The sequence below is a fragment of the Schistocerca piceifrons genome, chromosome 5, assembly GCF_021461385.2.
Source record: "Schistocerca piceifrons isolate TAMUIC-IGC-003096 chromosome 5, iqSchPice1.1, whole genome shotgun sequence".
In the NCBI taxonomy this organism is placed as follows: Eukaryota; Metazoa; Arthropoda; class Insecta; order Orthoptera; family Acrididae; genus Schistocerca; species Schistocerca piceifrons.
Genome location: NC_060142.1, coordinates 566,332,222 through 567,485,654, shown reverse-complemented (window position 1 = coordinate 567,485,654; position 1,153,433 = coordinate 566,332,222). Strand labels below are relative to the sequence as shown.

General features: G+C 41.8%; 3 protein-coding genes, 1 non-coding gene and 1 pseudogene across 5 annotated transcripts; 1 reads left to right on the top strand and 4 right to left on the bottom strand.

The window, feature by feature from the left end:
- Positions 1 to 56,638: 56,638 nt before the first annotated feature.
- LOC124798215 (cysteine desulfurase, mitochondrial-like) lies at positions 56,639 to 178,110 on the bottom strand. The gene is made up of 10 exons (XM_047261520.1): positions 177,828 to 178,110; positions 177,423 to 177,478; positions 177,226 to 177,342; positions 152,140 to 152,277; positions 151,856 to 152,048; positions 87,186 to 87,320; positions 69,873 to 70,030; positions 67,797 to 67,935; positions 67,233 to 67,455; positions 56,639 to 58,034 (listed from the first exon to the last, which is right to left on the bottom strand). Exons 1-10 carry the CDS (start codon positions 177,967 to 177,969, stop codon positions 57,971 to 57,973), a joined length of 1,365 nt encoding a protein of 454 aa, XP_047117476.1. The 5' UTR covers positions 177,970 to 178,110; the 3' UTR covers positions 56,639 to 57,970.
- A 149,475-nt stretch (positions 178,111 to 327,585) lies between these two features.
- On the bottom strand, positions 327,586 to 510,233 carry LOC124798708 (CDK5 and ABL1 enzyme substrate 2). Of its 2 annotated transcripts, XM_047262221.1 has the most exons (9): positions 509,535 to 510,233; positions 479,076 to 479,221; positions 456,155 to 456,356; positions 420,891 to 421,011; positions 401,653 to 401,783; positions 396,760 to 396,795; positions 353,283 to 353,493; positions 347,345 to 347,656; positions 327,586 to 328,567 (listed from the first exon to the last, which is right to left on the bottom strand). In XM_047262221.1, exons 1-9 carry the CDS (start codon positions 509,927 to 509,929, stop codon positions 328,427 to 328,429), a joined length of 1,695 nt encoding a protein of 564 aa, XP_047118177.1. In that variant the 5' UTR covers positions 509,930 to 510,233; the 3' UTR covers positions 327,586 to 328,426. The 2 variants fall into 2 exon arrangements, with proteins under 2 accessions (XP_047118177.1, XP_047118179.1); XM_047262223.1 differs by lacking the exon at positions 396,760 to 396,795 and having other exon boundaries at positions 327,587 to 328,567.
- Positions 510,234 to 510,306: 73 nt separating this feature from the next.
- Positions 510,307 to 947,781, top strand: LOC124799143 (E3 ubiquitin-protein ligase mib1-like). The gene is made up of 13 exons (XM_047262679.1): positions 510,307 to 510,504; positions 510,581 to 510,722; positions 513,779 to 513,950; positions 530,242 to 530,476; positions 533,776 to 533,895; positions 539,788 to 539,942; positions 564,852 to 565,026; positions 574,294 to 574,441; positions 575,544 to 575,785; positions 575,898 to 576,095; positions 920,977 to 921,128; positions 936,180 to 936,372; positions 947,497 to 947,781. The coding sequence occupies exons 1-13, from the start codon at positions 510,403 to 510,405 to the stop codon at positions 947,779 to 947,781; spliced, it is 2,319 nt and encodes a 772-aa protein (XP_047118635.1). The 5' UTR covers positions 510,307 to 510,402.
- LOC124799618 lies at positions 700,942 to 701,059 on the bottom strand (annotated as a pseudogene).
- On the bottom strand, positions 822,931 to 823,007 carry Trnas-aga. Its single transcript has one exon. It is a non-coding gene; the product is annotated as a tRNA-Ser (tRNA).
- Positions 947,782 to 1,153,433: the final 205,652 nt, after the last annotated feature.

Here is a 1,153,433-nt window from a genome sequence, read left to right as displayed (position 1 = left end):
ATTGTCTTAGTGCATGATAATGTATCAAAGCTGAATGCTATTAAGTCAATTTTGTCACATCATGTAACAATTCTCTGTAAAGCTGTAACTTTAAGTAACATAATTTGTAGGTAATGTAAAATAATCATTCTTCTGTGTTCATGTTTACTGTTTTAGACTCCTGTAAACTGTATATTTGTATTGACTTATCCCATATCAGTTGTACAAGCCATTGTACTGATTTGAACTACGGGACAAATAAATAATAAAAATAAATAAAATATATAAAATAAACATCAAAGCCCTCTGTGCAGTAGGTTGTGGAGAAATAGGCCTTTTTCTTGGGTTTCACATGTCTTTGTGGAGTTGCCACTGCCACAATGTGTGAGTTGCCTTGCTGAACAGAACATTATGTGAGCTGTAGTAAGTCACACCCTGATAATGGCTTAGAAATAAAAATCCTGCCATTGCTTCCTTAATGTTTTGAGTTTCCCACCAATTTGTAATTTGGCATATCATTTTCCCATGCACTTTATTGCTAGAGTGCCAATCCACAGTGAGATGGCTTTAACACCCACTTATCACCAGTGTTTAAGAACACAGAATTCACTTAAGCACATGAGTTGATCAAAATTCCCCTTTGCATTTTTCCTAGTACAATCAGACTTGCCATCTCTTATAAAACATGGAATGTAACAGGGTTAACAGTTCTTACTGGGAATGGAGTAGGATGGCTGCAGCTCCCCCCATCAATTTCCCTTATTAGATCTTATTTCCTCTCTTGAGTCAGAAAACCACTTTGGCGATAATTTACTCTACTCCATGACCAAGACCATTTACTACTAGATGTCCAATTTCTTTGCAGTTTGGACAACAAGGGGCTCGAGGTCTATTGGCAGTGTGACCTGTCAGCGACTTGCTTCATTGGTGAACACACAATGCAAATTATTACCTTGTGAAGGAATGAAGAGAAATTGCACTGCTTCCTCTCACAGTAGTGCTAAATGGACTGCTCCATGTAAGGAAGATGGAGATGCCCTCTTGACATCAATGCCAATTTGCCCATTGATGACACAAATAAATATATCCGCTGTGCACACTTCAGCTTCCTCTACTAGTTCTTTATTAGTGTTAGATCCCTCCACAAGGTGTATGTCTGACAGGAAATCATTCTAAATCATTCTGATTCTATTGGCAAATGCCTCAAAAACCTACCCTCCCCCCTTCTTTGTATGAGCATGGATAATTTAGCATGGTAATAATTGACCCTTCTCTCATCTTAGTCCCATTCCACTAATGCTTTCACTAAGGTTTCAAACCTACCTGCACTATTCAGGGTATCGTCTGATTCCATATAAGTGTTTCTGCTTCCTGACAATTTCAGTCATGCCACATTTAACAGAAAACCATCTGGCCAAGAACTGATGCAGGCAGTGCCATGGGTACTTTGCAAGAATGTAGTCATATTTTCATTAGAGCTCCCTGAGAATGAAGGAATAAAGATAACAGCCAGAAAGCTACTCACGTAGCAGATGGTAAGAAAGCTGTACTGCCTTTACCTACCTTAGGGTTGTCTAGAGTGACCTGAACATTAGAATCTGATCTCTGCACAGCCACCTGTACTCTTAGCTGATCAAACTGCTCTACTAACTCCCTATTTTTATTTGTGAGCTTATGTACTTCTTTTCTGCAAAGCCCCAATAGAGTTTCTGCTACCACTCTTTCTGGGAGCACATAGAGGCATGGTTACAAACAAAGGGACCCAGAATTTAATAGTTAACAACAGTGCAATCAAAGCAAAAGTGAGAAACGGTACCTACAAGCAAAATATTTCTTGCTACCACTCTTTCTGGGAGCACATAGAGGCATGGTTACAAACAAAGGACCCAGAATTTAATAGTTAACAACAGTGCAATCAAAGCAAAAGTGAGAAACGGTACCTACAAGCAAAATATTTCTCTGATCTCAGTGCTGCTACAATTGCATATTCATTCACTGGAAGATCAGTGACAGGAGGCTAGCAACACTCACATTAGTTGTGGTGTGTGGAGACAATGGCACATTGCAGTGAAAGGGGATACAGGACCCTTGATCCTCAGAGAGAAGACATCACAGCAAGTGTGAAAATGAGGCAAAGGTGTGGCTGCTGTAATGACAAGCCAATGATGACCCTCACACTGACATACAAAATCTCATGGAGACGACAGCAGGAAAAGGCAGTTGCAACAAAGGCTGCCTGGCAGCAGGTGGCAAGGCAGCAGTGACTAGAGTCAAGTTGGGGAGAGGAAAGGCTGGCATATGGCAGTGAGGGGGCCTGCTTCAAACAGGGACTCAACACAGCTGGAGGCAATAGTGGCCAGCATGAGTTCACTCACGCACAGTGCACATGGTTGTGTCAGGTGACCAACATCAGCGGAGTGTGCTGGGTGGCACAAACAAATACCAAACCCCACAGCACCATCTGACAAGAGCAAGATGTGAATACAGGGCCATGCAGAAATTTAATGGCTTCCATCCACTGACAACACTCTCATAGCAGTACCTAGCTGTGAAAAAGCAACATAATTACTGGTTCAAATGGTGGGCCTTATCCCACTGCACTGACATCAGATGTCCACGATAGGAGAAGTTAGGCTAATGAGTGAGTATCCATGGAGAATAAGTTTTGTAAAGAGCAGAGAAACCTGTTCAAAATATGATGTCAGATTTATTTTTCCTTTCAGGGATACAGAAGGTACACCTGGGGAAGATGTCAGATGTGTGGTGGGCCCACATGGGAGCAGGCTCTGATGGGTTTCCTGTCCTCATACCATTCTCAGCCAGCGAGTGGCACTTCGCCTGTGGAACTGCTGTATTTGCTGTGGTTGGCCTGTCCCCCACACCTGAAGTGCAGAAGAAAAATAATGTCATATTTTTAAAAAACTGTAATCAATTACATTTTCTGTACGGTAACCCAAAATTCCATTTGTTCTTGTAGGTCATCAAAAACAGTAAACTCTAACCTAGCCATATTTTCAAAGCATTAAGAACTTTTCAGAATAACAATTTGTCCTTACACTCATCTATAAGTAGTCAGACATGACCGGGAATAGTCAGCTCATAGTTTGAAAACAAACAGTTAATATCTATATCAGACATCAAGAATCAAGAATTTTTATTCATCATTGATCATTTTACAATGAAATAGGCTTCTTCAAAGATATAATTGCCATTTGAATGTACAATAGGTTTTATTTCACAACCTAGATGTCAGCCTTAGGCCAGTATCAAGTGTTATAACTGCAACAGATTAAAGCACAATAGAAGTACAAGTATCAGAAAAATAGCAGGGCAAACAGTTAAATTAATGGATAGACTGCATGATTTGCTCTCTTTGTTACATATCAAAAATCATTGGGTTGAATAGAAAACAAGTCGTCATCAAATTATTTTTTTTTTTTTTTTTCTTTTCTTTATTGTGATTTCATGCCCCTGCCCCATATGGGCAGGGGAGGGCTGCCAGCAGCACAATCCGCCGCTCTTCAGCCAAGTGAAATGACAACTAAAACAAGAATAAAATAATACATACATAAGGAGGTAAAAAAGGGGAACATAAAACAGAGTAAGGGGAGAAAATGGAGGTAAAAATACATTGACATGTAGAAGTTCATTGGGGACAGTTAAAAAAGTCACCAGAAAGTTAAAAAACACAGTTGGCGATTCTTAAAACACAGAGAAGACACTGGATGCGCATGCACAGGTTAAAAGTTGGCCACAGTATTAAAAACACTCCGAAACAACACACTTAAAACCCACTTGGAGCACACACGACGAAGAATAAAACTACCAGGCGGGACCTGCCGAGGGAAAGGTCAGAGAGGATGGAAAAGGAGGGGAGAGCATGGGGCAGCTGGGGAAGCGGCGGGATGAAGAGAGGAGGGGCAACCGTGGGTTCACGAAGAGGCAGGAGACAAAAAGGGAAGACAGGGCATGAGGGAACGCAGAGACACTGAAAGAAGGCACAAGAGATGGACGGGGAGTAGGAGGGGAAATCCGCTCAGAAGGAGGGAGGGGGAGGAGAGGGAGCCCTGAGGAGGAGGCAGGAAGATGGGGTTAGAGTTGGTAGGAAGGGTAGATGTCAGGGCAAAGCTCATCATCCGGGAGTGGTAGACGGTGGAAGTTGTGTTGGGAAAGGAGATGGAGGGTGTGGAGATGGAGAGAGGGAGGGACACAACGGTAAAGGCGCGGCAACTGGTTGGGAGTGGAGAGGAAGGGAGACACCAGGGGGTGAGGGGGATCAAGGCGGCGGACAATATATAGTGTGCGGATGTGTTCAAGGAAAAGGAGAAGGTGGGGGAAGGGGATGAGGTCATAGAGGATGCGCGTGGGGGACGGAAGGCGGATGCGGAAGGCGAGGCAGAGTGCATGGCGTTCGAGGATTTGGAGGGCTTTATAGAACCGGTGAGGGGCGGAAATCCAAGCGATGCTGGCATAACAAAGGATGGGGCGGATCATGGATTTGTAGGTGTGAAGGATGGTGGAAGGATGCAGACCCCATGTCCGGCCGGACAGGAGTTTCAGGAGGCGGAGGCGGTTGTGAGCTTTGTTTTGGATGGTAAGGAGATGGGGAGTCCAGGTGAGGTGGCGGTCGAGTGTGAGGCCAAGGTATTTGAGGGTAGGAGTGAGGTGGATAGGACGGCCGTAAATGGTGAGGTAGAAATCATGGAGGCGGAAGGAGCGGGTGGTGCAGCCTATGATGATCGCCTGGGTCTTGGAGGGATTAACACGGAGGAACCACTGGTTGCACCAAGCAGTGAATTGGTCAAGGTGGGTTTGGAGGGTACGTTGGGACCATTGAAGGGTAGGATAGAGGGCTAGGAAGGCGGTGTCATCAGCGAACTGGAGAAGATGAACAGGAGGGGGAGGTTTGGGCATATCAGCAGTGTACAGGAGATAGAGGAGAGGGGAAAGGACAGAACCTTGGGGCACGCCGGCAAAGGGGTAGAATGTATGGGAGTTGGAATTGTGGATAGTCACATAGGAGGGACGATGGGAGAGGAAGGAAGCAACGAGACAGACGAAGTTGATGGGGAGAGCATAGGTCTGGAGTTTGAAAAGGAGCCCGGGATGCCAGACACGGTCATAGGCGTTCTGGAGATCAAGGGAAACAAAGATAGCAGAGCGACGGGAGTTAAGTTGGAGGGAAAGAAGATGGGTAAGGTTAAGGAGCTGGTCGTCAGCAGAGAAGGAAGGCCGGAAGCCACATTGGGTAAGAGGAAGGAGGCGGTGCTGGTTAAGGTGGCGGTGGATACGGTGAGAGAGGATGGCCTCAAAGACCTTACTGAACACGGAGGTGAGGCAGATGGGACTATAGGAAGAGGTAGCAGAGGGGGGTTCATTAGGCTTAGGGTACAGCAGGACACGGGAAGTCTTCCACAGGTCAGTGAAAATCCAGTGGAGAGGAGGACATTGTACAGGGTAGCAAGGACAGACAGGAAGGATGGAGGGGATTCCTTGAGGTGACGGTAGGTGACGCCATCATGACCAGGGGCGGTGTTTCGTTTGGAGTGGAGGACGAGTGTGATGTCTTGCATGGTGATGGGAGTGTTGCTGTCGGAGGGGGGTAGCCGATCCAAGTACTGGAAGCTAGGGGCGAGCAGTGGGACAGAGGTGTCAGTGCGGTCAAGGACAGTGGGGAAGAGGGAGTAATCAAAATGGGGATCGTCAGGAATGGAGAAGACCTCGGACAGGCGGGAAGCAAAATGGTTAGCCTTACTGAGGTTGTCAGGAAAGGGTCGATCGTCATGGAGGATGGGGTAATGCGGGGTGAGATGGCTACCAGTAAGGCGGTGGAAGGCTGACCAGTACTTGGAGGAGTTGACAGGGAGGGTGGAGTTGAGGCGTGTGCATGTCTGACGCCAGTCCCGGCGTTTCTTTGCTGTAAGGAGGTTCCGGATATGTCGCTGTAATTGCCGGTGGCGGGTGAGAGTATCCCGGTCACGAGTGCGGAGGAAGGAGCGATAGAGCCTGCGGGATTCACGCAGAAGAAGGACGGCCTGTGGAGGAAGCGTAGGGCGGTGAGGGTGGATGAGTTTGGTAGGGACATGAGCCTCCACAGCGTCAGTGATGGTCTTCTGAAGGAAGGAAGAGGCATGGGTGATGTCATCAGGGTGGTGGAAAGTGAGGGGGTGGCTTTCGACCTGTAAGGCAATGGATTCCCGGTAGGCATCCCAATTGGCACGGTGGTAGTCATGGACAGATTTTGGAGGGGCAGGTGGGCGGGTGGCTGCAGTGGCAGGACGGGTAGAGGAGATGGTGAGAAGGACAGGGAGATGGTCACTACCGATGGGATCGAGGACATCAACGGCAATGCGACCAAGGAGGTTGGGGGAAGCGAGGATAACATCAGGGGTGGAGTTACTTTCAGGACGGGTGTGCTGTGGGAGAGGAACAAGGTCACCATGGAGGGTGGCAAGGAACTGATGCCACCGCCGAAGGGTGGCAGGGTCACGGCTGTGGATGTTCAGATCAGCGGCGATCAAATAGGTGGAGAAGGTACGGTCAACATGGGAAATGAAGTCAAAGGGGAGAGGAGCTGCGGGGCGAATATAGATAGTGGCACAGGTGACGGTGAGGGAGGGAAAAAAGAGGCTGAGGAGAAGGTGTTCAGTTGGGTCTTTGAGGAGGGGTTGTGGCCGGACAGGGAGATGCCTGAGGTGGCCGATAGCGACCCCGCCTCGAGCTAGGGGAAGAGGATTGTCAGTGCGGTGAAGGAGATAAGGGGAGATGCGGACCACATGGTGGGGTTGAAGGAAGGTTTCATTAAGGATGAAGGAGTCAACCTGGTGCTGGGAGAGGGTATGCATGAAGAGGTATTTGTTTGCAGGGAGGGAGCGAATGTTGAGGTAGAGGAGACGATACTGTTGACGAGCCATGGGGTTGGGTGTGGGAAGGGTGTGGGAAGGGGAGAGAGGGGCTTAAACGAGGGTGTCTAGGCGGGTGAAGGTAAAGTGGGCCTGGTTGTGGGAGTATGTGGCGTAGGTGTTTAAGTGGAAAACAGAGCGGGCAGCGAGGGAAATCTGCTGGAGCGTGTGGGGGCGCTGGAAGGGGTGGATGTTCTGCAGGACGACGGTGAGGAACCGGATGATGTCTTCTGCTGTAGGGGGAGGGCGGAGGGAATTGTTAGGGTGGATAGGCGGGTCAATGGGGCGAACGGGGACAGTGAGTTCAGGGTTGGTGGGAGGGGGCTTGGCTTTGCATTTGGAGGAATAGGTGGGGTGAGGTTCATTGCAGGTGTTGCAGGATGGGGGGGGAGGCGAGGTTGGGACACTGTTTGAGGAAGTGGGAGGCTTTACAATGGGGGCAGGTGGGTGGGTTCTTGCAGTTTTGGGTGAGGTGGTCATTGTACAGGAGACAACGCTGGCAGCGGTAGGATTGAGGAGGGGAACGGGACGGGTCAACAGGGTGGCGGCGGTTGAAAATCAGGGCTCCCTGCGTGAGGAGGTGGTCGATGGAGGAGGCGGACTCTGTAAAGATACGCATGAGGAAAGCAGGGCCAGAGGAGTTGTAAATACGGTGGGCAGAGCGGAATTCCAGGGAGGGGTGGGCATTCAGTTCCGCCAACACCTCAGCCTCCGTGGCCACAGGGCTGAGTTTTGTGATGATGGCAGTGAGGGTCGGCGGACGACGAGGCGGTTGGGCTTGACGAGGAGAGGAGGATGTAAGGAATGGGGTGAGGGATGCGTGGGGCCCAAAGGTGATGCGGGGAAGGTGCCGGAGGAGATCAGTATGGAAGGATGGAGAGGGAGACTTGATGAGGACAGAGTCTCTGCGAGGGATAAGTTGGGTGATGGGTGCACTGGGGATGTGCTTCCGGATTTCAAGGGTGAGGGTGCGGGCATCCAGGAATTTCGGATCAGGGTTGGCTAGGACAAAGGTATACAGGGAGGGGGCTGGAGAGGAGGGAGGTGGGGTGGTATCCTTAGTGGGGTCAGTGGGAGGTGGGGCGGGCAGTGGCTTTTTGGAGGAAGGAGTAGAGGAGAGGTCGCCACTGGGCCGTTTGGAAGATTTTTTGGCAGGTGTTGCCTGGGAGGAGGGATGAGGGACTGGATGGATGGGGAGGTGGTGGGAGGCAGGGCCCTCCTGTGAGGCAGTAGCACTGAATGAGAGGGTAGGGCGCTCTGTGGCGGCGACTGTGGTGCGGCGGGCAGAGACTCTGGCAGGGGAAGCAGCGGTAGTTGCAGGGGGGAGAGGGGGAAAGTCATCTCGGCGGGCGACAGGAGGGGGAGGGGGGTTGGGAGCAGGGACAGAGGCAGGAGTGGGAGAAGCAGCAGGGGCAGTAGCAGGGGTAGGAGCAGGAGTGACGTACAGGTGGGGATACATCGATGGAGAGGAGATAGATGGGGAGCAGACTGTGAGTAGGGGAGGTGCATGAGACGGATGAATCCCAGAGGAAGCACTCCATGACGTTACAGTGGGGGCAGGTGAAGGAGAGGTGTAGATGATGGTGGTAGTTGGGGCGTCCATGATCGCAGGCGGCAGCGAACACCGAGAGACGGCGGCAGCGGCGAGCACCAAGAGACGGCGGCAGAAGAAGCGGCGAGCACCAAGAGACGGCGACAGCAGCGGCGGCGGCGGGTGAAGAAGCGGCGACCAGGTGGCGGCGGCAGAAGAGAAAGCGGCGAGCACCGACAGACGGCGACCAATCGCCGCCACCGGCGGCGGCAAGCACCGGGCGGCGGCGAACAGACGATGATGGCGGCGGCGGCGGCAGGCAGCAGTGACAGCGCGCAGACGGGCAACAACACGACAAGCACGGTTGGGGCTCTTCCACGTCGAAGATACACCCTGAGAGTAGCCCAGGCAGTGCGAGTCCTCGATGAGGAAATGAGGGAATCCAACCCTCGAATGGTCATCAAAACATGTATCTTTGGTTATATAAACCAATTTTGTCAAAAGTAAATGTGAGAACACTTGTGTAATAGGCTAATTTACTGTCAATTAGCATGACTTCTGCATTTGACATGGTTGTAGGATAAAATAGATGACAAAATTACAGGTTTTAAATTTTGTTACACTGTGTCTAAGCAGCCACTGACGTAAACATAAGGGAAACGATCACCAAAGACCGTCATTAAGGCATCACAGTTTGCACCACGTGATCCGTGGTATGCATGAAAACAGGTATTGGGACTCTTTATCATACAAGATGGCTAAATTATCTCTGAAGTGGGCAGAAAATGCCAGAGTTTACATAATATGGCATGAAGAGCCAACTTCCCAATATACATGTAAATATGCGACTCACATTATTGAAATTAAAGACACATGGAAGAGTGTCTTCAATTTCAATTTACTGCTCATAATATGTAATTTTATATGCATGTGCATTTACAGCTAAGTATAAAGTTATTACAATTACAATTTTTTTAATTTACATTATTTCTTGTTACATTATAATCCATGTTAAATTCAAGTTATAAGGGCATTTTTAGATAAGCCGCTGCTTGACTTATGATGTTTGCCTGCTTCATTTCTTTGTTGATGGTCTTCGGTGTCAACGTACTGCATTGTGATACTGGATGAAAAAATAGGGGGTGGAAGTGCAATACTGATCACTGTAAATGATGTAGCCAACAGGTGCACAGTTGCATTTGAGAGTTCTTTACTTTCACTGTTCACAACCCCCCCCCCCCCCCCCCAATATTACACAGTTATATGGCCAGTGCACTACTGTTTAATTTTTGATAAGCCCCATTAATAGGTTGCATGCGAAAATCTACATACTGCTACAATAGCTTCCTGTTGAACATCTACGAGCAGTAAAAGCCTGACCACACAGTTCACTGTTGTTGTAGAATAATAAGGTAATTATGGAACAGACACTGTCATTGTTTTAACACATGGCCTATTGGTGCAACACTTATTTCTCAGTTAAGTGGATGTGCATTTATGTTGATCTAACCAATACGGGTTCCATGTCTGAAACTCGGCCATGGACTGACTGTCTTGGGACCAAAAATTGGGCCCTTATATATCCTGACGATAATAAGCACTGAAACTACACTTTTTTCAATTTTCAATTTACGGAAATTACAATTAAAATGTAATTCCTTCAATTGACTGCGTGCACTGAAAAATTCCGTCTTTTAAACAGTTTCTTCTACTACAATAGTTAGGTCAAATTATTTATTTAAATGATGAAATTAGCAGATGTTGTTACACAAATAATACTTTTGACAAAACTGTTAATTACTTTGGAATTATTAAGGGTTGACTTTGCTAACATGTTTTCGAATAGAGCTAAATAGATACTTTAAGATTATTAGCATTTCGTCTTCCAAATATTTACAATTAGTACAGAATTTAAGTTATGAAACAGTTACTGATTTCACCCTATAACAAAAGATACTAACTAGGAATAGTAAAAATAATTTAGAAAAGCAAATACATACATAAAACTAAGCACAAAATTAGATTTGGTGTTATATTCTTTAAAACTGAGGGCCAACCTTTCTCTTTTATGATTATACTCATGTATGTTAATGGTAATTAGTTAAAAGTGAGAAAATGCATTTTAAGAAGACAGATGGCAAAACAAGATGGAAAGTAAAAAATATTCCAGCTTGTTTTGTTACAGACTCACTTTTTAAAAGTATCCCCTGTCAATATCTTAACTTCATTTGGTGACATGTTATTAAAAGCAGCTCCTTTGACATAGGGGCTTTTTGCTGTTAAAGTTAATCTTCTGTTAACCATAAGATAGTCTTTTCTATGCCTTGTTTCATAGTTGTCTTCTTTCACTATCATCATAGTTTCTAGTATACACATAGCATAATCTGTGAGAATATTGTGTCTAATGAATAGGAGTTTGCAAAAATTTCCTGTTTTTACTTTAGCTGTGATCCTCAAGGTTTGCTTATGCAGTATGGAAACCCTTTTCAAATTAGTTTGGCATGTCCCGCCCCACAGTATTATTCCATAAGACAAGAAAGGGTACACTAATCCACAACATACAGTCCTTAGGGTTTCCGAATTAAGAATAGTGGTAATCTTCCAAATACATATAGACTGGGAGTTATTTTTTTACAGGCATAATCAGCTTGCTGTTTCCATGACAGTCGATCATCTATGCATAAACCCAAGAATTTACTACTTGTACAGGTTTTTGGAGTTTTTGGTGTATCTGTACTGGTTTTTGGTAGAATTTCATCAATCACAGTACTTTGCCTGTTTGGACCACTTGGTTTAAAATGTATAATATTAGTTTTTGTATGTTTACTTTTAGGTTATCAAAATATCCACAGGTATACTGCTGGTCTACAGTGTCCAACGGGCACAATATTTCGGCGATCATACATGTCGCCATCATCAGGTGAACAGACGGATTGAGCTCCTGTGAATGTGCCGGCACAGAGATCCGTACGCTAAGGCTGCTCAGAGGGAACTGGGTTCAGTCGCAGCAGCAGCCAATTTAAATACCCTCCGCCCGCGGTGCGCTCCTTCCACTGACCACGCCCCGCGTCACGGTCGCGCAGTGGAACAGATTGCGACGGCGTCTGAGATGACGTCAGAGTGATGGCTCTGTCCGCCATGGTCGTCACAACTATACATTTGCTCGACTTACTCTTGATTAATCCAATCGCTGGTTCCCAAGCCTTGCTAAGATTATAGCCACAGTCACGGTTTATGAGGTCGTCATTGGTGCAAATTTCGATGGCCTCTCTAACAACGCTGTCCCAGTATCTCGACATCTGTACCACAATCCTCAAGCGTTCATACTCCATAGTATGATTTTCCGACAAACAATGTTCAGCGACCGCCAACTTGCTCAGATACATCAGTCAAGTGTGCCTCTGGTGTTCACGGCATTGATCCTCGACGGTACGCATCGTCTGGCCAATATACGACTTGCTACATTGACACGGAATCTGGTACACGCTGGCCTTTCTCAAACCGAGGTCATCTTTGGTGCTCCCCACCAGTTCACGAGTTCTATTCAGAGGACTAAACACAGTTCTGACCCAGTGTTTCTTCAAAATTCGGCCGATTTTTCCTGAAAGTGCGCCTGTATATGGAATAAACGCAGTGCCTACCTCCTCCCTCGTGATTTCATCCATCTCCACAGGTTGTGCTGTAGTGGTTGGGCAGAGAGCACGTTGAATCTGCCACTCTGAGTACCCATTTTTTCGAAATACAGTTCTCAGATGTTCCAATTCCTGAGGTAGACTCTCTGCATCAGAGATATTGCGCACCCTATGTACTAGAGTTTTAAGTACCCCATTCCTCTGTGAAGGGTTGTGGCAGCTGTCTGCGTGCAAATACAGATCAGTGGGCATTGTCTTCCGATACACCCCATGACCTAGGGTGCCATCAGCCCTTCTCTTGACGAAGACGTCAAGGAAAGCTAATTTACCCTCAGTTTCAGTCTCCATAGTGAATTTGATGTTGGGGTGTATGGCGTTTAGATGTGTAAGGAAGTCAAGGAGTTTTTCCATACCTTGTGGACCGATGACGAACGTGTCGTCCACGTAACGGAAAAAGCAAGTAGGTTTCCATTCAGATGACAACAGGGCTTCCCCCTAGAAGTTCTTCATGTACAAATTCGCTAGCACCGGTCGCAGAAATTGTTAGTGCTGTTGAACAGGTTGCAGCTCGACTTCAGCCTGAATCAGCTGAGGAAATACGTCGTGAAACTTGTCATGTGTTGACAAAATCCAAGCCGATGAAGTCAAATATCACCAGTAAAGAGAGGGCGACCATTCGTGATCTGAGGGAGTGCTCTGAAATTGTTGTCTTACCAGCTGACAAAGGCAATGCTACAGTTGTTGTCTCCCATAAGGACTACACTGATAAGATGCAGAGCCTGCTAAATGATGATTCCTACCGGACGATCAGTATTGGCCCTACAAAGAAGGTGGAGAACAGGACGAGGTCGCTTCTCAAGGATGCAAATTTACCGGAGGGTGACGCTAAGAAATTGTTACCCCAAGGTCCGGTACCACCCAGACTATATGGACTCCCGAAGGTTCACAAAGAGGGGGTACCATTATGCTCCATTGTCAGCAACATCAGGGTCACCTACATATTTGTTGGCCAAATACCTGACGGGAATATTAAGTCCTTATGTGGGTAAATGCCCTCACCACATCCATAATTCCATGGATTTTGTTAAACGCCTTGATAGCTTCAGGTTGGATAAGTCAGATATCATGGTGAGTTTTGACGTCATTTCCTTGTTTACGATGGTACCCCTGCGAGAGTCACTACAATTGATTAGTCAGAAGTTTGACGAGAAGGCCACTGAACTTTTTAGGTATATCTTGACTTCCACGTATTTTCTTTTTAATGGAGAATACTATGAACAAACGGAGGGAGTCGCCATGGGTAGCCCACTCTCATCGGTGGTAGCAAATTTGTACATGAAGAACTTCGAGGAGGAAGCCCTGTTGTCATCTGAATGGAAACCTACTTGCTTTTTCCGTTACGTGGATGACACGTTCGTCATCTGACCACATGGTATGGATAAACTCCTTGACTTCCTTACGCATCTAAACTCCATACACCCCAACATCAAATTTACTATGGAGACTGAAACGGAGGGTAGATTAGCTTTCCTTGACATCTTAGTCAATAGAAGGACTGACGGCACCCTAGGTCAGCCCCCTAGGTCATGGGGTGTATTGGAAGACAATGCACACTGATCTGTATTTGCACGCAGACAGCTGCCACAACCCTTCACAGAGGAATGGGGTACTTAAAACTCTAGTACATAGGGCACGCACTATCTCTGACACGGAGAGTCTACCTCAGGAATTGGAACATCTGAGAACTGTATTTCGAAAAAAATGGGTACTCAGAGTGGCAGATTCAACGTGCTCTCCGCCCAACCACTACAGCACAACCTGCGGAGATGGATGAAATCACGAGGGAAGAGGTAGGCACTGTGTTTATTCCATATACGGGCACACTCTCGGGGAAAATCGCCCGCATTTTGAAGAAACACCGGGTTGGAACAGTGTTTTGTCCTCTGAATAAAACTCGTGCACTGGTGGGGAGCGCCAAAGATGACCTCAGTTTGAGCAAGGCCAGCATGTACCAGATTCCGTGTCAATGTAGCAAGTCGTATATTGGTCATACGATGCATACCATCGAGGATCAATGCCATGAACACCAGAGGCACACTCGACTGATGTATCCGAGCAAGTCAGCGGTCGCTGTACATTTTTTGTCAGAAAATCACGCTACGGAGTATGAACGCTCAAGGATTCTGGTACAGACGTCGAGATACTGGGACAGCGGTGTTAGAGAGGCCATCGAAATTCGCACCAATGATGACCTCATAAACCGTGACTGTGGCTATAATCTTAGCAAGGCTTGGGAACCAGCGATTGGATTAATCAAGAGTAAGTTGAGCAAACGTATAGTTGTGACTACCATGGCGGACAGAGCCATCACTCCAACATCATCTCAGACGCCATCGCAACCTGTTCCACCGCGCGACCTTGGTGCGGGGCGTGGTCAGCGGAAGGAGCGCGCCGCGGGCGGAGGGTATTTAAATTGGCCACCGCTGCAACTGAACCCAGTTCCCTCTGAGCAGCCATAGCGTACAGATCTCTATGCCGGGACGTTCACAGGAGCTCAGTCCGTCAGTTTACCTGATGATGGCGACATGTATGATCGCCGAAATATTGTGCCCGTTGGACACTGTAGACCAGCAGTACACCCACGGATATTTTGTTTATCAAATACGCTGGGAAAAACTCAAGAATTACTTTTAGGTTGTCTCTTTCAAAGTGGGCTCTTGACATTTCAATAAAGTTATGTACCTCTTCAGCTAGACTGGGCTTACTGTCTGCACAGCAGACACCATATGTATTGTCTGCATATGTAGTGACCAATTGCTTATTGCCAAGAGAACCTGGGAAATCATTTACATAGCATATGAATAGGACTGAATCTAAAATGGAGCCCTGAGGAATACCAAAATGCATATTTCTTATATTTGACTTTCTCCTCTCCAGTATTTCTCCATTACTGTATATAATAACTGTGCACTGCTGTCTACCCTTTAAATATGTTTCTAGCAATTGTGTGAGTTTTTCAGTGACACCACTCTTTGCAATTTTTGATAAGAGTATGTCATGATGTACACCCTATCAAAATCCCATGAGAGGTCCAGGAGTACTCCTGCTGCTTGGGGTTTTTCAAGTACATGATGGACATATTGTACTGCTGCTGATGTGGTACTTTGGCCTCTTCTGAAATCATGCTGGAAATCACTTATTATGTCAGCATTGTTGTAATGTTAAAGGATTTTTTAATTATTTTCTCTATCAGTTTGCTGAAAGCTGAGATTAGGGCAATGGGTCTGTAGTTCTGTACAGGCTTTATTTCCCCCTCTCTGTGTATTGGTTTAACTACAGCCAGTTTCAGCTTCCCAGGGAACACACCATCTTTGAGTACACAGTTTATTAGATAAACTAGTGGTTTCATTAGCCCGTGTTTGCATTTCTTCAATAGACATGGAGAAATTTTATCTAATCATGCTGATTTTTTGCTTCTGAGGCTATTAATAAGCTGCAGAATGTCATATGTACTTCCTGGGCTTAGTGTACTGCAATTCTGCTTGTTACTGGACTCAAATATTTGCTGTATATCCTGTTTCATAGAGACATCATTTTCAACAGTATCTATGAAGTAATTATTAAAAATAGTGCTGACTAGAAGGGGATCAGAGATATCACCATTATTCACATTTAATTGTATATTATTAATTTTAGCTTCTGTTTCATTGTTTCAGATTTTATTTACAACTGACCAGCAAGTCTTTGAAACATTATCTGAACCTCATATCTGTTGGCTTATCTTTTCTGATTTTAATCTCTTGACTTCTTTGTGGTACTTATATATGTACTGCTTGAAGAGTTCCTTATGTAACTCTGAATTAGTCAATCTGTGTAAGCTATAAATGTTTTCCATTTTTTCTTTATCATTTATTTTAAAGTCTAATGGCACAGGTTTTGATTTTGAAGGTTGATTCTTCTGGAAACTCATTTTTTAAATGCCATGGCTCTATTTAAATGCTCAATCAGAATTTCTGTGAACATGTTCCATTTACTGTTGACCCCAATGGTAGCCATAACTGATTCCCATGATTCCTGGCTTAAACCATGTCTTAGTATAGTATTTGCCTGGGGACATAAATTTTTCTTGGTAGTGAAATTTTTAATACATGGTAAATTATAAAATAGGCAGTTATACATTGTTATGAATTACAACCGTGTTTAATAATTGGTCATTTACATAAAATAAATGGTCACAAACATAGTTGAAATTTAAAACCCTTTACATAAAAGCGTCAGTGACTGTTATAAAAGACCAAGTGTACAATGCTACAAAATGGGGAAAAAATTGGAGGTGGGTGTATAGTGAATGAGGGGATGGTGTATGTTAGGATTAACAGAAATAGATCAGAGGTATTATAGACATAAGGGGGACAAGTTATTCATGTGGGAGGGTAGGAAAGATGGGGTAGTCAGATTAAGTCAATGAAGTGATGAGGGGGGAGGGGGCAAGGGGAGAAAAGGAGGAGGAACTGCCAATGTGCACAATGTTTACAGTGTTATCTATACATACACTTGTAGTGCAATTTTATTTACACAGGTGTTTAAAAGGAATGTTAAGCCTCTTACCATATGAAAGTTAATAGCTGTAGTCAGTGTATTAAATATTAAAAACCTAAAATATTCAGGACAGTTCTTCATTATAAATATAGAAATATAGTACATAACACCAGTTGTTCCATTATTTTAAATTGTATGAAACTATAAAGAACAATCTTCACTTTTTAGATAAAGGTTCGTAGAGAATTAATGTTCTATTATTAAAAAGACTGAACAACAGGCCAGATTGAATTGTGGTAGGGGAACAACATCTGAAAGAAACTTGGTGTCTGGTGTGGGAGGGGTAGTCTGAGAGGGAAGGGGGTAGTGTGAAACAGGAGGAGGAAAAGTAATGTTTACAATGTACACATTGTTCACCATATTTACACTTATACTACAAAATAATTTGCACAACTGTTTAGAAGGAACAATAACTCACATTGTATGAAGGCTAACATCTGTAGTATCTATATTGAACATTGAAAAGATAAGATGTACAGGACAGTTTTCCATTATAAATATAGTACTGTACAACAAAACACCAGTTGCTCCATTATTTCAAAAAACAATACAGTCTAATGAAGAATCTTCATTTATAAATAAAGCAGGCAAGGTGTGGTGGGATATTGATGATGTGGAAGGGAATATAAGGTAGGGTAATCTTATTAAGTAGGTAAAGTTAAGAGGGAGGGGGCATCAATGTTATAATCTTTACAGTGTTACCCATATATGCACTTATACTGCAGTATTATTTATACAAACATTTAGAAATAATGTTAAACCTCACATTGTATGAATGTTAACAACTGTAGTAAGTACAATAAACGTTAAAACATAAAATGTACAAGTTAAAATCAAACAATGGAAAATCCAGGATGGAATGTAACAATACCAGAGAAAGAGAGTTGCTCCTCACCATATAGCGGAGATGCAGATTCGCAATAGACACAGCAAAAAGATTCACACAATTATAGCTTTCGGCCATTAAGGCCTCTGTCAGCAGTAGACACATGTACACACACATGCACACACACACACACACACACACACACACACACACACACACACACACACGTAAATGCAAGTTGCACACACGTCTGTAGTCTCAGAGAGCTGAAACCACACTGCGAGCAGCAGCACCAGTGCACATGATGGGAGTGGCGACCACCAAGAAGATGCTTAAAAGTGAGGAGGTTTGTTTGGGAGGGGCGCTGCTTAAATCGCTGCTGCACCCATCGGCAGTCCTGAACAGTGACTGCAGTGTCCTTGGTCCACCATGGTACCAGTCAATGATGAGGGGGCCCTGTGGATAGGGGGACAGCAGTGTCAGCAGCATGAAGAAGAGCGGCAGAGATGCCTTGTATGACTACATCGATGGAATTCAAGAGGGAGGTATCAAAGCGGACACAGACATATATAAAGGTCAATTGGCCCTGCGGAATGCCCAACGTGAGGGCCTGTCTGCCTGGCGACAGCATGGGAACAATAGTGCCACTGGGAATTGGTCACTGTCACAAAGGTCATCATGGGATGACCAATGTAGAGAAGCCACGAGGGCAGGGGAGAAGATCACGAGATCGATAGCAGAGAAGGTGTCATGAGTGGCACTGAAGTGGGTAGGGGAACCATCGTTGAGGAGACACAAATCGAAGTCCGTGAGAAGTTGGTCGATTAGGATACCCCGAGCCATTGATGTAACACTCCCCCACAGTGGATGGTGGGCACTGAAATCCTCAAGGAGGAGAAATGGGGGCAGGAGTTGCTGAAGTAAGGTAGATTAGTGCAACATAAGCAAGTGGCCTACCTGCAGGGAGGTAGACATTGCACATGTTGATTGCCAGAGTCGTTTGCACTCTAACCACTATCACTTCCAAGGTAGAGGAATCCAGTCACTAAGGACATCGGAGCGAACCAGAGTGCAGACCCCAGCAGATGCTATCCCAGGGCCAACATGGTTCCGACAGAATGCCTGATAACCACATAGAGTGGGAGAGTGGTCATCACAGATTGGAGAACAAGACAGAACGCAGAATAAGAGGAGACAAGACGTTGTATTTCTGGTAGGTGACAACAGTGGCCATTGCAGTTCTGCTGGACGATCATGTGGTGTGAGTCCAAGGTAGGCATGAAGGAGCCAAGGAGGAGATCAGGTCACTTGGTCAGTAGTTGTCACCGACAAGGATGGGGTGACATCCATAAATAATATGTCAGACTCAGATTGCGAGAGGGGAGTTGGCACCTCTTGGGGCACCAGAGACACTTTCACTTGGGATTTATGTTTCTTCTTCTTCTCTTTCTCAGGTGGAGGAGGACAGGACACAAGAGGAGTACAGGCATCTGCAAGATTGGGAACCAAAAGAGAGCGGGCGACCTTGGGTCCCACAGATGGTGCATCTCATGGCCGAGTGGTGGTAACAGTCTTCTGGCCTGAGAGACGCTGCGGAGAGAGTTTCCAGGAGGGAGCCCAATCACCAGCAAATGCCGAAGAAGGGGGGACCTTCTTCGGCCGGGGTGGGGGAGGGGGATTGACTCCCTGACGGGAGAGTGTGGAAATGGCAGGGGAGGTGGAGGGGAGAGTGGGGTGGGGCTGGAATAAGGACAAGGGAGTAAGAGGAGGAGGAGGAAGAGGAGGAGGAGAAAAGGAAGTAACAGAGGCAAAAGTTGAAGACAGTGACACTGGATAGAGTCTCTCATACTTTTGGCGAGCCTCAGTGTAAGACAGGTGATCCAGGGACTTATATTCTTATATCTTCTTTTCTCTCTTGTAAGCAGGGCAATCCGGTGAGCGAAGGGAGTGGTGGTCAGCACAATTAACACACATAGGTGGCGGAACACAAGGGGTTCCTCCATGGATGGGTTGGCCACAGTCACCACACGAAGGATCCACCGTACAGCAGGAAGACATATGCCCAAAATGCAAGCACTGAAAGCACCGCACAGGTGGAGGGATGTACGGCTTCACATCACATCTGTAGCATATAACCTTGACCTTCTCTGGGAGGGTATCCCCCTCGAAAGCCACAATGAAGGCACCATTATCGGTGCCGTTGTCTGTGCGACCCTTCTGCACACGTCGAACAAAATGAACGTCATGCTGCTCCAGATTAGCCCAGAGTTCCTCATCAGTTTTGCAGGGTGAGGTCCCTATGAAAAATGATTCCCTGAACCATATTCAGAGATTGGTCAGAAGTGATAGACACTGGAACATCACCAAGATGATCACAGGCACAAAGAATTGTGGATTGGGTGGCAGAAGAAGCTTTGATCAACAGGGAGCCCGACCGCATTTTACTAATAGACTCCACTTCACCAAACTTGTCCTCGGTATTTTACATGAAAAACAATGGCTTTGTGGCAGTGAATGTGTCCCCATGCGCCCTAGTACAGACAAGGTAACAGGGAAAAGGTTTCAGCCCAAGATGGCGAGCCTGGTCCTCCTCCCATGGGGTAGCCAGGGAAGGGAAGAATGCCGGGTCATACGAGACAGCATTTAAGGATCCTTAACCATTCGAAGAGATGGCTTTGTGAGAACGGCCAGATTTTTGCAGCTTGATATGCTTCATGCACCAAGCATCCACCTTGATACCATCCACTCCAACCAGGGGCTCTCCCCATGGGTGCCACCCAGCCACAGCAAGGGCCGACTGGCACGGCAGCCATTGCCAGGAGTTCCGATGCTCCAAGAAGACAAGCAACCACTCCTTGGCAAACATGGGGAGGTAACAGCTCAGGTATCAGTAGTGTGATCCCTGTGTTGTCCGGGGACTCAGCCATATGGGTACATAACAGCCCCACCTAGCAGGGTGGAAGGGGACTACAGTGGGGAAGAGAGAGGGGAGAGGAATACTCACCATAGATGTTAGGGAGGGAGTTCTTCCCTGTATGGCTCACACTAAAAACAGGAAATTTTAAAGTGGAGGTCAAACCTCAAGTGGGGATATTCAAATGCTTGTCCAGAATATCCAGGACATCGGAAAGCTTTGCGGTTGGCCAGATGAACTTCTCTTAAACATGATGAAAATGAAACTCACCGGCGAAGCGCGGAACTACGTGCAGTCAGTCAAGAGCTTGAAAAATGCCCCTACCTTCCAGTCCCTTGCAACAGGGTTGATTGAAAGGTATACAGACAAATGTGGTACTAGTTACTATTGCGACTTGCTTTCCACCCTTAAGCAAAAAATAGGTGAAGATTTAGAAGCATTCGTGGACAGGATTAGAAGCGTCGCATGCCACACATACGCACTAAGTGCCAGTTCTGCTCGTAACGAGGTTCTGTGGAAGGATCAGAATGTCATGTAATAGACGTGTTTATTCGTGGCATAAACCCTCAAATAGGGGGCGAAATCAAGGTAGCTTCCCCCGCACCTTACACGAAGCCGTGCGATTAGCACTCTTGAGAGAGAAGGCGAGCCAATTTGTGGCCGTCTCCACACGGCAAAGCGAGCCCCGACATGTCTTTTCGAATGATACTAAGTGTGGGCGCTGTAATAGACAAGGACATGTGGCAGAGCAATGTCGTGTGCCGTATTGTCATCAGTGCAGGAACATGGGTCACCAAAGCGTGCATTGCCCAAATAATAGGCCACAACCGCCTGCAAATTCCAGGCGAAATGCAAACCAACCACAGAATTTTGGAAATGGCCGTGGGGCAGGAAGTGCCACCCCTAGCAGCAAACTTATGTGCTGGGCCATGAAACTGTCAGAATATGATTTTGAAGTTCGGCACAAGCCTGGTCGGTTGCATCAAAATGCTGATGCGTTAAGTAGAAAAGTGCGTGTCATTCAATCAGATGAGGTATCAATTGAAGAGTTAAAAGAAGCACAGCAGGTGGACGTTCAGTGTCAAAGATACGCCACCTTGCCAGAATTTGAAGTAATAGATGACCTTGTGTATCGAAGAACTCCCCATGGAAATCGTTTGGTAATACCGGAATGCTTGCAGCAACATAGAATACGGCAATGCCATGATACAATCCAAGCATATCACAGCGGAAAATGCACTACAAATGCTCAAATTGCGACACGTTATTGGTGGCAATACCGACAACGTGACGTGGACAGGTATGTAAGATCTTGCCTGCCATGTGCACAACGAGCACAAAATAGGCATCCGCGAGTGCTGCTGCAAACACTTCATCAGGCATCTTCACCCTTCGAAATTCTTGCTTTAGATTTCCAAGGTCCTTTTCCACAGTCGCAACAAGGTAACAAATACATTTTGTCTGTTATTGATCACTTTTCACGTTATCTAATTTTGGTTCCCCTCCCCGACATGACAGCTGAAACTGTGGCGAGAGAGTTTGTAAATCGTGTGATACTACCTTTTGGAAGTCCTGATGCCATTTTAATGGATCAAGGAACCAATTTCATGTCTGCTTTATTTGTACAAGTTTGTAAATTGCTAAGAATCAAAAAATGGCGTACAACTCCCTTCCATCCTAAAGCCAACGGTCGCGTTGAATGCGTACACCATACAATTTGTAAAATGTTATCCTATTATGTTGCAAAAACGCACGCTGATTGGGACAGATATGTACCGTATATTTCTTCTGCATACAACACCCGAATACATGAATCCACGGGGTATACCCCTTACGAAGCTGTGTTTGGACGGCCGATGAATTCGCCGTTCGAAATAGACAAACTACCTCAAGGTGTAGAAATAAAGGAAGTAAAAGGTTTAGCCCGCCGGCTAAAAGTGATCTGGTATAAGGTAAAGAGGAATAATATCAAAGCTACTAATAAACAGTTGCACAGGCAGAACAAAAATGCTGTTTTACCGACTTATCAAATAGGTGTTTTAGTGTTACTACGAAACCCGGCAATCAAAAAGGGACGAACTAAAAAGTTCTCTCCCCGCTTTGAAGGCCCGTATCGGACTGTACGGTTGGCCTCACCAGTCAATGCAGAACTGCAATTAACCGATCGTACGGTGATAGTGCACTTTGACCGCCTGCAACCTTACCACGGTAGGGCTGTGTCACCATAACAGGTCGCAGCCCCCGATCTGCCTGTGTCACCTCCACCTCAAGTGGAACAAAGACGAAAGAAAAAACGGAGGAGATTACCTCCACAGGGTTGTAGATACCCTTTGCGGAATCGACACCCTTATGGGTTGAGGTCACATGATTAATCACACCTAGTTAGAGTTTTATGTTATGTTTTATTGCAGCTTAGTTTAAGTCATTTTCTCCAGGGACTTGGAAGCAAGATGTGCCTGGCCACCACGGAGTTCCCAGCCATTCTCAATTGTCAATTTCCAGTCCTGTCATGTATTTTTTGCTCATTTTTATATGTATGATTATGTTTTATGTTTTGCAACCAATGCCACGCAGTAAACATCATGCAACTGACTAGCTTCAAATGCAACCATTACACTTGGTGTTGGCAGTACCGCGGCTGTTAACTCTGAATAATATTCTTCAATGTCCTCTATTGCGATCTATTTGGCAAACCAGTACATGTGGAGTATTTTTACTCCAAGCTTTTCTTAATGCTTGTTACGTAGACGTCTAGTGTATTGTACTATATGTCGTAGTTCTGTATTTGCTGCAGCTAATCGTAAGTAATCAGAACAGATAAAGCCAGGACTTGAAATGCATACGCCTCATACACTTTGTTTATGGGACCAGCTGTTGACGGGCCAACACATCAGCTGTCGCCTCCCCTCCTCTCTTCAGCGCTGTTCCATCTCCTCACCAAGAACTGGCCAGCGGCCATCATTTTTTCTCAGCCAGTAACAGCGCTCCGCGCGATGATGTATCTTATCACCATGTGCGCTGCCGCCTCCAGCGTCTCAACATGCGGTGCGTCCGAATAGTTACAAAAACAGACTGCAAATTACTGCCCTATCCTCCGTGTATGACGGACTACAATGCATTTACCATCATTTTATATAACTAACAGCCTTTTTAAAAAAACTCTTATTCTAGATAATTAGCAATTTCCAATTCATCGTTATTTCTTGTACACGCTCAGCGTGTGATATTTGTCGCTGCAGTAGCGGCCGGTCTCTTGCGGCTACACGCCGTCTCACATAACCGCTGACGTGCCGGTGCCTACTCTGCACCTACGTGTGTGCTGCGCGCTCACTAACAGCTCCAAGCTGGTTTCTTTCATGCAGCTGGAAGACAGGGCAAACAAAATTCATTCAAACATCCCAATAAATCTTAACATAAATATTAAGTAGATGTGATTCATTGTTTAAATTCTTTTCCTTGATTTGTTTCACATTAGCTGGATAAATCACACGAAGTTCTTAACGATTTACATTATTCTGCATACCTTAGTCTGCCAATCCAATAAGTGAAGTTTCACCACTGCTTTGATTCATTGTATAAGCTACAAACTACAGCCTTAACCCTCTTACACATCGAACTATGAGGACATTTAACATTATCTTCCTTGGACAAGGCCAGATATGGGCAAACCAATGCAATGCCACAAGTTTTTCATGCTACTGACAAGGCACAAACGACCAAGCGTCCAGGCTGCCGTATATCGGTGGGCGTTTGTTCCTTGGTTGCTACGCAGTTATTTTTGCCCTCCCCATTTATTTTACTCTACCGCCATGGTCATTGTTCTATCCTGTTTTCCTTCTTCTGTCGATGAGGAGGCCCCTACAACACGTTAGGTACCCTCTTCTGACAGTACCGGTCTTTTAATCTTACCACCCATTTACACCAAGATATTGCTCTCCCTTGTTGCAGTCTTGCCCCAAAATATCGGCCGATGATCCATTGTGAGATATGTACTTTGCCTCTAATTAGCCGGTGATGTAAGCGCTATGGGAACTGTGCCTAGTTGTCCTTTCAGTTCAATTTGTTATCGTCAGTTTTAAAACTAACACACACGCAGCCTAGCAGCCAGCCCCAGGTGGCCAGTGTTACATGTTAACGTTGAGCGTTCCGACTACTTACAGCGTTATTATTATACATCATTGTTTTTTTATTATCCTGTCAGTATATGTCATTGTGTTTAATTATGTCATTATGCTAGCGCTAGTGATTTACAGTTCATGATTTTCATTTTATGTAGTCTTATATACTGCGCGCACAAAAAGTGATGCTATTTATGCTTGTATGCTATTCTAGCTTCAGAGCTATTTTTATTGCTTGAACAGTCGACATTTTCCTAGTACAGCAGGTCACTAATAATGCCGCTGATACTTTTATTCCATGTATCGCAGGAAACCCATGTGCCTACACTAATTCTTATTAAGTCAGACGGACGCCCTTAGGCCTGCTGAACCACGGTATCGCAGATAGCTTCAATGCACTGCCTACCCCTCAATTATTAGACAGGTTGCCTTAGCACTGTCCGCAGGTTGCTCCATTGCCCTGCAAATTATATAATCATCAATCCAAATCTGCATATTGCACTAATGCACTGCTGAACTTATTAGTTGAGTCACTCGCAGGTAGCTCATTCGCACCGCGAACTTGTACTTACACGTCACCGAATCCTGGGCTCCTTGGTTGACCACAAAACAATTCATACATCAATTACTGTGAGACAATTTGCGCTCACACTACGCCTTTGGCACTCAACCACAAATGAACTGAGCCCCAGACGCTCTTTTATTACATTTTATACAACGCCGCTTTCTTCTACATGGCAATTCCATTGCAAAATCATCGGATTCTGCCAAAGATTCAGATACCGTTCCCCAGATGGCAGCCTTTTCCGTTGCTGAACGGATTCGTTGCTTTTCACCATCTGACAGTGCAAACTGCACTTTTAAGAACAATGTTGTTATATACACACACTGTCGGATTCTACTGATGTAGTCCCTTATGCACTTCGTCAACCGACTAAAAAACAACATCCCCTGACGGATTTCATATCTGATTCGGAAGTTTATGTTCGGGAAATATTCCCTTTATTTTATTTCTTGTCAATCATTATTACTTCAATGTCATGTCTTATTGTTATCAATTTATAGTTATGATTAATGTTAGTACACTTTATGGTTATACATTATTTTTGTGTCATATTCGGTATTCCCTTTTAATTTTCATTGTTTCTCGACTGGAAGTATCTCTGATAGCACCTATTGGCCTTCAATTCGTATCCGCCATCAGCTACCATTAGTCACACATTTACACAACACTTCACACGCCCAATAACAACTTACAACACACTCACACTGTTCATATCCACACTACTTTGGTGTAACTTGTTGATGTTACCAGACCTCTATTGTCATATACTAAGTACATGAACAAGGCTTTTATCGTTTATGCCCTCCGCTCTTCGGAAGGGGAAAGGGAAGTACGTACGGATGTACGTTATGTTCAGTAGCAGTTTCTTTTAATGAACAACATAATCAATTTACCCATTGAACACTTCAGTTGTTCTGTTAAAATGGAATCAAACGTCTTTGTGACATCAGCTATTCGTTTATTATTGCTTTGCAATAAACTGTTACTTTTAAGTTGCACTTACAATGTCTTGGTCTCAGACACAGAGCCACTAGCACTCTCCGACGCTGTTATCTGAGCTCAGCACTCTGCCGGCTCAGCGCTGATAAAGCTGCGCTGCGCCGCCTCCACTGCTTCATGCCCAGCCTCTGTATTCACGAGCAACAGACTTGCTCTCGCTAACATTCATTTTCAACTTCAGTACAGTTAATCTCTCTATTGACCACTTCTGTAAGTAAAGATCCTATGATTATTGAGTTAACTTGAGTTGTCCTACCCTCATTCGGGTTTTCTACAGCTGAAAAACCACTCAATATTATTTCTGAAATTTATGAAGTACTTCACCTGTCTCGCCGTGTCGAGCCTTAGCGGGGTGGGTGCCCCTGCGTAGTGGCGAATGCGTGGGAGGTGCCTAGGCTGTGCAGGTTTACACTGCGATCACAGGATTCCTTCTCATTTTATCATTTTAGTCATTTTTACTTCGTACAAAATCTCCAATTAATTAACGACACTTGGCCTTCGTCCCATAGCAGGTTGAAAAATTTTTTCCAGCAAGTTACGCTTAGTCTGCACTGCGTAGTACTGCCTCCGCGTTCAGCATCTTTTTTGCTGACGCATGATTGATCAGCGGATACTCAGTGTTGAATTACACCATTGTCTTGCCGCCTTGCTACCCCCATGGCTGCCAAACTGTTGGTTGCCTGCCGTGATTCTACTTCATGGCCTTCTTCATCAGTAAGCATGACTGAACTGGTCCATCGTCGCTACTTGCTAGGTAATTATTGCTACAACGTTGTACCCCCTCTGTCATCTCTGAATTACTCATCAAGTAAGCCAGGAAATTTTTACTTGTAGGGTCACTAATACTTTCTCTCGCAGTCGACTGTTATCAACATTGAAGCTGAAAGCAACCTCCCCTTTTACTATGCTGCGTTGGAGGTCCGACTTACCCGTAATTCGGACGGTATTCGGATGCGAATGAGGTTGCCAATCACGTGCACAAATTGTAAATATGAGTGCTATCAAATATACATTTTTCCAGTCTCTTGGGCTACCCTTCACCACCATGTTGTTTGGCAGACTCAAGAATTTTTAATAGTTAGTCGGGATCGACAAACTCATGCCACTCTCTCTCGCGCTGAACTATCCAGTTGCTTCCATAGAACACATTACTTATGCTCCACGCTAATTTTACACACTAGCACTACTGAGTGCGAGATGTCACTGTTTTTAGCTGAAACTACTACACCTCCATGTCCTCGTGTTCTAGTCTCACTTTGTCAACCAATAATTCAGCATGTTGGCAACAGTTTTCTGTTCGCTGTTCCACAGACTGTCACCGTCACCCTGGTGTGCCACCGTTCATTGTCAGAGACTGAATCGTACCGGATAACACTGAATAATAGTGGCCTACTGTATAATAGTTCAAGATGTGACATATACACTGCTTCTATGAGGATGTCAGCTCAATTGCACTCCACCTTTCATGTCACCATTCCCACATTTACCTTATACCTTCCTGAACTCTCTTTTAAACTCCATCACCATGAGAAGCTAAAGAATTCACTGCATACCAGTGATTCAGATCTACTCCAATCGATCAATAATCTCCTTACCCAGGAACACAACCAAGTTGCTCTTGACCGAATGGCCTCACATATTGCTGATTGGCACCAAACCAAGCGATTAACCACCGTTGTATTACCCAGCGCTGGTTCGGTAATCATCATTGTAATGATTCTGATTATAGTATCCTGGATACTCTGTAAAAGAGGGTTTTGCAAATGTTTCACTTCCTTCTGAGAAGTAGTACCACCCCCACAACCTGAAGGTGAATATCACACCTGAAACTACATGCCAACCTTGGTGCATGCGATCAGGCATGACCCCCCCCTTAGAATTAAGTTGTAGTCTAGGTGTCAGGTCAATGAACTAATTTTGTAATGGATTTGTATTTCTATGTAAAGTCTATGGAATCACAATTTAACTGTCGAGTCTTAACCCTCATGTAAGTCATTTTGTTTTCACTTTCAATTTTTGTCATTTTGTAATGTTCTCATTCACCCACTGGGGCAATTACCATTGTAATCCTAGATTTAAGAACTCAAAGTAATATTACGGGGAAAAACCCCCTTGTGACTGTTAGGCCTGGGAGCATTCTCTCATCCCCATGAGGGTGGAGTGTTTCAGTGTGCTGTACTCCGGTGCCCCTCACCATCACCTGGGTACCCACCACCACTGATACCGCCGACACACACTCACAGCATGGCGCCGCCCCACTGCCGTCGCACCAACTTCACAAGTTTGTTATTCAAGAGCCTTCCTTCAGGCCACTTTGTAACTTTTGCACATATTGATATTTATACTATGTTATGGATGTTAATTTCTGGGACCCTTCATAATGATCATATATTTTTTAAATGGAATAATCAATTAGAATAAGCTCATTCTTTTTCATCCAGAGAGCCTTCTGCGGAAGGGGAAAGGATGTGCAAGGAGGAGACCCCCCAAGAGGGATCATTTCCGACAAAATTTTATTAAATAAATTTTTTATGCATAATGTTCAGCCGTAGCCGGCTTGGGCATACTGTGGTGGAAGGTGCTGGCCGGAAGATCATGGTCGGCACATTCCTGCCACGTGCTCCTCGGTCAGACTCAAGTCCCACGGGTTGGTTGCACTGACGGGGGTACGTTACTAGCAAGGCGCGTTGGCGGAATCAATCCTCCAATCAGAGACTAATCGTGTGATCATGTGGGGATGCGGCCGGGAGCGGCGAGGGCGGCTTGGAAACAGCTCCGCGCTCTCTTAGCTTCTGACCTCGGCCCCGAGTAGTCGCTCCTCTAGCCTCTGCCTCTCTGATGAGCAGACGGCAACCCCTCTTGGGGCTGCTCAGCCCTACGTAGGCATGACTGTATCATCATTACAGGAATAAACTGGGTCCATTCCACTTCATTACTTTTCATTTTACAACGCCCTCCGCTCCTGACCTCTATCCTGACGAACGATCTCAACACATTCTCCCCTATTCACTTCACATGGTCCTACCCAACCCAACAAGTCACCTTCCTCGATATTGACTTCCACATAAAAGATGACTACATCAGTACCTCTGTCCACATCAAACCTACCAACAACCAGCAAAACCTCTACTTCGACAGCTGCCACCTATTCCATACCACAAAGGCCCCTTGCATACATTATAGCTACCCATGGCTGTTGAAATTGTTGTTATAAGTGGTCCCTTTCAAAATACACCAAGGGTCTCACTGAGGCCTTTACAGCCTGTAATTACAACCTTGTACAAAAACAGATCTGCTGTGCTTTATCTTTGCTGTCACCCACCACCTCCCAAGTCCCACCATCAGCCCACAGAGGAGCATTCCCCTTGTGGCTCAGTACCAGCCAGGACTAGAGCAACTGAATTACAATCTCTCATCATGCTCTGAAATGAGACTGTCCTACCCACTATCCTTCCCACCCCTACCATGGAGGTATTTCAGCATCCATCGAACCTGCACAATATCCTTGTCCATTTCCAAACGACCCCTGCTCCCACCTCTTTGCCTCAAGGCTCATATCACTTTAATAGAGCTAGATGCAAGATCTGTCCCATACATCGTCCCACCATCTCCTACTCCAGTCTTGTCACAAACATCACATCAAAGACAGGGGGCTACCTGTGACACTAATCATGTGATCTACAAGCTAAGCTGCAACCACTATGCTGCATTCCACATGGGAATAACTACCAACAAGCTGTCTGTCTGCATGAATGGCTACTGACAAACTGTAGCCAAGAAACAACAGAACCACCCTGTTGCTGAGCATGCCACCCAACACGATGTTCTTCATTTCATGACTGCTTCACAGCCTGTGCTGCTAGGATCCTTCCCACCAACACCAACTACAGGTGGGAGTTGTCACTGCACTATATCCTACATTCCCGTAACCCTCCTGGCCTCAACCTCTGGTGATAACTGTTCTTACCCATCTTACCCCTTCCCTGTTCCCATATCAATACTACACAGACCTGTATTCCACAAATGCAGCCAGTCTTTTTACTTCTCTCCTTTTCCGCTAATCCCCCCTCCCCACCCTCCATCTAACCTCCCAACTGTATCTAGCTGCCCTACCCTCTCTCTACCTCATCACTGCATGCTCCTACTAGCAACACTTTACCGTCTGCCACCCCTACCCTGCTATCCCTCCCCCTCCCCCTCCCCACTCCAGTCTTCACCTTGCCCCCCACCCGGTTGTGTCTCCCATCATGTGCTGCTGCTCACAGTCTGGCTTCAGCTGCCTGAGATTGTGATTTTGTGTGTGTGTTTGTGTGTTTGTGTGTGTGTGTGTGTGTGTGTGTGTGTGTGTGTGTGTGTTGTCTATTTTCGAAAAAGGCCTTGCTGGCCGAAAGCTCACTTTCCGACAGTCTTTTTATTGTGCCTATCTGCGACTTAGCATCTCCATTTCATAATATTGTAAACTTCAAGACAATGTTATGGAAAGGAAAGAGGAAGGGGATGAGGCCACAATAAGAAATATGATACTGTGAGGAGAATTTGACAGAGCACAGAAAGATCTGAGTTGATAGAAGGCACCTGGAATAAATGATGTTCCTTCAGAATTATTAAGATAGTTGGAGGAAGTAACCACAACAAATTTGTCCCGTCTTGTATTCACGATATGTGAGACAAGTTAAGTACTCTCAAAGTTCAACAAGAGCGTAATAAGTAATTCCAATATCAAAACAAGTATGTGTGAGTATAATGAAACTGTAGTTTAGTAAATCATGACTGTAAAATACTACCAAAAATTATGGACAGGTAGATGGAATGACTAATAGAAACCAATCTGTGGGAGATCAGTTTGGATTCCTAATGATTGTAGGGCCACACAATGTAATACTGACACTATGACTTATCTTCGAAGATGTGTTGAAGAAAAGCAAACATATATTTATAGATTTAGGATAAGTTTCTGGCAATGTTGACAGGAATACAGTCTTTCAAATTTTAAAGTTTTCTGGCACAAAATACAAGGAACCAAAGGTTATCTACAACTTTTATAGAAACAAAATTGCAATTACAGAGTCAAAGGAGATGAAAGACAAGCAATAGTTACAAAGATTGTAGCCTACAGAGATCCAAAACAGAGTAGGTACGAGTCCAACATTGCAGACTGCATAAACTAGAAATTGAGGCACTGCTGTTACTTCAGTGGTATATCAGTTATATTCATTCCCATTGTAGTTCTGTAAGTATCATGAGTCTGAGAAGGTGACACTGTGACCACTTCATACTCGTCAACTCATTCGTTCTTGCACGAGTCCAAGTCTAGCCGTAACATAATATGGAAGTTGAATGCACAATCTTGCTGTGTTGTGTAGCACTGACAGGGTGAAAATGACAGAACCTAATGAAGCTGTGGTTTCTGAAACTGTAGAGGATGTGGACCTAAAACTATGTGATGGACTGTGCTCCGGAAGAAAGAGCATCACTTCTGGAAAAAGTTTGACACTGTTTTGTATGCTGCAGATGGAAAACATACAAGATTTGCACAGTGCAAACAAAATGATAGAATTCTTGTTGATTCTACTTCCATTATCAGGTGTTCCATCAAAAGAAAACTGGACACAGGTCATTATCACTCTTGTGTCACTGTAACCAAAAAGCATGCTACCTGTGATTCAGTGGAACTCATGTTGCAAAGATATTAGACCTTTCAGTATGGTTCAGGCCTCCAGTTTCAAAAAAAGTGGTCCAAGTACTCATATCTGTAGGAGCTGAATTCGGCTGTGGCTTTGATGTGGAGGTTATTATATCCAATTACAGTTATGAGTACATCAATTGCAATTGCAGACAATTTTAAAAAGACACTGTTTCCATAGGCTACTGCTGCTATTACCAGTAAAAGAACCTCTTTCCAAACTGATATGTGAAGGGAGGATACACATAAAATAACATACACCACAGTGACTGTATTCACTACTTGTGAAATGTGGCATATGGAGAACAGAGCACTGTTTACTGCCCCACTTCCTGATGAGGAAAAAACAGCAGTTAATATTTCATCGGAGCGTGTTGACTGTTTTGAGTACTTGACAATTTCTGAGAGTTTAACGAAGTCAGTACCTTTCACAACAGATCAAGGTTCTAATGTAATGGTAGCCTGAAAGATGTCACAAGACTTCCTTGTTCTTGTCATGGTCTTAGCACTTTGTTCAAACACTTATAAGTCAGAGTTTTCAACATTGCAGCTGGAACAAATCATGTAGGAGAGACAGTAAACTTGTGTAAAGCACTAGTGGCATACTGTAAGAAAGTTGGTTTTTCAAAGATATTCACAGAATCACTGAAATAAGAGATAGCAGTCCAATGGAATAATTTGTCAAAAAGCCACTTTCAGTATGTGATACTTTGATCATGGTTACAGAATTTCTTCCACAAAAAGAGTTAAGTAGTCTTCAGGGTGTAGATGAACACTCCTTAAATGAGCTTGTCACATTCCGCAAGCCATTCAAAGAAGACAGCAATGATTTAAAATGAGACAACTATCCAACTCCCCATTTAGTAGTTCTCTGGGAATGGAAACTTCTGGGTGAGCACTTGACCACTAATGTGTTAGATAGTGATGCTGTGGTAATACTTAAATTAAGATGTGAAAGTTACATGGATGAGAGAAATGTTAAGATTAAACTCCACTTGTACCACAAGATCACAACATTTTTGTGTCCCCCATATTGTGATATTTTGATGCGGAGCACTGAAGACAGAGATAATGTTTTCAGAGAGTTGGTGCTCTGTAAGCAAACATTTCAGGTGGGTGAACAACTATATACACGTAATATTCTTTGCTCATCGAATATGATTATGAGTGAGTGTTGCGACATCCATTCTTTCTAGTTACTCATGGTTTATATCCAAGTACTTCAGGCACCTCTCTATTCAAGGGTGGCACTGCTCGGCTATCACCTGTGACTCCACGTACCTCATCTCGTACACTACAGTTGGGAGCTACACTCTTGATGAGAATCATATCAGTGGATCGCTACCAGTGCTGATCACCACCAGTCATGAGAATCATCCCTCGGTGGATCTTGGCCAGTGTAGACCACTAGCAACCAAGTGGTCCTATCTCTCAGTAGACCCCAAGTGCTGCCAATCTCCCCTGATCATGAGTGCCAATCTCCCCTGATCGTGAGGAATTGCCACTCGGCAGACCCTGAGCAACACTGACCTGCACTGCTGGTGGGGATTTACCTTTCAGCTGATCCTGTGACAAGATGGTCTGGTCACACTGCTAGACACCTGTTTGCAGTGAGGCTGTCACTACAACCTTGCCTTGTCCATCACTGCTGCCCTGGCCAGAGGCTGCACTCCAATGGCCACACCCACTGCAGTTCTTGCTTTTGGATGGGAGCCTGCAGCTACGAGCAGCCTGCTTCTTGAGGGTAGCTCAATATCCAGGCCTCCACCACACGTTGGCCTTCCGAGGGCAGCCGCCTGCTGTGCCCTTGATACAGCTCCAAAAGTGTCTGCCATGGCCTTGCTGTTGCATCATGCTGGGCACCTGCCTCACCCTCCATGCTGCCTCCTGTCAAGTGCAAGTCATGCCTGTGCTGCAGCCTTCTACATATTATGGCTGCTGCATTTGAACCACGATAATGGGCTCACATCTCTCTACATTGAAACAGCTCTGCCCTTTACCCATTCTCCCACTCTGATGTCTGCCAGACTGTTTCCCAGTTTTTTGTGCCTCATGACTGTGCATCTTTCCTTTCTGTGCCTTACCCATGCACAGGTTTTCCATTTTCCTTTCAGTGCCATTTCTTTGATATTTTAAATCCAGTTCTTCCTTGTTCACCAACAGCACCAACACCTCAAACGGCTTGTTTTCTCCAGCATGTCTGTGCCATAGATCCACTGTCTGCCCTTCCTGCCCCTTGTATCCTCATGCCCAGGTGTCAATTGCCTTCAGGTTTCTCCTCTCCAGTTTCTCCTTTTTGGCACCTGTATCGCACCCACCACCCACGTCTCCCTCACTGCCCTCCTGTGCATTCCCCTTCATGCCATTTTTTGGGTGGTTCCTCCATTTTTAGCTGGCTCCAGCAACAGCTTTCCCAGATGGCTTCAATGAATTTTTAATAGGGGAATGGTATTGCAGCCATACCAGTCTCATGGCCACTGCCACTATACGTGCCATATATACATAAAGCCATGGGCAGTGTGTTGCCAACTTAAAGGCACCATCCACCATAGCAAACCACATGTGGCTGAACATCTATCTGTAATAATGTTGGCAGACCACAACAGCAACACATTGCTGTGTACACATGCCAGACTCCAGTGGGCTCCACGAGAGGCACCAACATCATTCACCATTCATCCAAGAAGCATGTTGCTGCAAGTATGCCACTACATTGCCTCCACATGACACATGACTCCTCATAGAAATCATTCCACCAAACTATTTAAGATGCTGCATGACCATTAGCTGACAGTATTCGTTCGTGCCCCGGGATCATTTCCAGCTGTAGCCTACAGCCCCTCTGTTGTTAGCACTCATAAGCAGCAGTTTCAGCAGAGCCCAGTATTCCAAAGGGATGTTTACCATGTGCGGCCTAGGACTCCAATTGGACATCAGTGCTGAACTCCACCGATTGTGTAATACCACCTCAGCGGATCCTGACATCTGCTGGTGATGAGGTCTCACATCTTGGTGGACCTACAAGTGGCACCAACCTGGACACTGTCTAGGACACCGACTGGACACCAACCAAGGACACTGAGCTAGACATCAATTTGGAGACTTTAGCATTCTATCTGAATGGGCTTTTATTTCTATTCTCACATCAGAATTGTGAACTGTTCATTTGTTTGTTTACGAATAAATATCTTTCTATCATTAAACCTTGGAAGCCGACTTCATTATGCACTGTACTTGCCACCATGTTAGGACCAATTAAACTCAACTAAAGACCAATATTGAACCTTGCCTAACTCAATTCTCACCTCCATCCAACCGTGATCCACCTCCACTGTCCCAAAACCACCCCCTGTAAACTTTCCAGAATTTCTTAACCTCGAACTCTGCCTCAACATGCAAACTAATCTTATATCGGAAGAAAGAACCACAGTCCACCATCTAAAAACTGATCCTGACATTATAACCCTACCTGCAGACAAAGGCTCCACCACTGTCATTGTGAACCACAAGGATTATCTGGTGGAAGGACTCCACCAGCTGTCAGATACTTCCACCTACAAACCTTGTCACAGTGACCCCATTCCAGTAATCCAGCAGGTTCTCCAGTCACTACTGAAATCCTTAGGCCCATCCCCGAGTCCATCTGTCTGCTCACCTCTACCACTCCCTGCACTCCTACCTTCTACATGCTTCCTAAAGTCCATAAACCTAATCACCCAGGGCCCCCCATTGTGGCCAGTTACTGTGCCCCCATTGAGAGAAACTCGCTGATGTAGAGCAACACCATCAACGTATTACCCGGAACCTACCCTCCTATATAAAAGATACCAACCATTTCGTCCACCGACTCTCCACAGTTCCTGTCTCTTTACCACATGGTGCCCTGCTTGTCACTATTGATGCCACCTCCCTGTACACTAACATCCCTAATGTTCATGGCCTTATCACTATTGAACACTACCTTTCCCAACACCGGACGGATTCCAGACCAACAACTTCCTTCCTAGTCGCCTCACCCACAATTAATTCTCCTTTGCAGCCATTACCTGCAAACAAATCTGGTCTATGGCTATGGGCACCCACATGGCACCATCCTATGCCAACCCATTCATGGGCCATCTAGAGGAATTCTTCCTAAAAACCCAGAATCCTAAACCCCTGACCTGGTTCAGGTTCACTGATGACATCTTTGCTAATTGGATCAAAGCTGAGGACACCCCATCCACATTCCTCCAGATCCTCAACAACTTCTGCCCCATTTGCTTCACCTGGTCCTACTCAACCAAACAAGCCACTTTCCTAGATGTTGACCTCCACCTCAAAGAAGGCTACATCAAACCTACTGACCACCAGCAATACCTCCCCTTCGACAACTGCTGCCTGTTCCATACCAAGTCCCTTTCGTACAAACTAGCCACCCATGATTGTCACATCTGCAGTGATGAGCAGCCCCTCTCAAAATATACTGAGGCTCTCACTGAAGCCTTCAGTGACCATAATTATCCTCCCTACTTTGTATAAAAACAAATCTCCCATACTTTATCTTTCCAGCCTCCCAAAGTCCCACAGTCTGGCCACAGAGGAGCATTTCCCTCGTAACATAGTACCACCCAGGACTGGAGCAACTGAATTACATTCTCTGCCAGGGTTTCGATTACCTCTAATCTTGCCCTGAAATGAGAAATGTTCTGTCCACTATCCTTCCCACCCCTCCCACAGTGGTATTCAACCGTCCACCAAACCTACACAATACACTCATCTACACTCCTGGAAATTGAAATAAGAACACAGTGAATTCATTGTCTCAGGAAGGGGAAACTTTATTGACACATTCCTGGGGTCAGATACATCACATGATCACACTGACAGAACCACAGGCACATAGGCACAGGCAACAGAGCATGCACAATGTCGGCACTAGTACAGTGTATATCCACCTTTTGCAGCAATGCAGGCTGCTATTCTCCCATGGAGACGATCGTAGAGATGCTGGATGTAGTCCTGTGGAACGGCTTGCCATGCCATTTCCACCTGGCGCCTCAGTTGGACCAGCGTTCGTGCTGGACGTGCAGACCGCGTGAGACGACGCTTCATCCAGTCCCAAACATGCTCAATGGGGGACAGATCCGGAGATCCTGCTGGCCAGGGTAGTTGACTTACACCTTCTAGAGCACGTTGGGTGGCACGGGATACATGCGGACGTGCATTGTCCTGTTGGAACAGCAAATTCCCTTGCCGGTCTAGGAATGGTAGAACGATGGGTTCAATGACGGTTTGGATGTACCGTGCACTATTCAGTGTCCCCTCGACGATCACCAGTGGTGTACGGCCAGTGTAGGAGATCGCTCCCCACACCATGATGCCGGGTGTTGGCCCTGTGTGCCTCGGTCGTATGCAGTCCTGATTGTGGCGCTCACCTGCACGGTGCCAAACACGCATACGACCATCATTGGCACCAAGGCAGAAGCGACTCTCATCGCTGCAGACGACATGTCTCCATTCGTCCCTCCATTCACGCCTGTCGCGACACCACTGGAGGCGGGCTGCACGATGTTGGGGCGTGAGCGGAAGACGGCCTAACGGTGTGCGTGACCGTAGCCCAGCTTCATGGAGACGGTTGCGAATGGTCCTCGCCGATACCCTAGGAGCAACAGTGTCCCTAATTTGCTGGGAAGTGGCGGTGCGATCCCCTACGGCACTGCGTAGGATCCTACGGTCTTGGCGTGCATCCGTGCGTCGCTGCGGTCCGGTCCCAGGTCGACGGGCACGTGCACCTTCCGCCAACCACTGGCGACAACATCGATGTACTGTGGAGACCTCACGCCCCACGTGTTGAGCAATTCGGCGGTACGTCCACCCGGCCTCCCGCATGCCCACTATACGCCCTCGCTCAAAGTCCGTCAACTGCACATACGGTTCACGTCCACGCTGTCGCGGCATGCTACCGGTGTTAAAGACTGCGATGGAGCTCCGTATGCCACGGCAAACTGGCTGACACTGACGGCGGCGGTGCACAAATGCTGCGCAGCTAGTGCCATTCGACGGCCAACACCGCAGTTCCTGGTGTGTCCGCTGTGCCGTGCGTGTGATGATTGCTTGTACAGCCGTCTCGCAGTGTCCGGAGCAAGTATGGTGGGTCTGACACACCGGTGTCAATGTGTTCTTTTTTCCATTTCCAGGAGTGTATTCTTACACAGCCCCTGCTCCCAATCCCTTACCTCATGGCTTGATTGATTGATTAACTGAGAGAGTATAACCTCATGACTCATACCCCTGTAATAGACCTAGTTGCAAGACCTGTCCCATACATCCTCCCACCACCACCTATTCCAGTCCGGTCATTAACATCACCTATACCATCAAAGGCAGGGCTACCTGTGAAACCAGTCAGTGATCTACAAGCTAAGCTGCATCCACTGTGCTGCATTCTATGTAGGCATGACAACCAACAAGCTGTCTGTCCCCATGAATGGCCACCGAGAAATTGGGGCCACGAAACAAGTGGATCACTCTGTTGCTGAACATGCTGCCAAACATCATATCCTTCATTTCAATGACCGGTTCACAGCATGTGCCATATGGATCCTTCCCACCAACACCAGCTTTTCTGAATTGCACAGGTGGGAACTCTCCCTGCAATACATCCTACATTCCCGTAACCCTCCTGGCCTCAATCTTCGTTAATCACTGTGCTCACCTATCCAGCCCCTTCCCTGTTCCCATTCCAGCACTACACAGCCACCATTCCGCCACCACACCCAGTCTTTTTATTTCCCTCCTTTTCTGCTACTCCCCCTCCCCCCTTCTCCCCACCTCTCCTCTGCCCTCACTCTAACCTGCAGCACTTTACTGTCCACCACCCCCACCATAAAATCCCTCTCCCTCCCACTCCAGCCTCCTCCTTAGCCCCACCGAGTCTCCATTCCCATCATGCAATGGTGCTGCTGCTCACAGTGTGGTTTCAGTTGCCTGAGATATAATATTGTTAAAAGACTAAGAAAGTTCTCAAATTTCCACATGTTGTTTTCTACACGAACCAGTCACATTAATGTGAGCACCACCCAAGTTTGATGTCAACATGCAATGACCACTCACAGATGAATGTGGCAGCATTAACAATGGAAGGTACATAAAGCATATGGGGAGCATGTGGGAAACAGTGCAGTTACTGTTGTGATGCGGAAATGGAACAATTTATCTGATGCACAAAAGGGTATGATCATTGGCTTTCGGGCCAACAGTGGAAGCATTTCTGAAACAGCTAAGTTTGTGAACTGTTCACATGCAACAGTGGTTAAAGTACACCGTACGTGAAAGTGGTGCTATCCAAAACAGGCACCGAGGCAACTGTAATGCATCATGGGCTGTAGATTACGAGGGAGAATGATGGCTGTGGATATGTGTATCCGCAAATACACATGTGGTTGGTGCAACTGACAACCCAGATGAAACAAGAGGCTATTAACAGTTTCTCATCAAGGACCATCCAGTGAACATTGCTGCTTATGGGCCTCTGCAGCAAGTGGGCTCACCGAGTGATGACATTCATACTTTTCAGACAAAGCACAATTTATGCTCCATTGGACAAGTTAAACGTCTGAAAGCAAATAGCTTGCAACAATTGTCAGAAGGGACCAGGCTGGAGGTGGGAAAGTTATGGTCTGGTAATTGTTTATGTGGCATTCCCTGGGTGATCTCGTCATTCTGGAAGGGATAACAGATCACCATAAGTAACCTGAGAAACAAGAATTAACTGATGAAATTGTCAATACTGTCTTTCAGAAAATTACTAAGTGGTTCCTTGTAAACGGACTCTCACTGAATTTTGATAAGACACAGTACATACAGTTCCGTACAGTGAATGGTATGACGCCATTAATAAATATAGACCTTAATCAGAAGCATATAGCTAAGGTAGAATATTCCAAATTTTTAGGTATGTCCATTGATGAGAGATTAAATTGGAAGAAACACATTGATGATCTGCTGAAACGTTTGAGTTCAGCTACTTATGCAATAAGGGTCATTGCAAATTTTGGTGATAAATCTTAGTAAATTAGCTTACTACGCCTATTTTCACTCATTGCTTTCATATGACATCATATTTTGGGGTAATTCATCACTGAGGAATAAAGTATTTATTGCACAAAAGCGTGTAATCAGAATAATAGCTGGAGTCCACCCAAGATCATCCTGCAGACATTTATTTAAGGATCTAGGGATATTCACAGTAGCTTCTCAGTATATATATTCTCTTATGAAATTTGTTATTAACAACCAAACCCAATTCAAAAGTAATAGCAGTGTGCATAACTACAATACTAGGAGAAAGGACGATCTTCACTATTCAAGATTAAATCTAACTTTGGCACAGAAAGGGGTGAATTATACTGGCACTAAAGTCTTTGGTCACTTGCCAAATAGTATCAAAAGTCTGACAGATAACCAACAAGTATTTAAGAAGAAATTAAAAGAATTTCTGAATGACAACTCCTTCTACTCCATAGAGGAATTTTTAGATATAAATTAAGAAAAAAAATAAAAAAAAAAAAAAAACAAAAATATTTAAAAAATTAAAAAAAATAAAAATAAAAAATAAAGAAAAACAAAAAACACAAAAAAATAAAGTTGTTATATTAACTTAAGTATGTTGTTAAATTAACGTAATTATGTCATGTATTGGAAAATTCGACTCGTTCCACATCATTACGAAATATCGTATTCATGATCCATGGAACTAGTATTAATCTAATCTAATCTAATCTAATCTCTACACATCTACCCTTGGGGACCATGTCCACACCTACATGCAGTTTGTTATCCCTGGCACAATGGCATCTATCAGCAGGACAGTGCAACATGCCGCACAGCTCACAGTGTATGTGTGTGGTTTGAAGAACACCAGGGTGAGTTTACTGTACTCTCCTGGTGCCAGAATCCACAGATTTAAACCCAGTTGAGAACCTCTGGGAAATAATGTGACCTAAAAATTTGATTTCTGATTGGGCAATTTGGGACTTTTGAAGATTTGCAGTCACTCCAAATTCTCTAAAGTTCTGAAATATACGCTGTATAAGGTGAAGATGCTCTTCCCAAGTTTTTGTGGCAATGAGGAGATCATCAACGTAAATTGTAACTTGATCAACTAAGTCATCTCCTAACACATGATCCAAAGCAGATATGAACACACCTGAACTAACGTTCAATCCAAAGGGCATAACTCGGAATTGGTAAGAATGTCCTGCAAAGATGAATGCAGTATATTTTCTAGATTCTTTATGTAGTTTCACCTGCCCATATGACATTTTTAGGTCAATGCTGGTCAGATATCTCACATCATAAAATTTCTGTAGGTGTTCATCTATGGCTTCAGGACAAGTTCTGACTGGTACAATAATTTTGTTTATATTCCTAGCGTCAAGAACTAATCGTACAGTATTATCAGTCTTGGGTATAGTTAGCAAGGGACTACTATAAGGTGGATCGGATGGTTCAATCACCTTCCACGCTAACATTTTTCTAATTTCAGTTTTTACAGCCTCCCTTCTCGAAAATGGTATCGAATAGGTGGTGCCACAGAAAGTGAGATGGGGTATAACCTCCATCCTGTATTGAAAGTCTCGAATTATTCCAGGTCTCATTGAAAAAACAGATCTGAAGTCAAAAAGGATTTCAAATAATTCTTGTCTCTCTTCATGTGTCAAATTGGTGGATTCTGCCACTTTAGCTGTAATTTCGTCTCTGTCTGGTAAGTAATCTGCTCCATCTGGCCCTTGTATGTCACAGTCCGAACTGTTCCAGCCGTTGTGTATTGGTGTACATTTTGTGACAAGTTTATGTATTCTAAAAATGTTTCCCGAGGAATAATTACGTACTTTCTCATGTGTGAGTCTGATAGTGATTACTTGTTCATTTACATTAAGAGTGCATCTGTGTGTGTGAACTAATAGCTCCTGTAATGCAACATCCTTGTACAGGTAATGTGGGTATTTTTTGTGGGGCTGTTATCTGTTTGAAAAAACATAGTGAGATTGCATTTACATTTGCACCAGCATCCAGTATTGCTATAGTTACATATCCTGCTAGTGTGATTTCGGTTGTCACCTGAATTTGGTCATCTTCTTGTCGGTCTAAGTTTGTTATGTTATGCTCGTGTAGTAATTCGTCACGAATGTCAGTACTGTCATTGTAACGTAGTATTAGCACTGTATTCAGGTCTTCGTCAAACCCAGATAACCCTGACGTCCTTCTGGAAGGACGACGTCACTCATTGTTGAAATTATTTATTTTTCGAATAATGCATTGTTGCAACGGACTGTGACACATTGTTATATGAAGTAGGCAGAGTCAGTTGCGAGCTGCGACAGTCAGTTTGACGCTGTCTTTCATAGTGAGTGAGAAACTGTGTCTTGAAAATATGGCTGATTTTACCATGGACGAACTGACTGACCTTGTCATCGATGGGTATGTCTATTTTCTTTCATATTGCGTCAATAATTCTGAAACTTGTCATATAATATCTTAAAGAATTAACCTATATTATTTATGGGTTCATATAACGTTTGAAAGTTTTCGTCAGTTGTAATTCAATAATGTTTCCAACCGTCCTTCCAGAAGGACGTCAGGGTAATATGTTGTCATTTTGTATTCACAAAAAACGATGTACACTTATGGAACTTTTGGACATGCTAGAATCAAAATATGAGGAAATACCTAATACTGGTGGGAATGTAACATTACACCCTCCTCAAAATTCAACTGATGACGTAACAGATGAAGATTCGGATGCTGAAGAAAATGCGGGTGTAGATAAATTACCAGCAAGTCAGCTCAATGCTACTGCGCTTTGTGATTTGGCCATTTATACCAATGGTAATGCTGGAATGCAACAAGGAAACAATCCTTTACCTCTGATGTTGTTCCAGGACCCTCCAGCAACAATAACAACAACAACGACAACAACCACAAACAAACCAGCAAGGCTATCGAAGAATAAAGTTCTAAACCTCAAGGAAATATAACTGAAAAGTGATGAAATAGTTAATCCAACACCTGTATGCCCTCTAATGTTCACAGTTGCAATGAAGAAAGAGCGAACACCGCTTGAATATTTCCAGCTGTTTTTTGATAACTACACTCCTGGAAATGGAAAAAAGAACACATTGACACCGGTGTGTCAGACCCACCATACTTGCTCCGGACACTGCGAGACGGCTGTACAAGCAATCATCACACGCACGGCACAGCGGACACACCAGGAACCGCGGTGTTGGCCGTCGAATGGCGCTAGCTGCGCAGCATTTGTGCACCGCCGCCTCAGTGTCAGCCAGTTTGCCGTGGCATACGGAGCTCCATCACAGTCTTTAACACTGGTAGCATGCCGTGACAGCGTGGACATGAACCGTATGTGCAGTTGACGGACTTTGAGAGAGGGCGTATAGTGGGCATGCGGGAGGCCGGGTGGACGTACCGCCAAATTGCTCAACACATGGGGCATGAGGTCTCCACAGTACATCGATGTTGTCACCAGTGGTCGGCGGAAGGTGCACGTGCCCGTCGACCTGGGACCGGACCGCAGCGACGCACGGATGCACGCCAAGACTGTAGGATCCTACGCAGTGTCGTAGGGGACCGCATCGCCACTTCCCAGCAAATTAGGGACACTGTTGCTCCTGGGGTATCGGCGAGGACGATTCGCAACCGTCTCCATGAAGCTGGGCTACGGTCACGCACACCGTTAGGCCGTCTTCCGCTCACGCCCCAACATCGTGCAGCCCGCCTCCAGTGGTGTCGCGACAGGCGTGAATGGAGGGACGAATGGAGACGTGTCGTCTTCAGCGATGAGAGTCGCTTCTGCCTTGGTGCCAATGATGGTCGTATGCGTGTTTGGCGCCGTGCAGGTGAGCGTCACAATCAGGACTGCATACGACCGAGGCACACAGGGCCAACACCCGGCATCATGGTGTGGGGAGCGATCTCCTACACTGGCCGTACACCACTGGTGATCGTCGAGGGGACACTGAATAGTGCACGGTACATCCAAACCGTCATTGAACCCATCGTTCTACCATTCCTAGACCGGCAAGGGAACTTGCTGTTCCAACAGGACAATGCACGTCCGCATGTATCCCGTGCCACCCAACGTGCTCTAGAAGGTGTAAGTCAACTACCCTGGCCAGCAAGATCTCCGGATCTGTCCCCCATTGAGCATGTTTGGGACTGGATGAAGCGTCGTCTCACGCGGTCTGCACGTCCAGCACGAACGCTGGTCCAACTGAGGCGCCAGGTGGAAATGGCATGGGAGGCCGTTCCACAGGACTACATCCAGCATCTCTACGATCGTCTCCATGGGAGAATAGCAGCCTGCATTGCTGCGAAAGGTGGATATACACTGTACTAGTGCCGACATTGTGCATGCTCTGTTGCCTGTGTCTATGTACCTGTGGTTCTGTCAGTGTGATCATGTGATGTATCTGACCCCAGGAATGTGTCAATAAAGTTTCCCCTTCCTGGGACAATGAATTCACGGTGTTCTTATTGCAATTTCCAGGAGTGTAAGTGCTTCAAATGATGGTCGCTTACACAAATTAGCACGCAGCCAAGAGAAATAGACTAGGTGATTGTTCAGAAGATGAGATATTGGTGTTTATTGCAATACTTCTGCTAAATGGATACGTAACAGTGTCACGCAGAAAAATGTACTGGCAATCAGATAAAGACAGTCACAACGACCTCGTAACAAGTGCCATGTACAGAGATCGATTTGACTTCATCTTTTCCAATTTACATGTATGCAACAATGACAATTTAGGTAAATCAGGCTGTTTTGGGAAAATCCGCCCATTACTGTGTATGCTGAATGATAGATTCAAACAATTTGCACTCACGTGCGGCATCATTCTGTCGATGAATCGATGGTCCCATAGTTCGGAAGTCACTGGTGCAAATTATTCATAAAAGGGAAACCAGTCCGACACGGATTCAAATTGTGGTGTGGAGGCACAAGTGTTGGATATATTATTTGGCTCGAACCCTACCAAGGAGCTGGCACGTGTAGTAAGGATTATAAAACGAAAGGTATGGGGTACAGTGTGGTAATGACTTATATTGACCAGTTACTTCCACATGTTCCATATCGAATATACTTTGATAACCTCTTTACAAGCGTTGAACTACTACATGACCTAAAAGAGAGGAGCGTGGAAGCAACAGGAACAATAAGACGAAACAGAGTTAAGAATTGTACTCTGTCACCTGTAGATAAAATGATAAAAGAAAATAGAGGGTCATATGAAGTTTGTTCTGACTCAGCATCCGGGATTTACATTGTACGTTGGAATGACAACAATGTTTTTACTGTAGCTACCAACTTTGACAGAGTGCAACCACTACGCTTTGTAGCAAGATTTTCCAGGGAACAAAAGAAAAGGATCAGCGTGCCTCAACCGAACTTATTACACTCCTACAATACTCATATGGGGGCATAGATCGAGCTGACCAAAATGTATCCCTATATAGGTGCCCTATAAGAGGGGAAAAGTGGTATTTCCCGATCATTGCACATTTCATAGACATTGGAGAGCAAAATGCCTCGGATCTTTACAAGCACAACGAAGAACCCATAGATCATTTGACATTTCGTCGTCGAATTGTCACTGCACTTCTTGAAAGTAACAAAAGAGTCACTACCAGTAGAGGTTGCCCTAGAAAGAGGGCACAACTAGATTCTAGATGTGATGGAAGGGAATATTATGTTGCTGAATTACCAACGGACGAGATAACAAAAAAGAAGAAGCAGCTGAAATGTCGAAGTTGCTACAAAAAAAAAACTATTACTCTTTGCGTAAAATGTGATGAACCGCTTCATGTTTGTTGCTTTTTGTCTTATCATACTAGGTTATTTTCTTTGTTTTTTGTATTTATTAGCTGTTTTAGCCCATAATTCAAATTTATTTATGTTTATTTGAAAGTATAAAACCAAAACAAGATAATTGTGCAATGTCATATACTTTAAAAACATGTTCCCTTATTGTCCTGACGTCCTTCTGGAAGGACACCCATTTTTGGAAATACTAAATAAAAATAAATACTCAAAATTGTTTTTACTTTATCCCTTACAACCTTGTGAATGAATGTAGATAAGATATAAATCAATTTTGAAAAACAAATAATTCAGGACTGTCTGGGTTAATGTAGTTACTCCCTTCCTGCCGTACAGCACCTTGTAGGGAGTGATAAGATGCTGTGATTAGTTTTCCGTTGTTGAATAGTTGGTAGTACAACCATTGTTATTCCTGTCAGGTTGTACACTCATTTCAGTTAATTGCGGCGAATAAAACTGAGTGTTGTGAATTACTCGGGCATCAAACTATGGTGGTTCATTTACTGGATTAAAAGTCGGAAGATTGTGAGCTTGAGTGAAAAATACCGGTGGGTTGTACCGTTTCCTCTGCACTTGGTTATTTCCTCTATTCTGAGGTTCAAATTGCGTCTGAAATTCTCTTTCATGTATTTGTTGTTTATTTGGAGCCGATGTTTGAAATTGCAGATTATTCGGCTTGAATTTTCGCTGAATATTATTTGGGTTTGTATGTTGATAGTATACGTTCGCGTTCCGCACGTCAGGATTCCATTCTTGCGCTTTCTGTGGGAATCCGCGCTGCCAGCTTTTGTTGCCGTATTCATTGCCACACGCAGTGTGCTGTGGGTTGATGTCGTAGTTAAAATTGTTTGCCTGATTTGTCGGGTGATATCTCACTCGGTAGTAGTTCTTATTACCTTTAAATTGGCCATTTTCATTCTGCTTGCCATAATACTGGTCATGTCCGTTAAAATGCCAATTTTAATCTGAAATATGTGTACCATTGTGGTTAATCGTACTAGAGGAATTCCACCTGTTGTTACGCGATTTCTGCTTATTGCTTGATCTCTGTTCCTCATGTATAAGGTCAAATGAGTCTAATGTAGAAAGAAATGTCTCTTCGTCATCACCGTTGACGTTCACTTATTTTTCTTGAATTGAATGAAAACTATGGAGAATGCATTTCTTTTCTTGTAGTTTAGTGAACTTTGTACACTTACAAATCTGTCGATGGATAGATGGCAACGACAATGAAGTTCACCTCCATTTCCAAAAACAAGATATTTCTATTCTTCACTTTCAAAAAATTTGTACATATAAATGTTTGGCAACTCTTACACATACTTCACTCGGTTTTATCAGTAAAATATCAATTTTCATTAAATGTAACAATACGTTCTGAGCGACGGTCTAGCAACACGTCCTCTTACCACAAGATACAGATTAAGTCCACCCCCCCTTTTTTTGTGTCCATACTCAAAGATTCTCTAATACTATCGTTGCAGGGATTGCGCTCTAAAGAGTTTCTTGCTGTCCAGCTGTGCTTCACTTCACTTCAAGTACTTTTTTAATCACATTTACATTTTCGGTATTTACATACATTACTGAGCTTCTCAGAATAAAATCAGGCACAAGTTAGTTAAAGAAAAAAAAGCAGTGAGGCACACATAACATTACAAACTGGCATGGCTCCACATCCCTGTAGGTACCTTCCACAACCTCACTGACTTCCTTCCTGCATGACTCGCAGCAGTCCATGCTGGAAATGGTGGTCATTCGGGCTTTTGTCAGGTGGTAACATTAATGTGACTGGTCGTGTATATGGGCATATCTAATTACTTGACTCATTTCATGAGTTCTACTTTCATCGGGAGTGCTGTTAAAAATTATTCCACAATATTTAGCCTGTTTAAACCTGCAATAATTTTTTTCCAACATGTGCCCCCAAAATAAAAATAAATTCATTTTTTGTCCCTTTTAACCAATAAAAAGGTACCCACTTTGATCTGTAAGTGGACTTTTTAAGTTATAAACAATGCTTTTTCAATACTGGCTCAAATTTCGCTATCAACTGCACCGATTCTAAAAGAATGTCTTCCATTTTCCAATGAAATGACCTCAGAAGGCATGTTTTTGCTGAACTAAAAATAGTGTACTATCTAAAAGGCAATGTAAAATGTTTCTCCAGTTCTTGGTCTCATAATTAAGTGTGTAGTTTTAAACTGTACTTGTAGTACACCTATGTAGATGGCATAGACATAAAAACATTTCATGTAGAATAATGGCATCTAACAAACTGCTTTACATTCTATAGTTTTTAAGTTCCATGCAACATTTTCTAAAAAATTTTAAATATTCTGAATACACTGAATAACAATTCCCAACACGCAAGAAATATGTAAATACGTACCTAAGTTTATATTCTGCATATGCATGGCACTTCTAACTACAAACTGCCTGTATTTACTAAACATATTTGTTTTGGATTTGTTAAAAATGGTCTAGTCGTGGGGAGCCTCCAAATCTCAAGGCCCACGAGATTTGGAGGCCCCCAGGACCAGATGCCTGGGAAGGGCTACATACTCTGCCTCCTTCCCCCTCCAGTCTGCCACTTGTTTCGATTGCCCTGTAACAGGTTGAAGCAATTGAAAAGTGTATCTTTCTGAGTCTATGGTTGAGCAATGATATCGATCTATATCTACATGATTACTCTGCAGTTCACAATTAAGTGTCTGGCAGAGGTCCATCAAATCATCTTCAAGCTACTTAATATGTGAACTTGATCAGTTGGAAGTAAGTGCATTGTCATTTCTATTCTCTCCAGTAGTTTGTATTGGTTACAAGCCATATATTTTAATATTCAGCCTACTAGTTTTTGACATTACTTCTAATGTAGAGCCTGCACAGAATACAATGACCAGTAGATAAGCAGAAGGCAGGGTACATGTGGGAAGAGCAGTAGTGGTGGGGGTTAAGGGTTGGCATTGTAGGGGAAATGCAGGGTGCTGGAGGGAAGGTGCCATTCTAAACTGAAGCCTATGCTCACTTTTTTGTAGACATTAAGTTAGGCCCCTCAATGCCCACACTTGCATGGTGACCATTCAAAAAGATCTACTGTCACCTCTGCTTTCATTAATATCTAAAAAGGATTCGGCGAAAAATGTAGTGATTTATTTTCGCCTGTCTTGTTAATCATTTCTAACTCTCAGAGGAGCGTCATGAGTGGTGAATTTTGAGTGAAACTACATATTTCTCTGGTTGTCATGTTAAGATTTCTTACTTTTGCCAAAGCACAGCAGAAATTACACTGTCTTGCCTCAGTAATATATTGAGCAGACGCAATTGTGTGAGAATTCTCAAACAGTGGTTTATTAAGTGAGGAACTAAGGAAAAGTAACATCAGTAGTCTATGAGAAAGCACATCCTTGGTACAAAAAAACGTGTGAGGTCTACACTTATGTTGTTCCAAAATCCATAGCATTTCACATTTCATCAGCTGTCAATGTCCCTTAAAAGTTACATTAGTTCATCAAAAAATTCTGTAATTAGTGGAATAACACGGCAAAATAACATGGCAAAATACTCACATCTTTGCGTACTGTCATTTGCCAAAATCTCATTTCGATATCTGAAAACATTTATGAAATATGAAGAATGTTGTGGATATTTTACATTGGATTTATTGTTGGCACGGTGCAATCGCAAGGAGTGTGCTACGTCAGATCAATTTTCTCGAGACTGGTGACAAATATAGACCTCTACTCAAGTCTAAAGAAAAATTCAATATGTGCAGCAACATTTTATGTAATATGCACCAAACACAAAGTCATAGCGACCTCTATTTCTCATTGCAAACTTTTATGAATTTCGCACAGTGTTGTATACTTCCACGTAAATATCACAATAACAATGACCATTAATGAAGTGATGAGCACATCATCACGAACATGACATACAAAGTTATAAGTAAAGCAAAAAAAATTTTCTTTTTACCAGTTAGTTTCTGTAAAATCGTTTGAGAAAGATTGCAGAGCATCTGCTTCTATTCTGTCATCACCAACTGGCTGAAAGGTGGCAAATATTGTCGGCATCCTCATGTGAACAAACGCATGAACTTGTCTAGCGCTTTGGACAAAAATTGGTCACTGCATGCTTCGGCCACTGTATCCTGCGTGAAATCTACTTTTTTAAGCAAATTTCATGACAACCACTCCTATGGGCCATAGAATGTCGCAAATCTCTGCCAGATCTGCAATATGTTAGCAGAAGTGGGTTACTAGCATGTAAACTGTGATAGCATTGATCACTGAAAGGAGCAAAATTCTTTCAGTTATATAGATCATTGAATTCCAGTTAGTCAATATTTCTTGAATTAGTGTCCACCTGTTTAGCTGGGTGGTTACATGCTTGCCTCCCACACATGCAGGTTGGGTTTGGGAAATTTCTCTGCTCGTGGACTGGGTGTTGTGTCGTCATCATCATTTCATAGCTACTACACTTTGTTTAAAACACATTGTAATCCTTTTCACAGCAGTAATCAACCAAGACCATTTGTTACTATTTTCAATTTTTACCACATTGAGCATGTGGAGAAAATATAATAAGACTTTTTCTTGCAAATGCTTTTCCTACTCCTTTAACCATGGCACTGATGTTATTGATTAAGAGATTTGTGTAAATGCTGAAATCATTATTGGCAGTTCTAACACGTGTTCTGTTTCTCGGTCAACATCAAAGGTTGATAATCTGTCTTGAACATCAATGTTATGATGTTTCAGAGACTTCAATATCGATATCAATATTTAGACATTGATATTTAAACTCTCAACATTAATATTTTGTAAATATCAATCATCAAACATCCATACCACAATGTGAGAAGCCATGGCGACAGTTGAGAAAGGTGACAAAATATTCGAAAATCTGATAAAATATTTTAAAAAGGTGATAAATTATTTCAATAACAAGATACGGCAGAAATGAATTGTTTTCATTTTTGATAGTTCCTTATCAAAAAGCCTGATGAAGTCCATAATACATTTCTCTTTTGTGATCCGTGGTGAGTATGGCCAGTTTCTGACCATAATATAAATTTATTAATGTACACAGGTACATGGGTAATTTTATATTGGTAATTCTATATTGACAACTGTAATTCACAAACAACATTTACATCACATTTTACACCTAGTTACATCCTGCACTCGAAAAAGATCAACAAAATAACTTTTGAGTTACTGTTTCTTACAAATCTTAGCAAAAAATGAAGTACAGTAGAGTATATTTTATCTAAACGTTTGTCAACCAAACGACCGCTTAACCTCACTGTTGCAAGCCACGATCTTTGCCTAGTGTGTGCTTCAAACTGGACTATCTTCTCTCTAAGTCAGCATTTCCATGGGACAATGAGTACTTCCACTCTATGGACGATGAGTCTCGTTTTGAGATCTGCTGCTGGCAGTAATAATTATCAGTACCTTTGTTATCTAAAGCTGAGTCATCATTTTCAAACCATAGAACCTTCTACTCACCTAACAGGCCTAAGTAATGAGATAAATGGCATAATTTTTGTACTTTTTAACATGTCACTGCAGCTTCTCCTCTTTATTCTTTCTTTTATGTCAGAAAACCTAAAACTGCAATTGATAAGCACATCCTCTCTATTACATGTTTACATGCCACACTGTAATGTTTTTGGGCATTCTTTAGAAACAACTTGTCACATTCTTCCAGTTTTCTAAGATGATCATTTACTTTCCCACTAGCAACTAGTTGTTCACAAGGAAGTAGATTATCCTAAGTAAAGAGCTCATTATGAAGAACTTGAGAAATTTCTCAATTTTTCCCCAAGCAGAAACCTTCAAAACATGAGCCAAAAAGGTTTGAAGGATGTGTTCTATTTCAGTATACAACATGTGTGTCAAAGGTGTTCAGCTTTGAAAACATTGTGTAGAGTTAGTGAATAGTTCTGTAGATGAAATTCTGAAGTGAAATACTGTTTTCATTGAAGTTTTGTTTAGCATTCACAACGTAATTGTAGGATTTGAACTGAAAAGTAGCAGAATTTTTTTTTAGAAGTATTTGCTTAATAAATTAATATGAATACCGTACCACTGTTACAAAATCTTGTTGGCTGAAGGTCCTACAGTAAGCCACCTTGTGGCTGTTTGCCTCAAAAACTAATGATGTGGCATGTTACACTTTGATAAAGTTCCTTCAAATTCTTCCCAGCAAATAGGTGAACTGAAAAAATAATGGTATATACTGACCATAAATTCAGATGCTACTTCACTTATACACTTCAAAGGCAGTCGTAGAGGAATATTTGATACTAATAACAGATTTTTAAAAAACACCACAAAGGAACAATCTACCTCAACTTTCAGAATCCCCCAGGTTACATACTTATTTACTTTAGTCACTGGAGCATTCAAACAGTTAACTGAATGAACAAGTATATATAAGCTTCCTAAAAGAGCAATAAAAGGTTGGAAAAGGTGACAAATTTAAAAAGTTGACACTGTTAAAAAAAGGTGACTGACTCAATCGGCTAACACACACTGGCAATAGCAAAGAAATCTTTTCTGGGTAAAAGAAACTTATTAACATCAAACATAAATTTAAGTGCTATGAAGTGTTTTCTTGAAGTAATTGTCTGGCCTACTGTCCTTAGTCTGTCCAGTCTTTCTATCCAATAGTGAAGTTGTTCTGAATCCACAAGAAATAAAATGTCATCTACTGTTTAAAGATGGTTCATATTCTGCTTACGCACATTCCCTCTTCAATCCAGTTTAATGATATGAAGACCTATCAGAGACTGCAGAAAATAGTTTTGGTTAAATGGGGTAAACTTGCCTAACTGATGTCTCTATTCTGAATTTTTCACTCTTTTGACATTATTTGATGATAGCTAAAGCCTTTTTTTACATATTCAACAAACTGATTTAGGTGGATTCTGTTCCTTGGTTTTCATGTGTTAACTGTATCGATTTTAACATAAGAGTGTCAAACACTTTCTCATAGTTTATAAACCATGATGAAGGTGGACGGCAACTGATATTCATTATATAGCTTCTTTCTATAACTTTGTTTACAACCTGTAGATGGTTCATAGTACTATGATCACTTATAAAGCCAGCTTGTTTTGTTTCCTTGTTAAAATCTAAGGATTTGTCTACATAATTACCAAGACTTTTTTGTAAAAGAAGTATACTAGCAAACCCAACAATGCGTTACAATTGCTAAATATGTAAGAGAATTGTATGTATGTCCTTGCTTACTTCTCCCCCCTCTCTGTCCATCTCCTCCCCCCCCCCCCTTTTCTCTCTCTCTCCGACCTTGAGTCTTATTTATTGTTATTGCAAACAAAACCTACCAGCGCACACTCCGCTGCAGAGTGAAAATCTCATTCTGGAAACATCCCCCACACTGTGGCTAAGCCATGTCTCCGCTATATATCCTTTCTTTCAGGAGTGCTAGTTCTGCAAGGTTCGCAGGAGAGCTTCTGTAAAGTATGGAAGGTAGGAGACGAGATACTGGCAGAAGTAAAGCTGTGAGTACCGTGCGTGAGTCGTGCTTCGGTAGCTCAGATGGTAGAGCACTTGCCCGCGAAAGGCAAAGGTCCCGAGTTCGAGTCTCGGTCGGGCACACAGTTTTAATCTGCCAGGAAGTTTCATACCAGCGCACACTCCGCTGCAGAGTGAAAATCTCATTCTGGAAACATCCCTCACGCTGTGGCTAAGCCATGTCTCCGCTATATATCCTTTCTTTCAGGAGTGCTAGTTCTGCAAGGTTCGCAGGAGAGCTTCTGTAAAGTTTGGAAGGTAGGAGACGAGATACTGGCAGAAGTAAAGCTGTGAGTACCGTGCGTGAGTCGTGCTTCGGTAGCTCAGATGGTAGAGCACTTGCCCGCGAAAGGCAAAGGTCCCGAGTTCGAGTCTCGGTCGGGCACACAGTTTTAATCTGCCAGGAAGTTTCAAACAAAACCTCAATTGGGAAACAAGCTCACTTAAAATGAATGGGTAAATGAGTTGGGATCATTAATATAAGGGTTACAGGAGAATACTCTTAAATCAATAAGCATCAACATTACTCCTTCCTCTTAAAATTGACTGCAGTGAAGAAAACAAAACAGCACACTGTTGTGTATATGGTTTTGTTTAAAGCTATATATAAGGAGAAAGAATGTATGTGGAAGAAACAATCTGTCTAATGGCTTAAGTGCCCCGATATCAAAGTTAAAACATACTGCGAGAAAGAAAATTAAACAACACTTTTTCACAGCGCAGAAATTTCTTTCTCAGAGTATGTTTGCAAAATTCTTTGCCTTTACGTGTGTCTGCTTGTGTCTGTATATGTGCCGATGAATGTGTGTGTGTGTGTGTGTGTGTGTGTGTGTGTGTGTGTGTGTGGGCGCGCGCGCAAGTGTATACCTGCCCCTTTTCCCCCTAAGGTAAGTCTTTCCGCTCCCGGGATTGGAATGACTCCTTACCCTCTCCCTTAAAACCCACATCCTTTCGTCTTTCCCTCTTTCCTGATGAAGCAACCATTGGTTGCGAAAGCTTGAATTTTGTGTGTATGTTTGTGTGTCTATCAACCTGCCAGCGCTGTGTGTATGTGTGTGTGTGTGTGTGTGACACACACACACACACACACACACACACACACACACACACACACACAAAGCAAGCACACCTCATGCACATATTACTGTTATCTCCGGAAGCTCGGATTAGAAAGAGCAGCATGAAAGCAGAAATCTGGAGAGGGCAGGGAAGGGGACAGGGCAACAGTGAGGGGGGAAAGAGGAGCATTGTCTGGTGGAGCTTACTGGGACTAGACTGCCAACAGACACAATGTCGCAAAAAAGGAGAGGAGCGGGGAAGGGGAAGGGGAAGGGGAAAGAGGGGCTGGAGCATTAGCAGAGAGTAGCACACAATGAGGGTGGAGACGAGAATAAGGAGGAGGTGATAGGACACATGGGATGGAAACTGTTGGATGGAGGGTGTGGGGACACTAGTTACCATAGGCTGAGGCTGGGATAAATCTGGGAGCACAGAATGTGTTGTAAGGACAACTCCTATCTGCGCAGTTCAGGAAAGCTGATGTTGAAAGGGACAATCCATATGGCTCGGTCAGTGAAGCAGCCATTAAAATCCAGCATGTTATGTTCAGCTGCACAGGGTGGTCTACTTTGCTCTTGGTCAAAGTTTGACAATAGACTGTTGGTAGTCATACCAAAATAAAAAAGCTGTGCAAATGATTGCAGCAGAGCTAGTATAAGGCATAGCTGCTTTCACCGGTGGCTCGGCTCTGATGGGGTAGGATAAGACTTAAAGGACTAAAACAGGAACTGCTAGTGCTGGGTGGGTGACCTAGCAGGTCACCTGGGTCTTCCACATGGATATGATCCCTGCGCCAAGAGTTGGGATTGGGAGTGGCCCAGGAATGGACTAGGATGTTATGGAGGTTGGATGGGTATCAGAACACTGCTTTAGGAGAGATGGGAAGGATCCTTGGTAGGATGTCCTTTATTTCAGGGCATAATGATAGGTAATCAAAGACCTGGCGGAGGATGTGGTTCAGGTGTTCCATTCCAGGGTGGTACTGAGTGACAAAGCGAGCATTCCTCTGTAGCTGGTTCTTGATATGGTGGGAGGATTTGGGTGTGGGGGAAATGGGACAGAAGATCTGCTTGCAGACTAGGTCTGGGGCATACTGCCTGTCTGAGAAGGCCTCAATGATACCCTCAGCATACTAGGCGTGAGAGTTCTTGTCACTGTAGGTAAGTTGCCCCCAGGTGGCCAGGCTATGTGGGGGGGGGGACTTCTTGGTGTGGGAGGGATCACAACTGTTGAAATACATTTACTGTTGATGGTGGTTGGTGGCTTTAATGTGGAAAATTAGTATATTCTTACATTTCATCTTAACAGACCCATCTGATGTGTGATAATATGTCAACCCAGCACAACTCTGTTTTGTTTTCTTCATACTCTGAAAGTTCTCATAAAATTTCTGGACAGTTCTGCTTAATTCAATGTATTCTCTCTCTTATCTGTCAGTTTCCTTGTTTCCTATGAAATTTTGTTTTGTTAATTTTTATTAGTTGCGGCATTATTTGTGGTTATTTCCATTATTTAACAAAGTATAATTTCTCAAATTTACATTTTCTTCATTTTATAGAGGCTTAAACCTGTTTGTTAATTTCATCTGGTATTTTGTTAAACAACTATAGCAATTTTGTTTCCATCCAGATCAATTCTAATGAGTAGTAACTAAATGAACTAAGAGTTTCATTTCACAGGACTTAATTGTAGAGATTTTGGGGCTAACTTCAGTTTTTAATAGCAAACACAGTAAATTCATTAAATCCATTGTGTAATACAGTAATTTCCACAGACCTGAATCAGACAATTTACACTGTATCACTTTCGAAACGACAATATGTAACTTCTGAGAAGCTACTTAGGACATTTCTGTTTTGAATATCAAACAGATTTCAGTCTTTATGCAGAAGTTTGTTAGCTTGTATTCAAATATGGCAATCTATCCTGTTGGTTGTCGATAAAACAAAATGTTGCACCACTGCACATACAAGTATATAAGGAAACTAAAGAGCTCAACAAGGGAAAGAAGTAACAATGGCAAAAATATTCTCTATCTTTATTGTCTTTTCTTAAATTAAATTATATACTGAAACAAATATTTTGATGATAATCATTTACAAAATCAACAAAACTTTTGTTAACATGCACAAGATTACAGTTGTGGTCTGTTTTTTTATTATTATTATTTTTATTATTGTTATTTGAAATAACTATATAGGCACTAATTCTTAATATGCTTTGTTTGAAAAAGAAAATTACCCAGTTACTGGAACCTGATTTGTGCTCCATTTTATACTATACACCAACAGTATTCTGTATGAATTTCTGGCTTGTTTACTTAAAGCGGTACTGTCACTTCTGCCAATATTACTCCAGTAATAGCCAAGCAACATACCAGAGAAAAATAACGCTGTATGCCAAGATAAATTTCCAAATAAAACTTTATTCCACAAATATCAAACAGTTAAAAAATTATGGACATCTCTGTATACCAAAAGCATGAACTACTGAAGTCCTGTTCATATTCAGTAAATCTTAAGCACATGCCACCAAGAACTTTTGTGCAAGTGAACCATCCCTTGTGCCCTAAATGACTATAATATTAATGTTTGGCATGTCACACTATGAGTAAAAAGTAGTAAATCTTACATTATCCAAACAACATTCTATCATAGGGACTAAAGAACACCAAGGATGGAAATGTAAGGCAGAGGTAAATTAATTTATGGCTTTCAAAGAGACAACATATCATTTCTGACCCTGGATGTCTCAAATGTAGCCTGCAAACTAACTGCTTAACTTGTCTTTCACATACATGTGGTACTCCATGATCCAAAAGCTTGTAAGAGCATATGGCGCCACACTGTTTTTATTTACTATTGTTCTGGCATTATAAAGTTTATCATCTCTCTCTCTCTCTCTCTCTCTCTCTCTCTCTCTCTCTCTCTCTCTCTCTCTGGGGCAGTTAAATGAAAGTGAGGCAAATGCCAAAAAAGTAAGAAAATTGTTTATTATTTGAAAAACAATTGCCACAACTGTTAACACCTTTATCTCACTGTGAGGCAAGATGGTCAATTATGCCTTCATGGAAAAATGTTTGCGACTGCCTATGGAACCACAATTGTCTTAAAAATAAAAAAATAAATAAATAAAAAAAAAAGAAGAAGAAGAACACAAATGTCTTTCTTCAGGGTTCCAAAACATGGAAATTGCACGAGTAGAGATTGGGACTGTATGGAGGATGCGAACTTCCCCGACACATCCTCCATGTAGTCCTGATCTCTCCCAATGTGATTTCCATATTAGTGGAGCCCCGAAAACAGACATTCGTGTCCACTGATTTGCTTCAGACAAAGAGGTTCATTGCTTAGGTACAATCATGGTCCTGTAGGCAACTGCAAACATTTTTCCATGAATAAACTGGCTGTCTTGTCTCACAGTGGGACAAATGTATTTAAAATTATGACAGTTACTTTTGAAACAATAACATTTTACTTACTTTTTTCCATCTGCCTCATTTTCATTTGCCTGCCCTACATCCATCAACATTAAGTGTACACGGAATGGCAAAATATGGGCAAATACGTGTTGCCTCTACAACAGAACAGTAGGAACAATTGAACGACTTGCAGTTTTAATACATTAAATAATGAATTACACAGATACATAATTTACAAAATTTCATAAATTTTCATTTTTCACACAGCACCTCCGTACAGCTGCACAGAAATGCTTGCGAAGTTCCTTCGCGCCTTTTAATGTTGAGACCACTTTATCTGCTTTAGATCCACACCTTCCTGAACCATTTCCCACAGAGGGCTGAAAAGAAGACAGTTTGATACATTATATGCATTTGTGAAAGTGGCATCAATTAATTAGTCAGAATGTTCGCATGATTGAGCCATACATCTGGATCTAGTCATATACAGGGTGCACATAAAGTCCGGGAACACTTTCAATTATTCATTGCACAAGAACTAAACACTGTACAGATGTCATACATATTGCATTTTGAAGGGAAATTCTGAAAGTTTTTTTTACAAACATTCGATATGCGAATCACGGGTGACCCGGCAGACATCAATATGGTAATCAAATGTATGTCATACATGATCCACATTCATTTCACTCACACTGGAACGTCTGCTTCTCTTTGCCGGGCACAAGCAACCCATCGTAATGAATTTGTTGTGAGAGTGGTAAATGGCCTTCCTTGTTAGTGGCTTCTTGCCGTACTTGGTTCTAAACATCCACTGAACAGCTGTAACACACTATTTTCGTCCAACTCCAACACACAGAAAGCTCGATCCGCACCTGAACTCGCCATGTTTGCGACTAGTGCTGACTATCTACAAATTACAAAACTACGCTGTGGCAATATACACAAAAAAGAAACTTTCAGGGTTTCTCTTCAAAATGACATATGTATGATATCTGTACAATGTTTGGTTCTTGGGCAATAAATAATTGAAACAGTTCTTGCACTATGTACACCCTGTACTTGTCTGCACTCATGCACAAGGATTCCTCATTGCCCACACGTGTGTGTGTGTGTGTGTGTGTGTGTGTGTGTGTGTGTGTGTGTGTGTGTGTGTGTGTGTTTACTTTGCACTCTCATATGCACACCCGAGTGCCTTCCTCATTTACACTATCAAAAAACTTACAATATGCATACTAATATGACATACATGTGCCTGTGAAAAGACACTTTATTTTTGCATGGCATTACTACATAATATTTATATTAAAAATTATGGTAAAGTAAGGATCCTTTTAGTGAGGAAACAATTTATTTACTGTCATCAAGCAATCTGGGTATCAGAAATGAGTGATTACATTGCTCCCAACTATGAAAAACTTTCAATACAACAACATGCTGTACAAACAGACCAACACCCAGGTTTTTAGTTGCATAACTATCAGAAATATACCACAGATACTCCCACTTTTGAAACAAATCCAAATACCATGGTATTGTATTAGTAAAGAAAACAAACATGAAGAAAGTATAAAAGCGAGCAAAACAAATGACAGTAATACATTATACTTTGTAACACTTTTGCATCTTTTCAATGCGAAATGGCTGTTGATTCTTGAATGTTCACAGTAATACAGTGACAGGCTAAGATGTGATTTAATGGAACATTCCAATTAATTATTACAAGAGATAAATCAGCAATCTGATTTGGTAATGTGCGTATATATATCTCATCCCAGTTCACTTGATGCATATTAAATCATTTAAGAAACTTTCTTTACTGCAGTGTAATAAACAAAAGCTTAAGTTTACTGCTGAGGCGAGCTTTAATTTTGGACAAGTGTACAACAGACATTCTCTGCAAATTAGTTTCCCAAAACTGGAAGTTTAATGGTTTCTCAGCTTTCTTGCACTTCACGATCAGCTTAACCTTATTTTCACTACTTCAACCCCTTTTTCTTGTGCAATGAAAACTTAAGTATAATGGAAGGTGTAATGAAGAGAGATGAAAATGAACACACACGTGCACACAACAAGTCCGAAGTATGTACAGGACCTTGGCATACATAATCCCATAATACAGCAGGAATAATGCATAGTGAACTTATAGTATATCAAGTGACAGCTGTATCAGGGGATTTTGAAAGTGGAAGTGTAGACAATTCCCCCTCCCCCTCCATCTTCCAACCATTCTACCATTTTGCATATTTGTTTTAAGTAAGATAAAGATGGGGGGGGGGGGAGAGAGGGGGGGGGGGGGGGGGAGAGAGAGAGAGAGAGAGAGAGAGAGAGAGAGAGAGAGAGAGAGAGAGAGAAATTCCATACAAAGTGTGTGTAATTAACAACTGCTCAAAGACAAACAACTGAAGCATGGCAGGCATTTAAAAAAACAGAAAAAATGGTAATGTTTCCAGCTCTTGGAATTCCAAATTTCACGAGGACGAAGAGAAAGAAGTGAAGCACTGGGGAAAACGTGGAAGGTGCACATGTGCTGTAGAGACAAGAAAGAGAACACATAATCCCAGATATTCATGGTCCTGGTAAAGAATCAGAAATAGCAATCAACTAACATGACATTCATCATAATCAAGAATGTCTAACAACTCTACTCTGTTTATTTCAATTTCAGCAACACACAAACTATGAAATAAGATGAATGTAAATCACTGAGTTGTTACACTTACTGCCAGTAGAAAAGATGTTGGCATTCTCCTATCACACAACACATAAAAATTCTTTTACAATTTTATCTGAAATTGGAGCCCACATTAAAATGATCATATCATACTGTAACAGTTATCGTATGGTTTGCTCACAAAGCAATGTTAATTCCATAAGATTAATCTGTGGCAGCATAATCTAAAGAGCAGACTGCCCAAGTATTATAGCACTAATGTAATGAACAGACAAGCACATTATGACAGACAAGCACATCAAATTCACTAGCAATAAATTTATATACAGGTTGAGTCACTAACTATTGCCAGCAAGAATAATTCCAAAAGTATGATAGGAGCTGAAAAGTTTGTAGGACAAATGTAGCATGGGATAACGGGGGCCATAATATGACTATGACTGTTTTTTGTTGCTAGGTGGGGTCACATTGGAGATATGAAGGTCAACCTTTTTTTTTTTAATGGGGTGCTATAGTTTGGTACTTATTTTCTGATAGCGGCTATCAAGATGAATCCAATGATGCGTAACAGTAAGGTCTTTGAAGGCCAACAAAGGTCACAAATGTGACATGAATGTCCATTTACAGAAGGTGTTCGAAGTGATGACCACTGGTATCAATGCAGTGCTGCAATCTTATCACCATGGATTGAGTGGTATTCCTTATCACATCGGCACTTATCGAAGCAAATGCTCTGACAATTCTCTCTCAGCTATCTTCAGGTGTAGTTGGAACATCTTTATAAATAATGTCTTTTACGAATCCCCACAAGAAAACTATCTAGAAGCGTCAAGTCTGGCAGAAATATAATGGTTCATCAACAGAATTAAAAGAGTAAAGGCAGTTCTACAGATTGAACATTAATAAGAGGAAGACCAAGCTTATGATAAATGATTGAAATGCCTCAGTAATTGTTTTAAGTGAGATAAATAACAGAAAGTACTTCCATTCTTGGTTCAACCTTCAGTGGTACAAGAAACTGAAAAGACATAGAAATACATTGCTATAGAATGTGTTGGCTCGGACAGCCTCCTTCAATTTGACAGAAATGGTCAATATGAAATATTACGAACATTGTTGTTATTAATTATTATTATTATCAACAATTATTTTCATAATTGTTGTCAACAATAATAATTTCACTGTTCAGTCAAGAGCTTCTCCAGATTTCTCCTTGCAATACAGTCTTTAACCATAAGTCTCTATGTTACTCTTGCAGGTTTCCTATCACCAACACACATTCCATTAGGTTGTGGAATCCAGCAGGTAACGTCATTGGTCCAGATAATTTCATTGGTAACAGGCCTTTTGCTTGGGTGAATGTCTTGTTGACATCCATCTCAGTTGGATGCTCAATGGACTGCAGTTGTTGAGTGGTTTTTCTGTCCCTTTCTCACCATCAAAACACGCAGTACGAACTCATTGTAGACTTTCTATTTCAGATGCATCACATGATGAGATTTGAAGACTCTAGCTAGTTCATCAAAAGCATTGCAGGGCATTTTTACCTCTGATTTGCTTTCTTTAACTGTCCATCCAGTTTGCTTTCTTTGAGTACCTTAAGTACAAAAACTCACAAATTGGCTATGTGACTTTTTGCCATTTTTACAATTTTTATTTTAGGATGTTTATAATAAAGGACACCCATAATAAAGTTCCAGTTTCAAAACACTCTAGAAAGAGAATCACTGCTCAGAACGATGTCAGATTTGAACTGCATGTTACTGATGCAGGGGGGAACGTCGTGGGAGGAAAAATAAAGAAAATCTGGTACTTAGATGGGGCTGTAAGCATCAAAATATACACACCAATAGATGTGTCAGACGTGGCTGTTTCTCAGTTTGTGTCAGAAATGCCTAACATGACTGTCTGCAAGGAGGGTCGTGCACTGCTGGTGAAGCTCGTTTACAGGAATGGTGACTGTGCGGCAGGAGCCATGCAGAAGTTTCGGGCACCCAAGTGTATGAGAAAAGGCATTGGTCTGATGCCTGTTAAGGGTCTGGAGAAAATGATTACAAAATTCAGAAAGACAGATTCTTTTGAAGCACAATGTGGCAGTAAGAGGAAAGCAATTGATCCAACATCTGTCAAAGGTGTGGCCACATCAGTACAGCAGGGGTCAAGCAGTAGTGTGCAAACATACAGCTCGTGGTGAAGTGCCTGAATGTAAGGCTTGCCTGCAAGTGCAGGGCATAAAATCAGATGAAACATCCACCATTCCTATCCATAAAAAATCACCCATGTTCAGGAGTTGCTTCCTGTTGACCTGTCTGCAAGACAAATGTTCGCTCTGGAATTTCTTGCTCACATGGATATGGACGGTGAATGGTCATGGAACATTTTCTGGACATAAAAAGCCCAGTTCCATCTCCAAGGGCAAAGAATACACAGAATTGCAGAATAAGGGCAATGGGGAATCTGCACTCACGGTGTGTGTGTTCCCCCCCCCCCTCCCCCCCACCCTCACCCCCACCCCCACCACTCCATGCTAACCGCTAACATCATTCCAACCCATCAGCTGTGTGTGTGTGTGTGTGTGTGTGTGTGTGTGTGTGTGTGTGTGTGTGGAGAGGATCATTTTTAGGAAAGATGCCGATCCTACACACACTGCACAGCTAGTCAAGCAGCTGCTGCAGAGGCACTTCAGAAACGCGAAGATTATCATCTGTTATTTCCCTACAGCCTGGCCATCCAGCTCACCTGATATTAATCTTGTGACTCCTGGCTGTGGGTTATGTGAAATATGATGTGTTCAGTGCTCCAATTACAAATGTAGATGAATTGAAGACACACTTTGTGCAACACATTATGTATGTGACATCCCCTGAGATCTTCCAATCTGTTGAGGAATGTGCTGTATGTTGATTTCATCTTGTGGCAGAAAATGGTGGACAGCATTTGTGAACATGTCGTGTGCCAGTCTCATGACAATTAGAAAACTGATTGTATTTTGATTTTTATGCAATTTTGGCCCCAGGACAATTAAAAACAATGCCATTTTGCTTTTTTATGCAGTTTTGACCATAGGACACCTAAAAACCAATGATATAATGCGCAACTCACACCGTAACTATTGTGTTGCAATTTCTTTTGTCTGTACCAGACCCCATTTATGTTAAGGTGTTTACAGTGGCACCTATTGGTAGAATTTTCAGCTCACCCCCCCCCCCCCCCCCCCCCCCCATGACGATTGTCCCACATCAAAAACAAATTTGGTGTCACTGTCAGCAGCAGTTCTCTTTCCACACTGATTTGAAACGGACCTAAGGTGAGTGACAGTTCCTTTGACTAGGAGACTTCGTATTTCCTTTTTATACTTTCTGGGCTTGTGCTCCATCTCTAATCACTTATTTGCATTTGGGTCATCAACTCCTGATATATTCCTTTGTTAGTCAGCTTCTATTTCCATATCTGCACATGAGGAGAAATTTGAGTTTACTTACAGTAAAGAGAAGGTTATAGGATAAATTAGCAGGTAATACTGCTTCACAACAAGCATTTAAGATTTAGCTTCCAGGAATTAGATAAGTACCCCATAGTAACTGAAATTTAGCAATAAGGTAGTTATCAGTTGCAATGTAACACAAAGTGACTCCCCTGAGTTGAGCTAATGTGATAAATCATTCTTCAAGTAGAATATGTGTTTTTTTAAATACTTTCTTCCAGTAACCTTCCTCATAAATTTGCTTGTATCACTATTTGTATTTATTAATCTCTTGTAAAGTTTGTGTCTTCTTCGCTTCCAACAATAAACTTGACCCATGTCCTGTTACAAGTACACAAATGAAGTTTGTTGACATTCCAATTTAATTAGCACAATTTTATCTTTTATTCCTGACCGTGACATCTTCTAAGGTTAATCAGACTACTTGTTTGCCAAAGCTTGTGTGCAAATAGGGAAAACTACACCACACGTTAAACTTCAACAAGGTAACGTATGAAGTCCAAGTTGAATTAATAACACATATATTGAGCTCCCCCCCCCCCCTCTCTCTCTCTCTCTCTCTCTCTCTCTCTCTCTCTCTCTCTCTCTCTCTCTGGCACGCATGCATGCACACTAATATAAACCTTTATAAGTTTGTGCATCCTCAAGGCAGCCGACGATCCCTGGAAAAAAAATGTTCACATCCGAGCAGGAATTTCCTCTCGTGAAGTTGCTGCAATTGCTGTCCCATATATATGTTGTCCCTTGATATGGCTCACCACATGCAATTAAAAATCTCAACTCTACACAATGTGCTAGTTCTGCATGGTTCGCAGGAGAGCTTCTGTAAAGTTTGGAATGTAGGAGACGAGATACTGGCAGAAGTAAAGCTGTGAGTACCGGGCGTGAGTCGTGCTTCGGTAGCTCAGATGGTAGAGCACTTGCCCGCGAAAGGCAAAGGTCCCGAGTTCGAGTCTCGGTCAGGCACACAGTTTTAATCTGCCAGGAAGTTTCATACCAGCGCACACTCCGCTGCAGAGTGAGAAGCTCATTCTGGAAACATCCCCCAGGCTGTGGCTAAGCCATGTCTCCGCAATATCCTTTCTTTCAGGAGTGCTAGTTCTGCATGGTTCGCAGGAGAGCTTCTGTAAAGTTTGGAATGTAGGAGACGAGATACTGGCAGAAGTAAAGCTGTGAGTACCGGGCGTGAGTCGTGCTTCGGTAGCTCAGATGGTAGAGCACTTGCCCGCGAAAGGAAAGGTCCCGAGTTTGAGTCTTGGTCGGGCACACAGTTTTAATCTGCCAGGAAGTTTCATAGTAAATATTCATCGAATGTGGTGAATCCATCTAATGTGTCATTGACATGTAAACACAATTTGACAGTTTTGCAATACAACACTAATAGGAATGATAAGACTAGTATCGTCGAATCAACTGAATGTGAATGATGTATTCCGTCAAAGAACAAGTCAGTGTGCTTCTCATTTACGGAGAATGGCAACGAAATTCGGTGAGAGCTAGAGACCTAGATACTGAACGATATCCTCAAAGTACTCACCCTACACATCATACATTTAAATATGTGTATGATAAACTGAGAACAGCTGGATCTTTAATGCATCGGAAACATATCTGACAAAAGAAATTTAGTAACGAGGAAACGGAAATTGGTACTCTTGGCACTGTGGGTCGAGATCCTTGTGTTAGTTCCCATCAAATTGTAAGGGAATCTGGCATGAGCCAGAGTAGTGGTGTTTGTGTTCTGCATTGGTATAAATATCATCCTTACCATATCAGTCTCCACCTAGAGTTAACTGGTACAGATTGTATGCATCACATTCAATTCTGCCAATGGGCTCAACTTCAGATTCAGAGGGGTGGCACATTTATTAATTTTATTTTATTTACTGATGAGGCTACATTCACAAACCATGGAAATGTTAATTTGCGTAACATGCATTATTGAGCAACTGAAAATCGACGTTGGCTGTGGCAAGTTGCACACCAAAAACCGTGATCGGTGAATGTATGGTATGGGATTCTGGAGGACAGAATTATAGGCCCCTATTTCATCGAAGGAAATCTTAATGGTAGGTAGTACACCACATTCTTGCAAGAAACATTAGGTCTGTTATTGGAAGAAATACCTTTAGGAACAAGGAACAGAATGTGTTATCAACACGATGGGTGTCTGTCTCTGCAACTCATTTCTAGCCATCAGCGAAAAATGTGCCAATTGCCAAATCGTTGGATTGGATGCAGAGAAGGAAGTGTTTGCACTGATTTGTCTGCCAGTTAGTCCCTATTAAAACTCATTTCTAAAATATCTTTTCATTAAGACTGCTGTACAAAAATAAAAAGTTCAAAAAGGAATATTATTTCTACTGTCTCTTATATTTATTGTGTGTCAGTATCATGGAAAATTAAATCTGCTAATCTGGCAAGATGTAGTTGTCCAAGTTTGACATCGTATCCACTAGTCCGTAGTAGTACACAGTGGCAAATGGCATGACAATGTTTCTGATGTGACATCACTGTCATCTACAGTTGTTGCTGATAAATACAACTTGCCACCTCTGGGCTAATTTGGTAAAGGATGGAGAAAGGAACTGACATGGGGAGAAAGTGGGTTAAGGGCAATGCCATTGGGATTAAAGGATCAGCTGTATGTTGGAGGAAGAGTTCTCACCTAGAATGCAATTAAGAAAAAATGGTGATAGGAATACTGTAAGGCTGGACCAGGATGTTTCATAGGAATGCTTGTTGTTAGAGTAACCCTGTGGATAATGTGAGATGATTTTAGGAGAGGTATCCTTCATTTCTGGGTGTGACAAGAGGTAATTTAAGCCCTTGTAGATGGTGAAGTTCAGGTCACTGAAGATGTGCCATCCAAGGTAAGAAAGAATTTAAAAGATGGATATTTTAATGTGATAGGATGGTAGTTACTGAAGCGGAGGTATCATAGGTGACCGATGAGTAGGATGAGGACAGAGATTTTTATCGAACTGTCAGAGCTGATGTTGCTCTAAAGAGGAACAGTTAAACAGATTTTTAAAAGTGTTAACAGTATGGAGGACTAAGTACAGAATCTTTCTGCAATGTCTTCAGATCATGGAATGAGTCTGAACTAAGAGGTTTGGGATCTTGGGTGGCTAGTAATGATTTGTATCACAATATAAATAATTTTTGTATTTAAAGGCTCTATTAGAAAATGATAATACTGTGTGCACCTACAATGTGATACCAATTTGTTGTTTCCATACTGCTGTCCTACGATATTTGGCACTTTATGGTATGCATACGATATAGTGCATACCAACACACTTAACATTACAGTTATGTTTGATTTTTCATATCACAAGGTTTCCTTTATAAATGTATTGTGATGTAATAAATAATGAAGTTAGAACAAGACAAATTTTCTCAATGAAAATTGGATACCTCATCTCCCGTAATCTGGTAACATGTTTAATTGTTAGGTCTGCTGTATAATCAGTCTCTTCCATTGATGTAAAACGGCCAAAGCCAAATCGAATGGATGAGTGAGCCAGATCTTCATCTGTACCAATGGCACGCAAGACGTAGGATGGTTCAAGGGAGGCTGACGTACACGCACTACCACTAGACAGTGCAACATCTTTCAGAGCCATTAACAGCGACTCTCCTTAAATATAAATAAATAAACACACATTAAAAATCATGGAAATCATCATCATCATTATAATTATTTTACTGATTCAAGCACACAATGTAGGCTGCCCAAACTCCCCAAAGACACAATTAAGTGCTCATCAATCAATGTCAACCCAATAGTGAACAGTCAGCATATGCCTTCAAGGAAAACATAATTTAAAGAATGAATTCAAAGTTAATAAACTGTAAAATCAAACTTCACTCATAGAACATAGTAAAAGTAATTTCCCAAGGGTATGACAGATAATTTGGAAACCTTCTTTATTAACCAATAAATTTTATAAATAACATTAAATGGTTTATTTTGCATACCTTCGACATAAGCAAATGACAAGTTAACACATCCAGGATAAGAACTGACAGGATCCCCATTCCGAACAACATGGGTCAGATTATTAAAAATTTTGTCCAACAGACGTTGTGATAACATCGTGATCCATTTGTGGTCATACTGGAAACATAGCCAACCAACAACATAAATCATTCTAAGATCAACAAGTACACAAGGCAAACACAGAACTAATAGTGACTAAGCACACACCACACCAGAAATGATGGCCAAACCAAAACACACTAAAAGAGAAAAATTAGACCAAAATAATGTGCACCAGGGGTGTGAAAGACAGGAGGCCCGGATTGGGGAGAGAGGTGGTTGGGGGTAGGGTGAGGAGCAGTGTTGGAGAGGGGCAGGGGGAAAGTGTGTTGGAGAGGGGCAGGGGGATAGTGTGTTGGAGAGGGGCAGCGGGCAAGAGTGGGGAGGGGGGAGGTGAGACAGAGCATTGTGGAGACACAAGTTGTGGGGAGTGAGAGAGGATGAGGCAGGGGGGACTGCCAATAGGTACCCATCACTGTCTGGTCTTAATTTGTACTAGATTATTTGTCTTACATTCCTCTCCACAAACTTCCTGTGCCATTTTCTATTTAAATTCTGCATTAAGTTTTCTCTGTGCGTACATCAGTGTGATCTTTTACCTTTAAAAACATGTATACATATATTTTTAAATTGTTTTCCTTTTTATTATTGCCGCCACCACCAATCAATCACTTCAGCCTCTTCATTTCAGAAGTATTAATTTCTGAATATTTCCTAAAAATTCCTTCTCTTCATGTATATTTACATTTTGTTAAGTTATTACAAGAAATGTCACTGAACTTCAGCTTTCAACTTGGACTGTTAATTATAAATTGCTCAATACAATATTCCCCTTGAATTTCATTTCTGGTTGTTAATCTGTTCCCGTTTTCCACTCATTTTCTGTAACTGTATCTTTTGAGCAGAGTGTAAAATTCCTTCAGCACATATGTATGTATCTTCTCTTTTGGTGTCTCAGTGCTCTTACACACCACATTCCACAAGCTGGAGGTGCAACAAATGTCTCTTGGCATTATTTCATTTAGTGTATACAGGACAAATGAGAATAATCTCAATGCTACTGTTAAAGATTGATTCCTCGGGTTGAATGGTTCCATCTCAGCCTACAAATATCAGCAGTTTCAATCAGCCTTCTTATAAATACCACCAAGTTATAAGTTAGGATGAATAGGCATAAACAGATGATATATACTGGCAGCCCACAATAACCCATTGCAGTGCATGCACTACAGCATGACAGTTGTTACTTCGGTGCCTGTTTTGCCATATGTGACATTTGGATTCTCCCTCCTGACACCGGTTTCTCAGAATTCCACATCTGGGAACTGGCTTTACATGTGCTTGGTTCTTACCTCCCACCTGGACTAAATTTATGTTAATTTCTGTGGTCTCAGAATTTGCTTTCAGTAACAAGTATTTTTATTCCCTCATTTTTATTTTCATCTACTTTTCCCCATTCCCTCATCTACTTCCATGTACAATGCACTCAGCTTTACACACTTAATTATTACTTAATAAAGTTTCTTCAATAATCTCCAACTTGCTAACTACCCTATCTTACACCCATTAGTTCTCAGGTTTTCAAATCTCATCCAGTGCACGCACCATAATGTATCTTTTCCTCTTTTCCTGTCCAGTAAGTCTCCCCAGACCTGGGGTTCTGGGTAACTTTTAATGATTTCCATCTACCAAATGTCATCAGTCCTCGTCCTCCATCCCTCTTCCTTCCCCTCCAACACTACTTCTGTCAGGAGGAGGATCCAGTGGTCTGAAAGATCAGATGTTTCCACTTCTTTTATGTGTTTTATCCTGCCACTACTTGATGAGTATCTCTTCATATTGTAGATTAATTGCTGTGTAGTAGAGTGACTTAAGTGATAAACTTACATGTTTATTTGCCTGTTACACTCTTATTGAGACAACAGAATTACATTGTACACTTTTACTTTAAATAAACTGCTGCAAAATTTATTGTGCATGTATTAGTCTGTAATAGCAGCATGTAATATAATTACATCCATTTCCCTCATGGCAACTTCACAAGCTGCACCAAGACCCACAGCTAATGGAGCAGGAACAGTGCCACTGCGTATGCCCCGCTCTTGACCACCTCCACTCTGTAAAGGTTCTATTCGCACTCTTGGTCGACGACGAATGTACAGAGCACCTACACCTGGAACCCAAAAGTAAAACAAAAACTGAATGATTATTTTGTAAAGAGTAGAACTAAGTCTAATTCATTTACAAAAATAATATTTTAATAATTGCTATGATCCAGCATGTAGTTACAGAATCCAAAATGAAATATACACTATTGTGTACCTGTCTTGCATGTCCCTGAACTCTCATTGAAACTCTAAACCAGTTTGGCAGTAATGCAATACGAGTTAGTTTTTTAAATTGCAGCAGTACTGTTAGGAATAGATCGGAAGACTGGTTTATATTCAACCCTTCCAAATCAGAGAAAACAACCAGGAAACATTGCACGCCTGACTGTTTCATTCTAGCTGTCTCCAATAGTTACAATGCTTTGGAGACCATGAATAAAAGCATTCAGATAATCCAAGCGCTCTTGAAGCAGTGTGGTAGAATAGCACATAAGATGCAATTTAAGAACAGAAAGAAAACTTTTGGGAAGACCAAGGTCTTAATGCTGGGTAGTAGTCAAGGGAGGAAAATGTCAGAAATGGTAATTACTCTCCGGGAAGTGATTACTAAGTACACAGGATTTTAAGCTAAGTGCAAATTTCAAAATTTCAACAATGTCATCCTGTGTGTGTGTGTGTGTGTGTGTGTGTGTGTGTGTTTGTGTGTGTGTGTGTGTGTGTGTGTGGGGGGGGGGGGGGGGGGGATGCTCATGTGTGCTGGCATGTTCATGAATAATTTCTATGTATTTCTGAGGTTGAACATGACGAAGCTACTTTGTAGGCATCTTTCCCATAATTTCCCTTTTCCCTAAGTTTCAACAAGGAAGAAAGAAGATCAGGGTTTAATAAGCTGCCAGTGTCATGTTTCCTTACTTTTTCCTCCTCAACAACACTCATCCCAACCGCAATTCATTCCAAGGTTGAGTTTTTATTTTTAAGAAGTTTGTATAATGCTAAAGATTCAAGTGATGCAGTTTTGATCTCCATTCCCAAGAGAGAGAAAATTTTCCTGCCATGTCAGATGAATAATAAGTAATAGTATGTGTCAGGATGTGTTGTCGATTCAGCATTACTACTGAGAACTGTAAAATTGTAAGCAGCGCTCCGAAAAGGTTTGTCAAAAACTGTCACTGAACAAAGTGTCCATTGGGAACAAGTGGAGCTCCTCTTAATACTTTCTTGAATGTCTTCATTGTTGAGGTGTTAATTATGATCATGTGGACACTGGTTCTGGTCATTAGCCCTGTATGAGACATTTTTTCCAAAATTTTAACTGTCAGAGAAGTCTCGCTGTTTCTATATGCCATCCAAGACTCAGATTTTTTTTTTAACTTTGCTTTTAATTTCATTCTGTTAGCTTCAGAACAGTTTAAGAACTGAGTTGTACATCATATTAACCTAGCACTGAACCCACCTCTTCTCATTTAAGTCTGAGGGCATTAATAGGAAAGAGCAGCTTTATATAAGTCCAAATACTTTCAACTGACACTGCTTCATTTACAGCTGTTCTTCAGTCTATTGTGTGACACATGTGCTGGTACTTTACAATGGCCTGTAGAATTGTATTTGGCCACAAAATGTTTCTTTTTATGTGTAATTAAATTTAAGCCCAAAAACTAAAATAATTTATGTAAACCTAGATAAGAAACACTGTATTGTAGTATTAATTCCATGTATTGCCTTTAAATTGCCTTATAATGTAAAACTGTAATTCTTAAATGTGAAAGAGCAACTGTATTTTTTAATTGGCAAATAATGCATCAGATACAGAGCAAAGGGCGTCAACCATCAAATTTTATGTGATCAGCCATGCCTCTTTAACATTTTTCCACTGAAGAGGCTTCCAGAACAAAAAGAGACTGAGGAAAAATTACAGTAAAGTTGCCTTCAGTTGTCTGCTTGTATATAAACATGAGTTCTCTCTCTCTCTCTCTCTCTCTCTCTCTCTCTCTCTCTCTCTCTCGAATGATTTTGTACCAAACAGTTATACTTGAAAGGTATTTTCAAGGAGTGCTGTTGTTGTGGTCTTCAGTCCAGAGACTGGTTTGATGCAGCTCTCCATGCTACTCTATCCTGCGCAAGCTTCTTCATCTCCAAGTACCTACTGCAACCTACATCCTTCTGAATCTGCTTAGTGTATTCATCTCTTGGTCTCCCTCTACAATTTTTACCCTTCACACTGCCCTCCAATAATGTAGTGGTGATCCCTTGATGCCTCAGGGCAGGTCCTACCAACCAATTCCTTCTTATAGTCAAGTTGTGCCACTAATTCCTCTTCTCCCCAATTCTATTCAGTACCTCCTCATTACTTACGTGATCTACCCACCTAATCTTCAGCATTCTCCTGTAGCACTACATTTCGAAAGCTTCTATTCTCTTCTTGTCTGAACTATTTATCGTCCACATCCATACATGGCTACACTCCATACAACTACTTTCAGAAAAGACTTTGACACTTAAATCTATACTTTTTTGATGTTAACAAATTTCTCTTCGTCAGAAACGCTTTTCTTGCCATTGCCAGTCTAAATTTTATACCCTCCCTACTTCAACCATCATTAGTTATTTTGCTCCCCACATAGAAAAACTCATCTACTACTTTAAGTGTCTCATTTCCTAATCTAATTCCCTCAGCATCACCAGATTTAATTTGACTACATCCCATTATCCTCATTTTGCTTTTGTTGATATTCATCTTTCAAGACACTGTCCATTCCGTTCAACTGCTCTTCCAGGTCCTTTGCTGGCTCTGACAGAATTACAATGTCATTGGAAAACCTCAAAGTTTTTATTTCTTCTCCGTAGATTTTAATTCCTAGTCCAAATTATTCTTTTGTTTCCTTTACTGCTTGCTCAGTATACAGATTGAATAATATTGGGGATAGGCTACAACCCTGTCTCACTCCCTTCCCAACCACTGCTTCCCTTTCTTGCCCCTCGACTCTTATAACTGCCATCTGGTTTCTGTACAAATTGTAAATGCCCTTTCGCTCCCTGTATTTGACCCCTACCACCTTCAGAATTTGAAAGAAAGTAGTCCAGTCAACATTATCAAAAGCTTTCTCTAAGTCTACAAATGCTAGAAACATGGGTTTGAGTTTTCTTAATCTATCTTCTAAGGTAAGTCATAGGGCCAGTATTGCCTCGAGTGTTCCAACATTTCTACGGAATCCAAACTGATCTTCCCCTACGTTAGCTTCCACCAATTTTTCCATTCGCCTGTAAAGAATTAATGTCAGTATTTTGCAGCCATGACTTATTAAACTGTTAGTTTGGTAATTTTCACACCTGTCAACACCTGCTTCTTTGGGATTGGAATTATTATATTGTTCTTGAAGTCTGAGAGTATTTCCCCCGTGTCATACATCTTGCTCACCAGACAGTAGAGTTTTGTCAGGGCTGGCTCTCCCAAGGCTATCAGTAGTTCTAATAGAGTGTTAACTATTCATTCATATAAATGTACTGTCAATATATGAATAACTATTATTGTTTACGAATGTTTCATTTCAACAACATTAACCTTCCCTGCCAATTTTTCCATATTTCAGCTATGAGAACTGCAAGACTGCCAAAATATCATTTGCTGGCCCCTGCCAAACAACACTGACGTTCGGATTTGTAACAGCCGCTCGTGCATTCCTGAGATTTGTTAAGCCGATCTGTAAACACAGTTTCCGGGCAGCACTTCTGGGCATAACGCAAAATATTAATGATCAGCATATGGCCAACAAACAATGTGTGCAGTCAGTCCACTCCACGGTATCAAAGCAAGTTAAACAAAATATTGAATTATTAACTTTCCCTCTCTTAGTGGTAAATTTATCTGTGCCATGTGATAACTTAAACTTTTTTTTTCATTTTTCTTTCTTTCCTTGGCTGCTTCTTTTAATTAGTGGTACTCCAGTTAATTTCCTGTTATCAAAATTTTTTTCAATTACCACTAAAGAGTGCCACACAAAATAGAGAAAACTTTTCATTTTTGAAAATAATCAATCTACCATTAACATATGCCTCATTACGTTTCCAGTTTTCTCCAAAGAGCAACTTACTCATTGTCCCTGTGGCCTGTTTTGAGGGAGAGGGGGAAGGGTCCCGCTGAGTCAGTTTGTTTATAGGACTATAAGACGATGGTTGGTCAGTAAGATAGGTCATACATATTCAGATTAGTTTTATTGTGTCTGTCAACTAGAGGCCACTTTAAGATGTCAATAAATCATTTTTTATGTTTTGTTTTCTGCATCTCATCATCCCAAATAGCTCCACCACAAAAAGAGAAAGCAATTCATAGCACAGGCCCAAAGGTACACATTTACCATTTAATACATCACGCTGTTTACATATTTTGTCTCCTGAGGAAATAATGTGTGTTCAAGTAAGTACACTAAAGAAGTGTACATCACAAGGAAGAAAGGAAAAAAAAACTGATAGTAAGGTAGGAAATGACAATCTCTAATACCAGTGTCAAATGCTAAAACTACTGCTTAAAATTCCAAGATGAGAATCAAGTTCTATGTTAGTGGCAAAGTGAAATAAGGCCACTTTGTAGAATATTTACTGCTATAGTACCATTAGGTATCATATACCAGAAGTGGCTAGAGTTGGAAGTAAGTAAAACTGCTTACTTCAAAGTCATTCAAGTACAAAGAAAGTTAGCCACTTCAAAAATGAACATTCTTTCTCCCAGGCTACAGATCAGAATACACTAGAGCATGAGAAAGTGAGGAAAATAGCTGATTAAAATTGTCAGTCTTTTGAATGTTCATGCCTACATTTGGAAAGAATGGCAGAAAGAGAGAAAACGCAGTTTAGGCATACTGACATTGAACGGGGACAGGACTAAGAACAAAAAAACTCACTGGCTGATCCTATCAAAACAAGAGTTAATAACATTTGACACACAGCACTGGTAACCACCGTAGCTTGAAGTTTCAAACTCCACACTCAAAATTACTATTAAAATTATTATAAAGATAAATAGCATAACAAATTTTCATTTTACATATGGAGAAAATACTGTATTTACTCGAATCTAAGCCGCACCTGAAAAATTAGACTCGAAATGAAGGAAAAAAAATTTTCCCGAATCTAAGCTGCACCTCAAATTTGAGACTCGAAATTCAAGGGAGAGAAAAGTTTTAGGCCGCACCTCCAAATCGAAACAAAGTTGGTCCATTGTAATATGAGACACAATTTAGGTCGAATGAATGATGATACAGCTACAATAGTTTGGTTTGAGTCGTAAGCTTAGCAGTTAACCTTTACCAGGTAGCCATTGCTATGCGTCGGGCGCTCCGTCCGTATTTGTACGGGTACCCTTCCTTTTTCAAGTGCTTCGTCTGGTTTGAATCGATTGTTTATTTTTCTTTGATCTGATAAGTGCTGTTCTCTTTGTTATAGGTGTTTACGTCACTCTAAGCTGAAAATGCGTTATTGTACTGTGTCATGCATTGTTTGTCGCATTCTGATAATGTGTGTTTACGACCTGTCGCCGCCCACGGCATGGCTTGCTTTTGTGCGCGCTACCGCTGCTTACGATAAAAAAAAAAAAGAGAGGAATTGTCTCATTAGTGAAACAATGGCAAGAGACTGCTATTTGTTGTTACTTACACTGCTGCTTTCTTTGATAATGATCAACAAAAACCAAATAATAGACTGTGTATGATAGAAGATGTTCTGAACGAGAATTTAGCTAAAATTTTTCGCCGTTTGAAAATCTTTGCAGACGCACTTCGTGACCTCAGTACATGTCAAGAATCAAGAGGAAGTGGCAGCGAAGAGCCGCTGGGTTAACTGAGTCCTTAGGGCAATGCAAAAGGTCCAGGCGAAGCCGGGGCCTACACGTACACTATGGAGGTGTACGTGAATGGATCTCAAGTATAGGTGGTAAAGGCAAGGACTCCAGTTTGGAAAGAAGGGACCAGACACAAACTGCAACTGGAACCCCTGACCTGGGCCGCAGATGCGGGAGATGAAACGCCGAGGGTGGGAAAAGGAGAAAGTGATTCGGATGCACAGGAGAACTACAAACGAGTGCAATGTAACTGGCGAGCAGCTGTGCATGCCTAACCTGTAATGGAGGGACTCCAGCCTCCACAAGGACACTGGTCACTGGACTCGTCCTAAAAGCTCCTGTCGCTAGGCAAACACCACAATAGTGCACTGGGTCGACTAAATGCAATGCTGAGGGCACCACCGAACCATAAACAAGACTCCCATAGTCAAGGCGGGATTGAACAAGGGCTCGGTAGAGCTGTAACAGCATAGAGCTATCTGCCCCCAGTTGGTGCTACTCAGGCAGCGGAGGGCATTAAGGTGTTGGCAGCACGTCTGCTTAAGCTGATGAAGGTGAGGAAGCCAAGTCAATGAGGCGGCGAAAACCGGTTCTAAGAATCGATATGTCTGCACTACAGTGAGCTGATCATCGTTGAGGTAAAGTTCTGGTTCTGGATGAATGGTACGATGCCGACAGAAGTGCATAACACATGACGTTGTGGCTGAAAACTGGAAACCATGGGCTAGAGCCAATGACTGTGCCTTGTGGATGGCTCCCTGTAGGTGCCGCTCAGCAACACCAGTTTTGGTGAAGCAGTATGAAATGCAGAAGTCATATGCATACAGAGGAGGTGAGACGGACGGCCCTACAGCTGCTGCTTGACCATTAATCGCCACTAAAAATGGAGAGACACTCAATACGGAGCCCTGTGGGACCCCGTTCTCCTGGATATGGCGAGGGGGAACTATGGGAGGCACCAACTTGGACACGGAAAGTACAAAACAACAGGAAATTATGGATAAAAATCGGGAGCAGGCCTCAAAGACACCACTCGTATAATGTGGAAGGATATGACGTCACCAGGTCGTGTCATACACTTTTCGTAAATCAAAAAAGATGGCAACCAGGTGTGGCGTCTGGAAAAGGCTGTTTGGATGGCAGACTTGAGGGATACAAGATTATCAGCGGTACAGCGACCCTGGTGGAAGCCGCCCTGACATGGGAGCCAGTAGACCACATGACTCCAGGACCCAACCCAACTGCTGACATACCATGCATTCCAGCAGCTTACAAAGAATGTTGGTGAGGCTGATGCACCGTTAGCTATCCATGTCAAACGGGATTTTAGCGGGTTTGATCACCGGAATGATGGTGCTCTCCCGCCATTGCGATGGAAAGACCCCATCGCACCAGATCCGATTGAAGATGATGAGGAGATGTAGCTTGTAGTCAGATGAGAGATGTTTAATCATCTGACTGTGGATCCGATCTGGCCCAGGAGCTGTGTTTGAGCAATGTGCAAGGGCACTCTGTAAATGGGGCACTACAGGATTCACTGTGGCTTGCAGTAAACGAGAGGGGTTTCCCTTCCAGTCGTCATTTGGGAGTGTGAAAGGCTGACGGGGTAAAACTCCGACACAGAGGCTCAAGCATAGCGCTCAGCAAAGTGCTCGGCAATTGCATTTGCATCGGTAGATAACACGCCATTTATGTTAACACCGGGAACACCCGTTGGGGTCCGGTATGTGAAAACATGTTTGATCTTTATCCAGACTTGGGAAGGTGATGTATGGCACCCAATGGTCGAGACATATCTTTCCCAACACTCCTACTTCCGTTGTTTGATAAGTTGGCGAACGGAGCCTTTTAAAGGCTATGAGGTGCTCCAGGGGAGGGTGCTCCTTATGACACTGTAGAGCTTACCAATGCTCCTTAGTTGTTTCAGCGACTTCCAGCAACCACCAAGGGACTGCCTGTTGCCGGGGGGACCCTAAAGAGCGAGGGATCATGTTTTCTGCCACAGAAACGATTGTTATAGTCACCTGTTCAACCATCACATCTATGTTACCATGTGGGGGAGATACAACGGTGACAGCAGAGGTGGAAGTTTCCCAGTCCGCTTTGTTTAAAGCCAATCTGGGCAGGTGCCTGTGGGCCTGATGCTGGGGCAGTGACAGGAAGATGGGAAAGTGGTCACTACCACATAGATCGTCATGTGCTCTCCAGTAGATAGACGGGAGAAGGCCTGGGCTGCAAATTGATAAATCAATGGTCAAGTAACTACCATAAGCCACAATGAAATGTGTGGCAGCCGCAGTATTTAAGAGGCATCTCTGCCTCACCCAGTAAGCATGGTGCCACGCCACAAATGGTTATGGCCCTTAATATCTCCCAAAAGTAGGAAAGGTTTAGGGAGTTGATCAATCAGTGCAGCTAACACATTCAGGGTACTGCACCATCTGGAGGGAGATATACATTGCAGACAGTTATTTCCTGTCATCCTTATTCTGACAGCCACAGCCTCAAGAGGAGTTTGAAGGGGCACATGTTCACTACAGACTGAGTTTTTGACATAAACGCCAACTCCACCTCACACTCGATTAGAATCGCTACAGTTCCTGAGGTACCCCTTTATAGCCACGGAGGGCAGGGGTCCACATTGCCGGGAACCAGGTATCCTGGAGGGCAATGCAGAAAGCAGGTGTTGCCGTAGCTCAGCCAGGTGGTGGAAAAAATCGCCACAATTCCACTGGAGGATGATGTGATTGTGAGACTGGAAAGGCATGGAACGTTCAATGAGGCAGTTTATGCTTCAGGGTCACCTGCTGCCACCAATGTTTTGCCTGAGTGGTCTACAACCACTGCATCTGGGGTCCAGCAAGATCTAGGTCCTCAGCAGACGCCAGAATCTCCACTTCATCTGCAAACTTAGAGCTTGTAGGTAGCGGTGGTGTGGGTGCCACCGCAATTCCCTTGGTCTTGGAAACCTACTTTTTGGATTTCTCTTGCTGCTCCTTGTGTTCCCCTGGCTGGGAGGACTTCATTTATTCTGTCTCCGGGACTGAAGGTGAGCGTGAAGCCCTACGACCAGCTGCTTCTGGGCTCTTCAGCCACTGGTGGGTGTCATCTTTCCCACTAACAGAAACCTGGGAAAGGAGTAATCCAAGGGACCCCTTCCTAGCGAGAAGAGCCAAAGAAGACTTACACTTCTCTGACTCAGAAGTGGAGACTGATATCCCCGATGGTTGGGGCGGGTGTTGCTCCTGAAGTAGATGGTGTGGGAGCAACAGGGAGGGAAATCCCCCCACAGTCAAGGGGGCAGGTGTAGTCTTCTGGTTCTGAGAGGTGACAGAAATGCAAGGAACTGATGAGGTGACAACTGTTCTTGTAGTGGCGGCACAAGAGGACATCATAGCCACAGGATGTAGGCCATCTTATTTCCTCTTAGCCTCAGTGTAGGTAAGTCTGTCCAGGGTCTTATTTTCCATGATCTTCCTCTCTTTCTGTAAAATCCTGCAGTCTGGCGAGCAAGGTGAATGATGCTCTCCACAGTTGACACAGATGGGAGGCGGCGCACATGGAGTATTGGGATGTGATGAATGTCCAAAATCCCGACAGGTGATGCTGGAAGTACAGAGGAAAGACATATGGCCAAACTTCCAGCACTTAAAGCACTGCATCGGGGGAGGGACATATGGCTTGACATCACAGCGGTAGACCATCACCTTGACCTTCTCGAGCAATGTGTCACCCTTGATGGCCAAGATGAAGTCATCAGTGGCAACCTAATTATCCCTCGGACCCCTATGGATGCGCCAGACGAAATGAACACCTCGCCATTCTAAATAGGTGCACAGCTCGTCGTCAGACTGCAAAAGAAGGTCCCTGTGGAATATAGTACCCTGGACCATATTTAAGCTCTTATGGGGCATGATGGTAACAGATACATACCCCAACTTGTCACAAGTGAATAATGCCCGTGACTGAGCAGAGGATGCTGTTTTTATCAAGACTGATACAGAGCGCATTTTGGACAAGCCCTCCACCTCCCCAAACTTGTTCTCCAAATGCTCCACAAAAAACTGAGGCTTCATGGATTTGAAAGATTCCCCATAAACTCTCGTACATATGAGGTACCGGGGCGAATAAGTTTCACTGCCATCCTTAGCGTGGCGTTCCTCCCATGGTGTGGCCAGAGAGGGGAACGATTTGGGTTTATATTTCTTAGCACTGAAGTTGGACTTTGCCCACTTATAGACTGCTGGTGGCATACCACCAGCAAGAGATGACGTACCGCACTTCATGACGTGTCATTCGCCCTGATACCGCCCACTCTGACCAGCGGCCCTCCCCATGGGCGCCACCCAGCCTCAGCAAGGGCCACTCGGCAGGATGGCCATTGCCAGGAGTCCCGATGCCCCAGGGAGATGGGCATCTACTCCATGGCATAGGTGGGGAGTTAGCAGTGCAGGCATCATCAGAGGGATCCCTGTGTTGTCAGGGGTGTACAATCAACAGGGTCCATGGCGGCCCCACCACAACGGACTGGCTACAGTACTGGATATGAGGTGCTAAGAAATGCATGGTCATCGTCGGCACAGAAAGCGACACTGCATGGTAGAAAATGCACCCAGGAAGGTATCCCCGCCCAAGAGATGGAGAGTGAGCAGGACTGAGATGCGACAATGAGAAAGTGGGCTAAAAATCGCAATGCACGATGGACACGATGCACCATGTAAGGCGCCCTTCCCCAACTGGCTCGCTCTTCAGGAAAATTTAGAAAGATGGAGGTCAATCAGGATGGCCATTGCCAGGAGTCCCGATGCCCCAGGGAGATGGGCATCTGCTCCATGGCATACGTGGGGAGTTAGCAGCGCAGGCATCATCAGAGGGATCCCTGTGTTGTCAGGGGTGTACAATCAACAGGGTCCATGGCGGCCCCACCACAACGGACTGGCTACAGTGCTGGATATGAGGTGCTAAGAAATGCATGGTCATCGTCGGCACAGAAAGCGACACTGCATAGTGCATGGTAGAAAACGCACCCAGGAAGGTATCCCCGCCCAAGAGATGGAGAGTGAGCAGGACTGAGATGCAACAATGAGAAAGTGGGCTAAAAATCGCAATGCACGATGGACACGATACACCATGTAAGGCGCCCTTCCCCAACTGGCTCGCTCTTCAGGAAAATTTAGAAAGATGGAGGTCAATCCCGACAGAGAACCATCATGCAAAGGCCAAAATGTGAGAGACTCCTTTTAGTCGCCTCTTACGACAGGATGGAATACTTCGGGCCTATTCTAACCCCCAGGCCCACAGGGGGTTTGAAACGGTGTCATTAACCACGGTGCAATACCATATCCTTCATCTCCTAAAATTAAGGAATTGCACTAGTTCTCTCACAATATATGGTACACATCTGAGTTTGTCCATATCCTAGCATCATGTACAGACCCAGGCCATGAAGCATCAACACTCAAACATTTCACTGTTATCACTCTTCACCTGCACATTTATAGGTGAAAAGCCCTTTCAATTAACATATTTGTCTCCATGTGCAGAAGATTTCATTATAGTTATGTGAGTACAGTCAAGGGCCCCTACCGCATATGGAAACTTATATCTCAACTGCCATTTAACTTTGACTGCTTCTAGTTCATTAACATTTCTCAGAAATTGGATCCATTAACATTTCTCAGAAATCAGATCCACAAGGGTGCTTTTCTGTTAACCTGTCGCAGAACATAACAAAATGTTAGAGATACTGTTGTATGGTGTATTCCCAATTCTTCTCCTATGCCAATCTGAAAGCCTGGATCCGCTAAATAACGCAAAAACATATTCATTCGAAAGGGAGCCTTCTCTTCTTTCGTTATTTTCGGGAAGAAAGTGATTTGCCAGCCAAATAATGTTTTCACTGTTAAATCTATATAAACTTCTACAGTTCCTTTCTTCTGGGTTCCTTCATACTACATATATCTTTTTTTTGCCTTTAAACAAACATAAATTCTGCCATTTTCACTAAAAACACTCGGTAATGCTTAACCACAGCACAACTTACTCAGCTCGAAGTATGCTACGGAGCTCACTCACAAAAACAGAGAATGTTCTCCACTTGTGAGAAACTTTTCTGGTTTTATTCATACGAAGTTGGAGAATATTCTTTGGTTTGAGCAACTTCCCCCACCCTTCAACCCACACTGAGAACATACTCAGGTGAAGTACATTCTCAGACTCGCTTTATTCATGTCAACCAGAGAACTTTCTCCGAACTTCTGAGTATAAAGTATCTTCTCCATTTTATTCATATGGCCCATTGGGTAATGAGGGGATCGCTCCTTTGCAGCTGATTCTTGGGGTTGATGTGAGGATTAGAGGTGTGTGAGGACATGGCACAGGAAATCTCTCTGCAGACTAGCCTAATGCACGTCTGCAGTGACATTTGTGAGGCCTTTAGCAAACTGGGCAAGAGAATACTTTACACTGCATACACATTATCTACTGGTGAACAGGCTGTATGTGAGCAATTTTTTGCTGTAGAAAGGGTGACTGCTGTCAAAAAGCAGGTAATGGTGGTCGTTAGTGAGCTTGGTACAGACAAGAGGAGTGGAGGTCAATGTCCAGAAAGGTAGCATGTTAGGTTGCAGAGAACCAAGTGAAGGAAATGGGAGAGAAGGTGTTGAGCTTGTGGAGGAATTAGGAAAGGATGTCTTGGCCATGAGCCCATACCATGAATATATCACGTATGGACCTGAATCGGACAACAGGTTTGGGATGCTAGAAAGGTTTCTTCTGGATGGCCCAAAACAAGTTGGCGTCACAGTCTATGATGAGAAAGCAGTAGGTGAGTGGGAAAAGGAAAAGAAAATTCACCATGGACACTTTATCAGCAGAACGACAGGCTTCATGAAAAGAGTACAATGAAACAATGTTTCCTGGATCAGTTGACAGTCTGCTACCATGCTGCTGGCTTGCAATTTGGATGAATGGGAACAACATGCAGGGCGAGGGACCTAAGCTAGGTCACCCATAATGTATGCAGAAGCAGCAAATGTACCGAGGCAAGATTTCTGCTGCATTGCAAGAGAGAATTTCGTTAATTTTCTGATGTATGCAAGTAATTTTTAAGATTTTTAGATGCTGGATTAAGATACCAATTTTGGGTTATGATACCAGTTTTGTTTTTAATAAAACTACATACTTTTTTTGCGGTGTTCTAAACAGAATTTGAAGAGGACGTCTCTCACGCAACGTGTGTAGAACTTTATCAGATAGGAACAAGATAGTGCTACTAACCATTCTCCTACAAATAACTGACCTGTATTAATAAGTGATTCTTGAAAAGTATGTACCACACATTGACAGACCAAGGTCACTGTTTATAAACTTACCATAGGTGGCATGGATTTTCAACTGACCAGTAGTGCATACTGTGAAGACTGATTTCCTCAGGATTTGTAAACAATGATTCACCCATAAACAAAATCTAATATAGAAACATCTCATCACTTTGCAGCTTTCATGTGCACCATTCGGAGAAATGTGATCAGTTTTACAAGTTACTGAAATGAAGCTGTTGATGGAGTGAAATGTGGAAAGGTTATACTGCATTGGAACAGTGTGATTGTAATTAAAGTTCCAGTTTCAAAATGCTGAACAAAGAGAATCCTGCTCAGAATGATGTCAAATTGGAATAGAATAATATCGAAGGGGAAAACATCATTTGGGGGGGGGGGGATGAAAATTTTGCCACTAGACAGCCCTGTAAGTGACAGAAAATGCACGATAAAATATTCGGAGGACACAACTGTTCCTCAGTATGTGTCTTGAGATGCCTGGCATGACTGTCTCAGTGCAGGATCACACATTGCTGGTAAAGCCCTTTTACAAGAATGGTGACTACGCATGTAGCTTGGTATATGTTCTGGACACTCAAGGGTATGAAAAAAGGTGTTTGTCTGATGTCTGCTAACAATCTGGAGATAATTCGAAAAGATAGGTTCGTTTGAAGTTCAGTGTGGCAGAGGGATGAAAACAACTGATCCATTGTCAGTGGAAGATGTGGCCAAAGCATTGCAGGAGGGGTTGAGCGGTGTGTGAAAAAACCCGAACTTTGGACATGGCTCTGAGCACAGTGCAGTAAATTCTACAAACATTTCACACTGGTATCCATATAAAATTACGTACTCATTTTCAGGAGTTGCTTCATACTGACCAGCCAATAAGAAAACATTTGCTCTAAAATTTATTGCTCACATGGAAGTGGACAATGAATGGCTATCAAACATTCTGTGGACACGTGAAACCCATTTTCATCTCCAAGGACATGTCCTGTCAGAATTGCAGAATATGGTCAATGAAAATCTGATTGAACTTCAATTGATACTGCTTCATTCTGCAAAGTTTGCTGCGTGGTGATGATTGATGGCATCTTTTATCATAAGGCCATATTTTTTTAGGGGAGATGGGTACTGCTGGTCCTGTTACCTGTAGTGTCACTGGTAAACAACATGATAGGGTGATGCAGATGCATGTTGGAAATGCTAGAATAATCAGCCATCAATTCCCTGCAGCCTGGCCGCACACTCCACCTCACATTAATCCGTGTGACTTCTGGTTTCATGACTATCTGAAGGATGCTGTGTTCACTGCTCCCATTCCAAACATAGCTGAGTTGAATGCACACATTGGGCAACACATTCTGAACATGACCCCTGAGACATTCCGTTTGTTGTAGAACGTGCTATTTCTCGATTTCAATTTGTGGCAGAAAATGGTGAACAGCATGTTGAATATGTCTTACAGTCGTATCATGATAATTAAAAGCAAATTTTATTGGCACTTTCTATGCAGTTTTTGGCCTCAAGACAATTAAAAACCAATTTTTCCCATTCATTATTTTAGAACTTTTCCGTGGTTTTTAGGCTTACCTAACAGTGCCACAAATGTTGACTGCCAAATTGCTACAGTCAAGCACAACGTGCAGTACAGTTGGCTTAATGTGCAGCTCACACCGTAGCTATCATATTGCGATTCATCTGTCATTTGTAGTTAAAGCAATTTATGTTACACTGTTCACAGTGCCATCCATTAGGAAAATTAACTTTTTTTTTTAATGTTTTCCCCTTCTTAGGTAATATTCCACTCAAATTTGGCATCATTCTGAACAGTAGTTCTTTTTTTAAAGCATTCTGAAACTGGAACTTTATAATCACCCTGTAGTTGCAGAACACTACCTTGGCTGAACCCATTCACATTGATGCTACTTATAGTGACAAGTGGAGCGTGTATTTGCAAGGCTAAAATGTTAGTTGAATTTCTCTCATCAGTTGCTGTTCTTTTTTGTTGGTGTATTTTATTCTTCGTAATTCCAGTCTCTTCGAATTTTTATGTTTGTAAGGACAGACCATGAGGGCTTGGCACGACTGTGGTTCTTTTAAGCACAAAATCACACAACAGCTCAAACATTTAAACAAAATACATATTAACTTTTATAATTGTAAAATACATTGTCGAGACTGAATAATTCTATGAGATGCTGTCTTATTGTTACAATGCAGAGCACAGAGTGAAAGGCTTCAAGTGCATAGCTAAACACACAAACTCTACCTGAATTATGTACACTGACAGAAAAATATTGCAACACTAACAAAAAATTAATATAGAATAATGAGATTTTGGGAATAAATCTGGCTGGGTAAAATATTTAAGTAATTAAAATTGCAAGATCATAGGTTAATGTGAGTGTAAGATAAGCCATTGCAAGTGTGAAATGCTGGTACATTAATAACTGGTGAAATCACCATAATGTTGTGTGCAAGCATGCAAATGTGCATGTATTGTGTTGTACAGGTGCCAGATGTTAGTTTACAGGATGGAGTTCCATTCCAGCTACACTTTGTCGGTTAATACAGGGATGGTTAATAATGGTTGTGAATGACACTGGAGTTGTCATCTGATGGTGTCCCATATGAGTTCGACTGGAGACAGATCTAGTGATTCAGCAGGCCAAGGCAACACGTCAACATTCTGTAGGGCACGTTAGGTTAAAACAGTTGTATTTGGGTGAGTGTTATCCTGTGGGGATACACTCACTGGAATGCTGTTCAAGAATGGACAGCACAATGGGTTGAATCACCATACTCAAACACAGATTTGCAGTCAGTGTGCATGGGATAGCCATGTCATAGCTGTCATACAAAATCACACCCCTGACCCAAACTCCAGGTGTAGGTCCAGTGAGTCTAGCCCTTAAGACAGGTTGGTTGCAGACCCTCAACTGGCCTCCTCCTAACCAACTCATTGCCATCACTATCAATGCGCAGAACCACCTTTCATCAGAAAAACACAACAGACCTCCATCTTGCCCTCTAATCAGCTGAGGTTACAAATGCCATTGGTTTGGGGTCAGTGAAAAGCATGCTACAGGACATCTGGATTGAAGTAACCAATTTGTAACAGTTCTCTGTGTCACTGTGTTGTCAACTGCTGCTCAAATTTCTGCTGCAGATGCAGTACAATGCACCAGAACCGTACGTCGAACACGATGGCCTCCCCTCTCACTTACGCCTGGTCTTCTTGCAACCATACATTCTCGTGACCAGTGCTGCCAGAAATAATGTTCAGTGGCTACGTTTCTGCCAGGTCTTTCTGCAATATCGCAGAAGGAACATCCAGGTTCTATTACATGACTTCGTTCAAACTCAGTGAGGTGTTGTTAGTGGCATCTTTGTCACCTTCGAGGCATCTTGACTAACATCAATTCACCACATCCACTCTCAAAAGGTAACTACCACTCACAACTATTTCAGCACTTATTTAAAGAAAAACCTGATTTGTAACCTCGGTAGGACAGTAGTTCGCAATTCTATTATCTTCTTAAAATTTCATCGAGTTCTACATTCGTTATGTCACTTGAATCTTCTTCGACAGCTCCCTCCAATCTCAAAGAAAAAGTTCACAATTCCATTTTTAAAAAATCAGTACCATAATTCAGCTGCTAATTTTAAAAATAACTTTTGTGTGTCAGAAAATTTCTCACTTTGTCCACTATAGCTTAGCAACAATCACACTTTGATATATTTAGTCATTTTGAATGTATTTGGGATGGCCTGTCTTAGCTGCCTCACCTTGTAACCCTGTATATGCTATCACTTTGGAAAGCACAAGTCTGATTCAACTGTGATTTATTCTGTGTGAATCTAATGTGTATGAGTGCAGCCTATTACCTTAAATATGTCTTAATGTAACGTGACATAGCGTGAACTTTTCTTTAAGTATAAGCATTCGCTGTTTCAGCAATTGACAAAATTTGGAAAACATTATGCAGTAATTATCTACACATTTGGATATGGTTTTGGACTAATTTACATTTCTCACATAAACTAACACAGTTATTCATACAATACCTTTTGGTCCATATATTTTGTGACCACTAATAGACATGAGATCTATATTCATTGCATTGACATCAATGGGAATTTTTCCTGTTGCCTGAGCAGCGTCAGTATGGAAAAATACATTCTTTGCTTTACATAGTGCTCCTGAAACAAGAAAACACAAGTACAATAAAATAAACAGAAATGTCATTGTTGGCAAAGAAGTTAACAGCTGAGCCAACAGGTATCACAAACTTTTTATTCATCAGATGCATACTACCCACACATCATGCCTGATGTGCAGGATGGCTAAAAAAACCTTTTTGCCCAGCCTATGCTCTTAAAGGGGAACATTGCATTCTGGCACCCTGGCAACTGGACCCATAAAATTTTGTGCTAGAACTAGATATGAATCTTTAAAAAAAGATTTATATTAAGTACAAATTAAGAAGAAATTGAATTTTAAAGGGAATATTTTTCAACGATTATCAAATGATTAAAGAATTACACGCAAGAAAGATATGTAAGAAGATATAATTTGTTATTGAATGATAATTAAATTAATAAATAACAATTATGTTGCAAAAGAATTAATGCCTGCGATTCAGAAGTCTGGCAGCAGAGACTACAGACTGTTCCATAAGACCCAAAACTATACCACAACAGAGGGCAGTAGTTGCATCAGCTGCATACCTATTAACAACAGTACAGTTCACAAAATATAGTGATCCACTCTTTTGGCAGCATCCTGAGATACCATGCTACAAAATCAGTTCTGGTGAAATGTGTTAAGTCTAATATGATTTTTTTTTTTCCAGTGGTGGTGTGTTTTGCGTTAAAAGAATTTTTTTAACAGAGCTATGCACTCAAAGACTAGTTGCAAACTTCTGTTTTCACTGTATGCTGGTACTTACATGCAGAATGGAGGAGGTACTGAAAGCTCTTGGGGAATTAAAAACTGAATTTAATACTGAATTAGGTATCAGCAATGCTAACCTGCTACACCAATTCAGGTCTCAAAGAGCAGAGCTCACGACTAATACAGACGATCATGGTGCTACATTCACTGAACTGAACTAGAAACTACAGTATTACTGGTGTTTATTTAAATGAAAAAATTAGATAAGCAGGTTCAGAAGCTGGAAGAACATATCACAGAATTTTATACAAAAATTAGAAATAAATAATAAAAAATCTAAATTACAATCAGCCGCTTCGACTTTAAAGGAGAGTTAGGTCTGTGATTATTAAACAATGTAAATAGTTAGGAATGAGGTTAACAAACAATTCAGAGGTGTGACTTAGATTTTAACAGAGATTACAGATTTTACTGAATAATAATGTATTCAGGTACACCAAATCTCAGATACTACGGACAAGTTACACTTTTAGAACAACACAAAGATTCCAACAGAGCTGCAATCTCAGGCTCTACCTTTTCAATTTTGGAGGAGTGTGTTGATGAATTAACTGAACAAAAAGTTCAAGAAAAAGCCAAGTATTCTATCAGAACACCACAATTCTCAGCTGACATAAAACTAACAGAGGCACAGTTCTGAAGGTCGTGGGATAAATGGACCAAAAATGAAATACAAGATTTGTCGAAAGAGATTTAGTGATAATTGAGGGTTTCTTGTGGAATTAATATGGGAATTACATCTACCAAATGTGGGATGAACTTCAAGTAATTTCCAAAATTTAAACCATAAAGGGATATTCATCCTACTTACTTTATAATGGCGTTTTTTAAATCCTGATCCAAATGCTGTGATGGTTCTAAAAAGATCAATGTTGTCCTCAGATATTTAGAATGGAATGCTGAGAAATGGAAAACTGTTTATTCGAAAGAATTGTTTTCTTGGAGAGGTTTTCAGGATAAGTTCAAGATATATTGTTTGTCAAGTACCCATGAAATGTTAACACTTGAGTTACTAGACAGGTAACACATTAATAGTTAGGGAAGCTGTAAGAAGTATAATGTATGGCACCTGACAACTTACAAATACTTAAGACAATCCTCTAGGGAAAAATCATTTGATGGAAGTGTTGGGCCACAGGTTACCCTACCACATAAGAAGTGAGCTATAGTACAGGAGGTGGTTAACTGTAAATGAACTGCTGGACTTTCATGAAAGGATCAGATATGCTGAATAAAGAATGAGGGGATTGTAGTCATGAACAAAAGGTCCCACTGCACAATAACAACAGAAATAAGCACCTGTTTCGTTTCCACCATAAAAATGAAACAACACACTGTAAGGTTCAAAAACATAACAAAAATAAGACGAGTAATCCAGGAAGGTATATTGTAGGCTTATTATAAGGTTCCAAAAGGAACAGTTCATGCCAGCAGGCAGGGTGTAATCAGATCACGCATACTTGGAGGGAGGGGGGGGAAGCAGATGAAGCAGTTCAGTGTTTGCATTACTAAGATTTCGAGGGGTACAGTGAATAGACAAAGTGTTTCTATAAATACGCAAGAAGTTTTGTAAGCATATTTGCTAAGTTTTGGAAGTTTTAAGTGGAAGAGACAGCAATATTACATGTGTTGCCACCATTAATACCACACGGAAGTTTGAATTTTATGGTGATCTTCAACATTACTGGATATTGGAAGAAGTTATTAATTTTTGAGTTGTTAATTTCTATCATGGCTAGACAGAATAAGTACTGTGAGACTGTGTGACATGGACTAGGAACTGTTTACTTGTATAAAAAGTTAATAAACTGCGTTTGCATATAGTGAATTTTTATCATTTCAGAGATATCATTCAATAAAGATCTCTGTCAGAACAAGAAGCAGTGTGTAGGTCAGGTCAGGAACTTGGTAGAATTTGATAGTCATCTATATATCTGGATGTAATCACCTGCCCTTCTTTCCCATTAGTCCGCTAACCACGAGAACTATTAAATTAACCCTTTTGCAATCAGACGATTTGGAGTGGTGTGTGCTAAAAATGTCATGCATATTTATACCGTTATGATATGTTTTATTTAAATTGCCATATATCACACAGTATTCACTTTAAAAAAATAAAAAAATTACCACTTATCCATAAAAGTATGTTGAATATTATCGCTTACACAGATTATCATAATGTTTTGAATGAATTTGATTGTGACAGTCCAAATAAAATATATATATTTTTTAAATATTATAAATTTGACTGATTCCATATATCCAACACTGTGCTTCAATTTAAGAAGGCTAACTACAGTCCATAGAATCTACACACATTTCTGAGTAAAATGACATGAGGGATATGAAATTTGTGTTATTAATTAGAAAGATGATAATTATTTATTTGAAGAGAACATTACATAATTTCCATGTCTACAGTATGACTTAGCATTTGTGTTTAGGAAAACATTCACCAGGCAACCCCTTTATTACATCTATTACAAACAGTTCTTGACCTCCTTTTCCTTCCCCCACTAGTACACACACAGCATCTTGACTCTTTCTTCCCTGGTAGTTTTCACAAACCCAGAGAATCACGAGGATCATCAGTTGCATTTTTTTCTGCAGCCATTCATCTGCAAAGGCTTCAATTATCATTACAGTATATACGTATCTGGAAACAACTTTCCTTCCTTTATTATGCTCATTGAATAATATGTAAAGAGTTCAGCACCATTGTTGACATTATGTTAAAAGATACCTTCTTCCAGTAATGAAGAGTTCGCCTCTCATCCAAATACGCATACAGCATCATGTCGGATGTGTCTATTACACCCATATACTGGTTGTACTGGTGTATTATTTCTTTTTTTCTCTCGGTACGCACGCACATGCTAGTACCGGACCTGACTTACGATACATCTTTTCCCCAATTCCAAATTTCTTTCTAAACTGCTCTGGCAAATATTTCCTGTTTTTTCTTACAGTGCCAGAAATGTATGTACCTAATTTATAAAGACTTTTTACAAGAAGTACTGACATGAAAAAGTTGTCCACAAAGATATGACATCCCTTGTTCAAATAACTGCCCACACACAGTAACTTCTGGGCAACACAGTAACCTAAGCCATGTCTTGCAATTTCAGCCTTATCTTCTTGGCTTTTGGCACCTCTGTAAGTATAAAACCCAAGACAATAGTATGTTACAGAGTCACACAGCATCCAGAATTTGATTCCCCAACGGTGGTGGTGGTTGTTTGGCAAATACTGTAATAGAGAAGTGTGACATTTAGTGCCAACTAGACTCTCATCAATACTAAGTTCTTCATGAGGTGGGTAATGATGTCTAACTATATTATTAGCATGATCTACCAATGGCTGGTACCTGATACATGGGTCATAATCAGGATGGCCTGGTGCTGGACATTTCTCGCTATCCACAAGATGAAAGAATTTCATAAGATGCCTAAATCGGTGGGCAGAAAACATTTTATCAAACCACGGAAATGCCTGTGACGGTTTTGTGCTCCAGTATGAGAGCATTGTGGGCCTTTTATTGAGTCCCTTGCTTAGTAAGCAATCAATAAAACCTCTTACCTCGGTACTTGTCGCATTCTTCAATTTCTTATATGGTTTGGACAATGTAGAATGTTTAGTTATAAACTGTTCAGCTGAGTGATTTGTTTCAGTTACAATAAGATGCAGCAACGTTGTAGTAAAGAATACATTGAAATATTCTATCACAGGAGATCCTGCTGGCGGCATATGTTTTGGTTCTGGCAGCTCTTGAAATGGATGTGGTAATGGCTGTAGTGTTTAAGGTGCAAATACTTCAGTGTATTGTACATCTTCCATTTTGTCTTCACGTTCGTTCACAATATTGTCAAGTACATCGCTGTCACTTTCTGAACTGTTGCTATTTTCGCTAAAACACTCTGTATCACTAGTACATTCTAAAAGTTCACAAATTTCTTCACAGTAAGTCCTCTGCTGTGGCCTGGTGTAGGTCGCATTTTTCACAAAAAGCGGAGAAAATAAACAAACTGTAAATTCTTATCATGAAGAAAAACACACAGAAACAATGATAAATAAGAGTACTATGCAAAAACGCGAATGTAGAATGCAATAACAGAATTTAAACATGTACTGCAAAAAAGTCAATAAACAAACGATGCAAAAGCGGAATAATCGAACGCTAGTATTTCACCGAAACGATGCTCAATTGTCGATAGCTATTGATCTATACATAGCTCAAGGCAAAGAGCATCTGTAATCAGCACGCCAACACCATCTAGTGCCCGATTCTGTAAGCTAAACAAGAAGACGAAGCAGGGTACCGACAAATCAGCACCCTGACAGTATTAGCGTCAGTAGGGGGTAATGATAGATCGTTACCTTGACATTTAAAAATACTGTATTGAATTCAAATAACAGAAACAGTGTTATGTAGGCAGATTCGCTGATGGACACCTTGTGTGTCCAAGCTCATAAAATAATGTGTGTTCTGCAGCAGGAGGCAGGTTCCAGGATGTAACAATAGAAAAATATGCCCACAGTTAGAAAAACGGGTAGCCCCCCACATGATTAATTTCTACATGTGAGTGGTTACTGGAAGGAGAGAACAGTAAAAACAAAGAACAAAAAATAAAACCTACTGTGTCTAGTAACAGTTTTGGGATGGAAGTGGATTTCATTTTAGATTCAGGCAGCAAGATATTTTTAATATTGCAGCAATTTATGTTAGTGATAAGGAATAAACATGCTTGTCCAATACTATCTGTATATTTATGCTGTGAATACAACAGGCAGTAAAGGCCAACCAATGAAGGAAGAAATGAGATTACTGATAGCATCCGACACTTTTTAACAAACGTTACTAGTAGTACCACCTCTTAACTTAAGTGCACATCTCGATACAGATTGGCTACTTGAAAATAAAGAGACATTACATTTTAATAAGAATTGGGAATTGGGCCACAACTAGTCCGGAACACTGAAATGGCTGGCACCAATGCAGCAAAACTATCTGATAGTGAGTGAGGTGCCTTTGTTATGATAATCATGCACTATGAAGGAAGAAAACATTCAGAGTGCAAGAGCACTTACTCAGTACACCAACACTGCTAAATACGTCTGCCACCATTTCTGAATTAAGCAAAGTTGAGACACTTAGCTACGCAATCACTAGCTGGTCTGGTTTCTTCATAAATAGTACTTGCACCAGACCTCCTTTCTCAGACGTTCTCAGACAGTATCTAGGTGTGTAAGTGTTGCTGAGCTACACCGCCAGCAACAGCCCCTAACTCTGAGACAAATGCCATTGGCAGTACACGGCGACACATCTACTCTGACATATGCTTCAGAAGCTAAAGGCATATGCCTGAGCAGAAGATTGTATACAAACTACTGTCATCTTCACACCACTGAGTCACCTACTGTGCGACTACATACAGAGGACGTCCACCGCCCATGTGGGACATGTGTTCAAGTCCAGACTGTTAGCTTCCTGACTACCGTTTCACTGAACTCTGGTCCCGCCCAAGGCAGGCACACACCTTCAACATTGATCATACTGGAGGGTTCAGTTCAAGTACTGTCCTTCCCTGTGATGTATTCTGCAGTCCGAGGTGGAAAAGTGACCTGGACATAGGTGCCACTTATCAGCCGCAGCATGCAGTCCCTGTTAGCTACTGCTGTTCTGCTGAAATCAGTGTGTGATGCTACCTATGCATGTCACTGCCCAAGTGGTCCTGCTGAGGGCAGCTTCAGCTTCTGTGGCTCACTACATAATCTCGAGTCAATGCCCTCCATTACAGCAGCAAATATACCTCTGTGCCTAGCTAACAAGAATAAAAGTCTAATTCATTCAGGGCTGTCTAACTAACAGTTCACAGCTCAATTCCAATCATTACTACCAATCTCAATCCATGTCCACATGAATGAAGTGGTGCTTCATCCTAACCTTCATACAGCCATTTCCACCATCACTGTTTGAATCACCTCCCAACACCAACGAGCTGGTGTCAGAGTTGAGGACACTTGAGCTGTGAAATCATTGCAGCTCTCACTTGTGGTTATAACGATACAAGATTGGTGAGTGGACTTTTTGGGTGACCTTATGTCATTCTAGTGTATAGCCATGGTAGATAGGATTGAGGAGCATAAGAACTTGCGGGTACAGTTTCAGAAACCAAAGGGACCTGCGCACCTATCACATTTTAAAAGAAACTGTACAGAGAACTAATTACAGCCAGTAAAATGTCAGGTCACAAACTGCCATGTATGAAGACGTACAAGCTACGTGTGCTACCAGCCAATATTACGGACATAAGATACATCATTGCTCAGTCTTGATAGGCAACAATTCATCATAAGAATTAATGTTATTTTTCTTGTACCTCTGTTCAAGTGTTTGTCATTGTTTTGTTGATGTGTGGTGTACTTTAAGTAAGCTTTATTTTAAGACAGAGGCTGCACAAATGCCAGAGACATGAACAATGACAACAAAGGTAGCAGTTGAAACTTTGCTGAAACAGATGATCGAACTACTGGAGAAGAACGTCGAGTTACAGAGGCAGGTAGACACTTTAATGTGAATAATGAGTGCAGATAAGGTGAAGTAGCTGGGATGGTAGAGGCAAAAGCTTCATTCAGTGTACCTGTTCCTTCTGTGAATCTCACTGCAACTACAGTATAACCCCACTTTTACGTCCTCGGAATTAATATTTTCCTGCTGTTTATGACATTTTTTTTATTGGTCCCATCAAATTTCCTATGCCCACAATGTTAATTTGCACCTAATTTTGTGTCAACATATTTATAACTTTCCCACAATTTACGCATTATGAAAAAAATGTTTGTGGAGAAAAAAATTATGCTGGCATGATGGCTGTTTAGTAGTGTTTACAAATATTATGTGATTAAGTTTCCAGACACCAGGGCACTCTACTCAGTGGATTTGAACCATTAAACGTGTAAAAGTTGGAACAATTTGTGCCAATCTCCCGCCGCTGCCAAGCTCTACTTGGCGTGGTGGCTGATGAGAGTAACTACGTTCGTTTGAGTTTAGATATCACGAATAATCACAGCCATACCCAAACTGTCTCCACTGTGCAAACACAGTTTCGTGATTGTTGTGATCACCGTGACACCTCTGTCCAACCATATTTAGCGTGTTTCGGCGTATGACCACTTGGAGTGCTAATTGACACTGTCATTCACATTTTGTTGCTCAAATGTTTTTAGTTTAAACACAGCACTGGTTATAAATGTTATTCATGCTGAGCAAAACGTGTTTCAAGAATTTATTCTTGTTAAGTGCAATACTTAAGTACATATTTTTTGCGATGTTACACAAACAAACAATGTGAGTGATAGATAGCGAGTGTGTATGGTTTTCTATGTAACTGATGAGGCACAGTACCTGATAACCTCAAAAAGACAACTACAGTGCAAGAGACACAGAATAACACATATTAAACACCATATAAAATACTTATTTACATATTTTCACTTGACAACGAGCAAAAATTCTCGAAATGCATCGTGCTAAGCATGAAAAAATACGTTAACTAGTGCAGATTTCATTATTTAAATAATGAATGACAGCTGCAGGCTTTCAAAAACATCAACTGTGAATACGAAACTGAGTCAAATGTTTCTACTTCCCAGATAGTTATCAGTTCCAGTTACATCAGCGGTTTTTATTAGATAATAGACCTTCATTAGATAATAAAGAAGTCCCTGACAAGTCTTTTGATGCCTGTTAAGTACATATATCATACATAAAGTGCTAGGGGGCATCCTATACGTAACTTTTACAGCTTAAAATGTTATTTCCCACATTTTACATTTTCCTGCATTTTACACCACGCTTTTGAAGTCCCTTGAAAAGTGTAACAGCGGGGTTTCACTGCAGCCTTGTGGTTCCTTTTTTGTGTAAACCAATTGAGAATGTATCAATTGACAATCTGGTAGCTGCACTGCTGTCATGGATAACTGATCAGACTAAGTATATTTGCACACGAGTAAGGTAGAGTCAGCAAGCAAGGCAAAGACGGAATATGGTGTGCACATTTGAACAACTTAAGTATGGACTAACAGTATTACTGCAAGCAGAATAGTGCCAGATTCTTCAGAGAACAACTTAGTAGGATGTCCCAGAAACAATACGAGTTGGAGGAGGCATGCTTAGGTAGGATAAGGAAAATCAATGCGCAAGTGTATGAGTTAACACAGAATAAATTTTTGGGAGGACTTCCACTCAATATGTTGAGAGAGTACGGGTGGAGATCTGAAAGGATTTGTCTGCTACCATTAAGGTCTCTACACAACTAAAGGAAGTAGACATAGTGACTTGTAAACATGACTAACATTGTTTTTTCCTCAGAAGTGATTTACTATGCATGTGGACATGTGGGCCACATTCAGAAACACCACCACCAAATGCAATGCTGTGAATAACAGATGGTGAGGCATTGGGCCAAGACTGTCAGAGAGAAAACGGGGATGGGTTGATGGAAAGGGCTTGTTTAGCATCAATGGGAATTCAACTGCTGGTCGGCATTCCCAGTCAAGCATAATGCTATGATGGTTTATGCAGAGGAGGAGTAGTTCTTGTAAATGGAACAGAACAGAACAGAACCAAGGTTTTTAGTGGACAAAGGGGTGCATGCATTGGTTACTAGTCTGCACTTTCTGGATATGAAAAGATTGAATTCTCTGTAATATAGATTATGTGGAGTGAGTTTAATGATGTGGCATCGTTAAGATCAATGTTGTTTTATTTCTGTATTGGAACAAGGAATTTTCGGGAATGTATGGAGATATTGTGTCATGTTGATGGACGTACTGTGCTATTTTAGAGCTGGATTTTGTGAATAAGCATCACGCAAAAATCAATCTTTTTGCAGCACTCTACCGAACTCAGTGGGACAGCATTCTAGGTGGAAACAAGTGCCGCAAATGCTATATTATTGCAAGGTTCATCAGTCATGAAGGTGGAGCTGAGTGAACTGCAGAAATGTTCATTAAAGCTCAGTTCGCATGATAAAAATACTGAGAAGTAAGGGAAACCCACCTGGATGTGAATGGGAATCGACTTGGTGAACAATATTGTTTTGCGTTATAGAGTGGTTGGAACACAATGACAAATTTGATACTTCACACTTACCATTTTCCATAGCTGTGTACAGTTCTTTAGAACATGGCAACACTGGGCCGTCACTGTATAGGGTGGTATTTGTTAGAAAATGCCATCACTTTTTGAAGTGATTAAGCCTAAAGTTGGGAAAAATGGAAAGTTGGTGAAGAAGATTACGAAGATGTTATAAAATGTGTAGAAACTGGTGGGAAAAAATGAATATGAAAGCACTCTAGTGGCAAGAGCAAGTGTGATGACATATTGGTAAACTTCCCAAATACAGACTCGGCCAACGGGTTATGCTAGTGAACCCCTACACACCAATGGGTTACACTGAAATTACAGTTACTGACAAGAACTTCCATTCTCAATGTAGAACGCATTAAGCCATTTAGGGGTATTTTGCACATTTTGCTGCAAGTGCCTGTACTGCTACCAGTAAGGTATGTTAAAGCTAAGAAGGAAAGGATAGATATGGAAACTGATGAGCAAAAGATTCTTGGAGTGCCTTATGCACTCATATAATGCCAACACACACCACTGGGGTCAGACATGTGAAGTAGTTTCACGGATAAAATATACAATAATTATGTCACTGTCTTACGGTAGAGGGGTTATATTGCATTTTGTTAAGTTCTTGTAATTAATGTTTAGTTTCTCAGTGAACAAGAGTGCTACTTAATTCCGTGTTGATTTAGTAGTGAGTTTTATATGCCCAGCATTGCGAGAGGCTGAGGCAGAGTAACACGAACTCCTTTCCCCCTCAGGTGATATTACCATTGAGAACATCCAGAATGAATATTGTAATTTGATGACACTGCACCTCTATGGCGGAGCAGCAGACACATTACAGAACCAACAACTCAAATCAGAAGTGTCATTTCTCAGACAGGAGGATGCCATGTTAACTAGCCTCCAGCGGACATTGAAGCCAGCTTACAGTACACGAGAACTAAGAAATGAGATATGAAAATTGAAAGAAACTTACACTGTGCTGCAACTTGAAACTGATAGGTAAGAAATATTAGGGAAGATACAGGGAGAGTATCACGAGTTGCGACTCTCAGCATGAGCAGTTAAGGAATCAGTTGCGTCAAGTGACGGATCTCGCCAAACGTAGACTTTTGCAGTGCAAGAGGGGATGGTATGCAGGCGGAAAGTTATTGAAGATGGTGTGTGGTACAGCAGATACTGACAATATGCAGGAATTAAAAGCATGCTGGTACAGATGCAGGGAGTAGCAGAACCTTACAGGGCAACTGTGGAATGACATACTACGCCCTTGGAAAATTTTGAGTCAGGTGTATTGAATAACACTGAAGTGATGCGAAAATTAACTTCAGAGCGGACAAGATACATGTATGTGACTATGGGAACAACTAATAATGATTTGGATGAAGTACAGACTCAACTCAATTTACTGGTTAGGAAAGTGATTGTTGCAAGACTGCAACAATATCTGGCAGACAGCTTAGGTAAGGCAAGGGTAGAGGTGACAGCATTGCAGGTGGCAGCAGATAATAATATGGTACATGGGCAATTAAGTCCTACATTGCTACCTCCATGACAGTTCCTACATGGCCTGTGGCAAGTGCAGCACAATTAATGGCAGAACTGCAGCACAATTAATGGCAGAACTGCAGCACAATTAATGACAGAACTGCAGCACATAGTAGAATCCACAGAATTGAGTTTATCATTGTTTTATCATATGTCAACAGTTGAGATCAATACCAATAGAGCTAGGCTTCCTGTATTGGTTTGTTTCCCAACAGCAAGTGCCGATGCGCATGACCAGTGCTTCATGACCTACTCCCACCCAGTGACATGGGAAACCACAGGCAAACTACTAGCATTATTCGATTCTTTCTACAAAAACATAAAATTCACAATAGAACATGAGGACAACAAAAGCATAAATTTCCTGGACCTTAAAATCACCAACCATCAATAAAAACATAAGTTCAGCATACACAGAAAACACACATACACAGACATAACACTGAACAACTCATCATGCCATCCCACCACACAGAAACGTGCTGCATTTAGGTCCATGCTACACAGACTACACTCTCTTGATCTAGAAGGAAACACCCTCAAGAATGAGATAGATACAATAAAGAGCATTGCCATAAACAATGGCTACACAGCCAAAAAAAATTTGACAATTTAGACAGACAAATACACAAAAGCAAGACAAAGAATGACAACACTATGACAGAAGAGAAAATATTCACCAGTATCCCATACCTGGGCCCCATATCACAAAAAATAGCTAACCATTTCAAAAAAACAAATGTAACAGTTTCATTCCCAACTAACAATAAATTGGGAAACTTACTCATCCAGAGCATAAAATCAAATACACAAACATACAACAACAGTAGAGTATAAAAAAGTATCATGCCCCTGTTGGCCTGCCTACTATGTAAGGGAAACAGGCAGGAACTTCAAAACCCGTTTTGAAGAACATGTAAATGCTTTCAGGCTCAACCATTCTGAAAAATCAGCCATGCACAACATATGTTGGAAACAAAACATGTCATCAACAATCTAGAAAACAATTTGGCAGTATTACATAATGAAGCCAATGGTAAGACCCTACATGTGTTAGAGCAACTGGAGATACACCTCCACAAAATCAAAAAACCAGAATCGATGTTAAATGAACAAACAGATTTCGCAAGCCAAGGCTATTTCAGTAACTTTAAAGATCTGTTCTAAAGTTATTTCCTGCATTTGTCAACTGTTTCCTGCATATGTCAATTGTTTAATAGTTATATCTTTAGCACTATGAAAAATTCATCTTTGACCACACAATGTACAAAAACATCTGTGAAGTGTTTACAAACATGTGCTTGCGAATGTGCCTCTTGAATGAAGTGATATGTTTGAAAACCATAGAGAAAAAAATTATGCTGTTACTAAAATGTTAAAAACACTTTCTTGGATTATTGGTAAGTATACACTATTCTTCTTTTCCACTATTTCACACATATTTTCCACGTCTGATTTACGAAGTTCGTAACCTAACATCAAACCTTTTTGTGACAGGAATATGCATTTCATCTCATTCAAGAGAACAAATAAATCATGTATTAACACGAATTACATCTGAAGATGGATCCACAGGGTCCGAAACGCATTGTGTACTTAATAAAACATGAAAAATTGTAAAAAACTTCCTGGCAGATTAAAACTGTGTGCCCGACCGAGACTCGAACTCGGGACCTTTGCCTTTCGCGGGCAAGTGCTCTACCATCTGAGCTACCGAAGCACGACTCACGCCCGGTACTCACAGCTTTACTTCTGCCAGTACCTCGTCTCCTACCTTCCAAACTTTACAGAAGCTCTCCTGCGAACCTTGCAGAACTAGCACTCCTGAAAGAAAGGATATTGCGGAGACATGGCTTAGCTGAAGGCTTTTTTAATTCATACCTAGAGTGTATTGAGTGCAGTCATATTTGAAGCTGCAAAATTATGGATGAAATGGAATCTGCAATTTATTGGCCATCCTACTTTTAACACATGTTCGGTGGAAACACTACAGAACAGATGTATTTTTAAAATTGTTATTAAAATGTCTGGAAAATGTATCAACTGTAGCCACGACAAGATGAATATAAACAATGGCTAGAGCCATCAACAAACACTCACAAAGAAAAGTGTAAGGGATGTGTAAAGGATATTGGTATAGCAATGTTGGGAGAAGCGATATTAAAAGCCCATATGAAAGGTAAGTGTTATTTCATGTTATACATAACTCGGTTAGAATGACTTGGCTTGGTGTGCTTAAATTACGCATGTTATACATTAAATTGTGAATGAGTTGTTAATACACATCCTCTGCACCTCCTCAGATAATAATTGTTCTTTCGTATTTGAGAAAGCAAGCGTTTAAATTTATTGGAAACATGAGGTATAAATGAAACAAATTATTAATGATAAAACAAATGGTAAAAGATTAGTGTGCAATCACAACTGCTCAAAATTGTGAAAATTTAATGGAAAGATGAGGTACCCTTACAGTAAAAAAAAATAACAATAAAAGTAACAATGGTAAAGGTACATTACTTGGGCACTGCACTCAATGGCACGAAAATACACCCACAAATTTTATCGAAAAACTCATAAATTCACAATTGCTTTCATCATTTAGGAGACAAAAGGTATAGAATTCTCATATCAAGATGATTTCAGCTTACTAGTGTGAATTGTGGACCAAATCGTTCAATATGGTATATGCTGGATTGTTTCTCAGCAGCTATCAAGACTCAATGAGGATGGAGCTGGATCACATGATGGGAGAGTTGCACTGCTAGCAGATCGAATGCTACACAATGCAAACAAAACATTACAGGGCCCATCTAGCAGACTATACAGAAAACATGATGATAATTACCTTTATATGATGCACATTTATTTTATTCTTGACTTCAATACAGTATTGGTATTGAGTGCAACTACTGTCAGTAAAGTAGAGGTGCTTAAAAGTCCTTCATTTTTATTTTGTAAATTCAGTACGAACCCTGATTAGGGCAGGTCAATTGGTACGAGGTTTATGGCCCTTGTGGCTTGGTATATAAAACACATCCACTTAAAATATGGCGTACAGAAACCTGTGCACCAAAAGCACTGCATAGCGTTGGGTATTCCTGCTGAAGGAGGAATCCATGCAGCAGAGGGCACTGTGCTATCCAGAGGCACATTAAAAGTACTTGCTCCCACTGTCGTGGCCGGAAGGAGCAACACCACAGATGTGTCATCGGTTTCACAGGCCTCAGCTTGTTCTCCAAACCTAACCACTCCTCCTCCCGCATGCAAGATGATGTGTCTCAATAGTGTCCCAATAGCGAGGTAACTGCACAGACAGGGGCAGGACATTCAGAAATTGCAACTTCCAAACAGGCATCTTTCTGCTTCATCTGCTGCTATGTTATCCTGAATGCCCATGTGCCCTGGTACCCAGCAGAAGCACACATCCTTTGCCGGCCCAGGTCTGTTCCCCATGACCTGTGGCTGAGGCATTCTAAAATATTCAATGGCTTCAAAATTTTGGCCTTAATAGCCTTCAGAGGATGTCAAGGGTTGAACGAATCCCACAATGGGAGCAAATGAGTAGGTTCCATGATACTAGGACCCAAATCAGATGACAGTTGACCGCGTAGTCTATTGTCTTTCCCATGCAGTTAGTGAGAGCCACTTTATAGTAACTTACTGGGCAACATGTGGTCCTTACCTAAAATCACCTCCCTCCACGAGTTGGAGAAGTCCCCAGTAAACCACACCATATTAAAAAAGGACAAGAGAATTTCCTCTGTACCTTGGTGAAGGCACTATAACATGCAGAACAGGATTCAATCCTTACCCGGGGCAATCTCCTTAATCTGAGGCAGGGCACACTCAAGCTTCCACGTGGGAAAAGGTGCAATTGCCATCTTTGGTGTTGGTAGAATTAAAATTCCAACCACCCCTCTCCAACAAAGCCTGATGGTGGCAGAAAGCTGGATCTTGGTTTGCAGAGGCAGTGACTGAACCACAGAAATCTGCTGCGGCTATGTCCTCAGGTGTAGATTTCAGACACCCTTACCGCAGAACAGCAGTTACAAATTGTCTAGCACATTTGCCAGATATCCTATGTACGGCTTCCCATACCTTCGATGAGTTAGTGGAATGATTGATAGAAACACTTGCCACGAATTCCCCTGATTGTTTGTCATGCCCTTGCCCTTGCCCTTGCCCTTGCAATTCAGAAGGCTACAATTTTGCTAGCAGAAGGTTCACATTTAAATCATCGCAACGTCATGCATCTCTCCCAGATGGTGGAGTGACATTCATTGTTCCACCATGGGACATGGTATTTCCGAGGTCAGTCTGAAGATTTGGGGATAGATGCATCAGTGGCATAGTGGATCACATTAGTAATATGTTCCACCCAGTCCTGACTTTCAAAAACAGTTGTCTGACTGTACAGCACCCAGTTTACTCTGTTAAGCATCCATCATGGTGGTTTCAGCTCTGTCTGAGAGGTGGATCCAGATAGGGAAGTGGTCAATGGAATGCAAGTCAGCAACCACCGCCCAGTGAGCAGCATCAACAAGGGCAGGAGAACAGAAAGCAAGGTCTATGGCCAAGAATGACACCATGACAGTGCTAAAGTGTGTGTTATCACCAGCTTTAATAAGGCTTGCTACAACCCAACCCCTGGGGCATGTCTTTGGAGATCCTCATAGCACATTGTGTGCATTAAAACCTCTTACAAATAGGCAAACGGTGGATGGAGTTGTAAAATCAGGTCAGAAAGAGCCACTCTATCCAAACTTCCATTGGGCGCCAAATACACACTACAGATTGAAACAGCAAGTGAATATGTACTGACAGCAACTGCCTGGACAGCTGTTCTGAGGGAGACAGAAGTGGAGTGGTATGTGTCATTCACAAAGATAGTCATCCCACATTTAGCCCTTTCTCCACTGGGGTCACTATCTAGTATTGCCCCAGTTTGGAAATATCGTAGATCTGTAGTTGATGCACAGAGGAGTCTGAGTTGTATTGGGGAGGTGGGGAGTCCACATGTCACTTACGTTCACGATTAGTGGATCTGCTGTTTCCCCTTCATTTATTGCTGTCACGTCGAAGGATACAAAACAGATTTCTGTGACCGGGAGCTATCAAATGAAATAAAAAACATTCACATAATTATGGAAGGCTAAAATATATTATTAGTTTCAGATTTTATTTTATTTTTTCATAAATTGTAGATCTCTATTTTAGAAGAAAATTTAATCAACTGGAACCAGACATTGCTTATTTAACAGATTTGTTTACTGAATTTAATGAGGTTAACATGAAGTTAAAAGGCAACAGTCCAGATTTGATAGCCCTCAGGGGCTCAGCATTTGTTAGCTGAGTACAGGCTTGGTGACCCTGATTTCCTGAGCTGGGGATTGGTAAGTGCACAGGATGCTGGGTACTTTGTGAAACAGGGTTTCTTTCCTCAATAATATTAATTTTCCCACCCCCCTCCCCCTCCCCAATCCAGGACTGTTGCGCTTGTGTGAATCTGGCAGCTTGCGCGCGTCAGCAAAATTTTCCCGGGTGGCATCTGGCTGCTTGCTGCTACTGCTTATACAGCCACACTTCTGTAGCCATAGCGGGAGAAGATATTACTCAGACACGACTCAACTGTGCATGCGCATGAGCCCGTGCGCAATCGCTCAGACGAATGTAATGTAAACAGTCATGACATCACACTCATGGAAGCAATTTGTTGTTATGAAGCATTGCATAGTCTTCCTAAAGCCTCTGACACCGTTTGCTGTTGGCAGACGCTTGTATGAGCAAGTTTTGTTTTCGTTTTCTTTTCTCTCATTATCATGTTTTATTGCTGCAGTATTATTCTGCAGTAGCGGGATACAGTAATATCCTTCATTAAAGTATTGGTTCATACCAGTCAAATTAAAACAATGAAAAATTCTAAAAAATTCCAATGTTTTTTCTGTATGAAAAAATTCCTGAGTTTTTCCCAGACCTCCCAGTTGTCCAGGCTTGTATACAACCTGTCTTGTCAAATATAGGCCTTTTGACTGCCAGGGCACTTCCACATGAAGCGATATCGACAAAGTTCTTGTCATTTTATTCACATTACTATGCATATAACCTAGAACTTAACGTGATACTATGAATTTTGTTTTCCGTGTTAAGAACAACCTGAAGGAGTTTACACAATCTACTATTCAGAATTTTAGCAACTAAACACTGTCGATGGATGATGCAATTTATTGCATACTATCTCTGGTACATTCTGTTTTAAGTGGCTTATAAGTCCATGATAGTGCACAAACATAGCAGGTGTTCCACCTGCTGCCGCTGGCAGTATATTTGATAAACTGATCACTTTTTGCATCAAATAATCTTCCAAAATACTAAAGACTGATTCATGTTTATTGTCTGTTGTCACAGTTCTCATGAAGAGCAATTCTTCACGGATTTCTCGGTTCACAACTAAACTGCCTTATGGCGATCATAATGTTCCACTGCCAGATAAAGTTAAATCATCCAAATGTATGGAGAAATAGGTTGTATGCAGCTAATTACAAAAGATTTTTTCAATGCCATAACTTATTTCATCAATACATCTCTGAAATGTATATCATAAGCAGATTTGTCTACAAAAGTTTTGGAAGCTAACTGTTCCTAACAGTATAAGGTTTTCCAGATTTGACGATAAGCAATGAGATATTGTGAGAAGCCTGCAAACCACCATACTTTTGTGACATTGAAGCTAACATAACAGTCACCTGTGAGTCTCTTTTGAATTTTTTCTTTAAGTACTTGAAAGTATCTCAAATCTTTACCTGTTTCATCAGGGTGACACCTTCTCAGATGATCCTCTAGCTTGGATGGTTCTTAGAGTCATTGCTTAACACTTTGCTGCTTGAAAGGCGCATAGGTAATTGTCCGACAATGATGGTATACACCAAACTTCAAATAATAAACACTGTACTGTCTACATTTCTTTTTAGGTTCGGCCATGTTTAGTATCAGTTATCTGTGGACAAAAAGTAAGCTATTCATGTAAATATGATAAGAAACCAATCAAAATCAACCCTCTCAACCTTAAGTTACGATCATGCAACTCTCTGCAATTGAAGGAATTACATAAAGGAGATTTTATTTAAAAAATAATTTAGATATTTTTCTCTAGCACTCCCAAACAACATGACACTGACTGACTACCTTGTAGGGTACTTAAGTTATAGTCTGTTCACAAAAACATGACCAAGCGCTCCATCCACAGAAGGCAGTCAACTTCGGCCCCCTCATGTTTTGTGTCCATTCGCTGCCAATCTCAATGGTGTCACACAAAACCTTGCATATGCAGGTGCTGCAAAGTGGTTGTTGTGCCACTCTTTATGAGTGACAAAATTATTCCTGACTCACCATCAGCAGTGCCATATACTTATTCCATTCCTCAGGAAGAGCAAGCGGTAGTACTTTACAGAGTGGGGCTAGAAAAATAATGATGTCACTGAATTTTGCAATCAGTGGAGTAAAAAGAAAGACTGCTCCCTTAGCCAATGAGATAAACAGTGACGTAAACAGGAGCACGCTTCAGCTCTGTGAGAAGAATCCAGAATTTTGTTGCATCCTGTCTAAATATGATCCACTCTCACAGACCCCACCTTACATCTTACACACCACCTACTTTTTTTTTTCAGACATGTACCCCTTGCAGGTTGAAGTGGTTGCTTTTAGATATATGAACTTTAAATAAACATATTGGAACTGAGCACAACAGACCCATCAGTATAGAAAAGCTATTATAAAGGTTTGAAGAAACGGAATTCTTTACTTCAAAGCATCTAACAACCGGATACTGACAAGTACCACTACATGAAAAGTCTAGGTCTTATATGGCACTCCTATTTGGAGGAAAATTCTATCAGTTTAAAATGCTACCTTCTGGGTTAAACACATCTGTATCTATTTTTTTATTCATGCTTTCTGTACGCCTTTAGGTAGTGAATGTGTGTGTGTGTGTGTGTGTGTGTGTGTGTGTGTGTGTGTGTGTAGATGATTTATTACTAGTTTCCAAGATGTTGGAAGACCATTGTACATTACTGACAACTTTAAAAATGTAAAAGACAAAGGAATGACAATTAAGCTACCTAAGTCTCATTTTGCAAGAGAAGAATTAAAGTTTCTGGGTCATATTGTATGTATAAACAGGATCCAGCCTGATACGGAAAGAATTCAAGCCATAAAAGAATGCCCTGAAGCACAAAATCTGAAATAACTGCTTTTGTTATAGCCACATTTTATAAGGACATCAATGAAAGATCAACAGTTACCAAGTTTGCTGAAACAATGATCTACATGGATTTGGAATGAAAGAACGCCTGAAGCTTTTAATATTATCAAATAAGTACCATTAGATGTCAAAATTTTAAATCATCCTTGGATGAATCAAGCATTTAAGTCAATCATGAATGCATTGGAATATGGTTTGGGTTGTGAACTGCTTCAGGGAGAATGGGGTCCTGAAAAAATAGGACAGAGTACTACAGCCTTTGACAGTCGAAGGCTTAATGAACATGACATACATTATCCTGATCATGAAAAAGAGTTATTATCTATTATTCAGAGTTTACAAAAAATTCAAACTCTAATCTGAACTTCAAAAATAATGATATGCAGTGATCAGCAAACTTTGGTACTCTTAATGGAGAGCAGTTTCCCAAAGTCGATTAATCTGATGGGTTCTATTCTACAAGAATTTAAATTACAAATAAATTATATAAAAGGTTCCCTTAACTTAGTCCCTTACGGACTTTCTACATTGCTTACAGGCATGAGTAAGTCATGTAGAACTGAAGGTTGTGGAATAATGTTTAGAGTTAGCTTTATGACTACTGATTATACTAATAGCAAGGTAATGTTACTACCTAGAAAGATTAAAAAAGAATTGAAGTTTGACTAGTATTCCAGTGATATTATCAGCTCCTGCCCCAAGGTACACTGATGGCAAAGGATAAGAAGTGGTTGTTATGTAAAGATTTCTTAATAGAGGGAAACATTCCATGTAGGAAATATATATCTAAAAGCAAAGATGATGTGACTTACCAAATGAAAGTGCTGGCAGGTCGAAAGACACACAAACAAACACAAACATACACACAAAATTCAAGCTTTCGCAACAAACTGTTGCCTCATCAGGAAAGAGGGAAGGAGAGGGAAAAGACGAAAGGATGTCGGTTTTAAGGGAGAGGGTAAGGAGTCATTCCAATCCCGGGAGCGGAAAGACTTACCTTAGGCGGAAAAAAGGACGGGTATACACTCGCACACACACACATATCCATCCACACATATACAGACACAAGCAGACATATTTAAAGACCAATATGTCTGCTTGTGGCTGTATATGTGTGGATGGATATGTGTTTGTGTGCGCGAGTGTATACCCGTCCTTTTTTCCCCCTAAGGTAAGTCTTTCCGCTCCCGGGATTGGAATGACTCCTTACCCTCTTCCTTAAAACCCACATCCTTTCGTCTTTTCCCTCTTTCCTGATGAGGCAACAGTTTGTTGCGAAAGCTTGAATTTTGTGTGTATGTTTGTGTGTCTGTCGACCTGCCAGCACTTTCATTTGGTAAGTCACATCGTATATATATATATATATATATATATATATATATATATATATATATATATATATATAATTATAATTATATATAATTCTTCCCACGTGGAATGTTTCCTTCCATTATATATATATATATATATATATATATATATATATATATATATATATATATATATATATATATATATATAGAGAGAGAGAGAGAGAGAGGGGGGGGGGTAAATGACAATGCAGTCCATTGGAAGTTGTGTATTCCTAAATTACCAGTACAAGATCTGATTTGGTTTTCATATGAAGGCTATGGACATTTTTGTATTTGGAAGTGTATTCAACATATGATCAAATTTTTCTATTTCAGCAACTTAAGTAGAGGGCAAAGACAATTTGAAGAGCATGGGAATTTTGTCAAATGGTGAAGGAAGATAACAAAATGCTAACTTATAAAATGTATTCAGTACACCAATAGCTTTATACGATCCAACAGCAGTAAATTTATGTGGACCCTTACCAAAAGGTAGAGATGGAGTATTGTATATATTTGTTGCAGTTGAATACTGGTTGACGCACACTGTTCAGCCAGAACATTATGATCACCAACCTACTATTGATATAAACTCGTTTAGGTGATAACATTGTCACCTGGTGAGAAACGACTGCTAGTAAGACATACATACACACCAGATATGCAATAACAGTGAGCGTGCTGTCTGTGTATAGAACGGGGAAGGCGCACAATCCGAGTTTGATTGAGGGGAGATTGTGATGCTCCTGAGACTCAACACGAGTATTTTGGAAACTGCACAGCTTGTCGGGTGTTCAAGAATGCTGTTAGGTTTTGTTTTGCTTTAGGGCACAAAAAACAACTGGGGTCATATGCGCCCAAGTCAAAACTAGAGAACACAAAGATACAAAGGAGTTAAAAAACCACTATACATCTGTCCCAATGGAAGTAATACAAGGCAGCCAAGAAACAGGCATATGGAAAAAGGGCTAAAAAATGACCCCATACAGAAACAGAGGTCCAAAACCAAAAATTAAATGGCCTTCGTCATATTGCTTTGGTGGATAAAAAATAAAACGCAGTCGACAGCCCACACGTCATTTGCTAAAACAGCCGATAATGCAGACGACAAACCGAAGCGGGAATATAAACGGTTAAAAAATAGGCAGTTCATCAGCAAGTGGCGAATAGTTAAATCTTGGGCACAATGTGTACAAAGTGGTGGGGTAGCAACACTTATCAAATGACGATGGCTAAACAGGCAAGGCCCAATACGCAGCCTACTTAAAATGACCTCTTCCGGACAGGAAAGCCGAGAGGAGGTCGTCCAAGCCACAGGGAGAGGCTTAATAAGCCTGATCTTATTCCCGTGAAGCGAGGACCACTGGCGATGCCAAAGGGACACTACTACCTGACAGATGGCAACACAGATCATTGGATGGAATATAGGAACTTGCGGGCTGAAGTTCAAGGACTGACAGCTTGGCAGCAGAGTCAGCAGCCTCATTTCCTGGTAGACCGACATGACCAGGAACCCACAGACACATCACACCGGCTGTACCATGAGTGAGCAAGTGACAGTGTTCTTGGATCCAGTGCACTAAGCGATGGGCGGTATACAGCACACACAGACTTTGAAGGACACTGAGTGAGTCTGAGTGGAGGGCACAATTGAAAGGGCCGTGTCACTGGAACTCCGTGGCATGATACAGGGCAAAGAGCTTGGCTGTAAATACTGAGCAGTGCAGGAGAAGCCGATATCAAAAGACATGAGTGCCAATGACAAAGGCACACCCCGAACCCACGGTTAGTCCAAGCGCCATCAGTGTATACAAAGGTACTATCGCGATAGACCAAGGCTAGAGTAGTGTCCTTAGGAAGCGAATGAAGGCGAAGGTTGACATTGGCCACTTCACGAAGCCACAGTGGTGAAGGGTTCACACACACCGGGAAAGGTGCAGGTAGTGTGAAGTTAAGCCGCTGTAGAAAATGCCAAAGTGGACTCCAGGAGGTAACAGAGGAGAGGGATGCACTCATACTGGCGCTCAAGGGAATCGTCAAAGAAGGAGGCATAGAATGGGTGGCCACACGTGGCAGACAAACGGCTTGCATACCTGCTGAGAAGAAAGCCACGGCGGTAGGACAGAGGTAGTTCAGCAGCTTCAGCATAGACACACTAACCGGGCTAATGTAAAAGGCGCCTGTGGCCAAACGGATGCCACATTGATAGACAGTATTGAGACAGCATAAGATGGATGGACGTGCACACGCATAAACAAAGCACCCATACTCTAGTTTCGAATGAATAAGGGACCGGCACAAATGGAGGAGGGTGGTTTAATCAGCATCCCAGGAAGTAACATTGAGGACACGTAGGAGACTGAGGAACCGTGTACAACGGGCTGCCAGGTAAGACACATGGGAGGACCAAGAGTGTTTCCTGTTGAGCAAGAGCCCCAGAAATTTCTTAGTTTCAGTGAATGGAAGGGCAACAAGCCGAAGATATAAAGATGGTGGGAGAAACCAATTGTGTCACCAGAAATTCATACAGACAGTTTTATCAATAGAAAAGCAAAAGCCATTGTCGATATTCCAGGAGTAAAGACATAGCTGAAGACACTATTCAGTGAGACAGGTCCATGGAGAACTGCAATAGATGGCAAAATTGTCAACAAAAAGAGAGATGGAGATGCCCAGCAGGAGACAGGCCTTTATAGGGTTAATGGCGACAGTAAAGAGGATGATGCTCAGGACAGAACCCTGAGGCACACCATTTTCCTGGATAAAGATGTCCGACAAGGCAGAAACCACACACACCTGGAAAACTCGATCTTTTAAGAATGCCTGAAGGAAACAGGGCAGGCGCCCACGGAAGCCCCATGTATAAAGAGTACGGAGGATACCAGTTTCCAGCAGGTGTTGTAGGCCTTCTCCAAATCGAAAAACACAGAGACGGTCTGGGATTTCTGCAGAAAACCATTTATGACATGGCATGACAAAGTAACGAAACAGTGAACTGCAGAATGCAGTGCTCGAAATCCAGACTGTGCATTTGTCAGTAAATGGCGAGACTCGAGCCACCATACCAGCCGGGCATGAATCATACATTCCATCACCTTGAAAACACAGCTGGTAGCTAGAAGGAAAGTTTTTGTCCTTACCAGGCTTAGGTGTGAGTATGACAGTGGCTTCACGCCAGGGTCCGGGAAATGTGCCATCTGCCCAGATCCAGTTGTACATGTTAATCAGGAAGTGCTTGCCCACAAGAGAAAGGTGCTGCAACATCTGAATTCCCGAATTTACGGGAATTAGCCCTTTTGTGACCAAATTATTTACAGAAGTTATGGGCTTTATATCAGCACTTTATTGGACTAAGAAACCACACACAAAATCATAGCTTAAATCTTGAAATTCAGAGATTAGCCTACAAGTACTAAAAAAAAAAAAAAAATCTGTGGTAACTATTGTTCCAATTGAACTCTGGAGGGATTCCATCCAAGAATTTGAAAAAATTATTGTTCACCTATAAGTACATAAAACATCTTAAATATTACATGTTTTCATGTATTTCATTCTGTTGTCATTTGTGTTCACTAAGGTGATGAGCCATGGAACTTAAAAAACATGCTGCTATACAAAAGGCACACAAGCTGCTACATGTTAGTTTTGTTCTCTCCTCTTTGTTCTTCGTGCTACATTCAGACCATCTTCTGTTTGTTGCACTTTTGGCGGGCAAATGAAACACAAACTTCTGCAGATGAAATTCATCTGGAATTCTAGGCACACCTCTTTTCAGTGTTTGGAAATCATGCCATCCTCTTCGCTTTAGACTTGAGAAGCCACAGGTGAGCTGCTTTGTCAGATGTAACCGAAAAGTTTGTTGGTCTGCTTCTGTCTTTTGAACCTTCTATATAATGTAGAAATTGACAACTGCCAAATCTACTAGAAAGAAAAACAATGAACTACAGCATACCATTCTCACAGCTGATCAAATCTATCAAACCCTCCCTGCAACCATCTTTATTTGTCCTCAAAACAGCTGTGTTTTTGGGACTGATAATTTGAAAGTACACACATGTTTACCCTCCTGCCACTTGACTGCTGCAACACATGACACGACAGCAAACTCAAGTTCTCCTCTGCTAAGTTTTGAATTATTTTTTTTTTTTTTGCCCCTCATGTCTGGTAGATCCATCCTGTTTGAGCAAACAGTACCAATATCGTAAAATAATTACCAAATACCACCGGCCTTTTACTTCCAACCACCGAAGTAGCTAGGGTAAGCACATCTTCACCCAGTGAAAATTCAGTCCTATCGTCTTTGTCTTTTTTTCCAGTGTAGATGTCAAAGTGTATAATGTAGTCAGTCTTTGCATCATCTAAGAACAACACCCATGCTTGACTGGTTTCAATGGCATATATTGTTTTAGTGCTGAACGTCCTTCGAATGACACCATACATTTGTCGACTGCCAAAACAGAAGGAGGTTCATATACTCCACACAGCCTCTTTGTTACAGCAGTGATGACAGGTCAGATTTTGTCATATCCCGGCTCACCCTTTTTTTACACACATGCTGTTGTCACTGGAATGCAGATTTTCAACAAGTTTTTTGTGTTGGATGCTTTGTCACCACTGATGTGATAGCAGGCTCCACAATAATAGAATCACTACTCCAAAAATTTCTGAGTTGTGGAAGTTAATGTATACCCAATCGAAATAAGCAATCCCATAAAAGATTTTAGCTCAGGAATGGTTGTCCTTCCAGTTGGAAGTTATTTTACTTGTTTTCTTCCCTGACTTCACGACACATCCTTCCTATTTTGCATATAAGTTTGTTTGATTGCAAATGTGTAACAACAGATCTTTTGTAAATAAAGACTGGAAATGAATTATTTCATTATCAGACTTTAAGAAATTAGCCTGAATTTCTGGGCTTTCTTGTAATTTCACTGGAAGATTTCCAAAACAGGAAACATTCTCACTCCATGCATTAGCACTGGGAAACAGCTTTCACTGGAGGTGAGTTAGATACACTGGTATGACAAGGAGACATTTTTCCAATTTTACCCGCTTCTACTGTCAAATCGAAAATCATCATCATCACTCGGTACAATAATGTTATCATTAACTTTGTTCAAAATCTGAAGTATTCGGTGAGTGGATGTCTTCATCAAAATCAGCATAAAAATTGGAATCCTCTAAATCCTCTGGCAAGGAGTACAGGATTCTTAGAATCTCTTCTTGTGTCAGTTCAGGCATTCTAACCACTGGAAAACATACAATAAACACGATGCCAATTTCACAGCCACACAACTTGCACACCACGCATCATTCAATGGCATAAATCATGCCCACTAACTTATCTCGCAATATTTCTGTGATTTTCAGTTAAAGCTGCCGAATACAGACATATACTGTCTCCTTGGTAAATACAAAAGTAGAAAAATATAACACAACTCATTTCACCCACAAATGGAAAGCACAGAATACAAAAAAAGCTGTCATGGTCAAAACAATGGCTCCATTTCCATTTCACACAGAAACGACATCTCTGCATTGGTTGACTCAAGATTTAGACATACAACAGCTTCTGCACACAAGTTAACAAACTACACACAGCTGGCACTCTATAGCAGAGATAGCAACACAAGCTCAAAGTGGGAATACTGATTACCACTGAAATTACAGCAAAAACAAAAAAAGTGGGAACTATAAAAAGGTAGTAGGAGTAATCAACTAAATTACACGACCAAATCATTAAGCTCAATATGCAGCAGGATTTTGGAACATATATTGTGTTCGAACATTATGAATTACGTTGAAGAAAACGGCTATTGACATACAGTCAACACGGATTTAGAAAACATCGTTCTTGTGAAATTCAACTAGCTCTTTACTTGTACAAAGTGTTGAGTGCCATCGACACTGTATTTCAAATTGATTCCGCATTTCTGGATTTCCGGAAGGCTTTTGACACTGTACCACCCAAGAGGCTTGTAGTGAAATTGCGTACCTATGGAGTGTTGTCTCAGTTATGTGACTGGAGTTGTGATTTCCTGTCAGAGAAGTCACAGTTTGTAGTTACTGATGGAAAGTCACTGAGTAAAACGTAAGTGATTTCTGGCATTTCCCAAGGTAGTGTAAGGACCTTTGCTGTTCCTTACCTATATAAGCGATTTGGAAGGCAATCTGAGGAGCCATGTTAGGCTGTTTGCAAATGACGCTGTCGTTTATCGACCAGTAAATTCATCAGAAGATTAAAACAAATTGCAAATCGATTTTGAAAAAATATATGTATGGTGCAAAAATTGGCAACTGACCCTAAATAACGAAGAGTGTGAGGTCATCCAAATGAGTGCTAAAAGGAATCTGTTAAACTTTGGTTACACGGTAAATCGATCAAATCTAAAGGTCACAAATTCAATTAAATACCTAGGAATTATAATTACAAACAACTTATATTGGAAGGAACACGTAGAAAATGATGTGGGGAAGGCCAACCAAAGACTGTGTTTTATTGGCAGGACACTTAGAAAATGTAACAGATCTGCTAAGGAGACTGCCTACACTACGGTTGTCCGTCCTCTTTTAGAATACTGCTGTGCAGTGTGGGATCCTTGCCAGATAGGACTGATGGAGTACATCGAAAAAGTTCAAAGAAGGGCAGCACGTTTTGTATTATTGCAAAATATGGGAGAGAGTGCCACCGAAATGATACAAGATTTGGGATGGACATCACAAACAAAGGCGATTTTCACTGTGGAGGAATCTTCTCATGAAATTTCAATAACCAACTTTCTCCTCTAAATGTGAAAATATTTTTGTTGATTTAGACCTACATAGGGAGAAACGATCACCACGACAAAATAACGGAAATCAGAACTTGTACGGAAAGATATAGGTGTTCTTTCTTTCTGCGTACTATATGAGATTGGACTAAGAGAATTGTGAAGGTGGTACGATGAACCCTCAGCCAGGCACTTAAATGTGATTTGCAGAGTATCCCTGTAGGTGCAGGTGTAGATAGTTCTCACTGGTCACAAAAAGGTTAGGTGACTTGGGTGTGCAGATGTGGTGCCAACTCCATCTAGTAGCCTTGCTTTTATGCCATGACGCATCACCGCTGTTATCCGTGCCAAAGGTTGATATACTGGCTATTAGGTAGGCGGTCACAATGTTCTGACTGATCACTGTATATGATTATGTTGTTGTTGTTGTTGTTGTTGTCATCTTCGGCCCAGAGACTGGTTTGATGCAGCTCTCCATTCTACTCTATCCTGTGCGAGCTGCTTCATCTCCAAGTACCTACTCCAACCTACATCCTTCTGAATCTGTTTAGTGTATTCATCTCTTGGTCTCCCTCTACAATCAATTTTTACCCTCCATGCTGCCCTCAAATACTAAATTGGTGATCCCTTGATGCCTCAGAACATGTCCTACCAACCGATCCCTTCTTCTAGTCAAGTTGAGCCACAAATTCCTCTTGTCCCCAATTCTATTCAGTACCTCCTCATTAGTTACATGATCCAACCATCTTCAGCATTCTTCTGTAGCACCACATTTTGAAAGCTTTTATTCTCTTTTTGTCTAAACTATTCATCGTCCACGTTTCACTTCAGTACAGGGCTACACTCCATACAACTACTTTCAGAAAAGAAGTGGAACTTCGACGATCGGATCCGGTTGGACACCCGAGAACCTTGGATACAGCATATTCGCCGGGAAAGCCTCAGATCATATTTTATATCTTCTCTACTTCGATCTTCATCAGTTATTTTGCTCTCCAAATAGCAAAACTCATCTAATACTTTAAGTATCTCATTTGTTAAAATCAGCATCACCTGATTTAATTTGACTACATTCCATTACCCTTGTTTTGCTTTTGTTGATGTTCATCTTATATCCTCCTTTCAAGACACTGTCCATTCTGTTCAACTGCTCTTCCAGGTCCTTTGCTGTCTGGCAGAATTACAATGTCATCAAGAAACCTCAAAGTTTTCATTTCTTCTCCCTGGTTTAATTCCTACTCCAAAATTTTCTTTTGTTTCCTTTACTGCTTCCTCAATATACAGATTGAATAACATCGGGGATAGGCTCCCTTCTCAATCCCTGCTTCCTTTTCTTGCCCCTCGACTCTTACAACTGCCATCTGGTTTCTGTACAAATTGTAAATAGCCTTCTGCTCCCAGAATTTTACCCCTGCCACCTTCAAAATTTGAAAGAGAGAATTCCAGTCAACATTGTCAAAAGTTTTCTCTAGGTCTACAAAAGCTGGAAATTTAGGTTTGCCTTTCCTTCACCTAGGGGTCAGTATTGCCTCGTGTGTTCCGCAATTTCTCCTGAATCCAAACTATTCTTCCCCAAGGTCAGCTTCTACATGTTTTTCCATTCTTCTGTACAGGATTTGTGTTATATTTTGCAACTGTGACTTAGTAAACCGATAGTTCGGTAATTTCCACACCTGTCAACACCTGCTTTCTTTGGGATTGGAATTCTTATAGCCTTGAAGTCTGAGGGTGTTTTGCCTGTCTCGTACATCTTGCTCACCAGGAAGGTACAGTTTTGTCATTGCTGGCTCTCCCAAGGCTATCAGTAGTTCTAATGGAATATTGTCTACTACTGGGCCACTGTTTCGAATTAGGTCTTGCAATGCTCTGCCAAACTCTTCACGCAGTATCATATCTCCGACTTCATCTTCTTCTACGTCCTCTTCCATCTCCATAATATTGCCCTCAAAAAAATCGGCCTTGTATAGAGCCTCTATATACTCCTTCCACCTTTCTGCCTTCCCCTCTTTGCTTAGAACTGGTTTTCCATCTGAGCTGTTGATATTCATACAAGCAGTTCTCTTTTCTCCAAAGGTCTGTTTAATTTTGATATATGTGTCTACATCCTGACATTTGTCCTGTAACCATCCCTGCTTAGCCATTTTGCACTTCCTGTCGATCTCATTTTTGAGACTTTTGTATTCCTTTTTGGCTGCTTCATTTACTGCATTTTTATATTTTCTCCTTTCATCGATTAAATTCAATATCTCATCTGTTACCCAAGCATTTCTACTAGTCTTCATCTTTTTACCTACTTGGTCCTCTGCTGCCTTCACTATTTCATCTCTCAAGGCTAACCATCCTCCTCCTACTGCATTTCTTTCCCTTGTTCTTGTCAATTGTTCCCTAATGCTCTTCCTGAAACTCTCTACAACTTCTGGTTCTTTCAATTTATCCAGGTCCCATCTCCTTAAATTCGCACCTTTTCGCAGTTTCAATCTAAAGTTCATAACCGATAGATTGTGGTCAGAATTCACATCTGCCCCTGGAAATGTCTTACAATTTAAAACCCGAATCCTAAACCTGTGTGTTTCCAGCATATGATCTATCTGAAACCTACCAGTGCTTCCAGGCCCCTTCCATGTAAACAACCTTCTTTCGTGATTCTTAAACCAAGTGTTCGCTATAATTAAGTTATGCTTTGAGCAAAATTCTACCAGGCAGCTTCCTCTCATTTCTTACCACCATTCCATATTCACCTACTACGTTTCCTTCTCTTCCTTTTCCTACTATTGAATTCCAGTCCCCTGTGACTATTAAATTTTTGTCTCCCTTCACTATCTGAATAATTTCTTTTATCTCATCATACATTTCTTCAATCTCTTCATCATCTCCAGAGCTAGTTGGCATATATACATGTACTGTGTGGTAAGCATGGGCTTCGTGTCTATCTTGGCTACAATAATGAGTTCACTGTGCTGTTCATATTAGCTTACCCACGTTCCTATTTTTTATTCATTATTAAATCCACTACTGCATTACCCCTACTTAATTTTGTATTTATAATCCAGTATTCACCTGGCCAGAAGTCTTGTTCTTCTTGCCACCGAACTGCACTAATTCCCAATATACCTAACTTTAATCTATCCATTTCCTTTTTAAATTTTCTAACCTACTGCCTGATTAATGGATCTGACATTCCACACTCCGATCCGTGGAACACCAGTTGTGTTTCTCCTGATGACAATGTCCTCCTAAGTAGTTCACGCCCGGAGATCTGCATGGGGGACTATCATACCTCCGGAATATTTTACCCAAGAGGATGCCATCATCATTTAACCATACTGTAAAGCTGCATGCCCTCGGGAAAAATTACGGTCCGCAGTACCAGCACAGCAAGGCTGCTTTGGTTAATGTGACAAGGCCAGGTCAGTCAATCATCCAGACTATTGCCCCTCCAACTACTGAAAAGGCTGCTGCCCCTCTTCAGGAACCACACGTTTGTCTGGCCTCTCAACAGATAACCCTCGTTGTGGTTGCACCTATGCTACAGCTCTCTCTATCGCTGAGGCACGCAAGCCTCCCCACCACCAGCAAGGTCCATTGTTCATGGGGGGGGGGGGGGGATTCTTAAGTTATATCCTATAAAATTAGAAAACACAGCCACTAGAACAAAATGTTTGAGAAAGTAGTTTTTGGATACAGGCAAACCCAATAGGTTGCTCCCTGGTAATGGAACACAGTTAATAAATAATGTTTGGCACTGGAAATTGTAAGACATGTTGCCATTTCAAAAAGCCATTCCCAATGTAATTCCTCCAAGAGAATAATGACAAGCAGATTTTGGCTCAAATGATACTGAAATTCCAATCAATATCAAATGAATTACCACATTTATCTACACATCTTTCTGCAGTCAAAGTATTGAACAAGAGACTTATTGGAGAGCCATTGTAACAGCTGTTTAAATGGCCTGATGTGGTACTTTGCACTAATACTTATAATAATAATAATAATAATAATAACAATGTTCAGACAATTGAACGGAAAGTATTAATTAAAAATGTGTAACACAGAACAAAGGGACATGAGACAAAGGCAATAAAACTGGATTCTGAGGTATGAGATATTGTACTGGTGAAAGTGTATTATGTTAGTTCAGATTTAAAGCAGATGAGTAAATTTTTCCAGAAATATGAAGGTCCATATGAGATGAAAGATATCCCTCATCTGAAAGTTGTATTTTCTAACACTTTAGAGGCTGAGCCCGTGCATAGCTTGCTGAGGTCACATTGGTGTGTTCAAAAGACTGCAAGCTGAGTATAGCGTGGGTGGCGATTTTCATGACCCACAAGTTATCTATCGCTTGAAACTGGACTCACTTCATATGAGAACAATGTATGGAAGCCTTATTACCTGTCCCTTGACAGGCGTGGCCTCCTGTTGTCAATTTTTACAATTATTTCAAAAGAAACATTAGTGAAATTAGCAACTGCTGTCAAAAATGACTTGTACTGTTTCGAGAATTTCTGCGTAAATTCTAGAACCACTCGGCCTTCTACCGCCTCAAACACACAATATTTTAAATATACGAGGGTTGGAACTTTAATAGTGGCAACTATTTATTTATAGCTCATACAAAAGGGCTACGTGTTTCAAAGTTTTACTGAGCTTCGAAGTAGTCACCAGCATTGTGTATAACTCACTGCCAGCGATGTGGAAGTCGTAGGATACTCTTAGCAATGCCAGTTATGTTGACAGTTCGAGTGAAGCGGTCTATTGCCTGACGAATTGTAGCAGTTCTGAAGCGAATGCCGTGAAGTGTTTCCTTCAGTTTAAAAATGGAGGGCTTAAGTCAGGGGAGTGCAGTAGGTGGTGTAGCACTTAGCGGCCCCATCAGTCAAACAAATCAGTAACAGCTTCCACAGTACGTGCTTGAGCATTGTCCTGCAAAATGACTGCCAAGTCCCGCGGAAAGTGTCATCACTTCTGTCTCTATGTTGTTTATTTTTGGAACACAATCTACGACCATTTTAGAGACAGAAGTGATGACACTTCATGCAGAATCTGATGATCATTTTGCAGGACAATGCTCAAGCACATACAGTGCAAGGTGTTACTGATTTGTTTGACTGATAGGGCTGCTAAGTGCTATACCACCTACTGCGCTTCCCTGACTTAAGCCCTCATAAGTTCAATTCGATTTCTAAACTGAAGGAAACACTTCACGGCATTCGCTTCAGAACAGCTACGTATTTGTCGGGCAATAGACCACTTTGCTCGAACTGTCAACACAACTGGCACTGCTAAGAGTATCATAAGTTTTCCACATCACTGGCAGTGAGTTATACACAATGCTGGTGACTACTTTGAAGGCCAGTAAAACTTTGAAATATGTATCTATTTTATACAAGCTGTAAAATAAATAGTTGCCACTACTGAAGTTCCAAGCGTCGTAAGCGTGAGAGAACCTATCTACGGTGTGTCGCCTGTCTGTGTATGCAGGTCCGAATTATGTAGTAAGAAGACTGTAGATATGGCGGTCGAACGGCACCGATATGTGTTTGCCTGGCACGCCATGGAAGTTTAATGAAAGAACTCGGCAGACTCAAGGAACTACTGTGTTATTCCATGCTGTTTTATAACTCTGACTATTGCAGTGAAAAGAAGGAGAACATTTGAAACATTGTCAATTAATGCTTGTCTTGGACTTGGAGAGGATAAGATGCATATTCAGATTCAGGGTTTTAAGCCAACTTTCTCATATGTGTAACTGAACTTTGTTTCTAACCTCTGGATATTCAAGGAGACTTAATTGACAGTGTTTGTTTATGTGGAGAATGAGATTTGTAGAAGTTTGATATTTAAATATACACTGTTAAGTGAAGCAAATAAACTGCATATGTCTGATTATTTTCATAAGTAGAAAGAGTCTTGAGAGATTCCTGTTCCTAGCAAATATACTTTGGTGAAGAATAGAAAAGGAGGAGCAGCAAGCTAACCAGCAAGGAAAGTTGACTGACAATCTCAAGTAAGTCGTACCGTTAAAGAAGTGGGAATTTACACACATACTTCACCACTTTAAGCCATCCAAAGCGTTACAGACTGAGACAATGTGTGACCGCACTGATGTAATTTGATGCATGTACTCAACAGGTTTCAGTTTGCTGTGATCCTAGTACAAATAATTCACCTGACATGAGTGAGCAAGAAATTTTGGAAGCTCAAGGAAAAACTGCTCAGTAACACACCTCAAATGTTTTTTTCAATTACACTTTCTGCCATTATTTTAAAATCTATAACCTATCAAAAAACTACAGCAAATATGAAAAATAAATCTTGAAGCTTGGTCCTTTTTTTAGTATGTATTACTTTTGAAGATATATCAGTTACACAGGTGTCATTAATGCCTTAAATACTGGCATAAATGGCCAGCCTTCTTGGACCAATATTCCTCTAAGTAGCTTGTCTTCAATGCATGAGGATTCGACAAATGACAAAGAGAAAGGGTTGTACACTGCAGATTTCATTAAGAGATTTATTATATAAAAACTAAAACCACTATTTCTAAGTATTATGTTGGAGAAATGGCATAAGAGCAGATGTTTCAATAATGACAGATAGGGTGCCTTTTCTATGGCAAGTTTTCATAGTAAACTACGAACAGGAATAATTAATAGTGAACAGCAATAACTAACTAACAGCAAAAAGCAATAACTCAAAAGTATTTTAAAATTTTTTCTCAGGAGTCGCATAGCAACACTGAGGTGATGACATACTATCACACATGAAAGCATAGAATGGTTAAACTGCAGCAGCTGGCCATCAATTATGCACTCAAAAGGAGATGCAACTACAATTATTTGAAAGTTAAAAGAATATTTTATAACAGTTGTACATAAAGATTTATATGTTAATATTGTCACACTTAAAGGGGGAGAGCAAAAGGGTGCAAGCAAGGTAATAAATTTAGATTAAGTCACATGACTTGCTGACATCTGTGTCAGAGCCACAAGATATCATAAACATCCATAGCAATAAAAGTTAATAACAGTTTTCAATAATTGGATATAAGCTAACAATAAGTGATTAAATTTCAATAAATACTAACAGCACTGAAATATGAATAAATTTTGCTCACTAATTAAAGTTAAGTATAAAGAAGCAGTTACAAACCAGAGAAAAGAAAAAATAGCCAATCATATTAGGGTTTGCAAAAAATTAGGAGTAAGTCTATCTCAAAATACATGAGTAACAAGAAGGGACGAAAAGCACTGAATGATAAGCAGCATATTGTACTCGTATATTGAGTATGGAATGAAAATGGTAGGTGTACAAATGAAGGAGGACCTACAACTTAAGCGAGGAAAAGGAGGAATATACAAAGGACATCATTCCTGTAAGGAAAGTTGTAGGGTGTGTGAAATGTGCATCTGAGGAAGGAGGTGTCATTGGTATTTTCTACAGAGGTATAATACTGCAGATTTTCAGGCTTACTCCAGAGTTGCTAATTAGTAAAGTGGTCAAACATGGATACTTGGTTAGAAAATAAATAATGAGCAGACGAGTGTCAGAGTTTTGTATGCCGACTATAAGTTAAGTTATACTGAGTAAAGGAATGCAGTATACAAAATTAAAAGAGACACTAGTTGTTCAAAAATGTTATCACTCCTGCATCACAGTAGTGAAAAGAGGAAATAAAGCTATCATGAAATATGTGCTGTTGCAAGAAAAATATCAATAATGTGACATGATGCAACATCATAATGAAAGTGCCCATCCACTGACACATTAAAGATGCATATTTTGGAAGTATCCCTTAGCGTACTTCATAAGGGAATTTGTATATTTATTATATGACAAAATCTGGTAAGAGTTTGCACTATTTTCTAGTAGTAACAATAATTGCTACAGGTTTCGATACAAAGGGATTTTATACTAGTTTGTATCTACGATGTTATATGGTTGGGTTTATACTATTTTTTAAATGGATATTGGCTTAACTTGGTGTAAGTAGTCAAGTGCATCTTTTACCTTAACTGAACTGGAGGTGAAGCTCAAGGCATAACTGGTTAATCTATCCTCACTGTAGATTAGTTGAGCTCATCTCTTACCCTAATTTAACTATAGGATTTAAGATTGAGCAAGAGAAGCAAAAGGCTAATCATCCCTCTTTGTGGTGTAGTACTCATGTTGAGCAGAAATTTCTATTTTCATTGCTACTCCTACTATCTTTACAGGCTTTCAATAGTAGGAGTTAAAACCAATTTTTGGTGTCTGTGGGGGAGAAGTTTGTAGTATCCTTCATTCTCCAGCCCACCAGTGAAAAACCCCACAGGAAGGGATGCTGGGGTGGTGTGTGTGTGTGTGTGGGGGGGGGAGGGGGGGGGGGGGCAGCAGCATGTGTGGAAACTCACTCTCTCTCTTTGGGGGTCTGTCTTCTTTTCTTGGTTTATAACATACGTAATCTTATATTTTTCCTTTCTTACTCTCTCACCCGAGGTACCATTCTGCCCTCCCTCTTTCCACATTCAACAGTTCCATGGTTGCCCAAGCTGTACTGGTAACTAAGTAGCTTCTGGACAAAGTTATCTATCATTAATGTAAAGAATAGGAACTTCTGTTTCCTGATTCCAATTTGACGTAAATAAATGATATAACACCATATCAAAGAGGAAAGATAAAAGGTCAATACAGTAATTAGTGATGAGTTTAAAATATACATATCACAGCATACTTATTTTTTAAGTTTTATATATCCATCGTGACATCATTCACCTAAGCAGGGGAGTATGTGGTGTAACATATCACTCCAACAAAGGGTTGTGTAACACTACATCTCTAGCCGATAAACAATGGTCACAATTGTTGAAACCATTTATTAATTAAACAGTTAAGAACAGAAAACTGTTTGCAGTTTTTCTTTTCTTTTGTAATTACTACTACTTTTTTTTTTCATGTGACATGATGTGGACAGATGCCACATGTCTTCGAGGTGGGATGGCATCTGCAGTACCTGTGGAGCTTTGCATTTGTTCCATGATTCAGAATCCAAGATCGGAGTAGCAATGTGCACTATCAAATAAGGAGCGTGATGCAACAATGTCAGAACAAAAGAAGGGCACAGAAATGTCAATTCACTCACTCATTCCTGCAATGGCAGAGTTGAATATACAAACTCAAACTGAACATAAGTGCAACATTTCTCTACATTAAGTATTCACTCTGTCCTCAATATTAACTAGTTTGAGCAGTTTGGGTCCGATAATTACTAGGAGGCCTAAGACATCACTGAGCCTCTCCTCAATTTTAATCAGTTTGATGTGTTACAGAGAAGACATTCAGAACAATCTTATATGAATCCTTCTCTCTGGCACCAGTTTTAATCGTATGATTCTCTCTTTCTGTAACTGGTAAGTTGAAGTGTCCCTTATTATAATGGCACGATCAGGATATTCTCAAAGTTGTTTCTAATATTTTGCCACTGCAGTTTCTAATGCAGATGATACAAACAAGCTTTTGATTACCACATCTGATCCATTTTTATTATTTTGCATTTGGAAGCTGCAATCACTATAGCAGATACTGTAATAGTTCTTTATGATAAGTATAATACACCACCAGTGGCGCCTTGCCTGTAAGTGTGATACATATTCCCACCAGAATTCAATATTTCACTGCTATTCACATCCAGTTCAATCAGTAGGAAGACCAAAATTACCTATTAATTTGCTCAGAGATCATGCTGGTGCTGAAGCAGATGATGACAGAGAGAATGGTGAAATACTGAATTCAGTCTTCTGAAACTGATTCATCACGGGAAAATCATAATATGATTCCTCCTTTCAGTCATCATAGAATGCTGAAAAAACCAGATACTGAGTCATCAGTGAATATAAAACCAACTGAAACTGCTAAACAGTGGAAACACAACTGGACCAAATGTAACATCAATGAGATTCCTCTGAGATTATGTAAAGAACTTCTAGGTTGCTGGGGTAACAAAGGGTACCTAGCGATTGGAAAACAGTAGAAGTCATTCCATTTCTCAAGAAAAGTTGTTGGACAGATGGGCACAATTATAGGCCTATCCCACTGATGTCAAACCTGTTGTAGAATTATGCAATGTGTTTCATGTTTTCACATTATGATGTTTTTGGAGAATCAAAATCTTTTCTATAAAAATTAACATGGATCTGCAAACAGAGACCTTGTAGAACTTAAATCGGTCTGCTCATCCTTGAGATTTAGAGTGCAGTGGGCACTGGGGACTGTGGTGGTGCAGTGTTCATTGACTTCTGGAAGCCTTTCAATACATTTCCAACCTGCCATTTAGTGCAAAAAAATATATGATCTTAACAATTATTGAAACAGATTCGTGATAGTGTTCCCGACTTCCTTGGAGACTGCACACATCACACTGTTCTCAACAGAACAAATTTGACATATGCAAAGATAATTTTGAGAGTACTCCAAAGTAGTGCCATAGGACCATTACTGTAAAATTTATGTTAATGAACTAGTGGATAACATTGGTGGCACCATGAAGCTATTTTCACAGAAGATGCTGCTCTGTGTGTGTGTGTGTGTGTGTGTGTGTGTGTGTGTGAGAGAGAGAGAGAGAGAGAGAGAGAGAGAGAGAGAGAGAGAGAGAGAGAGAGAGAGAGAGAGAGGGGGGGGGGGAGGGGGGAGGGAGGGGGGAGGGAGGGGGGCTTGTAGCACCAGAAGACCATGCGGGAAGACCTGCAGAGGATCGACAATTAATACAGGGACTTGCAGTCCATCCTGAATGTAAATATACGTAACACACTGTGCATAAGTATTTAAAGAGATATAGATCACTATTGCTGACAAACAACTGTACACACTTATCCACTTATCATAAAATATAGAAGAATAACCATCCAGAGCAATGAACGTGGAATGATTACATAACACAAATAGCATGAGAAGCAGATGCCAGGATAAGATTTATTGAAGAAACTTAATGGAATGTAATTCATTCACAAAAGAAGTGGCTTGCAAAATACTTGTTTGACTGATCGAGTATTGCTTATCATTATGGGGACCCCGTATCGTTTATCAAACAGAAGAGCATTAGAGATGTTGGTGGCAGTCACTACAAGTGAGAGAAAGCACATTGCAGGGAGAAGTTTTCTGTTGAAATTTAAAGTAACTTCCAAAACTAGTCAGAAAGCATATTAATTTCTCCCAAGCACTTTTCTTGAAATGAGCACCCTGACAAAAACACAGAAACTACAACTTTTACACAGCTTTAATTGACAATCCTTCTTCCAACACGCTATCTGTTAATGGAACAGGGAAGGTGGGAAAAAAATAGTGATGTAGAAATACCCTCCAACACATGCAATAAGGTGCTCGCATATTGTAGATGCAGATGTATGAAGTATATTTGCATATAAAAAATTGTGACGATTTCACACTTTTGCTGAGTTGTTCACTAACCACACAATTAATTATAATTGCAGTACTAAACATTTAATGGTAGATAAGTAGTAAATAAATACATTGTGTACAAAAACAGCACTGAGCTGTGCTGGTTCCAGACTTACCAAGCCTTGCACTAACCAAAGAACAACTCATACTATCAAACACAAATAGTGTATTTAGGGTTGGACCAATGACGCCATGACGACAACACATTCTTTTTACGTTCCATCCCTCAGTCTGTAAATAAGAAATCCTTATAGGTTCACTTTGTTGTTTGTCCGTCTGTCTGTCTGTCTCTCCATCTGACTTAAGAACCCTTTTTCTCAGGAACAAGTAGATTTACAAACTCAAGTCAATGCAATCAAAAGGTAGGGCCATTTATGTCACATATTCTGATACTCTTAAAACTACGCGATCAAAACCAGATCTTGACTAAGAATTATGAAATTTGGCAAGTAGTAAGGTTTCACACTACACAGAAAGGAAAAAAATTTATAACAGTTAATTTGTAATTATATCACTTAATCTGTAATTATATCACACACAAAAAATACTTTTTTTATTTCTTATATGAATCCAAACATGAAATTAAAACATTCTCAAAAGTCTTTGAATCCCTTGCCAGTATCAATCTCAATAACAGGCAAAAATCAACAATATACTCAATTCCTGGAATGGATAAACTAAGTTCGTACAGAACCCTAGTGCAAAAGTCCTACTCACACCTATCAATTTTTTTCCCGTTTTGTTACTTACTTTCAAATTTTTCCTACTTAATTAGATATTTTATTTATCCTTAGCACTCTCTTATATTGCATAAATTGATATCTTTCTTACTTCACTATTCCAGTTAAAAAAAAAAGATAGATTGCAACATAATGTAAATAAAGCTTTCAGCCACAGAATTCATCATCAAAACAGAAACACTCTCCATTCACATACACAAGCACACTTCATGTACAGATAATGGCCAACTCCCTAAGCCTGTGCCAGGATGCAACTACCACGTGGGATGCAAGCAGCAATCTGGAGAGAGCGGGGAAGGGAAAGGGATAGCAGTGTACAGAGGGGGAAAGAGATGAACACTGTCTGGCAGAGTGTGCAGGGACTAGAATGCAAACAGGTGCAGTGCCAGAAGGTTGCCGGGCAGGGAGGTGGGGGGGAGGGGGGGGGGGAGGAGCAAAAAAGAAAAGAAGAGGGGACAAATTGGCAGGTGCATTGAGAGAGGGTGGCAAACAAAGAGGGTGAGGGATGAGAATGGGGAGGAGATGACACGACAAAGGATGGAAACTGCTGAGTGGAGGGTGTGGGGACAGCATGATACCGTAGGTTGAGGCTGGAATAATTACAGGGGCAGAGAATGTGTAGTAAGAATAGTTCCCATCTGCGCAGTTCAGGAAAGCTGGCGGTGGAGGGGAGGTCCAGATGGCTCAGGCAGTTAAGTAGCCACTGAAATCAAGTGTGTTACGTTCAGCTGCATGTTGTGTCACAATGTGATCTACTTCATTCTTAACCACAGTTTGGCGGTGGTTGTTCATCTTGGTGGACAGTTGGTTGGTTGTCACACCAATATAAAAAGGCAACAATTGCAGCAGAGCTGGTAAATGATACGGGTGCTTTCACAGGTGGCCTGACCTCACAGATGGCCTGACCTCTGATGGAGTAGGATAAACCTGTGGCAGGAGAGGAGTAGGAAGTGCTGGATGGGTGGACTGGGCAGGTTTTGCACTTGAGTCTTCCACAGGGATATGAGGCTTAGGGATGGACTATGGTGTTGTGGAGGTTGGGTGGGCAATGGACCACCACTTTAGGAGTGGTGGGAAGGAACTCTGATAGGATGTCCCTCATTTCGGGGCATGATGATAGATAATGAAAGCCCTGGTGAAGGATGTGGTTCAGTTGTTCCAGTCTGGGGCAGAATTGGGTGACGAAAAGGGCATGCCACTGTAGCTGGTTCTTGGGTGTGGAGGGATGATTGGGGGTGTGAGGGGGGAAATGTTTGCAGGTTAGATCTGGGGGATAGTGCCTGTCTGTGACAGCCTTGGTGAGATCCTCAATATACTAAAAAAAGAAGTTCTTGTCACTGCAGATACACCATCCGTGGGTGGCCAGGCTGTAGGGGAAGGATTTTTTGGTGTGAAAGAGATGACAGCTGTTGAAATGCAGGTACTGTTAGTGGTCGGTGGGTTTAATGTGAACAGAGGTGCAGATCGAGCCATCAGAGAGGGTCTAGGAAGACTGCTCACTAGGTTGAGATGGACCAGGTGAAGCAGGATGGGAGAGCAGGTGTTGTGGCAGTGAAGGAACGAAGATAGGTTATTTTGGCCCTGAGTCCAGGTAATGAAGATATAATTAATGAACTGGAACCATACTAGGGATCTGGCATTTTGGGAGGGTAAGAAGGTCTCTTCTACATGGCCCATAAACATACTGGCATAGGAGGGTGCCACGTGGGTGCTCATGGCTGTGCCGCAGATTTGTCTGTATATCATCCCTTCAAAGGAGGAGAAGTTGTGGATCAGGATGAAGTTAGTAAGGTGCAAGAGGAATGAAATAGTGGGTTTGGAATCTGAAGGACATTGGGAAAGGTAGTGTCCAATAACAGTAAGACCATGGGCACAAGGGATGTTGGTATATAGGGAGGTGACGTCAATAGTGACAAGTAGGGATCCAAGGAATAAAGGGATAGGGATGGCAGAGAGTTGGTGAAGGAAGTGGCTGGTATCTTTGACATGGGAGGCTAGATCATGGGCAATTGATTGGAGGTGTTGGTCAAAGCGGGCCAAAATTCTTTAAATGGGAGCACAATAACCGGTCACAATGGGGTATCCAAAATAGTTGGGTCTGTGGAATTTGGGGAGCATGTAGAAATTGGGTGCGCAGGGTGTCATATGGGATGAGGAGGAAAATGGATTCCAGGGAGATGTTATGGGAAGTGCCCAAGGTTTCTAGCAGGGATTGGAGGTTGTGTTAGACTTCTGGGATAGGATCCATCTGGCAGGGTCTATAGGTAAAGGAGTCAGATAATTGGTGAGGCCTTCAGCCAGGTAGTCACTGCAATTCATAATGGCAGTGGTGGAAACTTTGTCTGCAGGTAGGATGATTAGGTCAGGTCTTGACACTGTGTATGGCTGTCCTTTCTTCTACTGAGAGGTTGGTTTTCTGGAAAAAAGGACCTGGAGAAGGATGGTAAAGCGAAGTTGGAGATAATGAATTCCTGGAAGGTGACCAGTGGGTGGTGAGGTGGGATGGGGAGAGGGTCATGACTGGATGGTGGTATGAACTGGAAGAAGCAGGGTTCAATGTTGGAATTAGGTTGGCTTTGGTTGGAGGGACGAGGGGCAAAGAAGTGCTTCAATTTCAAGAAACAGGAGAAGACAAGCCCAACATCAATAAATTTTGAGTGTAGGGCTAAAGGTGAGGCCTTTGGATAGGAGAAACTTCTGTGGAGCTGAGTGTTTTGTGGAAAGGATAACAACAGTGTTATGGGAATGTTTTGGCTCTGGATTTGGTGGAGAGTTGGTACGGAGGTTGGGGGAATGTGGCAAGTTGAAACAGTCAGCTAGGCAGGATTTAGGTGCCATGAGTATGGACAAGGAAGAACACTGGGGGTAGGGTAGGGGTTGGATAGTGGTGCCTTGAGGCAGCAGTAGGATGTCAGCAGTGCAAGGGATTGAACTTCACAGATGTGATGTATGGAGTAGGGATTGCACAGTAGTAGTACCTCACACAGGAATCAAAGGTGGTTCTGAAATGCCTGTGCCATGGAGATGTATTTTTGCAGTACCAGGTTTTTGAGGGCCAGGGATTGACAGAATCTGAAATGGTGAAGGTCGCTGTGAAAGGAGGAGTGGGATCCAGACAAAGGAAGTTTTATGGTTAGGTCATTAGGGGGGTTTCCATGGTTTCCCCCATGAACCATGGACCTTGCCGTTGGTGGGGAGGCTTGCGTACCTCAGCGATACGGATGGCCATACCGTAGGTGCAACCACAACGGAGGGGTATCTGTTGAGAGGCCAGACAAACATGTGGTTCCTGAAGAGGGGCAGCAGCCTTTTCAGTAGTTGCAGGGGCAACAGTCTGGATGATTGACTGATCTGGCCTTGTAACACTAACCAAAACGGCCTTGCTGTGCAGGTACTGCGCGCAGCTGAAAGCAAGGGGAAATTATAGCTGTAATTTTTCCTGAGGGCAAACAGCTTTACTGTATAAATGATGATGGTATCCTCTTCGGTAAAATATTCCGGAGGTAAAATAGTCCCCCATTCGAATCTCCGGGCGGGAACTACTCAAGAGGACGTCGTTATCAGGAGAAAGAAAACTGGTGTTCTACAGATCAGAGCGTGGAATACCAGTTCCCTTACTCGGGCAGGTAGGTCAGAAAATTTAAAAAGGAAAATGGATAGGTTTAAAGTTAGATATAGTGGGAATTACTTAAGTTCGGTGGCAGCAGGAACAAGACTTCTGGTCAGGTGAATACAGGATTATAAATACAAAATCAAATAGGGGTAATGCAGGAGTAGGTTTAATAATGAATAAAAAAAAAATAGGAGTGCAGGTAAGCTACTACAAACAGCATAGTGAATGCATTATTGTGGCCAAGATAGACACGAAGCCCATGCCTACTACACTAGTACAAGTTTATATGCCAACTAGCTCTGCAGATGATGATGAAATTGATGAACTGATGATAAGATAAAAGAAATTATTCAGGTAGTGAAGGGAGACGAAAATTTAAGTCATGGATGACTGGAATTCGAGAATAGGAAAAGGGAGAGAAGAAAATTAGTAGGTGAATATGGATTGGGGGTAAGAAATGAAAGAGGAAGCCGTTTGGTAGAATTTTGCACAGAGCATAACTTAATCATAGCTAACACTTGGTTCAAGAATCATAAAAGAAGTTTGTATACATAGAAGAATCCTGGAGATACTAGAAGGTATCAGATACATTGTATAATGGTAAGACAGAGATTTAGGAACCAGGTTTTAAATTGTAAGACATTTCCAGGGGCAGATGTGGACTCTGACCACATTCTATTGGTTATGAACTGTAGATTAAAACTGAAGAAACTGCAAAAAGGTGAGAATTTAAGGAGATGGGACCTGGATAAACTGACTAAACCAGATGTTGTACAGAGTTTCAGGGAGAGCATAAGGGAACAATTGACAGGAATTGGGAAAAGAAATACAGTAGAAGAAGAATGGGTAGCTTTGAGGGATGAAGTAGTGAAGGCAGCAGAGGATAAAGTAGGTAAAAAGATGAGGGCTAGTAGAAATCCTTGGGTAACAGAAGAAATATTGAATTTAATTGATGAAAGGAGAAAATATAAAAATGCAGTAAATGAAGCAGGCAAAAAGGAATACAAAAGTCTCAAAAATGAGAACGACAGGAAGTGCAAAATCCCTAAGCAGGGATGGCTAGAGGACAAATGTAAGGATGTAGAGGATTATATCACTAGGGGTAACATAGATACTGCATACAGGAAAATTAAAGAGACCTTTGGAAAAAAGAGAACCACTTGTATGAATATCAAGAGCTCAGATGGAAAGCCAATTCTAAGCAAAGAAGGGAAAGCAGAAAGGTGGAAGGAGTATATAGAAGGTCTATACAAGGGCGACGTACTTGAGGACAATATTATGAAAATGGAAGAGGATGTAGATGAAGGTAAAATGGGAGATATGATACTGCGTGAAGAATTTGACAGAGCACTGAAAGACCTGAGTCGAAACAAGGCTCCGGGAGTAGACAATATTCCATTAGAAGTACTGATGGCCTTGGGAGAGCCAGTCCTGACATCTGGTGAGCAAGATGTATGAAACAGGCGAAATACCATCAGATATAATAATTCCAATCCCAAAGAAAGTAGGTGTTGACAGATGTGAAAATGACCGAACTATCAGTTTAATAAGTCACGGCTGCAAAATACTACCACGAATTCTTTACAGACGAATGGAAAAACTCCTAGAAGCCGACCTCGGGGAAGATCAGTTTGGATTCCGTAGAAATGTTGGAACACATGAGGCAATACTGACCTTACGACTTATCTTAGAAAAAAGATTAAGGAAAGGCAAACCTATGTTTCTAGCATTTGTAGACTTGGAGAAAGCTTTTGACAATGTTGACTGGAATACTCTCTTTCAAATTCTAAAGGTGGCAGGGGTAAAATACAGGGAGCGAAAGGCTATTTACAATTTGTACAGAAACCAGATGGCAGTTATAAGAGTCAAGGGGCATGAAAGGGAAGCAGTGGTTGAGAAGGGAGTGAGACAGGGTTGTAGCCTCTCCCCAATGTTATTCAATCTGTATATTGAGGAAGCAGTAAAGGAAACAAAAGAAAAATTCGGAGTAGGTATTAAAACCCATGGAGAAGAAATAAAAACTTTGAGGTTCGATGATGACATTGTAATTCTGTCAGAGACAGCAAAGGACTTGGAAGAGCTGTTGAACGGAATGAACAGTGTCTTGAAAGGAACATCAACAAAACCAAAATGAGGATAATGGAATGTAGTCGAATTAAGTCGGGTGATGTTGAAGGTATTAGATTAGGAAATGAGACACTTAAAGTAGTAAAGGAGTTTTGCTATTTGGGGAGCAAAATAACTGATGATGGTCGAAGTAGAGAGGATATAAAATGTAGGCTGGCAATGGCAAGGAAAGCATTTCTGAAGAAGAGAAATTTGTTAACATCGAGTATAGATTTAAGTGTCAGGAAGTTGTTTCTAAAAGTATTTGTACGGAGTGTAGCCATGTATGGAAGTGAAACATGGACAATAAGTAGTTTGGACAAGAAAGAATAGAAGCTTTCGAAATGTGGTGCTACAGAAGAATGCTGAAGATTAGATGGGTAGATCACATAACTAATGAGGAGGTACTGAATAGAATTGGGGAGAAGAGGAGTTTGTGGAATAACTTGACAAGTGAAAGGGACCGGTTGGTAGGACATGTTCTGAGGCATCAAGGGATCACAAATTTAGCATTGGAGGGCAGCATGGAGGGTAAAAATGGTACAGGGAGACCAAGAGATGAATACACTACGCAGATTCAGAAGGATGTAGGTTGCAGTAAGTACTGAGAGATGAAGAAGCTTGCACAGGATAGAGTAACACGGAGAGTTGCATCAAACCAGTCTCAGGACTGAAGACCACAACAACAACCATGGTTTAGGCAGGATTTGAGAGATAGGATGTGGGACTGGGTTTTAGCCAGGAAAAGGGGCAGTTTTTTGAACTGGTGCACAAAAATGGAGCAGGGGTCAATTGTGGCACAACTGGCTACAGGAATGACACAGAAATGTGCAAAACAGGTGGTGATAATTTGGAGAGGAGCTCAATAAGAGAAAAGACACACAAAAAATATATAAAGACACACAGAAACACGCGCAGATAAGGAAAAATATGCACAGATACATTAAAATATGCACAAATACGTAATATTATGCAACAAATATGTGGAAGTGTGTAAAACCTGTAAAATATGCACAAATATGTTAAAAAGTACAGAAATGTGGGAGGAAAGGAACAATGAGGTATGAGTGTGTGTGCATGTTGCGATAAGGGAACAGAGGTGGAGGGAGGATGGATTGTTCTCCACTCCTGTAATTATCCTAACCTCAATCTACAGTAACATACTGTCCCCACACACTCTACCCAACAGTTTCCACCCCTCTCTCCTGTCATCTCCTTCCCATTCCCATCTCTGAACTATTTTGTTTGACCCCTTCTGCCAATGGGCCTGCCTATCTTTCTCCGTTCCTCTTCTTTTTCCCCACCTCCCTGCCCCACCACCTCCTGTTGGCATTCTAGTCCCTGCAGATTCCACCATACAGCATTCTTTTGCCGTTGACGGCTGTGACCGAAAGCTTTATGTAAGTGTGTTAATTGAGCCTGTCTGCAACTTAACATGCCTTCTTTAAGTAGCAATCTATCTTTTCGTACATTGCTGATATTCCTACCTGTAGTTTCGAGGGTTGAATTTTGAGCTATCATGTGGAGAATTTTTGAAGTTATGGAAGTATTAGGTTTTACGAATGCAATAAATGATTTATGTATGTGAGGAATCACCTTTCCATCTCATGACCTGAAAATATTTGAGAAAATACTCGAGAACAGGTTATGGAAAATAAACGAAACAGAACCTCAGAAAGAGCAATATGGAATCAGAAAATGCCATCCAACTAAAGAGGTCATATTTGCACTTAGAATGCTGCTAGAAGAACATTGGGAGAACTTAAGACTTGAATTTTAAGATCTTGAAAAAGCATTTGATAGCGTTCCATGGTAGACCATATGGGAAAACCTAAGAAAGAAAAATGTACCCACAAGGCTAATTCAGAAAGCTAACATGCTTTTGAAAGTTGCGTACTGATAGCAAATAGTAATTGTGACTGGTTCCAAACAACTAAAGGAGTTGAACAAGACATTGCCCTTTTCCCACTACCTTTTCCCACAGTCATGGATGAAATTATGAATTAAATGAAGCAGAACAACAAGGACGTCAACGCATTTGCATTTTCAAATGATGTAGTACCACAAGGAAAGTAGTACCAGAGAGACTGGCTATTTGTAATGATCATTTAAAACCACACAGCTTAACAATAAACAAACAAAAAATGATTGCAATGTCAATCAGCAGGCAGAACAAGAAAGGAAAAATAAGGCTGGAAGATACAAAGTAGACCAGTGAAAATACCTTGGATGCATCATTTCAAGCAGTAACAGGACACAGCAGGTAATGAATAACTGAACTCAAAACTCAATTCAGTTCTACCATCAAGTTAGGAATCTACTCTGAAATGTTCTTTTCAAGAACTTTCTTCATTAACACTTTATCCCCAAAACAACTTATGGCACAACAACCAACCAAACAGGTTAACAACAAACATCAAGATTCATAAATGAAGTTCTTACAATGTATGGTCCAAAAAACTAGGAAGGATAGGGTAAGGGAAAAAAGAAGGATTTAGCTGGAATGTACACATCCTTGAAAGAGAAAGTGACAAGGGACCACCTGAGATGGTATGTCCATGTCTAACAAGTGGATGAAGGAAGGATAGCAAAACAATTGCTACACACAGATGTGATTAGTGGAAGACCAGCAGGAAAAACAAACAACGGAAAACCCATGACTGAACAATGACAATATTATCAGAAGGATAGACGGCTACTTGCCATATATAGAGGAGACTGAGTCACACACAGACACCAAAAAAAGCTGTTATACATCTGACGTTTCAGCCAAAACACCTTCTTCCAAATTAGAAAAAAAAAAACACACATTCACACAAGCACAACTCACATAAACATGTTCACTTCTCCATCTGCCGTGGCCGGACTGCCTACAGCAGCAGTGCTTGATGGGAGAAGCAATCTGTGGGTGGTGAGAGTAAGGAGAAGACTTGGGTGGAGGTAGCGGTGGGGGAATGTGTAGTGCTGTTAGTGGGTGCATGCAGAGACATGGTGGGGACAGGGTAGGGCTATCATGTGCAGTCAGGAAGTTTGAGTGAGGGGGAGGGGGGGAGTGTAAACGGAGAGAAGCTGGGGAGGGGAAACAGATTAGTTGGTGTGTTAGTGAAATAGAAGGCTGTGGAGTAGTGGAGTAAGAACAGGGAAGCGGATGGGAGGGGGGGTGGAGGTGAAGGGTAGGGACAAGTGAAGGTTGAGGCCAGGTAAGGTTTGAAAACTTAGGATATATTGCAGTTCCCACCTACACAATTAGGAAAGATCCAGATGGCTCCGGCTGTAAGGCAGTAACTTATTAAAGCAATTGTGTTGGGCAGCATGTTCAGCAACTGGGTGGCCCAGATGCAGAGGCCTCTTAGCCACAGTTTGTTGGTGGTCAGTCATGCAGCAGACAGCTTGTCCGTTGTCATGCCTATGTAGAAAGCAGCTTAGTTTGTAGATCGTTTCTTTGATGGGACAGATGATGCCCGTGATCAGAATGGAGGTCTGGGGTAATGTACGGGACAGGTCTTGCATCTAGGTCTATTTCAGAGATATGAGCCCTGAGGCAAAAGATTGGGAGCAAAGAAGGAGTAGGGATGGACAAGGATATTGTGATGGTTTGGTGGGCAGCGGGACACCATTGTGAGAGGGGATGGGAAAAATAGTGGACAAAATATTCCTCATTCAGGGGGCAACAAGAGATAGTTGAAACCCTTGCAGAGAATGTGATTCAGTTGCTCCAGTTCTGGGTGATACTGAGTCATGTACTGTACAAGCATGGGGGACGCAGGGTTAGTTTCAGTTTGTGAAGGCCTCAGTGAGACGGGGTATTTTTGGAGAGGGACTGCTCGTCACTGCAAATATGACAGCCATGGGTGTCTGACTTCTCTGTATGGAACAGGTGGGAGCTGTTGAGGTGGAGATATTGATGGAGGTATTGACATTTCTGAGGTGGAGGTAAACATTGAGGCGGTGGCTTGTTGGGTTGATGAGGACCCGGTTAAGTGAATGGGGGAGAAAATGTTAAGGTTCTGGAGGAATATGGCTAGGGTGTCTTTACCATCAGTCCAAATCATGAAAATGTCTTCTATGAAACTGAGCCAGATGAGGGGTTTGGGGTTCTGGGTGGTTAGGAAGGATCCATCTAGACGGTGATGAACAGACTGGCACAGCATGGTGCCACATGGGCATACACTGCTGTACTACGAATTTGTTTGTAGATGATGCCTGCAAAACTGAAGTAATTATGCATGAGGATATAGATGTTCATGATGACCACAATGGAGGTTGTAGGTTTGGAGTTAGATGCCGGAAAAGATAAATGTTCAATAGCAGCAAAGCCATGGGCATTAGTGATATTAGTGCAAAGGGTTGTTGTTGTTGTTGTGGTCTTCAGTCCTGAGACTGGTTTGATGCAGCTCTCCATGCTACTCTATCCTGTGCAAGCTTTTTCATCTCCCAGTACTTACTGCAACCTACATCCTTCTGAATCTGCTTAGTGTATTCATCTATTGGTCTCCCTCTACGATTTTTACCCTCCACGCTGCCCTCCAATGCTAAATTTGTGATCCCTTGATGCCTCAGAACATGTCCTACCAACCGATCCTTTCTTCTAGTCAAGTTGTGCCACAAACTTCTCTCCTCCCCAATCCTGTTCAACACTCCTCATTAGTTATGTGATCTACCCATCTAATATTCAGCATTCTTCTGTAGCACTACTTCAACCATCATCAGTTATTTTGCTCCCCAAATAGCAAAACTCCTTTACTACTTTAAGTGTCTCATTTCCTAATCTAATACCCTCAACATCACCCGACTTAATTCGACTACATTCCATTATCCTCGTTTTGCTTTTGTTGATGTTCATCTTATACCCTCCCTTCAAGACACTGTCCATTCTGTTCAACTGCTCTTCCAAGTCCTTTGCTGTCTCTGACAGAATTACAATGTCATCGTCGAACCTCAAAGTTTTTATTTCTTCTCCATGGATTTTAATACCTACTCCGAATTTTTCTTTTGTTTCCTTTACTGCTTCCTCAATATACAGATTGAATAACATCGAGGAGAGGCTACAACCCTGTCTCACTCCCTTCTCAACCACTGCTTCCCTTTCATGTCCCTCGACTCTTATAACTGCCATCTGGTTTCTGTACAAATTGTAAATAGCCTTTCGCTCCCTGTATTTTACCCCTGCAACCTTCAGAATTTGAAAGAGAGTATTCCAGTCAACATTGTCAAAAGCTTTCTCTAAGTCTACAAATGCTAGAATCGTAGGTTTGCCTTTCCTTAATCTAGCTTCTAAGATAAGCCGTAGGGTCAGTATTGCCTCACGTGTTCCAATATTTATACGGAATCCAAACTGATCTTCCCCAAGGTCGGCTTCTACTAGTTTTTCCATTCATCTGCAAAGAATTCGCGTTAGTATTTTGCAGCCGTGACTTATTAAACCGTTAGTTCGGTCATTTTCACATCTGTCAACACCTGCTTTCTTTGGGATTGGAATTATTATATTCTTCTTGAAGTCTGGTGGTATTTCGCCTGTCTCATACATCTTGCTTACCAGATGGTAGAGTTTTGTCAGGACTGGCTCCCCCAAGGCCGTCAGTAGTTCCAATGGAATGTTGTCTACTCCGGGGGCCTTGTTTCAACTCAGGTCTTTCAGTGCTCTGTCAAACTCTTCACGCAGTATCATATCTCCCATTTCATCTTCATCTACATCCTCTTCCATTTCCATAATATTGTCCTGAAGTACATTGCCCTTGTATAGGCCCTCTATATACTCCCTCCACCTTTCTGCTTTCCCTTCTTTGCTTAGAACTGTGTTTCCATCTGAGCTCTTGATATTCATACAAGTGGTTCTCTTTTCTCCAAAGGTCTCTTTAATTTTCCTGTAGGCAGTATCTATCTTACCCCTAGTGAGATAACCCTCTACGTCCTTACATTTGTCCTCTAGCTATCCTTGCTTAGCCGTTTTGCACTTCCTGTCCATCTCATTTTTGAGACGTTTGTATTCCTTTTTGTCTGCTTCATTTACTGCATTTTTATATTTTCTCCTTTCATCAATTAAATTCATTATCTCTTCTGTTACCCAAGGATTTCTACTAGCCCTCATCTTTTTACCTCTTGATCCTCTGCTGCCTTAACTATTTCATTCCTCAAAGCTACCCATTCTTCTTCTACTGTATTTCTTTCCCCCATTCCTGTCAATCATTCCCTAATGGTCTCCCTGAAGCTCTCTATAACCTCTGGTTCTTTCAGTTTATCCAGGTTCCATCTCCTCAAATTCCCACCTTTTTGCAGTTTCTTCAGTTTTAATCTACAGTTCATAACCAATAGATTGTGGTCAGAGTCCACATCTGCTCCTGGAAATGTCTTACAATTTAAAACCTGGTTCCTAAATCTCTGTCTTACCATTATATAATCTATCTGATACCTTCTAGTATCTCCAGGATTCTTCCATGTATACAAGTGTACAGTATACAGTGTAAAGGGTGGTGGCATCAATAGTGATGAGCAGGTTACCACATGGTGAAGGAACAGGAACTGTGGAGTGTTGTTGGAAGAAATAGGTGGTGTCAGGCTATGCACTTGCACATGCTAGTAGGCATTCGCTATCAGAGAGGTTTCAAGGGGTTGTCAGCCTGCAAGTGCCTAGAACTCTCATCACAGTTTGTGTCATTACAGTTACATTTTTAAAGTGCTCAACAAAGGTAGGTATATGGCACAGAGGGTGTTGCCAAACCGGGGGGTGGGGGGGGGTGGGGGGTCTTAGACCATTTGCTGTTTTATTCACATATGTCAATGTCACAGCCCTCTGTGATCATGCCACAGGAGGGTTCAAAACAGGAGAGCTGAAAAAGCACAAGCATCTGTTGCTGCTTTGGATCACAATAAAATTCCAACAAATGATTTTGAATCATCAATAGTGGTTCTACCCTGTACTTCAGATCAAAAACTAGGGCTGCTCTGCACTCCTGAGGGGTGCGACCACATTCAATAGGGTTTCTCTCCCACTAGGTCCTTAGAGAAGGGCTGAACTGTCAAGGGCAATTCCACTGCAAAATCACTGAAGAGGTGATCATGTGGTCAGCGAAGATGAAGGTGTTACATGTTGATAGACAGAGTTTTCCAATGTATTCTGATTGGTTGTGTAGTGCCCCCAGAATTTTACAAAAGTCTGGAGACACTTATGTTCCAGCCGTTTCGAACACACGTTTTTCTAAAGCAGGGTGTAAGGATGAGGATGGGATACTGCACCCATTTATTGTTTGTGCAGGCGAAACTGGAAGGGAGATAATTTGTCGGCGATGGCAAGTGTTCAGCACGAACTGCCAAGAATATACAAATACGGCCCGGAAGCTCCATGGCCGGCTGCAAAGAGTAATGTAGCATTGTATTGTTAAAAAACAAATTGAGAGACTCTAAATATTGACTGTTTATTAGACGTTGAAATGTTGTTGAGAGTACGTGGACTGGACGTGGAGAGTCAGCCACAATAAAAGGTTATGCATTAATTGTGTTCAAAAATGTGTAATTAATTGATTCTGGGCGCCCGGTAATGTGTGGGCTTACATCATAAAGTTTAGCTATTTTTTGTAGAAAGTGGAAATAAATATGTTCTGGTGCATTGAATGATATTCCAAGAGAGTGAATATTTCCCCTTCCTAGCAGTGAAATCTTTGGAGAAGCGTCCAGTGCTAGTTGAAGATATCGGCGCTGCAAGAAAGCAGAACCAGCATTCTTCAACAAGTAAGTACACGAAAATGCTTAAGCTGTATAGAGAAAGCTTAACATTACACTGCGCCACCGCAAGAACATGGCAACCGTAAAGAAAGGACCATAGGGGGGGGGGAAAAAAATCCAGTTGGGAGTTGCCATAGCAACTGATAACAGCGAGGCTGAAGAGCGATTCCACGATACTTATCCAGAAATATCGTGCTGATAAATGGTGAAATCAAGAAAATCACACAACGCTGCAGTTAGTCTCAAATCGCCGACGCCACCGTCTGCAAACGCTGATGCCACCGCACACCTACGCCGACGCCGACGCTGCCATCCATCAATGCTGACGACGCCGTACACCGGTGCCTACACCGGTGCCGACGCCGGCTTCCACCGACGCCGTGTGAGCGACTACTGACCTTTGCTTGTTTGTGAAGTGTGAGGGGTTTTGGAAATAAGTGAGTGTACTTTTAATGGTAACTAGATTAAAGGCAAAACAAAACACAATGGAAAAATAATATCAATCCGTAGAGTCTGTTGGGGCTATGGGAATTGAAAAACAGGGGCCAGATTTAGGCAAATTAATGAGGTTTATCAAAGCGCAGTTTGAATCACAGAACACAAAACAGGACGAACTGAAGGCAGAATTAAACTCTAAGTTAGATTTGCAAAACACAAAACTAGAGGCTCAAATTAATATCTTAAGTAATCACATGCAACAATGGAAAAAAAGAATTTAAAAAAGAATTGTCCGATTCCCTGAGTGAACAGACAAATATTTTATTTAAGGATTTAGAACAAAGAAATGAAGCTCATCTAAAAGGGTTAGTTCAAAAAGTAGAATATGATGTAGACTGTTAATGTAGCAATTTGGAAACGCAATTTAACGAAAAATACGACTCTTTGAAAAATGTATGTAATGTTACATTTGATATGGTCGAACAAGAATTAACTACGCTAAAAACCAATGTCCAGAAACAAGGTAAGTTGCTCCCCCCTAGTACAGGTGCAAATTCCAGGGGTCAAATCACGGGTGTAAACCGTAGAACAGAACTTTGAAGAAAAGTTAATGACTGCAGAGCTTATAAATTTGAATGGCTTAGAAGAACAAGTAGAAGAATTAATAGGATGAAAGATTGAAGAGAAACTAAGTGATGATATCTCTTCGCCTATATTAACTTCCGATTTAGGTAACACCAAGAAAGACTTAGAAACTTTGAGGAAAGAATTCACGCTTATGCAGGAGAAACTAGAGAAAGGCACAGTTTCCCAAAATATTATATTGAATAACGACATGATAACTGATTTGCAATGGGGATCAAATTCAGGCTTGTCAAGCCAGTTTCCTAAATTCTAACCAGACGGGGAGGTACACCCCACCCATGTCTTAAAACAGTTTAACCAAGCCATACCTAAAAGTTGGGAGGATGCTAAGAAAACAGAGTTTGCAGTAGGCTATTTGGAGGGTGAAGCCTCAGAATGGGGCACAGTAAATATTGAAAACTTCACATCCTGGGAAGATTTTCAGCGAAAGTTTAAGGAAAAACATTGGTCTTCAAGTGCACAAGAGAAGTTGATCTCAGATTTGTGGGATCCTAAATACTATAGTAATGCCTGGGGTATAGTGCGCAAGTATTTTGACTGGCATTTGACAAGGGCAAAATATTTAGATCGACCAATAGAAGAAGAGGGATTAGTTAGAATTTTAATAAGACGTCTACCTACTTATGCTAGAAAGGATATTCTATGCACTGGGTGGAAAACGGTGGAGGAACTGTTATCCTTTGTAGATGCACTTGATCCAATCAATAAAGACAGCAACAAGAACTTGCATGCGCAAGAAAATCAAAGTTTTAGGAGGAATAATATGAATCATAATAATCAATCAAAGCATTATGAATCCAATCTTGCCCGAGTCCACTGACCTAGCAGGAATGTAAATAGAGGGGGTTGCTCACGAGGACCGTTAACGTCCAACCTCTGTCCGGTAACTACGCAGGAATTCGTGTCCAGCAACAGCTGTGGAACAGGGGTAACGTAGTTCCATAATTTGGAAATCGTCTCGTGGTTGCTACCCATGAGGAAAACGTGGAGCAATCTGGACCCAGGGCCGGGGCCCAGGTTGTCAAAATACATTGAGAGGCCTAAATAAGAGGGTACAGGTTTCCTTTATGCATAAAGTACCTACAAAGGAGTGGCTACTGCTGGAGGAAACAAACAAAATAACTATTCCGCCACAACCTATTATAACAGGAGAGATATAAAACCACAAAGTACACACATTCATCGATTCTAGTAGTGAAGTAGCACTTATTTCTAAGGAATACTTTAATACATTAAAAACTAAAAGTAATTTACCTGTTTTACCAGTAAATGGGGTATACATAGTTGGTATAACTGGAAAGAAGAGTAAGGTTGTTAAATACGAAACCTTGGCTCACTGCCGTATAAGTGATATGACGTTTTGACAACCTTTGCTAGTAGTGGAAGACATATATAGAGACGTATTGTTTGGTTTAGACTGGTTAACCGATTTTAATGTTATACTAAATTTCGACGAGACCTGTATTTATGTGGGGAACCCGAGAATAAACATTGCATTAATTTGTGACGGACAGCGATGTGTATAAACAAACATCTGAACACCAAAGATTATAATTAACCACATCAGCTCAGTTGTCTCCAGAGATACAGTTACCTAATACTGCATGTCCACAAGACGACTTTCACAAAAAGGTAAATGAATCTGAAGTGTTAAATATTTAACAGCAAACAGGTTTAGTAAGAATTTTGTCTAAATACCATTCAGTATTTTCAGAGAATCTGGGTACCATTAGCGATTATGTTTGCAAATTTAAGATTAAGGACCAGACTCCATTTTTTCGCAAACCATACCCTATACCTATAAGTCTTAAAGAAGCGGTTAGGGAGGAGATTAATAAAATGACTGATCAAGATATAATAGAAAGGAGTGTGAGTGTCTATAATAATCCCTTAGTACTAGTGAAAAAAAAAGCTACGGGTGGAGTGAGATTGGTGCTAGATGCACGCACTCTCAACCGTCATATTGAAACCGAAAGAGACCGTCAGGTTAATATAGATGAATTATTAACTAAATTTAAGGATGCCCAGTATTTTAGCTCCGTTGATCTGACGGATGGGTACTGGCAAATCCGGTTACATCCCGATTCAAAAAAGTATACTGCTTTTTTGCTCGACGGAAAATCTCACCACTTTAATGTACTACCTTCTGGACTAAATATATCAGTATCGGTATTTATAAGAGCATTTGATAAGGCAATTGGACGAGAGTTATTGAAAGAACTAGTTATTTATGTGGGTGACATCTTTATTATTTCACCTACTTGGGAAGAACATTGTAGGACATTGAAAAAAACTTTGGAGCGATTTAAGGAAAAGGGTATCACCTTAAATTTAAGCAAATCTCATTTTGCGAGGCAGGAATTAAAGTTTTTAGGACACATCGTGGGAGTAAAAGGCCTTCAACCAGACCCCAAGAGAATCGAGGCTATTAAAAACTGTCAATCTCCTCAAAACATTAAACAACTAAAAAGGTTTCTGGGAATGGCAGGTTATTATCGATGCTATGTGCAAAGCCAAGAAATGAACGACCCTAGACTATTAAGCTTATTACGTAAAGGTACGTCATGGAATTGGGTCCAAGGGACCCAAGAAGCCTTTGACAAACTAAAAAAAGCTTTAGAAAATGCGCCTATCTTACAACATCCCATAATGAATTAACCTTTTAAGATAGCAACTGATGCCTCAGATTATAGTATTGCAGCAGAATTATTCAAAGGGGAATGGGGAACAGAAACCTATGATCATAGATCTATAGCGTTTATTAGTCGAAGCTTAAATAAGCATGAACGAAATTATACTGCTACCGAGAAAGAATTGCTAGCGATAGTGTGGAGTATACAAAAGTTCCAAACTTTGATATGGGGTTCGGAAATCTACATTTACAGGGTGTTACAAAAAGGTAAGGCCAAACTTTCAGGAAACATTCCTCACCCACAAAGAAAGAAAATATGTTATATGGACATGTGTCCGGAAACACTTACTTTCCATGTTAGAGCTCATTTTATTACTTCTCTTCAAATTACATTAATCATGGAATAGAAACACACAGCAACAGAATGTACCAGCATGACTTCAAACACTTTGTTACAGGAAATGTTCAAAATGTCCTCCGTTAGCGAGGATACATGCATCCACCCTCCGTCGCATGGAATCCCTGATGTGCTGATGCAGTCGAGGAGAATGGCGTATTGTATCACAGCCATCCACAATACGAGCACGAAGAGTCTCTACATTTGGTACCGGGGTTGTGTAGACAAGAGCTTTCAAATGCCCCCATAAATGAAAGTCAAGAGGGTTGAGGTCAGGAGAGTGTGGAGGCCATGGAATTGGTCCGCCTCTACCAATCCATCGGTCACCAAATCTGTTGTTGAGAAGCGTACGAACACTTCGACTGAAATGTGCAGGAGCTCCATCGTGCATGACCCACATGTTGTGTCGTACTTGTAAAGGCACATATTCTAGCAGCACAGGTAGAGTATCCCGTATGAAATTATGGCGGTGAGTCGAGGAAGTACAGGTATATACTGACAAAACTAAAATGAGCTCTAACATGGAAATTAAGCATTTCCGGACACATGTCCACATAACATCTTTTCTTTATTTGTGTGTGAGGAATGTTTCCCGAAAGTTTGGCCGTGCCTTTTTGTAACACCCTGTATACTGACCACCACTAATGAGTACTAGATTATTACACAGTAGACTAATGAGGTGGATGTTGTTTTTACGAGAATATGATATTAAAATACAATATATAAAAGGATCAGAGAATATAGTACCCACTGCTTTGTCGTGACTACCTCAAAACATGAAAGATCTACAACGTACAGAAGGACCTGGGGTAGTTTTCGCAATCAATTTTATAACAACAGAATATCCAACAAAGGAAGTACACGAGTTAGCCCAAACGATAACGGAAAATATTAAACATTACCGTTATTTTACAGAGATCTATGCCATGCGTATAAGAGAGTCATTACCAGTAAACAAACGGGAACAGTGGAAGGTAACAAATCACAACTTGTTCTGGAGAACCAGCAAAGAGTCAAGCTATTGGCGGCTGTGTATACCACAAATAGCAGAGTCTAAATTAATACAGTACATTCATAGTGGATATGGTCACTTTGGAGTGAAAAAGTGTATAGCTAAAATGAATAAGTTTTATTATTTTAAGCGATTAGGACGTAAGGTATCTGCTACTATTAAGATGTGTGACATCTGTCCGAAAGCTAAGGAGAATAATATCCATGTAAAGTATAAGATGTATCCGATTATTCCTAAAGCATTACATGACCTCACAGCTGCCGATTTTTTTGGACCCATACCCAAAGGGAAGGGAGGCGTGGCTTATATATTAGTACTTATAGAATGTTGGTCGAAATGTGTAAGACTGTATCCTATTTGGAAGGCTAATGGCCAAATCCTGATCAAGTGTTTGCAAGAATATTTTGTAGCTACAAGTAAACCGAGGTGTTTTCTTTCCGATAATGGACCTCAGTTTACCAGCCATTAAGTTAAGGAATTTTTTGCCTGGGAAAATATACGACACATTTTAATATACAACTATAATCCATCTTCGAGCCCTTGTGAAAGAGTAATGAAAGAGATTGGTAGGTTGTGCCGCACTTATTGCCACGACACTCGTACCTCATGGGCGGAAAGAATCAAAGATTTTGAGCTTATTCTAAACGAACTACTGCATTTGTCTACAGGAATGATGCCCGTAGAAGCCATTGGCAAGCCATTTATAGGAGAACCTCTAAGTGTTTTACATGGTCGGAGCAAAAAGCTATTGATCACCAAGCAATTCTGGAAAGAGTTGGTAGAAACTTACATAGGAGCGCACAACAAAGGGTAGATAAATACAATGCAACCGCAACTGACCCAGAATACCACGTAGATGACTTAGTATTAGTAAAACAACACATTCAAAGTTCAGCACTAAAAAAAGAAACACAATTTTTTTCTGAAATACATAGGACCTTATCGTATTCAATCAATAGTACACCAAAAAACCCTATATTTAGTAGACCCTGTGATGGGAGAGGAAAAGGGAATGTATAATGTTAAGGATATAAAACGATATGTACAAAATCCCCAGGGACGTTGACGTTCTGTGTCAACGGGCAGAGTGACATCCGCCGGTTCCCAAGTTGGGTTCGGTGTTACTTCCACATTAGTTTTCCTACACCGAACTCCCTTCAAATCTTCGACTAACCTGTGATCTATTTATAGCCCTTAAGCTATCCTATCACATTATTATTAAGGGAGACCAATTATGACTACACGATCATGACTAATTTAAGGCGTCATAATAAACAGTAACCTCTAATCATGAGATAAAACTAACAGGGTAACATTCTAACAGGAGATATAATATGATGGTACTGTTTAGGAAGAGTAATACCTAGATGACAAACTGAACATGTGTATGAAATATAGAGTGAAGTGACTAACTGAATAACTCTTTGATTATAATGTATATAATTTCTATTTTTATAGAATGTTATATATTTTTTTATAAAGTGTGATGTGATTGGGGAGGGTTTATATCTAATTTTGAAAGGGGTGGGTAGCATAGGCACAGACACGACCTACACATCACGCCCTTCATACAACCCTCGCAAACAAGTGTGACTGGTTCTTCATCATTTGCCATTCCATAGGAGATGCTAAGATCTTTTCTTCGGGGACTTCAAAGGTGACGGTGAGAATGTCCGTTCTGCAGGAGATGCCAAACATCATACCTCCTCCGGCTTCTCACTTAAGTACCGGCGAAGTGGGCATCCTGGGGAAGGGTGGTGGGAAGGGTTTCCTGTCTTTGGGGCTGTCTTCCTTCTTTCTTCGATCTTAGCAACCAATTCTTTTATTTCCTTTCTTAGTTCTCTTAAGGGTACCAATCTATCTTTCCCTCTGTCCACATTCATATACTTCTATCACTTAAGTCCTTCTCTTTTCCGTGATTTCTATAAATCTTCAACTAAGAACCTTAGTGGGCCGAAGAATCAGGACGCACAATCACACTTCCACACTCAAACAATTAAATACAAAGACGCAGACAAGTAATACACAGGGAGATTTAACAACCGTCACAGATAAGGGGGGGGGGGGGGGGGGGGGAGTAGTTCTCAGGAAGGGCTCGAGCACATGTGCTAAGTAATGACGGTCGCGCATCTCAAGTGAAATGGTATAGTAAGTTTAAGCTAAAGGAACAAGGGGGGATGAAGTGTATATCCACCTGTGTTCGTAGCTATAGTAGTACAAAGTAATATGAATGGAGATAAAAAGAAATAGATATTAAGCCAGAGGTATCGAGTCAAATAAGTTTCTGATGAATAATAGGATTGTGCAGACCGAATAACCCAAAGAAAAGAAATAAATTTACAACCACGGACGAAACATATTTAGTTATTAAGGCTGTATAAGTGAGCTGTAAGCAATGAACAAGCGAAGAATTTAAGCAGGTAGGCTGAAGGACTCAGGAGGAGGAAAGGAGAGGTAGATAGAAATTTTACCAGGAAATTTTAAATAAAATAGTGTGCAGAGGAGTACGAAAGAGGCAAGACTGAATCATTGTTAGAGAAGATAGGGAGGGCACATCCGATATAGATGAAATGAGAGAAAGAGAGGCAGGTAGGCAGACCCAGAGGCGGCTGACCTATACTGCGCGCGCAGGGGCACCAAAAATGGGATTGACCTGTACCGTAGTTTAGTATAAATGGAATGGGCGTACCTACCCAAGGATGAGGAAAAAGATGTTTTCATAGTATCAACCCTTACATAGATTGGAACCCAAAGGGAAAGGGTGGTATAGTGACCTGAGAGTGTAGTGGAAAGTTTCTCCCGGTAAATTTGAATTCCAAAATTTTTTAAGTAGAAAAGACAAGTCCTGTGCGAGAAGATAGAAAAAAGAGAAAACCCCCAGTACAACTAATTTTTTTCAGACCCATAAAACCGGTGGTTATCATTGTAACAGCTTTTTTTTTTTAAAAAAAAAAAAAAAGTAAAGACTCTACTCAGAATAACGCCTGAACTTTGAAACTGGCTAAGTGGAGGGATTTATTTTGGCTCAATCCTGGAAGCAAGAGTAGATAAATCTATTGGAAATAGCTAATACTTGTTTTACTATTAGTTTATCATACTACTATGTCTATGAAAGATATTACCAATGGCTTAATGAAATACAGGAGATGGAAGAGTGTTTTTGTACCTAATGTTTTTATGTAGTACAACATAAGAAGATAAGTGTTAAGAAAAAAATAATTAAAATATATGTTGTGTGCAAAATAACGAGTGTTCGAGCTAAGGGGAGGGATCTGTAGTGCCGCCCCCCCCCCCCTCCCACACCCCAGCATTTTACGAAAGCCTGTAGACACTTGTGTTCCAGCCGTTTCGAACACGCGTTATTTTAAAGCAGGGCTTAAGGATAAGCATGGGATACTACACCCATTTATTGTTTTTTGTGCAGGTGAAACTGGAAGGGAGATAATTCGTCGGCACTGGCAAGTGTTTAGCGCGACCTGCCAAGAATAAGCAAATATTGCCCGGAAGCTCCATGGCCGGCTGCAAAGAGTAATGTAGCATTGTATTGTTAAAAAACAAATGGAGAGACTCGAAATAATGACTGTTTATTAGATATTGAAATCCTGTTGAGAGTACGTGGACTGGACGTGGATAGTCAGTCATGACAAAAGCTTATGTATTAATTGTGTATTAAAATGTGTAATTAACTGACTCTGGGTGCCCAATAATGTGTGGGCTTACGTCATAAAGTTAAGTTGTTTTTTTGTACAAAGTGGAAATAAATATGTTCTGGTGCACTGAATGATATTCCAAGAGTAGCGTATTTTTTTTTAATAAGAAAAGAGAGAGAGCGCGAGAGAGTGAATATTTTCCCTTCCTAGCAGTGAAATCTTCGGAGAATCATCCGGTGCTAGCAGAAGACAGCGGTGCTGCAAGAAAGCAGAACCAGCATTCTTCAACAAGTAAGTCCACGAAAATGCTTAAGCTGTATAGAGAGCGCTTAACATTACACCAGGCCACCGCAGTTGGCATTGTGTCCACAGATTCTTCTGCTGTCAAGGAGAGTTCCAGTTCCATCAGAATTGAACTATCTTTGCTTTGCTCTTCGTCTTTTTCTTTTTTTCTCTCTCTTTTGATCCTGAAATAATTTGTCATCACGTTGACTGAATGTACATTCGCTCATACTTTACTCTTGCCTCAGTATGACAAACAGTCCATCATTTCATATTCATGTATTCCTTTTTCTTTTTAAATACTGAGCAAATCAGTGAATGTTGAGGATGGTGTTTTGTACAATTTACAGACAAAGGTGGTTATTGACAAGTGATCTCCAACAGTTTCCACATTTTGGGTCTGCCAAATAGTGGCATGACATGTTCAAAAATGTAAGCATTAAAAACATTTTTTGGGTGGTGGGACACAAAGCTTCACATCACACATGTATACCATAACTTTAACCTTTCCTGGAAGGACATTTCCTTCAGAAGCTGATATGAAAGCATCTGTATCTATCCAATTATCTTATGGACATTTTTGTACACATCACACACAATGTACACTTTGGCACTATAGACTAGAATGTACCTTCTTGTCTGTCTGGAATGTAAGATCTCTGTGGGAGAACTACTCATATCGTATTCAAAGTTTTATGTGAAATAATGATCACCGGCATGTGACCCAGTCTTTCCCATGTTCAAGTGTTTGATATTCTGCAACAGAGGAGGCTTTAATAGTGGTCCATTTCACATCTTTTCCAATGTGCTTACTTCTTCAAATTTATCTTCTATTTCTTCCATAAAAGAAAATGATTTTGTCACTCTGAAAGGATCTCCATCTGTTCCAGCTGCAGTAAAAGTCATCTGGTGTGATAACTGCTGCCAGGAGTTCTCATCCCCCAAGATTGTGGGCATCTACAACTCGACGTGCATGAGGAGCTAGCAGTTCAGCCATCAAAAGTATGATCTCATGTGTTTTCAGAGGACTCTACAGAAAGGGTACATAATGACCTCACGATGTTGGGTTGGCTTATAAACACAGATAGTCTATGTAGTTACTGTGCACAGATGGTCTTTTATGCTGTAGGCAGGTGCCACTATTTAAGGCATCTGTCCCCAACACTACAGGAAAAAATTTGGAAAAATGGATAACAAACCCAGAAGAGGACCAAAAATTATTCCAGCCAAAAAATCTGATGTAAAGTAAATGGGTCAAGATGTAAAACAAAGGAAGTAGAACCAAGAAAAAAGAGCCGGTGAACATCAAGGACTCCTACCATGAGTTACAGAGTCAGAGTCAGAGTCATGAGGACAATCTGAGGTGGCAGTCTGCAGCACAAGAACTGAAAAAGGTGCTGTCAGTGCTTATGACCCCATGCTCACCACTCCAATAGTTATGAAGCAGTCGTGAGGTCCCAGAAGAGGAAATCTAGATGATACATGGTTACAATGAGCGGTCTTGCTTGTGCCCGTTGTTGGGGGAAATAGAGACCATATACGTAGTATCTTTGCCAGTGGACTCCATGCGCACATCAATATCATTGGAGGTTGAGGATACAAGAATCTATCTTATATTCCTTTTCCTACTGCTTGACAATAAACAATCCTTCATCTAGAAATTTCAAAAGTTAATCATCTTCTGTCTCTGTAAATAATACTATTGTTACTTTTTCCAGTGCTGACAACACTCTGTCATTCTCCTTCAGATGCAGTATGACCAATAAGCACAAAGCTTTTTTTTGCAAGAAATATCAGCAAATATAAACAAAGTTTTCAAGGGCGATGAGCCACAGTCATGCAATACTTTTTAATAGAGTGAAGGGCCATTTGACTGTGTTGTTATATTTATCTTTTGCACCACCCAGATTTCGGCTTTTATGGCATTATCAAGTAATGTGCTAAAGGCTGTTTGACCATTATTAAGTCGTGGCTTAAAAAATATAATAATACACTGTCAAATAACAATTTACTCTTTTAAAAAATGCAAATTAATTATTAAACCTCACCTATTTCCTTGATCGGTTGTCTCACTCCAATTTCATTATTCACACTCATCACTGACACAATAACAGTGTCTGGCCTTATGGCCGCTTCTAAGTCAGCCAGTGATATAATACCATTAGGTCCTACAGGAAGGAAAGTGACATCAAAACCTTCCGCTTCCAAAGCTCTGCAAGAATCCAGTACACATTTATGTTCCTAAAAACAAAACAAAAAATGACTCAGAACTTAAAAAGAAACTAATGGTTTTGAAGAGCACATGGAAAGTCTGTTACATATAAGAACTTACTGTCTGTGTTGTAATAACATGTTTCTTTTTGCTTTTATAAAATCTTGCAACACCTTTAATAGCAATATTATTTGACTCAGTCGCACCAGATGTAAAGACAACCTCTTTGGGATCACATTTAATCAGATCTGCTATTTGCTGTAAGATAAATGTATGATTATTCATTTCATTATACAATAACAAACATAGAAACTCAATATATTGTTGCTCATTTGACTGCAAAAACTGTTAAGATAATCATCTTGAGTTTAGTGCTTCCAACTACTTACTTTTAACTGCACAAACAAATGAGTGTCATGTTGAACTATGAATACACAACTTCTGGGAAAATGGCATTATTACTACTATTACTGTGGAATTCAAAGAACTAAACAGCTTGGTTATCAACTGCCTCCCCCTGCCCCCTCCATCAGGATGTTCAAGTAAAATAATGATGGTTGAAATGAGAAAAGAAAATAGCCTGTTCCAGGGCCTTTGACATCACTGATGTGGCCAAAATTTGTGACATAGTATTTTAAATTAGGTGTTTACATGAGAAATAAAATCCAAATAACTCAAAACAGTAGGAAGTTAAGAGGAGCCAAAAGTGAAAAAAAGGGATGTATACCAATGTGTATACGGGCTCAGCTCGAAGCCCCTGAAACAAATGCCTTGCAGCTTGCACACCATCCATTTCTGCCATACTCGATAAGATGGGTCACCATGGCCATTCTGTCTATAATGGTGTGAAAAAAGGAGCACTCCAAGGAAAAATAATTTTATTAGCTTACACATTGAAAAAAAATTAAAAATGTTTGTAACATGCAATGGTGCAGGGGCAAAACACAGCCACACACAGTGAGAGGCACCTGCCCTACCAACAACACCCCCCCCCCCCCACCCCACTCAGTTGCATGTGTGAACACATGATGGATTTGAATCTAGCGCATGTAGCGCTCTTGCATGAACCGAACTTGAATCTTTGTATGATGTGTGAATTTTTTCCAACCAATCAATGCATCCATTGCTGACAAGCAGCATTTTAGTGTTGTAGTGTGTAGTGCTCACAGCAGTTTTTCATTGCAAGGAAAATGATGAAACAACTGGAGCAGTGCTACTCCATGAAATTTTACCAGAAACTGGGCACAGTCAGGAGGAAACCATTGGGCAGATTGAAACGGCTTTCAGTGACAATGATATGGGCATCACACACATTAAAGATCAGTAAAACTGGTATAAAGATGGCTGCACATCAGTAGCGAGCAAGCCACGCTCCAGTCAGCCATCAACATGCTGAAATGACAAGGTCACTGCCAAAGTGAACACTGTTGTAATACAGGACCATCGTTTGACTAACAGAGAAACTGCAGAGAAGGTGGGCACCAGTACTTTTATCGGCACAATCCATAGAGACCGAAGATTTGGCACAGAGAGAGTGTCAGCAAAATTCGTGAAGAAGCTGCTGATAATGAAGGAAAAGCAACTTCGTTTTAAGGTCTCACGGGGCACACTGGAGTCCACGAGCAGTGACCTCGACTTCATGAACACCATAATCATTGGTGACGAGTCCTGCAAAAATGGGCATGACACAGAAAGCAAATTCCAGTCATCACAGTGGAAGCATTCGTCATCACCCAGACCAAAGAAGGCCCGCCAAACATGCAGCAACGTCAAAGTGATGGTGACTACTTTTTTTACTTCTGTATTGTGGTACACCATGAGTAAGCACCACAAGTTCAAACACTCACCAAAGAGTACTACAGGGATATCCTCCGTCACCTAACTGATGCTGTGCGGCACAAGAGACTGGACTTGCGGTTAACAGGAAATTGGCACCACCATCACAACAATGCTCCAGCACATTCCTTGCACTAAATTCAGACATTTTTGGCAAAAAAAGACATTCCTGTGCTTCAACAGGTTCCCCACTCACCTGATTTAGCCCTCTGTGGCTTCTCACTGTTCCCCAAACTCAAGAGGCCATTGAAAAGAACAAGAGTTCAAACAAGAGGGGACATTTGGCAGTAATGACAGCTGAGCTAAACTCCACTCAGAAAGAGGCTACTTCAGTGTGCTTCCAACAATCGCAAAACTGCTGAGAGAAATTTTTGGAGTCCCAAGGGAACTACTTTGAGGGTGATCAGGTGTCAAATGCTCCAGGTAAGCCAGATTCCCCCCCCAATTACCATGGGTAGGGAAGTATTACTTATTGCCTCCTATTATAGTAGTATGCACATAAGAAGGAAGCTGTGTGAAGTAATTCTGCATCCGCGCGCGCGCCCACCCACCCACCCACCCACACACACACACACACACACACACACACACACACACACACACACCCCACACACAGAGAGAGAGAGAGAGAGAGAGAGAGAGAGAGGGGGGTACTTTGTAGTAGAGGTGGCAAAAAATAACGTAACTGATAGAAATAATTGGTTACTAAGAAGTAACGGTTACTGCAATAACCGTTCCTCTGATACAAGCAGTTATTTCAATAACTGTCTAGTGTCAACAGTGCCTCACACCATCTGTTGACCAAAGATCGTACTACGCTTTCCCATCAACTCATCGGAGATCTGGTTACGAACGAAGGAGAGGGATAGACCATTTGGAACGCGTTCTATAGGCCATGGGAATAACTGTGAGACTGCGCACTATCTGTTGATAAGAACTGTGTAACATATTGTGTGCCTTCGTTACTTTTAGCACAAACAATTAAATAAAGTTAATGTCCGAGCGGTGGCTGATAGGAGCTGCAGTACAGGCATTAACAAGTACGGTCGTTCCCTTGAGCCACCGCCTTATATGTCAATTTAGCTTGAACGGGTAGTATAAAGAGAGTTACCATAAGGAATTCGAGCGACTATGGAAATAACTGTCAGAGATCGGTATATCCTCTGGCAGTTATCGTTATTAGCTCACAGTTCTCGTTCTCTGGCAGTTATCGGGCTACCATTAAAGGTAACCTGGCAGTTGGTATCAGAATAACTGTGTGTCTGTGTTCCTGCACAGTGACTCCAGTCTTAGACCCCGGGGATATTTCCAGAGACAATAGTTACTGAAGCGAACAAATATTTACATACTTCTTCGGAAAGAGCCGCTGGCCATCGCGAATGACAAATAACATGTCAGAAAGTATAGCATAATACAGTTGAATATAATAATTATTATCCTCATCATTTGTCAGGAGATTATCAAAATATGTGAATATATTACAGTAACTGCTAATATTTACAGAATTGATGCACTGTCAGAATAAAACACAGTTACACACTTTTAACAAATTTATCATACACACAATACCCGATCTTGACTGTTGCGACCAAGTGCTGTCAAAACTGAAATATAGCAGAATTTTTACCTAAACTGGTCTATCGGTCTCTGTTACGATATTCATCTAAAGACTAGGAGGGGGACAATGGAAGCGTCTGATTCCACCCATCTGCTTTGACGCAAAGGTGTTGTGTGCGAATGTCATTACGGCACGGTGTTTATGAGTTGGTTTTTGTGTGGGGTGGGTGGGTGGGTGGGGGAGGGGGGGTTGGAGGGGTTGGAGGGGGGGTTGGGGGGGCTGGCTGATCTAGTTTGCAGTGCCGGAATTTGCTGGTGGTAATTAATTTTTTTATTCTAGTTGTGATGTTTTGTGTATTTATGGAGTATTGAATGTGATTTAATTTATGTTTGATTTGCGGATTTTTGGGATTGTGGTTTTATTTTTCGCAGTTGTAGGTGTTGGTTTTTTGGCATCCGTAGTTGTGGTTCATGGTGTGGGTTCCTGTAGTCACGGCCTAGTTCATGAACCACAGGCAACGTATGACTGGCCAAGTAAGTGGTCCCGACAGTCGGGATACCAGTTACTTTGGAATAAGGCTGGGCATCTCGGACATATTCTGAGTCGTCGTCACCTTTGTGCTCATACGGCAAAGACTACCAAATCCACCGGTTAGTACCTCAGCCGTTAGGGGTAAAACCCAATGGGACTCGGGGCAAGTAAGACTAGCAACCTGCTTCCCTGGTACTTTAAATATGATGCTGGCAACAATCAGAGCAAAATGCCTCGGACCTTTGGAGGTGATGGAGTCCCACCTCTAACTGACAAACCAGGGACTCCTAAGATACGACTTGGCAAACAAATGGTAATGAGATGGGGAGCTATTAATATCAATGGGGGGTACTCTGGGAAGAAGGTAGAGCTGGCAGAGGCTGCAAGTAAGATGGGGCTGGACGTTTTAGCTGTTAGTGGCATTCGGGTAAGGGGTGAGAAAGAAGAGGAAGTGGGAGAATACAGGGTCTACCTGTCAGGAGTCAAAGCAGGAATAGCACAATGGGGTGTAGGGCTTTACATCAGGAAAGAAATGGAACCCAGCGTAGTTGCAATAAGGTATGTAAACGAACGACTGATGTGGATAGCAAGAAAATTAGGATTGTGTCAGTATATTCGCATTGTGAAGGGACAGATCAAGATAAGATGGATAGTTTTTATGAGGCACTCAGTGATGTAGTTGTTAGAGTAAAGGACAAGAACAGTGTTCTGCTCATGGGTGATTTTAACACCAGGATTGGAAATCGAACAGAAGGATATGAAAAGGTTATGGGTAAATTTGGAGAGGATATGGAAGCCAACAGGAACGGGAAACAACTCTTGGATTTCTGTGCCAGTATGGGCTTAGTAATCACAAACTCCTTTTTTAAACATAAGAACATTCACTGGTATACTTGGGAAGCCAGGGGAACCAGATCTGTCATTGACTATATAATAACAGATCAGGAATTCAGGAAGGCTGTTAAGGACACACCTGTATTCAGGGGATTCTTTGATGACACTGATCATTATTTAATCTGCGGTGAAATTGGGATTGTGAGCCGAAAGTGCAGGAGGTCAGGTCCATATGTAGGAGGATAAGAGTGGAGAAACTTCAGGATAAGGAAATCAGGCACAAGTACATAACAGCGATCTCAGAAAGGTGCCAGTTAGTTGAATGTAGTCAATTACAGTCATTGGAAACGGAATGGACAAGGTACAGGGACACAGTACTAGAAGTGGCTAAAGAATGTCTTGGAACAGTAGTGTGTAAAAGTAGGATGAAGCAAACAGCTTGGTGGAATGACACAGTCAAGGCAGCCTGTAAAAGGAAAAAGAAGGCATATCAAAAATGGCTACATACTAGAATTCAGGTAGACAGAGAAAGTTATGTTGAAGAAAGAAACAAAGCCAAACAGATAATTGCAGCATCCAAGAAGAAATCTTGGGAAGACTTTGGAAACAGGTTGGAGACTATGGGTCAAGCTGCTGGAAAACCATTCTGGAGTGTAATTAGCAATCTTCGAAAGGGAGGTAAGAAGGAAATGACAAGTATTTTGGACAGGTCAGGAAAATTGCTGGTGAATCCTGTGGATGCCTTGGGCAGATGGAGGGAATATTTTGAAGAGTTGCTCAATGTAGGTGAAAATAAGATCAGTAATGTTTCAGATTTCGAGGTAGAATGGGATAGGAATGATGATGGAAATAGGATCACATTTGAGGAAGTGGAGAAAATGGTCAATAGATTGCAGTGCAATAAAGCAGCTGGGGTGGATGAAATTAAGTCGGAACTCATCAAATACAGTGGAATGTCAGGTCTTAAATGGCTACACAGGATAATTGAAATAGCCTGGGAGTCGGGACAGGTTCCATCAGACTGGACAAAATCAGTAATCACAACAATCTTTAAACATGGAAACAGAAAAGATTGTAACAACTACAGAGGTATCTCTTTAATCAGCGTTGTGGGTAAAATCTTCTCTGGTATTGTTGAAAGGAAAGTGCGAGTATTAGTTGAGGACCAATTGGATGAAAATCAGTGTGACTTTAGGCCTCTTAGAGGTTGTCAGGACCAGATCTTTAGCTTACGGCAAATAATGGAGAAGTGTTATGAGTGGAACAGGGAATTGTATCTATGTTTTATAGATCTAGAAAAGGCATATGACCGGGTTCCTAGGAGGAAGTTATTGTCTGTTCTACGAGATTATGGAATACGAGGCAAACTTTTGCAAGCAATTAAAGGTCTTTACATGGATAGTCAGGCAGCAGTTTGAGTTGACAGTAAATTGAGTTCATGGTTCAGAGTAGTTTCAGGGGTAAGATAAGGCTGCAACCTGTCTCCACTGTTGTTCATATTATTTATGGATCATATGTTGAAAACAATAGACTGGCTGGGTGAGATTAAGATATGTAAACACAAAATAAGCAGTCGTGCATATGCGGATGACTTAGTTGTGATGGCAGATTCAATTGAAAGTTTGCAAAGCAATATTTCAGAGCTAGATCAGAAATGTAAGGACAATGGTATGAAGATTAGCATCTCCAAAACAAAAGTAATGTCAGTGGGAAAGAAATATAAATGGATTGAGTGCCAAATAGGAGGAACAAAGATAGAACAGGTGGACGGTTTCAAGTACTTAGGATGCATATTCTCACAGGATGGCAACATAGTGAAAGAACTGGAAGCGAGGTGTAGCAAAGCTAATGCAGTGAGCGCTCAGCTACGATCAACTCTCTCCTGCAAGAAGGAAGTCAGCACCAAGACTAAGTTATCTGTGCACCGTTCAATCTTTCGACCAACTTTGTTGTATGGGAGCGAAAGCTGGGTGGATTCAGGTTACCTTATCAACAAGGTTGAGGTTACGGATATGAAAGTAGCTAGGATGATTGCAGGTACTAGTAGATGGGAACAATGGCAGGAGGGTGTCCACAATGAGGAAATCAAAGAAAAACTGGGAATGAACTCTACAGATGTAGCAGTCAGGGCGAACAGGCTTAGATGGTGGGGTCATGTTACACGCATGGGAGAAGCAAGGTTACCCAAGAGACTCATGGGTTCAGCAGTAGAGGGTAGGAGGAGTCGGGGTAGACCAAGGAGAAGATACCTGGATTCGGTTAAGAATGATTTTGAAGTAATAGGCTTAACATCAGAAGAGGCATCAATGTTAGCACTGAATAGGGGATCATGGAGGAATTTTATAAGGGGGCTATGCTCCAGACTGAACGCTGAAAGGCATAATCAGTCTTAAATAATGATGATGATGATGATGATGATGATGATGATGATGAGTTGTGGTGGACCTATATAGGTCACCAGAAATGACCGATTCCCATTTTCATAGTTGTAGGTGTTGATGTTTTGGTATCGTCATCTGAGGTTGACCTATGTAGGTCAAGGGAATGTCTGATTTCAATTTTTGTACTTTTAGTTGTGGGTATTGGTGTTTTGGTATGGTTACCTATGGTTGACCTATATTGTTCAAGGGAAGTGTCTGATTCCTGCAGATTTTTGTTGGTGTAGCAGAATGCTGTATTTATTTATTTATTTTTACTAGTTTGTCCTCACCCTGAAACCCCCATTTCCCGCAGTTGTCCCGTTGGTTTGACTGTATTCTTGGTGGAAGATGTTATGTTATGTGGTTTATTCATCTAATTACATACAATTTTCAAATCATTTGATTTGATGCACAGGAGACATGTCAAGGTTTACAAAAGAAACTTTTTCACTTTTTTTAAGAGAAATACAAAAGTTTACATTATATTTTACATTTCTAAGTTACAGCTACACATGTACATAAAATAATACATGTAATACAATCCCTGAGTTCAGATTGTGAAGCTGTCCTCAATGATTTCATCGACAGAATAACAACACTTTTCCACCAGAAGAGTAAAGAGCAATCTTTTCAGTGAACCAATCTCCATTTTAAATATATTACTGCCTTTTATTTTATTGAAAATTTTTAACCCCATATACTCTGGTGTTTGGGCGTAAAGTTTTAAACGATGTGTTGGAAGTTTGAAGTTATCTCTGTGGCGAGTGCTGTAGTTGTGGTCAAAACGGAAAGTGTCTAGTGTATGTTGATTTCTATATAGGAACACCACCATCTCATATATGTAAAGTGAGGGGATAGATAGTATTTTTAAATTTTTTAACAGTGGTCGACAGGATTCCCGTTTTTTTTTTTTTTTTTTTTTTTTTTTTTTTTTTTTTTTTTTTTTTTTTTTTTTTTGCAACACACGTTTCTAATTACTTTCTTTTGTAATACTAGGAGCCTAGTGACATTTGCTGAATTTCCCCAGAAGATTATGCAGTAACGAATAACTGACTCAAAGTAGCAGTGATAAACTATCTTTCTGGTATCCATGTTTGTGGCACCTGACAAAATACACATTGCAAATGCTAAGTTGTTCAGTTTATTTACTAAGTAATCTATGTGTACCTTCCAATTTAAATTTTTGTCAAGATTTAGGCCTAAGAACTTCACGTGGTTTGCTTCTGTGATATCCCGATCATTGCAAGTTATCTTTATTTCACTCCTTTTTACAGATTTAGCTTCAAATTGCATCATTTTGGTTTCAGTTACATTTAGTTTTAGTCCATTTTGATAGAACCAAGATTCAAGTTTTTCTAAAGTATTTTTGGCTTTTTCTGGAATATTTTCAGATACCTCATTTTCAATTAGAACTGATGTATCATCAGCAAATAAGACTGAATGAACATCAATAGCAAGTGGTAGGTCGTTTACATAAAAAGAAACAGATAGGGACCCAATATCGAACCTTGTGGGACTCCTTGGGGAACTGTTTTCCGGTCTGATGAATAATTGGTTCCATTTGAAGTTAAAATTACTCTGTTTCCTACCTGACAGGTAAGAGCTAAACCATTTTAAAGCAGTGTCTCTGATTCCATACATCTGTAATTTGTGGAGGAGTAATGCATGGTTCACTGAATCAAAAGCTTTAGTCAAATCACAGAATATACCTGTGACCTTTCTACCTTTATCTAACGTGGAGCATAGTTTTTGATAAACTCATTTATAGCATTCACAGTGCTTTTACCCTGTTGGAGTCCGAACTAGTTTTAAAAAATTATATCATTTACAGTAAGAAAGTTATTAATTTGTTTTGCTGCAATCTTTTCAAACACTTTAGAGAAGACCGGCGAGAGAGAGAGAGAGAGAGAGAGAGAGAGAGGGCAGTAATTCCCCATATCTTCTGTCGATCCTTTCTTGAATAGAGGTTTGATACCATATTTCAATACCTCTGGAAAGCATCCCTGTTCAAAAGATTGATTTATAATAGTTGACGGTGGTTGGGAAATAATATCGTACACATACTTGATTACAGATGTTATTTCATCCCACCCATGTGAGGTTTTGTTTTTTAGAGACAATATTTCCTTTTCCACATCCCTTTGGGTGATTTTTTCAAATTGTTTAAAAGATGTGTTCTGGCTGTTTTCCAAATTTGTGATGCCCTGACAGAATGTCATATCCACATCCGATCTTACTACATTTAGGAAGAATTCATTGAAACAACTTGACATCTTAACAGGGTTTACTATAATTTCATTTTCATGTTTAATTTTCAAAATCTCATGAATTTTTGCTTTGGCTCCTAGTTCAGACTGAACAACTGACCACACTGCTTTTGTTTTATTTCTGTGTTCTCGTATGAATTTATTATTTGCCATTTTTTTAACTGCCACTACAACTTTCCTAAATACAGCTTTATACTGTTTGACATAAATAACAAAATCCGGATTTCTGTTTGATTTTAACTCATTGTGGAGCTCTCTCTTTCTGGCACTAGAGATTTTCATTCCTGTTGTAATCCATTTGAGTTAACCATTAACTTTCTTTTGCTTATCTCTATGAGGAAATGATTCATTAAATACCTCTAAGAAACAATTTAAGAATTTGTCATAGTTTATCGAGCTTGAACTATTGTAGTCTACAGGCCAGCTTATTATACTTAATTTACTGTGGAATAAATCCATTTTACTTTTACTGAGATCCCTTTTTATATACACTTCTGGAGGCTTTAGGTTATTTGCTTTTGGGAGCTCAATAAACAGAGCTGAGTGATCTGAAATACCCAAGTCTAAGTAGTATTTGTGCTTATTTCCACTGTCAAATTTGTAGTTAGTAATAATATTATCAATGCAGGTCACTGATCTGCTGTTTTCCCTAGTGCCTTCAGAAAAATTTAGCTTGAAACCAGATTTCTGAATTAAGTCACGAAATTTTGAGGAATCATTGCTTTCAACTAAGACATTTAAGTTAATGTATTATTTATATGTATCTTCATGTTTGTTGCCATGTGTATGTAGTGACGTCATAGACACACTTAAAACAGCTACTTCTGGCATATTGATGACATCCTGGGTCAAGGCAGACAGGTGGAATCAGACACTTCTGTAACAAAAAGTCTTTCAAACATACTGTAAACCGTGCTTTTGGACCAAGGTAAGTGATTTTAGGCCTTTATGTAGATTGCTGTTCCTATTCCTAGTACTGATATGTGTTGAGCTATTGGTTGGAAATACTTGTAACAAATTTTATTAAGGAATAAATATACTAGGAAGCAGTGGTTAGAATACAAAGTTCCTTGAACAGGTTCCTACATGATGTTCCTGAATTTATAACACGCTTTTACATGCGAAAAACTTTTGCTACATTTGATGAGTTACCACAGAAAATGCTCCCTTATGAAATAAAAGAGTGAAAATATGTAAGCTCTTCTATATCTATGTCTCCTACATCTAACATCATTCTCACTGTAAACACAGACTTGTTTAGGTGCTTCATCAATTCTGTGGTATGCCCTTCCCAACTGAATTTATTATCGAGTTGTAGTCCCCTTTTCGATCTGCATGTCTTCATATGTGATAAACATGCTGTAGCTGGAGAAATCTAGCAGTTTCCTAATCTCACATAAAACTTGGATTAGTGTACTCACACTTCCCCCAAAAGGACTATTTTTTACAGGACAGGAGTAAATGAATCTGTCACATTATGTATATTTTTTGTTGTATTACAAGGCTGTACACTTATTCTATTAAGTGAGCAGCACAAGAAATTAAGCTTCGAATTTAACCTACAGTATTCAGTTTAGATATTACTTCATACTTAAAAATGCACTTTGTTAACATTTTACTTAAACAGTACTGTGGCGAAGTGCCACGTACTTCCTGTTGCAGCTGCGAAGATAATATTTCTAATAGTGACCGATAGCCTACAAACATATAATATGAAACACTAATAATCATTCTAACATCAACTAAAATGTACCCGGAGTTAATTAGCTAAGGTTATGACACGATTCATACAACATTCCTGCCATTTCACACTACTCGCAGTTATACTGATAAATAAACTGATGGATTCAACTAAGTCGTTATTCAACTGTAGCCCCGTCAGAGTATTCGGTATTCGCTAGTGAAAAATAACTTGACAGTTGTTAATAACTGTTAAAAATAACGGTTATCAAAGAATAACTGGACCTGTGATAACGGTTACTCCAGAATAACCGATTGGCCCACCTCTACTTTGTAGTGTCAGCAGTCTGTCCCATGCCACACACGTCAGCTGTTGCCGACCCCAGAAACTGACAATGTTGAGATAAGTGCTACAAACTGGTCTATTATTTCAGCTTATGACTCTTTCAAGCAGAATTTAAATTCTCCAGGAACTATCACTGTTGCTTCTTAACATAATACTCCTTGTGTTTGCTTTAAGACACTAATAGTGGACACTACAGCAACTAATTACCCTCACCATATCCACAATAACAAGAAAATCAGTGTTAAATGTTACACACGCACCCCAAAGCACCTGCTATGGGCTCACATAGAAGAATGATGCTATTGGCAGGAGCATCACATGCTATATTTCTCCTTACCACTGTGCACTACCCTATCTCACACCTTCTGATGTGCACACCACTTCAGCCACAGGGGCATACTAATTGAGAATATGTGCTGCCATTGAAGAGTTACCATAGTCACACTGGGATGTGTCTTCTTACAATAAGATGAACTCATGGATCAGCCTGAAGTGGACAATACATAGTACAATAAAATTGCTTATTTCTGAGGCTTGTACAGAAATAAATGGCTACCAGCTGACAGATTGGCCAGGTGGCGATGGCCAATCTTTCTTTCTTTTTGGATGGGTGGTGGGGGAGCAGATTTAGGTTCAGGAAAGCAGAAAATTGAAAAGATAATAGGAATTTCCTTGCTAGTAGTTTTGTTCCAGCTGAGAGTGTAGTTCTATATCACTTTCGATTTTTCACGTTTGTCATTGTGAGGTTTTGGTTTCTGTTAGGATTTTCCTGTTGACTTTTGGGACAGAAAATAACATTTCTTCTCTACAGCCTGCAGCCTGTGGGCCATGCAGCCATCGGTTGGTGTTAGGCTGTTGATCTGTCATTCTTAGCAGGTGCCCTTCTGGTGATGCCGGAAGAAAATAAGACATTTCTGGCTGTGCTGGTCCTGTGGTTAACATTGGTATATTGAGTTTTGGAACTGAGAAAGCTGGTGTCATTTCCCCCAACTGGATGAAAGGCTTTGATATTTAGCTATAGCTGCAATTTTTGGGTACTAGTCATCTCTGCTGTAAAATTAGTTTCTATGTTTACAAAGTTTGATGCCATTTTGTTAGGATAGGGTCTTCAACTTTTTCCAAGCATCTTTATATGAAACATCTTGATATTATAGGCGGTCAAGCATTTCATATTCCTGGATTTTCTTCTCCTCCTCAAACAACTTAACATGTCAGCGAATGAAGTGATAGTATACTGGGTAATTTACACATGTAATAGGTCGTCCACTAGGAATTTTTGAAGTGATGCCCTTTCACACTTTACATAAGTAAGTTCATAGGTTCATTAGAACAGAACAGAACCAAGACACGCAGAAACAGTAATTTAGTTAGTTGGAATAATAACTCTGAATTGCAAAGGAAGCAGGTATGAAAAATGTTCACCTTTGAGAGTGGGACAGACAATGGGTAAACTATCAAGAGGTCTTTGTCAAATACAGTGTTGCTATTAGGCAAGCGAAACAACCTTCCTGGAAGGTATGCTGTGAGAAAGTGGAAGATACAGCTGTCACAGCAAAACTTCATATCTTCACAAAAGTACCAATAAATCCAGGAGGCACACCAAGGAGAGAATGGTGGGTATATAAGGAAATCACATGAGATGCCAGATGTGCTCCTCAAGACTAATTTCCCTCAAGATGCTCTGTCAACAATACAGACCAAGGTACTACAATAGGTAACCAATGGGAGAACTGGGAATCTGCCAGTGAATTGTTGACTTGAGAAAAAAATCCAGTGGGTGGTGAGAACACTTCAACCATTCAAGTCACCAGGCCCTGAAGGAATTCTTCCAGCTCTAAAGCAACAAGCAAACGCAGGAGAGGAATCAATCAGACTCCTACGCAGACTATTTAGAGTCGGTCTAGCAGCAGGAGTCATTCTTAAGCCTGGGGGACAGTGACGGTTATTTTCGTTCTGAAGCCAGGGTGAATTGATCACACAATTCAGTCTGCCCTCCTTACTTTTAAGTACAACAGAAAACTGGTCAATGTGCAAGTTATGGTTAACTGAGGTTCCTCTCAATAAAAGCCAACACACGTATCAAGCTGGTTTATCAAGGTGAAACAATATTTCACCAAGTTGTAGGGGTGATAGAAAAAGCTCTACACTCTCAGGAAATTGCTCTCTGCATCTTCCTGGATAATGAGGGGGCTTCAAATCCAAGGTTAGAGCTGTAGAACAGCCTGGCATTACGACCACTGTATGTAGTTGATTAAGACCATGCCGAGTAGATGAAAGGTACAAGCCACCACAATGGATGTGAAAATGGTGATCAACACCACCAGATGGTGTCCGCAAGGTGGGGTTTGTCCTCACTACTGTGGAACCTAGGGGTAAACAAACTCATTAAGGAGTTAAATGCTAGAGGTTATTTTTCCGAGGAGATGCATATGACTTACTCATAGTAATGCTTCGCAAATTTGCAAGTACTGCTAGAAAAATGGCACAATATATAAAACTATTGTAGAAAACAGGATCTCAGTGTCACTCCCAGGAAAAATGTTGCAGTACTATTTACAAGGAAGCAAACTGGAAGCATACTCTTTGATAAAATACTACCAGTAGCGAAATGCCTAAGGGTAACTCTGGGTACAAAACTAACACAGACCTCTCACATAAGGAATATAAGCTTCACGGAAAAAGGTGCTCTCACGTGCACTTGAAGGACTTGTGGGAAAAACTGGGGCCCAAGCCCAGGAGCACGTACTGGATACATCACTGTAATAAGATTTATTAAATTTATGGGGCTACAGTATGGTGGAATAGAGTACAACAAAAGCTGGCTGCTAAGGAGCTTGAGAGCATGCAGATATTGGCTTTCTAGCCATAACATGAGGAATTAGCAGCATACCCAGAGCAGGGATGGAGACCATTTTGCAAATGCCCCCATTACATCTTTGGGTTCCAGTGGAGACAAAGGTGGGCATCAAGATAAAAACTGGAAACCTTTAGGATAGCCACACTAATGTAACACACACGGTAAACATAAGGAATGTTCAGGAAAATGACAACTGACTATACAGCAGCTTCCAGTTGCTTAAACAAATCTTTCAATGTATAAGGGGCAGTCAAATGAAAATGAGCACCAGCCACAATGGGACCATGGAATGGCTCCATTCAAAAACAACCATCACACATATGACATTTAACCTACTGGGAGGTGAGATGAACAATTCCCATTTTGTAGAATGCAGTCAGCTGCTGACAGATCAACAACCGCACATTCTTGTCTATCTGAAACCGATGGCCATGTAAGACTTTCTTCAGGTCACTAAAGATGTGAAAATCACATGGTGAAAGATCCAGGCTCTTTGGACAATTTTGTAGTGTTTCCCAACCAAATTGCTGAAGCATAGTCTTCATCTGATTGGTAATGTGGGGGCAGGCGTTATCGTGCAACAGGATGATTCCATCTGACAGCATATTAGGCATTTTGACTTTATGGTGCATCGCTGTTTCCTCAAAGTTTTTTCATGGCGCTACACATTGATTGTAGTTCCACACTCTAGGAACTTGAAGAGCAGAGGGCACCGGTAGTCGAGGAAGGTCATCACGATATTGCTCAAACTTGTGTGCAGAGCTTTGGATTTCTTTGGTGAGGGAGATGTGAGATGTTTCCCTGTTGGTTTTACCATTTTTCCTTGGGCTGTCAGAATGAAGTCTGACAGAATCATACTGTTGCACAGTAACACCTGCCCCCATACTGTCAACTTGACAAAGGCTATGCTTCAGCAAGTTGGTTGGGAAACACTGCAACATCCTCTGTACAGCATGGATCTTTCACTGTGTGATATTCAAACCTTTGGCAACCTGTAAAAAGACTTGCCTGGACATTAGTTTTGATCGGACAAGGAAGTGCAAGAGTGGGTGCAGTTGTGGACCCATCAGTGCCCAAATGAATTCTACGAAATGGGAATTTATCATCTCATCTCCAAGGGGATAAATGTCTTAGTGCATATGACAATTACTTTTGAATGGAATCACTCTATGGTCCAGGAGGCAGTAAGTAGAATACTGGAATAAAATTCAAAAACAAAAACACTGAAATCATATTCTAAGAGAAGTTCTGTAATCTTAGGCTCGAACGTTAGGCAGATTAAACTCTTAACAGGTTTAATGACTAGCCATGGTAACTTCAGGAAATACAGAACCTGCACACACAGTGGGTGTGAAGAAACTCCTAAGTGCCGACTATGTGATGTGGGATATGAACCTGCACCACATTTAGTATCCTACTATTAAGCACTGAAGACCAAAAGACAGAAAATATTTGTGTCACTAATTCCTGAAAATATTGTGTCCAACAAAGACCTAGTAAAAGGTCTCCTACAACTATTCACAGGTACTGGCTGGCTTTGCAAGAATGACAGGGGGAGAGACCGGACAACAAACTTTGTTTTGGCATGGCCAATAAGGAGTTAAAACCACTATTGTTCTGGCTCCATTATCAAATCACATTATTTATGGATGCAGAAAAACAGCACAATCTGGTCACTAACAAGCCTTTTTATTTCTATCATTATAATGTCATTTTTGTTTGTGACACGGCATTCAAAAAGACAAAAATATAATTTTATTTGGCATTATCTGTACCACTTCAGGACGAGGGGGGGGGGGGGGGGGGGTTTACCTTCATAGTCTTGGATGTTACTGAATATAGCACATGTTAAAATTTGGGAGTAAGTAAGAAACACATTTTTTTGTTTACTCCAAAAAAAATTCCTGCCCCGACATACAAGCCTCCAAAGATGACACAGGAACACCATTTTGAAGATGCAAATTTCGGAATTTTCTTTTAAAAATGATGTATCTCTGTAACAGTTCTAGATATTTTGTTTGAGTTTTTTTTATTTTGAAAGAAAACTGCTTTATGATTACAATGGTATCGTCCGTTTGGACATATCCATCAAAGTTCTTTTACTGTTGCCTTTTGATTTTTGTTATAGTTTAAAGAATTTTTTTTTTTTTTTTTTTTTTTTTTTTCAAAAATGCCAACCCAGGAAAGTTGGATTTTTTTCTGTTGCTTAGTACCATGTAGTACTATATTCTCTGTAAAGGAGACCTTCCACTTTGAAGTTGGACATGTTTTATTTTTAATATTTTTTTTTTGTCTTCACTGAAGTTATTTCTTATTAATTTCTTTGTTACAATGTTTATTTCTATTGTCTTTGTTGCAGTTACTTCTTGTCACTTTCTTTGTTGTAGTTATTTCTTTACACTTTCATTGTTGCAGATATTTCTTACACTTTGTTGTAGTTTCTTGTCAATTTCTATGTCGTGGTTGTTCATTGCAGGTTTCTGTATTGTAGTTGTTCAGTGCTAATTTGTTTACTGAAGAGGCTTCTGAGACCATCCAGTGAGTTCTGTGTTTTCATGAGGAATTTGCCAGTTAACACAGTTGCAGAGAGTTTTGTGGAAAGGACTATTTGAAATGTCTTCTGACTGGGGCCACAGGAAAGTGGTGTGTGCTGACTATTTGCATATCCATAAAAGACAAAAGGCAAAAGACTTTCTTCAGGTTGGGAATACATATTCTCATTTGAAGACTGTTTCAAACTGAAGATGTTCCCAAGGATGATTTTTGTGTTCTAAATGTTTTGACAGAACAACAATGATAGTACAGTATCTGAACAAGGTGAAGCTTCCCATGGTGCAGATGATGCAGATTTTGCATCAATAGAGGAAGAATTAAATACCCTGAATCAGTCACCTATAGAGTTAGGTGTCAGTCTTGTTAAGAAACTGTGGTTAGTGAAGTTGAGTCATAAGCTCAATACACCAAGAACACACAGAGAAATTACTAAAGCTACGGATGAATACACAACAACAAAACTGACCACACTCTTCAAAGTAGAAATTCCATCTTCAGAAGAAAATGAACCAAAGCACTATTGCACCTCTTGTCAGGAATTTTTCACAAATATCAATTCAGCTGTTGAATATTGTGCATCCTATAGTGAAAAGGTGCACTTTTTAACTATTATTCCAGAGACATTTTCAAAGAAAACAATTTTGAACCACATTCCATCAATATCAAAGTACATGGTAGACAAATCAAGAAATATGAGGTGTGTAAAAGGAGTCTTTGGAAGACCAGATCCCTATTACAGTCATCCTGTAGAAGCAGCTGAAGTTCAAACAGTGCATTCATTTTATGTGGAAGATAAATGGGACTGTTCTCGCCAAAGTGGCGAAAAAAAAAGACACTATAACTGTAACAGTTGAAGGTCAAAAAGTTGTGAAAATGAAGAGGTACACGGCTCGCAGTATTAAAGAAACTTTTGCAATTTATAAGAGCAACTATACAACTTCACGTAATGGAAGATCAAAATTTTATGCACTACGACCTAAGTCATAGCACCAAAACATATCTGTTTGTGTGTGTACTGCACAAATTTTGAACTTTGTGTGGTAACTCTGAAGAACTTACTGGAGCATGTGACATACGACACCTCGATCGGACGTGTGAAGTCATTAGTAGTCTGTGACGTAAAGCGAGAGACTTGTTTGTTTCAAGAATGTGGTGACTGCCCTCGAAGGGGAGGACTGTTTTTACAGACATGGCCTGGAAGACATAGCATATAACTCTGCATGAATTATGTATGTGACATGGGAGAAGAAGAATCTAATTGAGAAAACTGTTGCCTTTGACATTTCATTGATGAACTTGGTAAATGGTCTGTGAAAGCAGTAACACATTAGGATCTGAAGAAATTTCCGAGATTGACGTCCGCAATACTCTTCTGTGATATAGACAAGGGGGAGATTGAGTTAATAATTAGATCACTGAAGACTAAGGACTCTCATGGTTATGATGGAGTGTCTAGCAGAATGTTAAAGTACTATGCTGCACATGTTAGCCCTGTATTTAGCCATATTTGTAATTTTTCCTTTGGAAATGGTCAGTTTCCTGAGCGATTAAAGTACTCAGTAGTAAAGCCACTTTATAAAAACTTTTGCATGACATTTACTTAAAATCAGTAATCAATTCAAACATTTAAATATCAATGATGTTTTTAGCTTGAGAGTAGAGCAACCTAAAAAGTTTCTCACATTTGGTACAGACTAGTATTGCCCACTCTGATTGTACATTCCTTAAGTACAATGACCAACTAACATACCATGAAATTCTTAGAGCATTTAGGCTGAGGGTTTTGGAGAAAATAACTTCTACATAACTAACAAATTTCAGACTCTTTCATGTTAATGTATAAATATTTTGTCAGTTTAAGAATTACAAGCATTAGCGTCACAGCTGAAAGTTAGCAGTCCTTCCACTTTATCATTTCTCATGATATTCAACATCCTGTGACAATTCATATTTTCAAAATTAATTTTTAAATTTGCAAAAAGTTACAAATCGCTCAGAAATATGTATGTCTTCATCGTGTCTCATAGTATTGGGAACAAAATAGTGATTGAAAATAAATTCAGGTCTCTACCACTTTTGATTTCTTTACTACAATTTTTCAGTTTTCCCTTTTGCTACGGCATTTTCACCAATACTCTCATTTAGAGGGGTCTGTAGTATTTTAACAAAACACCAGAATATCAAAATAGAGTAGTTTTGGAGGGATGTCGGTGGAACTCCAGCAAACTCTGAAATAGTGATGCGACAAGTTAACTCTTGATCTGTATGATTTGAGATGAAATCATCCTTGCATCTATCAGTGTCAAAATTGAGTCTAACTGTGAAGTCATCAAAACGCATGTAACAGGTTCAGGTGAACTCAAATTACCTATCTGATATTCCTAACAGCCACATAAATCACCCGTGACAGTTTCAGAATCTTTCACAGAAAGTCTAAGCTTAGTAGCCAGGATCATGCAGTATTAGTTGGAGGTGATTTTAACATACCAAGTATAGACTGGGATGTCTATGGCTTCATTACAGATGGTACGGACAAGCAGTTTTGTGAAGTACCTTTGGACACATTTATCGAAAACTGTCTTGAGCAGTTTGACAGCCCACACACAATAGAAATATTTTAGACCTTGTAACTTCAAACGGGCCTGGTCTTATTGGCGGTATCAGTATAGAGACAGGGATTAGTGATCATGATATCATAGCGATTATGTCTACAAAATTAACCAAATCAATCAAGAAGATTAGACGAATAATTCTGCTAGAAAGAGCAGTTATCATCATTCCACTTAGACAAACAACTGACTTCAAGTAGTTCCCATAGAATGGGGGAGTAGAGAAATCATGGGCAAACTTTAAACAGATTGTAAATCATGCCCTGGAGTAGGATGTGCCAAGTAAATGGATTAAGAACTGAATAGACCCACTATGATTTAATAACAAAATTCATAAATTGCTGAGGAAGCAGAGACTACTGAACTCTTGGTTCAACAAAAGAACAAGCAAATGACAAAAGGCTAAAGCTAGTAGAAATTCATATGTCTGTAAGGGCAAGCATTCAACTACCACCGTTGTACCTTAGCAAAAGAGCTTGCCAACAGCCCCTAGAAAATTCTACCACCATGTAAAATTGCTTAACAGGTGAAAGGGTTACAAACATACCATCATTTGACTTTTGTATGCATTCTCATATGAAGATAAGAGGCATCTCTGAGGTAGGCAGTCACCAGGTAGAGATGGAATCCCAATTTAGTTTTACAGACAGTACTCTATGGCATTGGCTCCTAATGGATCTCTTGCTGGGCGCTTAATCCTAAGTGACTGGAGAAAGAGCAGGTGTCTTCTGTATATAAGGAAGGTAAAAGAATGGTTCCACAAAATTACTGATAAATGATCTGAACATCGGTTTGGTGCAGAATTTCTGGATATATTCTCAGCTTGGATACAAGTAAATTCCTTGAGACAGAGAAGCTTATATCCACAAATTAGCATGGACTTAGAAGCCATCTCTCATCCTAAACTCAAGATTGCCCTTCTCTCTCATGATACGAGGTGTGATTGGAAAGTTTTAAGAATGGATCTGTCACTGCTTACGGGTTTGGCAGACAGGAGGAAACTGTGTTTCCTTTATTCAGTTCATTGTGGCAGCTGGTTGAGTGCAGGTCTGTTAGGGCTTGTTGCTGGATTCTGTCTGTGTGAAAATGGACATAAAAACGGAGCAACAAGTTGGTGTGAAATTTTGATTCTAAAATCATGAAATCAGGTTTGAGACATACAAACTATTAAAAACAGCTTTTGGAGATAATTGTATGAGCCACTCAAATGTTTTTGTCTGTTTCAACAGTTCGTGACTTAATGCACTCTGATCGTAGACTTACAATTAGGGAGATAGCTGATGAACTTAATTTAAGTTTCTATGCAGTTCAGTCAATTTTAACTGAAGATCTGAACCTGCATTGAGTGTCCGCAAAATTCATTCTAAAAGTGTTTTCAAGTGACCAGAGACAATACTGACTTTGAAGTGTGCCAAGAACTGATTAATTGGACTAAAAATGACCCAGATTTGTTAAACAGGGCAATTACAGGTCATGAATTGTGGTTATATGGATATGAACCTGAAACCAAAATGCAGTCTTTGCAGTGGAAGACTCCAGGTTCACCAATCGAAAAAAGCACGGCAAAGTCGGTCAAAGGTGAAGACAACATTGGTAATTTTTTTCGATTCTACGAGCATTGTGCACTATGAATTTACCCCTGGAGGACAGACAATTAACCAGGAATACTACAAATATGTCCTGAAGCGTTTGTGCAAAAAGGTGCTGAAGAAAAGGCCTGCACTGTGGAAAGACAGGAATTGGGTGCTACACCATGACAATGCTCCAGCTCACCGTGCCTTCTCCATTGTTGAATTTTTGACCAAATTCAAAATTCCTGTGCTTCCACAACCACAATATTCCCCTGATTTGGCCCCTGTGGACTTCTACCTGCTTCCTAAACTGAAATTTCACTGAAAGAGAAGTGATTTGACTCAACTGACATCCAGACTCCAAAAGTGGAAACACTATTGGAGTCGGCTTGTTCAGTCAGAAGGGGACTATTTTGAAGGAGATGCATCACAGTTACATGTAAGTACCACAATTGTACACTTACAAGCCAATTCTTAAAACTTTCCAATCACACCTCATATCCTGTGAAGAGCAACAGGCACAGCCCATAATCCTAGATTTCTGGAAAGCATTTGATCTGGGGCCCCACTGCAGACTGTTAACGAATGTATAAGTATACAGTACACTGTCCTCGACAGAGAGTGTTCATCAGATCAGGAGTAATGTCAGAAGTACCCTAGGAAACTCTGAGGACCACTCTTATCCTCTACATACTAAATGATCTGACGGATAGGGTGAATGGCAATCTGTGAATGTTTGCTGATGACACTGTGCTGTATGGAAAGGTTTCGTCACTGAGTGACTGTAGAATAATACAAAATGTCTTAAGACAAAATTTCTAGTTGGTGTGATGAATGGCAGTCTGCTCTAAATGTAATAAGCTGTACAATCAAATAACATTTGACTACAGCATTAGTAGTATATTGCTTGACACAGACACATCGATTAAATATCTAAGTGTAATGTTGCAAAGTGACAGGAAAAGAGTGTGTAAGGATGGTTATTAGGGAAGGCAAATGGTTGACTTCAGATTATTGGGAGAATTTTAGGAAAGTGCAGTTCATCTGTAAAGGACACCGCATATAGAACATAACTGCATTCCATTCTTGAACACAGTTCAAGTGTTTGGAATTCGCGGCCAGTCGGATCAAAAGAAGACACTGAAGCAATTTACAGATGGGCTGCAAGACTTGTTACTGGTAGGTTTGAACAACACATGAGTATTGTGGAGATGCTTTGTTAACTCAAGTGGAACTCCCTGGAGGGAAGATGATGATCTTTTCATGGAGGTCTATTGAGATAATTTAGAGAACCATCATTAGAAGCTGACTGCAGAACAATTCTACTGCTGCCCATGTAAACTTTGTGTAAGGACCATGCAGACCAAGGCCATGCACCAAACGGTGTCTTGCAAACTATGCATGTAGATGTACCTACTCCACCCAACAAGGTGAGTAGTCTTTTTTTTACTCCCACATTATGCACATTCTACCAGGACTTTCCTTACAAATCTCAAACTGCAGTATACAGATTACACTCATGAATCAAACTTATTACAAGGTCCATCATTTGGGATGTGTGAGAACAAAACGCATCAAATTAGCAAGGTTTAATGCACTGCAAATCAGCAAAATTTTGGTATCATAATAAGATGGGCCCACAGTAGGATGGAAGGTTCATATAAGCACAATCAATGCGGGGTCAACAAAGGGCCGCTGATTCCCTACAAAAAGTAGAGTTGTGGTCTCCTTTATTGCTCTAAGTTAGTTGCTGGTAGCCAGAGCACACTATTTCCTATTACAAGCTCCACAAATAAAGGTACAGTGTTGTCTGTTGACAAGAGTAAAAATCTAGAATAAGGCCAGTGGTGTACTTACATGTTACATGCACAAGTGTTGTCAGCATTTGCAATTTGATATGATGGGAACAAAGGAAGCTGTGCCTGCAGTCTGTGTTACACTGCCAACGAGAGAGCAGCAGGCAGACGACGAGCGTCAAAGTAATACATTCAGAAGAAAGAGTGAAACACTGCCGTAAACGAGGATTATAAATTTAAATGCTCCTTGTTTGAGTCACAGCTATTTAAACTGTGCTACTATCTTCAAATTAAGGGCAGTGTCACAAGCTATGATACATTTGAAAAAGCAGCGAAAATTTCTCTGCTCTCTATTGCTACACAATTGATCTGCGTGAGCACTCTGTGTAAGTGGATCAGTGTTTTTTAATCAAATCTGGAAGGAAGTAGGTGGAGCAATGCTTTTAATTAAATGATGGGACAAAGGTAGGTGGATCAATGTTAATTAATATATCAAACATCTGACTATTATGAACAAACACTGATCCCCTTGCCTTCTCCCTCAATTTAATTAAGAAGCATTGATCCCTTAGTCAGTGTGCTCACGCAGATCGATTGTGTAGTGACTGTACCACCACATTTGATATATTTTCATTTCTATGCAATTAATCCACGAGAGGGGCACCACAAGGTGATGTTGCAGTGCAGAACTATATAACTTTACAGCACTTGCTGCCATAATAAAGTCTGAAAGATTACTTGTAATGAATGTCATGTGCCTGATGGTGACAACGATAATTTTTTCATTTTGTAAATCAATGTCAGGTCACTTTTTGTTGCACAACTGAACAAAAAAATCACCCTTACTTATTACTGGCTTATCATCAAAGCCTCTGATGGCTGTCCCAGTATTAGGGAGTATCTGTGAAAATTACATAATGTAAAACTGAAATATAGTTTCCGATATGGCAACTCTACAATATTTAGGGGGTCGACAGAAGCGTCCGATCCCACGCGTCGGCTTTGACCCGTGACGTAAGGGTGTTGTCATGTGTGACGTCATGACGGCGCGGAGTTTGGTTTGAGTGTGGCTGTCTCCAGTTCTGTTTTATCTTATTTTATTTACTTTTCTGATCTGTTCGTTCTATCTCGTGAGATATTTTTTTTAAATTTAAAAACACTTATTACTTATTTTAATTATCTGTTTCCTCGAATTTCTGTTTTAGTTTATTATATTTATCTTTCTGATCTGTTCGTTCTATCCCGTGAGATTTTTTTTTTTTTTTTTAAAGACAAAAAACACTAATCAGCTACTGAAGCATCTTTATCTTCTATGGGTTGCAGGGGTTACGACCCCTGGGGAGGTGGGTGGGTATTCATGCATGGCTGTCTTCACTTACTCGTTGTAGCTACGCAAGGCGTCTAAATTTGTTTATATTTAGTTCGCCCCCCACCCTAAACACCCCATTTCCCGCGCTTGTCCCGTTAGTGTCATTAGGCTTCTTGTGGAAAGTGTGTGAGTTTGTTTTTGTTTCCGCCATATTTGTGACGTCATGGGTCAAAGCAGACGGGTGGGATCGGACGCTTCCGTATTTCCTATTTAGGCATCTATCCCACACATACATGGGAGAATTTATATAAATCTAAGTTATCCGCATCTTTAGCGGGGCCCACGGACTTGGCTAGGTTGAAAGGTGACATTTTGACCGAGCTGGCAACACCAATGAATCTGAATACAGAATCTTAGTTGTGGTACATACTGTTCTGTAGCATGCCCCAAGACCTACATTAGGTTAGAAGGTGAGAGTCTGGTTGCATTTTGCCAAACTGGTATTAAAGGCTTCAGTTAAAACTTGCTTTCAACATACATCATTTGAGAGAGAAACATTCGCAACACTTGAATGTAAAATTAGTAAAAAACTCACAACATGAGCATATTAAACTTTGTGTACTTTTAGACTTTTACTAGGAGCAAATCAACTGAAAAAGGAATTAACATATTTAATACATCAAACTGACACACTTTGCCAGCAACAGATATTATAATATCAGAACTTTATACACGGTACACACACAACCTACCACTCATTCATTCAGTGAAATTTTCTAAGTATTTCAGTGATCACAAATTCTATATCACTCACAGAGCAAGGCCACAGAGTTCACGTAAATTTTAATTTTATCACTCATATGTATGGATGACTTTCAGATTGACATTTCCTACACAATTCCAGGCACCAAACTATAAAGGATTAATGTAAAAATACTGATGCGTAGATATACTGATGCGAAGTAGATGTAAATATTCTGCTTACTACATCTTTTTCAGAATTATATTCCTTACTTCATTAATACCACGAAATACTCACTTTGCGAGCTTTTTCTACTGCAGCTTCTGCTTCCCAACCGTAATAATGAGTTCGTGAATGTGGATTCCCGTAATAACATGTCATATACGGCAGCATTGCATCTAACACTCGCGGATCCTACAAGAAACAATAAAATGAATATTAATGTTTTTTTAAAACATTTCTTAGCGACCCACACATGAATAAGATCTACTCACCATTGGTGTTGTAGCTTGTGCGTCCAGATAAAGAGGGCGTTTGGCAGGAGCAAGTTCTTCACAGAAAATCACAAAACGCTAGTTAGTACTTCAAAAAGCGACTCATGTATACACAAAGAAATGTGTCAGGTACAAATGCATTTGTATACACATTTTGTTTCACAATTTCTAAATGCAGGAGAGTAACGAAAACGAAAACATACGTTTATCACTTTCGAATGATGTAATCCGAATGTTAATAAAGCATATTCTAGAAGAGTAACATAAAATGACTAACAACCTTTACCAATACAATAACAATTCAAACAAACAAATTGTATTTTGACACATCTTAAGAATTGTGGTAAACAATTTGGCACTTGTGTGCTGGAGTGTTATAATATAATCACAAACAATCCACAATACCTTTTCTGCTTGCAGCTGTCAGAGTCCTACTACTTTGCAAAATTGAATTCCCGCATCGTACATCTTTAAGGAATGCTTGTCGTATATCACAGCAAAATACCGTTGACAGAGGTACGTTAGTTACATTTCGAAGTCCAATCATTTTCTACGTGATATGAAACGATCACAGAGTCATTATTCGCAAGAAATTTTGTATGTTTATGTTACTGACGCAATATTCTGATCTTACGTACAACTCGCTCTCTCAACCGTGTCACGCGATAACCAAAATATTCGCAAAGATCCTACACTAGATGTGGCAAAAAATAACGTAACTGATAGAAATAACCGGTTACTGAGAAGTAACGGTTACTGCAATAACCGTTCCACTGATACAGGCAGTTATTTCAGTAACTGTCTAGTGTCAACAGTGCCACGCGCCATCTGTTGACCGAAGATCGTACTACGCTTTCCCGTCAACTCATCGGAAATCTGGCTACGAACGAAGGAGAGGTTTAGCCCATTTGGAAGGCGTTCTATAGGCCATGGGAATAACTGAGAGACTGCGCGCTATCTGTTGATAAGAACTGTGTACTAGAGGTGGGCCAAACGGTTATTCTGGAGTAACCGTTATCACAGTTCCAGTTATTCTTTGATAACCGTTATCGTTAACGGTTATTAATAACGGCCAAGTTATTTTTCGCTAGCGAATACCGATAACTCCGACAGTTAAATAACGACATAGTTGGAATCCATCAGTTTAGTTATCGGTATAACTGCGAGTAGTGTGAAATAGCAGGAATGTCGTATGAATCGTGTCATAACCTCAGCTTATTAACTCCGAGTAGATTTTAGTTGATGTTAGAACGATTATTAGTGTTTCAGATTATATGTTTGTAGGTTATCGTTCGCTATTAGAAATATTATCTTCGCAGCTGCGACAGAAAGTACGCGGAACTTCGCCAAAGCACTGTTTAAGTAAAATGTTAACAACGTGCGTTTTTAAGTATGAAGTAATATGTAAACTGAGTACTGTAGGTTAAATTCGAAGCTTAATTTCTTGTGCTGCTCACATAATAGAATAAAGTGTACAGCCTTGTAATACAACAAAAAATATACGTAATGTGACAGATTCCTTTACTCCTGTGCTGTAAAAGCTAGTCCTATTGGGGAAAGTGTGAGTACGCTAATGCAAGTTTTATGTCAGATTTGCAAACTGCTCGATTTCTCCAGCGACAGCATGTTTATAACATATGAAGACATGCAGATCGAAAAGGTTGACAGTGTTACATTTCTGGGACTACAACTCGATAATAAATTCAGTTGGGAAGGGCATACCACATTTTTTCATTCTATTATTTCATAAGGGAACATATTCTGTGATAACTCATCAAACTTAGCAAAAGTTTCTCGCATGTAAAAGCGTGTAATAAAAATCGTTTGTGGTATCAATTCAAGAACATCATGTAGGAACCTGTTCAAGGAACTTTGTATTCTAACCACTGCTTCCTAGTATATTTATTCCTTAATGAAATTTGTTACAAGTATTTTCAACCAATAGCTTAATACATAATATCAGTACTAGAAATGGGAACAGCAATCTACATAAAGACCTAAAATTACTTACTTTGGTCCAAAAGGGGTCCAATATTCAGGAACATGCATTTTCAATAACCTGCCAGCAAGTCAGCAACCATTAAAAACTTGGTTTCAGATAAGGCACGGTTTACAGTGTGTTTGAATGACTATTTGATACATAAGTGTCTGATTCCACCCATCATCAATATGCCGGAAATGTCTATTTTAAGTGTGTCTATGACGTCACTACATACACATGGCAACAAACACGAAGATACATATAAATAATACAATAACATTTCCCACCAAAAATACAATCAAACCAATGGGACAACTGCGGGAAGTTGGGGGTTTTAGGGTGAGGACAAGCTAGTAAAAAAAAAAACACACCATGATCCCAAAACACAAAATGAAGAACAAAAAGAAAAAAAATACAGCATTCTGCTACACCAACAAAAATCTGCAGGAATCGGACACTTCCCTTGAACAATATAGGTCAACTATAGGTGACCATACCAAAACACCAATACCCACAACTAAAAGTACGAAAATTGGAATCAGACATTTCCCTTGACCTACATAGGTCAACCTCAGATGACGATACTAAAACATCAACACACACAATTATGAAAATGGGAATCGGTCATTATCCGGTGACCTATATAGGTCCACCACAGCTACTGATGCCAAAAAACCAACACCTACAACTGCGAAAAATAAAACCACAATCCCAAAAGCCCACAAATCAATCATCCCTACATAAATTAAATCACATTCATACTTCATAAATACACAAAACATCACAGCTAGAAAAAAAATAATTAATTACCACCAGCAAATTCCGGCACTGCAACCTAGATCGACAGCCCCCCCCCCCCCCCACACACACACACACAAAAACCAACTCATAAACACCATGCCGTAATGACATTCACACACCACAACACCTTTACGTCGAAGCAGACGGGTGGAATCAGACGCTTCCAGTGACCCCTCCTTCTACTCTGTAGATGAATATCGTAACAGAGACTGATAGACCAGCTTAGGTAAAAATTCTGCTATATTTCAGTTTTGACAGCACTTGGTTGCAACAGTCAAGATCGGATATTCTGTGTACGATAAATTTATTAAAAGTACGTAACTGTGTTTTATTCTGTCAGTGTACCAATTCTGTAAATATTAGCAGTTACTGTGATATATTCACGTATTTTGACAATCTCCTGACAAATGATGAGGACAATTATTATATTCCACTGTATTATGTTATACTTTCTGACATGTTATTTGTCATTCGTGATGGCCAGCGGCTATTTCCGTAGCAGTACGAAAATATTTGTTCGCTCCAGTTACTATCCTCTCTGGAAATATCACCTGGAACTACGACCTTTAACTGGAGTCACCGAGTCAGGAACGTCTAGACACACAGTTATTCCGTTACCAGCTTCCAGGTTATCTGTGGTGGTAGCCCGATAACTACCAGAGAACTAGAACTACGAGCCAATAACGATAACTGCCAGAGGAGAATACCGGCTCTGACAGTTATTTCCATAGTCGCTCGAATTCCTTAGTAACTTTCCTTGTACTACCCGTCCAAGCTAAATTAACACGTAAGGCGGTGGCTTAAGGGAACGACCGTACTTGTTAATGCCTGTACTGCAGCTCCTATCAGCCACGGCTCGGACATTATCTTTATTTAATTGTTTATGCTAAAAGTAACGAAGGCCCACGAAATAGTACACAGTTCTTATCAACAGATGGCGCGCAGTCTCACAGTTATTCCCATGGTCTATAGAACGCCTCCAAATGCGCAGTACGATCTTCGGTCAACAGATGGCGCGAGGCACTGTTGACACTAAACAGTTATTGAAATAACTGCCAGAATCAGAGGAACGGTTATCGCAGTAACCGTTACTTCTTAGTAACCGGTTATTTCTATCAGTTACGTTATTTTTTGCCACCTCTACTGTGTACTGTATCTATAATTCCCCCCATTAACCGCGGACCTTGCCGTTGGTGGGGAGGCTTGCGTGCCCCAGCTATACAGCTAGCCCTACCGTAGGTGCAACCACAACGGAGGGGTATCTGTTGAGAGGCCACCAGACAAACGTGTGGTTCCTGAAGAGGGGCAGCAGCCTTTTCAGTAGTTGCAGGGGCAACAGACTGGATGATTGACTGACCTGGCCTTGTAACATTAACCAAAATGGCCTTGCTGTTCTGGTACTGCGAACGGCTGAAAGCAAGGGGAAATTACAGCCGTAATTTTTCCTGAGGGCATGTAACTTTACTGTATGATTAAATTATGATGGCGTCCTCTTAGGTAAAATATTCCAGAGGTAAAATAGTCCCCCATTTGGATCTCCGGGCGGGGACTACTCAAGAGGACGCCGTTATCAGGAGAAAGAAAACTGGCGTTCTACGGATCAGAGCGTGGAATGTCAGATCCCTTAATCGGGCAGGTAGGTTAGAAAATTTAAAAAGGGAAATGGATAGGTTAAAGTTATATATAGTGGGAATCAGTGAAGTTCGGTGGCAGGAAGAACAAGACTTTTGCCCTGGTGAATACATGGTTATAAATACAAAATCAAATAGGGGTAATGCAGGAGTCGTTTTTATAATGAATAAAAAAATAGGAGTGCGGGTTACCTCCTACAAACAGCATAGTGAACGCATTATTGTGGCCAAGATAGACACAAAGCCCATGCCTACTACAGTAGTACAAGTTTATATGCCAACTAGCTCTGCAGATGACGAAGAAATTGATGAAATGTATGATGAGATAGTCATGGGTGACTGCAATTCAAGAGTAGGAAAAGGGAGAGAAGCAAACGTAGTAGGTGAATATGGATTGGTGCTAAGAAGTGAAAGAGGAAGCCGCCTGGTAGAATTTTGCGCAGAGCATAACTTAATCATAGCTAACACTTGGTTTAAGAATCATGAAAGAAGGTTGTATACATGGAAGAACCCTGGAGATACTAAAAGGTATCAGATAGATTATATAATGGTAAGACAGAGATTTAGGAACCAGGTTTTAAATTTTAAGACATTTCCAGGGGCAGATATGGACTCTGACCACTGTCTGTTGGTTATGAACTGTAGATTAAAACTGAAGAAATTAAGGAGATGGGACCTTGATAAACTGACTAACCCAGAGGTGGTAGAGAGTTTCAGGGAGAGCATAAGGGAACAATTGACAGAAATGGGGGAAAGAAAATACAGTAAAAGAAGAATGGGTAGCTTTGGGGGATGAAATAGTGAAGGCAGCAGAGGATCAAATAGGTAAAAAGACGAGGGCTAGTAGAAACCCTTGGGTAACAGAAGAGATACTGAATTTAATTGATGAAAGGAGAAAATATAAAAATGCAGTAAATGAAGCAGGCAAAAAGGAATAAAAACGTCTCAAAAATGAGATCGACAGGAAATGCAAAATGGCTAAGCAGGGATGGCTAGAGGACAAATGTAAGGATGTAGAGGCTTATCTCACTAGGGGTAAGATAGATACTGCCTACAGAAAAATTAAAGAGACCTTTGGAGAAAGGAGAACCACTTGCATGAATATCAAGAGCTTTAATGGAAACCCAGTTCTAAGCAAAGAAGGGAAAGCAGAAAGGTGGAAGGAGTATATAGAGGGTCTATACAAGGGCGACGTACTTGAGGACAATATTATGAAAATGGAAGAGGATGGAGATGAAGATGAAATGGGAGATATGCTTTTGCGTGAAGAGTTTGACAGAGAACTGAAAGACCTAAGTCGAAACAAGGCCCCTGCTGTAGACAACATTCCATTAGAACTACTGACAGCCTTGGGAGAGCCAGTCCTGACAAAACTCTACCATCTGGTGAGCAAGATGTATGAGACAGGCGAAATACCCTCAGACTTGAAGAAGAATATAATAATCCCAATCCCAAAGAAAGCAGGTGTTGACAGATGTGAAAATTACCGAACTATCAGTTTAGTAAGTCAGTTTAGTAAGTCAGTTTAGTAAGTTACAGCGGCAAAATACTAACGCGAATTCTTTACAGACGAATGGAAAAACCGGTAGAAGCCGACCTCGGGGAGATCAATTTGGATTCCGTATAAATGTTGGAACACGTGACGCAATACTGACCTTACGACTTATCTTAGAAGAAAGATTAAGGAAAGGCAAACTTACGTTTCTAGCATTTGTAGACTTAGAGAAAGCTTTTGACAATGTTCATTGGAATACTCTCTTTCAAATTCTGAAGGTGGCAGGGGTAAAATACAGGGAGCGAAAGGCTATTTACAATTTGTACAGAAACCAGATGGCAGTTAGAAGAGTCGAGGGACATGAAAGGGAAGCAGTGGTTGGGAAGGGAGTGAGACAGGGTTGTAGCCTCTCCCCGATGTTATTCAATCTGTATATTGAGCAAGCAATAAAGGAAACAGAAGAAAAGTTCGGAGTAGGTATTATAATCCATGGAGAAGAAATAAAAACTTTGAGGTTCACCGATGATATTGTAATTCCGTCAGAGACAGCAAAGGACTTGGAAGAGCAGTTGAACGGAATGGACAGTGCCTTGAAAGGAGGGTATAAGATGAACATCAACAAAAGCAAAACAAGGATAATGGAATGTAATCGAATTAAGTCAGGTGATGCTGAGGGAATTAGATTAGGAAATGAGAGACTTAAAGTAGTAAAGGAGTTTTGCTATTTGGGAAGCAAAATAACTGATGATGGTTGAAGTAGAGAGGATATAAAATGTAGACTGGCAATGGCAAGGAAAGCGTTTCTGAAGAAGAAAAATTTGTTAACATCGAGTATAGATTTAAATGTCAGGAAGTCGTTTCTGAAAGTATTTGTATGGAGTGTAGCCATGTATGGAAGTGAAACGTGGACGATAAATAGCTTAGACAAGAAGAGAATAGAAGCTTTCGAAATGTGGTGCTACAGAAGAATGCTGAAGATTAGATGGGTAGAGCAAATAACTAATGAGGAGGTATTGAATAGAATTGGGGAGAAGAGGAGCTTGTGGGACAACTTGAGTAAAAGAAGGGATCGGTTGGTAGGATATGTTCTGAGGCATCAAGGGATCACAAATTTAGCATTGGAGGGCAGCGTGGAGGCTAAAAATCGTAGAGGGAGACCAAGAGATGAATACACTAAGCAGATTCAGAAGGATGTAGGATGCAGTAGGTACTGGGAGATGAAGAAGCTTGCACAGGATAGAGTAGCATGGATAGCTGCATCAGACCAGTCTCAGGACTGAAGACCACAACAACAACAACACTATATCGTGTGCCTTCGTTACTTTTAGCACAAACAATTAAATAAAGTTAATGTCCGAGCGGTGGCTGATAGGAGCTGCAGTACAGGCATTAACAAGTACGGTCGTTCCCTTGAGCCACCGCTTTATATGTCAATTTAGCTTGAACGGGTAGTATAAAGAGAGTTACCATAAGGAATTCGAGCGACTATGGAAATAACTGTCAGATATCGGTATTTTCCTCTGGCAGTTATCGTTATTGGCTCACATTCTCATTCTCTGGCAATTATCGGGCTATCATTACAGGTAACATGGAAGTTGGTAATGGAATAACTGTGTGTCTGTGTTCCTGACACAGTGACTCCATTCTTAGACCCCGGTGATATTTCCAGAGACGATAGTTACTGGAGCGAACAAATATTTATGTACTTGTTCGGAAATAGCCTCTGGCCATCGCGAATGACAAATAACGTGTCAGAAAGTATAGCATAATACAGTTGAATATAATAATTATTATCCTCATCATTTGTCAGGAGACTGTCAAAATATGTGAATATATTACAGTAACTGCTAATTACTAAAAAAAGAAACATGGAATGATATAGACAACTATGAGGACGCATGTAAAAAATTTCACATGTTCATGGAAACATTCTCCCATTATTTCAATATTTCTTTTCCAGTTAAAAACCAAACATTAAAAACTAGAAAAGAAATGTTACATGGCTGACGAAAGGCATTAAAATATCATGTGCTGAAAAGAGGAGACTTTATGAAATCTCAAAAACACAAAATGTTACAGAAGAATTTCTGGTGCATTTCAAGAAAAATAAGAGAGTGCTTCACAAAGTCATAAAAGAAGCTAAAAAAATAACAAATGATCACCATATAAAAATGGCCAGGAACAAAATGAAAGCCACTTGGAAGATAGTCAGAGAACAAGTAGGAAATGAGACCTCCCAAAATGTAAAGCTCCAGGTAATTCGAGATGGCAAAAACATTACAAATCCAGAAAAAGTAGCCAATGCTTTTAATACATACTTTGCAAATATTAGTGAAAAATTACTCTCTGACATAAAATCTTCAAATAAAAATCCTGCTACAACACCACCAAATCAAAATAGAAACTGCAACTCCCTATTTCTTACTCCAACCAACCCTAAGGAAATTATACTATCAATTAGAGAGTTAAAAACAAAATTTTCAACAGGTGTGGATGAGATTCCAGATTACGTCATTAGAAATGTGGGTGGCCTCATTGCAATACCATTAGCCCACATTTTCAACAGTTCTTTAACAAATGGAGTCTTTCCTTCCTGCTTAAAGACAGTGAAACTGAAACCACTGTTAAAAGGGTAAGAAAGAAGACATAGCCAATTATAGACCTATTGCCTTGCTATCTACATTTTCGTAAATACTAGAAATTTTTTTTCATAAGAGGTTGCTACATTTTCTAGAAAAGTGCAAAATATTATCCACAACCCAACATGGCTTCTGGAAAGGCCGATCAACAGAAACAGCAATATATGAATTTCTGGGCGAAGTACTCGAAAAAATTGATAGTGGACAAAAAGTAACTGGCATATGCCTTGATCTGTCTAAGGCTTTCGACATCATAGAACACACCCTACTGCTGCAGAAGCTTGAAAAGAATTGGTATCAGAGGTATGCCTAACAACTGGATTAGATCATATCTTTTAGTTGTGGGGATTGGTGTTTTTGTATGGTCACCTATGGTTGACCTATACTCATCAAGGGAAGTGTCCGATTCCTGCAGATTTTTGTTGGTGTAGCGGAATGCTGTATTCATTTATTTATTTATTTTTTACTAGTTTGTCCTCACCCTAAAACACCCAATTTCCCGCAGTTGTCCCGTTGGTTTAACTGTATTCTTGGTGGAAGATGTTATTGTATTATTTATATGTATCTTCATGTTTGTTGCCATGTGTATGTAGTGTGTCATACACACACTTAAAACAGCTACTTCTGGCATATTTATGACATCCTGTGTCAAAGCAGATGGGTGAAATCAGACACTTCTGTATCGAAAAGTCTTTCAAACACACTGTAAACCGTGCTTTATCTGAAACCAAGTTTTTAATGGTTGCTGACTTGCTGGCAGTTAATTGAAAATGTTCCTGAATATTAGACCCCTTTTGGACCAAGGTAAGTGATTTTAAGTCTTTATGTAGATTGTGGTTCCTATTTCTAGTACTGATATTATGTATTGAGCTATTGGTTGGAAATACTTGTAACAAATTGTATTAAGGAATAAATATACTAGGAAGCAGTGGTTAGAATACAAAGTTCCTTGAACTGGTTCCTACATGATGTTCTTGATTTTATACCACAAACGATTTTTATTACACGCTTTTCCATGCTAAAAACTTTTGCTACGTTTGATGAGTTACCACAGAAAATTCTCCCTTATGAAATAATAGAGTGAAAATATGTACGATTTTCTATATCTATGTCTCCTACATCTAACATAATTCTCACTGTAAATACAGACTGGTTTAGGCGCTTCATCAATTCTGTGGCATGCCCTTCCCAACTGAATTTATTATCGAATTGTAGTCCCAGAAATGTAACACTGTCAACCTTTTCGATCTGCATGTCTTCATATGTTATAAACATGCTGTAGCTGGAGAAATCGAGCAGTTTCCAAATCTCACATAAAACTTGGATTAGTGAACTCACAGTTTCCCCAATAGGACTATCTTTTACAGAACAGGAGTAAACGAATCTGTCACATTACGTATATTTTTTGTTGTATTACAAGGTGGTACACTTATTCTATTAAGTGAGCAGTACAAGAAATTAAGCTTTGAATTTAACCTACAGTATTCAGTTTAGATATTACTTCATACTTAAAAACGCATTTTGTTAACATGTTACTTAAACAGTGCTGTGGCGAAGTTCCACGTACTTTCTGTTGCAGCTGCGGAGATAATATTTCTAATAGCGACCGATAACCTACAAACATATAATATGAAACACTAATAATTGTTCTAACATCAACTAAAATGTACCCGGAGTTAATTAGCTAAGGTTATGACATGATTCACACGACATTCCTGCCATTTCACACCACGGGGGTGAAAGCTATATGGGCAAAGAAGTAACAAGCCTCGAAGTTCCATTCCAGACCACTAGAGGCGCTAGGGGTCAAACGAAGCTAGAATTGACCAATGAGAGATGTCTAAACTCCAGTGGTGGTTGTCTTTGTATTTATTTCATATTTACATACTACTCATCTTCATTATAAACAGATTTTTTACTTTAAATTCATAAAGCTCACCATGGAATTGAAGAATTTTCCTGCTGAAAAATGTCTACAATTAATTGTAAGGTAAGACATTTAATTTTTCATTAAATAATCTCATAGCTTATAAATGAAATGTATTCTCTTCGATCGTGAATTAAGCAGTGTGGTTTCCGTTTGTTTATTTAAATAACTTTGTTACGTCTGTAGTAGTTTTATTTAATGAAGACGTTTATGTTTTTTACAGAATGTTCAACACAGCAGATTGACGTTGAAATACTCCTGCAAGTTCCCTGGCTGTTCATCTCGCTATTCCATGGGTTCAATGGAGGAAATTTGCAACAAGCATTTCTACAGATTTCCAAAACAACCTCGAGAGCTGCATCTAAAGTGGAAGAGTGTTTGTAAACTGTCACCAGATGTGAACTGTGCTTCTTACTTTGTTTGTGAACAGGCGCGGCTCGTAATTAAAGGCTCTGAGGCGGAGCCGCCCCAAAATATATGTTAAAGTAAATTTCGCAAGAACGTATTACATAATTTAAATTATCAGGACGAATTTCGTATATTTCCCCTTCCGATTAAAATAACGACGTTCAACGTTTTTGGAACTGTTTGTATCGATGAATGTTTTCCGAACGGTTAGTAGTGTTTAGGCTGCGCCTTGGAAAGTCCGTAAGCTGCGTGTATTAGCGGTTTAGGGGCGTGGCTTCTACATAGCATTGCTCGTTATGGGCGATCCGAAGGCTCAGAGCTTGCAGCCTAAGGGTGTTATACCAACCACCACACGTTTTTCACGTTCCACTATCTATGTAATAAAGGAATGTAGAGTGGCCGAAACTTCGCTATCCAATATCTGTCTCTGCACATCTCTACTACGCCTCGATGCGTCATTAATCGACGTTTAGTATTTTTGTTTTGATAATGTTTTACATAGTAGTTTTGTTTCTGCCATTGGCTATTGTATCCACATTTAGAGTAAGTTTGCAAATATCCCGCCAGAGTGCACTAGACTACAGTAACATAACAGTACTGCCATCTAGCAAGAGTTTCGTAAGTGATTAGAGGACAAAGCGCGCGAAATTTGTCCCGTTACTTTATTTTCCGTGCTTGCTGATGCTGACTGCTTTTGTTGACACCGTGTGATATTAGCAAGTTTCTATTTCGGAGTGTATTTTGCAAGATTTTAGTGAGTTTTACTTCCTTGTGAATATCTGCGAATTACGGCGAGTGTGAAACCAGCGCAACATGAATTCAGTGTGCAATTTAATAGGTAAAAGCTTGGAACACGGCCACAGGATGAAAGTGAAAGAACTTGGTGCACCCAGACCCGATCTAACGATCAATCAAGAACAGAAACAGTGTAAATCTAGGCAAGGATACAAACGCAGTTTTAATAGAGCAATGTACGATGCAGCTGAGTGGTTGTGTGGTTGTGAAGTGAAAAACGCATTTTTCTGTTTCACCTGTCTTCTTACAAATAGTACTGATAGTGCCTGGACTGAAACTGGTATCGCTGACTTAAAGAATTTTCACGCAAAGGTGAAAAAACATAATTCCAGCGAAAAACATTTAAATGGGTTCATTGAGCTTTCAATGCTAGGGAAAGTGGACATTATGTGCCAATTAGACAGTGCTTACCGCCGTAATATAAAGATATATAATGAAAATGTATCAAAAAATCGGTATATTCTGGGTAAACTGATAGACTGTATTAAATTTTGCGGCAAATTCGAGCTTGCCTTAAGGGGCCAGGACGAAACAGAAGATTCCAAAAACCCAGGAATTTTTCGAGGATTAGTCAGTCTTATGGCAGAACTGGACTGCGTCTTGAAGCAGCACATTGAGAAATCAGAAAACCGTGTTTTCTTAGGCCTATCGAAGACAATTCAAAATGAACTCCTGGAATCAATTTATGAGGTGTGCCTTAATCTCATCAAGAGTGAACTGTCGAAGGCAAACTTTCTCGCAATAGAAGTTGATGAAACTACTGACTGTGCAAATTTGTCACAATTGGTCCTAATAATTCGCTATGAGCTACTGGGACAAATAAATGAAAGATTTATTTCCTTTGTACGCCCAAAAAGTCACAGTGCAGACGATGTAACTGCAGCTGTTCTCTGCGAGCTAGAGAAAATGAATGTACAAGAAACACCTGAAAAACTGATAGCTCAGTGTTACGACGGTGCTCCTGTTATGAGTGGCCATAAAAGTGGAGTTCAAACTAGAATTAGAGAAGTGTCCAGGAATGCTCACTTTATTCACTGTTACGCCCATCAGTTAAATTTAATTGTTGAACGTTGTGTGACGGGCAATAAACAAGTGCGGATCTTCTTTAGCAACTTGGAAGGAATTTCCACCTTTTTTTCACGGTCTTCTAGCCGTACAGCCATTCTTGACGAAGTAGTGAAGAAGCGTATTCCTACCTGTCCTCAGTCCATCAGATGGAATTTTAAATCACGGAGTGTAACCACTGTGTACAAATACCAAAAGGAAATTGTTGAGTGCCTAGAAAGAATTATTGATGATGATGCCAGTGATTACAAGACAATAAACAAGGCCACGGGACTGAAGGGTTTCCTGCAAGACGAAGATTTCCTCTTCTGGTTAAATTTTTTTAATACAGTCATGCCTCACTGTGACATTCTCTTTAATCAACTGCAGCAGAGGAATATTGATGCAGTGAAAACTGTTGAATATGTTTCGCACTTTGCAGATTCTGTCCAGCAAGTTAGGGCCTCACTTGAAACTGACGATCTCTGGGAACAGGTAGAACCAACTGCAAAACGGGGACGTTTCACAGAATCAAGAATAGTGTGTGCACGAAACGTTTGCGACCTCATCACAACTCAGATCAGAGAACGATTCAGTTTCAATGATCACTTATCGATTGCACAGCTGTTTGATCCATCGTTGTTTGCAAAACATCAAACTATTTTTCCGGAAAAAGAGTTTAAAATAGCTGTTAATTTGTTCAATTTACAGTCTTCTGATCTACATCATGAGCTGAACGTGTTGTACAGCCGAAAAGATTTTATGAAGGCGTCAGGTGCTTTGACCTTGTTGAACTGTCTTTACGATAACAATCTGGCTAAAGCTTTTCCTGAAAGTGTAAAACTTCTGCAAATAATAGTAACATTCCCTATGACGACCGGCGAGGCAGAACGCTGCTTCTCGACGTTAAAGCGAGTGAAAACATTCATGCGCAACACTATGAATGATGACAGACTTGTGCGCTTGCAATGTGTTCCCTAGAAAAAGAATTATTGAATCGGCCAAATTTCAATGAAATGGTCATAGACCACTTTGCTGCGCAGAAGGGGAGACGAGCTGACTTCGTCTATAAACAAATGAATTGAGGTAAGCAAAAGTGCATTCATAATTGATAAGAGGTAATTCTTTATATTAAGTCCTACTTAGCCTATTAAGTGAAGTGGATAAAAAAGTGTAGTGTCATGTTTAGCCAGTCATAAACGTGATGACATTTTCCGAAACGAATCACTTTTGGTACCGGTACAGTGTGTTGCGCTACAGTGTCACATTTTGTGTACTTTAGCACAACAAACCGTACTAAAAATGACGTATTTTGGAGAGATCTTTAGTGCGCTATTTCATATAAATGCATATTTTCATAATACACAATAAATACGAACTGTTCGCTTCTCAAACATGCGAAATAATATGGCAGTTGCACGGATTGCTCATGCCACCCAATCACAGCACAAGACTTGTGACGTCACGAAAACATTACAGTATCGTCATGCGAACTCGTAAACTTCGAGCTTTGGAGGTTAACCACAATAAACGCCTTACGTTTAGTACTGAAAACACCAAAAATATTAAGCAACCGCAAAGTTAACATTCATCGCATTAAAGATCTCTCCAAAACGCGTCTTTTCATATGATTTGCTGCAGTGTCAGAATATGTAATGATGACGTATAAAAACACTAACCAAAGATTTTAATTCGAAGTTAGCTTTTAATCATATTTAATACCTGATTATAGAAGATACAGTACGTAAAATTATGGGTAGAGAGTGATCTGCCACCCCCCTCCCCCTGAATTTTTAGTTGTTTATGTCAGACTAATCTGTAGTGTAACCCGAGGTCTATGTTGGCTCCAATCGATAAATGCCGCAGCCTTCCCCAATATAGAAACCACGAGCCGCGCCTGTTTGTGAAGATTTTATGAATAAAAGTAGGCATAGGCTAAACAGGGGTCTGTTTGCAAAACATGTGACAGGTGTTCCTTGTGAAATTGCCAAAATTGGTAGTGAATCAGGTGAGACTGGTGTTAATAGTGAATTGGGCCTATGGCCTATGGCAACTGTTCATTTTACAGCTACTAATACCAGAAGTGAAACTGGTGTTAATGAACTACAAAGCCTTAATTGTCCTGTGGCAAGTAGTTCTCATGCAGGTGTTTGTATCAGAAGTGGATCAGGTGAAACTGGTGTTAAGAAGTGAATCAGACTTACCAAGCACTAGTGGTATCATGGAAAATCTTTATTGTACAGGTGCCAATACCAGAGGTGAAACTGGTGTTAGAGAATTACCTAGCACTAGTTGTGCTGAGCAGAGTAATTCATTGAGTGACGCACCTCTTAAATTTTTTATCTCCCCTCAAAATGAATCTGCAGATAGTGAGTAAAACTTATTATCTGAAACATTTTGTAGTGAGGAAAGTGGCGTTTTAGGTACAGGGGTTTCAAAAGCAGACTTAACTCCAACAAAATCAAAAATGTACAAGATTCATAGGAATACTCTAACAAGGCTATCAAAACTGAAAGCAAAGCTACATCATGAAAAATCAGAACTGAAAGCACTTAAAGATTTATATGACAGCAATACTTTCTGTGTCATAGAATGTAATTTAAATACTGTTGCCAAAGATTTCATAAACAGCCAATTACGAAATGCTCATCAGTCAGCAAATGCAAGGCAATGGACACCTGAGGACAAAGTATTTGCTTTATCCTTATACAAACAAAGTCCCCGCCTATACAAATATTTGTCAGTTCATTTTCATCTTCCATCTGTGAGGTATCTGAAATGTCTGTTGTCTTCTATACCTTTTGAACCAGGATTGAATACTTCGGTCATGAATGTAATGAAAGCAGAAGTTGAAATAGTGAACAACAGTGACAAATATTGTGCTTTGTTGTTTGATGAAATGTCTTTAGAAAGAGGGTTGTATTATAATGCAAACAGACAAGAAATTTCAGGATTTCAAGATTTAGGACATTTAGGGAGGTCAAATGTTTATGCATTAGTTTTCATGGTTAGAGGCATACATAAAAGCTGTAAGCAGGTTGTTGCTTATTATTTCACTCACAACTCAGTTTCAAGTATCACTTAAAAAAGTCTTATTACCTATGTTATTGCAATAAATAGAGCTAAAGGTAGTTTGTACAGTTTGTGACCAGGGTGCAACCAACCAGAGAGCACAGAAGGAACTCTGCTGTGAGAAATCTACTGAGTCCAGTCCATTTCATTTTGTAGTCAGAGATGAACCTATAGCAGTCATTTATGATGTCCCACATCTATTAAAAAATACTAGAAATGCTCTGCTAGGAAATAAAATACAGTTTGGGTTTAAAAAGAGGCCAGTTTTGAATATATTCACAAGGCTTTTCTACTGGATCCGCAGAAGATGTTTAAGACATTGCCAGTTTACATAAGAATCATTTTGAATTAAAGGATTCTTTTACTAAAATGAAAGTCAAGGTAGCTGCAGCCCAGCTTAGTCATACAGTTGCTGCAGTTATTGAAACTTATGGGGCATTTAACATCTTACCTGCTGAATTTGTTGAAAAGATGGATTGTTTATTTGTTTCACTGAACAGTTCCTATTGTCTCTGCAGACTCCTCACATACTGAAATGTGGTACAGTCTGTTAAAGGAAGTGGAAAATTGGAAAGTGTTGGAGCTAGGCACAGGGAGAGATAAGACAAATATGTTCAGTTTCATAAGTGGGTGGCAAACTACAATAAAATCACTGATGTTCATTTGGAACAGATTTAAAAAAATTGCTTTAATTTTTTAAGCATGAGGGCTTTCAATCAAGACCCAGTGGAGAATGTATTTTGTTGTGTGAGGCAGCTTGGTGTTGCAAACACAAACCCAACTTGCTTTCAGTTCAAAGCAGCATTGAAAACAGTTATAGTCAATAACATGTCCTTACCTATAAAGTCACTAGGTAATTGTGAGGATGATAGATGCATGCCATTAAGCAATTTAAGACAATTTTTGGAAGCTAGCGATGACAACTTTCTTGACTCCACAACAGACCATTCCATTATGGATCAAAGTGCTTTATATTGTGCCCTTGTTGATAATGAAGCTGCTGCTGGTAGTGGTGGGGCTGATGTAAGACATGACAGACAAGCACTAGCATATGCATCTGGTTACATTCCACGAAAGATGGGTGTAACACCTGAAACCAACTGTAGTGACTGTAAAAAAACTCTGTTCACACCAACATCCACAGAGCATCATTTATTTACAAGTTTCAAAGAATATAATGCTTTAAACCCCAAATTATTGTATGCTAGTGATAGCTTAAAGTCCTTTGTAACAAACGTTCATAGTCAGCTGTATGCATTCTTAGATAAATGTGGACACCAGGAACAATTGGAGAATACATTCTATCCACTGTTTAACTTTCTAGAGGAAGTAACATATTGCACGGCCCATTTTTCTGAACAGTATATTTTAAGACAATGTGTACCTCCCTGCCGCCGTTGGATAAGAAGCTGCAGCAGCAAGTCGTATACCCCTAGCTTACTTATTTGTTACATAGTTTAATTCTTAATTTCTTTGCGTGTTTTGGGGTACTTGCATTGTTTAATTCATAAATTTCGGGCGTATTATAGTATTTGAGAGTTATAGCATCGCGCTTTAGTGTTTACTTCGTAGATTCTTACTTAAATTGCGTGTGAGTTTCGTATAGGAGGTGTAATTTCGAGTTTTAGTTACTGTAATCGTAAATTCAGGCAGATTGTAGCGCAGTCGTTAGGCATTTGTACAGGTTAGTTAATACATTCTTTGCGTGTTTCCCTTGCATTATCTAGGCACTCACCTGTGTTTCAGTAACTGTTGTTCAACATTGATTAGAATGGACAGGGACTGTGATTGCTGTGTTCGGATGAGGGCTGAGTTGGCATCCCTTCGCTCACAGCTGCAAGCAGCGCTGACTTCGGTCGCACAGCTTGAGGCTGTTGCCAATGGGCACCACTGTGGGGAGCTGGACTTGGCTATCACGGGGATATCAACCTCGTCCCGTCTGTCCCCAGATCAGTCTGCCGCTGTGGGTGCCCTGGTTGCTGCCCGCAGTGGGGCTGAGCCCTCACCTGTGGTTGATTGGGAGGTCATTCCAAGGCGTGGCAGGCAGTGAAAGACGTCCCTGGAGGCTGATCAGAAAGCCTCCCCGGTGCGTCTGACAAACAGGTTTCAGGCACTGTCTCTGGCTGAGCCAGATGCAGCTGCCTGCCCTGTTTCAGAGGATGATTCTCAGTCTTCAAGGTCCGGGCAATCACAGAGGGTGGGCTTATTGGTAGTTGGGAGCTCCAATGTAAGGCGCGTAATGGGGCCCCTTAGGGATATGGCGGCTAAGGAGGGGAAGAAATCCAGTGTGCACTCCGTGTGCATTCCGGGTGGAGTCATTCCTGATGTGGAAAGGGTCCTTCCGGATGCCATGAAGAGCACAGGGTGCAGCCAGCTGCAGGTGGTGGCACATGTTGGCACTAATGATGTGTGTCGCTTTGGATCTGAGGAAATTCTCTCTGGATTCCAGCGGCTATCTGATATGGCGAAGGTTGCCGGTCTTGCTTACGAGATGAAGGCAGAGCTCACCATCTGCAGCATCGTTGACAGAACCGACTGCGGACCTTTGGTGCAGAGCCGGGTGGAGGGTCTGAATCAGAGGCTCAGACGGTTTTGCGACCGTGTTGGCTGAAGATTCCTTGACTTGCGCCATAGGGTGGTGGGGTTTCAGGTTCCGCTGAATAGGTCAGGAGTTCACTACACTCAGCTGGCGGCTGCACGGGTAGCGGAGGCTGTGTGGCGTGGACTGGGCGGTTTTTTTAGGTTAGAAGGCCTCGGGAATGTACGGGGTGGGCTGCAATCTCAAAGGGCGCATGGCAAATACAGGACGTGCTTGGGTCAAGGAACAGTCGGAATTGTAGTTGTAAATTGTTGTAGTTGTGCTGGGAAAGTCCCTGAGATTCAAGCGCTAATAGAAAGCACAGAAGCCGAAATCGTTATAGGTACAGAAAGCTGGCTAATGCCTGAAATAAGTTCTGCAGAAGCTTTTACGAAGTCTCAGACGGTGTTCAGGAAAGACAGAGTAGGCAGAGTTGGTGGTGGAGTGTTTGTGTCTGTCAGTAGTGGTTTATCTTGTAGTGAAGTCAAAGTAGACACTCCGTGTGAATTGGTATGGGTGGAGGTTATACTTAACAGCCGAACTAAGTTAATAATTGGCTCCTTCTACCGACCCCCAGACTCCGATGATATAGTTGCGGAACAGTTCAGAGAAAATTTGAGTCTCGTAACAAATAAATACCCCACGGTTATAGTTGGTGGGGACTTCAACCTTGCCTCGATATGTTGGCAAAAATACCTGTTCAAAACCGGTGGTAGGCAGAAAACATCTTCCGAGATTTTCCTAAATGCTTTCTCCGAAAATTATTTCGAGCAGTTAGTCCACAAACCCACGTGAATTGCAAATGGTTGCGAAAACACACTTGACCTCTTAGGCACAAACAATCCAGAGCTGATAGAGAGCATCATGACTGATACAGGGATTAGTGATCACAAGGTCGTTATAGTTAGGCTCAATACCATTTCTTCCAAATCCACCAGAAACAAACGCAAAATAATTTTATTTAAAAAAGTGGATAAAGTGTCACTAGAAGCCTTCCTAAGAGACAATCTCCATTCCTTCCGAACTGACTATGCAAATGTAGACGAGATGTGGCTCAAATTCAAAGATATAGTAGCAACAGCAATTGAGAGATTCATACCTCATAAATTGGTAAGAGATGGAACTGATCCCCTGTGGTACACAAAACAGGCCTGAACTCTGTTGCAGAGGTACCGGAAAAAGCATGCGAAGTTCAGAAGAACGCGAAATCCCGAAGACTGGCTAAAATTTACAGACGTGCGAAATTTGGCACGGACTTCAATGCGAGATGCCTTTAATAGGGTCCACAACGAAACATTGTCTCGAAATTTGGTAGAAAATCCGAAGAAATTCTGGTCGTGTGTAAAGTACACAAGCGGCAAGACGCAGTCAATACATTCGCTGTGCAGTGCCGATGGTACTGTTACCGACGACTGTGCCGCTAAAGCGGAGTTATTGAACGCAGTTTTCCGAAATTCCTTCACCAGGGAAGATGAATGGGATATTCCAGAATTTGAAACACGAACAGCTGCTAGCATGAGTTTCTTAGAAGTAGATACTTTAGGGGTTGCGAAGCAACTCAAATCGCTTGATACGGGCAAGTCTTCAGGTCCAGATTGTATACCGATTAGGTTCCATTCAGATTACGCTGATACAATAGCTCCCTACTTAGCACTCATATACAACCGCTCGCTCACCGATAGATCTGTACCTACAGATTGGAAAACTGCGCAGGTCGCACCAGTGTTTAAGAAGGGTAGTAGGAGTAATCCATCTAACTACAGATCTATATCATTGACGTCGGTTTGCAGTAGGGTTTTGGAGCATATACTGTATTCAAACATTATGAATCATCTCGAAGGGAACGATCTATTGATACGTAATCAGCATGGTTTCAGGAAACATCGTTCTTGTGCAAAGCAGCTAGCTCTTTATTCGCATGAAGTAATGGCCACTATCGACAGGGGATCTCAATTTGATTCCATATTTCTAGATTTCCAGAAAGCTTTTGACACCGTTCCTCACAAGTGATTTCTAATCAAGCTGCGGGCCTATGGGATATCATCTCAGTTGTGCAACTGGATTCGTGATTTCCTGTCAGGAAGGTTGCAGTTCGTAGTAATAGACGGCAAATCATCGAGTAAAACTGAAGTGATATCAGGTGTTCCCCAGGGAAGCGTCCTGGGACCTCTGCTGTTCCTGATCTATATAAATGACCTGGGTGGCAATCTGAGCAGTTCTCTTAGGTTCTTCGCAGATGATGCTGTAATTTACCGTCTAGTAAGGCCATCCGAAGACCAGTATCAGTTGCAAAGCGATTTAGAAAAGATTGCTGTATGATGTGGCAGGTGGCAGTTGACGCTGAATAACGAAAAGTGTGAGGTGATCCACATGAGTTCCAAAAGAAATCCGTTGGAATTCGATTACTCGATAAATTGTGCAATTCTCAAGGCTGTCAATTCAACTCCGTACCTATGCGTTAAAATTACGAACAACTGCAGTTGGAAAGACCACATAGATAATATTGTGGGGAAGGCGAGCCAAAGGTTGCGTTTCAGTGGCAGGACACTTAGAAGATGCAACAAGTCCACTAAAGAGACAGCTTACACTACACTCTTTCATCCTCTGTTAGAATATTGGTGCCCAGTGTGGGATCCTTACCAGGTGGGATTGACGGAGGACATCGAAAGGGTGCAAGAAAGGGCAGCTGGTTTTGTATTACCATGTAATAGGGGAGAGAGTGTGGCAGATATGATACGCGAGTTGGAATGGAAGTCATTAAAGTAAAGACTTTTTCGTCGCGGCGAGATCTATTTACGAAATTTCAGTCACCAACTTTCTCTTCCGAATGCGAAAATATTTTGTTGAGCCCAACCTACATAGGTAGGAGTGATCAACAAAATAAAATAAGAGAAATCAGAGCTCGAACAGAAAGGTTTAGGTGTTCGTTTTCCCGCGCGCTGTTCGGGAGTGGAATGGTAGAGAGATAGTATGATTGTGGTTCGACGAACCCTCTGCCAAGCACTTAAATGTGAATTGCAGAGTAGTCATGTAGATGTAGATGTAGAAGTATGTGAAAGTTTGGAAACGCCATCAGTAATAAGACTTGATATTGTTACAGACAAATTCAGTGAACGGTTTAAAGCTTTATAACAGTTAAAAGAAAATTTTTCTTGTGTGCTTGAGATATAAAAAGTAAGTTTTGTGTTCATTTCACTGTTTTTATCCACCTTTCCTGCTTTCGGTACTTGGTATTGATGTTTTCTTTTGTGCGTTGAAGCATTTACAGTAGTAAGATGTAGGAACCTTTTTAAGAAATTAATGGTCAGTAGTGCAAGTTTGCTGGACAGTTACTCCGAAATTATAATCCTGAAACATAGTTGTAACAAATTTTAGAATTCTTCATTAATTAATACTGTGATAAATATTTCTTAATTGAACCTTTTTAACTGCTGCTTAATCTCTTAATAACAGGCTTTTTTTCTCCATTGATCCAGCAGCTTGTAGGACGTAAAAATTATGACATTATTCAGGAATATTTGTAGTCCAGTTTAGCTGCTACAGTGTTATTTTTCTTTTGCTTCAATTATTTACACTACAAGCTTGTTTCTACTTACTCTCAGTTTCAAGTGTTGCAACTGGTTCTTATGAGCCATAAAACATACTGGAGCTTTTACATGTTGATAGATAACAATATAAGCATGTCAATTTAAAAGTCTATTTTTGACGTTTGCACCTGACAGTCGCTGCTCCTTCTTGCCTGTCAGATGCAACTGTCAAAAATAGACTGAAAATATTACTGAATAGGTTTCTCTCTGCTGTAGCAGTGTTTCAATTATTTTATTATGATGCCAGCCAAAATAATTACATAGCACACCCTGAAAAATAAGGTAATGGAATTAAAAGGAAAATAAAAACCTACAACATAAGTAAACTAGGGGGGGGGGGGGGAGGATGCAAACCGCAATGTTTATATATTTTAGTTCATCTCCATTTATTTATTTATTTATTCTTTGCCCATGGACTCCAGCTGAAAATCCAGCTGAGAGTATTGGGTGTGTCATACAATAGGCTATTAACATCAAACTTGGTTTCATTATATATAAATGAAACAAATAATTAAACAGAAATAGTCCATAATAATACAAAAGTAATACATGTTTCACATTATATGTACACACAAATGCCGGCCGCGGTGGTCTAGCAGTTCTAGGCGCCAGTCCGGAACCGCGCAACTGCTACGGTCGCAGGTTCGAATCCTGCCTCGGGCATGGATGTGTGTGATGTCCTTAGGTTAGTTAGGTTTAAGTAGTTCTAAGTTCTAGGGGACTGATGACCACAGATGTTAAGTCCCATAGTGCTCAGAGCCATTTGAACCATTTTTACACACAAATCCAAACAACAAACAGAAATGATAATTTTTAAAGGTACATTACAGTAATGATATAACATATTTAAACACCATCTTATTATTCGCTCATACTGTATATACATTTCTCTGTGAGATATAGTTTCAAATGATTTTTAAAACACTTTAGGTCTGTTTCTTTTTTAATGATTTTGGGGAGTTTATTAAAAAACCTTTCGCCTGCTTCTTCTGGGGCAGTCATAGACATTTTTAGATTTCCGTTTATCATGTAGTAATTTTCATTTCCTCTTGTACTGTGTTTGTGTACATCTTTATTTAGGAGATGTTTATCGCTTGACTTTATTGCCATTATGCTTTGGTATATGTACAGTGAATATACTGTCATAATATTATAGTGTACAAAAGCTTGCCTACAGGTCTGTCTTGGTGGTATTTTTGCAATGCATCTGACTGCCCTTTTCTGAATTGTGAATATTCTTTTTAGGTAGCCAGTTTGTGCACTTCCCCATATATGAACTGAATAAGACAAATGTGGGAAGACAAGTCCATAATACATTGATCTGAGGACTTTATCATCCACAGTCTTAGCTGTTTTATGCATCATGAAGATCTGTTTGTTTATCTTTTTACACAGTGCATCTATGTGCTCCCCCCATGCCAAACGTTTGTCTATAATAGTTCCTAGAAAATTTGTGCTGGTTACTGTGGTGTCACCGCCAGACACCACACTTGCTAGGTGGTAGCTTTAAATCGGCCGCGGTCCATTAGTACATGTCGGACCCGCGTGTCGCCACTGTGTGATCGCAGACTGAGCGCCACCACAAGGCAGGTCTCGAGATACGGACTAGCACTCGCCCCAGTTGTACGGACGACTTTGCTAGCGACTACACGGACGAAGCATTGCTCATTAGCCGAGCCAATAGTTTGAATAGCCTTCAGCTAAGTCAATGGCTACGACCTAGCAAGGCGCCATTAGTAACATTGCATGTATCTATGGAGTCTCACTTATATCGTCAATAGCGATGTACCAAGGATGGATTAAAGTTAAGTATTACAGAAGCTACATGCTTTTCTTTATAGCATTCATTACGTATCCTGTTACAGACCTATCTCTTGCCTGCTAAACGCGTGCCTTTCGGCTACTTCCGTGGCGTGGCTGTCTTGCTATGCCACAACAGTTACTTCTTTAATAATCTTACCATTTATATTAACATTTATATTACAATTTTCACTATGCTTGGTCTGAAATACTACATTCATTGTTTTAGACTGATTCATAAACAGGTTGTTTTGTGTTAAATATTTATTTGCATTTTCGATAGTCAGGAGTGCTTCCTTCTCAAGGCCCTCCTTTGTGTCAGCTGTGCAAATGATCGTTGTGTCATCAGCATACATTATAAGTTTCTGATTTATAGAGCTGGGGAAGTCATTTACGTAGAGTATAAATAGTATTGGCCCAAGCACAGACCCTTGCGGCACACCGTGTTTAACTGTTTGTAATTCTGATCTGTAGTTTGTTATATTTCCCCCACTAGTATGTCTGATTTCTGTGCATTGTTTCCTATTTGTAATGTATGATTTAAGTATGTCATAGCATTTTCCTCTAATCCCATACTGATATAATTTCATCATTAATTTTGAGCGGTTCACACAATCAAATGCCTTAGATAGGTCCATAAAAATCCCACAAGTCTTTTGTTGCCTGTCAAGTAAATTAAGAATGTGCTCAATTATATCTGTTGACGCTGTTTTTGTTGACTTCCCTTCTCTGAAACCATATTGTGATGAATGCAGTGTACTGTACTTTGTTATAAAACTTACAATTCTATTCTTTATTATCATTTCATAGATTTTAGCAAATGTTGAGATCAATGATATTGGCCTGTAATTTCCTAATTCATCCCTGTTCCCTTTCTTAAATATTTGCTTCACTTTACTTACTTTCAGTGAATCTGGAAATATACCTTCTTCTATTGCAGCATTCAGCATGTGTGTCAATGGTTTTAATATACATTCTCCGCATTCCTTTATGAGATGTGATGTGACACAATGTTTAATTTTAAGTTGTTTTATTAGGTTTGACACTTCTGCATCAGTTGTAGGTATGAAAACCATAGTATGATTTGTTTGTGGGGGGTTTAACAATTTACTTACTGCATTTGTTTTATTTTGTCTTATTAATTCGTCTGCTACAGTAATATAATATCTGTTAAAAGTATTGGCTATTTCTAGAGGGTTTGCGTTGCTTTTCCCACTCATCAGTGGGCAGATGTCCTCTGCCCGATTTGTTAGTTTTCCTCTCTCTTCATTAATGAACGACAATAAACCTTTTGAGTAGTTCTTTCCCTTATCTATAGACATCTTGATGAATGATGCTTTAGTTTCTCTGATAAAACAACGGTACTCTTTCTTTTTTATTTTATACAGTGTGTAGTAGGCCTCAGTATTTTTGTGTTTGGAGATGTCATAATACACTCTCAGATTATTTCTGGCATGGATTACTTCTCCAGTCACCCAGCTTTTATTTTTTTGTTGCTGTTTGACAAGCCTTTTACTAACAGGACATGTAACATCATAATAATAATTGAATAAAGAAAAAAACTGGTTCCATTTGGTGTTTGCATCTTTAGCTGCATATATTGTTTCCCAGTTTTCTGCCTCTAACATCTTTTTTAGCAGATTTATGTTATGTGGGTAGTTCTGTCTTCTCATCTCTCATATCTTCTGCACTGAATCACTAGTCTTTATATTTATGTCTATCATGATTGCAAAATGGTCTGCTAATGTGGAGTTTATTACCTGTGTGTCACAATAGCATGTAGGAATATTTGTTATTACGTGATCAATTATAGTTTCACTATACTTTGTTACTCTGGTTGGTTTATCTATTTCTATTTTTAGATTGTGTAGACACAATAAGTCAAGTAGGGTCTTAGTATTGTCTGTATTTTTACTCGTGTCTATGTTCAGATCTCCTATAATGATCAAATAAGCATATGTTTTGGAGAGGCGTTGGATTATATCTTCCATCTGTTCAAAGAAGGTTTTAATTACACCATTTGGTGATCGATACAAACCTAATACACAACATAAATTCCCAGCAATTTTAGCTTCCAGTGCTGTAGCTTCAAAGCTCAATTCTATAGCATATTTTGTTATATTTATGGCTTTAGTTGATTTATAGTTAGAAAAAATGGCATCCCCACCACCTTTATAGGAAGTTCTGCAAAAACTGGCCACTTTCACATAATTCTTCAAGTTGTACATTCCTATGTGATTTTCTTTTAGCCCATGTTCTGTAAATACTAGAATGTTTGGCCTATACTCCTGTAATATTACCTCTAGTTCCTCTGTTTTATTGTTTATGTATTGAACATTTTGGTGAAGTATTCTAACAGTTGGCTTTAAATGTAGTAGTTCCCCTTCCTGTAATATACTAAGCACTTCACTTGCTCCCTTTGCTTCTGGTACTATGCAGTGATTTTTTTCAGTTTGTGTCATTAAACCTGGATCGTATCTTTGTCTGGTGTTTATATTCCTCTCACTATTGTCACATTGGTATTTAAGATGGACAGTTTTACTTACATCTTTTTCCATGTTCTCTTTCTGCTTACTCGGTACCATAAAAAATCCTCACTTAATGTAGCAGGTCTCCTAGTTCTCAGGCATCTGTCTTGATTGGAAGCTGCTTCTGCTGTTGATCTCCTAGGCCTCAGGTACCTCTTCTGTATGGTTGCTGTTGCTGGTGGCTCCTGTGCTCCCCGACTTGGTGACTGCCCTTCTTTGTTAGCTGCTGCATCTAATGACCCTTGTATGTTTTCCTCACATGCATTTTCATTGCCTTGAGGTAGTATTATGGGGTCTGCTGTTCTGGATGCTGTTGCTGATTACGACAGCTCTGTTGATGGTTGTGGTGGTTGTGTTGCTATTGGTTTATCTGACACTGCTGCTGAGAATATCTGAGCCTTTGCTGCTGCTACTGGTGTTTGTTGTAGCTCTACTGCAGATAATAATGGTTACACTGTTACAGACAACTCTTGTTTTGGCGGAATTGGGATTGGAGACACTTCCATTACAGATGACTCATTAATAAATTTAAGTATTTCGGCACTAATAATCTTTTTCCATTTTACATTCATGTGGAGACCATGTCTTGTGAAGTGCTCTCTGTGAACACTGTTTATCTCTACAAAAGTCTTATTCTGGAAACCTCTACATATTTTCTCAAATAGCCTGTTTGCTGCAACAATCTCGATGTTTACGCACGAGTTTTCCATCAGATCGTGTCTCCTGGGGATACTAACAATGGAGAAATGCACTCAAGGCATCCTTTTGATTGTTTCCTTTAGGATTCTCATTGCACGCCAAGTTTCATTACAGTAAACATCATTTGCGCCTCCTATTACGATGCAGCTGTTACCGGTCGTTAATATGTTGTCACTGTTTTTCAGAATTTCGCGTAATGGTGCGCCTGGTTTGATGATGCCTGTTACATTAAGGTCTGGGTGATTTCTTCTCAGAATTTCCGTAACTCCTCTCCCATGACTATCTGCAAAAATATATGTCCGTTGCTTGTATCCTTGCTTATGCATAATGTGGTTCTTTACTTTTTTTCTTTACGAATATTTACCTTGTGTTTTTCTCCGTTTAATCCACTTGTATATTTTTATGTGGATAGTTTGTTCATATTTTTATCCATAGATGCACTATTAACACTTTCTTTTCTTGCGTTTAATTCACTTGTGCCTTTTTGAGTGATCAGTTCGTTCATATTTCTAGTTACAGTCATACTGTTTATACTTTGTACATTTGGTTGTGCAGACCTACGAATTTTATGGCTAGCATTAATGAGATCTTGTTGCCTTGACGATTCAGACAGTTCCCGTATGGTTAGTACCAAATTTTCCATTGTTTTTATATATTTTTTTATAACGTCAAGTTCTTTTTGAAGTTCGTCATGCACGCTGTCTTCTATTCCCGCGTAGCACTTTTCACTCGCGATCTCGCGGCCGTTACACTCTATGTCAAATTTACACTGAATTTGTAAATCTTCTTGAGAAAAGCAGTGAGAATGGCACCATTTATGTTTAAACACGCATATTCTAATTCCATTTAGCACTGTTTCGTCACAAACAATACACTTGATTGAAATTAAGTCCTCAAAAACTGCAGAGCGGTTTAAAGTTATGTGTACACTTGCCGCCATACCACTTGAGGCGCTTCTGTCAGTCTGTTTTTCCCACTTTTAACACGGGAGTTGCGTTTCTCTTTTTTCTTGTTCTGTGATTAACACTACTCGCAGTTATACTGATTACTAAATTGATGGATTCCAACTATGTTATTACTTAACTGTAGCCCCATCGGAGTATTCGCTAGCGAAAAATAACTTGACAATTATTAATAACCGTTAAAAATAAATGTTATCAAAGAATAACTGGAACAGTGATAACGGTTACTCCAGAATAACAGTTTGGCCCACCTCTATCCTACACCTATATGGTAAAACCAATGAGGTTGGAATAATGGACCTTGATGCATTCTGTTGGAATTTAGAATCGATGTCTCTGCTACAAATTTACTTTCCGTAAAATAGGGCAACAGGGAATAATCTCCAAGAATGATTGCCTATCGTAGTCGCGGGGTATAAACGATACATATCGGACGTGCGATAGTATATCGATCATTATGCCTTAACTTTCCCCTGCAAACGCAAGTTGTGGAAGTGTAGGTACTGAAACAGGTACAGTTCGTCCCTTTGTCCGGGACGCCCTTCTCTTTTTATGGAAGACTTAACAGATTTCCACAGCCGCTCAATATTCTGGGTGCGGGCACTGCTGTCATCCGAAGACACGAACTCCACAGAATGGTTCAGAAATTCGTGGTCAAACCCTTTAGCTTTCAGAGTTTTTTAAGACTGAAACCCGTCTGTAATAACTTTAGTACCAGGCAGTATGAAGTTTCTCATGAGATCCACTAAAGTGACCTTGTCTCGGGGCAATACTCTGAAAACGAAACATCTCCGGGACTCTCTATTCCGTCGAATACCCAAATGTGATGTATTTCACTTTTTGAAGGTCGTCCTCTCTGGTACTTTCGCCTAGCTATATGAGATTTGTCTGCTTCTACAACTTTATTCGCTCCACCAATTGGTACACTATCATTTGTCACTACCACATAACAGACTTCTCGGCAAAACCCGAAGTAGTCACACACTGTATTTGCAGATAACTCACTTTGTGATGTTGTTGCTTGCAACGTGTAGTCTGGAATCCAGCATGACACAAGAATTACGCCAGTCTGAATGGATAACTTGGAAGAGTCGAACTACGTATTTTTCCTGATACTCGTCCGTTTTCTGCATTCTCTACTATGATAATGCAACGGGATTTCAGAATCGATACTTACGAAGTTTTACAGACTTCGCCGCTCCACAGTCAACACATTCCCTCCTTCCCTCGTCCAGCAGAACTCCATATTTGCGGCAAAAAGTCAAACAACTCTCTATGCTGGATATACATGGAATTAGGGTTTTCCATGTCAGAGAATCTGCGGAAGAAACGTCAGGAACACCAGACATTACACTCGACATCGACAGAAACCGCTTGGGTTTCCCAATCAAATCACAAATAATTAGCGCGGGAATGTAATATAGACGAACTAAAGGAATGACGGAAAACAGACAAAAATGACCATCACAAATGATTGATCATAAAGCCCGCCACGAGATTCGAATGATCGATTTACTATCGCACGTCGATATGTATCGTTTGGACCCCGTGACTTCGATAGGCAATCATTCTTGGAAACTGCCCAACAGGGTCACTCAGTCATTTTTGACAATAGAGGCTGTCGCATTCGAGATACAGAGAAGAAATTTGATAGCTACAGCATCGTTAATCAACGGAATGTGTAGGCTGCACCAACCAAGTGATCGCAGTGCAGTAACAAAATATTCATCCTTGTCTATTGATGTGAATTTATGGCACAGAAGATTAGGCCACCTACACTCATATGCGATGGAAGAGTTACAAAACTGTTTGGCTAAAAGCATCAAATATAAAGGAGCCGTCGACACTCCGTGCGTTACGTACCTAGAAGATAAGCAAACTAGATTTTCCTTTCCTCACTCCACTTCCAGAGCTAAAAGAATTTTGGAGTTAGTGCATTCAGATCCGTGTGCTCCAATGCAAACCACATCGATTGGTGGAGCTAAATATTTTCTAACTGTGGCTGATGATTTCTCTAGAAAGATTTTTTTGTATACTGTCAGCAAGAAATACCAAGTACCGGACATTACACGTAATTTTAAAGAGTTCATAGAGAATCAGACAGACGAAAGGCTTTGTATCTTGCGAACTGAAAATGGGAAAGAATATGTAAACGAAAGACTGACGAAATTTTTAAGGGAAGGAGTAGTTAAACATGAAACCACCGTTCCCTTCACTCCAGAACAAAATGGTGTTGCAGAAAGGTACAATAGAACAATCGTGGAAAAGGAAAGTTGTATGTTATTTGAAGCGAAATTACCTATAAATTTTTGGGGAGAAGCAGTCTTACTGCAGTTGATTTCATGAACAGATCACCAACAAAAGCTTTGAACAACATAACGCCAGAGGAAGCTTTCCTAGGAAAGAAACCTGACCTCCAACATCTAAGATTATTCGGCAGTAAGGCATTTGTCTACATACCAAAAACCATTAGGCGCAAATGGGACAAGAAATGTGTTCAGTGCATACTTGTCAGATACTGTGAAGACAGCAAGGCATACCGGTTGTTCTATCCACTTCAACAAGGAATCATTAAATCCAGAGATGTGATATTTAAAAAAAAAAAATAATTCAGGAGAATAATAACAAACCAGGAACATGTGATCATCTCCTGGAACTAAATCAAATATCTATTCTGTTCACAAATAAGAAGGATAACATTACAACTCAAGATGATTCAAGGGACAAAAGATCAGGCAACAACATTTCAGAAGAAACAGGCTCAGTTGAAATAGAAAAAGAATCAGAATCGCCTCAACAAGTGCTCAGAAGATTAGATTAGATTAGATTAATACTTGTTTCATAGATCATGAATATGACACTTTGCAATGATGTGGAACGTGTTAGGTTAATAAAAGATGTCTGTACAACATATTACATTACACAAAATATTGCATGACACTAATGTTTAAGTTGGTTTTTCCCCCTCCCTTAATTTATATCTAAAAATTCAGCTAATGAGTGGACAGAGTTGTCATCTAGAAATTCTTTTAATTTATTTTTAAATGTTGGTTGGCTATCTGTCAGGCTTTTGATGCCTTCCAGAATACCCATACCGAAGAAGATGGACGATTATGTCACCTATTGTACTAAAGAAGAGTCTCAAGATAAAGAACCATCAACTTTGGAAGAAGCTTTGCAGACCAAGGATTCAGAGAAATAGTTTCAAGCAATAGAAGAAGAACTGAAGTCAAAAGAGAAAATAAAACTTGGGAATCAGCTATTCTGCCTCAAGGCAAAAAAGTGATTGATGCTAGGTGGGTGTTTAAGATAAAAAGAGACTTACAAGGACAGATAATTCGCCATAAAGCTCGACTTGTAGTTAAGGAATGTTGGCAAGTTAAACGTTTAGACTATGAAGAAACATACTCACCAGTGATATGCCATATTTGTTTAGTCTAGCTGCTCAATACGACTTGGACATTGATCATTGTAATGTGGTGACAGCTTTTTTTAGCAAGGTGATTTGAAAGAAGAAATTTATGTTAAAATTCCCACAGTCGACTATATGACAAAAACAGTCAAATATGAAGAGAATAAGTACTCAGTACCACATGGGCATTCTGTTAGTAAAAGTGTGAAAGGCCTTTCAGACCATGATGCACAAATTTTAACACTAAAAGGCTTTTGTACTCAAACCAATGTCATATTTAATTACAAACTATGTAGCAAAGTTAATTCAACAGCAATAGAGAGCTTTTTAAATCTCTTTAAGGAACAAGAGTGGCAGGATATTTATAGTGCTGATAACATAGATGATGAATATAATACTTTGGTTAACGCATTTCTTATGCTCTTTTAGAGTAGCTTTCCATCAGACGTTCTAAACGGGGTACTAGCAGTAATAGGCAGCCCGGGTGGCTGACTAGTGGAATAAGGATAACTTGTAGAACAAAGTGGGAATTATATCAAAAAGTTAGAAGTAGTCACAATCAAGCTACAGTAGCCCATTACAAATAGTATTGTAAGGTGCTTAAAAATGTTATTAGGAAGGCAAAGAGTATGTGGCATGCAAATAAAATAGCTAATTCACAGGATAAAATTAAAACCGTGTGGTCAGTTGTGAAGATATAAAGTCAGTTTGCAATAAAAATATTTCTGTTACTGATAAATTACATATATGTACAGCATTTAAATATCATTTTCTGGGCCTTGCTGGTGAATTAAATAAAAATTTACCTTCTACAGGAAATCATATAACTTTCTTGGCAAATGTGTTTCCAAGATTGATGTCCGAAATACTCCTCTGTGACAGAGACAAGAGGGAGATTGAGTCAATAATTAAATCACTGAAGACTAAGGACTCTCATGGTTATGGTGGAGTGTCTAGCTGAATATTAAAGTACTATGATGCACATGTTAGCCCTGTATTTAGCCATATTTGTAGTTTTTCCTTTAGGAATGGTCAGTTTCCTGAGCGATTAAAGTACTCAGTAGTAAAGCCGCTTTATAAAAACGGAAAAAGGGATAATGTAGATAATTTTAGACCTATTTTTATGCCATCAGTGTTTGCAAAAGTTATTGAAAAGGCTGTGTATGTAAGGATAATTGATCATTTTATATCACACGATTTGCTGTAAAATGTACAGTTCGGCTTTAGAAGCCGTTTAACAACTGAAAATGCTATATTCTCTTTTTCTCTGTGAGATACTGGATGGACTAAACAAAAGATTTCGAACACTTCGCAAATTTTTTGATTTAACTTAGGCATTTGATTGTGTTGATCATAAAATATTGCTCCAGAAGTTGGACCATTACGGAATACGGGGAGTAACTCACAATTGGTTCACCTCTTACTTTAGCAACAGGCAGCAAAAGGTCATTATTCACAATGTTGATAACGGCTGTGATGTGGGATCTGAGTGGGGTACTTTCAAGTGGGGGGTGCCCCAGGGATCAGTGTTGGGGCAACTCCTGCTCCTTATTTATATAAATGATATGCCCTCTAGTATTACAGGTAACTCTAAATTATACCTGTTTGCTGATGACACTAGCCTGCTAGTAAACGATGTTGTGTGCATCATTGACTCAGTTTCAAATTGTGCAGTTCATATTCTAAGTTCATGCCTTGTAGAAAATAAACTAACGCTAAATCACAGTAAGACTCAGCTTTTACAGTTTCTAACTCACAATTCAACAAAACCTGACGTTTTAATTTCACAGAATGGGCATATGATTAGTGAAACTGAACAGTTCAAATTTCTACGTGTTCAGATAGATAGTAAACTGTTGTGGAAAGCCCATGTTCAGGATCTTGTTCAAAGACGTAATACTTCCATTTTTACTATTGGAACGGTTTCAGAGGTGAGTGATCGTTTGGCACGAAAATTAGTTTACTTTGTTTATTTTCATTCGCTTATGTTGCATGGTATTATATTTTGGGGTAACTCCTCCCATTCTAAAAGGATATTTTTGGCTCAGAAACAGGCGGTTTGGGCTATAAGTGGTGTAAGTTCACGATCCTCTTGTCGACCCCTGTTTATGAGCCTGGGTATTTTGACATTGGCCACCCAATATATATATTTCTTACTGTCATTTCTTGTTAACAATATTAGCTTATTCAAAAGAATAAGCAGCTTTCACTCAGTTAATACTCGGCAGACACCAAACCTGCATTTGGATTGGACTTCATTAACTTTTGTGCAAAAAGATGTGCAGTATACTGCTGCATCAATTTTCAATAAGCTACCAATCGAATTCAAAAATCTTAGCAGTAATCCATGCACTTTCAAATCAAAACTGAAGAGTTTCCTCATGGGTCACTCCTTGAATTCTGTCGAGGAGTTCCTTGAAAAATTAAACTAATTCTTGTTGTATTGTTGATTGCGTTTACTTAAACTTATGGACTGAATTTTTTCGGATTCATAAACATTTATTTTTATCTGTTAATACTTTTATGTTGTAATTTCATGTACTGACACGCTCCATGAGCTTGGAGATTTGCTCCTCAATTTGGTCATACAGAACGTGACATCTAAATAAATAAAAAATAAAAAATTCAAGAAAGCAGTGTATGTATTTAAACAGTGAAGTCGCTGTTGGAATATCAAGCTGGCCGGCGTGGCCGAGCGGTTCAAGGCACTACAGCCTGGAACCGCGCGACAGCTACGGTCGCAGGTTCGAATCCTGCCTCAGGCATGGATGTGTGTGATGTCCTTAGGTTAGTTAGGTTTAATTAGTCCTAAGTTCTAGGGGACTGACGACCTCAGAAGTTAAGTCCCATAGTGCTCAGAGCCATTTGAACCATTTTTTGGAATATCAAACTGGACAAAGTTCTGCTAAGTTTAAATTTCAGCAGGTCCACTGCTGACCTATGTGTTTATCACAGAAACCAATGAAGTGATATATTATTTGTGGCTGTTTACGTAGATGAGCTGCTGATATTTTGTGACAATATTCAGCAGAAAATTGCATTTAAAAACAACTAAAGGAACAACTTAAACTAAAGGACCTTGGAGAAGTATCCAATTGTCTAGGGATCTGAGTGACCAGAAATCGTAAGCTAGGACTTTTATGGTTGGATCGGACTCATTAAATAAATCAGATTTTACGAAAGTATAACATGGAAGACTGTAATCCAGTATCCACTCCGCTTGACAATAACCAAGTATTAACTCATGAAATGAGCCCAAAAACAAAGAGAGAAAGAGATGCCATGAAGAAAGTCCCATATAAAGAAGCCATAGATAGCTTAATGTATGCACAAAGAAGTAATAGATGAGATCTAGCGTACGCAATTGGAGTTGTGAGTCGGTTTATTAAAACCCTGGTATATCCCACTGGTAAGCTGTAAAGCGGATCCTAAGGTATATAAAGGGAACTAAAGACTTCAAGCTACGATTTTCGAAAGAAGATCCTGACATCACAGGTTACACTGATTCTGTCTGGGCTGGGGACATAGGAGATAGAAAATCAACCGCTGATTTTTTATTTATGTTACACAGTGCAGCAATTTCATGGAACAGTAAAAAAAATAGCCAATAGTAGCTCTCTCAACGACAGAAGCGGAATATATGGCTTTAACTTCTGCATGTCAGGAAGCATTTTGGATGCAATGTCTGCAAAGAGAGATATCCCCTTTCTCAAAAAGGGGCCCAATAAGATTATTTTCTGACAACAAAGTTGCAATTGATCTGTCAAATACAAGTGGATACAAAGGTCGCACAAAACACATAGACACCAGGAATCATTTCGTCAGGGAAAAGACAGATACAGGAGAAATCACAGTGGAGCAAATTTCCACAAATGGAATGCTTGCGGATATGATGACAAAGCCACTGCCAAGAACCAGACATAAGCAACTAGCACAAGAATTTGGACTCTGAGAAAGACGTACTGAGAGACATCAATTCTAGTGCCGGTGTAGGAATTTAGAATCGATGCCTCTGCTACATATTTATCTGTGCCACAGTTGTTATGGACGCTTTTAAGACGTTCCTATTAACATGGTTGTGTTTTGCCTACCCTTCTGTTACATTCGTTCTGTGCACGTTAATAAAAGCATTTATGTTCACTTTCAAACTGTAACCGCGTGTTTATTTTAAGTTCAATAACAACACATTCCTTCCACAAAGAGTAGTATATTTCCGCTGGTCATCTTTGCTACTTGAGTCTGGGGAGGAGAAGCTAGGTTCACCTTTGCCACAATCTAACATAACCAGTGCTGTTTTTCTGGGGGAACACTGGGGGATGCGTACCCCTAAACATTTTCGTTGACAAAGTAATTTTTTTACGATGTTGAGAACTCGGAAGTATGCCAAAGTAATATTTCACGAACGTAAATTTTTTATTTCACTTTTTCGTGTTGGTAATTGCAATACGAACGATGCCAGCGCAGTTTTTGGTGGGAAAAGTGATGTCATTGACTGTTTCAAGCATTTAGAAGCGGCGACAACTGTTCTCGACAATTGAATCGCTGGCAGCCAGTTCGACAAGCATGTAGTGTCCTCGCCCGCTAATAGTAGGTGATGGTAGTGCTAAATGGATATGCATAAGCTCAAACGCCGAGCTACAGGTAGATGTCTCTATGGTCCCGCTACCATGATCCTTCACAGTTCATTGCCATCTTTGTTTTGTTGCTCTTTATGCCATTTTGGGAGCCAAACAAGGTTAAAAAAGATTTTTTACTGTAGTTTCTATTGTTGCTGATGATAGGTGTAGATGGTTTTTGTTGCATTGTGTCTTTTAGTGGTGTTTTATAGGTTAAAATATGTGTTCGGTAAAATTTCCTTGTACTGTTTTGTATGTAGGAGGGTTGATTGGACTCACCTGTTTCATTTGAGGTGTATTATAGGTCAGTTGTTGAAGTATACGATACCATTTTCTTTTATTGTTCAGGGGTTGATGGGAATCGCATGCTTCATTTGAGGTGATGTAAACTGAAGTGTTTGATACCACATTCTCTTGTATGTTCGACAGTCCATCTAAAATTCTTTAAAACACACCTATAGCACAGAAGCAGCCAGTACAACTTTCCATATATCAGTGCTAGATTCATCTGAATCGTCAACACAGACCTGCTTTGACGATGAAGTGGTTAGATTAAGTGCAGTTATTCGTGCCTTGCAAAAGCGTGTGAAGTGTCAGAATGCGCAGATCGCTAGACTTCGTGCAAAACTATGCGGGACAAGGAAAGTGCCTATCATTTTAAGTACACAGAAACTGTATCAGAAGGATGAAGTGAAGAAGGACAAACAAGTTATTAAGACTGTAGGATGTCGACATTTAAAAAGATGTCCTTGACTTGTTGTTAAGTCAGATCAGCTTGCCATTGAAGGAGAAACGTGCTGCAAGATAGAAAGATAAGATAAGCTGCTTGCTCTAAATTTGTTATGTTCAGCACTCAGGCATACACGTTTTGTTAGAATGTTTTGTGTTTCCATCAGTGGATACATTACAGAGATATGTGGAAGGCATACGAATATAATATGGGATAAGAGACAATATTCCACCTTTTAAAGCAGAAGTTACAGCATTTCTCAGAAACTGATGAATTACTGAATACATCATTGGATGAAATATCTCTAATGGCAAATTTAACATATGACAGCACTTCCAACTGTGTTATTGGCTTTGAGGACTTGGGGTTTACACGTACAATATATTTCTCCCACTGTATGACAGTTACTTGTCCCATTTAGAATAATATAAAGATGAAAGTCGTACTTGTGGCAACAGGCGACAATAACTAAAACACAGTGGGCCTATGGAACGACAAATGGGCATCAATCCCCTTTGCACGTAGAGGTACATATCTGTGCTTCTTACGTGTGAATCTGTGTGTTTATATCCCTTCGGTATCGTCGTGATAAGCTGCAGTTCTACCCAACATCACAAATGTTTCTTCACTAAGGTGTTGTAGGTTGCCACTAGATTCATGATTTTTATCGTTATTTGCGCTTATTTTAGAGTAATTTTTAGAAACATTTATGTCTTCTGTTATTACACAAATTCTTGGTGGCAAAAAAATAATTCAAATATTTCGTAAACGATGTAGGAAAGTGGTGCAAAACAAACATTATGCTTACGACGCATCTGACGTCTTCATTTCTCGCTGCTTGGAGAGCTAGTGTCGCTCCAGCTGCCAAACGGTAAGAACTTTTACGGCAGTGAGTGTCATGACTGTTGTGTTAGACAGCACCTCTGCAGCACTTCTCTGTAACGTCATTATGGCGTATAAATGCCCAGTTTCGATCGTCGCGGAATTCTATCGACTATCATGGTCATACCGAGTCTGAGCGCAGTGAGCCTCCTGTGGAGGGAGAAGTATTTTTCTTTTATTGTTATTTCATCCCCCTCCACCCCATATGGGTGGTGCATGAGCTGTCACTGATACAATATTCTGGTCTTCAGCCAAGCTAATTGAATACAGCGCGAGGAACAAGATTTGATGCTATTATTTGTTTTAAATTAAAAATCTTAGATGGACATCTAAATCACAAAAATATTTACATTTTAAAAAACAAATTTCAGACAGGTGAAATTCTTCTGACAAACATAATTGAAGCATTGCACTTTCACTTAAAATCTGAATGACCTGCACTGAAGAGAAGTATAGTCGAAGGAGAGATAGTCCATTGCATCAAGGGGTGTGGTTAATGAGATAGAGATGGTTAGGAAGGGGAAAAGATGGAGATGATAGGTTAGAGGTGACACAGATAGTGGGAATACAGACAGTGGGAAAGACACAGGAGGAGGAGTAGTGTGGTGTGTGGAGAAGGTAGTGGTTTCAAGAATAGAGATGAATTGAGAGGGAAAAGAAGAAAGAGGCCCTGATGTGGGGTGGGGTAGATGGGGAAGAGTTAAAGTTGGCAGGAGAGATAAATATCAGGACAGGGTCTGGGAGAGGGAATTGGCTGGAGTCACATTGAGACAGAAAATGGAGCATGTGTGGGTCTAGGGATGGAGGGACATGTTTGTGAAGGGGAGACAATGGGTTTATTGGAATCTAGTTTGTGGATAGTATTGGAGATGTGGAGGTGTTCGATGTGGGTGAGGATTGGTGGGAATTTGATAACATGGCAGAGGATACATGTGGAGAAAGTAAATGGAAGTGGAAACCAAGACAGAGTGAATGGCATTTGAGGATTCAGAGGGGCTCATAGAACTAGGGTACGGTTGAGATCCATGCAACATTCATGTAGCAGAGGAAGGACTTTGTAGGCATGGAGAATAGTGGAGGGTTGTAATCCCCAAGTTCCACCCATTAGTAGTTTTATTCTATTGTAGATTTCCTGTTTGATGGTAAATGTGTGAGGTTTCCACGTTAGTTGCCAGCCAAGGGATAATCAAGGTGTTCTAGTGTGTTAGTTAACTGGACATGCTGGTCATAAATGTTAAGGTAGCAGTCATGGAGGCAGAAGGTGTGGGTGGTTGTGCCATAATTATTACCTGAATTTTCGAGAGGTTGATGTTAAGGAGCCATTGGTTGATATGGTTTTGGAAGGATGGTTGGGATTTCTGTACTGTAGGGTAGAGGGCGAGGAATGTGGTGTCATCAGCATACTGATAGAGGTGGAATGGTGCAGGTGGTTTGGGGACACCACCAGTGTAGAAGAGATAAAGAAGAGGAGAGAGGATGGAGTCTTGGGGCACTCCTGCAGTGGTATGTAAGGTATGGGTGGGTATTGGTATTGTTAATAGAGGGGTGAGAAAATATACAGGATGCAATAATGCAGACATAGTTTACTAGAAGTGCATAGGTCTGGAGTTTGAAAAGGAGACCAGGATGCTATGCATGGTTGTTGGCTTTCTCTAGGTTGAGGGCTACAAAAATAGTGGATTTATGGGAGATGAGTTGGTGGAATAGGAGATGAGCGAGTTGCAGGAGCTAAGCATCAGAGGAGAATTTGGGACAGAAGCCACAGTAGTTAATGGGAAGGAGGTGATTGGTTCAGGCATTGATGGATGCTTTGGGAGAGGATGGGTTTGAAGACCATGCTTAACACTGGGATGAGGCAGAGGAAGCAATAGGAGAAGGTATCAGTAGGAGGTTTGTGTGGTTTGAGGAAAAGTAAGATTTTGGATGTTTTCCATTGTTGAGGATAGTAACCTGTGGAGAGAATAGTGGTGTAATGGGCTGCAAGAATGACTAGAAAGGAGAGGGGGCATTCTTTAAGATGTTGGTAAGTAAGGCAGACATGACCACAAGAAGTGTTGCGTTTTTTGTAGAGTACGTGTTTTATGTCATGTACTGTGACTGGAGTATTTAATTCTGTTTGTGGTATGTTGTCCAAGTACCGGAAGCTATGAACCAGTGGTGGTACAGTAGCATTTGTACATTTGTGGATGGTAGGGAAAAGTGAGTAATCAAAATGTGGGTTCAGGGATGGAGAAGATGCCAGAGAGATAGGATGCAACATGGTATGCTTTGCTCAAGTTGTGAGGTAAGGGATGGTTATTGTGGATAAGCAGGTAGTGAGGTATTGTCAGTGAGTCGATGCGATGCATTCCAGTATTTGGAAGAATTAATGTGGCATGTAGTGTTGAGTCTGGTGCACCTCTGGCTAGGATGACATTGGGGGCATTGTTGTTGGCAGAACTGGTGTAATCTGGGATGGGATTGATGTCACGTCACAAGGAGTCAGTAAATTGACACCACCTCTGGAGCTCTACAGGGAATCTAAAATTGATATTGAGGTCAGTGGCAATAATATATGTGGAAAAGGTATGATCTATGTGGGTAATGAAGTCATAGAGGGCTTGTTGATTACGTTGGATGTAGATGGATGCACAGGTAATGGTTACGATTGGAAAAAGAGGGTAAGGATAAGGTGTTCGGTGGAAGTATTGTACAAGGTGGCTGAACAGGGACGTTCTTGTGGTGGCCAATTGCAACACTGCTTCTGGCCAGGATGGATGGATATCTGAGCATTGTAGGACATAGGGAAAGTTTCAGATGGTGTGAGAGGAATGGAGGAACGTTCCGTTAATTGTAAAGCTATGGATGTTGTGTTGGAATAGGGTATGCATTGAAAGATGTCTACTGGTGGAAGGAAGCAGACGTTGTGGTACAGGATTTTACAGTGGTGTCACACTATTATAAGTGACTAGACTGGTTTGTGTGAGTGATGACTGAGGAGGGTTAGACACAGGTGTTGAGATGGGTGTAAACAGTGTGGACCTGGTTGTGGGAGTAGATGGCTTGGGCGTTGGAATGAAACATGGGGTGAGCATCTAGGGAGATTTTTTGATGTATGTCTGGACATGGACAAAGAGAATAGTTGAGTAAATCGGGTATCAGTGGGATGGATTGGGGCACTGAGCTCTGGTTGAGTAGGTTGTGGTTTTGCTTTACATTTCACAGAGTAGGTTGGGCTAGAGTCGTTGCAGATGTTGCAGGTAGGAGGAGATGCTAGGTTTAAGATGATGAGAGGCTTTGCAGTGTGGACATGTAGGTGGGTTTTTACAATCTGCAGTAAGGTGATTATTGTAATGGAGACATTTTTGGTAGCTGTAGGACTGGAGATTGGATTTCAGAGGTTCGACCTTGTGGCAGTAGTGATATATTAGGACTCCCTCTTGAAGGAAGAGTTCTGTAGTGGCAGCAGATTCAGAGAAGACACAGACAAGGTGAATGGGGCCAAGGTCATTACTGATTTGAAAGGCTTTTCAGACTTCTAAATCTGGATGGTTGTTCAATTCAGATGCCACTTCCTTATCCACAGGCTCAAGGTCGACCTAGTGATCATTGTAGTGAGGATGGGAGGATGGTGGAGAGGTTGGGGTTGTTTGAACCTGGGTTTGGTGAAGAGAGATCTTGAGGAGGCTTTGGGATGAAAGGTAATGCTAGGAATTTTGGAGAGGAGGTCAGTGTGGAAGTTGGGCTATAGTAAGACAGTCTTCTCTTGGGATGATTTGTTGGATGTGGAGGCTTGGTAGGTACATTTTGATTTAAAGGGTGAGAGATTTGGGTTAGATGGATTTTGGGTGAGGGTTGGAGAGGATGAAGATGTGGATGGTAGGGGAAGAAGTTGGAGGGGGAGGAGTTGTATCCATATGATAGGAGTTGTCAGGTTCACTCTGCAGTTTTCTAGGTGTGGGACAGGGAGAGACGTCAGTGTTATGACGTTTTGTAAGTTTCTTAACGGCTGTTGGAGGGAAGGATGGTTGTCGGATTGAAGGTGGCGAGATGTGACGTTTTTGACGGTTACCAGGGAGTTGTGCAGTTCCTTCGGAAGCTGCCAGTGAGTTATGGCCGAAATAAAAAGGTAAATGGAGCTGCATGTGTCACTTCTACGGTGGAACAGGATACTACAGGTAAGGAGGGACAGACGCAGGGGGGAGGATTAGAGGACATGATCGTTGTGGTGACAACGGGAGTGGGAGATGGAAGTGTAAATGATGGACATACTAGGATGGTCCATGATGGCAGAGAGTGATAAATGGCGTTGACTGGGGTGAACGGCCGTTGAAACTGCGCTAGGACGACAATGACAAGCTACAGTGGAGTTGCAAACGATGACAATGTCTCTGATGTGATGCACTGGCGGCGATAAGTGGATGGAGCTACTGGTGATGACAAACAGGCAACGAAATGGGGGTGACTGGCTGGTGGAGGCGAGAACTGGCAATGGAGATGTCGGCTGGTGATTACCAGTGGCGAGGGTGAGGTCTAGATGCAATAATGATGACTGCAATAATAGGTAGTCTGCACTGGCAGCGAAGATGATGGTTGGAAACGTATCCCTATCTGACTTTAAATCCTCAGAGCAACCCAATCAGTTCTTGTGCCCAGGAGGAAGAGATATTCCAACCCTTGAATGTGAGTAGCTAGATTCACCTCTATTTTACACGTACGTCATGAGAGGCACCGTGGCTGCACTCCTTTCAAAGACATACTTTTCTTTTTGAGAGGCATCAAAATATGTCTCTGTCGTCAAAGTATTGTCACGACTTTGACACGATTTTAGCATGTGAATTAAAGCAGCAACTCTTTATATTTCATCTGGTTTATTCAATGCAAATTTGGAAGCTATTTCTGTCTTTTTTTCCTTTTAAGCGAGACCCTGCCACTTCATACTCGTTATTTACACGGCAGAGTGAAGTATGAAAAGTACTTAAGAAGCTCCCCCAGTGTTAAATAAAAGTGCTGGTTGTGTGAAGTATGTTCTAATTTGTGCAAAAAATTTTCTTTCCTTGAAAGTGCGAACCTTTTTACCACATACTTGTTATTTACATGGGGCTATGTGTTGCAAAAATTACTTAAACAGAAGTTCCCCCACTGCTCAATACATGTGCTGGTTGTGTGAAGTATGCTCATTTCGTGCGAAAAAATACAGTTCACTGCCAGAAAAGTAAACTCTTTCCTTTGCTCTGGAAAATAACTGAAACAACGAGAAAACACTTCAGCAGGAATATGTGTCTACCAGTACTAGAACATATTACGTCTGTGCATGTGCTTTATTTGAAGATGTTCTTGTTTGGAAACAAATCTCCTAAAATAACTTGGTTGTAAATATTTTACAGGTGAGTGCCAGTGACACTAAGCCACCTTTTAATTCTTTCTCACATGTGTCAGTCTCTTTTATGTTTTTTGTTCTGAGTAGTAGTTTTTTGGATATTCACATGCATTTCTGAAACCTTAAACGCCGATTATTCATTATTTGATTTTTATTCTCAATAAACTATATCTGTTAATGTGCTAATGATTTGGAACAGTATTTATTTATAGGACTAAGCGATAACATGTCCTCTCTTAACATATATGTAAATAAAGGTACGCCATTTTCACTTAATATGGAGTCGTTTCTGTAGTCATTGATATTTTCTTCATCAATGATACCCTCCTCGTTTGTGTCTTCTATGCAAGCATACCAGTCTTCATCATTAAAATCAAATCGATTTTCATCAAACTTCACATCCCTTCCAAGAACGATCCACTCTCTTCACGACACGATAGCCAATATCCATTAACATAATATCCAGCCATGAAGCGCTTCTTTATTTTAGAATCACACTTTCCAGCTATCACTTCTGCTGGAAGTTTTCCATATGCTACACAAGAAAGTAGTTTCAGTTTCCGCAGCTTTGGCATTTTACCATTCCACAGAGTAGTAGGAACTGTCATTTTGAAGGCTCCTGTTGATTTTTTGTTTCTCAAGCAAACAGTAGTCTTTACTGCTTCTGACCAAAAATGAGTTTTCAAGTTTATTGTTCAACAACATGCAGCCAGCCTTGTTCATAATGTTCTTAATTATACTCAAACAGTCCACAAGTGTACGGCCAGTTGATTGTGTCCGACAGGCCCAATATTTCGGCGGTTAGACATATAGCCATTATCAGATGTGCTGACGAACTGAGCTCTTAGGGACACAAGACCGACTTATATTCCCTCACCCTACGAGCTGTTACCACTGTGGCCCATGTCCGAAAGTGGGCACTGGTGGCCATAGAGGCGTTCACATCGGCATCTATAGTAACATTATTGTAGTTGCTTTATCCACCCTGGCCGCCAGATCGTTGTATTTGCTGAGTGTCTTCTTAATTAGATCCAGTGATGGTTCCCAAGCTTTGCTGAGATTACAATCAAAGTCCTGGGTATTAAGATTGTGCTTGGTGCGAATTTCGATGGGTTCTCGAGCGACACTGTCCCAGAATTTGGAACTCTGTACTAGAAATCCTGGTACATTCGTATTCTACCTCATGATTCTCTGAGAAACAGTGCTTTATGACTTCCAACTTGTTGGGATACATTAGTTAAGAGAGGTACTGGTGTTCTCGGCATCGATCTTCAATAGTGCACGCTGTTTGTTCAATATACTTCTTGTCACGTTGGCACAGAATCTGATTACCCCAACATTCTGCAAACCGATGTCATCTTTGATGCTCCCCAATAATTCCCATGTTTTATTGCCTTAGCTTCATACTATTTAAGATATTCCAGTCCTTCGGATTTATTTTGTATCACATATACAGCTGTAAAAAGAGTAAAGTCATCTATAAATCTATCGATGTACCTCTTTCCATCGTAAACCATGGGAGTAATAGGACCCATGATGTGACTGTGTACTAACTCCAGTGGACGTTTTGCTCTTGTCCTCTTCTGATTCTGTGGAAGTCTTTGTTTGTTTGCTTTCCATGCAGATGGTGCACAATCCCGGTGTCTTCATATTCAACGTTCATTCGTTCTATATATTTTGGAAGCACTTTTAGATTGCTTATTTTTAGTGTTCTAATCGTTGATGCCAGATTTGATGTGTTTCAGTAAGAACTGCCATGTGGAGGCTTCTGGCGAATTTCTGAGCCTACATTCTCACCTCATTTTTCTTTGCAGTGGCAACAATATTATTTCCTTTTGAATAGTTTGTGTAGTCTGCATCGGTACTAGTCACTGCAGAGGAGATAAGACTTCATGATCAACACTACAGCGGCTGCAAGTGGAATGTCTTAGGAGGAGTGTCATGTGTTCTGAGCTCTTTGCCTGTACGGACGCATATCAGATTGTACAGCTGTAAATAATAATTGCAACCGTGCTACTATTAGTCGTTGGGTTTATCCTCTGCTGAGGTAAAATCCACATTGGTAGACTGTGACGATCACCTACAGCAAATTCGAACTCTTCCGCATTCTGCAAACTGGCTACTGTCGTCGATAACGGAACCATCTTGCAACTATTGTGCTACTGTACAGCGGAATTTTTACAACCAGACAGCGACTTTCATATGGATGTACTCAGTGCCTCACATCCATACGTTCAATGACTGCCGCTTGTGAAATAGGAAAACGGCATGTTTCATCGTAGTGCTACTGCTCTTCACAGTGCTACCTACACTCGTGAACAACGGGTACCCACGGACAATCTACTGAGTGACGTTGTACATGATCGTAAACTGCATGAATACCATCAAAACACAGTAGTTCTAACTTCTAGGGGACTGATGACCACAGATGTTAAGTCCCATAGTGCTCAGAGCCATTTGAACCATTTTTGAACCAAATTACTGTATGTTCTCCAAGTTGTCATCCCCACTGCACAAAATACATATTCGATCAATCCATTCATACTGCACCAAACAGTGTACCCAGTTGGACAACGCACAGATCCCTACCAGAGTTACAATAGTGCCACACCCGGAAACTGAGAACTTACCTGTCGTGCCTATGTGGATACTGACGTGTCCAGCAGTACAGGCACACACCAGTGCACTTTAGTTCCACCATTCCATCCAGAGCAAATGGTGATGTAGTCCACGATCACTGACAGCATACTTACCACCAATGGCGTTTCTGATGATAGTGCAAAATTCCTCGAATTACTGTGCCACGTAGGTGAACATGCAAATATTATCAGTGACATCATTCTAGTACCCCCAGACAGCAACAAATACTATGTCGTGAAGTCAGCACTACTCCAGTACCTTTCACAAATGCTGGAGAATCAAACTAAAACGAGGGACTTCTGGGAACTATGACACCTTCACAACATTGACGAACGTTATGTACACTTGTGAACATTAATCTCATGCCTGATCACACACTTTGGACTCTATGGATCATCAAGATAAAACCCCAAGTGTAACTAACGAAGATTTCACATGAGCATGAACCACTGGAGCAGAAATTAATGTTATCAGATAGGAATTTATACATCATTGCAACACAGACAATGTATCAGCGCCACCGAGAACCATGCCCTGTACTGGGACACAAAGCACCCATGTCCCGCCAAGTAGCAAAGCTAACTGAACTGACCCAACCAGACACAATATCCACCATGCATGACGTGAGTCCCACCACATGGGGCAATGACCTCCAGACAATCAGAACAAATACTTGTGCTGCCAGCAACAAAGCCTCAAGAGCATATGCTGTATCAAGGCAACAGCTTTACTGATATCATACACAATTTTGTTATAGAACACAGAACTGTAGGCCAGTGTGTGAGCACCCAAACGATAAGCCCAATCCACAATAGTAGCACCGGACTGTCACAGCATTTTAAGGCACCTAACTCTGCAACACATCAGCAAAACGTCCTGCCTGCCACCTTCTCACGTCGTCGATGACATTCAAAACCAATATTTCCGCACTGACACAGATTTAGAAGTGAGCACCTCACCTCCTAGACGCTTACCAACGACGACAGACATACCTGTCATTCAAATCTGAGCTGGAAATGATTCCATTTTTCCCACCTGTGGACCCTCAGCTTGAACCTTACATCTCGGCTTTGAGAACCCATTTTCATGGAGCTTCCTCATTGCAGGTGTCCACGAACTGGTGCTTGGGGCTGATTTCTTCCACCACTTTAGTGTCCCTCTGGATTTAACAGGCGATACCTTGCAACCTCAGGACTGTGGTCAATCCTTCCCTAGCATCATCGACTCTGTGACTCTTCCACCACACGAGCGTTTAACAAACCTCTTCTAAAAAAGCTTTCAACATGATGATGCACACTAACAATGCCAACGACATCTGTAAGACTGCATAACATTAGTATCGGATCTACAACAGTTCAATCAATGTTACCTGGACATGAGATCAGAGACGTTATACCTACGCAAGGAAAATGGCATTGTACGCCAAAAAAATCTTGTGGTGATGAAAGCACTCTCTATTATTTGTTCCCCCTTGAGTTACATTACAACAGAATAACCTCAGCTTCCTCAGTCCAATGATTTAAGTGTTTTTCTTTTTCTGTTTTCCTCATAGTATATTTATTACATTTCGTGCGTGTTTTTCTGTTTAAGGGGTTTAATTTAGCAGTTTTGTAAGAGTAAATTCATTCAGTCTGCAGCTCTGTAGTTGTTCATTTGTTTTGTTTTGAAGTCAACCGTCCATTCATTTAGTAAGCCAGTCAGTCAGGCTCCAGCTCCCGGTTGACATACATCTACAGAGTAGATGTGTTTTCCTCATAACATATTTATTTGCTGCGCGGCGTAGCTGTGCGGTTTAGGGCGCCTTGTCACTGTTCGCGTGGCTTCCCCCGTCGGAGGTTCGAGTCCTCCCTCGGTCATGGGTGTGAGTGTTGTCCCTTAGTGTAAGTTAGTTTAAGTTAGATTAAGTAGCGTGTAAGCCTAGGGACCGATGACCTCAGCAGTTTGGTCCCATAGGAACTTACCACCACAAAATTTAGTATATTTCGTGCATGTTTTTCTCTGTAAGAGATTCAGTCTCGCATTTTTGTAAGGGTGAATTCATTCAGTCTGAAGCACAACAGTTTCTCACTGAACAGCCAGCCACATAGAATCATTAATGCATCAGGGTCCATTGGAGATACATCAGGAGGGTAGCAAATTACATATCTAGGATTCTGCCTGCTTTTATAGTTTGCTTCTTCAGTTAGTTTTGCTAGGATGGTTAGGATGTGTGCATGCTGTTTGCGGATGCAGGGAAAGCTGGCTGCAGTTCACGAACAGGTGACTCCAATTTTGGCTACTGTCAGTCAGTGTCAGACTGCTTCCTCGGGGTGTGGCGGTGGCAGAGATCCTGGCGTGTCACATGGGACACCTCAGGTGTCGCCTGTTTAGCGCACAGGCTCTACTTCTGAGGCATAACCTAGTGTACCAAACACAGTGGATCTACCCTCGCAGTAGGCTGAGTGGCAGCTGGTAACGCATTTGCGTCGCTGGAAACCGACAGCCAATGTGGAGACTGGTCATCTGCCCTCTTCCGTTCACCCTGAGAGTGGACGGGTGGCCACTTCTTCGATAGGGTCCGAGCAGGCAAATGGGGGGAGGTGTTTACTAGTTATCAGGAGCTCCAATGTTTGGCTCATTATGGAGACTTCTAGGAAGATAGCATTCAGGGTTAGAAAGAAAGCTAATGTGTACTCGGTATGTTTGTTGGGGGGAGGGGGGGGGGCTCATCCGAGAGGTGGAGTCAGCTTTGCCTGCAGTTATCAAGCCAGCAGCGTGCAGTCGTCTCCAAGTTGTGGCTCATGTCGGCACTAACAACACCTGTCACCTGGGTTCTGACACTAACGTCACCGCGTACAGGTGGCTGGGGTGGAGATGGTGCAGACTGCAGGGCTTGTATGCGGTGTTCAAGCAGAGCTCGCAGTTTCCGGCATTCCAGTTGATTAGGATCCTTTGGTTTGCAGCTGAGTAGAGGGACTCAAACAAAGGCTTCGTTGTCTCTGTGACAGTCTTGGCTGCAGATTTCTAGACCTGCACTATCATATGAGGATTTGTAGGCCTCCGTTGGATAGGTCAGGGATGCACCACAGAAACGACAGGGTAACAAAGTACTTGTGGATTGCACATGAGGGTTTTTTAGGCTAGATGGTAGTTTGGCGCTCTGATGAGGACTAGCCAGTCGATATGCAGAAAGGGAAGTCTGAAGCCGTTCAGAGTAAAAAAACTTCGACTGCCAAAACGTTATCAGTAAAATGTTCAAATATTTGTAATAAAGGTTCAGGAAAGTTCTCCCACTCAAAATTCTTGGGGCAAAAAGCTGGCTGGAACCCAAAGTGGAAAGCATTGAGATATTTAGAAAGTACCGGAACGTATATCAGAAAGATAGATTAGAGCCCATAGGAGGGGGAGTGTTCATTGCAGTTGACAAAAATATTGTCTCTATTGACGTCGAAATTGAGTGTGACAGTGAAGTTATGTGGTCGCATATAATAGGTGTTGGTGAAACCAAGTTAATTACTGGATGATTTTAACAGCCATCTGACTCTGCTGTGATAGTTCTAGAGTCACACAAAGAAAGTCTACGGTAAGTAGCGTGGAAATACCCACATGATGCAATACTAGTTTGAGGTGACTTTAACCTTCCGAGTGGGAAGACTGGGATGTCTATGGATTCATTGCAGAGGGTACAGACAGTTTTCTGAAAACTGTTTGAGCAGCTAGTCTAGGCAGCCCACAAGAAATCGAAATATTTTAGACTTTGTAGCTGCAAACAGGCCATACCTTATCGACAATGTCAGTCCAGAAACGGGGATTAGCGATCATGATGTCATTATAGCATGAGAGTTAATAAATCATTTAAGAAGACTAGGAAAATGTTTCTGCTAGAAAGCGTCTCACCTCGACAATGAAGTGACATCTCTTAATTCCAGGAAGCTGGATGTAGAGTAATTATGGCCAAAGTTTAAATATATGGTAAATAGTGGTCTGGAGAGTTAAGTGCCTAGTACGTGGACAAAGGACAAGACCCACCATGGTTTAATAACGAATTTCGGAAGATGCTGAGCAAACAAAGGCTGTTGCACTACCGGTTCAAACATGAACGCACAAATGAAGACACGCAAAGTTTAGTAGAGATTCGTGTGTCTGTGAAAAGATTTATGCACGAAACATACAACAGCAACCACAGTCACACCTTGACAAAAGAAGTGGCAGAGAACTCAAGCAAATTCTGGTCATATACAAAATTGCTAAGCGGGTCTAAGGCTTCCGTCCAGTCCCTTGTTGACCAGTCTGGTGTGGCAATTGAAGATAGCAAAACGAAAGCCGAATTTTTAAATTAGGCTCACACAGGAGAATAGTACAAACATACCGTCATTTGACCATCGGACAGACTCCCGTATGGACGACCTAGTAATAAGCATCCGCGGCACAGAGAACCAAAGCAAATAAATCACCAGGGTCAGATGGAATCTCAATTCGATATTACAAAGAGTACCCTATGGCATTGGCCCCTTGCATTTATCGTGAACTTCTCACCATGCACAAAGTCCCAAGCGACTGGAAAAAAGCGCAGATGACTCCAGTATATAAGAAGGGTAAAAGAACGGACTCGCAAGATTACAGGCCAATATTCCTAACTTGAGTTTTCTGCAGAATCCCTGAAGATATTCCGAGTTCGAATATAAGCTTTCTTGAGACTGAGAATCTTATGTTTATAAATTAGCATGGTCTTAGAAAGCATCGCTCATACGAAACTCAGCTTGGCCTTTTCACACACGATATACTGATAATTATGGATGAAGGGCAATAGGCAGATTCCATATTTCTAGATTTCCGGGAAGTATTTGACACAGTGCCTCACTGCAGGCTGTTAACGAAGATCCGAGCATATGGAATAGGTTCACAGATATGTTTCTGGCTCAACGGCTTCTTAAGTAATCGAACCCAATATGTTGTCCTCGACGGCGAATGGTCATCAGAGACAAGCGTATCGTCAGTAGCACCTTAGGGAAGTGTAATAAGACCTCTATTTTTCTCTATACACGTAAATGATTTGGCGAACAGGGTGGGCAGGAATGCGCGGTTGTTTGCTGATGCTGTAGTGTACAGTAAAGTGTCGTAGCTGAATGACTATAAGAAGATACAAGACGAATTAGACAAAATTTCTAGTTGGTGTGATGAATGGCAGCTAGCTTTAAACGTGGAAAAATGTAAGATAAAGTGGATGAGTAGAAAGAACAAACATGTAAAGTTCGGTTACAGTATTACTTGTGTCCTGCTTGACAAGTCAAGTCGTTTAAGTATCTGGGCATAACCCTGCAAAGCGACATGAAATGAAACGAGCACGTGAAAACTGTGGTAGAGAAGGTGAATGTCGATTTTTATTTATTGAGAGAATTTTAGGAAAGAGTGGGAAGCCGCATATACATGCATGTGCAACCTATTCTTGAGTACAGCTCGAGAGGTTGGAATACTTATCAGGTCCGATTGAAGGAAGACATTGAAGCAATTTAGAGGTGGGATACTAGATTTGTTAGCAGTGGGTTCAAATAACATGTAAGTGTTATGGAGATGTTTCAGGAACTCAAATGGGAATCCCTGGAAGGAAGGCGTTGCTCTTTTCAAGTAACAATATTGAGAACATTTAGAAAACAGTCACTAGAAGCTGACTGCCTAACGATTCTACTGCCGCCAACATACGTTGCACGTAAGGACCTTGAAGATAAGATACGAGCAATTAGATCTCATACCGAGGCACACAGAAAGTTGTTTTTCCCTCGCTCTGTTTGTGAGTGGAATGGGAAAGTAAATGACTAGTAGTGGTACAGGGTACCCTCCGCCACGCATCGTAGGTGGCTTGCGGAGAAACTATGTAGATACAGATGTAGATTTCAATGAGACAATACATGGAGACCATCATCTGGAAGGAGATCTACAATGGTAATATGCATGGCAACAACTCCACCATGTACAATCTACATATGTGTAGTGCACCTTCATCACCTTCCTTTCGCATTGACTGAGGGTGTTGTGCTGCCCCCCCCCCCTCTCCCTCCCCTCCAGTCATGCATCTGCAAGAGCAGTTTAACCAGAGTGCTGTACGAAATGGTACTGTCCACAAGATTACAATAACTCTAGGCCCCTCCAGCCAATACGAGGCGCGAAGACTAGCACTAGAACAATTTCATGTGACCAAAATGACCGTCAACGAACTATTACAACCTGGAAATGTGAGACTTTATGATAGTCCTTGGGCTTCACCTATCAAAATTGCTCTCAAGAAAAGTGGTACAGTTAGGCTATATGGCTACTACTGGGCATTGAGTTCTTGTGTAATTCACACTAGTTATCTTATTCCAAATATACAAGGTTTCACATATAAGTTAGCAGGTACTTCACTGTTCAGCTTGTTGGAATGCAAAAAGGCATATCTGCAAATTCCAATGAGCCAGTAGGGCATTCAAAAGACAGCCATTATCACGTGCTTTGGACTACACAAATTTTTGAACATGGCCTTAAAAGTGCCGCCCAAACGTGGTAATGACTCATAAAGACTATTCTGTTCGAGTTTTCCTTATGTTATGAGTTTTTAGATGACACTCTAATTTTCTCTGTTTATGAGGAATAACAAGTCCTCGATACTCCTATATCATCATCAATGACGAAAAGTATCAGCTCTGCCAACCTGAAGTAGTCTTCCTCAACCATTTGATCAATACTGCCAGTACTAGACCTACAGCACTATGACCAGGTCCATTATGTAACTACCTCAGCCTCATGACTTCGATCAATTACGCCATTTCCTCGGTATGATTAAATCCTGCTATCAACATCTCCACAGCTGGTCCGGCGGAGGTTGGAGTCCTCCCTCGGGCATGGGTGTGTGTGTTTGTCCTTAGGATAATTTAGGTTAAGTAGTCTGTAAGCTTAGGGACTGATGACCTTAGCAGTTAAGTTCCATAAGATTTCACACACATTTGAACATTTTTTTCAACATCTTCACAACACAGATGCCGTTCTGGCACCACTGACTGAACTACTAGGAGGGAAGGCCACAACTGGAAAACGCAAGATTGAGTGGACTCTGCAAGTTGGGCTTCCACCTCAGCCAACTCCAATATTTTAAAATCTGGCTTACCTGAATGAAGATTGTGATCGCAGATTGGTGTTGGGAGTGGCACAATAGACGATTGTAGCTATTGAATTTTAGGAAATGTAATCTGCATATCACGATTTGGCAGTCACTCTATGCTGAATGGTTGATCTGTAAAAAACTCGGACTTCTTTTCTGAATGAGTACAGGTTCTGCACATACAATAAATGACAATGGATGTTGCAAATTAATAATGAAATCACGCCAATGGCGGATCAGTAGCACATTGAATTGTTGAGTTTTCCCTGCTAGAAATGCTAAAAAATAAGACTCATAACACAATGGCTAATGAAATAAACACGTGGACTGTGTATTTAATCTGGTGTTCTCCTGGTTATTTTTTATTTATGGTCACATGAAAAGTTGGATGTGCTTATGTGGCTTCATTCTTGCTAAGTTTTAGTAGTGGATTTTATTATGAATCACACATTGGAGAATGTCAGGGACATGGAAGAAAACAAAACTTTCCAGACTCCAGGTGAAATACAGTGTAGTAGGATGACCGGAGCGGATGATATGGTCGGGGTTGTAGGGCATGGCTGGGTAAAAGAAGGTGGCTGTTTTTAGCAATCTTCCTCTTTATTGTTGGTTCTTCCAATACATTTTTCGGTAGCACAGCCCCACCGCTCATGTCGTGATGGAGACATGCTGATGCGCGCAGCCCAGGAAACACGAAGCTGTGCTTGGTCAGCGGCTGCGCAGGCGGTAGGAGGTCAGCAGCACAAGACCCGGCCTAGCTCACCTCCTGCAGTTGCTGCGGCTCGTGACAATGCCGGGAGTCGCCGGTGCAGCAGCGGGCAACACCCTCAGCCGGCCGGTCCTCTGGGACAGCGTCACTGACGACGACGGTGTAACGGCGACCGAACGCCCAATCGGTCGAATCAATGCCCTTAAATAGTGTAGACCGCTTCTGAAATCGCCGGTTACGCGGCGCCGTGTGTATTAGAATGTTCTCGATGAGTTGGCTAACGCAACTGCGCCACACGCGGCCCGCGCCTGCGTAATTCTGCTAATGCTGCACTCTGGCTGTTGATGGCTGCCGCTCACGTACACACATACCGACGCTCGTTGCAAAACTGTGTCACCTGCATAACGCGCTGGCCAGCCTTCGTCTGCCGTCTGACGTGAGAGTGGCACATCACGCACTGAAACACACTAAATCACTATTTCGCACCATATTTCCTAAAAATAGCCCCATGTCCCCTACAATTCCTCTCCCGTACGAAAAGAATTCGTCCCCGAATTCAACCAAAAAGTCAAAACAACTACAGTTCACTTCACAAACACCACAAAATGCGATTGATTCACTATTTACACTGTGTTCATTCACTTCTATCCTCAGTCTAATCTTTGTTCATAAACATTACTCAGTGTTCTGCTGCAGTGCCTCACAACTGTTCAGTGATTTTGTCTGGACCATTAGGCTAAAGATTGGAAGGGACGGGATTTGGGCTACCTTCCTCTTGAGCCGATAGTACACTAATCCCACAACAAAGATAAAAATACAGGTGTCGGTGGTTGATGATCCAATAACTAGTAAGCGTTGCTTATGCTCATTACGGTACTCATGCACTCGTTGAAAAAGATGTTCCATAGTTATAAGTCCATCCTGAGCTGCTAGCATTCGGTCCAAAGACGCAAGCAAAGTCGGGTCTAATGTGCTATTCAGAAGAGTGAGATTTTCTTTCGTGACGAATTGCACCGATTGGTTGGGTACAGAAATCAATGTGCGTGTTAGGTTCATGATTGTAGCTCCAGTAATCGTGGCTGGTAAACGGAAAATTGGCCCTGAAATGTCACACTGTGTGCCATTAATTAACAGTCCCTGCCCCTGCAATTCTATTCTTTGCGTACTCCCTTGATTACCCTGCTCTGTAACAAACGCAAATAAGGACTGTGTTTTCTATTACTGGGAAGTACCCAATGTGGACTCATTTGCTGAAAGAACTGCACCGTGCCTGCTATAATTTCCTTAGGGCACTCCGCGACTGGTTCTTGAGAGCAGAATAGAGAATACTCACAAGATCTGGGTACAGTGTGTAACAATTTCGCGGGGCAGATGGTAACTGGACCTGTTCGACTATTTAGCAAGTGCAGTGAGGAACGCATGAGCTTGTCTGTTACGTGCCACTTACAGTATTTTCCGTACGATTAATTGTACGAATTTCTACAAAATTTCCCACCTGACTGGATACGTATGCAAGGCGTAACATTCAAATTTACAATCCTTACATGTTAATGGTATTATGATATGAATTCTTAGCAGGGTACCCGTCCGCGTGCTGGTAATAGTGGCAATTTTGTAGTACATAAATAAGTGTTCGTTTGTTAATGTCGTCAGTAGCTCCAGGGATGCGGGCAGTTCCAATTGAACTTTCCGTAATCGTTCCCGAAGTTGTTCCGAAGGTATCAGTACTGGGGTTAGGGGCCCGCGCACTGCGTGCAACAAAGCCTCCTGTAGTTCCGTGGCTTCTATGCGTGCTTCCGTAATACTATCAGCAAGAAAACGGAGCAGCTTAGCGATTATCAGCTGTGAATCGATGTTATCCAACCGGCACTTGATTATACCCATTGATTGTGTCGGCTGTGGCCTTAATGTGGGACATCAAGATCGCGGCCAAAGGTCGCAATTGGCGCGTATTATTAGCTACATGTTTCTCCAAACTCTCTAATTGGGTTGTGTGAAGATCTAGCATTACCTGGTTGCTATTCACATTATCCTGTACCTGCCGTAGCGTTTCATTAATACTTTTAATATCTTCTGCATCAGTCCCAAAAACAGTTTATAGGATACGGCCACCTGCGTCTAACCATCCTCTTTTCCTACGGACGTGCGGGATTAACCCTGCAGTTTGCCGCAACTGAGCTTGTAAGCATGCAAAAGCTGATCGTAGTAGCTGATATTCCCCCTGCGTGTCATTAAACCTTGATTGATTAGCCACCAAATATTACAGTCCACCCTTAAAGTCCATTGATGTCCGGACATAATTACGTCCGCTTGTCGCAATAACGAAACACCATTTGATATAGGATGTACCTCCAAGGGTTCTGGTAAGTTGCAACAGCAAAACAGAATAACTGTGCTAAGAGATAGTGCACACCTTCCCTCTTCCCTCTTCAGCGCAACCCATGACGCTGGAACTGCTGGTCTTACCAGAACGTCACGCCTCCTGAGAAACAAAAGAAAAACAACTCACATTAGCTCTTCCTTTTTACGTGTGGCCCAAGAGCATAACAGCATGTCTGATCGCTTGCACAATTAATTTGGTTCTCTTGTTTATCTACTCCTTTCCTATTCTTTTTCTTAGATTCATCTTTTTCTCCACTAGAAGTTACTGCAGACAATGAAGGAAGTTCCTCAAAATTCCCCTCAATAGGCCTAATTCGGCATTGTTTAACTGTCTGGAAGTATATGCTATCAGGTGATCCTGCCCATCTATTTCCTGAGATAATACAATACCCAAAGCAAAATTGCTAGAGTCACAAGATAATATAAACTATTTACTACAATCTGGAAAAGCCAAAACCGGACTAGATGTTAACAAATTTTTTAACTTTTGAAAAGCCTCTTTGCATTCTGCTGACCAGTGAAATTTTGCTCCCTTCTTCAACAACTGTGTGAGCGGCCTTGCAATTTCTGCAAATTTTGGAATATATCTCCTGCAAAAATTGGCGAGACCTAAATAAGACTGCAACTCTTTTACTTTTGTAGGTGTCGTAAAATTCATTACTGCCTCTACAAGTTTTGGGTCCGTGCGGACGCCCTCCTGTCCTATAATATTACCTAAATAATGGACTTCTTGCAACAAAAAATGACATTTTTTGATATGAAGAGTTAACCGCGCTGCTTTCAGACGATCGAAAACTTCACGCAAACGGCGTACATGTTCTTGCAGGTCCTTTGAGAAAACAATTATGTAGCCCAAATATACCATACACTGATTAGGTTTTAGCCCTCGTAACACGCTATCTAGTGGTTAACCATTGGAATGTTGCCGGAGCATTTTTGAGTCCGAAAGGCATTCACCAATATTGAAAATGACCTGTAGGTGTTGAAAAAGCTGTCTTCGGTCGATCTTCCGGGGCGACCTCCAACTAGTGGTACCCAGTTCGAAGGTCGTGAAGTACCGACACTGACCCAAATTATCCAGAGTTTCAGTGATACTAGGCATTGGGTATGCATCTGATACAGTTTTTTGATTCAGGAAACGATAATCACAACAAAAACGTTATGCCTTGCCCCCATCAGGTGATTTTTTACCCACTATTGCGACAGGAGCGGACCAGGGACTACTACTGGCTATCCCATCCCTAAGCTGTTTATTAATAAATTCTTCCATGACAGGCTGTAAACATTTTGGAACACGATATGGACCTTTATACACCTGTGCTTCATTCCCAGTGGGGATGTAATGCTGAACTAATGGTGTGGTGGGCAGTGGACCATGAGAATTAAATAACTCTTTATATTCCGTCAAAAGGTTCTCCATGACTTCTCTGTCTTGCCCCTCTAAATGTGCTACTTTATGCCTCAGTGTGGACCACCTGACAGACTCTCCCGGGTTTGTGTAATCTGCTGCGAAATCCTTATCCAGTTCATCTTCCCCTATTATCTCCAGATTCGCTACTATGGTACCCCGTGCTAACTGCACCTCGTCAAGGCCAAAGTTATCAATACTGACAGGCACAACCTTTTTTCCTTCTATCTCCCGCACGTAGGACACGCTACGGCGTGTAAACCACTTCATTTCATTCAGCAGCTCATTCTCAGACAAAGGTTCAACGACACACAACGAATTTACCGGCACGCTAGCTCCAACATTTGCCCAGATTATTTTCCCTGTACCCTTCGGTATAGTATCCCGCGAGTTAATCCTAAGGGACCTTGTACGTAGTTTAGGTGGCCCACCCAATGTCTCGGCGGTTCCTTGCGACAGTAATGGTTTTTCGGCCACAGAACCTAGGCGAAATTGTATTCCATCCAGTTGTACTGTACGCTGTTCAAGGATAACTTCTGCATGATGTGCAACCAGGAAATCCAATCCGAGTATGACATCATAGCTGCTGCCAACACCTGGAAGAACTTCTACCTTCACCTTGAAGTTTCTCGTTTCCACTTGGAAGTTTAACACCGCTGATCCGAGTGACTTCACCTGTCCCCAACCCACGCCACGTAACGCCCAGCTCATAGGTATTAACATTAATTTTTCGAATTCGATCTACTTAAGCTTCTATTGATTCCCCATTCCTTTGATACATTCTATTCAATTGTTCCTTATAATATCTAGACGTATTTTTCCTCCGATACCTTTCCAGCTCACCTTTCTTGAATACTTCAAATGTCCGAGCATCCCTTAATTCTTCGTGGCATGTAATGTACGCTCTGGCGTCCCCAGTTACTTTCAGCTTTGCCACATGCTAAAGTGTTTCTGCACCCCAATTTCCCAATTTAGCGGCCGTGCTAAGGTTCTAAAAAAAATCATAACATCCTCCGCAGCTTTTCCCGAGAAAGAGGTGACCAAAGACGTAGCGTTAGTGTCAAGAATTACTATATTAATAGGAAAACGTTCCTTGCTCGCTTCTTTAGACCGAGCAAGCTCTATCTCTAATTGTGACACTCGCTCAAGTAGCTGTTGAATAGCCACCTTGGGTGACACAGACTCCTATATCACTACCAGCTATCGAATCAAGACAACAGTAAGCCCAGAAAGATGAACAGGAAGGGAAGACGGACTATGCTACAGGTTCAGACAAACCACCAATCGAAAAATTGGCACTTACTTGTCATGTTTCAGGAGTTGCTGTTCCATTGTTGCCCTTCTCAGGTGCCACATATCATCGTTGATTACCAGCCACAATTTCCTCCAAATCCAGGGAGAAGACCACTACTGTCAGCAATTGCAACAGGAGTGTGTGATGCGCAGGTTACCCGACTGACACCACTTGTAGTAGGATGACCGGAGCGGGTGACGTGGTCGGGGTTGTAGGGCGTGGCTGGGTAGAAGAAGGTGGTTGTTTTTAGCAGTCTTCTTCTTTATTGTTGGTTCTTCCAATACATTTTCCGGTAGCTCAGCCCCACTGCTCGTGTCGTGGTGGAGACATGCTGATGCGCGCAGCGCAGGGAACGCGACACCGTGCGCTTTCAGCGGCTGCTCAGGTGGTAAGAGGTTAGCAGCACGAGGCCCGGCCTAGCTCCCCTCCTGCAGATGCTGCGGCTCATGACAACACCAGGAGTCACCTGTGCAGCAGCGGGCAACGCCCTCCGCTGGCCGGTCCTTGGGGACAGCATCACTGACGACGATGACGTCACAGCGACTGAACGCCCAATCGGTAGAACGAATGCCGACACCCACCTCTGATGCCCTTAAATAGTGCAGACCACTGCTGAATCCGCTGGTTACACTGCGCCGTGTTTATAAGAATGTTCTCGATGAGTTGGCTAATGCAACCGCGCCACACACGGCCCGCATCTGCGTAATTCTGCTAATGCTGTGATCTGGCTGTTGATGGCTGCCACGCACATACACACATACGATGCTCGTTGCAAGAATGTGTCGCCTGTATAATGCGCTGGCCAGCCTTCATCCCCGTCTGCCGTGAGGCTGGCGCATCGTGTACTCACAGATAAAAAATGTCTTTCATTATCTGGTTTTATAGCCTTGGGCCTAGCAAACTGAAATGTACTTTATTATATTTGAAAACTAGTTTTTCATAGCAAAAACGATTTCAATGATTGCTTTCTACAGCGACCAGTGATGTTAGGACGAATATGGTTGATTATTGAACACTGCACTATCACTTAACGCAATGTTCGCTACTTTAAAACATCAAGAAAAGCAATATGAGGTATTATCACTTCAACACTATTCACTGTCCATATACTTAATTTTAGTCTCTTCAACTATCTCAGAAAAGAAGGTTTTCTGTTTCTTTAACTGATTTATCATACATGGGAAAAACTCTTGATCTTTGGAATCAATACGAACCATAATGCTAATCTACTTTTTAGAATCAATTGTGTAAAAAACAATTTTAATAATATTGATAAATTGTTTGAACTTTCAATTCGCGATTACATATCACTTTGAAGCGATTAGTGTAAACAGACAAGGTTCTTACAGAACAGATCTGAACGTAATGAGAACGAGACACTATTTTCTCTATTACTTATAGATTAATACAAACAAATGAATTCCAATGTAGAGTATTCTTACTCCTTTACTCTCTTAGGATTATATTGTATTCCTCTTTTATAACCTATACATAATTATTTCAATTAAACTAATTAATGTTTTAATTAAATTACAGCTGTAGGTCATCAAAGCATAGCTATAACTGGTTAAATGATAATAAAACAGCTCTTAAGTGACTCAAAATAAGTTAGTATACTGCAAAGTTACTACAACTACATCCTGGAATGATTATATGCAAAAGCAGATGACAGAAAGACACACAAGTGCAAACAACCACGCTTCTTCTAGCTGCTATCTAAAAATTTGAAGGCTGTGTTTAATTTTACTACAGAAGTAATAAAAGTATAAACATTGGCTCTTTGGTAAGAAAATGTTTAGATAATTTTTTACATAAAATATAGGTTTTTCAAAATGTATATTAAAATGCCATCAAATGACTACAATACAATTCATTGCTTCATTGTGAGTAGTCATTCAATCTTTACACATCAGAAAGAAAAGTTAATATGTACATTTCTTTTTGTTGTTCAATAAAAACATTTTCATAAAATGTTCAGTTTATTCATAGTGAAGTCATTGGTGCAGTCTTCTCCTTTGTCAACATGACACATGAGTGACACGAAGTTCTGGGGCTCAGCAAACACTTGTCAGCTGGTGCACTCGGTGCTATGCTGGCTATTAGTCTCACAATAGTCGAGAATGGTGACGTCAGATGAAGGCTATAGGATCAGATGCATTTGCGTGACACCCATAGGCAGTGCCAGGCCGGCTATTGTGAAATCCCTATTTTACATTTTCGTGGGGTCCAGACCAAAAATAACACAAAATTGAGGAATATGCAAAATCGAGGAAAATGTTAAAAAAACCCAATTATATATATACAATTAGCATATATGATTAAAAATTGCAGTCCCCTTCAACACCTTGCATAAAATCTGTCAAAGTGAAGAAAATTAGATGTTCAGTACAATGTTTGTACAATAATTTGTGGTAATGAATTTCATCAGTTCCTAAAAAATCACAGATGTATAACAGCAAGTAAAAACTCCTCACAAAATTAAAATTGGTATCTGTGTATAAGGGAATTGGGCTGTTTTCCGACATGCTACAACCACAAATTATACATTCATAACACATCCTTTGTGCTCACCCAGAAAGGAACAATAATTGATGAACATGTTGAATTAAATCAAAAACATCACAGCAGCTATGTGGTAAGTCATAAGCATAAATGCGGACATCTACTTAATGACATTGCTGTTATTGTTTAGTGCCTTTCTTGTGAGCCACGCTTCACATGGTCACCACCGTTAAAAGTTTTATTTTAGGCTTGATGAGAGAAACAGAGACGTGAAAAAGTTAGTTTACTTCCCCAACTGACGTTACAAGCTTATTAGAAGTCGGCTCAGTGAATTTCTGTGGACTTTGTAAAATGTAAATTTGGAAGGAAGCGCAAATACTACAGATCCGCTTCATGCCCTCTATCACTGCTGCCAGCCTTTACGGTCTACAGTGTGACGTGGGTGCAGGGCAAAGTAGATACATGAGTAGTGTATGTAGTTGTTGCAACTGTATCATGTGAGATCTGAACATGAAAGTCTTTAAAATGTGCTATAGCAAAGCCCTTGTTCCATTTCGATGTGAAATCTCTGTCATAGCACATCATCTGCATGAAAAGTATATTTTCAGCACTTCACAAAATGCTTTCACCCCTACCAGCACTCCTGTCGCTGGAAAGCCACTCCCCTCTCCGCACATCCAGTAGGTGAGCACATTTTACGTTAGTGTGGTGTCCTGACTGTTGTTTGACTTAACAAGTCGCCAGCCAATAAGAGTTCACTAGCCCGAAACGGACAACGTTTCCTGGATTATAGCCGAGCATATTCTTCGAGGCTTTGTGACTGAATTTGAAAGGCTGACGACTGATATTGTTGCTGAATACAGTACATCGGAAAGACATGTAAAAAGATGAGATTCAGTGGCACAAGAAAATGTGGTGGCTGCGCCCCTTCGTTACATTACATATTGTCTCGGTCCAGAACACTTTGCATTGACTGTCTTGTTTTTCCATTACCACTGCAACCTAGCAGTAGCGGTATCATAAATAAGCCGTGCAGCTAAATGTTGCAAGTTGTGCTGGTAATACCCGCTGTGGATTACACCAGCATTTCCTCTCTCACATCTCCCCTCTCCACAGCGCCCTAAAATATTCACTTAACTCCACCACCTCTCATGGTGTGCACCACTTATAACTCATTCAGTCACATCAAATATCAATAGGAAGAAAACGGGACAAATTCAAGTGACATGTCGAGTAAGAACTTAGAATCTAGGTAAAGCTAACTAGGAAGAAATGTAAAATTAGGGAATTTTAACATTGATCTTAGAGGTTTTTCACAGGGGCTACGAATTTATGGCGTAGAATCGCGAAAAACGTAAAATCGGAGAATGTAAAATCGAAGTTCCAATGTAGCACGATTTCTTTGAAAAGCCTGTAGAGCCTGCACACATTGTTTGCTGTCTTCCTGGTTCTTATCCTAGTGTCCGCTCACATACATGTAGCAGTGCCGAGGCTAAGTAATTCATGAAACATTTGTACACTTGCACTTCTATGGTGCCTACAGAATTACAATACATACAGAAATACATTTTCAATAGATAAATATCTCAACTTAATTTCTGTACATCAGGCAATAACATTGGATTATAATACACAACTATTCTTCTTTCATCGTATTTTGTCAACGGGAAGGGCTTGGATTCTTCGTGACATAGCAACAACACAATTTTATACAAATTGAGACAAAGCTGAAAGTTTGTGACTTTTCTTTGGAGAATAAATTGCATATCTGCAAGAGTAAAAAGTTGTTGAGTTCACTCGAATATCAAGAGTCCTTAAGTTTTTTCGTACTCATATTAATGTGTACATTTTATATAGTCAATAATATGGACTGCATAGAAGTCTGGCAACAATTACATTTTGCTGCTGGCATGCTGTGGCTTAGTACAGTTGCGACCATTGGATGTGGCACACCATGTTTATGTATCATGGAATGTTTTCAGTGAGGATTGGTGTTAGAGATGCATTTTGAGTTACTGCGTATGAGAGTCGACCCATTTCCTCTGGTAGCACACCCTCTAGAACTAAGCAGTTTCAGTTCTTTCTCAAGATAAGTGTACATTTTATATCTGGCAGGAATGCTGTTTACTTGATCTAATGTTCATTTAAAACCCATGAGAGATTGGGATTACACATGAAGCATTCATTCTCTATTCCAACACACAGCTGGTCACTTTTTATCAGCCACACACCATTAGTTTGTTTTTCACTATAAGAAAACTCTAGGTATCTCAGTATTTAATTTCTTTTTTACTGTGGTTTTTCGTGTTTACAGTTTTTCTGACCAAGTCATTTTATCTGCTGATATTATTTTAACTACCCAGTTACATATTTTTGCAAACTTCTAACACATTTTCAGCCTTCAAAGGACGCTTTGGAATCTGGGTTTAGTAGTCACACATCGCGAAATTGGAATTTGAAGCTATTATATGTAGTAAATAGTCGTCACGGATTTGCCGCCGGATCACGTTGCGCAAATTCCACAATATTTTCTCGGAGAAACTGTCCGACATCTTCAGGTGGTTCAACCTTGCTCGTGGGTAGGTACGACTGACGGTATACGTCTCGTCTCGCTAAAATCACGGACATCCTCTGTCCGGAGATGGGGGAGGCTAAGCAGCAGTGCTGCTATTCCTCCTTTATCAGCTCTGTTGTCATATGTGGCCTCTCGTTGGGATGGACCTCTGGCTACCCCGCTGTGTTTAAACTAGCGAAGTAGTTGATGGCTGCTAGATCTTCTGGGGCAGGCTGACGCCTGCCGGAGCACCACTCTTCCTTCACCCACTTCTCTGTGGCCTGGGAGATGTGGTCCCAGTCCGAAGGGGTGAAGATAGGGCGGCTGTTCAGCAATATCAGCTCCTTCCTCGTCACCGCCTCACACAACATGCAACGCATGTGCCTAAGGTCGCACGGTTCGTGAGGGAGTGGTGGTTTCGCATGCGCCGGCGTGAAGGGGTACGGGTTGTCCCCGTGAGGGTACGTCCCGTCCTTCAGCGACGCCACGATCTTCTTGAGGAAGGGCTGCACACTCCGCTCGTCTGGGAGCGGGAGGGGCAGCTCTTCGTCGGTTTCCGCTTCTTCAGCTTGCGAAGAAGCGGTCGGCATCTCTTCCTCGGATGATTCTTCCACGTCTGTCTCCAGGGGAGAAGACAGCGCAGGCGTCCCGACGTCGACTTCCATGAGAGACGCCGCCTACATTGCTGCAGGGGGTGAGGCGGTGGACGTCTGGGTGGCGGCGTCTACCGCCACTGGCCGCCTCACAGGGGCGGAAGTAGCAGGGACAGGCGGCGCCTTCCTGAGAAGCCGCAGCTCCTCCCGCAGCTGTTGAAGCTGTCGGTGGACAGCCACGAGTTCATCCTTCATTGCGGCCCTTTCGGCCGCAAAGGCTGCTTGTAAGTCGGCCAGCGCTTGGTTAGTGGCCGCTTCGACGCGGCACGAAGCGCGCCCCTCGCCGGAGCCGGGAGGCAGTGCGGCCGACTTGGCGGCAGGCACCTCAGAACTTGGTGTGGTGTGCTGCCGAAGGTAGCTACAGCTACGCGAGTTGGCGGCGTGGGAACCGCCGCAGTTTGCGCATCTGCTGGCTGCTTCGCGTGGTGTGGGGCAGTTACGGGTGTCGTGTGCCGCCGCGCATTTCAAACACGCGACAGCGTTCCGGCAGACACCCGCCACGTGCCCCAACTGCTGGCACTTGTAGCACTGGACACGTTCCAGTGATCGCTGCTTCCGCTTCGGCTTCTGCTGTCTGCGGCCGCGGGCGCTCCCCAAAGCATTGATGAAGAGATCCAGCGCGGCTGTCAACTTGCCCTTGCGCCCTGCCATGACTTGTGGATGGAACAAAGGCGTGCGCGAGCGACGGTAACGATGTGAGACTGACGGTATACGCACAACGACGCCCCATTTATAGAACACGTACGCGAAGAATGCGGAGCCGCGGAAATAGCGCATGCGCAGTGATGTACCACATTCAAACTCCCTCTGCCGAAAATCGCAGAGCGGCTCTCCCGTGCGTGCGCCGTACGCTGCGTTTGTCAAGTGCGGCCAGACGTTACTCACCAACGGCCGTACTAGGCCAGTGTTATGACGGGCCTGTTAGCGAAGAATCTCGATTTTCGCGTCGTGCTTTAATAGCAGCCAATGCATGGTTCCTGGCTGTGCTCAGTTGAAATGCGGTATCCTTGTTGATGAGATTATCGGCTGTAAGGATATGTATTACTTCCTTAATGACGCAGTCCCAGAAAGTTGATGCCGGGGATAAAACTTCCATCTTTTCATAAATCATACGATGTCCTGTATTCAGGCAGCGTTCCGCGATTGCCGACTTCCCCGGTTGACGAAGGCGTGCATGACGCTGATGTTCATCGCAGCGTTCTTGTACTGTACGGCATGTCTGGCCTATATACGCTGCCCCACACTGACAAGGAATCTTGTACGCACCACATTTCCTCAGTCCAACGTCATCCTTAACCGAACCCAACCGGTTTCTCAGTTTTTCAAGATGGTTGAAAAACACACTTAATTCCGTATCTCCCGAGGACTCTCGCGACTCGTGACGACATGGCACCAAAATACGGCAAAATTCCAAAGTGGTGGGTGTCTTCGTATCTTCATTCTGCTCCATAGATTGAACTCGCCTGGGCCTGAATGCATTACGTATCTGTCCCTCAGAATAACCGTTTTATCCGGCCACTGTCTTCAAATGTTGTAATTCACTCGACAGTCTCTCAGGATCAGATACCACATGTGCTCTATTAACTAACGTACGTAATGCACTACCGCATTGTGCAGGATGATGGCAGATTGTGGCCTGTATGCGTAGACTTGCGGTAGAGGCTGTGTCCCAATGTTCCATCTGGTTTCCTTCGTACCAAATGGTTCAAATGGCTCTGAGCACCATGGGACTTAGCATCTGAGGCCATCAGTCCCCTAGAACTTAGAACTTCTTAAACCTAACTAACCTAACGACATCACACACATCCATACCCGAGGCAGGATTCGAACCTGCGGCTGTAGCAGTCGCGCGGTTCCGGACTGAAGCGCCTAGAACCGCTCGGCCACCGCGGCCGGCCCTTCGTACCAAGACATCAAGAAAAAGTAACGTACCGTCTTTTTTCCACTTCCATTGTGAAGTTTATATTCGGATGGAGCGAATTCAGATGATGAAGAAACGTAGGTAGAGTATCAATTCCATGTGGCCACACCACAACTGTGTCATCCACATACCGCAGAAAACAAGAGGGCTTGAGAGTGGCTGACTGCAGTGCTTTTTCTTCAAAGTCCTCCATAAAATAATTGGCCACCACAGGAGACAGAAGGCTTTCCATGGCGACACCGTCCACATGTTCAAAATATTGATCTTGGAAATAGAAGTATGTTGAAGTATGGATTATATGTACATAAAAGTCAAGTTACAGAAGCGTCAAAATAGCAACGTAACTACTATGTAAAACGACTCAATTGCAAGACAAATAAATGCTCATAAAAAAGAGCTGAGGAAAGAAAGTAATAATTACAAGTTTTGTGCCATGCGGAGAAAATCTGCAATACTTCCCAGATATTCATTTGTCTCTATGCGCTGCAACGTCAAGCTGCCACTAAATGCGAAGTATTACAAAAGGTTTGCGTCCTAACTTCTGTACGCACTTGGTGTGGTGTTTACATTAGAACAAAAACTTATTCAAGTTTACTTCTTCAAGTCACTGGGACAAGTTAACTTCTTCAAGTTACTGGGAGAAGTTTACTTCAGGAACTCGCCGCAAGTACTTGTTACAGAAGTGCAGTTATTCTTAAAAGCCAGAGCAGTCGCCACTGTTGTTGCATTATTCTGTGCACAAAGCGCCATACCACAGTAGAAAGTTCGAAAGAATGTCTAATGAACATGATTTCAGAATTTGTAGCAATTTGTACAGAAACCAGATGGCAGTTATCAGAGTCGAGGGGCACAAAAGGGAAGGAGTGGTTGGGAAGGGAGTGAGACAGGGTTTGTAGCCTCTCCCCAATGTTATTCAATCTGTATATTGAGCAAGCAGTAAAGGAAACGAAAGAAAAGTTCGGGGTAGGCATTAAAATCCATGGAGAGGAAATAAAAACTTTGAGGTTCGCCGATGACATTGTAATTCTGTCAGAGACAGCAAAGGACCTGGAAGAGCAGTTGAATGGAATGGACAGTGTCTTGAAAGGAGGATATAAGATGAACACCAACAAAAGCAAAACGAGGATAATGGAATGTAGTCAAATTAAGTCTGGTGATGCTGAGGGAATTAGATTAGGAAATGAGACACTTAAAGTAGTAAATGAGTTTTGCTATTTGGGGAGTAAAATAACTGATGATGGTCAAAGTAGAGAGGATATAAAATGTAGACTGGCAATGACAAGGAAAGCGTTTCTGAAGAAGAGAAATTTGTTAACATCGAGTATTGATTTAAGTGTCAGGAAGTCATTTCTGAAAGTATTTGTATGGAGTGTAGCCATGTATGGAAGTGAAACATGGATGATAAATAGTTTGGACAAGAAGAAAATAGAAGCTTTCGAAATGTGGTGCTACAGAAAATGCTGAAGATTAGATGGGTAGATCACATAACTAATGAGGAGGTATTGAATAGAATTGGGGAGAAGAGGAATTTGTGGCACAACTTGATTAGAAGAAGGGATCGGTTGGTAACATGTTGTGCGGCATCGGGGGATCACAAATTTAGCATTGGAGGGCAGTGTGGAGGGTAAAAATCGTAGAGGGAGACCAAGAGATGAATACACTAAGCAGATTCAGAAGCATGTAGGTTGCAGTAAGTACTCGGAGATGAAGAAGCTTGCACAAGATAGAGTAGCATGGAGAGCTGCATCAAACCAGTCTCAGGACTGAAGACCACAACAACAACAACAGCAAGATGGTCAAAGAAATTGCAACGACTCAATGAGTAAAGCTGAAACGTTATCTGCAATGAAAAAAAAAGATAATGAAAGTGTACATTATGGATAAAATCCATGGGAGCAGAAGCCACAAAGTAGTGCGTTTACCGTCCTACAACTGCGATCGAAATGTGATAGAATTGGCATAGAGCAAAATAAAACTCAAATTCGGGGAGTTCAGTGCCAAGACTGCAGATTCTTCTTAATGCTGCGTTTCTTTCAGTTGCTGCACAGGAGACTGACACGATTACTTCAGGGATGCGCAGCAACTGGAGCTGGAGTACTGGACACGAGATGGAATAATGGAAATGGCCATCGACGAAGTTATCATCCATACCACGCCCTCAAGCGATGACAATGTTGATGATGATGATGATGACGACGATATCTTGAAACAAACACAAATGACAGTGACCTTTAGTGATCATCATTTTGACAGTTATTTCAGGCACAGTTAATAACACTTTATAGACATTATTGCTGTCTGCGTTTAATAAATGCAATGTGCAAAGAGATTCCAAAAATAAGTTTTTTTTTACTTTGGATTGATAAAGTAAGTCGTACTTTCATCTACATTCATTTTCCATTGCTTTCGATGTACAAATAATACATAAGTTATAGATAAAACTCTACAGTTTGAATATGTCAACAGATTAGGTGGTTTTCCATCCCACAGAAATGTCACTTTCGCGAGTACCGCCTGAGATTTAGTAGTAAGCGCAAAATACGGGTAGCGCTGCCAGCACTGTTGCAAGAAGTGGACACTGCCTACCCCTAACCACTCCCCTCCCTTCGGGAGACGTAACGCGGAAGCACGGCCGTTCCTGGCCTGCACTGTACCAACCGTCAACTTATCATGAACAAAGAGTACACTACCATCCACGTTGCTTAACTGCATTTTGTGTAAGTGTACAACTGATATTTGCTTTGTATATAGTCCACTGTATTACATATATGTGTGTGATCATATTGTGTTTAGATGATACGTGTTACACAGCACAGTGTTTCTGTATAAACCCTTTCATTTATTGACAGGATGCCATTCTCTGCCTTTTACTATTTGTGCAGCTTTTTATTAGTTCATGAACATCCTTTATTTCATTCACAAATTATCCATCATAACATTTACATGCGCTAAGATATGAAGCATTCAGCAATGTGTCAATTTGAGTTGCACTCCCGTTCACACCGAGAAAAATCTGATACCTGTATGGGTGCAAACTACTTGACATTATAACGAATATAGAAAAAATCATAGATTTGAGTGACTTGCTAATACTGCACGTCTTTTGAAATCAATACGAGTGAACGAATACAAACAGGAAAATAAAATACTAGCTTGTGTAGATCGTGTATCACTGATACATAAGTGTGTTGTTCTAAAACAAAGTGAGGATACATGACATCTGATGCTATTTGCTTTATTCGGCTCTCAGTATGACAAATATCCTAGACATTAGTTCTCACCTTTCGTATTGTTTATTTACTGGTTTTTTATACACTGAAAATTCCTGAAATCTTTGTGTAGGTACAAACATTAAATCTTATTACTTCTAGGATCAGTAAGCAAATAACAAGCTGAGTGTGGAACGCATGTGAGGACATAAGGTCCTTCTTGAAACAGCACCCACTTGCTGTTTTTTCATTTGAGTATTTTTTACACACAGTCAACAAGTGTGTAATTTTATGAAATTGTGTCTATTCATGTTTCACATGTTGAGATACCACTGAGAGTTCAGTATGTGTGACCTCTCTTCACGTTCATTTCTTGAGGCAAGTTTCAGCAATAGTTTTTAGTACTGCGGCGAAAAAAGCGCTGAATATTTGAGAGATACAGAGGTGAGAGTGTGTGCCGGAACTTACCCCAGTTCACTGCTAGTAGCGCCGCCTCACCATAACGCGTCTGTGCGTAACACTAGCACACAAGTATTGCACCATAATTTAATAATGAAATTAAAAGTTAAAGTTGCTTTTCCTAATTTTGTCAGCATGTGCTTTAGTATATCAATGTTTAAACTGTCGAATCTCAAATTGATCAGATGAATATCTTTCCCTAGATACATGGTTTTAAGAAAAAAATAAATGGCGCTAAATAATAAAGATAGGAAGCCAAAAATTGGTCATATGTCCAGATGCATGTCAAAATTAACTGGTACAAGTCTCAAGAAAAATTGAAGGCGCTAAATATTAGACTTAGAAATATGAAAATTTGTATGACGCTTCGGTTCAACATAAAAATAGTAACTACGTGACCCCATGAGCTACCGCTGATAGTTTTCGAGTTATTTACTGAAAACTAAATTTGGAACACAAACGTCCTTATTTGTAGTAGATTAAGTATCTGTTATATTAATGCTAGAAAGTTCTAATTACAGCACATGATGAAACCTATTAAATAATAGAACTATAACAAGTTTCAAGGCCTGGATGTAAATAATAATAAAAAAGGTCTCTTAAAGTTTTAGTTCTGAGGTCATGTTCTACTGTCTGTTCCGTTCTAAAAATAATGGACGACAAAGTTTAAATGCAGGCAAGCTAAATTTTTTCTGTGATTTTAACCAACTTAACTACATACATACAAAAATTACATAGATTCTAAATTGATTCATTACATTGTTATAAAATATTGCTCGTCAGAGGAAGCGGCCGTTTAGAGGCTACTACCTTATAGTTTGGACAAGAAGAGAATAGAAGCTTTCGAAATGTGGTGCTACAGAAGAATGCTGAAGATTAGATGGGTAGATCACATAACTAATGAGGAAGTATTGAATAGGATTGGGGAGAAGAGAAGTTTGTGGCACAACTTGACCAGAAGAAGGGATCGGTTGGTAGGACATGTTCTGAGGCATCAAGGGATCACCAATTTAGTATTGGAGGGCAGCGTGGAGGGTAAAAATCGTAGAGGGAGACCAAGAGACGAATACACTAAGCAGATTCAGAAGGATGTAGGTTGCAGTAGGTACTGGGAGATGAAAAAGCTTGCACAGGATAGAGTAGCATGGAGAGCTGCATCAAACCAGTCTCAGGACTGAAGACCACAACAACAACAACAACCTTGGGCATAGAGCGGATAAAAGCAGCTGTCCCCTTGGCCGTCCACTGCGCCTGTACATATATGCGGCCTGAGAGGCAAGACTTCACTTCGCATCCAGCTGCCATATGGTCTGCGTCAGCCAAACAACGGAGTATGCTCTGCCTGAGATGACAGCATAAACAGGCTGTTACTAAACACATATTTTCGATAATAATGGAATGTGAATTCACGAGAACTGTACATCGTCCTAGATCGCCTAGATTTCGCGGAAGTAACTGTTAGTGTGCCACCTGTAATGTTAACAAATCTGCATAGCATGTGATGATTTTAATTTTACACTTTTGTGGCGAGCAGTTATTTTGATTATCAGAAAAAGATCATTTAATGATAACTGCTCATAGTGCTGTTTAGGGTAGAGACAGTTACTAGTAGTATAATTGTCAGGAGTATTACTATGTTGTGTGTGTGAAAATTTATCAAATATATCTATCAATGAGAAATCAAGATCTTCATTTATATTCATAGTTCCTGATCCCACTGAGTAAATTGAGGATAGAATTATTTTTTTCAGTGAGCTGAACAAGAATGTGGACTTGCAGACTGGAAACTATGCTCAGTAAGTTCTCCATCGCTTCCTGGCTGACCACAGAAATAGTTTCCAGGCTCTTTTAAACGACAGCAGAGTCTCGGTCGGGTACACAGTTTTAATCTGCCAGGAAGTTTCATATCAGCGCACACTCCGCTGCAGACTGAAAATCTCATTCTGGAAACATCCCCCAGGCTGTGGCTAAGCCATGTCTCCGCAATATCCTTTCTTTCAGGAGTGCTAGTTCTGCAAGGTTCGCAGGAGAGCTTCTGTAAAGTTTGGAAGGTAGGAGACGAGGTACTGGCAGAAGTAAAGCTGTGAGTACCGGGCGTGAGTCGTGCTTCGGTAGCTCAGATGGTAGAGCACTTGCCCACGAAAGGCAGAGGTACCGAGTTCGAGTCTCGGTCGGGTACACAGTTTTAATTTGCCAGGAAGTTTTATATCAGCGCACACTCCGCTGCAGAGTGAAAATCTCATTCTGGAAACATCCCCCAGGCTGTGGCTAAGGCCGGTATTACACTATCAAATTTCCTTGTCCAATATCTTTGTCCAAAATCTTTGTCAAAGATATTTGATAGTGTAATAGGGACTTTGTCAAATGTCGTCCAATATTTGATCAAATCTAGGGCCTCGCTGTATATTTGATCAAAGAAACCGCTTGTCTTCTGTTCACTGCAATGTGACATGTTACCACATGGAGCGCTAGCATCGCTGCAGCGTTCTGTCGTCTGTAGTGTTTTTATAACCATTGCCGGTAAATACAATTGGTGTGTGCCGACAACTACAAAATTAATAGAGATGTCTGAAGCTGATGAGGCGCTTTACAACGTGAGGCACCCTGAATACAAAAATAGATTAAGAAGATTGGAGACCTAACCTGACCTAACCTGACCCAACCTAACATAACCCTCTCCTGTAGCAAGGAATCGGAGTGTTATAGTGAGCCTGTCTTCTGAAGATGTAGCAGTTCTTAAGTGAATATTGTGCTTTGTGATATGAGGATACACTTCATTGAGCACATACAGAAATGTATGCTCATCCATTCTTAAGTAATTGATGTACGACTTGACGTCTTCCACTGTAAGCTCACGTAACAAGTTTTGTTGAATGCTTTTATCGTGTCGTCGTAAAACCCACTGCTTCACCCAGATTAGATTAGTTTTTCGTTCCATAGATCCGTGCTGAGGAGATCCTTATGGATGTGGAACATGTCGATTTTTTTAAGCTGAAATAACAATACTGATAGTATGAATAAATACAATACATCATTTGTTTCTATAAAAATTTCGCCAATGGAGTAGAAGGAGTTGGCCAGTAGTAAGTCTTTCAGGCTCCTTTTAAACTGATCTTTATTTCTAACTAAATTTTTTATGTTTGCTGGCAAATTATTGAAGATGAGTGTTCCTGAGTAGTGGACCCCTTTTTGAACTAAAGTAAGTGCTTTTAAGCCCTTGTGCAGATCATTTTTGTTCCTGGTACTGTATGTATGAACTGAGTTGTTTGTTGGAAAAAGAGATATATTATTTACGGCAAATTTCATTAAGAAGTAAATATACTAAGAGGCAGTAGTTAGTATACGCAGTTCTTTGAAGAGGTTTCTGCAGGAGTTCCGTGAATTTACTCCACAAATAATACGTATTACACGCTTCTGGACCTTGAAAACTTTTGTTTGACTTCAAGATTTACCCCCAAAATATTATCCCATATGACATTATGGAATGAAAGTATGCAAGCTTTTTCATTTTTATATTGCCTATGTCTGCTAACAGTCGAATTGCAAATACAGATTTGTTAATGCCTTTCTGCAGTTCTGTCGTGTACTCCTCCCAACTAAATTTATTATCGAGTTGTAATCCCAGGACTTTTAAGACTGTCAACCTCGTATGTATGGTTCCATTTTTCCCCCCACTTCATTTCCGATTGTGCACACAATGCAATTTGAGTACGTAGAACTGCTGCGGTTAAATAACAAGTTGTTGTCAGCCATCTTGAACTTTGACGAAAAATATGATGACTGTGTAATACCCCTTCTAGCGCTACGTCAAAGATCTTTGTCAAATATATTGGACGGAATATTGGATCACATCTTTGATCAAATCTTTGACAAAGAAATTTGATATTGTAATACCGGCCTAAGCCATGTCTCCGCAATATCCTTTCTTTCAGGAGTGCTAGTTCTGCAAGGTTCGCAGGAGAGCTTCTGTAAAGTTTGGAAGGTAGGAGACGAGGTACTGGCAGAAGTAAAGCTGTGAGTACCGGGCATGAGTCGTGCTTTGGTAGCTCAGATGGTAGAGCACTTGCCTGCGAAAGGCAAAGGTCCCGAGTTCGAGTCTCGGTCGGGTACACAGTTTTAATCTGCCAGGAAGTTTAATACTCTAATATTTCCTATTACTTATGATTTATTATTATTAACCCACCGCCCCACCTTACGTGGCAGTCATTGAAAGATTTCTTAGTCAATCTTAGTATAAGTGCTCATGGCTACATTATTACTACCGCCATTATGATGGCACTTCGATTAATCATTCTTTGTCATCGTTTGTGTAAACTTTGGGATGGAATGTGTCTTTTCATACAGTACACCACTGGAGGAATTAACTCTCATATAAAGTGTATTCTGGAATGACATTAATGTTTTTTGCTTATGGAATAAGTGCTAGTATAGCATTAGCTGGTGTTATTACTTCCTATAAGGTTTTTGACCAGCCGCGGTAGCCGAGCGGTTCTAGGCACTTCAGTCCAGAACCGCGCGACTGCTACGGTCGCAGGTTCGAATCCTGCCTCGGGCATGGATGTGTGTGATGTCCTTAGGTTAGTTAGGTTTAAGTAGTTCTGAGTTCTAGGAGACTGATGACCTCAGATGTTAAGTCCCATAGTGCTCAGAGCCATTTGAACCATTTTTTGAACTGGTAGCAGAAGAAATGAGTGTAGTATTTAAATTCAGTTTCCTTAGGTCAAGTTCAATGTTATACAGAGATGAGCAATGATTGTATGAGCTTCACTTACAGGTGTTAATAATATACTTATATTTTGTGTCAGCTTCTACCTTATTGTCTTGCTACCCGTGTTAGATACATTATAATCTCCTCACTATCAGCATCCAAGTAACATTTTCTTCTGAGGAGAAGTCATCTGTTGCACCCTACCCTGGATTTGTACATCTGAAGCGTGGAACGCATGGTTCTTTTATGCTTTCAAACCTGTCACTTTGTGGCCTAGCTTACTGCCACACCCATGCATTAAGTCCAAACTGTAGGCATGGGAGACTGTAATTAAATACATATGGTTATGCAACAATATTTATCCTATTCGACCTTCCTGACTAAAGTCTAATTTCTGTTTTAAAAATATTAATGTTTGTATGTAACTCAAAAAATTTTGTAGATCATTTTATAACTGCTTTTAAATCACCAATGTCATATGAGCTATGAGATATTTCTATAATTTTGCCACTGCCTAGATAGAGATTATTATCCACCTCAGTGATATCAGAAATGCTATTGTATGTTTCCAAAGCAATCTATGTAATACTCCATTCCCCATGCTTTGCTCTATTGGTGGAAAGTAATTCGCACTTAATACTGATGACCATTATTTTAGCATTAGAATGTACATCACACACAAAACCTCAACTGAAGCCATGATGTGCATGCAGCTTGTTTTTATGCAGTTGTTAGGAGAAACATTAGGCAGAATTGTTCGCACAGATTTGAATCTAAATCTTGCTTGTGACGAAAATTGTATAACACTCAGTTGCTGGCAAAGTAACAGTGCAGTTCAGTAGCCAGGTGTAAATCTCTTTTAGAGTCAAAGTAGAACACGGTATGCTAGTTTTAACAGCCTACAGCTTTTTTCTTGCGTTTCTTTAGTATATAACGAATTGTGTTCATAGCTTGTTCGAAATTTATCCGAGTATCCAATTTAAGTTTGGCGTACATTGCATTATCAACTGCAAGTGCTAAGATATGTTGCTCTGTGTCCATTCTTTGACATATTTGCTTGGCATTATCAGCTAAAATTCTGCAGTAGCATGAGATTCTGCCATACCTTCATTTGCAGCATACGCTAAATGAGATTCCTGGCAGGCCTTGTTTAATAGATTAATCCCCTTATCACCACAAGCTAGTCAGTTCGTCAGTCTTGTTCCAGGTCCACAGTAGTTGTATCCAAGGATCTGCAATTCAACTGGTAACTTATTATGAATACTACCACCTTCTCTGATGCGCGTACTAGCATTTGTGTTATGTTACCACACTATCTGAGATTTGTGCATACTGTTATAGATGCCAAATCATTAGTGTTCTCCCAGCTGTTGTGTGATGTTGGAAAACTGAACCATTTAACTATAACTTTGTTTCCCTGACATCTTAGAACATGCTATATGAGAAATATGTCGAGTTCAGAGCTTTATTTTAATTCCTCTATGTAAAAGTTCCCAGCAGTTTCTGCACCTGTGCTGTCCTTTAAGATGTAAGTTCTCGGATTTGTCCTTTCATCTTTGGTAAGTTAATTATTTCCATTGACCAGTTTGGAAGGTGAGATTTCTCAAGCACAGCTTTTTATTTGGAACTTTGCACTAAATCATCTACATTGAATTTCTATTTGTGTTGATCCACCATTTTAATACAATTGTACACAGTATTCAGAAGCTCATATTCACGAATATCAATAGGTCTCATTGTAATTGTAGGATGTTAATTTCAGTTATAATTTGTGGGAGAATATCTGGCCATTTCTGTCAACCATAAAGATTAAATCACATCCACATAAGGTTTTTTATTGTTATATTCAAACGTTCCACAATATTTGCTTTCACAATGGAGAATGACAAGTAGTGATTTATTCTGTATTGATCTATTATCAATATAAAATATCTATTGTAAAATTCGACGCCATAGTCGGTTTGTAGACTGTCAGGACACTAATTCATCCCAGTCTGTAGCAAGTATTCAGAATCTGTGGAACTTCCTTCCCTCTCTTTGCTTTCACACATAGGCCCCAGGCGAATTTGTAATACAGACCTTTGATAATTAAAATATACTTTAAACCTTTCTTCGCTCACGAATATTGCCTCATATCTGTGAAATCAGCCTGCTATAAATCATCCAAACCATGTATTATGATGCATCTGTACAGTAATGTTTTGTGCAGTGGCTTGCGCTGTTCTTGCACCACCAACTCCATACAATAATACTATTATTAATAATAATTATTATTATAATGCATCTTTCTTGAAGCTCTGAAGTAATTGCATTTACATGAGCTGTATTCCCTATGGCAGCTGACACGGTAGACTGTGCAGACTGCTCCTCCCTCCCCTCCACCCTTCTCTTTTGTTCTTTCTTTTTCTGAAATATTTTTTCATCTTTGCATCATGTCCCTTTTTCTATTTCTTCAGACAACTTCACAAGTGTTCTCATACTATTTCTGCCCTGGAATCCCTCTAAATTTAATTTCTGCTAATAATGCCTTCATCTGCTCCTTCTTTTTTATGTTGTGAATTTCTGATTTTTTTTAACTTCCCAGTTACAGCTTGTTGTTGACCCATTGTCCCAGAGATACATGACGATTTGTTTTGTCAGCCTAATGTATAAATATCTAAAAAAATATTATTCTTGTTTCTATCACTGTTTCTGTAGTTTTTTTTCCATATTTAAAAATATTTCAACGTCATTACTTAGTTTTCAGGCTTCTTTGCTACTTATTGGTCCAAAATTTTCTTCACAAGTCTTCTAATATTTATCGCTTGTCTAATTGACAATTCAGTGCTAACCATTCATTTGCCTGGAGGCATTTTGGTTTCACTACTATGTTTTAATGCAATATTTCTGCATTTATTGACATACACTTTTTAACTGTAAAAATTTTTTGTTATTGCATATGCCTTTTTCACTTTGTGTGTTCTATCAATTTTCTTGAATTGTCTCTCCTGGGTACTCTTACTTTTTTAACATTTTCTATTTGACCAATATCTGCCTGTAAACATTTTGATGCGCCTTATGTTATTAATAACTCTGGTTTACTGTGCACATATTCTTAAGTCTGCCCTCTGCTCTGCTGACTTAGGACTTAATTTATATTACTTTTTTCCAGAGATTATAGCCATTATGAACAGATAGGCTGATCATAAAAGCTGGCATCAGTTTTACAATACCTTCTGCTGGAGGTGACCCTCTTTGATATACAGCCAAAAGAAACATTCAGCTACAAAGATCACTGGCAGAACATTTTCTATTTACTTACTATGAACTACAACTATATTAACAGTCGTTTATTCCATTTGAAAGAAAGTATTTGTATCTTTCTTGAATAGGTCTAGCATACTTACATATCTGTTTTAGGTTAATTTCTATTGTAACCCTATACAGTGAGTGCACATAATTAAAGCGAGTGTCAGCCTAAAGAATCTGTCTCACATCGGCACAGATGGTGCAGCAAGCGTTGTGTCATGTGCAAAACACCCTTACATATGCCAGTGCGCTGGGTAATCACCCACTCTAATGTTTATGTGACAAATGTATACATCACTGTCAGCTGGTGCCTTACTGTACTCCTTCGTTATGTGAGTGTGTACTGATTATTACGTCATTCGGTGCCTTAGTGTATTCCTTCATGTGGAAACAGAATAAAATTTGTTTGGTGGGAATTCTGGTTTGTGTTTGTGCAACGTTTGGCGATGAGAGCGGTATTCTACTTCATGTGTTTCGTTGTGAAGTTCACTACAGCCAATATGTCACTGGAAGAAGTTCTTCAGTCTCTTTTTGAACAGCAGCGAGCTCTCACCAACCAGAAACAGGCTCTCTCTGTGGCACTAAACAATTTGGCAGCATGGTTGACTCACCAGGTTCGCTGCCGTTGACATATGCCCCACTGTTTCCTCCATATGAAGATTCTGTGGAAGACTGTGATGCATACGAAAAACGCCTTCACAACATCTCCAAGCTTTTGCTGCCATTAACCCCAAAGTGTGTAAGGTTTTCTTTCTGTGAAGGATTCCTCCTTGTGTTTACCACCTGTAGTGTTAGGTACTACCTCTCCAGGAACCTGCCAATATTTTTTGATGAAATGCGTCAATTGCTCTCTATTTATCACTGCAAATGTACTCATGCTATTGCTACTAGCGTTGTGTTTCACCGTTGTCAAATCGACCGCAAGAGCCGTACAGAGCTTAGGCAGTGGAACTTCACGGGCTTAGTCATCACTGCCAGTTTGTTACTGAAGCTCACCAGCTCAAAAGCTAATTTGATGGTTCATGATGCTGTAATATGCTTGGCACCTGATACAGAAGTTTGTGAATGCACTTTACAATGTGAAATCCCTCTCTCACAGAGATTTTGAACATTGTCCAGTCTTTTGAAGTATCTTGGAAAGCAGGATATCAGATATGAACTTGGTGTGAAGTAGCCGCCATTGCTTGTCCTCGTCAGCTGTCATAAGTTAGCTTATCTGGGGAAGATGACGTCACGGGCGTGTGGGAAGCACCGTACTAAACAGCAACAGCAGTCAGTATTAGAGTTGGGCAACACGATTCTTTATCCCGATTCGATTCCGACGACTCAATCTCACATTGCGAATCGATTCCTACGATTCGTTCACGATTCTTTTCACGATTCATTCTAGTCTGCGATGGCACGTTTCTTACGGAATGCAAAAAGTTCTACATCTTACTCACAGATGGCAGGACATGTCTGAAATTGTCAATGGGGTTAGAATCGAACTGTGTCATGATAAGATATGCCAGAAATAGTTTATTTATGTGTAAACATGCATGTGACGTTACAAGTGTGATTCTCCATTTATACGTGTTATGCCTTAATTGATGAAAGGTCACGTTTGATTTGATTGCATCTATTGTTTTATTTCAATATGCCAGGAAAGAAGAGTCGATTTGTGCGAAAGGTGGTGCAAAATTACGTGGTATGCCAGTTTGGTTGTGTGGCTTGAACGTATCTAACTACAGACGTCTGTTTTATAGTGACAAAATCTAGCAGTGAGGCAGACGTGGTTTGGCTCATATCATCCTATGTTTTTCTGTGCTAAGATGTCTTTCCAAGTCCAAATCATCCTTGTAATTCATAAAGGCCCGTCCACACGTTACGATCTGTCTGCGCAAATGTCTGCGCACATCACGTCTGCGCAGACAGATCGTTGCGTGTGGACAGAAGATTTGCACCAACCTGAGGTGTGTGCAAACATGGAAGTTGGAGTTGGAGGTTTGAGCGAAACTCTCAATTCTGTGGGCACAAACCACATCTGCGCAGACCAGTTGGAGCGTGTGGACAGGAGATCGCCGCAAATCTGGCGCGAAACAGCTGTTTGCTCAGTCTAGTGTTTGTGTGCACAGGGCATTAAATTGGCTGATACTCGTCAGTGTTCTCGAGAGTTTGTAAGTGAATTCACTGAAATATGTAGAAACCACCCATGTTTGTGGAAGATTAAAAGTAAAAAATATAGTGACCGAGACAAAAAGACTGCAGCATACAATGCTCTAATTGAGTTATCCAAAGTTCAGAAATCTAGATCTGGTGTAGGAGTAGATCAAGTATACCAGCCAACGTTATGGTATTTTGATCTGCTGGGCTTTCTTAGTGATCAAGAAACGCCAAGACCAAGCAGGAGTACAATTGAAGATGAAATTGGAGTGTTAATGTTACCGCCAGCCGTTCATGAGGAGAAATTGCCCTTCTCATACAAGTATTTTTTCTCATAATATGAAGGGTTACAAGCTTTAAGAGATAATTATAAGTTTCGACATCCATCCGCAAATAATTTCGCCAGTCGTTAGGTTCGTCCTGCAACTCTCTCAGTAAATTTACGTGAGAAAACTGCTTTTGCTTTAGCAGCCACTGTCTACACCATTTTGCCCGCTTTCTCTGTTTCCTGCGGTTGGTCTGAATGTTTTTTGCAACACAAGTTGCGAACACAGACCACAATAGAACTTCCTCCATTTCTATATTTCAAAATAACTGAATTAAATGTTTGACGTTTACGGGGAGCGTAGTCGCTTGCCACTGATATTTCTTTTCTACACCGACAGATGGCGGGCGAGGAGTAGATTGGGGTTTGTGTCGTGTGAACACACCACATTTGCAGCGATCTTTTGCATGTACAGACATCTGCACCGATGTCTGCGCAGACAGATCGTTGCGTGTGGACCGGGCTTAACGCAGCTGACGGCCCTCCCACACAGCAAATTTAGATTAACTTTCATTTCTTCTAAATACAAAGCATAGGTATTCGCGTTTTTATTTAAAAAATTCTTTTGTGTAAAATTGCGTGCTGTAAGAAAAGACACCTGTTGTTGTTATTGTCTTCAGTCCTGAGACTGGTTTGATGCAGCTCTCCATGCTACTCTATCCTGTGCAAGCTGCTTCATCTCCCAGTACATACTGCAGCCTAGACACCTATATACAGATAAACATACGTTCAATACATACTAAGAAAGTTTTATGAGATGGCGTTATAAAAAACATGTGAAGTAGCGTTTTTATAATATAAAATTGCCTTTTTATGAATGGAACTATGTAGAAAATATATATATATATATCAATTTTACAATATATATATATATATATATATATATATATATATATATATATATATATATTGTAAAATTGACTTTTTATGAAAGAATGGAACTATGTAGGTGAACTCAAAAAGCAAAAACCAGTCTAAATACAAAATTTCATCCAAATCGTTAGGGCCGTTTTCGAGATACGTGAAATATAATACATAATCCAAGTGCTATTGCTCGTGTGTAAAGAAGGTGTGTGTGTTTTGCATTGCATCTGGAACAAATAGGAGGTATGTATTTATTCATCATACTTGTATTTCTTGATTTTAATCGTGTATTGGGAGCTGTGTACTCGCTGTATATCGTTTCTGTCATCACTAGTTCGTGTATTAGTCGCACAAACTAAGCTGACGTCGGGAAATGCCTTTACGCTCGTTCCCGTCAGCCACCGCCAAGTGTCAGCTTGGTTTTCAGTTTCACGAGTAATATTGTTGTTGTTGTTGTTGTGGTCTTCAGTCCTGAGACTGGTTTGATGCAGCTCTCCATGCTACTCTATCCTGTGCAAGCTTCTTCATCTCCCAGTACCTACTGCAACTTACATCCTTCTGAATCTGCTTAGTGTATTCATCTCTTGGTCTCCCTCTACCATTTTTACCCTCCATGCTGCCCTCCAGTGCTAAATTTGTGATCCCTTGATGCCTCAAAACATGCCCTACCAACCGATCCCTTCTTCTAGTCAAGTTGTGCCACAAACTTCTCTTCTCCCCAATCCTATTCAATACCTCCTCATTAGTTATGTGATCTACCCACCTTATCTTCAGCATTCTTCTGTAGCACCACATTTCGAAAGCTTCTATTCTCTTCTTGTCCAAACTAGTTATCGTCCATGTTTCACTTCCATACATGGTTACACTCCATACAAATACTTTCAGAAACGACTTCCTGACACTTAAATCTATACTCGATGTTAACAAATTTCTCTTCTTCAGAAACGATTTCCTTGCCATTGCCAGTCTACATTTTATATCTTCTCTACTTCGACCATCATCAGTTATTTTACTCCCTAAATAGCAAAACTCCTTTACTACTTTAAGTGTCTCATTTCCTAATCTAATTCCCTCAGCATCACCAGACTTAATTTGACTACATTCCATTATCCTCGTTTTGCTTTTGTTGATGTTCATCTTATATCCTCCTTTCAAGACACTGTCCATTCCATTCAACTGCTCTTCCAAGTCCTTTGCTGTCTCTGACAGAATTACAATGTCATCGGCGAACCTCAAAGTTTTTACTTCTTCTCCATGAATTTTAATACCTACTCCGAATTTTTCTTTTGTTTCCTTTACGGCCCACGAACTTCGTTTGTTCGTTCCGAGCTTCCTTTGTTCACACGCATCCTCCACTTGACTGCCGTCTGGCGGTCGTAATCATTCGGCACGACTCGGCATGATTCGGAAATTGCCTTCGAAGCATAGCGTACTAAGAATCGACGAATCGTTGGAACTTGGAATCGTCACGACTCGGAAACACGGAAGCGTTCTTACGATTCTTTTGAACAACGATTCGTCCGTATCACGAATCGATTCTTACAATTCTTTATTTAGAGTCGTTCAAATGAACGACTCATTCACGAATCGCGACAACTCTAGTCAGTATCACAGCAGCAGTTGCGCGCTCCTCTCCCGGCATGCCCTTATTGTTTTGTTCCTCATGAGCGGGTCGCAAGCCCAAAGCATTGCGCGATGTGCAGCTACTGCAATTCTCAACCTCCTTCATCAGACATTAATGTGGATGTGAACAGTTTTCTCAAGTGATAACAGCCTCAGACAAACTTTATACTGAAGACATATTATGAAAAGTATGCCAAAAACAGAAGTATAAATTGGTATGACAATGGCTTGGTTAAATTCTCAAACCTATGTTGATCTTGTATCACCAGAGTCCTCTGTCCCATCTCGCCATTTGATGAAGTACAACAAACAATATATACCCATCACAGGACAGTTTTCTGCTCCTGAAGTGTAAAAAGGAGCTGTTCAGCCTTTGAACTTTGTAATGATGGATGATACAAACACTGAAAATTTATTTGGGTTAAATGTCTTCAAAATTTTTGGATTGTGTATTTCTGACAATGTGCATCTGGTATTGTATCAAGTTCCTACATCAGCAACTGGATGCACTCTACTTGGAATTTTCCGCACTTTTTTGGAATGTTTAGGGTGTGGTGCCGATTTCAAGGTTCATATCACAATGAAACCGACAGCACACCACCCTTCTTTTCGTGCCTGCCGCACCCAAACAGCTTTAAGGGTGTAAGTCAAATCGGAAATCGATCGATTTGTGTCTTTGGATGTTGTGACATACTTGCTCCATTGGTCATTGTTGCAAATCTTAACGACAACCTTTAGCCCTGTGGTGGTTTTTGAAATTTTGTAAATTCACAATGTCTATTCCTTACCCCCACCGGGACGAACTCTGAGGACAACTTTCTCAGACCAATATTTTTCCAAAATAGACTTTTCAGAAGCCTTCTTGCAAATCCCTCTAAATTATGATTCCAGATGTATCCTCATACTGAATACTCATTCAGGTTATAACGATACCAGCATCTGGCATTCAGAATAGCTAGAGCCCCTGCTATTTTCCAAAGATTTTTGGAGCAACTCATGACCTTCGTATTGGGGTGCATTAACTACTTGGATGATACTGTGGTCTCTAGTTCCTCAACAGATGAATGCTTGCAAAACCTTCGAGCCTTGATCATGGTGCTGCAGGCTATTCACAATTTTTTTAGTCACCTATTACCTCTCTTGTGTTTGAAGTCTCATGTCCAGGTGCCAAGAGTTACCACCAGCATGTCGACACCATTGCCATATTCCACCAGTGTCTAAGAGTTACAAGCCTTTCTTGGAAAGACAGCATGCCACCATAAATTTCTTCCTGATGCACCCACAGTGGCTCAGCTCCTTCGTACTCTATTATGTAAAAATGTTCCTTTTCAATGGTCGCCTGTCTACAAGCATGCTTTTACACTGTTGCAGTCAAATCTTCTAACATATCAACATCTTGTTTTTGTCACAGACGCCTTCCAGTATGGCTCTGGGGCCGATTTTGTAGACAAACATGTGGATAACTTGGAACACCCTTTTGCATGTGCTTCCAAACCCCTGAATCAGGCACTGAACAGTGCTACTCACTAATGGAAAACGAAGCCCTTGCCACTGGATATGCACTAAAAAATTTCATGTTTTCTTATGTGGTTCTAAATAACATTTGATTATGGATCATAAACCTCTGGTTTCACTTTTCCATCCTTTAGAATCTCTACCAGACAAAGCAGCTCAGGCAAAGTAGCCTGCGATGCTGGGCTCTGTTTTTGTCATTCTATAACTATGGGAGTCATTTCCAACTCACAACACAATATGTTAATGCGGAAGCTCTTTCTTAGCTGCTAATTGGCCCTGATCCATGATTTGATCATGATGAACACAATATGTTAATGCGGAAGCTCTTTCTTAGCTGCTAATTGGCCCTGATCCATGATTTGATCATGATGAACTGTTGTGTTTCCATTTAGAATCTAAGGCCAAAACACTGTGGATGGGTTTCCAATTAACAGTTCTCAGATTTCGGCAGCTGTCAAGGCCAATCCTGTCTTATGTGAGGTTGTTCAAATTGTCCAGTACAGCTGGCTGGATAAACCACCAGGCTGGGTGTCATATCCCTTGTGTAATTTTTGCTTTGTGCCACTGCCTCTCTGTTGTTGATGGTGTGTTAATGCTGGTTTCTGAGGAGTTGGCACCCAGGCTTGTGATCCTGTCTGCAGTGTGACAGGATGTCATGCACCTGCTCCTCCTAGACCATTGGGGTGTTTCTTGTACAAAATTGCTGGCCCACTGCCATGAGTTTTGGCTATGTATCAACAATGAGATCAGTGAGTCTGCTCACAGTGTGACGCCCATCACACAGCACCATGAGCCTCTCTTCGGCCATGACGCATCCCACAGAGGCCCTGGGAGTGTGTTCATGCTGATTTTAGGGACTCCTTCCTTAACTTCTTTTGGCTTGTAGTAGCTGACGCCTTCTCAAAATTTCCTTATGTGATTCATTGCCTGTTCTCATCCAAGGCAGCTAGAGTCACTGCCCTAGGATATTTTTCCCTGGAAGGCTTGCTGTATATGCTCATAATGGACAATGGTCCACAATTTGTGTCTCGGTATTTTGAAGATTATTGCACAAAGATTGGCATCAGGCATGTTACAGTCCCTCCATTTCGTCCTCAGTCCAGTGGTGAGATGCAGAGTGGCTAGTCTGTACTTTCAAAACTCAGATGAAAAAAGTATCTCATACAATCTTCTCTTGAGGAAGCCCTCAAGGGTTCTTAAGCTCATACAGGTTCACACAAGTTGGTGACTGTAGTCTAGCAGAGCTACTTCATGGCTGACAAACCTGTGCACCGCTTCCTCTGCTCCAGCCAATGCCTGGCCACTCACTGGCACCTGCCTCATGGTAGCTCCATCCACTCTCCATCACCTGGGCCCGTGAGTTTGACCAGTGCCCCAAGCGAATACCAGCAGTCACCCATTACTGTCAGGGCCACTGCATACTTGTGTGCATTTCCAATGGCTTGGCGTCATGACACTACAACCAGATCTGCCTATGCATGACCAACCGCACATAGGAGATCTCGGCGCCCCTGTGGCTGCCTCCACTGTGTAATGCATAATCCACAATTAAGAATTACTTAGAGGACTCAGAGGAGTGGTTATTAATGAAAGGGGACAACTACAACAACCTCTCACATTACAAGACATGAGTGCAACATAATCCTTCTACAAGAAAATTGTGTGTCAAGATGATAGTAATGTCTTGTCATTCTCCCGAACTCAACATCTCACGCATGATGGGGGGGATGCTAACTTTTTCAGGTGGACTGAAGGGCGGACATAAAGACACGCATGGGGCATACAGCAAAGCCCCAACTTTACGTTTTCGTGGGGTCCAGACTTAAAAACCGTAAAATTGAGAAAAATGCAGAATCGAAGAAAATGTTAAAACCCCCCAAAATACGATAAAAACATATGTAATTGGCATATAAGATTAAATATCGTAATCCTCACCAACTGTATAAAATCTGTATAAGTGAAGGAAAGTAAATTTACGATACAATGTTTATACAATAGTCTGTGGTAATGGATTTCATCAGTTCTTAAAAAAGTCAGGTGGACTGAAGGGCGGACATAAAGACACGCATGGGGCATACAATAAAGCCCCAACTTTACGTTTTCGTGGGGTCCAGAATTAAAAACCGTAAAATTGAGAAAAATGCAGAATCGAAGAAAATGTTAAAAAATTGAAATTGCTATCTGGAAACAAGGTAATCGAGCTATTTTCCGACAGGCTGCGACTCCAGAATTATATGTCAAAGCACTCGTTTTTTAGTTATCTTTCCTTCATCTTGATCCAGAAAAAACACAAAAATTGATGATTATGGTGAATTAAATCAAAAACTGTCGATGAAAGGCATCGGAATTTAACATGTGGGGGGGGGGGGGGGTGTTTTCCTTCTGTAGCCACTGGCAGTTTAACTGGCTCCCACGTACACACTAAGCTTGAAATCTGCCTCGATAGCTGAGTAGTCAGTGTGAGGGAAGGCGATGCAAAGGTGCTTGAGTTCGATTTCCAGCTGGGTTGGAGATTTTCTCCGCTCACGGATTGGGTGTTGTGTTGTCTTCGTCATCATTTCATCCCCATCGACACACAAGTCGCCGAAGTGGTGTCAACTAAAAAGACTTGCACCAGGCAACCGGTCTACCCGACACGAGGTCCTAGCCACACGACATTTCATCTCACTAAGCTTGAAACTTGTTTTCTAAACACGTTTCCAGCTACTTGATGGACACCATTTGGAAACACCTTTCGAAACATGGAAACATCTATCCATAGCAGTGTTGGTACAGATCAAAGGAAACAATGGTTCAGGCCAGCTACAGCATATCGCCACTGTACGATGCAAGTGTATATTTATATGTCACACTGTATCGTCCGTTGTATAGAGTTGTTAGGTGTTTTGTTTTCTCTTGCTGTATTAAAATCCAGTGCAACGAGGCAGCAGACTGTCGAGTTGTTATCGTTGTATCTGGCTGATGGCTGTTTGTGGAATATATGAAGCAAGCAGTAGGACAACAGCAATAAAACAATACTCTCTGCAGAAAACTGCTGCTACATTTGATAGAATACTGGAAAAGATTGCGTAGAAAACAAAATGAGGTCGTTTTCGTAGCTTCCTTTGAAATGTGAAATAACGACTCAAGGCTCCGAAATGGAAAACTTAGACTAACAGCATGTCTGGTTTTAATTGCTTTCATGAAATTTCTGTTATTTTCTTTTTTAAGAAACGGTGATACCATATTTTCCAGAAATTAAAAATAGTTAGATGATGTCCAAGTGAAATTACAGAAACTACAGCTGTCTTCCACATTCAGTTCCCACACATGGCATTTTTTCTCCAGCAGTAGTTCTATAGTATGTTTTCGCTCACCAAAGACGATGAATGTATGCAAACCAACAAATCAATTTCTTACAACAACTCATCTGATTTTATCAATCATTACCAACTACTATACAAACTCTCCATCAAAGAATATCGTAGTTTTAAAACCAACTACGAAACTCTGATAAATGCTACCTTATTCTGTAAAACCACCTAACACTGACAGATGCTTGTGGCCTTCAGGTCACAAGTCACAATAATAAAGAAAAAAGATTGAACGACGACGACGACGTCTTTCATCGTGTTTGCGTGAACCTGTGGGTATTAATAATGCAGCACCACATGCTACAGTTTCCTCGTCTTTAGACATGACGTGGTGGACGACATGAAAACAATGCAACAACTAGCGTTGCAGACGATGCGAACGAATACACTGAGAAATGTTTACTCTCAGTGTGAACAGAAACAGAGACAATAAACAAAGTCGTAAACAGATGCGACACACTGCAGGAAATGAGTGAGTTCAGTACTAAACTGGAGGGACTACTCAAACCCATCTTTGCCTGCAAAACAGTGAAGCTCCTTGGTGGAGTCGCTATACTGTAACGGTGCAGTAGTACTTCTTGTTCTTCTACTCGTGACTTTAAAGTGGTTCTGTTTCTTTTTATAACAAACATGGTTTTGTAACAAACATAGTCAAGAATAGTGTTGCACACATATGTAGTAACCGATGGCCAACCGGAAGTGGATTCAGTTCACCTCAAGTTCCATATGCTTTACTATACAGTAAAGCAAAGAGCGCTTGAGAAATTCAAATACTGCAAAAAAATATCCAAAATCTTTTCAGTTTTCCTCACTCGCGTCCAAATCTTTTAAAGAAGTTAGTACATGCAGTACGAAAGGAATACTGGACCCCATCGAAACATAGAGTCATTGTGGGTGATAGGCTATAGTATGGAATTTTGCTACACAGCACAGCTCGCACAGTTGAGCAAAAAGCGTGGACTCAAATTGTCGCCCCTGATCAGTAGTGAGTGAAAGAGGGCAGCCAAATCTCGTGACTCACGTGGGTAAGAAAGCACAAGCTATGGTCTCTGCTGTTGTGTCGACAAGAGTGACCAACGGGTTACGAGGTCGATCATAGATAATATGTATTTGTACCCATTGGAAGGGGGCAGAGGACCGACCACATCAATGTGGACATGCCGAAGCCGACACCTTGGGATGTGGAACTGGCCTAAAGGAGACTGTGTGTTTCTACCTACTTTCCTACATTGGCAAGGAACACGCATGCGGGTCCAGGTGCGGCAATCACGACGCATGCCGGGCCAGATGAAACATTCAGTGACTAGTCTCGTCATTGCGCGCATTCTGGGGTGGGCCAAGTTGTGTAAAACATCGAAGATTCCGCGCCGAAGAACAGCACCAACGGGTGGCGGGAGCCTGTAAAAACGTCGCAAAGGACCAGGGCCGTCGATCCATGCAGGACAAGAACTTGGATAGTGAGCGAAGACTCATTGTCTGAAACTAATTCCTGTGTATCATTGTCTTCCCTCTGGAGTCTGGCGAGGTCATCTAAGTTCAAGGGTGTGGTAAGCACCGAGATACAAGACAGATAGTCAGCTAAAACATTTTGTGCACGACGGGTGTAACAAGCATCCGAGGAATGTTGGCAAATATAGTCCATGTGCCGGAAGTATTGCGGCGGAAGTTCCTTCGCCGGGTAGCATATCGCATCTACGAGAGGTTTGTGGTCTACGTAGATAGTGAAAGGACGCCATCCACATAGCTACGGAAGTGTTTGATTTCCTCATAAACCGCCAGAAGCTCGTGGTCGAAGGCCGACAACTTGCTTTGACTCCTGGATTGTTTTTTTTTTTTAAAGCAAGCGGAGCAGCTGGGTGGAGTCGGCGGTGTGCTGTTGTAAAACAGCGCCCACAGCTGACTCGCTTGCATCAGTTGTAATAGAAACACGAGCCTCAGGATTGGGCTGGGCGAGAGCCACGGCTTTTGCGATGGCAGTTTTCAGATTATCAAATGCATTGCGCATGTGTTTAGTCCAGTCCAACTTTCATTTCCTTGTGGTATTTTTACTGGAGAGGTCGTTGGTAAGCGCCGATTGGACGGAGGCAGCCCGAGGGATATGGCGTCGATAAAAGTTTACGGTACCCAGAAAACGATGGAGTTGAGCATAATCTTCAGGAAGAGGCAGTACGAGAATGGTTTCGACACGAGAATCCGTTGGTTGGAGGTCGTCGGCCGATACAGTATGACCTAAGAATGCAACTGATGTAGAACAGAGTTGAGATTTATCGTGATTGGTCACAACACCGTTGGCCATGACAGCCAAGCGGACTGCATCAAGGTGAGACTGGTGGTCCTTGGCAGACGAGGAAAAAATTATGATGTCATCCAAATACGCAAAAGTGAAAGGCAGATGTAGCAAAAGGTAATCAATGAACCGTTGCCACGTCTGCACAGCAATTTAAATCCGTAAGGCATGTAACAGTATTTAAATAGGCTGGAGGGTGTGATGATGGCCGTCTTCGGAATATCCGGCGGGTGTGTTGGAATTTGGTGATATGCCTTTGAACACTCTAACGTAGAGAAGAACTTCGAGCCATATAGCAATTGCGTGAAATAGTTATCGATAATTGTTCGAGCATTCAGGGACCTGTAGTCCTTGCACATGTGTAAGGAGCCATCCTTCTTATGAACAAGATGGATAGGTGAAGACCAGTTGCTGTCTGATAGACTGAGCATGCCAGATGAAAATAAGTCCAGAATGATTTATTTTGTGTGCAGAAGTTTGGAAGCATTAAGGGCTGTCCATGGTGTGGATTCTAACACAAGTGCATTGCTGATACCCAATACCCGTGAAGGGAGGCTGTCGGGAGAGGGGGGTGGGGCAAATGGTGTGCCAGGTGCGACGACAGTTCAGTGACCTCGCCGAGCCGAGCCAGAACAGAGTGGGCGGAGCATCGGCAGCAGAGGACGTCGGAGAGCATGGCACGGCAGCCACATGATGCAAGGGATCCCAGGAAGTAAGAACATGAGTGTCCTGTAGATTCACCTGCAATGGCCAGACACAGCAGCAGGCAGAGGGAAACTCGACAGAGGAGCTATGTAGTGCAAAGGTGCAGTAAATGTGGGTGATGGGTCCGTGCATTGTGACTCTGCAGACAGGCTGCGAATCATACTCTTTGCTTGTGATAATGTGGCTGCGTAGTGCCTTATTATGTGTGTGGAGCTCGTCGATTTGTGTACACACATCTGATAAATCAGAGAGTCGTGCAGTACTAAACTCAAGCAGAGAAGCACATGTGGAAAGTGAAGTCTAGGAGGCGGAGAGTGGAGTTGTAGCTGAACTGGTTCGAGCGCGGAGTGGTAGAACCAGATGCGTGGGGGAGCATGGCGGCCTGTAGGTCTGGCCATAGTTTTTGATGGTGTAGGAAGTCCAATGCAATCACAGGTTCATTCACGTCGGTGAAGTGGAAAGTCCAAGGGAAGGTAGCAACTGGTGATAGGCAAAGCGACATCCTGATGGAGCCAAGGACTGTGATGGGAGAGCGATTTGCAGCGATCAAAGCGAGGTTATCAGGAGAAAGCATGTTGCCCCTTTGCTTGGCCGGGATAACGCTGGCATCGGCGCTGGTGTTGATAAGAAAGCGACAAGTCCGCGACGTAGAGGCGCTGGAGCAAGTGGTGCGGCGTTGGACTGTAGGTGCCATGGACGATTGTGGCAGGACGTGAAGCCTAAATGTGCCTGCCAGAATCGTTTGGGTATGCACAAGGCGCGCGGCATTTGTGGGCGGTGTCCCCATAGTGCCATGGTACCAGCACAGTGGGTAAACTTGGTGGCGAGGCGGAGTGGAGTGGGGGGGGGGGGGGGCACAACTGACTGTGTCATTGCCTAGGACCACTTGGGCTGCTGCTCGGGTGGGGTCAGCTACTGTCGGGAGGCCGCAGGCTGTACCTCCTGTAGGCCGCAAGGTGGCAGCTCCTGACAGGCTGCTGAGGTGTTGAGGTGAGTGCGCTGGCCTCTGCCGGCAGAGCATGGAACTGAAGGTGTAGGCGTGCCACCTTATGGCTAAGGGGATGTCATCCTTGACAAGCGGTGTCAGTGACGAATTATTGCGTAGGCCTGATCGGCCATGCAGAGGCGAAGCTCGAGAGGATCAGTGAAGTGAGATAGCAGGTGAAGGTGTAGTTCCGACGGAAGTTTGATCATCCACAAAGGCCAAAGTGCTGCGTCTGGTAGAGCTTGACCATCAATTAATGCATGAAGGCGCCGCCAAACTAGCGAAGGTGCGCGGTCGTCGAGGTGCTCGTCATGGATGATGTGGTGGATAGCCTCCGCTGGTGAGCGAGAAAGGCGTTTAGTGAGCAATGTTACTGCCGTTAAATACTTGACAAGACAGGTGGTGAGAGGAGCAGATCACTGATGAGATCTGGGGAGTATGGAGGTGGCTCACCAGGCAGACGAAACATGCGTCGTTGTCCAAAATCCCATGGATATCCAATAGGTGATCCACCAATGTGAACCAAGTCTTAGGGTTGTCCTTTTGCAAAGCAGGCAGCTTAGGAAACCTCCCAGTTAACACATGTTGATGCAGCACTGGGAGGTGAAGATCTGTATCAGCAGGGTAGGAAGCCCCTGACACCAGGAGTACAGTAGTTGTGGACAGTGCGCCGCCCGAGGTCTGCATGGGGGAGCGGCCCATGTCATGATGTGTCCCAACTGCAGGCCTGATGGTGAACGCGGTGCATATGTAACAGCCGGTGCCTTGCAATAGCAGGCGGAAGGCGGTCACGGTGCAGCCGTGGAGGGACTGATCCGGTAACTGGCGCGGGTGGAACGGCCGGTGCCATTACAAAAGCAGGTGGAAGGCGATCGTGGTGTGACCACGGAGCGATGGTCATTGAAACCGACGCGGCCCAGGCGACCGGCGTCGCCAAGACGGTGTGCAACCCCGTGCACTTGAACGTTCGAATTACAGTTCTCGAACTTTGTCGGCACATCAAACCAAACCAAAGGAGACTGCGTAGCTGAGGGGTGAACCACAATGTCCTTCACTCTGTTATCATTCACAGTGTCACTAAGTGGCGTGCACCGTCTGTGTAGCAGCCGTTACCACGTAGTTTCACTCGACGGTAGTCATGTTGTGCTTGTTACAGTTAAGTGGCCGCCGGCATGACTGGGCTTAGGTAATTGTTCACTTTTAATCAAACCCACATTAGGTACACTTGTAAGTACACAAGCACAGTTAATAGGATGTGAGGCAGTACCACAGAAAGACACTGGTAGATCCAGTGTTCTGAAGACAATGGGGCAGCATACGAAGTCCATTACTGATGAAAAGAAGCACAAAATGATTCACGAAGTTGGGTTTACCACAGTGGATATTACGTATCGCAGAGCAGTAATAACACACTTTAGGTGTAAAATATACATTTATTTAAACACATAAGAAAGCGAATACAACATGGCTGTCCAAACATAGCGCGCCAAAGGAGAGCAAAGACAAAGATAAGTCAAAGATGATCGAGTTCAAAGATATGGCTACAGGTGGCTACAGGTGGAAACAATGTTAGAATTGATTACAGTGCTAAAAAAAAGAAACCATGTAAAATGGCAACGTGGAAAACGTTGAGGAACATTTTAGAGGTTTTCCTTTAGAATTTTACCCAAATGAAAAACAGCTGTCCGGATGATACAGCGAACTAACCAAACAATTTGCCCTCATGTGGCATTTCTCTTCCCCTAGGGCATGTACATTTGTACACTCTATGTTTCTTTGCCCCACCACAGTATTCTTCGTGGTTGGGTGTTATCAGTAAATTTTGAACTTGGCTATCTAAAAGAGGTTATCAACTATAGGAAACGTGGATAAATTCTAGTGTCCGATTCCATTCGTGGGCTTTGAGCAATGATGTCACATTTATTGCAGAGACGCTACATACAGGCAATCTATGAAAGCAACCGATCATACTCGTAAACAAACGAATGTAGCACACGACAAAATTACACTCACGTTCACGCCGGTATTTACTTAGCCATGATTTATATGAAATCGAACTGAAGATAATGAAAATAATTAAGAGCAGGAATTCTTGTTATTTATATGCCTAGAAAAGCACAGAGAACCTTTAAATTGCATTATAGTAAAGCGAATGGTGAAGTCATACTGTTATAACATAGCGTTAATTTTACTTTAATTATTCAACCTAATGAGAGAAACGCAGGAAAGTTGGGGTTTTGGTCAGAGAGAAACCAAAATGTATCAGGGAATCAAGGAAATCAAATGAATGGCAACAAATACGAAACAGCAGCATAAAATGTGGAGAAACTGACACACTAAATTCTGAAAGGAAAGCCAGTGCCAGACTAACAAATATCTACAAAAAATAAAGAATACAGGAATCGATAACTAGAATTAACCTATATCAGCAAATTCCAGTTGCAGTTTCCAACCACTCCATGATTCGCGTGTAAATTACTTTTCCAGTTGCATGCACTGAACCGTAATAGCATTTCTATATTTGTGATTGCTCTCTAAAACCACTGCAGCGTATAGCGAAAATTGGAGTCGGTAACTAGAACAGACCTTCTATACAGCTCAATTCTAGTTACCAATTCGAATATTAGTAACATTTTTGCAGTAGTTCAGAGAGCAATTATAAGTGCATAAATCATATTAGCCTACATTTCAGTGCACACACGTGCTGGAAAAACGATCTAACTAAAGAATCATCTAATGGCTGAAACCGGTAACTAGAATTGATCCCTATTGGTCAATTAACCTATGGGGTTCAGTTCTAGTTACCGACTGCAACTATTCGATGGTTCATAATTTTTCACATTTTTGCAATAAAACTGCAGTAAATTTTTGCTGTGAATCTGTGAACTATGTTTTTGTAGGATTTTCTAGATTTCTTATCGATCTCAGAACTTCTATGAAAAACTAATAAATGTTGTAGGTACAGCTTCCAAATTTTTATCTTTTTTATACCAATGAAAAGAGTAATACCATATGTAGAAATCCTGTAACACTTTAGTGCACATGCTTCTTGTTAAAACGAACCATGGAATTAACCTACATAGGTCAGTTCCAGTTACTGATTCCAATACTTGTTAGACCCTACTTTTTGTCAATTTTTGTTACTTGTTTAATCGTCCTGTTAAATTTAACAATTAGTATTAAAAGTTAATGCTGATTCATAATATTATGACTTCATCATGCGCTATACTGTACTCGATTTAAAGGTTCTCTGTGCTTTCCTTAATCGAAAAAATTACGATAATAATTTATTTCAGATGTGTGTGTATTCTTCTCTTTTTCTGTTCTTATTTATTGTACTTACCTTTAATTATTGTCGGTAGAATTTGTAGCTAAGTAATTAATCACGTGACCTCTGTTTGTAATTTGATCGTGTGCTACATTTGTTTGTTTGCTTTCTAAGATTGCCTCTAAGTAGCGGCTCTGCCTTAGGCATGACGTCATCGCTCAAAGCCGACAAGTGGAATCTGACACTAGAATTGATTCGGAAACGTAACACTAAAGTCCACGTCATGTAGCAAGGCAGCGCAATTTTCAGCCGTTCTGTGCATCCCCCTCCACTAGTCACTGATAGCCAAAATATTCATTCTCTTTCCCAGCGGCTGGCAGCGGGTTACAGCTAGACAGCGAGAATCTAGCTCCTACATGCTGCACTGTTGCTGTACTTCACGACAACCGAATTATTCATCCAGCTATCAGGTTTTTTTCCGTTTTCTTTTCTTTTCTTGTAGCAGTATAGCAGTGAATGTGTATCTTCAGATTTTTAAGTGCGATTAAGAATAGTCAAGTGATGGCAATATACGTGAAGTGTTTCATAAGCATGCGAGAGGGATTAGTTGCCGCGCTTAAAACTTTTTCACACGTGAATTTGAAAGCAGGTCTCCTACTGTTGACATTTGAAGACACAAGAACGAACGCGAGAACCATGAGGTGTCACCAAGAGAACTGTAAAGAGAATTGTAAACGAAAGTATCAGAGCTGTAGCCTGTAGGAACTGTAGAAAAATTTGGTTTCTTAGCGCCTGGAAAGCATCGAAATCGCAAGGCACTTGTAACACTAATGAATGGATTTAACAATGATGTTTTAAAGATCTCCATGTGAATGATGAATGCCCGACAAAACAAAACCGTGTTACAGTTCCGCAGGAGAAAATTCGCTTCGATGGTAAGCACTTCGTCAACGTAAAGAATATTAAAATACGGTGTTCCAGACATGTCAAGACGAGAGTTTTTTGTTCAAATAAGTGAAGATACAAGAGAAGTAGGTAGATCAACAGTCTATTACCTTGATAAAACATAGGTCAATTACAATCATTCCAGAATGATATGTTGGAAAATGAGAGGTGGTACTGGCGGTTTTAAAGTTCTCATAGGAATAGGTTCTCGGATAATTATTCTGCATGCTGACTCTTCTTCTGCTTTTGTTTCTGAGAATAAACTTGGATTTACGTGTACGGAAAACAGCAGTGACTACCATTCGGAAAATAACGCTGTCAGTTTCGTGACGTGATGCACAATTCTTGTCATACCTTGCATTGAAGTCGGCCATTGACAGTTATAATTCTACTGTTTCAGAGAAAACACAATGCACAAGCGGTTATTTTTCCTCGGTTTGAAAACAAAAATATTAAGCACAGTGTAAACCAGACTCGAGCCGATTTCCTGCAGCCCATTAATTTATACCAGTCACGCGACGATTTACAAACTTGACTTCCTTGCATGTGAATGGCGTCACACTGTTTTACGTTTACCCATGTGTCACTGGCAGTGTAGCCCCATAGAATTAATTTGGGTAAAGGGTGAAGGCTATGTGGAAGACACAAACAAATCATTCAAGATAACAAATTTTCAATTAATCGCTTGTGTATGAGGCAATAGACAATATCCCACATGTACCTTGGGTACAGTCTTTGCGGCTTGCTGAAAAGCTTCAAAAAGAAGAGTTTGACAGGGAAGCGATGATGGATATAAGCCTTGAACCTATCATCGTAAATTCACAATCAGATTGTTTGGAAACAGACTCAAATAGATGTGACGATAGTGTTACGATGTAAACTTAGGAACAAAATAACAATAATTCGTAGTTTTAAAGACATATGATTTAAAAAAATGTGTTTGTCAACATATCAGTTGCATATGTAATAATGAGAACTTCCTAGCCTTTTTAATTAGGACTTTGTATCCTTTGAATTATGCAGATTATAATGTTCAGCCTATTGCCCAAGGAGAAGTTAAGCTTTTCCCACCATATTTCATTTCATTTCATTTCATTTCATTTCATTTTATTATCTTCCTGTATATCATTTACATGATGTAGGAATTGTCACAACAAAGTTATCATAGTAGTACAAGTACTACAGACATAATAATGGAATATCACTTTCAAGACATTTTTTAAAAGTACAAGTTTAGACATACAAATTAAAATTTTTGGCAATAAATTTACACACAATCAAAGTACTCATCTATGTCATAGAAAGTTTTGCTTAAAAGGTAATTTTTAAGCTCAGTCTTAAATTTTACTTCATCTATTATTGCCTTCATGTACACTGGCAGAGCATTGTAGAGTTTTATTCCAAAATAACTTACATGCTTTTGGGTTTGTGTTGTCCTTACCCTTTCTACATACAAATTCTTACGAGTTCTAGTATTATAATTATGGCAGTCCTCATTTGTACATAGATTTTTCATATGTGCTCTTGTACACAGAATGCTTTTAAAAATATACAGTGATGGTATTGTGAGTATTTGCAGTTCTTTGAAAAGGGGCCTACAATGAGTTCTTGGAGAGTTATGTGATATGATTCGTACAGCTCTTTTCTGAAATTTGAAGATATCTGTTAAGCTTGATTTAGTTTTACCCCAGAACACTATGCCATAAGACACAATGGACTGAAAGTAAGCAAAATACACTAGTCTAGTACAGTCTGTGCTGCATACTCTAGATAATATCCTCAATGCAAAACATGCCGAATTGAGCCTGTGGGATAAGTACTTGAGATGGTCTTTCCAGATTAAGTTTTGATCAATGTGCATGCCCGAAAACTTTGTGGATTGTACACTCTCTATCTTCTTATCCATTAGTTTTAACTGAAGGTCCATATCTTGAGTTGCTTTGCCATACTGTATATAATTTGTTTTACTTAGATTAAGTGTTAACTCATTAGCATTAAACCAATGTTGAATATATTTCAGGACTATATCAGTTGTGGTGGTTAATGATTTTTTATCATCACTTATAATTATACAAGTGTCAACTGCGAACAACATTATTTTGGTAGAAATATTAGGATTTTTTATGTCATTTATATAAAGCAAGAATAATAAAGGACCGAGAACACTGCCCTGTGGGACACCTATTTCCAATTGTATGCTCTAATAACATGCGAGAATACAGCTGGATGAATTCGTCAAAGTCCAATATTTCCACATGTAAACCCCTGTCAGTTCCAAGGCATGAACTGGGTAAGGCCCTAAAATGACAGTAACTGTTACTTGTCGAGAAATCGCTGGTTTTCGATGTTATCGGTCAGCATTCCCTGGGGTTATTTGCGGATGTTAATTGTTTGCTTGTTAAATGGATTATAAATGCTGTCTCTCACTATAATGTGGAACGAGTTAGTTTCTCTCATAATACCCATTAACAGCGAGAAATGTGACAACTTACTGACGATTTTTACGATATTCTTTTACATTAGTTTTTTTACCACTAATTCTATTTTACGCTGAGTGATTACACTTAACTATAGTGAAACACATCCACACACACACACACACACACACACACACACACACACACACACACATGCATGCACACAAGCATATGATTTTGGTTTTGCTTGAAGTTAATTTTGTTGTAAATTTGTACTTATAACACAGTTCAAATCGCAATAAATGATAATTATTGCAAGCAATTAGACAACCATCATTTTGAGAAAAATTGTACTTCACGTCTACACGAAGTTGTGTCAGCTGTTCTTGCCACCCGATGTCACGCAGAGTAAATCTGTGGAGCAGTGGATGTAACGTCGTCAAGACGTGAATTAGTATTTCTCTCATGACAGTTGATCGAAATTGTTTTTAATATGTGCTATTCCCCTCATAGAATTGAACATATAATACGATGCACCGGAGGCAAATGAACCTGACTGTTGTTCGCAGTAACGCAGTTCGGCAACGTGGACTTACTTTGTCCGCTCTCTGCTGCCTCTCATGTGCTGTTGTCATCCCTCCACGCTGTCTTACGGCTCCGCCTCTATGCGCGGAAATGCCGTCCTATGTGACGCGAACTGTAGTGACAAACGATATTTCGAAGAGTGTGCACTTATTTTTGATAGTATGTCAATTAGGAGTTAGCTTATATGGAACAACAACAAGAAAATGTATTTAGGCTATGTTGATTTCGGCAACATTGTGAATGTAGATGCAGAAGAACGGGTTACTGAAGCTTTAGTTCCCCAGTTAGTGTCATTTACTGAAAAATTTAAGTGTCCAGTTGCATATTTCCTTGTGAATAAAATGTCGTCAGATGTAATGACTGAAATTGTGAGAGTTTGGATACAGAAACTGTTTTCTGTAGGTGTTCTTGTGAGGTCAGTGATACTGCTCATCATTTAAACACTGAAGAATCTGGGGTGCTAGCAGAACCTGGAAAATTTTGCCCCTTACTTCAAGCATCCTACCAATGACAGTAATGTTCATGCAATTCTTGGGTCAACTGAAGAATGGGTCACCTTTGACCAATAATGTCATAGTTTACTCATAGACATTAATGTCTTTATTTTCGAGACACAGGTAATAAATCATTTATCTGATGTGGATAAGCGCCATCATTGTAAGTTGAAATGATTTTAAAAGACAGGGCTAGACAATGTGTGAGATTTTTTTCGTTTGCATTGATTTAAATAATTGGTTTTTTCGAGTTCATTCATACTAAATTTTATTCTTAGTGAGTCAAACAATTTGGAAAAATAGTTTTTCATTTAGAAGAATTTTTACTTTTTGATTTTCGTTTGCAGGCATGGATTTATCTATTCTCATGAATATGGAATACTTAAAGTAGGCTTTGGGTGTAGAAATGATGGCAACCATTCGATTTTTGAAAATGTGCGGTCTTCTTGTTAATTACGTTCGATACTGTGAGTGCAGCGAGCATATGCGCCTGATAAGTGTGTCTACTCGTCGTACTCACGATTTATCCATATGGAGATGTAGCGAGGATCGACTATGATGCTCAATTAGACCAGGAACATGGTTTGAGAAATCGAAGATGGCCTTGAGGATTATAATAAAAATTATATACTGTTGGTGTTTGAGGTATCCTGTGTGATTGTGTGTGCACAAATGTTGTGTGAGTGGGCATACAGTTTACGCTAGTATTCGTTTTGTAGGGACGTTTGTGGGGAATATATAAAGTATAGGGGGCCTTTGGGAGGGGGAGGGAAGGTCTTATACTTGAAATCAATGAGTCTCATTATGGAAAAATCAAGTACAACAGGAGAGAACCTGTGGAGGGGTTATGGGTTTGGGGGCTGTAATTTCAGGTCCAGAATGTGATGATGTAGTTTTTAAAGTACTTCCTAATAGAATGAAGAAACTGTTGGTGAAATTAATTGAAGATCTTGTGACAAAGGATTCTGTAGTTATTTCCGATGGTTTTTCTTCATGTAGGGGTTTGGAGAATAGAGGTTTTCAGCATCTTGTCGTCAATCATAATACTGAATTCGGATCTTCATCACCTGGGGCTTGTACCAGTAGTATAGAAGGTTACTGGTCAGCCATAAAATCTGTTGTAGGGAGGGGGAAACAATGCTATCGACACTACAGAGCTATTTAGATGAATATTCATGGAGGCATAGTGTACCTGATACATATTTCCTTTTTAAGTGTTTCCTTAAAAGTGTGGGGCAAATGTATCCTTCAAAATTCGTTAGATAATTTCAGGTTGGGATGGGGGTAGGGGGTAAATGATAATTAAGGAAAAGGGTGGGTTTTGTCTGTATGGTTAAAATATTGATTCGGATTTTTTGGGGTTGATCCATCATTCTTCATTTTCTTATGTTAGGTAATTTTCTTCTGTGGATATTTTTTTTCATTATTTTAGTTCATTTCGTTGATGTGTACTTCTGAGTTTATATGTTTGTATGTATGTGTATTTTTTGTGATGCTGTGTTTCTTGTGTATAAGGGTATGTGATCTTTCTTGACATCTTTCAAGGCAAGCTTTGGTATTTTGCGGAGGAGTTCACATATGGCAAGTTAAGTTTTGTTTATTTTTATGCTGTACTAAATCTGTCTATGTATTTTTGTCTTTTTATATTGTTCTGCGATAAGTATGTGTTCTTCAGCTGCAGTATGGTATACAAATTTTACAATTGCTCTTTTCCCCTTTCCGAGTACTGGTATCTCTATGATTTTTTCGAGTCTATAGTAGTACTATTGAAGGTGAAAAGACAGATGTACATAACATTTGTATCTCGCACTTCAGTTGACGTATATAGGTCAAGTGAAGTTCGGGATACTGGTGTTAGCCAGATGAAAAAAAGCGACTTTTCTAACATTGGTATCATTTACCTATATGAAGAACAGGATACAAATGTTACGTAATTCGGTATTTTTCGCCTTCGCTACCACTAGTATCCTATTCTTCAGTTGACCTATACAGCTCAACTGAAGAATGGGATACAAATATTACTGTTGTCAGTTTTCTGTCGTCGCTAGAAAGGCTAAGACAATTTCCAGTCGATGTATTGGTGTCTGAGACGTAACAGTCCATTGAAACCGATTTAATAAAATATTTTCGACTATAAACAGAAAAAAATCTGACATAATTACTGTCAGGGTGTAGATAAATATGTACTTGTGGAATAGTTACTAATAAGATAATTAGTACAATGAAATTGTATTGAAGAGTGTAGGTCCTGCAATTGGTAGGAATGTTCACTTCAGTATGAATCTTCTGTAATTAATAAAAACATCCAAAATATTGTTAATATTTCATATTTGTAAAATATCAAATGCTTAAAGTACAGAAAGTATGTAGCTTGTTGAGTAAGATTCATTTCATTATTGTAAGTATGTTACTAATTATTTGAGTTTTGTAAAGATGCTTCGATTTATTTTTTGAGATCACAATAAATATTTTGCTGAAACATTATACTTGACTAAATATTCATTTAACTTTATAGTTAAATTTTACAGTAGCTGTCTAAGAATCCAGGACTATGCTTGAGCTGCGACAAATCGTCTGCAACGATGAGAAGCTGCAGGACTTTAAGTCAAAAACTAATTCATAGAAACGTTATATGTGGTGAATGGAGCTGGGATGCAGTGTAACTGTGTAAGCTAATCTTGTATTTTATTTCAGAATTTATTTGTTAATGTACTGCAGAAATTCCTTTTGTGATGACCAGACAACAAAGAAAATGAACAACACTACAAAAGAACTTAATTATGCTTATTTAAAACGCAATGTGGAAAAAGAACTGTGAGTACGAAACTTATTTGAAATTTTACTTTTGGAAATTGTTTTTCATGTGCATTGTCAATATGGAGGATAATAGGGAGGTTAACGATAATAGGGAGGTTAACGATAATAGGGAGGTTAATGACGACATTCAGAATAAAGTAAATGGTACTGATAATAATACAACTATTTGCTCATCAAGCCAGGAAAGTGATCACAGTAGTGTATGTTTACCCTTTCGTGGATTTGAATCAATGTATCTCCCATGGATAGGTTAATACAACTGATGGAAGAACAGAAAAAGTCATTTGAAAAATCGTTTGATGAATATAAAACTTTTTTTGATCAAAAGCTTGATTCTATCGATAAAAAATTAGACAAACACGGAAATCAAATTCGCGAGACAAAATAGAGTTTAGAAAGATGCCGGGAAAAAGAAGACAAGAATACCAGAAATGTGTCGACAATAGAAGGGGAAACTGTTACCTTAAAACAGGAACACCAATAATTTGAAGAGAGGTTAGATCCTGTGGATAGTTTCGAAAAAGTTGCCACTGCAGAAGTGTAGCAATAAAAAGGATTTAGTAAAGAGGTCATAAAGAAATTTTCAGAAACCGAGAATAGTACACAAACTTTCACAAAAATCGCAAATGACAATTTTCCGTAATTAAAAGAAGATGTAGGTACTTGTTAAGGCCAAATTTCAAACTTCAAATCAGAATTCCAAGAAATCAAAGATTCTGTTCTTATGAGAACATTCAGTAATTACAATCCATTGTGGAGCAAGGTCAATGTTAAAACATTTTCAGCGGAAGGGAATATTCATCCAGTTGATTTCATGTACTAGATAAAAGATAACTTGACTGATAAAATGAACATGGATGAACTGCTAAATAAGTTTGAAAATGTAAAATATATGACTAGCCTTGACTTAACTTCTGGATTTCATCAGATCGAATTAGAAAGAGATTCTAGAAAGTACACTGCATTCTTGTTTAATGAAAAATGTTTTAAATATTGTGTTGTGCCATCTGGTTTAAATGTATCTGTGGCAGAATTTATTAGGGGATTGGACTTTGTCTTGGGTAAAGAACTCTTAGAAAAGTTAATTATTTATTTGGATGACATTTTGGTATCAAGTAAGACTTGGGAAGAACATATTCGAATTTTAAAGGAAATTGCAGAGAAAATGAGTATGGGGGTATGATTTTGAAATTAGAAAAATGTAAAATTGCAATGAAGCAATTAAAATTTCTTGTCATTGTCTAAGTGAAAAAGAGATTTTGCCCGATGGAGAAAACATTGAGGCCATCACAAAATTCCCAAAACCTAGAAATAAAAAAGATTTAAAGTCTAATTTTGGATTAGTAAACTTCTATCAAAAATATGTGAAAACACAGGCACTTAATGCACCATGTTTAAATGACCTGTTAAGAAAAAATGCAGTGTGCGATTGGTCTTATGAATGCCAATTAGCTTTTGATAAAATTAAGAAAGAGTTGGTAGAAAGTGAAATCCTTTATAGACCTGATTTATCATTACCATTTTGTTTGGTGACAGACAGTTGTGATTATGGGCTGGGGAAATTTATTGGGGAAATGGAACATCATTCTATGGCAGTTGCAAGTAGAGCCTTACAAAAACATGGGAGAAATTATATGATAACTGAAAAGGAAATTTTGTCAATTGTTTGAGATTGAAAAATTTTAAAAATTATTTGTTTAGGCATGAAGTCAAAGTTTATACAGATCATAAAGCATTAACTTACAAGAGTGCAAATTATATCATTGGAGAATTACCAGGTGGTCAATGTTCTTACAGCAGTTCAAATATAAATTCATTTTATAAAGGGAAAGGAAAATGTAATTGCTGATACCCTGTCAACAATGCCAGTGGGAAATGAAAATGATAGTGAAAACAATGGTTGAGGGAAAAAATTTAAAATACTGTATTTTAAAGATGTCAAATAGGAAAGCGAAATTAGGAAAATCTGCAATCAATTGAGAAGATATCAAAATGGTGATGATCATTAGAAACTTGTTAAGGGTTATCTAGGGAAGAAAGGTCATAAGAAACTAAAAATGTACTACCAAGTCTTCAAAGGTATTCTATTTTATAGACACATCCCAGACAGCGATGGTTGGAAAGTTTGCTGGCCAGATTCTCACATAAAATACACACAAGAAAGCTTCGGCCACTGTGGTGCCTTGAAATGTATTCAAAAGATACAAGAAAGTATATATTTTGATAACATGTCTAGGAGAGTTATGACCTTACTTGCCTGCTGTGAGAGATGTCAAGGAACAAAAGTTAGCAACCAAACCAACAAGGGACTTTTACAAAGTGTAGTACCACATAAACAGTTGGATTTGGTAGGGATAGATGTGTATGGTCAACTTCCAAGAGCTAAAGGGTGACTTCAGTATATTTTTGTCATTGTGCACTTATTTTCTAAATATGTCAAATTTTATCCTTTAAAGAAAGCAACTAACAAGAAAATAGCTCCTATATTTGTAAAAGATTACTTTATTAAAATAAGTATACCAAAAGAAATTTTATCTAACAATGGGAGTCAATTTACTTCAAAAGTTTGGAAGGAATTTGTAGAAGAATATGACATCAGACATATCTTAACATCATCCTGTTCACCTAAATGTAACCCACCTGAACTGTATATGAGGGAAATTGGTATAATATGTAGAACTTACTGTCAGAAAGATAACACAAATAGGTTAAGTTATATTACTGAATTTGAAGACATTACGAATACTTGAAAGATTTCTGTATGCCGGGAAAACCTCAGATCACACACTTTATGAATAGCCTACATCATGGCACCACAGGATACTCTGCTTATGAGATTATGTTTGGCCAAAATCCACCCTACCTAATCAAAGAACTTATAGTTCCCAGCTTGTAAAAGGATAACAACAGTGGAAAGAGAGGAGGTAGTTAGAAGAACTATGAAAGATTATTATGAAACAAGAACGAAATGGCATGACAAATAAATAAAAAACACAGAATTCAATGTTGGAGACCTAGTTTTGACAAAAAGTTGCACCAAATCTAAAGCACTAAAGAGAGAAATAAAGAATTTTTTTATACTTATATAGGACAATTTGAAATTATTAAAAACCCACACCCAAATGCATACAGACTTGTATATCCTAAGTCCAAAAGATTATTTGGACTCAAGAATGTTACACAGCTGAAATTATACAGACGACCTTGATCACTCACATAACATCACAAGAATTGTTGTTACTCTGGAGATTGCAAGCTCTTTTTGCAATTTGGGGGTGGCAATCCCAATGCTCCCAGCTGTTGTGACTCTTTCCTTTTCAAATCACATCCTCTCTTACTTTTCTGTCCAAACTGACCGTCCTTCTGCTATCCATATCCTCCAATAGTTAGTAAGTCAAGGATTATGTTGTTTAAATAAATGCAGGTGATAATGCAACATATGTGATTTTTGAGGAGAGTTGATCTGATATTTACTTATGATGTCTGTGCAGTTATAATGAAGTTCTGTTACTTTACATTTTGGATATGACACTCTCATTGTGCTGATGATTTTGTGAAAAGTTGAGAAAACGTTTAGAGTTGGCGTAAAGTTTACTTTTGATGTTTGTGCAGTTATACTGCAATTCTATCACCTTACATCTTGGATGTGATTAAAATTAGGTTAGACTGTTTATAGTCTCCTATATATGTTCTGATTTAAACATTAAGACTGAATAGACATGCTAGATTGTCTTGCTATTCATTAGAACTACTCTGTACATGGCAAAGGATCATTTTACAGAAAGAAATTTATTATGTTTGTATTACTTGAATGGCTGCATCTGTGGGGCATGAAGAAAATGGAAATTTATGTTGGAGATAGTTATTGAAATAGAAATGTTCTGATTCCCAGGTATTGAGATTCATACAATTTTTCTCTTCGTGTTATTTCTACTGTCTCAATGAGCATTGTGGTCAACCATTGGTAGTCCTATTTAATAATCCTTTTGCCCTTTTAGTACTATAAGATAGGGATGATGTTTTCTACATGTCTGGTATCTGCATATATTATGCTATCTGTTTGTTATAGATATGAAGTGTTCTTTGTCATTATGTCTGCTCAAATCGGCAAACTGATCAGCTATAAATCTTATGTAATGCAGGATGTTTGAAATAAAAATTTGTAATGGTGAAGAAAGTAAATTAGGTGCTGTTCAACGTTGCTGTATGTTACAGCAAGCCAATGCTTTTCAATAATGTGATTTACTTAATGAAAACCAGTTCAATTTTGTTATTATATCATTTGTATTCTGATTGTCATAAACAATTGCTAAAATAATGTTTCAAAGATTAGATATTTGTCTGAAGCCCATGAGTATTTGTATCCATGGTAAAGCTGTAGTCTGTGCAGACATCTTCTTTCAATTGGAGTCTAGATGATTCATTATTCCTTACCTGATAAGGAAAAGTATAGATCACACTTTTAGAATGGCTGAACTAACATTTTTTTATAACGTTTAACCTGTTTAAATGCAACCTGTGATACTTCGCCCTTTACCTTAACCTATCTTGGAATTTACCTTTATCTGTGTCAGTTTTATTTGCTGTCTAATCTGATGTTGTTACATCAGGTCTAATGTGGTGACAATCAATGAGAAGTCTGTCAACTGGTTATTGAGCAGTATACAGGGTGGTCCACTGATCGTGACAGGGCCAAATATCTCACGAAATAAGCGTCAAACGAAAAAAGTACAAACAACAAAACTTGTCTAGCTTGAAGGGGGAAACCAGATGGCACTATGGTTGGCCCGCTAGATGGCGCTGCCATAGGCCAAACGGATATCAACTGCGTTTTTTTAAAATAGGAACCCCCATTTTTTATTACATATTCGTGTAGTACATAAAGAAATATGAATGTTTTAGCTGGACCACTTTTTTCACTTTGTGATAGATGGCGTTGTAATAGTCACAAACATATGGCTCGCAATTTTAGATGAACGGTTGGTTACAGGTAGGTTTTTTAAATTGAAATACAAGATGTAGGTACGTTTGAACATTTTATTTCGGTTGTTCCAATGTGATACATGTACCTTTGTGAACTTATCATTTCTGAGAACGCATGCTGTTATCGCCTGATTACCTGTAAATACCACATTAATGCGATAAACGCTCAAAATGATGTCCGTCAACCTCAATGCATTCCTCTCAACAGCGAGTAGTTCGCCTTCTGTAATGTTCGCAGATGCACTGACAATGCGCTGACGTATGTTGTCAGGCATTGTCGGTGGATCACGATAGCAAATATCCTTCAACTTTCCCCATAGAAAGACATCCGGAGACGTCAGATCCGGTGAACATGCGGGTCATGGTATGGTGCTTCGGCGACCAATCCACCTGTCATGAAATATGCTATTCAATACCGCTTCAACCGCACGCGAGCTACGTGCCGGATATCCCTTATGTTGGAAGTATATCGTCATTCTGTCATCCATTGAAACATCTTGTAGTAACATCGGTAGAACATTACATAGGAAATCAGCATATATTGCACCATTTAAATTGCCATCGATAAAATGGGAGACAATTATCCTTCCTCCCATAATGCCGCACCATACATTAACCCGGCAAGGTCGCTGACGTTCCACTTGTCGCAGCCATCGTGGATTTTCCGTTGCCCAATAGTGCATATTATGCCAGTTTACGTTACCGCTGTTGGTGAATGACGCTTCGTCGCTAAATAGAACGCGTGCAAAATATCTGTCATCGTCCCGTTATTTCTCTTGTGGCCAATGGCAGAACTGTAAACGACGTTCAAAGTCGCCGCCATGCAATTCCTGGCGCATAGAAATATGGTACGTGTGCAATCGATGTTGATGTAGCATTCTCAACACCGACGTTTTTGAGATTCCCGATTCTCGCGCAATTTGTCTGCTACTGATGTGCGGATTAGCCGCGACAGCAGCTAAAACACCTACTCGGGCATCATAATTAGTTGCAGGTCGTGGTTGACGTTTCACATGTGGCTGAACACTTCCTGTTTCCTTAAATAAAGTAACTAACCGGCGAACGGTCCGGGCACTTGGATGATGTCGTCCAGGACACCGAGCAGCATACATAGCACACGCCCATTGGGCATTTTGATCACAATAGCCATATATCAACACGATATCGACCTTTTCCGCAATTGGTAAACGGTCCATTTTAACACGGGTAATGTATCACGAAGCAAATACCGTCCGCACTGGCGTAACGTTATGTGATACCACGAACTTGTACGTTTGTGACTATTACAGCGCCATCTATCACAAAGCGAAAAAAGTGGTCCAACTAAAACATTCATATTTCTTTACATACTACGCGAATATGTAATGAAAAATGGGGGTTCCTATGTAATTAAACGCGGTTGATATCCGTTTGACCTATGGCAGCGCCATCTATCGGGCCAACCATAGCGCCATCTGGTTTCCCCCTTCAAGCTAGACAAGTTTTGTTGTTTGTAGTTTTTTCGTTTGACGCTTATTTCGTGAGATATTTGGCCCGGTCACCATCAGTGGACCACCCTGTGTATTCTGGAAGTACCATGGTGGTACTTAATTTTTCCCATGTAACTCTGATTCTATGGTGCCATGTGGCCATGGTGGCCCTCAGTCTCTACAAGAAGATGCTGAAAAATTTGGGATGACGACATTTATAGTACGAAAACAAGGTGCCTTTGACAGTTATTGTGGGCAAATCCATCTATCCATCCTTTTGGTTTCCTGGCCTGAAATGCTCATGTCGGTTTAGTTACTCTAAAGTTTGAGTTTGACTTGTAAAGAAATAAGAACGTTTGGTCCTACAAGCGGTACAGTCATTATGTTGCATTTCAACAGTTGAAAACTGACATAATTTTTCAATGAAAATAGATGTCTGAAAGGCTGACAATTACTGCTTCTTGTAAGTTGCTTGACAACTACCTTTACGTGATACGATGCACATCTTCGTCATCTGTTTAATCTGGTCTATCTAGATTTAATACAATGATATACTGTTACATGCAAAATAATTCTTTATAACACCCATTGTCAATGTATTCTCAAACTTATGAGTGTTTCATTCATATGCGCTGCTGCTTGAAATTCTTCTACCGCCACTTAACACACTGGTATACTGTCATGTGCAACATGGTTCTCAGTAACCACTCATTATCAGTGCTCTTTTCCCTTCAAAAGAAATACAGGGTGATTCAAAAAGAATACCACAACTTTAGGAATTCAAAACTTCGCAACGACAAAAGGCAGAGCTAAGCACTATCTGTCGGCGAATTAAGGGAGCTATAAAGTTTCATTTAGTTGTACATTTGTTCGCCATTTCAGCCAATAAAGTTTTTGGTCCCTTTTTCTTCGAAGGTGCTACTGTAACTGGACTACTGTATCTGTAGATGTTAGAGAATTGGCTGTTCCCTCAGCAAGAACAAGAAGCACAACAATTCATATTTCAGCAGGATGAAGCGCCACCACATTGGCACTTATCTGTCCGTAACTACCTGAACGTCAACTACCCGAGGCGATGGATCGGCCGCCAGGCGGCCCGTGACAGAGCACTTCATCACTGGCCTCCAAGAAGCCCTGATCTTACCCCCTGCGATTTTTTCTTATGGGGGTATGTTAAGGATATGGTGTTTCGGCCACCTCTCCCAGCCACCATTGATGATTTGAAACGAGAAATAACAGCAGCTATCCAAACTGTTACGCCTGATATGCTACAGAGAGTGTGGAACGAGTTGGAGTATCGGGTTGATATTGCTCGTGTGTCTGGAGGGGGCCATATTGAACATCTCTGAACTTGTTTTTGAGTGAAAAAAAACCTTTTTAAATACTCTTTGTAATGATGTATAACAGAAGGTTATATTATGTTTCTTTCATTAAATACACATTTTTAAAGTTGTGGTATTCTTTTTGAATCACCCTGTATATCACTTTCATTAGATCTGCAAGTTATGGGTACAAAGTTAGAACTAGCGATGTATTAGCATATATTATGTTGTTGTTGCTGTTGCTGTCTTCAGTCCTGAGACTGGTTTGATGCAGCTGACCATGCTACGCTATCCTGTGCAAGCTCCTTCATCTCCCAGTAGCTACTGCAACCTACATCCTTCTGAATCTGCTTAGTGTATTCATCTCTTGGTCTCCCTCTACAATTTTTACACTCCACACTGCCCTCCAATGCTAAATTTGTGATCCCTTGATGCCTCAGAACATGTCCTACCAACCGATCCCTTCTTCTAGTCAAGTTGTGCCACAAACTTCTCTTCTCCCCAATCCTATTCAATACCGCCTCATTAGTTATGTGATCTACCCATGTAATCTTCAACATTCTTCTGTGGCACAGCATTTCCAAAGCTTCAATTCTCTTCTTGTTCAAACTAGTTATCGTCTATGTTTCACTTCCATACATGGCTACACTCCATACAAATACTTTCAGAAACGACTTCCTGACACTTAAATCTATACTCGATGTCAACAAATTTCTCTTCTTCAGAAACGCTTTCCTCGCCATTGCCAGCCTACATTTTATATCCTCTCTACTTCGACCATCATCAGTTATTTTGCTCCCCAAATAGCAAAACTCCTTTACTACTTTAAGTGTCTCATTTCCTAATCTAATTCCCTCAGCATCACCTGACTTAATTCGACTACATTCCATTATCCTCGTTCTGCTTTTGTTGATGTATATCTTATATCCTTCTTTCAAGACACAGTCCATTCTATTCAACTGTTCTTCCAAGTACTTTGCTGTCTCTGACAGGATTACAATGTCATCGGCGAACCTCAAGGTTTTTATTTCTTCTAGCTTGATTTTAATGCCTACTCCGAACTTTTCTTTTGTTTCCTTTACTGCTTGCTCAATAAACAGACTGCATAACATCGTGGAGAGGCTACAACCCTGTCTCACTCCCTTCCCCACCACTGCTTCCCTTTCATGTCCCTCGACTCTTATAACTGCCATCTGGTTTCTATACAAATTGTAAATAGCTTTTCACTCCCTGTATTTTACCCTGCCACCTTTAGAATTTGAAAGAGAGTATTCCAGTCAACATTGTCAAAAGCTTTCTCTAAGTCTACAAATGCTAGAAACGTAGGTTTGCCTTTCCTTAATCTTTCTTCTAAGATAAGTCGTAGGGTCATTATTGCCTCATGTGTTCCAACATTTCTATGGAATCCAAACTGATCTTCCCTTAGTATTTTGCAGCTGTGACTTATTAAACTGATAGTACGGTAATTTTCACATCTGTTAACACTTGCTTTCTTTGGGATTGGAATTATTACATTCTTATTGAAATCTGAGGGTATTTGACCTGTTTCATACAACTTGCTCAACAGATGGTAGAGTTTTATCACGACTGGCTCACCCAAGGCTTTCAGTAGTTCTAATGGAATGTTGTCTACTCCCGGGCCCTTGTTTCGACTTAGGTCTTTCAGTGCCCTGTCAAACCCTTCACGCAGTATCGTATCTCCCATTTCATCTTCATCTACATCCTATTCCATTTCCATAGTATTGTCCTCAAGTACATCGCCCTTGTATAGACCCTCTATATACTCCTTCCACCTTTCTGCTTTCCCTTCTTTGCTTAGAACTGAGTTTCCATCTGATCTCTTGATATTCATACAAGTGGCTCTCTTTTCTCCAAAGGTCTCTTTAATTTTCCTGTATGCAGTATCTATGTTACCCCCAGTGAGATAGGTTTCTACATCCTTACATTTGTCCTCTAGCCATGCCTGCTTAGCCATTTTGCACTTCATGTCGATCTCATTTTTGAGACGTTTGTATTCCTTTTTGCCTGTTTCACTTACTGCATTTTTATATTTTCTCCTTTCATGAATTAAACTCAATATTTCTACCGTTACCTAAGGATTTCTACTAGCCCTCGTCTTTTTACCTACTTGGTCCTCTGCTGCCTTCACTACTTCATCCCTCAGAGCTACCCATTCTTCTTCTACTTTATTTCTTTCCCCCATTCCTGTTAATTGTTCCCTTATGCTCTCCCTGAAACTCTGTACAACCTCTGGTTTAGTCAGTTTTTCCAGGTCCCATCTCCTTATATTCCCACCTTTTTGCATTTCTTCAGTTTTAATCTACAGTTCATAACCAATAGATTGTGGTCAGAGTCCACATCTGCCCCTGGAAATGTCTTACAATTTAAAATATGGTTCCTAAATATCTGTCTTACCATTATATAATCTATCTGATACCTTTTAGTATTTCCAGGATTCTTCCAGGTATACAACCTTCTTTTATGATTCTTGAACCAAGTGTTAGCTATGATTAAGTTATGCTCTGTGCAAAATTCTACCAGGTGACCTCCTCTTTCATTTCTTAGCCCCAATCCATATTCACCTACTATGTTTCCTTCTCTCCCTTTTCCTACACTCGAATTACAATCACCCATGACTATTAAAATTTCGTCTCTCTTCACTACCTCAATAATTTCTTTTATCTCATCATACATTTCTTCAATTTCTTCGTCATCTGCAGAGCTAGTTGGCATATAAACTTGTACTAATGTAGTAGGCATGGGCTTCGTGTCTATCTTGGCCATAATAATACGTTCACTATGCTGTTTGTAGTAGTTTACCCACACTCCAATTTTTTTATTCATTATTAAACCTACTCCTGCATTACCCCTATTTGATTTTTTATTTATAACCCTCTTTTCACCTGACCAGACGTCTTGTTCCTCCTGCCACCGAACTTCACTAACTCCCACTATATCTAACTTTAACCTATCCATTTCCCTTTTTAAATTTTCTAACCTACCTGCCCGATTAAGGGATCTGACATTCCACGCTCCGATCCGTAGAACGCCAGTTTTTTTCTCCTGATATTATACCATGATATAATGTCACATGCAACCTAATTCTCTGTAATCTTTCCTTGTCAAGGTAATCTCAAACTTACTTCTGTTTGTTTATATGAGCTGCCACTTGAAATAATTTTGTTACTTGCTCTACATGAAATAGTCCTTGGACTTTCATATGCCCTGTCATTTGAGAAGAGAACATATATGATGTTTGAATGAGAATCCAGAAGATTAAATCTTACATCTCAGACTTGCCTTCTGCTTAATTTTGAAAATGTGACTTAATTTTTTTTATTATCACACTTGACTTTATGATGTTTAAGAAGTATACTGGTCCATGAGAAAGTACTTCTAATGTGAACGTTATGATAGTTGGATGATCCGCCCAAAGAGGCATCTCACTTTATTTGTCGACATGGGATATGCAGTAATTCAATATGATATTTGTGTACCTTATTTCTATATTTTCATGTTTATGTACTAATTTACATTTGAGCTGCAACAGATATCAGAGGAATACAATAATTCCGTACCTCGCTTTAGTTTTTCCATGTTTATGTATCAGATATGTCACAGGTTTCAATATTTTCATGTTAATGTAATTAATAATATTACTTGAAAATACAGCTCTTCGGTTGCACAGGTAAAAAGTTATCCAACTTTACCTAGGTTTCAACTGCTCTAAGGCAGCCTTCATCAGAAGTAAAAAATTTTTACATTACCTATAACAGAGTTTTGGAATAATATAAAAATTATTAAATTAAACATATGTAATAAAATTACATCATAGCTAACTGTTACGGTACAGTAGACAAAGAAAGCATACTTACATAGAGTAAATAGTTATGAAATGGTTTAGAGCAACAGTGCTCACGTTAAAGATAAAAATATATTTGTACATTATAAAATTTTCCTAGGAATGCACAACTTGATTAAGACGCGCCGCTAAGGGTCGCGTGTGCAGCCAGCACTGTAAGCAGCATCAGACTGACAGGCGCGCGTGCCGTCGATGTTAGCAAGTCGGCACCTTGTATCACGCCATCTAGTATTGGATGCTTGTAATTTACAGTGACAACAGCTGTCAGAAGCATTGGAACAGGAGTGCACGTAATGTGCTGATTACATTATGTCAGATAGTATGTAACAGATCGAAAGTTGAACAAAATATTATAATGTAAAACAGGGAGAGAGAGAACAATATTTAAGGCTACAGTACGGGAAGCATAATAGCAATATTCCGCGTTAAGTGATTTTAAGCAAGGGCTTTACACTATCAAAGAAATTTTTATCACGCAATTGCAATTGCTCATTGAGGATTAAATGGTCGTTACAGGAAAAATGTTTGAAAATTTCCAACTGTTCAAGAATATCAAGTCTGAAGCCTTTCTTTTCCGTATGTAAAATACTAATATTATGAACATCTTTAGGTTTGTGTCCTGTGATAAGAAGGTGGTCAGCAAATGACGAATTATATATGTTCGTACCTTTTTTCCCTAATAGATGCTCTTTGTATCTAATCGAAAAAGCTCGACCAGTGTGTCCTATTTAAGGGGAGTTGGAATGCCCTATCTCGCCAATGTTAAATTTGCTAACTTTGTGTACCTTTTTCTTTGGAACTATTATCTTCAGAACTTTGAAATTCTGGCAGAGGTTTTCAGCATATATTGTGAGCCCACTGAACTAGAACCAATGTTTTCTTTTTGTTGGTATAGTATTTATGAATTTTTTACCATTAAGCCATTTTTTATTGGAAAAAGTATAACATAAACTTCCCTAGTTCAGAGAATAAGCCAGTTCTTGTCATGATTCTAGTTCAGTGGCCTCTTTGAACTGTTTTGCAGCATTTCTGAAAATTTGAATGTTGTTGGTTGAGTGGTTTATGAGATAAAGGTACATGTAACACTAAAAATGTCAAATGCCAGAAAATGCGATTAAAGTAATTTATTATGAAAATTCACAAATACCTTTTATTCTATTATCAAAAGTGTCCAGCAGAGTAATCAGGGTCATCTTCTAGTTCTTCTTCTTCACCTAGAAGCTTTCTTCTCCTTGCTGCCCTTGCTTTTTTTGTATTAAATTCAGCTGCATACTGAGCCTTCCTTACTCGCACGCTGTCCAGAAGCTGAAGACCTCTGATGGTGTTGATACCAGGAGCAATGCCGAGCCTTGCCATGACCTTTAGCCTACCCATATGACCATCATTGAATGAAATAACAGCATCACTGACTCCCCATTTCAATGTTTTTATCCCAACAAATACATTCTTAGGTACACGAGTCCAAATGAGGTTGTTGAACGACTCGTTTTGATTCTGGGTACAACCATGAAGACATTTTCGCAGAAGATCAGGATGCCCCAAGTCTCTATATATTGGTTTAATTACTTCCATAACAGCCAATGGAATATAATTTTTATGGTGATAAGGATCCCCAGTAGCTTGAGATTTTCTATAATTGCACCATGACTGAGGACCATCTGGACAAGCAAAATGTTGAGGATTATCATCAGTTGATGATCGATGTAAATATGTGGCCCATACAGCTTGTCTCATTTCCTGCAAATTATTTGCATTATTTCTTATTGCCATACCATAGTATTGTTGTAATTCATTTATAATTTTATCTGACAGGCGACCTCTAATGGTTTTACCATCTGACAAAATTTTGTCCTTCAGATTCTGTTTCAGTTTCCTTAGACGAGTGCCCATTCGTTTCTGAACATGACCGACACATTCTAGTTTAGTTATTGTCTTATTGACATATGGCATGGATTCTGTAACACTTTTGTATGCCTTGGAGTCCCCATCTCCAAGGAATTTTGTGTAAAATACTCCCCGTTCTTTTTCTGATCTGCTAAACATTTTCACAGCAGCGGCAGCCTCCATGCCTCCACTCGTACCTTCATAATTCTTGCTACATATGTGAGCTGCTTCTATCTTACCAGATGCACAATGGTAACAATGTTTAGTGAGCACTTCATAGTCCAAAACTTTACCGCTGTCCACACTAGTAACAGTAGCAACAGCATTTTTGGATGTGTGACCCCTTTTCTGCCAGGTTCCATCAAAAGCAACAGGGATATCTGGGTTTCCTTCATTTATATATTTTGCTTCACTGGCAGCAGCTTTCATTGATAAATCTGCTACAGACTGAACAGCATCTCCTATCACTTCAGTGTAATTGTCAATTTTAGCAGGTGGAGGTGGAAGATTCATTATGGCACAAAATGTTTGAGCAGCAGTATGTCCTTTACCAATTGCTCTCATTGCATACATTAGCCTGATATTACTCTCAAACAAATTGCTACTGCATGTTTTAGAGCTCCAAAAACAGGTCTCATTTTCACAACTGGCACAAACTATAGCAATTTTGCAGGAAAGTCCTATAGATTTTGTTATGTTCATATCAAAAGAACCTCCACAAAGATTACAACACAAACATTTCTTCATAAACTCAGTAAAAACAGGAAAGTCGACTAAAACATATTGTTCATTAGAAGCTTCATCTGTAATTTCACTTGCACAGTTTGATAACTTCTTTTTTGATGCACTGGTGGGCGTGTCTCCTTCACACATCTCAGCTGTACAAACGTCAGAACTTTCACCAGCATCAACAGGTGCTGAAGCAGAATCACTTGAACAAACGTTATTTGTAAATCTATTACCGCGAAACTTTCGCTTTTTAAATAATGATGCACTCCTAGGCATCGTAGAAACTACGCACTCACCACTGAAAGTCAAAACAAGACAGATAACAAACTCCAAATGAGCGACAAACTAAACTCGAGGCTCAAAACAAACACTCACAGATCAAAAACTGAACAATAAACACAGCTAGTCGTAAAAACAATGGTACCTATGGAAGGATCAAAGATTCTACAACTGAAGAGTGAAATCCACAGCCTTCTATATGTAATGTTTTCGGAAATGCGAAGATTTAAATGTGTACAAATCACAAGATGGGTAACTTTGCTGGGCGCACATGTAATTTTGAAAAATTAAATAAAAATACTTCCAATTGGAATTTCTTAACAAATTTTGCACCATTTTAAGCAGAAAATTTCAAATTAAGTTATAAGGTTAAAAACTGAAAATGTGAATTTTTTCCATTTTCCGGCATTCCAACTCCCCTTAATAGGCTGAGCAAGTGTCACAGGTGATTTTATAAACGCCTGAGTTTTGCAGAGGCGACTGTCTTGGGTTTAAATTGTGGATAAGATTATTTTTGAGAGAGTTGCTCCTAGAGAAAACTGTGTTGCAGCCATAGTTATTTTTAAGGAGATGTTGCAATCTGTAGGTTATTGGCCCTACATACGGTAAAGAGAAATATTTCTTCAAATCGCTAGGCTCATCAATAGTGGTCCCAAGCGTGGTAATTCTGTTATTGGTTTTCTGCCTGAAGACATCTTCTACTATATTTGGTTCGTAACCATTATTAACTGCAATGGTTTCAATTAGATTCAATTCGGTTTTTAAATTTTCAGAGGACAAAGGGGTTGAGATTGCTCTATGAACAGCAGAGTGTGCCGACTTGCTAACATCGACGGCGCGCGCGCTTGTCAGTCTGTTGCTGCTTACAGTGCCGGCCGCACACGCGACCTTTAGCGGCGCGTCTTAATCAAGTTGTGCATTCCTAGGAAAATTTTATAATGTACAAGTATATTTTTATCTTTAACGTGAGCACTGTTGCTCTAAACCATTTCATAACTATTTACTCTAAGTAAGTATGCTTTCTTTGTCTACTGTACCGTAACAGTTAGCTATGATGTAATTTTATTACATATGTTTAATTTAATAATTTTTATATTATTCCAAAACTCTGTTATAGGTAATGTAAAATTTTTTTACTTCTGATGAAGGCTGCCTTAGAGCAGTTGAAACCTAGGTAAAGTTGGATAATTTTTTACCTGTGCAACCGAAGAGCTGTATTTTCAAGTAATATTATAAATTTCGTCTACGGTTGCTGCATTATCGGCCATGTTCAAAATTGTAATTAATGTAATTAATTATGTCTAATCAAACCTAGATATTAGAGGGACTGCTTGTACGTCAGCTGGTTATATCTAGCATTTGTTACTTGAATTAATCAACCCAGGGTTATACAGGGTGATTCAAAAAGAATACCACAACTTTAAAAATGTGTATTTAATGAAAGAAACATAATATAACCTTCTGTTATACATCATTACAAAGAGTATTTAAAAAGGTTTTTTTTCACTCAAAAACAAGTTCAGAGATGTTCAATATGGCCCCCTCCAGACACACGAGCAATATCAACCCGATACTCCAACTCGTTCCACACTCTCTGTAGCATATCAGGCGTAACAGTTTGGATAGCTGCTGTTATTTCTCGTTTCAAATCATCAATGGTGGCTGGGAGAGGTGGCCGAAACACCATATCCTTAACATACCCCCATAAGAAAAAATCGCAGGGGGTAAGATCAGGGCTTCTTGGAGGCCAGTGATGAAGTGCTCTGTCACGGGCCGCCTGGCGGCCGATCCATCGCCTCCGGTAGTTGACGTTCAGGTTTCATAACTAACCTTTTTCGTAGGACTCTCCATACAGTTGACTGTGGAATTTGCAGCTCTCTGCTAGCTACGCGAGTCGATTTTCCTGGGCTGCGAACAAATGCTTGCTGGATGCGTGTTACATTTTCATCACTCGTTCTCGGCCGTCCAGAACTTTTCCCTTTGCACAAACACCCATTCTCTGTAAACTGTTTATACCAACGTTTAATACACCACCTATCAGGAGGTTTAACACCATACTTCGTTCGAAATGCACGCTGAACAACTGTCGTCGATTCACTTCTGCCGTACTCAATAACACAAAAAGCTTTCTGTTGAGCGGTCGCCATGTTAGCATCAACTGACGCTGACGCCTAGTCAACAGCGCCTCAAGCGAACAAATGTACAACTAAATGAAACTTTATAGCTCCCTTAATTCGCCGACAGATAGTGCTTAGCTCTGCGTTTTTTCGTTGCAGAGTTTTAAATTCCTAAAGTTGTGGTATTCTTTTTGAATCACCCTGTATAATCATTTACTCTGTCCTGCAGAATGCTAATTGTTTGCCCACTGATGATCAGTCAAAAGGGAGTGTTGGGGTTAATTTTTGGGGACTGGGAAGGTAAAGCTGTGACAAGTCTGTTCTGTAGGGAATGCTGAACACGCTTCTCCCTCCAGAGCCACAGTGAAGTACTGGAACAGTAGGGGTCCTGTGGAGGGGAGTAAGAGGGTTTCCTGTCTTTGGGGTCTATCATCTTTTCTTCTTCGACTCTAATACTCCGAATCTTCTGTTTCATTTCTTACTTCTCATCAGAGTACGGTCCGGCCCCAGTAGCTGAATGGTCAGCGTGACGGAATGCCAATCCTAAGGCCCCGGCTGGGTCGGAGATTTTCTCTGCTCAGGGACTGGGTGTTGTCTTGTCCTAATCATCATCATTTCATCCCCGTCGACGCGCAGGTCGCCGAAGTGGCGTCAACTCGAAAGACCTGCACCAGGCGAACGGTCTGCCCGACGGGAGGCCCTAGCCACACGACATTTCATTTCATCAAAGTATGAAGCTATCATTCCCTCTGTCCACATGCAAATGTCTTTATTGCTGAGATCCTTCTAAATTACCGTGTCAACGCTTGTTGTTGTTAAATGAAGCCTATTATATAGGAAGATCCGGGAAACAAGCTAGTATTTCTGCACTATTGAAGATACTGAATTTACTTACATATGTTATATATATAATGCTCAAACCAACTTACCAATGTATAAAGCCTAGTCATATATTTATCGTGATGTACCAGTCACTTATGATTCATTTATTGTGTATTCACACCCAAGCCGTGAACACTTACCTTTGTATAAGGCCCAGCCACATAATTGTTGTGATGTTTCAATCACTTATAAAACACAAGCAATATGATATATTAGTCACTTATTAAATTTATTATATATTGTCACTCAGAGTAATATGTAATGGGAGTCTTACGTATCATTCTGTTATATACTAGCACTTACTGTGAAGGGAAGGCCAACAACTGCATTGCACGTATATTCTTGAAGAAAAAAATACATTAATTAATGATTGAATGATTGTAAAGGTGGGAAGGAGGCGTTGGAAGTGTCTGAACAAATGAAAAATAGTAAGACTGGTCGTTGGTCACACATTTCATTCAACAAAGCAGTCTGTGTACTGCAAAATTCAAGAATCCCTATAAAGCAAGCTGCGTACTGCAAACATCAAGACTACCTACCAACCAGTCAGTGTATTGAATTCTGAATATTTTATGTAAAGTACAGAGATCAGTGGATTTACACTCAGGAATTTTGTACTAGGTTTGAGACTCAAAGTTACATGTTAGCTCATACAGCGAAGAAATAAGTTGTTCTTTCCTTGTACTATTGAGTAATAATTTTTGCATAAAGCTTTATATTTAATTTACATATTTAATCAAATGCAGGATTTCTCTCATACCACAAGTAAAATGCTTGTTCTTCCAATTTATTGTAAAAATGTGTACTGCTACGTAGATCTGCCAGAAAAGGTTTTGTTCAACTTTTAGTTGCACAAATCCTTTTGGGGGTTGTTGAGATGTAACAGTCCATTAAAACCGATTTTTTTAAAAATATTTTCGACCATAAACAGGAAATATCTGACATAATTACTATCGGGGTGTAGATAAACACATACTTGTGGGATAGTTACTAATATTGAAGAGTGTAGGAATGTTCACTTCAGTATGAATCTTCTGTAATTAATCAAAACATCCAAAGTATTGTTAATATTTCATATTTTCTACATCTACATCCACATTTATACTCCGCAAGCCACCCAACGGTGTGTGGCGGAGGGCACTTTACGTGCCACTGTCATTACCTCCCTTTCCTGTTCCAGTCGCGTATGGTTCGCGGGAAGAACGACTGTCTGAAAGCCTCCGTGCGCGCTCTAATCTCTCTAATTTTACATTCGTGATCTCCTCGGGAGGTATATGTAGGGGGAAGCAATATATTCGATACCTCATCCAGAAACGCACCCTCTCGAAACCTGGCGAGCAAGCCACACCGCGATGCAGAGCGCCTCCCTTGCAGAGTCTGCCACTTGAGTTTGTTAAACATCTCCGTAACCTATCATGGTTACCAAATAACCCTGTGACGAAACGCGCCGCTCTTTTTTGGATCTTCTCTATCTCCACCAACCCGATCTGGTATGGATCCCACAATGATGAGCAATACTCAAGTATAGGTCGAACGAGTGTTTTGTAAGCCACCTCCTTTGTTGATGGACTACATTTTCTAAGGACTCTCCCAATGAATCTCAACCTGGTACCCGCCTTACCAACAATTAATTTTATATGATAATTCCACTTCAAATCGTTCCACACGCATACTCCCAGATATTTTACAGAAGTAACTGCTACCAGTGTTTGTTCCGCTATCATATAATCATACAATAAAGGATCCTTCTTTCTATGTATTCGCAATACATTACATTTGTCTATGTTAAGGGTCAGTTGCCACTCCCTTCACCAAGTGCCTATCCGCTGCAGATCTTCCTGCATTTCGCTACAATTTTCTAATGCTGCAACTTCTCTGTATACTACAGCATCATTCGTGAAAAGCCGCATGGAACTTCCGACACTATCTACTAGGTCATTTATATGTATTGTGAAAAGCAATGATCCCATAACACTCCCCTGTGGCACGCCAGAGGTCACTTTAACGTCTGTAGACGTCTCTCCATTGATAACAACATGCTGTGTTCTGTTTGCTAAAAACTCTTCAATCCAGCCACACAGCTGGTCTGATATTCCGTAGGCTCTTACTTTGTTTATCAGGCGACAGTGCGGAACTGTATCGAACGCCTTCCGGAAGTCAATAAAAACAGCATCTACCTGGGAGCCTGTATGTAATATTTTCTGGGTCTCATGAACAAATAAAGCGAGTTGGGTCTCACACGATCGCTGTTTCCGGAATCCATGTTGATTCCTACATAGTAGATTCTGGGTTTCCAAAAACGACATGATACTCGAGCAAAAAACATGTTCTAAAATTCTACAACAGATCGACGTCAGAGATATAGGTCTATAGTTTTGCGCATCTGCTTGACGACCTGTCTTGAAGACTGGGACTACCTGTGCTCTTTTCCAATCATTTGGAACCTTCCGTTCCTCTAGAGACTTGCAGTACACTGCTGTTAGAAGGGGGGCAAGTTCTTTCGCGTACTCTGTGTAGAATCGAATTGGTATCCCGTCAGGTCCAGTGGACTTTCCTCTGTTGAGTGATTCCAGTTGTTTTTCTATTCCTTGGACACTTATTTCGATGTCAGCCATTTTTTCGTTTGTGCGAGGATTTAGAAGGAACTGCAGTGCGGTCTTCCTCTGTGAAACAGCTTTGGAAAAAGGTGTTTAGTATTTCAGCTTTACGCGTGTCTTCCTCTGTTTCAATGCCATCATCATCCCGGAGTGTCTGGATATGCTGTTTCGAGCCACTTACTGATTTAACGTAAGACCAGAACTTCCTAGGATTTTCTGTCAAGTCGGTACATAGAATTTTACTTTCGAATTCACTGAACGCTTCACGCATAGCCCTCCTTACGCTAACTTTGACATCGTTTAGCTTCTGTTTGTCTGAGAGGTTTTGGTTGCGTTTAAACTTGGAGTGAAGCTCTCTTTGCTTTCGCAGTAGTTTCCTAACTTTCTTGTTGTACCACGGTGGGTTTTTCCCGTCCCTCACAGTTTTACTCGGCACGTACCTGTCTAAAACGCATTTTACGATTGCCTTGAACTTTTTCCATAAACACTCAACATTGTCAGTGTCGGAACAGAAATTTTCGTTTGATCTGTTAGGTAGTCTGAAATCTGCCTTCTATTACTCTTGCTAAACAGTAAACCTTCCTCCCTTTTTTTATATTCCTATTAACTTCCATATTCAGGGATGATGCAGCGGCCTTATGATCACTGATTCCTTGTTCTGCACGTACAGAGTCGAAAAGTTCGGGTCTATTTGTTATCAGTAGGTCCAAGATGTTATCTCCACGAGTCGTTTCTCTGTTTAATTGCTCGAGGTAATTTTCGGATAGTGCACTCAGTATAATGTCACTCGATGCTCTGTCCCTACCACTCGTCCTAAACATCTGAGTGTCCCAGTCTATATCTGGTAAATTGAAATCTCCACCTAAGACTATAACATGCTGAGAAAATTTATGTGAAATGTATTCCAAATTTTCTCTCAGTTGTTCTGCCACTAATGCTGCTGAGTCGGGAGGTCGGTAAAAGGAGCCAATTATTAACCTAGCTCGGTTGTTGAGTGTAACCTCCACCCATAATAATTCACAGGAACTATCCACTTCTACTTCACTACAGGATAAACTACTACCAACAGCGACGAACACTCCACCACCGGTTGCATACAATCTATCCTTTCTAAACACTGTCTGTACCTTTGTAAAAATTTCGGTAGAATTTATCTCTGCCTTCAGCCAGCTTTCTGTACCTATAACGATTTCAGCTTCGGTGCTTTCTATCAGCGCTTGAAGTTCGAGTACTTTAACAACGCAGCTTTGACAGTTTACAATTACAATACCGATTGCTGCTTGGTCCCCGCATGTCCTGACTTTGCCCTGCACCTGTTGAGGCTCTTGCCCTTTCTGTACTTGCCCAAGGCCATCTAACCTAAAAAAACCGCCCAGCCCACGCCACACAACACCTGCTACCCATGTAGCCGCTTGTTGTGTGTAGTGGACTCCTGACCTATCCAGCGGAACCTGAAACCCCACCACCCTATGGCGCAAGTCGAGGAATCCACAGCCCACACGGTCGCAGAACCGTCTCAGCCTCTGATTCAGACCCTCCACTCGGATCTGTACCAAAGGTCCGCAGTCAGTCCTGTCGACGATGCTGCAGATGGTGAGCTCTGCTTTCATCCCGCTAGCGAGACTGGCAGTCTTCACCAAATCAGATAGCCGCCGGAAGCCAGAGAGGATTTCCTCCGATCCATAGCAACACACATCATTGGTGCCGACATGAGCGACCACCTGCAGATGGGTGCACCCTGTACCCTTCATGGCATCCGGAAGGACCCTTTCCACATCTGGAATGACTCCCCCCAGTATACACACGGAGTGCACATTGGTTTTCTTCCCCTCTCTTGCTGCCATATCCCTAAGGGGCCCCATTACGCGCCTGACGTTGGAGCTCCCAACTACCAGTAAGCCCACCCTCTGCGACCGCCCGGATCTTGGAGACTGAGGGGCAACCTCTGGAACAGGACAAGCAGCCATGTCAGGCCGAAGATCAGTATCAGTCTGAGACAGAGCCTGAAACCGGTTCGTCAGACAAACTGGAGAGACCTTCGGTTCAGCCCTCCGGAATGTCTTTCGCCCCCTGCGGCACCTTGAGACGCCCTCCCACTCTACCACAGGTGAGGGATCAGCCTCAATACGGGTAGTATCCCGGGCAACCACAGTCATAGTCCGCTCGGGGGATGTGTGGGACGAGCTGGCCGTCCCCGACAAACCCCCATCCGGACCCCCACAGTGATGCCCATTGGCAACAGCCTCAAGCTGTGTGACTGAAGCCAACACTACCTGAAGCTGGGAGCGAAGGGATACCAACTCAGCCTGCATCCGAACACAGCAGTTGCAGTCCCTATCCATGCTAAAAACTGTTGTGCGAAGAACGTCTGAACTAATCTACAGAGAGCGCAAACAAATCGACACAAAATTTAAACGGTTATTAAAATACAAGATTGCCTAGTAAACGCAGTAATGCTGCTACTTGCGCACTGCTGACACACTGCTCGGCGGCGGAAGGAGACTACGCGATTTTACACTATTCAGGTACTAAAACGCGATGCTACAACTCTCAAATACTATAATACGCCCAAAATTTATGAATTAAACAATGCAAGTACCAAAAACACGCAAAGAAATTAAGATTTAAACTATGTAACAAATGAGTGAGCTAGGAGTATACGACTTGCTGCTGCAGCTGCTTATTCAACGGCGGCAAGGAGCACACTGTGACCAACCGACACTGGCCGTTCAAAACAAAAACGCAAGACAGACGACTACGCGAATTTACACTATTCAGGTACTAAAACGCAATGCTACAACTCTCAAATACTATAATACGCCTGAAATTTATGAATTAAACAATGCAAGTACCAAAAACACGTAAAGAAATTAAGAATTAAACTATGTAACAAATGAGTGAGCTAGGAGTATACGACTTGCTGCTGCAGCTGCTTATTCAACGGCGGCAAGGAGCACACTGTGACCAACCGACACTGGCCGTTCAAAACAAAAACAGAAGACAAACGACTACGCGAATTTACACTATTCAGGTACTAAAACGCGATGCTACAACTCTCAAATACTATAATACGCCCGAAATTTATGAATTAAACAATGCAAGTACCAAAAACACGCAAAGAAATTAAGAATTAAACTATGTAACAAATGAGTGAGCTAGGAGTATACGACTTGCTGCTGCAGCTGCTTATCCAACGGCGGCAGGGAGAATTTTCATATTTATAAAATATCAAATGCTTAAAGTTTGTTATATGTATTCGTTCTATAAGTGCCAATGCAACTGATGCAATCAGACATTAATATTTGGATAACAGTTTTAATTGTAATTATACTAAAAATACTTTATAACAATACTGAGGATTGTTGGGCTTTATATATAAAGGGGCAGCTGTATTGGCGAGTCAGTCAAAACTTTGTGTGTATTTGGACAGAAAGCATGTTGCTTGTTGAGTAAGACTCATTTCATTATTGTAAGTATGTTACTAATTATTTGAATTTTCTAAAGATGCTTTGATTTATTTTTTGAGATCGCAATAAATATTTTGCTAAAACATTATACTTGATTAAATATTCATTTAATTTTATAGTTAAATTTTGCAGTAGCTGTCTAAGGATCCAGGACTATGGCTGGGCTGCGACAGATCGTCTGCAATGATGAGTACACGACCTTAAGTCAAAAACTAAGTCATAGAAACGTTATATGTCGAAGGCAAACAAATTGTATCCCATACCACAGTTTTCCTGCATAGCTCAATTGAAGTATGGGATACGAATTCTATGGGTGTCGCTTTTGTTTCACCATCGCGTAGTTCAACTGAGGTACAAGATGTCCATGTTCCATACATCGATTTCTTTGTTTCCATTAGCACTAGTATCCTATTTTTCAGTTGATGTATATAGGTCAACTTAAGTACGGGATACAAAAATTATGTATGTAGGTCTTTCCACCTTCGCTAGTAATACCATCTATGTAAGAACGAAATGGTAGTAGTAGCGAGGAATGAGGCTAAACCTGTAAAATTTGTATCTTGTACTTCAGCTGACATATACAGGGTGTTACAAAAAGATATGGCCAGACTTTCAGGAAACATTCCTCGCACACAAATAAAGAAAAGGTGTTATGTGGAAATGTGTCCAGAAACGCTTAATTTCCATGTTAGAGCTCATTTTAGTTTCGTCAGTATGTACTGTACTTCCTCGATTCACCCCCATGATTTCATACGGGATACTCTACCTGTGCTGCTAGAACATGTGCCTTTACAAGTACGACACAACACGTGGTTCATCCACGATGGAGCTCCTGCACATTTCACTCGAAGTGTTCGTATGCTTCTCAACAACAGATTCGGTGACCGATGGATTGGTAGAGGCGGACCAATTCCATGGCCTCCACGCTCTCCTGACCTCAACCCTCTTGACTTTCATTTATTGAGGCCTTTGAAAGCCCTTGTCTACGCAACCCCAGTACCAAATGTAGCGACTCTTCGTGCTCGTATTGTGGACGGCTGTGATACAATACACCATTCTCCATTGCTGCATCAGTGCATCATGGATTCCATGCGTTGGAGGGTGGATGCATGTATCCTCGCTAACGGAGGACATTTTGAACATTTCCTGTAACAAAGTGTTTGAAGTCACGCTGGTAAGTTCTGTTGCTGTGTGTTTCCATTCCATGATTAATGTGATTTGAAGAGAAGTAATAAAATGAGCTCTTAACATCGAAAGTAAGCGTTTCCGGACACATGTCCACATAACATATTTTCTTTCTTTGTGTGTGAGGAATGTTTCCTGAAAGTTTGGCCGTACCTTTTTGTAACACCCTGTATAAGTCAACTGAAGAATAGGGTACTAATGGTAACGAAAAGGAATAAATCGATATAAGTTAATGTTGAGCATTTTTAATAAACTCGTGAAAGCTTTCCGAAACAACGTTTTATTAGTTAATCAGTTCGTGCATAACTACTACTATACATCCCAGAACACATAATAATCACAGAGTAATTATAACACAATGTAGTAAACAAAAATCTGTCGATATCAGTTTACATATCTTAACATGTCCCCTTAAATTGACATCGACACACAGTACGAAATCTAAATATACAGTCTCTTCTTCACTTATTTCACAAGGCCACAGTTTCTTACAAATGTTTCATGTCTGTAATTGCTAAGTGGTTGTGTGAAAGCATCGGCTAACATTTCTTCAGAAAGCAGATGTTTAACATTAATAACATATGATTCGATATGCATTCTTATAAAATGACACTTTATATCTATATGCTTTGATCTAGATTTTGTCACTAGATTTTTGGCTAACTGAATGGCTCATTTATTATCAAAGTACACTGTAAATGGCTTTATGACACTGCTTGGATCTACCTCAGATTCAAGTTGTCTTAACCACAGTAAATCTTGAACAGTCAATGCCAAGGCCATATATTCAGCTTCACAATTAGAAACAGCAATAGCTTTTTGTTTGCTGCTAGACCAGGAAATTAAAGAGTTTTGCAATTTTATGCATGAACCAGTTACAGGGTGTCTGTCATTGATTTTGCTTCGCCAATTTGCATCACAGAAGACTATTACTTTTCTGTTACCACTTCTAGAAAATTCTAGCTTGTAGTCCATGGTTTCCTTTAAATATCTAAACACCCTTTTTACTGAAAACCAGTGAATCTTTTTAAAACAATGATTATATCCGCTAAGGAGATTTACAGCGAAACACAGATCAGGTCTGGAGATTTGGGATAGATATAGACTTCCTATTGCTTCATGGTATGGTACCTTGATATCACCTGATTCAACTGCTTCCAAGTCCAAAACAAGTTCAAGTGATGTTGACACCAGCTTGGCTTCACTCCTTCCAAATTTCTCCACACCTTTTTTTGCATAGGATTTCTGGGAGGTCCAGATTTTTCCTTTGTCATTATCTCATGTAATTTCCATACCTAGGCATTGATGTATCTGTCCTAAATCTTCTATCTTAAAAAATCTCTTCAAAGAACTTTTGAACTGATCAAAAACACTCTGTAGCGTCTCTGGTGTGGAGCGCCCTATCTTTGACTCTGGCCTCTTTGAACTGTTGTGTTCTATGTCTTCTCTCGGCACTCGACTTGTGTACTGCCATGTTTGTTCTTCTTGCCTTGGTGTCTAATAAATGCATTTACGATATTGAAAGTGTGTTTTTACCGACCAGCCTTACTTGATAACCACAATCGTGACCATGACATTGTCGTCTTGTAATCGCGAGTTATTTTGTGCTTGTTTTCGTGATCAACGAAATTCGTGTGGCAGCCCACATTGTTTTCGCCATAATGGATCTACCAGTGTCTTTCAGTGCAAGTGTAATATACCTAATTAACTTTGCTTGCGATCATGTGTGTACCTACTTCGAACTTGGTTAAAAGTGAACAGTTATTTACGCCCGGCTACACCAGTGGCCACCTAACCAGTTCAACATGGCACCCGCCTAGTGTGGCAGCACAACAACAGCCACAACACGGACAATGCACACTGCCTAACGACAATGTAGACGACCGTCCAGTTAAGGACTTTGTTGTTTAGCCTTCATGTAACTCATTACCTTTGGGACTTTGGGACAGTTCCAGAACTGCGATCGAACATTTCTATGCATGGGGTGGCACATTCTAATTTACACAGTGTTGCAGCACCCCTCTCCCCCCGCATGCTCTTTCAGCAATGCTGGTCGCCTTGACCATGCCATTTTCCGGGACCTGGGTCAGCCCCTCTGTGGCTGCGCTGCGACCGCCTTCACCTGCTGTTGCAGTGGCACCAGCCATTACACCCACGCCATGTTCCTTGTCAGTGGACACATCGTGCCGACTTTTGCACCCGCACACTCCACACTGAATGCTGCATGCGGCCGCCCTCCTCCCCCACGCAAACCTCGGGTGACTCACCATTCACAACTACTGCACTCCAGGTGACGTAGGCGTCCTGCCCTGCTCGTACGGACCTTCGGCTGCTAGTGCTGTGTCAATGTGTGTTACACAGCAAATATCCTATGTTACCTGCTTTGCAAAAAGAAAGCCCAAAGACTTGGTTCGCCTTAGTGGATCACCTCCTGGACACCCACAGCATTTCTGACGATAGCGTTCATTTTTTCTGCCTGATGAGCCATCTCCATGCACATACGGACCTCATCAGTGACTTGTTCCTCTCACTGCCTGTCTCACACAATTATTCAATGGCCAAATCACTCCTCATGTAGCGCCTTTCCCACTCTCCAGCAGAGGCTATTCATCAAATTATTCACAAGGAGCATCTTGATGACCACACCCCTTCGCAACTTTGGAGGCGCCTCCGTGCATTAATTGATGATCAAGCATTGCCTGACATTGTGCTTTAGACATTGTGGATGGTCAAAATGCCTTCGGATCTACAACTCCACCTGCTGTCCCATGCTGCCGACCTACTTGAGGTTTGCTTACACATGGCTGATCGAGCTTACGCAATCATTCGTCACTGAGACTGCCTGTCATGGACGACTCCTCCATCACTGTGAGTTGACATGCCTGCACCTTCAATTCCACACCTTGGCACCTCAGCTGACAGTCGGGAGCTGCCACCTAGCGGCCTACAGGAGGTACTGCCTGCAGCCTCCCAACAGCAGCCGACCTCACCCAAGCAGCAACCCAAGTGGCTCCCAGCACCGACACAGCTAGCTGCGGCCCCCTCCTTCTCCACATCGCCTCGCCTCCCAGCCTACCCATTGTGCTGGTACCATGTTACTTACAGGGACGCTGCACACAACTGTCGCACACCTTGCGCCTACCCAAACGTTTCTGGCGGGCACGTTTAGGCGCCACGTCCCACCATGTTCCTTCATGGCGCCTACTGTCTGACACCGCACCACTCACTTCAGCTGCGCAATGCCTCTACGCCACTGACTTGTCATCAAGCACTCGCTCTCTCGTCGACACCAACGCCAACGTCAGCGTTACGCCAGCCAAGCACGCAGGCACCATACTTTCAGCTGCTAACCTCGCTTTGATCGCTGCAAATCATTTTCCTATTGTGGCCCTTGGCTCCACCAAGATATCGCTTCGCCTATTGCCAGTCCACACCTTCCCTTGGTCTTTCCACGTTGTTGACGTGGATGAATCTGTCATCAGGTGGGACTTTCTACATCATTACGAACTTTCACTGGACCTGCAGGCTGCCACACCTCTGGTTCTACTCTTTTGTGCACAAACGAGTTCAGCACGACTCCACTCTCTGCTTACTTGGCTACACTCTCTGCTTACTTGGCTACACTTTCCAATGTATTACTAAATGGTTCTCTGATTTGTCGGACGTACACACACATATCGACAATCTCCGTTCCCAGAATGATGCGTTTTGGGCTCACATTGCCTGTGCCTCTGCTGGACTGTCAGACGCACAGCATACGATACATTGCCTATCTGTAGAACTTCAACAAGGTGACCCAACACACCCTTTACTGCGTGTTCTTCCGAATCAGTTCATGTGTCGAGCATTCCACCTCCTGCTGCCGTTTTCGCATCGCCACGGACGAATCTCCAGAATGAACCTGCTTGCACTACTCCGGATTCCTTGCACCATGTAGCTGCTGCACCATGTCTTCCTTTGTCGACTACAGCCGATGTCGCACCTACAGTGCCCCAATCCGGCATGTTCAGTGAACCGACATTCCTTCTGGATCCTCTCTCGACCTCCCTTGCCGCCCTCCTTTCAGGAGGATCAGCCATGAGTAATGACACTTGTCATAGGATTCACACCACAGACAGCCCACCTGTACATTATATAGCCAAGCACCGTAACGTTTCTAAACCTCTGAGTGCAAAAGACATTGTTCAAGATTTTTTGGCTTCGGGCATGCTCTGCCCCTCTGAAAGCAACTGGTCTTCACCTATCCACCTTGTTCCGAAAACTGATGGCTCCTTACGCATGTGCAGGGACTACAGGTCTCTTAATCCTCGCAAAATTATCGATAACTACCCCATTTCCCATATCCAGGATTTCACACAATTGCTACTTTGTTCTAAGTTTTTCTCTGTTTTAGATTGTCGAAGGGGTACCATCAAATTCCTATGCATCCTCAAGATATTCCGAAGATGGCCATCATCACATCCTTCAGCCTATTTGAATACTGTTACATGCCTTATGATCTGAAAAATGCTGCGCAGACATGGCAGCGGTTCATTGATTCCATTTTGCTACCTTCGCCATTTGCTCATGCTTACTTAGATGATATACTGATCTTTTCCTCCTCTGCTGCGGAACATCAGGTTCACCTCGATACAGTCCGTTTGGCCCTTGCTGATAACAGTGTGGCGATCAACCATGATAAATCACAACTCTGTTCGACATCTGTTATGTTCCTAGGCCATACTGTCTCTGCCGATGGCCTCCAACCAACGAGTTCTCATGTCGAAACCATACTTGATCTCCTTCCGGAAGATTACGCTCAGCTCCGTCGTTTTCTGGGTATGGCAGACTTTTACCACCGCCATATTCCTCATGCTGCTTCTGTCCAATTGGCCCTCACCGATGCCCTCTCTAGCAAAAACATGATGAGGAAACGAAAGTTGGAGTGGACCAAGCCCATGCTCGATGCATTTGATAGCCTTAAAACTGCCCTCACCAAAGCTGTTACACTCGCCCACCCTGACCCTGAGGCACGTGTTTCGATCACGACTTATGCTAGTGACTCAGCTGTGGGCGCTGTTTTACAACAGCACACTGCCGACTCAAACGGACTGCTCCACTTCTTTTCCAAGAAACTGACTAAGAACCAGTATAAGTGGCCAGTTTTCGATCGTGAGCTTCTTCCTGTGTACCAGGCAATTAAACACTTCCATAGTGCCCTTGAGACATGACTCTCGCGCTCTACTCAGATCACAAGCCTCTCGTGGACGTTATTCGTAACCTGGCTAAGGACCTTCCGCCAACGCGTTCTCGCCATGTGGACTACATCTGTCAGCACTCTGCCAACGCATGCTATATCCGCGGCACGGAGAATTTTGTGGCCGACTACTTGTACCAATCTGCGCGCTAACTGCACTGTTGAACTTGGAAGAGCTCGCCCGACTTCAGGCTGAAGACGACGATATACCGCGATTAATTTCAGACAATTGCTCTCTGTCCAACCCCACATCCTACAAGGGTCGACGACCCCAGCCTTTGCGACATCTCTATGGGAACTCCCTGCACCCTGGTCCCTATCACTCTTCAACATGGCGTCTTTACTGCTTTACATGGCTTGCCCACATGGGAATGTGGGCCACAATGAGGCTGGCTACTGAGCACTTCGTCTGGCCCTGTGTGAAGCATGACTGCTGCATTTGGACTCGCGCGTGTGTACCTTGTCATTGTAGCAAGGTTGGGAGGCATGCTCAGCCTCCATTAGGCAAGTTTGACATTCCAAGAGGACGCCTTCAGTATGTCCACATCGACATCATTTGCCCCCTGCCCCCTTCCGAGGGATACACATACATCTTATCAATCGTCGTAACCTTGTCGACATCACAGCTGAGACCATACCTCATTCTCTCGTATCCACGTGGGTCTGCGATTTGGTTGTCCTCTTTACCCTCACAATTGACCAGATACAATAGTTGAAGTCTGTCTTCTTTGCACAGCTGTGTAACCTCTGTGGTGTTGCTAAATTCCACACCATGGCCTACCACCCACAGGCGAACAGCCTGGTCAGATGGTGGCACCGAACCCTCAAGGTTGTGCTTACGCACCACAGTGGCTTATGGTCCGAGGCCCTCCCTTACGTCTTGCTGGGTATCCCCTTGGCACATAAAGAAGACTTGAACGCATCGCTTGCTGACATTCTATACGGTGAGCCCCTCCTCCTTCCAGCAGAGTTCATGGGGGACTCATCATCAGCTGATACTATGGACCTTCCGGCTCAGGTTGAATGGGTTCGTGTATGTGTTACATGCCTCCCTACCACCTGCCTCGCCCTCATTCCACTCCACCTGTGTTCATCCATAAGGACCTTGCATTTTGTGAATTTATGATGCTGCATGACGACTCTGTGTGAGCGGCCTTGCAACCACTTTATTTGGGGCCTCACTGAGTGTTACGTCGAGGTATGAAGACGTTTGTAGATCATCTACTTGGACGACCACAGACCGTGTCTGGTAATCGCCTGAAACCGGCGTGGTCACTCTACAACCTGTCTTCAGACGCTTCCGATCTGCCTTCTGACACTATCGCCCACCTCCTGATGCCGTCGACCTGCTGTGGACCTACGCCTCTCCGCATATGCAGTAGTTGGCCACATGGGACTCTTGCAGTGCAGTTTCTGGCATGCCTACTGCTCTCGCCAGCCTCTGCCTACAACTGCTGCACTGCCATGAGGATTACAATTTCGAATGATGAAGCTTCCCTCCGCCGTGCTCTGCACTGCTTGGGGAGGGAGGGGAGTCCATGGCGTCTCTGGCACGAAGTCCCCTATCTTTGACTCTGACCTCTTTGAACTGCTTTATTCTATGTCTTTTCTCGCCACGTAACGTGTACTGCCACGTTTGTTCCTCTTGCCTTGGTGTCTAATAAATGCATTTATGATATTTGAAGTGTTTTATTACCGACCAGCCTTACGTGATAACCACAACTCCTTTCACTTGAGAATAATAACATATCATCGACATATAAAGCTATGATGACTGGTTTGATGCTATCTCTGTGAAAATAGATTCATGGATCAGTGTTTGATCTGTTCAGTTTCAGTTTTCTTAACACTTCATCAATCTTTTGATTCCAATTCCTGGCAGCAAGTTTGAATCCATAAACAGCTTTCTTCAGTTTTCATTCCTTTCCAGGTGTTGGCAAATTTTCTGGTGGAACGACATAAATTTCTTCATTTAAGTCTCCATAGAGATAAGCAGTAGCAATGCCGACATGGTCGATCTCCAGGTTCTCTCGAGCTGCTATAGACAAGAGATATATAATGGATGCATGCTTGATCACTGGTAAAAAGGTTCTTTAATAAGCAACACGTTGAACTTGAGTGCATTCTTTTACCACTAGGTGTGCTTTAAACATTTCTGGTGGACTGCTGGTCCCAGGTTTTCTTTTTATAATACCCACTTAGTCTTGAGTGCTTTGTGCCTTCTGGGTAGCTCCACTTCTTCAAATGTGTTATTACAAACTAGAGATGAGAATACTTTCTTCATTGCTTTTTTTCTGTTCTTCATTACTGGTCCCTTCCAAAGCTTCCTTGTCATCAATATCTCCACTTGGAAGTCCTTCTTTCAAATAGTAAGTAACATGGTCAGGCCATGTTTTGAGTTTTGCTTCTCTGTTTCATCTTCGAGGTGTGACCTCTTGAACTATGTTTCGATCCTCATGACTCTCATCTTGAGATTCAGTTTCTTTTGAATCACTGTCAAAGCCAAAAAAGGGTTCATTATCACTGTCTTCTGATTTAACTTCTTCTTTAGTTTGTGAAATACTTATGTCCTGAAGAACTGCTTCTTGTTCCAATCCTAAGGCATTTGGGGTCTTAGGTTTCTCTGTCTTTGAATTTGAAAAATTTCCATTTTCCAGGAATTTTATATCCCTGCTCACAATTATCTGGCCAGTCTCTCTATTGATGAATTGATAGCCTTTGGTTGCCTGGCAGTAGCCTACAAATGTCAAGTTCTGTAACTTCTTATCCCACTTCTTGTGATGTGGTTTTGAATGTGAACCATTGCACTGCAGCCAAAAATACTCAGGTGTGATAAACAAGGTTATGTCCTATCCCAAAGTTCATATGGTGTCTAATCTCCAAGTGTGGTGGATGGTGAACGATTTGATAGGTACGGAGCTGTAGACACAGCTTCAGCCCAGTACTCCTTTGGTAGGTTAGCATCAATCTTCATGGTACAAGCCTTTTCACCCAGTGTTCTGTTTGCTCTCTCGGCAACACCATTTTGCTGTGTACAGTAATGTGCTGTAAGCTGATGGATGATACCCTCAGCAGCCAGAAATCCTTTTAGTTCATCGTTGATGTACTCCTTCCCATTGTCAGAATGCAACTTCTTGATGTTTCTGCCTATCTCCTTTTCCACCATGGCTTTGAATTTTTTAAAATATGTATGTTAGTATAGACTTTTTCTTCAAGAAATAGACAAACTTAAATCTTGAGAAATCATCCATAAATGTGAAAAAATAATAATTTCCACCAATAGATTCCGTCTCCATTTTCCCACACAAATCAGAATGTACCAAGTCTAAGATGTGTTTAAAATACCTTTTACTCGGTTTAAATGGAAGACGTGACTGTTTTCCCATGATGCACAACTCACAGAGATCCTTAACCACAATATCTTTAGTCCAGTCGAAACCTTTGACAACGTCAACATATTTTGTGATTCATATGTCCTAGCCTGCGATGCCATAAGAAGTCACAACCTTTTGTATAGTAGCACTGTTTCGTTTCACTTGTATTTAAACAGTAGATGCCATTCTTAATCAATGCTTTGGCAATTAGCTCACCTTTTGCATTGTAGATGAGTACACCTTTTTTGTTAAAAGTCACTTTATGCCATTTGCTTACAATTTTACTGAAAGCAAATTTACAGCTGATTTTGAGATATGAATGATGTCAGATGCTTCTACTCTAATGTTTTCTTACCAGTACAGAAGGTCAGATCGAGACCTCCAGTAGTCTCTGCTACTAAGCCATCACCTCCCACGATGGTCACCGAACTATTACATGGCTTGACATTATGAAGCTTCTTTCCATGATTAGTAATGTGAGTAGAGGCACAGGAATCTAAATACCACATATCCTTTACGTGAGACTGTTTAACATCAGCAGCAAGAAAAGCTTCTTTTTGTTGTGTCTGTTTCCTAAACACATATCCATCATCGTTATTTTTTGACGAGCTGCTCTTTTCCGTCCTTGCTAGAACAATATTTAGCAATATGATTCAGTTTACTGCACTTTTATCATTTAATAATACGTTTTGTAGGCCTGTTCTTATTTGTATATAGAGCAGATTCTTCATTCCCATTTGCATCTTCCAGTTTGACGTCTTGTAGCAGTTTTACTTTAATAGAATCTCTCGTGATACGTATGCCATTATTTTCAAGTGCCATGATCATAGGCTGATAATGATCAGGTAATCCAGCCAGGAGCAAAGTTCTTATCCACTCTTCACTCACCGCAAACTTCATTTCGTTTAATTTAATTGTGTTCCTTATTATACGAAAGCAGTATTCGTCTAACGACTTGAATTTATCTGATTTGATAGTTATTAATGATCTAAGCAAATGCACTCTACGTATGAGTCCTTAGTCTTCAAATGCCTTTTCCAAGGCTGTCCAGGTTTCTGTTGCCGTCTTTGTGTGCACTGCCTGCTTTTACATCTACAGGTCACAGAGGTCATGGATCACACTTCATTAATAATTATAGTACAGAGTAATGTCTCCAGTTACAGTTACATTTTCTGCAAGTACACCAAGTCCTTTCATCCATACATGTATTTTTTCATTATTGCTGATTTTTCTACATGATCGTGTATACAAAGTAAATGGCATATTACTATACAATACCTAGGTCTAAATTGGGTCTTCACGGCAATACCACAATGCCAGGTTTTGTAGGCGATAACATCTCTATCGGCGAAGGATTCCAGTCCAGGTAGAGATGCATATTCACAACGAACGATAGCTAAAGTGCGCGTCATTTATGACGGCGGCCAAGTTTAGGTTCGTTCTGTGCATCTGACGTCACAAAACACAGTCAGCCAATGAACAGAGAACGACGTTGCCAGAGATCGACTGCAGTGCAGAGCACGGACGAGTGTCTTCAGTTTTAGAAACGTTCAGTCATAAATAAAGTAATTGAACAACAGCAATGTCTTGATAGCAGACTCTTTTATAGAAAGTTTGGAAAAAGCATTCTTTATAGCAATTGTTCCATATTCTGTTAATTAAACCAAACAAGCAATAAGCCTCCTAATTCAGGCGATAGCAAGGAAAGGTGTTTGTATCATTCTCACTAACCGCTTTTTCGCAATAAAGAACAGCGGTAATTGTTTATTTCCTATTGTACTTCGACGAAACGTGAGTAATTCATAATCACACCAACAGTGTTTGTCGGTATTTTGGTGAGAAGAAGAGAAATTTGTTAATATCCAGTATTGATTTAAGTGTCAGGAAGTCATTTCTGAAAGTATTTGTATGGAGTGTAGCTATGTATGGAAGTGAAACATGGACGATAAATACTTTGGACAAGAAGAGAATAGAAGCTTTCGAAATGTGGTGCTACAGAAGAATGCTGAAGATTAGATGGGTAGACCACATAATTAATGAGGAAGTATTGAATAGGATTGGGGAGAAGAGAAGTTTGTGGCACAACTTGACCAGAGGAAGGGATCGGTTGGTAGGACATGTTCTGAGGCATCAAGGGATCACCAATTTAGTATTGGAGGGCAGCGTGGAGGGTAAAAATCGTAGAGGGAGACCAAGAGATGAATACAGTAAGCAGATTCAGAAGGATGTAGGTTGCAGTAGGTACTGGGAGATGAAGAGGCTTGCACAGGATAGAGTAGCATGGAGAGCTGCATCAAACCAGTCTCAGGACTGAATACCACAACAACAACAACATCCGGGAAATATATTGAACTACGAGCTGTGTTAGCATAATGGTTTAAGTGTATGGCTACTAAGCGAAAGGTTCTGAGTTCAATCCTTGCTTGGTGCTTAATATTTTCGTTTTTTAAAAACAATATCGAAGTGTCTTACTTCATGAATTTTATTTGTTTGAATGTAATTTTTTGAAATTTCTAGTGGCAACTAAAATCGACCATACGCTATGGACTTTTACCTCTGCAAACTCTTCAAAATTTCGTGCAATGGTTTACTACATCTAATGCTGCACGATAACTGTGTTGAACATTGAAACAAATTTAAGTCATTTATGAGGGGAAGGTATCAGTCAAGAAGATGTGTAAAAATCAAATTTTTTGGCCAAATAGTTTTTGTGAAATCGAATGATAAAGTGTGTTAAAGCAATCGAAACACCACATGTCTGCACAGGCGATCAGTGCAATGATGACAAAATCGCGCTCATCGTGGAATGCAGGGAGCACGTCTCTGTAGCAGCGAAAGAGTTAATGTGACCGTGGTGGCTTTACTTCATAAACTGCGTGCTCCCTCCCCTAAACGTAAGGTTGCAAACTATACTATGGTGCTGCTTCTCTTGGCGCGTACAACTGGCAACGCAGCAATCTCCCTCGTCTGGGCGGGCATGCGTGAACCGCCGAGATAAAAGAATTGAACTATAGTGTGAAACAACCATTACCAGATTTCCCATGGCGGCGTCTAGGGTGAAATTTACCCTACAGCCTAGGAAAAAAACTGGCCCATTCAATACGACACTTTGAGCTGTGCCATTTCCTCTCTTCTTCCAAGAATCGTCCCGTTTCGTGGGATCTGAAGGAGCGTTTTCAACAACAACACAGTTCGTCATGGACCAAATACGCCTTAATGGCGAATTTCCACATCGAGTAATTTTCACGCCCGGTCAACTTTTGGAAGTCCCTGTTGAGGCTGTACCACTTATTTTTAGCTTTGAGTTGTTGTTGTTGTTGTGGTCTTCAGTCCTGAGACTGGTTTGATGCAGCTCTCCATGCTACTCTATCCTGTGCAAGCTTTTTCATCTCCCAGTACCTACTGCAACCTACATCCTTCTGAATCTGCTTAGTGTATTCATCTCTTGGTCTCCCTCTACGATTTTTACCCTCCACGCTGCCCTCCAATACTAAATTGGTGATCCCTTGATGCCTCAGAACACGTCCTACCAACCGATCCCTTCTTCTGGTCAAGTTGTGCCACAAACTTCTCTTCTCCCCAATCCTATTCAATACTTCCTCATTAGTTATGTGATCTACCCATCTAATCTTCGGCATTCTTCTGTAGCACCACATTTCGAAAGCTTCTATTCTCTTCTTGTCCAAACTAGTTATCGTCCATGTTTCACTTCCATACATGGCTACACTCCATACGAATACTTTCAGAAATGACTTCCTGACACTTAAATCAATACTGGATGTTAACAAATTTCTCTTCTTCAGAAATGCTTTCCTTGCCATTGCCAGCCTACATTTTATATCCTCTCTACTTCGAGCATCATCAGTTATTTTGCTCCCCAAATAGCAAAACTCCTTTACTACTACAAGTGCCTTATTTCCTAATCTAATTCCCTCAGCATCACCCGACTTAATTAGACTACATTCTATTATCCTTGTTTTGCTTTTGTTGATGTTCATCATATATCCTCCTTTCAAGACACTGTCCATTCCATTCAACTGCTCTTCCAAGTCCTTTGCTGTCTCTGACAGAATTACAATGTCATCGGCGAACCTCAAAGTTTTTATTTCTTATCCATGAATTTTAACACCTACTCCGAATTTTTCTTTTGTTTCCTTTACTGCTTGCTCAATATACAGATTGAACAACATCGGGGAGAGGCTATAACCCTGTCTTACTCCCTTCCCAACCACTGCTTCCCTTTCATGTCCCTCGACTCTTATAACTGCCATCTGGTTTCTGTACAAATTGTAAATAGCCTTTCGCTCCCTGTATTTTACCCCTGCCACGTTTAGAATTTGAAAGAGAGTATTCCAGTCAACAATGTCAAAAGCTTTCTCTAAGTCTACAAATGCTAGAAACGTAGGTTTGCCTTTCCTTAATCTTTCTTCTAAGATACGTCGTAAGGTCAGTACTGCCTCACGTGTTCCAGTGTTTCTACTGAATCCAAACTGATCTTCCCCGCGTTGGCTTCTACTAGTTTTTCCATTCGTCTGGAAAAAATTCGTGTTAGTATTTTGCAGCTGTGACATATTAAACTGATAGTTCGGTCATTTTCACATCTGTCAACACCTGCTTTCTTTGGGATTGGAATTATTATATTCTTCTTGAAGTCTGAGGGTATTTCGTCTGTTTCATACATCTTGCTTACCAGATGGTAGAGTTTTGTCAGGACTGGCTCTCCCAAGGCCGTCAGTAGTTCCAATGGAATGTTGTCTACTCCGGGGGCCTTGTTTCGACTCAGGTCTTTCAGTGCTCTGTCAAACTCTTCACGCAGTATCATATCTCCCATTTCATCTTCATCTACATCCTCTTCCATTTCCATAATATTGTCCTCAAGTACATCGCCTTGTATAGACCCTCTATATACTCCTTCCACCTTTCTGCTTTCCCTTCTTTGCTTAGTACTGTGTTTCCATCTGAGCTCTTGATATTCGTACAAGTCGTTCTCTTATCTCCAAAGGTCTCTTTAATTTTCCTGTAGGCAGTATCTGTCTTACCCCTAGTGAGATAAGACTCTACATCCTTACATTTGTCCTCTAGCCATCCCTGCTTAGCCATTTTGCACTTCCTGTCGATCTCATTTTTGAGACATTTGTATTCCTTTTTGCCTGCTTCATTTTTATATTTTCTCCTTTCATCAATTAAATTCAATATTTCTTCTTTTACCCAAGGATTTCTACTAGCCCTCGTCTTTTTACCTACTTGATCCTCTGCTGCCTTCGCTACTTCATCCCTCAAAGCTACCCATTCTTCTTCTGCTGTATTTCTTTCCCCCATTCCTTTCAATTGTTCCATTATGCTCTCCCTGAAACTCTGTACAACCTTTGGTTCTTTCAGTTTATCCAGGTCCCACCTCCTTAAATTCCCACCTTTTTGCAGTTTCTTCAGTTTTAATCTACAGGTCATAACCAATAGATTGTGGTCATAGTCCACATCTGCCCCTGGAAATGTCTTACAATTTAAAACCTGGTTCCTAAATCTCTGTCTTACCATTATATAATCTATCTGATACCTTTTAGTATCTCTAGGTTTCTTCCATGTATACAACCTTCTTTCATGATTCTTGAACCAAGTGTTAGCTATGATTATGTTGTGCTCTGTGCAAAATTCTACCAGGCGGCTTCCTCTTTCATTTCTTAGCCCCAATCCATATTCACCTACTATGTTTCCTTCTCTCCCTTTCCCTACTGTCGAATTTCAGTCACCCATGACTATTAAATTTTCGTCTCCCTTCACAATCTGAATAATTTCTTTTATTTCATCATACATTTCTTCAATTTCTTCGTCATCTGCAGAGCCAGTTGGCATATAAACTTGTACTACTGTAGTAGGTGTGGGCTTCGTATCTATCTTGGCCACAATAATGCGTTCACTATGCTGTTTGTAGTAGCTTACCACAGTCCTATTTTCCTATTCATTATTAAACCTACTCCTGCATTACCCCTATTTGATTTTGTGTTTATAACCCTGTAGTCACCTGACCAGAAGTCTTGTTCCTCCTGCTACCGAACTTCACTAATTCCCACTATATCTAACTTCAACCTATCCATTTCCCTTTTCAAATTTTCTAACCTACCTGCCCGATTAAGGGATCTGACATTCCACGCTCCAATCCGTAGAACGCCAGTTTTCTTTCTCCTGATAACGACATCCTCTTGAGTAGTTCCCGCCCGGAGATTCGAATGGGGGACTATTTTACCTCCGGAATATTTTACCCAAGAGGACGCCATCATCATTTAATCATACAGTAAAGCTGCATGCCCTCAGGAAAAATTACGGCTGTAGTTTCCCCTTGCTTTCAGCCATTCGCAGTACCAGCACAGCAAGGCCGTTTTGGTTATTGTTACAAGGTCAGATCAGTCAATCATCCAGACTGTTGCCCTTGTAACTACTGAAAAGGCTGCTGCCCCTCTTCAGGAACCACACTTTTGGCTGGCCTCTCAACAGATACCCCTCTGTTGTGGTTGCACCTACGGTACGGCTATCTGTATCGCTGAGGCACGCAAGCCTCCCCACCAACGGCAAGGTCCATGGTTCATGGGGGGGTAGCTTTGAGTATGAGTGAAAAATATCGGCAGTCTGCACGCAAAATGATCACTGGGCAAAATATGGGTGATCGACACACGCGTAACTTCCGAGCTGGCTCTGGATTTCCGCGCACGAGTTCGATTTTAACATTTATAAAACCTTACTTTCACACCCGTGCCTGGGTCCGTACTGCAGTTAAACTATACAGATCGACTGAAGTTTGGGATACACGTAATGTATATGTTTACAGAAGTACTAGGACACAAGCAAGAGATATACTTGACATATGTTCGAAATATTAATGGTCGTGATATAAGTGTACCATCTGTTCTTTCTCTCCTGCATTTCTTTGTTTCTGAACACTTGTCTTTGTTGTTAAATCCATGGAGGTAACTATTCTTACCTCCATGGTTAAATCCGTGAAATAAATCATCTCTGGCAAATTCTGACGTCATTGGAGAAAGCCTAGTCAAAGCGTAGTCAAAGACCATGGGTTGCATACCACTCTTCAGCAGTCCTTAATTCTTGATTTATGCCATATGGTGAAATTAGTTCTGTGAAGTTGGACTTTATTTTGAAGTTAAATTATCTGCAAAAGTGTGAGTCTTTAAAATTTGCCAATTCACTCTCTGGTTCACATATGAATTTCTATAATAAGTAAATGAATGTCTCTTTAGCAGCCCAGTGAATGAGCTCTAGTGTTGCTGTTATCGTTGAATTTCTAGAGAGTTCCCAGCACCTAGAGTTTCAGGACGGCTCTGCCACTACAGAACTCATCAGAATTACTAGTAAACTGTTTGATGTGTGCAACTCTAGGTATGTTCATACTAAGGGCTTCAAATGGACATTGAGAACTAAAGATGTAGATTATTGGACTGAATTTCTTTGTAGTGTAGTACATCCACGAAAAATATTTGTGCTGGGATTTTTGACTTGGATAAATTATATTAGAAGCCTCTCACAGGAGTTTCTGTTTCAGGATACAGAACCTCTAAAGTATTATTTTGACATACAAACCCTCACAAGATCATTTGGAACACACTTTTTTCTTGCATCAGCTCTAGGTTTGGTAGTAACAATAATCCCATCGCATTAGTTCCAGTCTGTTGTGAGAACATGCTAATGCAAGTGACAGGAATAATGTAGATGACGATGAGAATGTGAGCTCTTCCAGTGTTGATGAATTCATGTGCCATAAAAAGCAAAGTGATAAGTTCACTGATGATAGTGAAAATACTAGTTCACTTTAAGGTTCTTGATTCAAACACTACTCAGTGGTTACCAGATTATTATTTATTGCACAAAAGAATATGGTGTGCAAATGTTAAGATATGTTGAGTGCAGAAAACGTTTTGCTGTTCACTACATGTGCCCAGATGATCACACTTACTGCAAGACTCTTGTGGCAAATCCAGCTGCATTTACAATGAACGTTAAAAGAGGTGGCTTGCTTCATCCATCTGTAGCAGTGTTAAAATAGTGCAGCAAACAGAAATGTGCTTTCGTTTTGTTCTAGTGATATTTACTTTAAACTCAAAACCATTGTCATGCCAGACTTATGAACTCTGCTTATTGTTTATTTAGTGTACAAGCTGATGTATTTGACAAAAGTGCATATGATAGTCTCTGCCACTGGCTGTAAAGATATGCACGAGTCACAGTTAATACAAACATCGATATAATGAATTTCGTGGGACCATGAAAATTAAATGGTTGTAACAGGATTATTGTTATAATGAGGTTGTGTTATTCTGACTCAGAGCAAGGAGATATGTTTTCGTGGCTGAGAAGTACATTACTGTATTACTTTTCTGACGAAAAATAACATTGAAAGAGAAATAATAAAACACATTTTGTTCACTTTATTTATTAATGTTGTACTTGCAGAATATCTTACTTTTGTGTACAGAAAAATTAACTTATTTTCGTTTGTTTCTTTTTTCTTAAAGACTCTCTTATGAATATAGTCGTTATCTCCTCCAACACAATCATCTGCTGCGCTGAAACACTGGGGATTGATGATGCTACTTGCTGAATGGTTTCAAACTGACCTATTAGCTCCATCAGAGGAGAGGGAATCGCACTTATCACATCACTGTCATCGTCAGAATCTTCAACAGGCGAATTACCCTTTAACTCCTCAATGATAGATTTGTCAGTATATGCTTCAAACACCAACACCTTATTATCCACTGACAAGTATTCGACTACTGAAACATCTATGGTTTTACCAGTAACTGCTCAATAAATCTCCAGATCACTCTGAATATCATCCTGTGTTATTTCTTCCATCACAACATTCGCACCAACATCTTGACTTTCGGAAATTCTTGCACTTTTCCAGCAGTTCTCAATCACATTCGGCTGTACACTGTTACAGGGACTAGCAATCATGTGACAAGCCTGCTTCACATTGAAACTGTAGTGATTGCTCAGCTTTCTTTCAATGTTTACGATCACATGCTGAACTAAACGTGAACGTTATATTGTCTTAAAGTTCTTAATTATCCCCATACCTAGTGGCAAACAGTTTGAGGTGGGGGGGGGGGGGGGGGGGGGGGAAGTAGCATAGTTCAACTTCTTCAACGCTGGCATGTTGTTATGCGCACTACAGTTATCCACCAGCAATGTAGTTTTCTTATTCTTTATCTAGCGAAAGCAGCTACTCACTAAAAAGAGTAGACGTCATCCATGCTTTTCGATTTGGCTTGCAATTGACTACAATAAAAGAAATCAAGTTTACAATACGACTGTAGCAAAACATTACAGCTGAAGCTATACTGTACTGAATTAACTTATAAATTAAAGGAACGTAAAACAAAATGTATGTACCCTCTTACCTGGTAAGCTTCTTACATTTTTGAAACACCGTAGGTTTGCTGATCGTCCGATCACCAGTGGTGTCAATTTGAGTGTCCCTGGCGCATTGCTGCAGAGAAGAACAGTTATGCATACTTAAGACTGCTTCCCTCCTTTACACTTTTCTCCTCTAAAGGCCATCGTCTTCTCTGGCATCAGTTGATAAAATAATCTCGTCCCATCTGCGTCGTACAAGTTTTCAGGACTGTATTTTTCTAGCCGTTTACAGATGGTGTTTCCTCCAAAACTCTGCGTCACCTAAATGTGCTCATTTTTCTTCTCCTGAAATCACTTTCAAAATGATCCGTTAAATCTTGGCAGTCATCCGTTACTTGCCTTAAAATTAGAATCGCCAAGCAACATTGCGAAATCTAAAGCTTTTTGAAACTTCAATGGACCATTAATTGGTACATCTGCGCATGCATCTCATTAAACCACCACAGTGAAGCACCGTCTACATCGTCAGCAGCAGCTGTCTTCATTTTTTCCCTTGAAGGGTAAATTAGCCTCCTACAAAACTTTCTTCAATTTATTTTCGTTTTTTAAGGAATGTAGCTAACGTAGATTGAGCAAGTCCATACTTCCCCACCACGTCTACTTGTTTCATTCCGTTATCAATGTCTTTGAAAACCTCAAGTTTTGTCTCCAACCTTATTTGCTTCCGAGTTCCAGCCATTGTCCAAATCTTGGCGAAGTTAAAATCGTTTACATCAAATAAACATTCACAGATTCCAAAACTCACAGAGATAAGCTGCGTATGATCCCAACCAAACACTTCTGCGTGCTACTGAAGCTCAACAATGGACACACTAAACACTCGTTCAAACAAAGGAGCATTTGGCGTTGCCGCTCAGCACAACTCGCCCGCGGCTGTAAGCCGTTCTCTCTACCGCTGGAATAAATACAATACTGTAGTATGTAGCGAAGCTCCTGGAAATAAAGCGCCGAAAGTCTAGTAGCTAAATAAAGAATACTAAATAAACAATACCTCCCGCTATAGTGAGCTTCTTAAAAGTTGGAAATAATAAATTCCTCGAAATTTTTGTCTTCATTATAACAGGGTGTTGCTAAATTTACTTCATCGTTGTAATGGAGTAATTAACACAGTACATATAGGAAATCAGCCAGGGCTGTAAAAAATTATCGCTGTACCCAGGTTTATCGTTTTATTGGAAATCGTTATACGGGGGTTTGACTGTATAACGTATTGTTACCGTCTACCTTCAGTTTAAAGACAAACACCAAAAAAAGCAACAGGTGCTGCACAGGGTAAGTGTTGCTGGCTTGAGTCAGAGGTTGGGGAAGCTAATAACATTTGCAAATGTATGACGTGTGAATATATATTGAATGAAAAACAATAAAGAAAAAATAAAATTTTATGTTTACATGTTACTAATTTGACCTTTTCCAAAAAAAGTAAAAACCTATACAGTGATTCATATTAACATTAAAATATTTTTTCCCTTGTTAGCAGCTGAAATTAGCAAGAAGATAATTGTTTAGTAGTTTTGTTGCCTAATGGTGTGTACAGAACTTTTATCGTTAGGTGTAATGGCAACATGCACTTTCCATTAAATGTGTTTGTGTGTGAAATTTCGCCACATAAATGAAGCTGTAATTGTAATGAGAAATTTTTCGTGTCAATGTTTTGGTCATTGTGTATCACTATATACTTTCATCATTCAGGAAATAAAATGCGAAAAGTGAAAGCAAAAAATCTGTTGCACAGAGGTAATGTCTTTGAGAAGCATAGTTTGGCCTTAGTAACAGTACGGAAATTACGTATGTAAACATAGCAGAATAATTGCAAAACTGACAATGCAGGAAACGGTTACAAGGTAAAACGCAACAGCTAACAGTAAACTATTAACAGACACACATAGCTTCATATAGTGTACATAAATGCTAACCGTATTTGTTCTATGTAGAACAACAATTTTACACCTTGTCCTGGTTTAACATGGCAACTGTGACGTCATGCCCAACGGCTTTGTTTCGTGCAGTAGTCTCTCGACTTTACTATTGAGATCACTGCAGGAAATTAAGGGGCTCTCGCGTTCAGAAATATTGTGAAACTATCAATAAATTGACCGTCTGAGGGCACGTATTGTCAATACTAGAAATACTGAACGAGCAGTATTGATGGACCTCAAAATATTTTCAGTATTGTCAATACATACTGAACGTGTGGGGTCAAGTAATGACAGTTTGACGATATTCTCCGTTCAGATGTTGACAGAGCTTCAGTAACCAGCCAAACGGCGTTAGTGTGCACCGTTTAATCTTTAAAACGCAATCCTGTGTATCATACCTCAGATGTAATTTTTAAAGAATCTTTTAAACTAAAATAATTTTGATAGGTCTATGCATGGATAATCATTGTATATAGCACTTAAGGATGTTTAACGGAGGATGCCCTATGAGAGTGTATCCTTCATTAATATGAAAATAGAATATAGATTGGAGCATTACATAGCAGTACGGAAAAATGCTCCGATTTCGAAAAATGTGACCTATATCTTCAATTACTAGTAAGAGACCAGCGAAATGCAAGTCAATTTCACCAAATTATCACAAACCGTAAAAAATAATCTGTTTAATGTTAATTGCCTGAACAGGTCCTTGCCAGGCAGATATAATTTCCTCCGTTTTCCACATACGATGCAGGGCCTTCGGAAGATAATTTATGAAATCTTTTGGGTCCATGGTTCTGATCTCAGTCAGTAAATGAACACATGACCAGCTGCTCCTTTTTTTCAGCTATTCTCGGGCCCATTTCGTCTTTTTCTGTTGCTAATACAGCGTGTACATTAAGTCCGGCAACACTTTCAATTATTTATTGCAGAAGAACTAAACACTGTACAGATGTCACACATATTGCATTTTGAAGAGAAACACTAAGTTTTTTTTCTTTTTTTTTTTTTTACAAACATTCGATGTGCGGAACATGAGTGACCCGGCAAACATCAATACTATAATCGAATTCTTGCAACGAGTGCAGGCCCCTTAATGTTTAGAATGGCAGTGTCGACGCAACTTCGCACTACTATTTGCAGTTGTGACGTCACTAGTGGGCTTTCCATGATCGAGTTTTGCGGGCCCTTGTGAACGACCCTTCTGTGAACTGTGTGCATTTCGATTATTTATTTCCTTCGTAGTGTGACGTGTTAATTTTATAACTAATGCACAATATAAACATCAGACGAGTAACCTGTAACATAATGAATAACGTCACAGTTTACAGACTCATAGGTTTCAAGTTCGCAAATTGCTGCATGCCAGTTTTTTTTCCCCCATACTTAGCGTCATCATCACGTTCTTTATGATCGTAATACGATATATTCTGCAATATATGATGATGATAAACGTTTTTGTCTGATTAGAGAACGAAGTTCGAGATAAATATTTGCCCGTTTTTTTTCCGAATGTGATGATTCCCGAGTGTGTGGTACACAGAAACCTAAGAAGATATCTTACATTCCTGCGAGTGAAACGAGCAGCCATAAAATTCCTATAGTTCCTTGCCACAAATATTTCGCTGTTCATTTCCGAATATGTGGGGATTACCGAATGTGTGGTTAGACAGGAACCTAAGAGAGGCACTTGAAGTGCAACAAGTGAAACGATGAGCAGTAACATTCATATTCTTCCATGTCAAAAAATATTTGAAATATTGCGCAACCACAAACATATTTCTCAAAAAGAGTTGTTGCTACAATTGAGATTCTCCAAACACATCCATAAACACCAACTTGACACTATGGCTTTCGACAAATTGATAGCCTCGTTCCTGTTCGCCTTCACAATGCCACCACGTTGTGATTACGTAAGTTCCTGGAAAAACTAGTGTGAAACATACTAGACCCATTACCATTGTGCGGTGAAGCTAAATGTTGCAAGTTATGTTGGCAACGACGATAGTGAATTACGTCAGCATTTCCTCATTCACATCTCCCCTCTCCGCAATAGCCAAAATATCCCCTTAACTCTGGCGTCACCCGTGGTAAGAATCGTCTGTCTTCTGCGAGACGTAACTCATTTAGTCATATCAAATGTCAATAGGAAGAAAATGGAACGAAGTCAAGCGAGACATCAAATAAGAACGTAGAATCGAGTAAATCTTACTAGGAAGAAACGTAAAAAACGGAATTTGTAGCACTGATGTTGAGGGTTTTCACAGGGGCTGCGAATTTTTGGAGCGGAATCAAGAAAGACGAAAAATCGGGGTATGTAAAATCGAAGTTCCACTTCCGCCTCCACCATGTAATGCATATTCCACAATTAAGAATTACTCAGAGTTGTTATTAATGAAAGGGGACAACTACAGCAACCTCCCACATTACAACACATTATCACAACATAATCCTTCTACAAGAAAATTGTGTGTCAAGGTGTATAGTGCATGATAGTAATGTCCTGTCATTCTCCTGAATTCAACATCTCACTAATGATGGGGGGGATGCTGACTATTTCAGGTGGACTGAAGGGAGTACATAAAGACATGCATGGGGCATATTCGTATGTTTACAGTTCTGGAGTGTTTTCTGAACATACTGGAAGGAATACAAAGAGGCATAACAGCATGTTCATGGTTCAGGAGTGGCCAGTGGGTGTCCTTAGTGTGTGCAGTGCAAGCTATATTTTATATGATAAATGCTGTGATGCGCATTGTGTACAATTAAAGAAAACTTTACAATGGGGACCAACCAAATGAGGCAAAGCAGTTGCTAAGACAATCATGTCATATTTAAGGAAATGGAGATTGCTCTGTTCAGCCATCTTGATTTTGGTTTTCCAGAACAATTCCAGATAAATACTGGAATAGTTTCTTCACGACCATCTGTCCTATCCTCATAAGAACATACTTAAAAAATCATAACTGTAAAGCTTTAATTTTTTCTGTGATGGGGGTGAATTAAAAATTTAATTTTAATTGAATTGCAGGTGGCCACAATGAAAAGAATGCCCCCCGCCATACAAACACCCCACAGCAGCCAGAGACTGTGGACTTGTGAGCTGTGTTTGCACCACTATATGGTAAGCGGCAATCTATCCTTTTCATAATACATCATTACTCCATCCTGGATTTTCCATTGTTTAATTTTAATTGATGTATTATATATTTATTCAGTAGATTAATCAACAGAAACAAGTATGTGAAGGGACAAATAATAATCTTTCAATAATTTTTAATAGTTATTACACCATACCAGGTACAATTAATAACACATACTTAAAACTACTGACTAGAACCTCTCTTCTCTATTCATGAAATCACTTTTATAGAAAAGGTCACTCAAACTAAATGAATGCACCACTATGGGATATCTTAACTAAAAAAAAAACTTCTTAAAATATAATACTATACCATTATTTCCCTTTGATATTACCAATTCCATACTTAAAACACAGGAACCAAAGATTAAATAATACGCCAAGATGAGCGATAAGAGTACAATGGACATATAAAAAACAAATGCAAAACTGACTGGTACTTAAGTGAACTAAAAATAAAAAAAGTAAAAAATGAACATTACAAATACATAAAACATTAGGATATCACTCACTTATTACTCAATGGAACTGAAACAACTCAAGCAAGGCTAAGAGGTTTGCACAAGAAAACACGATATTTATTTTGGAACTGCCAACTTTGTCACCTTTTCTTGTTTATCTGCTAGCCCAGTGTAATTATACAGTTGTGATAAGTAGATATCATCCTTCTGTCTTATATTGTGAATGATTCAATTACTCTTAACAAAATATGTATATAATTGCAGATAATTTAAAGGAAAAACAAAATATATATCGATACACCAAATATATGCAGTTATCACTTCCTACAAGGAACACTTTTGTTCTTACAGAGTTCTGGTAAAATGAAATTTTCCATTTCCGTTGTGTATATTATTCAGCACGAATGTATTTGGTGCTCTTTTTTGTCACACTAATATAGTCTAAGTATTCAAACATCCCTGCACTTTCATCCTGTTGAAAAATGACTGCCACTAAACAACTCCTCTGTAGCACAGATTTTCTTGAATAGCTGAAGTTGTATGTACTGAAGATTCCAGCAACTGTCAGGATTCATAAACAAGGCGTTGGTAATGTGGGAAGACTTCCCATGTTGGCAGGTGCAGAGCAAATTCCAGTGCAACTAGAACAGCAAATTCTGATGCCAACAAATCCTTGCGATTCAGTCGGAACACGCTTTCTGTTTTCTGAAATGTAATAAATTACACAGGTCAAATAGCATAATATTCCAGCAAAACCATTAACAGGGAAGACCAATAATTAAAGATTTAAAGAGGAAACATTCATTCATAGCCATTGTGTATCTATGATGAGAGTATCAAATCATGGAAGATTACATCAACTGTTAGTGGGAATTGGTATCTTGCCTACAAGCAAATATATCACATACATAAAAGAAAGGAAACTTACAAAACTGATCAGAAATAAACTCTGAGAATATCAAAAGAATGAAGAAGAAAAGTGAATCACCATGTGGGCCATCCTCAAGAGAAAACAAATGCACAGGGCTCAAGTACCAACAATCTGCTTTCGCAAAATTTTCACTTAGGAATTCAAAGTTATACTATAGTTGCTCTGAGAATCTCTCTAGTCTCAAAGAGTGTATGTTTTATTCATAACCTTGTTGACCTAAGTTCTATTTCTCAAGAATAACTCCACAAATGTCTAAGGCAACGAATTAAAAAATTATGATGCAAATCGAATAATTATCATCAGAAGTGTTATTTACAATTGATGAGAGCAGCAGCACATTAAGAAAGGAATATGGTTCAAGTTCAGAGAAAATGGGTAGAATGGATGAAATGCTGACTGTATGAACACACTTCTCTCTCTCTCTCTCTCTCTCTCTCTCTCTCTCTCTCTCTCTCTCTGTGTGTGTGTGTGTGTGTGTGTGTGTGTGTGTGTGTGTGTGTGTGTGTGTAAAAAGACAGAAAATTTGAAGACATTTCCTTTCATGTTTGTATGTTATTGTGTCTATCCCTTGCCCGTCAGGTATAAGAAGAGTGATATTCTTTACTTGTTCCACTATTTGTATTCCAACCAGGATTATCCATTAATATATTACTATTTAAAAGATTGGTTGATAGTGATTAACAGCTGGAAGAAAAAAAAAAAAATCTGAAGCTGTACAATGTGCGTTCTCAAACGTGAGGACACCAAATGAAGGAAACTGTTGTATCTCCATTCTACTGTGGGTGCGTAAAAAGTTATCTACACATAGCAGATCCACAAAGTTTAAAAGAATCACATTTTATTCCTAAGTGGAACTGTTCAAGCAATATATTCTTTTGTATACATTAATTATGCTTGCACTCTTCCCACCAACAATTATTCATTGTTCACATTTTCTCCCTCTTTAATTAAAAAATATTCTGGCTACAACAGAAGTTTTTGGCTAAAAATGTATATGAATAACCTTTTTGTTGTGCCTGCCTGCTGCTCAGTGTGGGAGTAGCAATCTATCCATTTCACAGTACAGTTATTCTCTCATGAAGTTAGTTGTAAATAATCCACTGCATTTCATTTCAACAAGAACATGTTGCAGATAATTACAATACCAGAAGAAAGAAGTGACACTCATTACACCACAGTAAGACTGTCTGAAGCTCAAACAAGGGTTCACAATGCTACAACCAAAAGTTTTGATCATTTACCCAGTGATATTAAATGCATGAAACACACCGATAACTCCTCCTGCTCTGCAGGAGACTATCTACAAACATAAAAAAAAGTTTTGCATCACATCGGTTCCAAGAGTTCTAGAACCTGTACAGAGAATTGGAATGAGATCAACATAATCATCATTTCCGCCCTTTTTATTGTTCATGAAAACCACACATTGCACCACCATACAGCGAGACCTTCAGAGGTGGTGGTCCAGATTGCTGTACACACCGGTATCTCTAATACCCAGTAGCACATCCTCTTGCTTCATGCACACCTGTATTCGTCGTGGCATACTATCCGCAAATTCATCAAGGCAATGTTGGTAAAGATTGTCCCACTCCTCGACAGCGATTGGGCGTAGATCCCTCAGAGTGGTTGGTGGGTCACGATGTCCATAGACAGTCCTCCTCAATCTACCCCAGACATGTTCGATAGGGTTCATGTCTGGAGAACATGCTGGCCACTCTGGTCGAATGATGCCGTTACCCTGAAGAAAGTCATTCACAAGACGTGCATGATGGGGGTGCGAACTGTCGTCCATGAAAATGAATGCGATGCCATATGCTGCTGATATGGTTGCACTATCGGTCGAAGGATGGCATCACGTATTGTACAGCCATTACAGCACCTTCCATGACCACCAGCGGCGTATGTCGGTGCCACATAATGCCATTCCAAAACAACAGGGAACCTCCACCTTGCTGCACTCGCTGGACAGTGTGTCTAAGGTGTTCAGCCTGACCGGGTTGCCTCCAAAAATGTCTCCAACGATTGTCTGGTCAAAAGCATATGCGACACTCATTGGCAAAGAGAACATGATGCCAATCCTGAGCAGTCCATTCGGCATGTTGTTGGGCCAATCTGTACCGTGTTGCATGGTGTCATGGTTGCAAAGATGGACCTCGCCATGGATGTCGGGAGTGAATCATGCAACCTATTGCGCACAGTTTGAGCCATAACATGAAGTCCTGTGGCTGCATGAAAAGCATTATGCAACATGGTGGTGTTGCTGTCAGGATTCCTCCGAGCCATGACCTGTAGGTAGCTGTCATCCACTGCTCAAGTAACCCTTGGGTGGCCTGAATAAGGCATGTCATCGACGGTTCCTGTCGCTCTATATCTCCTTCATGTCCAAACAACATCACTTTGGTTCACTCTGAGACACCTGGACAATTCCCTTGTTGAGAGCCCTGCCTGGCACAAAGTAACAATGCGGACGCTATCGAACTGCGGTATTGACCGTCTAGGCGTGGTTGAACTACAGACAACACGAGCTGTGTACCTCCTTCCTGGTGGAATGACTGGAACTGATCTAGGTACTGCTCATGCATGGTTATTTATATCTTTTGGCGGGTTTAGTGACATCTCCGAACAGTCAAAGGGATTAAGGGATTGTGTCTGTGATACAATACCCACAGTCAATGTCTGTCTTCAAGAGTTCTGGGAACTGGGGTGATCCAAAACTTATTTTGATGTGTGTATTGTTGTAATGTGTAAATGATGATGGGTAGAAATGAGTGATTAACATGTTTGTCTTTAATCAACAAACAAAAAGCTAATAAATTATCAGCTTGGAGGCATGTTTTTTTAAAGGAAGGACACTAATATCAAATGACTCATTCTACACAATTACAATTCATCATGAAAATGATACATGGAACATGAAACTAACTAACTATTTGTATATGAAAAAGCATGGTACAGGCTTACATACTTTGAAAACCTCAAAATGAAATTCAAACATAAAATGATCCTGATGATCAAAAGTAGACAAATATTTTCAACTGTGAATGTCACATATTGTGCCACTGTGGGTGAGAATTATTGTATGTGGGCACAATAAACTAGGACTCATGAACTTTGACAGTGAACTAGAGTGATTTACAGTGATTTAAGTGGAGGAGATGCTACAGCCAATCAGCGTTGGGGTTTCATGGCCACAGTATGAAAGCAGCCAATCATCAGCGAGTGGGTTCTATGGAAGCAGCCATTGAGTACAGGAACAGCCAATCAGTGGACACATCCAAACAAGGCACCTCACCGAGAGAATTACAACTTGTAGCAGACATGCAGATAACACATCGAGATGACAGCCGAAGCAGCAGTAGCAGCAGCAGAAGAAGAAGAGTGAATAAAGATAAGGTAATTTCATAGCAAAAGCTATTTCATATTAAGTGATACATAATGAGTGGCTTTAACGAACAAGACAGCGTGAAGGGACAACAGGGGACTGGTTCTGTAGACAATAGTGTTTATAAATTAGACATGAGTGTAACTTTGAATGATGGAGACAAAAGTTCTATTGTTGATGAATTGATAAAGCATCATCTGCAGTGTATGGTGAGGGGAGCAAAATGGTCAAAAACAGTACTGAAGTGGATGAAGTCATTAAGGTTAAGTGGGAGGAACCTAGTAGCAAAAGTCAGCAAGCGCAAAAGTTTATGGCAGATGAAAAATTGAAAGCGATGTCAAGGCAAATTACGAGTAGTTTGAGTAGTATGTGTACGATGGAAGACATTAATAGGGTGGAAAATAGTATGAAAGAAGACATAAGTAGTAAAAAAACGTACATGACTAGCTTAAAGGATGAACTGAAGAAAGAAATTAAGGTAGTCAGCTCAAACCTTTCAGAATTAAATAAGAAGGTTGAAGCAGTAGTTAAAGATTGTGATGAAATATAAAGAAAGTAGTCCAGAGTACTAAAGAGAAATTAACATTGATGAGAAGTAAATGTGTAGAAAAGAGGAAGAAGCTTTGTGATGACTATAGTAGGAGGCTGGAGGATTCTGAAAAAGTGTAAAGATGAACTCAAAGCTGACAGGAAATTTTGTGCTGAAAATAGGGATAAACTAGAGAACCAAACTGATCAGATTAATAATGATTTTGAAAAGGAAGTAGAAACCAAATGTGCCGTAGTGGTATAGGAAAAACTAGAAAAAAGTAAATGAAAATGTAGACTCAAAATTGGCTACAATAGAGAAAAAGGTGGAAGAAGTACAAAATCTAAAGCATAGAGAAGTGAGTGGGTCTGATAAACGATGGAAAAACTGTTTTGCTGAAAATACCTTATTCTTATGTTTTTAGGGTGGGAAATCCAAATATGATACTTAAAAGACAGTATCACCCACCATTTCTTCACATTTTACAATTAAATTTATTAAATTAAGCGATTTTTAAAGAATTTAACAGCTTTTATATAGTCAAAATAGTTTAAAAAGGAGGTGTAACGAATGTAGATGACATTGGTAGTACTGCCGAAAAAAATTTGCTGGCAAAAAAAGGTCAATTCTATTTTTGTGCTAACAGATGGTGTTTTGTTTACTGTCAACCTAACCTCACTTTCCTGTTTCCTACTCATGTGCTCAGTACAATGTCTAATTGTGGTTGCAAAAACTCTGCTGACAGTTTTTGTTACATTTGTGGTGAATTTGTGATTAAAAAACCAAAGAAACATTACAGACTTTGTGAAAAAGGTTTATTTATCATATTTTGGATCTAAACTTGGTGATCAAGATACATCTTAGGCACCGCATAAGGTATGTTGCGTGTGTGTTGAAGATCTGGGAAAATGGTCCAAAAAGGAGGAAAAAAGCCTTTATACTTGCTATTCCTTTGATATGGAGGGAGCCAAGAAATCTTTCCGATGATCGCTACTTTTGCAGTGTTGATATTACTGGTCATAATTCGAAAAACAAGAAGGTAATAAGCTACCCTATCCTTCCGTCTGCCATCCAACCAGTAGGTCATGGTGTAGATTTGCTGGTTCCTGAACCACCAGATGATTTAAATTCTGTTCCAACAGAAGTATTTTCTGTTGTACAATCTGATTTAGATGAACTAGATGATGAAGAATTCCATTGTAATAAAGAAAGTCTAGAGCCCAAATTGTTTACGCAGATCAAGCTTAACAGTTTGGTTAGGGATTTGAGATTAACAAAAGAAAAAGCTGAATTTCTTGGCTCTAGATTAAAAGAAAACAGTTGGAGCCAAAATACACATGTATAGAAATAGAGAGCAGCAATTTTCCAAGTTTTTTCAACAAGAAGGTGATTTAGTGTACTGCTCAAACATTCCCAGTCTGAGTTTGGTATTGAATACAAAAAGGAAGACTGGGGGCTGTTTATTGATCCATCCAAAACTAGTTTAAAGCCTGCTTTATTACACAAGGGTAACATGTATGCATCTATACCTGTTGGACATTCTGTACATATGACAGAAAGCTATGAAAACCTAGTCTAAAGATAGACCATGTTTTAGTATCTCTGCCAAAAGTTTCCACACCTTTCAGAAGTTAAACTAAAAGAAGGCGTCTTTGTCGGACCTGACGTTAGAAAATTAATCTTTGGTGTTAACTTTGAACACACAATTACCTTAAATGAGAAAGAAGCACAAGTTATCATTCAAGCAAGTCGTTACAAAGTTCTTAGGACATGAAAAAGACCCAGAATATGTTTCTATCATAGCTACAATGTTAAAGAAGTTTAAAAATTTAGGATGTTTAATGAGCCTGAAAGTTCACTTTTTGAACAGTCACCTTGATTACTTCCCAGACAATATGGGAGATGTTAGTGAGGAGCAAGGAGAGCGTTTTCACCAGGACATTGAAGTGTTGGAAAAACGCTATCAAGGCTGCTGGAACACCAACATGATTGGGGACTACTGTTGGTCATTTCACCGAGAAGTTCAGCAAGTGACTCATCGTAGAAAAAGCTACACCAGAAGCTTCAAAGAAAAAAGAGAAAGAAAATACAAACCAATTCCAGACTTTACTGAAACCTCTGTTAACACATATCATTGTTTTAAGTAGCTTACTGTAAATACAAGCCATGCTTTTGTTGTAACAAAGTGTTTCATTAATTTCCCTGTTTACTGTATAGCATAGGATTTTTATACTATATAAAAAAAGCATAATGCTCAAAAACTATGGATGATACAAGCGAACTAAGGCTAGTTTGGATTCAGCTCAAAAAATCTAAAATGATCAGCTATCAAAGCAAAAAAGTTTTTAAAAAAAATTTTGCTTGGCCTGTGTAATCATTTTGGTAAGCAAGATAATAGTTTTTCCACGGAAATGATTAATGAGGATCTGTTGTCTGGAGAAGATCACATGGTAAGTAAAAAGAAAGTGTGACACACTGTAATAACAGCAAGAGTACATGGTAAACATGTTAAGTGTTTACTGGACAGTGGTAGTGATTTGAATGGCATTTCACAAGCATTTTTTGTATCTATTAAGAACACAGACGGTATAGCAGTGATGCATGTTTCTGGAATAAAAATTATTGGTGCTACTGGTAAGCTATCAAACAGTGTGAAACAAGAGGTACTATTAACTGTGGAATTGGCAGGACAGCTGTTGGAGTGCAATTTATTGGTGATTCAAAATCTCGGCATTGATGTAATATTTGAGTCTAATTTCTTGTGCAATTAGCAAGTAGGGGGTTCAACATTCTGTGTTGGATTCATTATGTGGCGATAATGCTTACCCCAGCTGTCAGTCTCATTTTTCATGTTTCCTGAGGCAGTCAAACTCTTCTCCTATCCTGTCTGTAGTTTATAAGTGAGTCAGAAACATTACTTCTTTGACTGTCATGTGATTTGGTGCAGCAGCATACTTTAGTAAAGTAATATTTTAGAAAAGGTTTCTCCAGTATTATTTATGTATATATTATATTAGGTTCCCTCTATTATATTATATTAGGTTATGTTAGTTATAAGTAATAGAATCATAAGAGGATGGAAGAAAGTAAATTGGTACCGTGATTAAAGAATTTATGTCAAACAATGAGATAAGGTAAACAGAAAATGAAAGGTGTCAGCATATATGGAGCAGAAGGTGCAGATTACCTGAAAACTATAATTAACATCTGAAGTAATCAGCTCATGGGTGTAGCATCAGAGGCAATGTGCAGCAAATATCATCTTGAATACCAGATCTTAATATTAATTGTGGTACAATAGAAGTGTTTGTATTCACTGCCATCAGTATATGGATCTAGCTATCTACCTACAGAAGAAGTGTGTCATGGTACAGCCTCTTCTAACATTAAGGAAATAGAACTTTATAGTTTCCTGGGGTAATGTGTGGAAAGAGTAAGCAAGATTTGTATGTATATCAGGCTAGAATATTAAGAAATTTGATGGAATACAGTGAAATAATAATTTTTCTAAGTGTTACTGTGGAATGATTTTCAGAAGAATCAATTTTGCATTGGATAAGCAGAGCAGGTGTTCATTTATTTGATAATGAAGCAATAAGGAAATAATAAAATAATGTATAATGTTAGGGTCTTAATGGCTAGGGAGCCTGTCTCTGCAGTAGGGATATTTTTTGAGAATGCACTCCACTAGCTAACAAGGTACGAAATGTAAGTAAAATAATGGAGCTGACAGACACGATTAATGAAAAAGATGAATGTGTACAGACAAATGTGGTTTAACTATCTTGGTGATATATGCAGCTGGGAATGAGAGCTTAACAGAAAGACCAATATTTTAGTGAGGTACAAGTCATATAACATTGCATTATCAGACCTGTAGGTTATCTGAAAACTTCTGTTAGTGTTCTGAGGAATTATGAGCTTAAAGTGATAACACTGGGATGAAGAAAAGTAGTTTTGCTGATTGAATGATAACTGTGGTACTAGAGTGATGCTAATATTCTGGCAGGTCAACTACTTGGTAACATTTAGTGATTTTTGTGAGGCGAATGAGAGTAGTGCTCAGAGTTGAGTGGAGAAGTAGGGCAATAATTTGGTACAACTTCCATTCCCTTAATTTTCATTTGAGTAGTAATTAAACTATGTGATGGTGAATATTCTTTTTCATAAAGTAATGATTAGTAAATGTATGCTTTTGCACATCTTGAGTTTTTGCTGTTTTGAAAAAGGGGAAAGAGATCAAAATCTTTCAAGTTTAACCAGTTGCAGACAGTTATGACTTAGAGTAATGTTTTGTAGTGTAATGTGCACTTGATTTTAAATTTTTACTAGTCCAAACTTTTCCTACTATAGTCAGTTTTAGTGCTAATTATTGTTATGTTATGAGAACTATGTAATGTATCTATTTATGAAGTAATGACTATCAGCCATAGTGTCAAACATTTTTTTCTTTATACATAAGTTAGAAGTAAAAGTAAATGTACTAAATTAGGGTATTTTGTCTGATTTTTTCATGTACTGCGGTGGAGGAGAACACCTCCAAGGGAACTGATAGCAGTGCATTTCCTTACTAACTGCCATTTGGGCCTGTTGCAGGCGTGGACAACTTCTTATAACACTTATATCAAATAGTACCAGGTTTATATTAAGTAACTGTATCTACGATTATGGAGTGTGTGTTCTTTGTTAGTTAAGGTCATTGATTGGTGACAGGAAATTTAAGGTTTGTGATGTTTGTATGGAACAAGATAAATGATTGTCAAAAATAATGAAATTTTATAATATATGTATATCTATAAGAGAAACAATATGTATCGAAAGCTAGTTCATGCTTAGGGCACTTGCATTGTAAAATGTAAAAGATGTAGAGATGTCCCTCCACAATAGAAGTGGCATGGCGCAATGTAAAAGGTGGTTAAGGTGGTCGAACTGGGCGGATCCTTGGTGTGAAGGGTACACAGCCAGTGTCTAGCCATCGCACGGAACACATCAATGGTGCCAAGGGAGCAATTGGAAACCGCTTTGCAAGGAATTTTGCCTCGGATGTGGATTTGGCTGTTGCTTGGTATTCTGGGCAATAACGACTGGCTCTAACACATTAAAAATCCATTGCCAAGAAGAAATTTTATAGAGCATTCAAACATCAAGAGCTGTGAGTACAGTTAGTCCCAATGTTGCTTGCCACCACAACTTCACCACTGCTCCACTAACTTCATGCATACAGATATGTATAAGAGCATGTTGTTGTTGTTGTTGTGGTCTTCAGTCCTGACACTTGTTTAATGCAGCTCTCCATGCTACCCTATACTGTGCAAGCTTCTTCATCTCCCAGTACCTACTGCAGCCTACATCCTTCTGAATCTGCTTAGTGTATTCATCTCTTGTTCTCCCTCTATGATTTTTACCCTCCACGCTGCCCTCCAGTACTAAATTGGTAATCCCTTGATGCCTCAGATCATGTCCTACCAACCGATTCCTCCTTCTAGTCAAGTTGAGCCACAAACTCCTCTTCTCCCAAATTCTATTCAATACCTCCTCATTAGTTATGTGATCTATCCAGCTAATCATCAGCATTCTTCTGTAGCACCACATTTTGAAAGCTTCTATTCTCTTCTTGTCCAAACTATTTACCGTCCATGTTTCACTTCCATACATGGCTACACTCCATACAAATACTTTCAGAAACGACTTCCTGACACTTAAATCTATACTCGATGTTAACAAATTTCTCTTCTTCAGAAACGCTTTCCTTGCAATTGCCAGTCTACATTTTATATCCTCTCTACTTCGACCATCATCAGTTATTTTGCTCCCCAAATAGCAAAACTCCTTTACTATTTTAAGTGTCTCATTTCCTAATCTAATTCCCTCAGCATCACCCGACTTAATTCGACTACATTCCATTATCCTCATTTTGCTTTTGTTGATGTTCATCTTATACCCTCCTTTCAAGACACAGTCTATTCCGTTCAACTGCTCTTGCAAGTCATCTGCTGTCTCTGACAGAATTACAACGTCATTGGCAAATCTCAAAAGTTTTTATTTCTTCTCCATGGATTTTAATGCCTACTCCGAACATTTCTTTTGTTTCCTTTACTGCTTGCTCAATATACAGATTGAATAGCATCGGGGAGAGGCTACAACCCTGTCTCATTCCCTTCCCAACCGCTGCTTCCCTTGTCATGTCCCTCCACTCTTATAACTGCCATCTGGTTTCTGTACAAATTGTAAATAGCCTTTCGCTCCCTGTATTTTACCCTGCCACCTTCAGAATTTGAAAGAGAGTATTCCAGTCAACAATGTCAAAAGCTTTCTCTAAGTCTACAAATGCTGGAAATGTAGGTTTGCCTTTCCTTAATCTTTCTTCTAAGATAAATCGTAGGGTCAGTATTGCCTCATGTGTTCCAACATTTCTACGGAATCCAAACTGATCTTCCCTGAGGTCGGCTTCTATCAGTTTTTCCATTCGTCTGTAAAGAATTCACGTTAGTATTTTGCAGCCGTGACTTATTAAACTGATAGTTCGGTAATTTTCACATCTGTCAACACTTGCTTTCTTTGGGATTGGAATTATTATATTCTTCTTGAAATCTGAGGTTATTTGACCTGTTTAATACAACTTGCTCACCAGATGGTAGAGTTTTGTCAGGACTGGCTCACCCAAGGCTTTCAGTAGTTCTAATGGAATGTTGTCTACTCCCGGGGCCTTGTTTCGACTTTGGTCTTTTAGTGTCCTATCAAACTTTTCACACAGTATCATATCTCCCATTTCATCTTTGTCTACATCCTCTTCCATTTCCATAATATTGTCCTCAAGAACTTTGCCCCTGTATAGACCCTCTATATACTCCTTCCACCTTTCTGCTTTCCCTTCTTTGCTTAGAACTGGGTTTCCACCTGAGCTCTCTATATTCATGCAAGTGGTTCTCTTTTCTCCAAAGGTCTCTTTAATTTTCCTGTAGGCAGTATCTATCTTACCCCTCATGAGATAAGCCCCTACATCCTTACATTTGTCCTCTAGCCATCCCTGCTTAGCCATTTTGCACTTCCTGTCGATCTCATTTTTGAGACATTTGTATTCCTTTTTGCCTGCTATATTTACTGCATTTTTGTATTTTCTCCTTTCATCAATTAAATTCAGTATCTCTTCTGTTACCCAAGGATTTCTACTAGCCCTCGTCTTTTTACCTACTTGATCCTCTGCTGCCTTCACTGTTTCATCCTTCAAAGCTACCCATTCTTCTTCTACTGTATTTCTTTCCCCCATTCCTGTAAATTGTTCCATTATGCTCTCCCTGAAACTCTGTACAACCTCTGGTTTAGTCAGTTTATCCAGGTCCCACCTCCTTAAATTCCCACCTTTTTGCAGTTTCTTCAGTTTTAATCTACTGTTCATAACCAATAGATTGTGGGCAGAGTCCACATCTGCCCCTGGAAATGTCTTACAATTTAAAATCTGGTTCCTAAATCTCTGTTTTACCATTATATAATCTATTTGTAACCTTCTAGTATCTCCAGGGTTCTTCCACGTATATAACCTTCTTTCATGATTCGTGAACCAAGTGTTAGCTATGATTAAGTTATGCTCTGTGCAAAATTCTACCAGGTGGCTTCCTCTTGCATTTCTTAGCCCCAATCCATATCCACCTACTACATTTCCTTCTCTTCCTTTTCCTACTGTCGAATTCCAGTCATCCATGACTATTAAATTTTCATCTCCCTTCACTACCTGAATAATTTCTTTTATCTCATCATACATTTCGTCAATTTCTTCATCATTTTGCAGAGCTAGTTGGCATATAAACTTGTCCATACAGTAAAGCTGCATGCCCTCGGGAAAAATTACGGCTGTAGTTTCCCCTTGCTTTCAGCCGTTCACAGTACCACAACAGCAAGGCCGTTTTGGTTAGTGTTACAAGGCCAGATCAGTCTATCACCCAAACTGTTGCCCCTGCAACTACTGAAAAGTCTGCTGCCCCTCTTCAGGAACCACATGTTTGTCTGGCCTCTCAACAGATACCTCTCCGTTGTGGTTGCACCTACGGTACGGCTATCTATATCGTTGAGGCACGCAAGCCTCCCCACCAACGGCAAGGTCTATGGTTCATGGGGGGAGGTATCAGAGTATGGACCAGTTAATTTGTGCGAGTGATTTTAATAATAATCCAAGTGCTATAAATCTGTGTTTCGAACCGTAACTTATATCTTGATCATGAACATATGCAGGGTTCTCTCCTAAGTGTGTATAAAACTGAGTATCTTGTTTCAAATGAACTAGTGATTTATTTATGTTGGTCAAATGTGCAAAGATTAGCAAAAGTTGAAGTTAAAATCACAAAAGTGAAGTTAGTTAGAAATTTGCTAAAGTACTCTCAGTTTAGTGTAAACTATCATTTTTGCAAATATAGTGCTAGATAGTGTGAATGTTACTGTGTCAAATACCTGCTTCACAGGCGATAAAAAAGGTAAATAAGTTAAACTAATTTGAAACATAATTTAGCCTCGATTACTAACATGAATGATTTTTTTAAGTTAATTGAGCTCAGTGTTGATCAATTTGCCTTGAAATGTAAAAATATAAACTACTCCAATTGAAGCTCTGAATTAACTTTGGTTGAATTAACTTTTGCTACTGAAATAATCAGAGTTTGAGTAGTGATACTATACCAGTTTATGGGCCCCACCATATTATTCTCATATTAGAAAGGTAATTGGAATATTATTGCTACTAAGGAAATCTGACACATTTCTTTAAATGGGAGTATAAACAGTGTAATTGTGGTATTTTTTTTAAATTAGTGGTTGTTACATATCAGTTATGTTAGAAGCTCTCCATGTACAACTTTAGTTCTATACTTCCTGCAGTAACATCTCAGTACCGAGTCAAATAATGATCTTGATTGTAGCTGTTATTAGTATAAGTTTGGTACACTTTTGCTTTCTATGATTATTGGTTTGTGCATTATTGGTAACTACTGTAACCCACAGCTCAAGAGTGCCCTGTGTCCGTCTGTATCCTGTGTGCTATTCAAAGGGAATACTAATGAAAATAACTTCAATAACTGATATTCAATTTTCTTAAACTTATATTTCCAAATTAATGTGCCTAATTAGGCTGGCGACCATTTGTTTTTTTCATTCGCATAAGATTTTACTACTCTCATTAAACCCAAAGGTTAAAGCCTGTTTAGTTTTCCTGTTAATTACAATACAGTATAACTCCGCTTTTACATTCCCGGAATTAACATTTTCCCGCCGTTCACGACATTTTTTTTTTTTATCGGTCCCGTTAAATTTCCTATGCCCACAATTTTAATTTGCACCTGATTCTGCATCAATATATTTATAATTTTCCTGCGATTTGCGCATTATGAAAAAATGTTTGTGGGGAAAATGTGATGCTGGCAGTCCAGTACGGTTTACAAATATTATGTGGTTAAGTTTCTTGACACCAGGATGCTCTATTCCGTGGATTTGAACGGGTAAATGAGTAAAAGTTGTAACAATTTGCGCTGTATCTCCCGCCCATGCCAAGCTCTACTTGGCTTGGGTGGCTGATGGGAGTAACTTGGTTCGTTCAAATGAAGATATCATGACCAATCAAACCATTTCCAAACTGTCTCTACTGCGCAAATGCAGTTCCATCATTGTCGTTATCATCGTGACACCTTTGTCGAACCATATTTAGAGCGTTTCAGCATATGGCCATGGGGAGCACTAGTTGACACCGTCATTCACTTTGCGTTGCTCAAATGTGTTTAGTGTAAACAAAGCGTCGGTTATGTATTGTATTCATGCTGAGTAAAATGTGTTTCGAGAATTTATTCTCGTTATCAAGTGCAGTATTTATGTATGTATTTTTGTGATGTTAAACAAACAAACAATGCGAGTGATAGTTTGCCCGTGTGTGTGGTTTTCTACACAACTGATGAGGCATAGTACCCCATAACCTCAAAAAAGATGGGTACATTGCAAGAGACGCAGAATAACACAATCCAAACACCATACAAAATACTTATTTACATATTTGCACTGACAATGAGAAAAATTTCTTGAAATGCGTCATGCTAAGCATGAAAAAATACATAACTAACACAGTATTTCATTATTTAAATAATGAAAGACAGCTGCAGGCTTTCCAAAAACATCGACTACGACATTTGAAATTAAGTCAAACGTTTCCACTTCCCAGACAGTTATCAATCCCAGTTACATTGTCGGTTTTTATTAGATAATAAACCTTTATTAGAGAATAACAAATTCCCTGACAAGTCTTTTGATGCCTGTTATGTACATATATCATATATAAAGTGCAAGGGGGTATCCTATATGTAGCTTTCACAGCTTAAAACACTATTTCCCACATTTTACATTTTACCGCATTTTACACAATTTTTTTTGAAGTCCCTTGAAAAATGTAAAAGTGGGGTTTCACTGTATATATTCAAAATTACAGTCTGATACTTTTATCTGTTTGACATACATGCACGGTCAAAATTATAAATCCTCTCAGAGGGTAACATTAGCTTGTGTCACAGCAAGTTAGTGTTATATGTGGCTTTTCCCGTGACAGGACTTAAGGTTAGGTTGTCAGGGAAGAGTGAAATGTAACAGGTTAGTGTTATAAACTTAGCGAAAAAATGTGTAACAGCTCATTGATAAAGAGTGAAAGTGCTTGTGAAAAATACTAAACATTGAGCAAGTGAAGTTTTCTGTCTAAAAATGTGAAGTGCAATGCGCAGTGTAATTTAACTTTTTGCAACCAATGAGGATTTATTGTTTTTTCACAAGACGGGACTTGTACAAAGTAATATATATCTTTAAATGTAATCCTTGTTTATCCAAGATGAAGATGCCTAATTTTTATTAGAAGTATAACTTGTGGATATTTTGTGCAAATGTACAATACACTGTATGTAAATATTTTGTATGGGGATTTTCATATGGCCACTTCATGTAAGTATAAATTTGAAAAAAATATATGTACTGTGGTTTTTGGTAAGATTTCTTATTTAATATTTTTTTGTTAAGCCCAATTTCTGGGGTCAGCTAGGGTCACTGAATCACCCAGTTAGCTATTTGCAATATCTATATGGTCAATCCAATGTGTTTTGCCATCTGCCTCATTAAAATTCATTTTTGACTAATTACCATTAACATACGTGAGTATAATCTGCATTTTCATAAAAGAGAAAGGTTGGCCCTCAGTTTTAAACAATGTAGCACCAGATCTAATTTTATGCTTAGTTTTATGTATGTAACTGATTTCCTAATTTATTTCAGCTATTATTAGTTAGTACCTTTTGTTATATAGTGAAATCAGTAACTGTTTTGTAACTTAAATTCTATTGTTGACTTATAAACAAATATCAATTCTGTACTAATTATAAACATTTGGAGGAACAACTAATAGCATTCTTAAAGTATTTATTTGGCTCTATTCAAAAACATGTTAGCAAAGCCAGCTCTTAATTAATTCCACAGTAATTTCCAGTTTTGTCAAAAATATTGTTTACATAACTGTATCTGTTATTTTCATGATTTAAACAAATAATACAGCTTGACCCTTGTAGTAGAAGAAACTGTTAAAAAGACGCAATTTTTCAATGCATTCAGTTAATTTGATGAGTTACGTTTTAATTGTGATTTCTGTAAATTAAACATCAAACAATGTATAGTTTCAGTGCCTATTGTTGTCATAATATATAAGGGCCCGATTTTTGGTCCTGACACAGTCAGTCCATGGCCGAGTTTCAGACAAGAAACCTGTGTTGGTTAGATTAACAACAATGCATCAACTTAACTGTGACATAAGTGTTACACCCATAGGCCGTGTGCTGAAGCAATGACAGTGTCTGTTCAATTTGTTTGAAAGACTGTGAAATGTGTGGTTAGGTTTCTACTGCTCATAGGTGTACTACCGTAAACTATTGTAGCAGTATGTGGATGTTTGCCTGCAACCTATTAATGAGGCTTATCAAAAGTTAAACTATAGTTAACTGGGCATATTAAATGTGTATATTGGGAGGCTGGTTTGTGAACAGTGAAAGTAAAGAACTGTGAAATGCAAATGTGCTCCTGTCAGCTACATCTTTTACAGCAGTCAGTGTTGAACTTCCACCCCCACTTTTGAGCCAGTATAGCAACGCAGTATGTTGACACCGAGGACAATCCATGGGGAAATAAAGCAGGCGAACGTCACAATGGTAATACATGAGGCCACCTCATTCAAAGTGCAAGTGTTACTACAGTTTGTGCCTGCTATAAATACCGAAAGATATTTGAGTCAACTAACAAGCCTCTGTGAAAATTCATTTACAGATTCATTTAAACGTTCAGTATTCCTCAAAACTAACTGTGCTTTATTCATTCCTTAAACTATGGTTCATCTACACCTTCTCATTTGGTTCATACACACCTTTCACCAGCATTGTGCAAGGGTTCAAATCGAGCACATGGGTGATACAAGGGGCAATCAAAAAGTTTCCATTTGGAAGACACACTAGGCCTTTCTCTACATCTTGGTGCTATATACCAGCATCAAAGTCACACTGGCTTGCGTATAGGGTGACCAGACGTCTGGATTATTGGCATAGCCTTCGTGATAAACACGCACGAAGGCGGTGTTAGTAGGTGGCACCAGGATCGAGAATATTTTATCTAATTACCACACAGTGGATTGATGAGAGGAATAGATTAAACCTTGAATCAGTGAAAGGTCTGTTGATGGTCCAATACAATTTAAAAGAATTTTTATGTGTGTCATTTTACAATAATCTGTAAAGTAAGCCTGAACTTCTGCAAAAAATTGTTTCCTCTGAGAAGTATCAATAATTGTTAAGGTATGTATGTATGTTATGTCTATAAATAATAAACTCATTTATTAAAATTGAATGTATGTTTGATGGAGAATACTGCAAATGAGGATACCACCAGTCAGCTTTGGACAAGCCACATGAAAGTAGCCAATCAGGTGTGGCGTTTAGGCTGCCGTCTTTGTTAAATCTTAAAACTACACGTAAATATAAAAACAATTGATGCTACACTGTCACAACAATCAATATTTTTAATTTAAAATAAAAAATATTGCTCTGGGAATCACCACCTGACCATCAGTAACAATTAACTACTAGTTTTACCGGTAATTCCCGGCAGTCACGTGACATATCCAAAGCTGATGGGTGGTATCCTCATCTGCAGTTGACCCATTTGAAGTGTCCTCTTTTTTCTTCATTTGTCCTCCTTTTTGAAGCTGTTTGTCCTCCTTTTTTAACAATTGCATCTGGTCACCCTACTTGCGTATATGCTTCGCATCATCCTCAAATGGAAATTTTTTGATTGTTCCTTACAGAAGATGTAAATGGCAGTCTTACTGGTGACCAGAAAGAAGCAACAGTTAGATGGTAACAACACTTATTACAAAGGAAATAACACTGAGAAATAGTGAACATTTGTGTGGAATCAGAAACAGAACCTGACATTCTATTCAGTGAAACAGAGAATGCAATGATGGGAGAGAAACACACGTGTGCTATGAGTGTAATATGTTAAAACTTTTTCAGTTGTTGGGCTATAACATTAATACCACATGCTAACAAAGTTCTCCTGTACATAATGAATCAAGCAGAATTTGTGACAGGTACAGGTACTTGAGAGGCTGTCACGAATTTGAGATAGATTAATGAAAAAGTCACGAGTTCTGATTCCTTGCCTTAATTGTTTCAGAGATTATAAAAAGGCTTTCGATTGTGTCACATTGGACAAGTTGTGGCATGTCCTCAATCAGTTTAGGGTTCTAAAAAACCTAGTATCATTACTAAAATGTCTTTATAACCATCATGTTGCGACCATAACAGTGGATGATAAATAACTGGTGTCAAATGGGGTAAGACAAGGTTGTATACTGTCACTTCAGCTCTATAACATCTATGCAGAATATGTTATGAGCGGCACACTGAATGACTTGGATGGTGGAATTTCAATTGTTGTCACGAAAATCAACAATCACTGCTTTGGTGATGATACTACCGTCACTGTAGGAAATGAGGAAGAACTTAATGATCTGTTCTCCAGGGTGAAGACTATTAGTTTAAATTTTGGGCTAAAGATAAACATGAAGAAGACCAAACTAATGGTTAACTAATCAACACAATTTAGATCAAATTCCACTTAAAGGTTAAAGGATCTGGAGGTAGTGAATGACTGTATGTCTATGATATCTCTGATCAATGACACAGGAAATTGTGATATAGGAAGGAAACAACTAATTTTCCTTGGTTGAGCTGTGATGGTTAAACTTTCTACTATCTGGTAGAATTAATGTGGAATTAATTCTTTTGTTATCTTAAAACTCTTCATATTTCATACATTCTATTTTAGTTATACTTCAATCTACTTTTCAAGTCAATTAAAAAGGAGGACATATGAAATAAAATCAGATAAGATAGGTAGCAAGTCTTTATGAGCTCATATTCAATGGTGAATTTCTTTCATTTCTGCCGAAGTTTTCATAAATTTAAATGAAAGAATGAAATGTGTCCCCAGAAATAATGATACAGTGTAAGTATATTTTAGTTGTGCTATACAAAATATGTGTGAACAGAGAAAGACAAACATCAATTATCTGAAATATCTCACCTCAATCAACATCTTCAGAACATCTCCTTTCACATCATTTAGTTTTGCTGAGAGGAGGAGACATGCTCCAGCACATAGTTTACGATTTTCTTTATTTATAAGGTTTCGTAAGATCAATTTTTCAAAGTAAACGTACGCCTGTGCAACAGTTAGTAAGTCAATGCCACATTCCTGTTTTGCAATCTTCCTAATTTCCCTTTTCAGACTTCGGAGTTTACTTAATGTTAACTTTATGTGAGGAAATTTTTCCTTAAATTTATCATTTAATTCCTTCTTGAGATCAGATGGGCGCACATAGTCAATCACTGATGTCTGAAACATATTAAATTTTTCTTCAGTTAACTATTGCACACATAACATAAATTTAATATTAATGCTAATAATAATTATGGTTAACTTTTCTTTTCTATAAGCTTGTTTCTTAATAGTACTGCAATATTAACACAAAACTTAGACCAGTCTTCTGCGATCTTGCTGAAAAATCACGTACATCATCACCGTACCTGCTACAACTAATAACAAAATTAGCATGATCAAAAACAGACAAAATACATTTCAAACCTGCTTGAAAGTAGCATACTCATTTTAAATAAAACTTGCCATCATCTTTCTGACTAATGGGTACTGTCCTTTTACAAATGATGTTTACGAAATGAGATCAATTAGTAATTAGTTGAGAAAAATCAACCAGGGGAAGAGAAATCTGTCATTAAGTCTTTCGTTGCTAATTTCTCCCTGTTCAAATATCTCTCTCTCTTAAAACCTGTCCTCTATGTAACTTTTTGTCACAGATGCAGTAAACTAGAGATGCTGTTAAAAGCAAGTTAGGAATTAGGTAACCGTTTATTGACGCAGATTTATAAATAGATGGCAGTACGACTCGAGATTTTTTTTATAAAATTCAGAGTATAAATAAACCCTGTTCTATATTTTATAAGAATAGTGACAGTTTCTCATTTCAACTTGCCACTGTTCACCAAGTACCCATCAGCAAAGTTCCACACAGATGGAATATAATCCTGTAAAACAATTCTGCCTTATTGTAACTATCTCTTTCTTCTTTTGTTATGGGCACTGTGTGAAAACAGGCAAATCCTTCATGGACTGGACTTCCCCAGGACCTCTTTATCCTTTTTCCTCCATCTCGTCCTCTTCTGAAGTCTTGTATTTTCATCTTGCCTGTTCCATTGGTGACCTTTTAGTCAGTCATAGATCATTACTTGTTTTTATCATTTGTAACATATTAGTTGGTGTGCATTTAGTTATCCTTGTTCTTCCCTTTTACCATTATTACTCTCTCAGACCATTCATTCCTGAGTACAATTAGTTCCTGTCCTTTGCTTTGATCCAACACACTGTTTCCCATACTCAACTATTAATTCTACCAAGGTCTCTCTTGATTACATGCCCAGCAAATATTGCCCACATGAGTCCAGTTCCTTGTAACACTGTGCTCACATTTTGGTACATTCCTTCTCTTAATCCTCGGTCCATCTTTCACCACCGCTTTTTAGGCATAGCATCTTCCCAAGAATTTTGGTATCTTCTTTTTCTAAACCATTTCTTCCTTATATTATCATCCCCGCCATTAATAATGCCATGTTACCCACTGTTATGTCATAGTATCTGATATGTGTTTCTATTGGTGTATTATTTCTATTTAAAACTTCTCTTTCCATATGGTAAGCTACTCTCAATTTTGCTCACTGTCCTTTCTGCCCCTCACTACACTTAATTCTTCTAGTTCTATATTTCCGTCAATCTTTTCATTGGTGCCTTCTGGTGTTTCCCTGTTTTCGGTAGTATTAAGTGTCTTTGTCCTTCTGTCTTTAGGCTATTGTTAATATTGCCCCTCTTACTACTTTGCTCCATCTGTTACATCATTTCTTATCATTTCCTTTTATCTCAACATCTGCATAAGCAAGGCAATCAAACTGTGCATTTTTATCCTTCTTGCCCGCATATGTGTCATACAACATTGGCGGCAGTCCACCTCCCTGTTTCACTCTCATAATGATTTATATTAAAGTGTGATCTGCAGGAATTGCATCTCTAGATCACTACAGTCAAAAAATGGTTCAAATGGCTCTAAGCACTATGGGACTTAACATCTTAGGTCATCAGTCCCCTAGACTTAGAACTACTTAAACCTAACTAACCTAACGACAGCACACAAATCCATGCCCAAGGCAGGATTCGAACCTGCGACCGTAGCAGCAGCGTGGTTCCATACTGCAGTGCCTAGAACCACTCGACCACAGCGGCTGACTCACTATGGTCAATTCTATTTTCCATTAACCTAATATTTTTGAGAAATATAGTCACAAGAACTAGTTACCTACTAATGAGGAATTCTGGTCTTATTTCTTTCTCTCTAACATTACAAAATACATTGTCTTAACATTACTCAGTGTCAAATAGGAAAACTGTTGTGTCTCCTATAGCTACCTGCCAAAACTAACCCAGCACTAAAGATTATGTTACAAACCATGGTTTATTACAATTCACACATAATGTAATTACATTCAGAATCTCCAATGCGAGAACTAAAGATGAGTTAGGAACTCATTTTTCAGATTCATAGAAGAAAATGTAACTATACAAGTATCAAATAGCGCCCTAAAGTACACAGTACAGGTCTACCTTGCCAACATGAACAGACGTGTATTTAATTTTCCTTTATAATAGGCACTGTTCTGTTTTATAAAACTCTATAATTTTTTTGGACATATTATAACCAAAATTTTGTAATTCTGAGAATAAACTTGAAACATGTCACTGATATCCAAAAAGGAAACAGCAGCATGAAATAGCTTGTTCTAAAAATTATTTAAGTGAGGAAATTGGCGCAATGAACCCAAACGAAAAATCATTTAGTTATACTTGGGTAGCAGTATCAACCTAACTACTTCACAGCATTTATGAGACCTATTAATTCTCTGAAAACAAACTCTCTCATGGATATTAACAATGTAGGAAAAGACAGATGCTACTTACTTGTAAAGAAGACATGTTAAGTTGCAGACACTTACATAAAGCAATTAAAAGACACTTACATAAAGCTTTACGCCACAGCCTTAATCCGCAAAACAGAAACACACATCATTCACACACATAAGCAAGCACACCTCATGCACACATGACTGCAAACTCCAACACTTCAGGCTGGAAAGCAACAACCTGGAGGGGGCAGGAAATGGGAAGGGGTGTAGTGTATGAGTGGGGCGAGAGAGAAACAATGTCTGGCAGAGTGTGCAAGGATTAGAATGCCAACAGGTGCAGTGTCATGAGGTTGTGGGGCAGTGCCTGCATTCTGACAGCTATCATCCCTTTCACACCAAAAAATCCCTCCCCACGGCTTGGCCACCCAGGGTCGAAGGTGTTGAGGTTGTGAAGGAACAAAGAAGACAGGATGTCTTGGCCCTGAGTCCAGATCAAGAAGATATTGTTAATGAACCTGATCCAGACTAGGCGTTTGGTGTTTTGGAAGTCTAGGAGGGTCTCCTCTAGACAGCCCATAAAAAGGTTGGCACAGGAGGGTGCCATGTGTTGCGCCCACAGCTGTGCTGCAGATTTGTTTATATATCTTTGCTTCAAATGAGGAGTAATTGTGGGTTAGAATAAAGTTAGTAAGGCGTATGAGGAATAAGGTAGTGAGTTTGGAGTCTGAAGGCCGTTGGGAAAGATAGTGTTCAATAGTTGTAAGACCATGGGTGTAAGGGATATTGGTGTATAGGGAGGTAGCGTCAACAGTGATGAGTAGGGATCCAGGACAATCCTTCTGACAGAAGGCCTCCACCAATTATGTGACTCCAATCCCTACTTAAAGCCTTATTAGGCATTTCCCAGAACATCTTCCCTGAATCCATTTCCCTCTTTACCCCAATAACATCATGCACACCCACCTTCTATATTCCCCGCAAAATCCACAAACCCAACAGTCCTGGACACCCCATTGTGGCTGGTTATTGTGTGCCCACTAAGAGAATTTCGGCCCTTACTGATCAACAGCTCCAACCAACTGCCTGTTATCTAGCCTCCAATGTCAAAGACACCAACCACTTCTTTTGCAGACATTCCACCATCCCTACCCCTTTATCTCCCGCATCCCTACCCATTATTGTTGACACCACCTCCCTGCACACCAACATCCCTCATGCCCATGGTCTTATGACTACTGAGTACTTCCTTCCCCAACATCCTTCAGACTCCAAACCCACCCCTCATTCCTCATACACCACACTAACTTTATCCTAACCCACAGCTACTTCTCATTTGAAGGGAAGGTATATAAAGAAATCTGCAGCACAGCCATGGGCAACCGCATGGCACCTTCTTATGCCAACCTTTTTATGGGCCATCTAGAGGAGACCTCCTTAGCCTCCCAAAACACCAAACATCTAGCCTGGTTCAGGTACATTGATGATGTCTTCATGATCTGGACTCAGGGCCAAGGTACCCTACTTTGTTCCTTTACAACCTCAACACCACTTCTCCCATCCACTCCAAGTGGTCTTCCTCAACCCAGCGTGCCACTTCCCTAGAAGTTGACCTCCTCCTCTATGATGGCTCCATCCACAACTCTGTCCACATTAAACCCACCAACCATTAACCCTTTCACACCAAAAACTACCTCCCACACAGCCTGGCCACCTGGGGTAGGCATCTCTACAATGCTGAGGGTCTCACCAAGGCCTTCAAAGACAGGCACTATTCTCCAGACCTAGTTTGCAAACAAATATCCTGTGTCATTTCCTGCAACACCCCCAAATCCCCCCCCCCCTTCTTGCAACACCCACAAATCCCTCCCCCCCCCCCCCCCACCACCACCACCTAGCCACAATGGAGTGTACTTTCATCAAACAGTACCACCCTGTAGTGGAACAACTGAACCAAATCCTTCACCAGGGCTTTGATTACCTATCATCATGTCCCGAAATGAGGGACATCCTACCTGAGTACCTCCCACCCCTCCAAAGTGGAGATCTGTCACCCACCCAACCACCACATTCTAGTCCATCTCTATGCCACTCCCAATCCCTTGCTACAAGGATCAAATCCCTGTGGAAGACCCACATGCAAAACCTGCAGTCCTGTCAGACGTTCATCCTACCCCATCACGGGCCAGGCCACTGGTGAAAGCAGCTGTATCATTTACCAGCTCTGCTGCAATCACTGAACATCTTTTTATATTGGTATGAGTAGCAACCAGCTGTCCACCAGGATGATCGGCCATTGCCAAACTCTGGCCAAGTGCAAAGTAGGCCACCGTGTGGCATAACAAGCATCTGAACATAACTCACTTTATTTCAATGGCTGCTTCACTACCTGAGCTATCTGGATCCTTCCCTCCACCACCAGCCTTTTTGATGGGAGTTATCCTTACAACATATTCTCAGCTCCTGTAATCATCCCAGCCTTAACCTAGGATAACATACTGTCCCTACACACTCCACCCAACTGTTTCCACCCCCTCCATCCTATCATCTACTCATCATTTTCATCTCTCACTCTATTTGCAGACCTCTCCCACTGTATCCTCCTGTCTTTCCCTGCTCCTCTCCTTTTTTGTTCCTTTTTTCCCCCCATCTCCCTGCCCCACAACTTCCTGACACTGCGCCTCTTGGCAGGCTAGTTTCTGCGCGCTCCACTAGACAGTGTTCATCTCTCTCCCCACCCATACACTACTATCCCTTACCAAACCCCCTCCAGACAACTGCTTGCACCCCGGTGGTGTGTGTGTGTGTGTGTGTGTGTGTGTGTGTGTGTTTTCCCAATGACATATTAATTACATTAAATACCAATATCATAATGTTATATATACTGGGCAAAAATACAAGTCTCAGGTCAGCCATTCATTTAGTAATGGAAACAAAATCTTTTCTTGTATGTTTTCCTTGAAAGTGTGCTTATATAAAATTCCATATGTATGACATACCATATAAGAGGTGAATGTGAGAAGTGTTCGATGTTTGCCTGCAATTAGTTCTGGATCATCCAATACATTTGGCGAATAATGAACCAAAGACGAGTGCACTTGATGCGTCTCGTCCCAGTCAAATGTTTTATTGTCGGCAAAGAGCAAAGGTGGTGAACCAGGAGCTGCATGATATGATGGTCTGTGCCCACTGGCATCATATGAAAAGTACCTGCACATAAAACATTTAGAGATAATGAAGGCATTATAGTAGTTGTAGTAGTAGTAGTAGTAGTAGTAGTAGTAGTAGTAATAATAATAATAATAATAATAATAATAATAATAATAATTTTAAACATATGGATGCTTGCTGCCACTAGAAATATATACGAATTTGCACCACTGTCATCACAGTATTCAAGATAAGAACTGTATTCCAGAAATTAAAAACACTTCCTGCCCCATACGGCATATTCCTTCACAACATATGACTTCATCTGTACTTTAAACCATTATTTTTCTTCCTTGCAGCTATATCTACACAAGTTTCTAGTTAATTCATGTATAGATGAGGTAAAAGACAACACAGTTCTATTAATTTTAGAACCAAGCAGACAAAAAACTGAGGACACATGGGTACGTTACAATCTAACACCGTAGCAGCCAGGTGATTGGAATAAGGACCATAGAAGGATTAGATCATAAATTAATTTAAGGAACTATACTAATGTACATTTATACCTTCTATAGAAACTACTGAAAATCTTATTCAGGATGACCACATAAGAATTGGAACATCATTCCTGAATATGAGTTCAGTACCAAACATTGTGCCAGAACATACAATAGAAAGGCAGACAGTCTAATAATGAGTTATTACATACCAGTATACTCTTTTCTTATTACTACCATTATTATTTTAGAAAATTAGTGTATGATAACAACAAACCCACTTTTCCAATAACTGTTTCAGGACTACTAAACACAGTTCTCAAAGTATCTTTTCTACAATAGTGTCATCATATTTGATCTCACTGATGAAGTTATGCACAGATAAAGAAGAAAAATTAAACGGTGAGCATTTTCTGTGATCTGAACAAAGGTTTAACCCTCCATAAAGAGGTTCCTTGTGGCTTGGTACTTCATGATTCCTAGCAATACCACCAGTATCACCAATGCAATGATTAAAAATGGCCTACTGACAAACAGAAATTGAAGGGCAGATAGATGCTGAAGTTCCTGATATCCAAACAAATGGAAGTATAATTGAAACCACTACAGCAGTACCGTGTTTACAGGGACTAATTCAGACAAGAATATGGTATAAAATGAAAAATAAATTTCCCATTTTTCTTAGAAAAGAAAGAAAACCAGGATTTTATGCAATAATATTAATGATAATCTTCATGCATCATAAAATTCAAATGGGCTCTTCTGATGTATAAAATGATGCTCATAACATTGTGGGACAGAAAGGGAATTTTGCTTTTTGGTTTTTAATGCAGAGATGACACAGCAAATTTTGGCTCTTATACTAAAACTCTGTTCAAACCGTAAAACCAATCACAAGGAAGGATGAAGGATCCACCCAGCAGAAACTTTACTGACTGATAAGAATAATAGTACACTTAAGACTTTATGCACAACATGTTCCCTACACAAGTTATACTGGCCAATATTTGACTATACTACCAGTATTGTTTACCATCATTTCTCTTATCTGAGGCCATTACAACTGAACCAATATTTTCACAGAAAAGTCAGTCCCTCCAAGCAGACTTCTGTTACCCATGAACACTGAAGTTAATCCAATGATATTACAAACATATTTTGAGGCTAATATGTTAAAAAGAATCCGCCTTCATAGCCATGTGGTCAGCAAGTCTGACTTCCATGTGGATGGCCTGGGTTCAATTCCTGGTACTGCCAGGGATTTTTCTTGGTGGTAGAACTCGAACAGAGTTCACTCAGAATGGGATGTCAATAGAAGAGCTACTTGAATGAGAATTTGTGGCTCCAAGACATGACGAGGTGAAAATGGCTGGCAGAGATGTGTGCTGACCCTGTGCCCCTTCATACTGCATTCAAATGACGCCACAGGACAGAGGATGACTCAGCAGTTGGTCATCAAGGCCTGATTGTGGAGGGATCTATCTCTCTCTCTCTCTCTCTCTCTCTCTCTCTCTCTCTCCCCCCCCCCCCCCCCTTTCTCTCTCTCAAATATGTTGAAAAGTAGTGAACAGTTGCTGTATCTTTTTCAATAATTGTTTACCAGTAATAACAACTTCATTTTGTTTCCAGCCCTGAGGAAACTTAACTTTCCTATTAGGTTTTGTATCATTTGGATGTGAAATATCCACGTGTGTCAAAGTTTTTGAATGGAGTTTGGTACTTGAATGCAAATTTCTTTATATAGTCACTCACAAACAAGACATGCCATTTCTTTTCTTTTTCATCTTTATTTATTTATTTATTTATTTGCATTGTTTGAAAATTCAAAACTTGGAACCACAGAATCCTCTAGGCAGGGAAGGAAATAATGATCTCAGTAAAGTAAATTATATGACTTTTTCTGGATCAGGACCAAGATATACAAATACGAAATGGCTGATGAATGTCAATCCAATAGTATTAATAGGAAAACAGCAGCCTTTTACTCAAGCTATGTATTACTGATATTTTAAGAATAAACAGAGTAAATAAAATTTCCATCCTTAATATCTACTATTGATTTATTAGTAACAACAGTAACTGGTGCAGCATATGAAGTCATTTGCTGAATGTTCTGATTTATTCCCAATCCCTAATGGATTTGCTTCAAACTGTGATGAATGATTGAAAGGGAATTTCCAAACAGATAAAAGGATATTTCTCTGTATATAGATAAAATGTTTTTTCGTGTATACACTTTTTAACAAAAAAGAAAATTTATAAATTTACGAATTGCCATTGAGGAACTGGTGTTTACCAAAGAAAATATATAAAGAAATAAAAAATTTAGTTTGGGCCAGCGCCAGAGATTTTTTCTTGAAAATGTTGAGATAAAATCTTAGCATGTGTTTGATATTAATACACTCCTGGAAATGGAAAAAAGAACACATTGACACCGGTGTGTCAGACCCACCATACTTGCTCCGGACACTGCGAGAGGGCTGTACAGGCAATGATCACACGCACGGCACAGCGGACACACCAGGAACCGCGGTGTTGACCGTCGAATGGCGCTAGCTGCGCAGCATTTGTGCACCGCCGCCGTCAGTGTCAGCCAGTTTGCCGTGACATACGGAGCTCCATCGCAGTCTTTAACACTGGTAGCATGCCGCGACAGCGTGGACGTGAACCGTATGTGCAGTTGACGGACGTTGAGCGAGGGCGTATAGTGGGCATGCGGGAGGCCGGGTGGACGTACCGCCGAATTGCTCAACACGTGGGGCGTGAGGTCTCCACAGTACATCGATGTTGTCGCCAGTGGTCGGTGGAAGGTGCACGTGCCCGTCGACCTGGGACCGGACCGCAGCGACGCACGGATGCACGCCAAGACCGTAGGATCCTACGCAGTGCCGTAGGGGACCGCACCGCCACTTCCCAGCAAATTAGGGACACTGTTGCTCCTGGGGTATCGGCGAGGACCATTCGCAACCGTCTCCATGAAGCTGGGCTACGGTCCCGCACACCGTTAGGCCGTCTTCCGCTCACACCCCAACATCGTGCAGCCCGCCTCCAGTGGCGTCACGACAGGCGTGAATGGAGGGACGAATGGAGACGTGTCGTCTTCAGCGATGAGAGTCGCTTCTGCCTTGGTGCCAATGATGGTCGTATGCGTGTTTGGCGCCGTGCAGGTGAGCGCCACAATCAGGACGACACTGAATAGTGCACGGCACATCCAAACCGTCATCGAACCCATCGTTCTACCATTCCTAGACCGGCAAGGGAACTTGCTGTTCCAACAGGACAATGCACGTCCGCATGTATCCCGTGCCACCCAACGTGCTCTAGAAGGTGTAAGTCAACTACCCTGGCCAGCAAGATCTCCGGATCTGTCCCCCATTGAGCATGTTTGGGACTGGATGAAGCGTCGTCTCACGCGGTCTGCACGTCCAGCACCAACGCTGGTCCAACTGAGGCGCCAGGTGGAAATGGCATGGCAAGCCGTTCCACAGGACTACATCCAGCATCTCTACGATCGTCTCCATGGGAGAATAGCAGCCTGCATTGCTGCGAAAGGTGGATATACACTGTACTAGTGCCGACATTGTGCATGCTCTGTTGCCTGTGTCTATGTGCCTGTGGTTCTGTCAGTGTGATCATGTGATGTATCTGACCCCAGGAATGTGTCAATAAAGTTTCCCCTTCCTGGGACAATGAATTCACGGTGTTCTTATTTCAATTTCCAGGAGTGTATGTTATTTAATTATAAACCTCTTTAATACAAAGTACTGCTTATACAATAGAGAAATCACAAATTTATCACATGTAGTATGGATCTGTGTACTCAAAGCTGAACAAGTGCATTGAGGGAATTTTACCAATGAGGTCAGCACAATCAGCAGTGGCATCTTTTTACACAACTGCCTGAAGTAGATCACAGGCATACATGACATGAGCTCCGGTGGGCACAATGTAATACAGTGTAGTGATATGCCTCATGGGCCAGTTATATAATAGCTTTGTGTCATTTCTGTTTTCCTTTTCGATGCTGCTGTAGCTCTCGCAGTAACTTGGCAGTGAACTTCTCAGGCTTCTTTGACTCCTTTCGAGACAACCTTCCCTCTAATTTGGTTTTATATAATTTTGAGCATGTTTATAAGTCACAAAGTGACCTCTTATATCATTTTGTTATTTTTTTAATTTGCTTTTTGACATTGCTGTAGCTTTTGCATTCACAGAACACTAGCCTTTTGGATTCCTTTTAACATGAACTGTCCTGTGATTTGCGTTCTCTACACTTTTGGCATATTTACGAGTCACATGAAATGACATTTTTTGCATTATTTTGGGATTTTAAATTGAATCCAATTTTCCTTGTATTTTGGAGATTATTTTTATTGGTCACTATGAGTCCTCATAGTAATTTGAAAGCGCTATACAATGACATCTGAATCAACGTTCTAAGCTAAATCTGTTTCTATGCTGCACCAATTTATAACTTTACACAGAGCTAATTTGTAGTAATCATATGCAAGTGGCTCCACTGTTATGATGATGTAACAGGCAAAACAAATAATGTGCAACAAACACAGTCATGATCTATCTTTTCTGGGCCCAACCACTGTTTACCCATTATCAGTCTTGCAGTTATTAGGGCTTCAAATCTAAAAGTATTTTGTACTACAATAAACTTCACTGGTGAGAAAATGACTTTTCATGTCACTAAGGGGTGAGGGGGGAATCAAGCTATAGCAAACTCTTCTTCATAATACCACACCTATACACAAAATGGGTGCATCTACATTCACACACTGCAAATCACTGTGAAGTGCATAGAAGAAAGTAATTTCCATTAATTTCTAAACCAGGTTTTTTTTTTTCCTGTTACAGTCACACATGGAGAAAAAGAAGAATGACTGCTTAAATGCCAGTGTGCATGATATAATTAGTCTAATTTTGTATTTGCTATCTTCACAGGGGTGGTATGTGAGGGGCTGTTCTTGAAACTTTGTAAGTAGGCCACAACACATTTTTCCCTTTTCCCTTTCCATTTTCATGAAGCTCTCCATTAAGCCAAACGAATTTACACACCTTTCTTGCTACCCTTCTTTGTGTATGTTCAGTGGCCCCGCTCCACTAGTTATTTGATATGGCTCCCACATTCTTCAGTAATTATCTAGGATGAGTCACACAAATGTTTCATAAGCAATCTCCTTTGTAGAATGAGAACATTTTCTTGATACTGCAACAATGAACCAAGGCCTGCCAACTGAGCCTATGTAATTATTTCATTTCATACCCCCACAAATTGCCACACCCAGGTATTAATAAGAGTTGACCAATTTCAGTTGTGATTCACTGACATTGTGAACATACGATATTGTATTGTAGCATTTTGTAAAGTAACAATTTTACATTTCTTGACATTTAAAGAAAGTTTCAGGTCTTTGTGCAACATTGAAAACACACAAAGACTTGACCCGATGTGTGTGGGTAGTCATTTTTCAGGTTGCACTTCATTAAAGATAACTGCAGTCCACAGATCATGGTCTGGTGGTAGTGTTCTCGCTTCCCAAGTCTGGGGTCCCGGGTTCGATTCCTGGCAGGGTCAGGGATTTTCACCTGCCCCAAGATGACTGGGGGTGGTTGTTTCATTTTCATCATCATCATTCATCCCCATTATGGTTGGAGGCATCGTTCCCCTATGCGCTGTCAAGAAGCATGGGACTTCACTTCCATTTTCCAAAGATAACTGCATCACCTGCAATGAGTCAGATATCTATTAATAATGCCAACCAGGTCAATAACCGTGAATCACCCCTGCTGTCTTTCTTGTAGGTAGGTGCTTCTTGTAGTTGTCTTTTCTTCCAGCCACTACGTCCAATTTTTTTTATTTGAGAGATCTACCGTATATTATTATTGTGAGATGACTAATTCAGCTGCAAATTCTGTATTGATATAACAGTAATTCAATTGGGCTATGGAGCATTTTAGTGATTTTGGCTGTTTCCTATCGCCACTGACATAAATATTTCTATCAGTCATCTCTGCAATGCTGTAAGAGTTAAAACTGTGGCAGTATTCATGGATCTACCTTTGTAAAGGACGGTCACTTACTTTGGTGTCATTAACACCTTAACATATAACCTGAGGTCTTTAAGCCATTATGACAGAAAACATGTTTAGCACGTCAATATCTATACTCCTATGCTTTGTTTTCTAATGTTGTATACTAGTCACCGTTTCTTTAAAAGTTTCTTTACAGTGACTGTATACCATGGAGGATCCCTCCCATCATGATATTCTACTGGGTATGAGTTGTCTAGGAATTGAGAGTATTCAGTTGAAAAATTGGACAAGCATCATACTTATGAAAAATGTACAAAAACACAGATGTACATCGAGCACTATTTTCTGACAATCAGCTTCATTCTCAGTACACTTTCTGACCTGAGAGATTAGCTTCCCAATATCATCATCAAAAAAGTCTCCCGCTGCCTCTTTGGCCTAGTGTTAAATGGCACTCTGTACCCCATCATAGGTACGAAACCTTTTTTCAATCATGAACAACTTCAAAGAGAAGAGGTGAAATGATGAAAATCTGATGTTCCAGATCAGGTCTATTAGTGGGGTGATTGTTAATATCCCAACTGAATGAATCCAAGAGTTGCTTTGTGGTGACACACACTGTCATGCAACAAGCACAGTCACTTTGTTAACATTCCCCTTCTTTTGTTCTGTATCACACTACAACACTTTTTTTAAGCTTTCACAGTACCACACAGCATTAATTATTTTCTCCTGTGGTAAAAATTCAATGCTGTTACAGTCCCAAAAGACAGAATCCATGATTTCCCAGGCTTTGAAATGTTTGGCTGATGGTGTGGAGGAATGTCACCAATGCACTGACTCTCCTTTTGCCTCAAGGGTGCGATGGGCAACCCACACATTTTGTCACCAGTCACAACAGAGTCAAGGAATTGTTAATCTTCCAGTTTGAAGTGCTCAAGTAATTCCTGGGAAGTTTTGATTCTGTCAACTTTGTGGTGATATGTGAGCTATTCTGCTACCCCACTCACTCATAATTTTTGAAAACCAAGGGTTTCAGTAATGATTTCATGCAGAATATATCTGGATATTTCTGGGCCAAAGTTAATTAAAGGTCACAATGAATCATTTTTTCAATCTCATTCAACATCCCATCAGTCATTATTGAGGGACAAAGATTCACTTATTCACCACAAACATCCATTCGGCCAATCCCCATAAACAATTCTGATTTTGTTAAAAATCTGGAACAGCTCATATCCCTTTGCAAGAAGAAACCAGATTAGGTTCCCCACCTCACCACTGGTGGAATTTGGAACATACACACTCATTTCGACACAGCACAACAGCAAGAGATTTCAGCCAATTGAGACAAATAAGTATGTTTTCTGCTACCAACACCATAGCTACAGTTCCTCTGCATGCTCATGCCCAGAGATAAACGCTTCTAGCTTCTTCTTGAGATATGATACTAATGTCTTTTTTGTTTTACAAGACATGCAAAACTTTTTATTTGTTTGTTTCCCTCCGTATTTTGGCAATTATCGCTGATTCAACTGCTTCATGGTCACTGTTTCACAGGATATCATGTCAACTGACCATTTACAGAACTGTAATTATTTTTATAATTGTTATATGGTTTAAGTCTCATCCAATGGCGATAGTTTGGGGAACACTGTACCAATGAGTTGAGGTTTCCTCTGTAAGATTTTCTGTTACGCCTGGGGGCGAGTCTGGTGTTCAATAGAAGGCCCCAAATACATGTTTTTGCCTGCTCTTGATACTGCCTCATGCCCAAATAATCTAGCTTGGAGCTTCAATTTCTTTTTCAGTGAATTTAAGTTTCTTGTGTACTTCAACAAGTGTGGTCTATCCTTTTTTTATATGGGCTTAGATGCAAAAATCTCACCATTGCCAATTTTGGGTTTTAAATAGCTTACTGTACACAGTATTATGGGGGCATCCTTGTTTTCAGATGTGTTTCATTCTCTGGCAAGTTGCTATGAATGCTTCAACAGTTCTGCACTAAGATTTTAACCTGTCATCTGGAGGGGATGACATGTCTTGTGGTCTTGTATGAATGCTGTGGGGTGATCTACAGCTATCATTATCTGACTTATACGCCTCTTGTGTTGCACGTGAGCAATATAGGCAAACAATATAGTTCTCAATCTCTTGACACAAATATAGGAAGTCACAGCCTAGTCTGTCGCAGAGCTTTCTATGCCCTCAATTCAAACCTTCCACTCGCTCAGAACCACAGGCCTATTCTCAGTTCTCTGTACAGTACTGCAGGTCGCGTACTTCACTGAAATTCCATGAGACACATTAGTCTTTTGCATCATCTTTGGCAGTTGCTGGATTGATTGAAGTATGATCTCAGAGCCCACATAACAAACTTAATTTGTTACGATTTTGCCACACCTTGGTTGCACCATGTTTCCTCATTGGCCGACGGAACAGCCTTTTCAACATGTTGAACGAGATCCATACTGAACACAGTGTGATGCTTCTTATCCTTTGCTTCCATGTACCAAAGACAGAGGTTTCAAACCTGGGGGTTAATTATGTCTAAAGGGATAAAACAAAATTTTTGGAAGGGTAAACAAAGGGTTCTATTGTGTTTCAGTCAGCAAACTTCCTTATTTTTAAAAGATTATCACTATTATCACTTTTTCATAAGACTGTAATACTGATTAAAAAAGTTAAAAATAGTTTTTCTTTTCTTTTTTCCTAAAATAATACCATTAATGCATGACACAATGTGGTGTAGGTTATAGCTTGTTAAATGAATGTAAGGACATCATCTTCCTCACATAATCAACCCACTACCCACATGCTGTACTTTGTACCACACATCTATAATGATAAAATTGAGACACAGACATCACATATACTTAAATATCTCATGAAAATGCCTTCTCTGAGTTGTTTATAGTTCCCATGATGAGCCAGAAACTACTACATCATTCGCAACAGATAAACTTATTGACAGTACAACACAACAGCAACTGTGATCTATGTACCAGCTACCACATTGCTGTAAGTCCCAAACAGTATTATTATTATTATTATTATTATTATTATTATTATTATTAGTAGTAGTAGTAGTAGTAGTAATGGTAGTAGTGGTGGCCAGACACAAAGTACTGGTAAGCTGAAATCTTCCAATTTCTTGCACTGAAATAGTAAGGAGTCCAGCAATCAGGTGATTTACAAACAGTAAGTATAGAGGAAAGGGTGAAGTATGTGTCATTAGGGAGAGGAGTGCTGCAGAGGAAGTAGGTTTTGTAACAAGCATCTTACCACAATCTGATTTTGTTTTGAGTTGTAGGTAGCACCTGTGATGCACTGAAAACTGCTTCATCAATCTACAAAAAAAGGTTGTTAGAAATAAGCATTACCAGTTGTCTCACTGTAATATCTGATTGCACTCAGGGGTAATGGCCTCAGAAAGGTTGGGAACCACTACCAAAGAAGTAGCACTATTCGCGGTATTTTTAATCTACCCCAATCAACAGAAACTATTCCTTTTGCACTTGCTTTCCACTGACAAAAGTAGAGCAAGCATTCCACCAGGTGAAACGTGTCACACTGGTTCAATTTCAGTTCCTGTGGGTGACACCATGCCAAATTAGTTGGTAAGGTGCATGAGTGTAGAAGCCTAAGTTCTGCCTGATTTCTGTGCCCTCTGTGCAAAGCCCCTAGTTTAAACATTAACATGCCACACACAGTCAAGTTGACAAGTAGTGACAGGATTTGTATTCTGTGTATTCTGCGGAAGGAAATCTTATCATGTGAGAAGATAGTAACTGAGGTACCTTCCAAATCTCAGGTTGTTAACTCGCAGTAGTTTGACCAACACACTATTCACAGTGGATTCTAATCACTTGACAGTAGTCTGTGTAATTTTCTCCTCTGTCTGTGTGAATGAGAAGGAATGCCAAAACTTGACATTTTGTTTTACTGATTGTAGCTTGCTGTCTATCACTTTCAATCATTCTTTCTCATGCCACACAACCTTATGACTTAACAGAGACATAACATATCTCATGGGACTGCACATTTCACTACAGTATGTACAAAGTTGGTTTTCGTGGCTGTTGTCTTCGCCTGGATTTCAATGTGCCCCAGTGTTGAGCAAAATGTTACAATCATCTCCTGTGTTTCTAGCAGGAGAAGTCAGTAGAACAACATCAGCATAATGTTCTATGTTGCATATATCTATATGATTGCTTGGAGGGCACTTAGAGAATCAGGGGAGACAAGAAACTCCTCCCTCAGTCATGCCTCTACTGCTTCAGTCCCCTAAGGATCTGTATTATTAAATCGCTAAAACGGTTATGCAATACCAGTTGCAGGTTGCCTGTTTAATGCCTTCCAGAGGCAACAAAGATTTGATTTTCAGTACTTGATATAAATACTGACTAACTTTAAAATGATGTTATAACCTACTTATTCAGCACTATAATCTTACATTTAAGGTTTAACACAATATCACAAGTATTAAAATTAGTAACACGATGTGCAAATCACCCACATTATTTAAACCCAGTATTTGAGAATGTAAGCACTTACCGACTTCCTACAAACTGTACAAATAATTTTAAACCATTAAAAACCTTTTTCTCAAAGACACCCCTCACATAATAATGAAAGGAAAAAAGTTTATCGTTTACCACATTTTCGCTATTGATGCTCCCAAACTTCAGCATCAGGTGTGACTTTTTAATTTATTACTTCTTAGACACTAGCTTTATTCACAACACATTTTGTAGACAGCATTGTCATATATCACTGAATGTACATGCAAAATTTTTCATTGTACAATGCACAGTTCAGGAGATATTATGTCATAAACATTGAGATACATGTAAAACTTGCTTTTCTTAAAACAGATTGCAAAACTCAGTGCAAATTACCAAAATTCGGTTCTGACTTTTTCTTTAGTCCACGGGCGAAAAATCAAAAATTAATAAAATGAACATTATTAGAGCTTTCAACCACAAAGGTTTTACATACTTAACATCAAATATTTGACACATTACCTCATTTATAAAATAATGAGACATTTGAAGCTGTTTTATACATGGGACTTCAATTCTTTAAAGAATTAGTGGTGGTGGTGGTGGTGGCGGCGGCAGCAGATGCATATATTTCTGCACTGCAGACCATAAGTGCACAACCAGAAATTGTCACCTAATGGACTGTAGCAGGCTATAAGTGTTTGCATAAATACTAGGAATGGAGGTGATCATAGAAGCCCAGTACGCAAAGTAACTCTTATATGGTTAACTGTATTGAGAGTGTTCACGTTAGATGGCTGAAAAACCCAAACATTGTGCAACAATAACTGAGTGGGGACATTATGAAGGATTTATAAAGCTAAAGCAGCTGGTTTTGGTTGCTCCACATGTCCTGTGATCAAAGCACTGTATAATGTTGAACTGTCTGAGGGACCAGGCTTTCAAGATTCCTCGGCTATAGCAACTAGGAAAACTCATTATTGATAATGGTGCCCAAAAATCACAATGATCCATTAAAATTTAGTATCAGGTCCTTCATTTAATTTACAAAAATTTAAAAACATGATCTTAACAGTTTTAAAAATAATACATACAAATTTATCAGCAGAGGGTTAAAATTCAGTATTTTGTGCCTATAACTTCAACTTGAAAGACTGCAAGGTTCTCTGCAATCGGTTGTCAATTGAACCCATCCAGAGCCATGGGCCTACCTTTTACACCAGAGATGAGATCCTCATGCTACCAAGGTACACGTGTTCCACGTACTTACCGTGTAAACTTCAGAATTAATACATGGGTGATGTGGTGGATTCCGTTTATGATGCAGTTCACCCACCGCTGGATCTGGTCTCAACATTTAAGGGGATGAAGAATGCCCTATAGTGGTGACAATATTAAATTTTGTGACTTGGGTTTCCTGTATTTCTGAAAACACTTGACACGAGACTTTTATAGGACATTATGCACTTTGGGCACTGAACTAAAATAATTGTATTTCAGCCAGTGGATGAGAAATACAATTTTTTATCTATACATTTCAAATTTTGTTGAGACAAACGGAAAAAAAATTGCCAGGTGCAAGTAGTAGTCGCACTCTGAAGGTTTCATACAAACTTAATTACTGGGTGGTCCATTGATCGTGACCGGGCCAAATATTTCACAAAATAAGCGTCAAACGAAAAACTACAAAGGACGAAACTTGTATAGCTTGAAAAGGGAAAGCAGATGGCGCTATGGTTGGCCCCCTTAACATAGACAAATGTAATGTATTGTGAATACATAGAAAAAAGGATCCTTTATTGTATGATTATATGATAGCGGAACACACACTAAGCCGGCCGGGGTGGCCGAGCGTTTCTAGGCGCTTCAGTCTGGGACCGCGCAACCGCTACGGTCGCAGGTTCAAATCCTGCCTCGGGCATGGATGTGTGTGATGTCGTTAGGTTAGTTAGGTTTAAGTAGTTCTAAGTTCTAGGGGACTGATGACCTCAGATGTTAAGTCCCATAGTGCTCAGAGCCATTTGAACCATTTTGAACAAACACTGGTAGCAGTTACTTCTGTAAAATACCTGGGAGTGTGCATGCAGAACGATTTGAAGTGGAATGATCATATAAAATTAATTGTTGGTAAGGCGGGTGACAGGTTGAGATTCATTGGGAGAGTCCTTAGAAAATGTAGTCCATCAACAAAGGAGATGGCTTACAAAACACTCGTTTGACCTATACTTGAGTATTGCTCATCAGTGTGGGATCTGTACCAGGTCGGGTTGACAGAGGAGATAGAGAAGATCCAGAGAAGAGCAGTGCGTTTCATCACAGGGTTGTTTGGTGAGTGTGATAGCGTTACGGAGATGTTTAGCAAACTCAAGTGGCAGACTCTGCAAGAGAGGCGTTCTGCATCACGGTGTAGCTTGCTGTCCAGGTTTCGAGAGGGTGCGTTTCTGGGTGAGGTATCGATTATATTGCTTTCCCCTACTTATACCTCCCGAGGAGATCACGAATGTAAAATTAGAGAGATTCGAGCGTGCACAGAGGCTTTCCGGCAGTCGTTCTTCCCGCGAACCATACGCGGCTGGAACAGGAAAGGGAGGTAATGACAGTGGCACGTAAAATGCCCTCCGCCACACACCATAGGTCAAACAGATATCAATTCCATTTTTTTAAAATAGAAACCCCCATTTTTTTATTACATATTCGTGTAGTACGTAAAGAAATATGAATGTTTTAGTTAGACCACTTTTTTCGCTTTGTGACAGATGGCGCTGTGATAGTCACAAACATATGGCTCACAATTTTAGATGAACAGTAGGTGACAGGTAGGTTTTTTAAATTAAAATACAGAACGTAGGTCCGTTTGAACATTTTATTTTGGTTGTTATAATGTGATACATGTACCTTACTGAACTTATCAATTCTGAGAACGCATGCTGTTACAGCGTGATTACGTGTAAATACCACATTAATGCAATAAATGCTCAAAATGATGTCTGTCAACCTCAATGCATTTGGCAATACGTGTAAAGAGATTCCTCTGAACAGCGCGTAGTTCACCTTCCGTAATGTTCGCACATGCATTGACAATGCGCTGATGCATGTTGTCAGGCGTTGTCGGTGGATCATGATAGCAAATATCCTTCAATTTTCCCCGTAGAAAGAAATCCGGGGACGTCACATCCGGTGAACGTGCGGGCCATGGTATGGTGCTTCGACGACCAATCCACCTGTCATGAGAGATGCTATTCAACCGCACGCGAGCTATGCGCCGGACATCCATCATGTTGGAAGTACATCGCCATTCTGTCATGTAGTGAAACTTTCTTGTAGTAACATCGGTAGAACATTACGTATGAAATCAGCACACATTGCACCATTTAGATTGCCATCGATAAAATGGGGGCCAATTATCCTTCCTCCCATAATGCCGCACCATACATTAACCCGCCAAGGTTGCTGATGTTCCACTTGTCGCAGCCATCGTGGATTTTCCGTCGCCCAGTAGTGCATATTATGCCAGTTTATGTTACCGCTGTTGGTGAATGACGCTTCGTCGCTAAATAGAACGCGTGCAAAAAATCTGTCATCGTCCCATAATTTCTCTTGTGCCCAGTGGCAGAACTGTACATGATGTTCAAAGTTGGCACCATGCAATACCTGGTTGATGTTGATGTAGCATTCTCAACACTGACATCTTTGAGATTCCTGATTCTCGCGCAATTTGTCTCCTACTGATGTGCGGATTAGCTGCGACAGCAGCTAAAACACCAACTTGGGCATCATAATTTGTTGCAGGTCGTGGTTGACGTTTCACATGTGGCTGAACACTTCCCGTTTCCTTAAGTAACTTAACTATCTGGCGAACGGTCCAGACACTTAGATGATGTCATCCAGGATACCGAGCAGCATACATAGCACATGTCCGTTGAGCATTTTGATCAAAATAGCCATACATCAACACGATATCTACCTTTTCCGCAATTGGTAAATGGTCTATTTTAACACGGGTTATGCATCACGAAGCAAATACCGTCAGCACTAGCAGAATGTTACATGATACCACGTACTTATATGTTTGTGCCTATTACAGTGCCATCTATCACAAAGCGAAAAAAAGTGGTCCAACTAAAACATACATATTTCTTTACGTACTACATAAATATGTAATTAAAAATGGGGGTTCCAATTTAAAAAAATGTAGTTGATGTCCGTTTGACCTACGGCAGCGCCATCTAGCAGGCCAACCATAGCACCATCTGGTTTTCCCCTTCAAGCTAGACAAGTTTCGTTCTTTGTAGTTTTTTCGTTTGACGCTTATTTCGTGAGATATTTGGCCCACTCATGATCAATGGACCACCCTGTATAGTCATTTCATCCATCAGACTGGAATGCCATTCCAATATGAGTTGCCGGAGACGGTGGTCGTGTGTGCAAGAGTTGTGCTTGCTTATGTGAATGAATGAATGAATGTGTGTGTGTGTGTGTTTCTTTTTTGAAGAAGACTTTGGCCAAGAGTTAAATGTGTGAAGGTATTTTTGTTCTGTCTGTCTGCAACTCAGCATGTTCTTATATTGATGATATGTCAACCTGGAATTTTCATTGTTTCAAGTGAGAAAAGAAATATTTTTCTGTGAGATGAAATTCCAAATAAACAATTTTTAGATATCTTTTTACCTTTTATTATGCTATGAAACTACACTTCTTCCAAATTTCATGATTCTAGGGTAATGGGAAATATCCTGTAAGCCTTAACGAATGAGTTTGCGAGTGTCAAAATGTGAGACATAAATGGCCATATCTTTGGATTGTAACAATATTATGAAAAGGAAAATTGCTACTCACCATGCAGTGGTGATGCTGAGTTGCAGATAGGCACAACAAAAAGATTGTCACGAATAAAGCTTACGGCCTGTAAGGCCTTCGTCAGACAAACAACAAAGTGGGGGTTTCATTTTTACTGACTGAGGTGCGGAACCCTAAAAGGTAAGTAAACTGTTTATTATTTCAAAAGTAACCACTATAACTATTAATACCTGTATCCTGCTGTGAGGCAAGAGGGTCAATGCCTTTACAGAAAAATGTCTGCGATTGTCTACTGAACCACGATTGTACCAAGGTGGGTACCTCTTCATCCGAAAAAAATCGAAAAGCCACAAACATCTTTCTTCAGGGCTCCAAAAATATGGAAATTGCATGGGTGGAGATCGGGATGATATGGAGGATTTCTATGTACTTCCCAGAAAAGCTTCTTCAGCATAGTCAAACCAAGCATGGCAACATGTGGGACAGTTGATTTGCTTCGGATGTAAATGTGCTCGCCTGAGAACAATCATGGTTCCACAGTCAATCACAAACATTTTTCGATGACGGCATTGACCATCATCTTGTCTCACAGTGGGTTAAATGTATTTATGGCAATTACTTTTGCAACTGCTTGAAAATTTCAATACCCCACTCCACTTGGTTTCTGAGATTTAAGCAATAATTTAAGCGAAAATATGAATTTTGCAGAACAGTTTTTAAAGCTATAAATGACTAATACTTACTTAATGTATGTTTTATTTTTTTTCACTCAAAGCATTAAACATGCTGTGTATCTTCCTCTTGAACATTTTTCATAGATATCATTCTTCTCTCCCTTTGGACTTCTTACTGCTCATTTCTGCTGCATACTGTGCTTCATCAATGTGAACCTTGTCCATCCAGGAAAAATTTCCATATGCTGTAGCACTTTCGCCCTACCAATACTGTAATTATTAAAAGCAATACCAACTTCACAGACCCTCTGTTTTAGTGTCTTCCTCCCAACAAAAACATTTCTTGGTGTGCAAACCCATGTAAGATTGTTGAAATAACTCATTTGGATTCTGTGTCTTCCCATATAAACACTCATTCAACAAGTCAGGTAGTGCCAGGTCTCTGTAAATTGACATTATGACTTCCATAATGTTGCTGGGATGGAATGTTTTTGGCTGTATTAGTGTTCGAATATTGGACATTGATTTACTTGCACCACAAATCTGGTCCAGAAGGTCAAAGTTGATGTACTGGTTTGCTGACATCTGTTGACAGTTTGTATGAGGAGGTGGCCCATACTGCCTGCTGCATTCTGAACAAATCATCAATGTTATTCTTAATGGCTGTCCCATGGCATCAATAGTTTTGTCTGCCTGTCTAACCCTTACAGTTTTACCACCAGAAAATTTCTTGCTTCTCAAACTTAGTTTCGATTTCCTCAGTCTGGTGCCCATCATCTTCTGGACATGCTCCTCACATTCCAGTTTTGTGATAATCTTACTTCCACAGACTGAGCAGCTACTACACTTCTAAATGTTTTTGAGTCCTCATCACCTAATAAGTTAGAATAACAAATACCCATTTCATTTATGTGTTAACTAAATATTTCAGTAGCTGCATAGACCTCCATTTCACCACTTGTTCCCTCATAGTTCCTATCACAATATGTGCTGCTTGGTTCACCGATTTGTACTTATAACAATGTTTTGTCAGGACCAGGAAGTCTATTACCTTTCCAGTATCCATACTGGCCACCACGCCAACAGAGAACTTTTACATACTACATGAGTTTATATTAGGAAAAGCTACTATAGTAAAGATTGCTCAAATCGGCACGGGTATAATTCAGAAATTTGCCCAAACCCTACAAGTGTTTCAGTCCTGGCGCATTCTGTGCACTTTTATATGCTGATTTTTTGTATAAAGCAAAATGTGCCTAACGTGGAAATGGAAAGCGAATCTTAGAACATACTTAATAAGTCATTGTATAATGTGGAAAAGAGGCTATACAGTACTACTGTATTACAGTTCATTAATTATTCACGACTCTATAAGGATGATACTTTTAACACTTCTGTTAAGCAGCGCAGAGCCAAGAAAAGAGATCCAGCGCAGTGCACCACTGCTGGTGCGGACCTAAAACTGCACTGCTCTGTGCAACAACGAATAAGTTAGGCTTAGTGTCAGTACAGTACATCAAAGGAAACGGGTCATTCGTCAGTGCTCTGTTTGTGGGCTTTCTCATACATGCTGGTGCATATAGGAACATTACTGGGCATCCACCAACGCTCTGCTGCAATGTGCTCAGTGAAAGAGGTGAGTATTGTTGTGTTAAATGGTGGTTTTTACCCAGCAAGGTCATTATTTTCTGCCAGTTTCAGTTGACTAGTAGCAATTTAAGAGATACAGTAACATGATGCCCAACAAACAGTAAGTGTCATTGACACTTAACAAAAAGATTAATGTAATCGAGGTGAGTGAGAAAGACAAATTCTCTGTGCATGACATTATGTTGCGTTTCAAGTGCGGTAAAACACAAATTTATGAGACTTTAGGATAAAAGGAGAAGATTTGGGACGAATGGATGAAAGCACACAATCAGATGAGAAGAAAGGCGAAGAAGACCAGAAATGAAGAAATTAAAGAAATAGTGAGGGAATGGTTCATAAGTGTGCGGGCAAAATCTTATCTTTATCTGGACCCGTGTCGCAGAGTGAGGCTCTGAAAGGCACTGAAGAGCTTGGAATTATGAAGTTTAAGGCATCCACAGGATGGCTGGACAGTTTCAAAGCTAGGCATAACATCGTGTGGAATGAAGTGTGTGGGGAAGCTAAGGATGTGCAGGAAAGTGTAGTAACAGAATGAAAGACAGTACTATCCACCTTAATTGTGAATTGTGGTGAGAACACAACTGTTTATTCACAAAAAGCCCCATTCATTGGAAAACCTCATTATCCAAGTAATTATCCACAACTAAATTTTTGCACATCCAGATATATTTTATTTATTTGAGGCCATAAGCTTATTTGCTTCCCTGGTATGAAGCTATACTTTTGTTACCATAATTTTTCTGAATTGGGTAATGCATTTGTTTATTCAAATAAGTCACCAATTAAAATTTTCATAATAATAATGCTTTTTTAATTGTCTGATAACATAGTTAAACAAGATAACTGTTGAGCTATATAGTTTGACAGCACTGCTACATAAACCTGACATTACATTACTATACTCTGAAATATAGTTACGAATTCACAAAATATTCACATGCACATCTTAATATGCAACCCACAGAAAGGTCCAGCAGTCCATGAGCAGCATCCGATATGAGCACATCATGCAGAAATGTGTGTGAATGTCCACAAGTGAATACCATCACAATAACATGAACTGTGATCTTTGGAAGACTAATGTATCTGTAGACAAGAATGTTGAGTTTGTTACAGAACTGTTTACAAAATATGCTGCCACTGATATGACTACAAAGTGTATGTGTTAGCCCAGTAATTGTGAAAAATAAACAGAAGAGAAAGAAGAAGATAACAGATGGCAAAATCTCACCATGCCTAGAATGGCTTTTTGTCACCCTCCCAATCTCTGTAATATCCTTGTCAGACCCTATGCTCCTTCTGCACCCATCTCCCTATCCTATGGCTCCTACCCCTATGACCATACCCACTGCAAGACTTGCCCCATTCACCCTCCTACCACCACCTATTCCAGCCCTGTAACTGGAAAAACAATACTATCGAAGGAAGAGCCACCTGTGAAACGACACATGCAAACACTGTTCAGCCTTTTACATCGGCATGACTACCACACAGTTATCAGTCAAGATGAATGGGCGTAGGCAGATGGTGTGTACAGGCAATAAACAATATCCTGTTGCAGAGCGTGCTGTACAACATAACACTCATGACTTCCATGCCTGTTTCACCATACGCACCATCTGGATTCTTCCCCCAGACATCAGTTTCTCAGAACTCTGCAGGTAGGAACTAGCACTATAACATGGCCTTGGTTCTTGCCACCCACCTGGCTTTAATTTATGTTACTTCCTTCCGTCTCAGCATTTATTCACACTAACTACTCCTTTCTTCATTCCATTTTAGTTTTCTATATCTTTCATTTTCTGACTTGTCTAGTTTTCATCGTCCCCCCTCCCATCTCTGTTACATACAATGCACTTAGCTTTTTACTCTTATTAACTTGTGCACAACGTTTTAGTAGTAATCTCTGTCTTGCATTTCACCCTGTCTCCCATTTTTAAGCTCTCAGGTTTTCAAATCTCGTCTGTCCAACAGTCAGTCTTTCCTTCTCATACCATCCGGTAAGCCTCTAAGTCTCTTCTGACCCTGGGTTCTGGGTGACTTTTCTAAACTGTACCCCTTACGTTAAACGTCTCTAGTCCTTTTCCTTCACCCCTCTTACTTCCCCTTCAACTTTTCCACCAGAAGGAGCCACTGGCTTGAAAGCTTGTAAAAGTTAAATTCTTTTGTCTGTTCCCCTGCCATCAAAATGAACGAGGATCTTATTTGACCATATGCAACCCAAATGGATAGCGAGTTGGGAAAACCTAAGGTTAAGCAAAAGAGTGAGAATGAAGAATTGTATATAGCTGTTTATAGATGGTATAGGAATTCCAGTCGGTGGCCCGATAACAATGAAAAAGCAGCTGTATTTAATAAACAACTTGGCAGTAGTAACTTGTTCGCAGTAAGTGAGGGGTGGCTATCAAACTGGAAAAAAAAATGGCATGGCGTTTAGCAGTTGATGGTCGCCAGGGAAAGTTACTCAGCTCACAAGAAAAGATGCAGAAGAGTTTGTAAACAAGATATGGAAGATAACAGAGAAAGAAGATTTAACTGATGATGCCTTGTATGAGAGTTGCCCGGGAAGTAATGCAACACTTTTTTTTTCTTCAACAATGCTTTATTGAACATAACGAGAATTACATACATGAATGAATGGTGTTTTATCTACACACCCTACTTTTCCACGTAATCTCCATCATTTCCTACGGCCTTACTCCAAGGCAAAACAAGGGTGTGTATGTCCTGTAAATACGAATCCTTGTCCTGGTGATGGTACCAGTGCTTCACTGTGTGAACTTCCTTTGCTGATAGACAGATGCGGTGCCAACTGCCGAGTCATAATGAGTCTGTCATCACAATTGACATCATCAGCTCTCTGCAACATGTCAGCTGTGGATGGTCTCCCTGACTGCTGCAAACCGTGGAGCTCTGCCGAACCGTCTTCTGATGACCTTACCCTCTGTGCCCAGTAACTAAGTGTACTTCTGTCGACAGCAGATGCTCCATAGACTTTGCACAAGCATATGTGAATATTCCTCACAGTTTCTTTCTCTGCAGTTGAGAAATTCAATGACAGCACATTGCTTGTAATGCACATCACCTACAGACACCATTTTGAAACTGTCCTGCGGCTACGCTATCTGTTGGAAGTGAGGACACTTGGTGTGCTAACTCAGGAGACTTCAAATATAATGTTTCGCATTCACAGCAATGTTTCTGGCTAAGAAAAAAGATGTTATGCATTACTTTCTGGGCAACTCTCGTACAAGGCTGATGAATGGACACTCTTACACGATGCTTCCTTCGAAACCAGTAGCTGCCAAGAATGAGACGGAAGCTTTTGGGTACAAGCAACAGAAACAAGCATAATATTAATAGCACATTGTAATGCAAATAGGAGTCAAACTACTACTCCTGGTGATTTGGAAACCACAACATTCATGCTGTTTTCGACACAGTGACATAAATACACTACCAGTGGAATATTGCACGCAGAAAAAAGTATGGATGGACAGAAAATATAAGAGAATGGTTCCACAAAACATTTGTACCAGCAGTGAGAAGAGAGCTGAAGACGAAAAGCCTCCACTGAAAGCTATCCTTATTATTGACAATGCATTCAGTCATTCTTCCAACGTGACACTGAAGTCCCCTGATTCAGCCCATGGTCCAGGAAATTTTTGAGTCACTTCAACATCAAAATCAACATGCACTTCTTGTCGCCTTATTGAATGAATGTGAAGACGACTATGATGAACGTGTGGAAAGAAAACAGCTTACGTGACTTGTTTCCCAAGCAACCTAAGCATGGGATAAAGTGGAGAGCACTGTCATAATGAAGAGCTGGAGAAAAGTGTGGCCATCCATTGATACAAAGTTGGGCCCAGTACTGAGCGACAGTGATGAGTCAGTCAATTCAGAATCATCAACTGCTATTACTTTGTGCGCTGATATGTTCTACAAGCTTCCCAGAGGAGGATAAATTGATTATGAAGATGTTTCTAAGTGAATGATCCAGGAAAAGTGTGAGACAGACTAAACTTTAACAGATGAAGAAATAAACAGAAGCGTGCAGTAAAGTATTGATGGAAATGATGAAGAGGACATAGGAGGAGAGAGCTTGGAGATTTCTCACAATGCTGGTGCTGCAGTTGCAGATGGTCTTCCTGGAGTAGACTACGCAACAGATAAATGCAGTGCCAATGTAACGCTTGTAAAGCAGTTGCATGATAAAGCATGCTGCCGTCACATATTATCATTGCAACAATTAAAAATTTGAGACACTTTTCATAGTGAGTGAAACTACTGTATAATTATGTACACTCTCAGGGACAACATTTTCTTTGAAAATGAATCTATTTGGATTTTGAAGTATATCCCCATGTTTTTATAATTGTATTTTTGGATTTAAAAAAGTATATCCCTTATGTTTTAAAATAAATGTCAGACACATTCAAGAATATGCCACTTCCACTAATCTGGCATCCATATGTCCAAGGAATGGATAGTATGAAGTATACTACCAAGTCAAAACAGAAACTTTAGTTTACAGTATGCAGCAATCAAATCATCAAAGATTTATACCTAAATGCTGTACCCTTCACAAAGGTAAAAAGAAAGTGCACATCTGTAATAACACCACAAAAATTCTTCAGACCCAATGTTTTCTGAAGATAATTAGCCAGCTCATGACCTCTGCAAATTTGGTTTGCACAGCACTGACATGACAATGCCCTCCAAATGTTTTATCTCATCTAGACATACTAAATGACATAAGTATGGCTGCAATCACTCTCACTCTAGAAAACATGGTATGTTGCAAAAGATGACAACGCTTTTCTATTGTGACGATTAATGCCAAGATTATAAAGAATCTTAAAGCAATAACTGGAACCAAATACAGTTAAAAACCAGTGCCACATTTATACTCCTCAAAAACTAAAATAGAAGCGAAGTTAACACGTAATTATGTACACAAAGTAAAAACACATTGTGGTAAATGGAGCATATTGATAGCTGCCTGTCACAGGTTTCACAACTGGTACATACCCTCACCACAAAAGGAACCCATGTGCCACTGGGCAATGACCTCTTTGAAGCCAGTGGGGTGGTCAGGAGGAATTATGCCATGGCGAGGTAGTACCTTTCACTGGCCTCAGAGTGTTGTCCCTTCCTGTCACTCTTCTTCCCATAAAAATATTGCACACTGAACAGTGATCAGTGGCTGCAGGAGTACAGGTATCTTGCCATAAGACTCCTACTTCAGCTCTTCTTAGCTGGTGCGTTTATCAGGTCATTTCTCTACATACAAATGTGCCAGGACAGCCAACAGAGAAATACCGCCTGCTGTTGGAAACGGAGAAGGGAGCACAGCAAACTTTTGAGTATTTTTACTGCTAGAAACACATGCCAAATAGCTTCAAAGCCAGCCAAGAAGGCCAAGCATACAAACTTCATTGCATTGCAACATTTCATCCAATTTAGTGCTTTCAAGACGATATTTAAGACGTTGGTAAATATGCATGGCAGGAATCAAACAATGGAAAATCCAAGATGAAATGTAACAATACAAGAGAAGGAAAGTTGCTACTCACCATATAGCGGAGGTGCCATTAATGGCCGAAAGCTATGATTGTGTGAATCTTTTTATTGTGCCTATCACGATTCAGCATCTCCGCTATATGGTGAATAGCAACTTTCCTTCTCTCGTGTGTGTGTGTGTGTGTGTGTGTGTGTGGTTTTTTTTTTTTTTTTTTTTTGTGTGTGTGTGTGGGGGGGGGGGGGGGGGGCGGCGGCACACGCAATTCAGAGCCAAGAGAATCTTCTACTATGAGTCATCAGTGTATTGAAGTATGGTTTCTACTGTATTTCATTAGGCACAAAATTACTACTGGATATCTAAAAAAAATACCTAATGTAGAAAATAACCCAATCTTTCTGTAGCTACATTAATTAGATTCAAACCAAGCCTTACTAAAGCCTGTCTTATAAACCATAAGTGTTCATATACAACTTATTAAATTCTGTCTCATTTATGCAGAGCAAGGAAATGATTATGCTAATTATTTTCCGAAAAACCACAGCACACTATAAAAAGCCAATGTCTGATGGGAAATCCACAGGATTGATAGAAATATAATCTTAAAAATGTCTGTTGGTAACCTACATGGTCCAGTAACATTAATGTAACCACTGCCTTTGCTCTATGTCATCATGCAAATACCACTCACAGCCAACAGGTGGCAGCATTAGCAGTGAAGGGTATATAAAGCGTGTCAGGTGGACGCAGGAAACAGAGCAGTAATATGGAAATTGATTGATTATCTGATATGCAAAAGGGCATTATCACAAGGGTGTACACATTTACTTTGTGAACTGTTTGTGTGCTGCCATGGCTAAAGTACATTGTGCATGGCGAAACGGCAGAATCCTAACAGGCGCCGTGGCAATCGTGGTGTACTACAAGCCATAGGCCATAAATGACAGGGGTGAATGACGGCTGTGCAGATGAATAGATGTACACTGACCAACCGGATGAACCAAAGGGCTACCAACAGTGCCTCCTCAATGACCAATCAGCAAACACTGCTGCATATGGACCTCCACAAACAGCGCCTTGTTCACGCACCCCTGCTCACTGTTGTCATTGACGATGAAGGCTGGAATTTGCATGTCGATACTGCAGCTAGCATGTCGATACTGCAGCTAGCATGTCGATACTGCAGCTAGCATGTCGATACTGCAGCTAGCATGTCGATACTGCAGCTAGCATGTCGATACTGCAGCTAGCATGTCGATACTGCAGCTAGCATGTCGATACTGCAGCTAGCATGTCGATACTGCAGCTAGCATGTCGATACTGCAGCTAGCATGTCGATACTGCAGCTAGCATGTCGATACTGCAGCTAGCATGTCGATACTGCAGCTAGCATGTCGATACTGCAGCTAGCATGTCGATACTGCAGCTAGCATGTCGATACTGCAGCTAGCATGTCGATACTGCAGCTAGCATGTCGATACTGCAGCTAGCATGTCAATACTGCAGCTAGCATGTCAATACTGCAACTGCAGTCCACTGAGTGGAGACAGACATACTTTTCAGATGAATCATGTTTTATGCTCCACTGGACAGTGTTGGAGGGTATGGCCTGAAATGTCAAAAATCAAGCGCCCTACAACATTCGCTGGAAGGGTTCAGGCCAGAGGACATTCCCTGAGTGATCCTGTCATTCTGGAAGGAAAAATTGGTCAACACAACTATGCATCTACCCTTTGGAACCATGTCCACCCCTACATGCAGTTTGTTTTTCCACAGCACGACGACATCTACTGGCAGAACAAAGCAACATGTCACACAGTTCGCAATGTCTGTGCATGGTTTAAGAGCTGACTATACTCTTTTGGCCACCAAGCTTCCCAGATTTAAATCCAACTGAGAATCCATGGGACCATCTTGATTGACTGTATTATGTGCCATGGATCATCAACTGAGAAATCTAGCAGAGCTGGCCATAGCAATTTAGTTAGCATGCTTCCACGTCCGTGTAAGTACCTTCCGGAACCTCACTGACATTCTTCCTGCATGTCTCACAGCAGTCCACATTGTAAAATGTGGTCATTCAGGCTTTTGACAGGTGGGCATGCACATTAATGTGACTGGACACTGTAGTCTCCTCATGGCAAAAAATATTATCATCCTGAGGTATGACTGCCTTGCTGATCCATACATTGTGCATCTACAACCAAAGCATGATCTAACAAAGATTTTATACATAATACACATGTTCACTGTTACCTGAGACTGAAGTATTTTAAGATGTTTAACATTTGAGACCTTGTTTCCGCCACAAGTGGTAAAAAAGAGTGTCACCATATAGGAAACCAGAATTCAATGAAAAGTTATAGTTATTTTCATTTCATGAAAGTTATAACACAAAAAACATTTTCTAATGTAACGTATATGAGTGCCTTCAGGTCAAAAGGCTCATGGAATGATAAATATACTGAATATACTGTCACCCTCAGATATATAAGGAACATGTACTGTCACTAAAATTACCTGTAAATTGATGGTGGGAGCAAGTGTGTGGAGTACCCCACTAAAAATTAATGTCATCCTACAGCCTCTTAACACAAGGGAGCCAAACGGCTAGAATTTGTGCACAAAAACAAATACTTCTGCAAACCAATACAGAAAAGGTCAATTACCTGTCAACTCAAAAAGCTGATTCACATGTGTTCTGAAACTGCTTATGTTTCACTTGAGTACGGCATCCATTTGAAAGCTGACAATTTTCTGATCCCCTTGCTTCCACTATTCCTGAAGAACTGGACAAATTGTTTCTTACAAATAGACCTCAGGATTCGAAGTTTTTCATCATTGTCAGATGAAACAAATGTTGAAGGTGCAAATGTTTATGCAACACTAGTTTGAGTATCACATACTCTATGTACACAGAGGGGTCATCCAATTCAGAAGCCACTTTCTTCAGAGACATACAAAAAGATGTGGAAAAGTTGGGAGACAGTATGATTTTCTAAATTTCTTGGATGCACTACAATTTGTGTTCTATCACTATAAATTCAGAAAGTACTTTTCTTCCTGAAAAACTAGGGATGTACTACTCAATACAGGAGAGCTTCCAAAAAAGAAAAAGGTGTGGTGTACTGAGATACAACATAAGAAGAGTTTGCGACAATTTGCAGCAAAAGTACAGTGGACGTCTGTCTACAGCAGGAACATCGCTGCTTGCAAACCAATCATACTGCACACGAGAATCACGCCCCCAGGAGCGGCAGCGCCACCAAGTAGAGAGACGCACACCTAAGTAACCGTGCACCAGCACAAGTTGTGAACTGCAAGCTGTAAGCCGGTCCGAGTCTCACTAGGAAGTTCCTGCAGAATATTCGTTGTGTCAGCAAGTCATCAAGAGAGATTGAAAGGGTGCTGATAGACATTGGTTAGTCTTCAGTAGAAATTATGAATTGAATTATTGTGTATGGACAGAGACTGCATGCCTACAGATTTAACTGAAAACAAAATTTTTTAAAGCTACATATTTTCAAGCTTTTTACAAAACAATCCTATCCCGTTCAAAATACGCTGCATTACAACAAATATATTTGTCCCACCGATGCTTCCACTGTTCGAAACATTTTTTGTAGTCATCTTTAGAAATTGTTGACAGTTTCCCCCTCGTTTTTTATTCACTTCTTCAAGGTTTTCAAATCGGTGTGCTTTCCTGCCTCTTTTCAAGTGTGGGAATAAGAAAAACTTGCATGGAGCCAGGTCGGGCAAGTAAAGTGTGTGGGGCAGCAGAACCATGCCATTTTTAGCCAAAATATGTAAGAGATGGCTGTGTGTGCAGGTTTGTTGTCATGGTGGAAGAACCAGTCTCCTGTCGGCCACAATTTGGGTTTTCTTTGACAAACACTATTGTGCAATCTTCTTAAAACTATCAAATAAAAGGTTTGATTGATGGGTCTGACCTGAGGAACAAACTCTAAATCGACTACGCCCTTGGCATCAAAAAAGCAAATCATCACTTTACATTTGATTTGACTTGATGACATTTTTGGACAGGGTGATGATGTCTTCTATTGGCTAGACTGTTGCTTCGTCATTGGATTGTAACCACAGCACCATTACTGATCAACCAGTAATGACATCTGACACAAAATCTGGATCAGTTTCAGGCTGTTGTTTCAGGGCATGACATGTTTCAACTCAACCTTCCTTTTGATTGTCAGTCAGAACCTGAGGAACAAACTTGACAGAAACACTTTTCATTCCCAAATCTTTTGTTAAAATTCATTGAACCAAGCTCCAAGATAACCCACTAATCTCTGATAGTTGATCAAGTGTCTATCAATAGTCTGTGAGCACAAGCTCTTAAATTTTTTCAATATACAAAGGGCGTTCAAAAAGTTTTGCACAATCATCTCTAATTTTTTTATTTTTGTAGGTGGAACATGAAATTTTTTATAAACATACTTCGGACATCTAGCTATACATTGAGCCTACCCAATGTAGCCTCCATCAGCTGTGATGCATCTGGCCCAATGTTCTTTCCGTGATGTAGATGCACTTTGGTAAAATTCTGGGGATTGACTTTTACACCATTGCTTGACACAGGACGGAAGATCTTTCTTAATATCAAATATTTTACTGCCCAGGTGGGCCTTCAGACAACCAAAGAGATAAAAGTCAGATGGAGCCAAGTCTGGACTGTAGGGAGGATGAGGAACAATTTTCCAACCCATTTTCCTGATTTTCTCCTGCATCATAAGGGCTGTATGGGGTTTGGCATTGTCATGGTGTAGCCGGATGAGCTGACCCTGAAGCTGTGGTCTGATGGCACGTTGCAGCTTGTTCAATGACAAACAGTTACAGTCCCAGTTAATTGTGGAGCCATGTTCCAAACAGTCAATGAAAATAACACCCCACTGATCCCAGAAGAAGGAGGTCATCACCTTTCAGCCTGCTGTTCGTGAAAGTCTCAGTTTCTTCATCCAAGTAGCACCTGGATGACGCCACTCTGTGGATTGGGTTTTGCTCTCAGTTCGGACAAAAACAACATGTTTCATCCTAGGTAATGACACCATTAAAACACTGTCTGCACTCTTCTGTAAAGGTCTTCATGAGACCCTCGCACACATTCTTCCTCATCGTCTTCATTTCTCTTGTCAATAATCTACGCACCCAACATGCACAGATTTTTCTGTACCCTAGTAAATGTGCCAGTGAAACCACAACACCCAATGACAAATGAGCCATTTCAGCAAGCTGTCGTGTTATCACACATCTGTCATTTTGGATGATTTGATCAATGGTCTCCTTATTTACATCACTCACTGCCATCGATGGTCTACTGCATCGTGGATTGTCCAGTAGAGAGAAATCAACTTCTTTAAACCCCTGCAACCACCACTGGATACTGCTGCGATCCACTGTGTCCTCCTCATAAACAGGGAGCTACTTCCTGAGAATCGATGTGGCAGAATCATCGTCTGTCTTGAAGAGGAACTCTATCACCAACCGTTGTTGCAAACTGACATCTACTTCATGGTCCATTATGGCTCACATGTAAATAAATGAAAATACTTTTATATGCCAACTTATAGCTAAATGTTCCAAGTATGTTAACATAATATTTCATTCTCCTCCTGCAAAAAATAAAAAAAAAAAAAATAGAGACGACTGTGCATAACTTTTTGAATGACCTTCGTATTTGTTTATTTAGGCAGCTGGTGGATGTCCAGAATGAGGTCTGTCATCAAATGACATGTTGCCAGTTTTACATTGAGCAAACCACTTGAACTTTAGTTTTTCCCATAGCAGCAATTTGGTAAGCTGTTTTCAATGTTAAAACAGCTTCAACAGGATTTTACCAAGCAGAAAATGAAATTTCATAGCTGCACATTGTTCACTTAAACTTGCAATCATAAAAAACACTAACAAACCAGTGCTAGCATAAACAATCAGTGGAGATGAACAGAACATGCCAGGTCAACAACACAGACGGCACTGAACTGGCAATGAGTTGCTGTATACACGTCTACCAGCAGGAAGGCGTACTACATACGCTCTGCTCACAGCAATGTCTATTCCAGTTTTTTTTTTTTTTTTTTTGGGAATGCCCCCATACCATTAGTTTGGAACTGTTCTTCAAACAGTATCAAGACAAAAGATTTATTTTCTTCTGACTTTAGTTCCAAGAACATTATTTAGTTTGGGTTCATGAAACTGTAGTTAATGCAGGACAGATAGGCTAAACTTTGCATTCTAAAACTGCTGTAACCAGTGTTACCAAAGTTCAGTGATATTTTTTACTATTCACTATCCTGTTTTACTTTTAATGTGTGTGTACTGTCCTAGAACCCATGCATACATCCTACCATGACACCTTTATTAGTCTTTCTCAGTGGCAGCGAGATTTTCATCAAAGTGGATGCCACCCGACCACAACAAAAAGGAAATGAAGGTGTAACAACTTTCTGTAAGTGACTAGATTCAGCTCAGATTGGTAAAAACTTCTTGGATAGGAAACTGGTCATGACAACCCCCCCCCCCCCCCCCCTCCCTTTTCAGAAAGAAAAGAAATTAAAAAGACAATATGGCATTTGCTTTAAACAGTTTAGGGATTCCTTGGAAAACTGAAATCTGTGAACTGTCCACCAGAATGCTCCACCCTGCTCGGTGGGATGATCTCCATAATTATTAATTTAGATTTATACAGTTGAGCACAAACTGTCTTGATCGCATAAAACAATACTTTACATTTCGCATGTTGCTTACTCTTTATTAAAAATGCGTGGTGCAGTTTAAATTCGCAGCAAATGTGAATTCCTTTAGTTTCCCATTTTTCATATGGTTATTACACAAATGCTAGTGGAAGTTTGGAGGAAGAGGGTCCTACAACAAAGCCAATTAAACTGAATACTACACCTTCCCACCTTTCTTTTCACTACAATAAATAAATCCTAACATATTATGCTTGCCCTATTACTGTTTGAAGGCTCACTGTGAGTACTTCTTTGCACATTAAGGAAGGAAAAGAAGGAAGATTAGGGTTTAACATTCTGCCAATGACTTAAGCAATTTAGGGAAACAATGGAAAAACCTACATTTGGATGGCCGGGTGGATTTGAACCGTTGTCCTCATGAATGCATGTCCAATGTCTTACCACTGCACACCTCACTAGATGCAGTGAAATCCAATTTTTGCACTTTTCAATGGAGTTAAAAAAATGGTGTAAACTGTGGGAAAATGTAAAAGGTGAGAAATTACAACATCATAGTTTATACATGATATACACTGCCAGTCCAAGAAGTTTCAAGGCTACATTTAGAGAGAGAGAGAGAGAGAGAGAGAGAGAGAGAGAGAGAGAGAGAGAGGAAAGTTGAAATGGTGGTTTTAAGGCTTCAGGTATTCTATGCCGCCCCCCCCCCCTCCTCACTAGAGTACAACAAACAAAAATTCATACAACCATGTGCCATATGAAATTGTCTGGATAGTCTTCCTTGGGATATTGTTCAACTTGTGCATTGCATTAGCTTGAATTTCGCTTATGTCACTCTCCATGTGAGTTTCTGTAGTTTGTCATTTTGTGATAGGTTCATACTGACAATACCTAATCTTGCTACCTAGTATGATTTTTGCCAGAAAAGAAGTGTCTGTATTTTGTAGTTCACTCACGTATGGCAGGTGTCCTAATGTTTTAACTTTTGTTTGTGAGTCAAGGTGTATCGGACGAACTTTGCACATTTTCTATTCTTCTTCTCAAAACGTGCTGGCAAATGTCTTTAACACTTGATTTAGGGGCACCACTCCACTGCTATTTGTGACAACAATGTTGCACACTACAGACACATATCCACTACTTAAATACTGCCTGCTCAGAGCTGACTGCTCGAATGCACATCCGTTGTTTACAGTTGTTAGTTCAAGCTGTCACTGTAGCTACTGTGCTGACGTCACTTATATACTAGGAATAAAATCAGTCTCTAAACTTTCTGGACAGATGATGTATGTACATAATATGCATCAAAATACTGTTGGAGAGCTGTTTATTACCTAATGGACGTTTTCTGAATTTGGTACCACATTTAGTTTCCAATGAGATATTCAACAACACTTTAGCACAACAAATCACACTACAAATGATGCGTTCTGGAGAGAGACAGATAGTAACAAACTGAGCCACGTTCATATTAATTGTTTGTGAAGCTAAGGCACTGTATTTGACAGTGTTCTAATTTATACTTGCATACAATGAAAATATGCAGTTTAAGTGTTACACTGCATTATAGATCTCTCCAAAATGTATGATGCTTAGCACAATTTGTTCTCCTAATGTGTTGGGAAAAGTGACATCGGCAGGTAGACAAAGTACCCAAGCTTATCTGGCCATTTTAGATTTTATAATGAATAATGTGTAAATAACTGCAAAATGCTTTAAATATGGTGTGTGAACAGGTCAAGCTGTCACCACAGCCTTTATTCCACATTTGTATATGTTGGCTTCACAGGCTTGTAACCAAATTGTCACCTTCCCCTGACATAGACCTTGGACTATGCTACAATTCAGTCTATCACTACAACAAAGATTTCACAGTGGGAGGGTTCCACACTTTAGTCTTTTAAGCTCACATGTTATGAAACATTAATAAGCCATTTTATTTATAATAAAAACATTTAATTTGGATGGTGTTGCATAAACATGACTTAATGAACAAATAGATACATCTGTTCATACTTCTTAACAAAAATATCCAAAATTGTAGGTTGTTTTAATTTTTCGGTGAATTTTTTCAATACGGGTTTCTAGTTCATAAACACAATAAAAAGATTTTACAGATATATCTGCAGTAGGAATATAATTTTTATTGTCTTCATTGCTGCATTTACATCTGCAATATAAGGAACTAAGTCACAGTCATTATCATTATCACTTCTTGCACTGTCATTGTTTTCCGGTGTATGAATGTCAATTAGATCTTCAACATGTATGTTTTTCAACAGAGACAGCATGTCGTCAACGTGCAGGAAACCTTTTAGTGGATGCTCCAATTGCATCTTCTCCCACGATGAAGCAAGAAGGCTTTCAGTGTAATCATTGTTGCTGATCTGGTATGTTGGATGCATTTCCTTTTTCTGAATAAATCCCACTTTTAGAAAAGCAGTGGAGATGGTGGACTCCTTAATCTATGTCCATGTGTTGGCAAAATAGTAGAAATCACCTAAAACTGACACTGTAAAGCAGGCTGGGTCTCTTCTAGCTTCCATCAAACTTGAGGCCTTCTGCACTATGGCTTTCCTGTAATAAGTTTTGAAGGCCCACATAATGCCTTATTCCAAGGGCTGCAATTTGCTCGTGCAATCTTGAGGCAGGAACTCTTAACTGCACATTGTGAAAATTTATATTTTTTGGATGTGCAGGGCAACATTCCACTAACAGGAGAATTTTCTGTTATTCATTACCATTCTTGCATCAAGACTACAGCATTGCTTCTCAAGTAGTTCAATGTCATCTACAGTTTGTTATTGGAACTGTAGTTCGTGGGTAATGTTTTCACAATTTTAAAGCTATGTGGCATTTTTTATTTGGCAAACACAAAGGGTTTAATTTTTCCAAGTCATCACCACTCTTGCCTAGCATTACTGCAAGCCTGCAAGGTGAACTTTACAGTGTTTCCCACCATGGTCATTTTTGGCTTTAGAGGAAAGTGTTTTGTTTGAATGGATGCTGAAAGGGAGAACAGTTTCACCTACGTTGACAATGTCTTTCAGTTTATACTAAGTTCTTGTAATCTACCAGTCTGCCATTCACTAACAGTTTTTATGTTTACACTGTTTCCTTCACCACACACAGTTTTGTTTAAAACTTTATACTGCTTCTTGTACCTAATGATCCAACTGTTAGTTGTGGAAAAGTCCTCGACTCCAAGCATAATGGCCACATTCAGCACATTTTCGTGCAATGCTACACTTTTCATGAGGATGTTGGAAGCACATGCTGTCTGAAAGTAGTTCTTTGTACGAGGGTCACTCCAAAAGAAATGCACACTATTTTTTAAAATCCGTCTTTTATTCTACATGTTTAAAAGTTTTACAGTGTGTAGATACATCCTTTAGGAACAATATTTTCATTTAACTACATAATTTCCATCCCTCTCAACTGCCTTAACCATCTTGGGACCAGCGCCTGTATACCCGCACAGTAATATTCTGGACCAACCTGTTGGAGCCACTGTTTGGCAGCGTGCACAAGCGAGTCATCATCTTCAAACCTTATTCCAAGAAAAGTGTCTTTCAGTTTCCCAAAGAGATGATAGTCACATGGAGCCAGGTCAGGACTGTAAGGCGAGTGTTTCAGTGTTGTCCATCCGAGTTTTGTGATCGCTTCCATAGTTTTTTTACTGATATGTGGCCATGCATTGTCGTGCAACAGCAAAACATCCTGCTTTTGCCGATGTGGTCGAACATGACTCAGTCGAGTTTGAAGTTTCTTCAGTGTTGTCACATATGCCTCAGAATTTATGGTGGTTCCACTTGGCATGATGTCCACAAGCAAGAGTCCTTTGGAATCGAAAAACACCGTAGCCACAACTTTTCCAGCAGAAGGCGTGGTTTTGAATTTTTTTTTTTTTTCCCTTGGATGAATTTGCATGATGCCACTCCATTGATTGCCTCTTCGTCTCTGGTGAAAAATGATGGAGCCATGTTTCATCACCTGTCACAATTCTTCCAAGAAATGCATCTCCACCATTCTCGTACTGTTCCAAAAGTTCACGGCATACCATTTTTCTTGTTTCTTTGTGAGCCACTGTCAACATCCGGGGAACCCACCTGGCACAAACCTTTTTTATCGCCAACACTTTCAGTATTCTGCAAACACCTCCTTCCCCTATCCCCACTTAGCGTGACAATTCGTTCACTGTGATGCGTCTGTCAGCAGTCACCAATTCGATAACTCTCTGCACATTGTCTGGAGTGTGTGCAGTACGACGCCTGCCACTGCGAGGACATTCCTCAATATTGCCGTGCCTACTTTCATCACGTAACCTGCTTGCCCACCGACTAACTGTACTGCGATTGACAGCAGCATCTCTATAAACCTTTTCCAACCTCTTGTGGATGTCTCCCACTGTCTCGTTTTCACAGCACAGGAATTCTATGACAGCACATTGCTTCTGACGAATGTCAGGTGTAGCAGCCATCTTTAAGACATGCCGTGATGGCGCCACTCACGGGAACAAGTTGAACTAAGTTTGAAAACAAGCGAGAAGGATGTATCTACATACTGTAAAACTTTCACACGTGCAGAATGAAAACTGTATTTTTACAAAAATAGTGTGCATTTTTTTTTTTTTTTTTTGGAGTCACCCTCGTATTTCTTCCAGGTCCACATATTAAGAGTAACTGGCATATTTCAAATTTTTTTTCTAACCAGGTTCACTGTTAATGATGCTCAGCACAGATACAGGTATCCCTAAACATTGTGCAAATGCAACACGTGTTCTGTGTTAAACTACATCTCTTTTGGGGATTTATGATTTCTATTCCATCAAAACGATTTTTCTCTTTCTTTCAGTAATACAAAGGGCATTCAAAAACTTTTGAACAATAGTCTTTAATTTTTTTTATTTTTTGCAAGAGGAGAATGAATTTTTTTTTTTTGTGAACATACTTCAAACATGGGAAATAAGTACAGTAGAAGAAGAATGGGTAGCTTTGAGAGATGAAGTAGTGAAGGCAGCATAGGATCTAGTAGGTAAAAAGATGAGGGCTAGTAGAAATCTTTGGGTAACAGAAGAAATATTGAATTTAATTGATGAAAGGAGAAAATATAAAAATGCAGTAAATGAAGCAGGCAAAAAGGAATACAAACGTCTCAAAAATGAGATTGACAGGAAGTGCAAAATGGCTAAACAGGGATGGCTAGAGGACAAATGTAAGGATGTAGAGTCTTATCTCACTAGGGGTAAGATAGATACTGCCTACAGGAAAATTAAAGGCACCTTTGGAGAAAAGAGAACCACTTGTATGAATATCAAGAGCTCAGATGGAAACCCAGTTCTAAGCAAAGAAGGGAAAGCAGAAAGGTGGAAGGAGTATATAGAGGGTCTATATAAGGGCAATGTACTTGAGAACAATATTATGGAAATGGAAGAGGATGTAAATGAAGATGAAATGGGAGATATGATACTGCGTGAAGAATTTAACAGACCACTGAAAGACCTGAGTCGAAACAAGGCCCCGGGAGTTGACAACATTCCATTGGAGCTACTGACAGCCTTGGGAGAGACAGTACTGACAAAACTCTACCATCTGATGAGCAAGATGTATGAGACAGGCGAAATACCCTCAGACTTCCATAAGAATATAATAATTCCAATCCCAAAGAAAGCCGGTGCTGACAGATGTGAAAATTACCGAACAATCAGTTTAATAAGTCACGGATGCAAAATACTAATGCGAATTCTTTACAGACGTATGGGAAAACTGGTAGAAGCCGACCTCTGGGAAGATCAGTTTGGATTCCGTAGAAATGTTGGAACACGTGAGGCAATACTGACCCTACGACTTAGAAGCAAGATTAAGGAAAGGCAAACCTATGTTTCTTGCATTTGTAGACTTAGAGAAAGCTTTTGGCAATGTTGACTGCAATACTCTCTTTCAAATTCTGAAGGTGGCAGGGGTAAAATACAGGGAGTGAAAGGCTATTTACAATTTGTACAGAAACCAGATGGCAGTTATAAGAGTCGAGGGGCATGAAAGGGAAGCAGTGGTTGGGAAGGGAGTGAGACAGGGTTGTAGCCTCTCCCCAATGTTATTCAATTTGTATATTGAGCAAGCAGTAAAGGAAACAAAAGAAAAATTCTGAGTAGGTATTAAAATCCATGGAGAAGAAATAAAAACTTTTGAGATTTGCCGATGACATTGTAATTCTGTCAGAGACAGCAAAGGACTTGGAAGAGCAGTTGAACGGGATGGACAGTGTCTTGAAAGGAGGATATATGATGAACATCAACAAAAGCAAAACAAGGATAATGGAATGTAGTCTAATTAAGTCGGGTGATGCTGCGGGAATTAGATTAGGAAATGAGACACTTAAAATAGTAAAGGAGTTTTGCTATTTGGGGAGCAAAATAACTGATGATGGTCGAAGTAGAGAAGATATAAAATGTAGACTGGCAATGGCAAGGAAAGCGTTTCTGAAGAAGAGAAATTTGTTAGCATCCAGTATTGATTTAAGTGTCATGAAGTCGTTTCTGAAAGTATTTGTATGGAGTGTAGCCATGTATGGAAGTGAAACATGGAAGATAAATAGTTTGGACAAGAAGAGAATAGAAGCTTTCGAAATGTGGTGCTGCAGAAGAATGCTGAAGATTAGATGGGTAGATCACATAACTAATGAGGAGGTATTGAATAGGATTGTGGAGAAGAGAAGTTTGTGGCACAACTTGACTAGAAGACGGGATCGGTTGGTAGGACATATTCTGAGGCATCAAGGGATCACCAATTTAGTATTGGAGGGCAGCGTGGAGGGTAAAAATCGTCGGGGGAGACCAAGAGGTGAATACACTAAACAGATTCAGAAGGATGTAGGTTGCAGTAGGTACTGGGAGATGAAGCTTGCACAGGATAGAGTAGCATGGAGAGCTGCATCAAACCAGTCTCAGGACTGAAGACCACAACAACAACACTTCAAACATTTAGCTATAAGTTGTCATATAAAAGTATTTTCTTTTATTTACAGGTGAGCCACAATGGACCATGAAATAACGGTCGGTGATGGAGTTCCTCTTCAAGATCAGTGATGATTCAGCCACATTGATTCACATGAAGTTGTTCCCTGTTTATGAGGACACAGTGGATAGCAGCAGTGTCCAGTGGTTGTTGCAGAGGTTTAAAGAAGGTGATTTCTCTCTACTGGACAATCCATGATGCGGCAGACTATCGACGGCAGTGAGTGATGTAAATAAGTAGACCAATGATCAAATCGTCCAAAATGACAGATGTGTGATGATACAACAGCTTGCTGAAATGACTCATTTGTCACTGGGTAGTGTGGTATCACTGGCATAGTCACTAGGGTACAGAAAAATCTGTGCACGTTGGGTGCCTACATTACTGACAAGAGAAATGAAGACAATGAGGAAGAATGTGTGCGAGGGTCTCATGAAGACCTTTACTGAAGAGTGGAAACAGTGTTTTGATGGTGTCATTACCCAGGATGAAAAATGGTTGTTTTTGTCCAAACCTGAGAGTAAAACCAAATCCACGGAGTGGTGTCATCCGGTTTCCCCTCGGAACAAGAAACCGAGACTTTCATGAACAGCAGGTCGAAAGTTGATGACCTCCTCCTCCTGTGATAAATGTGGTGTCATTTTCATTGACTGTTTGTAACCTGGCTCCACAATTAAACGGGACCATTACTGTTTGTCACTGGACAAGCTACAGCATGCTATCAAGACCCACAGACCATAGCTTCAGGGTCAGTTCATCAGACTACAGCATGACAATTCCAAACCCCATACAGCCCTTATGATGCTGGAGAAAATCAGGAAAATGGGTTGGAAAATTGTTCCTCATCCTCCATACAGTACAGACTTGGCTCCATCTGATTTTTACCTCTTTGGTCATCTGAAGGCCCACCTGCACGGTAAAACATTTGATAGTGAGAAAGACTGTATTTCCTGTGTCAAGTGATGCTGTAAAAGTCAATCCACAGAATTTTACCAAATTGCATTTACATAATGGAAAGAACGTTGGGCCAGAGGTGTCACAGCTGATGGAGGCTACATTGAGTAGGCTCAATGTATAGCTAAATGTTCAAAGTATGTTTACAAAAAATTTCATTCTCCTCCTGCAAAAAATAAAAACATTAGAGAGACAATGCAAGACTTTTTGAACGCCCTCTGTGTTTTAAATCCCAAAATTGAGGCCAAAAACACTAAACTTATAATTGAAATAAATGGCTAACAACAAAGCATTTTGATAACAGGTATGGTTATGATCAATGCTACACTGTACACACAAGTAATGTTTTGGCATGATGGTTGATTGGAGTAGCTGTGTTGATTGAAATCCACTGATCCTGATCTGCAGTGACCTCTTTGTCGGCACAGCCAATGTAATCAACCTTAGCTACCAGATGATATGAGTTCAATACACGTATAAACCATAAATGAAACTATACTATTAGTTACAAATACTGGGAATTGCGATGTCCTCTGCATACAATTATAACAACAGAGCAAAGGTAACACTGAAACAATATGGCTACAATAATTTGAGCAGATTATTTATTGCATATTGCACAGTACTGAAAGCTAAGGCTGGCAGTAACAACAAACAAGTTAATGTAGGCCTGAAGTCACACTCTCTTCTGACTTCTTCTGAAACAGTTACTCCCATCAACACCAAGCTGAGCAGAGCTTGGCACCACCAAGAGAAAAATCACTCATTCCGCAAATTGTTTTGACTTTTACTGATCCAGGTTTAGAGTGCCCACACTCAAGAAAATTAACAATGTGTCACCCGTAAACACTGTTTTAAGGCAAACGTCATGTCAGCTTAATTTTATATGAATTATATCAATTTTTTTCGCCACAAACAATTATCCATAAAATGTAATTTGTTTGAAAATTATAAGTACATTAATGGAAAAATTGGTGCAAATTAACATTGTGAACATTAAAGCTAGGTTATACTATAAGTAATAAGAGGTTAGACTACACACTACAGAAGCAGGACTCAAATCAACAGAATACAGGATGTCTGAGCAAGGGTGTAACAGGTGCCCCAGATGTTGACCCCAGCTCATAGTGAGTTTGAGTTTTTTCTGCCATCATTTTGTTGTGTGCAGTTAAATTTGAATCACACTATCTTCCATCATCATATCTCATGAACATTGTTAAAGCTCACACGGAGTATATGGTAACAGAGGACAGAGTCCACTGATCTGTTTCCAGTTTGGAAACACTTGGTTTTGCCAAACAAAACAAAGCCATTACTAACTCAGCTCTCTGAGTAATACTCAATTTTATAATCCAGAGGGTTATGAGTTATGTAATGCTACAGGTTTAAGTGTTCATATTCTGCTAGCAGTAAGTAACAAAGAGTAATATCACTCACAGTGAAATGGATAGAACTTTAGTTGAAAGCTGCACTCTTGTTTCTGACCAATGTTTCCTTATCTTTAAACAATCTGACAGGACAAAAAAACATTTTAAGTATACCAGAACAAGAATGAAATATGGACAATGTTTCAAGATTTACTGGTGTTGGGCCTAAACATCAGAACTTAGTGCTGCAAGTATCAGAAAAAGGTTTGGAAAATATATGAACTACATCTACTTAATGTGTAAACATTGCCACTACATCCACTTCCAAAATCTGCAATCACATGGTATTTACTAAACTTATACATCTATTTAATATACACTGTCCAACAAAAAATTTACAAAATTGATTTTATTCTTGGTGTGTAAGCAACATCAATGCAGTAACTATGGCGTTGGTTCAAATTAACGACTGTAAACAACAGATGTGCATGCAGCCAATCAGATGTGAGCAGGTAATGTTAAGTAGTGGACGTGTGGCCATAGTGTGCCAAAGTAGTTGTGTCACACATCACAATGGAGCACTCCATCTCTAAATCAACTGTTCAAGACATTCTCTAGAATGTTTGGAAAAAGAGAAAAATTGTGTTCAAAGTTTGACCTGCACATTTTGAATCCAGAACAAAAACAATGTGTGGACATTTGCTGTGACTTGATTTAAATGCAAAAGACTGATAATTATTTTGTGGAAAGAATCGTTACAGGTAAAAATACTTGGTGTTATCAATGCAAACCTACCATAAAATAACAAAGTGCAGAAATACACACAATGGGTCAATTTTCCTACAATATAACCAACATTCAAGCCAATGTGATGTGCAAACTGAACAGCATCTCAAAGAATGATTTTTCTGATAGTTTCACATCACTGTATGAATGTTACCAGCACTTTACTTACACGGGGAAAGATTATGTACAGCATCTCAAGCATTAAAATCACCATCTTCAATTTTCTCTATTATTTATTAATACAGTCTTGAAAGTTTTTGGGCCTGGTAAGTTTGTATTGTCCGAGTTTTTCACAGCTGCAAACTGAACCTGTTTTATAGTACAAATGTACACATACTATATTTCAAATCTATATAACTGCGTTCAAATTCTGCAAATGTCAGCTCTTTCTCTAAATGTCACTAGAATTACTGCAGATTTTCCAATAAATATTGTTATGCATCTTCAGCATTAGCAGACTGAACCAACTATCTTACATCATGCGTCCCACTTTTTTTTGCATAGCAACAATAAACAAACAACATTAATACACTACCTGATAAAAAAAGTGAAGTGCCCAGAAGACACAGGCAGACGTCATTGCAACTTTGTACTGCACACACCGTATGTAGGTAATTAGAGTCAAAATTAAAATTCTCTATGGCAGGCAGAATGGCCACCAAAGAGCACGAATGTTTTCCATCTTTAGTGTTGTTAGCAGGTCTAGTAGGGTCTATGAGTGATGCAAACAGCATCAGATACAGAGTGATCACTCTGAAAGACATGTAGATGCCATATAATTGTGTGGCACGAAGTTATCAGCACCTAACAGTACGAAAGGGGCCTCACTGTGGGTCTCGATCTGGCCGGGTGGTCAGATTGTACAATATAAAAGTTTGTGGCACATTTAGATATGACAGTAGCCAAACTTTGGACTAGCCGAACTTTGGACTGCATGGGAACTTGAGGGCAGGCGTACTTGTCATCAAGGTTCTAGTCAAGCACTTCTAACTACTGTAAGGGAGATTCACCGTAATGTGCATCTAGCACTTTGTAACACCTTCACATCAGTGCCTGCCATCTGAGAACAAGTAGACTCCCTGCAACATTCTGTGTCATCCTGCACCATTGGTTGGAGATTAAAAGCAGATGGACTGAAGAACTACCATCTCATGCATAAGCTGCCACTGAACACTACAGCACAAATGGCTGTGTTTGCATTGGTGTTGTGGCCAGACAGCATGGACTGCCGACAAGTGGTGACTGACTGCCTTTAGTGATGAGAATTGCATTTCTGCACTACCCTGGACGATCACTGTCCTCAAGTATGGCGGCAACCTGGGGAGAGGTCCAAATCTTCTGGTGATTTGGAGAGAAATAGCAGTGTCACTCCTGGTGTCACGGTGTCGGGAGGCAATGGGTATGAGTTGAGGTGACTGCTAGTGGTGACTGAGAGAACACTGATGGCACAATGGTACGTCACTGACATCCTGCATCCTCATGTCTTACCTCTTATGTGACAGTATTGTGGTGCCATTTTTTCCAGAAGTCAGTTATCTTCTGCAAATGGCATGTGTCTCTATGAACTGTTTGAATGATGTTCAGGTACTCACTTGGCCAGAAATATCCCCGTATCTGTCCCCAATAGAATGTGTGGGATTAGTTTGCACATCAATGCTGCCCATAGCCGGGATATCATGGACTGGTTGTAACAGTTGTTGGGCAGCTTGCCTCAGAAGGATATACAACAGTTTTATGACATCCTGCCCAGCCAAATCAATGTACGCATTCAGGCCAGAGGGAGTGCAGTGTCATACTGATAAGCAGGCTCATACTGCCACACTCTTTGCAAATTTGACCCAGTTATGTAATCTCTGGAATTACATCACATACCCTCTTCAAGCCGTGAAGTTTCACTATTTCCTCCTCTCCATCTGGGTGCTTCACTTTTTTGTCAGGGAGTGTATTTTACCAGTACTATGCGTACTAGGGTACAGCAACCACATTGCTGAGAGCATGATCACAAAAGTTGTAAGCATGTACACCCAATTTTGTGTGCATGCAACATACATTTTCTCCCAGACACACACTTCTATCTGAATGTGTGCTACAAAATAAAATAACCACAAAATAATAATTTTCTGCACACCATGCACCAACAGTACAATACTTCGCTACTTTTCTTTTCACAGGATCATGAATGGTGATGAACTATTAAGGAACAACAATACAATACTTTATATGACACGCATTGTGCTTATTTTACTTGACAATATTAAACATATGCTGACACTCTGAAACACCTACGGTAATCTAATGAAATTATTATTCAAAATAACACTGAAGTACTTCTTTCAAGCTTGCAATTCGAGCAGTATGCCAACAATACTATTGTTGTATGATCGGTATGGAAGATATCATTTCAATTATTTGTTGTGTGTGATGAGCTTTTTTCATCTCTGACAAAATACTGTTCACCATACAGAAGAGCATTTGAAGCAAGCAACTGAAAGAGAGGACTGCATCAAAACTTATTCAAGACAATGTTAGTCAAGAAAGATTCTTTTAAGAAAGCAAGCACTGAATCTGTGGTGATCAACAGCTATATAAATACTTTAATATGTTTAGATAAATGAAGGTCAAAGTTCCAGAATATCCATGTATTAGTGTTATGTGCGTTGACTTTCCTTCACCATATAGTACAGATAGTGAAACCCCAGAACATTCACTGGACAGCATTTTTCTACAAATAAAACTACATAATCAACTACTACAACAGCAAGATTTTCTACAAAATACAGAAGTTATTATACATATGCATTTTTTACCATTTGTGATCCATATGCCACGTTAAGACTTTTGTCCTGCAATAAAAATGTAAAACAATTGAAAAAATAAAAATAGGGGTTCAAATTATTTCATTAAAAAAATTTGGTACAAGTTCAGACCATGTTCTATGTATTTACCATGCATGCGTGCATTGTGTTTAGCTCAGATAATGTACTGATAGTGATACTTTTCAGGCTTGTTGAATGTAACGGTACATGAGCATCAGAGCGATGTCTCCACAAGGCAAAATGTTCAAAATCAAATATGGAGGAACCAATAAAGGTAACACAGATGCATCACTGTTGTGTTTCTCATTTCTTTCTTTCTATTTTCTTCATTTGTTTAGAATGAAGTATTCTATTATCAGAGGTGACTGTATTATTATAGTTTACAACTAACAATAAAGTAGCCAACTCTTATTAGAAGTTAATAATGCACAAATTTTTTGAATAGAAGGTTGTGCACTATTAATATCTGCTACAAAACAGAGAAGTGCAACTGAATGAGAGGTAATTCATCCAATATACTGAAGATTATTGGTGCATGTTGAAAACATGTAGATGTTCCGAGGCCATAGACAATTTAATGTAGGGACAAAAACTCCAGACAGCATAATGTATGGCCTACAATAGTAAAAAGTACTGAGAATACAGACTACCGTGTTCATTAATTAGGTGTTTTATAGCTGACAGAATCAGAATAAACAGATTTAATTTTGCTGTAACACAAAAAGGAAACTAGCACATTATAAAGCCAGCAAAATGCCCTGCTCTTCCATAAACATAATACTTAAGAATGGATTTCATATTACTAGGCTTTTAGAGTGTTATAAACATTGCCCTGAAACATTTCACTGCAACAAATAAACCATAAGATGTTTTTGTCGCTTTGAGGAATTTTTCAAATGCAAATAATTCCATAAAATTGGTTTTCTCCAGTATCACAATAAGTTGCAATTGTATTTTTTGTAGAATCACAGTATCAAAGAATTTTGAAATGACGTCAGTTCAACCACCAATGGCTTTATCAAAATAGCAAATGAATCGTAACTTCTCAATAAAATTGTTTTAAACAGCTGTAACACCAACGCCAAATCTAATGCCAAACATAATGGTGTAGTGCATGAGAAATACTTGGTCAATGATCTGAACCTTTACCAAATAATTTGATTAAAATTTAAAAAAGCTTTCCAAAAAGAGAAGCACAAAATTTCATCAAACAACAAGAGACATGATACACATTAATTATTTAGAAAACTACAGGAAATCACCCTATAACTTATGCTTTGGTAATGTCAAACCAAATCCTCAGGTATTTGAAGCACACCATTTCTTGTTTCCATGTCCTTCTCAACCACATTAACTTCCAAAAGGAAGAACCAATTCTTCTTCCATGGATCATTAAAATTCCTTTACATGCGGAAGGGGGTAATATACTCTAGACATCATTGATGCAGTTGTTGCTACTTCGGTGGAATCACCAAGAGTGATTACCAATACAAAGAAATTACTTCTGGTGTTTCACCTGCATGTTGGAAAATATTAACAAACAACTATTAGCTCCACTTTCTATGATGATACAACATAAAGCGACTTCCCCTGACAGGATACATTACAGACAAACAGGGAAGAGGAGGAAACAGAGGGGTACTTATGACGGTGGTGGGAATGGAGGAAAAATTTAAAGTGATTTATGTTTCCACTTCCATCGGCATCCATTTACTACCACAGTTACCCCACTATATATTACTACAAAAATTTGTAGGTTTTTCACCTTAAAAAACTACCCCTTCCTTCTTGTTCTCATTTTGTCTAGCATTGTAGTATATTGTGCTTATAATTTCTATTTATAATTTTTTGTGACTCATTTTCTTCACACATCCAGATGATACCATTTTAATGTGTTTGTTTGTGTAGCCGTAACCTATAACAACAGATGACACCATTTTTGTCTGTCTTACTGTCTCATTTTGACCACATATTAGAAACAACCATTAGTAGCTTTCCTCTCCATTTCAAATGTTCTCATAATTACCACTATTTTTGTAAAATTCTATTAAACTGAGTTTCATTTTCTGCTCTCATTTTCATTGTAGAGGATGGTTGTTTCAGAATGAAGGTAATATTTAACCCTCTTGTTACAGTTTAGAATTTCCTCTTCAATAATCTTTGGTGTGCGTTTGTAATACTTTAGTTTAATGATTTCACTATGTGTTCTTGGGTTCTCTTGTCTATACTTACTTAGATTTTGTTGCTTATCTTACACCTTTGATCAGTCACCAATATGAAAGCATATTTATGATTTCCGACAAGATCATCCAAAGGGCTCCATAAATTCAAGAGTAACAGTAAGTCTTCCCTTAAGACAATTTTTGATTTGCAGCTTGACCACAGCAGGAAGACCAATCGTGCTGCTGCTGACAGTAATGGAGAATGTGATGCCAGTCGATTTCCACTTATTTCTATTTATGTCAACGTTAACCAGCAAAAACACTGTGTGCATTATAACTGAAACAATCATTATATATAAAAACAAAGATGAGGTGACTTACCGAACGAAAGCACTGGCAGGTCGATAGACACACAAACAAACACAAACATACACACAAAATTCAAGTTTTCGCAACAAACTGTTGCCTCATCAGGAAAGAGGGAAGGAGAGGGGAAGACGAAAAGAAGTGGGTTTTAAGGGAGAGGGTAAGGAGTCATTCCAATCCCGGGAGCGGAAAGACGTGTGTGTGTGTGTGTGTGTGTGTGTGTGTGTGTGTGTGTGTGTGTGTGTGTGTGTGTGCGCGCGCGCGCGCGAGTGTATACCTGTCCTTTTTCCCCCTAAGGTAAGTCTTTCCGCTCCCGGGATTGGAATGACTCCTTACCCTCTCCCTTAAAACCCACTTCCTTTCGTCTTCCCCTCTCCTTCCCTCTTTCCTGATGAGGCAACAGTTTGTTGCGAAAGCTTGAATTTTGTGTGTATGTTTGTGTTTGTTTGTGTGTCTATCGACCTGCCAGCGCTTTCGTTCGGTAAGTCACCTCATCTTTGTTTTTATATATAATTTTTCCCACGTGGAATGTTTCCTTCTATTATATTGAAACAATCATTAATTGTATACTGTGCACTGTTTTATCTTTTCTCTTCAAGGTTTCTTCAACATCAGGTTTTAACATGAGTGAAGGCACCATTTATTCTTGACTCACCATAAGGTTTATCCACCTCGCCAACTCCAAAATGGAGGATACCTGTAATCTGCATTGGTGACAAGAAAATGATGCAGAATGTATTGGATTTCTGCAATGGAGGGAGAGAGAGAGAGAGAGAGAGAGAGAGAGAGAGAGAGAGAGAGAGAGAGAATGAATACGCTACTACTTACGCAGTGAGACATGGCCTCAAGTAGTGACAATTTCACATGTTCATGACCTGTACATGTACACAGATGGGATTAGTGATCTTGAATTAAGTGATTATTTCTTGAAATTTTTATTTCATTTCTTCTACTGTATGTTTCAATAAATAAATAAACGAACAGTCATTGGGCTTTGATTCATGGTGTTACAAGCTTCACCTGTCCCCCCCCCCCCCCCACTCTCTCTACATAATACACAATTTGTAGCTGTAAATATCTTCATTCAACATGTTATAAGTTGATTTCAGTTATGACCAGTGGAGACATTTAGAAAGTGACTGTTACTTCCATGTGTCACTTGTGTTTTCAGAAAAGTATATAACAAAGAATATGATGCCAGTATTACATGACAAAATTATTGTTACTACCCTACACACTGCTACCCTCCTCACAGCAGTCTATTTGCAGGATGAGGTATGCTTGTTTCCTGTGGTGAGAGCCATCATGCAGAGAGTATTACATATTGAACACATTGCACTTAATGTCTGCGAATTGCCAGATTCTTTTTGCACAGGTTGACCAATTACATAAATTTCCTTCATCCTGTGATCACAATGGTTTCCACGACTGCTTCCTCTGTTGTTATTCATCACCCCAATTCACACAATCTACAGCTTGTGGTACTGAAGTCATCTTTTGATTTGTTTATCAACACTGCAGAGAATGTGCATTTCATTGGGCAGCATAATATAATGAGCTGTGAATATATGCAATGAATAAACTTTTTTCATGCAAGTAATTAAACTGTGCGATGCAACTATGACAAATATCAGTCTACAATTTTCACTGTAATGTCAACATCAGGTTAGCACATTCAAATTTTCCCAGGAGTCACGCACAATGACTACGAGTCAAGTAATAAGCGGACTGCATGGCATGAACGATCAGGAGTCGCTAATACAAAGAAGTTGTCATCACACAGTAGAAACAAGCCCTCAACAGTTTCATTTGTGATTACAGATGGATTTACATCTTAAAATGACCCATGTGAGTAAATATGGATAATAATGTTATAACAGAATTCGTTGAGAACCAGAACGTTACATATTGTTAGGAGAAGCAATGAATTATTCGACAAGAAAACCATCACACAATTAATACTAACTCACTTTAGTGCACAGCCTTCTTGGGAAATATCTCAACCGTTACCAAACACAACACACTGAGCTGCCATGCCAGCGTAGATTACAACCTCTTTGATTCATAGACTCCAGATCAATTTTGCACTGCAGTCCAATCACTACTAGACATGTAGCAAAAGTGGAGAAATGATAAAAATTGTCTCTACTATCTAAGTTTTGTTAATTTTAGCCAAACAATACAGAACAGTGATGAAGCACACTTAACACGTCAACAACACAGGCCAGTTTATCTCTGAACATCCAATAAGAATATGATCTAAATACATATATATGGCTGTGGAATATTGTCCATTTCCATAATTCTCTATTGAAGAATTTAATTTTTATGCTTCCATATGATGTGGTATTCATACCGTGCAATAACATGTCTGGAACTTCCATGAGGACCATGAGTCAAATCTGCCATCTCGCCATCCATCCCAAAATGTTTACGGTCACGAAAGGAGTGTCTAGATGGAACCAGCAAAGCACCATATGATATTTCCTATAAACAGTACATATAAAACATCTCAGTCATCATAAACAAAATATGAAACAGCAACAAGAAAATTCTTTTACTAACAAGAATCTGAAACTAACATTTTTTAGAAATATAGGTGGCATTTCATTTAAAAACATTATTACAAATTAATATAATGGAAGGAAACATTCCACGTGGGAAAAAATTATATATAAAAACAAAGATGAGGTGACTTACCGAACAAAAGCGCTGGCAGGTCGATAGACACACAAACAAACACAAACATACACACAAAATTCAAGCTTTCGCAACAAACTGTTGCCTCATCAGGAAAGAGGGAAGGAGAGGGGAAGACGAAAGGAAGTGGGTTTTAAGGGAGAGGGTAAAGAGTCATTCCAATCCCGGGAGCGGAAAGACTTACCTTAGGGGGAAAAAAAGGACAGGTATACACTCGCACACACGCACATATCCATCCACACATACAGACACAAGCAGACATATTTAAAGACTTTAAATATGTCTGCTTGTGTCTGTATGTGTGGATGGATATGTGCGTGTGTGCGAGTGTATACCTGTCCTTTTTTTCCCCCTAAGGTAAGTCTTTCCGCTCCCGGGATTGGAATGACTCCTTACCCTCTCCCTTAAAACCCACTTCCTTTCGTCTTCCCCTCTCCTTCCCTCTTTCCTGATGAGGCAACAGTTTGTTGCGAAAGCTTGAATTTTGTGTGTATGTTTGTGTTTGTTTGTGTGTCTATCGACCTGCCAGCGCTTTTGTTCGGTAAGTCACCTCATCTTTGTTTTTATATATAATTATTACAAATTAATTTACATCTACATTTACACACATACTTTGCAAGGAACCATATGGTTTGTGCATAATGTACCTTGTACTACTGTCAGTCATTCTCTTTCCTGTTTCAGGTGAAAAGAAGCAGGGGAAAAACAACTATCTATATCCATATGAGCCCCAGTTTCGGTTACCTTGTTTTTGCTGCCCTTACACAAGACGTGCTGGCTGCAGTAGGATCATTCTGCAGTGTATTGGAAATGGAGGTTGTCTAAACTTTCTTAATAACATTTTATCAAAAGAATATCTTCATCCTTGCAGACACTTCCAACTAAGTTAACACACAATTTTTGTAATATTCACTTTGGCTGAACTCCCTGGTAACAAATCAAGCAGCACGCTTCTGAATTGCTTCAATGTCGTACTTTAATTTGATCTGGTGGGAATCTCATACACTAAAGATGCATCCAGGAACGGATCTCATAAACATTCTTTGCACTACACTTTCCTAGAATTCTCTCAATAAACCAAAATTGACCATTCACCTTCCCTACAACTGACCTGACATGTTCGTTCATTTCAAGTCACTTTGCAGCATTATGCCTAGATACTTAACCTACAAGACTGAATTGAGAAGTACTGTATCCAAACATTTTTTTCTACTCACCTACATCAGTATACATTTTTCCACATTTCGAGGCAGCTTCCATTGATCACACCAAAAAGAAATGCTGCCCAAGTCTTTCTGTATCCTCTCCAAAACCCACTGAATGGTGACTCTTTCCCATACTCCATAGTGTGTTCAGCAAACAGTCACAGATTGCTGCTCATGCTGTCCAACAGATAGTTTATGTATACAGAACATAAGACCAGTCCTATAATTCTTCCCTGAGATACTCTTACAGATACCTTTTTCTCTGATGAGCACTTGCCAACCAGGACAACATACTGGGTTCTGGCAAAGTGTCAAAGGCTTTCCGGAAATCTAAGAATATGGGATCTGCCTGTCGACGCTCACTCACGGTATCCAGGATACTGTGTGAGAAAGTGACAACCTGAATTTTGCAAGAGCAATGATTTCTAAATCTGTGTTATTTTGTAAACAGTAGCTTCTCTCTCTCAAGTAAATTTATTATAGTGGACCTAAGAATATGCTCAAGACTTCTGCTGCATACTGTTATTGAGAATACTGGTCTGTAATTTTGCAGGCCTGTTCTTTTTCCTTTCTTTTATATATGAGTCACCTGCACTTTTTTCTAGTCTGTTGGGACTCTTCGCTGGATGAGATACTTGCAACAGATAAATGCAAGGTAAGTATGGGAGCAAAGTCAAAGAGTATTCTCTGTAAAATTGAATTAGGACTCCATTTGAAACTGGCAACTTATTTGTTTTCATCTCTTTCAGCATTTTTCAGTGTTAGGAATACTTGATTCTATGTCCTCTATATGGGAGAGTATGTAGCAGTCATATGGTGGCATGTCTGTACAACCCTTCCGTGCAAATAAATTTTTCAATGTGAAATTTAAAACTCTGGCTTTGTTTATGCTATATTCTGCTTCCACAGCAGAATTGCTTACAAGTGAATTGAACAGAGGCCTTCAACCCTTTTAGCGATTGTACATAGGACCAGAATTTTCTGAGGCAGCAAGATATTTAGATAATGAATGAAGGAGGAACTTGTAAGCTCTGTGCATCCAACCTTTGTGTCAGCATCTCTGTGTTCTTTTTTAAACCAAGTGTACAACAATCTCTGTTTTCTCAGTATTTTCCAAATGTTGTTATAAAAATAGTGGGTTGTTGCTGCCCTTAATTCACTTGCTCGGCACATATTTCTCCAGTGTGACTTTACAATCAGTTTAAACTCTGCCCATAATTTCTCTAAGTCCTTTCATTGACTAAGCAGGATTATAACTGCTTTTCTGCTCTTTCCAACATAAAGACACTCTTAGCCTCCTTGAAAGTTTTAATGGCTTTAGTAACCATCGGGCAAGATAACATCGTGATCACTAATCATTGTTTCTATACAGATACTGTCGATAAGGTCAGGCCTGTCTGTAGTTATGAGGTCTAAAATGTTTCCATTACATGTGGGAGACAGTTTTCGAAGAAATCTTACAGACCTTTCTTGGGAGACTGTCTTGTCCATACAACCTGCAACAAATTAACAGGCATCCCAATCTTTAGTTGGTTGGTTTAAAATTGCCTACGATACAATTTTCATGATAAAGATACTCCCACACTACTAAGCATATACTTTCTTTGAACAATTCCACAACTGTTAAAGTGGGATCAGGTAGGTGGTAAAAACATGTGATGATTAATTTGAGTTCACCGAGACTGGTTATTTTCATCCAGATAAAGTACAACACCTTGTAGCCAAACTTGGTTTTACAAACTCCCAGGTTATCCAAAATGCTTCTAAAAGTTGCAGATCCAAACATAACACTGTACTCCACAGAAGTAATTCGAGGGTGAGAGTGTGTTGGGCTATTGCTAGCAAAGAGACACGAATGGCTGAACTTCTTATTTCCCCAGCAACCAACTCACCAGTCCAAATATAGCTACATTGCCAACAACAGAGCATTCAAGCAGTTGATTCCCCCTGTGTGTGTATTTTAATGCTATTGCAATTGAATTGTGTGGAAGTGTACTTTTGCTGATATATTAACTGTTGTCAAAGAAGTTAAATAGAAGAAGAAGAAGTAGTAGTAGTAGTAGTTTTCAATAACCTATTGCATCTAATTACAGAGGTGGTATTTCTACATTTCAGAATGAGGTGAGACTATATCTAAATTTGAAAAGGCCTCACAGATATTGCTGAAAACATCCAACTTTGATAAAGTAGGGGAAGCTCTTTCGTTCATCCATCAATGAGAAGAAGGCACACCCTTAACCTGACCAATACTGTGAGAAAAAACTAAAATGTTAACTGTCTTGCTAGGTGAGGAAGGAAAGGGTGTTTCTTTTCCATGGAGAAAAGTTATTTGTAGACCAAGACAGAGTTTAAGTTCACACTCAAAGCTATACTAATGCCTGAACTTCCTAAGCAAATGAAACTGGTATTAATTTCATAATATTACCTACAAAGCCTTTAACTTCCTCAGAAAAAAAATGCCTGCCCCAGGAAACAAAATGAAAAAAAGAAAAGATAACTGTTAGTTTGGCATCAAAAGCTCTTTGAACACACTGAATAGAGGGCTCCAACATGTATTACGAAGTTGAAAAAAATTTTGAGCCTTGGAGGATCTTGCCAAAATGTGCTACGAGTTTTTTATGGATCCCAAAAAAGTTCTTGGATGTCTAGGGAACTGTCATCTAAATTAAGAATTTGATATCTTTCAAAGATCTACTGGGTACAGAATAACACAGATATTAGATCACATGTGTTGTTAGTTTACGTCACCCTAAGATCTGATAAACAATGCAGTGAGTCAATGCTTGCTGGCATCCTTCTAACGAAAAATATTGGGAGGGGGAACATTAGTGCTTGAAAACATTTGAAGGGTCACAAGAACGAACAAAAATTACTAAGTTTTTTGACTGAGTAATTCATATGCAACAAACTATTAAGTACAGTACTGTATTTGTACTGTGTGTTGAGATACTGCAATACTAAAAATGAAATTTTGACTTTAAAGATCTTAAGTGTACCCTCCAGAGGTTTCTGAATTTGTTAGACCTTCAAAAGCTTTCAAAAGTACACTACTGGCCATTAAAATTGCTACACCATGAAGATGACATGCTACAGACACGAAATTTAACCGACAGGAAGAAAATGCTGTGATATGCAAATGATTAGCTTTTCAGAGCATTCACACAAGGTTGGCGCCAGTGGCGACACCTACAACATGCTGACGTGAGGAAAGTTTCCAACCGATTTCTCATACACAAACAGCAGTTGACCGGTGTTGCCTGGTGAAATTACGTTGTGATGCCTCGTGTAAGGAGGAGAAGTGCGTACCATCACGTTTCCGACTTTGATAAAGGTAGGATCGTAGCCTATCGTGATTGCGGTTTATCGTATCTCAACACTGATACTCACGTTGGTCGTCATCCAATGACTGTTAGCAGAATATGGAATCGGGGGGTTCAGGAGGGTAATACGGAATGCCGTGCTGGGTCCCAACGGCCTCGTATCACTAGCAGTCGAGATGACAGGCATCTTATCTGCATGGCTGTAACGGATCGTGCAGCCACATCTCGATCCCTGAGTCAACAGATGGGGACGTTTGCAAAACAACAACCATCTGCACGAACAGTTCGATGATGTTTGCAGCAACATGGGCTATCAGCTCGGAGACCATGGCAGCGGTTACCCTTGACGCTGCATCACAGACAGGAGTGTCTGTGATGGTATACTCAACGACGAACCTGGGTGCACGAATGGCAAAATGTCATTTTTTCGGATGAATCCAGATTCTGTTTACAGCATCATGATGGTCGCATCCGTGTTTGGCGACATCGCAGTGAACGCATATTGGAAGCGTGTATTCGTCATCGCCATACTGGCGTATCACCCGGCGTGATGGTATGGGGTGCCATTGGTTACATGTCTCGGTCACCTCTTGTTCGCATTGATGGCACTTTGAACAGTGGACATTACATTTCAGATGTGTTATGAGCCGTGGCTCTATCCTTCGTTCGATCCCTGCGAAACCCTTCATTTCAGCAGGATAATGCATGACCGCATGTTGCAGGTCCTGTACAGGCCTTTCTGGATACAGAAAATGTTCGACTGCTGCCCAGGCCAGCACATTCTCCAGATCTCTCACCAACTGAAAACGTCTGGTCAATGGTGGCTGAGCAACTGGCTCATCACAATACACCAGTCACTACTCTTGATGAACTGTGGTATCGTGTTGAAGCTGCATGGGTAGCTGTACCTGTACACGCCATCCAAGCTCTGTTTGACTCAATGCCTATGCATATCAAGGCCATTATTACGGCCAGAGGTGGTTGTTCTGGGTACTGATTTCTCAGGATCTATGCACCCAAATTGCGTGAAAATGTAATCACATGTCAGTTCTAGTATAATATATTTGTCCAATGAATATCTGTTTATCGCATTTCTTCTTGGTGTAGCAATTTTAATGGCCAGTAGTATACATACTGTAACTGCAATACAAAATTCTGTAGTGCACCTTAAGATTGGTCATGGGTTAACCAACAAATTTGTTATTCAAAACTGGTTCCCATCCTTCAGCTCTGTTAACTGAGGTTGGGCTGTAACTTCACAGTCATCTTTGCAGGCAATGGGATTGGTAAAAGTGTAGACTAACAGAAAACAGCCATTCAAACAAATTTGTATCTATGGTTTCTGGCCATTATAATAACAGTAACCAAAGTACAAAGGAGAACAAGAACCAAAATGTAATGTGAAATGTCTAATAAAAAATATTATATGGTACAACAGGTTTCATTTAACTGCTACGGAAATGTATTCCAGATCTGCAGCATATCTGACAACATATTGTATACAGCATTGTAAATAACTGATACAAAATTTGAAACCAGTGTTTAATTGCCGTTTTAATGGCAAAATGACCCAATATACAGCTGTTTTACATCCACACCTGTATTGTGAGAGCCAGCAGTTATCCTGTCAAATCACACTGTTATGAGTATATGCTATAATTCAGAGAAACCTTCATTTCGAACACACAAATAAGATAGGTAAACAGTAAGTGCATTGACAGGTCACCAAGCACCACTGTGGTTATTCTCATTCACCTAGGAAATCAAAGCACTTGGAAAATCACAATTTAAAGGTACCATTAGTCCACTTAAGACTTTTGACCATAAAGGCAAACACAGTTTTCCATTTCAGAAATATTGCTTTTCTTGGATCAAAATCTGATCACTGGAAGCTTTATGATCTAGATAAACCTTTTCCATCACCCATGAAAGTGAATGGAATGGGTGTAGTGCAAATCAATGGCATACATAATTAACTATAGTGGTTTGTGATGTTGTTCACTTACAAAAACACCAAGAGAAGCAATTGTGTGCAAGCTGAGTATTGCAAACAGTGGTGAGATACAGTATCTTAAACAGTGGTGAGATACAGTATCTTAAAGTTGGAAGACATCATGTAAAACTCCTTGCGTGGAGTCGTCTGAGGATATTAGGTCTCCTAGTGGTATTGTGAACCTTCAAGGAGAAACCAGGCTAGTACAATTTATATGATCCCTATACAGCAGGGTCATTTGCCCTTAGAGGGACGCAGAGTAACTTCTGACGAATGCTTTTCTACGACAAATATTTCTGACATTGGGAAAAAAGTTTATTTTATTCAACATCCAACACTGCAAACAGAATGTTAATGCCAGGTTTAACTGCTGATGTGTGTGTTGCCGAATCCTTCTTCTCATATGTTATTTAGGTAACTTAATTGAATGAAGACATGCAAATGAGTGATTTTTCAGTATCTTCTTCATGTTTTGTTTTTAACATCTTTCACTCCATTTTCTTTACACTATTCCTTTATTTCCTCTACATCAATATTTATCAAGTTTGTGCATGATATAACACCAATGGCAGTGTTAAGGATGTTGTGCAGTTCCATCATGGATGGGTAGTTACCACAAATGGTTCAAATGGCTCTGAGCACTATGGGACTCAACTGCTGTGGTCATCAGTCCCCTAGAACTTAGAACTACTTAAACCTAACTAACCTAAGGACATTACACACATCCATGCTCGAGGCAGGATTCGAACCTGCGACCGTAGCAGTAGCAGTTACCACAAATTTTCACTATTTTAACTCTATTAGTGACACTGGTACATATAAATATACTGGGCATAAAAAGAATAATTCTTTATAAATTTTTTGCCCCTGATCCATTTGTATGAAATACACAATAAATTGAGCAGTTTTATTCCCAAGAGTGCATGCTGGTGTGTATTCCATTCCTATGCTGAAAAAATTTTGTCACTTAAAGAGTTTATCTGCTCAGCCTGCCTCACCATTGGTTCTTCAAGTGGCTGATAAATTTAAGCATATGCTACGCATGACAAGCTTTTATAAATAAAAAAAAGTGGTGCCAACTTTCCAAGCGATCTCTAAGGACTTTTAAGTAAAAAAATCTGTCACACATTCTGCACCTGTTACTAAAACACGTTCTTTTTTAGATGATTCTCTTGACATACGCAAAGCCCTGTTCTGTTAAATTGGTGTTGTTGCTCCTAGGTGGTATACCTGTGCCATGGAAGTATTCTTATGGTAATTTTGATGTTATCATTATGCACTCAAGCTTCCTTCTTAAAATTGAATATGCGCATATAGTAAAACAAAGTCCTTCTTCACACTCATTCTTACTGTGATATGTTACATGGACACAGGTTAACAGCTTTTTAGATAAATTCTGGCACTGTCAACATTAAGTCTACTCCTCCAGACCAGACCTACAGGGACAGTCAACTTGCTCAGTTTCTGGGGAGAGAAAATTTGCATTCGGTAATTGTTGGATCTCTTAGTCTGAATTGATCTGGAATTTTCCATAGATTTTTTCAAACACGGGCCCTTCTTCTTCTTCTTCTTCTTCTTCTTGTCACTGTCTTCAATATGGAGACTGGTTTGATGCAGCTCTCCATGTTACTCTATCCCGAGCAAGCCTCTTCACCTTTGATAACCATGGTGACCTGCATTCTTTTGTATTCCCTCATGGTCTCCCTCTGCGATTTTCAACACCCCCCGCACACTTACACACACTTCCCTCCAATACCAAAGTGATGGTCCTTTGGTGTCTCCTGTCAATCAATACCTTCTTTTAGTCAAGCTGGCCACAAATTTCTTTTCTCTTCATTTCTATTGAGTATCTTCTCATTAGTTACTTGAGCTACCCACCTAATCTTCAGTATTCTTCTGTAGCACCATATTTCAAAAGCCTCTATCCTCTTCTTGTCTGAACTGTTTATCATCAATGTTCCACTTGCACACACGACTAATAACATCTTCAGAAAAGATTTCCTGACACTTAAGTCTACATTCAATATTAACAACTCTCTCTTCTTCAGAAACATTTTTCTTGCCATTGCCAGTTTATATCTTATAACCTCTGAACTTTAACCAAACAGCAAAACTCATCTACTACTTTTAGTGTCTCATTTCCTAATCTATTTCCTTGCCCGATTTAATTTGCCTACATTTCTTTACCCTTGTTCTCCTCCTGTTGATGTTCATCTTATATCCTTCTTTCAAGACACTTTCCATTCATTCAACTGCTTCCCTTTCATGGTAGACACAAATGTCTTCTGGTTTTTGTACAAGTTGTAAATAGCCTTTTGCTCCCTGTATTTTACACCTGCTACCTTCAGAATTTCAAAGAGTATTCCAGTCAACAGTGTCAAAAGCTTTCTGTTTAAGTCCACAGATGCTGTAAACATGGTTTGCCTTCCTGTAACCGATCTTCTATGAGTATGAGAAGTTCTAGGGTCAATGTAGCCCTGCATGTTCCTACAACATTTCTCTGGAATCCAAACTTATCTTCCCCAAGGTTGGCTTTTGCCATATTTTCCATTCTCCTGTAAAGAATTTCTGTTAGTATTTTGCAACCACGACTCATTAAACTGATAGTTCTTCAGAATTGGAATTTCTTCCCGCAGTCGGAGTATTTCACCTGTCTCATACATCTTTTATGCCAGAGTTTTGTCATGGCTGGCTTTCCAAAGGCTATCAGTATTTCTGACAGAATGTTATCTACTCCAGTGGCCAGGTTTCCACTTAGGTCTTGAAGTGTTCTGTCATATTCTTCTTGCAGTATCATATCTCCCACCTCACCTTCATCAATGTCCTCTTCCCTTTCTATAACACTGCCTTCAAGTTCATCTTCCTTGTATAGTCCCTCTATATACTCCCTCGATCTATCACCTTTAGGACCGGTTTTTGATTTGAGCTCTTGATATTCACAAAGCTCTTTCTCTTTTTTCCAAAAGTCTCTCTAATTTTCCTGTAGGCAGAATCTATCTTTTCCCTAGAAATACTCTTCTAAATCCTTACATTTGTCCTCTGCCCATTCCTGCTTAGCCATTTTGCACTTCCTCTCAATCTCATTTTTTAGACATTTGTATTCCCTTTTACCTGCTTCATTTGCAGCATTTTATGTTTTCTCCTTTCATCAATTAAATTCAATATATCATGTGTCATCTAAGGATTTCTACTAGGCCCTGTCTTTTTACCTTTTTGAAACTGTGCTGCTTCACTGTATGATCTCTTAAAACTACATATTCATCTACTTCTCTATACCTTTCCCTTGTTCTAGTCGACTATTGCCTAATGCACCCTCACAAGATCTCAATTACCTGCCATTCTTTGAAGTTATCCAAGACCCATCTCCTTAATTTCTTACCTTTATGCAATTTATTAAGTTTTAATCTACAGTTTATGACCAGTACATTGCAGTCAGAATCCACATCTGCCACTGGAAGTGTCTTAAAATTTAAAATATGGTTCTGAAATCTCTCTCTTAACATTATATAATCAATCAGAAACCTTCGTGTCCCCAGGTCTCTTACATATATATAACTTTCTTTCATGACTCTTAAACCAAGTGTCAATGATGATTAAATTCTGCCCAGTGCAAAATTCTAACTAACAGCTTCCTCTTTCACTGCCTTCCCCCAGTCCTTATCCACTTAAGACTTATTATTACATGTTTCATAACATTTGAATCCAAATGTAGTTTGCTGAAATCTCTGATGGTATGGTCAAACCAAAGGATAAAAGTTTTAGTTTTAGTCAACTATAACATTATAATGGAACTGATCAGTGACACTTATCTCTAGTACACAATTTGAGAAATTCAAGGAAGTCCCCATTTTCGTGTATGTTTAAACAAATGGTAAAGTATCATTTGTTCATGTTGTTGTTGTTGTTGTGGTCTTCAGTCCTGAGACTGGTTTGATGCAGCTCTCCATGCTCCTCTATCCTGTGCAAGCCTCTTCATCTCCCAGTACCTACTGCAGCCTACATCCTTCTGAATCTGCTTAGTGTATTCATCTCTTGGTCTCCCTCTACGATTTTTACCCTCCATGCTGCCCTCCAGTACGAAACTGGTGATTCCTTGATGCCTCAGAAAATGTCCTACCAACCGATCCCTTCTTCTAGCCAAGTTTGTGCCACAAACTCCTCTTCTCTCCAATTCTATTCAATACCTCCTCATTAGTTATGTGATCTACCCATCTAATCTTCAGCATTCTTCTGTAGCACCACATTTCGAAAGCTTCTATTCTCTTCTTGTCCAAACTATTTATCGTCCATGTTTCACTTCCATACATGGCTACACTCCATACAAATACTTTCAGAAACGACTTCATGACACTTAAATCAATACTGGATGCTAACAAATTTCTCTTCTTCAGAAACGCTTTCCTTGCCATTGCCAGTCTACATTTTATATCTTCTCTACTTCGACCATCATCAGTTATTTTGCTCCCCAAATAGCAAAACTCCTTTACTATTTTAATTGTCTCATTTCCTAATCTAATTCCCGCAGCATCACCCGACTTAATTCAACTACATTCCATTATCCTCGTTTTGCTTTTGTTGATGTTCATCTTATACCCTCCTTTCATGACACTGTCCATTCCGTTCAACTGCTCTTCCAAGTCCTTTGCTGTCTCTGACAGAATTACAACGTCATCGGCGAACCTCAAGGTTTTTATTTCTTCTCCATGGATTTTAATACCTACTCCAAACTTTTCTTTCGTTTCCTTTACTGCTTGCTCAAAATACAGATTGAATAGCAATGGGGAGAGGCTACAACCCTGCCTCACTCCCTTCCCAACACTGCTTCCCTTTCATGGCCCCTCCACTCTAATAACCGCCATCTGGTTTCTGCACATATTGTAAATAGCCTTACGCTCCCTGTATTTGACTCCTGTCACCTTCAGAATTGAAAGAGAGTATTCTAGTCAATATTGTCAAAAGCTTTCTCGAAGTCTACAAATCCTAGAAATGTAGGTTTGCCTTTCCTTAATCTTTCTTCTAAGATAAGTCGTAGGGTCAGTATTGCCTCACGTGTTCCAACATTTCTACGGAATCCAAACTGATCTTCCCCGAGGTCAGCTTCTACCAGTTTTTCCATTTGTCTGTAAAGAATTCGCGTTCGTATTTTGCAGCCATGGCTTATTAAACTGATAGTTTGGTAATTTTCAGATCTTCTTCCTCTTCTTCTTCTTCTTGCGTTACGGCCTCTGTAGGACCACGGGTAGCCCCTTCATGGACTGCATTTTCCTCCTCTTCTCCCAGAAACTCTTCATTCTTTCTCTTCTCCTCTCCCGCTCTTCTTCCGAGATCTTCAGTTTCCGTTTCTCCTTGCGGCTCCACTGGTGACATTTTAATCTTTTCCTGTATTCTTCTCTGTCACTGATGTCCGGCATATTTGTCGGTGTATATTTGTTCCTCCAATTTTCCTTTCCGTCGACCTTGATCCCCAATTCCAACCAGTCCTTCCGAAGTTCAACAATTTTCACATCTGTCAACACCTGCTTTTTTGGGATTGGAATTACTATATTCTTCTTGAAGTCTGAGGGTATTTCACCTGTCTCATACATCTTGCTCACCAGATGGAAGAGTTTTGTCAAGACTGGCTCTACCAAGGCTGTCAGTAGTTCTAATGGAATGTTGTCTACTCCTGGGGCCTTGTTTCGACTTAGGTCTTTCAGTGCTCTGTCAAACCCTTCACGCAGTATCATATCTCCCATTTCATCTTCATCTACCTCCTCTTCGATTTCCATAATATATTCCTCAAGAACATCGCCGCTGTATAGACCCTCTATATACTCCTTCCACCTTTCTGCTTTCCCTTCTTTGCTTACAACTGGGTTTCCACCTGAGCTCACTATATTCATGCAAGTGGTTCTCTTTTCTCCAAAGGTCTCTTTAATTTTCCTGTAGGCAGTATCTATCTTACCCCTCATGAGATAAGCCTCTACATCCTTACATTTGTCCTCTAGCCATCCCTGCTTAGCCATTTTGCACTTTCTGTCGATCTCATTTTCGAGACGTTTGTATTCCTTTTTGCCTGTTTCACTTGCTGCATTTTTGTATTTTCTCCTTTCATCAATTAAATTCAGTATCTCTTCTGTTACCCAAGGATTTCAACTAGCCCTCGTCTTTTTACCTACTTGATCCTCTGCTGCATTCACTACTTCATCCCTCAGATCTACCCATTCTTCTTCTACTGTACTTCTTTCCCCCATTCCTGTCAATTGTTCCATTATGCTCTCCCTGAAACTCTGTACAACCTCTGATTCTTTCAGTTCCATCTCCTTAAATTCCCACCTTTTTGCAGTTTCTTCAGTTTTAATCTACAGTTCATAACCAATAGATTGTGGTCAGAGTCCACATCTGCCCCTGGGAATGTCTTACAATTTAAAATCTGGTTCCTAAATCTCTGTCTTACCATTATATAATCCATCTGATACCTTTTAGTATCTCCATGGTTCTTCCATGTATACAACCTCCTTTCATGATTCTTGAACCAAGTGTTAGCTATGATTAAGTTATGCTCTGTGCAAAATTCTACCAGGTGGCTTCCTCTTTCATTTCTTAGCCCCAATCCATATTCACCTACTACGTTTCCTTCTCTTCCTTTTCCTACTGTCGAATTTCAGTCACCCATGACTATTAAATTTTCATCTCCATTCACTACCTGAATACTTTCTTTTATCTCATCATACATTTCATCAATTTCTTCGTCATCTGCAGAGCTGGTTCGCATATAAACTTGTACTACTGTAGTAGGCGTGGGCTTCATGTCTATCTTGGCCACAATAATGCGTTCACTATGCTGTTTGTAGTAGCTTACCCGCATTCCTATTTTTTTATTCATTATTAAACCTACTCCTGCATTACCCCTATTTGATTTTGTATTTATAACCCTGTATTCACCTGACCAGAAGTCTTGTTCCTGCTGCCACCGAACTTCACTAATTCCCACTATATCTAACTTTAACCTATCCATTTCCCTTTTTAAATTTTCTAACCTACCTGTCCGATTAAGGGATCTGACATTCCACGCTCCGATCCGTAGAACGCCAGTTTTCTTTCTCCTGATAACAATGTCCTCTTGAGTAGTCCCCGCCCAGAGATCCGAATGGGGGACTATTTTACCTCCGGAATATTTTACCCAAGAGGACGCCATCATCATTTAATCAAACAGTAAAGCTGCATGCCCTTGGGAAAAATTACGGCTGTAGTTTCCCCTTGCTTTCAGCCGTTCGCAGTACCAAAACAGAAAGGCCGTTTTGGTTAGTGTTACAGGGCCAGATCAGTCAATCATCCAGACTGTTGCCCCTGCAACTACTGAAAAGGCTGCTGCCCCTCTTCAGGAACCACATGTTTGTCTGGCCTCTCAACAGATACCCCTCCATTGTGGTTGCACCTACGGTACGGCTAGCTGTATCGTTGAGGCACGCAAGCCTCCCCACCAACGGCATGGTCCATGGTTCACAGAGGAGGCATTTGTTCATATTAAAATTTAAAGCCATGTAATGAAAATTCATCTTGGACTGAGGATGTATTGTTATTTTAATTTGCTCTAATATCTGTTTAACCATGTACTGTGTCAATGCTGGCTGACGTCTTCCCAATGAAAAGATGGGGCAGCGACGACGACAGTATAAAAACTACCAGGTCAAGCCAAACTCAATGAGAAACAGAAGTATTTTACATCTGAGGAACAGGAATGCAAAGAGATGCTCAAAATCTTTTCTGGGATGGAACAACACTAGAATCTAATGTAGCTCAAAAATAAAGAACAACAAGATGAAAGTGGCTGTCAACAATAATATCGTGCACAAACTGATGGGAACAACTTGGGGAGAACAACCAAAAACTATGAGAACTTCTGCACTTTTTTTCTGTCACTCTATAGCTATGTTTGTATCCCCTGTATGGTACAGATCCCATCATATAAAAGCATTGAATGTACGAGAGTCATTCAATAATTAGAGAGAGAAATTGGTCTGGAAAAAAAAGCATTTATTTTTACCAAACAATACTTTTTCTACTTTTCAACATAATCCTCTTTAACATTTATGCACTTGTTTCAATGAGCTACAAGCTTTTTTTATTCCAGCTGCAAAGAACTCTTTATCTTGATGTTGGAATCAATTTCTGACAAACTTTTTCAAGTCCTTGTTGTTCTGGAACCTCTTCTCACGTTATGCCTCCTTCAATGCAGCAAACAAATGGAAATCACTAGGTGCTAAATCAGGACTGTGAGGGGGATGAAGTGGTAGTTCCCAGCCCACTTTGTTGATGGTTTCATGGATTAGTTGAGCAATGTGAGGAGTGTGTTGTCTTCCTGTAGAGTTACACCTCCCTCTGAAATTCACGATGTCCATCTCTCATGGCTGACTTCACCTTGTTTAAAAGCAAATCCAAGTAGTATTCGCTGTTCACTATATGCTGTTCTTCGAGATAATTACAAAAAACTGGAACTTCAGCATCCCAAAACACCGCCAACATGACTTTTCCTGCTGATGCTTGGGTTTTAAATTTTTTCTTGACAGGTGAGCTGGCGTGCTTCCACTCCATGCTTTGTCTTTTTGATTCTGGCTCATAACAGTGATCCAAGTTTCATCACAAGTTAAAATTTGTTGAGGAAGTGCTCACTTTCTCTTTCACATTTTTGCGGTACTTCAGCTTGTTACAGATAATGTTGTGAACTGTACCAATACTAATTTGAATCTTATCAACTATCATTTCCACAGTCACACGGTAGTCGGCATGAATAATGTCATCAATTCGACTTTCAAGTGAGGGAGTTGAAACTGCAACTGGTTGGCCAGAATGGTGTTCGTCAGTCACTGAGTCGCGACAATTTTTTAACTGCTCTATCCACTTGTAAAAATTTGCACGATTCATACCAACTTCACCACACACTTTAGACATTCTAGAGTACATATTCACTGGTTTCTTGCCTTCATCAATTAAAAAACAAATAACAGAACATTGTTCAATTAATGTGGGTGTTTCAAGCAGACTTGCCATCTTGAAATGTATTTTTGAGGTTATAAATAAAAAGATGTTGATACATCAGCTGATCAAAGCTCATCCCAATGATGTGAAATTAAATCCATAAAAGTACCAAATTTGCCCTGCTAACAGTTTTTTCCCCAGAACAATTTGTCTCTTTAATTACTTAATCACCCTCATAGTTATCAAAGCCAATTGCTGCATTGTTACAGTCTGTCTCCTGTCTTGCTGCACTTCTTCCTCCTCGACATTTGATGAGAAATAACAAAGGAAGGAAGGAAGATTATGACTTAGTGTCCCATTGGTGATGAGAGAAGTAATACAAGAAAAGAAAAGATCAAATTAATAACATCAGACTATTTGTTTACCAGAAAGCACATTCTCAACTAAAGTTGAGAAAGAGTTTCCTTAAAACAACTCAGTCATTCACCACAACAATCTAGACTACAAACACAGTGTGAAAAAGAAATGACACCTGGACAACAGCAGGAACACACAGTATTTAAGAGTGGACCACCTGGAAGTCACTCAACTGAATCCATGCTGGTGTTAAACGGATAAAACTAATATCCAAAGACGAGGTTCCAATGTGGAGTTGTCATTCTTGAATGTGAGGCTAAGCACCCTCAGCTTTTTTCTGGCAGTATTTCCTATGGCCATTATTAGATTTCTGAGAATGCCATCCATGAAGTTGCGTTTATGTTGTGTGTTACCAAGAAGAAACATCAGAATTTTGAGCAATGTTATGCCACCAAGTTTTATACTATGCTTGGAGAATCCGAGATGTCCTTGAAAGGCTCAGGGGAAGGGTGAATCAAGTGAGACTTGAAACTGCAGACAAGTGGATGCTCCAATGATGACAACACTCCATGTGACATGACCATTCCAATAACTGAAATTTTGACCTCAAAAGGCAATCCTGTTGTTCCACACTGCCCCTATTCACCTGATCTGAGTCCTTGTGACCTTTTTTTCCCAAAATTGAAATATGTTCTAAAAGATCGTCATTTTGGAACTCTGGAGAACATTCAAATGAATGTGACTGATGTATTAAAAACCCAACCAGTTGAAGGCATTCAGAACTGCTACCACGACTGGGAATGACTCAGCTGGTTTATAACTGCTGAAGGGAACTACTTTGAAGTTGACAATACTGTTGTTTGAAGAAAATAAAAACTTTGGTAGATATACAGTCTCATTACTTTTCTCTCACACCTCGTATTTAGATTCTAGTTAAGATGTGTATGTTTGTGTTTCATACAGGAGCACACAACAAAAAAATAAAGCTTCTAGTGAAAATTCAGTACAAAGAGCGTAATGAAAGCTGAAACCGAGTTCGAGTCTCAGTCGGGCACACAGTTTTAATCTGCCAGGAAGTTTCATATCAGCACACACTCCGCTGCAGAGTGAAAATATCATTCTAGCAATGAAAGCTGTTGCTATCAGATGTGGTGCCTCACGTCAATGCACAAGCTTAAATGAAAGTGGCAACAGCAGCTTTTCAGGAGAAGTTTGAGTGTGAAAACATAGATCAACTTCCACACAGCTTGACCTCATGTCCACTGACTTCCAAATGTTCCCATGTTTAAAGTGGGAGCTGTCACACTATTGCCACTGCATAGGCAATGACAACATTGGCTGCACTGTTTCCACTTTAATATAGGAACATCAAGTTGTACGAGGAGGTGGGTGGGGGGGGAGGGGGGGGGGGAACTGTATTAAGAGGTATTGTGTTTCAATGTTCATGCGAACAGTCAAAAGCAGAAGAGCTTCTACTGTAAATGTATTTTCATTTCCTGGAATGGGAGGTTCATATTTATCTTCCAAACTATTTGTAAATGATAGAAGGATAGAGGTTATGTGTAACAGCCTACAGGAGCACACTACACATGAAAGCTAGTGAAGAAAATTACACTTTGGGGGGTTTTGCTATTTAAGAGGCAAAAATTTCCAATTCGACCAAAGCAGTTCGTAGGGAACACTGCTCTGGAAAAAAGAAAATGTTTTTAAGTACTCTTTTTGATGTCCAAATTACTTATACTTTACAAGTACATAATTAGAGAAAGGCACAAATTTCATGGTAAAATTTCTAAAGACTTTGGCACCGAAAGAAGTGTAGGGCAATTACTTATTTGAGATGACAGCAGATGAAATTTTTCCTGTAGATTGATGATGACACTGTCAGCATGAAAAAATGAAGACTGAGGAAACACAGGACCACATCAAATCAGTTTATTGAGGTAAGCATCCTCCTCAAAGATTATCTTAATGGGGTGATGGATACAGCATTCTGGCAAATGTAGCAAATATTAATATATATGAAATATTTAGTAGTGGCTCTGCATTGATAGTCCTAACTCAAGTAGTTCCTGAGTCACAACTAGACTTTCAAAGGAAATGATAGAATCATCAAGGTTTGAGTTGTATGTCTATGCCTAGGATGACACCTACTGATAGTAGGGGAGGGGATTAACTTATGTCTTCTCTGTTCTCTCAAGAGGGATGTTATCTTTTACTCTCAGTATCATTTTATACAGTTTGGTCTTCCGTCTGCACCAGAATGCTATATAATGTTTTTGTTCTTAAATACCTTTCAGCTTTCTTGTACATTTAATTTTAAAGTTTCTTTAGCTTCTACAAAATAAGCTAATAACATGCCAAGTTAACCTGCCAACCTGAAACCTGGGGCAGTCCTCACCTTCTTCCCTGTCGCAATCATGTCAAGTTGACACTTTCGAATATCTTTCTGTAATATGTAATGGTATGAAACGAAAGACATGGGATGGACTTCAATGAAAGAGGAAGGTAAGCATTTCTGACAACTGTCAGCAGCTGCATGTGGAATAAAGATGTTCCACAGAAGACCAAAAGAATAAGGTAGCAATCATATTCTGTTCCTATCCTGACCTATTCTTAAGAAACATGAACAATAAAGAAAGAGATTTAAGCAAGATACGTGCACATGAAATGAAATTTCACAGAAACAGAGTGGAAGTTACAAGGATGGACAGAATAAGCAATGAAGAGATCAGGGAGATGACAAAGGCAATGCCTTTACAGGAAAGGATAGAATCATCAAGATTTCAGTTGTATGGGCTTGTAAAGAGAACGACAAGTGATAGAATACTGTCAAAGATGGAAAAACTGAAGCTCCTAGGCACATACCAAGAGGGAGATGAAGGGCTATTCGACTGAAAATTTCAGCTAAAAATACAGCAAAAAATTCCTCACATTTTCAATCACTAACCACTGCACAGTTTCTAAAAGAATATTATCTAAATTAATGGTGAAAGGTACAACCATTCCAATTTTAAACAGTAACTTGTGCATGTAGTACTGTTGGATAGAAATCTTAACCTACTTGCCCATCTTGACCTTTTTCCAGGCCTAGAAGATCAAATGGATCTCTGCCATCATTGATTGATGATAATGGCCTTGTGCCTGATGCATGACGTCTCCGTCCTCCTTCTCTTCTTTCATTTCTGGAACAAGATTTCAAAAAGTCACATACTGAGTACACAATTCAAAAATATGTGTAAGTATAGTATGGTACTCCAATTAAAACAGATGACTTTTGAAAATGAACAATTTGGTCAAAAGCCGCAACACTTCACTATCAAAACATGTTACACAGCTCAGATGTTAAAGTCAATGGGAGGAGATTTAGGAAAGGCTATCAGGAAGTGATAAGGTGGAAGATGGACCAGTCACAGATGACACAAAACTGCTTGATCCAAAGTGCTTTTGGCTAAATGTTGTACAGCAGATTGGGTGTTGACTAAATGCTCACACTCAGGGGAAAAAGAAATGAGGTTCCTTTGCTAGCCCATGGTCTAACCTGATTTTGGGGTTAGGTTTTCCGAAGAAGGTTGATGAAAGTGTTGAGAGTCTGGAGAGGGTGTTTTCCAGGATGAAGGATTGTTGTGGGAGGCAGAGTATGTAAGCAAGGTAGTGTGTCTAGAGTCTGTAAGGGGTTGGGGGGAGGGGGGGGGGGAATAGATGTAAATGATAGGTTCCCTGTAGGGTAAACGTACTCCCAGATGAGACAGCTCTCAGATGCTGTTTGAATTGTCATTTTTAGATGTCAGACAACAACCTCAAACCTCAGTAACATGATGCAGGAAATTACTGTTACAGAGCAAAGAGATTTTGTGAAATGAGCACAAACAGTTAATTGTAGTCTATGCACTGTTGTGCTGTAGAGTAATTTTATTGCATGTTTAAATTTTGTAAAACGTTCTACCAGATGAGCTAAGAACAGAGGCAGTTAACACTGGGCCAGGGTGTCAATCAGACTGTCAATGGGGCATACCGCCAATGTAACAGGTGTAAGGGCACGAGACAAGCATTGCCACACAACCTCAGAGCATGGTAGACAGAAACACAAACAAATGGTTCAAATGACCCTGAGCACTATGGGACTTAACATCTGATGTCATCAGTCCCCTAGAACTTAAAACTACTTAAACCTAACTAACCTAAGGACATCACACACATCCATGCCTGAGGCAGGATTTGAACGCCCGACCGCAGTAGTCGCGTGGTTCCAGACTGAAGTGCCTAGAACCGCTCGGCCACACTGGCTGGCGAACACAAACACTATTGCTTTACATAACAAGGCACTTTGAAGTAAGGCTATGTAACTTCGTAGTCCAAGTGCCACTGTAAAATCAAACATAGGCACAACTGATGTCAGTGACCTAGAATAGTTAATGAATTACAACACTGAGCCAAGGAGTGCTGACGGCACTCCATACTTAGCAATCATATACAGCAGCTCGCTAGTTGAAAGATCCACCCTTAAAGACTGGAAAGTTGCACAGGTCACACCATCAGTCACAAAAGGAAATAGGAGTAATCCGATCAGTTACAGACTCGTGTCAATTTGCAATAGGATTTTGGAACATATACTGTGTTCTCCAAAGTCAATTTGCAGTAGGATTTTGGAACATATACTGTACTCAGACATTATGAATTACCTTGAAGTAAACAATTTATTGACAAACAGCCAACACAAATTCAGAAAATATTGTTCTTGTGAAACACAGCTAGCTCTTTATTCTCATGAAGTATCAAGTACTATCGACAGGGGACGTCAAATTGATTCCATATTTTTAGAATTCCAGATGGCTTTTGACACCGTTCCTCAGAAGCAACTTCAAATCAAATTGCATGCCTATGGAGTATCATCTCATTTGTGTTACTAGATCCATAATTTCCTGTCAAAAAGGTAATAGTTCATAATAACTGACAAAGTAATCAAGTTAAACAGAAGTAATATCTGTCATTTTCCAAATGTGTGTTACAGGCCCTCTGCTGTTCCTGATTCACATAAAGGATTTAGGAGACAACTTGAGCATACCTCTTACCGTCTTGTTAAGTCATCAGATGATCAAAACCAACTGCAAAATGATTTAGACAAGATATGTGTATAGTGTGAAAAGTGGCAAGTCACTCTCAATAATGAAAAGTGTGAAGTTATTAACATGAGTACTAAAAGGAATCCGTTATATTTCAGTTACACTATTAATCATACCAATCTAAAGGCTGTGAATTCAAATGAATATCTAAGGATTACAATTACAAATAATTTAAATTGTAATGATTACACAGATAACATTGTGAGGAAAGTGAACCAAAGACAGCATTTTATTGGCAGAACACTTGGAAAATACAACAAGTCTACTAAAGAGACTGCCTAAATTACACTTTCCTCCTCATCTGGAGTACTGCTGCATGGTTTGGGATCCACATCAGATAGGACTGATTTGGGACATTGACAAAGTTCAAAGAAAGGCAGCTCGTCTTGTATTATTGTGAAATGGGAGAGAGAGTGCCATGGATATGATATGTGAATTTGGATGGCAATATCATTAAAACAAGGTGTTTTTCGTTTACCTCCTCATGAAATTTCAATCACCAACTTTCTCCTTCAAATACAAAAATATTTTGCTGGCATATAAAAACAAGGGAGAAATGATCATTGTAATAAAATAAGAGAAACCAGAACTCACACAGAGTTTTAAGTGCTCGTTTTTCCTGTGCGCTGTTTAAGAGTGGAATGGTACAGAACCAGCTTGAAGGTGGTTAAGTGAACTCTCTGTCAAGAACATAATTGTGAACTGTAGAGTAAACATGTAGATGTATGTGTAGATAAACGAGTACAAAAGTGCTCACACACCCAGAGCAACTGCTTCATAGATAGGGGCTCGACCATTTATGCTTCCATTCTGAGCATGTCGCTAGAATCAGAGAGAATGACAGTCTTTTGAGTTTCAGAGAAATCATAACGAGCTTATCAATCATGGGCAACCTGCTACTTGCTTGCTCACTTCAACATCAAGATGCAGCCACCTTGAGGCTCACCACAGCAGTGCCCTGTGTTACAGCCTACTGTGTTATCATGGATGGGAGGACTTGTGTGTGGCTAGCCCTCCAACATTACAGGTCATTGGGAATGATTTGCAAGCTGCCATCTCCACACCAAACAGGCAATGAATGTCTGCGAAGCCTCTTGGTCGAATCATGAGCATGTGCTACTGTCTTGGTCAATCCACAGTGGCTGACAAGGGCATAGACTTCATGGCAACTGGCATCCTACACAACAGTCGGCAGTCTCCACTGGAGTGTGTGACAAGAAGCTGACTACAAGAGTGCTGAGGTGAAGCTGCACTTGGTTGAGGAACATCTGGGCAGGTGACACTTTTCTCGTACCTTTTCAACCACCACCACAGCATGTGGCCATAGCACTGACCTGCAGAAGCAGTGTCACAACTTGCTGACAAACTATCAGTACTTCTTCACAGCATGTGCGTTTCAGCTCGGCTGCCAATGCCACTCTGAAGACACTTATAACTCTGTGCATTTTGCACAATAAACAAATGTCATTGCAGATACCACTGCTTCACTGGTGCCTCTGTGCATGAACTGAACCATTCATCCACACTCCATGCTCTATCTTCTGTTTACAATGCAACCGTAGCTCCCTGGATCACAACAGCACTAACAATATATTAAAAGTTAAAGAAATCCACCAGCGGGGATACCAAGTGCCAACAAGTTTCCAGGAATATTACATGGGACTTGATTCTTAACAGGAGTAAGGCAATTTTCTTTATTGGCAGAGTGTTGGACTAGCAGGACATTAGGTGCAGTGGAAGAAGAGCTGAAAAATAAGCTATAATAATAATAATAATAATAATAATAATAATAACAATATAATGAAAAGGGTAGACTGCTACTCAGCATAAAGACGACCTGTTCAGTGACAGACAGGCACAAAGAAAAGACTGTTACACATTTTATACCTTTTGGTCAACGCCTTCTTCAGCAAAGAAAACACACACAGATTCACACAAACAAGCACACCTCATGCACACATGACCATAAACACCAGCAGCTCTGACTGGAGGAACACTTTGGCTGAAAGCTATAATGTGTTAACCGTCTTTTCATGGTGCCCGTCTGCAACTCAACATGTCATCTTTACGGTGAGTGTCAATCTATCCTTTTCCTAATATTGTTGATATTCCCAACTGGAGTTTCCACTGTTTAATAATAAATTATAATAATAATAATAATAATAATAATAATAATAATAATAATAATAATAACTTAAAGCAGTGTTTGTGGTAGTAATAGAAAACAAATTTTAATGGTTACATGACAGAAAAAGTGGCAATGTACAAGTTTCAAAGAAGGAACTCAAGATCATGTTCAAAAATACATTCTCATGAAGCTGCAAGTGTGAGCACAGTTCTGCAATGCCAACAGTAATTTTAACCAAACTTTGTGCACATATATGATACTCCCGGAAGAAAATACTATCACAGAGTAGAGAAGGAAGTGATGACAAGGAAAAACAAGCATCCAGGTATCACTGGAACAATGTCAGAGAAACTTAGTACATAGAAGACACATCATACGGTGAAAAAAATACTGTAAAGGTAGGAAGCCTCTAGCATGCCAATGAGTAGGCAGTGGGTGGGAATGGAGTCACATGTAAAAATAGTCAGACTAGCTGTCATAGGATAAAGTAAATCATCCCTTCATTTGGTTTCCATTACCGTAAAGTTAGAGGTTCTCTTATTTATTTATTTATTTTAGCTGTGGAAAACTAAAGTGTATTCCAGCCAAATATTTGAAAATGGCTTTACGGCTTTAAATATAACATGGTGCAAGAACTTCACTTCCTCTGATATCACTCCTAACATTACTATTCTTCCCCCCCCCCCCTTTTTTATCTAATCCACACACAGTATTTAACTGAAAACTCTAAATTCTGTTGTGAGAGGTATTTTCTCATCTTTATTATTTAAAGTTTACTGTAGACTTGACTGACTGTATGATGTAAGCTATAGATTATTTTTAAGGAAATATTCAAAATTTAGGATTCAGTAAAACCACGGGCACTCAAAATTCCAACCCCACTTGTGACAGTAAGAAACCCAGCCTCCACTTAAATATAACAACATATGTGGACAGACATATATTTTACACTGAATTCATGCAGTGGACACACACTCTATAGCTGTCAGATGTGAAATCAGACAAGTGAGTGAGAAGGGGCTCAGAGTCAAGAGCAGGCACTCTGTTGCTGCCAGCCATGGAGAATGGCCAATGTCTTTAATATGTCTACATCTGCATACATACTTTGCAGGTCACTGTATGGTGCATGGTGGAGGTGGCTGTAGTGTTACATGTCAATTTGGTGAAGTGATATGTTGCATTATGTCTATAGTATTGCTGAATGATGACCACCATCCTGAAAATATTGTTTAGTTTTTATAGTAAGTTGAAGATCTATACGTTGTTTGGGAATTTTATCTCATTTGTGCATGAAATCCGATGTGGATGGACACAGCATTTCTGCAAGGCAGGATGACAATAGCTCCTTTACCTCAATTCACATTCCCACTTATTTGCACAGTTTCTTCCGTGCAGTCTCATCCCTGCTCGGAGATGTGCCACATGGCTTAGAGCAATGAGTACCATGACAATCTGTATGCTGTCATGGAAACAAAAGAATAAACTGAGCCACCATTAAGATCTGAGAGATCTGTCATTCACATCATGTCGTACAGAGTACATTTTATAACAATGAAAATAATCAATTTTTGACAATATAATGAGATTGGATAAACAAAATCTACTCACTAAGTGGCAGTAGGAGAACACACTTATGAAAGGTATTATGTGAGCAAGCTTTCGGAGCCAGTGGGTCCTTCTTCTGGTAGAAGAGTTGAAGTGAAAGGAAGAGGGTTGAAGGAAAAGGACTGGAGAGGTTTACAAATAGGGGTAGAGTTTGGAAAAGTCACCCAGAACCTCGAGTCAGGAGAGGTTTACTGGATAGGACTTAGCTGTCCGGTAAGTCTCCCCTGCCCTGAGGTTCTAGATGGCTTTTCTGAACTCCACCTCTTTCCCTAAACCTCTCTAGTCTTTTCCTTCACCCCTCTTCCTCCTACTTCAACCCTTCTACCAGAAGAAGCCACTGACTCTGAAAGCTTGCATACATAAAATCCTTTTTTTTTTATATTTGTTCTCCTGCTGCCACTTGTTGAGTACATTTTTTATCTATGCAATTACAGAGTACATGTTACAGTAGCATGCACTCTTACGAAGTGCTTCCTGCTTTTAAGCAAAAGTTAGTATATGACTGTTTTTGGAAAAAGGGTTTAGATAATTTAGTAGAGCTCTAGAATTGAGAAAATATTTCAGCTATCTGACAGAAGAAGATGCAGAAATAGAAGTCTGCAACTATGGTGAAATATACATTATTGTCCAGATCATTGAAGAAAAAAGTTGAAGGTCAGAAGTAATAACTAATGGCAGTAGCGAAATTTTATCCAAGTAAGAAAATGTTTCATTTGACAGAAAACTTCATTATGGAGACCATGACAGGACTTGAAACTGTAAGCTTATCATATTGCCAGAGTTAGTTAACCTAACCATGCAAGTAATCTCTGGATGCAGTAAACACATGGTGGAAATTATAGTTAAGGTTAACACTCATTTGACATTATACTAGTCATAATAAGTGTCTAATACTCCTCCAGAAGAATGGAAGTATTGATGATTAAAATAGTGATGTGTGTGTTTTATCAGTCTTACTTGCGGTTAGTCTATGCATACAAAGAAATACTTAAGCCTGGTTGATGATCAGAATTTGTCATGAATATAAGTTACTTTGAGAATCCATGTTAACTGAATGATTACTCTGTAGAGATGTGCATGTAATCTTGAACTAATTTATGCTATGTCACGTGTATGTTGATGATTACAGGTAAGGATTGCTTGTGAGAAATCCATGTGTAATAAATATGGAATAGTATAAGGATTTCTTGATTAGAGCTTAGTGATTACTATAGTTCAATTCTTTTATCTTGGTGGTTCGCACATGCCCGCCCAGATGCGGGAGATTGCTGCGTTGCCAGTTGCACGCGCCAAGCAAACTTACGTTTAGGGGGGAGCGCGCAGTTTATGAAGTAAAACCACCACGGCCCCATTAACCCTTTTGCTGCTACAGAGACGAGCTCCCTGCATTCCGCGTTGTGCGCGATTTTGTTATCACTGCACTGCTCGCCTGTGAAGACACTGGTGTTCCGAATGCTGAGACACCCCTTTTGCTGCTACAGAGACGAGCTCCCTGCATTCCGCGTTGTGCGCGATTTTGTTATCACTGCACTGCTCGCCTGTGAAGACACTGGTGTTCCGAATGCTGAGACACACTTATCATTCGATTTCACAAAAACTATTTGGCCCAAAAATTTGATTTTTACACATCATCTTGACTTATACCTTCCCCCCATAAATGACTTAATTTTGTTTCCATGTTCAACGCAGTTATTGTGCAGCATTAAATGTAGTAAACCACTGCACAAAATTTTGAAGAGTTTGGAGAGGTAAAAGTCCATAGCGTATACTTTCCGTATGGTTGATTTCAGTTGCCACAGGAAATTTCAAAAAATTACATTCAAACGAATAAAATTCATGAAGTAAGACACTTTGGTATTGTTTTTAAATAAAGAAAATATTAAGCACAGATCATGGTTTGAACTCGGAACCTTTCGCTTCGCAGCCAAACACTTTAACCATTACGCTAACACAGCTCATCCTTCAATATAGTGTCTGGAGGACTTTAAACTAGGACGCAAAATACCGACAAACACTGTTGGTATGACTATGAATTACTCACGTTTCGTCGAAGTACAATAGGAAATAAATAATTACCGCTGTTCTTTATTACGAAAAAGCAGTTAGTGAGAATGATACAAACACCTTTCCATGCTATCATCTGAATTAGGAGGCTTATTCCTTGTTTGGTTTAATTAATTAATAGAATATGAAGCAATTGGTATAAAGAATGCTTTTTCCAAACTTTCTATTAAAGAAAGTCTGCTACCGAGACATTGCTTTCGTTCAGTTACTTTATTTATGACTGAACGTTTCTAAAACTGAAGACACTCGTCCGTACTCTGCACTGCAGTCGAGCTCTGGCAACGTCGTTCTCTGTTCATTGGCTGACTGTGCTTTGTGATGTCAGATGCGCAGAACAAACCTAAACTCGGCCGCCGTCATAAATGATGCGCACTTTAGTTATCTGGAGTTAATCCACATAGGACAACTAGTCTATACTATGATTACTTCACTCTTAAAGAACTTAGATGGAATCATTTCTGCATTTGGAGTAGACAAATCTGGTATAGGGAATGATTGCAATTCCTTTCAATATATGTTTAGCCTTAGCATTATCAGCCATGTGTGTACATTTCATAACAATCTTTAAATCATTTGTCTAAGGGGATGGACCCTGTGGTGTGTAACATGCCACTTTGATGAAGTGGTGTGTATGTGAATGTACTCTGCAAAGGGACTGATGTAGTGTATCTCCAATTTGAAATGATGATAGCACTCTTACAACGCTTTGCTGTGACTGCTGATTGGCTGGTTTATTCCATGTCATCGGATCCTGTCCTGGAGGTATCGTATGAGCCATGGCAGAACGACTGCTGTGACAAACAGAATGACGTCATAACAGGAGTGGAAACGTTTTGGTTGTTATTCAGTTAGCTGCCACTCAGGAGAGAATGAACATCAATTACTAACAAATGACAGTTTACTGAGTACATGTATTGATACAGTTTGTCTGTCAAAGTACAAAGAGGTGTTTGATTATTATAATAAATCGGGCAATATATTGATATTAAAGAAGAAGGCCTCTACTTATTTGTTGGAAAGTTGAGATTTGTGAGAGACCTCTTAATTTCTAGTACAGAAGTAGTGCAGGTGGAGATGAAGTCTACGTTAACAAAGACACACACTGTTAGTCAGACTCTGTACTTCAAATGGTAAATGATCAGAATTATTAATTAATAGTTACTGGAAATTTACTCACAAGGATAGCACATCACATACTGTATTAAATATCTCATCTTGGTGACCAACAGCACAATAAACATTTCTGTGTTGAAAATTAAACAAGAATTTGATGAGAAGCATAAATTAACAGATTTCATCAGAAGAATTCTCATTAAACAGGATGGCTGTCCTTAGCAATAAAGGTCAACAGCCAACATTATGCCGTAGTGCAAAAGCAACTGCCAGCACTACAGCTTAAGAATCTGCAGAAGATCTGAATAGTCGACAAACAATCAATATATCTGTTGACTATGTTTATACTGAAGAAGAAATTAATTGGTCCATGAGCTGGAAGTTCTTTGTCCACAGGAGGACTTCAGTTAGGTTATCAGGTCCACAACAACTTCACAGCAGCAGTCACAGATCACATTCATGGCTCATCCATCAACAGCATCAGTGGACAGTTTGTTTTCTGGAGCATCAACAGCATCAGCTTCAGCTGTGTCCTAGCATCCAGCCCTGAAGTACATTGCATCACCACCGTTTTCTATCAGAACCACAACCAGGCAAGCACGTCAAGAAATTCTTTGAGCTGTGTTCAGTACTCACTGAAGCGTCTTTGTGGTTGATTGGAGTGGGAGTGGTAGTGGTAGAGTTGTGCTATTAACTACAAGTGGTTTGACAACCACAGAACTGCTACATTGGTAAGCTAAGTGTAATTGTAAAGGTAATGTTGAAGTTATTGAATACTAGTGTTATGAGAGGCTTGGAGGTGACTATGCTGGATTGCTTTAAAAAATATTATGCACACTTAAGTACTGATATGATGGAGCTACGTGCTAGATTAGACAAGGGTAAAATGGAAAATGTGAATGATCCAAGGACAAGAAATGCATAAACCTCAATAAGTGATGGCGTCGTGGTTAAGGGGTCATGGTGTTAGAATTCCAAGTGGGCAAGCCATATTCAAACCTCCCCCGAGTCAATTTTCTTCTTCTTCTTCTTCTTCTTCTTCTTCTTCTTCTTCTTCTTCACCACTGTTCACTGTATTCAAATTTGTGTCTGTTTCATGGTGTAACATCCATTTCTTTCGTGTAGACTGTGTAGTGAAAGCGCATTCTATGGTTTCAAATGATTTAAATGTGCTTCCTCACTGTGTACTGTTTGGACCTAGTAAAGTATAAAGTCTGTATCATATTGTGTTATGTATATTTCGCACCATACCCTCACCATATGGATCTACATGGTGATCTGCGTTGACTGCGAACTATGGCAAATATCCAGTGAACTGGATGTTAAACATCAACAACACAGCCATAGTGTAACCACTATGTATTGCAATTTGCAGATTACGCATATGAGTGAAGTGCCACAACATACAATGCTCTGCAACTGACTCTTCCAAAAAATTTATTTGTTAAAAGTAACAGTGGCACTAGCCAGTGCAGTGCATCAACAACTGTGGATCATGTTAAACAATGGTGTCCTATGACTCACTTATTGTGAAATATCACCACAACTTCTGTTTGGCAAGTGACCCATTCTCAACTGCTACTACCTGACCGATCGTACCCAGGATCACCTGCTGTGAATGATGTCTCTTCAATACCACAAGAACTAATTTGTGACCTGGTGACCCATCCACCCATACAGATGCACAGTCCGCCCATGCTATCAACCGCAGCATGTACGGATTTGGCACCTTCACCTATTTTACTGTCACCAACACTTCCACAGCAATCGGCATGATCACACGCAGAGGTTGTCTCCAACCAGTTTAGTGCTCACCCCAAAATACCACCATTTCATTCCAATCAGCCCTCTATATGGTTCTCCATAGTGGACAGCATTCTAGCTGCTCATGTTATTGGTGACGCTGCAAAATTCATCACACTCAGCCACTTCGGTGAATATGCAGACATGATTAGTAAAAACATCCTTCCGCCAACGGTGGGCAACAAATATTCTACAATGAATCAGCACTTCTGCAACGCCTTTCCAAGACTCCTTACGAGCAACTGCAGCAAGTGATCTACCACGAACAGATAACATGAAACTACATCATGCCTAGCACAACAGTTACAAACATTAATCAACTATCAGTTGATGCTCTATCATAAGCTGTGGACATCTACCATCTCAACTGCAGCTTGCCATGCTCGCCAATCAGTATCAGTGAGAACCAGTGGACTACAGAATTTTTGCTGTTACTCAATACCAGCAATGTATCAGTTCAGTTGACAACTACACCATAATGCACAGACAGCAGCACCAGCCTGTGTGCACTGCTCCCTGTGACAGCCAAGCCATCTTAACCACCTCTTACTGTCACTGACTGTCATGTCACAGCCCCCATCAGGGACAATGACCTCCACACAGCTGTGTCAACAAAACAAACTAATGGGAACTGCACCCCAGGCCACCACCTCATGTCTCTGCTGGTATCGGTGATGCCATGCACAACTGCCATCAGCCCTGCATGCTCAAAAGAGTCATGCAGCTGACAACAAGTGCACCAGACTGGGATTATCAATAAAGCCAGCTCATCTCATGTAGCAATGGACCACCTCACATTTCAGCAACACGGGACAATGGTAGGCTCTCTATCTTGGATTATCTCTGACAGCAATACTATTTAGTCGATTCTAAATCCAACATCAGTTCCGCACCTCCGACCTCGCCCGCCACAGCAAACGACAAGACAGCCAGTTCTGTGCAACTATCAGTTCAGTTATCACCATTCATGACTCCAAACACTACACCTGGAGTTAGGAACAATGGTCACATGGAACTTTTTAATCACAGATGTCAGAAAATTAGTACTCAGTGCCTATTTTCTCTCCCATTCCCAGCTGCTACGGGATCTGTTCACAGCACACTGATTCCCCGTGACATTAGTTGTCAGTCACCGGGCTCTCTGGTAACGTCCTCCCCTTATTACATCTCCTCCAACTGACAAGCAGCAGAGCACTCCGATGGATGGTCATCATTGTCATCTACTCAACTGTGTCAACGAGCTTGCAGGAACTTAACAAAACCAGTTTCTTTGCTCCAAAACTTACCTGTAGTCTCTACGCATCTAACAGTAGAACAAAAATATACGACTGGCAACACAAAAAACATCTGATGAGCTCAAGACAGCTTGATGTCACCTACAGAACTCTTGACCGACATCAACCATCAACTACAATCTCACAGTACAAGCAAAATACTCTTCTGATGTACCTACAACTACCTCAGAGGAAATGCCACCATCTACGCAGCCTTTATGTACCAATGAGGTTAATAATGCACCTCCTGCCTAAGTGCTTCCTGCTCCTAATCTGCACTCCCAGCCACTCATGAATTCTTCACGATCGTTATTCACCCAGTGCACCTTCACAAATGGAATGGTGCAGAGAACAGGATCCCCATTATGACGGGATTCCCGTTCAGACATACCACGTCAGCTCCTGCCAGATGAACTTAGTGTGGCCAAAGCAGCAGTTGAACTTTTAAAATCAGGAACAGTCAGATAGTTCATGGGCTTTACCCATTAAACCAGCACCAAAGAAAAACAGTGCCTGACATTTATGTGGTGACTACAGAACTTTTAATGCACCAACTATAATCAACAGTTACACGATACCAAACACACAGAAATTTACTAATTATATCATGGGCAATTCTGTCTTCAGAATCCTGAACTGCAAATGAACTTATCACCAAATACCGACGAATGAGGAAGATGTGCAAAGGACAGCAGTCCTTACACCTTTTAGCCTATTCGAGTACCTTTTTGTGCTTACAGCCTCAAAAATGCAGCCATATGTGGCAACATTTCTGGACGTATCCTATTTAAGGTACCTTTCTGCTTTGCTAACCTTGATGACAACCTCATTTTTTCCTCAGATAATGACATGCTCGAGTCCCACCTTAAACAAGTTTATGATGTAGTTATGGCAAATGGCATCATTATTAATGATGGAAAAAAGCCAAATTCAACAATGTGACATTATCTATCTCAGTCACGTTGTCAATGCTAAAGCCACCCGCCCTACACCACAACGAATGGAACTCATCTATCAACTACCATCTTCACAAGACTACCAGGAACTATGTCGACTTCTAGCAATGACCTATTTCTACTGGTGCCACCTTTCATGGGCAGCCACCACTCAGACCCCAATCACAGTAGTCCTAAGAGGGAAAAACACTAATGGTAAACGGGAGCTAAGTGAACCAACCACCACGATGCCTTCGGCAAGCTCAAAGGCTGTTTAACAATAATCGCGGATGTAAATGATTTTGCGATTGACGCAGTTCTCCAACAGAAAACTGACTCCTTGCCAAACTAAATGCTCCATCTATGAACACGAACTCCTCGTAGTCTATGAGGCAATTCATCAGTTCAAAGGCAACATGGAAGGCAGACTGCTAGCCATCTATACTGATCACCAGCTGCTAGTGGACTCTCTCTGTAACCCATTGTAAGTCTTGTGCCCCAGGCATTTCCGCCAACTGGATTACATCACACAATTCACAATTGATGTGTGCCACCTGAAGGGCACAGACAATGTCTTTGCTGAGTACCTTTCATAGATCAATTCCATCTCCACACAAAACAATAACTAAATTTTTGTGGAAGCACAACAGTGGAATAAACAGGTCCAAGACCTTCTCAAAGATGCAACTACAAATCTCAAGACTGAACATTCCCTGATACTAAGCACCACAAGACAGATCTTGTGTGACCTCTCATTAAATAGAACTTGTCCCTTAGTACCTCAACTTGTTGCATCCTGGCATCTGACCAATGACACAATTTGTTACAGATCATTTTGTTTGGTCAAACATTAAGGAAGACTGCAGGAGTGGGCATGCATGTGCGTACCTTGTCAGTTAAGCAAAGTGGGATGCTATCACAACCACACCACTCAGACAGTTTACAATACCAAAGGACATTTGCAACACACGCACCTTGATTTAGTGGGACCACTCTCTGAATATTAGGATTGTAAATATACACTCTCAACAGCCAACTGTATAATGCAGTAGGGAGACGCCACGTCTCTATGAGGCATTCCAGCAGAATCAACAGCCACAATGTTCACACCTGATATTCCTGATATGGGTACCCAGCGTCCATAACCACTGACCAAGGCTGACAATTTGAAACCATCCCATTCAGCGAACTACATAACCTCTGTGGTACCCACTGTTACTGAACTACTGCTGACCACCTGGCAAAACAATGGCCTTGTAGAGCGGTGGTATCACACATTAAAAGCTGCTCTTCTGTGCCTTGGCAGACACCAACAAAAGCTCTGCCATGGGTAATTTTAGGCATACACACTGTCCACACAACACTTCCCATGCTGAAGTCTTGTATCCATTTACCCTTCCCGCCAACTTCGTGCTCAGGTGCTGTCCCTGGAAACCACCAAAATTCCCATCCTTGTTACACAGGTAAAACAACACATTGCATGTTTTTAAATACTGTCTCCACAACCTCACAGAATTCCTAAAGTTTTCATCCGTATGGCACTCATGGACTGCGCCCATACCATGCTTCATGACGATTCAATTTGATCCACCTTACAGCCTCCTTATACAGCTCCACACATTGTTCTAAAACATGATACACGTAAGTTCGATATAATCCTGAACACAAGACCCAGAACAGTATCCATAAACCATCTGAAACCTGTGTGGATATTCCATCCACTGATGACACAACAACCTGTGCTACACACCACCATGACGTGACCAGACACACTGTGACTGACATCGATTTTGTGGTAAAGCTTTATACCAAAGACTTTTGACCTCGTGACTTGAGCATCAAGCTGTTTGATGAGTTCCTGTCACTGGAGGTCAGCATCCTGAATGTGAGGTTGGGAATGGTTTCATCAGCCAGTACTTCACGTTCTTACAAACTGCTCATTGACGACACAGCAGCCATCACATTGCAGCTACCTTCCACAGTTTTCTCACCATCGTCATTCCTCTAACATCATACCCATCTACTGCCACAACAAAGGAACACCAAAACTATCCACCACAAGCCATCCTAGATGCAGCATCCTCACCAACTGTTATTTCACAACAATCCTGCTATGGTCGCACTCTGTGCCCTTCCGCATACCTGCAAGATTACCATCTGAAAGCTGTCTAAGAAGAGGCACACTACCTTCCCTGTGGTCCACACTATAGGGTGGGCAAGAAGGAGGTTGGCGGGCAGATGGGGGGGTACCACACTGCGTAATCCCACTGGCAATCAATCTTGCATCATAGTGTAGAATGTGAGTGACCGTTCGTCCTATGGCTTCAAATGATTTATACGTGATTTATCACTGTTTACCATTTGTACAAAATAAAGTGTAAAGTCCACACCACATTGTGGTGTATATTTTCTGCACCATTCCTTCACTGTACTACTCTGCAACCACCCTCTACATTTTCATACACACACTGAAAGCCACTGTATGGTTTATGAGAGAGGGTACCCTGTACCACTACTAGTTATCTCCTTCCCTGTTCCAATCCCAAACTGAAGGAAGAATGAATCTCTCTAATCTCTTCTTCGTGGTCCTTGCACAAAATGTATGTTGATGGCAGTACTATCATTCTGCAGTCAACTCAAATGCTGGTTCTCTAAATTTTCTACATAGTGCTCCTCGGAAAGAACACCGTCTTCCTTCCAGTGATTCCCATTTGATTTCCCAAAACACTGCATGTCGTTCAAATCTATCAATAACAAATGTAGCAGCCTGCCTCTGAATTGCTTCAACGTCTTCCTTTAATTCTACCTGGAACACCAGATGCTCGCCGTTAATGAAGTCACATCATATGGGGAATTAAAAGAACAGTACCCATATATGTAAAGTAATTGACATTCTACCACCCAACTTAAATCCTGATGAAATCTAAGTAAGGATATTTGAAGCTATAGCAGCATAGTACATCAGTAATAAATTTTGATGTTGATTTGTGGTCACATACAGAGGCGTACACACAAGACTGCGGCTGGAGAAGCTCAGGAATCAGGAGTAAGTTACCTTACAATACACGAGGAAAGGAGAGAATAGAGCAGTAAATGATGATTATACAGGATACTGTACTCTTATGTACGAACTGTGCAATACATGGAGTACATGAACCAAAGGGAAAAGGATGACCTCTGTCTTGATGGAGAGATGTCTCAGGAGGAATGATCAATATTCTGGGACATGACAGGAATGATCATTCAAAGCAGAAAAGTCCAGTAAACATGAGCTCTAAATGCACAACTTAAGAGCTATGATCTCCACTTCATCTTCAATACTATGGAAAAAAATCTCTTCTACTGCAAGCTTTCTGCTTCCCATATTTTGGAAGGAGGTACTATGGACCAAAACAAGAAAAAATTGTCTTCTAAAATGGGTCCTAAAATGTTCACCTTAACTGCTAAGGGCCCTTGTTCAGTAGAAGAGAAGTGTTTCACAGTAGTGAAGAGGAACAAGTGCCCACAGCTCCTCAGGTATGCATTTCAGAGCCCACGCTTACTTGACTTTTACTTCTAATGGCCACTCATGTTATGTCCCTGAATACTGACCATTCCTCCTGGGACATCCTGTACAAGAACACTATCACTGCGTAAACTGATAGTTTTTTCTAGGGAGTATCCTCCTGCAGATGGTGGTGTTCTTGAAGGTTCCTTTAGAAACACAATACTATTGGTTTTGAAGCTTACTTCAAGATTGCAAAGTAGGCGAGGGTTGGTTGGTTATTGGAATTAGAGGGACCAAAATGCGAGATCATCAGTCCCTTCGTCCTATATGTATCAAACCAGGAATAATCCCCGGAAGAAGAATACAGAAGGCACGATACAACAAGACTAACATAAAATGAAGAAGTAGTAGGAGGGAGTGATAGGGATTAAGGTGGGTGAGCCATTCTGCCCAAAATGTAGTTGGAGGTTCCCTAAGCGCAGTATGTGGTGGGAGAGACACCATCTGCTTCCCACCAGCACCACCTCGCTGTCCCTTACTCCAAGAAAACAAGCAGCACAGACAAGACAATAAAATTTTAGAAAAGATAAAACCTTAAGAACAGCAAACACAAAGGAATAAGGAGAATAAAAAGGTGGGAAGGGTAGGGGTCGGGCCATGCCAGACCATCAAGTTAGTGCTGCTGTTGGTTCCCTGGTTTTGAATCTTATAAACTAACAGGAAACAAAGGGCGTCACTGTGAAATACCTGTGCAGTAAATAGTCAATCTTCATCTGATAGGGAATTAATTACTTGTGGTGTTCCTCAAGGTTCCATCATGAGTCCATTGCTTTTTCTTGTGTACACTAATGACCTCTCATCTGTTACATTGCCAGATGCTAAGTTTGTTTTGTTTTCAGGGATACAAACATTGCAATAAGCAGCAAGTCACGCACACATTTAGAAACAGCTGCCAATCAAACTTTCACTGACATTTTAAATGGTTTAAAGCTAATTCACTGTCAACAAACTTTGGAAAGATCCACTATATGCAGTTCAGAACCTGTAAGAGATTTCCTTCCAGCATGTATATAACATATGAAGATATGCAGATCGAAGAGGTAGACAGTGTTAAATTTCTGGCATTACAACTCGATAATAAATTCAGTTGGGAAGGGCACGTCACAGAATTGCTTAAGCGCCTAAACAAATCTTTATTAGGGGTGAGAATGATGTCAGATGTAGGAGATATAAATATAAAAAAAAACTTGCATACTTTGCTTACTTTCATTCTATTTGTCATAGGGGATCATATTCTGGAGTAATTCATCAAACCGGGCATGAGGTTTAGTGTGCAAAAGCAAGTAATAAGAATCATTTTTAGTGTAATTCAAGAACATCATGTAGAAACCTGTTCACGGAACTTTGTATTCTAACCACTGCTTCTCAGTATATTTATTCCTTAAAGAAATTTGTTGCAAGTATTATGTCTATTTCCAACAATTGTCTCAATACATAGTGTCAATACTAGGAATAAGAAAAATCTACATAAAGATCTAAAATCTTTTACCTTGGTCCAAAAAGGGGTCCAATATTCAGGAACACACATTTTCAATAAATTGCCAGCAACCATAAAAAACTTGGTTTCAGACAAAGCACAGTTTAAAGAGAGTTTGAAAGACTTTCTGATTGGCAACTACTCCTACTCTATAGATGACTACCTGAACAGAGACTGTCAGGCCAGCTTAAGTAAAAATGTCTGTTAGATTTCAGTTTTGACAGCACTTGATCACAAAAGTCAAGATTAGGTTTTTTGTGTATGATCAATTTATTAATAGTGCATAACAGTATTTCATTCTGACAGCGTATTAATTCTGTAAATATTAGCTGCTCCAGTTTATTGTATTGTATTCACCTATTTTGACAATCTCCTGACAAATGATCAGTGTAGTAAGTATTAGAATGTTTTTTGTTTTTTATGTTACACTTTCTGACTTATTCCACACCCACAAGAATCATCTCATTTTTTGGGTTTATGGAACGAAAACTGAATCTAATCAAATTTAATCTGGGCCAGAGCTGGCAAGGGTTGCCCTCCATTCCCTCGGGCAGTCAATGACGGCAAAGTGCCCTAACCCACAGAGATGAGTAGGAACCACCTCTATGGCATCTACCACTAGCACCAGAGGCAACATGTCAGGAAGGTTAAGATATTGCTGTAAAACAGCCAAATTTGCATAGTCTAGCAGAATGTGGGCCAACACCAGGCAGGCACCACATCGGCAATAAAGTGGGTCCTCACATTGAGGAATGTGGTCGTGGGTTATCCAATGCGGAGCCAACAAAGGACAGTGCATTCCATGCAAGAAGTGCAAAGCGAAGACTGTTTGTTGTCTCCTTTATTGCCCTTAGTTTTTTTGCTGAGTCCGGAATGGGTCATTCCAAGTTCCAGACTTCTAATAACTGATGGTGTAGAGTCTATCCAAGATCCAGTTCTGAAACCCTTATTTCCAAAAAGGGCATCTTGGCAGCCAACTTTGCCAAGTGGTCAGAATGTTCATTTCCCAAGATCCCTGTATGTCCAGGGGCCCAAACAAAGATGGCTGGCCATCCAGCTTGATGAAGATCAGAAAGATCTTGGATGGTCATGACAAAGGTGGCACTGGTCTATAGCCTGAAGGCTACTCAGGGAGATACTGCAAGTTAGACTCATCTTGTTTTTGCACAAATGAGCCTGGTTAAGGGCTCATTTGATGGCCACCAATTCAACAGTGAAGACACAGCATACATTTGACAGGAAACATAGTTTACTGCACCTTACATGTACATATGCAAAACCAAATTCTCCACTGACCATTGGGCCATCAGTGTAAGCCACTTCCAAACACAGAAATACATCAAGGTCAGTCAGGAACAGGTGGCAAAACACTATGCAATCAACTGAATCTTTCGGTCCAAAAGATAAATCAAGACAGATCTGAGGTTAGGTTACACACAAGGGGCATATGCGATTTCTCCATGACAAGAGGCGACAGTGAGAAAGTCAGAGTTCAGTGCAGAGACACTGTAGTCGAACTGTAAGCGACCACGGTTCTCAGTCTCTGCTGCGAAAGGTGGATCTCCCTATTACAGAAAAGAACATGGTAGTTTGGATGCTTTGGGGAGCTGCAAACATGTGCAGCATAACTGAGTAGCTGTTGTTGGTGCCTGATCCTTAGTGAAGGGATGCCAGCCTCCGCGAGTAGGTAGTTCATGGCTAGTTCAAATGGCTCCTGTTGCAAACAAGACCCTGCAGTGGTGTATCGGGTCCAGTGACCACAATTCCGAAGGCGATGATGAACCATATGCCAGACTCTCATAATCAAGAAAGGACAAGAACAGGGCTTTGTAAAGCTGCAGAAGGGTAGTGCAGTCTGCATCCCTGCTGGTGTTACTGAAGCAATGAAATGTATTATGGTGTAGCCAGCACCTTTTCTTATATTGGTGAAGATGAGGAAGCAACATCAGTTGGATATCGAGGACCAGTCCCAAAATGTGATGCCTGTGAAACATTGAGTAACTGGTCATCAAGGTAAAGTTCTGGTTGCGGATGAACAGTACAATTGTGACAGAAGAGCATGACATGAGTCTTGGCAGCCGAAAACTGAAAGCTGTGGGTGAGAGCCCATGTTGTGCCTTTCAAATGGTGCCCCGCAACCAGTGTTCAGCAACACCAACCCTAGAGGAGCAATAGTAAAAGCAAAAATCATCGGCATACAGGAAGATATACTTTTAGCAGGGCACCGCAAGACCCCATTCTCTTGGATGTCGGGGTACTGTGAGAAGCACCAACTCAAACCCAGATTGTATGGCGCAACACGAAGTTCTGGACAAAAATCAGAAGTGGGCCCCAGAGACCCCACGTACGTAAGGGTAGCGAGGCTGTGGTGTTGCCATGTGATGTCATCAGCCTTTTGAAGGTCAAAGATGACTGCAATTACGTGTTGATATTGGTCAAAAGCTGTCCAGATGGCACACTCCAGAAAAACCAGATTATCAGCAGTGGAACAGCTTTGGAAAAAAACTGTCTTAAAACAGAGCCACAAGGCTCTGAGACTCCAGGAGCAAACACAGCCTTTGGCACACCATGCATGCAAGCAGCTTATAGGGAACATTGGTGAGACTAATTGGGCTATAGTTGTCCAGCTCTAGGGGATGCTTACCAGGTTTCAGTACTGGGATGATGGTGCTTTCCCACCACTGAAATGGGAACTCATCTTCACTCCAGATAAGGTTGAAGATGGAAGGAGATGATGCTGACAATCCACTGATAGGTGTTTGCCCATTTGGATATGGATGCAGTCTGGCCCTGGCACTGAAGAATTCCCACTCACTGGATGGAGCATTATAGAGCTCCAGGTAGTGTTTAGTTAAAGATATGCGCAAATTCTCCATCTGCTCTTTAATAACATGAAAGGTAGTCTCATAGTTTTCAGATGCAGAGGCTCGAGCATAATGCAGAGCAAAATGTTCGGTTATGGTGTCTGCGCCAGTGAAAACAAGCTGTTTAAAGGCAATAAGGTGCTTTATTGATGGATGCTGCTTATGGTGCTGGAGAGCCTGGCTGCAATCTCTAATGGCTTCTGTGATTTCCAAGGTCTACCAAGGCACTATCTTCCCATGGAGGGAATCCCAAAGAATAAAGGAATGCTATGTCAGTTGCTGATATAATGACTCTGTTCACTCTGGATAGCCATGTCACTGCTTCCATGTTGTGGGTAGCTCAGAATAACAGTGAAATCAAAAGCATCCCAGTTGGAATTGTGGAGAGCCCATCATGGCAGAACCCAGGAGAGTGATGCTGATGGAGTGACAGAAAGATTGGGAAGGGGTCACTGCCACACACGTTATTGTGAACCCTTCAGTCGATGGATGGGAGAACACTGGGGCTGCAGACAGAAAGATCAATGGCTGAGTAAGTTCCATATGCCACATCAAAGTGTGTGGAGGCACCAGCATTCAAAAGATAGAGGTGAAGATATACTGGTAAGTCTGATATTTTCACCAAGGCAACTGACTGCGGTTCCACTCCTTAAAGGGTTATAGGCATTGTGGTCACCCAAGATGAGCAAAGGTTGGGGTTGTGAGAAACCAATGCAGATAATATTTCTGAGCCAATCCACCATCAGGAGGGAGATCATCAGTGTAGATTGTAAAACGCTGTAATGCCCTTATCCTAACAACCACATACTCCAAAGTCGTATCAAGAGGCACAAGTCTGCTATATATAGAGTCCAGAATACATGTGAAAACTTCATCTTACACCCTGTCATAATCTACATCTACATCTACATCTACATTGATACTCCGCAAGCCACCCAACGGTGTGTGGCGGAGGGCACTTTACGTGCCACTGTCATTACCTCCCTTTTCTGTTCCAGTCGCGTATGGTTCGCGGGAAGAACGACTGTCTGAAAGCCTCCGTGCGCGCTCTAATCTCTCTAATTTTACATTCGTGATCTCCTCGGGAAGTATAAGTAGGGGGAAGCAATATATTCGATACCTCATCCAGAAACGCACCCTCTCGAAACCTGGCGAGCAAGCTACACCGCGATGCAGAGCGCCTCTCTTGCAGAGTCTGCCACTTGAGTTTATTAAACATCTCCGTAACGCTATCACGGTTACCAAATAACCCAGTGACGAAACGCACCGCTCTTTTTTGGATCTTCTCTATCTCCTCCGTCAACCCGATCTGGTACGGATCCCACACTGATGAGCAATACTCAAGTATAGGTCGAACGAGTGTTTTGTAAGCCACCTCCTTTGTTGATGGACTACATTTTCTAAGCACTCTCCCAATGAATCTCAACCTGGTACCCGCCTTACCAACAATTAGTTTTATATGATCATTCCACTTCAAATCGTTCCGTACGCATACTCCCAGATATTTTACAGAAGTAACTGCTACCAGTGTTTGTTCCGCTATCATATAATCATACAATAAAGGATCCTTCTTTCTATGTATTCGCAATACATTACATTTGTCTATGTTAAGGGTCAGTTGCCACTCCCTGCACCAAGTGCCTATCTGCTGCAGATCTTCCTGTATTTCGCTACAATTTTCTAATGCAGCAACTTCTCTGTATACTACAGCATCATCCGCGAAAAGCCGCATGGAACTTCCGACACTATCTACTAAGTCATTTATATATATTGTGAAAAGCAATGGTCCCATAACACTCCCCTGTGGCACGCCAGAGGTTACTTTAACGTCTGTAGACGTCTCTCCATTGATAACAACATGCTGTGTTCTGTTTGCTAAAAACTCTTCAATCCAGCCACACAGCTGGTCTGATATTCCGTAGGCTCTTACTTTGTTTATCAGGCGACAGTGCGGAACTGCATCGAACGCCTTCCGGAAGTCAAGAAAAATAGCATCTACCTGGGAGCCTGTATCTAATATTTTCTGGGTCTCATGAACAAATAAGGCGAGTTGGGTCTCACACGATCGCTGTTTCCGGAATCCATGTTGATTCCTACATAGTAGATTCTGGGTTTCCAGAAATGACATGATACGCGAGCAAAAAACATGTTCTAAAATTCTACAAGAGATCGACGTAAGAGATATAGGTCTATAGTTTTGCGCATCTGCTCGACGACCCTTCTTGAAGACTGGGACTATCTGTGCTCTTTTCCAATCATTTGGAACCCTCCGTTCCTCTAGAGACTTGCGGTACACGGCTGTTAGAAGGGGGGCAAGTTCTTTCGCGTACTCTGTGTAGAATCGAATTGGTATCCCGTCAGGTCCAGTGGATTTTCCTCTATTGAGTGATTCCAGTTGCTTTTCTATTCCTTGGACACTTATTTCGATGTCAGCCATTTTTTCGTTTGTGCGAGGATTTAGAGAAGGAACTGCAGTGCGGTCTTCCTCTGTGAAACAGCTTTGGAAAAAGGTGTTTAGTATTTCAGCTTTACGCGTGTCATCCTCTGTTTCAATGCCATCATCATCCCGTAGTGTCTGGATATGCTGTTTCGAACCACTTACTGATTTAACGTAAGACCAGAACTTCCTAGGATTTTCTGTCAAGTCGGTACATAGAATTTTACTTTCGAATTCAATGAACGCTTCACGCATAGCCCTCCTTACGCTAACTTTGACATCGTTTAGCTTCTGTTTGTCTGAGAGGTTTTGGCTGCGTTTAAACTTGGAGTGGAGCTCTCTTTGCTTTCGCAGTAGTTTCCTAACTTTGTTGTTGTACCACGGTGGGTTTTTCCCGTCCCTCACAGTTTTACTCGGCACGTACCTGTCTAAAACGCATTTTACGATTGCCTTGAACTTTTTCCATAAACACTCAACATTGTCAGCATCGGAACAGAAATTTTCGTTTTGATCTGTTAGGTAGTCTGAAATCTGCCTTCTATTACTCTTGCTAAACAGATAAACCTTCCTCCCTTTTTTTATATTCCTATTAACTTCCATATTCAGGGATGCTGCAACGGCCTTATGATCACTGATTCCCTGTTCTGTACATACAGATTCGAAAAGTTCGGGTCTGTTTGTTATCAGTAGGTCCAATATGTTATCTCCACGAGTCGGTTCTCTGTTTAATTGCTCGAGGTAATTTTCGGATAGTGCACTCAGTATAATGTCACTCGATGCTCTGTCCCTACCACCCGTCCTAAACATCTGAGTGTCCCAGTCTATATCTGGTAAATTGAAATCTCCACCTAAGACTATAACATGCTGAGAAAATTTATGTGAAATGTATTCCAAATTTTCTCTCAGTTGTTCTGCCACTAATGCTGCTGAGTCGGGAGGTCGGTAAAAGGAGCCAATTATTAACCTAGTTCGGTTGTTTAGTGTAACCTCCACCCATAATAATTCACAGGAACTATCCACTTCTACTTCACTACAGGATAAACTACTACTAACAGCGATGAACACTCCACCACCGGTTGCATGCAATCTATCCTTTCTAAACACCGTCTGTACCTTTGTAAAAATTTCGGCAGAATTTATCTCTGGCTTAAGCCAGCTTTCTGTACCTATAACGATTTCAGCTTCGGCGCTTTCTATCAGCGCTTGAAGTTCCGGTACTTTACCAACGCAGCTTCGACAGTTGACAATTACAATACCGATTGCTGCTTGGTCCCCGCATGTCCTGACTTTGCCCCGCACCCGTTGAGGCTGTTGCCCTTTCTGTACTTGCCCAAGGCCATCTAACCTAAAAAACCGCCCAGCCCACGCCACACAACCCCTGCTACCCGTGTAGCCGCTTGTTGCGTGTAGTGGACTCCTGACCTATCCAGCGGAACTCGAAACCCCACCACCCTATGGCGCAAGTCGAGGAATCTGCAGCCCACACGGTCGCAGAACCGTCTGAGCCTCTGATTCAGACCCTCCACTCGGCTCTGTACCAAAGGTCCGCAGTCAGTCCTGTCGACAATGCTGCAGATAGTGAGCTCTGCTTTCATCCCGCTAGCGAGACTGGCAGTCTTCACCTAATCAGATAGCCGCCGGAAGCCAGAGAAGATTTCCTCCGATCCATAGCGACACACATCATTGGTGCCGACATGAGCGACCACCTGCAGATGGGTGCACCCTGTACCCTTCATGGCATCCGGAAGGACCCTTTCCACATCTGGAATGACTCCCCCCGGTATGCACACGGAGTGCACATTGGTTTTCTTCCCCTCTCTTGCTGCCATTTCCCTAAGGGGCCCCATTACGCGCCTAACGTTGGAGCTCCCAACTACCAGTAAGCCCACCCTCTGCGACTGCCCGGATCTTGCAGACTGAGGGGCAACCTCTGGAACAGGACAAGCAGCCATGTCAGGCCGAAGATCAGTATCAGCTTGAGACAGAGCCTGAAACCGGTTTGTCAGACAAACTGGAGAGGCTTTCCGTTCAGCCCTCCGGAATGTCTTTCGCCCCCTGCCACACCTTGAAACGACCTCCCACTCTACCACAGGTGAGGGATCAGCCTCAATGTGGGCAGTATCCCGGGCAACCACAGTCGTAGTCCGATCAGGGGATGCGTGGGACGAGCTGGCCGTCCCCGACAAACCCCCATCCCGACCCCCACAGTGATGCCCATTGGCAACAGCCTCAAGCTGTGTGACCGAAGCCAACACTGCCTGAAGCTGGGAGCGAAGGGATGCCAACTCAGCCTGCATCCGAACACAGCAGTTGCAGTCCCTATCCATGCTAAAAACTGTTTTGCTAAGAACGTCTGAACTAATCTACAGAGAGCGCAAACAAATCGACAAAATTTAAACGGGTATTAAAATACAAGATTGCCTAGTAAATACAGTAATGCTGCTACTTGCGCACTGCTGACACTGCTCGGCGGCGGAAGGAGACTAAGCGAAATTACACTATTCAGGTACTAAAACGCGATGCTACAACTCTCAAATACTATAATACGACCGAAATTTATGAAATAAACAATGCAAGAACCAAAAACACGCAAAGAAATTAAGAATTAAACTATGTAACAAATGAGTGAGCTAGGAGTATACGACTTGCTGCTCAGCTGCTTATCCAACGGCGGCAGGGAGCACACTGACTGCGACCAACCGACACTGGCCGATCAAAACAAAACAGTAGACAAACGACTACGCGAATTTACACTATTCAGGTACTAAAACGCGATGCTACAACTCTCAAATACTATAATACGACCGAAATTTATGAATTAAACAATGCAAGTACCAAAAACACGCAAAGAAATTAAGAATTAAACTATGTAACAAATGAGTGAGCTAGGAATATACGACTTGCTGCTGCAGCTGCTTATCCAACGGCGGCAGGGAGCACAATTCTTAAAATATCCCCGTCAAACACAAAAGGCAGAGGTCTGCACTGCTGGAAAGTTTCCTGAAGAGCAATGCAGAAAGCATTGGAGGAGCTTAAGAGATGTCACAGCTCAGTTAGGTGGTGGAAAAAGCCACTACAGTTCCATTAGAGGATCGTGCTGTCGGTATACTATTAGGCATGATGGGACCAAGGAAGTAGCTTATGTTTCAGGGTCACCTGCAACCACTGGTTGAGAGGTAATGTTATCAGCACACACAGGATCTAAGAAACGTTGTGTGGTGCGATCTGGAGCCTCAGGGGCCACTGGAATCACTGCCACGCTCACAAAGCAGAATTGTGAGACCCTGTGGCGTGGGGGCCACCAGAATTTCCTTCATCTAGGAAGACTACTTCTTGTCTCTCTTCTTTTTAGTGGGTTTGCACGACTTCCCTGAATGAGATTCAGGAATTGAAGAAGAAAGTGAAGCTGTATGACCAGCAGCCTGTAGCTACTTCAGCCAATGGCAGGTATGTGGTTGACCGGCAGAAATCTTGGACGGGAGTGTCTCAAGGGTCCCTGGCATGAAAAACCAGATAAGTGTGAAGCATCACCGGTTGGGGGATGGGCATTGGCATTCCTGGTCAGCAGGGAGCCACTGCTTCCAAAGTGGGTGTAGGGGAAGCAGCAGCAGTAGCAGCAGCCGAGCCCCCAACCATCAGCAGAGACAGGCACGGTCGAGCAGCCCTGAGGGCTCGCTGGAGGATGCGTGATGGGGAAATAGTACCATTGGCAGAGAGGGCAACATCATCATAGCTATATCATATGACATTGTCACATGTGCAGGATGTAGACATTCATACTTTTTCTTGCCTCTTGGTATGTCAGTCTGTCCAGTCTTAAATTCCTGTGCTTTTTTCCTCTCTGAAATATGGTGCAGCCTGTTGAGCAGGGAGAATGGTGCACTCCAAAGTTGACACACACAGAGTGGAAGAACACAAGGAATGTTCATGTGCATCAGTTGTCCACAACCCCTGCAGATTGGTCTGGTGTTGCAATGTGAAGACATGTGACCGAATTTCACACATTTGAAGCAGCTCATGTAGGGATGGGGGTATATGGTTTCACATCACATCAGTATACTGTCACCTTGACCTTTCCAGCCAACAAATTTGATCAAAGATCAAGATGAAAGCTCCAGTAGCAACACTGTCCTTTGGTCCCCACTATGGACACAATGGACAAGTGGCGGTCTTCATTTTGGAGATGGCTGCAACTTCCTCAGACTTGTTCTCTATAGGCTCTACAAAGAATAAACGCTTTGTGGCCAAAAAAGAATCCCCATTTTCTTTTGTACTAGCTAGGTACTGGGGGGGTGGGGAGTATTTCTTTGCTTGTCACTTAGCCCTATGTTCCTCTAATGGCGTAGCCAGGGCTGGAAAAATTTTGATGTAGCATCCCTCTGAGTTGAATTAATTCTTTCCATTTGAAGAGACTGCTGGGGCTGTATCACCACCTGCAGGAGAAAACTTTATCTGCATCAAAAGACAAGTCATTCGCCGTGATTCCACCCTCTCTGAATGGAGGCTCTCCCCACGAGTGCCACCCAGCCTCTGCAACAGCTACTTGTCCAGTAATCTGTTGCTCTGAGTCCCTGTGCCCCAGTCACAATGGGCACATACTCCTTGGCATTCATTGGGAGGTTTCAGCTCATGTACCAACAGTGTGATCACTGCATGGTCCAGGGGCTACCACCATGCAGGCAGTTGATAACAACCCTGCATCCCCCCCCCCCTCCCCCTCCCCCACCCCCACGGATAGCTACCATGCTGGGTTTTGGGTGCACTACCCTGCTGTAAAGAAAGAGTGTTAAGGTGGAAAGGCACAAAGGTGGAACACATACAGTATTGAGTGACCTGCCCTGCATGATCTGCACTTCTAAAAATTTTCAAAATGTTGTGGCAGGTCAAACCCAACAATTTGCAAAATGTGCAAAAACAACTAAGGTCACATACGTCCTTGTCAGAACTATAGAACACCAAGACGAAAAAGGAGTTAAAAGTGACTACCCGTTAAGCCCAATCGACCGAAGCAAAGACAGCTAAAAACAGGGACTCTCTCTTGGAGAGAGGTCCACGAAATATGCCATAGAGACATCGGAGGTCCTGAAACAAAGATTAAAAGTCCTTCACCATATTGCTATGATGGATAAAAAGTAAAACATGGTTGACAGCCCGCAAGTCATTCTCTAAATTGGCCAATGACTCAGATGTCAAACATAAATTAGAACATCAGCAGTTAAAAAAAGAGAATCCAGTCAGAAAATGGTGAACTGTCAAAGGTTGATGACAATGAGTACAAAGTGGTGGAGCACCACTTAACAAATGGCGATGGCTAAAACGACAGTGCTCAATATACAACCTAGCTAAAATGATCTTCTCGTACCGAGAGGACCGAGATGAGGTCAGCCAAGCTGCTGAGACAGGTTTAATTCCCTGGAGCTTGCTCTCTTAAAGGGAAGACCAGTGGTGATGCCAAAGTAACACCATCTGCTAACAGGTGGCAACACAGAGATCATCGGAGGGAATGGAAGAACAATGGGCCGAGGTATGAGGATTGCAGCGTTGGCAATAGCATCAGCAGCTTCGTTTCCAGTCAGATCAATGTAACCAGTGACCCACATAAATATCACAGTGGCTCCATCAAGAGTGAGCAAGTGAAAGTTTCCCTGGAGCCTTTGCAATATGGGACGGATGGTGTACAGCACACAAAGGCTCTGAAGGACACAGAGAGTTAGAGCAAATGGCACAATTGAAAGGACTGTATCACCGGATATACCGTGTGGCCTGATACAAGGTGAAGAGCTCCGCTGTAAATACTGAGCAATGTTCTGGAAGCTGATAACGAAAATCGTCGATGCCAATGACAAAGGCACACCTGACACCATGGTGAATCCAAGAGCCATTAGTGTACACAAAGGTACTATCGCGAAGTTCTGTGCGAAAGTTGTGAAACTTATGGAAATAGAGCGAGTCTGAAGAAGTGTCCTTAGGAAGCGAATGAAGAACAAGGTGAACACGGGCCGCTACACAAAGCCATGGTGGTGAAGGTTTCACACCCATTGGAAAAGTGGCAAGTGGCAGGTAGCATGAATTTAAGTTGTCAGAGCAATAGTCGAAAGCAAACTCTAGGAGGATACAGAAAAGAGGGACATGCCCCATACTGGCTGTCAAAGAAGTCATTGAAGAAGGAGGCATAGGATGGGTGGCCAGTGTAATGTAACGGACTACTGAAACTATCGATACCATTGGTTGGCTAGCTATGCAGTGCCGTGAATAGACATGAAGGAACAATTATATTAATATAAAATTACAGTGAACTTAAATATTAATATTTTATTATAAAAACTAATAATTTGCAGGACAATCGTATTATGTATTGCTGCAGAACTATTTGAGAACTCTATTCAATTTTCGTACTGTTTTCATAAGTGTATATGTGTGATGTATAAAATATCTATGCTCAATTCATGTTGGCAAACCTGTGTACTTTTTAAGGTCTTTGATTGTTAATGCAGAAACAGTTTTGCTGAGTGAGGCTAAGGGACAGTCGTGTTTTGGTGAGTCTAAGAGACAGTGAGTCTTGAGAAGTCATGAGAAACGGTCGATTTTGATAAAGGTCATGTTGATGAACATTTTGAGACGACTTATGTTGGAAAAGCTTATATGGGTGAAATACTGATTGTTATGAAGATATTATGAAAATATATAATATGGAAAGCTTTAAAAAGTATCAGTTCTTACGTAGCATATTACAAACCCAAGGACCCATTGTACTAAAAATTACAGCAAATCCAGAAGTTACCCCTAGACAACGAGCAAGCAACAACGAGTATTCAAGGTAAGGTAATTAAATTATTTCGTATTCGTACTGTGAAGTTACCTTCTCTTGTGAAATATTTAAGTCTCTTATGCTCTGTTAATAGAGTGAACAGACTGACGGGGACTTGTGGTCCACTATTGAAACCAGGAAGACCACACAGGTTTTTAAACACGTTTCATAATTTGATATAAAATAACTGATGATATTTAATATTTGTTCCCTGGATGAGAGAGGTAACATTATACCAGGCACGGCAGACAAGCAGCATCCATATCTGTTGAGGAGAATATCACATCGGTATGACAATGGTAGTTAGGCAGCTTCTGCATACAGTCTCTCAACCGTGCTAGTGTCAAAGGCGCCAGTGGCCAAACGGGTGCCACGAAGGTGGATTGTATTGAGACGGCTTAAGATGGAAGGACATGCAGATGCATAAACAAAATACCCATAGTCTAGTTTCGAATGGACAAGGGTTCGGCACAAACGAAGGAGGGTAGAGGGTAGTCCGATCTGCTCCCCACAAAGTACCACTGAGGACACTTAGGACACTGAGGGACTGCATACAGTGGGTGACCAGGTAAGACTTGTGGGAGGAACAAGAAAGTTTCCTATCGAGCATGAGCCCCAGGAATTTTGTAGTTTCAAAACCCAATCATGTGGACCCTGTATTTGTTAGTGAAAAGCTGTAGAGAGTGCTGGAAAAGTGAGGTCCTAAATTATGTCCAAGCAGGGACTGCACCAGAAAGACCATCCAATAGAAAAGCAGAGGGGGAAAGGGATAGTCCAACTACAGGGATACAGCACAGAAAGGCAAGTAGTACAGCAAAGGCTGGGGCCCCGTGCTAGCCAAGCATGTTCTCTCAAAAGAGTTGTGAGCCACCTGGCGGCGGCAGTGGCAGGGGTGGGAGGGTGGGGAGTAGATGAACCTATCCGAGTTCTGTAATATACTGTTTACACAAATTTAATAAATGATTAGTAAGGATGCAAGTGTGAGTTTTGAGGACTGTTCTTAATGCAGCTAATAAAAAGTAGATGAGTATAATACAGTATGCAAGTAAAATTGTACCTGGGAATGAGGGCACTTCAGTTGGCTTACTGTGAGTTTTGTTCATGATATTTCAAGGGAACATGCTGAAGCACTGTTCTGAAATCATTCACAGTGCGAGGGTTTTCCTTAGTCACCAATGTACTTGTTGACATAATGTCACCGTGTGTTTCCAATAATGGCCATGTGAGGCCAAGTGCAATAACATTGTGGACAGGTAGTATATCTTCCTGAATTTCGGCATACATTTCTGTTGATTAGTAGAAATCTGGTTGGTTAAGACATTTGTACAAGGGATATTTATACCTTTTTTGTGATTGGTTACATTTTATTGTTGACTGTATATGGAATCTACTAGGAGACGTTAAGTTAGAGTAAGTAGTAAATTGACCTACTTGTCTGCATTACTTTAGAGACATAGTACATATACCAGTAACTTCCAGATGAAGTGCAAACAATGTAAATGGGTAACAGAAATTTGTAATTACTGAATGTACAATGAGTACCACTCAGCAATTAATATTCATTACATGTAATGGAAGAGTTGTTAATTGTAACTAGAGCTGCAACTAGATAGCCAGTTCTCTTACTGGCTAGTCTGTGTCTGTTAAGTACTGATAATGATGTAAAAAGAATTTATAATCTGAACATGCGATAACTCTCACTCACTTTATGAATTTCAGTTCATGTTAAAAATGCAACTACTTTATACTTAAAGAACTTTGAGTACAGTGATTCTAGGTTAGAAACATGATGAAAGTTACACAATGAAATTATATGTAATAATGATTAATGTGAAAGCCATGTGATTTTTTTTCTTTTTAGTTTCTAAAGTTCAAAAAGATGATTTTATGACAGAGGTTGATTACATACAATTTTAAATGGTGTGAATTCCAAATTGTATTTAACACTATCACTGTGGTTCAATAACTGTGAGGACAAAATTCATCTAAGAAGAGAGGTATTGATGTATATATCACTTTGGTGAAGTGATGCATTGCACAATGTCTATAATACATACGAATGATGAGTAACACCTCAAAAATGGTTTTTAGTTTGAATAGTGAGTTTAGACTTATATGCTGTTGGTTCCTTTTAATTAATGCATGAAATCTGGTGGAGATGGATGCAGTATTCCTGCAAGATAGGGCAACAATAGCCACTTTATACACTTCATGGTACCTGCTGATTTGGTTGGTTTATTCCATGCCCCTTTGTCCCAGGTTGCACATGCTCCACATGCCATTGAGCAATGAGTACCATGACAATCAACATGACATGACAGGAACGAAAGAAGAAGCTGAACTATCATTAAGATTTGAGAGATCCATCATTAACATTTGAGAGATCCGTCATTCATGTCACGTCATACAGAGTTAGCACAAATTGTTACAAAGTGTTTCCTGGGTGTACACGAAAGACAGTATATAAGTATTCAGGAAGACAGTTTAAGAGCATTTAGCAGAGCTCTAGAATTGGGTAAACATTAGCTACCAACACAGAAGAAGATGCAGAGGTAAGGGAGTCTGCAATGACAAAGAAATGCACCTGGTTATTCTGATCATTGGGGCAAAAAGTTTTTAAGGTCAGAAATAATAATTAACAGAATCGTGATATTTAATCCAAATACATACATATTTCATACAAAGAAATACCTCCATAGCTTGTGCCACTACTGGTGATTTCCGTTTTGTTCCACTTGCAAATAGAGTGAGGGAGAAATGACTGTCTATATGCCTCTGTACAAGCCATAATTTCTCTCATCTTTGGGGTCCTTATGAGAAATGAATACTGGTGACTGTATCATTGCAGTGAAGTCAAGTTCAAAAGCAGGTTCTCTAAACTTCTGCAATAGTGTTCCACAGAAAGATCATCATCTTGCCACCAGGGATTTCCGTTTCATTTCAGGAAGCATCTCCGCAATACTTGCATGCTGACAGAACCTACCACTAACAAATCTAGTAGCCTTCTTCTGAGCTGCTTCAATGTTTTCCTTTAATCTGATCTGGTGGGGATTCCAAACACTCAGTAGTACTCAGAATGGGTCATGTGTACTTAAATGATTTAGGAAGTGGCATCATAGAACACTGGAAGCCATGGAGCACTTGGTGAGGATCAACTGCCAGCATAATCATTTGATGCTACAAACCAGCAGCAGCAGCAGCAGCCCATGCCAGGAAGTGTGAAACACAATGAGAGGCAGCCGTTTGCACCGGAAGCGGGAACTGCAGCAACTGGCAGCACTGGTCACAATGTGGCAGCAACAGCAGTGGCAGAGCAGAGGAATGGCTTCAAACATCTCATGGGAAGTAGCAAAATTTAATATTGCAAGCTTTAGAGAAAATGAACAGCCAATTAGGTGAAATTAAACCAAGTATAAAAGACCAAGAACCTGAAGTTAGGAAAAGCATCTGGGGCTAATGGGAAATATTTTGTGTAAAAGAGAAATTGACATTGAAAACAGTCTAAAGATGGAGACAGAAAGTAACTGAAGTGAATGTATAAGATTGAATGGAAGCTGAATATTTGTGGCAGTCAAATAATATGAATGAATGTGAGAAAGTGAATGCAGCAGGGAGTAATGTGCCTATCGCTGTAGATCAAATTCTATGGTTTCATAAGTAAGAAATGTTTCTTGTATGTGGGATGCTGACTTTTGTGTCGATATTGCTGCTGACTATATTTCTGATAACGATGATGTAGATGCAATGAATACATTATTGGTGAAGTTAATATTGATTCAGATAAAGATGTAGCTGATTTTTCTGGTAATGTAGAAAATGTTTACAAGGGAGAAGTTTTTCTTGTGATGAAATCAGATGCAACAGAATGAAAAAAGAATCTGATACTTAGAAACCTAAGACAGTAGGATGAGTGCACTAATGGAGACTGATACAGAATGTAAAGTAGCTAAGGCTGCTGATGCTAATGAAGTGATGCAAGTGGGCAATTTATTTGAAGTTATTACGATGCTGCAGGATGCACATGATACCAAAGTAGGGGATTTACAAAGACTGCAATCAGAGGGACTGGAATGAATTTTCCTTTCTGTGCAAGCAAGTCTTTCAAGTTGAAATTGAACAGTAATAATGAAAACAAAATAAAAGGATGTACTACTTCATCTAATAATTACCAGTGTGGTAAAATGTCATTTAGATTACTTGTAGTGGCTGCGATCATGGTAGCAAAATTAATAAATACAGTTTCCCATTGAGTTTATAGTCTTTGCTGTGATCGGTAACAGTCCAAGTCCTGTCAAAGAGATCAAACTTAACTCTGTGCAACCTGCTAAAAATAAATAACTTCTTGCTGCGATGCATCATTCATCATTCTAAAACCGAAGATACAAATACCAGTAATTACAAATGGCAATTGAAGAGACTGGAAGTTTTTGGAAAGGAGGAGATGAGACACATGTAATAAGGCAACATCAGGTATCAAGTAGTACTGCACCTTCTAAAAATCAGAGAACAATGGTGTGTGTGTGTGTGTGTGTGTGTGTGTGTGTGTGTGTGTGTGTGAGTGAATGTCTAAGGATCAAATTGCCGAGGTCATCAGTCCCTAAACTTAAACACTACTTAAACTAACTTATACTAAGAACAACACACACACACACACACACACACACACACACACACACACACACACCATACCCAAGGGAGGACTCAACCTCTGGCGGGAGGGGCTGTGCAATCTGTGCCATGGCGCCTCAAACCGCGCGGCCACTCCGTGCAGCGAACAATGGTGGTCATATAATGAGGCTAAAATTGTGTGTGTAGTAACACATGTAGAATATGATTAACTTGACCAAAGTTTTTTTTAAATACTTGTATTAAATACTGTTGTAAAAACATTTGCTATGAAAATACTGAAGTGTGTATTTATACAATACTGTGCCCAGTTTGTAGCATTTATTCAATCTTCTTTCTAAAAGCAAATGAGACATTAAAACAAAAAGCAAAAATTATACATATTAAAATGAAAGAAACTGATATTTTTAGTATATTAATTATTCATTTTCACAACTGCAGCAGTCTGCGCAGGAATTAAGAAATGAAAAATGACTTAAAAAGATCTAGTTGACAATTGTAAGTTACACAATGTTCTAACCAACCTTCCTGAACGAAGTCCCCTGTTGTAAGGAATTGAAGAAAATATCAGAAATGGGACTCTCTTTGATGACACCAACACCAGTCTGTTATCTTCTCTAAAAATAAGTTCCTTTCCAGGCCTTGTGAATCTAACCTCTTTACATGGTAATGGCTGTATAACCTCTGGAATTGTATTGCTTGGGTATTTCTGCCTTATTCCAGCTCCTTGAAATGCAATGAAGAATAGTTGATAAAGTAATATATCTCCAAGTTGCAATTTGTTTAAAATTCACTACTATATCAGCCACAAATAAGATGTTTTAAAACTAAGAAGTCAACACAGCTACTAAATGTTAACTTACTGCATTGTTGAGATTGTGATATGTCTAGCACCTAGCATCTACACAAAAACAATCATAAAGCAACAATGGTTTTATACTCAACCAGTCTTAAGTTGAGTAGTACAATGTAATACTTAACATTGAAACTATGAAAAGAGTGAATTCTCTTACTTTCATCTATTCTGCAAGAAAATATAAATTAAGTAAATCAATTTGGCATTAACAGAGCAAACAGACCATCAAAGGTCTCAATATTCTGAAGCCATAGGTAGTAATACAGCTCTGAAAGAGAAATCTACTTACAGAATACATAATACAGATAAATTACATTTCAAATTACTCTTTTCCAAAATCAGAAAAAGACATTAAAAAGAGAATAAAAACTACATAGGGGGTACACGATGACATTGTGAGGAAGACAAGGATAAAACCAATGGCTTATGGAAAAAACAGCACTGCAATAAAGAGCAGTCACAGACAAAATGTAAATGAGTACACAATGTATGTGATCTGGTACTTAGTTCACATGAATAACAGTATTTTGCTGATATTACAACTATCACACCTCTAAATGTTCAAGAAAGGCTACCCATTATGTTCTTATACAATGACACCACAGTTTATTACAGTTCTCCCTGGAGAATAATAAACAGCTATTGCTGGGTTTTACAGTGAATTGATTTGGCATATCACTGACGTGTTAATACATCCTTGAGATATTTCATGAACTTGCGGATGTGGCTTTCAGTAAGCCAGTCCAGTAAATCTATCGTGGTTTGGTGGGAATGTACAATCTGGTGCATGGAAAGGTTTAATTAAAAACTGCTGTCATTGCATGAGAAGTATGATCACTTCACTATCAAACAAAGCCAAGGCCCCCACACAAAAAAAAATCCACATATCACACTACCATGTCACATTATCACCTGCTATTTCCCTATTCTCACAGCACACTCAGGTAAATATTATCCTCCAACCTTAAAGTTGTCTCTGAGTGCCATATTATGAATCGCAATTTATTAACCTTGAAGATTCTTCCCACTGGTACAGACACTAATGGCTGGATTGCTTGCATCACTCTGAATGTCACACAAGTTTTCTGATCAGTGACTACTATGCACCTACACAACAATGAAAAGTGAATCCTATCACCTCTTGACAGATAGTTCTGTCACTGGCTGCTGTACTAGAGTGCAAGAGAAGTCCATTGAAACAGTTTGCAAAGACATCTGATAATTGACTCAAAATATTCTTTAGAATTCTGGGATTGCTACACATTAATTTCTTAGCTCAACAGATTGATGACCTGGTTGAACTTCTCTCATGTTTTAACTACAAAATAATTTTGCTTACAGTGGAAATTTCTCTGATGGAATGCTTGAACTGAGAGCTTCTCTCATGTTTTAACTACAAAATAATTTTGCTTACAGTGGAAATTTCTCTGATGGAATGCTTGAACTGAGAGCTATATACAATAATACATGGATGAATTCACTTATATCTCTCTACTGAGTCATTCTAACAGGAAACATAAATGATTATATTCATGAGGTTGTTCATGACTGATGCTGCCATACAGAGGGAAGCCACAATGATAGACGAACTGTAGTGAAAAGCAGGAAAACCCACAAAGGACTGATTCCTGGCCCAGGGACTGGCAGCTGACTTTCAGCATAAAGAAACATAGTGTACTGTGCATATACACATAAGCCTATTATTGTTTGATTACATGGATGGTGACCAATCACTTGAAACATTCACAACCATAACATTTCTTAGAGTATATTTCTAGCCTATCCCCAATGTTATTCAATCTGTTCATTGAGCATGTTGTAAAGGTAAGCAAAGAGAAATTTGGAAAGACACCTGGTCATTTCAGTCCACATAATTTGCTGTCAAATGTACAGTTTGGTCCCAGAAGAGGCTTAACAACTGAAAGTGCTGTATTCTCTTTTCTTGCTGAGGCACTGAAAGAATTAAACAAAAAGTTGCAAACAATAGGCATCTTCTTTGATTTAACTTAGGCATTTCATAGTGTGGATCACAAAATATTACTGCAGATGTTTGATCATTATGGAATAAGAAAAACAGTTCACAATTAGTTCCTCTCAATACTTGAAGAAAACACAGCAAAATTTCATTCTCCACAGTAATGGAAACGGCTGTTAGATGGTGTCCGATTGGATCACAATTAAGTGGGGGGCGGGGGGGGGGGGGGGCACCATGTGGTGAAGGATGCAACACAGGCAATGTGTCAAATACTACAATTCAAGGCATAATGCCATGGTTTGTAGAAAATAAAAATGGTGCTTAATCACAGTAAGACTCAGTTTTTATTGTTTACATACAATTCACCTAAAACTGACATTTTGATTACACAGAATGAGCATATGGTGAGTGAGTCTGAACAGTTCAAATTTCTAGGTGTTAAGATAGATGGTAAACTGTCATGAATGCTCATGTTTAGGATCTTTATCAAAAACTGAATGCTGCTATATTTACCCCTAGAAAAGTATCTTCAATAAGTGAGTCCAAAACTTTGCTTATTTTCATTTGCTTCTGACATACAACATTATATCTGAGGTAGCTCTTCCGATATTGGCCCCTCAATATTTATTTTCTTTATGTCATTTGTTGTTAGCAATATGAGCTTATGCCCAAGAACTAGCAGCTTTCAACCAATTAATACTAGGCAGAAATCCAATCTGCATTTGGATCGCACCTCCTTGATGCTTGTATAGAAAGGTGTGTAGTATTCTGCTGCTGCATTTTCAATGAGCTTAGAGTAATCCTTGCACATATAAGCCCAAACTGAAGAATTTCCTTGTAGTTCACTCCTCCTATTCTGTAAGGGGGCCCCTGGAACAATTATGCTAATCCTGTGTTATATTTTGGATACATATATTACCATACTTGCAGCTTGTCTTTTTCTTAGGATTTGCCATATTTTATCTTATTTCATGTACGGACCTGTTCCGTGAACTTGGACATTCGGTCCTCAATGTGGTCCTATGAAACATACGTAAGATAAAATAAATAAATAAATAAAAATTAATTAAATTTTAAAAACTTCAGGAATAAAAAACAAGAGGTTGAAGTCTGCTGATGACATTGTAATCTTGTTCTAGACAGCAAGGGATTTGAAATGTCAGCTGCACAGATCGAGTAATATTCTGAAGAAAGATTTGTACGATGAAAAATGTAAAGGAGGAAAATGAGGTTAATCAGATGATGCAAATGGGATTATATTAGCCTGACACATTAAAAGTAGTTGATGAGTTTTACTGTTTGGCCAGTAAAATAAGAGATGATGGCCAAAGTAGGGAAGATATACAAGTTGTCTTACAACTTAAAAATTTTATTACAACAGCAGTTGTTAAAATATTTTAACAACTTTTTTTTTTATAGTAATCAGTGTTCACAAAAGTTTATTGACAGTATTTAACGGACCTCTACATGGGTGCCTTTAGTTGCACGAAGCACATCAAGACGGTACTCGATTTCTTGTCATATTCGCTGTAGCATAGCATCATCAATGGTGGCAATGGCATTACGAATCCTTTGCTTCAAGTCAGCAATGTCCAGTATCTGTGTTTGATATGCGATATCTTTTACATACCCCCATAAAAAAAAGTCCAAGGGAGTGATATCTGGCAAACGTGGTGGCCAAGGAATTGGCCCATCCCTCCCAATCTATCTGCCTCGAAATGTTTCATTAAGGAACTGATGAACATCAGTCCCCAATGTGTTGGTACATCATCTTGCTGGAAAATGATAGTTGGTTGTAAGTCAATCAATTGTGGTGCTACATATTCAGACAGAAGGTCAAGGTAAACATCTGCAGTAATTACTGACTCGTTGAAGAAAAATGGACCTATTATTCAGTTGCACGATTCCACACTACACATTCACTTTTGGACTATCCTGGTGAAGCTCTCTAGTCACATGGGGGTGTTCAGATCCCCAGATTCTCTCACTGTGTCTGATTAATGTCTCAGAAACATGAAAAGTTGCCTCATCACTGAAACAAACTCGCTTGAGGAATGCTTCATCCTACAAAAGGCGTTCCAGCATGTTGAGTGCAAACTCTGTCAGTTTTGGCTTAAGTGTCTGCAACAGTTGCACTTTGTAAGCGAACAACTGTAAAGTCTTGTGGAGGACCTTATGGACAGTTGAACGTGGTAGTTGCAACTGTCTGGAAGCAGTGCAGATGGACTTCGTAGGTGAATGAGTGAAGATTTTTAAAACGCGATTGATGTTTTTCTCGGATGTTCTTGGTCACCCGCTCCTCCCTTTATCCAACACTGTCCCTGTCTCAAGAAGAGAGTAGAAGCTTTTAAAATGTAGTGCACCAGGAGAATGATGAAGATTGGATGGGCAGGATGAATAATTAAGCAAAGAGGTACTGAATCAAATTGGGGAGGGGGGGGGGGGGGGGACCAAAACACACAACTTGCGTTAAAGAACAGGTCAGCTGATAGGGCACCAGCAGAGGCATCAAGAAAATGGGCAAGGGAGGAATGTGTGGAGGATAAAAACTGTAGCAGGAGACCAATGTTTGACTACAGTAAGCGGGTTTAAATGGAGGTAGGTAGCAATAGTTATGCAGAGATGAACAGACTTACACAGGATGGAGCAGCATGAAAAGCTGCATCAAACCAGTCTTTGGATTGGACTCACATTCCCATGTCGTGCAACACTGGGCCAGTGTCACATCTGAATGCTCCATGAATCTGAATACTGTACGATTCGATCAGCCGGACAAATGAATACCCACAATGAAGCATCTTTCAAACTCTATCAGGTGTTAATACCATTGTCTCACATGGGTATGTGAGATCTAAGTGTCCTTCACAGTGATCACTCAACATCTGATGCTACTAAGCCACAATGCTAAACATGAAGAACACCAAAGTACTCCAGTGGCCATTCTGCCTGTCAATGAAAATTTTAACTCTCATCATTTACATATCCACCAATGGGGGTACATATACAAAGTCATATTGACATTTGGCCATGACTTCTGGTTGCTTCACCTTTTTGTGAGGCAGCGTAGATGCTCAAACAGTGGCAAACACTTCAAAAGAGCCATTGTGTGTAACAATGAAGTTAACTATTAAAATTCTGAAAACTCACATACCAAGAATCAACCAACATATTTCTTCCTACCACAAGCATGAAATTGGAGAAATTCGAGCCCATATGGTGACTGATCAACAGTGATTCTTCCTGAGCATCATTTGCAAATGGAATATGAAAGGGAGAAAGTAATAATGGTACCCAAAGTACTCTCTGCCATACACTGTAAGGTGATTTGTGGAGTATAGATGTACATGTAACTCAAAATTATATACTTGCAATGTAGAGCCAGACACCTGAAACTGCATTCAGTGAGATGTCTAGAAATTTTGGCCATAAAATATATATATTTACTCAATGTTTATGCAATTTGTAAAGTGAAAAGCAATGACAGGAGGAGATGGCACAAAATGGAGGAAAAATACACAAGAGGCCACAGAGAAGAGTGACAAAATAACTGGTGTGGAAAGGCTCAGAAAGTCATATACTGAATATAGAAGGGCCAGGATCTGGCAGAAGATGTTAGCATAACTGATACTGTTACCAGGAAATCAAAGAATGTATTCTTTTTACCATTAGTCTTTTCATCTTAATTTCAATTAAAAGTTCAACAATGATGTTACTGAAGATGAAAAATGTGATAACATGTGGAAAAAGTTGAGAAAGAATAACACTGGAAGGATTAACAGAGTTATTTGTGCACTGTTGTTCTGTTCAACACCTTCTATTCCAGCTCTGCCACTGATATTTTCTACTTCATCATAGACACAACAACCTGTAATAGCAGCAACATCACATTCAACTATTCTTCAACCACTATGCAGCATTATACATGAATGCACATAAAACCAACAATCCATCCAGCTGACATGCAAATGCTACACTTTGGACTCTAATGTTGTCTACATCTGATTGCGTGCATGGATGGTTACAGATGGGCAAAACAAAGTTGACATTCTTTTGCCAGTCTTATAGTAAGAAATGCTCACATAACACTACATTATTAATCTGACGAATAGAGACTTTGATGACACTACATGGAAAGCTCTAAGTAAAATGCTAGACAAAAAACTTTACTGATTTCAGCATTCGTAAGTGCTAGAGGTGAGCCTGTCAGCCACTTCCCCAGTACTGAGCAGACCAACTATGAGAAACTTGTTGGGATATAGCAAAATCTTGATTACAATGTCTATCTCCTTGGCAGGGTGGACCACACTACAAAAAACCACGATAGTAATAAATTATCCTACCAATTCATGCAGGCAATGTATGTGTTCTGTTGTCATGTGAGGCCTACAATGCAAAATTGTACAGCATGCTGTTTGATTTTACACAAGTTACACAAGGAGCCCATCAACCCTGTCAGTCACAAGACAGCTGGGTTCCTGAAATCTTGCTCACTCCCTCAACAGATGTTTAGGTGTTTGAAGATTCAGGGCACAGTTCTCCTGTACCCAATATTCCCTCTCTCATACATTGCTCAACATGCAGCATTAGTTTTATCACCACTTTCAGAGAAATGTGCTCACTATATCTGCAACACATACAAATTTGTAAACAGACTACAAACTCTTAAGCTTAACAATTCTAGCTCAATCTTCTCTTCTGATATAGTATTGTTTCTTACTGAAGTTCTCGCTGCAGAATTATCTTTCAATGATTCATTGTGTTCCACTGATGCTGTCAAGGAGGAAAATCTTAAGAGGATATGGAACAAATCAAGACATACATTAATAAAAGACAAGCAAATCGTAGAAAATCGATCTGTAAACTTTGTTAACAGTAAACTATCATTACATTGCTCGATGACAGCTAATTTTGATCAAGTAAATGAGACAGAAGGTGTTACTTTGAATGCTCATATTGAGAGCCAAACCTTTTTATACAAACATTGGAGCATGGTTTCAGCATATGATCATCTTAATCAGTTTGTATTTAATAACGAATTTTATGAGGAAATTGAAAGAATCACTAATAGTTCACAGATTATCCTGGTTTCATGCGCATCAATATTCTTTTTTTTATGTCTTACTATTAGAGTCGACACAGTTGAGTAAGTAACAGTGAGAAAAAGACATTTAGTGCCAGTAACTATATTTGCACTTACAGGTAAAATACATTGAACACAACAACCAAGAAACACTATATTACACACATAAAACTTAGAGCGTACAATAGCACCAGAGAGGTCTATTAGATTTCATACGTGAAACATATTGTTCACACAATTCCAACATCCTCCTCTTTGAACATTATTTCGTGGTTTGCCTTCACAAGATAAACCAAATAGCCCTACAATCTGCTGAAACTTCTCTTTGTCCAAGCATTTTGTCAGAAGATCAGCCAATATGTCTTGTGTGTGCAGGTAGTCCACGGCGATGTTCTGTCACTCTGTGGTCCCAAATAAAATGGTGCCTTATTTCAATACATTTTGTCTTAGCACTGGTGACATCAATTTTGGCTAGGTCAATGGCTCCTTTATTGTCACAGAAGATCATTATAGGTTCCGCAATTAAATTGGGCTCTGCTACACATATTAAGGTTCTTAGCCACAATACTTCCTGTGTGGTGTTAGATGCAACTGTTTTCTGCTTTTGACAGTACCATGAAATGAGGTCCTCCATTAATTTAAAGCAGCAACCAGTAGTGGAATGCCTATCTCCCAATTCATTCCCCCAGTCCAAATCACTGTAGTCTTCTAGTTTTGCATTACCTTTTCTATGGTATTTTAATTTGTGGTTTGAAGTTCCTCTTAGATATCGGAATAAACTTTTCACAGCTTTCCAGTGATTTTCCATTGGGTCTCTGCAATATCTGCTCACTGTGTTGGTGACAAAAGCAATGTCAGGTCATGACATTTGAGACAAATATAACAGACTCCCTACTGCTTCTAAATACGGAACATTCTCATCACATTCAACATCTGTCTCATTTATATTTAACTTCACTCCTACTTTCATTGGAGTAGTTATGGGTTTACAATCACTCATGCCAAATTTCTTTATGATCATTTTGGATATGATGATTGATTTTATGCTCAAGTCTTGTCTCTCTTGCACACCTAAAAAAACATTTAACTTCTCCCACATCATGCCCCTTAAACTTGGTATGCAGTTGTTTCTTAAAATTTCTCATTTGGCTTTCGTTTTCAGTCAGGATAAAGAAGACGTCCACCCATATTGACATTATTATTATTATTATTATTATTCCTTCTCTTCCCCTTTTATAGTATATACTCAGATCTGCCTTAGATTGCTTCATATTCACATTCATTAGAGTTTTATGTAGACATTGATTCCACATGTCCACTCTTTTTAAGTCCACAAATACTTTTTCGCAAACGCCAAATCTCTTCCCTTTCATATCTGGTTTTCATGACTTCTCTTGGTGGAATGACATATATCGCCCCCTCCAATTTCCCATTTAAATATGCTGTTTTTACATCCATATGATGAATTGTTAAATTTCGCTGTGCTGCCAAGTCTAAAAGACTCAATGAGGCATACTTGACTACAGGTGAAAAAGTTTCATTGTAATGTACCCCTCATTTTTACGAATATCCTTTTATTACAAGTTGTGCTTTATATCTTGGTGTTGAATTTTCGGGGCTCTTCAAAGTGAATACCCATCTTGCCTGTAATGATTTCTTATCTGCTGGAGTTTTTACTCATTCAAAGGTTTCATATTGAGATAAAGATTCCAATTCTCTCTCCATCACTTCTTTCCAGTCTTGAGATTTCGAGCTGCTCTTTGCTTCTTCTGCTGCTGCTGGCTCATCATTAAAAGACTGGCTCCCATCCATCTCAAAATCCGGATGTTCCTTCAGTTCATTGGTGGTTGGATTGTACAAGGGACCCAACTATGCGGTCATCAGTCCTTCGACCTTGGAATAACTAAAACCGATAAAACCTCACACTATAAGATGGAATTACAGTGGCCATAAAATTATAAACAATTGACAGAGAAGGACGGAAGAAGGCAGAAGAAGAGAGGAGGGAAAGAAAGCGAGGAATGACAGGAGCAGGAAGGAAGAAGCACAGGTAGACAAGACAGACACTCACTCAAGATAAAACAGACCCCATAAGGAAAGGAGTGGAAAGGCAGAGGGCGGGGGGAGGGGAGGGGGGTGAACCACCAAGTCCAATCGAAGCCAGTCCAATCAGGGTGAAGGTGGGCGCAAGACGGCCTGCCAACCCCTCCACCCACCGATAAGGTTGAAGGACCCACCCTTATATAAAGCGATAAAAACCCCCATCACGAAGAAACCATAAAGCGATATCAGCTGCTGAGGCATTGTCAGCTAATGCCAGGGGTAGCGTGTCAGGAAAGCTACGCGTCCGTTGCAGGGTGGTTAAGTTGGGACAGTCCAGTAAAAGGTGAACCACGCTCAACATTGATCCACAACGACAGAGAGAGGGTCCTCACGATGGAGGAGATAACCGTGAGTCAGCCAAGTATGGCCGATGTGAAGCCGGCAAAGAATGACAGAGGCCTTACAAGAGGCCTGTAAGGAGGACCGCCACATAGTTGTAGAATCCTTTATCACCCCGAGCTTGTTCGGTGAAGAAAGAGTGTGCCATTCTGCATTCCGAAGTCCCAAAACCTGACGACATAATGCCGAGCGAAGGTCTATTTCTAGAATGCCAATAGCAAGAGATGGCCTGTCAGTAGCCAATTTAGCCAGTTGATCGGCAAGTTCATTTCCAAGGATCCCAACATGGCCTGGGGTCCAAAAGAAAACCACTGAGCATCCACGTTGATCAAGGAGAGAAAGGGAGACCTGGATAGCTATGACTAAAGAGTGGTGAGGGAAGCACTGGCCGATAGCTTGCAAACTGCTCAAGGAGTCACCACAGATAGTGAAGGACAGTCCTGAGCAGAAGCGGACATGATCTGGGGCACACAAGATGGCTACCAATTCTGCAGTAAGAACACTACAGCCATCTGGCAAGGAATGAATTTCCACCATGTATCGCATATGTGTAAGCATGACCAGTGTAACCAGCAATCATCGAGCTATCAGTATAAATCACTTCTGAACCCTGGAATGAACTGAGGAGACTGGTGGTGAAGGGCCTTCGGAGGGGCAGAATCCTCTGAATTGATGGAGAGATCAAGACAGAGCTGTGGCCGAGAGACGCACCTTGGAGGGGTACATGCGTGAGCAGAGAAAAGAGGCGGTAAAAGGAAGTGCTGGAGCTCAGAAAAGAGTGACTGAATGCGGGCAGCCATGGTAAGCCCACATCGTGGCTACTGCCACGGAAGGTTGATCTGCGTGTCTGGATAAAGGGATCACAATTAGGGTGCTTTGGGGTGCAGCGAATGCAGAGTGTGTAAGATATCAGTTGTTGTTGGCGCAAAACTCACAGCAGTGGAAGGCTAATCACGGGGCTAGTCTGGAATGCACCAGTCACAAGTAGTACCCCACAATGGTGGATGGGGGTCTAATATTTGCAATGCTGAAGGTGACGCAGAACCACAGACAGGACTCCCCTAGTCTAAATGAGACTGAACCAGCGCTTTGTACAATCACAGTGGAATAGAGCGGTCTTCACCCCAGATGGTATTGTACAGATGTCTAAGAACATTGAGATGTAACCAGCATGTCCTCTTCAGCTGGCAAAGATGAGGGAGCCATGTCAACCAGGCATCGAAGACCAGAGCCAAGAAGTGATGGGTGTCCACCACCTCAAGGGATTGGCCATCGAGGAACAGGTCCGGATGGGGATGGACTGTACAGTGATGACAGAAATGCATGACACATGACTTGGCCACCGAAAACTGAAAACCATGGGAGAGAGCCCAAGATTGCGCCCGGTAGATTGCCCCCTGTAGATGGCATTCTGCAGCGTCCATGATGGAGGAAACGATGTAGATACTAAAGTCGGCAGCATACAAAGAGGGGGACACTATCGGACCAGCAGCCTCCACAAGTCCATTAATGGCTATGAGAAAGAGAGGGGTGCTCAGTTCGGAACCCTGTGGAATCTCATTTTCTTGCCGATGGGAAATGCTGTAGGAGGAACCAACTTGACCCAGAAAGAGTGACAAGAAAGAAAGTTACGGATAAAAACAGGCAGAGCGCTATGAAGGCCCCATTCGTGAAGGGTGGTGAGGATGTGATGGTGCCAGGTGGTGTCGTAGGCTTTATGCAGGTCAAAGAAGACTGCAATGAAGTGCTGCCGATGGGCAAAAGCCATCCGGATAACAGACTCCAGGTGGACCTAGTTACTCACCGTAGAGCGGCCACAGCAAAAACCACCTTGAGTTGATGACAAAACGTTTCGGGATTCAGGGATCCTAAACAGCCGCCGACTCACCAGGCATTCAAGGAGCTTGCACAGTGTGTTGGTAAGGCTAATTGGATGGTAGCTATCCAACTGAAGAGGTGGCTTCCCAGGCTTCAAAACCGGAATAACAATGCTTTCCTGCCACTGAGTTGGAAATACCCCTCACTCCACAGATGGTTGAAAATTGTCAGTATACGATGGTGGCCAGCCACCGATAAGTGTTGGAGCATTTGGTTACGTATCCAATCCATGTCAGGACAAAGGGTGACTGCTCTGGCGAATTCCCACTTGCTAAATGGGGCATTATAAGGCTCCAAGCAGCGAGAAACGAAAGACAAAGGCAGTCATTCCGCGTGCTCTTTCAGGAGACGGAACATGGGCAGATACTGAGTCGATGTAGAGGCTTGGGCAAAGTGTTGAGCGAAATGCTCTGCGACACAGTCCGGATGGGTAAGGACAACATCATGCACAGAAATTCCTGCAACCGACGGGGTGGGTGGGTGGGGAGGGGGGGGGGGGGGGGGATACCCGACGAAGAAGGTATGGCTGAAACAGCTGCGGAAAGAATGACAGCAGTCAAAGTCTGTCTAGATTCATTAATACTGCTTTGTAGTAGTACAGGGGGGATGGTAGCAGAGGAGATGGAACCCCAATCAGCTTTACAGAAGGTCCACCTGGGAGGGTGACGGAGCGAAATACACTGAAGGAAGGTCAAAACAATCGGGTAATGATCGCTGTCACATAAGTCATCGTGGACACCCCACTGAATGGGGGAGGTCAATGGCAGAGATAGTAGCATGTGCCACTCTAAAGTGTGTGGGAGCACCGTTGTTTAGTAGACAGCGGTCAAGCCCTGCCCGAACAGCTGCAACTGTCCTGCCCAGGGAAGTAGTCGTGTGACTACTCCATAGAGGGTTGTGGGCATTAAAGTCCCCTAGAAGCAGGAAGGGAGAAGGGTGTTGTTGAAGAAGGGTGGTTAGGGCAAGGGATGTGGGTGGCCTGTCAGGCGGAAGGTAGAGATTACAGATGGTGATTGGAGTGGTCAGATGGACCCTGACAGCAATTGCTTCCAGAGTGGTATGGAAGGGAACCCATTAACTAACAATGTCCTTGTGGACCAAGGTGCAAACACCACCAGAAGCCCGCAAGGGCTGAAGCAAAAGTAGAAGTTATAGGCAGGGGATGGAGCCGGTCATACTCTGTCGTTCTTTCACATACATCAGGCATGCTGGCGAGCATGGAGGATGCTGCGCATTACAATTTATGCACACTGGCAGGCTTTTGCCCATTGGCAGCACCTCACTGCAGTCTTCTTTGTCCTGCATAAAGCCTACAACACCACCTGGCACCATCACATCCTCAACACCCTTCACGAATGGGGCCTTCATGGCATTCTGCCCCCTCATGGAGGGGATGCCACAGTCACTGCAGAGGGGATCATGGGTGCAGCAGGAAGACGTGTCCAAACTGTAAGTATTTACAGCATCTCATTGGTGGTGGAATGTAAGTTTTTACATCACACCGATACACTATCACCTTGACCTTCTCTGGGAGGGTATCCCCCTCAAAGGCCAGGATAAAGGCGCCTGCATCACTGCAATTGATTTTTAGGGCCTCATTGTACAAGGCAGGTAAATCATACTCCTTGCCGCTCGAGGTTTGCATGGAGCTCCTCGTCAGTTTGGAGACGAGGGTCCCAGTGGAAAATGATGCCCTGTACTGAGTTCAAAGATTAGTGGGGTGCAACGGAGATCGGGATGTCACCGAGATGGTCACAATCACCCAGGGCTTCAGATTGGGCATCAGAAGATCTCTTTATGAGCAACTAACCGGTTCGCATTTTACTCAAGGATTCCACTTCACCATACTTCTCTTCAATCGTCTCCACGAAAAACTAAGGCTTGATCGTGGCAAAACTTTAGCCATCTGTCCTGGTACAAACCAGGTACTGAGGAAAGGTTTCAACCCAATCTGGTGAGCTTGACTCTCTTCCCAGGGGGTGGCCAGGGAGGGGAAAACTGAAGGATCAGAAGGAGGAGTGTCATGTCCTCTATCACTCTTAGAGACAGCCACAGAATGGTCAGGATGTTGACGCTTCTGTCACTTCACTTCATGTGCAAGGTGTCTGCCCTACTACAACCCACTCCGACCAGGGGCTCGCCCCTTGGGCACCAACCAGCCACAGCAAGGGCCGTCTGGCATGGTGGCCATTTCCGGGAGTTCGGATGCACCAAAGTGATGAGCATCGACTCTCTGGCATACACAAGGCATAACAGCTCAGGTAGTAGCAGTGTGATCCCTGTGTTGTCAGGGGGCTAAGCCAAGTGGGTACTGAACAGCCCCACCACATGGACTGGCTACCGTACTGGTAACCTAGCAGGAAACGGGCCAGGGTGCAAGGGGAAAAGGGAGGGGAGGAGGAGAGGAGCCTGTACCATGGAAACTTGGTTGGGAGTTCATCCCCAAATGGCTCACACTGAACTGAAAACGTTGGAAATGGGGGTCAAACCCCAAGGGGACCAAAAACACCGAAAAGGAGATGGAAACACGAACTAAACAATAGCACATACCAAAAACAAAGCCAGGAGGATAGCCAGGTCGATATAAAGAAGTCCACCATGAGGGAAGGGAGAGGGCTGGGAGAAAGGAGCAAGGACAGGGAAGGAGAGGAACAGGGATGGTAATGCAGTCTGGAAAAGGGAAGGAGACTGCAATAGCTTGGGAACCCGTCCATGCCACACACGTACCTACAACAGGGACCTCTGGGGGGGATGTTCTTTCGGTTTTGGTATACGAGGAGAATGCCTAACATTGTTTGGTTCATTTTATTCGTCCTCTAACTCTTGTCATCATAAATAGTCTCTGTTTGTCTTTAATAGTCCTCTTCCTGTTCTTCCCTTCTCTTTCTTCACACAAGGTTTCACTCTCAGAACTAGGTGCAGTTAACTTAATAGTCTTGCCCTCTTCAGAGTCCTTTCTGTTTTCAACATCTCTGCTTGTAACTCTCACTTTATCCAATGGATCCATTAATCGGTAGCCCTTTGAATTCCCACAATAGCCTATAACAAAATACTTTTTAGTTTTAGGGTCCCATTTTTCTTTCAGCTGTTTTGGAATGTACTTAGGTCAGGCTTCCTTCCTACCCATATCTCATAGGGACTTATATTCCCTACTGCTTTTGTAGGTGATCCATTGTTCAAATACATGGCTGTTGATACTGCCTCTGTCCAAAAATCTTTTGATAATCCTATTAGCCCACTCAGCAACCCCATTTTAAGATGGGCTGTATCTTATGGAAGTTTGATGCCCGATTCTGATTTTTGCCAGAAGTGTCTTCAATTTCTGGTTAAAATATTCTCTCCCATTACCAGACCTGATAATCTTCTTTTCTGTCCACCTTTCGACCCTATTACGATACTCCTTAAAAGTGTCATTCACTTGGTCTTTGGATCTAAGAAAATAAATATGAGTATATTGTGAATAATCATCAATAAACGTAAGAAAATAATAATGCTCACCTATGGATTCACACTCCATCAGGCCGCATACACTATGTGATCAAAAGTATCTGGACACCCCCAAACACGTTTTTCATATAAGGTGTACTGTGTTGCCACCTACAGCCAGGTACTCCATGTTAGCGACCTCATAAGCCATTAGACATTGCGAGAGAGCAGAATGGGGCACTCCAAAGAACTCACAGACTTTGAACGTGGTTAGGTGATTCGGTGTCACTTTGTCAGAACCGAATTGGCCCCTTGTGGGCTTCTGGTGGCGTTTGTAGCTTCGTCCGCAAGGACATTGTTAGTAAATGGGTTCCCCTCCATACCACTCTGGAAGCAATTGCTGTCAGGGTCCATCTGACCACTCCAATCACAATCTGTAATCTCTACCACCCGCCTGACAGGCCGCCCACATCCCTTGCCCTAACCACCCTTCTTCAACAACTCCCTTCCTGCTTCTAGGAGACTTAAATGCCCACAACCCTCTTTGGGATAGTCACACAACTACTGCTCTGGGCAGGACAGTTGAAGCTGTTCTGGCAGGGCCTGACCTCTGTCTACTAAATATCGGCACTCCCACACACTTCAGTGTGGCATACGCCACTTTCTCTGCTATTGACCTCTCCCATCTACAGTCCCGTCCTTCTTCCCTACATTTAGTGGGGTGTCCACGATGACTTAGGTGACAGCGATCATTACCTGATTGTTTTGACCTTCCTTCAGTGTATTTCATTCCGCCACCCTCCCAGGTGGGCCTTCAGTAAAGCTGACTGGGGTGCCATCTCCTCTGCTACCATCCCCCCTGTACTACAACACAGCAGTATTGATGAATCTACACAGACTTTGACTGCTGCCATACTTTTCGCAGCTGTTTCAGCCATACCTTCTTCCTCAGGTTTCCCCCATCGGAATATGGTCCTTGGTGGAATCCGTAAATTACTGCGGCCATTAAAGATCACCGCTGCGCTCTTGAACACTTCAAGGGGCACCCTTCTACTGCTCTCCTTCTGGTCTTTAAACAATTCCATTCCTGGGCCCGTTACCAAATCAAATTTCAGAAACGGATTTACTTGGAATGATATGTGGCTGCCATATGACTGCACAAGTCTGTGTGAAACTCAGGCAAATTTTTGGTCATCATCCTCCCACCGGCATAGCAGGAATTTCTGGGTGTGGCCTCTACTCCTCCTGAAAGAGCGCTCGGAACAACTGCCTTTGTCTTTCATTTCTCACTGCTTTGAGTCCTATAATGCCCCATTTAGCGAGTGGGAATTCTACAGCACCCTCACCCTTTGTCTTGAGACGGATTGGATACACAACCAAATGCTCCAACACTTACCAGTGGCTGGCCACCGTTGTATACTGACCCTTTTCAACCATCTGTGGAGTGGGGGGGGGGGGGGGGGGGGGGGATTTACTACCCAGTGGCAGGAAAGCGTTGTTATTCCGGTTTTGAAGCCTGGGAAGCCACCTCTTCAGTTGGATAGCTACCGTCCAATTAGCCTTACCAACACACTCTGCAAGCTCCTTGAATGCCTGGTGAATCGGCAGCTGTTTAGGATCCTTGAATCCCGCAACGTTTTGTCATCAACTCAAGGTGGTTTTTGCTGTGGCCGCTCTACGGTGAGTAACTAGGTCCACCTGGAGTCTGTTATGCGGATGGCTTTTGCCCATCGGCAGCACTTCATTGCAGTCTTCTTTGACCTGCATAAAGCCTAAGACACCACCTGGCACCACCACATCCTCACCACCCTTCACGAATGAGGCCTTCATGGCACTCTGCCTGTTTTTATCCGTAACGTTCTTTCTTGTCACTCTTTCTGGGTCAAGTTGGTTCCTCCTACAGCATTTCCCATCGGCAAGAAAATGAGGTTCCACAGGGTTCCGAACTGAGCACCCCTCTCTTTCTCACAGCCATTAATGGACTGGTGGCAGCTGCTGGTCCGACAGTGTTCCCCTCTTTGTATGCTGACGACTTTTGTATCTACATCGTTTCCGCCATCATGGGCACTGCAGAATGCCATCTACAGGAGGCAATCTACCGGGCGCAATCTTGGGCTCTCTCCCATGGTTTTCAGTTTTCTGTGGCCAAGTCGTGTGTCATGCATTTCTGTCATCACCGTACAGTCCATCCCCATCCAGACCTGTTTCTCGATGGCCAGTCCCGTGAGGTGGTGGAAACCCATCGCTTCTTGAGTCTGGTCTTCGATGCCTGGTTGACATGGCTCCCTCGTCTTTGCCATCTGAAGAGGACATGCTGGTTATATCTCAATGTTCTTAGATGTCTGTACAATACCACATGGGGTGCAGACCGCTCTATCCTACTGCGATTGTACAAAGTGCTGGTCCAGTTTCAATTAGACTACGGGAGTCCTGTCTATGGTTCTGTGTCACCTTTGACATTGCAAATATTAGACCCCATCCACCATTGTGGGGTACGACTTGTGACTGGTGCCTTCCGGACTAGCCCAGTGATTAGCCTTCTCGCAGAGGCGGGGATTCCACCGCTGCGAGTTTTGCGCCAACAACAACTGGTACCTTATGCGCTGGGCATTCGTTGCACCCCAAAGCACCCTAATTATGATCTCCTTTATGCAGACACAGAGATCAACCTTCCGTGGCAGTGGCCACGATGTGGGCTTACCATGGCTGTCTGCATTCAGTCGCTTTTTTCTGAGCTCCAGCACTTCCCTCTACCGTCTCTTCTTCTTTTCTCTACTCACACATGTACCCCTCGTTGGTGCGTCTCTTGGCCACAGCTCTGTCTTGATCTCTTCATCAATTCAAAGGATTCTGTCCCCTCTGAAGGCCCTTCACCACCAATTCTACTGTCTCCTCAGTTCATTCCAGGGTTCAGAAGTGATTTACACTGATAGCTCCGTGATTGCTGGTTACACTGGTTATGCTTACATATACACAATACATGTGGAAATTCGTTCCTTGCCAGATGGCTGTCCGTTTCTGCTCAGGGCTGTCCTTCACTAACTGTGGTGACTCCTTGAGCAGTTTGCAAGCTATCGGCCAGTGCTTCCCTCACCACCCGTTAGTCATAGCTATCCAGGTCTCCCTTTCTCTCCTTGATCAACGTGGATGCTCAGTGGTTATCATTTGGACCCCAGGCCATGTTGGGATCCCTGGCAATGAACTTGTCGGTCGACTGGCTAAATTCCCTACTAACAGGCCATCTCTTGCTATTGGCATTCCAGAAATACCTTCGCTCGGTATTACTGGACTGTCAGTAGGAAAAATATCCGCTATGCATAAGATAGCTTCGTTTACCGGAATCATGGTAAATAATATCCTACCGATATTGTGGCATTACTCCGACATGCCTCACCACAACCTACTTTCAATACAATAATAACCTTTATGAACAGATAGACGGGGTGGCTATAGGCAGTCCTCTCAGTCCTGCTGTGGCTAACTTATTTATGGAAGCTTTTGAACAACGGGCTTTGCAGACTGCCAGTAAGAGACCAGCCAGATGGTATCGCTATGTTGATGACACATTCGTAGTATGGACACACGGAGCAGAGGAGTTGGATGCCTTCCTGACACATTTAAACAGCATTAATCCGAAAATCCAATTCACTATGGAGACGGAAAGGAATGGGCAATTGAACTTCCTGGATGTGTCTGTGATTAAACGACGGGACGGAACGTTGGGCCGTAAGGTGCATATAAAGCCCACACATACTGATCGTCATCTACACAAAGAATCAAACCACCACCCTAGACAAAAAAAGAGGTGTAATGAAAACTTTGGTAGACAGGGCGTACAAACTTTGTGAACCTGTTTATTTAAAAGATGAGATTGAACGTCTACAGTCAACTTTCGTGAAGAATGGCTATTCTAGCAAGGATATAGATCGAGCACTTCGCTCTAGGCAGAGAATCAGGAGTAACGACGAACAACAGTCATCCAAGGGCAAAGTTTTTCTTCCGTTCATTAGTAAGGCCACAGACCGCATTGGGAAAGTTTTAGGCAAGTTTGGGCTGGAAACTATTTTCAGACCCATCAGGAAAATAAAAGAATTTTTAAGGTCGGCAAAAGATGCACGAGACTCTTTGGCTACACCGGGGGTATATAAAATTCCTTGTAGTTGTGGACTGGTTTACATCGGTACCACAAAGAGAAGTGTGAACACCCGTCTTGTTGAACGTAAGAGGAATTGCCGCCTGGGTCACACGGATAAATCAGCCGTAGCGGAACATGTTTACCAGGAAGGTGATCATGAAATAAAATTCAGCGAGACTAGCATCATATCAAAAACCTCGCATTATTATGCACGCTTGTATAGAGAGGCTATCGAGATTGATAAACATCGTAATAATTTTAACAGGAAAGACGAATGTGTTAAACTGGATAAAATTTGGATGTCAGCGTTGCACCGCAAGCGTGACAATTGATTACTTTCGATCGAGAATGTTGGCATTACCAGAGGCAATCTCATAGCCGACACCACGTGATCGACTGCGGTGCCCTCTGTACTGCCTATATAATCAGCGCTTCCTAGAGTTCTCTTCGCAGTTCACCGCTTTACCTCCGAGGATGTCTCCCGCAGTCGGTGATGAAACGTCAGGAGAGAGTTTTATACTTCGACCACGGCCTATCAGCCTGGAAGTTTTAGGTGAAGACAATATCGGCCGTGAAAGCTTACATTGTATGATGATTTGGTGCTTCATAAAGCAGATGCTGCAGCGTAGCAAATTACTACGAACTTTCATCTTGCATTGGAAACAGCCTGCTGTGGAGCCAGAAGGAGAGCAGATTTTGATTCTCATGCTGGCACAGCTGACACTGACTACGGGCCGGGTGTGCCGTGTACTTGACTAATGCTGCGTGCGGTATATTACACATATTCCCTATGAATCTGAAGAAGAACTACCAAATATTAATCGATATTTTTCATACTTAATATACAAATTCCATGGATAACACAATCATACTGTTAGAATTTCAAATCAACAACTTCAACACTTTCGGAAATATAAATTTTTACCTAAAACACATAATAACTGTGCTTGCATTGTGAAACTCCGTTAGGGACTGTAATGTATTCATCTATAGTATCAATTAAAACTATAACGAAGACAACAGGTCCATTTTAATTGAATTTTTTGGAATTGTCTTTAGTTTCATTACCACAGATTTCTGGAACAATTAAAAGTAATTTGGCAAATTATTGTTTCATTGTGTTTTGGTCGTGTCAGTGTCTTGGAGAGACAAATTGAATGGAGGGCATACATAAAGGGAGAATGTGATATTTTATTAAAACTATGTAAATGTATGCATGATAAAATTATTGTGCAATACAGGAATTTGTGACATATGTCCAAGTGAGCTTGATTCTGTTAAAGGCAACCAGAAGGGGTGTTGAGCATTACATTTATTTTTGTGAAAATATATCTAACTTTCTTTTCCTTAAATTTTATTTAGTTTTGGAATTATGAAATTTGTGGTCTACATTTCTTTTTGTAATCTGACTGGCTGACATCAGAAATGCCACAAGTACAGAAGTGCTCAAGATGATCTGATTGGCTGCTTAACAAACTAGCCTTAGGAATTCAGCATTTCATGCATGTCTAAGTAGGTCTTTGTGCCTCAGATCTACAAGTCGATACAGTCGCTTGGGAGCCATCTTCTGCTAAACATCTACGTTAAATCACACTAATCAAATTTGGATTAAAATGGAGTAATTAAAGTGTTTTACCAGTTCTTGTGTCGTTGATGGAAAGTGACAACAATATTGAGTATTTTGTGAAAGTTTGAGCTTGGTGACTGGTGCATTTCAGGAGATATTTGTGTGTGAACCTTTCACGTCATACATAAACTCCACGAGGCGTGTTTCATGCAGATTATGAGGTTTTATGGTGAGCACTTCTTTATAAGAAGCCAACTGAACGACTGAATGTTTAACTTGCAAATAATTATGGGTCAATGATCATTCAGAATGTTCACAATATAGGTTGAACTTTTAACACAGGTGAACTTTTAACACAGTCAGTAACATAGTATAATTGATGCTGGGCTATTAAATACAGACCTGATGGCCATTTTCCATCTTTTAAAGACAATAAACCAACTTAATGGGAATTTTAGACATTTGTTTCTAATCAGTCGTGCAAGAATCCCGAATGCTTGATAGTTTAACTAACTTTCTGCTATTGCCCATGGACTGCAATTATGTTATCTACCATCACAGAGTGAAGGATCAGACAACCTGAATCCCATCCAGGTAGGCAGATTGAGTGTGTCCTGCCGCAATGCGTGTAAGGTCCCACATTGTACAGCTTGCATACACCAGAAAATTATTTAAACAATACAAGAACTATGACTGGCAGGGTACCCCGTCACTGCACTAAGACTGTTCACCCCATGAACTATGACAACATACAAATTCTGGTATCTACATCATTCTTCTTGGATTCAATCATCAAGAATGCAATGGGAATTTACCTGATGAAAGACATAATCACAATAATGTTTCCAGTTTGGATGTTGTGTGGAATCTGGTGTTTATGTTGATTAACTCTTGTAGACAACAACAGTTTGTCCTTGTTACTATGGCCCAAAGTTTATGATCACAGTTTATAACTAACAATGCTCATAGTGAGGGATATGCACCCAAGACATATCTTTGTCACCCGAACAGCTTTTCTTCAGCTGATACTGTGACTAAATGTGAGTTGGTGTGATCCAAGGGTCTATAAGGCAAACAGGAATCCTATACCATTATTACTAGGCCTCACCCAGAAAGGTGCTAGTTGCTTTGCAGCTGAAATATCATGCGAGTGGAAGAACCAGTTACAGGTGTGGTCTCAGAACTTCATGGTTATCAGGCTTCTCTGCATGCTAGTCACCTGTGTGTGCCTAAGTTATGTGGCGAGTGGTTACTTTTACTCATTACATTATTTTATTCCAGCCAGGACTTTCCAGTATCATTTCAATATTGCCACCCTTTTCTTCCTCCGATATCTTCTGTTCACTCAAAATCCTTCACCTTCAACCTGCAGTTCCCCCCCCCCCCCCCCCCCAACCTAGGAGGGAGCCACATGCTCCACACAATCAGTCTTATTAACCATCTCTATTGTTGATCTTCTCTTTCCCCTCTCCACACCCTTTTCACATAACCACCACCATCAGCCATCAGATAATTGCTCGCCCCAACTTGACTGTGGAGCATGCTCAAACTTTCCTAAGTAGCTGTCTGTTACTTTGGCGAGTAATGACCTATCATCAGACAGTCAGTCTTGCAATTTTCTTTCATTTTTGGAATACTTTTATTTAAATTATTCAACACATGTTAATATAAAGAAGGGTGTAAGGAAGGAGGGAAGGAATGGTGATGGAGTGGGGCAAGAGAGATTTTTAGAAACTTTTTCCACTGAACAACGTGTGCTTAGACATTATGAACTTTACTATCTAAATATACTTACTTTTTAAGGGTAGAGCAGAACTTATGAAAAAAACACAACACAAATAACATAACTGAAGGGTTTTAAAACAAACCAAATTCATACAGCAATTTAAGGATATTTAACAACTGTCCTGTAGTTGAATCATACTCAGCCTTTATAAAGTAAGAGATATAGTAGGAAACTGGCCTGTCCTTCAGATCTATTCAGTGTTTGTGATTTTACATTCAAAATGAGTTTTAGTTTAGCACCCCAACTGTTTTAGTACACTGCTGAGACTACTAGAAGCAGATAGACAGATAAGAGTCACACCTAAATTGGAACCAAGGCTCTCACTGCTACTGAAATTATGTCGATATCTTTCATCACCGAGTGAAGTCTGATGGACAAGTCGCCTTCTGTAGTTAATAGATCCAAATTTTCTTTCAATTCCACAGTCACTGCCAGTGGTATTTGTCCTAAAAACAAGAACAAATAATAAGGCTAATATTATGCTACAGAAAGCAAAAACAGAAAATATTGGGACACAAAAAATTATTAACACAATTTCTATTTAATGCACACAGTACAAAATGCAAGAATTCGTATTCAATCCACAGTGATAAAATTACATTCGTTATTACTATCCTATTACATAGCACATGTAGTCCATTGTACTGTGTGTACACTGTGGTGAATAGTGAAAGAATTATATAGCATATAAAATGGAAAGATTACTATTTCTCCTATTACTCATGAAAGATTACAAAGTTCAAGTTTCTCACATTCATTCATAAACCATATCATTCATTTCTAATCAAATAAGTATATGGAATGATGTTGAAATAACTTAAATCACCGATGAACCTAAAAAACTTATCCTTTGAAAAAATTTCCAATTTCCAGGCACTTATTTTAGGCACTGAGGGGAGCTGTCTACTTACCTGTCAAAAAAAAAGTAGGGCTAAGGACAAACACTACATAAATTTAACAACTGCTAAATTACCAGAGGACATTTTTTTGCCAGTGCTTACTTTTAGGAGTTGAAATTCCAAATACTGCAAACAGAAACATTCAAAAATAGAAAAAAGTTATTTCTAGCTTAGACTTTTTATGTTCCCTCCTCAAACAAGAGAAAACAAGGATGAAGAGAAAGCTGTCAAAGAGAGGTGGTGCGGCCTATGTGATGTACCAGGTTTCATGCCTCTTGAGGTGTTCTGCAGAGCATGCTCAGTAACTGGGTATTTGGATGTTCATGAAAGGACATTTCTTCTAGATCCATTTCTGTGCTCGGTTTGTTTAATATTGGTCATTCTATATGAACCATCTGTGAAGTGGACACCTTTGATTTGTAAACAAAATGCATGGTTTCACATGTTGCTGTGCTTTTGATGTTGTTGGATTAACTGGAGTAAATAGCAATCGGTGGTTGCATGGAACAGCTTTTTTAGCAGTAATGACTGTACGGGTGGGGACAATGGAGTAGGGATGGTCATAATGTCTGGCAATGACATTACAAAGGTTAGGAAGGTGATGGCTCCAATGCCCCAACCAAACACATCTCAATTCTGGTAGACCAACACCTCCAACCCACTACATGGAGCCTCCCACTCTACATTAAAGATTTGAACCATTTCCTGGAATACCATTTCCTTCATCCTATATGGGACCTTGCTTGTCATCATTAATGTTATTTCATTATGCACAAATTTTCCACATACAAATGGCCACTCAGCTTTAGCATACAATCTCTCCCCCAATGTCCACTTGAAAAGACCCAAAAAGTTCTTTCAATATCACTCTAAACAACCTCATCCTTACCTAATCTACTCCACATTTGAAGACCAGACCTACAAGCAAATCAGAGAAATAGCTTAAGAGGATTATCCTGGCTGGCATAAATGTGAAAAATTATTTATTGAGGGTGAAGCCCCTGTCTCTGTCTGTCAGACTATCTTCCACTCATATTTCAATAGAATCATTTAGGACACAACCCCAAAATGATGGGGTCTGTCTTAGCACATCCCTTTGTTCGTAACTCACTGAGTTTTCTCTAACCATGCAATATTCTGTACCTGAGATTCTGTTGGTTGTTTAAGTTTGGTGTGTCTTCTTTGCTCCTTGGATCTTTCTTCGACTGTCTGCACAGTCCAGCCAAAATAAGCCTTACTACTTTTGCACAGTTTACAGACACCAAGTCATCTTTCACTGTACCTAACAGCGAATTTGGTTTTGAATGTGGATGGAAAACAAAGTGTGTTACAATGAGTCAAGATTCTGCCAGTTTTGTTTGATGTTTTGCTGGCATATAGCAGATAGGCCATTGTTTTATACTGCTTGTCATGTTCTATTTGCTGGACCTGTACTTCTTGCTCGAAAGCACATAAGATTTGTTTTCCAAAATATCCATTCATTTTGAATATGTCTAAGATGGCTAAGCTCACATGGCAGGTTTTCTTTATCTGATACTGCATGGACCCTATGGAACCAGTGTATGTAGCACACCCTTGTGCTGTGAAGGATGGTGGCAGTTGGAGGCATGGAGATGGAAAGCAATGCGGGTGGTGTAAATTATAACAAAATCTGTGGCTGCAGAACATTTCTTGGTTACAGGGGATTCAATGAAATAAGAACAAAAAAAGTGCTAAGATAGGCCTCAGTGTTTTGAGACTGGGTTTTAGAGGAGGTTATAGACATACATGAGGCAAACTGCCTATCAACAGGGACAGTAGCTTCACTCTCAGTAAAGCTTGAGGCCAGCACTCACCCAACTGAAGTCACAACATTGGCCGAGAGCAACTTCTGAACCTGATGGAGGCGACAGAAGCACTCTGAGTGACCAGACTTCATGATCAGCATTCAGCAATCCTGTCTGCCCCCCCCCCCCCCCTCTCCAGCCCTCCACCTAATGATGAATATGATATGTGACTAGGGGTGTGTTGGTGCGGAGTGGATGGAAGCAATAAGGTATAAAGGAGGCACTATGTAGCAAAGATACTACTCTGCAGATATCACCTTGAGATGCTGGTAAGACACACTGTCAAAATATCACGTTACACGAAGATCTACTCCCAACTGGACTCACGACAGCAATAAAAAAAAGTTGAATCACTGGGCACTAGGAGGACCTAAAATCACCCCCCAGTCTTCTCTATGGAGAGGTATATGAGAAGCTGTATAAGCTTTGTGACAGAAAAGAGTGTTACCTCACCTCTCTCACCTTCTTGATGAGGTGCCATGACCATGGCACAATATCAACATTCACAAGGATCACCTATCATTTAAATAATGTGGCCAACTACCAGGTCACAAGAAGAGCAAGTCTGGCCCTCATAAGGTAAAGCACCTAGTACACATATTGGTGACTGGACACAACATCTAAGGAACTGCTTGTACTCCACTTACAAAAGGCTGTTTTACTCTTGCCCGATTCTTGGGAGTGGATACATGTTGCCTATTGAACTCAAGCAGACCAATCTCAGTGCAGTACTACAGCCAAACAATCCTCCAAGTTTGAACATCTAGCAGCGAGAGAACAACAACCACAAGAAGAAAAACAATGAACCATACACAATTTCATGGTGAAAGAAATCGACACAATCAGTAAAATGTTCTGGGCTATTATGTGGTGGTCAAACGGATTCCACATTAAATCCCAACATTTTGTCCCTTTCTGTGGAGGGCATTTTCAAGGGAGATTGTAGCTTCTTTGAATGTCCTCCGATTCATACCCCAGCTCACTACTGACTGCAGCAAAATTCCGTTTTTGCATGCTTCAGCGCATGGCGTGACATCACGTTTTGAATACCCAAGCACAACTGGCCATTGTTGACTGCTATCGCCCGCTGATGCTGTTCGAACCCTAGCGTGAGTTTTCAGTGAACCATCTTCTTTCTTGAAAACTTACGCACACAGACAGTTACCTAAACTAGGATTTGAACTAGCACCCACACCAAAAGCGAGGCATTGTAAAAACATTGGCAGATAGAGCAAGGAACATCTGTGAACCATAGTTGCTCGACACAGAATTCAAGCATTTCACCAACACATTGCTCAAAAATGGTTGTTTGTTCACTGAGGTAAAAAGAGCTTTAAGACCACCATGTAGAAATCATAGCGATGCTCAAGTGCCGGTTACATCTAAAGTTTTCCTGCCTTTAATTATGGACATTAGTGGCTGCTTAGGAAACATCTCAAAAAACTGGATCACCATTGTAATCTACAAACCCACCCGGAAGATACAAGATCACAATTTGGTCACAGTCTCACAGGTTATTGTGGATCCTTCAGTGGATAGATGGTAGAAGACCAGGACTGCAAAAGGAGAGATCAATAGCTGAATAAGATCTGTGTGCCATGATGAAGTGTGTGGGGGCACCAGAGTTCAAGAGGCAAAGATCAAGCTGTGCTAGCAACATTTTGGTGTTTTTACCATGGCCAGTAATCATTTTTCCACAAAGGGTTATGGGCATTGAAATCAGCCAACACTAGGAGAGGTTGGAGGGAAGCTGAGGGAGTAATGTAGACACTACATCCTGGGACATGACGTCACCGGGAGGGAGATAAACATTACAGATGGTAAAATCCTGATGTACCCATATCCGAACAGCCACAGCCTCCAGTGATGCATCAAGAGGCACAAGGTCACTTTAACAGAGTCTGCCACATATGTACAGAAGCCACCCCATACCCTCTCATAGTCGGTATGATTCTTCAATAACCTTGGTAGCCATGAAGGGCAGGAGTCTGAGTTGCTGGAAACCATGTTTCCTGGATGGCAATACAGAATGCAAGGTATATGCTTAAAAGCTGCCATAGCTCAGCCAGGTGGTGGAAAAATCTGTTAGCTTCCACGCTCAGCCAGGTGGTGGAAAAATCCGTTAGAATTCCACTGGAGGATCAGACTGCCTGAATACTGTGAGGGCATGAAGCAACCCAGGGGGTGGGTGGGGCAGGTTGTGACCATGTGCTGCAACCGGTTGAGACATCAAGGGATCCACTGACATAGGTTCTGTGGCACATTACCTTGGGGAGATATGATGCATCAGACGCCACTGGGATCTCCACCTTGGGCACAGAAGGAGCACATGCAGAGTACAGTGGCATGGGGGCCACCAGAGTTTCCTTTGTGTTAGAAGATGTCTTTTTATCTTTGCTGTCCTTCTACTTTAAAGATGAGGACTGAGAAGATTTCCCTGAATTTCTTTCAGGGACAGAGGAAGAACAAGAAGTCTGACTGCCAGCAGCCTGTGGTTCCATCAGCCACTGGACATCTGGTCATGGACCAGCAGGAGCCACGGAAGCCCAAGGGGACTCTTCCTAGCTAGAGAAGCCAGAAGAGGATGAGGTGCCTCAGGTTGGGGGATGGGAATCGGTGTCTCCAGCAAGTGCGAAGCCAATACTCCTGAAGTGGGTGCGGTGGAAGCAACAGAAGGGGACCCAACTGCCTGGCGGCAGGTGTCAGCAGGTAGCTCTGATGGCCCACTGTAAGAGTCGCAACAGAGGAAGGCACCATCGACAGAGAAGATGATGACATTGCAGATGTAGCACATTGTGTCATTTGCCTTGGATTATGAGGCTCCTAATTTTTTCAGGCCTCTTGATGTGAGCTTGTCCAGAGTCTTATTCTCCTGGATTTTCTTCTCATGTTTAAAAATTGTGCAATCTGGTGAGGAGGAGGAGGAGTGGAGCTCACAACAATCTACACAGATGAGGGAGGGCACAAGGAACGTCTGCCTGCAGCAGATGTTCACAATCCCTGCAGATAGGGGTAGCTTCCTACTACTGAAGCATCTCATAAGAGGAGGAACATAAGGTTTCACTTCACACCAACAGACAACCACCTTGACCTTTTCAGGCAATGTATCACCCTCAAAAGGCAAGATGAAGGCCCCGATAGCAACTCTTCTCCCTTCGTCCTCTATGGTCATGACAGATGAAGTACATTCCTGTGCCCCAGGTTATGATGGGCACATACTCCATGGAATACATGATGAGTGTACAGTGCAGGCACCAACAGTGTGATCACTGCATAATCAGGAGACTACCATTGTGCAGGTACTTGACACCTCCCCCCGCCCCCGTCCCCTAACAGGATGGTTACCATGCTGGGTTTTGGGCATACTACAACAGGAAGAAAGGGTGCCAGATTGGAAAGGCACAGAGGCTGAGCATACACCTCAGTGGATGACCTTTCCTGCAGACACACATTTCTGTAAAATTTGGAAAATGTGGCAGGTCAGACCCAATAATGGGGAACATATAATAGTTAATGGAAGGTGAAGACAGCACAGCGAGTGAAACTAGAAATAAATACCAAAATTGTGAATCAAGTCCAAACAGGGTCTGCACCAAATGGACCGTCCGACCGGAAGTCAGAGGAAGTACGAGAGAGTAGCCGACCGAGACAGAGGCAGCAACAGGGAAGTAACTGCTTTTGTGACATTTATGAGTTCCTAACCTGGAGCGAATTTTATTGTATCATCTGTGTGCTTTAATAGTTTAGTTTCTTGAGTTTGTGTGAGTAAATTTAATATCTAATAGTCACAGTTGTCGCATTTTTGTTTGCAGTGGAAAGTAAACTGATTTTGTGACATATTACAAGTTTCTAATCCAGGGGCAAATTATTTAGTTTCACCTGAGTGCTTCGGTAGTTAGGTTTTTGAATATCTGTGTATTATTAGACGTCTCATGCATTTTCCTCAGGGTCTACAGTAGAGTTTATCTGTATAGTTTAGTTTTCCACGGTCTTTAGTATGGACAGGGACTACTATTATTGTGTGCGGATGCGAGCCGAGTTGGTGACACTATGCTCTCAGCTTCAGGCTGTGATGGCTTCGGTTACACAGCTTGAGGCTGCAGTGGATGGGCACCACTGTTGTGGGCCGGCCGTGGGGATCCAACAGACGTCCAGCACGTCCGAGTCCTCTGATCAGTCCTCACCGATAGCCAGCCCTGTTATTGCTCACACTGAGGCTGACCCCTCACCTGTGGTCGAGTGGGAGGTCGCCAAGGGCAAAGCAGATGGCGAAATACTTCCCAGGCAGCCGCTTGTAAGGCCTCCCCAGTTTGTCTGACAAATAAGTTCCATGTGCTGTCTGTGGCTGACACTGTCACTGAGCCAGATGCTGTCGCCTGTCCTGTTTCAGAGGAAACCACTAAGCCTGCCAGATCCGGGCAATCACAGAGGGTGGGATTATTGGAAGTTGGGAGTTCCAATGTTAGGCATGTAATGGGGCCACTTAGGGATTTGGCTGACAAGAAGGGTAAGAAAACCAACGTGCACTCTGTTTGCATACCGAGTGGAGTCATTCCAAATGTGGAAAGGGGCCTCCCGAATGCCATGAAGAGCACAGGGTGCAGCCAACTGCAGGTGGTTGCTCACATCAGTACCAATGATCTGTGTCACTTTGGATCAGAAGAGAGTGTCTCTGGTTTCAAGCGGCTAACAGAAGTGGTAAAGGCTGCCAGTCTTGCTTGCAAGATGAAAGCAGAGCTGACCATTTGCAGCATAATCAACAGGACTGATTGCAGACCTCTGGTACAGAGCCGAGTGGAGTGTCTGAACCAGAGGCTCAGATGGTTCTGCGACTGTGTAGGCTGCACATTCCTCAACTTGCGCCATAGGGTGGTTGGGTTTCAGGTTTCGCTGAATAGGTCAGGTGTCCACTATAGGCAGGAGGCGGCTACACAGGTAGCAGGGGCTGTGTGGCATGGACTGGGTGGTTTTTTAGGTTAGAGGGTCTCGGGGAAAATGCAAGAAGGGCTTCAGTCACAAAGGGTGCAGACTGAACACAGGAAGAACGTAGATACAGGAACCATTGGTATAACAGTTCAAAATTGTCATAGCTGTGTTGGGAAAGTACCAGAGCACCAAGAGCTAATAGAAAGCACTGATGCTCAAATCGTTATAGGCACTGAAAGCTGGCTAATGTCGATATAAGCTCAGCCGAAATTTTTGCGAAGAACCTAACGGTGTTCCGAAAGGATAGGCTAAACACGGTTGGTGGTGGCGTGTTTGTTGCTGTCAAAAGTAGTTTAAACTGTTGCAAAATTGAAGTAAATAATTCCTGTGAATTAGTATGGGCAGAGGTCACTGTTGGCAACCGGAATAAAATAATAATTGGATCCTTTTACCGACCTCCCAATTCAGATGATACAGTTGCTGAAAGGTTCAAAGAACTTGAGTTTGATTTAAAACACGTACCCGACTCATACGATAATAGTTGGTGGTATCTTTAATTTACCCTCGATATGTTGGCGAAAATACATGTTTAATTCCGGAGGTTCGCATAAAACATCATCCGAAATTGTGCTACATGCATTCTCTGAAAATTATTTTGAGCAGTTAGTTTGTGAGCCCACGCGAATAGTAAACGGTTGTGAAAACACACTAGACCTCTTAGCAACAAATAATCCCGAGTTAATAACGAGCATCAAAACTGATTCAGGGATTAGTGAACACAGGGTTGCCATAGCGAGATTGAATATTGTAATCCCCAAATCCTCGAAAAATAAGCAAAAAATATACCTATTCAAAAAAGCAGATAAAAATTCACTTGGTGCCTTCCTGAGAGACAATCTCCACTCATTCCAAATTAATAATATTAGTGTAGACCAGATGTGGCTTAAATTCAAAGAAATAATATTGGCAGCAATTGAGAGATTTATACCAAATAAATTAACAAATGACAGAGCTGATCCTCCTCGGTACACAAAACGGGTTAGAACACTGTTGCAGAAACAACGAAACAAACATGCCAAATTTAAACAGATGCAAAATCCCCAAGATTGGTGATCTTTTACAGAAGCTCGAAATTTAGCGTGGACTTCAATACGAGATACTTATAACAGTTTTCATGACTTTGTCTCGAAACCTGGCAGAAAATCCAAAGAGATTCTGGTCGTATGTGAAATATGTTAGCGGCAAGAAATAATAAATGCCTTCTCTATGCGATAACAATGGAGATACTATCGAAGACAGTGCTGCCAAAGCAGGGTTACTAAACATAGCCTTCCGAATTGTCTTCACAAAAGAAGACGAAGTAAATATTCCAGAATTCGAATTGAGAACAGCTGCCATCATGAGTAACATAGAAGTAAATATCCTTGGAGTAGTGAAGCAACTTAAATCACTTAATAAAAACAAGTCTTCTGGTCCAGACTGTATACCAATTAGGTTCCTTTCGGAGTATGCTGATGCATTAGCTGCATATAAACAATTTGCACAAGAAAAGATCCATACCCAAAGACTGGAAAGTTGCACAGGTCACACCAATATTCAAGAAAGGTAGTAGGAGTAATCCACTAAATTACCGGTCCATATCGTTAACATCGATATGCAGCAGGATTTTAGAACATATATTGTGTTCGAATATTATGAATTACCTCAAAGAAAACTGTTTATTGACACACAGTCAACATGGGTTTAGAAAACATCATTCCTGTGAAACACAATTAGCTCTTTATTCACATGAAGTGTTGAGTGCTTTTGACAAGGGATTTCTGATCGATTCCATATTTCTGGATTTCCAGAAGGCTTTTGACAGTGTATCACACAAGCCGCTCGTAGTGAAATTGCATGCTTATGGAATATCATCTCAGTTATGTAACTGGAGTTATGATTTCCTGTCATAGGGGTCACAGTTCGTAGTAATTGACGGACAGTCATCGAGTAAAAAAGAAGTGATTTCTGGCATTCCCCAAGGTAGCGTTATAGGCCCTTTGCTGCTCCTTATCTATATAAACAATTTGGGAGACAATCTGAGCAGCCGTCTTGGTTTGTTTGCAGATGACGCTGTCGTTTATCGACTAATAAAGTCATCAGAAGATCAAAACAAACTGCAAAATGATTTAGAAAAAAATAGCTGAATAGTGAGAAAAGTGGTAGTTGACCCTAAATAAAGAAAAGTGAGGGTCATCCACATGAGTGCTAAAAGGAACTCGTTAAACTTCACTTACACGATAAATCAGTCTAAACTAAAATCCGTAAATTCAACTAAATACCTAGGTATTATAATTACGAACAACTTAAATTGGCAGGAGACTTAGAAAATGTAACAGACCTACCAAGGAGACTGCCTACACTTCGCCTGTCTGTCCTAGAACACTGCTGCGCGGTGTGTGATCCTTACCATATAGGACTGACTGAGTACATCGAAAAAGTTCAAAGAAAGGCAGCACTTTTGTATTATGGCGAAATATGGGAGAGAGAGTCACAGAAATGATACAGGATTTGGGCTGGAAATCATTAAAAGAAAGGCGTTTTTCGTTGTGACGGAATCTTCTCATGAAATTCCAATCCCCAACTTTCTCCTCCGAATGCGAAAATATTTTGTTGACACCGACCTACATAGGGAGGAACGATCACCACGATAAAATAATGGAAATCAGAGCTTGTATGGAAAGATATAGGTGTTCATTCTTTCTGCGCACCATACGAGATTGGAATAATAGAGAATTGTGAAGGTGGTTCGAAGAACCCTCTGCCAGGCACTTAAATGTCATTTGCAGAGTATCCATGTAGATGTAGAAAGTGTATGTTTGCAACACACAAATATGAAGCAATGCTGCAAAGGCTGGGGCCCCATGATAGTCAAGCATGTACTCACTAAGGAATGGTGAGGCCCCTGGGTGGGGGACTTCAAAATCTGGAAGTGGATCTGATTGTCCCAGTGAATCATGAGGATACACTATAAATGGCACAGATAACTAATACTGCCTTGGAGAAATCCAGGGTCCACTGGAAATGGTCAGCCAAGTCCAATGAAATTTACCACTTGAAGAGCAAAAGAGTCCAGCTGATTGATCCTGCCAAATAATTTAGATGTTGGGACATTTACATTGTGACCAAGTTAGGAGCTTATAATAAAATGTTAAGTTTTTAAAGCTATACGAGTTTGTGGTATTAACCTAATTATTACTAAAACGATCAAATAGCTGTTCTAATACAGGGTGTATACACGGATAAGGAAAAGAAATTCCCGGATTTTTCCCGGATCTGTCTGTTAAAAATTCATTTTCTCCCAGGTGAAAATACACTTTTTCCATGTTAAATGGCAGTATACTTTCCCTCGGAACTGTAAAGCGTATCCTTTGAATGGTTATGGTTTTATACAGCAGTGTATAATTTCCCGGCACTTTAGAAATAGAAACTCGGGGCGAAAAACACGCATAATGCCATACGTGCTAGAAGATGAAAACGTGCACTTGAAATGCAGCGAACAGTTGAAACTAGCCAATAGTGTGGAATAAAACACTTTGTTTCAAATAAATTCACTGCCTCAGCAGGAAACCATAATAAAATCCAAATTTCTTTAGCAAACCGACAAAAACAACTTTATTGTTCTGCAAGGCAATTAATGCTTGACTGTCAGAAAAAAAATCTGAAACTACTAACATAACATATTTCAGCCTTCCGTAATTATGTGAATATATTTTAATTCACTTGATAGCTCCCAGCCACAGAAATCCGTCTTGTTTGAGGAAACGGAAAAAATCACTAAATGTAAACACGGGTCACGTGGAGACTACACCCTCCCATATAACTCATACTTTTCAAAAATAAGTTCATTTTGGAGCGCACATCTTTCTGAAGAGTCCGATACATAAAACATATATCTTCGAGGAAATGTAAGACACATTATTTGGTGCCACGCCTCTTCAAACAACATTCTTATAGCGCACATCACTGTATTTTGATCTGTGGAACTCAAAGGTGTACATTTTGTAACTGATGCCATCAAACTATATCAGGACAGTGGAAATTAATATGTCCTATAATGCCTATCCTGCTCCCAGTCGGCCAGTTTGACATTCTGCCCAACCCCTCACAATTAATACTGGATAGGATTATTTGTAACCAGGAGAACAAGTACACTTCAGAAAATCTGGACTCTTTATTGCCTACTAGCTAATAACTTGCTCTTCTGCGCAACATAAAATTAAATATAGGATACATAAAACCAGTAAAGACAGGAGACAGGCAAGACAGTACACATTTCTTCAATTCTTAGGTCCTAGCAAGTTTTCTCTCTATTCTTGCTACAGCTTTACATGGCGTTCTTACCTTTCTGCGAAAGAACTATTACCTTATCAAAGTTCGTCAAATGTTTTGCTACGTGAAAAATGGAAATGTCGTTGTTTAATATTGAAAAAGCTGTTAATACAATTAGTACCCAAGACTGGTGTGGTTTCTCGATCTGATTACGTCTATTTTGTCACTGTGTGCCAGATAAAACAAAAGAGGCCTTTCTAATATTGCAGCAATTGTAACACACACCATATAAGCAACACTGTTTTGGCAATAATGATCATTTTTATAATACGACAAAATAATTCACAAAGTACCAATACGAAATACCTATTCGGCCTACTACAAGCAAAAACCTTTATGTTAGGAAATAGTTTCACATTTCATTCATGTGCTCCTGTTTCTCATGCACGAGAGCGAAAAATAGAACGAAATTTTTGTATAAATTTGGAATCGTCAATTTCTTCCATAATTTGTGTGATGTCCCCTTTTCTTCTCCTTCCACGTTCTAACAAACAGTCTTATCATCACTAATTCTGTAACTATTCCTACCACTGTCAAAACTCATTCTCCGGTTAACTTTACTACCCCTGTCACAATCACCGGTTTAGTTATCCAGAGATTATTCTCCGGTTAGCCGTCATTACGAGTTTGTAGAATGCGTTTCCCGCGCTACTTCCAGAATGGAAGTTAAACGGCTGCTAGCCGGGAACTGCAACTGGCCCTGTCTAGTGTAGCGATCAGGCCAAAAATTTTCTGTCAAAATTTCACTTTCTTGGATACACCGAGAAGATAATACGTAATCTTTCTTACCTGTCACTCCTGTTAGTCGTTTATTTCCACTCTGGTAGTCTGAATCTATGGATTTCACTAGTAATTATAACCAACGCTGAACATTTGCAAACCGAATCAACCACATAAACAAGCAGCAGTTGGCATTCTCTGGTTCGGTCTGATTCCCCTCAGCTCGTAAAGCCCCGTCCTGTTTTGTGTGCAAGAAAGTTTGTTTCTAGATGTGACGACGATTCCCCTGACAGAGGCATCACATACAATATGCACGCATTCAAAAATCAACTTATAATTCATTCAGAAATCAACTTAGAATGTGTTCAAAAACCACCAGGGGTGCGTTTGAAAATCATAAGAATAACCGACAGACCGACGTGCGCTGGATGCTAGTTGCTTTGTGAAACAAGGATTTTTTCCTCAAGAATATTAATTTACCCTCTCCCTCCCGAAATTGTCACCCGGTTCAGATACCCCGGTGCGCCCCCCCCCCCCCCCCCTTTAGATCTGGGCCTGCTGTGCACATGTGATCTGGCAGCTTGGGCGCGCCAGTAAAATTTTTCCAGGTACCATGTGGCTGGTTGCTGCTACTGCTGCTTACACAGCCAACAGCCACATTTCTGTAGCCAGAAGCGGGAAAAGGTACTAAAAAGCCTTTGACACATTCTGCTTCTAGCAGACGCTTGTACGAGCATTTTGTTATTTTATATGGCGCACTTCCTTTGCAATTTAAGTTTTATTTTCTCGTTCATGTTTTAACGCTGCAGTAATACTCTGATCCTTTAGTTAGATTGTTGGTTTTTACCAGTCAAAATTACAAAAAATTAACTGGAAACCTAATCAACGAAAAATTCCCAGGTTTTTCCCTGTTTTCTCCCGGATGAAAAAATTCCCGCGTTATTCCCGGATCTCCCGGGTCATAGACACCCTGTAATATTTCTATACAGATTTTAAGATGATTAACCACATAAAATTACAAGCAACCCAGCTTCCCCACTTAATCAGGTGACATTCAGACACCAACAGACAGCACTTAATACAAAGTCATTGTCTGTAATATAAAACCACGCCCATATTTGGAAAAAGAAAGTCAATTTTGTGTACACTGGAAATCTCAGCAAATAGATTTGATGAGTATCGACAGGAGAAGTAAAAAGTTACCTGAAAAAAATCTCCCAGAGTTCTCTCTCTTACAAAACTCTTAACTGTGTCCTATTTTCTGCTATTATAAACAATTTCATATATCGCTCAATGTGTTTAACTTAGTAGACATCTATATGCCTGGCCCAAATATGTTTTGTACATAAATCGGAATCAGAAAATTAAAACCAGAAGTAGTAATTTGGTCCATCTGAAAGGTTGAGCCATGTACAAAAGAGAAAAAAATATAATTTTAATTTCAATATCATTGTTTCACAACATCTGGTCTGAAAAAGAGCTCAATTCTGCTTCCTTCTCAGAACAAAGCATGAAATAAAAGTGTTCAAGCCTCTTCGCATGTGTGTACAACAACAAAATGCAACCACCAGATAACATCAAGTTTTCCTAAACCAAACTACAGAATACAGTAGTTTACAAACCAAATTAAATATAGGCCTAATCAAAAAATCTGTTTGAGACTTAAAATGACAACCATACAACGCAACAGAGTAAATGAGTGAGAGGCTTTACGAAAAAGATTGCTGAAGTAGGATTAATATGGAATGGTTTTCTAACTTACTGAATAATCGCTTTAGCCAATTACTGAAATGTTGGTGGACAATATAAGAGTCAATTGAACATACCTAACTGATAACAAAAGAAAGCAAAATGTGTAATGTGGAACATAAATGTCTTTGATTTGGCAGCAGAGGCGAAACAGTGTCATAATCAGACCTAACAAAGTCACCAACTTTGGACACATCTCAAGAGTGCAAAAACTATTGATTCACTTACGGCAACTTACGGCTGTGGTCATGGCACTGTACAGAACTATTCTACTCAGCCACACCACTCATTTATCATGAAGACCGTCCCAGGCAAATGAATTAGCAACTGTGACAGTTAACATATCTCTCTAAAAGTTTGATAAACATGCTAAAATTTATAACAAACATTATAACTGCAAGTAGGGGGTTGCCATTAAACTTTCACCATTGATTACTTTAGGGAAGGAGGGAGGGAGAGAGGGAGGTAGAGTATTACCCACTACACATAAAACTAAAAATTCTGAGTAATATTTGAAGTTGTTAATGGCACAAAAAAGTAGTTATTTGCTTCCTGGTGAGCATTGCAAATCAGAATAATAAGAGTGCAATGTAGGAAACTATTTCAGAATCAATACTGTGGATTCTTTATGCATTAAAGACATACACACATCTCACAAAGTTTGTAATAATTAAATATACTGTTACCCATGGACTTTTATTTTAGTTGTGCATATGATTATAAGTGTATGTAGGGGGTTGAGGGGGAAAGAGGGGAGAAGCTAGGTCTGTCTTGGAAATTATTTACTTTATGTCCTGATGGTCAGTTTCGTCAGTGGCTAGTGAACAGCAGCAGCTATTGGCCTAGCTGTATTAGAATACTGACAGTCAATATTGTGTTGATGATTACATTAATCTTCATTGGTTACTACATGAATATTTCACTCTAGATGAAATAAGCTCTGTGGTGAAACTTGCCAACAGATCACTATTTTGTGCAGGATGATGAACTCCAGACCTTTATCTTTGTTAGATACTCCATCTAATGAACTAAACAGGGCAACAGCTTAACTTCTGTAAAAAAATCTTTCTTGCCTCAAAAACTTTACAGCTCTCTTCCATACACAGCTAAGCTAGGACTGCTGGAAGAACTAGTGGAGAAATGACTGTCACAGTGCACAGAGAAAAACTGTTGCCATCCCTGTTCAAAATAATTTGTGATACCAAAGGTTGACACGATTTCTGCTATGAGATTGTCCTGAAAACTCCATGTATGGGAATCACCGTTGCTGTCACTTTTTAACATAATATCTGTTGTGCTTGCTTACGTAACCTTTAACATAACTATTGATTTCAGCAAAAACTTACACATTACTGAAACAGATGGTATCAGCAGTTTTTAATGTATTTTTGGCTTTGTCAAAACTGCTTTGTATATTCCTTCCCACAGCATCAGCTGTACTTAGAATGGTAGTGTTTACACAGCACTGCTTCTTAATGTAGGCCTGTATGTTTTTGTACACACATTTTGTGACATGGATATGACACCATCGGACATCAATTGCCTTTTAATTAATAACAGAATTCATTTTTATAGACCATTTTCAACGTATTTTTGTAAAGTTTTGTCAAGTATTCTAGCAATAAATGGATCAAAAGTCTCTCTTTTAGCACCTCACTGCTCTGGATGTAGCCTAAACAGTCAGAGTGGTTTGAGAACACAGCTTAGGTGTTCAAGATGTTCAAATTCACACACATTCAGCATGAATTACGAGACTGCCAATGATACTTCTTTTTTGGTACAGGTTGTTACCTAAATCTTACTCTGCAAACCATTTCCTCCTGTTCCATTCACGTATGGAACACAGGAAGAATGATTGTTTGAATGCCTCTATGCAGTAATTATTCTAATCTTATCCTCACGATTCCTGTGTGAGCGATATATAGGGGCTTGTAGTACATCCCTGAAGTAATCATTTAAAGCCGATTCTAGGAAGTCTGTTAATAGACTTTCTAAGGGTAGTTTACATGTGTCTTCAAGAGCCTCCCCGTTCAGTTCCTTCCGTATCTTTGTGATACTCTCCCACAGATTAAGCAAACCTGTGACAATTCACGCTGCCCTCCTCTGTATACATTCAATACCCCCTGTTAGTCCTATCTGGTATGGGTCCCACACACTTGAGGCATAATCCGTATCACTTTAGGCAGGGTCATTACCTTCATGATACCGGATGTTATTGAATTTAGCATGTTGAAATTCATGAGCAGGTAAGAAATACGCTTTTTTGTTTTCTCCAAAAAAATTCCTGCCCTGAGATACAGGCCTCCAAAGATGACACTGCGAACACCATATTGAAGATGCAAATTTCGGAAATTTTTTTAAAACACTGTATTTCTGTAACAGTTCTTGATTTTTGTTAAAGTTTTTTTTATTATTTCAAAGATAATTGCTTTATGATTACAATGGTGTCCTCGGTTTGGACATATCTGTCAAGTTCTTTTACTGTTGCCTTTTGAATTTTTTTTATAATTTACAGATTACTTTTTTTTCCCCTGAAAATGCCAAATCAGAAAAATTAGATATATTTTCTGTTGGTTAGTACCTGTAGTACTATATTCTCTTGAAAGGAGAGCTTCCATTTTTACGTTGGACAGGTTTTATTTTTTTTTTAAATTATTTATTTTATTTTATTTATTTTTTTCCAAGAGTAATGTATGTCTTCACTGAAGTTGTTTCTTACTAATATCTTTGTTATAATGTTTATTTCTCTTGTCTTTCTTGCAGTTATTTCTTATCACATACTTTGTTGCAGATATTTCTTACACTTTAATATAGTTTCTTGTCAGTTTCTTTGTCGTGGTTGATCATTGCAGTTTTCTGTATTGTAGTTGTTAAGTGTTCATTTGCTTACTGAAGAGGCTTCTAAGAAATCTGAGACCATCCAGTGAGTTCTGCGTTTTTGTGAGGCATTTGCCAGTTGACACAGTCGCAGTGTGTTTTGTGAAAAGGACTGTTTGAAATGTCTTCTGACTGGGGCCACAGGAGAGTGAAGTGTGCTCACTACTTGCATAGCCATAAAAGAGCGATATATAAGACAAACAAAAAAACATATTTTGTTCAGACTGCTGCTTGCATCCCACATGATTGTTGCATTCCGACCCAAGATGTTGGCGTTTGGAGGTTGAGTGTGTGTGTGAGGTGTGCTTGCTCGTGTGTGTGAATGGTGTGTGTGTGTGTGTGTGTGTGTCTCTTTTACTGACGAAGCCTGTGGCCAAAAGTTTTGTGTAAGTATCTTTTAATTGTGCGTGTCTTTATGGCTCTGAGCACTATGGGACTCAACTGCTGAGGTCATTAGTCCCCTAGAACTTAGAACTAGTTAAACCTAACTAACCTAAGGACATCACAAACATCCATGCCCGAGGCAGGATTCGAACGTGCGTGTCTTTAACTTGACATGTCTTCTTTACAGTAAACAGCATTAATTAACTCATGACTTAATAATTTTATGTAATTTATATAATATGCAATATGGTCCTCATACAAGTTAACAAGGGGATCCACATTGTCTAAGAACTAGCATCCATGTATTTTTCTAACCAGCAACATTTTCTATAAACTAAAATGATGTTAATTCTGCTAGTTCATAAAAAACAATAAAATATGGCCTAGCCATTTTTAACGCATGATGTAGGTTACAAAATAACAGTTTATTCTCATTTTTAAGTAGGTCAGACATTATCCAAAATTGGCAGTTCGTGACTCGAAAGCCCAAAAGTAAGACGTGCACTTTCAGTGTTGGTCTATGCCTCAGTTGTGCACATTTCAACTGTGAAAACCATGAGCAACATTAACATTAATGTTTAAAGACTTTTGGGTGATTACTGTACTGTATCTCAACTGTGTCATGATTGACAGGTAATGAGGAATGTTTTTATCACTGAAACAAACAATTGTTGGACACAGGGATGCTCACTATGGAGTGAATCAAATGAATTACTGAACCACTATCACAAATTACTACAGGATTGTGTCAAGTGTTAACTGTGGCTTTTCAGTAAACGTAAAACGTGTCTTGTGCCACAATAGAACAATTAATGTTGCCACTGTAATTGTAGGTGCTGATCTCAGTCAGTGCATTAGTTGACAAACTGGTCATCACTATTAATAATCAAACTCTGCAAGGAATGAATGTGTGTGTTAGTACAGTCTAAATGGGGGTGTCATCTATATCTTTGAACAAGCACCACCCCATGTTCGTGCAGATTCTCAGCTTTGAACTGATTAAGGAAAGAATATGAGAATCAGGTCAGTATCGCTACCTTTGGTGCTGCAGTTTGAGGATCATGTCGTAGAGGCACTATGAAAAAGTTAACTTACGAATTATTAAGGTGACATTGAGCTACTCATTTGCAGTGGTGAAGTGACTGTTGTACAGTCAACCATATTTTCTTGTGGCACAAAGGAACTAAAACTCTGTTTAGACTGTAAACAAGACAGTATGTAGACAGTGATCAGGACAGTGAGAATTATATTGCATTAAGTACGATAAGAAGTGCACACCACTATGGGATGGACTTTGACAACACCATTTTGAAATGCAGACAATCAGAGCAGAGCCCAGCTGTCAACAAACCATTGTGGCACGGAACTACAAACTAGCTGGCACTGGTTTATAAGAATGAGCAGTAACTACAAATCGCAGCAGCATTCAACATCTCAACAGTTCAAGGTAAAAGTGTCTGTTATTGATTGTTTAGACAATACTGATGAAATGAGCGACAAAAATAAAAGAACTTGTTTGTGGGCAGAGTACAAGGAAGTTCTGTAAGTGCGAAACTTAAGCTGCTGTTGCAACTGGCCATCAAACCAGACAAACCTTACAGTGAGTTGTATATAGAACTGGACAAATTCCTAGTGAGATTGAAAGTAGTTGCAAAGAAACTTTTAAAGTTTGAAAGAAAGTTTTAATAATTTAAGCAGCCTCAATACAAAATCAGCTGCACAGAATATAAAAAGAAATTAGATACTTGGTTTGTTGGTTGGTTTAAAGGAGGGGGAGAAGGGACCAAACTGCGAAGTCATTGATCCCTTGTGCCCGGTAAAATAATTACACAATGGAAAGAAGAAAAGAAAGGAGATGTACAGCACAATAACAGGAGAATGGAAGAACCAGAAGAACACTACTATGGACAAAACCGGAAAAGAAGAACACAGAGAAAAGCAAGAAACAGGCAGAAGGGACAAAAACAAGAGGGCAGATGACCACGGCTGGCCGGCCATGAGAACAAATAAGGAATAGCCAGTCACTCTGTGACACATTAAAACATCATCAGCCTAAAAGCATTAGAGTGAAGAACACAAAGGGACAAAGGACATGCGTGAAAACTTATATAGAATGATAAAACCCACCATCACACATAAAACGTAAAATTAAATTAGCCAAAGAGGTGCTGTCAGCTAAGAGTCTGATAACTGAAGAGTCTACTCCAGGTCAGCCAAAGGAGGACAGCTCACCAAAATATGGGCCACTGTCAGCTGGGCGCCGCACCGACGCTAAGGTGGGACATTACGGCGCAAGAGGTAACTGTGTGTCACACAAGTGTGGCCAATGCGGAGCCGACAGAGAACCACAGAGTCCCTGCGAGAGGCCCGCACGGAGGTCTTCCACACATTTGTAGTCTCCTTAAGGGTATGTACTGAGGTTATGCCCTTCCATCTCCCAATGCCGCAAAATCTTGTGACGTAGTACTGAACACAGGTCAGGTGCAGAAAAGACGATTTCCATAAGTGGTTACTGTGTAGCCCGTTTGGCCAGCCTGTCGGCAAGTTCATTGCCTGGGATTCCGACATGACCTGGGGTCCAGACAAACACCACTGAATGACTGGACCGTTCCAGGGCATAGATGGACTCCTGGATAGTTGCTACCAAAGGATGACAGGGGTAGCACTGGTTGATAGCTTGTATGCTGCTCAAGGAGTCAACAGACAGAAGAAACGACTCCCCAGGGCATGAATGGATGTGCTCAAGAGCATGAGATATAGCCACCAGCTCAGCAGTGAAAACACTGCAGCCATCAGGCAAGGAATGCTGTTCAATATGTCCTACATGGACTAACACAAAGCTGGCATGATCATCAGCCATCAAGCCATCGGTGTAAACCACTTCATGGCCTCAGTACATATCAAGAATCGAGATGAAGTGCCAGTAGAGAGCCGCGGAGTTAACTGAGTCCTTAAGGCCATGTGACAGGTCCAGCCAAAGCTACAGCCTAGGTGTAATCCATGGAGGTGTAAGTGAGTGGATCTGAAGTATAGGTGGTAATGGCAAGGACTCCAGTTCAGAAAGAAGGGATCGGACACAAACTGCAATTGGAAGCCCTGACCTCAGCTGCCGATGCAGGAAATGAACCGCCGTGGGTGGGAAGAGGAGACAGTAATTCGGATGTGCAGGAGAACTACGAATGTGTGTAACATAACTGGCCAGGAGTTGTGCACGCATAACCTGCAATGGAGGGAATCCGGCCTCCATAAGGACACTGGTCACCAGACTCATCCTAAAAGCTCCTGTTGCTGGAGGAACACCACAGTGGTGCACTGGGTCGAGTAAACATAACACTGAAGGCACCGTTGAACCACAAACCAGATCCTCATAGTCAAGGCAGGATTGAACAAGGGTTCTGTAGAGCTGCAGCAGCGTAGAGCGATCTGCACCCCAGTTGGTGTTCCTCAGGCAGTGGAGGGCATTGAGGTGCTGCCAGCACTTCCGTCTAAGCTGATGAAGGTGAGGAAGCCAAGTCAATCGGCCATCAAAAACCAGTTCTAAGAATCAATATATCTTGACTACAGTGATTGGATCATCTTTGAGGTAAAGTTTTGGTTCTGGATGAGCGGTATGACGCAAACAGACTTTGCGGCCAGAAACCGTAAACTGTGGGGCTAGAGCCCACGACTGCACCTTGTGGATGGCTCCCTGTAGGTGCCTCTCAGCAACACCAGTACTGGTGAAGCAGTACGAAATGCCAAAGTCATCTGCATACAGAGAAGCTGAAACGGACAGCCCTACAGCTGCTGCTAGACCATTAATGGACACTAAAAATAGAGATACCCACAATACAGAGCACTACGGAACCCCATTCTCCTGGGTATGGTGGGAAATATGGGAGGCACCAACTTGAACACGGAAAGTATGAAGTGACAGGACATTTTGTATAAAAATCGGGAGTGGGCCTCAAAGATGTCACTTGTATAATGTGGCAAGCATATGGTGTCGCCAGGTGGTTGTCATATGCTTTTCGTAAACCAAAAAGACAGCAACCAGGTGTTGGCGTCTTGAAAGGCCGTTTGGATGGCTGACTTGAGGGACACAAGATTATCATAGTAGTAGTAGTAGTAGAGCGACCCTGGCAGAAGCCGCCCTGACATGGAGCCAGTAGATCACGTGACTCCAGGACCCAACCCAACCGCCAACACACATACGTTCCAGTGGCTTACAAAGAACATTGGTGAGGATGATGGGACGATATCAATCCACATCAAGCGGGTTTTTACCATGTTTGAGCACCGTAATGATGGTGCTCTCCCGCCATTGCGATGAAAAAATGCCATCGCACCAGATCCAGTTGAAGATGATGAGGCGATGTCACTTGTAGTGAGGTGAGATATGTTTAATCATCCAATGGTGGATCCGATCTGGCCCAGGAGCTGTGTTGGGGCAATGTGCAAGAGCATTGAGGAGCTCCCACTTTGTAAATGGGGTGTTATAGGATTCACTGCGGTATGTAGTGAACGAGAGTACTTTCCCTTCCATCCACCTTTTGAGAGTGCAAATGGCTGGGGGTAATTCTCCGACACAGAGGCTTGAACATAGTGCTAGGCAATCGCAATTGCATCGGTAGATAACACGCCATTTATGTTAACACCAGGAACACTTGTTGGGGTCTGGTACCCGAAAATGCATTTTATCCTTGCGCAGACTTGGGAAGGTGACATATGGCACCCAATGGTCGAGACATATCTCTCCCAACACTCCTGCTCCCGCTGTTTGATAAGTTGGCGAATGTGGGCTCGGAGCCGCTTAAAGGCTATGAAGTGCTCTAGGGAAGGGTACCACTTATGATGCTGTAGAGCTTGCCGACGCTCCTTAATTGCTTCTGCGCAACTTCTGGCGACCGCCAAGGGACTGCCTTTCGAAGGGGGCACCATAAAGAGCGAGGGATCGCGTTTTATGCCGCAGAAAGGATTGTTGTAGTCACCTGTCCAACCATCACATCAATGTTTCCATGTGGGGCAATTCAACAGTGACAGCAGAGGTGAAAGTTTCCCAGTCCATCTTGTTTAAAGCCCATCTGGGCAGCCTTCCATGTGCCTGATGCTGGGGCAGTTAAAGGAAGATGGGGAAGTGGTCACTACCACACAGGTCGTCATGTGCTCTCCAGTGGATAGATGGGAGAAGTCCTGGGCTGCAAATTGATAAATCAATGGTCGAGTAACTACCAAGAGCCACAATGTATTGTGTGGCGGCCCCAGTATTTAAGAGGCAAAGGTCTAACTGAGACAGTAAAGTTATGATATCTTTGCCTTGGCCAGTACCCATGGTGATACCCCACAAGGTGTTATGGGTGTTAAAATCTCCCAAAAGTAGGAAAGGTTTAAGGAGTTGATCAATCAGCGCAACTAATACATTCAGGGGTACTGCACCATCTGGAGGAAGATATACATTGCAGACAGTTATTTCCTGTGTCATCCTTATTCTGGCAGCCACAGCTTCAAGAGGGGTTTGAAGGTGCACAGTTTCATTACAGACTGATTTTAGTACATGAACACAAACTCCACTGGACACCCTATTATAGTTGCTACGGTTCCTGTAATACCCCTTACAACCGCAGAGGACAGGGGTCCGCATTGCCAGGAACCAAGTTTCCTAGAGGGCCATGCAGAAAGCAGATGTAAAGCTTAACAGTTGCCATAGCTCAGCCAGGCGGTGGAAAAAGCCGCCCCAATTCCACTAGAGGATGACGTCATTGTGAGACTGAAGGCATAGAACATTCAATGAGGCAGTTTACACCTCAAGGTCACCTGCTGCCACCAACTTATTGCCTGTCTGAGGGTCCGGCGAGATCTATGTTCTCAAGCCAGAATCTCCACCTTATCTGCAAATGCATAGCTTGTAGGTAGTGATGGTGTGGGTGCACTGCAATGCCCGTGGTCTTGGGGATCTTGTTTTTGGATTTCTCTTGCTGGTCCTTGGGTTTCCCTGGCTGGGAGGACTTCACTGATTCAGTCTCCGGGACTGAGGATGAGTGTGAAGCACTACGACCAGCTGCTTTTGGGCTCTTCAGCCACTGGCAGGTGTCATCTTTCCCACTAGCAGAAACCTGGGAAGGGAGTGATCCAAGGGACCCCTTCCTAGTGAGAGGAGCTGAAGAAGACCTATGCTTCTCTGGCACAGAAGTGGGGACTGATATCCCCGATGGTTGAGGGGGGGGGGGGGGGGGAGGGGGTGTTGGTCACGAAGTAGGTGATGCAGCAGCAACAGGGCAGGTGTAGTCTTCTGATTATGAGAGGTGACTGGGGTTGGTGGAACAATTGGGGCTAGAACTGTTGTAGCAGTGGCATAAAACGATGTCATACGTACAGGATTCAAATTTCCTCTTAGCCTCAGTGTAGGTCAGTCGGTCCAGGGTCTTGTACTCCATAATTTTCCTTTCTTTCTGGAGAATCTTGCAGTCAGGTGAGCAAGGCAAATGGTGCTCTCCGCCGTTGACACAGATGGGGGGCGGGGTAAATGGAGTATTGGGATGTGAAGGGCGTAAGCAATCTCAACATGTGACGCTGAAAGTACAGTGGGAAGACATATGGCCAAACTTCCAGCATTTAAAGCACCACATTGGGGGAGGGATATAGGGCTTTACATGAAAGTGGTAGAGCACCACCTTGACCTTCTCGGGTAATGTATCACCCTCGAACCTTGACCTTCTCGGGTAACGTATCACCCTCAAAGGCCAAGATGAAGGCACCAGTGGCAACCTGATTATCCTTCGGACGCAGGTGGACACGCCGGACGAAATGTACACCTTGCCGTGCTAAATTGGTGCACAGCTTGTCGTCAGACTGCAAAAGAAGCTCCCCATGAAATATGATACCCTGGACCATATTTAAGTTCTTATGGGGCATGATGGTTACAGAAACAGCCCCCAGCTTGTCACAAATGACTGGGCAGAGGGGATGCCGTTTTGATCAAGACTGACCTAGATCTCATTTTAGACAAGGACTTCACCTCCCCAAAGGTCAAGAAGGTCAAGATTCAAGGGTGATACATTACCCGAGAATGTCAAGGTGGTGCTCTACCACTTTCATGTAAAGCACTATATCCCTCCCCCAATGTGGTGCTTTAAGTGATGGAAGTTTGGCCATATGTCTTCCCACTGTACTTCCAGCGTCATATGTCGAGATTGCGGACGCCCTTCACATCACAATACTCCATTTACTCTGCCTCCCATCTGTGTCAACTGCGGAGAGCATCATTTGTCTTGCTCGCCTGACCACAGGATTCTCCAGAAAGAAAGAAAAATCATGGAGTACAAGACCCTGGACCGACTGACCTACACTGAGGCTAAGAAGAAATTTGAACGCCTACATACTGTATGTATGACATTGCCTTACACTGCCACTACAACAGTTCTAGTCCCATCTGTTCCGCCAACCCCAGTCACCTCTCATAATAAGAAGGCTACAGCTGCCCTGTTGCTGCTCTGCTGCATCACCTACTTCATGACCAACACCCCCCCCCCCCCCTCCCAACCATCTGGGATATCAGTTCCCACTTCTGCGCCGGAGAAGCATAGGTCTTCTTCGGGTCCTCTCGCTAGGAAGGGGTCCCTTGGATCACTCCCCAGATTTCTGCTAGTGGGAAAAATGACACCTGCCAGTGGCTGAAGATCCCAAAAGCAGCTGGTCGTAGGGCTTCACACTCATCCTCAGTCCCGAAGATTGAATCAGTGCTCCCAGCCAGGGAAACCCAAGGACCAGCAAGAGAAATCCAAAAAGAAGATCCCCAAGACCACGGGAATTGTGGTGGCACCCACACCATCACTACCTACAAGCTCTGCATTTGCGGATATTCTGGCCTTAGCATTGAAGGGCAGCGTGGAGGGTAAAATCGTAGAGGAAGACCAAGAGATGAATACACTAAGCAGATTCAGAAGGATGTAGGCTGCAGTACGTACAGGGAGATGAAGCAGCTTGCACAGGATAGAGTAGCATGGAGAGCTGCATCAAACCAGTCTCAGGGCTGAAAACCTAAACAACAACAACAACAGCAACAACAACAACAACAACAGCAGCAAAGTGAAGCGTGAAGGGACAAATACAGCACAAAAATGTACAGGCCGACCTCACCTGTTGACTGACAGATACCGCCAACAGTTGAAGGGAGTTGTAATGTGTAATTGGCAAACATCTATCCAGACCATCACACAGGAGTTCCAAACTGCACCAGGATTCATTGTATTATGACAGTGAGGTGGGAGGTGAGAAAACTTGGACTTCATGGTCGAGTGGCTGCTCATAAGCTACACATCATGCCAGTAAATGCCAAACAACGCCTCGCTTGGTGTAAGGAGTGTGAACATTGGCCAATTGAACAGTGGAAACACAGTACACAATGTGGTGATCCAATGGTAGGGTGTGGATATGACGAATGCCCAGTGAATGTCATCTGCCAGTGTGTAGTGCTAACAGGAAAATTCAGAGGGGGTTGTGTTATGATGTGGTCGTGTTTTTCATGGAGGCGGCTTGCACCCCTCGTTTTGCATGGCACTATCACAGCACAGGCCTACATTGATGTTTTACACACCTTCATGCTACCCGCTGTTGAAGAGCAATTTGGGGATGGTGATTGCATCTTTCAACACAACCGATAACCTGCTCATAATGCACGACCTGTGTTGGAGTGGTTACATGACAATAACATCCCTGTAATGGACTGGCCTGCACAGAGTCCTGATCTGAATCCTAAAGAACACCTCTGGGATGTTTTGGAACACTGACTTTGTGCCAGGCCTCACCAACCAACATCGATACCTCTCTTCAGTACAGCACTACGTGAAGAATGGGCTGCCATTCCCCAAGAAAACATTGCAGCACCTGACTGAATGTATGCCTGTGAGAGTTGAACCTGTCATCAAGGCTAAGGGTGGGCCAACACCATACTGAATTCCAACATTACCGACAGAAGGGCACCACGAACTTTTAAGTCATTTTCAGGAAGGTGTTCGGATACTTTTGGTCAGAGAGAGAGAGAGAGAGAGAGAGAGAGAGAGAGAGAGAGAGAGAGAGAGAGAGAGAGAGAGAAATTTTTTTTTCATGCACCTCTCCTCTCTGTAGCTCATCAAAAGATAACTCTGAAAGCTAGTAACTTTTCTTTCTTTTGCATGTGCCTACTGACAATTCAATGCTTCTGATTTTCGGTGAGTGGTCTCCTTTAACCCGAAAGTATTTGCATTCTACAAGAACTTCCCTGCAACGTTAAATAGGGCAGTGAATAATTCTTGAATTTCATGGCAGATAAAAATATAGCTGTATTAAATGTCACTAGCCAAAAATTCGTATATGTACATGGAGGACCTGATATTCTTCCTATTATCTTACATACAAGATTGGGCACTATTATCTTCTATTCTTCAGGAAAAGAACTCCGCCATTGCCGGTCCCAAGCCCGGATGAGAAAGGAGGAGGGTTAGAGGATGGGCCAACCCCCCATCCTCTGTAAAAAAAGATTCTGGTTAAAGAAAAAGACAAAAGGAAAAACTGGACGGATCAAAATGGTGACGAAACTGGATACGTAAATGGATTTTCTGGATTTAGAATTGGAACATGGAATGTAAGGTCAATCATGACGGGGGGAATGAAACAACTTGGAGGAGAACTGAGTAAATATCAATGCATAGTGGCAGCAATTCAAGAAACAAGACTTCCTCAGGGTGTTATGAAGATTGGAGATACTCACACGCTCTTTAACAGCAATGAGCTAAGCCCAGCCTGGACTTCTGGAGTTGGTTTTGCTGTACACAATAAAATGATATCGGCTGTCAACAAATGGTCTCCTGTAAACGACCGAATCTGTTGGATGATTTTACACGCTAAACCATATAAGATCTGCCTAGTCAACTGTCATGCCCCATCAGAGGATGCCGATGAAGAAACAAAGAATAACTTCTATCTAGAACTAGAGAATGTAGTAGACAAACTCCCAAGACACTCAATTCAGTTGATAATGGGAGACTTCAATGCCCAAGTGGGAAGAGAAGTGCAGTATCGTCCAACGATAGGGCCTGATAGTATCCATGAAACAAGCAACGAGAATGGTATCAAATTAATTAACCTTGCCGATACAAGGAGAATGATCGTTAGAAGCACATACTTCCCCCGCAAAGCAGTGCATAAAGTAACCTGGATATCCCCAGATGGAAGTACGATGAACCAGATCGATCACGTTCTTGTTGACCGAAGACATCATTGTAGTGTCGAGCATGTAAGATCCTTTCGCGGGGCAGATATGAATTCAGACCATTTCTTAGTGGTAGTCAAACTACGTCTGAAACTTTCAACCATGTGGAGAAGAAATTCTGAAATGATGGTCCGCTTCGACAAGAATAAGTTGAAAGATGTAGAAGTGAGACAGCGCTATCAAGAAAAAATTGCAGAACATCTCACAATAACAGAGAACCCTACCAGTGTGGAGAACGCATGGATGCTGCTGAGGAATGCAGTGTTAGAAAGTGCAAATGAAGAACTAGTTTGCGATGCAAAACGAAGAAGTAAACCTTGGTTCGATGAACAATGTCGAGAATCTGTTGAGATTAGATCAGCGAAGAGGATAAAATGGCTACAGCAACTCTCGGAAGAAGCAAGGGTAGCTTACTACGAAGCGAGGCGTAACACGGACCAACTCATGAGAAAGAAGAAACGGGACCACCACAAAAGTCTGTTGATTGCAGTCGAAGAAGCAAAGTCGTCACGCTCGTTTTTCCAGGCCTCAAGATTCGCCAGAGGCGCATACAGACAACGTACATTGGTCCTAACGAATGAGACGGGTGAAGTTGTACCGCCAGAAGAGCAAGCAACCCTATTTAAAAAACATTTTGAAAACCTATTGAATCCCGACAACCCACCAGTAGGGACAACACAGACGGATGCCCGTTTTGACAGAGTTGAAGTCCCTGAACCATCTGAGGAAGAAATCAGTGTTGCCCTAAAAGCACTCAAGAACAACAAGGCTCCAGGAGGTAGTGGTATCACAGCTGAGATGCTTCGCTTGGGAGGGGAAACACTGGTGGGTGCTTTGAAACGATTAATTTCTACCATCTGGGAAGCAGAAGTTATTCCTGAGGAATGGAAGGGAGCAATCATATGTCCCATATTCAAGAAGGGAGATGCTACTCATGTATCCAACTACCGAGGGATTTCGTTACTTGAAATTGGCTACAAAGTTTTTACAACACTGCTACTAAACCGCATGAAACCACTGGCTGAAGGAATTGTAGGGACCTATCAATGTGGGTTCGTTGCTGGACGATCGACAATTGATCACATATTTACTCTGAGGCAGTTGATAGAAAAATTCTACGAATTCAATAAGGATCTACACCTCATCTTCATCGATTTTCGACAAGCTTATGACAGCATTGACCGCGCCACGTTATGGGAAACGTTAGAGGAACTTGGCATCCCATCAAAATACATCCGCTTAATTGCTGCTTGCTACTCTCAGTCTACGGCCCAAGTGCGGTTTGGTAATCAACTATCACCATCATTCAGTATACAAAATGGATTGAGACAAGGAGATCCATTGGCGCCAATATTATTCAATTTGGCCCTGGAAAAAGTAAGCCGTGACACTTGTCGAACCAGAGAGATGGAGATGGTGGGAGCAGACACAATCTTGGCATTTGCTGATGATGTTGTGATCCTTGGCGACACTCTAGAGCAAGTACGCAGGGATACTTCCCGATTCCTCCACAATGCAGAGAAAATTGGGCTGGTGGTGAACGAGGAAAAAACTAAATATCTTGTTGTATCACGCCGCCGAGATCTCCCTCCTTCCATTGATGTCGACAGGCATACCTTCGAACGAGTTGAAGAGTTCAAGTACCTGGGCTCCATACTAACAAATAGAAGTGAAGTAACGAAAGAAGTACAGCAACGTATAACAAATGCTAATCGCATGTTCTTTAGCCTGAACAATCTTTTCAGATCTCGGCTGATATCGCAGAAGAACAAGATCCACCTATACACGACACTGGTGAGACCAGTACTTTTATACGGCTGTGAAACTTGGGCAACATCAGCAACAGCAGAAGAAGCAATATGTGCATTTGAAAGGAAGGTACTTCGGAAGATATATGGACCCATCTACAATGCCATGGAAGGTAAATGGGAACGAAGAAAAAAAGAAGATTTATACCAGCGGTATGGAAAGCCACACATTGGACGAATATTGGCGCAGAAGAGACTCCAATGGTTTGGCTACATCCTACGGGCAGACGGATCCCTTCCAAACAGAGTCCTCCACTCTCAACCCACAGGAAAACGCCCTAGAGGACGCCCAAGAACTCGATGGAAGGATAGGATAACAACGATCCTAAAAGAAGTGGAACCAGCAGCCGTGGAGGAGGACGCCAACGACCGGATGAGATGGACTGCCATCTGCAACAGCTCCCTCCTCTCGTGTAATTGACAGACACTGCGTGTGTGTTTTTTTTTTTGTTTTTTTGTTTCTGTAATGTATCCCTCTTGCCTTTTAAACCTTTGATTGAACGCCCTGTTTATTTTTCGTTTTTCTTTAAGCTGTAATGTACATATGTAACTTTTACTACTGTATAGAGTACTTTTGTAAGTCTTTTTGTCTTTACTTTTCCTTTTGTTCTTCTTGCTGTAGGCCTTAAAGGCCCGATAAGGCAATAAATGATGATGATGATGATGATTCTTCAGGAAAAGACTGCTATTTTTTCTGCTGAACAACACATCTAAAATCGCTTTAAATTATGAGGGGCCCGGTAGTTCGACTTAGTAAAACATTAATTTAACTGTTATCCAATAAGCTATATACCTCTATCTGAAAGATTTTGCATCATTATTAAGTACCTAAACTTATTCCACAGATGTACTAAACAATTTTTGCATGTTTGAAACTAATTACAAAAAGAAGTTTAGCTGTCAACACTTCTCGTACAAAGATGAAATCAGTGTTATGACATTATTTTGATTACATTGCACTAAGTTCGTCTCACCTGTCCCTGAAAGGGGTAGATGACTCATTTCTTGACAAAGGTTGACATTCATTATCTGTGCACTTGGAAGAAGTTACTACATCACTTAGACTCGAATCCGGGCTTCCTGAAAGCTGCTCCTGTGATCTTCCGTGGTGGCCTGGAGGTTGATACACCTTCGTTTTCCTCTGCTCGCGTAGAGAATCGTACACATTATGTTTGTTCACATTTTGTAAATTAATCTCATCATCGTATTCGTTGCCCTCCCTATCCAAACCAAATTTTTTTGTTTGATCATTCTTTGCAAACAGCCCTAAGTTTGTGTCCCTGTGTGTACCATCAAGAGAGATATTTGAGAGGAACGTCAATGCGGCTATCCTCCTACGCGACCTATTTCTTTTTAAAGAAGCCGCCATATCATCCTCATTCCACCACGTATTTTCGTCGAAATTTTGTCATTTTGTACCAAGTTTTATCACTACGCATCGCTAACACAAAAAAGAAACAGAAAACTATTGACACAAGAACTGTAATCTACGAAACACTCGTGGGACTGTTATGCCACAAACGGTACATAGTAAAGTTACTACAGTTTATCGCGATTTCGCTGCAGTGTTGCATATTCATCTTCTCCATACGAAACTCCATTTTCGGCTACACTAAACATCCACTCCATCAGCTCTTCTCCCACTACCCGCTTACATAGTACTTACTCCAACGTTGACCAGTGATATTTTTGTTTTAGCACAGAAGTCAGAGATATGAGTAGCGGCAGATTGTTACTCCACAACGAGTATCTCTGAGTGCGTTTTGTGTTTATGGTAGCCGAGAGTTGAGTGTGCGTTGGAAGAGTGGAGTAGTGTTTGGTGTGCCCACATGACATAAAAAAATGGATGCTGGTGCCGGGGCTGGGAGTCGAACAACAAGGTTTATGATGGAAGGCGTGGGTGCTAGAGTTATCAGAGGACCAGACTGGAAATGGGGAAAACAGGTCGGAATCACTACGTGTGAAATGTGTAAGTGGACGCTTTACTGTGTTAATATTATTTTTACATTTACTTTTGCAGGACGGTGGGGAAGGACACGTAGGAACTGTTCGAAACTTTGAATCACCAGAAGAAGTAGTTGTCGTGTGGGACAATGGAACAGCAGCGAATTACCGATGTTCAGGAGCGTATGATTTACGGATTCTGGATAGCGCCCCTACGGGTAAGTCTTAACTGACCCCTCTTTTTTACAGTACTAGCACGGCAAAATGTATCATTTCAGAAACCGACCATGCCAAAGTAACATCCTGTACCCCTGCATTTGCAAGAATTGTAGTAGCTAGGTATGAGATCCATGTCACTGAAGATTCTTTAGCCATGAAGTGATAGGCCCTAATATATTTATTTTGTTTACTTTCTTTTAGGTAGGTAGTATCACTGTAGTTGCACACGACCTACACATGACTTCTTGTACTAAACATGTTGATTTCCTGTTCGGATTCATATTTTGTTGATTTTGCTGCATTGTGTTTATTGTGATATTTTCTGCTGATTTGTCATGTACACTCTTAACATAGTTTTTACATTTAACAGTATTTATCAGAAGTTCATTGACACGCAGAGGGTGTAATACATAGTCATAACTGTAAGAAATGTAATTTGGTTTCCTATGTCCTTGCATCAGTCCCATTTATTGTGAATGAAAGATTTCTAAGTACCTGATACATGCCATCAAAATTGCTGAAGCATTTAATGTAACATGGATATCATAAACATGTATAATGTTGGGATGGTGATTACGTTTGGTTTGTAGGGCGTTCAACTGGGTGGTCATCAGGGCACATACAAAGTCCAAATTTTTATGCAGTCCAATTTTTTTCACAGTCCAATCTTGCCACTGTCACAAATGATGATGATAATGAAATGATGATAACACAAACACCCAGTCCCCACCTTGTAGGGAAAGTTAGTTATCAAAGTTATTTATTTACTTGTTACATGAATTGTATCTCCTATCTCTTGTTACATTGTGGAATATATCAGTTAGATTACAAATGCAGTGCATTGTCTCAGTGAAAAATATGGCAATATTATGACCATTTACATGATTGTCTTTTACATTAATATTTTATATTTTCTATATGATGATTTACAGACCCACTTAAGGAATTGTCAAGCAACCGTAATTTCTCTTTAGGTTTCAGGTTAATGTGTTCTCCACCTAATTGGCTAAATGGTTGGGGGTTTTCTGGTGTAACACTAAATGAAAAGAAATAAAAAATACTAACAGCTATTTTGTGTTCTTTACTTTTTGTTACTTTAAAATTTTGGACAAAATGCTTGATGTCAAAGACAGTTGAATACATAAAGAAATTTATTAAAATTCTGCATCAGGCCAACATTAAAAATCTGTCGGAAACACTTATTGCTGTACTGGCCCGACTCTCAACTCTCAACCAACACTTCACAGTAGCTCTCCTGCAAACTTTGCAAGTTGTGTTTACATTTATTTTTTTCTTTATTGCTCACTGTTTGCCCAGTGACTGTAAACAAGTACATAAGTGATCTTTCTATTGCACATTATACTTTCTTTTTTCATTAATAAATTTATTATTTTATTGTTATCAACTATAACTGTTGAATTCTCTCACTCTCCCTCCCTCCCCCTCTCCCCACCTCTCCCCCTCCCCCCCCCTCCTCTCTCCCTCCCTTTCTTACCTAATTTATATTCTATTGATCCAATTTTCCTCCAGTTTACTGTTCTTCACTTATGAAGTGGTTTTATACAGGTGTTTATTTTTGACATTGTAGGATTTTTACTTCTAGGAGTTTTTTTTTCCCCCTATTCTGTGCTGCACATTCTTTCTTATAACCAGATGTACATTTACCTTCTGTTTCTTGATCTGTTGCAACAATTCACTGGATCCTATACTCCCCCCCCCCTTCCCCCAATAGGAAATGAGGGAACTTAATACCTACTACTTGATAATGTCATCTGATTTATTCAGTATAAAATAATGCTATGAACATATATTTTTTGTAACTATAACATAACTTCACTAAATGGCTCTCTTAATCAGAGATTTGTCATTTTAATTAGTGTTCAGGGCATTAGGGAAGCATCTGATTCAACCTGTATGCTTTGACTTTTGACGTCTTCAGTAGAGTGGAAACACCTACTTCCAGCATATACAAAATGGTGATGATGTCATCACTACATACACATACAACAAACATGAGCAAAAGTAAAATGACACAAGGACATCTCACTCCAACAATAAAATGAAATTAATGGGACAACTGCGGGAAATAGGGGGTTTAGAGTGAGTGGGCACAAGCTAAATATGTAACAATACAAAACACCACACCATCCCAAACCAAATATTATAAAAAAAAAATTCTCAATTTCGACATAACGTTACAGCCACAAAACTAGTAGGAATCGTATACTTCACTCTACCTGTATAGCTCAAAAAAGCCCCTGATCCCAAAAGACCAACATCTGCAATTCTGAAGAGTGGACTTTGACATTTCGCTTGACCTGTATAGCTCAAATGAAGCCCTTGGTAACAAAAAGCCAATGCCTACAACTCTGAAAAGTGGAATTGGACATTTCACATGACTTAAAAAGCTCAAACGCAGCCCTTGGTATCTTCTGGTAAATCACAAATAAAAAAATCACAATCACAAACTTTGCACACATACATAACTTGCTAGATCAATTAAAACACAACTTAAACACACAAAAAAATCACAATTACTGTATAATAAAACCAAGACAAAAGTTATTTACCGACAAAAGCCTCTAGCGAAAATCATCTATGTTGATCAAAGCTGGCGCGCGTGCACACACACGCACACACGATGACAAACACCAAATTAATCACACCTAACAAATATGCCAAACACATAAACATAACAGAAAATATCTTGTGACAACTCACTGAAAACAAAACTTCCAAATCTATGTTACAGGCACAAATAAACCCATGCTACCACAATGATAACCAAGATTGAAATGAACTCAATACCACACTTTAAACTTAACATGTCATCATCCACCACCAAAGGGTGCCATCAGATTCAACAGCACAACATATACAAATGTGAACCAACTCAAAAACGGTGTGTCCTAGTGATATCACACATTGCAACACCGTTACTTCATAGGTCAAAGCAGACGGGTGGAATTGAGTGCTTGCAGTGACCCATCTTCAGGTAGATCTCATTGAGTAATTACTGATAACATCTTTTAATAAAAATACTATTCATTTAAAGGTGTAAAACATGACGGTACCATGTGTGATACTTGCCGCCAACAGCCAATTTTTGGAATTCGTTGGAAATGTGCGGAGTGTGGTAACTATGATTTGTGCTCGATATGTTATCATGGGGATAAACACCACCTACGCCATCGCTTTAATCGGATCACAACTCCAGGAAGTGAGAGGTAAGTATATTGTAGCTGTTGTTATCCACTTCGGAAAACTGTTATAATAAATTAACTTTGATGTTAAAATTATTTGTGTATTTATTACTTACACATTAACTGCAGTCTGTATGTATGGTTACTTTCTGTTTTCCCTTTGAAACTGAAATATTCGCTGAAAAACACTTTAGATGAAGTAAATAATTGCAAAACTGTGGATTTAATGCTCCAACTTTAAATTAACTTTATATCAGTGCTTCTTCACCAAAGAGCTCAGTAACATCAAATATTTCTGCAATTAGCAATCATTGCATATGACTGCCATGTTGAGGAACCAGATTAAATTTCCAATACTGTTAGGAATTATTCCTTGATGGGAGGACCTGGATGGAGGCGCTCAGTCTCTTGAGGTGAATTGAGGAGCTAGTTGAAAGTAAGGTAATAGCTATGAGAGTTGGAAAGCTGATAGCAGTTTACTGAACCTATGCCTTTCCATACTCCATCTGAGTGGTACCATGTGGTAGAGGGTGACACAGCAGTCAGCCAGCATGGTGTGGGTCTTTGGGCCTGATTGTAGAGCTATAATTTCTGTCAAAAGCCAGGGTGGCTTTTTCGAATGACCGAGGCCCATTTATCTCCCATTATTGCCCACCTAGTTTTGTTTCCAATGATTTTTTTGTTGACATATCAGTATTATTTGTGTACTCACATCATGTTCTGCAACAGCGGGTCTCAAATAAGTACACTGAAACTAATTCATAACATTAGTTTATTTAATTGTAAAATACTTATTTAAAAAAGTGATTTTTATAGGTTTTTTCCGGTTCTAAAAATATATGTGTGATATGCAACTGCAAAGTTAGATGTAAGTGTTAAATGGTTAATTTTTCTTGTAATTGCTTACCTAGGAGAAATTTCTGTTTGTTGAGGTATTATTTTGGTTGGAACAGTGTTAAAGGCCACACCATACTGTCTGACTGAAGACGAACTACACCACCTTTCGTTGGAGGAAGTAAAACTTAATTTATTTTGTTTCAATTACTATACAGATTCAAGAGTGAAGCCCTTTGAATGTATTCTTAAGTAGGTATTGTTTAAGGTTTATCTGTGCTAATTTAATTAATACTGGAGTACAGCATGCTATTCTTTGATTGGTAATGTATGTTGGCATAATTTTTCTGTGACTCTCTTTGTAAAAAAGGGCATCCAAATTAGTATTGCAGTTTGGATTAAGTAAAAAGTCAGTTGCTTACTGGTAGACTTGAGAACAGTGAGTTTGTTTGTGCTGTGTCTGTTTTTTAGTTCAAATTACATTTTGTAATTTCTTTAACAGTAGTATCTCTTAATAGCTAAACTGCCCTGTGTGATATATGTGGATGCCACCACTAGTTAGTGAGGGGGTGTTTTGTGGCAACTGGAAATTCAAGTTTAATATGTGCAAATGCTTTGGCATAGTACCTAAAGATGCTCATCAGCAGATTTTTAGGCTTTGTTGCAGACACAGAAAAATAACTGAAATGGGGGCTAGGATATGATCTCTTCAGGCAGAACTTGTGGACACAGAATTTGAATTAAGGTAATTACAAGAGGAAAAAAAGACTAGGACATTGGAAAAGGTAGCAGCTAGTGGACAAACAGAGGCCAATTCGCAGAGTTTTTTCAGAGTCTGGCTGGATAATAAATGTGACCTGTTACCTGAAGCAGGAGATGAAGAGTCTAATACAGCAGTAGATGAAAAGGGTGCAGTAGACCGGTTGAAAGAAGATTGTAGCTAGATTGAAAATAAAACCAGACAGGAACAGAATGTTTTGCTGCTAGATAACAGACAAAGGAAGACGGTAGAGTGACAGTTTTTGGAAAACTCGAGGTTCCAGGTCATAAAGGTTGTGAAACCAACTATGGGCATTGGCACTAGTGCTCTATCGGAGAGATCATGGATAACAAAAGGCATTAAAGTATTGTGTAGCATAAAGAGAGAATTATAAAAATGGTCAGGATAAGCACGAATGTGCAACTGATTTTGTATTGTAGAAGGTATTTCACATTATTGAGAAAATTTGTAAGAAAAATAAGAAAGTTTGCATGCCCTCTCGGTAATCCTATAAATAAAATACAAACAATATGGAGGTCATTAGAAGGGAAACAGGAAAGCCTGTCTGGGTCAAGTGATTTAGTTATTTTATATAATGACCAAATCATCCATCACACCAAACATATAGCAGACCTCTTTAACAGCCACTTTCTAAATGGAAATAAGAAACTCTGTACACTCAGCTCAAAAGAAAAGGCTTTGTAGTATTTACAACAATGGCATAAGCATTTACTCGTTGTTAGGTAAATCCAGCTTCTTACAGGGAAAGCAGAAAAACAGCTAACTGTTAAAAGTAAAGCTTTCAGCAAAACTGTGTTTTGATGTAGCTACTGTACTCACCCGTATATTTAATACAGCAATTTCATGAGGTACCTTTCAAGACCTACCCCCATCAACCAAGGACCTTGCCGTCGGTGGGGAGGCTTGCGTGCCTCAGCGATACAGATGGCCATACCGTAGGTGCAACCACGACAGAGGGGTATCTGTTGAGAGGCCAGACAAACGTGTGGTTCCTGAAGAGGGGCAGCAGCCTTTTCGGTAGTTGCAGGGGCAACGGTCTGGATGATTGACTGATCTGGCCTTGCAACACTAACCAAAACGGCCTTGCTGTGCTGGTACTGTGAACGGCTGAAAGCAAGGGGAAACTACAGCCGTAATTTTTCCTGAGGGCATGCAGCTTTACTGTATGGTTAAATGATGATGGCATCCTCTTGGGTAAAATATTCCGGAAGTAAAATAGTCCCCCATTCGGATCTCCGGGCGGGGACTACTCAAGAGGACGTCGTTATCAGGAGAAAGAAAACTGGCTTTCTGCGGATTGGAGCGTGGAATGTCAGATCCCTTAATCGGGCAGGTAGGTTAGAAAATTTAAAAAGGGAAATGGATATGTTGAAGTTAGATATAGTGGGAATTAGTGAAGTTCGGTGGCAGGAGGAACAAGGCTTTTGGTCAGGTGAATACAGGGTTATAAATACAAAATCAAATAGGGGTAATGCAGGAGTAGGTTTAATAATGAATAAAAAAATAGGAGTGCGGGTAAGCTACTACAAACAGCATAGTGAATGCATTATTGTGGCTAAGATAGACACGAAGCCAATGCCTACTACAGTAGTACAAGTTTATATGCCAACTAGCTCTGCAGATGATGAAGAAATTGATGAAGAAACACTGAAATCTACTCGGGATCTGACGGTTGTCATTCCCTCCGTTAACTCAGAACGTTAATGTCCCTGGGGGACAGATGTGACTCCGGCTGGATCCCATGGATCCAATCTTAACCTTCTTGTTAAATTTTGTGTGAAAGTCTCCCCACGGCAAAACAATCACCACTTTACTAGATAACACAACATAAGATAAAGTTATTCTGTTTTCCACTCTATCCTAGATGAATTTTGAATCCTTTCCGCAAGTCGCTTGTAACCTTGCTGGTATTATTAAGTTTGGAAGAAGCAATAGTCAAAATGTTTCCAGAGGTTACTCTCGCAGCCACTTTTCGGTCTATCATTTCTTCTACCTGTTCCTCCAGGCTACTTATATTGATCATATCTGAAGTTGCTAGTTTCTCTTTAAAGTTTAATTCCAGGTTATCTACTTGAGTATTGACACCTGCAATTTGCGATTGGACTATTGGTAATAACTTGTCCTGCTTCTCAACACACTCTTTTAAGGTGTGTAATCTATGTTTTACAGCATGAAACGTGACATTAAATACACTTTGAAATGATCCTAATTTTTCACCAAGTTCAGCTTCTACATTATTATATTTATCTTCAATGTCACATTCTTACTTTTTAGCTAGGTCTTGAAATTGGTTACTCTGTGTTTGACTAAAGTCAGTGAATAGTTGGTTTACATGACTGCTTAACGAACTAGTTAATTCCTCTTTCAAATCTATTTTAAAATTCTCTACTGTAGTAGCTGCGTCAAATTCCGTCTTCAAATTTCCCATCCCTTCACATAAATTACTGAAGTCTTTACTTTGTGCATATACCTTAGCACTTAACAATCCTAAAATTTTATTCTGAACATCCAATTTATTACTTAATTGACTATTCACTGTGTGTATTTCTTTACTTAAATTAGCACTCTGTGCATCCAGTTTTCCACTTAAAGTTGCATGTATTTCATTTCTCAAAGAAGCACCCTGGTCATCTATTTTATCATTTAATTGAGTATTTACTGAGTCTAATTTAAGACTGAGCAGTTATAGTTGTATTTAGTTCTTTTCTTAATGAAGTATTTTGAGCAGTTAGTTCCTTTCTTAAAGCTACTGAATCTACCCTTTGGTCATCTATTTTATCACTTAAAGTTTTGATCAAATTCACTAATTCAGACCAGTCTGGCATTTCTTTACTCACTGTCATAGCCATGGCTGGTTCTGAAGTTTCCCCACTTTTCTGAGTATTATCCATATTCTTCTTACCTTTATATCTAGTAATCATCCAAAAAAATTCTACACTGAGTATAATAACTATACTAACTGTCTGTTATTCAACAGTTTCTTTAACTTTACACTAAATTAACAATGTTTTGGACTATGCAGAATAACATTCTCGCATTACACATGTAAATATCTCCATCTTCTTGTATTTCACTCGTATTTCGAGCTTTAGAAACATGTTTAATTAACATTCATAAGTGAGTTGGTTTAAGAACCGCTCGTAATTTATTAACATGAAGTATGTCTTGCTTCATTCAGAGCTAAGACATGAAGTATAGTTAACAATGTTTCAACTGTTTTTCTTTTTTCTCATTACAATAGACAACAATATAAAACACCATAAGATACGTAAACACTTCTTGTTCTTCTGATACGGTTTCCGTGGCGCGAGCGGCAAACACTTGTTGACGCCATTCGACTGTCTTGTCTACCTTGCGCTCATGACTCCTTTCCAGCCTGCCCACACAAACATGTGTTACGCAGTATGTATGTTCTCTCACACTTATTCTTAAAATATCATGTGTTCGAGACAGTGGAAGGATGAGTGGTTCTGGAATTTCAGCAGAAATTCTTGAAGCACTACAAGTCATCGGAACGTTAGAACGTAATGTTCCGATGACTTAAAGTGTGAGTGTGGTTCTGGGTTATAATGGCTTATTCCCCCAAACCACCTTCCACTTCTTTACGAGGTGACTCTTCTTTACTGAATTGCTGGCTGCTAGAAATCCTCTTGACTTCTTCTCCGTTGAATAACACTAGGTACAGGAATTTATAGACTCTTTCTACTTATGAAATAAGTAGACATACAAACTTTACTTTTCGTCGACTAACAATGTATTTGACCTCCATGTATTTGACATCTCTCGTATAGTCGGACATTAGAAACAAAGTCAGTTACAGTTACAAGAAAGTTGGCTTAGACACCATGACCTTTCCTGACATGAATCATAAAATGAGTCTTGCGTCTAACAAGGTTGCGTCAAGAGTCTGCAAGAGTACTTTTTCAACGGTTCTTGTTTTAATAACAACAGTCACTGACACTATAAGCACAGAGCTTCATATAAACTCCATGGTTCTTCCTTACGCACTCACTAAAATGTCTATGGATTGCATGACAGGTACTTGTTGGTGCCGTCTGACTGCCTCGTCTACTTTCTTCCTGCGACTGATTTTAAACTTGCACATACAAATACGTGATGTGCAGTAGGTAGGGCTCTACCATCCCGCACTCATATCCAGAATATCATGTGTTCGAGTCAGTAGAAGGCTGAGTGCTTCTAGAATTTACACAGAAATTTTCAAATCACTATATATATATCCCCCCCCTCAGATTGAACACACGATATTTTATAAATAATCATTATGCAAACGATATCACTCATAATAAAATTTAATATCTTAACAGTATACATTTCTTACCTATGTTTATATACGTATCTTTCCTTTCCATAACAATTCTCTGTCCTCTCTTGAATAATCTTTCGCTTACTATTTCTCTGCTCTTTTTTTTATTTTACTTTTACTTAAGACATAAGCTTTTTCTCGTGGTTTTTTAGTCAGCTTTGCTAATATTTAGGAATTGTGGGGACTCTTTCTCTTTTCTTTATTTCCTTTTTTTTCTTGTCATTATTTGTCGGTGCCATCCAACTGTCATATCTACTTTCTTCCTGTGACTGATTTTAAACCTGCACACACAAACTTGTGACGCGCAGTAGGTAGGATCCTACCATCCCACACTCATATCCAGAATGTTGTGTGTTTGAGGCAGAAGAAGGCTGAGTGGTTCCAGAATTTACACAGAAATTCTTGAATCACTACAATACTAGCATTAATAATTTGTTTGGTGTGGATTCTTTCAGTGCTTTTGGTTTTTCCATTTCGGATACAATGTACTTCGTTTCAAATCAGGTTCCTACCTGCACTTAGATTTCCTATGTTCTGAGTTATCATCTCTTTTGTTTTGGATGGGTTTGATTGTGCCACTATTTTCTGCAACCCAGATTACCCTGAAACTTGCGGCATGGCTGCTTGAGCTCAGAGATGTTCTTATGAGAGGTAAACAGTGTAGTATCATCTGTGTAACGTATGACAGGATGTGGTATGTTGTAAGGCAGGTCATTGTTTGCAACAATGAAAAAGAAGGGTCCTAGGATAGGTCCTTGGAGAACACCTGTGTCTATCTCGAGCAAAGAAGAATGCATATTCCTAACTGAAACTAATTGCTTCCTGTTGTTCAAGTAAGAAGTGATGATGGCTAAAGTGTGCTTTTGCAACCCATTGTATTCCAATTTCTTTAGTAGGATGTCAACAGGAATGCAATCAAATGCCTTGCTTAAGTCACATAATACATGTGATACTTTGTTTTTGTTTTCAATAGTAGATAATGTTCGATCAATGATTTCTAAAACAGCAGCAGTTGTGTTTTTTCCCTTGCGAAATCCAAACTGAAAGTTACAAAGTAAGCCATTATCTTCAAAGAAGGTATTTAGCTGGTTGTGCATAAGTGCATCATACCTTTTTCCCTTTTTATGAACTGGGATGACTTTAGAAAACTTGAGTGTTTCAGGAAAAACTTCAATTTCTAAGCATTTATTGAAAATACTGGCTACTGGTGAGCATATTAAGTGTTATATATGAGTTATAAATTCTCTCTCTCTGCTCAGTCCTGTGAATACAGTTGTGCTTGTAAATCTGGTGTATTGTGTGCATTTTATTTTTAGGTTTCCTTGTAGCTCTAGCTTTTGTTAATGGAGAGCAAGAATTCAATAGTTCTATAAATTTCTCAAAAAAAGTTACCAAAGGCTATTTCTGTTCCCAATTTCCCTGGTTGACATTTGTATACCCAGTCCCACTTTTCCTTCCTTAACTTATCAATAAACAATGTTATGTACTCCTCTTTTTGTCCTCTCACCAGTACAGAGTTAGGTTCGGTAGTTTTAATTGGCTATCTCTTATAAAGTGTAAGGAGCAAAGGATCATGATCTGCAAAGTGTCCTCCTACAATTGTGACCCTAAAATATTCCTCAATGAAATTAACTATAATGTTGTCCAAGCATGCATCCATATGAGCAGAACACTTATTTGTACAGTATAAGTTTAATGATCTTAGTACTTTCAAAAATATTTTTGTGACTTGTTTGTCTGTGTTAGCCATTTCAATGTTGAAATCTCCACAGACAGCAATTCTTGTCTTAAATTTCAATTTTTTTAAATTGATAATTCAAATTTCAAAATAAATAGGGTAACATCACCATCTGGGGATCTATATAGGCTAACTACTATTATGTTTTCATCCAGCAGCTTAACACAGCTGAACTCTGCATGTAATTCTGAGCTATGAGTTGTTACATCAATTTTAGAAAATTTCACTCCTTCTCTTACAAAAATACCTGCACCACCATTCTTTCTCTGCTTTCTACATATGATATTGGCCACAACATACCCCTGAGGGACAAATACGTCTACTTGCTCAATTGTTAGCTCGTGTTCAGATATACATATAACATCTACAACCAAATCATTAAAAAGATGTTCTAATTCTAAAATCTTATTTCTAATGCAACAGATATTGATTTGTAAAAAAGTTAATATTTTGTCTTTATCTGTATTTATTTGGGGACTCTTTGTCCTCACAAGTTGCTTGGAGAATTAGGCCTGGTCACTGTCTTTAATCCACTGATACCACCTCCTTTGTTGTTTGTTTGTATCTCAGTCCTTCAACAGTTTCTGTGGCCGTCAATGCATTTGCTATGTGACCGCTCCTCTTTTCCACCCCCAGTGTAATGATGCGGCAGAACATATTATTGGCATGGTCAAGGCTCAAATGAAGAAGTATGTTGCAGACTGCTCCGGACACTATGTCGTGACATGCTTCTTGAGTTCCTGCAGGTTTATGCCAGCAAGCAGCGAGGGATTGGAGTCCAGCCGAGACTCTCCTTTGTCACTAGCTACGCATCCTCCTACATCTGTTCATGCTGCCCCACCAGCAGCCATCGGTGCAGCCCTCATCACAGTTCGCTCCTGGCTGTACAGTCTGGGCTTGGGGGTTTGGCTGCTGACTAAAAAAGATTCCAGCCACGATCCACAGTTGCTGCCGCTTCTGTATGGTGTGCACCAATGAGGGGATGGTGGTGCGCCATGGCGATCAGCTGCGTCTTTGTGGCATGCTGAGAGCCACGGATTCATCGCTGCTTCCCTCCCTCAGCACCTGTCCAGGTCTCACAGGGCATCCCTGCTGCGGGGGAGATTCCCCACCCCCCACCCCTCCTTGTGTAGGTCGCTGCCTCTGGCCTCTCCTCTGTGGTCCATTGCCTCCCACATGCTGTGGGCTATTCTCGTAATGCCTTGCTGCCACCAGCATTTCTTTTGCTGGCTTCCCAGATGCCATCAGGTCCTTCACCGCCAGGTCCCTGGCACATCCACGCGAGCTGCCGGCACCTTCACCATTGGTGCTGTTCCTCCAAGCCGATGTCCTGGACTTAAAGGATCAAGTTTTCAGACGTCAAGATGCTACCAGCAGCCTTGTCAACAGTAATCTCCTGTGGTACTTGGTTGGGAGATGGGGTGGGTGGCGGGGGGTGGCCACCGCATATATCCAGGGATGCGCCACTTCCATCCCTTCTCACCCTTTCTGGCCCAGAACCTCTTTCTACCGCCACTATCATGGCCACAAATTTTGTTAATTGTGGCCCCACTATTATTTGTGTCTTGCATTACAGCAATTCAGATCTGTAAAAGACAAGATGCATCATAATTTCATAAGGTCACTGCATATTTCAAATAGAGATTACTATTGCACATAGATACAATGTAGACTTATGTAGCAAGTGTGTGGCATTCTCCAGACACTGTTGATTGACATGTAATATGTTTATGGGTATTTGATATACCTGTTAACTACGAAGTCACTGTAAATAGAGTATATTAGAAGATCTAACAAGAGCTATGAAAGAAATCTCCAGAAACACAACAAAGGGATCAATTTGGCATCTGCCTGACATGTTTTAGGGAAACTATGGACAAGCTCTGTGATGCTGTTTGTTGTTCAGACCAGATTTCAAACCTGTGTGGTATGCTTGATTTAATTTTTTGTGCACTTCACTTTGGCTGCAAGCAACATTCAGTGTTGAACTTAATTCCTCTATCTCTTGTTGGCTTTTAGATTCACAGGTATACAGTGACCATTTTGGGATTATCATGGAGGGGCTGGCTGCTATTCATGAACCACTGTTGACCACCTTCATACTGTCAATCTAGACTTGCACGGAGTGGTTACCAATGGTGGCTGCAAGTTGTGCCAGATCTAAAACTGTTTTTCAGGGTTGGTTGCATGTGTTAGATGGCCAAAAGCCAAATCCAAAGTTCCTGACAAATAAATTTGAGGCACTGCCTCCTGTGATAATGAGGTGAAACAAGTATGCCTTGCCTCTTCCGCTTTGTCAAGATCTAGGCATGTACAGAGATGAAAGAAGTGGCCTTGCCTCTTCCGCTTTGTCAAGATCTAGGCATGTACAGAGATGAAAGAAGTGGCTGTTGATTGTAGGTAGTTCCAACATTAGGCACATAATGGGACTTCTTGAGAAAATAGTGTCATGTAAGAGAAACAAGTGAATTGTGCAGTCAGTGTGTGTTCTGGGACAAATCATCCACTTGGTGCAAGAGACAATTTCAGTATTAATTGAGAACACAGGTTGCAGTCAACTGCAGACACTGCTGATGTCAAAAGAAACAAAGTCTGTCACCTGAGATCCAAAACTATTATCTGCTCTTTCCAGAGACCTGTAGATGTTGTAGACAGTTAGCATCATTTTTGGGATCTCAGCATTGCTGTTGATTTGCAACATGATTCCTCATTAAAAGGACAGATTGCAGCCCTCTGATCTGGAACCGAGTGGAGGGTCTCATCTAGAGGCATTTTTGGGCTTGAAATGAGCTTGGCTGCAGATTCCTTGCTGTGTGGAGTACAGGGTGAAGATTTGGAAAGTTGCCCTGGAAAGACCAGGTATGCACAGTGCACTGGCAACAGTAACTCTGGTGTCAGAGCATGTGCACATAATTTTTCTTTCTTTCTTTCTTCCCAACATCAGATCAAGTACTACAACATGTAGAGAGCAAAAATTTTAAAATGTTAGTTGTTGACTGCCAGAGCATGTGCAGTAAAGTGCCGAACTTGGGTCTTATTAGAAAGCAGGAGCCCTCACGTCATATTAGGATCTGAGACTTGATGAAATCCAAACTAGAGCATAGGGAAGTTTTGACATCACAAATAACACATTTTGGAACAATAACTGAGACTTCTTCAGAGGAAGTATGTATACCAACAAGCGGGAACATTAGGTGTAGTGAGGTCCAAAGCGAATCCAACTGCGAACTAGTGAGAACAATAGCCACCGTAGTTGGTGGACTTAGATGCATGTCTATTGGTCACCTGATGGTCACAAAATCTTAAAAAAAAGAAAAGCTTAAACTTAATAACATGGGAATACCCTGAGCGTATGATAGTAATAGATGGTGATTTTACAAGGGTTGGAACTTTAGTAGTGACAACTATTTATTTACAGCTCGTACAAAATAGATACATGTTTCAAAGTTTTACTGACCTTCAAAGTAGTCACCAGCAATTGTGTATAGCCTGTTGCCAGCAATATGGAAGTTGTAGGATGCTCTTAGCAGTGCCAGTTGTGTTGACAGTTTGAGCAGCACGGTCTATTGCCTGACGAATTTGTAGCAGTTTTGAAGCGAATGCCGTGAAGTGTTTCCTTCAGTTTAGAAGTTGAGATGAACTCACAAGGGCTTACGTAGGGGAGTGTAGTAGGTGGTATAGCGCTTAGCAGCCCCATCAGTCAAGCAAATCAGTAACAGCCTTCACTGTATGTGCTTGAGCATTGTCCTGCAAAATGATGGCCAGGTCCTGCAGAAAGTGTCCTCACTTCTGTCTCTATGCTGTTTATTTTTGGGACACAACCTACGACCAGCAGACACACTGTTTGAAATAATTTTCGGGGAATGATCTCGAAAACCTGCTGGAAAATTAGAAATACGAAATCAATTTGAGATTCCCTGTAGATAGCACTCATTACTTCATTTGAACAAAGAGCTAGTTGTGATTCACAAGAATGATATTTTCTCAATTCGTGATGACTACTTGTGACTAAATTGTTTTGTTTGAGATAGTTCATAATGTTCAGTTACGGTATGTGTGCTGTTCAACGAGAGATAACAGCATGCTGTTATTGAGTTTTTAACAGCTGAAAAAGTGCCTCTTAGTGAGGTTCATCATCATTTAGAGGCTGTTTATGATGACAGTGCTGTTGATCGAATTGATGGGTAATAAAATTTCATGATTGTGAGCCTGAAAAAGCCATAATTGTTGATGAAACACATAGCACACGTCCGATCACTGCCACAGACAATAAACATTGCAAACTCATCAACGGTTTGATTTAAAGTGATGGAATGAAAAAACTTATTACGTATTGGGAAAAATGTGTTAGTCTTAACAATGACTATGTTGAAAAAAATGATTTTGAAGCTTAAGAATTTAACTTTAATTAACAATTTGCCCAATCTTACTAATTGATTTTGTTCATGTTCCACAAGCGTGTGTGCATTACTTCTCAGCCACCTTCATAAGTTACTCATGCTGTCAGCTGTTCTTGAATCAAATACTGGAATATTTACTTTGTCTTCTTGGGTGAAGGAATTACTGAAAACTGTGTATGATAACTCTGCATTAGTGGCACTATTGTTGATAACATCACCATCACTATCACACTGTGAAGCTATTATTGAGTCTGGCCACTGATGTTCTTTACACATGACCAGAATCTCTTTGGATTTCCTGCCAGATTTTGAGCTTCTTTAATACTGTACCAATCTCGTGAATTTTGTGTTCTTTTAAATTTGGCATGCTTATTTCATTGCTTCTGCAACAATTTTCTGATCTGTTTTGTGTACCATGGGGGATCAGTACTGTCTCTTACTAATGTACTTGGTATATTTCTCACAATTGCCGTAGAAATTATTTCTCTGAATTTGAGCCACATATGGTCTTTGCCTACATCGTTAGTTTGGAAGGAGTGGAGGCTGTCTCTTAGGAATGTATGAAGCAAATTTATGTGTGCTTTTGTAGATATATTTTGCATTTATTTTTTTGTAGTTTTGGATGTTATGGTATCCAGTTTCACTACAACCACCCTGTGATCACTAATCCCTTTACCCCTTGTGATGCTCCCTATTGTTTCAGGATTATTTACTGCTAAGAGGTCAAGTATGTTTTTGCATTTGTTTACACTTTGAGTGGGCTCCTGAACTGATCATCAAAAATAATTTTTGGAGAAAACATTCAGTGCAATTTCAGGTGATGTTTTATGCCTACCACCAACTTTAAACATGTATGTTTGCCAACATATTGAAGGTAGAATGAAGTCACCACTAACTATAATTGTATGATTGGGTTACCTATTCGAAGTGAGACTCAAATTTTCTTTTAAAAGTGTTCAGCAACTGTATCATTTGAGTCAAGTGTTCAGTAAAAGTAGACTTACTTACTTTACGCGATCAGACCCAATGGACCGCATGCTGCTTTGAGAGATTGCCTCCACTTCAGCTTGTCTTCAGCTCCTTTCGGCCATCCTTCCAGCAGTCCCACTCTCTGAAGGTCTTTGGATACTCACTCACTCAATCGAGTTCTAGGTCTTCCTATGGGCCTTCTGGTGGTTGGCTTGGTGTTGAGTACAGTTTTCGGCCATCAGTTGTCCTGTATTCCGAGCAACATGGCCTGCCCATTGGAGTTGCCCGTTCGGCTCTTTAAATATCATACAGCTATGTATTGTGACGAATCCTCCATTCTTCACTCTCGTTATCGTAAACTGGCCCAAAAATCTTCTGAATGATTTTCCTTTCAAATATTATCAGTCTCTTCAGATCTTGCTTGGTTGTACTCCGGGTAGCACATCCATATACTACTCCTGGCTGTAGGAGTGTTTTGAAGATGTTTATTTTGAAATGTCTTGACAAACTTCTGTGTTTGAGGAGAGCATTAAGGCCATGATAACAGCAATTACCTGTCTGTAGTCTTGCCTGTATTTCCATTTAACTGGATTGTTCATCTCTGAATACTGCGCCCAGATATTTGAACTCCCTGCCTTCGCCATAAGAACCTTCAGTTGTCTGTAAGGGTGGAAGTGGTTCTTGAGTTTCATTATGTCTTGTCACGATTGATTTTAAGTCCAATTTTCCTCACTGTTATTTCCAGAATGTCAGCCATTTCCCCTGATTCTTCTTGCGACCCAGATAGTAGCACTATATCATCAGCATATCCAAGGTACTTGATGTTCACAACCCCAGTCTGGACTCCTCCGAGTTCATTAGATGACATCTCTCACATTACCTCCTCTCTGATATGAGATTGAAAAGAACAGGTGATAGTCCATTGCCCTGCCATAGCCTATTTTTATTTTCAGCACTTCAGTTACATTATTTCCAATTTTTACCTTTGCTGTGGTATCCATCAGGCAGGCCTTCGTGAGATTTAGTTTCTTGACAAAACCGAACTCTTCCAGACATCTCAGCATACTTTCCCGATGAATGCAATCATAGCAGCATGTGTGGGTCTTGGCCAAACTCCCACCTTTTTTCTACGATCTGGTGTAGGACAAGGATTTGGTCGATAGTAGATCTCCTGTGATGAAATCCTCCTTGATATTCTCCAATAATGATGTCTACCAATGGTTGGATTCGATCTAGAAGACAGTTTGAGAAGATCTTATAACAAATATTGAGTGGAGCAATACCATGGTAGTTTTCACATGCCATTCAGTCATTCTTCTTGTGGATGGGACAGATTAGTGCATTCCTCCAGTCTTTTGGAATGTTTTCAGTATTCCAAATGGTCTCTATTAATTTGTGAATCCTTGCAACAAGGTATTCACCCCTTCCTGAATTATTTCAGCATGGATGCCATCTTATCTTGGGCTTCTGTCCTTTTTAAGGTGTTTTATCTGCTTCCTGATCTCTTCTACAGTTGGCGTTCGGTATTCTGGGTCTTCTGTCTGTGGTCGTGGAAAGTTCAAAGATTGTTGTTGGCTCTTCACAGTTTAACAAGTCACTGAAATATTCTTCCCATCTCTTTGCAATTTGATATTCATTTGTCAGCATCTCTCCTTTGGCATTTTTTATGAATTTCTCAAAGCGTTCATAGGTTCTTCTCAGATAGTTACCCTTTCCGTACATATTCTTGATCCTCCATCCCTGGAAGTCGTCTTCTGCTTCTGTAATAATCCCACTCATGAAAAGTATACTCTTATTAATTAATTCTGGTTGTCAAGTGTAAATTCTACCCATACTAACTCACACGCACCATTTACTTCAATTTGATGCAAGTTTAACTACTTCAAACAGCAATAAACACTCCACCAATAACTGTATTTAATTTGTTCTTTCTCAACCTCATTAATCCTTTGTAAAAATTTCAGATGAACTTATCTCGAGCTTTAGACACCTTTCAGTACCTATAATGATTTGAGCTTTAGTGTTTTCTATAAGCTTGGGGCTGTGGTTCTTTCCCAGTACAGATACAAAAATTTAAAACTACAATACCGATTGTTGCTAAGTGTTATACATTAACAGACAGAAGCAGCCACTGCAGGGTACGTCAGTAAAGTATACTACAAACAGTTGTGACTCATGGTATTCTAGCCGGCCGCTGTGGCCGAGCAGTTCTAGGCGCTTCAGTCCGGAACCGCACGACTGCTGCGGTCGCAGGTTCGAATCCTGCCTCAGGCATGGATGTGTGTGATATCCTTAAATTAGTTAGGTTTAAGTACTTCTAAGTTTTAGGGGACTGATGACCTCAGATGTTAAGTCCCATAGTCCTCAGAACCATTTGAACCATTTTTGGTATTCTACCTACACTGTTAATAATATGAGTAGAAAAGAAATTACATTGAAAAAGAGCCACTGCTTTTCCTCTTACACCAATCATCTGCTGTTTCTACCTATTAATTCATACAAAACATATGTGTTATTTTGTTGATTTCAGAGAAGGATATTTGCTGTGTAGGTGCTGGGCAAGTTAAAACCTCTACAATATGAATATTAGTCTTAACTGAAATTTTCAGTCTTGAGTCTAAATATTCTGACACATTATAGGAGGAGTAGTTATTCTCACAGACATTCCCAGTGATAGAGGGTCTTGATTTATTGATTCTATTTTCATATCTGAGAGTGTGAACATAGCCTGTTCAATTCTCTTACCATTTTGAAATCCAAACCATTTTGCTCTGTAGAATGTTTTGCTTCTGATATGTATCATTAAATTTTCTTGAAATTGATTTGAAAATTTTTGCTACGTCTGACACCTGTTAATTAGTTTAGTAGTTCTTTGCTGTTTTAAATCCATTTTACTAAGTGGCCTAACAATAATATACTTAAGTCTGTTTGAGGAACTACCACTTAAAAAGGTTCATTGCATATTTAATTTAATATATTGGGTTTTATTTGAAGGACAAAGATTTGCTAGTCAGATTGAGGAAACCCTTTCAACTTTTAAAATCTAAAACATGAATTGTAACTCCATTGATCCCATGCAGCATTGAACTCCATGGTTATTTCAGCTTTATTCTTCATGACCTTGACCAGTAGCCCCAATCACTTGAATATTGCAATATTTTTTATTGTTTGCATTTTCTTTTGTGTTTATGAAAAGCCTCTCCTGCTTTCTCTGAAGTAAAAGTTTGCATTACATAAGAAATCAAGAATCTACTACTAATGTTTTCTAGGGTGTTGCTGGAACCAAGACGTAAAAGCAAGAAGGTTGGGATACGTGGAATATTTCCAGGAGCACGAGTTGTACGTGGCGTAGACTGGCAATGGGAAGATCAGGATGGAGGCAATGGCAGACGAGGAAAAGTAAATGAAATACAAGATTGGTCAGCAGCCAGTCCTCGCTCTGCAGCCTATGTTATTTGGGACAATGGTGCAAAAAATTTGTACCGTGTCGGATTTGAGGGAATGGTAAACATAGATTTAATATGAATGAAAATGAAAACTAATAATTATATGTAGTTGGTACATCTCTTCACAGTTGAGCTGTAGTTTTCAGTCATAGTAATAAACTGTATTAAAATCTTTGTGAATAATTTAATATTTTGTTAGTATTCATTTTCCATCTTGAAAACTTTTGACCGCATTGTGTATTGTAAGGTCCCTCCTAATTATTTTTGTTACTTAGTGTCCCTTTTTCAAAAGAGTGACCAGCAGTCTATTAAGGGATGTCGGATGATCCTGTTAGTTCCTATACTTTTGGAGGCGGGGTGCACATTTGTACATCCTTGCCTTACAGCTTTTACAGTTAAAAATATGAGAAGTTTCACAAGTGATAATGTGCTTGAAACAATAAGTAAAGCAGGTTTGCAGATTTACAAGTTTATATAACAAATGAAACCAGAAAGATCACTGATGGTTGCCAACACCAAAAATGTTTTAATACAATAAATCAAATTTTTATTTTCCATTCACACTGAAGAAACTTTTGAATAACGGGCTTACAATGGAACAAATAGCAGATATAAATAGAGAACTAATTAAACATATGAAATATAACCATTACAATAAATGCTTGCATATATGGAACTCAGCAGATTTCAGTAAGCCCTTATTTATGTAACTAGTGTGTAAATCCAAAGTCTTGCAGCACTTTAACTTCACTAAAGTGTCTACAAAATACATTTTAATCTCTCACAGCACTGTCCTACAATCCACATGAGATCTCAAAGTCTTTAAATCTCTCCTGAGTCTGTCACCAAAAGCAGTACAAATAATCATAAGTTCCAACAGTCTCAGAATCTTAACACTGACCTAAATATTTAAGTACCAGCTCATGGCCAAAGTACTACAGGTTTTTAAAAAAATAGAAAATTGCATTTGCCAAGTAATGATCCTAGTGCCTATCGAAGTAGTCTCCTTGGCTGTGTATACACAGTTGCCAAGATCTTGGCAAGCAAGCTCGAAAATTTTGCCTTTTCACTTACGGAAATAAGAAAAAAATCTCAAGGTGAGAGGTTGCTTGAATATGGCGGATGTGGGGTGGCAATAACAGAATGTCTGGCCAGATATAGGTGCTGAGAGTGCCACAAATTAGGGCAGCGACGTTGAATTGGTTATCACAAACATAATGTTACCAGACTTTCCCATTACGTCCAATGCTGGGGTGCTATACCAAATGCTGGAGAGCCCTGGCAGTAGTGACAATGTAAGGGAAAAATAAGCAGAGGATATGAATTGGAGTTTATGTTGGGGAGGGAATTCAACTTGGGTAGTTCGTGCAGTAATGTGAACCATTGTGCTGTAGTGATATAATGGTTAGCATTTCTGCCTAGCAAGCAAGAAGACCCAGGTTTGAGTCCTGGCTGCAGCACAAATTTTAATCCATTTCTTGTGCTTCAATCATTATCGCATTTAATTAAAATAATTAAAGTCATATTTAAGAACCACCAAAAGCTGCTGATGAAATGAACCTTTATTCATTACCAGTTTTGATGAGACAGTTGCTATCAGGAGACATAAAATTATTTTAATTAGACTATATTTTATAGTTTCTAACAGATGTGTTAAAAACACCATGCCTGTGTCACTGAAACTGCAGTCAACAGTGAAATGTAGTAATACAGTTAAATAATCTTAGTACACTGTCTGTATTCAAGTTCAGTGTTGACGTATGGGGTGCACTCTACATACTTAAGTTGAGTGATACAGGAGTGTTTTTTATTTTATTTTTAAATGCCATAAAAGGAAATACCAGAAATCGCTTATCTATGTAAACAAAAGTGCAGAAGACACAGATTGTGCACACCATTGGTTTGATGAAACCTCTTATAGTAGCATGCAAAAGATGAACACTGTAGCATCAATACATTCCCTTAAAACAACAATTGTATAAATTTATAAAAAGGCTGGCACTATACATGAAAATCAGTGCCTCTGGTGCTGGAGGGGAAATGGTACATCATTTCTAATTATTAAGGATAGTAAATGCCCTAAATTCAGGTTTGAGATACACAGTAATTAGCCTTCATATAAGCTGTGAAGAATTCTTTGTTTTTGTTATATATTTCCACCTTCTGTTGCTAGCATAAAGATACCTCTTACACCATTTGTAGGCAACTCCTTGGATACCATAACATTATAATGTCATAAGAAATCAATTACTTTAGTGTATGTCATTATGCAAGTCAAGCTTGAAAAAGTAACAATTTTTCTATAATAGGATTTCGTTGCACAGTGCATAATCACAGTTGTGTATTAAAATCTGCCACAGTGTTTAATGAACAGATAGAATTTCTTGATAAGATGTTTTACAGTATTTTTTAAAATCTTTTATGGCCCTTAGCTGCTTCCCTCCAGTTAGTCCATTGCACATAGTTCATGCTCCATTTTGTAATTAATTGTGACTTTGCGATGTATAGTTCTCAAACTTTCACTTGAGCACTAGCAGAGGAAGGTGTCAGGGGCAGAGGAAGAGATTTTCAACTAGCACAAGTTCATGCAGTGAGGACAGTTGTACAGAGGATGTAAGACACTCACTATATCTGCACCTTGTGCTTTATGCTGAGCCCATTGTATAGTGAGCCATATCTATGGCTCAGATAACATGTCATCATTCTTTCCAGGTCAAACAATGAAAACAAAAAGTGAAATAAAAACTCAGTATTCATTAACTGCTAATACAGTGCTGTTGTGCACAGTAGTTTGTTGAAAGTGGCTGGACACAAATCACTAGCAGACAGACGTGTTCAGGCTTATACTTTAAGAACTGGGGAGCCAGGTTCTCAGGGAAGAGTTTGCAGATTTTATGTAATTTGCTTGATGAACTGTGTTGTGCTTGTGAACTGTGCTTGTGGACTATGGTCAATAAGATGGTAGTTTTGAATGTCACTGAATGGAAATGGCAAAGAGCTACATCAGACTGGTGTGGCAAAGTGCATAAACATGGGAGAATTTGTAATTGGTAGAACCAAGTGCAATTTGAGCATTCTACAAGAAAATATGGTTTCATCATATTATACTTCTTGGAATGTATTGGTAATTGAATACAGTTACAACAAAACTATTTCAGATCACAGAACATATGTCAAACTTGTGCCTGGAACATTTTATTTTTCATATACTTCTTATTGGTAGTTTTTCTTACTTACATCATAGTTTGTAGTTTTTAAGTAACATTAATTAAAGTAACCATTACTTGCAGTCAGTGATTTCTCACATTGTTGGTTATCTGCTGAAACGGAACTGAATTTAAACAATTCTTATTTCAGGCTGACCTTAAAGTTGTAAATGATGCAAAAGGGCAAACAGTGTACAGAGACCATTTGCCACTGCTGGGAGAACAAGGTCCAGGACGTACTGGACCACATGGTCTGCAAATTGGTGATCAGGTATGCTTCTTTGGCACTTTACATCCCTTACAAATATACTTTGGCCTTTGTGGAAGCACACTCCGACACCACAAACATAGTATTTTTGATAACCTCTATTTTTAGTGATCTCTTGAGAAGTCTTATGCAGTTTCATAGCTGTAGTCTAATTCATTTCTATTCATTTTAGAAAGATAATCAGAAAGAATGTGTTATCTTGTTATAGCAGTTCATGTTTTTATAATATGAGGTGTTTCCCGTCAAAGGTACTTCAAAAAAAGTCATATTTTGTTGAAGCTAGACATATTGTACATCATTTGGGCTTCAATTCATACTTCAGTTCTTCATTGGTATTTCTAATAAGCTGTTGGTGTTTTGTTATGTGTTTCAGAAAACCATTTACTGTTTGTTTGATTAATTTGATTTCCTAATATAACAGCTTTTCATCAAAATATTTTGGGAAATGGTCAGTTAGCAACTTCCCTTTAGTGCTAAAATTGGTTAAATTTCTTCATCTTTGTGGTTGAACAGTGTGGGAAATACATTTTACATTTTTGTGACTGTCTTATTTGCTAGAACATCACTAGTTACGGAATGTAGGTGAACATAGCTATTTAAAAAATATTTTCCATATAAAGTAAAGAATTCCTCAACCCAAAGGTTGCTTTGAGTATCCCAATGCTTTATTAGGCCTTGTCCTGTTAGAGGTAATATGGTATACCCCTGCCTTCCTCTGCTGTTTGATCTGATTAACCCAGCCAGTTGCAGTTTGTCTTATAATTTAATGTGGATTCCAATCCACAATGTAACTTGGCGTTTTCCACATAACAGTAATCATCTCAAGAGGTGAATGAAATTGCAGTGTTTTTAATTGATTTGTTGGTTTGGTGGTAATCTTTGTTATGACTGTGATGTAAAATTAAGTCACATTATTTTCCTGATAGATAAATATTATCATTTTTCAAAGAAATTGTTTATTTTCTGGAACAATCACATACAATTTCAACAAGATCTTACCGGTTTTGGCCATAATCAGCCATCTTAAGATCTAAAAGATAAACAGTAATGATAATAAATTAAAAGTGAAACTATACAGCTTTTGTCAAAATTAAAATGTATGAGTTACAGTGATGTCATACCATAAGAAGAAAACAGTAGCTCACACCCGAGAACTTTGAGAAAACCACATTGTCAATAGGTATGAGTGTCAAGTGTCATGCGTATAAAGGCTAATACCGTTGTGCACATGTAACTAACTATTCATATGCTGTTTCACACACACAGACATATTGAAACAAAATTTAAAAATGCAGACATTAGTATTTGTAATTGAGATGCTATGCATCTGTGATAAGATAGTTCATGAAATCTGAATTTTAATACCATTTAAAATTTTGTGCACAACAAAAAAATTTATGTGACTAATATATCTACAGATATGAAGAAAAGAAGTATCGACAGTACCATATTGTACCAGAAGTCTGTAGTGTATGGAATTTCTTTTTTATTGTTTAATGTGTATAAATGTTACTATTAAAAGCATTGAACAAATTCAGTGACAGCTGAAACTGTGGTGTTGGCATAAGAGCCAACACTGTGTTGCTAGAGGAGGCCGAAATGCACGAGTTTAATTACACGCTGACTGGCGCGAGGTCTGGAACAGTTAAAGGAATTAATAGTAGCAAATAAAGTAAGTAGTTGATATAATACTTGACTTTAATCCACAATTGTAGAACATCGCTCTTGATGATACATGCTTCACATAGTAAATATCAATTGAATACGGCGCCTTGCTAGGTCGTAGCAAATGTTGCTGAAGGCTATGCTAACTATCGTCTCGGCAAATGAGAGCGTATTTGTCAGTGAACCATTGCTATGAACATCGGCTGTACAACTGGGGCGAGTGCTAGTAAGTCTCTCTAGACCTGCCGTGTGGTGGTGCTCGGTCTGCTATCACTGACAGTGGCGACACGCGGGTCCGACGTATACTACCGGACCACAGCCGATTTAAAAGCTACCACCTAGCAAGTGTGGTGTCTGGCGGTGACACCACAGAAACTGATAGTTTAATGCTGAAATTGTGTATATTTGTGCTGGAAAATAGCCATTATAGAGAGGGAGAGAGAGAGAGAGAGAGAGAGAGAGAGAGAGAGAGAGAGAGAGAGAGAGACTGACTGACACACACTTCAGTACTGAGTGGTATCCATCATGACCAAAATTTTTCTTTTCCGAAACCAAAAATATTAACAAAAGCTACAGCTATGAAGCACAGGCTCATCATCATAAGATCTTTGACCAGAGTGACAGGCATAATAGTGGCCAGTTGACTTGTAGTAGGTAGACTTCAGTAACCACAGGGAAAAATAAAATAAAGTAAAGACACCAAATCAGTATTTGTGTGAAAATAAATGTATTAAAATTGTAGTGCATTAAAGTAGAAAATGTATTAACTTCAGAACATACTGAGTTCAAAACACAACAAAATTTGACATTAGCTGTGATTGTACTAGCAGTAGGAGTATGATTGTCAGTGTCTATAATTTTGTGACACTATATGCCCCTCCCACCAGCTTCGCAACACAGGTAATGAAATCTGTTTAATATTTAAATGCAAACTGACGGTATATTCACTCTCTGATAACATGTTTATATATTTATACAGTTACTTTTGATACATTCACACTACTGTTAAGAATCTACTTGCTAGCATTTATTCTTTTCTTCTGGTTGATAACAAGCCAAAAGCCCGTAATGAAACCTTGTTAACCACTTTTATAGTAACATAGATCACAAAAACTGCTCATATTTCATGTGTGAGTGCTGTTCAGAAACAAGATTGTTCCTATGGAATGATTAGTGACATGACATGCAAACAGAGATATACTTTACCATAGAAAATGCAACACATGAAATTTATTAAGCTGAGAGGGGAAATACTTTCGATTCAGGCAAGCTAATCACTTCAAGCTTGTCAAGAAATCAGTTAGAGGTGTATGTGTTCCATTGTGGAACATAACTACATTACTGAAACAATTGCCAGACAAACATTCTTGCTGTAATTGGCACAATTGACTATGCCTGTGCAGGTATAAAACCAAATACATGGAGATGATTAGTGTATGTGAAAAACCAATACAAGATGTAACATCATTCAGTTTTCAACAGTATAAACCATTTTTTCCCCAATAAAGTGTTTGTTTTAGCTTTAAACACTTGGGCTTTACAATAATGAAAAGTCTTAATGCTATATCCTTTAAATATTGTTAATTATATTTTGTACAAACTATTCAGAGTGTTATTTATGGGAATCAGTTCTGAAACTTTGGAGATTCAGTCCCTTCTTGTCATTTTGAGTAACAGCACTTTAGCTGCCTCTACTGCTAGATGTCCCAATAAAATTAAATTTCATGTTCAATAGGGAATCTTAAATAAGAAACAAGATGTACCAAAGGAAAATATGTTAAATAGGAAATGAACTGCACCAAATAATGTCTTCACTAATGACTAACTGTTTAACCATCCTATTGGAAAAGTGAGAGTCATGATGCATTTCCCAAAAAAATTCATAAATCTGTATAGCCTTAAGTGGTCCCCCCCTTCAAAATAGACATTATGTAGGCATCCCGTAGAATGTACATGGAAAAAATGAAACTGATTTGTGCTTGAGGTATCAGATGTTATGGAGAAATGTTTTAATAAAAATATAACACCTACTTGTTCTCAAAATATCACTACATTTGAATAAACTATTTACAATATACAGACTTCTTTTTTCCAGTCAGATACTGTCTGTATAACATATGACTGGTGAGAGAGTATTTTTGGTTAAACCTTTTACTGGTGGATGTTGGTATGAAACTTCCTACTACATATGCGTGGCAGACAGCTGAATATTGGAAAAAGTGAAGCCATTCATATTACCAACAAAAGCTGCTTTCAGTGAATTCTTCATTGATGACTTGTTTCTATGATAAGTAACATTTTCAAGTACACTTAAAATATATTATAATAAAATCTCTAGGCGGGATAAGTGAACACATAAAATGTCAAATCCATGTTAACAGTTGTCTTCGTCAAGAAAATTTACATAAGAACTGTCTGTTTTAACGAAATCGGTCGTAATGAATGGGATTGATTTGAAATTTCGTTAAAGAAGAATAATAAAATTTATCTGTTGTTTTTAAGTTAATTTTCTTTCGTGCGAACTTTGTTGTAGAACCACTCTCTTATTTTCGTGTGGTAATAAAAAATTTTTACTTACTTAATTATTACGTACATTTAAAGAAAAAATAATATTTACGTGAACTCATATGAACTGGTTAAGAATATTAGGTTGAGAATTGGGTCCTTTAAATCATTCGGCCTTGGCATACACTTTCCTGATGCAGTGGATTTTTTGTTAAATATTTTTACTGAATTTTATCCCGGCACTAGCCATAGAACACAAGATTACCTCTATTAGCAGAAAATGTTTTAATTATTGCCAAGCCGACATTTATCACTGATCAAACCTACTTCATTACACATTTAAGATATTTTGAAAGAACCAAACTGTTTAAATTTCAATGTTAACTAACATTAGCTAGCCGCCTACGAATGCACAAACGTATAATTAATTTAAATTTTATCAGCCACAGGATCACTGAAAAAGAAGAACAATTTCTTAATTCACCATTGATTTTTATGCATCTGTTCCCGATTTACGGGTTTGCTATTGTTGGTCGCGGCACAGCCCAGCAACACCGCTAAAAAATGCTGAAAAATTCTTAAAGAAATTTTATAGATGACGTGGGCAAGCTAATTTACATAAATAATTCACACTTTTGATAAACTCTAATATATTTAGATCAAACAACAATACAACTCACATTAATTCGTAACGCATCGTCTAATGGCGGCTAAGTCCAGACAGAGACAAAAGAAGTCTACCCATTCGTAAAAAACTCTTTCACAGTGTCCTACCGCAATGACTTCTGAACAGAGAAGACCAAAGAATACATAATGCATTGTGCTTAAATAGTATTGCTGACTATTATCATTTCTTTGCAAATTGACGATATTATTCTCTTCTGGCAACATATCTCTGCTATCGCAAATACTGACACATTTTACAATCACATAATAAATACAGAAAAAATTCCTATCCTAAATACAGACAAATATTACAACAAAAAATATAAGGAGAATAACAAATGTCTTTTACACCACATTCAGTAATATTTTTGTTCAATAATTACGATATATACAACTTGCCCAGAGCGGCGTATATGGTACAAATAAACTCTTTTTTTTTTTTTTAATAACGTGAGTTTGCCAGGGAACGTTACACTGTGCTGCTGTCATGTGTGTTCCATATCACATCTCAATAAAATTCTGTCACAGTTCTATGCCATACATAACTAAGATTGATTTACGTCATACAACTTCGACAGATATGTTTATGTGTGAAGTGGAGAAAATATGACAGCAGTACAGAAGATTTTGATGTAAATTTTCTTGACAAAGACAACTGTTAACATGAATTTGACATTTTATGTGTTGTGTGTCTTAACCTGTCCTGTCAAGATGTACTTTTTATAATGTATTTTATGTCAATATGAATATAGTACTTCCTACTGGAACTAGTCATCAATAAAGCATTCAGTAAAAACAGCTTAAGATGGTAATATGATTTTCTTCAAATATGTTAAAGCTGTGGAGCAAGTTTTAGAAAAAAATGACTTTGTTTTAGTTGTGTGATTTGTATTACATACTTGTTGAATGTATTGATGTTTTTAAGAACTCCATTATCTTCCATACATTTGTCATACTGGTATGTTTTCATTTGATGAAACTAACATGCTGTGTTCATACAATTTCATTTTCTCATATTCATCATTGTGTAGGAACTAAACATAAGTTATGAATTTATAGGTAAATGTTGACTTGGAGTTGGAAATTGTCCAGTCATTGCAGCATGGGCATGGAGGCTGGACGGATGGAATGTTTGAGTGTCTCGGCACAACTGGAACAGTTGTTGGTATAGATGAAGATCATGATATTGTAGTATCCTACCCAAGTGGCAACAGGTATGTAAATATGAGAAAAATTGAATATAGTTGTAACAAATCAAAGTTGTAATTGTATGTGCGCACACACTCCCACTACATGAACTGGAAGCAAAATGCCAGATCATGATGGGTCTCCACAGGTATGTGAGCTATATTATTTGCTGTACTTACCCCACATTTTTAAATGTTGGTGGATGAGGTTTTAGACATCCCACACAACAATTAATCTGGCTCCACAAGTATTCAGATGAATTAAGATTTGAGAAAGTGGGGTACTAAGATGGACCTTCACATCCTTATCGAGCATCTTCATCCTTGTACAGACACTTGTAGCTCTGTGGTGAGGTACCATACTCAGCTGTAATGAAATATATTATCCCCTCAGGGAAAGCAATCAACATGTATCTACAAATGTGACATCTGAGAGTGCATCCAAAACGAGGCCTGTCAATAATTCTTTCCACGTGGATTAATGGTCCTTTAAAAAGCCAGAAAAACATTTCCTGGAAAATAATGCAGCTCCCACTTCCCTATTTTCGCCCAGCATTGTTTGCAGACTATTTGTTCTTAAACAGCTATTGCCAGGTATCTCTAAATCCAACTGTCCTTTCAAATAAAAATGTGACTCATCAGATAAGGCTACTGCCACTAATTAAGAGCTGCCTGGTTTCGATGATATCAAGCAAATTCTAATCTCTCTCTTTTGTGTACTGTTACTGCTATGGATATGCGCATCATTTCTATGTTTCAGAGCTACATACACAGCAGGATTCTTGGACCTGCTGTAATAGGTATTAGTTTTGTTACCCCCAAATGGTTTAAACACTGAGCTGTTTGACTGTAGTATGTGGTTGCCTTCCATGCACTGTCACTACCTATTCACTTCAAACATTTCTGACAGCTTGAGCTGCTCAGTTTCCGTGACTGTCATTCATACCCATGATATTGGTACATTCATGATACTCCCTTACCACATCAGCACGCATATAGTTTACGATCTTTGCTATTTCTCAAATACTACCCTCTCCTATCCCTTGGTTTAAAAATCAATGCTCATCCATTTCTGTGTAAGTATGATAACAAAGAGTAAAATGTGTGCAAATAACATTTCTGTTTCCTCGTATACCTTCCTTCTCATCCCATACAGTAAGTCTCCCTGACCCGCAGTTCTGGGTGGCTTTCCTGAAATTTACCCCACTTCCTAGACCTCTCCAGTCCTTTTCCTTCACCCTCCTTTGTTCCCTTTCAACCCTTCTATCTGACGAAGGAGCCACTGGCTCCGAAAGCTTGCCAGTTACAACAGCCTTTTATGTGTGTGTTCTGCCGCTGCTTGGTGAGTAGACTTTTTATCTATCCAATTAAATAATTTTGTCAATAATATGAAAGTTCATATCGTGTAATACAAATTGGGGGCTACCTACTAGAGAGGTCACACCTTGGAAGAATCATGTATATTGTGGTAGAAAGCGGAAAAGAATAGGATATTATGAAGGATGTTCTCAAAATAAGTAAGTTTCATCAATGTTTTTCACTTGGAAACTTTATTGCCAAAAACAAATACACCATGGCATCATTAACTAAAAGCCTTGCACTGTTTTTTGACAAAGTCACCACCAACATTGAGATATTTGTCATAGCATGTAATCAGTTTGAAGAAAGCTCTCTGGTAAAACTCCATGTCCTGCAATTCAAGGAATTGTTGCACAGCCCGCTCCACATCAGCTTTGGCATTGCTTTGGAAGTGCTGTCCCGAGAGTGGATGTGGAGGGATGCCCACGCTTTATCTTCCTTCTCTGAACATGCAACACCAGCGACCAACCATTTGACGAGACATGTCGTGTGTAGCATCTTGTAAAGCAAGGGAGCGGATGTTGTTACGGGTGACCCAGTATCCTCTTTCTACAACACAAATGCACACATGGATTAATATGGTTCTTTATGTACATGAACTGATAACTTTATTTAACTTGAATAGAATCCATGTGTTGTGGTACAAGCTCATCAGCAATAGTCCTGCTGCAGACTGATGTAAAGTACAATTGTGGTTGAGGTAAACTAGCCCCACTATAGTCACTAATCTGGTTGCTATGTACTGTCATAGCCTCTGATGAACTACACCCGCTCTGTGAGTAAACTGATAGACGCCAAACTGGATGATTGAGTGAGTGAGTGAGTGAGTGAGTGAGTGAGTGAGGCCCTCCAGTCAGTGGCAGTGGCCTAAATACATGTTGTCGAGAGAGCATTGGCAGTGTGTTGCTTGTGAGTGTGCCTCTGGCCCCTCTCGTGTTAGGCACGCTTGATCCAGCACAGCACCTACTAATCGATCTTTGTGTTTCATCTTTGCCGACTGGTGTGCTAATGACAGCTCACGTCAGCAACTTCCTCCCCCATCCCCGCCTTCCCCCAAACTGTCACACTATTGGCATGTAAAGAGGATGCAAACAACAGTGTGGGAGGGGGGGGGGGGGTAGGAATGTATGAGGCAGGAAACTGTACGTAGAGAAAAGCCAGGAGCCATGACAGTGGAGAACGGCATACTCCTGACTTATCCTGCCATCTAGCTTGTGAGGCAACAGGAGCATCCTCCACAAAACTGCTGCCTGGGCACATGTCCAGTCCTGGGGGTATGTCCTGGGGCAATGACAGTTATGGCGTCGACGACAATGAGTCGAAGTCCATTGGGGCGGCAAGCTGAGACGGCAGGGGAAAGTGCCAGTGCGCATCGCCCATCTGCTCCTCCTCGGGTGCCCTGGTGGCACCAGCGGGCAGATGTGAAGGCCATGTGGTCCAATGAGGTGCGAATGACATGCGCAAATTTGGTTCTGGTGGCAGTGCTGCAAATCATCGGGACATGCAATCAGAGCAGTGTCATAAGTGAATGTCCTTCTTGGGTTAAACAAGGATTATATTCAAAGATACATATCACTTCGGGCAAGTCCTGTCTTGCTAAACAAAATAAATCCTCATGGGTTGCAAAAAAACTAAATTACACTGCACATTACACTTAATTTTCAGGCAGAAAATTTCACTTGCTCAATGTTTAGTATTTTTTCACAAGCACTTTCACACTTTTTAAACAGCACATTATGTAATGCAAAATTTATTCTACAGAAATACACTCCACAGTAACAGATCCTTATGCTAAGACTAACTCTCATTGCCGATCAGACAAATTTATCACTTAGAAAAACCATTATTTCACTGTATTCCATCAAATTGTTGAAGGGCAATATACATACAAATCTTGCTTATTCTTTCCACATACATTATCCAGGCAACTATGTTTACATTTGTAATTCCTTAATGTTCTTTGGGATTGGAATTATATTCTTCTTGAAGTCTGAGGGTATTTCGCCTGTCTCATACATCTTGCTCACCAGATGGTAGAGTTTTGTCAGGACTGGCTCTCCCAAGGCTGTCAGTAGTTCTAATGGAATGTTGTCTACTCCCGGGGCCTTGTTTTGACTTAGGTCTATCAGTGCTATGTCAAACTCTTCAGACAGTATCATATCTCCAATTTCATCTTCATTTACATCCTCTTCCATTTCCAGAATATTGTCCTCAAGTACATTGCACTTTTATAGACCCTCTATGTACTCCTTCCACCTTTCTGGTTTCCCTCCTTTGCTTAGAACTGGTTTTCCATCTGAGCCCTTGATATTCATGCAAGTGGTTCTCTTTTCTCCAAAGGTCTCTTTGATTTTCCTGTAGGCAGTATCTATCTTACCCTAGTGAGATATACCTCTACATCCTTACATTTGTCCTGGTTAGCCACTTTGCACTTCCTGTCGATCTCATTTTTGAGACGTTTGTATTTTTTTTTGCCTGCTTCATGTACTGCATTTTTATATTTTCTCCTTTCATCAATTGTATTCAATATTTCTTCAGTTACCCAAGGATTTCTACTAGCCCTTGTCTTTTTACCTACTTGATCCTCTGCTGCCTTCACTATTTCATCTCTCAAAGCTACCAATTCTTCATCTACTGTATTTCTTTCCCCGATTCTTGTCAATCGTTCCCTTATGATCTCCCTGAAACTCTGTACAACCTCTGCTTTAGTCAGTTTATCCAGGTCCCATCTCCTTAAATTCCCACCCTTTTGCAGTTTCTTCAGTTTTAATCTCCAGTTCATAACCAATTGTGGTCACAGTCCACATCTCCCTCTGGAAATGTTTTACAATTTAAAACCTGGTTCCTAAATCTCTACACTGGACTCGCATTCAGGAGGATGACGGTTCAATCCTGCGTCCGGCCATTCTGATTTAGGTTTCCTGTGATTTCCCTAAATCACTCCAGGCAAATGCCGGGATGGTTCCTTTGAAAGGGCATGGCCGACTTCCTTCCCTGTCCTTCCCTAATCCGATGAGACCGATGACCTTGCTGTCTGGTCTCCTTCCCCAAACAACCCAACCCTCCTCAATCTCTGTCTTACCATTACATAATCTATCTGATACCATCTAGTATCTCCATGCTTCTCCTATGTATACAACCTTCTTACATGATTCTTGAACCAAGTGTTAGCTATGATTAAGTTATCCTCTGTGCAAAATTCTACCAGGTGACTTCCTCTTTCATTCCTTACCCCCAATCCACATTCACCTACTACGTTTCCTTCTCTTCCTTTTCATACTATTGAATTCCAGTCACCCACGACTATTAAATTTTCGTCTCCCTTCACTATCTGAATAATTTCTTTTATTTCATCGTACATTTCTTCAATTTCTTCGTCATCTGCTGAGCCAGTTGGCATATAAACTTGTACTACTGTGGTAGGCGTGGGCTTCGAGTCTATCTTGGCCGCAATAATGCGTTCACTAAGCTGTTTGTAGTAGCTTACCCGCACTCCTAATTTTTTATTCATTATTAAACCTACTCCTGCATTACCCCAATTTGATTTTGTATTTATAATCCGGTATTCACCTGACCAAAAGTCTTGTTCCTCCTGCCACCGAATTTCACTAATTCCCACTATATCTAACTTTAACCTATCCATTTCCCTTTTTAAATTTTCTAAGCTACTTGCCTGATTAAGGGATGTGACATTCCATGCTCCGATCCATAGAACGCCAGGTTTCTTTCTCCTGATAACAATGTCCTCTTGAGTAGTCCCTGCCCGGAGATCCGAATGGGGGACTCTTTTACCTCCGGAATATTTTACCCAAGAGTACGCCATCATCATTTAAGCATTGAGCAAAGCTGCATGCCCTCAGAAAAAATTACAGCTGTAGTTTCCCTTTGCTTTCAGCCGTTCGCAGTACCAGCACAGCAAGGCCATTTTGGTTAGTGTTACAAGGCCTGATCAATCATCCACACTGTTGCCCCTGCAACTAATGAAAAGGCTGCTGCCCCTCTTCAGGAACCACACGTTTGTCGGGTCTCTCAACAGATACCCCTCCATTGTGGTTGCACCTACGGCACTGTTTCTGTATCGCTGAGGCATGCAAGCCTCCCCACCGATGGCAAGGTCCATGGTTCATTGGGGGGGGGGGGGGGGGAAGGGTAGATACCAATCTAAAATTATAAATAAGAATATAGACTATATTCTCCCCAGGGGACTCATGAGTTCATGTGTGGCACACATGGGTCCCTAAGCTACTGTAGCCCATTTTTCCTTCGCAGGCTGCTTTTCCTTCCTGTACGTTGGTCCTCCTTTGGGGTTTGACCTCCATGTCAAAATTTTCTCTCGTTGTGTGAGCCATTTGGGGAAGAAATCTCCCCTTCTCCCTTCCCCTCTTCCTTTCCCACTGTAGCCCCTCTCTACCCTGCTAGATCACCAGGATGTGTAGCCAGTCTGTGTGGTGGGGCTGTTATGTATCCAACTGGCTGAGCTCCTTGGCAACACAGGGATCACACTTCTGATAGCTGAGTTGTTGCCTCCCCCTGTATGACTAGGAACAGTTGCATATCGTTCTGGAGCATCAGAACTCCCACCAATGGCTGCCATGCCAGATGGCCCTTGCGGTGGCTGGGTGGTTCCCATGGGGAGAGCCCCTGAGCAGAGTGGGTGGTATCAGGGCAGGTGCTTTGTGTATGAAACATATAAAGTTCCAAAAAACTGGCCATTCTTCTATGGCCATCCCTTCAGTTGGTCACAGATCACTGAAAGCTGCTTCCTTTGACTGTGCAGCCTTCCCTTCCCTGGCTACACCATGGGTAGAGGGCCAGGCTCACTGACTTGGAATGAAACACTTTCTCCGCTACCTGGTCTGCACTAGGATGGACAATGACATTCACTGGAAAATGTTGAAGAAATGTATGGCAAAGTGGAGTCTCTTGGTAAGGTGTGGTTGGGTTCACTGTTCGTCAAAACCTCTTCTGTTGCCCAATCTGCAGCCCTTTGTGCTTGTGCTCATGTTGGCGACTGCCTGGTGTCCTCACCAGTCTTTGAATATGGTTCAGGGAGTCATTTTTCATAGGGAACTCATCCTTCAAACTGATGAGGAACTCCAGGCCAGTCTGGAATGATGGGGCTTTCGTTTTGTTCGATGTGTGCAGATGGGTTGTAAGGACAATCACACTGATACTTGCATATTTATTCTGGCTTTTGAGGCGGATACCCTCTTGCAGAAGGTCAAGCTTGTGTGTTATCGGTCCGATGTGAAACTATTTGTACCGCTACCCATGAGGGGGCTTTCAGTGCTTGCATTTTGGACAAACATCATCTCGATGTACAGCGAACCATCTATGTGGTGAATGCAGACACCCACTCCATGACGGGAGCCCCTGTGTTCCACCAATTGTGTATGTTAATTGTCATGAGTGTTACTCCCCATGCTCAGCTTATGAGAAAGAAAGGAAGATATGGGAGTGTAAGTCCCTTGATCGTTTATCTTACACTGAGGCTTGTCAGAAATATGTCTGTGTCAGTGACTTCTATTTTTGCCTCTGTTATGTCCTTTCCCCACCTTCCCTCTTCCTTAGTCCAGTTCCATTCCCCTCTCCTCTTTGCCACCCCTGCAGTTCTCATGACCTGCCCTCCAGGTGCCACTCTTCCCCCCCCCCCCCCCCCCCCTGCTACCCAGCACCTGCTGTTGATGGGGCTTCCTCCCAGGAGCCTTGCCTGCGGCATCTCTTAGGCCAGAGGCTTGTTACCACAACTTGGCTATGGTACACACAGTCACATGCCCCAAGATTGCCCGCTCTCTTTCTTTTTCGGATCTTGTAAAAACCTGCTCTCCCTCCATACCGTGCTCTCCTCAACGTATGGAAGAGAAAAAGAAGAAACTTAAGTCTCAGGACAAGGTGCCCACAGAGATGCATCTCTCCCCTCACAACCTGAGTCTGTCCTCTTATTTTTGGGTGTTGATCTAGAGGCTCTAGTCCGTTCGCTTTCCATTTGGATATCCACTCTGTGCTTATTCAATGGAACTGTAATGGATATTACCTTCATCTCCCTGAGTTGCAATCCCGTATTGCCTTTTACTTGGCAGCTTGTGTCGTTCCCCAGGAATCTTATTTTAATAACACTCACTCACTGGTGCTTCGTGGGTTCCATGCTTTGTCAGAACCAGATCGGCCCTTTGAGGTCTTCCGGTGATGGTTATGCATTGGTCTGTGTTGATATTATTAGTATGTGAATCTAATTTTGTACCACATTGGAAGCAGTTGCCATCTGGGTCCTCTTGGAATCAGCAGTCACAGTTTGCCTGACAGAAAACCTACATCTGCTGCCCTAATTGCCCTCCTTTAGTGTCTCCTCCCTCTCTTCCCTCCTCCTTGGGGATTTTAATGCCCATCACCCTTTGTGGGTCAGTGCTTTTATGTGTAGTCGGGGACTCCTTGTTGACCAATTTCTTGTGGACCACAACCTGTGCCTTCTTAATGATGACTTCCCTATTCATTTTAATGCTGCATATGGCATTTTCTCTGCCATTGATATTTTGCTCTCTTCCCCTCTCCTTCTTTCTTACACTGGTCACCCCATGATGACCTCTGTGATAGTGACCACTTCCTGTTGATTCTCTCATTCCCTTCATGCCTTCCAATGACCATGTTACCCCGCTGGGCTTTCCAGCATGCTGTGATTGGCCTCTGTATATGTTCCATGTCTTGTTTATAACTTATTTGTCAGAGTGTAGCGATTAAGTTGTCTGTGGTCTGTCAATAGGATACTCTGTGCTGTGAGGCTTGCTGTTTCCTGCTTGACAGGCCCTGTTCATCATCTGCCAGTTCCGTGGTGGAGCACAGCCATTGCCACCACTATCCATGATCGTCATTGTGCCTTGCCACATCTTAAGCAGCTTTTATCCTCTGTCGGTCTTATTACCTTTAAACATCTGCATGTCAATGAGACAGAACAAGTGGGTGTGTTGGGAACACTTTGTTTCCTCTGTAGGTTCTTCTGTCCCTTTGTCATGGGTGTGGACTACACTCCACACCTTTAAGGTTGTCAGCGGCAGTCTTCCATTCTAGGCCTTGCCCTTCCAGGTGGCCATTGTCCAGACCTATCAATTCTCGTGAAACATTTGCAATCCATTTTGTGACACCATTAGCATCAACCTCCTATACAGCCGCCTTCCACCTCTGGAAACAGCAGGCTGAAGCTTCAGAATTACCTTTACGTCTTGTCAGGCACAACCCTACAGTGAACCTTTTAGTGAATGGGAGCTTCTTCTGGCCCATTTTTCTTCCCATTATTCCATCTTCCCATTATTCCATCCATAACACCTCAACATCCATGATGACAATCTCTCCTCCAGGTGTTTAACCATATTTGGCTCAAAGACATTTTCCCCTCTCAATGGAGAGACAGTATTGTGGTTCCTGTTCGTAAGCCTGACAAGGATCTGTTGTCCCTTGATAGTTACTGGCCAATCAGCGTGACCAGTGTTCCATGCAAGTTAATAGAATGGATGGTGACTCTTCAGCTCAGTTGGGTCCTTGAATCTTGGGACCTTTTATCTCCTTACCTGTGTGGCTTTCAAGACGGCCGCTTTCTGATCGATCATCGGCTTCGATTAGAAACCACAGTTCAACAGGCCTTTTTTTCAGCATTGCCATCTTGTTGTATCTTTCTTCAATCTTTGTAAAGCCTATGACACTGCTTGGCGCCATCACATCCTCCTTACCCTCGATGTCCCACAGGTCATTCAGAGTCTGGGTTGTCACTGTTTTGAGCTGTCGGTGTACCAGGAGAATGGCATTCCACAGGCCTCTGTGTAAAGTGTCCTCCTTTTTCTCAATGCTGTTAATGTACTTGTGGCCTCTGTGAACTGTTGGATTACCTCTTTTCTGTAATAGTGAATGATTCCTGTATTCGGGCTAGCTCCCATCCGTTGGCCTCTGCTGAACAACAGCTCCAAGGTGCCATCCAGTGTGCTTCCATGTGGAAACAGTCAAACAGTTTTTGGTTCCCTCTCCTTAAGTCAAGGGTAGTGCATTTCTGTCACTATACTGCAATCTATCCTGATCCAGAGCTCTACCTTGATGCCCAACATCTGACTCTGGTCTCTCAGGTCCATTTCTTGGGTCTTCTTCCTGACAACAAGCTTACTTGGTTGGCCCATATCCATTATCTGGAGGTTGGCTGTTCGTAAACACAAAGTCCTTTACTTCCTTGCCCGCACCTCTTGGAGCGCAGATTGTTCAACCTTACCCGGTTCACCATTTTAGTTTCCATTTAGCCATTGGTGCCTTTTGCACTAGTCGTCAGTAATAATGGAATCCCTCCCCTTTTTATTTGGCAGTCCCAGTTCATAGTTTCCTATCCCATCACTATCCACTTTTCTCCTGGTCACTCACCTATTCTGTTCTTTTCGTGGCTTTGGGCCATTGCATCACCTATCCGTTGCCCACCCTCAAGTGGGTTTACCAGTTGGGCTCTGCCACAATTCTCTCCAGCGTGACTTCCATCTCCCCTCCTTGTCCCTTTCCCCACCTTCTCTCTTGACCCCCCCCCCCCGGATGGTATTCCGTTGTTTGTTTTAAATGCTCTTACTGGAGTTTCGTCCACCCCTTGTGGTCTCGCGGTAGCGTTCTCGCTTCTCGAGCACGAGGTCCCGGGTTCGATTCCCGGGGGGTCAGGGATTTTTCCTGCCTCGAGATGACTGGGTGTTGTTGTGTCGTCTTCATCATCATCATTCATCCCCATTACGGTCGGAGGAAGGCAACGGCAAACCACCTCCATTAGGACCTTGCCTAGTAAGGTGGTGCGGGTCTCCCACATAGTTCGCATCGTTCCCCTATGCTCTGTAAAGAAGCCTGGGACTTCATTTCCATTTACACTGGAGTTTCAGGATGCCGTTGTTTTTTTACACCAATGGCCCTAAATCTGCTGATCATATGCCTTCACTTACTCTGTTGGCATGGAACACCATCTCTTGCCTGCCACATGAGGGGTGTTTACTGTGGAATTGTTGGCCACCTGTTGGGGCCCCTGCTTTGTTAAACTCGCCTGAGTTTTGTTATGCATGGACTCAATATCTGGCCTTCACACTATCGCTTGGAGTTTTTCCCACCACCTCTTGGTCTCTACAATCCACAACCTTCTCACTGATTTGGTGATGCTGCTTGTTCAGTTAATTTCCTTTGCGTTTCTGGCCACATAGGGTATCCCGGTTTATGAATTTGCTGATTGTCTGGCTGGGGAAGCAGCCACCTACTCGCCGTTCTCTGTGACATCTCTGGGTATGGATTTCTTGCTTTACATAAAATCCCTTTCTGCTCAGTTGTGGGCCAGCTCTTGGGAGGCTACACCCCCCACTCCCCCTCCCATCCCCCTCTCCCTGTCTAATAAACTTTGTGCAATCAAGGAGGTTCTCACCCTGTGCCATTCTTCCCTGTGCCTCTCCTGGCGGCATTCTCTGTTCTCTTCGTATTCGTGATACTAGGGTGACCCATGGTTTTCTACTCTGTAGTGAGCTGCACCTCCTCCCCCGTCCTTTGTAGTTGTGGGGCTCTCATCACAGTGATCCATATTTTGCTGTATTGCCCCCCCTTTTGGCCTTTTGCACTAAATATGCCCTCCCACCTTCCTAGTCTCGGGTGTTAGTGGACGACCCTCGCATAGTTACATGTGTTCTTGGTTTTCTTCATGAAAATGGTTTTTCCTCTCAGGTTTAAGTCCCTGAATTTTTCTCTGGAATGTGAGTCACTCAGTTAGCTTAGGCATTGGTTATGAGGCCTTGACATGGCGTCTACACCAGCCAGACCTTTCCCGCACTTTTTCCCTACATTTTTTCTGGTCTGTTGTGCAGTGCTATTTCCATTTTTCTTGTGTCTTCTTACCCTGGTGTTGTCCCCATTGTATCGTGATAATTGTATGGTGTGGGTGTCGGGACAGGCCAGTGGCAGTGCAAGTGCCACCCCCCCCCCCCCCCCCCTCCCGTGTAGCATTTCTGGGGCACCCCTACTCTTCATGTTTCTGCCAACCGTCCTCCTGTTCTTTTCCCTTCCCACTGCCCTGATGTCCCTTTTCCCTCTTTGTTTGCCCATTATCACTTCCCCTTGACTGTGCTGTTTGTGTTGTTCCTTCCTTGACTTCTGCCATCCTAAATCATGTGACCGATGACCTTGCTGTTTGGTCCTCTCCACCCAATCAACCAACCGACCAGTAAACTTTTTTCTGAACCAGACAAACTTTAAATATATTAAAGAAACAGAAGATCAAAAAAATTAACCAATGGAAGTGTCCCTTTGTGGGAGAAGGCTTCAACGAAGTGATGCTTCTGTCATTGATAATGATAGAATTGTTGAGGAGACGCAGGTTGTGGAGTGGTGGTGCCGTCTTTTATAAGACCCCGAAAACTACATTTGTGATCAGCCAGAAAGTGATGGAGAAAATACTGACCATAGTTTCCAGTCTGCATTCTTTTTTTTTTTGTTTTTTACCCTGAAAGAAATGTTTCTGCTCTTTGTTTGCTCAGTGGGATCAGGAACTATGATTATAAATGAAAGTTTTAAGCTCTAACTGAGAGATATATTTGATAAACTTTCCACATGTGCAACGTATTAATATTCCTGATGATAATACGGGGTTATTACAAATGATTGAAGCGATTTCACAGCTCTACAATAACTTTATTATTTGAGATATTTTCACAATGCTTTGCACACACATACAAAAACTCAAAAAGTTTTTTTAGGCATTCACAAATGTTCGATATATGCCCCTTTAGTGATTTGGCAGACATCAAGCCGATAATCAAGTTCCTCCCACACTTGGCGCAGCATGTCCCCATCAATGAGTTCCAAAGCATCGTTGATGCGAGCTCGCAGTTCTGGCACGTTTCTTGGTAGAGGAGGTTTAAACACTGAATCTTTCACATAACCCCACAGAAAGAAATTGCATGGGGTTAAGTCGGGAGAGCGTGGAGGCCATGACATGAATTGCTGATGATGATGATTTCCACCACGACCGATCCGTCGGTTTTCCAATCTCCTGTTGAACATCATGATGGAAGTGCGGTGGAGCACCATTCTGTTGAAAGATGAAGTCGGCGCTGTCAGTCTCCAGTTGTGGCATGAGCCAGTTTTCCAGCATGTCCAGATACACGTGTCCTGTAACATTTGTTTCGCAGAAGAAAAAGGGGCCGTAAACTTTAAACCGTGAGATTGCACAAAACACGTTAACTTTTGGTGAACTGCGAATTTGCTGCACGAATGCGTGAGGATTCTCTACCGCCCAGATTCGCACATTGTGTCTGTTCACTTCACCATTAAGAAAAAATGTTGCTTCATCACTGAAAACAAGTTTCGCACTGAACGCGTCCTCTTCCATGAGCTGTTGCAACCGTGCCGAAAATTCAAAGCGTTTGACTTTGTCATGGGGTGTCAGGGCTTGTAGCAATTGTAAACGGTACGGCTTCTGCTTTAGCCTTTTCCGTAAGATTTTCCAAACCGTCGGCTGTGGTACGTTTAGCTCCCTGCTTGCTTTATTCGTCGACTTCCGCGGGCTACGCGTGGAACTTGCCCGCACGCATTCAACCGTTCTTCGCTCACTGCAGGCCGACCCGTTGATTTCCCCTTACAGAGGCATCCAGAAGCTTTAAACTGTGCATACCATCGCCAAATGGAGTTAGCAGTTGGTGGATCTTTGTTGAACTTCGTCCTGAAGTGTCGTTGCACTGTTATGACTGACTGATGTGAGTGCATTTCAAGCACGTCATATGCTTTCTCGGCTCCTGTCGCTATTTTGTCTCACTGCGCTCTCGAGCGCTCTGGCGGCAGAAACCTGAAGTGCGGCTTCAGCCGAACAAAACTTTATGAGTTTTTCTACGTATCTGTAGTGTGTCGTGACCATATGTCAATGAATGGAGCTACAGTGAATTGTAATAGCCCTGTACTAATAATAAATCTGATGTCTCTATCATAAACAACACTATGAGCTCTGAACTCAGAGGGGACCTCCACGGTTAAGTTCCCAATAACTGGTCTTTCGCTCTGACTTCCAATAATCTAACAATAAGTTAATTGCTTGCTACAAAAGTGGAAAATAATCTCACCACTTACCACGTGGTTTTGGTATCATTACGGGCGGCACACAAACAGTTCCTTCTGCAAAATCTAAGCAATTCAGGATGGTGTACAATCCTCGCAAGATCACTTCCTATTTGTGGCTAAAACATGTGTCTATAGTTCAATTCTTTTATCTTGGCGGCTCGCGCATGCTCGTCCAGACGCGGCAGATTGCTTCGTTGCCAGTTGCACACGACGCACGTGCCAAGAGAAGCAGCGCCATAGTATAGCCTAGTTCTCAAGCTTACGTCTAGGGGGGAACGCGCAGTTCATGAAGTAAAGCCACCATGGCCGCATTAACCTTTTCGCTGCTACAGAGACGTGCCCCCCGCATTCCGCGCCCCTCGCGTTCCGCGCTGTGCGCGATTTTGTCACTGCACTGCTCGCCTGTGCTAACACATGGTGTTCCGACTGCTTTGACACTCTTATCATTCGATTCCACAAAAACTGTTTGGCCCAAAAATTAGATTTTTTCACATCTTCTTGACTGATACCTTTTATATGAAATTTAGGTATCGTGTCCACATTTCATTCTCAACATTGTGGCAACTAAAATCGACCATACGAAAAGTATACGCTATGGACTTTTACCTCTGCAAACTCTTCAAAATTTCGTGCAATGGTTTACTACATTTAATGCTGCATAATAACTGGGTTGAACATCGAAACAAAATTAAGTCATTTATGGGGGAAAGGTATCAGTCAAGAAGATGTGTAAACATCTAATTTTTGGACCAAATAGTTTTTGCGAAATCGAATGATAAGTGTGTCAAAGCAGTGGGAACACCATGTGTCTGCACAGGCGAGCAGTGCAGTGATGACAAAATCGCGCACAGCGCAGAATGCGGGGAGCACGTGTCTGCAGCAGCGAAAGGGTTAATGAAGAGACAAAGCACAAAAAAATTGCATTCAAATGAATAAAATTCGTGAAGTAAGACACTTCGATATTGTTTTTAAATAAAGAAAATATTAAGCACTGCTGAAGGTTTGAACCCTTCACTTTTCGCTGACCAACCCAACGCCTTAACCGTTGCGCTAACGTTGCTCGTCCTACAATGTAGCTCCATGGGACTTTAACAGGTCACGCAAAATACTGACAAACACTGTTGGTATGACTATGAATTACTCACGCTTTGTCGAAGTACAATAGGAAATAAACAATTACCGCTGTTCTTTATTGCAAAAAAGCGGTTCGTGAGATTGATACAAACACCTTTCCTTGCTATCGCCTGAATTAGGAGTCTTATTGCTTGTTTGGTTTAATTAATTAATAGAATATGAAGCAATTGGTATAAAGAATGCTTTTTCCAAACTTTCTATAAAAGAAAGTCTGCTATCGAGACATTGCTTTTGTTCTATTACTTTATTTAGGACTCAATGTTTCTAAAACTGAAGACACTCGTCCGTCCTCTGCTCTGCAGTCGAGATCTGGCAGCGTCATTCTCTGTTCGTTGGCTGACTGTGTTTTGTGACGTCAGATGCGCAGAACGAACCTAAACTAGGCCGCCAACATAAATGAAGCGCACTTTAGTAACAGCATAGCTGTGACGTCACCTGAGGCATAGTGGACTTCATGGTAGCTGGATGCGAAATGAAGTGACACTGTTGCCTCTCAGGCTGTATTTGTATACAGGCACAGTGCATGGCCAAGGTAGCACGTGCCGTCATCCGCTCTATGCCCTGGTAGTAGCCTCTAAATGGACACTTTCTTAGACACACAATGTTTTATAACACTGTTGTGTATTAATTTAGAATCTTTGTAGTTTTTGTATGAATGTAATTAAGTTGGCTATAATCACAGAAAAAGATTTAGTTCGCCTACATATAAAATTTGCTGTGTAGAATTTTTAGAGCAGAACCAACAATGGAAAATGACCTCGGAGCTATATCTTTAAGAGATCTTGTATTGTTTGGTATTTGCAGCAAGTTCTGGAGACTTGTTATAGCTCTGTTATTCAATGGGTTTCACCAGGTGCTATAATCAAAACTTCCTATCATTAATATAATGATACTTAATCTATTACAAATAAGGACTTTTTGCTCCAAGTTAAGTTTTCAGAAAATTACTCAAAAACTGTTAGAGAGAGCTTAAAGGGGTCACATACTTCAGGTTTTTATATCAAACTGAGGCTTCATACGAATTTTTGGCTTTTTAGTGTTATTATTTAGCACCACTTCTTTTTCCTAAAAATTTGGATTTTGACAAAACTTTTGTTCTGATCAATTTGAAACTCGTAACAGTTCTGATCTCCTGGCTAATTGTACATTATATATCACAGATAACATATGGTGTGGCTACGCATGTGCAATCATCAATTGGAGATGTCCACTTGTGCTGGGCAACAGTGCATGGTGACAACATGAAGTTGTTGACAAGATAGGAGATCCGTCAGTGAGCAATGTGTGCAAACCACCAACCATTCCCTGGCCTCAAGATGTCCTGCCATACCTGCCACACCCAGCAATACACGTGGGGAATTTTAATAGCCACCACCCTCTGTGGAAATACAGAACAGCTGATGGAAATGGCGAGGCTCTTACTATCGGGGCAGAGAGTAACCACCTGTTCTTTGTTTCTGACCCAAAGGACCAAGGAAACATTTAGGTCAGCAGCTTGGAGAAAGGAATATAATCCAGATTTATGCTTTGTGACGACTGGCAATAACCATACACCACTAAGAACTACTAGACGTGTATTAACAGATTTCCCTCATAGCCAACGCCGCCCAGTCTTGATTGAAATTGGAACCAATATCCCACCAATAACAACCATACAAAGGCCAAGGTGGAATTTCAGAAAAGAAAAGTGGGATATCTACGTGGAAAAATTGGGTAAGTGCTTGGGTGGATTCACCCAACAGTGAGTAATTGTGACAGACTCATAGGTGCAGTTAAAAGTGCAGCAAAAGCTGCTGTTCCAAGGGGGTTCCATAAACAATATGTACCAGGATCGTACAAAGAGTGCGATAATAAGTATCAGAGATTCCTTGAGACTGGAGACCCTGAGATTGCAGACGACCTGCTGCACAGCCTAGACAACGCACGGCGAGAGAAGTGGATTGAAACCGTTGAGTCGCTTGATTTCAAGACATCTGGTAGACAGGTCTGGTCTCTCCTCTGAAAACTCGGTGGAGCTAACAAACTACATCATAACTCATCAGATATTTCTGCAAATAGGATTTCAGCTCACATACAGGCAACATCTAGAGTGCCAAAGGAAAAATTATTGGTATATCTGAACACTTCTTAAATAAGGAGATAATTCAGAGGCTTCCTTTACCACGATACAGGTTGGCTGGCAGCTTTTCGAGGAGCTCTTTGCGGTGTGGGGGAGTAGCCATGTATGTGAAAAACGGCATCCCATTTGAGTCAATTGATGTTTCAAAGTACTGCACTGAAAAGGTGTTTGAATGTTGTGCAGGTGTGGTTAAATTTAACGGAGCTAAACTTCTAACTGTTGTTATTTATAGATCCCCAGACTCCGATTTCACAACATTTTTGTTAAAGCTAGAGGAGGTTCTTGGTTCACTTTATAGGAAATACAAAAAGTAAGTTATATGTGGTGACTTCAATATTAATTGTATAAGTGATTGTGCAAGGAAGAGGATGCTGGTAGACCTCTTTAATTCATATAATCTTATGCAAACCATATTCTTTCCAACGAGAGTGCAAGGGAACAGTAGAACAACCATAGACAACATTTTTGTTCATTCCTCATTACTAGAAGGGTATTCTGCTAGCAAAAAGGTGAATGGCCTTTCAGATCATGATGCACAAATTTTAACTTTAAAAGATTTTTGTGCTGCAACACGTTAAATATAGTCATCAGCTGTTCAGGAAAGCTGATCCAGTTGCTGTAGAGACCTTTGTAAACCTTATAAAGGAACAAGAGTGGCAAGATGTTTATAGCGCTGATACAGTAGACATAAATATAATGCTTTTCTCAAGACTTTTCTCATGCTCTTTGAAAGTTGCTTTCCGTTGGAACGTTTAAAACAGGGTACTAGCACAAACAGGCAGTCTGGGTGGCTGACTAGAGGGATAAGAATATCTTGTAGAACAAAGTGGCAATTATATCAAAACGTTAGAAACAGTCAAAATCTAAATGCAGCAGCCCATTACAAACAGTATTGTAAGGTGCTTAAAAATGTTATTAGGAAGGCAAAAAGTATGTGGTATGCAGGTAGAATAGCTAAGTCTCAGGATAAAATTAAAACCATATGGTCAGTCGTAAAGGAAGTTGCTGGTCTGCAGAGACAGGTCGAGGGTATAGAATCAGTGCGTAGTGGGAATGTCCGTGTTACTGATAAGTCGCATATATGTACAGTATTTAATAATCACTTTCTGAATATAGCAGGTGAACTAAATAGAAACCTAGTCCCAACAGGGAATCATATAGCGCTCTTAGAAAAAAGTGTTCCGAGACTGTTACCTGAAATGCTCCTCCATGACACTGACAAGAGGGAGATTGAGTTAATAATTAAATCACTAAAGACCAAGAACTCTCATGGATATGACGGGGTATCTAGCAGAATACTGAAGTATTGTTCTATGTATGTTAGCCCAGTTCTCAGCCATATCTGTAACTTTTCCTTTAGGAGTGGTCGGTTTCCTGACCGATTAAAGTACTCGGTAGTGAAGCCACTTTATAAAAAGGGAGACATTGATAATGTTGACAATTTTAGACCTATTTCTATGCCATCGGTGTTTGCTAAAGTTATCGAGAAGGTTGTATATACAAGGTTACTGGAGCATTTAAATTCACATAATTTGCTGTCAAATGTTCAGTTTGGTTTTAGAAATGGCTTAACAACTGAAAATGCTATATTCTCTTTTCTCTGTGAGGTTTTGGACGGATTAAATAAAAGGTTGCGAACGCTAGGTGTTTTCTTTGATTTAACGAAGGCTTTTGACTGTGTTGACCACAAAATATTACTGCAGAAGTTGGACCATTATGGAGTAAGGGGAGTAGCTTACAATTGGTTCGCCTCTTACTTTAAGAACAGAAAGCAGAGGGTAATTCTCCGCAATATTGAGAGTGGTAGTGGTGTTCAGTCCCAATGGGGCACTGTTAAGTGGGGTGTTCCCCAAGGGTTGGTGCTGGGGCCACTGTTGTTTCTTATTTATATAAATGATATGCCTTCTAGTGTTAAAGGTGATTCAAAAATATTTCTGTTTGCTGATGACACCAGCTTGATAGTGAAGGATCTTGTGTGGAATATTGAAACAGTAACAAATAATGTAGTTCATGAAATAAGTTCGTGGCTTGTGGAAAATAATTTGATGCTAAATCACAGTAAAGCCGTCGGCACACGGACCGTGCATCCGAACGTTGAGCGTGCCGAGTTTCTGACGTCATAGCATGGAATAGCACGTTCGGGAGTTTTTCCGAACGTGCAGAGCAATATCTGGCGTGTCAGATATTCTGAGCGTGTGTCTGAGCATTGACCAATGAGCTGGGACAACGCCACATACGTCACACACACGTGTCTCCCTTCAGTACAGAGTTGTGAGGCGCCATATTGGCATTCATCTCAAGCCTATATGTATATGTGCCGTTTCTGAGCACCAGCAAATTGAGAATCACTGGAAAACCCGTTGTTAATTGTGTGATTCGTTCTAATAAAATAATGAGAAACATGACATTCGTGGCAAAAGAATTATTGTAACTTGCGTATTATGAGAGTATGCTATTTGAAGGCAGCGACACACTGAAGATCCACCCAAAACGAATTGTTCTTGGTACAATTTGTTATAATTAAATTTCAGTTAGTAACATAATTATCTATGATTAACGTTTTTAGCAAGGGTAACACAGTATGGCTAAGTGCAGTTAAAGAGTTGTTGGTTTAGCGTAATGAGTAGCGTCTCTTTCCACTATTCAGTATAGGTTTGGTCAGTGGTTCACGTCGTAGGACTTCTAAATTTTTTTTCCTAACATTCGCGTTTTTATTAGGTTCTCATACTGTATTATTAGTTTAATATAAGTATATGTTATAATATTTGATGTTATGTAAATATACGCTCACCTTTCTTTGAGGGGTGACTTTGTTCGATTGGCTTAATCTACAGGACAGCTTGCGCTACTTGTATAAAGATATTTTGCTCCTTTTTCTTTTATGCTTCGTAATTCACATGTTGCAAAGATTCTGCTACTGGGTAGGAATAGTGATCAAGTAAGACTGACCTTGGGGTTTTACTAAAATGTGGGAATGATGAAATAACGTTTATCTTATGTGGAGAAGTATTCCAAATTTGTACCGCATTGTTTGTAACGGAACTTTTATAAGCCTGTGTCCTTATTGATTGGACATGGTACTTTCCTTTTCGCGGACGATGAAGGAAATGTGCATTTTAATAGAGCTAACGTGGAAATTTTGCGTTCGCCCATTGAGTAAACAGTGTGATTTACTAACTAGAAACATCCCTCAACTGCCGCTGGAGTGCGTTGCGATCGCGTACACCACGTAGGGGCCCACGTACCGTAGGCACAAGTCTCATCGTCCCTCAGCGTTCAGCAGCACTTTCAACTTGGCACGCTCAACGTTGACGTTCGACAGCACGGTCCATGTGCCGACGGCTTAAGACTCAGTTTTTACAGTTTCTAACTCACAATTCAACAAGAACCGATATTTTGATCAGACAGAATAGGCATATTATAAGCGAGACGGAACAGTTCAAGTTCCTAGGCGTTCGGATAGATAATAAGCTGTTGAGGAAAGCCCATGTCCAGGATCTTGTTCAGAAGCTAAATGCTGCTTTATTTACCATTAGAACAGTATCTGAAATAAGTGACACTTCAACACGAAAAGTAGTCTACTTCGCATATTTTCATACGCTTATGTCGTATGGTATTATTTTTTGGGGTAAGTCTTCTGATTCAAAAAGGGTATTTTTGGCTCAAAAACGGGCTGTTCGAACTGTATGTGGTGTAAGTTCAAGAACGTCTTGTCGACCCCTATTCAAAAATCTGGGAATTCTGACATTGCCCTCACAATATATTTTCTTTAATGTCGTTTGTTGTTAGCAATATTAGCCTATTCCCAAGAGTTAGCAGCTTTCACTCAGTTAATACTAGGCAGAAATCAAATCTGCATGTAGAATGCACTTCCTTGACTCTTGTGCAGAAAGGAGTGCAGTATTCTGCTGCATCCATTTTCAATAAGCTACCACAAGAACTCAAAAATCTTAGCAGCAGCCCAAACTCTGTTAAGTCTAAACTGAAGAGTTTCCTCATGGCTCACTCCTTCTATTCTGTCGAGGAGCTCCTGGAAGAGCTAAAAAATTAAGCAAATTCCATTGTTACATTGTTGATTTTCTTCATTTAAACTTACCTGAATATATTTTTTTTATATTTTGTTTTATCTGTTTCTAATATCGTGTTATAATTTCATGTATTGACTCGTTCCATGACCATGGAGACTTCTCCTTAATTTGGTCCCACGGAACAATAAATAAATAAATAAATAAAAATAAAAAAGAAACATACAAGAATAATACACTGTGAACTTAGTGTTCTTAAGAAAAACAGCACACCTTTGGACCAGTATTCCTCGAAATTTACCACCAGAGAAGTCAGAGAAGTGCTGAAGAGTGTCAAGGTGCAGAAGGCATATGGATTGGATGGAATACGTCCAGAATTCCTTCTTCACTGAGGGGAATATTCCAAAAAATGGCTTGCAGAGCTTTACTCAAATATAATGGCAACAGGGAACACACCACAGAAATGAAGAACTCAAAGATCATTGCACTGCTTAAACCAGGAAAACCAGGTGATCAGCCAAAGAATTATAGGCCAATCGCATTGCGAAGTGTCGTATACAAGCTGCTCGAGAGACTCCTATATAACAGACTGAGCCCAAAAATACTAGAATCAATTCCAGATTAACAATCAGGATTTCGACCTAATAGAACCTGCACTGACCGAGTACTTTCCCTGACAACACATATAGAGGCAGGCCACCAGAGAAAGCAAAAAACATCAGTTGCATTCATAGACCTGAATGCAGCGTGTCTGGAGACAAGGCCTGGTGTACAGACTAATACAAATAATCCCATGCAGCAATATCATCAGACTTGTCGATATCATGGTTGCCGGGAGAGCTTTTCAAATGATTATTGGAGAACAAATGAGCTCTACCAAAATTCTCAACAACAGGCTCAGTCCTTTCTCCATTGTTCTCCAATCTTTATACTTCTGATATCCCAAACACACAATCTAGGAAGTTTGGCTAGGCAGACGATTGGGCTATAGCCGCGCAACATGAATCATTCGAGGCTACTGAAGACACCTTGTGCTCCGATTTGAAGCTGCTGAGTGGTTATTTTTGCAAATGGAGACTGCAGCCGTATCTGACTAAGACTGAAGTATCATGCTTCCACCTTTGCACCTCAGCAAGAAGAGAGCTTAATGTCATCTTTGAAGGGAAACACCTTAGCCATAACAACTACCCCAAATACGTAGGAGTCATTTTGGACAGGATGCTCTCTTACAAGGAGCATCCGACAAAGACTGCAGATAAAATGAGGACAAGATACATCATCATCTATAAACTGTGCGGCACCACCTGGGACTCCACAGCAAGCACACTCAGCACATCAGCAGTTGGGCTTGTCTACTTGGTGGCAGAATACTGCGCTCCCGTGTGGATTAACAGCCCACATACAAGCAGGATTGATGTGATAATAAATGACACCATGCACACTATCAGTGGCACAATAAAATCTATGCCCACTGTATGGCTGTCAACCCTGCGTCACATACCACCCCCCAGATATGTGACGGAAAAACACTCTTCGCAGTGAGTTCAGCAAGATAACTAATAACCCACAGCTGCTCATACACAGTGACATAGCTGACTTGGAGCGCAGAAGACTTAAATCAAGAAGACCAGCATTACTCTCTGCCAGAGAGATGACAAACTCCAACTCTGATGTAGACAATCTGTGGAAACAACACTGCCCACCAAAATGCCAAAGTTGCATTCTGGTTGAGAAACTGCCTGGCTTCAACTAGTCACGCAAAGTGTGGACAACTCATACGTACTGGCCACGGACGATGTCCTGAAGCCCTCTACAAATGGGGAATGATACCGATACCAAATTGCAACTGCGGCCCTGAAAAACAAACAGTCCGACACATAATGGAAGAAAGCTTGGTTGGAGCCTACAAGGGAACCTTCAACGATTTCCTCACTGCAACAGAAGAGGCAATAGATTATATTAAATGTCTTGATGTCAGTCTTTAATTAACATATGTGCAACATGTATAAAGATTGTGATGTATGCCATACGATAAATAACAGTTAACTTTGTCATACATTTGCACATTCTGACCAGTTTTTGGCTTTCTAGCTTTATTATTTAATGCCACTTATTTTTTTCTCAAAGCAATGTATTTAGGAAAAGATATTCATCTGATTACTATGAGATTTGACAATTTGAACATTAATAAACTGAAGCATATGTTGACAAAGTTTGGAAAAGCTTCTTTAATTTTTATTTTCATCCCTAGATTACAGTGCAATACTTGTATGCTATGCACAGACATGTTATGGTGACATGGTACCAGTAGCAGTGAACTGAGGTAAGTCATGGCTCACGCGCTTGCCTTAAAATGATACAGCATTTGTTTCGCCACAAGGTGGACTGTTGACAGTGCTAGCTGTCCATTGTGAGATGCGCGACCTAGGTCATAACAGACCCTTCATACAGTGGCCACCTTTTATTTTGGCCACCAGCAGTGCAGTCCATCATGCAATCATCAGCCACCAGTATCGGTGGAACTTCAGCTTTCAGATGTGGGGACTCCTATCAGGAACATGAGAGAAATCTCCTTACAGCATACAGGCTGTACAGGGTAGTGGCCTTTCCATAAAGCTGTCAGCAATTTATTGCAATAATTTCTGAGGTGTGAGAGGAGGAGTGGTAACTTCAGATATTTAAACATCAACTAGTAGCAGTCAGTAACAATGTAACACATTGGTTCAGAACTGTTTTGTTAATGGGGAATGCAGCATACGGAATTGGTTTCATAAACTGCTGACTTTTATTTCATCAAAGCTGAATGCTTTCTTGTGTGACTGTCCTAGGGGAACAAGATAGAAGCAGGTAGGAAACAGCCCAAGACTGTCGCAGTGAGAGCTTCATACTCAAACCTATGGAGAGTGAGTGATCATTAACATTACCTATAACTATAACCATACCCTTTCAGTGGGACCATTATGTTTCGAATGTGACTTGTTGCTAGAGGTTTTTTTTCTCTCTCTTTTCTTTTCTTCTTCCTCTTTTTTTTCCCAGGATTAATAGTCATGTAAAATCCAATAGAATCTATGAGTAGTTTTGATTCTTAGCATATAAGTCAGGCTTGAATTCTTCTGTGGAGTCAAGATTGTTATTCAAGCATTGGTATTCTGCCAGTTTTCCATGGTGATATTGTTGAGAATGAGAAGATATTGTTTTGTACGTAAGTACTTGTGTGTCAAAAGTTACCAGTGGGAAGACTGAAATATTTTGATGCAGTGAAAGAAACAGTGATCTCGCCAGGCATAAGTGGGCTTGCCGTGGGGTTGTGGTCCCTTTTTTTGCCTGTGTGCCTTTATGGCCTAGAGCAGATAGGCAAGATAGGCAACCAGACTGTATCTTCAGAGGCAGCAGCTGAGAATCATGATATTTGTGGTGATCACACCAGGGGAGGAAAGTGAAAGTAGGTTTAAGTGTGTCTTAATATTTGGATTAAAGAACCAGGTCAGTAGGGGAAGCTGACAGGATCTGGTTGGTATGCCACTGAAGCTTCAACATGGATCAAACATACAAAGTTTTGGTGGATAGAGTGATGGAACACTAACTACCAGAATAATGAAGTCAAATTGCAATGATAGGAAACCTGGGAACCTATTGCAAACCCACTTCATAACCTTTCCTTATGTACAGAACATAGATGGCATTATTCATCTTTAATTTGTGTGGTTGTGCTGAAATGCTAATTACTTGCATCTAAAGGCAAGTAGTTCACTTTTTGGCAGTTTTGTGTGTGCTGTATGCTGCCCTCATGTCGTTGCAATTTTAATGGCAAGTAGTATATTGTCTTAAATGGGAAACAGGACATACTTTCTCGTGATAATGGGAAGTTAGTACAGAAACTGATCTGCGTATTTTCAGAACTCCTTGTGACATTTAAATTCAAATGTGTTGCAAAGAAGTTAGTTCATTGTAGATTTTACTCATTGTATTAGCCAAAGGTTTGTGTGTGTGTGTGTGCGTGTGTGTGTGTATTTCAGCATGGATGTTGATATGACTCGCTATTGAGAGAGAGATGAGATTCCAATCAATCAACTCCTCTTGTAATGTTATAACACCTTACCTTAAGAAAAGTGAAATTCTTTGTTGCGTTCAGTTCCACCTAATGTGTCCTAATTTCTGATAACTAATGTTTTTGTTGTAATACTTATGTAGTGCTGTTTTTTATTCCAGATGGACATTTAATCCAGCAGTTCTCACTAAAGTGTCTACATCAGTTCCAAGTTTAGGAACAAATGAAACCCATCAACAGTTCACTGTAGGTGATCTTGTTCAGATTTGTAGTGACCTTGAAAGAATCAAGATATTGCAACGTGGCCATGGAGAATGGGCAGAGGCAATGGCTCCGGTGAGTATCTGTTATTGTACACTGTATGTGGGATTTGGAGGGGGGATTTAAAGGTTTTCCTACTGATGAGGCAAGTGAAACAGCAAGCTAAGGAAGATATTGCAGAGTACTTTTCGTGTCTTCATGGAAAACAGTTGCACTGTGCTGTTCATTTTTTTGTTTTGTTTTGTTGTGTTCATCATTAGAATTTGCAGTTGTTGTGATAATGAACAGTTTATGTGAGAATCAGAAACTTTTTCATAGAAATTGTGGGGGCTCTGCTGTAATCAGCTGTACCAGTGATGACACAGTTTTGTCTGTCTGTCTATAATATTTATGCCAAATTTTTCTAACCAGTAATGTATTTATGATGATGATGGGGCAATGCGTGATTGTGTAGATTAGCAGTAGAATGGTGTAAGGAGGAATTTCAAATTTTGTGACACAAGGAGAAATATCAAATGAACCAAAATTTTTTTGTCCATATCAATTTATAATGCTGTATGCCAAGATGGTACTTGCAATGACAGATTTAACTGGTTATTAATACTGAGACAAATTCAGAAAAGAAAATGAAAATATTATCTGTGCATTGGTTAAATCCTTTAACTCTTTCCATAAGTTTATTTTCAAAACAGTCCCCAATAATAGAAAAAAACTGAAATCTTGAGAGAATATTTTGGCATTGCTTTTCAACCAGCAATTGACAAAATTGAAGCTAAGAAGTCATTTGTTGAACTGTCATTTTAGAAGAGGAATGAGTAGCAGTCTGTAATATGCTGTGTATAGAATGGGGAAATAACTACTGTAATTTGTTATTATTTATCCGACACTGACCAACTTGCATTAAAGATTAACCACGACACAGAATGTGAAAAGGATAGTCTTGATGCTTATGATGATGATGATAATGAGGATGAAATCCAGACGGGTAGCAACAGAAGATAGAGTTCAGTGAACAAGAAGACAAAGAGAATCTGATTCAATGAAAGGCAATAAAAGGCAAACACAGTTACACCACATTCATGGGATCAATGTATATTATCAACATGCTGTTGTCTCAACTAAAGAAGAAACAGGAAAAGTCTCTTCAAGAATTGTTTCACATAAGGAAAGAGATTGCCAGCCGTGCTGACATTGATTGCAACTTTTTATTCCAGTCTATGATTAATGAGATAGAAGACAACTGTGGCACAAAAAGTCTATTTTATAGTGCTGGAAGCACAAAATGAAGAGTTATGAAGTCATTGGCAAAAATAAATTGCACAGGTTACAGCAGTGAAAATTTTAGAAACTCAGTATCATAGATACTAGAGACTCAAGTAACAGAAACACTAAAACTGTAGTTTCAGATCCAAACCATAATTGTTTTGCTGTGACAGAGATGCCTTTGTTGCAGTGAGTTTGTCCATGTCTCAGCTGAGTGCATGAAGGAGAATAATAATTAAAAGATGATAAGGAATGCAAATACTGTTACGGGGAGTATTAACAATTGTTAATTTAAAAATGTCCAACAAGTAACCAAGAGGTAAGGCTGCTAATTGACAGTGGCAGTCAATTTATTAACTACAAGAGAGAATGGATGCTTTATGATTGTGGAATATACCTGCAGATGTAGTTTAAACAGGGTTTGGAAAAAACTTCATCTCTCCACAAGGGTATCTTACAGTTGCTGCTGAGATCGATTATTTGAAAACTGAAACTGTTGGGGTTTACACTTACTAACACTTTTTATTCCATATTCACTGGATAGACACATGGTGAATAAGTACAGAACTACACAGTCAAAGAGTAGTCTGGGTCCGAGATGGTAATTGTCATCACAAGATCATATGGAACACCATCGAGAACTCTCATTGTCGGCAGAGCACCTGCTTATGTGAGGCAGGTCAGCCATGAGATCCTGACAGGCAATGTGGCAATTGCTTTGAGGGCATGGCTTCTTTCCAGTGTTCGTTTTGTGGTGACAGCTGTGGGTCGCTTCAGGATAGTTGTGATAACTCCATCTTGCTGTCCGAGTTGTTTACATGAGAAACAGGTATTTATATGGTTTGTAGAGACACTTTGCATTTAAAAAAATTGAAATTTTAATAAACAAGAACAAAGATAGTATTATCAAGACAGAAGGGGGAGTTCATCTCGTATGTATGTTTAAGCAGATAAACCAAATATTGAGAACACTGCAAGTGATGAAACAAGGGAACAAATTGAAGGTTTAGTGACAAAGTACATTCCAACAAAAATGAAAACTGTTGATATCTGTGGTATACACCACTTCTAACAAACACCGAACAACGCGCTCCAGTACCCGGCCGCCAAATACATTGCTGGCCGCACTTCTCTGGGCGGCCCGCTGCTTCCATCGCTGACCGTCTTCACACGCACGCTCCCTTACGTGGCTGAGAAATACATTGCTGGCCGCACTTCTCCGGGCGGCTCGCGGCTACCATCGCTGGCTGCCTTCGCGCGCGCGTGTTTGTCAGCACACAGCAATTGGCTACACCAGGAAACATTGCGATTGGTTTTCCCTGGAAAACAGCGACCCCAGCCAACGGCTCCATTAACTAGCAAGCCTTATATAAACCCGGCCGCCGCCGCAAACGACAGTTCTCATCGGGAAGTGCAGTACGCCGTGTTCCAGCTGCTTGTGGATGACTCGCCGCACCACTCGAGGTTACCTGGCTGCTCGGCGGAAATCTAGAAACTTCACTTGGAGAGACTGAACTTCACTGGATTTGGGAATAATTACGGAATGTGCACCCTACTATGCACATTTGGACATTGGTATAACCAAACTTTAATTATGCATTACTTCTGAGTGTGAGCCTGGGTAGACGCTTGGCTAACATAATTATTAAAAAGTGATTTGTGATTTAATAAACCAGACTGATGAGGTTATTGTGTTATTCCTGGTTATAACAATATCAGAATGAAGATTGTTGTGAAAGTACAACAAACAAAATATAGCATAACCAGAAGTTTAGCATCAGGAGAGAAAGATGATGTCAGCAACCAAGTCCAGTATCGCTTGGTCAAGAAATTTTAGAATCAAGTTCATCCAAATATAGCTTTGAAATTAATGTAGCAAAATGCCATGTCTTGAAGGGAATGGTCAAGTTTCTTGTATGTTTTGCACAGTGTTGGCAAATTTAACCTTCTCCCGAAAAGGTGAAAGACTAAAAACTTTCAAGAATCAAAATTTGTTTCTGTGATACAAAGTTTCATAGGAGTTACAGGATGCTTTAGAAATTTGATATCACAGTCCTCTACAATTGAAAAACCCGTGAGTGATTTACTGAGGAGCAATCAGGAATACAAGTTCGAAGAAGAGTAGTAGCGAACGTTCAAGAAGTTCAAAGGTATCCATTCGTTGGATTTTTTAAAAAAAATCTTCAATGAAAAATACACATAAGCAAACAAAAAAGATTCTGAAGTTGTGTTACTTCAAAATGTTCCTGATAATCCGTTACACACGGTGTCTTATATGAATATATTTACCCCTCAAGAAGACCGCCTTGCTAGCATCAAATGATGTTCTAACAAAGCTTTCCAGTACAGTGGCAATAAAGCAAACATAAATTGCACCAAAATTAAGCTGTCTTTACTGAGTATGAAAGTTAAAACTAATGATACATGTGATGTTTACTGAAAAGGTGATAACCATAAGGGTCCCAGGACTACACAACAAGCACCAAATCTACGCTGTCTTGATCAAGTGACTACTCATCATCTGAGTCAGATGACTGTCAGGATGGCCAAATGTTGGTTTCGGATGCGTGTGCTCTCTGGTATGCACACCTGCGGACCAGTTGGTGTTGTCAAAGTGACCAAAGGTCAAATGAACACTATGTGGCGTTGCCACAGATTAAGCACATAAAACAAACTGTTACATGCTCTATCTCCCCCCATGAACCATGGACCTTGCCGTTGGTGCGGAGGCTTCCTTGCCTCAGCGATACAGATAGCTGTACCGTAGGTGCAACTGCAATCAAATCTGTTGAGAGGCCAGACTAATGTGTGGTTACTGAAGAGGGGCCATAGCCTTTTCAATACTTGCAGGGACAACAGTCTGGATGATTGACTGATCTGGCCTTGTAACATTAACCAAAACGGCCTTGCTGTGCTGGTACTGCAAATGACTGAAAGCAAGGGGAAATTACAGCTGTAATTATTGCCAACAGCATGCAACTTTACTGATGGTCAAATGATGATGGCATCCTCTTAGGTAAAATATTCCGAAGGTAAAATAGTCTCCCATTCAGATCTCCAGATCGGGACTACTCAAGAGGATGTTGTTATCAGGAGAAAGAAAACTGGTGTTCTACGGATCGGAACGTGGAATGTCAGATCCCTTAATAGGGCAGGCAGGTAGCTTAGAAAATTTAAAAAGTGAAATGGATAGGTTAAAGTTAGATATGGTGGGATTTAGTGAAGTTAGTGGCAGGAGGAACAAGACTTCTGGTCAGGTGAATACAGGACTATAATTAAAAAATCTAATAGGGGTAATGCAGGAGTAGGTTTAGTAATGAATAAAAAAATAGGAGTGCAGGTAAGCTCCTACGAACAGTGTAGTGAATACATTATTGTGGCCAAGATAGACACGAAGCCTACGCCTACCACAGTAGTACAAGTTTATATGCCAACTAGCTCCGCAGAGAGATTGAAGAAATCAGTGATGAAATAAAAGAAATTATTCAGACATGAAGGGAGACGAAAATTCAATAGTCGTGGGGGACTGGAATTTGATAGTGGGTAAAGGAAGAATAGGAAAAGTAGTAGGTGAATTTGGAATGGGGATAAGAAATGAAAGAGGAAGCTGCCTGGTAGAATTTTCCACAGAGCATAACTTAATCATAGCTAATACTTGGTTTAAGAATCATGAAAGAAGGTTGTATGCATGGAAGAGGCCTGGAGTCACTGGGAGGTTTCAGATAGATTATACGAGGGCGGTTCAGAAAGTAACCTCCGATTGGTCACAGTGCGGGTTGTGGGGGGAGTAGCGACGCCATCTGTGCGTTCATGCACTCAACAGGTCAATCGGCATCAAGCCGTGGTCGAGTGAACGTCGTACCTGCGCTAGTTTAGTTTTTGTGGCAGTTTGAAATGTGTGCTGCAATAGAAAACCCCGCCAAATGTGAAGTGCGTGCTGTCATAAGGTTTTTTACAGCCAAAGGATATTCTGCAGCAGCTATTCATCGTGAGCTTTGTGCCGTGTACGGACCAATAGTTATGAGTGAAGGAGTTGTCCGTGAATGGGTACGTTTATTTAAAAGTGGACGAGAAAACGTTCATGATGAAGAGAGGAGTGGTAGACCATCATTGGTGACTGACGAACTCGTTCAGACAGTTGATGCAAAAGTTCGTGAAAATCGACGTTTCTCAATGTCGGAGTTGTCTACTGGTTTTCCACAGATTTCTAAGACTCTCTTGTACGAGATAGTGACAGCAAGATTGGGTTACCGTAAGTTCTGTGCACGATGGGTGCCCAAAATTCTTACCGACCACCACAAAACTCAAAGAATGGCCTCTGCAATAGACTTTCTGTCACGTTATGAGGACGAAGGAGAACCATTGTTAAACAGAATCGTGACCGGTGACGAAACCTGGATTAAGTACGTGAACCCTGAGACAAAAGAACAATCAAAGATGTGGGCACATTCAAATTCGCCTACCAAACCAAGAAAAGCCTCGCGAGATTTTTCTGCCAGAAAACTGATGGCAACGGTGTTTTGGGATGCCAAAGGGGTGTTGTTGGTTGAATTCATGGAACGTGGTATGACCATTAATCAAGACGTGTACTGTGAAACAATAAAAAAGTTACGACGGGCTATACAGAACAAACGCCGTGGTATGCTGACTTCCGGTATCGTTTTTTTGCACGATAACGCCCGTCCTCACTCTGCTCGCAGAACAATGGCCCTTCTTGAGTCCTTCAAGTGGGACGTTATCAACCATCCACCTTACAGCCCAGACCTGGTGCCAAGTGATTATCACCTCTTCATGCATTTGAAGAAATGGCTCGGGTCACAGTGGTTTGATGACGACGAACAGCTCAAAGATGCGGTCACAGGCTGGCTCCAGGCACAAGCGGGTGATTTTTATGCAGAAGGAATTTCAAAGCTTGTGAAGAGATACGATAAGTGCCTCAATTGCTATGGAGACTATGTAGAAAAATAGTGCAAAGATGTAGTTGTAAGATGTATATATTAAAATATTTTTATTTAACTTGGTGTATTTTTTTAAATCAACCGGAGGTTACTTTCTGAACGGCCCTCGTATAATGTTGGGAGACAGATGTCAACTCCGACCACAATCTATTTGTTATGAACTGTAGATTAAAACTGAAGAAACTGCAAAAAGGTGGGAATTTAAGGAGATGGGATGTGGATAAACTGAAAGAGCCAGAGGTTGTAGAGAGTTTCCGAGAGAGCATTAGGGACTGATTGACAAGAATGGAGGAAAGAAGTACAGTAGAAGAAGGAATGGGTAGCTTTGAGTAGTGAAGGCAGCAGAGGATCATGTAAGTAAAAAGATAAGGGCAAATAGAAGCGATATAAAAATACAAACGCCTCAAAAATGAGATCGACAGAAAATGCAAAATGGCTAAGCAGGGATGGCTAGAGGACAAATGTTAGGATGTAAAGGCATATATCACTTGGGGTAAGATAGATACTGCCTACAGGAACATTAAAGAGACCTTTGGAGAAAAGAGAACCACTCGTATGAATATCAAGAGCTCAGATGGAAAACCAGTTCTAAGTAAAGAAGCGAAAGCAGAAAGGTGGAAGGAGTATATAGAGGGTCTACACAAGGGCAATGTACTTGAGGATAATATTATGGAGATGCAAGAGGATGTGGATGAAGATGAATTGGGGGATATGATACTGTGTAAAAAGTTTGACAGAGCCCTGAAAGACCCCAGAGTACACAACATTCCAAGAACTACTGACAGCCTTGGGAGAGCCAGCCCTGACAAAACTCTACCATCTGGTGAGCAAGACGTATGAGACAGGTGAAATACCCTCAGTCTTCAAGAAGAATATAATAATTCCAATCCCAAAGAAAGCAGATGTTGACAAATGTGAAAATTACTGAACTATCAGTTTAATAAGTCACTGCTGCAAAATACTAACAAGAATTCTTTATAGACAAATGGAAAACCTGGTAGAAGCCAACCTCTGGGAAGATCAGTTTGGATTCCGTAGAATTGTTGGAACACGTGAGGCAATACTGACTCTATGACTTATCTTAGAAGATAGTTTAAGGAAAGGCAAACCTATGTTTCTAGCATTTGTAGACTTAGAGAAAGCTTTTGACAATGTTGACTAGAATACTCTCTTTCAATTCTGAAGGTGACAGGAGTCAAATACAGGGAGCGTAAGGTTATTTACAATATGTGCAGAAACCAGATGGCAGTTATTAGAGTGGAGGGGCCATGAAAGGGAAGCAGCGTTGGGAAGGGAGTGAGGCAGGGTTGTAGCCTATCACTGATGTTATTCAATCTGTATAATGAGCAAGCAGTAAAGGAAACAAAAGAAAAAAAAATGGAGTTGGAATTAAAATCCATGAAGAAGAAGTAAAAACTTTGAGGTTTTCCAATGGCATTGTAATTCTGTCAGAGATGGCTGAGGACGTGGAATAGCAGCTGAATGGAATGGTCAATGTCTTGAAAGGAGGATATAAGATGAACATCAACAGAAGCAAAAGAGGATAATGGAACATAGTCAAATTAAATCCAGTGATGCTGAGGGAATTAGATTTGGAAATGAGACATTTAAAGTAGTAGATGAGTTTTGATATTTGGGGAGCAAAATAATTGATGATGGTCGAAGTAGAGAGGATGTAAAATGTACACTGGCAATTGCAAGGAAAGTATTTTTGAAGAAGAGAAATTTGTTAATATCAAGTATAGATTTAAGTGTCATGAAGTCTTTTCTGAAAGTATTTGTATGGATTGTAGCCGTGTATGGAAGTGCAACATGGCTGATAAATGGTTGAGACAATAAGAGAACTGAAGCTTTCGCAAAGTGGTGTTACAGAAGAATGCTGAAGATTAGATTGATAGATCACGAAACTAATAAGGAGGTACTGAAGAATAGAATTGTGGAGAAGAGGAATTTGTGGCACAATTTGACTAGTAGAAGGAATCGGTTGGTAGGACATGTTCTGAGACATCAAGGGATTACCAATTTAGTATTGGAGGGAAGCGTGGAGGGTAAAACTTGTAGAGGGAGCCAAAGAGAGGAATACAGTAAGCAGATTTAGAAGGATGTAGGTTGCACTAGTTACTTGGAGATGAAGAGCCTTGCACAGGATATAGTAGCATGGAGAGTTGCATCAAACCAGTCTCTGGTCTGAATACGACAACAACTACAACAACATACTCTATGGCAAATGCCCCATATAGCTTATGCCACATAAATGAACTGATGCTACTGATTAGCAACTGGGATGTTTCAGGATGCATCACTACCCATGACGCAATTAGAGACTTTTTTATACACTTTATTTAATAATATCAGTACATTATATATTGGTATACAAAGTCATGTTACCTTCAAAATGGAACTTCATATTAGTGCTACATTATCTTCTAAACACAGGAACAGTGTCTTCTTTAGACAATTTACACATGCAGCAAGTAAATTTGTGTTGCAACTTCAGAGTGTGTAACCTTAAATGTGGTGTTCAAACCTCTCTTCAGGTCCATGAGAGATTACCTTTTTTAGTCTGATTTGGATGGAGGATTTTTCATTATGTAACAGAGGGAATGATCAAAAATATCTATAGACATATTGGAAAATTTGTATCTACACAATAAAAAAATTTCCTGAATAATGCAATCCCCCACAGCAGAAAGATAACATTTTGCCATTGTTAACACGTTCTTTATATGCTTAGTTATTAATGTCAATATTTTTTTAAGGTTGCATAGAGATGCAAGTGTGAATCTATGCATTTTGTCACCTTATAAGTTAATTCCCATTTACTGGTGATTAACCCTCTAGATCACACTGATTTCAGGTTGCTGCATTTTATCGGCACAGTCAATTTCTTGGTGATCAAAATCTTTATTTTCATTTCAATTTCCTGTACCTCATTGCTTGATGATTTCATCATTGATTACTTACATTCACTGCTGATCTATAAATTTGACTCTTCAGCAAGACGATATTTGTTGTTATTGTAGCAGAATATGGTAATTTCTTTCTGTGTTAACTCTTGAAGATTTTTCTAATTTTTTTAGCAGCTGTTGTGCTCCAATAAGAGTTTGTGAATATGTTTCAGACTCTGGGAAAAATTGGTAGAGTGCAGCAGATATATCATGACAATGATCTGAAAGTTGAAGTTTGTGGCACCTCATGGACATATAATCCAGTTGCTGTCACAAAAGTGGCATCTTCAGATGGCAGTATTCCAGGAACATCTAGTGGAGGTTGGTAATAAAGTTATTATCTTTTATTCTGCATTTCTCCTAAGAGTCATTTTCTCTATTTGGCAGATATTTGCAATTTTTTTCTGTGTGTTGTTGGAGCCAGCCTAAACAAATATGTTTAAATGGGGACAGCAAAACACACAGAATTGCAATTTCTCCAGCAGTGACGGAATAGCACTGCTGTACAGGAGTGGCAGACAGACATCATAGCATTGGCTGGCACATGAGATGGGACTAATCATATCAGGAAGATGTGATGAATGTTTGAGGATACTAGATTACTTTTTTTTTTCTTTTTTTAACCCCAAAAACATAGTAAAATACAGTTGTTGTTATAATGTTAGTGGCATGGAAAATGAAACACTAAGGCTATTCTGTAAAGTGGTAATGTCCAGGGGTGTATTAGTTCTGCGCCTTGATTAGTCTCTAATACACTCATTAAGAACAGTGAATATGAAAAGATCTTTAAACATTTGTTTACCACATCATACTTGTCTCACTTGTTCCTTCTTGTGCTGGCCAACCCTGTGCTGTCTCTCTGCTGCTGTCATGTAATGGTATTACATAGGTGTTGTTGGTCTACTAGGTACTTTCCATGTATAACAGTCCATGCTAATACAGTTTGTTAAGCAGAATATCACACTACATCATTCTATCAAATGGACACACAAAATTCTCCTTTAAAAATTGTTTGGAACAAAACACAAACTAACATTTTCTGTTGACTTGGTGACACAGGAAACACATGATGAACGGTATTTGTTTACATGGACTCTGTGTACATGTTGCGAAAAAAAAAAATAGCAGAACACCAGAGATAATGTGCTTAGTGACTCTTTGGCAAGACACCAGGTAAACCAACAAGAGTTGTTGTGTGGATCAATACATTAAATTTATGGCCTTCCAAAGCAAGGAAGAAAAGGAAGTATTTTTCTGAAGTTTATCAAATATGTTAAAATTATTTCAGTTGGCTTTGGTCAATTTGATACCAAAGCATTCTCTTTCATATCTGTGTCCTGCACAAGATGGGAATTTGAATTATTCTCTAGGAAGCATTATTTCTTGCTGCGACATTTGGGTTAAATGACCTTTTATGTTCCAGAGAGGCTGAGTGCACTGCTTAAAAAGTTATTTGAAACACATGTTTCTGGAGATGTGACAGAAGAGCTTGTCAAAACAGCAGCAAATGGAGATGCACAGAAATGTGAAGATTCCCTTAAGAGACCTGATGCAGATGTAAACGGTGTATTTGGAGGTCATACAGCTCTGCAGGCTGCAAGCCAGAATGGCCATTTAGAAGTAATCAAAATCTTGCTACGACATAAGGCTGATGTGGAAATAGAGGTTAGTATGTATTATGTGTATCAAATTGAATGCTTACTAGTGCTCAGTGTTTAGTTAACAACTTACAGTATGCTGGAAACATATTTACGTAGACTTTGATGTTGCTTTATAGGATAAAGATGGTGACAGAGCAGTACATCATGCAGCTTTTGGCGACGAACCAGGTGTAATGGAACTCCTTGCTCATGCTGGTGCAGATTTGAATGCTCGAAATAAGAGACGCCAGACTGCTCTACATATTGCTGTGAACAAAGGTCATGTTGGAGTAGTAAAAACACTTCTAGAGCTCGGATGTCATCCCAGCTTACAGGTATTTCTGAATATTCTGCTTCTGGTATTGATTGTTGAAAATAGTTTACTGTATTTATCTGACTATGGAAAGATTTTGCTCTCAAATCCATAATTCAAAAAATACAGGGTGGTTTTACATTTACAGATAAAGCTTTGGTAGTTGAGGTCACACGCAGATTTAATTTGACGATTTCAGAAGGTTGGGAGGGGTACTAGCTTTGCCAAGCACTAGGATGAATGTTGCGAGAGAAGTGGTGGATAGCCAGCAAATTTCGTTGTATTACCTACAATGGAAATGCATCCCCCACACCCTGCTTTTTGTGAACATTTACTGTGCTTAAACTGCAGCTTGCTAGAAGATAATTATAATCGGAATTGAACTGACTTTACAACAGAAAAATACTCAACAATAGTACACATTTCTACAGGAGATAAATTAATGCTATCATAAACATGTTCAAACAGAATACACAAGATGCTAGACGAAAAATGAAATACAGGGTACAACAACAGCACTATGGCTGCTATTGCTCAACAGTGATGTTGATTGTCAAGTTTGGCAAAAATAAGGACACACTGTTAGCGAGAAGTGTTCGAATTTTTGCCGATTCAGTACAAGGGAACTGGAAAGACAACACATTGTTGATAAATGCGGATATACGTAGGTTTGAACTTAAATAGTGGCAACTATTTATTCACAACCAATTCAAAAGAGTTACATGTTTGCACCTGTTACTGTCCTTCAAAGTAGTCACCAGCGTTGTGTAGAACCCATTAACAGCTATGTGGAAGGCGTAGTAGACCGTTAGCAGAGTCTGCTCTGTTGATGGTGCGAATGGAGCAGTCTTCTGGCTGTGGAATCTCTGGAACAGTTCTGAAGCGAATGCCATGAATTGGTTCCTTCATCTTTGGAATCAAATGAAAGTCACAAGGACTTAAGTCCATGGAGTATGGTGGATGGTACAGTACTTCCCAGTCCCATCGACCGAACAGAGCAGCCACAGCTTGCGCTGTTTGCGCCCGTACATATTCGTGCAAAATAATGGGTGGGCTGCGCGGAAAGTGTCGCCATTTCTTTTGCAAAGCTGGTCACAGGTGATGCTCCAAAAACGACCAGAACTGTTCCAGTGATTCGACTGGCAGTATACCGCTCCATTCGCACCATCAACAAAACAGGCTCTGCTAACGGTATACTACGTCTTCCACATCACTGGCAACGGCTCTACACAACACTGGTGACTACTTTGAAGGACAGTAACAGGTGCAAACATGTAACTCTTTTGTATCGGTTGTGAATAAATAGTTGTCACTATTTAAGTTCCAACCCACGTACAAGTTCATGGTTGGTTCACGCAAACAGTACAGCAATTATATTAAGTTATTGCCAGACTTCCAGGGGACTAAAGCAGGAAGTGTTTCATGAATTGTAGCAGCAGATTGTTTAGTTCATGTGAGAGAAGCATGATGAAAGCTTACATTACTCATTCAAGAAACTACAGTCTGAGATAAGCTTCATTTCTTGCTCACAATATGCCGGAAAAGGCTACAGAATGCAACTCACTTGCAGCAAGCCTTTTAGCTGCAACAAGGTGCAGTCATCATACAGAAGGTAGCGTCAGTGCTCTCACCCACATGGTAGGCATCTCATCAACACATGACATAACACATTCATTCATTCATTCATTCATTCATTGTGTTCTGTAGAGCCTACCACGAAGGAGAAACTTCAAGGATGTAGAACAAGTCAATGTATACATTACCACTAGACAAAAACATCAGAAAAACCTAATGTGTATACTACACCAACAATAAACTATTAATGTAATGCTTAGTGTTAGTCATGCTTGTTGTTGTTGTGGTCTTCAGTCCAGAGATTGGTTTGATGCAGCTATCCATGCTACTCTATCCTGTGCAAGCCTCTTCATCTCCCAGTACCTACTGCAACCTACATCCTTCTGAATCTGCTTACTGTATTCATCTCTTGGCCTCCCTCTACGATTTTTACCCTCCACGCTGCCCTCCAATACTAAATTGGTGATCCCTTGATGCCTCAGAACATGTCCTACCAACCGATCCCTACTTCTAGTCAAGTTGTGCCACAAGCTCCTCTTCTCCCCAGTTCTGTTCAATACCTCCTCATTAGTTATGTGGTCTACCCATCTAGTCTTCAGCATTCTTTTGTAACACCACATTTCAAAGGCTTCTATTCTCTTCTTGTCCAAACTATTTATCGTCCATGTTTCACTTCCACTGGCTACACTCCACAGAAATACTTCCAGAAAAGACTTCCTGACATTTAAATCTATACTCGATGTTAACAAATTTCTCTTCTTCAGCAATGCTTTCCTTGCCATTGCCAGCCTACATTTTATTTCATCTCTACTTCGACCACCATCAGTTAGTTTGCTCCCCTAATAGCAAAATTCATTTACTACTTTAAGTGTCTCATTTCCTAATCTAATTACCTCAGCATTACCTGATTTGATTCGAGTACATTCCATTATCCTCGTTTTGCTTTTGTTGTTGTTCATCTTTTATCCTCATTTCAAGACACTGTCCATTCCATTCACATGCTCTTCCAGTTCCTTTGCTGTTTCTGACAGAATTACAATCTCATTGGCAAACCTCAAAGTTTTTATTTCTTCTCCATAGATTTTTAATCCTACTCTGAATTATTCTATTGTTTCCTTCACTGCTTGCTCAATATACAGAGTGAATAACATCGGGGATAGGCTACAACCCTGTCACACTCCCTTTCCAACCACTGCTTCCCTTTCATGCCCCTCGACTCTTATAACTGCCATCTGGTTTCTGTACAAATTGTAAATAGCCTTTCGCTCCATGTATTTTACCCCTGCCACCTTCAGAATTTGAAAGAGAGTATTCCAGTCAACATTGTCAAAAGCTTTCTCTAAGTCTACAAATGCTAGAAACGTAGGTTTGCCTTTTCTTAATCTATCTTCAAAGGTAAGTCGTAGGGTCAGTATTGCCTCACGTGTTCCAATATTTCTATGGAATCCAAACTGATCTTCCCCAATGTCGGCTTCTACCAGTTTTTGCATTGGTCTGTAAAGAATTCTTGTTAGTATTTTGCAGCCGTGACATATTAAACTGATAGTTCGGTAATTTTCACATCTGTCTACACCTGCTTTTTTTGGGATTGGAATTATTATATTCTTCTTGAAGTCTGAGGATATTTTGCCTGTCTCATACATCTTGCTAACCAGATGGTAGAGTTTTGTCAGGACTGGCTCTCCCAAGGCTATCAGTAGTTCTAATGGAATGTTTATCATATCTCCCATTTCATCATCATATACATGCTCTTCCATTTCCATAATATTGTCCTCAAGTACACCGCCCTTGTATAGACCCTTTATATACTGTATTTACTCGAATCTAAGCTGCACTGGAATCGAAGCCGCACATGAAAAATGAGACTCGAAATCAAGGAAAAAAAATTTTCCCGAATCTAAGCCGCACCTGAAATTTGAGACTCGAAATTCAAGGGGAGGGAGAAGTTTTCGGCCGCACCTCGAAACCGAAACAAAGTTGGTCCATTGTAATATGAGACACAATTTAGGTTGAATGAATGATGATACAGCTACAGTAGTTTGGTTCGAGTCATAAGCTTAGCAGTTAAACTTTACCAGGTAGCCATTGCTATGTGTCAGGCGCTCCGTCTGTATTTATGCGGGTACCCTTCCTTTTTCACGTGCTTCGTCTGGTTTGAATTGACTGCTTATTTTTGTTTGATCTGATATGTGCCGTTCTCTTTGTTATAAGTGTTGACGTCACTCTAACCTGAAGATGCATTACTGTACTGTGTCATGCATTGTTTGTCGCATTCTGATAATGAGTGTTTACGGCCTATCGCCGCTCGCGGCATGGCTTGCTTTTGTGCGTGCTGCCACCGCTTACAATTAAAGAGTGGAATCGTCTCATTAGCGAAACAATGGCACGAGACTGCTATTTGTTGTTACTTACACTGCTGCTTTCTTTGATAATGATCAACAAGAACCAAATAATAGACTGCGTATGATAGAAAATGTTCTGAACGAGAGTTTAGAGAAAATTTTTCTCCGTTTGAAAATCTTTGCAGACACCTCTTTAGTACATTACATTCTGCACAGAAATTAGAGTCGTCTTCTATTTAAAAATCTAGTCAATTGCTGTGCTTCATTTCTGACTGTATCACTATTACGCATAAGAATAATACGAATATAAACATGACATGATATGTATATTCTTCCACGTTTGATGTTGTCTCACTCTAGTTTCGTAGTTTATTAGGCAGAAAGGATTTAAATGGGATAGCAGCAAACACGAAAGAATACATGGCAAAATGTTTATATCCGTATTATTCTTATGGTGAAGAGAACACTGCATGTGATTCACAATTCATAAATGTTCCTATTAGCAACCATCTCTGCTCACAGGTAGGAAAAAATTCAGAACGTAGAGTTGGCCGTATTGACAAACATCCCTGAACAGTCTCGCCAATCGGATTTTCGTAGTACAGTGAAACTCTGCAACATTCGAAGATGAACAATATGGAATTTGTATCTACTTCGATGGATAATGTATGAAAACGCAGTGGTCGAAACTCGGGGCGGAGGAAAAAAAGCTCGTCTTCCACCTTTTTTTTTTTCTTATTTATTTACTGACGTAGAGGTTTTGGGGCCAGTATTTATCTTTGTGCCTGCAAAGCATGCCTGTGTAGCGCTACATAGGAGGATGCTAAGTTCACCCAACCTGGATATGATGTGACGTCATTATGACGTATATACACTTAAGTCGATTAACACACCTATCGACTTTTTTACGAACGTTCGAGATTCTAAACCGTCGTCAGCTAGTGGTTTGTTTTGACATGTGCGATTCTGAAAACAGCTCAGTGTGGCAGCGTATATGTATTTCGCCAAAATAAAAGTAAAAGAGCTGGATATTAATAGAAATATTCCTGACCGTGGCCTTGAAAACGCCACGTAAAAAAGTGAAGTCTTCTTATGTCTTCTTATGTCCCGACCAGATTAGATTGTGTGATTGTTGTATTGAATGCTTACGCTGAAAATAATATTTATTTATTATCAACATTTTAGTATGGTTTCATACAATTGGTCTTGTCAGTACATATTAGATTGTAGCAGCATACTCTTGCTGACTTTTTTTTCTTAATTTATATAGCTGAAAGAGTTTGTTAGCTAAGTAATTTATACGTCCATCCCAAGATAGTCTTTTATCAACCAAAATTCCAAGTAATTTTACACTCGGACCGCAGGGACGGGTACCTTAGTGTCCAGTAATGACTGATGTGTAGAATAATTGAATTTCGAACTTAAAAAAGAAAAATATGAGGCATTGTTGAAGAAAAATCGTCGACCGGAGATGAAATTCGAGGGGAAGTGGATTTCTCAATGTAATCTTAACCAAAGGTTAGTGTCTAGTACTGATTGATGTATGAAATGATTGAATGCAGTGTCAAAGCATTCCATGGTGGTATGATAGTGTCAAAGCATTCCATGGTGGTAAGCTTTTCTCTCATTAGTCTCTCGAATGCTGAACACATAATTAGAGACGAGCAAACGAAAAACAACGTACAGGACACAAACACAGTACAATACACGATTTAAACGCAAGGAACGCAAAACACATTTAAACGAATGGCGCAGAGCACAGCGCTACCCTGTCACAATCTCTCGAAAGTTCACAAAAGTCGAATAGTCGATATACGGTTTCTATCGTTTTCGATGTAGCGTGTATACGTCATAATGACGTCACATCGTATCCAAGTCCGGTGAACTTAGCATCCTCCCGCTACATATATTCGACGGCAGAAGTTAGTTGTGGCGGCACCTACAAACATTTTTCAGAACTTCCGCTTACTTTGCACTCGATTCTAAGCCGCAGGCGGTTTTTTGGATTACAAAAACCGGAAAAAAGTGCGGGTTAGATTCGAGTAAATATGGTACTCCTTCCACCTTTCTGCTTTCCCTTCTTTGCTTAGAACTGGGTTTCCATCTGTGCTCTTGATATTCATACAAGTGGTTCTCGTTTCTCTAAAAGTTTCTTTGATTTTTCTGTAGGTAGTATCTATCTTACGCCAAGTCATGTATGCCTCTACATCCTTACATTTGTCCTCTAGCCATCCCTGCTTAGCCATTTTGCACTTCCTGTCAATCTCATTTTTGAGACCTTTGTATTCCTTTTTGCCTGCTTCATTTACTGCATTTTTATATTTTCTCCTTTCATCAATTAAATTCAATATTTCTTCAGTTACCCAAGGATTTCTACTAGCCCTTGTCTTTTTACCTACTTGATCCTCTGCTGCCTTCACTATTTCATCTCTCAAAGCTACCCATTCTCAATCTGCTGTATTCCTTTCCCCGATTCTTGTCAATCGTTCTCTTATGCTCTCCCTGAAACTCTGTACAACCTCTGGTTTAGTCAGTTTATCCAGGTGCCATCTCCTTAAATTCACACCCTTTTGCAGTTTCTTCAGTTTTAATCTCCAGTTCATAACCAATTGTGGTCACAGTCCACATCTCCCCCTGGAAATGTCTTACAATTTAAAACCTGGTTCCTAAATCTCTGTCTTACCATTATATAATCTATCCGAATTCTTCCACTATCTCCAGGCCTCTTCCACTTCTGCCACTTAAATTTACTGAAAGCTACTGCTGTGAAAGAAAGCTGCTGTCTCTTCAGTTTTGTTACACAGCTGCTGTTTGTCTGCTGTTAGTAGCTTAAGAGTTACTTGATTTCAATGGTATTTTTCAAAGAAAACATTTTTACATCTATATGTATTGAATCCTATTTATAATTCATTATAACTTGCTGCACAGCATACAACAAATGCTTGTATTTGCTATGGAGCTAACAGAACTGTTCAGTCCCCTGATTCTAAATATTCATATAATTTTTTTGACTGCCTGTCTATTGATCTTATAATATAACATTAATATATATTCAGATCATTTGTAGAAACAGTGGATAGTGAGAAAGGCTTTCAATTTTTATTGGAATTGGTAGTTATTCTTAATTTCTTACTTTACATTAGGCGGGTGCTTCTTGAATGTCATACCACCAGAGCACATAACGCCACTCCACTCCACTCCAGTCTGCATGAAAATTATTTTTGTGTCCTGTGTTGTAACTTGTGCATCACAGCTCAGTTGAAACTGATTTTTATTATTGGCAACAAAGACTATTAATGACTCAGTGTATTGGGAAGCAAGTGTAAGAATTTCTAGATCCTTAAAAATGCTCATGCAGGGTGTACAATTATATACTTTAGACAATATTCTAATTGTTTCTTCTCCTGAACAAACACCTCATTTATTTTGCGTGCTGCCCCAGAAGACAACAGGGAATGAAAACATGCTTAATAAGGCAACACTTTTGCTTTCAGAGCAACACAGTGAGAGACACTTCTAAGGGCATAAGATGCTGCAGTGAGCTTCTTGACAAGGTTATCCATGTGTTGACTACATTTTAACTTGTTATCCGTGAGTTCTACACCCTGTGCTTCATTCCATTAAATATCTACTTCTTTTAATGATTGAACATTGTTGACTGAGGAACTCACTGAATGGAGCAATATGTTTGTTCTCTGATGGATGATGATTTAGAATCAAGCTTCAGAGTAGTCAAGTTTCCATGTGGAGAGTGAGTGGAATGCAAAATATCTTGTTTTGCGTGAAGTCGTCAAGTAACTCGGTAACTGATTATGTGAGCAGAATCAATAATGATAGACATAAGGTCTTTCTTATCATCCAAAAATTTGACAGCTTGAAAATATACTGGAGGTCTTATCTGACCTTTTGTTCTACCAGGTGATGATTTGTTTTTCTACTTGTGCACTGCAGTTTGTGAAAATCACAAGAGAAACAATGGTAAATGTGTCTGAAGTGAATTTTGTAACACAAGTATCTAAACATAAGATTGTATAACTGATCTTGCTCTCTGCCTTTAAAAATTCTTTACCGTGTGAAATCCTAAGGCGCTACAATTAGAGCCTCTGTGTATCATGACCTTATGAAATTGGGCTGTAGAGGATGGAAAGCATGAATGTTGGATTATGTTGATTGACGGAGAATTTTTGAAGAGGCCGTGGCTCACTGTGAACTATAGAGCTGAAGGAGAAGGAGAAGAAGAAGAAGTATATTGGCACAGAATTGTAGAGGTCATTGATATGTCCATAGGAATCTTCTGCTAATCGTTTGTATGTAAGTTCACAAAGCATCAACAGTGGTTGCCAAAGGACAGTGATGAATGAACTGCCAACCAGCCCTCTCTGAAACATGTTTTGTGGGTAGCGTGATGGGCAGGAGACAGAATAGGTGAGCAGGGCTACCCCAAATTCTCTGAAAAAGGTTTGCGTATTCCATACCCGAGAAGAATGAGCATTGTCTTGCTGGAATATGGCTTAGAGTTGGCTGAAGAAGGATTGATAATGTCAGTAAACTTTGAGTATGACGTAGGTTGCAAATAATCAAGTAATATAGTACCATGAAAGGAGATTGGTAGATTGGTATCATTAGGAGAGAGTTGTGTACTCTGAATATGGCCAATTTCCATGTTTAGGAAATGGTACGTAGCATTAAAGCAAAGATCATGTTCACAGCAATGGCTTTCTGTAGCTTAATATAGCATCATTTGTGTGCAATACAGTTTTCCTTGCACCACAGGTTGAAGAGAATATATGTGTTTGAATGTTGATGCAATGCCAACTGAGGAAAACCTCACAGGAATATGAGCTGCTTCCTGCTCAGCGCCACACAGTCATTAGCAGAGCAAAATAAATATTTCAGCTGTTATTTCAGAGGTATACACTCAGTTACATGGATCAGACCATTAAAATAATCTTTTATCTGCATTCTCATTGTAAAAATGCAAGACTCAAATTTTGTAACAGTAGCATTGAAGTCGATGTCTAGCCACAAAATTTACGTTTTCTGTAACTGTCCTAAATCAGTCAAGGCAATTGCTGGGAAGATAACTGTGAAAAGTACACAGACAATGCATTTCCACATCTCTGTCCAGCTTCAGCTTGTGCTTAGTCACTAATTATTTTTGTATGTGAGCTAAATGATATCCAATTACAGTATCATAAAAGTGTGAAAATTGGGAACCAAAATGTCCTACAAATGTGAGGAAACCTCACTGAATTGGACTAATTTTGCTACATCTGATTCTCTGTGGACAGGGTTACAGAGGATGAAACATTGTGCAAGTACTATGAAGTACTGGTTTGTATTAAATATAACATGCATTGCCACATCCTCCAAAGTATACTATAGTAATTATTGTTTTAAGCAATGTGATACTGACTCAGGGGGCCCATTATTATGCCACTTTGTGAGAACCTATTTGCTCAGTTCATTACTCTGATACCTTTATACTGACTTGAGCCATGCCATTAAGAACAAGTAACCTTGACATTTTCATGAATACGTCAAATTGTTGCCAGAGAATGCACATTCAACTTGAAGGTTTGCATGCAAGAAATTGTCGTATTCATGACTTGGTTGTGTAAGCTGCCACATTATTGTCCACGATCCTGATATATGGCTTTGTGGTATCTAGATTTTTGGAAGATGGAAAAATTGTTGGAGAGAACACTAGTTCGAAATAGGTAGAGGAGTAATTCTGTCAGTGATTCAGTCTACAGACTAACCAAAATATTTTGAAGAACAAGGTGTGAGAATTGTTGTTCAACTGATTCCATATGAAGTGGACAACCAGCATCAGCAGTGTTTCTGCTCCAGAAATTACAGAGTGAACAAATAATGTTGTCGAATCAAGTCGAAGAGAAGACTGTGTGTGCAACTTTAGGTGTTGTGCTCTTTGGAGATGGAATATTACCTACAATAAATGTAGGAAACTTCGTACCTACCAAAACTGAAATTTCTCGTTGTATGTAGAGGCAAACTTTGCCAGTAGAAATGTTAGTTGAATTTGTGTATTAAGAAATGATTAGATTTATTTCTGTTTTGAGGCCACATAATTACAGAATTTCACATAAATGAAGTGTTTCAACTCGGATAGAAGCAGTTAAGGGCTACCTAATAAGAAATGGTTACTGTATGCTTCAGATTTATTTTAAATTAATTGCGAAAATCGTGGTAGGGCTGTGTGTTATTTTCAGTGAAATCCCTGATACAATAATTTTTTTGTGGGAACCTTTTGGACTTTTTAATTTTTTCTCTCTCTCTCTCTCTCTTTTCTTTTTTTTATGGGAAACGTATTATGATATTTTGTAGTAATAAATATATCGTGCTTTCTGAGGAAACTGACACACAGAAAAGCCGATAGTATGAACTGTTCTCAAGAGAAAACATCATTTAAATATGTCCTCTATTCTTCTTGTTTTGCAAGTCACAGCTGTTTGAAGTATTAGGAATGAAAAAAAAGGGGTGTTTTTGTTGTGTATTATGTTAAGTTCTTGGTCTGAAATGCTACTGTCACCTTATATCCGTTTTATACCTCATGTACAATGCACTGGGTGAACAAGGTGGTCCAGTGGTTAAAGCACTAGAATGGCATTTGGAAATAGGTGCTCAGACTCTACTGATTACTGTCAGTGGGACATTAAGCCATAATCCTTCCTTCCTTCCTTATTTCAATGTATTAAAGTTGGAAGTGGCATTTTAAAACATGAATTGTAAAGGGAAATAGAGGATAGAAAAAGAGAACCAGAATAATTTACCATTACATGCACTGTTCCCATTCTTGAGTCAGTTTTAGTTAGTTTCATGTCTCATGGATCATATGCTTGACAAAATGTGATGATGTGATATGACTCATTTTACCATTCACATTGCAAATTAATTTGTAATTTTTTAAAAAGTATATACAGATATGAATTAGTAATACCTTCACACCGTCTTTTACACATTACAGTAATAGAAATTCTTCTGCAGAATAAGAGGAGTTGTCGAGAAGAAACTCTTTCAGATTGTTTTCTGATATTACTTTTCTGTCTGTCAGACACTTTATAATCACTGGGTAAGTGATCAAAAGTTGCAGTTGCAGCAATGTGCACCCCTTATTATGCTAAAGACAATCTTAATGTTGAGTAATAAATGTTGTTTTTCGTTCTGGTATTGTATGTACGCCACTGTTCCTTTTGAATTGTAATGAGTTATATACAATAGATTTTATGAAGGAATAATTACACTGTGAAGCAGTAGTCAGAGGAAGTTTCATATCAGTGCACACTCTGCTGCTGAGTGAAAATCTCACTCTGGAAACATCCCCCAGGCTGTGGCTAAGCCATGTCTCTGCAATATCCTTTCTTCCAGGTGTGCTAGTTCTGCAAGGTTCGCAGAAGAGGTTCTGTGTTGTTTGGAAGGTAGGAGATGAGGTACTGGTAGAATTGAAGCTATGAGGACGGGTCATGAGTCATGCTTGGATAGCTCAGTTGGTAGAGCACTTACCCGCGAAAGGCAAAGGTCTCGAGTTCGAGCCTCAGTCCGGCATACAATTTTAATTTGACAGGAAGTTTCATGTCAGTACACACTCTGCTGCAGAGTGAAAATTCTCACTCTGTAATCAACAACATTGTACTGTAATCACCAACATTGTTGGTTCACCTAAAAGGATGAGGTTATTGTACAACTGGCACTATTCGTGAGAACTGTCTGCCTAAAGAATGTCAACTTATAACCTCTAAGCCAATGTACAAAAGGAATAAGAGAGGAGATTTTGATTACAAGAGAAGCAAAAAAAAGTGGAATGATTATTACTAGATGGCTAGTTAATTCTGCAGTAACAATTGCTTCGACCAGCCATGTGATCAGTCCAGTAAACTCTGTGAGCCTATATTTAAGACAAGACACAAAAAGAATACTTGTAACATGGCAACATGTTATTGGAGAATACAGCAAAAATATTGGGGGGAACTGACCTAATGGACAAAGATACAGCAATGTATAGAGTGAACATCAGAGGAAAGAAATGGTGGTGGCCAATTTTTAGTTGGGCACTGGATGTGTCTGTATGTAATGTGTGGCTTCTCTGCAGGAAGACAGGTATGAATATATCACATCTGCAGTTTCAGCACCACATTGTGAAATGTTACCTAGCTTCCATTGCAACAATCCCAAGAGGTCCTGGTCACCCTGCCAGTAATCAATATCAAGGTAGAGTGCTGTATGACATCAAATACGATGAAAAAAAGTCATCTGTTAGCTACGGTACCACAGAAACAAAGAAAATGGTGCAAAGGAACTCCAAGAATGTGATGTTGATTTGCGCATAGAGTGTTTTGTACCATATCATAGAGAATGGATGCTGTTGCCCAAACATAATGTAAATGACATACACTGATTTATTTTATTTGCTGTCATTTACTTTACTTGAAATTCATGATCTGCCTAGTGTGACATACATGTTACACCCTCTCTTTCTTAAATTTTAATTACTTTCTTGTTTAGCTAGTTGTAGTATGTTTCTTTAATGACAATGAACAAATAAATATCTGATTTGTAAAAAAGAAGTGAAAATTAATTCAGGCTGAAATGGGTTAATACTTGTTTCATAGATATTGAATATGACACTTTGTTATGATGTGGAACATGACAATTTAACAGAAGGTTTATTTATAAGACATTATTCATTTTTTTTAAATTGTAAAGTACTATTTTACATCTAAAAATTTGTCTATTGAGTAGACAGTGTTATCATTCAGAAAGCCTTTTAATTTGTTTTTAAACTCTGGTTAGATGTCTGTAAGATTTTTGATGCTATTCAGTAAGTCACCAAAGACTTTTGTGGCAGCATAATTCACATACTTCTGTGCCAAAGTTAGATTTAACTGAAAATCGTGAAGATCAAAATTTCTCCCAGTGTTCTAGCTTTGCACATTGCTTTTGATTTTGAATTGGAATGGGTTGTTCATAACAAATTTCATAAGTGAATATATATGTTGTGAAGCTACAGCGAATATCCTTGGTTTCTTAAATAAATGTCTGCAAGATGATCTTGGGCAGGCTCCAATTATTATTCTGATTACACACTTTTTACCTTAATAATCAATTACAACAAAATATGATGCCAAACGAAAGCAGTGAAAGAATATAGGCAAAGCAAGCTAATTTAGTGGTACATTCATTGCCAAAATATGCAGTAATCCTAATAGTAACTGAGCTCAGACATTCAGGCACATCATCAATTTGTTTCTTCCAGTTCAGTCTCTTATCAGTGCATGCATCTAAAAATTTTGAGTATTCTTCCTTAGTCACAGATTTCTGTTCAAAGTCCACATTTCTCAATGGTGTTATGTCATTTACTGTACAGAACTGTATATACTGTGTTCTATCATAATTTAATGAGAGTCCACGACATTATTTACAATTTCCTCAGCTAATTCTCATATGCTGGGTGTGCTTGCTACTCTTGTATCGTCAGCAGAAAGAATTAGCTTTGCTTTTTCATGGATACAGAGTGGTAAGTCATTAATATATTGGGTGATTTGTTCTAAATTGAGATGACTAGATTTCCCAGAAATGATGCATTGTATGAAAAAGAAAGTGTTCTAGGTGAAAAGTTAATATTAGCAAAGGAGATATCTGTCTGTGCCACAACTGGTTACCTCCTAACCACCATTGCTGCCTGGATGGGGTCAGCTTTGTATTTTCAAATGTGAACCCCCCCCCCCATTTTTATTGCATATTCAGATACTACACCAAAAAACTGTTGTTTTTGTATTTGTGGTAGATGGTGTTGTCATTGACAGATACCAAGTGTGTGTGTTTTTGCAATTAGGAACCAAGCATTTGATTGTACATTTCATTTATGATATAAATGTAAACCATTGTGTTCATCATTTGATTTAGTGTTGCTGATTTGATTGTGCAGTACAATATGGTTAGCTATTTCAATGTCTGTGTAATGTAATTGGATAGATAAAAAATCTACTCACCAATTGGGGCAGGACAACATACACACAAAAAAAAGTTTTACTTACGCAAGCCTTTGGAGGGAGTCGCTCCTTCTGGCAGAAGGGTTGAAAGGGGAGGAAGAGGGGTGAAGGGGAAAGAAACTAGAGAGATTTAGGAAAAGGGATAGAGTTTGGAAAAGTCACCCAGAACCCTGGGTTGGGGGAGACCTACCAGACGGGATGAGGAGGAGGAACTGATTTTTGTGGGCTACACAGGATGAGATTTGAAAACCTGAGAACTTAAAGGTAGAATACAGGGTAACATGCAACACAGAGAATTAATAAGGATGAAGAGATAAGTACCTTGTATGTAACAGAGAAGGGAGGGAGATGGCGAAAAATAGACAGATCAGAAAATGAAATATGTAGAAATGTAAAATAAAACTAAAATGGAGTGAAGAACAGAGTAGGTATTGTGAAGAAATGCTGAGACAATATCCTGCAACAGGATACTGTGTGTTACCAATATATACCCTCTGCCTATGCCCATTCAACCTAACTGATAACTTGGTGGTAATCGTGCTGACGCAAAAGGCTAAACATTATTTACATAACAGCTGATGTATGACGTGTCGTTTCGCAGGTGGCTCTGTCTTTGATAGTACATGTTTTGCCAGTTGCATGGCTGGTAAGAGAGTGCATAGGGCAAGTCTTGCAGCAGGGACGATCACAGGGGTAGGAACCACAGGGTAGGGAGATGGGTGCAAAAGAAGCATAGGGTCTGACAAGGATATTGCAGAGATTGGGAGGGCATTGAAACACTATTCTAGGTGCAGTTGGCAAAATCTCAGGCTGAATGGATCTCATTTCACTGCATGATTTTAGGAAAGCTAATTGTATTGTGCATAACAGAGGTGGGTGGGGGATGGTAAAAAATGGACAGGTCAGAAGTCGAAGTAGCTAATTAATACCTTCAAGACCAGGATAATACTGAGTGACAAGTAGTGTGCTCCCATGTTGTTCACTGCATGATTTTAGGAAATCATAGCCTTGTCGAAGTAGCTAATTAATACCTTCAAGACCAGGATAATTCTGAGTGACTAGTGTGCTCCCATGTTATTTTTTGAAAGGATCAGCAATACCAGGATTGGATGTGATAGCCCTGTGACCATCCCTGCTGCAAGACTTGCACTATGCACTCTTCTACCACCACTTACACCAGCGCCGTAAGTGGCAAAACATATACTATCAAAGGGAGAGCCACCTGTGAAACATCACATCATAAACTAGCTGTTATGTAAGCACTGTTCGGCCTTTTACAGTGGCATGACTACCACAGAGTTAACAGTTTGTATGAATGAGAATAGGCAGAGGGTGTATACCAGCAAGACACAATGTACTGTTGCAGAGCATGTTCTACAACATGACAGTCGTGGCCTCGGTGTCCGTTTCACCACACATGCCATCTGGATTCTTTCTCGAGACACCAGTTTCTCAGAAATCCACAAATGAGAACTAGCACTACAACATGTCCTTAATTTATGTTAGTTTCTTCTGTCTGAGCAGTTCTTCACCGTAACTACTCCTTTCTTCATTCCATTTTAGTTTTCTACATCTTTTGTTTTCTGACCTGTCCATTTTTTACCATCCCCCACCCACCTCTGTTACGCACAATACAATTAGCTTTTCACTCTTTTTAACTCATGCATGATGTTTTAGCAGTAATCTCTGTCTTACATATTACCCTGTCTTTTACCTTTAAGCTCTCAGGTTTTCAAATCTCACCCTGTGCAGTCCCCAACAATCATTAGTTCCTTCTCATCCTGTCCAGTAAGTAATTGCTGACATGGGTTGCTGGGTGACTTTCCCAAACTCTACCCCCTTTTCCTAAACCTCCCCAATTCCTTTCCCTTCACCCCTGTTCCTTCCACTTCAGCCCTTCTGCCGGAAGAAGCAGCTAATGGCTCTGAAAGCTTGCGTAAGTAAAACCGTTGTTTTATAGGTGTGTTGTCCTGCTGCCAGCGTGATACATGAACGACGATATGGATGTGAGTTTTTTGTTCCCAGCGGGATGCTTGCTAACAGTTAGTCCCCTTGCCTCTCACTACTGGGGTTTTTGATTTTGATGAATCCCCTTGCCTCTCACTACTGGGGTGTTTGATTTTGATGAATCTCCTTGCCTGTTACCATTGGGCTGCTTGATTTCAGTGAATCTTGTTGCCTCTCACATTAGTTGTAAATTGTAATAAAAGCTCAAACTGATGACCTTCCATTTTGATTCATTTATTAATTTGTGCATGGAATACGTGAACACAGCTTGAAAGCATGTGTGATGGAATGTTTCGCCAAGCACTTCTGAAACTTTCTATTATTTTCTATTGAGTAGTTGGTACTTCTGCATACATTTTGTTCTTCAGATAACCCCACCAGAAAAACTCTGGTGATGCAAGGTGGCAGGTGACCTGGCAGGTCACGCTACCGGACCACCTCTACTGATCCAGTGACCATTGAAATTGCGATTCAGTTGTTCTTTGGCTCTTGTAGAGTAATGTGTTCTACAACAGTCATATTGCAACCAAGTGCTATGTTTGTCTATGAGGGTACATATTCCAACAGAATGGGTAGCTCTTCTTGCAGTAACTCACAACATTTTTCCCTGTGCAGTGTGTCTTGCACAACAAAGAGGCCAATTAATTTGTTGCCTATGATGCTGCACCAAACATTAACAGACCATGGATGTTGACAAGCAACCTCATATACCCTGTGCGGGTGATCCACATTCCAATAATACATTATACCGATTAATTTTGCCATTGCTCTTAAATGTTGACTTGTTAGAGAACATTACCTGAAAAAATAATTGTGGGCCGTTCTGTATTTCCACGAGTGCCCAATTACAAAACCACATCAAATTCTGAAAATCATTCCCATGAAGTTCTCGGTACATCGAGATTTGGTAGAGGTGGTATTTCTGATGGTGTAAGATCTCCCAGATACTTGTGTGAACTATTCCAGACTGCCACGATATGTCTCGGATACTTCCATGTCGATTACAAGCCATTGCAGCTAGTACTGTTATTTCATTATTGATGTTTCTCTTTACAATTGCTCTACGAGTTTGCTTTTTAAGCATCACATGTCCTTCAGTAGTAAATTGTACAGCACGATTAATAGTTGCACGGTCTTGTGGCCTGTCGGCAAAATGTTCAGTACAGAGAGCAACAGCAGCATCGAATTGTTTCCAGCCTCACTGTAAAGTAAAATTATTGTAATCTACTCTGTGAGAGCTACAAGATCCAGTATGCCAGCTGTGCCAGAAGAGGCTCCAGAGAGGAGTGGTGGCGAAACATTCAATGTTCGTGCCTGTAAAGGCACTGGTGCTCACTGCATGATGGGGTGCTAAGCGATGGTGTGCGCGCGCGCGCGCGGGTGTGTGTGTGTGTGTGTGTGTGTGTGTGTGTGTGTGTGTGTGTGTGTGTGTGTGTGCGCGCGCGCGCACGCGCGTGCATGTGCGTGTGCGCACGCTCGCATATGAATTTCAATGGTGCCAATGTTGGGCCATATTATGTGCACTATACAATCACATTTGCAATGCTCAAGTACTGTTTGAATATCAGTATCAACTGTTAGGACACAAAGATTTACATTTACTTTGTAAATGAAATGTAGTCTCAGATGCATTCGATCTTAATTGCAAAAATGGCCACACATGATGTTTTTCCTTATTATAGTGCTATGTACCTTGATTGGGAAACAATGGCTTGAGTAACCCTAAATATTTTTTGGCATAGAATCCGAATATGCAGTAAAAATGGGGGAGGGTTCCCATTTGAAAATACAAAGTTGACCCCGCACATGTAGGAGGGATGGTTAGGAGGTGGCCAGTTGTAACACAGACTAATGTCGCCTTACTAATATTAACTTTTCACCTAAAACGTGTGTTTTTCCTTTTTTAATTGCAATGCATCATTTTTTATATATTTAGTTGTCTTAAGTTAAAACAAACACACTCTATACTAAGAACAATAAGGGGCTCAAGACTGAACCCTGTGAGACATCCATTCCTCATACCTCCCTAGATTAAGAAATTTGACAATTTGGCACATTATGTGAACTGTTTACTTCAGCTTTCTGCACTTTTCCAGTTGAATATGAACTAAACCATTTGTGCACTGTCCCTCTCATTCTAGAATACTTAAACTTATCTAGAAAAATTGCATGAGTCATGCAGTCAAATAATACCATCGAGTGATGTTTGGTTATTCAAAGCATTTAATATCTGATCAATGAAAATGTTTTGTTGAAAAGCCTTTCTGAAAACCAAATTGACATTTTGTTAGTTATTCCTTTTTTTAACAGATATGTGAAGCTTCTCTTGAATATGTAACTTTTTCAACAGAGCTGTCAGGAGAGAGACTGGGTGGTAATTGTTGGCTTGTGACCTGTCCCCCTTTTCATGCAGTGGTTTAGCAATATGTAGCATGTTTGTCTGTCAGTGATCTATTACAAATGCGGTTGAGAATCCTACTTATTTGGTGGGAACAAGCTTTTAGTACTCTGTTAAAATGCCATGAAGTTCATGTGGGCTTTTACTTTTGAGTGAGTTTATCATTTTCGTAATTTCGGAAGGAGAGGTGGTTAGAATTTTAATTTTATCAAATTACACAAGTATTGCATTATCCATATATAGCCTTTATTTTCTAATAAAGATCTTGAGCCTGTTTCCTCCATGACAATTAATGGTTATTTAAAATGTGAATGCATTATTGTGGCCAAGATAGACATGAAGCCCACGCCTACCATGGTAGTACAATTTTATATGCCAACTAGCTCTGCAGATAACGAAGGGATTGATGAAATATGTTGTTGTTGTTGTTGTGGTCTTCAGTCCTGAGACTGGTTTGATGCAGCCCCCCATGCTACTCTATCCTGCGCAAGCTTTTTCATCTCCCAGTACCTACTGCAACCTACATCCTTCTGAATCTGCTTAGTGTATTCATCTCTTGGTCTCCCTCTACGATGTTTACCCTCCACGCTGCACTCCAATACTAAATTGGTGATCCCTTGATGCCTCAGAACATGTCCTACCAACCAATCCCTTCTTCTGGTCAAATTGTGCCACAAACTTCTCTTCTCCCCAATCCTATTCAATACCTCCTCATTAGTTATGTGATCTACCCATCTAATCTTCAGCATTCTTCTGTAGCACCACATTTCGAAAGCTTCTATTCTCTTCTTGTCCAAACTATTTATCGTCCATGTTTCACTTCCATACATGGCTACACTCCATACAAATACTTTCAGAAACGACTTCCTGACACTTAAATCAATACTGGATGTTAACAAATTTCTCTTCTTCAGAAACGCTTTCCTTGCCATTGCCAGCCCACATTTTATATCCTCTCTACTTCGACCATCATCAGTTATTTTGCTCCCCAAATAGCAAAACTCCTTTACTACTTTAAGTGCCTCATTTCCTAATCTAATTCCCTCAGCATCACCCGACTTAATTAGACTACATTCCATTATCCTTGTTTTGCTTTTGTTGATGTTCATCTTATATCCTCCTTTCAAGACACTGTCCATTCCATTCCACTGCTCTTCCAAGTCCTTTGCTGTCTCTGACAGAATTACAATATCATCGGCGAACCTCAAAGTTTTTATTTCTTCTCCATGAATTTTAATACCTACTCTGAATTTTTCTTTTGTTTCCTTTACTGCTTGCTCAATATACAGATTGAACAACATCGGGGAGAGGCTACAAACCTGTCTTACTCCCTTCCCAACCACTGCTTCCCTTTCATGTCCCTCGACTCTCATAACTGCCATCTGGTTTCTGTACAAATTGTAAATAGCCTTTCGCTCCCTGTATTTTACCCCTGCCACCTTTAGAATTTGAAAGAGAGTATTCCAGTCAACATTGTCAAAAGCTTTCTCTAAGTCTACAAATGCTAGAAACGTAGGTTTGCCTTTCCTTAATCTTTCTTCTAAGATAAGTCGTAAGGTCAGTATTGCCTCACGTGTTCCAGTGTTTCTACGGAATCCAAACTGATCTTCCCCGAGGTTGGCTTCTACTAGTTTTTCCATTCGTCTGTAAAGAATTCGAGTTAGTATTTTGCAGCTGTGACTTATTAAACTGATAGTTCGGTAATTTTCACATCTGTCAACACCTGATTTCTTTGGGATTGGAATTATTATATTCTTCTTGAAGTCTGAGGGTATTTCGCCTGTTTCATACATCTTGCTAACCAGATGGTAGAGTTTTGTCAGGACTGGCTCTCCCACGGCCGTCAGTAGTTCCAATGGAATATTGTCTACTCCGGGGGCCTTGTTTCGACTCAGGTCTTTCAGTGCTCTGTCAAACTCTTCACGCAGTATCATATCTCCCATTTCATCTTCATCTACATCCTCTTCCATTTCCATAATATTGTCCTCAAGTACATCGCCCTTGTATAGACCCTCTATATACTCCTTCCACCTTTCTGCTTTCCCTTCTTTGCTTAGAACTGGGTTTCCATCTGAGCTCTTGATATTCATACAAGTCGTTCTCTTATCTCCAAAGGTCTCTTTAATTTTTCTGTAGGCGGTATCTATCTTACCTCTAGTGAGATAGGCTTCTACATTCTTACATTTGTCCTCTAGCCATCCCTGCTTAGCCATTTTGCACTTCCTGTCGATCTCATTTTTGAGACGTTTGTATTCCTTTTTGCCTGTTTCACTTACTGCATTTTTATATTTTCTCCTTTCATCAATTAAATTCAATATTTCTTCTGTTACCCAAGGATTTCTACTAGCCCTCATCTTTTTACCTATTTGATCCTCTGCTGCCTTCACTACTTCATCCCTCAAAGCTACCCATTCTTCTTCTACTGTATTTATTTCCCCCATTCCTGTCAATTGCTCCCTTATGCTCTCCCTGAATCTCTGTACAACCTCTGGTTCTTTTAGTTTATCCAGGTCCCATCTCCTTAAATTCCCACCTTTTTGCAGTTTCTTCAGTTTTAATCTACAGGTCATAACCAATAGATTGTGGTCAGAGTCCACATCTGCCCCTGGAAATGTCTTACAATTTAAAACCTGGTTCCTAAATCTCTGTCTTACCATTATATAATCCATCTGATACCTTTTATTATCTCCAGGGTTCTTCCATGTATACAACCTTCTTTCATGATTCTTAAACCAAGTGTTAGCTATGATTATGTTGTGCTCTGTGCAAAATTCTACCAGGCGGCTTCCTCTTTCATTTCTGTCCCCCAATTCATATTCACCTACTATGTTTCTTCTCTCCCTTTTCCTACACTCGAATTCCAGTCACCCATGACTATTAAATTTTCGTCTCCCTTCACAATCTGAATAATTTCTTTTATTTCATCATACATTTCTTCAATTTCTTCGTCATCTGCAGAGCTAGTTGGCATATAAACTTGTACTACTGTAGTAGGTGTGGGCTTCGTATCTATCTTGGCCACAATAATGCGTTCACTATGCTGTTTGTAGTAGCTTACCCGCATTCCTATTTTCCTATTCATTATTAAACCTACCCCTATTTGATTTTGTGTTTATAACCCTGTAGTCACCTGACCAGAAGTCTTGTTCCTCCTGCCACCGAACTTCACTAATTCCCACTACATCTAACTTCAACCTATCCATTTCCCTTTTTAAATTTTCTAACCTACCTGCCCGATTAAGGGATCTGACATTCCACGCTCCAATCCGTAGAACGCCCGTTTTCTTTCTCCTGATAACGATATCCTCTTGAGTAGTCCCCGCCCGGAGATCCGAATGGGGGACTATTTTACCTCCGGAATATTTTACCCAAGAGGACGCGATCATCATGTAATCATACAGTAAAGCTGCATGCCCTCGGGAAAAATTACGGCTGTAGTTTCCCCTTGCTTTCAGCCGTTCGCAGTACCAGCACAGCAAGGCCGTTTTGGTTATTGTTACAAGGCCAGATCAGTCAATCATCCAGACTGTTGCCCTTGTAACTACTGAAAAGGCTGCTGCCCCTCTTCAGGAACCACATGTTTGTCTGGCCTGTCAACAGATACCCCTCCATTGTGGTTGCACCTACGGTACGGCTATCTGTATCGCTGAGGCACGCAAGCCTCCCCACCAACGGCAAGGTCCATGGTTCATGGGGGGGGGGGGGGGGGGGGGGTGATGAAATATATGGTGTGAGAAAAGAAATTATTCAGATAGTGAAGGGAGACAAAAATTTAATAGTCACAGGTGAATGTAATTTGATAGTAGGAAAAGGAAGAGAAGGATAAGTAGTAGGTGAATATGGAATGGAGGTAAGAAATGAAAGAGGAAGCTGCCTGATAGAATTTTGCGCAGGGCATACTTAATCATAGCTAACACTTGGTTCAAGAATCATGAAAGAAGGTTGTATACATGGAAGAGACCTGGAGATACTGGAATTTTTCAGATAGATTATATAATGGTAAGACAGAGATTTAGGAACCAGGTTTTAAATTGTAAGACATTTCCAGGGGGAGGTGTGGACTCTGACCACAATCTGTTGGTTTTCAACTGTAGATTAAAACTGAAGAAACTGCAAAAAGGTGGGAATTTAAGGAGATGGGACCTGGATAAACTGAAAGAACCAGAGGTTGTACAGAGTTTCAGGGAGAGCATAAGGGAACAATTGACAGGAATGGGGGAAGGAAATACGGTAGAAGAAGAATGGGTAGCTTTGAGAGATGAAGTAGTGATGGCAGCACCGGATCAAGTAGGTAAAAAGACAAGGGCTATTAGAAATCCTTGGGTAACTGAAGAAATATTGAATATAATTGATGAAAGGGGAAAATATAAAAATGCAGTAAATGAAGCATGCAAAAAGGAATACAAATGTCTCAAAAATGAAATCGAAAGAAAGTGCAAAATGGCTAAGCGGGGATAGCTAAAGGACAAATGTAAGGATGTAGAGGCATATCTCACTAGGGGTAAGATATATACTGCTTACAGGAAAATTAAAGAGACCTTTGGAGAAAAGAGGACCACTTGTATGAATATCAAGAGCTCAGATGGAAACCCAGTTCTAAGCAAAGAAGGGAAAGCAGAAAGGTGGAAGGAGTATATAGAGGGTCTATACAAGGGCGATGTACTTGAGGACAATATTATGGAAATGGAAGAGGATGAAGATAAAATGGGAGATATGATACTGTGTAAAGAGTTTGACAGAGCACTGATAGACCTAAGTCAAAACAAGGCCCCGGGTGGTAGGCAACATTCCATTAGAACTACTGACAGCCTTGGGAGAGCCAGTCCTGACAAAACTCTACCATCTGGTGAGCAAGATGTATGAGACAGGTGAAATACCCTCAGACTTCAAGAAGAATATAATAATTCGAATCCCAAAGAAAGCAGGTGTTGACAAAAGAGAAAATTACTGAAATGTCATCTTAATAAGTCACAACTGCAAAATACTAACGTGAATTCTTTACAGACCAATGCAAAAACTGGTAGAAGCCGACATCAGGAAAGATCAGTTTGGATTCCATAGAAATATTGGAACACGGTGAGGCAATAGTGACCCAACGACTTATCTTTGAAGATAGATTAAGGAAAGGCAAACCTACGTTTTTAGTATTTGTAGACTTAGAGAAAGCTTTTGACAATGTTGACTGGAATACTCTCCTTCAAATTCTGAAGGTGGCAGGGGTAAACTACAGGGAGTGAAAGGCTATTTACAATTTGTACAGGAACCTGATGGCAGTTAGAAGAGAAGAGGGGCATGAAAGGGAAGCAGTGGTTGGGAAGGGAGTGAGACAGGGTTGTAGCCTATCCCCGATGTTATTCACTCTGTATATTGAGCAAGCAGTAAAGGAAACAAAAGAATAATTCAGGGTAGGAATAAAAATCCATGGAGAAGAAATAATAACTTTGAGGTTTGCCAATGATATTGTAATTCTGTCAGAGACAGCTAAGGACCTGGAAGAGCCTTTGAATGGAATGGACAGTGTATTGAAAGGAGGATATAAGATGAACATCAACAAAAGCAAAATGAGGAAAATGGAATGTAGTGAAATTAAGTCAGGTGATGCTGAGGGAATTAGATTAAGAAATGACACACTTAAAGTAGTAAATGAGATTTGCTATTTGGGAAGCAAAATAACTGATGATGGTCGAAGTAGAGAGGATGTAAAATGTAGACTGGCAATTGCAAGAAAAGTGAAATTTGTTAACATCGAATATAGATTTAAGTGTTTGTATGGAGTGTAGCCATGTATGTAAGTGATAAGGAGGTATTGAATAGAATTGGGGAGAAAAGGTGCTTGTGGCACAACTTGACTAGAAGAAGGGATCGGTTGGTAGGACATGTTCGGAGGCACCAAGGGATCACCAAATTAGTACTGGAGGGCAGTGTGGAGGGTAAAAATCCTAGAGGGAGACCAAGAAATGAAAACAGTAAGCAGATTCAGAAGGATGTAGGCTGCAGTAGGTACTGGGAGATGATGAAGCTTGCACAGGATAGAGTAGCATGGAGAGCTGCATCAAACCAGGCTCAGGATGGAAGACCACAATAACGACAACAATATAATACAATAGTTTTTATAATGTTTGACTGTTTCTGGGTTATTACTGTTTCTTGCTGTTAGATACATTTCTCTTTTCTGGTTATAAGTTATTTTTATTTCTTTAGTAAGCCTTGGTTTCTTACAAGGTTTCTTACAAATACATTTCACTGTTTCCAAACAAACTGATAGTAAAGTCTGATTGTGAGTAAACAGATAAGACAGGTATTGGAAAAGGTTTTGGACTAAGTTGTTGTTTTCTACCAATATTTTTCAATAGCTGTGCTGTGAACTGTACAGATGAAGCATTAGAAAAATGAATGCAGCATAATTGTAGGAGGAGGGGGAGGATGCAGCAGGATAAAGACTATTATTTTTGAAAATGATTAAGCAGTGATTAAGCAGTGTTGGCTAAATCAGGGGAAGAATTATAATTTATGATGGAGGAGATTGTGAAAGGTGGGGAAGAGCATGACTTGGGGATAAATAAAGGAAAGATCAGGAATTGGCAAGTCTGCAGGTGCTGCAAACATGTCATTGGAAAGAAAGAAAAACCTTGGAATAAGTAAAATATTTTAGGTTCTTATGAAAATGGAAGCTGTGCCTAGGAAATAGAAATAGAATACCTATGAGTAAAAAAAACCTTAGAAATGGTGTAGGGCTTATTAACAATAAAATGAAGTCCAATAGAACTAAAAAGAGATTTTTTTATCTGGAGTGCAGGATTATAGTGGCAGTTGGTCATGGACAGTCAAAAAGACAAAAAATGACAAATAACAGGATAGTTTCAAAATGTGGTTCTGCGGAAAAATGCTAAATGTGTAATGAAATTTCTAAAACAGGCGAGGAAAGAAAACTAGTAAAAATGATGAACGTGAGGAAAACTGCTTGGCTGGAACATCCAGTATACTGAAAAGAGACTGTCTGCATTGATGACTCATTGAAGAAAAGAAGAAGAAGAAGAAGAAGAAGAAGATGATGATGATGATGATGATGATGATGATGATGATGACGACGACGACGACGACTTGGAATGCTACGTGACACTAAAAAAAGGATGAAGTTAGCAGCTGGTTAAGGAAGAAACATAGTAAAAGTGATGGCATCCAGCCGATGCCTGTCTTAAAAAAGAAAGAAGTATGCGTTTTTCATCACTGATGTGAAATATCCCTTACACGTGTAGTGAGCGCTTTTGTTATGTTTCCACTTTGAATGATACTCTAGAGATGTGATGACCATGGAGTTGGTGTACGTTGTAGATATGAAAAGTTCGTGGAAGCAGTGAAATGCCCCAAGAGTGTGAACGGGAAAAGTTGCCTCCTCATAGCGCAGGAGATGCATCATTTTTCCCCACACGCTGTTGCTTGCTCTGCAAATCTTCTCTTGGTGTGCGTACCGTCGTAAAATAACATCGGGGATTTAATTTATCCCGGTATCTCCCGCGCGACGTTCGCGGCGCAGAACACTAGGAGCACGCTGGTCGCGTCTCCAGCGACCTTTGTTTCCTGTGGATTTTGTGGTGTCAGTTACGCTACTAACAGCGGCGCCAGCGCATCACTACCGCCGTTGTGATGTAACCGTCCGTTGGCCGTGTTTTGTCTGCCCCTTTTGTGAGCAGCGCGTCGTGTGAATAGTCCCTCTCGTTGCTTGCACACACGCGCGCCGTGGCGTCTCGGCAGCTCGTTTGCGCACCTGGTAAATCTGCATTACTTCTTGCGCGCTGTCATTAAGCCGCGACATTGGAGCCAGTTATCTTTTCGGCTCTTTGTCATGGCCGCTCTCCCTTCTCATCCGTTGTTATCACGGCCCGGCCGCCTTCGCTGTTTGCCGCGTCGCGCTCTGTGCCATTCATCTCTGACTCCTTTTGTGTGCGCGCTCGTGTTTAGTTAGCGTTTCTGCTCGGCAACCGGATTTGCAGCAGGCGCCGACGGCTCTAAGGTCCTCGTATAAATCAAACGTGTGCTTCCGGGCAGGTGGGAGAGAAGCGGGAGGGAGTCAGCGCTGCAGCTCGAGGACGTCCTCGCGCGGCTTCGCAAGCCGCCGCCTCCTTTTACAAGTGTAGCACCGCCGACCCTTGGCAATACTTCGTAGGTGAAATTTTTTGTTTTGACATCTACATATATATTCTGCAAGCCCAGTGTACTGTGCATTGCTGAGACTACACTGTACTAATATTGTCGCTTTTCTCTCCCATTACATTCGCCTACTGAGCCAGGCAAAAATGACTGTTATTGTGCCCTGGTTGCTCTCAGGTTATTCTCACGATCCGCACGCGAGGTTACGATGGTTGCAGAAAAATTGTCACAGTCTTCTTCGAATACGGCTTCTCTAAATTTGCCCAACGATGTTTCGCGAGAACTAAGACATGTTTCTTCCCAGGGTTCCCGTTTAAGTTTAGCGAGTGTTTCTGTTACACTTTAATATGGGATATACCGACATGTCGTCATCCTAGCAGCACTTGTCCTAATTCATTCAATTTCTATTGTCCTGTCTACACAATAGTGTTTCTAAACATCTTAAGAACACGCTAGAATTTGTCGCGCTATCATGTTGTATGCTATTTTCTTTACAGGTGCATTAAACATTCCCAGGACCTTTAAACTAAAGTCTTACATTCGTCACCTGTTTTAAGCATTTTGTATAGTTTCGTAAAACTACCCGTAAATACTTGCATGATTTGATGTACTCGAGATATTCATCACTACACTTGACACCAGATATTATTGGGCTTTTTGTATTTGGCATGGGTATTATATTTTTCTAGATTTAAAGAGGACGCACCAAATGGAAATTTTGCCTCAGTCTTTCTGTAATTCATTCTGATCATCCACCGACAGTACTTTGCTGTAAGCAACAGTCTTTCTGACCCTTCTCATAAATCATTTACGTACCGTGAAAGCATTGTAGGCCTTGTTACGTTTTCGTGTGACAAAGTCAACGTTATTGTCCTTTGTGTGCAACATTCTCCCTCCAGTATAACATATTGAATTCGTCTAGTGTTAAGCCTACTTTCAAAAATTACACCCTGTGGGGATATATTCTTACAGTGGGGTAGGAAGGATGAGGCTAGGTAGTGCAGTAATGAATCAAAGTTGATGTTCGTGGTCTAGTATATAGAACAGCGATATTAATTTTCAATATAAAATATTTTATTTGTGTAGATTGCAGTTTTATACAATGGTTTGTCCGGTTTCGATTGTGTGTGGTTTTTTTTTTGTGGTTTTAGGGCGCACAACTTCAATGGTCATTAGCGCCCTGACTACGTTAAGAATGCACCACGAGGCACAAGTTTAAAACAACAACTAAAAGGGAAAACACGATAAAAGACAGACTGACAGGCATAGTATTAAAAAACAGCATCATCAAATGTCCTTAGAGAGGTTTGTCAAATTGATAAAACGAAGAACGCGAGCAGCTGCTCATGGGTCATCCGCTAAAATGGCATCTAGAGTACATGGCAGGTTAAGATCTAGACGCAGTGTGTTAAAATCCGGACAGGACATTAAAATGTGGCGGACCGTCAGCAATTGCCCACATGGGCAGAACGGCGCCGGCGCAGCCGTCAGCAGATGGCGATGGCTGAACCGGCAGTGTCCAATGCGTAACCGGGCCAAAACGACCTCCTCCCGCCGAGAAGGGCGGGAGGAGGACGTCCAAGCCGCGGGAAGAGGTTTCAAGGGCCGAAGCTTGTTGTCTGTAAGTGCAGCCCAATCGGCATGCCACAGCGATAAAATGCGCCGACAAATTACCCTGCTACAATCCGACGAAGGGACACAACAAGAACCTGTCTGAGGCTGGAGGACCGCAGCCTTGGCCGCGGCATCTGCAGCTTCGTTCCCAGGGATACCGACATGGCCAGGGACCCACATAAAGCTAACCGGCGAACCGACGTCCACCAGCTGCTGAAGAGAGCGTTGGATCCGGTGCACGAAAGGGTGAACCGGATACGGATCACTGAGGCTCTAGATGGCGCTCAGGGAATCGGAGCAGATGACATAAGCAGAATGTCGGTGGCGGCAGATGTAAAGAACAGCCTGGTAGAGGGCAAAGAGCTCAGCTGTGAAGACCGAACAATGGCCATGGAGCTGGTATTTGAAACTTTGTGCCCCGACAATAAAAGAACACTTGACCCCGTCATTGGTCTTTGAGCCATCTGTATAAATGAAGGTCATATTGATGAACTTCGAACGAAGTTCAACAAAACGGGGGTAACCTCTTTTGGGAGCGAGCTGAGGTCAAGGTGAACGCGGACCTGAGCCTGGAGCCAAGGTGGCGTCTGGCTCTCGCCCACTCGAAAGGTTGCAGGGAGTGAAAAATTAAGGTGTTGAAGGAGGCAACGAAAGCGAACTCCAGGGGGTAGCAGGGCAGAGACATACAACCCGTATTGACGGTCGAGAGAGTCGTCAAAAAAGGAACGATAAGACGGGTTGTTGGGCATTGACAGTAGCCGACAGGCATACCGACAAAGCAGTATATCGCGCCGGTAGGTGAGTGGCAATTCACCAGCGTCAGCATGAAGACTCTCTACGGGACTAGTATAAAACGCTCCGATCGCAAGTCGTAAACCCCGATGTTGTATGGAGTTGAGGCGGCGTAAGATGGATGGCCGTGCAGTGGAGTATACGAAGCTCCCATAATCCAGCTTGGAGCGGACGATCGACCGATATAGACGAAGCAGGACGGTTCGATCCGCTCCGCACGACATACCACTGAGAACACGGAGGACATTTAAAGAACGGGTACAACGGGCAGCCAAATATGACACATGTGGAGACCAGCTAAGTTTCCTATCAAATGTAAGACCTAAAAATTTTGTTGTCTCCATGATTGGGAGAGCAACGGGACCGAGTCGTAAGGACGGTGGGAGAAACTCTTTGTAGCGCCAGAAGTTAATACAGACCGGCTTCTCGGCAGAAAAACGGAAGCCATTGGCGACACTCCAGGAGTAAAGACGGTCAATAGAACGCTGAAGACAGCGCTCCAGGACACGTGTACACTGCGCGCTGCAATAGATGGTAAAATCGTCCACGAAAAGGGAGCCTGATACATCAGCTGGGAGGCAATCCATTATTGGATTGATCGCGATGGCGAAGAGAGCGACGCTCAAAACTGAGCCCTGTGGCACCCCATTCTCCTGGCGAAAGGTGTCTGACAGGACAGAACCCACACGTACCCTGAACTGTCGATCCATTAAAAAGGAATGAATAAAAAGAGGGAGGCGACCGCGAAGGCCCCATGTATGCATGGTGCAGAGAATGCCCGCCCTCCAACAGGTGTCGTAAGCCTTCTCCAAATCAAAGAACACAGCCGCGGTCGGGCGCTTCCGCAAAAAGTTATTCATAATGAAGGTCGACAAGGTAACCAGATGGTCAACAGCAGAGCGGCGCCTACGAAATCCACATTGTACATTGATAAGTAGGCGTCGAGACTCGAGCAGCCAAACCAATCGAGAGTTAACCATTCGCTCCATCACTTTACAGACACAGCTGGTAAGCGAGATGGGTCGATAACTGGAAGGCAAGTGCTTGTCCTTCCCCGGCTTAGGAATCGGGACAACAATAGACTCGCGCCAGCATGCGGGAACATGTCCCTCAATCCAGATGCGATTGTAAGTACGAAGAAGAAAACCTTTACCCGCAGGAGAAAGGTTCTTCAGCATCTGAATATGAATAGAATCAGGCCCTGGAGCGGAGGACCGTGATCGACCAAGTGCGTTTTCGAGTTCCCGCATGGTGAATGGGGCATTATAACTTTCACGATTCGAGGAGCGGAAGTTAGGTGGCCTAGCCTCCTCTGCCTGTTTGCGGGGGAGGAAGGCAGGGTGGTAATGAGCGGAGCTCGAAACCTCGGCGAAAAAGCGGCCGAAGGCATTGGAGACATCCTCAGGGGCCACAAGGATGTCATTCGCGACCGTCAAGCCAGAAACTGGTGAGTGGACCTTAGTGCCAGATAGCCGGCGCAGGCTACCCCAGACAACAGTAGGAGGAGTAAAACTGTTGAAGGTGCTTGTGAAAGCAGCCCAGCTGGCTTTCTTGCTTTCTTTAATAATACGACGACACTGTGCACGTAATCGTTTATAATAATTGATACAATTCGCCACTGTAGGGTGGCGTTTAAAGGTGCGTAAAGCACGTCGACGAGCACGTAAAGCATCTCTACATGCTGCGGTCCACCAGGGGACCGGTACGCGACATGGAGAAGAAGTAGGGTGAGGGATGGAATATTCAGCAGCAGCGAGAATGACTTCCGTGAGGTGTGCGACCTGACGATCGCAGCTTGTGAGGGTTTGATCCTGAAAGGTCGCCCTGGAAGAGAAGAGCCCCCAGTCTACTTTGGAGATGGTCCAACTAGATGAGCACGAAAGAGGGGGTATGCTGCAGGAGATGGATAACACACGGGAAGTGGTCGCTCGAATATGTATCAGAAAATGCATACCAATCAAATTGGCGTGCAAGTTGGGTAGTGCATATAGAGAGGTCTAAATGGGAATAGGTGTGAGATGTGTCCGAAAGAAAAGTAGGGGCGCCAGTATTGAGGCAGACAAGATTGAGCTGGTTGAAAAGGTCTGCTAACAGGGAGCCCCTCGGGCAGGATGCTGGAGAGCCCCAAAGGGGATGGTGGGCATTGAAGTCTCCAGTTAACAAAAATGGTGCAGGTAGCTGAGCAATAAGTTGCATCATGTCTGCCCTGGTAACGGCAGATGACGATGGAGTGTAAACGGTACAAATGGAAAATGGAAAAGTGGGGAGAGTAATGCGGATGGCTACTGCCTGCAGGCCGGTGTGCAACGTGATGGGATCTTAGTAAATATCATCCCGGACCAGCAACATAACCCCTCCATGAGCCGGGATACCTACCACAGGGGGTAGGTCAAAACGCACAGAGGTGTAGTGTGCCAAGACAATTTGATCGCATGGGCGTAGCTTCGTTTCCTGGAGGGCTACGACGAGCGGACGGTGCAAGCGGAGCAGCAACTTCAAGTCCTCTCGGTTGGAGCGAATGCTGCGAATATTCCAGTGAATAAGTGCCATCGTAAGAAGAAAAGGAAGATGAAAGAAGGGGTCACCTCGAAGGCCGCTGAGGGCCTGGCTTTGAGCGAGCACTGCCGCCGCTATCAGTAGGTGGACAGTCATCGTCCATTGGGTCTATAGGTTCATCGGCCATCTTGGGAAGATGGCCGGGAGGGGGAGCTTCCTCCGCCGGTGAACGGCCAGATGTTCGGCTACCAGCGGTGCGGCCAGGCGAAACGGATGACGGCCTGGGGCGGCAACTGCTGGGTGGCGCAGGAGAAGAAATGCGGCGGAGAAGGAGAACTGTGCTTCCTATGAGCCTTCTTGGAAGGACGTTTGGTGGAAGTACCGGTCGAAGGCTGGGAGGTCGAGGTACGTAGGAAGTCTGCACGGGACGGTTCCTTCTTGAAGGCCCGTGCATGAGACTTCTGGGTCTTCATCTTAGGAGAAGCTGATGAAGGGGCTGGTGTCAGTGGGGTGATGGGACGAAGAGGAGACATCGACCGCGCGATCTTAGCATTGGCCGAACGGACGACCGTGGTGCTGAAGGTCAGATTGCATGTCTGGGTTGCCACCTCCCTGGTAGTCCGAGGAGAGGCGAGGACAGTACTGTATTTCCCTGCTGGGAGCAGCGTGGGCTTCCTACTAGCCAATAGCTTGCGAGCAGCCGAGGTGGACACTTTCTCTTTGACCCGAATTTCTTGGATACAGCGTTCTTCCTTATAGACAGGACAGTCGCGGGAGGATGCGGCATGGTCACTCTGACAGTTCACACAATGAGGAGACGGAGGTGGACAGTCACCCTCATTGGCATCCCTGCCACAAGTGACACATTTAGCCGCATTGGAACAAGACTGTCGAGTGTGATTGAAACGCTGACACTGGTAGCAGCGCGTAGGTGTCGGGACATAGGGGTGAACAGAAATAACCTCGTAGCCCGCCTTGATGCGCGATGGCAGCTTAACACTATCGAAGGTCAAGAAAAGTGTCCGGGTCGGTACAAGGTCATTGTTGACCTTTTTCATGACCCTATGGACAGCTGTCACGCCCTGCTCAGCGAGGAAAGATTGAATCTCCTCGTCAGTCAGTCTGTCGAGGGAGCTAGTATAGACTACACCACGAGACGAATTCAAAGTTCGGTGAGCCTCCACCCGTACAGGGAACGTGTACAGGAGTGTGGCCCGAAGCAGTTTTTGTGCCTGAAAGGCGCTCTCAGTTTCTAGTAATAAGGTACCGTTACGCAACCTGGTACAAGATTTGACAGATCCGGCTATGGCATCTACGCCCTTCTGGATAACGAAAGGGTTGACAGAGGAAAAATCCTTTCCGTCCTCAGATCGAGAAACGACGAGGAACTGTGGGGCAGGCGGTAGTACTTTTGTCACTGGTGGCTGGTCATGTTTCCGTTTTTGGGCAGAAGTCGAGAGAGATGGAGTGAAATCCATTGTGAAGGAATCCCCCATGATTGCCAGCGTCTCCGATGGCGCGCTCCTTCCTTGTGGGGACCCTCTCAGAGGGCACTCCCGCCTTAGGTGAATGTTTACACCTCAGGTCACACCTCCCGAGAAACAGACGGAGGGACTAATCGGCATGGTCAGAAGGTATCAGCTCAGGCAATCACCCCTCCCTGGGCCTGGCCGTTACCAGGGGGTACGTGTGTGCCTTACATGTCTACCCAGGGCGGGGAATTACGCATTACCCCGTCACCGGCTACGCGTGCGAACGCGTGGGTCAGCCTTCAGGCACGCACAGGGAGGAAGGAAGAAGAGGAAAAAGAAGAGAGAGAGGGAGAGAGAGGACAGACTGTCTCAAACGCCGAGGCGGAGACCAGAGAAGGCAGGGAGAAGAAGGCAATGAGAAGGCAAGGAGAAGAAGGCAATGAGAAGGCAAGGAGAAGAAGGCAATGAGAAGGTAAGGAGAAGAAGAGAAGGGAAAGAGTAAGGAAGACAGTGAGGTGGAGAAGAGCAAAAAAAGGAACCAACCAAAGGAAGGAAGAAACGAGAAGTGAAAAAGCAAAATGACCGCAAATAGAGGTCGTGGAACCGTCCGTCTCCGGATGCAGGCGCTAACGACCCCCTTGAGGGGGTGGGACTCCTTTTAGTCGCCTCTTACGACAGGCAGGAATACCTCGGACCTATTCTAATCCCCGGACCCGCAGGGGGGATTGTGTGTGGTAACTTATTGTTACCAAGTGTAATTCATTACATGTTGTACAATCAAGTACTGACATTGTGAGTTATTGAAACTCGGAACTAAATTGGACAATGTGTGATGACTTACACACGCTAACAATAGTTTTATGATGTGAAGATGATCACTAGCACAATCAAAACCGGTCTTATCTCTGTATATAGAAACTGGAAGTTCCAAATTCCCAGCTCACTTCTGTCTGTATGTACAGGCTAATCTTAGAAATCTCTTTAGGGATTTTGATTTGGTTTTGAGCAGTAGATAGGATTCACGAGGAAGCTTAGTGTATAATATTTACAAGCTTATCATGGAGACTGGCTGAGCTATGACGAATTACAGTCTCCCACCCTGGGAAAACGGTGACATTTCCATCTAGTGGTGAAGCCGCCGCACTCCAGAATCTGAGTCTGGCCTCGTGCTGTAGCGTGTGCTTAAAAACTGATAGGTCACGGAATAGAATCCCTGTAGCACCACGTATTTTCCACTGTATTTTATGATAACATTCACATCTCAGTGATTGCAGATTTTCCAGAAGCGAAACGTGATTCAGATCCAAAATAGTAGTAGTAATAGCAGTAGTAGCAGCTGCAGCAGCTACTTCTGTCTGTATGTACAGGCTAATCTTATATATTTAGATCTCTTTTTAACAAGGATATAGGACATGTCAAAGTATTTACAAGTTTAGACCGATTTAAAATAAGCTAATTCATATACACATACATTTACAGACGTTTAGTTGGAGACAATCGTTAGATATACTCCTGATGAACAATACTTTTTTTTACAAATAACTTATTAAATAATGTCCTGCCACACTGTTCGCTCATATATCATCATCAGTCATTGCACTCTCTCTAAACACATTGTTTCATAACACTTCACTCACTACACACACACACACACACACACACACACACACGTACGTGATCTCTGGGCAATTTTCTGTACCACACTTCCCATTTGCTGTCCTGAAAAATTGAGTCAGCGCCCATCTCTAATGAGTGAGATGTTGTGCTCTGAAAGAGGAAGAGGTGTTAGTACTGTTCTATGCATAACTGGGGAGTACGTTTTTGAAGAAAAGGAAACAAGAAGGAAAAAACGTAGAAAACATAGTGTGAAGGTGTCATGTGAAATGTTGGATGTTTTATGATAATTATTATTATTTACTTGTATAACTCTTTTCTTTTTTTTTCTCTCTCCCAAGGCCCTGCTCTGTTTTATCTAAGTAATCATTCAGTGCATAAAATGTATCTCATAACAGGTACTTTTTAGCTGCTTTTTTTAAACAAGTTTATTTTTGCAATCTCTTTAAACTCCTTTGGTAATTTATTCTACAGTTTTATTCCTTGATAGAAAATGCTGTTTTGAGTTCTATGTTTGTTTTTTCTTGGTAAATGTAAGTTGAGTCTAGCTCTTGTTCCATGCTCATGGACAGAGCTATTTGTGCAGTAATTACAATGTTATTTTTGATGTGTACAACTTACTGCTGATGTATTCACACGGAGCAGTTAAAATCCCTAGTGTTTTGAACAGATCTTTACAATGAGCTCAACTAGTATTTTTGGTTATTATTGTTATGGATCTTTTCTGGAGTTTGAAAATTGTGTTCATATTTTATGCAGTTGTTCCTCAAAAAATAATGCCATAGCTAAGAATTGAGTGTACATTTGAATAGTGGGCAACTAAAAGACACTGCATGTTGCACACTGATGATAGGATTCTAAGGGCATAACATGCTGATGACATTCTGCTTGGAAGTACGAGGGTAATCCCAAAAGTAAGGTCTCCAATTTTTTTATAAGTACATAGACCTGTTTATTTCTACAATGGTTTACATTAGTTTAAAGCTTGAACATTTAGCTATTTTTCGACATAATCACCATTTCCATCGATGCATTTTAGTAGACGCTGTGGCAGTTTTTGTATGCCCATGTCATACCAGCTTGCTGCCATGCTGTTCAGAAAGTTATGTAGCTCTTCATTCACAGAGTTTCTTACCCTCATTTATCTTTCTGTCTATATTGCAACTGAACTGTCTACACAACAATGTAGATGTTGAAGGTATGCATTGCATCTCTTGGTCAGGAGGAAATTTGTTTCATTCACTCGCGGTACAATAGTATTTCCCATGTAACTCTTCGCCCACAGATTAGCATTTGCCGCTACCCAATTCTGTCTCAGGCTTGTTGCCCCAGCTGTGTTAGTTGTGCTTTAACACTGACACAGGGCAGTGTGGATAGATTCACTGGCAAAGAATCAGCTGATGTGCACCTCATAGGTTCGATGAATGCAATCAAAGACTGGCACAGTGCCGCCGTGCTGAGATATTCCTGCAGCGATGGCAATCTTACCACGGTACTTTTGCATCGTAGGATTGTCACATTTCTCCGTGTTTTGCGTTGTATATTTTAGGGGTAGAATATTACAGATTTTTCCCTCTTGTGAATATATTTTCGCAGCAACAGTGGCAATTGAGCTAACAACCGAATAAATGATAATAATAATAATAATAATAATAATAATAAATTATTGCTCTACGACGTGGCACTGGAGATTAAGGTCGCTTATAGCATAATGCTTAAATATCTTTGAAAACTTTCGAAATTTTTTCATTGGAGTTCGGGTTCACCCTATGTACTAGACCTCAGATAAACAAGCGGGTACCATCTCAGGTTTTCTTTTTTTTTTTTTTAATTTTCAATTTTTATACCGTTCAGTGCGTTATGGTTGCACTTAATGTAGCTGCAATTGAGGAATGTGTTTTTTCTGTATTTGAATTCTACGCCATTCTAAAGGAAAAATTGATTGTAAGCTTGAAAAAGGCGATAAATGACATTGTCTTTCTAGCTTGTTCTTCAGAATGTAATGGAGCCGAAAGTAGAAGAAATGTAGTGTTTCAGTTTCAACAAGGGCGAACTGTCGAGAAGATGGATGCAACACGCCTTACGAAACGAAATAATGATGTAGAACGCCTACAATTTCGCAGTAAGGCAACCCGTGTGACCGTGCTCTCAGTATTAACAGATAAAAGTTTTTTTACAAACTCATGGCCACTTGTTCGGCACACAGTTCTTTCGAACAGCAGCCAAATGTCAGCGTATCTCTAGAAACGAGAGAGAGAACAGAAACAAATTTCGAGCAGTGTATCGAAATTGAAGACATTAATTAGTTTACGAATACAGGGTTAACAGAAATACTTTTACTTTGGGGGTGGGTTCCTCACACCACGATAAGAAAAGAAAAAAACATAGAAGATAGGTTCGAGAATCATTGTTTAATTGCTAATGAATGAATATTTCACGGTGACCTGAAGTCAGAAGACCGTAACAAATGTTAAAAATGCCCTCTGTTTGCTTCTATGCAAGCACGCAACTCTGCTTGCTTCTATGCAAGCACGCAATCGTTGAATGATGGACTGTTGCACTCTTCCGAACACCCACGGACGCTGTAGGATGGTTTCGCAGATTTCAGTGGCACTTTGATGAAATGTCACTGCATTACAAACGCCAGCTGCGTAAATAAATTGCTTTAGGCTGTCCCTAGGCAATATTCCGTAAGACCGAAATTGGGAAAACGTGCAAACGATGGTGCGTCCGCTACATACCTATCCATCATGGACATATCCAGTAGATCTCGAACAATGTGGCTGTAGTTTACTGGAGCTCTATCGTGTGTGAAGTCCTCCTCCACAACTGAGTGGTCAGCATAGCTGACTGCCATGCGGGGGACCCTTGTTCAGTTTCCGGTACTGCCAGGGATTTTTCCTTGGCTGGAGGACTGGAACGGGTTTCACGCGGCATTGTGGTGCCAGCTGAGGAGCTGCTCGAACGAGACGTAGCGGCCGACTGCGGCCGGGAGAGCAGTCTTGACGTGGCGCCCCCTCCGTACAGCGTCCAAATGACGCCGTTGGCAGAAGGTGACACGGCAGTCGGTCGATCCGATTGGCCAGTATGAGACTAGAACGGTGAAGCTATTATCACGTATATAAATCACATCCTCTTATTTACAGGGACACGTTTTATGGAAGGTCTGTAACACTATTTAGAATAAACTGCAGTGAAAAAAGCCATGAGATAGCAATACACTTATATACAAATGGCAGTCGTATCGCGTACGCGCGGTATAAATGGACAGTGTGCTGTCATTTGTAGTCACATGAAAAGGTTTCCGACGTGATAATCAATATACATTCAACGCGAAGTGGTAGTTGGAACCGGACGCATGGTACGTTTCATTTAAGAAATAATTAGGGAATTCAATATTCCGAGATACGCAGTGTCAAGCGTGTGCTGAATATACCAAATTTCAGCCGTTATCTCTCATCACGCATAGCACAATGGCTGACGGTCCTCACTTAGCGACCTAGAGTACCGGTTTCCAGAATGAGATTTTAACTCTGCAGCGGAGTGTGCCATGATTTGAAACTTCCTGGCAGATTAAAACTGTGTGCCGGACCGAGACTCGAACTCGGGACCTTTGCCTTTCGCGGGCAAGTGCTCTACCATCTGAGCTACCCAAGCACGACTCAAGCCCCGTCCTCACAGCTTTACTTCCGCCACTAACTCGCCTCCTACCTTCCAAACTTTACAGAAGCTCTCCTGCGAACCTTGCAGAACTAGTACACCTGGAAGAAAGGATATTGCAGAGACATGGCTTAGCCACAGCCTGGGGGATGTTTCCAGAATGAGATTTTCACTCTGCAGCGGAGTGTGCGCTGATATGAAACTTCCTGGCAGATTAAAACTGTGTGCCGGACCGAGACTCGAACTCGGGACCTTTGCCTTTCGCGGGCAAGTGCTCTACCAACTGAGCTACCCAAGCACACAGTTTTAATCTACCAGGAAGTTTCATATCAGCGCACACTCCGCTGCAGAGTGAAAATCTCATTCTGGAAACATCGCCCAGGCTGTGGCTAAGCCATGTCTCCGCAACATCTTAACATCTTTTCTTTCAGGAGTGCTAGTTCTGCAAGGTTCACAGGATAGCTTCTGTAAAGTTTGGAAGGTAGGAGACGAGGTACTGGCAGGAGTAAAGCTGTGAGGACGGGGCGTGAGTCGTGCTTGGGTAGCTCAGTTGGTAGAGCACTTGCCCGCGATAGGCAAAGGTCCCGAGTTCGAGTCTCGGTCCGGCACACAGTTTTAATCTGCCAGGAAGTTTCATATTAGAGTACCGGTGTTTGCGTAGTGTTGTCAGTGCCAGCAGACAGGCGACACTGCGCGAAACAACCGCAGAAATCAATGCGGAACGTACGACGAACATATCCGTTAGGACAGTGCGGCGAAATGTGGCGTCAGTGGGCTATGGCAGCAGATGACCAACACGATTGCTTTTGCTAACAACACGACATCGTCTGCAGCACCTCTCCTGGGCTCGTGACCATATCCGTTGCACCCCAGACTGCTGGAAAACCGTGACCCGGTCAGATGAGTCCCGATTTCGGTGGGTAAGAGCTCACGGTGAGGTTTGAGTATGGCGCAGACCCCACGAAGCCATGGACCCAAGTTGTCAACAAAGCCTTGTGGAAGTTGTTGATAGCTCCATAATGTTGTGGACTGGTCCAATTGAACCGATCATTCACTGTAAATCGTTATGTTAGTCTGTTTGGAGACCGTTTACAGTCGTTTATGGACTTCATGTCCGCAAACAACGATGGAATTTTTAAGGTCAACAACGCACTACATCACCGAGCTGCAATTGTTCACAATTGGTTTGAAAAACATTCTAAACATTTCGAGCGAAAGATTTGCCCATCCACCAAACATTTATGGGACCTAATCGAAAGGTCAGTTCGAGCACAAAATTCTGCACCGGCAACGCGTTCGCAATAATGGACCGTTATAAAGGCAGCATGGCTCAATATTTCTGCGGAGAACTTCCGACGACTTGTTGAGACCATTCCACGTCGAATTGCTGCAGTACGCCGTGCTAAAGGAGCTCCGGTACAATATTTGGAGGTATTCGATGACTTTTATCAACTCAGTGTATAAGAGCTTATATGCGGCACCTGCAAGACGAAAATACAGTATATGGACTTAACAGACATTTACTGAAATTCGAACCCTCCCATTAAGCTTAAAGTGCTTCTGGTATCCAGCTTGAATTTTACCATGACGATTTTAGTACCCTTTAATGTCGTCTCGTTGTGTCTGTGTTATAGAAAGAGGATACTGGCCACCAAACTACAAACTGCACGCATAGATTAACTGGGTTCTTTATTCGTAAGAGTGGAAAGTTTACTGATCTGAAGATATTTGTTGTGGTACAAGCTCTTCTGTATAGTCCACGTTAGCCTCACTGCTGGTGAAGTACAAAGTCCGCTATGTTCACAATTATGGTTGCTATGTGCTGCCTGTGTCTGAGTTAGCGGCAGAGCTAACTGCTACTGCGGTTTCCGCGCGGCTGCGACTGATGACACTGGAACTTAATTTGTGCGACAGTCTCGTCTCTCGGTCCGCAGCAGCGATCCTCAATACTGGCGGCCGAGAGGGCGTTGGCGGCGTTTCCTGCGAGCCTGTTCTGGCCTCTACCTATCGTCTCGCAACCTCTTTGCAGCAAGGTGTGCTGGCGCCAGCTTACGCCAGCACATGCAACTACATACTTTATGGGAAGTGCATACGTGCAAAGAAACAAGCGGATATTTTCAACTTATTTCTCGAGTTTCTGGTTTGAAATATGTCAGAGGTTGCTTTATTATTGAGCTGAAACGAAGGATTTTACGCAATTAAGTCTGTATGAACCACTACTTGTTATGGCATGATGAATCTGCCTCAATTCTGTAAAAGTATTTCTGATACTCGACATGTTCAATATCCACTGATGCATAAAGGCGTCTTCCAAACTTTTACGTGCATTATCATCCTCAGGTACATGGCCCCTTGTCGGTTCTTCGTGTTTTCTCCTCTTCCATTCAGTTGTCTTGTCGGCTTTTTCCAGCTCTTAAATTTCAGCAAAGAGCTTCCCGCTGTATGTACCATCCATTCGACTGGATGTATGACTTTCCAGTCACCATTTCAATTTCATTGCAGACATAATCGCGTCTTCCAATCCTTTTAATTATCTGATCCGTCTTTTGTTTGTTTCTTATTCGTTTTACCTATTAATTCCTAACACTATTCTCTCAGGTGCTCTTTAATAATTCTCTCAGATGTTCTTGGATACTTTCCGCGTTAAAAGTATATTCTCACTGTCGTAAGTTAAAACTAGTAATACATGCCGAACTTTTCTTTTCCAACGTATCAGAACTTGCTTTAGAAAACTCCGTTTAGATTATCAAAAACATTCAACGACTGGTTTGTATGCCAACGTCGTTGATTTGGGAAATTTTTTTTCGATTATGTGTGTATGTATATTATTTTAATCTCATTATAATTGATTTTGAGGAGTTTTTTCAAACGTGCTGTATTAAATTAGTCCGTCAGTTGTTGTAGTGTATATGCGTGAGAGTTAGTCTATACAATGCCATCAACAAAACGACGGTAGTTCAAGCGTTTTCCATCAAGATATTCCTTAGTGTAGGTATTTGAAGACCTAGTGTAGGTTGTTTGATGCTGTACTATTTCCTTGCCCGATTCTTCTTTCAATTCTTAATTTCGCTCCACCATGAAGCTGTAATGTTGACATGTATATTCTTCATGGTATTAACATGGATTGAATCAATGCTCCAAGGGATGTTAGTAGAAATTTTATTAAGATTGAATCAAAAGCGTTGAATTACAAGCAATTTCACTCGGGCATTGCCTGTTTGTTTCGTTCACGATTTGCAAGTGATCATCGCTGTATATATATTTCTAAAGTGAAGTTTTTCGTTTTCTCCACTAAATTCGGATGTTTCTTGTGCTGTTGGTGTAATTGTAATGAATATCTTGTGCCTTAGAAACATCAGGATTATAGATTTGTGGTTCTTTACGTCTTGTCTGTCTCCTTTCTCGTGAAGTAAAGTAAGTGCAGAATTTTTCAAGCTATTGCAAACTTCCTTTCTTTGCAAATATTCTTTAAATCAATTTGCAAGGTTTCTGCGACACTTCTCATCTAGCTTTAATCACGTCAGATGAAACAGTCATCTCCCGGCTCCTTTCCTTCTTCGTACCTCGAATGGGTTTATACACATCTGGCATTACGTCTGGAACACACCGTGAGACACGTTTCCTTAGCCGCGCGAAGAGTCTCCGCTCTTTTTTTTTTTTTTAATTTATTTATCACACTGATCTCTTCTAAAATCCGCCAGGCGCCGTTTCTGCGAAGTTTTCAGTTTTGTTTTTGTGATTTTTAAATGGAGTTAGCCGATGCTAAAACTGTTCATTTCTCTTCTCATGCGTTGTTCAGTATCAGCGGGAAACGATGTTTTGTATCTCTTACATATAAAATCTTATCTAATTTGTAATCTTATGTGCCCAGTCGATAGAGACAGCTAAAATTACACTTGCGCAATATTCAGTACAATACTTGTTGGCGATGATGACAGAACCAGAACAATCAGTATTTCCAGCAGTAACTGAAGGCTTTTGTTCCGCCTTGCACTGAGTTCATTGTCTCGTCACAGAACTGTGTTTTTCTTTTTTCTTTAATGAAATACAAAATTCCGTTTTTGCTGGTTCTGTGCCTCACATGAAACGCCGCGTGGCAGTACATATTTTGACTGATTCCTCCCATTTATCACGCAAACAAAATTTATAACTCTATTCAGAAACAGCAAGGATGAGTCATCTGACGATTATTTGTATATAATTACACCCATCCTCGCTATACGTGAAAGTTATGCCCGCCATCATTAAATCACTTGTTCCTTTCTTGCATTGAGCTGCTTAATATAAAAATTATATGTTAATGTCATTTAGTAAAAGTATGAAGCGCTGGATTTAGTTTAGAACTCAGGGTACGTTACACCAGAACTTATGATGTTAGCCAGTTTTATAGGACTGATAAAATATTTCAGAACTAATTTAAGTTTGATGATACTTAGTTCTGTTACTCATTGTACGAAAATTCTAACAATTTTATTAAAGTTTTAGTTGTGTACACGAACATTTTCAAGACATACAGCTGAAGTGTGCTAATAGACTACCAGTTACGTGAATGGACTTAAAATTCGTTGAACTAAGAAAGAAAATTAGCTGTAGAACAACATTGTCTTCTACTTTGGAGTTCTGATTTTTTTTTTTAAATTACAAGAAATTCGTGTTACGACCATAAGCTGCTTTTAGTGCATAATGCTTTTTCAGTGACTAGTTTTGGTGGTGGTGGTGGTTAGTGTTTAACGTCCCGTCGACAACGAGGTCATTAGAGACGGAGCGCAAGCTCGGGTTAGGGAAGGATTGGGAAGGAAATCGGCCATGCCCTTTCAAAGGAACCATCCCGGCATTTGCCAGAAACGATTTAGGGAAATCACGGAAAACCTAAATCAGGATGGCCGGAGACGGGATTGAACCGTCGTCCTCCCGAATGCCGAATGCAAGTCCAGTGTGCTAACCACTGCGCCACCTCGCTCGGTACTAGTTTTGGTAGGGAGCGTCATTTCAAGTAGATCCAGTGAACAGAAGGAATACCACAAAATAAGATAGAAGTATATAATTATTTTGTTATAAATGACAGGCTTAACAGTAATATACAGAAAATTGTGTGCATGTACTCACGTAGAAATACATTTTAATGAAAACATCTTGGTAGGATAGTTTAACACGTAAATCGTCATATACAAGTTAACAGTTGGTTTAGGTAAGAAAATGTAACATCAAAACCTGAAAGAGTGCATCGTGTGGAGGTCTACATGTGTACGCACGGCACCAGATATATAGAGAAATATGGGTTCGTTTTCCGTACGTATGCCGACATCTGTACGCTACATTCTAAACAATCTAAACAAGAACCCTAAAAAGTTTTGGTCATATGTAAAATCGGTAAGCGGATCTAAATCCCCTATTCAGTCACTCGTTGACCACGATGGCACCGAAACAGAGGACGACCGAAGAAAGGCAGAAATACTGAATTCAGTGTTCCGAAACTGTTTCACTGCGGAAAATCGTAACACGGTCCCTGACTTCAGCCGTCGCACGGACGCCAAAATGGAAAATATTGAAATAAAAGATATCGGAATTGAAAAACAACTGCTATCACTTAGTAGCGGAAAAGCATCCGGACCAGACGAGATACCCTTAAGATTCTACAGTGATTATGCTAAAGAACTTGCCCCCTTTCTATCAGCAATTTATCGTAGATCGCTGGAAGAACGTAAAGTACCTAGCGACTGGAAGAAAGCGCAGGTCGTTCCCATTTTCAAGAAGGGTCATAAATCAGATGCGAATAATTATAGGCCTATTTCGCTTACGTCAACCTTTGTAGAATAATGGAACATGTTTTGTGTTCTCGCATTATGACGTTCTTAGATAATACAAATCTCCTTCATCATAACCAACATGGATTCCGCAAACAGAGATCATGTGAAACTCAGCTCGCCCTATTTGCCCAAGAAATTCACAGTGCCGTAGACACTGGCGAGCAGATTGATGCCGTATTCCTGGACTTCAGGAAGGCATTTGATACGGTTCCGCACTTACGTTTAGTGAAAAAAATACGAGCTTACGGAATATCGGACCAGGTTTGTGATTGGATTCAGGATTTCCTAGAAGAAAGAACACAACATGTCATTCTTAACGGTTCAAAATCTGCAGATGTAGAGGTAATTTCGGGAGTACCGCAGGGAAGCGTGATAGGACCTTTATTGTTTACAATATACATAAATGACTTAGTTGACAACATCGGTAGCTCCGTGAGGCTATTTGCAGATGACACGGTTGTCTACAAGAAAGTAGCAACATCAGAAGACTCGTACGTACTCCAGGAGGACCTGCAGAGGATTAATGCATGGTGCGACAGCTGCAGCTTTCCCTAAACGTAGATAAATGTAATATAATGCGCATACATAGGGGCAGAAATCCATTCCAGTACGATTATGCCATAGGTGGTAAATCATTGGAAGCGGTAACGACCGTAAAATACTTAGGAGTTACTATCCGGAGCGATCTGAAGTGGAATGATCACATAAAACAAATAGTGGGAAAAGCAGGCGCCAGGTTGAGATTCATAGGAAGAATTCTAAGAAAATGTGACTCATCGACGAAAGAAGTAGCTTACAAAACGCTTGTTCGTCCGATTCTTGAGTATTGCTCATCAGTATGGGACCCTTACCAGGTTGGATTAATAGAAGAGATAGACATGATCCAGCGAAAAGCAGCGCGATTCGTCATGGGGACATTTAGTCAGCGCGAGAGCGTTACGGAGATGCTGAACAAGCTCCAGTGGCGGACACTTCAAGAAAGGCGTTACGCAATACGGAGAGGTTTATTATCGAAATTACGAGAGAGCACATTCCGGGAAGAGATGGGCAACATATTACTACCGCCCACATATATCTCGCGTAATGATCACAACGAAAAGATCCGAGAAATTAGAGCAAATACGGAGACTTACAAGCAGTCGTTCTTCCCACGCACAATTCGTGAATGGAACAGGGAAGGGGGGATCAGATAGTGGTACAATAAGTACCCTCCGCCACACACCGTAAGGTGGCTCGCGGAGTATAGATGTAGATGTAGATAGATTTACATTCTCGCCGGCCGTGGTGGTCTCGCGGTTCTAGGCGCGCAGTCCGAAACCGTGTGACTGCTACGGTCGCAGGTTCGAATCCTGCCTCGGGCATGGATGTGTGTGATGTCCTTAGGTTAGTTAGGTTTAAGTAGTTCTAAGTTCTAGGGGACTGATGACCTAAGATGTTAAGTCCCATAGTGCTCAGAGCCATTTGAACCATTTTTTGCTACATTCTTTCAGGTTTTCGTAAATCTTTTTTGGACGTTCCTGTTCTTCAGTTCCCGTGCCTGACGAGTGCACATGTAGAAACTGGAAATGAGTTTAAAAATAATCATCAGCTAACACAAGCTATGTTTGGACTTAACATGTTCGTCCACCGAACTCCACGGTTAAAATTCTGTTCACTGTCAATTCCGAAACTGTCTGGACTGCTGAAAATTGTGAGATAGATTTGTTTGCGTGATCTGTCTGCTGCCTCCGCTCGCCCCCTTCTCCCCCCTCCCCGTCCACCTTCCTCGCGCCTTCGTGTTTTGTGTGGAAAATTGCTGCCGTGCAACAGTCGACATTTCTTTTCTTCGTTGAAACTAACACGCAATGGCAATTCACCAAGGTTGAACCTTCACGAATTCCGCGGTGCTGGTATTACTTCCTCATCGGTGGACACGGATGACAACAGCCCGCCGCAAGCGGTGACGTCACGTCGTGCTGGCAAGAAACCGCACTCGTCCGCAGTGGCCGCCCCTGCGCCCAGCGCCGCAGCAAATGTGCCGCACATCTTCCTTCGCTGCCGCGACCTTGTCGCTGCTGTATTTTACTTTTCTGCTGAGTCGCTGCCTGTATTCATTCCAAATTGCGTGCAATATATTTACCCGCTACTGTTTCTCGGTATTGTGTATTTGTGTGTGTATTGAACTGGGGTCCTAGAAACGACGGAGAGGCTTCGTCCCCGCTGCAGCCCTCAGTGGTTCACATCCCCACAACAGGCTACAGCAGTCCACTAACCACACCGCGGCCCACACCGAACCCAGGGTTATCGTGCGGTTCGGCCCCCAGTGGAGCTGCCCCGGAACGTCTCATACCAGACGAGTGTAACCCCAAATGTTTGCGTGGTAGAGTAAGTATGGTGTACGCGTACGTGGAGACAGTGTCTGCGCAGCAGTCGCCGACATAGTGTAACTGAGGTGGAATAAGGGGAATTAGCGGGCATTCTCCGATGTAGATTGAAAACTGCCTTAAAAACCCTCCACAGGCTGGCCAGCACACCGGACCCCGACACTAGTCCGCCGGGCGGATTCGTGCCGGGGACTGGCAAACCTTCCCGCTCAGGAAGCCGAACGTTAAACCGCGCGGTTAGCCGGGGCGGGCTATTGTGTATTTACTGACAACTGGGCGAAAACTTAGTTTGACTGATGGTTTCGCTTATATTTTCTGTCTTCATAGGCAACACCTGAATTGCCATGAACATTTGGTTCATTGCTGAAAACACTGTTGGCCCTTCTGAAACTTTTTTCCCTGACATTACTGCAATGTGCCTTGGATATCATCGTCAATTTCACTACTATGAATTGTTCGTTGTCCTAACATATTTTAATTCTGGGAATTTGTAAAACACAGAAGCATATCTTTCCTTCAATTAAACATGCTGAAATGAATGAATGGAGTCAGTGTGGATTAAATCAGTTAACTTGCAGAGATACGAAATTATATAGGCGAAACAATTCCAAAATGCTAAACCATTGTCATCCGTATATGGGGCTAAATTAAAAACTATTCCGTGTCAAATCTGCTTCATCGGGAACAGTCACCTTAACCAGTCTCTCTAAGCAGACCTCCAGACCTGATTCGGACTTCCATTGTTCACAGGTATTTCCTGTTATTACTAGCGAAAAAAACAGAGAAACTCGTGAAAAGCTGAAAATCCAGGTTTGATTTCAGATCTGGCACGGTTTTTCCTTTGTCACAACATACTCATTACTTCGCAAATTCAGCATTTTTTGAACAGTTGTCATTCATATCATTTCACTTAATTGTATCTTCATTAATTTTACGCTTTGACTCACTTAATTTCATTTCAACTCATTTAATTCCGGTAATAAGTATCTCTCATGACAGAATAAGCTGCACTCCTCTACCAGATTCGTTCCCTCAGTAGTCCTATTCCCACATACTTCGTTGCATTATCTTTGTTTACAATGTTCGGAAATAATAGGAGGAAACATCATGACAGTGAAAGTTTAAATCAGCCTTGGTGGCGAGCTCAGACGGCCTAATGGCTAAGCCAACATCTCATTAAAAACTGGTGTTCTTAAGTTCAGTCCAGTCTGTCACAAATTTTCATTTGCCACAGTATATGCATTTCATGTTATTAGAGACATTTAGCAGACTGAATGGGAAGTGATACAATATTAAAGTTTCGAGGTTAAAGTGGAAAACCTGTAGTGTAATTCCCATATAAAATTTTTCAAGGATTAGCCAGAAACATACAGATTCTTCGTACACATGTACGCCCTGAGGATCACAGTTGTGCTCTTATTAAATTAAATTAAATCATATTGTGGCTGTCTGCTGGCAGTTGCCTTGCGCTGTGGACTGAGAGCAAGTGATTCAGGTACTAGATCATAGCACACCACATTTCGGCTTTAGGACGGCAGACGTTAAATGTCCCGAAACGTCATAAGACAGCTCGAATTGCCCGGAAAATGACAGGTACGTGCGTAAGGACGCCAAGAGAGCTTCTGAATCACACACATTAAATGAACGAACGATACATTTATGGGCAAAACAATTCCTTTGCCATTACTGGACTCTGAGACACAATCACATGAATACGCCAGCACTGGCGTAGTTGGAGCTCTTTCAAACCGATATATCGGTGTCAAAAAACTGTAATTTCGATGTAATAACAAGTTATCGCCCGAGGGACATAACACATAATGCGTCACCCAAGAGTCTGTCTTTCTGTGGTATCTTGGAATACATGTATTCAATTTTTTTTTCATTTATCCGTAGCAGCACACGAGTAAAATGGAATATTGCTAGATACTGCTCTACGTCTTGTGCAATGTGTGAATGACGAAATATCGAACTTTATCAGTTGAGAATGAAGAAGCCTACGTTTGTGGTGTGTTGCTATTGTTAATCACTATTTCTTCCTGAAAAAGCGTCGAAACATAGAGTGTTGAGAAGCACTGCTCGTTGTTGGATGGAAATAATACCTCAATAGCTTAGCAGCGTACCACAGACTCGTGGTATTGCGAAACCTCACATGGGTAGAACAATATTGACAAACCTATACAGTTTTCGTTACGCAACTCCTCCGCATTCTCTCCTCCCCCAACTATAATTTTAACCTGTAGAAACCCTGTTCGGTAGAGAAACAATCTAACAGCGAAAAAGCTTAAAAATAATGGGGAAGAATTATCTCCATGATTTTTTAAGAAGAAAAAACTTGTCATCAGTATTGTAATTCAGATAAAAGTTGTTATAAATTCTATCCAAAAAAGCTTTATTTGCAGTCACGTTCATTGACCTTTTGTGGTCCGTATGTAAAGTTCACATATAGTCTCGATACTGTGTTCTGCTTCAGCAGGTTAATGCCATAAAATTTAGTACAACACCTCGTAAGGCTTTGTTAGCAGTGGCGCTTAATTCTAAGTTGCTGAACGCCGTAAAAATAGCAAGAGACTCAACCATAGTTTTGATGTTATGTTTCGGGATTTCTAGCCGAGTTGTCGATTCCATTTTGTACACTGAATTCCGAAGAATGGACTTACTTGTCTTCATAATGCAGTCCGAGCAGTGGTTTCGTTTGCTTGCTGCCTGGACCCAAGAACTAGGCGATGAATCGCTGTTGGAGCCGAGCCCGAGGGAGGTGGTGCACTACTAAGGCACTGGACTCGCATTCGAGAGAATGACGTTTCCTGTCCCTGGCCCGCCATCCAGCTTATGGTTTCTTTGAAGAGGCACGGCTCACTCACGACACCCTTGTTTCGATCGACTTCTCAACGGCACTGTTGGAAATACTTGGAACCTGAACCTCCACCCCGTTAGTGGTCCTATATTTCATTTAGTGTTTGTAATCCTCCCATTGCTCGACGACAGTTAATTTGCGTAGCTGTTTTCGTCAGGTTTGTCTTTGATATTTCTTGGAGCATTTATGGTCCTTTTTTAACGGCCTCTCTCTCATACGGCATGCCACATTCGCGCTTAATGGTGTATACACTGAGTTTTCGGTGTTTTTGGCAAAAAACGTTTTAAATAACTCGCATAACTATAAATCTATTTGTGAACGAAGGCGAAGTAATGTGTTCAGTACTTTAATTTGAGAGTTTCTTCGGTTCATCATCATCGAAATTGTCGCCGCCGCCGCCGTCGTCGCCGTCCTCAAATAGTCTAAAGGCTAAGGCATATAATAGATACCTCTTTCTCCAGAGATCTGGTTCGCATTTCTTGCTTGTTAGCCTTTTGTTCTGGTCGTCGTTAAACGGTGTTTGAGGCTGCCTCGGTTCCTTTTATTCCGTATTTTGCCTTCAAAATTTTAGTTGTCTATTTGTTGTGTTTTAGTGTATGTGAATTTTTTGCCCTATCGCTCTTTTTTAATTAATAATTACCTTCGTTTATTTCTGTAACTCTCTTCTTTTGTGTTGATTCGCCTCTAGTACACATTTCGATCGTTTGTACCTGTTCTCTCCCTTCGCCCGCTAATGATTTCTGTAGAGTTACGCGTCACAGACAAAATATTCATGAAAGTCTCTGCTTGACTCGGTGTATATACACTCCTGGAAATTGAAATAAGAACACCGTGAATTCATTGTCCCAGGAAGGGGAAACTTTATTGACACATTCCTGGGGTCAGATACATCACATGATCACACTGACAGAACCACAGGCACATAGACACAGGCAACAGAGCATGCACAATGTCGGCACTAGTACAGTGCATATCCACCTTTCGCAGCAATGCAGGCTGCTATTCTCCCATGGAGACGATCGTAGAGATGCTGGATGTAGTCCTGTGGAACGGCTTGCCATGCCATTTCCACCTGGCCCCTCAGTTGGACCAGCGTTCGTGCTGGACGTGCAGACCGCGTGAGACGACGCTTCATCCAGTCCCAAACATGCTCAATGGGGGACAGATCCGGAGATCTTGCTGGCCAGGTAGTTGACTTACACCTTCTAGAGCACGTTGGGTGGCACGGGATACATGCGGACGTGCATTGTCCTGTTGGAACAGCAAGTTCCCTTGCCGGTCTAGGAATGGTAGAACGATGGGTTCGATGACGGTTTGGATGTACCGTGCACTATTCAGTGTCCCCTCGACGATCACCAGTGGTGTACGGCCAGTGTAGGAGATCGCTCCCCACACCATGATGCCGGGTGTTGGCCCTGTGTGCCTCGGTCGTATGCAGTCCTGATTGTGGCGCTCACCTGCACGGTGCCAAACAAGCATACGACCATCATTGGCACCAAGGCAGAAGCGACTCTCATCGCTGAAGACGACACGTCTCCATTCGTCCCTCCATTCACGCCTGTCGCGACACCACTGGAGGCGGGCTGCACGATGTTGGGGCGTGAGCGGAAGACGGCCTAACGGTGTGCGGGACCGTAGCCCAGCTTCATGGAGACGGTTGCGAATGGTCCTCGCCGATACCCCAGGAGCAACAGTGTCCCTAATTTGCTGGGAAGTGGCGGTGCGGTCCCCTACGGCACTGTGTAGGATCCTACGGTCTTGGCGTGCATCCGTGCGTCGCTGCGGTCCGGTCCCAGGTCGACGGGCACGTGCACCTTCCGCCGACCACTGGCGACAACATCGATGTACTGTGGAGACCTCACGCCCCACGTGTTGAGCAATTCGGCGGTACGTCCACCCGGCCTCCCGCATGCCCACTATACGCCCTCGCTCAAAGTCCGTCAACTGCACATACGGTTCACGTCCACGCTGTCGCGGCATGCTACCAGTGTTAAAGACTGCGATGGAGCTCCGTATGCCACGGCAAACTGGCTGACACTGACGGCGGCGGTGCACAAATGCTGCGCAGCTAGCGCCATTCGACGGCCAACACCGCGGTTCCTGGTGTGTCCGCTGTGCCGTGCGTGTGATCATTGCTTGTACAGCCCTCTCGCAGTGTCCGGAGCAAGTATGGTGGGTCTGACACACCGGTGTCAATGTGTTCTTTTTTCCATTTCCAGGAGTGTAGATCTTTGCTTAAGAGACTTCGCTTGTCCTTGAATTCACGATTAGCAAGGGCTACTCGCTTTGTATTTCCGGAATGCATTTTTCATTTTTGGAATTGATGCTTCTTAAGTAAAAAAACTGTTTTACCTGTTCAGTTTTTGACCTCACGAGTGTTACATTTGGGGTTGTGTGCTGACGACTATTGACTTGAACTGACAACTTTATCAGCTTTGATCTTCAGTGTACAATGTGTGAATGCGGACCATAGCATTTCATTCCGTAAAGTCAGAAGTTTATGAATGTGGGTCCATCGCATAGGGATAGAAATGTCGAATGAAGCAATTTTGGGTAACAAAAGGTCCTACACTCATATGGTGTGTTTCACTATCGATGTATCTTTGAGATAAACGGATAACGATGGACGACAGAAAGGTGCACCACGTTGCTCCTGTGTTGAGAATGCCGTAAAAATCTCATAAAGAAGTTTTTCAGTTAGCTCCGAATGTTGCCAAAAGGTGATTGCAGACGATATTGTCGCCACGAAAGTTGTTGCTGTTTATTTAGCGTGAAACGAGGATGCACAAATGACGAATGGCATCAGAGTTCAGTATGTAACCATACTGCCTAATACCTATAGACACTTATTGTTGCCAGGGCATACGTGGTCACAATTTATCTGGCGTTGGCTGCCCGCTGTTCATAAAATGAGCTCTGTTTTCACATGGACACTTTTCATGGACAGACAAAAAAGCAATTTTTTGAGTAACAGGAGCCCGCATTTTTTAAAGCAGAATGGTTTTTTTACTGCAGTATGTATGTATAAAAAACGTCTGTGATCGGTTTGTTAAGCGAAGAACAATTACTATTGTCGCACCACTACAAGCTTGGAGGAAAAAAAAAGGTTCAAATGGCTCTGAGCACTATGGGACTTAACATCTGAGGTCATCAGTCCCCTAGAACTTAGAACTACTTAAACCTAACTAACCTAAGGACATCACACACATCCATGCCCGAGGCAGGATTCGAACCTGCGACCGTAGCGGTCGCGCGGTTCCAGACTGAAGCGCCTAGAACTGCTCGGCCACACTGGCCGGCTTGGAGGAAATACCAGGTAAGACGTGGTTCGCGCAAGATTGTGCCTGACTACTGACTACCAAAACAGTTTTTGCCTTTTCTTAGCGATGTACTGGTACACGCATGGCCTGGTTTCCACACTTGGCCGATCTTTTCCCGTGCGACTAGTTTAGTGAAGCGTGTTGAAGGGTTCTCATATTCTGTGATGATCCCGCGATAGTAGGCCAGCCAGGCATGTGCGAACATCTCCGTATCACTTCAGCCGGTGATAGCCAGTTTCGTTTTGCTGTCCATGATCTCAGTGCTGTGATCGTGTGCATGTCAGCATTCGCGGAACAGGCGCAAGCACTTCCCCTTTTTGTGAGTACTTACGAGTACATTTCGTTACCTGTCGACATCATTTCAAACTACTCGTATCTGTGAGTCTTGTGTTTACGATTGTCATTGCATTTTGAACAAAGAGAGAACTTGTTGCAGTCTGCTTTCTTTCGGTATTACCGAGTTACCTCTTTTCAAAGTCTGAGTGTTTGATCGCTGAAACGGAAGTTAAGAATGTGAATAAGGTCGGAAACTCTATGTGGCTCTCCTCGCAGCACTAGAAAATTGCAATGAAATATAGCAAGGCCCTCATATAATCTACGCTTGGTTCACGATTCGCAGTTAGCCCTCAGCGCAAACACGTGTATTGCGTATAAACACTCGTTACTATTTGATTACGCGATAGGTGGACATTACTGAAAACTATCACCTCTGTTAAATGTCTGGGAGTATGCGTCCGGAGCGAGTTGAGGAGGAACGGCAACATAAACCAATTCCTGAGAAAGGCAGATGCCAGCCTCTGGTTGATTCGAAATATCCACAGGAAGTGTAATCCACCTACGAAGGCGGTACGCTCACAAAACCATCATTCGGCCGATACTAGGGCACTGCTCTTCAGTCTGGGACAAAAGCAACAGAGAGCATGCCGAGAAAAGCGGTGCGTTTCCTCTGCGTGAAAATTTCGTGGGGACGATCATCCAACTCCAGGGGCAGACGTTATGCGTGACGAGTTGTGCATAACGGCGTGGTTTATAGCTACAATTGCGAGAAAGTACATTCCTAGAAGAGTCAGGCAATATATTAGTTCCACCGAGATACACCTCCCAAATAGAGCATGGATATAAAATTCCAGAGACGTGAGATCATATTGACGCATACCGACAGTCGTTCTTCGCACGCACCATTGCCGCCTGCAACAGGAGAAAGGGGGCTAAAGTCGTAGCAGTGTCACACGAAGTATCCTTCGCCACAAATCGGCATGCAGAGTTTAAATGTGGATCTGACAGACTTGGTTGTAGCAATCACACGCAACAAAATGTACAGTGCCTTCAAGCCTGTGACTACAGATATCATCGTCCAGTGACAGATACGGCTACGATGGACTCATGGTGGCACTAGCGACTTGTGAAGGTGCTGCTTACTAGCGCAATGTAACGGGAGCAAAATGGAAAGCGTCGCATGGCTAGGACACCGGTGTGCGTGTGTGTGTGTGGGGGGGGGGGGGGGGGCGGTTTCAGCCTCCTGATTGGAAAAGGGTTTTCTTCCATGGCGCACAAAGACTCATTTTCACACAATGTCGGAGAATTATGTCCAAGTTATATCTGTCGACTATTGTGACTGTAATGAGTATGTGCGTGTAGTTTGGTCTGTGTTTATGTTGGTTAGAGAAGTGAGAGAACAAAGCCTACTCCCCTCGAATACCGCCAAGGGGGGCGCCGCGCTTAACGTCCCCATGATGGACGGATCATCATCAAGTATCACATGTCCTCATTCCGTGAGACGGAGCGGATGTATGGATAGTTAATCCAGGACATTTGCGTCAAGTCTGGTGATCAGGGACTTGCCGCCACCGGATCTCGTCCCCTTGCCTTCCAGATACGGAAGGTGAAAATGTCCTCCACAGACACGGTTCGAACTGGCTACCTCCGGGTGAAGCGCCGCCGGCTACGGAGGCTGGTCGGGTCGAGTAATATAACGTCTCCGCAGGGCTGCGCTCGCAGAGCGAGCCGGGCTGCGCCCGCAGCGCCCTCCGCTGTGCAATTAAAACAGTTTCCAGTCCTTGCGCAGGCAGTAAATTCGGGAATCCCATTCTCCGGCGCGAATTTATCTGGGCGCGCCGTAGCGTCCGACCGAGACCACGTCCTGCGCACAAACCCCGCCGCCTGTAATTCCGGCGCGTGCGCTCACGTCTCGATGGCTGCGCCGTTCGTCTGCAACGCACCATCGCGTTTGGAGGCTTCGTGCCATCGCTCCTATGCCGCCTCCTGTACGTATTTCCCTAATTGCTACGAGCTCCGCTGCGAGCTATTACACTAACATGTCTCCAACAAGTCTTTTGGCTATTCGGAGCTCGTGTATATCGATAGATAGAGAATAAGTACTTGTAACCTTCCTCTTCATAGCTTTTGCACATTTGAGAAGCAATTGGCAGTGTTGACCAGCATACACAATTTGAAATTTTCGAAATTAACAGGGATAAAATACAGAGAGCGAAAGTTTGTTACAACTTGTGCAGGAATCAGACTGCAGTTGTAAGAATTGAAGACCATGAAAGAGAATCGATAGTTGACAAGCGGGTGAGACAGGATTGTAGCTTATTCCTAAAGTTATCCAAACTATACACCAAGCAAGCTGTGAAGGAAACCAATCAGACATGGCAAAGGACTAGAAAGAGAGGCTAAACTGCATGGATAGTGTCTTAAGAAGAGGTTATATGATGAACACCAGGAAATTAAAACCAGGTTAATGGAACGTAGTCGAATTAAATCGGGCGTTGTTGACAATATTACATTAGGAAAATGAATAAAAAATTAATAGATCAGATTTGTTATTTCAGCAGCAAAATAATTGATGATAGAAGCAACGAGGATACAAAATTGAGCAAGGAAAGCGATTCTCAAAAAGAGAAATTTGTTAACATCGAATATAAATGTGGTAGGAGGTCCTTAATGAAAGGTATTGGTCCGACGTGTAGCCTTGTATAGAAGTGAAGTGTCGACGATAAATAGTTCAGACAAGAGCAGAATAGAAGCTTTTGAAATATTGTGATAGAAAAGAATGTTGAAGATTAGAAGGGTACATCGCGTAACTAGTGAGAAGATACAGAATACAATTGGAGAGATAAAAAATGTGGCACGACTTGATTAAAAGAAGAGATTGGTTGATAGGATATTTTCTGAGATATCAAGGAATCGTCAATTTAGTACTGGAGGGGAGTGTGGGAGGTAAGAGTTGTAGACAGAGACGAAGGCTTAACTACGGTAAGCAGATTAAAGTGGCTGTAGGTTACAGTAATTATGCAAAAAATGAAGAGACTTATGCAGGATAGACTAACGTGGAGAGCTGCAACAGACCTGTCTACGGATTGAAGACAGCAGTAACTGCTACAACTCCACCGCCTTCCGCCTCGCATGTAAAGCTATTAGTTTGTCAGATTTTGGCGTTGGAGGATTAACTGATAGAGGGGCTGATATTCATTGATCCTATTTAACTGCAACGAAATCCCGTGACCCTAAGCAAGTACGATCACGTTTAAAAATCCCAAAACAAATACTGTAATAAATCAATAGGAATTTAAAAAAATAGAAAACGTTGTAGAATTGTTTTTATTATTTTGAGTTCGTTCTTTGGAGCACAGTTTAATACTTCCAACGGGTTGGACTCTCTCACGCTCGATTTGGAAATCACGGTTCTATCTTTCACACAAATTAGCACCTTACCTGGTATATAAATTTAGCTTTTCGTTGGGATTGATTGATACGGAGTTACAGTCTGCATATAATTTCGTCGGAGTCGCTAAATTTGATTGAAGATGTTCAAGCTATGTTCAACGATCAAGTGTGTTTTTGCCTACCCATGCCTCAGCCAACCCTTAGGTAATTCTTATAAATCTGCCTCTCCACAAAAAACTGCGATACTTCGCCTTTCCGAAGAACAGTTCTCGTTAGCGGGATACAAAAATTCAGCCAAATACAGTTTTAACCTCACTATCGTTCCGCGAAACGACAAATCGCAACGCTCACACTGGGCGTGCAGCAGCACAAAGAGGACTACCGGCGAGAGAAAAAGCATCCACGGTACGCTTACACACTGAAGACGTTGACATAACTAGTCTACAAACTGGATAATAGTTGTCTGATAATGACTTAAGATTACATTTCTCATTATCATGTTGAATGTGCTTTTACAAAAAAAACCTTCAAACCAGTAATACAGAGCTTTGTAAAGCATGATGATTGCAGATTTCTACGCTCACGCTTCATGCCTTTTAGATACGGAACGCGTTCCTCATCCTCTGCAACAAAGCGATGATCTCCGTGGCATCGAGCGTGCGTTAAGAATTCATCAGTCATGCGAAACTCTACTTGCATTATTCAGTCATGATATTCTGCGAGTCGGGTGTGCAGATAAACAAATGGAGTTCATGTTTCTAAACTTTCAATGATCTTTCACTTTTGTACTACACTGACACCGGAAAAGAAAATAATATTTTGTCAGATCACCTTGCTAGATTTCGGACCGTATTGTGAACTTATTGATACGAATAACCGAGCAAGTTAAGTTGGTGTCCATCCACAGACACGGAAGTAAATCAGGTGTTTCTCAGGGCAGTGATATAGCGCCATTACTGCTCATTTTGTATATTACTTACTTAACGGGCCGTATTAGATATGTCCGACTTTCCGGAAACAGCGATTATCAATGAGGAAGTGTTATCTGATATAAATTGTAGTAGTATTCACTCATAAAGCCGGTGAAAGACAAGAAACCAACCATCAGTGTAAAGAGCCGTTAAGTTGTGCGCTTAACCAAACTTATATATAGAAAATTTCACTATAAATTATCGAGTAACAATTGTGCAAATTATGTTCAACGTATGGGGGGTGTGAAGAAGAAGGATTACACAGGATCTACTGTAAGTAAAATAAATTGTAAGGCTTTAGAACATTCAAAAACCGCAGCATGTCTGCGGAAGAGCTTACGTGCAAAACACTTCTGAGGCAAATAGTAGAATGCTACTAATGTATGTGGCATTCATTTAAGATCGGATTACATGGAACATCAAGCACCTTGTAGAAAGTGCTCTGTGAATAGTCACAGGCCTGTATGCAGAGTGGGAGAGTGTAACACAATGCTGAATATTTGAACTAGCTTACACAGAAAATAATACGCTTTGTATCACCCAGAAATCTCATCAGAAAATTCCAAGACCCAACTCTCATGATGTGCGACGGGGTACCCGAAAGAACCGGAATTATTTTTAAAAAGCTATATATTTTCAAATCATTCACAAAACAACCTTATCCCCTTCAAAATCTTATCCATTACAATAACACTTTTGTCCCACCGATGCTGCCACTATTCGAAACTTTTTATGTAGTCATCTTTAGAACCATGGATTACACAAGGAATAAAGATTTCCTGTAAGACAAAAAGGAAAATGTATCTGTCGACCAAGAATAGCTCCAATACTGATGATTTAGCTAAACACAAGGAATACTGTAAAATATTAAAAAAAGTAATTCAGACATCTAAACAAATGCACTACAAGAAGAAGATAGCAATATCAGGGAACAAAATAAAAACAATATGGGATATAGTGAAAGAGGAGACTGGTAGAACCAGAAAGGGACAGAGGCAAATAGCATTAAGGGTAGATGACACATTAGTAACCGATGGGCATAGTGTGGCAAATCTATTTAACAAGTACTTTATATCCGTTACTGATAGAATGGGATTGTCAGGATCAGCAAATAATCGCCTTGAATATCTGAAACTAGCCTTTACAAATAGTTTCAGCTACATGAATATGTCACTCACTTCACCAAAAGAAATAACTTCCATAATAACATCTCTGAAAACAAAGCATTCTAGTGGTTACGATGAAATATCAACAAAGTTAATTAAGGCATGTTCTTGTGAGTTTAGTACAATTCTAAGTTACTTTTGTAACCAGTTAATTATAACTGGGACATTTCCTGACTGGCTGAAATGTGCAGATGTTAAGCATCTATTCAAGAAAGAGGATAAAGGGATACCATCAAACTACAGACCGATTTCACTTTTGCCAGCATTCTCAAAAATTTTAGAAAAAGTAATGTACAGGCAGCTTCTCAACCATCTGACCACAAATAACATATCAAGAACACAGTTTGGATTTCTGAAGGGTTCTGATATCGAGAAGGCTATTTACACCTACAGTGAAAATGTACTTAATTCATTAAATAACAAATTACAAGCAGCAGGTATTTTCTGTGATTTGTCAAAGGCATTTGATTGTGTGAACCACAACATCCTTTTAAATAAATTAGAATTCTATGGTGTCACGGGCAGTGCTGCAGAATGGTTCAAGTCATACCTAGCTAACAGGAAACTAAGGGTGTCAGTACAAGGGACTAGTGAATTAAGTCATCAGTCATCATCAGAATGGGAAGAAATTACATGTGGTGTCCCACAAGGATCCATCTTAGGGCCATTGCTTTTTCTTGTGTTCATTAATGATCTCTCATCAGTTACACTGCCAGAAGCAGAGTTCGTTTTGTTTGCAGATGACACAAGTATTGCAATAAATAGTATGTCGAGTGTAGTTCTAGAAAGATCTGCTAATGATATTTTCATGGATATTAATAAATGGTTTAAAGCCAACTCATTGACATTAAACTTTGAAAAGACTCACTACATGCAATTCAGAACCTGTAAGAGGTTTCCAGCCAGCATATGCATAAAGTATGAAGAAGAGCAGATAGAAGAGGTTGACAGTCTTAAATTCCTGGGATTACAACTTGATAATAAATTCAGTTGGGAGGAGCACACCACAGAACTGCAGAAACGCCTTAACAAATCTATATTTGCAAGCGACATAAAAATGAAAAAGCTTGTATACTTTGCCTACTTTCATTCCATAATGTCATATGGTATAATATTTTGGGGTAACTCTTCAAGTCAAACAAAAGTTTTCAGAGTCCAAAAGCGTGTAATACGTATTATTTGTGGAGTAAATTCACGGACGTCATGTAGAAACCTCTTCAAAGAACTGGGTATACTAACCACTGCCTCTCAGTATATTTACTCCTTAATGAAATTTGTCCTAAATAATATATCTCTTTTTCCAACAAACAGCTCAGTTCATACATACACTCCTGGAAATGGAAAAAAGAACGCATTGACACCGGTGTGTCAGACCCACCATACTTGCTCCGGACACTGCGAGAGGGCTGTACAAGCAGTGATCACACGCACGGCACAGCGGACACACCAGGAACCGCGGTGTTGGCCGTCGAATGGCGCTAGCTGCGCAGCATTTGTGCACCGCCGCCGTCAGTGTCAGCCAGTTTGCCGTGGCATACGGAGCTCCATCGCAGTCTTTAACACTGGTAGCATGCCGCGACAGCGTGGACGTGAACCGTATGTGCAGTTGACGGACTTTGAGCGAGGGCGTATAGTGGGCATGCGGGAGGCCGGGTGGACGTACCGCCGAATTGCTCAACACGTGGGGCGTGAGGTCTCCACAGTACATCGATGTTGTCGCCAGTGGTCGGCGGAAGGTGCACGTGCCCGTCGACCTGGGACCGGACCGCAGCGACGCACGGATGCACGCCAAGACCGTAGGATCCTACACAGTGCCGTAGGGGACCGCACCGCCACTTCCCAGCAAATTAGGGACACTGTTGCTCCTGGGGTATCGGCGAGGACCATTCGCAACCGTCTCCATGAAGCTGGGCTACGGTCCCGCACACCGTTAGGCCGTCTTCCGCTCACGCCCCAACATCGTGCAGCCCGCCTCCAGTGGTGTCGCGACAGGCGTGAATGGAGGGACGAATGGAGACGTGTCGTCTTCAGCGATGAGAGTCGCTTCTGCCTTGGTGCCAATGATGGTCGTATGCGTGTTTGGCGCCACAATCAGGACTGCATACGACCGAGGCACACAGGGCCAACACCCGGCATCATGGTGTGGGGAGCGATCTCCTACACTGGCCGTACACCACTGGTGATCGTCGAGGGGACACTGAATAGTGCACGGTACATCCAAACCGTCATCGAACCCATCGTTCTACCATTCCTAGACCGGCAAGGGAACTTGCTGTTCCAACAGGACAATGCACGTCCGCATGTATCCCGTGCCACCCAACGTGCTATAGAAGGTGTAAGTCAACTACCCTGGCCAGCAAGATCTCCGGATCTGTCCCCCATTGAGCATGTTTGGGACTGGATGAAGCGTCGTCTCACGCGGTCTGCACGTCCAGCACGAACGCTGGTCCAACTGAGGCGCCAGGTGGAAATGGCATGGCAAGCCGTTCCACAGGACTACATCCAGCATCTCTACGATCGTCTCCATGGGAGAATAGCAGCCTGCATTGCTGCGAAAGGTGGATATACACTGTACTAGTGCCGACATTGTGCATGCTCTGTTGCCTGTGTCTATGTGCCTGTGGTTCTGTCAGTGTGATCATGTGATGTATCTGACCCCAGGAATGTGTCAATAAAGTTTCCCCTTTCCTGGGACAATGAATTCACGGTGTTCTTATTTCAATTTCCAGTAGTGTACAATACCAGGAAAAAAAAATGATCTGCACAAAGACTTACAAGCACTTACTTTAGTTCAAAAAGGGGTCCACTACTCAGGAACACTCATCTTCAATAATTTGCCAGCAAACATAAAAAATTTAGTTACAAATAAAGATCAATTTAAAAGGAGCCTGAAAGACTTACTAGTGGCCAACTCCTTCTACTCCATTGACGAATTTTTTAATAGAAACAAATGATGTATTGTATATATTCATACTATTAGTATTGTTATTTCAGCTAAAAAAAAAAAAAAAGTTGACATGTTCCACATCCATGAGGATCTCCTCAGCATGGATCTATGGAACGAAAAACTAATCTAATCTAATCAAAGTGGTTGACAGCTTCTACCTCAATTTCTTTCTTGGCCTCTTCAATGTTGTGAAATCTGTGTTCTTTCATGCCCATTTTAATACGTGGAAGTAAGAAAAAGTCGCACGGAGCCAGGTCAGGCGGGTAAGGTGCATGAGGCAGTGGAACCATGCCATTTTAGCCAAAAACTGTCTAACAGAGATAGCTGCGTGTGCAGGTGCCATAAATAGGGTCTTTTTTTACGAACACTGTTGCACAATCGTCTTAAAACTTCCAAATAAAAGGTCTGATTGTCGGTCTGAGCTGGGGGAACAAACTCTGAATGAACTACGCCCTTGGCATCACAAAAGCAAATCAGTATTGTTTTGGTGTTTGATTTGACTTTTGAGGACATTTTTTTGGACGGGGTGACGATGATGTCTTCCATTAGCTTGACTATTTCTGATTCGTAACCATAGCACCGTGACTCATCACCAGTAATAGCCTTTGACAGAAAATCTGAATCAGTTTCAAGCTGTTGCTTCAAAGCACGACATGTTTCAATTCGACGTTCCGTTTGATTGTCAGTCAGAACGCGTGTAAAAAACTTAGCAGCGACCCTTTTCATTCCCAAATCTTCCGTTAAAATTCGCTGAACCGAGCTCCGAAATAAGCCCACCAATCTCCGACAGTTGATCAGTGGTCTGTCGATGGTCTGTGAGCACGAGCTCTCGAATTTATTCGTCGATTCGGGCACCTGATGCATGTCCAGAACGAGGTTTGTCATTAGTCGACATGTCGCCATTTTTAAACCGAGCGAAACACTCGTACACTTTTTCCCATAGCGTCGTCTTGGTAAGCTGTTTTCAATGTTAAAACTGTTTCAGCAGCATTTTTAACGAGTAGAAAACAAAATTTCACAGCTGCACATTGTTCACTTAAATTTGCCATCATAAAAAGCGAAACAAGAAGAAAACCGCGCTAGCAAAAACAATCACTGTAGATGAACAGAACAAGCCAGGTCGACAACACAGTCGTCACCGAACTGGCAGTGAGTTGGGCTTGCACGCCCAGCTGCAGAAATGCTTATTATACAAGCTCCGCCCACGGCAGTGTTATTACATTGCTTTTTTACCCCCCTCGTATCGGGCTGTGATCGTACAGTCGAAAGATTAAATACAAAACAACTTCTCAAACAGAGCATCTAGGCAATCATTCTTTATTTATGTTCCATTCATGAATTTCGGGGAGAAACCTCGACATACCAATCATGCAATAAAAATATCTCGGACATGCACTTTTTAGCCGGCCGAGGTGGCCGAGCGGTTCTAGACGCTACAGTGTGGAACCGCACGTCCGCTACGGTCGCAGGTTCGAATTCTGCCTCGGGCATGGATGTGTGTGATGTCCTTAGGTTAGTTAGGTTTAAGTAGTTCTAAGTTCTAGGGGACTGATGACCTTAGAAGTTAAGTCCCATAGTGCTCAGAGCCATTTGAACCATTTTTTGTTGTTGTTGCACTTTTTAGTGATTTGTAGAGTATTGCTGCAGAGTTCTCCACTTCCACCAACGTTGCTACGCAGTTATTGACATTACATTAAGTCTTCATGCACTGTTTTTACCAAGCAGTTGCAACGGTATCAGGAAATCATCTGAAAATAATCATTATCGTATGTACTAATGGAAATAAGGTATTTCAGGTCCGGGCTAACACAACTATGGCAACACACGCATAAGCTCAGTCCAAACAAACTGATGCCGAATAAACTATATCACAAAAAAATCCATTAAAATCCTTCGTTCTTTGAGCTACATAGGCTGTTTCGTCAACATTTCTCTTCCACTATCAGACGACGTGCTCAGTAGTGGCTTTGATACATGCTTCAATATCGCCATAAAGCTATCATTGCATCGTTGTCAGTTGTGATCAAAAAGACTCGTCATAATAATTCAGTGCTATACGGAAGACAAGGTCTTATTAATGCCTTTCTTAACCACAAACGTTGTAACAGCTGTCCGAATGTGAGTCAGCCTTTGTGTAGCTTCCACTTGCGTACATCGGTGTCCATACTCTGCATACCATCATGAGGGGCATGGCAATGGATACTTCATATTGTACAAGTTATTAACTCTTCTTTCCGAACCATCCATATATGGACCGCGGGAAGGAGGACAATTTAAACGGCTTTGCGCGCACTGGAATTAATTTAATCTTGTCCCCGCGATGCCCGCGGCAGTGATACAAAGGTGGTTGCAGTAAACTTAGGTATAGCTTCAAGTGCGTGCCAGTTCAGTTTGTTAAGTATCTCTGTGACCTCCTCCAACAGTCAGACAAACCTACTACCTACTCTGTATACGTTCAAAGTCCCCTGTTAGTACTATTCGGTACGGATCCCACATACTTGAGCAAAATCCTAGGATAGGCCGCACCAGTGTTTTATGAGCAATCTCCTTTGCAGAGTGACTACATTTACAGAGTATTCCACCAATGAACCGAAGCCTGCCACCTGCTTTACGTACAACTGAGCCTATGTGATCATTCCATTCCATATCCCTGCAAATTGTTACACTCAAATATTTGTATGAGTGGACCGATTTCTGTTGTGACTTGTTGATACTGTATTCTTGTGGTATTGGGTTTATTATTAGGTTTTTTTTCGTTTTGTAATGTGCACAATTGTACCTTTCTAGACATTTAAAGCAGCTTGTCAGTCTATGCAACACTTTGAAATCTTGTCAAGAAATGAATATTTGTTCCCTTTTTTTCAGACAGTACGTCAGTGTTGTACAGATAACCGCTTTATTTGCAAAATGCCTGAGGTTACTATTAAAATAGTCTGCCAAGTCATTAATACACAACATGAACAGCGAAGGTCCTAGCACACTTCCCTGGGACGCACCTGAAGTTATTTCGATGACTTTCCATTCACGATAACTTGCTACGTCCATCCTACGAAAATAAATCCTGAACTTTGTAGCAAATTTCACTTGACGCCCTATACGATAGTGCTTTTCATAATAAGCGTAGGTTCAAATGTGAATATGATGGCCCATACAAGATAGCAGGTATTTCCCATCAAAGCTGTATTTCTTGTGAATCCCTCCACAGGCCAAAAAAACGGTTTGTGTAACATAAAATTGATAAAGATACACATTGCCTAAAAACAGATGACTAGGAGAGCCCATTGATTGTATATAGAATGTGAATCCTTTTTGAATGTAACCCACTTGTAAAAACAGATGTGGTAAAGGTAATAGTAAAAATAGTATACTGACAATACCTCCTCAACCATGGTTACAAGAGCTAGCTGTTATGATTAGAGGGAGGGGTGAATAGGGTAGATATTCACCTTGGGAATTAAGCGACGAGCTAACATCTAAGTATGCATATTAGCACAGCATGTGGATAACGCACGAGTGTGTCTCTAACGCGAACTCTGGGAAGAGGAGAGCATGTGATTCAAATGTTCCAAATGTTTTTGTGCAATCAAGGAATGCTGTGTGTACCTGACTGCCTTGATCCATGGCTTTCAGGATATCGTGTGGGAAAAGTGCAAATTGGGTTTTCATAAGACCGGTGTTTCTCGAATCCATGCTGGTTGACGTGGAGGATGTCGTTCTATTCGAGATACCTCATTACGTTTAAACTCAGAATATGTTCTAAGATTCTACACCGAGTGGATGCCAAGGACATTGTACAGTAGTCTTTTGGATCACTTCTGCTGCCCAGCTTGCAGACTGGACTGATGTGTGTTTTCTCACAATTTCTGGACATTGGTTTATTTCGAGGGATCCTTCGGTAGATTATGATTAAAAGAGCAGCTAACTCAGCCGCAAATTAGGTATAGAAACTGATAGAGACTCCATTTGGACCTGGAGTTTTGATCAGTTAATGCGATTTCTGCTGGTTCTCAACACCACGGACACTAAACTGTATATCACTCGTCTTTGCAGTGGTGCGAGAGTTAAATTCTGGCAGTATTTCTGAATTTTTCATTCCTAGAGGAACATTTGAAAATGGAGCTCAGCATTTCTGCGTTTGCTTTGCTAACCTCAATTTCAGTTCCTGTATCGTCCATGAGTGTGTGGACAGTAACTTTGGTATCACTAAACACCTGTACATATGATCAGCATTTCTTTGGATTTTGTGAAAGACCCGTCAGTAATATTCTGCTAAGGTAATGGTTGATTGCCCATTTAAGAGCTAAACATGTTTCAGTCAGCATCTCACTATCTAAAGCCCTACGGTTTATTTTTGCACTAATGCTGCAGATATCGGTGTTTCTTCAGGTTTTTTTCCCCACTGACTGTAATTGGTGGAAAGTTCCTCCCATCATGAACTGTTCCACTAGATACACATCTGTGCAGTGCATGGTCAAGTCTTCTTTCAAACACTAGCCCCAATTCTACACGCTCCTGACCAGTGTGAAATGTTCCTCATTTAGATATTACTCTACTGCCTCTGCAGGTATAGACTTTTCTGCTTGTTTTAGTTGTCGTTTGTACATTGGTAAACATGGTTGCTACTACTTCTTCATTGACCGAGCGAGGTGGCTCAGTGGGTGGCACACTGGACTCGCATTCGGGAGGACGACGATTCAATCCCGCGTCGGGCCATCCTGATTTAGGTTTTTCGTGATTTCCCTAAATCGCTCCTGGCAAATGCCGGGATGATTCCTTTGAAAGGGCACGGCCGACTACCTTCCCCCTTCTTCCCTAATCCGATGAGACCGATTACTGCACTGTTTGGTCTTTTCCCCCAACCCAACTACTTCATTAGCACTGATACTAGTGCCTATCTGGACATCTTCAAAGAGGTCTGGTGTACGTGTTGCTGTTAGATCTTATGTGCCGGGTGATCAAAAAGTCAGTATAAATTTGACAACTTAATAAAGCACGGAATAATTTAGATAGAGAGGTAAAAATTGACACACATGCGTGGAATGATGGAATGACATGGGGTTTTATTAGAACAAAAAAAAAGTATTGCTAGACGCGTGAAAGATCTCTTGCGCACGTCGTTTGATGATGATCATGTGCTCAGCCGCCACTTTGTCATGCTCGGCCTCCCAGGTCCCCAGACCTCAGTCCGTGCGATTATTGCATTTGGGGTTACCTGAAGTCGCAAGTGTATCGTGATCGACCGACATCTCTAGGGATGCTGAAAGACAACATCCGACGCCAATGCCCCACGATAACTCCGGACATGCTTTACAGTGCTGTTCACAACATTATTCCTAGACTACAGCTATCGTTGAGGAATGATAGTGGACATATTGAGTATTTCCTGTAAAGAACATCGTCTTTGCTTTGTCTTACTTTGTTATGCTAATTATTGCTATTCTGATCAGATATGGTTGGCGGACATTTTTTGAACTTTTGTATTTTTTTGGTTCTATTAAAACCCCATGTCATTCCAAGCCTGTGTCAATTTGTACCTCTCTATCTACATTATTCCGTGATTTATTCAGTTTTCAAATTTATACTGATTTTTTGATCACCCGGTATTTCCATCATGAGTGGGCTTCCGAACAATCTGTTCTAGACAGTTGTCAGAGAAGACATTTAGTAATGTTTTGCCAGACCTCTTGACTCTCACCACTTACAAAACTTCATTTTCCCAACTGATTTTTGGACAATTGAAGTTTCCTCCAATGGTGACAGAGCATTTGGGTAATTTCTTACTAGAGAACTTTTAGGTATTACCAGTCCATTGCTTCCTTTTTGTTTTGGGCTATGATCTTCCACGGGCTTGTTGTAATTTGCTGAGGTGTGTGCACTGTGCACTGTGTCGCGATAACAAAATAGCTGTGAATTCTGCCAAACTATCGTTTTCAGGTATCTGGACACGTCCGTTCTTCTACTGAGTGTTGTCCTTTTGAGTCAACACTACACTCTCTGTTTTCAGGTCGGAGGACATGATAGCATGTCCATGTGTTGCGGGCGACGATTTCCCACCAATGCCCCTGTTCATACTGGTCGCGATGCTTTCATTAATGCCATGCAAACTGTATTCTGTTGCATTACTATTTTTTTTTATTTTAACTGGAGTCGTCATCCTGTAAATCCAGTGAACACTCACCCGCAAATATGTTACAGGTATCCTTTGAAGTGCTTTGACCACTTGTTACTGTGGTGCAGCGGTACTCCTCGCGCATGTTTTTAACTACATACCCTCTAGTTGACGGTGATCTCGGTAAGGACAGTGGTGCCCCCCCCCCTTCCCCTGCTTGCCGTTCTATTTTTTGTCTGTAAAGCATTCATGGCCGCTGGAACATACATCACGAAACATATAGACTCGTGGGAAACTTTACAGAGATGTTTAGGCACTTTTGAAGCCGTCTTCTTCAGTAGAACCTCAAATTGGGCAGAATGTAGTTGCCTTCTCGTTACCACAACCATAAACAATGGAGGCATTTTAAGCTGTAATTATATACAGCAGGACACTCATAGATCACTTCCTCTCACACGCGTGTTTTTACATCAGGCAAGGCGAACGAAAACCAATACAGTTTTGAAAGAAGACTGGAACTTTTCGTCCTACAACTTGTGAGACGTAGCACTTGCTGTTGACATTTATTGGGGAGCCGAGATTTCGGATGACATGTATGATATACCAAATCACAGTGTCTGCCAAAACATCATTCTTTACACGGGAGATAAGTCACATAATGCTTACATGAAGATAAGAAGCTTCTACGACAACTCGATTATTGAAGGGTCAGTGTGATTGAAACTATGAAAACGTCAGTTGTAGACCAGCTGTAAAGTGGCGAAACTAGACGCAATTTTTAATATCGTTCCATGCTATCTAAAGTGCTTTGAGAATGATATTGTTTGTTATAAAGATGATCATAAATATTGTTTGATCGATTCTCAGAGCACAGTTTTGATCAGCATATTCTGTGATAAGAGTCAAGGGGCACTAAAGGAAAGCAGCGGTTGAGAAGGGAGTGAAACAGGGCTGTAGCCTATCTTCGATGTTATTCAATCTATATATTGAGCAGGCTATAAAGGAAACAAAAAAAAATTTGAAGTAGGAATTTAAATCCAGGAAGAAAAAATAAAAACTTTGAGGTTTGCCGATGACATTGTGATTCTGTCAGACTTGGAAGAAAAGTTGAACGGAATGGACAGTGTGTAGTGGCAGCTTCTGCCACTGCATGTAACAGCAACACCAAATGTAGTGGGAAGAGGTAGAAGGCACCGTATTAAGACTCGTCCGAGATTTCCAAGCCTCGGGATGCCTCCGGCGAGTGTTGGAAGACGGGACGACTGCCCGCAGTAGGGAGCCATGGAGTGGCCCACCGCTGGCTGGCTACAGATCCCGCGTCTGCCTCAGAGGGTCGAACCAGCAACCCACCGTGGACTGGAACGCTGGCGCCCCATCTGCTGCGGCATGTAGCTGGTGGTGTGACAAGCCCGGCCGTCCAGGAGAGCTGCCACACTTGAATGAATCTCGTTAGAAACCCGCACCTATTTATACACGGTTGTGCGCCTCTGTTTTGCCATGCGCACTGCTTCGCGTCCGTATTCTTAACACGCTACGTTGGGCAGTGGGCCCCTTGTGCCTGTGATTTGCGACATGCAAAACCGCTGCGTGTACTCTTTCAGCAATTTGACGGCCCTGTGATCTCTATTATACTTCTCAACTGTTGGTATGTGTAACTCACTGCAATCCTGCCCGCACCTGGCTGTAACTTGTGCTCAGAATATTGCACAAAACTAACTTTCCCTATCCTACACGGTGGTACCGCTACAAGTGGCTTGAAAGGAGGATATGAGATGAACATCAACAAAAGCTAAATGAGGATAATGGAACATAGTCGAATTAAATCCAGTGACGCTGAGGGCATTCGATTAGGAAATGAGACACTTGAAGTAGTAGATGAGTTTTGCTATTTGGGGGAGCAAAATAACTGATGATGGTCGAAGTAGAGAGAGGTAAAATGTAGACTGGCGATGGCAAGGAAAGCTTTTTCTAGAGTAGAGAAATTTGTTAACATCCAGTATAGATTTAAGTGTGTGGATGTGAAACATGGACGATAAACGGTTTAGACCCGGGCGCTAATGACCGTAGCAGTTTTGCGCCCTAAAACCATAACAAAAAATAAATAAATAAATAACGGTTTAGACACGAAGTGAATAGCAGCTTTTGAAATGTGGTGCTACAGAAGAAAGCTGAGGATGAGATGGGTAGTTCCGTAACTAATGATGAGGTACTGAATAGAATTGCGGATAAGCGGATTTTGTGGCAAAACTTGACTACAAGAAGGGACTGGTTGGTAGGGCACGTTCTGAGGCATCAAGGGATCACCAATTTAGTATTGGAGGGAAGCGAGGAGGGTAAAAATCGTAGAGGGAGGCCAGGAGATGAATTCACTAAGCAGGTTCAGAAGGATGCAGGTTGCAGTAATTACCCGGAGACGAACAACACATTCTGTGATTCCAGTCTGCTTTTTCTTTCCAGGTACATTTATACTTTAGAACAATGGTGCGATGCCTAGCTTGTATTTGAAAAGTATGCTGTAGTGTGGTCTTGCTAACAGCAATTGTTCAGGACCTACAGCAATAACGTATGTTTTTATTTTGACTGCCGCATTGCTACGCGAAAGACGGCTGACAGCGAGATGTAGACAGTTAACGCAGCAGCAGTTGCGACCACAGATTTAATTGCTGTTCCTTTTGGTAATAAAGCAACACGCCACATGAAATAAAACGCACAGTTGTAAATCACTAATGCTTTTTATTTAACTTCCTCAGTTCTGCTTAAGAGAATTGAGGCAGGTACAACCTCACTGCCTATGCTGCGGACAAAAAAGTGGTCAGTTTCAAAGGTTACTATCCGGGTAAGTAAATAGGTTTTTGCCGCATAAAAGCGTTGTTGATATGAGTTAGTGGAAACGCTCCATGAACTCGTTGTATGCAGACATATCCTTCCAAAGTGGCCACCCTGGTTTGCTTTCCGTGTTGTATACTGCCCTCAGTTTCCATTTCATACAGACGAATTGTGTTATAAAAGACAAAGCTGCCTTTAGAAACGCCATCTTTACCGAAACAATACTTTTACGAACCGTTGGACTATTACTTGCGTTACAGAACTAGCGGATGTAATTACTAATAAAAGACTAAGCGAAGCCTGTGTGTCCGTTCAGTGTCAAATCTGGAATCGTGCACCTTTTCTCTAATAATGTCGCAATATAGAAGCCATTTAACGTTTGAACAGAAGGAAACAAATTAGAACATTTGTAAACTTGTAGCATAATAAAATATTAAACAAATATATTCTACTGACGAATGCGTTGCCAGTGAAATGGCTACACAATGAAGTATTTGCGATGATGTCAGTATAAATCACGGCGATATGAATTTATGAAAAAACTGAGTATGGAGTTATTGAAGGATAAGTGCTAGCCAAAAACAGCTGTGCTATCTGTTGATGATGTTAACCCTTTGCCTTTGCCATTCACAATATTGTTAGCAGAGTGGTTATAAGCGTTTAGTCTGTGTCTGATTTAACACCCAACTTTACTGGAAGGACGTAGAGTGTTGGAGAACTATCTGTAATATTTCTATTGAAAAAGTGCTCTTGTAAATGAACAAAAAGATCTTGAGTGTCGGTAAAATGAAGCTATTAATGTAAACACGAAGTGCTGCAAGAAAATAATACTGTTCATGTTGTGTTTCTGTGATATGATTGGTGTGATTAAAACTGTTACTTTGACTTCTCATCAAAAATAAATCGAGAACTATCTCACCCACTACATAGTACGAAAGCACTCAACCTGGAATGGAGCGAGACGATTAATTTACGTATATACTGGCAACTAATCACGCATACGAGTGGCAGTTACAGTGTGACACAAGAAAACTGATCTCTAGTATAGATCAACATTTTGCTGATGTTGCAAGTGGCCTCCATCTGGTAAGCGTGTTTACTGCTTAATGTTAAAGAAACTGTACGCCTAAATAACACCTATTGAAAATTCGCAGACGTGGGGTGGCGCACGCTTGGGGGCGTAAAATGATACAGTGGTCTTATGGTGTAGAAACCCATTGTTAATTTCTCAATGCTGAGAATGTCAAAATGCCAAGTGGAAATGAATAGCAATAAAATGCACTCACAGACGCTAGCTAATCTGCTGCAGCACATATCATCCCTCTCGCTCACATTGCTGATGACCTGTTACGCTTACTCGCGCCGGGTTAGAATAGAGGATTTCGTACTCTGGCGACAAAGGTAACATGTACGCGGTTACCTGTTTCAGCATAACTCTTTATGGCGGAAGTGCTGACGACAAGAGGTCTGTCCCTTACTTGGCTAGGAACATATCCCCTTGTTGCTGATAATGATCAGCTGTATTAAGCTTATGTGTGATATTTGAACTTCGCTGCATATAATTATGGAAGAGATTCAAGAAAGTTGTCAGAGTTGATATCTGTTCCATTTTGAGAGTTACACATCACGCACGTTAACAAGACATACGATCTGATATATTCGTCCAGTTGTCGTGGTGTCTTACGCTGTGTACTAAGAAAATACACAGTGCTTCAAGACTTTTACGCTTGCTTGTAGTAGTACACACTAGTGTTACTTGAATCTCCGTAACGAGTATTTTACTTAAGGCAAAGCCTATGCAACCTCGTGATGATAAAGCTTTCGAATAAGAAAGCTGTTCTTTTCTTTGTATGTTAACCTATACCACTGGTGAAAATGGTAAATATGACCAATAGTCGCAGTTTACGTAATTGTGTGGTACTAACTGATAATTTCTTGATGTTGTATACTTCCAATTGTAAGACACCACTGAGTACACTATTTCACTCTCTCTGATAATTTTAGTTCGTGGAATCACACTATAAAGCTTTCAGATTAATCTTCAGTGCTGTAACTAGCACCTTTCTGTTCCATTCACGAGTGGAGCTACACTATACTCGCCTAATCAATTTTTGCTTGCTGTTATGGCCCTTGGGCATATATGCGTTGGGGATAGGAGGGTCGTCTTATATGAAATAAATAGTGGTTCTTCAAATATGCCGCGGAGCATCTAGTGAAAGCAAAAGGTCACTCAGCTGCCTTCGATCTGTAGTTGGAAGATCGAATTGTACCCTCCAGAAATGACACTTCTCTCTTATTGCCACCAACTGTGATACGGAGGAGAACACACCGTGGAACACCTACTGGCCTGTCGAGTATGCTCTGCGTCTTGAATACAGGAAGATGACTGCTCGCCATTCTTGAGCGCATTTGATGTTGCAAGATTTTGGGCAACAGTGATGTAGGTAGCTTAATCATTGTTTCTCTCTTTTGTTTTTATTGTTAATCATCATGAATTGTTTTTGGTTCTGACTCGAATAAATATCTAGTATCAGCTGAGTACAAGGGTTTGTTTCTGAAGCCAGTACTAAGTAATTCTTCGTGATTTTCCGACTTTTTATATGCCTGCTCTTCCATTCCCTTGTGCTTGTGACGAGTTACCATTCACGGTCTGAAGTGTTTATTGGTGTCTGATGACTGCTGTATTGAGCTAGTGTGGTGATGTTTTGAGTGCTTGAGCAACGTCTGCTCGAAACCTATTACTCCATGCAGGTACACGTAATACCGGCGCCTTAACACTCTTTTATTTGATTGGTGTAGATAATCAGAGTTGCAACTCTATTGCTTTACCCCGGGGTCCAGCTATGCTGTGCCCTGTTCTTCCTCGGCATCGAACTTCTTTCTTCCGTGCAGATATCTATAAGCGAAGTGGCTGTGAAACAAAATACTGCTTCTCTACTTAAATAAAGTGTAGACAGGGCCCAACTCTGTATATTGTCACAAACTTGCACAAAAGTTTACACGTTACGTGGGAAACAACTAATATTATTCTTTCAAAAACTTCTTGTTAGCATTTTGTGAATAGTATATAACAACATTCGCTTATATGCATCATATCCGTCTTCCTTGGTGCCGGAAATCATCCACGGTACCAGAGCTTCATCATTCCTCCTTGCTCCACGGAGATTACAAGTGCTCTCCAGCAGGTATACTTCGCATCTGTTGAGTAATACTTTCCCACAGTATGTGGCCCGATGTTTCCAAACTAATTACGATCACGCACATCTTTACTCTGAGCTCTACCTGTGACGTTCGTGATAACAGACCCTTCCATGAATGGCATGGATTACTACACGTTCTGCACACAAGTTATAAAATTAATGCTATATGTATATATTTTTTGTAATTGGTTTTAATAATTTCGGCTGCCTTGTGTTCATAGCTGCCTTGTGTTCATAGAACTACGGATCTCCTCACCCCCCCCCCCCCCCCCCATCTTCCTCGCACCCTCCAAAGAACGTTTTGCTAAAAGCCTTTTATATTATTATGTATATAAATTTCCAAGTTTCTTAGATCATTTCCGGGGAGAGGAGTAGCATAAAAGAGTCTGAAGTGGTAAGTGATAATTGTAGAAAATTACAAGCTATGTTGAACACAGAACCTTTTCAGTTGCTCACATGAGGGCTAACCCACGTGGCTAGAAAGAGCATTCCAGCCAGGTAAGTTCGTAAATTCACAGGCCGATCGCATCTGCTGCCAACAACAAATCCCACACGGCTCGTAAGTCCTCAGGTACAACCGGCACAACACCGGAAGTCGAGTAAGGCGAGACAGAAAGGGGAAGACATTCTAGTAAGGGAGAAAAGGAAACAATTTCCTGACCGTTGGCAGAAGCGACTAAAACAAACAGCATTCCTCTCATTAATATGGTCGCATAGCCTCAGGCTTCACACCATTATTCGCAATTGTAGTGCTAAATAAAATACTGATAATAGTGGGTTCGCACTTCCATCTATGATGTTTTAATTATAATTCTTGTGAGTTCAGATAAAGCGATGTACTGCGCATTAATATAAGCAAGTTATTATTGTTGTTACTACTACTACTACTACTACTACTACTACCAGTATTATTTTAAAATTCCTTATATATTGTTATTATTAATTTTTAGGTACACTAAAAGAGGAAGTGACAGAAGATTATACACTGATGGAAAAAAATCGCAATACGAAAATATAAATAATCTAGAGTAGTGAAATTTCGGGAATTCATTTGTCTAGGTAACATCTAAGTGAATAGCATTGCAAGATCAAAGGTTAATGTAAGCGCGAGATAAGCCATTGCAAATGTGAAATGCTAGTACATTAATAAGCTCTGTAACCGCCTGAATGTAAAACACAACCATGCAGGCGAGCGTACATTGTGTTGTACAAGTGCCGGATGTCGATTTGTGTGACGGAGTTCCATGCCTGTTGAAATTTGTCGGTCAATACAGGGACAGTTAATGCTGTTTGTGGATGACGTTGGAGTTGTCGTGCGATGATATTCCATACGTGCTCGATTGGAGACAGATCTGGTGATCGAGCAGTCCAAGGTAACATGTCTACACTCTGTAGAACATGTTGGGTTACAACAGCGGTATGTGGACGAGCGTTATCCTGTTGGAGAGCCCCCTGGAATGCTATTCATAAATGGCGGCACAGCAGGACGAATCACCGGATTGAGTACAATTTTGCAGTCAGAGTGCTTGGGTTAAGAAATCGCACCCCAAACCATAATTCCTGGTAGAGGTACAGTGTGTCTAACACGCAGACAGGTTGATTGCAGACTCTTAACTGGCCTCATCCTAACCAACACACTACCATCACTGGCACACAAAAAAAACACAACATACTTCCACCCTGTCCTCCAGTGAGCCTGACACCACTAAAGTCGCAAACGGAATGCACGCTTCAGGGCGTCTGGCTGCTCGGAGCTGTCCATGAAGTCACTGTAGTGCCAACTGCTGCTCATATTGCTGCTGCAGATGCGGTACGATGCACCGCAACTATACGCCGAACGCGACGGTCTTCCCTCTCGGTAGTGCCACGTGGCCGTCCAGAGTCCGCTGCCGGCAGTCATGTACAGTGTTTACATTCCTGCCAAGTCTTTTTGCAGTATCACGGAAGAAACGCCAAGCTTCTCGTAGCCCTATTACACGAACCCTTCAAACTCAGTGAGGTGGTGGTGATTGCGTTTTTATCGCCTTTAAGGCATTCTTGACTAACATCAAGTCACCACTTCCAGTCTCAAAGGTAACTAACGCTCACGACCGTTACAGCTTGTATTTAAAGCAAACCTGATTTACATCCTCATAGTGGCGCCACTAAGGCCACTCTTATGCGACTGGTACGAAATCTGCATAGATGTCATCTTTCAGACGTAGAAACATGCCTACCAACTTTCGTTTGTGTCGCACAACTCCTCTGTGACGCGATTTTTTTTCCGTCATTGTCTTTGGGAGGGAGGAGGAGAAAGTCAGAAACTGTGTCCTCCCCCAAGAGCTCAAACTTTGATTCGTGTCAGTGTGCATATCGAGCGAGCTTGTGCGTTAATTACGGCGCTAGGTTGGTATCGAGGTCATATTGAATTTATTGCGTGAATGCCGGCATATTTCCTTCACTGACATCACAGCCTGTACCCTGTTTCCATCATTGGCCGATTAAGCAAACCTTTCGTCTGCAATAAATTTGACGTTGGTTGAACATTAACTTTTATCAATCCTTTATTGTTGCACCTAATACTTTAGTTTCGACGCCATTATAGCGCACTAAAACCGAGCCAATCGACATGGAATGTTCGCAGCCTCTGCAGCAGCACAGGCTAGCGCTAGGAGAGTGGAGACGGAAACTACAGGCGTGTGGGGCTCACGAGCTCATCCAGCGGGTAATGCCGCCGTGGCGGGCGGGGCCGAGCTGCGTGATTGTATCCGCGCCGCAGCCATAACACCATTACTGCTGCTGTGGGGTGTAATTCCGCCGTTATGAATGAGGTGCGCTGCGGCGGCGCGCTGCGATAATTTGTGATTTGCGGAATTGACCAATCTGCGCGCGCGGCCTGCCCTGGCCACCCGAGCGCTTCGTTCCCTTCTGCTGCTCCCTCCTCCCTCCTCGTCGTTCCAGCACTCCCCGCCAACTCCGTTCCCCTCCTCCGGGACGCCCATACTCGCAGGATCGTAAGCATGCTGGTGTGTGCGTGTGTGTTTCGATTTAACGGCGCGCCTAATTGAACACGTGAGCTACGCTCTGACCCAGCGGGCGACCTAGTAGAGCTGGGGGAAGGAGGGGGGGGGGGGGGCAAAAAAAGAATGTAATGCATGCCGACTCGCAGTGTCCAGTTTTATTTCCCAAGTCCCTACTGGTACTCTCGCGTAATGTACTGTACTGCCGATGCGGTATAATAGAGAGACAGTGAGAGCCGTTATAAAAATTGCAGTTATGAGCAGGTGTCGTCAGTGTTAGACATCCACTTTCTGCCCGTAGGAAAATGGCCGTGGGAGGCGGGGAGTGGAGGGAGTTAGTAGTTCATCACGTCTCGCTGTGTACCAACACGATAACGCGTAGCCGTATAAGCGAGCGGTTAGGACATATGTTGCGGTGATCAGCGGGGTATTTGTGTTAATTTCCAGGTTATTGTCTCGTGGATCCGCTTGTCGAGTATGTTTAAATAAGGTACGGAGACAAAATTAGCTAATGCCCGTTGTTGCGTATAGTGTAACGATGACGCTGTTCGGTCGTTGATTTTGATGTTACCTGATCCTCTTTATGTTTTGTATAACACATTTTGTCAGCGGTTTGTACTAATTGGCCGTAATTCTCTCGACTGTGTATGTTTCGAATTTTTAGAATATTTCCGACATGATCCCCAGCTTCGATTTGTAACGATATTCTAGTTAACGAGGCGTCTCTCTCATTTTGTTTTTTTTCCTACACAGGTGGCAATAAAGAAAAATGGAACAACCCTTTTATCTGGGATTTTTTTTCAGAGGGTCCAGTAGATACTCCGAAGAGGCGAAAACTGTGTCGAGGTTTGCGTAACTGCCGGACTCTGTGGCGTTGCTAGATGAGCACTCCAGTTCTCTCGATCGTTTTCATTTCCTATTCTGATGAAGAAATAATTGTGGGGTGCTCTTGGAGAAAAGAAGAAGGAAGCAAGACTAGAATTTAATGCCCCATCGCTAGCGACGTCATTAGCCTTGGGTATTATGAGAACAAGCGGATCATTGGTACATGTATTTGGTATTCCTGGTGTTAACGGCATAAATGAGGAAACGCTCCGATAGAGTCGTAGCCACACATTCGGGAGGAGCTGGGAGCAAATTCCCGCCCTCCTTTCTATATCAGACGTTTTTAACCGTTCAAGGCAATTCAGAGATAATTGTTTCAATATCAATCCTTCTCCTTGGTCAGACTGAGATGGTGGTGTTGTTACCGCTACTGATTTATGGAGAGGGGATGTGTATCGGGCGATTGGCAACTGGAACAAACATGTTAGTCGCTTTACCTCGTCATACAGGGTGATTTCAACGGAATGTTTCGAATATAACGTCGTGTGTTTATTCTTCGGCTAGCATGCGTCATGTTTGTGAACTGATGTGAGTCACCCAATGGGGTACTTACTTAAGGCTTGGTAATGTGGTGTAGGAATTGGGTGGAGGCTTGAGTCGAAGCAAATGCTGTTTTATAAGATTGTGTAAGGATCCAGTTGTCACAACTACGACGGTGGTGCCTCAGCTAAATAAATTGATAACGAATGATGCTGCCTTCCGCAGACTGTCCTCAAAAAGTCGTTGGTGTATATTTCTCGAACTTAAATTAATTGGATCATTGATCTTGCTAGATGAAGTCCTATTATTTCTTGACGTCGCGACGCTAGAACGCCGAAAACTCACTGACGTATTGTAGGGTTAAACAAACAGCTAGGTGCCCCAAATGTTTCATATGCAATGTCAGTTCGTTATTTACTTAAATTCGATGCAGTTGTCATGTAGGATCTTCGTTTCGTGTTGGAGGGATTCGTGGGTTCAGCACTGAGTAGAATAGGCCCAGGGTGACCTGTGGTGTATCTGTAACAGCTATAATGGTTCTCCTACTATAAATTGTAGACTTCACGTAGAAATATTGGAACTCTCAGGGTCGTTACCTTAGCTTGTAGAAAGAATCTCAAATTTTGCCGCTCACTTCCCCATTTTGACTATCCTTCTACCATTCATTCTCCGTCCCGTCGTCTTCATTTCTGTTTTACGTGACGTGGCTGTCATTCCATGTGATTGCCTCGGTGATTCGTTACCAAAGAGATGGTTGATTTCTGTCTGTAAGCTTGTCTGATTTTAGGTTGTGCTGACCGCGCGGCCAATCAGACGTACCATAAGCTTGTTTACGTCTTCTGTTTGTCGAAAGCAGTAATCAAATTTGTAGGATTTTCCTAAAGATATTCGTCGGATATCATTTGTCAAACGAGGTATCCAATTTCACAAGCAGTGATCGCTCGAAATGGAGCGAAAGTGTGTATAAAATATTTACTAGCTGCGATGCCAAAATGAGGAGCCAGTTGATAGAAAAAGCGGAGCACCGTGGATCTTTTACGGCATTTGCTTATAATGGCTTAAAAGAACCGACACGCTTTCTACTTTTCCTCAAAGCAGATGTCATCTAGCGAAAAGTCGGGCTTACAGTATGTGATTAATGTACTGCAGCTTACCAGTGTCTAGCTCCTTGTGTAAACACTACATCTGACGATTTTACTCGTGATTTCGCGCTTAAATATTAACTCCTAGAATTCCTCATCCGTAGGCACACGTAGAACTTGCTTCTCTTCTTCTCAATGATTCAGTTCAAGCACATCTTTTGATAAGGATTATTTTCGAAGTATCACATAATCTGCGTTGATTTTTGAGTGAATCTCACTAACACTATGCAGATTCAGTGCTTGTTCTTAAACCATCTTAAGAACGTTCTTCGTGCTTACCCACTCCGTAGCAGATAGCAGATGTCACTAACACAAGCTGTTGCAGTGCCGCTCAAGTTGCAGGTAGCCGCTTCTAACCCTGATACAAAAATATTCATTGGCGGTATATGGCAGTAAGGAGGGGGGGGGGGGGGGGGCGAGGTGGTGTCCTAAAGCTCCTGATCGTCAGAATTTACGCCAGAGTCCTAGATTAAATTTCAAACCCCTCCGTAGTATGACCCTGTTGATAGGGTACTGTCCGTCTGCTGCTATTCGTTAGGAGTAGGCTATACGGCAGCATCTGATTTTAGCTTCTCCCTTCTGTACCACAACCACCACCACAAACAATAACAACATTATACTACACTGTGTACGCAGTCACCATATTGACACAGGAGAGGTACAGTTAAAGACGCCTAAGTGGCCTCAACGAAAGCATACACCACGGCGGGTTAAATATAATCCAGCGATGCTTCTGAAAATTATTTTTCATGTATTTATGTGTATAATCTGATTCTACCGTCTTTGTAGACGCTGCCGGACACTTTTCTCTTTAACTTTGTGAGGTGCAGGTACGCGTTCTGCGCCAGTCTACGTGATCAAAGACGGTAAACAATCTTGATTCGATGATCAAATACAGCAAACAACCTTGATTCTATGGTACATGTTGTGAGCGAGACAGCGCAGTGGTTAAGACACTGGAGAGGCTTGAGATCCTCTGCCCAACCATGTTGTTCGTAATTTCCGTAAATCACATTAGGTGAATGTCTGGTTGGGATTGTGGACCTTGCTCTGTCTACCTAGTGACACTGACGTCGACATGACGTTGAACTCTTTTTCGGAAACGCTCTTTCCAGAATTAACAGATAAAATTCCAGAAGTTAAAAGAAATTTGTAACGTTTGTTTCAGCTGTATAACTACGAATAGCTCCCAGTATGCGACTCTCTGTGGCATTCTTACTCAGAACCAACTATTCTTCGTTATCAATTCATGAGTCGCTGAAGTTCTTTAGAATCTTGAAATACCTGTTGTATCAGAGCTACGTAAAATGTTCTGAAGCGGTCAACGGAGAACCATCCGCTTCTGCACTTTCGCAAGGAATTTATTTGTACAGGGAAGTGGCTATGCAGCCACTTCAACAGCGGAATGTCAATAATGATGATACCAACGTAAGGACACAACACCCAGTCCACGAGCGGAGAAAATCTCCGACCCAGCCGGGAAACGAACCCTTGCCCTGTATGTTAGCATTCTGCCGAGCTGACTGTGCAGCTACCGAGGCGGACAAACCAGCAAACTTCGAATGAATGTCTAGAAACAAAATCACACTGCCGTCGCTTGCACGCAAAGGCGAAGCTGTGACGGAAGCTCATCTTTTGCTGACTCAACAACTGTGCATTTCAAGTGCAAGCTAACACTCCTCTTGAGAATCGATGTAACGAAGGATATAGTGAGAATGGAGAAGATACCTTACCAGTAGTTACATTAAAGAGTTCTGCTTTAACACTTTTCCTCGTCTGAATCTGTCTGTGAAATTTCGTTCATGTAGCAACCATTCACCATCACATTAGCAATTAATGCCTTTCGTCGGAAGGTAGGAACTAGATGTCTCCATGAGTCAGGTCTCTTTAGTATGGCAAGCTGCGTTTAACTGGCAAACTCACGACTGTGGTGCCTGAGGCAGAATTTAGATACGAGTTTTCCCATGAAAGCCGCGGACCCGCATGCGGCGGCGACGTCCAGACAATATACGACGACATCAGCGAAGAAGTACGAGCCATTAAGTGCGGCGCTCCGCTGGCGAACGGCCACGAAGAATTTGTCTTAATCGAAAACAGTGTCTCCGGCGCTTTTCAACGCGCACTCGAATGGCGAGCTCTTGGAATTGTAAAGGATCTCACCAATGCTCTACTTCGATCTCAAGAAATTTGTTTTTTCCTGAGGTAGTTTCTAAAGTTTACTGTCTTTTTCCTGGGAGTGAGGCAGAGTGTATTCTTACAGATTAGTGAGTAATTAGACCATCTTAATCTTAATAGACCTGTTTCCTAAATATCACTACATATTGTAAATTGACGTCCTCCGCTGCGTTTTTGTCTCTGTACCTGGAAGCTAATTCCAGGAACTATGTGGGGATTGTGCTACGGTTTCCACTAATAGAAATAGAATGATACACGAGGAAGCTTTGTGAATATAAATTTATCAACGCTACGCCAGACAAGTTGTGCGGCCGCAGGTAGTTGGTACGCCCGCGCGAAGCCGGCGCGGGACGGCCCTACACCGGTAGACAATAAGTTGAAAAGCTGTAGCGTTTAGCGGAAGTGCGTTTTCTGATAGGTTTTTTTGTAACAGGTAACAGAAGTGTCATATTGCAATATTCTTAAGGTACAGATCGAACCTCTGTGAGGATTAGTCAAGGTGAGTACTGTAAGACGGCTATGGAGCTTATGCACCAAAACCAGAAAAAGCCACAGCGTGTTCAAACAAATACTACTCCGATGCCACCGACAACGTACTTTGTTGGTCACAGCGAAAGTGATCTGTCTCTCGGAGTGAATTTTGAACAGTGTTCCTAATGAGCTTCAGGTATTCGTCACTATTGGCGCCATCTTGAAAGAGAATAGGATCAGTGGCGCCAGTTTGTCAGACCATCATGCACTTTTTTTTTATCATCGTACTCAGCTATCAAATATAGATTAAACATCCCGGCAGTAAACGCAGTTGCGACTGTTTGCACTACCAGACACCTGAAATTTGGACTTATCTATCAACAGAGCACTTTGTTACAATTGCGGTGAGAGCTTCTCTGAGAGCTGTTCTCCAATAATCAGCACGGATTCGGAAAAAAAACTACTCGTGTGAAATACAGATTGCATTATTTTTACACGACATCTTGCCAGCAGTACATGCAGGTGAAAAGGTAAGACTCCGTCTCCCTAGATTTCCCAAAAGTAGTCTACGCTGCACCACATTGGTGACTACTAACCAACATACAAGGAGTATCGACGCAAATGTGTTACTGTCTCGAGGAATATTGGACTATTGGAACTTAGTACATTATACTGGAAGAGGAATGTTCCACAGAAAGGAAAATAATATCTGACGTTTTCCAAGTAAGCGTGATAGGACCTCTAATGTTCTCAACGTACATAAGGGAATTATTAAGACAGGATCAGCGGCGCTGTAAGATTGGTGTTGTATACAGAAAACTATCGTCTTTGGACGATAGAAAGAAACTGCAGAAAGACTGGACAAAATTTCCATTTGGTTTAATGAATGGCAGCTCTAATAAAATGTTGATAAATATAATTCTCATAACAAAGAGAAAGAACCCAATAGCATCCGATCACGAGATCAGTGGTGAGCGTCTTGAGCACGTCACGCCATAAAACTATTTCGGGAGAATACTAAGAAGCAATGTAAATTAAGACAATCATGTAAACTCAGTTTTAGGAAAGACGAATGAATATTTCGATTTGTTGAAAGGGTTGTCGGAAAGTGTACTGTATCTGTAAAAGTAATACATATGTCACTCTAGTGCGCCCAGTTCTAGTGTTGTTGCAGTGCTGGCACGCGCGACAACGGCCGTCGAACGAATCCAGAGACAATCTGCTGGGGTCGTAACAGCCCTGTACAGCCGTTATCAAAGTGTAACAGTAACGCTCGGGAAACTTAAATGGGAGAAAGATAGCGTGGCTCTCATGAGAAACTGCTGGGTAAATTAGGAGAACCTGTTTTGCAGAAAGACCGTGCACTATCGTGTGTCTCGTCTAGGGATCATGAGAGTAACATAAGAGATTTGAACGCGTACAGAGGCATGTGGACAATTATTTTTATTGCAAATTTAAAGATATCTTACCTGATATTTTAAAGCAGGTCATACATATTACAGTTTTCGTGTGTCATCTTTTTCGTAGTTTTTTTGTTGGTTTTTATCTGCAACATTTTACACATAATAAATACTTTTTTAATATAACATAATTTTATGTTGAATTATAAATAAAATTTTCTTTTTTGTAAGAAGAATGCAAAAAGATAAAATACAGGAGAGATTTGTTAATGTCACTACCGATAGTGGCTGGCGGTGAATAACCCGGAATGGTTTTGTTGAGCTGTTGGCCGCCGTTCATAACAAAATAGTTCATAGTTAGTAGCAGAGAAATGGTATTCCTAAGCCTATGCGTTAACATTTGGTGTTCATCCACGTACAACACTACGTGCTTTCTTGGCTAGATTGACAGCACTTTACACTCCATTTACTGTAGTAGTCGCTATCCTTAACAATTATTTGGCTGATATGTACAATTTATCAGTGCATTTGGCATGTTATATCTAATACACAATAGACTGTTTTATTTACTGTTACATCTCTTCTTCCTCCACCTCCTCATCCTTTTCTCTGTCACTGTGAGTGTTGCTGTCCACCCTCTGAAGATTGTTGTTACATTCCATATGGGCATGTCCGTTATGTAGTGTCCTCAGGTACTCTTGATGTGTTGTGCTTGTAATACTGTCTGTTAATATAGTTAATTGTGCCTGTTGTTCTTGGTCTCTTATTGCTATGTTTATATGTATTTCTGTTTCTTTGTAGTCTGTGTTGTGTATGTTGTTTGCGTATTTCCCGCAGAAGAAGGCAGTGTGTTGTGAGGAACCTTCTTCCTCGCATGTGAATAGAGCTTTGTGTCTTAGACTCACACGGTTTAAGTGCGTGGGATACGGTCTGTGTTCAGTTAAGAAATGTACCATAACATGGCTGGGATAGATATGTTTCTTTCTCAACCGCTTCCGTATGTCAGGGAGGAAGTCGTACTCTCTGCGTCCCTTATCACTTAAATCCCATTGACCTTATGTATCCAAACGCTAACTTTAAAGGTGACGTGTCGTCTGTATCGGTTCATCAGTTATTGTGTGTGCCGTATCTAGTCTCCCCATCTTTAACTAGTACCTTGCAGCTCTGTATTTGATCGTGGTACCTGTCGACATATTCCGAGCACCACACAGTGCATCCACTCAGGTGGTGCCGAAGGCTCCTAATAACCGAAGTAGGACATTTCTCTGTTGTAGTTTGACTGATACTTTATCTGTGTGCCCACGTGCTAGCTGCGAAGCTGATTAGAAGAGCGCACAGTCCGTATGACTGGTTGAGGCAGCCTGTACTGTTTTGAATTTAGTCTCAACAGTTTATTTAGCATTTTTTCTTCTCTGTCTGTTAGACTTACACTATGTGATCAAAAGTATCCGAACACCTGGCTGAAAATGACTTACAAGTTCGTGGAGCCCTCCATCGGTAATGCTGGAATTCAAAATGGTGGTGGCTCACCCTTAGCCTTGATGACAGCTTCCACTCTCGCTGGCATACCTTCAATCAGGTGCTGGAAGGTTTGTTGGGGAATGGCAGCCCATTCTTCGCGGAGTGCTGCATTGAGGAGAGGTATCGATGTCGGTCGGTGACGCCTGGTACGAAGTTGGCGGTCAAAAACATCCCAAAGGTGTTCTGTATGATTCAGGTCAGGACTCTGTGCAGGCCAGTCCATTACGGGAATGTAATTGTCGTATGCCCACTCCGCCACAGGCCGTGCAGTGTGAACAGGTGCTCGATCGTTTTGAAAGATGCAGTCGCCATCCCCAAATTGCTCTTCAACAGTGGGAAGAAGAAGGCGCTTAAAACATCAATGTAGGCCTGTGCAGTGATAGTTCCACGCAAAACAACAAGGGGTGCCAGGCCCCTCCATGAAAAACACGACCGTACCATAACACCACCGCCTCCGAATTTTACTGTTGGAACTACACTCGCCGGCAGATGACGTTCACCGGGAATTCGCCATACCCACACCCCGCCATCTGATCGCACATTGTGTACAGTTATTCGCCGCTCCGCACAACGTTTTTCCACTGGTCAATCGTCCAATGTTTGCGTTCCTTACACCAAGCGAGGTGTCGTTTGGCATTTACCTGCGTGATGTGTGGCTGTTGAGTAGCTGCTCGAACATGAAATCCAAATTTTCTCATCTCCCGCCTAACTGTCATGGTACTTGCAATTGATCCTGATGCAGTTTGGAATTTCTGTGTGATGGTCTGGATAGATGTCTGCCTATTGCGCATTACGACCCCCTTCAATTGTCGGGGGTCTCTGTCAGTCAACAAACGAGCTCGGCTTGTACGCTTTTGTGCTTTACGTACCCCTTCATGTTTGCACTTCACTATCATATCGGAAATAGTGGACCTAGGGATATTCAGAAGTGTGGAAATCTCGCTTGCAGACATATGACACAAGTGACACCGAGTCATCTGACTACTTTCGAAGTCCGTGAGTTCCGCGGAGCGCCCCATTCTTCTCTCTCACGATGTATAATGATTAATGAGGTCGCTGATATGGAGTACCTGGCAGTAGGTGGCAGCACATTGCACCTAATATGAAAAATGTATGTTTTTTGGGGATGTCCGGATACTTTTGATCACATAGTATATGCGTTCATGAAAATTCAATTTCTCACCTGTGTGAACCCCAAGATAGGGTGTTACGCATGCTCCTTTGATGTTCGTGTTCCTTAATTTAACTGAGGAATTCATTAGTGGTGATCTTTTCAGTCATCTGTATTTTATTTTGTTTTCGGCTTTTTTGAGTTTGTTGTGGTGACACCATTTTGTAACTGTTTGTAGTATTCCACTGGCTTCTCTTCAAACTGAACTCTGTTTTTTTGCAGTGACTACAACTAATAGATCATCTGCGTAGGCAAAAATTCCATCTGACCTGTCATCCTTATCTAGAAGTTTTAGGAAGGTTTCAGTTGTTAAGACCCGGAAATAGGGCCGCAATTCGACCGTTGAGGACAGTCTGTGGTAATTCTTGTAATTATTTTTCCGGCCATCCATCTGCCATTCGCTACACGGTCTTTACAGAAGTCTAGAATACTGTTGTACAGTGATTGCTGTACCTCCAGATGTCTTAAACTTTGAAACACTGAGGATCACCAGAAGTTAACGAATTCCCCGGCAGTGCCATAGAGTTCTTCTCTGTTATGGAGGGCCTGATTGATGTGCATCATCTGTGGATTTGTCGCTTCTGAAGGCGAATAGGTGTTAGCTCATGCCCCTGAGAGCTCTGTGGGTTTGCAAACGCTTGTACAGTAGTTTCTCCCGAATCTTTGTTAGGAAATTTATTAGGTATATAGGTCTGTAGGTCTTTGGATCTGAAGGATCCCTGCCTGCTGATTTATTAATAATGACTGCTTTGGAGGTTTACGGTGTTGTAGGCACCCTGCCCAGCCGTAAGGCATCGTTCAGTGACGTTGTTGGGAATGGGTTGATCTATGGTGCTAGTTGTCTTCAGTGCAGGTGCTTGTTTTGCTTTTTGAGCTCTGGGATTATTAGCGAAACCTCTTCTTGCGCAATAGGGCAGGTGACAGTGGCAGTGTTGTAAGGTGTGTGATTTTTTTTTCGTAGTGTTTTGTGATGTTGTATGTCTGTATCGAAGACATCGTCAGGGAGCGGTTTATATAACAGAAACTCCACTGTATTCCTCCATCCCCTCGTCATCGCGCTGTCATCCTGTCTTGGCGCTCCCAGAACTAGTGGGATTTTTATCTTCTCTGTTAGTGTTTTGTATGGTTCCCCCAATATATTTTGCTCTGTTTGTGTTACAAATTATTCCTAGTTTTTTCATGTGTGCTGTATAGGGTCTGTCTGTATAAGTCTTGTGCGTGCCTACATGCCTCAAGTTTTAAGCGTATATCTCTATCGGCCTGTAATATGCTTTTTGTTTGCGTCCAGCTTCTTGTGGGTGCATTAGTCCACGGTGTTGGTGAGCGTTTTGTGTCCTTTGCTGTCGGTGCTGATGTGTTTTATCCAAGTTACATCGCCTGTTTTGGTTCGTGTTTTCTGTAAACCATCCCTCCATTTATGTTTTCTGTATCATGTTGTTGTATAATTTTTGTTAATTTGTCCAATCTACTTTGTAGAACAAAAAGTGTCTGGTGTGCAGTGTGTTTTGGTAGTTGCATTCTGAGAGTGTGATATTATGTTATAACATAGTGCTCAGTACTGGTTATGCTGTCGTGTATGGTCCAGTTTGTTATGTATATTATTTTTGCATCATTTGCTAGCATAAAGTCGATATCACGGCTACTGCTCGTAACACCGAATCCTGTGTAGGTTGGTTTAGGTTCCTGTGTGTTCATTACATATAACTGTATCTTGTATTAGGTCGGTAATTATGCGTCTTACGTCATCTGTTCTGTCTTGAGTTTCAGAGGATAGATCTTGAATTAATGTCAGAGCTTCTCACTATCTTCTTTTGTCTGTGGCATAGATTGCTTGGTCTTTGATGTGGTGTGCTTTTTTATTTGATGGCTGTGTTCGGCGTACATGGAAGCACTCGCCGGTGTAACGTTCCCATTGGTAATCTCTATGGTAACTAAACATTGATTGCATAACTGTGTTAACTTAATTACGTTATAAGTTCTATTTAAAATTACTATAGCAGCCATACGGTTATTGCTGCCTGTTATTATGGTAGCATATGTTGGTAGACATATTAGTTGCCCATTACTATAAAAAGTTTCTTTTAAGCGCATGATATCTGCCAGCAGTTCGTGTGCTATTTTCGGAATTTCCGCACTCACTGCAGTACTGTGTTTTTTATTTTGTTGTAATAGATTCATTTTGTGTCTGTGCGTTTTGAGTGTTTTACTGGTACAAAGCGTTTACTGCCTGTGTGTAATCGAAATATGTTCGCCCATGTGCTCCTACGTGATCTCTATACATTTTGTCCAAGTCGAATGGTCCCCCTTATTGGAAACCAGACAGAATCGTCCTTTGGATGGTGCAATCTCAGTAGCATCTGCTGCACTGTGTGCAACATATTTGTTTTCTCTAGTGCACTTAGACGTAAGCTAAATTCTAAATTATCGTAATTAGGTATAGCTGCTTCTTGTTGGTGCTGGTGTCTGTTGCAGTTTCTGCGATGGTGCTAGATGGAGTGTGGTTTAGTAATGGCCACTGATTTGCCTTCACACGTCTTTCACTGTTGTTAGTGGTGATTGTTGGTATGGTGTTTACGATGTTGGTGATTTGTGGTTACTGGCTGTGTGTGTTGTGGTGTCCTTGTTGATGTTTGAGGTGCTGATTGTTTCTAGATACACGTTGACATCGTTACAAATGTCTCATGTATCTTCCTACAGTTCGTCGTATTCCAATTTGTCCGCTGTTATAAACCTGGGTTTTGTATTGGTTTGTACTCTGATTGTTCCGGCGTCTATTGATTCAAGATCTATCTATGTGCCTGTTCCCTCTTTCTTTTGTCTGGGGTGGAGAGTGCTTCCCGAGACAGATTTTACTGGTTTGATGTATTGTTCATGTTTACGTCTGTCGTAGGTTTTTCCATGTGGTCGTGGTTCTGGTTTGTGTGCGTCATATGTATGTGTGATGTGATGTACTTCGGTTGGGTGAAATTCTTTATACACTCCTGGAAATTGAAATAAGAACACCGTGAATTCATTGTCCAAGGAAGGGGAAACTTTATTGACACATTCCTGGGGTCAGATACATCACATGATCACACTGACAGAACCACAGGCACATAGACACAGGCAACAGAGCATGCACAATGTCGGCACTAGTACAGTGTATATCCACCTTTCGCAGCAATGCAGGCTGCTATTCTCCCATGGAGACGATCGTAGAGATGCTGGATGTAGTCCTGTGGAACGGCTTGCCATGCCATTTCCACCTGGCGCCTCAGTTGGACCAGCGTTCGTGCTGGACGTGCAGACCGCGTGAGACGACGCTTCATCCAGTCCCAAACATGCTCAATGGGGGACAGATCCGGAGATCTTGCTGGCCAGGGTAGTTGACTTACACCTTCTAGAGCACATTGGGTGGCACGGGATACATGCGGACGTGCATTGTCCTGTTAGAACAGCAAATTCCCTTGTCGGTCTAGGAATGGTAGAACGATGGGTTCGATGACGGTTTGGATGTACCGTGCACTATTCAGTGTCCCCTCGACGATCACCAGTGGTGCACGGCCAGTGTAGGAGATCGCTCCCCACACCATGATGCCGGGTGTTGGCCCTGTGTGCCTCGGTCGTATGCAGTCCTGATTGTGGCGCTCACCTGCACGGCGCCAAACACGCATACGACCATCATTGGCACCAAGGCAGAAGCGACTCTCATCGCTGAAGACGACACGTCTCCATTCGTCCCTCCATTCACGCCTGTCGCGACACCACTGGAGGCGGGCTGCACGATGTTGGGGCGTGAGCGGAAGACGGCCTAACGGTGTGCGGGACCGTAGCCCAGCTTCATGGAGACGGTTGCGAATGGTCCTCGCCGATACCCCAGGAGCAACAGTGTCCCTAATTTGCTGGGAAGTGGCGGTGCGGTCCCCTACGGCACTGCATAGGATCCTACGGTCTTGGCGTGCATCCGTGCGTCGCTGCGGCCCGGTCCCAGGTCGACGGGCACGTGCACCTTCCGCCGACCACTGGCGACAACATCGATGTACTGTGGAGACCTCACACCCCACGTGTTGAGCAATTCGGCGGTACGTCCACCCGGCCTCCCGCATGCCCACTATACGCCCTCGCTCAAAGTCCGTCAACTGCACATACGGTTCACGTCCACGCTGTCGCGGCATGCTACCAGTGTTTAAGACTGCGATGGAGCTCCGTATGCCACGGCAAACTGGCTGACACTGACGGCGGCGGTGCACAAATGCTGCGCAGCTAGCGCCATTCGACGGCCAACACCGCGGTTCCTGGTGTGTCCGCTGTGCCGTGCGTGTGATCATTGCTTGTACAGCCCTCTCGCAGTGTCCGGAGCAAGTATGGTGGGTCTGACACACCGGTGTGTCAATGTGTTCTTTTTTCCATTTCCAGGAGTGTATGTGTGCCGGTTTCGTTTGTACATTTTCTTGTATGCAGTACGTGTAAGCTCATCTTCCAACTCATCTATCTCTGCGTTAAGGTTATTTGGAAGTCCATCCAGTGGTGTAGTTGTCTTTTGATTTGCTTTTCCACCTCGTAGTGGATGGAGCCACCGATTATCATGTCAGCTACGTATTTTATCGTATTAATATCCCATAACGTTGTTGAGGATGTTAGGGGTGGAAGAGTTCATTTTCGCCATAATTATCTGGCAGAAAACTAATTAGTCTTCTCCAGGAAATTGTTGTTTCTCTGTATTCTAGTTTCCTTGTATTGTTGATGATGATTTGTATCTGTGTTTTGGATGATTGACCTTGGATGTTCATGTCTGTTGTCTGTTGATTTTAGCTGCCATAGTCTATCCTGTCCAAGAACCGGGCGTGCAGTTGTTTATGGGTTTGACTGTGATCTCCTTTTATTTATTTTTTTGCAGATTCAGCCTCTGTATTTGCAGGGGATGCAGACGAAAGTCTCGGTGGACGTGCACTCAGTGCGCTTGTGTTCTTGGTTGCCACACTTGGCACACGTAACGTCGGTTTTTCTGCAGGTTTTAGTCGTATGTCCAATGTCACAACACTTAAAACACAGATTTACTGCCGTATAGTCTTTTACATATAGTGATTCAAAGTCTATGTAGACTCTGTCTTTGTGTTAGGACTCTGTATAGGTGGCGGTGGTGGTGGTGGTGGTGGGAGGGGGGGGGGGGGGTGACCTCAGTACCTGATAGTTGAAGCACTTTCCCTTAGGCCCTATTTTAAATATCCTTTTGAATTCTCTGTCGAAGTCTTCTTTCGTGGTCTCACAATCCAGATTCTGCTCATAGAAGCATTCTAGAAATTCCTCGTCGGTGAGTCTTTCCGCTGCCATGAGTGGCTTGCGTTGCGACCCTTCACAGATAATGGAGTGCAGGTCTTTCGTTTTTTCTGTTACTTTTCGACAGTCCTCCTGTGATGCCGTTTCTACTATAACTGCTGTCTAAGTGGTTGTGGTTGACTTGATATTTCGGTTCTTTTTCCTGGGGTTCTGTTCTTGGTAAATGGAAATGCCGTGTGGCTAGGGCCTCCAGTCGGGCAGACCGTTCGCCTTTCGAGTTGACGCCACTTCGGAGACTTGCGTGTCGATGGGGATGAAATGATGATGAACACCCAGTCCCTCAGCGGAGAAAATCTCCGACCCAGCCGGGAATCGAACCCGGGCCGTTAGGTATGACATTCCGTCGCGCTGACCACTCAGCTACCAGGGGCGGACTCTGTTCTTGGTAATAGTCAGTCGCACAGCTTTGGCGATTTGACTTACCATCGATTTTGTGTGTAGTGTTCTGGCCTGTTTTGTTTTAACCTGTTCTGTTCTCCGCGCCTCTTTGGTTTTGAGCTCTTTTTGTAAGGCGGGAGCATATGTCATTGTCCGTGCTTGTGTTTGGGATTGTTCTGCGAATTTATCAGTTAATTTCCTTAATTTGTTTTTGCAAGTCTTGGTTGACTACACCAAGTTCCCTATTTTCGTCCTCTAATTTTTCTGCCTTTTCTTGTAGAATTTGTATTTGTATTTTTTGATTGTATGCTGTCGTCTGTTTTCATCATTTAGGTAGGCCAGTTCAGCTTCAAGGGTAGTTATTTGGAAAGCTAAGAGAAACTCTCTTGTCTTTAATGACGGTTAGGAGGGCAGATGAAACGCGCTTTACTTTCAGTTACGCTCCTGTTTCGCCCAGTATTTTGTTTATGGCTGCGATCTTTTGACTGGGTGATATGGGCACGAGTTCTTTCTCCACGTGTTCCATTCCGGGTGTGACATTGATGGCTTGAGGTAGCGTCTTTTTCCGTCGGCCTGTAGTGTGATTGAGTCGCTGCTTGGTCTGCTTAGATCCAGGGCCGAGTGCAGGGAGGCTGTTGTTTATCGACAGCAGAGAACACAGCCGGTGGCCGCTGCTACTGGCGTGCAGCAGCTGGAGGCGGCTGGCGGTGCAAGAACCGACACAGCTGACTCGTTCCACATCACTGTGCGACCGACTCGGAAGCCATGTTGGCACTCAAATCATTGTGTGTTTGTCCTGAAAATCCAAATCTCGGACATTTCCGTGCGGAAAGAGTCTCCACAACCTCATATAAGCACCCCTCCGCCGAGAACAAACTGGAGGCAGTTGAAGGCAGCTGGTCAACGAAGCCTATTTCATTACCAATTACCTTTCCTTTCAGTGCGACAATACATCCTACGAAAACTGCCATATAGTTCTAGGAGACCATTTCAAAGCCTCCATCAAACATCATAGTTAGATTCGGACAGCACTTCTCTGTAGTTCCCGTGTGGTAAACACTTCCTGCAAAAACATTCATAATAAAAGAAAAGGCATCAGATCACATTGTATGTTCACTTCCGTTTCTAATCGTTGCTCATGCGAAACATCCGCTTGGCATTTGTCGAGTGGATTGACACTTGGTTGAGTCACTCACATTCGGCAGGATCAGGAGTCAAGATTCCATTTCTCCGATTCATATCTAGGCTTTGCGATTTTCCCGAAATCCCATCAGGGAGACGCTGGGTCGATTTCTTTGAAGAAAACGCAGCCGATTTGCTTCCCCAGTACAACTAGTTCTCCGTCTCACCTGAACTCGTCGTCGAATGGCCGTTCAATTCTAAGGTCAACTTCGGGTGATAAAAAGCGAAATTTGTTGTGGGAAATCGTGGAATACTCCTCCTTCAACCGCTAGTTTCATGAAGTTCAGATAGGTGGCGCCAGCGCTCTAGGTAGCACTCAACATGTCGTCTATAACGGAGATGCGTTCCAAGCAGAGAGCTGTCATTGAGTTTCATTTGGCGGAAAACTAGAGTATCGCATATATTCATAGACGCTTGCAGAATGTCTACAGATACCTTTGGCAGGAGTGAGGCGTCCGTCACAATCGCAAGGAGTCGCGCAAAACTTTTCAATCTGCTTCTTGCCGGCCGGCCACACAAAGCACTGAGTTCTACAACTATGATCGACGAATCGCAAACAAACACGTCGCTGAGCAACTGGACGTCTCTGTTGGTAGTGCTGGCAAGACGCTGGCTCCGACGTCGCCCAGTAGAGTGGTCATGCGGGTGTACAGGCCTTCCCAGTAAGTTAGCGTAAGGTGTCGCATTGAACGGGGATTATGTAGAAAAATTGGGGCTTGTAGCCAAAAGAGTGGGGAGTACTATGATGTATTGGAATCCTGAATAAAACCAACCTGCTTTCAGAAAATAAATGTTTTGCGTTGCATATCGAACGCCTCTCATATTTTTTGCGCTTCTGTTTTCATTTATTCTGTTCTTAATATGAAAGGTAACAACGTTTTGTTAGACACACCTGTATCTAGTTTTATTTTTCGTTGTTGTTTTTGTTGTTGTGGTCTTCAGTCCTGAGACTGGTTTGATGCAGCTCTCCATGCTACTCTATCCTGTGTAAGCTTCTTCATCTCCCAGTACCTACTGCAACCTACATCTTCTGAATCTGTGTAGTGTATTCATGTCTCGGTTTCCCTCTACGATTTTTACCCTCCACGCTACCCTCCAATACTAAATTGGTGAGCCCTTGATGCCTTAGAACATGTCCTACCAACCGATCCCTTCTTCTAGTCAAGTTGTGCCACAAACTCCTGTTCTCCCCAATTCTATTCAATACCTCCTCATTAGTTATGTGATCTACCCATCTTATCTTCAGCATTCTTCTGTAGCACCACATTTCGAAAGCTTCTATTCTCTTCTTGTCCAAAATATTTATCGTCCATGTTTGACTTCCATATATGGCCACACTCCATACAAATACTTTCAGAAACGACTTCCTAACACTTAAATCTATACTCCATGTTAACAAATTTCTCTTTTTCAGAAATGCTTTCCTTGCCATTACCAATCTACATTTTATATCCTCTCTACTTCGACCATCATCAGTTATTTTGCTCCCCAAATAGCAAAACTCCTTTACTACTTTAAGTGTCTCATTTCCTTATCTAATTCCCTCAGCAACACCCGACCTAATTCGACTACATTCCATTATCCTCGTTTTGCTTTTGTTGATGTTCATCTTATATCCTCCTTTCAAGACACTGTCCATTCCGTTCAACTGCTCTTCCAAGTGCTTTGCTGTGTCTTACAGAATTACTATGTCATCGGCGAACCTCAAAGTTTTTATTTCTTCTCCATGGATTTTAATACCTACTCCGAATTTTTCTTTTGTTTCCTTTACTGCTTGCTCAATATACAGATTGAATAACATCGGGGGGAGGCTACACCCCTGTCTCACTCCCTTCCCAACTACTGCTTCCCTTTCATGCCCCTCGGCTGTTATAACTGCCATCTGGTTTCTGTACAAATTGTAAATAGCATTTCGCTCCCGGTATTTTACCCCTGCCACCTTCAGGATTTGAGAGAGAGTATTCCAGTCAATATTGTCAAAAGCTTTCTCTAAGTCTACAAATGCTAGAAACGTAGGTTTGCCTTTCCTTAATCTGTCTTCTAAGATAAGTCGTAGGGTCAGTATTGCCTCACGTGTTCCAGTATTTCTACGGAATTCAAACTGATCTTCTCCGAGGTCGGCTTCTACCAGTTTTTCCATTCGTCTGTAAAGAATTCGAGTTAGTATTTTGCAGCTGTGACTTCTTAAACTGATAGTTCGGTAATTTTCACATCTGTCAACACCTGTTTTCTTTGAGATTGTAATTATTATATTATTCTTGAAGTCTGAGGGTATTTCGCCTGTCTCATACATCTTGCTCACCAGATGGTAGAGTTTTGTCAGGTCTGGCTCTCTCAAGGCTGTCAGTAGTTCTAATGGAATGTTGTCTACTCCTGGGGCTTTGTTTCGACTCAGGTCTTTCAGTGCTCTGTCAAACTCTTCACGCAGTATCATATCTCCCATTTCATCTTCATCTACATCCTCTTCCATTTCCGTAATATTGTTCTCAAGTACATTCCCCTTGTATAGACCCTCTATATACTCCTTCCACCTTTCTGCTTCCTCTTCTTTGCTTAGAACTGGGTTTCCACCTGAGCTCTTGATATTCATGGAAGTGGTTCTTTTTTCTCCAAAGGTATTTTTAATTTTCCTGTAGGCAGTATCTATCTTTCCCCTACTAAGATAAGCCTCTACATCCTAACATTTGTTCTCTAGGCATTCCTGCTTAGCCATTTTGCACTTCCTTTCGATCTCATTTGTGAGACATTTGTATTCCTTTTGTGCCTGCTTCATTTACTGCATTTTTATATTTTCTCCTTTCATCAATTAAATTCAATATCTCTTCTGTTACCCAAGGATTTCTACCAGACCTCGTCTTTTTACCTACTTGATCCTTTGCTGCCTTCACTACTTCATCCCTCAGAGCTACCCACTCTCCTTCTACTGTATTTCTTTCCCCCATTCCTGTCAATTGTTCCCTTATGCTGTCCCTGAAACTCTGTAAAACCTCTGGTGTAGTCAGTTTATCCAGGTCCCATCTCGTTAAATTCCCACCTTTTTGCAGTTTCTTCTGTTTTAATCTACAGTTCATAACCAATTGATTGTGGTCATTGTCCACATCTGCCTCTGGGAATGTCTTACAATTTAAAATTTGGTTCCTAAATCTCTGTGTCTTACCATTATATAATCTATCTGAAAAATTCCAGTATCTCAAGGCTTCTTCCATGTATACAGCCTTCTTTCATGATTCTTGAACCAAGTGGTAGCTATGATTAAGTTATGCTCTGTGCAAAATTCAACTTTCATTTCTTATTTCCAATCCATATTCACCTACTACGTTCCCTTCTCTCCCTTTTCCTACTATCGAATTACAGTCACCCATGACTATTAAAGTTTCGTCTCCCTTCACTACCTGAATAATTTCTTTTATCTCATCATACATTTCATCAGTTTCTTCGTCATCTGCAGAGCTAGTTGGCATATAAACTTGTACTACTGTGGTAGGCTTTGGCTTCGTGTCTATCTTGGCTACAATTATGCGTTCACTATGCTGTTAATAGTAGCTTACCCGTGCTTCTATTTTTTTACTCATTATTAAACCTACTCCTGCATTTTGTATTTATAAACCTGTATTCACCTGACCAAAAGTCGTGTTTCTCCTGCCACCGAACTTCACCAATTCCCACTATATCTAACTGTAACCCATCCATTTCCCTTTTTCAATTTTCTAACCTACCTGCCCGCTTAAGGGATCTGAAATTCCACGCTCCGATCCGTAGAACGCCAGTTTTCTTTCTCCTGATAACGACGTCCTCTTGAGTAGTCCCCGCCCGGAGATCCGAATGGGGGACTCTTTTACCTCCGGAATATTTTACCCAAGAGAACGCCATCATCATTTAATCATGCAGTAAAGCTTCATGCCCTCGGGAAAAATTACGGCCTTAGTTTCCCCTTGGTTTCAGCCGTTTGCAGTACCAGCACAGCAAGGCCGTTTTGGTTAGTGTTACAAGACCAGATCAGTCATCCAGACTGTTGCCCTTGCAACTACTGAAAAGGCTGCTGCCCCTCTTCAGGAACCACACGTTTGTCTGGCCTCTCAACAGATACCCCTCAGTTGTGGTTGCACCTACGGTACGGCTATCTGTATCGCACGCAAGCCTCCCCACCAACGGCAAAGTCCATGGTTTATGGGAGGGGGTTATTTTTCATACACCACTGTATTTAGAAGACAATTTTTTTTCCCATGAATCCTATACTTTGCGGTGGCATTATATGTGGTGGCTTGAAAGTAGAAGTTACGAAGAAAGGGGGGGGGGGGGGAGGGTTACGTAGCATCGGGACGGTTATCAGAGACAGAACACAAACTCAGACGAGGAAGGAAATCCGCTGTATCCTTTCGAAAGGGACCATCCCCACATTAGACCTGAATTCCAGCCTCTGTGATTTAAACCGCCGTCCTCTCGGATACGAGTCCCCTGTCTTAGCAGATTTCCTAGTAGCTGCGGTTATTGTGACGAAAGTACCAACTAAGCAGATAGCGACCATCTAATTAGTAGTGAAGTGTAAAATTCCACTATGATAGTTCCTGTGAGCACTACAACATGAGAATACCTATAAAACGTTGATGTGATTTTCGTATAGGCGGAGCTTTTGCCTTTCAGCCAATGTTTCGATGAATACATAGACTCTCGCATTTAACGAGGATTTCCCTTTCGATGGACTGGCACCATACTTGGGAGAAATCCATTTAATTGCCTTTAGACAAGGCTAAACACACGTGCAAAATTTTAGCTTCGTGTAAAATGTAGTGCACATCAAGATCTTTAGAATATAACGATTTCGCATATCTTCTTTCGGCAATAATTGTGCATTGTTGCCGCGATTTCATTAGCTATATAGAATGTTGTACACCCGGAGTGCTCATCATCTTCAGTGGATGCACAATCAAACTTGAACTCATCAGTGCACTCCTTAACCATCGAAGAAGAATGGAAAAAATATGTCATTTAGCTCTTCTTTTATTTTTATTGATACTATAACTTTTAAAATTAATTACTTGAACTGTCTTATAGGCATGCACCAAAGTTCTCAGATGATTCAATAATGACATCTTTGAACTGCCGAAAGCTACTTTATCAATAAATCTTTATTTAGTACTAACTTCAATGATAGATAATCATAATGTTGATCTAATAAGGAAATATGCGAAAGCACACGACATATGTTGGTAAAAATAATAATAAAAGGCTGTGGATATACTCTTAATACAGACACTGTTCAATCAAATGTATCTAGACACCTGTTAGTGGCCATCATATTGGGATGTGTCGACCCTTCGCCTTTATGGCAGCTGGAAGTCAGCTAGGGACACTTCCAGCGACGTCTCTGAATATCTGTGGAGAAATGGCAGCCTATTCTTCATCAAGAGCCGAAACCAAAGAAGGTAGTGATACTGGACGCTTGGAGTCTAGAGCGAAGACGACGTTCTACCCCATTCCAAAGGTTTTCCATTAGAATCAGGTTGGGACTCAGGGCAGGCCGGTCCATGTCAGGAGGCAGAGTGCATTGTCAAGCTGAAGCAAACAAACATCATCTCCTAACTGTTCCTTTAATGTGTGCAGTACACAATGGTGTAAGATGAGTTTGTATCCTTTCGCATTTTCTTAAGTGCAATTAAGAAACTACACTCTGACCGTGAAAAACACCCCCATATAGTAACACCACCTTCACCATACTTCACTGTTGACATGGCACATGATGGCAAGTAACGTTCTCCAGGAATTAACCGAACCCAAGCCCTTCCATAGGATTACACGACGTACAGCATAGTTCACCACTTCAAATCACTCGTTTCCAGTTATCTGCTGATCAGTGGCGTCACTCTGCACACAGCCTTAAACATCTCTTATTCTGGATTACGAAAGTGTGGGTTTTGTATCCCGCCTGGATAGGTGGCACGTGGGTCTGCTCCTGTGAACTGCTTCTGTAATATAGGCCGAGAGTGAAGGAAGCGAGTAGGAGCAGGAGAGGTGAAGAACTTCGGTACTGCATATAACTTTAACACTGTTTATAGAGTTAAAAACACAAGTAAATATCAAATGCATACATAACTTTGGCTAGGATGAGCACGTCGGTGTGAAGGCGTAGTCAATGTCTAACCCTGTGAAGTTAGGATGCCTCTTCAGTGTAATCTCAAAGCTAACAAATACTTATTGCTGTCCAAACTTAAACTGAACGTAACTATACAAAGTCTCAATAGCAAGCTAGCCCACTCGGTAGTAGAAGCGATATTTCCAGGCCGTCTGCTCTCGATGAAATGGGGCCAGAAATCAAGACGGCACTTGCTGAGCTCCACAGCGGTGGCCAGAGGGCGCTGTGCTCAGCGTAGTTAGTCTTCTCTCGTAGTGGCAACTTCTGAGAGCGTGCACCTATGTTGTGATATCATAACTATCGACGCCACACCCTTCCCTCCCTGAAACGGCGCACCGACATGGAATAGGGCTGCCTACGGCAGGTGGAGGGACCCAGGGGCGGCGCAATTGAGGGAGCGGACAGCTGAACTGCGGGGACATGCTGCCCTCCCGCGTCCCCAAATTTCTCGCTAGGGGGCGAGGAAAACGCCCATTGCAAAACCTGCCCGGGACGCGCACCGCAACTGGGTATGCTTTGACGAAGAGGCGGAGCAACAACCTCCATTGGCGGCGGCGGCGTGACGTCAGCCTCAGCGTCCATCGGCTCCGGCACCGCGGAGGAACACGACGGCGACGGCGGCCGGAGATGGGGCCATGGCCGCGACGAGAGGCGCCCGCCCGGCGCAGCAGACCGGACCGGCGGCGCAGGCAGGGGCGGCCGCGCCGTAGGCGCGAGCGGCTGAGGCGCCGTCGGTGGACTCGTGGGCTGTGGCGGCTGGAGCCGCGAAGCATCCAATTCTGCCGGAAAAGAACCAGCGGGAGAAAACCGAAGACGGCACAAACGGATCTGGTTCCGGTGTCGCTTGACAGTGCCGGAGGGACCAGAAATTACAAGCAAGGCGTGGCCAAGCTGGCGTAGAATGAAATATCCCTGATGGATTTGTTGCTCAAGTGACATCCAATGACTAGTCGACTTTCGAAGTCACTGAGCTCTCCCGACTGATATATTGATCTATTACTGCCTCTCTGCTGGCAACCGAATATTTCCCACCTCCTTTTATATTGGCGGATCCACCTCTCGTGACTCTAATGGTCAGTTCTGCATTGTATAGGTGTATCGGGATACTTTACATCTGAGTATGACAGTAAAAATGTCAATGCATCTTATTATAAATAAAACTTGAAACATAAATGCGAGATACAAGAGCCCACTTTATTGAGCGTTACATCACCGTAAATACACCAGTGTTCAAAAGTTAAGCAAAATCAAGAAAAGAGGACATCTTCCCTCATCAGGATGTCAGACGGATTACTAAACAAAATGCAGCTCAGTCACAAGACATTCGTCAAACACTATGTTAGAGAAGATCTGAGAGATAAGATACACATTTGTAAGAAGATGACATGACTGGGAAATCTCTTCCACAGCAAAAGACGCTGTTAATTAGGGATATGGTTACCCCTAATAGCCACACATGCTTCACAGTGATGTGGCATGCTCTCTATGAGATGGTTCAAGAGCTCTCTTGGCAGTCGATCCCATTCCTCAGCATGAGTGGTTTGGAGATCTGGAAGTGACCTCAGTGGAGGCTGACAGTATGCAATTCTTCTCCCAAATGCGTCCCAGGCATGTTGTATAGGATCGAGATCCGGGGACCTTACTGGCTAGCCATCCAACAGGTATCTTCACCTTTAAGAAATTCGTCCTCCAGAGCAGCTCTGTGTGGGTGGGCGCTATCGTCCATAAAGAGGAAGTCTAAAGCACTGAAAAGCGAACATTTGGTAGCAGTACCTCATCTTCGTTCCTCTGCACATACAGAGTATTCCTCCGACCTCCAACGAAGACGTGCTGCTCTGTATGGCGATTTAACATGATATAGCCCCACATCGTGCCATCACCACCAAACTGGTCTTATTCCACGATATTCCTGGGGTCGTATCAGCTACCAGTTTCTCTCTAGAGTAATGTGTGATGAGAATCATTTTGCAAACTGAAGCGAGATTCATCTATGAAAAGCACATCTCTCCATTCATTTTTTCATGGTCCAATTTTGATGTTGCCGACTCCACAGTGTACGGGCCTGTCTCTGTGCTGGAAAGCAGAATGCACAGGTTATTGGAAAACACCAACTCGAGAGGTAATTGCAAGTTCCTCACCCAGTTGCCTTGCACAGTTACTCCGATTTCGTCGGGCAGTTACGGCCAGATATCGGTCCTGCTGTGAGGTGGTAATTCTTTGTCGACCTTTGTAGTGGCCTGCGTCGAGCATCGTTTGCGTCACGAAATCATCGCCAAAGCCTCGAAATGACAATTTGTGGCACATCCAAGGATACTTAGACTTCGGTCTGTGTTTGACCTGCTTTCTGCCAGCTGAATATTCTGTCCTGTAAAACAGAGCCCAAATAGCGCCTATCTGACATTACATCGCAAACTTCACCAAGAGATTACCCTCTGCTCACTGTGAATGGAAAAACAAGACTGAGACATGAGTGGCCTCGTGCACTGTTTGTGTTTACTTTTCAGTTATGCCGGTATTCACAGCACGGTTTATCCTCAGTAGGATAGTAGTTGGCATTCTGGGCGAGATAGCGATTTTATCACATCCAGTGTCAGGTTACCCGCTAGGGCTCCTTGGTGGCCCCACTCCCTCACCCTGGGAAAAAACTCGGAGTTGACCAGGGCCACCCAGGGAAACCACCCAGGTAATTGTGCTGGTTGTGTGCAAGGTCATGACATAACTCAATAATGGTCACGTGCTCCTACCCACACGTCTAATGCAAATGGACTCGATAGTGGTTAGATGATATAAAATTTGCAGGAAATTTCTATGAGCCAGTGAGAGCACAATGAAATGGGGGGATACACCTCCCCTCTCCCCTGAACCAGTGGGGATCAAGACCCTTTCTCCTCCTCTCCATCTTCACCTTTTATAAATGAGAAACTAGTGTCGATGTAATTCATTCAGCAGCCGGAAAGCATAAGGAGAGGACCAGGCTGTGTTTGTTAATTACGTTAAGTCACATCATTCAAGGTCTGTTTGTTAATAACAATTTAATATTATGCCATTTGAGGTACCAGCAGAGACCACACCCTGGCAGATATGTAAGTAGTCTCTTTCTTCCACAATTTTAGTTATTTATCCATGTGTTCCATATTGTTTTGTATTTTCCCAGTTTTACGCGTATTTCATCCATATTTGCATTTTCCTGGTTTTCCACAATTGTACATATTTTTCCACATTTCTCGTATTTTATCCAATTTCGCAAAATCCTCCCCACTGTTCCTATCATCACGTCGATGTCGTAATGCTCTTAGGCTATCACAGTGCCATATATCCACGACTTACTTATCACAGCTACTGCAGCACCTTTCTAGACCACCACCTTTTATCAGCAGCACACATGAGTGGGTACTACAGGAAGTGGCTGTAAGCTGTCAATTTGTTAATAACAAATCGTCACTGAAGGCCTATTTGTTAATAACAAATTAACATTTCATCGTCCGAGGCACCAGTGTTACGTTACGGTGTTGCGTCATCGTGTAATACGTCACACAAACGACACATCACATTGAGTCTTGTTGGGTTGACATCATGATACTCTCAGCCAGCCACAGTGCAGTTTGGACCCCGATTTATTTAGCATTGCTAAGCCACCGCTCCAATACTAGTGTGTGTGTGTGTGTGTGTGTGTGTGTGTGTGTGTGTGTGTGTGTGTGTGTTAGAATTTGAAAAGAAACACATTGGTAAAAATAATGATGTCACACCATATAAATGATGCCATAGCAAACTCTTATCAGTACTACCAATGTCTAACCAAAGATATTGTGTACATAAAAAATATCACACTGTGGTAGATAAAAACTACTGCCAAACCACCACTAATGACAACATTGTGTCACATCATACTAAAATTCTGATGCTTCCAACTAAAGATAATGTATGTGTAGCACTGCCTTACAGAATACACACCTAGAAATAGTCGACCACTAACTGTAACAACCCTCTGTGGAAAGCATGTCACATGCAGTTCAGCCCACCCTTCGAATGCAGATCTGTGGGTTGTAGCTGTGTACTCTGCACTAGCAGTGGCTGAGAAAAAATTGATAATTATAGGGGTAATCAACTCAGGCGTGGTGGCTGACACTGCTGCTATATCGATTCAGCCCGAGGAATCTCCCACCCAGAGTAATAATGACAAACAGAACACACCTTACCAGTGGAAATATAAAAAACTGATAGGTTATGAATGTGAGACTCCATATATCTGTCCAACGCTGTGCCAGACGTGTAGGCATGGTGGAGAACATGTCATGTACGAAATACAGTCATTCACGGAGAGGGCATACCACCTATGCATACCATTCGTAACTGCAGACACTTACATGCTCACCAGAGGAAATCAGTGAGTACCTTTGCGTATAAATGTTGCTGACACTTTAATCGACAAGCACTTTCCTCCCCTTCACCCTTTCTCTCTGGACCAATCAGAGACATGTATCCCCTCCTCCTCCAGCCGTCATGCTTTTAAAACTAGTATTGGCGACACCATTTTCATCCAGACTACATTCTTAGGTTGAATGAAGACACATAATTATAATCATGATATGTAAACCAATTAAACGCTTCAGTGTTATTAGTGTACGTGACATTATTGTAAGTCTCGTATTTTAACTACAGGAAAATCCGAATATAACCGTCGCTATTAAAGTAATTTTGACTGATCCATAGAATTCCAAAGACACAGGCGGACAGCTAGCACATTGCAGTATGTGACGATGGTGTAAGATACGTAAATACGATGGTCCAAGAATGCTGACTGTGGACAAGATCCGCCAGAGCTCCCAGGCAGAATATGAAGCTCTCTAACTCTCACAATATTAGTACTGTACAACTTCATTATATGACTCTTACATAGATGCGGAAATAATGGGAAGTATTTACATCCTCGCCCCACGCAAATGAGACAGAGCAATCTCCACAATGCAGCAAAAACAAACTCTTCTTACAAACAAAGTCAATGAATCACGGACGTCACTATACCTACCACACTACATAGTAAAAAAGGCGACGTTAGAGGTCACCAGCATGATTCAAATTGCACACAACAGATGAATAATGACTGCTGGAAAAACAGGCTACACATACCCGATAACAGTAGTCACAACATATTTATGACGAGAAACAGTGCGTCTCTATCGACACTACTGACCCAGGGCCTGAGGAAGACAGACCTGGAATGTAGGTTGACAGTGATGTTCACCACCCCTCTTGACAGTCCCGGAAGAAGAGCCATCTCATTGGCTCCAAGTGACGGCGTGAAGATCTTCCAATACAAACTAATATAGAGGCGGGAATCACGGACTGTTAAGAAGCAGTATCTTAGCAATTCCCACAACACAGTAGCGATAATGTCTGTAATCACCAGTGGCTATTTTGATAAGGCTACCATCGTATCACATGTCGAAATGCTAAGCAGCCAGAGGATCGTGTATAAACAAAAACGTTCTAATATTATTTTTATTACATGTATGTAAGCTTATGGATTTACGTATAATGTCTTATAAAGAAAAAATGGATTGTTTAGTAGGGAAAACACACACTATTGGTACCCGGCTACAATAATATTAACTAAGACGTATATTTTGATAAAACAATACACATAATCTAGACTTACGTCCTCAGTCCAGTGCTTATGCACTCTCCGTAATAGTAGCAAACGGCTCAGAATATATTTTTTTTTTTTTTTTTTTTTTTGTACAGGCACACACAAACAACTTGAGTTTCCGTAATCGATTTCCCTGCTAAATAATTAAAATTGTAGATAGATAATATTTCGCAGTACACCCCTACAGGTCAAACAGGTATGATTTATGTAAAACATCTGGATAAATGCTCAGGATGACTGCACTTTCGATTATATCTTCTAAGTGTTCATGTACGTACATTCGGTTATTTTACATGTGTGGTGGTGCAAAGTGAATACCCAAGGCCAAGGGGTAGGATGGATCAAATGGCTCTGAGCACTATGGGACTTAACATCTGAGGTCATCAGTCCCCTAGACTTAGAAGTAGTTAAACCTAACTAACCTAAGGATATCACACACATCCATGCCCTAGGCAGGATTCGAACCTGCGACCGTAGCAGCCGCGTGGTTCCGGACTGAAACGTCTAGAACCGCTCGGCCATAGCGGCCGGCGAGGTAGGATGTGATTTCTTCCTGTGTGCATGACGTTACTCAAAAGCCTATCAATGAAGGGAATTCACTGTGTAGACACCCAGAACACGTTCTAGCAAGAGAGTAATTGATTATATTTTTTAATTATAATGACATATGATGGTAAAGAGTTAAACAGAGGATGGACACAGAAGATCGCAGACAGGCAGATATATAGCTATCTAGTTGACCCTGACGATACAGCAGAGAGTAACCTAGCACATAGCGCCATAACTTGGAGATACAAAGCATTATTTGCACTGATGAAGTCTTACACAATCAATTGCCAATGTGCATTCACCTTCCGCCAAAACAGTCAGTGTTTTGTGTGTTGAAAGCAGTAAATTTCCCACAACTGACGCTGTCGGAGATAACAATTGAAAAAAAGTTTAAGGTGCAGGATGAAGGGTGTTGAAAATTAGACAGTTGCAACCAGTAGTACCAGGAGCTAATCTAAGTCATGTAGACAAAAATTATGCTATCCATGTCGCCCACAGAGTCCCGTTTTATCACCTATCAGCAACGTTATCATGATTTCGTCTACAGTAATGTCAGTATGTAATCAGTGTGTTTCGCTTCTGAAATCATACCACTTTATGTAGCATCCAAATATCTTTTTACGATTCCAAATACATTTAAATTGCAACTATAATCCGTTCCTCATAAGAATAAACCTGATGTAAACATTGCAGTATGTATTCTTCTTCCCCGTTTGCTGGAACCTCATTGGATTTCGGTTTCACGTGGGACTGCAGCCAAGCTGCCGCGAGTACTGCCAAGTACGATAATAAGGGTACGTTTTGAGCTGTACGTTACGCGCACATCGACTTAGCAGCGATAATACGGGACAACAGCTTTACCGGTGCATTTAACTTAGCACTGGCCGGTCAGCTGATGCAGCTAGCCTCCAGTGACGTGGCCAGTTGCAGTTCACACTTAAAACGAGACGAACAGAGAGAAATACAGCTTCGAATGTCAATTAATTTTTAAGCATCATGAAATAATACACTGCAAATCTCCCACAATACGCTCCTTAGACGACTAGACGAAAACCGCAACACGTTATCGTTTTTAGCTAACGTACTATTGCAAATAAAAACAAGAATGATGACAATTCCTGACTTAACCACAGGGTAATTTTTCTGCATAAGCTGTGTGTAACGTAAAAGAGTATTCAAGGATTTCGCGGTGTAGTTAAATATTGAAGCCACCACAGTCAGTCGTCTGGTAATTTCTTAGTTCTTTCCTTGTCCGAATTCAAGAAGTACATTTCAATTCTGGAAATCCACGAAGCCAACCAGGCGCAGCATTTTCTCTTTTTCTTTTATGACGAGACGTTCTGTATCCCGCCAGCGCTCGGCAATGACGTGTGAAAAAACTGCGTGCGTTAGTTCCAGTACGTCTGGCAGCTTAACAGTCTTGTTACTTCTCGGGCCAAATCCTGCAGCTTGGCTCCAGATAAGTTCTGTTGGGTTCATATTGTAATGGTACAGTCACCACCACCACCACCACCACCATCAGCCAGTTCTATCACTTAATGATGTGGCCTCTTTGAGTCGGCGTGTAACAAAGCATCCTATTAAGATCTTCCATTTCTTCCGATCCTGAACTTCCCGTTGCCAATTGAATCCCACTGCAGCAAATGTAAAAATGCAGCATTTGTATGATGTGCTCGATGCTGTGAAAATGATTTTTTTTCATGTTTCTACGATACTTATCTACCTCTGTGTTATAAAACGATGGACGTAGTCCAAATAAAGAGGATTTGGCTTTTCATTTTTGCCTTAACAATTAAATTCTGTTTTCTTAATTTAAACAACTTCTATGAACAGTCTTTCATAAAACATCGATAATTAAGAATTTGTATTTGAAATGGAAAAAGGAATTAAGCGTCCATTATGGAATTAGAAATAAGACGACGTGCATTATTCATAAAAAATGATGATGAGTTTCATAATTACGAGATGTAGGTATTTCAAATTGAACGAGAAGAGAAAAATGATACTGGGGAAATTTGAACAAACGCACGAATAACGGTATTTGCTTTACATTCCATTGCGTTACTGACTGCGTTGTAGTTCAAATGGTTCTGAGCACTAAGGGACTTAACTTCTGAGGTCATCAGTCCCCTAGAACTTAGAACTACTTAAACCTAACTAACCTAAGGACATCACACACATCCATGCCCGAGGCAGGATTCGAACCTGCGACTGTAGCGGTCGCGCGGTTCCAGACTGTAGCGCCTAGAACCACTCGGCCACTCCGGCCGGCGCGCTGTAGTTCAATGTGAGTTTGTTTGTCAACTGCATTATATACAACGCTGGGAAAACCTCAAAGCCGATTATCTCCTTGTAAATTTATGAAAAACATTAAGAACAGCCTATTTCTTGGCACTTTTTAACCGTGTTCCACCTGCACGTTTCACTACGGAACAGAAAGCAGCCTCAGCCATTTTCATACTGTGCATTAATAGCGCGACAATCGTAGCACAACGCTGCACATATTGGTTACATATCCAGGTGTAGCTTGCTATTTTTTGTACTCCATTCAACTTTGATACAGAGTCCCAACCAAGCCAGAGTGTCTACAGCCGGCTGGAGTGGGCGTGCGGTTCTAGGCGCTGCAGTCTGGAACCGAGCGACCGCTACGGTCGCAGGTTCGAATCCTGCCTCGGGCATGGATGTGTGTGATGTCCTTAGGTTAGTTAGGTTTAAGTAGTTCTAAGTTCTAGGCGCTGGCCGAAGTGGCCATGCGGTTAAAGGCGCTACAGTCTGGAACCGCAAGACCGCTACGGTCGCAGGTTCGAATCCTGCCTCGGGCATGGATGTTTATGATGTCCTTAGGTTAGTTAGGTTTAACTAGTTCTAAGTTCTAGGGGACTAATGACCTCGGCAGTTGAGTCCCATAGTGCTCAGAACCATTTTAAGTTCTAGGCGACTGATGACCTCAGAAGTTAAGTCGCATAGTGCTCAGAGCCATTTGAACCAGAGTGTCTACTTATTGCTCCAGATGTTAACACTATGTGCCAATACCAACTGTAAAACACACAAATCCGTGTAGATAGATTGCTATAGGAGTAGCGTTGACGTTATTCTGTTGTAAACACATATACACTATTTCATGTGTTGCCTGCTAGTAGTGGTCCAACTTCCTCCCTCCGTCGACACCGGAAGTGATCCACACCGAACATTATCCCAGAATTTTTTTATTTTTTTATATGGATGGATCCACCCTAAACATTACTCCAGGCTTTGTGCAGGTGGATCAGCCGCAAACAATGTCCCTGGATGCACTGCATGCTGGATCCAGGCAGCAATACTCCTCAATGTACTGCGTGCTGGATCCAACCTGGACAGTATTCCCATACGTAGTGCTGGTTAATCCGCCTTTTGGGCGATACCTCATGTAATACAGGGGTGTAACCATTCAGAACTTTATCCAGGAATGTTTTGCACAACCATTATCCTGGTTTTTGCACAGGTGGATCCTCTCAAACAATATTCCCAGGGTTAGTGCATGCTGAATGCAGACCTAATGTGCTGTACTGTAGATCCACCATTAGCAACATCCTCGATCTAATGTAGGTGGATCCACCTTTCAGGTGCGACTCTGAATGGACGCTGCTGCCTCCCCCCTTATCGCTTCGCTAGTCAGCAGGGCTCATTTCGAAGCAGACTCATCGCTAAAAACAATTCTGCTCCAGTCAAAGAAATTCCAGGGTGAAAACGTCTCTGGAGACGCTCCGGACAGGCCCTACCTCTCACCACAGACAATGTAGTGGCCAGCGGGCTTCACTTAGCGACCGATAGCAGAGGCGTTTGCGTAGGGCTGTCAGTGCTAACAGATGAGCAACACTACCTTAAATAACCGCAAAAATTAATATGGGACGCAGGACGAACATACTCGTTAAGACAGTGCGGCGAAATTTCGCGTTAATGGGCTATTGCAGCAGACGGCCGACGCGAGTGCCTTTGCTAACAGCGCAACATCGCCTTTAGCGCCTTTCCTGGACTGGTGGCTACATCGATTGGACTCCAGACGACTGGAAAACCTTGACCTGGTCATATGAGTCCCGATTTCAGTTGCTAAGAGCTCATGGTAGGATTGGAGTGTGGCGCAGACTCCCACGAACCTATGGACCTAAGTTGTGAACGAGGCACAACGCAAGCTGGTGGTGGCTCCATAATGATGTGGACTGTATTTACATGCAATGGATTGGGTCCTCTGGTCGAACTGAACCAATTATTGATTGGAAATTGTTATGTTCTGCTACTTGGAGACCATTTGCAGCAATTCTTGTACTTCCTGTTCCAAAACAACAATGGAGTTTTTATGGATGACATTGAGCCATGCGGGTTTGGAGAACATTCCGGACAATTCAAGCGAATGACATAATCACGCAGATGCGCGACATGAATCCCATCGAAAATTTGTGGGAGATGGTCGAAGGGTCAGTTCATGTACAAAATCCTTCACTGGCAACACTGTCGTAATTATGGACGATTGTGGAGGTAGAATGGCTCAGTATTTCTGCAGGGGACTTCCAACGACTAGTTGAGTCCATGTCACATCGAGCTGCTGGAAGAGAGATAGTATTGTTTAACCGCCCAGATTACTTGACTTGGGACTGCAGCGCTGCCGGCGTGATGAGGAAAAGGAAGGGAGGCTGAGAGTGAGAGTGGAACATTTACAGAGAAAGAACGAGGTAGATAAGGTCCGAACATACGAAGTATTGCCTTCTATTGCAGCAATGTTGACGGCAATGCTGCTGCGGCCACACATTGCCGTAAAATACGGCCCGTGTAAACGCATTCGGCGCGGAGTCGTACAGCCAGACGGTGTACGCCTGGGCAGTTCTCCGGGCTGCAGGCTACAGCGGCGGTAAGCGGGGATCGCCCTCGGCTCTCGCCGCTGCGAGCAATTAGCCGCGCGCCAGCCTACTTTAATTGGTTGCGGGCGGCGCGGCGGCGCTATCTCTACGCCGACACTCCAGCCGGGGCTCGACGCTCGCGCGGATTACGCCCCCCCCCCCCCCCCTCCCCCGGACAAGCTCTGATTGTTTTTCACGTCCCGACGTTCCCAGCCTCTTTCCTTCTTTTACCTGCTGCTTCATTTCGGGAACGACGTTGACGGAACGCAGACAGTTTGAAATAACTGCATTCACATTAGGTTTGTAACGGAGTGTCTTCTCCGTCTCCGAGAGTTGCAGCTTTCGATGGAAATTGCACTTTCTATTCCGATACTTTGTAAACGGAGGTTTTACCTCAGACGAAGCTTCAGTTATTGAACACCAAACTTCGAAAATCAAAACTTCAAATAGGAGCAGCAGTAGTGTTACCAATAGAATACCTCACCCAGCCGAGGGATGTTGCTGTCTCCCAAGCTGGCTCAGCGCACCCTACAGAATTGCCGCTATTTGCAGATAGGCTCAGGAAGAGATCGCGCAGAATAACGTGGCACGCGCGCAGGAACGCCTTCTCGTCGTGAGCGCTGGGCTGTTCCGTCCCACTGTTACGAAGCGGTGGTCCCTCATTTTTATAGCTCTCTTTTCACTACATAGCACATTTCAGCAGTCATCGCGCACCATAGCTGCAGGGAAAGTTCTTCGTAATCAAACACGTCTGATTATATTTACTGCCATTAAATTCCAGTCAAAAGACGAAGCAAAAGGGTTGCAGCAACTGCTGGCTATTCGAATAGCATGATGAAGATAATAAAGGAGGAGGAGGAGAAAAATGTAGCTCCAAGTACTTCCTAAAACTTCACTTCATTGCAGAGACTTGATAAAAGAAGAAAGTAATTTTATTTTTAGTTGATATTGGCGAACATGTTGCCAGCGGACTGACACGCAGTTGGTAGTCCGTGATCGGCCGCGTTTTGCTTTGGTCTGCCCTTTGTTCATGCGACTAATTTGTTTTTCGGTACTCTAGTGAGAAACTATTCACTTTGAACCTGTACTTTTGTCGAATTATTGGTCATACTGACATAACCTGTTAAAAGGATCGTTAGCAGACTCGATAGCTGTACCTTACAAGTTACGCTAGATGTGCGTTTGTCCATAGCTTTCGACTGTCGAATTGCACCTCCACCCTAACGCTCCATCTGCGCAGGTACGTCTCAAGTTATTTTGTGCGCACTCCGTGTCCACTGTGGGCAGCATAAGTAAAATTTCCTAAGAAGTTTCCGTAATAGACCAGAGTATCTTTCAAGTGGAGAGTGAAAACAATACACAAGAGGCTTTCAGGTGATGAGGTCGGAACACTTTCTGGAGTCAGTCTAAATGTAGCCTTCTGTGTGTTGTTCAGTTACCCCTTTGTTTGAGACAATTTAGATTAATCCCCACTCTTGACCCTGAAGATTAATCATAATGAAGGTAAAGAGAAATGAGAGTTGGAATTATTTCAGTGAAATAGGCGCTGATATTGCGAAAAGTAAAATGAAGAGTTTATTGCAAATCAGTCACAGCTGCAGTACATACTGTATATTTTGGCGACTGGTTTCGAACCGACAAGCTCATTCTCAACCCTGTGGCTGCACTGAAAGTGCCTGATCGTAATGACAACCATCTGAAATTGGCAATGCATGCATCGCACAGTAAAGATAGACAAATCTTATAATATGCATAGGATCAATAGGCAAGTCAGAATCAAACTCTTCATGAAATAAGAAGGTTGCCGATCCTACGCCAACAAAATGTTGAAACTTCAGAAACGTAAAAAATGTCCTAGAAAAAGAGGTTCAGCTACTTATGTGAAACCACATACATAATGCGTTTCTGAAGAAGAGAAATTTGTTAACATCGAGTATAGATATAAGTGTCAGGAAGTCATTTCTGAAAGTATTTGTGTGGAGTGTAGCCATGTATGGAAGTGAAACATGGAGCCGGCCGGTGTGGCCGTGCGGTTCTAGGTTCTTCAGTCTGGAACCGCGTGACCGATACGGTCGCAGGTTCGAATCCTGCCTCGGGCATGGATGTGTGTGATGTCCTTAGGTTAGTTAGGTTTAAGTAGTTCTAAGTTCTAGGGGACTGATGACCATAGATGTTAAGTCCCATAGTGCTCAGAGCCATTTGAACCATTTTTGAAACATGGACGATAAATAGTTTGGACAAGAAGAGAATAGAAGCTGTCGAAATGTGGTGCTACAGAAGAATGATTAAGATTAGATGGGTAGATCACATAACTAATGAGGAGGTATTGAATAGGATTGGGGAGAAGAGAAGTTTGTGGCACAACTTGACTAGAAGAAGGGCTCGATTGGTAGGACATGTTCTGAGGCATCAAGGGATCACCAGTTTAGCATTGGAGGGCAGCGTGGAGGGTAAAAATCGTAGAGGGAGACCAAGAGATGAATACACTAAGCAGATTCAGAAGGATGTAGGTTGCAGTAGGTACTGGGAGATGAAGGAGCTTGCACAGGAAAGATTAGCATGGAGAGCTGCATCAAACCAGTCCCAGGACTGAAGACCACAACAACAACAACATCAACATAATATGAAGAATGCACGGAATTCGAAAGAGATACTATTTCGGTATCCTGCACTTTCTCTGCAAGAAAGCAAGAAATAGGTGACACCCTCACACTGTAACACGACATCCTCCGTACTTCACTCTTGGCATTACGCCGGCCGCGGTGGTCTCGCGGTTCTAGGCGCGCAGTCCGGAACCGCGCGACTGCTACGGTCGCAGGTTCGAATCCTGCCTCGGGCATGGATGTGTGTGGTGTCCTTAGGTTAGTTAGGTTTAAGTAGTTCTAAGTTCTAGGGGACTGATGACCACAGCTGTTAAGTCCCATAGTGCTCAGAGCCATTTGAACCATTTTTTTCTTGGCATTAAACGTGGTGGCAGATAATGTCCTCCAGGCATTCGCCAAACCCAAACCCCTCCGTCGGCTTGCCACAGGGTATAGCGTGCTTCATCACTTCAAATAACTCGTTTCCAGTCATCCTCTGTTCAGTGGCGTCCCCCTTTACTCAACTTCAAGCGGCTTTTTGTACTGACTACAGAAATGTGTGGCTTATGAAGAGCTGCTCTGCTCGATCATTGTACTCCATTCTTTCTCACTCCCTACACGCGGCCACTGTGCTAGCTGGACTGCTGATAGCACTCTGGTAGCCACCTGTGATTCCTTGCACTGATTTCCTGCTATTTTTACAACCACCCCCCGTAAAACCCGACGGTCACCGTCAGTTGGTACACGAGGTCTGCCAGGTCTTGGTTTAGCGGCGGCTGTTCCTTCGCGTTTCCGCTTCATAGTCCCGTCACCAGTCGACTTGGGTAGCTTTAGAAGAGTTGAAATGTCCCTGGTGGGTTTGTTACTCGTGCGACATCCAATGACTGACCTCGTTCGAAGTCACCGAGATCTACATATCGACCATTTCTGTTAGGCCTACTGCTTCTTTACGGACTACGCAGCACTACCCGCCTCCTTTTATGCTGGCGGGTCCGCTCTCGTAATATCTAGTAGTTAGTTCCGCAATATACAGGGCTGTCTGGATGTTTTTGGTCAGATACAGTATACCTGAAGACATGTGAATAAGGCTATTGTCAGCTTGGAAGATGGGTTTGTGCGTAGCACACTGATCGTGCAAAAGCAGAAGAAAGGGCAAAACTTAGTCACCTAGAAAGTTGAAATAAATATCCTCGTTCATGTTCAAAATAATTAGAATGAGTGGCCGAAGTCACGGCACGAAAAACACTTTCGAAGTATCACAGAAACAGATATGGCCTCAACAAACCCTTCACACACCGCAGGTTAAACACCTCATCAGGCTTTCGGTGCTCTCGACTTCTTGCATAATGTGAATACGGGCAAAATCGTGACTCGTCGTACCATACTACATGTCTTCAGTTAGCAACTTTAGTTTCTGTGTTGCTTGATCCATTGAATACTTCTTCTCTTTTTTTGTGCTGCTGCTGCTGCTGTGAGCAATGATGTTTTACGGAGTATCTATCTCCTAATGTCAGCTGCCTGCAGTTCCCTTCGCCGTCTTCATTCGTATATTGCTTGTGATGGACAAAATAGATGAAAGCCGCCATTCGTATCGGATTTGAAACAAACTGTCATTGGCAACGCTTGACACTAGTGTCCAGTGGCCGTCGCTTAATATCTTTTTACGATCACTTTTTACATGTATTAGCTGGCTCTGACTGACCAGCCGTGCCTCGTAGGCACATTGGAGAGGCCGCACTGTTGCCCCACCAAACTGAGCAACTTCATTGCCGATGTGGTCGTGGAACCCCCCAACACGATATCTCTATTTTGGCACGCTGTCACGTCTTAATGTGTATGCATACTGCTGCGATGATGCCATACGAACGACTGGAACATACACATCAATTCTCTGCAATGACTTACTTGAGCGATGAAATGTCACACGGCCTGGTGGTACCAGTTCTATACTTTTACCATTGCAAAGTGACCAGTGAGCTCCGAATGCGGATGCCATACTTTTCACAGATCTGCTGGCAGCGCCCTGGGGACGGTGGACGAAGTCTCTGAGCTGTAAAACACGACGTCCTGATGAAGTCATTGTACACGGATAGGGTAATATTCCCGTTCAGCAACGGTAGAACATGCTTAAATGGATCCTAGTCTTATTTCTTCGAATGCCTAACAGCAAATAATTGTCATTGGTGCGCTTCGAAACTTTTAACCATCTTTTTCTAAACCTTGCATTTACTGAACGTGCAGTTATATTAACAAAGGGAGGATGGCACATTTAACCATCTGGCTTACTTCGTATGAGTTTCACCTGAATGCATAGTTTGTCGTCCAATAAAGAGTAGTTCGACGCAACTCGACGAAGTGGGACATTGCTGCCCTTTACTAGTTCTGCTACTCGCCAACTTTTGTTCTACCCTCAATATGCAGTTGTCAGTTGTACATATATCATGAAAGTGAGTCATGTCATAGCATACTTTGCCACGGCTTGGCACTTCTTTACCCTTGTCGGTTATATTTTCCAGTCTTATTTCTGGATTTCTATTTTTCGCCAGGTTTATAAGATCCATTGTGTGTTGAATCTTGTAGTACTACACGACATATAAAAGATATCGGCCTCTGAAGATATTGGAGGAGATATGGCACAACGACAAAAAACACTAAGGAAAACAATGGAAAACCGTCGCTCGACCAAACCTTGCGTATTGCTCCTCTGACTGGGACACATATTTGGTATGACTGATACAGGAAGTGTAGAATACCGTGAGAAGAGCAGCACATATCGCAACGATTTCATTTGGTAAGCCTGGAACCTTTTCAGAAATCCTAATGTATCTCACATTACAGATGGTAGAAGAGAGGGGTTGTAGCCATTGTGTGGTTTACTATTAAAATTCCGAAGTGTTCCCAGAAGAGTGAAGCTCGTAAAATCCGCGAGTTTTCATCTGAAACATATGGTTATTAACAGTCGTTCTTCCTGGCCACAGTTCGTCGTTGGAACCGGAAGACGAGTGACAATGAGTAGCACATGATTGCCAGGCATCCGGTGGGATCTCCCTCTTGGCCGTTAGATATTCACGGTATCCTATGGATGTAGTCCTTGTCTGATGTGGAGCAGGTGGGTTGGCCCTTCTACTAATCTGTATGAGTGGGTTTTAGTCGTAGCGTGGACTCTCTCCAGCTAGGCAGGTGAGTAGTTTAGAGTGTGCGCACATGGTTGGCGGGAAGACACCGATGTGAGGTCGTGTTGTCATTAGCTAGCTCAAGATGAGACTTGATTGAAGAGAAAGACTTGGCGAGCTCTAATTTAGGTCGTAAATTACATTTGTTTTGTCATGTTCACAGAATCTTCCGTCGGTTCTTCGTAGAACAACATTATAATAAATGAAAAGCACCAGTTTACTTTTGTTCTACAAATACAATTGTAGAACAAAAGCAGACTGGTGCTTTTCATTTATTACATTTGTTTTCTTTTCTTTTTTTGTGTGGAGATTTAAAGTGTGACGTTTTGTGTGGCTTCTCACCCCCACTTTGAGCCGTCATTATTGTTTTGGTCTTGGTAATTATCGTTGGGAGGTGCTGGGAGACAGTTGGGGCGCTGTATGAACTGCTAGCGGTGTACATTTTCAAGCCCAATGGTCAAACCTCGGAATCTTCTTGAATACACTCAAAAGCCAGTGGTATGAATCATTGGCTTTTGGGGCAGTGGCAAGTTTAACCCTGTCTCGTGGGTCGAAGTGAGGCTGCCGATCCTTATCAAGACTCTTTTCTGAGATGTTGCTCTACTGAGAACTAATTCGGGTCCTGATTAATCAACGACGCGGTCAGTCGCGCAATTTGTCTCGCGCGCCAAAGAGCGCTCGGGTTCCGGCCGCGACGACGAGTGAAGCTTTGTGCGACACCACTGCCACCACAAGGACGAGACGTTGGAACGTTCCAAGCGGTAACCACGGACCCCCCGTCACACACCATAAGATGTAGATGGGAAAGATTGAAGTACTTACGGGAGACTGCTGATGAGGTTTTCCTAGAAATACTCTACAGTACACAATTATTTAGAGCTATACAGGGCATCGAGAATGCCGTAGGCTTATTCTGGATTTGAAAAGCCCACAAACAAACGTGAACTCCAGAAAATGAGAGCGCGCCATAACTGAGCAATCGCAACTCTGCTAGTTGGAAGATTTCTTTCGCGCGACTTTTTCGGCAGAGAAGAGTTGCAGCGTACGCGATATAAATGGCCAAGAATGGTCCGTCCTGTTTCGCGAAGGGCGATGCCTCAGCCAGCGAGGTGGTGTTCACTTACGAGAGACGTAAAGGCGGAGCGGCTTTGAGCGAGCCCTTAAATCTGTCAGGGGACGCAGGGAGTGGTGTGGGACGGTGCGGCTGTACGAGGGAGATGCATTTCCTGGCTGCCGCCGGCGGCGGAGTTATTCCTTCCGGCGCAGCCGAGGCTGCCGGGCTGGCTGGTCCGCCGAGGAAGCGGACGCACTATTGTCTGCAGCCCCCCCCCCCCCCCCATCCTCCTCCCATCCAGAAGTCCGCTCTAGAGGTGGGTCGAACTCGTTCATTCCCGTGAACTACTTCATTCATTTCACTCTTTGCCGTGAAGCGTTCAAATGAAGTAGTTCACTCGTGAAGTACGGAAGCCTAGCGAAGTTGCTCAGTTCGCCGCTCAGCCGCTGCTACGCTCGCTTCGCCTCGCTCGTACAATAAAGCTTCGTAATACTTCACAATTTTACCAACAGATGGCGGAACTATGGAGTAACGTGCACGCAACGTTTTACGCTCTTACAGCGACTGCGTTATCTTAAATACAGCATGGTCGAAGGGGACAAAGGGCGTTTCTGTCTGTGTCCAAGTGTCTGAACAATTTTATCTAGGACTTTACGCCCGTGAACGGCACCTTGTATTTTAAAAAGTGTTTGGCTCCGTTTATATCTCCACCATCTTTTTTCTCTAATTGTCTTCATTTCTATCTTTTGTGTTTCTCTGCGGCCAAAGAGCGGTGTAGTATGCTGCTGCAGGCCTGCCTGTATACAGGTTTCAAAATGACAATAAAGAAAAAAAAGGGGGACAAAGGAAAGATAAACAGAGAAGGCTGTCACATATAAAGAAGGTACTACATTTAATCTTGCTCGACATTTTCTCATGAAGCGCCCAAAAAAGTCTTTATCTGCCAAATGAAACATTATTTGTTGTATTCATGAACTGAAAAATAGGGCTACCAACGAAATGCAGTCCAATTTTATGTTCCTTTTAAAATTTAATCCAAAACAGAATGAGTATGTTTAACACTGTCACAAAGTCTATATACCTACGTTAAGTAATTATTCAGAAGTTTTCCTGTAGATTTTATTTTTGTTGACAGTAATAACCCACTAGATTCAAAACGTGAACTGTCACCTGTAGTCACTGGTACGATTTCAGGTAAAATCCCTCTTTCAGTGTTATTAACAAACCTTTTATTTTCATGTTTGCTGTGCGTGCTCACACAGATAGCCACTTCGTTTCTATCTTTAATATTCATTTGTCTTCAAGCGCTGCCAACGGTAGGCTACCCGTAGACGCGAAGTTTAACTGCACAAATAGTCACGGGTAATGATGTCAGCACTGCAGGTAGCAACTGACGCTGCCTTCTCCTCACCCCTCACCTCCTCCACCCGTCCTAAACCTATCGTTCCCCACTAACACCGCGTGATTCGTCGACAGGCAGGACAGGGAGGAGTGAAGTGATGGGAGGAGGAGTGACGTGGGTGAGGGAGAGGGGAAGAGAGTGAGTGAACTAGAAAAAAGTGTGGAGTGTGCTATCTGTGAAGAGTTTGAAGTACCAGTTCATTGAAATTGAATGGTTAGTTCACACTTCACAGGAGTGAAGCGTTCATTTGAACGACTCATTCATGAGCTCCCCATCACTAGTCCGCTCTCTGTCCGGCTGTGGCGGCGCGCTACTCCTCCGGCCGCGCATCTCGTTACACATACTCGTGCAGCAAGAAGCGAAGCGCTTCTGTACTCCCAGCCAGGTACCCGCTGTTAAAAGTAACCGTGGCCGCATGTATTGATTTACTTGTCTTGGCAAGGTACCAGTGTCATTCTAAAAGTAAAGAACACTTTGATCCGATGAGTCGCTCAATTCTCTTCACACGCTGTGGCATAGACCTTCCTAATCGTTGGCGCCAGTATGACGCTACAAGCGAGCCGTGACGGTTGTTTGCTATTTATTTGCTCGATTTTTAAATCTTTCACAGAATTGACGATCCCGCGAAGTGTGACGTTTGTAATGTAGTATGTTTACTAAATGCAACAGAAGTCCGTCCTATGGAAGTTTAGAGAGAAATTGAAACAAGTTCATGGAAATTTGACGAATGAAACTACAAAACAGCGCATCCTGTTTAATGGCGGACAAATGAATATTCGCGATAAAGAACAATTAGATGAGACTGACTAATTGAAGAAAAAATTCAAAATGCTAGACGTTTGACTATTGATGGATTGAGCTCGTGCTTTCTGAAATTTCGCGTTCAGTGCTTTATCAAAATGTTATTGGTGAATTGGACCATTGTGCTTCTTCACGATGACGCTCGCTCGCAGTGACCCAGCATTTGCCTCGGCACTCGGAAATTTTTGAACATCCTCCGTATAGCCCGGACTTTGCCTCGTGCGATTATCATCGTTTTCCCAGTTTGAATGATTTTTTTGGGGAGAGCACTAAGGAAATAACAACGAACTGAAAAACGAGCTTGTGGAGCGATACAATAAAGGTTTAAATTTGAACGGCGATTACGTAGCATAATAGCTATGATATCAAACTATGTTTTAAAATAAGTTTTCTTTAATTGTTTTCTATAAAAATGTCCAGAGAAACAAATTGTCTTTACTTTTAGAATGACACGTTGTTATACACGAGACAACCCTTGACGCTTGTAAACGCAAATTTATTACAAAATCTGATATTTCAGAAATGTTGCCACTCTCACTAGCATCTGAGACAACGAATACTTATAAATCTACCAGATAAATCATTCTGTAACCCCTAGCCAAAACTTATTCTTTTTTCTGCATAATAGATTTTGCAACAATATCTGGACATACAAAGTTCTATGATAATTCGAAGTATTATCGTCTGTTACAGTTTCCCAACCACATATTACCCGTCGTTCGCTTTGTAAATGATTTTACAATAACTGTTGAATGAAATGACTTGTTAGAAACCGCTGTTAATAGCGCCAGACACCGTGGAAACGTCTACATCAACAACGTCTCACTAGTAATTTCACCGTACTGCGGTTCGAAGGTCTATGTGCATGTTTCGACTTCAAAGTACATGCTCATCTGTTTGTTTTGGATATTGATTCAAACTCAGCATCTATAGCCAATGCTCCAATTTGGAATTACACGACTAAAATATTAGTAATGCACTAGGACTCCAATCCAGCAACTACTATCGCCGTTAACTAACCATAAAAGATGTTAATTATGGTTTCAGTCTTAAGTAACAAAGTCCGCGTATGTTTAAACTTGAAATGAAGTCACAGAAAGTTTTGTGTTGGACGGGGATTCGAACCTAACACGTAATCGGATTGGTAATTTAGCATACACAGATGTTAGATACCGAATTTTTTTCATCGATGGCGATATGTTTGAAGCTGCACTGACGAGACGATTTTTTAAATTTTTTTATTTATTATACCAGGGTTCGAAACCGGCACCTATCGCCGTTATTTTCTAACCACGAACAGATGACAGACATCGATTTATTTCACTAGTAGCGAGATGTACGCGTGTTTGAACTAGAAATAACATGACAAAAAGCTCTGTGCTGACTGAGAGGCAAACTCCACATATATCGTCGTCATTGATTACACACAAAGAGATGTTAACTATCCAAGTCTTTATCACCAGCAACTTGGCTCATTAAATTTTTAGTATAAGAAAGGTTGCAATCAACAGGCTTTCTACTTGGTGCGATTTTCGCCTCTTTCATGGCCCAACTTAAACTGACTGACCTCCAGCTAGTAGGGAAGGGATATTATGTTTAAAGGGACATCATGTTTAACGTGGATTTTTTACCATTGCGCAACCCTACGTTTTTGACTTGGCTGTACCAGAATGAAGAGGGGTCTGTTCGACCTGTAAAAATAGTCGCCTGGATTGGGAATCGAAACCAAATTGTAGGCATACCAGGCTTTCATCAATCCAACACACCACAGAACTCTACATTTGGCCAGATTATGTTTTTCTCGTAACGGAGGATGCGCTGCACTGGGTGAGAATTCTAACTTCCTGGAGGTGGAATGCAGCTGTTCAATACATTCACCAGGAGACTCGGCTTCCTATTGCCTACATTTGACTTCATTCTGTAATGACTGGAATAAAATCATATGAAGGCCATCTGCTCGAACTAGCAACACTGTTGGATGTGATAGTTTCTGCTGGAAGTGTTGCTTTCCACTTGAGCTGTCACGGTGACGTATTGTTGGTGGTCTAGTGGTAAACATCGTGCAATGCAAACGAACAGCCGAGACATGGTTTAATTTTTTAAATGTATTTTCATCTGATGTAATTGCGTAGGCAACAACGTTGTGACCATTGCTCGCACAGCATATGGCTTGATGAATGTAGTCCACTGTTGCGTGCTAAACTAACCTAAAATAAGTGGGTTGATGCAGAAGTTTGTGAGTATATTGTTTGGCTTGTTGTCACGCAGACTGCTATAAGTATATTTGCCTTTTGTCATTTTTACTTGAAGTTTTAGTATTGTTCTTGCAGTAACTTATTGAAAGGTACATTTTTGAAGGTGTTTAGGAGCGTTGTTTAAGTGTTGGAAAAAGCAGCGTAAAACGAAAAATGTTTTAACATTTGTGACGTTTCGCTCTCTTCGTGTGTAATGGAGGGGCGAAGGCAGCAGAGGCAGCTTGAAAGATTTGTGCAGTCTGTGTGGTGAGTGCCATCGACGAAATAATCTCAGAAAATAATTTTCTCATTTTAGGTAGGATCGTTTTGACGTGAATTATTCACCTCATTTACGAAAAAAGATGAGCTTTGTTGTGGACGATTTTACACCTCACCTCTACTGTATACACAACTTAAACTTTCTGTGAATCTTGGCAATGTAGATGATAAGGGAAATAAAGGACGATAGGGGGTGAACTAATGTTCAATCGAGAACGAGATCATTAGAGATGAGGCAGCAGCTCGGACTGGCTAGGTTAGATAAGAATTGTTTACTGTGTGGCATATGGCGATTTTGAGAAAAGCGTATAACTTTTTCTGAATAAGCTTTAAAGTTTGCAGTACGCTGAAGACAGAAAACCAAAAATAGTTACGGGAGCTGCTGAAAAGGAGGGGTCTCCAAATGATCCTCCATGCCCTCTATTTCTGGTGTTCAGGTTATAGTCAGTACATCAGGATATTATTTGTAACTACGTTTTACACCCAAATATTGATTACAGAAATGGGAATAAAGTTCACTGGTCTGTACTGTAGGTACTTCAGTCAAGAGTCAGTGTGTCAGCAACTTCAGGCGACTGGCGCCACCGCGTCTTTGAAGAGCGACCTTCCCAAGTGGGAGTCATCTTAAAAAAGTATCAGCTGTGGAAGCGGATTCTTCCTGCCGCTGTTATGACCGAGTGATCGCAGCACTGTAGATACATTTGGCAGTTACATGATCATCTATCTACTTCATAGATTGACACAGATTTATTATTCTAAATGCAGTTGATATTTTATTGTCATTTCCATTAAATAATCGCAATGAGTCGGACTTAAGATATAACAGTGGGTTACCAGATTTATGATTTACATTCTAGGAAGCTCATTTCATGCAGAATATACTATCGCATAGCATATTTTATGTTGTGAATTTTTTTGTGTTGGCAATCACTGTGGCAATGAGAGTGGAGAAAGTGCAGCAGTGGCTTGCGAGCTAAGCGTTAACTTGCTTGCTTTATGTTGAGCTGCCGTTGCTGTCGGTTGCAATCTTGCTGGAGATCTGGATAGTTCGTCAGGTTTTTACCTCTTCCGTTATCGATCCACAAGCTGCCAGACCGCAAAACGGGAAATTTTAACTACTTCATCGTAAGTTTTCTTACAACCTCGACTTAGTGACCGCAGTTATAAAGCTGCAAAAATTAAGAAATTACGATATTGCACCCTTACTGAAACTTGCAGTTGCCTTCTTACACTAACGTAAGTTTTTTATATAATGCAAAATTTGATTGATTTATATGTAGCGTGGAATAACTTGTTAATTGGATTTCTTTGTGTGTCTACTCCCACTGCCATATTCCCACACTTACATAGTAGTTCCTTAATATTACAATAATGCTTCAATATGCGAAAGGACGGAAGAGACCATTTTGAGATAAAAAATGTGTCATGTCAACTAATTCGTGACGATGTGAACACTGTCGAGTTACAGATAACTTTTCTTTTTAATTAAGATAGTCTTTCATCATAGGTTGTAATTTATTTGTATTAGTGTAGTTCATATTTTGTATCGTTCTTTCGGTCGTTACAAAGCAGATAAAAAATAAGAGAGAAATTAACATACATATTACAGGCTCACATTGGCTTTTGCTTAAGAATTATTTTAATTACAGCTAAACTATTATTTTTTTATGAAATTACGTACGGAGGTTCATTCCAGTCTGGCCATCTTGATTTAGGTTTTCCATGATTGTCTTAAATCGATTAAGGAGAATACTAGGCTCTTTCGTTTGAAAGGGTATAGCCAGTTTCTTTATCCATCCTACGCAATCTGAGCTCTTACTTCGTCTCTAATGACCACGTCCTCGATGGGGCGTTTAACCGTGACCAACCTTCCTTTCTCTTTCCTCCATCGTTACCCACTTAGTGCAAGAGTCGCACGAAGTTGAAATGCTCACAGTTCCTCGCCTTTGCCAATTAAGTATACACTGTCGCGGACCATAGTGGTGTGGTGTAAAAAATGCCTTCAACAGAGCCCGTTCGTCATCTTGAATGTGAGGAATAATTCACGGTGAAATGCTCCTACGTGAAACGAGGAAACTGTTTTCTGGTGTAATTTCTTCGATGGCACTCACACCATACACGACATTTTGTTGACGAGAACTGGACGTCAAGGCTACCAAAGACATTCTGATAAAAACTGCTCTGTCAGTACTACCTAGTTTTAAAAGGTGTCACGATAAACGAGTCATCATGTGCGAACGAGACGAGATGCTTTCAATAAATAAGTAATATATTAGAAAATATGGAGCAGCAGAATTAAAACGGGTAATGGTTTATTCATACACACTACACTGTGAATAAATTTCGTCGCATTGAAAGTGTGCGAGGCGAGGAGATTTCTCAAACAAAAGTGCTTTTGAGTCTTTAATTGTTGCGTTATGCTGGGCGAAGGCGTATAGATGTGTAGCATGTGCTAGCTCTCCACACGGAAGGCAGCGCTGAGAGAGGCTTCGACAACGGTCGCCAGATGACAGTGTCAGAGGTCATCTGATAACATCGGCCGACATCTTGATCACAGACTCCGATCTCCTTCGTCATGTTTTGGCGGAATGGATGCCACGACGCTTCTGTGCGTAGAGACGAGTCTTGCTTTGAGACTTTTGCTATTAAACGACGTGGAAAGCATGTGAATAAGCTACATCTGACTCAAGAAGAACGTGGCGAATACTACACCCTCTTTCCTCAATTATCGAAACAACCAGACAGTTTTACGAATATACGAGTACGAAAATGAAGAGAGGTGCTTTCTATTACATAAGCGAGATAATGTGTGGTGACCCTGAAAGGGAGTCAGTCAGATTTCAAAAAATGCCTTTGAGAGGGGGAGAGTCTTCTCTTAGCGAACGTTTTGTTCTCTTTAATACTTTCATCAGAAAATTGTGGTTGCTCTACATCTGTTACTAGCGAATTCGACAGTGCTACGCAGTTGCTAAACATGTATGGTCATAGATGGTGACTTAATTGTGTCGGAAAGAAGACTGAGAGAAATCCCTCTTCTTCTGAAATCGTGTGCGAGAAAAAGTTTGTCTAATTGTTGAAATGCCCTACTATCGAAGTTAAAACCGCGTACGAGGAAGAAAACGAAACCATCATATTTTTACTGTAAATTGAATACATCCGAATGTTAATTTGAGTATCGTGTGAAAAACAAGCAAATCGGTCAAGAACTTTTCGAGATGTTTGCTAACTATTTTCCCCTTTATATATTAGTATAACTCTCCGTCCGAATAGACCTTGTAAGCGCGCGGAGTGGCCACGCGGTTTGAGGCGCCATGTCACGGATTGGGCAGCCACTCCCGCCGGGGTCCGAGTCCTCCCTCGGGCATGGGTGTGTGTGTTGATCTTAGCATAAGATAGTTTAAGTAGTGTGTAAGTCTAGGGACCGATGACCTCTGCAGTTTGGTCCCTTAGGAATTCACACATTTTCAGACGTTGGAAGGCCCAATAGTACCGACCGGCCGTCGTGTAATCCTCAGCCCACAGGCGTCACTGGATGCTGATATGGAGAGGCGTGTGGTCAGCACACCGCTCTCTCGGCCGTATGTCAATTTACAAGACCGGAACCACTACTTCTCAATCAAGTAGCTCCTTAGTTTGCCCCACAAGGGCTGAGGGCACCCCGCTTGCCAACAGCGCTCAACAGACCCGATGGTCACCCATCCAAGTGCTAGCCCAGCCCGACAGCGCTTAACTTCGGTGATCTGACGGGAACCGGCGTTACCACTGCGGCAAGGCCGTAGGCTATATGTTAGTATAGATTAACTCCAATTCTACTTGTGTACAAGACAGCATTTTTAAGTTTTATATATATATAGTTGTGGTACTTGTCATCCTGAGGACGCTACAGATTACTTCGTTCTTGTACTAAATTTACAAGTTTCTCACAATTAATGTTTTTCGTCTGTGAACGTCGCTCGATTCGAAGAAAAAACGAAGAATCGATTTGAATTCCGCCGACCGTCATGCAAAGTCTGTACTTTCGGGCGTTGAGATAGGTTGCGCTCAGATCAAGCAAGTACGAGTGTACTGGTTTGAAAAGATTGGCCGTCGGCGGCGAAATTTCCTCACGTAGATTTTACTGTGACTGCAGCCCAAGAGTATTGGAGTTATGTTACTATTTACGTTTCCTGTTCTCGAACGAGAAACTTGAAGTTAGTGGCACCCTGCCCAAGTCTTCGGCAGTGATTTAAAGTTTGCAAAAATAAAACACACACACACACACACACACACACACACACACACACCTGCCCATCGCTACTGTACATCAGGTACTGAGTATGTTGGCTTCCTGTTTAGATTAGAAATAAAAGAGAAGAGTGTACCTGTCCGAGTATAAAACGGTTCCCATAAGGAGGTATAATTAGAGTGTGCGCTTCTGAAATCTGCTTTTGCCCCAAGCATTTGATTGTCCGCGTCTTCAGCAGCCACGGAAGTTTGCTGATGCGTGAAACCAGTGCTCGTCAGCAGGTACCGCGGCCCCGCTGTTTGGGTGGATATATTCACATCTGGCGCACTAAAGGGGCACTAAAGATTCAGAGCCGCTTCCGCGGAGGCAGGAGGCGCGCCGGGCGAGCGCCAACTGTCGACTGGCTCCCCGCGCCGCCACATCAGTATTCGGCGCGCCCTGGAGCGCCGCGTGCTTCTGGTCAAGGCAAACCAATTCCGCGCCGGGCCCGCCAGTAGTCACCAGGAATATGAAATAACGCGGCCAGCGCCCGCATGCATATTTCATCCGGCCCTTCCGCCAACGGGGAGCACACTTGGCGCCTGTCTATTGTGGCCACCTGCCCTATCCTCGAGGAACGGCCAGATATTCTCAGGTTCCGGTCCTGCACGTGCCATCTGCAGGATCGCACTGCCCCTACCTCGGAAGTCGAGTGCTTACTGAGAGAGATTTTTACGTTGCCCTGGTCCCATACCTTCAAATTGCTCATCTGTAGTAACAGGTGACTCACTGATATGCACATATACAGATGGTGGTAGTATCGCGTACATAAGGTATAAGTGCATTGGCGGAACAGTCATTTGTACTGATGTGATTCATGTGAAAAGGTTTCCGACGTGGCTATGGCCGCACGACGGGAATTAACAGACTTTCAACGCGGAATGGTCGTTGGAGCTAGAGGCTTTCCATTCCATTCTGGAAATCGTTAGAGAATTCAGTATTCCGAGATCCACTGTCTCAAGAGCGTGTTGAGAATACCAAATTTCAGGCATGAACTCTCACCACGGACAACGCAGTTTCCGACGGCCTTCACCTAACGACCGAGAGCAGTGGCGTTTACGAAGACTTGTCAGGTCAGTGCTAACGGACAAGCAACACTGCGTGAAATAAGCGCAGAAATCTATGTGGGGCGTACGACGAACGTATCTGTTTGCAGAGTGCAACAAAATTTTGCGTAAATGGGCTGTGGCAACAGACGGCGGACGCGAGTGCCTTTGCTAACAGTATAATATCGCCTACAGTCCATTTCCTGGACTCGTGACCACGTCAGTTGGACCCTAGACGACTGAAAAACCGTGGCCTTGTCTGATGAGTCCCTATTTTAGATGATAAGAGCTAATCGTAGCCATGGACCTAAGTTGGCAACGAGGCATTGTGCAAGCTGGTCGTGGCTCCATGATTGCTGTGTTTACATGGTATAGACTGGGTCCTCTGGTCCAACTGAACCGATCATTGACTGTAGATGGTTATGTTCAGTTACTTGGAGACCAGTTGCATTAATGGACTTCATGTTCCCGAACACTGGTGTCACTGACCGCAGTTGTTCGCGATTCGTTTGAGGAAAGTTTTGGACAGTTTAAGAGAGTATTTGGCCACACAGATTGCCTAACGTGAGTCCCATGCGAAGTGCACTACATAAATCTCATCGAATCTTTATGGGACATAATCGAGAGGTCCATTCGTGCACAACATCCTGGACCGGAAACACTTTCGTAGTTATGGACGGTTATAGAGGCTTCAGGCTCAGTATTTCTGCAGGGGACTTCCAACGACGTGGTGAGCCTATGCCACGTCGAATTGCTGCACTACGCCTGGCTAAAGTAGATCCGACACGGTATTAGGCGGTATCCCATGACTTTTGTCACCTCAGTGTATAACAGCCAAGAATACAGTACACGAGTTTTGACACTGGGGGATAACTGACTGAGGCAAATGTTGCAGTAATTATACGGTGATAAAGAGACCTCTCACATGAACCATGGACCTTGCCGTTGGTGGGGAGGCTTGCGTGCCTCAGCGATACAGATAGCCGTACCGTAGGTGCAACCACAACGGAGGGGTATCTGTTGACAGGCCAGACAAACATGTGGTTCCTGAAGAGGGGCAGCAGCCTTTTCAGTAGTTACAAGGGCAACAGTCTGGATGATTGACTGATCTGGCCTTGTAACAATAACCAAAACGGCCTTGCTGTGCTGGTACTGCGAACGGCTGAAAGCAAGGGGAAACTACAGCCGTAATTTTTCCCGAGGGCATGCAGCTTTACTGTATGATTACATGATGATCGCGTCCTCTTGGGTAAAATATTCCGGAGGTAAAATAGTCCCCCATTCGGATCTCCGGGCGGGGACTACTCAAGAGGATGTCGTTATCAGGAGAAAGAAAACGGGCGTTCTACGGATTGGAGCGTGGAATGTCAGATCCCTTAATCGGGCAGGTAGGTTAGAAAATTTAAAAAGGGAAATGGATAGGTTGAAGTTAGATGTAGTGGGAATTAGTGAAGTTCGGTGGCAGGAGGAACAAGACTTCTGGTCAGGTGACTACAGGGTTATAAACACAAAATCAAATAGGGGTAGGTTTAATAATGAATAGGAAAATAGGAATGCGGGTAAGCTACTACAAACAGCATAGTGAACGCATTATTGTGGCCAAGATAGATACGAAGCCCACACCTACTACAGTAGTACAAGTTTATATGCCAACTAGCTCTGCAGATGACGAAGAAATTGAAGAAATGTATGATGAAATAAAAGAAATTATTCAGATTGTGAAGGGAGACGAAAATTTAATAGTCATGGGTGACTGGAATTCGAGTGTAGGAAAAGGGAGAGAAGGAAACATAGTAGGTGAATATGGATTGGGGGACAGAAATGAAAGAGGAAGCCGCCTGGTAGAATTTTGCACAGAGCACAACATAATCATAACTAACACTTGGTTTAAGAATCATGAAAGAAGGTTGTATACATGGAAGAACCCTGGAGATACTAAAAGGTATCAGATAGATTATATAATGGTAAGACAGAGATTTAGGAACCAGGTTTTAAATTGTAAGACATTTCCAGGGGCAGATGTGGACTCTGACCACAATCTATTGGTTATGACCTGTAGACTAAAACTGAAGAAACTGCAAAAAGGTGGGAATTTAAGGAGATGGGACCTGGATAAACTAAAAGAACCAGAGGTTGTACAGAGATTCAGGGAGAGCATAAGGGAGCAATTGACAGGAATGGGGGAATTAAATACAGTAGAAGAAGAATGGGTAGCTTTGAGGGATGAAGTAGTGAAGGCAGCAGAGGATCAAGTAGGTAAAAAGACGAGGGCTAGTAGAAATCCTTGGGTAACAGAAGAAATATTGAATTTAATTGATGAAAGGAGAAAATATAAAAATGCAGTAAGTGAAACAGGCAAAAAGGAATACAAACGTCTCAAAAATGATATCGACAGGAAGTGCAAAATGGCTAAGCAGGGATGGCTAGAGGACAAATGTAAGGATGTAGAGGCTTATCTCACTAGGGGTAAGATAGATACCGCCTACAGGAAAATTAAAGAGACCTTTGGAGATAAGAGAACGACTTGTATGAATATCAAGAGCTCAGATGGAAACCCAGTTCTAAGCAAAGAAGGGAAAGCAGAAAGGTGGAAGGAGTATATAGAGGGTCTATACAAGGGCGATGTACTTGAGGACAATATTATGGAAATGGAAGAGGATGTAGATGAAGATGAAATGGGAGATACGATACTGCGTGAAGAGTTTGACAGAGCACTGAAAGACCTGAGTCGAAACAAGGCCCCCGGAGTAGACAATATTCCATTGGAACTACTGACGGCCGTGGGAGAGCCAGTCCTGACAAAACTCTACCATCTGGTGAGCAAGATGTATGAAACAGGCGAAATACCCACAGACTTCAAGAAGAATATAATAATTCCAATCCCAAAGAAAGCAGGTGTTGACAGATGTGAAAATTACCGAACTATCAGCTTAATAAGTCACAGCTGCAAAATACTAACACGAATTCTTTACAGACGAATGGAAAAACTAGTAGAAGCCAACCTCGGGGAAGATCAGTTTGGATTCCGTAGAAACACTGGAACACGTGAGGCAATACTGACCTTACGACTTATCTTAGAAGAAAGATTAAGGAAAGGCAAACCTACGTTTCTAGCATTTGTAGACTTAGAGAAAGCTTTTGACAATGTTGACTGGAATACTCTCTTTCAAATTCTAAAGGTGGCAGGGGTAAAATACAGGGAGCGAAAGGCTATTTCCAATTTGTACAGAAACCAGATGGCAGTTATAAGAGTCGAGGGACATGAAAGGGAAGCAGTGGTTGGGAAGGGAGTAAGACAGGGTTGTAGCCTGTCCCCGATGTTGTTCAATCTGTATATTGAGCAAGCAGTAAAGGAAACAAAAGAAAAATTCGGAGTAGGTATTAAAATTCATGGAGAAGAAATAAAAACTTTGAGGTTCGCGGATGACATTGTAATTCTGTCAGAGACAGCAAAGGACTTGGAAGAGCAGTTGAATGGAATGGACAGTGTCTTGAAAGGAGGATATAAGATGAACATCAACAAAAGCAAAACAAGGATAATGGAATGTAGTCTAATTAAGTCGGGTGATGCTGAGGGAATTAGATTAGGAAATGAGGCACTTAAAGTAGTAAAGGAGTTTTGCTATTTGGGGAGCAAAATAACTGATGATGGTCGAAGTAGAGAGGATATAAAATGTAGGCTGGCAATGGCAAGGAAAGCGTTTCTGAAGAAGAGAAATTTGTTAACATCCAGTATTGATTTAAGTGTCAGGAAGTCACTTCTGAAAGTATTCGTATGGAGTGTAGCCATGTATGGAAGTGAAACATGGACGATAAATAGTTTGGACAAGAAGAGAATAGAAGCTTTCGAAATGTGGTGCTACAGAAGAATGCTGAAGATTAGATGGGTAGATCACATAACTAATGAGGAAGTATTGAATAGGATTGGGGAGAAGAGAAGTTTGTGGCACAACTTGACCAGAAGAAGGGATCGGTTGGTAGGACATGTTCTGAGGCATCAAGGGATCACCAATTTAGTATTGGAGGGCAGCGTGGAGGGTAAAAATCGTAGGGGGAGACCAAGAGATGAATACACTAAGCAGATTCAGAAGGATGTAGGTTGCAGTAGGTACTGGGAGATGAAAAAGCTTGCACAGGATAGAGTAGCGTGGAGAGCTGCATCAAACCAGTCTCAGGACTGAAGACCACAACAACAACAAAGAGACCTGTCTAGGATAGACTAGCTTGAAGAGCTGCACCAAACCCTTCCGACTGAAGACCACAACAGCAATATGGAAAAGGCTTTTTATACGCGTGTAATCGCTGATCACTTAGTAATATATTGCGCAACTCCTTGATATTCGGTTCTGTGGTTTGGGACGTTCTTAATGTGGAAGATGTTGAACATAAAGGATCAGAATCGTTAGAAAGCTTCAAGTTTGAATGAATTTGTGCTGACAATAGACCGTAGAGCATTTCTACGACGGCTAGGTGGGAGAATATATCCGTTTGAAAGGAACTCACGCTACAAGACTGTTGTTAAACACAATTCAGAGAGCAGTATTCCGACAATGAAACTGATACTTGACTATGGTTATCACCTAAGAAGTGTCCGAGTGGTGGGGGACCACACTATAACATGCGAAAACTTTGGTAACCAGAACAGTAGAAATTTGTGTAATCTAGGAACAAACGGAAAACTATTCTGCTTATTCGCTACGAGTGCAAAACTAGTAACAAAACGAAACTTCAATAGTGCGTGGCTTGGTGTCGGAGTACTGCCCGTCACCGTATGATGGAAATTCCTGGAAATAGTTGCAGTTGGTGTATTGCGAGATTGGTAGCTTGAGGGCGAAGTCGGTGGGCACGTCCCACTACGTACGGCGAGGGCCAGCGGCTTGGACGAGCTGAGCGATGTGCTGCTTTGGCTGTGGACGTCAGTCAGGCGAGTCTGGTGTTCTCAGCGATGGGAACTCCATTCTGAGGAACGACGGCGAAATAGCCACGGCGTGGCTCCCGAGGAGTTACTGCTGCGCTCGGTCAGGAGAGCTCCGTACTGAAGAATCTCGAACGGTAAGCGCATGGCCACGGAGCTGCTCCGGTGTGCAAATGCCGTAGACGGGCCGAGCGATTACGTTTGCAGCTGGGTCGCTGAAGGTACCAGCGCTTGGAGGCATGTGGCTGGCGGCGGTGATACGGTGGCAGCACTGGCAGCGGTGATACGGTGGCAGCACTGGCAGCGACAGACGCGGCCAAGGCTTGAGCGCCCATGCCGTCTGGCGACTGCTGGGGACTTGAAGGAAAACAGTCCTGCCTGTTTTTATATACGTCGGGCTGTTTTCCAATGCTCATCAGAGTCCATGAAGCAAGCAGGCAAAGAAGGCGGCGACGCGCGGTACTTGGCTGTGTGCAGGCACTAGGCGTACGGTACTGGAGTATAATATCTTGTTTCTTGGTCGCGCCCATGTATATCTGTGGCTATTGCCGATCGAGGATCGGGAGCCTTATTTTTACTGATTTGATAGTGTAGCAGAGTAGAGACTAATAGATGACCGCGAATATATGTTTCCGGTTGTACCCGCGGTGCAGCGCAATTGTGCATTTATTCCGGCCGTGGCTGCTGGTGGTAGGGCGACGCAACGGAAACTCCTGGTCGCGGTAGAAAGGAGCGTTTCACAAATAACAAATACAAGATTTCAATATCACCGCCAGTCTATCTGTTAAGCCGTGATTTTTTTGCTTTCATCTCGTTTGTTCGTGTGATGGATGGTTGTGTAACGGAAAGCAAATATAATAAAGGGGAAAAATATTGCGTACGTTTTTATCCCAACAAAACCGAAGTATTTAGAGGATGGAATGTAGCCGCTTAAACTTGATCGTCAGTTCCGTGTTTCCTTTACCGGGCATTGTGCCATAGTGCCTGGGCTGTGTGTGTCGTTTTTCGTTGAGCACTTGTGAGCGCGGCCTCTTCGTCCGGACGTTCGCAGGGATTATGTTGGCGCCCAATCATACACGTGGGCAGCTCTGCGCCGCTCTCTCTCTCTCTCTGGCTCTCTCTCCCTCCCTCGGGCAGTGCCAGCTGGGCTTACGCAGGAGCCGATCGCTCTGGCTGCTCTACTCCACTGTGCCGCCAATGCGGCCAGCGAAGCTCCTTTCCGCTAATAGCTTCCCAATCCCTTTACCGCCAGGCGGCGTTAAGGCTTAGAAAACGGGACGAGCCTTGTACCTGCATCCGTGCCTGAGACGGTCGCCCTATTCAGAAAGTGGGCTCCCTCTACTCCATGCTGCAGCCAGAAGGCAATTTTAAGTACTCGTGTTAAATCACTGGATGGTTGACGCGACTGAATGCGGTAAAAGTAATAACATATCTTGTGCTATCAGGCTGAGCCTTAAGTACCGCGCACTCGAAATTCATTTATTTTGTTCGAAGCCACAGCAAGAATGTTGTACATTTCTGCCTTACCTACGAATACAGAATCAGAGATGCACCACCTCGTCTTCAGAACCCAAAAGCCATCTCGTTTCGTTGAAGGGTTCATTCGTGTGTTGAGTTGGAGCTATGATTAGCGTTTGCAGAAACTACATCTCTTACTAGCTGATGATGCAATGTGTCCGTGATTCTGAGGCATTTGACTGTGATCCTGGAGACCTGAAATAGCAGTAGCGTTCATCAGATATCAACTCGCAACAAAACTCTGAATAAAAGATTCGGACAACTCCTTAGGTGGCTGCTTTGAACATGTTTCTACACCCTCATCATCATTAAGGATTAGATATGTTCACCTCTTGTCGCTCATCGTCATTTTTTGTTTACATTGGAGTTCTAATGACAAATTGCTCCAGTTATTTTATTACGTGTGTTACTTACGTACTAATTTATGTCAGCCGTCATACTTTTAGATCCTCTCTGATATCAACTGTTATTGTACTCTTAAGACTGAGTATTCCCCTAAGTAAAGCAGAACTCCTATGCCAGACAATGGTAATGATAATACGTGTGGCTAGACCAGAGCCGCACATGCATGTAGCCCGGCCGCCTGGTGCAAGTCTCTTTAGTTGACGCCACTTCGGCGATTTGCGTGTCGATGAGGGTGAAATGATGCTCAGGACAACACAACAGTCCTTCATAGTGCGGAGAAAATCTCGGACCCGGCCAGGAATCGAACCCGGGCCGCTCGCACGGCATTCTGCCGCACTGAAGACTTAGCTACGGAGGTGGACATGCCAGTCTATGATTGCATTAGTTGCTTTCTACATCGCTTTGTGACAAAGAGTATGACGGTTCTGTAAAGGTTAACTGGAGTCTCCTGTCGAAAAATAATATTTCAATATATGTTTTATCACTAAAAAAGGACAACTGTTGTATATGAATTCAATTTTTAACATACTTAAGAGTACAATTTTGAACTTACACGTATCTCAGAGCGAAGGATCCAGCTTCAGGTTCTATGTATCTAAAAGAGATACTTCATCGTCACCTGGTGTTGTGTCGAAGGAAAATTACTTATTTTTTATCGGGTCCTGTGGGACCATACGAGCCAAAGGACCATGGGAGGAATCTGTACATAGTTTACAGAATACTCATTAGAAAATTTATAAACGAAACAATTAAGGGGACATTATATGTCCTATGCCGCCAATGTTAAATCGTCGAATTTTGTGACCAATTATCTCGGAAACTCTTTAAGACACCAACTTAAAATTTTCCATAATTATTGTATGCACCTTTCTAGATGCGGTGCACAAGAATTATTACTAAAATTTTATTGTGGGGCATGTTATCTTTTTTTTTCAAATCCTCAATTTTTTGACAGAATTTTGTAAATAAATAAACATAAAAACAAAACAACTCAGGATATTTTAATTAATCTAGTTCCATATGTGTTGAATCTCACACTTGGTATGCTGTGAAAGTATCATGTCTCTGCCATCAGTACTTTTTTAGAAAACGGGTCATTAATTGCAAAAAATGTAGTTCAGAAATATTGAGGTTTAAAACTTCTTTTATTACAAATTCTTATACAGACTTATGCACTAGAATTGCCCAGGCCCATAGTCTGTCTCTTCTTCAGTGTCACAACAGCCCAGTTCTTGCCTCCTCCTCTTCTTTCTTGCATCTTTTGTCATTTGCTGAGCAGCTAACTCTGCTTCACGTACACGAAGCTCATCCAGTTCCCACAGTCCTTTAGCTGTGTTCTGTCCAAATCGTACCCCTAACTTCTCCAGAACCTTAAGTCTTTCATAGTCCCCACCATTAAAAGTTATTACAGCATCAGACACTGCTAACTTAAGGCCAACAAATACATTTTTAAGCACACGGCACCACACAACATTATTGAAGGACTCATTCACATTCTGGGTCTTCCCCTGTAAACACTTGTTTAGTAGCTCAGGATTTGCCAAATCTCTGTAAATAGGTTTGATTGCCTCCATTACTGCCAGAGGAAGAGAATGTTTTATGTAAATTCATGCAGGGTGCCAGAAAATCCAGCTTACGTATATTTACACCAAGTGTTTGATGGAGGTGGACACACAGCATGAAAGAAAGTGCTCCACACAGCTCTTTTCGTCTTCTCTAAATTGTCATAGTTATCTCTAATGACCTTCCCATAATATTCGTGTAATTCATCAATTTCTTTGTCTGTTAGTCTTCCAGCTCATTTTATTGTCTTGCCATCAGGCAGTTACGTGTTCCCATCCTTTTCTTGACATGTCCTACACATTCAAGTTTTTGTATAGGGACATCATATGGCTTACTGTTGTGTATTGCAATGAAAGCCTTGCTGTCTCCATCACCTCAGTAATTCACATATCTGACACCTCTCTCTTTTTGCGAATGCTGGAAAATGTTAACTACTCCTTTTACCTCCATTCCTCCGCTTTTGCCATCATAATTTTTGTACACTATTGCTTATGAAATAATCTGTTCTTCTGGTTCACTGTACAACCTTACTGATAACTTCAAAATCCGTACTTTTCCATTGTCAATCCTTAATGCAGATGTAAAAACATTTTTAGAACTGAACCCACACCAGGATCCATTCACAGCAATGCTTATGTCTGTGTCACCCTCATTTTGTTCAGCAGCTTCTGATGTAGCAGCAACCATTGAATCTTCAGCCACAGAATTTACAGAGTCCTCAATTGCTGTTACACATTTCGTATACCTAGAAGGTGGTTTGGTAAATGCAACACTGTTCAGAGAACATTACCAGCCCTTGCACGTTTACCAATGTATCTAGTGCCATAGAACAATCTCACATTAGTTTCATACACTTCGTTACCTGAATACTTTGAAGTAGTATGAAATGCTTTTTCGTTTTTGCACTTCTGACATTTAATTATTAATTTAGACGCAACACCTATTCTAGCTCCAATATCCTCATAAAGTTTAACTTCACCACCACAAAGACAGCAAGAGACAGTTTCAGAAAGAACTTGTGCAAGGATTTGCAGATCAATAATGACTTTGCCCATAATATCATTACTTGTACCGCTGTCACAAGTTTCTAAAGTTACTTTCCTTTTCGATGCACTAGGGGCCGTGGTCCCTTCAGAAACATTATCGTGGTTTGCTTCACTGCCAGCACACGTGTTTTCAAGTACTTCAGAAGACAATGCAGATCCCACACATCTGTTACCCGCAAATTTACGTTTCTTGAAGTTACTTTTAAGCTTAGCCATTTTATTTACGTATAAAAAGCAGTAGAAGTTAGCTTACTACAAAAATAGCCGATAATCACACTACTTTCAATGAAAACTAGTATCAGAAACAAAGTACTAATTTGTTTATTCGTAATGCCAACTTCTGAGACGTAGCAGCAGGCAAAAAAAAAAAGGCAAGTCACAGCCTTCTAGACTTTGTAGTTCCCAAGATGTGACTGCTCAACTGTGGCAGTGTAATGTGACAATCACACATCAACATTCAAAATATTATTTGAAGGTATCACAATTATCTGATTTTAATGTATTATATACCAAAATGTTCAGGAAAGTCCAAAGTACATTATGGAGTAGAAAACAGAAAATTTCAAATAAACGTTACATAGAGACGTGGTCAACTACAGTGAGGAACTCCTGTAGAGAATAGGAGTGGTGTGCCACAAAGCAACCTTTCAATTTAGATTTGAAAACGGGGGGGGGGGGGAATCTTACTGAAAATGAAACCTGTTGAATACTACACGCCGCACTGTGCGATGCGTAAGGAAACGTTACCCAAGTGCTAATCATTTTTCCGTATGGAGTTCACTGAAAGAAAGTAGCACTTCTCCATCGTGGACGTCGTGCAAGTACGACTATATGTCTATTCAATACATCAGTTTGAGTGAAATATAGGATGGTGCAATCACCAGCCATTATCACAATCGGTTCGCCGTCCGCTAATTTCGATTATACGTGCGTGTACATGGGGCTTAGAGTAACAGAAAACTCGCAAATTCAGCGGTGGAAACCGAAAATCGATCTGCTACGACACCTCGTAAAACCTACATAGATTGTTTTCTGCAAATGACATAGAAGTTATGACAAGTGGACGTCGTGGTATAACGATGAACAGCCTGCGGACATTCGAATTAATGATTGTCCTCCAGGGTCAAGTGGCACCACCGGTAATCCTGTCAAGGCGTCAAGGGTGCTGTTGCCAGGGTAATGTTCGCCAGTGTAGGACCGTTGCCGAGTAGGATTAATAGAAGAGGTTGGCGATATCCGTACAAGAGTGACACATTTTACGGTAAGTTGAAAAAAGAGAGAGAGGGACAGGGTGATATATACGTGTGTATTATAAACCTCTTCCCTCAGAAACATTTCTCTTTTTCATACCTTTTCTGTGTTATCACAGATGACTTGCCACTGATCTCATTTGTACTAAGATTGCTATACCCGCGAGTTGCCTATTTGTTTCCACCGCTCTGAATGGAATGCGTAAGTTCTAACAAATGGTCACCAACGTGCAGTCCTCTATAGTTGTTTTCCCCTGTGCGGAAAACAGTACGTAGGTCGTGAATCCGTTATCTGGAGGCTGTAAGAAACTCTTAGCGAGTAACTGTTGTTTTAGCAATGATTAAATTTCCAATCCGTTTATCCGGAACGCCACTCGATTTTTATTAGCTGAACACGAGAAACTGCACAATTACATTCCACATTAGAGTCACAAATGATTTCTATTCTTAAACAAATTAATTAACTGCATATTTCTGTAATTAGTATCACACTGTTCTCACCTATATGTCCTAATAACCATACCTTTGTATTAAAGTCTTAACTAACACCGACCGCGGCAGACAGCATGTCTGCCCTCCGACACTGCCGAAACAGCTCTTTATTTTTACAAACCAAGGCTTACTAGTGAAATCCTGACTGACACTAATCGCGGCAGACAACGTGTCTGTCCTCCAACACCGCCGAACTAGCTCTGATCTTACGGCCGAACCACTACGCCCGCCATCCACGTTAGGCACGATCTGAAGATCACCGAAGTGCTTAGTCTGTGTTTTAGTTTGGCAGTTGTTTATTACTCTGCTGGTTATTAATACTTGTGAAGTAATGGAATGATAGCACGCCTCTGAGAGGTATTTTAATTTGAAATTCAAGTAAATAAGCTGTTTAGTTTGTCTAATATTTATAACAGAAGTTGACCATTTTGGCGCGCAAATTCCGAACGCAGGAGCCAATCGCGGCGAAGGACGCCAATTTAGGCGCTTTTTCTCACGATACCCTTACTTAAGAGACCATCTGTCATGGGTACCTCACACCGCATTACATCATCTTTCAACTGCTGCCGTCTCAGCTGCTGTAAGAAGAGCTTGTATCTGAGTATAACGGCTGCAAAGCCAGAAATATTACAATTTCGTCATCGGATCGTTTACTCTGCGCGACAGCCTTACGACGATGCTGAACTAACTGCAGTGGCAGACACTACGAGAGAGCCGTAGCGCATCACGCAGAGGGTTACTGTTGGAATTTCAAGAACGCAAGTTCCGAGAAGAGTCGGCCACTATATTTATTCCTCTCGCGTACGTCTTGCAAAATGACCTAAAGGAGAAAATCAGGAAAATTAGGTGATAAAGAGCTTTACCGACTTCGTTCTTCTCATGGGCCATTCGTGAATGGAACAGAATAGAGGGGACAGACATTAGTACCAGAAGTACCGTCGCCACACACCGGAAGGTGACTCACAGAATGTATATATACAGAGGATAGATGTAAGCGACGTGGATCAAGTTCCGAACAATATTGTGAGTACAGCCAAACGATGTGATTGCGTAGTAAAGCTGAGGTTGCGATTCCTTCACCACTTTCGGCATGTTCTTCGGTTGTAAATGTGCCAGAGGAACAATGTCGTAAACGAATGATAGTGATTTTGTTGCTTATAATATGCGAATAGAATATTCCAGTCTAGAGAAAATTTTGCGTGACTTTTATAATTGACATTGACTGTTTACCTTATGCTTGAGGAACTTGAGATGACTTACAGCGGTACATATACAAGGAATTGTGGAAAGGAAGGAGTATGCACAATTTTGGACACGAAAATATGCTGGAAACATTCATTTCGTTCCTTTGTCTCCGGATATGTAAACTACTGAATTTCACTTTCTCGTGTCTGTCTGGTCAAAGTCTCAGTTGCTATTGCAAATGTCATGTTTGTAACGAACTTACCAATAAGCTAACAATGCCCAAGGAGCAGACGAACCAACGACGAAGGGAAACGTTATAGAGCGACGCACCCTGGTATCCTGTCAATGCATTGGTATATGAAGCACACGGTGTCAAGAGCCCTTGTAAAAAAAATTACATCACCTGAGTCTTATCGACAACCTTCCTTGTACTCGTGGAGAAGGAAGAAGAAGAAGAAGAAGACATGAATCATATAACATTAGGATCTCCTGAAAAGACAGACAGGATAGATGAGACGCCATACCAGCTGAGTGCTATGAAGTATAAAGGCTACCACTGCATTACCATTGCCGGCCGGAGTGGCCGAGCGGTTCTAGGCGCTACAGTCTGGAACCGTGCGACCGCTACGGTTGTAGGTTCGAATCCTGCCTCGGGCATGGATGTGTGTGATGCCCTTAGTTTAGTTAGGTTTAAGTAGTTCTAAGTTCTAGGGGACTGATGACCTCAGAAGTTAAGTCCCATAGTGCTCAGAGCCATTTGAACCATTTTTTTGCGTTATCATTCTTTTGTAAACAATAGACGTTAGGATGTATTATCTCATGTACACAGGTCTCAAGGAATTAGGAGTATCCATATGATCAACCACGTCAAAGTCTAGATCCTGTGAGTACAGCGAGGTGGAGACCGGCAGCTTGATACCATTCGTGAGAGCGGCCAGTCTGAGAGGGCAGAGCAGAGACGGAGAATTGCATTGCCTGGAGGCCGGACTGTAATTACACATTTGTCTATTAGCAGGGGACATTAGGCCCACTTTATTGAGTTTTCTATAGATGTACACATTTTCAATCACATTAAATTGGTACCGCTGTTTCACTTAGCGGAAGCGATACAGTGTAATATAATATTTTTCGTGTTTATTCCTGCAGCGGAGTTACTAAACACGACTTTTCGTGCAGTAAATACAGGGCTATTACAAATGATTGAAGCGATTTCATAAATTCACTGTAGCTCCATTCATTGACATATGGTCACGACACACTACAGATACGTAGAAAAACTCACGAAGTTTTGTTCGGCTGAAGCCGCACTTCAGGTTTCTGCCGCCAGAGCGCTCGAGAGCGCAGTGAGACAAAATGGCGACAGGAGCCGAGAAAGCGTATGTCGTGCTTGAAATGCACTCACATCAGTCAGTCATAACAGTGCAACGACACTTCAGGACGAAGTTCAACAAAGATCCACCAACTGCTAACTCCATTCGGCGATGGTATGCGCAGTTTAAAGCTTCTGGATGCCTCTGTAAGGGGAAATCAACGGGTCGGCCTGCAGTGAGCGAAGAAACGGTTGAACGCGTGCGAGCAAGTTTCACGCGTAGCCCTCGGAAGTCGACGAATAAAGCAAGCAGGGAGCTAAACGTACCACAGCCGACGGTTTGGAAAATCTTACGGAAAATGCTAAAGCAGAAGCCTTACCGTTTACAATTGCTACAAGCCCTGACACCCGATGGAAAACCGATGGATCAGTCGTGGTGGAGATCATGATCAGCAATTCATGTCATGGCCTCCACGCTCTCCCGACTTAACCCCATGCGATTTCTTTCTGTGGGGTTATGTGAAAGATTCAGTGTTTAAACCTCCTCTACCAAGAAACGTGCCAGAACTGCGAGCTCGCATCAACGATGCTTTCGAACTCATTGATGGGGACATGTTGCGCCGAGTGTGGGAGGAACTTGATTATCGGCTTGATGTCTGCCGAATCACTAAAGGGGCACATAACGAACATTTGTGAATGCCTAAAAAAACTTTTTGAGTTTTTGTATGTGTGTGCAAAGCATTGTAAAAATATCTCAAATAATAAAGTTATTGTAGAGCTGTGGAATCGCTTCAATCATTTGTAATAACCCTGTATTACAGAGTTCTAAGCAAGAACAGCTGCCGACATGAGTGATTTAGAAGTAGCTGGCCACGGCGTAGTGAAGCAACATGTGTCATTTAAGCCGTCCGGTCCAGATTATATACTAAAAAGTTCATTTAAGAAGATGCTAATAAAATACCACCAGGTTCGGCAATTATACACAACCGCTCGCTCGATGAAAGATCCGTACCTTAAGAACGGAAAACTTTGCAGGTTACGCCAGTACACAAAAAGGAAACAGAAGTAATCTGTTGAATTATTTACCTATATCGTTGACATCGATTTATGGTAGGATTTTGGAACATGTACTGTGTTCCAACGTTATGAATCACTTTGAAGAAAACGATCTATTGACACATACCCTGATCAGCTAGATCATTACGACCACCGACCTACTATCAATATAAACCCGTCCAGGATAAAGCAGCGTCACCTGGCAAGGAATGACTGCTGGTCAGGCACACGCACGATGCATTTAGTACCAGTGAGTGCGCTGTCCGTGTGTAGAATGGGGAAGGCACGCGATCTATCTGTGTTTGGCCGAAGATAGATTGTGATGGCCAGGAGGCTCGGCTCGAGCGTTTCGGAGACTGCACGACTTGTCGAATATTCTAGGAGTGCTGTGGTGTCGGCAGTAAGTGGCAAAACCAAGGTGAAACCACGTCCAGACGTCATGGGTTTGGGCGGCCACCTCTCATTGCAGATGTCGGGACGCCGTAGGCTGGGCAGACTGGTAAAACAAGACAGATGGCGAACTGTGGCGGAAATAGCATCATACTTTAATAATGGCCAGAGTTAAAGTACGTCTGAACACACAGGGCACCAAACACTCCTAACGATGAGCCTCTGCAGCCGACTACTCATTCATGTGCCAATGTTAACACCAAGACATCGGCAACATCGACTGAAATGGGCACTTGACCATCGACACTGGACATTGGCGCGGTGGCAGAGCGTTGCATGGTCTGATGAATCCCTATACCGTCTTCATCGTCTATATCGGGAGAACGCGAATCCGTCGTCTTCCAGGGGAACAGCGCTTTGACAGCTGTACTGCGGGACGGAGACAAGCTGGCGGCGACTTCATTATTCTTTGGGGAACGTTCATATGGGCTTCCATGGGTCCCGTGGAACTCGTGCAAGGCACCGTGATTATCAAGGAGTGTTATTGTACACTGATTGCAGACCACTATCGAGTTCCAATAGACGTGCTGGGCACCTAACTCGCCAGATGTGAACCAAATCGAAGACATCTGGCACGTGATTAGACGTGCGTTAGAGCTCATCGCTCCTCTCCCCGGAATTTACGGGAATTAGGTGGCTTGTATGTGCAGATGTGCCAACTCCCTCCAGCACCCTACCAAGGCCTCACTGTTTCCATGTCACGACGTGCCGCCGCTGTTATTCGTGCCAAAGGTGGACACACCGGCTGTTTAGTAGGTGCTCATAATGTTCTGGCTGATCAGTGTAGTCAGCACGGATAATATCGTTCTGAACTTGCTCTTTATTCGCACAAAGGAATGCCTGCTGTTGATGGACGATCACTTGTTGATCCCATATTTCTAAGTTTCCGGAAGGCTTTTGACACCATTTAAAGCGTCTTCTAATCATATTACATGGCTCTGAAGTATCGTCTCAGCTTTGCGACAGCATCCTGAGATTTACTGCCAGAAAGGACACACTTCGTAGTAATTGGTGAAAAGTCCTCGAGTGAAACAAAAACGATATCTGGCGTTTCCCTATGAAATGTTATTGGCCCACTGCTGTTCCTGATCTATATAAGTGACTTAGTCGGCAATCTGAGCAGCTTTCTTATTTTGTTTGCAGATGATGCTGTCGTTTACCATCTAGTAAAGTCGTCGGAAAATCAACACGGGTTACGGAATTAAGAGTGCCTTTAAATGAATCTAAGCTTTCAAGACTGTTCAACTACGCCTATGTTCAATTAGTTTACTTGTATGACGCAGGTTCGACAGTCGCCGTAATGATCAAGTGGTAGCGATGCGAAGCTGTAAGTTTATTTATCACGTTAGACATGCGTGACCACTTACACTCGTAGCACACTAACGGAGAAAGTTGAACTACAGTCCATCGTAAAACACAGTCAAAACAGCTGATCCATCTCAAAATTAGCACATTCCTCATCTCTTGAGTCGATTTGTGTGTTACAATCAGCTCTCTTCTGAGCTATTGCTGCGCAGTGGCTACCAAATAGGTTTGTAGGACATCGAAGAAGTTCAAAGGAGAAATGTTTACTTTGTATTATTGCAAAGTGAAGTGAATTGCAGAGTAATCATATAGATTTTGTAGATATAGCAAGGGAAGGTTATGTCTCTTAACACTTGTTGCTACATAGCAACTCTGCACTCACTACTGGCTATTAAAGCGGGAATTTGTAATGGTATGCAGGTCGAACCGAAAATCGTGTACATACACTCCTGGAAATGGAAAAAAGAACACATTGACACCGGTGTGTCAGACCCACCATACTTGCTCCGGACACTGCGAGAGGGCTGTACAAGCAATGATCACACGCACGGCACAGCGGACACACCAGGAACCGCGGTGTTGGCCGTCGAATGGCGCTAGCTGCGCAGCATTTGTGCACCGCCGCCGTCAGTGTTAGCCAGTTTGCCGTGGCATACGGAGCTCCATCGCAGTCTTTAACACTGGTAGCATGCCGCGACAGCGTGGACGTGAACCGTATGTGCAGTTGACGGACTTTGAGCGAGGGCGTATAGTGGGCATGCGGGAGGCCGGGTGGACGTACCGCCGAATTGCTCAACACGTGGGGCGTGAAGTCTCCACAGTACATCGATGTTGTCGCCAATGGTCGGCGGAAGGTGCACGTGCCCGTCGACCTGGGACCGGACCGCAGCGACGCACGGATGCACGCCAAGACCGTAGGATCCTACGCAGTGCCGTAGGGGACCGCACCGCCACTTCCCAGCAAATTAGGGACACTGTTGCTCCTGGGGTATCGGCGAGGACCATTCGCAACCGTCTCCATGAAGCTGGGCTACGGTCCCGCACACCGTTAGGCCGTCTTCCGCTCACGCCCCAACATCGTGCAGCCCGCCTCCAGTGGTGTCGCGACAGGCGTGAATGGAGGGACGAATGGAGACGTGTCGTCTTCAGCGATGAGAGTCGCTTCTGCCTTGGTGCCAATGATGGTCGTATGCGTGTTTGGCGCCGTGCAGGTGAGCGCCACAATCAGGACTGCATACGACCGAGGCACACAGGGCCAACACCCGGCATCATGGTGTGGGGAGCGATCTCCTACACTGGCCGTACACCACTGGTGAACGTCGAGGGGACACTGAATAGTGCACGGTACATCCAAACCGTCATCGAACCCATCGTTCTACCATTCCTAGACCGGCAAGGGAACTTGCTGTTCCAACAGGACAATGCACGTCCGCATGTATCCCGTGCCACCCAACGTACTCTAGAAGGTGTAAGTCAACTACCCTGGCCAGCAAGATCTCCGGATCTGTCCCCCATTGAGCATGTTTGGGACTGGATGAAGCGTCGTCTCACGCGGTCTGCACGTCCAGCACGAACGCTGGTCCAACTGAGGCGCCAGGTGGAAATGGCATGGCAAGCCGTTCCACAGGACTACATCCAGCATCTCTACGATCGTCTCCATGGGAGAATAGCAGCCTGCATTGCTGCGAAAGGTGGATATACACTGTACTAGTGCCGACATTGTGCATGCTCTGTTGCCTGTGTCTATGTGCCTGTGGTTCTGTCAGTGTGATCATGTGATGTATCTGACCCCAGGAATGTGTCAATAAAGTTTCCCCTTCCTGGGACAATGAATTCACGGTGCTCTTATTTCAATTTCCAGGAGTGTAGTATGGAAGTGCACCACCTACCACAGTACAGTGTAGAAGAACCATGATCAAACAGGTCATCGATTGATAACTGAAGTGAATATAATGCTGTGCTGCATTCCCCCGAATGACAAGTTCAGAAATCAGACTTATGAACTACTTTTAAAGTTAGGTGCTGCTATATTCCATAGTGTTATCAGTGTCGTACTCTAAGACGTAAAGCTATAATTAGGCGCCAGCTGTCTAATAATACCAGATTTATTTTCTATTTCGCAAGCAGTATAGTGGCCTACGATTAGATCGAAATAGCTCTATGATTGAAGTTTCAGCGAGTCGAGTGGTTCGAATTAGCCATCAGCCAGTCGCATTGCCTAGCTGTATGCAGGCAACAGCGCCACCCGCCATTGAAATATGTCAATCGGAAAGTTATTTTATTCGGAGTAGAGAAAATGGTGCCATTGTATCAGGAACAGTATTGCATGGAGGTAGCAACTGCGTCAACTACAGCTCTGAAATGCGCAGAGCCTCTCTCTGCAACATCTGCGGTACGTTTAACAGTCGTCGGCGCTCACATTCCGTCCGAGAGCTGTTAATTCAAATGAAGTGGTCCGTAAAGAGACGATAGGGCCAGAGTCGGTGGGGATTGTCATTTCCTCGGAAAGATAATTAACATTATTACTATGAAGCGAAACTGAGGTTAACTTGTCGGTTTATGGTGGTTATTACTCTGGGTGGAATTTGGTTACATTAGAGCAGGGAGATAAGAGGTCCTCGCGTTCGAAGAAGTGCTACCATTTCAGGGAAGTCAAATGCTAAAACCGTGCTTTTAGTGAGCGTAATAACAGACAGTTGAGTTTAACTTACTTTCATAGCGAAGAAATTTGCTTTGACACATTTAATTGGCACATCAAGATTGATAATTAAATGTTTGTGATTTTGTTGGAGAGATACGTATGTGCCAAAGCTTGTTACATATTATAGATGCGAGCGAGAGATCGCGCGCACACACACACACACACACACACACACACACACACACACACACACACACACACACACACGAGTAAAAGTTTGTAAGTAGCGCTCTACGAAATTACAACGTGAACATTCGGAAACATAAAAGAAGTAACTGAAAGTATTTAAAATATAGTGCTGATGTTAACTGTCACATTTAGAGACAACGAAGCGCTAAATGAACATGTATCAGAATGTTAAAGAAATATACCTTGTCAGGTACCCCTGCCAGGAAAAGGATTTGATTTAATGCATCGAAAGAGGATGGGGTGCAAGAAAATTGTGTATTTTGGTTTCTCTAAATCGGACAAAGAACTGGGCAATATCACAGAAGCCTAATATTTAGGGGTCACCATCTAAATCTTCTTCGGACGTAACGACTTCTTTATTATTTGTGAGGAAGGTAGAAGCCACACTGAGACTCCTAGTTTTTCTTCAGTGAAAGTGAAATTAGTTAATTAGTTGATAAGGGATGTTACTTACGAAGTTCATCTAGTTTTTGTGTGGCTGGTTAGTCGCTTGGGGAATAAAAAGGCTAATATTCCGGGGGAGGTATCGACGCCATCTGCACGTGGGCATTGAAATAACTCAGTGACGACAGTGAAAATTTGTGCCGGACCTCGACTGGAACCCGGACTTCCTCCTTTATGCGACGGGTCGCCTTAACTGTCAACCAGACGACCCAAAATTCTCAGCTGTTCGCAGAATACGAAGTAGCGTAACGACCATTTATCTCATTTGCTCCCCTGTCCTATCAACTGATTTTCTCGCAGCCTTTCCGACAGAACAGAAACTCCATATAAGTAGTAGAGATTTTACTTACGATACCGAGGAAAATATTCTGTAAACAGTTACAAATTAAATGATTTAAGTATAACCGACGTGGTAAGTTTTTCCTCCGTCCATTTTCTGTTTTCCTCCTTTTCTCGCTGGGATGTGTGACACGTTTATCAAATCAGTTGTTAGCCCCACTCCGATTAACGTACTACATCCGGACCTGCCAATAGGAAAATTACATCTTACTGCTTTGATGCCCTCATTGTTACCTTTTCCAGCTGGGGGCAAAGCGTGAAGCCCATCAGGTGCTTTCGTAAGGTGGAATGGTTGTTTCAGGCAGACGTTTCTAATTTTCGGTCCAGGGAGATATTAACTGGGCAGTTATCTTAAATCTGAGAATAAAGTAGTCGCGCGTATGCTTATTCGCTGGGAGAGAGGCGCGGACCTTGATTAGTTGGAGTTCGCCGCTTAAATCACGGCGACAGTGAGCGACTCTGGCGACATCTTTTTAAGTCCGTGTCGGGCCCGCCTCGCTGATTTCACTTTTAAATACGGCGTTAATCCCCGTCGCGCGCCGCGCAGCCGCCCCTGCCGAGGCACTCACGGCGCGCCGCCGGGGAAGGACCCGCTGAGTGGAGACATTAATTTTGCTCTCCGGTTTCTGCGCGCCGTTTAAATTTTAAATGTAATATCGCTTAGGCGCTTTACACAGAAATGTTGTTAATGCCAGAGTCGTTGTTTTCGAGGATTTTGCGCCCGCTGGCAATTTCCTTTCGGAACTGCGGCTTCTATTAATACTGAGAGTTTTGAATATTGAAAAAAAAAAAAAATCTCTTTTGAAGGGGAGATGTTGAGAAGTGTGCTCCACCAGCTAAAGTGTAACACACCGTTGCTTTCATGCGATTACTGAGGCAGACACCCACTTGACTTTCCATGCTCATTCTACAGTCACCATGATAGCCTCGACTTTTTTCTTTCTAATGGTAGCAAGGTATTATTCATAATGAAAGCATTAATAGTATAGACTTCTTCATTATTTTCGTCGCATTTTGATATACTTTCTCAGTGAAAGTGTGGAAAATCGATGGACATAACGAATTCCATTCAGTAACAGTTAATTATGTAGCTCATAAATTATAGAGCGCAGCAATCAGTCGTCTTTTTTTAGATTTTATTACGCAGATTCAGATTTCGGCTATTGGCTAGCCATTATCAATGCACTATTTTCTATTCTCGATGCAAGTAAGTCCCTGTTGTTCGGGCGTCAGTCACATTTCTTTGAATACTACTGTTGTTTCCGAACACAGATTTATTGCATTTGGATTATTATTGAAACCACTCACACAAATTAACTGGTCCATCCCCATAAACATATCTGGATGTATGAAGTTAGCGAAGCAGTGGCAAGCGACATGGCGGCTAACTGTACTCACTGCTCTTGATGTTCGAATGCTCTATAAAATCTCTTCTTGGCGTCGGATTTTCAGCATATTACGGCCATTCCTTTTTGCCGAGAATACCAAACAATAGCCAGACCCAGATCCGATGCAAAAATCCCTTGCAAAGCAGCTTCCAATTGCCTCTCTTGGCACCGTCTAATAAAGTGTACCGTGCTACGGTTGCCCTCTTACTGTGTATTGTTCCCACCAAGGAGCCGCCCAGTTAGACCGCCAAAACCGCCTTTTGCATCGCGCCATGCCACTTCCGTTGCGGATGGACTTCACTAAATCTTGTACATTTTACAGTACAAGTGCCCTAAGCATGAACCAGCTTCCAATAAATATTGTCTTTCTTATAAACATACACACATTATAAAATTTCATTATTTTAACAAATCATTTTTTTTTCATTTATACATTACAAAACTCTAAATTTCCTGTCACAAATCAGTGACCTTAACTAACACAGAATGCACACACCATAATTACAGATACCCAGGTACATAATATAAACCCACTTCTGATCGAAGTAAGTGTTACATCCTAATGTAACTTTCAAGCATTTCTAGACGCATTTTCATGAAATTTGAAGTGATTGCTCATTAAAAAGCGCAGTCTGTTGGATACGTACGAGTTCAGAGGCGTCTGTTTTGTATGAGCAACTTTTTGGCGGTGTGGAGGGCTCATTGGGAGCGACTGTTGTAACCAAGCCGTGCAAATACAACGTCAACCATCCTGGGGGTCGCTTCTCATTCGGCGACTTTTACCGTGTGGGCTGATAGAGGGGGCCGACGCTACGGGAGCGACTTTTGAAATTCAGAGAGAAGTCCGGTTACATTGTTCTCCGTCCTGCACGTATCTTGCGAAAAGACGATGAAGGTAAAACTATAGAGATACGAGATCTCACGAGGCTTACAATCAATAGCTCTTTCCGCGCACCGTGCGTGGCTGGAAAAGGAAAGGTACCCTCCGACACACACCAAATGGTTGCTTACGGAGTACAAATCTTAACGTAGATGTAAATGTAGAACTGGTACTGCCAGCTAGGGTGATGCAGAGACTTATACTACTATTTTTAATCCATGTTTTTATTAACTTTTAATCCGGTACCCTATATTTAGGTCATGTTCAAATCCACGAATGGCACTTCTTTTGCAGCCTGGGCTTTTCCTTTGACACGGTAACAGAACTACAATGAGAATAAAACAGTTCCATTGCTCTCATTATGTGTAACTCTAAATACTGTAGTTACCACTGCTGAATAAAACATTCGTCTTCGACGGAAAATCAGAACCTAGTATCTATTAGAGAAGGACTGTTAACGACGGGAAACTACTAAACAGTACATACTTAATGCATCACGTCAAATAAAAAGTATGAAATGGAATAGTCTGACTAATAAATAAAGAGCCAGTAAGTGAGAGAAGAGTCTTCTCACAAGGGAACCTCCCCATCGCACCCCCTCAGAATTAGTTGTAAGTTGGTACAGTGGATAGGCCTTGAAAAACTGAACACAGATCAATCGAGAAAACAGGAAGAAGTTGTGTGGAACTATGAAAAAATAAACAAAATATACAAACTGAGTAGTCCATGTGTAAGATAGGCAACATCAGGTTGCTGTAAACACATGAGCGCCGTGGTCACGTGGTTAGCGTGTGCAGTTGCGGAACGATGGGTCTTTGGTTCAAGTCTTCCCTCGGGAGAAAATTTTAATTTTTTATTTTCAGACAATTATCAAAGTTCAGGCATTCACATATAATCAACTTCGCTCCATAATTCCAGGACATGTTCAGATTTGCTTGGACATATGCAGGATTTGACGGTCTACACACGGAAAAATTTGAAAACGTTAAAAACATATGTTTTGACAGAGCACAGACAAAACTGTGCGACTGTGAAACTGTTGCATTCATTTGTTGCAGTTTATGTGACAAACTCTTATGTTTTCACACTTTTTTGGGAGTGATTATCACATCCACAAGAAAACCTAAATTGGGCAAGGTAGAAGAATCTTTTTACCCATTCACCAAGTGTACAAGTTAGGTGGGTCGACAACATATTCCTGTCATGTGACGCACATGCCGTCACCAGTGTCGTATAGAATATATCAGACGTGTTTTCCTGTGGAGGGATCGGTTGATCTATGACCTTGCAATCAAATGTTTTCGGTTTCCATTGGACAGGCACGTCCTTCGGCTACTAATCGCACGGTTTTGCGGTGCGGTCGCAAAACACAGACACTAAACTTATTACACTGAACAGAGACGTCAGTGAACGAACGGACAGATCATAACTTTGTAAAAATAAAGAAAGTAAACTTTTCATTCTAGGGAAGATTTCAACCAAGGACATCTCGTTCCACAGTTGTCCACGCTAACCACGGGACCACGGCGCCCCTGAATTAGGCCGCTCCTAGATGTTGCCTATCTTGCACATGGACTACTCAGTTTGTATATTTTGCTTAGTTTTTTCATAGTTCCACACAACTTCTTCCTGTTTTCTCGATTGATCTGTGTTCAGTTTTTCAAGGCCTATCCACTGTGCCAACTTACAACTAAATCTGAGGGGGGTGCGATGGGGAGGTTCCCTTGTCAGAATACAAATCACAAGTGAACGTAATGGTGATCGCTGGGATGAGCTTCCTGGCACTGCGTTGTTGTTTTTCTTCTTATGCCCGTTTAAACTCGTTCACCAGAAAAAAATGAGTGGCTAACAATTTAGAACAGAACGCTGCAGCACTTAGGTTTCAAGTTTCGGTCTCGGTTAGAACCATGCAGAGGGGGAGGGGGGAGGTGGAGGGGATGAGACACGTAACTAACGGTTACTATTCTTTGGTACAGGACAATGTATGTATTTAACTGTCCCAGTTATGCATCGGTCCTAGTAATTTAGTAATTAATGCCATATCAAAATACACTTCTTCAATTGCAAATAATGCGTCGCAATGATAATGGTAGTTTATTTGTCTGTCCACCGCGGACCGTTTCGTTAATTGCTTTAGCGCTATCTGCGAACGAGAAAACTGCTGCTCAAATTATCCCGGGCTGTCGTTTCCTGCCTGTCAACAAGAGGGCGTTAAAGTAAATTACTCGTATATTCGTAATTTGTGTACTGGGTTAGGCAGCCGTTTCCTGAATTATTAGGTACCCTATTTCAAAGATACAGAACTTCTTTTTTTATAACATCGAAGTAATGTACTCCAGTAAAAGGTTCTATAACATCATGAGAGAATTATTACTGAGTTTTATATGCAAAAGTAAAAAATACATTACCTCCGCCGTCCCGGTAGGTGCTTCTGATAGTGACTCCAGCGCTAGGATTTAGTTACTGGCAGGAAATTGAATCGAAGTCCGCAGCTGCCCTTCCGTGTACCACTATGTGGCGAGTTTAACATACGCTCCACGTTACAGTAAACAATCAGTGAGTGTCTAATCTTTCGTATTTGCAGTTCGTAGAATTTAAACGGAATCCATTAGATGAAACAAGTTAATAATTGTAGTTATACTGACAAATGTAGATTTAGGATAGCTTATTCCATTTACTGTTCGCTTTACATTTGTAAATTCGTTCGCGCTGCTTATAAGCTACGCTAAATAAGTTAGGTGATTTTCATCGACAGCTTGTGTTAATCTGGGATTCTTTGCAAATTTTAAAATATCATAAAATTCTTATTATAAAGCTTAGCTGATCCGTTGTGACGTTGAAAGAAGTAGGATTTGCGAAACAGAAATACAGTTTTTCCACGTTTTTAACAACACACACACACACACACACACACACACACACACACACACACAGCAATTTTTTGGTCATACAGAGACATCTGTAAAGTCTTAACTTCAGCAATATTAAGACTACAAACTTACCTGACTTCTGTAGTAATTCTTCCGGAACTTGTAAGACAGGCCAGGATACAAGGTTCGGGTCTAAATGGGTGAAGAGCAGGCAGCTGGTTATTCAGTGTATTCCCCCCTCACCCCTCCCCCAAAAAAAAGAATTTCTCATCACTCCCATATTTAACATATTACAGATACCTAGAGATTTAATAATAAAAATACTAACAATAAAATTATATCATATCTAAATGTTATCATAACACCCGCCCTTGAATCCACGCATTTTTTAAGAAGACTTGGTGTAATTTCCGATGTAAACAAACACATGCCGCTGCATGAGCGCATCAATGAATCTGGCAGTATTAGCACTACACATATAAAGGCGAAAAAAAGAGCTCCAAGCTACTGAATAAAATGAAGTGTACCTAACTATTAATTAAACGCAGATATACAACTCGGGAAACGTGGTAGCTAAACGTATTGTTATTTTGCACAGGCTAGCTACTGCTTTCAAACTGCATTCTGTAAAAAATTTGTACTGACAAGGATATAAATATACACCGAGGTGACAAAAGTCGTGGGATACCTCCTGATATCGTGTCGGACTTTCTTTCGCCTGGTATAGTGCAGCAGCTCCACGTGGTATGGAATCAAGATCCTTGCAAAAATATTGAGCCATTCTGCCTTTATAGCCGTCCATAATTGCCGGTGCAGGAGTTTATGACGTGCTGATCTCTCGATTATGTGCCATAAATGGTCAAGGGAATTCGTTTCGACAATTTGGGTGACCATATCACAGGCTCAAGTGGTCCAGAATGGTCTTCAAACCCGCATGGCGCAATGTCATCTACAAAAATTCTATCGTTGTTTGGGAACATGAATTGCTGTAACTAGTCTTCAGGTAGCCGAACATAACCAGTTCCAGTCAGTGGTCTGCTGCCAGTCCATTGTATATAAACACAGCCCACACCATGTGGAACCATCGTCAGCTTGCACAGTACCTTGCTGACAACTTGGGTCCATGGTTTCGTGGGTCAGCGCCACACTCGAATCCTAACATCAGCTGTTACCAACAATAATTGGGAGTCATCTGACCAAGTCACGGGTTTCCAGTCGTCAAGGGTCCAACCAACATGGTCACGAGCCCACAGGAGGCGCTGCAGGCGATGTGGTGCCGCTAGTCGAGGCATTCGCATCGGTCGTCTGCTGCCATAGCCCATTAACGCGAAATTTCGCCGCACTGTCCTAACGGATACCTTCGCCGCACGAGCGTAATTGACTTCTGCGGTTATTTCGCGCAATGCTGCTTGTGTGTTAGCAATGACAACTCTACCCAAAAGCCGATGCTATCGGTCGTTAAGTGAAGGCCGTCGGCCACTGTGTTGTCTGTGGTGAGAGTTAATGGCTGAAATTTGGTATTCTCGGCACCCTCTTGGCGCTCTGGATCTCGCAATAATGAATTTGCTAACGACTTCCTAATAGAAACTACCATTCTGCGTTGAAAGTCTGTTAATTCCCACCGTGCGGCCACAATCGCCTCGGAAACCTTGCACGTGTATCACCTGAGTACAAATGCACAAAATGCACCGCTTTTTCATTCCTTGTGTACCCTGTATTACCGCCACTTGTATGTGGGCATATCGCCGTCCCACGACTTTTGTCATCCCAGTGTATTGCGCCAATTAAAGATGAGCGACAGCCCGAAATGCTTCTTGGCGTAAAAGAGTCATATAAAAGTGGTTAGTTGCTGTATATTGTTAAAGTTATTCTATACATAGCCACAGGGCTTCGCCTCCATTAACATGGGGAAATTAATTAAAAACTTGGAAATGTGGCAATGTTTTATAAGTGATGAGGTACTTCAGTGCGGTGCCGAGTCGTGGTTTAGGTCAGTAGCGACATAGTTTTTTGAACGAGGATGAAAGAAAGGTATGCTGTCGATAAGTGAGAACTGCCTTAATATCGCAGAAAACTGTGTTGAGAAATAGCTTAAAGTTGTAGATTAAATATGCGTACATTAAAAAGCCGTTTTTGGAATCCGCACCAAGTAGGATTAAAGGAAGACATCGAAGCAATTCTGAGCGGGCTGCAACATTTGTTTCCAGTAGGTTCGAACGGAACGCAGGTATTACAGCGAAGCTTCGCGAGCTCCCTCCTTGGAGGGAAGGCGGCGTTCTTTCCTAGGAGCGCTATTGAGGAAATTTAGACTACTGGCATTTCCGGGCTGACCGTTGAACGATTCGACGGCGACGAACGTACCTTTCCCTTAAGGACCAGAAGGAAAGATTAGAGATGTCAACGCTCGTTTGGAGGCATGTAGACAGTCGCTTTTCCCTCGCTCTATTTGCCAGTGGAAGAGAAAGGGAAATGACTAGTAGCGGTACAGGAAACCTCCGCCACTCACCCTACGGTGGCTTGCGATGTTGACTGTAGATGTGCAATAGATGTGGATGCTCTCGCACAGCTGCTGGGGGGGTAGCCGTGACCTACGGGATCTAGAGCCTGTGACATCTAGCAAGTGGCCTACTTGACGTCAGCTCGAGTCCCACGTTAAATCCCTTTGTAGTTTTGGGAAATCCCTTCATTTACTGGCGAGCCCTGATCACTTAGGCTACGGTCGTCGGTTCGTGCTTTCAGAAAATGTTAAACGTTTGTGTGAGGACCATCGATGTTCAGTGAGCAGCATAGAGTTTATTGACATTATTATTGCACAGTGGAAGATTTTGAAGATTCTCCACGCGATCCTTTGCAAGAACGAATATAAAGTGTCGATAATGCCAGTACTGATTACTTGAGGAATTCTGTCAAGTCTGTCATGCACTGGAAGTGTCTTGAAGTAACTCTATCTTCATCTAAACTAAAACTTCTGCTTGCCACACTTGCACTCATTTCATTAAAATAAATGTGTTTTCAGTACTTTTATAGGCTGCAAATATTAGTTATTGGGAAAGTTTCAGACAGATCATTTAGAGAATACGTTTGGTCGCTATAAATGAATAATTAGTGCGTGTTACCGTGTGCCGGTTTCACAGGTCTTAGACGCTGAAAATAATCATTTTATTTAAAGTAATGTCCGCGTCCATTGAGCACTTCTGTGTGACAGACTTGACATTCATTTCTTTAGAAACGCCCGGCGAACGGGTATCTATTAAGGACGTCGAGCACGTTTATGGTTCATCAGGTTCAACAAAAAACGAGCTGCTCGCCAGGCCTTGTAGGTACAAGGGATGTCTGCTGGCCACCGTGTCATCCACTGCCTTGCGGCATCGTGCGGATTTGGTATGGAGGGGCACGTGGTCAGCACACCGCTCTCCCGGCTGTTGCAGACGCTCAAGTAGCTCCTCAGTCGGGACGCGTATTAGTCCTCACGCCAAGGAAAAATCCTTGGCAGTGCCAGGAATCGATCCGGTTGCTCCACATGGCAGGTATCTACACCGCTCAGTTACGGGGCGGACATTACAACAAAAACCTCTGAGGATAACTTCAGGCCGGCCGGGGTGGCCGAGCGGTTCTAGGCGCTACAGTCTGGAACCGCGCGACCGCTACGGTCGCAGGTTCGAATACTGCCTCGGGCATGGATGTGTGTGATGTCCTTAGGTTAGTTAGGTTTAAGTAGTTCTAAGTTCTAGGGGACTGATGACCCATAGTGCTCAGAGCCATTTGAACCATTTTGATAACTTCAGTGTACTGTTTTACATACGAGGTTATGTATGGAATTATTAAACGTCATAACTGGGCGCAATAAATGTAAAGCACTTGTCGAGCTCGCTACACGTGTAATAAACAGTGGCATTTTCTCATGTTTACTCAACGTGTGCAGAGGCGCGTTAAAGCATCCAGCTGATTTGATATTTCATATCGTGTTTAAAGATATCAGTTGTTGTCGGCACGTACTACTGATGACATTGGAATTTCGTTCCTAAGCAGCGCAAATCATAGGGAAGTGGGCAGCTTCTAGAAATGATGTTTGCCTGTGTTCGCTTTTCTGAGAAATGTACTCGTGTTAGACAAAGAAATCACTTCAAAAACGTAATACTTTTTGGAAAATTATTTTCAGAAACAATTATTCTGCCATGTAAGCGTAAATTATTCACCTTTCAAAAAAAAAAAAAAAAAAAAAAAAAAGAAAGAGAGAGAGAGAGAGAGAGAGAGAGAGAGAGAATGTAGGTTTCTATGTAGCGGCTTGTCTTTTCTTTACTATTTTCCGTTCCAAATGTTTGTTTGTCTGTGCTACTTGATATATTCGACATTACATCAAGCTCCAAGGCCGCACGTTCCACCACAGTTCTAAAATGAAACAAGTAATTGGCTTCAAAGTACGTTGTGTTTAAAGAAATGTTGCTGAATAGTGTGAACAGTTTCACTTATTTGTTTTATTTAGTCCAGATTATCAGGTACTCTGCAGCGTTATGTAATTTGCATGAAATGAAGAACATGTATAATAGTTTACTCTTCATAACGGAAGTCGCTCCGTCACCGCTAGCGCCGTCACATCTGTGCTTATGCGTAGCAGTTGGGTTGTGACGTCAGTAGAGGCATTGCAGGCCTCGTTTCACGTAGTTCTCAGTCCAGTGGTGCGTTCTCTTGTCCCAGACGTGAGAGCAGTTTTTCGCCGCGCGGGAAGCGGGCGCGGCAGGCGCTGGACCCGCTGCAGCGGCGGCCCCGGCGCGCAGACCCGCCCGGGCGGGCCACAATAAATCGCGCCGGCTCCTTGCCGTCCCGGCCGCCTTATCGTAGCGCAGCCTCTTGTCGACCGGCGGGCTCTGAATGTTATCAGTTAACGTGCCGGCGGTGATTAATGGCCGGGCCGCGGCCTTCGCCCGGCAGTCGCCGCCCCGCCCATCCCCCCAGACGCTGTTCTGCCCCCGCAGCTTCGCTTAGCGGGCCCGCCAACTTGCCGCCACCTGTAACGAGCCAGGCGCCTCCGAGCAACTTCCGCACCCGCTTAATGGGCAAGACACACAGACGCGATGTAGCGCGGGGCGTTAGCTTCTCTTTGAGCTTACAGTCCTACATGCGTCCACAGTGAATCTTCCCCTAACGATATTTCCTGCTAGTTTCAAGCAGTGTACCAAAGCAACATCCCTGTGTAGTAAGATATACACTACTGGCCTTTAAAATTGCTGCACCACGAAGATGACGTGCTACGGACGCGAAATTTAACCGACAGGAAGGAGATGCTGTGATATGCAAATGATTAGCTTTTCAGAGGATTTACACGAGGTTGGCGCTGGTGGCGACACCTACAAAGTGCTGAAGTTTCCAACTTATTTCTCATACACAAACTTGTGATGGCTCGTGAAAGGAGGAGAAATGCGAACCGTCACGTTTCCGAATTTGATATAGGTCGGATTGTAGCCTATCGCGATTGCTGTTTATCGTATCGCGACATTGCTGCTCGCGTTGGTCGAGATCCAATGACTGTTAGCAGAATATGGAATCGGTGGGCTCAGGACGGTAATACGGAACGCCGTGCTGGATCCCACCGGCCTCGTATCTCTAGCAGTCGAGATCACAGGCATCTTATCCGCATGGCTGCAATGGATCGTACAGCCACGTCTCGATTCCTGAGTCAACAGATGGGGACGTCTGCAAGACAACAACCATCTGCACGAACAATTCGACGACGTTTGCAGCAGCATGGACTATCAGCTCGGAGACCATGACTGCGGCGCCCCTTGACGCTGCATCACAGACAGGAGCGCCTGCGATGGTGTACTCAACGACGAACCTGGGTGCACGAATGGCAAAACGTAATTTTTTCGGATGAATCCAGGTTCTGTTTACAGCATCGTGATGGTCGCATTCGTGTTTGGCGACATCGCGGTGAACGCACATTGGAAGCGTGTATTCGTCATCGCCATACTGGCGTATCACACGGCGTGATGGTATGGGGTGCCATTGGTTACACGTCTCGGTCACCTCTTGTTCGAATTGACGGCACTTTGAACAGTGGACGTTACATTTCAGATGTGTTACGACCCGTGGTTCTACCCTTCATTCGATCCCTGCGAAGCCGTACATTTCACCAGGATAATGCAAGACCGCATGTTACAGGTCCCGTACAGGCCTTCACTACTCATGATGAACTGTGGTATCGTGTTGAAGCTGCATGGGCAGCTGTACCTGTACACTCCATCCAAGCTCTGTTCGACTCAATACCCAGTCGTGTCAAGGCCGTTATTACGGCCAGAGGTGGTTGTTCTGGGTAGTGATTTCTCAGGATCTATGCACCCAAATTGCGTGAAAATGTAATCACATGTCAGTTTTAGTATAATATATTTGTCCAATGAATATCCGTGTATCATCTGCATTTCTTCTTGGTGTAGTAATTTTAATGGCCAGTAATGTATGAAGAGTCTCTGTGAAGTTCTCATAGAATTGTGTTGGTACATAAGATCGTAGCGGTTTTGTTTTGCATGTTGGTATTCCGGTTGCTGGGAGTTTATTTATCGATTGTCATTTTTATCTGTAGTTCACTGTTACTTTCTCAGTTTACGTATTGTCGATTTGTCATTTGGAGGTGAGTGAGTGGAGCTGTGGACTCTAAAATATGGAGTGCCAAGAAGCAGAAATCGAAACATTTCCGACATATTCTTCTGTTTCAATTTTTTGTAGATTGGTGACAGCAGCAGAGGGAGCCAGAAACATTTGCGCCATGGATGGCGATAATGGTATTGGACAGAGCACGGCGAGAAAATAGTTTTCTCTTTTTAAGGAGGATCGTTTTGACATTAGTCACTCAGACTTTCGGAATTTGATGAAGATCATTCAAACGCATTAATCCACAATGATCCAAGCCAGTGTATTCAAGAAGTGGCAGATGTAATCAACTGTGATCATTCCACCATCGTGCGACATTTGCATGCAGTGGGGAAGGTTCAAACGTCGATTGTATGGGTACCGCGTGCACTAAAGCCAAAATCACAAAAATCAATGGGTGGCCAATGTGCAGCTTTGCTTGCTCGTCATCAATTGGCTCGTGAACAACCGACCATTCTAATCCTGTATCGTTAGTGGTGACGATAAATGGTGTCTTTATGCTAGGATGAAGAAAAGAAAAGAATTGGTGAGCCTCAACAAAGTGACAAGACCTGCGCACATCCGCAAAAGATAATCTTATGCATTTAGCAAAACAGTGACGGTGTGGTGTACTACGAATTGCTTCCCCGAGCTGTAACGATCACTAAAACGTCTTCCGCACACAATCCAAGAACAACGCCCGCCCGCATTCTGCTAGACTGATAGAAAACACTATACATTATTTGGCTTGGAAGTCATTCCACACCCACCTTATTCACCTGGTCTTGCGCCCTCAGATTTTCACCTTTTCCGCTCTCTATCGAACGACCTTCAAGCAATTTCCTTTCCGGATGAATATGCCTTCCGGACGTGGATGGACGAATTCTTCGCCTAAAAACCACATTTCTACAGTCGTGGAATCGAAAAGTTACCCCAGCATTGGCACACTGTTTTAAATACTGAACGAGAATATGTTATTGATGACTAAAGTCTCTGTTATGTGTATCTGTTGTGTTTTTTATTAAACTTGTGGAAAAACGCTACGAACGTGGGCGCCTACCAGTACAAGACTGAAAAAAAAAAAATTAGAGTTTCTTGGCCTGACCTAACGTGGATGATTATGCAAAACATGACTCTGTCATAGGCTAAAACTCATCGTACATTCTACTTAAAATGGCCTTTCAATTGAAAGTGGTATTCGCACATTCACTGACGAAATGGAAAATGTTACACCGTGAAGCACCAGACTGATGTTTATAAAAGTTCGTTGTGGTTTCCATTACATAAAGGGTAGTAAATCGTAAAACTTTCATTCCATTCAGAATTGATGTCCATCGTCAACAACGGGATGCGATGTGATCACAGCGGGCATGAATATACCCTTGTACTAGTTGTAGAACGGAAACAAGCAGCCTCCAAGTGTCAGCTTGAGGAATTTCTTGCCATGTCTAATTCTGCTGCTTGAAACAAATATTGTGACACTTCATGAAGAATGCTGGCTAGATGTTGGTGCGAAAGTGTATGTCTATTCATCACAGCTCAGATATGGTCTACAGATGACAATTCAGCGGACGAGACAGGCCAATCAATTATCCGCACATTCCTCAAAGCGTTTTTTATGAGAACTCCAGTCTGTGTGTTGGAATATCCTGCTGGAATATGTCATTTGCTACAGAGCTCACGAAGCGTAAGACAACACGTTTTACCAGTCTAGCCACATACTAGCGACCATTCACTCTCCCTTCAACAATTTCCAAAACACTCCAGGTGTCACATCCACTGATTCCAGGACTTGGAGAGATATGAGTCTCCAGAATCGTTGCTTCCTGAGGTATTCCACCAGGTCGTCCACGGACACACTGGAGTCGATGAGACCGACGCGAAAAGAAGTAGTTCTTCACTGAACCTCACTTGCTGCTGCTGAATATCCCAGTTGATTTGTTACACTACACCATGTAAGCCTCTGGTGTTCGTACTACGGCGACTGCACTAAACGACGCGTGACATCTCGAGATCACAACCTAACTTTCAGTAACCTGTTGCCGAGGGTTTCTAGTGGCGCACTGCCCGAGTTTCAAATGTTGTCATCCATGAAAGGTAGTCAATCCATCCTACGATGACTACGTGTCGAAGAGTACTTACAGGTCCTCCTTGCCACACTATTGTCTTGCGTCCACCCCATCACGACTTCCGCAGTCAGCGCAGTGCTGCCAATGTCGATCAGTATGATGCTCACTTGTCCCTCATACCACTCATTCGATATTTCTTAAGTCCGAAAGAGGCGATAAAATGCATATGCTCGTCCTCTGGGCATGCTGTGTTGCGATATGACGTGAAAAATGCTCGTAATGTTACACACACCCAATAGCCATCATGAAATAACATTTTCCGATTTCTTAAAACCGTGCTCACTTTTATTCTTTGTTGAAAAAAGCAAACTTGAACTAAGCGGAAGAGAGATACTGGCAAACCGAAGACTGGGTCGCGAAGTTTGCCTGTATGGTGCAGCTGGTAAGAGCATTTCTCCCGACTGGTACGAGTGTGCGGAGTTTCGTCAGCAAGACTTCTTTTGCTTCAGAAATTGTCTGCAAGAGCGCCAACTACTGTACTTTTGCGTGAGACAAAGCTACCTGGCTATGAAAATACCAAAAAGCAAACTAAATAAAAACTTATTCCGTTAGGAAGGCGAACGAAAACCAACGACAGACAGACTGAATTTCCTAGTATAGAACAGACGAAGACGAGTTAAAGATGACCATTAACAAAAGTTAATATTTGTGGCGATCTTTCTGTGTTTTAAAGGTGTTCCACTTTTGTAACCCATAGTCAAGTGGTAGGCACTCCATCAAATATATGCTCGATCTCTATCGTGCTGAACCCCAAATTGCACAATTACATAGCATAAAGTAGTGCATTGACAAAGAGGAGAGCATGAATTATCCTCTTTCGTCCTGACGGGAGACGTAAAGGTAGGTCACTCTGACTTTCTCTGTTGCTCAAGTAATTAAAATACTGAAGAAATCCAACAGTGAATACGATATCTTTTCAGTCGAATATTGGTATTTTGAATGAAAATAAACTCATGATGTCTACATTACTTGGCTGTAGAAACTTTCAAAAAGTATCCAAGGGCAAGCATGGAGATAATGTGACTAATTGATCCTACAGGATTGATAAATTTTTATTTACTCAAAAGGGGTGCCTTCTCAGAGTTCTCAGTCCAAAAATACATTGCTCTTACATTACAAAAGCACAAGATGATTTACTATAGATCAGATTGATTCCATATACACTATGTGATCAAAAGTATCCAGACACTTGGCTGAAAATGACTTACAAGTTCGTGGCGGCCTCCATCGGTAATGCTGGAATTCAGTATGGTATTGGCCCACCCTTAGCCTCGATGACAGCTTCCACTCTCGCTGGCATACCTTCAATCAGATGCTAGAAGGTTTGTTGGGGAATGGCAGCCCATTCTTCACGGAGTGCTGCACTGAGGAGAGGTATCGATGTCGGTCGGTGAGGCCTGGTACGAAGTTGGCGGTCCAAAACATCCCAAAGGTGTTCTATAGGATTCAGGTCAGGACTCTGTGCGGGCCAGTCCATTACGGGAATGTAATTGTCGTATAGCCACTCCACCACAGGCCGTGCAGTATGAACAGGTGCTCGATCGTTGTGAAAGATGCAATCGCATCCCTAAATTGCTCTTCAACAGTGGGAAAACGAAGGTGCTAGGAATTACAGGCGCTGGCAGATGACGTTCACCGGGAATTCGCCATACCCACACCCCGCCATCTGATCGCCACATTGTGTACCGTGATTCGCCGCTCCGCACAACGTTTTTCCACTGTTCAATATTCCAATGTAGGTGTCGTTTGGCATTTACCTGCGTGATGTGTGGCTATTGAGTAGCTGCTCGAACATGAAATGCAAGTTTTCTCATATCCCGCCTAACTGGCATGGTACTTGCAGTTGATCCTGATGCAGTTTGGAATTTGTGTGTGATGGTCTGGATAGATGTCTGCCTATTACGCATTACGACCCCCTTCAATTGTCGGGGGTCTCTGTCAGTCAACAAACGAGGTCGACTTGTACACTTTTGTGCTTTACGTATCCCTTCATGTTTGCACTTCACTATCATATCGGAAATAGTGGACCTAGGGATATTTAGGAGTGTGGAAATCTCGCGTTTAGACATATGACACAAGTGACAACCAATCACCTGATCACGTTCGAAGTCCGTGAGTTCCGCGGAGCGCCCAGTTCTGCTCTCTCACGATGTCTAATGACTGCTGAGGTCGCTGATATGGAGTACCTGGCAGTAGGGGCAGCACAATGCGCCTAATGTGAAAAACGTATGGTTTTGGGAGTGTCCGAGTACTTTTGATCACATAGTGTACATGTCAAATCGAAGGGTCTAATCCATTCCTAACCATTATGTGGAAATTATGGTGATTTTGCGCAGTACATTGTTTTTTTTTCAGTAGTGTATGGTAAATGTAATATTCATCTCTAGAGAACTGTCAGCAATGTACATGATTCAACAAGGAGTGTTATTGCTTGCCGATTTGAAGCGCAGTTCGAATTATAATCATGTCTAGATGAACTCTTGCTTAAAAGTAGATTTTTTTAAAATCGTAATAGCTATCTAATGGAATCGATGAAATTCTGGATAAATTTTTGTTTAATAAACACTTGTAGATTATTAAAAAGAACAGAGGAGTTCTTGTACTAAGTGGAAACTGTGGACAGATTCAATGTTACTTGTTTCTTCAGTTGTCTCGGTGTCTGTAGATGGTTGGATAGAACACATAAAATTAAATTTCTGCCTGTGATAAGACACTATCTCGTAATTTGGGCGGCCTGCGTCAAATCCCTCGCAATCCCCATAGAGAGCTGGCCACTGTGGTCGAGCGGTTCTAGACGCTTCAGTCCGGAACCGCGCTACTGCTACTGTCGCAGGTTCGAATCCTGCCTCGGGCATGGATGTGTGTGATGTCCTTAGGTTAGTTAGGTTTAACTAGTTCTAAGTTCTAGGGGACTGATGACCTCAGATGTTAAGTCCCATAGTGCTCAGAGCCCCCTCCCCATCGAGACTTGGCTTTTCTTTGGGTGCTTATCACACCAGGTGAACTGTAAGGTGAATCTTTGAGCAGGCCGACGGTTGATGCTTGCTTCAGTGCTTTTGCAGTTGTTACGTTGGTGCTTAGTGTTTCGTGTCTCTGCCGCCGCCGAACGCTTCATACCCAAGTAAAAGGAAAGTGTTTCCGTCGTCGTATCACAGATAAATGTTATACGTGATACAAGAGGGGGGGGGGGGGGGAGATAAAGCGCAGTTTCCACTGTCTGCAGTTACAGGGTAAAAAGCTCTCTTCTTATTCCAAAAAACGAGCTACCCGAAACTACTCATTTTCGACTGACCCTCTCATGTTTCGGTAGTAATATAGATTGCTTCTTTCTCAATCATTTTGCAAAGTAAGGACTCTTAAAAATCTCAACGAAAGATTATAATAATTCTGTTTGACAAATTAATAAAAAAGTCGCTCTTTTGAAGATAAACACTCAACGTAAGTTTTATGTCTGAAACTTGGTACACTAGCGTCGCAGTATCATGATTATTACTGAAAGCTGTCGAACAACAAAGTTGCTGGAAATGTTGGTTGGTGTCACAGAGACTCGACAGGCGCATTTGTGCCATTTCTTTAATGTTTCTCGTATTTCAGTTTAAAAGTGTCATAATGTGTTAGCGTAGAGCTCAATGCGTACCTCAGACAATGCACAGCTCTTTAACACTATGATAGCAATACAGCTGACGTACGAAGAACAGTTGAATATTAAAAATACGCTTTTAGGTTTGAGATGAACGCAGGTATTTCAACTGTTGGAAAATCCTGAGGCCTGTAATCTGCCAGTTAAAAAAATTAGTTTTATGTTAGTATTCACTGCCCGCTCTCTGAAGACTGTCTGCTTTAACAGCATATGGGCTCGATAACTGTTGAAAGAAGAAGCAATTTCTTCAGACAAGATATACACAAAACATTACTTTCCCTGGAGTATTTGTATTTTACAAAAGGTGGAAAAAGAGGGGTTTTCCATAAATTCAGAGACGAGGGCTCGCTGCCAGAATTCACAATATCCTGTACGTTGTTTTCTTCCTCATTCCTGGAGGCACTTGCCTAAGTTGTAAAGATCGATAGGGGGCGTTCCCCCATAAGAATGCAATTTAAGGCGGTCCGATTTTTTATTCCGCAGGAGCGCAAGATTGGCGCCGCGCATGAACGGGGATCTGGAACGAAGCCTGAGATACGAAAAATATATCGGTCGACATTCGTTACTGCCTGCGCCGTATCTCGCAATACCGTGCCGCTGTGTTGTAAAGTTCCGTGCGACGGAAGAGGATTGCCGTTGATGCATAGCCGGTGCGTCGAGGCGGCGTAGGAGGATCCGCAGCCGGAGAGAGCCGGAGGCGGCATTAATCCGGAGTCTGCGCTCGCCTGCCCTCGTGGAGACGCTTGGCGGCCTCCGTCGCAACTTGCACGTCCCTGCGTGCCCCTCTGCTTTTCTGCAATAAACCACTGCAGTTGGACGCGTCCCTGGCGTCAGGAGCAAGTTCTGGTTACGTGCGCTAGAACACAGGAAAAACACGACGGAGCAAGCCCCCTCAATCATAGGCAATTACTCTGGCATGACTCGTGAATTCTACAGCCTGAAGCCGAACAATATACGGAAGTTGTTCATATTTAACGAGTGTTTTGGTCTCCGACGGTTTGTTACAGAATAACTGCATTTCATTTACGTTTAAATGTGCATACACTGAAGTGCCAAAGAAACTGGTATAGGCGTGCGTATTCATATCCAGAGATATGTAAAGAAGCAGAATACGGCTCTACGGTCGGCAACGCCTATATACAAAAGTATGTGGCGCAGTTGTTAGCTCGGTTACTGCTGATACAGTGGCAGGTTATCAAGATTTAATTGAGTGTTATAGTCGCCGCTCGAGCGATGGGACACAGCATCTCCGAGGTAGCGATGAAGTGGCGATTTTCCAGTACGACCATTTCACGAGTGTACCGTGAATATTAGGAATCCGGTAAAACATCATATTCCCGATATCGCTGCGGCCGGAAAAAGATCCTGCAAGAACGGGCCAACGACGACTGAAGAGAATCGTTCAACGTGACAGAAGTGCAACCCTTTCGCAAATTGCTGCACATTTCAGTTCTGGACCATCAACAAGTATCAGCGTGCGAACTATTCAACGAAACATCATCAATATGGGCGTTCGGAGCCGAAGGCTTTGATGATTGCATGACACAAAGCTTTACGCCTCGCCTGGGCCCGTCAACATCGACATTGGACTGTTGTTGACTTTAAACATGTTGCCTGGTCTGACAAGTATCTTTCAAACTGTATCGAGCGGATTGACGTGTACGGGTATGGAGACAAGCTCATGAATCCATGGACCCTGCATTTCGGCCGAGAACTGTGCAAGTTGGTGAAGGCTCTGCAATGGGGTGGGGCGTGTGCAGTTGAAGTGATACGGGACCTCTGGTACGTCTAAATATGGCTCTGAAAGGTGACACGTACGTAAGCATCGTGTCTGATGACCTGCAACCATTTATGCCCATTGAGCATTTCGACGGACTTGCGACACCCCATACTTCCAGAATTGCTACAGAGTGGCTCCAGGAACACACTTCTGAGTTTAAACACTCGGCTGGCCACCAAATTCCCCAGACACGAAAATTATTGAGCATATCTGGGATGTCTTTCAACGTGTTGTTCAGAATAGCCCTCCGCCCCCTCGTACCCTTACGGATTTATGGACAGCCCTGCAGGATTCATGGAGTCACTTCTCTTCAGCAGTACTCCAGACATTAGTCAAGTCCACGCCACGTCGTGTTGCGGGACTTCTGCGTGCTCGCGGGGGCCGTACACGATATTAGGCAGGTGTACCAGTTTTCTTTCGTTCTTGAGCGTATATACTCCCTAAGTGATTCACCAGTGCATGGCGGAGCGTGTATTGTCCCAATATTATCGATTTCGTTTCCTATTCCATTCGCGCATTGAGCGAGGAAAAAGTGACTGTCTCTATGCTGCTGTACGTGTCCTAATATCTCATAACTTATTCTTGATCACTACGGGAAATATGTGTTGGTGTCAGTGTATGATCGCATAGTGTTCTTCGAATATAGTTACTCTAAATTTGCACAACAAAGTTCACGAGAACTTGGTCGTCTTTAATTCGAGGATTTCCATTTTAGATCTCCAAGCATTTATTTTGCCCTTTTGTATGGGCTAAACCGACCTGTTACTATTTTGGCAGCGCCTCTCTGAATTCATTCGGTGTTTGTTGTCATGCCTCCTTGATAACTTGTCCAAACACTGGAACAACACTCAAGAATTGTTCGCACTGACATCCTGTATGCGATTTAGTTTACAGATACGTTCCATTTCCCCAGAAACCTTTTACATATTGCACAGTTTGTCTTTGTACCCACATTGCGCTGAAAATTTTGTTTAGGGGAGCAAACATCGACGGTATACTCTGCGGGTCTTGTTTGGAAACAAACTTGTTGCACTCGCTCACGGTACTTGTTAATGACATCAGTAATAACCACGTTACTCAGTAATGGCTCGGTTCTGTCTGTAGTTTGTATTTTCGGTGGTGATAGTTGTACGTTAACAATGATACACAGAAGTATGAATAGATTTAGTGGTAAATAGTTAGTTGGCCGATGTGCATTTCGTGTGTGGGTTCACGGAATGCAGTCGGAAAGCACCATTACAATGCTACTCTTAATTGTGCGTACGGCTACGACACCCACACCCAGTACTTTTGCATCTGTACACAGACGCCCATTCTATGTTTTGTGTTGTACGTTTTGGTGATTGCGTAGTACAGAACTATTAATTGTTGTGGAAGTATTTTTACAGAAATGAAGGTAATGCAGCTTGATGTTTTTGTTGTGGACACCACTCCGAAACTAGTTGGATGCAGCTTGCCACGGTAGTCTATCCTGTACATGCCTCTTCGTCTGTGCACAACTACTGTAACCCACATCCATTTGAATCAGCGTACTACATCCGAGCTTTGGTCTCCCTCTACAGTTTTCACTACTCATACTTACGACCACTAGTAAACTGTCTACTGTATGATGCGTTAGGATTTGTCTTGTCAACGTGTGCCTTCTTTTGGTCAAGTTGTTCTCTAAATTGCTTTTCTTCCCAACTCAACTCAGTACCTACTCATTAGTTATTCGATCTACTCATGTAATATCCAGCATTCGTCTGTGGCACCACGTTTCAAAAGCTTCGTAAATCTTCTTGTATAAACTTATTATCATTCACGTTTAACTTGTGTACAACACTACTTCCTATAGAAATATCCTCAGAAAAGAGTTCGTAGTTGTATAATAGTGCGGGTTCTGGCCCGAAAACGATCTTATCTCAAAGTCATGCCAATGATTCTGGGCAATCCCCCTTCTGTCACCATCTGTCATTGCATTATTAGAGTCTGACGTTAATACAACATTACCTTAGAGGAGAATAACACTGTAGGATTAGACTTATAAATAACGACGGAAAAAAACCGGTACGTACACGTACTGCTTAACTTACACCTTACACATTATACGACTTTCCCAATCCGTGACAGGCGTAGGATATGAATGGTAGAGAAATGCACTACACTCATATTTAAAACAAACTAAAGAAAAATGCGAGGAGTAGTACCGCACACCTGTTCAGACGACCGACTCAGCGCCAACAGCTACCATTGCTGCCTCAAGTACACGATATGGCAGATATGGCAGGGGGAACTGCCGCCCGTCCTCGGCCGAAGCCGGTAAGTCCTTACTTTTCCATTAGCAACAGGCGGAAGCATCCCCCACACAACAGAGACAACAGAGAGAGCGAGAGAGAGAGAGAGAGAGAGAGAGAGAGAGAGAGAGAGAGAGAATTTCCTCTTGTTTTTATCGCACACGGCACCCCTGTGTGATACGGGCAACAGTCGTAGCATCCCACGCACAAATTGGAGAGAGAGCGACTGAGGAGGGGAGTGTCCTCTGTCATACAACGCACCGACCATCAAAAAATTCACCCACATACGATAGGCCAGCGGGAAGTAGCTGGCAGAACCACACTGTCCACAAGGCTCAGCCCACGCTGGAGAATGGGGGCCCAGCCTCGATAAGCTGTACCTCACCAGTATGCATTTCTGCTCTAGTACTTTGTTATTACACGTCTCTCTAAATACCGAGAATATTCCGGTAATGAGTCGTTATTAAAATCACCTCACCGCAAGTGGGCAGTCCTCCAGCAGTATACTACTCCTTCTTTATTTTCTAAATCTCATTTCACAATTACGAAACGGCCTATGGATTCTGCATGACAGTGAAGAAAAGAATGTCCTGAACCCCGTGATATCAATAACCCAAGTATTATGACGAAGAAGCGGATGCAAGGCCCAAACTTTTTAACATCTACAAATTTACACTTTTGTGCCTATCATTATTCGGGAGGTTGTTCAAGAACGCAATTGGGTTGTTCCTTCTGGCGGAGAGGGAGAACTAGTCTGTAGTTCAAATGGTTCAAATGGCTCTGAGCACTATGGGACTCAACATCTGAGGTCATCAGTCCCCTAGAACTTAGAACTACTTAAACCTGACTAACCTAAGGATATCACACGCATCCATGCCCGAGGCAGGATTCGAACCTGCGACCGTAGCGGTCGCGCGGTTCCGGACTGAAGCGCCTAAAACCGCTCGGCCACACCGGCCGGCAACTAGTTTGTAGTAACCTGCTCAGATTTGTCTGGGCTTCCTAAGCCTTCAAGTGATGTGCTTGTTCCGACGCACCATGCAGCAACTTCGCGATCATAATCGGACCGTTGGTCGGCAGTAAATGGCAACAGGGACAGGAAGAGCTACTTGTAACTAACCCTATGGCTCAAAGTCTTAGCATTGCAGCTTTGTACGTAGAAATCATTATCTGCTCAGAGACTTTATCTGGCGAACATTTCTCCATTACCTCGTAGAGAAAACAAAACGTAAGCAAAGAGTAGTTGTCACCGAGAGGACTGCATAAACGACACACGATGTCTTAAAAAGACACTACGTATTACTAAGGAACTATTTGTCGTAGTTGCGTATTTGTGACCACTTTTCTTATTTGAAATGTGTCCGTTCACCGGGAGAAGTACTAAAAGCAGATCAGCTCAATGGCAGAAAACGAGCAGTTTACTGCAGATGTCTTCTTGCGCTGTGCCATATGGCAGAAATGGAGAAGTTCCCTCACAGGCGTCTTGTTAATGACACACAGGAAAGTTTATAACACTTTGTAGACATATATGGGTCGCATGAGCCCAACTCCGAAGGGCACCACCCTTAATTGATCGTATTTGGTAGCTCAAAATTCTTGCATCAACAGCTTGTTTCTGTTGCGTCAGACTCGAAATTTGACAGTCGTCGGCAGATGGTAAGGATATACCGTTGATTAACACCTTCTACACTGAAATTTGTCACAGTAGAAACACTCGCAAGCCAGTACATTGCGGCAGATAGCTCTGACCAGGTATGCATCCGTACTTCTCCATTGTGACTGACAGCAGAGACTGGCCGCCGATTGTGTAGTCGAGCAGTATTGGCGTTTCTAGCTATTTACGCACAGCCTTTCTACCAACAACTGATGATCATCAAGTCATCCCATGTTTCGTAACAATTTTCTGACCGTGGTCCGTATACAAACATCTTTTCCTCCGTTAATATTCACCGATAGCTGTGGATCTTATGTGCTAGAACATTATATATCGTGAACAATGACTGTCCTATCACACATTGTTCATCTTCACTGGACTGTACTTTAGGTTCTGCCGATGTATCCCCCTTGACAACATTGTCTGTTTACTGTGCATATTTCAATCCACCGTCATTACATTCGGGCTGTAGTGAAGAAGGCTTACAGTAGTCAATAGGCTCAGCGTACACTGCAGATGCGATTGTCAGACTTCGTAGAATGCGCATCAACTACTTCGTATCACTTTAACTTAGGTTTTATTCTGTCTGTAACCGAACACTATTTTCGAAAGGATATAAAATGGCTTTGACTCATAAGTCACGTGTGTAGAATCTAACTGCACAAATAGAAAATAATAAATGTTCCACGTGACTCATTGTGGTATTACGAAAGATAGTTTCTACTGTTGTCTTAGTGGCTAGTTATTACATTTGGTGGTCAGTTCTCTGAATATTATGCGCTGTTAAATCTGTCCCGAGCTCTCTTCTAAAACGTTTCTTGGAGAACCTTATGCTTTACTCCTCTTTTTCGAATTGCTTTAGAATTTGGGGAATAGTTACAGCTAACTAGTATAATGGTCACTCTGTGTACAATAGTCGCAGACAAAAGGTCGTTCGTGATTGTGCTTTATCTACTGCAGTGTTATTTCTATAAAATTTGTTATTTGTAATCTTGTAATTCACGCAAGACATGGAACTTACAGCAGATCATATTTCTCGTTAGTAGACTGATATCGACAATGATTGATTGTACGTCTCGAGGGCAAGCAAAGTGTCAGAGCAATTTTCTGGTTCACTGTTTATTCGCGCGCGCTCTGTCAAAATTTTCAGCTACGTTAGAACTACAGATTGAATCGCTGTGTGATTTGTATCTACGCCTAGTACGCTGATTTGGATCTACGCCTAGTACGCTGAAAGTGATCGGAGGGCACTAGAAGCCGCCCGATGTTTGCAATTTTTGACTGTGCGGGTCGATGGAATGGGGTACGCAGGCCGACGAATCGCCGTTAGTCAAAGTATACTATAGGCGGGACTATGAACGTAGTGAAAGACAGGCTAGCAGCTGCTCGATTGTTCACTACACGATGTTCTCCGTCGGAACCCAACTTCAGCGAGAGTTGCAAAAGCAGGTTAGAGCAATTGCTGTTTAAACGCCTTGCTTGATTCTCGTGACTAGAGCTCGGAACAGGAATGCAGCCCTCTCTGAAATGAAAGAAATAAATGTTTTTTATTCTGTTCTGTTTGTCGGAAGAGCTTTTTAAACCAAAAGGAATATATTGTGACGTCATAGCTGTTTCCTATTCCATCTGTAGTCTCGACTCTCTCTCTCTCTCTCTCTCTCTCTCTCTCTCTCTCTCTCTCTCTCTCTCTCTCTCCCCCCCTCCCTCCCCACCCTCTCCCCCCTATCTACAGGATGAAACACACAAATGAGAACATTTCCACAATCCAATAAAACTAGAAGTGATAAAAGAAAGAAATTGCATTCATAGTAATTGAAACCTTGCAACTTCGACATTTACGAAACATTGATCGTATTTATCATTTTCTAAAAATTAAGTTCTTTAGTTGGCGTCCTCCTGTGCGAATACATTCGTGAAATCTGCTGTTGAGATTCCTCATTGACCGCTGCAACATCTCTGCTGGGGTACTGTGAATTGTATGCCGAATTCTCTGTTTTAACTCAACCAGGGTTTTTGGTCGAGTCGTGTAGACTTTGCTCTCGAGGTAGCCCCACAAGAAAAAATCACAAACGGATAAATCTGGCGATCTGGGGGGCCAGGGAATGTTACCGAATCGTGAGATCACATGGTTGCCTAACAATTCTCCTACATATGCCATTGATTGCCGTGCAGTGTGTATGTCGCTTCGTCCTGTTGGAAACCAGGCCTCTTGGAAATTTGGAAAGTTGTTCAATGCAGGTGTAACGAAAGTTCGTAAGATCTCCACGTAACGATCGACACTGCCTGTTATTGTGTTTCCCTGTTCATTTGCGAAGAAATACGGTCCGAGAATCCCATGTGATGAAACACCACACCATACTGTCACTTTACTAATGTGTAAAGGGCGCTCATGAACGTCATTCGGATTTGTGTTTGCCCAGTAACGGTAGTTCTGTTTATTCACATAACCTGTGAGATGAAAATGTGCCTCATCTGACATTCACAACTCGTTTGTAAATTCATCGTCATTGTTTATTTTTGGTATCATTTGTTGACAGAATCCTAATCGTAACCGGTAATCGTTGTCCTTCAAGTGTTGCACCATCTGTCGTTTGTACCGATGAAATTTTAAATCAAGATGAAGAATTCTGCGAACGCTCTACCGGGCCATACCAACAACTATTGCTTGCTTACGTATTGCACTCCGTGGGCTCCGTACGACAGACTCGCATACAACATCGATGTTCACTGGACAACGCACATTTCTTGGTCGTCCTGTTGGTTTCTTATTGAGGGCTGATCCAGTCTCTTCAAAGTTATTAGTCCAACATTTTATCGCGTGTTTCGACGGAACGGCATCATGACGTCCTAAATTATAAAAACGTCGAAACTCTCTCTGTGCCGCTACCAAACTATCATTGTTTTTATAAAACATTTTTATGGCTATCGCACGCTGTTGTCCGTTCCACTGATCCATGATTACTAAAACGGCGGACTGTTTACTCGCTAACTGTCACGAACCCGCAGTGCTGCCACCTGCCCATGGCTGCCACAACTAATTTCAAACATTTCCGTTATTCTGTGTCACCCTGTATTTTAATAAGTTAATAATGAACCATCCTGAAGGGGAAACATATGTTTCATTGTCATTTGTTTCCGGTATGCAACTCTTTGAAATTCTCATACAAAGGTGCGCGTGATAGGAAATAGATAAACTATTTCTTGCATACTGTTGGCAATTCATGTTTACAACTTGCCTTCCAAGATTCCTCATCCTGCTTCAGTACAGTTTGCAGTTCGTTTAGGCACAATGTTTTAATCGGGACTGGGTTTACGTTTTTCCATATGTACGCACAAGCATTTAAAGTGCGGGCAAGCAATTGCTCCATGTTTTCACTTTTTGCCTGTATTTCTCAGTACTTAACCGATTTTAAAAACAATCGTCGACAAGTGCGGGAATGAATGTCGATGTCAATGTTTAAGTGAGTGGCACAGCAGTCACCATTTCAAATAGCAGTGTTCCGAAATGGTTCATACTATAATACCTTAATTTATGTACATTTGTTCTTGAAACACTCTGCCTGTATACCCAGCTAACGATTGTATGGTAGAGGGAAAAGTCAGTCCACAGTCTTATTAGCCTGTCCTACTTTTGCGTCCATGAATTGTGCAAAGGGTTACATTTTCCAAAATTCTTCCATTCTACCTCTACCTAGTACCTGCTTTCCAGGTATCTAGATTTATGTAGTGTGGTATATGAGTGAGTGCAGATTGCGCCGTCTAGATACTTCACATTTTAACGTATTCAAATGATCTCCTCCTCCTCCTCCTCCTCCTTACGGTTGTGGGCACAGTTTGTTAAAGTAATCGTAGTATTCAGGGTTTGTTCAGATTTTTCAGTTATTATACGTTCTTGTTTTGAAAGGTACCCGTCACTGCATTTATGTGTAGTTTACTCACTTAGTTTTTAAAAATATTATTGAGTACTGTTTTTTTCATTGTATATGTTCATGTTTGATATCAGAGTTGTCTTGCCTTAGCTATAACCTTTTACTCTTCTAAGAAATCCTGCTATTGGATATTGAATTGAGCATGCCTCAGACACACAACTCGCAGATAGATTTGGACACGGCACATGTGAGTCTAAAGTGTCGATGTAGTTACTCGAATAGCAGCTGACCCCAGGAAACAATGCTACATCCTGGGTACCAAGTAGACAATTTATCCATCGTGGGACTACCGCTATGTAACAGTGTGTCAGTGCTCAGAATCGAGTGATTTTCTTGGGTCCATTGATTATCGGTACGTAGCCCACTTCTGCCAGACACACACACACACACACACACAGCGACGAGGTTACCAGCGTCCATACGAAATTAATAGACACGAGTGTGCTTAAAACGGGGAAAATGCGAGAAGAGAGCTTAAAAGCAAAGAGGTAAAAATCACATTCACTCTGACACATGTCACCCGCACAATCACGCTAGCTCATATCATGGAAGATAGCATTAAAATTGTTCAGATTTTGTAAAACTGTTAAGAAAATCGTAAGTAACTTAGGGGGAAACTAAAAAAGATTCACAGGAATAGTCGGTGGCTGATCACTTAGAGAAAACACGGATGAACTCCCACCCTGATAATACATTACAAAAGTCACCCTGAAATTGTAGGGAATTAGTCGGAGACTGCACAAAACTTAGAGACGTACCACATTCGCGTTGCTGTCATTTGAAATGGATGGTAAATCGGTTGACGTAAGAACTGCTACCCTCATTTATGAATACAAAACACAATCTATTAAAATTTGATGTACGATAATCTATACGCCACAAGCACCATACATGGGAGAGTCATCTCGCCGGAGCAAGAAGCCGTGCGTCATAGGGCTGTGGCCAATGCGAAGACAAGAACGACCTCACCCCGCTTGTGTGGCTGGAAGGAAGCACGCCACGGCCGCATTGTGGACTGTACTAGACACAACTTATTGTCTGCCACTTCCATCCACTCTTCTTCCCATCGAGGCATGGCTCTGTACCTCAACGGCGAGGCGATAGCAGATAGGGGGATGGTACACTGAAGTACCTGAGGATCACGACACGCCCCCTTGGCTGCTACATTCGGCCTTTCGTTCCCCTAACACCCATAATCCCCTGCATGCAACGAAAAGACACCTTCTTCCCCACTCTTTGTAGATGGAGGAGGGCGTCCTGGATATTTTGGACTTATTTAGCTACTGAATACAGGAGTTGTATAGAGTGAAGGAGTCGGAACGGACGAGGAATTCTGCACTCACAACACAACTCAGGTGCTCTGTTTCCCGTAAGATCGCGTACAATTCCGCATCGAACACAGTAAAGTCATGAGGCATCGGATCTTTAGGACAAGAACTGGGAAATCAACAGAGCAACCAACGAAATCCCCCTGTTTAGACCGCCTGTAAACACAACTGCAGAAGTGTTATATTCGGTGAAAATGGTATAAAGTTGTGTATTAAAACATATACGGGAGTGCAGCCTCTCCTATATTGCAGTAAATCTAAAATTACTCGGTGCCTTTCCGGTATCCAGGGTGGCAGTCGGTCAAAACCTTGATATGAGTTGGTACTTGATTCATAACAAGTGACTCCATCACAATCTGAATACGGATCCCAAGTGGATTTGTTGCTCAGTATCAGTGTGATATGCGGATGAAATGAAATGGTAGCAGCCAGGAACTTACATGCCTTGCGCACCGTGAGGAGTTGCCACCGGATGATGAGCGGCAGTTCCCCAGCCTCAGTACAGAGACTGGGTATGAGGGTAGTCCAGTAAGCTCCCGTGGCCAGCTTAAGCCTCTCATGGTGGATAGCGTTCATGATCTTCAGAAAGAAGACCTTGTTGATACAATAGACTGTTCGCCCATGTCTAGCCGCGAAAGCAGGAAAGCCCTTCAAAACTGGAGCAGACGCGCCCTATCCGCTCGCAAGACCTCTGGCTGAGGCACTTAAAGATGTTGAGCGCCTTCTGCGTCCTGGCTTTCGGATCTCTGGGGTATGGTAACCGCATCAGTTTGGAGCAAAAAATGAGGCCCAGCAACTGCACCTAGTCTTTAAATAGTAGAACGGTGTCCCTCATATGCAAGTCAGGTAAACTAAAAATACGACGAGGACGATTAAAATGAACGCATATACACTTAACTGCAGAAAATTGAAAACCGTTCTTTGCAGCCCACGCCTCTAACCTCTGCACTGTTAAGTTGTAACTGATGAGTATCTGTTGCAATACTGGAGGATTAACAGGAAAACGCAAAATCGTCCACAAATAAGGAGCAGTGTACAGGACTCTATACCGTAGACGTGTTACTGTTTTGTGACTATGGCAAAGAGGGTAACACGTAAAACATTGCCCTGAGGAACACCATTCTCTGGCTGTAAAGGGCTCTGCTTCTAGATTTAGGTATTTTCAGAAGCAGCAGTGAAAAGGTGCTGTCTTTATGTGAATCCATCCTGTCCAGAATTACAAGTAGAAGACGCGAATTTGTCAGGTCGTGACCAATAAATTTACTCATAGTGTAAGCCTTGGATTAACTAACATGTGAAAATTGCTGACATGTATGTTGAACAAATGCTTTTTTTAACTGGTAGTTAACAAATATAATTTCTTTTCCAGGTGAGCCGAGAAAGATGTTGGACGACGTGTAAGTACTGTCTATCTGTAATGCTCGTAAGGCTGAATTGCTGCGCAGCTTCATAGTCAGACGTGGTTGTCGCGTTGAAGTCCAGGAGTCTTCCGGGCTTCGGTGGTGCTTATGCAGCGACGTGCACAGTTGATGGGCAGTCCTATAAGGAAGACAGGAACATAGCCGCGACTGGTTTATGAACACGATTTTTCCTGTTTTTCGGGCCTCGCCGATAATGCGGTACTTACGAGATGACGTCGGCAGTGAAAATAGGTGGCCGTGACGAATGCGTCGGTTGCCGGCGCTCGGTATGGCAATCATAAATAGCGTCGACGTCGGCGTCGGCAGCGCCGGCTGTGGAGTCACGCGCCGCCTCGTAATATACGGTTTCCAGTGCGGCTGACGCGAATGGCGCGAAACGGGGCGAGTTATGGCGCAGATAACTGCGGCGGCGGCCAGCCGGCGGCCCGCAGCCTGCGGCGCGCTCCGCCCCCGCCCCGCCCTGCCCACCTTCCTTCCTTTCCGCCTTCCTTTCGGGCCGCTATTGAGTTATACTTCCAGCCAGCTTGTTTGTGAGGAGTTCCTCTGCCCGTACGTCTCTCTCCTCAAGTGTGGCGGTAAATCCCGCATTATAAGGACCTTCGCTTTCCTCGCTCGTCGCCGGCGTGCTCCATGGGGTGGGTGTTTGTGTCGTGCCCTGCAGGATAATCAGAGGCACCTACAAGCTCGTCCGCATTAGTTAGCTCGTTATTCTGATAACGAGGTAGATGGTCGTGGCCGTCCCATCCACATAACGCTCTTTGCCACCCAGCAGTTCTTTTCTGGGCAAGATAGAGAATTTCGCGGTACACTAGCCGTAAAAACTGAAGCACGTGTTCAAGCAGAGTGCACCTAACGACGAGATGAGCACTGTAAAGTATTGTGTTGCAAAGCACCTAATCCATTTTCAAGAACTACATAGGCTCGAACAATGTAACGCCGATCAACGTCAATGCAGTGCTTGAAGATGGAGTTCTAGCTCCGAAAGCGTCGGACGGGATATACAGTTCTCGCCATTAAAACTGCAGCCCCTTAAAATGAGGCGGCATGCAACAAACGTCAAATTGGCATAAACTGTAGTACATCCTTGAACATGCAAATAATTAGCGTTTTAGCAGTGGTAGGAGTAACTCCATATTCATGCCGTATATAAGGAAAGATTACAGAGCGGATTTTCTTATAAGGTCATCTCATTTGAATGTTGTTCGCTTGTGAGAAGCTTGTGTAATGCCTTGTGTAAGGATAGGAAACCTATACCAGCACGTGTCGGAAACAACAGCGCCAGGGTTGTGGCCTCTCGACTCTGTGATTTATTGTTCTGTAATGTTGCTTCTCGCGTTGCTCTAGACCCCACCACTGACATGCAAATATGGAATCTATGGATTCAGGTGGGCCATAGTCAACACCAGGAAAAATCTCGACAGCCTCACGTGAATAGCACACGAGAGGTCAGACTTTTGTTCGGTCGACTGCGCAGGACCGTACAGTGAAGTAAGGTACCGTGAGTCAGGAAACGGGTTTATTTGCAGCGAGATACGTATCCACAGGGAAAGTGCGACGACGTATGGATCACCATAGATGGTGAGCTTCCCTCGGCGCGCCAGCGGAGAGCGGCAGACTGTGGTGCGCCCAATAACGTTGCACACACGTCTGACACCACTTCACCTTTTCCGACGAGTCCCTGTTCGACAAACAGCATCACGGAGGACATATTCGAGTGCGGGGGTTCGAAGAGAACGAACGTTGCCAGATTGCTTTCGTCATCCCAACACCTGGCCTGGTGGTGTCGGATACCGCGATCACTTCTATCTGGAACAGAAACCGTTACATTTTAGTCATGTTGTGGATGGTTACTGTGTTGTGCCTTCGAAGTCTTCGTGACGTTATCTATCAACAGGATAATGCCAGACTGCGCTAGTGCTGTCCTGACTGACCTCGATATTCGAATATTGTCATGTTTTAAGCATAACCAAGGCCAAATTCGATAGCAGGGTCTTCAGTGAAGTTCAACACTTAGCACTGATTTGAACTGGCTAGCGACACTGACCGCCACGCCACACTGCACGCAGCACAGATCGAGCCACTGTTGTCTTGGCCAGCACGTTCTCCGTACTGTTTCGGAGACCTACTGAAGCGAGCATGTAAGCGTGGGCATTGCTGAAGCCAAGACGGCAAAACTGACAACAACGAGAATATTGCCCTTGCTGTTCTGACCCACCTCGATACATAGGCTGGTCTGCAGGTTCTTCAGATTTCTTACCAGCTGAAAACATCTGGATTCGAGTTTCCCGAGAGACTCACTCGCCATCATTCGCCAACCATTACGACTGATGGGCTCTGCCATAGAGGTGAAGCAGCGTGGAATTACATACTCGCATCTCTCATCCAATATCAGATCGACAAGATGCACAGGTGGGTTAGAACAATTGTTGCTGCCAGAAAAAATGTTCAAATGTGTGTGAATTCGTATGGGACCAAACTACAAAGGTCATCGGTCCCTAAACTTACACACTACTTTAAACTAACTTAAACTAACGTATGCTATGAACAGCAGACACATCCATGCCCGAGGGAGGACTCGAACCGGCGGGAGGGTCCGCGCAGTCCGTGACAAGCTGCCTCAAACCGCGCGGTTGTTGCTGCCAGAGGTGGCACCCCTGAGTACTACACTTCGCCTCTTGTATACCCCTAGGAGCTCCTACAAATTTTATTAACATGTTTTCCCTGCTATACCGTATGTGCACATTATGTAAAATTTGGTTATTTGCCATTCTTTTTTGAGTTAACAGTTTTAATGGCCAACATGACTGGGGCGACGTGTTACTAGTGAAAATAATCTTTACGCCTTTCTCTCTGGACGACAGATGGCATCAGAAGTCAGATTGCATCGCTGATACTCCAGGATTGCTGAAAATAGAACTTGTTTAAATCATGAGATAGTTTGTAACTATCTTTGATGTACCAACTGAATTCACGATTTCCGTCAATTACTCAGAGAGTATTCTGGGATGATTACTTAATATGACCATTGCCATTTTCTTCTCTATCCTGTTTAACTCTACCCGCCGGGAGGCCCTCTCCACAAGCCATTTTATTTCAACTGAACTAGTGCGCTTCAGTCTGGAACCGCGCGACCGCTATGGTCGCAGGTTCGAATCCTGCCTCGGGCATGGATGTGTGTGGTGTCCTTAGTTTCGTTAGGTTTAAGTAGTTCTAAGTTCTAGGCGACTGATGACCTCAGCTGTTAAGTCCCATAGCGCTCAGAGACATTTGAACCATTTGAACTAGTGCGCCATCTGCAGTAACTCCAAGGTGAATAAGACGGTAAAACCTCCCTCCCTCAGTTGGATTTCTACTGTATTCTGGTAATCTGTACTGTAAATTTTTCAAACATTTTTGCGTTAATGAAGTATTTTGCGTCATATTTAGCTACCGATAAAATTCCAGAATGACCCGTGTTAGGCTTTATTAACTGTGTCAGTGAATACTTAATTGTGAACGCAGCTTGCTTTCAGTGTTCTGTGGTGATATGATGCAGAAATGATGTGATGGGAGCGTAACATTATCTCGTGGGAAGCTTGACAAATTCTGTTATGGCAATAAAGTGTGATTTTTGTTGTTGTCAGTTTTGATGTCTTTGTGTGAGCAATGTGCATCTTCAGATGCTCGCTACATTAGGTGTCTGTAACAGTACTGAAATAAAAGTCTGAAGAAATATAGTGTGTAGAACAGGACGCGCGACTTTTTAACTGGGTAACGCTGTGTACCGGGCTGGGACTCGGATTCGTAGGCTTTAGTACTCTGCACATTAGAACTATACTGTTGATGACAAATTGCTGGAAACAGTAACTAACGTAACATATTTAGCAGTGTCTGTCTGGAGAAACGTTACGAGGTATGACAACATGAAACAAACTGTAGGAATAGCAGATTCCAGACTGGGAGTCATAGGAAGAATCTTACGGAAATGTAATACTTCCACTAAAGAAGTGTCTAAGAAGGCGCTTGTTTGACCGATTCTTGAATATTGTTAATCAACTTTGTACTCTTACCAGGTAGGGCAGAGAGAGAGAGAGAGAGAGAGAGAGAGAGAGAGAGAGAGAGAGGGGAGGGAGGGAGGGAGGGAGTGGGGTCCAGTGAAGAGTAGCATGTTTCGTCACAGGATCGTTTAGTCGGTGCGAAAGCGGTATGGACATACTCAGCAGCCTTCAGTTGCAGCAGACACTACAGGACAGGCGTTGTGCACTGCGGAGAGATTTACTGTCGAAGTTTAGAGAGAGTACTTTCTGGGAAGAGTCGCACAACAGATCAACTTTCTCCCACATACATTTCGCGAAACGAGCATGTCGAGAAATTAGAGCCAGTACAGAGTCTTACAGACAGTCGCATCTTTCGCGAATGGAACAAGGAAGAGGGGGATCAGTTAGTGGTACCAGAAGTACCCTCTATCAAGTACCATCAGGTTGCTTGCAGAGTACTGTCGGAGCGCCCCCACACGGGTCGTCTCCGTGCTTCAGTTTATGGGTAAGTTAAGGAGGTCTTGAAATAGGAGAGAAGTGCTGGCAAATTGAAGCACTGGGTCGGAGCGTGATGGGCGGTTGGATAGCTCTGTCGATAAAGTCGACTCTCCAACCGTGTCGCAGATTTTGTACGGCGGAAAGTTTCTGTTGTTTTATTCTGGATGCCGATAACCTTAGGAAATAAAAGTACCGAAGGTTTTTTTTTCGGTTACGGGCGTAGGTGCTGTAATGAAAGTCAATGGCGCTAAGCAATGTAGTATGTCATTTAATAATAATGTTGTAATCACGCCTATGATTACCAGCTAAGTTCATTAACTAGTTATGTCACATGACTTATACTCGGAAGAAATGTGGTACCAATGCTCACTGTGACTGAAAATGGCTCTGAGCACTATGGGACTTAACACTTGTGGTCATCAGTCCCCTAGAACTTAGAACTACCTAAACGTAACTAATCTAAGGACATCACACACATATATGCCCGAGGCAGGATTCGAACCTGCGACCGTAGCAGTCGACTGTGGCCGAAGTTTCCATATTTTCTTTAGATCATGTCTCTCGAGTAAAAGCAGGCTCTTTCGAGCAAGGCGAAAGGACTTTCCCCATTCGTCCTTCTTCACAGTACAGAGTTTGTTATGGACTTGATTTTAATTGTCGAAAGACACTATCTCTTCCTTCCCCTATGAAATTAAACGTCAAAACTTTGTTATTTTAGATCAGGGGCTGCCAAGATTTCGGCTCGCGAACCTTGCCGGGGCCAGTGCGACAAAGCGCTCAGCCTGGCCGGCACGTTCCCCCACCGTCAGGAGGAGACCTGGGGGGGGGGGGGGGAAATATGCGAACGCGCCGCATTTAAATGGCAGTGCAGTCGCACTGCATACGACTTTGTTGTATATTTAACATTTGCCAACAACGTAAATCACAAACAAATTTTCAGTGCGATTTAATTATTTTTGACGCGCCGAAAACATTTTTTTTATTTGCTGCAAACTGTCGGCATACGAACAGACGCAGAAAATTTCACAGAGTTTCGCACTCAAGTTACCACATGTTCGTTACGTATTTAGATTCGTGGTCAAAAAAGATATTTCACACATATGTTTGGATCAAAATATTGTAGCAATTATACAACCTCATTATGGAGACGTAAAAAGTTCAAAAGGTTCAAATGGCTTTGAGCACTATGGGACTTAACTTCCACGGTCATCAGTCCCCTAGAACTTAGAACTACTTAAACCTAACTAACCTAAGGACATCACACACATCCATGCCCGAGGCAGGATTCGAACCTGCGACCGTAGCGGTCGCGCAGTTCCAGACTGTAGCGCCTAGAACCGCTCGGCCAGATATAAAGGATTTGTTATTAAAACTAGAATTACCTTGCAGGTCAATCAGTTACATTTGCACGTGCACAGGGACGCTTTCAATTGAAATGGCAAAAGGTCTCGGGAAGAGCTTCAAACAGATGCTAATTTCACAGTGTCCTTAAAACCTTTATAAAACTATCCTTGTAATTCTTTCAGAGCTACAATGAATTCGTGGATCCTCGCGTTTTCTGTAACACCAGTGAGCTTAGGGAACTGGGCTGTCTTTGTCAGACTGTGACACTTTTACAACCCGATTTTCTTTTTAAATGCATTCTTGTCAAATCCGAAAGAGGTTACCTTGCATTGTCTTACTGTGGGCGGTGTGTTGTGAAATTCCAGTTAGAATGAGAAGTCTCCAATCGATTACGTTCTAATTTTCGTTCCTGCTTTCATTTTTCCTCTTAAATTGAACACTTGCTAGTTATAAATCGAAAAATCGTTCCAGGCATGCCCTTGACTTAACCAACGTTCTCTGCAACGATGACACCACGATTCTGTCGAGCTCAGAGTTCTGCCGTCTTGAACATACCGCAACGCAATGCTGGATGAAATGTGCCGCTATTTCGGGTACTTCCGAGAACGATCGGGCAATGTCGCGAAACAGGCCGGGCCTTGGCCGGCACACATTGCACGTGTGAAATTTGGCACGCCGTGGTCGACCCTCCTTTAGATAATAGACCAGATTTATAACCTGTCTCATAACATAAACAGTGATGACCATAGTTCATTAAATGCTATGTCTGGTGGAGAGTTACTAGTCCTTCATAATATGCGTCTCCCTGTCACAAGTTCTTTTGTACCTTTTACTGTTTGATTGTCGAGTGTTGTTTCCACTCGCAGGTTGGTGGTGGCTATTCAGTTATAAATTTTGAGTGGGTCATTTCAGAACCTAAGTTGCCTATCTTTTATTATTAGTTTTGTGAATCTCATAACTCCCTCGACATGGAAACACGTTACGAAGTACATACTGCCTGTCCAGATTTCAGTGTGGCTATGCATGAGTCATCAGAAGGCTAGAATTATGGCAAAGAAATAGTTCGACTTGTAGCCTACCGCTACCATCTTTTGATAATGTGCAATGACGCTAAACACGAAATGTAGAATGTACAACTGACCAAAATCAAGGATGTAGCAACTACACATCGAAATCTAGCACAACCTTCGTCTTGACAGAACATAAATCAGGGAAATATATGACGTAGTTTTAGGATTTTGCCGTGCGTAAGCTATTTCCACTAACTGGTACCGATCTCTCTCTGTTGGATTCGTCACCGAGTGACGTAAACTGTTTAACGCGTTATCTTCTTGTAATTTGACCCGGAGCGTTAGTTGAAAAAAGGACGTGGTTTCGCCTTTTGCAGGTTTCCAGGTGCAGAGTTTTTTGTTTAGAACAGCAGATTATCCGAGGCGCAACACGCCGTCGCGCCTACTATATGTCCGCTATGGTGGGCCGTAATATATGCAGAATCGCAGCAGACAGCTACTGCATATTCAGCTGGCATTTGAACTCAAGATAAGTTAGACCTTCCAACAACTGTACCTGTTGCCAACCTGAAGCCCATTGACGATATCAGTGCGTGCATTCTGCAGCAAGGGATCCGCACTCCAGTGCCATGCTATAGCGTGAGACACGGGGAATAGTAAAAAACTAAATGCAGATACGAGTGTTGAGGCTACCACCCTGTATCATAAATGCTGATAAGTCGTGCAACGAATGCCCTGGAGAGGCTGCAAACACGAATACATACGTCAGCAATAAACTTCATCGACGTCGTCATCGATGAGTCATGGGCTTGCCCCACCCCTCCCTCCATCGACGAGTCATGGGATTCCCCCCCTCTCCGGCCCCCTCTCCTATCTAACAAAGGCCTATTCCCTATGTACAAAATGACGGGAAATTGAAAAAGATTAGGCCAATTGCACTAGTGTGTTTCCCTCACGCTTGTGGAAGTAGGCCAGTTGTCTTCACCATACATTGGCGAGAAATTCAAAAGTCCAAGATGATGCATTGTCATACTGGTGGAAGTATGTCACTTTTGCCAAGTACAGAATGCAAAATGGCTGACCAGGTCATACTGGCACAGGTCCGTGACTTCAGAATCTAGAAAGCGAGTACAAAGGGAAGTAACTTGCTTGGAGAGACCAGCAGAGCTATTTTTATAACAACCAGACCACTTGTAAAATTCCTACATACTGCTTCTCCATAGTCTATGTTCGGATCTCCTCACTTGCATCTCATTCAAACAAACACTGTGGGAGGAAAAGAGCTCTCCACCCCGCACCGTCGTCCTCGCCAATCCCTCAGCCCCCAGTCCATGGTAACTGGCGATGTCGCCGTGCTAACACTCGCTGCGTGGAGTGAGACCCCTGCAGTGTAGGCAAAACGTCGTGTTGTGGCCCTGCAGCCTGGCTGGTGATGTGCCACAAGATATAGGCATCAGACGTGAAGCGTGCACGGTAAGTGGAGTATAGAAGCTTCGATTCCTAATGTTAGTATTGTATTGTGATGGCACTGCAACCATAGTCTACATGAGCTGAGTAAAATTGATGGAAAAGTAGAAAAATGCAGGGAGCACACTCATACATTAATGCAGATGACAAGGAGTCAAAATTCATCTAAGCTGAAAATCTCCCATAACCCATACGTACATTCGGCATGTAAATTGAAAACTCAAGAGATACATATTCATCCTCCTGATAGTGGACACTGCTGTGGTGGATCTGAAGTGAAAAAAAAAAGATAGGATCAAGTACTATGCTAGTAAAAATTTCACCACTAAAATTTATGTGTCTGAAATGGACGGTGGCTATTTCGCCGCCTGTAACATAGCCAATAACAAAGAGCCGTCGAACTTGCAAACTTACAAGTAACAGGCTTGTGTCAACAACACTTGAGACTGAAACACGCCTATATTTATTTACAAGTCGAATCAAAGCCATCAAAAACTCCTTAAATACATATGATGGGAAAGTACGATAACTTCTACGAGAGTAGTGTTCAATACCATACTCGTATACCTCATTACAAGGTTTAGAACAACCATTACTAGCAGAGCCACTTGCCACCCACTGGCCGTAAGATGTGGTCTGGAGCCTCCTGCACACTGCCCCAGTACGGACAAACTGGTGCGCTTCCATAAATGCGATGCATTGATCTGATTCACACGAATCGCTGTGACCTGCAAGCACTGGCGGCTCACAGCTGCCGACAGCCGGCTTATTATGCGACTGCGCCGGCCAGCACTGGTAAACGGAACGCCGAAACTCCTAAAGGCTTGTTGTTTTTCTAAGGCTTGTAGCTTAGCAGAAGCAACCTGAAAGTCTGTAGTTGGAATAACACGATAATTTCATATGTCCCTTATACACACTGATTCTCACTGTAGATATGACTTTGGTATGATGGAAATTTGATTTCGATATAGAGAAACGTGATGCCAACCAGGGTCGTCAAAAAACACGAGTTCGTTTCACAGCTGTTAAGAACAACATACTATTTGCTAGCAACTCATCCATTCAATCATAAATCCCACTTAAATATTCCGTATTTTGCTCATGATGTGAAAACTCAAAACTGTGTTAAATTCCGATCAGAAGTCGGGAACACTTACCTTGTTTTCCAACACATGCTGACAACGTTATCAAAGAACGATTGAAGATATGTCCACCATTTCCGTTTCTGCCACAGATCCAAAACAACAACAACAACAACTAGAAAACAGGCTCCCGCAACTCTTTTTTTTTATTTTTATTTTTTATTTTTTGTTTAACGAATACTAGTGCTATGGATATAATGACTTTTTAATGTTTCAAAGAAATCTAAGTCTTCCATCCACTTCTCCTGTACTTTACGAATCAGAAGAATACTCAACTCTGTGATGATGATAATCGTAACAGTTTGATGTCTTACTCGCAGTTTCACATGTATTATGTCAAGTACATTGCGTTTACGTATTTAGCTATTGACACCCCTTTCAGTTCTCTGGAAGTATCTATATTTTACTTATGAAGTCAAAAAGTTGTCGAAAGTAGTCAAAACATGTGTAGTCGAAAATATAGTAGCCCTCTTTTACCGAGCGAGGTGGCACACTGGGTTCGCATTCAAGAGAACGACGGTTCACTCCGGCATCCAGCCATCCTGATTTAGGTTTTCCGTGATTTCTCTACATCACTTCAGGCAAAGTACTGGATGATTCCTTTGAAAGGGCACGGCCGATTCCTTCCTCCATCCTTCCCTAATCCGATAGGACCGATGACCTCGCTGTTTGGTCTCCTCTTCCCGAATCAACAAACCAACCAACCCTCATTTCAAGAGAGAGAGAGAGAGAGAGAGAGAGAGAGAGAGAGAGAGAGCCTTAGTAGTTCATACATCTTCACTGTCAGAGAGGCTTTACGATTGAGTTGCTGCTGTGTCAATGTATGTTTCGACTACTTTCCACCCAAGAGTTAATGTTACGCATTTGTCGTAAAAAGGTCGGAGTCTGGATACAATTTTGTGTCCTGTTTCGATTTGTCGGGCACTGCATCAGAGAGCCTATCTGCATCCTTACCAGATTTCCGTGGGCCTACAGTTCGAATTTATTCAATCTACTACTACTTCTAGAACCGCTACAGTGATACTATACTAACTGATCCAAAGCGAACCACAAGTTTGTATCAATTATTATAGTACATTTACCTGTACAAGCACCCTTACAATACATCAGGAATGAGATGTATGATGTGCGGATTCTGGTGTGTGTGTGTGTGTGTGTGTGTGTGTGTGTGTGTGTGTGTGTGTGTGTGAGAGAGAGAGAGAGAGAGAGAGAATGGTGTTAAAGACCTTGATGCTGCTTCTGCTAAACCTCAGACCTTAGAAATACAGCTATGTATACTCTGCGAGGCTGCATATAACACATTATGGAGGAAACCTTATATCACTGCGAGAACGAATATTTGTGTCTGTTAAGTAACTTTAATCGTTAACCTGCCTTGTACGCTGCAATATGGATTGACATGGAGTAACTCGTGTTACACACAGAGTACACTGTGGTGTGACATATGACACTGGTGGCTGTTTATCATGTTGAAATGTGAATAAGAAGGGAACAGACAATTGCTCTCGTAAGATGTCACTCTCTCGTCACATACATTTACCGTCACTGATTATCATTTTATAGAAACGATGTGTGCTTACCATAAGTTCCATACGATAATCGGATGTGAATTTCGTAAACGGTTGATGTTATGCACCTCTGGAAACCTATAATTGTTTTGGCATACAGAATCTATTTTGTATTTAGTATACAAATTAGTAATTTCATCCTGTCAAAGTCTGCAACGACAATGCGTGGAACTTGCTTGGAGAATGTATGTTGATGCACTATTGGATGGATGGCATTAAATAATCACCAGCACGTTCGCTCTGTGTGTGTTCTTCAGTTTCGTCTTGGCTACTAACGTCTCATTCAGTAGGAAGTCTTTCCATCTGAACATATTTCATCCAAGAAAGACGTAAAAATGATCTACTGGTTCAAAATTGCACTTCTCGTCAGAAATGTGTATGGAACGTTCAGCTTTCAAGTTGTGGTCGTTTCGAGTCTGTGGTAGAAATGCAGATACCTTAACATGATAATTCAGTGGACAGTACGGTCATAAATCGGAACTACACTTGTTCTGCAAGTACGAAATTATAGTATAAATGTAAAATGTACTGTGTAAAGTAGCCTCGAGTTAATGCACGTAACCAAAGGTCTGTATCACTAGTGTTGGTTGGCTTTTCGGTTTTGGACTGACGCTCTTTCTGAAACTGAATAACAACATATATTCCTTAAACATTGATTGTATGGCAATCGGCTCGCTCTCTTCGTCCACAAGACCCAGAAGGTGGTAGATACAACAATGCAGTACTGCTCTATTGATGTTACTTCAGCATATGGATCTAAGGACTGTCTGATGGTGTCAGGTCATCATCAGCACGTTTGCATCCAGAAGTAATCTGCTGGGTATGTAGGATGTCCTGTATACAAAGTAAAGCACTTACAGTTCTGGTGAGATTCTGCCAGTTCTAAGCATACATATCCCTTGAGAGAGAGAGAGAGAGAGAGAGAGAGAGAGAGAGAGAGAGAGAAATAGTGTAGATCTAGTGTTCTGTTCACGATGTTAGTGGAGCATGCTGTTTAAATTCGGACATAAAACATCGAGACTCGCAGAGAATTTAAAGGTTTATCAACAGCAAAATGTGTTAACATCATGTACTTGAGAGACGTAGTACCACTTCCCGTTTGAAGTTGCGTGAAGCATATTAAACTGCTACGGTTATGATCATCACAGAGTTGAGTCGTTGTTTCGCTTCATAAAGTAGAGGAGAATCAATGGAAGACTTAGCTTTGTGGTGTAGGACACCAGCACACTGTCCCACTACGGAGAATATCACTAGCACCAACATTCGTCAAAAACATGTGTAGAACCCTGTTTCCTAGTTGTTGTTGTTGTTGTTGTTGTTGTTGTTGTTGTTGTGTTTTCACCCAAATTCTGGTCGGTGCTAAACATAGTTCTCAGCTGTCACAACATGAGCGAAACAGAATATTTATGTGGCATTTATGACTGAATTGATGAGTTCCTAGGAAATAGCATGTTGTCCTTAACGGTGGTTAAACTAACTGTATTCGTTCATGCCCCTGGATGTCCGCCCCTGATAGCTGAATGGTCAGCGTGACGGATTATCAATCCTCTGGGCCTGGATTCGATTCCCGGCTGGATCGGGGATTTTCTCCGCCCAGGGACTGGGTGTTGTGCTGTCCTCATCATCATCATCCTATCATCCTCATCGATTGCAGGTCGCCGAAGTGGCGTCAAATAGAAAGACCGGCACCCGGCGAACGGTCTGCCCGACGGGGGGCCCTAGCTATACGATTAAATAAATGCCTCTGTATGGCTTAACTTTTTGTCTACGTCGATAACAAATTCCCCCTCACACCAAGGCATATCAACTATGAAAATCTCTCTTCCTAAGGAACACGTGGAATTACCGTGTTATTCCAAACTACTGATTTTCACACTGCCTCTGCTAAGCTACAAGCCTTAGAAAAGTGACTATGTGCACTTTGCAAGCCTTTATGCACTCCCTTTACTGCTGCTGGCTGGCGGAGTTGCAGAAGGCACCGCTGCCGGCAGCTACGGACTGTCAGCGCGAATTGTGTGAATCACATAATTGGTGTGTTTTTACAGAAGCGCACAGCTTTCTCTGTACTGGGACAGTGTGCTGGTCTCTCTGCACTACATCTTACAGGTGGGTCCGCTGGTGATGGTAGTTCAGTGTTTCACCTTGAAATGTGGTGTATAAGTACCACCACTCTCGTAGAAATTGTCACACCTTCCTATCATATGTAGTTGCCGCGTTTCTGATGGCTACGACTGGGATAGTAAATAAGCATAGGCATGTTTCTCTCACAGATGATGGTGTTACATGCCTGGGTCGTATAAGTTTGCATGTTTGACGGCTCTTTGGTGATTGGCAATGTTATTTTCAGGTGAATTAGCCTCCATCGATTCCACACACACTATTTCGCGGTAAATTTTTACAAACATAGTACCTGATTTCCCCCCCCCCCCCCCCCCAATTCTTCTTCCAGATCCAGTACAGAAGTGTCCACCATCAGGACGACGAATACGCATCTCTTGATTTTCCGGTTTCCATGCAAAATTTATGTGCATTTTGACTCCATATCATTTGGGTTAAAGTACAGTTGTATTTCCTTCATTTTTCTAGTTTTTCCTCATTCAACTCAGGTCATGCAGGCTGTGGTTGCAGTGCCGTCACAACAGCATACTAGCTTTGGGAATCTGAGCTTCTAGACTCCTCTTTGCGTGTGCACTTCACGTGTGATGCCTGTCGCTTGCGGTACACCACCAGCCGTGGTGCAGGTTATACCGCATCGTTTTGCCTACAGTGTAGAGGTCTCTTTCCACACGACGCAGTGCGGTGCACAGCAGTGTCTGCTCACTACCAGACGCAGCCCTTGTGCGGGGACTGATGCACGCAGACTGCTCACAGGGGCGGTGGCGTGTCCGGGAGGCCTTTCCCTCCCACAGGTTGGTGTTAAGGATATAAAATGGGAATTTCCAAAACCCAGAGTTAAGAGTAGTATGTAGTAATTCTGTAAGTGGTCTGACTATTAGAAAAAATAACCCTGCAGGTCTCTAAAGGGTAGTTACTTAGAATTGCTTCATCATTCTAGAAAAAAAGGTTGTTACAAATAAATAGTGCCAGTTGTGTCATTCACTCATTAGTGAGTAGTTTAATAAAACGTCTTCAAAAAACTAAATTCATTCGTTCATTCATTCATTTCGTATGGGCCGTCGTCGGAGCATGTTATTTCAGCTGTCTTGCTTTACGTGTTCTGATGTTTGCCCAGTGCTCCCGCATTCGTTCTCGGTGTTGCTGCTTCCTCTCCTGGGTCCAAGCCTTTCCTGTTTTTAGTTTTGGCTTTTCTTGGAAACCCTGCCACTCCGTAAGTTCCTCCTTGAGTGGGACACGCTCCAAGATATCATGGGTGTTCCCCACTTATTTAAGATCTTTCTCCACCTCTGTGAACGAGGCCCATTTTGTTTTCTTCTCCTGGAAGTAGGTGATCATGCGATTGGCGAGTCTTCCAGGGCTCATTCGGGTCATATGTCCATAAAACATAATCCTCCTTTTCCGGATGGTATCGGTTACCTTCTCTGTGCGGGAATACAGTTCATGATTATGACGTCTTCTATATTCCCCATTCTCTTTGATAGGACCTAAGATCTGTCTCAAAAATCTTCCTTTCCTTGGCCTCCAGTTTTCCGATTCGGCTTTTTGTGTTCATTACTAGGCATTCAGTAGCGTACAAGACCTCCGGACCGATAACACTGCAGTAATGCCTTAACTTCGCATTGAACGATGCTGATCTTTTGTTGTAGATAATTGTGGTTAAATGGAATGCCATTTCCATTTTGTTCATGCGTGATATGAAGGCTTCTTTCTCTGATAAGGTGGCTTTTATCCATTCTCCGAGATATTTAAACTTTTCAACACGCTTAATTTTGCCTTGACATACTACAAGTTCCCTTAGTGATGAATTAATTCTCTATATAAACTCGGTTTTCTCAAATGAAATTTGGAGGCCAGTCTTCTGTGCTTGTACGTTAAGCTCATTAATCTGTCTCTCAGAAAAAATTGCAAGATCACCTGCTAAAGCGAGACAATCGATTTCAAGATTTTGTTTCTTGTAACCCAGCCTGACACCATTTTTAATTCCTTGGTTTTCCAGTTCCGCGACCGCTACGGTCGCAGGTTCGAATCCTGCCTCGGGCATGGATGTGTGTGATGTCCTTAGGTTAGTTAGGTTTAAGTAGTTCTAAGTTCTAGGGGACTGATGACCTCAGATGTTAAGTTCCATAGTGCTCAAAGCCATTTGAACCTTTTTTTTCCAGTTCTTTGCGCCACTCACGAATCACCTTCTCGAGGGCACAGTTGAAGAGCGGAGGTGAGAGCCCATCTGCTTGCTTCACTCCAGTCTTTATTTCAAAAGCTTCTGATGTTTCTCCTCTAAATTTCACTTTTGAGATTGTGTTGGTTAGTGTTTGCTAGATTATCGCTTTGGCCGGCCGGAGTGGCAACGCGGTTCTAGGCGCTACAGTCTGGAGCCGAGCGACCGCTGCGGCCGCAGGTTCGAATCCTGCCTCGGGCATGGGTGTGTGTGATGTCCTTAGGTTAGTTAGGTTTAAGTAGTTCTAAGTTCTAGAGGACTGATGACCTCAGATGTTAAGTCCCAAAGTGCTCAGAGCCATTTGAACCATTTTTTGATTATCGCTTTGGTCTAGGCCAAGTTCTTCTAGAATTCTGGTCAAGGTTTTACGATCAATTGAGTCGTATGCCTTTTTGAAATCCACAAAGGTCACAACAAAATTTTTATTCCTGAGCTTCAGGTACGAAAGGATGGATTTGAGGTTCATTATCTGTTCGATGCTGTCCTAATTTGCAGAGCTTTCGACAGAATCTTAGAGGTTGTTGATATGAGAGAGTATCACAATGTTTATTTGCATCTGTTCTGTCGCCTTTCTTATGAAGAGGATGAATTAAATCCGAATTCCAGCCATTTGGGAGTCTTTCAGTTTCCCAAATCGGGCTCATAATAATTTCTGTTAGTTTATCTACTGCCTTATTCCCTGTATACTTCCAAAGCTCAGCAATTATAGAATGTTCCCGTGGTGCTGTGTTGTTTTTAAGCGAGTGAATGATCAGCTTGATTTCCTCTTTCGTGGGTGGTAATGAATTTGGGTATACTTCTACATAGTCGGTAAAGGGAAATGTGGAGTTCGGAGGTTCACAGTTCAGAAGAGCTGCAAAATAATTCGCTTGCTGAAAACCCAAGGAAATTCTGGTCTTCCGTAAAATCGGTAAGCGGGTCGAAGGCTTTCATCCAGTCACTCACTGATCAGTCTGGCCTGGCAACGGAAGACAGCAAAAGGAAAGCTGAAATTTTAAATTTAGCATTTGAGAAATCCTTCACGCAGGAGGATCGTACAAACATAGCGCCGTTTTAGTCTCGTACAGATTACCGTATGGAGGACATAGTGATAGACATCCCTGGGGTTGTGAAGCAGCTGAATGGGTTGAAAATAAATAAATCGCCAGGTCCTGATGGGATTCCAATTCGGTTTTACAGAGAGTACTCTACTGCATTGGCTCCTTACTTAGCTTGCATTTATCGCGAATCTCTTTCCCAACGTAAAGTCCCGAGCGACTGGAAAAAAGCGCAGGTGACGCCTGTATATAAGAAGGGTAGAAGGACGGCTCTTCAAAATTACAGACCAATATCCTTAACATCGGTTTGTTGCAGGATTCTCGAACATATTCTCAGTTCGAATATAATGAATTTCCTTGAGACAAAGAAGTTGCTGTCCATGCATCAGCACGGCTTTAGGAAGCATCGCCCCTGCGAAGCGCAACTCGCCCTTTTTTCACATGATATCTTGCGAACCATGGATGAAGGGTATCAGACGGATGCCATATTCCTTGACTTCCGGAAAGCGTTTGACTCGGTGCCGCACTGCAGACTCCTAACTAAAGTACGAGCATATGGGATTGGTTCCCAAGTATGTGAGTGGCTCGAAGACTTCTTAAGTAATAGAACCCAGTACGTTGTCCTCGATGGTGAGTGTTCATCGGAGGTGAGGGTATCATCTGGAGTGCCCCAGGGAAGTGTGGTAGGTCCGCTGTTGTTTTCTATCTACATAAATGATCTTTTGGATAGGGTGGATAGCAATGTGCGGCTGTTTGCTGATGATGCTGTGATGTACGGGAAGGTGTCGTCGTTGAGTGACTGTAGGAGGATACAAGATGACTTGGACAGGATTTGTGACTGGTGTAAAGAATGGCAGCTAACTCTAAACATAGGTAAATGTAAATTAATGCAGATGAATAGGAAAAAGAATCCTGTAATGTTTGAATACTCCATTAGTAGTGTAGCGTTAGACACAGTCACGTCGATTAAATATTTGGGCGTAACATTGCAGAGCGATATGAAGTAGGACAAGCATGTAACGGCAGTTGTGGGGAAGGCGGATAGTCGCCTTCGGTTCATTGGTAGAATTTTGGGAAGATGTGGTTCATCTGTAAAGGAGAGCGCTTTTTTTGATCATCACGCGAGTGTTGCGGAAATGCTTCAGGAATTCGGGTGGGAGTCTCTAGAGGAAAGGAGGCGTTCTTTTCGTGAATCGCTACTGAGGAAATTTAGAGAACCAGCATTTGAGGCTGACTGCAGTACAATTTTACAGCCGCCAACTTACATTTCGCGGAAAGACCACAAAGATAAGAGAGATTAGGGCTCGTACAGAGGCATATAGGCAGTCATTTTTCCCTCGTTCTGTTTGGGAGTGGAACGGGGAGAGAAGATGCTAGTTATGGTACGAGGTACCCTCCGCCACGCACCGTATGGTGGATTGCGGAGTGTGTATGTAGATATAGATGTAATATCTGGTAGTTGTCTTTATCATTGTGAGCTAGCTTTCCGTATGGAGCTTTGAAGTGTGGACTTGGAGGATTGCACTTGGTAAGATTGGCCTTAAAAGTTCTATAGAAGTTTCGTGTATTTGTCTTCTGGAAGTCTTATTCAGTTTGTGCCAACTGCCTTTTCTCAAATGCACGCTTCACTCCCCGTATGACCTTTGTAGTATTTTCTAGCATCCAGGAAGTTAGTTTCGTTAGCTTCATTTTTCTTGGCTTTCCGTCTCTGCCACGCATGCTGTTTTAGCTTCACTGCTCCCTCACAATCATTGTTCCACCAAGCACGCTTCTTCGGTTTCAGAAGTGGAGCAGTTTCCTTTGCTGTTCTGACCAGGGCTTGTTGCAATTCTTCCCAGCACTCTGGATCTAAGGATTCAAGTTTACAAGTGAATTCTCGATTGGACGTCAGCTTTTCCCTCTCAAATCTATCTATCTTCTTTACCTGTGTTTTTCTGGAATTTCTCGGAATTAGCTTAATTTTAATCTTTGAAATATAGTGATCTCAATCCAGATTGACATCCCTCAGAACTTTAAAATTCTGGATCTCTCGTTGTGCTTTTCGGGTGATGGCAACGTGATCAATTTGATACTCTCCAAGATTCGGGTTTGGGCATGATCAAGTTTTCTGTTTTCTTGACAAGTGTTTGAATGCTGTTGATTTCATGACTAGGTTAAAAGCTTTACACAATTCCACGAGTCTCTCTCCATTGTGGTTGGTTCTTTTATGTGCTGGGTAGTTTCCAACAATGTCTTCGAATTTTCTCTCCTTGCCAAGTTGTGCATTGAAATCTCCGAACAGGATGATGATGTGTTTGTCTGGGATCTGCCCAAAATTCATCTGTTCCTTTCGGATCTCTCTTGTTTGCCTGGTTGGTAGATGCATGATTATTCACAATGCTGTAAATTTTGTTTATGCTTCGGAAAGAAATAGTAGGTACTCGGCTATGTGGTGAGCTAAAATCTATGATGGAATCTAGAATTTTCTTGTTGACTATAAATCCTGTGCCACGATGAGGAATAGTTTTTACAACGCGTTTGCCAATTTTACCTTTGAATATTCTGTAGCCCTCTGACTCAAAGATATGTTCATCTGTGAATCTTGTTTCTTGAATCGCTGCAATTAGTATCTTATGTTGCTGCGGGTATCTGTAAGTTGTTTTAGTTTATCATTAAGGCATTAAAGGTGGCATAGTAATTTGGGTGTTTGTGCTTAATCTTTGCAGGTGTCTCTTGATACCTCCAAGCACGTTTGTGCAGGCTCCCCAGACTTCGAAAGCCTGCATGCGTCGACCGAGACGACGGTGGGTTGGGTACCACCTGGGGTAGTAGCATTTACTGAGATTTCCTGCATGCTTTTGTCAGCTGAAAAACTGGTTTTTGGGGTCGCGATGTTTCGCGCCGACCAAGATCCTGCCAAGGTTGTGAGCTTTGGAGTCCCCAGCACTGATCGGCTCGCTGACCCGGCTTCCCGCTGGGGGTTGGTTACCCAACCTTCCACTGGGTTGCTCGGCGTAACAGGGGTACCTCTTGTAGGTTACGTGCTGGAGTTGGAGTGAAAGAGGCTATTTGGATACTCTTGCTGAATCCAATATATTATGGTTGTTATGTGACAGGCAACGACGCGTTTCACTCCCATTGGCCCAGAGTCACAAGGACTCCTCCCAGGTTGATTCCTGGGATCAAAAAAACTAAATATTATTTAACTTTCATCATTTTAGACGTGGAAGTGTTAAAAGACAGTTCTTTGGTTTAATTAAATGCTAACGTTGTTGTTGACAACGATGGAACTTTGTGGGGGGGGGGGGGGGGTACTAGGGTACTAGCTACTATTTGATTGCACTCGGTGGTAATGACCTCAGAAAGATTGGGGACCACTGTCTACACCGACTGACTTACAAAAGGTAGGCACAACCACACAGTGATCAGATCTTATAGGTGTTGTTCGCTGCACACACAGAGCTCTTCTTCCTTGAACTCTTTATTTGTAAGAAGTGTCTTCCGGCTGTGTAGGTTTCGAATACTCGTCAACTGGCGTCTCACCATCGCAGATGGAAGTGCGAGTGAATGTTACTTTGATGAAACCACCCTGATGAGAGTACTTCACAGGCGCTCGAAACGCAACTTTAATTTGATGATATAGCCAGTAGATCCTCCTTCAGCTCATATTTGCTTCGCAGAATTACCGATTTGATAGTTTTGGGTAAAAGCGTTAGTAGTTTATTTCTATCACATAGATGAAATGAAGTGATCGTATGGCATTGTTGGCCGGGAGGTCCCATTCGGGTTCGGCCGCCAAGTGCAAGTCTTATTTCATTCGGCGCCACACTGGGCGACTTGCGGCCGATGATGAGGATTAAATGATGATGCGGACGACACAACACCCAGTCCACGAGCGGAGAAAATCATCAACCCGGCCGGGAATCGAATTCGGGCCCAGTGCATGGGAGACAAGCACGTTACCACCCAGCTAAGCAGGTGGACTATCATATAGGTCAGGCCTGGCTTTGGTTTCCGTATTGTCCTGGGGAATTCTCCGTAGTTCTTTGCGTGGGTGTTTCTTCCGTCCAAAACTGAATGTTTACCACCTTAGTCCACAAAAAAGGAAACTTGCTTCGTCGTCGTTGTTGTGAGATTAATTGAAGTGCATCTTTTTAAAAAGTTTATCAGTTAAGAAACAAACCCCAAGTTCCGACTAGTAACTATACTGTAGATTTTATGAATATGTTCGGTGGAAGGGAGGTCTTGATGAGAGAAAAGTCCCCAGTGATTGAGATGGTATGAGACAGTAACACTGGCCGTCTTACGCTGTCGGACACTCATTTGTGTCATTTTCTCCATATTGGGTCAGCAGAACTCTCTCGCCGTTTTTGGGCTTCATAAAATAACAACAAAGAATTGTTTCCTATTTCAGTTTCTTGGAGCCATATCATTTTCGGGCACATTGACCAGAGTCAGTTTCTCAAATTGCAGTTGATTTCATATACGAGTAGTTGCACGAAACGCAGAGAGGAAATGTGTAATGATATCTCGTTATTTTCGTGATCATAATAAATCACGGCACTTCAATTGTACGATGGTCGTTCAATAAGTAATGCCCCACATTTTTTTTCTCAGAACATATTTATTGTTTAGATTCAGAATTTGGTGACAATATACATCAGCATGTCTTGTCCATTTCCTATTTTTCTACATAGTCTCCATCACGTTGTATGGCCATGTATTCGGTGCTGGTAAAAGCTCTTATCCCGTAGGCGTAGCCATGTTTTCACTGCGTGACTGACACACTCGTCATCTTCAAAGTGTGTTCCCCTTTGAGAATGTTTAAGCACGAATAATGGCATCCGCACGATTCAGCAAGTCTGGAGAAGTGGCTGTGGCAGGACGTCCCGAACGTGGCTGATCATGGAGCTCTGTTTCTGCATTTCCTGAGGCTGTAACTTTCTTTACCCGTCACCCAACTGTACTCCTATCAACTGCAGCATCGCCATACACTGCACACGAATGTTTATGGATGTTCACCACGGTTTCTTTTTCTGCACTCAAGAATTCAATAACAGCACGCTGCTTGTAAAGTGAGTCTTATGTATACGCCATTTTGACACTATATTACTGCTCTGCCCTCTGCCAGAACGGTTCGAAACTGCAGCGACGCAAGCATCAGATGTGAAGCACCAACAAGGACGTTTGTCTATGTATATTAATGGCTTTTTTTTTTTTAAATGTGGGGCATTACTTATTGAACGAGCCTCGTACTTCGCTTGCAGCTCCGTGTTTTAATCTCGAAGGCAATCATCATTCTGAGGAAATGTGTTCAGAGTTGAGTTATCGTTCACGTAGCCATAAAATGGATCTTCTCTTCGGCGCTAAAGCTCTCCATTAACGTCCTTTTCATGTTACTAATGACAATCAGATTGTTTTCGCGAGGAGGATTGTAATTGTATGTCCGTGTACTTTGACAGTTCTTTTACGACATATGTGCATCAATATCTGCGCGACGGAACTATAATTTCCATGCCGAAAAGCCCATTACGCTCGTAGATAATAAAGAAGAAGTACAGAAAATAAAACTGAATGTCATTTGATTAGCTTCGAAGAATACGAACAGTTGATACGGAAACTGTTCTGTACGTATCTGCAAAAACTGCTATAGTCAGGCATGTGAATCTGCCCCATTTGTATTATCACATTAACAACTACAATCAGCCAAATCGTAATATCGGCATCCGAGTTAATTTCTTGGTGCACTCCACATCTACGCAATCTGCAACTCATTTAATGCGATTTAAACAACAGCTTTGCCTTGCTGTTGTAATGTGTAATACGTGGTACTATCCCATCATAACACGATTAGGGATCTACAGTTGAGATATTTAATTTGGCCTCCCCCCCCCCCCCTCTCTCTCTCTCTCTCTCTCTCGTCCCCCCCCTCCTCCCCCTCCCCCCCTCCCCCCCAGCCTATCACGTAGAAAGAGGAATATCTGTTTCCAAAGATTACTCGTTAAAGTGCAAACTTCGGGCTACATTTATACAGCATACGATAATTCTATTTGAGTGCGACAGTGTGGAGCGAACACTTTAATTGAGTTATGGTGTCTTGGCATTAATCACATCTATGGTATTCGTGAGGAAGAGGAAAGAGTCTTAAGCCATCTGTCCTATCTGATAATTTGATTTACAACTTTGCGAAGTTAGCAGAAAGCTGCATAGGGGCGTAACTCCCAACTCCCTTTGTGTCTTTTCATTTTTATTCGTTTCATACAGCTGGTAATAACGTTATTCCGATTCTCTTCTTCACTCGTTTATCACTGGTGTAATTGTTCTGTTTTCTCCTCTACCCTAGGCTTATCTGTTTAAGCTTTAGTTTTCTCCTCCGAAAACCCTCGTGCTCTTGCAATATATAAGAGGGACCACACTCGTAGCTGTTTTTATAATTGTGCTTCACTGTTGTAGGTCTCTCTTTACTTTACTGGTCTAAGCTTCCTACGTTTTCTGATCCATCAAGTCAGTAACAGTCACTATTTTTCTTCAGTAAAATTTTCCATTTATGGATAAGATCACTGAAATAATCGTTGGTCTTTTAGAACTAAACAACATAACGGCGCGGTCACATAATCAGAAAATTGTAAATAAGTGATCCTTTTAATTTCGTATTCGACAGAGGTTGCTTTGTGGTAGTATTTTATTTCATCTGACTAGCTTCTCGCGTTGTCCATTATCAGCGATATCTGTATTGCACAAAAGACACAAGTTTCTTATAATTTATTTGCAGTGTATAATGTAGCGTTTTATGTATCTGTGATTATTCGGTTCATTGAAATTCGACTTGCTTATATGTAATGTTCTCTGTCGTGTCCCAGTGGCAGTATTTCGAAATGTTCATGTAATAATACGACTACATGATTTATATATTCATAAACGTAATAAGGATAAGGATTTTCTTACGAAATATATGTAGTTATTATTTTTCGTATACATCATAGAATATAGATGTTATTTCTAATTTGTATTAACTGTGTTAGCAGAACAAAGAATGTGTCTTCAGTAAAGTATATTAACGAAATTTTCGATGATTTTTTGTTTTTTTAGATCAGTCTGTTCGTTTTTTATAATAATGTCGCGATGTTTCATTGTGTATGCGAAAACTTCTATTTCTTCCAAAATGTTGAATATACTACCTTTTTCGGCTATATGTAGGACTGATAGGCACTTTGTCATGTTACTAGGTTTGTGGTTTTGTTCCTTTAAGAGTGTACTATGCGAAGACAGGTTCCTGCAGTTTGGTTCAGATATTCTTTGAACCTTGTTTTGAAATTTCGTCTCGTTAATCGTACGTTAATGTTCTCACAATTACCGCATTTTAATTTATAAACACCCCCAACGTGTAAATTTACAAGATTGTTTTATGTTAACAGAAATTTGTTATCGCAATGTGTTCTACGTTCTGAAGCCTTTAGATTGCTTCTCTGGAGTGCAACTCTGATTTTATTTGAAAATTTTCCCCAATATGGTATGACAGTGAATTGTGTATGCTTGCTATAATTTGCCCTTGTTAATACAATGCTGTCTTTTATTTTATTTTCATTTGTGTGTAGTTTCCTGGAATAATTTATGTCGACATGGTGGGGTTTAACCGTAATTTTCGTTATTCTTCTTAGTGTATTTTAATTCAGATGTTATGGTTTCTTTAGTCAGCTGATACTTCGTTTCTCTATACAGGTTCGAAAATACGCTTCTTTGTACAAGACATAACCAGAAAAGTTTTATTGTATATGACAACGGTCGCAGAAGTGTATGCTCGCACAGTAATTCGGATATTTATCTTTCTGGATTCATTCGAGCCGTGTGTCCGCAAGAGGATATTTTTGCCATGTACTTCTCATCAGTTATATTTTCCATGTAGATTGTGATTGTGATGCATTCTTTGTTCGTCATTGTGCTAGACTGGCGCAAGGTCTTTCTTAATCCTTTCGTGGTTGATGGGTGATATATGTCCCACTAACTTTGAGCGCCAGGCCGAGTGTCGTGATATATGTTACCCAGCTCTGCACGGTGCTGCCATCTAGGGACGACTGTACTGAACCTGAGAAAAAATCGGGACTGCACTGTAAAGGCAGGAGTGCTAGTTCTGCAAGGTTCGCAGAAGAGCTTCTGTAAAGTTTGGAAGGTAGGAGACGAGATACTGGCAGAAGTAACACTGTGGGGATGGGGCGTGAGTCGTGCTTGGGTAGCTCAGTTGGTAGAGCACTTGCCCGCGAAAGGCAAAGGTCCCGAGTTCGAGTCTCGGTCCGGCACACAGTTTTAATGTGCCAGGAAGTTTCATATCAGTGCACACTCCGCTGCAGAGTGAAAATCTCATTCTGAGAACAAAAGTTGTTTGCACTGCTTGTGGTACCACTTTGTGCCACACCATGTTTTTCCAAGTTTCATGGAATGTATAGTTTTGTAAGTATTGGTCATGTATCATGAAAACTGGAAGGTAGTGAATATTTTTTACACTGGCTCTACACAAATAAAAAGATTACGTGCATGTATAATTTGTAGTTATTTTATCCTTCAAACTCCAGTGTATGGCAAAAAAAAAAAAAATTACAAAATCAGTCAGTCAGCAGAAAAGGTATCTCGCGTTGGTTCATGGGACATGTGTGTCCCACTTCCTGTTGTGAAAAAATGGAGAACTTAAAAAATATTTTGGTGGTGAAAATATAATAATGGGACTGAAAAGAAAACGTTATCACCTTAGTATTTTAAAAATTTTATCCGTGAAAGGGTTAAAATCATTCTTTCTTTCGTATCCAGTTTCTCATTGATACGTTTTGTGTTGCTTGCGAGAGACGCTGCTGGCTGTAGGAAACTCTCTGGTCGTGTGACTGCTGTGGAGTAGTGTCAAATATGGAAATGGAACTGTGCGAACATTTTATATTAGGAGGAAAGACATTCTCGCATTTTTCCCGTTTCTTGTATTTTGACTCTTGTGTTTGTAGCTCATGTGATACTTTGCGTTCTTTGTTGTTGTTGTTGTTGTTGTTGCTGCTGATTGGTCTTCATCCGAAGAATGGTTTTATGCCTTTCTCCACGCTAGTATGTCCTGTGTAAGGGTCATCATCTCCGCATAACTACGGAAACCTCTGTCCTTTTGAACCTGTTTCTATATTCAAGCCTTGATCTTGCTCTGACTCTTATACCCCAGACATCCGTCCATTAAATATTACTTGTGCGTCAGGATATGGCCTATCAGTCAGGATATGTCCCATAAATATCTTTCTCCCTAATTCGATTCAGTACCTGGTGATTAGTTACCCTAATACTTAGCATTTTCTGTAGCACCACATTTGAAAATACGAGAAATATATTCGCAGTTGCAAATATACAAAACGATCTGCTGTATAAGGGAATGAAGACAATGAAAATTTGTGCCGGACCGGGGCTCCAACCCTGATTTCCCGATTATTGCTACCGATCGCCTTACCGTCTGGCTATCCGAGCACGACTCACGGCCAGACCCGAACCATGTGTCTACAATCCGTTCTCGCACATCCATTATGTGTATTCCCGTACAGGCGAGGCATTTTACTGGAAAGTCGTTTGCCTGGTGTCGGCGAATAAGTACGATACTGCAGTGTCTGTGCTATTCCGAATTACGATGCAATGCCCTTTCGGACATGCATGCATATCCGAAGGAACGTTGCATCGTAATTCGGAACAACACAGGCTTTACAGTGCTGTACGTTTGAAAATCGTCTGTCCTCTTCTCATCGGACTGTAATCCTAATACTTGAATTTATATTCAGTGTTAGCATATTTCTGTCTTTCAGAAACGCTTTTGATGCTGTTGCTAATTTGTATTTTGTATGCTGTTTACACCTGCCATCGTCCTTTTTTTCTGACAAATAACAGAACTCGTCTACTCCTAGTGTATCGTTTCGTAATCTAATTCCCTCGTTATCTCCTGATTTAATACGACTACTGTCCATTGCCCTTGTTTTACTTCTACTGACGTCCACCTTATAACCTGCGTTCGATATACTATCCATTCCGTTCAGCTGCTCTTCCAAATTCTTTGTTGTCTCAGACCGAATTAGAGTGTCATCGCAAGCCTCAAAGTTGCAATTCATTCTGTGTGAACTTTGATTCCCTTTTCGAAATTACTCTTTGGTTTCCTTTACCGCGTTACTTGCTACGAAGGAGATCCGAAGGTTCACATTTTTCGTTAATAGTTTAAATTCTTTCTATCGGATCTGTACAGAACACCAGGAAACATCGCGAGATCATATGGGAAAGGTAATGTTCAAATCTCTGTATAGAAATCTGCCTCTCTTCTTAGTCCCATAGTTCGTAAGTGCCAGTAACAGACCACTTTCGGAAGAATGTGGTTGAAGTAGTGGCGCGAGAGTTCCTGCAAAGTGATTTTTCTTTCCATTTCTTCGAATTTTATCCATCCCCAAATTTTGAATCTTTCAGATTACTGCAGAATCATTTGGCGTGTTTTTATGACCATGGAATCATGCAGTCGCAGTATTATAAGTTCCAGGAAGCATAATTTAAAGCCAGAATGATTTTAGAATTTTGAATTTGCTCTATGTTTGCTCCAGTGGTTCTTCTACCTCACTGTTCTACAGCAAACGGGTCGCTCGCCATGTTAGAAGTAACGCAGAGAAGCTAAAGTTATTAGGCACGTGTTACGATAGCACGTGCCTATGATGCGGCTCTGAGCACGCTTCTACAACTCCAGGAATGTCCGACGCCAACCCCCCTCTCCTCTCCTCCGTCTCCGCCCCCCCCCTCCCCCAATCCCTGGGACGGATTCTGTGTACCGCATTTGTCTGCGTCTAGAGTAAATCTCATGTTCCACTGGGGTCGTATTCTAAATGTTTGGTAGTATCCCCCTGTGGCGGGAGGTGGGTACCACCTAGTTGTATGTGGGAAACCCTCTAGAAATCGCATCCAGGCTGGACGGGTCAGCAGCCGTCGTCGTTAATCCCCGAGGTGGATTCGATCTGGGTGTGACTCGCCTCCCCGAAACCCGGAAGATATGAGAAACGCGTCCGGCTGTCAAAATGTACGGCCGAAATGTCACTGACCTTTCGAAGCCTTGGCCCGCCAGTCGTCTGCACGTCTTCTATCCCCCTGGGTAATGGGGAGATTTAGGATGTTGCAAATCAATGCTATGCGTAGCCATATGGTTACGCAGGAACTGCGTAAAGTGGCGGAAGAAGAACAGCTGGATATTATTATGATACAGGAACCAGCCTCCTGCGCTGGTCGAATCCCTGGCTTTCCGGCGGCCGCGCAAGTGGCGTTCTCTGGTGAGAACCCCATGTGTGCGGTTGTGGTCTTAAACAAGCTCATCAGATTAACCGTTTTGACTCAGTTTTGTAATGAACATATAACTGTGGTCCAAACAAACATGTATACTGTCAGTTTCGACAGGACATTGCTACTTTTTTGGACCAGTTAAGATGGATACTAAGGGCCTTAGCAGGCCAGTCAATAATAATCTGTATGTATGCAAATGCCAAGTCCCCGATGTGGCACAGCCTGGAGCGGGACGATCGGGGCTCAGAGTTGGAAGATTTAATAATGGAAGCGAATTTGATTGTCTTGAATCAACCTGGGCACCCGCCTACCTTCTCCGGAAGGGCTGGCGCGGTCTCAAACATCGATGTAACATTAGCCACTCTTGGTGCTGCGCCCCACGTGCTCCAGTGGTGTGTTTCCGAGAATGTCACGATTAGTGATCACAAGTGTATATTTTTTAACTAGGAGACAGAGGTCACAGAAGATCTCGGGGACTTGGTCGAGAGATACAATTATGCAAAAACGAACTGGGATAGGCTGGCGCAGGAGTTTCGACCTCCAGAGCTGGATGTGGAAATTGCAGATGTGGACGGTGCAGTAGGAGACCTATTGGTTTCTATTGAAGCAGCTATTGCTGTTCCTGTTCCTCGCGTTGCGAGATATGTTCGTAAGCAGGCTACTCCGTGGTCCCCCGAACTGACCGCGCTTAAGCGGTCTGTCAGGCGGGCGCGGCGTAACTATCAAAGGAGCTTCGCCCAGGACGAGAGACAGTATCATTTGAGAATATACAGAAGATTAAAAGAGAGGTATGTTAACATGGTACAGACCACAAGAAGATTATCCTGGGAAACATTTGTCAAGGACCAGTTGGGGATGGACCCTTGGGGCGTCCCCTACAAACTGGTCCGGGAGAAAATTAGGTCTCCGACCATGCTCTCCACCCTGCGATTGGACGGAGGTAGGTACACCACGACTTGGGAGGAGACAGCAAGTGTGTTACTGCACACTTTGCTACCTGACGATACAGACAACGAGGATACTGAGGAGCAGCGGGGAATACGCCAGGGACTGCTGCAGCAGTATGTTAATGAGGTGGCGGTTTACCCCTTCTCTACTGAGGAGGTGGTGGCTGCGCTTCATACATTTGCAAGGCGCAAGGCCCCAGGACCAGATCATATTCCAGCTGAGATCTTGCAGTTCCTGGCCCCACAGCTGGCTCCTGTGCTTGTTAAAATATATAATGCATGTCTGGAACGTGGTGTATATCCAACTCAATGGAAGATCGCAGAGGTGGTCATAATTAAGAAGGGTCCCGAGAAGGACCCACAATTAGCAAAATCATATAGACCGATCTGTTTACTAGATGTTCTGGGCAAGGCCTTTGAAAAGTTACTGGTCGACAGATTGTACAGTCACCGAATGCTTCATGGCATGAGTGATCGGCAGTTCGGGTTCCGAAAGGGTCGCTCCACACAGGATGCGACCAATGAGGTTGCTCGGACTGTCCACTCTGCCAGGGCGACATACGTTCTGGGGATCATGGTGGACATCTCAGGAGCCTTCGAAAACCCATGGTGGCCAGCGCTCTTCTCCCGTCTTCGGGAGATGGGGTGTCCTGGTCCGCTGTATGGTTGTCTGGGGGCTTACTGTGATGGAAGGCTTGCCAGGATAACTGCCCCTGGCACTGTGGTATTCAAGTGGATATCCCGGGGTTGTCCCCAGGGATCTGTGTTGGGCCCGTTATTCGGGGATATCATGATGGAACCTCTGCTGACCAACTTGCAGAGGGATGCCTCGGTGTTGGGGGTAGTTGCCTACGCGGACGATCTCGTGATACTGGTTGAGGGTAATAGTCGCATGGCAATTGAAGAGCGTTCAAGAGAGGCCATTGCCATACTGCTTAGTTGGTGTGGACAATCAAAACTGATGGTGGCACCTCAGAAATCGGTGTACATGATGCTAAAAGGCAAGTTAAATAGAGATCCTACTGTACGAATTGACAACGTGGCAGTCTCTAGAAAGAGATCTGCTAGATACCTTGGTGTATACCTAGATGAAAGATGGAACTTCACAGAGCACATTGAGCAAGTGGCCATCAAGTCTATGGCTCTGTTTAACAAGTTAATTTCAATTGGACAACGACGCTTTCACCTTCCAGCGAAGGCCATTCACATGTATCATAATTGTCTGTTGGCTCCAGTAGTTGGGTATGGAGCAAGTGTGTGGGCCCACAGGTTAGCCTTGGTGAGGCTGGCGATGCAGATTCGACGCATACAAAGGAATGTGCTGATAAGGTGTGTGGGTGCCTTTGGCACCAGTCCTGTTGATGCACTATTAGTTATAATGGGGCTATGCCCTTTAGATTTGATAATACGGCAATACGCCGTTCTTTACTGGTTGCATAAAGGTGACATAGACCATGTTTGTGATATTATGGGCATGCCCCTGGTAACTGTCAAAGACATAAAAAATCGTGTGTTGGACCTGTGGCAGGAGGAGTGGGATCGTTCTGAGACTGGACGGCGGGTGTACTCCTACTTGCCATGTGTGAGAACAAGATTAAAAAACAAAATTATAACACCATCTCAGGGCGTTATCCACTTCCTCACTGGTCACGGTCCTTATCCGGACTATTTGCATCGAATCGGCAAGAGGCCGTCGCGGGAGTGTGACTGTGGGACCCCACATGGTACACCCGAGCATATTATTTTTGACTGCCCGATTTACGACCAGGCTGCCTCGGTGGAGAGGCAGCTATTACCGACACGTGACGTGAGAGAAATAATTAATGACAGGCATAGTTTCCAGACCTTTTCCAAATTAGTAAACATAGTGTCACGTGAAGCTCAGCGTACGTTCTTAAGGTAGGTACTGGAAACTATTGTTTGAATTACGAAATGATAATGATATAATGGACAGATGCATAAGCGAGACCGCCCCAGGCTTGGCGACATTTGTCGGTCCGCCTGGGGTCTGGCCGCGAACTTGGTGTTGATCGGAAAGAGGATCTGTTAGAAGTAACCTCCAACTGTTTCATATACAAGAACCGTCTTGTGTCGGTGGAAGCTTTCTCTTCCGATAAGGACAGGAACAAGTGAGTAGAAGCACAACAGACCTGTAAATGTGTACAAAGTATTTCTGTAGATAGATGTGTATGTGTATTGTAGTAATCTAAATGGGTGGTGGAGGGATGAAATGTTTCTCACAGAGTGGTTTCGCTTGTTAACAGCGGCCCGCCTCCCCGTGGCTAGGGACGGGCAACTCTCCGGGATTAGCCCGGAGAGGCTAAGAAGGCCGAATATTTTGTATTATTGTGAGCAGAATGCTCTTTTATGTTTTTTGTAGTTGTTTTGGAATAAAATTGTAACCACTTGTTGTTATGTAATATTGTTTAGTAACTTTAACGCCCACGCAAAATTGTAAGTCGGTGGGTTTTGTATGTAGAATAAACATTGAAAAAAAAAAACATTGTTCAAGCGGGTAAAGTAAGTGCATAATTAACGCTATATACTGCCTCGCGCAGTCGGATTTTTCTTTATTGCATGAGATCGCTTTTCGATCGGCCCTGTGACTTCAGTAATGGTAGATACGGTTGTCTGACAAACCAAACTGCCCTCGTGCCGTCTTATAAAATGAACGTTGGCGTTTGCAGGCGCTCTGCAGGCGGTGGGCTTCACATTCGCCGGGAGCTGACTTTTAGTGTCGGCTGCCGCTTCTGGAACCTGTTCACGGGTGTCCGGAAATGGAGGTTCGGGGCGGCGGTGACGACTGGCGCCGGAGCAATTCAATCTCCAGCGATGGCAGGCGCCGCTGGTCGTGGCTCGCCCCGGCCCCGGCTGCTCTGGCTTTCGTTCTGCACAGTACCTGGCGCACGGCACTCACTTAGCAGACGCAGTGCTTTTCTAGAGCCTTTCCCGGCGTAATGCGTATCGTGCTTTCTCAGGGGCATGCTTCGCTCCTCCACTGCCAGACATCTTAACAAGGGCTAGTTTTTCAGTTTTCGGCAGCGAGACCTGAAGTCTGCCCAAGTACTGTGATTTAGAAACAAATCTAAACGTCGGAATTATTCGACAATAACTAATGAAATAAAAAACGGGTGAAAATTCAGACTGTGACTGATATGATGCAACATCAAAAATATTAATTCTCAAAATTTATCCTACGCACATCAAAAAAATGTTTTGCAGCACCCCGGTTCCCAGAACTCCTGAAGATAGACGTTGACTGTGGATATTGTGTCAGAGACACAGTCCCTTTGACTGTTCAGAGATGTCTCTAAACCCGCCCAAAGATGTAAACAACCTTGCATGAGCAGCGCCTATTAGACGGGAGGGGGGTCCGACAGCCGATCAGTTCCAGTCATTCCACCAGGAAGGAGGTACACGGCTCGTGTTGTCTGTAGTTCAACCATGCCTAGGTGGTCAATACCGCGGTTCGATCGCGTCCACATTGTTACTTTGTGCCAGGAAGGGCTCTCAACAAGGGAAGTGTCCAGGCGTCTCGGAGTGAATCAAAGCGATGTTGTTCGGACATGGAGGAGATACAGAGAGACAGGAACTCTCGATGGCATGCCATCCTCCTACCGATAGTGCAACCATATTGGCAGCATATTGGCGAGGCATTCGTCTTCATGGACGACAATTCTCGCCCCCATCGTGTACATCTTGTCAATGACTTCCTTCAGGATCACGACATCGCCCGACTAGAGTGGCCAGCTTGTTCTCCAGACAAGAACACTATCGAACATGCCTGTGCTGTGTATGGACGACGTGACCAGCCAACCGCTCTGAGGCATCTACGCCGAATCGCCGTTGAGGAGTGGGACAATCTGGACCAACAGTGCCTAGATGAACTTGTGGATAGTGTGCCACGACGAATACAGATATGCATCAATCCAAGAGGACGTGCTGCTGGGTATAGAGGTACCGGTGTGTACAGCAATCTGGACCACCACCCCAGAAGGTCTCGCTGTATGGTGGTACAAAATGTAATGTTGATTTCTATTCCAATTTTCTGTGCTTCGCCGGTTTCGACAAATTAATTTATCATCTTCAGATGCCTACTAAATTAGGGATGTTATGAATCTTCAGACCTTGGCTATATATTTACGTGTAGCGTAAAAAGGTATAATATCCCTAATTTTGTAAGCTTCTGTTGATGACAAATTAATTTGTCGAAATCGTGTGAAACATAATAAAAATTTATTTCCTTTAACCGAATTTTATCCTGAAAAAAAAAAAATAGTACAACTACTGAAAATTGCAGCCGTTAATAAAATCTTTCGATTCTACGTAATGCAAGGTCCATGACATTGCCAGTGTGTCTACTACTATCCTTTAAAATCTTAATTTCAAATGGTTTGTCGTAAATATACATTACGTCCCCTTCAATTAATTGGCAGTAAAATAATAAAATACACACATTTATGCTCCGCAAATAATATCGAGATTGCAGAAATAATGTGATAATTATGAGGTACTGTGTTGTAGTGTTAGAATTCATCCAGCTGGAAGATGCCATGGCTGTCGGAGAAGATCCGGACTTCATGCTGCCTTCGATTACTACCAAAGGTCCCACGGAGCACAGACAAAAGTCCCCAACAGCAAAAGTCTTCCCCTATCGGCCTGTGTTCGTGGTGTAGCGCATGAGTCGAGTGTCGCAGAATTGTTAACCCTCCGATCTCCACGCTCTGTGACGAGGCGTGGACGTCCAATACCTTTTCGCATACTCCTGGTTTCAGCGTCCTTCTGCCACTTTCTGTAGATGCTGACGAGAGTAGCACGTGAACCATAGACCAGCGTCGTCGTTTTAACATGCATGTTGCCAGAGCCGGGCCATAACAATCAGACCGTTGTTAACGCCGCTCATTTCAGTGGATTTCCCCATTTGCGGCCTGGTATCGCCGCTAGAACGATTACCCGTTCGTCTCTTCTCCGCTTACGTACTTTCATTTCCACCACCAGCCGACATTCAGTCCCGCGTTGGGAAGTGGTCATAATGTTTTGGCACAGTGTACGTCGTTCGGTTTCACATTTATTTGTCTCCTGGATATGTAGGCATACATGCGTTTCCGCATGACAATAGATCGCTGCTTGTATCTATTTGGAGAATTTTCAGAACAGATAAAATAGAGTTTTGCGGGATGTGCACTAGGTCATTAATAACTGCTACGATTTTCTTGAGACAGAGTAAAACCTGTGTCGAATTGCGCTATACATGAAGCCAATCTCGCGCAGTTCGCTTACTTCTGTGTCATTTCAGCCAGCTTTCCTGTCGCTACCTACCGGAAATTTAAATGTAGACAATAAATACGATACAGGCCTTCTTTAGTGTTTTCCGTTACTATAAATCTCTGAGAGGTGACTGTATTCATCGTTTAGTGAACACGCTGTGCATTGCTTTCGGCCGTTACGTAGCTTCCATAAGTACTTAAAGCTCTAACTAATTTCCCCAGTACAACATATGCTCCCAATTTGCGAACGTGTATGCAGCGTTTTAATTAAATTCGCTGTGACCTATGAAGCAGACGAAATAAACTTCACCTCTGCGGGAATGAAAAAAAAAAAAGTCCAGTACTTATGTTGACTCTTCTAATGTAGCTCCGTTAACAAACTTGAGGAAAATTAAATAATCGTTTGTGGACCATTTTTTTCTGGCATTAAATTTTCATATTACTTTAATTAAAATTTTGCGACCTCTTGGTTTTTATCGGCTGGTTTAGAGATTTTAAATTAGAATTATGTTCCTATAAATTTGGGCTATACTTTTCATTGCCTATACACTTTAACGTTGTAAGTCGTTTTATTTCTAGTTTCATCATTTGCATTGCAGCACAGTTAATACATATTGTGGGTTGGTTTTCTTCTGCCATGACTTCTCTTTTTGCGATGGATGTACAAAACGTCGGTCCTGTTCCTTCGCTGTTTGCATTAATCTATTGAGAAACAACTTACCGTATCCAATATTCCGTATTTCACCACTCCCTCTCTTCTTTTTCTTTTTTTCGCGGAAATAATTTCCTTTTCGATACAAACAATAGATACGTTGGAGGCTAGTCGAAATTTGCACTTATGAGTGCACCTTGGAAGATAATTGAAAACATCCGCCATTATTGCAGTATTTTCCCAAAGCAACGTATGTTTATACTGTCAGTATAGTCAGTGTTCAGAATGGGTAAGTTAATGGTAAGAAGCTTATTCCGCTGATCAGTATAGAACAACCTATAGAATGTTTCAAAACTTGAAGAAACAGAGTAGCTTTCTGTCTTGACGATTAGTACTTTACGCACTGCTATCATGTTGCGTTTCAGCAATAGTATCGCTTTAACGGCCATGAGTACGACTAAACAAGAAATTAAACGAAGATCGCATGGCGCAGGATCATTAAATAAAAGCAGCACTTGCGAGGACAGTTAATACGCCCAGCCCAAGAAGAAATCAACCTGATGCATCCAGCAAACGGTTTTAGAATGTAAGATTGAGTTTGACAGGTGTCTTACAGAAGTCTGTACATGCTGTTCAATTTATCAGGTACTATGTAACGTGTTCAAATCATGTGATTATTACTTGGTATAAAGTCCAAACAGGAAATGACATCATTTGTGTGACTTGATTAATATATATGCAGTAAAAAAAATTACAAGACCGTCACTGCTTTTCTCTGAGGCAGTATGCCTATGCCTGTATCTATACGTTCAATTCCTGAATCAGACAACGACATTAAAAATGCGCGATACCGTATCATCAAGAGACGTTGAGCACGAGTAACAGGGTAATCGTAGAAGTGTGTGCTACTCAAACATAAACCTTGCCTGAAAGCAACCCGTTTCAGAGGTTAGTTAAAATCAAGTAAGCGACAGTGGTAATTAAATTTAGCACAACATCGAGGAAGGAAGTAATATATACGCACACTAGTCTAACGTAGACAGTACGTCATATCAAGTAATAATGCTCACTTTCTGGAAGGACACAAATTTTCTTCGACGCATTTCCACAATTCATCATAACTTTTCGGGAACAGGTACAGTCAGTTCAAAGTGAACTTTTTCTTTAATAAGTGGATGAAGAACTTAAAATATCGCTGAATGCAATTTATAATCGTGAGTTATTCAATAGGTTTTTCTTACCGGCGCCATTTCGCTTAGATGCTAGTAGCGTTGAAGAGTTTGGAATGGATTTGGAATTTGAGGTGACTTCCCGAAATTCAAGATCGACGAACTTTAAAACATTATCGTACATATCGCCACCTTGTTATAGGTAACTATCTTTCCGTTAAGTTACCTCTATAGCATTATGTCCCCGTTTAAGTGGCGGTAATTTAGTGTGCTTTTTATACAGCTGAACATTAGATAATGCTCTAAGAAACCGAAATTCGTTCTGTAACGAGGAAAGGTATCGGTAAACGCTGCCCAAATGGAAAAATAAATTCATGGCTGTGGCATCCACTATGAAAATTATGATGGGGACAGTCACGGCTCAAGTTCAAAGTTGTTACCATACAGGTATCATCGTAAGGGGCTGCCACGTAACAAGCAGTAGCAGCAGTATAACGGCTGTAGCCAGGATACCGGTCCAAAACAAAAACGTGCATTTGAAGTAAAGATGAGTTTGCTGTTAGTAATGTAGTGATCAGTGAAGTTAAGACCCGTGTTTACTAGAAATAGACTTAAAAATTTGTAGTGGCTTTAGTGTGTAAGAAGTGCAGTCTGCAGATTGCAGAAAAAATATGTATCCATATATTTTTAAAATATACCATTTCACTTTCTGTGTCACACTGGGAGGCCTGAATTACTACAGATATACCACCACTCGCACAGTATCAATCACAATAACCACATCTCGTGATGATATTTTATTTTTTATTTTTTGCATATATTTGAAGAACAGACGTCGAGCTGCGTAGCTCTCTAAAAGGAAAGTCGTATTGGGCGACACGGAAGTGTAATATGGCGGCCCATTTAAAGAATTAATTCTTACAGCAAGAGCAAACTCCAGAAATTATTTTCTGCGTCGAGGCTGCAACCGATTATAAGACCTTCAGAAAAAGGCAGCAGGCTCCAAGCTCGATAAAGAAAAATAGATTTGTTGCCAATAACGTACACTGTATTCCAGTGTCCAACAGATTACAATATCTTTTTTCGTTTTACATCATCAAACATTCTTTTATGCATCCTACCTGCAGTCCGAATATCGCACGTGTTCTGTATAAATCAGCCTAGCAAAAAGTGGGGCCTTGCTGTAAGGGCAATATCGTGTCGTGTTTTGCTTGAGGAAAAGATTTCGACTTATTCGTGTTCTCAGAGCAGTATTATCCAATTCTGGGAACGAATATAACGATGTACTCATCTTTCTACGATTATACTTCATTTAGTTCGGTAATACACCGTGAAATACTTTTATGAGTCGGAGTATAGATAATTTTTCATGCAGGCTTTTCTGTTTTCTCACACACAGGAAATATTCATCTGTGACTTGTGGTAACCCCATTCCGTTGTGGTGAGAGCTTAAGTAAGTCACGTTAAATTGTTTATTAATGCTTGAGGCAACTATAAGCGATTGCTTGACGACGGTAGTCAAGTATTTAAAATTGTAGATCGAACTAATATATCCCTTGTTTTGTATTAGCTGTGTTGTGAGACGAATGATGCGGGTAATTTGCTGGTCTGGTCAAATTGTGGTTTGAAATATAGTGCCATTACGTTTAGGAGAGCATGTGATTAAACGTATATCACTTGCAGAGGGGTAAAGTGGCGCATATCGTGTGTGATCTTTTGGGTGGGTTGGGGGGGGGGGTGGGGGGGAAGGATTTTCGGTGTGCGGGTGTGTATGTTGGGGGGGGGGGGGGGGGGGGACGCAATGTCGTGTGGCGCAAAACTATGACAGGCATGAGTTCCAGCTGTCACGGCGATTCAGTGAATGTGCCCGCCGCTAGCGCTGCCGGTCATTTGGGCAGTTCGAGAGAGGTTTGCGCCCGCCGGCACTTGTTTCACCAACAGACCACGAAATCCCCGCTGGCAGAAGGGCTTAAGCCCTGCGGAAAGGCTGCCCGATATATTCCTCTGGTTAAACGGCCGCTCGGCGCTATTATCACGACGGCAAATCATGGCTTATGGGCGACCGGATTAGCGAGGTCGTCAACCGAGGTTAGGACGGGGCTCAACAGCTGCGGGAACAAGCGAGAGCGCCCGCCGCCGCCACCGCCTTGTCTCTGTCCGGAAAGCGCGCCATTGGACTAGCTAGGCATACAGCTGCTGCGCGCTGCTCCCCGTCCCACGGCAACTGCGAGCGCTGTATGAATGCCAGAAACGCGAATCTTGTACAATAATTACTACTGTTTTGCTAAATCAGAATCAGAAATCAATGAGTCGTCTGTGGGTCACAGAAGTGATTCTGGAAACAAATGCTCTTTGGTGTTCCCCAGGATTCAGTCTTGGTGCCATTACTTTTCTGTGTGTACTTCAGTGATACTTCACGTGTGATACGTTTCTATAGCTACCACTCACTTTCTCACAACATCCAGTGGTGTTTAAATGCCAGCTCTAGGAACATCCCTCTTGCCGTACCAGATTTTTATGATGACATTTGCACAGATTTTCTCCCTCCCCCCTCCCCCTCCCCCCCACCTCTCTCTCTCTCTCTCTCTCTCTCTCTTTCTCTGTAGGTTGGTCAGCAGCAACTCTGTTCTCCATTTTCCCCTATCTTCCGCAAGTAACTTAATTTCACAGTATGTTTTCAATTTCAGACCGTGTTCCGTCTGTTTGATGTACTGAACTCTTTATCTTCCGTGTACATTCTTTCCAGGCAGTTTTCCTTCTATTCAGTGCACAAGGAAGGGGCAATGTTTGTATTGGGGTCCAACCCAACGATCCCTCCATTCCTTGATAGTCGTCCACAGCGCTTTTTCACTCCTATGTTTTCGACAATTTCTTCATCGATCATACTGTCTGGCCATCAAATCCTTAGGACTCTTCTTCACGCGTTTAGCCTGTAGTCTTTACCATTCCAGGTCCCTTACAGTCCACTTTTCCGAGCCACATAGGGCAACGCACCAAACAAAACGTATTTACATACTGTTTATCGGTGCTTAAATTAATATTTTTAGATGTTGGTAGCTTATTATACTATTACTTGTTCTTGAACACTGGCTTATGTTGCGCAGCTCTGCACTTAATCTCCTGGTACGATATGCCATCCTCTCGTTATTCCAATACCCAGGTCAAGCTGGTGACTTGCTTGAGGCTCTCACCACTCAGACGTAGTTTTTTGCGGCTGTTGGATCTTTACTACATACAAGGATTTCGTTTTTCTCCATATTTTTGTGTTACAAATTTCTGAAAATACCTAGTTCATGCCTTTTATGACCATTTAGTCTTGTTTTCAGATTGGGGTAAGACTGCTACGTCGTCTGCATATCTAGAATTTTTATTAGGAGTATTCCTTTGGTATATGTATCTTTGCATTCTTTGATTACATTCTCAATGAATATGTTGAACAGGGAAAGACTGCATCCCTGCCGAACACAATTGTTTACTCTTCCCAGTTTTGCGTCATTATCTTTCATTTTGATTTTTCTGTCTGGTTCCTGTAAAACTACAAGTTTATATTCCTGTTTTGGTGGTCCAACACATTAGGGATTAAAATTATTCTCATTTTAGACTAGTCTACGTTGTCGAAAGCCTTTGCTAAATCAGTGGAGCCTACTTACAAAAGCTGTTTCTTAAACCTCGTGATGACTGGGTGTTGTGTGATGTCCTTAGGTTAGTTAGGTTTAAGTAGTTCTAAGTTCTAGGGGACTAATGACCATAGATGTTAAGTCCCATAGTGCTCAGAGCCATTTGAACCATTTTTTTGTTTCTTAACAAGTTTGTTTGCCTGGCCATCCTCCACGGCGAGCACAGAAATATTTGTTTTGTAAATAAAAATCGCCTTTTCTTGCTGTTCTGTAATTTATTTATCCCAGATGCGTTTCCCATTACTTTTTTTCACTCTAAGGCAACTTCAGTGGAATCTAGAAGAATACGGTTTTGTTTTGATGCATTTTATTTGTAGATTATTAAATAGTTCACGTAGCGTTTTTTTAATGTAAATAAGTAATTACTTACAGTTTGCTGGCATCTGCGTTTCCTCTTATCTGGTCTGGAGGTCGCACATCCATTTTATTTACGAAACATAAGCACATTTTTAGACCCAGAACTTTTTCCTTCACACTGTTCACCATATTTACCTTTATTTTTGTCGTGCACTATTACTCTGTTGTTACTAATTATAGATATTTGTTCGAAAAGTGTGCTTTTAAAGACGAAAATATTGTGACTTCACCAACATTTTCAAAAGACAGGGGATGAACATGGCAAACACAATAGACAATTATATGCACAGATACACCCTACAACTACAAAAAACAGAGACACATACTAGAAAGCAGGTATATATCTACTACAGTGTAACACTTGTGAAGGAAGATACATAGGACAAATAGGCAGAACATTTGATGTCAGGTACAAAGAATACATGAGAGCCTGGAAGTATGGGACAAACCACTCCACATTTGCAGAAGACCTCAGAGAACATAATCACATTATTATACCGCCCAACATCTTTTCACTTGTCCATGAACCCCTCCACATAACGTTTGAACCAAAACTCAAATCAGCTGATCACCAAAGCTTTCAATCTCTCTCTCTCTCTCTCTCTCTCTCTCTCTCTCTCTCTCTCTCACACACACACACACACACACACACACACACACACACACACAGAGAGAGAGAGAGAGAGAGAGAGAGAGAGAGAGAGAGAGAGAGAGAGAGAGAGAGAGGGCGTTAGTTTTCGATATATACTTCGTTAGGTTGGCAACATGTAGTAAACAAACCAAACAGGAGTAAACACACAGTGAAGTCACAATATTTACGTCTTTAAAAGCACAGTTTTCGAACACGTTCAAATGTTCAAATGGCTCTGAGCACTATGGAACTTAACATCTGAGGTCATCAGTCCCCTAGAACTTAGAACTACTTAAACCTAACTAACCTAAGGACATCACATACATCCATGCCCGAGGCAGGATTCGAACCTGCGACCGTAGCGGTCGCGCGGTTACAGACTGAAGCGCCTAGAACCGCTCTGCCACGCCGGCCGGCTTCGAACACGTATCTATAACTGGTGGCAAAAGAGTAACAGTGCACCACAAAAAGACGGGTAAACGTAATGAACAGTGTGAAGGAAAAAGTTCGGAGTATAAAAATGTACTTACAAAATGAAGTGGTAGTGCGACCTTCATACCAGATGAGGGGAAACGCAGATACCAAAAAACTGTAAGTAATTATTTATTTAAGTAAATATTTATTTACATAAAGAAAAACGACATGAACAATTCGATAATCTAAAAATAACACGTAACAGAACAAAACTGTATCGTTCTAGATCCCACTGAAGATGCCTTAGAGTAAAAAAAAAAGGCAAAACGCGTCTGGGACAAAAAAATTACAGTGCAGCAAGAGTATTCTTAAGCTAATGTTCTTCTATAGTTCTCTATCTTTCTTAATTCCAAACTGATACTGAGCGAGGTTTTGGATAATTTCGTTTGACATTCCGTGGGTCATGATCTTCATCAGTATTTTGGAGGAAACTAAACCTTGTTCATAAACACCTAAATCCTAAGAAGTCACAAATCATCCTCATATCACACCTAAAGTTGATAAGCAGACGTTTTCCTATCACTGTTCCTTCAGCAATCCTTAATGGTATGCAGCTTTTTTATAAAAAAAGTTAAAGATGTCTGCATAACTTTGACTGAACATTTAAACTTAGAGGAACAAAGTGACACAACTTCAGGACATATCTCCCTTGCCTACATGCAATCCTAAAATTTAGAAAAATATTTCCGTATCAGACTAAATAAAAATACGTCCAGTTTTCCTTTCTACCAAATCTTTACCACTATGATGTAGTGCAACTCGGCACAAATAATAAAAACTCAGACGACTCGATCTAGCCGTGAAGGCTTTCGTAAGAGACAAGTGTAACATGTCAGTATTGTGTGGACACGTCAGTCATTGCTGTGCTTACTTGAAGTGCATGTGAGCTAATTCATCAAGTGATTTGCACACACACTATTTTTATCCATTGGTTTCTTAATCGCTGTTGTCCTCAATATCGCTCCGCTTGTATCAGAATTGCTCACCGTCATTGAAATTGGTAAATAATAGACCCATTGCGTCGCAGACCACTCGCAGTGTCCCGCATACCGTGTACATGTGGAAAAATCTATGTTGGAGTCACCGGATGTTCCACCAGTAACAGAATCATCGAAAATAAATGGTAAGGCAGGGTGAGACTGCCAGGTGGCGAAATCTGTCGTGGTGGAGCGCGTGCTGTGTGAGAGCAACCACGAAAATGAAATTCACCGATAAACAGGTTCTCGCTGTGGAGAAGAGATACTTCCCCAGTTTGTTGGGGTAGCTATTGAAATTCATGAGCACAATAATAGTTTTCACAAAGCAGAAGAAAGCGTGAAGGTAAACGGATGACGGAACCCGTGCTGGAGCGAACGACTCTTGCTGGTAACATAGCGAGAAACACTGTGGTAATGACCAGGAAAAGCCTTTCAGACGTTGTCGCGTTAAGAACGTATAACTTCTGGTCACGAGTTCGACTCTACTCTGCTACTAGTTATGTAGGGTGAGTCTTTGTCAGTACCACTCATGCTTGCAAAACGTCTGTAAACTCATTGAACAAACGCCGGGCGTAGGTTGCGAGGATGAAAGCGCGCAGATAATATGTCAGCAAGTAGTCACAAAAGCCTCAACAGTTTTGTGAGGCAACATATTTTCGGCATCTCAGCGTCCAGCCATCTTGATTTAGGTTTTCTGTGATTTTTCTAAATCGCTGAAGGCTAATGCCGGGATGATGCTTCTGAAAGGGAATGGCCAGTTTCCTTCCACATCCTTCTTTAAACCGAGCTTGTGCACCGTCTCTAATAACCTCGTCGTCGACGGTATGTTAAACAGTCATCTTCCTTCCCTTTTTTTCTCCACCTCTCGCTCTGTTCCTGGCAGATGACTCAGGAACAAACTGCCCAGTGACATGCGTGTTATCCAAAACCACTTTGCTTTCAAGCGTCGGCGTAGCTTCCCTCTCTAAATACCCCAACTATTTACTTCTTTGCAGCCGAAAGTTAATAGTACTGTCAACACTGTCTATACGTTCTGAAATTTGGTCGTAGTCAAGGGAAAGCAGGATTCGGCTACGATTGTGAACGGGGCCGTAATCAGTTACTATTGGTTGCCGTTTACAGTTACACACAATTTATTTTGAACCAGTAATTCCAGACTCAACAATAAATAAAAACTACCACACGTTATTAATGAATGAATAAACAACAGTGTAAATAATAGTGTTTTCAGTGAGTTATAATTGAGCAAATCACCATTAAATACAGATACAACAGATAATGTTTTAAAAGCAAGCCACTGTGATCTGGGCAGAAGGCCTTACGCGCCAGGTATGGCACTAAATTAAGAATTGTTTAAAACTCGCTGCAACTTACAAATTACAGGTATTGAAATATTAAAGGCAAGTCGCCACAAACACAGCAGAAGGCATCAGACGCCAGGAATGGCAGTAAATAAGGTTTTAAGGGTTACTGCTAAAATACAAATACCAAATTTGAATGTTAAGGCACATGACCACAATCACGGCTGAAGGCCTTACACGCCAGGAACGGCAACAATATAAAAAAATTTGAAACCTGCTGTAAAACAGCAAATACAATAGCAAAAGTTAATTAAAAAAACAAGCAACTTATCCAGACTGTGGTCCAGGAGTTGACCCCTGAGAAGGTCCGGCAACAAATACTTTCGCGAGCGATGAGATCGGCAGCCAAGAGTTTTATTCACTTCACAAGATGGTAACTCAGACTAGTGGCCGTCTAACGAATGACTAATGATAATCGTGCTCAAGCTACCTGACGTGCGATAAACCAAATGCAACGATGAAACAATACGCCAAAGCCGGAACCGGCGGTCTGCACTCCAGAATACTGTATTTAGAGCCCCCGAAACGAGAAAGGAATCATTTCCACCAGAGTAGAGGAATCACTAACCGGCCTAAGATCAAGAAAGCTGTCAAAACTACACGCCTTACCGGACAGCAGTGGCAAGCCGAGGAAACGTACACTGCCGTTACATATACTAACCCCCAGGGCTGGTAACGGGGGCGTTGGCGGCCACCAGGCAAGAAAAATTACCGCTGGTTGAACTTAACAAATTGTAACAAGTTGAACGCAGTAAATAGTAATAAGAAGTCGAGGAAAGCTAATCAGATCCGCCTCCCCCCAAGCACTCCACTCGCTGCTCTTCGCCTCGGCGACACTTCGAGCAACAACACGAACCCAAGTCTTTGGAGAATCGCGGGATATCACACTGTTGGAGGTTTCTCTACTTGGATTGAAATGCACTCATCTTAAAGCTTTCTGGATCCGGTTTACGACGATGTCGTTCACCCTCGTGACCACAGCCCTTCCATCCGGCAGTCTATGCGTGCCGCCAGCGGCCCCAGCGTGTTCGCGCACTGCGCGGACCTGGCTGCTCCTCAGTCCCCAACCGAACTCGCCACTCACACGACCCGGCAAAACAACGACGTCGCCCCAAAGATAGGGCAATAGTTACTACATATCGATACCCGCCGCTGCTGCCACTAGCGGACAGGCAACGCTTGCGAAACCGAGTGACGCCAGTCAACACGAGAAGAAAACAGAGAACCGCAAGCATACCAACTGAACGATACCGTCTGGCCTCCAACAGAGGGCGGAAACCTACAAACAGCACCAACGCGAGCCGCAGCACGGCTCACTTTCCTCATCGCTGGCTTGTGTGTTTTGTTCTTTCATTTTCGTCTGCCAACCTCACCCTGTTATTTCTCGTTGTTCCACGGACAAGTTGTGGGTGACCCTAACTGGCATGCAAATTAGGACCAGAGTGAAGCTCTGATACGTACCACACTCATGATGGTGCACATTAACTATGCGCAAGGAAAGATGCTGAATCAATTTCCCGAATGCAACATTTCATGAAGCGCTGAACATTACATAAATGTAATTAAGAGACTGATTATTATTTCCCTTCCAAAATAATGACTGGTAGGAATGCAGGGGAATTTCTGTAGTTCCACAGAAAAAATTCTGAACTAGAGTGTTACAATGAGTTTTATTGACTCAAAGACAAACATGAGTGAGCTGCACGAGACTTATAAGCGCCGTGAATTAATGACAGTTTTTTACCGACAAAAATCGATAGAGGCACTGGGAAAATCCAGTGGAGGACCTATCTGAACAAGCTGATGAGAGCGACCTATATGCGACTGGAGTCGGAATTAGATGTAAATTAATTGTAATCGCAGGTAACGTGTCAGTGATCGAACACTTTGCCGCACTATTGCTACCGAAAGGAAAGTGGTTCTAAGTGCATCCGCTGTGAAGAAAAGGGTGCTAGGTTGGGACGTAAAATCGACTGTCGGATCCCGCTTAGCCAGAGCAGCGTGTATTACCGCAAACAGCAAAGTTTTGCGTGTAGACGACTGGGGTGCGAGTCATGGCCTGGCGCTCTGCGTTGAGGCTGATGACATCCGAGGTAGATGGCTCCAAACTCGACCACGAAAGTCTATTTGTCCGGGTGACCGGACAGGTAAGACTAACAAACTACTCTTCGATAAAGTGCGAAAGAGTAACTAACGTCCGACTCCTGCGACGATCAGGACGACGCTGTCGTGTTTTCCTCGCCACGGCTCCGCCAGAGCTTCTGCTCCGTTGTGGTAGTGAGAAGCCAGTCACGGCCTAACAACTGTTTTTCTGGCAATAATGGCTATTAAACAAATACCGTAGCCACCAATGACAGCTTTTCCCGCCAATCTCCATGGCGGGAGTATTCATGAGCTGACATAAGAGTCAGCCTTCCAATCGCAGCCCCCGCGAGGCGTCTGTGCGGTAAGATTTCGGGTGTGGGAAATCAACGAATTCTCATAATTACATATTCTACATGAGGCGCCGCCGTGGCGCACAGCCCGTCCGCGAGGCCCCAGCAGACAATGCCATAGGCTGCAGCGTCTGTCCACCATTCTCTCTCTCAAATCAGGCCGCTTTGGACAACAACGTTCACCCTCGTAACACAGTGTCTGGGGCGTCCGCTAGCCGCCTATTGCCAACATCAGAAGGCGAGCCGTGGACGTCCTCCACAGTGGTCTCAAGGTGGAAGGAGAAACGATTTAAAAAAAAAAAAATACATTCGTCATTCATACTAATTATTTCCCGTACATGTTGTTACAGAGCATCTGATCACTGATTGGCATAACAAAGTATGTCCATGGCATATTAAAGGCAATTTGCATGTATGCAGAATCAAACATAATAATGGAAGATGGACTGGGGTATATGTGGGAGGGCCAGAAGGCCTTCCATCTTACGAAGTCGATGTCTTCTCCACACTTAATTGCTTTTGTACTGTTGTTATGTGTTCCTGTTCGATGTCAGCACCCACTTTCGACAAGAACGTAATGAAATTGTTTAACACGATGATAATAAATCTTATCAGTATTATATACTGCTCATGAATTTTATGAACTCATTAAAGATGTTTGGCTGAAGGCCATGATCTTGCCAGATGAAAGAAGTTCATGAGAAAATGAACTGAATACTCTAATAGTGTTGCCATTTCTTTGAATGGACGATTTTATTTGGGAGTAATTCGTTTCTGCGTGAAATTAATCTCGAGGCAGCGGTATTCATTTTTTGTTCCGAGAAAGTATTCATTTTCTACATTAACGCGCTGTACAAACTAATGTATATCGCCATCTGAACGTTTTGTAAATTGTTCATTCTAGTGAATTGTACGACGTAATTCCCTCTTTTTTTATGAGTGCTTGTAACTTGTTATAGTGTTTTGCCATCGTTGTAATCCTAAACAGTTTAAGTCTCTAGGTCAACAGGTTGGCTGCCACGGCGGTCACAACAGAGCATCACCGCCACCCCTCTCACCACTCCGGACGCCCAGGCCACGCGGTCAAACATCCATCACTGTGTGTGCAGCATTCGACGTGTTGGGGAATGAATAAAACAGTATTGCCGCCATTCTTCACTAACGTGTTACTTACGACAGATCATTCAAATCTGATGACCCGATATTTTCGGAATATCTTCTATTAGGAGTCTGATTCAACTGTATGCGTTTTACACTGCCGGTGCGAATTTTAAATTTTGTTCAAGGATATGTTGAGAGACTAAAAATGCTCGCGCAGATATCACTTCTACGGTAAAACGCGTCGAATATCGTGGATCTCAGAAAGTTTTTGTTTTGTTAGTAGTTCTCTGCCACTGGCTATGTGGAACATTCTGTTGACTTTTCTGTATGTCCGTGGGGTAAGTGAAAGAGAAGCGAGTAAGTGATCATTTTTGTAAATTGCGCACGTGGATATTGCGGAAGGATAAGCGTGCGTCTAATGTGTAACAGTAGCTTCGGCAAAGGAAGCTACGTAGCAGTGGCTGTGGCCTTGGAGCAGCTGCTTCGCCCTTCTAACTCAACCAGCCACGTAACGCGATTTTGTACGCGTCTGTACACTGATCCGCCAGGACATAATGGCCACAGACCTACTATCAATATAAACCCGTCCAGGCGATAGCAGCTTTACCTGGCAAGGGATGACTGCTAATCTAGACAACGCACGGTACATGTAGTATCAGTGAGCGAGTTGTCCGTGTGTAGAATGGGGAAAGCGCGCGATCTATCTGAGTCGGACAGTGGGCAGATTTTGATAGCCCGGAGGCTCGGCACGAGCGTTTCGGAAACTACACGACTTGTCGGGTGTTCGAGTAGTGCTGTGATGAGCGTCTTCAAGACGGGGCGAAACCAAGGTGAAACCACGTCCAGACGTCGTGGAGTTGAGCGGCCACCTCACATTACAGATGCCAGGCGTCGTAGGCTGGGCAGTGTGGTACTACAGGACAGGCGGCGAACTGTGGCGGAACTAAAATAAGACTTTAATGAGGGGGACGGCCGGAGTGGCCGTGCGGTTCTAGGCGCTACAGTCCGGAACCTAGCGTCCGCTACGGTCGCAGGTTCGAATCCTGCCTTGGGCATGGATGTGTGTGATGTCCTTAGGTTAGTTAGGTTTAATTAGTTCTAAGTTCTAGGCGACTGATGACCTCAGAAGTTAAGTTGCATAGTGCTCAGAGCCATTTGAACCATTTAATGATGGCAGAGTACAAATGTGTCTGAACACACAGTACACCGAACACTCTTAACGATAGGCCTCCTTAACCGACAACCCAAAACACCACGACGTTGGCAACTACGACTGAAATGAGCACGTGACCATAGGCATTGGACGCCTGCGCAGTGGCAGAGCGTTGCACGGTCTGATGAAACTCGATACCTTCATCATCAAGCTGATGGAGGTCGCGAGTTCGTCGTCTTCCTGGGGAACAGTTCCTTGACACTTGTACTGCGGGGCGGAGACAAGCTGGCAGCGGCTCCGTTATGTTCTGGGAAGGATTCACGTGGACATCCATGGATCCATCAGAGCTCGTACAAGGCACCATAACGACCAAGGAGTACCGTACTTTGGTTGTTGACCACGTACACACCTTCATGACAATCATGTTTCCCTTCGGCATTTGCATTTTTCAACAACATACTGCGCCATGTCACCAGGAGAGTGATGCAGTGGTTCGAGGAACACCGTGGCGAGTTCCAGTTGATGTTCTGGCTCTCCAACTCACCCGATACAACACATCTGGCTCATCTCCCCCCCCCCCCCCCATCACCCCGTCCCATCCTCTCTCCCCCCCTTCGGAATTTACGTGAATTTGGTGACATGTGGGTGTAGATGTGCTACCAGTTCCCTCCAGCGATCTACCAAGGGATCATTGAGTGCATGCTGTGACGTGTCACCGCTGTTATCTGTGCCAAATGTGGACATACGGGTTATTAGGTAGGCGGTCAATATGTTGTGGCTGATCTCGGACTGTAAGTGCCTTGGTGTCATGTCAGCTCTCTGCAGAGCTGACAACCGTCTTCGCGTGCAGCCATTTGCGCTTCGCCGTTGAAAGCTGGCAACAGCACTGGCAGCCCTCAGGACCTTCTTTCGCTGACTGTGTTTAAGGGATCAGATCAATGAAAATTACTGCGATGCCATTTGTTGCAACATTGCGATTAATTTTAATTTGATATCCTGTTTTGGACAAGTTACGGAGGTTATTGCTAAACTGAATTTTTTGCTACTCAGATGGAACCTACATCATTTACCGAAATTGTGAAAAGCAGAACATCCTTCGAAACGAAAGAGAAGTTAGCTCGGAACGAAAGAGAAGCTAGTAGTCATCGATAACAGTGAATCGAGCATGATAACCAATTGAATGAGACATTTTGTTTGCATTCGAGAGCAGGAGGTTCCACAACCAAGCCTGACGATCCAGATTAAGTTTTCCACGGGGTTTCCTAAAGTACATTTCAGAAAGAACGTGATTGATCGTTAGAAAGACCACGATCTATTTCCTGCCTTATATTTGCCAAATCCGACCTTGTACTTCGTCGTCGATTCGATATTAAACCCTTATCATTCCTCACTACTTTTCACTAGCGACGGTTGGAATAAATACTCTTCATTTAGAGATGATAATGCTCGGAGATTCTGTGTGTCTTTGCTGAGAGTCTGTAAATGATTCGAAAAATAATACATAGCGCCTCGCTGTCTCGTGACAGTGCAGAATAATGTGCATCGATAGCAAATTCGTCTGGAATTCCCATCAATCCCCAAACAGAAATGAAAAGTTTCGTATTTTTATTCCATTGCAGATACATGTGTTCGGCTTTTAGACATCCATATACTTCCTTCAAGAATCACGTAATAGATTTAGTTCCCTTTTCTTTTCTTATCAGCTTTACTCCAACTTTCGAGTACCATAGATTTCAGTCAATTTCTATAGTTGCTTAACGATCTATAGCACATAAAAACGGTTCGATTTAGAAAAATGGTTTGTAAATTTTTAGTGATTACGAAGTTTTCTAGAGGCGGTTATCAGTTGAAACACCATGTATAAAAGTATTTCTTGAAAACGATAGACCTGCTTGTCCTGTCGATTTTAGTTGCTTATTTCGGTTGGTATTTGATTCGAAGGATGCGTCAGATTTTAAAAAGCCGAACGACGAGTCCGATTTCGGGTGGGTTATAGTGTTCGAATGTCACTTTCAGTTTGGACAATGATTTTTATATGTGAAAAAGACAAGATCCGTTGCCGTTGTGAATGCACGTTATGCCTGGTCCCTCTATAAATGACGGCGTGAGTCATTTAGCAGATGAAAGGAAAGCGCACAGGCACCACCTCTGATGAACCGTTCCTAGTAAAGGAACGTGGTGTTTCAAGCAGCCCCTTGGTGACGACAGCTTTCTGCTAATTATTTATACGATTTAAGTCATGGGGATAGCAGCGCAGTTTTTTATCTTTCGTGTTTTATTAAATATATAGTGATAGGATGGTTAATATGGTTAGAATAAAGGTACCCGACTGGTAACACGTTTGTTAAAAGAAGATCTATTTCTACGTCTATATCCATACTCCGCAAGCCACCTGACGGTGTGTGGCGGAGTGTACCTTGAGTACCTCTATCGGTTCTCCCTTCTATTCCAATCTCATACTGTTCGTGGAAAGAAAGATTGTCGGTATGCCTCTGTGTGGGCTCTAATGTCTCTGATTTTATCCTCATGGTCTCTTCGCGAAATATACGTAGGAGGGAGCAATATACTGCTTGACTCCTCGGTGAAGGTATGTTCTCGAAACTTTAACAAAAGCCCGTACCGAGCTACTGATCGTCTCTCTTGCAGCGTCTTCCACTGAAGTTTATCTATCATCTCCGTAACGCTTTCGCGATTACTAAATGATCCTGTAACGAAGCGCGCTTCTCTCCGTTGGATCTTCTCTATCAACCCTATCTGGTACGGATCCCACACCGGTGAGCAGTATTCAAGCAGTAGGCGAACAAGTGTACTGTTGTTTTCGGACTACATTTCCTTAGGATTCTTCCGATGAATCTCAGTCTGGCAACTGCTTTACCGACGATTAATTTTATATGGTCATTCCATTTTAAATCACTCCTAATGCCTACCCAGATAATTTAGGGAATTAACTGCTTTCAGTTGCTGACCTGCTATATTGTAGCTAAATGATGAAGGATCTTTCTTTCTATGTATTCGCAGCACATTACACTTGTCTACATTGATATTCAATTGCCATTCCCTGCACCATGCGTCAATTCGTTGCAGATCTTCCTGCATTTCAGTACAGTTTTCCATTGTTACGACTTCTCGATATACTACAGCATCATCCGCAAAAAGCCTCAGTGAACTTCCGATGTTATCCACAAGGTCATTTATGTATATTGCGAATAGCAACGGTCCTACGACACTCTCCTGCAGCACACCTGAAATAACCCTTCCTTCGGAAGACTTATCTCCATTGAGAATGACATGCTGCGTTCTGTTATCTAGGAACTCTTCAATCCAATCACACAATTGATCTGATAGTCCATATGCTCTTACTTTGTTCTTTAAACGACTGTGGGGAACTGTATCAAACGCCTTGCGGAAGTCAAGAAACACGGTATCTACCTGGGAATCCGTGTCTATGGCCCTCTGGGTCTCGTGGACGAATAGCGCGAGCTGGGTTTCATACGATCATCTTTTTCGATACTCATGCTTATTCCTACAGAGTAGATGTCTAGTCTCCAGAAAAGTCATTATACTCGAACATAATACGTGTTCCAAAATTCTACAACTGATCAACATTAGAGATATAGGTCTACATTTCTGCACATCTGTTCGACGTCTCTTCTTGAAAACGGGGATGACCTGTGCCCTTTCCCAATCTTTTGGGACGCTACGCTCTTCTAGAGACCTACGGTACACCGCTGCAAGAAGGGGGGCAAGTGCCTTCGCGTACTCTGTGTAAAATGGAACTGGTATCCCATCAGGTCCAGCGGCCTTTCCTCTTTTGAGCGATTTTAGTTGTTTTTCTATCCCTCTGTCATCTAATTCGATATCTACCATTTTGTCATCTGTGCGACAATCTAGAGAAGGAACTAAGTGCATTCTTCCTCTGTGAAACAGCTTTGGAAAAACACATTTGGTATTTCGGCCATTAGTCTGTCATCCTTTGTTTCAGTACCATTTTGGTCACATAGTGTCTGGACATTTTGTTTTGATACACCTACCGCTTTGACATAAGACCAAGATTTCTTAGGATTTTCTGCCACGTCCGTACATAGAACTTTACTTTCGAATTCGTTGAACGCCTCTCTCATAGCCCTCCTCAGACTACATTTCGCTTCGTGTAATTTTTGTTTGTCTGCAAGGCTTTGACTATGTTTATGTTTGTTGTGAAGTTCTCTTTGCTTCCGTAGCAGTTTTCTAACTCGGTTGTTGTGCCACGATGACTCTTTTCCATCTCTTACGATCTTTCTTGGCATACACACTCATCTAATGCATATTGTACGATGGTTTTGAACTTTGTCCACTGATCCTCAACACTATCTGTACTTGAGACAAAACTTTTGTGTTGAGCCGTCAGGTACTCTGTAATCTGCTTTTTGTCACTTTTGCTAAACAGAAAAATCTTCCTACCTTTTTTAATATTTCTATTTACGGCTGAAATCACCGATGCTGTAATCGCTTTATGATCGCTGATTCCGTCTTCTGCGTTAACTGTTTCAAATAGTTCGGGTCTGTTTGTCAACAGAAGGTCTAATATGTTATCGCCACGAGTAGGTTCTCTGTTTAACTGATCAAGGTAGTTTTCAGACACTGGATTCTTTGTCCCTGCCACCCGTTATAAACGTTTGAGTCTCCCAATCTGTATCTGGTAAATTAAACTCTCCACCCAAAACTATAACATGGTCGATCTACTCGAAATATTTTCGAAATTTTCCTTCACGTGTTCTGCCATAACAGCTGCTGAGCCAGGGGGCCTATAGAGACATCCAGTTACCATGTTTGAGCCTGCTTTAATCGTGACCTTCACCCAAATTGTTTCAGATTTCGGATCTCCGTCAATTTCCTTCGATAGTACTGCACTTTTTATCGCTATAAACACGCCTCCCCCTTCACTGTCCAGCTTGTCTCTGCGGTATACATTCCAATCTGAATTTAGAATTTAATTACTGTTTACATCTGGTTTCTGCCAACTTCCCGTCCCTAGTACTACGTGGGCAGTGTAACCGTTTATTAATGAGAGCAGTTCTGGGACCTTCCTATAGACGCTCCTGCAGTTTACTATTACCACATTAACATTGTCATTCGCTGCTGCGTTTTGCCTACTGCTGCCTTGTCTTGTCTCAGAAGGCGTCTTGTGGGGCCTAGGGAGGGAATTCTCTAACCTAAAAAACCCACTTGTGCACTCCACACGTACTGCGCTACCCTTGTAGCCGCTTCCTGCGTGTAATGCACGCCTGACCTATTTAGGGGGACCTTACATTTCTTCACCCGATAGCGGAGGTCGAGAAATTTGCACCCCAGATCTCCGCAGAATCGTCTGAGCATCTGGTTTAAGCCTTCCACTCGGCTCCAAACCAGAGGACCGCGATCGGTTCTGGGAACGACACTACAAATAGTTAGCTCAGATTCTACCCCGCGAGCGAGGCTTTCCGCCTTCACTAACTCCGCAGCCGCCTGTTTGAACTGAGGATGACCTCTGAACCCAGACGGCAGGAGTCATTGGTGCCGACATGAGCTACTATTTGCAGTCGGGTGCACCCATTGCTCTCTATCGCCGCCGGCAGGGCCTCCTCCACATCTCGGATGAGATCCCCCCCCCCCCCCCCTGGCAAGCAGACAGAGTGAACACTGGTCTTCTTCCCCGACCTTTCCACTATTTACCTAAGGGGCTCCATCACCCGCCTAACACTGGAGCTCCCAATTACTAATAAACCCCTCCCCCCGTGTGCCTGCTCAGACCATGCTGAAGAAGCGGCCACATGTCCACTCACAGGCAGAGCGGGCAATGCCACACGGCCAGCCTTCACATTGTCCCTCCGCCTCGTGCGCCGCGAACGCCGTTGAACCCGCCACTCCCCTTGGGGAGAGGATGGCCCAGCCGCGCCCGGTACTCGCGAAGATGTCTCGACAGCAGGGACAGTGGGTGAAGCATGTAACACCTGGGGTGTACCATGCGACGCACCAGACTCCCCTCTGCCACTACACTCCGAGGCAGCAGCTTGAAGATGGCTGACCGTGGCCATCAGCACGTTCAGATGTTCGCGAACAGTGGCCAGCTCCTCCTGCGTCCGTACGCAGCAGTCACACATCCTATCCATCCTAAGAAATCAACAATTTACTGTAGAGAGTTAAGTAATCAACTTTTAACTAGACTGCTAATTCACTAAAGGCGGCTGATAGCTGACTAAACTATGGTTACTAGACACTTCTTACTCGAAAATTAAAGCTTCTTAAAAGCAAAAACAAACGGAAAGAGGAGTGACAGGTAAGAAAAACATAGTTAATACTTAAATTTTCGTAGCTTGCTGCACAGGAGATGTGAAGCAGGCGGCAGTTACGTCGATACTAGTTTTTTGTGTAAGTGGATTGTTTTCTCAGAATGTAACTGTAACCTGTTCGTGCAGAGTGAAGCATTCAGGGTTGTTCGCATGTGCGAGCTCAGTGAATCTGATTTAATGGTTACTATCAGTAACAATTCCACTGCTCCATTGTGACGGATCTGTTAAGCAGGGAACCATCTCGCTGCCGCCACGGCTTCATATTGTCAGAAAGCGGCGTGGCTGGTGCAGGCAGCGCGGCCGAGCCCCGCCGGACTGGACTGCGGCGGGGCACGCGTGCTCGCAAATCCCCGAAACGTCCTCTTTGCGCCACCGTCTGAATTTGCCGAATAAATTACGGCGCTGCAAAGTATAACATTCGTCGTTGGAAATTATATATCCAGCGCACCGAACCAGCCGCTTTGATTAAATTTGCGTTGGTAAATACGCCTCTCCACCGTGCGAGCTGAGTCCGTGCTTTCCTTTTTCCGCTTTCGGAATAACATTGAATAATGTGGCACTGGTAGGCTGGACGTGCGAGTCATTGAAATCTCTGCAGTGTAAAGGGACGCTCAGACGCGTGCTTAGCAGTTATCTTCCCAGATTTAATTTATTCTCCTATGAAATGCGAATACGAATTAAAATTAACAGAGGAAGCAAATAAAATGTTTAAATAAACACCTCATAGTGCTATAAATGTCCACTGTCTCTTACAAGAAGTAATTTTTCCATTCGATGATACGTTTTCAGCGCATGATTTCCCGAAAGCAGTTGTTTGTGGACATTCCTCTTTGTTATTTGCTGTCAGACGCTTTAGAAATTTTATGTGACAGTGCCAAGTATTGGTACCTGATGGTGCAATAGAAGCCGCCAGATGACATGTATCAACCAAGCGCTATTATAAACTACCGAGAAACAAAACAGTAAACTAATGATCATATGCGTTTGGTCTTTTTCCATACTATAGATTTTCTGTAGTGCAATATGCCACTGGTATTACACAAAAATCTCTTCGTGTGGACGGGATAGTGTTTCTACTCCACCTGTGTTGGAAAACGGTGTGCCTCAGGGTTATGTCCTAAGCGTCGTCCTTTTTTGCTATCGCCATTAACCCTGTAATGGCCTGTCTCACACCAGGCATCTCCGGCTCCCTTTTTGTTGATGATTGTGATATCTATTGCAACTCACCACGGACCTCTATCATTGAGCGATGCCTCGATCGTCTTTACTCATGGAGCATCACCAATGGCTTTCGTTTTTCCACTCACAAAACGGTTTGTGTGAATTTCTGGCGGCGCAAATGGTTTCTCGCACCATCTTTACGTCTTGGGCCTGTTGCCCTTTCGTTCGTTGAAACTACGAAATTCCTGGGGCTCATGCTCTACAGGAAACTCTCTTGGTCCTCCCATGTGTCTTATCTGGCAGTACGCTGTACACGGTCCCTCAATGCCCCACGTGTCCTCAATGGTACTTCCTGTGGTGCAGCCGGCCAATGTGGCCGAGCGGTTCTCGGCGCTTCAGTTTGGAACCGCGCGGCCGATACGGTCGCAGGTTCGAATCCTGCCTCGGGCATGGATGTGTGATGTCCTTAGGTTAGTTAGGTTTAAGTAGTTCTAAGTTCTAGGGGACTGATGCCACAGCAGTTAAGTACCAGAGTGCTCAGAGCCATTTGAACCAGTCTCCTTGGCATGCAGTCAGCGACAAAGTGAAAACCGAGGCGACATTGAGCAGCTGCACTCGACAGAGTTCAAGGATAAGACTACATCGGAAAGACACTACTGTAACGCGCTTCCGGCTTGGTTACCCTTGACATCTTTGCAGGATGAAAGTTCGGACTATCCAACTGAAATTGCAGACCTCAAGAATGCGAGATTGGGATGTTCGCGCTATGACGAACAACACCGCAAGTTTCTTAATGCCATGCTCAGAGCAGGACATCCTCACATCTGTGATGGATCTGTTTCACAGTTGACCACAATGGACTATGTCGGTGATGCCCAGTTTCCGCAAGAAGCGGATATCCAGTTATAAGCCATACTCAGAGTTCCAGCGTAAGAAATTGTGATGTATGGACTGTGTCGAGTGCTTGAATGCACAGACTGTACCATGAAGTTTACCTGGAATTAATGTAATTTCTAATATGTATGTTGTATGAGTGATATTGTGTACCAAATCTGTAATTACTCACTTCTCTGGCTAAATGGTTAACGCCAAAGGCCAATAAATTATATGAAAAGAACATCGGAACGACAGTAGGCGTAAAACGGATCTGTAAATTTTCTGGAGCGGAATTTAATTCCTCGTTTGACCCCCTGATTTTGGGTTATAAGTGGTTTCCGTAGAACACGATTAGCGCGCATCGCAAGATGGGTCTTTTAACACCAAGGCATGTTTTCTTCCTTACACTTTGGGCAATAAGTACTCATGCTCAGCCTCAGTTAACCTCAACGTCGATCGTACGTTGATCGCTAAGCTTCCATCGTAAAGCTTCCGAAAATCTTTGGGCCACATTGGTCGCCAGTGTGAATTATGTCCATGCATCATTCAGTACCTGCGGAAAGCTAAACAATTGTGACTTCTGATACCCGTAGATGGCGGTAATCGCTGAAACTCTCGATTTTCGGTTTTTTGTGCCAATTTAACCTGACTCATAAAACCACTCAAGACACCCGGTTTCTGAAATAATATATTTTCGGTATTTTGTACCTACGATGTCCTGTAGTAAACGAAGAAATGGAAAAGAGATTGAAAAATTTTGACTCCCTCACTTTCGAGATAGAATCAAAACATTAAATTAAATAAGCAAAGAAAAGAAAACGTAGTCTGTCCAACATACGCTGCTGGTCTCGAAAAGTGATAAGTGGTTCAATACTACAAAAACATCACCAATGTAATGCATCTGATTCTAACTTTTTGAAACCCTGCTCAAAAATCATTTTGCAATCGAGGATCATCTCTGTATTTGGGATTTACGAATAGTCATTGCTAAAGGGTGAAGAACTATGTTTTCCGTGTTATTTTGTCCGTTTCTAAGGGCTAGAGGCAGATAAAGGCGTGTTATGTAGAACAGGCAGCAGATCAGGTATTTTTTGTTTTTGCTGTAAACCGTGATTGAATTGTTAAGTTTTAAGTTTTCTCCTTATATGATGTCGCACGCTTGCTGTAGCTCCTCCTGTATCTAATCTTTTAAAGCAAATGGAAAGTTGTACTTCATTGATACCGGGTTTCAGACTAGGGATGCCGCCATTCTGTTATACAACTCATATCCAATGACGACAGCGAGAAATTCCCGTATGAACAAACAGGGCAGGTCCTGCAAACTGCAAACGTATAAGCACGCCACATAGTAACAATTAGATTATTGTCTCATGAGTGCTGTACCAGTTCTTGTGCCATGCGTTTGTTGCTCGTTTCTGTCGGCATTGTTATTAAGAAGCACTGATCGCTTTTGCTATTTTCTACAGTAACGCAATATTTCACAGCAACGTAAATTTTAAGAATAAACGTTACTCATTTTTAAGAAAGGTTTATTTGAAAACCAAAAATTTACCGCTGCCTCTACGCTTAATTGATATTTGGTTGGTCATTAGTAAAAATTAATAAAAAATAAAATAAAAAACACCTGTTCTTACTGAGTTCGATCAAATAAATAAAGAAAACGGTTGTTCAGAACTAGAATGCCGGTGTCGGTTTTAACAGGTCGTTTTTTTCCATCACACGCAGAAATCTCATCGCCTGATGAGTCATTGACATCTTGTCTTGCTGACGATGATATAAAAATGTGACTCCCGAGAGATGTGTAAGCTGTGGTTACCGTTACAGCAACCATAGGAAATGGCATTAGACGTGAGTCGAAGCGCAGACAGCGGCGGGTTGGAGCGCAGCCGGTTGCGTACAGGCAGCCGCCGTATGGCGCCGTTTGGAGGGCGCGAAACGTTTCGGTTGCCGTCCAGTGCGGGCGGAGCCGTTGTTGGGCGCCAAACGGCCACGGGCTGGGAGGCCGCAGGTGATTGAGCGCGGAGCGGCGTGGCGCGGTGGCGCACCGCTAGTGTTATTGGCAGCCGGCGGCGCCGCAGTATTTTTAGCGGCGAAGGCGGGGCTGCCGCAGCGCCGGCCGCCGCGCCCACTGCGCCCTCTGCCTCTTCCCGGGCTCGCCTCGACCACCGCCTTCCGTGCCTGTAGCAGCTCCCGACGAGAAGGTGCCATGGAGCCCGTACTTGCTGTTGTCATCCAACCGAACCATTTCACTCGTAATGTTACACCCCTGAAGCTCTCCGCTATGCAGTTTACTCACCGTTATGATCAATTATCTGATAAACTCATCGGAAGAAATATTTGCCACTACTTTTAAAAGCCACCGGTCGCTTAGGAGCAGTGTAAATGTTGTGGAGGAGGTACCAGGTAGTCCTGTGCCCCATGACCGATAACGAAAGTCGTGGCAGAAAATTGGTGTGTACAGTAAGGTGAAAAAAGTCACGGTATAGCGATATGCACATATACAGGTGGCGATAGTATCGCGCGCACGAGGCATAGAAGGGCAGTGAATCGGCGGAGCTGTAAATTTGTTCAGGCGATTTATGTGAAAAGGTTTCTGACGTCATTAAGGTCCCACGACGGGAACAAGCAAACTTTGTTCGCGAAATGGTAATTGAAGGTTGACGCATGGGACATTCCATTTCGGAAATCGTGAGGCTATTCAACATCCTGAGCTCCACAGTGTCAAGAGTGTGCTCAGGATATTACCTCTCAGCCCGGATAACGCAGTGGCCGACGGCCTTCACGTAACGACCGAGAGCATTGGCATTTGCGTAGAGTTTCCAGTGCTAACAGAAGATCAGAACTCAGCGAAATAACGGCATTAATCAATGTGGGACGTACGACGAACGTATCCGTAGCGTAGTGCGGCGAAATTTGGCGCTAATCGGCTGTGGCAGCAGACGACCGACGCGAGTGTCTTTACTAACAACACGACATAATCTGCAGCGCCTCTCCTGGACTCGTGACCATATCGGTTGGAACCCAGACGACCGGAAAACCTTGGCGTGGTCAGATGAATTCCTACTTCAGTTGCTAACAGCTGATGGAGGCCTCTAGTGTGGCGTAGACCCCACGAAACCGTGGACCCAAGTTGTCAACAAGACAATGTGCAAACTGGTGGTGGCTCCGTAATGGAGTGGGATGTGTTTACGTGGCATAGACTGGGTCCTGTGGGCCAGCTGAACGGATCGTTGGCTGGAAATACACACATTAAAAAAAAGTTTTGCATCACCTCCGTTCCGACAGTTCCGGAACCTGTTCAGAAAATTAGAACAGAGATCAACACAAACATCATTTCTGCCCATTTTATTGCTCAAGAAAACCACACATTGCATGTTGTACCACCATACAGCGGGACCTTCAGAGGTTGTGATCCAGATTGCTTTACACACCGGTACCTCTAATACCCAGTAGCACGGCCTCCTGCGTTAATGCAGCTCATCGAGGCACTGTTGGTACAGATTGTCCCACGCCTCAACGGCGATTCGGCGTTGATGACTTAGAGTGGTTGGTGGGTCACGTCGTCCATAAACAGCCCTTTTCAATCTATCCCAGGCATTTTCGATAGGGCTCATATCTGGAGAACATGTTGGCCACTCTAGTCGAGCGATGCCGTTATCCTGAAGGAAGTCATTCATAAGAAGTGCACGATGGGAGCGCGAATTGTCGTCCATGAAGACGAATGCCTCGCAGATCGGCACCTTCCATGAACACTGGCGGCGTACGTCGGCCCAACATAATGCCACTCCAAAACAGCAGGGAACCTCCATCTTGCTGCGCTGGCTGGACAGTGTGACTATGGTGTTCAGCCTGATCGGGTTGTCTCCAAACATGTCTCTGACGATTGTCAGGTTGAAGGCATATGCGACACTCATCGGTGAAGAGATCATCATGCCATTCCTGAGCGGTCCATTCGCCATTTTGCTGAGCCCATCTGTACCCCGCTGCACGTTGTCGTGGTTGCAAAGATGGACCTCGCTATGGACGTCGGGAGTGAACCTACGCATCATGCAGCCTATTGCGCACAATTTGAGTCGTAACATGACGTCCTGTGGCTGCACGAAAAGCATTTTCGACATGGTGGCATTGCTGTCAGGGTTCCTCCGAGCCATAATCCTTAGTTAGCGGTCATCCACTGCTGTATTAGACCTTGGGCGGCCCGAGCGAGGCATATCATCGACAGTTCCTGTCTCTCTGTATCTCCTCCATGTCCAAACAACTTCGCTTTGGTTCACTCGGAGACGCCTGGTCACTTCCCTTGTTGCGAGCACTTCCTGGCACAAAGTAACAATGCGGACGCGATCGATCCGCGGTAATGACCGTCTAGACAAGGTAGAACTACCGACAACACGAGCCGTGTACCTCCATCCTGGTGGAATGACTGGAACTGATCGGATGTCGTACCCCCTCCGGCTAATAGGCGCTGCTCACGCATACTTGTTTACATCTTACGGCGGGTTTAGTGATATCTCTGAACAGTCAAAGAGACTGTGTCTGTGATACAATGTCCACAGTCAACGTCTATCTTCAGGAGTTCTGGAAACCGGGGCGATACAAAACTTTTTTTGATGTGTGTAGTTATGTTCGGCTACTTGGAAACCATTTGCGGCCACTCATGGACTTCGTCTTTCCTAACAACGTTGAACATATTGGAGGGGTCAGTTCGTGCACAAAATCGTGCAGCAACAACGCTTTCGCAATTATTATGGACGGCTACAGAGGCAGCATATGTCAGTATCTGCAGGAGACTTCCATCGATTTGTTGATTCCATGCCATGTCGATTTGCTGCTCTACGCTGGGAAAAAGGAGGTTCGACACGATATTAGAAGGTATCCCATGATTTCTGTCACCTCAGTGTATACACGAGTTGGTTGTTCTGAATCAGGGGAGTAAGATGGTTCGGCATAAAGACATGACAGAATGGCAGAGATCAGTATGTTTGGAAGTACCCTGAATAAAGTCGTATGATTTGTTCTGGAATCAACGGCGACAGTCCGATGCGGCTACAAGAAATGGCGTGCCGCCATTCCTAGCCATTTAAAAGGGCGTAAGAACAGTGATGTTCCAAAGATCTTAACCGCCAGGGACCGGAGACGAGTGTCATGCGTTTTCAGTGACAGGCGGTTTCAGACCCGACAGGAAGTCTTTTGTTAGTCAATACAGATGAGTCACAAACGATATAACAGCGCACGCTGCGACGGGGATAACCTATAATGGACATTTGGAGTCGGGTACCTTGCAGAAGTCCATTGCTCACAGTGTTACGTAAATTGGCACCCCTTCAGGGGCAAAACTACGCAGAACAGTAGCTGACTGCTAGCGTGTAGTGTTTCGACGAATCGTTTTTGCCTCGTTTCAAGTGACTGAAGTCTTCGAGACTACCAACAGTCCAGTGAAACGTTTACCCTCATTATGTTAAAGATGTAGTACAGTGGGTGTTTTCCGTGCCATATAATTCGGATGTTCATCCGCTTCGTGCAAGTCGCTGCTAGCCTATCCCAGTTAATCCTACCGAGCAAAGGAGACCTATAGCTCAATGTGCAATATGAACCGCGTGTCGTTGCTAGCACATCTTCACGTTACTGAGAGGTGTTATCTACACTGAATAATTTCAAGGCCTGGCCGGGATTCGAACTTGAGAGTATACGATTTCCAGGCGTACTCTTTACAATTAATCTTGATCATTCTGTGTTTTTACAGCTGAATATGTAAATGATAACAAAAACCACAACTGCATTTCAGATACGCTTTTTGCGCCGCTGACAGGCTTCGTAACTAATTCGTGCAAAACATATATATCGGAGTTGTGATGTACATATGTCTAGTCGCCATACATAATGCTAAGAGACACGTTATGGAGCATTACGAGCGCATTGAAGCAGTTCGTCGGCCGTCTGGCACAAGTTGAGCCCGCAGCACAAACAGGGAACATACCAACTTGCAGCAATGTGCCGGACTGCAGGTCTCTACTGCTTCTCTTGCTAAACATCCTGACGATGAGATTTTCTTTCCTTCAGGATGATGTGTTGTTTTTCCTCGCTGTTGGCAAAATAATACCTCTGAGAGTCCGTTCTCCATCGACTATTTATTTTGTCGTTGGATGTGAGATCGCTAATTGGAAAAGGTTTTTTCTTTTTTTTCGCAAAATATGACAGTTGTACGTTACAGTGTGTCTGTTGAGTGTAGTAATTGTAATTAGTGCGTGTGTAGTGCGATGTCACATTGTTATATAAGCAGGGAGAGAGTGGAACTCAGTGACTGCACATAGGATGTTCCTCTCGAATAGTACCAATGGGGCCGGCGATCTTAATGTTCCCACCTGACGGATGAATCACCATCAACAGTGTGACATGCCCTCAGTTCATGAGACACTGCGGAGAGGTTTGAAATTTAATCCAGGATACTGACGTATGGTCAAGAACTTTACGCCTCCACCTCTCCTCCCCCTACCGGCCAAATACTGGCGCTGAAAATTACTTCTATCACCAGGATTCGAACCGGCTTACCTCCGAGTCGAGCACCACCGCACAGGCGTGCAATAGCGATCTCAGTTACTGAGGCGGTTTTTTTAACATGATCATGTCATCTAATTAACAAAGTAGCATGTGAAATTTTTGGAAAAAAGAGCAAAGGGAAAGGAAAAACCTAACTGAGATTATTGTGGATTCCCTAGAAAATGATGACATCTGAAAAGGGTTTTATTGCAATTAGCTAAGAATTTAGACGGATTTGTGTAATTACGCGGGGTGTCAACCGGCATCGTCAGAAAGAAAATCTAAGATACCCCCTAAATAAAATTTTTCGTTTCTCATGTATTAAATTTGTGTTAAGATATGCATTTTAAAACGAAGGCTATTCGGAAAGTAAGTTCCGATCGGCCGTGAAATGGAAACCACTGTAAAAATAAAAAATGTTTTATTTGCAAGTTAGATACAACTCCCAGCTCCGACTCAAACTTTTGTCGTTGCGTTATACCAACTTTCCAATACCGTCGACATAGGACAGCCGCCAATGGTTTTCGCCACTTCTCTACGCTGTTCTATATCTTGTTGTGTATGCCAGAATGTTGTCTTCATATTCAGCGGTTCATGTGAGCAGAGATGAAACTCGGAGGGAGCAAATAACACTTCCCATCGAAAACGCTCCAGGAGCATCCTCATTGCCCTTGCAGAGTGTGGCCGAGAATTGTCAAGGTGGAGGAAACGCACGACAGTTATGGTATGTCAGGCGGAGTCTCTCACCAGTCCGTCGTACTTGGCGGGAGACACTGTTTTCCAGGAATCTTTACGTGCTCACTGTGTGCTCAGAACTGGAAAAAAAGTGACGTGACAAAAGAGTGACTTGACGCGATCGACGGGCGCACTGGAGACACTGCTCAATACAGCTGTGCAAAGCGTCATCGGATTTTCACAGTGGTTTCCATTTCGCGACCAATCGGGACTTGCTTTTCGAGTAGCCCTCGTAATTTAAGTAGTAGTTCAAATGGTTCGAATGGCTCTGAGCACTATGGGACTTAACTTCTGAGGTCATCAGTCCCCTAGAACTTAGAACTACTTAAACCTAACTAACCTAAGGACATCACACACATCCATGCCCGAGGCAGGATTCGAACTTGCGACCGTAGCGGTCGCGCGGTTCCAGACTGTAGCGCCTAGAACCGCTCGGCCACTCTGGCCGACTAAGTAGTAGTACTATGTAAATCGTAAACTGGTCAATATTTATGTTTTTATAGTTCTCGGCTAAAATTTATTTTATATCTAATTTTTGCTCCATAAAACATTATACAAATTACTAGTATCCGCTATTTTATGGACTATTCCATGCGCTTGTGTATCGAGAGGAAAATGACTGCCAATATTTCCCCTCATCTTGCTTCCATAGTCCTTATACAGGCTGTACGACTGAGACGACAAAACTGTATAACAGTATTCCTCGAATACCGGCCCTCTGCATTTATTCATCATAGTCGTCTTTCTTCCATAGATATTCCTTCCCGCGCTGCTGCTACGGTCGCAGGTTCGAATCCTGCCTCGGGCATGGATGTGTGTGATGTCCTTAGGTTAGTTAGGTTTAAGTAGTTCTAAGTCTAGGGGGCTGATGACATCAGATGTTAAGTCCCATAGTGCTTAGAGCCATTTGAACCATTTTTATATTCATTTAAGTTATTTAAGCTGCTTCGTTGTACTGCCGTTTGAGGTGTGCTGACCTGTTACGTTCCTAGCAACACGGTTCTGGATTCATGCTGTTCTTGTTGTTAGATCTGCTTCATAACAACGCCAAACGCAGGAGCAGTACTCTACAATTGCTCGAGCTAGCGTCTTCGAGAACCCTCCCAACGAATCCAACTCTTATGTTGGACTTTCGTATCATTGATTTTACTTGAGCGTCCCATATCATTTCACTTCGTAGTATTACATGCTTAAATTCTTTGTTAAACTTGTAAGTGAATATTGCTAGACTCCCTGTGTGTCTCGTTATACTTAGCTTGCTTTTACTAATATTTGAAGAGAACTGTGAATGCATAAAGTATTAGGAAGTTGAGAAAAGTTGTGTGACACACAGAAAAATTTTTTAGTTTGAATGCCAACGCTTTTTCCAGTACATTTTACCATCAGTGATCAGTGTTTTAGAATGAAGGATCTAGATCTTTCGTTATGGACTCGTTGCAGTTTAGTGACAAAAATTAGGATACCGGACTCCCATTTGGTTGACCTGGATTCTAATCCCACTCCAGCAATCCAGGTTTAGGTTCTCCATGGTTTTTCCTAATTCAAAGGCAAATGTCACAACGGTTCCTTTGAAAAGAATTCCGTCGATTTCCCTAGCCTTGCTCCCAGCAATTCTTTCTCCTGTTCAGTTTATGATGGCCGCCTGAAACCCCAGTCGTGTTTTCTTTCCTTTTCTCTTTCTTTACTGCCACAGAATTGTCCGTTTTTTAAATTGTTTTAGAAGTGCTGTCAGTTTTAGTGTATAACACACATTGCAAAACGAACATAATATCGTAGGGAACAAAAATTCATGTAGTGATACTTTTATTCTGTACTTCCCTTCCTTACACCTACATCAGTCAAAAGCAATAATAACAGTTAACCTTGCTGGATCTTCCCACTAGTGTGCAGTATTAAACAGCGCATGTTTCGTTGTCCCAAGAACAGCTGCAGCTTTAGAAGGTCGGTAGAGGCAACGTCATGAATCCACATTTTGTGACACTTTAATTCTTCTCTTAATTTTGCAGCATGTAGTCGTTTACCGATCGTATCTTAGATAACAATTTGGGTTGATACATTTAATCTGCATCTTTTGAATTAATTCATCGGGCTGGAAGTACAATCGATATGTCGTCGTAATAAGGGTTCTTAGAAACATAAGTTATTTTTGTGGCCGTTTTTTCTCTTTTTTTCCTCTCTGTTAACAGCAAATTTAAGACTGAGTTGTGATTGCAGCAGAGGTATTCATGGAGTAGCTCGATGCAGTGGCACGAAAGGTCAAAGGTTACTGTGACTAGTAAGAGATAGGTTGCTTTCATTGGTACGCTTCTAGGTGGGGAACGTTTTTTATGACGTTTTTAGAAAACCACGAGTCCAAAATAAGATTTAGAAGAAAATGATTCATTTATCAGACGCTTTCTTTATCCCTATAAAACATTTGCTTTTTTGTGTCGCGAGGCTGTAATTGTACATACGACTATGCAAATAATTCACTACTTACGGTTTTACGGAAGTTCAAGACAAAACAGAACGTTATGTTTACCCACTAGGCTTCCTGTACGTAAGACATAGAAAGTATCTGCAAGTAATAATAGTTTCATAAATAGGCCAAATTCCTAGTAATTAACTTTAATGAAATATCGTAAGTGCTTCCGGATCGTTGATCAGTAAAGATTTTGATAGATTTTAATCATACATTTGGCTTACTAGTGGAGATGCGACGTGCTGAATACACTTTTACTTATCATGTTACCCTATGTTTTTCTCAAGAGTGGAACATTTGAATATTACCTGTTGTAAAAGCTTTTTGCAATATCTGAATTAACATCAGTTAGGAGTTGACGCAACTGCAGTGTTTAGGACACTACGTTCCTGTTCGGTACTTTTCCCTTTTCAGTCAGCCACCCTGATTTATATTTCCCTTCGTTTCCGTAAATAACTTTAATCGAATACAGCACCTGTTCCTTACTCACGATTAGGGAAAGAAGTTATCTACATTGACCTAACAGTCATTCGCATAATTTCCTCCTCCGGTGTATTCAGCTTATATTAGCGATTAAAACGACTCTATGCCCTCTTTTCTATCCATATACGAGGTGCGACAGTAACGTAATAAGACTTTCCTATCAAAACAGGCTTACGAGAAAGAGATGCTCTTTCGTGTGTTCTCTTTAGCCTTGCACTAGAGAAAGTTGTTGGAGAGAGTAAATTACCGGTGTACAATTGTCTTCTCTTCGAACACAGTGAAGTAAAACTCCTGACATACGCAGCTGATGTAGTGTTACTCAGTGAAACAGAAGAAGAGCTGAAGGACATGTGAAAATCTCTCAGGCAAAGTGCCCGCAAAATGGGACTTTCGATAAACCAAGAGGAAACTGAATATATGGAAATAGGTCGAGTCATAAACCTAAACCCACACTTTGAAATTGACCACAATTCTAGATTCAGAACATTTCATCAGTTCAAATACCGTGGATCGCGCTTCAGCAGTAAAAATATCGTAATACTGGATATTAATGAGAGCATAGCCTCAGGACAAAATGTCTGTACGCTCTAAGCAGCCCACTCAAAGGTAAAGCTTTGTCAGTCACCACTAAAATGAACATGTATATAACGCCATCATCTGCGCAGTAATACTATATGGTTCGGGAAGCTAGACGCTTACCAAGAAAGAAAGAGAAAAACTGAATATTTTCGAAAGGAAAGTGAGGAGAAAAATCTGGGGACCTGTGTAGGAGATTGGCATATGGAGAGTTCGAAAGAACTCTGAAATTTATCAGTTAATGAAGCAACACACTATGGTCCAGAAATTAAAAAGTGAAAGACTGCAATGGGCTGGCATGTGGCTAGGATGGAAACCAATAGAATTCCTAAGAAGGCATTTGAGGGCACTCTCCGAGCAACGAGACCATTGGGCCGTCCTCCCACACGGTGGAAAGATGACGGAGAGGAGGGCGTCGCAGCATTAGAAATCCGCGCATGGTGGAGATAGGCAGCGAGAGATGGAAGATGATGGAAGCAGATCGTTGATGCAGCGCATGGTTTACAGGGCATGTGATCACTGAAAAGAAGTAGTTTTTACTATTAATAGTAAGGCTGTTTTAAAGCACAAAAAATGTCAATGGTTGCAATACTGAGTTAGTGTAATTTCCTCACCTTCCGTAACATCCATAATTTTGTTTGTTATTTTACAGATAAGTAGAGAATTTGATGAATACGTAAAAACAGGTTAGTTATAGATCTGGCGCTCTATTTCTCGCAGTGAAGCCGAACGGGCCTCCGCTGAGGTTTCCCCGCGCGAGTCGCATTTAACCAAGATTATCTCGTGTTAAAGATCTCCGGCAGTTCCGGTTCGGCGAAAATGAAAATATTGCATATGAATGGTTGGAACATCTTTGCAAGTTTCGGTCCGTAAATCGCGCTGTGGCGTTATGGCAGGCGTGTCAGACATGTGGATAAATCATCCACTCCGTATTGTCGCCTTCTCGGGCGGTGGCGGTAGCAGCGGCAGCAGCAGCAGCAGCAGCAGAAACTACTTCAGTGAACTGGATGTGTCTATTTTCTGCATGTCTTATAGTTTTCACGCAGCCGTCTTTTGAAAGGCTAGCAGTACTTGTAAATAACCCTGTACTCGAAGTTGGTTACCAAAATATTATTGACGTTTGTTACGCTAATGACTTCAGACAGGTTTCTCATTGGAAATCGGTAGATGTGATGTACAGATAAACAAGCGATTCCAGTTTCAGAAGAACTGGATGATTTATTCCAGAGAAAGAGCTTCACAAATTGAGCAAGTCAGTGACGCCTTGCTCCGTCTCTGGTCCTTGTGCAAGCATTTATTCGGCTTGGCACCGATTGATAAGTGTTGCCGGATTCCTTCCTGGCGGATTCGTGCCAAATTCTGTCCAACTGACGCGCTAGATCGTCAATATCCACAGCTGGTATGAGGGCCCTGCGCACAGTGCCCCACACGTTTTCAACTGCGGAGAGACCCGGTGAACTTATTGGCCATGGTAGTGTTTGGCAAACACGACGACAAGTAGTAGGATCTCTCGGCGTGAGCAGGCGGGCATTATCTTGCTGAAACGTAAGGCCAGGATAGCTTGTGACTAAGGGCAACAAGTCGGCGCGTATCGTTGACATACTTCTGTGCTGCAAGGGTGTTCCGGATGACAACGGAAGGGTTCTGGTATGAAATAAAATGGCACCTCAGACCATCACTCCTGGTTGTCGAGCCGTATGCGGGATACAGTTGGGTTCGCATCCCGCCTGTGTCCGGAACATCTCCAGACGCGCCCTCTGCCTTGAATCTCATATACTGGAGTATAATTCCCTTCAGTGATGAATCCTGCTTCGAACAGAGCCCCGATGACCTGCGGAGACGTGTCTGAAGACGCCCCGGACAGCGGTGAGATTCGAACCTGACAATCGCCCGTCATACGGCCCGACAACCAGGAGTCGTGGTCTGGTGTGCCATTTCTTTTCATAGCGAGACCCCTTTGTTATCTGCGGCACCCTCACGGCTCGGAGGTACGTCGACGATATTCTATGCCCCATTTTGTCGCCCTTCGTGACAAGCCATCTTGGGCTTGTATTTCAGCAAGATAATGCCCCTCCCCCGGACACAGTGAGATTTCTGCTGGTTGTCTTCGTGCTTCCCAAACCGTTCCTTGGCCACCAAGGTCACCGAATCTCTCCAGTTGAGAACGTTTGGAGCATTATGGACAGAACCCTCCAAAAAGCTCGGTATCTTGGCGATCTAACGCGCCAATTTGACAGAATTTGGGAAGATATCCTTGAGGAGGACATAAAACACCTGCAACAATCAATGCCAAGCCGAATAACTGCCTGGATATCGGTCAGAGGTGGACCAACGCGTTATTGACTTGCTCAGTTTGTAAAACCTCTTGAATAAATCACCTGGTTTATCTGAAATTCCCGGCCTGTGTGGCCGTGCGGTTCTAGGCGCTTCAGTCCTGCCTCGGGAATGGATGTGTGTGATGTCCTTAGGTTAGTTAGGTTTAAGTAGTTCTAAGTTCTAGGGGACTGATGACCACAGATGTTAAGTCCCATAGTGCTCAGAGCCATTTTGTGAAAAGTCTTGCAGTTTTTTTAAATAAAAAAACGTTATTAACATTCTACATCTTTATTCTTCATGTCTACATATTTGCAACCTGAATTGTAGCGTGTAACAAGGTGGTGTATAACGTAGCTAAGTCTTAGCGTGATAAACGGCGTGCTGTAACTGAGCTTCGAATTGGAAAAGCTCGTCCACACATGGAGGAGCGTCTCCTGCAGCATCGCAATGCCAGACCACACACGAGCTCTGTGACATCTGCAGCAATCCGATCCCGTGGGTTCACTGCCATCGATCATCGTCCCATACAGTGCCGATTTGGTCTCATTCAACGCTCTACCTTCGAGGACTTGTCTTTTGTAGTGATGAAGCGATGGAAACAAAGGTGATGATGTGGCTCCGCCTACAAAGTCAAGCATTCTACTGTGACTGTATCAACGAACTGGTCTCTCGTTGGCACAAATGTCTTCGCGGCCAGGTTGACTACGTTGAGAATTAAATTGTGGACATGAAGAATATAGACGTAGAATGTTAATAACGTTTGTTTTATTTAAAAAAAACTAAGAGTTGTCACATAAAAAAATTCGGAGGCATTACTTTCCAGGCACGCTCACGTAAATGCGTACTTTTATAAACTTATGAATTATGAACTTTTTGAAGCATCCTGGCAGATTAAAACTGTATCCCGGGCCGAGACTCGAACTCGGGACCTTTGCCTTTCTCGGGCAAGTGCTCTACCAACTGAGCTACCCAAGCACGACTCACGCCCTGTCGTCGCAGCTTCAATTCTGCCAGTATCTCTTCTCCTACCTTCCAAATTTCACAGAAGTTCTTCGCAGGAGGAAGCTGTGACGACGGGGCGTGAGTCGTGCTTGGGTAGCTCAGTTGGTAGAGCACTTGCCCGAGAAAGGCAAAGGTCCCGAGTTCGAGTCTCGGACTGGCACACAGTTTTAATCTGCCAGGATGTTTCATATCAGCGCACACTCCGCTGCAGAGTGAAAATTTCATTATGTAAATTTTGTTGTCAAAACGTGTAAACGGTATATTTATAATTAAAGTTTTTCAGGATGGTGACAAGTTACACTCAGTATGTTTTATGAATGTCGACAGTTGCTGTTTCCCCTGCAGGTAATACCTGCTCTTGTTATGTTCATAATTTATTTTGCAAGTAATAAGGGGGACAATGTTCCTAAAGTAAATGCACATTCGTGATATCTGATACATTTATTGGTCAGGAAGACTTGCTACCTATTGCAGTTGGCAAAATGTAATGATATGAATGGAATGTGTGCTAAGACCGTTTGTTGTTCTTCCTCAGTAGGTCTCTAGTGTAATATTAACTGCTTCTTCCATTATATGCGAGCACAGTACGTTGTTTGAAATGGACAAAACAAACTGGCTTAACAGTTATTTATTTTTTCACAGTGAAAGATGGTGATAAAGAATTTGTGTTGCGTATTAAGGTGAATTAATACAATGACAAAGTAGCTGATTTACTAGTATTGTTCAGAGTGGTCGTATATTTACGGACAGATGTTTGGCTGTTATATTAAATTTACTATGTTGCTAATAACAGTAAAGAATGATTCAGCAAGTGACCGTCAAGACAAGATTAGACTAATTACTGTGCGACATGAGGCATTTAAGCAATCTTCTACTCGCACTCCATACGCGACTGGAACACGAAGTAGTCCGCACAGGTAGTACAGTGGGAAGTACTTTCTGCCACGCACTTCCTTCGGTGTGCAGCGTACTGATATAGATGTTTTTCAGTTTCACATGCTGAGGAAAAAAGCTAAGCTGAAATGTTTTATGTTTAGTGTCGAATTCAGTAGAATTTCATGTGCAGTATATCTGAACTCCTTACGGAGACGAGATATCTCTTCAAGCGGACGGGAGAAGTGCTTTTATGTTGCGTTGGTTAATACTTCCGGCCCGCGAAAATAAATGGTTTATTCCTCAGGCGAAGAGTGCAGCGACTGAAGAATATAGTTGTAATGCCCTCCTTGTTGGCTGAGCGGCTATAGGAAGAGAGCGCGGAACCCATTGGCGGCGTGCTTTTTGTACCGCCGCAGTATTCATTGATCGCCGCCGCCTCACCCCCGCGCCGTCCGCCCCCAACCCCACTCCGCCGCCTCAAAGGGCGCCCGGAGCGCGAAAACAATGAGAGACATTCCTGCAGCGGCGGATGCGGGGCCGTGCCAAACACATTGTCTTCCCTTGGCGCTCGCACGGCTCCCCGATCTGCCGCAGTCGCAGTCGCGATCCGCCGCTCTGCACTGCCATTTGGCAGCGCTTCCCCGTCCTGACGTATTCCCGACAATAGCGGAAACGCTACGCGAATGCTCGCCGTGCAGTAGTTATCGCCTAGTGCCTTGGTGCCTGTTGATGAACGCGAGTATAGTGTTATACACTGCACAGTTTTACATAATAAACGAATGAATGACCAGATCCTTTGGCATGGTATCTGTGAAGATAGAATGATAGCAAATGGTATCCAGGAAACCGATCAGATATTCTGGACTAATAAGTGTAATGAATATATCTTGGAAATTGTTAGTGTGTGTCACACCAGCATAGGAACTTGGATTTCGTGGTTTTCGCGAGCAATAGCCTTAACCATTAATCTGTCTGAGCACTCATCCCGATCTGACTCGTTCTTTTACTACCAAACGAACATAAATGCTTCTGAACTTGTTAATTTTTGACGCAATCATTTTTTATGGTAAAATCATAACTCATATCGGCCCCCAGCGTCCATCTTCAGATCTTAGCAGGGGGAGAAAATAAAAATTCTCTATTAGGATCATTTTCCCATTGTAGCGTCTGAGGTAGCTATTTTGAGCTGAGCCGGTATCATTGTGTCATAAAAAGTGATTGTATCAAAAATAAACAAAAGTTCATATAAGTCGACCAACGATCTCATTAAACGGAATGTCGAATCTTGCAATAAATTGTCCTCTCTTCGGGAATAGTACCATTAGAGGAAGGGATTCTAGACGACCGTCGCTTACACGTGAGTAGGTGATATTTGTGAAATGAATCAAATACACTAAAATGAACTGAATGGCTCAATGGCTGTGTAATCAATTATTACATTTCATGTTCAGACTGTCTCAACGGATTTCACTGACACTATACCACGTTATTGCATATTCCTTGGTTTAATCTCCATCGATCCATTCATTTCATTTCAATGAATTTAATTCATTTCATATGAACTGTGGCTGGGTCAGCCACAGTTCTTTATGGTTTTGTCCTCTTGGTGTTTTTACCCCATATCCCTGCGAAAACATTTCGTAGTAGTGTTCGGAAATCATAAATGGAAACTTCAATGACACCACGTGTCAGTCGGGCCTCTAGGCCACCTCATATTAACTAATGGTTAAGAGGACTGGTCACTAGAACCAGGCAATCTGAATTCACTTCCCTGTTTGGCAGAGATTTATCAAACAGTAGGAATTCTTCATCTATACGTGTACTTATCTCCTAGCGCGTCGTCGTCGTATCTGTAACCTTGTACAGAATCCACCTCATGCCCAAAGCTCTGGGTTTGGCACAAGTTGGCGGTGCGGTGTCTGAACCGCACAGCACCAATTTCCTGGTATACAGCCTTGCACTCTGAACCGTCTGCGAGTCGTTTCGTTTGTAACGTAGAGCAGGTCTTCCGCCAGTGCAAAGCACGTTTGCTGGCGACTACCTTTTGCAGTCAGAGCGAGTGAATGGTCTTGTGTTGCGTGGGTCATCAGGGGACCGCCACCTTACTGAATCCACTGTCTGTGGAGCATCTCGAAAGCTGTCTCGCGTACAGCCCACGACACGTTTATGGACTCTGAACTCACCATTACTTCTGCGTGGTTTTTCACATTTCTGACAGCAGCCAGTGTCACAGAGATCCTGTACATGATTCATGCCTGGGATTTTTCTCACTTGAGTGACGCTCTACTGCTTCTCAAGTCAGACGAAACTACGACATTGTGAAAAGTTCGAGTGCACGTACAACGATACACTTACTTTCCGATGTAATTCCATTTTAGGTCAGTGCACTCTGTCGAATATTTACAGAATGTGAGCATATTCTACAGTTTTAACTGCAATGTTGCAAGGTATGCAGAAATCGCACTCTTCGTTACTCTTAATTCTTTTTCCAGCCACAAATTTCTTTACCTATGGGAATATAAAGTCACAGAAGGTGCCAGATCTGGTGAAAAATTGTTTCAGCAATTCATAATCTCCTTTTCCCCTTTGTCAGAATTCTTGTCGGCAGGTACATAATTCCTATGATTCTTTTTTTTTTCTTTGTTTCCCAACTGAGAGCCTCTACCTCTTCTCGTGTTTTTTGTATCCCGTTGGTACAGAGGAGTTCCATAATATTTGCCCGTTATTGTTTCACCCGTTGCAAGTCAATAATACGAAGAATCCTGTATACGTCCATGAAAAGATCCTTCCGTGGATTTTGTGGCGCAGAGCCAGTGGAATCCACACACTGCTTTGTATCTTGCGAATAGTAGTGGGCCCGCGTCTTATCAACATTGACAAATCGCTCCACGTAAGCAGGTGGAATCTCTTTGTAAAAGTTCGAAATTTGCCCAGAAAATTTGTTTGGAATTTGCTTCTTGTCAGCTTTCTCCAACTACGGCACAACTTGGGCATTTGAAATGCATGACGCTCTCTATTCTGTCTACGGCGTAAGCTTTTTCATGTACCCGTAACAGCCATTTGCCCAATGGGAAATTGTATCCTATCTCGATGTTTTCATCCGTGGCTGCTGTTTTAGAATGTCCGTACGCGGATAATCTCCGGAAAATATTTGCCCACGTTTGTATTCAATAAACAATTTCTTAACTAATAAAATAATAAAATTATAAACAGCCGACCAGTTGCAATGGATAAAGAATTCTTTTCCTAGGTTTCAACAAATTTAAATTTATCTTCTTCAGAAGGTGGCCTAAGGACAATGAACATCATAGCTTACATTAGAAAGGTATGAAACTTAAGTCAAGAATAGATTTTAACACAGATTAGAGAGCTCTTGCATTACAAAAATATGAGAACGACGACTGGTACTTACAATTTTACATTAGTATGGACTGATGTATCATCGCCGTTTTTACAAATGTCTGCATAGATCCCTAAAAATAGGGTTTGTCACGTAAATATAAATTAGTACATGGATGTTGCAGAGCTCACAACCGACTGGGTGTAATCGGCCAGCGTAGTTACTCTGCGGCCAGGGCAGGTGGCGCTCATGGCGCGAACCATGTGCCGATTGGCGTACAAAAGCAACGTGTAAATTATCAGTATTAATAACGTCCTTAGATAAAGTAACAATAAAAAGAAGGAAAGCGTTTAACACTCCCGCTATAACAGTATGGGAGCCTTGGTACAATTAATGTAGTTATACATCAAAAAGGCAGGTGGCGCTTACGCCGAGAGAGTTACGTACAGTGGCATATACAGCCAGAATATAAAAATTAGATTACAGTATTAGTGAAGCCCACACACGGTATATATGTCAGAACTTTAAAATTGATAATAATAGCTCTTAAGACAGAATTACGAACCCTGGTCCACAATCCAGTTAATACAGATTCGCAGGGAACCAACGTTTTAGAGCCAGACAAAATCACATAAGGGCCGATGTAGTGGCAGCCATACATCGTGAGAAAACCACATTACATAAAGGGTAGTGAGCTTAAAGATTAGAAAGTGCATCATAGCTTCCTGAGAAAATAGACCACTGAGGTTACCAGCATTAATGTTATACCATAAACAGTACAGGTTTAAAGCCTTCGAAAAATTGTCTACAAGCAAGGTTCAACTGGTCGTTCAGTATATTACCGTCTTTGAGCTCTAGATGTTTAAAAATTTGTAACTCTTCCCACAGATCTAGTCTACGCCCTTTGACTTGTCTGTGTAGGATAACCGTGTCTTCTAACTGTTTAGGCGTATGGCCGGCTATCAAGAGGTGTTCAGCAAAAGTAGAGTTGTGTATATTCGCTCCTTTTTTACCTAATAGGTGTTCTTTATATCTTGTTTTCACAGCTCTGCCTGTTTGACCAATATAATATGAAGGGCAGTTATTACAGGTTAGTTTGTGCAGCTATGTTTAAAATACTGAAATTTCTTAACTGTTGAAAATGACGAGCCAAACGCCTTTTAAAATCTCACCGACTTTGAATGAACATTTGTTGGTGATAAATCGTCGAAACCAAAACATTTTATTGTGGCACAGTATTGCAGATTATCATTTTCAACTAAATACACACAAGTCGACCTTCAGGAATTCACAGTTACATTTAACTTACGTTGTTGCCCTTTACGTGCCATCATAACAAAAACAAAATATCACTACTGTCGCAAAGCCGACTCCTCAGCTTCGCGTTTGTCAGTTGCACCGCACCCCACGTGTAATACTGTCGATGGTAAGAACACCGCCCGCGCATTTTACGGGATACGGTCACTGTGTTTGTTCGTTTGTCTGCATGTCCGAATGTGTGTAGTGGACGCCAGTCCTCCTTTCGCCAAAGTTAAACATGCTTGCTTAAGACCACGTTTCGAAAATATTGTCAGTGAGTGAATGGAAAAGTATTTTAATTAAAAGATACATCCACCAAAAAACTTGTTTCAAACTTTATGCAAGGACAGACCATACCCAATTTCTAACCAAAAGTAGGCGGGTCTTAAAGACTTCATTATTGAAGCCTCGTGTTTATCTGTTTTAGTTTAATGTTGCAGCAGAGAATTCGCTTGAACGTGTTATGAAGTAATGGTGTAAAAAAAAAAATGGCTCTGAGCACTATGGGACTTAACTTCTGAGGTCATCAGTCCCCTAGAACGTAGAACTACTTAAACCTAACTAACCTAAGGACATCACACACATCCATGCCCGAGGCAGGATTCGAACCTGCGACCGTAGCGGTCGCGAGGTTCCAGACTGTAGCACCTAGAACCGCTCGGTCACTCCGGTCGGCTGTAATGATGTACATTCATTAGATTTTATACAATGATTTCCTTTTAACAGTCTGGTGAGATTAAAGAATTAGTTTCTACCACTGTCATTATGTTACATCTGCTTATAAGACGGTTCCCCCGTTCGGCTGATGCCGCAGATCCAGCCTTTGGCCACTAAATGTACGACGGTTATTTACCGCCAGCTTGAAGCTGACAGCTAAATATAAATTCCTGTGGACGTTGGACACGGTGCAGAGCGAGCTATAATTCAGATCCTGGCCATTGCAGCTGAAAGACCGATGTGCGGAGATCACTCCCAGGCTTGATTTATTCTGGTCTGAATAAGAGCTTATTTTAAATATTACGGAGCGTCGTTTAGCGTTACAGATGAGACGTCAGTCTTTGGCACGTAGGTAATTCTTCATAGGGGACAGCTTGGAACTGTCAGCCGTAACTGCCGTCCTGATTATTGCCCGAACACTATTTCGTCCCTCATGCTAGTGAAGGTATATTATACAATCACAAAGAAAATAAAAAGTCGGCATAGCGTTCTGTATTTTATTGTTGTATTTTTCTGTTATTCTAAGCAAACATTTTCATTGGGCGTTAACGAGATTTTGGTAGTGAGCTAGCAACGTTCACAGAAAGTAAGTTTATTTCAAATAGCTGGATCTTATTTCGATGTTGCATACTTCACTGCAACGAATATCCTTACAATGGAGTACGTCGTCGTCGAAGTGTGTCGTTACTGGCATGTCATGATTGGTCACTACCCCTGCGGCTAGTTAATACGTTTACTTGATAACATACATGTTGCAAAGAGAACAACGGTTGCCAATTTTGAAATCGCAGAAGCAGATGTCAATAACGTGTTCTGATTGTAGCTGATAAGATATGACGAAAATAGTAAATAAAAGGTAAGGCGAGAAGAGGGCTTTGGACAGAATAGAGTGCTACAGCAGGAAGTCGCTTAACCTAATGATACTATCGGCTGTTATTTTAGTTTGCCATTTAGACAGTAATTTAGTGCAAACCTGAAAGTCGTATTCTTGCTGTATTTTGGTCTGTTGAGTTGAATGTCCAGCCTGGTTAACGATTCTATTTGTCTGAACATTATTTCGGAAGCTGAAATAATTTTGTCAGGTGCGTAAACGTGCTGGATTGCAGCCCCGATGACGGGCGGATGTGGTGGGCAACCAAAGCCCTCCGTAAACATCGGAAAACATATGCTTATACGCACAGTAAATAGCTGGTTGGTGACTAGAATTGAACTTCGACATTGAGGTTTGTAACATTTAGACCCAAACGCGATATACTGCTGTACACGCCGGGAAAATTAACTTTGCACAAATTGACCTATACTTACATACGTTAGGTCCACGAACTTTTGTTTGAGACAGTAATCAAGTTAGATAAAATCCCCCATTTCCGAATAAGATTTTTCGGACTGTTTCCCTAAGTTGTAAGACAACTTCCAAAACTGGAAATCTGTCAGATGTTTCCACTTGTGCAGTGGGCTTAGGGAAAAAGGCGGTCGCTTTTTCATATTGTGGGGCCGTGGCAGTGTTTCGCGCATAACCATCGCCCGCAGCACCTAGTGGACACGACGAGACGACTCGCCGAAATATTGTTCAGCAAAATGGAATCTTCGATGGATACGAGGACTTATGTCTTTGAGCCGTTTTCTTTCTGTTTCTCTCTCTCTCTCTCTCTAAGCTCATTTATTAAAATGCTTTGTAATGAAAAAATACAGTGACAATTCAAGAATGCGGTGATTACGGCAATTGCAGTTAAAATTTTTTGAGATACTACGTAACCCCAAGAAGAGAGCCAGAGCCGGCCGCGGTGGTCTAGCGGTTCTAGGCGCGCAGTTCGGAACCGCGCGACTGCTACGGTCGCAGGTTCGGATCCTGCCTCGGGCATGGATGTGTGTGATGTCCTTAGGTTAGTTAGGTTTAAGTAGTTCTAAGTTCTAGGGGACTGATGACCACAGTAGTTAAGTCCCATAGTGCTCAGAGCCATTTGAACCAAGAGAGCCAGAGGCACGAAGACATTGGATTGGGAGGGCCGCGATTCAAATCCCTATCAGGCCAGGAAACAAAAGAAAAATTCCGGGTAGGTATTAAAATCCATGGAGAAGAGATAAAAAGTTTGTGTTTCGCCGATGACATTGTAATTCTGTCAGGGCTAGCAAAGGACCTGGAAGAGCAGCTGAACGGAATGGACAGTGTCTTGAAAGGAGGATGTAAGATGAACATCAACATAAGCAAAACGATGATAATGGAATGTAGTCGAATTAAGTCGGGAATTAGATTAGATTAGATTAGAAAATGAGACACTTAAAGTAGTAAATGAGTTTTGCTATTTGGGGAGCAAAATAACTGATGATGGTCGAAGTAGAGAGGATATAAAATGTAGACTGGCAATGGCAAGGAAAGCGTTTCTGAAGAAGAGAAATTTGTTAACATCGAGTATAGATTTAAGTGTCAGGAAGTCGTTTCTGAAAGTATTTGTATGGAGTGTAGCCATGTATCGAAGTGAAACATGGACGACAAATAGTTTGGACAAAAAGAGAATAGAAGCTTTCGAAATGTGGTGCTACAGAAGAATGCTGAAGATTAGATGGGTAGATCACATAACTAATGAGGAGGTATTGAATAGAATTGGGGAGAAGAGGAGTTTGTGGCACAACTTGACAACAAGAGGGGACCGGTTGGTAGGACATGTTCTGAGGCATCAAGGGATCACAAATTTAGCATTGGAGGGCAGTGTGGAGGGTAAAAATCGTAGAGGGAGACCAAGAGATGAATACACTAAGCAGATTCAGAAGGATGTAGGTTGCAGTAAGTAATGGGAGATGAAGAGGCTTGCACAGGGTGGAGTGGCATGGATAACTGCATCAAACCAGTCTCTGGACTGAAGACCACAACAACAACATCAGGCCATTCGAATTTCCGCTTTCCATGCTTGCCCTAAACTGCTTTAGGTGAATATCGGATATTTCCTCAGAAAAGAACACGGACGATTTCCTTCCCCATCCTTGTCGTACCCTAGTTTGTGATCCATTTGTAATGACAGGTTGCCAAATCGTAATGTTTCTTCCCTCCAAAGGGAAGTTGCAGTATCTAAGTGAAGTAGTGGGAACGGAGAAAAGTGAACGCAAAATAACGTTATAGTTCTGCAGTATAATGTAATTTAAAATGATACATACATGCCCAGCGAATACGTTTGTAATTTTTCGCCGGTTGTAACTTCTATTAGGAACTGAAAGACAAAATATGTGTCAGTGTTTTACTGAGTCGTACTTAATATAATATCGTCTGCTTTGAAAATATGACGTGAAAGGCTCACGGCTTAGCGAGACAACTCTTGTATTGTGCCGTGGCGCCGGTGCACTTGATTCGTCCCTGAAATTTCATCGTTCGACCTTCTTCGGTCGCTTTGTAGCACATTTCCAGCTCGCCTTCTGTAGCATGTTTCTTCCAAGGATTTTTTCCTGTTGTCATTTATCGCTTTTTCACCTCTGGAAATGATTTGTGTGTGTTGTTCAGAGTGCACGTTAAGATGTGGCCTCTGTGGCTGCCCAAGCGTGTCAGTTCAAAGATCCTAGAATGGAACGGCGATGCCACTTCCAATAGGACCATGCCTAGTAAGTCACAGCGGTCTTCCAATCACCAATCGTGGTGATGACAACTTTACTTTTGTGTACAAATGTGTTCGTAGCGGGCAAGCTAACGTGCAAACGGTTAACAAGGCATTGTATCCAAGTTGGATGTGAACGTGTCCATTAATTAGATTTTAAGAACGGCATTAGCAGACCTTTAACGAAAATTCATCCTGTGTACCACCACAAGCAGACTATGCACTCGTAGACTAGTCTCAAAGCTCTTTCTCCCTGTCATGTCCGTAACTTAACAGACACAATAAATATCCCAAAAAAATAAATAAAAGGGTAACAGTCAACTGATATGCTTCTGTTTGAATCTCTTCCGTGGCGCAAAAATGAACAGTAAGTAGCTGGTTGACTTGCTAGGTACTGAACTACACCAGATGGGACAACGTTGAGACATTATGTACTTCTGTATGGATCAACAATTGAACGTACGAGGTGTGATCAAAAAGTAACGGGCATTTTTGATTTCTTAAAGAATCTGTATTCATTCATCATGAACTTTGTCCCGTTCAATGTAATCACCCTCAGATGCAATGCACTTGTGCCAGCGCGTTTTCCAATCATGGAAGCGCTTCTGAAACTCAATTTTCGTTGTTCAGGTCCTTCAGCGATTCTGTTTTCATCTCATCAATGGTGGCAAGCCGACGTCTTTTCATGGTTCTCTTCAGCCTTGTGGTACAGAAAGAAGTCGCAGGGGGCCATGTCCGGCGAATACAGTGGCTGAGGCAATATAACGGTTTTGTTTCTTTGCCAAAAATATCACGAACAAGCATTGCGGTGTGAGCGGGAGCATTACCGTGATGCAATGCCCACGAGCGGTTTTTCCACAATCCTGGTCGTTTTCTTGGGATTGCGTCACGCAAACGGCGCATAACTTCCAGGTAGTATTCTTTATTGACCTTGCGACCATGATGCACTACCATTGTAATCGAAGAAAACAGTGAGAAGAATCTTTACATGTGATCGAACGTGTCGATTTTTTTTCGATCTTGGCTCTTCAGGCAGTTTCCATTGGGACGATTGGGCCTAGGTTTCGACGTCGTACCCGTGTATACCCATATTTTGTCACCTGTTATAACATTCTTCAGAAGTTTTGGATCGTTGTCGACTTTATTCGGCAATTCCTGAGCGATGCCTACACGACGTCGTTTTTGGTCGAAATAACATTTTCTGAACAAACTTTGCTGCTACATGTTTCATGCCCAAAACATCCGAAAAAATTGCTTGGCACGAGCCAAAGGATATACCGACGTCATCAGCAATCTCTCTGATGACGATTCGGCGATTTTCCAGAACCATTTTCTTTACTTCTTCCACATCATAAAATTGATGTGCTAGGGCATCCAGGGCTGGTCGACCTCTTCAACCTCGTCTCGACGTTTATACCTCTCGTAAATTCGTGTCTTACTCATAGTAGATTCGCCAAAAGCCACAATCAACATTTCGAATGTGGTGCTGCACTTTACTCCATTTTTAAAGCAAAATTTAATGCAGATCGTTGATCCATGTTTTTCGAAAGTAGAGATTCGCTGAGTTGTTGAAAACACACAAAACCTTTTCAACTGTCAACAATACTCATGATATTCAAAACAGCTGAAAATGCAAACAAACATCAGGAGCATGTGTACCAGAAAGATAAAAAAATTGAAAATCGCATGTATAAATCCCGCTATGACTCGTAGACTTCCTTGTTGCTACAGGCACTATGAGCTGTTACAGTCAGTCGTTGGAGCGTTAGCAGAAATTAGAGTGAAGAAGAAAGTAAAAAATTATTTCAGTCCTAAAAGTTGTACATGATAAAAGGGAGTCACGGAAGTTTATGGGTCATCATGCGTGTATTAGTTTCGACTTATAATTTTCTTTTATTTAATCTTTCAGTAGTCCCTGTAAATGTGTACACAATAGCCCCAGAGAAATAAAGACCCACATGCCCACATGTGACTAACAAATACAATAGTTGTAATAGGAAAAAGGTAGACATGAAGGCTGGAGAACGTACGAGGGTGGTTTGAAAAGTTCTCGGAATCACCACGAGAGGTCAGCGCTAGCGCAACGAGTTGTTCACGCGATATTTATTGGACTGTTGCTTGTAAACACGTGCCACGTCAGTGCTCTTGGAAGAGGGTTCTGGCGGTGACATGGTTCTGTTGTTGTTCCCACGTAGTGATTTGCGAAGATGGAAAAAATCGAGATTCGAGCAGTGATTAAGTACTTCGTAAAGAAAGGTATTTCCAGAATACACTAGGGGACTCGGCTCCTTCATATTCAACTGTTGCCAAGTGGACAAATGAATTTAAATTTGGTCGGTAGAGCTTAGATGATGATCCACGCAGTGGTCAGCCAAGATATCACTCCAGAAATCATTGCAAAAGTGCACAAAATGGTCATAGAGGATCGTCGACTGAAAATGCGTGAAATTGCCCATGCTTGCCAGAGGTCATCTGAAAAGGTATATCAAATTTTAACCGAAGAATTAGAAATGAAAAAATTATCTACAAGATGGGTGCCGCGACTGTTGACGCCGGATCAAAAACACATGCCATCGCCATGGCAAAATTACACAAACTAAGGTATGAATTGTTACCACGTCCACCTTATTCACCTGCTATGGCTCCGTCAGACTTCCATCTCTTCTCAAAACTGAAAATTTTTCTTGGTAGACGATTGATAGCCGGAGTTGACAACTATTTTGCAGCCCTGAAGGATACTCATTTTCCAGATGGGACCAAGTGCATTAATCTAGAAGGAGACTACATTGAAAAATAAAAACGGTTCAGTGTTGTAAATACATTTTTTCTATTCTGTTCCGAGAACTTTTCAAACCACCCTCGTACTTCCTCAGCGATAGGTTGGAGGACGAGAATACATGACTGAATCGTAATAGTCCATGTGCGATTTTTATATATAGAAGTATTTTTGCATCCTCCGTAATGATGCTGAAAATGGGAGTGTGATTGCGTCCTCGCATTCTTCAAAACTGACGGCAGACTTCATGTCTTTACGATCTGTGATTTGACTTATATCACAAATTTGAGAATATATAAGTTGAGGCCACAAGCATGATCCCGAGAGATAAAAATGACAAAAATGTTTACTTTGCGTCACGTATGTACGCGCACTGATAAGCTATGTTTAGAGTTACAGGGTTTCGACATAAATACGGGAACACCGCGAGAAATGCATTCTTGAATAGAAACGCAGATGCTAGTCAAGCTTGCAGGTTGCGTTGTTATGTTTGACGTTGAACGGTACCTGTGCAGTGCTTCCGCACAATAATTTCGATGTACTTACCTAAATTTTTTATGTTCTACCCGGCGAGCTCAGAGCCAGGAGGCCAGTTAGGGGCCGGTGCGCCAATCGGAATGTCAACACCAGCGTCCCGCCGATGTAGCTGAAGACAGGGAACCAGGCGAGCATAGCCACACAGCTAGGGAACCAGCAGCGCAAACTCCGCAATTCCACATAACAGGGCCGTATGAAGTAACACACGGGAACTTCGAACGTCAGAGCGACACTGAAGTAGTCAAACGTTACTCGGCTACTCAGAATAGTTAGCCACCACAGCGAAGTAAGGGGCACTGACTAGACCAATAAACAAGAGCCACACCATCGTAGGCGCAGTTTCGGCTGTGGAAATAACGAGACGTTTGGTGCCCAAAGACAGATCCAGTCGTGACGCCATTCTGTTTGTGTCACTAGAACCGGAGAGAAACTGCGACAGGCTGATCGATAATGGTCGACCTGCTACCCAATTGCTTACTACATTGAGAGTGAATCGTAGATGATCTGCAAGCTGTCATCCTCACACCATCCAGACCCGGCGCGTTCGCACAGCCGCCTGACTGACTCGTAACATCTGCTGCAGTCGTGGTCAATCGTAGGTGGATGACAGGGTCCATTCATCAGGACAACCGAAAACATGGACCACACTGCACCGCAGAAACGTTCAGGGCGAATGCCGCCTGCCCGTCTCCACAACACATGGCCGCCGCACACTGATCCGTGGCTCCGACACCACGTTTCGTTGACGGGCCACGTCAGCACTTCCTCGTCACTTGGACTGATGCTCGGCCACTGTCCTACGCACAGAAACACTTTATAGTTCTGTAAACTCAGCCTGGCAAATTGTTATTACATATACCGCTGTGCCCTAACGCCTCGGGAAGTAATCTGGACTACTATTCCCCCACACCCGTACCTCCTGCACAGAGAGCGACTCCATCCGCAGGGTCGCAGCAACACGTTGCGTCAGTCGTGGTCAGAACAGTGTTAAGTGTATTGTGAGTGCAGCATGTTGGATCCATGAGACTTACAGCGTGGGTAAATTATTGTTGGTCGTACGGTGGGTTCTTGCATAACCAAGGAAATCAAACTGTTTGGTATTTCAAGAGACACAGTATCGAAGGTTTATATTGCTTACAGCGAATGCGGAAAACATCGTCCGCTAATTTACAAGGCGGACGAATGTACTTCGTGACGGGCACTGTCATACAACACCTACAAAAGTCACTGCAGAACCGAGTGTCGCCCTCCCGAACCTTGGCAGCATCAAAACAACACGAAGGTAACTCCATAAGCAGACAACTGCAGGGCGATTTGGAATTCCAAAACCACGCATCGGTGATGCAAATGCCCGTAAAGGGAAAACGTGGACCCGAAGCCTTAAAACCTGGGGCCGAAAAGTCATAAAACCTGGACTATGGAGCTATGGAAGAAAGTTATTTGGTCGGACGAATCTTGTTTCATACTGTTTCCAACTTCTGGTCGAGTTTACGTCCCGAGAATGAAACCTGCCGGGGGTTGGGTGGTGATTGTGGCAGCTGTAATGTGGTATTTCGTAGGCCCATGGTTAATCTGCTAGGTCGTATTTCTGGCATGGATTATGTGGCCATTTTTGCTGATCAGGTCAATTCCATGGTACATTGTTGATGCTGTGTTCCTGTTCACGCAGCTCGCGTCGTCCAGGATTAGGTTCGTAAGCACAGGGATGAATTGTCGCATCTTTCCTGGCCATCACAGTCACCTGATCTCAATATTATTGAGCCTTCGTCGTCTACTTTGGAGAGAAGGGTGCGCGATCGCTATCCACATTCATCGTTACTCGAACTTGCCACCATTTTGCACGAAGAATGGGATAAGATTCCCTTGAAAACCATACAGGACATGTATTTATCGATTTCGACTGGATGCTGTTTTGGATGCCAACGGGCTTCCCACTGTGTTAGGCACGCTAATGTGTTGTGTTTCTGGTTTTTCTCTATTTTTGTCCAACGCAATGATGCGCTGTAAGATAACCTGCGGTATGGTCTTTGTGGCATGGTCACAGACGGCCCAAGCGATTCAGATATCTAACCGGTTTCTAGTTTTTTTATCGTTTCCATTCTATTTACTCCAAACGTCTTACAGTCTCAGAACTTAATGGGCAACCCTTAATTCTTTTATACAAACAGGCTACAATTACCTCCAATAATTTTAGCGTTAGATTATTGCTGCATGGCGAACACTTTAACGAGTAACGTTGGTAGGAAGTGGCGTCACATGTCGCACCGCCTATTGCAGGGTGACGGACTCTGTCTTACCCACGTGGGCAGATTCTGCTCCGTGCCGGCACTCCTTTGAGTAGCACATGCCTTACGATTCAAGAGCCGTTGTTCCTATAAAGAACCACTTACGGAAGTTGATGCACATACATTAGAATGTCTAATGCTCCCTCCACGTTTCCTTATCGTATGCATCTCAGTGTTATGAAGAAAATAGATAACTAGTTAATTTTTTTGAGGTGGTTTATTGAAACTACTATCTATGATGCGTTGCTAATCTTTCATTGTTTAGTCTTACGTTCACCATTTGCAGTATCCTGTTGCTGTTGATACCTTCACACACATTTTTCGATATTCGTGAGTGCCATAGTTTAATCCACTTCGGCGCAGCCCTGCTTTCTACGTATTATTTTCTTTTAACGAAGTGTGACACCTCTTAATACGCCTTCCATCTGCTCCTATTTTTTGTGTAGATAAGGCGATAAATAAAAGATAAGCTTTTATAATGTGCCGCGGAAGTGTTATCTATATTTTTCTTATATTCGTAGTCCATAGCTTCGTTTGTTCTTCAGTTTTTCGCAGGTGCATCGAACCTGAAGTAATCTTAAAGTTTTAGTTTTAAGTACTCACCATCTCTTCTCGAGAAATACTGTGACAGTATTAGAACCATTTTCATTTCTTTGCGTAAATTTAAAGAATCTGTGGCGCGTTTTCTTATTCTTTATTATTTTTTTCACGGATTATTCCCGAGTTCGTTTCTGAACTGCCTGAGAAATGTTTTCCCCCTTGTTTGCCCTTAAAAGTGTCTCTACCATACAAGCCTAACAAACTATTGTTGTTCAAGGATGTATTTGATGCTAAATTTGTCTTAGTGATGCACATTTTTGCCAGGCTGTGAAACAGCAAGAAATCAGTTTGTGATTTTCGTCTTACATCGAAGTTTTAACTTACTAGGATAGGTAACATTATACTTGTTTCTTTTTCTGTTGTTTTCTAGGACACAAACAATATTTATATTTTCTCGGTTTCTTTAACTCTGGCGTTCGTTCCATTCTAACCCCTTCACAGTCATCCAGAAATGGATCTTTCGCTTGAGCATTGAAGACATCTCGTTGCTCCCGCCATGAGTGTTTTGTAGTTTAGAAGAGTACAGAATCCGTGTACACCAGGTGTAGAAGTGATCTACATAGAAATTTGTTGTGGATCAGTTATGGCCAATTTTAAATGCTGACTTACTATGTGCTTCGCATCAGTCAAATGAAAGAGATGATGGAACATATTTTGCTCTCGAGAACTTAGGTAATACAGGAGAACAGCATTGGTAGTTTAAAGTAAATAAGTGAAGTAGGTAGAAAGCAATTAAACACTTTTTGGAATGCCATATTTATTGTAAAATGACTTTTTTGTATCATCAGGATACAGGATCAGGTTTTTACGTCAATGAAAGTAAAGAGTGGTGCTTTGTCACTGAAATTCCTTAAAACGATCGTGTATTTTGTTAAAACGGTCCAACTCGATACTTCTCACGCATCGTCGAATTTTGTTCTCCTTATATTGATCAGTAACTAATAAGTTATTTGCACGGCCTCCTGTTTGAGGTACTTCGAAATGTTTGGTACTTTCAACCAGTCATTTAACATCAGTTACCTTACATCATCGAAAGCAGGCAACAGGCCATTTGTAATACCTAGTTCAGTCATTATGAATGCATACTATGGAGATATTATTTCTGTTTCTGGGAACTACACAGTTACGCCAGTGCAGTGTTGCTGGTTTCGTACCGCAAGAGGTAAGAGCACCTATATGATAGTTGCTGTATAATTACCTATAGTAATAAAACTGCAACAGTTTCATGCAAAGAATAAAATAGCCGACAGTCGAGTAGAATTTATAGTTAATTTTATGAAAGATGGTTCAAAAAATTTTGATGTGGAGGTAATTATAGTGTCTTCATTAATTCGTTCAGTAGGAGATAACATGAAGAACGAAGTTGTAAGGGTTTTGTGTAGGCTTACGGACAATAAAACAGGACTGTTAGAGAGAAGAGATCGAATAATGTTGGGTACGGTTGCATTTCGCCATGCACTAGACGTCTGATATGGAATAAAACTATAAGTATAAAACGACAGCATTTAATTTGAGTGGTGCTTTTCTCGGGAACAGATACTAACGACGAAGGGCAATATATAAAAACCGAAACATCTATTTTGAAGATGTTAATATTTTTAGAGTTGAAATTAAAAAAAAAATTTCAACGATGTAACAAACGATTTTATACCACGAGTTTACAGCTGGATGAAAATGGAAGCATTTTACGTTCCGTCGCTTTTCAACGGAGACAAAAATGGACATATGAAAATAACAAGTGCACAGTCGTCTGTAATTGAAAGAGGCTGTTGTAAGAGCTGCCTTCGAGAAAGTAGATTTGTTTCAGAGGAGATAAACGGCTTAGAAAGAAGTTTTGACGGGGCGAGAAAGAAATGGCCGATAAAATTAAGAAGGCGAAAGTAGGGGAACTTAACGTAATACGTTTCTGTGAAAAGTCTGAATAACATGTGATGGAACGAATACTCTCTGTGGCTTACTCAATTATTGCTGCCGCGTTGTTTTTGCAGTAGCCCTGCGATAAAATATACACATCCTATCGGGACGTAAGGAATGCTGTCCAAGGTTCCTGTAACGGCGTCGACAGGCAGAGAAAAATGATGAGAAGTTGGTAACGTAACCTAAGACGATTATCTACACAGGGTGGTAATAAAATCGCTAACCCCTGTAGATGCGTGGAAGTTACACTTCTTTGAAGTTGTCGAACATGTAGGTGATGAGATTATGTATAATTCCTCAGCTTTAGAAAAGAAGATTTTTTAAAAAAGGAATAAAAGGAAAAAAGCTGTTGCTAACTGTGTCACTTTTGAGAATGTCTGCAATAGTGACCTTGGACGTCCACATAAAACGTTGTTATAGTTTCTAATTTTATTGGAAATAAACAATTTTTGTAACATTGCACACACATGATTTCTCGGACTGGTCATTTCCTCAGCAAGTAATCGGTAAAAAGTAACAAGGTTTCATTAAAAAACTATCAAGATACCGTTTTCTTAAATATATGTTGGGCAACAAAATCATTCAAGATGCTTTTAAATTAAAACTGATCGTGCCTAGAATAAGATCCATTACTACATCGTAGCAAGGAAAAAGTTGCGTTGTATATATGATAACAGCTTATGAATATTCACATGTTTAACACCAGGTAATGTGCTCCTGCTGAATAGCTAAAAGACCAAGTGATTGTTGCTCTTCGCACGCAATGAGAACGCGTCTATCCCTGACTTCTACAAGTTTCTTAGCAACCTATTCTAATGCGAAAAAGGGTTCTTGTTGTATCCGGCTGAATCTCCAATGTTAGTGCATGGGAACTCTATAAAATAAGGCGATCTTCCTCAAAATGAAATTCTGACGATGTTTATGGGCTGTAAATCGCGAAGTGGCTATAAGAAAGAGCCTGTTAGGTTGCAGGGAACAACGGTGCTTCCGGAAGATTTAAAAGTGTAGAAGTAGGTAACAGAGCTAACGCCACGGTCATTTCGACCCATCACAAATTTTGCAGCTCTTGATGCTCTCCGGCTGATTTCTTGGAGTGTTTTGGGCTGGTACTTGATGGTGTCACGAACAGTACCTTGATTCAGAAAACGCTATTTTACAGAAAAGGCACATTTTCGGTGACCAGTATTTTGTATTTACAAATTACTCAACATAAATTTAGTTGGACGTACTAAGAGCAGAAACTACAAAATTTCGAATAACACAAAGGAGTATCTTTTATTGTTTTACCCAAAGTGTCATAGGGTTGTTTAAAATTTTATATCTAGTGCTAACAGAAAGAATAGATTACGTAATTATGCGCGATTTAAGGGTTTTGAACAGCTACACTACGAATGTGATAGGTCGGCTGAAATTTCTCAACTTATTCTTAAAACACAGAATTTTTAAAGTAAAAAATGCACTTTTTCCAATGTTATTTCAGTGATCAGATTTGTGATCGTCAGAGGATGGGAGTGTACCAGTGGATGTTTGCTATAACATCTTCAATGAACACCATACTTTTTCCAGTCTCTAATTTCTTGGACGTGCTAATAGTAGACGGTGCGAAATTTGTTAAGTGTCTAGATTTTATAACCAGTACTTTAAATCCTTGAGAACTCTCATTTTCATAACAGCTTCATCGTAAGTGCGTTGACCAGATTAAAGATCCTCTTTAACTGTTTGAAACGAGGCAGCAGGCTGTTTATAAGCCTTCACCAAATTTGAATGCACTTTCGTCAGCAGCAGACGATTCGAAGTAAGCAACCTTGAGAATGCGATGGTCTGCTTTATTCGTTTTAACGAATCACATGCAATACGATATTGAAAGAGTACATAAAGAAAATTATTTTGCAAACTACGTTAGCACTTAAGTTCTTGCAAAGCACGTACCAACACAACAGATAGAAAATTTTATTGGTAACAAAACCATCTGTCTCTCCAGGCAGACAACTTTTACCTTACTCTTGTGAAGACACGCAATACAAACAGTGGAACAATGCAAAAATCACGAAAAGGCATGAAATGATCATCTCACTCTCCACAACTGAAGTTTTTCATGGGAACTAGAGGCACGGTGGCGAAAGTTAATGAAGTGGTAAATTTTGTTCAGTGAAGAAAAGTTCTTAGAGCCCAGAGAACAAAAGGGGAAACAAGAAATACGGTAGCATTAATGACAAGAGTAATACCAAGAGGTATGAGCGCACTCGATGGATTCGACTTACCGACCTCTGCATTTTTTTAAACGTGTCACGTTTTGTTCCTCGTTCTTGCCGATGTTACAGCGACTCACTCGGAGCTTTAGAGTTTAGTTTCGAAGGCTGTGAAGAGAACTTTCATCACCAGTAATTATCTTGTCAGAAAAGTTGACATCACTGTCAGGTATTGATAACAAGTCTCTATCGTTCATTTGCTTTCGTGTCGGAGATTGTGGGACGAAATGTACACGTAGCTTCCGCTTTCCAAATCTATAGGAGAAAGCCACAAAAATACTGTTTTGCTGGTATTTCACTTCTCACTTATCGTCTGACACATCATTTTCCAATCTTTTTTAATCAGTTCAGCGATAGCTGCGACGCACTCGTTGGTCCTACCCGTTGCTGCCAATCACTACATTCGTCGATCTTTACCATTGCCGGGCCTCAGGCAAAATTTGCACCACTGAAAAACCCAATGCTGTTCCCTGTAAACCTTCTGAATCAATTCAGATATCTTTTTTGCAAAATCCAGCTTTGCAACAACGTAAAATTACTACTCGCTGCCCCACCTGCCCGCCCGTCTTCAGACTCTGACAACGTCGACGTCGACGTCAACGTCAACTACCACCACCACCACCTAAAGGAAGGCCAGGGCACGGAGTATGAAGTATAAGGGGCGTTCAGAAAGAAATCAGCCGGAGACATAATTACAGAAACCAGTACCTGCATGTTAGAAGTATTGACCCTGGCTGTTGAGACACTTGTCCCACTGTGACACAAGGCGGTGAATGGCTGTCTCATAAAATTCCCGGGGCTGCGGATGTTAACCAGTTTCGCACGTACAGCAGGACGTCGTCGTCCGAGGTGAATCGTTTGCCCCTCAGAGCCTTTTTAAGGGGACCAAAAATGGCGTAATCACAGGGAGAGAGGTCCGGACTATATGGAGGGTGGCCTAGAACCTCTCATTTGAATTTCTGCAGGAGTACCGCGACTGTCTTGACCGGATGAGGCTTTGCATTGTCTTGGAGCAGAATGACCACACGGGTGAGAGTGCCTGATCATTTTGATTTGATCGCTTGGCGAAGGGTGGTCAAGGTTTGCGAGTAACGCTGGGTATTCACTGTTGTCCCGTGCTGCAGGGAGTGAATCAGAAAGGGGCCGTCTTGGTCAAAGAAGAACACCAGCGTAACCTTCATCATGGACGACGACATCCAGCTGCACGTGCGTAACTGATTAACATCGCAGACCTGGGAATTTTATGAGACAGCGCTTCACAGCCTGGTGTCACGTGGGATAAATGTCTCAACAGCCAGGGTCAATACTTCTAACATACAGGTACTGGTTTCTGTAATTATGCCTCCGGCTCGTTTCCTTTTGCACGACCCCTTATAGATCATGCAGTCCCAGCAGTGGGCCGCCATGGTTGTGGTGGTGGTGGTGGTGGTGGTGGTGGTGGTGGTGGTAAGTAGGGGTGATCTGACACACCACGTTGTATAAGACTTCCACACACTTAAACAACAACTAAATTACCTCCTCTCAGCACGCCTGTTCGACAGGGTCCAAACTGTATTTTTTAGCAGTCACTTCGTTGTATCCCCAAGTTTATTATGAGCATAATTACCTAAATAACTATCAAAGAGATAAAAGATACCAAAATTTATGAATCCGATGCAGAAGTAAGACGCACTTACACAAACTGATTTTGTGATATCTGTGAGTTCCAGCGGTTTAAAAATTAGAAATTATGTTCTAGGATAGAAGGAAAATGACTTTTCGCTAGCTAATACTTCGAAATTCGGAAATTACTGTTTCCATTACTCCACGGTTAAGCTGTTTTGAATCTATGCCTGCAGTAGACTTGTTGCGACCTTTGGGAAAGAAGTGAAATTTGAATTTTTCTTGTCTAGGCCATTTGAACAAGCGTGATATAATAGCAAGTGACTATACGATTTGATTTTCTCGCCATTTTAACCTATTTTTATTTTGCTCCAAAATTAGAATTTTGTGACATCTTTAATGAACCCGTTTTGCTATTTTCAGATTAATTTTCTGTGGCCACTTTCTTAAAGCCATGTCTCATTGGAAGTTGACGTCTTTGTACGCTATCACTATCACCGGATGAGACTTCTTCGATGCCGCCAAATCAGTGACATAACCTGACAGGACACACTCACACACACACACACACACACACACACACACTCACTCACTCACTCACTCCAACGATAGCACGCACCCTCTCTCTGGGTCAAACAGTTGCTGTTGACCGTATGAAGGGTGGAGAAGATTGGAAAGACAGGTGTTTTGTTGATTGCTGAACTTGAATTCCTGATGACTTTTGTGTCTTTGACCCTCAAAGAAGAAATAATTGTTGGTCAGAAAGCCGTTGAGCTGGTTTCAATGAAGTCTCTTGTTCATTTCACTTAGTGAAATCCGTTTTTCACCTGCAGTAGGTAGTTACACATTTTGGCGCCTCGTTATTTTTTTGTGTGTTCTGTAGAAGTTTCTTTCATATTATACAGATCGCCATAGTAGGTTGTTTTACGACCTGTTATGCAATTCAGTGCATCCTTTTTACCCGAATACAGTCGTCGTTGCTTTTGTTGGAATGTTTTGTGCCCTCCTTTACACTACGAGTACTCTGTGTAGTCTTGGCCAAAGTGACATTTCTGCTTCGTCATTTTGATGCGATTAACGAGTATTGAGCGTATTGTTCGTCAGTTAGCTAGTCTTAAGAGATAGCTATAGATCTTTGTCAGTTACGACCATCTTTACGAAATTTTATCAAAATCCGGAACTCACAATTGCCGGCGGCTACCTTTGTAAGTTAAATCTTGTGCAGCTACGTTAATCTCTTGATTACTATTGCGGCTGTTTAGATACACTCCTGAATGGGTGACTCACTCTCTTTGTGAACTGCCCCTGTGTCCTCGCAGAATATCTAGTAGAGAAGCTTGGTGAGTAGATCGTTAGCTTTCATTATTGGCTGTTCGATAACGAACACATATCACTGCTATCCCATTTCATGGCAATTTACACGGCGCTCGTTTTAAAAGCGAGTTAACCGTTGTCAAACAGTGACATTGTTTAGTATGATTATTTGAACGTGAGAGATTTATTTTGGATGTCAGGCAAAAAGTTCTGACGACACTGCTGATTGCAATTTGAAAAGAGTCGTTATTAATTTTCTATCTAATTATTAATGTTTGAATGCTGGCTAAACGTGACGTGCTAATGTGCTAACGATGCAAACAGTTGTTTGTGTACAGTTGATTTAAACTTCGGCTGTCCGCTGCATATTTCAGGCTTCTGAGGCAAAAGTGAATAATACGTGTCATGTGATTGTCTGTGTCTTGTTGCTCATGTAGTACCTCAATGACTACAACCTTTGATTCAAGACACATGGTGAAATATTTACTGTTACCCTTCGTACTTTTATGTACTGAGAAAGACTAACATTTTATAGCTTTGTTAATAATTGTGTACTTGAAGCTGTAGTGGTTTTGTTTTTCTACTTTTTAGTAGCATATTCACCTAAATACAGCGATGTGACTTAATTTTTAATCACACCGACAAGGTGGCGCCTCAGAGATCATAACACCTGATACTTCCTTTTTTCCCTAAAGAAAAAAGCGGACTGATGTTGGACTTATGACTTATAAACACAGCTTCATGATTTTCGTCATCGAGTGATATCACAAAAGAGGTGTCTCACAATATGTTTTCATATCTCTCTCAACCATTCGCTGTGCATTAGGAATGAGAAAATAGAAAGATAAGAGTATTAAAAATTCAACTACTTGACGCATTCACTGTTCAGCCACACTTGGTAACTGGAAAAGATATTTCTGGCACTAGTTTGTATTTCGATGCGCATTAATGATGTCCTGTGACCCCTGGATTAGCTGTTTGAGTTAATTACGGTGTAAACTGGGTTAGATGTACTTTTCTTTCCAATTCATCTGTAATGAGTAGATCCTCTGGGATGTGTAATATACCAGAAGACAAGAATACACAATAAATATGTCAAAATAGGAGCAGATATGGTAATGTACCTTGCACAGATCCCAAATGAAATTGTCCTTGTGGATGTGGAATCGGTAAAAAAAAATTATTAACCATATTTACATTTAAAAGGCTTAAAACTTGTCACCAAATATTAAATGTTCAGTACACTTAGGTGCACTTGGGCTGTTACAGCAACGCATCATCAAATTAAAAAATTAAAAAAAATTATTGTACCTATTACTGTGGTCGCATTACTGCACAAAATTTGTATGGAAGTCAGATTGTACACATTCTTATGTGATATTATTATTAATAATATACGTTTATCATTCGGTTCCGCTAAGAAATTCATTAGTGTAGTAGGACTTGAACCTCAGTAAATTCTTCAGACCCTTCTAAAACTGACCTTTATTGTTAGCTAAACTTTTTATGGGTGCTAGCATGTTATTGAAAATGTGTATTGCTGAATTGTGGACACCTTTCTAAACCAAAGTAAGCAACTTTAAATCTTCGTGAAAGTTATTCTTATTTTAATATTGATTCCATGAACTGAGCTGTTGGTTTGAAAAAAAAAAAATATTTCTATTGAAGAATTTTGTTAAGGAATAAATTCCATAAAGGAAATAAATTGGGAGCAGTGTTTAGTATACCGAGTTCTGTAAACCGCACTCTGCAGGATGTTCTTGAGTTCACACCACAAATAATTCATACTGCACTTTTTTGGGCTCTGAGAACCTTAGCTTGGCTTGATGAGATACCCCAGAAAATAATCCCATATGACATTGCAGAATGAAAGTAGGCATAGTACGCTAGATTTTTATTTTTATATGACCTATGGCTAACATTATTCCCACAGCAAATAGAGATTTGTTTAGGCACTTCAGCAGCTTTGTGGTATGCTCCTTCCAGTTAAATTTGTCATCGAACTGTAATCCCAAGAATTAAGACTGTCAACTTCTTATATCTGCATATCGTCATATTTTAGGCATATACTGGCAGGAAACCTTTTACAGTTCTGAACTGCATATGCTATGTTTTTTCAAGATAAAGAGCAGAAGATAAATGGATTAATTAATTTGTTGTTGCTGTTGTTGTTGTAGTCTTCAGTCTGAAGACTGATTTCATGCAGCTCTCCACGCCAGCCCATCCTGTGGATAACTACCAAAACCTAGACACATTTGAACCTGCTCACTGTGTTCAAGTCTGGTCGCTCTCTACAATTTTATCTCTCACACTTCTATTCAGTACTAAATTGGTGACCCGTCATGTCTCATGATCTGTCCTATCAACCGATGCCTTTTTTAAGCAAGTTGCGTCATAATTATATTTTTTCCCCATGTGATTTCAGAACCTCCCCATTACTTATTTGATCTACCCATCGAATCTTCAGCATTCTTCTGTAGAATCACCTTTAAAACGCTACTATTCTCTTTTGTCGGACCCGCTGATATTCGACATTTAACTTCCATTCTAGGCTACACTCCAAACAAATACCTTTAGTAAACATTTCCTAACACTTACATTTATATTAGAGGTTAACAAGTTCCTCTTTTTCAGAAGTGCTTTTCTTGCTGTTGCCTGTCTGCATTTTACGTCTCGTCTACTTAGGCCGTCATCAGTTACTTGGCTGCCCAAATAGCAAAACTCATATGCTACTTTTGGTGTCTCGTTTCCTAATCAGATTCCCACAGCATCACATGTTTTAATTCGACTACATTCTATTACCTTTGTTTTGCTTTTGTTGATGTTGATCTTATCTCCTTCTTTCAAGACACTGTCCATTCCATTCAGTTGTTCTTCCAAGTCCTTTCCCGTATCTGACAGAATTACAGTGTCATAGGCAAACGCCAAGATTTTTATTTCTTGTATCTGAACTTAATTCTCTTTCCAAATTCCTCCTCCTTTTCATTTTACCTCAATGCACGAACTGAATTACATGGGAGATAGGCTTCAACCCTGTCTCACTCCTTTCTCAACTATTGCCTCCCATCTGCGTCCTTCGACAGTTGTAAGCGCGGTATAATTTCTGTACATGTAGGAAGTAGCCTTCGCTCCCTGTATATTATCCCCCCTACATTCAAAGAGTGTACTCTAGTCAACATTGCCAAAAGCGTTCTCAAAATCTCCAAATGCTATAAACGTAGGTTTGCCTTTCATTACACTATCTCCTAAGACAAGACTTAGCACTGCTTCACGTGTTCGTACATTTCTCCACAGCCCGTACTGATCTCCCTGAGGTCAGGTTGTACCAGAATTTCCGTTGCTCTGTAAAGCATTAGAGTTAGTATTTTGCAGACATGACTTATTAAACTGATGGTTCAATGGTATACACACTTGTCAGCACCTACCGTATTTGGAATAAGAACTGTTACAGTCCTCTTGAAGTCTCAAGGTATTTCCACTGTCTCATATATCATGCACACCAGACAGCTAGTACGTCGGCGTGTTATGTTTTGGAGAGGCACAGAGATGTTGCTACCGGTGTCATGGTGTGTGGTGTCATCAGGTATGACATCAGGTCACTGCTGGTAGTGATTGAGGGAACTCGGAAGGCATAGCGGTACATCGCGGACATTGTGCGTCCACGTGTGTTACCTGTCTTGCGACAGCATCGTGGTGCCATTTTTCAACAGGACGAAGCTCGTCAATACATGGCACTTGTTTTTATGAATTGTCTGGGTGATGTTCCTCAGATATGTCCCCGATAGAAAGTGTACGACGAGCTCAGACGTCAACTCCGTACGAGTGCCAGTGACGTTAAAGACCAGTTACAATAGTTGTCGGATACCTTGTCACAAGAGAGGATAGAACGGCATTATGACACCCTTCCAATCCGAATCAGTCCACGCATCGAGGCTAGAGGGGATGCAACGTCTTACTGGTAAGTGGGCTCATACCGCCAAGTTATTTAAAAACTCGACTCGATTTTGTAATCACTGCAATAACCTCACATACCCTCTTAACCCGTGAAGCGTCATCTCATTTCCTCCTCGCCTTCTGGATGCTTCACTTTTTTCGTGCCAAAATTAACAGCTTTGTAGATCGAGCTTTGCGCTCTATGTTAGGTCTTCGTTGCCTCTGCTACTGCTGTCGCACCTAGCAAAGTATTCCTTTTCGCAGCACTCTGCAACTCGAGTCGCGCCAGTGAACCACGCAATACTGCTGCCGTCTTGGAGAAACTGTAGCACCCATCTACTCCCAAAAAACTGTAAAAATAAATTTAAACCTCTCCGAAACATTTTACCGCTTTCACTTTCGACAAAAAATGTAAAGGGAAGTGGTTTGTCGCTTATTAAATTTCAGATGTTGAGTTAATAGAAGTTCCGCTTCATATGTGAGATTTTAATTTATTACTTTACTGTTACTGACTCTAGTCGCTAGAAAGGTTGCACACGTTATCGACGTATACTACTGAAGGCAACTATAAAATTATGTTACTGTAAGATACATAATTTCGAAACTATGTAATCATAAATATTGTGTTGCGCGAAAAATCAACTTCTCTTAAAAGGGTAAATATTTCTCTCTTTCAGTAAAACAAATTTTTTATTGATTTAAAAAAAGGCGTCAGAAGGAAACTCTCGTATCACTGTCATGTACGGTTGTCAAATTATGTAAAACACCTCTTTCTTTTTTACGTTCTGATACGCACCGCCCCGCGCCTAGGAAAATGCCCGCATCGGACAACGGAAGACACATGCATATTCCACAGCACGCTGCGATAAATAGACCTATCCGCACCTAGGGAGACGTAGCTTTAACGTTTATAGATATTCTGTGACATTTCGAATCAAATGTTGGTTCAAAATGGTTCAAATGGCTCTGAGCACTATGGGACTTAACATCTCAGGTCATCAGTCCCCTAGACTTAGAACTACCTAAACCTGTCTAACCTAAGGACATCACACACATCCATGCCCGAGGCAGGATCCGAACCTGCTACCGTTGCAGCAGCGCGGTTCCGGAATTAAGCGCTCGGAACCGCTCGGCCATCACGGCCGGCTCCAATCTTGGTATCCGCGCAGTTTATGATATTGAGTTTATACACCACCTGACATGGTCGGGGAGTTTTGTGGAGACACAACAATAAATTCTCACGGTAAGCCCGAGAACTACGTTTAAAACTGTTAAGATATGCCTCGAAAACGTAACTATGGTCTGTGTCAAAGTGGAAGAGTGAACGACTGCCTTACATATAATTAATTCAAGCTGAGTTGAGATCAGGGAATTATATTCATCTTAGACATGCTGTGGCAGGTGATGCTAAATCTGCCCTCTTCATTTCTGAATAATCGATTATACGTGGATGAATATACTCAAAGACGCATTCGCTTATGTGCGCATTTATGGTCGTCCTGATTTGTTCGTGACCTTCACATGTAACATACCACGGCAGGAAGTAGTCGATGAACTACACTACTGGCCATTAAAATTGCTACACACGAAGATGACTTGCTACAGACGCCAAATTTAACCGACAGGAAGAAGATGCTGTGATACGCAAATGATAAGCTTTTCAGAGCATTCACACGAGGTTGGCGCCGGTGGCGACACCCACAACGTGCTGACATGAGGAAAGTTTCCAACCGATTTCTCATACATAAACAGCAGTTGACCGGCGTTGCCTGGTGAAACGTTGTTGTGATGCCTCGTGTAAGGAGGAGAAATGCGTACCATCACGTTTCCGACTTAGATAAAGGTCAGATTGTAGACTATCGCGATTGCAGTTTATCGTATCGCGATACTGCTGCTCGCGTTGGGCGAGATCCAATGACTGTTAGCAGAATGTGGAATCGGTCGGATCAGGGGGGTAATACGGAACGCCGTGCTGGATCGCAACGGCCTCGTATCACTAGTAGTCGAGATGACAGGCATCTTATCCGCATGGCTGTAACGGATCGTGCAGCCACGTCTCGATCCCTGAGTCAACAGAAGGGGACGTTTGCAAGACAACAACCATCTGCACGAATAGTTCGACGACGTTTGCAGCAGCATGGAGACCATGGCTGCGGTTACCCTTGACGCTGCATCACAGACAGGAGCTGCGATGGTGTACTCAACGACAAACCTGGGTGCACAAATGCCAAAACGTCATTTCTGTTTAAAGCATCATGAAGGTCGCATCCGTGTTTGGCGACATCGCGGTGAACGCACATAGGAAGCGTGTATTCGTCACCGCCATACTGGCGTATCATCTGGAGTGATGGTATAGGGTGCCATTGGTTACACGTCTCTGTCACCTCTTGTTCGCCGGCCGGTGTGGCCGAGCGGTTCTAGGCGCTTCAGTCTAGAGCCGCGCGACTGCTACGGTCGCAGGTTCGAATCATGCCTCGGGCATGGATGTGTGTGATGTCCTTAGGTTAGTTAGGTTTAAGTAGTTCTAAGTTCTAGAGGACTGATGACCTCAGAAGTTAAGTCCCATAGTGCTCAGAGCCATTTGAACCTCTTGTTCGCATTGACGGCACTTTAAACAGTGGACGTTACATTTCAGATGTGTTACGACCCGTGGCTGTACCCTTCATTCGATCCCTGCGAAACCCTACATTTCAGCAGGATAATGCACGACCGCATGTTGCAGGTCCTGTATGGGCCTTTCTGGACACAGAAAGTGTTCGATTGCTGCCCTGGTCAGCACATTCTCCAGATCTCTCACCAATTGAAAACGTCTGGTCAGTGGTGGCCGACCAACTGACTCGTCACAATACGCCAGTCACTACTCTTGATGAACTGTGGTACAGTGCTGAAGCTGCATGGGCACCTGTACCTGTACACGCCCTGTTTGACTCAATGCCCAGGCGTATCAAGGCCTTTATTACGGCCAGAGGTGGTTGTTCTGGGTATTGATTTCTCAGGATCTATGCACCCAAATTGCGTGAAAATGTAATCACATGTCAGTTCTTGTATAATATATTTGTCCAATGAATACCTGTTTATCATCTGCATTTCTTCTTGGTGTAGCAATTTTAATTGCCAGTAGTGTATTACCAGGTCAGGCTGCTTTTTATAGACATGATGTATTTGCAAGAAAGGAGGCTAATGTTAATTATAACTAAGGGAAAAATATAGGGAGAAATCCTATGTTTTATGTATTCTATTGATTGGCAAAAGCGCGGCTTCTCTTTTACTTAAGTTAAAAGACGAATGGACAACATCATCAGCGCAGAAATACCTGATTCAACCGTTGGCAAGGCACTACACAAAATCATTGTAAAGAAAAACTTATGATGCACGGTCCGTGTAGCTCTGACAATCCTCAATCACCTTGCATGAAATATGGATAACATAAGAAAAAGTTCCCACGTAGGCTTCACAAGGAGGCCGTACGCAGTGAAAACGGATATCCTTCGTACCTACGAAGAGTCAGGAGGAAGAGGGGGTCGGATGTCAATGATAAAGCTTCGAAACGCCAGTTACGTTAATGTCGATAATAGTTGTATGGTCTCCTGTTGCCCAATTTTGCTTATATTGTGTAATGCACATATCTGTCTGGAGGCTTGCAGTTCCGTGCGTGCTATAAAATGTATCTGTAAATACATTAACGGAGGCACTAACCAAACTATTTTCTTCTTCAGAAACAAAGACCTCCTAAATCCTGTAAATGAAGTATCACATGTATCAATCCGGCCGTATGTTAGCAGCAACGAAGCTATATGGCGGCTTTTATGTTGTCTGCTACACAAAAGACATCCCATTGTAACACACCTCAATGTCCAATTAGAGAATGTCTAAATGTTGTATTTTCATGTAAATAATTTTCGTGAGCGAAACAGAAAATACAACACTATCCGCATTTTTTGTTCTCTGTGCAAGAGACGATTTCGCAAAAAATTCTGTACGTTGTGGTGCCGAGATCTTATACCTGGATTACATCAGGAGAAGAACGGAGACGTCGAGTTCAGGAAATTCCTATTCACAGTTGGCCAGATGTTGAATCCGGAGATGTTTTAGGTTAGGTCTGTACGGTGCACATCAGGAACATGGAATGCTTTTGCGTGAGAGTGATGCTATCCGCGCATGAGGGCCAGCCTGTTTCGAAAGTCTTAGGAAGCACAATGGTCAGTATTTATTAACATTGAGATAGGCGGGTGAGACAAAATGATTATTAGGAAATGGTAATCATTGGGATCTAACACTGGAGAAGGCCACACATTACAAACTAGCGAACGAAGCGAGAGGACTTTTTGGAATGTTAACACCGTCCTGTGGGCGTTCAGACCCACAACAGATGTGTGAAAAATACAAAAATGACGTGGCGGCGGATATATTGCACAGATTGAAATCCCTTACTGCTTCGTACAATGGTTTTATCTTCAACGAAGCTCTCATGTTGGTTAAATACCACCTAATAACAATAACTGGAAAAGATTTCTCTGACTTCGGATTCAGTAAACCAATTAGAACTGAGGAAGTTAGTAGTTACGAGAAATTATCTCCGACACTGTTTCATTGCAACAGCAACGCAATTGAATCCAGAACAGACAACATTTTCCAACAATGTTACGCAACAAACTGAGAGTAGAGGTGGTGGTTTGCTGTTGTTAGAGGGACTGATAAATCTTCACTTTTAAATTTGCTCTTAGCCCAAATTCGGAAAAATAAAATAGTTGCTGTTGCAGTAGCCTTCTCTGGAGTACCGCAGGCGTATTAGTGGTGGCCGAACGGCGCGTTCGATACCTAAGCTTCCAATGAACTTAGCTCACGGATGAATATTCACTTGTAACATCAATAAAAATAGCAGCAACGTAAGCTGTTGATTTGGGGCGAATGTACAATGTCCCACAGATGAGGAACTGAAGCACCAAATCGTAACATGCAAGATATTAAAAATTTGGAAATTTGTGGTAAGGTCTTATGGGACCAAACTGCTGAGGTCATCGGTCCCTAAGCGCACACACACACACACACACACACACACACACACACACACACACACACACACTCACACACACACGCCCGCCCGATGGAGGACTCGAACCTCCGACTGGAGGAAATGCGCGAACCGTACGAGGCACCCGAGACCGCTCGGCTACCCCGCGCAACATATATTAAAAGCAACCAGACTGTCGCAGGAGGGATCGTCGTGTTATTAGCTGTCGATTTTAGCCACACTCTGCCCATAATATCTAAAGGCACATCAACAGATAAAGTAAATGCATGTTTACAGGTGTCAAACTTTAGGTAACAAGTTAGAAAATTTAGTTTAACAATACATACGCGCCTGGAACTTCACAGTGACAATTAATTTCAAGAGTATGTTGGTGCTCTTCTCAAAATCACCGATATCATATTGCTACAGGAGCCTAGGGCATTATTACATTAAACCATTAATTCTGTAATGTTGTTCACAGTGCAGAAGAGCTGATGAGCAAAACTTATCCTGAACTCCAAGGAAATATGGGAAATATAGAATGGTTGTGCGAAAGCCGACTAATGGATTTGTAAGACAGACAAGTGAAAAAATTATGTCACAATTAGAAGGAAATGTCATAGTCTCTGTCGATAATATTATAAACACTGAACACGTCTTCTCTTATCCTATTGAGTTTCTTAACTCTTTGGAACTTTTAAAAGTGCCCTTTCATAAAGTGAAGTTAAAGGGTGGCGTTGCAGTCCTATTAACGAGAAATCTTGATGAAACCACAACGTATAACGATACGCGCTTACAAATTACACATGTGTGCCACGATACGAGTATTGTTAGGGCTATTATAATTAGTGGCTCAGCTAAAAGAGAAAGTATTTTGATTCCACGGGTCTCAGTTATCCCGACGAATTTACCCTTTCAGTTGAAAAGATTGCAGTTCCCGCTAAAATTGCTTTTGGAATGACGTAAAAAAAAGCCCAAGAGCACACACTCAAAGTTGCCGTGCGCTTTTAGAAAAAATGTGTTTTCCTCATGCTCAGTTCTGTGGCGTGCTCATCTTTATCCAGCCCACAAAATCTGTACGTCCTTACAAAAAAAAAAAAAAAAAAAAAAGGCAAGACAAAAGCCATTGTATATACAATTGTGTTACGGTCTTGCAATAAATAATGGATGTACCACAACTACATTCATTTATTCATACACGCATACGTATCTGCACCAACATATACCCAGACATTAATAAATTACTAGCGTAGTTCTCCACCACCACTCATCGTAACAAAACTACTGACAAGTGAGCGCAGCCCGGGTGACAGCTAATATTTTGTACAGGGTGTAACAAAAAGGACTTTACAACTTTAAAAACTCATATAAATTTATTGAAAGAAGATATAGAGCTGGATTTAGTGTTATTTTGTAGGCACACACATAATTTTTCACCTTAAACTAAAGCTGTTGTACGTGGCTTCCGTTGGTTATCCTGCACGCATCCCATCGGAAGTCAATTTCTTCCCAAACTCGCTGTAGCATTACAGGTGTAACTTGCTCAATAAATTGCGGTGTAAATTCTTGCTCTAAGTTCAGGTAGAGAAGCCGGCAGAGGAGGTACAAACACGATATCCTAGCTGAATCCCCATAAAAAAATCGAGTGGTATCAGGTCTGGGGAATATGGGGCCATGCAGTTGGCGCATCACGGCCAATTCATTGACCTGGAAAGCGGCCACTGCGAAAATCCGGGACGTCGGCCAGGTAGTGGGGTCACTACCCCATCTTGCATGACGTAAACTATTCGTCCTTGCTCATTCTCACCGATATGTGATATCAAAAATTGTTGTAACATATCCTTTGATGGTTATCTCACGGAAAAAAGTGGCCGTACACTTTGTTCTTGCTCAGTGCACAAAAAACGTTAAGTTTAGGGTTATCACGAACATGTTGCAATGTGTGATGCGGATTTTTACTGCCCCAAATCCTACAGTTATGCCCGTTAACCTTGCACTTATGTGAAAAGTCGACTCGTCAGAAAAGATGATTTTGCCCAAGAAATGTTCGTCCTCATGTAGTCAATTTAACATACCCGCACAGAAGTTCTTGTGAGCAATTTTATGAGCGTCTTTTATTGCTTGTACGATCGTGAGTCTACGGTTTCATATGCAAACTGTTTCTCAACACACGCCAAACAGTCGTATGTGGGATTTGCAGTTCGCGAGGTGCACGACGGGTCGATTTCGTAGGGCTGTTGACAAAACGTAGTCTCACTCGCTCAACAACGTCGTCTGATGTATGTGTACGACGTCATGATTTCCTATGCCTCACAGAGCACGCAGTTTCTACAAGACATTTATGCCACTTATAAATTGTAGGCCTACTAGGAGGACCTATAGCGTACTTGGTACGGAAATGACGCTGAACTGTTGTCGCCGGCTTCGATTTTTCAAACCGAAACGCACAGCTAGCACGCTCGGGTCCAGTGAAGGCAGCCATCTTTAACGGAACATCCGCTAGCGCTCCTTACGTGCGATTCGGCACTAGTGAACTACACGAGACAGAACTTGCTGTATTTCCGTACAAAGTGACACTACAATCACCTCTGTAAGTACTATGAATTAATTTATATGAATTTTCGAAGTTCTAAAGTCCTTTTTGAAACACCCTGTATATTCCAGAACGAAGGAAGTTGGAGTACCTACTGCAGGATGCCTGCCCACACACAGTTAATTTGTAATGCTACGTAGATAAATTGTCTATTGAGTATCGGCTCTGGATGCCACAATTATCAGGTCGTGTGAAAGTGTTGTAATCGGGCACCTACACATGATCATTTTTGTCTTCGATTATAGACTAAGTGATCAAAGGTATCCGGGTACCTAGTCATTGACATTAATGTGATGTGTGTCCACCCTTCACCTTTTTCACAGCTGGAAATATGCTGGGACAGTTTTAATTAGGTCGAAGTCGGGCAGGCCAGTCCGTTTCATGAATGTCAGTGTCTGCAAACCATTGTCTCACACATGCTGTTTTACGACTAGGTGCATTGTCTGCTTGATACAAAGTACATGATGAGGCCTGCCTGGTTTTGCTTTAGCAAAGCTGCGGTTATTTCTTCGCCTTTCCACTTCAGTCACATCACTAATTGCCTTGAGCAGCTTTAGAAGGTTTGAAATGACTGTTGGATTTGTTTCTCACACCTAAACCTCTAGAAGTGAGACACTCAAATCGGCACCAGACGTTGTATGTCGACAGAATATCATCGAAAACACCGATTTAGTTCGCGCTATGTGATGTCGTTCAGTACAACATGCGTAAACGATAGTTAAAAGTAACACCAGAACGACGGAGGACAGGAAAAGCGTATTTTATTTACACGTCAAGTTCCGTAGAACCAAATTGAGGAGTAAATATCCAAGGTCATGGAACGTGTCAGTACTTGAAATTACAACATAAAAGTAATAACAGATAAAAATAAAATGTTTATGAGCCCGAAAAAAGTCAATCCATAAGTTTAAGTAAAGGCAATCAACAATACAACAAGAATCAGCTCTCTTTTCCAAGGAACTCCTCGACAGAATAGAAGGAGTGACCCATGAGGAAACTCTTCAGTTTCGATTTTAAAGCGCGTGGATTACTGCAAAGATTTTTGAATTCGAGTGGTAGCTTATTGAAAATGGATGCAGCATTATACTGCACATCTTTCTGCACACGAGTTAAAGAAGCCCGATGCAAATGCAGGTTTTCTGCCGAGTATTAACTGAGTGAAAGATGCTTATTCTTGGCAATAAGCTAATATTGTTAACAAGAAATGACAGTAAGGAATTTATGTATTGAGAGGCCAGTGTCAAAATACCCAGACTCGTGAACAGGGGTTTCTGAGCCAAAAATATCCTTTTAGAGTGGGAAAAGTTACCCCAAAATATACGAAATAAGCGAATGAAAATAAGCAAAGTAGACTAATTTTCGTGTCGAAAGATCATTCACTTCAGATACCGTTCGAATAGTAAAAATGGCAGCATTAAGTCTTTGAACAAGATACTGAACGTGGGCTTTCCACGACAGTTTACTATCTACCTGAACACCTAGATATTTGAACTGTTCAGTTTCACTAATCATATGCCCATTCTGTGAAATTAAAGCGTCAGGTTTTGTTGAATTGTGTGTTAGAAATTGTAAAACTGAGTCTCACTGTGATTTAGTGTTACTTTATTTTCTACAAGCCATGAACTTAGGTCATGTACTGTACTAATTGAAATCGAGCGAATGTTGCACACAAAATCCTTTACTACCAAGCTAGTGTCATCAGCAAACAGAAATATTTTAGAGTTACCCATAATTCTAGAGGGCATATCATTTATATAAATAAGGAATGGGAGTGGCCCCAACACTGATCCCTCGGGCACCCCCACTTGACAGTATCCCACTCAGACCCCACATCACAGGCTTTCTCAACATTGAGAATAATGACCTCTTGCTGCCTGTTGCTAAAGTAAGAGGTGAACCAGCTGTGAGCTGCTCCCCGTATTCCGTAATGGTCCAACTTCTTGAGCAATATTTTGCGACCAACACAATCAAATACCTTAGTTAAATCAAAAAATATGCCAAGCGTTCGAAACCTTTTGTGTATAGCCCATCCAGTACCTCAGAGAGAAAAGAGAATATAGCATTTTCAGTTGTTAAACGACTTCTAAAGCCAAGCTGTGCATTTGATAGGAAATCGTGTGATATGAAATGATCAATTATCCTTGCATACACAGCCTTTTCAATAACTTTTGCAAACACAGATGGTATAGAAATAGGTCTAAAATTATCTACATTATCCCTTTCCCCTTTGTATAAAGCGGCTTTACTACTGAGTACTTTAATCGCTCAGGAAACTGACCATTCCTAAAGGAAAAATTACAATATGGCCAAGTACAGGGCTAACATGTGCAGCAAAGTACTTTAATATTCTGCTAGGCACTCTATCATAACCATGAGAGTCCTTAGTTTTCTGTGACTGAATTATTGACTTAATCTACCCCTTGTCTGTATCACAGAAGAGTATTTCGGAGATCAATCTCGGAAAGGCATTTGCGAAGAAAGTTATGTGATTCCTTGTAGAAACTAAAATTTTATTTAATTCACCAGCGATGCTCAGAAAATGATTGTTAAACACTGTACATATATCTGATTTATCAGTAACATAAATATTTTTACTGCTTACTGACTTTATATCTTCGACCTTGTGCTGATGACCAGACACTTCCTTGACAACTGACTATATCGTTTTAATTTTGTCCTGTGGATTAGCTATTCTGTTTGCATACCACATACTCTTTGCCTTCCTAATAACATTTTTAAGCACCTTACAATACTGTTTGTAATGGGTTACTGCAGCTTGACTGTGATTACTTCTAACATTTTGTTATAACTCACGCTTTGTTCTACATGATATCATTATCCCACTAGTCAGCCATCCCGGCTGCCTATTACTGCTAGTACCCCGTTTAGAACGTTCTAATGGAAAGCAACTCTGTGAATCATTGCGTTGGAACAGTCGCGTGGGTAAATTCGTTGGGCGTGATATAGTCGTACCAAAGCTACTGCGCTCAAACACCACTGATGCCAATTTTTTTTTAACTGTTCACGCGTGAAACTGTTATATGGGAGAACATTTTCCTGACATGTAAACGGACTTTTCGGAGTATGTAGAAATGTTTTTTTTGGCAGCCTGCTTTCTCTTCGTTAGTTGAAAGTAGCAAATGTATCGAGTACATTTGCATAGGTAGGAGTGATTTTCTGTTGGACATGTGTGACAGAATAGAAACCACTCGTGATGAAGCAGCTAGTGCATTTATAGCGTCACAGAATAAACATAAACCATCGGAACAGTAGAATAAAGGAACAATTGCATCACACGCGCAGAAGTATTATTAGTCTCATATAACACTTTCATTCATTGTACAGTAAAATAGAAATTGTCATCATTGGTGTTTGAACCTAGCACCCCTCGTACAAGGAATTGACACTCTACCAAGCTATGAGGATTACCTACTCACAGTTACACTTCTCCTGTGCTCCGTAGTTCTGGTGTTACTTTTAATTAAAGTTTAAGCCAGTTCTGCTGGACGACATCACGTAGTACGAACTGAATCAGAGTTTTGGTTGATACTCCGTCGATATACAATGTTTGGCACCGATCTGAGCCTCTTGTCACCTGGAGGTTTCAGTGTCAGTTAACATCAAACGACTAGTCCACGTTCGAAGTCAGTGAGCGGTCCTGAGCGACACACCCTGCTGTTACTGCTGGTTTACTGACTGCACAATGCTCTCGCGTCGTATTACATTTGTGCCAGTGTCGTCTACAGAGTAATAGGATTTACCACTGAAAAACTTATTCAGAAGGGTCATAAACCACTAGATTTTTTCTTGCGTTTAACAAAACCAATAGAGTGTTATTTTTGAAGCATTGGGTATGTTGAGTAACCAAAAAATATGAGACAATTCAGTTCATCCCTTGTGTTTAAAGCTAGAACAGTGTTTTGAAATGTCTAACGGGGAACTGTTCGGCATCATCAGCGTCTTACTCGACAGGAAATTCAACACCAGAGACAATTGTAGTAGCGGATGAAGTACATTTAGGAGTCTCATATGCCTTTTTGCTTCAGCACTTCTCTTCGCAGTACATATTTGTGACAACATTGTTTCTTCCTTCTCATTCCTGCTCGAATCGGCAAAAGCGAATTCATCATTTCGGATTCCATCGTATTTCTCGCTTTTTAATTAATGTTCGTCTGGCTAAAAAGTCTTTCGACTTCCGCATTCTACCTTAGTAATTCTAGTCACGACAATGCAAACGTTACCAATTCGTGAAATGGATTGATGTCACTTGCACCTCTATCTTTAAGCGCGTCACAGCAGAAATAAATAATGGTTTTGGTTTCGGACCTTTCGAGAAGAGAGACATTTTGCCATTTAAAATCAGTTTTTAATATTGTGCGAGGGTCACTATTGCTTGATTCAAGGACAGGAATCAGTGGCTGTTTACGAGCCGAAGAGTTTTGGACATTGAAAGTAAAGAAATTCTTCTCAGAACTTCACTGTTGTGTGGAAAACTTTCCAAAACTGCATTGTTGACAACAAACTGGATACATGTCTGAAGTAGGACGTGCTCTGCGTGTAACTGAGATTTCTTCAATTCATCAGTCTTTTTTTTCGCATTCACATCCTATTTATGGGTTTCGATCTAAGTGCTTTTCAAAGTCTTATTTAATTATTTTTGCACAGGATATGTGGGGACAACAACTTTTTTCATTAATGCCTTTATTAGCACTATGAAGTCATTTAATAGCTTGCGCGGATCCTCTTCGTTGAATTCAACCGTCTGCAAATCTGAAAGACTCGGCTTTAAAAATATTAAATACGCCCAATTGCATTCATCAGAAAACATTGTATAAATCATTTCCGCAGTGTTAACACTTGTTTTTATTGGCATTCGGGAGGACGATTATTCAAACCCGCGTCCGGAGATCCTAATTAAGTTTTTCGTGATGTCCCTAAATCGTTCAGGCAAGTGCCGTGATGGTTCCTTTGAAAGAACACGATCGATTTCCTTCTAGATCCTTCCTCAATCCGAAATTTTGCTCCATGTCTGGTTGTCAACGGGACGCTAGACACTAATCTCCTCCTCCCCCTCCTCTTTGATTCGCGTTATTTCATAGGGCATCCTAATCTCTAATGACTTTTATTTCTTGTTACCGCAGGCTCTATTGGTAACCGTCCTATATCCTATGCTTGTGGAATTTTGAGGGTTTCGCTCCTTCATTGATTGTCTGACAAATATCACGATACATCTGTTGGCGAGTTGAAGATTGCAAAAACCAGTTACCTATTTCCCTAACTTGCAAGCGTTTCACTCGCAGCAGAAATAGCAAGTTGATTGAATGGAATACATATTTTTTAAGGGTCAGATGCGGAATGTCTTTTATCCAAAATTTGATGGACACTATTGTTAACACCTACCACTATATCTGTATTGTCTGTGCTTATACCCCCCCAGCTTGTTTGGATCTAATTTGAATTCCTGAAGCGTGTCTGTTGTGACAATCGACTGTACATTATTATGCTCGAGGTCAGATATAAAAATGTTGAAATGATCGCGCTGGTTGCAACATTATAATAACAATATGGTCATGCTAATGTCTATTAATTTATCAATTAGAATGCTGTACATGCTGTCATTGATAACTTGCCGCAAATTTTCCACAAAATAGCACCTTGGTACATACTATATAACTACACTCCACTTTTTTCTATGTATTTGAAGTTTTCGGGCATCATTACTGCCTGTGAATTTATTTTAGCATAGATCACTTTGAAGATTCTTTCACGATTTTGAAAGGTATTTTTGTTTGTCGTGCGCTAGAAAATGGTGCTGCAGTTATTTCGTGTTTGTTTTTTATGTTACTGTGTCTTAATATGTCAGCGTAACGCGCTATCGAAGTACTACGACAAAGTTGGCAATATGGTCTTGTGTCATCGCCTTGAATTCTTTCTAGCGAGTGTGCAAATTTGCTGTCGCGTAGCCATTCAGCACGAAATTTCTGGGTATACTGTACCTTTACTTTACCCGCGTTAAACACTAAAACGATGTCCAGTGACGTAAAAAATGCCACACTAACACCGGCACTACAGGTATGCGCTGTGCATGCAGTTACGGATCTATTAATACTACGAGATGTGTGAGAAAAGTAATGAGATTGATTTTTTATCTACCAAAGTTTTTATTTTTTCAAACGACAATATTGTCCCATTCAGAGTTGTTCCTTTCAGCAGCTACACACCGGCAGACCCTTAGCAGGAGCGCTGAAAGGCTTCAATTGGTAGTGCCTTTAAAATGTCGGTCACATTCTTTTGAATGTTCTCCAGAGCCCCCAAATGGCGATCTTTTAATATCTTTCTCAATTTCGAGAAAATAAAAAAGTAACGAGGACGTACATCAGGTGATAAGGGGAGCTATGGACCAACACGAATACCTTTTGAGGTCAAAAATTCCGTGATGGAAGTAGCAGTGTGACATGGAGCGTTGTCATCATGCAACATCCACTTGTTTGCAAAGTCCGGTCTCTCGATTCACTGTTATGCTGAGCCTTTCAAGGACATCTTCGTAAAACACGGGATTGACAGTTTGTCCTGGACGAACAAATTCTTTATGCACAGACCCCTACTGCATATAAAAAAAAACAAATCTGGATTGTTTTGATCTTTGATTTGCTCATTCGACCTTTTTTCGGTCGAGAAGTCTCAGTGTGCCACTCCTTAGTTTCCCACGTTGTTTCAGGATCGTACTAAAAAATCCAGAATTGATCACATGAGATCACTTGACTGAACCATTCGTGGTCATTGGCAGTTCTCTTAAGACGATCAACGTAAACGTTTCTTCGATTGTCTTTCTGCCCACTTGCGAGGTTTTTCGGCACCACTTTGGCAGAGACCCTTCGCATGGGCAAATATTCGGTCAAAATTTGATGTACAGTGACAGTGTTTACCAGGTCACCCATCATCATCATTATTGTTGAACGTTGGTTTGATCTCCCAAAGCCGGCCTGGCTGGCCGAGCGGTTCTAGGCGCTACAGCCTGGAACCGTGCGACCGCTACAGTCGCAGGTTCGAATCCTGCCTCGGGCATGGATGTGTGTGATGTCCTTAGTTTAGTTAGGTTTAAGTATTTCTACGTTCTAGGGGACTGATGACCTCAGAAGTTAAATCCCATAGTGCTCAGAGCCATTTGAACCATTTTTTGATATCCAAAGAGCACGCACAAGTTCGACGTTTTCGTCAGTTTTTTGAAGTTGAAAGTCTCTCTGAGCGTGGTTCACCTTCAACGTGTTCTCGGTCTTTCAGCAATGATTTATGCCAGCAAAAAATTGTGGTGTTGGTAAAGAATGTTCCCCATAGTCCTGTTTCAACTTTTCAGAGGTCACGCTCGTGGATTTCCAAGTTAAACACAAAACTTGATGGTGTAACGTTGCTGTAAATTCCGCTGTTCCATTGTCGTAACACACAACAAAAACAAAACTTCACTGATGGCGCTCTCCAAAAATAACGTGTTGGCTGTAGCGAAATCAAACTCGTACTGACCATCTGGAAAGAATGAACACATCGGTATACACAATTAGAAGAAAATAGCATTACGAGATCGCTCGCCGTGTTGTTAGACTCATTACTTTTCTCGCACACTTCGTAGATCTCATAAAAATATGGGAAACACCTTGTACCATAAATACTGAGGTAATATAAACTTAAGAGCTACTAGACGGTAGCAAATTAGATAGTACTGTTTGCTGTATGTTGAATGGATCAAGTGATTTTTAAAATCCACCGTAATTCCCTTTATACATTAGATGCCAAATTTGCACACTAGGCGGGTACGCAAAACCACCAAATTTAGTGGGAATATCACTAACTTGGCAGCACTGAATTCTGGGTCCGCTTGTCATGACTTCTAGTGCTCAGTTTCGTTTCAAGTAGGGGTAGATTGTGTACCTTACGGTATCGTGTAGAGAAACACCTAGGACATGGTTTGCAAACTGTGGCTGTGTTGCGGTGTAGAGTAGCGCATGTCTTAGTACAAGAGAGCAGGCGGGCGGCGGCGGTTTAAGGTGCCGGGTGGGGAGGTTTAGTGAGGTGGGCCGACTTGACGGACGCCGCCTCCCATTACGCCGTGCCGAGGTGTGCCACGCCCCACTCGCCATTGTTTTGCCCGCTGGTTAGCATAATAATCCACCCGCGGTCCAGCGCCACCCGGCAGCACATACTTTTTTTGTTGCTTCTACAAGCCCGTGCACAGTATAATACAGCCGTTGTAACTACCGGCTTATATATGTCTGTCACAAAAAGGCGCTTCCCTGTTGGGGGTGGCGCGGTAAATTGCGCGCAGTTTATTTCTCACTGTGTTGTGCCCGCGGACGCTACGTTCTGTAAGAGCTGCCTGGCCCCTCACCCACTGGTAGCGGTAAACTTCTGCCTTAATATCTTTGTAAATGACCTCAAAACGCGCATGCTGTAAACGTATTCTACAGTATAGTAGCGACAGATGTGCCTCTCATGTCTTTATTCGTTTCCGACCAAAGGAGGTGCAATTATTTTATTTAAAAAGCTACTTGAAACAGCCGTCTTATATTTAATAGCATTTTTGTGTGTCAGAAATTCATCTACTATGTAGACGAAGTGACTACGAACAATTTCGCGTCGAGGTCCTCCCGGTATCATTAAGTTCCAAGGAATACTGCGGTGACTTACTAAACTAACTAAACTAACAAGGGAACCTCCCCATCGCGCCTCCCTCAGATTTAGTTGTAAGTTGGCACAGTGGATAGGCCTTGAAAAACTGAACACAGATCAATCGAGAAAACAGGAAGAAGTTATTTGGAACTATGACAAAAATAAGCAAAATATACAAACTGAGTAGTCCGTGCAAGATAGGCAACATCAGGGACAGTACCAGCTCAGGAGCGCCGTGGTCCCGTGGTTAGCGTGAGCAGCTACGGAACTGGAGTTCCTCGGTTCAAGTCTCCTCTCGAGTGAAAGGTTCAGTTTTTTATTTTCAGACAATTATTATCTGTCCGTCCGTCCGTCCGTCCGATGCAAGGTAACTCCGCCGTAGTATGGGTTTGGAAAATATTCATTGACCTTGTTATTGAAGTCGCGAGCTATATTTGCTCGATTCATATTGCCCACCGAATACATCTCACGTATTTAATGCACTCTCGTCCAAAGTAGCGAACAGTCAACTGCCAGCCAGGGAGCCTCGTTAGCAGGAATACTCTCTCTTCCGTGCGCTGTAGTCGTCTGACGTGTGCTTCGATGTTTGTTTAGGTGTAGCGTCCCCATACTACGGCGCAGTTACCTCGCATCGGACGGACAGGTAATAATTGTCTGAAAATAAAAAATTAAATTTTTCACTCGACGGGAGACTTGAAACAAGGACCTCTCATTCCGCAGCTGCTCACGCTAACCACGGGACCACGGCACTACCGAGAGCACACTCTCCTTGATGTTGCCTATGTTGCACATGGACTACTCTGTTTGTATATTTTGCTTATTTTTTTCATAGTTCCACACAACTTCTTCCTGTTTTCTCGATTCATCTGTGTTCAGTTTTACAAGGCCTATCCACTGTGCCAACTTATAACTAAATCTAAGGGGGGTGCGATGGGGAGGTTCCCTTGTAAGTAACCGATATATTTTCGATAGTAAAAATGTGAACGATGTGCAAAATACAGCTCGCAAATGCTCTCAAACCATTCGTGAATTTATTACCATATATATATATATATATATATATATATATATATATATATATATATATATAAAATGTTACTTCTTGAAGAATCTGAAAAGTGCTGGAAATTACTTGTAATAATAATAATCCAGTGTCAGATGTAAATATTATTCCGTCTGTTCGTACGTCTACAAAGTTACGTCTGAGAGTCTCTTGGTTAAACAGGCTGTAAAGCGGGTCTCTGAAATGCTTTAATTTAGTCAAATCTTAATTTGAGTTATTTTATAAATTAATACCTCCAAACGCGAATGCAGTGCAACATCCTTCGTGGCTTCCGTGTCTCAGGAATCATAGCTTGATCACGACAATCGAATTAAATTGAAACTCTTGGATGCAGACGGCCTGGAAGTAATTGGCTCTCTTCTTGCTGCTGTTGTATCAGATACGCCGAAGATAAACACTTCGTGTATGTGTACGTAAACCAAAGCAGCGGACTGACAGCCGGATAACTTCAGAGTGACTTCTGCGATGATAAACGCTTCCATTGCTGTTTCCAGTATGTATCCTTCCATCAGTAGCTGCAGATTGTTTGTCTGGATCTGTTTCCCAGCCCTTACGCCAGTGTCAATCATTTCGATGAAACAGAGGGTGTTAATCTTGATAGAAGGCAATTCTTTACAAACAAACAGAGCTGTTGTTCCGGTTCTTCCTTGCGAATTTGAGTCTTTACCTCCAGTGTACCTTCGGGAACCTAGAATGAATGGTTGCGTTGGAGGCTGTACAGTACACAGTAGTGCTCGCTGTTCCGTCATTTTACACGGTGTTCTGAGCCTGTGGTTCATTCTGACTGAGCTGCTTAATTGAAGAATTGCGATAGATCCTCGCATACTTTCGTTCCTAAATTCAGTTTCGACATCAACAGTGCGGTGGTCCAGAATTGCCAATTCGTTTATTACTTTAATGATGTTGATTCATCCATAGCATTCTTTCAACAAAGGAAAATGCTGTAAGCTATCAAGCTGCACTGTCTGAAATTAACACTGCGGATATCGAAGGTACAAAGTGGCGGATAATTTAAAGCGATTGTGCAAGTTGTGAAGAGGAAATAGAAAGTATGATAACTCATGTAGCTGGGCCTGTCACGTAAACAAGGTTTTTAATTTTTTTTAATGGTCAGGAAAGAGCATTGTTAAAAATTCATCTTGTTGCCTTTCCTTAGAAACAGTGTCATGCCTAACTTCTCTGCCGGCCGTGGTGGCCGAACGGTTCTAGGCGCTTCAGTCTGGAACCGCACGACCGCTACGGTCGCAGGTTCGAATCCTGCCTCGGGCATGGATGTGTGTGATTTCCTTAGGTTAGTTAGGTTTAAGTAGTTCTAAGTTCTAGGGGACTGATGACCTCAGATGTTAAGTCCCTTAGTGCTCAGAGCCATTTGAACCATTTTTGAACCTAACTTCTGTCGATGGTACTGCCTGGACGGGGGTGCGATTCAGATGAAGGTGGCGTCACGTGGACACCCGCACATGAAGTACCCCTCCAGAGGCTGCCTCTTGCCGTCGCGTTCTCGGCCTGGCCAATGAGCGCGCTCCTGTCGTGGGGATTTCTCTGGAGGCTGGAGGTTTGCTGGTGTTCACCTCACTGCCCTTCCGAGTTAACTTGTCTTCTGATTGCGAGCACTCCTTTTAGAAACTATGCCAAAGGCATATTCGTACCATACGTATGTATATCGTGATACTTTATCCCGAAATATTCGTTTTTTCCCATATAATTTAGAGGAAACAAGTGTGTTTCTACTGTTTCTTCGCAAAATGTACGAACGACTCATTCTCTCGTAGTAACATGCGTTTTGTGAATTACTTTTATTTCATAGTAATTTCAGGTAATTTACCTATCAAAATGGTTCAAATGGCTCTGAGCACTATGGGACTTAACATCTGAGGTCATCAGTCCCCTAGAACTTAAAAAAAAAAAGGCTCTTGCACTATGGGACTTAACTTCTGAGGTCATCAGTCCCCTAGAACTTAGAACTACTTAAACCTAACTAACCTAAGGACATCTCACACATCCATGCCCGAGGCAAGATTCGAACCTGCAACCGCAGCAGCAGCGCAGCTCCGGACTGAAGCACCTAGAACCGCTCGGCCACTGCGGCCGGCAGAAATTTACAAAATACATTACGAGCGCACGTACCAGTATGACACTGCACCACCCCTGGGCTGGACGCATGCACTGATTGGGCTGGGAAGGATGTCAGAAAGCCGTTGTATCCTCACATGAAGCAAGATGGGGCATAGTTGTTGTAACTGGTCTTTGACATCCTGGGTACCGGCACTGGGACAGCGTTGACGTCCGAGCTGGTCCCGCGTGTTATGTCGGCGATAAATCTGGTGATCTTGCGGGCCACGAGTGTATCTCAACATCAGGCAGACAATTCATAGAAATGAGTGACATTTGTGACGAGCATTGTCCTGTTGAAAAATGGCCCCACGGTTCTGTCGCATGAGCGGTAACACTTCAGGACGCAGAATGTCTTTGATGTACCATTGTGCCATACGAGTCTCTCAGTCACTACCAGCTGTGGCCTGAAGTCATACCCGATAGCTCCCCACACCATGACACCAGTAGTAACAGTGGTGTGCCTCTCCAAAACATAGGAAGAATACATTTCCCAGGTCGCCTCCATATACACTCCTGGAAATGGAAAAAAGAACACATTGACACCGGTGTGTCAGACCCACCATACTTGCTCCGGACACTGCGAGAGGGCTGTACAAGCAATGATCACACGCACGGCACAGCGGACACACCAGGAACCGCGGTGTTGGCCGTCGAATGGCGCTAGCTGCGCAGCATTTGTGCACCGCCGCCGTCAGTGTCGGCCAGTTTGCCGTGGCATACGGAGCTCCATCGCAGTCTTTAACACTGGTAGCATGCCGCGACAGCGTGGACGTGAACCGTATGTGCAGTTGACGGACTTTGAGCGAGGGCGTATAGTGGGCATGCGGGAGGCCGGGTGGACGTACCGCCGAATTGCTCAACACGTGGGGCGTGAGGTCTCCACAGTACATCGATGTTGTCGCCAGTGGTCGGCGGAAGGTGCACGTGCCCGTCGACCTGGGACCGGACCGCAGCGACGCACGGATGCACGCCAAGACCGTAGGATCCTACGCAGTGCCGTAGGGGACCGCACCGCCACTTCCCAGCAAATTAGGAACACTGTTGCTCCTGGGGTATCGGCGAGGACCATTCGCAACCGTCTCCATGAAGCTGGGCTACGGTCCCGCACACCGTTAGGCCGTCTTCCGCTCACGCCCCAACATCGTGCAGCCCGCCTCCAGTGGTGTCGCGACAGGCGTGAATGGAGGGACGAATGGAGACGTGTCGTCTTCAGCGATGAGAGTCGCTTCTGCCTTGGTGCCAATGATGGTCGTATGCGTGTTTGGCGCCGTGCAGGTGAGCGCCACAATCAGGACTGCATACGACCGAGGCACACAGGGCCAACACCCGGCATCATGGTGTGGGGAGCGATCTCCTACACTGGCCGTACACCACTGGTGATCGTCGAGGGGACACTGAATAGTGCACGGTACATCCAAACCGTCATCGAACCCATCGTTCTACCATTCCTAGACCGGCAAGGGAACTTGCTGTTCCAACAGGACAATGCACGTCCGCATGTATCCCGTGCCACCCAACGTGCTCTAGAAGGTGTAAGTCAACTACCCTGGCCAGCAAGATCTCCGGATCTGTCCCCCATTGAGCATGTTTGGGACTGGATGAAGCGTCGTCTCACGCGGTCTGCACGTCCAGCACGAACGCTGGTCCAACTGAGGCGCCAGGTGGAAATGGCATGGCAAGCCGTTCCACAGGACTACATCCAGCATCTCTACGATCGTCTCCATGGGAGAATAGCAGCCTGCATTGCTGCGAAAGGTGGATATACACTGTACTAGTGCCGACATTGTGCATGCTCTGTTGCCTGTGTCTATGTGCCTGTGGTTCTGTCAGTGTGATCATGTGATGTATCTGACCCCAGGAATGTGTCAATAAAGTTTCCCCTTCCTGGGACAATGAATTCACGGTGTTCTTATTTCAATTTCCAGCAGTGTATTCCGACGATGGTCATTTGGGATCGTGCAGCGCCAAAATGCATCGCCGAATACAAACCGACGTCATTCATCAGCAGTCCATGGTTCCCGGTCACGTCACCACTCCAAACGCAGCCATTTGTGTTTTTGTGTTGGTGTCAGGCCACCCATGGTACGGTAATTCCCTTGTCTGGCTGCTACTTGTCTCCGAACAGTAGTGTGGGATGACTCGAGATATTGTAGGGAGTCCATTACTAGTTCACGATTGCAGATGCAGATGTGGAAGGACTACAGTGTGATTGGTGCAGACTACGGCGATCCTCGTTTGTGGTGATCAGACGTAGTCCAATGAAATCTTGACGAGTATGCCTCTCCTCGTTCCACTGTCACATCCGAATGCCCCACAAATCTGTATATTGCACGATTCGACCCGCCGGGCAAATGCAGACCCATAGTGAGATGCCTTTCAAACTACCAAGTGGCTATAGTTAAACTTCCCCTATTTAACACGTTACAACAGGGAAAGTAATTACTGTACGAGTACCTTGGTAGCATTAATGTCCAAAGTATGGGGTGCGTGATTTGTATGGGTCACAGCGCCACCGTCCAGTTCCAAGTATGGCCAGCAGGTGCCGTGACCAGTCATCGTGATTCATATAGTCTCTCACACCTGACCAGCCGCAGTGCACTTGTTGACGTGTCAACATGAGCTTGGACAAAAGGATCAGGGCAAAATTGGTGAAGCTTTGTTATCAAAACAACAGTAATGCTGCAGCTAGAGTTCGATAATATAGCCGGGTGAAACGATATCGGAAGGGTTCTCTTTCTCCACCTGCTGTGCGGAGCATGATGAAGGTCGATTCAACTGGAGAACAGGGCGTCACTCTGGGAAGAGGCCGACACCCGGTTACACCACAGATGGTTGATGAAATCGCTGTTGCAATGGCAGACAACGCTGGCGCAATTCCCGATCGTCAGGCTGTGCGCGTGCTGTGTCACGACAGTTGGATATCGCGTGGTCCACTGTACGGAAGATGCTATGAACCATTCTCAAATGGTATCCGTACAAGATCCATAATCGTACAGCAGCTTGCACCACAGGACGCAAAACGACGTGTTGACATCGCTCTCCACTTCCTCGCAAGGATTGAAGTTGACAAGGGCTGGCCCTGGACCATCCTATGGACAAACGAAGCTCATTGTTCTCTGAGGGGTCAGGTGAAACACAGAATTGCCGAGAGTGGGGATCTTCACCTCCAGCCACTGTGTATGAGGTTCCTCTGTATGGTGAACGTGTAGCCGAACGGTGTGGCTTCACGGCTACGTTCATCATTGGCCCATTCTTTTTTGAACAGGTTGGCTCTCGAGGACCAAAGACGTGCAATGTGACTAGCCAGCATACCTGTGATATGCTTCGCCAGCATGTCGTACCCGCCCGACAGGAGAGAGAGGCATTGAACTCAACAGTTTTCATGCAAGATGGGGTCCCACTGTATATCGCTTGTGACTTTCACGTGCTTCTCCGAAAAGCATTTGGAACCGATCAAATTGTCGGTCGGCCGTTTCCAAATCCTTGGCCGGCGCGATCACCTGATCTCACTCTTGTGATTTCTGGTTGTGGGGCTACCTGAAGGACAGGGTTTATCAGGGGAACATTCACACATGTGCTGATCTGAAGCGCTGCATATCCAGAGAGGTACCCAACATACCTACGAATGTGCTTAATTCTGCTGTGCAGAATTCAATCCTGCCCTTTCAGATTCTCCGGGACACTGATGGCCGCCTTTTTGAGCTTCTTTTGTAGCAGTACTGATACCGGTATGTAAGTCTGTGATGTACAGTAGTAGCACATTGAAAGTGTTTCAGTTGAATTGATTCTGCATTATTTCTCTTCCCCATGCCCTTGACATTGATGCTACGAAGTTGATACTCCCCCGGTAATTAGTTTCTGTGTTGTAGCGTGTTAAATAGGGAAAGTTTAACTATAATCACCGGGTTTGTCAGGTGCTGATAACGCTGTCTCATACGAGTGCGCGACACTCCATGTCCTCCACAGTGATAACTCAACATATGACGCTTTTCGCGCCCCGCCGTATATAACCTAGCACGCCTGGTAACAACACTAAGCACGAGGAACTGTGATGCCCTCTGGTGGCCACTGGAGCTGTAACATAGAATTTCCACTCGAATCATGAACAGACCAGCCGTTAGTATGGTGTGCAAAAATTTACAATGACGTCCGATCATGTCTTCTGGGTGCTTCACTTCCTTTGTCGGATAGTTAATTCAGTTTTACTTTCATTACGATTTTTTTCTCCCTTGATGCTTAATGTTTTAGGGCAAAAGTTTAATGCTTTATTATAAAGTTATTGCAGCAAAAATCTTGTCGTACAAAGCATTTCCGTTTTTCTTGTTATTACGTTTGCTGATATTGTATTTTCCCAGGGACACATGATTGCATTAGATATCGTTGACTGCCTGGTTTCTTCGTTGCACGGTCAGTTCCAGTAAGCTGTATTATCAGCTTGGTCGCAGCATGCTGAGTCTTTTCGACGCGATGGAATCTAAAGATTACTTAATTTAAAGTGTTTAACGCAGACATTATGAGTCCGAGTTGTATGTCCAGTGTCTGGCAGCCACACAAAACTGTGATGTGGCAACATTTTCTTGTTAGACGAGTGGATGTTAAAATAATGGAGATTAAAATACAGGCTAATACCTCAAGGAGAACTAATTGATCACTAAGAAAGACGTCTGCTTCGAGCTCAGATAATGTAAATTACACACGCATTATATGACTCTTGTTACTAAATCCATTTTAATTTCCTAGCCCTTTCTGTACATTTTTACCATGCTGAATATTAGAAACGTTGTTCATTCCATTCGATGAAAGAAAAATCTAATATATAAATATTACTGTGAGCTTTTGCGGAATGTGTTTCTCATGCTACAGCAAAAAGGACTTTGAAATTTACAAGAAAGAAAATACTTTTTTAAGAACATCAAATTTGAAAAAATTACCGATTCATTCTCGGGAAATGTTTTTTTTGTTAAATGTTATTATTTCTGCGATTAGTTGTTCGACGGGTTTGCGTCATGTTTAAGCCGTTCATGTAGAGCAGTGGTTACCAGCGTTTCTGTATGCTAGGAGATATTAGATGGTACTCTCCCTCAGCGTCAACATTACAGCCTAAGTACACTTTAGAATGAAAAAGAATCTTTGTAAACGATTATTTTTAAACTAAAAGGTAAAGGTGAAGTTCTGCGCTCTGGCCCTAGACGGACTAATCGGGCCCGACCGATCGCCGTGTAATCCTCTGCTAGTGGCGTCATCGGATGCGATATTCAAAAAAATGGTTAAAATGGCTCTGAGCACTATGGGACTTTACATCTGTGGTCATCAGTCCCCTAGAACTTAGAACTACTTAAACCTAACTAACCTAAGGACATCACACACATCCATGCCCGAGGCAGGATTCGAACCTGCGACCGTAGCGGTCATGCGGTTCCAGACTGTAGCGCCTAGAACCGCACGGCCACACCGGCCGGCCGATGCGATATTGACCGCTCTCCTAGTCACACCTTAATCTTTATGACATCACAGCTCCTCAGCTGTGTATCTTATAATGATATAAGGTACATTCATTGATGTATGTAAATACTGATTGCGAAGTGTGTTGTGAATAGAGGTAGTAGTAAAGAGGTAGTAAACTGAAACGTCATCCCTGCTGGTGACGTTTAACTGCATGAACAGCGGAAGTGTAGTAAGCAATTACTTCTTTCTTTCCTTTCATCATCTTGTGTGGGCTGTCAGCGAGAAAAGGTTCCACGAAGGTTTTAAATTATGTTTAAAGTTTGTTGGAAGACGCTAACTGCTCACATTCTCAAATACTGGATGAACAAAGTCCGGGTATATGGGCGCCGTCAGTTGCGCTGCGTCAAGACAAATACACTATTTCTAACTGTAGTATTTGACTTATCGTGTTAAGCTTTTAGCGTAAGATTACACTTCTTTATGAGTAGATTATGGCAGCTCTTAAAATTTTTAAATTCGGTCAATAAGTACACGGAATATTGAAATTCAAATTTTTGTTGCCCCGGAAGTCGTTACATAGGCAATCTGCAAATGTTTTAGGATTCCCGGGACAGCCGCTCATTAATATGGATTACCGACACATCTCTGGCTACCTTTGTAGTTACGAGAAGGTGAATATTAAGTTTAAACTTCGGCTGTTTTCCCTGCTGTTCTCTATTTATTTTTTCGTAGCTGGTCAAACACTCCGATTTTAATGATCACGTTATTAATAGCACAATTAACTGCCCAAAAGAGACAGTAAATCAGAAATACTCCAGTTTTTCTCAGTACCTGAGGACTATTGCTTAACGTCGTTGGAAATTAGACGAACATATAATAGATTCGTCTAGTTCAGTGTCTGTGTTTACTCAAATTCTACATTTACCCAAATTCTGTGTTTAATACTTTTCACCAAACTGCATAGGTCGTATGTCATTTGCTGTTGGTCAGATACTTCCTTCAGCACTTAACTTGACAATGTGACACGTGATTATGCTGTCGTTCTTTAATTAAGCAGCATCTGGTTGAGGGTAACTCTTCGCAGATCTCACTATGAGTGAAAACCGCCTCGCCGTCTGTGTAGGAACAAGGATCTCTAAAGACACGATACCCTGTCACAGAAATCATCTGAGCCGCAGTTGCTTTTAAATTTCAGTATTCAGTTTTGTTGTCTTTTATTGTCTCGTGTAGTCTGTAGTGATAAACGAATCATATATAAGGTATTCGGTAAGTCATTTGTTTCTGTTGAAGACTGTCAGCAGATAAGCCAGAATGATGTGTTCGAGTAGTTTCAGAGTAAGCTTTTGTGTTGTTCACTGTAAAAAGAAGAGCTTAGATGTACACACACCATTGATAAGCAAAGCTCTGTATTTTTAGCTGCGTGAAGTCATGACAAAAGACAGACGAGAGAGGAGGAGGTAGGTAGGTAGGGAGAATCATATCCCTCTTTAAACGGCAGGATCGTTCGTAACATTTTACATAATGCCACCATTAATCACCTCTATTTGGGAATGACATTCACTTGTGACGGCAGCAATATTTGCTGCTGCAGGGAATATAAATGCAAATTCGTCCCTCCCGCGCTAATTTATCTGCTCACGGTATGGTACAGTCGGATCTGTTTTTTCACAAATAAAAATTCTCAGTTCCTGATCGATGCAGTAAATGTTCCTTAAAGTAAAATGCGGAAAACTGAATAAAATACTCAGTCATATATCATTATTTTTCTTAAGTTAAAACTGGTGTTGGTAACAGCAAAGTAAATATTAGAAACTTTTACCGGCTCGTATTATCGGTAATAAGTGCATTTTCGAGAAAATTGTGCGTGTATGATGGCAGAAATTACGAATGATTACTTTGGGAAGCATCGTATCAAATATCAAGCTAATTGGTGAGACACTGCTAACTGAAATAAAGTTTACAAAATTAACAGAAAAAGTGTTCGCAGTGATTGTAGGGTGAGTTTTAATGGTGCAGTGGAACCAAAGACGTTTATAGAGACAAAAATTTAAATTGATCAACACTCATATAAAGCAGCAGCATGTGTGGTACTGAAAATGCAGTTAGTTATTTTGATTTTCCGTGGCTCATACGGAAGATATCTTTCTCTGTTACGTAGAGTGCCAACTGATGTACTCTTTAAATTAAAAAGAAACTAGTTTAACAAGTCGATTTATGCGTTCCAAAAAGTCGGTTATTGAGATGATACCAGTTTGTCATTATTACCAGAGAAGAAAGCCAGAACAAATCTAGCCGAACATTATTTACAGTACTTTAATTTCTACCTGCCTTTCCAAATAACTATATAGTTCCTTCAGAAAGTTTAAGTGTTTCAAAGTAGGACATGGAAAAGGAGTAAAGATCAGATCTGAGACGGCAGTACGTAATGGATTTTAATTTGCATTTTATCTTAAAGAAGTGAGAAAGGATTTCTTATAATACTCAGCTGAGAGTGATATATAGTCGGAGTATGAACAACGCTTGATGAAGCTCTGGCGCTGCTACGAACAAGGGTTACTTAGAGTTCTCATTTTGTCTTATAAATCTCTCCGCCTGTTTTCCTGTGCTGCTACTCAAAGTTAACTATGGGAACGTTATAATCAGACAAAATTTATTACTATTCATTGCTCTTTCTATTCTTCTTTACTTTAGCTGGTTGCCCGTTGTTAGACACTATGTTCCTTCATTAAGGTTACTTGTTCCACTCACAGGTGGCGCCATTATCTCGTCATAGTATACCATTGATTTTATGTTGTATAATCGGTTTGTGTAGACCATTTATTTTTCTAGAGCAGCTGTAAGCAAGGAGTGAGTGACTGAACATGATTTATGAATAAATGAGCTATAATTTGGAGCTCGGTTAATGCTGCTATAGATGTTGCATGATGCCTTTGCTAATGCTGTTATACTTTTTAGAAGTCTCCGGGCTTTTTCTTTTATTTTCTTGTTTTTTTTCGTTAATTGATGTTACGTTTGAGGCCCGTTAACTGAATAACTTTCATTTATTTTAATGTAACTTTCATTTATTCTAAATTGTTCTTACATGTTATCAGCTCAAATAGTTGCCCTGCGCCTGTTTAGTATAGCGCCATTCTTCCCTGCTCGATATACGTTAACAATGGCGGCTCGCGAACAGTTTACAAGCTTAGCCGTTTCGGAAATGGTTCCAACGCTGACGCGAAAGTCAATGATGATGCCCTTTTTGGACGTCAGATAAATCGCTCCGCTTCCGCATTACGACAACGAAATTGTGTAGTGCGTATGTCAGAAGAAATTGTACGCGTTAAATATAAGTGAATGTGTTAAGCATACCGTATACCGGCATATGATACTCTTTTGTGGATAGTACACGCACACTGTTGCTGCAGGAGTTTCCACTGGGTGTTGGGTGCCGTTTTCCAAGCATTGTCTTGTGTGCTTCGTCAGCGGTGGTTTGGACGTTCGTTCTAACTGTAACGTACTCTGTAACCTACCTCCCATAAAATTTCCTGTTGTATTGCTGAAAACCAAACAAATATCTTTGCGCTGAGGGGATAGGCCCGAAAGTATAAAACACCACCACAAAATTTTGCGATTGCCGAAGCAGGCAACATAACAGCACAGTTTATAAAATTGCATCGCTCTTGAATACTGGAGAGTATTCTGGGAATCATAAATAAGTTGCATCATGTAGTTCGTAGTTAGTGATAATACAAAATTTACTTGTGGATTAATGGTGTGCTTCCGTATGTTCTACCGAGTTGCTATTACCAGTTTGTGTACAAAATGGAAACAAGAATTCAGCAGAACGCTTGAAAGCACCAACTTGATCAGTCACTTCGAGAAAACTTCGGAGATTATGTTCGTGGATTGTTTATCTTAACTAAAATATTGGTACTGATGGTGACGTACATTACGAGAAACAGTTTTCTTATTTTTATCGTCACCGCTCGTCAGATAAATTTATAAGTAAATATAGGAAAGTAACGTTTTACTCAGATTGTGATCAGAATGATCACAGAATTTGATGGCTGCCTCTCGCACATATTAAGCCTCATAGTAACCCCCCCCCCCCTCCCTCCACTTTTATTGTTATTCTAAATTGTTGCAAGATAATTCATTGCAGAGGTATAGGTTTTGACTCTTTGACAGGTAGAGAATTTCTGAAGTATAATTACGGAGACAACGTCGTGTTGCAGCAGCCCTCATTGCCTTTTCCCGTAGAGGAGCAAATCGGGTATACGCGACGAACAGCAGCTGCCTGTTGGCGTCAAGCGAAGTAATCGTGACTGCCGCACTGAACAAAACGTCGAATCTGCGATTCCAAGAGAGTCTGTGAATTGTCGACAGTCACTGACTTAGCGATCGTTACGGACAGTGTGTCAGGATGCAAGGAGGACGCTGTCGTGACCTGTGTAAGAAGTCATTTTTCGGCAGCGATTTAGGAAACCACATATAATTATAAGCAGGAGGTCTCGTCGAGAATTTGAGCGCCGCTGTTATTCGATATTATCCCAGTTCTTCAGTATTTCATCACCTTGTTCTGTGAAATATTGAGTCTTCATTAGTTCCAGGTACTTCTTATTGTAATCAAATGATTCAAATGGCTCTGAGCACTATGGGACTTAACATCTATGGTCATCAGTCCCCTAGAACTTAGAACTACTTAAACCTAAATAACCTAAGGACATCACACACGTCCATGCCCGAGGCAGGATTCGAACCTGCGACCGTAGCAGTCACGCGGTTCCGGACGGAGCGCCTAGAACCGCACTGCCACCGTGGCCGGCTATTGTCATCAGTTATGAAGAAATTTTCCTGCACTTGGCCGTAGAAAACGGCTCCAGCATGGTCTATCGTTGAATTTTGTAGCTACGGAATTTATTGAAGTTGTTATTCCTCTGTATTTGTAGTCAGTAAGCGAGGGACGAGTAGAAACTTGTAATTAAGCAATAATCGGTGAGACAGGTGTACAAGCCTGTTTGAAGTGAAGTGTGATGCCGGTGCTTCGCGCATCACGTTGGTATCTCGTCATTGCAAATGAAGCGTTTAATGCACAGGGGTATAGTCCAAGCTGTATGTAGTTTGTGACCGAACCCCCACGACTTTACGTAAACTCAGTCTGTTCTTTTAAGTGCCGACGAATTACGTAAAATCGCTTCAAGTTCTTTATTTAATACTTATTATTAACTGGTGCTTTTCATTTATTATAAAGTTGTTCTACCAAGAACCGACGGAGATTCTGTTAATATGAATATTGGAGACCAAAAGCAAACTGCGACAAGTGGAACATGGGGGACTGGGGGACCTTGACGGGTTAATGTATGTTGCGGCATTATGGGAGGAAGGATAATTGGCCCTCATTTTATCGATAGCAGTCTAAATGGTGCAATGTATGCTGATTTCCTTCGTAATTTTCTACCGATGTTGCGACTAGATGTTTCACTGCATGACAGAATGGCGATGTACTTCCAACATGATGGATGTCCGGCTCATAGCTCGCGTGCGGTTGAAGCGGTATTGAATAGCATATTTCATGACAGGTGGATCCGTCGTCGAATCACCATACCATGGCCCGCACGTTCACCGGATCTGACGTCCCCGGATTTCTTTCTGTGGGGAAAGTTGAAGTATATTTGCTATCGTGATCCACCGACAACGCCTGACAACATGCGTCAGCGCATTGTCAATGCATGTGCGAACATTACGGAAGGCGAACTACTCGCTGTTGAGAGGAATGTCGTTACACGTATTGCCAAATGCATTGAGGTTGACAGACATAATTTGAGCATTTATTGCATTAATGAGATATTTACAGGTAATCACGCTGTAACAGCAGGCGTTCTCAGAAATGATAAGCTCACCGAGGTACGTGTATCACATTGGAACAACCGAAATAAAAAGTTGAAACGTACCTACGTTCTGTATTTTAATATAAAAAACCTACCTGTTACCAACTGTTCGTCTAAAATTGTGAGCCATGTGTTTGTGACTATTACAGCGCCATCTATGACAAAGAGAAAAAAGTGGTCCAACTAAAACATTCATATTTCTTTACGTACTACACGAATATGTAATAAAAAATGGGGGTTCCTATTTTAAAAAACGCAGTTGATATCCGTTTGACTTATGGCAGGGCCATCTAGCGGGCCAACCATAGCGCCATCTGGTTTCCCCCCTCAAGCTAGACAAGTTTCATTCTTTGTAGGCCGGCCGAAGTGGCCGTGCGGTTCTAGGCGCTGCAGTCTGGAACCGCGAGACCGCTACGGTCGCAGGTTCGAATCCTGCCTCGGGCATGGATGTGTGTGATGTCCTTATGTTAGTTAGGTTTAATTAGTTCTAAGTTCTAGGGGACTAATGACCTCAGAAGTTGAGTCCCATAGTGCTCAGAGCCATTTGAACCATTCTTTGTAGTTTTTTCCTGTGACGCTTATTGCGTGAGATATTTGGCCCAGTCACGATCAGTGGACCACCCTCTGTATTAATTACTCAAACCTTAACGTTCAGTTAAGCGTAACTGTCTGGTGACTATGTTTGAATGCGAGGCGTCTAGCACTTGCCTTTTTTCTCAAATTGTCGGGTTTTTGTGAGTCGGGAAACTCTTAGTGCTATCAGAACTCAGAACTGTCTCTATCCTCAGCAGAGAGATCTGCACCCGTTGTAGTAATGTGGTACTAATTTAATTTAAGAATGCAACTGCTTCAAGTAGTTGCATTTGTCAAAATGTGTAGTAAATGAATCATTATGAGAAAAATAAAATAAACTAAATGGGAATATAATATTGCCTGCTATACCAGGGCGTGCTTGAAAACCAATGCATCCGAAATTTTTATGTGAAAACTCTTAAAGCTTCTTAAATAATACAAACGCTGTTAATATTATTCATATTTATTCTTCGTGTCTACATATGTATTTCTCTACATAGCCACCCTGACGGTGAACAAGACAATAACAACAGATTGCACAAAACCCCTAGTCGTACACACGCTAAGGTACACATCTCTTCCGAGAAAAGTGCCAATCAGCACGCCATCGACCGTGTTCACTTCCCCATTGCATTCTTAAGCGTTTATTATTTCTTGACAGTGGAAACCGATGTAATGGTGTGTGTACCAACAGTCTAGTACGCAGCAATCGGCGTAGAAATTGAGCCCAGATCCGTTGCAGAGCTCCAGCTTAGAGCCAGAGCAATACGTATGGGCGTGTAGACAAGACGGAGGTTGTTTCCGTGTTGCGACCACACTGCCCAGCATTGTCGCATCGCTCCATACGACGCTGTTGTATCCAAATATTTCGCTCAGGCATGCTGTCTTTGCAAGGTGAATCGAATTTTCGATGCGTGCCAGACCCATTTCCCGGATACCAATCATTTTGCCCGGTTCGAAGCTGCACACATGCATATTTTGGTTCCTCGGTCGGCGTGGAAATGTTCCGGCTGTTTCTTTGTCAGTGGCAGTACGTGTGGTGGCTTGCCTGTTATTCTGCTTTGCCCATCACTCTTCTTTCGAATCGCTAAGAAGAGTGGGGGGGTGCCCGGACTACGAGTACTTTACCTCTCTACAATTTCTTAATGTTGGTACATTGTGTACACACCCACCGGGTTTTGGATTCGTTTAATACATTCGGTCCACAGGTCGAAATTTTCACAACCGTTAGTATAATTATTTCTATTTCCGTCTATGATCACAAATTTGTTGTGTCCTCGGACTACCGGTTTCGATCAGCAATGACCGTCTTCAGATCTGCAGCAACATATGGGAAAAACACAAATACAACTAGTGGGTTGTCTACAGCCTAAAACAAAAAAATATACCGTAATGAAAAGTGTTACTGACGCACATGCGAAAATTACATGTTTTAAATGTGAGGAAGCATACTTGTTTTAAAAATATGTCTTTATATAACGGAGCCGTTGTCGCATCGTTAAAAGATAAACACAAAATCAATTTAACATCGTCGTACATATATAAATATGGTATATATCAGAGTCAACTTGTTAATAGCGCTACTGTTCGTAACAAACTGCCGTAGGCCCTACAGTAGTCACAAAATGTTTGTCGCGAGCTCGTGACGTGTCGCTACTATAGGCGTACACAAATTCTTGTTCATATAACTGTACGATATGGAATAAAAAGAAGAATACCTTTGGTAAAGTCTGTAGTGGGCTTACAGGGAGTATAAGTCATTACAGTAATAAAACGCGATAAATTGAAATTCGACCAACATTATATTGTTAAAAAGCAAATAGTTGAAGAGACAATAATTTTGATACGCTCAAGTGACAATAATTATGATACGTTCTTGTGGCGAATTTTAGATAAAAATATAATGACATACATAAGAACAAACTTGAGGAGTTCATAGAATAATGTAAAGTTGATAATATAAATAGGGAAAGAACTGGCGGAAGAGGCAAGCATTATCAACAAGATAAAGCATATTGAAAAGCCCAGACACGTCTGTGTGGCAACCACCGGTACTCTGGCCAGCGTCTGTTCACCATGTGAGGTGCGGCTGAACACCAAGCTCCAGGAACTAACAATCCCTGGTTCTAACTACCCAGCATTAGCTGGAACTTAATTACAAGCAGTATGATTCGTACAAGTAAAATTAATATTACCCCAGGTGGCCAATCCACTCGCCCTGTGGCGACAACCAAGCTATCGGATTCTGGGGAGCTTGGGCTCGTACGACAGACAAAGTCGGAGTTCTCTAGTAAACGTCCACGAAAGTCCCATACATTTATTGGCACTTTTAACATTCAGACACTAATTCAGACAGGCAAACTTCATAATCTTACAACAGAACTCAACAAACAGAAAATTCAAATCCTTGCTCTCCAAGAGACCAGATTCACTGATTCAGAAACAATAGACTACAACAATTACCGTATTTTTAAAAGTAAAACAGACAAGAAAATTGGCAAAGGAGCTGCAATATTTGGCATGGCTTTTATTGTAAATAAGGACACCCTTGACTCTGTTATAGACATGAATCAAATCAGTAACAGACTAATGACCATGCGAATCAAGCACACCAACAAAATATATACATTTATTAATGTTCATGCACCTACCAACATTGCCAACAAAAAAGAACCGGAGAAGACAGAAAAATTTTGGGAAAAACTCGAAACTGAAATGTCCAAAATTCCAGAGGAGGATGTAAAAATTCTTCTAGGGGATTTCAACGCGCAAATTGGCAAAGAGAGGAAATATAAAAAAACAGTCGGTAATTACCCTGCACACAAATTCACAAACAAGAACGGCATGAGACTCATCGAGTTATGTCAGCAAAACAACCTAAAAATCGTGACAACATCACTTCGAAAAGACCCCAAGAAACAAAAAACATGGAGATCACCAAACCTTCAGCTTGGTGAATTTCAAATAGACCATGTTGCGATCTCCTATGACTTCCAGAAAGAAATACACGACGTTCAAGTCCGCAGAGGGGCAAATATAGATTCTGACCACTACCTTACCAGAGTTAAAATTAAATTCACTCCAAAAAGGAAACGCCAAAGGAAATCACCACTAATTCCCAAATTTGACTTGAAAAATATCAAGGAATCAGAAATTACAGAAGCATGGGATAAACAACCAACAAACAACTGGAAAGATTTCCGAACGAAAATTATACAGAAAGCAAGAGATTTGATTCCGTTAAAGAAAATATCCAAGCATCCATGGTGGAATTCGAATTGTGATAACGCATTAGAAGAGAGACAACAAGCCTTTTTAAATTACAATTGTGACAAATCAGAAACCACACAACAAACATTTTTCAAAGTGAGAAAACAAACAGCTAAAATACTTAGACAAACTAAAAGAAAATACCTTAATGAACAGCTAAACACAATTGAAGAAAACTTTAAGAACCACAACACTCAAGATTTTTATAAAATATTCGCAAATCAAATCAAAGGATACACTCCACAAAATCTCTGCTTCCGGAAACAGAATGGAAAATTGGCACTAACTAACAAAGAAAATTGCCAAGAACTAGCTAAATATTTCTCACAACTCCTAAATTGCCCACAACCAAGTACAAGATTCCCCAGATTACAACCAGAACACACGAATGAGACTTCACTACCACCATCTCAAGAAGAAATTTATAGTCACATTAGAAAACTCAAAAATAATAAATCATCGGGAGAAGATGGAATTGTAGCTGAACTACTGAAAAACCTTGGTCCAAATTCGTTAAAAGAGATCACTAGCATCATCCAAGAAATTTGGCAGACAGAAAATATCCCAGAGGAGTGGAAGTGTGCACTAATTCACCCATTGCACAAAAAGGGAGAGAGATCAGACGTAAACAACTACAGAGGCATTTCACTTTTACCAGTTACCTACAAAATTCTATCTGCATGTCTCCTAAAGAGGGCACAAGAACAACTAGAACATACAATTTCAGACTACCAAGCAGGCTTTCGTCCTAATAGATCATGCCCGGAACAGATATTCAACCTTAAAACTATTTTAAAGATTAAAGCAATCAGGTCAAAACCAATAATCTGCACATTCGTTGATTTCAAAAAGGCATACGATTCCATAGACAGACAGTCTCTATGTTACATTCTCGAAGAACGAGGCCTAGACACTAAAACCCGAAAACTAATTGAACAAACACTAACAGAAACCAAATCAAAAATTAAATTCAGAGGGGAAATTTCGGAACCATTCTCAATTAAAACAGGAGTAAGACAAGGAGATGGGATCTCACCACTATTATTCAATATAGTTTTGGACAAAGTTATGAAAGAGTGGGAAGTAACACTAAGGAAACAAAGCTTTTGGAAGCCAATTGAACTAGGAAGAGGTAAAGGAAAATTGAACATCCCTTATTTAGCGTTTGCAGATGACTTGGCAATTATAACTGACAGTGAAGAAACAGCAGTAAAACAAATTGAGACACTTAAAGAATGTGCTGAGAAGGTTGGCCTGCAAATCTCCTTTGAGAAGACAGAATTCATCTGCTCAAAATTAGATATTTCGAAACTAAAAACAAAGTATGGTGAAATAACTAGAGTCAAGCACTTTAAGTATCTCGGTGAAGTTATTGAACCAACAGGACTTGAGAAAATAGCACAAAAAAACCGATTACAGAAAATCAAGAAAGCATTCGGACTTATTCAAAATATATATAACAAGAAATGTCTATCAAAAGGCACTAAAATCAGACACTACAACACAGTCATCAAACCAACAGTCACATATGCAAGTGAAACACTCTCCCTGAATAGAAAATTAGATTTACACGAAATTAAGAAAGTAGAGAGAAAAATTATTAGAAAAATCCTAGGACCACGATACACACAAGATGGATACAGGCTGCAGACTACCGAGACAACCGAAAAAATATCAAACATCGAGGCAGATATCAGGAAGAGGCGGATGAAGTTTTATGGACATATAGACAGATTACCTGGAAACAGGTTAACTAAACGTCTATTGGACTATATGACATCACTTAAGGCAACAATACCCTGGGTAACTGAAGTTAAGAAGGATTTGAAAAAGGCAAAAATTGACATAACAAACACATCAGACCGGGATACATTCAGAAGAAAAATCGACAAGTGGAAGTTTACTCCAGAGACGGAATCTAAACCTTTCCGACCAAAGTGGACCGAAGAAAGGAAGAAGGCCTTTGGGGAGGCAATGAAGAAATACTGGGAAAATAAGAAGAACATTAAGAAATGTTAATCACCTGCTTATCGTTCTCCCATGGGGACATTCGCTAATAATAATAATAATAAATAGGGAAAGAAGCCAAATTAATGAAAACAGTTTGTAGTAAGTAATCAGCGCCCTCTGTTTGCATTTCCGCCACTTCTGATACGCCAGAAGTGATCAGAGGAATCTCACCACCAGAAGGTCCCTCGTACTTAGCGACACGCACATGTGACGCAGCATGTGAAGGTTGCTGTGTGTGGACGGGTTTCTCCTGTAACCGAAATTGCAGATCTGAAGATGGTTCGAGAGGAACCGAAACCGGTCATGTGAATAAACAAGTTTACAATCAAGACGGATTATAACTAACATTGTATAACCATTGATTGCGGTATCCCATCAGACATTATGTCTGTTTTTGCAAAGTCTAGGCAGTCCACTTGAGCGCTGTTGTCCTTTTTGTCCCCCACATGGGGCTTTGGTATTCCCATTTCCTCGTTTATTGCTCTCCACTGCCTGATCATTTCGTCCGATGCTATGTTGAACAACAATGGTGACAATCCATCTTCCTGTTTAACACCAGACTTGATCTCAAATTCTTCTGACAGTGCTCCTCTGAATCTCACCCTTGCTTTTGTGTCTGTCAGAACTTCTTTTGAGTTCTTGTGTAGTTCCATCAAGTCCTCTGTTCTTCAGGATCCTAACAAGAGTCTGTGCGACTTCATCCCTGGTTGGAGTGCGTGGCTCTCTCTCATCTGTGTCAGTCCCCAGTTCCAGCTCGTCTTCAGGTGGTTCACAGTCCAGCAGGTCGTGAAGGTACTCTGAAAATGCTGCAGTTCTCCTTCGCATTAACAGCCAGCTCCCCTTTCTTATCTCTTATAAACAGTTATCTACCCTTGTATTCAATCAGACTCTTTTTGAATTTCTCGAAAAAGTGTCTGCTGTTGTTTTTCCTGAAGTTGGTCCCAATCTCATCCAGTTACTGCTTAATCTTCTGTCTTCTGGTCCACTTTATTGTTCGGCCCGCTTCTTTTCTTGTTCCTAAGAAAACTTCCCATTTTTCCGGGGCCTTCTTGGTGCTCCAGTCTCTCCAGGCTTTCCTGCGAGTCTCTACAGCTTCCTCACATTCCTTGTTCCACCACCAGTGCTTTCGTTTCTTTTCTTCTTTTCCCCGTAGTACAGCTTGTTTCACCATATTTCGCTTCATGTCTCCCCATTCATTGAATGATTCAATTCCTTCCTCATATCTGGATCGATTGTGTCTTAATTTGTCTCTGTCTGCCTTTATGTTTTCGGTTCTTCTATTCGTCTATGGCAGTCTGTCCCTGTTTGAAATCCAAAGGCACGTAACTTCTGTAAGATAATGATCCAATTCTATTCTTGTGTTCTTCCTGACCTTTGTGTTCATGATCTCTTTTGTGTTTGTCCAGCTGATTGCTATGTGGTCAGTTTGGAATTCCCCAATGCGGGCGCATGTGTTTGTCCATGTCTTTTTCTTACTCGGTTTGGCCCTGAAGTGTGTTGTCACGAGTCTCATTTTGTGTTCTCGACATAGTTCAGTTAGTCTTTCTCCATTTTAGTTTGTCCGCTGGTGTACAGAGTGCTCGCCCACTACTCCTTTATGTTGCTTCTCTTGTCATTTGTGGGTGTATGTCCATTTATTATTGTATACTTTTTGTTCCCTGCTTGAAAAGTCAATGTTGATATCCTTTCTGACCTGCTCTTCATTTCAGTTATGCCATCCTCGTATCTCTTGTCTACCATGAACCCCGTACCAAAGCACCTAGGTGCATGTCTTTCCTTTCCCACTCTAACTCCTGGTTTCCCTTTCAGTATTGTGAAGCCTTCTGACTCCACTGTATCTTCGTCATTGTATGTTGTCTTCTTCAAAGACAAGACAGATATGAGAGATACCTTCAGTGATTAAAGGAGAACATTGTCAGACAAAGCGAAGTAGCCATTGGGTACAAAATCACGCTACCCATTGAGCACGTTAGCTACCTCTTGTTTTTTTCGCTTTATAAAATCCAAGCTCTTCTAACAAGATCTGAAGACGGTCATTGCTGACCGAAACCGGTAGTCGGAGGGCCTAACAAATTTATGATCGTAGACAAAAATAAAGATTTTATTCTACACTTTCTGGATTACTTTTCTATTGGCGACCACGTCGCAGCTTATTAATGCTGTATAATTGCTGTCCGAATTGGCCCTAAAGAGCGACTGTGCGCCTCTCCTGGTCGCTTAATACTGACTTTGGAAATCGCTGCAGAGAGACAGATTCTCTGAGTCGGCTAGTCTTGTGCTCCCTAGTCGTTGCTGGTGACTTGAGTTTCCTGCTGATGTCGTGTCCGTTGAAGGAAGGGAGCTGGTAGTCGTGACGGACGGGTAGGGATGGAGAGGAAGAAGTGAAGGTGTAGGACAGGACAGGAGGAGCGTGTCGCCCGGCCCCACGCCGCCCACGACGTGACTGATTGCGTGGCAGGCGGCCCCGACGCCGCCGCCGCCGCCGCCGGTTCGGCCCGGCTGAGCCCGCGCGGTCCAGCCGCCAATTACCAACTTGGCGGCAGGGAGGCGGCCGATTACCTCCGTGACGGTCGGCGGCCGCCACTGACGGCGCTGCGCTCGCACTGCTCCCGATACGCACCAGGCAGCCGTTTCGTCGTGCAGCGTGCATACCGCCCAGGGGCGTGCGGAACCACTTGGCCCGAACTCACCGCTAGCCTCAAGCCCCCACATATTCACATAGTTTTGTTTTCTGCAGTTTCCAACACTTTTATTGCTTTGATATACGCCTTGGTGTGACTAAGCACACTGATCAAGAAAACAGTCACCACCAGGAGACAGCCTCTGGCCTCGGCAGTGGCCTCACCTCGGCAACAAAGAGAGTGCACAAGTATCCAACTTAAGCCACTCATAAATGATTAGATCCCTTACGTTACGTTGATCGCTGCTTGACACTCGCTCTTCCAAATAGTGCTGGACATTTTCTGTTGGCAAAAACATTTGACGATTTATGGTCCAAGTCCAGGTGCAATACGGTGCTTGAGTGCTCGTCAAGCCAGAAACGTATCTGTGTAGCCCCGTGAACCCGGCACCTGTCACCTTGGAGGACACGAGCGTCCACAGCATTTTTATCATGAAGATGTAGAACAAACGGTAACACTTGAAATCGCCGAGAATTCTGAAATAACCATCCTCGTTCACAATAACCTGAATGATTGAGCTGAAGTCGTGGTACAAAAACAACCGCAAAACATGACAGAACCACCACCCCCAGCCAGAACTACTACCTTACACTTTTCGCGAGTTAATAGCCTCATTTAACCAATTAAAAGTTTAAGTAAAATTAAGGGGAAAAACCTACGTAAAGTTTATGAGGACAGAATAGTAAACTGGACGACCGCTGAAGATGGACATGTAACCTGATACCGGCCCGGCCGAAATAAAAAAATCAGTAAAACAAACATCCTTTTCTGTGTACGAGTGTATACGTACAACATCATTCATCATCTTAAAGATTAGATGATTGGTAACAGATCCGTGCCTGGTCGCGAAGCTCTTTAACAAGCATTTTATACCAATAACTTATTTGGTGTCATGCTTAATGGATCCTGTCCGAGAATACCTTAGAGCAGCCTCTGCTAATGACCTCACCAACATGAGCATGACTCTCGGTACGATGTGTAACATTAATCCATTCTAATGCTTGTGACAAAATATAAACTGATGTAATTAAGGACTGTGCTTCTGAGTTTCGTAATATCTTAAATTATTTGCGTAACCAATCATTTGTCTGTGGAACTTATTTTCACAGGCTGAAGTATGCTGTTGTTTAGCCACTTCATATGGTGAGAATGTACTTCATTGATTTGACAACAAATTACAGACTATACCGTTGTATTCTGTGATCCGTAAGAGGCATTTGACTGTGCAAATTAGAATATTGTGATGTCACAGGAAATTCTGCGAAATCGATCATGTATTATCTATCGAATAGAAATCAGAGGTCTTCAGTAAGCACGAATGGTGTATTAATTTTTCACTCTTTATCGGAATGTTAACTAAGTATATAAAGATTCCATCTTGGAACCCTACTTTTGGTCTACATTAATGATCTGTCAACAATAATGTTACCGGAGACTATGGCTAAAAAATGGTTCAAATGGCTCTGAGCACTAAGGGACTTAACATCTATGGTCATCAGTCCCCTAGAACTTAGAACTACTTAAACCTAACTAACCTAAGGACATCACACAACACCCAGTCTCATCACGAGGCAGAGAAAGGAGACAATGCTTATACAAACATTGTAGTAAATAGAAAACCAAATGTACTATTAGAAATTACATTTTAGTGTACATTAATAGTGTGCTGTAGCCAATTTACTGTCATTAAACTGTGAAAAAACTCACTGTATGCACAGGAAAACCTGGAAGAGACTTGCACAGTGTATATATATGGAGACATGGAGACAGATAGTCTTAAAGTTCAGTAATAAATTTGGTTGGGAAGAGTATAGAGTAAAAATTCTGAAGCGCCTAATCAAATCATGGTTTTCAAAGCGAATATGATGTGAAAATAATAGATCCGGGACAATGGTTATTTTCATTCCATAATGTTAGCTGGCACCATATTTTGGGGTAACTCATCAAGGTAAGCTAAAGTTTTCTGGATCTAAAACTGTAATACGAATTATTTGTTGTGTAAATTACAGAAATTTTTGCATAAGGCTATTTGAATAACTGCGTGTACGAACTACTAGTTCTCAACAAATTTTATTCGTTAACGAAATTTGTTGCATCAAATATATGTTTCCTACAAATCAAGAACTCGTTAATACGATGGTAGGTGTAAGTGAAATGTTCATAAAATCTTAAAATGACTCAGTTTGGTCGAGAATGATATCCATTATTCAGGAAGAAGCATTTCTAGTAGCTTTCCAGCAAGGTGTAGCTACTAAAAGAGCACTTTGTAAGAGGAGAGTAAAGGATTAACTATGGCCAACTACTTCTATTTCCATGAATAAATTCATTGCAGAACCAATAGACATAATTAACTGCGTCTTGTAACTTAAATTTATGTAGCAACTGACGTAGGTTTAGCTTCACTGCAGTACTGCTACGTATGGAAGTAACCCTTGAAAACGGTTTTTGTTTTTGATGACGCTTTGTTACAGTTGCCTTGGAGTTACCTTGCGACCTTTAGTATGATACATTTAAACGTTTGTGGAAAGCTTTTTAACCGATATGTAAATGAAAAAAAGAATAAAATTTTGACTCTTTGCACCTCAGTGTAGACCATTTTGTATAGAACCTACGGAGCAACATTAAACTGCCGTTTCCTTTGCAAATATATCTTACCTTTTTGTGACATGTCCCACATCCTCGGGGTGCTATTATATCTACGTAATGAACATTCTCTAATATAGTCCTAGACGAATGTGGAAAAAAGCAATTATTCAAATGATTGGCGCCCATTTACGGAAATGTTGTTGTTTCGTCTGCTCGTTGTACCGTTCAAAATACAGGGCATATCAAAAAGAATCATCCGATTTGACACGTCTATACTTCTGAAACTAATGAAGACATGCAACGAATTTTGTTCTTTGATGAACGGGAAACTCAAAAAGGTTTTTTTTTTTTTTTCTCCACACCTTTTCGTAGATGTTCAGTACGTCCTTGAGATGCACGGCATATGTCAGTGCGGTATTCAAATTATTCCCACACTGCAGCGAGCATGTCTTGAGTTACAACTTCCACAGCAGCTGTTATGCGATGTCTCAGTTCATTCATTGTTGTCGGTTACGGAGGCACATAAACAAAGTCTTCCGTAAACCCCCCACAAGAAATAATCAAATACAGTCAGGTCCGGTGACCTTGGAGGCCAGTAATGTGAAGTTGAATCATTTGGTCCAGTGCGACCGGTCCATTGTTCAGCAATCCTTTCATTTAAAAATTCCCGCACTTCCAGATGCCAGTGTAGCGGTGCTGCATCCTGTGGGAAAAGAAAGTTTTCAAGCATATCGAGATATGCGCTTCCTGTAACAGTGTTCTCGGCAAAGAAAAATAGACCATACACCTTTTCCCATGATACTGCACAAAACGCATTAAATTTCGGAGAGTTCCTCTCATGTTGAACAACCATGTAAAACTCTAGAGTTTGCTCTTTCCAACAGTGCGTTGTTCACGCGCATATCTCAAGTAACATAATAGTTATAATTTTTTTAAAATCGGGTGATTCTTTTTGATAGACCCTGTATAGCTGTCACTCCATATTGTACACGGTGTGTGTGTGTGTGTGGGGGGGGGGGGGGGGGTGGTAAGCTTGGATGCTTGCGGAGATTGGCATACTTGCTGAAGGGAAACTTGGGTTCTAAATGCTCATTATTTTTCTTTCTGCTCTTTTTCTGCGAAGCGTGTGGGTTGTCGTGTTATTGAGATCTCATTCCCTAGAAGGTAGATACGTTTTGCAATTATAGCCATTTTTGTTGTTAATGTGGAACTGTGAGAGCACTTTGTATATCCCATATTGTGACGGCACGCAATTTTCCACTCGACTGATATATTTCCATTGCAGAAGGCAGTGAGGCGGGAAATAGAGGAGGGTTGGACGGGTAACTGGAGATTGTACCAGGTGCCTTTTCCTGAGCCGCTCTGCAGGTTATGCATTTATTGGTCTAACAGCCGCGCGGGGGAAAAAACGAGGTCCTCAGTAACGTAATTTGCCAGAATCAGTAGACTTATTCGCTGTACGAACCGAGCGAGATGTCGTGGTGATTAAGTAAATGGAGTCGCAGTTGGTAAGATAGTTGTTCTAGCCCTCACCTGGGCATCCTGAGTTTGGTTATCCACAGTTTCCCCAAATGGATTTGGCTGAATCCTGGGATGATTCCTTAAGTAAGGTCGCGGACAATTTTTTTCCTGATTCTTCTTCATTTGACCTAATGGTCCTTCTCTGATGCTGTCGATATCGGCTACACGTTAAACTTTGCTTTTTCTTTTGTGCTACTACTGAAATCGAATCGCTAATAAGTCACTATTCGAAAGAGCACTGCACCGCAAAATATATTTTGAGCGAGATGTTTAGGTAATCAGCTTTCGCTCCGAAATATGATCACCAGCTCTGGGGGGCAGTAAATCAGGTGCTTAACGCGTGCGTTGTTATTCGCAGAGGACTGTATGGCCTTAAGTATATTTTAATTTCCCATTTGCTTTCCAGTGCGAGATAGTAATGACATCTTGATAGTGCGTAGATTCAAGAAGAAATATACGTCGTTACCGGAAGAACTGCGTAGCGATTCTTCAGTTGAAGAAGGAGTACTGAAATACTACGTTGTGATGACGCGTTTAATCAGATTTGTTGTTGATAAGGATATTACGCTGTATGTCGACGCAAATATTATTCCGCGTTACTGCTCTCTCTGATATATTAGCGAAGATCAAAGGTTGGTAGAATGGAACAAATGTCCGAGTCTTACGTCCCGTCGACGTCGTTGTCATTAGAGGCAGAGCAAAAGTTCAGATTGGAGAACCAAAGTAATTAAAATTGCTTTTTCCTTTTCAGGGGAACCATTCCTGCGTCCACCCTAAATAGTTTATCGAAACCTTATATATACATGCCTCAACAAGAATTTTTGCACTTCTTCCTCTCAAACGTGAATCCTGTGTTTTAATCACTCGGCCACCAAAGGGGAGGAGCAAGAGGAAGCGGAGGAGCAAGCTGAAACTGCACACGCATTCAGCGGGTGTGGATGGCGCGACGTTTGTCCATTAACATAATTAGTTTGACCGCATCGTCAAGAAGATAATCGCATCAAGGCAGTATAGCGTCCAAATGCTACTTTTGTCACTATTATTCCATATTCATCAATTTAAAATCAGAGCTACGAAGTGCTATTTACAGCTTAATTATTTAAACTCTTACCTCATGTGTTTACGGTTGCGTTTCAACAGCTAAATTACTAGTAATCTATGTCATCTTGCAGCTTACATTTTAACAATCTTTTTTCGCGTTTCTCTTTGGCGCTTCTCCCTCACTCATTGCAATAATGACATGTAAGGTGGAGGAAGAATCAATTGTTTTCATCACATAGCGCTTAGAAACATCAAATTAAAGTGTGAAACAGTTTGTAAATGGGCGTCATGTAGAAATCCAAGCTCATTCCTTCGTAATGTTGCAGATTACAATACCTGTGTTGATGGGAAATTGCAAGAGAGAGAGAGAAAACACCGGTCTGCTGGATTGTGGGGCCGCTAACTACAGATACGGGTACGCTGCACGGGGTGGCGGAGCGCCAAAATACTGGATTTGTGATAGGAAAGAGTTCCATTCAGTTCCTGATCTGGCCGTCGTGATTTATTCTATTCATAGGTTTCCTATATCGCTTCAGGTGATGTCGTTTCAACAGAGGCACGCCAAATTCTTCTCCGCCTCTCCGATAAAATAGACCAATTGATCCAAGTGTTACGGGCACCCATAGATGGCCCGCGGAGCGAATTGTGTGCTTTCGCAACTTTACGTATATCTACCAGTGACGTGAAACGACAGTAGACGTAATAGTCTGGGCATCATCTCAAAAGCTACAGTTTGGCGTGTACGAGCAAAATACATTAGAAGTGCACTGTTCATGCGAGGTCCGCAGCTCGTGGTCGTGCGGTAGCGTTCTCGCTTCCCACGCCCGGGTTCCCGGGTTCGATTCCTGGCGGGGTCAGGTATTTTCTCTGCCTCGTGATGACTGGGTGTTGTGTGATGTCCTTAGGTTAGTTAGGTTTAAGTAGTTCTAAGTTCTAGGGGACTGATGACCATAGATGTGAAGTCCCATAGTGCTCAGAGCCATTTGAACCATTTGTTCATGCGACTGTCGGTGTTGGTTACCATCTGTATATAAAACTGCGAAAGAAGAATCGAGTGCTGAAGCCGATGTCATTGTATTTGCATTACAGTCCAACGACTGTCATTAAGAATTAGAATCTGAGAGGAATCATTCAGCGTTCTAAACTGATGAGACAAAAATCGAGCCTTGGGAATGCGTTATGAGACTCCTGACAAATATTTGTCTATTTACTTTCGAACCTTATGCCTTCAAACAAATAACCGCGGTTTGTTACACTTCGAGCCACAAAATAACGACAAACCACGAAAGAGTTATCCGACTGGGGTGAAATCGGTAGATGTGATGTACAAGTACAGAGAAACAAATCACCACAGTTTCAGAAAAGTGGATAATTTATTTAAGAAAAAGAGCTTTACGAATTGAGCAACTCAGTGACACGTTGGTCCACCTCTAATACTTATGCAAGCTGTTATTCGGCTTGGCATTAGTTGATAGAGTTGTTTGTTGTCTTCCTGAGGGACACTGTGCCAAATTCAGTCCAACTGGCGCGTTAGGTCTTCAAAATCCCGAGATGTTTGGAGAGCCATACCCATAATGTTCCAAACGTTCTCAGTTTGGGAAAGATCCGGCGACCTTGCTGGCAAAGACAGGTTTGGCAATCATGAAGACAAGCAGTAGAAACTCTCGCCGAGTGCGGGCGGGCATTATCTCTCTGAAATATGAGCTTGGCTTGCCATGAAGGACAACAAATTGGGGCATAGAATTTCGCTGACATGCCGCTGTGGTGTAAGAGTGTCGCGGATGACAAACAAAGGGGTCCCGTTATTAAATGAAATAGTACCCATACCATCACTCCTGGTAGTCAGGCCGTGTGGCAGACGCCACTCAGGTTACTACCCATCGCTGGCTGGGGCGTCACCAGACACGTCTTTGCCGGTCGTCGGAGCTCAGTTCGAAGCGGAACTCATCACTTAAAACAGTTCTACCCCACCCAATGAGACTCCAGGCCGAATGTGGCCGACAACACTGCAAATGTACTTGTTGGTATACAGAGGTCAATGGTAGTCGGCGCAAGGAGCGCCACGAGTTGAGTCCCCTTTCTCTGAGCCGCATATTAATGGTCCTTGTTCTCACTGAAGCAGCAGTTGCACGTCGTATAACGATAATGATGAATCCGGCGCTCTGAGTACCCTTCTGACGGTTGCTAGGTCCTCACGTTCTTTCCTCTCTCCAGGTTGACCATTTCCTTCTTGACGGTGTGTGCGGCCATGGTTGACTCATTCCTGTCAACAACGCCGAAGAGTGGCATCGCTCCTATTCAAATGACAAGCTATTCGCCGATAACTCCAAACGGCGTGTTTGAGTCCAACTACACGTCCTTCCTCAAATGTTGACATGTGCCTGTCTGCGAGGCTTATGCCCTGCTATTGACATGTTCGCTATTTACTACCCTTGCCACGTGCGCGATGAAATTGTGCTGCAGCGTCACACATTCATCTATCGGCAACCAAAGTGTACCATTCTGCATTTTCCATCGATACCTTTATGAATATCAATTTGCGTAACTCATTCGCTTCGGAGTGTACGTTAATGAATATTAGTTTCTTCCTGCTGAGTCGACATTTCTTCTATTCCATGTTTTGTGAAAGTTACGAAGTTTCTTTCATATTCATTGAAGTTGGTGCACTGTGATAGAGGGAATAACAAAATTACGACTTTATATAAAATATGTGGAAGGCCGCAGGATCAGTTATCACGAACGTTTCGATTGTCTTACTTAGCTGCATTATATCGGAAAATTGAACTGATCAGCGTGTTTCGCATTCAGACTTTCTTGGAACTGGTTATTCTGAGGAAACCACGAAGAAATATAAAATTATAATACCTAAGTAACAAATTAGCTGTGAGATTTAAAAAAAAAAAAGATAAATTTAGCGTAATGAGAGAACTGGAAGTCAGTTCTTCAATCGCATCTAAATAATTAAGTAATTGTTCTGGATGTCGTGAATTTGTAAGACGTCGGGTTTTCGTCTCTATTCGCTGCTCCCCTCCCAGCCCCTTACCCCACCTCCTAATTGAATGCTTCTGCGCACAAAGAAAGAAGACTAAGGCAGCGCCAGTAATTCAGGGGTTACGGGCGAATGGTTTTATTCATTCGGAAATGCGATGGCCGCCAGTGCTGTGCGGCTAATAGAATTGTCCCTCGCTGTAATCTCGGACACGAGCGGCGCGGGCATCGCATTCTTTACTTCATATTGGCTCGCTATATATTACACTGAGCGGAGGAATTTCTATCCCCTGGCCACCTTATTGCCTCTTACATGCTCGCTTTCAAACGCTCGTATAAAGGAAAATTAAACTAGCGAAACCTGGAGCCATAAAACTCGTTTCCTTTTTGAAGAGGTGTAATGGCTATTAGATACCTTCGTTACCTTGCTTCTTACGATATCCGAGGGATGAACTCGTAATAAAATAAGGCTTAGGGGGGTTTTCTTCGACAGGATCAAAAATCATTTTATTGCACACATCTGCTGAACGACATCGTTTCCACGATTTCACTGCCGGAACTGACCATTTTAATTTATTTTTATAGAGAAAAACGTGAAGTATATTTCAGCAAATTGTTGTTGTCTCCTCTTTGCAGTACCAAATAGGGAAAAGATTCGCTCACTCGTCATGTTATACTTACGGAGACATTAAAGGCCAAGATCTGAATGTGACCCTAAATCGATTCAGCCAAATGTCGAAATGGCTCCTTTGAAAGGGCACGGCCGATTTCATTCCTCATCTTTTCCTAATCCGATGGTATCGGTGGCATCGCTGTTTGGTCTCCTCCCCCAGATCAACCAAACAATCAGTCGGACAATGAGTTCAACCGCAGGTACTCAAATACGAGTCTGGTATGTTGTGAAAGTGCATGCTGAATATCTCCGTTGGCCGTCGTGAGCATCCTTCATTCCCGTCATGTTTACGTGGAGGCTGCATTAGCGAAAATCATTTCATCCGTTGTTGTGTTCCGTGTTTACAGTGGATTTATTGCTCAAAAGCATTATATACACGGTGCTAGGAAAGTTTCTTTGTTTGGTCCTCTGGACCCTCAATAAAGAATAAAGTAAAGTTATTCACATGAGTACTAAAAGAAATTCTCTAAATTCCGACTACGCGAAAAGTCACACAAATCTGAAAGCTGTAAATTCAACTAAATATTTACGGATTACAATTACAAATACCCTAAATTGGAACGATCACATAGATAATGTTGTGGGTAGAGCCAACCAAAGACTACGATTCATTGGCAGAACACTTAGAAGGTGCTACAGATCTACCAAAGACACTGCTTCCACCACGCTTGTCCATCCTATTCTGGAGTATTGCTGTGCGGTGTGGGATCCGCATCAGGTGGGACTGACGGATGACATCGCAAAAGTACCAAGAAGGGCAGCTCGTTTTGTATTATCGCGAAATAGGGGAGATAGTGTCACAGACATGATACGTGAATTGGAGTGGCAATCATTAAAACAAAGGCGTTTTTCGTTGCGACGGGATCTTCTCATGAAATTTCAATGACCAGTTTTCTTCTCAGATTGCGAAAACATTCTGTTGGCACCCACCCACATAGGGAGAAATGATCATCACGATAAAATAAGAGAAATCAGGGCTCGCACAAAAAAAAATGTAAGTGCTCGGTTTTCTTCCGCGCGCCGGTCGTGAGTGGAACGGTAAGGAGACAGCTTGAAGGTGGTTCATTTAACCCTCTGTCAGGCACTTTATTGTGAATAGGCGAGTAATCACGTAGATGTAGATGTACTTACGTTCACGTGTGCGTCGTAGAGTACAGCACTAGTCGCGCATTATCGCTGTTCCTGTAAATGTTGATCAGTCAGTAGTATCAAGAGGAAGAGGGAGGCGATTAATTTTGCGCTAAAGTTTTTCTCGTCGACTGACAGTGGCTGGAGAAGGGTGTCCGCATTGCTTTGCCATGTTGTTTTTGCCATTTCGTAGGTAGAGTGTCGGCTGGGTAACTTCTTCCTCGAGGACTCCATTGCCAGTTCGACTGTGATAGGACAGTGTTAAGAAGGTTGCTGCAGTAGAGGAGGGGTGAGGAATTTGTCATTCCACCAAGCAAAAGAAACATCGGGGACTATCAACAACAACAATTCACATCGTTCTAATACAATGTACTGAACTGTGACCATATGTTCTTTATGAGAGCTACACGACTGACGGAGCATCTTTGCTAAGTTTTAACTGAAAAGAAATTAAAACGCACTCTCGCCATGCACCTTCATCGCATAACTTCGGTAGCTATTGTGTCGCATTGTTAATGGGCCACACTCCAAGGAGTACATGTAACCCTTTCGTTGCCAGTGGGATATCCACTGCCTGGAAAAAAAATTAGTACACCCTTTTAGACGTTTCCAATGCATTCAAGATGTAATGTTGCAACAGTGCACGTGGAGTACATCAAATGATTACATTTACATATCAGTAGCACAAACGGTTCTGAGGTACCAGGTATCGACCCATGCTGAAACACCCATTTAGTACGTAGTGTAGCCTCCAAGGGCGGCAGTGCAGGCGCTGATTCTGGCATCCCGTCGATCGTACATATGGCGAATACTGTGGTCGTACAATTCATGCCACGCCTGCTAGACGTCTTCACAGAGTTGTTGGTTGACGAGTCGCGCAAGTCACTTACCGTTCCATCATATCCCACACGCGCTCGATTGGAGACAAGCCTGGAAATCGTGCTGCGCAGGGAGTTAGCTGCACGTCTTGCAAAGGTCATTGAGCTTCACGGGCAGTGTGTGGGCAAGCACTATTCTTCCTGTTGTGAAAACGGCAAATGAACGGCTCTAATAACATTCTGCGCATACTGAGCGCTAGCTAGCGCCCCCTTCAGAAACACCAAAGGTAAAAGAGAGTTGTATTGGGGTGGGGCCAGCGTGGACGAATGCATTCTACGAGACAGCGCTCACCAGGTCTACGTCGTCGTATTGACGCGTCTGGGCTCACAGGTCCTCTTATCTGTGTTGTGGTAACTTTACTATCTGCCAGTGTTTCTCTTATAATACGACGATCCTGGTGGGCGTCTGTGCTGTGTCGATGTCGAGGACCTCGTCTACGTTCACCACCTGACGCAGCACGTCCAACTTGTGTGGTAGCTCTCCGAAAGAACAATCCCGCCGCTCGGAGACCGCAATTTGACCCCTTTCAAACTTGCTCAGTTGGTTGTAGGAAGCACGCGTGAGTCTTCGCGGCATGGTTGTCTGCTCGCTTCACACGTTTGCAGCACAATGAGCGTTTTGGCTGTAAGCATTTCCCTGTAAAGGCTAGACACAGATGGCACTCCGGTAGCTACGCCACTACGCTATCTGTTGGCAGGCGATGTTGAAACCATTGTCACTACACCTACTATCCCCCAGGTGGCGTATGCTGTCATCAGACAAAAATCGACGTCGTCTTTTCAAGTGTACTAATTTTTTTCCGGCAGTGTGTATGTCCCACGAATGTATTTCCCAGAGATCACAGGAATATGGAAGTCCATCATCTGTGTGGTGCTGCGATCTAGCGTTGAATGTATCGAACTGTTGGGAGCTACCAGACTCACTGTTTGACACATGATGCGCGTCGTATCGCTTAACTGTTTCAGTTGAGCATTGTGTTTTGGCGTTTCTATGTATTTTTTTCCTGTCTGTGCTAGATGAGTTTAGTAAAAGTATTTATTGTCTTTTTTACATTGTCAGAAATGTACATATTTATTGATAAAATGCTTTTATATTCGTTTAGTGGTTTTGCCTTATGGCCCGTATTTACGGATAATTTCTATTTAACCTTTTATTAAGATTTGTATCTAATTTTTTTACATTGTTGTATTTGATTCGGTGCTATAATCTTCTTTTATTTCTGTTGATTTGTTATGAAGCGGACAACTCCACAAACCCCTGGTTTGTTTTTGTAACAAATGCTGGCTTTCCTCTTCTCTTTATATTTCTCCCAGTCGAATGCTGACTTGGAAAATATTTTCCAGCAAGGAACACGATTCAAACAATGCAGTACGCGGAAGCAAGAGATAAGGGCTAATTTCATATGTAGCTACTGCTAAGTACCACTAGATGTTCAGCCTCGTTTGGAGAAATTTCATGAAAGTATTAACCTGTGAATAAATTTTGTTTGACGTAATAATGGTACTTACTTACTTACTTCTTTTTACAGATCCTAATCCCTAGTAAAAAGATTATTTTAAATGGGACGTATATGTCCCCCTGGACTCGAGGAGGAATAAATTTGGTGAAGGATTTATTCCTCCGCAAGTCCATTGGGACATATACGTCCCATTTAAAATAATTATAAAATTATAAACAACAATTGAAATTTAGAAACAAGACCGAGAGAGGTGGCGCGGTGGCTAGCACACTGGACTTGCATTCTGGAGGACGACGGTTCAATCCCGCGTCCGGCCATCCTGATTTTGGTTTTCCGTGATTTCCCTAAATCGCTCCAGGCAAATGCTGGGATGGTTCCTTTGAAAGGGCACGGCCGACTTCCTTCCCCGTCCTTCCCTAATCCGATGAGACCGATGGCCTCGCTGTCTGGTCTCCTTCCCCAAACAACCCAACCCTAATCTAATTCCCTCAACCTCATCTGATTTAATTCGAATTTAGAAACAAGGCCTGACCCAGTGTCCATTCTAAACGAAGGCTATTTTTACAGCTCTATGCGAAATTTTAATTAGTTCGGTCACAAAAAGATCCAGGATACACGCTATACGTAAACGACTGCGCGTAGTTTGGTCTAAAAATGTGCGTCCACTTGTCGACTGAAAATCACTATAGTTGGATTTTTCGTTCAAACTCCGTAGCTTTCAACTTTTGTGGTCCCAGTGACCTTAATATAACAGAATTTTTCCGTAGCTCCCTAATTCAAAACATTAGTCCGTCTCAGTTGAAGTGCGGAGTTGGTGCGGAAAGATTAATAAGTGAAACATATCTTTAAAATTCACTAACAACTTGTGAGTATTTTTAGAGTTGTTAGAACAGTACCTTTTAACTTAATCACAACAGTGTTACACTGCGGACCATCGAATGGAGTGGCTACGAGGGAAACGCCGGTCTCTGTGCCGTCAATGTTCCCTTCGTCTATAACGGTCGGTGAAAAGCTCCACCCTCGGCTCGAGACTGAAAGCACTCGCTGTCGTTTGAGCACCACTTCCGCTTCGGCCGCCGTACAAGTAGCATCGCAACTAAACAACGATTGCCAAACAAACGCCTATCCCTGGCTGGACTGGTTCACGTGGCTGGCAACACTGCGCTTCACCTACGCAGCTGTCACCGACACAGCTCGTTCACGCTCTGCAGCGGAGCCGTGGCTGCGTCGTCACTGATGGATCGCAAAGCCTGGAGGTCGCCTCTGTGTCCGCTAATGTTGAGGGAATACCTAACGTTGGAATATGTTCGCGCCGCTGCTGTAGCACTAGGTCCGAGACACCCATTCAAACGAGGTTTGGAAGGACGATGGGCGAGCGGAATGGCCATTTATCTCTTACTCTAGTACTGAACAAGATATCATAGCACGTCCTAGTTGTTCTGATCAGTGAAAAAGTCGATTTATGTTGCAATTGAAGATACATGCTGAAGGATGAAATATTAGGATGTGACGGTGATTGTCACCTGTGCTGAGAAAACGCACAACTCCTTCTGTAGGTAAATTTTTGGAGAATTAATAGATCTTTACAACTTGGAAAGCCCTTCCGTAGCTCTGACTTTTCGATGAAATATCTGTTTCAAAATAATTCTTACGGATACATCAAGCTCCTGTGGTCATTAGTACTCTCTTGTTAAAGAACAAGGTCAATATGATGTCATTGACAGGTAAAATAATGGTCATGGAAAGCTGCAAGCACAAATAATATGAAAGTTTTCTGCTAAAATATTATGTACTGTGCATCACAAAATCTGTTATTCAGTTCATGGCAACTTTCAGAGAAACTCTGCACTTCGTTTTTAGACACAGTTAGTATTGGAACTGTACATTAATTTTAAGATTCTTACTTTAAAAGATTTTGTTGTTTTCGTTAATATTAACTTGTGACGAATAGCTGTGGTAACATGAATGAGGATTGAATGAGTACTTGGCTATTTTGTTTTTGGCATGTACGGCCAGCATTGTACTGTGTGGTTGCGATTTGATCGGTTTCGATTAACACCTCCATGCTTCTATTGACGAGTGCATAACAGTATTCAGTGGGTTTAGTTTTCATTTATAAAGTTAATTAATTTTAGCTCGGTTGATGCGAACTAATTCGACATTCCACTCTCTAGAGTGCTACATAATGACGTGATTTTTCAGAAGTACTAAATCTAAAAGAGGAAATTTGTTAGTAGAATATTGAGTAAGGTTATTTTCATGTGGTATCTAATGCTCCATAGTGTTAATCGATATATACTGTTTTATAGTGGGTGGATCATGTAGGTCATAATTATGTAGGTGAACAGACGCCGTTGATAACATTTTGAGAATGCCGTTGTATAGACGAAATCATCCGAAATATTACAGTTTCTCACATTGTACTTAAGAACCAGTTATTTACTTTTCCCCTTACAAGGGCCGGCCGCGGTGGTCTAGCGGTTCTAGGCGCTCAGTCCGGAACCGCGCGACTGCTACAGTCGCAGGTTCGAATCCTGCCTCGGGCATGGATGTGTGTGATGTCCTTAGGTTATTTAGGTTTAAGTAGTTCTAAGTTCTAGGGGACTGATGACCACAGATGTTTAGTCCCATAGTGCTCAGAGCCATTTGAACCATTTGAACCTTACAAGGTCAGCAGTCGAAAGTTCTGCAAAGTGTGAAATTATTCCGCAATAGGCTTCATTGTTTGTAGTTCAACACGATAAACATCTAAATGACGTCCGGAAAATTCGGTAAGATGTGTAGAGATTGCACCCAACATGTAAATGGTATCAACCATATGTAAAAATGTAACGCATGATGTTATGTGTAGTTTACATGGGAAAACTCAATAGACGGGAAATAACAACGCGTTAATATGTTGGAAGTTTAAAGTAGGCAAGTAGACTCCATACTAATGAAAAGTCGTTATGTTTTTGTGCGCAGTACTTTTTCGCCATTACGCATGATACAGCGCTAGATTCATTATGATTTATGAAAACTATTGATGGAACGTTGAAAGATTAACGAGTCTCATTTGGTGAAATAGAAACAAATAAATGCGTTTATTAGGTGCATTTTTCTTCATCTAGCTATATTTATAAATTGTGGCTTCGGATTGGGCCTCACTAACCAAGAGATTGGGTTTTTTGTAGTCATCCCTTCTTTCATTTCCATAAGTCTCATGGATGTGTTTTGACTGCAAGCTCCTGTTCATTTTATTTGTACTAACATCGGTCAGAAACGCGTAGTTCTTTTCCAACAGCAGTGCAACGTGCGTAATGCCCTCTGTTACGAGATTATTCTCGCGGCCATATTTCCGCCATACTTCCCACCTTGTGGAAGCTTTGCAATGAGCCTGTAACGCCGATTAGGAAACGCTGTTTGTCGTGGAACACCAGTTGCTTGCTCTTACTACGTTAGCTATTTCTTCCTTAAGCAAAACTTTGACGCCTTTCGGCAGAAGCAGCTGTTGCAGAGGCAGCAGTCCAAACAACAGCGGCAGCCAAGTTTTGTGGCGCTTCGCGGAAACTGAGATCGTAACAGAGAGCAAACAATCGGAGCGATGAGAGTCGGCCTACCCACTAGAGCTGTTCTTCCTGCGATGGGTGCTCGTACGTTCTTCCCATCCCGCGACTGTTCACTGATTTGGCTCTCTGAAGTCTGCCAAAAGCACGCCGTGATCAAGAAAAAGGAGAAGGACGTGCGAGGTGATGCGAATTTGGAAAAGGAAAATAAAATACAAGTAAATGAATTAGGGCGCTCTATAGGACTTACCATCCCATTACCTAAACATCTCTGTGCGTGTACTGGTTTCCAAAGGTATTGCATCATTAACACAATAAAATCTAATTTCTTGCGTAAATCTGTTACAGCACCGAGCGTTGATGGCTGTGTAGCTGTTCGTAGTAGCGTAAAGCATTGATTATTCTTCGTATTTTATTGTCAAAGTCAATAATAATACCTTACATAACACCAGATTAATTTGAGGCTACTCTCTAAAAGGACACATAAATTACTACTCAGATAACATTTCTTTGTAATGGGAACATAAACCTTTGTTTTCTGTTCACGTTGGATCGCGTGTGAACCCCACCATGACTATACTTTTATTTTGACAGACCCAGATTACACAATCCGAAAATAAAATTGAAAACACCATTAGACACACGAAAAAAATTATACCTGACGACTTTTTTGAAGTTTCTGTATCGGACAAAGTGTTGGGTTTGCTACAGGTCACTAATACATATAAGAAATTAAAAAGAAAAAGAAAATTTTCTATCCACGATTACGTTACTCTAGTAAAATAAGTATTCTGTGACAGTACCCAAAGCATAATAAAACAATGACACAAAATCAGGAAAGTTGTTTTTGTGTTTCTGTGGTACTACGAGGCAGATTGTTGGTATCCGTGTTTACAGTTCAGAAGGATAGTGTTAGTCTAGATGCCGAACAGTCAACAAACAGTCCAGGGAAGGAGTGTATACCGAAAGCACACCGCTCCTCACATAAAATAGTAACTGTAGAACACTATCCAACTCATTCTGGACTAACTGAATGAAAATGTACGTTAGAAGAAGCTCCCGATGAAAAGGGAAAATAAAAATCATCTGACCTCAAATCAAGATGCTTTGGTAGTGGGAAAATTGTCAGATCATAAGTACGAATTGGAAGATGATTTATGGGTCTTTGGCTATCACGTTTTCTGACGATATCTTCGTGGAAGTAAAATTTTCCTTGTCCAAAGAAAAGTATATTGTAGTTGTAAATGCCCACTTTGCAGTTGATGATGTCTCGAATGCTGTGGTGTAAATACACAAATTCTGGTTGATCTTCAGCTCCTACATCCTGAGGAAACCTGCTGGAGCACCATCGGACACGCGTCTGATAAGTACTGAAACCAGTTCTCATTCTTTGATCGCGAGGAGGGAGTATACGTTAGGTTAGTTTGGAGAACGTGTAATCTTTCTGTCCCACACATCACCATTAAAGTTCTCATTGTTTGCAGAAATTTTGAAAACTTCGAGAGGAATAAGAACATTTTTACTTATCTTGATTATCTCGTTGTAGTTGTTGTTGCTGCTGCTGCTGGCTCAAAATCTTGTTGTGTCTAAGAGTACATTCTTGCTGCTGAAAATTTTGATTTAACGTTGCGGGTTCTTGAAGACGAAATAACTGATGAAGAGTTGCCTGTTGCTATGAATATCTTTTTATTTTATCCCATTCTTCTAAATCACACCGACTTAATGATTTCCACATTCAAAAACCTGATAATTATATTGTTGGTGACAAACTTATAAAAACGTCCATTTCCATCTGAGGCATGCCCACTACTACCTACATTATGTGGTACTCACGATTTCCAAAGAATTTACAAAGCAAAAGAGTTTACAAACTTTCTCGACCGGAGAAGAATCCTTACCAAATTATATCGTTATTCCATAAATAAAACCAGAAACAAATTTAATAATTAGCGTTTTATTGCGCAATTAATAATATGAGTTTTAAGTATGCCAGAAATTTTGTAATTTCAATTATTTTTAAAAGAAGAGTAATTTTAACTGTTAGTATATATCGATTGTAAAACATTAATTTCTTTTTTTGTTCATTTTAGCCTGAAATATAATCACATCACATACAAAATCATATGAATTCCTTTAGTGAAACAGCTGAGATAATTTTAACCTGTGCAAGAATCGGTAGTATACATGGTATCGGCTATCTCTATAAAAATAAAGGTAATGTTAGAGGAGGATGATTTATTATAAAAGCCTCCTAAGCAGCGGTGTCCATAGTTAAGAGGTAAAAATGGAAGCAGTGGAGCACTGCCCTGTCTGTGGTGTGTGGTTATGCTCCGAAGCGATGACTCTACGCAATTTCACTTGCGGGTCTCTGGTGCGAGAGGATAAACTGTCCTCCCCTTATTTCCACTCCAGTGACAAGGTAGAACACAACTTGTACTTTCATTGAGGTAAGGTTTCACAAAGGCTGCTCGCTAAAGCTCTTGGATGTCTGAGAACGCGTCCGTTCGCTGCGGGGACCTTACGCTCCCTCATACTAACAGAAGGAAAACTGCAAATCATTCGTCTCACTGCGGCGCTTCCTGGCTAAGATGCAGATGTACTCGCTGCAGTGTCTCTATGGAGACACTGCAGCTAGTCATTAACCAATGGAACGGTTGCTCCAGGTAGGCGCTCTCAACACAGTTACAGTGTTCCCAACGTCGAGCAGACGATATTGCAGAAGTTGACGTCTTCAGTTTGCAAGGTACCATTAGATGGCACTAGAAGTGGCTAAGTGAGTTACAGAATTCAACACTGGTAACAGTGTGGATAGAGTAAGATCGATCACCCGCCATACTTTGGATCCAGAAGATCATCCCTGTAAGGCCCTCACTATTCGTTGCGGGTCGGACGCAACTGCTTAGTTATAACCCTGAAAAAGTAAAGTTCCGTTTTTGATGTTTTGTTTGTTTGCTGTTATGTGTCTGCAGTCCTGGTACACACTGAAGTCCCCACACCACAGCACAACTAGCGGAGCCAAAAGAGAATGGCACAATTTGATTGAAATTTCTCGTTTTAAGAAGATAGAAGGAGCGATTTACTTGCTAAAAACATTCTAAAGCCAAGCTCACATAAATAGCGCTTTATCTAGAACAACCGGTTTCTGCTGACTTGGCTTAAAAAATCTTTTGTTATGAAACGTCTTCATTTTAAGTTGGCCCTCAGCGCCAGGTTGTCATGTGGATAAAAAGACAGCACATTATAAAACGTTTATCATAACTAAAATATTTATTCTCTGTTTTTTAAATATTTTAATTATGACGAACATTTTATAATGTGCTGCCTTTATCCACGAGACAGCTTGGCGTGAAGTCCAACTTAAAATGAATACGTTTCGTAGAAAAAATATTTTTTAAGACCTGAAGATGACAACAAAATCTCTCGAAACTGGATGTTTCAAGTAAAGAAATAATTATTTGATCTTGGATTTAGAATGTTTTTTAGGAAATGGTACAGCCTGTCTTAACTTTACCAAGGGCTGCGACGTTTAGTTTTGCCTCCTCTAGTGGCGTGCTCCGTTGGTATGGCGCGGGGACTTCATTATGTACCAGGACTGGAGACACTTAATAGCAAAGAAACGGAAGATCAATAAAGTAACTTTATTTTTTCGGTATGATAATTACGTTTTTATCACTACACTCGAAGTACGCCTCCGCAGAATATAAACAAACTGCGGACCCAGACGCATGCTTTAACAAATGGTTTTTACGAAGGCCTCCGAGTTTTTTATTCTGTTCTCAAGATCGGTTGAGGTATAACATGTCACGCATGTTACTCAATCAACTTCCCTGCATCGCTGACGCAAGTTGCAGCCCTCTGCCGCTAGAGGGTTCCGAATTGTGGCGTGTAACATGGCAGTGTGTAACGTAACCATGGTGGTGCATGAAAAACGCTCAGAAAACTGAAAGCGCGAATCCGAAGGGTTCGTCCACGTATGGAACAACCTGTCCTTCAGTACGGCAATGCCAGACCACACACGAGGGCTGCGACATCTGGAACAATCCGACGCCTTGTTTTCACCGTCATCGATCATCCTCCATACAGTCCCGACTTCTCTCCATCCGGTTTTCATCTGTTTCAAAAACTTGAAGAGCCTTTTCGAGAACTTCAGTTTGATGGTGATGAAGTGGTGCAGCAGAGGTGAGATTGTGTCTCCGTCTCAGTCATTCTACAGTAACGGTATCAACAAAATGGTCCCTGGTTGGGAGAATTGTGTTCGTCGCCAGGCTGACTTTGTTGAAAAGTAAATATGTAGACATGAAGAACAAAGATGCAGAATGTTAATAGTGTTTGTTTTATTAAAAAAAAAAAACTTAAAGAGCTTTCACGTAAAAAATCCGGAGACATTACTTTTTAGCACGCCCACGTAGAACTGAAAGTCGCACTACACGTGAATTTTCCTGACTTTGGTGTTTTGCTCTCATATATGCCATAGTTTCATTGAGCGATAGTGCACCGTTCGCGCGAACGGAAATGTATAGGAAATCGCTTAGAGGGAGGAGGAAAGAAGCAGTTGGCAGACAATAGCAAGGCCACTGCAGAAACGCGTATAAATCGCGCATTTAGTAGAGCTCGTGGCCCCGGAGCTGAGCCGCTTCCCCAATGGAGATAAATGCCGCGGCGCGGGCATAATTAGACAAACTACGCCGGGGCCCGGCCACTCGGCCCCATCGCGGCCTCCGCCGGGGATACGCCCGGGGTTACTGTGCCACTTCAAAACTTGCCGCCGCGCGCTAATGGCGCCAGCTCCTACAAGACGCCCCGCACTCCGAGGCCCATTAATCTGTGCGGAAACTGTGATAACTGGCTGCGGCCGCGGGAGGCAGTTATTCTGCGGGAATGGCCGTTGTTGCGCGCAGGGTGGCGCTCCGCACGGTTACAACGGCGGCGGCGGCGGCGGCGGCGGCGGCGTGGGGTTGCGCCAGCGGCGGTGGCTCGGGTGCCGCAGGTCCTCCAGGTGGGGAGGTGTCCCACTCCTCACTGTCTTAACGCTACGTAGTATCGGGAAAAGATTAGCTAGCATTGTGCACTTCGCCCGCGGAATCGGCAAAGGACTGATGCGAATCATATTCGCCTCTTTACGTAGTCTGACGGTAGTGCTTGCGGAAACGATACGAGTAATGGAAACTTAAAAAATCATATGTAGGGGATAGTGCGACCGTTACGAATTGATTTACAAATAAATTGCCCCAGGTCCCTTCGTATGTGCTTTATTACTATTTGCAGTCTACACACTAGAGCATCTTCGGATAATCATTGCCTGGTGGCTAAACTTTAGAAAAGATGACTACGTCTGCCGATCAAGCTCCAGGGTCGATGCTTTCCGCGTGTTAGCCGCACTTGATGCAGTCTTCTCGAACCTCTTTAAGAAACGCGACCGTACTGCACCTAAGTTTTAGATAATTGCTGAGGTCCATGAGCTTCTGCTGTCTGAGGACCAGTAAATCATTGTGAAAGCTTCATGTTTCTCTGGGTATTAAGCAGTAAGAAATACATCGTGATGCAATGACAGCTATTCTTCCTCTGGATTGCCGCACTCTGTGCCGTTTACTGAATCGACGAAGGGTAATTGTAAATTTGTGGGAAGCTGTCGAAGGAATACTCTTGGTCTCTGACAACGCCTCAACTTTTTCTTCATAGAACACTGTCACTTTGTTCTTTAAACAATAGTATTGTGCCCTTCAAAGTAGTACCCTTCGGCAGCTATACACCATGGGGTTCATCTCAATCTTGGTAGTAGCGCTGAAAGGCTTTAACTGGAAGGACCTTAGACATGTCGATCACATTTTTTTGAACGTTTTCCAGAGTCCCACAATAAAGCCTTTCCAAGAAATTTTTCAATTTCGAGAAAGGAAAAATGTCACAAGGACTCAGACCAGATGAATAGGGGACTGTGGAACAACAAGAATACCTTTTGAGGTCAAAAAGTCCGTGATGGAAATGACTCTGTGACATGGGCCATTGCGTGATGTAGCATTCAATTGTATGCAATGACCGGTCTCACTTCATTAACCATTTTCCTGAGCCTTTCAAGGGCATCTTTGTAAAATATTTCGTTGACAGTTTGTCCAGGGGGAACAAAATCTTTATGCACGATACCCCTGCTGTAAGAAAAGCAAAGCAGCGTTGGTTTGATCTTTGATTTACTCATTTGAGCTTTTTTCGTTCGAGGAGATGTCTCAGTGTGCCACTTCCCACTTTGATGCTTTGTCTCAGGAGCGTATTAAAAATCCAGAATTGATCATATACGATCACGTGACTGAACCATTCTTGGTCATTGGCATTTCTCTCAACATGATCGCCGCGCGGGATTAGCCGAGTGGTCTGGGGGGGCTCCAGTCATGGACTGTGCGGCTGGTCCCGGCGGAGGTTCGAGTCCTCCCTCGGGCATGGGTGTGTGTGTTTGTCCTTAGGATAATTTAGGTTAAGTAGTGTGTAGGCTTAGGGATTGATGACCATAGCAGTTAAGTCCCATCAGATTTCACACACATTTGAACATTTTTTGAACTCAACATGATCAACGCGCACATTTCTTCGACTTTCCTTCTTGTGCTCAGGTGTGTGTTTTCGACGCCATTTTGGCATAAACCTTTCGCATGTGCAAAACTTCTGTCAAAGTTTGATGTATCGTGGAAGTGTTTAACAGGTAACCCGCCATCCTCATTGTTAAACGTCATTCTGATCTCGCAAGATCACGCACACATTCGACGTTTTCGTCGGTTTTTGAAGTTGAAGGCCATGTCAAGTTTCATCTTCAGCGTGTTCTCGGCCTTCCAAAAATGATTTGTACCAGCGAAAAGCTTGCACTCTTGATAAGAAATGTTCCCCATAGGCCTGTTTCAACTTTTCAAGGCCCACACTCGTGAATTTCCCAAGTTTTAACACAAAACGTGAAGGTATAAGTTGCTCTAAATTCCTCTGGTCCATTAAAAAAATAATAGGAAGAAAAAGAAACTTACCGATGGCGCTCTCAAAAATCACGTATTGGTTGTGCGGAGCTGAAACTCGTACTGAACACCTGGAAACGATGAACACACCGGTCTGCACAAGAACAACAACACAGCTTTGTCAGATCGTTCGCAGTATTGTCAGTCTCATTATTTTTCTCACGCACCTCGTACATGTATCTTGTGGACACCTACAGCCTACAGATACGGTGTGTCCAAAGAGGAGAATTGGTGGACGAGTTAATGTTTATAATCTTACTTCCTTCTCTACGGGGAACTAACTCCTACTTTTTCTCTAAATTTCAAGACGTCCATTCCTAATTACTGCAAACTCTCTTTGTTGTAATTGCGTTTGAAGTGCCTGGACGAAACTAACAACCCGAGCGCGACGCCCTCGCCGTTAATAAGCGTTAAAGTGTCCCTGGCAAGCATCGTAAAGGTAATTTGGAGGAAGCTCATGTATCATTGTTACTGTTATGGGAGTCGCCTTGTAGGTGGAACAGGCTTCTGTTTTCAGCACATTAGCCAGGTTAATTAAATTTGTGGTGCATAAATTACGCGGGCCTCTCTTTGCAATTTGGAGAGTGGATCGAAGGCGCCTGGCGCGTCTCAGCGGATTACCGGGAGATGCAAAGTTATTTTGAGAGAATGAGCCGATAACGGGATCGAGTTATTGGCGCCATTCACAAATCCGCGTGTCGACAAAAATTTTATTTATTATTATTATTGGTATGAAACCGTATTTAAATTTCCGTTTGGCGTTGAAGCACTTTGAAGCGATAGAGTTGAGTGTGCAACTTCCTTTACTTTTTCTTTATATGTGGTTATTTTAAATTCTCATAGTTTTCTTGGTCCGTTTGCAATTTGGACACAGAACTTCTCTGTAGTTGTGTAAATGAAACGCCTGAAGTACGTCGGCACACTTTATCGCAAGTGTATATAAGCATTAAATGCAAAAGTAACACCGTACGTGCCGTGTTAACTGTCAGTTTACTGTAATTTATTGGCTGCTACCTACGTAACTGCTAATCGGCAGCTCAGTGCATTATCAAAGAACACAAGCGTGACGGTCTGCATGAATGTACAAAATAGGAGATAATTAACATTCATCTTGGTGGTGCCCTTTTAGTAATACCTAGGCTTTCTGTGCCAGTTCTCCTTGTAAAATCTTACAATACGTTGTAGTTCGTTTGAAGGCCTCTCGAACTGTAGTACCAGAATGCTGAGGTTCAATAGTCACACTAAATTCAGTCGATTTCTGCTTTTTCCACTCTATATCCACACAGACATGTTTTTTGATAATACATAGGCTTCAATAGCGGGAAATGATTCTTAAATAGCGAAACAATGCTAAGAATTAGGTACAACTATCATTCATTTGCTGCTGTAACTACCTCAAATATCTGTTTTCAGCAGTTTTGTAAACTAAAATACGCAGCCTTGTTGCAGGTTTTGTAGGTGTCTCACTAATAGTAATCATTGCAGCTCAGCAACCTACAAATACTTCTTGACATTCTTATTATCTCAGCGTAATTGTTGAAGCAACGAGCAAAGAATTTTGTTTTCAGGACTAAATCTGCTATAATTTTCAAACACGTGAAAATTGTAGGAACCATGAAGATAAAATCATCAGAGGCGTATAAGCAGCCAAGGTTTTCTCTCTCCATTTGCGAATGAGAGGGGAGAAAACGTTAATCCATTGCACAATAAAAAGTACTATTTCATAGATTGATATTTGCTTGTCAATTACATAGGAAAATAATTAATCGTGATCTTACAACAGTTCCTAAACTCAAATCTGCTCTAACAACGGGCACCTGTTTCTTGCCTCGAAAATGCGAATTGTGCAGTAGAGTCTAGCTCAAGGACCACATAGTAGCTAGTTTTTTTTTCATTTTACTCATGTCCCATCTTCCTAGATCAGGGTTTCCAAAACTGTATTCCGCGGAATACTGGTGTGCCGCGGGAAGTGAGTAAGTGCCACGCGAAAAACTATTAATAACTCGGCGTTTTTTTTTGTCGCCATTTTGACGATAATATTTTTAAAATTTTTATTATGATTCTTTGTTATTAGCTATTGATTTAAAAGTGAAGTAATCACTGAATGAAACAAATTTTTCTCATTTTATAAAAAAAAATTATTAAACTTCAAAATAAACAAGGTGTTCCATCAAAGTACCGGCATTGTCAAAGTGTTCCGTCAAAGAAAAAGTTAGGGAACCCCTGTCCTAGACACATGCTTTCAGGAATCATGGTAAACTAGAAATTCTTGCCGCATGTGATCTGGGTAATAGCGAATCGTTGTCTTTTACATTTCAGGTACAAGACATTCCTATCATGCTTTGCTCGCAGTCTGAAACAGGGCTTGTTGTGGTATTGATGAGCTGGCGTTTTGCGTTATTATAGCAGAATTGTACTTCTGCCCTTCGCGACCTCATTTCTGGCTCGTCTTTTCCCTTGCAATTTTCCCGGAAATAGCTTTTAAATGGACTTGCTTCGTAGTGTGTTTCTGCGAGAACAGGGCTGCATATTGTACATTATGAGTGAAGTTCGAGTCCGTAATTGGGCCTCGTAAACGGCCGTTGGCTGCAGGAAGGCGGATCCCAGAGAGCTTGTTGACATCGACCGACCCGCTCTGCTCCGGCTGTGTGTGTGTGTGTGTGTGTGTGTGTGTGTGTGTGTGGTGCGCGCGAGCGTGCGTGTGCGTGTGTGCCCGCTCTCCATCTCGCTCTCGTGCTCTCCTCCGTACATGTAATTTCTCCTGCTTTCGTCTTACCTACGTTGCGCAGGCATCGCTAACGGATTATTTTGCTTTCTTGCACGCGGCACTGTCCCCTGCCGGCAACGAAAGCTGTGTCTGTCTGAAGCACAAGTGACTGCAATTTTCCACTCCGCCTCTACGGTGGAACCTGACGTGATTGTTCTTCACTTTCACCTTCCGCTCTACTTTTTAAGTCAGAACTGTCTGTGCCAAATGTACATGGATACAAGCTGATAGTGTCTTCTAGTCCGTGGACTCCACAGTCTGCGGACGGCTACCACAGCGCTATGCGTTCCACGGAGATGGAAAATTGCTTTAGCGTCTGTCTCATACAAAAACCTGCAATTTACATATAGTATCCATCTCTGTTAGTGTGTCTAAGCATGTCAGATATCTGTTATTAACTTTCATGAAACGGGCCAAATTATCGCGCCTTGAAAAGTATCCTACTTGAGAACTACAAAAATCAGCTTACACCTTTCTCGCGTGACGTCCTGCGAGAGAACAACAGGCGGATTCCATATTTCTAGATTCTCGGAAAGCATTTGACACGGTGCCCCGCTGCTGTCTGCTAACGAAGGTACGAGCATATGGAATAGGTTTCCAGATAAATGAATGGCTCGAAGATTTGGTAAGTAATAGCACCCAATATGTTGTCCTCGACGGCAACTATTCATCATAGGCAAGGGTGTCGTCAGGAGTGCCCCAGGAAGTGTGAAAGGACTGCTATTATTATCTATATACATAAATGATTTGGCGGACAGGCTGGCCAGCAATGTGTGGTGTTTGCTGATGATGCTGTTGTGTACGGTAAGGTGTCGAAGTTGAGTAACTGTAGGAGGATACAAGATGACTTAGACAAATTTTCTAATTGATGAACGGCATTTAGGTCTAAATAAAGAAAAATGTAAGTTAAGGAGATGAGTAGGAAAAACAAACCAGTAATATTCGGGTACAGCATTTGCTGTGCCCTGCTTGACACAGTTATGTCGTTTAAATATCTAGGTGTGACGTTGCAAAGCGATATGAAATCGAACGAGCACGTGAGGATTGTAGTAGGGAAGGCGAATAGTCGACTTCGGTTTATTGGGAGAATTTTTTGGTTCGTCTGTAAAGGACACCGCATATAGGACCCCAGTGAGACCTATTCTTGAAGTTTGCTCGAGTGTTTGGGGTCCGCACCAGGTCGGATTAAAGGAAGACATCGGAACAATTCACAGGCGAGATGCTAGATGTTTTAGCGGTAGGTGCGAACAACGCGCAAGTATTACGGTTGTGTTTCGTGAACTCAAATGGGTATCCACTATTGAGGAAATGTAGAGAACCGGCATTTGAAGCTGACTGCAGAAAGAGTATACTGCTATAGGCGTAGCTATATCTTGCGTAAGGGTCACGAAGCATAAGATACGAGGAATTAGGGCTTGTAAGAAGGTATGTAAAGTCGTTTTTTTTTTCCTCGCTCTATTTGCGAGGGAAACAGGAAAGAAAATGAGTAGTGGTAGTATAGGGTACCGTCCGCCACGCAAAATACGGCGGCTTTCGGAGTATGTATGTAGATATAGATGTAGACGTAGATGTAGAAATGCAAAGAGATCAACTGGAGCCTTGAACAAGTACATTGTTTCAGTCTATCAGTGAAATAAAAAAAGAGAACTGAAGCAAAAAATTACATGCTGAGTAATTCTCGGTTCGGTAAAGTTGCCCTAGACGGGTACAAACCTAGTTTACTGTGAAATATTTCGTAATATCCGCAGAGCACTCCACGCAGCGCTTACTGTCGGTCGTACGGTGTCTAGTTGTAAGCAAATCTACATATATTCTCCAAGAGCAGTCGTTTAGTGCATAACAAATAATATCTTTTGCCAGTATTTACGACTTCTCGTCCCGTCCCATTCGTTTATGGAAAAGCGGAAAAATTGCTTTGTGTATACTAGCTTCGTGCTCGCCAATACTTCTCCCGTGTTGTTGTCTTCATCCCTATGCGAGACGTGCAGTGTGTTTCAAAAAGATTCATTCGATTTCACAGTACTATATGATGAAGACGAGAACTTGGGCATAATTTTAACTTCGGAATAGGAATACAACGGTTTTATTTTCGGAAGAAGCGAAGTTTTCATTTACCTTTGAGATGTTCAGTGTGCCCTCCACCGAATCCACGAGAAACATCAAAATGTCTACAAACTTTTCGCTGGCATGTCTGCAGCTATTACGTTCACTGCTGTTGCTATGCAGTGCCACAGTTGACCCAAAGCTGTTGGAAGGGATGGCCTGTAACTGTAGCCTTTTACAACCACGCCCCTCCTCCCTCCCCCCAGTCAAATCTAAAAATAAAATCACGTATTGTGGATTAGGTCGATCCATCGTTGAAGCACCTGATTGTTAAGGGCTGCTCTGACATTCAGGTGGTGCTGCATTGTGCTGAATAATTAAATAGTAGAAAAAGCCGGATCTCGAGCGTATCCAGTTTCGGGATGCCTACTGAATGTGCTAGCGAGCGTGCTAACTGCATCAGAGGGACCCCTAACAGTAACCACAGGAACCGACGACTTACAACTGGCGGCAAGGTAAACTTTTGGCTTGGCTGCCTGAGTTAAGATTTACCCAAAGTGTGTATATTCATTCTTTTTCTGCTTTGTGCCGCATCGGTGCAGGGTCGGTATGGTTAAATAACGATTTGACGTGCGTAATCTAAGAGATGGCCGGATGCCTTTTCTTTCGCCACCCCGTTACCAAATGGCTCTGAGCACTATGGGACTTAATATCTGAGGTCATCAGTCCCCTAGAACTTAGAACTACTTAAACCTAACTAACCTAAGGACATCACACCCATCTATGCCCGAGGCAGGATTAGAACATGCGACCGTAGCGGTCGCACGGTTCCAGACTGAAGCTCCTAGAACCGCTCGGCCACAACGGCCAGCATCCCGTTACCCCCGGGACGGAATATGTGTACCCCGACTGTAAAATTGGAAATTTGTGGTAAGGTCTATGGGACCAAACTGCTAAGGTCATCGGTCATCGGTCCCTAGGCTTACACACTACTTAAACTAACTTACGCTATCGACAACACACACACACACACACACACACACACACACACAAGGGAGGACTCGGCCTCCGACGAGGGAGCCGCGCGAACCGTGACAAGGCGCGTAAGACCGCACGTACCCCGACTGTCTTCGTGTAGTGTTATTCATGTGAAAGTCAGCGAAGTTTTCGAAATGTTCACGAATCGTGTAGCTGAGGTGGGCCTTGAGTACCAGCGCGATGTTCACCCAGTGTGATGTGAGAAACCATAAATGCCTATATTCATTGATGTTGAATATATGGTCTTATGAATTCAGATGACTCTCTTTGGAATACCCTGTATAATGGAGGCTGTAGAATTGTCGTTTATCTCGATATACGGCTTTGCTCAGTTAACACTACAGGTGTTTTGCAAGTATTCTAAACAAGTATTCTAAAGTTCCGTGATCATCTCTCATACACATCTATGTGGGGCGTACAACGTTGTTACACCTCCAGTAGTCGACTTATCTGTCACGTTTTAGATCTGAGCAATAATTGGCTGGTAAATGCAGAAAACATTGTACTACGCAACATTTGTAGGACGGGGCAATGAGAAACTCAACGGTTCCTGGGTGAGTGAGACTGTTCGATTCCACGGATGCTAAAAGAGTCAGTGGTTGAGCGTTCTAAAGTCTGTCATCATCTTACATTCTGCATTGTGGTTATTTACAACGATCAAGAATAAAGCGACGATCAAAAGGAACTGAGGAATAGGCGGTAACTGCTGCTCCAACCAGCCGTTGTGGCCGAGCGGTTCTAGGCGCTTCACTCTGGAACCGCGCGACAGCTACGGTCGCAGGTTCGAATCCTGCCTCGGTCATGGATGTGTGTGATGTCCTTAGGTTAGTTAGGTTTAAGTAGTTCTAAGTTCTAGGGGACTGATGACCTCAGATGTTAAGTCCGATAGTACTCAGAGCCATTTGAACCATTTGAACTGCTGCTCCACAACTGGACAGATTTTACGAAGTGACTTTAGTTGCGTTTCGATGTCGGTGTCGACATGACAGACATTGTTGTTGCCTGAAAGTCATGACGGGCAACTTGTCAACAGCGGTAGTCTACAAAAGGTGGATCAGCATCAGCTCTTTTGGATGCACCAATTACGAATACTAAGTAACTCTTGAACAAACTAATATGTTTAAGACATTATTTCAATATTTGACAACACTGTATACGAATATTTCATTTCAAACAACGCTAAGGTTAATACTACACTGGAGGATAAATCTGACTTCAAGCCTACAGGTCGAAGAGAAAACAGCTAATCGCTCTGCAGGGTTAGAAGCACCGGTTCCCGCCCGATCACCTAAGTTAAGTACGTCGGGCACTACTAGTACTTGGGTGGACTGCCGGTTGCCGTTGGCTCAAAAACATGCAAGTCGCCGAAGTAGCGTGCAATAGAAAGAATTCCACCACGCCGTGAAGCTCTTTGTTTTGAGTAATCAGCGTTCTGACTGGTTTGTGCGGCTCGCCACGAAGTCCTTTCCTGTGCCAACCTTTTCATCTCAGAGGAGCAATTGCAGCCTACGTCCTCAATTATTTGCTGGATGTATTCCAATCTGTGTCGTCTTCAGCAGTTTTTACCCTCAATAGTTCCCTCAAGCAACATGGAATTTGTTCCTCGATGTCTTAACAGGTGTCCTATTATTGTGTCTCTTCTTCTTGTCAGTGTTTTCCATAAATTCCTTTCCTCGTCGATCCTTGAGAGCATTTACTCACTCCTTATCTTATCTGTCTACCTAATTTTCATCTCACATGCTTCGATTCTCGTTTGTCCCGGTTTTCCCACAATCTGTGTTTCACTACCGTACAATGATGTGCTCCAAACATACCCTCTCAGAAATATTGTTCGATAAATATATATATTTGAGGTTAGTAGACCTATGTTGGCTGGGAATGCCCTTTTTACCAGTGCTAGTCTGCATTTTATGTCGTCCTTGTTCTGTCCGTCATGGATTATTTGGGTGCACATGTAACAGAATTCCTTAACTGCGTCTATTTCGTGATCACCAATGCTGATGTTAAGTTTCTCGCTGTTCTCATTTCTGCTACTTCGCATTACTTTCGTATTTCTTCGATTTACTCTCAAGCCATATACTGTTCATTCTATTCAATATATCGTATAATTCTTTTTCACTTTCCCTGATTTAACGAATCTGATCATTCATATAGGTCACCTTGAATTTTAACCCCACTCTTGAACCTTTCTTTTACTTTGGTCATTGCTTTTTAGGTGTATTGATTGAACATTAGGGGCGAACGACTACATCCCTGTTGTACAATCTTTTTAATCCGAACACTTCTTGGTTTTCCAGCTGTGCTATTCCCTCTTGATCCTTGTACATACTGTGTATTACTCGTCTTTCCCTATAGCTTACTCGTATTTTTGTAAGAATTTCGGGCATCTTACGCTATTTGACATTGTCGAACACTTTTTCCAGGCCGACAAATCCAACGAATGTGACATGATTTTTCCTCAGTCTTGCTTTCATTGTCAACCGCAACTTAGAACTGCCTCTGTGGTTGCTGTACCGTTCATAAAGACAAACTGATAGTGATCTAACAGATTATCTATTTCCTTCTTCACGCCATACGGCATTATTATATACGCGCAAGTCGCCGAAGTGGCGACGACTCCAGTCGGCTCTCCTGGTCCGTAATGCCATAGGATCATTTCATTTCTTTCGAAGAGAAAATGTAACTAATTATCTTCAGATATATATTACTGCCAGTAGAGTCCAATACGCATTGGAGACATGACCCGCAATCCAGGTAAGTGAGCATGTAGTCCGTAATTCAGTGCGTGAGTGTGACTTCTGGACAGGGAACAAACATTACATTTAAATACTGTAATTAAGATGTTCGGCAATTATTGATACTAACTGGTGAAGCACACCATTCGTAATTTTGTGCGAAGGAAGTAGACTCTTGGCTCGATTTGCGCTCCTGATTAAATCAGCTCATGGTAGGTTTTTCGGTATGTTTAAGGACTCGGAAGGCGATACGCCCCTACACGACGCTATATCGAAGAAGCGCGACGACATGCTGACGCTGCTGCTGGACCACAATGCCGACATCATGCTCACCAACAACAACGGCTTCAACGCCCTGCACCACGCTGCGCTCCGCGGGAATCCAAGGTATGCTTAAATATTCGTGTAGGTGCTGAAAATATAGGAGTTAAGTGACTAACTATTAAGGCGAGCAACATTCGTAAAGGATACTGTTTTGCTGACGCCTACCTACGATCATCACAGTAAATTAAGGGAAATCAGAGCTCGCACGGAAGGATGTGTGTTCGTTTCTTACTGCACGTTGTTCGAGAGTGGAGTAATAGAGAATATTTGTGAAGGTGGTTCGATGAACCGTCTGCCAGCCACTTAAGAGTGATTTGCAGAGTATCCATGTAGTTGTAGATGAAGATGAGTACTGTAAGAACTCGCTAAAATGCATTCGTAGCTACTGCAAATGAAATTGCTATCAGCAATGAGTGGGAAGTACGAAATGGCAATCAAGCAAATAAGTCATCCAATTTGGAGCCTGATCGTAAACATTGCCCATTGCCAATTAAATATCGCCAGTCTTACTGATATTGCCCTATGTCATTTATTTATTTATTCATTCATAATAATCCAATTTCTCCCAAAGAATAACAGAACTTTACACATCAACAAATTGTGTAACATATTAATATTACATTTGCAATTTTATTTTTTTCTGCGCTAAATCTTAATTTAAAATTAGAATATTGTCCATACTCAGTGTGCTATATTTATGTACTTTTATGACTACCATTTTAACATTATATTAGCAACGTACACTCAAATCCCTGTACAGTTTCTATAGAATCAAATCCTGTTCCCGGTCAGGCATCCTTTTCCAATCACAGAGAATTTTCTGTCGGTTCTTACTTGTTTTTAATTTGGCTATGATAAAAAGAATGTGGAATGCAGCTTCTTTGTCTACTGACACTGAAATTATCTGACCCAGCTACTAAACCCTAAACCACCGTCGTGAATACATCAATAGCTACTACTAACAGTAATATGTTGCTGCTACTACAACCACTTTTATCTTATTAATGTTTATTGTAGATTTACACTGATAGTACAATGAAATAATGTATTGTCTTACCTCCTTGCACTAATTTTCTGTTCACTTTAATGTATTTGCCATATGAGGAGTGTAGATAGACTCAGCTACATTTTTCTGTCTCCAGATCGCATGGCGACGAACCAGAAACTATTACTTCATTTTTCACAGCGTACCACCCATTTATTTTAGCCCTCTTGTACTAGTTCCTCTTCGCTGTTCCGTCGTTGGGCCAATTGATTGAATAGCTAATGGGTTTCTTCATAATTTCCTTGTTTCCTGTGCACTGTCTTTCAGGCTATGATCTGCTGTGAGTATTTTGCCACAGTCACTGCTGGTTGTTGCCCTCCCGCCAGTTACGTTCAGATATGGTCCATGTCCGGACGCAAAAGAGGGATTTATCATTTGGGAACAGTCCTTTTGTCTGTGATTGAGTCATTTCTCCGCAATATACTTTCTTCCAGGAATGCTACTACTGTGAGGAAGTTAGTAGATGCGTACTAGCGGAAGTAAAACTGTGAACGCGAGTCATGACACGTACCCGGATAGCTCAGTCATTAAGAGCATTACCTGCTGAAGACAAGGTTCCGGGTTCGAGTCTTGAACCTATATGCAGTTTTAGTATGCCAGGTAATTTCATTAATTCTTTATTTCTGTTGGTTTCATTGATGGAATATTCAATAAACTTACTGTGCTAATTTTTGCTTCCTTAAATCAATAGAAAGCAGCCTATTTTTTATCATTTTGTCCGAGAAAGAAGGTTCCTTAATATAGTCAGGATGTCGTGCTGAAAACCCCACAACAGCATAGTGTGTACCCCATTGTCCTCTGCTTGGCGTAGCAGTGTATTTGACTAGCGGTAACAAGTGTGCCCAAACGCAGGCTGCAAACCCCGCAAGCAGCCATTACTAACATCGTATTTAAATGTCAAAGAGTATTCTTCCTTATCAATCAGGTGGGCGATATATTTCCTCCAGATAGGGTTCAGTACGTTCTTCCAGCGTATATCTTTGAGTATGTATACTAAATTTCCGATACTGAACGCAACCTCTGGTATATCTTTCCCAAGCATTTCTTTTCCTACTCAAGTTACATTTTTGTACGACGGTCTGCCTAGGGTCAGATGTGAATGAGGAAAATTTCTGGTGATTTTCGCCGCTCCAGAATTTCAGAAATTACGTAATTATTTGGAACACGGTCGTAAATCTGGAATTTCATCGATAAGAATTCCGTGGGCAGTAAACTGTATGCGTTGGAGAGCATCTTCGAAAATTTAAAACCAGTTTGAGCAAATAAGAGTATGATTTAATATTCAGTTAAAAAGTAATGCGAAGCTTACGATGGCTTACACACACACGTAAGCTGTCTCATTACAAAAAAGAGAAGTTTTTGTTTTCATTACTGACATCTGGGGCTATAAAAGGCCGAGAAATGACTGATACTGGAGATCGATAATATATATCGCATCTCTATAGTAAACTTATAAAAAAAAACCTAGCGAATTTGCCATGCTGAATCGTAGAAGAGCGTCCTTTTATAGTTTATTTTATCGTTCCGTTGTTCGTTCGTGTAACGCGCGTTTTAAACAGAGATAAGCAGAAACTACATGCCAGCATCACATAGGTCTGCGGGCATATTAATCTCATCCTTTGCTACATCCTGTTTTCTCCCGAAAATCTCTCATCCGATCACTATGATTGTTCATATTGTATACAAGCTTCTGACTGGAGTTTCTAATGTCATACATGGCCTCCAGACTAGTACTGCAATTTAACAGGCATAGACTAGGTGCCTCATTCAAATATATAGCGCCACACATTTCTTTGTAACTTGTTTGACGCTCTTCTTGCCCTTTTGAAACTTTCGTCCTCCCTTCCTCTTCATTATACTCTACCACTCTTGTCCGAAAGGTAGTAACAAATACATTTACAAAGGCGAACAACAGAAACTTGAAGTTGTAGTCCAATCCTTCTGCTCATGCATATATTTTATTTCTACTGCGCCTCTATAGAGATTTGGGTTTCTAACAGGAGATGCTAGTGTCTACATGGCTGTTCTAGTTCCTTGTTGTTTATTGCTAGTCAGTGACAATGGCAAAAAAAATGGCTCTGAGCACTATGGGACTTAACATCTGTGGTCATCAGTCCCCTAGAACTTAGAACTACTTAAACCTAACTAACCTAAGGACATCACACACATCCATTCCCGAGGCAGGATTCGAACCTGCGACCGTAGCAGTCGCGCGGTTCCGGACTGCGCGCCTAGAACCGAGTGACAATGGCAATATTTCCATACAAGCTAGGCGCTTTTGGCAGTATTTGGCCAGGAATTGATTGTAACACAACATCTCAATTCTCAGACCCCCTCCAAAAGTTACAAATTTGGTTACTTTGTAATCAAATTCTAACAATATCTCAAAAATCCTTACAGAAGATATAGTCTACTTTTCGTTTTACAGTTCGATAGTGAGGAGATCCTCAGGGACGTAGAACATGTCATAAAACCAAATATACATAATGCAGCAGCATTTGACGTTATTTTCTGTTGTTACTTACAAGGGAACCTCCCCATCGCACCCCCCTCAGATTTAGTTATAAGTTGGCACAGTGGATAGGCCTTGAAAAACTGAACACAGATCGATCGAGAAAACAGGAAGAAGTTGTGTGGAACTATGAAAAATAAGCAAAATGTACAAACTGAGTAGTCCATGCGCAAGATAGGCAATATTAAGGACAATGTGAGCTCAGGAGCGCCGTGGTCTCGTGGTTAGCGTGAGCAGCCGCAGAACGAGAGGTCCTCGGTTCAAGTCTTCCCTTGAGTGAAAAGTTTAACTTTTTATTTTCAGTTTATGTGACATCACTTTTTTGGGAGTGATTATCACATCCACAAGAAAAGCTAAATCGGGCAAGGTAGAAGAATCTTTTTACCCATTTGCCAAGTGTACTGGTTAGGTGGGTCGACAACATATTCAACGCATATGCTGTCACCAGTGTCGTATAGAATACATCAGACGTGTTTTCCTGTGGAGGAATCGGTTGACCTATGACCTTGCGATCAAATGTTTTCGGTTCCCATTGGAGAGGCACGTCCTTTCGTCAACTAATCGCACGGTTTTGCGGTGCGGTCGCAAAACACAGACACTAAACTTATTACAGTGAACAGAGACGTCAATGAACGAACGGACAGATCATAACTTCGCGAAAATAAAGAAAGTAAAATTTTCAGTCGAGGGAAGATTTGAACTAAAGACCTATCGTTCCGCAGCTGCTCACGCCAACCACGGGACCACGGCGCTCCTGAGCTCACAATGTCCTTAATATTGCCTATTTTGCGCATGGACTACTCAGTTTGTATATTTTGTTTATTTTTTCATAGTTCTACACAACTTCTTCTTGCTTTCTCGATTGATCTGTGTTCAGTTTTTCAAGGCCTATCCACTGTGCCAACTTATAACTAAATCTGAGGGGGGTGCGATGGGGATGTTCCCTTGTTAGTTGCGAAAATAATTATAAATGTCGTTTAGAGTATAAATCTCCTCCCTGCGGCTAAATAAAAGGCTGCCAAGCGCATCCGCTTCTTTTATTTCCGAACGAACTTCAAGGGCATACACGACATATGTTATTTCGAATTATGTTCATATGTAAGATATATGTTCATAGATCATGACTTGTTTCTACAATATAGTTTCTGGTTACTCGTTGCATTCCCATGTGATCCTATTCATACATGGGCGACATTCGAACTAAATTTGGTTGATGTGTACACTCCACGCTGTCCTATTTTTGTCGTTTGTGTACCACACACACACACACACACACACACACACACACACACACACATTCACTCACTCAGTCACTTACTTACTCTGAACGTTTCCGCCAGTGTCTTATTTGAAACATGTATTTAATCCATTTATGCCCAAAAAATGTAAATAATAGGACATCCTGGATGCTGTAGAACAAGGAAAGACAATACCATCGCGGTAAAATCGTAAGAAGGACCACAAGAATTCGTTCTAAAACGAAAATTCTTAAAAACCTAGTGTAATTTTTGTACGAAAATGTGTTTAAACTAAAACTGTAACGTGGAAAAGTTCAGAAACAGTTCATTTCATTACTCATCTAATACATGTGCGTAAAAAGAAGCAAAATGTGTATTATAGGTCGCTGAAGATGATTTGAAAATAAAGTAAACAAAAAGCGTCTAACAACGGAGCAAATTGCCTTTTATGTAGTCATAGAAACAATATGTATATGCTAATGCCCGTTCCGCAGATCCAAAGTCAAATGGTCCCCAAGGATGTGGACTATGTTTAACATCTAAAACATATGTTTATTTAAAAGGTTATATCAGGCTTAAACACAGAGATGTCCGTTGCGTATGCTCTGAAGTGAATAAGATAATTCTTCAGCTATTATAGTCACGTATCACCAAATAGAAAGCACTTTACAACACTTGATTACGGGGATCACATCACTGCATTGGAGATGAGCGGAAGTTAGTATTTACGTAAAACTCACGTTATTCGTCAAGTGTTTCAATGCATACAGAAGTTTGTGATATATGATCTGCGCTTGTTGAAAACTTGGAACACTTAATGTAGTACCAATGCTCGTAATCAACTAAGGGAGTGCGCTTTACATGTAACTTAACGATTATTATCTTGTTTCTTGTGTCAGTTCGCTAAGTATAAGAGCATATACTCTTGATGAAATTTCCGAAGAATATCATTGTATTTCTTGTGCCGATTCAGTCTTTATTTAATTGTAATTATAACTTTTCAGTCTTTTTATGCCATTGCCTATTACGCTAAATTTAATACAAAGATATTTAGGTTAGTCCAAAACAGAATATTTGTTGCCATCGGTCTGACGGAGACATTCGGGAGAGAAATGATTTTCGGTCACTATTTGTCGCCGTTCGGGAGCGGGAAATAACCTTGCTCGCACAGAAAAGTTCCCAAACCTGTTACAGTGTAATCAAAAACTTTTGCCGTTTTCCAACCCAAGTATAGATCGGCGTCAAAGTTGGCGCGAATTTTGTTACATTTCTTTAGTCCCATAAGCATACTTCAAAACTTTCCACGTCCCTGTGCCATCATAAACTTGATAACGTCAAATTGATGATTGTGTTTACGGCAGAGTTAAAATTTAACACGAAAATCGAAGTGAATTTAAGATTCCGGATATCGGTTCACGTTCTGCCTTAGGAAGTAAATCACTTATAGTGTGCTCTTCTTGATTATGAACAGTGGCGCCTCGCTGTTACTTTTTGGCGAGTAAACTTCTGTAGGCCGCAGAGTCGTTTCTGATTAACGTTGCTTGAAATATAAGCAATGCTTACTCTCTCCGGTACTGTACTGTTAGTGTGCAAATGTGCTACAAAACTGTAGACTAAAGCTCAACGAAAGCTACAAAAAGAACGTTTTTACTTCCTGGCTGCATTATGTCTCTAATCGACCATTTCGTCTTTCTGTAGTAGTGCTTTCCGTCCCTGCTATTTCAGATGCAGATAAAACATTATTCCTGCTGCATGCTGTTTTCACTTTCAAGAATATACGATTACTTTCAAATCACGTTAATTGTATTCCCGATAACGGATATATTGTAGGAGCGACATTCTTTCGTAAGTCCCTTTTAGGTGGGCAGAATATCCGGCTGCTACTGACACACACATTTCTTTTCCCATAGTGTAATAATACTGCCTTGAAGCTTGTCTTATCTGAATAGGTTAACAGTCACCATACTTAAACTCCGATACTTGACGTAATACCTTTAAAGACACCTTTTGACATCAACTAAAGAAGAAAATATTTCCGTGTGTGGTTCAAATGGCTCTGAGCACCATGGGACTTCACGTCTAAGGTCATCAGTCCCCTAGAACTTAGAACTACTTAAACCTAACTAACCTAAGGACATCACACACATCCATACCCGAGGCAGGATTCGAACCTGCGACCGTAGCGGTCGCGCGGTTCCAGAGTGTCGCGCCTAGAACCGCTCGGCCACTCCGGCCGGCACAGTTCACGGTGTCTTAGACAGTTACATATGATAATGCAAACTTGACTCTCGAAACCGTGTGTGGAAGGGATGGTTTCATTCTCGCCCTGGCCAGATAGAGCGAACTGCTTTTAAAATTTTAATGAGAATGAAAAATGCGCTACGAGACGTAAAAATCTTGTCAGTTTGTTTATCAGTGTAGAGATAATATGTACTTAACGACTTATGGAAAGGCTGAGTGGGTTTGCTTCTTTTTTTTCTGCACCGTGCTATATGTTGCGACCGTTCCTCCCTCCCCACTCTCTACAACCTGGACTAAATAAAACTTTGTTTGATGTTCAGGAGCCTTTTACGTGTCTACGGGGCAGCCACACATCTGTTGCATTGCCCAAAATACTGTATTAGTGCCGCTAAATTCAACTAAGTTACGGGCACGAATATAAGGACGACGGGAAACAAGTGTCCTAACAAAGTACCTTTACAGTATTATAAATAAATCTGTGTAAGATCTAGTGATGTGACGACAGATCTACTGACCTATCTGGTTGTAAACAGTTCGATGCTCAAATTCAAGTTGCATTACTGTGTAAAATACGGTTCTGACCAAGCGTCGTTCACCGTGAAATAATCGCAGGCAATTTTAAAGTCAGCTTAACGTCCTGCGGAAAATATTCATAGTGCGAAAACACGTGTGAAAGTAGGTCCTGATCGCATGTAACATTACACGAAATTTTTACAAGTACCAAGTAGCAACTGCAATTCAGAACTATAATCCGCGGCCGGCCTGAGTGGCCGAGCGGTTCTAGGCGCGTCAGTCTGGTTAGGTTTAAGTAGTTCTAAGTTCTAGGGGACTGATGACCTCAGATGTTAAGTCCCATAGTGCTCAGAGCCAACTAGAATCCGCGAAAATCTATTCGACAAGTATTACTAAATCCCCAAATTTAACATCGACCAAAAATTTCAGGGCACTTTGAGAAAGCAAATGCTAGGCTGCAGAGATGCAGAGTATTGCTGGCTGTCCTATTGTCCTTGTCGCTGATCAAAATACATATGTCATTACAACAGACGTTCCGCGCTTAAATACTGATTCTCTGTAGTGTTAAAACATACCATTTTCATTCAGATTATTGACGAATGATTGATTCAAAATCTCGTTCTTCACGCTCGGTCTTTCTAATGAGCAAATTTGTAATTAATAGGGCTACGAATTACCACCGTGAACAAATATTCAATTTTGACGATTTATTTTTTGTAAGCTTTTGCATTCGCTTTAGCGACACAAGCACGCAATAGTTTAAGCTTGAACAATATGACTAATATAGCCACAAGTCCTGCACACGGTCATTGAAAATCCTTCATACGAAGTGTAGTTTAAAGAACTACAGAGGTACAATAAATTTAAAACAACTTATACTTATTTCATGAAAAGGTTATCATTATTATTGTAACACGCAGGAAACCTGAGAAACTGAAGGCACACGTTTACATACATTGAGTAATGTAAAGCTGAAAAATACAACATGTTTGTATGTACTATATATTAGTATAATCATTATGTTGATTGAAACATTAGTCGCATTAATTGTAACATCTTTCTTACCTCCATAATAAAAAACGTGCCACCAGTCTGTCCAGCCATTTCATTCTGGAATCTTGCAGTTCCTCAGTTGAGGAAGGTATCGGTTGCAACAATGGATACGGCTGCTTATCAGAGGACATTCCGATGGACGCGCCGATCCATTAAAAAAAAAAAAAAAAAAAAAAAAAAAGGTATGTTGTCGTCAGGGCCGCCTTCTCTTCGTCAGTGGCCGGCCGCGCATAGTTGCATCAACCCAACTGCTACAACCATTCAAGTAGGATCTGGCACCAGGTGCCTTTGCACCGCTTCCAGGATCGAAGAAATGATTAGCCAAACAACTTTTCTGTTGCAGTGAGGAACAACATGCCACCATGACAATATACTCGACAGTCAGACTGTAGTCGCTTTGCAGAAAGGATAACAAAGATGGTATTTGATTACAACAATGTTTTAATCTACACGCTGATAATGTTCATAAGTAGTTAATAAATATATGTAATGTATCGGTGGATATCATGCTTTCACATATGAAATGTTAATTGTTAAGCACTTACAATCCAATTGAAAAAATTAAAAGATCGATGCATTCTCCACGTATCGATTCCTGCTTTCTATCACCTCCTAGCGGGCTAAACCGTGGAATGTCTCGGTGGTCCTCACTGAGTAAGTTGGGACGGTTTCTTTAAAAAGGTCACGTCTCACACCCTTTTGCTGCCTTGTCAGATGCGAGCATGACTCCAGCTATAATGATTAATGTGAGGACGACCAATTCATTACTTCAGTGCAAATGAACACGATGCTCCAATACTTACGGGAATTGGCGAAATGCCACGAGTGATAAGGATAATGGGCAAGGATCACTACATTCGTAGTGTGTGGATAAGTTAAGAATTTTAAGTCTCACGGGAGGCGTGCTACGGTAGTCCGTGCAGTTGCGGTGACCACTGTGTCCGGATAACGCAGGGTCAGCGCATCTGCCTGGTAAGCAACAGACCTGGGTTCGATACACGGTCCAGCACAAATTTTCAACTTTCCCCATTGATTTAAATCAATGCTTACTCGCAGCCAATGTCTGTAATTCCTTTTTGTTATGATGAGCTTGTTGAAGACACGTTAGAAAAAAGTTAGCTTCTTTTTAGTATGGAGGTATATCTGTGGTTGTTCAACATAGTGAAAAGCGGACAGAATTAATGGAAGCAGTGTGTTTATAGCGTAGCCCAAAACTTCTGTATTGGCGTGATGGAAGTAATCCGACTATATAGTAGAACTTAAAATGGAACATTTGAAGAAAATAAAGTAGCACCAGAACAGTAGATTGGTTGATGCCCTCTTTTAAATAGTTAGATGTAATTTTTCTGTGTGTCAGGTTGAGTCTCAATGTGGAAAATATGAGTTTTGAGAAACTGGAAAGCTCTACCTTGAACCACCTACAGCGTCCGTTGAGATCGTCTTCATTATTATTTAACTATACTAATTCATAAAATGAACTGAATAAGAAATGAAACTTGTGTGCTATGTGTATTAACAACATTGTCTTCGTGTTTTCTATGTCTGTTAAACATTCTTGACGTGGGTGATCTATCTCACATCTAGTGACGGTAACCAGATTCGTTATTATATTACTTGTCGTCATTGAATTTCTTGTGACAGCGTTGGCTGTAGGGTTGAAATACTTAGGCCAGATAATGGTCACATGATCTAGGTTATTTTTAGAGTAGTCAAAATGTTTTAATCCCTAATGCATCTTTCGGAACCGCATGATGGCGCTTTTGAAGTTCATTCATGCTGTAAAGCACTGCCTGCTTTAAAATTTAGTAAAACTTCTGGTATCCAAAGTGGATATTGAGTCTTAAATGTCAAAATCTGAATTCCAAATTGATCTACATAGAATTCACACGACAAGCTGAGAACCAAGGTTATTGTTGAATCCTCGTGGTGTAGTTTCATTATTCTGTTTAACCAAAGGTCAAGCGATTAATATTAAAATTAGACTATTGATAAGACATTAAACAGTTTATGTACTGCAGTGCTGTAAGTAAAGATATCGACATCCCTTACTCTCGTTGCGTTTACCAGGGGTTTTCGATTTAAAATGCGTAGTCTTTTGCGGAGATGTTATGTATGTTCTTGTATCGTATTATGACAACGATAGGACGGTGAAAATAATTTTAGAAAAGGCGAGTTCTGTGGGTTTACAGGCACGTAGTGCTATGTTCGCAAACTACGGACAGAAAAACTTCCAAGCCGCTTGTAAGGATTTTGTTACCTCTAAACTGTTAACACAGTGTCCCTCCTGATGTACAAAGAAACTGATCTACTGGCTGATTTTGAGTCCCACAGTAAGGAATGAAAAACACCAGTGTCCCCGTTATACAACAAAATAGCATCTGTAGAGAAAGACATAAGTTCGGCATTGCTGGGAAAGTAAAACAACGCACAGTTACTCGGGAGCTTCTTGGATGAGCGGCGTCGAGAACCATGTAACCTTAAATGATAGCCGCGGACGTAAGCTGTTCCTGGGTCGGTCGACGTCTCAGAGATGTGCTCACGGTGGACTGCCCCGTAGCTGCTACGGTGCCACCGGAATGACCACCTGACCGACGGTGAGCAGAAGCTCGCGGCTCCTGCCCAGGCGGCTCACTCGGTGCGAACCCTTCCGAGCCTCGGCGCGGGGCTGTAGAGGACGACCGCTCCAGGGTACATCTCGTTCTATTTCCAGTCACGTGGCGTGCAGAAGAAATTAGGTCCGTGTACGAGGGGCGTTTGGAAAGTCCGTGCAAAGTCCGAGAGATGGCACCACCGCCGCGTATCGAGGTCATGTTTAGTTAGTAGCATCTTTGGAAAGAACGGACACAAAGTTTCAGCCATATTGGTGTATTTCTTTGTGTTTGGCATTCATGTGAATCAAGGAAGTCGAGTGATTGTCAAAAAATGTTGTGATTAAACATTACTTTATGAAAGGCAAAACGACTCAGGAGACTAAAGAGAAGCTTGATAAACATTATGGTGACTCTGCACCTTCGATTAGAACAATTTATAAGTGGTTTCAAATTTTTCGGAGTTGCCATATGGGCACCAGTGATGCTGAGCGTTCTGGACGCCCTGTGGAGGTTACGACTCCAGAAATCATTGATAAAATCCATGATATGGTGGTGGATGACAGAAGAGTTAACGTGCGTGAGATTGCTAGTGTTGTGGGCATCTTGAATGAATGGGTACATAATATTTTGCTAAACATTTGGACATGAGAAAGCTATCCGCAAGATGGATTCCGAGATTGCTCACGCTTGACCAAAAACGGAATCGTGTGAATTATTGCAAAGATGATTTGCAGCTGTTCAGGAAGAATGCGCAGGACTTTAACCGTCATTTCGTCACTGTGGATTAAACCTCGTACTCCTGAGGCCAAACAACAGCCTCAACAATGAGTTACCAGGGAGAATCTGCACCAAAAAAGTCGAAGACCATTCCTTCAGCCGGCCGCGGTGGCCGAGCGGTTCTTGGTGCTTCAGTCCGGAACCGTGCGACTGCTACGGTCGCAGGTTCGAATCCTGCCTCGGGCATGGATGCGTGTGATGTCCTCAGGTTAGTTAGGTTTAAGTAGTTCTAAGTTCTAGGGGACTGATGACCTCAGATATTAAGTCCCATAGTGCTCAGAGCCATTTGAACCATTCCTTAGGCCGGAAAGGTTATTGCGACTGTCTTTTGGGATTCGCAAGGGATAATCCTCATCGACTATGTGAAAAAATGTAGAACTATTGCAGGTGCATATTATTCATCGTTATTGGACCGTTTGAAAACCGAGCTGCAAGAAAAACGTCGGCAATTGGACCGCAAAAAAGTCCTTTTCCATCACAATGCACCAGCACACACCTCAGCAGTTGTGGTTAATGGAAATAGGATTCCAACTCGTTTCACATCCCCCCTGTTTTCCAGACTTGGCTCCCTCGGACTACTATTTGTTCCCCAATTTGCTGAAATGGCTGGCGGGACGAAGATTTTATTCAAACGAGGAGATGATTGCAGCAACTAATAGCTATTTTGCAGACTTGGACAATTCCTGTTATTCGGAATGGATCAACAAATTTGAACAGCGTTGGACTAAGTGTATAAGCTTAAAGGAGACTATGTCGAAAATAAAAAAAGGTTTACCCCAAACAGGTAAGTAGTTTTTATTTTTGCACGGACTTTTCAAACGCCCCTCGTACACCGCGACCCGGTGTTGCGCAGTTGAGGCCGCCTGATGGCCGCCGACGAGAGTCTGCGTGTACAGTATGACCGGCAAAGCTGACACCTACTCGGCCCGGGGCCCCCTTGACAAGTCATTTTAGCGGGTGGCCGGTGTCGCAGGCGCTCGGCCTAGTTGTATGTATTACGTAGCGCCAATTAGTACAGTTCACGGTGGGCTAAATGGTTCAAATGGCTCTAAGCACTATGGGACTTAACTTCTAAGGTCATCAGTCCCCTAGAACTTAGAACTAGTTAAACCTAACTAACCTAAGGACATCACACACATCCATGCCCGAGGCAGGATTCGAACCTGCGACCGTAGCGGTCACGCGGTTCCAGACTGCAGCGCCTAGAACCGCTCGGCCACTCCGGTCGGCACAGTTCACGGTGTCTTAGACAGTTACATATGATAATGCAAACTTGACTCTCGAAACCTATTACCGTACTTTGCTTAGAGCGTTGAAGTCGTATTCAGGAGGACCGTGGTTAACATCCGCATCTGGCTCTTCACAGTTAAGGAATTTTTTTCATTTTTTATTTTTTTGAAATTTTTTTACTGCCACAGGCTTTATTATACTAGTATTGTATAACAGATTTTTTTTAAAATTCATATGATAAATTGTACAAAGCTCATTATGAATATTGAAAATTTTGAAATGAATTATGTGTCTGTTTGACTACTATGTTACATGCATTATCGCGTGGTTCGGTGAAGGAAAGACCATTTATGCAAAAGGGTAGAAGATTATAAAATTTATAGTTTTGATGTAGTTGATTCCAAGAGTTTGAAAATGTGTAGAGCCCAATAAACGCAGTGTTATAGAAATTACACAGAACGTGCGGTATTTTAAACGACGGATAGTTAATCACTCAGTGATTGTAATACCTAAACGGTAAGCATATTTCATTACGGTGTGCCAAGTACATCTTTCTGTATCATTAGTATAAATACTACCATTTTGATTCAGCGATCTACAATTATATCCTTCTCATGATTAAGTCCAGGGTATTTATCGAGTTGTTCAAAAGAAATGTAGTTACTTATAAACCAGGAAACTTAGGCTGCTACTGAAAATTAAAACTCTGAAACAGGAAACAAAACCATAACGATTGAGAAAATCCTGTTGAATAGAAACAAAAAATAATCAGGCAGAAATGCCAAATAAATACTTATCAGTGGCAGGGAACAGAAATGGTTCAAATGGCTCTGAGCACTATGGGACTTAACATCTGAGGTCATCAGTCCCCTAGAACTTAGAACTACTTAAACCTAACTAACCTAAGGACATCACACACATCCATGCCCGAGGCAGGATTCGAACCTGCGACCGTAGCGGTCGCGCGGTTCCAGACTGAAGCGCCTAGAACCGCTCTGCCACAACGGCCGGTGGAACAGAAATAAACTGTAAAACACCACAGTATTCCTCACTAGCCAATGCTAAATCTTCGATTTAGTGGATTGGTAAACATTCAGAGCTAGAAATGCGAGAGGATTTTGTAATAAAGTCTACAGCCCCAGGCCGGCCGGAGGGGCCGTGCGGTTCTAGGCGCTACAGTCTGGAGCCGAGCGACCGCTACGGTCGCAGGTTCGAATCCTGCCTCGGGCATGGATGTGTGTGATGTCCTTAGGTTAGTTAGGTTTAATTAGTTCTAAGTTCTAGGCGACTGATGACCTCAGAAGTTAAGTCGCCTAGTGCTCAGAGCCTTTTCTGCAGCCTCAGATCAGATTCCAGGAGGGGGCAAGTGCGGCACCCTCGCCCCCCCCTAGCTCTCGGCCCCCTTGCGCACGCATATAGTCGAGAAAAGTAAGTTGTTCGGCATTAACAACGATATGTATTAACGTGACTTATCTCTAGAGCCGAGCAGGCATTTGTTGCAGTACTGAGTTACAGATCCTCAGTTACTTCGGCCCCAGAGTAAGCTGCATACAGTGCGCACATGCCCTTCTTGACATGAAGAGACATTGGATTGAGTTCAGTTTAGTAAGTGGATTGTTCACTGTGGTGACGCGACACAGCTCGCCGTTTTCTTTTAGCTGCGCGAAGGTGGAGTGCTCTTCTATTGTGTGTATGCCACTTTTCTGCGAGTTTCTTCCGCGGGACGCCAAGTCTCCTAATCGTGCCTCATTTCGTTTAATGGTTCGTGCAGTTTTCATCGCAAGTTTGCGGGCCCGACTACGACAGAACCGTAGCCGGCCGGCGATTCCTGTTCAGGCGGTACGTATATCTCCGATGGAAAGACTCGAGAGTGGCTGGGGAAACTTTGCCGAGCGCCCGTTGTGGCTGCGGCAGAGAACGTGTGCTGGCGGTCTGCTCGTTTCCTCTCGCCATTTTTTCTCCGCTCGATTTGGCTGCGAAGCGCAGGGCCATACGTTTCGGGGCGCGCGGCGCGGCCGGGTCGTCGCGCATATCTCAGGCGCGGGCCGCGTTATGGTACATTTCACTTGCACAGGCTCACTCCACAAAACAGTTTGTTAGGCGGGAGGTGAGGTAAGGCCTTCCCGCGCCCGGAACTGCCGCTCCCCGTAAGCGTAAGGAGCGGAATGCTGCCGCCTCCTCCCTGAAATATTCCTGCTCCGTCGGCGCCGGCGGGCGTCGTCCCAACCCTCAGGGCCACGCCCCTGTTTATCGACGCACCGCCCAAAGGGACTATTTCCGTACAGCGAGAAAAAAACTTGTTGGGGGAACGAGGGTATCAGAAGAATTAAGGTTAGTTGGCGTTTGCTCAGTGTCGAAGGTCATTTGCGAAATGAAAAGAAACTAACGGGTATGGTATCAAAAGCTGCTGCTTCATCATCATCGATCTTTCGACTGGTTGGTAGGTGTCCACCTGGATCTATTTCTGCATAATCGAAGACTCCCGCATTGTGAACAGCTTGTTTTAAAAATGCCGGTCGGTTTGTTCTTCGGGCTATCTTCCCTTGTAGTATTGGTTCTGGGAACTGGTTGTGTCATATTACGTGACCGATCCTCTTGTGTCTTCTCGGTCTATTGTTCTTCTAAACGACCTCCCTTTCCGAACTCTTAGAAGAACTTCCTGGTTGGTGCTTTTATCTGTCTACTTTAACAAGCGTCTTCAGCAACATTTCGCAATTTCGCATAGAGATTCCATTTCATTTTTGCTTATTGTTCATGTTTCACAATCGTACAGTACTACATCCGAAAATGGTAATGTTTAATTATAAATAAACTTTTGTACCGTACTTGTGCCTGGTAGCTTTGTTACAGCCACGTCCTCCTAAAATGTTTTTGACAAGAAAACTTGAAGAAAAAAAAAAAGCTCCCCGACCACCTGTACAGCAAGTACTCGAAAGTGCTTGGTGTCGTTATTAATCTTTCTCTTTTTTGTTCCATTTAAGCATGGTTACCAGGGAAAGTACATTCTGAGGCCCGTATCTATTTTCTCACACCGTTTGTAAGCTATGCTTTTGTGTTGTAATATCGAGAGACTGTTGGAATTGTTACATTTAGCTAACATCGGATAATGGGAAGTACCCTCTGCCAAGCACTTCCCCGTGGAATGCAGAGTCTAGATGTACACAGATAATTTGCAGCTACATCTGGACGCGCCGATAGCACTGGCGCGTCTGAATACAGTCGGAAAGAGGCTCTGTAGAGAGCGTGCTTTCCCTGTAAATCACGATGACATCGGGAGTGTTTTTTTTAACTAAATTGAGTAATATGTCATTTTGGCGTTTGTTTCTTCGTTATCGCGTGAGACACACTCTTCAAACCAAGTGAGGTGGCGCTGTGGTAAGGCACTGGACTCCTATTTGGGAGCACAGCAGTTCATATTTGCTTCCTACGGTGTAGACTTAGGTTTTCTGTGATTTCCGTAAGTCGCTTTAGGCAAATGTCTGAGTGGTTGCTTGAATGGACCCGGCTGATCTCCCTATCCACTCTTCCCCATGGCGAGCTTGTGCTCCGTCTGTAATGACTAATGATCACACCATCGATGGGACGTTGAACTTTAATCTTGCTTCGTTTCTTCCTCTATACTCGTAATGTTAAGGGGGAGACCGATGAGAAAACACATGGGTACATTTAAGCTTATGTAACTTTTACTGTTTGAAATATAATTGAACCAAATTTTGCACATGTTCTCATTATGTAATTGGCCATAATCGGGATTTACTTTCAACATTTTGTCAAATAATTTGCACAGGGCGTTGCTGGATAGTTTTAGAACCCCTACTATCACGTGAGGAACATTTGCTCAAAGATTAGTTTACTTATCACTTTCAAAATGTAGTAGGTTATTCTTAGTAATTATGTAAACAAATTTGTGTACCATGTTTTAAAAATCAGTCTTAGAAACTAGCAACAATTTTTTAAATTTATGTATATAATAAACGGCAGTTTTAATTTCACAAAAATTTAAATAAATTTGACACTAATGCACATTGAACTATTTTGCACCACGTAAAGTTATGTTATAGTATGTACAACGTCTGTAGCAAATTTCACTTTTTTATCAGTAATGGCACAGCATAAACTGTTTCGTGTATACTGAAAAATGAAAGTTGCGGAAAATACAGAAAATGTATTTTATTGTTATTTATGCCAAAAACAAGTACCTTAATGTTGGTCATAACCATACATTTGGCCTTTTTGATCGTGATGTAGCTCTTTTCTTCTACTCTGGTCCTTCTGACGTGTCCCTTGGCAATAATCTTCACAACTAGCAATACGCACATCACCAGGCGTTTTCAGTAGGTTTTTCAGTGTGGTGTTGTCGTCATCATCATCGACACGCAAGTCACCGAAGTGATGTCGAATGAAAGAGCTTACACTACACCACACTAAAGCCACACGAGTACTCCACTTCATTGAGGTAGCTTGCATCAAATTCTAGCCCCATGAGGATCCTGATTCTTCCAGTATTACTATCACTGAACACTAGACAAGCATCGTATGAAGAAATTTTAACAGTAGCAGACGAGCAAAATGCTGTATTTGGGCGTCTCTTCTAAATGAGGCTATTAAAGCTCTCATTCGAGTTTCATTTTTCACAATGCCTCCATTTCTTTAATTGATCGTAATTATTCGCTTCGTAAATGACCTCATAGCCTTCTTTACCCTACAGAAGTCTTCTGTTGTGGCAGGAAATAGTAAATTATCGCAAACAAGGACAGAGGCGTGCAGGAAAGGGGGCGTGACACCGCGTATTGGTTGATGGTTCAAATAGCTCTGAGCCCTATGGAACTTAACATCGAAGGCCTTCAGTCCCCTAGAACTTAGAACTATTTAAACCTAACTAACTAAGGACATCACACACATCTATGCCCGAGGCAGGATTCGAACCTGCGACCTTAACGATCGCGCGGTTCCAGACTGAAGCGCCTAGAACCGCTGGGCCACAACGGCCGGCCGCAGTGGTTGAAACAAGGTGGGTTTTATATCATTTGTAGAGCGAATTAAACTGTGAAAACTGCAGGCAATATTTCTAACATGCTACAAAACCACCTGGTGGCAACAGAAATTTCAACTTTTTTTCTGATTTTACATACGTCTCCCCTTGAGACTGTCTCCTCGATAACAGCTCGGTCCTTCGATGGCGAGATAACTCTTAAATTTGCTTCATAAAGTTGGTATTAGCAGTAGTACTGTCGGGCGTGGTGGTATAGGGGTAAAGAGCATACCTTCAACTGAGGCGTCGCGGTATCGAATTCCGGTCGGACCACGGATTACTTCAGTCTGCATTTTGACCTAGCACTCACCTCTCAATTACGTGGAGACTCTGATCCGTCAGTAACGACACATGGTTCGGATGCCACGTTAAGTGTAGGCCCCTTTTCTCCAGAAAGATAACTGGATTAGGTTAGGGACACACAAGTGGTCAGAGTGGTGGCAAATTGAAATAATTGCGCCAGGACAGTGAGCCCCACGAAATAATAATAATAATTATTATTATTATTATTATTATTGGTACACTAATTCTGTTTGCCAACTTCGGCCATCTTCCATGATGTAACTGCCATAAACTGTTTTGCACCAATCATCATCATGCATTAATATCAGTTTGATGGAATTATTTGCATGCGTACTTTACAGATACTGCTGTCTGAAACAATTTATTGTTTCAAGCAATAAATGTCTATAGATTTCCACATTTTTTTTTGCACGTTTTCTGCACGCCTTTCGTCGTCTGAAATTAACGAGAAACGGTGGCAATGGACTGCCTTTAGTACTAAAGGGTACGCTAGGGTTACGATTGTCTTTAATGACAGGTGTTCTGCTCCAAGTTACACATTTGCAGCCGCTTGTTAGACAATCACGCTGTTGCATTGAGTCGTCATTGCTGAAACTTTGATTCATGCTATAGCAGTCAAAACAGTAACTATATAATAATAATAATAATAAATAAATAAAAATAATAGTAATAATAATGTTTCTAAATTGTATGTCAAAAATAGCCCTCTAAACTCTTTAATTCGCGAGGAAAAAACTTAACCTTTCTGCAATGATGCCACGACTGTAAAAGGCTTCATACTTTTTCTACACTCGCTAGTAGTAAGGATACCAGTGACTCGATCAGTACTCACAAACAGGTCTCTAAAGATTCATTTATACTATGGTGATGATGATGATGAGTCCCATATTCCTTGACACAGCGTAGAGGACGATGCGGGAGACCCGCACCGCCGTACTAGGCAAGGTCCTAGCGGAGGTGGTTTGCCATTGCCTTCCACCGACAGTAATGGGGATGAATGATGATGATGAAGACGACACAACACCCAGTCATCTTGAGGCAGGCGAAAATTCCTGACCCCGCCGGGAATCGAACCCGGGACCCCATGCTCGGGAAGGGAGAATGCTACCGCCAGACCAAGAGCTGCGAACCATTTATACTATAGGCTACATATACTCTGAATTCTCCCATTGAACGTTAATTTTGCGCTCACGCACATTCCAAATGAATTTTGTTTGTTCGTTCCTATTTATATATATTCTGAAACATTAAACTGATGTGGCTGAGTTCAGGAGCGATCCCTCTATGCCTTGGTTTCCGCAGAGGTCTTATGCATCTGCAGCTGCGCTGTAAAGTGTTTCGGGCAATGATGCTGTAACAAAACCACACTTCCAGGCAGAATTAATCTGTGTGGCCGTCGTAGACGATGAAGGAACTACTTCACGTAGCGTGTATTACGTGACTTTCCTGCAGGCGTAGTATTGTTGCAGAGCTTCTTGTGTTTGCAAGTTGCGGAAGAATATGTCTAACCACCACTTCGAATACAGCTATTTGATATTCCTGGCACCAATAAAACCGGTGATAGAACCGCATCGGAAGGATTTCAATATTATTTCCTGCGGTGAGGAGCTGGATATTACACGACTCTCGGTGAGTAAAGAGGGAAGGAGATGTGGCGAAGACAGAGAGGCATGATCCGAGGGAGAAGAACGCCGAGGAGTTTCAGTGGTGAGAATTGATTGAAATTCCTGCGAGGCAGATTCATGGATAAACGATGTTGAGAAGTAACGAATTTTCGAGAGGAGCGCGAAGGAGGGTAGATGTAACGGGAAAACGAACATAAATCAAACTTGGCTGTTTCATTTCTGAGCTCTTATAACTTCCACTCGACTTAACGACCGCCAGAGCCAGACGCTTGCGTCGATACAGTGAGCCGAGGCCACTCCGTCAGGCGTCTGCGGAAGGAAAGCTTGTAACTGCGGAAACTTGTCTCCAGCTGCAGACGGCGAATGGGTCCTTCTGAGGATATCTCCCCATCTTCAGAAGGTGGCCTGCTGCGCAATAATTTATTCTTCGAGCAACACTTGTTGCTAACCATATGTATGGAAGGAGATTCCTGTTCGTTTTTTATTACTGAAATAGCCTTACAATCTACGTACCGTATCATAGAAATTATTATTCAGTTATTAGTCACGGTTCCTGTCAAATGGATTCTGGTCTTACGATCTCAGATAAGCAGTTTATGAGTGAATTTCTACCTTCACATTAATTTTACGGTTATGCTTCTTAAGATTCGGCGAAGACTGAGGGTGACTGAGGAGAAGTCAGAAACCAAAGGACTGAAAACAATCTATTCAACAATCAACGCACCATTGATATAGCACGTAATACTGCATAGAACACGGTAATGCTGCAGCGTGTACACGTATCACATACATGGTAGACTTAATTTTGATAGTAAATTTACAGTTATGTGTTTCAGTGGCAGTGAGAGAGAAGTGTTGATAAAAACCACCACAGCTGGTTTCAGGTATGTTTATTACGACACAGACGGTTTATGTGGCTTGAATGTCATTCGGAGAGTTGTCGTGCTGATGTACATGGATTCCTTGCTCTTCCGCGCCAGCCTCGACTGATTCTTCATTCAGTTCGTGTTGGATTTTAGCTGACGTCGGTTCAGTCAGCTCAGCTTCTGCACGCCCAGGCGATGTGTGCGGTCACGGCGGGTTGCCGGCCGCCAGGCGGCGTCCGTGCCCGCCGAAAGGTTCTGGTCTCGCGCTGGCGGTTGGAGTGTCCTCGGTCCCAATCCGAATTCTGCGATGATCCTTGATGACCCGTCAGCGATGTACCTGGTGTCGTTAGGCGTGTGGTCAGTAGAGACATGGATCCTAAGAGGCCCTACTGCTGGCTTCCGCACTGAAATTCAGTGCTGACAGCACCCTGAGATATGCTGTTGTCGTAAGACAGTCAGTTTCTTCATCAGCAGATGATCGGCGGCGAGCAGTATGAAGTTCAGTGGGTGAAGACCATCATCTCGAGTACGTCTTCAGATGGTTCATAGACTGTGCTCGAGCATTTGGGACATAGATTCATTACAGTATCATAATCATAGAATCAAATGCTATTATGCAGTGTATGCCATCGATCCCAGTGATTAGCTACGGAGATCTGGATGGTGGAGTATTTAAAGGGAGCTAGCACGAGGCTGTGACAGGAATCTCGGTTCGTAATGACTGCATGCGTCCTTAATCTGCCATATTCACTTAACAGCTCTATCATGCCCTCCCCATGTATTCTTGTGTAAGAGAGAGAGTTTTTTGCACCTTGTCTTACGAACTAACAGATATTCTTGTCTCTCTTCCCTTGGTTTTCTGTCGCAGTCTTCTTTCTGCTAAATGTGTAGTTCTGACTCGGTGGACCAAGTTGTAATGTGTCGGAGGCCTTACCCACGTAGGACATACCGGCACGCTTCCTGCTTCACCCTCTGTTTCTGGCTTAACTTCGTATCGCCTGTGGCAGTGCGAATGAGTTTTAACAGAAACTCTTTAATTTCTTGCCCCTCACTACTCTGTACTGCAACACTTCTGATTCACAGACATCACAGCAATGTTAATTTTTACAGTTACTCCTACATTTCTAACAGACATTTCCTAGTTCTTCCGTTATAAAAAGTGTTCGCTATTTGTTCAGGGCACGACTTCGCCCCAGATGCACTTTATACATACACTGCTGCTCAAAGTGCGTCGGAAATTGGTGGAGAAAGTGCAGACATTTTATTACAGGTGTTAAAAGTAAAGCAGTTATCAAGGGAAAATTTAATTTGAAGACCATAATACGCGGATCGAGATGGCACTCTCCAGGGACACTATACTGCCATTCAAATCTTCGTCAGACCATTCATATTTAGGTTTTTATTTGGTGTCAATAAATCGCTTGAGGCAAATGTCGGGATGTTTCTTTGAACAGGACGCAACCGATTTCGTTCCATGATCCGAACGTATCCCCGTCTCTGATAATGTCGTCTTCGACCGCACGTTAAACTTTCATGATCCTTCCTTGCAAGACCATAATACCTTTATAACTATTTTCCTATTGTTTTTGCATTTCCCCAGTGGGAGAACCAGGTCACTCCGTGTTTCTGGAGAAGACTACCAGCTTAATAGGGAACCGCAATTAATGTGCATCAAGTACTGACAGAGACGTAAGTCATTTTGAATGTAAGGAGGACTTCTTGAGAATCAACGCGAAGCAAACATTCCGATCTTTTTAATTATTAATTTGTCTCTAATCAAGTGATGTTTGTAAATACTACACAGTTTTCCGTGGAAGTACTGCGCAAAGCTGTTTAATTAGTTGTCATGTCATAATTACGACCCCTCGTTATGGATTGTACTACAACGTATGGCAAAATGGCGGCAAATTACATGATTGCCTTAGGCTACATGTTTTTGCATACAGTTATTTATACTTACCTATGTTCAAAATATCTCTCAAAATAAAGTAATACATTATTACAAAGTTGCCCTCAACGAGTGTTCATCAGAGACATGGGTAACGTCAGGAGTGTCCCAAGGAAGTGTGATAGTATCGCTATTATTCTCTGCATACATAAATGATTTGGCACACCGGGTGGGCAGCAATTTGCGGTTGTTTGCTGATGATGCTGTGGCGTACAATAAGGTGCTGAAGTTGAGTGACCGTAGGAGGATACAAGATGACCTAGACATAATTTCTAGTTCGTGTGATGAGTGGAAGCTAACTATAAATTTAGAGAAATGTAAGTTAATGCGGGTGAGAAGGAAAAACGAACCTATAATGTTCGGATACAACATTAGTAGTGTCCTGCTTGACATGGTCAAGTCGTTTAAATATCTGGGCGTAACGTTGCGAAGTGATATGAAATGGAACAAGTATGTGAGGACTGTGATAGGGAAGGCCAATAGTCGAATTTGGTTTATTGCGAGAATTCTAGGAAAGTGTGGTTCATCTATAAAGGAGACCGCATATAGGACGCTTTTGCTACCTGTTCTTCAGTACTGCTCGAGTGTTAGAGATCCGTACCAGGTCGGATTAAAGGAAGACATCGAAGCAATTCAGATGCGGACTGCTAGATTTGTTACTGGTAGGTTTGAACAACGCTCAAGTATTACGGGCATGCTTCAGGAACTCAAATGGGAATCCCTGGGGGGGGGGGGGGGGGAGGAAGCGACATATTTTTCGAGGAATTGTATTGAGAAAATTTAGAAAACTAGCATTTGAAGCTGACTGCACAATGATTGTACAGCATTGCGCTTAAGGACCATGAAGATAAGACACGAGAAATTAGGGCAGATATGGAGGCGTGTAGACAGTCGTTTCTACCTCGCTCTATTTGCGAGTGGAACAGGAAAAGAAATGACTAATTGTGACACGGGATACCCTCCGCCACGCGCCGTATGGTGGATTGCAGAATATCTTTGTAGATGTAGATTCTTCTGTAGAGAGTAGGGGATTGTCAAACAGATATGATTTTTTTTGTGTCACACTAAGCTGAGTGATGAATAGAGTATGTCATTTCTCCTTCTAGTATTATGTATGTGAATTTTTTTATGTTTGTGGTAGTTTTGGACCACATTTTTACGTATGTAAGATATGGTGGCTGTATGTGACTGAAAGTGATTTGTTCTCACGTCTTGAAAATAGTAATCATAAGACTGAAATTAATTACGTATTGTAAAATATTGTGACCTTTAACTAGAATAAAGAAATAAATGCATTCCTAGATCACTGTGAATTTTAAGAGATGTCGACAGGAGGCTCTGGAGCAGTGGCCGTCAAACAGCGGCCCGACTTAGGTGTTCTTGCGGCCCGCGGTTCTCAGCCGTATTTTATAATAAAATGCTTCTAGCGACTAACATCCCAATCGAAAACATCAATTAACGCTAAGAGCTTCTTAATATTGTATTTTTATTGCTCAGTAACAAACAAAAATAATTATAAACACTGTAATATTTTAAGATGTATTTAGTTTTAATTGATGCTGGTAGTTCTGCCGTGAGCTGACGGTAAGCTACCCTTGCCGCTTACGTCACGAGCAGAGGGTTAACGTAGCGTGGCCACTGCGGGGTTAACAGGGACACGGGGCGTACTTCATTGTGTTTGTCTTCCAATGGTAACAACTCATAGGCGCGCGCAACTCGCACCGATCAGCTGCTGTGGTATAAAATGTCAGACGGAAGTAACATAGAGTCGTGACTGCGTATTCTACAGACGTTCATCTCCAAATGTAGCAAGCAGTAGCAAGTAATATGGAATCAAATTAAGTCTGCTGTACTGCAATGCAGTGATTAAAAAAACAGTAACATTCAGAACATTTAGTCATCGTGTGTTATATGCCAATAACTGTTATTAATATAACGTACTAACTTATTTGGTTATCAATTAGATGTTTAATGGCTAGGGGAAAGTGTGATAATGTGGTCAGGACGGAAAAAGGGGACGTTTCATGTTCTTTTTTTCCCCCTGAACAGCGCTGCTGCCTGCCGAAAAGTGGCCAGAGTAGTTCTAATAAACATCGCCATCCTTGTGAGACTAACAGAGGGAGCACGTTCCTTCATTTTCTAGTAAAAATGTTTTTTTTTTTTGTTTTGATGTTAGATAAGTCATTTATATTAATCTTGTTCCCTCATTTGTACTGAGAGCAATAATTTTTTACAATATCAATATTTAAACAAGTTCTTTTGGCTTACAAATGTAGTACCTTGTTATGTAGTTCAGTTTGATAGTTTCTTTTGTAGACCGCTAATGGCGACATGGTGTCCGATCGGGATAAGTAGCCAACGTGTTCGCCGCAATAGGAGTTAGTTATTTCCAAAAAACGCATATGATACAACTGATGAAACTGACTGTTACATCCTTTTATATACAAAGCTATCATGCACCATTCTATCCTTTTCTGTCAATTTCAAATTAATTTAGTTACAATATTTACAGCTGTGTCTGTTTTATTTGTCCCAGATAAAAAGTCCTATCGAAAAGGGCTGCAGCCGCTTGGTATTCGTTCAGATACTAGGACGTGACGATTCATAGAAAATGCGCCCGGAAAAAAACAAACGTGAGATCCTGTTTTGTGGTAGTGGCCACAGCACCCGCTTAGATACGGAAAAAATTTTCACTGTGTAAGCCTTCAGAAAAATGGATGTAGTTCCAGTATATTATTTTCTTTTTCCTTAAAAATATTTGATTTGATACCATAGAATATCCTCTTATAGTACGTAGATTCAAAAGTAGCAGTGGTAAGCGTCTATCACTAACCATGGTTTGGTGAAAACTGAATTTCTCTCTGAGTGGCCACATTACACCCGTGCCACCCACCCCACCCCCATTCCACCCCACCCCAACCCCCTCTTCCTTTGCGGCGGCGCTAGGTGTCGCCCTATAATATTAGTATTGGCTCTTCAGCATAAAAGTTTCACGACCACTGCTCTAGAGTAGACACTACATATTGTCCTTATGGCACACTTCGGTGCAATAGACAAACATTTCGTTAATGAGGAGTTATCGTAGATTATGATGCCATAAGACATTTCTGTATGAAGACAGGAAAAGTAAATGGTTCAAATGGCTCTAAGCACTATGGGACATCGGAGGTCATCAGTCCCCTAGACTTAGAACTACTTAAACCTAACCAACCTAAGGATATCACACACAACCATGCCCAAGGCAGGATTCGAACCTGCGACCGTAGCAGCAGCGCGGTTCCGGACTGAAGCGCCTAAAACCGCTTGGCCAAAGCGGTCGGCGAAAAGTAAATCAACTTTTTGACTTTTGCATATGCAAACTGAAACACACGTTACAAAAGTAGACTACGTATTCACTAATCTGGAAACGTTTTGATACGGATGTCACAGCTGAGGCGGTAACCTCTGCGGGACAAAGAGAGGAGAGGCAGTAGTAGGAGGACGTATGAAAGAGCCCGGGCCGCCACCTGCTTGGGCCGGGGCAGCCCCCAGCTGTGAGGCCATCAGCCGGACGCGGCGTCTGAATCAAGATGGCGGGCCAGGCGGCGTGGCGTGGCGCGACGCGGCGCGCGATAGAGGAAATTGCCTGCTGTCAGAGCCGAATGGTCAGGATTTCCTCGGCGTAGTTGATGGCGCGCGCAGCCCGGGGCCACCCGGCCTCGATCGACTGCCTGCTGCGGGACCGCTCCTCTCGCTCTGCTGACGCCGCTATTGTCATTCCGTCGCGCTGCTACTGTCGGTATTCCGCGTGGAGGATGGAGTGTTAACACTGCCAAGTGATTACCTTTTTTTGTTATTTTCAGCTACCTGACTGCAGTCTTGGTACACAATGAAACCCGCGTGCCGTAATTGCGTAGCACGCCGCTAGAGGAGCCAAAGCGAAATAGTGCAGCTGATAAAGAGGAGCATCGTGCGGGGATTCTTTTTCTGTTTATGGGGAGAAATAACGCTGCAACAACCCAAGCTGAGTTGGAAATGTACGGTAGCAATGCATCATCATTCAGTGAAGGGCCACTTGGTGCGGACGGTTCCAGTGGGATGAAACGAGTCGGAATGACGAACAACGAAGCGGCCGACCACTGTCTGTGGACAATCGAGACAAGCGGAGGCTCCGGTGCTCGAAGACCGACGTACCTCAAACGAAGCGATAGTGAAAAAAGTCAGCCGTGGATTAGTTTTCATCTTGAGCGACATTTTGAACATGACTGAGGTCGCCACCCCATTCAAAACATCTTACCCAACAGAGGTAATAGCGGAAATGTTGCATCTATGTCCGGTCAATCCACGTGAATTCTTTAGCCACCTAATTAACTTGTTGCGTTTATCATTACGACCCCCAGACGAAACGGCGGAAACATATCGACTCACCACCGCCGTAAAAAGGCGAAGATCCACTCGTCAATGACTAAGGTGATGCTGCGAGTTTCTGGGACTGCCATGGTCTGGTATTAACAGATTATGGTTGTATCTGGCAATCCGTCGCATGAGCATACTAAGCAATCTCCTGACGAGGTTGTGGGAGGTTGTCTCGGGAACCTGTCCGAGGAAATGTTTCTGTTCCACAACAATGGCCCAGGTCATTCTGCACGGGTCACAGTCGCGCATGCTGCTTGTTTGGCGAATCAAATCTCGCCTCATTCACCATATTCTCCAAACATGACACCCACTGACTTCTTCCCGCCCCCTCGGCTGAATAAATCATTGCATGGCAAGCATTTACTCATTGAAGAGGTGATTTTCGACGGTGAACTTTCCCTGAACAGACAAAATGCAGACTTTTACAATCAAGGCCTTCCCCATTTCATCCATCGTTGGGTAAAATGTATCGCGTTGGAAGGTGAATATGTAAAAAGGATCAACATGATGGCCATATTTTATGTCGACGTTGTAATTAAAACTTTATGACTACGTCTAGTAGTTACTGCAATGGTTATGATCGATCATTTCTGATTCCGGTTCAGTTAAATCGGATTTTTAGCATACATTCTACATTAAAGTCTCCTTAATAATAGTATTTCGACCTTTTTTATTCAACTTTGTGTTCAGCAGAACTTAATTTTTAGTTGATAATTAAAACTTTCAAGACAGTGCTTCGTATGGAGGTACAAATCTGCTCACTTACCGAATACAATGGCGTCAGTTTCCCCTTGTCAAAAAATTAAGAATTCCTGTGTGTGCAGTGGGATCGTAAATTCCGTTCCTGGTGCAGGAAGCGGCAAAATGTGTTTTTCCATTTATCCCGCTGCACCTTCCGCACGGTAGTGGCCTTATACATGCTAGCCTGTTTTGTTGACTGCTCGGAGGATAAACGAGAGGTGTCAATAGAAGATGCGATATACACTTCTATGTCACTAGGACAGTTGATACGGCAATGATTACATCAGAGCCTGAAGTACGGCCGTTTATCGAGGGAACAGTTCGGGGCATATGTGGCGCGGGACATCCAAGGTTTCATCTGATGACTAAGATTACCGTTGCCTCCTTGGTCTGCACATTCGGAAACATTTCGGTCTTCGAACATCTCTGGCATGTTAGTGGTTGACGGCTTGTTCGTCATTGGCCTCCAGCAACCACTCTAGGTGACTTTTGGACCCTTATTTTCATGGCGGTATTCTCAGGAATGACCTTTTTGATTCCTTGTCACTGCCTTCGCATAGTTCAAAAAATGGCTCTGAGCACTATGGGACTTAACTTCTGAGGTCATCAGTCCCCTAGAACTTAGAACTACTTAAACCTAACCAACCTAAGGACATCACACACATCCATACCCGAGACAAGATTCGAAGCTGCGACCGTAGCGCTCGCGCCGTTCCAGAGTGTAGCGCCTAGAACCGCTCGGCCACTTCGGCCTGCCTTCGCATAGTAATATGTGGGGCTGAAGGGTATCTGTCAGTGAAAGATCTGTTTGGGGATCGGTGCTCGTAATGAAGGTGTCCATAATAATGAGGTATCTCTTAATATGGACGGTGGGAAGACCGTATTTGGATGTACATGAAAAAAAAACCTTTGATGCTTAGCTGAATTAAGTTGCTAGATCTGCACGTTTGCGGTAGTTGAATAAATATTAAATAATTAACTTGGCCATATTTATCTGTTGCACAACGGATAGCAGTAAGACGTAAAATGTAAGTTCGCAAGGGAATACGTAAGCTTGTCCTCTGCAAATAATATCACCTTTATTCAAGAACAGCTGAACAAACCAGTAGGGTAAACAACTGATATATTGGTGGTGGTTGCTGTTCTTCATAGCACTCTTGGCTGAGTTACAGTGTGTCCGCAGCTCGTGGTCGTGCGGTAGCGTTCTTGCTTCCCGCGCCCGGGTTCCCGGGTTCGATTCCCGGCGGGGTCAGGGATTTTCTCTGCCTCGTGGTAACTGAATGTCGTGTGATGTCCTTAGGTTAGTTAGGTTTAAGTAGTTCTAAGTTCTAGGGGACTGATGACCATAGATGTTAAGTCCCTTAGTGCTCAGAGCCATTTGAACCATTTTTGAGTTACAGAATAACATTTACAACTGCGTCTTGGGGAGCCCAGCGCGATTATCATTAATTTTTAATTATGGAAGGGTCAGACGAATCTTTCAATGGCGACATTCACGCTATTATACACATATAATTGATATTCAGGACAAACATAAGAATAAAGAAAACTTCACCAGTATTCACGTGGTCGGTAAACGATCGTTCCCTTGGGTTGAATTAACGAAGCAAGTAAACAAGCATTCATAAATTAGAATAAACTGCAAATAGTTGCATCATAGAAGAATTTCTGGAACTAATTTGGAAGTTTTACCTCGATAATCAGTAACTGCCACATGTAACGATTCCTACAATCCGCGAAGACGTGGTCGTAATAAACAAAAGTTCTGCATAAAATGAGTGGTAAAACTCAGAATAGCTGACCAAATTGCACAGAATGCATGACTATGAGTCACGATCTGCGAACATAAGTCTCTCAGATCCTACTTAACACGTGCTAAGACAACAAAGACATGTGGAAACTAGATTCTGATCTGAAATCGAAACTAGCGACGTTTCAGAAATCTATTCAATTATACTAAACTCGTGAGATCACAAACGAACTAAATCAGACTGAACTGAGAAGATACGTCAAGAGTCCACATGGTTGAACAGAGGTAGAACAGAACATTGGCTTGCATGCGTGGCCAAGTGAGCATTTTATAATGCTCTTATATTAACCAGAAAAATTTCGTATGCCACTCAACTCATGCGTCCCGTTCCTATCGTGTGTTGCCAACATGTGCAAGAGATTCGTCCAAGGCGAATAGAAACCTCTTTGCTACCTGGTACGTGCTTTATAGGTTTGGCTATTCTGCCATAGTAGAAGACTACTACTACTACTACTACTACTACTACTACTCCCACAGATGTAGATATGAAATTTACCTTATACACTCTCATTCATCATGTGAGAGGAGGACAGGAAGTATATAGTGACGTACTGTACACATATGTATTGAATATGCGTGTGGGGCTCCGATAATTACCAAAAATCTTAGTAAAATGTGAGGTGAAATATAGGCAATATAACTTGTGGCCATTATAGACACACTCAGCTACTCAGTATTTTTTAAATGTAGTTTACAGTTTGCGCCTAGAATTGAGGTGCCAGAGGTGGATACATTACGTTAAATGTTAAACAAAATGATGACGAGGCTCATTTGGAGACCCTTCAGGGTGGTCTGAAAAGTTTTCTCCTTAGCCCATAGATCATAGCATTAGGTGTGTGATTATTTCTGAGAGACTGGTACAATTTTCAGCGTGTTCTACTTGAAGCTGCAACTCATTCTGTACAGTAGCTGACTATAGGCAGCTATCTTAACGATTTACAGTGCGTGAATTATGGAAAAATGAAGGGGTTCGAGTGTCGAGCAGTGATAAATTTATTCGTGAAGTAATGTTTTACACTAACAGGAGTTCTGTCGTGGTTTATGTATGATTATAGTGACTCTTTCCTTCAGCTATCCCCGTGAAGAAATAGCCTCCTGAATTTAAACTAGGCTATGGATCGAAGATGATCCACGTGGAGGTCGCTCGAAAAATCCAACCGCTCCAGGAGTCGTCGAAAAAGTGCATAATATGATCTTGGAAGATTGGTGTACAAAGGCGGTAGTGATTTCAGACGAACGTGTCGGCTACAATTTGCATGAAGAATTGCACGTGGCAAAGTTTTGCGCAAGTTGAGTGCCGCCTTCACACATGGCGGATCATAAATGAACTCGCACGACAATTTTCGAACAGTGTTTGGCCCGTTTTCTTAAAAGCTTAAGTGATTTCTTTCGTCGGTGTCTGACAATAGATGAAACATGGATTCACCAGTACGCATTAGAATCAAAACAATTTTCGAAACTTTTGTTAGCTCCTAAGAAGGAGAAGATAATTATTACTGGGAAAGGTCATGTGTTTTTGGGATGGGAAAGGAACGCTGTGAATGGACTATATCCTAAAAGGTGAAACAATATCTGACGAACGTTATCCTGGTCTTCTAACCGTTCTGGATGCTAAAAATTCGAGAAGAGAGACACGGTTTGCGGAAGAAAAAGAAACATCGTGCATCAACACGATGCGCTTTACACGAGTCCTTACAGCGGAAAAATTGAGGGGTCTGCGCTATGAAATGTGGGGCATCCACCCAGTCTTCCTTGCTGTCAGTGATTTTCGTTCAGTCAAGAAGTGAGTGCACTATAAACGGTTATGTTGCATCACTTCCACAGGAGGATTGCAGGCGTGGAATAATGTCACTGGAACACCGCTGCCAGAAAAGCATTAGTCTTAAAGATGATTTTGTTGAAAAGAAAAAGATTTTGAAAACAAAATCTCATTTTCACTATTCCGCCGTAAACTTTTCAAATCACCATCATACTGAATTCTCAAAGTTAGAAATTTTTGTTCGATTGTGTAATCGTCATCATGTACCTGAACTATGGTTTACAGTTTATTTCAGTCACGTGCATCGTTCTCGGTGATGAAAAATTGTACATACGTTAATCTATATCGCAGCAAGTTATTTCAAAATGAAAGACAGCGGTTTCTACAGTCGTCTACAATTTATTTCGTTCGCATATCGGTACAGCTGTTTGATAATGACAATCTTAATTAAACAAACATTTTATTGAGGGGCAAATGGCTTTAAGTGTTCATATTAGTTGCTTCTGCTCATTTTGACCTCACTGAAGATAAAAACAGTGTCTTAGAAACTTCCTGGCAGATTAAAACTGTGTGCCCGACCGAGACTCGAACTCGGGACCTTTGCCTTTCGCGGGCAAGTGCTCTACCAAATGAGCTACCGAAGCACGACTCACGCCCGGTACTCACAGCTTTACTTCTGCCAGTATCTCGTCTCCTACCTTCCAAACTTTACAGAAGCTCTCCTGCGAACCTTGCAGAACTAGCACTCCTGAAAGAAAGGATATTGCGGAGACATGGCTTAGCCACAGCCTGGGGGATGTTTCCTGAATGAGATTTTCACTCTGCAGCGGAGTGTGCGCTGATATGAAACTTCCTGGCAGATTAAAACTGTGTGCCCGACCGAGACTCGAACTCGGGACCTTTGCCTTTCGCGGGCAAGTGCTCTACCAAATGAGCTACCGAAGCACGACTCACGCCCGGTACTCACAGCTTTACTTCTGCCAGTATCTCGTCTCCTACCTTCCAAACTTTACAGAAGCTCTCCTGCGAACCTTGCAGAACTAGCACTCCTGAAAGAAAGGATATTGCGGAGACATGGCTTAGCCACAGCCTGGGGGATGTTTCCTGAATGAGATTTTCACTCTGCAGCGGAGTGTGCGCTGATATGAAACTTCCTGGCAGATTAAAACTGTGTGCCCGACCGAGACTCGAACTCGGGACCTTTGCCTTTCACGGACAAGTGCTCTACCAAATGAGCTACCGAAGCACGACTCACGCCCGGTACTCACAGCTTTACTTCTGCCAGTACCTCGTTTTAATCTGCCAGGAAGTTTCATATCAGCGCACACTCCGCTGCAGAGTGAAAATCTCATTCTAGTGTCTTAGAAGTTATCCACTTTCCACAAAAAACTTAAGAAGAAGGTGACATGACAATTTCAGTCTGAAACAAAATGTCTTTCTCAGCGAAATAATAGTAATCAGTATGGTGAGATTGAACGAATTGACACTTTCAATTACACGAGTTTCATAATTTCAGCACGTTTGTGTGGTTCCTTAAATAACACGTTAGAGTAGAAGGAAATTACATTGATTTTTTACGTAGTACTTGCTGCAACTGTTCCTTAAAAGTGCAGTGAAAATTGGGGCTCCAACAAAACAAAACTGAAATACTGAAGCTGTAGTGATAAAACTTGTTACACTTCACTTTGGGACACTATGTCGATAACGAGCCATAAGACAGCAGTCGAGTACATTCGATGCGTCGTTATGAATAGAAGACTGTAAATTGGTTGAACGCATCGAAATAAAGGACTACTACTGACAACGGAGCAGACTGTATAATTAAGATCAGAGGGACGTCGGGCCGAAGAACTTCCTAAAAGACAAGAAGGGGTTGTCTTTGGGAGGCGGAAGACTACTACTACTACTACTACTACTACTACTACACTACTTGTAGGAGTAGTAGTAGTAGTAGTAGTAGTAGTAGTGGTGGTGGTAGCAGTAATTATTACGGTGACGGAGGCTCTGAGTCATCTGTAAAGGGGCTTCTCTCTAGCATTCTGTCAATCACTGAGTACTGGTTGCAAACATACTTCGTCTGATGAATCAAGATTTTATTGAGTACGAGAGTGTTCTAAGAGCCGGCGTGGGGCAAACTATATTATATGTGAACCTGTGAATTGTCATAATGTTATAACATTGCAACGATTTTGCGGTCTGATGAGCGTATTTTCGTCGCAGTGTTTTCATTCCCTGATGAAAGAGAACTGATTAGGAACTTCAAGAAGTATATAACCATGTGTTTTCCCGCTATTCATGTATCCTGGCGTTGATAGCGTTTTCAGGATATCATCGTGTCAAGATAACGCCTGAAACGACGCTTTTCACGCTTTGAACTATATATTCCACCATCCAGACAGACAAACAGATAAGAACCCAGTCTTACGTTTTTATGAAACACACATCAAAAAAAGTTTTGCATGACCTCGGTTCCGAGAGTTCCGGAACCTGTACAGAAAATTGAAATAGATATCAACATAAACATCATTTGCGCCCTTTTTATTGCTCATGAAAACCACACATTGCATGCTGTACCACCATACCGCGAGACCTTCAGAGGGGGTGGTCCAGATTGGTCCATGAAGACGAATACCTCACCAATATGCTGCCGATATGGTTGCACTGTCGGTGGGAGGATGGCATTCACTAATCGTACAGCTGTTACGGCGCTTTCCATGACCACCAGCGGCGTACTTCGGCCCCACATTACGCTACCCGAAAATAGCAGGGAACCTCCACCTTGTTGCAATCGGTGAACAGTGTGTCTAAGGTGTTCAGCCTGACCGGATTGCCTCCAAACACGTCTCCGACGATTGGTTGGTTGAAGGCATATGCGACATTCATCGGTGAAGAGAGCATGATGCCTATCCTGAGCGGTCCATTCGAGATGGACTTCGCCATGGACGTCGGGAGTGAAGTTGTGAATCATGCAGCCTATTGCACACAGTTTGAGTCGTAACACGACGTACTGTGGCTGCACGAAAAGCATTATTCAACATGGTGACGTTGTTGTCAGGGTTCCTCCGAGCCATAATCCGTAGGTGCGGTCATCCACTGCAGTAGTAGTCCTTGGGGGGCCTGAGCGAGGCATGTCATCGACAGTTCCTGTCGCTCTGTATCTCATCCATGACCGAACAATATCGCTTTGCTTCACTCTGAGACGCCTGGACACTTCCCATGTTGAGAGTGCTTCCTGGCACAAAGTAACAAAGCGGACGAGATCGAACCGCGGTATTGACCGTCTAGGCATGGTTGAACTAGAGACAACACGAGCCGTGTACCTCTTTCCTGGTGGAATGACTGGAACTGATCGGCTGTCGAACCCCCGTCGTTCAAAAATGGCTCTGAGCACTATGGGACTTAACATCTGAGGAGGTCATCAGTCCCCTAGACTTAGAACTACTTAAACCTAACTAACCTAAGAACATCACACACATCCATGCCCAAAGCAGCATTCTAACTTGCGACCGTATCAGCAGCGTGGTTCCGGACTGAAGCGCCTAAGACCGCTCGGTCACAGCGGCCGGCTCTTTGGGCGGGTTTAGTTACCTCTCTGAACAGTCAAAGGGACTGTGTCTGTGATACAATATCCATAGCCAACGTATGTCTTCGGGAGTTGTGGGAACCGGGGTGATGCAAAACTTTGTTTTTGATGTGTATATTATCGATCGATATAGCCGTCCCCGCTCCGAAACACCAACTCAAAACGATTGCGCGTTTATGGGATGCATTCGATGTGAAATGCAGAACATATCGTTCAGAAAGTTATTACCAGCTTTTAGAATCCATTTCCTATCTAGTAATGCATTTCAACGGCTACTGGAGGGTCTGCATTAGGCTATGTGCGTATTTTCTGAGTTGTAGCACTTAGTTGTATGCTCTCTAGAATGAGATGGAGTGACTGATTTCTGCATTACTGTTACGGCGTGTTAGAGTTTAGACCTTCAATAGAGAACGGATCAAACCAACCAGTTATAGAAGGGTCTGCAGTTTTCATCATGTGTGATAGTCACTTGCCCGGAAAAAAAAGAAAAAATCCAACGGCTAATGGTAGGTAATGCCTCAGGTGCGTGACTTTGCAGCCTGGCAACCATGCATCCACCTAGTCCAGATGTCTTCAGGAAACCCTAGAGAAAACACACAACAAAGGACGGATCTGTTCAGAACTGTACGCCTCTTCGCACCACGCTTTACAAATCGCTCTACACTGACCATAGCAGCTTTACGTCGCGCTTAGCTGCTTACTAAGCATAATTACTATTTTAATAAATACTAATGTGTTTTTGTGTAGGACATTGTCAGAAGTTAAATGTACGCATTACGTAATATTCCATAGCTTCTCTGTTTGTAAACGTGCGTCAAATGCGCAACTTAATCATTGACAGCATGGTCATCGGCAGCAGTTCGATCAGTTGTCTGTCTTTTTTTTCGGTGACGTACTTCATATTCATATATCGCGTTACAGACATATAAAGCTGACGCCCGGTTTTTTTCCCCAATTGGTCTGATTAGGCGGCAAAGGGGCTGTGACGCTTGACTCACTCCTCTTTTTCGTCTTATTCTTATTCTCCAAATCACTGCAGTAAATACCGGGGTTGGAAAGTCATTCACATTTCGTCTCCGTTTGTTAGTGCTCCACTTCTAATTACTAGATGTCACTGGATCATTGCTTCCTTCCTGCAAACACAGAGGCCGTTTCCTAGTTGGCGTCGTGGCGTTCTTAAATGGTTCAAATGGCTCTGAGCACTATGGGACTTAACATCTGAGGTCATCAGTCCCCTAGAACTTAGAATGCCTAAGGACAACACACACATCCATGCCCGAGGCAGGATTCGAACCTGCGACCAAATGGCTCTGAGCACTATGGGACTCAACTTCTGAGGTCATTAGTCCCCTAGAACTTAGAACTAGTTAAACCTAACTAACCTAAGGACATCACAAACATCCATGCCCGAGGCAGGATTCGAACCTGCGACCGTAGCGGTCGCGCGATTCTAGACTGACGCGCCTAGAACTGTTCTGCCACTGCGGCCGGCGTGGCGTTCTTACTAACGCACGGTAACTTAGTCACGGGATACGTTGTAAATAAAGAATTGCGTCTACTTTGGTGGCACAATGGTCCACAGGTCATTGGATTCCGGTTGCCGGCCACTTCTGTTAAGTGAGGACTTCTGGAGCAGTGTTCGCTACGGTAGTGTGCCTATTTCCCTCTTAACAAAAGATTCGTGTAGTGTTACTTCACTGTAGAACTAACTAATGAAAGCTGTAATCACACTCACAAAATCCTCCAATGAACCCACACACTATTCGAGGCGGGGTTGTCATACATACGGGTACTATGTTCCCACTCATCATTTGCGTCGTACATTTTTGACATTTTGAAGAGTCAAATGTTTGGCAGGAACGTCTTCCGATACACATAGGTGACGTCAGAGAGTACTGAATAGCATTAAGACAGATTACGATTTCTTGTGAAACTTTAATACTCTTCTGAATTCGACATGAAGCGATGCAACAGCTAACACAAAAGTCACTGAAAACAGCTGACGTGAATTGTGCACAAAATCGTGTCCACACGCAGAGATTATGTGATAGCCATCGCGACTGCAGGTTACATGAGAGATAATCTTCCTTGAAAGGCACTTATCTCTTCTACCAGAATGTGTGTCTGGACAACCGCGAATCATTGGTGATCAGTGCGTTCACTGCTCTGCCATGTACACGTGGTAATTCTAATTGAGAAAGAAAATGACGGCATTTCTTTTATTTGTACACTTCCATAGGGTCGTTTGAAGATTTAACAGTCTCATAAACTTTGTGAATGTCAAAAATCAAATATCTGTGAAATCTTATGGGACTTAATTGTTACAGTCATCAGTCCCTAATCTTACACACTACTTAACTTAAATTATCCTAAGGACGAACACACACACTCATGTCCGAGGGAGGACTCGAACCTCCGCCGGGACCAGCCGATGTAAATGTCAGATGCTAAGAGATTGCTTGTGTAATTGTATGAGGAAGTACGCCTGCCTGGCTGGCTTGCAGCACGAAGTCGCATTTGTCAGCAAGTTTAGTTGCAGCACGCAGTCCCCTGGTGTGCCAAAGAGTTATTCTGATTACGCATTTTAATTCTCTGTTTCTTGTTTCAGGTAAGCAACTGACCACCTTGTTACAGACAGACGAAGAACAGTTGGTAAGTGTTCATACGTATGTCAGAAATATTTGCTCCTATATTCGTTAATAGCTTACGTGTGTTCCTGTTGCACACACGTTACGCAACACCTCATGAGATAAATTATAAAATTAACTAAATGATAAACAATACTAGATAATATCGCCGACCGAGGTGGCCGAGCGGTTCTAGGCGCCACAGTCTGGAACCGCGCGACCGCTACAGTCTGACTGATGACCTTAGAAGTTAAGTCCCATAGTGCTCAGAGCCATTTGGACCATTTTTTAGATAATATCACTAGAGTGCAGAACCAATGTAAAAATCTCTCTGCTCATTTCAAAGCATAACACACACATTCGTCGATAAAGCTTGGAAAACGGTTCCGAACAGGCAAGCACTTAAGGTAAGTTAAAGCTAGGCGCTCATGGTTTTGAGATATAGGGCCAGAAATGTGCTGATGCAAAGACGTTTGTTTATGAACTATAACGTTTTGACGTAGCGGTCATCACTTACGGTGCTAGTAATTCTCAGTTACCGAACAACATTGGTCGCAGAAGGCAGCTGACACTTCTTCGTCTGGCTCATTAAAATGTAGTAGTTTCTCTAGACGGTTTGTGATTATTTTTGGTGAATATTTTTACATTACAGGCAGGACAAGTCTGTAGTTTTCTTTTTGGTCAGTCCTCTTTGTTCCGAAGTAGAATAGTTATAGCACTGTTCTGAGATTGAGAAATTGACTCCTTCTGCAAATATTCTGTCAATAATTTTCGAAGTTACTTACGCAGTACCTTGATTTCAGCGTTAATAATTTCGTTGAAAAAGCCCTGTTTACTGTCGTTTTCTTCCTTGTACCTCATCTGCAAACCTGTCCTATTGTTACTCGCGCTTCTACTGACTAACCAACTGCAGATTTGGTTTTAGCTGTACCGCCGCTGCCATACGTTTCGTTTAGATGTCACATTTGAGAAGAAAATGGTTTTACACACCTTATCTGGCACTATTCTGAAATGTCATTATTAATTATGTTTCTGATTCATCCCTTGAACTATACAAAGTATTTAAAGAAATCTGTGAACTCGTGTACAGTTTCCCCACTGGTGTTCGTTACTGTACCCTGTGAGAAGTTCCGCAGATTTTTTCATATTTCTGTTTAGTTTACTGAAGCTTTCGGATTCCAGTTAAAGGTTGGATTGTTCCAATTGAGATTTTCTTTTATTTTGCATTTTTCGTACTTGGAACGTCATTTTATATCTGCATGATTAGCTTTGTAAAATAATTGACCATTTCGTTATTGTGTGCTTATTCTTCATTTCGTAAGGCGCTGAACTTGATACTTCAGTTTATGCGACTTGCCTTTACTGAGGATATCACTTTCATCCAATGCCCTAAATTATTTGTTGGATATATTCCAATTCCCGTCGTTCTCTACAGTTTCTACTCTCCACAGCTCCATGTAGTATCTCGAAAGTTATTCCCTGATGTCGTAACATATCCTACAATGCGTCCCTTTTCCTTGTAATGTTCTTCATATTTTCCTTTCTTCGCCGATTCTGTAAGGAGCCTCTTCCTTTCTTCATCCTTCTGTAGCACCATATCCATCTGAAGCACCACATTTCACATCTCAAACGCGGTGTTCTCAGAGCCCATGACTCACTACCATAGAATGCTGTGCTCCAAACTTACATCCTCACAAATTTCTTCCTCAAAAAGTGAGATGTTTGACACTAGTAAATTTATTTTCGTCGGGAACGCCCTCTTTGCGTGTGCTGGTCTACTTTGTATGCCCCCGTTGCTTCCTTCGTCATGTGTTATTTTGCTTTGAACGTAGAAGGACTCCTTCACTTCATCTACTTACTGGTTACCAATTTTGATTTTCAGGTTATCGCTGATCTCATTTCTGCAGCTTCTCACTACTTTCGTCTTTCTTCGGTTTAACCTCAATCCGTATTCCATATTCATTAGACCGTCGATTTCATTCCATATGACTTGTTATTCCTCTGTCCGCAGCTCGTGGTCGTGCGGTAGCGTTCTCGCTTCCCACGCCCGGGTTCCTGGGTTCGATTCCCGGCGGGGTCAGGGATTTTCTCTACCTCGTGATGACTGGGTGTTGTGTGATGTCCTTAGGTTAGTTAGGTTTAATTAGTTCTAAGTTCTAGGGGACTGATGACCATAGATGTTAAGTCCCATAGTGCTCAGAGCCATTTGAACCATTTTTGTTATTCCTCTTCACTTTCACTGAGGGTAGCAATGTCATCTGTGAATCTATTATTTATATCCTTTTACCCTGAATTGTAATACCACTGTCATACGTTTATTTTATTGCCGTAATTGCTTCTTGGATGTGTAGATTGATCAGTAGGGTGAAAGACTACATCCCTGTCTTGTTATTGTACCCTTTTGGTATTTGTAAATATTTTATATTACCCATCTTCCCCTACAGCTTAGATCTACTATTCTGAGAATTCCGAACATTTTGCACCATTTTATGTTGTCGAAGGCTTCGTCTAGGTCGACAGATCGTATGAACGTAACTTGGTTTTTCTCCAGCCGTGCTTCAACGTCAGAACTGCTTCTCTCGCCTCTCCCAAAGCCAAACTGATCCTCATCAAACAGATCACAGTTGTCTTTTCCATTCTTCTGCGTATTATTCTTGTCAGCAAGTTTGATACATGAGTTGGTAAAGTGATTGTAAGATACTTTTCGCAGTTATCTGCCCTTGGTGTCTTCGTAAATGTGTGAATGATTTTTTTCCGAAAGTCTGATGCTATATTTCCAGTCTTCTAGATTGTACGAACCAACTTGAATAGTCATTTGGTTGCCACTTCCCCTAATGATTTTATTAATTCCGAACGAATGTTGTCTGTGTCTTCCACCTCATATGATGTCTAGTGCCCCAAAGCTCTGCTAAACTCTGATTTTAATGCTGAAGCTGCTACATCTTGTCTATCGACTGCCCTTTCTTCTTCTTCTTCTTCTATCACCTCATTATACGGTTTTTTCCCCTCGGAGAGGCTTTCAAATGTACTCTCTCGTCTGTAGTTAATAGTGGAATTCCCATTGCACGCTTAAGGCTTTTTATTTCACCGAAGGTTACTTTGACTTCTCTCTGGGCTGAATCTGTCCTTCCGACGACCATCTCTTTTTCGATTTCTTCACACTTTTCCTGCAGCCTGCCACTTAAGCTTTTCTCCACTTCATATTTATTTCATTCCCAAATCGCTTACATTTCTATGTACCTGAATTTCCGTGAACATTTTGCTCTACCGTTTTACACCAACAACTGAAGAACTTCTTCTGTAGCTCAAGATATCTTCGCTGCTGTACCTTCCTCACAGCTACATTTGTCTGTGCAACTTCCGTGACTGCCCGTCTTAGAGATGCACTAATAGCATACCAACAGCCGTTATATTGATAACGTTTTCGACTTTCCACTCACGTCACCTTCAGGAATGTCGCATGAATGGCACCAAGTACCACTCTTGCATCTATAAGACAAGGCACCAATAGTCGTATCTGGTTCTGTAGATGTCCGAAGTTCATGAGCAAGTGTGGTCTTCATACATGTTAGAGCAACTGTCAAACGAACAATCCCTGTTGGCACCGCTGAGCGTCATGTCGCGCGACCTTTATTTCGACCGTATCGGATATCGTATCGCCTCAGTACGAACTGCGCCAGGTGTGGCCTTTTCTACTATGCTTTTCCGTAGAAAATGCTGCGGATGCTTCCGTTTTCAAAGATCACTAGAAGCGTATTCAGAGTGTTGCACGCACTTGTTTCTTATATGTAGAAAACACAGATATCTCATCGCACCTTGACTGGCCTACTGGATAACTCGATATTACACTACTGGCCATTAAAATTGCTACACCACGAAGATGACGTGCTACCCGAAGATGACGTGCTACCCGACAGGAAGAAAATGCTGTGATATGCAAATGATTAGCTTTTCAGAGCATTCACACAAGGTTGGCGCCGGTGGCGACACCTACAACGTACTGACGTGAGGAAGGTTTCCAACCGATTTCTCATACACAAACAGCAGTTGACTGGCGTTGCCTGGTGAAACGTTGTTGTGATGCCTCGTGTAAGGAGGGGAAATGCGTAGCATGACGTTTCCGACTTTGATAAAGGTCGGATTGTAGTCTATCTCGATTGCGGTTTATCGTATCGCGACATTGCTGCTCGCTTTGGTTCGAGATCCAATGACTGTTAGCAGAATATGGAATCGGTGAGTTCAGGAGGGTAATACGGAACGCCGTGTTGGATCCCAACGACCTCGTATCACTAGCAGTCGAGATGACAGGCATCTTATCCGCATGTCTGTAACGGATCGTGCATCCACGTCTCGATCCCTGAGTCAACAGATGGGGACATTTGCAAGACAACAACCATCTGCACGAACAGTTCGACGACGTTTGCAGCAGCATGGACTATCAGGTCGGAGACCATGGCTGCGGTTACCCTTGACACTGCATCACAGACAGGAGCGCCTGCGATGGTGTACTCAATGACGAACCTGGGTGCACGAATGGCAAAACGTCATTTTTTCGGATGAATCCAGGTTCTGTTTACAGCATCATGATGGTCGCATCCGTGTTTGGCGACATCGCGGTGAACGCACATTGGAAGCGTGTATTCGTCGTCACCATACTGGCGTATCACCCGACGTGATGGTATGGGGTGCCACTGGTTACACGTCTCGGTCACCTCTTGTTCCCATTTACGGCACTTTGAACAGTGGACGTTACATTTCAGATGTGTTACGACCCGTAGCTCTACCCTTCATTCGATCCCTGCGAAAACCCTACATTTCAGCAGGATAATGCACGACCGCATGTTGCAGGTCCTATGCGGGCCTTTCTGGATAGAGAAGATGTTCGACTACTGCCCTGGCCAGCACATTCTCCAGATCTCTCACCAATTGAAAACGTCTGGCCAATGGTGGCCGAGCAACTGGCTCATCACAATACGACAGTCACTACTCTTGATGAACTGTAGTATCATGTTGAAGCTGCATGGGCAGCTGTACCTGTACACGCCATCCAAGCTCTGTTCGACTCAATGCCCAGACGTATCAAGGCATTTATTACGGCCAGAGGTGGTTGTTCTGGATATAATATATTTGTCCAATGAATACCCGTTGATCATCTGCATTTCTTCTTGGTGTTGCAATTTTAATGGCCAGTAGTGTAATCCAATAGTAACGACTGGGACTGAACAGAGCAGCGCTTGAAACGTAGCAAGCAACGTCGGTGCAGATCGGTACCTCTACAAGATCTCGGCATTAATGAGTCCCTTCAGCTGAATGTGTCATACATCAGAAGAACTTGGATTCGCTTTGTCACCGAATTGAGGGCATTATCAAGGCAAGAGGCGGTGTCACAGTGTGGTGTCTCCTGGGGATGACTTTTTACCGAAGTGCTTATTGTAACACAAAAAGTGGTTAACAAGTATGTTTTGCTCTCTGTAGTACTATTTACTGAAGCCGACTTTTCTGGATAGTTTGAAAACGTACGCAGGTTTCGCAAGCTTCCATTGGACGTCACGGGAACAGTGGCCTTAGCTGCTGGTCACCGCCACAGAAGTGTGACGGCTCCAAATTACTCGGCCGGGCTGGTGACGTGGGCGGCAGCCGGCCGGTCTGGCGCCGCCGCTGTGACTGACGGAACTGAGTCAGCGGCCCGGCGCGTCCTGTCCCTCTGTCCGCCCATCCCGTGGCGCAGGGCGACGGCCGGGCGCAGAATTTCCCCAATTTGCCCACTTAGTCCGTTCGGCATCTCTCTCTCTCTCTCTCTCTCTCTCTCTCTCTCTCTCTCTGCCCGTTAACACGCTTCCGCCACTCTGTACGGCACTTTGACTTTTATGCGGAAAATGACATTTTGGTAGCCCCCTTTTGTGCTCATCATCCGACGAAAGTACACGTTCCCATAACAGAACATTAATCTCATTTTTCACGGTATTAACCAACAGTAAATGCTTCAGAGTGAATTTATTGCCTTGTCGCAGTTTCTGACTGACAGCGGGACCTTATGGACCGGTGCTCATTTGATTTCGTTCATACTTATTTTGTGAATAACACCATCTAGATCGCTATTAAAACTTTATTTATTACGCTTTTTCGCTTGCTGCCATCGTCAGATATCTGCAATTATGATCAGAGGAACCTAAAGAGCGATAGGCGTTGTTATACAACAAGATACAAAAAATGAAAAACTGAACAATTACAGAAGTTAAAAAAAAATGTTTTTAGAAGTACACTCAACAAGAAGCTTGTACATCGCAGAACAATGTTCAGTGCCATTATTAAAACGTATGCCGAATCGGGCGTAAACTAACAATCGGTCCAAAAATCTGTAGGTAGCGGTATTGTGGGGGACGTTGCCTTCGAATTCTATTTTGTTATATGTATATTCGTTCTTTTGTGAAAAGACATACAGTCTTGTAAGTACAAACATCCAAAGTCAAATTATGAAACATTATTTAAATGAGTATAGCTGCATACTATCAAATTAGCTTTTAGATGGCGCCAGTTAACCGATGTAGAGTTCACTGAGCTACCAACAGGTAATCATTGAGTCTACTGCACAGTAACGTCTATATAACAGCTGCGTAAATTATAGTGTTAAACAAATTTTGCGTTGACAAGATGATGTGATAATAAAGATAGAGCTTGCTGTTATAATTATGTGTATCTGATAAATAAAATCTGTGTCCTACGAACTAAAACATAGCCAAACATTACCTTAAAATATGTTTGGGTGTAAAAACGTTTAAACAATAAAACAGTTACATTATTAAAATATCTTGGAAGGCTGCTCCATCTTGCGGAAACAGCAGCAGCAAGTCCTTTCATTTCCAGCCTGATAACTTTTTAACCCAAGTGTCTCGAAGCATCATTGTGGCAGGCAGAAAACAAGAGAATTCAAAAGAGGAAAAGAGGATAAACCATTACAATCACAACAAATTGTGTAAATCAAGTAATCTTTAGCACACAGCGGTCACATTTTACTACCTCCTAATCATTCGGACTTTACCGAAATCACCTGAACGAACAGTTGACCGAGAAGGCAAATTGCTTGCTCGATCCATAACCACGAGAAAATTATTAAAAATTTGCTCCTCAAAGTCAGTAGATGTTCTTTTACGTTCCCAAATCGCCCTATACCATCACACTAGCTGTTTCTTACTCGAATTTTGTCGCATGGTAACTGGTGTTTTGTATCAAAAGAGTTGTGGGTTACCAAGCAGTAACTGCTGAGACATTTAATGACATTTTATCACAAAATATTCACGACATATTGAAAAGTGAAAATGCATAGTCACAGCAGTACAGATTTTTCAGTGAAGGGAAACTGACGTCATTATTGTAGAATGTCAAAAGTGGAAACGAAACTACGGTGGAGAGTCATTAACGCAATTTTATGTTGTTTAAAAACATCCAGTCTTACTATGTTAGCGTGGACCAGGCATGGTTTAAATTCGAGGAAATAATATCGACGGCAGTTGAGAAATACATACCAAATAAGTTACTAAGATGTGGTAATGATCCCCGATGGTACACAAAACAGCTAAGGACGCTGTTTCAGAAGCAACGAAACAAGTATGCCAAATTTAAAAGAACGCAAAATCCACAAGATTGACGGAATTTTACAGAAGTTCGAAATTTAGCGTTAACGTCAATGCGGTATCCTTTTAATAGTTTACACTATGAAACTCTCTGTAAGTCTGGCACAAAACCCAAAGAGATTCAGGTCATAAGTAAGGTACACTAGCGGCAAGACGAAATCATTAGCGCCATAGCAGTGGTAGTTTTGTTGATGACAGTGCCACGAAAACATAGTTACTAAACATGACTTTCCGAAATTCCTTCTCAAAAGGAGAAAGAGTAAATATTTCAGAATTCGAATCAAAAACGACTGCCAACATAAGTAATTTACAGATAACTTAAAACACCTAATAAAGGCAAGGCTCCGGTCCAGACTCTATACCAGATAAGTTCCTTTCATTGTATGCTGATCCAATAGTTCCATCATACTTAGCAATCGTATATAGCCGAACTCTATTAAGATCCCTAGGCTGGAAAGTTGCACGAGTCACATCAATATCCAAGAAAGGAAATATGAGTAATCCGCTGAATTACGTACCCATACCACAAACGTCGATTTGAAGTAGGATTTTGGAGCATATACTGTGTTCGAACATTATGAATCACCTCGAAGAAAACAATTTATTGACAAATAGCCAACACGAATTTAAAAAATATCGTTATTGTGAAACACAGATAGCTCTTTATTCTCATGAAGTAATGAGTGTTATCCCCAGGGGGCGTCAGATTAATTCCATGTGTTTAAATTTTCAGAAAGCCTTTGATACCGGTTCCTCATAATCAATTCTAATCAAATTACGTTCCTATGCAGTATCGTATCAGTTGTGTGATTGAATTCCTGTTTTCCTGTCAGAAAGGTCACGCTTTTTAATAACTGGCGGAAAGTGTTCGAGCAATACAGAAGTAATTCTGGCGTTTCCCAACGAAGTCTTACAATCCCTCAGCTGTTCCTGATCTACATAAACGATTTAGGAGACAATCTGAGCAGCCCTCTTAGATTGTTTTCGGATGATGCTGTCATCTACCGTCTTGTAAAGTCGTCAAATGATCTAAAACAAATGCGTAATGACACAGACAAGCTATCTGTATGGTGCAAAAATTGGCAAGTGACTCAAAATAATGAAAAGTGTGTAGTCATGCACTTGAATACTAAAAGGAATCCGCGAAATTTCGATTACACTATAAATCACACAAATCTAAAGGCTGTAAACTCAAATAAATACTTAGGGATCACAATTACGAATAACTCAGGTCGGAACTATCACATAGATGATGTTGTGGCGAAAGCAAACAGAGAACGCGGTTTATTGGCAGAACACAGAAAGAATGCAACAGCTCTACTAAAGGGACTGCTTACATTAAGATTGTCCGCCCCCTTATGAATTATTGCAGTGCGGTGTGGGATACGCATCAGATAGGATTGACGGAGGACGTCGAAAAAGTTCAAAGAAGGGCGGCTCGTTTTATATTATCGCGAAATAGGGGAGAGTGCCACGGATATGATACACTAATTGTGTGAATTGTGTGACATTCATTAAAACGAAAGCGTTTTTCGCTGCGGCAGAACTTTCTCATGAAATTTCTATCATCAATTGCAGAGTAATCGTGGAAATGTAGAGAATGCTATTTTCTGGTAGAAAAAATGCTGTCAGTTCAGAATTAAAAGAATTTAGAAATTTGTCGAATTAAAGAAAACATGTAAGTTTTGATTCTCATATTACAGTACCATACGCAGCTATTACAATTTCTATTCCCTCTATTATTCAAAATAACATTACGTTGTACTCTCTGAATGTTACGAGTGCTTGAATGTAACTTTCAGGCTGCAGCAAAGTCCGTGTAGGCATTAATTACAGAGTCTGCTGTTACTGAATGGCCGTATCGAATGGCTCTGAGCACTATGGGACTTAACATCTGAGGTCATCAGTCCTCTAGAACTTAGAACTACTTAAACCTAAGGTCATCACACACATCCATGCCCGAGACACGATTCGAACCTGCGACCGTAGCGGAAGTGCGATTCCAGACTGGAGCCCCTAGAACCGCTCGGCCACACCGGTCGGCTGGGCGTATCGTGTAGAAAGTATAAAATGTACGAATTTGTCGCGACTTACATGTCTGCATAATCCTTTGCCCTCGGCACAGTGTCCATGCTCTGCAATATGAAGGAAAATGCCTTTACATCATCAGAAAGGTGAACAGTGGTTGCTGAGGAATCTGTGTCTCTGCTGAAACTGGTTGACCACCAAAAGTAATGTTTCCTTGTTATTTTGCTTTCGACAGGAGTGTATTGGCGGTTTCTCCCCTACTGTCATTTATCAGTCTATACTGGGAGGTTGCTCACTAAACAGTCAAAGGAAGGACTGGTTCACTCTCCGCCAGTAATTTAGGCCAGTGGCAGGTCTAAGTGTTTGCGACGAAAAATATTTAGTCGAGGTATTTGGTATAATTATTTAGCGGATTGGATTCAGTAGAATGTGGATTAGCTTAAAGTATACACCGAACTCGCTTGCCAGTGGCGCGCAACTGAACAAGTATGCACACGAATGTTTAGTAGATCTTTCGTCTCCGTCTCGCAATGTCCTCTCTTCTTCTGTTTTTAGTGACGATCGGCACCATGGCTTACGCTATACAGAAGCGCTTGCGAAGTATACAGTGTCCACCGTCCACTTGAGTTGCGTAATCAAGAGACGCTTCAGGGTCCTTAACTCCACTGCCAATATAAAGGAAGTACAACACTTCCACCAAATTGTTTTTTCTTGCAGGCATACTGTCTAGTGGATTCAAGTGTGTACTTTCTGTAATAGAGGCTTGAAACATTGTTTTAACAGTATTAGTGTGCAAAAGCACTTCTTTAGATGTTCAGCTCCAATTTATTTCTCTAAGAAGCACTTCGGAAGCTCCATGCGTACCTCTTTTACCAATCGTCTTCCTACCATTATTCCCTTGTATTCATTTTAATGTCTTTACCATCTGTTTCAGGGTAAACATGGCATCAAGATTCAATTCTTAATTAACTCTCGCTTTGCGCTTCATACTTCATTGAACACTCCATATCAGTCGTCCACTTTAACATGAACTGAACCATGCCTGAAGGCATACTCATTTAGCGAAGAAAATCACAAGCCTCTGAGCTAAATTAGTGGCTTAGTGCGAACGAAGTCTTGAATTTAAGTAGAAGTATTGTTTGTTACCGAGACTGACCACCACCTCACTATCACTTTGAAACCGCGTTATCCCCGTTGGCTAGAGAAGTGATCCTTCTTGATATTCCGATCGTTGTTCGTTCTTACAGAATCTGGAGCAGGGTTTCCGAACTGTGTTGCCAGTTTTTTAAAACTTTCATTATTTTTATTTTGTGTTATTAGTTATGATGTAAAATTGAAGTAATATCTAAATAAAACAAATTTTTATCATTTTTAAAACAATTTTAATAACCTTCAAAATAAACAGAATGGCGATCAGATTGCCAGGATTCTCAAGGTGTTCCGTCGAGGAAAAGTTTGGGAGTCCCTGATCTAGATGATGAGCGCCCGAAGAAATTTGTCGAAGAGGGGATCAAGAGCCTAAACTGATTTTTGTACAGCTGGTTTGGTGAGAGACAAGGCGTGTTGTGACCCAAGATCAAATTTTGATAGAAAGGACTCAAAACTATTTCTGTCTCTGAAGACTGATAAATATCCGTTCAACATTTCTGAAGGTGTTACTTTGAAGATTAAAAGGTAAACGTAGATCGCTGGAAGAACGTAAAGTACCTAGCGACTGGAAGAAAGCGCAGGTCGTTCCCATTTTCAAGAAGGGTCATAAATCAGATGCGAATAATTATAGGCCTATTTCGCTTACGTCAATCTGTTGTAGAATAATGGAACATGTTTTGTGTTCTCATATTATGACGTTCTTAGATAATACAAATCTCCTTCATCATAACCAACATGGATTCCGCAAACAGAGATCATGTGAAACTCAGCTCGCCCTATTTGCCCAAGAAATTCACAGTGCCGTAGACACTGGCGAGCAGATTGATGCCGTATTCCTGGACTTCAGGAAGGCATTTGATACGGTTTCGCACTTACGTTTAGTGAAAAAAATACGAGCTTACGGAATATCGGACCAGGTTTGTGATTGGATTCAGGATTTCCTAGAAGAAAGAACACAACATGTCATTCTTAACGGTTCAAAATCTGCAGATGTAGAGGTAATTTCGGGAGTACCGCAAGGAAGCGTGATAGGACCTTTATTGTTTACAATATACATAAATGACTTAGTTGACAACATCGGTAGCTCCGTGAGGCTATTTGCAGATGACACGGTTGTCTACAAGAAAGTAGCAACATCAGAAGACTCGTACGTACTCCAGGAAGACCTGCAGAGGATTAATGCATGGTGCGACAGCTGGCAGCTTTCCCTAAACGTAGATAAATGTAATATAATGCGCATACATAGGGGCAGAAATCCATTCCAGTACGATTATGCCATAGGTGGTAAATCATTGGAAGCGGTAACGACCGTAAAATACTTAGGAGTTACTATCCGGAGCGATCTGAAGTGGAATGATCACATAAAACAAATAGTGGGAAAAGCAGGCGCCAGGTTGAGATTCATAGGAAGAATTCTAAGAAAATGTGACTCATCGACGAAAGAAGTAGCTTACAAAACGCTTGTTCGTCCGATTCTTGAGTATTGCTCATCAGTATGGGACCCTTACCAGGTTGGATTAATAGAAGAGATAGACATGATCCAGCGAAAAGCAGCGCGATTCGTCACGGGGACATTTAGTCAGCGCGAGAGCGTTACGGAGATGCTGAACAAGCTCCAGTGGCGGACACTTCAAGAAAGGCGTTACGCAATACGGAGAGATTTATTATCGAAATTACGAGAGAGCACATTCCGGGAAGAGATGGGCAACATATTACTACCGCCCACATATATCTCGCGTAATGATCACAACGAAAAGATCCGAGAAATTAGAGCAAATACGGAGACTTACAAGCAGTCGTTCTTCCCACGCACAATTCGTGAATGGAACAGGGAAGGGGGATCAGATAGTGGTACAATAAGTACCCTCCGCCACACACCGTAAGGTGGCTCGCGGAGTATAGATGTAGATGTAGATGTAGATTTTGGATTATATTTGTTGGTATGGATGTCGAATTTTTCAAGGTAATGTTCTGTAATTACATCCCCTGTCGGTAAATCGTGTTAGGTATCAACAAAAATAATTAGCAAAAAACAAAAAAAAAAAACAGGAAACAAACTTTGAATATCGGTTATTCAATTTCGATGCCATTTGTAAAACTTTGCTTACAAAGCATCACACACAAACACTGTAATGAATGTTCTGTAGTATTTTCATGTCTTCTATATTTTTTTGTTCACTGCATAATTAAAACTTCATTTTTTGGGTTGTTTGTGTAAATTCTAACCAAGATCCAGTATTCGCCTCGATGCGCGTGGAAAAAAGGCCTGAGAAAAGACGATACTCATCGCCCACTCTTGAGACGTTATGTGCAGAATGGCTACTGGACGGCGTATTTTGTAACGCTGTAATTGTACATTGTGACGCGTTGCAACACGTAAAGATGAGGCATAACGAGCTGTACGAGGAAGCTACAGAGAAAAATTTGGGGTCTCTCTCTCCGCAATGTTCTGTAAACGTTGTCATCCGCCTTGAAAGCAAGACATCGCCTAAGACGTCATGGCGGGGGAGGCCGTTTGCTGCAGTCACAGTATTTCCCATCGCAGAATTGCTAAGTCTGCTAGTCTGCTGTTTAGTAGAATAGAAACACGTAATAAATTATAGCCTGTACAGAAAATTCCACGATAAGTCAAGTGAACTTTCACGCAACTCCTACCGTTGCGGACGTCTATGGTTTCACGAAAGACTGACAAATACACTCCTGGAAATGGAAAAAAGAACACATTGACACCGGTGTGTCAGACCCACCATACTTGCTCCGGACACTGCGAGAGGGCTGTACAAGCAATGATCACACGCACGGCACAGCGGACGCACCAGGAACCGCGGTGTTGGCCGTCGAATGGCGCTAGCTGCGCAGCATTTGTGCACCGCCGCCGTCAGTGTCAGCCAGTTTGCCGTGGCATACGGAGCTCCATCGCAGTCTTTAACATTGGTAGCATGCCGCGACAGCGTGGACGTGAACCGTATGTGCAGTTGACGGACTTTGAGCGAGGGCGTATAGTGGGCATGCGGGAGGCCGGGTGGACGTACCGCCGAATTGCTCAACACGTGGGGCGTGAGGTCTCCACAGTACATCGATGTTGTCGCCAGTGGTCGACGGAAGGTGCACGTGCCCGTCGACCTGGGACCGGACCGCAGCGACGCACGGATGCACGCCAAGACCGTAGGATCCTACGCAGTGCCGTAGGGGACCGCACCGCCACTTCCCAGCAAATTAGGGACACTGTTGCTCCTGGGGTATCGGCGAGGACCATTCGCAACCGTCTCCATGAAGCTGGGCTACGGTCCCGCACACCGTTAGGCCGTCTTCCGCTCACGCCCCAACATCGTGCAGCCCGCCTCCAGTGGTGTCGCGACAGGCGTGAATGGAGGGACGAATGGAGACGTGTCGTCTTCAGCGATGAGAGTCGCTTCTGCCTTGGTGCCAATGATGGTCGTATGCGTGTTTGACGCCATGCAGGTGAGCGCCACAATCAGGACTGTATACGACCGAGGCACATGGTGTGGGGAGCGATCTCCTATACTGGCCGTACACCACTGGTGATCGTCGAGGGGACACTGTATAGTGCACGGTACATCCAAACCGTCATCGAACCCATCGTTCTACCATTCCTAGACCGGCAAGGGAACTTGCTGTTCCAACAGGACAATGCACGTCCGCATGTATCCCGTGCCACCCAACGTGCTCTAGAAGGTGTAAGTCAACTACCCTGGCCAGCAAGATCTCCGGATCTGTCCCCCATTGAGCATGTTTGGGACTGGATGAAGCGTCGTCTCACGCGGTCTGCACGTCCAGCACGAACGCTGGTCCAACTGAGGCGCCAGGTGGAAATGGCATGGCAAGCCGTTCCACAGGACTACATCCAGCATCTCTACGATCGTCTCCATGGGAGAATAGCAGCCTGCATTGCTGCAAAAGGTGGATATACACTGTACTAGTGCCGACATTGTGCATGCTCTGTTGCCTGTGTCTATGTGCCTGTGGTTCTGTCAGTGTGATCATGTGATGTATCTGACCCCAGGAATGTGTCAATAAAGTTTCCCCTTCCTGGGACAATGAATTCACGGTGTTCTTATTTCAATTTCCAGGAGTGTGTATTTCACGTGGACTTGCAGATAACGTTGAAATGTGAGACCCGTTTCTTGTTTTAGTTGTAGAAATGACACTTGTTCAAATGCAAGGACAAACAGTTTTCGTGTGCATCATCTACATTTACATGACTACTGTGCAGTGTATACTTCAATGCTAGGCAGAGTGGTTATAGAAATAGTTTCAGATTATTCTCTCGTCCGTTTGATTCTCGAATATCGACGGAGGAAATAAACACTTAAATGATTTGGTATGAGCTCAGATTTTTCTTGTGTTAATACGATAATCATTTCTCCTTATGTAGGTGGGAGTCATCAAACTATTTTCCCGTTCGAAGGAGAAAATTGGTGATTGAAATTTCGTGATAGATCTCGCCGCAACCAATTAGCCTTCATTACAATGACTGGCAGACAAACTGGAGTGTCATATCCGTGGCATTCTGTCCCCTACTTCGCGATAATACAAAAAGTCTGCCCCTTTCTTTGAACTTTCGCCATGTCCTCCGTCAATCCTATCTGGTAAGTATTCCATACCGCGCAGGAATACCGCAGAAGCGGACGGACAAGTATAGTGTAGGCAGTCTCTTTAGTATACTTGTTGCACTTTCTAAGTGTTTTGCTAATAAAACACAGTCTTTGTTCGCCTTCGTATGTGAGGGTTGCAATTTAAGTTCTTCGTAGGTAACTGTAGTCCGCGGGTTTTCGGTTGAACTGACAACCTTTAAATTTGTGATATCCACACTGTAACTTAAAATTAAAGGATTTTCTATAGTACTCATGTTGTCGGCGTTAAACGTTTCATTGCTTAGGGCCAAATGCGGCTTTTCTCACACTACAGACATAGTGTCTAAATCACTTTCCAATTCGTTTTATTCTTCTCGCGTCTTTACTAGACGGTAAATGACATCATCATATGCAAACAATCTAAAAGAGATGCACAGGTTGTCTCTTAGGTCGTGCATATACACTGATGGAAAAAAAAAAACAGCAACGCCAAGGACAGGAGTTGGCGATATAAACGAAAGTTGGTAAGGGCATTTCTACATCTGAAAGATGATGTCTATTCAAATTTTGCGCCAGGCGCATTGAAGTAGCGGTAGTAGCCCCGCTGTGAGATGCAAATTAGGTTTGCTTTAAATACGCGCTGTAACGGTCGTGAGCGTTATTTACCTCTGAGATTCGACGTGGTGAGCTGATGTTAGTGAAGGCGACAAAAACGTCATTTCCAACACCTCACTGAGTTTGAACGAGTTTATCTAATTGGACTACGAGAAGCTAGATGTTCCTTCTGTGGCACTGCAGAAAGACTTACCAGGATTGTAGGCATTGTTCACGATCGTTGGCAGCGGTGGTCACGAGAATGTACGGTCGCAAAAAGACTGCGCTCCAGACGGCCACTTGGTACTACCGAGAGGGAAGACCATCGTGTTCGGCGTGTGGCTCTGGCTTATCGTCCTGCATCTGCAGCAGCAATTTGAGCAGCAATTGGCACCACATTGACACAACGAACTGTTACAGATCGGTTACTTCAAGGGCAGCTCCGAGCCACATGTCCTGTAGCGCGCATTCCAGTGACCCAAACCAGCGCCATTTGCGACTTCAGTGGTGTCAAGCGAGTGCTCATTGGAAGGCAGGATGGAAGTCTGTTGTGTTTTCTGATGAAAGCTGCTTCTGACTCGCTGCCAGTGATGGCCCTGTGTTGGTTAGAAGGAGGCCAATTGAGAACCTACAACCAACCTGTATGCATGCTAGACACACTGGGCTTCCACCTGGAATCATGGTCTGGGGTGCGATTTCATATGGCAGCAGGAGTACTCACGTAGATATACCACGCACCCTAACTGCAAATCTGCACATCTGCCATTCATGAACAACATTCAAAATGTTCAAATGTGTGTGAATTCCTAAGGGACCAAACTGCTGAGGTCATCGGTCCCTAGACTTACACACTACTTTAAACTAACTTATGCTAAGAACAACACACACACTCGTGCCCGAGGGAGGACTCAAACCTCCGGTGTGAAAGGCCGCGCAACCCTTGACATGGTGCCTCTAACCGCGCGGCCACTCCGCCCGGCGAACAGCATTCCAGGGGGTGTTTTCCAACAGGATAACGCTCTCCCACGCACCGCTGTTGTAACCCAGCACGCTCTACCGAGTATCGACATGTTGCCTTGGCCTGTTCCATCACCAGATCTGCCTACCATCGAGCACATCTGGGACATCATTGGACGTCTACTCCAGCATGTTCCACAACTAGCGTTGACCGTCCCTGCATTGACTGACCAAGCGCAATAGGCACGGAACTACATCCCACAAACTGAAGTCTAGAACTTGCATAATACCATGCATGCACTTTACATGCTTGCATTCAACATTCTGGTCGTTACTCTTGTTATTGGTGTCCCAGTATTTCAAATTTGGAATGGCTTACCTCACACTTGAGATAACTTATGATTTTGCAGTGTTAATCAATGAAATATCTACACAAATGTATTTCCGAAATTGCGTTACTCTCCGTTAATTATTTTTTTAATCTTGCAATTTTTTCCTTCAGTGTAGAGTAGGAACAGAAGGGTTGTATAACAATAACACATATCAGAAGTGGAAGTCGTAAATGACCAATTGGAGGAAATTTTAATGAGTTTGGTTTAGGCCTAGGTTAGTAAGAAGTGCTTTGCGCGCGGTTTTCGAGTTGTGGAGTGCCCTTGTGACAGCCACGCAGGCGCCGGCAATTGATGCAACGGGGCGAGCAGCCGCAGCGGCAGCGGCAGTGCGGGGGACGAGCCGTGCCGCAGCGCTGTCCGCCCGTGCCTCCTAATTAATTATCGGCGGTGGGCGATGCTCATTTGGCGACCGGCGGACGGGCATCAGCTCGTGAAGGGCGCGGGTAATTGGCCCCGGCCGGTAATAACCGGACGCAGTCGCCGACTGGTGGCTCGTGGCGCGTCCGCTGCCACGTCCCACGCATCCAGCACCCCCCTCCCTCCCCCCCCATTGGATGGCGGGCGCCGACGCCACGCAAATCTTTGCTTATCTGCCGCCGCGCATTGTATTGCCGTTCAGTGTGTAATTTCATGTGCTGCTGTTCATAAATCGAGATCGGCCGCGATATCGTGAAACACTGCGGCCGCGATACGCGCTGTGCGTGCTCATGGCCTCCTGGCCGCTGCCGCCGCGAGCGGCTTCGCTGTCGTCTCGTGCGAACGTGGCCTAAAATTTCGCCACCACTCAATCCAGTGTCCCACAAAGTAGGTTGCAACGCAACTACTATTAAAATTTGTGTTTTAATTACTCATTCAGAGGTGTTTAGCAAACCAGGATAGATCACTTCACATATACATAAGTTGTATTAAAAAAGATTTACCAACGCCCCTGACATATATTCGAAGTGAAATGGTCCTCAAGCGCGTGAAATATGTCAAAAAATCTTAAACCTATTTTCATTTAAGAGGTACTAACGAACTTTTCACAAAAATTAAAAATGTACAACATACAGAGGTGAGGTGCATATGAACAATAGGCTGTCGCAGTCACACACCATCAAACAGAAAATCAGCTTAACACGCTGATTTACACTGATCAAATTACTTCACTGAAGATGTGCGTAAGTCAGATTTTAATTAAGCCTCGCGTGATTTGATGTTATTAAAACATACAGGGTGCTTCCCCTAAGACTTGATAGGTGCATTTTCTCCGGTGCTTCGGTAAATATTTGCAATTTTGTTTTCGCAATGCTTATCTCGAGTCAGCCCAGACACATACTGCTAATCACATCTTTCATACGACGTCCGGCGTCGAGGGAAAGAGCCTGTTTGCTTCCTTGTCCAAGCAAAATGATTTTATTAGTGTAATGCGATATTCGTTTTACCAATATCTGTTAACACGGACGGTAAAACATGAGCAGTAACGTGTTCTCCAGCAGTGACGGCACCTCCCTGGCCAGCGCTGACTGCTTTCGTCATGCAGAAGCGCTGCTCAGTCGCTGATGGCGTACTGGGTATTCATAGTGTTTTACTGCTCCTGTTAATACATATTGATAAATAGAAGATCGCACTAGAGTAATCTGGGAGTGCTCTATCAAATGAGCACTTGAAATTCTGATTTAAAAATCATTTCGTTTGTAAATGGAAACAAACCGACGCTTTCCCTCGACGCTGGGCGCCGTATGAAAGAGCAGGATTTGTTTGGGCTGATACCACCTACACGCTGCGAAACAGAAATTGTAAATATCTGCCGAAAAACGAAAGAAAGTGCGCCTGGCGACCTGAAGCAGATACCCCCGTTATACATATCAATCGATTCTACTAAAAAATGGAGTTAAAGGAATCAAGGAAGTTGGGCAGCAATGAATCGTTTAGGCTCCTCTTAAGTTAAAGTTTTTTGGTAGTTATACCTGCTGGCAAGTTTTCCGAAATCTGTGTTCTTTAACAAGACACAACTTACTGGACCAAAGAGAGTTTAAACTTGTATTAAGTTTATTCTTGTTTCTAGTGTTATTTATATACATGAAGGAATAAATATGTTGGGAAGCAGTATTAGCATCCACATTACTCTGTCTGATCTGCATTGCCGCGTTGTCTGTATCAACCTTACGTGTTTAATGTTTACGCACGTCACTCCGGGTGACTAACGGTCGCATAGGTTTTGCTGTGACCAGCTTATATTGTTACTGATGTAATTAAGGGAAGGAAAGCAGATGCTGGAGGGCAGCGCCGACATAATGTTGATTTCTGTCGAAGTACAGTGAGGAAGTGAGTATAATACTAAACTCCGTCCGAACAAGCCTCGGAATGCCCAACGACACCGTCTGCCGTCTCATCCTCAGGCGAAATGCGTCAGTGGATGCGAATATGGAGAAGGATGTGGTCAGTACACCGCTCTCCGGCCGTTGTCAGTTTTCATCACCAGAGCCGCTACTTCTCAATCGAGTAGCTCCTCAGTTGGCCCCACAAGAGCTGAGTGCACCACATTTGTCAACAGCGTTCGGCAGGCTCGCATGCTCACCGATCCAAATGTCAGCCGAGTCGGACAGCACTTAACTTCGGTGATGTGACGGGATCCGGTGTCATCATGCGGCAAGGCCGTTGCCTATTGAGATTTATGCGATCATCTAAAATGGCGTAATGGAGATATCGGAGCATAGTCCCGCAGTAATAAGGTGCTTTTATTGGATCTGTACTGCAAGCGCTGGCCACTTAACAGTGACAATCATTTCCGGTAGTGGAAACTGTGCCACTGCGATCCGATAGTCTGGAATGCCTATTTATTTTCCTCAGCGACAGAAACGACACTGGGCATACCGATAAGAGTGTTTGCTTGTCGCAGTAAATTTAGAAAGTAGCTTTGCAAGGATGTGCGCTATAATGTGCAGTTTATTTATCTACTTTTGACGCGCAATAATTGATCTTCCTAAGCGCTGTTAAACGTCTCTACACTTTTAGAAAATGATTTTATTTTGGCTAATGAATTCGAAAAGGTTTTTTTAATGGTATCACGGTACTCAGGAATCTAGAGCTATGAATTCAAATGAGATATTCACAAATATGGACACCCCCCCATTCAGTGTGCTTGACAACGGCTATGCCTTCTACTTCTGCTCAGTATGACTGCTCGTAATGTACAACCACCAGCACCACCACCACCACCACCACCACCACCACCACCACTACTACTACTGCTACTACTACTACTACTACTGTCGTGTTCATATCTCACTCGTTCCGAGCTGCCGTCTCCCCTAACCAAGGTACTTCACCTAACTAAAATTCTTTGATTTCAGATTATACTCTCATCTTTGCGTTACATGATTTTTTGTGTCCAATCACTGAACAAGGAACAGAGACTACACATATAAAAGGTGACAGTTATTGAACTATACGAAAAAAAAACGAAAATTAGTTACAAACTACCGCGTGCACGTACTTTATGCAACATGTAGACGTCAGTACAGGTGTTCGGATTTAGGTTACTACATATTAGGTATGCCTGACATCCTTGGCGATGATATGGGGCAGACGAATAGTGAAATTCTGCATGACCCTCTGAAGTTCGGAACATCGATGCTGTCGATGGCCTTCTGTTTTCTGCTCAGAAATGGTTTTGGACATACTGCTCTACACCTAGTCTTTAATATAGACCCCGCAAAAAAGGAGTCGCATGTGTTCAGATCCGGAGAATATAGCAGCCAATCGAATCCCTGGCCTCTGGGTACCCCAGAGCCAGAATGCGGTCCCGAAAGTGCTCCCCAGGACATTAAACACTCTTCTGCTTCGATGGGGTCGAGCTCCGTTATGCACGCACCATAGTGTTCCGTTCGGAAGTCACTGTGCCATCAAGGAATATTGCACCGATTATTCCTTGACTGGACATTGCAGACCACACAGTCACCGGCTCAGGGTTAAGAGACTTCTCGATCGCGAAATGCGTATTCTCAGTCCCCCAAATGCACCAGTTTTGATTATTGACGAATCAATCCAAATGAAAGTGGTCTTCGTGGCTAAACCAAACCATACCATGCGCATACTACTTCCCATCATGCCCCGCGGCCAACCGTGCAGTTTGAACGAATTAACGCAAACCGTTCAGAAGTTATGACGATTTTATTTCATATAGTTCAATACTTGTCACCCTGTTTTTGCAATAACAAACTTTATAAAATTGGTATATTGTGTTTGCAACAAACACAAATAGAAATAATTATTTTCAGTTACAATAATACTACAAACAAATTTAGTATATCAAATAAAAACGGCAAAAATTTATATGCCTTGGCTGTAGGTTTTATTGTGTTGTATGTGTTGCGACTGTTTATATCCACTTTCTGTCTGCACTACATTACATCCTAAAAATGAAATAAAGCCGCTTTCACCTTTGGAAGAGACAGATGGTATCTAAACAGATTTAGAATTCACTATCTTTGTCACATTTCATTCTGTTTTAATTGATAACCTGTTTAGACTTTACAGACATCACGTGATCGCACGAGGCAGCGACACAGGGGATGTAAGGTCGTTAAGAACTAGATTATGATGCCTGTAGAGCTGAAACCGGTTATTGGTTCAAACAAAATGGAATATGGCAAATACTGTGAAATCTTATGATTTGGTTATGTACCGTGAAGTCCCTGCTGTGTGTATGTGTGTGTGTGTGTGTGTGTGTGTGTGTGTTTTGTCGTTTCATCCATGCGGCATTTTGAACAAAGTGACTTAATATTACTCGATCGTCTATTTACCACCTTTACTGGTAACCTTTTTAATTTGTAAAGAAAATGTTAGTCTGTAGCTGAAGGCTAAAATAAATTGCAAAGTGAATTCCCTTCAAGTTCCTGCGGCCAAAGAAATTTCCGAGAAACGGTTAGAAACTAGTACTGATATCGACACTTTTATTCGGATTCGTTATGATCTTCCAGATTTTGCATCAGTTGATGACAACGCATAGATATCTCAGGAGTTTCCTGGGCTGACGTAGACAACAGTGCTGTATGAAATTGTATTAAGCAGCATCAAGACATTACAATTTAAAAAATATATATATACACCCTAGAGGTAAATATTGTCTGATGTACTGCCTCACGCATTCCTATACAGCCCCATTATGTAAGTCCAGCCATAAATTGACCTGTGCGCGTGACGCAGTCTTCTCTTCTCGAAATAGTACGACCGAGCTAGTTGGCGCAGTGGTAGGAGAGGGTTCAGATCCCAACCCTCGTCATCTAGTTTTACGCTTTCCAAGTTTTCTCTTACTCGCTTAGGGTATAAACGGGGACTGTTGGTTTGATTCCTTCAACATTGTCGACTACTTCGAATTCTTTCTGATACCACCAAGGTGCTTCCTTAATGTACGTATCCGGTGAACATATCACCCTGAAAAGTCTCACACGATCTGACTCCATAAGGAGGAGACTGGTACGCGGTCGGATGGAAGAAACTTTAGGCTGTTCTCTAGTATTATCTTGGCAGCGAAAGGCGATTATGAATACTTCTCTCGCTATCAGGATTTGAATTGGCTCCATCCGAATTTTGCAGTGTAAATTAGCGACCATAGCTACGAAAGTGGGTATTGAAATCCGTCAAATCTGTGGTTCCCAAACTGGAGAGGGGGGGGGGGGGGGGCATCTTCCCTCAACAGGGGGCGGCAGCAGATGGCGCAGAAGAAAGCAGAAGCGTGCGGCCCTACCTGTCAAAAATTATTGTTGGTACAACGCATTCTTCTGTCTACGCTCTGCAGTCTTAACTATTACGCCTGTTGTGTTCTGTTGAAGTTATTAGTATTTTTTATTGATTTTGTACGTTGAGTGCAAATTTCTGCTAAAAGAAGATTGTATAATGAAGAATATATTATGGATTACGTTTGTTGTAAAGGACAGTGTCCAACTGTCACAGTGTGTTGTGTGTCATGTTGTCCCCAGTAACGATTGATTGCAGCCTGTGCGTCTGCCTGGAAAGTTATTGAAGCAGCATAGGAAATTACTTTCTTAATAGCAAAAACCAAAAAATCCTCATAGTATTGGTGAGACGTGAATCAAACCTTCCATTCTCAAAGAAAGCAGATTTCTGTATGGAGAAGATAGTCAGCGAAAGATGGGCAAGATACCTTTTTCAAACAACTTTGTGCAACATAGGATCGAAGAAATGGCCCTGAATGTGAATGAACAGGTAGCGAGGGGACTTAAAAATCTCCATTTTTTTGCCTTGCCGTGTGTCGATTCCACTGATGTAGCTCAACAATGTCACATAATATCATACTTCCGATTTGTGGGTGAGAAGAAAATAACGGAAGAACTGTTGTTTTCTATCAAATTGGGAACGAGAGAAAAAGGTTCTGATGTATTTTCTATCGTTAGTGAGTATTTGGTTGAAAATGGTTTGTCTTGGGACAGAGTTCTGTGACGGAGCACCAGCTATGTTATGCTCACACTCTGGCTTTCTAAATACTGCCAAAGAAAAACTCCTAATCTTATTGGTTGCCAATGTTTGATCCACAGACATACCTCAGCTTCTCTTACTTTACCGGAGAAACTGAACACTGCACTGAAAGTGGTTATCAGTGTAGTTGCAGAAATAGAGTTAAGTGGAGTGAATACTCTTTTTTTGTTTTTCGAGTCCTATGTAACGATCTCAGTGGTGAACACTAATCTTTAGTCTTACATACGTAGGCCGGCCGGGGTGGCCGAGCGGCTCTAGGCGCTACAGTCTGGAGCCGCACGACCGATAGGTCGCAGGTTCGAATCCTGCCTCGGGCATGGATGTGTGTGATGTCCTTAGGTTAGTTAGGTTTAAGTAGTTCTAAGTTCTAGGGGACTGATGGCCTTAGAAGTTAAGTCCCATAGCACTCAGAGCCATTTGAACCATTTTGAATCTTACATACGTAGCCCGGTGACTTTCCAAGGGCAATATGCTTTGGAGACTGTATGATTGAAATCAGAGGTAGAACTGTTTTTGCTGAGTCAGGGGAAACCTGAGCTTTATCAGTCATTCACTGATGACAGCTTTATATTTTCCCTAGCATACCTTACAGACTTCCTACAAATCCTGCATAATCTGAATTTGAAACTACAAGGTAGAAACACGAAAACAATGGATGCCACCAATGCCATAAGGACCTTCTTGGAAAGGACACAACTATGGAAGCGTCGCCAGGATGCTCACATCACTAACTTTTCATTATTCCCTCGAGTCAGTGAACTTCTAGATAAACCACAGTGCGATGTTAACACGTAGAGAGTTATCAGTGAATACCTGGAATGGCTCGAAGAAGCGATCAAACTTTGTTTTCCTCATTTGTCTTCAGCAGGCTCTCAGTGCACGTTAACAAGATTGCCGTTCACAGTTGATGTGCGTGCACTTCCTGATGAAACACAAAAGGATGCATTGAATTTAAATGTGATTCAAGTGCTAAAGAATAGTTTCAACAAATGGAGTTGGAAGAATTTGGGGCCAGTCTCCTTGCTGTTGATTCAGGAGTGATGAATGAAGCCTTAAAAGTCTTCGTACAGTTGTCATATACATACCTACGTGAGACCGGATTTTCGACGCCAGCCACCATGAAAACAAAACACCGCAGTCTTCTGAATGTGAGGAGTGCACGTAGATGCGCTTTAACTAGTTTGAAATCAGACTGTCAGGAGCTGCTTAAAGAAAACCAATTTTAACTGTCTCATTGATATTCTAAATTTTTCTTAGACCTCGTCACAAAAAGATGTTAGATTTCAAAAGTGTTATTCATGTGACGAGAGTGAATTGAAATAAGACATTTATCTTTCGGCTACGAAGTCCTTCGAATCGTTATAGTTTTGTATTATTCAACCTTTAATATACGTCTTTTACTAAAGTATGGATTTCAGATTATTGTCAAATAAAGTTTTTGGAAATAAGCAAAAAATACTTAAATAAAGGAAATAAGTAAACATAGATGGGCGTGAGATAATATTGGGTGGCAAAGGGCGGCACCAGGTAGAAAAGGATGGGTAGAATCTGCGCGGACGTAAACTTCATGTTTTACATTCGAAAGTTTAGATGTCCAGAAGTTTGTAGCGGAGAATATTAGGCCCATTGGGTAGTGCGAATTCATCTCTTAACGATGTCCTTGTCACAAGACAAGGACTATGGTTCGTGCTCGAAGGAGCACCACCCCATTTTGGGAAACCATCCCATTTTGTATGGATTGTGCGACAGAATCCAACTGAAAAGTTTCATGGGCGATGGACTTGTCATGTAGAATAGCTTCGCCGTTCACGGGACCTGAATGCGTAACATTTATGGCTGTGGGGACATTCAAAAGCATTGGTGTGTGTCAAACGCACGGTAAGTGTAGATGTTACGGAATCGTGCGACCAAGGCATGTGATGGAATCCGAATGGAGCCAGGTGAATGTGAGATTGCGTGTTTCACTGTAAAGGAGGACTGAATGATGTATCAGAATGCAAGGTAACAGACGGCCGGCGTGGCCGAGCGGTTCTAGGCGCTACAGTCTGGAACCGTGCGACCGCTACGGACGCAGGTTCGAATCCTGCCGCGGGCATTTGAACCATTTTTTGCAAGGTAACAACATGAAGCACAGCCTACAGTGTCTGCATAACAGACAGAAGGGAATGATAGGACGGAAATAAACGATTTAGGAGAAAATCTGAGCAGCCTTTTTAGGTTGTTTGCGGATGGGGCTGTCGTTTATCGTTTAATAGTCCTAAGCAGATCAAAACAAATTGCAAACCGATTTAGAGCATATCTGTCTGATGCTAAAATCGGCAGTTGGCCCTAAATAATGAAAAGTTTGAGGTCATCCACTTGAGTGCTACAAGAAATCCGTTAAACTTCGGTTAAACGATAAATCAGTCAAATCTAAAAGCAGTAATTTCAACTAAATATCTAGGAATTACAACTACGAACAACGTAAATTGGAAAGAACACATAGAAAATGTTATGGGGAAGGCGAACCAAAGACTGCGATTCATTGGCGGAACACTTAGAAGATGGAACAGATCTGTTGAAAAGATTGCCTGCACTACGCTTGTCTGTCCTCTTAGGGAGTACTGCTGCGCGGTGTGGGATCCTCACCAAATAGCATTCACGGACTAAATCGTGAAAGCACCTTTCGCGTTATCGCGAAATGGGGGAGAGAGTGTCACTGATATGATACAGGATTTGGGTGGACTTCACTAAAACAAATGGTTCAAATGGCTCTGAGCACTATGGGACTTAACATCTATGGTCATCAGTCCCCTAGAACTTAGAACTACTTAAACCTAACTAACCTAAGGACATCACACAACACCCAGTCATCACGAGGCAGAGAAAATCCCTGACCCCGCCGGGAATAGAACCCGGGCGCGGGAAGCGAGAACGCTACCGCACGACCACGAGCTGCGGACACACTAAAACAAAGACTTTTCCGTTGCGGCGGAATCTTCTCACGAAATTTCAACCATCAACTTTCTCCTCCGAGTGCGAAAACATTTTGTTGACGCGACCTACATAATGAGAAACGATCATTATAATAAAATAAGGGAAATCAGAGTTCGCACGGAAAGATATAGGAGTTCATTTTTACAGCGCGCTGTTGGACACTGGAATAGTAGAGAATTATTGTGAAAGTGGTTCACACTAAAGTGTCATTTGCAGAGTATCGATGTAGATGTAGCTCATACCCCAACAGGTATTACTCCAGACATCATATTGTAGGAACTTTTTTCCTTGATTTGACCCGTACTACCATCTGTCGGAATATGTGATACTTTTTTAAAACACGCCCTTAATGTATGTCACATACATTAAATCCCACTATTGTATGCAGACTTGTATTCATATGTATTATATTAAAGAACCACTAATTCTAACAGCACATAATACGTAATATGTATTCAAGCACAATAAGAAAAAGACTAAAACACACATTCCGCATATTCATTGCAAACATCAGTGCCACCTTGGTTAAACAGCAAACAGTACATCATTTATGTTTACGTAATATCATAGTAACACACCTCAAATATGTTTGCTTAGTTTCTGCTGCTCATTGTGTCATATTTTTGCTCTAGCCGACTGCACATCGATTTTATTGTCATCTCTTTCGACCTGTAACCGCCACCTAATGTAAATAATTCATTTCTTTACTTTGTGTTGCCTCTGTGTGCCATCAGTGCGTGTTAAAACACGTGGTACTGATGTGAAATCTAGCTGTTCGTTGTCAAAGCGCTAATGGTGATCCACTGTCCCGATATAATCGTGACTGTGCTGATAAAAACACGCAGTCTAGCGGTAGGCGAATCGGTGACTGGATGTGTTACACACCTAGTACACGAAATATACAATGATTCTACTGTTGCGAGAGGAGTTATCCCACATTTTCATTTCCATTTCGACTATTTGCCAGCCGAAAATTTTTTTTACTGCAGAGCTTCGCGAAATTGTAAACACTAGCGAACTGCTTAATAGTTCGTCATTTAGGTAGCCGTCTGATGACGAACGAAATTTCGAAACTGGTAAAGGCAAGCATCAATAAAAATATTTTGATTTAGGGGTTTTTTCGTTCCATGGATCCACATTGAAGAGATGCTCAATGATAAAGAACGCGTCAGAAAGTAAGAATAAAAACCAAGAAAGACACGCTAATGTACGTTCCACAGATCCCAAGTGAAACTGTCCCGGTGGACGTTGAATATTGGTACAGAAGTCGACAGTCCGTAATACGTGCATTGTTTTATATTAATAATAATATTAAGCGGTTCTCCTAAGAAATTCGTCAATCGAATGAAAGGGGCTGGCCACCGGTAAGTCCCTTAGACCCCTCTTTAGTTTACTGGTATTTAAAGCTTTTATGCCGGATGGCAGGTTATTGCAAATTTGTTTTGCTGAATAGTGGACACCTCTTTAGACCACAGTAAGCAACTTTCTTATATTATTCTTATTTCTAGTTTTAACTCCATGAACTGAGATGTTGATTTCAAAAATAGATATACTAAATATGACAAATTTCTTAAGGAATAAATAAATTGCAAAGTAGTGTTTAGTACCCTAGTTCCTTGAACAGAGTTCTACAGGACATTCTTGAGTTCACAAGAGAAATAACTTGTGGTAAACCATTTTGGACTCGGGAAATTTTAGCTTTGCTGGTGTCACCGCAAAAAATGATAACTTATGACATTATGCAATGAATGTAAGCGAGGTACGCTGACTTTTTAAATTTTAATGCAGGTAAGCGAAGTATGCTTGTTTACTTTATTTTTCTACCAACTATGTCTGACATCATGTGCATATGAGTCAATAAGTTAGTGGTTGGTAATTGTTGTAAGACATGTCTAGCGTAACTTTTTTTATATGCTAATCACTGGGAATTTTTTTTCACTCAACATGAAATGACACATTGCTGTGCCTGATTTTTAAATGCCAGCTTGGTTTCACTACTGGCTGAATTTTGCAACCTTTATTTCTAGTAATGCAAATACGGCTGTTAAGACTTTTTCCAACGCTTAAACGGACGTAAGTTCTGTCGACACACAGATCTCAGTAAATTACACAGCATCCAATGTTTTTACCAAGATTTTAGGGAGAGGGTCTTAATTTGTTCATAGGGTGACTGGCTCGCCCATTTTTTACGTAAGTGGGTAGCCAGTGACAATTTCCCGTGGCATCCTTGACGCTCCTTTCTCGTTTTCCTTACGTTTTATTTTCTTATACAGCATTTTTCATCCTTCCCCGCTTTCGTTGCGTGTATGCTTCCATTTTACTAAGTTTGTCCACATTCGTTTCTTTTAATGTTTATCACGACGCTGATGACCTCGGCGTTGAGCGCCCGTAAGCCCAAACACACACACACACACACACACACACACACACTCACAAAGTCCAAAAAGAAGAGTGTGCTTTCGCACACATCTATGTGTTGACAGAACATACTTCAGTTCCAGTGTTTGAAAATGCTCTAACAGCAATATATGCATGCATACAAATTGAGGCAGTTGCGGAACCATGCTGTCATTTAGAAAATTCACTGTCGTTGTGGCTGAAGACTCACAAGCAAGTACGGCAACTGAATGGCTCTGGTTGTGTTGCACAGAAATTTCTTTAACCTGATCAGAGACTTCTTTCACAGTAAAATCACATAATAAATCAGGTTTCAGAGAAATAGACGCACATCATCGATGGAAAGCCACCACAAACTTAGACCCTTCTATTACACTGGATGCAACACTGTAGCAACATGAGGGCAGCCTCCGCGCCTGTAAAACAAAATTGTCGTTACTTTAAGCATGGAGCAGCCATGCAAACGTAAGGTGGTGTAATTTCTAGCCTCTGTAAACAGGAACGAGCCTCTTTCTTACTTTTATACGTGGAGAGGGGCGCAGCAGAGCGATAGAAGGCGCAGGGCGAGGCCGCACTTGGTCGGATTAGCGGCGGCCGCTCCCGGCTCCCCTTTGGCCGGCTGGCCTGATTACCCTCGTGATACACTTCGGCTGCTGGCGGGCCTCTACACGACTCGCCGCGATAGCCTGCTATGTGAGCGGCTCATCCCTCCAACAGAGTAATTTCATTTCCTCGATAAAGAAAGTAGGGGCCGTTTTCACAAGCCTCGCAAGAGGCCTCCCAAAATCTTTCCGCGTCCGCGAAATTGCCTAACGAGATGCTGCCGCATACGCCCTGTGGCAACGACTAAATTACGATCAAAAAACTCCAAAAGTACGTTTTCAGCTTTGCCGTCTCGAATGGAACAGCTCTAAAGATGCCTAATAGTAATAGCCTATCCAAATCACCAGGATTTACTGTCATTGGTGCTTGAATTTCGTTCAATTATTAGCGATCTAAAAACCGACATACACCACTGCCCATTAAAATTATTACACCAAGAAGAAATGCAGATGATAAAGGGTATTCATTGGACACATATATTATACTAGATCTGACATGTGATTACATTTTCACGTAATTTGGGTGCATAGATCCTGAGAAATCAGTACCCAGAACAACCACCTCTGGCTGTAATAACGGCCTTGATACGCCTGGGCATTGAGTCAAACAGAGCTTGGATGGCGTGTACAGGTACAGCTGCCCATGCAGCTTCAACACGATACCACAGTTCATCAAGAGTAGTGACTGTCGTATTGTGGCGAGCCAGTTGCTCGGCCACCATTGACCAGACGTTTTCAGTTGGTGAGAGATCTGGAGCATGTGCTGGCCAGGGCAGCAGTCGAACATTTTCTGTAACCAGAAAGGCCCGTGCAGGACCTGCAACATGCGGTCGTGCATTATCCTGCTGAAATGTAGGTTTTCGCAGGGATCGTATGAGGGGTAGAGCCACGGGTCGTAACACATCTGAAATATAACGTCCACTGTTCAAAGTGCCGTTAATGCAAACAAGAGGAGACCGAGACGTGTAACCAGTGATACCCCATACCATCACGCCGTGTGATACGCCAGTATGGCGATGACGAATACACGCTTCCAATGAGCGTTCACCGCGATGTCGCCAGACACGGATGCGACCATCATGATGCTGTAAACAGAAGCTGGATTCATCCGAAAAAAATGACGTTTTGCCATTCGTGCAACCAGGTTCGTCATTGAGTACACCATCGCATGCGCTCCTGTCTGTGATGCAGCGTCAAGGGTAACCGCAGCCCTGGTCTCCGAGCTGATAGTCCATGCCGCTGCAAACGTCGTCGAACTGTTCGTGCAGATGGTTATTGTCTTGCAAACGTCCCCATCCGTTGACTCAGGGATCGAGACGTGGTTGCACGATCCGTTACAGCCATGCGGATAAATTGACTGTCATCTCGACTGCTAGTGATACCAGGCCGTTGGGATCCAGCACGGCGTTCCGTATCACCCTCGTGAACCCACCGATTCCATATTCTGCTAACAGTCATTGGATCTCGACCAACGCGAGCAGCAATGTCGCGATACGATAAACAGCAACCGCGATAGGCTACAATCCGACCTTTATCAAAGTCAGAAACGTGATGGTACGCATTTCTCCTCCTTGCACGAGGCATCACAACAATGTTTCACCAGGCAACGCCGGTCAACTGCTGTTTGTGTATGAGAAATCGGTTGGAAACTTTCCTCATGTCAGCACCTTGTAGGTGTCGCCACCGGCGCCAACCTTGTGTAAATGCTCTGAAAAGCTAATCATTTACATATCACAGCATGTTCTTCCTGTCGGTTAAATTTCGCGTCTGTAGCACGTCGTCTTCGTGATGTAGCAATTTTAATGGCCAGTCGTGTATTTCCGTCACATCAAGAAATAAGTCCAAAATATGATTTAGAATTTCTTGAACGCCAAAAAACTTCGACATAGTAGCGACGAAGTTGTAAGGAAAAAACAGATAATGTGAGACACTAGGTTCACCTCTTCACAAAGTAGTCGCCAGAGAGGAAAACCATGAGTAACTTATGCCGACTTGGAGAGCACATCATGTAAAATTCCATCTCCGGCAACTGTTGTTCACTCCTACGACGCATAAATATATTTAACAAAAGCGACACACAGATTCTGTGTATTCTTCACAATAGCTTTCTGCCGTAATATACAACTAAATACGTGGGAAGTGAAATCAGTACAATTTTTTTTATGTAATTTCACTGCCAGTTATAAACAAGAATATCACTTCTCTCACAGACAAGAAAAATTTACTACAGGAATATGGACAGAAACAGATCTTCCGGAGACAATAAACAAATTGAACGTCTTCAGACGGTACATCCCGGAAACGGCTATGAAAAACTTTAATAACAGACTCGGCCGTGCGCGCGAGTCCTGCTCTGACGTCAGCAGCCTGATCGCCGGGAGTTGTGACAGCCCCGTCAATACGTTTGAGGCGCGATCACTTGCAGAGTTTGAACTATGAGAAGTCTTGAGTGCAGATCAGTCAGCCGGTGGCTCCGATCATCCGGTGCGAAAAACCCGGCAGTTTAGGTGGACTTCCAAGCGTATCCACCATGGCTGACTTGACTCATTAAATACCAATAAGGAAAACTCTGTTAAAAACTAATCCCAACCAGTGACAGAGAACTCAGTAACACAGTTTCAAAGACAAAAATTTGACGTGCACGTAACGTGAGTGATGGTGAGTTAAGACGCACCATCACTACGAGATTACTTTTCCAGTTACTTAACATCAAATGTTTCTGATATAAAATCATATTTAAACATTGTTAACGCAATAACGTCTTAAACGATTCATACAAACATAGCGTCTATGGACAGGTCCTGGTCAGCAACATCGAACTGTTGTGGTAGATTTTTTGTGAATATTACGTAGCGCGGTAATTCATCGCGCAGAAATCGGTTGGACGAAGCACCTGTTAATCTGTTTGCTAGAGTATATGGCACTATGAGCTTGTCACAGACAATTACTTCCCATACGTCGATCCTGAACACCATTGTTGTAAAGTTGAGCGTCCATATGGTAAATAGTTTACTGTCTGTACTGGCTCTAGTAGCGGGAGTTTAGTTATAACCATTCTGCATTTATTGAAACTAATTACCACACTATTTGTGCTTGAGGACGGTAGTATCGATTTCTGTGTGACATAGAGGGTATCTTTTTGTAATTTTTTTTGAGCATTATTAGCCAGCTCCGTCTGTTCGTTGAGAATATTGTGTGATGGTGTGCTTTTATTTGTAATTATTCCTGTTTCTTCTAACATATTCGTAGTCACGTACTTATAAGGATCTGAACGTTGTCTTCAGAGTTTTGCATAGTCTGTCACTCTTCAACAACGCGAGTGGAAATGGTGAACCCGCTTAAAGTGCTTAAACGAAGTAAACCGAGGTGCTCTTTAATTCTCATCTCAAAGTTTCTATCCGTTCGACATATTTCATGTTTGGGTGAGGATTCGCACTTAAGCTTGCGTATTCCAGATTTCTTTTGCGAATGGATGGAGTGACTATATCATGAATGGCTATATTATTTATCTGCACCTCAACTCCGCAACCTATATACATTATAGTGTGTGATGGTAATACGAGGGGTAGGCAAAAAGAAATGACGCAGTTCATCTCTACTTTATCAAGTTGTTCTCTATCTTATCGTTGGGCTACGACATATTTGTTTTGATTCTTCTAGCGGTGGCTTAGATACTGTGACGTAAGGGTTGCAATGTGTACCCAGAACTGAAGAATTGTAACTGCAAACAAACAAAAAATTAATTACTAGTGACAATTGCTTTTGCTCCTGACCTGCCTGTTCGGGCCCTGAGCACATTCGTAATGGCGGAGCTCCCGACTGTATACGCTTGCCCGTGCCTCGAGGGAGAATGTCCCCCAGTCTCAGTAGAAGGGTCGTCCTGTTCTACGATCATTTTCTTTTGTTAAGAAATGGGGCGGACATGAAACAGGCTTTAAAGGTGTAAGTGGATGAAGTGGTGTTTATGATTTCTTTTAATGATAATAATATCGAGGAAATGAGCGCTTTTGTTAGTTCCGAGGAGAATGTAATATTTTGATGTCAGCTACTTAGTTGATTTGCAAGAGTGTCAGTTTGATCATTGCGTTGTTGAAGAAACTGATTGTAGAATGCGCATATTTCTTATAATAGATAACGTTGGTATAAAGTTGATAAGTAGTTGAGAAAAACGCTACTCTTAAGTTTTTGTAAATATCTGTCAAGAGTCCAGCTATGCTGCTGACCATTGCTAAGCCATTATGCTGTTTACAAAATTTATTATTAAAGCTGAATTCTAACAATACTATCAGTCTCTAAATTTCTGCCTAACTTAATTTTTTTATTTTATTTATGAATTTGGTCATCTTTGGCCTGCATACAATTTAAGACTTATGGTGATACTTTTTCTTCCTTTCTTCCTAGTACTTCTTCATTTTCTCGCCAACTGCCCGTCACTGCTCATCTGTCCACACTCTCTTGGGTCGAGGTTTTGTCTCGCCTTCTTCATAGTTTGCGTTTTCTATCAGTACCCTGAAGTGATTCCTGTCACGTATTATTTGTTCTGTAACACCTTTTTTTATTGGCGTCCTTCTTTACTGCTTCTATCGATCCCACAGTTTTTTTTCAGCTTACGAACGTAATTAAATATTTTCTTTGTAATCCGTGTTTCTTCCATTCATTTTAAATGTACATAAAATTTTAGCCTTCTCTTCCTCATTGTACCTGTGATTTTTTCTGTATTTTTGTATCAGTCTTCATTTCTCCTTTTAATCCACCTATTTTCCTTGTTTTTCTCAGGACCTAAAATTTTTCTTAGTATTTTATCTTTTTTTCGAATTCTCTTAATTCGCCTTTCTTATTCAATGTTAGGCACTCTGATCCATACGTTGCTTGTGTCCTAATACACTCCTGGAAATTGAAATAAGAACACCGTGAATTCATTGTCCCAGGAAGGGGAAACTTTATTGACACATTCCTGGGGTCAGATACATCACATGATCACACTGACAGAACCACAGGCACATAGACACAGGCAACAGAGCATGCACAATGTCGGCACTAGTACAGTGTATATCCACCTTTCGCAGCAATGCAGGCTGCTATTCACCCATGGAGACGATCGTAGAGATGCTGGATGTAGTCCTGTGGAACGGCTTGCCATGCCATTTCCACCTGGCGCCTCAGTTGGACCAGCGTTGGTGCTGGACGTGCAGACTGCGTGAGACGACGCTTCATCCAGTCCCAAACATGCTCAATGGGGGACAGATCCGGAGATCTTGCTGGCCAGGGTAGTTGACTTACACCTTCTAGAGCACGTTGGGTGGCACGGGATACATGCGGACGTGCATTGTTCTGTTGGAACAGCAAGTTCCCTTGCCGGTCTAGGAATGGTAGAACGATGGGTTCGATGACGGTTTGGATGTACCGTGCACTATTCAGTGTCCCCTCGACGATCACCAGTGGTGTACGGCCAGTGTAGGAGATCGCTCCCCACACCATGATGCCGGGTGTTGGCCCTGTGTGCCTCGGTCGTATGCAGTCCTGAGTGTGGCGCTCACCTGCACGGCGCCAAACACGCATACGACCATCATTGGCACCAAGGCAGAAGCGACTCTCATCGCTGAAGACGACACGTCTCCATTCGTCCCTCCATTCACGCCTGTCGCGACACCACTGGAGGCGGGCTGCACGATGTTGGGGCGTGAGCGGAAGACGGCCTAACGGTGAGCGGGACCGTAGCCTAGCTTCATGGAGACGGTTGCGAATGGTTCTCGCCGATACCCCAGGAGCAACAGTGTCCCTAATTTGCTGGGAAGTGGCGGTGCGGTCCCCTACGGCACTGCGTAGGATCCTACGGTCTTGGCGTGCATCCGTGCGTCGCTGCGGTCCGGTCCCAGGTCGACGGGCACGTGCACCTTCCGCCGACCACTGGCGACAACATCGATGTACTGTGGAGACCTCACGCCCCACGTGTTGAGCAATTCGGCGGTACGTCCACCCGGCCTCCCGCATGCCCATTATACGCCCTCGCTCAAAGTCCGTCAACTGCACATACGGTTCACGTCCACGCTGTCGCGGCATGCTACCAGTGTTAAAGACTGCGATGGAGCTCCGTATGCCACGGCCAACTGGCTGACACTGACGGCGGCGGTGCACAAATGCTGCGCAGCTAGCGCCATTCGACGGCCAACACCGCGGTTCCTGGTGTGTCCGCTGTGCCGTGCGTGTGATCATTGCTTGTACAGCCCTCTCGCAGTGTCCGGAGCAAGTATGGTTGGTCTGACACACCGGTGTCAATGTGTTCTTTTTTCCATTTCCAGGAGTGTAATTGAATTATATATAATAAGATTGTTTTTTTTTGTTTTGTTATTGCAACAGTTTTTGGAACCAGGATGTTCCTGTATAGATTAACTATGTCTAAGGAGACAAATTTTGCGGTTGGCAGTGTGTAAATACTTTCATGTTTTATATAAGTTTGTTTTCTGTTTTTTATTATTTACTTTCAAAAATGCAATTGGCTGCTAGTAGATATTCCAATTTTCTGACAATTTTGTAAACAAGATGCCTTCGCAGTTCACATATTACCTTATGTGGTACTGTGTAAGAGAATCCTTCAACCGGCTAATAATGGTTTAAGCGAAAGGCTTAGAAGATGAAATAAAAACGATGTGACGGACGAAGGATTATGTTTATGTCAACGCCTATACGACAATGATTTTTGTAGCCCTGTGGTGTAAAGGAAATAAGGGTACAGTTTAATCTTCCGTGGAAGACGAAGTTACTGTAGACGAACCAGTAGCTCCTGTTGAACAAATAGTGGAGAAGGAATCAGCTTAACCGCACTGGCATTCCCCTACGGTGATTCAGGAAAACCACAGCAGTGTACTTATCAAATTGTTTGCAAGAGGTATGCAAGCGTGAGGAAGTACGACACAGCCCCTCGTCGAATTTTAGTGTTGTACACCATTTGTAGTACCTATTATTACCAAGAATTCTTCCCCAAAGTTTCTCTCGGGTTTGTCCTCACACCATCTCATTTCACTGCAGTTGCGGTAACTTAACACTTTTGAGTGTTTGAGCTAGCGACAGCTGTGGAGCGGTCCTCCGAATAGACTTGGGTTGTAATCAGAGCGTGCGGGACTCTCCTGTGGTGGGTTGCATCGCTGATAGCTAGCTGGAGAAAACTTCGACAGACACTTGGACAAGACTTTGTTTGTTTAAAGCAAATAGACAGTACTGTTTCTCGGGAAGCAAACATCATTGTACTCGATCTTCTGGGCCTGTGGTCAGATCTTTAATTTCTCTGAGAGAATTCAGATAACAGGTTTGAAGTAAGTAATGCAGGAGCTCGAGGGTCAAAGCGTGGCTGGCGATCCTCGTTAAAACCTTTAAGCATATCAGAAGTAGATGACGAAGATCAGAGTACCACGGTGAAATAAAGAAACAGTGGTCATTGATCGCATCGTAATTGCGAGCGTCGCACATCAACGTAACCATGCAGGCGGAGGCAGTCAACGTGCTCCTTCGACACACGACGTATAGAGAACGTTCCATTGCTTTCAGTGTGTACCACCGAGAAATTTTAATCTAACTTCGTGTTCACAAGGAAGGTATAAAATGTTCTTTCTCAAAATTTAAATGATATTTTGTAAATGGTACTTGATCTGCTAACAACGCTAACAGGACCACAGGTATTTATATGCTTTCTGCCCCGATATTTATTTGGAAGGTCCAAATATGGTATAGCTTCTGTAGCAGTATTTTTCAGTGATACAGATTGCGTGTAACGTACATACTTGTTAAGTAATTTTAGTGTTTTCAGTGTCGAGAAAGGCCCTAGCGGATGTCCTAGTAGGAGGTGGGTAGACGACGCAGCGGCACGCGCAGTTTATTTTTGCACGTTGGTTTCGCAAATCCGCTACCTGGTCAGGGACGACGAAGAATGTAACTCATTCAAGACCAGTTGTAAAAAAAATTGATTCTATTAGATGTGTCCGTACACTGTTCTTTGTTGCCTGCTTGTTTTTCCTTTTTTTTCTTTTTTTCCCACTGCAGTTCTAGATTCATTATGAAAATGAAATAAACTCTTTGAAACTTAACTGCTTTATATTTTCGTATCAAAAATTATCAAATACTGCCACTAAGTCCATACTAGATAGTAAGTACACGTTCCTAATGCACATTTCTAGGTATAAATGTTAATTTTCATCTTCCCTTTAGCATTCGCTTCACTCAAACCACACACTTTCATTAACAATCAGAATCAATATCGAACCAATACTCTTCTAGTTAGACTGATATCAGACTCCTGACAGTCAGATGTTTACAAGCTGTTCTCTGATTAGATTTTCAATTTAGCTCTCGAAACAGAAAAATAATCAAAACAGGATATTAATGATCGTGTCCGGTTTATAATGTCCTCTGTAACATATCGTTGCTCACCTAAATACATGATTCAACACTTAAGTCTTTTAGACTACAAAATTATGGTCACCAGAAGCCGGACAAAATGTACACTCTTTGACATAAAACTCGACCGGCGGCCGGCCGCTGCAGAGGCTAAGTCCGCGCCGATCGCGACTTGGGACAAATAAACTGGCCAACACGCTAATTCTCTAAGTCCGGCTATCTGCACAATCTGGCAACAATTGGTTAGTTTGTTTCAAAATCTGATGTGGAAGTGTAGGAAAATACTATTCGTGGCTTTAACTGATCGAGCTGCTAACAGAAATTCATGGTAGAAAGTAATGCTCTTAATTTTGATTTGAAAGAATTAGTTTTCATAGAAGTCATTTGTAGCTTGCGTGTATTTCAGTTTGTAACTTGACGAGTTTCTGAAATTCATGGATAAAGGCAAGGTTGCTAATTTAATATGAAAAATTAAGAAGTCACCTTCTGTGAAATGAGTCAGTAGAAATTTACGTGTCAAGCTGATTCTTAGAACAACGGGATTTGAAAGATACATGGGAATCAGTGAGATCGCTTTCCTGAATAGAATAAAGGGGAAACAGCATAATAATAATTCGTGCAGCCATACTATGCACGCTATACAAGAACTGTAACTATTGTGAAAAGTTCTGTGTGTGTATTTAAGTATCTTTTGGAGGTTCTGGATGGTATATTATTTAATGGCACAGAGGTATAATTAGGAAATCAGTCTAGCTAACTTGTGGAGTTCTTGTTTTCAGTTGCAATAACCTGCTGCGCACGAATATGAGGGTAACGTAAATTTCGGAATCGCGACCGCACCAACTTTAAGGTGCCAGTTACAACACGCAGGTAGGCCTCCTTTCAGAATATAGCGTCCTCCTATGCTTTGGTAATGATGAAGTGGGGTGTAAGTTGTTCAATACAGTGGAGAAGTCTGATGAACTGTTAGACTCTGTTGCATGGTTGTAAAGCTAATCTGCTTCGCTTATTCAAAACGATTGCTAGCCTTCACTATACAATTATTTTTTCTATCTTTCCACTGACAAAGATATACAGAAGAAACAAATCTGTTTTGTAGCGAGATATTCTCTATGGACTTGACACGTGCTCGTTCGCTCAATGTGTTGCATTTACCGAAGGCGACCGTGGACGCCGACGTCGCCTGTTCACACCTCGTGTCAACGGGGCCCCGCGCTCGGAGTAAACGCCTACAGTCGAGATAAATAGCTGATTTCAGGAATGTCAATGAAATAAGTCTTCCCTTCATATTAGTGAGAACTAAATACCACTACGAGAACGTATCTTCATGTAATGCTCATTGATCAAGAACAATTCGTGTATGCAACGTTGCTGTTATGACTAAGATCATAAAATCTGTAAATCTTAACCAAATTCATATATTTGCATGCGCCTACGGAACATTAAACATGAAAACAATTTGTTTATTTGTCATATAATTTTTAATCAAGGCAATGCAGGCAGTTGTCAGATGATATCAAAATTGAATGTAAAGGAGGAATAGAGAAAAAGATATACGAGAAACAAATCTCGAACCCATGAACTACTGTGTACCATCCTGGAAACGTGCTGATGCGGCTATCTCACAATTTCAAAGGATGAGAAAATCATCCTGTCCACTTTCCTAGGACGATATTTCCTGACAGAAACAACACCAGGATGAACGGCTTTAGTTTGAGACACCAGGAACTTCAAACTACGTCACCAGTGCGTTCATTCTATGATTCCTAGCCCCGTCATCGCGCACTTCCCATGTCAAAGTAACTGGCAGAAACGAGCGCGAACGACCTGCGATTAGGTGATACAGACCTACATCCATTTAATATTTTCTTGTCATCTCGATCACATATTGAGAGTAATCATCACAGGAGGAGTGGTTTTGAGTTAGGAAACGTATTCCAGTTCAAAATGGTCGCTTCATGCAAAAAGTGGCCATACTCTCATGTTTCACATTGGGAGCTCTATACGTCAGCTACGATTATGGTAAGGGCAGTATTTACTCCTGTGCGAGCAAGGAACTGCTGCAGTAAAGTGCTCAATTTATATAACTATAGATGTTTTATTCATTAGTTTCAGTTTTTCTGCAAAGGCTTTATCGTACCAATTCCTTCCGCTACTGCTCTTTTTAAGTTCTAATGCCTAAGGGACCAAACTGCTACGGTCATCAGTTCCTAGACGAAGAAACTACTTACGCTAACTTAAACTAACTTATTCTAAGGAAAACACACACATTCATGCCCGGGGGAGGACTAGAACCTCCGGCGGAAGGAGCCGCGAAATCTGTGACACGGCGCCCCAGACCGCCCGTCCACCCCACGTGGCAACTGCTATTCTAAAGGTCACAACTAAGAGACCATTCATACACCCTCCGTATCATATGTTTTCTGGAAACCTCTCAGGGTTTGTGGCAGTAGTACTCTTCGCGAATACCAATTTACATCAACAACAAAACAAAACTAAGCCCTCGAAGAGACTAGAATTAGCTGTCATCGAAACGAATTTGTGTTATTTACATCATCTAGGTGTCAAACAAGACGGTAACAATTACTGAAGCAAATAACGAGGTTATTATTGATGTATAAACTATGACAGCTATGAAGATAAAAACGTATGAAAATGCACATCAGCGCATTTTCCCATGGTTCCCCTCCTTCATCAGTAGTCTCACATTACATTCTTCTTTGTGACTCCACCATATGAGTTTCTTGTGTTGGACTATTATCCATAATAACACCTGATATTCTAGTCATGTATAACAAATTTCACTGAAGCTGATCAGTATAAGTACACGATTCATTCGTAGATTTCAGTAGTGTAATGTGCTATCGGGTTGGCGTCTGTCAGCGCAGTTCCACTAGGGCGGACACAAACAGGCTGTGGATAGCAGTGAGGCCTTTCTGATCTGTCCAATGCTCTCTTCATATTGCTACTGTTTTTGGTACTTGGCAGACGTTTTGAAAATGTTTGGCATACCTGTGGTCATTCACTCTCTTTCAGTATTGGTGCCGAGGGACCATGCTCAATTACCATAACATTATCTTTTTACATTGACATGTAATCTGGATAGTCGTCACGTTCATGTGCCATCTACATCGCAAATTTAATATTACGGTCCTAGGAACTACCCTGAAATACGTTTTGTGTTTCATAATCGGACCTATCTGCATTAACAATGTCAGGGAACAGAATGCAGCAGTGCCTTGCTAGCTACTTGGGGACCTCCTTGAGTCGTGATCTAAGGATAGGGTAGTTACTGGCTCACATTATATTACACTAGCGAGAAGTACCGAATTTTCCTTTTTCTCTGCAAACTTCCAGAACTAAATTCAGTAGCAAAATGCTAAGAAGATATTTGCATTGTGCCAACTCAACGATCAACCTATTTTCATAGGTTTTTATTTTCACAGCCATTCTCGTTCTGCATGGCAATAAACTTCATTCAGTATTTGCTTGTTCTCGTTACGATTATAATTGTCATTCTCTCACTCGCAAGAGTTTCCACATCCCTATTTGGTATCGATGCACGTGAAAAGTGCCTATGAAAGAAGGGAATACTGAATGTTACGTCATGCAGAATACACTCATTTACTTCGGCACCTCGTGATCAACGTTACAGGAGAAGTGAGATACATAAAGTTGACAATGGGACAACAGATATGGTGGCACAACTCTGCAACTACTCCTGTTGATTTAACACAGTGTTACCAGGTAAACTGGTGCTGCGGAATCGAAAATGTAGTACTGACTTCGCCACAGTAGCAGAGAGCTGCTAATTTCGGACCATGACAGCGGATTACCCTTGGGTCAGCTGCTGGTTAAAGTGTTGCAACTGTAAATGCAAGGCTTTGTTTGATAGTCTTGTGCTGATGCTGACTGAATAAATTATGCTAGTGGTTAAAAAACGGTTTAGTTTTGAGACCTAACCCTCGAAGGAGGGGGGGGGGGGGGGGGGGGGAGGCACAGCGGTCTGCTTCATGAATTCCAAGCAAAAAAAGAAAACCACAAAAAACAACGCAGGAAGGGTTCGAACAACTACTTTCATGCAGAGACATGAAATTTGGAATCTGTTCATCGTTTAAGGGGCCAAACAAGAGGGTAACATTACGGGAACAATGATCGGGCTACTTAGTATATAATAGAGAATACAGATGCCAAGGAGGAAACGTATGAAGACGCAGACTTCTTCATTATCCATATGTGCGGAATATCTTTCGTGTTAACGAAAGTAATATCCCGCTTTACCTCTTCTTAAATCTCAAATGAAATGAATGCCATAAGGAATCGAATATTTGTTGATTGCATATGTTCTTGCTTCCATCCCTTCCAACATATTTCTTCATTCTCGTGGTAATCATGACATTCTATATGTATGCTGCAAAAGATTGCACGTGGACACATTCGGCATCGATGTGGAAAGCGTTTGATATCTTACATTATATTCAATTCGAATAAGCTTTAGATGTATTCTTACTTCCTTTGTATTTTGAGATGATTATGCACATTACGGAAAATTATCTCATGTGCTTTATGCTGAATGAGAAACACTGAATCATCCGTTTTGCTTTCCCTACGTTGAAATGATATAATGTCGGCGTCACAGCCTTCTTCCACGCCAGAAGCTGAAACTTGGATCATTCTGGAGTAATGATAATTGAATGCCTCAGATGTATACATAGCCGACAAGGCGACGTCAGAAACTATCAAGGGAGAACGCCGCAAAGAAATCAAACTTGCGTGCGCGTCTCCCCTCTGAAGAACCGTATCGGACAATCACGACAAGCATTTCGCTAAAGAGCTGCCTCGTAAGAGAGCTGAGAATTGGCAGCGTCGTTGCAAATATTTGTCAACACAGTGGTAGTGCATTTACTTCCGGGTGTATCCCGGCTTGCCTCGTTAAATTTATTTGGCATTAGTTTTTCACATCAAATACTCATACGATATAATTCACTGTAAGATGAGACACTTTGAAAATATATTTAATTTCTGGACTCTAAGAACGGCTTTCTTCACATAAGTAACACCTATTTGTGTGTTTAATGTTGCGTTTTGAGGCTCAGGTAATATCGCAGTGAGCATAGTCCACCTATTGCTGCGAGTGTGTCGTTTACTCAGTGGTTCTCTTATGAGTTGCGGTGTTAGTGCTATATCAGATGGCAGTTCCAACCTCGGTGAAAGCTGCTGAACATAACCTTTTATTTTCCATTTTAATTAATGGAATTGCAAACTGCTAGTAAAAATTCCTTATAAGAAATTTCAAGAATGACTTTACACATAAATCTTCGTGCAATTTCGAATTATGTTAATATCTGCTTTATAAATGACAAGGTGCTTCACTGTAAAATAGTTTCTAAAAAGATTCAATCCGACTGTCAACGATACGAATTTGAGCTTTGTTCGTCATATAGGTCTAACACATCAGAAGGTTGTTTATTACGTGACATGTTGAGTAATATAGTTCCTCTCTTCTAAATTTTTGCAATAGCATTTAACTGTAGACGTTTTATGAAACCGGCGTTTGCAATTCCTTTCCGTTCTGTGAAACCTCAAAAACGATAAATTTTTCTGGTTTAAATATGATGACCTTAACTGTCACTTCTGATCAACGTTAAATACCTTTTGAATCCATACATGGAACTCCAAAGGTTCAGTGTTCCTGCATTGCTACAGAGCATGCATTGCAAGTTATTCACACAGTTTATCGCATGGACTTACGATAAGGAATGAAACAAAAACTGTAATACACTTTACACCACAGACGCTCACTCAGCCGGCCGGAGTGGCCGAGCGGTTCTAGGCGCTACAGTTTGGAATCGCGCGACCGCTACGGTCGCAGGTTCGGATCCTGCCTCGGGCATGGATGTGTGTGATGTCCTTAGGTTAGTTAGGTTTAAGTAGTTCTAAGTTCTAGGGCACTGATGACCTGAGAAGTTAAGTTCCATAGTGCTCAGAGCCATTTGAACCATTTTTGAACACTCACTCTGGCTTGACGAAAGCATCCGAATATTGGCCAAAAGTTGCACAAATAATTGACTTTGAAAGGAAAAGAAGCGAGGTAGGAAGCATTTATAAAATTAGTTTCGGGCCATACTCAGCTTGTGCCGGTTAATGTAATACAGTACCCACCTACTAATCAGGGCGTCTGTCTCCATTGCTTTCGAGCGAGAATGGAAATCGTAGAAATTTTCTGTGGAGCAGCATTTAATAATAAAGCGTTGTAAATTATCAAAAGCGATGAGCGGTAGCAGGCGCTTTCTATACAGAACGGGGGAGCGCAGCGCCGGTGCTGTCGCCACGGCCGCTGCCGGTAGCCAACAAATGGACCCCGAAGCTTTGCCGCGTACGGCAACCAGAGGACGACAGTCTGCAAGAAATATGCCGCAAAATTGTTACTGGATAAAATTTTGCTATCGGTGTGTCAGAAAGTGAAATAGATTGAATCTGCGCTACCATTACATCACGTCTTCAGCATTCAGAGAGAAGAGGCTATAAATTTTTTTTGCGCCAGCTGGTCTCGATCCACAGACATTGTAGACAGACACAACGGATGCTACCGCTGTTTTTTTTAACTCTTTGTTGATCTCATTTTGCTCTATATTGTTCGTTGTATATGTTCGGCGCGGACGTCTCATGACATCCGTTCAGGTAGTTTGTTGATCCGTTCACTCAGTTTTTTTATTACAGAGGGTAGCTAACCCTCTGACCGAACACGCTGAGCTACCGTGCCGGCAGCGCTAGACTACGGGCGTATATAGTCCACCTTCTCTCTAACATGGGACAAGACTTCGTTCAGGAAGTGCCGCAGTCTACAGTGTTGCCAGATTGTGCATAGAGCCGGAGAATTAGCGAGTTGGTCAGTTTATTTGTCCCATGTCGCGATCGGCGCGGACTTTGCTTCTGCAGCGGCCGGCCGCCGGTCGAGTTTTCTGTCAAAGAGTGTGCATAACAGTGTTATTGAGCGTCCGTAGAAATGAAATAAGATACTACCGGCACTTCCTTGATATAAATAATGGCTTTTTTTACAAAATGCCTGTAATACAGTGTACGTGATTTACTACATGATTGCGCCACTTTACGCACACGATCATACATACTTCACCCTGTGGTGCGTGAATTTCACTGCAGTGGACATCTTATAATGGTCAATTTTCTGGCGTTTTCAATCAGTCATGAGGCTGCAAATGCGTGCAGGACACAACATCAGCAGGGAGTGCCGACTGCAGTGAACTGTGTACATTTGCAACCTCAGAACTGATTGAAAATTCCAAAGAAGCAACCATTAACAGCTGTCCATTGTAGTGGAAGCTATGCGCCACATGGTTAATTGCTTACACACACTCTTCAATCATTCCATCGCACATCCTGACAGCTTAACAATTGCAAATTATTAGCCAAATAGAACTTGAAATGGAAAAGAAGGTTCCGGGATATTTGGGTTACACACCCTTCACTTTGTGGCTAAAAGCACTTTTATGACTGCTTGACAAGAATGTGTTTAGCTGTGTCATTTCTGTGATAATTATCCAGTGTCATACTAATGCATCAGAAAGTTTTTCCTACAACAAGACGGAACATTTCGAGTTTTAAGTAAATTTCTAGATCCAAGCGGACATTACGTTATCAGATGGAGACTTGAATGGTGATCCACTTTTATTATTTGTAATGCTGGATAAAGTTTGTAGTGTAGTCGATGTACTGGAACCAACAAAATTGATTCACACGTTGGTATATCACTTACCGACTCGATAAAGCGTCGCTTAGCGATACGTCGTACCGCTTACACTTAGTTTGGGAATAATTTCACTCGAGCTACATCTCAGGTCAGAGTACTGAAAGCCGATAACTAATGGCTCTTCATAGTGATTAGATATCGATGCGCTACAGCTGTAATAGAAAACAAGCACTTGTACGGGAAAGTCCATATGTAGGAGTATGGAATATGATTTTACCCAGAAGACAGTCAGTCGAATGATCGGTTTCCTTACCGCAGCAGCGTATCAGAGTACACTGTTTTCGTCTGTGAGTTGACACAGCTTCTCATAAGAAGCAGTTGCATGAGGGACAGTTGCACCAATGCATATTATTCACAACACTGTAATAACTGCTATACTACTGCAAACAATGACCTGTTGATGCTACTTGTATTCATGCAAGTTTTTACTTTATTTCCATAGTCCTGCGAGATTACAGTCTACAACCTGGCTTGCTCACGGTGATGTTTTTAAACTACATACTGTCACTGACTTCGGCATGCATATCATTGGCTGACCACAGCTAATGATGCTCTCCAGTGCATATTCTGCGCTTTTTTACGTTTTGAACGATCTGAATGTGGTGATAGTTAGCAACAGAAACTACTAATAGGGAAAATGCGGTGTAGGAATTAGAGGTTTTTTTTTTTACTTTAAAAATGTTTATGTAATAAATCACATTAGGATCGCCATCTCCTTCCTGACAGCGTCAGGCTTCACTATTATGAATTACCTCGAAGAAAGTGATTTATTGACAAACAGCCAATGCAGATTCAGAAAATATCGTTCTTGTGAAACACAGCTAGCTCTTTATTCTCATGACGTAATGGGTGCAATCAGCAGGTGATGTCACATTGATTCCATATTTTTAGACTTCCAAAAGGTAAACACCGTTCTTCACAAGCGACTTCTAATCAAATTGCGTGCTTATGGATTACCGGCTCAATTGTGCTACTTGATTCATCATTTAATGTCAGAGAGGTCACACTTGGAGTAGTAACTGACGGTAAATAATCAGTAAAACAGAAATAATATCTGGCTTTCCGCAAATAAGTGTTGTAAGCCCTCTGCTCTTCCAGATCTACGTGGACGATTCAGGGGACAATCTGAGCAGCCCCCTTAGACTATTCACAGATGATATTGTTCAAATGGCTCTGAGCACTTTGGGACTCAACTTCTGAGGTCATCAGTCCCCTAGAACTTAGAACTACTTAAACCTAACTAACCTAAGGACAACACACACATCCATGCCCGAGGCAGGATTCGAACCTGCAACTGTAGCGGTCTCGCGGTTCCAGACCGTAGCGCCTAGAACCGCACGGCCACTCCGGCCGGCAGATGATATTATCATTTACCGTCTTGTAAGGTCGTAATATGATCAAAACGAATTGTAAAATGATTTAGACAAGACAGCTGTATGTACGAAAAGTGGCAGTTGACTCTAAATAACGAAAAGTGTGAAATCATCCGCATTATTACTGAAAGCAATCCGTTGAATTTCAGTTATACGTTAAACCATACAAATCTGGAGGCAGTAAATTCAATTAAACACTTACGGATTACAGTTATAAATAACTTAAATTTGAATGATCACGTAAATAATGTTGTGGAGGAAAGCAACCAAAGACTGTGATTTATTGGCAGAACTTTTAGAAAATGCAGCAGGTTTACTGAAGAACTCCTTACAGTACGCTTGGCCGCCCTATTCTGTAGTATTTCTTCGAGGTGTGGGTTCAAATGGTTCAAATGACTCTGAGCACTATGGGACTCAACTTCTGAGGTCACCAGTCCTCTAGAACTTAGAACTACTTAAACCTAACTAATCTAAGGACATCAGACACATCCATGCCCGGGGCAGGATTCGAAGTGTGGGATCCGCATCACATGGGATTGACGGAGGATATCGAAAAAGTTCAACGAAGGGCAGCTTGTTTTGTATTATCGCGAAATAGAAGGATGCCACGGATATGATATGCGAATTGGGGTGGCAGTCATTAAAACAAAAGCAGGACCTTTTCGTGAAGTTTCAGTCAACAACTTTCTCCTCAGAGTGTGAGAATATTTTGTCGGTGCTCGTCTAGATAGAGAGAGATGATCATCATTTTAATAAAACAAGAGAAATCAGAGCTCACAAGAAACGATGTAAGTGTTCGTTTTTCCTGCGCAATCTTCGAGAGTGGAAGGTACAGAAATAGCTTGAAGATGGTTCGATGGACCCTCTGCCAGACACGTAATTGTGAATTGCAGACATCACGTAGATGCAGATGTAGAAGTGACAGTAAAGTTCCAAGTCGTATTGCTGATGCTAGGGTAATCCATAAAATACTGTAGGTGAACTTGAAAAATGTAAATTGACTAAGAGTACTCTCACAGACTTTAAGAAAAACAGCTATGTTGAGTTTTGTATCTTCTTGATGAAAAACTGTCGGGTTTCCAATGGGACGTTGCAGTGGTGACATTTCGTCGCGCTTCATACCCGTCATCCTCTGTCGAAGTGTATTATTGTTGCTGTGAAGTTCGACCTGACATGTCTATAGGAGGGAAGTATTTATTAAAATGCTTTCTATGTGTGCGGGCTGTATCTCGGTATCATTGTATGGCAATATACCTAAAATCAAAAGAATGTTTGAAACCGAAGGAAATAGCGTGGTGCTAAATTCCCTGTTTGCCCCGCAGTCTCCATGTAAAGTAAATAACTGTTTACCCTAATCTTTCACAAGATTTAGAGCGTGCCACCGACTGCGAAGACAGGAGACGTTATGGATGGAGCACTATGTGCGACCGCATTTGAATACTAGCTGCAATCCGGCAGGAACTAATTAGAACTGCGTGCGAGTCCGCCCTCCCGCCGGTGGCGGTGGCGGCAAAGTTTTACCTGGCGCCGAGTTCTCGCGCCCGTACATCAAATGGCGGTCGCGGGTAATCCCCGCCTTGCGTTCGCTAACCTGCTCGTCCACTCCCCTTTTCCTCCCCCTCCACCAGCTGTGTCGCCGCAGATGAAGTACCCGGCGACGACTGCACTCCAGCCGACACTCTGCTCCTAGATCGTCTCAGATCTACAAGGCAAACGATGTAAAAAATTGCAACTCTTAACAGAACTAAGTGGAGTTTGTACTTGCCCCGACGAATACAGTGCTCTGATGACTTGCGGGAACACAGCCGGGTAAATTCATCAAAAATGCCCATATTTCGAAATGAAACTCTCTCTCTCTCTCTCTCTCTCTCTCTCTCTCGTATGCAAGGCGTGAACTGCAGGCTAATCTGCTGGTTCTTCTTAATATAACCACGCTTGGGTGGGCGGGGCGTTGTGAGGACCGAGCCACTGGTATCACCTTTTAGAACGTTCTTGCTTTTTTTTAAGTACGTGAAAGATGGGTTGTCTACATATACATGATTACTCTACAGTTCACAGTTAAGTGACTGGCAGAGGGTTCATCGAGCCACCTTTATGCTACTTCTCTACCATTCCGCTGTCGAACAGCGCGCGGGAAAAACGAACACTTAAATCCTTCTGTGCGAACTCTGATTATTCCTGTTGTATTACGACGGTCATGGGCGCCAGCAAAATATTTTCACACTCTGAGGAGAAAACTGATAATCGAAATTTCATGAGAAGGTCCTGCCGCGGCGGAAAACGCCTTTGTTTTAATGATAGCCACCCCAATTCACGTATCGTATCCGTGGCGCTCTCCCCCCTATTTCGCGATAATACAAAACGAACTGCCCTTCTTTGAACTTTATCGATGTCCTCCGTGAATCCTATCTGCTGGGATTCTCACACTACACAGAAATATTCTAGAAGAGAGCGGACAAGCGTAGTGTAAAGAGTCTCTGTAGTACACCCGATGCATTTTCTAAGTCTTCTCTCATTAAATCGCAGTCTTTGTTTACTTTCTCCACAACGTTGTCGTTGTGATCGTTCCAAATGAAGATATTTGTAATTGTAAACCTTAAGTACTTAGTTAAATTTACAGTGTTTAGATTTGTCTGTTGTATCGTGTAACCGAAGTTGCGCGAATAACCTTCAGTACTCAAGTGGATGACTTCACACTTTTCAATATTTAGAGTCAATTGGCACTTTTTACACCATACAGATATCTTCTCTAAATCATTATGCAATTGGTTTTGATCATCTAATGACTTTACAAGACGGTAGATGACAGTATCATCGGGAAACAATTCAGAGGGTTGCTCAGATAGACTCCTAAATCGTTTACGTAGAACAGGAACAGCTGAGGGTCTATAACGCTTCTTTGGCGAACGCCAGAATTACTTCTGTATTATTCCATGACTTTCCACCAGTTATTAAGAAATGTGACCTTTCTGACAGGAAATCATGAATCCAGTCACACAACTGAGACGATACTCTATAGGATCGCAATTCGATTAGAATCGCATATGCAGGACCCGTGTCAGAGGCCTTCTGGAAATCTAAACATACGGAATCAATTTGACATCCCCCGGCGATAACATGCTTTACTTCATGAGAATAAAGAGCTAGTGTTTCACAAGAACGATATTTTCGTAATCCGTGATGGCGATTTGTCAACAAATTCTTCTCCTCGAGCTGATTCATCATGTTCACTAGATTTCGGAATACTTTAATTCCAACCGCTAAGCACACACTGTGTGCGTGTGTGTGTGGGCGGGGGGGGGGGGGGAGGGAGCAGGACTCGAACTCGACACCTTGCCTGTTGTAAATAATGCCATTGATGTATGACTTGTGATCTGTCCTCACAGTTTTACTTATGTAAGTACCACTCCCCATTTTTCCAGACTTCCGAGTGTGACGCACATCTTCAAACTACCAGGAAGATTATAAAAACAGTACACAATCTTCAGTATAGCGCAAGATTCCTTCTGTATTGATTTGTACCTTCATCCTGACAGCTGCCACCATGTGGCTCAGAGTGAACGGTAGGTCGCTGGCTTCGCATGAGAGTTAACTAGTCGCCGATTGTATATTACGGATTTGAGTCCTGCTGTTTCACTCAAAACACCAAATCTGCAACTCATCGAGGTGACGCATTGGTTGAGAGTTTGGACTCGCATTCTCCGTCTTGCAGTCCAGATATAAATAGTCTCTGATTTCCGTAAATCGAGCCAGGCGAATACTGGGGTTGTTCGAGTCCGGCAGATTTCTAGTCCCGGGCAGTGCTCCTGTAATGTCTCTAAGGGGCCTCGTCGTCGATGGTTCGCTAAACCGTAACTTCTCTCCTTCAGATAACAATGGGACCGGCCACTGTGTGCAGTAAAATTGCTTTAGTCTCTGGGACGAAGAGAATCACGTTAGTAGTTGAAAAGATCTCAGTTCAGAAACTTTACTTTCGATAGAAGTAGCACAGATCATTCACATTCGCCAAACTCCTATAATTTCCTGTTAACTGTACGAGCTAACATACAGCTGCTGCCGAAAAGTCACCTATTCAGACTAAAACTGAATCATATCTCTCCATTGGCTGCTCGTAAGGGAATTACAACCGTGAGTTCCTGCTCTACGCACTTCAGTTGTTAGGACATCCTGTCAACCGTTGTCACTAGGCCACAAAAAGCAGAACCGCTAAAAAACTGTCTTGATAGTTCCGTGTCCCGCTGTACGTCAGCAGCTAGAACCGTTGACTCCCTCGCTCTTTCGACTCCAGACGAGCTCCTAACAGTTATTTGACATTTAGCCGTACAGATAAACCTTTCTGAATATACAGAGTGATTGATATTTCTCTCAGAAACGAACACTCTTGATAGTATTCCCACTCTTATTGGAATTATACATATGTATTTGCAGTTACATGCTTCTGGAACCTTTTGTCGTGTAACGTCCAGGAATGTTTTCAGTGGCGTCACGGGGCAACATTTTAGCTGTTGACCAGCCCATACGTTTCTGCAAAAGCATTCACCGTGCTGAGAAACCTTGCATAAAGGTAAACAAGACACTACTCAACAAAAGTCTGGTCTCGAATAAATAGCTGTGTGAAAAGAAAGTATGTGGGGTCCTGCCCACACGTCTCGTATAGGGTGCCTAAATGATGCTGCGTTCTCGGAATGCTATACAACAATTCAAGCAAATAACATTAGTAGTTTTATTTCAATAAAGCAGATTGTCAATACTTAACTCTGAAATAACAATGGTGTCGCAAGCGATGGTCGACATGCATCATAAATCCGAGTCCTTCGCTATATACAATGTTGATGCAAGTTTGACGCACTGTTTGTGGATCACCAATAACTTCTATAGTAGCATTCTCTCCTAGGCCGTGCTAATACTCTGCGAATACTGTCCACTAATGTCCGGCCGAGGCTGGCAGGAACGGCGCTTATATTCACTTCGGCTAGATGCCGCTCCTATCGTGGTGACGTCCTAATCAGCGCGCTATTGGCTGACGTCGCCTCACCACCTTCTATGGTGTTGCGTTCTTGCTCTTCGTTCCGGCGCATGTGGTTACGCCAGAACAAAGTACGTGTTTCCTTGGGAACTCACGCAGCATGTGTAACGGTGAATCCATTTTGCGTAGGTTGAAACACTAGACTCATTCAGGAGGACGGTTGTTCTAGCCCGTGTGACCATTCAGATTTAGATTGTCCTTGCTTGTTGCGCAACAAAATAAATCATAATGTGAGTAACTCTCGCCACAATCAGTGCTTACATGTTTTGTTTATACATCTTGCCACAGCTACGCAACTCCCATCCTGCTGCAAACAATTAATGAATATGTACATACATACATCATTAATCCTTGTTCCATAGATAATGAATACGACATTAGTTAATGATGTGGAATGTGTCACTTTAACATAAGTTTTCTTTACCCAAATTAATTAATTAATTTTTTACAGTTACTAATTCATATCTAAGAATTCATGAGTAGAAGGAGTTGTCATTCATAAGTTCTTTTAATTTGCTTTTAAATTTTGGTTGGCTATCTGTCAGACTTTTAATACTATTTGGCAAATGACCAAAGATTTTTGTGGCAGCATAATTCACCCCTTTCTGTGTCAATGTGAGATTTAATCCAGAATAGTGAATATCATCCTTTCTTCTAGTGTTGTAGCTATGCACTTCGCTGTTATTTTTGAATTGGGACGGGTTATTAATGACAAATTTCATAAGTGAATATATGTATTGCGAAGGAACTGTGAATATCCTGAGTTCCTTAAATAAATGTCTGCAAGGTGATGTTGGGTGGGCTCCAGCTATTATTCTGATTACACGCTTTTGTGCAATGAATACTTTCTCTCTTAATGACGAATTGCCCCAAAATATGATGCCATATGAAAGCAGTGACTGAAAATAGGCATAGTAGGCTAATTTACTGATATATTTATCACCAAAATTTGCAAAAACCCTAATAGCATAAGTAGCTGAACCTAACCGTTTGAGCAGATCATCGATGTGTTTCTTCCAATTCAATTTTTCATCAATGCACACACCCAGAAATTTATAGTATTCTACCTTAGCTACAGAATTCCGTTCAATAGTCTATATTTATCAATGGTTTTATGCCATTTACTGTACAGAATTGTATAAACTGTGTTTTCTCAAAATTTAGTGAGAGTATATTTGCAGAGAACCATTTAATAATTTTCTGAAAGACATCATTTGCAATTTCCTCAGCTGATTCTTGCTTCTTGGGTGTAATTACAATACTTGTATCATCAGCAAAAACAACTAATTTTGCATCTTCATGAATATAGAGTGGCAAGTCATAAATATATATTAAGAACAATAAGGGACCCAAGACTGAACCCTGTGGGACACCATTCTTGATACCTCCCCATTTAGAGGATTGTGCTGCTTTTTGTAGACTGTCTGTACTGTTAATTTCAACCTTCTGTATTCTTCCAGTTAAGTATTAATTAAACCATTTGTGCACTGTCCCACTTATACCACAATACTGAAACTTATCTAGAAGAATTTCATGATTCACACAATCAAAAGCCTTTGAGAGATCACAAAATATCCCAATGGGTGATGTTCGCTTATTCATTGCATTTAATGTTTGATCAGTGAAAGCATATATAGCATTTTCTGTTGAAAAGCTTTTCTGAAAACCAAACTGACATTTTGTTAGTACTACATTTTTACAAATATGAGATGCTACTCTTGAGTAGACTACCTGTTCAAGAATTTTGGATAAAGCTGTCAGAAGTGAGATTGGGCGGTAGTTGTTACCATCAGATCTATCCCCTTTTTTATGCAACGGTTTAACAATAACATATTTCAGTCTATGTGGAAAAATTCCCTGTTTCAGTGAGCTACTACATATGTGGCTGAGAATCCTACTTATTTGTTGGAAATGCCATCAATTCCATGTGAGCTTTTACTTTTGAATGAATTTATTATTTTCCTAATTTCAGTGGGAGAGATGGGTTGAATTTCAATTTTATCAAATTGCGTAGGTACTGCCTCTTCCATATACTTCCTTGCATTTTCTAATGAATGGCTGGAACCTATTTTCTCTACACCACTTAAAAAGTGATTATTAAAAATGTTTTCTAATTCTGACTTCTTGTTAACAAACTTTTCATTGTGTTTGATAGAAATACAGTCTTCCTGTGCTCTCGGTTACCCTGTTTCCCTTTTCACAATATTCCAAATTGTTTTAATTTTATCATCAGATGTGCTATGATCAGACACAGTGCACATACTTCTGGACTTTTTAATAAGTTTTCTTAATTCAGTGCAGTAATTTTTATAATGTTTCATTGCTTCGGGATCGTTACTCCTCCTAGCTATAAGATACATTTCCATTTTCCGTTTACCCTGTGATGATGAATCGCTAGGCGGTTCGAAACCGGTAATGGGATAATAAAAATTGAAGATCGAAACAAAAGGCAAGTGGTTGAAGTTATTTCAAGGAACCTTTGTCAAAGTCTTTTATCTCAATGGATTTGCCCATTTTCAGCCTGTTTCTTTGCTAGGGTGATACCCCATCTGTTCCGTGTCCGCTGCGCTTACATACTTTTGTTACCGCGTCACGAGCCCGCCACACCACCAGACGCCACCCAGCGTCGCGATGGGGTGTTGTCTTAATGTTTTGACTTAGTCAGTGTACATACTCGGTACGGCGCGTGGTGGAGGGTATCCTTTACCACTACTAGTCGTTTCCTTTGCTGTTCGCTTACAGATAGAGCGAGGGAGAAACGTCTGTCTGTGTGCCTCCGTTTGAGCCCCAGTTTCTCGTATCTTATGTTCGCGGTCCTTACGCGAAATGTATGTAGGCGACAATAGAATCGTTCTGCAGTCAGCTTCAAATACCGGTTCTCTAATTTTCTCAATGGTGCTCCTCGAAAAGAACGTCGCCTCCCCTCCAGGGACTCCCATTTAAGTTTCCGACATGTCTTCGTAACACTTGGACTTTGTTCGAACCTACAGCGGTTAGGATCGGAGACAGCCTTACTTATTTTAAAATAGATCAGAGTTATTTACGGCAAGGAAAAACAAGTTAATCTATCATTGACATTCTATACTTCTACCAGCAAATTGATATAATAAGTGTAGAACGCTTCTAGAGATTATAATTTTTATTAACACCATTATAATAGAATAGTTCTTTAGTTATGTTTATTGCTGACGCGGTTAGCTAAACATTGTGGAAGTAGCAGACAGTGGTTCCGCAGTTAGTAGACCGCCCACCTACTGTCGCGCTGACGATTACTCTTCATTCTAGTGGCAAAGTGGCAGGATTTGTATGGTACCATTGTAAAAATGATAATTAAATGTAAACTACGACTGTAATATTCAAGCAACTATGGTTTAGTGAGAAAAAGGCTCTTTTTCATCTGTAGACAAAAGGTCTTTCTTATTGTACAAATAAATGTAAAAGTCTCAATAATTTAACTGCACCACTGGCAGGTCATCTAAACAGAAAGGTATGAATTCGCTCAAGGTGGAATGTTATGCTGTTACCGATGAGAGAGTCCTTGTTCACATGACGCGGTATACAAGGGCACAGCTTATGTAAGGGACAACACCAGAACTACAGCTCTTGTGTGTGGCCACGTTAGCTGCTCACACAGCTTCACATCTTAACTACAAGGATTCAGCGATGTCGCGGACGAGTTATGGGGGTAACCCCGACATTCATACAAAAAGGCAAACTCCAACTCAGGAAAGCTCTATATGCAATTTTTCAAGGTCGACTTCGTTTGTCGAGCATATCCTATACGTTCTAAACGGAATTTTAGCGTAACGAACAAGTTAACCATTAAATATTAGGAGCGAGCATCGCCGTTTTAAAAAAGGAACCAAATCTTTTGATACCAATTATGTCACAGTGGACTGTCGATATACTCGCCTCTGCTTAGCACCCGTTTTAAAAAACTGTTATAGACTATCTGGATGTTCTCATGTACACCAATACTTCTGGATAAATTTTACCAAGTACAGAAAAGAACAATCGTTTTGCATGTGTGGTAAGGACTGGGGCAACTTAATTCTTCTAAAAGGAAGATTTTTGTTTTCCGCCTACGGCGCTACAACGCTGTTGAGTTGCGACCTCAGATTGTCTGCCATGTCTGGTATGAGATCTTTGATTATCGTTGGGTTCAAGTCACTTGGAAATTTCCAGTAGTTCGTCTGTTACTGGTTCCTTCTCAGTGCTCCTACGATGCAGCAGCTACATTTCAGCGTAACCAGCACTACCGCGTAGTCGATAATAACGAATTATTCAGACAGTTGGGATATGCCGCCACATTAACATTCAACTGATAAATCTTGAAGTATACTTTTAGTTTTAAATCATAGAAAAACCAATGAATAACGCTTTCCAGTAATAAACTTGATGGGAATGTGTCTTCTTAATTTGTTAATTCGACGTAAATTTGTTGTTCTGTGAGTAGATACACTTAGTGGGCTGACTGTGGACTGCGCAAAAATTTTACCGTAGTGTAACTTAATATGCCTTATATTCGTAAATACTCTAATGACTTCAGTACATACCATATATTTAGTGCTTCCCTGGTACCTGCATTTTTAACAGTTGTTGAAGAGTTAGAAACTAATAACCTGATCCTTTGTTGCCTACGGCAAATCCTATAACATTTGTTCCTGTTTTGCTTCCATGAAAATGGTGGTAGTTTGACAGAAGCCATGATATTTTTCACCTTAACACAAATCAAAAATATGAAAAGACAGAAAGTAAACGTTATACAATTGTGCAGATATCTTCACAATGTGTGGAGAAATGTAGGAGAAACACTTATGTAGCTGTGGATGTCAAATGGCTGCTGGTGATGATTATTTGTGAGGCTTCGCGATTAGATAAATTAACTCTAAACCTACACTCGACTTCATGGTTGACAGAAACCTACGAACTGATACAGAGGTCAGGTTCCTCGATTAGGGCCCGTCCGAAGCGTGGTTCACAAACCCGGCCTGCCGTTCACTTTTAGTTCCCCTAAATTCAGCAGGTGACTGTCGGGATGAATCGTGCCTCGCCCACCCTCCTGAAACGGATCTAATGATCCATTTGTGTTGGTTAAAGACACATTGAAAAATTCTTCCTCCGACGACAGACAAATATAGTAATAGTAATTGCCTTAGTTTTACTATTCTAAGCAATAAGTAGACATTTGTGCATATTTTTCCGTCTTCTTCTTCATAACCCAAACAAGATTGGATAAAAAGAGACGATTCAGTTGTCTCTTATTACTTAGTGTTTACAAAAGTAAGATCTTCTGTAAAAAATGGTTCAAATGGCTCTGAGCACTATGGGACTTAACTTCTAAGGTCATCAGTCCCCTAGAACGTAGAACTACTTAAACCTAACTAACCTAAGGACATCACACACATCCATGCCCGAGGCAGGATTCGAACCTGCGAATATTGTGATAAGAGCTGTGATAGTCATATAGGAACACTGGACAGACTTGAGTTTGTATTTTATTTTGCAGATTTTTCCAGATTTCGTACCGGTTGTAGATATGAAGCGTTGTTTCCTCACGATTCTTTAATTCCCGGTTGAGAGACCGTTTCGTTCTTTTTGTATCAGTGGATTGTTAGCATCTGCCGTTCTTTGTGCAGTATAATGATCTCACAGCATTGTTCTGGAACTATTTACAGGCATTTCTGTTGCTTCCGAGAGAAGGGAGTTACTGAGGGAGGAAAACATAGCTCCGAAAACATAGCTTTTGTACTGCAGTCTGTCCAACAGTGCTAGATAATTTTATGCAGCGTTGTGGTAGGTCATGCATCTGTAATATATACGGGAACGTATGAACGCGCAGTATAAAGTAAGCTGAGTGTTGGGGTGAGCTCTCCACCATACTCTCGTCTCCAATCTGATAAGGTTCAGTGCTCTTTTTTTTGTCACCTGTACTGACTAATGAAATGAAGGAGTTCTAGCCTTACCGTACCATTCAGCGGCTGGCAGAAAGCGACGGACTGGACTGGCTCTGGAGGCGCCCTGCTTGATGGGCACCGTGGGATGCTGGGTGCGAAGCCCACAGCATTCCCACTGGAGCGCGAGTCGCCGGAGCGCGAACCGCTGTCAGCGCCGCAGCGCCAGCCCCGCGTGCGTGGGCGCGATGCGCTCGCTTCCGTTACTGCTATCGCGAAACAGTTCCCCGAGCGGAGTCCCCGCCCTGTCCGGAGATTTGGAAACCTCATTAATAGCTCACGAAACATTGGCTGTATTAACGCTTTAGTTCCGCTACATTAATTTCAGTTCAGAGCGTTCACGCGAATGCAGCAATTCGCAACACTCGTGGCCTTGTTTCCTTCACTGCGGTTTGACAGCGCTGCTGCCGGTGCGAAAGTTATTTTGTTGACGCGTGGTCGTATCGTGCAGAGTGCATGCCGACAGAGGTGTTACGCTGATGTCAGTTGCTGCACTGTCGTTAGAGTTGCGTTTTTCTTTGTCAGTTCCTTTCCTCCGGTAACACAGGTTTTAAGTGCAATCAGCCGCATGCTATCCTAACTGGACTATACTCTGATGTATAATCTCGAAAGTTCTTTCCTCGAACAAGAATTACGCCAGTTCATGCTGACTGGGAGGATAAATAAATTCCTTTGTATCACAGTCATCAATTTTCGAATACATGCTGTCGTTCTAGATCACTTTGTCCTATCTCACCGTATACAAAACAACAGCTGCTTCGCTGTTATTGATTTCACTACTGATGGCACATCGTTATTACTATTATTATTATTATTTCTATTTTTCTCAGACCTTAGGTCTGGTTAAAAATGGAAAGTGACGCGGACCTTCATCAAGCGTGACTTCCTTTTAACTGTATGGTATACGTTACATTGTATTTAGGAACTTTCGGGTTATTGAGCACGTATCAATAATTACGGATTTCTGTAGTTGTATATATACGTTTGGATGTAGCTGTATTGCATTGATGTACTGGTGGATATTGTGTGGTATGACTCCTGTAGTTGATAGTATAATCGGTATAACGTCAACTTTATCCTGATGCCACATGTCCTTGACTTCCTCAGCCAGTTGGATGTATTTTTCAATTTTTCCTCCTGTTTTCTTCTGTATATTTGTTGTATTGGGTATGGATATTTCGATTAGTTTTGTTAATTTCTTCTTTTTATTGGTGAGTATGATGTCAGGTTTGTTATGTGGTGTTGTTTTATCTGTTGTAATGGTTCTGTTCCAGTATAATTTGTATTCATCATTCTCCACTACATTTTGTGGTGCATACTTGTATGTGGGAACGTGTTGTTTTATTAGTTTATGTTTTATGGCAAGTTGTTGATGTATTATTTTTGCTACATTGTCATGTCTTCTGGGGTATTCTGTATTTGCTAGTATTGTACATCCACTTGTGATGTGATCTACTGTTTCTATTTGTTGTTTGCAAAGTCTGCATTTATCTGTTGTGGTATTGGGATCTTTAATAATATGCTTGCTGTAATATCTGGTGTTTATTGTTTGATCCTGTATTGCAATCATGAATCCTTCCGTCTCACTGTATATATTGCCTCTTCTTAGCCATGTGTTGGATGCGTCTTGATCGATGTGTGGCTGTGTTAGATGATATGGATGCTTGCCATGTAGTGTTTTCTTTTTCCAATTTACTTTCTTCGTATCTGTTGATGTTATGTGATCTAAAGGGTTGTAGAAGTGGTTATGAAATTGCAGTGGTGTAGCCGATGTATTTATATGAGTGATTGCTTTGTGTATTTTGCTAGTTTCTGCTCGTTCTAGAAAGAATTTTCTTAAATTGTCTACCTGTCCATAATGTAGGATTTTTATGTCGATGAATCCCCTTCCTCCTTCCTTTCCGCTTAATGTGAATCTTTCTGTTGCTGAATGTATGTGATGTATTCTATATTTGTGGCATTGTGAGCGTGTAAGTGTATTGAGTGCTTCTAGGTCTATGTTACTCCATTTCACTACTCCAAATGAGTAGGTCAATATTGGTATAGCATAAGTATTTATAGCTTTTGTCTTGTTTCTTGCTGTCAGTTCTGTTTTCAGTATTTTTGTTAGTCTTTGTCTATATTTTTCTTTTAGTTCTTCTTTAATATTTGTATTATCTATTCCTATTTTTTGTCTGTATCCTAGATATTTATAGGCATCTGTTTTTTCCATCGCTTCTATGGAGTCACTGTGGTTATTCAATATGTAATCTTCTTGTTTAGTGTGTTTTCCCTTGACTATGCTATTTTTCTTACATTTGTCTGTTCCAAAAGCCATATTTATATCATTGCTGAATACTTCTGTTAACTTTAGTAATTGGTTGAGTTGTTGATTGGTTGCTGCCAGTAGTTTTAGATCATCCATGTATAGCAAATGTGTGATTTTGTGTGGGTATGTTCCAGTAATATTATATCCATAATTTGTATTATTTAGCATGTTGGATAGTGGGTTCAGAGCAAGACAGAACCAGAAAGGACTTAATAAGTCTCCTTGGTATATTCCACGCTTAATCTGTATTGGCTGTGATGTGATATTATCTGAATTTGTTTGGATATTAAGTGTGGTTTTCCAGTTTTTCATTACTATGTTTAGGAACTGTATCAATTTAGGATCTACTTTGTATATTTCCAATATCTGTAGTAACCATGAAAATGAAAATTATTATTATTATTATTATTATTATTATTATTATTATTACTATTATTATTATTATTATAATTAAGTTGTTGTCTAATGACAAGTGAAAATATAGTAATACTCATATTCCGTTGTAACTGATGAAGGCTGGGGGAATCTGGATAAAGTATGAGATACGAGGGTTGGAAATTTAATAGTGGCAACTATTTATTTACAGCTCGCACAAAATAGATACGTCTTTCAAAGTTTTACTGACCTTCATAGTAGTCACCAGCATTGTGTATAACCCGTTGCCAGCGATGTGGAAGTCGTAGGATACTCTTAGCGGTGCCAGTTGTGTTGACAGTTCGAGCGGCGCGGTCTATTGCCCGAAGAATTTGTAGCAGTTCCGAAGCGAAAGCCGTGAAGTGTTTCCTTCAGTTTAGAAATCGAGTTGAACTCACGAGGGCTTAATTCAGGTGAGTGCAGTAGGTGGTATAGTGCTTAGCAGCCCCATCAGTCAAACAAATCAATCACAGCTTGCACTGCACGTGCTTGAGTATTGTCGTGCAAAATGGTGGGCAGGTCCTGCAGAAAGTGTCATCACTTCTGTCTCTAAGCTTGTCGTAGGTTGTGTTCCAAAAACAACAGCATAGAGAAAAGGTATACGACTCGATTGATCGTAAAACCCTGATCAGAATTCTAGAAGAACTTGCCCTAGACAAGAAGACCAAAGCGATAATCCAGCAAACACTAACCAACACAACCTCAAAAGTGAAATTTAGAGGAGAAACATCACAAACTTTGGAAGACTGTAGTGAGGCAAGGAGATGGACCCTCGCCTCTGCTCTTCCACTGTGACCTCGAGAAGGTGATTCGTGAGTGGCGCAATGAACTGGAAAACCAAGGAATTAAAAATGGTATCAGGCTGGGTTACAAGAAACAAAATCTTGAAATTGATTGTCTCGCTTTTGCAGATGATCTTGCAGTTTTTCTGATTCCATGCAAACAACTGAGAGACAGATTAATGATCTTTACACATTTGAGGAAACCGAGTTTATAACGAACAAGGGAGCTTGTAGTGGGTCATGGCAAAATTAAGCGAGTTGAAATGTTTAAATATCTCGGAGAATGGATAACAGCCACATTATTAGAGAAAGAAGAATTCATATCACACATGAACAAAATGGGAAAGGCATTCCATTTAACCAAAAACATCTACAACAAAAGATCAGTATCGTTCAGTGCAAAGTTAAGGCATTACTGCAGTGTTACGCGCCCGGAGGTCTTGTACGCTTCTGAATGTCTAATAATGAACTAAAAAGGCCTACTCGAAAAACTGGAGGCCAGGGAAAGGAAAATTTTGAGAAAATTCTGAGGTCCCATCAAATAGAATGGGGACTACAGAAGACGTCATAATCATGAACTGCATTCCCACATAGAGAAGATAACCGATACCATTAGGAAAAAAAGGATTATATTTTATGGTCATATGACCCGAATGAGCCCTGGAAGACTCACCAATCGTATGATCACCTAGTTTCAGGAGAAGAAAACAAAATGGGCCTGTTTCACAGAAGTGGAGAAAGATCTTAAAGAATTGGGGGTCATCCATGATAGCATCTTGGAGCGGGTCCCACTCACGGAGAAACTTATATCGTGGCAGGATTTCCAAGAAAAGCCAAAACTAAAAACAGGAAGGCTTGGACCCAGGAGAGGAAGAGGAACACCGAGAAAGAATGCGGGAGCACTGGGAAAGCATTAGAACACGTAAAGCAAGACAGTTGAAATAACGTGGTCCAAAGATAGCCTACACGAAATGAATGAATGAATCAGAAAAATATTTTTTATGATTCCTTTAGTTTTCTAGTTTTACTTTGATTTCACGTTATAATTTTGACAACACAACAGTAAGATACAGTATGTGATTGATGGTGTCAGCACACCTGGCTGAAAATGACTTACGTGTTCGTGGCGCCCTCCATCGGTAATGCTCGGATTCAGTATAGTGTTAGCCAATCCTTAGCCTTGATGACAGCTTCCACTCTCTCAGGCATACATTCAGTCAGGTGGTGGAAGGTTCCTTGGGGAATGGCAACCAATTCTTCACGGAGGAGAGATATCAATGTCGGTCGGTGAGGCCTGGCTCGAAGTCGGCGTTCCAAAACTTCCCAAAGGTGTTGTATAGGATTCAGGTCAGGACATTGTGCAGGCCAGTCCAAAACAGGAATGTTGCTGTCGTGTAACCACTCCGGCAAAGACCGTGCATTATGAAGAGGTGATCGATCGTGTTGAGAGATGCAATCGCCATCCACGAATTGTTCTTCAACAGTGGGAAGCATGAAGGTGCTTAAAACATGAATGTAGGCCTGTCCTGTGATAGTGCCACGCAAAACAACAAGAGGTGCAAGCCCTGAAAAACACAACCACACCATAACACTACCGCCTCCGAATTTTACTGTTGGCACTACATATGCTGGCAGATGACGTTCACCGGGCATTCGCCATGCCATACCCCCACCTTGCCATCGGATCGCCACATTGTGTACCATGAGCTGTCACTCCATACAACGTTTTGTCACTTCAATCGTCCAATGTTCACGTTCCTTACACCAAGCGAAGCGTCGTTTGGCATTTGCCGGCGGGATGTGTGGCTTATGAGCAGCTGAGCGACCATGTATTCAAGAGTAGCTTCACATATCTGTAAAAATGAAGTACTAACAAAATGTCAGTTTGGTTTCCAGAAAGGTTTTTTCAACAGAAAATGCCATATATGCTTTCACCAATCAAATTTTGAATGATCTGAATAACCGACCACCACCCATTGGGATTTTTTGTGATCTCTCAAAGGCTTTTGATTGTGTAAATCATGAAATTCTGCTAGACAAGCTCAAGTATTGTGGCATGAGTGGGACAGTGCACAAGTGGTTTAATTCGTACCTGACTCGAAGAGTGCAGAAAGTTGAAATAAGCAGTTCTCATAATATGCAAAGATCAGCACATTCCTCAAACTGGGGAACTATCAAGAATGGGGTTCCACAAGGGTCATTCTTGGGCCCTTTGTTGTTCTTAATATGTATTAATGACTTTCCGTTCTATATTCATGAAGAGGCAAAGTTAGTTCTCTTTGCTGATTATACAAGTATTGTAATCACACCTGAAAAACAAGAATTAACTGATGAAATTGTCAATAACGTCATTCAGGCAAAGTTAGTTCTCTTTGCTGATTATACAAGTATAGTAATCACACCTGACAAACAAGAATTAACTGATGAAATTGTCAATAACGTCATTCAGAAAATTACTAAGTGGTTCCTTGTGAACGGACTCTTACTGAATTTTGATAAGACACAGTACATATAGTTCCATACAGTAAATAGTATGACGCCATTAATAAATATAGACCTTAATCAGAAGCATATAGCTAAAGTAGAATATTCAAAATTTTTAGGTGTATCCATTGATGAGAGATTAAATTGGAAGAAACACATTGATGATCTGCTGAAACGTTTGAGTTCAGCTACTTATGCAATAAGGGTCATTGCAAATTTTGGTGATAAACATTTTAGTAAATTTTTCTTACTACGCCTATTTTCACTCATTGCTTGCATATGGCATCATATTTTGGGGTAATTCATCACTGAGGAATAAAGTATTTAGTGCCCTAAAGCGTGTAATCAGAATAATAGCTGGAGTCCACCCAAGATCATACTTCATTTATTTAAGGATCTAGGGATATTCACAGTAGTTTCTCAGTATATATACTCTCTTATGAAATTTGTTATTAACAACCAAACTCAATTCAAAAGTAATAACAGTGTGCATAACTACAATACTAGGAGAAAGGGTGATCTTCACCATTCAAGATTAAATCTAACTTTGGCACAGAAAGGGGTGAATTATACTGCCACTAAAGTCTTTGGTCACTTACCAAATAGTATCAAAAGTCTGACAGATAACCAACAAGTATTTAAGAAGAAATTAAAAGAATTTTTGAATGACAACTCCTTCTACTCCATAGAGGAATTTTTTGATATAAATTAAGAAAAAAAGAAAAAAACCAAACAAAAAATTATAAAAAAATTAAAAAAACAAAAAATAAAAAAGTTGTTGTATTAACTTAATTATGTTGTTAAATTAACTTAATTATGTCATGTATTGGAAAGTTTGACTCGTTCCACGTCATTACGAAATATCGTACTCATGATCCATGGAGCTAGTATTAATGTAATCTAATCTAATCATGAAAGCCAAGTTTTCTTACCTCCCGCCTTCCTGTAATAGTACTTGCAGTGGATCCTGATGCAGTTTGTGATGGTCTGGATAGATGTCGGCGTATTACACATTACGACCCTCTTCAACTGTCAGCGATCTCTGTCAGTCAAAAATGGTTCAAATGGCTCTGAGCACTATGCGACTTAACTTCTCAGGTCATCAGTCCCCTAGAACTTAGAACTACTTAAACCTAAATAACCTAAGGATATCACAAACATCCATGCCCGAGGCGAGATTCGAACCTGCGACCGTAGCGGTCGCGCGGTTCCAGACTGTAGCGCCTAGAACCGCTCGGCCACACCGGCCGTCTCTGTCAGTCAACAGACGAGGTCGACCTGTACGCTTTTGTGCTGTACGTGTCTCTTCATGTTTCCACTTCACTATCACATCGGAAACAGTGAATCTAGGGATGTTTAGGAGTGTGGAAATCTCGCGTACAGACGTGTGACAAGTGACACCCAATCACCTGACCACGTTCGAAGTCCGTGAGTTCCGCGGAGCGCCCCACTCTGCTCTCTCACTATGTCTAATGAGTACTGAGCTCGCTGATATGGAGTAACTGGCAGTAAGTGGCAGCAGAATGCACCTAATATGAAAAACGTATGTTTTTGGGGGTGGCCGGATACTTTTGATCACACAGTGTAGCTCGTACGCCTCGAGCAGTTCACGTCAACGTCACTTCAAACAAAGTTATGCTCTATATTACTCTATTTTCATTTCTTTTTTAGCAGAAAAGTAAAGTAATTATAGCATAAAAATATGCTTTTCTCTTCTGACATACACAGGCAAAACCAGAAGCAACATTATATTTATTTTTTATTGGGTGTTCGACTTTTCTGCATTAGATATATTTTTAAAATAAAATTCGTTTATTAAGTGCCCACGTTATTTCACATATTATCGCACTTCTGTCGGACGACTGTGTGAATCTTCCCTTCAAATTGACTTCCATTGTTTTGTGTCTGCATAGAGCTTAGTGGTATCTAGATATCTGCTCAAATATTGAACATATAGCAGGGTTCCAGATCCAGGAAATGATAAACATGCACCGGAAAAACATTTTTTTTCTTAAATCATTATTAAATGTTTTTCGGAATCTAGTTTTGCATGTAATTGAGTCAGTTTTTTAGTTCGATTTTAGTACGATGATGCACAAGTTAACGCTGACATAATTTTCTGCTCTTTCATACCGCGTTGTAAATGCAAGTACAGAAACAAACCGTGAATTATTTGCTAGTAACAGAAATACTGGTATCGTATAGCCGAAAACATCGTTTCCCCAAATGATCGGAACTTCTTATGAAACTGTATGTCCTACAACATGGCTATTGGTATTTTTCCAGCATTAGCCATGAATGCCAAGCTGGAGTTATTAGCAGCAGCTGGAGAAGAACGTTTCGCTGAAGCAGTGAATCTTAATCTTTACGTCATCATCGACAATGTACACAACGCTTTCCAAGCGCTTTCGTGTGCCATAATGTCGAAAGTTTTCGAAGACCTGAGCCGGCAACGCTGGCCGTGAATGCTCCATCTGCTTTCTCCTAAATAACGAGCAAAGTGCCCGCCTTCAGGCGGATAAATTTGTCTCAGCTGATAGTTTGAAAAAATTTTTACGCTCCATAACATAAAGTAGTTGGCTCAGTTAATTATGCTATTTTAAGAGATATTTTAAATGTTACGTATGTTCTATTTCAGTGACTATTGTCTTAAAATTAGTACAGACATAGTTTTTCAATTAGTGGTTGAAAATCATACATTCGGAAATTCTGTTGAATTACATAATTTATTGAAGTCTTTTAGAGGAGTTTCTGCCTTACGCCAGTACACTTTTCAGTAGCATGTTTCCCTGCCTGCCCAAGTTCCTACATTCGAGCAGCGAGTAGTACACTGTTTGATTGCTTACAGTGCCTGAAAGTTTTCAAAAATGTTTCAAATGGCTCTGAGCACTATGGGATTTAACATCTGAGGTCATCAGTCCCCTAGAACTTAGAACTATTTAAACCTAACTAACCTAAGGACATCACACACATCCATACCCGAGGCAGGATTCGAACCTGCGACCGCAGCGGTCGCGCGGTTCCAGACTGAAGCGCCTAGAACCGCTCGGCCACACCGGACGGTCATGAAAGTTTTCCCTGATTTGTTAACATCGCTTTGAATTCGGGAGTGGTCGGTAAGTTAATCGACAGTGTTGGTGCATCGTTGGAGTGTGTCAGTAGATTGTAAAACGTTTTACGGACAGTATGAAATTTCGAAAAAATTCTTCCTCCATCATTTACGTGTAGCATTTGTCAGAGTTGTGCAGGAAGGCGACTGAAGATCGTTCTAGATGTTGCAGTACGTCAGTAAACTATCGCTTATTATTGTTGTACATGTGTATCTAGTGTGTACAAACCATTTTGAAGTGCATGGCAGAGGGAACCTTCCATTGTACCGCTTATTAAGGCTTCTTCCCGTTCCTTTGGCGTGTGGAGAAAGAGAAGAATGTTTAGTTAAGTGCTTCTGCGCGCATTGTAATGTGTCTAATCCTGCCATTGCGGTTCCTACAAGAGTGGTACGTGGAGGGTTGTAGTTTGTTCCTAAATCCCTCATTCAGTGCTGGTTCTTCAAACTTTGAAAGTATGATTTTCGCGAGATGGTTGGCGTCCATCTTCAGGCGTTGGTGACTTCAAGTTTTTCAGCATTTCCCTGATGCTCTCTCGTGGGTCAAACAAACATTTAACCATTCGTAATGCCCTTAGAACTGTCAGCGATATGTTAAGATTCAGAGTTCACCGATTCTACTGCAGGGTGATAGACGGTCTGCTTCTACAGTGAAGATTTTTGGTATTCTGTAAGCACCTGGGAGTAGAATATTATTAGCAAGGTATGCATACATGTAGACAAGGAATGAATGAGACTTTCAGATAGTATTAAAGTCAGTGAAGCGTGATGCGATTTCAGTGTTTACTGTCGCCAGTATGAACGCTGTCTTGGAGATACGCGTGCTTATTGTTCTTCTTTCTCCCCACTCCACGGAGTGAAAAGGGCTGTTTTGGATCCGACCTATTACGGGGTCGCGGTTATTTTCAGCCAATGGCACCAAGCTGGTAGTGGAACAGAGTGGGTTTCTAGTTGGAGAAAAATGGGGAAAATTTACAAGTTCAGATATTTGTCTCACGACCAGGGAAAATGTCCCGGAAACGTTGGTCAGAACTGGGCGGATTGTGGGGGATTGGAACTGTTGTTGTTGCTGTGGTCTTCAGTCCGAAGATTGGTTTGATGTAGCTCTCCATGCTACTCTATCCTGAGCGAATAAATACTGCAACCTACATCCTTCTGAATCTCCTTACTGTATTCATTTCTTAGTCTCCCTCTACGACCTCCTCCTCCCCCCCCCCCCTCCCACAGTTCCCGTTAATCCCTTGAGAATGTCTCAAAATGTTTCCTATCAACCGATCCCTTTATTTTGGCCACAACGTAATTTAAGGCCTTTGCCTACTGAGTGTCTGCACATTCGCTAAATGGTGTTTGTTTTCCCCGCGCGCTGTTCGTGAGTGGGATGGCAGAGAAATAGCTTGAAGGTGGTTCGATGATCCCTCTGCCAGGCACTTAATTGTAAATTGTACAGTAATCATGTAGAAGTATGGCAATATTCGCCTGGAAAACGAGACTGATTAAATCCGAAATGCGCGACCACGCTAGGGAACGCAGTTCTGGACTCTTCTCAGTTTCCCGAACTGCAAGATATAAGTCGGTTGATGGCGAGGGATGAAATTTTCCCTACTTCCGAAATGCACTACGAAAACACCAGCTCCGTCGCAGGGCACACGACTTCTACATTGGACGAGTGCTACTCGCCGAATCCTCGATTTCAGCACCTCCAGACCGCACCAGGAATTTGCTTTGCGTTCGCGTCTTTTGGCCAGTCAGACTCGGAAGCCGCATGTAGGCTACATCACTGGCCCTTTCGCGCTCGCGCTAATCACTCGAGGGTAAAATACTGCCTGCCGTCAGGGATTTCTAATCGTTGACCGACCGGAAAAAAATCACACACACACACACACTTTCTTTTCTTGGGAAAATGGACACAATCGGCCTAGAAATACATTAAGAAGAAGTGCAGTCCCCGGTTCCGACCTAGGTTTTCGAAAAGTTTACCTTGATCAACGCGCAAACTCCGGAATTGGTAAATCTGTTCCCAATTATTCGGAATTGGGCATCCCTCAGCCCTACTCCTAGGCTACTGTGAAATTTAGCCGCAAGGAGCAAAGTTTTACAAAAGCCAGCCTGTGTAGGCCTATATTGTAAAATTTCTTCCAGGGGTTGTCGGTTAACGTACTGCGCGGTAGGTGCACACCACCGCGTTCTCTGATGGAGGTTTGGACCTGCTGGCGGTGTTATCAGAGTAGCACAACCTCCTGGACGAGGAGGCAGCGGCGATGGTCGCGGCGGTGGCTCCTTCCCCTCTCGGGACTCCCCGTCCCGCCGCGCCGCCTCCACGTAATTGCAGCTCCAACAGTCCGATTATGACCACAGCTGACGTTAGGGCGCCATCGCCGCCGCCACCTCCTCCCCCTTCCCCCCTCCTCCTCCTCCTCCTACTCCTACTCCTCCTCCACCACATCTCCCCCCAGTGGCCGGCATCCCGGCAAATCCATTCGCGACGCAGCCGGATCCTCCGGCCTCAGTGTTTACTTTCACTCAAGCCGCTCTCTGGATCCCGCCGCTGCCCACGGGACGCCGTCGGCTTTACTCGCCGAGGCAAATCCAATTTTGAGACTCCTTGTGGATAACGTGCACAGCAAATGCAAATTCTGTTCCATTTCTCGAAGAAAATATGAAAACAAACCACACTGCCATGGCGAAATAGCTTTTCGCTGCTGTTGTCAACGAAGTGTGTGCCAATACTTAATATGAAATAATTTATTTTTACAGTTTGTTTCGGGTTCTACTCTTGTTAGAAATTTACCCGCCTTACTTTTGTATTTTTGATCCCCAGACTCAGTATATCAGCACGAACGTTGGAGTTTGGACTTTAGGTACCTGGTTTTAGTTCCCACAATGTCAACATTTGTCGTGCCAGCATTATCCCTGGCGTTAGAGGAAAGATAACGGTGTACCACATCTTACCATTAACCCCTTAATGCCGAATGTCTTGAATTCACATCGTAACAGTGCTGTGCTAATAACTGGAAGGTTAACTGTTTTAGAGCGCCAGCTCTGGTAGGTGGTGATTTTGCATGAAGCTATCAACGCTTCTGACAAGTACTGCATTCTCCTGAGTGTTTCGAGTATTCGTAACGCGCCACGATTTTTCTACGATTTTTTATTTTTGTTTTTCTTCTAGAAATTTATTTAGTATTAAGAAGTTAAACAGTGCAGCAGCACTGTGGTTACATTCCAAAGTTTTCCGATTTTTCTCTTTGCTGCGGGAACATACAACAACATATAACATTACAATGATTTATCCATCAGATTGTGTTGCTCATACCAGAAGTCGTCGCAGCGCTTATAAGAGCGGAGTGGATACTGTGTTCCGCATTTTCCATTCGTTCTGCATCCATCGAAAGCAACCCACGACAGCCCTTCGTTCCTCAAACACTTTGTTCACTGACACCAAACTGTTAGTCACCACTGGAAGGTGCGACTAAAGCAGTGCGGAAGCCTGCGCCTAGGCTCTTGCCGTGTCGTCAGTGGAGGATAGCCTGTGTAGGCTCACCAAGGACGTAACACTGAACTCACTACGTGTCGTTTTCATTAACTGTCTTTTGGTTTCCCTGCTAGTAATCATGCTGCGCCCGTCATTAATATGAGTTAAATTGTTATGTGGAATGGTAATTATTATTATTAATATTATTATTTTGCTTTCACATTTCACCTGTCAATGTTTTAACGTTTCTGACTGCAAAAACATGTACGTGTAATGATGTATCCTTTCCTCATGTAACTTATTTTCACACATAGATCCATCTAAATTGAAATAAATAAAAATTTGTACTTTTCCATGTCGTGCAGGAACTGCGACGCTTTTGTAAAAAAATTCTTTTTTAAAAATTGTTATTAGCCCCATACCTTTTTTCGATTGTTATGTATTTATTTTCATATTTGAACACAAGTGGCTGTTTGTAACTAACAATGCTTGTGGTCTTGTTTTTTAATTAAATCGCATTCACCTGTCTCAGAGAGTGCACGTTTGTTAGTTCGTCTTATCATAATTTTTTATCAATCGTCGTTGCCCCCTGGCGACGCGACATAATTCCATTCCAGGTGCACGCAATAAATATCCGTGTCATTAGCGTCATAGACACCACATTGCCGTTTATAAACCGCGACAATATTCTACAAATGACTTAATGAAGACAAGAGCGAATTTATTTGTCAGCAATCACACATGCGGTAAATGTCACAATCGGGTAACACAAATAACCTCACAGGATACAGTTATCGGAACAGTTGTCTACTTCGATGTTTTGAACACGTCTTTTGTAGATTGTCCATATCGCAATACATTTAAAAAAAGACATATGTGTTAATTATTTTAGGGACTTTTCCCCATTCCATAAGTATCATATTTTTAAAAGAGGGTGGTGTTTTCAACTTTTATTCTATTAATTTTTTAATTTACTTGAAATTTTTGGATTATCTGTATTCTGTTGGCTAGGAAAATAAAGGTAACTGTTTTTTTGCGAGCTCTTAATTGCCTGATTATTGGCGAAGACAGCATTATCTTGGCTAATAGCTTATTACTTGAAAGTTACATTTTCTGTAAAATTATATTCTCTATGTGTTTCTAGACAGGCTTCGGATAGCTCAGAGTTCGTGCGTCACAATTATAGATTTTCTCAGAAGAATAACTAATACATAAAAAAGGAAGGTTGCTGTTTCTAGGCTGAATATCCGGACTTTTTCCGTACACTATTTCAAAATATAAAATTTGTACAAACTGAAAAAAAGAACAGTCATCTCGGCTCAAGAAGCAGTAGTGAAATGAATGTGTTACTGGAGTAAACGCTTGGAAGCTTTAGCTTTGGGACGTGATGTGACTCAACATTAAGTGAAACAATTTTTGCTTGTTTGTTTTGGAGTGACGCACTCACCCTATCAAGAACCAGGACCCAGTGACCCACAACCGCACATGGGAGCCGAGAGAAATTTGGGAAACGATGTAGATGGCCGTGTGTCGCGCACGGGATGTGCAGTATCGCTTTTCTTGATTTATAGACGCTGTTCAGTATGCATTGCAGAAGCGCTCTAGAATGTGCTGCATGACATAGTACCTGCGGGTGCACATTCGCGAAAGAATTAGATGTTAAGTTTGTGCCGGCCGAAGTGGCCGTGCGGTTAAAGGCGCTGCAGTCTGGAACCGCAAGACCGCTACGGTCGCAGGTTCGAATCCTGCCTCGGGCATGGATGTTTGTGATGTCCTTAGGTTAGTTAGGTTTAACTAGTTCTAAGTTCTAGGGGACTAATGACCTCAGCAGTTGAGTCCCATAGTGCTCAGAGCCATTTGAACCATTTGTTAAGTTTGTTTCAGTTATATGACAGTCATTATCAGACCAATTTCAAATCCATTTGAGGAGCCATTGCGTGGAACTATTGTGTGATTATCAAAATATATCCGTCACTGCCTGTAACCGAAACTGGTGACTACGAGTAAAATTATAATTACTCTAATACGATTTGGAGTTGCAGTTCTTCATTACATTAAGAACGATCGCTGACGTTCCAGCATGACGGTAAAAAATTTAAAAACTGTCAATGTTTTATTTGAGTAGAGCTTGTATGTTTTACTTGCTGTAGTTGACATCAGACATTGTCAGTCCCATGATGAAATATAACACATCGCGATGAATGTTGCTTAGAAAACGAAATCGAATAAAAAAAATTCGTATGAAGCTGCACACTTAGTCCACGGCAGTGATTTTCAAACTTTTTGGGTCCACATCTCCCTTGACCTCAACATGAAAACGTGCGGTCCCTTTCGCACATGACATGCACCTCGATGTATGAGGCCAATAAACTTAAATTTCTAAAAAAATGAATAAGAGTTGTTATTCATGTATTAACTGTTAACTTAACGCAATTTAATCAACTTTTAATGTAATTACACTGTGCAACAAAATTGAAGGATCGCTTTTTCAAAACCCCGTAATCGTCTTCCCATTTCAGTGCATGAGTTTGAAATTTGTTCTGTAATGACGCAAAAAAAACGGCGCCCTGCGACGTCGTCCACGGGTTCGACGACGCTTCTAAGAGCTGGGTGTCGGCGAAGACAAAGGCAGGACCCAGGAGTCCACGTGACTCGTGAGGCGGCTTAATGGTGTCACACTGACACCAAATTTCACCACAATTCTGCCCATCGCCATCGTGGATGTACCACAGGATGCGAACGTCTGACACACCGTGAAAATCATTTCAGACACACAGCCACTTCGAATCGACACGAAAGGCATGGGGGGGGGGGGGGGGGGTCGGGCATAATAGGCATAAGTGAAACCATCCCTTCCTTTGGGACTTTGACTCCGACACGTTTCACACTCGAAAACTAGTTTACAGTGCGATGAGCAACAGGAAGACGTAATTGACAATGTTTGATATTGCTGACGTCTCCTTGAAGCTTCGACACTTCTCTAGCAACCCCGTGAACGTGATCTAACCCCTTTTGAGTGCAGTGCGACCGCAGTTTTTAATCTGGTGTACGGGGTGGAATCCCTAGCGACCTTTGAAAACCATTTGACGAAATTTGAACGTTATCCAAAGCAGCAAAGGATCTTTATGGTTTTTCAGGGCTCCATTTTCACGCCCTTCTGTGGCGTGATCACGGGGGGAAGAGCCATTTCCATGTGCGTGAATAAAACAGCAAAGTGTCTCTCTAAGGCGACCGCATTTGCAAATCCCACGGTGACGACCACCTACCCACATTTATTAAGAATTTTAAAAATGTGTCTTACAGAGAGAACCTGCGAAGTAGCTCGCCTGCAGGTGGGCAACCACTTGACACATTGCCGAGATCAGTGGTCCGCCTGCCCTTAATTATGTTGCGCTTTGTCTCGGCATGATTGCGACTAGCGTCTATTCCTCCAAATTCATTCGCGATCTGTATTTCATGTTGAAAAACCTACACCATATAAGTAAGATCTTGCAAAAGTGTCAAAACTCGTGGGGCCTAGTTACTTACTTACTGACACTCTCATTTCATTAAAATCAATGAAATTGCACTTGTTCTTCAGTGGCAAGTGTTGATGGAAGTTCTGCACTGAAAGGATCTTTGAGACTCAGTTGTGTTGATCAACTTGTTCTGGAAAGTACTTCAGAAAGTGATCACTCAGTTCTGTTTAATGATCCACAAACTCTGACCTCAGTTCATTACTCGGCTGAAAGAAATTGTCTTCTAAAACCGCGTGTAGAACAGGAAAAACATTCTGTGTATCTTTGTCATCCAACTTTTCTTCCACAGTAGTAGTTCTTTGATGGCTGAAATTTTGTTTGACATTAAGAGAGTGCTGGTCTCATTGCCTTGAAGAGATATATTCCATAAAGTGAGTTTTTTTTAAAGATGTCAGAAAGATATGTCAGCTTCCAAACAAAATTACTGTCTACTAACTTTCCGGATCTCAGATATTTCTCTAGAACAGCGTAATAGCAAAGTTCATTCTCGAGTGTATACATACTTTTCAAGACATTCTCACTTGAAAGCCAGCGGGAGTTACTGAAACAAATTAGGGAAATATGCTCAGCTTTCGTATGAACGCACATTTACTGAAAATATCTCGAGTTAGTGGCGACTTCTAATGAAGTTGAACACATTGATCACTGAATGAAGAAGCTCATGAAGTACAAGGCTAACGCTTTTTGAGGCCAGTGCCTGTTGTTGAATGAAACAGTTTGTTCAAATTGCATGAGCAGCCTGTTTACGATCAGAGCTTGCAGTGCGGCGTAACAACCAACCATATGCACGATTACACAGGTTTCCCAATTAATGTTATCAGTCATCCACTGTCTAGTGCCGTCGCTCTTTGCACCGCCTCAAGCGTCGCTTAGCACTGATTACAGAAATTTGTATCTTATGAGGAACTACCCGACCATTGTATTCCATTCTTTCCAATTCCGTACGCACATTATGCTAGCTGGACTACCTCCAGCACTTTCGAACGCATGAGTGATTCCTTCCTCTGATTTCATGTGACTTTTTACAGCCATAGTCCAAAGTATTCGACGTTTCCTTTCCATCAGTACATATGGTCAGCTCTGGTTGTTCCTTCACGTTTCCATTTGAAAGTCACACCTACAACAGTCGATTTGGGAAATCTTAGAAGGGTTGAAACATCCCTGATGGATTTGTTACTCAGGTGACATCCACACTGCAAGTCACTTAGCTCTCCTGACCTACACATTTTCCTGTTACTGCATCTCTACTGACAGCACAACACAACTTATGAGTTGGCCTCTCATGACTGTAACGGTCACTTCAGTATTACACACGGGTATCTGCATGGAAACAACGTGTTTGAAATCGTATATGAATTATAATGAGTCAACATCCCTGAGAAACGCATGTAAATCCACTAAATATTCGATTATTTCGTAGTACTTACCTTTATGAAACCAGATATTTCGCACTTACATTGTTAGAATTGTTCTCCCGGAGTGCGCACTGAGAGAGGTAGCGCCATGGTAAAACATGGGACCTCATTCAGGAGGACGTTTCAAACTCCCGACCTCCATTCGGTTTGTGGTTTCTCGTGATTTCCCAAAATCGGCGATAGGTTGTCTGGCTAGAACACGATCGATTTCCTTCCTAGTACTACTGCAGTCTGAGCTTCTGTTCTGCCTCTACTGAACTTCCCTGCCGGATTACGCAAACAGAAGAGGCAGCTGTCAACAAACTGAAAATCATGAATAATATCTGTGGCGTTTCTCCTGTTTGGGATGCCGGGGTAAGTTTGATCTGTCTGTGTGTTTGCTCACTCTCGATCACGAACGCACAAAGAGTAACTCAACGCCGGCTCAGTTGAAGCTGACCACAACAGAGGTGTATTTTCAAGTCTCCGGAAAATTAATTTCTTCCTACACGAAATCTATACTATTCCAGCCGTCAGAAATTCTATCACTTCTGGGGAAAGACGGTAACTTTCAGTTATCGTAACTAATTTTTAGATAAATTCAAAACTGCACTAAACACATACTAAATCTATTCTCGTACAAATATTACACACGGTTTGACCTATCTTCTCCCTATCTATCCTCTTGACTTTAAGTATTCACTCAGTTTTAACATTAAGTTCGATAAAAGATTTGGTAATGCGCAACACAAGGGTGTTACGTGAGTCAGAAATTTAGACAAAACAACTACTGATCAATTTTTACAGTTTTGTAACTTCTTCAAGACAACAATAGCGTCCCGACGCTTCTTGGTGGCCTTGGTGGCCGGTGCACTGTAACGCTGACATCGCGTGGTACTTCTGTTGCAAGCGCTACATACCACTGCATGCTCATGGTCGTGTGGTAGCGTTCTCGCTTCCCGCGCCCGGGTTCCCGGGTTCGATTCCCGGCGGGGTCAGGGATTTTCTCTGCCTCGTGATGGCTGGGTGTTGTGTGATGTCCTTAGGTTAGTTAGGTTTAAGTAGTTCTAAGTTCTAGGTGACTGATGACCATAGATGTTAAATCCCATAGTGCTCAGAGCCATTTGAACCACCACTGCATGGCGACGTAATAATTGTTTCTAGAACGTTTTTGGAACTAATTACTTTTCGATTTATTGCCTACTTGTGACTTAATCTTATCGCTCATCAAATTTTCTCTTTAATTTCTCCTACACTATGTGATAAAAAGTATCCGGACACCACGAAAAACATACGTCCTCCTTTTTAGATGCATTTTGCTGCCACCTGCTGCCAGGCACTCTATATCTGCGACCTCAGTAGTTATTAGAGATCGTTAGAGAGCAGGATGAGACGCTCCGCGGAACTCACGCACTTCGAACATGTTTACTTGATTGGGTGATGATGATGATGATGATGATCTTTGGTTTGTGGATGTGTGTGATGTTTTTAGGTTAGTTAGGTTTAATTAGTATCCTATGCCTGTTAATATGTCTTTTATAGTGTTGTCCCTTTTAGTTGCTGTTTTAACCTTGTGTCTCGCAGTGCATTCCTAACTTAGTCTAGGCGCTAATGACCATTGTAGTTGTGCGCCCTAAAACCACAAAAAAAGGTTTAATTAGTTCTAAGTTCTAGGCGACTGATGACCTCAGAAGTTAAGTCGCATAGTGCTCAGAGCCATTTGAACCGTTTTGTGGCGCGCTCAACTGCGCGGTCATCAGCGCCCGTACGAAGTCCCAATTTTTACACAGTCTAACTACCCGCTGGGTGATAATGAAATGATGAGGACAACACAAACACCCAGTACCCGAGCAGAGAAAATCCACAACCCGGCCGGGAATCGAACCCGCGACCCCGTGATCCAGAGGCAGCAACGCTAGCCACTAGACCACGAGCTGCGGACAATTGGTGTCACTTGTGTGATACGTCTGTACGCGAGATTTCCACACTCCTGAACATGCCTAGGTTCACTGTTTCCGATGTGATGGTGAAATGGAAACGTGAAGGGACACGTACAGCACAAAGCGTACAGGCCGACCTCGTCTCTTGATTGACGGAGACCGCCGACAGTTGAAGAGGATCGTAATGTGTAATAGGCAGACATCTATCCAGACCATCAGACTGGAATTCCAAACTGCATCAGGATCCACTGCAAGTTATGACAGTTAAGCGGGAGGTGAGAAAACTTGGATTTCATGGTCGAGCGGCTGCTCATAAGCCACACATAACGCCGATAAATGCCAAACGACGCCTCGCTAGGTGTAAGGAGCGTAAACATTGGATGACTGAAGAGTGGAAAAACGTTGTGTGGAGTGACGAATCACGGTACACAATGTGGCCATCCGATGGCAGGGTGTGGTTATGGCGAATGCCCGGTGAACGTCATCTGCCAGCCTGTGTAGTGCCAACAGTAAAATTCGGAGGCGGTGCTGTTATGGTGTGGTCGTGTTTTTGATGGGAGGGGCTTGCACCCCTTGTTGTTTTGCTTGGCACTATCACAGCACAGGCCTACATTGATGTTTCAAGCTCCTTCTTGCTTCCCACTGTTGAAGAGCAATTGAGGGATGGCGATTGCGTGTTTCAAGATGATGGAGCATCTGCTCATAATGCACGGCCTGTGGCAGAGTGGTTACACTACAATAACATCCCTGTAATGGACTGGTCTACTGATTGAACGTACTGCCTCGTGATGACTGGGTGTTGTGTGATGTCCTTAGGTTAGTTAGGTTTCAGTAGTTCTAAGTTCTAGGGGACTGATGACCATAGATGTTTAGTCCCATAGTGTTCAGAGCCATTTTTTTGATTGAACGTATGCCTGCAATAGTGGAAGCTGTCATCAGTGCTAAGGATGGGCCACCACCATATTGAATTCCAGCATTACCGATGGACGGCGCCCCGAAATTGTAAGTCATTTTCAGCCACGTGTGCGGATACTTTTGATCACACAGTGTAACTTTATTGGTTATCTGAGGGAGTAAAGCAGGTATATGAACGGTCGACATACGTGAACCGTTACATTGCCTTGCCAAGTTGAAGACTACGGTTTTGTAACGCAATATCAAGATTTCGATTGAGTTGAGAAGTAATACGTAAAAAATTTTCATGAAATGATGATATGCGTACATGGGAAAACATACGTAGTGTTTGGAAATGGTTCAAATTCATTCACTTGCAGAACAGGTTGATAGCTAACGTCCTTCAGAGAGTTCTTGCACGGATTCCGTGGTAATATCCCTTAGTAATAGATTTCTTTGTGAGCGTTTCAGTCGCATAAATTGAAAAATATATCCGTTTCTCCATCCGATCGTAGCTTTTATCCTCTCTTTGTCGTCATTTGTATTGACAGTTTATGCAGCTAAATGACAGTCGATATGTCTCCCTTGTTCGCGGTTTCGCTTATAACAAATGCTGTTCATTTTTGCATTTATGCCTGACAGATATTCGTGTGGTGCATTTATTGACAGTTCCGTTAATAGGGGAGTTTCGTCCGCTTCCAAAATTATATTTCATTTAAAGTTTATTCTGCTCTGCGGTAATAAAAAGCTGCCCTTCGTTTCGGTAAAGGGCGTTTTTTTCCCGTGCTCTGCGCCGATGATAAAACAACACTCTGGGCGCGGTGGCTTCCGAATCGGCGGTGTCGGCCCGAGGTCGGCGGGCGGCCGCAGGTTTTTCGAACAGCGCGCCGCTCTCCCTTTACGCGCGCTTTTTTGCCGCGGCGCCGGTGATTCAGATGCAAATTGCTGGTGATTTGGCGCAGCGATGCCTCGACGCGCTCCTCTCGGCTTTAATAACTCCCGCTGTTACTCCACGGGGGCACAGCGTTCCGCGCCGTGCCTCGCCGCTCGCGAGTGGACCTCGCTATTGCGGAAAGACGTCCCAGAGCCGACATTCCGGCAGCAGAAACTGGGGCCATTACGGCAGCGCGCGTGCCCTGGACGTCGCGACGCGCGCTCATTCCGCCTTCGCTCTGCGCGTCCTCCGCACGAGTTCGCCTTGTAGTTAACAGCAGCAATTGGGATATTACAGTTTCGCAAAAGCTACAGTTATCCGGTCGCGCTGCGCGTGGGGGGATGAAAATGAGAAGTACAAAACATGAGTCTTTCAGGCCGCTTGTTCATGTTGCAGTCGACAACAAATTAGTACGGAAGTCATTCAAATGAAAACCTTAAGAGGGATGAAAATGAGATGTACAAACAAGTCTCTCGGTGGTTGCTTGTTAATATTTCAGTGAAAAACTAATTAATACGAGGGCGATTTTAAAGAAAAACTTTAAGTTCCATAAAATTTGGAAAAGTTGTGTGATTGAGTGGGTAGGTGACGATAGTGTTCCTAGAGATTCAGAATGTGACCAACAGGTGGCAGAGTCATGCTGCAACGCAGGAAAACGCAGCAGCGTCCACAACACGATGGCCGCCCCGCTGTCAACAATCACTACAACTGAGCAAGGATCTGTGATACGTTTTTTGTGTAGTAAAGTTGTCAAACCAATGAAACTTAATCACAGAATGACCGCACAGTATTGTGATTAGTGTTCGTCGTTGCAGCAAGTGTACGAGTGCTGTAGGAAGTTTAAAAGCGCTGTAACTTTGGTCGAGGATGCACCAAGAGTTGGTGGAGGAGCTTCTAAAGGAGAACAGACAGGTAACTCTGAATGAAATAGTCTCAAGTCTGACTGAAGATTAGTACTGGTTCATCGCAGAATATTATTCACAATGTACTGCACTTCAACAAGATGTCTGCAACTTGGCGCCACGTCAGTTGACTGCCGAATTGAAAGACCGTCGCGTCGAAGCCTGTGAACAACTTTTGCATCGGTTCCACGTCGAAGGTGATAAATTTCTGGGTAAATTGTTATAGGCGATGAGACTTGGGTTCACTATCACCGACCAGAAACGAAAAGACCAAGAAAGGAATGGCGCCACAGCTCATCGCCGGAAAAAAATCCCCACTTAACTGTCTGCTGGAAAAATCGTGCTCATTCTCTTCTGGGATGCAAACGGAGTAATATTGGAGCATTACACGGGTAAGGGAGTGACGGCAATCAGTACTTCTTATTCAGATATGCTCAAAAATCACCTTTGCTCTGCAATCAGGATTAAACGACAAGGACTTCTGACTTCAGGAGTATTGTTACAGCATGACAGCAGGCGACCGCATGCAGCCCGTAAGACAATTGTGACGATTCAGGAAATGAAATTTGAATGTCTGGTACATATTCCTTATTCACCAGACCTCGCTCCTACCGACCTTCAACTCCTACTTGCCCTCAAAGACGCAATGGGAGGCAGACATTTCAGAAGCGACGAAGAGGTGAAAACCGCGGTGGAAAACTGGCTACACATACGACCTAAAGAATTCTTTCATCGTGATATCTATGCACTTCCGAAGTGGTCGAATACGTGCATTCAGCGTCATAGAGACTACGTCGAAAAGTAGCCTGTAAGATGTCTGTTTGTTGCAGTTAAAAATATTATAGCACTTTTAAGTTTTTCATTTGAATCACCCTCGTAAATCAACAACAGTAAAGCAAGGGTAGTGAAATGTAGTCGAACTAATTCGAGTGCTGCTGAGGAGATTAGATCAGTAAATTTGGCACTGAAAGTAGTTGGCGGGTTCCGCTATTTAGGCAGCAAAGTAACTGATGATGGCCGAAGCAGAGAGGACATAAAGTGTACACTAGCTATAAAAAGAAACGTATTTCTGAAAACGAAGAATTTAGCACCACCTAATATAAAATTAAGAGTTAGAACGACTTTTTATGAAGCTGTTTCACCGGAGTACAACCTTTTACGGAAATTAAAGTGGACGATAATCATTTCAGACAAGAAGAGAACGGATGTTTTGAAATGTGGTGCTACAGAATAATGCTAAAGATTAGATGGATAACTCAAAGAACTAATGACAAGGTAGTCAATCTAGTTAGGAGAAAAACGAAATTTACGGCAAAGGTTGGTTAAAAGAAGGTATGAGTTGGTACGGACCATCCAGAGGCATCAGGTACTGTCAGTTTAGTAATGGAGGGGAACGTTAGGGGCAAAAACTGTGAACTTCACTTCAGTCAATCAGTCCAAATAGATGTAAGTTGCAGTAGTTATGCAGAGATGAAGAATCGTGTGCACGGGATAGACCAGCGTGCAGAGCTGCATCAGGCCAGTCTCCTGACTTTTAGAACACAGGAAGAGATGTGCTAAATCTGGAAGGTGTATTTGCACGTCTGAAAGATGACGCCCTTTTAAATCAAGAGTAGCGCCACTATGATGTGGCAGACCAAGTTTGCTAAAAATACTCGATCTACACAGTTGTTTATTAGTTATCGTCTGAATTTGACGTTGTGAGGTCGGTACAAATCAAACTTGCACTTAAAGAGACAAAGAAAGCAGAATCACTAGATTATGGAGTTTAAAGGAGGCCGTGTAATAGAGCTACATGAGCGTGGATCTTCTGTCGATAGTGTTGGAGGACGACCAGAGGGAGATGTATCCACAGCTAGTGGACCAAAGCCATTTCTAGACGAATGGGCCCAATGTTCTCCTTATGTAAACAATGACACCACATCGTCTTGACCCTTGTGTAAACAAACCTCACACAAGTGGCTCGTAAGTTATGTTTATACAAATGTAATTTATGTCCCTAATGTAAACAGACTATGCACTAATGAAATTACTTCTTTAAGTGCAGTTGATATGTTTTACCTGTGAAAAAGAAAACTGGAAATAGAAGAGGTCAAACTCAATAAACCAAAACTCGAGTATATGGCGAAAACAACTGCCATGAAGGAAGAAACTGCTACTGTAAAAAAAAGAGGCCGTTGCCGATGTGCACTGCAAGATGTATCACCATCACTAGCGGCCGTTCGTGGCCAAACTGAGACGGATACCAGGAGAGCGAAAACTGACATAAGAGCGAAAGGGGTGGGTGGGGGAAGGAGGGGGGTGGGTGGGGGAGGGAGAGCGCCGCCAAACGATAAGTCGCGTGCATGAAATAATGTTCTCGAACGGGCCCCGAATATACTTCTCGATATCTCTCATCATCCCAACTCCATGCAGGTTTTATGTATACTTCTGTTTACATACTATTTATCTACATTACATATAATATTTTATCATGTATAAGCTTGGAACTACTGTGCGTTCTTTCAAAATCCCGACTCATCACAACTCAGTGGAGACATGACATCATGTTATAAGTTACCTACATATTTATGTTAAATTAAACGACGTTTGGATAAAAAGTTCTCGGCTAACTTTCCGGGTCAAATTTGGATAAAATACCAAGCTTTCGACGATAGCCCATGATGGCGATGACGGAGGCGAACTCCATGTAATCCCTGACGACTGTGATGGAGGCAGTAATTTAAATCTTGCTTGTGGTTATTTCCAGATTTGACCCGGCAAGTTAACAGAGAACTTTTATACCAAGATCTTCGTTGCATGTGTTGTCGTAACCATTTACGTCAGCTGTTTGCTGCTGTTGTTAACATTTCATTGTTTTGGCGTTAATTTGTATTCAATTCAGAAGCGACGTAGATCCGAAGCATCTGACATCTTCGTGTGGGCGTCTGAATGCTTAGGGAGTATGCTTTCGCTGTGTTATGTGCCTTGGGAAGCGGAGCGTATCAGGCGCTTCCGCTGCAACCCGTCAACCAGCAGGCAGCGGTATTGTCTGGAACTAGGCGCAGCGGAGTCTTTCTGACACAGGTCCCCCGTGGTCAACTTTTGCGCCTCGCCCTCCTGGCAACTGTTTGGGAAACTCGCCGCCGCCGGCCCGTTTCTTGCCTTTACTTTATTGTTGTCAGCGGGCGAAATGCTGCGTCCTTCAGACGGACTTCGGGTAGCCACCTCCTTCAGGCCCACAAACTAGTGTGCTAGGCTGTTTGGTCCTTATTCTTCCTCCCGAGCACTTCCACTCCTCCCTGCCTGAGCGTCGTTTCCAGTGTTTTCAACTGTTTGGTGCCGCTATGCTGCTGCTCCTATCTGCCCTTCGTGTACGACTCGTCGAATCCCTCCCCACAGGGAGACAGAACGAAATGGCGCATGCCATTGATAAAGTAGAGGTGGCTGTGCCATTTCGTTTTGGTGCCTCTAACGGAGTGCGACGGCACTGTGACGTAGGGATTTCAGTATGTACCAGGACTGTAGAAGTGAACCTACGAAACCAAACAAAATATTAACTGCGCAACTTTAATTTTTCGAGATGATGATTACGAGTAATGACCACCCCTCGTACAATTATTACGCAGGAAATTACCTTTCTGCATTGGCACACATGTCCTTTTACCAAATGAATTCACTCGTAACTGTACTCTCATTATCAGCTGTTGTCAAGTTATTAATTTAACCTATGAGGATTTTCTTCTTAATATACTAGCGTTATAAAATTCTTGTCCTGTAATACATATCATCTTTATGTGTTACAAAACTTTAGTTTTGTGATATGCATTTAAAAGAGAAAAGTGTATGATTGTATGCCGGTTTATGTGCTAATTGATACGAAACCATCTGTTAACTGGGTTCGTATTGTACGTTTTGTCACTTATTGCATGACTTACGTAATTGTTTCTAGCTCCTTTCGAATCTGTGTTCGCAGTGCTGCTGTATATGCTCCTAGCTTTAAAAAATATAAATCGTTGCATGGAATGTGGTAGTAAGAATTTCGTACAAGCATCTGTTTTGGAACCTACACAGTTCACAGCTTTCGTCACTGATCAGTACACTGCCACACACGACTGTAGACAAAACTCTTAATCCGACTACAGCTCCACAAAACGCTTCCGTGAAAATAAAAGATTTAACCATAACTGTCACGTTGTAGAGCCTACAAATGGACTGTTTCATTCAATCTTGAACTGTAGTTTCATTCTGTTTTTAAGCATGGTATTCTATAGCTTTCCGAAATTAAGATTTTTTGTCCTTCAGAGCATCATATAAAATATGGGTCTTTTATGTTGAAATATCGCTACAAATATTTTGTCGATTACGGTTTGGATTTTTAATGGTTCATTTGCTAAATGACCGATACTTCTACATCTACATCTATATTTATACTCCGCAAGCCACCCAACGGTGTGTGGCGGAGGGCACTTTACGTGCCACTGTCATTACCTCCCTTTCCTGTTCCAGTCGCGTATGGTTCGCGGGAAGAACGACTGTCTGAAAGCCTCCGTGCGCGCTCTAATCTCTCTAATTTTACATTCGTGATCTCCTCGGGAGGTATAAGTAGGGGGAAGCAATATATTCGATACCTCATCCAGAAACGCACCCTCTCGAAACCTGGCGAGCAAGCTACACCGCGATGCAGAGCGCCTCTCTTGCAGAGTCTGCCACTTGAGTTTGTTAAACATATCCGTAACGCTACACGGTTACCAAATAACTCTGTGACGAAACGCGCCGCTCTTCTTTGGATCTTCTCTATCTCCTCCGTCAACCCGATCTGGTACGGATCCCACACTGATGAGCAATACTCAAGTATAGGTCGAACGAGTGTTTTGTTAGCCACCTCCTTTGTTGATGGACTACATTTTCTAAGGACTCTCCCAATGAATCTCAACCTGGTACCCGCCTTACCAGCAATTAATTTTATATGATCATTCCACTTCAAATCGTTCTGCACGCATACTCCCAGATATTTTACAGAAGTAACTGCTACCAGTGTTTGTTCCGCTATCATATAATCATACAATAAAGGATCCTTCTTTCTATGTATTCGCAATACATTACATTTATCTATGTTAAGGGTCAGTTGCCACTCCCTGCACCAAGTGCCTATCCGCTGCAGATCTTCCTGCATTTCGCTACAATTTTCTAATGCTGCAACTTCTCTGTGTACTACAGCATCATCCGCGAAAAGCCGCATGGAACTTCCGACACTATCTACTAGGTCATTTATATATATTGTGAAAAGCAATGGTCCCACAACACTCCCCTGTGGCACGCCAGAGGTTACCTTAACGTCTGTAGACGTCTCTCCATTGATAACAAGATGCTGTGTTCTGTTTGCTAAAAACTCTTCAATCCAGCCACACAGCTGGTCTGATATTCTGTAGGCTCTTACTTTGTTTATCAGGCGACAGTGCGGAACTGTATTGACTGCCTTCCGGAAGTCAAGGAAAATAGCATCTACCTGGGAGCCTGTATCTAATATTTTCTGGGTCTCATGAACAAATAAAGCGAGTTGGGTCTCAGACGATCGCTGTTTCCGGAATCCATGTTGATTCCTACAGAGTAGATTCTGGGTTTCCAAAAACGACATGATACGCGAGCAAAAAACATGTTCTAAAATTCTACAACAGATCGACGTCAGACATATAGGTCTATAGTTTTGCGCATCTGCTCGACGACCCTTCGTGAAGACTGGGACTACCTGTGCTCTTTTCCAATCATTTGGAACCTTCCGTTCCTCTAGAGACTACCGGTACACGGCTGTTAGAAGGGGGGCAAGTTCTTTTGCTTACTCTGTGTAGAATCGAATTGGTATCCCGTCAGGTCCAGTGGACTTTCCTCTGTTGAGTGATTCCAGTTGCTTTTCTATTCCTTGGACACTTATTTCGATGTCAGCCATTTTTTCGTTTGTGCGAGGATTTAGAGAAGGAGCTACCGTGCGGTCTTCCTCTGTGAGACAGCTTTGGAAAAAGGTGTTTAGTATTTCAGCTTTACGCGTGTCATCCTCTGTTTCAATGCCATCATCATCCCGGAGTGTCTGGGTATGCTGTTTCGAGCCACTTACTGATTTAACGTAAGACCAGAACTTCCGAGGATTTTCTATCAAGTCGGTACATAGAATTTTACTTTCGAATTCACTGAACGCTTTACGCATAGCCCTCCTTACGCTAACTTTGACGTCGTTTAGCTTCTGTTTGTCTGAGAGGTTTTGGCTGCGTTTTAACTTGGAGTGAAGCTCTCTTTGCTTTCGCAGTAGTTTCCTAACTTTGTTGTTGAACCACGGTGGGTTTTTGCCGTCCCTCACAGTTTTACTCGGCACGTACCTGTCACTTAAACACATACCGAAATGGTTAATCCGGAATATGCGCCGGCCAGTGTGGCCGTGCGGTTCTAGGCGCTTCAGTCTGGAACCGCGTGACCGCCACGGTCGCAGGTTCGAATCCTGCCTCGGGCATGGGTGTGTGATGTCCTTAGGTTAGTTAGGTTTAAGTAGCTCTAAGTTCTAGGGGACTGATGACCTCAGATGTTAAGTCCCATAGTGCTCAGAGCCATTTGAACCATTTTTTGAACCGGAATATGCGATTTAGATGTCAGTGTTTTTTCACTTTTCAACTCATCTTTCGCTTTGAAGAAATGTGCAAATTTTATACCTGGTATTACATGTATCTTAAACAGATTTTGGAGTCGTTTGACCTCTCAGAAATTATATTATTGTGTCTTGCAATTCCAAACGACGTTCTTCACGTAAATTGAGAACCTTTCAAGTTAGGAAGTTGAAAATAACGTTAGTGTTTTCCAGTTTTCATTAGATTTACTATTCTTCCATTATTCGTAGAATGATGTCGGAGTTCGCGATTAATCCTGGAGTACATGCGTCTGCAATGTTTCTTCCCAGTTTCCTAAGTTACGACTTGGTGTAACGGAATGGCTTATTACTTTATGTAACTAGTGACGCGGTCTTCTCATTGCCGCAATATTTTCAACTTATTATGAACAGTCTTATTCACTTTGTGTGCCTATTTTCTAAAATTGGATGCAGAGACACGCTAAGTACTGGTCCTACCTCGGTGATAAGTCTAAACCTAAGATGATAATGCAACATCAACAAGATTCAGAAAGTGGAGATCCGTAGTAGCTGAATAGAAATACATTTCAAACAGTGAGAGCCGATCTCCGATTAATTATTCGTTACCACTTTCACAACAACAGTATAATAGTAATTATTGCACACAGATAAAAAAGAAACAATCGTTTGATGCAGTATTCAAAATATGGGAATGGCACCGCAGCTTAATTACAGACATGAAAACTGTAGTGAAATGGAAACTGTAATGAAAGACCATATTATTTCATATATTCATATCATCATACGTATTCCAGCAGTTATACTATGGCGATACGGTTAATCACGATATCACTTCACAGAAATACTACTGAATTAGCCACATTCTTGTAATATGGCGGCGTTAAATAAATTAAACTTTTAGTTGAGCTGCACAATTACAATTAAAATTAAAATATGCTGTCTTCGTAAAAACTAGTACCGCGCATTAATGAACAAAACTGAAAGCATAGTCATTAGCGGTTGCTGTAGTTAAATAACCGATGTTATGATGTAGCACAGAGGAACAGACACTAATTTGAAACAGTAGCGAGCTGTACACGTACAGTTGTAATTCATCTAGATAAATTTTGACATTGAGATGTGAATCTAACTGGGTGTTTCATGCTCACTCAATTTTACTATGGTTTTATCTTCAACAACGATAATGTGGTATTAGAAACTGGGATTTTGTAGCGATGTTCGTAGCCTTCGTGACGTGAATGTGCATACTTATCGGCCGTTTCCAGGGGATTCTTGGGCTTCTTTTATGCGACTGTGTCTAGAGAGCGTAAACAATGCTTTCCTTGTAGTTACCAGCAACAACTGTCCGACCGTTCTTAATGAAAGATTAATGGATTTCTTTGCGTGGAGACTGTACATATTTCGTGTTGCAATGTGGTTAAATGATGTTTGAACAACTTGCTTAGTCAAAGGAAAACTAATATTGAATACTGAACGTTACTTAGCTTTATGCATGTTGAGGTTAAAAACAGCTGACCTCACGTACTTAGTGTATAGGCGCCGTATCGTGGTGAAGTTCGGCCTACTTGCAGCTATGGGGTAAGCGTGAAAAAAAAAGATAAAGATGCTTTGCGTTGTTACAGTGTACACTATCTCCTTTTGGAAGAGTATGCAATTAAGTTTTATTAACACCGTTTTACCAAGCTCTTACATCCCCAGTAATTATGAGGCGATGTCCCGTAGCGCATGGTGGGGATGTTTAAAAAACGCACACAAATGTGTCTATTTACTGAACGTACGCTTGTCGTGAAGGTTAAGGGGCTGTAGGATTTCTTCTAGCTGCTTGCGGCGATAATTTGACCTGTTGTTGTATGACTTGTCAAGCAAGAACAAGTAATTATGACAGTATCTGTTGTCTCTGTGTCGGTATGGATGAACAGGCACTATTGCGAATAACGAACGCGAAATGTACCTCAGTGTCGATTAATATTTCGTCGTTCGTCAGCAGCTTTAAAATGAAGTATCTACTGATGTGTTTGAAGAGTGATCATTGATACAGTGACCAGAATAAAGACGATTGTTCGGAATGTATATTTGATGATATTTTTCTTAGTCTTAGGCCGTTCAGTTTCCAACTGTTATAGTGTTCGTTTCAGCAGCTGGAGTCTTTTTCATGTCCAGTGTACGAATTCGCCATCATCCTTGTCGTGATTCGCCTTCTTCATGTCAGGTTACAGGCATATTGCTAAATTAGATGTCGTGTTAATGTAACATAAATTTTTAAACAATAGAAGTGATACTTCCTGACCTAGCTAAGCAAAACATTATGCTACAATTCAAGTAACAACAGGGGAAAGTATGATAAATTTATAACATACTTCTTCCTATGCGACGGTTATCAAGGTTTGCAATTGCCACCATAAGCGAAGTCTTTGATGTCGTGGCAAATAAATACTATGCATCGGTTTAATGGTTTTCCAAACTTTACGTAGGTATCTACTTTCGTTTATAAGGCTGTGTAAATTTTCCTTCTTCTTTAGGAAAATTGAGAATTTTTCTGCTGTTTCTTACGTCCTGGAAGTTAGATTTTTTTAAAAAATGTTGCTTGAATGACATTATCCGCGTATCTGTTAACAGTAACTAATAAACTGTCACCATCTTTTTTATAGAACTGATGGTAATGGCTCATAAACTATCAATAGTACAAGGATTGGTAATAGAAGACAAAGATAATAATGAGGACTCTCTTTAGGTACTAAAAATTTTTAAATGTGATTTAGTGATTGATTGCGGGTAATGCAGGTTGGTCGCACAGCAACAACGAACTTCGGTTGGAGTATTGTGTGCGTGGGAGACATTGATATAGTTTGTTATTCAGCACTGAAAAATAATCAAAGTGTATTTTGTAAATTATTTATATTACTTATATAATCGGCAGGAATGTGAGCTGCTTGTTGTGCAAAATGATGTTGCTCCCACGTAACCCACAAATAAGAAGCTCTGTTGGTTACATAGGAAATTCCTAAATTTCGGATGTTTAATCGTTTCGAGAGATTTGTTTCATAAGTAACACTGTAGCTTCCTATCTTATAAACTGCACCTGATTACCCAGTAGCCTCTTGCATTACGATAATTTTATGCGTGTTCTGTATTGTGCAGTCAGTTACTAATACTTCAAGGTACATAAGACACACCTCAGCCGCTGTTATGAAATACTCCGACGTGCACTAACGGGTACATACCCTGACCGTCTTCGTGTGACCTGGTTTATAACGCCACAGAACCGTACGTTAGTAAAAGCAGCTATCGTTACAGGATAAGAACATTTAATCCTGCTGTTTTCTTCTGGTCAACGTGACCCGGAAAATTGATGACTTCGAGGCTAAAGGCTAAAATGGAAAAAATTTGGTTTTTTCTCCCTTTTTGTAGTGCAATTTGTTACACTTGTGTCCCTTGGGTCCATGCGACCCTGGTGTTTAAATGCTCACAACATGTACTGAAATCGGTACCAAATGACAAATTAGAACGTGTAACAACGACATCGTCAATTATGATTGCAGTGACGCGGGACCATCGGGATTCGACTGTCGATCAATAGAAACGTGTCCGCTCTTCGGGTGAATCACATTTTTGCCACACTAGGTCGATGGTCGCCTCCACAAACGTCGTCATCGAGGTGAACGGCGGCTCGAAACGTGCAGCGCGCCACGGACGCAGGCTGGTAGAGACAGTATTATGCTATGAGAGACATTCTCCTGCGCTTGCATGAGCCCTGTGGCAGTTATCGAAGACAAGCTGACAGCTTCGAACCAGCATCCCTCCATACTTGATGTCTTCCCCGATAGCGATGTCGTCTTTCAGCAATATAATTGTCCGTGTCTTGGAGCCTGAACCGTGCTACCGTCCTTTGAGGAGCATTATAGTGAACTCACGTTGACCTGTGCTTAGACATTTAATGCCACATACCTCCATAAAACTATCAACAAACTGTCGGATCCCTGGTACGCAGAATCAGTGACATATTTCGTTCCAAAGACGGACAAACAAGCTGTTAAGCACGTGGTCATAACGTTTTGGCTCATCAATGTATACTGAGTGAACCTTGAAAATTGGTATAAAAATACGGATAGTGTGCCATAGTGCTCCTTCTTATGTTTCCAAAACACGAATCTACACGGGAAACCGACCTGACCAAAACCCTGGACACGTGATAGTATAGGACAAAATGTCACGTATGACAATTTTTTGAGATATTAGGCATTAGGTCATCGATTTCTTCATGGAATGGGTATAATCCTAGTCACTTCTTACTGCGAAGCTAGAAAAAATCAGCCACTAAATGAACAATCAGCGGCCATTGTTAGAAGAATATGAATAGGAAATTCTTCAACAAGAAGCTCTACTGCCGGACATAAAAATTCCAAACGTGCGAAATGTAAATTCTGTCCACCATGATGTGACAACAAAGCCCTATGAACTGCTTAAGTTGTAACAATTTTTTTTTTGTAAAACTCACGTTAGGTACCACTGCCCAGATTTTGGAATGTAGTAAATAGTAAGTTGTCTGCACTGATGTTCAGCTGAGGCAGCCAAGAACTGTGATATTACAGATACTGCATTTTCCTTTCTATTAACAACTTCTGTTGTGTACAATTTCAAAACGGGTGCAAGAAATATATCTTTTACGTCACAGATGTGATTGTTAGCTTTTAATACCGTAATACTTATTTTTTGCGTAATAATACCCGAATCAGTTTCAGTAGAGGAAGACGAGACTTGGCAAATTACTATTATTCTAATTCTCAATGTAAGTTAGTTGACAATTTTGTTTTCCCTTCAGACGGTAAGAAGTCAATTACGTAACATCGCATTGAAACCTGGAGCACTCCAGTTAAATTCATGACTTTTTTTGTGTCATGATGGTTCTAATACTGAAAATTTATGTATGAGGGGCGTTGAATCAGTAATGTAACATATTTTTTCTGGAAGCAAGTTAGATTTAGTCAGGATTCCAATATGTCATATTATTACCACTTTTGGCTATAATAACCTATTTCTCAACAAAAAATAAAAAATAAAAAAAACCTCTTTTTTCCAGCATAATCTCCGTTCAATGCGACGGCCTTACGCCAACTTACTGGGAGGCTCTGTATGCTACTGGTCGATGGCGGAGCTAATGTCTTGCTGCATCAATAACCTCCCAAACATCCACGTACTGCTTCCGTGGAGTGGATCCTTCATTGCTCTTTAAAAGCTTTTGGTAGGCGGTGAGGAACATATTGGGCACTTCCCTTTGAGTACCCCAACTGGCGGACGAGTGTGTCTGCACTACCATGAGAGACGTCCAGTTGTCCCACTAGATGATCGTGATCTGTCGATCACCTCGAATGAGAGGTGCATTGCAGGAGTCGCAGCTGTGTGTGGCCAGTCGGCACGCGGGAGGTTGGACAAGTCTACACTGTTACAATGATGACAGACGCCTCGCTCAACGACTGGTCGTGCTTTTGTCTACTGCCACGTCTGCGTGGACATTCTGCAAGCGCTTGCGAATATCTTCGACGCTCCGGTTTTCCATCAAAAGAAACTAGGAAACAACTCCCTGCTTCGTACGCACCCTCGTTACACACGCCGTTTTGAAGGCTACGTGTAGCGATTCCATGTATCGGAATATCATAAAACTATAGGATCTGAAGCGAGAATAATCCACGACGTCCCACAACAAATACCGCATCTTTTTCAACCGAAATTGGCTGAGAAAAATGTATGCGATGCATCACTTGAACGCCCCTCATAGTTTGTTGCAAATGGAAACTAAAAATTACTTTTAAGAATTTCTTATTATGCCCTTGAATACGAACCGGGTCATTATGATCCGAAAGGAAGCATCTATAAAGCTTTTTTAGGTAAAGGAGCAGGATTAATAAATGGTCACATTAGAACACTCACTAGTATTTAGAACCTTGCCTTAAATTGGTATGTAGTTTCGTGGTAATCGTCATGATAGAATACTCACCAGTTCAAATGCCTTTGTAGCATAATAAAGACGTGCCAAACCAAAGTGAGTCAGCTATATACATCGTACTTGTCCACAAGCTGAACTGACGGTGCAATCAGCAGGAGCTAGAAGCGACGGCGTGCACACGCTTTATTCAATATGTAAATGCCACTAAAGATATTCGGATTTAGGTTATGACATGCTCGATATGCCTGCCATTATTGACGATGATGTGGCGCAGACGAATAGCGAAATCTGCACGACCTGCCAAAGTGACGGAACATCGATGCTCTCGATGACCTCTTGAATGGCTATTTTCAGTTCACCAACGGTTTTGAGTATATTGCTGAACACCTTGTCTTTAATATGGCTCCATAAAAAGGAGTCGCGTGTGTTCAGATTCCGAGAACATGACAGCCAATCGAAGCCCGTGCCAGCGGCCTCTCTGTACCCCAGAGCCAAAATGCGGTCCCAAAAGTGCTCCTACAGGACATTAGACACTCTCCTGCTTCGATAGGGTCGAGGTCCGTCATGCATGAATCACATCTTGTGGAAATCAGGTTAACTTTGGATAATGGGGATGAAATAATCTTCCAATACCTTCACTTACCTTCTGTGGTCACCTTGATATCGGGGAATATCGCACCGATTTTTCCTTGACTGGACATTGCACACCACAGCTACCTGTTGAGGGTGAAGAGACTTCTCTATCGCAGAAATGCGGATTCTCAGTCCCCCAAATGCGCCAATTTTGCTTATTGATGAATCGATCCAAGTGAAAGCGGGCTTCATCGCTAAACCAAACCATATTCTCATACTAATTCCTATCATGCCCCGCGACCAACCGTGCAGTTTGAACGTCCTAACGCAAACCGTTCAGAAGTTGTGACAATTTTATTTCATATAGTTTAATACTTGTCGCTCCGTAGAATGTAAAGGTAGGAATTGGCTCAAATGGCTCTGAGCACTATGGGACTTAACTACTGAGGTCATCAGTCCCCTAGAACTTAGAACTACTTAAACCTAACTAACCTAAGGACATCACACACATCCATGCCCGAGGCAGGATTCGAACCTGCGACCGTAGCGGTCGCGCGATTCCAGACTGTAGCGCCTAGAACCGCTCGGCCAAAGGTAGGAATTGACACAGGTCTTATTATCGACTCAAAATACAGGGTGTAACCCCCTCCCCAAAGAAAGAAAAGAAACCACGACAAACTTCAGGGCCAGGTACTTTATACTGAAATAAGTAAAAAGTGTCTAGTAAACATGAGCCTTAAGATGTATGAGCAGATGTTCATTTTCGATACTGTACAACAGATCTCCACTTCTGCAGGGCTTTTGCGTTTCATGTTTTTGGAGGATGAAGTGTAGACCAAAAGGGAGGAAGTATTGACCAAAAACAGAAAAAAATGTGTTGTAAACATGGGGACTAAAATGCATACTTTAAGAGCTATGAGCACTTGTTAGAAGAAGTGCTGGTAGCTCATTAGGTATGCATTTTAGAGCCGTGTTTACTATACATTCTTTTCTTGTTTTGGTCCATACTACCTCCTCTCAAAACATGGAAACCAAAGAACTTGCAGTAGAAGAGACATGTTTCATAGTACCGTAGATGAACAAATACTGATGTCTGTTAAGGTATGCACTTCAGAGCCCTTGGCCGGCCAGTGTGGCCGAGCGGTTCTAGGCGCGTCAGTCTGGAACCGCGAGACCGCTACGGTCGCAGGTTCGAATCCTGCCTCGGGCATGGATGTGTGTGATGTCCTTAGGTTAGTTAGGTTTAAGTAGTTCTAAGTTCTAGGGGACTGATGACCTCAGATGTTAAGTCCCATAGTGCTCAGAGCCATTTGAACCATTTCAGAGCCCTTGTTTACGAGACATATTTTCTTTTTTGGTTGTAAGGATCGTTTCCCTAAAGCTTGTCTATATCTTTTTAAGGACACCCTGTACATAGATTTGCGAAAAATTGTAGCATACGATAGATAGCAGACGGTGGTAGACGCTGCTTGTAATGTGCGTCACACGGTGAGCAGGAAACGAGAAGAGCCGGCGTGGGCGCGGCTGGGCCGGGAGGTGCTCGGCTCGCTCGTGGCCCGCTCTCCGCGAGGCGGTCGCGACACTAATTATCAGTTGGTGGCGCTCGCGTGCGCCCTGTTTGTCGCACTGCCGGAGCCGGGAATTAATGGCCGAGGTGCCGCTGAACTCGCGGCTGTGTGCGCGTGACGCGGCTCCGGCGCCCGAGTCACGGTTTCAGAAAGTGCCAAGTAATTAAAGCGGCGCTGCAAGTGTTAGCCCGGCTTCGCCCCAGGTCGCCGGCTGCCGGGGACAAGATTAAAACTTGCGGAGGCGGCCTAATCCGGGGTCGTGCCGTGCCGTGCCGCGCCGGGCCAACTTCATCCCGGCCCGTAATCCCGGCCCGCACCAACTCGCTCGCTGGCGCGCGCGCAGACATTGTTGATATTTAGCTCAGATTACGACTGTGCAGCCTTCCTCCTGCGGCTGCGGAGCGCCTCCTGTCGAAAACGACAGCGGGACGCCGCTGCGGCTGTCGCGCCGTTATCTGCTGCCCGCCTGCGAGGGCGCACTGGAACTGCTGCCTCCAGCGGCTTCTCCAGGTATAGCGGCAGTCGTATTAAAGGATGTCATTCAGTGTGTTTAAAATCTCCAGGAACATAGTTACACGCCTTAGGGAAAGACAGGTAGAATACAGGATGTCAATTTATCTTGAAGTACTGTAAACGGTAGTTACGTTGAATACTGCTGAAACACTGAACATTATTTCAGAAAATGATATTTACTACTAGCTGTCGCTCCTGCGTTGATGAAGGTAGATTTCCTCTGGAAATGTGTATTCTGTGCTAGCTCATACTATGTTGGTTCTCCTGGTATACAGTGTGTTGGGAAATTCCCGTTACAAAGTCTACAACTTCTAGGGGGAGTGAGTACATAATATTTTGAGTAGGAATCCATGTCCGGAAACGTACCGTTTTCGTTCTACGACGGTTTCAGTTCAGATGTTAACTCATCCACTTCTACCTGAAGAACTGAATTAGCCGCTACGCAGAACAGTTATTACGTAACAATTCGAAAGGAAACATAAATGGATGTTTCGTTATCACTTAAGTACATTTCTTTGTATTAACACTTACACGTTACGTGTTTACATTATTCCAGAACGTAGAAAGAACCCAGCGTACTGTATGTACAGAACGTAATGGGTTTTAGTAGAAATAAACGTGCTTAAGTGTTACTGCGTCTTTCGTTTTGTTATTTTCGAATTGTTACCTGATAACTGTATTGCGTCACATCAATTCCAGAAGCAGAAGTCGATGGGTTAAACATCAAAATTGAAACCGTCGGAGAACGGAAACGGTACGTTTCCTGACATAGGTTCCGATTCAGAATATCATGTAGTTACTCCTCCCTACAAGTCCTAGAAGTTTGCAACGAGAATTTCCGAAATCGTGTATAAATTTACTTATTATATGCTGTCTTACTGCTTTTCAAATGACAGCATCATTTTATTGAAGTTAACAGCCAAGGCGACATTAGTGTTACAAAGGGCGGGATTTGAACCTTAACTGCTATTGCTGTTTTACAATTTCATTTGTTTCTGTCAAATACTGCATAAAAAAAACATAGAACACCCTCAAGAACTGTTTCCAATGGCACCAGGATAAAATATGTGCGTACTGATGGGTTGTGGTGTTAGTGATTCTTTCGTGGCAATCATCGGCGTTCAGATGGCTCTCAGAAGGCCTGTCTGTTGTGACCCTGCAGGCAGTAACTGTGCTGGATTTAGAGGTGAACAGTGTCTGCAGCATTCATTACAGGCCACAATCATTCCGCACCAACCAGTACGTACTCCTGTTGAACAGCTTCAGCCAACTAAACGGGGTCACATTGTGGGCGTGGTCTAGCCGTATCGACGTACTGCCGGACATTTGGACACAGTATATCGATTGCGTGTCGCTGCTTTCAACAGTGGTTCGAGGAACATTACCAGACCTGTAGACCACGTTCCGGACACCCGTGTATACTTACTCACGCCAATATCGAGGCACCGTCCGAGCAGCGGTGGCCGACTGAACGTCGTCTGGAGACGAAATCCGGCCACATGTTGCACCTACCGTGTTATCAGGGACCATTCGGAACCGTCTGCTTGCAGGAGGATTAAGATCACGCGTGCCTCTGGGCAGCCTGTTATTGACACCACGATGCCACCAAACATGGCTTCTCTGTTGTAGTTAAAAGTGCTGAATGAAGTGGCGCTCTGTTGTCAGTGATGAGAGCGGGTTCTGTACGCACGTTAGTTATGGACGCAAACGTGCATGGCGTAGTGGTCAGCTGCGTATCCCAGAGCGCATTCGCCCACGACACACAGGTCCCATCCCACACTTTGTGCTGTAAGTTTCTACCAGTTACAACCCGCAGTCACATTTTGTGTTTGTGCAGCATAAAGTAACGAGTGCCCCCTTTATTCTAATTGTTGTCATCTCATGTAACTGCTGGTTCTGTGATAAGTAGGTCATGTGGTTTTTCAGCAGGAAGTTGGATATGTACCTTAAGACTGCTGTGACTCAAGGTATTGCACGTGGTGTACAACTCCTCTGACAATAAAGGTAACTTGATCTCTCGTCAAGTAGCCACGTATGGAATGTGATGTAGTCGGAAGTTATTCGTTCTCCAGAGCCTCCAAGAACTGTCCGAATTGCAACAAAAGGCGCAAGATAATTCGGATAATCTATCGTAGGATGCCATTCGGCACCTTTATGATGATTTGTGAAGTGTTCTGGGCTCGGAATACTCCCACAAGAAATCATAAGAATAAAGTTATGTCTTCATTTGTTTTCCGCCACACAGGTGGTGTCATTTGACCGGTACTGAAGTTCAACATAAAAAATGGCACAAATGGCTCTGAGCACTAGGGGACTTACCATCTGAGGACATCACTCGCCTAGAACTTAGAACTACTTAAACCTATCTAACCTAAGGACATCACACACATCCATGCCCGAGGCAGGATTCGAACCTGCGACCGTAGCAGTCGCGCGGTTCCGGACTGAAGTGCCTAGAACCGCTCGACCACAGCGGCCGGCGAAGCTCAACATAGATAAAGTAAAAAAATGTCAGTAGTCCAGTAGAAAATCTTGGACTAAAAGGGAAGTTCACTGAGTACTTGATAACACAATCCCTATTACTGAAATGCGCTAAGGTATTCTCTGTGATATGATACAGTCTCCTCACTTGATTAAACACTTTGAAAACTCATAAATCCAGGTTCCTACAGGGAGGCAGAAGTCTGAATAGAATTAAAGTTAAGGTTCCGGCAAGACCGTTATAATTTCGAAGTCCCTTGAATCTCACCGTACGAGTCTGACAATAATTACTTAGCGCTGTCCATTGGAGGCGAAGGCGGCGTGCGGTCGGAGGCAGTGCTGATTGCGTGGCATCTGGCATCAAGTGGCTGGCTACGAGACAAACTGCCTGGATCGGGGTCTGAAATAATCGCATGGCGTAGGTATACATGCATTCGACTGGCCACACGGATGCAGCGAAAGGTCCGCAGCGGAAGCGACCCCTGTCACGATTGTGCACGCCCCCTGTTCTTCGTGTCTGGTGTACACGAAGGCGCTCTGCGGGTCGGACTGCAAAATTTCTTGGCTCACTGGACTGTGCGATCGTTGAGTCGCAGGGGCTGTCCTTGCTGCAGCCCGCGTGGCACAGGTGTGCTGCAGGGTGACATCGGTGCCTGATGACTATCGCGACACGACAGTTTGGACGCGCGAATACACGCCTGTGTTGTCGCTAGAGGGGTGTACGCTGAGGTTTGATTCGGCTGTTGCGGTACTCTTCACTGTGATATCTGTTTTTGTTTGTTCTGATGTTGTTATCATATACCGCTAAGTACAATGATGAAACTAGTCGTAAAATCACTTATTACTAAAATGACCTTGTCCCTGAGGGGCTGCATTTTTTTTCTCCTGGAGTGCATTTAGATCAAGAACGCTCGGTTATATAATATTTTTATGAATGCCAGATTTTCTAGCCTGCTGGCCGATATGGCCGAGCGGTTGTAGGCGCTTCAGTCCGGAACCGCGCGATTGCTACGGTCGCAGGTTCGAATCCTGCCTCGGGCATGGATGTGTGTGATGTCCTTAGGTTAGTTAGGTTTAAGTAGCTCTAAGTTCTAGGGGACTGATGACCTCAGATGTTAAGTCCCATAGTGCTCAGAGTCATTTGAACCATTTTTCTAGCCTAAAATGGGCTAATATTGAACACAGCTGATCGTCCCACAGTCCGTGAATCACAATCAGTACCGAGATTTTGAGTTGCTGACTACATTTAGCAATTGAGGATTTTTTTCTCTGTTTCAAGCAAAGAAATCTGTAACACATTACGTTAGCGAAATTCTAAAAGCGAACTAAGTAGTTGAAGGTTGACCAACGTATGACATCATTGCTAAGAGATAGTGAAAGAATTGCTTTAAAATTTTTCGGACATAATGTGGCTGACGAAGGAATTGTTAGTAGGCAAGATATTGTGAGGTCATTGAGTGTTACGGGATTTGATTGGAGAGGATTTCTAATTTTCGTCGCGAAGGAGGTTGAACGGTATCAGAAGACACTACTGTAGAAACAAAATTGTGATTACCAAAAGTTTTGTAGACTCTGGTTTCTGCAGGCTCAAGTCAATTTACCGTAGAAATGATTGTTGTAAATTTCCAAACGTTTTAAATTAACTCTCATTTGTGTAATTATGTATTTGATGTAGCTTTAATTGTTACCGAGTGATGTGGCGCAGTCGTTAGCACATTGGACTCGCATTCGGGAGAACGACGGTTCAAACGTGTGTCGGGCCATCCTGATTTCAAATGCCGAAATGGTTCCTTTGAAAGGACACGGCCGATTTCCTTCCCCATCCTTCCCTAATCCGATGGGACCGTGACCTCGCTGGTTGGTTCGCACCCTTCCCCCCCTCCACGCCCCCTCCCCAACCTTGAATTGTTTTTAAAACATCGTTGATGTTTATAGTTACCCATTTTCAGTATAACTTTGAAAATCAATAAAAATTAATGTGTGTTCAAAGTTACCCCAATCTCGCGGATCGATTGAACACATCGTTTCCAATTTTTTTTTTATAAATTGACAATTGTTACGTAAGAAATATTGAAGAGTATTATCATTTCACCTCCATAGCCCTCCTGTTTTGGTGAAAGAGGAGAAATGAATGCATTTATATGAGCGTGGAATTCTTGTTCGAAGTCTAAAAGTGTTCAAAGGGACCTGTGTTAAGATAGCCTATTTCTTTAAAAAAATAGCACCGTACATTTTTATTCGCTAATCTACTATCTCTTTTGAAGACCTGTTGTAAACGTATCACATTATACCATTCACGTAAAGATGAAGCTATTGAAAACACGACACAGACGTGAGTTTGACTGTCGTGTACTAGCACACAGTGCAAGCAACCGGGGGAAGTTAGCACGCCCACGTGCTAGAGTTGACAGTACAAAAGTCTAAACATAAGCGAGATGCGCACTGGTCATTCAATCAACTGGCTTCAGCTGAGCTTTTGTGAGACTCCAATGAATACCAACAAAGGGAAGGTAAACATACAACTCAGTTCTAACGCTTTACTCAATCAGCAGTGCGCATTTTTCTTATTTTACCATTTGTTTACCGTCAGCTCCAGCAAATGGGTACGTAAGTGCAGTAAAAAAGTGAATTATGAAACAAAAATGAAAGATGCTATTTTTTTTAAAGGTAGTTCTGTTCGTATTTTAGGAACGAACAAATTTAAAACAAAGGTAGTCATCCTGGTTAGAGGCCCCCCCCAGTAGCTTAAGAACATTTACTTGATAAGTTTTTATTCTGCTTCTGGATGAACAATTACTTCTGGTGCTCAAGAGAGAGAACAATAAGAGTGGAGGACAAAGAGAGAAGTGCTCGGATTGAAAAGGCGTTAAGACAGGTATGCCATTTTTTCCTCGCTCTGTTCAATCGGTACCTGGAAGACGCAATGAAAGTAATAACAGAAATATTCAGACGTGGCATTAAAATTCAAGATGAAAGCATATCTTTGATATATTTCACTGATGACATTGCTATCCCCAGTAAAAGTAAGCAATAATTTGTAGTGTATCGGTCAAATAAGAAGGAAACCCAAGTAGGAACATTTTAACGTTTACTTTTATAAAATACAGTATTTGCTGTAAGTGCCTGTAGCATAAACGTTCCGTGTCAAGGGATAATTGTTGTGAGACCGTACATTAAATTACGTTTAGACTGTTGCGCATTAAAAACGTGTTATTACATGACGTCTTATGAACTGTATATTGCGTTATTTGAACTTTTTTTTGTGAGCACTTGTCAAGTTGCTACACCGAAAATCAATTCTGAAAAACAAACAAAAGTTATTTTATCACGGAGCTGATAAATACGTCAACTGTAAAGTATCGCAGCTGAACATGTAGCAAAAATACAGTTGCAAATGAAGGAAAATTAGGTTTGGTCCTTCTGATTAAGCAGTACTCAGAAGAAAAGTTCATTATTTTAAAACGGAGGCGACACAGTCAAGAAAGAAGAAATACAACAACGTGGCTATAAACAGACATCGGAAGAATTTTCCTCATGTGCGAAAGTAAAGTCACCGCGGAAGAACATGGTAAGAAAATACAAGAACTGTACAGATCCTTGAATGAAATACGCAGATTCCAGAATTGACTTAGGGACCAATTTAACGATTTTTGTAACACTTTTGATGTCAGTTGCACCGTTGTATGATTACCTGTGCTGATAATACAGCATAAATGTTGAACGAGATAAACAGTCTAATGAGGACGGAGTATGGACTGAGAGCAAACTAAAGAAAGACGAAAGTACTGAGGAACAGCAAAAAAATTATAGTAGTGGAAACTTCAGCATCTAAATTGCGGCCATATAGTACAAAAGGCGAAGGAATTCTGCTACCTTGGAAGCAAAGTAACGCACGTGAACGGGGCAAGGATGGTACAAGAAGTATAACAGCATGGGGAAATAGCAATAACGTTTTAGCTGCTGCCAAAAACGAGTTTTCGTACTATACTCAACTTTTCCGGTGGGGTCCGTCGCTCGGTTTTGACGCCTCTTGCGGCGCGCTATTGTACCGTGGCGCAGGGATTTCTGTGCACACCGGCAAAGAAACAAATAATTATTTACGTAACGCTATTTTTTCGCGGTGATAATTAAAAACGGTATGATGCTTCTCATAATAATGTTTATTTGACGTACTATTTCTCCTCCAGTAGGATACAGCATTGCAATTTAACTGTCCCAGTCTGTAACCAGTGTTAGAGGACGAAAAGATAATAAACATTGCATTAGTTTGTTTATGGAGACAGATATAAGAGTGGTATCACATACACTTTCGTTTTTCCGTCCTGTTACACGTCAAGGGGGCGCAACAGATAGTTTTAGTAGCCACGTAGTTTGCAATTCCATTTATTTTAGCTTCAGAAAGAACCGTTTCAAATCCCTAAAACAGTGACTAATTCAAAACTGTGATATTATGTGGCTGTTTCATGGCAAATCTCAAATTATTTTCACAAACTCACAGATTCTCTGGTATAGTTAAGTAAAGATTTAAGAACGAACTTACACAACTGAGTCTTATGTCATGTTGTTCAACTTCCGCTGTCATGCAAGGCTCGCATTTCCACAGATTTTCGAGCGATCTTCAGTCTTGCTTGCAAGACTCCCGGTTTCCGGTCAGAGATATGTCTCAGTACCTCAACTTTAGTCTTTTAGTCCATTATTGGATCAATCTGTGATCATAACTCTTGCACACAGTCAATAACGCCATTCCGAGCAAGAGAATGGTGCTTATTTCGGGAAGTATCGGAAAGTCTTATGGCCGATGTTTGCAAGTGAGTCACCGCGCATGGAGCGCGGAAACGCTGGCTGGCGTTTCACGTACTCGGTCTCTTTGCAGTGTTAAAAAGAAAAGAAAAGAATGGAGGAAAGAAGAAAAGAAGCCCTTGTTGCGCCAAGATTTATGTATAAAAAGTGAATTAACAATAATATATCTGATTAATAGCTTTTTGGTTTGCAGCGGTCCTGTCATTTTGTCTTATAAGATAATTTGAAAACGTACTTAGTTGTCTACACGAAACCCTAAAGTTAATAAACCATCGGTTTCACCGAGGAAGCCTGCAGAATCGCGATTAGTTTCTGTTCCTTGTACAACCCTATCAGTCATATATGCTATGTGTATACAGGGTGTTTTACAATTCATGTTAGACGTTTCTAGAGAGCGTAAAAGGGACTTAGTAGATCAAGTTTTACATAGGAACCCACGTCCGGGAACAGTTCATTTCCATGCTACGAAGAAAGCAAGATGTACATATTTCACTCCTATTTACTGTGATATTATAACAGCTGTTCGATATGAGGACCATCAAGTTCGGTTTACGAAGTGTATGTGCATAGTAAGTTCGCATAAACTCTGTCCAACATGCATGGTGTATGGTTAATCACTTGTGGCGCAGCAATGATCCGTGCAACCAGATTTTTCTCCAACTGGACGGGGGTCTCATAAACAAGACTCTTCATGCGGTTCCACAAGATAAAGTCCAAAAGGCTTAAATATGGGGATCTTATTAGCCAAGCATGTGGTCCGCCGTGACCGATCCACCTGTCCCTGTAGACTACGTTCAGATGTTTTCTGACGCGAACTGAAAAATGTACTGAGACGCCATCATGTTGGACTCACAATTCCAAAAACGCCGCCAGCGCTTGTTGCAGGGATATCAAGTAAGTGGCACTCTTTAGGGCAGTCAGACTCAGAAGTTGGGAAAATTACGTAAAAAGCCAACTGGCTACAGACCCATGGGGAGTCCCGTACAAACTGGTTCGAGAGAAGTTAAGATCACCTATGGTGTTATCCACCGTCAGGGACGGGGACCGAATGACGGGCACGTGGCAGGAAACTGCTGAGGCCCTACTTCGGGTCCTGTTGCCTGACGATGTGGAGGAAAATGAGACAGACGAACAAAAAAGAATAAGGACAGAAGATCAAAGGGACTACAACAACAACATCAGAATCTACCCCTTCTCTGAGGAGGAGGTTGCTGCCCAGATCAAGGCCCTCAAAAGGGGAAAAGCTCCTGGCCCAGACGGCATCACTGCGGAAGTGGTGCAATTCCTTGCCCCCCAGCTCGTGGCTCCTCTCACTAAGTTATACAACGAGTGTCTGAAACTCGGGAAATTCCCAGAAATATGGAAAAAAGCTAACATAATTATCATTAAAAAGAGTCCAGACAAAGATCCCACAGAAATTAAATCGTACAGACCTATCTGCTTGTTAGATGTACTGGGCAAACTTTTTGAGAGGCTACTGGCAGACAGACTGACAGCACACCGCATGCTGTGCGGGATGAGTGACAGGCAATTCGGCTTTCGGTCTGGGCGATCTGCGTCTGACGCAATCGCCCTGGCTGCCGAGGTCTGTGGCTCCACCCCGCACAAGTATGTCGTCGGCATCATGGTAGACATCAGTGGCGCCTTCGACAACCTGTGGTGGCCCTCACTCTTTTCCTGCTTGCGGGAGAAGAACTGTCCAGGGCCGCTATATGGCTGTCTGAGGAGCTATTGTGCAGACAGGGAGATCTGGCTATCGGCCCCTAGCGGCACAGTCAGGAAGACTGTTACCAAAGGATGTCCTCAAGGCTCTGTCCTAGGACCTCTCTTTTGGGACATTAATATGGAGCCATTACTTGAAGATCTAAAGAACTGCGACGATGTGCTAGAGGTCATAGCATACGCAGACGACCTCCTCCTGCTGGTCGGCGGCAGAAGCCGCGAGGATTTAGAGCCGAAAGTGGACAGAGCCATAACTATTCTCACATCGTGGTGCCATAAAAGTAAGATGACGATTGCACCCAACAAATCCACATACCTACTCCTCAAAGGCCAATTGGCCAGAAACCCCACGGTAAGAATAAATGGCATACCAGTCCTTCGGCGCCGCGAGGCCCGATACCTGGGTGTAATCATCGACGAGAGGTGGAACTTTGCATCACATATAGACACCGTATCTCAGAAATCCCTGGTTCTATTAAACAATCTCATCGGAATTGGACACAAGCGGTTTCACCTTCCACCTAATCTAATCAAGTTATACCACAATAGCATACTAACCTCAATAGTAGGATACGGATCAGGAGTCTGGGCACACAGACTCACGAGGGTCATGCCTGCCATGGCCGTAAGAAGAGTGCAGCGAAACATGCTTTTACGTTCAGCAGGAGCCTATAGGACAACACCTGGGGGAGCGCTGTTAGTGCTAATGGGAATCTGTCCATTAGACATAAAAATTCGTGAACAGGCTGCCTGGTACTGGGTAAAGAAGGATAACAGGGACAAAATTAGGGAGATACTTGGGGTGTTCGCAGGGGACAAATATACCATCAAAAAGAGAGGGATAGAACTGTGGCAAGAGCAATGGAACAACGAGGATACAGGTCGCAGAACATACGAGTTGCTACCGGATATAGAAGAAAGATTAAAACTTACGTTTTTCACGCCTACGAGAGGAATGCTGCACTTTCTTACTGGACATGGACCATACCCAACATACCTATGTAGGTTTGGGAAGCAGGCAACACCAGCGTGTGACTGTGGTGCAGTGCAAGGCACCCCAGAGCATGTGGTGTATGAGTGCCACCTCTTCGATGATGTAGCCCAAGAGCTAAGACAACAACTACCAAACAACAACACGTACCACTTATTAAGACATGACAACACCTTTGATACCTTAAACAAACTCACAAATGAGATATCAAAAAAGATAATTAAGAACTTTTTAAGGGACAATCGCCATTAGAAACCAAAACTTTCACCGACTTTGACTAGTGTACCCTTCCTGTACCGCCGGGTAAGGACTGGCCAGCCGCTTCACGGCTGGAATCCGCCTTATCCTGGATTAGGAGGGAGGGGGGCACAAAAATACCGGACTAAACGCACACCGATCATGACTAATATAATTAGAGTAGATGTAGAAGATAGGACAATACTTTAGAATAGACTGCAGCGACACCAAGTTAAGGGCCAGCCCAGTGCCAGGGGCATGCCCACTGGGATTAGCTCAGTGGGCCAGGCCAACAACCAGTAGGTTTATAGTAGCACTGGCACACTTGTAATCGCTGCAGGTAGTACGTAGTTTCCTCGTAGATTAAGTAGTTAGAGCCTCATAGCGGTAAGATTAGAGTAAATAATAATAACAATAATAAAAAGATACCTCTAGTGTAGAATAAATAGCTGCATTTTCTATGTATCATTATTAGGACCCACTAATGTAGTCAGGTAGTGGGTTATCATGTATCATGTAATGGATTTAATAAAGAACATTTAAAAAAAAAAAAAAAAGAAAGAAAGTGGCACTCTTTAAGCAGGGAGGAAGGCTGTACGGCCCAATCACACGGCCGTCGCAGATACCTACCCAGACGTTAATGCCGAAGGTGTGCTGAAATCTTTGTGTACACACGGCTTTGGGATTTTCTGTCTTCCCTGCTGAAATGCTCTTCGTCGTGAACAAAATCGCCTTGGAAACAGAGAAAATGCTCACAACGGTGTAAAAACCAAATACAGAAATTGACACGCGGCACAAAATCCCCCGGAGCATGTTGTGCACCATCTGAGGGTAAGGATGATGTGGTTGGAGCTGCAGTTCGTGCAGAACATGGCAGACACACGAATGATACACATACAAGTCACGTGCAACGGCTCGTGTACTCGTCAGTGGGGTCTCCTCAACTCGGTGAAGCACTTCCAGTATGACAGTGCGCCGCCTTCTTGGAGCAACGCAGTTTGCTCTACCGCTTGTGAATTTCCCACTTTCCTGCAGCCGTTATTGTACTCTGGCAATCACAGGATGAAATGAAACCCGATGATTTGGAGAGTACTCGTGGCATGGACGTTGAGCTCCTCTTCCATTAGAACGATCTTCATCGTAAATTAACAACATATCGGTGTACTCCGCGAACGTGTACCCAGGCGTCCTGTTACTGCAGTACTAGTCACCATAATGTCAACTGACGCACACCAGGAAGCATGAAAACAAGGCAGATGGAAACAGAGGACATCGCGTCATCGTACAATTCATGATTTCGATAGCCTACCAAAACAGGCGAACTTCGTGAGGAACGTATAGCGCGTGATTGAGTAGCTCTTGTTTTCCTTGTAACATTGAAACGAACCGTTTCCAGCCACAGGTTCCTATGTAAAACTTTATCTACTAAGTCCCCGGTATAACCTCTAGAAGTATGTAGCATGAATTATGAAACACCCTGTATAGTGATTCTTTGAAGAGACGTAGCAGCAGCAGCAGTAGTATTTTGTTAAAGATAATAATGATCTTGCCAGCTACCAGCTTCAACTATATGAGAAGTTTATTTACTTCGCAATAAATATAAAAATAAAATAAAACTTGAATTCTGTCATGTAATGCCACAGGAACGGCTGGCAGCAAATGGTGCGCTGTAAAAATATGGTACATTTGTGTGTTTCTTTATGTTTTCTACCAGCAGATGTTGCGATAATGCTTCGATTGATAATTTTCAGCGTATGGTTATCCGTTGGGAATCGACACGGAATTCATCAACCGACCACGGCATAACAGCCCGGATAACTATAATGGACATGGTTATCCATGTCGTAAGTGTTGATCCATGTGCTTGTTAGAGCTGGGAAATAAATTTCGTTGGACATCTTTCTATTAGACAGGTTATGTAATAATGGAAATACCTTTGTAAGATCATCGCTGGAAATCAGTTTCTTTTATTGATATCTAAATGGCATTTTTAAATGCAGATATGAGTCTTTGTGACAGTCTACAACTATTTATCTGACCGGGACTGCGACCCAGTGCTCTGCGTCTGACAAAGAGTACTGTAGTGGAAGAGCTACTCATGTCCGTATTATTGACCACGTGAAAGCCCCAGTTTCAGTCCTAGTCATTCAAGCGTGAAAGACCGTACGAGGAGAACGAACCTGAATGAGTTATGTCGGTGCTGGTTGAAGCGTTCAAACCATTCCTGAGAGATCCCGTGCATCCAGTTCGACTGAGATCCGTATTCGAATTGCAGTCTGACACATATTTAATGAGTCAGAGAGATTTATCTTGTTGACGCCCATGTAGAGGGGGCGGGGGGGGGGGGGGGGGGAGAAAATGAAGGAGTCGTATTACGTTGGATGATGGGTTACAGTCACCCAATTGGAAAGCATTTATTCTTTCGTATTCATTGACACACATCCTTCGCGACGTCTGAATGTTATGCATTAAGTGTGTCTGCAGTAAGGGGCATAAAACAAGGTAAACGTGAAGTTCTCGATTGGAATTTCTTCCAAGAGAAGAAAGCGAGGAGGAGACAAAATGAAATGAGAAATTGCTCAGATTTATTATTAATTCCTTTCATTATGAAGCTCTTTGCCAGTTTAGAACAACTCAGAAAGGCAGCAGCTGAAGGTATTCTCTCAACGAAATATTAGTAAATGCTAAGCACTTCTCTGTCTAGCGGATCCTGTTCTGACTGACACTAGCGCAATTTCATAACATTTTGGCGGCGTGGTTATTTCCTTATTCGAATGATATTTTAGAAAGTTCTTTTAGCTGCAACTGCAGATTTACACATTATTCTGATATCTTTTTCGATCGGAACGGAGCCGGTCACGATCATGTGACAGGCTTCTTGAGTTAACTAACTGCACGCTTTGTAATGTAGTGCGTAGTAAGCAGGAGATCCGGGTTCCCCGTTGACTTAAGTCAGTGCCTACTGGCAGCTAATGTTATTAATTCCTTTGTGTCTTGATGTATTCTGTTTCCGTCTTCGTGGTGGTTAATTTGCTGAACAGTCGCATAGTTACATCGAGTTGATATTGGGTGCTGCGATAATTCTTTTGGTTTTGTTGTAAATTTCTCCACGGAAACATCTCTTGATAACAGCAGGTTACTGGAGTCGGTCTGTAGACTTAATTTTTCTCTGTTAATTTAGTAAATCTGTTGAAGATAGCGAAACTGTCACTGTACCGCTATGACTTTTGAGCTGTCGTACGTGGTAAAATCACACTGTCACGGAAATTGTTAATCCGCTGGGCCAAGTATTAGACTCTGAAAATAACGAAGACAGCTATGAAAGTCTGTACCAGCAGTCGAATATAGAAGCGGTCTCTTACTCTGTGTACATTTGGCAGTGAAGTTACATACATATGTATGACTGGAGAACTGCGTTGTGTAATACGGCATTGGGGTGATACCCCGGCGCTGCCGCAGCGGACCGGGGTCGGCGATAGTGTACGGTGTCTTGATTTATGGGACCGGCGAGGTTTGGTTAGGGGCCGGCTGAGGGGCAGGTGCAACCGCACCCGCTGCCACGGCTGAGCTCGAGATACGAGCCTCTACAATCACACACACACACACACACACACACACACAGTGTAATTCACTGTCACAATATCTCCGTGGTACCAGATCTTTTACATTCCGCCCTGTGAACTAAGAGGAACAGCAGGCTTATTTTCAGTACACGAGCTCTGTATTGAATAGCTATCCACAACAGAGATACGGCACTTGAAGATGTCATTAGTGGATTCACTTTGCAATCACTTGTAAACAAGCACAGCCGTACCAGGGTGATCTTGCTCCACTGGCAGTAATGTCATGCTGCCCTCCTCTCCGGAGAACTATCTTCCTCCATTTTTTTTCTGCGCAGGTTTAGCACGTTTTATAAGTTTGTAAGTGGTTTAACAAAAATGAAGAATTATTGAAAAGTATTATTTAAAAGAACTGTATTGATGAAAAATATTGCACGCTACAAATTCAATCTATAATCGTTGTAAATAATTTACATATTGTATAAAGTTTTTAAACTGACTTCATAAGATATTGAGGTCACTGGAATTGTCATAAATATTCTCAAGTTCTTTTTGTTGCTTCGATCAGTGTTACTTAACCCATACAGTGGGGAAAAAACCTCAAAATATGCAAATAGGAATCCGTATCAATGCTCTTCATCACACCTTTCAGATGTAACTTGAAAGCAGCTATTTAATTAGCTATCAGTGCTGTATTAATACCACTGTTATACTTGGCACAAAAATCAGCGGCGCATTTTTCAAGCTAAATTGCAAGGCTTTCATTTTAGTAATAGGAAATTATAGTCAGATCAGATGTTGTGATAAATGCGACATCTGTTCTTCATTTCACAGACTAGTGTTATTCTATGAAATACTCTGTAGCTCTCCATCTTAAAGATTGCCGCTCTGGTCCTTAGTCAGCTGAAAGCGGAAAAAAATAAAAAAAGTATTTGCTTCAGCAGGTCCTCACCGACCATTGAGATCTCACAATACAGTACTGAGGCAGCAACAACAGCATTGTTTAATATGAGGAAGGTGTGTATGTGCCAGGTATCCTAAAACAACCCGCTGTTCGATAGTAATCGTTTCTTTATGATTCTGCTTGGTCGAAATGACACTGGAGGAAAAATACTGTTACAACAGCGTACGTACACACTGTTGGATCGAGGGAAAGGCTTCTCGTACGCATACACACTGGTGGGTCGAGAGAGAGGCTTCTCGTACACATAAGGTAGTATCTATCCCGGTTAATTCTTAAACCAACTTAATTCATTTTTTTAAATCAGTTTTTCCGTACCCTCTCTGTACTTACATCCTTGGCGGTATGCACCTAGTTATGGCCTTGTGGGGTCCGTTTTGAGAATGGTGAAATGTTGCCGAAATGTACATACCACTCATGAGTTGGATGGTTGGTTGATTCGTGTAAGAGACCAAACAGCGAGGTCATCGGTCTCATCGGGTTAGGGAAGGATGGGGAAGGAAGTCGGTCGTGCCCTGTCAAAGGAGCCATCTCGGCATTTGTCTAAAGCGATTTAGGGAAATCACGGAAAACCTAAATAAGGGTGGCCGGACGCAACTCAAGTGACTGCACAATTAAAATACATAAACACAGTTCCAGACGAAAAAAGTATCTTAGAACTGAATACATGTTTGAAATGTACAAAAGTTGCGTCTATATGGATTTTGATTAATCCGGGCAGCAATACAGTACATACAACAACGTTTACTGCTCCACAGAGAGTGAATACAATCCTTCTTGCGAAGCCCGGTGCAAGAACACTGCAAACACCAACACGCCCCTCGGAGCATCTCAACATGTTCTGTGGAGTGGTCTGCTCAGACCAAACGCTGATGATGTTGGTTTCCACGGTTTTACATAACCGCTAAAGGATAATTCCGATATGTTTCCTTTGGAGATGACACGACCCATTTTCTTCCCCATCATATCTCAATTAGCGCTGCTACTCGGTTCCTGTTGATGTCGTCCTCGTCGGGGCGTCAAACTCTAGCGTACCTACCACAGGAGCGCTACCTATTTTCCGTTGACGTAATCCGTTTACGAATTCCCCATGCGTCAGTAGTACAATGGAGTCTCGATAGTCGAGATGAACCGGGACCACGTCGAACTATTGAAAACTCGGACTTTCGAAATTTATATGAGAAAAAGGAATAAAATGATGCTCAGAAGAATAAGCCACATCAATAACGCCTCACTTGTTTTTCCAAATAACGACTTTTTAATAGTTTTTCGGTTACGAGACCCTTCATAGAATTTCTTTCAAGGAAAATGTTCCAATTTAAGTCGGTTTCTTCGGCAGTCACCAATGGCAACTTCGTCGATACTGTACTCGAGGGCAACTTTTTTTCTAATTGCCTGTCTCTTCTGAAGTCATTTCAGTGCTCCAAACTTAATATTAAAGTCACCGATTTCCTTTTCTTTGTTACAGCACTCATTTATAGGTATACAAACGAAAACAGTCAACAGAGAAACGAAACAACACTTCCAACAAAGCTTTGCTTGTGTACACTATTAAGAACTGGGAGAAGCGCATGCGTGGAGCCATTGCCATCAACACAGCTAAGAGGATAGAGTTGTTCGACAGGAGTTGTTGTTTGAGCAGGTGGGGAAACGGATCTTGTACGGTAGCTTTTTTTAATTTTTTATGAGGCTCGGATTTGTAGGAAACTCGTAATTCCGAGATTCGAAATATCAAGGCTCTGCTGTATTGCTCTTTTATGCCTACAGTGCTCGCGCTCTAATAGAGAAGTAAGTGGTTCTATGGATTAAGGGATATTCCATTTTCTCACCTAAAAACAGAAGCCATTGAATTCTGAAAAAAAGAGTTTTTTATGTGTTGTCCATATTAATGTTTATTAATAAATATCAACTAAAACTAACACATTTACCCAAATTTCAAAAAAAAGAAAAAAGAAAACAAAATTCTAATAAGAAAACATAATTTTAAGTGAAACGTCATATTGGTTTTGATTGAGTTAAGAAAAAAAAGAAAAAAAGAAAAAATACTTATTCTGATAAACGCTTACCTCTTCATAGTTTCCGGAGCAAGACACATGATCCTGAAATGATCGAGGCAAATGAATTTATGACACGCTTTAGACACTTTTCGAGTACTTCTATTTCGTTTTCTTCCGCAGTCATAGCAGCGACCCACAGAACACCTCTGTGACATTCCTGTTGTTGTTGGCTGATTTTTCACCAGAGGAATGCCGGAATGCTGTTCCAGAACATGATCTTCATCGCTAGAACTCAGTCTCCTCCAGTCACACTAGAATTTGATCTTCTTGTCTATGATGCATTGATATTGATCATATTTAATGGAATTTCGCGATTACTTCACGTGTTTGTACTTTCTAAAACAAGAATTATCCAATATAACAAACTTATTTTAACAATCAAAGTGAAAGAAAGCACAAAGAAAAAAAGTTTGTTCCAAAAATACTTACGTAATTGTTCGCGCGGATTAGAGTGGTAGATCCGCGAAACTTCTGTGACCTAACCACACGTAAGCGGCACTCACGCAAAACTGAGAGCGTCCGCTAACAATTCATCTTCCCGTAGAGGCTCGAAGCATTGTCGCTACCCCACCTTTAGAATTTTTTTTAAAATTTGGACAAATGGATTACGTATGTAATCCACGGGACCACTGCAGGATTAAACATAATCACCACCTGCTGCAAAGGCACCAGAATGTAAATAAGCTTCAAGAACTGCATAAAGTTACCTGTGGGTTTCGAAAAAGACGATCGTGTGAAACCCAGCTCGTGCTATTCGTCCACGAGACTCAGAGGGCCATAGACACGAGTTCACAGGTAGATGCCATGTTTCTTGAATTCCGCAAGGCGTTGGATACAGTTCCCCACAGTTGTTTAATGAACAAAGTAAGAGCATATGGGTTATCAGACCAATTGTGTGATTGGATTGAAGAGTTCCTAGATAACAAAACGCAGCATGTCATTCTCAATGGAGAGAAGTCTTCCGAAGTAAGAGTGATTTTCAGGTGTGCCGCAGGTGAGTTTCGTAGGACCGTTGCGATTCACACTATTCATAAATGACCTTGTGAATAACATCGGAAGTTCTATGAGGGTTTGTGCGAATGATGCTGTGGTATATCGAGAGGCTGTAACAATGGAAAATTGTACTGAAATGCAGGAGGATCTGCAGCAAATTGACGCATGGTGCAGGAAATGGCAATTGAATCTCAATGTAGACAAGTTTAATGTGCTGCGATTACATAGAAAGAAATATCCCTTATCATTTAGCTACAATATAGCAAGTCAGCAACTGTAAGCAGTTAATTCCATAAATTATCTGGGAGTAGGCATGAGGAGTGATTTAAAATGGAATGATCATATAAAGTTGATCGTCGGTAAAGCAGATGCCAGACTGAGATTCATTGGAAGAATCCTAAGGAAATGCAATCCGAAAACAAAGGAAGTAGGTTACAGTACACTTGTTCGCCCAGTGCTTGAATATTGCTCACCAGTGTGGGATCCGTACCAGATAGGGTTGATAGAAGAGATAGAGAAGATCCAACGGGGAACAGCGCTCTTCGTCACATGATCATTTAGTAATCGCGAAAGCATTACGGAGATGATAGATAAACTCCAGTGGAAGACTCTGCAGGGGAGACGCTTAGTAGCTCGGTACGGGCTTTTGTTGAAGTTTCGAGAACATACCTTCACCGAGGAGTCAAGCAGTATATTGCTCCCTCCTACGCATATCTCGCGAAGAGACCATGAGCATAAAATCAGAGAGATTAAGCCCATACAGAAGCATACCGACAATCTTTCTTTCCACGAACAATACGAGACTGGAATAGAAGGGAAAACCGATAGAGGTACTCAAGGTACCCTTCGCCACACACCGTCAGGTGGCTTGCGGAGCATGGATATAGATGTAGATATGTAAACTCGCACGTTCACAGTACCACATTCGGCAGTATCGATGGCTTCTCGACAGTAGCGTCCTTCATGGATCTGCTGTACTATGTGCACCTGTTTGTACGCTTTCTCCTGTGATAAACATACAGTGATGCACCCATAGATGATCATCTCGTACGTACATTGCCTTTTTCAGCTATCGAATGATGCAGGATGTGGATGTGCCCAGCTCTGACTTCGCCGTTCGATAAAGTCTGAAACTAATTCTGACCTCTCTAAATCACACTGCTCCAACTCCCGTCCTACTTCAGAGTTGTTTCTTGCGGTTTTATTATTGATTTTTTCCCCCATTCGAGTTGTTTTGTGTAGGCCGATGACGGTAGGAGATTGGATCACCACTAGCTGGCATGTGATAGCTTTGTACATCATGAGACTTTTTCCTCTAGGAACGCCATTGTATAATTGGAAATTAGATCAATCATGTTGTCACACACTTTATTTTCGGTGTTAATGAGTCGTTTAAAAGTGAATACGTATCTCTCAAATTCCATGGCTGTAGTTCATGTTGTCCAGGGGATCAAGTATGTAATTTATGTAGACCTGGATACCTAATACAGTATTTTAGGAAGTATTGTTTGTAATCAGATTGCACGTTAGGTGTCACTCGATCTTTTGTTGATAACCTTTCACTGCACTATATGTTGTCAGCTGAACACATCCATTCCTGAGTACTGAAATGTTGCTACGTTAACATCGAATACTTGAGTCGCAATTATCATACAGTCTGTTCCCAGTCACAACTGACACCCTCCACAAGTGGCTGTTCTTTGAGAGAGGAGAGAGAGATTTTGATAGCTCCTGGCTCCAGGAGCCAACCACTGACATTTCAGCATCGCAAAAAGTTTCTTTATATGAAGTATCAAGAATGTGAACTTGTATTTCGTTTATCGAGTTTGAGTACATAGTGATTTAAGTTTCTAAAAGGTATGTATTTAGTTCTGAAGTTTGGAATATCCATACTACAAACTGCCTTGTAGAAGCTTTTCTCCTCAAATCTTATCATACTCTGCTTTATGAGTGCTTTATGCTGCCGGAATATGTGCTGTTACTTCTGAAGAAAATCTAGTAGTTGATATCAGCTGGTGAAAATTATAACGCATGCTACCGAAACTATTTGATACAATGAAACTTTTGGCACGTAATGGTGTGTAAAAACGACCTTTGGAAAGCTGGTGCATGTTGGTCAGTTAGACAGAGCTGTGGCAGTTAGGTTGTCGGAACGCGAGAGAAGCTGGAAACCAGGGAAGACTGATTCAACTTCTGCGCAACATCTTGTAACAGAAAAGCGTCCATACGATGTAGAGTGATGTTTTCCACGACGTTAAGAAAATCATAAAGATGACACTACCGGAAGTGCCTGAAATTAATAAACGTTAGCTACATACCCCGGCTTTGCACGGGTGAGCACCAAGTATCTACAGCCGGGTGAATTGACTGGCTTAGTGGTAATTTTCCGGTTGGGCCGCTTCGTATAATCATGATTAAAAATCAAAGAACGATGTTAGGTAACCGAAAAATCTTCACTTTCATATAAATTAAGTGATGGAAGAAACAGACGCCACTAATCGGTGCACTGCAGCCCCTAAAGATGTGAGCCGACTGCTCGACCGGAAACCTGCTAACAGTGCGAGACGTGCATCAGAGGCGCCGCACTGTGGCTCGTTTGTTGCCTGGGAGGTCGCGCCAGTCCGCCACGAGTATCAAAATCCCTACAGTAGTTCGTGAGAGCAGTCTGCACATGCAGACAGAAAAGCCGCGGCGGGGGGCTGTAATTATCATAGTTCAGTCATCTGAACCAAATATTTATAAATTACGTACACGAATCTTCTTCGTAAACCAGTGGTCGAGGGGTTTTCAATAAGTAATGCCACACATTTTTTTTTTTTTCTGAAAGCAGGTAGGTTTCATTCAGGATTACAATCCACCACATTATTCCTCAGTCTTTGGGCTGCAAAACCATGTTTTTCAACACAATCTCCGATCAGCCCCATGGCCTGACGCCACGTTACTGGAAGGGCCTGTATGCCTGTGTCATACCACTCTATTGGACCAAGTTGGAGCCCACGTCTTGCTGCATCAATAACCTCCCATCGTCCATGTACTGCTTCCCACGGAGTACATCCTTCCTTGGGCCAAACAGATGGAAGTCGGAAGGTGCGAGATCCGGGCTGTAGGGTGGATGAGGGAGAACAGTCCAATGAAGTTTTGTGAGCTCCTCTCGGGTGCCCTGAGTTGTATGAGGCATTGCGTTGTCATGGAGAAGAAATTCGTTTGTAGTTTTGTGACGACGAACACGCTAAAGTCGTTTCTTCTGACGTTAGCACAATACACTTCGGAGTTGATCATTCATTAAAATAGGAGACATGAAATTGAATAATCCCTTCAGAGTCCCAGAAGACCGCCGTCATGACTTTTCCGGCTGACAGTGCGGCTATGGACTTTTTCCTGGGAGGAGAGGTGGTGTGGCGCCACTCCATGGTATGTCATTTTGTTTCCGGTTGGAAGTGATGATCTCATGTTTCATTGCCGGTGACGATGTTCGACAAAAGATTGTCATGATCAGCCTCGTAACGCGCAAGCAACTCGGCACAGGTGGTCCTTCGTTGCTCTTTACAGTCTTCTGCTAGGCGGCGAGAAACCCAACGTGCGGACACGTTAGAGTACTGCAACTGGTGGACGAGTGTGTCAGCGCTACCAACAGAGATGTCCAGTTGTGCAGCGAGGTGTTTGACTGTGATCCGTCAATCACATCGAATGAGAGCGTCCGCATGTTCCACATTGTATTGGTCACAGTTGTGTGCAGCCGCCCGATACGTGGGAGATCGATCAGGTTTGCGCGACGTTGAGGCAGTGACGACAGACGCCTCGCCCAGCGACTCACCGTGCTAGTTTTTACTGTCAGTTCTCCGTAGACATTCTCGAAGAGCCTATGAATATCTGTGACGCTCCGATTTTCCGTGAGAAGAAACTCAATCACACCTCTCTGCTTGGAACCTTCGTTACAGATCCCATTTGGAAGGCTACATACAGTGCTGCCACCAATCAGAACTTCATGAAAGTATAGGGGCTGAAGTGGGAATATTCCACGACGTCCCACAATAAATTCCACATTTTTTCAACCGAGAAAAATGTGTTGCATTACGTACTGAACGCCGCCTTGTATTAGTGAAAATGTCACCAAAAATCTCACAGTAGTTACTGAGATGAGCCTTCACATATATGCAGAAAAAAAACAAACAGCGGGGGCCTTTAATTTATAACACATACAGAAGGAGACTGTATTTATTATGTATAGATTCTAGCAATAATGATTTCGTATGGCTCAATGTTCTGATGGGAGTCATTAAATAGGACGTCACGTCGGCGGTTTGCGTCTCCCTAAACAGTTATTCAACAGGTAAAAGGCGACTTACACTTTAACATGGAATCGCTCGAGCTAACTGCCGTTTGAAGTTACAGTAGGTGTACCGTTAAACGGCAATGGCATCTTTCCACATCGGTGGCGGACTTTTATTCATTATAGTTCAGCCAGTATCCATGAAGTATTTATAAATTACATAAACAAACCTTCCTCGTGTATCAGTCCATCTGTTAGTCAAAACCAGATCAAAATCCCTGCTGTAATTCCCGAAATTACCGGTAAATACAGAGAGAAGCAAGCAGGAAGCTTCTGTTTATACATACAGTGATTCAGTTGTGTTTCATGCAATTCACAAAGCCGTCACATACCACGTGCAAGATTTTCATTTTCTCGCTCGGTTCGTGGAAACTATTAGTCCTACAGAAAAAATGATTTGGATCGTTTTGTAGGAAATTTAATGTCGTTAAATTTTGTACTGGGATACGTTTTCACGAGAGGCCCTAGTTTTCGAATTATTCAAGAAAAACGCACGTAAGTGAACTTTAAACGCGTTTTTCATGAATAACACGAAAAACGTGGCTTCCAGGGAAAACCTATCGCCAATACAGAATTTAACTACATTAAATTTCCCACAAAAATGTACTACTCATTTTTCTGTGAGATTAATAGTGTGCTCGAAGCAAGCAAGAGAATATGAAAATCTCGCGCTTGGTTTTTGAAGCTGTTGTGGACTGCATAAAACACATCAATAGGGGCAGCTGAATAAAGAAGAGGAGGTATGGCACAGACTGCAAGTTTAGTTTTACAGGATTGAAAACCATTTCCTCTTTTCTACACCTTTTAAATTAAGTTTTATTTAATCAAATGTTAGATTACAATGTATTTTATTCACTTCTATGGTAAGTGCAACACTTTCCATATGACATAAAAAAGTATCAATTGTATTTGTAATCACTCTGTAGTCGTATGTCGTTTTATCCATGGCTACGACAATCAGTTGGTATTGACGAAATCCTGAGAATCCAAAAAGCGGTTTGTGCTCAAATGAATAACAGTATAAAAACATCAGGAAAGCGTTTCACGGTGTTATATTCCACTTAATGTACCGTAATAGGGAAACATTGTTTTACGATATTCTTGGACTGCTCTTAAAAATGACTAGAAACTTAGACGACACGAATACGAAGACTTCATTAGATAGGAGAGCAAGAGGTGTCTTGAGGAGTGCAATGGTAATTACTGTGATAAGTCTGTGTAGAATGTTGTTTTAGGTTTGGTTTTGTGCTTTTGATGCAGGGAGTAGACGAAAGCTGGGCCCAGCACATAACCTGCTACTCTCGTACTACCGAAGTTCGCTTCTGTACCAGAAGGACGCATCATGATGATCAACCGTGTCATATGCTCACACTCTGAGGTGTTATGGGAGTTGAAAGGTATGTTCCAGGATATTTTGGAACGAGCTGGTCATTAAAAACTGTCCATTGCTGTTCCTTGTCCCTTATCAAAATACAGACAGTGCATATTCCTTCCGTCCGTGAGATTCGAAAAGACTGTTTCGGAGCGAAGCGCCACCTCACTGAGGTGTATTATCCGAATTGGATATAGAAATGCCTGCAGAAAATCTCTAAAAGAGTGCCTACAACAACATTTTTATACAATAGGGGCATAGCGACTCTGAAATCTGTCTTAAGAAAACTTGTCTCTGGAACCATTATGTGCCTTCGGGAACCTCAAAATACCACGATTTTTGAGAATTTTCAATTAATTTGTTTCCTTTGCTGGCGGGTTTCGTAACTAGAAGCTTTCTTTCATTACTAGTAAACGCCATCGCGAGGCAATAGTATTCCTGGCATTTCATGTTAACGGCAGGTACACGGTTATCTTTCCGTGCTGCAAGGAAGCACGAAACAGCAGTAGCGGTCGTTGAAGCGATGTAGGACGTTTCAGTTGACCGCATGCGGACTCGCACAATGGGGTTGGATGAGATGGGGTGGAGGCTGCCGCGGGCGGCGGCCACCGCATCACGGCCGGTTTGTCCTCGGAAACTTGCGCGAATCGAGTTAGAGTGCTGGTGCGGACCGCCCTGGCGCACTCCCCCTCCCCGCGCCGGATGTAGGAAGCAAAACTCGCCGCCGACTGTTGGTGGCCAGCGACTCGTGTAAAGCGAATTAGGCGCTCGCCACAGCGCAACCACCGCCGCATCTGCACTCAGCTCCGTCGTTCCGCTCTAACCGGCTGCGAAACGCCGCCAGTTTCTTTCCTACCGATCTCTGGTTCGTGGGCGCTGAGGTAGCGCTTTGCGTATTACTATCTGCACATTTCTTCCTCGCTTGTCGGCCAACTAGTCGTGCAACGTCAGAACTCGGCGGACTTGTGGTATTTTGCCTGCCATCTGCTGCAGAAAGCTGTGTTGTAACACAGTACCAATGTCAGCGCCGCCGTTTTTGACTCTCGGTTGGGCTCCCATCATGTCCACCTCCATGGAGAAGCAATTTTTACCATCGTTTAACTATTTGTAACCGTTTCTTCTTCGACGCTTTCGAGTTCTGTAAGTCCAATGTCAACCCAATTTTCATAGTTCTTCCCGTAGCTGTTGTAATGCTTACTCTCCTCGTCTCCATTCTCATTGAGAATCTCGTCTTCCACATTGGTGGCTCCAGCCCCGTGGTGCATCGCTGTTCTCTGTCGGTGACTGCAGGATACTTTATCCTCTAGGTCTTCATCTCTTCCATGCAGATTCTCTACTCGCTGCGGACCTTCTCGAATTGACTAGCACAATTGGTCACTTTCTTTACTTTCGAATTGGCCGTTGGTTACTACCCATCTCTGGCCGCCCTGTATCCATTTATATTACATGAATCGTAAATATTACTATTTTTTGTTATTTATTGTGATACTCTGGTACGCTTGTGTCACAGCCTCCTGTAAGCCATTCCCCTGGGTGGACTTTAGAATATAGTGTCTGCTCTTTCTGTCCAATGAGAAATTGCGTTTATTGTATACCTTTCTGGTCATATACTGGGGCTATCCGTATGTTCTTCATTCTCTCCTTTGTTTTCTTATTAACACTTCTATTTCATCCTATGACAGACATTCTCCCCTTTTATTTGTGACGTCTTCCAAGGTACTCGATATTGGTGGACTCCCCGATTTCGAGAACTCCTACTGTACGCATCGTGCGTACTCGCTGTGAAATTTGCTTCCTCCGCTTCCAGCGAACAATACGGCGTTGTTTCCAAGGCATTGTACTCACGTCCAGTCAGGCAGTAATAGCCGACCGAGACAGACGCAGCAACAGGGAAGTAACCGCTTTTGTAACATTTACGAGTTCCTAACCAGGAGCGAATTTTATATCATCATCTGTGTGCTTTAATACTTTAGTTTCTTGAGTTTCTGAGTGTAAATTTAATATCTAAGAACCACAGTTCTCGTGTTTTCGTTTGCTTCGGAAAGTAAACCGATTTTGTGACATACTACAAGTTCCTAATCACAGGCGAAATATTTAGTTTCACCTGAGTGCGTCGGTAGTTAGGCTTTTGAATATCTGCGTATTACTAGACACGGTTCGTGCGTTTTCGTCAGGGTCTACAGTTGCGCAGCAGGTGCCGATAGTTAGTTTATATGCTTAGTTTAGTTTTCCACAGTCTTTGGTATGGACAGGGACTGCTATTGTTGTGTGCAGATGTGAGCCGAGTTGGTGACACTTCGCTCTCAGCTTCAGGCTGTGATGGCTTCGGTTACACAGCTTGAGGCAGCATTGGATGGGCACCACTGTTGTGGGCCGGCCGTGGGGATCCAACGGACGTTCAGCACGTCAGAGTCCTCCGATCGGTCGTCACCGGTGGCAACCCAGTTACTGCTCGCACTGAGGCTGACCCCTCAGCTGTGGTCGAGTGGGAGGTCGCCCCGGGGCGAAGCGGGCGGCGAAAGACTTCCTAGGCGGCCGTACGTAAGGCCTCCCCGGTTTGTCTGACAAACAGGTTCCAGGTGCTGTCTGTGGCTGACACTGTCGCTGAGCCAGATGCTGTCGCCTGTCCTGTTTCAGAGCAAACCACTCAGCCTGCAAGACCCGGGCAATCACATAGGGTGGGATTATTGGTAGTTGGGAGCTCCAACTTTAGGCGCGTTATGGGGCCCCTTAGGGACTTGGGTACTGTATAGAGGTACTAAGGAATGACGAGATATGGTTGAAGTTCTCTAAGGCTGTAGATACAGCAATAAGAAATAGCTCAGTAGGCAGTATAGTTGAAGAGGAATGGACATCTCTAGAAAGGGCCATCACAGAAATTGGGGAGGAAAACATAGGTACAAAGGAGGTAACAGAGAAGAAACCATGGGTAACAGAAGAAATACTTCAAATATCAGTGAAAGGTGGAAGTACAAAAATGTTCCGGGAAACGCAGGAATACAGAAATACAAGTCGCTGAGGAACGAAATAAATATGAAGTGCAGGGAAGCTAAGACGAAATGGGTGCAGCAAAAATGTGAAGAAATCCACAAAGAAACGATTGTCGGAAGAACAGACTCAGTATACAGGAAGGTCAAAACAGCCTTCGGTGACATTAAAAGCAAGGGTGGTAACATTAAGAGTGCAACGGGAGTACCACTGTTAAATGCAGAGGACAGAGCGGATAGGTGGTAAGATTACATTGAAAGCCTCTATGAGGGGGAAGATGTGTCCGATGTGATAGAAGAAGAAACAGGAGTCGATTTAGAAGAGATAGGGGATCCTGTATTAGAATCAGTATTTAAAAGAGCTTTGGAGGACTTAAGATCAAATAAGGCAGAAGGGATAGATAATATTCCATCAGAATTTCCAAAATCATTGGGGAAAGTGGCAACAAAACGACCATTCACGTTGGTGTGTAGAATGTACGAGTCTGGCGACATACCATCTTACTTTCGGAGAAGCATCATCAATACAATTCCGAAGACGGCAAGAGCTGACAAGTGTGAGAACTACCGCACAATCAGCTTAACAGCTCATGCATCCAAGTTGCTCTATACAGAAGAATGGAAAAGAAAGTTGAGGATGCGCTAGATGACGATCAGTTTGGCTTTAGGAAAGGTAAAGGCACGAGAGAGGCAATTCTGACGTTGTGGTTAATAATGGAAGCAAGACCAAAGAAAAATCAAGACACATTCATAGGATTTTTCAACCTGGAAAAAGCGTTCGACAATGTAAAATGGTGCAAGATGTTCGAAATTCCGAGAAAAGTAGTGGTAAGCTATAGGAAGAGACGGGTCATATACAATATGTACAACATCCAAGAGGGAATAATAAGAGTGGGCGACCAAGAACGAAATGCTCGTATTAAAAAGGGTGTAAGACAAGGATGTAACCTTTCGCCCCTACTGTTCAATCTATACATCGAGGAAGCAATGATGGAAATAAAAGAAAGGTTCAGGAGTGGAATTAAAATCAATGATACGATTCGCTGATGACATTGCTATCTTGAGTGAAAGTGAAGAAGAATTACAAGATGTGCTGAACGGAATGAACAGTCTAATGAGAACAGAGTATGGATTGAGAGTAAATCGAAGGAAGACGAAGGTAATGAGAAGTAGTAGAAATGGGAACAGCGAGAAGCTTAACATCAGGACTGATGTTCACGTAGTAGATGAAGTTAAGGAATTCTGCTACCTAGGCAGTAAAATAAACAATGACGGACGGAGCAGACTAGCAATGGCAAAAGGGCATTCCTGGCCAAGAGAAGTCTACTAATATAAAATATCAGCCTTAAATTGAGGAAGAAATTTCTGGGAATGTACGTCTGGAGTACAGCATTGTATGGTAGTGAAACATGGACTGTGGGAAAACCGGAACAGAAGGGAATCGAAGGATTTGAGATGTGGTGCTACAGACGAATGTTAAAACTTAGGTGGACAGATAAGGTAAGGGATGAGGAGGTATTGCGCGGACTCGGCGCGAAAAGGAACATGTGGAAAACACTGATAAGGAGAAGGGACGCAATGATAGGACATCTGTTAAGACATGGGGCAATCACTTTCATGGTACTATAGGGAGCTGTAGAGGGCAAAAACCGTAGAGGAATACATCCAACAAATAGTTGAGGACGTACGATGCAAGTGCTACTTTGAGATGAAGAGGTTAGCACAGGAGAGGAAATCAAACCAGTCAGAAGACTGATGAAAAAAAAAAAAAAGTACATCGGTATCATATTGCAGTTAGTATACGACATAATAGATGCATTTACCTGATATATCGTACTTTTATAATTCTATTTTGTACATTTCTACGCTGTGTATTGGGCGTAGGTGATCACTATTTTCATGCATTTTGTCCAATAAACTAAATTAATCATCGTTTTATTAAGTGTTTCTAGTGTCATGCTGATATATCACACCTTAACTTTTCAGTATGATGAGTACTAAATTTTTTTAAGTGAACACATTTTACCTGCTCAGCAGTGAAAATAATTTTTCATGTATCACGCGTATTCATGTCTCTCACTCTTAACATTGAACTACCAGCTTAATTCTGATATGTTTGAAACTGACCATTTGGTGAATCCCATAAACTATCAAGTAATTCCCTTCCTTGCTTGAAGCCAGAAATGCATCTTCATGTGTTAAGTCGGATCTTCAATCACGACCGTGTAGTGTAGCGTGTGTTAATTGTAGGTTTGCAATTGCTGAAGTGACATATTTCGTCTTTTAGTGATTTGGTACGGAGTGTGATGTTGGTCATTAACATAGAGTAGAAAGGCGTAGTTAATAAAAATAAGTGAACAACTGATGCTATGTGTAACATTTGTTGGAAAATTTTTAAAAGTAATGGGAACTGAGGCTTCAGAGATAGGGTCACCCGTTACAAGCAGTGGTCTCACTCAAGAAAATGGGAGCGCGTTCGTCCCGTGTTGCCAAACCTTGCCCCAGCTGTAGTATTTCTCTACTTTTTAACACATGCAGCTGTCAATCACATTTATAGATGTGTGAAAAATCGTAAGAATTGAAGCCTGACTGAATGCTTTAGTAAGACAAGTACCTGAGTCTTGTTATGATTTCTGTCCCATTTGGAACGCTATTTCGAAAAGCTGACAAAACGATCACCAAGAAACAAATTAAGACTATGTGGCATGCTCTATCCGATCTCCATTTTGTGAATGGACGTAATCAAAAACACCCTTTTACAACGGTTAGACCGTAAGAAATTCATAGTTTTTAAAGTTACTGTTGTTTTCTTTTTGGTAGCTCTTACTTTTTTATTAGGACGAAGGTCATTCGGAACGTAAAGAACGTTTACTTCTACTGAATTTTTAATAGACATAATTAAATAACACATAACTAATGAGGAAGTATTGAATAGGATTGGGGAGAAGAGAAGTTTGTGGCACAACTTGACCAGAAGAAGGGATCGGTTGGTAGGACATGTTCTGAGGCATCAAGGGATCACCAATTTAGTATTGGAGGGCAGCGTGGAGGGTAAAAATCGTAGGGGGAGACCAAGAGATGAATACACTAAGCAGATTCAGAAGGATGTAGGTTGCAGTAGGTATTGGGAGATGAAAAAGCTTGCACAGGATAGAGTAGCATGGAGAGCTGCATCAAGCCAGTCTCAGGACTGAGGACCACAACAACAACAACAACATAATTAAATGAAAGCGTATTTTACTTGCAGTTTGATACCCAAACTACTTTTCTGCATAGTCGTTGTTTAACCAGCTTTTCTATGCCTTCTGCATAATCAGTTGCCGCCAACTTGTTGAACCACTGATTAACGGTTTCTTTAAGTTCATCATCACTTCCATAGCGCTGTCCAATCAAAGCATCTTTCAGTGGGGGGAATAAGTGATAATCACTTGGAGCTAAGCCCGGACTGTATGGCGGATGTTGAAAGATTTCCCGCTGAAACTGCTGTAGCATGTCCTGTCTCACTTCCGCTGGATGCGAACGTGCATTATCGTGAAGGAGGATGACTCCACTGATTAGGATTCCGCACCTCTTGTCTTAAATGGCGCGGCGAAGTCGCTGAAGCGTCTGACAGTAGATCGCTGCATTTATGGTCTCACCTCCAGGCAAGAAGTCGATGAGAGGACACCCTTCCCATCACAAAACACCGTAGTCATAATCTGTCTGGTGCTCAAAATGTGGTTTGCTTTTTTCGGTACATTGGAAATTATTAATGATGCCATTCCATTTAGTGGCACTTTGTTTCTGGTGTGAAATGTGATATCCAAGTCTCATCACCAGTGACAGTGTGATTCAAAAATTCAACAACATCCGTTTCAATGTGACTTAGAAATGTCATTGCAGCTGCCATTCGTTTTGGTTCGTGTTCGCCCGACAAAACTGGAGGAACCAACTTTTTTATAGCACAGATCTGCACTAACAATCTCGTGCAACACAGTCCTCGAAATGGCTGGAACGAATGAATGCAGTCCACTAATATGAAACGCCTATCTTCTTGGTTTTTTGTTTCAGTCCTTGCTTTGTGTCCGTCAGTCAGCATTGATGGCCGGCCCGAGCGATCTTCGTCGTGAACATTCTTCCGTCCACCATTAAACATGATGTATCTCCTCCGGATTGACGCTTCATTCAAAACGTTACCGTACTCATCATTTATCTGTCTATAAATTTCGATGGGTCGAACTTTTTGTGCGTTTAAAAAGCGAATAACACTGCGCACCTCACACTTGGCGGGATTGTCGATTTTGTGCATGTTTGCAAGTCGCACCGTGAAATTGTAAGCAACCGTATTGGATCGTGGGCGGATGAGTGCCAAGGTTTGTGGCTGGTCTGCGGTGGTGGTGGTGGGGACACGCGCTAATGTGTCAAAACAAGACATTCTTTACCTTCCGAATGACCCTCGTATATAAATTCACACCGCTTTTGAGTGGCAGTCCTCTGAGCCATGCCTAACTAAGATAGTAAACAGAATTTTAAACATATTAATGTTTCCGATTTCCAAATACTATTTTAAGTTTAGAGGAACTGCTTACTATTTGCTACTTTATTGATATAGTTTTAGTGTTTATCAGTCCTAGAAATTTAATCTAAAAGCAGCGAAACTGTTAGAATGTTCCAAAATAATTTTAAAAAGTGTAGCCGGCCGTCGTGGCCGTGCGGTTGTAGGCGCTGCAGTCCGGAACCGCGTGACCGCTACGGTCGCAGGTTCGAATCCTGCCTCGGGCACGGATGTGTGATGTCCTTAGGTTAGTTAGGTTTAAGTAGTTCTAAGTTCTAGGGGACTGATGATCTCAGATGTTAAGTCCCATAGTGCTCAGAGCCATTTGAACCATTTTTTTTTAAAGTGTGTTTTATGATAATTAAAGAAAATCTGTTGACTTCAATTGTATATAAGTTAACGACGACAGATCTCTCATGAAAGAAATATAAATTACAAGTTATCTATTTCAAATCTTTTTTTATGTCTAAAGAATGTATATTTTACATCCAATATATCGCCTGCATCGATTTCACTGACGCAGTTTATCCAAAAGTCGATAGAAATATTTCGGTATTTAAGAACATTTTGGCATCTCTATGTCTTATATTTGCCGTAGTTATTGGAAAGAATTTGTTCGCGTTCCAGCTTCGAAAATTTGTTGCATGTTTGCAAAAGAGACGAACGCCAAAAGGGATAAATCACACTTTTTTCTAAATGCACTTGCAGTTAAAGTCTTTCGTGCTTCTTCGGTTTTATTTATTGAACAGCGAACACAAAAATCAAATGGCTCTGAGCACTATGGGACTTAACATCTGAGGTCATCAGTCCCCTAGAACTTAGAACTTGTTAAACCTAACTAACCTAAGGACATCACACACATCCATGCCCGAAGCAGGATTCGAACCTGCGACCGTAGCGGTCTCGCGGTTCCAGACTGAAGCGCCTAGAACCGCTCGGCCAATAAGGCCGGCACAGTGAACACATTTTGAGTATTCTATGGGCTGTACCTACTTAGATTTTGCGCGAACGTGTAATTCATTGAATTTTCTGACCAGAAAAATGCTGAAGAGCAGAATTAGTTTCCTTTAAATTAGTACACGGAAGGAGGTAATAAGTTCTTCCATGTTGCCCAGTTGTTTCGACAAGTTTACGTGTAGTAACTCAGTTCGTGTTATAACATGAAACCCCTCTGACATCAACCCATCCATGATAGGAAATCAAACTATCCCGACCGACGGGTAGAATCGTAACGTTGACGTACAGGAAGGTCGTAACGTGACATGTTCGTCTCGTCTTGGTGAGTGACAATTTTGTAAGCGATGTATTTTCAATTTCTCTGAATTACTGTAGCTAGTTTTTCAATGGTATTCGTATCGTTAGGTGAATCCTGTGTCAATCCAGACCGCTGTGGACCATGAATAACCAGAGTTACGCTAGATAGTTGACCCATAGTCCTCTGCATCAGAGAAAAGAAAGGGAGACTAGCGTCTGTCGCCTCAATGTCTGCAGTGGAATTCAGTCACTGCAATTGTATCCTATGAACGGTTACATCCGTGAAGAAGACGGAAGTACTTGATAATTGACGAAGAGATCTATACCGCTTTTTTTGCTCAGATTAAATTGTTGATGCGAATAAGGTTTTATGACACTGTTCAGAAAACTCAGTCTGACATTTCTGCCTAGGGCAGTGAATCTTTGTAAGTCTGCGACACGCTTGATATGCTAGAGACAGATGATCCTTAAGATATAACTGCCCGTATCAAACATTGAAAATATGAGAAAAAGTGTTTCGAGAAATTCAGAGTGTGCGAATGATAGACTGCGAGAGTCCTGATTGCGCTAGCTCTTGCGCGAGCCTAGGGCTGCCCGCAGCGCAGGTGCATGAGAAAGTGCTGGAGATAAGAGCACTAACCGGTGAGTGTCCCGTTCCCTTCCAGGCCGAGGCAGCTTATCTGTTCAGGAACGGTGGGCGGCGCGGCGCTGCAACGGCGTGAAATAGTGACCCGCTGAGGAGCACGGTCGCTGTGGGACGCATAAACGTCCCCACCCGGGGACCGTCGCGCTGCAGGCGCCGCTGTCGGCAATCGCTGGCCCCGTGAGGGCGACTCCGCTGCTTAAACAGCCCTCCTCGAGCCATCTTACCGGCCCTGAGTGCGCTGTTTACACTCGCTGGAATGGCTGCTCCTCGGGGCAACGATGTCATGTACGTTCAGGTTAACGTGGCTTTATTCCTCTTGCTCTTATACCTCTCTCTCTTTCAAAAATGAAATACCGCTAAGAGAGATGTCACATTATGTCGAAAATTTTCCCACTGCTGTGCGCTCCAAGTGGCTTTCAGCGCCCAGCGGGGATTTGCGCTACTACAGCGGTGGTCCCGGAATAGAGTCTTGTCGTATTCTAACTGCTTGTGTATCGTATTTTCCCTTGTGAATAGAATCTCAAGGACGTGGAATATCTAAAAAAAAAAAAAAAAAAAAAAAATGTACAGCGTGGTCAGAAATAGTCTGAAAAGCTTTTAAGGGTGTTTCACAGTAGGTTGTGCTGAAAAAAATTACTAAGGAAAACATTCGGTACGTTGCACGGTTTACGAGTTAATTAGACCTGAAGTTAGCCAATCAGCCCGTCAGGTTTGCAGATTCAAGCGGCGCCCCAGACTTCAATTAGCATCAGTTGTTTTCATGACGTAGATGATAGCGCACGAGACTGCTCTGCCTTCGGTTCGGGCCAATTTTTGTATTGCTCTCTTGTTCGATTCTAGGGAACCAAAAGAAGAAAAAGTTCGATGACACCGTCTCTGTTGGGCCGTAAGAATTTGCTCGCGCAACGACCTGATTGCCTAACTTCGATGCTAATTAACACGGGATCGGCGCAACATATCGAATTTTTCCCTAACAGTTATTTCAAACCGCAACCTATCCTACCACACCCTAACAAACTTTTATGACTGTTTCTGACCATCCTGTATACTCGCATAATGCGTATTTTCAAAAGAACTGATATGATTATATCCCTTCCACAGATTCTAATCGCCGGCCGCTGTGGCCGAACGGTTCTAGGCGTTTCAATCGGGAACCGCGCTGCTGCTACGATCGCAGGTTCGAATCCTGCGCGGGCATGGATGTGTGTGGTTTCCTTAGGTTAGTTAGGTTTAAGCAGTTCTAAGTATAGGGGACTGATGACCTCAGATGTTAAGTTCCATAGGGGTTAGATCCATTTGAATTTTTGAACAAACTCTAATTGAGGCAGTCTTCAGGGATAAAGTTGTTATATATGTAAAATATTTCCACGTTCATGTTATTGGAAAGGTTTATCATAGACATTTCAGTGTATAAATAACAAAGTTCTTAAGATAATTCCAAGGAAGTTACAGCCAAGCACTGTTAAAAGCAAAATCAGTCATCAATCTGCAAGACCGCACTACTTTGCGAAATCCTCTTGCTGTATTAAACCGATATAAAAGTTTCTCAGTTCAGCTGCTACTTCATAGGAAATAGGTTATGTACAGTGTAACTGATCATGCTTTCCCAGCCGAGAATGCACTACTTAAACTAAACTTTTCGTGGATGATCGTAATGAATCAGCGGGTAGGATTTCTTCCAACGTGTTTCTGTGAATCTCTCGTAGATGTCACTTGTAGCACACTAGATTCTTAAGAAGATGCAAGCAGGCTACCTGTGATTATTTGTGGGCATGCGAATAGCTGATTTACTTGAAATAAATCCCCAGATGCCACTCCGATTCGTTTATTAGGAAACACTGTAAAATATTAACAACTTAATAGTCTGAAATGATTCAACTCAAAAAATTAATGAATTTCGGAAGCATGGTAAAGTCGTCCATCACATAAGAACAGGCTCTGAGTGCATCTTATGGCCGACCGCCAAGATTGGCGCGCGGCCGAAATTACTTGTTCATATCGTGAAACTTCTTAGCTCTTCGTACATCTTAAGTAATTCAACCATATTAATTTTTATACTGAAGTAACTGGTTTACTACATAACGATATTATCGTATTAAAGCCCTGACGACCCGTAGGCTGCTCCTAATATTGGCTAGGTCAAAAGTGGATTTTAATAACGTATATTTAATACCGAGTCGCACACCAGAATACTTGCGGTCTCTTTAGGCATTGACTGTCTAGTAAGATTCGCTCTCAAGGATCGCGTACTTCTCCCCACATTAATTAACTACCGTGCCGTATAGTCCATTCATCTCTACCTTCGCGGGAACTAGCTTCCTACTTGCAGTGCTGTTTAAGGAAACGAATTACTTCTGCTATCTGCCGAGTTCTAGCAAACGTCAAATTTGGAATATAAAATATATTCCAAAACAGGAGGGAGCATCACAACTTGTAATACTGTAACACAGTTGAGATATGTTTTCGACATTTTCCTTGAAGATCATGTAATTTTGTACTACCATAACTTCGAAACTTCACTTGTGAGCGAAATTAGATGTGCATTTTGTAGAACGATTTTTAACAATCACTGTAAATTTATGAAAATTACTATTATACTCTGTTACTGTCAATAGTAGGGAAATGTTAAGTAAAGTTAAGTGTTTTTATTCTTTTCACAGAGTAAAGGGTGACGGTAGCAACACTTGCTATGTTACGCTAGAGTGGCCGCATTTGGCACTCTGGTACCCGCCGGGACGTATAGATGTGTGTATCTTGTGCAAGAAGAGAAGTTGGTCCATCCGAAGCTAAGTCGTATTTTACGAGACACAGGGGGCAGGTGATATAAGCTCCGAATAAAACAAAGAAATCGGTTACAGTTAAACCAGAGAATGCATGTATTGACTGGAGCTAATAGAGCATTGTCGCAAGCATCGACACCGTCGTCTCACCGGCATCGACATCCTCTCTGATTGTACACATCAGATTAGCTTAGCAGCATGTTAAGACATACCTCGTGAATTTAATTAAGAAAACTACGTAAATTCCTACCTCCACCAATCTTGTCATTAACCTTAATAATTGTTACCTGAATTAGATCCTGCCCTTTCCTATTTTAATAGAACCGAGTATTGTTAATCTGTCAAAGAAACAATGTGTTTCAAAATAAATGCCTGTTTTGTTTTGTTGAAAATGATCTAAATTGTTCAGAAGTAAGGCCAATCATTCAGTTACTTTTTTAAATATGACTATCAGTCATTGAGAACCAATGTAATTTGAATAAAAGCGATATTATCCTATCAGTAAAATGACTTGTATACATTAAGACTGGCAAACCAAAACTACTTATTTTTTTTTCCTCCATATCATGACTATTCGTGAAAGTGTTCTCTGTTACTTGTTTGGTGATTTGTATTTAGGTGTTGGAACTGCGTTTATTTCACACAATGACTTTCAAATTATTTAAAATAAATAAATTTTGTAATTTTTGTTTCCAAAGTTAACTAATGTGTACCTGTAAGCCCGCCAGGCTAGCCACGCGGTCTAACGCGCTGCTTCCTGAGCGGAAAGGCGGGTCCCCGGCACGAATCCGCCCGGCGGATTAGTGTCGAGGTCCGGTTTGCTGGCCAGCCTGTGGATGGTTTTTAAGGCGATTTTCCACCTACCTCGGCAAATGCAGACTGGTTCCCTTTATTCTGCCTCAGTTACACTATGTGGGCGATTGCTGCGCAAACACTGTCTCCATGTACGCGTACACCATAATTACACTACCACACAAACGTTTGAGGTACACTCCTGTCTGGAATGGGTCGTTCCCGAGCCACGAGGGGGGGGGGGGGGGGGGTGTCCACGTCCACTGAGGGCTGAGGCTACGGCGGGACGAAGCCTCTGCGTCGTTTCTAGGTCCCCAGTTTATTACACAGTACACGCCCAATGTGTACCTCTATAGACAAACGTTACTGGGACGTAACGCAGTTCTGACTATATTAGAGAAAGCTTACCATTTAATTATTTCTTTAACTATAAGTAGTATTTGCATCTCTTTTCCAAATGATTGGATTTAATTTTCTTCAGTAATTTAAAAATCATAGCTAACATATGTCTTTGCTAATGTTTTCTGTTGATTTCGACGCTTGAGGGCATTGCTGTAGCGTATATGCAACGTAGCGCGCCTCTCATATTTGCACCGACATGTAGACAGGGGATTACTGTATCATCCGTATCTTTCCAACGCGCATGCTGTAAATGCCGAAACGTGAACTATGGCGACGTAATTACGAAATGCGCCCAATCAAGACCAACGTGTTGTTATTTTCTTGGCTGCTGAAGGTCAAACGCCCGGAAGACATCCATCGGAGAATGAAGAATATGTATGGGGCAGCATATTTGTCGAAAGCCACTGACGTGGAATGGTGCGCCAAGTTCCGTGCTGATTCATGATAACGCACGTCCCTATACCGCAAATCCCGTGACGCAAAAGTAACACCTACTGAAATGGGAGACACTCAAGCACCTTCACTTTCCCAATAATCTTCATCTCTCTCTGTCTATGCGATTGTCACCTGTATCGGTCTCTTAGAAAAGATCTTGGAGAATACACTAATCCTCTCGGATGGGGATGTGCCGCAGGCAGTTACGGACTACTTCTCTCAGCAGGACAGGTTGAAAGGTTCCCTCCACTACTTCAGTTTAACACTAAGCGCAACGGATTTATTTGCGGGGCCTTTGCATAAATGCCCTAACTTGAAACCTATGTCAATTATGCTTGGCCCAATGATTGACATTCAAACATATAGCAAAATCGTTAAATAAAATTTCTTTTTTCAACAGATAATAAAATAAAATAATGAAAGGTTTGTTTACTCTTATAGAAAGCATGTTCCGACTCAAATTTGAATTTTATATACAAGTGGTTTATTCATTAAACATTTCAGATAATTATAAGAACAAAAAAATCACTTCTTTAAACAAATTTTAACGCATCTGATCATTACACAGCATGAAATTTGCGTCAGATACCACAATGTTAATTAAACGCATCTGACTTTTTTTATTAACAGTGTAAGATTTAACGCATCTGACTTTGTATCGTTATTTATCGTTAACGCATCTGACTTTTTTACTAAAAGTATGGTCTCCTACAGAATGGTACCTCTTATTACCAAAAATGCCCACTTTTGGATCGGAAGAAAAGGATATTCCATAACTGTATCCATTAATCAACATGCACACACAATTACTGCACTAACATATGCACAGAAGAAACGTAAGGGACGAGCCGTTAGCAGTTCCGATATTCACCATTCAGTAACTGTCTCTGCTCAAAATTATCCCACCCAAAACCAAAATTATCACATATAAATTCCGCTCCAGTTTGATCATTCATTTTAATAGCCACTATTGCACTGCTGCCTACTCCCGACACAAATTCATCCATTGAAATATGAAAACACTTCGAGAATTACACATACAAAAGTTGAACTACTTACTTTGTTGTAGCCAAAGTTCATGGCTACGTTATCAGTTAACTAATTTCTTTCCCCACTCTGCAATATTAATTATTCAGAAAATTTCCCCACGTGACTCTACATTCCAATAAACATGAATAAGCAAGCATTATCTTCACTTGGTTTGCTAAAACTCAACACACGCTTTCACACGAGATACCACGTGTCCTTAACAAAGGATCCACGTTACTAAATCTTTCAAGATTGCAGATATGTAAGAAAATTGAAAAATTATAACAGTACTTATTTCCACACGCATATTTCATCTAATAGCGTACTTCCTACTTACATGTTATAGGTCCCTAACACTCGTGCCTCCACTAGCTATAAGATTCTTAATCAGCCCCACGTGGTGAGTGGCAGGTGTAAAACTAAGTAAATTGCCACACGCATTTAAATATTTCATTTTTCCTAATCAACTTGCTTGCTCAACAAATTAAGATTAAATTATTCACCGCTAAATTGTTATAAAACCCCAAAAGCAACATTTCTACATCACCTACTTATTGCACATTACCTACCTAAATAAATTACGTTCCCTCTAAATATTAATATTACTTTATGTCTAGCTGCAAAAAGAGGGTTGTTCACCTATTGTGAGGCCATTAATCATAAATATAGCACATTTCCCACTCTCAAATCGAGCATCGCTCGACCCATCTCAGAAAAGCGTCCTCTCTCGTCTAAGTCTTCAGCAGCAGTTCCACTACTCGTACCCATGCTATTGTTCTGCTCGTCTGACCGCTCATGGTGGGGACGGCTCCCAACCAATCATCAGCTCAGAATTTCCCCGGTTTAAAGTTGCCGGTCAAACCTCCCTTCTACACATTGGGAAAGATCCCGCGCTTTGCCTCCCAAAGACTGAAACGTAAGTTTTGCAGACTATCCAACCTTCCTACACCTCCCTACAGCCAAAGGCTGAAGTTTTCGAGCTTCCATAATCGCTGCCTATCGACTAGTTGTTCCTTATCGTACGCCCACAATCGGTAAATGTCGTTCAAGCTTTATTCTCTCCCCAAACATTCTTTTTGGAATTATTTTCATACATTCAATTCTTTCCCCCTCCTGCTGTGGACTCAATAGGATAAGGAAATATAGGAGTCAATGGTCATTCTTAACTTATTCAATGAATAAAAACAGTTCGATTCCTCTGGTCATTCTGTTGTAACTTGGTGTTGGTTTGCAGACACCGACAGTAAGTCTGTGCCAAATAAATTAAATGGTATTATTGCGATCAAAAAATGATATTATTAAGATCAAACTCGTGTTCTCATAAGAACGCGACGATTAATTGCATTAAATATTGTTACATTATTAGAAATATAAGTGAGAGTTGCCATTGCCGAAGGCAATGGCCACCTCTCAAGGCTGCTTTACCAAACGGGTATTTTCAACATGGTGCGTCGGTGGGATGCTCACGGCAATTTTGCCTGATTGGTACACCGATTCTGGACTTTACGGCCTTCGAACGGACACTTTTTGATCGCCCCTTATAATTACTTTTCTAGTAACTGACTGGTTAATGAACGGAGTTTGTCCAATTGGACTGGTAACCTAATTTAGAAAATACTTCGTTGATTTACTGTGGGCTGCTCAAAATTTCGTAGTACTTCTCGTTATCTTCGCTGTCCGAGATTCGGACTACTTTATAGCGATCACTCAAAATTTTTATAAGGTGGAGGGGTGTAACAATTTGTACAAATAATTTCTTGTACACTTTCTCCGATAATCATTTATTATTTCCGAACTGATTGCTTGAAGTTTTTGATTTGATCAAGTTCACATGATCATAGCTATTTGTATACCCGATTGGAGTGGGAGGAAGATTACTTCATGTGAAGCTGTGCCGTTGATCGGCAAGGTAGAAGTTGTCCGTCAGTAAATACTTTAGGCTATTCTTAAATCTAATTTATCAGTAGCTAAACTTTTATGGCTGCTAATAAGCTGTTGCCTCTCAAGCGATCTGGAGTGTGACTGTTTGCAGATGCTCATTCTGTCTACTGACCCACATCATCCAGCTCGCCTATTTGGACGTAGTTACTGATATTCACGAAGTGCTAAACGATGCCTTTGTTCCTAAACACCTCTGGAGTCCCCGCTTGCAATTTACGTTTCTACAGTCGTTGCTTTCTTTTTTTGTAAAACAATCACCTAAGTTTTAGAAATCATATCGTATCAGCAAGAATATAAACAACTTAAGAATCCATACTAATGTTATAAATGCGAAAGTGTTTGTCTGTTACGTTTACACGACTAAAACGCTGAACCGATTTCGATGAAATGTGTTATGGAGTCAACTTGGATCCTGAGGAAGTAAAATAAATAAGTAAAATAAAAGAACTGTCGACGTCTAAGAAGATAAAGTAAGAGAATGGAACATCTTTCCGTACATCTGTGAACAAAAATCTTGTTAAAATGCCATTACATTTTTTACATAATGTGCATGTTGCATAATGCGTAATTACTTCGACAGGACGACACTTATCCGAATAGGCAGACACATGAGGGCAGCTGACGTTATTGCATGTGTAATAGCTTACTTACTCACCATAACAAAACTACTGATATGTGAGTGCAGCCACGGGTAAAAGCTAATATAGAATATATCGGATATACTGTACAGGTTTATAAAAATGTAGCCGCGCGGGATTAGCCGAGCGGTTTAGGGCACTGCAGTCCTGGACTGCGATTGGTCCCGGCGGAGGTTCGAGTCCTCCGTCGGGCATGGGTGCGTGTGTTTGTCCTTGGGATAATTTAGGTTAAGAAGTGTGTAAGCTTATGGACTGATGACCTTAGCAGTTAAGTCCCATAAGATTTCACACACATTTGAACATTCTTTTAGTAAAAATGTAGAATATTCGAAGACAGTAAATTCAAACTTTGTACCTCTTATTTAGGTCACATCTGTTTCTAGTAACTGTAAAGATAAATTAAAATTATATTACAAAACATAATAACCTCCAGTTATCTCGTTAATTCTTGGTGACAACGGGGAACAAGCTGAACGTCCATATTTGCTTAAATACGCCCAAATCACGACACTATTGCATTCGTCCAACCTGCTCAAGTAATAGCTCCATATTTATATACAGCTCCTCGATCGCCGAAAAGACTGGAAAGTTGCACAGGTCCTACCAATACACACAAAAGAAAATAGTAGCAATGCGGTGAATTATAGACCAATATCACGGACGCCGATTTGCAGTGGTATTCAGAAACATGTACTGCGTCGAAACATTAAGTATTACCTCGAAGAAAACGATCAGCTGACACATAGCCTGGATTCAGATTATTCACACGAATCAATGGGAGATTTCCCGTCGGAAAGGTCATAGTTTGCAGTAATTGGCGGGAAGTCATCGACATAAACGGAAGTGATATCTCGCGTCCTCGAACGAAGTATCACAGGTCCTCTGCATTTCCTAATCTATATAAACGATTTACGGTACCTTTTGAGCAGCTCTCTTAGATTTATTGCAAATGTTGCAATCATTTGTCTTCTAGTAAAGTCATCAGAATATCAAAACCAGTTGCACAATAATTTAGATGAGATATCTGTTTGGTGCGGAAAGTGCCGCTTGACACAAAAACAGTAGAAAGTTTGAGGTTCTTCATATGACCGTTAAAAGGAATCTGTTTAATTTCGGTGGCACGATAAATCACACGAATTTAAAAGTTGTTGATTCATGTAAACAACTAGAGATTATAGTTACGAACAGCTTGAAATGTTTCGGGGAAGGCAAACCAAAGACTGCATTATATTGGCAGAACACTTAGAAGATCCAACAAATCCACTAAAAATGTGCCTACATTACCCTTGTCCGTGTTCTTCTGGAGTATTGCTGCGCGGAGTCAGATCCTTACCAGATATAGCCTACGGAGGAAATCAAAAAAGTGTAAAGAAAAGCAACTCGTTTTGTATTATCGCGAAAAAGTGGAGTGCGTGCGTCACGGATGTGATACACGGGTTGGAGTGGCAGTCGCTAGAACAAAGCCGATTTTCGTTGCGGCGAGATCCTTTCACGTAATATCAATTACCTTATGCTCCAAATGCGAAAATATTTTGCTGATTCTTACCTAGACTGGGAAAAATGACCATTGTAATAAAATGAGGGAAATCGAGACTCGCATGCAAAGATTACACTTTTAGTTTTTGCCCATGCAATTCGAGAGTGGAACTGTAGAGAAATAGTCTGAAAGCGGTTCGATGAACTTACTGCCAGGCTCTCAAATGTGAATTGCAAGGTAGTTATGTAGATGTAGAAGACTACATTTAAATTTGTGTTGTCCAAAGTCAGTTGAAATCCGCCATTTTCAGTCAGAGTTTATCAGGTAGATTACCTAATTCTCTCTGTAATGTGCACTGAAAAATGTAAAAATAAATGAAATTTTAAGACCTGTGCTTTCATATTGAATTTTTCTATCTTCTTATGGGTTTTTACAATTCCAGGTTACGTGCTTGTTTACAAAAGAAATGCCAAAGTTTGCGAAATTATCAGTTCCATTTTCTAGGAATAAGAAACGGTAGATATTGTGGCCACAATGCCGAAGACTTATAATTTTTACGAAGGAATTTTTCCGTAAACACAGCAACGTATGTTGCCAATTGCTCATCGGAAAGGATTTGAAATAGTCGGTCGTATCAGTATAACACTAGTTGTTCCCTAATGCTATGCTGAAAAGGTGTGTGTGCAGGCGCGCACACGCGAGCGAGAGTCCGTATTTGATGAATAATTAAATGGTATTTGTCTTATACGATTAGAAAGAACAGAGAGCGAAATTATCTTAACGGCGGGAGCGACGGTAAAATCGGCACAATCGATGATCCCTGGTTCGTTAATAATAGAGTGACGCATGAAAGTGGAAAGAAATATAAGTATTTCAACGCCAGTGTTTGCGTAGGATAGCAGTACTTCTTTAGAAAGGACCAGAGTTCGTAAAATGAATGTTGAGTAAACGCAGGTTATTTTATTGGTCATCTAGGATGCATTTAAGGCAGCAGCAATGATGGCAAATCAGTATCATCACTGTATTAATAACACCCAACTTCTTTAGGCGCTCACCGGTGTAAGGCCGTGAGAACATACAAAACAAAGTTAAGATGAGAAATATTAGTAATACAGCTTGTTTGTGTATTCTGTATTGAACCAGGGACCTAGAAACGACGGAGAGGCTTCGTCCCGCTGTAGCCCTCAGTGGTTCACAACCACACAACAAGCCACAGCAGTCCATCCACCCCACTACCGCCTCACACTGAACCCAGGGTTATTGTGTGGTTCGGCTCCCAGTGAACGCCTCATACCAGACGAGTGTGTAACCCCAAATGTTTACTTGGTAAATTATGTCGTACGGGTACGTGGAGACAGTTTGCGCAGCAATCGTCGACATAGTGTAACTGAGGCGGAATCAGGGGAACCAGCCCGCAGTCGCCGAGGTAGATGGAAAACCACCTTAAAAACCATCCACAGGCTGGCCGGCACACCTGACCTCTACGCTAATCCGCCGGGCGATTGCAGAGAGATATCGACTTCTACGTCATCTCAGATCTTGGGAGTCTGTGGATCTTTTGTCAAAACATTCTATTGCAAAAGGACGTCTATTACGGATATTGTGACCTACGACACCTTACAGAAGAAGAAACATTATGTTTTGTTAAGTCGTTACAGAGTTGGATACCCGTAACAGATTAATTAATATGTGTCGGACGGGTCAGAAAGTTAGATGCCTGCCGTTCTCGGACATTGGCTTTACAGTTAAAGAACTAGGGAATATTTGTGGACCGACCCACAGCCTCTACTTGTAACAGCTGCCCCCCTCACGTTCAATTCTTGTACTAAAATTTTTAGGGATGCTCATATTCTGATTACGGCATCTTCCATCGTCGTACTTTCTCCAGCAGGATCACTTGTATATGTGCGAGCAGCTGCTCCTACGTCTGTATGGTTTCGAACAGCAACTTTAAATCTGATTCACCAATGTAAAATGTGATATCGAAGACAGACAATTAACTCTACGCGAGTTGTATCATTCCACGAGCTTATCTTCGATATATTATCGAAGGTAGCTAATTACAGCGCAAATCTCAATTTGGAAGACATTTTACTTGCAACTTCCGAACCAGAACTGGACTAGAACTGGACAAGTTGTCGTGTTCACCGATCTCTCTTGTAGTGATCCTGTGTATTATGATTTATGAAATTCCAAGAAACTGGGTAGCTAAATTACGAATATCTGCTCATTTAATATCACAGTCTCGTACTGCGAAAAAAAATGACTCTTGTCTTTGGCTCCTTGCACGTAGACCATAGATTTGTTAGTGTTGTTATTTTTTTTCTTAAGAAGCCAGTTTCGCAGTCACCGGTACTAACCTAGGGATATTCAAAGACAGCGCCAGCTATAGTAGAATGTTGGAGAGCAGTGTCATAATTCCAGAGACTTTTACGTGTCCGTTTCTTGCGGAGTTTATCCCGCAAATCACGGCTCGGAATTGAATTATTAGCGGCGTGCGGTGCAAAATAAAAAGAAAGGAATGGAATGGAAAGGAAAGAGGAGGATAGGAACGGCGCGTCGCAGAGAGGCCATTACGCGCGAGGAGAGAGGGAGAGAGAGAGAGAGAGAGAGAGAGAGAGAGAGAGAGACCGCGAGATTCTTCGCGCTTGGCGGGGCGGGGCGGGACTCTGCAGACCCAGCGGCCTGCCTGCCTGCCGGCCGGCCGGAGCACTTTGGGGAAATATACGAGCGCCCGCGAGCGAGTTCAAAAAAAGTTCTCTCTTTTGTGAGTGGAAAAAAGTTTAGTGTCGTGGACAGTTTTACAAACGACTTCTGGCTCCTTGCGCCTCCGTTTGCCCTCCGGTAGGAATTAACTTAGGGCGCCACGTCCCGGCCGTTTGCGCCACCGGCTCTGCCCGCCTCCGCTGGCGATAGCCGGAAGCGTCGTCTTGCGCGTGCACCTTCCGACGCCAGCCGAAGGCGCTTATTGCCGCCCTAGACCAGCGTGCTCAGCCTGGTTTAAGGAACTTACTGATTTAAATCGCGCCTTAAGGGCTTGTTACATGAAACTGTTAGAGTTGCGTACCTACTGGCTCGAGATAAAAATCACTTGGAGTAGGTTACGTGTGAAAATAGTGCGGAACAGTTTATCGGAGCGCTACAAATAGCGCCAGTGAAACTAAGGTATTTAATAACCGGTACCGCGAGATCGTTGCGGCCATCTAAAAGCGACCACAGTCGCGAGTGAAAGTAATGTTTGGGGAATGAAGAAGGAAAATGTAATATAAATAGGAAATTCGTTGAAGCAGTGCAAAAACACTTACTGCTGTATAGTAAGAAGCCAACAATTAACCACTAGCTGAGAAAGCGTAGTGTAAACTGTCAGATGTAGTTAAAATTTGATTGAGTGTCTACATGTACATCTTTACTCCACAAGTCACCTTGGTGTGTGGCGGAGGGCACTTTGCGTTACGCTGTCGCTTTCCCCTTTCCTGTTCCATCCGCGCACGGTTCGCAGTATGAGCGATTGTTGGTAAGACTTCACGGGAGCTCGACTCTCTCTTATTTTACCGTAGTGATGTTTTCGCGAGATACATATGCAAGGAACCAATGTATTGGTCGACTCTTCTATGAATGTACGCTGCGGGAATTTTAACACTAAACTAATACAGAAACCCTCTCCTGCGTCTCCGTGATGCTTTCGTGCTTACTGCATGAACTATGACTACATTTCCTGATGAGTCTTCCAATCAGTCTCCGTCTGCCGTACCTGTGAGTAGTTTTAGTTTTATGTTGTCGGTGCACTTAAATCGCTCCGTATGCGTATTCCCAGATATTAAATGGATGTGAATGCTTCCAATGTCTCTTTTACAATCGTCTCATTGTATAATACTGGGTCGTTCTGTCTGTTTATGCGCAGTACAATGCGTTTCTTTATGATGGAAGTCAGCTCTCAATCCCTGCACCAAGCGTTTTTTTCACTACAGGTCTCCTTACATTTCGCTACAATTTTTTAATATACCGACTTCTCTATACACCAGCATCACCCACGGACGACGTCCGACGTTATCCAGTAGGTCACTTATACATTTTGTGAGAAGTAATGGATCTTTAACATTCTTTTGGGGAACGACAGAAGTTATTTTTATGTGTGAAAATTTTTCTGTGTTAAAAATGACGTGCTGTGTTCTGTTTTAGAAGAATTCTTCAGTCAGTCACACATCTGAGAGGAACTGTAAATGTGAGACTTCTTATTTACTTATTTTAGCACATAAATTATCGCGATGAACGTGCAAGACTCACCCTTTCACTATTTCAAATGCTACAGAAATCCAAATAGCTACGTCTCTTCCTATATCAAGGTAAATTTGATATCTAATGTATCAATTTGAATAGCTCGATTCTTTATCATATTTTCATGAATATTGTTTTTCACAAAACATTAAAATCAGCAATAATGTAAAATATGACATGTTATAAATTCCAAAAATTTCAGATACCTGTATTTAATGTACTCCTTTCACGTTATTGCTTGCTCCATTTCTAATTTAAAATAGACGTGATCTTTCTACATTTTGAAACTAGTCCGATTTACAAATGTTGCACTGTTGTCTGCTGTTGTTCGTAAATTCACTTTTGCTGGTTTGCATTATTACATCACGAAGAAGCTGGAGACAATTCTTTACGTTTTCCAAGAGTGCTGTGGAAGATATTACTTTTGGAAATGTCAGTACAATCCTGAGCATGGTCAATCGATCGACGGCTTTCGAAATTTCCATATTGTATTTCCTAGATTTGTTTCAAAAATTCTTCGTCTACAATTTCAGTAAATGATTCGTTAGCGTATTTAGCTGAAAATAATGGGCCACTAAAATATCACATGCCAATATTGTTCAAATTGCAGAAATTACCGCAAGAGACATCAGAGTGGTAAAGACATCGCCCAAACTCATTCCTTGAATATGAGCAGGTCTCTCCCCACAATGTTAACTTTTGGTTCTTTTCCTTTTGACTTTTTTTTATTCTAAAATGCCACTTCATCGTTGTCTGTGTTCAGAGAGCATCTTTTGTGATGTTTCCAATTTTGCCAATTCTGTGAAATGTTTGTAATTGTTGTAGGGAAATGACAGAGTATGCGTCACTCGGTTCTCTTTTTGTGGTAATTATATGATAGTCGCTCTACACGTCTAACATTCTTTTATTCTCCTTCTTTTTTTTATTCTTCTTCTTCTTCTGCAGTCACTTAACAGCAATATAATGCAAAAAATTAATGAAATAACTAACTTGGAGTTTTTGGAAGGCGAATTTATTTCTCAAAAAGTCTTTTCTTAGCTTGTAACGTGGGTTTTTCACCTTAAAGGAGTGAGTCATCAGAAACTTCATGCTGTAGGGACACCCGTACTTATAGCTTTATGGTGTCCCTACAGCCCGAACCGTACATCACGTAATTGATTTGGGGGTAGAATTTCTTTTTTAATCTGAAGCAACAGTGGGTTGAATGAAGCACTGCACATACTATGTCGTATCCTGTTCACGTAGTGGTAAATAAACTTCCCTGATCATGAAGGTTCTGATGACTCACCCCTTTAAGGTGAAAAACCGAAGTTACAAGCTAAGAAAAGATTTTTTGAGAAATAAATTCGCCTTCCAGAAACTCCAAGTTAGTTATTTCATTAAATTTTTGCATTATATTTCTGTTAAATGACTGCAGAAGAAGAAGAAGAAGAAGGAGAATAAAAGAATGTTAGACGTGTAGTTCGACTATCATATAATTACCACAAATTAGGAAAAATAGAGACAGCCTCAGACTGCAAATAAATACTCCTTTATTTCATTATACCATGATTTCGTCGCTTCTGGTCTGATCATCAGATGTACATATCGGGGAAAGTGTCCTATTATTGGGAAGCGTTTTTAAATTTACGATTACCAGTAAATTAGCGGTCTTTAAATCGTGGAAAATTACTAGGAAATATTTAAGTAGTATACTTGCAAAAAATCTTTCAAATATTTTCTCATTCTGTAATAACGGAACAAAGAAATAAAACGTGCAATTTTTACCTCCGGTAAATATGGTTCCTAATTCTCTGAAGTTTTAAATAAACTCTAAAATTTAATTAATCAGTAACGTAGCCTTTATCCGCACCAAATGTTTGTTTCAGAATTAAAGAGTGCTGCATAATTGACGTTTCAGCCACAGCAAAAAAAAAAAAAGTTCAGTCTCGGAGCTTTCTGATACAGATGTCACATTTAAAAATTTTCCAACAACAAACTCTTAACACCAGGGAAACGAACCTTAACCCAAGTCTCTTTAGAAGTATCAGTTGGTCGCAGTAAATGCATTCCTCTTCAAATTCAGATGACGAGTCTTTCAACGTATGTTCATCAACGCTTCGCTCGGAGCCTTCCCTACCATGCTTCTCCTGCGTAGTGACTCCCTGATTCTTTCTTAACGAAGAGCTTTCTTTTCGTAGTCTCACAGATGAATCATCTGAAGCTTCTGGAGTAAGTTTTGTTGAAGTTGGTGTCTTTCCTGTAGCCTTGGTACCTTCTTTCTTTTTTTCCTTTAGCTAGGGTCTGCTCCAAAGCCTTTTTAAAAGGAGATTGCGTCAAAACTGCTGCTTTACGTGGTGTTTGATGGTGGAAGAGGAGGAGGTGAATTGTTTCGAAAAGTAGAAACCGATGTTTCTTCCTTTTAACTACAGTCGCCAGTGGCCCTGCTGTAGTTAAGAGGTTTTACCAGCATATGCTGCAGATTACTAAGGAGGAAAATCCGTAAGTGAAAAAAGAACGGGTTCACAAGGGCAGATCCCACATCTTTTGAACCCATTTGCAGCCACTTCTGTTGTTGCGGTTCTGCAATATGCCCATCCATCAGTAGCCCAACGTCTTTGTCTCTCAAATACAGGAAAGGTGGCAGAGATTGAAGTTCAGAGTATCGGTTTGTATCAACTCGTCCCGAATTTCGGGTACCCGAAATAGTGTATCCTTTTACTATTCTATATTAGGGACCATCCCTTACTTCTATTTAGGCACAATGCAACCTTTAAGTGAGCGGTGGACGTCACTTTTATCGATTAGGTAAGAAAGAGCCTGCTTCAAACTGGCGCCTCATATGAAACACTCTGAAAGTGCGTCTTCGCTGGCTTGAGGAACAAGTACCAACTGAACTCTGTAGAAAATGTTTATCTTGACCACAATGTAAAAAGAACTGAGGAGAAACGAACCATTCACTGCTCAGGCACCAGACTCACATTGGCGTATCAGAATGACCTTCGCAACTGGTTGTCGGAGCGAACTAGAAGTGCAGCACCAAGAAAGGGAGATATTCATCTACCCGGAATTAGGCACCCATCCGAAATATGGCCACTTTCCCCGACATATACATCGAAGTGATGTGCGGTATCGGGATGGCGATTCTTCTGGAAAGCCTGGAATTCTCAGGGAATTACATTATACACGGAAAAATTAGGCAAATCTCACGTAATTTCAGGAATTTTATAAAAACTTAAGGAATTCTGCGTTTTTAACCTAGTATTGAAATTTGTTCTTAGTGAATTTTATAAATCATAAATTTGAAAATACTTAATATTTGAAAGTGTGTTAATTATATGAATGTTATTACATATAAGTTATCGATGTTTAAAAACTGCTGTTAAACTGCTGCTTATGGTTAGTATAGCCAGCTGACAGGAAAGAAACGTCGTTATTGCTGTACGTCCCCCCAGTCCCCCCACCCCGCGATCATCGTTAATTTATCAGGAGCTTCTAACTACACCATTTTCGTTCCCATATCTGGAATACTGAGGGACTTTTCTTAGTTTGTGGAGCCACTCTGGATATGTTCAGATTGTTTCACTGACGTCAGTTGTCGTTCATACAATGAACTGCCAAACCAAGGCCCCCCAGTGTGATTCATAAAGTGGCAACCTCAGTAGATGGTTGCAGCATATTCATTCTGAAACTGATACCCCACTGGCCGGTGACATTTTATGAGTGGCTAGGATGATCACACTGCATGACCATTCGATGTGTATGAATCAAGTACAGCCGATGAGGAGTCCAGAAACTTCGAAATAGATCATGATGTAATAAAATGAAGAGCCTTAATTGCAGTCTGAGGCAATCCCTTTTCTTCCCCTAATTAATCATACGACTGCATTACCCACAGCGCCATGAACGATGGAAAATTTAAATATGTACGCTACTTTTACTTCCTGGCAATCAGCGTATGTAGTCGATTCGTGTGTTTGAATTGTTGTCCTGTCAGTTAATAGTAACTGTATGAACCGCAAAAGATGTTTCGAAGAGTCATTTACGCGCTAGCGTAACTCGAACGTCGTAACAAGCAACGCTGGCAAGGAACGATTTCCCTCGCGAACGCTGGTGTTTTATGAGAAGGCGGGCATTGAGTCTGCTGATAAGACGCGCCATTTATCTTTGTCAGTATTCGAGCCTCGCGGGAGATGCAGGGGCGTATTGTTAGCTCGTTAGCCCCATTCTGACTGTATTGCTTTTCAGCCCGCCTCTGCCTCGCTTCTTAGCGCGCGCTGGGGCTGCCGCCGGCCCGGCTTTACACTTCTCAAACCAATGTCGCCGCTACGGTTTCATTTTGCGGAAGCCGCTCTTCCTCCATTTCTCGGCGGCCGTTTTTCAGTTCCTACCGCGGCGTCCGTCCTAGCGCGCCACCGCGGCGACGCCGCCGCCCGTCCACCTCTCTAGCCGTCCTCCACCTTCTCCCCCCTCTCTAGTCCTCCGTCCCCCCGCCCACCCCACCAGCCGCGCCGCACCCTGCGCAAAGTTGGCTCTTTCACGACGGTGAGCCACCCGCTACCTCATTCTCTGAACTTTTCCCGCGAGGCGACGGGAAAAAAGGGGAAAGCCCGTAAGGAAACACGGGAGGAAGAGAGGAGGCAGAGAGCGGAGAGGCGGCGCGGCGGTGTCGCCTCGCCGTAATGCCTGCCGTACACCGGGGCTCAGTTTTTCCGCGCCGCGCGACGCGCCAAAGTTTATGAGTCGTCGCTAATAAGAAAAGTGGAATGCAGTAATTGCGCTGCTCGACCGCTGTCACCGGCCCGGATGTTTGCCTCGTTAAGGCGCCTTTCTCCCTGCCACCCTGCCCGCCGCCATTCTTTCTTCCTGTGGCACTAGCGGCGTCGCGTCTGATTAATAGTCATTCGTTGCTAATTTTTACGCGTTACATTAATCACGCATAGGAATTCTTTTGTCAGTGCCCTTTCCGTAGACGCAACTCGTGCGAGGCGAACTATTACTTTTCAACGCCCCATCGCGTCCTTTGCTAGCAAAAATGCACTATTATCTCACATGTTAGAAAAAGGTGATTCTACGTTTTAACTGTATTTATTACAATGTCTTTCGTTAGTATGTGTTTCACACTAACGTTTGGGCATCAGACGCATAGAATAAAAAAAAAAAGAAAAACAAAAATACACGTGCACGTTACTGTTATGATTCACTAATTATTTTCTCACAGTACTGTAACACATACAGATTGTACCGGTATGCTACCGAGAGTACAAGTTGAGTCAAAAAGAGCTTTACAACATTGAAATGATAAAGAAATTTATTGAGATAGCTGATAGAATCGGTAGATCTGTCGTTTCGTTGCAAACAACGTCAAGTTTCACATAAAAGTGTGAAGTGCTATTTTGGTCGGTAGTGACTATCGTTGTGGTGGGACAAGCCCATCGCTAATCAATTTCTTCCCACACTCGTTGGAGCAAATCAGACGGAGCTTGGGCAACAGCAGTGTAGATTCGATTTTTCAGGCGGGCGTAATTGTTTGGTAGCGGTTCTTTGGCGTATTCCGTGCGAAATTAACGCCGATTAGTTCATGAAACCAAAACACATAGCGAGCACTCTCTACACCACTGAAAGCAGCCTGTTTAACTGTCCACTACACTGGCGCTCCTGGTGGCGAAACGGGGTACTGATGCACTACGTGAATCAAACTTGAGGTTGTTTGCTACAAAATGACCCGCCCACCGATTCTGGAAGTTATCTCAAAAAATTTCTATATCATTCTAAAGTTGTTAAGTCCTTTTTGACTCACGCTGTGTGTCAACTGTTTAAGTAACGACATACATAAAACACGTTTTTCATTTTGCATATCTGCTGTTTTTTTACTTAATACTGCCTGTCATACACGTTCCGGTTATTTTTATTTCTGAAGGCACTGCAGATGTCTGAAAAATAGTGATACGTGTTACAATTACGAAAAACATTGCAATAAATTCCATACACTTTAAACATCACTGACAGACTATAGTAATTCCGAGTATCAACCGAAATCAACAAGATCGATTTAAAGGTCAGAAAAAAATCACCAGGACAAAGTATTGACATAGATTTATCACGGGAAATGGTGAGATTGAATTACTCCATCTGGAAAATTTATCTTAAATGTAAAAAGATACCTAGACTACTTGGATAATCACCACCACCACCACCGTCATCTGTCTCCCCCCTCCAGACAGGTCTACACATGTAGCTCTCCAAGCGGTTCTGTCATTTGCTACCCTCATTGTTTTCTCATAATTGTTTCCTATGCTTATGCTATTCACCATGTGATATCTTCTGCATCCTCTTCTTCTTCTTCTTCTTCTTCTCCTTCACCTCCTCCTCCCGTTCACCATCCTTCCGTAGCATCCATCTGTAAACAATCTATTCTTATCCAGTGTCCAAGCCAATTGTGTTTCGTTTTCCTGATTACCTTTAAAATTTCTCTTTCTTGCCCCCACTCTTCTCAACACCTCTTCATTTCTCACTTTGTCTACTCGTTTTATCCCTTCCAACCTCCTCCAAATTCACATCTCAAATACTTCTATTCTCCTTTATTCCTCTTTCCTTAATGGTTCAAAAAATGGCTCTGACCACTATGGGACTTAACATCTGAGGTCATCAGTCCCCTAGAACGTAGAACTACTTAAACCTAACTAACCTAAGGACAGCACACACATCCATGCCCGAGGCAGGATTCGAACCTGCGACCGTAGCGGTCGCACGGTTCCAGCTGAAGCGCCTAGAACCGCTCTGCCACAGCGGGAGGCTCAGTGTCCATTACTCAACTTCGTATAGTGCCACGCTCCTTATGAAGCATTTCGCCACTCTTCCTCAGCTCCCTGTCGATGCCCCCACATACATAGAAGCCGCGTCTTTTTATTAAATGCCTCCTTGTCAATTACTGTATGTGTTTTCACCTCCTTTTTACATCTCATGTCGTGCGTAAGAATGCTTCTCAGATATTTTAAAGCACTAACTTGTTTTACATCTTCTCGTCCTAACTTTATAGTTGTTCTTACTTTTCTTGTATTTGTCACCGTAATTGTGTCTCTTTCTTATTAATTCTCATTCGGAATTCCTCACAGGTCTTATTTGATTCTTTTCATCTGCAAGTCGAACACAGTTTGTACTCCTACCACCAATTCGCACTCCTCGTTTTATTTCAAACATTTCTGAATGATACACTCCAGATATACATTAAACAACATTGGGGAGAGACAGAAGCCTTCTCTCACTCCGCTTCCATTTGTGCTTTCTTCCGTCACCTCATTCCCAATCCGACTCGAATTTTGTGTTGTAGGTAGAGGTTTTTAATCGGTCTTCTATCAAATGGTTCAAATGGCTCTGAGTACTATGGGACTTAACATCTTTGGTCATCAGTGCCCTAGAACTTAGAACTACTTAAACCTAACTAACCTAAGGACATCACACACATCCATGCCCGAGGCAGGATTCGAACCTGCGACCGTAGCAGTCGCGCCTAGAACCGCTAGACCACCGTGGCCAGCGGCCTTCTATCCATCCAGTCGACACCAGAAATGAATGATAAGCGTAATTAAATCCCTGGAAGAAATCAGAGACAGCAGCTTAGAACTATATCATCTAAAATAAATAAAATCGAATTCCAAAGTCACTCTTCTCTTTTATTCTTTTTTGAAAGGATTTACACATGTGCTAGGAAATGCTGGCAGTGCAGATACGGAACATTGTCAATGAAGTCGATAGAAAAGTCAATTGTACAAAAATCAACTATAAAAGGAAAAATTAAACGCTGGTAATAATACCGTTCTAGAAATGTTGAGACGGGAACAAAATTTCCACCATGGTTTTACATCACAGTGTGTCATTGTGCGTAGTGTTGAGAGCAGCATTTTGCGTCTTGTCCGTATTTACTCCTAAATTTATGATTCAATAATGTAATGAACTTGTTTATGAGTAAATTATTACTAACCGCCCTTGCAGAAGTCACTCGTAAGTGTAAATCACCTTTTGAGAAAAATTTCACTGGTACAATAATGGTTATTAAGACAGGGCGTCTTCCGATATAGGCCTTAAATATAGTTGAGCTTGTTTAATTTTTCCTTCGGTCAGCAGTTACTAATGAGTTACAAAAACGAGTTATTACACATTTTTATAGACGACAATTTCTGTTTTTGTTCTTTCATTCTATTGGTAGCGTTGCAGATAATAATGGTTATGATAGTAATTTGATCATTTTTTTAATAGGGGGAGTAGAGACGACATTATCAGAGTATTAAGTTGCTTCTGCATATTGTTATTAATGCGTTTAAATAAAATGTCAAAAATTAACTTAGTAATTTTGGAGGAACAATTAAAAATACTTACTTTAATTCTAACCGCACTAATATTGTAGTTTTAACTATAGTAACTACGGTTCACGTGTTCGGTCGTTCATAAGAGTGTCCGCCATCTTGTAATAAGCAGTTAGAGATGCGTCACGCGTACTATCACTTCTGTGATATCGCACTAAAAGAAATATCAGACTGTAATGCTCCTTCATTTCATTACATACCCTTCCGTAAATAACCCGTAATTGCCGCGCATTGTATTCTGTGCATTCGCACGTATCAGTGTCCTTATTGAGAGCGTGCTTTAGTTTTATGGAGAAAGTACATGATGGTCAGTTTTATGGCAAAAAATTAAGCCGTAGGCATAAGAGAGACGGAAGACACAGGCTGGCGCGCTGCATTCAGTGGTGCCAGTTAAGCAAACAATTATTTTCACGACCGCTGGAGGGTCGTTAGGACGGCAGATCACGCCTCCCGACTGGTCCCGGCAGGCGGTGAAGTGCTATCACGCGCGGGGAATTTGTCATCAGTCGACTTTTATGCGGGCGTCGCAGGCACCGTGTCACCGCCACTTGTCACCGGCACGGCCGCCTAATGTGGCGCCATTATTACCCGGGCCTCTCCGAGGAACGCCGCCGTCCTGCGCTCTCCACTGACAAATCGGATTTCGATCGCGTCAGAATCACGTTTCCAGGACATTATCCTGCCCGCCCGTATCGTGGCAATAGGATTATGCAGTGGCGCTGCAGATATCTTCGCAGACCTTGCGAGAAAACTGCAAGAGTAATTTCCCTCATACTAGGCTTTTTTACAACTCGGATACTTGAGTGGAAGAGATTTACTCTGTAGCTGAACAGCTTAGGAAGAGGGTCACACTCAGTCTACTTGTTTAAAAACAAATTATGTTAAGTCACACCAGTTGAACTCTGTTAGTACCAATTTAGTATTACATCATTTGAGGTTGGGTGGTTGGACCTAACTTAGGAGCATCAAGCTTTCACGTGTGGATGGATCCATACATCTACATCATACTCGGCAAGCCACCTAATGGTGTGTGGCGGAAGGTACTTTCGGTACCACTATCTGATCCCTCCAACCCTATTCCACTCGCGAATAGCACTTGGGAAGAATGATTGTCGGTAAGCCACTGCATTGGCTCTAATTTCTCGACTTTTCTCCTCGTTGTCAATACGCGAGATGTATGTGGGGGGAAGTAATATATTGTCTGACTCCTCCTGAAAAGTGCTGTCCCGAAATTTCAATAGTAAATCTCTCCGTGATGCACAACGCCTCTCTTGTAACGTCTGCTAGTGGAGTTTGTTTAGCATCTACGTAACGCTCTCTCGTCAGCTAAACCATTCCGTGACGAAACACGCCGCTCTTCCAAGGATCTTCTCTATCTCCTCTGTCATTCCTGCCTGATAGGGATTCCAGATAGCTGAACAACACTCAGAAATCGGGCGAACAAGCGTCTTATAAGCCACTTCTTTCGTGGATGAGTTACATTTCCTTAAGATTCTTCCGATGAATCTGAGTCTTGTGTCTGCTTTTCCCACTATTTATTTTATATGGTCATGCCACTTAAGATCGTTCTGGATAGTTACACCTAGATATTTTACGGCAGACGCTGTCTCCAGCTGTTTGTCATCAATAGTGTAGCTGTACAGTAGTGGATTTCTTTTCCTATGAATGCACAATATGTTACATTTATTTACGTTCAGGGTCAACTGGCAGAGTCTGCACCATTCATCAATTCTCTGCAGATCGTTCTGCAAATTCTTACTATCTTCTAACGTTTCTACTTTGATATAAACAACTGCATCATCTGCGAATAGCCTTAAAGAGAATCCGACGCTCTCTACTAGATCATTTATTTATATTGTGAACAGCAACTGTGGTACTCACATTGGTTGACAGCGTCTTACTTTCGAAATCATTGAACTCTTCTCTCATTGCTCTCCTTACGCTCATTTTCCCTTCGTTCCGATTTCACCCTTGCTGAAAATTACCTCAGACTATTTTTGCGTAGGTGCATCCCCTCCAAGAATTACCCTAGGCTCTGTGCAGGGTATTACTATGGACGAGAGAAGACTCGGCCAGAGCTGACATAGCAGTACTATCAGCCACCAGGATGGAGAGAACTAGTCTGCAACTTTCTCGGCCATTGGTGATTTGTGTGTGTGTGTGTGTGTGTGTGTGTGTGTGTGTGTGTGTGTGTGTGTGTGCGCGGGGGGGGGGGGGGGGGGCAGTGTTCACAGATATACCCTCCACATTGGATTCACAATCTGCGCCATGGTCGCGGATAAAACAGTGACCCGAATGTAGAATAAATTTCCTTTATTTTACGTCTATTGTCACAAATTTTTTGCCACCAGACTACCGGTTTCGGTCTATAATGACCTTTCTCGGATCTGTTTTATAAAACATGTCCTAATGTACTGCAGCCATTTGACGATGCCACTGTGGCTGCAGTACTTTAGAATATATTTTATAAAACAGATCTGATGATGGTCATTATAGACCGAAACCGGTGATCTAATGACAAAAAAAATTGTAACCATAGACGTAAAGTAAAGGAAATTTATACTAAACATTGCATCTCAAGGGGTGGGTGATCCTGCAGGCGACATGTTTTTCGTCGAGGGTGGTTGCAGTTACTAGTCGACTCTCTCTGTCAGTGCGCATTTTGTGGCACTGTGCTACACATCCAATATCTTTGGTTGGAAGCATGAGACTATGACGTCACACGTAGTAGTGGTTTGTCAGAGGTTTATCTATCGCAATCTAGTGTTTGTTACACATATAACATCTTTTGTTGGGAGTTGGTAGTGCTCATAGAATTTGTTGTGACATCTTTTACATGTGACGTCTTTATTTGTACCGATACGTTAGTTTCTAACACACGGACTGTGACCCTCCACCCCCACACTAGTGATGGAGTGGTGACGTAGCATTGATAAATAAATAGGGCCCCTTGCTGCATTGTAATCAGCTGAGAGCATCATGTCGTTGATGTGATGCGATGCAATGTTGATCTGACACGACATCACCATGAGAATACTTACATATGTGCCTGTGTATGGTATCTACTGGTGTCTCGAATGCCGAAATGTTGAATTGTTGTTGACAAAGTGACACACCCTACAACCTCTCCCTACGTTGCCAAAATTCAGAGTGTCGCAGTTATAAAAACGTGGTTCGGGAAGTGTCCTTCAGTATCAGTGATAACTAATTCGGATTTGATGCGATGTTGGGAACAGTGAGCTGGATCTTTCATGTTTGGGATAAATTACGTATATTTGTGGAAGAACCCGGTAAAAATACTCTAAATGGACAAAAACACACAAAATTAGGGAAAATATGAAAAAATGGAAAAAATGTGAAATTGTGGAAGACTGTGAGTACTTACTTATCTTCCTGGGTGTGCTGTCTGTTGGTGTCTCGAATGATGTAATATTAAATTGGTATTAACAAACAGAACTCAAGTGATATGACTTAACGTAATTTATTATTAAACAAATAGATTCAGTGTGATCCTGTCTCTTTGCTGTTGAGCTGCAGAGTGAATACCCCGCACTCAAGTATCCGAGTTTTATAAGATGATTATGGTTGGGGAGAGGAAGGAAAGGGTGCTTGATCATCGTTGGTCTATAGGGGTGGGGAGGGGAGGGGGAGAGGGGAAGGACATGCTGAATCCTCACTGGTCCCATTGGCTGAGCGAGGTTTCCCGTCAATTTTATGTCACGTGCATATGGTGTGTGGGTAGGACTACGTGACCAGTATCGAGTAACATCATGACATTGAATATAGCTGTCACTATTCCCTGGGGGAAGGAGGTAGCCCTGGGTGACGTTGATCAATTCATAGTTGTTCCCCAGGGGAGCCCAAGTGGGTAACGTGACGCCACCAGATGTCCTTTTCAGTGTAAACTCTTACACGAGGTCAAGGGCAGCACATTTCCACAGAAATAACTTTCTGGTACCCACTCGAAAGTAATTCTCATGAAAGTGTTTAAGGTCTCTACACTCTTGTTTCCGAACGAAATAGAGGCCAATGATGTAAATAAGGAAATTCCATTTATGCATATCAGGCCCGCAATCTAATGCTCTCCAATAAAGTGAAGAATTAATAGTTTCTAGTCGTTGCTGATATAATCAAGGAGAAAATCCTTTGCTTGCTGCTGAGGTTATGAAATGACCAAGTATTGTAAGATCTGGGGTCAAGCCTTAGTCAACTTCCGAGGGCACGAGTCTGAACGGCACTTCAGCTAAATTTCGTTACTCTTTGTGAAGATGAAACATCAAATGAAACAATTAGTTTATTGTTATCAGTCACTGTTTATTTATTACGGCAATGTGTTTCGAAGACTTAAATCTCCATCATCGGGTGGATTTATGTGGGTTAGTATGAGATGTAAGTGCTGTGGTGTGGCTTTGGCGTAACCTGTGGCTCTGTGTAGCAGAGGAAAACAAACCACTGTTTCAGAATTCGGTTCACAGTTTTATGGTGGTGGCTAAAGCTTTGACTGCTGTGGAAAGGACGTGTCCGGTTTCGTTCTCCGCCTTCTCTAATCCGAGATTGTGCTCCGTATCTAATCACCTCGTCGTCAACTGGACGTTAAAACATTAATCTTCCTTCGCCCTTCAAGCAACGGACAGTACTCCAAAAAGATTTGGACAAGGACGTCCACGAACAATTACTGGTTGAGTAGATAATTACGTCTAGCTCGCTCCCTCTGTCGAAAACGTGGTGGAACTCAAGTTAGCTACAATGACCTCTGTAAGTAGCAAACAGGACGTAAAGTAACATCTCGTTCTGCGTATAGTCGTTGTCGCGAAAGAGGCCTCTAAGCACAAAGGCGAGTGGTTTTTTTTCCCTATGACAGTGAGGAATCTTCCAAATTCACGATGTAACGTCATGGATCGGACGTACTGGGCAGAATCGTTATTTGTTATTTGATGACCCGCAATTTAATTTAAAAAAGATGCGACATGTTTACACCTGAAAAATGAACAGACTAGAACAATACTGATATTCATGGAGAAATATCCCATTATCGTTATGCCGAGCCGATAGTTCACTCTGATATCATACTTAACTGGATAAACTTTCAGATACAACGCAGTCCCTGGCGTAGGAATGCTCTAAAATACACATCTTTTTGGTTTAGTAAATACAAAGATATCTGTAACGTAATTCTGAAGTAGGCGAGGCAACTTTAACTACTACCCCTGAAAAAGAGTGTGGTTTCCACAAACATAGCTGCGCTTCTGCTTAGCAGAGGTATCATGAGGACACTGATGAGCTCCTGAAGGGAGCAGCTTTCAGCTGTGTACCATTGTGTTTTATTATCTATTACGATTGCTTCGCGGAATACTCCAAACTCCACAATTTGATCTGATAATCCTAATTCGGTTTTATAGCAGTCCGTTCTGTGGGCATTGTATTGGCGTTCACAACCTTATTGGAAACTGAGTAAGCCCCTTGAGCGGATCGCCAAAGGGACGGTTTGTTGTGTCGTTGCGGCAACTGCTGAAGTCTTTACTCAATACAAAGTCCGTAAAATGGGCGCCCTCTGGCAACAGAATCGGCGAAACTGCCGCAATAAAAATGGTTTTCCGGGGACTTTAGCGACCATAAAGCCGATCGTTCTTAGCCTTTTACAGCGGGTCCGTGGTGTGGGTAGCACGGCACGACAGTGGGAGGATAGCCTTGTGGGTGGGACGGAGAATTTCCTGTGTTAAACAAGCAGCTACTCAGATGTTTCTACGGTAGAGATGCTGACGAATGCCAAATCGTATCGAGAACTCCATGTCTTATAAAGTTGTAGAAATGATACTACTACAACGCGCCCACCGTTTTGTAAAGATAATTATGCCGGGATACTTCTAACGGAATTCGAATCATTAATAAAGCTAATATTTTCCTGTTACCTGTATTCTTCTCAGCCCTTATAACGTGGTGTCTCTTAAAGGTAATCTCGCTCGGTTCTTTAGACGTAAGTAATTTAATCAATACCATCTATCAACATCTTATACTCCAGCGACATTGCGCTTTTCTGAACTTTCCTGAGCTATTAAAACTATTTCGGGCTGGGTCGCGAATCAGGATTTTTGCTTCCCATAGGCAACGTTCTTAATCATTGGCTCTTAAGGGGCCACAGCGCTTCAAGGGCCACGAATCACAGCTCGGACCAGAGATTCAGTCTGACAACATTTCTTCCCTACCAGTAGAAGAAAGAAGTAGACGGGTCCGTGTAGAGACTTATCTTTTCCGATGAAGCGATATTCGGCGTCTATGAGAAGATGAACAAATTATTGGCCCTGACTGGAGAACCGACCAACCACTTGCGATCACGATTGTGCTTCACCAGAAGACAAGATTAAAAGTTTTCTTCCTTCAGAATCTTTAGATTTACACTGTGAGCGGAGGAACGTCTGCTAGCGTACCACATTTTAACAGAGAGAGTTTTATGTTGTAATGAGAGAACGTAAACAAATTTAAATTAGATATGCTCTCTGTTTCCATTGATGACTGGTTGAGTGTAGTAAAATTTCTGCCGGCCGCTGTGGCCGAGCGGTTCTAGGCCCTTCAGTCCGGAACCGCGCTGCTGCTACGGTCGCAGGTTCGAATCCTGCCTCGGGCATGGATGTGTGTGATGCCCTTGGATTGGTTAGTTTTAAGTAGTTCTAAGTCTAGGGGACTTACGACCTCAGATGTTAAGTCCCATAGTGCTTCGAGCCATGTGAACAATTCAATAAAATTTCCGAAATGTTGCCATCTCTGGAGTCCATTGTGAGCTCTTAGACTGGAGGTTGAAGTTTTTTACGGAGTGGCTGTTTCATCGCCCACCTGCTCTTAGCTTTTTAGGGTATTTTGCACCTCGTATGCATTGTCTACGATAAATTGACTGGATACGTATGCAAGCTGACATTCTGCGCTGCATATAAAAAGACTCTAGTGACATATGGTAACTACAGCGTTATTAGTCCCGGTTTCAGATTGAGAGTTGTTAAAGTACGAGGGTTGACTGAAAAGTAATGCCTCCACCTTCGTAACTCTTCAACAGTTGGCAGCACTGGTATGCGGCCGGTACTGGCTTGTTCCGTAGCCTCTTCTCTACAGCTCCAGTTGGCGGGAAGCCTTAGCATTGAACGGTTGTGTTGTTACAAAGTATGGAACCCTGCGCAGACGGTCGGTCAATGCGATTTAAGCAACGTGCAGTCGTTGAATTCTTGACAGTAGAAGGTGTCATCCAAAAGGAGATCCATCATCCATCAGAGAATGAAAGCAGTTTATGGTGATTGTGTTGATGTGAGTACAGTTGAATGGAGAAAGGCGTCACCTTCATTCTCGTAACGCGAGAGGAGTTCCTGGCAAATTTCAAGTCTGTGCGCTTTCCTTTCAGTAGTAAGCATCCGGGGTACCCATCATGCGCTGACCTTCCGATAACCAAGTAAAATAAATAATGTGACCCATAAGTTCTTGTGAAATGTCGATTGTGCTTGCAGTTTCTCTTTGAGTGATACGACGACCGTCCTGAATGAGTCTGTCAACATTTTGCTTGTGAAACTCGATGGTTGTTGTCACAGGACGTCCAACTCTTTGTTTGTCACACAGGTCAGATGTTCGCGCCTCAACATCTTTAAACTTACTCGCCCAAGGACGCACAGTACTCACATCAACACAATCACCTAAACTGCTTTCATTCTCTGATGGATCTCCTTTTGGGTGACACCTTCTACTGTAAAGAATTCAATGACTGCACGTTGCTTAAATCGCATTGACCGACCGTCTGCGCAGGGTTCCATACTTTGTAACAACACAACCGTTCAATGCTAAGGCTTCCCGCCAACTGGAGGTGTAGAGAAGAGGCTACGGAACAAGCCAGTACCTGCCGCATACCAGTGCTGCCAACTGTTGAAGAGTTACGAAGGTGGAGGCATTACTTTTCAGTCAACCCTCGTACTTTTACAACTCTCAATGTGAAACCGGGACTAATAACGCTGTAGTTAACATATGATTTAAACTATTAAATGGTAAATAATGTTTTTATTAACTTTTGCAGTCATGTTTTGATCTTATCTGCTAAGAACAACTTAAGATACAAAATAAGCAGCTATCGATGATTTTTGTGCTCATGCGTCGTGCAATAGTCCAGTTACATACGATTTTTTTAATTCCCCGCTAAGTATTAATTTCACACATAAAAGAGGAAAAATTCATTCTAGATTGTTGTTGAGTGATGAGAGAAGGGCGTCAAATGAGGGAAAACACTTTTTTTAAACATTTGTGGGAAAATCTGTTTCATAACGTCGTCAAAGAGCTTTCGAGCCGCCACCCAGCTTCGAGTTGTGTGGTATGCAGTGTCCGGAAGACTTGTGAACATGAGATGCGGCACGGTACATGGAGACCGACAGCGCGGAGACCACAAATTGCTGTGGCCGTGCTGGACTGACGAATTTGCGCTTGCGCCAGGCGGGGGCGCACTGCCTGTATTTTTATTCAAAGAATACACGATTTTGTTGGTCCTCAGCATTTGTTATACAGACTCCAAGTCATTTTTAGCGTTCATATTGCGTGAAAATAGTTGGCAACCTATCTTTTTTGTAAGTCCGAAACTGTCCAAAACATGGTACACGATTTGTTTATGAAGCACATCAGGAAAACAGACTGTATTCGTATCGAGCTGTAGGCTTTTGTAAAAGCGCGATTTGTGTATGTAACGAAGTAGTTTCCAACTGATCAAATGACCAAAGCTATACGAATATACAGTCTTCAAGCTTTTGAAGTTCAAAACGGTTTGAATCATCGTGGAGGTAGGTGCAGGTCTATCCTGAATTGAGGTCGGTGAGGTTTTCTAAAGATTGTTCTCTGTAATAATGGAGCAATGCAGACAGCCATTAGTTTAAATAAAATTCAAATCTGGTGATGGAGAAGGCTAAGGAAGACTTTCACTTTCATCCTCATCAAACTAACTTCGGCCATTAACAGAGGTGTGCGTGATGACAGTATCATGTTTGAAGACATGTACTCGTGTAGGAATCAGTGCATAAGCCGCTGAATGAGGAAGGGCATCTACATAATTACATAGGCCTTATCACTAACCTTTCCTTTTAACATTGCTTGTCAAGAAACACTATACAACCGCCCAAATAATTACAAAATCACCACAGTTCAGCACAACTGAAGAAGTCAGTGTGCACTGAACGTTTCTCCATGAGATGTCCGCACGTAAACACATCTCTTGTAGTGAACAGAGAAAAAAGTGGACTCGTTAAATCGCAGTATACGTTTCTGTTGATCTGAAATTCACGATCTTCAGCCTTCTTCCCAGAACTCTTTGTATTCACGTGATTTCTAAAAGATTTGGTAAAAGCAGCTTTACCATGAATTTCATGGAGACAGCATTGATTGTGTACCTTACGTTTCACTGTTGTCGTTGACAGCGTCTTCGGTTCTTTTTCTTCTTCTTCTTCTTCTTCTTCTTCTGCTGATACGTGTTAAGATCAGCAGCCACTTCCGTGACGCTGCTCGTCTCATTAGAGGTATCAGTCCTATTTAGTACCCCTCGGTGCTCACTGGGTAAATGCCAGACTACAAAACCGTGGTCCAGTGTTTGATCACTAGTCGGTCCAGTGATTTTTTGTGTCTTTTATCACCTCTGGCATTGACGTGTTAATTGAAAAACCCCACGTCGCACCGTTGTTCGGAGTACACGATAAACTGCAGATGCACCATTAACCGGCTGTGTAAGTCAGTTCAAAGGTCTATTATGACCAAGTCTACTACAGCATTAAGATTTCAAACTAGCCGTCGGGTTGATGGCAGCTTCATCTTTACACCAGTTTTATTTAATACTTTTCTGCCTATACCCGTTGGTTTAGTTTTGCTTCAAGTATTATATCTAGCAGAGACTTCTTTCTGTTAGATTGTGTGTGTTTATATGATAACAGGCGCAGCAGTTCCAATTAGCTGTTATAGATTTGGGACGGTAGTAGTACATGCACCAAAAGTGCGTGAGCATTGAAAATTTGCCGTTAATGCATGCCTTCAAGTTCCATCATGACGGTAGGTTGAAGGAATTGAGGATGTTCGTAACAAGCTGGCGGGTCAGAAGTGTTTCAGATATCTGCAAATGGACAATAGTACAACGCCAATGTGTTACAGGTATCAGAAAACAGACCGTAGAAATTAGACATCTCTACCAATCAGTTACCAGTATTCTGTCCTAACTCTGTAGTTAGACGAACGATTACTGCAGTACTTAAAGAACTCAAACTTCGGCCATAATAAATCATTGAAGTAGGAGGAGGACTAAGTAAAAGGGAGAGAAAGACATGCCTACAATTTAACATCAGCATAGGTATTCCGAGGTATATTCCGAAAGTAATGTCCGATGAGCAATATTTAACAGATGGTGGGCCTGAATGAAGTTTTAAACATTACGTGCTGTCTACTGACTGTTGAGGAAGCTACTGCAGTGTTAGTTTGATTTATTGGTTGTTCGCCAGTCGGTGAGAGCAGACCGCAATGGCCGAGACAATCATAGATCCCGCTAGTTGTGAAATGCACGGTGTGATTAGATTTTTGCTGACAGAAGGACCTTCAGCTGCTGAAATCTGTCGTGAGTTACGCGTAGCGTATGGGCCTCAAATAATGAGTGACAAGCAAGTTAGAAAATGGTGTCGATAATTTCAAAGTGGCCACACACATGTTCACGATGAAAAGGAGAGAGGCAGACCCAGTATTCGAACCGACGACATCGTTGACCAAGTGAACCAGGAACTTCGAAGAGGTCGGCAATTGACGATTAGTTGCGTGGTTATTGAAGTCCAGTTTACAGGACTGTCCCTGAACAGCTCGGATACCACAAATTTTGTGCGAGGTGGGTTCCAAAAATTCTCACTGATCAGCACAAAGAGCAAAGACTGCGCGATATACGATACTGTAGACGGATATAGATGATTCGTTTTCCCACATTGCTATGGGCGACGAGACGTGGATTCCGTACATCAACGCAGAATCGAAACAACAGCAAATGCAGTGGCGCTATTCAAGTTCACCCAAACCAAACATGTTTAAGCAAACTCCGTTTTCGAACTGAAAAGTGATGGGTACCTATTTTGGGACGAAAAGGGCGTCCTTGTGACTGATTTCATGCACCGTGGTTTAGCAGTTACAGCTGACGTATACTGTGAAACGCTAACCAAACTGAGGCGTGCGGTCCGTAACGGACGGCACGGGAAGGTGCCCTCTGGCGTAATCCTCCTTCAGGACAACGTACACCCTCACACTGCTGCCCAAACCAAAGTGAAAAATCTGAATTTTCGCGAGGGAACTTGTTGAGAACCCTCTGTACAGCCCCGACCTTGCACCAAGCGACTATTTCCCCTTTTGCATTTTAAAATGCGACTGGATGACAACGATTTCAAAACGACGACGAACCCAAGACTGGCGTTATCAACTGGGTCTATCCGTGGCGGCAGACTTCTATGCAGAGAGGTTTAAGAAGCTTGTGCAGCGTTACAGAAAGTGTGCAGGTATGAAAAGCGATTATGTGTAAAAGTAGACATGTAGTAAAATATTACTGTCAATAAAACTTTTTCTCATGAGCCTATTTTTTATGAAGAAACAGACCTTAGTTTTGCAATACGCCTCGTAGTTTGAAATACTGATGACGTACCTTATGGATAGGCCCAACCTCGAGTAAACTTCGCTGTCCCGAATGCAATTCTTATTTGGCTCTAAGGTAAACGATATTTTCGTATCGCGGCAGAGCGTACGACGTCTCTTGTGCGTTACAGCACGCCCTTAAACGTCGTTATACTCTCCATACGCTAAATAAATGCAAAGAACTGAAAGGAGTAATAGTGTACAGTTCGTTCAGTCAGTCTGATGCATAAAATTACAGCGTTTCTGCTTGTAGATATTAGCAATGAAATTAATCAGAAACGCTGATCAACAATAATTGTAACTCATCCATCTCTCTATTGCACTTAGAAAAAGTTGGTTTACGTTTCGTCACTATAAATATATAGATAATTTTTTGCGTAATGTAAATTAGTAGCGAAGGACGGGATCGCAAAATTTCATTCAGCAATAAATGGAAGAATTTTTATCGTTTTTGTAAGTAAGTTACTCTTAAACTTATTTACATGCAACTTTTGTATGTTGTTTGTTTTCTGCAAAAACCTGATGTAACGTAGAACATATGTTAACAGGACATCACATTCCGCTCGTTGTTCGCACGGATATTTTTTAAATTTTTTTCGATTGAGTAATATTGTAGTCTCCTAACGAGCTGTTTCCGAATAATCCTTTTGGACAGAAATGGTGTGGAACAATTAGCGAAATTCTTTTGGATCGCTGAGTAGCAGGTTAAATGTGAAATGTGTTCAGTTGACGTACTTACTGCTGCGTGAATGTGATTTCATTGTATACAGACGCACAGAATGCACAGCGTATTGCTCCGTGATTCTCGCTCGTCTCTGTTTCCTGTAGCGTATACGTAGCAAATGTTTGTTATTAGATATCCTGTTTATTCAATTCTCAGTTTTGTGTTTTCCGTGCCCTATTCCGTAAAATACGTAACAACCTACCTTTAAGTATGTTGTTAAGTACTGTGATACTGGTTGTGGTTCCATAATTTAGGAACAATTATTGGAGAACATTCAGCATCCATTGAATCGGTATGAAACAGACCAACCTTATAAAATCTTATATCCAATTCGTGCCCAGTTCTGGTTTCCTGTGAAATTTCCTATCTCTGTGTAAAAGTCTCTGTAAGTACATTATTGCACGATTTACGCTATCGTATTGGAGGAAGGCTAAATATCTGAGCGAGAACACTAATAGTATAGCAGATAATAATTTGGATGAAATCAGTACCGAGGGAGCGAGGAATTTGATGAGTAGTTGGTGTAGGGGTAAAGGAAAGAATGAAAATAAGAGTTCAGCGTTTTGTCGACATCGAGTTCATTAGAAACGGTGTAGTGTCTCAGTTGAGAGAAGAATATACATTGAATTCGGCCACTTTTTTTAAGGGATCGTTGCGGTATTCCCATGTTATGGCTTTAACGGTAATGGAATCATAAAATACACTGCCAGACATGATATGACTGGCTGCAAATGCGAATCATTGTTAGTTTATTCGAACGTAATTATATGTTTACATTTCATGAAGTGCATAACTTTACGCTTCGCTACATAAAAGTCTTGTGTCTGACCCAATCCATGTGCTGAAGTTTTGTTAAACCTTCAATGGATACTACAGGAAAACAGATATCAGGGCGTTGTCTGGGCATCGTATAATTCGTCATTGAAACGTGTGCTCTCTGGATTCCATAGCGTCTAGTTTTTGATACATTCCGTCGTGGTATGTATTAATGATATTTCATCTGTGCTTCATTTTGTGACTACCACTTGGACGCCAAGTCACCTACTTTTATCTATGGTCCAGTCGTAGAAAATTTGCGCTGCTGTCCCACGGTTGAGAAACGACCACCGTCAAGTATCACGATCAACACATAAAATTGGTCTCGAAATAGAGACTAAGAAGTCACAGGTCAGCCTATATCAGACAGAAAATGGATCAGCGGACATTGTTGTGAAACAGTCGCTGCGGTACTGTTTGTTAATATTCAATTACCCTTTTTTTGTTAGAAAAACCGCAGTAAAAGACCTCGGCATAATCTTGACTGAGCTTCTAAGGGAGAAGAACAAACTGTCACAGCATGCAGGAAATTTCACTCTTGTTTGCATGCTATCCAAAAATTTAGAAAAAAATTCCCACGTTGTATAAAACAAATATTAGTCCAGTATCTTTAGTTGTGTCATATCTTTACTACTGTGATGTAGTTTGCATAAAACGTGAGAACTTCAGACAACCCGAACCAGTAATTAATGCCTGCGTAATATAGGTGTGTGATATTCGTTTGTTTGATCACGTCGACCGTCTGCATGCTGAGTTGGGTTGGGTAGGGGACGCGAGTTGTACACGCCCTGTTTTGTTCCTAATATATTTCTTAGTCACTGGTGTCGTTAATACCTCTCCTCACATACCTACCATCATTCCATAACTACAATAGATGTCACACGTAAAGCATCTGGGCTGTACTTATATGGAACTCTAAATCTTCCTTCATTTACATTTCAACCATACGCCTGTGAAACAAAGTATCCAGTAATCAATTATTCAAAATGACAGTCACAAACGCATTATTTATTTTGCTGCCAACCGGTTTCAACCCGCGATGGGGTCATCTTCAGGGCAATTTACACTGTAAAGTTATAATATTAGCAAGTAATCATGTACGTAATCTACAAGCAATTAGTCAAAGTTACATAAATAAACAGATTTTTATACCCATTTGGGGTCGCTCGCTGGAGTCGTCATCCTGCCTGTGCACTGTTGGGCTATGCATGGATGGTTCTCTGTATGAGCTTAAATAACGGCCAGCGAGCGACCAAATGGGTATAAAAATCTGTTTATTTATGTAAATTTAACTAATTGCTTGTAGATTACGTACATGATTAATACTAATATTACAACTTTACAGTGTAAATTGCTCTGAAGATGACTCCATCGCGGATTGACACCGGTTGGCAGCAAAATAAATAATGCGATTGTGACTGTCATTTTGAATAATTAATTATAAGTAAATTAATCGCTGTTATCTACACACAACTATGTTGTCTAAAAAAAAAAAAAGTACCCAGTAATAGTGCCTTATCCAAGATCATACATTCAAGAGGAGATTTAAGCTTTGTTATAATCAGCGTAGCTTCCCTTTCCACATTCCTTCTGTTCAACAGTGAACTAGTGTCTCTGTCACGCTGTTAATACTACCCAGGCCATTTGTATTGTCTTCGTTCTATCTCATCTGATCTTTCGGAATACTCACATTCTACAAGGCCGTAATGAGGAAATTGTGTAACAATGTTAAGGCTCATAATTCTGAAATTTCATATATCATTGTTATCTCTGTTGTCGTCATCACTATTGTTGTTATTATTATTATTATTATTATTATTATTATTAACATCGTTATCATTATATACCGCCCTTGTACTATGTATATTGTAATGTTAACTGATCATAGATGTCTGGTTATATGTAGGAGAGGGACTGAATGCTATAATCTTTTTCGCCAGGTGAAATAAATGCATAAATAAATAAATAAAAACATTATTATCAACTGATGCCTCCACATAGACTACCGCGACACCTGCGATGAATCTGAAACCGCAAATATCACTGACCTCTCAGCAATCATTAACATGTTGTTGTTGTGGTCTTTAGTCCAGAGACTGGTTTGATGCAGCTCTCCATGCTACTCTATCCTGTGCAAGCTTTTTCATCTCCCAGTACCTACTGCAACCTACATCCTTCTGAATCTGCTTAGTGTATTCATCTCTTGGACTCCCTCTACGATTTTTACCCTCCACGCTGCCCTCCAGTACTAAATTGGTGATCCCTTGATGCCTCAGAACATGTACTACCGACCGATCCCTTCTTCTAGTCAAGTTGTGGCACAAATTTCTCTTCTCCCCAGTTCTGTTCAATACCTCCTCATTAGTTATGTGATCTACCCATCTCATCTTCAGCATTCTTCTGCAGCACCACATTTCTAAAGCTTCTATTCTCTTCTTATCTAAACTTCTTATCGTCCACGTTTCACTTCCATACATGGCTACACTCCATACAAATACTTTCAGAAACGACTTCCTGACACTTAAATTTAGCCGAGCGGTCTAAGGCGCTGCAGTCATGGACTGTGCGGCTGGTCCCGGCGGAGGTTCGAGTCCTCCCTCGGGCATGGGTGTGTGTATTTGTCCTTAGGATGATTTAGTTTAAGTAGTGTGTAAGCTTAGGGACTGATGACCTTAGCAGTTAAGTCCCATATGATTTCACAGACATTTGAACATTTGACACTTAAATCTATACTCGATGTTAACAAATTTCTCCTCTTCAGAAACGTTTTCCTTTCCATTGCCAGTCTACATTTTATACCCTCTCTACTCGACCATCATTAGTTATTTTGCTCCCCATATAGCAAAACTCATTTACTACTTTAAGCCTCTCATTTCCTATAATTCCGTCAGCATCATCCGACTTAATTCGACTACATTCCATTATCCTCGTTTTGCTTTTGTTGGTGTTCACCTTATATCCTCCTTTCAAGACACTGTCCATTCCGTTCAGCTGCTCTTCCAGGTCCTTTGCTCTCGCTGACAGAATTACAATGTCATCGGCGAACCTCAAAGTTTTTATTTCTTCTCCGTGGATTTTAATACCTACTCCGAATTTTTCTTTTGTTTCCTTTACTGCTCGCTCAATATACAGATTGAATAATATCGGGGAGAGGCTGCAACCCTCTCTCACTCCCTTCCCAACCACTGCTTCCCTTTCGTGCCCCTCGACTCTTATAACTGCCATCTGGTTTCTGTACAAATTGTAAATAGCCTTTCGCTCCCTGTATTTTACGCCTGCCACCTACAGAATTTGAAAGGAGTATTCCAGTCAACATTGTCAAAAGCTTTCTCTAAGTCTACAAATGCTAGAAACGTAAGTTTGCCTTTCCTTAATCTATTTTCTAAGACAAGTCGTAGAGTCAGTATTTCCTTACGTGTTCCAGTATTTCTACGGAACCCAAACTGATCTTCCGCGAGGTCGGCTTCTACCAGTTTTTCCATTCGTCTGTAAATAATTTTGCAGCCGTGGCTTATTAAACTGATAATTCGGTAATTTTTACGTCTGTCAACACCTACTTTCTTTGGGATTGGAATTATTATATTCTTCTTGAAGTCTGAGGGTATTTCGCCTGTCTCTTACATCTTGCTCACTAGATGGTAGAGTTTTGTCAGGACTGGCTCTCCCAAGGCTATCATTAGTTCTAATGGAATGTTGTCTACTCCCGGGGCCTTGTTTCGACTAAGGTCTTTCAGTGCTCTGTCAAACTCTTCACGCAGTATCATATCTCCCATTTCATCTCCCTCCTTTTCTATTTCCATAATATTGTTAACATTTTAACATATGGCATGAAGAATTAACTGAATTACGCCTATGTCTGTGAATAACCTTACATGCAGCATAACGGCTACGGATGTCCTCTCTGACTTCACGGAAACGTGGGTAAGAACATTATACAGCATCTTTTACTTTGTGCGACTGACTATACTTATTGTTCTGCAAGTGTTTAGCTTGCCAACAACAAACCACGATACTTCGCACGGGAAGTACTTTTGTTGCTCTCGCGTAAAGGTATACTGAGTCACAACATTATAACCACCTGCGTTGCAGCGCGTTGCCCCACCTACGGAACGCAATACAGTAGCGATTCTTTGTGGCATGGATTCGTCGAGTCATTGGTATGTTTCCGTAGGTATTTGGCACCACATGTCTAAGCGCAAGTCGCACAATTCCCTGAAATTACGGGCCGGTGATTTGCGGAGCGGAGCTGGCTGCCGATAGCGACCCGGATGTCTTCCAACCGGCTCAGGATAGGAAGATTTGGTGGCCAAGAGTCAACGTGAGTTCGCCACAGTGCTCCTCAAACCTTTGTAGCACCATTGTGGCCTTGTGACACGAACGGTTGTATTGCTGGGAGATGTTGTTGCCGTCGGGGAACACATCAGATAATCTTCACGCAGCCAGCACACGTCACGGTGCCTTCGATTATTAGCAAATGTCCCGCGCAAGCCCAGGTGAGTGTCCCTGGCAGCGTAATACTGCCCCCCCCCCCCCCCCCCCCCAGCGACACAAGTCTGTGGTGCGGTGCGTGTATCGAGCAGCCGTTCGTCCGAGTGACGGCGCATCACGACTCGACCATCGACCTGGTGTAACAAGAAACCTGGTGCACGCGCACTGCTGTCACGTTTCCATTAATTCACGACCCAGTGTCGACTATCGTGTGCCCACTGCAATCGTGGTTGACGCTATCGTTTATGTCAACGTGGTAACTCGTATCGCTCGTCTGCTGCGGAGCTCCACGCTCAACAATGTGCTCCGAAGGGTGTGCCACGTTACACCTGTGTTTACGTCAGCAGTGTTCTCTGTTGTCAGGTCTGCTACAGTTGGCCGCCAGTACTGCTTTGCAGAGCGAACGACACCCGACCTCCGTGTTCTCTGACGAGGGGTGGAGGTGCAACTCCTTGTCGCCTACCCATGCTTCACCGTCCACCGTCCTCTTTCCAAAGATGCTCACAACTGTCGCACGTGAACAGCCGACCAGCTTCGCCTTTTCCGAGATGCCGATTATCGCCTTTTCCGAGATGCTGATTCCGAGGCGACGGGTCATAACAATTTTTCCTTCACGGACGTGGCCTGTGTCAGTGGATTTCCCCACTTGTGGCCCATACCGTCGGTAGAATGAATCGCCATTCGTCGCTTTCGGCTGGTATATGCTTTCAGCTTGTATTCTTCCCCTACCGTGTTACGTCCCCGTATTCAGTCTCGCAGTGGTAATAGTGTTTTGGTCCATCGACGAATACAGGAATATATTGATGTAGGTGCAGTATAATAATTCCCTATGCGACTAGGGCCTGGGGAGAACGACTAGGTCGTGGGGAGGACTACATTTGTACCACTGGAGTAGCGCAAAGAGACGTGAGGTATTCATAACTGCTGTGTCCCAGTAATGGGAGTGGTAATCCCGAGTGGCCGGCGCGCGCCACTTTGTGTGTGTGTGTGTGTGTGTGTCCACACTATACGCTTGGGAAAGACGTTGTTTGGATGCAGAGATGAATCTGAGGGCCATCCAGCTAAATGTTATCGCTGAGTTGCCATGTTGGTTACTTCTTCGCTGGTGTACCTTGAGCGTCATCTGCTGGGCATTCCATATATAATTTTAACATGTAACCCTACAGCTATTAAGCTTATGTTATTTTCAAACTGTATTTATCCGTATTACTGTATCATCATCTAGTTTTCAAAGGTAGTTTTTAGGGTTTATTTGTACCTAGCAGCTGTGTAGTCCGTCTCCTCCTCTTTCTGCCTTGTAACCGAAACAGCTGCTACTATATCACCAGCGTTTCTGCTGTACTCCGACTGACTGAGGGGCTTCCGTAGAGGAATTTCTGAAAGTTAGTCAGCGTATAGTTTACTTATGACGAGTTGTTAGCCGATATTATTCATAATTACACTATTTATAAGTGCTAGTGGCCTATTTTAAGATACTTGTCCGTATTTTATTATAAGTTGTGAACACTTTAAAATTGCCTAAGGTCCGAAACTGTTTAATAAAAAAGAAAAAAATCGAGAAATTTTGATGTAACTGGTATTGCGATCCAACTAAAATATTATTACATGACGGTAGTAAAGATTTGGCAGGGCTAAAGTCTGGAGTTCGTGTAAAATTCCATTTCGGGTTTGACAAAAATTTCAGCACAGAGCAAAATTGAGACACTAGGTGTTGATCCAGGGAAATGTATACACGGTGAGTCACGAGGTTTTACCCCCGTTGCTGGAGGTTATTCGGTAGGTTATTTGGAACAAAAAATGTAAATAGAATAATGTGATCATATCTATAATTAAGGAGCTACAACATAGTTCCGAAACATGCCGCGGTGTTTGAGCGCTACATTTGTGTTCACGGGACACACGATCACTCTTAGATGCGAAAGCTGCTGTTGCCGAATATCGCCGTCTGTATCCTAATCGTAGGATTCCGAGTGCCAAAACATTTAGTGGAACATAGCGAACATTGCTAGAAACTGGTACTTTTCCCAGTATTCGTGTTCACTCCGAAAGACATCGTGACGTTCAAGAAGAGGAAAACATTCTTAATTCAGCAGAACGCAGTCCTCGTTCAAGTACAAGACGCCTAGCTACCCGATTGAACGTTTCACAATCTAAGGTATGTAGGATTCTTCATGAGAATGGACTGTATCCTTTTCACGAGCAGAAAGCTCAACGTTTAGAGCCACATAATTGTGCCAACCGTTTGAACTTTTATAGCTGGTTAAATGGAAATCGGCAGTTCTAACGCTTCATAATGTCCAGTGATGAGGCAACTGTCAACCACATGCAGAACATGCATGTCTGGGCAAACGGAAATACCGATGTCACGGTAGTATCTCAGTTTCAACGCAGATTCAGTGTCAATGTCTGGTGTGGTGTTGTGTATGACCAGTTACTGGGGCCGTTTATTCTCCTCGGAAATTTAAATCGTCAGATGTACGGTTACTTTTTACGAGAAGACTAATCGCAGCTTCTTGAATATGTTACTCTGGAAACAAGACGCCACGTGTACGTCCAACATGACGGGTCACCTGCACACTTCCACCGTGTGGTAACAGCTTATCTTAATCAACAATTTTCACATCGATAGATAGGTCGCGGGGGCCCTATCAACTGGCCTGCCAGATCCCCAGATTTAACACCCCTAGATTACTGCATCTGGGGGTGGATGAAAGACATCGTGTATGAAGTTAAGCTGTAAACACGAGAAGAATTGATAGAATGCCTTTTTGATGCCGCAACGTAAATAAGGAACGAGCATGTGAAACTACGAAATGCTTCTCGCACGGTTCACTCCCGTGCGAATCTTTGCCTTCAAATGCAGGGAGGAAATTTTGAACATTTGCTTTAAATCCACTCTGAATGCAAGAGACAAAATTGTTTAAATTAATTATTATGTGCATTTTTCATAGTAAAATCCAACAATAAAATTTTTTGTGCAGTTTTCCTTTTTTCAATTACTGTAGCTCCTTAATTATGGATCTGATCCCATTACGTTATTTACATTTTTTGTTCCAAATAACGTAAGGAATACCCTCCAGAAACCGGCGGAAAACCTCGTGACTCACCCTGTAGTTATGCAGTCAATTAAACGTAAAAATGTAATTTGGGACTACACTAATAAGGCCTAACAACTGAGCTTATCATGTCATATGAATATCTGGGATATGAAGTGACTCAGATGTAGGAAATTCAGAAGCCCACTTTTGCCAGTTTTTTCTGCATAGGTGCCACGTGCCGTTTGAGTAAAACACACAAATAAGGTTGTATCAAATGTATTCAGGACACCTTTAACTAGCTAATTGCTTTCACAAGCTGCGACATTGTCGCGAATAAAACAGTTACCCGTATATAGGATAAATTTGCTTTAATTTACGGCTACAGTCACAAACTTTTTGTTCACAGATTACCGGTTTCGGTTTAGAATGACTATCTTCAGATCTGTGTTTTATAAAATCAGTGTCCTATTGTATTGCAGCCATAGTGGCATCGTCAAATGTTTGCATTTAACATTTGACGATGCCACTTTGGCTGCAGTACATTAGCACACTGTTTTTATAAAACACAGATCTGAAGATGGTCATTATAGACCGGAACCGGTAATCTGTTAACAAAAAGTTTGTGTCCATAGACGTAAATTAAAGGACATTTATCTAATTACTAATAACTGTTTCAGATGTCCTGTGTCCAAAAAGCATGTTGGACAGATTAACAATTACTCCCTGTATTTCGCGTCAACTACCTTTGTGGTAGGGATATAGAGATCCGGCAAGTGCCGTAAAAATACAGGTGACGGTGCGAGATAGACCACCGGCTGGATGAAACACACAGCATGTGCAGAGGCTAAATTTCTTTATTTCCGCATGTGATCACAAACTTGTTAGGTTCTGAGACTATGGGTTTCTGTCAGCAATGATCATCTTGCGATCTGCAGCAAAACATGGGAAAACACAAATACAACTAATGGATTGTCTGCAGCTTAAAACAATAAAATAGGCCATAACGAAAGGTGTTACTGACATACATGTGAAAATTATGCGCTTTGAATATGACGAAGCGTATCCGTTTTAAAAACATATCCTAATACAATGGAGCCATGGTGGCATCTTCATAAGATAAACACAAAATTAGCTCAGCATCTTCGCACATACATAAAAATATTATGTACAATAGATTCATCTTGTTATCAACTCTACTGTTCAAAACAAATTGACGTACAGTAGCCACAAAATATTTGCCTCGCAAGTTCGCCATATGTCGCTACTGTAGGCGGACACACACTCTTCAGTCATACAATTCTACGATATGAATAGAAAGAGGAATGCAATCGATAAAGTCTGTAGTGGGCTTACAAGGTGTGTAAGTCTTTAAAGTAATAAATGCAATAAATTAAAAACACGACCAAAGTTAGATTGTTAAGAAGGAAATAGTTAGGTGACGATAATTCTGATACGCCCTTGTGGCGTATTTTAGGTGAAAATGTAATGACATACATAAGAACAAGCTCACGGAGTTCACAGAATAATATAAAAATGATAAAGTACTGCATTTTATTACTGTGATGGCTTAAACAGCAGGTAACCCCACTACAGATTTCACAGATTGTATTCTTCTTTTTAATCCATATCGTACAGTTATATGACTGAAGACTGTGTGTACCCCTACAGTAGCGACGTCTGGCGAGCTTGCGACACAAACATTTTGTGGCTACTGTACGACAGTTTATTTTTAACAGTAGCGCTGTTGTCTAGATGACTCTAATATATACCAAATTTTTTTATACGCCGTGATTCAAAAGCAGCTCTAGACCTGCACCCTTCGTGGGTGTCATATATGCTTCAATAAACTGTAAAATGTTAAATAAAATTCTGTCTGAAATTGCTTTATTCTCGAATTATGATATATTATGTCACTTGTGATAGGCATTACATTATGGACCAGTACAGGCTTTTAACGTGCCGTGTTCGCCAGCATATCGACTGATGGTGCTTTGTACACGCCTCTACACTGCTCGGTTGGTTCTGGTACGAAATGCTCGGTTGCTTCTGGTACGAAATCACGTCGTTTACTTGACTTCGGTGTAGTCTGTTGTACTCTATGGCGCTGTGGGGCTCGGCGAACGTATGAGAAACGTCGCATAACCACAGTACGGGGATATCAACATCGTTGTGCAGTGAACATTTAGTTTATTATAGCGGACAATCGGTTACTCGGACCGTATGTTATTCCAGAGCTCGTGAGTGATAGAGTGTATCGACAGTTTTTGGGTGGTCTGCTTCATGATGTCATACTCGCTTCGCGAACCAACTCGCGGTTTATGCACGACGGTGGCCCTGCACATTTGAGTGTAGAGGCAAGAGAGTATCTCAGCGTTGCTTATCCCGATAAGCAGCCGACCGAAACCGGTAGTGTGAGGACTTGTGATCAAAGACGGAAATAAAGAAAGCTATTCTACACATTCTGGATCACTGTTCTATCCACGACCATGTCGCAGCTTGTGAAATGTGCAGAGGCCTGTTTCTGGAGACCTCCTATTAGGAGTTAGGTTTAATAGCGACGCGTGGAGGGCAGGCAGCGTTTAGTGCGGAAGACGGCGGCAAGAAGCGGCGACACCCGCGGCGCCGTTAATACAGCGCCGCCGCGCGCAGCCGGCTGCCCGTCGCTCCGACAGCCGCTGGGGAGAGCGTCCGCCAGTGTAGCGGCAGGCGCGCAAGAAGCGCCATTACTGCCTGCAAATGAGGCCGAGGCCGACCCGCAGCGCACAGCGCGCCGGAAAAACGGATCGCCGCTAATGGCACCAAGTTCGCTAATTAAAATTAATAATTACGCAATTAAGCGCACTTAAATTTCCCTTCGTCTTTATTCCCGCCACCATCTTCAGTTTTTGGAATCGCGGGAAACTGTCACAGCTGTGTGCAGTTTCGGTGATCTGTAGTCACTGAACTTCCTTCTTCCAGAGTCCTAGATAGAGAACTGTCCTAGACTGGACTTTGTATCGGCACCCCATTTATTTGTTGTTAGTCGGCACAGTTTCATCTGTGAATAATTTGCCTACTGCGAATGAGATGCGGTGGCTGCCGTTTGTACTTCCGTGCTGATCCCTGTTCGACCATTGAGTTGAAACATTGCTGCCGACTTTAGCGGCCGGAATGACGATGCTCAGAAACTTCAGTTTTGATCGGTGCCTGGTAAAAAAAATTTGGCACTTAAATTAAATGAACTGATTCACGGGTATAATAAATGTAGATGAAGTGTCACGAAGATATCACTGCAAACCGTTCAAATATCGTGAACCTGCAATGTGATGAACTGGGTTAAGCCAGGTTAGTCCAGCGACTCTGTTCCCGTAATGGTGAGGTATTTCGGAGAACTGGGGGAGACATCAGGGCAGTGACAAGGACAGTGTCAGTTTCAGTCGGGCCTGGAGGCGCGCTCAGGTAGCGCGGTGGATAAGGAGGCCGCTCACGATAAGCGGGAGATCGGGTTCGAGTGCAGGTGTGGCACAAGTCTTCAGTACTTTCTACGAACAAGTACAGTGTGACAACACGTTACTAAATCAGCTTTAAGGTAATGGTAAAATTTTTTTTATCAGTAGGTTTTGCTTCCGAGCTGACATTGTTTTAATTCTCACAGCAACTTTCGGCCAAAGCGTTTATGGTAGTTACATGTGGGTTTTCAAGAGAAATGGTAAATATTTGAGGAGGTGGTAATACCTATATTGACTTATCCGACTGGAACATTACATATGACATGTGGAGAATAGAAAGTTATTGGCATTGTGTTTCTAGCTTATCGTTGTAAAGCAGCGAAACAAGAATATTCTCTCTTTTATGAATACTTTTGTGACATTTAAGGCGGAAGAATGTGAATAATATTTGTAACGATCTTGTGTTTTCTTGCAGGTACGTTTTCAACGAAAGATGATGCTTCAGCGGAGAAGGTAAATATTTATGTTTTCATACATCAGGACAAGAAAAGCTGTCTTGCGGAAGGGTATTGCCACCTCAGCGGATACTGAAACGGGCGCGTACTGTCAGCGCTCATTTTGAATTGTCTTATCTGCAGATCTTTAGGAAGAACTCTGTGTTTAGTGACGTCCGGGAATAACGCATGGCACTTGAAATGCGTTTGTAGCTCTAGCAGCACTTTCAGATCTGTAATACTCCCTTACCTGTGGCGATGTATGCACAAACGGATTTTTATAGTTTTATACAGTTGCCGTTTGTAAGAGTTATATTACCACCTAATAAAAAGTGAATTAACGGAAAGTAGTAAATTATAGCAAACATAATTCTCTTAAATTGGTAATTTGTGAGTAAGAATTTATTCGCAACTGTTGACTATATGATAAATGAATAAAAGCTGTAGACAGAAAATCATTCCACTCTCGTGTAAGTTCCTCAATCTGGCTAATAACTGTATCCGCGTTTCACTTGCCTTTTAGCCCATTCACTCCGATATCAGATGAGGTTTTTTTTTAACATACGGTTTTTTAATATCAGAATTTTAAACTAACAGTCGACCGTTATGTTTCCTACAGCTACAAAGGCGTGTTAGACAGTACGCTAAGACCATTCAATGATTACTTCTACACGTGAAAGAATTTAATACCTGACCTCTATCTGGAGCCACCACATACGAAAATAAGTTCAGAAACTTAGCCGCTGTATACATATGCTTTAAAAATCAATGGTCTGTTACTGCTTGAAAAAGGTAGCAAGATAAGTTTTAAGTTCTGTTGAGAACTACCTGTGTTGTAATTTGTGAAATGGAGTTAAAATTTTATAGCGTTTGGTTGTAATTGGAGGAAGCTGACTTGCTGTTTCATTTAAATGTAAATCCAGTTTCTCGTATGTGCATACTTGCTATCGAGGGTCCATTCCAAAGCCTCCATTGGATTGCGAGTTTGTTATTCTCATAGTTTTCATTTAATTTCTCTTGTCAATTAAGCTGTGGGTCGTATCAGAAAAATCCGTTTGTTAGTCTTGCGCGTAGCTGGTAACGACGTGACCGCCTCGCATTTTGCCGACGGAAGAGGAATTGTACATTTAATAATTGGTAACCTCGTCAATTTGCTCATGTGTTCCTAGCTCCAGTCGATTTCTAGCGCTACATTTAGCGCAAGCGTATTCCTCTGTTTAGTAGTGCAGCAAATGGTTCAAATGGCTCTGAGCACTATGGGACTTAACATCTGAGGTCATCAGTCCCCTAGAACTTAGAACTACTTAAGCCTAACTAACCTAAGGGTATCACACACACCCATGCCTGAGGTCGGATTCGAACCTGCGACCGTAGCAGTCGCGCGGTTCCGGAGTGAAGCGCCTAGAACCGCTCGGCCACCTCGTCCGGCAGCAGTACAACAGTTTTGATAAACATGTGTAGTTGGAAACGAAACTTTTTCTTATCTACTGAGCCTGGTGATGAGAATCCGTGTTTTTGACCTAATACACGGTCCAGTTACATTAATGTCACCACTGCCTAAGTTCGACGTCAACGTACAATAACCACTCACAAGCGGCGGGTGGCAGCATTAGGAGTTGAGAGTACACGAAGCGTGTCCTGGGAACGCGGAAAACAGTGCAGTCGTTGACGTAATGCAGAAACTAAGCGTTTTATTGCCGCCCAAAACTGCACGATCATTGGTTTTCTGGCCAAGGGTGGCAGCATTTCCGAAACGGCTAAGTTTGTAAACTGTCCGCATGCCGCTGTGGTTAAAGTATACCATGCATGGCATAACGGCGATATCCAAAACAGGCGTGGGGGCAACTATGGTGCACCACGGGCCGTAGGTGACGGGGGTAAAAGACAATTGTGGAGATGTGTACGAGCGAATAGACGTCCAACTCTTGGATAAACCAAGGGCCTATCAACAGTGTCTCCTCAAAGACCGTTCAGCGATCGTGTGGGCTGCAGATACCTCGACTTGCGCCGTAGGGTAGTGGGTGGGGTTTCGGGTTCCGCTGGATAGATCAGCATTGTTTAATTCATAAATTTCGGGCGTATTATAATATTTGAGAGTTGTGACATCTCGTTTTAGTACCTGAATAGTGTAAATTCGCGTAGTCGTCTGTCTTCTGTTCTTGTTTTGAACGGCCAGTGTCGGTTGGTCACAGCCAGTGTGCTCCCTGCCGCCGTTGAATAAGCAGCTGCAGCAGCAAGTCGCATACTCGTATACTCCTAGCTCACTAATTTTTACATAGTTTAATTCTTAATTTCTTTGCGTGTTTTAGGTACTTGCATTGTTTAATTCATAAATTTCGGGCGTATTATAGTATTTGAGAGTTGTAGAATCGCGTTTTAGTACCTGAATAGTGTAAAATCGCGTAGTCTCCTTCCGCCGCCGAGCAGTGTGTCAGCAGTGCGCAAGTAGCAGCATTACTGCATTTACTAGGCAATCTTGTATTTTAATAACCGTTTAAATTTTGTGTCGATTTGTTTGTGCTCTCTGTAGATTAGTTCAGACGTTTTTGCACAACAGTTTTTAGCATGGATAGGGACTGCAACTGCTGTGTTCGGATGCAGGCTGAGTTGGCATCCCTTCGCGCCCAGCTTCAGGCAGTGTTGGCTTCGGTCACACAGCTTGAGGCTGTTGCCAATGGGCATCACTGTGGGGGTCCGGATGGGAGTTTGTCGGGGACGGCCAGCTCGTCCCACGCATCCCCCGGTCGGACTACGACTGTGGTTGCCCGGGATACTGCCCGCATTGAGGCTGATCCCTCACCTGTGGTAGAGTGGGAGGTCGTCTCAAGGTGTGGCAGGGGGCGAAAGACATTCCGGAGGGCTGAACGGAAGGCCTCTCCAGTTTGTCTGACGAACCGGTTTCAGGCTCTGTCTCAGGCTGATACTGATCTTCGGCCTGACATGGCTGCTTGTCCTGTTCCAGAGGTTACCCCTCAGTCTGCAAGATCCGGGCGGTCGCGGAGGGTGGGCTTACTGGTAGTTGGGAGTTCCAACGTCAGGCGCGTAATGGGGCCCCTTAGGTGTATGGCTGCAAGGGAGAGGAAGAAAACCAATGTGCACTCCGTGTGCATACCGGGGGGAGTCATTCCAGATGTGGAAAGGGTCCTTCCGGATGCCATGAAGGGTACAGGGTGCACCCATCTGCAGGTGGTCGCTCATGTCGGCACCAATGATGTGTGTTGCTATGGATCGGAGGAAATCCTCTCTGGCTTCCGGCGGCTATCTGATTTGGTGAAGACTGCCAGTCTCGCTAGCGGGATGAAAGCAGAGCTCACCATCTGCAGCATCGTCGACAGGACTGACTGCGGACCTTTGGTACAGAGCCGAGTGGAGGGTCTGAATCAGAGGCTGAGACGGTTCTGCAGATTCCTGTGGGCTGCAGATTCCTCGACTTGCGCCGTAGGGTGGTGGGGTTTCGGGTTCCGCTGGATAGGTCAGGAGTCCACTACACGCAACAAGCGGCTACACGGTAGCAGGGGTTGTGTGGCGTGGACTGGGCGGTTTTTTAGGATAGATGGCCTCGGGCAAGTACAGAAACGGTAACAGCCTCAAAGGGTGCGTGGAAAAGTCAGGACATGCGGGGACCAAGCAGCAATCGGTATTGTAATTGTAAAGTGTCGAAGCTGCGTTGGTAAAGTACCGGAAGTTCAAGCGCTGGTAGAAAGCACCGAAGCTGAAATCGTTATAGGAACGAAAAGCTGGCTGAAGCCAGAGATAAATTCTGCCGAAATTTTTACAAAGGCACAGACGGTGGTTAGAAAGGATAGAGTGCATGCAACCGGTGGTGGCGTGTTTGTCGCTGTTAGTAGTAGTTTATCCTGTAGTGAAGTAGAAGTGGATAGTTACTGTGAATTATTATGGGTGGAGGTTACACTCAACAACCGAGCTAGGTTAAGAATTGGCTCCTTTTACCGACCTCCCGACTCAGCAGCATTAGTGGCAGAACAACTGAGAGAAAATTTGGAATACATTTCACATAAATTTTCTCAGCATGTTATAGTCTTAGGTGGAGATTTCAATTTACCAGATATAGACTGGGACACTCAGATGTTTAGGACGGGTGGTAGGGACAGAGCATCGAGTGACATTATACTGAGTGCACTATCCAAAAATTAGCTCGAGCAATTAAACAGAGAACCGACTCGTGGAGATAACATCTTGGACCTACTGATAACAAACAGACCCGACCTTTTCGACTTCGTAAGCGCAGAACAGGAAATCAGTGATCATAAGGCCGTTGCAGCATCCCTAAATTGGAAGTTAATAGGAATATAAAAAAAGGGAGGAAGGTCTAGAATAATAGAAGGCAGATTTCGGACTACCTAACAGATCAAAACTAAAACTTGTGTTCCGACACTGACAATGTTGAGTGTTTATGGGAAAAGTTCAAGGCAATCATAAAATGCGTTTTAGACAGGTACGTGTCGAGTAAAACTGTGAGGGACGGTAAAAACCCCACCGTGGTTCAACAACAAATGTACATGTTGCTGTGTATGGGCCTTCACTGCAATCAATGCGCCCATGATGACTGCTGTTCCTCGGCGATGTGGGCTGGAATTTGCACGCCGGTACGGCAACTGGGTGTCCTCTGAGAGGCGACAGGCATCCCTTTTAAGGTGCTCCATCGGATAGATGGCCGTTGGCTTCAACAGCCCTGCGACATCCCTGGAAGCATCTAGACTGGAGGAGGGAGCGTTACGGTCCGGGAAATGTTTCGTGTAATTCCCTGGGTGATCTCGTTATTCTGGACAAAGGGTCAAGACAAATTTGCATCTGTCTTTGTGGGACCGCGTCCACTCCTACAAGTATTTTATTTTTTCCTCCTCACGATGGCATCTATCAGCCGGACAATGCAACGCAGCTCGCAGTGTACGTGCGTGGTTCGAAGAACACCCAGATGAGTTTAGCGTACTCCCCTGACCACCAAACAAGGCGGATTTAAACTCAAGAGAATCTGTGTGATCATGTCAAACGGGCCGTTCGCGCCATGGATCCTCAGCCGAGGAACATAGTGCAGGTGGCCACGGAACTGGAATCGTCATGGCTACACATCCTTGTCAGTACCTTAGAGAACCCCATTTACTCTCTTCGTGCACGTCTCGCAGCGGTCCACGCTTGGGTAAGTGGTTATTCAGGATTTTGATAGGTGATGACATTAATGTGAGTGGGCAATGCATAACCTAGGATAAGTCAAATTCGTAGTACGCTATGTACATTAATATTATTTTGAAAATGTGTATTAGTGAAACAGAAGAAAATTTTCTTTGCTCAAGGCAGCATCCAGTTCCAAAACACAATCATGTGCAAACGCGGACAAAAAATAACCTTCAAAATCACGATGAACATAACATAAGCATTTTATCAAATGTTTTGCTAATTGTACACCGCACATGACTATTAGAATACTTCCACCAGTATCCGTAGCGAGATTATGTGCACAATGCTTGCGTAGAATAAAATTACTAGTTGATTTTTTTTTTATAAAAAGGGCAGTAAGACATTTTTGAACTTAGTTTCGACTGTGTCGTGTTTCCACTTTTCCCACCTTTGGCTGTCTTCCGTGCTGGAGTGAATAGCTTAATTTCCAGTAGTAAATTAGATCGAAATTGCAGAGCAAGTTCCCGAAATGACCCTCGGGCATGGGTGTGTGGTCCTTAGCGTAAATTAGTATAAGTTAGATTAAGTAGTGTGTAAGGTTAGGGACCGATGACCATAGCAGTTTGGTCCCATAAAACGTTACCACAAATTTCCAAATTTCCCAAAAGGACCCGAATGAGTCACGTTGACTGTTGACGTGTTATGTAATAGCAGAGCCGGCCGCGGTGGCTAAGCGGTTCTAGGCGCTGCAGTCCGGAACCGCGCTGCTGCCTCGGTTCAAAATGGTTCAAATGGCTCTGAGCACTATGGGACTCAACTGCTGTGGTCATAAGTCCCCTAGAACTTAGAACTACTTAAACCTAACTAACCTAAGGACATCACTCACATCCATGCCCGAGGCAGGATTCGAACCTGCGACCGTAGCGGTTGTGCGGTTCCAGACTGTAGCGCCTTTAACCGCTCGGCAATCCTGCCTCGGGCATGGATGCGGGTGATGTCCTTAGGTTTAAGTAGTTCTAAGTCTAGGGGACTGATGACCTAAGATGTTGAGTCCCCTAGTGCTCAGAGCCATTTTGTAGTAACAGAGTGTCATAACAGCTAAATGAAAATGTCCTTTCGAATGCCGTCGCCCAATTCATGAGCCGAATCTGCTACGCCGCCGTCTTGGGCGTGATATTCGGTCTCTTCCTCATGTCCATCGAGAGACATTCTGAACTGACTGCCACTTAGCTACAGTCACAAGCAAGCCAAATGTATAGAATAGGGTAAATGAACCGAACAAAGGTCACACGATATGCTGACAGAGGCAGTGAAAGTGCGGATTGTACTATACTGTGGACGGTCTGCGACTAGCGCCGGAGACGGGGCGAGGCGACAGTAAACAGTGGACAGTTGGAATAGTAGGTAAAGCAGCGAGCAACGGAGGCAGTCGAAAGAGGACACGGCCAGAAAGGAGGAGAAGTGGGGCGAGCGCGGCTGCGGCGCAGCAGAGGAGTATGCGCGCCCGGTCCCGCACTTGTTAACAAAGGAGGCGGCGCGGGCGGCGCTCGTTAGTGGGGCGGGCCGGCTCGGGCTACGTGTGGCCGCTGCTAATTCCAGCCGGGGCAAGGTGCGAGCCAGCGCGGTGGCGGCGGCGGCGGCGGCGGGCCGGCGCTGCGGCCGTAATTTCATTAGGGATGTTTTACATTAGCGTCACGGGGGCCGGCACCGGCCATGTATCACACAGCGGCCTGCTGCCGCTTCTGTGGGCGCCCGCCGTTGCCTCGCCCTGCCAAACTGGCAAACAATTGCGTCTGTACCAGTCCTCTGCATCGTTCTTTCCTGTGCGGAATTACGCTGACGCATGTGACAGTTTCAACACCCAAAAAAGAGTCACCGTTATGATACCGGTCTCGGGTAAATGTAGAACAGAACACCATCAAGTGATACTGTTTACAGAGAGATGACACACGCTGTCCTGGCTCAGCACGGCTGGCCTTTGGGTCACTTTAGGCTGTGGAGAACCGCCGGACTACATGCAGTCGTGAGGCACCGAGAACCAAATGAGGAAGGCCAGAGTCAGAGGGATGGTTTTGTGCTGTTCAAATTCCTTTATTACGGCTCTCTGCCATCTACATGTACGTGTACATCTATATGGCTGCTCTGCAGATCACATGGAATGCCTGGCACAGGGTTCATCGAACCATCTCTACAATAATTCTCTATTATTCCTCTCTCACAGCGCGCGGAAGAAACGAACACCTACATCTTTTTGTGCGAGCTCTGATTTTCCTTATTTTATTGTGATGTTGGTTTCTCCGTATGTAGGCAGGGGCCAACAAAATATTTTCGAATTCGGATGAGGAAGTTCGTTATTGAAATTTAGTGAGAAGATCTCGCCGCAGCGAGAGAGCCTTTGTTCTAATGATGTCCACCACCAATCCTATATCATGTCCGTAACACTCTCTCACCTATTTCACGATAGTACAAAAAGTACTGCCCTTCTTTGAACATTCACGATGTACTCCGTTAACCCCATCTCGTAAGGATCGCACACTGCACAGCAGTACCCAAAAGAGGACGGACAAGTATAGTGGAGGCAATCTCTTTAGTAGATGTGTTGCGTCTTCTAAAGTTTTTTCTTTTTGTTTTTCCCAATTTAAGTTGCTTCATTTCTATCAGTAGCAGTGTGGCTGAGGCATCCATTTGATTAATTATGTACACAAAAACATTCAGTCATTTAGGAAATTTTGTAGTCCGACAACTTGCTGTAAAGCACACAATAAAAAACGAGAACATTTGTCCACTAACCTATTAACAATTGACATCAATTAAACAACATGAGCCGTCACTAATTAAAAATGATCAAGTAATTTTCACACAGCATTTGTAAAATTTGTGCCCACATAAAATTTATAGCTCTCGTGAACTAAACATCAAGAGTAGTTATTACTCAAAAGTGATCCAAAAATTATTTCTCACGCAGCATTTACACTATCAGTGCCCACGCAAGAAACATTTGAATTAATATTTAAATTTTTTGCACCATACTGTTCACATATGCACTGCCTACTCGTAAGCATTCCTTGTATAAACCTCCTTTTCCTGCAAAGTAGAAACAGATTACTGGTGCACCGCCTCATGCACGCCCTCATCAGCTTTCATTTTTGTGTGGGAGCCTGCATGTATTCCAGGTCCGTAGGCACCTCCTTCATGTTATGTTATGTAGACGGAATGACGCCTTGTGGAGTGATTTCGAGGTGGTACAAGACCTGTTGTGGGAAGGAAGTGTAATGAATCGAAGCGATGTGATCATTAGTGTATATGGAATGGAAAGCTTTCCATTCGAAGAACTGTGGCGATGTAAGAACATTTGCAGCGTGAACATTTACCTACGCCAACTCAGATAATTTGGAAGAAAATTGCTGTTCGTTACTGGGTTCTGTGGTAGCTCAGACAGGAAGCACTTCAGAGTTAAAGCTCCTTCGAAAACTGGATCGGCATTTTATAGTCACAAAGTTTCTCTTTCCGTAGGGTTATTACCTGTTTCAGAAGTAGATGTGTTATTTGTATCAACTGACGTTGCGGAATAAGGCAGCAACAGTGACGGGGGAATATCAAGAGAGAGTTCTCTCATTAAAGCATTGTTTGGAAGGGAGCTCCCGCTTTCGAAATCTACAACAGAAAACTGTAAATTTCATTTTTATAAGCTTTTCATTTTCACAAAACACACAGAGAAATCATATTATCGCAGACACGCAACTAATGAAAGGACCCTATTTAAGTATTAATTATCTAGATAAAGAAGGTCTGTGAAACGTCTTTTTGGTATGTTAGCGGCGAAATTTCTGGTGTTGAATACCTCAAGAAAATGTGACGTGACCAAAATCGATGTGATAGTTCAAGATATTTCTGTGTTACGTAAGTTGATACAGATTCAACTTGCGTATATTCTAAGTTCAGCACAGTGTAGACTACTCTACTGAGAACTTACATCAAAACCCTGGAGACCAACAGCGGCGTACAAACAATACCACGGAGGCAAGAAATCGGCACAGTAGTCATTCATAGCCCAAATAGTGCAATGACTTGACAGAACAAAGCGTGTATGTAGCTACATACCGCTAGGATCTGGTATTAGGTTACCTCCAACGAATCAGTAAAAAGATTTGCAAATGTGTTATGTAGTGAATCACATTACCCGTTTCTATCTAATTCTTTCATGTCCATAAATAAATTACATGGATTTCGGTATCTCTGATATTTCACTTGTAATCCTTTCCCTCTCTTTTTATCTTGACTTTTAGTTTTAATATATTTAGCACTGCTGTGATCATAAATGTACGGATATATCTTCCCACGACCCTCGAAATATATAATGAGCTCTGGATCGTCCCACATTTTCCTCGATGAAGAGGCAGTCACTCAACCAAAGAAGATATGGCGCGCGGCAAAATAAGAGCACACAACATCCATCTGGCTGTGGCGTGGCGTGCCACATGTGGCTCACTTACGTCGCATCAGTCAGGGAGGCGCTGCTCCGTTAGACTTGTTGTACCACGTCAAGTTGCACTCTAGATGCAAGCCTTGGACCACACCACGCCACTTGCCACTTCACTGCGGTGGACGTACCGCATTCCATGTTCCAGTGCTGAGGTAACGTACAGTTGCAGTACACATGGGATGATTAGACTGGGCAGTGGTTCAGTGCAAACGTGCCGCTTGATCGGACGAGTCCAGAGTTTGCAAATTCTCCTTCCAGACCTTCTCCCCCGATCTTCACCGCAACCATTTCAACAGCTCTACGAGCCGCAACGATGACACAAGAGTATACGTGTACTGTAGCACAGTGGTTAAAGCAGGTCAACTTCGGTTTGCGCAAGCCTAGCAAGCTCCACGGGACCCGGTCAGCCTGCCGCACCTGACAGGTTGCGCCATCAGTTCAACGTCACTACAGAATAGCCAGGTACATGTCTGCCTAGATAGTTTCACTGTCGCTCATTTATCTTATCGATCGGAGCAAGAAACTGAACGAACCAGACTTACAGGAGACTGAGGACAAATAAAGAATTGGGGACTGTGTACATCTCATTAAGCAGAGCCCAAGTCCAGCAGGAGAAAAGTTGTCGTGTGTATGTGACACAGCTTCTGATAAATCGGTAGGTGTCTCGGATTGCAAACTGTACAAAAAGTTACTAAACACTCATTCGGGAACCTCGAGTGTTTTATGACATGTTTGTAAATTTGACCAGCAGATTCCTCACTCCGCAAATACACTCCTGGAAATTGAAATAAGAACACCGTGAATTCATTGTCCCAGGAAGGGGAAACTTTATTGACACGTTCCTGGGGTCAGATACATCACATGATCACACTGACAGAACCACAGGCACATAGACACAGGCAACAGAGCATGCACAACGTCGGCACTAATACAGTGTATATCCACCTTTCGCAGCAATGCAGGCTGCTATTCTCCCATGGAGACGATCGTAGAGATGCTGGATGTAGTCCTGTGGAACGGCTTGCCATGCCATTTCCACCTGGCGCCTCAGTTGGACCAGCGTTCGTGCTGGACGTGCAGACCGCGTGAGACGACGCTTCATCCAGTCCCAAACATGCTCAATGGGGGACAGATCCGGAGAACCTGCTGGCCAGGGTAGTTGACTTACACCTTCTAGAGCACGTTGGGTGGCACGGGATACATGCGGACGTGCAGTGTGCTGTTGGAACAGCAAGTTCCCTTGCCGGTCTAGGAATGGTAGAACGATGGGTTCGATGACGGTTTGGATGTACCGTGCACTATACAGTGTCCCCTCGACGATCACCAGTGGTGTACGGCCAGTATAGGAGATCGCTCCCCACACCATGTGCCTCGGTCATATGCAGTCCTGATTGTGGCGCTCACCTGCACGGCGCCAAACACGCATACGACCATCATTGGCACCAAGGCAGAAGCGACTCTCATCGCTGAAGACGACACGTCTCCATTCGTCCCTCCATTCACGCCTGTCGCGACACCACTGGAGGCGGGCTGCACGATGTTGGGGCGTGAGGGGAAGACGGCCTAACGGTGTGCGGGAACGTAGCCCAGCTTCATGGAGACGGTTGCGAATGGTCCTCGCCGATACCCCAGGAGCAACAGTGTCCCTAATTTGCTGGGATGTGGCGGTGCGGTCCCCTACGGCACTGCGTAGGATCCTACGGTCTTGGCGTGCATCCGTGCGTCGCTGCGGTCCGGTCCCAGGTCGACGGGCACGTGCACCTTCCGCCGACCACTGGCGACAACATCGATGTACTGTGGAGACTTCACGCCCCACGTGTTGAGCAATTCGGCGGTACGTCCACCCGGCCTCCCGCATGCCCACTATACGCCCTCGCTCAAAGTCCGTCAACTGCACATGCGGTTCACGTCCACGCTGTCGCGGCATGCTACCAGTGTTAAAGACTGCGATGGAGCTCCGTATGCCACGGCAAACTGGCTGTCACTGACGGCGGCGGTGCACAAATGCTGCGCAGCTAGCGCCATTCGATGGCCAACACCGCGGTTCCTGGTGTGTCCACTGTGCCGTGCGTGTGATCATTGCTTGTACAGCCGTCTCGCAGTGTCCGGAGCAAGTATGGTGGGTCTGACACCGGTGTCAATGTGTTCTTTTTTCCATTTCCAGGAGTGTATTTTGAAAGAAGACAAAGACTTAGTGGCTGGCGAGTATGTGGAAATGTTCGCTAAGAGATTGAGGCCGTTTAGCGTATAGGCTTTCGAAATTTACGATAAACATTGATTGAAACAGGAAAAAAATATGGCTAACTGGATATTAAAATCAACATTCTGGTGGTATACAACCTAGTGCGAGGAAAGCTTAGTATGATAGAAAAGGTTTTTGTGTCATACATATACTTCTTATATTAACGTAATATGAAAAACGAACTTTGTGTTTACTAAATCGAATTTTGTGAATTTAGAATGAATTCATAGAATCCGAAAAAAGTGATTAAAATTAGTGTAATCTGCGTCATATTCGGCTGGAACACACTAAGGTTACAGAAACTGCTGATAACGTGCGGCAGCTTGCCTGCCGGACCAACAGGCAAGCATGGGCAGGTTAAAAGCGTGATGTGTACACCTCTGGGTGAATCACGTTTGCTGGCCGCGGTGGTCTCGTGGTTCTAGGCGCGCAGTCCGGAACCGTGCGACTGCTACGGTCGCAGGTTCGAATCCTGCCTCGGCCATGGATGTGTGTGATGTCCTTAGGTTAGTTAGGTTTAAGTAGTTCTAAGTTCTCGGGGACTGATGACCACAGCTGTTAAGTCCCATAGTGCTCAGAGCCATTTGAACCATTTGAATCACGTTTCTTGTTAAGCCAGGTCGATACTCGTGTCTGGATTGGATACGCTGTCACACAGGCGAACGGCTTCACGAAACATTCAGCGCGCCACAGTCGGAGGCCGGTAAGGACAGTATTATGCTATGGGAGACATGCGTCTTTGCTTCTATAGGACCTTTGGTAGCAATTGAAGGAACCGTGAGAGCTGTCGACTCCGCGCATATTGTTGCGGACCACCAGCATCCGTTCAGTTTTGATGTCTTCTCCATCGCGGTGACATCTTCCAGAATCTTAACTGCCCGCGGCACATGGCCAGAATCGTACTAGAGGGGTTTGAGGAACATGATAGTGAACTCACGTTGATGTCTTGACCATTAAATTAATCTGATCAGAACATGATGGAACATATCTGGGAAATTATCGGCCACCAGTTACTCGTACACAGACCATTGCGTTGTAATTTACGAGTTGTGTGACCTGTACATAGACATCTGGTGCTACACACCTCCAGAAACATACCAAAGACTTGTATATGATCATATCTGCGTGACACTTGTTAATGACGGTGTGGTCAAAATTGACCGATACTGATGTCTAATACATATTTTACTCAGGTAACACACTGCCTCAACGGAGCCGTAACTTCTTTTAATTGATATTTGATGGCTAAAAATTAGTGGTAGAGGATGATCAGATGTCCTTCCTGTCACCATCCTCTCCTCCCAGCTTCCCAACATCTACCTGCCCCCCCCCCCTCCTCCCCTCGGGACAGAATATATGTACCACAAATGTTTGAGTTTAGTGTGTTATCCGTATGAAAGAATGAGAACGGTTTCGAAATGTTTGCGAACACTTAACTGGGGCAGGATTTGGATACCATCATGGTATTCACATACATTATATGATCAAAAATATCCGGACATCTCCAAAAACATACGTTTTTCATATTAGATGCTTTGTGCTGCCACCTAGTGCCAAGTACTCCATGCCAGCGACCTCAGTAATCATTAGACATCGTGAGAGAGCAGAATGGGGAGCTCCGCAGAACTCACGAACTTCGAACGTGATCAGGTGATGGGGTGTCACTTGTGTCAAACGTCTGTACGCGAGATTTCCACACTCCTAAACATCCCTAGGTCCACGTTTTCCGATGTGATGGTGAAATGGAAACGTGAAGAGACACGTACAGCATAAAAGCGTACAGGTCGACCTCGTCTGTTGACTGGCAGAGACCGCCGACAGTTGAAGAGGGTCGTAATGTGTAATAGGCAGACGTCTCTCCAGACCATCAAACTGGAATTACAAACTGCGTCAGGATCCACTGCAAATAGTTTGACAGTTAGGTGAGAGATGAGAAAACTTGGATTTTATGGTCGCTCGGCTGCTCATAAGCCACAAATCACGCCGGTAAATGTCAAACGACGCCGCGTTTGGTCTAAGGAGCGTAAACATTGGATGACTGAACAGTGGAAAAACGTTGTGTGGAGTGTCGAATCACGGTACACAATGTGGCGATCCGATGGCAGGGTGTGGGTATGGCGAATGCCCGGTGAACGTCACCTGCCAGCGCTTGCAGTGCCAACAGTAAAATTCGTAGGAAGTGGTGTTATGGTGTGGTCGTGTTTTTCATGGAGGCGGCTTGCACCCCTTGTTGTTTTGCGTGGCACTATCACAGCACAGGCCTACATTGATGTTTCAAGCACCTTCTTGCTGCCCACTGTTGAAGAGCAATTCGCGGATGGAGATTGCATCTTTCAACACGATCGAGCAACTGTTCATAGTGCACGGCCTGTAGCGGAGTGGTTGCACTAAAATAACATCCCTGTAATGGACTGGCCTGCACAGAGTCCTGACCTGAATCCTAAAGAACACCTTTGGGATTTTTTGGAACGCCTACTTCATGCCAGGCTCGCCTACCGACATCGATACCTCTCCTCATTGGAGGACTCCGTGAAGAATGGGCTGCGATTCGCCAAGAAACCTTCCAGCACCTGATTGAACATATGCCTGCGAGAGTGGAAGCTGTCATCAAGGCTAAGGGTGGGCCAACACCATACTGAATTCCAGCATTACCGATGGAGGACGCCACGAACTTGTAAGTCATTTTCAGCCGGGTGTCCGGATACTTTTGATCCCATAGTGAAGTTGGCTGTGGGACAATGTCTACAAAATACATCCAGGCTGCTCGTCACACCAACCTACGTCGTTAATTAGATCTGGGGCCGCCATACCTCTGCGAATCCCGAAAGAGACATGGTACATCGCGTAGCTAGCCTGGCGGATGCGTGCAAGAAATGTGTAATGATAATTATACTTTGCTTGGTGACGATATACATTCTTTTTGGTGTCATTTCCTTCAGAAACATGGTGTTGTCTATAGCATATATATATGGAAGTTTCGGATAACATGAACGATTTTGGAAAGGTGTTAATGATAATGAGGCCTATATTTAAAAAATAAATTTTTTAATGGCGAATTTGAATATCATTGTGTTGTGATTAGATATCAAAAATCGACATGTTATTATTCGATACTCGTGTGCAGTGGAATTGTGGTGATGGCTATTTCAGCTGAAATTGGTCCATGACCCATATTAAGATGTATGTAGTTCTGTTGAAGCCACTAGAGTGACTTTCAAGTCATCTAGGCTTAGATTTTCCGTGTTTCCTCCTCTAAATTTCTTAAGGTAAATAATTGAATTATTCCTCTAATAATATGTGACAAATTTTCTCTCTCATCCTTTAATTAAATTGACTAGGACTCCATCACTAATGTCCTCGATGTGGGCGAGACGATGAGATATGAATTACCTTCCAGTTTGACGAAATTACAAACGTGCATGCTGGAAACTAAGTAAGAATGTCGTGGCAAGAGATAAATGTAAAAGAAACCCGTATTAATGGGCAAATTAAATTTCTGAGAACAGCTTAGTAACGATTTTTCTGTCTTAATAATGGCAACCGTCAGACGTAAAATGGAACCACAGTACAACAGTAAGAATATTATGCTACATTTTAAGTTGTGGTTAGTTAGCCCACTCGATTCGTTTGGAAGCTAAATTGAATTAAACACTTCGTTCTCTGAATGAGATTATCGATACAAGAACACTGGGAGATAAGGCAGGCTGAACCAATTCATGACCTCTACATCTATATTTATACTCTAAAAGCCACCGCAGAGTGCATCCAGAGCGGAATTTTTACCAATATTTCCCAATTTTTTTCCTGAAGAAGTCGTTTGTACTCACAATATTTCTTTTTAGTTTTCCGTGGATTTCAGACAACTTTTTTGTTCCGGAGGATTATAACGCTGAATTTTTAAACTAAGTTTCCACCTCTTCATTCCTTGGATGTTTAGTGCCTGTACCACGGTAAAAAATCTCCATAGCCCCAAACATTGTCGTCATTTGACTTGAAACCACCTGGTGGAAAGTCCGTACACGAAGTTTGTTGATGTGGTAGAGTAAGTGTATTCTTACCGTTGTAAGTGTTGGAGAACTTTTGTAAATACGCATTTATGAGCATTGTTCTCGGTGCTGTTCTCTGGGAGCTTCAGAGGAAACTTTCGTGCAGTTTCCCGATTTATGTTTAATTCTGTTGATAGTAAACCCTTATGAAGTCGTCAGATAATTTGGAAACACTTCGTATTACATATTATTGTTAATACATAATTAAATTGGATCCAGCTCTGGAGGTCTTGTGCTCAGTCCCGCACAGCAGCGGAGACGTTTCCTCTTTTCAGTCCTTCCAGGACGGCCCCGGGCCCATTGAGCCTGCTATTAAATTGAGTACCAGAGATCTTTCACAGGGTACAAGGCGTCCGGGGAGATGTGCCCGCCAACCTGCCCTCCTAGTGTCACGGCGAAGTAACGCTGCGCTGTACCTCGCGCCGCAGACTTTGCCATTACTGAATCTCAAGGGCCGGCCGATGTGGCCGAGCGGTTCTAGGCGCTTCAGTCTGGAACCGTGCGACCGCTACGGTCGCAGGTTCGAATCCTGCTTCGGGCATGGATGTGTGTGATGTCCTTAGGTTAGTTAGGTTTAAGTAGTTTTAAGTTCTAGGGGACTGATGACCTCAGATGTTGAGTCCCATAGTGCTCAGAGCCATTTGAACCATTTTTGAATTTCAAGTAAGGCATTCCAGTCGGTGTAATGTGTCGGTGTAACGTGTCACCTCCTGGTGATAGTGAGACCTCTACTACTGATAAATGTCGGTTCCGCTACTATTATTTGACTTTTGTACGAATGCCGTTCTGAATGCAGGTTAGTTTAATTCAGGATTTCAATGCACCATGTTATTCTCAGCTCTTTTGGCCACGAAACCCTGTTTTTCAACATAATCTCCGTTCAAATAGAGGCCTTGCAACATGTTATGGGGAGGGTCTCTATGCCCACAATTTACCACTCTGCTGGTCGACGTCGGAGTCAACGTTCTGCTGCTTCCCACAGAGTGCATCCTCCGTTGGGCCAAGAAATGGAAGTCGGAAGGTGCGAGATCCGGGCTGTAGAGTGGATGAGGAAGAACAGTCCCGCCGTAAAGTTTCGTGAGCTCCTCTCGAGAGTGCGCAGACTTTGTGAGGCCTTGCGTTGTCGTGGAGGGGGAGGAGTTCGTTTACATCCGTCAAACACTTCTAGTCAAAGTGTCCGCACGTTCCAACATTGCAGGAGTCACAGGTTTCTGCGGCCGGCAGGCATTCTGCCTCGCGCGATTTTGTTGTGATGCTGACAGACTCCTCGCTCATCTACTCACCGCGCTTTTGTTCACTGCCAGGTCTCCGTAGACATTCTGCAAGCGGCCTTAAATATCTGCGATGCTCTGATTTTCCTCCAGAAGAAACTCTGTGACAGCTGTCCACGTGGAAGGCGTCTCCGTTCCAGATGCCATTTAGAAAGCTACATTTAGCGTCGCAATCTATCGGCACTAATTAAAGACGCTGAAGTGGGAATATTCCATGTTCCACAACAAATTTTGAATTTTTTTCAACCGAAATTGGCTGAGAAAGCAAAGCGGTGCATTCCTTTTTGAACATCCCAGGTATTATCTCGTTGCATGGAAAACGGTCTTAACTTTTCTTAATTCACTATCAGACATATCGTTAATGATGGATCCTCGAGCTTCATCTCATGATTTCATTTACAGCAGACCTCTATGTCGCTGTGTTTATTAATTCATTTCCATGTAGGTATAGACTACTCCAGGCATGGACTTATTGCAGGAGAAATATGAACGAGCGCAAATAGTAAGTCATAAACATGCGAGTGATGTAGAGCACTTGATAAGGTGACTTCCCGCCCTTCGCATGACAGGTTTACCCGTTTTACGAGAAGTGGATTACGTGCGGCCGGGCTCACTCCTCTGGTTGTCACGAGCTTATAAAACAACTGATTATGCAAAGAGCGGCGGCAGCCGGTCGCAAGTCTATTTAATAAGGGAAGCCGCGGGACGGGAGATGACGCTTCTTGCCGGCGTATCCGTCCTGCAGTATGCGCCGTGCACTGCTTGATTAACTGCGCGAAAAACGGCCGAAGTGGCGCCGCCTGGCGCAAGAACCCTGTCGTCGGCGCCGCCGCCACTGTTCTCGGCAGCCTCGCTCCGTCTGAGCACACGCGTCTGCGTGCCCTGCAGTAGCCAGCAGCGCGCCACACACTGCAACGCACTTGGGGGTCAGAACCAATTTTCGCAATTATGTCGCTTTGAAAATTAGTCCTTGTAGAAGATGCCTTTCTGTTGAAAAAGTAACGGGAGTTGCAAAATTTCATGTGGTGTATCAGTCCTATTCGCGCGATTTTTTCGCTGTCGTGTTGGTAAACATGTATCGAAAGTATCTGTTCGGTGTTGGTGTTGGCCATTTCGGATATTTAGTCTGTTGTCAGCTACCAAATGAATCACATATGTTTTGGTAGTATCTGTAGTTACTTATTTAATATAAATGTATCAAAGTATTTGTCTTGAATATTGCTATGAGAACAGAATAGCGCTCAGCAAACTCTTAGAAGTTTTAAATATCGCCTGTGGTGAGTCTGCTACGGGTTAAACAAGGTTTTACGAAAAGGGCCATATTGACGTTGAAGGTGATTAGCGCCCTGGACGCTCCAGAAATCATCAGCCTTGAAATCGTGGAAAAAAGTGAAGCAAATAATTGTGATCGATCACCGAATCATAACCACAGAAGTCCCTGATGGCGTTTCAGTTGAGTCATACCACCATCAGCCTTGAAAACGTGGAAAAAAGTGAAGCAAATGGTTGTGATCGATCACCGAATCATAATCACAGAAGTCCTTGATGCGTTTCAGTTGACTCATACCATGAATTTTCTTCGGTTAAACGTTCATCAACCAGAACATCATGGCCGCCGTCCAGCGGATAGCAGCGTTACCTGACGAGGAATTATTGCTAGTCAGACACACGCACGGTGATGTATCAGAGAGCGTGCTGATCGTGTGTAGAATGAGTAGGCGCGCGATCTGTCTGAGTTTGATCGAGGGCAGGTTGCTGCGATGGCCCGTAGGCACGGCACAAGCATTTCGGAAACTGCGTGACTTGTTGGGTGTTGGTGGAGTGCTATGGTCAGTGTCTCCAACACGTAGCAAAACGAAGGTAAAACCACGTCCAGACGACGTGGGGTTGGGCGGCCACGCCTCATTACAACTGTCGGACGTCGTAGGCTGGGCAGACCGGTAAAGCAGGACATGCCGTGAA

Coding starts and splice junctions, on each gene's coding strand:
- LOC124798215 (XM_047261520.1), bottom strand. CDS start 177,969: ATGATTGGACTTCGAAATGTAACTAACGTACCTCTGTCAACGGTATTT. Junction 87,321..151,855: donor ACAACCGATCAAGGAAATAG/GTGAGGTTTAAT, acceptor TTCTTGTTTCAG/GAGCACTATGTAAAGCAAAG. Junction 58,035..67,232: donor ACCAGATTACGGGAGATGAG/GTATCCAATTTT, acceptor TCTTCTTTTCAG/CCCTCTGTGGGAAATGGTTC.
- LOC124798708 (XM_047262221.1), bottom strand. CDS start 509,929: ATGGCGGCTTCTTTAAAAAGAAATAGGTCGCGTAGGAGGATAGCCGCA. Junction 456,357..479,075: donor GAGCCTTGGTTCCAATTTAG/GTGTGACTCTTA, acceptor TTGCATTTCAAG/GAGCTGGAATAAGGCAGAAA. Junction 396,796..401,652: donor TCCAGACATGTTATTGCACG/GTATGAATACCA, acceptor TTTTTATTGCAG/GACAAAAGTCTTAACGTGGC.
- LOC124799143 (XM_047262679.1), top strand. CDS start 510,403: ATGGATGCTGGTGCCGGGGCTGGGAGTCGAACAACAAGGTTTATGATG. Junction 530,477..533,775: donor GTGTCGGATTTGAGGGAATG/GTAAACATAGAT, acceptor TTCTTATTTCAG/GCTGACCTTAAAGTTGTAAA. Junction 576,096..920,976: donor GATGTCATCCCAGCTTACAG/GTATTTCTGAAT, acceptor GGTATGTTTAAG/GACTCGGAAGGCGATACGCC.